The sequence below is a fragment of the Ranitomeya imitator genome, chromosome 2 (assembly GCF_032444005.1).
Source record: "Ranitomeya imitator isolate aRanImi1 chromosome 2, aRanImi1.pri, whole genome shotgun sequence".
Taxonomy (NCBI): Eukaryota; Metazoa; Chordata; class Amphibia; order Anura; family Dendrobatidae; genus Ranitomeya; species Ranitomeya imitator.
This window is the reverse complement of record NC_091283.1, coordinates 120049718-121203150: the sequence shown is the minus strand read 5'-3', so window position 1 is coordinate 121203150 and position 1153433 is coordinate 120049718. Positions and strand designations below refer to the sequence as shown.

Genomic DNA, 1153433 nt, shown 5'->3' with positions numbered 1-1153433 from the left:
GCCAACCCCCACCACTAGCCAGATGCCACTATGTGGTTCCAACCCAAAGAACCCTGTTTACGTCCAGATCAATGTACAGTGGTAAAAGAGTGAAGGCCAGGGAATTCCTTGGCATCTGTATGACAGAGTGGCTGGCGCAAAGCCTGTTCATTTAAGCTTTATTACTAATTGCAAGGCTGGCATGCACAGAGCTCCCTGACAGCACTCCTGTTCTTAAAATGCAAGTTAAGAAAGCTGATGTTTAATTGGGAGAGGAAACGGACAGGTCTACTAAAATACTCCTTCATCAAGTACCATTTTAAGAATAGGAGAGCTGTTCAGACTTTGAAGAAGGCTGCACTAACAGACCGGTACTGTTTCCAAAAAGAGAAAACCCTTTAAAAAGAATATGTGAGCTGATTAATGCTGCTCGATACACAAGCACTGTGGCTGTGTTATTGCAGTTGTGTATGCTTTTCTTTGAAACACTGTGGTATTTCAGAGAAAAAATACTTTGAAAAACTAGTCTGGCACTATGGGGACTATTTGAGGTCACAACCCAGCCGCCTCACCCCGTTCCACTCCCTTGTCTTGACAAACATGTCTCCCATGGCTCAAACAGCATAAATCAGAGAACAGGTTCCCTTTAAGTCATTTACAGTATTTGTAAGTGTCACAAAATCATGTCCCTAACACATTTGAAAAACCAAAAAATAAAGTGGACAACCACTGCAATAAATATTTAATTATAGGATTACTGAATGCTAGGTGTCGAGTTCCCGCCGCTGCACAGGGGGATTCTCGAACCAAGTTTGCTGCTGTCTCCCATTCTCCTCAGCAGAGAAGTCGGTCCCAGCGTCTGGCTCAGCCTGATACTGTGTGGATGGTTACTGTTGCCTTTCTAGGCTCTGCCCTTGTAGCCAGCACTGGTCAGCGGCGAGCAGGCTTTTCTGGGACTAAGTCCGGCTTTTCGCGCACTGAGCATGCCCACGGGAGGACCTCTCATTGGAGGTCGGGGTTCACATGCTCAGACCCTGCTGCAGCTCCTATTGTTACACCAGGAAGGTCCTGTAGAGCTGCAACTATAAAAGGTTTGCATGGCTGCATGGCCTTGCGCTAGTATCAAATGTGTTTGGCTTATGCCAGTGGATACTATACCAATCTATACTTATGTGGTGTGAGGCTGTAGCTAGCATCAGTGGGGGCAATTAGCCTTGGCTTAGCATCTGGTTCCTTCATGTGTGCGGTTAGCACAGAAGAGTACCAGAGCAAGCACAACCCTTAGTTAGTGTAATAATTTTGTGTACAGCGTGACTCTGTGAGTCAACAGAGATCGCTTCTAGTTCACATGGGGTGAAGCTTAACCCACGTGTGACCTCAGAGGTTATCCGCCTTTACTTTGCAGCAGATATCTCTGCATGGTGGACCCCGGGCTGCGAACGCGCCTTGTAGCTACCTATCTATACTTGGGGCATTCCGCTAGCCCTAACACTGAATTTTTGCCATTTTCATTTCTAAATAGTAGATTGGATATTTTGGCCACTATGTTTCAGAAGGAATATGTGGAATTTAAGGTATAATAAGTCAAAGAGATATATATTTTTCATATGTGATGTCCAGTAGTGCAGTCAAGCAGCCTATGCTGTAGGAAAGTCCAATTAGCAAACAAATTAATCAAAATAGTGTGACAAAACACTCTGGGATCGCCTTTGCTGGGGTCAAAGGACACGTGGTTTGTGCATTGAATCTGAGGCGTACAGCAGGTTTCTGAGCAGGCTGACCTCAGGTCAGATTTATTAACGTGAAAGCAACACAAAAAACAAAACATAAAAATAAACCCTAGCCTGTCCGGCACTAACTAAACAAATACGTTGCTATCTCAACAACTGGGGGGGCTTCTCCCACCCAGCTAACATCATACAGATCTTGAGCAGAGCTCTTCACTCACGTTTGTCTCACACAGGCAGGCAATCTGTGTGCCCCAGGCAGACACTGGAAACACCCAGCTGGTCATCTTTTATTCCTGCAATCATTAACCCATTAGCACCCTGAAGATACTGAGTGGCCTAATTCACATAGGACAAACACCTGGGTGAGATATACCTGCCTCCATCTACCACACCAGCATGAGTCTTACATATCCCCCCCCTTGCTCAGACCACTCCGGTCGAGCAAGAACACTTTTGAAACAGTGCACTCGGGATAGGGCATCGGCGTTCCCCATCTGCACCCCAGGTCGGTGCTCCACCGTAAAAGAGTAAGCCTGCAGGGCAAGGAACCACCTGGTTACCCGACTATTACGGTCCTTGTGGAGGTGCATCCACTTGAGAGGGGCATGGTCTGTGACCAGCCTAAACTTCCTACCAGCCAGGTAATACTTGAGGGAGTCGAGAGCCCATTTAATGGCTAGGCACTCTTTTTCAACCACGGCATACCTCTGCTCATGTACATTCAGTTTCCGACTGAGATAGAGGACCGGGTGTTCGACTCCGTCCCTCACCTGGGAAAGTACAGCTCCGACACCAGTATCAGAGGCATCAGTTTGTACCACAAACTCGCTGCTGAAATCAGGAGTCACTAGTACGGGCTGAGAGCACAAAGCCCGTTTCAGGCTGTGGAAGGCCTCTTCAGCAGCTGAGGTCCATTTTACCATGACGGAACCCTTCCCCTTGGTAAGATCCGTCAAGGGAGTAGCCATGGCTGCAAAATTGGGTATGAACCGGCGATAATAGCCGGCAATCCCCAGGAAAGCCTGCACTTGTTTCTTGTTCACTGGTTGTGGCCAGCCCTGAATTGCCTGTATTTTGTCGATCTGGGGTTTAACCACTCCTTGGCCAATCACGTAGCCCAAGTCTTCTTCAAGCCCGATGTGGCATTTCTTGGGGTTTGCCGTTAAACCTGCATCTCGCAGGTCATCAATCACGGCTTGTACCTTCTGGAGATGAGTTTCCCAGTCCATGCTGTAAATTACGATGTCATCCAGGTAGGCAGAAGCGTACTGTCTGTGAGGCCTCAAGACTCGATCCATCAATCTCTGGAACGTTGCGGGAGCTCCGTGAAGTCCAAACGGCATATAGACATACTGGAACAGACCTTCCGGTGTAGCAAATGCCGTCTTCTCTCTGGCCGCCTCGGCCAGAGGAATCTGCCAGTACCCCTTTGTTAAATCCAGGGTCGTAATGTATCGGGCTTTACCAAGCCGGTCGATCAACTCATCGACCCGGGGCATAGGGTACGCATCAAATTTAGAAACTGCATTCAGTTTCCTAAAGTCATTACAAAACCGGATGGAGCCATCCGGTTTAGGTATCAACACAATTGGACTGGACTAGGCGCTGTGTGACTCCTCAATGACTCCTAAGTCCAACATTGCCATCACTTCCCGGGAGACGGCTTCACGGCAGGCTTCCGGAATCCGGTAGGGCTTCACATGAACAGTGACGCCAGGCTCTGTGACAATCTCATGTTTCACCAACTTCGTCCGGCCAGGTTTTTCGGAGAAAAACTGTCGGTTCTGTAACAAAAATTGCTTAACCTCAGATTTTTGTCGTTCTGAGAGAGTCTCAGCAACCTGCACCTCTGGTACAGTAGGTGAACAAACCGGACGGGGCAGATCCGCCGTTAGGGCAGAGCGGACTTTCCAGGATTTTATCAGATTCACATGATAAATCTGTTCCGGTTTTCTCTTACCCGGCTGGTACACTTTATAGTTCACTTCCCCAACTCTTTCTCGGACCTCAAATGGGCCCTGCCATTTCGCCAGGAATTTACTATCCACCGTAGGGATTAGGACCAACACCCTATCGCCGGGTGCAAATGTACGGACCTTAGCGCCTCTATCATAACTTTGCCTCTGTGCTCCCTGGGCCTGTAACATATGGTCCCTAACAATGGGCATGACAGCGGCAATACGATCCTGCATTTGTGTTACATGGTCGATCACCGTTTTAAAGGGAGTGACTTGACCTTCCCAGGTTTCTTTTGCGACGTCCAGCAGTCCCCGGGGACGACGGGCGTACAACAGTTCGAAAGGCGAAAATCCTGTGGAAGACTGGGGAACTTCCCTAATGGCAAACAGCAAATAGGGTAACAAGTAATCCCAGTTCTTCCCATCTTTGTCTATCGCCTTCCGGAGCATCTGTTTTAAGGTTTTGTTGAAGCGCTCAACCAGGCCATCTGTTTGAGGGTGATAGACAGACGTACGCAACGGGTCTATTTGTAAGAGCCTGCAGAGCTCCTTCATTACCCTCGACATAAAGGGAGTCCCCTGGTCGGTGAGTATCTGTTTTGGAATTCCCACCCGACGAAACACTTGTACCAATTCCTTGGCGATCGTCTTGGTAGCTGTGTTACGCAAAGGGACGGCTTCCGGGTAACGAGTGGCATAGTCCACGATGACGAGGATATGTTGGTGCCCACGTGCGGATCGGGGAAGGGGCCCAACCAAATCCATCCCAATTCTCTCAAAAGGGACCCCGATGATAGGAAGGGGCACCAAAGGGCTACGGAACTGAGATTTAGGGGCCGCGATTTGGCACTCTGGACAGGACTCACAATAGTTACGCACATCACAATGTATTCCAGGCCACACAAAACAATGCAATATCCTTTCTGTGGTTTTCTGTACCCCCAGATGTCCCCCCATTATATGTCCGTGGGCCAAATCCAGTACCTTCCGCCGATAAGGTTTGGGTACCACTAACCATTGCACTGTGTCTTCCCCTTTTTTTTCTACCTGGTAGAGCAAATCATTTTCAAGAACCATATACGGGTACGCTAGCCTAGTGTCAGGTTCTACGGGTACCCCATCTATCATTTTTACATTTTTCCTAGCCGGAGTCAGGGTAGGATCTTTCATTTGCTCGCTGTGGAAGTCATCCACCTGGACTCCCAAATCTGGCAGGCAGGGTGCCGGATGGCTGTCTGCCTCCGCCTCTCGCTGAGGTTCCTCAGTTTCCTCTGTTTCCCCCGCCATGACGGAGAAGGGGTACTGAAGGTTAGATTCATTAACCTCCCCAGCAACATCTTCCTGTGGGGTCTCCTCTAGGGACTCGGGACCTCCAGATGGCATGGGAGAAGATTCACGGGTACAGCTACCGTGAAGGAGTAACTGATTCTCCCACAACTGCCAGAAATAGGGAAAATCCCTGCCCAGGATTACATCATGTAACAATGCGGGAACGAGTCCCACTTTGTGCTGCACTGACCCATAGGGAGTTGAAATCCATATGACCGCTGTTAAGTACGAGCGGGTGTCACCATGCACACACGTCACAGAAAACTTGTCAGACGGACCAGACGGAAGTGCCACCAGACTAGCTTTCACCAGAGTCACCACACTTCCAGAGTCTAGTAATGCCACAACATTTTTCCCATCAACAGATAATTCACACAGGTGTTTCACTGTATCATTTTGACCCGCATTCACATTCACTAGCTGTGTAACCAAAGACATGCGTTTTCTAGAGTCTATAACGTCGCACTGCATGGGTTCAGCGGTAACAGAACAGTTTGCAGAAACATGACCCTTCTCATGGCAGCGGAAACACCTAACAGGTCCCCTACTGAGACCACCGTCCAATACTCTTGGTCTCGGAGTGCGAGCAGTCCCGGACTCCTCCCCCACAGTTTTAAGCGATTTTCCTTCACCCGTGGTCCCTGGAACAGTCTTACCGGTTCCACGAGGAGGAGGCACAGTCCGGGGTTTGGCGGTGTCGTCGGGAAGTCCTTCTGCCACGGAATAACGCTCGACCAACTCCACAAGTTGATCCGCTGTCGTGGGATTTCCTTGGCTTACCCACCTTTTCAGCGCTGGGGGTAGTACTCTCAGGTACTTGTCCAGGACAACCCGCTGGATTATTTCGGGTATTGTCAGTACCTCGGGTTGCAGCCATTTCTTTGTCAAGTAGATCAGGTCGAACATCTGAGACCGTGCTGGTTTATCTTGCTGGTATGTCCACTGATGTACCCTCTGTGCACGGACAGCCGTCGTCACACCCAGCTGGGCCAGGATCTCAGCTTTCAGCTTCTCAAAGTCCTGAGCGACCTCCGGGTCCAAATCATGGTAAGCTTTTTGGGCCTCGCCGGAGAGAAACGGGGCAATCAAATCGGCCCATCGTGCCTTCGGCCACTTCTCTCTCAATGCCGTCCGCTCAAAAGTTGTCAGATATGCCTCGACGTCATCTTCTGCAGTCAGCTTTTGCCAGTATCGACTCACATGGATCCTTCTGGACTCTGCTTCCGGGTCAGCGTCAGGCATGCTCACCAGGCGCTGCGCCACCTGTTGGAGAAGTTGGCGGTCTGCAACCGTCATGTCCAGTAACTCCTTCAGCTGTGTGGCCATCAAGCGATTAGCTTCGTGCTGTGCGGCAGTGGCCTGCTGCTGTACGGCAGTGGACTGTACTAAGGCTTTCACCACGTCTTCCATGCTGTCGCCTGTGCCACGGTATGCCCGCGTTCTCCACCACAATGTGACAAAACACTCTGGGATCGCCTTTGCTGGGGTCAAAGGACACGTGGTTTGTGCATTGAATCTGAGGCGTACAGCAGGTTTCTGAGCAGGCTGACCTCAGGTCAGATTTATTAACGTGAAAGCAACACAAAAAACAAAACATAAAAATAAACCCTAGCCTGTCCGGCACTAACTAAACAAATACGTTGCTATCTCAACAACTGGGGGGGCTTCTCCCACCCAGCTAACATCATACAGATCTTGAGCAGAGCTCTTCACTCACGTTTGTCTCACACAGGCAGGCAATCTGTGTGCCCCAGGCAGACACTGGAAACACCCAGCTGGTCATCTTTTATTCCTGCAATCATTAACCCATTAGCACCCTGAAGATACTGAGTGGCCTAATTCACATAGGACAAACACCTGGGTGAGATATACCTGCCTCCATCTACCACACCAGCATGAGTCTTACAATAGAAACTGAATTAAAATAGTAAGTGTGATTACCATTAGTGATGAGTAGTGTTGAGCGATACCATCCGATACTTGAAAGTATCGGTATCAGATAGTATCGGCCGATACCCGAAAAGTATCAGATATCGCCGATACCGATATCCGATACCAATACAAGTCAATGGGACACCAAGTATCGGAAGGTATTCTGATGGTTCCCAGGGTCTGAAGGAGAGGATCCATATTAATGTGTAAAATAAATTAAATTAAAATAAAAAATATTGATATATTCACCTCTCCGGCGGCCCTTGGACATCACGCGGGTAACCGGCAGGCTTCTTTGTTTAAAATGAGCGCGTTTAGGACCTGCGGAATGACGTTGCGGCTTCTGATTGGTCGCGTGCCGCCCATGTGACCGCCACGCGACCAATCAGAAGCCACGACGTCATTCCTCAGGTCCTAAAAGCGCTCATTCTAGGAATTTAGGGCCTGAGGAATGACGTCGCGGCTTCTGATTGGTCTTAGGTCCTAAACGCGCTCATTTTAAACAAAGAAGCCTGCCGGTTACCCGCGTGATGTCCAGGGGCCGCCGGAGAGGTGAATATATCAATATTTTTTATTTTAATTCTTTATTTTACACCTCACTATGGATCCGATACCGATACCCGATACCACAAAAGTATCGGATCTCGGTATCGGAATTCCGATACCGCAAGTATTGGCCGATACCCGATACTTGCGGTATCGGAATGCTCAACACTAGTGATGAGGGAATTCAAATTGTAAAGTTCAGGATTCGTAACGGACTCCTAGCATTCGTGTGCGGTCCCCAAACACAGACTTTTTCCAGGAAGTCAGTCATAATGTTCGGATTCACCGGCCAAATAAAGTTTGTTGCAAGTTTGCTGCACAGTAGAATCAACAAGCTTTTAGGCTGTGAGCACTGCCATGCTAAGCAATGGAAAGGCTGTGATTGGTTGACGCACCATGTGACCCTGCCTCTATAAAGGCAGGGTCATGGGCTGCGCCACTATTCTGTTACTTGTGTGCTGTCAGTGTGATTCTCTGTGCCATATCAACCCTGTGTTGGCTGCCATATAAGAATCATGCTCTGTGCCCAAAAAAGACTGCTCCTTTGTGCTATAGCAGCATTGTGTAGTCTGCCCTAAAAGCCTGTTCATGTTTACCAGGCCAAAGTTGTGTACACTGCCCTAAAAGCCTGTTTTTGTGTACCATTGCAGTGTTGTGTACACTGCCCTAAAAGCCTGATCATTTGTGCCATACCAGTGTAATGTACAGTGGGTACGGAAAGAATTCAGACCCCTTTAAATTTTTCACTCATTGTATCATTGCAGCCATTTGGTAAATTCAAAAAAGTTCATTTTTTTCTCAGTAATGTACACTCTGCACCCTATCTTGACTGAAAAAAACATAAATGTAGAAATGTTTGCAAATTTATAACCAAAAAACAAATATCACATATGGGGGATGATGAGGTCCTTATAGTAAATTGTGCAGTTTGTAGGAAGAGGAATTGGTCACTAGAGATCAGCAAACTTGTTCAGAAAACGTTTGCCAATCTCAAATTCAGAATGATTTTTGCAGATGATACAAAACTATGTAAAGCAGTTAATACAAGAGAAGATAGTATTCTGCTACAGATGGATCTGGATAAGTTGGAAACTTGGGCTGAAAGGTGGCAGATGAGGTTTAACAATGATAAATGTAAGGTTATACACATGGGAAGAAGGAATCAATGTCACCATTACACACTGAATGGGAAACCACTGGGTAAATCTGACAGGGAGAAGGACTTGGGGATCCTAGTTAATGATAAACTTACCTGGAGCAGCCAGTGCCAGGCAGCAGCTGCCAAGGCAAACAGGATCATGGGGTGCATTAAAAGAGGTCTGGATACACATGATGAGAGCATTATACTGCCTCTGTACAAATCCCTAGTTAGACCGCACATGGAGTACTGTGTCCAGTTTTGGGCACCGGTGCTCAGGAAGGATATAATGGAACTAGAGAGAGTACAAAGGAGGGCAACAAAATTAATAAAGGGGATGGGAGAACTACAATACCCAGATAGATTAGCGAAATTAGGATTATTTAGTCTAGAAAAAAGACGACTGAGGGGCGATCTAATAACCATGTATAAGTATATAAGTGGACAATACAAATATCTCGCTGAGGATCTGTTTATACCAAGGAAGGTGACGGGCACAAGGGGGCATTCTTTGCGTCTGGAGGAGAGAAGGTTTTTCCACCAACATAGAAGAGGATTCTTTACTGTTAGGGCAGTGAGAATCTGGAATTGCTTGCCTGAGGAGGTGGTGATGGCGAACTCAGTCGAGGGGTTCAAGAGAGGCCTGGATGTCTTCCTGGAGCAGAACAATATTGTATCATACAATTAGGTTCTGCAGAAGGACGTAGATCTGGGGATTTATTATGATGGAATATAGGCTGAACTGGATGGACAAATGTCTTTTTTCGGCCTTACTAACTATGTTACTATGTTACTATGTTACTATGATTTGGATTTGTGTTCAGATTCCTAGCATTTTCAACAAAATGTGCAAAATTCGGCCAAAGTTTGGTAAGTGATTGAGCTTCCACTAATGCTATTGTTAGAACATTGGCTAGGATAGTGGTGCTGTATGATGAGCAGGGGGATGTACTTGATGAGGGGAGGGGGTGAGGAGAGATTAGAGGCACGATAGACTGTTATTCTTTTATTTTCTTAATTAACGTGTAGAGAATCAGGCGAGCAATCAAGGTGCAGAAACCATCCAAAACATCCAGACACAAGGGCTTGTAACATTGGCTGCCAAGTCACATGTCCCTCTCCATATAAAAAGCAAACGTGGCTTTGAAGCCATTTTGTGACTGTAACAGAGTAGTGAGGCTGCTGCTGCTGCAAATAGTCAGTTAGCTAGGTGGGTTGTTTTTTTCAGCTGCTTCAGATAGATAGGATCCTGTGTCAAATCGACTTTCCAGCATATAAATCTGTAGGGCTAATCCTGTGGTGCAGCCACAGCAACCAGTCACCTCTTCAGAATTTAAATACATTGTGATACTTGTGTGGTCCAGCTACCAGTCCACATTTCAGTATATAAATCTTTTGTGCTAATTCTGTGGTCCTACCACTAGTCCACATTTCAGCATTTAAATCCTTTGTGCTAATTGTGTGGTCCCACCACCAGTCCCCATTTCAGCATCTAAATCCATTATGCTAGTTGTGTGGTCCAGCCACCAGTCCATATTTCAGCATATGAATGCTTTGTGCTAATTCTGTGGTCCAGCCATACTATCTCAGTAAAAAAATTCTGATTGTTAATTTAGTGATAGGTTACTGACAGGTCTAGTCCTAGAGTTGCGACACAGCTGGTTAAAAGAGGAGAAGGGTACACCCAACTGACTGTGGGGAACCACAGGTGGGTGAGTCTGCAGAGCTATTCACACATTCTATTTCATGGGCATCAGAGGTCTGCTTCAAAGTTTTCCAGACTAAAGAGGAGGAAAGTATCTGTACCAATGCCCCAATTTTTTCAGTTGGACCTGGGGATGGATGAAGTAGGTTCCGAGCAGAATCCAGACCCTTGTCATCTGATGTTAATCCCCGAGGGTGGAGGTGATCCTGATGAAACTTAGACACCTGAAGTGCACGAGGAGTGTACTGTGCTGTCAGGGCAGGAAGATGAGGAGGGTGATTCTGAAGATGAGGAGTGGGAGAACATAGGGGAAACAATGAGGTTGTAGATCCCACTTGGCATGAACACAGAGACACGCAGCTGAGTAGCCCAGCAGAGAAGGTAGAGGAGGACAATTAGGAGGTTACGTTGCAGCTTCCCTCACAAACATGGAGTGATGCAACCATGACAAGCATTGCATCCTCAGCCACAACTCTGGTTGTGGCCAGCAGTGGTCCTGGTTCTGCAGTTCATCTGGACGGCAAGGTTTGCCTAGCCTGGTCCTTTTTTGAGACCACAAAGAAAGACCCAACTCACGTTGTCTGCCAACTTTGTAAAAAATCACTCAGTAGAAGCAAAAATTCCAATAATTTGATTACTACATGTAAGGGGACGAAGGATGGAAGCTTTAGTGTTATAACACCACCAATACATCATGCAGTTGGAACTCATGGAAGCGCCCATTGCATTTCTAGACTTTCAACCCCAGGATTGTTAAGTTATCAACTCAAAAACATTGCCAGCGGCAGCAGTGTAAGTGACAGAAATAATTTCTGTGAGTCATTTCACACATTTTATAGACCATCCCGTGCACCAGCAGAGTACAAGTCTGACACATAGTCAATGACTGGAGAGGATGATGCAGGAGTACCTCAAGCTCAATATCGATGCCATCAGGGGGGTTGGACAATTTGCATTTTGGTCTTCAAAAATGGAAAAGTGGCATGAGCTTGCCAGTCATTTTTTGGAGGTTTTGTCATGCCCTGCAGCCAACTTTCTCTCAGAAGGTGTCTTCTTCAGCACTGCTGGTGGTGTCCTGATGGATAAGCGCATCCAGCTGTCCCCTGAAAGTGTAGTTTCCAATGACTTTTGCACCCTGTGGCAGGCGGGGCAGACTAGGCGAGGGTGTAGTTTTCAGTGTGCTGCATTGATCTTGCGTTATTGCAGTCTGTGACACCTTTGTCGTGGCTGCTGTTGCTACTGCTGCTGATGTTACTAACAAGTGCCTTGGTGGCACAACAATCTGAAGGTGTGTGTCCACTACTGTTACTTTTACCATTTTCTTTTTTTTTTAAAGAAAATTATCTAATATTCCTCTTATTCATCCTCATTTTGCTTTCTCCTGAGTCAAAACAAGCACAATTTTTGGTAAATGGATTCTCTTATTCAGGTCTCCTTGCTGTGTGTTGCCTGTAGAGGCAGGGGCCTCAGAACACAATTGTACTATTTCTACTATGGGGAAATTTATGCCAGTTTAGTGGTGTGTGCCTTTAATATTTTGAAATGTGGAGACTACAAGTTGGGTCTCCATTTGGTTGGTTGCATGTAGTGGAATGGGTCTTAGAGCCCCATTATACTATTTGTAATCTGGGGAAATTGATGCCATTTTAGTGGTGTGTGCCAATAATTTTTTTAAATGTGGAGACTCCAATTTTTGTCTTCTTCATGTGTGCTGCCTGTAGCAGTAGGTCTCCCAGACTGGCAGGCCTGCACTTAGCTTCAGTCAACTACTTATTTTACTATTCTTAAATGTTTCTAAGGCTACGTTCACACTAGCATTGTGCGCCGCTGCGTCGGCGACGCGACGCACAACGCACCGAAAAACGCATGCAAACGCACGCAAAAACGCTGCGTTTTTCGACGCGTGCGTCGTTTTTTGACAAAAATCGGCAGCAAGAAAAATGCAACTTGTTGCTTTTTCTTGGTCCGACGCTAGCGTCAAAAAAGACGCACGTGTCGGAAAACGCAACAAGCAAAAACGCATGCGTCCCCCATGTTAAACATAGGGGCGCATGACGCGTGCGTCGCCGCTGCGTCGCCCGACGCTAGCGCGACGCACACTAGCCGAACGCTAGTGTGAACGTAGCCTAACAGATATTTGTGCCACCTGAGTGTGGCTGAGCAGAAAAACCGTTTGAGCTGTTGCAGGAAGTATCAGGGTTTCCAGCACAGCAGGCCTATACTGGTCCGTCATCCACTTCTTAATTTCAACTTAGTTTCAAAGTTGTAAATGCTGGCCAAGACCCTGTCTCATGCATGACCTATCTCTGACTGATGCGTCATGATAAAATTCCTACTGTGGGTAAATTGATTACAATTTTTGTGTTGTCTGCCTCTAATTTTTGGAAATATTTGGATTCCAAGTTGGGTCTCCTTCATGTGTGTTGGTTGAATTTGGCAGGGCTTTCACAGCACTAGGCCTACATCTGTCGCTCATACACCTATTAGTGATCAATGTTTAAGCTAGAAACACTGGTCCAAAGGCTGTCCCAGGCCTTGTCTCATGTAGCCCTTGTCTATGCATTTGGGTTAGCCTCCTATTGAATTAAATGGCATTCAGATACTTTCAGCAAACATCGGGATGCTTGCCAATCCTAACTGGACCAAACCTTAAAAGGTTTGCTCATCTCTAGTGCTCACACGTCCCGATCAGCACAGCAAAAGATTTAGCAGTGTGGAAAAGCACAGCAGCCGGCCCATAGCCAGTACATCATCTGCTATTGCCCCTTATGCCATGGAAATGAGCCCCCAAAAGACAGCTCAAAGGAGCTCCCTGGCGTGGGACTTCTTCACCCAATGTAGTGAAGACAAGCAGGAGGTAACTTGCACCCTGTGTCATTAGAGCTTCTAAACGTAAGCATCACCTGCATGATCAGTCATTTTAAATTCAAGCATGAGGTGCTGTGGATTACACATCTTAAAAAGCACGACAAATCTGAGCCTCTTCCTGCACCCTCTTTTGCTGAACTCTCGACCTCTTCTACTCTGTCATGTTCAACAGGGCCATCTGCCTCCCCGCAAAGAAAGAATGTGACAGCAACACCAGCACCTGCAGTGTTGCAGACCATGTCTATACCATCCTATAGAAGTTTTCAGCTCTTCATCCCCAAACTCTTGAGAGAAAGAGGAAATTCCACCCTAATCACCAACGAGCCTTGGGTCTTAATGTCAGAATTTCGAAATTACTGACAATTGAAACACTGCCATTTCGACTGGTGTAGACAATTAATTTAAAAAACTAGTGCCGGTGGCTGTCTCGCAGTACATTGTTCACAGCTGCCACTAAATTGTCAAGCGTGCTATCCATGCCCTGTACACACATTTCTGACCAGATAAGCTGCTCACTGCGCAAAGCCATCACTGGCAAGGTCCATGTTACAACAGATACATGTAATAGTAAGCTCAGGCAGGGAGGTTACATTTCCCTAACTGCCCTTTGGGCCAATGTAGTGGTGACTGGGACAGACAGAAAGTGTTACAGGAAATGTGCTACCACCTAGGATTGCTGGAAGTTTCTCAGTACATGTTACCTTCCCCCACCACCTCCTCCTCATTTAGTCAAACTGAACCCTGCACCACCAATTTCGGCACAGCCAGGGAAAATCGCCAGCAGGCAGTTCTGCAACTTATTTGTTTTGAGGACAGATGCCATGTCACACAGGAGCTGTGAGTGGGGATAAAGCAGCAGACAGATGGGTGGTTGGTGCCTGTGAAACTCAAGCCCGGCCTGGTGGTTTGAACAATGGATTAAATCTGGTAGCAGCTCTGGACCTAGCTGGTTTGATGTACATCCCTTGCCTGTCACATGTGCTGAACTTGATGGTGCAGAGCTTCCTAAACAACTATCCAAATATGTCTGATTTGCTTCTGAAAGTGCCTGCAGTGTGGGAGCGCTTTTGGTGTATTCAACCTGCTGCTGCTCCCCTGCCTGCACTGCAGTATCACGTCTGCCTTACAACTCACCTCTTCATATGTGATGTACCGAGAAGGTGGAACTCCACCTTACATAGGCTGCAGAGACTGTGCTAGCAGCAGGTTACAGTTGAGCTTCAGCTGCAGCATGCAGGCACAAGTCGCGAGGCAGAACATCACTTCACCATGAATAAATGGGCCTCCATGCGGGACGTGTGTGTCATGTTGCGCTGCTTTGAATATTTCACCAACATGGCCAGCGCTGATGACACTCTCATGAGAATTACTCTACACTTCTATGTCTGCTTGAAAAACCCTTTAAGGCAAAATGGATTTGGTAGTGCCACAGGAGGAAGAGGAGCAGGAGGACCAGGGAACATTCACACCTTTATCAAGCCTGTCATACCAACAGCTCAGAGAGTGGGTTCCTGTACCCACAGCAGCCTGGTACTCAAGAGTCCAGCCAAGGGACAGTTTTAGAGGATGAGAATGAGGAGGACATTGAGGAACCAAGTTTCCAAAATGGTGGCACTCTAAGTTGCTCACAGCCATCACACGAGAGCATGCCTAGGGGGATATAGAGGACCCAGACCATATACTTCCCATCGAGGACAGTTCGTTGTTGACTCTGGGCAGCCTGGCACATATGAGCCAATACATGCGGCTTTGTCAACGCAATGACTGTTGAGTTGCTTGTATAACTAGCAGTTCTGATTACTGGGTTGCAACCTTGCTGGATTCCCCCTACAAGGACAACGTACAATCCTTACTTAAGTGCTTGGACTGGAATTGCAAACGAGTGACTACAAGGACACAATAATAGAGAAACTACTGATGGCTTTCCACCTGACAGAACTATCTTCCATCCCCTCACAACAGAACCCATTTAAGTAATTTCCCTAGCCACATTTGTTTGCAGGGCAATTGTTCTGCTCTTACCCCCATTTTGCTTCTTTTTGCAGAACCCTAGTCCTTACTACTGCCATTTTACAGAATAAAATTTCAGGCATAAATTGCCTCTTGTGGTGTAATTTGTATCAACATCTGTGGAGTTATTGTTCCCCATGGTCTGTGGCTGAAATTTTTAATAATCTTATGTGGGGGTATTGTCCTCCATGCTCTGAGGGTGACATTTGAATCAGCTTCTATGAGGGTACTGTGCCCCATGTTCTGGGGGTGAAATTTGTAAGCTTCTTCTGTGGGGATACTCTCCCAAATGCTCTGTGAAATTTTTAACTGCACTTTTGGTAACAAACCTTAGTCTTTGTGTTGGCACATTTTTATATTATTCATTTACTTCCTATTTTACAATGATTACAATGGTGAAATAATCAAAGTCAATTTCTTATCCAAATTTGTTTGCAGGGAAATTGTCCTTACCCCCATTTTGCAATCCCCTAGCCCTTACTATGACCATATTATAGTCAGTTTGCAGCTCTGAAGTTTGGGTCTCCTTTGACTTATATAAGGTTTAGGGTCCTGGTCAAGTTTGCAACCCCAACCGGACGTTAAAAAAAAAGTCTTCCCAAACCAGCCGAACACATACAACATACATCCACAGGTTCGCTCATCTCTAATTACCATGATCACATTTTGGTTAATTAGTAAAAAATAAACTATTAACTTAGTTTAGAAGAATATTGTTCTCTTCTAGAAATTCATTAGACTTGCATTTTAATAGCTAAATGCAGACTAAATTTTTGTTAACGTCTTCATAGATCACATAGTATATTCTCTCATTTGTCATTTGGGACTACATAGATAAAATATACCAAGCAGATTTATCTGTATCATGCATAGATTAGGTTATGTATTACAATAGGAAAAAACAGAAGTAGGTACCATGGATGTTTGTTTAGTTGGCACACATTAAGTGGAGGCCAAGCTTATGAATATTTATAGGCTCAGGAAGACATTTTCTACCCACGTGCAACCTCTTAAACTCATTATAGCCATTGTTTCAATTTAAAGTTATGAGAATTTTGACCTTAGAGGCTTAAGTTGCAGGCGGGCATGCTGAAAGGTTGTAATATAAATAAGAAGTCTGAAGTAAATAGCTCTGCAATGCTCAGAGGGTCCACAGTGATGAACAATAATAAAAGTGGTATTGCATTTATAGGTAAAAATGAAGCCAAGAAGTCTTATTTGCCAAAACACATGGAAGAATTCTGGTTTAGAAACAAGCTTCAAAATTAATATTTGAAATAGTTTCTTTACTTTAATTTTTTTATATGGGATAGTCTGAGAAAAATTAAGTTTCTGAAACTTACTGCACTTAAGCTATAAATTATTAAAGGGATGTTACTCATCTTTGCTGGCTCCAGCACCAGGCTGTTTCATGTTTACCCTATGGATGCCTGATTGCCTACTCAACTTTGTTGATCCTTAATACTGTTTGCATTGTTGCCTACCCAAAACTGCTGTTTTTGTATGATATTTACTCACCTGCTACAAGGCCTGACTGCCTACTCAGCTCTCTCCGCAAGCGTGGGGAGAGCAAGGATTCCCAGGCATGCGTGGAAGGCCCAGAGATGCGCCAGAGACCAGGAGCGCCGGGGCACATGCGCACTCCCACAACATCACCAACGAGCTAATGAAGTGCGGTAAAAAGTATCCCATCTAACTAAATAGATCTTAAGAAGATCACCTGATGACCCCAATATAGAAATTGACCAGAAAATAATGGCAATATCAGGAACACAGTACAATATAATATAAACATATTGAAAATCCCTGTACTAATTTACATCAAACACTTGAGACATAAAATGGCAATCACATGGTATAGGTATCAAAGATATTTGTAAATGTGTCCAAGAGCCAGCGTAGTAGACAAGGCAGGCAAAGTGGTCATTTAGTAGGCTAGTCAATCAATCAGAAATAAGTTGAAGATGGGAGCCGAAGCTCCTGCAGTAATATTAGGACAAACAATAACAAAAAATTACACACAGCTAAGAACAGATAAAAATGAGAATTAAAATACACACACCGAAAAGGGGAGTATACAGTAGAGGGAATAACAAAAATTAAAAATTAAAGGACAGATATGTACAGGCATGGGGAATCACAAACCATAAAGAAATCACAAGAAGGATGAAAATGATAATGATTCATTTAGACCCCTTGGGGTCAATGTATCTAATGTCACAATCCATTTGGCTTCTGTTTGAGCCAAGATCTTTTTATAATCACCACCTCTAATCCCTAGGTGAATAGCATCAATCCCTCTCACTTTAAAGGTGGACGGTTCGCTGTTCTGATATTGCCTAAAGTGATGTGGGATTGTTTTGAGAAGGGAAAGATCGGTCACTGTCTTGGCCGCACAAATGTCCCGCACATGTTCACATACGCGCATTCTCAATTCTCTAGACGTAAGACCTATAAAGATTTTAGAGCAGCCACATGTGGCATAGTAAATGATATTCGTACTACCACATGAAATCCGATGTCTGATATCAAATAGTTTTTTACCATCGGAGGAACAAAATGTAGTGCAATTCAGGACATTTGTGCAGGCAAGACAGTGACCGCAAGGTAGAGAGCCTGGTGTAGGGCCCCTAGAGCCAAAGGGATGATTAAGAGTAGGAATATAGTGACTGTTCACCAAGAGGTCACTAAGGTTCTTAGACCTTCTGGCGGTCATAGATGGACAACATGTGCCGCGATAACCACCATCATTGACCAATCGGATATCACATGTCCTATCACATGTGTTGTGAATTCTGTGGCTGAGTTCACTTCTGTGGTCACAAGTGGTATTGCAGTCTCTGGGCTTCCTCCCTCAGGTGTTTTGGTGAGCTCGTTGGCTGCCTTGCTATTTAGCTCCACCTGAGTCTGTCTTCCTTGCTCCTTGTCAATGTTCCAGTGTTGGATCTGAGCTACTGCATCTTTCCTTGGGCCTGCTGCTCTGCTAGATAAGTGCTTCTAGTTTGTTTTCTGTTTTTTCTGTCCAGCTTGCTATTAACTTTTGCTGGAAGCTCTGAGAAGCAAAGGGGTGCACCGCCGTGCTGTTAGTTCGGCACGGTGGGTCTTTTTGCCCCTTTGCGTGGTTTTCGTTTTAGGGTTTTTTGTAGACTGCATAGTTCTCTTTGCTATCCTCGCTCTGTCTAGAATATCGGGCCTCACTTTGCTGAATCTATTTCATTCCTACGTTTGTCTTTTCATCTTGCTAACAGTCATTATATGTGGGGGGCTGCCTATTCCTTTGGGGTATTTCTCTGAGGTAAGTCAGGCTTGTATTTCTATCTTCAGGCTAGTCAGCTCCTCAGGCAGTGCCGAGTTGCATAGGTAGTGATAGGCGCAATCCACTGCTGCTTATAGTTGTGTGAGGATAGATCAGGTACTGCAGTCTACAGAGATTCCACGTCTCAGAGCTCGTCCTATTGTTTTTGGTTATTGCCAGATCTCTGTATGTGCGCTGATTACTGCACACTGTGTTGCCTGATTGCCGGCCATAACAGTACAAGGAGCCACACCAATGATTCCCAATAGAGGGAAAAAAGAAATCCTGACATCATTTTTTTTTCTTAGCTCAGTCTTCAGTCTTTTTTTTCCCCTAGACATTATAGTGCTTCAGGACACAGCTGTGGACATGGATATTCAGGCTCTGTGCTCCTCAATGGATAATCTCGTTGTAAATGTACAAAAGATTCAAGATACTATTGATCAGAAATCGATGCTAGAACCAAGAATTCCGATTCCTGATTTGTTTTTTGGTGACAGAACTAAGTTCCTGAGCTTCAGAAATAATTGTAGGCTATTTTTGGCCTTGAAACCTCATTCTTCTGGTAATCCTATTCAACAGGTTTTGATTATTATTTCTTTTTTGCGCGGCGACCCACAGGACTGGGCGTTTTCTCTTGCACCAGGAGATTCTGCATTGAGTAATGTTGATGCATTTTTCCAGGCGCTGGGATTGCTTTACGATGAGCCTAATTCAGTGGATCAGGCTGAGAAAAATCTGCTGGCTTTATGCCAGGGTCAGGATGATGTAGAAGTATATTGTCAGAAATTTAGGAAGTGGTCAGTACTCACTCTGTGGAATGAATCTGCACTAGCGGCTTTGTTCAGAAAGGGTCTCTCTGAAGCTCTTAAGGATGTAATGGTGGGATTTCCTATGCCTGCTGGTTTGAATGAGTCTATGTCCTTGGCCATTCAGATCGGTCGTCGCTTGCGCGAGCGTAAATCTGTGCACCATCTGGCGGTATTGTCTGAGAGTAAACCTGAGCCTATGCAGTGCGACAGGACTATGACTAAAGTAGAACGGCAAGAACACAGACGTCTGAACAGACTGTGTTTCTATTGTGGTGATTCCACTCATGCTATTTCTAATTGTCCTAAACGCACTAGGCGGTTCGATAGCTCTGCCGTTATTGGTGCTGTACAGTCCAAATTCCTTTTGTCCATTACCTTAATGTGCTCTTTGTCATCGTATTCTGTCATGGCGTTTGTGGATTCAGGCGCTGCCCTGAATCTGATGGATTTGGATTATGCTAAACGTTGTGGATTTTTCTTGGAGCCTTTGCGGTGTCCTATTCCGTTGAGAGGAATTGATGCTACACCTTTGGCCAAGAATAAGCCTCAGTACTGGGCCCAGCTGACCATGTGCATGGCTCCTGCACATCAGGAAGTTATTCGCTTTCTGGTACTGCATAATTTGCATGATGTGGTCGTGTTGGGGTTGCCATGGCTACAAACCCATAATCCAGTATTGGATTGGAACTCTATGTCGGTAACCAGCTGGGGTTGTCAGGGAGTACATGGTGATGTTCCATTTTTGTCTATTTCGTCATCCATTCCTTCTGACATCCCAGAGTTCTTGTCGGACTTTCAGGATGTATTTGAAGAGTCCAAGTCTGATGCCCTACCTCCGCATAGGAATTGTGATTGTGCTATCGATTTGATTCCTGGTAGTAAATTCCCTAAGGGTCGTTTATTTAATTTGTCCGTACCTGAACACACCGCTATGCGCAGTTATGTGAAGGAGTCCCTGGAGAAGGGACATATTCGCCCATCGTCGTCACCATTGGGAGCAGGGTTCTTTTTTGTAGCCAAGAAGGATGGTTCGCTAAGACCGTGTATTGATTACCGCCTTCTTAATAAGATCACTGTTAAGTTTCAGTATCCCTTGCCATTGATTTCTGACTTGTTTGCTCGGATTAAGGGGGCTAGTTGGTTTACTAAGATTGATCTTCGTGGTGCGTATAATCTGGTGAGAATCAGGCAGGGAGATGAATGGAAAACGGCATTTAATACGCCCGAGGGTCATTTTGAGTATCTGGTGATGCCGTTCGGACTTGCCAATGCTCCATCTGTTTTTCAGTCTTTTATGCATGACATTTTCCGTGAGTATCTGGATAAATTCTTGATTGTTTACTTGGATGACATTTTGATCTTCTCAGATGATTGGGAGTCTCATGTGAAGCAAGTCAGAATGGTTTTCCAGGTACTGCGTGCTAATTCCTTGTTCGTGAAGGGATCAAAGTGTCTCTTCGGTGTGCAGAAAGTTTCATTTTTGGGGTTCATCTTTTCCCCTTCTACTATCGAGATGGATCCGGTTAAGGTTCAGGCCATCCAGGATTGGACTCAGCCGACATCTCTAAAAGGTCTGCAGAAATTCCTGGGCTTTGCTAATTTTTATCGTCGCTTCATCTGTAATTTTTCTAGCATTGCCAGACCATTGACCGATTTGACCAAGAAGGGTGCTGATTTGGTTAATTGGTCTTCTGCTGCCGTGGAAGCTTTTCAGGAGTTGAAGTGTCGTTTTTGCTGTGCCCCTGTGTTGTGTCAACCTGATGTTTCTCTTCCGTTCCAGGTCGAGGTTGATGCTTCTGAGATTGGTGCAGGGGCGGTTTTGTCACAGAGAGGTTCTGGTTGCTCAGTGTTCAAACCATGTGCTTTCTTTTCCAGGAAATTTTCTGCTGTTGAGCGTAATTATGATGTGGGCAACCGAGAGTTGCTGGCCATGAAGTGGGCATTCGAGGAGTGGCGTCATTGGCTTGAGGGTGCTAAGCATCGCGTGGTGGTATTGACTGATCATAAGAACCTTACTTATCTTGAGTCTGCCAAGCGCTTGAATCCTAGACAGGCCCGTTGGTCGTTATTTTTTGCTCGTTTTGATTTTGTGATTTCATACCTTCCGGGCTCTAAAAATGTGAAGGCGGATGCTCTGTCTAGGAGTTTTGTGCCCGACTCTCCGGGGTTATCTGAGCCGGCGAGTATCCTCAAGGAAGGAGTCATTGTGTCTGCCATCTCCCCTGATTTGCGGAGAGTGTTGCAGAAATTTCAGGCTAATAAACCTGATCGTTGTCCGGCCGAGAAACTGTTCGTCCCTGATAGGTGGACTAGTAAAGTTATCTCTGAACTTCATTGTTCGGTGCTGGCCGGTCATCCAGGAATCTTTGGTACCAGGGAGTTGGTTGCTAGATCCTTCTGGTGGCCATCTCTGTCACGGGATGTGCGTGCTTTTGTGCAGTCCTGTGGAATTTGTGCTAGGGCTAAGCCCTGCTGTTCACGTGCCAGTGGGTTGCTTTTGCCCTTGCCGGTCCCGAAGAGGCCTTGGACACATATTTCGATGGATTTCATTTCTGACCTTCCCGTTTCTCAAAAAATGTCGGTCATTTGGGTGGTCTGTGATCGCTTTTCTAAAATGGTCCATCTGGTGCCCTTGGTTAAATTGCCTTCCTCCTCTGATTTGGTGCCTTTGTTCTTCCAGCATGTGGTTCGTTTACATGGCATTCCTGAGAATATTGTTTCTGACAGAGGTTCCCAGTTTGTCTCGAGGTTCTGGCGAGCCTTTTGTGGTAGGATGGGCATTGACCTATCTTTCTCCTCGGCCTTCCATCCTCAGACTAATGGCCAGACCGAACGAACCAATCAGACCTTGGAAACATATCTGAGATGTTTTGTTTCCGCTGACCAGGATGATTGGGTGTCATTTTTGCCGTTGGCTGAGTTTGCCCTTAATAATCGGGCCAGCTCGGCTACCTTGGTCTCTCCATTTTTCTGCAATTCTGGGTTCCATCCTCGTTTCTCTTCAGGACAGGTTGAGTCTTCGGACTGTCCTGGTGTGGATTCTGTGGTGGACAGGCTGCAGCAGATCTGGACTCAGGTAGTGGACAATTTGACCTTGTCCCAGGAGAAGGCTCAGCTTTTCGCTAATCGCAGACGCCGTGTGGGACCCCGACTTCGTGTTGGGGATCTGGTTTGGTTATCTTCTCGTCATATTCCTATGAAGGTTTCCTCTCCTAAATTTAAACCTCGTTTTATTGGTCCGTATAGGATTTCTGAGATTCTCAATCCGGTGTCTTTTCGTCTGACCCTCCCAGACTCCTTTTCCATACATAATGTATTCCATAGGTCGTTGTTGAGGAGATACGTGGCACCTATGGTTCCATCTGTGGAGCCTCCTGCCCCTGTTTTGGTGGAGGGGGAATTGGAGTATATTGTGGAGAAGATTTTGGATTCTCGTGTCTCTAGACGGAAACTCCAGTATCTGGTCAAATGGAAGGGTTATGCTCAGGAAGATAATTCCTGGGTTTTTGCCTCTGATGTCCATGCCCCAGATCTTGTTCGTGCCTTTCATGTGGCTCATCCTGGTCGGCCTGGGGGTTCTGGTGAGGGTTCGGTGACCCCTCCTCAAGGGGGGGTACTGTTGTGAATTCTGTGGCTGAGTTCACTTCTGTGGTCACAAGTGGTATTGCAGTCTCTGGGCTTCCTCCCTCAGGTGTTTTGGTGAGCTCGTTGGCTGCCTTGCTATTTAGCTCCACCTGAGTCTGTCTTCCTTGCTCCTTGTCAATGTTCCAGTGTTGGATCTGAGCTACTGCATCTTTCCTTGGGCCTGCTGCTCTGCTAGATAAGTGCTTCTAGTTTGTTTTCTGTTTTTTCTGTCCAGCTTGCTATTAACTTTTGCTGGAAGCTCTGAGAAGCAAAGGGGTGCACCGCCGTGCTGTTAGTTCGGCACGGTGGGTCTTTTTGCCCCTTTGCGTGGTTTTCGTTTTAGGGTTTTTTGTAGACTGCATAGTTCTCTTTGCTATCCTCGCTCTGTCTAGAATATCGGGCCTCACTTTGCTGAATCTATTTCATTCCTACGTTTGTCTTTTCATCTTGCTAACAGTCATTATATGTGGGGGGCTGCCTATTCCTTTGGGGTATTTCTCTGAGGTAAGTCAGGCTTGTATTTCTATCTTCAGGCTAGTCAGCTCCTCAGGCAGTGCCGAGTTGCATAGGTAGTGATAGGCGCAATCCACTGCTGCTTATAGTTGTGTGAGGATAGATCAGGTACTGCAGTCTACAGAGATTCCACGTCTCAGAGCTCGTCCTATTGTTTTTGGTTATTGCCAGATCTCTGTATGTGCGCTGATTACTGCACACTGTGTTGCCTGATTGCCGGCCATAACACACATGGCCATAAAAGGTCCTGTATGCTTCATACTTACACTCCCCTTGATAAAGCGGTGCATTTGACACGCGAAATGCGCATCGGGGTCTTTCCACACCTGGCCCAGGGTGCCTCCTTGCTCTGCCTTTGGTAAGTTAAGCCCTCCTCATGATTTTCTTGCTCAATAATTTCACTTTATATGTTACTTGAGGGGCATTCTTACCATCTATATGATAGTATTGCACTGGCACTTTGCTTAAATTTCCTAATGTTTACATGGGCAGTTGCAATGATGGTTCCCCTGCCTTCTCTGTCTCTATCCTGCTATTGTTTAATTTTTGATGGGTATACTGTTTATATATGCGTTTTGTTGCATTATTAATACAATTTCTTGGTGTTACTATTTATATCTGAGTGCTCCTTTTTCTCCTTTATTTATATATCTTTTGGAGTGGGTTTTTGTTCTTGTTCTTTTGGATGGGTTTTGTATAGCCCTACTTTATGACATAAAATATGTCACTGAGGTTTTTGCATTTATTAATTTTATCATGTGATGCACTGAAGAGCGGGAAAAAATTCCAAGCGCAGCTAAATAGTTCAATTCCACAACTGATTTTTCTTTTTAATTTACAATGTTCACTGTAAGATAAAGCTAACCAATGTGATTCTAATTGCCAATATGATTCTCCAGGACAGTACGATTATGCAGATACCATACACATAATTTTTTTATTTAAGTGGTGAAAATTTTGGGGGGAGATTTGTAAAAAAAAACTATTTTGCATCTTCCAAGACAGAAATTTTAAATTTTCAGTTGACAGGGCTATGCGATGGCTTATTTTTTGCCCCCTGAGTTGATGATTTTATTAATACCATTTTGAGGTAAATATTATGTTTTGATTGCCTCTTATTGCATTTTATTGCAATGTTGCAGTGGCTTAAAAACGTAATCCTGGAATTTTGCTTATTTTTCTCACTATGCTGTTTATCGATCATAATAATTTATTTTATATTTTGTTAGATTAGACCCTTATGGACATAGTAATACCAAATATGTGTGTTTTTTTATTTTTAATGAGGGAAGAAGTGGGTGATTTGAACTTTTTTTTTCATATTTTTAAAAGCATTTTTTTCCACTTTCAACCGTATTTGTTACTCTCCTTAGAGAACTTGAACCTTCAATCCTCTGATCGTTTGTGCTATACACAGCAATACCCTAGTATTTCTGTGTATAGTGAAAAGCACTGTCTCTGCTTTCATATGAGCACCATAATGACAAGCACGGAGGTCTTCAGTAGAGGTGTATGTTTGCTATCTAGCGCCCGACTTATCCAACAGCACGAAACACACATTACAGCTACCAGTTGCTGTGTCCGCCAGTACGGCGCTGTGCGCTTGCTCTGCGCTTTCCTGACCCAAGCCTGGGTGGTTAGTGGCGTCCGTCAGTGCGGCACCGCACGCACTCTTGTGCCTTAATATTATTATTTATGTTCCTCTGACACACCCAGTTGCGGTGTTGTGCCAGCAAGTGTCTAATCGGACTTCAATCCTGTGTAGGGGTTGAGTTCGCTGACTTCTTGCTCGCGCTTTATGTGCGGTACTGCGGTCCTGTGACGCAACAGGATCGCTTCCTTCACGCAGGGTGAAGTTAACCCATGTGTGTATACTTAGTACCGCCATATAGTCCGTCTTACTAGCAGCAGGGTCTTTTACCTGCACGGTGGACCTCGGACTGCGAACGCACCTAATACCATAACATCTGATTCTTGGTGCGTTCCGCCAGTCCCTAACAGAATACTAGCGCCAAGGTCTGGCTAGTAATGATGGACGATCAGCGTTCACAGCGGTACATCCAACAGCTGGAGGGTATGTTGGCGGCTCTAGAGCGTGCAACCTCAGCTGTGGACGTTACTGCTGTCGCTGTTCAGGCTGCAAGTGCAGTTGCAGCCAGTTTGTCCGCTGCCACCCCTGCTCCGACCTTATCCCGTCTCCCGCTTCCAGACAAGTTTGCTGGTGACAGTAAGCTTATGTCGGGGATTCGTGAGCCAGTGCTCCATACATCTCGAGCTGCTGGCTGCACGTTTTCCTACGGAACGGGCGAGGGTGGGATTCATCTTGTCTCTTTTGTCGGGCAGGGCATTGGAGTGGGCAACGCCGCTTTGGGAACGTGGTGATCGTGTGGTACAGAGTGCTCCTATCTTCCTGGACGCCCTGAGGCAGGTCTTTTTGGGACCCCGTGTCACCCACGATACCGCGCTCCAATTGTTGGCAATTACTCAGGCTTCGTCCATGGTCAGCCAGTTCGCCATCCTATTCCGGACTCTAGCTTCTGAGCTGGAATGGCCGGATAAAGTCCTTATTCCGGTGTTCTGGAAAGGACTGGCAGATCATGTAAAGGACGCCTTGGCCACCAGGGAGATTCCCGCCACACTGGAGGAGCTTATTAGTATAGCTACCCGCATCGATCTCCGTTTTAACAAGCGGAGGTTGGAGCGGACCCAGTGTAGGCAGAGGTTTCGGCTGGCTCCCACCTTTGCCAAACCTCTAGAATCTCCTGTTATGGCGTCTGACTCCCATGAGGCCATGGAGGTTTCTCGAGCGGGACCTAGGTCTCAGACCGCTCGAGTACCTGTGGTGTGTAAAAATTGCCAGCAACCAGGACATTACGCTAATAAATGTCCACGGCGGTCGGGAAAACGATCGCGTCTAGTGACCATTGGAGTAGGTTCACTGGACACAGCGGCATTTTCCTCCAAATTGTCCTTTAAAGGGACAATCCTGTTAGGCACATCCACTCTTACAGTAGAGCTTTGTGTGGATTCAGGAGCAGAAGGAAATTTTATGTCTTCTGCTTTTGCTCTGCGCCACGCAGTACCTCTGGTTATGCTTGCCAAACCAGTAACCGTTAGAGTGGTGAATGGGTCGACACTTCCGCTACAGATCACACATCAGACTGTCCCTTTCACGTTAGCCATGTCCCCATCCCACCAGGAGATTATTTCCCTTCTTGTCCTTCCCGAGGGAATGGATGAGATTCTGCTGGGAATACCCTGGCTCCGTTTCCACTCCCCACATATTGAGTGGACCTCTGGGAGGATATTGGGTTGGAGTGAATCCTGTAAGGGCAGATGTGTGAAAGAGTGCGTTCAGGTTTCCACCACTGAGATGCCCGCAGATCTCTCTACTCTCCCCAAATACTATTGGTCTTATACAGACGTCTTCTCCAAAAAGGCTGCGGAGACCCTTCCGCCTCACCGTCCCTATGACTGTCCTATAGATCTCTTGCCTGGAGCAGAACCTCCTCGGGGACGTGTCTATCCCCTCTCTCTCCCGGAAACAGAGGCTATGTCCCAGTACATCCAGGAGAATTTGGCAAGAGGGTTTATTAGGAAGTCAGTGTCACCAGCAGGGGCAGGGTTCTTCTTCGTACAGAAGAAGAATGGAGAGTTGTGTCCTTGCATAGCCTACAGGGGTCTTAACGCCATCACCGTTAAGAATAAGTACCCTCTGCCCCTGATTTCTGAGCTTTTTGATAGGCTACGGGGAGCTAAGGTATTTACCAAATTAGACCTGCGGGGAGCTTATATCCTGATTCGCATCCGTGAGGGGGACGAATGGAAGACGGCGTTTAACACCAGAGATGGGCACTATGAGTATCTGGTGATGCCCTTCGGGCTCTGTAATGCCCCAGCCGTTTTCCAAGACTTTGTCAACGACATCTTCCGGGATATGCTTTCCACCTCCATCGTAGTCTATCTGGATGATATTCTCATCTTCTCTCCAGATATTGACTCCCACCGGAGAGATGTTGGCAGAGTCTTCGACCTCTTACGGGCAAACTCTCTTTACGCAAAGTTGGAGAAGTGTGTATTTGAGCAGGAGTCTTTACCTTTCCTGGGCTATATCATCTCTGCCCAGGGATTGGCTATGGATCCTGCCAAACTACAGGCTGTGATGGACTGGCAAGAACCCCATTCACTTAAAGCGGTGCAGCGCTTTATGGGGTTCATTAATTATTACCGCCAGTTCATTCCCCATTTCTCAACTTTGGTAGCTCCCTTGGTAGCCCTCACCAAGAAGGGAGCAAATCCCAAAGTGTGGTCTGAAGAGGTCTCCAAGGCCTTTTCTTCTACTAAGTCTCATTTTGCTAGCGCTCCCATCCTACATCGTCCCGATGTCGATAAGCCGTTTATAATGGAGGTGGATGCCTCTTCCGTTGGTGCTGGAGCAGTCCTCTTCCAAAAGGATGCTCAAGGTCGGAAGCATCCGTGCTTCTTCTTCTCCAAGACCTTCACACCGGCGGAGAGGAATTATTCCATCGGGGACAGGGAGTTGCTAGCGATGAAATTGGCTTTCTCAGAGTGGAGACATCTCTTGGAGGGGGCTCGTTTTCCCTTTCAAGTTTTTACAGACCACAAAAATTTGCTCTATTTGCAAACAGCCCAGCGGCTAAATTCTCGCCAGGCCAGATGGTCCTTATTCTTCTCCCGATTCCACTTCACCCTCCATTATCTCGCTGGGGAGAAGAATATTCGAGCTGATGCTCTTTCTCACTCTGTTGTGTCATCTGAGGAGGAGGAAGGAGAGCCTCGGCTTATTGTTCCTTCTGAGAGCTTGAGAACCGTGGCTCCGGTGTCGCTTGAGTCTGTGCCTCCGGGCAAGACTTTTGTGCCCATAAATTTGCGACCGGAGGTTCTCTCTTGGGCTCATTCCTCCAGGGTGGGTGAACACTTTGGGACAAAAAGGACATCTGAGCTGCTGGCGAGGATGTACTGGTGGCCGCATATGCTCCGAGATGTCAGAGATTACGTTCTGGCGTGTGTCTCATGCGCCAAAAATAAGTCTCCTCGACAACGGCCATCTGGGTTACTCTATCCCTTGCCGGTGGCAGACAGGCCCTGGGAGATGGTCGGGATGGACTTTGTAGTGGGTTTGCCCAAGTCTCGCGGCTGTACCATCATTTGGGTTATTACCGATCATTTCTCGAAAATGGTGCATTTGGTGCCGCTCCCACGGTTACCTTCTGCACGGGCCTTGGCAGCGTTGTTCATAAGACACATCTTCCGCCTACACGGCATGCCAGACAAAATTGTCAGTGACCGGGGTCCCCAGTTTGCGTCTCGGTTCTGGAGAGAGCATTGTCGTCTTCTCAGCATTGAGTTAAATCTCTCTTCCGCATATCATCCCGAGACGAATGGGTTGGTAGAGAGGGCCAATCAGACTCTGGTCACATATCTACGACATTTTGTTTCTGCCAGGCAGGATGACTGGGCATCTTTATTACCATGGGCAGAGTTTGCCCTTAATAACGCTGTAGCCGACTCCACCGGTCAGACTCCTTTCCTCCTTAATTACGGCCAGCATCCGCGGGTTCCTGTGCCTATGCCCGTGTCCTCTGCTGACTCCAGGGTGGCAGACTGGGCAGTTGAGGCATGGGACATTTGGGACCGCACTCAGGATGCCATTCGGGCCTCGAAGGAGAGAATGAGGTCCTCCGCCGATGCACATCGGCGCCCTGCCCCGACCTTTGCTCCTGGCGATTTAGTGTGGCTCTCCGCCCATAACATCAGGCTGCGAGTTGAGTCCACTAAATTTGCTCCTCGCTACTTGGGCCCATTCAAGGTCCTCGAGCAGGTTAATCCTGTGGTCTATCATTTGGCCCTTCCACCACGCCTGGGTATCACCGACACCTTTCATGTGTCCCTCTTGAAACCCATGTATATGTCCCGGTTTTCCGAGTCATCTGCTGGGACATCGGGTTCGTCTACGGACGATTATGAGGTGAACGCTATTTTGGGGTTCAAGGTGGTACGTGGCAAAAAATTTTATTTGGTAGACTGGAAGGGTTATGGCCCCGAGGACAGGTCCTGGGAGCCTGTTGAGCACATTCGGGCCCCGCAGCTCATTGCTGCCTTGGAACGTAGCGAGGCCTAAGGAGGGGGGGCCCTAGGAGGGGGGGTAATGTTAGGAGTCGAGTTTCCTCTGCTGCACAGGGGGAATCTCGATCCGTCTCCGCTGCGGTCTCCCATTCTTCTCCAGCCACAGTGGAGTCTGCTCAGCAGGGACGTCAATCCCAGCGTCTTGCTCAGTCTGACTCTGTGCGAAGAGTTACTGCTGCTTTTCCTGCTTCTGCCATTGAAGCCAGTGCTGGGCAGCGGCGAGTGGATGTTTCTGGATCTAAGTCCTGCTTTTCTCTGTCTGAGCATGCCCAGGGCAGGATCTCCCGTTGGAGATCGAGGGTCACATGCTCAGGTACTGCAGCACATCCCATTGGTCCTTTTGGCAGGTCCTGAAAGGGCAAAACTTCTGTAGCTGTTTCCAGTGCTGCAGCTATATAAACTGCGCATGACCGCACGGCCATGCGCTAGAATTGTCTTGTAAATATGTGTGTGTTGTGAGTGAAAGTCGCTCTTTAAATAACCCTCCCTATTGAATGTCTGTTCGCGGAAGGTGTATGTTTGCTATCTAGCGCCCGACTTATCCAACAGCACGAAACACACATTACAGCTACCAGTTGCTGTGTCCGCCCGTACGGCGCTGTGCGCTTTGCTCTGCGCTTTCCTGACCCAAGCCTGGGTGGTTAGTGGCGTCTGTCAGTGCGGCACCGCACGCACTCTTGTGCCTTAATATTATTATTTATGTTCCTCTGACACACCCAGTTGCGGTGTTGTGCCAGCAAGTGTCTAATCGGACTTCAATCCTGTGTAGGGGTTGAGTTCGCTGACTTCTTGCTCGCGCTTTATGTGCGGTACTGCGGTCCTGTGACGCAACAGGATCGCTTCCGTCACGCAGGGTGAAGTTAACCCATGTGTGTATACTTAGTACCACCATATAGTCCGTCTTACTAGCAGCAGGGTCTTTTACCTGCACGGTGGACCTCGGACTGCGAACGCACCTAATACCATAACATCTGATTCTTGGTGCGTTCCGCCAGTCCCTAACAAGTTGTACTTTTGAATAACACACTTCATTTTACCATATAATATACTGAAAATCAGTCAAACAAATTCCAAGTACAGTGAAATTATGAAAAAAAAAACCTGCAATTCAACTATTATTTTGAGGTTTTGTTTTTTTTAGTGCTGAGTGTCCAGTAAAAAATAACCTGCCAAGATGATTCTTCAGTTCACTATGATTATGGCAGTAAAAAGACTAACATTTTTTTCCATTATTTTATTGTTTGAATAAATGTATAGTCTAATAAAACAAGCAAAAGATATTTTAGCGATTTGTGATGATTTTAAAGACAAATTTCTGGCAAGAAGTGTAAAGTTATTTTTATCACTAGAGTATAAAAAGTAGTGACAATCACGCAATGCTCACTGTAATGTGCTTCAGTCAGTTCTATTGTATCTACTGACCATGTGTTTTCCTCCTGGCCAAAGTGGCTGAAAGGTATCATAGTTAGAGAGGAGCAGATGAATCCGCAGATGATCAAGTTTGAGTCGAAGTTGATGAAATTCATCGCTTCATCCGAATTTGAATACTTTGAGATTCGATTTGCAGTTCGAAAAAATATATAAAGCTACTTTCCTAGCTCCACTTACCACACTGCTGAAACATCAGAGAGCAGGTCGTTTTGCATTTCCATGAGGGCCTCTCCATAATGTTCTACAGCTATGACATCTAGGGATTCATCATACCTTATACAGTGGTGGTCAGTACCTTGGCCATCACAGATCAGTTGTTCCCAGTAGAGCAGAGTCGTTTGACATCTCCAGAGTCAATGGGTAAGTTTCTCTCTCCTGTAGAATTTAAACTCTTTGGTCAGTGGGTGTCTCGCATTCTGTCTTTCTCTTCACCTCCTCTGCCAACTGCATTTTGCAAATAACTTTAGGTTTCCAGTATGAGATAGAAAAAAAATCAATGTTTTGGGGAAAATTTGGTGAAACCAGGGAATTTGAATTTTCAAACGATCTGCTCGTCTCTAATAATAAATGAATGGAAGTTAGAGAAGTCATTCATTAGATAGAGCAACTATCACCAATGCTCATTGTAATGAACATTTTTTTCTGTTTTCAATAATTGGACCAGTCTAATAACAGAGATAACCCTTGCCTCATTTTAAAGTTTTCCAAAAATGTCAGAAAATATTTTGAGATGTTTTACATTTTTATTTGTTTGATGTACATTTTTATGTATTTATGCATTAGAAAAAAGGTTTGTTTGGTAAAGTTCCAAACCCCATCATACGTGTGATTGTATCTAACGCTTTTTTTTACCTATTAATATGTTTGCTTAAAAATAGATATACAACGCTGTAATTCACAATGGGAGTAAAATTCACTAGAGGAAGAGCACAGATGGAGAGAAAATGAATTATAGGAGATTAGGGAGTAAGCAGAGTTTGCAGGATCAGCCAGAATGTGCAAGATAACAGACTGTAACATGACTAAATGAATACAGCTGAATAGAGCCCTCATGCCACCACTTATAGCACATATCTTCCAATATGCAATGCAGGCAGTTTAATATAGGAAGATGTAAAGATTCCTTGGCTTATGGGGGTATAGGTGATTAGAAGTCTATGGGTGTTGCCAGCTGTGCTGCATATCCAGGGCTTTTAATGTTTTATCATTGAGATTTTATGATCGATGTACGATGTAGGGATCAAGTGATAGAATTTGGCATCAACAATATTGATATAAGTCTAGCTCTCCTAATGGCCACACGCTATTTTATGGATGATGCAAACAGTACCAAAATTTAAATAGCTGTAAACATCAACTATAAAAGTGTATAGAGATTATTGTACACGCTTGGGAGCACGTGTGCAATATTTTAAAGTGTAGTGGCAATTATACATGGCATGAAGCTAATACTCCTTTCCTCTTCTCTTCACACAGGTATTTACCCATCCTACTGATGTGTGTTTTAGCTTTCAAGTGTGAACATTATCCTGCGATTACAACATTTTTTGATTGGTATGTACTAATCGTTCCTGTATTATTTAAATGTTCAAAGCTATTGCTTTCGCAGATGTTTTCTGGTCTCTCTGTTCAACATGGGGTGGTTTATGTTGCATAGTAATGCCTGCTATCGTCTTGTGCTATTTGGCTAATTATTCAATGAGGCCAAATGGTCCTAGACCCTAGCAATTATCTACTATATATTCTGATCTGGCTATGGAGAGCACGTGTACTTGGGAGCATGATTGCAATATTTTAAAGTGTAGCGGCTGTTATACATGGCAGCTGGGCAGGAGACAGGTAAGCAGTACCAGATATTCAAACAAATTTGCTTCATGGTCCATTGTACTGCATTATTTATTGGTCATATCACTCTGCATCATATATGTTTTAACTTCTGTTTTCTCTCCATTCTCCTGTCGTCTAACACATTTTGTGCACTCTCTACATATCAGCCCCTCCCTTCTCCCCTCTCCCATGTGTAACTCTGAGGCTCTACTGACATTTTTCACCCACTCCAAAACAATCCACTATGACCACTTACTCTTTCATTCTTTTCTCCTCCTAGTTGCTCTGTGAAATCTCCCCCAACCCTGGGCCTCCCTCCCCTAGTATACATAACTCTTGTTCAGCTGCTTATAAAACCCTGCTAAAAACCCTGCTAATCTTATTAACATTCAGTGCATGCCCTCTTTTATTGTTTTTAATTGTGCCTGCAGTTTTTTTCTAATTCCCCTAACATTTTGGCTCTCACTGAAACCTGGATCCAGCTTTCAGACACCACCGCCATTGCTGCTCTCTCATTTGGTGGGCTGAAATTTTCACATATTGCCAGACTTGAGAACAAACAAGGTGTAAGTCTTCTCCTTTCATCACAAAAATGAATAATAATAATAATAATAATATCCATTACATGTTACCCCTCCCCTCTCAATATCCTCACTTATGTTTTCTTTCTTTGAAGTCCACACTGTTAGATTCTTCACACCCTTCTCCCTGCTAGTGGCAATTGTGTATCAGTCTTCGGGCTCCTCCCTTCAGTTCTTGGATCACTTTGCCACCTGGCTTCCTCATTTTCTAACCTGTGGCATTCCCACTCTAATCATGGGAGACTTTAATACCCCCATCAATGATCCCCTTTTCAAATCTGCCTCTCATCTCCTTTCTTTAACCTACTCATTTGGTCTCTCACTGTTTACTAACTTTCCTACTCATGAATGGGAATAGTCTGGACCTGGTCTTCTCCCAGCTCTGCTCTGTGCATGACTTTACTGACTCCCTTCCAACATTTTCTTAAGCCTTGCGCAAGGTGCGCTGAGCGTCTGTGGAGAAAATCGCTTTTAGCAGAGGATTTCATCCACTGTAAGTTCATGCTCAAAGCTTACAGTATATCTCTGTCCTTCATCTAGCCAAACAATTATACTTCACCAGCCTCATCACTTTACTAGCTAACAATCCAAAGTGACTGAAACCTTACACTCCCTCCTGAGCCCTAAAGCACAGGTCCAGTTCATTAAGCTCAGCATTGAGGATCTGTCCACTTATTTTCTAGAAAAACTAAACCACACCCATCAGGACATTTCTGCCCATTATAATCAGTGCCTGGATTCTCTTCCCTGCCACACATCAAGCTCACTTGCAATCTTTTAGCATAATACAGAAGAAGAAGTTACCAGGCTTTTCACTTCTTGTTGGCCTACAATCTACACCAGTGACCCTATTCCCTCACATCTCCTGCAGTCTCTCTCACCGATTGTCACCATTCACCTAACTAAAATATTTAACTTTTTCGTTTCATCCGGTATCTTTCCCTCTTCATTTAGACACGCCATCATAACCCCTTCACTTAAAAAAAATCCCTAGGCCAGAACCGCACTGCCAACTACAGACATGTCTCTAATCTTCCATTCATCTCTAAACTCCTGGAACGCTTGGTCCACTCCTGTATAATCTGCTATCTCTCAGGTCACTCTCTTCTTGACTCTATACATTCAGGTTTCCACTCTTTACACTCTACTGAAACTGCCCTCACTAAAGTCTCTCACAATCTATTGACAGCTAAACACCACTGTATCAATTGGGAGCATTTACAATTCTCTGGACTTCTATATTCATTTTATACTGTAAGTGTAAAATGAAAGCAGAACCTTAGGTTATGGATGAGACTGTCACAAATAATGTGAAATGAACATTATATCTCATAGACATGATATTAGGGCATTCTGATTGTCTTCTATTTACACCAAAATAACCCTTAAAAAACTTGCACAGCTACAGAGATCTGGTTGCTTGAATTATGTAAGACAAAAATGTAGAAACATTTTTTTTCAGAACACTGTTCATTCTTTCTAAGGGCGCAGTAAATTGAACTGAGATCAGACCGCAATGCTCCAATTGGCCAATGGCTTTCCGATCTTGAGCATGACATCTGCAGAAAAATACAACTACCTCATGTTATTTAATTACTGTCACGTCTGCACACGGGTACGTCCAGCAGATGGCACAACACATAGTTACAATGGGATGATAAAGGGAGAGGATGGCCATAACAGTAGGGAGTGAGGATGGGACACCTCCTGACACCAACCTATGTCTGTCCTTAACCTAAGCTCCCCCTAACGCCCAATGCGGGTCCTTCCCTCTCCACCGTCACATGCCTAGTCTATGGCTGTCACCTCTGATAAGCCTGGCTAGTGCCATGGCCAGAAAGCTTGCTAACCTTACCAATACAGGTAATATAACACAGTGAAGGAGACAAACAAGGGACTAACAGAAACAACATAACTCAGCTTCGAGTCTGCTGCTGTGCTCCACAGCATCAGAGTAAATGGCACCAGGTAAACTGGAATCGAATAGCAGCAATTCCCCAGTCACAGGAGAGCTCAACACACCAGCTGGTCTGCCTGAAAGTAACTATATAACTGATGATCAGCTGATCTGACTATTTAAAGGGAGGTGGGAGTGGTTACCAACCAACATCAGCTGACTAGCCTAAAAGAAGCTGCCAGCAAGAGACTGACATTAACTCTTCCTCGACCAAAGGAAACAAACTACATTTAAATTCTTCTTTTTTTGAATACCTTTTCTTCCATATCTATATACCATATTCTGTTCTTATCAGCTAGATCAGGGATGGGGAATCTTTTTTTCTGCCAAGGGCCATTTGGATATTTATACCATCCTTCAGGGGCCATACAATCTCTGCCTACAAAGTGCATCCTGACTCTGGCACTGGTTTCAGGATATAATCTTTCATTGCATGCCCTTCAGTGTTCAGTAGTGAACACTGCATGTGTATGCTAACAGAGCAAGAAGAATTTAATGAGCTGGTTGTAATCAAAGTACCCCTCCCTGCCCAAGAGTGTGGTCCCTGAGAATCTGCTCGGGGGCCTGATAAAAGGTCATCGAAGGCTGTAAATGACCCTGGGGCCTGAGGTTCCCCACCCCTGAGCTAGATGCTCTGGTATTCATATGGTATTTATTAGCTTGTTTCTCCATCCATTTACTACGAGCTGGGTTATCATCTGCATGTAACTACTGATTTGAAATGGACTTCACCCTGGATGATTTCAAAGAAATAGACTAAACCCTACTGCTTCCCTGATGAAGAGTTTGTATTCTATCAAATCTGAATTGATCCCACATTGCAGGGCAGTGGTTGACTTTTTACCTTTAGCTTTACAAAGTGGGACAAGAGGACTGATTACTAAACTCCAGCGCATCCCTAAGCGGGACTTTCAGATTGTTGTGGCAACACTAATAACCTGATTTTAAAGGGACTCTGTCACCTGAATTTGGCGGGACTGGTTTTGGGTCATATGGGCGGAGTTTTCGGGTGTTTGATTCACCCTTTCCTTACCCGCTGGCTGCATGCTGGCTGCAATATGGGATTAAAGTTCACTCTCTGTCCTCCATAGTACACGCCTGCACAAGGCAATCTTGCACAGCGCAGGCGTGTACTATGGAGGACAGAGAATGAACTTCAATCCAATATTGCAGCCAGCATGCAGCCAGCGGGTAAGGAAAGGGTGAATCAAACACCCGAAAACTCTGCCCATATGACCCAAAACCAGTCCCGCCAAATTCAGGTGACAGGTTCCCTTTAAATTCCTCTTTTTATCAGGATTTTCTCTGCCACTAATGATAAACTATTATCATCATTGGGGAAATGCTTCAGGGGAAATGTAGCAGTACTAATTGGCTATTCCGACACATAGCTGTCCATGTAAAATATAAATTCAGTTACACGGAGATCCTCCTCAATGATGACCATATGCCTTAAGATTAAAAGTGCAGAAACCAATGGAAAAATACGTTCTGATCTATTTTTTTTAGAATAAAAAAAAGTTCTTCATTTCCACATAATTACCGTAAATATGCGTCGTGGAAAGGTTTGTGTTACCAATAGAGGACTCCTAATGGCATATCCATCTATTTACGATTAAAGAAATCTTGGAATGCATTTGGAGATGTGACTATTTGTAGGCTTTTATCTTTCGTTTGTCCATCAATCTGTTCTTACTAGTAAAGACTGAGTGTTCACAAACATGGCATCTTCAAGAGAATCGGCTTCAAATCTGAGTGAAATGTCAATTAGAAAAATTCCCAAAAATACTGTACTCTCCAAACTAGAAGATACCGTGTGATTATCTCAGCTGAAAACTTCAGGTCGGAATGCTCTTTTCTATGTAAATATCAAACGAGTCAATACAATTTAATGTAACTTTGCATTTGCTTAACTTTTAGCCTGCGCCTTGCTGAAGATGCATTGAACCATGACATTCTGCTGTACAAAGTTAGATTCACAGTTGCTTGCCTTGAATGCATATGAGTTATCAGGCACAGCTGTCTACTGCACTAAGAAGATACACAGGCAGTTCCGATAGACTTAAACTTCCTGCTTCACTTGATATTGTAATGCCTTGCTGGCTCAATTAATTTCTTCTTTCTTTCGAAAAGGTTACAGCAGATGCTAACTCCATGTGTTACATCAACATGGCTTCAATGGGTCAATTATGATAATATGGCAAAGAAGTCATAACCAGCACAGAATTATGTCCCATTTGTACTACATTTTCGCAGTGCAGTTCCCTTCAGTCTGAAGGGTGACGAGATATTGCAGACCTCTTGTTCTTAGTTATACCTGTTAAATGCACTCTGAAATCCACTGTATAAGTATTCCTCACGTTGAGATATGGATACTCTCCAGTGACCATTAGATAATTCATTTTTGTTTAATACTGCGAAAAGCTATGTTCCTTTTATTTTTAGATTAAAACTTAAAGGGGCTGTGTATATATATTTTTTTCCCTGGTAATAAGACAGTGGATCATTTCTTTTATGACTTATGGTCTGACTGTTGGGTTGTACACCGAACCAGAGAATGGATCTCTGCAGAGCCATATCTGAAGAGAGCAGAGACCAAACATTCCTATTCAGCTACCTCCAGTCCTATAGTAATGAAAGGAGCAGAGATGTGCATGCTCCACCTTTGCTTCTTTCTGATAGGGATCTGCAGAGCCTCCACTCTTGAGAATGCTGGAGTCAAAGTGGTAGGACCTTAAGCAATCAATAAATTATAGCTAGGAGATATCTCATAGACTTGGTGCAACCCCTTCAATAGATATCTTTAATAAATATCTAATATTCCAAAAACGGTAATTTTGTCCAAACTGCCCAACCTGATTCTGTTGGGTGAATTAACGTAAATGTACAGTGGCCAACTTAAGGCTTCAACTTTTAATAGCTTTGTTCCTACCAGAGATAAGCTGATGGCAGAGGTGTTTAGCGACTTATGTGATTTTTTTTAATATTAATATAACTTTGAATCTTATCGCTGCCCACTCTGATCTGAAGATGCGAGAAAGACTAGACAGGTATTGGTAAAGAGTGGAGGGGGCAGAGAGGTGAGCGATGAGGTAAATATAAGGATATTTATTATTATTTACATGTAATATTTATTCATTATTATGTTTATTATGCTTTTCCAAGAAACAGGTTTCCCAAGAAAAACCTCAAGAAGATGTGAATTGGAATTTTGCCTGATCCGTTCATCTCTACTGCTGACACATCAGAAAGTGGGCTAATGTATTTTTGAATGGTTGATAATGCCCTGCAGTTATGACATCTTACAGATTATCATACCTTGGACAGTGGTTGTCAATACCTGCTGTCAGTACATGGACCATCACAGATCAGCAGTTTTCAGTGAAGCATAATCTTGGCAGGAAACTCATTTTCCATCTTCAAAGAAACTGAGTATGTCTCTCTCTTCTGTAGAGTGTAAACTCTTATGGTCAGCGGTGTTAGGGGTCGAGTTCCCGCCTCTGCACAGGGGGAGTCTCGAGCCATCTCCGCTGCAGTCTCCCATTCTTCTCCTGCCTCAGTGGAGCCTGCTCAGTGGAGGTGTCGGTTCCAGCATCTCACTCAGTCTGACACTGTGCAAAGGGTTACTGCTGCCTTTCCAGCTCTGCCATTGTAGCCAGTACTGGTCAGCGGCGAGCAGACGTCTTTGGGACTAAGTCCTACTTTTCCCCTTCTGAGCATGACCAGGGTAAGATCTCTTATTGGAGATCAAGAGTCACCTGCTCAGGTACTTTAGCAACTCCCATTGGTCCTCCAGGAAGGTCCTGAAGTTGCTCACGTTCTGTGGCAGCCTCCCATTGGACCTTCTGGGAAGGTCCTGTAGTTGCTGCAGCTATGAAAGGTTCGCATGACTGCACGGCCATGCGCTAGTATCAATCTATGTTATGTGCTTTGCGCCAGTGTGGTCTTGTGTGTATCTATTCAGGGTCCCGGATGAAATAAGCCCTAGAATACCAGCACCTCCAGTGAGGAGTTTGTGTGTTTGCAAGACCACTGACTGCTATCAGCTCAGCAGATAGCTGTGTACTCCTGTGAGTCTAACAGGGCACAGTGCTTTCTTTTGTAGGTGACTCTGTGAAGTAACAGAGTTCGCTTATACCATCATATAGTGCCATTTGCTAGCAGCAGGTTCCTCCTGCATGGTGGACACCGGGCTGCGAACGCACCAATAACTTCATCTATTTACTCGGCGCGTTCTGCTAGCCCTAACAAGCGGGGTCCTCTCTCACTTTCTCCTGTAGAGTGTAAGCTCTTATGTTCAGCAAGGTCTTTTCTCTCTTTCTCCTGTAGAGTGTAAGCTCTTCTGGTCAGCGGGGTCCTCTTTCTCTTTCTTCGGTAATGTGTAAGCTCTTCTGGTCAGCAAGGTCCTCTTTCTCCTGTAGAGTGTATGCTTTTATAATCAACTGAGTTTTCTCTCTCTTTTCTTCCAATGTATATTTTGCAAGCAATTACAAGCTTTTGAGCATTGAGGTTTGGGCAAATTCATTAGCTCCAAATCAAATTTTGGGTACAGATTCCACAAAGCCGGCAAATTTTAATTTTAAAACATCCACTCATCTCTAATTCTAAGGCTTACATTTTGCATATATGCTAAAATAGCTCCTAAAGTATATTCTAAATGTCCTTGTGGTATACGCTGAACCTGTATGCTTTTCTTCACTGTATAGAGAATTGTAATATACTATGTTGTTCAGTGCACAGGAGGAAAGCAAAATCTATACCACATTTTAACCATTTTTCCAATAAATACATTTATTTATTTATATAAATAAAAAAACAAACAATAAAAGTACACATATTTGGTATTGCTGCATCCGCAACGACCCGCTCTATAAAACTGTTCCACTAGTTAACACCGTAAAAAAAAAATATCGAAGCAAAAAACAATGCTTTATCGCCCAACCGCGGAACAAAAAGTACAATAAAACATGATTAAAAAGATGAATGTAAATAAAAATAGTACCACTGAAAATGTCATATTGTGGGGCGTTGCCTGACCAGGCTTGTGAGCAGTCACAGGGGAGATTAGCTTTGGGAGAAATAGCCTGTAAAGGTACCGTCACACTGAACGATATCGCTAGCGATCCGTGACGTTGCAGCGTCCTGGATAGCGATATCGTTCAGTTTGACAGGAAGCAGCGATCAGGATCCTGCTGGACTCCCTGCAGACATCGCTGAATCGGCGTGTGTGATGCTGATCCAGCGATGTCTTCACTGGTAACCAGGGTAAACATCGGGTTACTAAGCGCAGGGCCGCACTTAGTAACCCGATGTTTACCCTGGTTACCAGCGTAAAAGTAAGAAAAACCAAACACTACATACTTACCTTCCGCTGTCTGTCCCCGGCGCTCTGCTGCACTGTCAGCGCCAGCCAGCCGGAAAGCAGATTACAGCGGTGACGTCACCGCTGTGCTTTCCAGCCGCTGTGCTTACACAGTGCAGAGAAGCACAGCGCCGGAGGACAGACAGCGGAAGGTAAGTATGTAGTGTTTGTTTTTGTTTACTTTTACACTGGTAACCAGGGTAAACATCGGGTTACTAAGCGCGGCCCTGCGATTAGTAACCCGATGATTACCCTGGTTACCAGGGAACCGACATTGTTGGTCGCTGGAGAGCTGTCTGTGTGACAGCTCTCCAGCGACCAAACAGCGACGCTGCAGCGATCGGGATCATTGTCTGGATCGCTGCAGCGTCGCTTAGGGTACCGTCACACTATACGATTTACCTACGATCACGACCAGCGATATGACCTGGCCGTGATCGTAGGTAAATCGTAGTGTGGTCGCTGGGGAGCTGTCACACAGACAGCTCTCCAGCGACCAACGATGCCGAGGTCCCTGGGTAACCAGGGTAAACATCGGGTAACTAAGCGCAGGACCGCGCTTAGTTACCCAATGTTTACCCTGGTTACAAGCGTAAAACTAAAAAAAAACAAACAGCACATACTTACATTCTGGTGTCCGTCAGGTCCCTTGCAGTCTCTGCTTCCCGCACTGTGACTGCCGGCTGTAAAGTGAAAGTGAAAGCACAGCCGCTGTGCTCTGCTTTCACTTTACGGCCGGCAGTCACAGTGCTGGAAGCAGACGGCAAGGGACCTGACGGACACCAGAATGTAAGTATGTGCTGTTTGTTTTTTTTTAGTTTAACGCTTGTAACCAGGGTAAACATCAGGTAACTAAGCGCGGTCCTGCGCTTAGTTACCCGATGTTTACCCTGGTTACAAGCGAACGCATCGCTGGATCGCATCGCTAGATCGCTAGATCGGTGTCACACACACCGATCTAGCGATGACAGCGGGAGATCCAGCGATGAAAGAAAGTTCTAAATGATCTGCTACGACGTACGATTCTCAGCAGGATCCCTGATTGCTGCTGCGTGTCAGACACAGCGATATCGTAACGATATCGCTGGAACGTCACGAATCGTACCGTCGTAGCGATCGAAATGTTATAGTGTGACGGTACCCTTAGTGTGACGGTAACTTAAGAGACTCCACTGGGCCTTGAACAAGATTCAGATCAGCAATATCATCCCCCTCTGAGCTCCTGTACTCACTGGTATGCATAGGATCCATGGTGGGGGGGGGGGTAGCTGCCAGGAGGCAAGGTGAGTCAGCTGTAGGAGCAGATAAGGGAAATCAAGATGAGCTGGGATGCCTTTAGGTACTCAGTAGTGATAGTGAAGTCATCTGCTGTAAATGCACCACTTAGGCTACGTTCACACTAGCGTTCGGCTAGTGTGCGTCGCTTTAGCGTCGGGCGACGCAGCGGCGACGCACGCGTCATGCGCCCCTATGTTTAACATGGGGGACGCATGCATTTTTGCTTGTTGCGTTTTCCGACACGTGCGTCTTTTTTGACGCTAGCGTCAGACCAAGAAAACGCTACAAGTTGCATTTTTCTTGCGTCCGATTTTCGTCAAAAAACGACGCACGCGTCGAAAAAACGCGTTTTTTGGTGCGTTGTGCGTCGCGTTGCCGACGCAGCGGCACACAACGCTAGTGTGAACGTAGCCTTAGATTGTTCAGCTATGCCAGGACATCCAGAGGGGCTTCCACCAGTAATGAAGGGCAGGCACACATGAAGGGAGTGGCCTGCAGTCTTAGCCAGAGGTTATCCCTTTCAGCGCTTTTTAAGCCCAGTAGACAGAAGATCCCAGTATAAAGGTTGCATTTATGGCTGTTACACAGAATGGGTATGATGTGTCCTCACTTAGGAACCAGATGGATGAGATTAAGGTAGAACTTTCCTATATGACACAGGGGCTGCAAAAAGTAAAAGACTGTACTAAAGCATCCGAAGGGAGAATTAGTGACTTGCAGGATAAACAGCCTCAAATTATCAGTGACCACCGCAGACATGACCAACAGATCCTGGCCTTACTGGCTAAAACGGACGATTTGGAGAACAGACTTAGGTGAAATAATATCAGGGTAATTGGCATCCCTGAAAAAACTGAGAGCAACAACCCTACTGATTATTATGAGAAACCGCTGCATTCCCTGTTTGGAACAGGACACCTGACCCCTCTGTTTGTGATGGAGAGGATGACCAGGGTACCTACTCAGCCACTACAACCGGTAGCCCTTCTGCGCCCAGTCCTAATGAAGCTGCTTCATTATAAAGACAGTGACAACATCCTTAAGGCAGCTCGAGATAAAGGGGACATATCCATCAATGGCCAAAGAGCCACTCCTGGACTATTCCATTGATGTGTCAAAACGCAGAGCACAATTTGTGGATGTGAAATGATGTTTACGCCAGCTACAAATACCATATTCTATGCTCTACCCCATGAAACTCAGAGTAGCCACACTGGGAGGGACCTCCTTTTTGACAATCCTATGGAAGCACCCCGCTGGCTTGATCTAAATGAGCAGCGACTTCACCAAAATCCACAGCGCTGAAGGAATAAGTATAACTGAGGTCATGTGATATCAGAAAATATCTGATTAACTTCGATTCATATTTCTTATCGAGTAATCCACGGCCCAGTAGAAATGGATATTTTGTCTTTTATCCTATAATAGCAGGCTATCAAACAATGTTTATCTTTCTCTCTATTTGTAGGTTGCTCACCTGCTTTATGTACGGAAGGGAGTTGAACTGGTATCCCCATTCATCTGGTTTTTATGGATGGATCTGTATTTTTCTGTTTGCATCTTTTTTTCAGTTGAATGTTTGTAGAATCTGCTGCTCATTTCTGCTACTCGCATAGATTACAGTAATCTTGCATGGAAAGTGGGGTATTAACATGGCCTTGCATTTGGGAACTGCAGTCATGATAATGCTTGCAATACGTATCTTGTCCATCCCCTATGTGCAATATCCTAATTGCTAACCAAGTAAAATTACTCTTTTGGAATGTAAGAGGTTTTGAAGACCCCTTAAATAGGACGGCTGTCACGGAATATGTACAGGGAAATTCACCAGCAGTGAAATGCTTGCAGGAAAAGCATCTAGAAAAAATAATATAGCGTCCATGAAGCATTGACCATGGATTGGTCACAGCCTGCATTCTACCTTTTTGAGTTGCTCCAGGGGAGTCAGTGATTCAGATGGACCTCTAGCAGAAGATTCCCTATAATAAAACAGATGGAGTCATTGTGGATACCATAGAACCTGTGATCCGATGGTGTCTGTCTTTTTAGGATAACATAAAAGTGCCGTTAGCCACAGTTTTGTGCACTTCTGAAAAGAAGGACAATGCTGAACTGATACCAGGCGGTGTCCAGAGTAACTCTGCTGCCTCATTATAGTGAATGGATTCTTCAGGGATTTCATCTGTCACGTCACTCAGAGATTTAGATGAAAACCATGATGTAAGTGCTCAGTGTAGTGAGCTGGATAAATGTTATGTGATAAATGTTATGAAAAATGTTCCCAATAAAAGCTTCAAATCAATCCACATAAAAGCAAGCCCCCATTCAGGTCTGTCATCTGTTAAAGGAAATATAGGGGGCTTCCACGTTACTGGCAGCACAAAGGCTCTGGAAAAGCAAAATGGCTCCTCTCCCCCCCAACAAAATTTCAGCAAATTCTCCACTCCCAAATCCAAATGCCCCCCCCCCTAATCAGAGCTCAAATGTGCCTAAAAAACATTTAGCACCCACATGTTTGGCATTTCTGCAGTGATAAGAGCCCACCTAACTTAGGCTACTTTCACATCTCCATCTTTTGTGTCACGTCGCAATCCGTCAATTTTTGAAAATGCAGGATCCTGCAAAAAATGTGCAGGATCCTGCATTTTCCCATAGACTTGTATTGCCGACGGATCGTGATGTATGGCCACACGTTGCATCCGTCGTGCACTGGTTGCGTTGGGTTTTGGCGAACCGTCGTCACAGAAAAACGTTCAAGGGAACGTTTTTCTGTACGACGCATCCTGTTTTCCCGGCTGCGCATGCCCGGCACGAAATGTCTCTCTCTGACTCTTTCCTGCCTGGCAATGCAGACGGAAATGTGAACGCAAACACTTCCGTCGTTACGTCGCGCCGACGCTTCGTGACGGGCGACTACTGACGGAAGTGTGAAAGAAGCCTTACTGCTGCTTTTTTCTGGAAAACACCCATGGAGTCAAAATCATCACTACACCTATAGATAAATTCCCAAAGGGGTATAATTTCCTAAATGGTGTCCCTTGAGTGTGAATTCTGCTTTTCTAGCACTTTGTGGCTCTGTATATGGAGTCTGCAAACTATTCTAGGAAAATCAGTTCTCCAGGATGCAAATAGCACTCTGTCCTTCCCAAGTCTCTTCGTGCTGCTAAGCAGTACTGTACACTCACATATGGGGTATTTCTACATTCAGAAGAAATTATGAGACAAATTTTGCTGCCATTTTTACCATTTTTCCAGTATGAAAATGTAAAATTTGGAGCTAAACACAATTTTTGGGGTAAAAATGTAAATCATTTTTTCTTTACTGCCCAATGGTAGAAAATTCTGTGACACACCTATGGTATCAATATAATCACTGCACCCCTAGAGGAATTCATTTAGAGGTTTTGTTTGTAAAATGGGGTCACTTATGGGGGGTTCTGCTGTTCTGGCACCTCAGGGGCTCTGCACATATGACATGACACCCTCAAACCAGTGCAGCAAAATCTGTACTGTAATATGGCGCTACTTCACTTCTGAGCTTTGCACTGTGCCTCAAAAGTAGTTTTTGAACACATATGGGAAATTGGTGTACTCAGGAGAAATTGCACAACAAATTGTATGGAGCAATTTCTCCTGTTACCCTTATGAAAATGCAAAATTTTAAGCTAAAAAACATTTATCTGGGAAAAATGTTTTTTTTTTTATTTTCACGGCTCTATGTTGTAAACTTCTGTGAAGCACCTGTGGGTTCAAGGTGCTCAAAACATATCTAGATAAGTTTGCTAAGAGGTCTAGTTTCCAAAATAATGTCACTTGTTGGGGGTTTCCACTGTTTTGGCACATTAAGGACTCTCTAAACATGACATGGCGTCAGCTAATTATGCCAGGAAATATTACATTTAAAAAGTGAAATGGCGCTCCTTCCTTTCCAAGCCCTGCCGTGTGCCCAAACAGTAGATTTCCCCCACATATGGGGTATTGGCATGCTCAGGATACATTGCACAACAAATTCTATGCCCATTTTGTCCTGCTACCCTTTTGAAAGTAAAAAAAAATAGGTCTAATCGGAAATTTTTGTGAAAGAAAAATAAATGTTTATTTTTTCCTTCCACATTCCAAAACTTCCTGGGAAGCACCTGAAGGGTTAAAAAACTTTTTGAATGTGGTTTTCCATACCTTGAGGGGTGCAGTTTTTAGAATGGTGTCACTTTTGGGTATTTTTTGTCATATAGGCCCCTCAAAGTCACTTCAAATGTGAAGTGGTCCGTAAAAAAATGATTTTGCAAATTTTATTGTAAAAATGAAAAATCACTGGTTAACTTTTCACCCTTATAACTTCCTAACAAAAAAATTATGTTTCAAAAATTGTGCTGATATAAAGAAGACATGTGGGAAATGTTATTTCTTAAAGTGAACATGACACCAGCTTTGGCTGATATGAGTTATGGCCATCACCTTTCAGGGCTGATATACAGCATTCTATAATGCTGTATATCTGCCCCCAACCTGAACTGCAAGAGAAGAAAAATAAATTTTACTATAGTCGCCTGGGGGTCGGTCCAGTCCAATGAATGTCTCTCTTCTTGGTCCGGCATCTCCCATCTTCTTACGATCCCCGTCCTCCTGCTTACTTCGTGTGCATGACGCATTCCTTAGTCATCCACAGTCTCCTCAGTACAGCACTCCTGTGCAGGTGTACGTCTTTGCCGTGTCGAGGGCAAAGTACTGCAGTCCCCATGTGCTGGGGCTCTTTGACCTTTCCCATCACTGCAGTACTTTGTTCTGCCCTCAACAGGGCAGAGAAGAGCACCTGTGCAGGAGCGCGATACTGAGGAGATGCGTCATCCTCATGAAGCAAACAGTAGGACGACATCGCAAGAAGATGGGAGGTGCCAGACCAAGATGGGCGTCACCCATTGGACTGGACTCGCAGGTGATTATAATGAAAGTTATTTTTCTTCTCTTGCAGGTTGCGTTGGGGGCAGATATAAAGCATTATAAAATGCTGTATATCATCCCTGAGAGGTGATGGCCGTATCTCTTATCGGCCAAACCTGGTGACAAGTTCCCTTTAACTATTTTGTGTGATTTAAGGGCATGAAAATTAAAAGTTTGAAAATTGCAAAATTTTAGAAATTTTTGCCAAATTTCCATTTTTTTTTTTTTACAAGTAAACGCAAGTCATAGCAAAAAATTTTTACCAATATCATGAATTACAATATGTCATGAGAAAACATTCTCAGAATCACCGGGATCCATTGAAGCGTTCCAGAGTTATGACCCCATAAAGTGGCAGTGGTCAGAATTGTAAAAATGGCCCTGGTCAGGAAGCTGAAAACAGGCTTCGGGGTGAAAGGGTTACATGATTTTTTTTTACAAAGAAAATTAATGTCTATCATACTGCTTTTCAATGTACTCATATGCTTTATACAATTCAATTCTGTACTGCTAATTACTTACGTATATGTCTGGATTAGCCAGGCAAATACCAATATGTGCAAATCTTAAAATCTAATGCATATACCACGCTGACAAGTTTAAGGGAATATTTGGTAATATAAGAACAATAACAATTTTCAGTATTAGTTTCTCATTGTGCACTTTAGATTTATGACTTTGCAACCCCTTAGAATCAACAAAATCCATGTTATAAATATGTAGTTTTTAAGACCTTTAGATTTCTGAAGTTTCAGCGTTGCCTATAGAGTTACTCTATAATTGCTCTATAACCATCACCAAGGGAATGTCTGCAATCTAGTCTAATACAAAAGTATCTCTATCTCTTCAATAATCCACCTGAAACAATTTGCTAAGAGTTTCTTCTGGTGAGCTATCTCTATAAAGCAGAACACTCTGATTAAAAATAGACATGGTGAGCAACTCTAGAATTTATTCTAAAAGCATCTCACAAGGAAGAGCCGCAGGACGCCAATACAAATCTATGCACATTCAGCAATATTATCATTTTTGCCTGCAGAAATGCAGTTTTAAGTAACAAATATGTTTATTATTTTTGTATTTATTATTTAACTTTTAAGCTAAATTTAGTAAAAAAAATAGTTGACAACATGGTCTTTACCATTTGTTTCTATAAAGCAACAAGAATTTCAAAATTTACTGGTTATACAAAACTATACTTTAGCAAATGCATAATTGTACTTATTAACAAATTGGAAAGAACCCAAAATAAACCCCCAATAGAAAGTCTAAAAACTAAATTTTATTATTTATAATTAAAATTCAGAGAGGGCATAAAAAGAGAATGTCCCTAATTTGCCTAATTATTCAACCTTATCATTGTATAGCTTGCTGCTATCTTTTGTGCAAGTGGGTAACACCCTGGGGTGCTGACCTCTATCTGGCAGAATAGGACATATATTTAGCACACTTGTCCCCCCAACAGGTTTTGAACAGCTGACATGTGCCTCTCGATCCACCTGTGGTTATTAACCCATTAAATGTCGCTGTCAAATGCTGACAGCGGCATTTAACTTGCACTTCCAGCCATCAGGCCAGAAATCTGCCCACCAGTGACCCCATCAAGTGATCGCGGATCATCGGTTCATTGTCATGACAATCAGAGGTCTCCTGGAGACCTCTATGATTGTCACATCATGATTGCTGTGAGCGTCGCCTGGTGGTCAGCGCTCATAGCAAGTGAGTAATTCTACTACACAGAGGCGATCTGATCATCACCTCTATGTGGCAGAGCCAATTGGGTCATGGCAGCTTCTAGTCTCCCATGGAGAACCTTGAAGCATGCCAAAAGTAAAAAGAATTGCTCACTTACTATGAGTGATGACCACCGGGTAGCACTCATAGCAATTCCGCATTGACAACAAGAAGAAGTCTGCTGGAGACCTTTGGTTGTCATGCCAACCCATCGGTGGTCCGCGATCTCGTGACCAGGTCACTGATGGGCGGGATTTCCTGCACGCTTGCCTGAAGCATGTGTTAAGTACTACTGTCAGAGATGGACAGCGGCATTTAACTAGTTAACAGCCGTGGGTTGACCGCAATTCCACCCGCGGCTGTTAGATGCACAGGTCAACTGTTCAAAACAGCTGACATGTGCTGGGAAAGATGTGGGATCAGCGCCAAAGCCCACATCAAAGGGGGAGATACAACATGCGCTGTACATGTTTGGCGAATGTCTTGAGAGGGTTAAGGGAATGTGTCATCTATCTCATTTGTTTTAATAATGCAACTTACAGTTAAAAAATTACGGTAATGTCATAGCAATATGTTATTGCTGTTTTATTATTTTTCCTGACTTTACAGATTTGCTATGGATATGCTACCTAATTGTATGTCACAAGTGAGTAATGATGTCATAGCTAGCTAGAGTTAACATGGGAGGTTCGATCTAAATTCAAGAAATGTATTCATTGTATTTACAAAGGGTTTTACAGTGTGTATTAAGATCTAATATGTACTTAGCTTCTAGTGAGATAGCTGGAAGTATTGTCCCAGGAAGTTCAGACACATGAAGACAAGCAGAGGAGGAGAAGCTTATGATGCACAGAGAAGCACTTGCACCATAGTTAGCTAGCAAGTTGACATGAGTAAGCCCAAGGGGCACCATCCTATGGTTTAGTCAGAACCACAGTGTAGCAAAAAAGAAAGAAGTGTACAGTTGTTCTTAAAGAGAAGTAACCGTTAGAGTGGATGTGACGAACACTATGATTTTGTGATGAACTGCTCAATGGTGTTGGTGTACTGTTGTAGAATAAAGGAGCTGCTGCTGAATATATTGCCAGCAGATCATTGTAATTGTCTGTAAACTGTTATCAATGTTAAAGGTGTGATCCAGAACTTTGTGAGCTGTTTGGCCATGCGGCCAATAAACTTATCGGCAAGTACTGTAGTTGCTAACCTGCCTGTCCTGCAGTGCACTAATCTCTTCCTGTGAAGAGCAGCCACAGACTGCTACAGCCAGAGATTCTTCTGCTTACGGTGATGACACATGAACCATGGAGCTTCTACTCTTCCGCATTGTGCTGTTGATTGGGCTGCTGCTTAACTGCAGGGAGTCAGCTGCCAATCAGCATGACATCACAGTGATGCCTTGTCAACAGAGCAGACTGGAGGTGAAAGAGCTGCTCTAGTGACATGAGGTCAAAACAAAAAGATAAATTCATACCTGGGTCAAAATCAATCAGGGTAGAACAGACCGTTAAAACAGCTACCTGCCAAAAAGTTCTTATAGCCAAAAACAGCAGTTCACTTGTATCCTTTCACCATCTCTGGCTAGGAAACTACTCTTCTACTCTTCATATTCTATTTAAAGAAGCATGCATCAAAATTCCAACTTTAGAACTTGTGCACCCCACTGCACAACAAGAGTTCATTTTAACTCTGATTCAGACCATATACAGTGGGGCAAAAAAGTATTTAGTCAGTCAGCAATAGTGCAAGTTCCACCACTTAAAAAGATGAGAGGCGTCTGTAATTTACATCATAGGTAGACCTCAACTATGGGAGACAAACTGAGGAAAAAAAATCCAGAAAATCACATTGTCTGTTTTTTTAACATTTTATTTGCATATTATGGTAGAAAATAAGTATTTGGTCAGAAACAAACTTCTGGCTCTCACAGACCTGTAACTTCTTCTTTAAGAGTCTCCTCTTTCCTCCACTCATTACCTGTAGTAATGGCACCTGTTTAAACTTGTTATCAGTATAAAAAGACACCTGTGCACACCCTCAAACAGTCTGACTCCAAACTCCACTATGGTGAAGACCAAAGAGCTGTCAAAGGACACCAGAAACAAAATTGTAGCCCTGCACCAGGCTGGGAAAACTGAATCTGCAATAGCCAACCAGCTTGGAGTGAAGAAATCAACAGTGGGAGCAATAATTAGAAAATGGAAGACATGCAAGACCACTGATAATCTCCCTCGATCTGGGGCTCCACGCAAAATCCCACCCCGTGGGGTCAGAATAATCACAAGAACGGTGAGCAAAAATCCCAGAACCATGCGGGGGGACCTAGTGAATGAACTGCAGAGAGCTGGGACCAATTTAACAAGGCCTACCATAAGTAACACACTACGCCACCATGGACTCAGATCCTGCAGTGCCAGACGTGTCCCACTGCTTAAGCCAGTACATGTCCGGGCCCGTCTGAAGTTTGCTAGAGAGCATTTGGATGATCCAGAGGAGTTTTGGGAGAATGTCCTATGGTCTGATGAAACCAAACTGGAACTGTTTGGTAGAAACACAACTTGTCGTGTTTGGAGGAAAAAGAATACTGAGTTGCATCCATCAAACACCATACCTACTGTAAAGCATGGTGGTGGAAACATCATGCTTTGAGGCTGTTTCTCTGCAAAGGGGCCAGGACGTCTGATCCGGGTACATGAAAGAATGAATGGGGCCATGTATCGTGAGATTTTGAGTGCAAACCTCCTTCCATCAGCAAGGGCATTGAAGATGAAACGTGGCTGGGTCTTTCAACATGACAATGATCCAAAGCACACTGCCAGGGCAACGAAGGAGTGGCTTCGTAAGAAGCATTTCAAGGTCCTGGAGTGACCTAGCCAGTCTCCAGATCTCAACCCTATAGAAAACCTTTGGAGGGAGTTGAAAGTCCGTGTTGCCAAGCGAAAAGCCAAAAACATCACTGCTCTAGAGGAGATCTGCATGGAGGAATGGGCCAACATACCAACAGCAGTTTGTGGCAACCTTGTGAAGACTTACAGAAAACGTTTGACCTCTGTCATTGCCAACAAAGGGTATATTACAAAGTATTGAGATGAAATTTTGTTTCTGACCAAATACTTATTTTCCACCATAATATGCAAATAAAATGTTAAAAAAAACAGACAATGTGATTTTCTGGATTTTTTTTCTCAGTTTGTCTCCCATAGTTGAGGTCTACCTATGATGTAAATTACAGACGCCTCTCATCTTTTTAAGTGGTGGAACTTGCACTATTGCTGACTGACTAAATACTTTTTTGCCCCACTGTACATGGACAGAAAACTTTCCTTAAAGAAAAAGGAAAACCAATGGAAGCTCCATTCACCAGACAACCATCAATTTATTAGAATGACTTTCCTTTATGCAATATGAGTAGCAGCTCTTTTTGGTTATTGCCAAAGTGAAACATTTGTCTATTAGACACTTGATGGATTCTGTTTTCTTTAATTACCGATGCTTCAATTTGAGCTACTGATATTTGTCATAATATATACTTACATAGTTACGTAGGTTGAATAAAGACCTAGGTCCATCAGGTTCGACCTTTCTCCACCAATTGTACATTTCATCACTAATCTAGCTATAACCCGCAATATTATGTGTATCAAGTAAATCGTCCAACTCTTTTTTAAAAGCTGTTTAATAGTGCTGTAGCTGCTGTAATAGTGTCGGCCATCACTATCCCTTGTGGGCGGCATTCCACTGTCTGATTTCTCTAACCGTAAAGAACCCTTTCCTGTTTAACTGTCGGAATCACCTTTCTTCCACCCATAATTAATGCTCCCTGGTCCTTAGTATGGTCCTTGGAAGGAATAAGTCGTGTGCCAGTGTTTTTTTTCTGGCCACACATATATATTTATACATGTACATGAGATCTCCTCTGAGGGGTCTTTTTTCTAAGCTAACCAAGCCCGACTTTTCCAATCTCTCATCATATGAGAGGCCTCCATCCCTTGCAACAATCTAGTTGCCCATCGTTGAACTGATTCTAACTTCTGAATATCATTTTTAGAATGTGAAGCCAAAACTGGATAATTTACTAATTAACAGACAACTGCAGAAGGAATTACCTTGATGTATAATTCATTTTTTCTTTAACTTGTTGAACAGATCTGTTAAATAACGTAGGGTATCGGAAAATGCTCGCTATACTCTCTGACTGGGCAAGTTAGATCCTTTTGACACTAGCACTGCATAGGAATCACCCAGGGGTGGGCATAGCATTGGTGAACAGGGTCCCAAGAAGGATGGGGGGCCGCTTTCACCTCCAAAGTAGCAAACATGCTGCTCTCACAGACATATAAAAGGGTGCATTATTTGGACAGCAAAGGGTCCATGTACAGTTCTTGAGCAGGGAACTCTTCTGTGTGTGTGCCTACTTCTGGAAGCGCCAATATGTAAAGTTCAGGTAAGACTATGGATGAAATGGGTCAATTTGTCGTGCATTGTCAATGAATGTATTGTCTGCCAGTATACTGTCCACAGGTATTGAGAGAGATAGCCATTTACTTTTAATTATGTAGTCCAGCCATTCATATCTCAAAGCATCCATGTTCTCAACAGGAGTTGATAGTGAGGGTTTTCTCATAGCTTCCATGCAGTAAAGTTCTGGTAGCACCCCATTTTGCCTTGCACAGTTAGACGGACTTGGATAAAGGGGTTAATGTTTCACTTATGCTGCGAACTGCATATGTGTGAAGAAAATGAATGCTGTAGCTCTTGAACTATGGCAGCTTTTTACGCTCAATGCAGCGTGGCACATCTGAATGTCTTGCTGTGAGTTAAGTATTGTTTTTGAGTCTCCAGTTAATCTCTTTGGAGCATAATTCCCCGCTGTCTGCCTATTGTGAACCCAAGTGTGGAAAGAGAGATTGCTGCAGTGACTGTGATGTATGCAGCTCATACAAACAGAAAATTATGGAGTTAACAGAAGCACATCCTTTTATAAAAGAATATATTTGTTTTGTATCTCATGTTAATGAATAGCCTGCCTGCAGTCTATCTTCCAAACCGCTGCCTTACTGCATCTGCTGCGAGGAAAAAAATCACATGGCCGACATTTTTCTTCTGATGGATGTTCCAATGTTTTTACAGGACAAATATTTCAAAGTTATCTTTGCTCCTAAAACTGTCACTTTTATCCTGATAAATGTCACACGAAGCCCAATTCATTTTTTTCCAAATAGGATCAAATTGTTGGAAAGGGCATTTTATTGCTCCTTTCCGATATTGCATATTATCAGTACAATGGACCTCCAGCTAAAATATATCCATTTTATTTATTTTTCAACTTTTGAATCAGAAGAGCATAAATCACTTTACATTTTGGATCAATATGGTGAACAATGAACTAAAGTATGATCATATGTTTATTGTTGCAAGTTTAAACCTTTTTAGTTACAGGGTACAAAAAGAGAATTATATTGTAGAACTTTCTAAGAACAGTCTAAACATGGTACCATATTTAGGCTTGAGAGGTAAACTTGGCCAATTGCTGGACAGTGCATTAGGTCAACCTGTAATAACAATACTTCAAAACACTAAAAACAATGATGGAAGATATGCACATTATGGTACTACTTTAGTATGGTTTAATGTGGCTAAGAATATATTTGAGACACAATGTGGACCCAGCTCAAATATATTTATTGAATAAAAAGTTTCCATTGAAAGGAATTTGTTATGTAATTCATGCTATCTGAACAAGGGGGGCATTAATCAGACACTGACACTGACTGCTGTGGTGCAGTGACCAGTGTTACAGCCAGGGGGCGCTGCGTGTGCACTTGGATGCATAGTTGTGATGAGAGAAAGTGCAGCAGAATTGTAGATGGCCGGTATGTGTGTCACAGAGGAGGACACTCTGCGCTGTCAGTCTGGAGTTAAGTTGGTGTGCTGGGACCTGTAGTCCCACAAGTAATTGTGTAGTTCTAATGGGAGACTTTCAGGGCTAGTTATGAGAGATAGAGGGTCAAACTAGTCACACACACCCACACACCCACCCATGGGAGTGGTTACAGGTATGTAATGTGACCAGGGTGTGTGTCACGGGGTTCCTGTGTATGGATCCATTGGGTCCAAGTGCAAGGCCCTGGAAGCCTGTGTTGGAAATCCTGGGAATTCCTGAATAGCACACAGTTGGGTTTTGGCACTGAGTGGCCTGTGTGCTGAGGCTATGGACTGAATGCTCGAGGGTGTTGCATTGTCCTGGGACGGACTGGAGTCCTGCAAGCACCTGGTAAGAGTGTGAGTCCTGGAATGGTTAGAGTGTTGGATTGTACGCAGATGGACTGGAGTCCTGTAAACACTTGGTAAGATCATGGACTGATGGCCTGTGTGTTGGAAGTGCCTGTGCTTGGACTTCCTGGAAGCGCATGGAAAGGCTGCGTCTACAGAGCCTGAGACGGTTTCTGTGTTGGGGAAGCTACAGTTCCTACTGTGGGTCTGGACTATCCGAGGTGCCCTGATCCCAAGGACGGTGATCCCAGTGAGGCAGTTTCCCTGTGGACCAGCACTGGCAGGAGTCAGTGTGTGGAGCCGAAGCTCCTGAGAGGTAACCCCTGGTATGGGAAAAACCTGTAATATACGACAGAGACGTATCTGCCATTGGAACAGACTGTTGGGGTTTAATATGTTCCGTTGCATGTAATGAACTGTAATGAAGGGAAAAGACGTGACTACCAAATGTTTTGTAAAGCCACACGTGTTAAAATAACAGACTGTGTGTAACCTGGCTTACGGTGCGGTTTATGATGCTTTAATAAACCGGAACGACTTAATTTGTAAGAAATCGTGCTTGTATGCGTTATTCCTGTGCAAAACGTGTGTCCCCCAAGACCCAAAGTAAGGGAAACGCTACACTGCTTAATTGCAACCATATATGCTTTAACCTGAAACTCTGCAGCATTTCAGACAAAGCATACTAACAACAACCAGCCTAGGACAAAGTATGTTAGATGACAAGTGTGAAGCAGGTCCCCAGCAGCTTCTGCTCTCCCCAATACCCAGTACCATGTATGCGCATAGAGAGATATGTCAGTTTACAGTGAGAGTGGAGAAAAGCCACAGGGGACCTTTCTTGAACCAGTCATTCATTGCCCAGCCAATATTTCTAATCCTTTCTCTGAAAATCCACAGAGTTTTCAAAGCTATTCAAACCTAGATGCAACAACGCAACCAAACCCTGATTCTTGCTGCCTGTGGTTTGGCCAGCATTAATCAGATACCAGGTTGCCATTGAATATGTTAACAGGTTCCCATTGAACATGTTGGTAACAGAAAAAAGTGCATGAGATAAAGCTCATGGGCACCAGATTCAAGGTTGTCCATGTACTTTGGTAATGTGGCTCAATCTGATTGTTAGGCTCACACTGGAGATGGATCCATGTTGTCTCAGGCCCAGGTGAGCACACGGACATTGGGTGTTTGTACAATGAAAGCACTTTCATTCAGTTATATAAATTTTTGCCTAGCGGCTTTAGATCAACGTATGATTTTGGGATGTGCGGCTCATGCTCTTTTTTTTCTTATTTGCAAAGCATGTTCTAGTCTTCTTCTTGGACCAGCACTCCTCCCATTTGGCACAGGTGATTTTAATTAGCAGGAGACTGCAAAGTAAAGGGTCTAGCCCATTTTGGCTCTCACTGAAGAGCTGGAGGAAGGTGAGTTTCAGTGCTCCTTTCATTTTGGTGTTTGTGCTGTGTGGCAGCCATTGTTGCTGTGGCTTTGTGCTGGTGGGGCAGCGCGGTCTGGAGTCATGGGGATTCAGTCTTGCAGCATGGGTGCTGTGGGGCAACAGGCCGTCTGCCCTGCTGGTGCATTGCCACTGTGGCGGTGGGCGCCGCACGTCTCTGCTCCGTTAGGGTGGTAGGACCCACTACGATGTTTGCCGTGACGTGGCAGTGGGCTTCATACAGTCGGATCAGAATGTTAAACTGAAAACCTCATATTCAGTTATATAAAACTTTGCCTAGCGGCTTTAGATCAACGTATGATTTTGGGATGTGCGGTTCATGCTCTTTTTTTACTTTTTTGCAAAGGATAGCAGAAGATTAACTAGGGAGGCACAAGATTTGTAGGGTCACAAAGGTAGATGAAGACTAGCAGCTGATGGTGGAGTGCTCTAAACAAGTTGAATACAGGACTAGGAGAATTAGGCTACGGTCACAGTATCAGTATTTGGTCAGTATTTCACATCAGTATTTGTTAGCCAAAACCAGGAGTAGGTCAAAAATACTGTACAGACTTTGTGATGTTTTTCTATTTTAGCTTTCCCCTCTGTTTGTTCTACTCCTGGTTTTGGCTTACAAATACTGATGTAAAATACTGAAAACATACTGATAGTGTGACCGTAGCCTTAAACTTGCAATACTTGACATGGAGCACAACAGAGGACATCGGAACGAGGAGAAGGAAGCAGAGCCCAGATTAAACCAGACAGGTCTGTAACATTTTTCCAAATTAATAGGACTGAAGCACAATGCCAAACATAACCCATAGACAACCCAAATAACTTCTAGAGCTAACCTTCGCGAATTATTATTTTTTTGTAGAAGGAAGTGTCAAGTATTACACTTATTCTCTTCAAATGGTATTTTTGGTTTGAATCGAATAAGTTATATTGAATGTCTAAGTATTTTGTTTTACAGGACTTACCAATACTGTCTTTTTTGTGGTATACTTCCTATAAAATAATGTATTTATTTTCTAAATAATCTACTTGTCTCCTTGACCTAGGCCATTGGGTTATGAAATTTCATGGTCTCATAACCTTTAGGAAACATTTAGTTAAAGATAAAGTAAATTATCTCAGCAAATAGATCAGATTTTTTATTTTACCTTAATTTATCCTGACTGATTCTTAAAGGTATTTTTAATAAGTAACTCAGTGGTATCTTCTGCTTTCTTTTGGCTTTGGTGAATTTTTGATGCCTCTGGTGTGTCCAATACCAGTGGTTCCCAATGGCCATTAATGAATCTTAATTGGATAAGAATTGACACATTGTACGCAACTTCATCTTTGCTTGTCAGAGGATTGCTGAGCATAATGCTTTGTCTCTGATAAAAAGAAAAAAACATTTATTTTTGTCCGTTCTGCACCATTGCAGTGCATGTACAGCATGATGCAAAGTGTGGGACTGAGTAATTGGGTGTAAATTTAATCAAGTGCTGGCCACATGAGACTGATGTTCTTTGAAGAGAATCAAATAATCACAAGGGGCACCATAAAAAGCCTGTAACATTAATATCTAGACATTTGAGTATATTTTTTAAAACTATTGTAAGAATTGTTTTTGAGAGATACAATAGAGAAATGTCAGAATTAGTTTTAGGACAACATATTTTACCTGCAGAAATGTTACAATTTTAGCGTGAAAGAATTGTGCCCCTGATCTTGGCCTTGACCTTGGGAGACACTTTTTGAATCAACACGGAAACATTTGAGCACTTCTTGCATTATAATATATTGTACTGTTATCTTGTTACCTTAAAATTATTTGTTTGAAAATTGTTTACAATTGTGATATATAATGATACATTTTATGATACAAACACTTTTAGAAATGTGTATTTGGATGACCTGCGGTTATTCTTTATGTAGATATCAATGCTGTATGCCTGGAATGATTCTTCCAACATAATGAATGCACAAAAATCGAAGACATGTTCTAACATATTATTTCACACATGTATTATTATCAAATGTTAATAGGCTTTACAATGCAGTGAACCATTTAATTAAATATTATAATAACACAACCTAACAATTAACAAGTATGGTTATGTTGGTGAATGGGAGCTGACCTTGTGATAATCAGTTTTAAACTGGGATTTTCTACATATGGAATGTTAGATGACAAAAATTTGTTACGCTTAGAAAAGCACTGGAATTTAATTGTGAGATCAGGATTTTGTGGATTGCACTGTCTAGCAATCTGACCACATAACGACAGTTACAATTACAGTGGAATGGTAAAGTATAGCAGGTCTTTTGGATGGCTAATTTCCCTCTCTATATATATGCATCTTAGTTATTTTATTCACTTATGTATCACCATTAATTCCAAATTTATGGACATCTTGAATTCTTTTTACAGACAGGGCAAAAAAGTGCCAATTTTTTGCAGACTGTCCTGGAATTTCTGAACTGTTAGCAACTCTGGAATGTGGGAGTAAACCCACACAAACACGGGGAGAACATAAAAAATTCCTTGCATATATTTTCCTTGGTGGGATTTGAACCCAGGATCCAAATATCAACAATCAACAAGTTTGAACTCCACACCACTATTATATCATAGATTACTATTACGCTCAGAAATTCTTGAAAAATGTATTGCCGCTGTTTACATAGGGTAAATTATATCCCAATACTAAACCGGAATAATTTTCAGACCCTAGCTTACTTTCTTCAAATCCCAATGATAACTCAAGGTCAGGGATTGGACAATTTTAACTATAAGTATTTTAATATTCATAATAAAAGTTGCACTTTACTATTAATTATTCACATGTCTACCCCTCTCTTCTCCTTTTCCTTTGTAAAAACATGGACATATTTGGTATGTCGGTAATCATAACAACCTGTACAGTACTATCAATTGATAATTTATGGTGATTGGTAAATGGAATATGTGTTTGGCAATATGGCACCTAGAAAACTTACAGCTTATCTTGCAAAAAATCAAGACCTCGTACTGCGAAATGCAAGTTAAAAAAGTAAAAAAAAATGGCTGTTACAACTTTGGGTGAACGAAAAATAATCATCTGAAAATGCATATTAATTATGTATCAGCTTGTGCGCATTTTATTAAATAATGGCGCAACCTGGCCAAGTTATCTATGGAAACAAACCCATTCCCTGTATCTATAAAATTCTGGCATGCCTTTGTCAGAGCGGTATCAGAAAGCCTATGTCGGTGAGGCCGAGCTGTATACATCTTGGCTCACTGCACATCAAAAAGGTGCTCTGAGTACCGACCCTAATAGAACACAGGTGGGATTTCAGAAACGTGAAAACAATTCCACGTGGGGATACAATTTAAAAAAATAAATTTCTGCTATTTTTGGGGGGAGGGTTTTGTTTTACAATATTCACTTTGAGGTAAATGTTATGACCTGGTGGTCAGGACAATAATGGACCTGGTGGTTAAGAGCACACGGAATGACCTGATAGTTACTGATAATAAGGACGAGCTCTGGGACGTGGGAACTCTGCTGACCGCAATCCCTCCCTAATCCTATCACGCACACTAGAAATAGCCGTGGATTGCTCCTAACGCTCCCTATGCAACTCGACACAGCCTAAGGAACTAGCTAGCCCTGAAGATAGAAAAATAAAGCCTACCTTGCCTCAGAGAAATTAACCTCGTCACCTGTGGAAGGAAACTCAGAAACACCCACCAGAGGAAGTCCATGGACAGAACCAGCCGAAGTACCATTCATGACCACAGGAGGGAGCCCGACAACAGAATTCACAACAGGTAAAATGATCTGGAAACTTTTTTCTACAGGTCCGTACAGTTAAGGAAATACTCTTGGCTGCCCAGTTCTCTGTTGTAAGGGGCCAAGCACCATCTTATTGTAGCCCAGCGCACAGAACTGAGCTACAATTCCCCCTGTGTCTGCTACTTACAGCAGTGACAGGAGTTTGAGTACCAGGAAAGCAGCGGTGATAACATGCTGGCAGTCTGGTACTACTAATACCAGGCTACCAACCTGTTCTCACTACTTGAAGAAGTTACCTCTACAGCCTTGCTTTGAGTGGTGAGAGACAAGCTTTGTTTCATTAGAAACACATTTAAAACTACAGTCGTTCTCTCATAGTGCTTCAGCTTGCATCTTACAGGTAGCCAGTGTGGAGAAAGGGCAGTACAGCAGAGCTGACGACACTGTGAGAAGAAAATATGATAGAAATCTGCAGCTATGCAGAGATATAGAAAAAGTCCACGGCACTGTTATGCCTGTGTATCACCGCCTCCACAAATTGAAGATGCAACTGAATGCCGCTGCTATGCCACATATGCCTGACTTTAGACTCTGGGTGCACATAAAAAGTAGATTGTAAAAATCCAGACGAAGACCCGTTGAGACCCGTAGAAGCGCGGCAGCGCGAAACGGCCATCGTCTTTTGTCCACGTTCTCCCCAAGTGTGCCTGCACATGTTCTAAATAAAGGACTATCGCACAAGAGACCGGTGAGAGCACTTCTGTTTCTTTTTCTTCATTTAAAATCTGCAGCTATGTTTGCAATAATAGAAAGCTCAGCTCTTTTGTACTATGTTAGAAATTGCACACAGCTCTGCAATGAAATCAGGAGAGCAGGCTGTCAGTTACTCCACCAATGAAGGGACACTTACAGCACTCTAAAATGGGGACTTGCGAAACAGGGCAGTTGTCCATGTGTGGGCGCACCATCAAAAAGATCCCAAGGCGCCCACTTGGAAAGAGCACAGTTGGTAGACAACATCCAAAATTGGGTGAAGAAACTTCAGAAACTCTTTATGGCAGAATTTAGCGGTTCTGAGGTTTGTTCACCCAATTTTGGACACTGTCTACTTATTTTCACACCTCATACTGTTAAGTTCTGGAGGCAGATTCTTACTGATGTTTGTGTCGGGCCTATAGTTCTTAAAGGCTCATTTATTTATTAAGAAAAATGTGGATTTCTCTGTAGTGAGTCATGGAATCTCATACTGTACATCATGGTAACACTTTATTTAAAAAAAAAGTCCCAAAAAAAAATTCCCGTTAAGTATCAGTACATTTGGATCACTGCATAGCAATTTCAGAAAATTATCTCAGAATCAATCGTGTCGGTAGAAATAGATTGTTCTAGGAAGAATTGGAAAAAGAGATTTCACTGGAGCATTTTATTTACCTTAGACAGCATAGACTATAAGTTTATCTCTACTGACTACACGCGCTATTAATCATTGCTTTTATTGTACAGGATGTTAATCAATACAATACTGTATGCAGAATGATGTGTCTAAAATGTATATACAGTGTGAACTTAACCAATTCTACTTTGGTAATGGATTCCTGTGCACAAATGTATCATTGAAACACAGACACAAAATTACAATGTACTGACGAAATGCCTCTGCAACATTCATGTAAATTTCTGGCCAAAGGAATATCCAAAAAATACATTTAAAATCAAGTATTGCAGTAGGATTTATTGGGATTCATTATATAAGACATTGCAGTAATTGTGGATTGCAGTGTTACCTTGCCTGCCACTACGCTCAATGAACATCTCCTTGTCAAGCTTGATGTTCAGCTCATAAATCTGGTAAAATGTTTATTCAAGTTTTGTGTGTTTTTAAGTATCTCCTATAAAAATTCAATTCATTTCAATGTTTTTGCTTTTGCCGTCTGCACCTAAAATGATATCCTTGTTTATGTTGCCTATTATGTAAGCATCTCAATAGCTTTTGCCTGAAATTAGACTTAATGTGAACTTTCCTCTGTTAATGCCGCATGATATCTTCATTGTCATTAAACAATACTAGCTCATGCCAGTTTAACATGTAGGATTGACTAGTAACCAAGCAAATTATTAACGTTCTGCAGTAAAAAATGACCTGGAAATATGATTGTCCAGGTCACTATGATTACATTGATAACCAACTTCTTATTTTCATTTTATTTAAGTGAGTCGTCATTTTCCAAAGCCCATCACATTTTTATTTTTCAGTTCATAGAGATGTATGAGGGCTTGATGATTGAAACTATCTTGGAGTAGATATGATGCTTTGACAACTCCTTATTACATAATTTTGTTGAGCTGTGGCAAGTGGAAATCTGTAATTCTTGTATTTCTATTTTTTTTTAGAGTTTTTACAAGTTTTGTTCATTAGTTTTTTATTTAGAAACGTTTATGGACACGTTCATAACAAATTTGAGTATTTTTTTCTTTTTAACATTTCCCTATTGTTAACTGAAGGAAAGGGGGTGATTTAATTTTCTTTAATTTTTTTTTTTTTACATTTATAAAAATGTTTTGTTTTTACTTTATTTGTTAGTAGCTTAACCCCTCTGTGACCTTAGACGTACTATCCCGTCGAGGTGCCCTGGGCTTATCTGACCCTGGACGGGATAGTACGTCATAGCCGATCGGCCGGGTGTCAGCTGCTTATCGCAGCTGACATCCGGCACTATGTGCCAGGAGCGGTCACGGACCGCCCCCGGCACATTAACCCCTGGCACACCGCGATCAAAGATGATCGCGATGTGCCGGCGGTGCAGGGAAGCACCGCGCAGGGAGGGGGCTCCCTGCGGGCTTCCCTGAGACCCCCGGAGCAACGCGATGTGATCGCGTTGCTGCGAGGGTCTCACCTCCCTCCCTGCTCCCTCCAGCCCCGGATCCAAGATGGCCGCGGATCCGGGTCCTGCAGGGAGGGAGGTGGCTTCACAGAGCCTGCTCAGAGCAGGCACTGTGAAGGCTGCAGCGCTGCATGTCAGATCAGTGATCTGACAGAGTGCTGTGCAAACTGTCAGATCACTGATCTGTGATGTCCCCCCCTGGGACACAGTAAAAAAGTAAAAAAAAAAAATTTCAAATGTGTAAAAAAAATAAAAAAAAATATTTCAAAATAATGAAAAAAAAAATATATATTATTCCCATAAATACATTTCTTCATCTAAATAAAAAAAAAACCCAATAAAAGTACACATATTTAGTATCGCCGCGTCCGTAACGACCCGACCTATAAAACTGTCCCACTAGTTAACCCCTTCAGTAAACACCGTAAGAAAAAAATAAAAAAAAAAACGAGGCAAAAAACAACGCTTTATTATCATACCGCCGAACAAAAAGTGGAATAACACGCGATCAAAAGGACAGATATAAATAACCATGGTACCGCTGAAAGCGTCATATTGTCTCACAAAAAACGAGCCGCCATACAGCATCATCAGCAAAAAAATACAAAAGTTATAGTCCTGAGAATAAAGCGATGCAAAAATAATTATTTTTTCTGTAAAATAGTTTTTATCGTATAAAAGCGCCAAACCATAAAAAAATGATATAAATGAGGTGTCACTGTAATCGTACTGACCCGAAGAATAAAACTGATTTATCAATTTTACCAAACGCGGAACGGTATAAACGCCTCCCCCAATAGAAATTCATGAATAGCTGGTTTTTGGTCATTCTTCCTCACAAAAATCGGAATAAAAAGCGATCAAAAAATGTCACGTGCCCGAAAATGGTTTAAATAAAAACGTCAACTCGTCCCGCAAAAAACAAGATCTCACATGACTCTGTGGACCAAAATATGGAAAAATTATAGCTCTCAAAATGTGGTATTGCAAAAAATATTTTTTGCAATAAAAAGGGTCTTTCAGTGTGTGACGGCTGCCAATCATAAAAATCCGCTAAAAAACTCGCTATAAAAGTAAATCAAACCCCCCTTCATCACCCCCTTAGTTAGGGAAAAATAAAAAAAAATGTATTTATTTCCATTTTCCCATTAGGGCTAGGGTTAGGGCTAGGGCTAGGGTTAGGGCTAGGGCTAGGATTAGGGCTAGGGTTAGGGCTAGGGTTAGGGCTAGGGTTAGGGCTAGGGTTAGGGTTAGGGCTAGGGTTAGGGTTAGGGCTAGGGTTAGGGCTAGGGTTAGGGCTAGGGTTAGGGCTAGGGCTAGGGTTAGGGCTAGGGTTAGGGCTAGGGTTAGGGTTAGGGTTGGGGCTACAGTTAGGGTTGGGGCTAAAGTTAGGGTTAGGGTTTAGATTACATTTACAGTTGGGAATAGGGTTGGGATTAGGGTTAGGGGTGTGTCAGGGTTAGAGGTGTGGTTAGGGTTACCGTTGGAATTAGGGTTAGGGGTGTGTTTAGATTAGGGTTTCAGTTATAATTGGGGGGTTTCCACTGTTTCGGCACATCAGGGGCTCTCCAAACACGACATGGCTTCCGATCTCAATTCCAGCCAATTCTGCGTTGAAAAAGTAAAACAGTGCTCCTTCCCTTCCGAGCTCTCCTGTGTGCCCAAACAGGGGTTTACCCTCACATATGGGGTATCAGCGTACTCAGGACAAATTGGACAACAACTTTTGTGGACCAATTTCTCCTGTTACCCTTGGGAAAATACAAAACTGGGGGCTAAAAAATAATTTTTGTGGGAAAACAAAAAGATTTTTTATTTTCACGGCTCTGCGTTATAAACTGTAGTGAAACACTTGGGGGTTCAAAGTTCTCACAACACATCTAGATAAGTTCATTGAGGGGTCTAGTTTCCAATATGGGGTCACTTGTGGGGGGTTTCTACTGTTTAGGTACATTAGGGGCTCTGCAAACGCAATGTGACGCCCGCAGACCAATCCATCTAAGTCTGCATTCCAAATGATGCTCCTTCCCTTCTGAGCCCTCCCATGCGCCCAAACGGTGGTTCCCCCCCACATATCGGGTATCAGCGTACTCAGGACAAATTGGACAACAACATTTAGGGTCCAATTTCTTCTGCTAACCTTGGAAAAATACAAAACTGGGGGCTAAAATATAATTTTTGTGGAAAAAAAAACATTTTTTATTTGCACGGCTCTGCGTTATAAACTGTAGTGAAATACTTGGGGGTTCAAAGCTCTCACAACACATCAAGATGAGTTCCTTAGGGGGTCTACTTTCCAAAATGGTGTCACTTGTGGGGGGTTTCTACTGTTTAGGTACATTAGGGGCTCTGCAAACGCAATGTGACGCCTGCAGACCATTCCATCTAAGTCTGCATTCCAAATGGCGCTCCTTCCCTTCCGAGCCCTCCCATGCGCCCAAACGGTGGTTCCCCCCCACATATGGGGTATCAGCGTACTCAGGACAAATTGGACAACAACTTTTGGGGTCCAATTTCTCCTGTTACCCTAGGGAAAATACAAAACTGGGGGCTAAAAAATAATTTTTGTGGGAAAAAAATTTTGTTTTATTTTTATGGCTCTGCATTATAAACTTCTGTGAAGCCCTTGGTGGGTCAAAGTGCTCACCACACATCCAGATAAGTTCCTTAGGGGGTCTACTTTCCAAAATGGTGTCACTTGTGGGGGGTTTCAATGTTTAGGCACATCAGTGGCTCTCCAAACGCAACATGGCGTCCCATCTCAATTCCTGTCAATTTTGCATTGAAAAGTCAAACGGTGCTCCTTCCCTTCCGAGCTCTCCCATGCGCCCAAACAGTGGTTTACTGCCACATATGGGGTATCAGCGTACTCAGGACAAATTGGACAACAACTTTTGAGGTCCAATTTCTTTTCTTACCCTTGGAAAAATAAAAAATTGGGGGCAAAAATATAATTTTTGTGAAAAAATATGATTTTTTATTTTTACGGTTCTGCATTATAAACTTCTGTGAAGCACTTGGTGGGTCAAAGTGCTCACCACACATCCAGATAAGTTCCTTAGGGGATCTACTTTCCAAAATGGTGTCACTTGTGGCGGGTTTCAATGTTTAGGCACATCAGTGGCTCTCCAAACGCAACATGGCGTCCCATCTCAATTCCTGTCAATTTTGCATTGAAAAGTCAAACGGCGCTCCTTCCCTTCCGAGCTCTCCCATGCGCCCAAACAGTGGTTTACTGCCACATATGGGGTATCAGCGTACTCAGGACAAATTGGACAACAACTATTGGGGTCCATTTTCTCCTGTTACCCTTGGTAAAATAAAACAAATTGGAGCTGAAGTAAATTTTTTGTGTAAAAAAGTTAAATGTTCATTTTTATTTAAACATTCCAAAAATTCCTATTAAACACCTGAAGGGTTAATAAACTTCTTGAATGTGGTTTTGAGCACCTTGAGGGGTGCAGTTTTTAGAATGGTGTCACACTTGGGCATTTTCTATCATATAGACCCCTCAAAATGACTTCAAATCAGACGTGGTCCCTAAAAAAAAATGGTGTTGTAAAAATGAGAAATTGCTGGTCAACTTTTAACCCTTATAACTCCCTAAAAAAAAAAAAATTGGTTCCAAAATTATGCTGATGTAAAGGAGACATGTGGGAAATGTTACTTATTAAGTATTTTGTGTGACATATCTCTGTGATTTAATTGCATGAAAATTCAAAGTTTGAAAATTGCGAAATTTTCAAAATTTTCGCCAAATTTCCGTTTTTTTCACAAATAAACGCAGGTACTATCAAAGAAATTTTACCACTATCATGAAGTACAATATGTCACGAGAAAACAATGTCAGAATCACCAGGATCCGTTGAAGCGTTTCGGAGTTATAACCTCATAAAGGGACAGTGGTCAGAATTGTAAAAATTGGCCCGGTCATTAACGTGCAAACCACCCTTGGGGGTAAAGGGGTTAAAGGGAATTTGTCAGAAGGTTTTTACTACCTCATCTGAGAACAGCATGATGTAGGCAAAGAGACCCTGAATCCAATGACGTATAACTTAGATTACAGGGTGCAGCCATTTTTTCTTAGATCTTTTAAATTACATGATTAAAAACAGACTAGCTGAATCCTCCTAAACTATATGTTGAAAAAGGAAGTCTCTTTTCCCTGTGTGAGTCATCACTGCAAAGTCACTGGCATGGGGCAGGAGTGAAACAATTTGGTCAGGAGTTCAAAAGGTGGATGACTCACGCAAAATGTGAAAAGAGACTTCTTGTATCTACATAGAGCTTAAAAGGATTCATCTACTCTGTTTTTAATCACATGATTTCATAGACCTAATGAGAAAGAGAAGAATTATCTGGGTAGAAGGGAAAATGAGCAATTGTAAGTACATAGTGCTATATAGTATGATGACTGCAATATATAAAGAGGATAAAAACTTCGATAGGAGTGCTTCATTAACCCTTTCACCCACTCAGCTTGTTTCAGCATCCCAATGAGGGCATTTTTAAAAATTCTGTCCAGTGACAATTTATGAGATTGCAACTCTGGAGTAATCCAATGTATCCTAGTGATTCTGAGAATGTTTTTTTTAGAACCGTGTTGTACTTCATGCTAGTGTTAAATTTTGGTCAATGTAATTTGCATTTATTTATAAAAATATCGAAAATGTTAAACTTTTTTTTAAATGTAGCAATTTTCAAATTTGAATTTTTATGCCCTTAAACCAGATAGTTATACCACATAAAATAGGTAATAAATAACATTCACCCCATGTCTACATCACATCACCATCATTTTTAAGCATATTTTTTTTTGTTAAGAATAGGAATAAGTGGACCAGTGAAAGTTCGGGTCCGTCCAGTTTGCCCGAACTTTATAAAAAAGTTTGCTACAGGTACCAGAACGGTACCTGACCTTCATCCCGAACCCCTTTTAAGTGAATGAGGAGCCAAAACATTCTGCAGTTCTCATGCTGCAATCTCTGTGACAGAGAAACAGTGGCTCTGACAGTTGGGTATCGTGGTTCAGAATGCTGTCACACAAAAAACAGCATGGGAGCCAGCGGCTGTTACCAGTGGCGTAAGATTACCATCGGTTAGGCGTCGGCTCATGACTACTACTCTCATCATTGTGCCTCTGGTCTCGCTGATACCAGCGAGAGCAGACGATGCTGATGAGAGTATTCACCAGCCGTCATCTGTGCTTAGTAAGACATATGTCAGGGAGATATATAATTAAAGTAGTGCATATTTAGCTAATAAATAAAAAAAGAAGAAAAAAATGGCAAAGAGTCCCCTTTATTTTTAATACCCATCTAAGGAAAAGCAGACAGCTGGGGGCTGGAGATATTATTCTGGAATGCGAGCAATAAAAATTATGCTTTCCAGGCTAATAATATCAGCTTACTGCTGTCTGCAAAGCCTTTACTAGCTATTCAAAAGGGGGACACCTCAAAAAAATGTGGGGTCCCCCCTATTTTTACTAACCAGCAAAGGCTAAGCAGACAGCTGTGAGGGTTTAGCCCCCAAAATAATAGCACCAGACCGCAGCCACCGCAGAAATAGCTAATCCAATTCTGGCCCTTAACCTCATCTCTTTCAACTTGCCCTGGTGTGTTGGCAAGCAGGGTAATGGTTTTATGGTTGAGGGAGGGGGAGCTGGTGGACATAGGAGAGAATTTAAAGTACTGAATAGCTGTTTAGAGTTTTGAGACAGGTATGATATGAGAGATGAGAAGTAGGTTTGTTTTGCTGCGGTGAGCAATTGTGCAGCATTTTTACAACTTATGTTTCTGGATGGGTTATTCCACTCTCTTTCTTTGGCAGTCACACAGCAGTATGCTTTGTAGATGACGGCTAGAAAGAAAATGTGCTGCAGTTGATGGCAAGCCCTGCATCAAAGGGTTTCTGCTTCTCTTTCTCCACCTTAACAGCACACACAGTACAGTCCTCAGAGGTGATACCCCAATTATCCTTGTTTTCCCCCACGTAACAACTCTCCAACCACCCACCTGACTGTAGGGAACCATAGATGGCTGAGTCTGCAGATCTGTTCACATATTCTATGCCATGGCCATTGGAAGTGTACTTCAATGATTCACAGAGTCAAGAGGAGGAAATCATCTGAACCAATGCGCAATTTTTTTTTCCGTTTGTTTCCATGGCTGGCCAAAGTAGGGTCCACGCAGAATTAAAACCCTCGTCAACAGATGTTAACTACCCTGAGGAGTGGAGGTGATCCTGATGAGATTCAGATACTTTAGGTACTCGTAGACTGTACTGTGCTGTCAGGGCAGGAAGAGGAGGAGGGTGACTCTTAGGACGAGGACAACCTTGTTATGCAACCATGGCAACCAAAGCATCCTGAGCCCCAACTCTGTCAGTGGCCAGCAGCATTCACGGGTCTGCAGTTGCCTAGTTTGGGACTGTTTTTTAGACCACCAAAAATGACAAAAATAATGTTATCTGACAACTTTGTTAAAAATGACAGAGTAGAGTTAAAAAAATGCAATAATTTGACTTCTACATTCTAGAACTGGAACATGCATGATCAACATGTGTTAATCTGGAAATCTCACTGTGCTAAAATGTAAATTAGTGGGCCTACTAGACAACAGGGGTTGAAGAACCAAACTACTAAACAGCTAGGGTTTGAGAACTAAACTAGTACACACCAGGAAATGGAGAACTAAATCACTAAACATCAACGTGTCACTTCCTCCAGTGCTTCTGCCTCCTCCACCTCCTCTAGGGCCTCCACCTGTGCCCTAAACTTCTACCTTAATGAGACACACGTTCTAACACTGCAGAGATAATCCCTCCAAATTCCGTATTGTGCAGCTAGGGCTCACCACAATCAGACAGTGTTTAAATGAATATGCCTTGAAGATCACAGTCATATCAAGAGTTGTGGACAGCTATCCATATCGAGTTTGAGCATTGGCTGTCTCCACTGAGCCTGAAGCCAGGGAAGGCCATGTGTGATAATGGTGCAAGCCTGGTGACAGCCCTACACTGGGACAACCTCATACATGTGCCTTGCATGGCTCGCATCCTCAACCTGATAGTACAGCAATGCCCCCTCCACTGTCCCAGCCTGGATGCACTGATGCAAAAACCACTATCGTTGTATGCTCACACCATTCCATGTAAGTTGGTATAGAGATTTTTTGGCCTAATGGTTGATATGCAGTGTGACTACACCGTGGATTTCAACTCTGCACTTGTTGCAGCAACAGCGGCAGCAGAGCAGAGGCCTAGTGTAATATGACATTTTGCATAGCCTGGCACAACGCAGTACGGACGTGGTGCAATTCACACTTGTGGAGTGGACAAATATTAAGGACCTCTGCACCCTTCTGCACATTTTCAAAATGGCTACTAATATGGTTATTGCTGACAATGCTATCATCACCATCACTATTACTGTCATCTACATGCTGGAGCACACTTTGAATAGTCTGTGGGAGGAGGTGGTGGTGGTCCTGGGGAAGAAGAGGTAGAGGAGGATGAGGAAGGGTTAACAATATCTTCAAGTTCACGTCTGTCAGCTCACAGGCGGTTGCCATGGGAGAAGCAATTGGATAAAGATGAGGAGATGGAAGAGGAGATGGATGGTCAAGAGTTAGGAGATGAAGAGGATAATGATTCCCTCTCTGTTGTGCATGGTTGACAATAGGGAATGGAGGAAGAAAGCATGAGTGTTATACTGCCTCCAACACACTATGGACTTGTACCTTATGAAAGATACCAACTCATGAGCACCTTCTTGTAGCCCTATCTGCATCATCATTGTTGCCCCTATTGTTAGGATTCAAAATAGTGCTGACTACTGGATTGCCAGTCTGTTCGATCCACGATGCAAAAGTAAATTTTGCCAGTTGCTTTACCCCCTGGAAAGGGACATGCCCATGCTGTAGTATCAAAACAAGCTTGAAAACAATTTTGACAGTGGTTTTCCCCAAGACAACAGTGAGGCACACAGTGTGCATTGTTGTGACAGGCATCCAACCCTGGGAACGGTGAGTCGTCAATGCAAAAACATTAGCAGAGCAGAGCTGGAGTCCTGTGTTCCAACCCTACCAAGTTCAGCATCTGAAAAGAGTTTGTTTTCTCCCGTGTTTGCCAGGGTTTCTTCCCAGTACTCATATTCCTTCCCACACTACAAAGACATACTGATAGTAAATTTAGATTGTGAATCACAATGGGGTTATTGCCACTGATGTCTGTAATTTTCTGCCCAAAATTTGTGGAAATATTTGCTCTCCAAGTTGAGTCTCCTTCATTTGTGTTGCCTGAATTTGGCACAGCTCTCAGAGCACCAGGCCTACACCAGTCACTTATCCACCAATTGCTGATCAAACTTTAAGCAAGAAATACTGCTCTAAGCCTTGTCCAATGCTTAAATCTGACATGGTTTAACAACCACGCTATTAGCACTAAGAATTTATATTGTGAAATGTGGACTTCTGGCTGGAGCACAATACAAGCGCAAATCCACAATTGGGCAGCAAGATGGCTTAATAGTTAGCACTGCAGCTTTGCAGCGCTGGGGTCCTGGGTTCAAATTCCACTAAGGAAAACATCTGCAAGAAGTTTGTATGTTCTGCCTGTGTTTGTGTGTGTTTACTCCAGGTACTCCGGTTTCCTCTCATACTCCAAAGACATACTGATAGGGAATTTAGATTTTGCGCCTCTTTGGGGACAGAGATGATAATGTATGTAAAGTGCTGTGGAATAAGATAGCACTATATAAGCAAAGCATAATAAATAAATTTATTAATTCCTGCCCAAAATAATTAAAAGATAAAATGTGGCCTGCTATATGTATCACGTAGTAACAGACAAAAATTAGATTTTCTATTGTGGATGAGCCTTAGATACAGCAGAATCTTTTATCATGTGTACCCCTGTATGGAGAACAATATCAGCACCAAAAAATTTAAAACTGATGTCTAGCCTGCTATATAACATTATTAACAGAAGAAAGTATTTTTTAACTGTGGATGAGGCCTGTATGCAATTGAATATTTGCTCAAAACAATTTCACACTCAGATCTAGCCTGCTATTTCACGTTTATAACAGAAAAATATTTTTTTTTAATCTGCATGAGCTCTGCAGACAGCTTACTTTCACTGAAACTAAATGACAAGGTGGGAAATGGCTTGCTGAATCACCTTAGCAACAGCCCCCCCAAATTTTTTCACTCTGTAACAGCTTTACACACAGAACTATTTCACAGCCACAAAATTACAATGTGGGATATGGCGGGCTGCATCATGTTTAGCAAAAGAAACATTTATTTATTTTAATGTGCATGAGGTCTGCAGACAGCTTAATTTCACTGCCACAAAATTACAACGTGGGATATGGCGGGCTGCATCATCTTTAGCAAAAGAAGCATTTCTTTATTTTAATGTGCATGAGGTCTGCAGACAGCTTAATTTCACTGCCACAAAATTACAACGTGGGATATGGTGGGCTGTATGATGTCTACTAACAGAATTGTTTTTTTATTAATATGCATGAGCTCTGCAGACAGATTAATTTCACCACCACAAAATTACAATGTGGGATATGGACACCTGAGCTAAAATTAAATATTTTATTGAATAACTATATTAAAATACATAAATAATGCAAAATAGAAACCAAGATAAGACGATGCAATGACATAAACAGAGAGGCGACACTAGTGCCACACACAGACGTGATATTAAATCAGAGGAGCAAATAATATGTATTTATGCCACAGAGGTACACATACATATATCAGTAGCATACATCATAATATAAAGTAATGCATAGTGCATATAAAGAATATATATACTGATGTAATATAATTAGTTAACCGGGGCCCCCCGAGGAAGCAGTACCTGCGAAACGCGCGTCGGGGCCTCTCCTTCCACACACAGCCACAGGTTGGTACTCTCGGTACATACCCACTGTTAGCCCTATGTAGGCCACAATCAGGTTCTACCTTTCTATTTATATTTGGATATCTCCCCTAATGACTATTGGTGTTCTTGCATTAGCAGTATAGTGTTATTGTATACCCTGCCATATTAGGCTTGCACTCAGCACTTTATTGGTACTTTTTACTACATTGGCTGCAGTATCAGGCATCTTTTACTCAGTATCTCCCTGTACCTATATTGTATTTGTGAGCACTTATTTATTATTTCTTTGATTTTTGGTACCACTTGCCCGGTTAACTAATTATATTACATCAGTATATATATTCTTTATATGCACTATTCATTACTTTATATTATGATGTATGCTACTGATATATGTATGTGTACCTCTGTGGCATAAATACATATTATTTGCTCCTCTGATTTAATATCACGTCTGTGTGTGGCACTAGTGTCGCCTCTCTGTTTATGTCATTGCATTGTCTTATCTTGGTTTCTATTTTGCATTATTTATGTATTTTAATATAGTGCTTCAATAAAATATTTAATTTTAGCTCAGGTGTCCATTTTTCTTTTGGGTTTCTATTGTATTTATGATGGCGGAGCATTTATCTCTGGTGCCCTCTTTATAGGATTACCAATGTGGGATATGGCAGGCAGTATCATGTTTAGCAACAGAAAAAAATTTAGTTTTTCAATGGACATGAGCTATGCAGACAATTGAATTTCACTAACATTAAATGACAAGGTGATATATGGCGTGCTGATTCACGTTAGCAACTGCCAAAAAAAAGTTTTACTGTGCAACAGCTCTACACACAGAACTATTTTGCCGCCACAAAATTACAATGTGGGATATTTTCTTTAATCTGCATGAGGTCTGCAGACATGTTAATTTCCCTGCCACAAAATTACAAGGCGGGATATGGTGGGCTGTATCACATTTAGCAACAGAAAAATATATTTTTCAATGTGCATGAGCTCTGCAGATAGCTTAATTTCACTGCATCAAAATGACAACATGGTATATGGCGGGCTGAATCACGTTTAACAACAGAAACATTTATTATTTTAATGTGCATGAGATCTGCAGACATGTTAATTTCACCACCACAAAATTAGAAGGTGGGATATGGCGGGCTGTATCACATTTAGCAACAGAAAAATACGTATTTTTTTTAAATGTGCATGAGCTCTGCAGACAGCTTAATTTCACTGCCACAAAATTACAAAGTGGGATATGGCGGGCCGGAGCACGTTTAGCAACAGAATTTTTTTTTGCTTTTCAATATGCATGAGCTATGCAAACAGTTGAATTTCACCAACATTAAATAACAAGGTGATATATGGCGTGCTGAGTCATGTTAGCAACTGCCGGCCAAAAATTTCTTACTGTTTAAGAGCTCTACACACAGACCAATTTCACCACACCAATAAAAGACAAGGTGACATATACCTTGCTGTATTATTTAGCAAGTGAAAAAATAAGATTTAGAAAAGTCTACTGGTGCATGGCGCGCAATAGAAGCAGTGCACAACACACTTCTATGAAATGTGCCCTGCTGTCTTTGTCGGTGGACCTCAGTAATGGCACAAAAAAAATCTGCTTTGTCAATTTCACAGCCACACAGGACACTAGCTAATTAATCTATCTGAGTAATAAACAACCGCCTAGCTATCTATCTAAAATCTATCAGCAAACAGTCCCAGCATCTGGAGAAGACTCTCTGAGCTGTTACATTGTCAATTTTTTTTTAAATTCAATCCATTTCACAAACTTTTTAGATTCATCCCCAAATGTGCCCTTTTTTGGGGATTCTATGTTATTTTAAGTAGAGTTGAGCGACCTTGACCTTTTTAGAGTCGAGCCGGGTTTTGCGAAACCCGACTATGTCCAAAGTCGGGTCGAGTGAAATCGGCCGATTATGACGTAAAGTCGGGATCGACCGAAACACGAAACCCAATGCAAGTCAATGGGGCAGCATAGTCGGCAGTGAGTGGGGGCCAGGAAAACACCTAGAGTGGCCATTTTAATGTCAAAACCATCCATTCTTCTTAATGAAGCTTGTCAAGCGTAATTTACCTTATAATAATTGGAAGGCATTTGAAATTGGGGGTCATTTGGCTAAAGTTGTGGGGGGTAGGGCTGGTTCAAGTAATTAGTGGGCCCAGGAAATCTGGACCACGTCACGGCAGTGGAGCAGGGAGAGGTAAGTATTTCAACTTTGCAAGTGCTGTGAACCTGAGCAAGCAGGGGGGGCCCACTCGTTGGCATTGGCACTGGCACAGGGCCCCTCAAAGTACAGCGGTGTGTTTGCACGGCGGGGGCGCCTCCCACCGGCAGCAACACTTTTGCGTACTATGAGAGGCCCTGTGCCAGTGACGTCGCCAACTAGTATTCCTCCCCCCACCTGATGAAGGAACCTGCACTTTCATCTGCACCTTCCTCTTTGTCCCCGTGTAAGGTGGTATGGTATGCGGGAAGAGCAACCTGACTTTCAGCAGGGTCACAATGTTGTTGTGTAGCGTGCACGGGGAATGTTGCGTTATGGGTCAATGTACCAGCAGACTCATCTATCACTGGCTGGGCAATGGGCACGATGAAGTGGAAACACAGATATAGGCCCAAAGAAGAAAGTGGGCTAAATGCAGTTCAAAATTGGTAACACAGGAATAACCAGGGGGCATTGCAGTGGAGGACAACTGGAATGAGAGGCTGACACAGAGAGTAGGGCCAAATCAGTAAGTAGTCGAAATGCAGTTCAAAATTGGCAACCGTAGTAAACAGGCGGCACAGCTTTGTTCAGTGGAGGAGAACAGCAAGGAGTGGCAGACACCGATAGTAGGCCCCAAACCAACTAGTACGCCAAATGCAGTTGTTCCATTTAACCACAATTTAATGAGAGCCTGAAGATAGAAGCTCAGGAAAGGCAACCTGGGGAACACCTTGGAGTGTAACACACCATCTCTCTCCACCCCATACCCATTTTGTATGGCCTAATGCAGTGTACTTTTCTACAACTACTAAACGAGAGTCGGAAGACCGAAGCAATGGCAAGGAAACCTGGGGAACACCTTAGAGTGTAACACACCCTCTCTCTACACCCCATACCCAATTTGAAGGTCTAATGCAGTGTAGTTTCCAAGAACTACTAAACGAGAGCCGGAAGATCGAAGCTCAGGAAAGGCAACCTGGGGAACACCTTGGAGTGTAACACACCCTCTCGCTACACCCCATACCCAATTTGAAGGCCTAATGCAGCGTAGTTTCCAACAACTACTAAACGAGAGCCGGAAGATCGAAGCTCAGGAAAGGCAACCTGGGGAACACCTTGGAGTGTAACAAACCCTCTCTCTACACCCCATACCCAATTTGTAGGCCTAATGCAGCGTAGTTTCCGACAACTACTAAACGAGAGCATGAAGATCGAAGCTCAGGAAAGGCAACCTGGGGAACACCTTGGAGTGTAACACACCCTCTCTCTACACCCCATACCCAATTTGTAGGCCTAATGCAGCGTAGTTTCCGACAACTACTAAACGAGAGCCGGAATATCGAAGCTCAGGAAAGGCAACCTGGGGAACACCTTGTATATTATAGAGCGACTATATACATTTGTACCTCCCCATTCTTATTTTTTCACGGCTCTGACCTCTATTGGGGTGATTATAGACATTTAGTTATTTATTGATTTATTTACCCATTATTTTCTCTTTAGGTTCATTTGGAACCATGCATCATTTATTGTCCTGCCTTCAAGGCCTATATTATGTGAACACCTGGTTTTATGATTAATTTGATAAATGGATATCATATTTACTTTTTTCCATGGTGTTGATTTTGAGAGTTCAGATACATATATGGACTACCAGTATTTTTGTTGATGTTATGTAATAACAGTTCTTGATTTATTATCTGTATTTTCATAGTATACAATTTATTTATGTTGTATTTTTTGTTTTTATTTGTATAGATTGTACCCTTGATAAAGACCTTTTCACGGTCGAAACGTTGGGAAAATCTCTCATTATACTTTGTTTCATGGCTGTGAACCCCCAGAATTAATGAATAAAATTGCATCATTGTGAATTGAAGACAAGACTTTTCTCACCTTTTTTATGTGTGCTGGAGGTTGTTCTATTCTACTAACTACTAAACGAGAGCCGGAATATCGAAGCTCAGGAAAGGCAACCTGGGGAACACCTTGGAGTGTAACACACCCTCTCTCTACGCCCCATACCCAATTTGTAGGCCTAATGCAGCGTAGTTTCCGACAACTACTAAACGAGAGCCGGAATATCGAAGCTCAGGAAAGGCAACCTGGGGAACACCTTGGAGTGTAACACACCCTCTCTCTACACCCCATACCCAATTTGAAGGCCTAATGCAGTGTAGTTTCCAAGAACTACTAAACGAGAGCCGGAAGATCGAAGCTCAGGAAAGGCAACCTGGGGAACACCTTGGAGTGTAACACACCCTCTCGCTACACCCCATACCCAATTTGAAGGCCTAATGCAGCGTAGTTTCCAACAACTACTAAACGAGAGCCGGAAGATCGAAGCTCAGGAAAGGCAACCTGGGGAACACCTTGGAGTGTAACAAACCCTCTCTCTACACCCCATACCCAATTTGTAGGCCTAATGCAGCGTAGTTTCCGACAACTACTAAACGAGAGCATGAAGATCGAAGCTCAGGAAAGGCAACCTGGGGAACACCTTGGAGTGTAACACACCCTCTCTCTACACCCCATACCCAATTTGTAGGCCTAATGCAGCGTAGTTTCCGACAACTACTAAACGAGAGCCGGAATATCGAAGCTCAGGAAAGGCAACCTGGGGAACACCTTGGAGTGTAACACACCCTCTCTCTACGCCCCATACCCAATTTGTAGGCCTAATGCAGCGTAGTTTCCGACAACTACTAAACGAGAGCCGGAATATCGAAGCTCAGGAAAGGCAACCTGGGGAACACCTTGGAGTGTAACACACCCTCTCTCTACACCCCATACCCAATTTGAAGGCCTAATGCAGTGTAGTTTCCAAGAACTACTAAACGAGAGCCGGAAGATCGAAGCTCAGGAAAGGCAACCTGGGGAACACCTTGGAGTGTAACACACCCTCTCGCTACACCCCATACCCAATTTGAAGGCCTAATGCAGCGTAGTTTCCAACAACTACTAAACGAGAGCTGGAAGATCGAAGCTCAGGAAAGGCAACCTGGGGAACACCTTGGAGTGGAACACACCATCTCTCTACACCCCATACCCAATTTGAAGGCCTAATGCAGAGTAGTTTCCAAGAACTACTAAACGAGAGCCGGAAGATCGAAGCTCAGGAAAGGCAACCTGGGGAACACCTTGGAGTGTAACACAACGTCTCTCTACACGACGGAAGGGCTGATTCTTAGGAAGGAAGGCTGTTGGAAATAAGCATTGCGCGTCCGAGGGTGATTATATTCTTATTAGGTATATACTCACCCTCGGACGCGCCCTGCTTCTTTATTTGGAATGAATGTTTATTTGCAATGTGGTGTTGACTTTCTCTATTATTTTGGTAATTAATGATTTTATTATTTTCATTATTTTGCATCTTCTCGGCAATAATATAAAGAAGACGCGACAGGACAACACTCGGTGGATGCCATATGTGTGTTTTCAATTTAAAAAAACTTTCAGTTAACTACTTGCAGGAGAAAGTAATTGTAGCTGGTGGCCATTTTTAGTACTGTACCAGATTTTAGTTGTGTGTTTGTTTTTAATGTTAAAATGTCTGCATTTGATATCTCACCAGTATTTTCTTTTTTATAAGCAAAATACTTATTTTTATATTTTCTGATGTTGGTTCCAGGGGTACACGGCCAGCAGTGCCCTGGTCAGTGTAGTAGTAGTTGAAAGAATGGACCGCAGACAGGCATCGAAGGCCTAAAATAATAACACATGGCTGTAGGCAATTTTAAATTGGTTCCAGGGGTACACGGGCAGCAGTGACCTGGTCAGTGTAGTAGTAGTTGAAAAAATGGACCGCAGACAGGCATCGAATGCCTAAAATAATAACACATGGCTGTAGGCAATTTTAAATTGGTTCCAGGGGTACACGGGCAGCAGTGACCTGGTCAGTGTAGTAGTAGTTGAAAGAATGGACCGCAGACAGGCATCGAAGGCCTAAAATAAAAAAATTGGGCTGGCTGTAGGCAATTTTAAATTGGTTCCAGGGGTACACGGACAGCAGTGGTGTGGTCAGTGGAGGCCTAGTGGAAGGAGTGACCGCAGACAGGCATCGAAGGCCTAAAATAATAACACATGGCTGTAGGCAATTTTAAATTGGTTCCAGGGGTACACGGGCAGCAGTGACCTGGTCAGTGTAGTAGTAGTTGAAAAAATGGACCGCAGACAGGCATCGAATGCCTAAAATAATAACACATGGCTGTAGGCAATTTTAAATTGGTTCCAGGGGTACACGGGCAGCAGTGACCTGGTCAGTGTAGTAGTAGTTGAAAGAATGGACCGCAGACAGGCATCGAAGGCCTAAAATAAAAAAATTGGGCTGGCTGTAGGCAATTTTAAATTGGTTCCAGGGGTACACGGACAGCAGTGGTGTGGTCAGTGGAGGCCTAGTGGAAGGAGTGACCGCAGACAGGCATCGAAGGCCTAAAATAATAACACATGGCTGTAGGCAATTTTAAATTGGTTCCAGGGGTACACGGGCAGCAGTGACCTGGTCAGTGTAGTAGTAGTTGAAAGAATGGACCGCAGACAGGCATCGAAGGCCTAAAATAATAACACATGGCTGTAGGCAATTTTAAATTGGTTCCAGGGGTACACGGACAGCAGTGGTGTGGTCAGTGGAGGCCTAGTGGAAGGAGTGACCGCAGACAGGCATCGAAGGCCTAAAATAATAACACATGGCTGTAGGCAATTTTAAATTGGTTCCAGGGGTACACGGACAGCAGTGGTGTGGTCAGTGGAGGCCTAGTGGAAGGAGTGACCGCAGACAGGCATCGAAGGCCTAAAATAATAACACATGGCTGTAGGCAATTTTAAATTGGTTCCAGGGGTACACGGACAGCAGTGGTGTGGTCAGTGGAGGCCTAGTGGAAGGAGTGACCGCAGACAGGCATCGAAGGCCTAAAATAATAACACATGGCTGTAGGCAATTTTAATTTGGTTCCAGGGGTACACGGGCAGCAGTGACCTGGTCAGTGTAGTAGTAGTTGAAAGAATGGACCGCAGACAGGCATCGAAGGCCTAAAATAAAAAAATTGGGCTGGCTGTAGGCAATTTTAAATTGGTTCCAGGGGTACACGGGCAGCAGTGGTGTGGTCAGTGGAGGCCTAGTGGAAGGAGTGACCGCAGACAGGCATCGAAGGCCTAAAATAATAACACATGGCTGTAGGCAATTTTAAATTGGTTCCAGGGGTACACGGGCAGCAGTGACCTGGTCAGTGTAGTAGTAGTTGAAAAAATGGACCGCAGACAGGCATCGAATGCCTAAAATAATAACACATGGCTGTAGGCAATTTTAAATTGGTTCCAGGGGTACACGGGCAGCAGTGACCTGGTCAGTGTAGTAGTAGTTGAAAGAATGGACCGCAGACAGGCATCGAAGGCCTAAAATAAAAAAATTGGGCTGGCTGTAGGCAATTTTAAATTGGTTCCAGGGGTACACGGACAGCAGTGGTGTGGTCAGTGGAGGCCTAGTGGAAGGAGTGACCGCAGACAGGCATCGAAGGCCTAAAATAATAACACATGGCTGTAGCCAATTTTAAATTGGTTCCAGGGGTACACGGGCAGCAGTGACCTGGTCAGTGTAGTAGTAGTTGAAAGAATGGACCGCAGACAGGCATCGAAGGCCTAAAATAATAACACATGGCTGTAGGCAATTTTAAATTGGTTCCAGGGGTACACGGGCAGCAGTGACCTGGTCAGTGTAGTAGTAGTTGAAAAAATGGACCGCAGACAGGCATCGAATGCCTAAAATAATAACACATGGCTGTAGGCAATTTTAAATTGGTTCCAGGGGTACACGGACAGCAGTGGTGTGGTCAGTGGAGGCCTAGTGGAAGGAGTGACCGCAGACAGGCATCGAAGGCCTAAAATAATAACACATGGCTGTAGGCAATTTTAAATTGGTTCCAGGGGTACACGGACAGCAGTGACCTGGTCAGTGTAGTAGTAGTTGAAAGAATGGACCGCAGACAGGCATCGAAGGCCTAAAATAAAAAAATTGGGCTGGCTGTAGGCAATTTTAAATTGGTTCCAGGGGTACACGGGCAGCAGTGACCTGGTCAGTGTAGTAGTAGTTGAAAGAATGGACCGCAGACAGGCTTAGAAGGCCTAACATAACAAACTTGGGCTGGCTGTAGGCACTTTTAAATTGGTTCCAGGGGTACACGGGCAGCAGTGGTCTGGTCAGTGGAAGTCTAGTGGAAGGAGTGACCGCAGACAGGCTTCCAAGGCCTAACATAACAAACTTGGGCTGGCTGTAGGCACTTTTAAATTGGTTCCAGGGGTACACGGGCAGCAGTGGTCTGGTCAGTGGAAGTCTAGTGGAAGGAGTGACCGCAGACAGGCTTCCAAGGCCTAACATAACAAACTTGGGCTGGCTGTAGGCACTTTTAAATTGGTTCCAGGGGTACACGGGCAGCAGTGGTCTGGTCAGTGGAAGTCTAGTGGAAGGAGTGACCGCAGACAGGCTTCCAAGGCCTAACATAACAAACTTGGGCTGGCTGTAGGCACTTTTAAATTGGTTCCAGGGGTACACGGGCAGCAGTGGTCTGGTCAGTGGAAGTCTAGTGGAAGGAGTGACCGCAGACAGGCTTCGAAGGCCTAACATAACAAAATTGGGCTGGCTGTAGGCACTTTAAATTGGTTCCAGGGGTACATGGGCAGCAGTGTATGGTCAGTGGAAGTCTAGTGGAAGGAGTGACGGCAGACAGTCTTCGAAGGCCTAACATAACAAAATTGGGCTGACTGTAGGCACTTTTAAATTGGTTCCAGGGTAACACGGCCAGCAGTGGCCTGGTCAGTGTAGTAGTTGTAGAAAGAAGGGACCGCAGACAGGCTTCGAAGGCCTAACATAACAAAAATGTCAAAACAATGGTATTGTCAGTGCCAGGCATTGAAGGATGTCAGCGGCTAGACTACACATTGGTGAAGCTGTGAGAGATAATTTTGCTAGTGGTAGAGCACTGTTTGAGCTGGGGGGGGAACTGTCTTGTGGCCGGCGGTACAGGCACAGGGCCCCTCATATTACAACGGTGTGTCTGACGTTGGGTGCGCACCACCACCGCCAGAGACACTTTATTGTACTATGAGGGACCCAGTGGCAGTGCCGTCGACCAAAAGCGGCCACACCCACCTCTTCAGACAAACAGCACTCTCAAGGGTCCAAGCGCAAAGTGGCGATAGCACGGCCCCGTGTGGGGAGTTTGGCCATTTCGTGAGGTGGAAACATGTCGTATGCTGGACAATCAGGTGAAGAAAATTACGAGATTGGAAAAGTCATTCAGAATAGTCCACAGGCAAGACCTTTTCATAGGAAAGCTAGGTGTCAGCCGGGCAGGGTGGGGCAAAAGATTTTGAAATCCAGTTGTGGTTCATTTTAATGAAGGTTAGATCATCTACATTTTGGGTAGCCAGACGAGTCCTTTTTTCTGTTAGTATTGAACCTGCAGCACTGAATACTCTTTCTGATAGGACACTAGCTGCCGGGCAAGCAAGCTCCTGCAATGCATATTCTGCCAATTCTGGCCAGGTGTCTAATTTGGATGCCCAGTAATCAAATGGGAATGACGGTTGAGGGAGAACGTCGATAAGGGATGAAAAATAGTTTGTAACCATACTGGACAAATGTTGTCTCCTGTCACTTTGAATTGATGCTGCAGTACCTGTCCTGTCTGCGGTCATAGAAAAATCACTCCACAACCTGGTCAGAAAACCCCTCTGTCCAACGCCACTTCTGATTTCTGCCCCTCTAACACCTCTGGTCTGCTGGCCCCTGGAGCTCGTGTGAGAACGATCACGGGCGCTGTGTGCAGGGAATGCCAGAAGCAAACGGTCAACAAGAGTTGATTGTTTTGTTGCTAATATTAGTTCCAAGTTCTCATGTGGCATAATATTTTGCAATTTGCCTTTATAGCGAGGATCAAGGAGGCAGGCCAACCAGTAATCGTCATCGTTCATCATTTTTGTAATGCGTGTGTCCCTTTTGAGGATACGCAAGGCATAATCCGCCATGTGGGCCAAAGTTCCCGTTGTCAAATCTGCGGTTGTGCTTGGTTGAGGGGCAGTTGCAGGCAAATCTACGTCACTTGTGTCCCTCAAAAAACCAGAACCCGGCCTTGCCACGCCACCAATTTCCCGTGCCCCCGGGAAAGCTTCCTCATTAAAAATATACTCATCCCCATCATCCTCCTCATCCTCCACCTCCTCTTCGCCCGGTACCTCGTCATGTACACTGCCCTGACCAGACAATCGCTGACTGTCATCAAGGCTTTCCTCTTCCTCTGGTGCAGACGCCTGATCCTTTATGTGCGTCAAACTTTGCATCAGCAGACGCATTAGGGGGATGCTCATGCTTATTATGGCGTTGTCTGCACTAACCAGCCGTGTGCATTCCTCAAAACACTGAAGGACTTGACACATGTCTTGAATCTTCGACCACTGCACACCTGACAACTCCATGTCTGCCATCCTACTGCCTGCCCGTGTATGTGTATCCTCCCACAAAAACATAACAGCCCGCCTCTGTTCGCACAGTCTCTGAAGCATGTGCAGTGTTGAGTTCCACCTTGTTGCAACGTCTATGATTAGGCGATGCTGGGGAAGGTTCAAAGAACGCTGATAGGTCTGCATACGGCTGGAGTGTACAGGCGAACGGCGGATATGTGCGCAAAGTCCACGCACTTTGAGGAGCAGGTCGGATAACCCCGGATAACTTTTCAGGAAGCACTGCACCACCAGGTTTAAGGTGTGAGCCAGGCAAGGAATGTGTTTCAGTTGGGAAAGGGAGATGGCAGCCATGAAATTCCTTCCGTTATCACTCACTACCTTGCCTGCCTCAAGATCTACAGTGCCCAGCCACGACTGCGTTTCTTGCTGCAAGAACTCGGACAGAACTTCCGCGGTGTGTCTATTGTCGCCCAAACACTTCATAGCCAATACAGCCTGCTGACGTATGCCAGTAGCTGCCCCATAATGGGAGACCTGGTGTGCAACAGTGGCAGGTGCGGATGGAGTGTTTGTGCGACTGCGGTCTGTGGACGAGCTCTTGCTTCTGCAGGAGGACGAGGAGGAGGAGGAGGAGGGGGTGCGAACGGCTACAGACAACTGTTTACTAGACCGTGGGCTAGGCAGAACTGTCCCAAACTTGCTGTCCCCTGTGGACCCTGAATCCACCACATTTACCCAGTGTGCCGTGATGGACACGTAACGTCCCTGGCCATGCCTACTGGTCCATGCATCTGTTGTCAGGTGCACCTTTGTGCTCACAGATTGCCTGAGTGCATGGACGATGCGCTCTTTAACATGCTGGTGGAGGGCTGGGATGGCTTTTCTGGAAAAAAAGTGTCGACTGGGTAGCTCGTAGCGTGGTACAGCGTAGTCCATCAGGTCTTTGAAAGCTTCGCTTTCAACTAACCGGTAGGGCATCATCTCTAACGAGATTAGTCTAGCTATGTGGGCGTTCAAACCCTGTGTACGCGGATGCGAGGCTAAGTATTTCCTTTTTCTAACCATAGTCTCATGTAGGGTGAGCTGGACTGGAGAGCTGGAGATCGTGGAACTAGCGGGGGTGCCGGTGGACATGGCAGACTGAGAGACGGTGGGAGATGGTATTGTTGCCGCCGGTGCCCTAGATGCAGTGTTTCCTACTACGAAACTGGTGATTCCCTGACCCTGACTGCTTTGGCCTGGCAAAGATACCTGCACAGATACAGCAGGTGGTGCGCTAAATGGTGGTCCTACACTGCCGGAAGGGATGTTGCGTTGATGACTAGCTTCATTGGCCGAGGGTGCAACAACCTTAAGGGACGTTTGGTAGTTAGTCCAAGCTTTCAAATGCATGGTGGTTAAATGTCTATGCATGCAACTAGTATTGAGACTTTTCAGATTCTGACCTCTGCTTAAGGAAGTAGAACATTTTTGACAGATGACTTTGCGCTGATCAATTGGATGTTGTTTAAAAAAATGCCAGACTGCACTCTTTCTAGCATCGGATACCTTTTCAGGCATTGCAGACTGAGCTTTAACCGGATGGCCACGCTGTCCTCCACCAGGTTTTGGCTTTGCCACGCGTTTTGGGCAAGATACGGGCCCGGCAGATGGAACCTGTGGCGATGTTGATGCCTGCTGCGGCCCCTCCTCCTCCTCTGCTTCAGAACTGCTGCCGCCTGCACCCTGTTCCCCCAATGGCTGCCAATCGGGGTCAAGAACTGGGTCATCTAATAACTCTTCTTGTACCTCCTGCGCAACTTCGTCTGTGTCACCGTGTCGTTCGGTGGTATAGCGTTCGTGATGGGGCAACATAGTCTCATCAGGGTCTGATTCTTGATCAGCACCCTGCGAGGGCAATGTTGTGGTCTGAGTCAAAGGACCAGCATAGTAGTCTGGCTGTGGCTGTGCGTCAGTGCACTCCATGTCAGATTCAATTTGTAATGGGCATGGACTGTTAACTGCTTCACTTTCTAAGCCAGGGACGGTATGTGTAAAGAGCTCCATGGAGTAACCCGTTGTGTCGCCTGCTGCATTCTTCTCTGTTGTTGTTTTTGCTGAAGAGGACAAGGAAGTGACTTGTCCCTGACCGTGAACATCCACTAACGACGCGCTGCTTTTACTTTTACCAGTTTCACGAGATGAGGCAAAAGAGCTAGAGGCTGAGTCAGCAAGATAAGCCAAAACTTGCTCTTGCTGCTCCGGCTTTAAAAGCGGTTTTCCTAATCCCAGAAAAGGGAGCGTTCGAGGCCTTGTGTAGCCGGACGACGAACCTGGCTCCACAGCTCCAGACTTAGGTGCAATATTTTTTCCCCCACGACCACCTGATGCTCCACCACTACCACTACCCTCATTACCAGCTGACAATGAACGCCCCCGGCCACGACCTCTTCCACTAGACTTCCTCATTGTTTTAAAAACGTAACCAAACTAACGTTATTTGTTGCAGTCACACAACTTACACGGTGAGCTATAACTTCAGTATGATTTAGCTACCCCTTTACAGGTTGGTGAGACCACAGCGAAAATCAGGCCCAATGTTACACACTCTTTTTTTGGTGGCTGCAAATTAGAGAGATGCCCCACACGCAGGACTGTCACTGAAGCACAAATGTTAATATTAATGTCACACTATTATTTTTTTTTTATTTTTATTTTTTTCAGGAACACTTTAGAAACCCCCCAAAAAAAAAAAAATAGATTTTTGCAGGGAGAATTTAGAAAACAAATGTAACAAACTATATGCTTTCTATGGGCCACTGAGTGAGAGATGACGCACACAGGAATCAGGAGTGGCACACAAGCCCAGAGGCCAATATTTTTCTACCAATGATTGATGGAGTTATTTTCTCTGGTAGATTTTGGAACCCAAATCAAGGAAAAAAAATGTAGGCTTTCTATGGACCACAATTGGAGAGAGAGAGAGAGAGAGAGAGAGAGAGAGAGAGAGAGAGAGATGGCACACCCAGGAGTCAAGACTGGCACACAAGCAGAAAGGCCAATATTAATCTCCCACTGTTTTTTTTGGTTGTTTTTTTTTTTTTTTTTTCAGGGAGACGTTAGAAAAAAAAATAATAAAAAAAATATGATTTTATCAGGAAGAATTTAGAAACCAAATAAAATAAAATGATTTTTTCAGGGAGAATTTATAAAACAAATAAAACCAAAAATAGGCGTTCTATGGCCCACTGACTGAGAGATGACGCACCCAGGAGTCAAGACTGGCACACAAGCAGAAAGGCCAATATTAATCTCCCACTGTTTTTTTTGGTTGTTTTTTTTTTTTTTTTTTCAGGGAGACTTTAGAAAAAAAAATAATAAAAAAAATATGATTTTATCAGGAAGAATTTAGAAACCAAATAAAATAAAATGATTTTTTCAGGGAGAATTTATAAAACAAATAAAACCAAAAATAGGCGTTCTATGGCCCACTGACTGAGAGATGACGCACCCAGGAGTCAAGACTGGCACACAAGCAGAAAGGCCAATATTAATCTCCCACTGTTTTTTTTTTTTTTTTTCAGGGAGACTTTAGAAAAAAAAATAATAAAAAAAATATGATTTTATCAGGAAGAATTTAGAAACCAAATAAAATAAAATGATTTTTTCAGGGAGAATTTAGAAAACAAATAAAACCAAAAATAGGCGTTCTATGGCCCACTGACTGAGAGATGACGCACACAGGAGTCAGGAGTGGCACACAAACCCAGAGGCCAATATTTTTCTACCAATGATTGATGTAGTTATTTTCTCTGGTAGATTTTAGAACCCAAATCAAGGAAAAAAAATATAGGCTTTCTATGGACCACAATTGGAGAGAGAGAGAGAGAGAGAGAGAGAGAGAGAGAGAGATGGCACACCCAGGAGTCAAGACTGGCACACAAGCAGAAAGGCCAATATTAATCTCCCACTGTTTTTTTGGTTGTTTTTTTTTTTTTTTTTTCAGGGAGACTTTAGAAATAAAAATAATAAAAAAAATATGATTTTATCAGGAAGAATTTAGAAACCAAATAAAATAAAATGATTTTTTCAGGGAGAATTTAGAAAACAAATAAAACCAAAAATAGGCGTTCTATGGCCCACTGACTGAGAGAGAGAGAGAGATGGAACGCTTAGTACTGGCACACAAGCCCAAAGGGCAATATTAATCTCCCTTTTTTTTTCCAGGGAGAATTTCTGAAACCCAAAAAAAAAATAAAATAGGCTTTCTATGGCCCACTATTTGTGAGAGAGATGGGACGCTCAGGACTGGCACAGATGGCACGCTCAGGACTGGCACAGAAGCCCAGAGGCCAATATTAATCTCCCTTTTTTTCTGGGAGAATTTATAAAACCAAAAAAATATTTAAATAGGCTTTCTATGGCCCACTATTTGTGAGAGAGATGGCACGCTCAGGACTGGCACAGATGGCACGCTCACAACTGGCACACAAGCCCAGAGGCCAATATTAATCTCCCTTTTTTCAGGGAAAATTTATAAAACAAAAAAAAAAATTAAATAGGCTTTCTATGGCCCACTATTTGTGAGAGAGATGGCACGCTCAGGGCTGGCACAGATGGCACGCTCAGGACTGGCACACAAGCCCAGAGGCCAATATTAATCTCCCTTTTTTTCAGGGAGAATTTATAAAACCCCCAAAAAAAATAAAATAGGCTTTCTATGGCCCACTATTTGTGAGAGAGATGGGACGCTCAGGACTGGCACAGATGGCACGCTCAGGACTGGCACAGAAGCCCAGAGGCCAATATTAATCTCCCTTTTTTTCTGGGAGAATTTATAAAACCAAAAAAATATTTAAATAGGCTTTCTATGGCCCACTATTTGTGAGAGAGATGGCACGCTCAGGACTGGCACAGATGGCACGCTCACAACTGGCACACAAGCCCAGAGGCCAATATTAATCTCCCTTTTTTCAGGGAGAATTTCTAAAACCCAAAAAAAAAATAAAATAGGCTTTCTATGGCCCACTATTTGTGAGAGAGATGGGACGCTCAGGACTGGCACAGATGGCACGCTCAGGACTGGCACAGAAGCCCAGAGGCCAATATTAATCTCCCTTTTTTTCTGGGAGAATTTATAAAACCAAAAAAATATTTAAATAGGCTTTCTATGGCCCACTATTTGTGAGAGAGATGGCACGCTCAGGACTGGCACAGATGGCACGCTCACAACTGGCACACAAGCCCAGAGGCCAATATTAATCTCCCTTTTTTCAGGGAGAATTTCTAAAACCCAAAAAAAAAATAAAATAGGCTTTCTATGGCCCACTATTTGTGAGAGAGATGGGACGCTCAGGACTGGCACAGATGGCACGCTCAGGACTGGCACAGAAGCCCAGAGGCCAATATTAATCTCCCTTTTTTTCTGGGAGAATTTATAAAACCAAAAAAATATTTAAATAGGCTTTCTATGGCCCACTATTTGTGAGAGAGATGGCACGCTCAGGACTGGCACAGATGGCACGCTCACAACTGGCACACAAGCCCAGAGGCCAATATTAATCTCCCTTTTTTCAGGGAAAATTGATAAAACAAAAAAAAAAATTAAATAGGCTTTCTATGGCCCACTATTTGTGAGAGAGATGGCACGCTCAGGGCTGGCTGGCACAGATGGCACGCTCAGGACTGGCACACAAGCCCAGAGGCCAATATTAATCTCCCTTTTTTTCTGGGAGAATTTATAAAACCAAAAAAATATTTAAATAGGCTTTCTATGGCCCACTATTTGTGAGAGAGATGGCACGCTCAGGACTGGCACAGATGGCACGCTCACAACTGGCACACAAGCCCAGAGGCCAATATTAATCTCCCTTTTTTCAGGGAAAATTTATAAAACAAAAAAAAAAATTAAATAGGCTTTCTATGGCCCACTATTTGTGAGAGAGATGGCACGCTCAGGGCTGGCACAGATGGCACGCTCAGGACTGGCACACAAGCCCAGAGGCCAATATTAATCTCCCTTTTTTTCAGGGAGAATTTATAAAACCAAAAAAAAAAATAAATAGGCTTTCTATGGCCCACTATTTGTGAGAGAGATGGCACACTCAGGACTGGCACACAAGCCCAAAGGCCAATATTAATCTCCCACTGTATTTTTATCAGGGAGAATTTATACACCCCACAAAAAAAAATACAGAAAAATGAAAAGGCTTTCTATGGCCCACTATGTGAGAGAGATGGCACACACAGGGATGGCACTCTAGCAGAAATGCCAAATTGCCAATCTTAATCTCCCACCAAAAAAAAAAAAAAAAAAAAAACAGGGAATGTCCTACAATTACTATCTCCCTGCCTGCAGTAATCTCAGCCAGGTATGGCAGGCAGCTACTATCTCCCTGCCTGCAGTAATCTCAGCCAGGTATGGCAGGCAGCAATAAGGAGTGGACTGATGCACAAATGAAATAAAAAGTGTGGACAAACAAAAAAGATAGCTGTGCAGAAAGGAAGGAACAAGAGGATTTGTGCTTTGAAAAAAGCAGTTGGTTTGCACAGCGGCGTACACACAGCAATGCAGCTATCAGGGAGCCTTCTAGGGCAGCCCAATGAGCTACAGCGCTGAGGGGAAAAAAAAAAAAAAAAAACTTCCACTGTCCCTGCACACCGAGGGTGGTGTTGGACAGTGCAAATCGCTGCAGCACAAGCGGTTTTGTGGTTAATGGACCCTGCCTAACGCTATCCCTGCTTCTGACAAAGCGGCAGCAACCTCTCCCTAAGCTCAGATCAGCAGCAGTAAGATGGCGGTCGGCGGGAACGCCTCTTTATAGCCCCTGTGACGTCGCAGACAGCAAGCCAATCACTGCAATGCCCTTCTCTAAGATGGTGGGGACCAGGACCTATGTCATCACGCTGCCCACACTCTGCGTTTACCTTCATTGGCTGAGAAATGGCGCTTTTCGCGTCATTGAAACGCGACTTTGGCGCGAAAGTCGCGTACCGCATGGCCGACCCCGCACAGGGGTCGGATCGGGTTTCATGAAACCCCGACTTAGCCAAAAGTCGGCGACTTTTGAAAATGTTCGACCCGTTTCGCTCAACCCTAATTTTAAGTCATTTACTTATAAAAATTTGTCCTGCTCTTACCCGCATTTAGCTTGCAGCCCCCTAGACATTATTATTTTACAACCACATTAAAGCACCATATCTCAGGTTGACATTGACTTCTATTGGGTTGAGTTCAGGGTCAAGTTCGCATACCAAACCGAACATTTAACTCTAGTTCGGCTGAATCTGATGAACCCGAACACCCATGGGTTTGCTCATCCCTACCAATATTGCAAATTCATATGTCTGAACGTCTGCAAACTTAGTACTTTTGTCACAGAGAAAGTATGGCTCTTATCATTTTAGTCCATTAGGAAAGCTTTATATTTTTCACTGAATTTCTACTTACAGACAAAACCATCTATGAATGAGAGGTTTTTGAGAGGTTGATAATGTATTGGTCATGCCCCTCCTGTCACATAAATGTGCCTTTTTATGACTCAAAAAATATAGAGATTTTAAAATGTTTTTTTAATTCCACGATTTAACTTTAAATGGCACCAGATAGTCACAATTCAAGTTACTTTGTGGGAGCATAGGTCCTGTCAGCTATCAGTGGATGATATAAAAAGCTATTTGAACTGAGTTCCTCTGCATACTGATTACAAGAAAATTAAAAAGCGATGTGCGGTAATGTAGTATTGTCAACATGTCACTCAAACTGACAGGTCTTTGACTTCCAATGAATTCTGATTAGCCTCAAAGCCATCGCTTCTTTCAGAATATTTGTGATGGTTACATGGTCAACACTAGGAAGAAATGTGAAATATTTCAATAATGCTTCTGAATTTGTCATGTCCTGTGAGCCTGGTGACTCAACTTATTAATGAAAAACGGTATCTTAAGACATTTTTTTTTTTCATTTTCATTCCAGTTTTTTCTCTCGCATCTGTACATATTTGTGAATCATTATTTTTTAAATTCAGGTAATGGAGAAACAAATGGGTTGATTCTTCTCGGCCGTATGGGAAAGATGAACGATGCCACTCTGAGTATAAGTGTTTTTTTTTTTGACAAATAGTTCATCTTTCCCATACGGCAGCGCAGAATCAACCCATTTGTTTCTCAATTACCTGCACTTTCATCCTCTCGTGGGTCTGCAGCAGCCTTAAGCGTTGTGCACACAACCCGACCAGGTGAGCACCATTATGCAATTCTTTTAATATTGTTACCCAGAAAAGACCTTATTTGTGCTTTGTGTCTTTCCAGTCATTCTTTTCTTTGCATTATTTTTTAAACAGAAATAATATTAATTATAGGAAAAACCAAAAAATAAAATGCCACTTTTTATCCAATGCCACTGCTCCTTCTTCTTGGCGTTTGTGTGAATACTGCTTTACTTTCCACAGGCCAACAAGGTGCAGCAGCACACGTCCCTGGCCTGATCAGTGTCTCTTCCTGGCTACTAGCACCTCCTTCTTTCCACAGGTAGTCCAGCCTCTGCAGAACGGTATCTGCACACTTATCCCCCTGACCTTCCCTAATTCCCCCTCTGTGCACCAGGATCTCACTGAACACACAACTCTTTTCTCCCAAGAACAGGTAAGATTTACTCTGCTGCTTGTTAGATTAATTAGAGCAGCACTGATGGCAGGCAGCGATTTGGCGATTGTGAGTCCAGAGGTCTGAGCTCTCTGTTCGGTGCAAGTTCAGGATTTTCATCAATGCATAGCACCAAAAAATCAAGCACAGAGCTCCGCGCACACAGGCACTAAGAGCACACCGACACTAAACCAGCAGTGTCTCTAATCCAGGGGTCCCCAACCTGTATCTCGGGAGCCACATGTGGCTCGCGGTCCCAGGAATTGTGGCTCGCGACTGTCTGCCAGCTTGGTGCATTAGCTCCAGGTCTAGCAAACAGGTATGAAGAGTACATCTCCAAATTGTGAATATTTGAGTAGCCCAGCACAGAAGATAAGATCTGGATTGGATGCACATACACTGGGGTTTAGAGATGTTTTAGGTATGGTATGCTGGAGGATGATACTACCTTTTAGAGGAGGTTCTTGAAGCTGGATACAACAGAGTGTTGGGAGTCCTTGATGGGATAATACTGAATTGGGCTTTGTGGGAACCCCTGGATTTCAGTGTGCTGCTTTGGAGTGATTTCTGTGGAAAAGCTTTGGTTATCATTATACCCGTAATGGTGGCTTTGGTTGACACAACTGAGGGGGACATAAGCAGGATGTTGCTCGTGACCCCCTCTCACAGATGAATGTGGCTCGCGACCCTCTCTCAGTGCTGAATGTGGCTCCCAAGGTCAAAAAGGTTGGGGACTGCTGCTCTAATCTCTGATACTGGTGCCTCCTGTCATTACTGCATGGATGAATTGAGGCTCAGACTAGACCAGTGACCCCTGGCCTTATCCTATTATCATGTTCAGTAGGTCATATATTAATATAGCTGTGTATTAAATGTATTAAATAAAAATAGGATAAGGGATAACTTATTGGTTCATGGATATCCAGAGCTTGGAGTCCATGGCTGAGGGACCACGCCTTAATTCAAGCAGAAGTATGCATGCTTTTCTTTGCTCCATTCATTGTCTATTGGACTGCTGGAGAAAGTTTAGTACAGAACTCATCATTTTCTGGAAGTCCTATGGACAAGGAATAATTCCCAAGCTAAAGACTTATACATCTCCTGTGCTCCTGTATACTGTGTAGTGATCTATGAATAGCATTCCCAAATACCATGCACTCAGCAGCCATTAGACTATTACATAGTCCTGCAGTCACAGAAGCCCTATCATTAATAGTTAATTTCTAATCTTATATATTTCTGTCATTTTTGGGTGCTTATTGGAGGGCCATAGCAGATAGCAGACTGGCTTCAGGAACGGCAAAACTGCAGGAGACTCATCCATTCCCTAGCAGGCAGTGTCATGTCTTCTATCAAGCAACACAGTGATGCCAGTTGCTAGTCCCACTGCACAGTGTCCATATTGTTACATAAGGCTGCAGGTAACACGTACATTTTCTGTGCTCAGAGAGTTATCCCTGTGTGTTCTCTGTGGTGTTACATAGGACTGCTGGTAAAATCTTCAACATTCTCTGTATTCAGAGATATTACTGTGTAACCTTCTGTGTTGCATAGGACTGCAGGTAACATCTACTACATTATATGTTCTCTGAGACTTATCTGAGTGTCATCTGTGGTGTTACGTTTTTTATGGGATGATCGCAAATTTTTGTCTTGGGACTTGAGCTGCTGATCATATATCAGCTGAGAGAAGCTGGGAAAAAAATCAAGTTATGTTCTCCCTGCAGCTGCTCACTCACTACACATCGAGCACTTTGTGATCTCTCCCCCTGCTGCTTGACTGACATCCTGTTCTGCAGTGTGTGCAGGGGAAGATGTCAATCACAAAGTGCTCACTGTGTAGTGATTGCAAACTGTCCACTGGCCTAGTGGTGCTGTCCCAAAGACTGCAAGAGAGCAGCTTAGGGGAAAATCTAACTTCATTTTCCCCCTGTAGCAGGGTTTCTTATCCACTAACATTTTGACACAAATTTTGACATGCTTTATGTATTTTATAAACAAGTGAAAACATATAGAGTACGTGTTTTATCATGTGGACTAAAGTGCTGGCTTTCTCTTCAAAGTAGATATAGATAGTCTGTTAGATGGGTGACAAGAAGTCTCAGAAAATCAGCCCTGACCCCCAAGTTGATGGGGCTTGTGTCCTGACTCAGGCTGCTCACTACACCACTGGATATACCAGAACAGCAAGCGGTGTCAGCAGAGAGGAGCCAGGTAGGAGGACATGCAGAGCAGCGGTCATCTTAGGAAGCAAGCCCTGTCCTTCAGAAGATAGGGAACACCACAAGATGCAATAAGAGGCAACATAAGGGTGCAGCGAGCTCTTGGCCACAGCAAGAGTGCACTGAAGCCTCCTCATTTGCATAGGCATTAAAAATTATTTTTCAAGCACTGTACCAGTTACAGGTAAAGATCTAGCAAGATTTCTTTTATAGGGGTTAAGTTCTTTATAGGACTATATAGTTTGTTTAAAAGGAACTTGGGGGTGAAGACTCCCTTTCAAGGGGTTGTACACGAGGCAAAAGTCACGTGCCAACTACGCAAGTTTTGGCTTCTCTGGATAGAAGTGGAGTGAAGACATGAATCTAGTTGGTAATGTGACTGCAGGTTTGCAAATCATGAACTGTACATGAGGTCATGTGACCGTCTACCATGGAAAATTGGGGAACCATGGCAGAGTGCGCCCCTCAAAGTGTCAAGATTTGGCAGATTGCAGTCACATAGAGTGATTGCATAGTTTTTACCCAAGCCTTAGCAATATCTTTAAAAGGGGTTGATCAAATCTGATACTTTTAAGTTATCGGTAATATACCTAGGCCCAAATTTATCATTGCCTTTGCGCCTGTTTTTTGTCTAATTTTGTGTGTTTTGCGTCTTTTTTTTGTTTGGGCCCAATTCATTATTCTATGTGCGCTGTTTTTTTAAGTCAATTTTACATGTTCTCGCCTGTTTTACTTTTTTTTCCACATTGTGGACGGAGTTTAATGAGTCCAGATATTTTCACCTGATTCATCAATTGCAACTTTTAAAAAGTTGCAAAATTTTGTGCCCTACCTAGTGGATTTTTCAGTACGCTAAAGTTTTGGGGGAATTTTTGCTGCTTCTGGCACCAAAATTCAGAATAACAGTTCAAGACAGGAAGAAAGTCAATTTCTGTCTTTACACCAAATTTATTAAAAGGACTCTGTCACCTGAATTTGGAGGGAACAATTTTCAGCCATAGGGGCGGGGTTTTCGGGTGTTTGATTCACCCTTTCCTTACCCGCTGGCTGCATGCTGGCTGCAATATTTGATTGAAGTTCATTCTCTGTCCTCCGTAGTACATGCCTGCACAATCTTGCCCTGTGCAGGCGTGTACTATTAAGGACATAGAATGAACTTCAGTCCAATATTGCAGCCAGCATGCAGCCAGCGGGTAAGGAAAGGGTGAATCAAACACCCGAAAACCCCGCCTCCATGGCTAAAGATTGTTCCCTCCAAATTCAGGTGACAGAGTCCCTTTAAAATATGGCAACTGACAGCTCAAGACATGAAAAGGAAAGTGATTAAAACTTCATAAAATGATGAATCAGGACCCAAGCGATAGTTGTTCCTGGAAACAGGTACAAATCTGAAGGCACTCTTTTTGTTTCTGCTTGAACATGAGCAGGGAAAAGTCATATGCATTTCTCATAGAACAGAATCGTAAATTATTGTTAGTTTATTCATGATCATTCATATTTCTTCCCATATAATTCAGGACATCGCAACAACACAAAAGCAATTCAAACATATAGAAAAGACAGACATCTATTGTTTCCAATTCAATACTTATTGTAGAGTTTGACATACTTGGTAAATTTATAAAGCAGTGAAGATGCGAAGAAGGAAAGGGATAACTTCCAGCAATGTAGAAAAAAATATTCAGTTAAAAAACACATTTATTAAGAAACTTACTACATCAAATTGATATGAAAAGCTAAAAAAAAGAGAAAAAAAAGAATCTGTGTGATCCTTGGATCACTTGTATTTCTTTTTTCCTTTCCTTTTTTAGCTCTTCATACTATTTCAATAAAGAAAGCTACATAAGGCTACGTTCACACTAGCGTTCCGCTAGTGTGCGTCGCCTTAGCGTCGGGCGACGCAGCGGCGACGCACGCGTCATGCGCCCCTATGTTTAACATGGGGGACGCATGCGTTTTTGTGTGTTGCGTTTTGCAACACTTGCGTCTTTTTTGCCGCTAGCGTCGGACCAAGAAAACGCAACAAGTTGCATTTTTCTTGCGTCCGATTTTCGGCAAAAAACAACGCACGCGTCGCAAAACGCAGCGTTTTTGCGTGCGTTTTGCCGCGTTTTTGTGTGCGTCGTGCGTTGCGTCGCCAACGCAGCGGCGCGCAACGCTAGTCTGAACGTAGCCTTATAAATGTGGTTTTTAACTGAATCTTTTTTTACAGTGCTGGAAGTTATCCCTTTCCCTCTTCATACTTTCACTGCCTTGTTGATTGCTTGAGTTTGCCGGCTTGGAGAATTCCATGCACACACCCTTTGGACATAGTTACATAGTGTGACAAAAAAAAGACCTAGGTTCATCAACTTCAATGGGCAGTGGTGAGCTGAAAAAGAATTTGTTTTTTCTTTTTTACTTTGCTTGGTAAATTTGTAGTCGCAAACCTATACATAGTAAATGTACATGTCTTCTCTTTATATATTTTATTGCACAGTAATATATGGAAGGTATTATTTATAAAAGAACAATCATTACAATATAAATGTATCTATACACACAGAATTCAATTATCGTGATATATTATTACTAGAGTTAAGCGACTTTTACTTTTTTAGGATCGAGTCAGGTTTCGCGAAACCCGACTTTCTCAAAAGTCGGGTCGGGTGAAATCGGCCGATTATTACGAAAAATCGGTGGCCGACCGAAACACGAAATCCAATGCAAGTCAATGGGGAATCAAAGTCGGCAGTGAGTGGAGGACAGGAAAACACCTACAGTGCCCATTTTAATGCCAAAGACATCAATTCTTATTTCTTAAGCTTGTCAATCTTAATTTACTTTATAATAATAGTTAGGCATTGAAAACAGGGGCTCATTTGGCTAAAGTTGTGGGGGGGTAGGGCTGGCTCAAGATTTTCGTGGGCCCAGGAAACGCGGAATACGTCACGGCGATGGAGCAGGTAGAGGTAAGTATTTCAACTTTACAAGTGCTGTGATCCTGAGCAAGCAGGGGGGTCACTAGTTGGCACTGACACAGGGCCCTTCATAGTACGGCAGTGTGTTTGACGGCAGGCGGCATCTCCCACTGCCAGAGACACTTTTGCGTACTATGAGGGGCCCTGTGCCAGTGCCAACAAGTATGCCCCCCCACCTGATGAAGGAGCCTGCACTTTCATCTGCACCTTCCTCTTTGTCCCCGTGTAAAGTGGTATAGTATACGGGAAGGGGAACCTGACTTTCAGCAGGGTTGGATTCTGGCTGTGTAGAGTGCAAGGGGAATGTAGTGGTCTGGGTCAATGTACCAGCAGACTCATCTAGTAGTGGCTGGCCAATGGGCAGGATGAGGAGGAAACACAGATATAGGCCCAAAATGAAAAAGCAGGCTAAAAGCAGTTCAAAATTGGTAACAGGACTAAACGGGAGGCATTGCTTTGTTTAGCGGAGGACAACTGTAATGAGAGGCTGACACAGTTACTAGGCCCAAATAAGTATGTAGGCTAAATGCAGTTCAAAATTGGTAAGAGGAGTACACAGGTGGCATTGCTTTGTTCAGTGGAGGACAACTGCTATAAGTGGCTGACACAGTTAGTAGGCCAAAATAATAAAGTGGGCTAATTGTCTGCCAAAAAATTGTTCATAAATAAACTGGGGGCATAGCTAGGTACAGGGGTGGGCTCCTCTGCTGAGTAGCAGAAAGTGGTAGTTGGCGCAAAGTATTAACTGGTCTAAATGGAGGCCTGGGCCCCTGTATATTTTTACTATCATCTATGATTTCAACAAATTTGTATTTGTAGTGCCATTGAAGGATTTATCAGCACAGACTACACAGTTTTGGAGCAGGGAGAGGTAAGTTTTGCAAGTGGTAGAGCACTGTTTGAGCTGGGGGGAACACTCTCGTGGGCGGCGGTACTGGCACAGGGACCCTCATATTATGACGGTATGTCTGACATTGGTTGTGCACCACCACCATCACAGACACTTCATTGTACTATGAGGGACCCTGTGCCAGTGCCGTTGCCCAAGAGTGGGCACACCCACCTGTCCAGGCAAACGGCCCTCGCACGGGTGCTTGCGCCAAGTGGTGACCACGGACCTGTGGGGGGGAGTCAGCCCATTTAGGGAGGTATAAAAATGGCTTATGGTGGAAATTCAGCAGCTGCAAATGTAGGAATTGGAGCAGTCAGTAAGAGGAGGCCAAAAGCAAGACATTTTTCAGGCAAGCTACGTGTCAGCAGTGGAAGGTGGAGCAAAATAATTTGAAATCCATGATTGGTTCATTTTAGTGAATGTTAGATCATCAACATTTTTGGTAGCCAGACGTGTCCTTTTTTCGGTCAGTATTGAACCAGCAGCACTGAAGACTCTTTCTGATAGCACACTAGCAGCTGGGCAAGCAAGCTCCTGTAATGCATATTCTGCCAATTCAGGCCAGGTGTCTATTTTAGATGCCCAGGAATCAAAGTGGAATGACCTGTGAGGGAGAACATCGATAAGGGAGGAAAAATAGTTGATAACCATGCTGGACAAATGCTGTCTCCTGTCACTTTGAATCGATGCAGCAGTACCTGTCGTGTCTGCGGTCATTGTGAAATCACTCCACAACCTGGTCATAAAACCCCTCTATCCAATGCCACTTCGGATTTGTGCACCTCTAACACCTCAGCCATGTTGACCCCTACAGCTCGTGTGAGAACCATCACTGCCGCTGTGTGCTGGGAATGCCTGAGCCAAACGGTCTACAAGAGTTGCTTGTTTGGTAGCCAATATTTGCTCAAGGTTCTCATGTGGCATGATATTTTGTAATTTTCCTCTGTATCATGGATCCAGGAGGCAGGCCAACCAGTAATCGTCATCGGTCATCATTTTGATAATGCGGAGGTCCCTTTTTAGGATACGCAAGGCATACTCAGCCATGTGGGCTAAAGTTCCAGGTGTCAATTCACTGCTTGTGCTGGGTTGAGGAGCACTTTCTTGCAAATCAACTTCACTTGTGGCCCGCAAAAACCCTGTACCTGTACCTGACCTTGCAATGCCACCAGTTTCTATTTTCCCCCTGAGAATCATCCTCCTCCCATAAATATTCATCCCCATCATCCTCCTCCTCCTCCTCTTCGTCCGCCACCTCGTCCAGGAGAGTTCCCTGAGCAGACAATGGCTGACTGTCATCAAGGCTTCCCTCCTCCTCGGCTGCAGATGCCTGCTCCTTGATGTGCGTCAAACTTTGCATCAGCAGATGCATTAGTGGGATGCTCATGCTTATGATGGCGTCGTCTGCACTTACCAGCCGCGTGCATTCCTCAAAACACTGAAGGACTTGACAGAGGTCTTGTAGCTTCGACCACTGCACACCAGACAACTCCATGTCTGCCATCCAACTGCCTGCCCATGTATGTGTATCCTCCCACAAATAAATGACAGCACACCTGTGTTCGCACAGCCTCTGAAGCATGTGCAGTGTGGAGTTCCACCTTGTTGCAACATTGATTATTAGGCGGTGCTGGGGAAGATTCAGCGATCGCTGATGGAGTGTACGGGCCACCGGCGGATGTGCAAGCAAAGTCTTCGCACCTTCATGAGCAGGGCTGGTAACTCCGAATAATATTTCAGGAAGCACTGCACCACCAGGTTCAAGGTGTGAGCAAGGTATGTGTTTCATTTCTGAAAGGGCTATGGCAGCCATAAAATTCCTTCCGTTATCACTCACTACCTTGCCTGCCTCAAGATGTACACTGCCCAGCCATGACTGAGTTTCTTGCTGCAAGTACTCGGCCAGTACTTCCGCAGTGTGTCTGTTGTCACCCAAACACTTAATTTGTAACACAGCCTGCTGATGCTTACCACTAGCTGTTCGATAATGGAGTGGTTGTGCGACTGCGCTCTGTGGATGAGCTTTCACTTCTGGAGGAGGAGGGGTGGCAAACACCTACAGCAAACTGTTTCTTAGACTGTGGGCTAGGCAGAACTGTCCCACTATGGCTGTCCCCTGTGGACCCTGCATCCACCACATTAACCCAGTGCGCCGTGATGGACACGTAACGTCCCTGGCCATGCCTACAGGTTCATGCATCTGTTGTGAGGTGCACCTTTCTCCTGACTGATTGCCTCAGTGCATGGACAAGGCGGTCTTTGACATGCTGGTGGAGGGCTGGGATGGCTTTTCTCGCAAAGAAGTGTTGACTGGGTAGGTCATAGCGTGGTACTGCGTAGGCGATCAGGGCTTTGAAAGCTTCGCTTTCAACCAACCGGTAGGGCATCATCTCTAACGAGATTAGTGTAGCAATGTGGGCGTTCAAACCCTGTGTACGTGGATGACAGGATGAGTACTTTCCTTTCCTAACGAGAGTCTCTTGTAGGGTGAGCTGGACAGGAGAGCTGCATATGGTGGAAGTAGCAGGGGTGGTGGTGGATATGGCAGATTGAGAGAGGAGGGTTGGTGATGGTATTCTTGATGTTGGCCTACCTACAGTGATTCCTAACAAGAACCTTGTGATTCCCTGACTGCTTTGGCCTTGCGACGATACCTTCACATTTGCTGCGGGTGGTGTCCTAACCGGTGGACTTACAGTGAGGGAAGCAATGTAGCGTTGCTGACTACCTTCATTCTGAGCAGGTGCACCATAGGTACGGGACGTTTGTTAGTTAGTCCAGGCTTGCAAGTGCATGCTGGTTAAATGTCTACGCATGCACGTTGTATTTAAATTTAGGAGATTCTTCCCTCTGCTAAAGGTCTTTGAGCACTTCTTACAGATAACATTGCACTGATCATTCGGATCTTGGTTAAAAAATTCCCATACTGCACTCTTCCTACAATGGATTACCTTTTCAGGCATTGCACGCTGTGCTACTGTCACCGGATGGCCACGCTGTCCTAAAACTGTTTTTGGTTTTGACAAACATTTTTGGCCAGATACAGGCCTGCCAGATGAAAGCTGTTGCGATGTAGATGGCTGCTGCGGATCATCCTCCTCCGCTTCCGAGCTACTGGCAGCGGCACCCTCTTCCCCCAATGGCTGCCAATCTGGGTCAAGAACTGGGTCATCTATCACCTCCTCTTCAAGGTCATGTGCACCTTCCTCTGTGTCACTGTGTTAGGTGCTATAGCGTTCGTGATGGGGCACCATAGTCTCATCAGGGTCAGATTCTGGCTCAGTACACTGCGAGGGCAATGTAGTGATCTGAGTCAATGGAACAGCATAATAATCTAGCTGTGGCTGTGCATCTGTGCACTCCATGTCCGATTCATCTTGTAATGGGCTTTTAACAATTTCCCTCTCTAACCCAGGCATGGTATGTGTAAAGAGCTCCATGGAGTAAACTGTAGTGTCGCCTGCCGCATCCTTCACTTTTGGTTTGGGTGACGGACACAAGGAAGCGACTTGTTCCTGACCGGGAGAATCTACTGATGACTCGCTGCTTTTATATTTCGAACCTTCTGAAGAGGAGGCGAAAGAGCTAGAGGCTAAGTCAGCAAGGAAAGCCAAAACTTTTTCCTGCTGCTCCGGCTTTAAAAGCTGTTTTCCTACTCCCAGATAAGGGAACCTTCGAGGCCTTGTGTAGTCAGACGATGATGCTGGCTCAACACCAGGGATTCAAGCTTGAGGAGGCTAATTTGCATATTCCAGGTGCCTTCTGGGAAAAGCGAAGAGTCTCCCTAAGCTGGAAGATCGTTGGGTACAGCCGGGACCAGCTGCTTGGAAAGCATCACCAAACCAGGGATTCAAGCTTGAGGAGGCTAATTTGCATATTCCAGGTGCCTTCTGGGAAAAGCGAAGAGTCTCCCTAAGCTAGAAGATCGTTGGGTACAGCCGGAACCAGCTGCTTGGAAAGCATCACCAAACCTATTTTTTTTGCCTATAGGACATTGTTGCAAGAGAGCTTGGCTGAGTAGATTACACAAGAAGGAAAACACACAGCAAGTCAGCAGGATCTAGGAGCAACATGACAGATGTGACAACCTACATGGTGAGCTGCAGCATGTGCTACATGTTCACAGTTCGACCAGAAGAAGAATCCAATTTCACCTGTCTGAAGTGTAGACTAGTGGCCCTTTTAGAAGAAAAGGTGCGGGGTCTGGAAGAAAGAATAGCAACTTTGAAACTCATCAAAGAGAATGAAGACTTTCTAGACAGAACAGAAGCATCTCTACTGGTCACAGAAGGTGAAAAAAGTGTCAGAGAACCTCCAAAAGCAGATGAGTGGAAGCATGTGACCAAAAGAAGCAAGAAGACCATGGAGAAATCACCAACCACACAACTGAAGAACCGATATCAAATCTTTGTAGAGGATGAAGATGGCACACCTAAGGATGAAGCAATACCAGCAAGCCAAAAAGAAAAGGGCACACAGCAACAAGTGACAGCAAAAAGTACAGCCAAGAAGCAACGAAGAGTGGTGGTGGTGGGAGACTCACTACTGAGAGGCACAGAAGCAGCCATCTGCAGACCGGACATAACTGCAAGAGAAGTATGCTGCCTTCCAGGTGCGATGATCAAGGATGTGACCGATAGGATACCAAAGCTCTTCAGCTCCAAGGACGTCCACCCATTTCTTCTGATACATGTTGGCACCAATGACACGGCAAGGAAGGACCTACCGACAATCTGCAAAGACTTTGAAGAGTTGGGGAAGAAAGTAAAGGAACTGGATGCACAGGTAGTTTTTTCTTCTATCCTTCCAGTAGACGGGCATGGCACCAGGAGATGGAACAGGATCCTTGATGCAAACAACTGGCTAAGACGATGGTGCAGACAACAAGGATTCGGATTCCTGGACCATGGTGTGAATTACTTGTACGATGGACTCCTCGCCAGAGACGGACTACACCTCAACAAACCTGGGAAACACACATTCGCCAGAAGACTCGCTACACTCATCAGGAGGGCGTTAAACTAGAAGAAGAGGGGACGGGAAGAAAAACATTAGACTTGAACAAAGAAGATCCAGGAAAACATACTCAGAAGGGAGGTAAGAACATTTCTAAAACAATCCACAGCGAGGAGATTGGAACAAAACAAAATCCTCTAAACTGCATGCTCGCAAACGCCAGAAGCCTGACAAACAAGATGGAAGAACTAGAAGCAGAAATATCTACAGGTAACTTTGACATAGTGGGAATAACCGAGACATGGTTAGATGAAAGCTATGACTGGGCAGTTAACTTACAGGGTTACAGTCTGTTTAGAAAGGATCGTAAAAATCGGAGAGGAGGAGGGGTTTGTCTCTATGTAAAGTCTTGTCTAAAGTCCACTTTAAGGGAGGATATTAGCGAAGGAAATGAGGATGTCGAGTCCATATGGGTCGAAATTCATGGAGGGAAAAATGGTAACAAAATTCTGATTGGGGTCTGTTACAAACCCCCAAATATAACAGAAACCATGGAAAGTCTACTTCTAAAGCAGATAGATGAAGCTGCAACCCATAATGAGGTCCTGGTTATGGGGAACTTTACCCAGATATTAACTGGGAAACAGAAACCTGTGAAACCCATAAAGGCAACAGGTTTCTGCTAATAACCAAGAAAAATTATCTTTCACAATTGGTGCAGAATCCAACCAGAGGAGCAGCACTTTTAGACCTAATACTATCTAATAGACCTGACAGAATAACAAATCTGCAGGTGGTCGGGCATCTAGGAAATAGCGACCACAATATTGTACAGTTTCACCTGTCTTTCACTAGGGGGACTTGTCAGGGAGTCACAAAAACACTGAACTTTAGGAAGGCAAAGTTTGACCAGCTTAGAGATGCCCTTAATCTGGTAGACTGGGACAATATCCTCAGAAATAAGAATACAGATAATAAATGGGAAATGTTTAAGAACATCCTAAATAGGCAGTGTAAGCGGTTTATACCTTGTGGGAATAAAAGGACTAGAAATAGGAAAAACCTAATGTGGCTAAACAAAGAAGTAAGACAGGCAATTATCAGTAAAAAGAAAGCATTTGCACTACTAAAGCAGGATGGCACCATTGAAGCTCTAAAAAACTATAGGGAGAAAAATACTTTATCTAAAAAACTAATTAAAGCTGCCAAAAAGGAAACAGAGAAGCACATTGCTAAGGAGAGTAAAACTAATCCCAAACTGTTCTTCAACTATATCAATAGTAAAAGAATAAAAACTGAAAATGTAGGCCCCTTAAAAAATAGTGAGGAAAGAATGGTTGTAGATGACGAGGAAAAAGCTAACATATTAAACACCTTCTTTTCCACGGTATTCACGGTGGAAAATGAAATGCTAGGTGAAATCCCAAGAAACAATGAAAACCCTATATTAAGGGTCACCAATCTAACCCAAGAAGAGGTGCGAAACCGGCTAAATAAGATTAAAATAGATAAATCTCCGGGTCCGGATGGCATACACCCACGAGTACTAAGAGAACTAAGTAATGTAATAGATAAACCATTATTTCTTATTTTTAGGGACTCTATAGCGACAGGGTCTGTTCCGCAGGATTGGCGCATAGCAAATGTGGTGCCAATATTCAAAAAGGGCTCTAAAAGTGAACCTGGAAATTATAGGCCAGTAAGTCTAACCTCTATTGTTGGTAAAATATTTGAAGGGTTTCTGAGGGATGTTATTCTGGATTATCTCAATGAGAATAACTGTTTAACTCCATATCAGCATGGGTTTATGAGAAATCGCTCCTGTCAAACCAATCTAATCAGTTTTTATGAAGAGGTCAGCTATAGGCTGGACCACGGTGAGTCATTGGACGTGGTATATCTCGATTTTTCCAAAGCGTTTGATACCGTGCCGCACAAGAGGTTGGTACACAAAATGAGAATGCTTGGTCTGGGGGAAAATGTGTGTAAATGGGTTAGTAACTGGCTTAGTGATAGAAAGCAGAGGGTGGTTATAAATGGTATAGTCTCTAACTGGGTCTCTGTGACCAATGGGGTACCGCAGGGGTCAGTATTGGGACCTGTTCTCTTCAACATATTCATTAATGATCTGGTAGAAGGTTTACACAGTAAAATATCGATATTTGCAGATGATACAAAACTATGTAAAGCAGTTAATACAAGAGAAGATAGTATTCTGCTACAGATGGATCTGGATAAGTTGGAAACTTGGGCTGAAAGGTGGCAGATGAGGTTTAACAATGATAAATGTAAGGTTATACACATGGGAAGAAGGAATCAATATCACCATTACACACTGAATGGGAAACCACTGGGTAAATCTGACAGGGAGAAGGACTTGGGGATCCTAGTTAATGATAAACTTACCTGGAGCAGCCAGTGCCAGGCAGCAGCTGCCAAGGCAAACAGGATCATGGGGTGCATTAAAAGAGGTCTGGATACACATGATGAGAGCATTATACTGCCTCTGTACAAATCCCTAGTTAGACCGCACATGGAGTACTGTGTCCAGTTTTGGGCATCTGTGCTCAGGAAGGATATAATGGAACTAGAGAGAGTACAAAGGAGGGCAACAAAATTAATAAAGGGGATGGGAGAACTACAATACCCAGATAGATTAGCGAAATTAGGATTATTTAGTCTAGAAAAAAGACGACTGAGGGGCGATCTAATAACCATGTATAAGTATATAAGGGGACAATACAAATATCTCGCTGAGGATCTGTTTATACCAAGGAAGGTGACGGGCACAAGGGGGCATTCTTTGCGTCTGGAGGAGAGAAGGTTTTTCCACCAACATAGAAGAGGATTCTTTACTGTTAGGGCAGTGAGAATCTGGAATTGCTTGCCTGAGGAGGTGGTGATGGCGAACTCAGTCGAGGGGTTCAAGAGAGGCCTGGATGTCTTCCTGATAGATTAGCGATAGATTACCAGATAGCGATAGATTACCAGATAGATTAGCGAAATTAGGATTATTTAGTCTAGAAAAAAGACGACTGAGGGGCGATCTAATAACCATGTATAAGTATATAAGGGGACAATACAAATATCTCGCTGAGGATCTGTTTATACCAAGGAAGGTGACGGGCACAAGGGGGCATTCTTTGCGTCTGGAGAAGAGAAGGTTTTTCCACCAACATAGAAGAGGATTCTTTACTGTTAGGGCAGTGAGAATCTGGAATTGCTTGCCTGAGGAGGTGGTGATGGCGAACTCAGTCGAGGGGTTCAAGAGAGGCCTGGATGTCTTCCTGGAGCAGAACAATATTGTATCATACAATTAGGTTCTGTAGAAGGACGTAGATCTGGGGATTTATTATGATGGAATATAGGCTGAACTGGATGGACAAATGTCTTTTTTCGGCCTTACTAACTATGTTACTATGTTACTATGTTACCTCGAGCCTTTGGTGCTATTTTGATTTTCCCACTACCACCAGATGCTCCACCACCACCACCACCCTGTGTACCAGCTGGCAACGACCGCCCGTGGCCTCTTCCACCAGACTTCCTCATTTTTGGAAAATCTAACCAAAATAACAACCGTTATATGGTACTGTAAAACAAGGTAGAAGGTATATATAAACTTGTTGAGAATTTAAATCTCCCTTTTTTGGGGGGGGGAGACTGCACCAAAACTCAGGCCCAGTGTAGTACACTACACAATGTAAGTGGCAGAACGTGGCTGGAAGATATACGACAAACAGAACTGACGTAGATCCACTTAGTGCCAATTTAAATCTCCCTTTTTTGGTGGGAGACTGCACCAAAACTCAGGCCCGGTGTGTTACTCTACTCAATGTAAGTGGCAGAACGTGGCTGGAAGATATATAAAAAAATACAAGGACTGTAGTACAATTTCAATCTCCCTACAATGTTCTCAGGAAAAGTATGGCAGCAATAAAAAGGACTGCTGCACACAAAAGTGTGGACAAATAAACAAGATAACTGTGCTGAAAGGAGCAACAGGATTTTTGCTTTTAAAAAAGGAGTTGGTTTGCACAGCGGTGTACAAACAGCAATGCAGCTATCAGGGAGCCTTATAAGGCAGCCTAATGAGCTACGGAGCTGATGCACAAAAATATAAACTCCACTGTCCCTGCAATGAAAAGATGGTGTTGGACAGTGGAAATCGCTACCGCACAAGCAGTTTCGGGGCTTAATCTTCCCTTCCTAACTATATCCCTTCTTCTGATGCAGCTGCAGCAACCTCTCCCTATGCTATGATCGGCAGAAGTAAGATGGCGGTCGGCATGCATGCCCCTTTATAGCCCCTGTGATGCCGCAGAAAGCAAGCCAATCACTGTCATGCCCTTCTCTAAGATGGTGGGGACTGAGATCTATGTCATCACGCTGCCCACACTCTGCGTCCTCCTTCATTGGATGAGAAATGGTGCTGAAAACATCATACGAAACGCGACTTTGGCGCGCTGATCGCCGACCTCATGGCCGATCCCACACTAGGATCGGGTCGGGTTTCACGAAACCCGACTTTGCCGAAAGTCGGCAATTTTTGAATTTGTCTGATCCGTTTCGCTCAACCCTAATTATTACATGTACCCTAAGTATCCCTGATACAGGCCATTTGCTACTTTTTCAAACACTAGATATGAACAGTACTGTTTTCCAGCATTCATAATGCAAACATTATTAGAAAATTAGTAATTCCTTTCTGTCTCTAAGGCAACAAATTGCTCAGATTCATTTTTCTGCGCCTTATTTCACCACAAATAAACTGTACCGGTCTTATCTGTAACACTAGGTGTTATTCAATTAGACAAATTTGCTTCAGAAACACATTTCCATGCTGTACAATTATGCACTGGTTTTTCATGTATATTTACTTTTTAGCTGAAAGTATATATAATAACCTGTTGTGAAAATTGCATGTAGACTTATCTTACATTTTGTAAATTAACCTCTTAATCAACAGGCCTGAATGGGCCTTAAAAGGTAACCCTAGTTATATTTTATTTACTTATTTTTAAATAATCATTGAGCACCCTGATTTTAAAAAGTGATGAAAATAAGAAACTATGTAATTTTTCACATTTAACTTATTGGGTGGTTTTCTAGTATGCTGCTGAATGTATTTGCTTTTAGGGCAATAAAGGCTGAAACAAGGACCCATATTTCTCCATTTTACGCCTCCCTTGACTTCTATGTAAAATACATTGCTCCAGTTGGCAAAGTGGACGTTCATAGTCGTGTAACTTCTTGGCTAGGGTCACATTGCGTTTTGTGAACCCGTTAAATGGACTACGTTACACCGCGGCATAACACGGTGTAACGTAGTCCGTTAACGCTGCCATTGCTTGTAATGGCGAACGCATCGCTAGCGCACACCCACATTGGGCGTGCGCTAGCGATGTGCCATCATTTGAGTGACGGACCTGCTTGCAGCGTTCGCTGTCCGTTCCTCGCTAGCGCAGATCGGGCATCTGCGCTAGTGGGATCAGAAAATGCAATCCCTTTTGGGACATTGCGCTAAAAGGACTGCCCTAACGCAATGTGAACCTAGCCATACTGACGTTTTCTCACTGTTTTTCATCGTGTTCCTCCTTCTGCTCCAAATGTTGCTCTCCATCACTCCTCTACCTTTCGATGGGACTTACTATTTATGGGACTTACACTTTTCTTATATCATGATACTTCACTTTCTGAGTTGATTTAATGAATATATGCTGTAGTTTAATTTTATATGGATTGGTATCTCTTCGTGACATTGTGGCTATGCCCTGTATTTTCCATTATTATATTTACTCTTGTCTTTGCCTAATTGTCCTTGGCTCATTGACTTACTTGTACATTTGTATCATGTAGTCTGCACCCTATTTTTTCTCATCAGCTATGATTATCTTGTGTCTTATACCTTACTAATTTTTAACCTGTTCATTAACAAAATTCATCTTTGTATATACCTTATATGACTTGCACTTATTTTCTGTGGGTTTGTCTATAAACATAAACATAAACAAACTCAAGTATTCTACAACCAGGGTGTACTGATTTACTGCATCTAAATAAAAAGAAAGATGAAGTTTTACATCCACAGCTCCTATGCAGTTTCACATGTATACATGATTACAGACTACAATCAATAAACTATTCTAATCCTACAGTCACGTTTCATTTTTTTTCACCTTTTCCTTAGCAAGAATAGGGAACAAATTACATAATCATTAGATTCATTGGAGCCCTGAAAAAAAGAAAAAAAAACAATTGCTGAAGGGACAATCTTGTAATTTATGAAAAGTTAGACATTGAAAGCAACATCCAGAGTACTAAAATACCAAATATTAATTTTATGTGTAATTGAGAAATCTCTCATGGGATGAGTGGAAGCCCAGTGTTTAAGCTGCAGGATTCACCGCAGATGTTGTATTGAAAACATATAATTAAAATATAGAAAATAAAACTTGCTATTTTGTAAATCAAATTTTTATTCAAAACTTGAAAAAAAAAATCATTTTTTTTGCTATGAGCTGTAATATCAAATTTCCCTGACAAGTCACACTCAGGTAGATCATAGAAAATAACATTTGGGACATTGAATGGAAAGATCTTGGGTAAAAAGCTTTTTATATGCATTTTTACCTGCAGAATTTATATAGAGGGAACAACATAATCTCACATTTTTTGTTTGATAGGATATTGGCCTTGTAGGATAAGATAACATGATTTCAATAACCCTGCAGAATTATTACAGTCTGTGATAGAACCTGGCAGTGAAGCTGGCCATACACAATAGATGTATATCAGCTGAATGATGCTTCGCCCAACAGCCATCTCAGCCGTCGCTTAGGCCGATTTCACACGTCCAGATAATTCCAGTACCGGAAAAAATCGGTACCGGAATTATCTGTGTCCGTGTGCCCCTACGTTTCTGTGGCACATCAGTGTGGCACACGTGCGGCACACGTGTGCTGCCCGTGTGCCCACTGGGTACCACACGCACCGTGCTGGGTACCACACGTACCAGCATCTGATGCTGAAGCCGTGATTCATATCTTCCCTGCAGCAGCATTTGCTGCAGAGAAGATATGAATAATAGTGTTTAAAATAAAGATCTATGTGCCCCCCGCCCTCCCACCCTTTGTGCGCCCCCCCCCGCTGTTCTGAAAATACTCACCCAGCTCCCTCGTTGGCTGTCACTGCTTCCTGTTCTGGCCGCATCTTCTCTTGTATGCGGTCACGTGGGGCCGCCGATTACAGTAATGAATATGCGGCTCTACCCCTATGGGAGGTGGAGCCGCATATTCATTACTGTAAATGAGCGGCCCCACGTGACCGCATACAGGAGAAGATGCGGCCAGAACAGGAAGCAGCGCCAGCCAGCGAGGGAGACGGGTGAGTATTTTCAGAACAGCGGGGGGGCGCACAGGAGGTGGGGGGTGCACAGGGGGTGGGAGGGCGGTGGGCACATAGATCTTTATTTTAAACACTATTATTCATATCTTCTCTGCAGCAAACGCTGCTGCAGGGAAGATATGAATCGCGGCTTCAGCACCAGTGCGGGGGACAGCGCTTAATGTAGCGCTGTCTCCTGTACAGCACATGGACTGCACACGGACAACGTCCGTGTGCGGTACGTGTTTTACACGGACCCATTGACTTTAATGGGTCCGTGTAATACGTGCGCTCCCACGAACACTGACATGTCTCCGTGTTTGGCACACGGAGACACGGTCCGCAAAAAATCAATTACATCTGCACATATGCATTGATTTTTATGTGTCTACATGTGTCAGTGTCCCCGGTACGTGAGGAAACTGTCACCTCACGTACCGGAGACACTGACGTGTGAAACAGGCCTTACACACACAGGGGCAATCGTTTGGCCCATCGCTCCAGTGTGTTCTATGAAAAAGCCACTGATTAACACAGGGAGAATAATGCGATCTGCAGTCCAGACATGTCCGATTAACATTTCTCCCGACATCAGATGGCTGTCACCCCTACATCCATTAGAACATTAGCTGAACCCAATGATATTGGCGAGTTCAGCAAACATTAGTCAAATATGTATAGGACTAAGCATGATTTTGTGATGTACGGTAAACCCATTGCTGTGATGGTGCTGTAATACTGATTACATTGACACCTTTGTTGTTCTTCTGTTTGAAATTTCCTGCTTATTGGATTTCGGTGCACAGGGATCGGACTGTGCACTGGGTGTTCTCCTCCCTATATGTAATTCTCCGGCACCTTTGCCTGCATCCGGTCTCTGCCTCCTGTGTTGAAATCTTAACCATGACCTGTCAGTCACAACCTGGAGGGTCGGATAATCACAGAGAGAGAGCGGGAGACCCAGTGCACCGATCCGCCCCTGGGCACCGAACTCTAATTAGCAGAATAATTCAAATGGTGATTATAGAAGAACAACAAAGTGGATTTCTTCATCAAAGGTATCAATTAAATCAGTATAACAGCGCCATTTCAGTCATGCCTTTACATTACAAAATCGTGCTCTCAGGATCTTTATAAATGTTCAATTATTGTCTGTAGCACTGCCACACGTTTATTTTACTGTGCTCTGTGAAACCAATGCTTTTTATGTGCAATGCAGGACAAGATATGTCTTCTAGAGCAGAGGTCCCCAACTCCAGTCCTCAAGGCCCACCAACAGGTCATGTTTTCAGGATTTCCTTTGCATTGCACAGGTGATGCAATTATTACCTGGGCAAGACTAAGGAAATCCTGAAAACATGACCTGTTGGTGGGCCTTGAGGACTGGAGTTGGGGACCTCTGCTCTAGAGCAAAAGACACTCTTTGTAATTATTCACAATATAGCCAATAGGTAAGGCTCAAGAGACCCTACATCTATTCATTTAGAATTTATCATGTATGTATAATGGAATGTATAAAAATAGTTTTTTTTTAAAGTCCTTCATCTGTTAGGTTACACTATCAAAGTGGCTTACTCACCATGAACATTAATGACATATAGATAAGATGGTTCCAGTATCCCTTCTGCAGGCATCCAATCTATGTAACCCCTGAAGATCACTGGAAAAAAGTGTCAGCTCCACTTATTTTTTTTTCATGCCATATGAAAGTCCATTATAATTTATGGCCATTCACGTAGCTACTTGGTGAAAGGTTCTAAGCAGAGCCAAGAGCAGATAAAGTGAGGTGACGCTTTTCCTAATACTGCTAGTTTTCTTCTGGCCAAAGAGGATAGATCCCTAGTGATGACGCATTGGACTCATAACATAGTAATATGTCATCAATATCTAAAGAAATCTCACCCCTTTAAGGCTTTATTTAATAACTCTATTCAAAAATATGAATGTTTGCAAACATTAATTATCTGTTATTTATGCACACTCGCTTTGCTACATATCCGAAGATTGCCACTAGACGCATTACTGTCCTCCGTTTTATCATGTCGTTACATATCTCACTGGACTGTTTGCTCAAGACTAATAAATTCAGCCCTGATTTAAAAATAATTCGACTTTGCTTGTCCTAACATGAGAAAGCTCTGCTGATTGAAGACCCATAGGTCTTTTAATCCAGTGAATTATCTGTGTTTTGCATAACTGAGAAATGCTTCGCCTGACATGAAAGACACTGAAATATAATGAGCGAGTCTAGAAAATAAACAAAGATGTAAACACAAACTGATGGAATATTTTCAGCCTACACTTCTTTATTATTGCATTGTTCTGAAACGCTCAGAAGTATCTATGTAGCCTAAATTTATAGACTACATAACACGAAAATAATAACATAAATTTCAATGTATTTTATTTATTAATTTATGTAACTGTTTTCAAAGAAAATGTGAAATTCCATTTTATTTTTGGCATCTAATACATCGATAAACAGTTGGTCAAGCCAATGAGAAAATAATTCAGAATGCCACTTCAGATTGCTTAATTGCTTAATAATCTGGTCTGGTGTCATATATGGAAATTTTACAGTTTAAGGGCAGGTGCAGACAGCAGTAGTTTCCATGCCATACAACAAAACATCGGCTCGTACTTGGACCAATGGTACTCTATGGGGCCATGCACTTTTTTCCTTGAACCTAGTCAATCCGAGAAAAAAAATAGTAGCAAGTCCGAGTTAGATCCAATATTCAGATCGTATTCAGCCATGCAAGTCAATGAGTGCATGGAAAACATCGGGTAGCACTAGGATGACAGCTGAGTGCAATCCAATTTCCAAGCACTGACTCAGTAGAGAAGATGGAGAAATTTTGTTCTCCATTTTCTCCTCATCCAAAAGAATTAGATCGTACTATGATCAGAGTGGCGTTAGCATAATCGACCCAATTCTCTCAGTTGAGAGAATCTACAGTCATCTGACCTGAGCCTTAGGCTGATCTCTCTCTCTCCTTATCTTTCCATTTATCTTACCCACTTTTCTGCCCAAGAACATTTCTAAGCTAGGCCACTCAGCCATTCTTGGTGGGTATCAGTCCGAGCCCCTCATTACCATAAAGGAACAGACAAGATGCTTGCATTTAGGGTATTTAGTGTTCAATATATTTTTTTATTGAACAGTTCAAAACAGTCTCCATTATATTATGGAATATTACACAATGAACATTTGAAGAAAATAAGCAACCAAACAAGTAGTCAATAGACAAACAAGCAGGAAATCTCCTTTTTTTGTCTATACAAATGTTATGTCAGTATCTATATAATAAATCATCCATAGTCATGTTGTAGTACACAACTTTATTCAAGTATCCCAAGGGAGGAGGGAGAAAAAGAAAAAAGTCAATGAAAGATATTACTGAGAAGAGAAAAAGAAAGAGACAAATAAAGCATTAGAGAAAAAGAAAGAATAGGGTAATGAAAGAAGTAGGATGCCAAGAACCCAACACCCCCCACAACTCTTATCTGCTAGGAAACCTAAGAAAGCTTACCTTGTGTTAACCATGATTGAAAATGTTGGGACTCTTTAAATTGGATCCACGGATGCCATACTGTAAACCATTCAACACCCAACCTGTCATCAAACGCTCTGATCTCTTCCATTTGCTGCAGAACATCTATCGCCTCCACCCAGTCTATCCGTTTTGGTAGAACCAGAGATCTCCATAATCTAGGTATAATTTGACGCATCGCTGTCATAAAGAATGGCACATTTAGGGTATTTAAGGGGTAATATTTTTCCTTGCAGAGAGTGCCATGGTTACTCTGGCTGCAGGTTACACATGAATTGCCCAAAGCATTCTCAATATTTAATATTTTCTAGTGCAGTAACGCAATTCAATTTTCATATTTCATGGTTGCATGCTATAGCGCTACAGAGTGCTTCTTTATTTGTTTAGTAAGCACCTGTTCACACCTGATTTCTGTTTGAAAGTGACGATCCATCTCTTGATATTAGTCTGGCATTGCTTGACTTTTGGTCAATATATAGCAAAAGGTCTTATAGTGACTTTTAGAATTACTACTTACGAGTCCTCTTCCTCTCTGACGAGGTAAATTGCATATTACATTTAGGGTAGTCTCACACAACAGTTTTCTCCCCACCCAAGAAAAACAGTCCTCTTATTCTGATCAAACATTGATCATAATTTTTATCAGAGAGGCATCAGTTTTTCTTGGATGTGGAGAGCAAAAAAAGGTTTTCTATCTTCTCCATTTTGTCAGTCTGTGAAGGTTGGATCGCACTCAGAAGTCATGAGAGTGAGGTCTGACTTTTTTCATTGATGTATTCACTTGCATTGCCAATTTTCATCCAGCACTCGGATAAAAGTCAGATATGTCTCCAATATTTTCTGCGGATCACTTGGTATGAAGGAAAAAATTGGATAAGTGCAAAGCCCCATCAGTTAAAACCATGGATAGCACTCGTACCAGAAAATCGATTATGTGCATGAACCATTAAATTGATCATTTCGTAACTAATATAATTTTATTGTTATTTTTTCGATTCCACACTTTGTTTCCATCATGTGGAAAAATTCTCTTCATTCCTCCCGAATCCTTTTATTATTTGTACGCTGTGTGATGGATTGGTTTGGATGCTATACTGGATAGCATAAGGGAGGAGAGTCAGCATAATATGGTATGATATAGAGAGCCATCCAACCCAAGGTCAATCCTTTATATTTTTTACCTAAGTGCTAACAAATATGTGTTCTTCAAAAATGTTGCATTTCTGTTGAGATCAGGTTTGACACTGAGGGAAATACTATGTCATTTACTAGCACTATGCGAAAGTAATAAAAAAATAACTTTGGCAACATTATGTATTTCTGCATACCCCCTTCTTGCTGGATCAGTTTGGTTTTACGGGCTCTGAATATGAATGTGTGCTGCAAGATATAATTACCTAAGAGTGGAATGGCTCATATGCCGATTTTCATTTTGGGCAGAAAATGCTGTACTATATATTTTAAATACATTTTTGTTGTTTTTTTTTGCACAGAATACTCTTGGCATATGGATGAAATCATCTAAATTACAACTTTACACGTTTATACTGTAATCTCGAATGATGAAGAGCAGAATAAGGGAAGAGAGGATGGCCATATGCCAGATAAACACACTTAAGCATTTACAACAAGCTCATTTCCTTAGGGACATTGCATCTCTAAGCCCTGCCAGTGTCTCCAAGCCAAGTCTGTGAACATAAAACTGCTTATGTGAGTATGCCTCTCCAACATAACACTATAAATTCTACTAAAAGAGGGGAAGCTACCTCCTCACCAAAATCTCTCTGTTTCACGATCTGCAGCTGGGGGAACAAGAGAGACAAATTTTTAGGACCGAAGATAGCAGCTAAGGATTCTCAGCTGAGCTGTGAGGATGAAACCTGCAGTGGAAAGGATCCCAATCACTCTGGCTGATTTTCTGTTGTGTCTCTATAAAACCAATTGCCTGTCTCTTTGGAATATAATCTCACTGCATCTGAACAGAATAAGAGAACATGACGTATTGGGCATTAAATATTCTCAGTTTGAGTCAATGACACATGATTGCTATCGGACACATGTTTGTAAATCAGAGTTAAGAGCAGAGAAATAACTCCAAGTGATATATAGGAATCTGGGATGTTATACATCAATAATATTGGAAGTCCTGTCTTTATCACACTGTGAATTCTGTTAAAATGAACACAGGCATGGTTGTTGCTTAAAGGGGTTTTCCCATGAACAAAAGTTCATTTTTAACAATAGATATCATTTCCACAATTGGATGTGTTTAAAAAAATGTTCCTGCACTGAGATAATCTTATAAATTTGCCCCTGCTGTGTACTGTGTAATGTCTGTGTCTGACCGTACAGGAACATGATCGGATCATACCACATCTCCTGGGCAGGGGAGGAAGCATGTCAGGCCTCGGATACTTACCTGCCTTCTCCCATCCCTCAGCGTGCTCCCGACTCGGTCCCTCGCCGCTCCTCCTCTGTCTTCTCTGGATCTCGGCGCATCGTCCACTTGCACATGCACAGTCATGTCTCCTATGCCGCTGGGTTCCCTTGGAGGTCGCGACCTGCTGGCTCCTCCCTAATATGGCGGCGTCCATTGGCTATTTCTTCCCGGCGTCTTCCTAGGTAAGACGCCTGTGCTTCTTAGGGAATAAGTTGTATTTCATGCCAGCGCCTTCTTCATCCTCAGGCCCCTTTTTGTCTCTGCCCTTCCAGTCCTGTGTCTCTTCCGTGCCTGCCCTGTGTCTCTGCCGTGCCAGCCCAAAGTCTCTGCCTTGCCTGCCCAGTGTCTCTGCCGTTCCAGTCCTGTGTCTCTGCCTTTCCTGCCCTGTGTCTCTGCTGAGCCAGCCTTGTGCCTCTGCCGCACTTGCCCTGTGTCTCTCCTACACCAGTCCTGTGTCTCTGCTGTGCCTGTCCTGAGTCTCTGCGGTGCCACACCCACGTCTCAACCGTACCAGTCTGGCATCAAGTCTCATCTCCCAGTTCTCTCTGCATCTGTCCATTTCCTTCAGTCTTCAGTCTCTTTTCTTCTCCTCCTTGTAGACGCCCTTTTGGCTCTATCAGTTGTGTCTCCATCCCCCTTGGGCCTGCTCCTAATGCTCCCTGTATAGTTAGTGGTTCCATCTGGTCCCCTCACCCTTGGGGGCTCTAGAGCCACGACCCAGAGGGTCCACTCTCAGATTTTTATTCTGAATCCTAATAAAGCAAGAGAGAGTAGACAGAAAAATTGTTTAAAAACATGCATGGAAATGTTTTCCCTCGCAAAAAAAGCAGCTGTGATCCCATTCTGTAATGTCTGCGTACTCATCACAGGGTACATCGTTGATGTGGAATCAACGATGTAGCCTTTGACTATTGGGGATTGGGTCGGGAGAAGGCATAAGAGGAGAAGATAACCACTTCCTGGCAGTGGAAACTAACGTAGCTCTCATGCTTCCCAGGTGCTGTGGTGCATTGTGGTTGCTAAAAGCATTCATCCAGTGAGCCATGAAACTCATTTTTTCCATGCTCGTAGTTGCTTCTCCAGGTATCTATAGTACAGTGCATTTTGTATCCCAAAAGCCCTATGACGAGTGCACTACTTTGTATATAGTCCTATGGAGAGTGCATTATGCTATATATAGAGGCCTATGGGGAGTGCATTATATTATATATAGACATTTGGTGAGTGCATTATACTATATTGAGGCCTATGGGAGTGCGTTATACTATATTGAGGCTTATAGGGAGTGCATTATACTATATAGAGGCCTATGATAGTTTATTATACTATATAGATGCCTATAGGGAGTGCATTATACTACATAGAGACCTAAGCTAGTGTATTATAGTATATAGAGGCCAATGGGGAATGCAATATACTATATAGAGGCCAATGGGGAGTGCATTACACTATATATTGGCCTATAGAGTGCAATATCCCATATACAGGCCTATGGGGAGTGTAATATACTATATATAAGCCTATGGAGACTGTTGTGAATTCTGCTTTAGGGCTCCCTCCGGTGGTTGTAGAGGGTAATGCAGTTGTGCCTGGACTGCAGGAGTGGACAGGTGTATCTACTAATTGCAAAACTGACTGGGGTATATAGCTTTGCTGGATCCTTTAGTCAGTGCCAGTTGTCCATTGTTCTTGAAGGATTCACTTCCCTGCTGGTCTCTCCAGTTTGCTGTGTTTTTCTACAAAGATAAGTCCTGGCTTTGTTTTTGCTGTCCACCTGCTGTCTTGTCCAGCTTGGTCTGTGAAGGATTTTTTGCAGCCTAGCTATTTCTCTGGAGATGCAGATATACCCCCCATGTCTTTAGTCAGATGTGGGTGATCTGTATTTTCTGCGGTGGATATTTTCTAGTGTTTCTATACTGACCGCATTGTACTCTGTTCTATTCTTTCTTTTTAGCTAGTATGGCCTCCTATGCTAAAATCTGATTTCATTTCTGCGTATGTTATTTCCCTCTCCTCTCACAGTCAATATTTGTGGGGGGCTATCTATCCTTTGGGGATTTTCTCTGAGGCAAGAAAGGTTTCCTGTTTCTGTCTTTAGGGGTAGTTAGATCTTAGGCTGTGCCAAGGGGTCTAGGGAGTGTTAGGTACCCCCCACGGCTACTTCTAGTTGCGCTGCTAGGTTCAGGGTTTGCGGTCAGTACAGGGACCACCATCTCCAGAGTCCATCTCATGCTGCTCCTAGGCCACCAGATCATAACAGGAGACTGCATTATACTATATATAGAGGCCTACGAGGAGTGCATTATACTATACAGTGGCCCAAAGGGAGTGCATTGCACTATACATAGATATCTATGGGGAGTGTATTATACTATATAGAGGCCTATGGCAAGTGATTTATACTATGTGGAGGCATATGGGGAGTGCATTATACTATATATATGCCTATTGGGAGTGCATTATACTATATAGAGGCCTATGATGAGTGCATTATACTATAGGCTATTTAGGTGGACATCATACAGTGCTGAGGCCATCATTCAGTGTGAGGATTACAGTGAGAGGGCCATCATAGAGTGAGAGGGCCATCATACACTGTAGGAGCTAATGTGGGTCTTTGTACAGTTGGGGGCCATTAAACAGTGTTGGGGCTATCAAACAGTTTACTAAGGCTACTAAGGAGTGGTTATTTTCATTCAGAAACATTATAATGACATGGTTATTTTTAAGGGCACCGTTTCAGGATGCAGAAGACTTGAGAAGATGGAAGTTTCTGCAGGGAGAGGACGTGGGGATTCTGTGCCTGCTGCAGGCACCTGTGACTCAGCATCCCCCAGTTTTACCAGGGAAGAATACTTTATGTGCAGCTTTTGGCTTGGAAAGAGGGGGCCAGCCAAGCAGCATTCGAGAAATGGAAGAAGAGGCAGTATGCAGTGATGCACAACTGCTTTGTCTCTCTCAATCTGAAGAGATGGGTGAGCCAGTGTCTACGGTCAGCACACCTCAGTACGCATCGGATGATGAAACTCAGGTGCCACTTTCTGGTGCATACTGTGCTGCCGAGACTACCCAGGAGAAGCAGTTGTTGGAAGATGGTAGTGTAGATGATGAGGTCCTTGACCCATCATGGCGTGAGGTACAGGAAGGTGGTGGGAGCAGCTCTGATGAAGAGATTCCCTGAACAGCCCAAAAAGGAGGGAGAGGGAGGGGGCAGGCTGGGTTGCCTGTAGCCTCCACTTCGGCACCCATTAGGAGCATGCCTCTTCCAAAACCCAATACAGGCGCTCCCAAGACTTGCAGTGCCTGGTCCTTTTTTGACACAGTTGCAGATGACATTTGCTTTGTCAAATGCAAGCTGTTTAATCAGAAAGTCAAAAGAGGGAAAAGTGTCCGCAACCTCAATACCACAAATATGTAAAAACATGTGCGGACCAAGCACGTGGTGGAGTTACAAAAACACACTGAAGACCTAGGCCAACCTACAGTGCCACCTACCACCTCTTTAGCTCGTGTTGTAGCCTCTTCCTCCAGCTCACACACAGCTGGTTCGGCTTCCTCAGAGGATCGCCATGGAAGAACCTCTGACACTGTTGTACAGAGACCCAGTGTAACTCCACCCACAGCATCACGATCCCAGTCATCCTCACACTCCCAGGCCAGTCTACAGCCATCGGTAGCACAGGCATGGAAGAAAAGGCAGCCATTCTTGGCAAACCACCCTGAGCACAGGCTCTGAATGCTGGCATTGCAAATCTACTGTCCCTTGAAATGCTGTCATTCAGGCTGGTGGAGACTGACACCTTCCGTAACTTCATAGCATTGGCAGCCCCACAATACAACGAGCCCAGCCACTTTTTTTTCAGCAGGCAAGCCGTCCCTGCCCTGCAAAAGCATGAGGAGGGAAACATTAAACATGCGCTACTAAACGCCGTCAGTAGCAAGGTCCACCTGACCACCAATGCGTGGACCAGTAACCATGGACAGGGATGATACCTTTCCCTCACTGCCCATTGGGTAAATGTTGTGGAACCGGGTACAGATCTTGAGAGTGGCGCTGTACGTGTTCTGCCAACTCCAAGGATTGCAGGAATCCAGTCTGTACACATTGACTCCTCCACATACTCCAGTTCCTCTGAATCAGCGCTGCAGGAGCCGTCACAGTCTACATCCACATGGAACCATGAACGCTTAACTTAACTCCAACATATGTTGGAGTAGTTGTGTGAGCAGCAGGCAGCAGTAATGAAGTACCAGATGCATTAGGCGCAAACAAGTCAAACTGCGCGCCGTTCACACTTCACCACCACTGAGTGGGCCTCTATGAAGGACGTCTGCCACGTCTTGCATGCCTTCGATGATTCCACGCGGATGACGAGTGCAGATGATGCACTAGTCAGCATGACTATCCCCCTTATCTGCCTGCTTGAAAAATCACTGCAAGCACTAAGGGAGGAGGTTGTGGAAGAGGTGGAGGAAGAGGAGTCACAAATGCCATCTGCTTCTGGACAGTCTGCGCAACATGGTTCCTCACAAAGGCCTAGGCAGGGGACACTTTGTGAGAAGGATGAGGAGGAGTCAATGGAGGAGGAAGACATCTGTCCAGAGGAGGGAGTTACACAATGCTCTAGTAGTCAGTATGCAGAGCGAGGGTGGGGTGATGCAGAGCAGGCAGAGATGACATCTCAAGCAGGGGACAGCGTTTCTTGGCCAGTTGGCAGTCTGCAGCACATGGTTGATTTCATCCTGCAGTGCCTGAGAAATGACCGCCGCATTGCCCACATTCTCAATACGGCTGATTATTGGGTGTACACCCTCCTAGATCCTCGCTACAGGGACAACTTACAAAGCCTCATAATACCATTGAACCGGGAGCATAAAATGCGGGAGTACCGAGACACACTGGTGCATTCCATCATGTTCTCCATTCCAACCGAGAGCAGTGATGCTAGTGCTTTGCAAAGAAGCTCAGTGCGTCGAGGCAGTGGAGGGAGCTCTGCACAATGAGGGAGCAGAAGCAGCACTTCAGCACAAGGCAAGACCAGTATGGCCCAAATGTGGCAAAGTTTTGTGTCCCCGCCACAAATGTCTACACCATCACAGACGGCTCCAGTCAGCAGGAGGCAACGTTTCCATCAGATGGTGACAGACTACATGTCTTGCCCTCACAGTGTACTCCCAGACGGCTCTTCCCCCTTCAAGTTTTGAGTTTCTAAGCTGGATACATGGCCAGAGCTTAGCCAGTATGCATTGGAGGTGCTGGCTTGCCCTGCTGCTAGTGTATTATCGAAACACGTCTTTAGTGCCGCAGGTGGTGTACTAACAGACTGTCGCATGCGACTATTCTCCGATAATGTTGACCGGCTTAATTTTCTGAAAATGAACAAGGCCTGGATCTCGCAGGAATTTGCCACTCCTCTTCCAGATTAAATAAATGGTTGGCAACAGTATCCAGGTCTCCTGTTGTGTTCATGTTTTCTACCACCTGAACTGTAATCCCTGGGCTCCAACACCGCCAGTTACTGCTCAGAAGTGCCGTCTGCACAGTCAACACTTGCTGCCGTGTTACTGGGGTTCAGTAACGTCAGCTGCTCCCCTGCTGTGTATCCGGCAATTTCTCCTGCTCTGTCCACTCTCACACTACAACAAATATTACACTTGCTCCAATTAGGCCTCAGCCTACACTCTGTTTCTAGCATTGACCCTGGGCTCCAACACTGCCAGTTGCTGCTCAGAAGTGCCGTCTGCACAGTCAACACTTGCTGCCGCGTTATTGGGGTTCAGTAATGTCAGCTGCTCCCTTGCTGTGTATCCGGCAACTTCTCCTGCTCCGTCCACTCTCACACTACAACAGATATTAAACTTGCTCCATTTAGGCCTCAGCCTACACTCTGTTTCTAGCATTGACCCTGGACTCCAACACTGCCAGTTGCAGCTCAGAAGTGCGGTCTGCACAGTCAACACTTGCTGCCGTTTTATTGAGGTTAAGTAACGTCAGCTGATCCCCTGCTGTTTGCGCTGCAATTTCTCCTGCTCCCTCCACATTCACACTACTACAGATATTAAACTGCCTCCAATTAGGCCTCAGCCTACACTCTGTTTCTCCTGTAACCCCAGGGCTCCAACACTGCCAGTTGCTGCTCAGAAGTGCCGTCTGCACAGTCAACACATGCTCAAGTGTTATTAGGGTTCTGAAACGTCTGCTGATCCCCTGCTGTGTGTGCAGCACTTTCTCCTGCTCCCTCCACATTCACACTATTACAGATATTAACCCCTTCCCGACCCATGACGCCACGTAGGCATCATGAAAGTCGGTGCCAATCCGACCCATGACGCCTATGTGGCGTCATGGAAAGATCGCGTCCCTGCAGATCGGGTGAAAGGGTTAACTCCCATTTCACCCGATCTGCAGGGACAGGGGGAGTGGTAGTTTAGCCCAGGGGGGGTGGCTTCACCCCCCCGTGGCTACGATCGCTCTGATTGGCTGTTGAAAGTGAAACTGCCAATCAGAGCCATTTGTAATATTTCTCCTATTATAACTGGTGAAATATTACAATCCAGCCATGGCCGATGCTGCAATATCATCGGCCATGGCTGGAAACACTAATGTGCCCCCACCCCACCCCACCGATCGCCCCCCCAGCCCCCCGATCTGTCCGGTACACTGCTACGGCTCCCCTCCGTCCTGTGCTCCGCTCCCCCCGTGCTCTTGTCCGCTCCCCCCGTGCTCCAATCACCCCCCCGTGCTCCGATCCACCCCCCTGCAGTCTGATCCACCCCCCGTGCTCTGATCCACCCCCCGTGCTCCGTTCCACCCCCCGTGCTCCGTTCCACCCCCCGTGCTCCGTTCCACCCCTCCCGCACTCCGATCCACCCCCCATGCTCCGATCCCCCCCCGTGCTCCCCCACCACCCCATCATACTTACCGAGCCTCCTGTGGTCCGTCCGTCTTCTTTCCTGGGCGCCGCCATCTTCCAAAATGGTGGGCGCATGCGCAGTGCGTCCGCCGAATCTGCCGGCCGGCAGATTCGTTCCAAAGTGCATTTTGATCACTGAGATATAATCTATCACAGTGATCAAAATAAAAAAAATAATAAATGACCCCCCCCCTTTGTCACCCCCATAGGTAGGGACAATAAAAAAAATTAAAAAAAAAAAAAAAAATTTTCCACTAATGTTAGAATAGGGTTAGGGTTAGGGCTAGGGTTAGGGCTAGGGTTAGGGCTAGGGTTAGGATTAGGGTTAGGGTTAGGGCTAGGGCTAGGGTTAGGGCTAGGGTTAGGGTTAGGGCTATGGTTAGGGCTAGGGTTAGGGCTAGGGTTAGGGGTTAGGGTTAGGGTTTCGGTATATGCACATGTTTTCTGGTCCTCTGCGCATTTTTCCGCTGCGGATTTGATAAATCCGCAGTGCTAAACCGCTGCGGATTTATGGCGGATTTACCGCGTTTTCTCTGCGCATTTCACTGCGGTTTTACAACTGCGATTTTCTATTGGGGCAGTTTTAAAACCGCTGCGGAATCCGCACAAAGAAGTGACATGCTGCAGAATGTAAACCGCTGCGTTTCCGTGCAGTTTTTCTGCAGCATGTGTACAGCGATTTTTGTTTCCCATAGGTTTACATTGAACTGTAAACTCATGGGAAACGTCTGCGGATCCGCAGCGTTTTCCGCAGCCTGTGCACATACCTTTAGAATTAGGCCAAGTGCACACGGTGCGGATTTGGCTGCGGATCCGCAGCGGATTGGCCGCTGCGGATTCGCAGCAGTGTTCCATCAGGTTTACAGTACCATGTAAACCTATGGAAAACCAAATCCGCTGTGCCCATGGTGCGGAAAATACCGCGCGGAAACGCTGCGTTGTATTTTCCGTAGCATGTCAATTCTTTGTGCGGATTCCGCAGCGTTTTACACCTGTTCCTCAATAAGAATCCGCAGGTGAAATCCGCACAAAAAACACTGGAAATCCGCGGTAAATCCGCAGGGAAAACGCAGTGCCTTTTACCCGCGGATTTTTCAAAAATGATGCTGAAAAATCTCACACGAATCCGCAACGTGGGCACATAGCCTTAGGGTTAGGGTTGGAATTAGGGTTGTGGTTATGGTTAGGGGTGTGTTGGGGTTAGGGTTGTGGTTAGGGGTGTGTTGCGGTTAGGGTTGTGATTAGGGTTATGGCTACAGTTGGGATTAGGGTTAGGGGTGTGGGGGCGTTAGTGTTGGAGGTAGAATTGAGGGGTTTCCACTGTTTAGGCACATCAGGGGTCTCCAAACGCAACATGGCGCCACCATTGATTCCAGCCAATCTTGTATTCAAAAAGTCAAATGGTGCTCCCTCACTTCCGAGCCCCGATGTGCGCCCAAACAGTGGTTTACCCCCACATATGGGGTACCAGCCTACTCAGGATAAACTGCGCAACAATTACTGGGGTCCAATTTCTCCTGTTACCCTTGTGAAAATAAAAAAATGCTTGCTAAAACATCATTTTTGAGGAAAGAAAAATGATTTTTTATTTTCACGGCTCTGCGTTGTAAACGTCTGTGAAGCACTTGGGGGTTCAAAGTGCTCACCACATATCTAGATAAGTTCCTTGGGGAGTCTAGTTTCTAAAATGGGGTCACTTGTGGGGGGTTTCTACTGTTTAGGCACACCAGGGGCTCTGCAAACGCAACGTGACGCCCACAGAGCATTCCATCAAAGTATGCATTTCAAAACGTCACTACTTCACTTCCGAGCCCCGGCATGTGCCCAAACAGTGGTTTACCCCCATATATGGGGTATCAGCGTACTCAGGAGAAACTGGACAACAACTTTTGGTGTCAAATTTCTCCTGTTACCCTTGGGAAAATAAAAAATTGCAGGCTAAAAGATCATTTTTGAGAAAAAAATTCTTTTTTTATTTTCATGGCTCTGCGTTATAAACTTCTGTGAAGCACTTGGGGGTTCAAAGTCCTCACCACACATCTAGATTAGTTCCTTTGGGGGTCTAGTTTCCAAAATGGGGTCATTTGTGGGGGATCTCCAATGTTTAGGCACACAGGGGCTCTCCAAACATGACATGGTGTCCGCTAATGATTGGAGCTAATTTTCCATTTAAAAAGCCAAATGGCGCGCCTTCCCTTCCGAGCCCTGCCGTGTGCCCAAACAGTGGTTTAGCCCCACATATGAGGTATCGGCGTACTCGGGAGAAATTGCCCAACAAATTTTATGATCCATTTTATCCTATTACCCATGTGAAAATGAAAAAATTGAGGCGAAAATAATTTTTTTGTGAAAAAAAAAGTACTTTTTCATTTTAAAGATCAATTTGTGAAGCACCTGAGGGTTTAAATTGCTCACTAGGCATCTAGATAAGTTCCTTGGGGGGTCTAGTTTCCAAAATGGGATCACTTGTGGGGGAGTGCCAATGTTTAGGCACACAGGGGCTCTCCAAACGCGACATGGTGTCCGCTAACGATGGAGATAATTTTTCATTCAAAAAGTCAAATGGCGCTCCTTCCCTTTCCGAGCCTTCCCATGTGCCCAAACAGTGGTTTACCCCCACATGTGAGGTATCGGTGTACTCAGGAGAAATTGCCCAACAAATTTTAGGATCCATTTTATCCTGTTGCCCATGTGAAAATGAAAAAATTGAGGCTAAAATATTTTTTTTGTGAAAAAAAAGTACTTTTTCATTTTTACGGATCAATTTGTGAAGCACCTGGGTGTTCAAAGTGCTCACTATGCATCTAGATAAGTTCCTTGGGGTGTCTAGTTTCCAAAATGGGGTCACTTGTGGGGGAGCTCCAATTTTTAGGCACACGGGGGCTCTCCAAACCTGACATGGTGTCCGCTAAAGAGTGGAGCCAATTTTTCATTCAAAAAGTCAAATGGCGCTCCTTCCCTTCCAAGCCCTGCCATGCGCCCAAACAGTGGTTTACCCCCAAATATGAGGTATCAGCGTACTCAGGACAAATTGGACAACAACTTTCATGGTTCAGTTTCTCCTTTTACCATTGGGAAAATAAAAAAATTGTTGCTAAAAGATAATTTTTGTGACTAAAAAGTTAAATGTTCATTTTTTCCTTCCATGTTGCTTCTGCTGCTGTGAAGTACCTGAAAGGTTAATAAACTTCTTGAATGTGGTTTTGAGTACCTTGAGGGGTGCATTTTTTAGAATGGTGTCAATTTTGGGTATTTTCAGCCATATAGACCCCTCAAACTGACTTCAAATGTGAGGTGGTCTCTAAAAAAAATGGTTTTGTAAATTTCGTTGTAAAAATGAGAAATCGCTGGTCAAATTTTAACCCTTCCTAGCAAAAAAAAATTTTGTTTCCAAAATTGTGCTGATGTAAAGTATACATGTGGGAAATGTTATTTATTAACTATTTTGTGTCACATAACTCTCTGGTTTAACAGAATAAAAATTCAAAATGTGAAAATTGCGAAATTTTCAAAATTTTAGCCAAATTTCCATTTTTATCACAAATAAACGCAGAATTTATTGACCTAAATTTACCACTAACATGAAGCCCAATATGTCACGAAAAAACAATCTCAGAACCGCTAGGATCCGTTGAAGCGTTCCTGAGTTATTACCTCATAAAGGGACACTGGTCAGAATTGCAAAAAACGGCAAGGTCTTTAAGGTCAACATAGGCTGGGTCATGTAGGGGTTAAACTGCCTCCACTTAGGCCTCAGCCAACACTCTGTTTCTCAAGTAAGTCCTGGGCTCCAAAACCACCAGTTGCTGCTCAGAAGTGCCGTCTGCACAGTCAACACATGCTCCAGTGTTATTGGGGTTCAGTAACGTCTGCTGATCCCCTGCTGTGTGGGCGGCAATTTCTCCTGCTCCCTCCACATTCACACTACTACAGATATTAAACTGCCTCCAATTAGGCCTCAGACTACACTCTGTTTTTCCTGTAATCCCTGGGCTCCAACACCACCAGTTGCTGCTCAGAAGTGCCTTTGGCATGGGTACTCCCTCCTGCCCAACCTGGTTACAGCACGCCAACTGTTTCCGGGTAGTGTCAAGGTCACTTTGCCTCCAATACGTTGTCCTGTCTGGTTGCGGTCGGGTTAGCCGACTCTATGGTGCTTCCTATGTGGGCTGCGGGAACTGGCAATCAAGGCTAGTTCCGTAGTGCCAATAGGACAAGCTCCCCCCTGTAGGACTGTGGGTTTTCGGTAACTCCGGCCAGCTCACTGCCTTGAAATTTTTTTTTCATTTGGACCTTCTGCTTCCTATCTGAGTTCCAGCACCATTAGCTGGTTCTTTGGAAGTCAATCTTGAATAGGTCCCCCTGGGTTCCAGTACCGTCAGCTGGTTCCAGGCAGAGCCTTTGGCTTAGGTGCCTCCTTCTCGTATCCGAGTTCCACCAACGTCTGCTGGTCCTTGGTAGTGCTTTCTGGCACGGGTACCTCCTGCTTAGTAACCAGGGTCCAGTACCGTCAGCTGGTCCTCGGTAGTTCCATTGGCTCTTGTACCTTCTGCTACCCATCCGTGTTCCAGTACATCAGCTGGTTCTCGGCAGTGTCTTTGGCTCTTGTACCTTCTGCTCCCCATCCTGGTTCCAGTACAGTCAGCTGGTTCCAGGCTGAGCCTTTGGCTTAGGTGCCTCCTTCTCGGTATCCGAGTTCCACCAATGTCTGGTGGTCCTTGGTAGTGCTTTCTGGCACGGGTACCTCCTGCCTAGTATCCGGGTTCCAGTACCGTCAGCTAGTCCCTGGTAGTTCCATTGGCTCTTGTACCTTCTGCTACCCATCCGGGTTCCAGTACCGTCAGCTGGTTCTCGGCAGTGTCTTTGGCACGGGTACTCCCTCCTGCTCAGCCTGGTTTCAGCACGCCAGCTGTTTCCGGGTAGTGTCAAGGTCACATTGCCTCCAATACATTGTCCTGTCGGGTTGCGGTCGGGTTAGCCGACTCTATGGTGCCTGCAGTTTAGGTGCTTCCTATGTGGGCTGCGGGAACTGGCAATCAAGGCTGGTTCCGTAGTGCCAATAGGACAAGCTCCCCCTGTAGGACTGTGGGTTTTTGGTAACTCCGGCCAGCTAGCGGCCTTGCAATTTTTTTTTCATGTGGTTTTTCTGCTTCCTATCTGAGTTCCAGCACCATTAGCTGGTTCTTTGGAAGTCAATCTTGAATAGGTCCCCCTGGGTTCCAGTACCGTCAGCTGGTTCCAGGTAGAGCCTTTGGCTTAGGTGTCTCCTTCTTGGTATCCGAGTTTCACCAATGTATGGTGGTCCTTGGTAGTGCTTTCTGGCACGGGTACCTCCTGCTTAGTAACCGGGGTCCAGTACCGTCAGCTGGTCCTCGGTAGTTCCATTGGCTCTTGTACCTTCTGCTCCCCATCCTGGTTTCAGTACCGTCAGCTGGTTCCAGGCTGAGCCTTTGGCTTGGGTGCCTCTTTCTCGGTATCCGAGTTCCACCAACGTCTGGTGGTCCTTGGTAGTGCTTTCTGGCACGGGTACCTCCTAAATCCCAAATTGTTGTCTGAGGAGGTCTCCAAGGCCTTCACTTCTATTAAGTCTCATTTTGCTAGCGCTCCCATCCTACATCGCCCCGATGTAGATTTGCCATTTTATAATGGAGGTGGATGCCTCTTCCGTTGGTGCTGGAGCAGTCCTCTTTCAAAAGGATGCTCAAGGTCGGAAGTATCATTGCTTCTTCTTTTCCAAGAGCTTCACACCAGCAGAGAGGAATTATTCCATCGGGGACATGGAGTTGCTAGCAATGAAGTTAGACTTCTTTGAGTGGCTACATCTTTTGGAGGGGGCTCGCTTTCCTTTCCAAGTATTCACAGACCACAAGAATGTGGTTTACCTACAGACAGCCCAGCGGTTAAATTCTCGCCAGGCCAGATGGTCCTTGTTCTTCTTACGGTTCCATTTCACCCTCCATTTCCTTTCTGGGGAGAATAACCTTCGTGCCGATGCTCTCTCTCGCTCCTTTTGGTCATCTGATGAGGAAGAAGAGGAGCCTCAGCTTATTGTCCATACCGAGAGTCTGAGAACTGTGGCTCCGGTTTCGCTAGAGTCTGTGCCTCCAGGCAAGACTTTTGTACCATTCAGTCTTCGTCCGGAGGTTCTCTCTTGGGCTCACTCGTCCAGGGTGGGTGGACATTTTAGGTCCAAAAGGACATCTGAGCTACTGGCGAGGACATACTGGTGGCTGCAAATAAGCCCGAGACATCGCAGACTATGTTCGGGCATGTTTCCCCTGCGCCAAGAACAAGTCTCCTCGTCAATGACCAGCTGGGTTGCTTTACCCCCTGCCGGTGGCAGACAGGCCCTGGGAGATGGTCGTGATGGATTTTGTGGTTGGCTTACCCAAGTCTCGTTGCTGCACCATTATTTGTGTGATCACCGACCATTTTTCCAAAATGGTGAACTTGGTGCCTCTTCCATGGCTACCTTCTGCACGGGTGCTGGCAGCGTTGTTTATCAAACATATCTTTTGCCTACACGGTATGCCGGACAAAATTGTCAGTGACCGAGGTCCCCAGTTTGCGTCTCGATTCTGGAGAGAGCTTTGTCATCTACTCAGCATTGATTTGAATCTTTCCTTGACATATCATCCCGAGATGAAAGGGTTGGTAGAGAGGGCGAACCAGACTATGGTCACATATCTATGTCACTTTGTTTCTGCCAGGCAGGATGACTGGCGGAGTTTGCACTTAACAACGCCGTAGCCAACTCCACCAGTCAGACTCCATTCCTCCTTAATTATGGCCAGCATCCGCATGTTCCTGTGCCGATGCCCATGTCTTTCGCTGACTCCAGGGTGGAAGACTGGGTTGTGGAGGCACGGGACATTTGAGACTGCACTCAGGATGCCATTCGGGCCTCCAAGAAGAGAATGAGGTCCTCCGCCGATGCTCATTGGCGCCCCGCTCTGACCTTTTCTCCTGGCGACTTAGTGTGGCTCTCCACCCGTAACATTAGGCTGCGCGTTGAGTCCAATAAGTTTGCACCTCGCTACTTGGGTCCCTTCAAAGTCATGGAACAGGTAACCCTGTGGTCTATCGTCTGGCCCTTCCTCCATGCCTAGGTATCATCGACACCTTTCATGTGTCCCTCTTGAAGCCCGTATACATGTCCTGGATTTTCCGAGTCTTAGGGTTCATCTACGGACGATTACGAGGTGAACGCTATTTTGGGGTGTGAGCTGGTATGTGGCAAGAAATATTATTTGGTGGACTGGAAGGGTTATGGCCCAGAGGACAGGTCTTGTGAGCCTGCTGAGCACATTCGAGCTCCACAGCTCATAGCGGCCTTCGAGCGTAGCGAGGTCCAAGGAGGGGGAGTAATGTTAGGGGTCCAGTTCCCACCTCTGCACAGGGGGAATCTCGAACCATCTCTGCTGCGGTCTCCCATTCTTCTCCAGCTGCAGTGGAGCCTGCTCAGTGGAGACGTTGGTCGAAGCATCTGGCTCAGCCTGATACGGTGCAGATGTTTACTGCTGCCTTTCCAGGCTCAGCCATTGTAGCCAGTACTGGTCAGTGGCAAGCTGACGTCTCTGGGACTAAGTCCTGCTTTTCCTATTCTGAGCATGCCCAGGGTAAGACCTCTCATTGGAGGTCGAGGGTCACATGCTCAGGTCTGCAGCAGCTTCCATTGGTCCTCTAGAAAGGTCCTGAAGTTGCTCAGGTACTGTAGCAGCTCCCGTTGGTCCTTTAGGAAAGCCCTGAAGTTGCTGCACCTATAATAGGTTTGCATGGCTGCACGGCCATGCGCCAGTATTAACCTAAGTTATGAGCTCAGCGCCAGTGTGGTCATGCTTGCATGTGGTCAGGGTTCGGCTGAAATAAGCCCCTAGAATACTGACACCTCTGGTGAGGAGTTTGTGTATGTGGATTCAGGGTTTGTCTGAAATAAGCCCCTAGAATACCGGCACCTCCGGTGAGGAGTTTTGTGTGTGCTATACTGACTGCATGACCACTGTTGGCTCTATTAGGTAGCTGTTCCCCTGTGAGGTTAACAGGGCACAGTGTTCTCTTTCACAAGCGAATCTGTGAAGTAACAGAGTTCACTTATATCGCCATATAGTACTGTCTTTTACTAGCAGCAGTTCTCTCCTGCACGGTGGACCTCGGGTTGCAAACGCATCTACTACTCACTATATATATACTCGGTGCATTCTGCCTCCCCTAACATACATTGCATTGTTCTGTCCGCTAGCCTTGGTCTACTCAGTATTTAGTGTTTTCAAAAATTACCAAAACACTTAAATGATGTACAATAACAAATTGTATTGTGGTACCATGTTAGCCAGAAAAATCGATGTGAATACTTTTCTGCCCAATGATGACAGAAGTATTATTGGAGTGATACCTTTATTGGCTAACCAGAAAATAATATGTTTGCAAGCTTTCAGAGCACAGAGGCTCCTTCTTCAGGCGAGATTACAGATAGATCTGTAATCTTGCCTGAAGAAGGAGCCTCTGTGCTCTGAAAGCTTGCAAACATATTATTTTCTGGTTAGCCAATAAAGGCATCACTCCCAGAATACTTCTGTCATCATTGGGCAGAAAAGTATTCACATCAAAACACTTAAAAAAATGTATACAGTCTGTTATCTCCATTAGACGCCTGGTGTATCTGTGGCATCAAAATCTTCACTTAGCAGGCATACGTTGCATTGTTCTGTCTGCTAGCCTTGGTCTACTCATTATTTTTTGTTTAAAAAATATTTTTAAAAAACCCAAAACACATATTTTAACTGTCTGTTATCTCCGTCAGATGCTCGTTGTATCTGTGGTCTCCAAATACTTGCTTTTCAGGCATACTGATTACATATAATTTTTCTCCAAATAAATCCATTTGTATTGAGCTTTTCAAATATTTCAGTAGTCCCATTTAAAATGGGCAAGACAAGGGGCAAGGGACAGGGAAGTGGACGTGTTGCTGATGGTGCATGCAGAGGAAGAGGCTGTGGCCAAGCTGAAAGTGGACCACAACAAAGACCCACATCTTCACGCTCGACCTTCTTGTCCCAGTTTCTATGGGACCGCAGCACACCACTATTGAAGACTCAGCAGTGTGAATTGGTTGTTGGTTGGATAGCGGATAATGCTTCCAGTCACTTAGCCACCACCACCCTGTCTTCCACACGGTTAAGTCAGAGTAGCCATGAGTGTGAACCGGATATTACTCACCCTGATCGTCCTTCCTCCCACCATGCTGAGTTCCCTGAGACGACTAATCAAACACTTGGACACTCCGAAGAGCTGTTCTGTTTTCCCTTTAAAGACTCCAAACTCTCGGCCAGTCAACTTGAAGTGGGGTGAGGTGAGATCTCATGGAGCAATGCCCAAAGATTTGAACAGCCACGTTCAGACAAAGGTGATGGTGGGAAAGTGTCACAAAAGGTGGACAATGATGAGGCATAATTGCCAGACAGTCAGGAGAAGGAGCAGGGTGCAGATGTGGAAGACGAGATGGTGGATGACATAGTGACTGACCCAACCTGGAAGGACAACATGCAGAGAGAGGACAGCAGCACACATGGGGAAGGAGGCATATCACCCCAACAGGAAGGAAGAAGCAGTGTGGTGGCCACAGACAGAAGGCGTTGCCATTCCAACTGTTAGATCTTCCCAAATCTGGTTATTTTTTAAAGACTCTGCTGATAACCACAAACAGGCCATTTGCAGCACCTGCCATGCCCACATCAGTAGGGGTAGCAAAACTACCAGCCTGACCACCACTGGCATGGTTTGGCACATGGCAGCAAAGCATCCGACTTTGTGGGCCGAACCCCTGTCTCCAGGAACACTATCTGCAGGTGACACCACTGCTTCTTCCACTGTTTTGCTTAGAAGCCAAGCCCCAGTTCACTGTGCCTGTGAAGATGCCTCGGGCCCTGCACCTATTGTTGCCCACAGTCAACCAGCACCATCATCAAGCCCATCCACGTCTTTGCCCAGCGCAGCCTTCAGTTGTCTATACTCCAGTCATTGGAATGCAAGCAGAAATACCCAGCCAATGCCCCATAGGTCATGGTACTAAAATCTAACATTTCTTGTCTGCTTGCGCTCATAATGTTGCCTTTTAGGCTAGTTGAGACGGAAGTTTTTCACAGCCTGATGGCGGCGGCCATCCCTAGGTACTCGGTTCCCAGTCGCCACTATTTCTCCCGGTGTGCCGTATCGGCATTACTCCAGCATGTGTCCCACAACATTACCCGTGGTCTCAACAATGCTGTTACTGGGAAAGTCCACCTATCCACGGACATATGGACAAGTGCTTTTGGGCAGGGACGGTACATCTCACTGACAACACACTGGGTTAACATAGTGGAAGACGGAACCCAGTCTGATCTTGGGATGGAACACATACTCAATACCGCAAGGATTGCAGGCCCTATGTCAGTCATGGTTGTCTCCACAGTCTACAGCTCCTCCACCTCCTCCTCCTCCTCTTCAGCCTCCATCTCTGAAATGAACATATCAGTCAGAAGCTGGAAGTACTGCAGCACTGCCTCAGCTAAGTGGCAACAGGCTTTGCTGAAGCCAATCTGTTTAGGTGACAAATCACGCAATGCAGAAAAATTGTGGACAGCGCTAAAAGAGCAGTCAGATATTTGGATGACACCACTGAGCATACAGCCAGGCATGGCCTTGTGTGACAATGGCAGGAACCTGGTGGCGGCTCTGAGGCAAGGTGAGCTCTCACACATACCTTGTCTGGCCCATGTGCATAACTTTGTGGTTCAACGTTTTCTCAAAAGCTACCCGGAGCTGCCGGATCTGCGAGTGAAAGTACACCATCTGTCTGCCCATTTTAGAAAGTCAGCTACAGCTTCAGCCACCCTTGCCATGCTTCAGCAGTGTTTGCAGCTTCCGGCTCACCGACTGGCGTGTGATGTCCCCACGCATTGGAACTCTACACTGCATATTTTGGAAAGGATTTGTGAGCAGAAAAGGGCAGCTGTTGACTATCAGCATCAGCATCAACAAGGCCATCGATATTCAGTTCAGACTCCACACATAAGACCTCAGGAGAAGATATGGATGTCAGACATATGTACCATCCTCCAAAACTTTGAGGACTGCACCAAGATGATGAGCGGTGATGGCACTATAATTAGAGTCACCATCCCACATCTCTGCATTCTGAAAACCTCTCTGCGCACAATTAAAGGGGATGCATTGCAGGCAGAGCACGAGGACATGGAGCAAGGAACCATACAGGGTGATTACTCTCAGTCCAGCCTCATGCCATCTCAACGTGGATTGGTAGACAATGTGGAGGAGGAAGAACAGGAGCTACTTTCATGCACTATAGACGGTACTACAAGCACAACTGTCATACCGTCTGTTCAGCGGGGATGACCAGAGGACAGCGAGTAGGAGGAGGAGGATGAGGAGAAGCATGGTCAGTTGTCCTTTTGGTGAGGACACAGAAGTCTTGCCTGTTAGCAGTCTGGCACGCATTGCTGACTTTATGTTGCTCTGTGTTTCCTGTGACCCTCGCATTATTAACATTTTCGGTGACACTCATTGCTGGTTGGTGACACTTCTGGACCCATGCTACAAGGAGAACTTTCAGTTTCTTCTCCCAAAGGCAGACAGGTGTATTAAAATGTTGCAGTACCAGAGGGCCCTTGTAGCGGAATTACTTAAAAAATTCCCATCTGAGAATGCTACCAGCAGACGTCAGAGTTTGTTGTACAACTAAGGAGTCCAAGCGAGAGAAACAGAAGTGCAATCCAGCTCAGGCAGAGGAACAATGGCAAAGTTTTCTCAGACCCTCCCATCGTGCCGACACAGAGGCAAGGGGTGCTGTCACAAGAAGTGCAATGTTTGGAAGATGCTGAGGGAGTACCTTACAGATCGTGCAAACATCCTCTGGGATTCCTCTGTGCCTTTTAATTATTGGGTATCCAAGTTGGACACGTGGCATGAACTGGCTCTCTACGCCTTGGAGGTCCTAGCCTGCCCTGCTGCTAGCGTTCTTCAGAGGGGGGTTTTAGTGCCGCTGGTGGAATTATAACAGATAAGCACATCCCCCTGTCAACTGGCAATGCTGACAAGGCTGACTGATAAAAATGATCAAGGGCTGGATTGGGCAAGACCTCTGTACACCACCGAATGAAAACAGCGAAGCATAACCTCCAGTACATTGTCTTTTTTGTGGAGGTGTATTCTCATGTACCTCTTCACAATGACACATGGGTATACGCTTCCTGATTTGGTCTGTTTGGTGTTATCCTCCACCTTATCCTCATCCTCATCATCCAAAACCACTAGAATACCAGGGTGAACATATTCCGTGATGCAAAAGTCACTCAATTTTTGTGCAAGGGTGTTTTTATGATGCCCGTTACTAATTTGAAATCAAAACAAATGTTACATCCCCAGGGGGAAATGTCATAAAAATGAGATGTATGTATATTCTTCCCATTTATTCTTATATTTTCCATTTTTCCTATCTCTTGACCATCTTCTTATGACTGAGTGTATACCTTTTCAATATAAAAATACGGAAATACTATTATATTATATTTTGATTTATATCCCTGTCTCTGAGCTGTTGCTAGGGACCAACAAATCTTGTTGGACACATTCTGGCTTCATATCTATGAACCTGTGTTTGCCCCTCCCTTTTGTTGTTTTCTTTCATAGGTGGATTCATATCCTTTATTCATTTGTTTGATTTCAGTATGATTGATCATTATGTTGAATATTACAGGATATACAAATTATGATCATATGTGCCAATTATTTACGTGTTTATGATTTATGAAATTTACATATTTACGTATATTTTCATAATTTACGTGTTTATGATTTATGAAAAATTATATACATTTTTGGGTGTATATATATATATATATATATATATATATATATTTGTAAGATCCGTCATACCAGTTATATGGTGAATTCTTTATGTTTTCTCTTTAGAAAAAATCCTTGAAAAAGGCCATGAAGGCCGAAACGTTGGGAATATTATTTCTGTTTATTCATTGTTCGGCTGTGAACCCTAATAAACTACAAAATATTTTCTTTTCCATCAAATGGGCTGAGTCTTTTTGGATATATTTTGAGTGCTTAAGGTCGCCTTGATTATAGTGACTTTATTTTTAAAATATATTTAAGAGCACCAATCTGGTTATTTTTAGAGTGCATTTGAGCTTTGATCTCTATATTATCTTATAAAAATGAACAATTGCTTGATTGGGCAAGATTTCTGTACACCACCAAGTGAAAACAGCAAAACATAACCTCAAATACATTGTCTTTTTGTGGAGGTGTATTCTCATGCACCTCTTCACAACCACACATGGGTATATGCTTCCTGATTTGGTCTGTTTGGTGTTATCCTCCTCCTTATCCTCATGCTCATCATGCACAAACATACGAACACCAGGGTGTACGTATTCCGTGATGCAAAAGTCACTCATTTTTTGTGCAAGGGTGACTATTATGCCCATAAAATATTAAAAAAAAATGTACAACCCATGAGGAAATGTTTGTCAGCCCATGCACTTCGTGTATGGGCATTACAAGTCCAGGAGACCCGGTCCTCTACATTGGGCCTAGTTTTAAATGAGCTCTTAATCAATGTCTCCTCATTCTCTGCCACTAGATCACCAGGGTTAATGTGTTCTGTGCTGCTACAGCCAGTCCAAATTTTGGCAAGGGTGTCTATGATGCCCATAAAATATTTTTTAGGAGGCCCTCCTCCATGTTTCTTCCAAGGGGGGATTGGGGTACGTGCAAATTTGTATCAAGGTGGCCCTTGCATTCGATGCATAAGGAAACTGTATGGCAGGACCAAGTGAAGATTGTGAAGTGGGTTTTCCTGTGGCCATCCAGTATCTGGGTTCAAAGGCTTATTGGGGTGCATGTGACTTAATAAAAGGCAGGCCTTGCGTTCAATGCAACATTTTTGCAGGAGGCCCTCCTGTACCTCTCGCGAAAGGAGTATTGGGGTGCGTTGTAATTCTTGGCAGCTCAGCTACTCACTGCATAGGCAATAACAGCAAAGGAGACCCACTGCTTAATAATAGCCCTTTAAGAATATTAATTCCGCCTGATGCCCCTCTAAAAATAGGCTTTGTGACTTTCAGAGTCCCTACTTCATAAATGAAACAAGATATGTCTCCTTATGTGTCACACACCACATGGCTAGCTAGGGTTGTTAAATGTTACAATTACCTTTCCCAGTGAATGCATTTGTATTGGTTGAAAGCAATGTTAAAGTTGAAAAACGCATCAAAAACGCTGCGTGTGAACATAGCCAAAGTGGTGGAGGAACATTTTGTTCTGGGGTTAATTATGTTGCGTTATATACAAGTCATTACCCTGGAAAGGATGTACCTTCACATATTTCCCAGCAAAATCCATTTTGATTTTGTTTTTGTATGTTTTTGGTGCAGCTGTAAAAATGGCATGAAACTCTGACAGCATTGCTTACAGCTGCGACCTAGGAGTCAGAAATGCTTCCAGGGGCGATCCCCGTTATGTTCCTGTTACATTTGAGCAGTGCTTCCATCATTTTCTGATGTTTTTAGACCTTAAAAGGACCCCCGGGGGAATCGCAGTAAAAATAATTGGGTTTCCCATAGACTTACATTGGGATCGTTGCTCGGTTCGAGTACCCGAGTATTCCAATTTGCTCGACCCGAGCAATGAGCATTCTAGCATTTTAATGCTCGCTCATCACTAACTACAACCCAACAATTTTAGGCATTTTATTTTTCCTAGTCTGTTTAATTACAGTACACCCTGAACATATAAAAGCTAAGGCAAGTGTCCAGGGTTGCGGAGCGGCGTTGGAAGAGAACACACTCGCAAGACGACTTCACTGTATTCAAACAAGCAACACTCGCTTTTAAATCTGCACTCACCTCTGCTAAACAGGCCTACTTCACAACCCTCGTATCTTCCCTATCCCACAACCCCAAACAGTTATTCAAAACATTTAACTCCCTCCTCCGCCCCCCACTGCCCCCTCCAACCTCCCTCATCTCTGCTGAGGACTTTGCCACACACTTTAAAAATAAGATCGACCAGACAAGGCAAGACTTTATTGTTCAACCACCACAACCCCTTTGTATACCAGACCAATGCCCAAACCCCATAACCTCCCTATCCAACATCACTGAAGGGGGACTTAATTGACTCCTCTCCAAATCCCACCGCACCACCTGTGCGCTCGACCCCATCCCATCCCACCTCCTCCCCAACCTCACCACCACACTTATCCCATCCCTAACCCACCTCTTCAACCTATCACTAACTTCTGGCACCTTCCCCTCTGTGTTCAAACATGCCACAATCACGCCTATCCTTAAAAAGCCAACCCTCGATCCAACTGCTATGTCCAGCTATCGCCCAATATCGCTGCTCCCATTTGCTTCCAAACTCCTGGAGCAGCACGTCCATGCTGAACTCTCCTCCCACCTCTCATCTAACTTGTTGTACGACAATCTACAATCTGGTTTCCTCCCCCATCACTCAACTGAGACTGCCCTGACCAAAATCACTAACGACCTACTTACCGCCAAAGCTACTGGACAATACTCTGTACTCCTCCTTCTAGACCTGTCCTCTGCTTTCGACACAGTTGAAAGCACTACTACAGATCCTCTCCTCCTTTGGCATCAAAGACCTCGCCCTATCCTGGATCGCCTCGTACCTTTCCAACCGCACATTCAGCGTTTCCCACTCCCATACTACCTCCTCATCCCACCTTCTCTCTGTTGGAGTCCCCCAAGGCTCTGTTCTAGGACCCCTACTCTTCTCAATCTATACACTTGGCTTGGGACAACTCATAAAGTCCCATGGATTCCAGTACCACCTCTATGCTGACGACACTCAGATCTACCTCTCTGGCCCAGACGTCACCGCTCTGCTGTCCAGAATCCCAGAGTGCCTATCAGCCATATCCTCCTTCTTCTCCTCTCGCTTCCTCAAACTCAATATGGACAAATCTGAACTCATCATCTTTCCTCCATCCCACAAATCTTCCTTACTTGACCTATCTATCGCAGTCAATGACATCATGCTTTCCCCTGTACCCGAAGTCCGCTGCCTCGGATTAACCTTCGACTCTGCCCTGTCCTTCAAACCACACATCCAAGCTCTTTCCACCTCCTGTCGCCTCCAGCTCAAAAATATCTCCAGGATCCGTCCTTTCCTCAACCCCCAATCTACTAAAATGCTTGTGCACGCCCTCATCATTTCCCGCCTTGACTACTGCAACATCCTTTTCTGTGGCCTCCCTGCTAACACCCTTGCACCTCTCCAGTCCATCCTTAACTCTGCTGCCCGACTAATCCATCTCTCTCCTCGCTACTCCTCTGCTTCCCCCCTCTGCAAATCTCTTCACTGGCTCCCATTCCCTCAGCGTATCCAGTTCAAATTGCTAATACTGACCTACAAAGCCATCCACAACCTGTCTCCTCCATATATCTCTGAACTAATCTCTCGATATCTTCCCTCACGTGACCTCCGGTCCTCCCAAGACCTCCTTCTCTCCTCCACACTTATTCGCTCCTCATCCAATCGCCTCCAAGACTTCTCCCGAATATCCCCCATCCTCTGGAACTCTCTGCCCCAACACGTCCGACTATCAACCACAGTCGGATCCTTCAGACGGAACCTGAAAACTCATCTCTTCAGGAAAGCCTACAGCCTGCACTGACACCGCTGCTGCCTCATCACCAACGAAGCTACCGCCTCACCAACACCGGAGATACCGCCTCACCAACACCGGAGCTACCGCCTCACCAACACCGGAGCTCCTGCAACCCTCAACCTACTGTCTCCTTCCCCATAATCCTGTAGAATGTAAGCCCGCAAGGGCAGGGTCCTCGCCCCTCTGTATCAGTCCGTCATTGTTAGTTTGTTTACTGTATGTGATATTTGTAACTTGTATGTAACCCCTTCTCATGTACAGCACCATGGAATCAATGGTGCTATATAAATAAATAATAATAATAATAATATTTCATGTGTAGTTAGCATATGTTGTTTCATGGGTTATGCTCACAGAGGGCCTTCATAATGAGACAGGTGACCTTCACTTGCCCTACTGTACAAGGTCTTCTTGGCCTAACTAACTAGTCAATGGCTCAAATAAATCATGGCTTATTGTTATATCTGGCTACAGTATACAATGAGCTGTGCGGCTATTCAACAAACATATGATGAGAGAATGTAACTGAAAGCAGAATGCTCTTATTAGCTGTACATGGCACTAGATAATTTCTTCTCTTTAGAGAAGGCAACTAAATAATGGATTTTTCTATAGTACAATGTATTCGTACAAGATGCTTGGAACATTGAGTCACCAGTGAGACATGTTTTCGTTCTGGCATCTGCCATAAAGACCAGTGATGTATACACTTGGCTGCAGTTTTATATTTTAACAGATGCACATCTTGCTCCTGAACAGTGTCTACATTTGGGGAATATAGATAAGGGATATGTTTTGTGTTGTTTGCTAGCAGTTGTGGTGTTTGCTATTTTGTTATGTGCCTGGGTGGAATAATGTGCTACCATATATTTGACTGTAAATGTACACATAAAGTATTGCTAAAGCTGGTGTAAATAGGATTCAATAAAAAATGTTGCAAACAGTTCAACATCATATGTATTGTTTTTTAGCTCTGCTGAAGGCATATGTACTGTATGTGTTCAAAGCAAATCATATGACTTAGTTAAAACTTAGAGCTTATATTCTATGCACAAACCCTATCCACATCCATTATTAGTAGCAGCAACACAGATAAAGTGAAAAAGATGTCGAACTTCATTCATTCATCTGCAAACCGGCATGTTTGAACTCACACATTGAAGCCTTTCTCAAGCAATTGAGGAAAAGGATCCGACAGAATGTGAAGGAGTCAGACAAGCTACCAGGGTCATATCATGATTCATGCTTACATATAAATGTATTCGTTCATATTAAAAAAAAGCTTTGAATTCAATTAAAAAGTGTTTCCTCTCTCAGTGATTATACATGTATAGCAAGGGGGAGTGGTGCAGATGTCATGGTATTCCATTTATATACCATATATACTCGAGTATAAGCCGAGATTTTCAGTCCACTTTTATGGGCTGAAAATCCCCCTCTCGGCTTATACTCGAGTCATACCCAGGGGTCAGCAGGGGAGGGGGAGCGGGGGCTGTCTAGTTTTACCCACCTACCCCTGGCAAGGTCCCTGCACATCCCTGCTTCTTCCAGCGCTGCAGCTTCTTTCTGTAGTGAGCGGTCACATGGAACCGCTCATTAAAGTAATGAATATGCGGCTCCACCTCCCATAGAGGGGGAGCCACATATTCATTACTGTAATGAGCAGTAACGGTGACCTGCTCACTACAGGAAGAAAATGCGGCGCCGGGGAACAGACGTGCAGCGACGGCGCCAGGAGTAGGTAAGTATGACGGGGGCAGTGCGCGATACTCACCTGCTCCTCGTTCCACCATCGGTGCCGCTGTGTCTTCCGCAGTGATGCTCAGGTCAGAGGGCATGGTGACATGATTCGTGCGCGCCGCCCTCTTCCTGAACGTCGGCGCAGAGGATGGGAAGACACAGCGGCGGTCAGCGGTGGAATGGGAAAGGTGAGTATAGCAAGTGCCGGGGGCCTGAGAGGTGAGTATGTAATTTTTTTATTTTTTTAATCGCAGAAACAGCATATGGGGAAAATATCTGTATGGAACATCTTATGTGGCCATGTGCAGCATGATATGGGGGCAGGTATCTGTATGGGGCATCTTATGTGGCCATGTGCAGCATGATATGGGGGCAAATATCTGTATGGGGCATCTTATGTGGCCATGTGCAGCATGATATGGGGCAAATATCTGTATGGGGCATCTGTATGGGGCCATGTGCAGCATTATATGGGGCAAATATCTGTATGGGGCATCTTATGGGGTCATAATCAACATTTGTGGAGCATTATACGGGGCAAATATCTGTATGGAGCATCTTATGTGGCCATGTGCAGCATTATATGGGGGCAAATGTCTGTATGGAGCATCTTATGTGGCCATGTGCAGCATGATATGGGGGCAAATATCTGTATGGGGCGTCTTATGTGGCCATGTGCAGCATGATATGGGGGCAAATATCTGTACGAGGCATCTGCATGGGGCCATGTGCAGCATTATATGGGGCAAATATCTGTATGGAGCATCTTATGGTGTCATAATCAACATTTGTGGAGCATTATACGGGGCAAATATCTGCATGGAGCATCTTATGTGGCCATGTGCAGCATTATATAGGGGCAAATGTCTGTATGGAGCATCTTATGGGGCCATGTGCAGCATTATATGGGGCAAATATCTGTATGGAGCATCTTATGGGGCCATGTGCAGCATTATATGGGGCAATTATCTGTATGGAGCATCTTATGGGGCCATAATCCACATTTGTGGAGCATTATACGGGGCAAATGTCTGTATGGAGCATCTTATGGGGTCATAATCAACATTTGTGCAGCATTATATGGGGCATATTTTAATATGGATCATCTTATGGAGCCCATCATAAACTGTATGGGGCATTATATGGGGCTCCCGACTCAATATGGATATTCAAAAACACTTAAACTAAGAATGTCTCAATTAATTTTACTTTTATTGGTATCTATTTTTATTTTTGAAATTTACCAGTAGCTGCTGCATTACCCACCCTAGGCTTATACTCGAGTCATTAAGTTTTCCCAGTTTTTTGTGGCAAAATTAGGGGGGGGGGGTCGGCTTATACTCGGGTCGGCTTATACTCGAGTATATACGGTGTTTATGTATCTCTCCGTTCCTGTAGACATACTGTTAGAAATGGTATTACTTTTACATAAATAGCATACCATTTCACAAATGTAAATGAAATGCATGGTGTCCGTAATACTGTTGTTTTCTGCATCTGAATAACTAGTAAGAAATAAAAAAAAATCTTCTATAGAGTACTGAATCTAGCGTGCACTATTTCACATGCTAAACATAATCAAAACTAAAGAACACTACTAAATTATTCAAAGAGCCCATAAAGAATATATAGGGTGGGCCATGTATATGGATACACCTAAAAAAAATGGGAATGGTTGGTGATATCAACTTCGTGTTTGTGGCACATTTTTATATGGGAGGAGGAAACTTTTCAAGATGGGTGGTGACAATGGTGGCCATTTTGAAGTTGGCAATTTTGGATCCAACTTTTTCCAATGGGAAGAGGTTCATGTGACACTTCAAACTTATTGAGAATTTCATAAGAAAAACAATGGTGTGCTTGGTTTTAACGTAAATGTATTCTTTCATGAGTTATTTACAAGTTTCTATTTGTTTACTGCCATTGACATATCGTAGAGGTTAACACGTGAGTAGCGGATAGAAATTGTGTTGATGTCTGGTGAACTCACTACCTGGGTCATTGGAGCAGATTTCATTGCAAGACACCCTATGAAAGAAAACTATCATCATTCCCATTTTATTTAGGTATATCCATATAAATGGCCCACTCAAAAAAGTTTGCCTCATCACTGAACATAATATTCTGTGTAAACTGAGGGTCCTGTTCGAATTTTTGTTTTGCACATTCTGCAAATTCAGCTTGCCTAATTATGCTTTCTAACATGTGCACTCCACTGCAGCTCGTGCTTGGCATTCAGATGCCTGATAATGCAGGTGGTGCTCAGGTTTAGCAGATTTATGCCTTGCTTCAGGCTCTGACAGTACAACGTGCATACCACCCGTGCCTTGTTGTCAGGATATTGTCTGAAGAAATCCCACACCAGGGAGCTCCTTTGAGTTTGCTCATTTCTCGGCATGGTGGGCAGTAGCTCAAGGAGAACAATTTGCATATTCCAGGTGCCTTCTGGGAAAAGCAGAGAGTCTCCCTCAGCAAGAAGATTGTTGGGTACAGCCAGGACCAGCTGCTTAGAAAGCATTGCCAAAGCAGGGATTGAATCTAGAGAAGGACAAGTTGCATATTCCAGGTGTCTTCTGGGAAAAGCAAAGAGTCTCCCTCAGCAAGAAGACTGTTGGGTACAGCTGGGGCCAGCTACTTGGAAAGCATAGCCAAACCAGGGATTGAAGCTTGAGGAGGACAATTTGCATATTCTAGATGCCTTCTGATAAAAGCAATGAGTCTCCCTCAGCAAAAAGATCATTGGGTACAGCCGGGAGCAGCTGTTTGAAAAGCATCACCAAACCAGGAATTGAAGCTTGAAGAGGACAATTTGCATATTCTAGGTGCCTTCTGAGAAAAGGAAAGAGTCTCCCTCAGCAAGAAGATAGTTGGGTACAGCCGGGACCTTCTGTTTGGAAAGCATCACCAAACCAGGGATTGAAGCTTGAGGATGACAATTTGCATATTCCTGGTGCATTCTGGGAAAGCAAAGAGTCTCCATCATCAAGGAGATCATTGGGTGCAGCCAGGACCAGCTGCTTGGAAAGCATCGCCAAACTGCTTGCCTTACGACACGCACATCTTTGCCTCTAGGGTATTATTGCAAGAAAGCATAGCTGATTGAGTAGATTACACATGAAGTTTACACACAGTAGATTACACAAGAAGAAAGACACACAGCAAGTCAGCAGGATCTAAGAGCAACATGGCAGATGTGACAACCTACATGGTGAGCTGCACATGTGCTACATGTTCACAGATCCACCAGAAGAAGAATCCTACTTCACCTCCCAAAAGTGTAGACTACTGGCCCTTTTAGAATAAAAGGTGTGGGGTCTGGAAGAAAGAATTGCAACTTTGAAACTCATCAAAGAAAATGAAGACTTCCTAGCAAGAACAGAAGCATCTCTACTGGTCACAGAAGGAGAAGAAAGTATCACAGAACCTCTAAAAGCAGACGATTGGAAGCATGTTAATAAAAAGAAGCAGGAAAACCATGGAGACATCACCAACCACACAACTGAGAAACCAATACCAAGGCCTTGTGGAGGATGAAGATGCACACCTAAGGATGAGGCACTACCATCAAGCAAAGAAGAAAAGGGAACACAGCAACACCCAGAAGTGACAACAAAAAGTACAGCCAAGAAGCAAATGGTAGAGGTGGGAGACTCACTACTGAGAGGCACAGAAGCAGCCATCTGTAGACATAACCACAAGAGAAGTATGCTGCCTCCCAGGTGAAAAGATCAAGGATGTGACCGATAGGATACCAGTAGTGATGAGTGAATATACTCGTTACTCGAGATTTCTCGAGCATGCTCAGGGGTCATCCGAGTATTTTTTAGTGCTCGGAGATTTAGTTTTTCTTGCCGCAGCTGAATGATTTACATCTGTTAGCCAGCATAAGTACATGTGGGGGTTGCCTGGTTGCTAGGGAATCCCCACATGTACTTATGCTGGCTAACAGATGTAATTCATTCAGCTGTGGCAAGAAAAACTAAATCTCCGAGCACTAAAAAATACTCGGAGGACCCCCGAGCATGCTCGAGAAATCTCGAGTAACGAGTATATTCGCTCATCACTAGATACCAGAGCACATCAGTTCCAGGGACGTCCACCCATTTCTTCTGATACATGTTGGCACCCATGACACGGCAAGGAAGGATCTACCGACAATCTGCAAGGACTTTGAAGAATTGGGTAAGAAAGTAAATAACTGGATGCACAGGTAGTTTTTCTTCTATCCTTCTAGTAGATGGGCATGGCACCAGGAGATGGAACCTGATCCTTGATGCGAACAACTAGCTAAGACGATGGTGCAGACAACAAGGATTCAGATTCCTGGAACAGGGTGTGAATTACCCATACAACAGACTCCTCGCCAGAGGAGGACTACACCTCAACAATCCTGGGAAACACTCATTCGCCAGAAGTCTCGCCACACTCATCAGGAGGGCGTTAAACTAGAAGAAGAGGGGACGGGAAGAAAAACTTTAGTCATGAACATGAAACCAGAAAATATACTGATGAAAGATATGAGGTGTGGCAGAGAAAACCCAAGACCATATACTCGGAAGAAAAAAATAGTGAAAAACCAGCTCACCTATAAGGCATATGTTGTGAGGAAGCCCGGGTACCGTGCAGTCATCACGTTGAACGATAGGGCAAACAGAAGAAGAAATCCAGCTTCTTTGAAAAAGAACTTCTTGTTCGAAACGCGTAGCCTGCTGCTACTCATTCTCCTGTGAACCATGTTTTTGGACCTTGGATTTTATCTTTAATAAATTTTGATATTTTTGGAAGCTGGATTTCTTCTTCTGTTTGCCATATACTCGGAAGAGAGGTCAGAAAATTTCTAAAACAATCCACAGGGAGGAGATTAGAAGAAAAGAAAAAACTTTAAAATGCATGCTCACAAATGCCAGAAGCCTGACAAACAAGATGGAAGAAATGGAAGCAGAAATATCTACAGGTAACTATGACATAGTGGGAATAACCGATACATGTTTAGATGAAAGCTATGACTGGACAGTTAATTTACAGGGTTACACTCTGTTTAGAAAGGATGGGAAAAACTAGAGAGGAGGAGGGAGTTTGTCTTTATGTAAAGTCTTGTCTAAAGTCCACTTTAAGGCAGGATATTGGTGATGGGAATGAGGATGTCGAGCCCATATGGGTCGAAATGCATGGAGGGAAAAATAGTAACAAAATTCTTATTGGGGTCTGTTACAAACCCCCAAATATAACAAAAATCATGGAAAGTCTACTACCAAGACAGATAGATGAAGCTGCAACCCATAATTAGGTCCTTGTTATGGGGGACTTTAACTACCTGGATATTAACTGGGAAACAGAGACCTGCGAAATCCATAAAGGCAACAAGTTTTTCCTAATAACCAAGAAAAATTATCTTTCACAATTGGTGCAGAATCCAACCAGAGGAGCAGCACTTTTAGACCTAATACTATCCTATAGACCTGACAGAATAACAAATCTGCAGGTCGTCAGTCATCTAAGAAATAGCGACCCCAATATTGTACAGTTTCACTTGTCTTTCGCTAGGGGGACTTGTCAGGGAGTCAAAAAAACACTGAACTTTAGGAAGGCAAAGTTTGACCAGCTTAGAGATGCCCTTAATCTGGTTGACTGGGACAATGTCCTCAGAAATAAGAATACAGAAAATAAATGGGAAATGTTTAAGAACATCCTAAATAGGCACTGTAAGTGGTTTAAACCTTAAGGCTATATTCACACTTAGCGGTTTTTACCGCGGAACCGCCGCGATTTTGATGCTGCGGGTCCGCAGCAGTTTCCATAGCGTTTACAGTAACATGTAAACCCTATGGAAACCGCAAACCGCTGTGCACATGCTGCGGGAAAAACCGCGCGGGAACGCAGCGGTTTACAACCCGCAGCATGTCACTTCTTTGTGCAGAATCGCTGCGATTCTGCACCCATAGGAATACATTGAACCGCTTACTTCCCGCATGGGGCTGTGCCCACGTTGCGGGAAGTAAGCGGATAATGTGCGGGTGGTACCCGGGGTGGAGGAGAGGAGACTCTCCTCCAGGCCCTGGGAACCATATTTGGGGTTAAAAAATAAAAAATCTGGTTATACTCACCCTCTGATGTCCGGAGCTCCTGGGCGCTGCACGCGGCTGTCCGGTCAGAGTTGCTGTGCGACCAGGACCTGCGGTGACGTCGCGGTCACATGACCGTGACTGTTATGGCTGGCAATCAGGCAACACAGCGTGCAGTAATCAGCGCACATACAGAGATCTGGCAAAAACCCAAAACAATAGGACGAGCTCTGAGACGTGGAATCTCTGTAGACTGCAGTACCTGAACTGTCCTCACACAACTGGAAGCAGCAGTGGATTGCGCCTATCACTACCTATGCAACTCGGCACTGCCTGAGGAGCTGACTAGCCTGAAGATAGAAATACAAGCCTGACTTACCTCAGAGAAATACCCCAAAGGAATAGGCAGCCCCCACATATAATGACTGTTAGCAAGATGAAAAGACAAACGTAGGAATGAAATAGATTCAGCAAAGTGAGGCCCGATATTCTAGACAGAGCGAGGATAGCAAAGAGAACTATGCAGTCTACAAAAAACCCTAAAACGAAAACCACGCAAAGGGGCAAAAAAGACCCACCGTGCCGAACTAACAGCACGGCGGTGCACCCCTTTGCTTCTCAGAGCTTCCAGCAAAAGATAATAACAAGCTGGACAGAAAAAACAGAAAACAAACTAGAAGCACTTATCTAGCAGAGCAGCAGGCCCAAGGAAAGATGCAGTAGCTCAGATCCAACACTGGAACATTGACAAGGAGCAAGGAAGACAGACTCAGGTGGAGCTAAATAGCAAGGCAGCCAACGAGCTCACCAAAACACCTGAGGGAGGACGCCCAGAGACTGCAATACCACTTGTGACCACAGAATTCACAACAGTACCCCCCCCTTGAGGAGGGGTCACCGAACCCTCACCAGAACCCCCAGGCCGACCAGGATGAGCCACATGAAAGGCACGAACAAGATCTGGGGCATGGACATCAGAGGCAAAAACCCAGGAATTATCTTCCTGAGCATAACCCTTCCATTTGACCAGATACTGGAGTTTCCGTCTAGAGACACGAGAATCCAAAATCTTCTCCACAATATACTCCAATTCCCCCTCCACCAAAACAGGGGCAGGAGGCTCCACAGATGGAACCATAGGTGCCACGTATCTCCTCAACAACGACCTATGGAATACATTATGTATGGAAAAGGAGTCTGGGAGGGTCAGACGAAAAGACACCGGATTGAGAATCTCAGAAATCCTATACGGACCAATAAAACGAGGTTTAAATTTAGGAGAGGAAACCTTCATAGGTATATGACGAGAAGATAACCAAACCAGATCCCCAACACGAAGTCGGGGTCCCACACGGCGTCTGCGATTAGCGAAAAGCTGAGCCTTCTCCTGGGACAAGGTCAAATTGTCCACTACCTGAGTCCAGATCTGCTGCAACCTGTCCACCACATAATCCACACCAGGACAGTCCGAAGACTCAACCTGTCCTGAAGAGAAACGAGGATGGAACCCAGAATTGCAGAAAAATGGAGAGACCAAGGTAGCCGAGCTGGCCCGATTATTAAGGGCGAACTCAGCCAACGGCAAAAATGACACCCAATCATCCTGGTCAGCGGAAACAAAACATCTTAGATATGTTTCCAAGGTCTGATTGGTTCGTTCGGTCTGGCCATTAGTCTGAGGATGGAAGGCCGAGGAAAAAGATAGGTCAATGCCCATCCTACCACAAAAGGCTCGCCAGAACCTTGAGACAAACTGGGAACCTCTGTCAGAAACAATATTCTCAGGAATGCCATGTAAACGAACCACATGCTGGAAGAACAAAGGCACCAAATCAGAGGAGGAAGGCAATTTAACCAAGGGCACCAGATGGACCATTTTAGAAAAGCGATCACAGACCACCCAAATGACAGACATCTTTTGAGAAACGGGAAGGTCAGAAATGAAATCCATCGAAATATGTGTCCAAGGCCTCTTCGGGACCGGCAAGGGCAAAAGCAACCCACTGGCACGTGAACAGCAGGGCTTAGCCCTAGCACAAATTCCACAGGACTGCACAAAAGCACGCACATCCCGCGACAGAGACGGCCACCAAAAGGATCTAGCAACCAACTCCCTGGTACCAAAGATTCCTGGATGACCGGCCAGCACCGAACAATGAAGTTCAGAGATAACTTTACTAGTCCACCTATCAGGGACGAACAGTTTCTCGGCCGGACAACGATCAGGTTTATTAGCCTGAAATTTCTGCAACACTCTCCGCAAATCAGGGGAGATGGCAGACACAATGACTCCTTCCTTGAGGATACTCGCCGGCTCAGATAACCCCGGAGAGTCGGGCACAAAACTCCTAGACAGAGCATCCGCCTTCACATTTTTAGAGCCCGGAAGGTACGAAATCACAAAATCAAAACGAGCAAAAAATAACGACCAACGGGCCTGTCTAGGATTCAAGCGCTTGGCAGACTCAAGATAAGTAAGGTTCTTATGATCAGTCAAAACCACCACGCGATGCTTAGCACCCTCAAGCCAATGACGCCACTCCTCGAATGCCCACTTCATGGCCAGCAACTCTCGGTTGCCCACATCATAATTACGCTCAGCAGCAGAAAATTTCCTGGAAAAGAAAGCACATGGTTTGAACACTGAGCAACCAGAACCTCTCTGTGACAAAACCGCCCCTGCACCAATCTCAGAAGCATCAACCTCGACCTGGAACGGAAGAGAAACATCTGGCTGACACAACACAGGGGCACAGCAAAAACGACGCTTCAACTCCTGAAAAGCTTCCACGGCAGCAGAAGACCAATTAACCAAATCAGCACCCTTCTTGGTCAAATCGGTCAATGGTCTGGCAATGCTAGAAAAATTACAGATGAAGCGACGATAAAAATTAGCAAAGCCCAGGAATTTCTGCAAACTTTTTAGAGATGTCGGCTGAGTCCAATCCTGGATGGCCTGAACCTTAACCGGATCCATCTCGATAGTAGAAGGGGAAAAGATGAACCCCAAAAATGAAACTTTCTGCACACCGAAGAGACACTTTGATCCCTTCACAAACAAGGAATTAGCACGCAGTACCTGGAAAACCATTCTGACTTGCTTTACATGAGACTCCCAATCATCTGAGAAGATCAAAATGTCATCCAAGTAAACAATCAAGAATTTATCCAGATACTCACGAAAAATGTCATGCATAAAAGACTGAAAAACAGATGGAGCATTGGCAAGTCCGAACGGCATCACCAGATACTCAAAATGACCCTCGGGCGTATTAAATGCCGTTTTCCATTCATCTCCCTGCCTGATTCTCACCAGATTATACGCACCACGAAGATCAATCTTAGTAAACCAACTAGCCCCCTTAATCCGAGCAAACAGGTCAGAAATCAATGGCAAGGGATACTGAAACTTAACAGTGATCTTATTAAGAAGGCGGTAATCAATACACGGTCTTAGCGAACCATCCTTCTTGGCTACAAAAAAGAACCCTGCTCCCAATGGTGACGACGATGGGCGAATATGTCCCTTCTCCAGGGACTCCTTCACATAACTGCGCATAGCGGTGTGTTCAGGTACGGACAAATTAAATAAACGACCCTTAGGGAATTTACTACCAGGAATCAAATCGATAGCACAATCACAATTCCTATGCGGAGGAAGGGCATCAGACTTGGACTCTTCAAATACATCCTGAAAGTCCGACAAGAACTCTGGGATGTCAGAAGGAATGGATGACGAAATAGACAAAAATGGAACATCACCATGTACTCCCTGACAACCCCAGCTGGTTACCGACATAGAGTTCCAATCCAATACTGGATTATGGGTTTGTAGCCATGGCAACCCCAACACGACCACATCATGCAAATTATGCAGTACCAAAAAGCGAATAACTTCCTGATGTGCAGGAGCCATGCACATGGTCAGCTGGGCCCAGTACTGAGGCTTATTCTTGGCCAGAGGTGTAGCATCAATTCCTCTCAACGGAATAGGACACCGCAAAGGCTCCAAGAAAAATCCACAACGTTTAGCATAATCCAAATCCATCAGATTCAGGGCAGCGCCTGAATCCACAAACGCCATGACAGAATATGATGACAAAGAGCACATTAAGGTAATGGACAAAAGGAATTTGGACTGTACAGTACCAATAACGGCAGAGCTATCGAACCGCCTAGTGCGTTTAGGACAATTAGAAATAGCATGAGTAGAATCACCACAATAGAAACACAGTCTGTTCAGACGTCTGTGTTCGTGCCGTTCTACTTTAGTCATAGTCCTGTTGCACTGCATAGGCTCAGGCTTACTCTCAGACAATACCGCCAGATGGTGCACAGATTTACGCTCGCGCAAGCGACGACCGATCTGAATGGCCAAGGACATAGACTCATTCAAACCAGCAGGCATAGGAAATCCCACCATTATATCCTTAAGAGCTTCAGAGAGACCCTTTCTGAACAAAGCCGCTAGTGCAGATTCATTCCACAGAGTGAGTACTGACCATTTTCTAAATTTCTGACAATATAGTTCTACATCATCCTGACCCTGGCATAAAGCCAGCAGATTTTTCTCAGCTTGATCCACTGAATTAGGCTCATCGTAAAGCAATCCCAGCGCCTGGAAAAAAGCATCAATATTACTCAATGCAGAATCTCCTGGTGCAAGAGAAAACGCCCAGTCCTGTGGGTCGCCGCGCAAAAAAGAAATAATAATCAAAACCTGTTGAATAGGATTACCAGAAGAATGAGGTTTCAAGGCCAAAAATAGCTTACAATTATTTCTGAAGCTCAGGAACTTAGTTCTGTCACCAAAAAACAAATCAGGAATCGGAATTCTTGGTTCTAGCATCGATTTCTGATCAATAGTATCTTGAATCTTTTGTACATTTACAACGAGATTATCCATTGAGGAGCACAGAGCCTGAATATCCATGTCCACAGCTGTGTCCTGAAGCACTCTAATGTCTAGGGGAAAAAAAAGACTGAAGACAGAGCTAAGAAAAAAAAAATGATGTCAGGATTTCTTTTTTCCCTCTATTGGAAATCATTGAATTGGCTCCTTGTACTGTTATGGCTGGCAATCAGGCAACACAGCGTGCAGTAATCAGCGCACATACAGAGATCTGGCAAAAACCCAAAACAATAGGACGAGCTCTGAGACGTGGAATCTCTGTAGACTGCAGTACCTGAACTGTCCTCACACAACTGGAAGCAGCAGTGGATTGCGCCTATCACTACCTATGCAACTCGGCACTGCCTGAGGAGCTGACTAGCCTGAAGATAGAAATACAAGCCTGACTTACCTCAGAGAAATACCCCAAAGGAATAGGCAGCCCCCACATATAATGACTGTTAGCAAGATGAAAAGACAAACGTAGGAATGAAATAGATTCAGCAAAGTGAGGCCCGATATTCTAGACAGAGCGAGGATAGCAAAGAGAACTATGCAGTCTACAAAAAACCCTAAAACGAAAACCACGCAAAGGGGCAAAAAAGACCCACCGTGCCGAACTAACAGCACGGCGGTGCACCCCTTTGCTTCTCAGAGCTTCCAGCAAAAGATAATAACAAGCTGGACAGAAAAAACAGAAAACAAACTAGAAGCACTTATCTAGCAGAGCAGCAGGCCCAAGGAAAGATGCAGTAGCTCAGATCCAACACTGGAACATTGACAAGGAGCAAGGAAGACAGACTCAGGTGGAGCTAAATAGCAAGGCAGCCAACGAGCTCACCAAAACACCTGAGGGAGGACGCCCAGAGACTGCAATACCACTTGTGACCACAGAATTCACAACACGTGACGTCACGAAGGGTCCTTCTCGCACAGCATCTCTGGAACCGGACCGCCGGGTGCAGCGCCGAGGGATCGGGACGTCAGAGGGTGAGTATAACCAATTTTTATTATTTTTAACATTACTATTGATGCTGCATATTGCTGCATATGCAGCATCAATAGTATAGGCGGAAACCCGCAGCGGAAAACGCGGAACAAACCGCGATAAATCTGCAGGGAGAACCGCAGTTGTTTTGCCCTGCAGATTTATCAAATCCGCTGCGGGAAAACCCGCAGAGGGACGCCGCAAGGTGTGAACATAGCCTAAAGGAATAAAAGGACAAGAAATAAGAAAAACCCAATGTGGCTAAGCAAAGAAGTAAGAGGGGCAATTAACAGTAAAAAAAAAAGCATTTCAACTTCTAAAGCAGAATGGCACCGTAGAAGCTCTAAAATACTATAGGGATAAAAAAAACTTTATCTAAAAAGCTAATTAAAGCTGCCAAAAAGGAAACAGAGAAGCACATTGATATGGACAGTAAAACTAATCCCAAACTGTTCTTCAACTATATCAATAGTAAAAGAAACAAAAGTGAAAGTGAAGGCCCCTTAAAAAATTGTGAGGAAAGAATAGTTGTAGATGATGTGGAAAAAAGCTAATAAATTAAACACCTTCTTCTCCACGGTATTCATGGTGGAAAATAAAATGCTAGGTGAAATGCCGAGACAGACCATTATTTCTTATATTTAGGGACACTATAGCAACAGGACCAGTTCTACAGGACTGGCGCATAGCAAATGAGGTATCAATATTCAAAAATAGCTCTAAAAGTGAACCTGGAAATTATAGGCCAGTAAGTCTAACCTCTATTGTAAGGGTTTCTGATGGATGTTATTCTGGATTATCTCAATGAGAATAACTGTATAACTCCATATCAGCATGAGATTATGAGGAATTGCTCCTGTCAAACCAATCTAATCAGTTTTTATGAAGAGGTAAGCTATAGACTGGACCAAAGGGAGTCATTTAACCCCTTACCGGCATCGGACGTACTATACCGTCCGATGCCGGCTCCCCTGCTTTGATGCAGGGCTCCGCGGTGAGCCCGCACCAAAGCCGGGACATGTCAGCTGTTTTGAACAGCTGACATGTGCCCGTAATAGGCGCGGGCAGAATCGCGATCTGCCCGCACCTATTAACTAGTTAAATGCCGCTGTCAAACGCAGACAGCGGCATTTAACTACCGCTTCCGGCCGGGCGGCCGGAAATGACGTCATCGCCGACCCCCGTCACATGATCGGGGGTCGGCGATGCTTGTATATTGTAACCATAGAGGTCCTTGAGACCTCTATGGTTACTGATTGCCCGTCGCTGTGAGCGCCACCCTGTGGTCGGCGCTCACAGCACACGTGCAATTCTGCTACATAGCAGCGATCAGCAGATCGCTGCTATGTAGCACAGCCGATCGGGTTGTGCCTGCTTCTAGCCTCTCATGGAGGCTATTGAAGCATGGCAAAAGTTAAAAAAAAAAGTTTAAAAAAATGTGAAAAAAATTAAAAAAACATAAAAGTTTAAATCACCCCCCTTTCGCCCCAATCAAAATAAATCAATAAAAAAAAATCAAATCTAAAAATAAATATAAAAATAAAATCAAACCTTTGATCGCTAAACAGCGTAGCGGGAAAAAAACTCGAAACGCCAGAATTACATCTTTTTGGTCGCCGCGACATTGCATTAAAATGCAATAACGGGCGATCAAAAGAATGTATCTGCACCGAAATGCTATCATTAAAAACGTCATCTCGGCACGCAAAAAATAAGCCCTCAACCGACCCCAGATGATGAAAAGTGGAGACGCTACGAGTATCGGAAAATGGCACAAATTTTTTTTTTTTTTTTTTAGCAAAGTTTGGAATTTTTTTTCACCACTTAGATAAAAAATAACCTAGTCATATTTGGTGTCTATGAACTCGTAATGACCTGGAGAATCATAATGGCAGGTCATTTTTAGCATTTAGTGAACCTAGCAAAAAAGCCAAACAAAAAACCAATGTGGGATTGCACTTTTTTTGCAATTTCACCGCACTTGGAATTTTTTTCCCGTTTTCTAGTACACGACATGCTAAAACCAATGATGTCGTTCAAAAGTACAACTCGTCCCGCAAAAAATAAGCCCTCACATGGCCAAATTGACGGAAAAATAAAAAAGTTATGGCTCTGGGAAGGAGGGGAGCGAAAAATGAACATGGAAAAACGAAAAATCCCCCGGTCATGAAGGGGTTAATGTGGTATTGATTTTTCCAAGGCGTTTGACATCGTACCACACAAGAGGTTGGTACACAAAATGAGAATGCTGGGTCTGGGGGAAAATGTGTGTAAATGGGTAAGTAACTGGTTTAGTGATAAAAAGAAGAGGGTGGTTATAAATGGTAAATTCTCTAACTGGGTCACTGTGACCAGTGGGGTACCGCAGGGGTCGGTGTTGGGGCCTATTCTTTCAACATATTTATTATTATTATAGATTATTATATTGATCTGGTAGAAGATTTACACAGTAAAATATCGATATTTGCAGATCATACAAAACTATGTAAAGCAGTCAATACAAGAGAAGATAGTATTCTGCTACAGATGGATCTAGATAAGTTGGAAACTTGGGCTGAAAGGTGGCAGATGCAGTTTAACAATGATAAATGTAAGGTTATACACATAGGAAGAAGGAATCAATATCACCATTACACACTGAACGGGAAACCACTGGGTAAATCTCACATGGAGAAGGACTTGGGGATCCTAGTTAATGATAAACTTACCTGTAGCAGCCAGTGACAGGCAGCGGCTGCCAAGGGAAACAGGATCATGGGGTGCATTAAAAGAGGTCAGGATACACATGATGAGAGCATGCCAGAATAAAATCCTTTATTTGAAATAAACACACAGAGACTTCTTTATTTGAAGTCAAAACTCCCCACCCTCTTTTATCCATTTATTATTGTAAAATAAAAAATATTAAAGCATCATATTCTTAACCTTTCTGCCAATGGATAATCCATTAATGGCCATGTCCCACAACAATGCAGATGATTTGGAGAGCTTCACATCATTGATGTGGCTTCTCTCTTTGCCAAGCCAGCTCACACTGACAGACAGTTAGATAGTAACAGATAGTAAGGTAAATGAGGATAGGCTAAATACAAATTAGCAATCATTATAACAAAAACATATTGTTCCTAGAATTATTTAGCTTTTTGTGGAGAAAAAAGTATTTACATTCATTAAAAAAGTAGAAAGGGATAAATGATAAGTAATATTAATGTCTGATAGTTGACCAGTCAAGCATCTTTGCCATACTTGCTAAGGGAGGAGAGCTGCAGTGCTTGGGAAAAGCAAGAAGATACTGAACTCCGGCAAAGTACATTTTAACACAAATGTGCTGTAATCTAAGGGGATTTTAAGAACTTATTGGTGTTAAAGTGATGCACATTAAAGAGTAAAGTTAATTTATTATTAAAGGAAAGCAAGAATTATAGTGCTGGGTCAAAAGAATGCAAAGTTGGCAAGATTCTAACATATGTCAGCAGATTTCAAGGCTGCTCTGAAAATGTGTGAGATTGTGTTAATATTTAAAATAAGATCAAGGTCTGAATTAACAATGCAGAGAGAACTCCCTTTCAATTTGTGTCAGAGAACACACTGCTTTCGTCTGTGCCCTGCTTATCAGTATCTAGAGGATTTAAGCACAGAGCTTCCTATCACAAATCCTGCACCCAACCTACATTCATATTTCAGGAACAAACATTCACTTCTTTTGATGGCACTCCAGAAATGTATTAGCACAAAATACAGACTCCGAAGACAGGCTACGGCTTATCTTTTAATGCATCACCTCCCTCCTGATGTTGTTTTTCCTTTTAAAGTGCTCTCTTCACAAACATAGGGCACTCAAATACCTTTGGAGACAGGAAAATATAACTTAATGACAATCCGAAAGGGGAATAGTTGGAAAATTGCTCTCTACTGACCACCCTAATGTGTGTGGCATTTAAAAACTAAGAGTCCTTTATTTTTTGAAATATAAAGTTTAAAGAAGTAAGTAAGCAAAAATGTATGTTTTAAAACAGATCATATATTTGCCCTTTGGCAGTCGTTAAAGATAACCGAATAGCCTTGTAAGACAGGAAAGAAAGTGTATTTCAGCTTTTAGCAGTAGTTTATGCTCACACAATCAACTTACTCTCTTCTATTCAGGCTATACACTTCAGAATCCCTTTAAGAATAATTTGGCCGGGCTGTCTGTGTGCACAACCGTAAATCTTTATAAATGTAATCACTAAAAATAATAAAGAAGTCACTTGCTAATTATCCTTAATTTGTGACAGTGGAAAATTTATGACTGTCCCTAAGTCAATCTTAGCAGCTGTTTTCATTCTGTAGTGATAACCCGTTATCAAAATTCAAGCCGATTCCTGATCAGCTGATTTCCTTGAATCCAGCTTCTCTTGCCCTTAGTCATTAGCTGTAATAAGTTAAAAGTGGATCTATCAATAATCGTTTTTGAAGATTTGCTTAATTCACCCTACCGATTCGATTCATTCTGAATATCTTTGAAAAAAAACTCGATTCCTGAAAAAATGTCTGTTTCCTATAAATATGTCTACTAGTAACTGATGTTTCTCCAGACCACACAGCATAAGAAACAGTGTGGATGGAAGGGGTTAATAAAGTAATATACTCACGTGTCCTAACAACTCTTGGTCCTCTACTCCCTCCATGTGGTTTTCTGATATTTTCTGACTAGGCCTCACCCGATCTCGTAACGTGTGATGCACATCGACAATATATAAATATGAACCAAAAATGAGATCACATCAGCTCATGAGATCGGGTAAATGAATAATTCTTCAAGGGCGCAGTGCACGGAAAAGATTATGGGCATGTTCCCAGGCAGGAACAATTGTATGGAGGAGTAGAGGAGTAGATTTCCAGCAACTGCAAGGAGATATTTATAAAAGCATAATTTATTAATTTGCTCCTAAAAATATAGAGGTAAAAAGTAAAAAAATGGAAGCACTTAAAGCACTATGTGTTATGCTACGACTAAAATCTATAGTGCCAGAATACAGTAGGCCAAATGGTTCAATTTTTTTTACTCTTTATCTTTATATTTTTTTAAGTGCAAAATAATTATGTTTTTATAAATATTTTCTTGTTGTTGGAAATTTACTCTTCTACACATATGACTAAGAGGTTTAATGCTTGAAACATGTAGACCAGGTATTTCCATTTTTTTATTCATTATATTTATACTAGCTATTGAACCCGTTCTACGCCCGGGTGGCTATATTGGTATATGTAAACCCAAAAGAAAAGAACAACGGCCTATCTGTATGACGCTCCCAAAACAAGCCATAGAAATCCAACATGTACCAAATACGGAAGCACTAGTCATAAATGTAATCCAAAAAATAGCTTTATTAACGATAACAAATTTATCCACAAATGGTAAAAAATAGTATTAAAAAATGGAGATGCACATGCAACATCACAGCAGGTACAGAAACAATATCACAATACTTTTTAAAAAAACGCACTCGCATGTGGTGGAACAAAGCCTCGCTTGAAAAATATCTGGTCAAGGGATTAATTCCGAGGGGCCTTAGAGTAAAAATAATGCCTTCCTTCCCCATAGAAGATGGTATCTTCAAAGCAAAATGGGAGGAAATTTGTAATCAGTGTTCCAGATCATTAATGGAATTATTGATTGGCAGTAATAAGAAAAGTCTGGAGAAATTTGATACAGATATTGAGGACACTCGTAAGAAATTGACTGAAAGTTTGTCAGTATCAGAAATGGATTCACTCAATAAGGATATTGATGTACAATTCCAAACGTGGGAGAAGGAAGTGAAGGAGGTGAAAATAAAGAAATTTCAGAGGGACTTGAACGACTTTAAAAGTGGCACTATATATAGATGGAGGTCTACTTCTATTAAGGAACATAACAGGTCTAGGTCTTCATCATTTTCATCTATGTCGTCGAGAGACGGTGAAGGGGATTCAGGAGCAGGAAACCGTATTTACAACTTACGGAAAAGTAACTATAAGAAGAAGGGTAACTTTTACAACAGAAAGAATGATAAGAGAGAAAATAATCCCTCGTCCAAGCTACAGGTGATCAATCTCTCAGAAATCCGTCTAACTGAAGCACAATTGGACGTGTTGAGCCTGGGTTTAACATTCTCCCCTGTCTCTCCCTTCGACCCCTTCACAGCTATAAAGGATCTTCATCTCTTCGCACCAAAACTGGTCCTTAAAAAACTACATGATAAATCAGAGAAGAATGAAGAATGGACCAGTGAGGAAATGGAAACTATAAGAACATTAGAAGAACTGAGTAATGAACAACATGACGAATCCATGACAAAAAGTAAGTTTGTTATACCAGTCCCAAAAAAATTCCCACCTTTGAACATTTACCCGAATATTGAATTATTTGTTAGACTGGTCACGGAGGAATTTGAAAAAATCAATAGAGGTATCTCTAGTGATAATCTAACTCCAATTCAAAGAAAAGCACTGTGTGAACTTAAAAGCATGAGGGAAATAGTTATAAAGCCCTCCGATAAAGGGGGAAATGTTGTTATTTGGCCGCAAAAACAATATGAGAAAGAGGCACTCAGACAACTGAGAGAAATCTCATGTTACAAAAGGTTAACATATAATCTGACATCTGCTTTTCAGAGTGAACTATATGAGATATTGGACAAGGCGTTTCAGGAGGGAATAATAACGAAGGAAGTGAGAGATAACTTAATACCTCCATACCCCAGAACAGCATGCATATATTTCATTCCAAAAGTACACAAGAGTTTAATCAACCCTCCCGGAAGACCTATCGTCTCAGGGAATGGAAGCCTTTGTGAGATGACAAGTAAGTATCTGGATCATCACTTAAAACCAATTGTTCAGACCTTACCATCACACATTAAGGATACGGATGATGTGTTGAGCAAGATAGAGGGTATACCTATGGAGGAAGATATGTGGCTTGTTACACTGGACGTAGAGTCACTGTACACGTCAATCCAACATAAGGATGGTATACAGGCAGCCCGAATGTTTCTAACCATGTCCGACTATGACACAGAATTTACTAACTTTCTGATTTCCCTATTAAAGTTTGCATTGGAACATAATTATTTCATCTTTAAAAACACCATTTATGTTCAGAAGCAAGGTACTGTGATGGGGGCGGCGTTCGCCCCCTCATATGCAAATTTATTTTTAGGGGCGTGGGAAAGGAAAATCTTTTTCACCAACCCAATAGCGGACATAGAAAAAGTCCAATTTTGGGCTAGATTTATAGACGACATCCTTATGATCTGGCAGGGGACGGAACAAGAACTCCTGACTTTTGTTAATGTACTAAACACCAATGATATCAATGTTAAATTGACGTGTAAGTATAGTCAAACTGACATTGAATTTCTGGATATTCTTATTTCAAGGGGCCCTTTGGATGTGCTACAAACTGATGTGTTTAGAAAAGAGACTGCTGTGAACTCACTCTTACACGCATCCTCTTCTCATCCCCAACAAGTGATTAACTCAATACCAACGGGACAATTTTTACGAATTAAAAGGATCTGTTCCAACGAATCTCTTTTCAAAGAACAAGCTGATGATTTGGCCAAACGATTCAGAGATCGGGGCTATTCGAATCGAAGCATCAAAAGGGGACGAAATAGAGCAGCAGCGGAAAATCGTATCAGGCTTTTGCAACCTAAAATCAAGACTGACAAGCAGGACAATGTGATCAGATTCATATCAACATATAATGAAACATGGAATGACATGAGATCAGCCCTCAACAAATATTGGGCATTATTAAAGACAGATCAAGTCCTGAATAAACACATTAGCAACGTATCATCCATTACATATAGGAGATCGCAAAATCTAAAAGATATGTTGGTACACAGTTACCATCCGGGTGAAGATCCAGGCAAAGCTTTCGGTTCAAAAGGACCAAAATGGGGGTTCTTCCCTTGCAATGACTGCATAGCCTGCCCTAACATGCAGAAAGCGTCCACCTTCAATTCAAGTGATGGAACAAAGGCATTCACCATCACACAACATATAACATGTAACACAATTGGTGTGGTGTATTATGCCAGCTGCCCATGTGGCAAAATTTATGTGGGTTTAACCTCAAGGCCACTGAAAATTCGTGTTAGGGAGCATTACAGAGATATCTTGAATGCACGAGAAGTAACTGACATGTCAACTCTAAAGCCAGTAGCGAGACATTTTAAAAAATATCATGATTGTGAAGCCAAATTGTTGAGAGTATCTGGTATAGATAAGGTATTCATAGACCAAAGAGGTGGGAACTGGAAGAAAATCTTAGCACAGTTAGAGACCAGATGGATAAAGAAGATTGATTGTGTTTACCCAAAAGGCTTAAATGAGAAGCTTAGTTTTGCCCCTTTTCTTTAGGTACCTATTTATGTGTGTGTTTTTGTTTTGTTCTATTCGTTATTCACTGCCTTTAGTATTTTAGCTTGGATTTTAATAACATTCTTTCTTAGTTTATATATAGATATTCCTTTATGGATGAGTACCTGGTTGGTGGTTTGATCGGTGGCACCTCTGTTGGAGGGACTGTTCGGACTGGAGAAGGAGTATGATATCCACATCTTGCTGTATACGAGGAAGAAGAAATGAGAAGATTTGCATCACTGAATAATTAAAAGACGAGGGGAACACCATATTCCTATATCACTTAGTATATGTTGTCACTATACTGTTATATGTGTAACCTATCGTACATGGTTATATTTTTTAGTAATATTAATGGGTTCCATATATTGGATCCTAGCACATGTGCACTTTATGTACTTTTTATAAATATTTTATAGATAATGGTATATACTATAAGCACTATGAACAAGTCACACAAGAGAATAATTAGATTATGGGGACACTATATTTGAGGTCATTTAATATATGCCACATCTATGTTGATATATGTGAAATTTACATTTCACATCAGTGGGCCCAACATATTGGATCCTATGTACATCTGCATTTGATCTTTATAAACATTCCTGTCGCTAAATGATATATTTCATAAGCAATAGGAACAATTTGCACAGGTATTCCTTTGAAGTAACATTTATTTATTATTATTTTTTATGTTTATTAAGTTCAGGCTGTCTCTGTACATACTACTGCGTATCTGTTGCGTCTGGGTGATATGCGACCTGCAGCAGACACACCAACTATGCACTTATCAGCTTGGTATGTCACATTCAGCCCCACTATGCACTTTGTAAGGTATCTTGCATTTATCTAGATATCCCCTCCTATTCACACTTGCCCCTTAATACTATCCGCACAGTCTTTTCATTATTACCATCAGCACACCACAGAGCGGTGAGTGCGCTCCGCCTCTGGGCTGTTTCCTCGCGCTGCTGTGGCAACGCGTCTGGTACGTTGCTGGCTCCGCCCCCCGTCTTGACGCGTCAGACGGGGAAGTGGAACAGTGACGAGGACGCCGACCTGCGCATGCGCTGGGACTCGGCACAGGGAAGCGAGCGCCATTACCACGCCGCCCCCACCAATGTAGGCAGAACTATATAAACCCCACATCTTAACACCTACAACAGCAACCCCCGGACGAAGCTAACGCGAAACGCGCGTTGGGGCTCTTCACAGCGTGTGCAGGTCATGTATCACCCTTATTTTACTTATATATAACATAGAGATGGGCTTAAATGTGTATTATGTGTGCGGCAGCACTGATTGACTACCAGCATTGGGCTAACACTTGAGAGACAGACCTGATAGGGCTCTATGAGAACTTCATCTGTGTGCACTGGCATATAATGTGATGAGGCACAGCATTGTTCTGGCCTCATTTGCAGATGTAGATGAGATGTTGATATAGCCTATATATATCATTCAGTTCAACTTTTTGTATTTATTTTGGATGGTATGTGTAATAACTCTATATTCTCTATGTATACTTATATTGAGACTCACCAATAGATGTGATATTGTTTCTGTACCTGCTGTGATGTTGCATGTGCATCTCCATTTTTTAATACTATTTTTTACCATTTGTGGATAAATTTGTTATCCTTAATAAAGCTATTTTTTGGATTATATTTATGACTAGTGCTTCCGTATTTGGTACATGTTGGATTTCTATATATTGGTATATGGTCTCCATCCTTGTATGTGCTGCTCCATCCTGCGTCCCCATCCTGTCATGAGCTGCTCCATCCTGCGTCCCCATCCTGACATGTGCTGCACCCATCCTGCACCCCATTCTGACATATGCTGCTCCCATCCTGCACCCCCATTCTGACATGTGCTGCTCCATCCTGCGTCCCCATCCTGTCATGTTCTGCACCCATCCTGCGCCTCCATTCTGACATGTTCTGCACCCATCTTGCACCCCCATTCTGTCATGTGTTGCACCCATCCTGCGCCCCCATTCTGTCATGTGCTGCTCCCATCCTGCGCCCCCATTGTGACATGTGCTGCACCCATCCTGCGCCTCCATTCTGACATGTTCTGCACCCATCCTGCGCCTCCATTCTGTCATTTGCTGCTCCCATCCTGTCATGTGCTGCTCCCATCCTGTGCCCCCATTCTTTCATGTGCTGCTCCCATCCTGCGCCCCTGTTCTGTCATGTGCTGCTCCCATCCTGCACACGTTCTGTCATGTGCTGCTGCCATCCTGCGCCCCAGTTCTGTCATGTGCTGCTCTTATCCTGTTCCCCCGTTCTGTCATGTGCTGCTCCCATCCTGCGCCCGTTCTGTCATGTGCTGCTGCCATCCTGCGCCCCCGTTCTGTCATGTGCTGCTCCCATCCTGCGCCCGTTTTGTCATGTGCTGCTGCCATCGTGCGCCTGTTCTGTCATGTGCTGTTCCCATCCTGCGCCCCCGTTCTGTCATGTGCTGCTCCCATCCTGTGCCCCCGTTCTTTCATGTGCTGCTCCCATCCTGCGCCCCTGTTCTGTCATGTGCTGCTCCCATCCTGCGCCCGTTCTGTCATGTGCTGCTGCCATCCTGCGCCCCGTTCTGTCATGTGCTGCTGCCATCCTGTGCCCCCGTTCTGTCATGTGCTGCTCCCATCCTGCGCTGCTCCCATCCTGCGCCCGTTCTGTCATGTGCTGCTGCCATCCTGTGCCCCCGTTCTGTCATGTGCTGCTCCCATCCTGCGCCCGTTCTGTCATATGCTGCTGCCATCCTGTGCCCCCGTTCTGTCATGTGATGCTCCCATCTTGCGCCCCCATTCTGTCATGTGCTGCTCTCATCCTGCGCCCCTGTTCTGTCATGTGCTTCTCCCATCCTGCGCCCCTGTTCTGTCATGTGCTGCTCCCATCCTGCGCCCGTTCTGTCATGTGCTGCTGCCATCCTGCGCCCCCGTTCTGTCATGTGCTGCTCCCATCCTGCGCCCCTGTTCTGTCATGTGCTGCTGCCATCCTGCGCCCCCGTTCTGTCATGTGCTGCTCCCATCCTGCACCCCTGTTCTGTCATGTGCTGCTCCCATCCTGCGCCCATTCTGTCATGTGCTGCTGCCATCCTGTGCCCCCGTTCTGTCATGTGCTGCTCTGTTATGACCTGGTGGTAAGGACAATAATGGACCTGGTGGTTAAGAGCACACGGAATGACCTGATAGTTACTAATAATATAGGACGAGCTCTGAGACGTGGGAACTCTGCTGACCGCAATCCCTAATCCTATCACACACACTAGAAATAGCCGTGGATTGCTCCTAACGCTCCCTATGCAACTCGACACAGCCTAAGAAACTAGCTAGCCCTAGAGATAGAAAAATAAAGCCTACCTTGCCTCAGAGAAATTCCCCAAAGGAAAAGGCAGCCCCCCACATATAATGACTGTGAGTAAAGATGAAAATTACAAACACAGAGATGAAATAGATTTAGCAAAGTGAGGCGCGACTTACTGAACAGACAGAGGATAGGAAAGGTAACTTTGCGGTCAGCACAAAAAACTACAAAAGACCACGCAGAGGGCGCAAAACGACCCTCCGCACTGACTCACGGTGCGGAGGCGCTCCCTCTGCGTCCCAGAGCTTCCAGCAAGCAAGACAAAAATCAAAATAGCAAGCTGGACAGAAAAATAGCAAACCAGAGAAAAACAAGCAGGAACTTAGCTTCTGCTGGGAAGACAGGTCACAAGAACGATCCAGGAGAGAACTAGACCAATACTGGAACATTGACAGGTGGCATGGAGCAATGATCTAAGTGGAGTTAAATAGAGCAGCCAGCTAACGAATTAACCTCTTCACCTGTGAAAGGAAACTCAGAAGCCGCAGCTCCACTCACAACCACCAGAGGAAGCCCATGGACAGAACCAGCCGAAGTACCATTCATGACCACAGGAAGGAGCTTGACAACAGAATTCACAACAGTACCCCCCTTGAGGAGGGGTCACCGAACCCTCACCAGAGCCCCCAGGCCGACCAGGACGAGCCAAATGAAAGGCACGAACCAGATCGGCAGCATGAACATCGGAGGCAAAGACCCAGGAATTATCTTCCTGACCATAACCCTTCTACTTGACCAGGTACTGGAGTTTCCGTCTCGAAATACGAGAATCCAAAATCTTCTCCACCACATACTCCAACTCCCCCTCAACCAAAACCGGGGCAGGAGGATCAACGGATGGAACCACAGGCGCCACGTATCTCCGCAACAATGACCTATGGAATACATTATGGATGGCAAAAGAAGCTGGAAGGGTCAAACGAAACAACACAGGATTGAGAACCTCAGAAATCTTATACGGACCAATGAAACGAGGCTTAAACTTAGGAGAGGAAACCTTCATAGGAACATAACGAGACGACAACCAAACCAAATCCCCAACACGAAGTCGGGGACCCACACAGCGCCGGCGGTTAGCGAAACGTTGAGTCTTCTCCTGGGACAATGTCAAATTGTCCACCACATGAGTTTAAATCTGCTGCAACCTATCCACCACAGTATCTACACCAGGACAGTCCGAAGACTCAACCTGCCCTGAAGAGAAACGAGGATGGAAACCAGAATTGCAGAAAAACGGCGAAACCAAAGTAGCCGAGCTGGCCCGATTATTAAGGGCGAACTCAGCCAAAGGCAAATAGGACACCCAATCATCCTGATCAGCAGAAACAAAGCATCTCAGATATGTTTCCAAAGTCTGATTAGTTCGTTCGGTTTGGCCATTTGTCTGAGGATGGAAAGCCGAGGAAAAAGACAAATCAATGCCCATCCTAGCACAAAACGCTCGCCAAAACCTCGAAACAAACTGGGAACCTCTGTCCGAAACAATGTTCTCCGGAATGCCATGTAAACGAACCACATGCTGGAAAAACAATGGCACCAAATCAGAGGAGGAAGGCAATTTAGACAAGGGTACCAAATGGACCATCTTAGAGAAGCGATCACAAACCACCCAAATGACCGACATTTTTTGAGAGACAGGGAGATCCGAAACAAAATCCATAGAGATATGCGTCCAGGGCCTCTTCGGGACCTGCAAGGGCAAAAGCAACCCACTGGCACAAGAACAACAGGGCTTAGCCCGAGCACAAGTCCCACAGGACTGCACAAAAGAACGCACATCCCGCGACAAAGACGGCCACCAAAAGGATCTAGCCACCAAATCTCTGGTACCAAAGATTCCAGGATGACCAACCAACACCGAACAATGAACCTCAGAGATAACTCTACTAGTCCATTTATCAGGGACAAACAGTTTCTCCGCTGGGCAAAGGTCAGGTCTATCAGCCTGAAATTTTTGCAGCACCCGCCGCAAATCAGGGGAGATGGCAGACAAAATTACCCCCTCTTTGAGAATACCCGCCGGCTCAGGAACACCCGGAGAGTCGGGCACAAAACTACTTGACAGGGCATCAGCCTTCACATTCTTAGAGCCTGGAAGGTACGAAACCACAAAATCAAAACGGGAGAAAAATAGCGACCAACGAGCCTGTCTAGGATTCAACCGTTTGGCAGACTCGAGATAAGTCAAATTCTTGTGATCCATCAAGACCACCACGCGATGCTTTGCTCCTTCAAGCCAATGACGCCACTCCTCGAATGCCCACTTCATGGCCAACAACTCTTGATTGCCAACATCATAATTGCGCTCAGCAGGCAAAAACTTTCTAGAAAAGAAGGCACATGGTTTCATCACCGAGCCATCAGAACTTCTTTGTGACAAAACAGCCCCTGCTCCAATCTCAGAAGCATCAACCTCGACCTGAAACGGAAGCGAAACATCTGGCTGGCACAACACAGGGGCAGAAGAAAAACGACGCTTCAACTCCTGAAAAGCTTCCACAGCCGCAGAAGACCAATTGACCACATCAGCACCCTTCTTGGTCAAATCAGTCAACTGTTTAGCAACACTAGAAAAATTACTGATGAAGCGACGATAAAAATTAGCAAAGCCCCTGAACTTTTGCAGACTCTTCACAGATGTCGGCTGAGTCCAATCATAAATGGCCTGGACTTTAACAGGGTCCATCTCGATAGTAGAAGGGGAAAAAATGAAACCCAAAAATGAAACCTTCTGAACTCCAAAGAGACACTTTGACCCCTTCACAAACAAAGAATTAGCACGAAGGACCTGGAACACCATTCTGACCTGCTTCACGCGAGACACCCAATCATCCGAGAAGACCAAAATATCATCCAAATATACAATCAGGAATTTATCCAGGTACTCTCGGAAGATGTCATGCATAAAGGACTGAAATACTGATGGAGCATTGGAAAGCCCGAATGGCATAACCAGGTACTCAAAATGGCCCTCGGGCATATTAAATGCTGTTTTCCATTCATCGCCCTGTTTAATACGCACAAGATTATACGCACCACGAAGATCTATCTTGGTGAACCAACTAGCCCTCTTAATCCGAGCAAATAAATCCGACAGCAGCGGCAAAGGGTACTGAAATTTGACTGTGATCTTATTAAGAAGGCGGTAATCAATACAAGGTCTCAAAGAACCATCCTTCTTGGCCACAAAAAAGAACCCTGCTCCCAATGGTGACGACGACGGGCGAATATGACCCTTCTCCAAGGATTCCTTTACATAACTCTGCATAGCGGCGTGCTCTGGCACAGATAAATTGAACAGTCGGCCCTTAGGAAACTTACTACCAGGAATCAAATTGATAGCACAATCGCAATCAATATGAGGAGGTAGGGCACTGGATTTGGGCTCATCAAATACATCCCGGTAATCCGACAAAAACTCCGGGACTTCAGAAGGGGTGGATGACGAAATAGACAAAAATGGAACATCACCATGTACCCCCTGACAACCCCAGCTGGACACAGACATAAATACTGGATTATGGACCTGTAGCCATGGCAACCCCAAAACGACCACATCATGCAGATTATGCAACACCAAAAAGCGAATATCCTCCTGATGTGCAGGAGCCATGCACATGGTCAATTGGGTCCAGTACTGAGGCTTATTCTTGGCCAAAGGCGTAGCATCAATTCCTCTCAATGGAATAGGATACTGCAAGGGCTCCAAGAAAAAACCACAGCGCCTAGCAAACTCCAAGTCCATCAAATTCAGGGCAGCGCCTGAATCCACAAATGCCATAACAGAATAGGATGACAAAGAGCAAATCAGAGTAACGGACAAAAGAAATTTCGACTGTACCGTACCAATGATAGCAGACCTAGCGAAACGCTTAGTGCGCTTAGGACAATCGGAGATAGCATGAGTGGAATCACCACAGTAAAAATACAGCCCATTCCGACGTCTGTGTTCCTGCCGTTCAGCTCTGGTCAAAGTCCTATCACATTGCATAGGCTCAGGTCCATGCTCAGATAATACCGCCAAATGGTGCACAGCTTTACGCTCACGCAAGCGTCGATCGATCTGAATGGCCAAAGACATAGACTCATTCAGACCAGCAGGCATGGGAAATGCCACCATGACATCCTTAAGGGCTTCAGAGAGACCCTTTCTGAAAATTGCTGCCAGGGCACATTCATTCCACTGAGTGAGTACAGACCACTTCCTAAACTTCTGACAATATATTTCTACCTCATCCTGACCCTGACACAGAGCCAGCAAGATTTTCTCTGCCTGATCCACTGAATTAGGTTCATCATAAAGCAATCCGAGCGCCAGAAAAAACGCATCAACATCACACAATGCCGGATCTCCTGGCGCAAGAGAAAATACCCAATCTTGAGGGTCGCCACGTAACAAAGAAATAATGATTTTCACTTGTTGAACAAGGTCACCTGAGGAGCGAGGTTTCAAAGCAAGAAACAATTTACAATTATTTTTTAAATTCAGAAACTTAGATCTATCCCCAAAAAACAAATCAGGAATTGGAATCCTAGGCTCTAACATCGGATTCTGAACCACAAAATCTTGAATGTTTTGTACCCTTGCAGTGAGATTATCCATACAAGAAGACAGACCTTGAATGTCCATATCTACACCTGTATCCTGAACCACCCAGAGGTAAAGGGGAAAAGAGAGACAAAACACACTGCAAAGAAAAAAAATGGTCTCAGAATTTCTCTTATCCCTCTATTGAGATGCATTAATACTTTGGGCCACCTGTACTGTTACGACCTGGTGGTAAGGACAATAATGGACCTGGTGGTTAAGAGCACACGGAATGACCTGATAGTTACTACTAATATAGGACGAGCTCTGAGACGTGGGAACTCTGCTGACCGCAATCCCTAATCCTATCACACACACTAGAAATAGCCGTGGATTGCTCCTAACGCTCCCTATGCAACTCGACACAGCCTAAGAAACTAGCTAGCCCTAGAGATAGAAAAGTAAAGCCTACCTTGCCTCAGAGAAATTCCCCAAAGGAAAAGGCAGCCCCCCACATATAATGACTGTGAGTAAAGTTGAAAATTACAAACACAGAGATGAAATAGATTTAGCAAAGTGAGGCCCGACTTACTGAACAGACAGAGGATAGGAAAGGTAACTTTGCGGTCAGCACAAAAAACTACAAAAAGACCACGCAGAGGGCGCAAAAAGACCCTCCGCACCGACTCATGGTGCGGAGGCGCTCCCTCTGCGTCCCAGAGCTTCCAGCAAGCAAGACAAAAATCAAAATAGCAAGCTGGACAGAAAAATAGCAAACCAGAGAAAAACAAGCAGGAACTTAGCTTCTGCTTGGAAGACAGGTCACAAGAACGATCCAGGAGAGAACTAGACCAATACTGGAACATTGACAGGTGGCATGGAGCAATGATCTAAGTGGAGTTAAATAGAGCAGCCAGCTAACGAATTAACCTCGTCACCTGTGGAAGGAAACTCAGAAGCCGCAGCTCCACTCACAACCACCAGAGGAAGCCCATGGACAGAACCAGCCGAAGTACCATTCATGACCACAGGAGGGAGCTTGACAACAGAATTCACAACACTGCTCCCATCTTGCTCCCCCATTCTGTCATCTGCTGCTCCCATCCTGCGCCCCTGTTCTGTCATGTGCTGCTCCCATCTTGCGCCCCCATTCTGTCATGTGCTGCTGCCATCCTGCGCCCCGTTCTGTCATGTGCTGCTACCATCCTGCGCCCATTCTGTCATGTGCTGCTGGCATCCTGCGCCCCCGCTCTGTCATGTGCTGCTCCCATCCTGCGCCACCATTGTATTATATGCCCCCCATAAGATGCTCCATTATATATGCCCCGTATGCTGCTGCCATATATAAAAAAAAAAAAATACCATGCTCACCTATCGTCGCTGGGCGCCGAGTGCTGGGGCGCCTGAGCAGGCGGGGACACCGGTGCACTGTGGGGGTCAGGTGCCGGAGTCACCGCTAGCTCAGGCCCCCAGCACTTGCTATACTCACCTGTCTGTCCCGTTCCAGCGCTGCACGCCGCCATCTTCCGGCTCCTCTGGCTGTGACTGTTCAGTCAGAGGGCGGCGCCGGCGCGCATTAAGCGTGTCATCGCGCCCTTTGAACTGGGAACGTCACAGCAGAGGACCCGGGAGACGGAGCAGCACGCAGCTCTGGAACGGGGGACAGGTGAATATACTTACCCTCCTGGCGGTCCCTGACTCTCCGGTGGAGATCGAGGTGTGCGTTCAGTGTTTACGCATACCGCGATCTCCTGGGAGAGTCACTCTGTGAGGCCCAGACTGCGCCGGCGCTAGCGCTTGCGCAGTCTATAAAGGCTTCGGACAGAGTGACGCTCCCAGCGTTATATTATAGATTTTTTAAGAGCAAATTAATAAACAATGTTTTCAGAAATATTTCTATGTGGTTGCTGGAAATCTACACCCCTACACATCCGTGATTTGCAGTGCATCCTACATGATTGTGTGGGTTTTCACACGTAATCCAACCACATTTTCCAGGAATTTTGAAACAAATTAAATTAGTTTTGAATATATTTGCTTAAGTACAGCTGTAATCATAAGGCAATGCTTACACTTCATTCCCTCTTGCAGTGGCCGTTGTGGAGGAAATGTAGTATGATATGATGACCATCTGAATTACTGATGCACCAACTAAAGCATGGATGGGATGGGTACCCTACAGATGTAACCCTGATTGCAATGTAGCTCACTGTTCTGATTGACAAAGGAGAAACTCAACTGAGGGACCATGCATGTATTGTGACTGTCACACAGCCGCGGGACATGCAGGTGCAGCACCAAACAGCTGATCATCGGGATCGCTCCAGGTATACTGGTTCCCGACACAGCTTCTTCGGTAACCACTATAGCTTGCTGAATAAGGAGGGAGCTGACAATGTTCGCTCATCTCTAATCTTAACCATATTTAGAAAAAAATGAAAGCAAATGAAATTGAAATTGAAAATAAAATAGAATTATTTTTTGTCCCTTTTTTATGTTTTGTGCCTTTTTTTGCACCCAAATCATTATTCTATTTGTGCTTTTAAGCCCATTTAATATGCACTCACCTGCTTTGTTTTTTTTTGTTTTTTGGTTCAACTTCACTCTAATCCTCGTTGGTGTATTTTTAAGCATGCTAAATTTTTGGTGCACTTTTTTGGTGACAACGTGTGATTTTTGGCATCAAGAGTAGCAAAGATAGGAAGAAAGCTCATTATTGACTTTGAGCCAATTTAATGAATTTGGCTCCAAAACAGCAACTAATACCACAAGACAAAAAAGGAAAATGAATTAAAAAATGTCAAATGATGCATCAGGGCCCATATTGTTTATTTGTACTGAGATTTTTAAAGCAACTTCAAAATACAAGCATATTAGGTAACTGAGTTTCAATGAGTTATTAACTGGACACAATATTTTATTCAACCAGTAAGAAGTTACATACAATAACCATCAAAGTATATTCACATAGTTCTTTCCTCTATGTTAATAATACAAATCCACATAAATGTAAATGGTTTTGTTGAATTGTACTTTAAATGAACTGATGCTGGTAGTAATTCCATTACATTTTATAGCGAAATCTCACCTTTGTGTCATGACAGAAGCCATATGTTTGGAATAACTGCAAATGAGATTTTATTAGGTGCACAAGGAAATTGCTGTTTGAACAGCCAAAAGCAAGACTTAACTGGTCTGTCATTTCCTTAAATGTATTACGCACCCTCTAGAAATGGTTTTGCATATTGTATTAATTTAGCTTTGAAACAACATTGTATCAGTAAGAAAGAGTCCATCATTATAGAGTCTAGAATTTAAATAAATTGCTTATTCACATAATTAATGAACTAGTATGATTGTATTAGTCAATAACTTTATTAGCTAAATTCTTCATTTTATAAGAGGTTTTTTAATAGGTTTATATGTAACCAGTTTTTATTTCAGCACAATGACTATTATCAATGCATACAGTAATAAGCGATAACAATTCTTAAAGTTGATACATTATAAACAGTAAAAATTACATAACAATCTTGGCAAGTTTGGAATGTGCCATATTCTGATGGCTTGATTAGCATCTCTACAGCCCCAAGTCCTGTGGGGTATTCCTGGTTTGCACATTTTTGCATAAAATAAAGAAAGCTTGTCTGGTCTGATAACACAGAAGATGTTTTCCAAAATGTTCCCCACCTGCTGTCTGTTGTAAACAAAAAATAAAACTGTAGATAATAGTTACACTGGCGCCCACCCCGAAAAATACCAATCCTCAGCTGCTGGAATCGACCAGGGTAGTGCCGCCCTGTATATCAATGTACACCTGTTAAACCAATAGATACCGTGCTTGACGATGCATAAAAAGGAGGACTCGATGGGATACTTAGGAAACAAATAGTCCAAAGAGACCCCAAGTGAATTCCAAGTGACGTGATCCTACTACCATCAGTAGCAAACAATCAATCAATTGAAAAACCTCTAAACTGTTCACATGGTATGCTTAGATTTATAACAGGTGCCAATATCCATCAGCTTACCTCTATCTTGATGGATGTCGCTGTATGTGGGACAGTGCTGGATACCTGTTCACCTGCCCGGTGTATGCACCCGGGGCTGCGGCGCTGTCTGTGTTGGGTGACAGAATGCAGTGCTAGTCCAGGGAAGCTCCGGCCGGTAGCGTTCCTTGGATACCCCGTGGAACAAAAAAGGTACGCAGGTCATGCGGCTGTATGCGGATGGTGCCGCATGCGTCGTTTTGACGATGTGGAAAAAAATGCTACATGGCTGCGTCTCTGCTGGTCACCGCATAGTCAAAATGACGCATGCGGCACCATCCGCATACAGCCGCACGACCTGCGTACCTAATGTTAAATATAGGTACGCAGGCCGCATGCGGGCCGCATGCAGATGTAGGCGGAGCTAGCAGCGGAGGTGCGTCTGAGGGCGGGGCTTCACGGAGAAAGTCCGCAGCCCGCCGCACATCAGGGAAACTCTAGTGTGAAACTAGCTTACTTATCCTGTATAATTTCCCTATAGTGACTGTAGACATATCTTTGTACCCCGTTCTCCGATATTTTACCCCATTACTGACTGGCCAATAATAATTCGACAGGGCGGCCTACACACACCAGAATGAAAATAATTCCACCTCATGATTTAAACCCTTTGGGGCCAGGCTGTCCAGGGTAAATATCCATTGCGTTTCTACCCTGGACATGCTTTTAATAAAATTGCCCCCCCTTGGGTCCTGGTGGACCAGTTGGATGCCAGTAAAAACATTCCTTTAGTTGATTTATTATGTTTCTTTAGAAAATGCCATGATAGGGGGTGTCCTCTATTGGATATTTTTCAGATGCTCCTTGATCCGAGTCATAAGACACGGCTTGGTGCATCCTACATAAAGTATATCGCATGGGCATCGGATCACGTGTATGACCCCCGTTGAGAAGCATGTAATCTTCTCCCTTATAGTGAATTCCTTTTTTCCACTGGTATCTCTAAATATGGTCTGTCTTGTTTTCTTAAAATTGGTGTTAATACAGCTATAACAACTACCACATGGCACAAAGCCTGCATTCGGTTGAGGGGGTGTTTTAGGTCCCTTATTCCCATAATTAATAGCTAATCTGGTAGTGGGGGCTATAATCTGGCCCAGAGATTGGGCTTTTTTGTATATGAACCTTGGGACACTAGGTAAATATTCTCCCACAGTTTTATCACCTTGTAGGACTGTCCAGTGTTTCCCAATAATTCTCCTAAATTGCTTGTGGCCTGTATGGAACTGAGATAAAAATGGAAGTTGGCTTATTTGCTCCCTAATATCAATTTCTTGTGTGGTAGTTGCTTTGATGGGATATACCAGTTAATTTCTTGGTATGTATTCCATATCAAGTTTTGCTTGATCCAATAAAGATTTCGTATAGCTTTTATCCAGAAACTGCTGTGTCAAAAATTCTGCCTCTGTACGATAATCGTCCTCTTTAGTACAATTACGTTTTATGCTTGTAAATTGACTCTTAGGTATATTTGTGAGCCATACGGGGAGATGGCAACTGGTTATGTGGATGAAGCTATTCGCATCCACTTCTTTACGATAGCACTTTGTACATAATTGGTTACCCTCTACATAGATGTTGAGGTCCAAGAAATTTACGTTTGTGGTTCTTATTGTTGGGGTGAACTCAAGACCATATTCATTTATATTTAGGCTAGATGTAAATACTTCAAGGTCATGTTGTGATCCTTCCCAGATAAACAAAACATCGTCAATGAACCAGGAAAGAAATATATCTTGGTACCGTGTTATCCAGTAGACAGAAAAATATTTAGAATTGAGAGTCCTCAGTGGTTGATACCTGTTAATGGCTAACTGAAAAGATGGTAACAAATTGCAAGCTTTCGAGACTACACAGGTCTCTTCATCAGGCAAAGGCTAAAACAAATTCTGAAGAATCACATATTTATGCACAACATAGCACAGAAAAAAAGGGAAAAACCATGGATAAGACAGACCATGGATAAGACAGGTGACATGAAGCAGAATTACCATGAGTGATAAACAGTTACAGTGGGGCAAAAAAGTATTTAGTCAGTCAGCAATAGTGCAAGTTCCACCACTTAAAAAGATGAGAGGCGTCTGTAATTTACATCATAGGTAGACCTCAACTATGGGAGACAAACTGAGAAAAAAAAATCCAGAAAATCACATTGTCTGTTTTTTTAACATTTTATTTGCATATTATGGTGGAAAATAAGTATTTGGTCAGAAACAAACAATCAAGATTTCTGGCTCTCACAGACCTGTAACTTCTTCTTTAAGAGTCTCCTCTTTCCTCCACTCATTACCTGTAGTAATGGCACCTGTTTAAACTTGTTATCAGTATAAAAAGACACCTGTGCACACCCTCAAACAGTCTGACTCCAAACTCCACTATGGTGAAGACCAAAGAGCTGTCAAAGGACACCAGAAACAAAATTGTAACCCTGCACCAGGCTGGGAAGACTGAATCTGCAATAGCCAACCAGCTTGGAGTGAAGAAATCAACAGTGGGAGCAATAATTAGAAAATGGAAGACATACAAGACCACTGATAATCTCCCTCGATCTGGGGCTCCACGCAAAATCCCACCCTGTGGGGTCAGAATGATCACAAGAACGGTGAGCAAAAATCCCAGAACCACGCGGGGGGACCTAGTGAATGAACTGCAGAGAGCTGGGACCAATGTAACAAGGCCTACCATAAGTAACACACTACGCCACCATGGACTCAGATCCTGCAGTGCCAGACGTGTCCCACTGCTTAAGCCAGTACATGTCCGGGCCCGTCTGAAGTTTGCTAGAGAGCATTTGGATGATCCAGAGGAGTTTTGGGAGAATGTCCTATGGTCTGATGAAACCAAACTGGAACTGTTTGGTAGAAACACAACTTGTCGTGTTTGGAGGAAAAAGAATACTGAGTTGCATCCATCAAACACCATACCAACTGTAAAGCATGGTGGTGGAAACATCATGCTTTGGGGCTGTTTCTCTGCAAAGGGGCCAGGACGACTGATCCGGGTACATGAAAGAATGAATGGGGCCATGTATCGTGAGATTTTGAGTGCAAACCTCCTTCCATCAGCAAGGGCATTGAAGATGAAACGTGGCTGGGTCTTTCAACATGACAATGATCCAAAGCACACCGCCAGGGCAACGAAGGAGTGGCTTCGTAAGAAGCATTTCAAGGTCCTGGAGTGGCCTAGCCAGACTCCAGATCTCAACCCTATAGAAAACCTTTGGAGGGAGTTGAAAGTCCGTGTTGCCAAGCGAAAAGCCAAAAACATCACTGCTCTAGAGGAAATCTGCATGGAGGAATGGGCCAACATACCAACAACAGTGTCTGGCAACCTTGTGAAGACTTACAGAAAACGTTTGACCTCTGTCATTGCCAACAAAGGATATATTACAAAGTATTGAGATGAAATTTTGTTTCTGACCAAATACTTATTTTCCACCATAATATGCAAATAAAATGTTAAAAAAACAGACAATGTGATTTTCTGGATTTTTTTTCTCAGTTTGTCTCCCATAGTTGAGGTCTACCTATGATGTAAATTACAGACGCCTCTCATCTTTTTAAGTGGTGGAACTTGCACTATTGCTGACTGACTAAATACTCTTTTGCCCCACTGTATGTCCATAAATATTGGGCCAGTTCTTAGATAATGATTGTTTTATTGGGGTCTGGTTCTGTTGTGATGACCCCTCATAGTCTGAGGGGCAAGTTCCTTAGTTGATGTAAAAAGACATAAATCCATGCGACACTTTCATTCCTGCAGTGAGTGTCAAAGGTCGTCATCGGTTTATATTCCTAGACGCTCCTGTCTCTCTGAAATAAGCTACCTTTTAACACAAGTAATTTCATGTCCATAATGTTATGATTTGGGAGACAAAAATGTATTGCCACAGGTAGATCCATTCTTTTTTTCTCCTATTGTGTGGCGGTGAGAATTCATTCTTGTTCTAAGCTTTTGCCCTGTCTCCCCCACATACAGACCCCCAGTCGGTCAATAAACCGATGCCAAAGTACCAGATTTTCATGGAGTTTTCCCGCTACCAAGATTTTTGACTCCTCCCACTTGGCTACATATAGGTTGGCATAGCTCAGGGCAAACCGTGTCCCCATAGCCGTGCCCCACGTTTGCGAAAAGAATTGTTCTTCATACAGGAAATAGTTATGTTTTAAAATAAACTGTATACAATGCTGGATAAAGTTAACCTGGGTAGACATGTATATACCCAATAGATGGAGGTAGTGGCCTGCCACTCGGCAGCCCATATCCTGGTCAATTACTTTGTACAGGGACTTAAAGTCCAATGTACCTAAAATAAAGTTGGGTTTCCAATTGACAGTTTCTAAAATTTGTAATGTGTCCTGTATCTTTAAGGTATGCCGGTATCAGAGGCATACATTTCTTTAAATGGATATCTACATACCTAGAAAGATTGGCCGTCAGGCTATTAATGCCAGAAATAATTGGTCTTCCAGGTGGGAATATTGGGTTTTTGTGAAGTTTTGGGATATGATAAAACAATGCTATGCTTGGAGTGTGGTTCATCACAAATTCAAATTCTTTCTTGTTTAGGACACCCATGGATTTCCCCTTAGAACACCCATGGATTTCCCCTTAGAACATAGAATATTCAGTTTCTTTACAAAATATATAGTGGGGTCAGTTTTTAGTTTTTGATATGTAATCTCATCACTAAGGAGTCTAAAGGATTCCTCCCGGTACATCGACGGCTTTAGCACCACTATCCCTCCACCCTTGTCCGCTGATTGGACTATAATGTCATTATTATCCTGTAATTCCCTTATTGCCCTTCTTTCCTGCCTGGATATATTATAGGGTGTGGATTTTGGTTTTTGTCCACTCATCTTTCTAATATCCGCCATTACTAATGCATCAAATGTGCGGAAGAGATTCAAAAATTCTTGCACAAGAGTGAATTTTTGTTGTCTGGTTCATATTTCTAGTGATGGTATTTTCCCTCTTTAAAAAATACTTTTTCAAAGCTAAATTCCGTAAATATTTTTTCATGCAAATATGCAGATTGAACGGATTTGTTGCAGATGTAGGTGCAAATTTCAACCCCTTCTGTAGTAGAGATATTTCACTATTTGACAATACATGCTCACTTAAATTAAATATTTTCTGTGTATTACTATTTGCATGATTGTTTTTATTATTCTTAACTATTTTATCTTTGGAGTGTTTCCCACCACTTTTACCTCTTTTTGCTTTGCGGACCGGACCTGGAAAAAATCACGATTTATGGAGGGGCGGAATAGAGGCAGTTTTGATCCTCTTAAGCTCTTCCCAGATGGTTTCTTAAATGATGAGCCTTTGGTCGATCCACTCCTTATATTAGTAACAGCTGGACGGGGGTTGCTTATTGTGGAGTTCTTGTTTTGATTCCTCTTGTCGGAGGTACCCTTAATCCTCTCAGTGATCGTACTACTCCTGCATTGCTCATTCGCCCTCCGGTCTGCTTGACTGCAGGGTTCTCTAGTCTCATTAATTTCTTCATCCAGAGTGAGGGGTAAAAATCTATTAGATGTAATTAACGGAAACTCTAACAGCCCACTAGGTCCAGCTTGTGGGCTGGACTCATCAGGCAATGGGCTAGTTGGATATAAAGTAATATCCGCCAAGTCATTGTACTTTGTTGAAAAGGGCACCCCCTATCATGGCATTTTCTAATGAAACATAATAAATCAACTAAAGGAATATTTTTTACTGGCATCCAACTGGTCCACCAGAACCCAAGGGATTGATTGTTTGCTACTGATGGTAGTAGGATCACATCACTTGGAATTCACTTGGGGTCTCTTTAGACTATTTGTTTCCTAAGTATCCCATCTAGTCCTCCTTTTTATGCATCCTCAAGCGCGGTATCTATTGGTTTAACAGGTGTTCAAAAAATAAAACTGCTTTACTCACCCTCTCAGGCAGATTTTTAGTTTTTCTGGACAGCTTATCAAAAATATCACGAACAGATAATACTTTTTACGGACACATTAGAAAACTATAATATATATTTATGAATTGTGTCAATGTATCATAATTGATATGAAGACATCAGCTGCATTCTCTAAAAACTGTAAAATGAAGATAACTACAGCCAAAATAAACTATATTAGTTTCTTCAGCTTCAATAAAATCATAGACTAGTTATATTTTTTTTTATAGACAGTACAAAAAAGTAACTTTTTTAAGGACTATCTTGGAGTCTCTGGACGGTTGGTAAACCAGCTCCCGAATCCAGCGCTGATCCTCAGCCACTGTTCCCAGATAGTTTAATTGTCTACTATGACAAGGCAGATTAATAAAAGAAAAGTATTGATTTTCTCTATACAGCCAGATTAAGATCTGGAGAATTTGAACTCCAAATCAACACATTTAATGTTTCAAGTTCCTTGAAAAGCTTTTTATGAACAATTTTTTGTTGTTTAGCAGCAGCATTGTCCTCCCAAACTGCTATAAGAGAATACTGTTACCATGAAGGGTTGTACTTGGTTTGGTCAGAATTGTTAAATCAGGTATAACACTGTATCCACTGGCTTGCTTTCTTCATCTATTGCATACAGTGCATGCTGATGCAGTTTATTTCAGGTAGCCAACTCACATACACCCAGCAGCCTATGGTACTCCTGTAGTACTATGGATTGCAGCTATGCAGCCTTTTTGCAGCCTGTTGTAAGGCCTGTGTTATGCAATGTACTTCACTTTACCTGTCAGTGGTTTTAATATTATGGCTGACATCTGTATTTGTAGTAGAAAAATGTAAGTGACAAATGAAATGTATAATGCTGGAAGAGTTGTTACAAAACCCCTGAAGACCAGGTGAGAAAACAATGAAGATCACACAAAGGTACACAACTTGTCACTGTTCACTTATAGTTATCAGAGCTTTCATTTCATCAGGCAATTGTAAGTATAAATAAAAATAAGGAATGATGGGACCCATCTAACAAACTGTGAATAAATACTATATAAAAATAATTTGAACTATGCATTTCAGGAGTGAACAGCTTCCTTCTTTCAGATTGACATACAATGCACTTATAATCATGAATGACACGAAAACACTTGCGATTCTTATAGCCGCCTACTTATGATGCAAGCAAAAATATGCTATGCTTTGATATTAGAAACAACTTTTTTTACAAATAACATTATTAATAATTTATTTAGCATTGCGTGGTAATCAATCCAGATTATGCTGTTTATGTCCAGATAGTTATTATAAAAATGTAGTTGCCCCTTCAGGTCCTTCAAAATACAGGTAAAATAAAAGATAAATAAAACCAAACAAAAACAAATTACAACAGTGGAAATGAAATAAGAGCAGGAACTGGCCATTTTTGACCTGATGAAAGGTCTTCTATAACAATGACACTGATACAGATTTAAAAAGGTTTTAGAAATCCTTCTAAAAAATAAAGATACATTTGGACAATCTTTTTTTTATAATGCGATCATTTTCAAGTGAAATAGATTGATACTATATACCACAATATAGTGATGCAGCCATGAGGCGCAATTAGATGCTCAAAATCGTTTGTGCTAAAACTCTGTTTCAGTGGCAAATCAGGCCAGATTTCCACGTAAAAATTGTTAGGCCTAATATAGTGGTGCATCCACGAGGCACAATTAGCTACTCCAAATCGCTTGTGCTAAAACTGTGTTTGAGTGGCAAATCAGAAGGCCAGATTTCCACGTAAAAATTGTTAGGCCTAATATATTATTGCAGCCACAAGGCCCAATTAGCCACTCCAAATAGTTTCTGCTAACACTGTGTTTCAGTGGCAAATCAGAAGGCCAGATTTCTACGTAAAAATCTTAAGGCATAACAGTGGTGTTCAGGCACACTATCTAAGAAAATATCATTTAGTGACAGGTGACTGACAGCTGTGGGCCTAAGATTGTGAAACAGCATGGTACAAGAGGGGAAGGCTACGTAGAACATGAGTGGGAAAAAGTAGGGTCGTGGTGGAAGGGGGAGTAGGCTTGGTGTTCGACGTGTACATGGGTTAGGTGTTATTGTGAATGGAAGCTCAACTGAACAAACAACATTTTGTCCTTTCTAAAGACCACTGAAAACATTTGTTAATGGACAGCCTACTAGACTCCCTTTCTTTGGCAGCCGCACAGCATTACACCTTGTAGATGAGGCTCAGAAAGAGCATGTGCTCCAGTGTCTGGCAAGCCCTGCATCAAGTGGCCTCTCCTCCTCTTCCTCTACCTTAACATCATGCACAGTACAATCCTCAGAGGCGGCACCCCAATCACCCTTGATTACCCCAGGGTCAAAACTTTCCAAATGCCCAACTGACTATGAGAAACCTCACATGGGCCATTCTGAAGAGCTGTTCACAAATTGTCTTCCAAGGACATCAGAGGTCTGCTCCTAAGAATAACAGAATCCAGAGGAGGAAAACATTTGCATTGATGCCCAACATTATTTTAATGTTGAATCCGGGGCTGGATGAAGTAGGGTTCGAGCAGAATCCAGACCCCTGTCACCAGTTTTTAAACACCAAGGGGGGAGGTGATCCTGATGTGACGCAGATAACAGAGGCGCATGTGTAACACCCCAGGTTCCTGGTTGTTACAGTGGCATTGCTTTCCTCACAGGGAGAGTGATGTCATGCTTGGATGCGAGGAAGGATCTCTTTTAGCAGGTAATCAGAAGCATGCAGCATGTTCACACCGCAGGCCAGAAGGGGGAGCTCTGATGCAGCTTGTGGTGGCTCCTCTATATATATTCTGGCTGGAGGGAAAGTAGTCAGTCAGTCTGAGAGAGAGGCAGAGGAAAGAGGATGTGCAGACGAGAAGATCTGCAGCTCCTGTGAGGAAGGTAGGGGCTGTGCAGACCGAGTTCTGCAGCTCTTGGAAAGGAAAAAAAGGACGGAGCAGTTTGTAGAGAACGGGAAGGAAGAAAAAGCAAAGGAGAGTGAAGAGCTGGAGAGAGAAGTTGCGCGTGAGCTTCCTCCATGCTGAAGCGCAGATACCGGTAGCCAGGAGACCAAATTTGACGGGGTAACTCTATGCCCCACGGCAGAAACCAGCAGACAGCAGATTGCAAGTCACCTGTCCACCATTAATACCCAAAGACACATTAGCAGATAGAGCCTGGGTCATGATAGAGATCCTGTAAAAAGGCTTGAGTTACCTGTTATGCAGGTAGTGTTCTACCTTAACCCCTTCAAGTCGCGGCCCTTTTTCATTTTTGCGTTTTCGTTTTTCACTTCCCTCCTTCCCTGAGCCATAACTTTTTTATTTTTCCGTCAATATGGTCATGTGAGGGCTTATTTTTTGAGGGACAAGATGTACTTTTGAACGACACCATTGGTTTTACCATGTCTTTTACTAGAAAACGGGAAAAAAATTCCAAGTGCGGTGAAATTGCAAAAAAAGTGCAATCCCACACTTGTTTTTTGTTTGGCTTTTTTGCTAGGTTCACTAAATGCTAAAACTGACCTGCCATTATGATTCTCTAGGTCATTACGAGTTCATAGACACCTAACATGTCTAGTTTATTTTTTATCCAAGTGGTGAAAAAAATTCCAAACTTTGTTTAAAAAAAAAAAAAAAGTGCCATTTTCCGATACCCGTAGCGTCTCCATTTTTCGTGATCTGGGGTCGGTTGAGGGCTTATTTTTTGCGTGCCGAGCTGATGTTTTTAATGATACCATTTTTACGCAGATACGTTCTTTTGATCGTCCGTTATTGCATTTTAATGCAATGTCGCGGCGACCAAAAAAACGTAATACTGGCGTTTCGGATTTTTTTCTCGCTACGCTATTTAGCGATCAGGTTAATGCTTTTCTTTAATTGATAGATCGGGCGATTCTGAGCGTGGTGATACCAAATATGTGTATGTTTGATTTTTTTTTTATTGTTTTATTTAGGATGGGGCGAAAGGGGGGTGATTTAAACTTTTATATTTTTTATATTTTTTTCATATTTTTAAAAGCTTTTTTTTTTACTTGTGCCATGCTTCAATAGCCTCCATGGGAGGCTAGAAGCTGGCACCACTTGATCGGCTCAGCTACATAGCAGCGATCATCAGATCGCTGCTATGTAGCTGAAATGCAGGTGTGCTGTGAGTGCCGACCACAGGGGGGCGCTCACAGCAGGCCTGCATCAGTAACCATAGAGGTCTCAAGGACCTCTATGGTTACCTTCCTGATGCATCGCCCACCCCCGATCATGTGACGGGGTCGGCGATGACGTCATTTCCGGCCGCCCGGCCGGATGCGGTGGTTAAATGCCGCTGTCTGTGTTTGACAGCGGCATTTAACAGGTTAATCGTGATTTCACCCGCCGCTATTGCGCGCACATGTCAGCTGTACAAAACAGCTGACATGTCGCGACTTTGATGCGGGCTCACCGCCGGAGCCCACATCAAAGGGGGATTAACGGCATGCGCAGTAGATCTACGGCGCATGTCGTGAAAGGGTTAAGGGGACAGAGAGAAAATGTGAAGACCTTGTGTAAGGACTAAGACAGCAAGGGACCTCAACACAGCACTAGAAGGAAGGCTTCCAACCCCACCTGGTTAGACTCTCTCCCAAGCCGGCCAGACCATACCAGCATCTGTGATCCGGTACCCTGGATTGTGGCTGTCTACCCTCAGTAAACCAGGTCAAGAGACTGGAACCCTGTGTCCTCCGTTTCTTTTCCAGCACCGCAACATCCTTGCCAAACACACGGGAGCCCTGTGGACCCAGCTTCACCAGTGGGAAGCCATACCATCCCTGCTGCCATAATATCACCCAAGAGGACCCCTTTAAGTAGCGTAGGTCACCCGTGACCAAGTAACACAAGTGGCGTCACAAACTTTTATTACTTTACAAACTCCTTTAAAGACCTTTCCTTTAACATGGGGGCCCAGGGCCACGGACCAGGTCGCCGCCGCTTTGACTCATCCCTTTAAATACTGAACAAGGTACCGAGTACCCCACGCCCTGGCAGGTGTTCCACATGTAGACAGTACTGTGGTGTCAGCGCAGGAAGAGGAGGAGGGTGACTCTCAGAGAGAAGAGTGTAAGAACAGAGAGGTTGATGATGAGATTGTAGATCCTACTTGGTGTGAACCCAGAGGTACACAGCTGAGTAGCTCAACACAGTAGATATAGGAGGAGGAAGATGAGGCTTCCCACACAGACATGAAGTACTCCAACCATGACAAGCACTGTATCCTGAGCCCCAACTCTGGCTGTTGACAGCACCAGTCATGTGTGTGTAGTTCTCAGGGGTGGCAAGAGTTGCCTAGCCTGGGTCTTTTTGAGACTGCAAAGAATGTGCCAACACATCGTATCTGTCAAATTAAAAAATAAAACTCAGCAGAGACAAAAATTGCAAAAATTTTACATCGACATGCATGAATCGACACATGCACAATCAAAATATCTCAGTGTGGGACTCTCACTGTGCTAAAATGTTTACTAGTATTCATCGCCAATGACTGGTGTCCCATCAAACTCATCTGCTGCTTCTTCCTTCTCATCACTATTCCAAGTCGTCTCGCATAGGTCTCTGGTCGCAGAAACTACAATCGTTTACTCATCACAGTCGGGGTGAGTTAAGGCCCCGTCACACATAGCGACGCTTGAGCGATTCCGACAACGATACGACCTGTCAGGGATCGCTCAAGCGTCGCTATGTGGTCGCTGGTGAGATGTCACACAGTGCGATCTCCCCAACGACGCAGCAGCGATGCGGCGAACTGTAGCGACCTGTAGCGACCTGTAGAACGATGCTATTTCATGATGATTCAATGGGACGTCCTGTCAGCGAGGTCGTTGGTAAGGTGTCAAACACAGCGATGTGTGCTACCCAGCGGGACCTCAACGATCAAAAAATGGCCCAGGCCATTCCGACACGACCAGCGATCTCACAGCAGGGGCCTGATCGCTGCTACGTGTCACACATAGCGAGATCGCTACTGAGATCGCTGTTGCGTCACAAAACTTGTGACTCAGCAGCGATCTCGCTGTGTGTGACGGGGGCTTTAGAGCTGGTCAGCTGTTATGGAAGTAGACATGTCTGCTGCTTTTGTGTCATCTAGCACAACACATCTTTCTCAATCCACCATAACATCACTGCCTGCACATCACTCACAGTCCAGAAGTTTGCCCTGTTCTCCACACTCCACTCTTTCTCAGCACAGCAGCACAAACTTGGTCTCGCATTTGTGGTTACGTAAAAGAATGTTTCCTCCTACACATGGCAAAACTAAGAACTTGAACTCCACCATCTCCAATCTGTTAGCTACAGAAATGCTGTCTTTCCACCTGGTGGATAGAGAAGGTTTCCGAAAGTTGATGGCCGGCACAGTCCCCCAGTACCAGTTGCCCAGTTGCCATTACTTCTCTAAGAAAGCTGTGCCTACGCTACAGCAGTATTATTCATTCCCTGAAAACTTCTATGTGTGCCAGAGTGCATTTCACCACTGACACTTAGACAAGCAAACATGGGTAAGGGGCATACATCTTGCTGACTGGCCATTGGAGGATTCTGGTGGCTGTGGGGGCAGGCGGTCAAGGGGTTACTGCACAAGTCTTTGAATCCCTAAGTCTTGTTGGACAAACCTCTGTATCTAACACATCCTCCACTGCTTCTGCCTCATCCACCTCCTCTACCTGTGCCCTCAACCTCTCTCTTAAACAGGCAGGCATTCCAACAGTGCAGATAGAATCTCCTCTGCACTGCACAGAAATGGCTCACCGCAATCAGACAATGTTTAAATTAATATGCCTTGGAGATCACAATCAAGAATTGTGGACAGGAATCCAGGCCGAGCTAGAGCAATGACTGTCTCCATTTAAACTTGAGCCAGGGAAGGCCGTGTGTGATAACGGTACTAACCTGGTGGTGGCCTCACACATGTGTTTTGCATGTTCACGCTATTCTGGCCTGGATGCACTGCTGCAGAAAGCACGGTCGCTGGGTGCTGACTTCCAACGATCGCACCCCACAGGTCATTGACTTGCAACCCTACAGAGGTCTTTCAGCCTACCAATTAACAATGTCCCACCACAGTGAAATTCCACCTTGCACATGTTGCAGGTGCTGCGGCAGCAGTAACAAGCCCTGGTGCAGCATGTCCTTTTGTATAGCCTGGGCCAGCATTGTCCGAACATGGTGCAAATCACGCTTCCGGCACAGATGAAAGACCTCTGCACCCTTCTCCACAGTTTTGAAATAGCTACTAAGTTGGTTACCACTGATGATGCCATCCTCAACATCCCTATTCCAGTCATCTGCATGCTAAAGCACACTTTGAATAGTCTGCGTGAGGAAGAGATGGTCCCAGAGGAAGAGTAGGAAGCAGAGGAGGAGGATGTGGAAGTGATAACAATATCTTACATTTCTGGACTGTCGTCACATAGACGGGTGCCATTGGAGGGTGGTTTACAGCGATGAAGGGGGACTCATGGTACCAAACAAACTTTTAGTGAAGATGAAGGAGCTGAGGCACAAATTGAGGAGGACGAGGTGATGTACGCGCATCAGTGAGGAGATGAAGAGGATAAAAATACACCATCTTTTGTCCGTGGTTGGAGGGATGGTATCAAGGAAGCAATCTTGATTGCTACCATGCCACCAACACAGCATGGACTTGGACCTCATGCAAGTACTTGACACATGAGTGACTTCTTGCTGCACTATCTTCAGCACAATGCCCGGATTCTTAGGTTTAGAAATAGTGCTAACTACTGAATTGACACTCTGTTAGATCCACGGTACAAGAGTAAATTTAGCCAGATGCTTCCCCCCTGGAAAGCAATGCGCACATGCTGGAGTATCGAAATACGCTTTTAGAAAATCTTAAGGATTTTGGTATTCAAAAATGGAAGAGTGGCCTGAGCTCGCCTGTCACGCCTTGGAGGTTTTGTCATGCCCGACAGCCAGCGTTCTCTCCGAAAGTTTCTTCAGCGCTGCTGGTGGTGTCCTGGCAGACAAGCACATCTGGCTGTCCCCTTAAAGTGTAGACTGCCTAACCTTTATCAAAATGAACAAGTCATGGATCTCCGCTGACTTTTCCACCCTAGTCGTAGATTGGGCAGACTAAGCGATGGTGTCATTTTTAGTCTCATGTATTGATCTCGCGTTATTGCAGTCTGTGCCATCTTTGTGGTCTTTGTCTTCTATGCCTCCTGCTGTTGTTACTGCTGCTGAAGTTGCAAACAATTTTTTTAAATGTGGAGACTCCAAGTTGGGTCTCCATCTGGTGGGATGCCTATGGTAGAAGGTGTGTCAGAAGCCAATTATATGGTTTCTGCTGTGTGGAAATTGAGGCCACTTCAGTGGTGTGTGACAATTATTTTTTAAAATGTGGAGACTCCAAGTCGGTCTCCATCTGGTGGGTTGCACATGTAAGTAGGGCTCCCAGACAGACAGGTCTACACTTACTTCAGTCAACTACCTTTGTTACTATTCTTACATGTTTCTATAGATAGTAGTCTACAAAACTGATGTTTGTGCCATCTGAGTGTAGCTGGAATAAAAAAAATTGGAGGTGTTGCATGAGTTGTGAGGTAAATGCTGTGCCAGGCCTTGATACCTCATGCATGGCCCGTGGCTGACTGCTTCTGTGCCAATTGCAAATTTCTACTGTGGGTCAATGCCACTTTTCATGGTGTCTGCCCCAAGTTTTAGCTGTTTGGGAAGCTTTTTGTCACCCATTAAGATGTTGTCTATGCGCTTGGTTTTGCCTCCCATTGAATCTAATGGGGTTCGGGTACGTTCGTCGAACGGTGGTCCATTCGGCGAATCCGAACTGAACCAAACCTTGAAAGGTTCACTCATCTCTAGTCTTTAGAATAGCAAGTGCTTTCGCACCATATCTGTTTATTATATGTGCATTGATTGTCAATCTGTTCATGCTTACCTGAAGTAAGGACTAGTACGCTCCAGAAACAAGTGATCAAAATAAGTTATGCATTATTATTCATCTGTAGCATTTCCAAAGATGCTAAACATTCCCCACTTTGTCTTCTACTTTCAATTGTGTGATCACTGAACCAACCAATAGGACCTAGCTGAAAGGGCAACCTAATGCTTTACAATAGCATAACTCAATAATACTGCAAATACCATTTTTGTTGTATATTCAGAATATACTTGTAATACACTTGTCCTGGGTATTCCAGGCTCTGTTCCCTTCTCCTGGGTCTGCTGCTCTCTATTGTGCTCCACATCAGGTTTTGTAGATTGCTAGGCATGGATCAATAAGATATATTTAATGCCAATTCACCCCCTCCCATGTTTCTTGGGATTGAGACTCTAGTGTTCCTTGTTTGGTATGCTCCATTATCTGTACAACTGTGTTTCAACTCAGGTCCATATCTACTGGGTTCAATTCCATCTGTCCATCTTCTCCTGAGTTCTTAGTTAGTCCTAGTCACCATGAATCTATGTAACCTCTGGAAGCTACACCAATACCTTGGGGTTGTGTGCCTACCCAGACCAGAAGCTTAGTGGATCTACCTCTCCTGGTGAGCACTTATGATACTCCTTTATGAGAGCTCGGCTCTGTATGTTTTATTAAGCAGATATTCTTTACATGACTAAATTTATCTTTCCACTTCAGAGAGTAATCAATGATGATTTCCATTTAATGACAACGTGTACAGTCCTATTCATGTAACTTTCCCTTATGTAAAAACTCATTCATTGTAGTATTACAGCTCAAACTTCTATAACATGATATATTTGATTCTATGTTACTGCTGAATTTATATTTTCATAGTATTATATTTGCCATTTTGTATCTGTGTGAGCTGATTTAATAGAACATCCCATAATAGCGGGGAATTAAAATTTGTAAAAAAAATATATACATATACTTGGCTTCAAGAATATTTTTCGAGATTATGACCCAATAAATATTGTCAAGAAACAAGACAATAATGTTAATGTAATTCTCAATATTGTATCTGAGCAATTCATTAATTCTACAAATTTAGTTAAAACCATAATGCTAATTTTTGTGCAAAAATGTAAAATATTATCAAAGTCTTACCACTAAAAGAGTAAAAAAAAACTTTGACTCATTAAATGCAGCACAGCCCACACAAAAGTTTCTCTGCAAAATTTCAAAACTTCTCTCTTACTTGGTCTCCTTGGCAATAAATGAAATGATATATTAGAGTGTTCAACATATGCTGTTAACAACAGCTGCTTTTAGAAGCTCCTTGATATAAAGCTACAGTCTTAAAGAGAAAAAGCAGTAAGGATAAGAAAAATGTTGTTAAAGCTGTAAATATCGCATCCTTTTTTAGACACAAGTTTTTTTTTTTAAATTTCCAAATGTCGAATTAGCTTTTTGATCTTTTATGTTACAAGAACTGAGCATTTCTGTAATCGCCAGTACATAAGAGTTAAACAAGGTGACAAATATCATTTGAAAGCCTTCTATGTTTGATTTATACTATATATTATGGATGCATCACTATTTATTAACTCTACAAAAGAGGAAGATTTATCTGTAACTGATGGCATATTAAATTATACTGCTCAATATAGCATTGCACGGCGAATAAGCCTCCTTACCTTGACAAGCCAGAGATGGTATGTCACTCTCCATAAGGAGAAACGATACCTCTTAGACCCCAGTCCAGAGCCTCTCACCTAGCCAAATTAGTTCTCATGCTTCGCACTGACGAGGGCCAACAGCCCGAAACACCGTGTCTGCGAATTGAGATATTGATTTGGCTTTTATCCTAAGTCATATTGCACGACTCGTTAAAGGGTTGATTGTGACTTGTAGGATCGCTACTTCCAACAGGTGGCGCTATAGAGTTTAAGTCCTCTTTTTCTCAGAAGAGGCAATTTGCATACTGCTGATTTGCTTTATTTGATCATAATGTTGTATCTGTGATATGTGGTACTCCCGTCAGCAAACACGATTTAGATGTTTTCTTTTTAAGAAGTTTCTTAGAATCAGATTCCTATTACTTCAAATACATTTAGATATTTTCTCAAAAACAATTATTCGTCAGTCTTTGGAACCTAATAGTATTGTGGAGGAAACAACTGAAACATGAGGAAACTACTGTTGTTTTAAAATGTAGCTTCTCATTTTAATTTACTAGGTTTCCTCTGTTGAAGATGTAAGGCTACGTTCACACTAGCGTTGCGCCGCCCTGCGTCGGCGACGCAACGCGCGACGCATGGAAAAACGAGCGCAAACGCGCGCAAAAACGCGCGCGTTTTGCGACGCGTGCGTCGTTTTTGACGAAAATCGGACGCACAGAAAATGCAACTTGTTGCGTTTTCGTGCGTCCGACGCCAGCGTCGGAAACGACGCACGTGGCGAAAAACGCCACCCAAAAAACGCACGCGTCCCCTATGTTAAACATAGGGGCGCGTCGCCGCTGCGTCGCCGCTGCGTCGCCGACGCAACAGCGGCGCAACGCTAATGTGAACGTAGCCTTAGTTAAGGACATAATTTTCTTTCCAAACACCTTTCTAAAGTAACGTTAAATATTTATGACGGAAGAGATGCCATTTGTTTCTAGTCCATTTTTGTAAATCTTTTTTATAATAAACACAGAGGCATGGAAAATAATACAAATCAGAATAACATAATAGTATGTTTCCTAATGTATACTACAGTATATGGACATTCTTATGAAGAATTATGAAATGCCTTCAAGCCACCTTTTAAATATTTACTTATACTTTACAGTAATATTCATTTTTAATACATCGCATTACATATTTTTTAGTTTTTATAAGACTATAGCAACAATTTTGTAAGTGAACAAGCAAAAAAGGCTAGTTTCATATTGAAAAAAAGATTTTTGGGCTGTTTGTTTAAGGTCCGGGTCACACTAGCATAGAATACGGATGAGTGTTACATGAGAAAACATCACATAGCACTTGGACCACTGTTAATCTATGGGCAGCTCCCATCACCGTATTTTTTCTCGAGCATATTCAGCGTGCAAGTGAAATCCCAGCATGCTGCGATTGTACCCGTATATTGCTGGAGTCTCGCCAATGCAAGTCTATGGGTGCGAAAAAAAATCTGACACAGCACGGACCAACAGTGTGACTTGCGAGAAATACGCACACATTTTCCACTTTTCAGCTCATGGAGTCATTAAATTCAATGGGGATACATAGGTGCGATAAAATCGCATCATTGCATTGCCAACGCATTATACGTATATGGATGACCATACGGAGAACACTTGTGCGACTCTCAGCAGGGAGACTCGGACCGTTTTTGAATACATTAAGTGTGATCCCGGCCTAAATCAAATAAACTCGAATACAAAGACAAAAAGCTGCAACGAGACACATGAGGAAAAGAGCACCACTTTAGTTAACTCTATTTTCTCTCTAGGTGCTATGAAACTAAAGTCTTGGACTTTCCCTTCATATACAGTACAGACCATAAGTTTGGACACACCTTCTCATTTAAAGATGTTTCTGTATTTTCATGACTATGAAAATTGTACATTCACACTGAAGGCATCAAAACTATGAATTAACACATGTGGAATTATATACTTAACAAAAAAGTGTGAAACATCTGAAATTATGTCTTATATTCTAGGTTCTTCAAAGTAGCCACCTTTTGCTTTGAAGACTGCTTTGCACACTCTTGGCAATCTCTTGATGAGCTTCAAGAGGTAGTCGCCGGGAAATGTCTTCCAACAATCTTGAAGGAGTTCCCAGAGATGTTTAGCACTTGTTGGCCCTTTTGCCTTCACTCTGCGGTCCAGCTCACCCCAAACCATCTCGATTGGGTTCAGGTCTGGTGACTGTGGAGGCCAGGTCATCTGGCGTAGCACCCCATCACTCTCCTTCTTGGTGAAATAGCCCTTAAACAGCCTGGAGGTGTGTTTGGGATCATTGTCCTGTTGAAAGATAAATGATGGTCCAACTAAATGCAAACTGGATGGAATAGCATGCCGCTGTAAGATGCTGTGGTAGCCATGCTGCTTCAGTATGCCTTCAATTTTGAATAAATCCCCACCAGTGTCATCAGCAAAGCACCCCCATACCATCTCACCTCCTCCTCAATGTTTCACGGTGGGAACCAGGCATGTAGAATCCATCCGTTCACCTTTCCTGCGTCGCACAAAGACACGGTGGTTGGAACCAAAGATCTCAAATTTGGACTCATCAGACCAAAGCACAGATTTCCACTGGTCTAATGTTCATTCCTTGTGTTCTTTAGCCCAAACAAGTCTTTTCTGCTTGTTGCCTGTCCTTAGCAGTGGTTTCCTAGCAGCTATTTTAGCATGAAGGCCTGCTGCACAAAGTCTCCTCTTAACAGTTGTTGTACAGATGTGTCTGCTGCTAGAACTCTATGTGGCATTGACCTGGCCTCTAATCTGAGCTGCTGTTAACCAGCGATTTCTGAGGCTGGTGACTCAGATAAACTTATCCTCAGAAGCAGAGGTGACTCTTGGTCTTCCTTTCATGGGGCGGTCCTCATGTGAGCCAGTTTCTTTGTAGCACTTGATGGTTTTTGCCACTGCACTTGGGGACACTTTCAAAGTTTTACCAATTTTTCAGACTGACTACCCTTCATTTCTAAAAGTAATGATGGACACTCGTTTTTCTTTACTTAGCTGCTTTTTTCTTGCCATAATACAAATTGTAACAGTCTATTCAGTAGGACTATCAGCTGTGCATCCACCAGACTTCTGCTCAACACAACTGATGGTCCCAACCCCATTTATAAGGAAAGAAATCCTAAACCTGACAGGGCACAGCTGTGAAGTGAAAACCATTCCCAGTGACTACCTCTTGAAGCTCATCTAGAGAATGCCAAGAGTGTGCAAAGCAGTCATCAAAGCAAAAGGTGGCTACTTTGAAGAACCTAGAATATAAGACATATTTTCAGTTGTTTCTCACTTTTTTGTTAAATATCTAATTCCACATGTGTTAATTCATGGTTTTGATGCCTTCAGTGTGAATGTACAATTTTCATAGTCATGAAAATACAGAAAAATCTTTAAATCAGAAGGTGTGTCCAAACTTTTGGTCTGTAATGTATGTTCGGCAACATACGTAACATATGCAAACGGGGGCAAGAGACACTGTCTTAAAGGACTTAAAAAAATCTGTCAACAGCTTAGCATGACACAAAATAAAAAAATACTTTATTCTCAACTTATCGACACCCCGCCAATTTGAAATTGGTTCCAAACATATCTCTGTATATTCTCCCAGATGATCTAGTGCCAAATAATCAAGTGACTACTGTAACCAACCAGAAATTGCAGAGTATATGAAATATTTGGTGGTGTAACTTTAATAGGTGCAGGGGCTGCAATTGCACCTGGGCTCTGGAGCCTAGGGCAGCCCAAAAGGTCCCTTTGTCCTATATAAAAAGATTATTACTATTAAAGACCAGTGATAGCTGGGGGCCCTATTGGAGATTTAGCTTTGGGGCCCAAAAGCTTGAAGTTATGCCACTGGAGATATCTTAGACAGAAAATTATTTTTAGAAAGGATCAGAGGCAAGAACTAAAATAGCTGAAGGTTTCCAGTCTTGTATTTTGGATAACACTACAACTGGATCAGGTATTTTTTTTTTTTTTCATTATACTTTTTTTTTGCAAAGCTACTTAAATTATATGAACAATCTTCAATTAAAAAAATATATTTTATTTCTCTCTTTTCTTAATTGTGCTTATCGTTGAAGGTCTATTGTATTATGTACTACATTATCTTTATGCTAAATTTATTTTCCTATACTTACATTTGTACTTTCCCCTCTCATTTGTTCTGTCTTACTTTATGTTTGCAATTCAATAAATGGTTTTACTTACATTGACAGTATATGTATTCACAATAGAATTCTGATAAAGTGATATATTAAATTTTTTATACATTTTTGAACATTTTTCTAGTATGTACAATAAATAAACTGACAAAGCTGGCACTGAGCAACACCTTGTAGACAGACTATAGAAAGAAACATTGGTAAAATTTAATGTGAGGCTACATGGAGATCATACAAAACCTTGTTAATTAAGGGCTGTTAGATTATTGAGTGTAACCGTTCTGCTCACAATAAGCTTGTGTGTCTCATTTATTTTGAAAGTCAACTCTGAGTCATATATTGAAAAGGAAGTCGCAAGTTTTCCTTTTGTTCTATGGCGTTACCATGGATACAGACTCTTTTTTTTACATAAATAAACATGTATTTTCCAGTTAAATAAGGAGCATACTAAGCCAAAATAATTTATTCTAAATATATTCCATCAAGTTTCACTATAAAACACAAAAATTATGATACAGTTAAAGGGAACCTGTCACCCCCAAAGTCGAAGATGAGCCAAGCCCACTGCATCAGGGGCTTATCTACAGCATTCAGGAATGCTGTAGATAAGCCCCCGATGTATCCTGAAAGATGAGGAAAAGAGGTTAGAATATACTCACCCAGGGGCGGTCCCGCTGCGGTCTGGTCCGATGGGCATCGCAGTTCGGTCCAGCGCCTCCCATCTTCTTACGATGACGTCCTCTTCTTGCCTTCATGCTGCGGCTCCGGTGCAGGCGTACTTTGTCTGCCCTGTTGAGGGCAGAGCAAAGTACTGCAATATGCAGGCACCAGGAAAGATCAGAGAGGCCAAGTGCCTGCACACTGCAGTACTTTGCTCTGCCCTCAACAGGGCAGACAAAGTATGCCTGCACCAGAGCAGCAGCGTGAAGACAAGAAGAGGACATCATCCTATGAAGATAGGAGGCCCCGGACTGGACCGCGATGCCCATTGGATCTGACCGCCGCCCAGGTGAGTATAATCTAACCTCTTTTTCTCATCTTTCAGGATACATCGGGGCTTATCTACAGCATTCAGAATTATTATTATCATTATTTAAACCCTCTCTTAGCTTCCACTCAAGCCAGCTATAGAGTTCCTATCCTGTGCCTTCCTTCTCTAGAGAAGGTGTTTCTAGAGAAGCTGTTGTGTTTCTTTTGGTACCTGTAGAGTTCCATTTGTTTGTGTATTTTCCCCTCTGTCTCATTCTCTGTGTTGTCTTATCGCATTAGAAAGACTACTGTCTTACACTATCCAGGGCAAGGCACAGGGTCAGCCAGGGCTTAGGCACGTGATGGCGCATGAGGGGCAGGACCAGTCCAGGGTTATAGTGAGGGCAAGATTCAGCATTAGGTGAGTGTTGATGGGTCACAGTCTTCTCCCTCTCTTTATCATCAAGGCTCCCTTTTACCTATTTCCCCACCTCTCCCTTTGCTTCACACACCAGGCATCTCTCTGCCCTGGACTGACATTATAGCTGGCCAACCATATTTCGCAAGACACTAAGGCTAGGTTCACACTTACGTTGTGCAGTCCATTCAACAAATCTTGCGAAATATGGTTGGCCAGCTATAATGTCAGTCCAGGGCAGAGAGATGCAGGCTCTGTCTTTGGAAGTGACAGACCAGCATCCTCATTTATGCAGCAGCAACAGCAACCTTCGGGTCTGATGGTCTCAGCAGTCAGGCACGCAAGGTGGCCCTTGCAGACCAGTTTTCTGGGGGACAGGATACATTTGTGGTGTTCAGGAAAGCCTGCAAAGTTTTTTTAAGTTGCGTCCTTGTTCCTCTGGGAGTGAGGAACAGCAGGTGGGGATTTCTATTTCTTGACTCCAAGGGGATCCCCAATCCTAGGCTTTTTCTCTTTCAGCCGACTCACAGTCTGTCCGGTCCGTTGATGATTTTTTTGTAGCCATGTGCCCTATCTATGATGATTCTGACCATGTCTTCCTCACTGACTCTAAGTTACGTTAGTGGGGGAATCAGCCAGCGGAGGAGTTCTGTTAAAAATTCTGGAGATGGGCTACTGACACTAGGTGGAAAGATTTGGTCATTATTAGCCATTTTGTCATGGTCTGTCAGAAAGGCTAAATGATGCTTTTGTCTTGTATGAGACTCTTGAGTCCTTAGAGCCCACTGTGGTATTAGCTATCCAGATTGACAGACGCCTCAGGGATAGACCAATAATAGCCCCTTCACCAGTTGTACTCCCAAGAGGTTAAAGCCATCCCATGTGTCCTGATGAACCCATGCAGTTGGAGAAGGCCTCTCTTTGGTCTGAGCTTTCTGCAGTCAATTGAAGAATAGGGGTTTGTTTCTTTTGTGGCTAGAGAGGTCACTTCATTTGGGTTTGTCCTTCTACTCTTAAACTGAAAAAAATGGTGGAAAACTTCTGACCCCAGATTAAGTGGAGGATTGCAACTTGGATGTATATATTTCCTCTGTATGTACCTTTCAGTTTGGTTTGTCTTACCTTCAGAGGTTGTTGTAGGTACTAAAACTGAAAGGATTTATATCCTTTTGGATAGTCAGGTGGATGCCAATATGGGGAATGCTTGGTTTACCCAGACTTATGTTCTATCTTGCAGTGTTCCAGCAAAACCCATCCCCATATTTGCTATTGATTCTGCGCCTTTTGGTCAGGGGTACTTCACGCAAATGGCTCATAACTTAAATCATCATGGAGGGGCTCTTCATAAGGAACTAATTTCTTCCTATGTGCTTGAAGGAATTTACACTTCTTTCTTATTGGGTCTCCCGTGGTTTGTTATGCTGTAGTAAATTGGCAATCCAGATAAATTACGTGGAGTATCTGCCTAAATACCTATCTCTCTACCATCTCCACCAAAACTGTCACAAAACATGCAGCTGCAAGGACTCAAACATATTATCCAAGCACACCCAAGATACTCGGATAACACCTGGGCATGCTTGGATAATACATTATTCAAGCATGTTTGCTCATCAGTAGTACTGACCATATTGGGCACATCAAAACTTCCTCTCATCACTCCAACATGCGTTTCACTACCGCTTGTTCAAGGAGTGCTATGTACTATAATGATTGCAATATATTAAGAGGATGAAAACTTTGATGCTTCTTTATCTTATTAACATCTAGAATTGACAAATAGTCACTTATACAAAAGCCGTATATTACCTTATTGCAGATAAAATTAATATGCAACTTTTTTGCCGTTCTCTTCAGTGGTCATACAATGGAGCTAGAGCAGCGCTTTGCATATCACTGATTACCAAGAAGAATGTTCATTCATTTACAATTGCAGTTGTATAAACACTGTACATTGATTTCCACTTCCTAATAAAATGAATGCTTGCCTTTCAGGAAATAACAGCTGATACTGCAGGAAAGAAAATATCTGTTTGAAGTTTTATGTTTTTAAATGATCTGATGTTAATAATGATGTCACATTAATTATTATTGAGAAAAATAACCTCCTTATTTCCCTCATATAAAACACACAGCTTGTTGCAATTAAAAATTCATTGGAAATAAAACAAAAAATAGGTACTGTTCCAGGACAATGTACAGCAGCTACAGTAACTTGCAAGAAAGCCTAATATATCATCTGGGAAGGTCTATTTTTCACATGAATTGGATAGTAAATCAAAAGAAAACTATTTGTCATGGGCATAACTGCTTTTGACGCATAAGTGGCTCCTTCCACAACTCTAGTCCTTGATCTTGGCTCAGAAATGTTACCTGACAATAAATAGATCTTTTTAACTCCTTCAAATCAGAAATATTAGGAAAAGTCAGTGAAATGTAATATTTTACATGGATGAAGAAGGGAAGGCATTATGATAGATAAAAGCACACAAAATCGTACAATGCATTTTGATAAGAAAATACATGATGCCTTTGGAAACATTTGGTAAAAGGTTTAGAAAAATCACTTTAGTTTGATGTTTGACACTATGTTTGTTATTTCATCATCATCACTAAATGACAAAAAATATCTTAATAGTCAGACTAAGGGCCTCATTTTAAGAAAAATGGGTCACATTTGAGAAGTAACTTTTAATGATTTTTTCTCTGTTTTTGCTCCTTATTTCAAATTTTTCCATTAAAGTAAAAAAAAAAAAAAAAAATTTCAAGACTCTAACTCTTACCGTATTTTTTGGATTATAAGACGCTCCGGATTATAAAATGCACCCTAAATTATGAGGAGAAAAATAAAAAAAACAACTTTTTTATAAAATGGTGCTTCTTATAATTCATGCATCTCATTGCTTACAGGGGGTGGTGGCTGCAGTGAAGGGTCACTGCTGGAGGAGGCAAGAGTGGAGCGGTGCTGCAGGCCGCAGGCTGGGATGAGGGGGTGTTTGTATATGCGACGCGCTGCTGCAGGTGTCCTGTGCTCTGGATGTCCAGTGCTCCGGGTGTCTGCTGCTGCTGCGGGGGCTCTGCTGACATCTTGCTCCAAGTTTTGGCATTTTTGGCAGGTTTTCCACTGTTTTTTTGCTGTCTGTTACTCTAGTTATATACAGCACTATTTTGCATACCCCCAAAAAAGTACAGGTCACATATTTGGCAGCGTGGTATTTCCATGACAGGCCTCATATATCTGCGTGCTCCAAGTTTGGGCATTTTAGGCTGGTTTTCCACTGTTTTTGCTTTCTGTTACTTTAGTTATACACAGCACTATTTTGAAGACCCCCCAAAAGTACAGGCCACATATTTGGCAGTGTGGTATTTCCGAGAGAGGCCTCATATGTCTGCATGCTCCAAGTTTGGGAATTTGAGGCTGGTTTTCCACTGTTTTTGCTGTCTGGTAGTCTAGTTATATGCAGCACTATTTTGCATATCCCCAAAAAAGTACAGGCCACATATTTGGTAGTGTGGTATTTCCGTGACAGCCCTCATATATCTGCCTGCTCCAAGAAGTTTGGGCATTTTAGACCAGTTTTCCACTGTTTTTGCTGTCTGTTACTGTACTTATATACAGCACTATTTTGCATAGAAAAATATACAGGCCACATATTTGGCAGTGTGGTATCGCTGTCAGACGTCTGATGTATTTGTGGCCTACAAATTGTGGATATTCAGGCCTACATTCTGCTGTATTTGCTGTCTGTTACTCTAGTTCGGTACACTATTTTAGTTTAAAAAATTAAAAAATACAGGCCACATATCTAACAGTGTGGTATCTCGATAAAAACACTTCTCTTTCAAGTTGTTATGGCTGCTTCATGACTGTCTTAAATGCTCCAATTACTACTGCCACCGTCATCATCTTCTTCTGCTTAGAGGCAGTCACTGTGCACATAGAAAGTCTGAGGAGCAGAGTGTGAATGCTTGAGCGGTGTTGTACTGTCTCTGTATTACGAAGTCGTTTGCTCCCGCCAATAAAAGCGGTACTGTCAGAAAGTGAGGAGCCATGTGCCCAGTGACCTCCGGAGAGCGAGGCACTGTGCGCTCCATGAATGTGAGTACAGTGCACATGCGCAGTAGAGAGGGAATATATATCACAGTGCACCCGTACAATAAAAAAATATATTTATCACAGTCTAAAAAAGCCAATAATATATATAAAATATACAATAAAAGGACCACCAGGGTGCGCTGTGCAAATGTTTATATTCAGTCTGACTTGTCTTCTCCCACGCTGCGCCTCTGGCTGTGCGCGTGCGTGGTCTGTGTCCTGGAGTTCCGGTTCCCCGCGTCCATGTTACCTTGGTTACGCTGGGTACTCCGTCCCCATGCGGCCGGTCATGTGACGTGGGGACCGGAACTCCCGGACCTCCTGACTGCGCATGCGCCGGACATCCCCGGGCCGCAGCGCTCGGATTAGGACGCTATAAAGAGCGTCTCTGCATACATCATAGTCACCCCCTGACGAAGGAAAAATAACGTTTCGAAACGCGCGTCGGGTGTGCGCATAGACAGGATTAACCCCATCAGGTACATACCAACTCCATTTTATGCTGCACTGCTGCACACTTCTATTTGGGTGCCGTTATGTGTTAAAATCGTGTGTCTTCATATAACTGCACTTCTACACTTCATTTGTCATACAAATCTAATCGTTGCCATACATTGGCATATCACGATATTGTGTTTTCGGTGGTAGCTCTACGGAGGCACTGTTTGGATGTTGTGTGATATAAGACATCCATTATCAGCTATATGCTGTCTTTTCAATAATTTTTTATTGTGTATATATATAAGCATTTACCCGGTTGTGCAACAGCATTATACAGAAAAAAAGTTTTTTTCTTTTTATTTTTGCACTTGGTCACTTTAATTGCAGTATTGCACATGGTTGTCTTTTTGTGTATAAACAGTGTAAAGTGATTTTTGTTTTTTTTTGCACTCTTTTAGTTATAGTATTTTTTTGTGCAGCCCACTTTGAATTAATCCTGGTAAAAAAAATTTTGGGGGTGCCATTGCTGTAAAGAGAGATATATACAGCCTTTTATGTCCTGTCACTACGCGTCATTATTTATTATTGGATTAGTGTTGTTTTTAAAATACATATATATTTATTTCTTTGATTGTTGTGTAATCATAGGCATTTCATGAATAAAGCCATATTTTTCCTACGCCTTTGTATAATTTCTCGGTACTTTGGCCTGTGTGGCATTGCGTTTGCTTTTTAGCAGTAGAGAGGGACAGTTCATGCTCTGTGTTCAGCTTTGCTAAACAATAATTAAAGGGCACATAGGAATGACAGAGGACGTTGGTACGGTCAGCAAGGTACTCTCTCAGCATTTTCCCAAATTTTGCACTCCTTGTGAGAGTCAGCCACGCCTCAGGGCCAGGGCGATGGGAGAGTCTGAGAAAACTCTCCCCAAACTTTGTCAGTGTTCCACTGCCTCTGCTGGATTGCAGTTGTGTCTCTCTCACCTGTACTCCTTGCCTGGCTAACGAACTGTGACCTCTTCTGCCAGCGCTTTTAGATGGGAGTTTTTTAAATAATTCAGCAAAAAGGGCCCTATGGTCCTCCAACATTGTAGTACACCTGTCTTCCTCTGGAATAAGAGATATAAAGGTCTCCTTGTAGCATGGGTCTAGAATTGTCAACAATCAATATTGCCTGTCACCTAAAACTTTGAGAATGCGAGGGTGACAGGAAAGGCAGCGTAACATAAACTCAGCCATGCGTGCAAGACTGCTAACAGTCGATACTTCTGTGTCCTCACCAAGAGGACAAATGACTAGGGTCTCCTCCTCCTTCTTGTCCTCAGGCCTCCATGACTTTTGACAAACCTCAGTAATATCATTGTAAATACATCATTGTAAATACATTACCCTGTAGTTTCTATCTCCCCCACCTCATTGTAAATTGTAAATGGTCACGAGCAGGATCCTTTTTTGGGGGTTTAATTATTGTTATCATTGTTACTTAGCATAGATTGTAAGCTGTCACGAGCAGGGTAGTTTTATTTCTGTTTAATTATTGTATTATTGTTATCATTGTTACTTAGGACTGTTATGTTTTAAACTGTAAATATGTTGACGCTATATAAATAACTATAAATATTAATATTAGAACACAGAGAAGCAGGATGGAGATGTTAATTATGGTGTCATTGGCGATCATCATCTTGGTGAATTCCCCAAAGTTTTGGAGGATGGTACATATGTCTAACATCTATATCCACTCCTGAGATCTTATGTGTGAAGTCACAACTGACTGAATACCGATGGCCTTGTTGATGCTGATAGTCAACAACTGCCCTCTTCTGCTCACAAATCCTTTCCCAAATATGCAATGTAGAGTTCCAATGCATGGGGAGGACATCACACACCAGTCAGTGAGTCGGAAGCTGCAAGTGCTGCAGAAGCATGGCAAGAGCTGACTTTCTAAAATGGGTACGCAGAGCCTCGTACTTTTCCTAGCAGATCTGGCACCTCCGTGTCACTTTTCTGAAAATGTTGAACAATGAGGTTAAGAACATGGGCCAGGCATGGCACGTGGGTAAGCTCGCCTCGATACAGAGCAGCCACCAGGTTCCAGACATTGTCACACACAACCGTGCCTGGCTGTAGGTTCAGCGGTGTCAGCCACAGCACTGCCTGATCTTTCATAGCTGTCCACAACTCTTCATCATTGTGCGTCTTGTCACCTATGCATATTAGCTTCAGCACAGCCTGTTGCCGCTGGCTGTGTCAGTGCTGCAGTGCTTCCAGCTTGTGACTGATGTGTTACTTTCAGAGAATGAGGCAGAAAGAGGAGACGAAGGAGGAGGAGGTGCAGGAGCTGTAGACTGTGTGGGGCAACCCAGATTGACATAGGGCCTGAAATACTCGGGGTTGGGAGGATGTGCACCATCCCAAGGTCGGACTGGGTCGTGGCTCCCACTATGTTAACCCAGTGTGCCATTAGTGAGATGTACTGTCCCTGACCACGAGCACTTGTCCATGTGTCTGTGGTTAGGTGGACTTTCCCAATAACAGAATTGTGAAGGCATGGGTAATGTTGTGGGACACGTGCTTGCTTATGTAATGTCATGATGGTAGACCGGGAAAAATTGTGGTGACTGGGTAACTAGTACCTTGTGATGGTCACCGCTATCAGGTTGCGGAAAGTTTACATCTCCCACAGGCCTGAAATGCAACATTTTGAGTGCAAGCAGACGACAAATATGTGAATTTAGTACTGTGCCATTGCTGAATAGCTGAAAACTGCGCTGGGACAAGGACGTGGATGTGCTTGTTGATGGTTCTAGTTGAGTTTGTGTGCAACTGCAGATGCAGGGTGTTAGGAGTTGAGTTTCCTCTGCTGCACAGGGGGAATCTCGATCCGTGTCTGCTGCGGTCTCCCATTCTGCTTCGGCCGCAGTGGGCTCTGCTCAGCGGAGGCGTCGCTCCCAGCGTCTTGCTGGGACTGATTCTGTGCAGAGGGTTACTGCTGCCTTTTCTGGCTCTCCTGTTGTACCCTGCACTGATCTGCGGCAAGCGAGCTTCTCTGGGACTAAGTCCTTATTTGCACACACTGAGCATGCCCAGGGCAAGATCTCCCGTTGGAGATCGAGGGTCACATGCTCAGGTACTGCAGCACATCCCATTGGTCCTCCTGGCAGGTCCTGAAAGGGCAAAACTTCGGTAGCAGCTTCCTGTGCTGCAACTATATAAACTGCGCATGACCGCACGGCCATGCGCTAGTATTGTCTTGATAATGTGTGTGTGTAGATGGATGTATGTCGATGGATGAAAGCTCCTAAGTATCCCTCCCTAGTGTTGTTGACTGCTCGCGGATGATGGTAGCTATCTAGCGCCCGACTAGCCATCTGCACGTAACACACATCACAGCGTCCAGTTGCTGTGTCCGCCAGTACGGCGCCGTGCGCTTCCTCTGCGCTTTCCTTACCCAAGCCTGGGTGGTTAGTGGCGTCCGTCAGTGCGGCACCGAACGCACTCTCGTGCCTTTATATTCTATTTATTAGTTTCCTTACACACCCAGTTGCGGTGTTGTGCCAGCAAGTGTCTAATCGGACTTCAATCCTGAGTAGGGGTTGAGTTCGCTGACTTCTTGCTCGCGCTCTATGTGCGGTACTGCGGTCCTGTGATGCAACAGGATCGCTTCCTTCACGCAGGGTGAAGTTAACCCATGTGTGTATACTTAGTACTGCCATATAGTCCGTCTTACTAGCAGCAGGGTCTTTACCTGCACGGTGGACCTCGGACTGCGAACGCACCTAGTTTCATATCATCTATACTTGGTGCGTTCCGCCGGTCCTTAACATAATACTAGCGCCAAGGTCTGGCTAGTAATGACGGACGATCAGCGTCTACAGCGGCACATCCAGCAGCTGGAGGGAAGGTTGGCGGCTCTAGAGCGTTCAACCTCAGCTGTGGATGTTACTGCTGTCGCTGTTCAGGCTGCAAGTGTGGCTGCAGCTACCTTGTCCACTACCGCCCCTGTACCGACGCTATCTCGCCTCCCGCTACCAGAGAAATTTTCTGGTGACAGTAAGTCCTGTAGGGGTTTCGTGAGTCAGTGCTCAATACATCTCGAGCTTCTGGCCTCTCGTTTCCCTACAGAGCGGGCTAAGGTGGGCTTTATAATTTCCTTATTGTCGGACAGGGCGTTGCAGTGGGCTACGCCGCTGTGGGAGCGTGGCGATCATGTGGTGCAGAGTGCTCCGTTATTCCTGAGCACTCTGAAACAGGTCTTTCTAGGACCTCGTGTAACCCATGATACGGCGCTCCAACTGTTGGCACTGACTCAGGGCTCGTCCTTGGTCAGCCTTTTTGCCGTCCACTTCCGCACTCTAGCATCTGAGCTGGAGTGGTCGGATAAAGCCCTTATCCCTATATTTTGGAGGGGGCTGGCTGACCACGTTAAGGATGCTCTGGCCACTAGGGAGATTCCCGCCACACTGGAAGAGTTAATAACAGTATCTACTCGCATTGACCTCCGTTTTCACGAGCGGAGGTTAGAGCGAGCCCAGTGTAGGCAGAGGTTTCGGCTGGCAGGAGTCTTTACCGTTCCTGGGCTATATCATCTCCGCCCAGGGATTGGCTATGGATCCTGCCAAACTACAGGCTGTGATGGACTGGCAAGAGCCCCATTCTCTTAAAGCGGTGCAGCGCTTTATGGGGTTCATTAACTATTACCGCCAGTTCATTCCCCACTTCTCAACTCTGGTAGCTCCCTTGGTAGCCCTCACCAAGAAGGGAGCGAATCCTAAATTGTGGTCGGAAGAGGTCTCCAAGGCCTTCACTTCTATTAAGTCCCACTTTGCTAGCGCTCCCATCTTACATCGTCCCGATGTGGATAAGCCATTCCTAATGGAGGTGGATGCCTCATCCGTTGGTGCTGGAGCAGTCCTCTATCAGAAGGATGCTCAAGATCGGAAGCATCCATGCTTCTTCTTCTCTAAGACCTTCTCGCCAGCGGAGAGAAACTACTCCATCGGGGATAGGGAGCTGCTAGCAATGAAGTTGGCCTTTTCAGAGTGGAGACATCTTCTGGAAGGTGCGCGGTTTCCCTTCCAGGTTTACACGGACCACAAAAATTTGGTCTACTTACAAACAGCCCAGCGGCTAAATTCTCGCCAAGCCAGATGGTCCTTGTTCTTTTCCCGGTTCCACTTTTCTCTTCATTTTCTCGCCAGGGAGAAGAATATTCATGCTGACGCTCACTCTCGCTCCCTTATGTCAACTGAAGAGGAGGAAGAGGAGCCTCGGCTTATTGTCCCTTCTGAGAGCCTGAGAACCGTAGTGCCGGTTTCGCTGGAGTCTGTGCCTCCAGGCAAGACTTTTGTGCCCATTAATTTGCGACCGGAGGTTCTCTCTTGGGCTCATTCGTCCAGGGTGGGTGGACACTTTGGGACAAAGAGGACATCTGAGCTACTGGCGAGGACGTACTGGTGGCCGCATATGGTCCGGGATGTCAGGGATTATATTCTGGCATGTGTGTCCTGCGCCAAAAATAAATCTCCGCGTCAAAGGCCAGCTGGGTTGCTCTATCCCTTGCCAGTGGCAGATAGGCCCTGGGAGATGGTCGGGATGGACTTTGTCGTGGGTTTGCCCAAGTCTCGCGGCTGTACCATCATTTGGGTCATCACCGATCATTTCTCGAAAATGGTGCATTTGGTGCCGCTACCACGGTTACCTTCTGCACGGGCCTTGGCTGCGTTGTTCATTAAGCACATCTTCTGCCTACATGGTATGCCAGACAAAATTGTCAGTGACCGGGGTCCCCAGTTTGCGTCTCGGTTCTGGAGAGAGCTGTGTCGTCTTCTCAGTATTGAGTTGAATCTCTCTTCCGCTTATCATCCCGAGACGAATGGGTTGGTAGAGAGGGCCAACCAGACCTTGGTCACATACCTGCGACATTTTGTTTCAGCCAGGCAGGATGACTGGGCATCCTTGCTATCATGGGCAGAGTTTGCGCTGAACAACGCCGTAGCCGACTCCACTGGACAAACTCCATTCCTCCTCAACTATGGTCAGCATCCACGGGTACCTGTGCCTATGCTCGTGTCTTCCGCAGACTCCAGGATGGCAGACTGGGCTGTGGAGGCACGGGATATTTGGGACCGCACTCAGGATGCCATTCGGGCCTCTAAGAAGAGAGTGAGGTCCTCCGCCAATACTCATCGGCGCCCCGCCCCGACCTTTGCTCCTGGCGACTTGGTGTGGCTCTCCGCCCGTAACATCAGGCTGCGAGTTGAGTCCACTAAATTTGCTCCTCGCTACTTGGGTCCCTTCAAGGTCCTCGAACAGGTTAATCCTGTGGTCTACCGTCTGGCTCTTCCTCCACGCGTTGGTATCACCGACACCTTTCATGTGTCCCTCCTTAAGCCCGTATACATGTCCCGGTTTTCTGAGTCATCTGCCGGGACATCGGGTTCATCTACGGACGATTTCGAGGTGAACGCTATCTTGGGGTGCAAGGTGGTACGTGGCAAAAAATTTTTTTGGGTGGATTGGAAGGGTTACAGTCCTGAGGATAGGTCCTGGGAGCCTGCTGAGCACATTCGGGCTCCGCAGCTTATTGCTGCCTTCGAACGCAGCGAGGCCCAAGGAGGGGGGGCCCTAGGAGGGGGGGTAATGTTAGGAGTCGAGTTTCCTCTGCTGCACAGGGGGAATCTCGATCCGTGTCTGCTGCGGTCTCCCATTCTGCTTCGGCCGCAGTGGGCTCTGCTCAGCGGAGGCGTCGCTCCCAGCGTCTCGCTGGGACTGATTCTGTGCAGAGGGTTACTGCTGCCTTTTCTGGCTCTCCTGTTGTACCCTGCACTGATCTGCGGCAAGCGAGCTTCTCTGGGACTAAGTCCTTATTTGCACACACTGAGCATGCCCAGGGCAAGATCTCCCGTTGGAGATCGAGGGTCACATGCTCAGGTACTGCAGCACATCCCATTGGTCCTCCTGGCAGGTCCTGAAAGGGCAAAACTTCTGTAGCAGCTTCCTGTGCTGCAACTATATAAACTGCGCATGACCGCACAGCCATGCGCTAGTATTGTCTTGATAATGTGTGTGTGTAGATGGATGTATGTCGATGGATGAAAGCTCCTAAGTATCCCTCCCTAGTGTTGTTGACTGCTCGCGGATGATGGTAGCTATCTAGCGCCCGACTAGCCATCTGCACGTAACACACATCACAGCGTCCAGTTGCTGTGTCCGCCAGTACAGCGCCGTGCGCTTCCTCTGCGCTTTCCTTACCCAAGCCTGGGTGGTTAGTGGCGTCCGTCAGTGCGGCACCGCACGCACTCTCGTGCCTTTATATTCTATTTATTAGTTTCCTTACACACCCAGTTGCGGTGTTGTGCCAGCAAGTGTCTAATCGGACTTCAATCCTGAGTAGGGGTTGAGTTTGCTGACTTCTTGCTCGCGCTCTATGTGCGGTACTGCGGTCCTGTGATGCAACAGGATCGCTTCCTTCACGCAGGGTGAAGTTAACCCATGTGTGTATACTTAGTACTGCCATATAGTCCGTCTTACTAGCAGCAGGGTCTTTACCTGCACGGTGGACCTCGGACTGCGAACGCACCTAGTTTCATATCATCTATACTTGGTGCGTTCCGCCGGTCCTTAACACAGGGCATGAGGCATTTTTGCATGCACCATGCACAGGGGATTGGCTTGCATGCACAACATCGGAAGAGCATTGTGGTCAACCAACAAAGTCGTGTGCTTTGCTGCCATGTGCCTGATCATGCTTGCGGTGGTTGGGATGGGAGTTCTGCTACCCCTGCTAATGCGGGCATGGCCGGTGGTGCAAATGGCCTTTTTGGGTTTATCGGCACAGTCTTTAAAAAACAACCATGCTGTTGTGGGGATATTCAGTGTCTCCCTCTCCCACACCACCTCCTCACCTCGACCTTAGTCTTTTGGTGTTCCCCAAAGCACTGTTCTAGGACCCCTACTCTTCTCCATCTACACCTTCGGCCTAGGATAGCTGATGTAATGGCACAGTTTGCAATATCATCAGTATGCCGATGACAAACAGATCTACCTTTCTGTACCTTGGAGTGCCCCCCAAGGGCAAGGGGTACTCGATACCGGGTCCTTCTGTTCTCAGGGGGATGTCATGGTGGCTGACCTGGTCCATGGCCCTGGGACGTCTGTGTAAAAGGGAAAAGTCTTTAAAGGGGAAATGTTCATGATGCCACCTGTGGCATTCGGTCAGGGTAACCGATGCTGCTTTAAGGGGTCCGCTGTGGTGATGTCATGGCAGCTAGATGGTATACCTTCTCACAGGTGAAGTATATCCCCAGGGCTTCCCAATATGTAGATGGTGGATGGTGAGAGGTGCAGTTAAGAATGAGGACACAAGTTTGCAGTCTCTTTACCTTTACTGAAGACTTCATCATCCACAGTCCAGGGCACCAGACCACAGGGCAGGCAGAGTCCGGCCAGTTTGGAGGCAAATCCAGAGTCCCCTTGTCCAGGTAGAAATCAGTAGCCGTTCTCTAGTGCTGTGGTGTTGTAGTACCTTACTGCTAAGCTTCTCACAAGGTCCTCACAAATGTTGTAGATGTTATGTTTCTCTCTCTGTCCCCCCGGATAGGATAGTATAAACCCATATGACCGGTGGCTTGAGGTGTTTTACAGGGACTCCATCATGCCCCAGCCTCTAAGGGGTGCCACCTTTCCTCCTGGGTGTAGGGGCAGACAGGTAATGTGAAATTAGCTGTCCTGCCGGTCTCTGGAACAAGGCATAAAGGACTGTTGCTCCCTCGGTGTTCTGGCTACCAGGATCTTGCGCCTCAGAAGGAGGCAGCCTGTGTAGGGCAGAACTCCTCTGATATCCACCCTCTCTGCAATACACATCTCTTTCAGTGTCTCTTTCTAGAAACTGCCGCACTTAGGGCAGGCACAGCTCCGTGTCCTTCTATCTCAATCCCTGACAGGATCCCACCCCTGTCAGAGACCAACTACCTGAGCGAAGCTCAGCCAGCAGCTAACTCACTTCCTCCCCAGGCAACCAGTTTTACCTAAGTGTGAGAAGTGCCCTAATAATTAGGAGCAGAGCTCCCTCTGGAGGCATGGAGTGTGAAATGTGTTGCATGTTTGTGATACCTGGATTCAGTTGTCCTTCTTTTCCTCCAAACGTAACATCACTCCCCCCTAGAGGAAAATTACATTACTGAAACGACCAGGACCCTGGGGCACTGCAACCTGACATTACCTCCTTAGTGACCAAAATCACACATCTTCCTGCTTTTTCATCCTTCTTTTCTGCTCTCTTTCAAAAAGTGGACATGGACAAAACAGAATATATCATCTTTCAACCATCTCACGCTAAATAGACTTGAGAGCTATGTATGCATCATTCGGTACCACTTTAGTAAGAGGGAAGGTTTGCCCAAGAGATAATGATTTTCCAGACATTCATGGCCTTTTTTGCACATTTTTTGTAGCTGTGATCTTCATCTTCTTGGTGTGAATGTGGTAAATTTCAAAGTCGTCATCAATACCAACATCGTTCATATCTTGTAAAGAGGAAATCTAGTGTTTCCCAGGGTCGTGGTTATCTATGCTTAGTGGCATTCCTTTAAGGGTTCGTTACACTGCAACAAATAATTTTTAACTGTGACATTTGGATATTATTGCTAATATGTATGGGTGAAGATGAAGAAGCTTGTGCCATGGGTATGTTTATAGTTACGGACTGTGCACTCCTCTTTAAACTTAGTTTTTCACAAGCATCCATCAGTTTGTTTGGTATTCCTCCAACACTGATCTGCTTTCTCTAATTCAGCATCTCATGAACATGTTGCACTTTGCCCTTTAGACAGACACGTGCGTTTTTGGCAACATATTTTTGACAGGCATTTTTTAGGCCGAGTATAACACGCGCATCTATTACACCAATCTTCTGACGGGCATGAAACACATTCTGGTAATTGGTGGTGGCTAAACGACTAAACACTGTAGGCTGTGTCTTGGATCTCATACCTCCCATAGCCACGGCTGTTATTAATCATGTACGTCCACATTCCTGTCATCACCATGCCCCTTTTCCTAATCACTTCATCCAATGATTCGTCCGCCATTTTTAAAAAAAAGCGCCTTCTCAGCAGCAACTGTGTAGGAAATCATTTTACAGTTTTGCAAGGTGTTTATGATGCCCGTAAACAATTTTTTAAAAAAAAATTACCCCCCCATGGGGAAATGTTTGACAGCCCATGCACTTAGTGTATGGGCATTAAAAGTCTAGGAGACCCGCTCCTTTACATTGGGCCTACTTTTTAATGAGGCCTTCCTCCACCTCTCATCATTTTCCACCACTAGACCACCAGGGTTCACGTGTTCCGTCAATTTTTTGGCAAGGGTGTCTATTATCCCCATGAAATATTTTTAAAAAATGTACCCCCATTGGGGAATTGTTTGTCCGCTCATGCACTCCATTACAAGTCTCAGAGACCCACACCCCTACGTTGGGCCTACTTCTTAACTTAGTTTCTTGCAATGTCTCTTCCTTATCTCCGACTACATGTCCTGGGTGAACGTGTTCTGTACTGTTATATGCAGGTGAATGTTGGGCAAGAGGGGCTGTGATGGCAATAGTATATTTTTAAAAAAGGTACCCCCTATTGGGGAATTGCTTGTCAGTTCATGCACTCCATTGCAAGTGTCAGAGACCCACACCCCTACATTGGACCTACGTCTTAACTTGGTTTACTGCAAAGTCTCTTTGTTTGCCTTCTACTCTTTAGTGTACAGTGTGGACTGACCAATGCTCATCCCCCTTCCCTATTCATGGCCTAGCTCTAGGGATATACTGGGCTTAGGTTCCTGCTTGGCGATTGGTATGGAGCTAATAAATGGATTGTAGAGGAGGCAGAGTGCTTTAAGATCTGCCTAGGGTTCTCCACTCCCCCTTTCCCTATCATTTAGGCTTCCTTCCCCTCTTGCCCTCGTGTTGCACTTACTCTTCCCAAACTGTGCGTGACAGGTACCACCTCTGAGGATTGTACTGTATGTGATGTTAAGGTGGAGGAAGAGGAGGAGAGGCCAATTGATGCAGTTCTTGCCATCAACTGTAGCACATGCACTTTCTGTGCCTCATCTACAAAGTTTACCGCTGCCAAAGAAATGGTAAGTTAGGGCTGGCGGAACCCACCAAGTAAATATTGAGATATTATAGGTGCGTTCGCAGTCCTGGGTCCACCGTGACGGAGTGGAACCTGCTGCTAGTATATGGTGGCACTATATGGTGGTATAATGCCTGAATAGACACGGGTTCAGTCACCCGGTCTATATAGGAGCGAACTCTGTTGCTTCATAGAGTCGCCGGGATTAGGATAATGCTGTATCCTGTTAACCTCACAGAGGATCACAGCTAACTAACAGAGCAGGTAGCATACAGTGGTCATACAGTCAGCATAGCAAACAAACAACTCCTCTCCGGAGGTGCCAGAATTCTAGTGGCTATACGTCAGCCCTAAATTCACATACACAAACTCTACTCCAGAGGTGCCGGAATTCTAGTGGCTGTACAGCCGACCCTGAACACATGCAGACACAGACCACAAGGTAGCTAAGCTCATACATATAGGTTGATACTAGCGCGTGGCTGTGCGGCCATGCAAACCTTTTATAGAGAGAGCTCTCCAGGACCTTCCTAGTGGTCCAATAGGAACCGCTTCAGGACCTGAGCATGTGACCCTGTTGTGAATTCTGTTATCGAACTCCCTCCTGTGGTCATGAACGGTACTTCGGCGAGTTCTGTCCATGGACTCCCTCTGGTGGCTGTGAGTAACATAGCAACATAGTAACATAGTTAGTAAGGCCGAAAAAAGACATTTGTCCATCCAGTTCAGCCTATATTCCATCATAATAAATCCCCAGATCTACGTCCTTCTACAGAACCTAATTGTATGATACAATATTGTTCTGCTCCAGGAAGACATCCAGGCCTCTCTTGAACCCCTCGACTGAGTTCGCCATCACCACCTCCTCAGGCAAGCAATTCCAGATTCTCACTGCCCTAACAGTAAAGAATCCTCTTCTATGTTGGTGGAAAAACCTTCTCTCCTCCAGACGCAAAGAATGCCCCCTTGTGCCCGTCACCTTCCTTGGTATAAACAGATCCTCAGCGAGAGTGGAGCTGCTGGTTCTGAGGTTCCTTCCACAGGTGACCTAGTTTAGTCTTAAGCTGGCTGCTCTATTTAACTCCACTCTGATCGTTACTCCATGCCAGCTGTCAATGTTCTTGTACTGGTTCAGTTCGCTCTTGGATCTTTCTGGTGACCTGTCTACTCCAGCAGAAGCTAAGTCCCTGCTAGTTATTATTTGTTCATTATTTCCTTGTCCAGCTTGGTATCATGATTTTGCCTTGCTAGCTGGAAGCTCTGGGATGCAGAGTGGCACCTCCGCACCATGAGTCGGTGCGGAGGTCTTTTTGCATACTCTGCGTGGTCTTTTTGTAGTTTTTTGTGCTGACCGCAAAGATACCTTTCCTATCCTTAGTCTGTTTAGTAAGTCTGGCCTCCCTTTGCTGAAACCTGTTTCATTTCTGTGTTTGTGACTTTCATCTTTACTCACAGTCAATATATGTGGGGGGCTGCCTTTTCCTTTGGGGAATTTCTCTGAGGCAAGGTAGGCTTATTTTCTTCTCTAGGGCTAGTTAGCTCTTAGGCTGTGAAGAGGCGTCTAGGTAGAGTTAGGTACGCTCCACGGCTATTTCTAGTTGTGTGATAGGATTAGGGGTTGCGGTCAGCAGAGCTCCCACTTCCCAGAGCTTGTCCTGTGTCAGTTTACCCATCAGGTCGTTCCGGGTGCTCCTAACCACCAGGTCCATAACATGACCCCCGACCTCCAGTGAGAGGTTGTTCTCTGGGCATGCTCAGTAGCGGAAAACAGGACTCAGTCCCAGGGGCATCTGCTCACTGCAGAACAGTGTTGGTTACAATGGCTGAGCCTGGAAGATCAGCAGTAACCAAGCGCACAGTATCTGCCTGAGCCAGATGCTGGGACCGACGTCTCGGCTGAGCAGGCTCCACTGCAGCTAAAGAAGAATGGGAGACTGCAGCAGAGGTGGCTCGAGATTCCCCTTATGCAGCGGAGGAAACTCGACACCTAACATTACCCCCCTCCTAGGGCCCCCCTCCTTGGGCCTCGCTACTCTCAAAGGCAGCAATGAGTGACGGAGCACGAGTATGCTCAGCAGGCTCCCAGGACCTGTCCTGTGGGCCATAGTCCTTCCAGTCGACCATATAAAATGTTCTGCCACGTACCACCTTACACCCTAAGATAGCGTTCACTTCATAATCATCCGTAGATAAACCCAATGTCCCGGCAGATGACTCAAAAAATTGGGACAACTGAACGGACTTTAGAAGAGACACATGAAAGGTGTTGGTGATACCAAGGTGTGGAGGAAGGGTCAGACGGTAAACCACAGGATTAATGTGTTCCAGGACCTTGAAAGGAACCAAGTAGCGAGGTGCAAACTTAGTAGACTCAACTCGCAGCCTGATGTTATGGGCGGAGAGCCACAATAAGTAGCCAAGAGCAAAGGTCGAAGCGGGGCGCCGATGTGCATCGGCGGAGGGCCACATTCTCTCTTTGGAGGACTGGATGGCATCCTGAGTGCGGTCGCAAATATCCCATGCTTCCACAGCCCAGGCTGCCACCCTTGAATTGGCAGAAGACATGAGCATAGGCACAGGAACCCACGGATGCTGGCCGTAATTAAGGATGAATGAGGGCTGACCAGTGAGGTCGGCTACGGCATTGTTTAGAGCAAACTCTGCCCACGTTAGCAAGGATGCCCAGTCATCCTGCCTAGCCTAAACAAAATGTCGCAGATATGTGACCAAGGTCTGGTTGGCCCTCTCTACCAACCCATTTGTCTCGGGATGGTGTGCTGAAGAGAGATGCAGCTTGATCCTGAGTAGACGACAGAGATATCCCCAGAACCGAGATGGAAACTGGGGACCCCGGTCACTGACAATTTTGTCCGGCATACCGTGTAGGCAGAAAATGTGTTTTATAAACAACGCTGCCAAGGCCTGTGCAGAAGGTAGCCGTGGAAGAGGCACCAAGTTCACCATTTTAGAAAAATGGTCGCTGATTACCCAAATGATGGTGCAGCCTCAGGACTTGGGTAAGCCCACCACAAAGTCCATCCTGACCATCTCCCAGGGCCTGTTTGCCACCGGTAGGGGGGAAAGTAACCCAGCTAACCATTGTCAAGGAGACTTATTCTTGGCGCAGGAGACACACGCCTGAATATACTCTCCAACATCACAGGCCATATGCGGCCACCAGTACGTCCTCGCCAGAAGCTCAGATGTCCTTTTGGTCCCAAAATGACCACCCACGCTGGATGAGTGAGCCCAAAAGAGGACCTCCGGTCGCAAATTTGATAGCACAAAAGTCTTGCCTGGGGGCACAGACTCTAGCAAAACCAGAGCCACGGTCCTCAGGCTCTCAGAAGGGACAATAAGCCAAGGTTCCTCCTCCGCTGATGACACTATGGAGCGTGAGAAAGCGTTGGCATGAATGTTCTTCTCCTTGGAGAGAAAATGGAGGGTGAAATGGATCCGGGAGAAGAACAGGGACCATCTGGCCTGGCGAGAATTTAGCTGCTGGGCAATCTGTATATATACCAAATTCTTGTGGTCTGTGTGAACTTGGAAGGGAAAGCGAGCCCCCTTCAGAAGGGAATAGCTCTGATATCAGAGGCAGAGGGTATTTGTTCTTAACAGTGATAGCAATAAGACCCCTGTAATCAATGCATGTACGTAGTTCTCAGTTCTTCTTCTACATGAAGAAGAACCCAGCTCCTGCAGGTGACACTGACTTCCTAATGAATATCCTTGCCAGATTCTCCTGGATGTATTGGGACATCGCCTCCGTCTCCGGGAGAGACAGGGGATAGACTCAACCCCTGGAGGCTCTGCACCAGGCAAGAGGTCAATAGGACAGTCATAGAGGCGGTGGGGTGGAAGGGTCTCCTCAGCCCTCTTGGAGAATATTTCCCATAGGGCCAATAGTGCTTGGGGAGAGAGGAAAGATCTGCCGGTACTTCAGTAGTAGCAACCTGAACGCACTCCCTCAGACATCTGCCCTCACAAGATTCACTACATCCCAAAATTCTCCCTGAGGACCACTCTATATGAGGGGAGTGGTAACATAACCAGGGTATCCCTAGCAGAATCTCATCTATTCCCTTGGTAAGGACAAGAAGGGAAATAATCTCCTGATGGGATGGAGACACAGATAATGAAAATGGGATGGTTTGGTGTGTTATTTTTGAGGGCAGTGTGGACCCATTCACCACTCGCAAGTCACCAGCTTGGCGAGCATCACCAGGGGTATTGCGTGGCATTGGGCGAAGGCAGAGGACATAAAATTCCCCTCCTCCCCAGAATCCACGCAAAGCTCGACTGTAAGAGTGGATAGGCCTATGGTAATTGGCCCCTTGAAGGACAGTTTGGAGGAAAACATCACCGTGTCTAGTGTACCTCCTCCAACAACCACTAGACGCTGATGTCTTCCCGACCACTGGGAACATCTGGAAGCAAGAAGTCCTGACTGCCCGCAAACATGACAGAGCATGAGTGTACGAGCGACTTAGATCCCGCTTGTGACACCTCCATGGCCTCATGTGACTCGGACACCTGGACCAAAGATTCCAAAGGTTTGGCGAAGGTGGGAGCCAGCCGAAACCTCTGCCTACACTGGGCTTGCTCTAGCCTCCGCTCGCTAAAATTGAGGGCAATGCGAGTTGATACAGTTATAAGCTCCTCCAGTGTGGCGGGAATCTCCCTGGTGGCTAAAGCATGGTCAGCCAGCCCCCTCCAAAATATAGTGATGAGGGCTTTATCCAGCCACTCCAGCTCAGATGCTAAAGTCCGGAAGTGGACGGCAAAATGGCTGACCATGGATGAGCCCTGGGTCAATTACAGCAGTTGAGCGCCATATCATGGGTGACTCAAGGTCCAAAAAAGACCTGTTTCAGAGTGCTGAGAAACAACGGAGCACTCTGCACCACATGATCATTGTGCTCCCACAGCTGCGTAGCCCACTCCAACGCCCTGTCCGAAAAGAGGGATATAATAAATCCCACTTTAGCCCGCTCTGAGGGGAAACATGCAGCCAGGAGCTCAAGGTGTATCGCACACTGGTTTATGAATCCCCTGCATGACTTGCTATCGCCAGAATACCTATCTGGCAGCAGGAGGCGGGATAAGGTCGGAACAGAGGTGGCAGTGGACAAATTAGCTGCAGCCATGCTAGCAGCCTGAACAGCTACTGCGGTAACATCCACAGCGGAGGTTGAGTGCTCGAGAGCCGCCAACCTGCCCTCCAGCTGCTGGATGTACCGCTGCAGTCACTGTTCGTCCGCTATACTAGCCAGACTCTGGCGCTAGTATACTGTTAGGGCTAGCGGAATGCACCGAGTAAATATTGAGATATTATCGGCGCGTTCGCAGCCCGGGGTCCACCATACAGCAGTGGAACCTGCTGCTAGTATATGGCGGCACTACATGGCAGTACAACGCCTGAATAGACACGGGTTCAGTCACCCGGTCTATACTGTATAGGAGCGAACACTATTGCTTCACAGAGTCGCCGGGATTAGGCTGTGTCCTGTTAACCTCACAGAGGATCACAGCTAACTAACAGAGCAGGTAGCATACAGTGGTCATACAGTCAGCATAGCACACAAATAACTCCTCTCCGGAGATGCCAGAATTCTAGTGGCTATACGTCAGCCCTAAATTCACATACACAAACTCCACTACGGAGGTGCCGGAATTCTAGTGGCTATACAGCCAACCCTGAACACATGCAGACACAGAACACAAGGTAGCTAAGCTCATGAACATAGGTTGATACTATCGCATGGCTGTGCGGCCATGCAAACCTTTTATAGAGAGGACTCTCCAGGACCTTCCTAGTGGTCCAATAGGAACCGCTTCAGGTCCTGAGCATGTGACCCCCGACCTCCAAGGAGAGGTTGTCCTCTGGGCATGCTCAGTAGCGGAAAAGCAGGACTTAGTCCCAGGGGCATCTGCTCGCCGCAGAACAGTGCTGGTTACAATGGCAGAGCCTGGAAGATCAGCAGTAACCAAGCGCACAGTATCTGCCTGAGCCAGATGTTGGGACCGACGTCTCCACTGAGCAGGCTCCACTGTGGCTGGAGAAGAATGGGAGACCGCAGCGGAGGTGGCTCGAGATTCCCCTTGTGCTGCAGTGGGAACTCAACACCTAACAGGGTGACAAGAAGCCCATCCAGTAACATATGTTGTCAGTGGTCTTTGGAAAGGAGAGATGGTGTTTGTTCAGTTGAGTTTTCAGTAACATTAATACCTAACCCAAGTACATGTCGGACACAAGCCTATTCCCCTTTCCACTACCTATACATACTTCCTATACCTCCTTTTTCACACTCATGTTGTAAGTAGCCTTCCCCTCTTGTAACTTGCTGTTTCACAACCTTAGGCCCACAGCTGTCAGTCACCTGTCACTAAATAAACAATCACTATTTTTTTTCTTAGATTGTGTGCCTGAACAACACTAATATATCAAATGATTTTTAAGTGGCTTTCTGATTTGCCACTGAAACACAATTTTATCACAAATGATTTGGAGTAGCTAATTGCACCTCGTGGCTGCATCCCAATATTAGGCCTAACGATTTTTAAGGGGAAATCTGGCCTTCTGTTTTGCCAATTAAACATAGTTTTATCGCAAATGATTTGGATTAGCTAATTAGCCCTCTAGGCTGCACCAAACATTAGGAATAATAATTTTTAAGCGGAAATCTGGCCTTCTCATTTGCCACCATAACACAGTTTTATCATAAACAATTTGGAGTAGCAAATGGGTCCTCCGGGTACTGCCACACAGCTTTTTCACAATCTAGTTTGATGCTGAAAGATTGATTTCACACAGGACAGGATCATATTTATTTAACTGAGACGTTCACTTTCAGAAGCAGCACTAGCGCAGGAGCGACCTCTCTGCACTGTGACACTGAGACAATGGCTCCAGCAAAACAAGATGTCCGCTTTTTGTATGGCCAGGGACATGTGATTTCAGCAGCCAATTACAGAAGACCTTGTGTCATGATGTTGTGGATGGTTTCTGCACACTGATTGGCTGCCAGAATGAGCACACATAACGTTAAGTTAAAAAAAGAAAAAAAAGAGAGCTCGCCGCTTTTCTAACTTCTCCACACTCTCACCTCTCACCAAGCATGTCCCCCCATCCAACCTCTCATCAGACAGCACTACTATCTTAGCTAAAGTAATAACAAAAGCATTAGTGGAAACGTGATGATTTACTGAACTGTGACCAAATATTGCCGACTTTGAGTAAAAATGCTTGTGAAAGCGAACACGAATCCGAATGTGCTACATTTGTGCCGAATTTGAAATTGGCGGACGTTTTCCAAACAAGCTCGCTTATCTCTACTCTGCACTAAGATCTTTAAATGCAGAAAAAGTTAGTGGTCAGCACTCGACCTGTTCTTTATAAAATTCTTACTTTCTACAACTTGCTGCTGTTGCCAAAAGCAAATCTATATCTTCAAGAACAAATCTATCAAATATAGCATTTTATTGACAAAGGAAAACACTGTAATTTGAGAGACAAGCCCTTAAGTGGTCTGTAGAAGTAATGGTTACCAGTGTGGAAAAAAGTGAAGATCAACTTAGATCAAAAAAATCTATAAAGCAATTCACATTTTTAGTGTTCTCTGCACCCGCTTATGTTTTTCTTAAATGTGCAGCATCCACTGAATGATACAATTTGCAAATACATCAAAATAGCAGGGTATGGAGGTGTATTTTATAGGAAATGCATCTTGCAAGAAAACTAGTATAACGTAATATGAACATCTATCTTTCGTTCTATCTATCATTGGTAGTAAGAAAGTACCACAGCTAATAGTTTGTAAACATTTATTATAAGTTAACTATGCATCAGGGGATAATTGGTGCCTGCGTAAGGTGCCCAGGGCAGAAGTAATGAGCGAAGGGCTAATTTGTTCTCACACCCTGGCACCCCACAAGTACTGTAGATATTGTCCTGCTTCCCTTGTGCTGAGGGTGTAAGCTATAACACTCATGGTTTGGTCAGAAGCCTCTGCTGTCTCTATGATCCCAGATCCAGGAACAGCTGCACATTGAACAGGAGACACTTGATCCTTTTCAAACAATTTAACTTTCCATAACAATCCAATCTCCATCTTAGTCACAGCACAGTACAATATTACATTCACGTTTCTTTCAGTCTGAGTTATCTCTTTCTAGTCTGATACCTCTGGCTTCTGAGATAATGTGTCTGGCTCCACAGTTCTCATGGGTTCTGACTCGTCTTTTGATTAGGTTCCCCATCTGGCTTTCCCTTCTGGAAAGTGGCAAAGGAATACTCCTGTTAGGTGTCAAGTTCCCGCCTCTGCGCAGGGGGAATCTCGAACCATCTCCGCTGCGGTCTCCCATTCTTCTCCAGCCACAGTGGAGTCTGCTCAGCAGAGACGTCAGTCCCAGCATCTAGCTCAGGCTGATACTGGACGACTGGTTACTATTGCCCTTCCAAGCTCTGTCCTTGTAGCCAGCAATGTTCTGCAGCGAGCAGGTCTTTCTAGGACTAAGTCCTGCTTTTCACATACTGAGCATGCCCAGGGTAAGATCTCTCATTGGAGATCAAGGGTCACATGCTTAGATACTGCAGCAAATCCCATTGGTCCTCTAGGAAGGTCCTGAAGGTGCTCTACTTCTGTGGCAGTCTCGCATTGGTCCTTCTGGGAAGGTCCTGCAGCTATAAAAGTTTTGCATGACCGCATGGCCATGCGCTAGTGTATACTTGAAATTGTGTGTGTTGATGTGTGAAAGTCGCTCATTAATCATCCCCTCCTTTGTGTATGACTGCTCGTGTAAGGTGGATATTTGCTGTCTAGCGCCCGACAGAGCCATCAGTACTAAACACACGATACAGCGTCAATTGCTGTGACCGCCAGTGTGGCGCCGTGCGCTATTAGAGCGCTTTCCTATCCCAAGTCTGGTTAGTGGTGTCTGCCAAAGCGGCACAGTATGCACTCTTGTGCATTTAAATTATATTTTCATTTACTCTGACACCCCAGTTGCGGTGTCAAGCGCAAGTGGTCTGAACGTACTCTAATCCTGTGTCTTGGGATAGAGGCCTGAGACTCCTTGCTTGCGGTACCGCAGCCCTGTGATGCAACAAGATTTGCTTCCTTCACACAGGGTGAAGTTAACCCGTGTGTGTATCCACATTGTACCGCCATATAGTCCTTCATTACTCAGCAGCAGGTTCCATCTCTACACGGCGGACCCCGGGCTGCGAACGCACCTTATACCATCTCTCTTATAATTTGGTGCGTTCCGCTAGCCCTAACAACTTTTTTGTACACAATTCTGGGTGCAGGTTCAGACGTCAAGAGAAGGTCGGCTAAAGCTAGTGGCAGCCATCTGCATGCTGCCCAAAGTTCATACTCTCTTGAGCTTTTAAGCCCTCTGGCCTTGGACTATACTTATCACACTTTCTATGTAATCTTCTCATCTAGTGGCATTTTAAGGATCTTAGGATCTTTGCAATGAGTTGCATTAGGGCAATCACTTTGATTAGACTAGCAGTAATACACCCTCATGCGGGTATCCTATTGTCCTTGGTATTTTTCATCCATGGTTCTTAAATCGTGGTGGAATCGTTCACCCTGCTATTCATTTAGGTCACCAAGGTTTTCTGGGAAATGATCCAAGTGTCTGTGGAGTTAAGGCACCTTAATACTCTTTGCACAGCCAAGGTGGCGGAAAGAAGATAGCATTCTTTCTACTAGTTCACTGTAATTATCTGTTTTATAGTTCCCAAGAAAATTCTGTATAACCATAGCGAAAGAAGATCATGCATCTGCCTAAGCATCGTTTTAATGAATCTTTGAAGTGTGGATCTTTCTTGAGCCCGCTTTTAGCTTCTCCATGGTCAGCGCTAGAAATTTTCTGCAGATGTAATTAAAGCATCTTCTCTATTTGTTTAAATCCTTTACAAACTGCTTCATTAAACCTAATTTGATGTGCAGTGGTGGTAAAATGATCTCATTCCTGTCAACCAATGGTACTGCACCAATGGTACTGCAGAGACCACTATTTTCTCTCCCATTGCTCATTTCTTGATCAACTATCCTAGTGATAAACAGCAAACAGTGAGAAGATATACATTAAAATGTAACTTTTAATGTCAATAAAATAAAATAGTGCCACTTTTAAAAAGGGAGAACGGACACCCAGTCAAAGAAAAAAGTACTCCTAGAGAGTGGAACCGAAACATATTGCCACCTCTAAGAGCCAAAAACAATCTGTCAAACCATATGATTAGTAGGTAAAGACAGCATATATAGATAAAACATATATAAGGTAAGGAATGGGATAAAACTGAACCTTCTCATCAATTCTGTCATCCATTTTCACAGCAGGACTATGCATTTCTTCCTAGACACATCCTCTAGAGAAGAGATGGGACAATGGCTATCCCTATCAGTCCCTGTCAGGCTGGGTAAATACTATTTCCCAATACTTCTGCCCTGACAAGCACAATCCACAGCTACCCCTAAGCTGAAAGGGGAAGCTAATGGCAAAATGCGCGTCGGGGTGAGGGGATGCCAGACGATATCTCGAGTGGCAGGCTTATATCATACAGGTAACAAACCTTTGACAAGTACTGCATCTGGCTTACAGCATTGCGTTAATGTGGCTATTGTAAGCATTCACCTTTGGATGCAGCCATTTTTTGTCTATTATATTAGGAGGGATATAGCAGATCCTGTTGTGCTCCTGTCTTACTGCAAGTAATTTTGCTTGCATGACAGCCACTACAGTGAGGGTCATTTGGGTGGATTCATATTTCTATACTGTGGTTTGTTATTTGCTTAGTGGGAATCACTGTACTGTTATTTACCCCCTTCTGTTATTCATTGCATTGTTCATTCATTGTTTGCCCTCGCCTTTTGGTTGGCGTCCCCAAATAGCATTTCTGCTTCTGCTTTTTTACATTGTGTTTTTAATAATATAATTGAATAAAAATAATTATTTTATTATAATCTTTGGATCTCTTCTTGCTTTCCCATATTTATTTCATTTCATATGTGGGATTTTTGTTATTATATTTTGAACAAAGTGCCTTTCTTACATAGGACATTGTTTTGATTTAATAAACCATAGGTATGCCAAATTTCAGACATTTCCTTTTACCATTTGTCCACTGCGGAAGGTGCTCAATAGAAGGTGAATAGACAATGTGTGAAGTCCATGTCTTATCTTGGCACGCTAATATTATTTTGAAAGAGCTTAGTTATGCCAGGAGACCATGTCATCACCTGCAAGGGTGAAAAATATAAAGATTAGACAAAATAAAAATATTTAAGAGTGGTTTTCTGCTGAATCAGCACTATACTTTTGAATTCTTAAGTATTCTGGGGTGGAACATATAGGATATAGTTAATATCATCCTCTCACTCTCAAAGCCAGGAACATACTGACTGAGCTTGAAGTGAAAAGACATCATCGAGGTTGCCAAATGCTTTACTTCATTGCCACACATTTCTGCAGAACACGCCACAGACAGAGTTGGTACACTATAGAATCACAGATGGGTATTTGACTAATATCTTAACCCTTTCACAACATGCGCCGTATTATTACTGCGCATGTCGTGTCTCCCCCTTTGATGTGGGCTCCGGCGGTGAGCCCACATCAAAGTCGCGACATGTCAGCTGTTTTGTACAGCTGACATGTAAGCGCAATAGCGGTGGGTGAAATCGCTTTTCACCCGCCGCTATTAACCTGTTAAATGCCACTGTCAAACGCAGACAGCGGCATTTAACCGGCGCTTCCGGCCGGGCGGCCGGAAATGATGTCATCGCCGACCCCCGTCACATGATCGGGGGTTGGCGATGCATCAGGAAGGTAACCATAGAGGTTCTTGAGACCTCTATTGTTACTGATGCCGGCCTGCTGTGAGCGCCCCCCTGTGGTCGGTGCTGACAGCACACCTACATTTCAGCTACATAGCAGCGATCTGGTGATCGCTGCTATGTAGCAGAGCCGATCAGGCTATGCCAGCTTCTAGCCTCCCATGGAGGCTATTGAAGCATGGCACAAGTAAAAAAAAATGTTTTTAAAAACATGGAAAAAATATAAAAAATATAAAAGTTTAAATCACCCCCCTTTCGCCCCATCCTAAATAAAACAATTAAAAAAAGAAAAACCTACACGTAATTGGTATTGCCACGTTCAGAATCACCCGATCTATCAATAAGAAAAAGCATTAACCTGATCGCTAAACAGCGTAGCGAGAAAAAAATCCGAATCGCCAGAATTACGTTTTTTTGGTCGCCATGACATTGCATTAAAATGCAATAACGGGCGATCAAAAGAACATATCTGCACCAAAATGGTATTATTAAAAACGTCAGCTCGGCACGCAAAAAATAAGCCCTCACCTGACCCCAGATCACGAAAAATGGAGAAGCTTCGGGTATCGGAAAATGGCACTTTTTTTTTTTTAAGCAAAGTTCTGATTTTTTTTTCACCACTTGGATAAAAAATAACCTAGACATGTTAGATGTCTATGAACTCGTAATGACCTAGAGAATCACAATGGCAGATCAGTTTTAGCATTTAATGAACCTAGCAAAAAAGCCAAACAAAAAAACAAGTGTGGGATTGCACTTTTTTTGCAATTTCACTTGGAATTTTTTTCCCATTTTCTAGTAAAAGACATGGTGAAACCAATGGTGTCGTTCAAAAGTACAACTCGTCCCGCAAAAAAAAAAGCCCTCACATGACCATATTGACGGAAAAATAAAAAAGTTATGGCTCTGGGAAGGAGGGAAGTGAAAAATGAAAACGCAAAAACGAAAAAAGGCCGCGTCTTGAAGGGGTTAATACTTATTTAAATGCACATTACATTTAATAAGTATTCAAGCATTTTTCACATACCTTACAGACTATCTTTGATTCTACTATTAATATCCCTGTCGAGGAAAAAATCCCAAACTCTTGTGTGGCCAACTGTACATTATTTCAAAAAGTAGAGCCGCTATAAAAAAAAAATTAATGACATATTCTGATTCAGAAGATGGAATATACCTAAAATCAAGCCTAATACTTGAGGCAACAATTTTTTAAAGTTGCTGTCATCTGATTATTTTGCCTAATTAGACCACTACAAATGAGAAATGTAATCACATGTGGCCTTTTAAATGAATGGCTGTCCATGTTAAGCTATATGCCCATGGATCATAATTGCTGCAGACCTCTGTCTGAGGGAAACCCTCATTAATACTTGTAGTATTATATACCACTGTGGTATCATTGCCAAACAGGAGATGGGAAACCACACATTTCAGCCTTTGCATAGCAAAAGGTGATGCTGGCACCTACAGTACACACCAAATTTTTGGACACACCTTCTCATTTATAGATTTTTCTGTGTTTTCATGACTATGAAAATTGTACATTCACACTGAAGGCATCAAAACTATGAATTAACACATGTGGAATTATATACTTAACAAAAAAGTGGGAAACAACTGAAAATATGTCTTATATTCTAGATTCTTCAAAGTAGCCACCTTTTGCTTTGATGACTGCATTGCACACTCTTGGCATTCTCTTGATGAGCTTCAAGAGGTAGTCATCAGGAATGGTCTTCCAACAATCTTGAAGGAGTTCCCAGAGATACTTAGCACTTGTTGGCCCTTTTGCCTTCACTCTGCGGTCCAGCTCACCCCAAACCATCTCGATTGGGTTCAGGTCTGGTGACTGTGGAGGCCAGGTCATCTGGCGTAGCACTCCATCACTCTCCTTCTTGGCCAAATAGCCCTTACACAGCCTGGAGGTGTGTTTGGGGTCATTGTCCTGTTAAAAAATAAATGATGGTCCAACTAAACACAAACCGGATGGAATAGTATGCCGCTGCAAGATGCTGTGGTAGCCATGCTGGTTCAGTATGCCTTTAATTTTGAATAAATCCCCAACAGTGTCACGAGTAAAGCCCCCCCCCCCACACCATCACACTTCCCCCTCCATGCTTCACGGTGGGAACCAGGCATGTAGAGTCCATCTGTTCACCTTTACTGCGTTGCACAAAGACACGGTGGTTGGAACCAAAGATCTCAAATTTAGACTCATCAGACCAAAGCACAGATTTCCACTGGTCTGATGTCCATTCCTTGTGTTCTTTAAGCCCAAACTAGTCTCTTCTGCTTGTTGCCTGTCCATAACAGTGGTTTCCTAGCAGCTATTTTACCATGAAGGCCTGCTGCACAAAGTCTCCTCTTAACAGTTGTTGTAGAGATGTGTCTGCTCCTAGAACTCTGTGTGGCATTGACTTGGTCTCTAATCTGAGCTGCTGTTAACCTGCGATTTCTGAGGCCGGTGACTCGGAAAAACTTATCCTTAGAAGCAGAGGTGACTCTTGGTCTTCCTTTCCTTGGGCGGTCCTCATGTGAGCCAGTTTCTTTGTAGCGCTTGATGGTTTTTGCAACTGCACTTGGGGACACTTTCAAAGTTTTCCCAATTTTTCGGACTGACTGACCTTCATTTCTTAAAGTAATGATGGCCACTCATTTTTCTTCACTTAGCTGCTTTTTTATTGCCATAATACAAATTCTAACAGTCTATTCAGTAGGACTATCAGCTGTGTATCCACCAGACTTCTGCACAACACAACTGATGGTCCCAACCCCAGTTAGAAGGCAAGAAATCCCACTTATTAAACCTGACAGGGCACACCTGTGAAGTGAAAGCCATTCCCGGAGACTACCTCTTGAAGCTCATCAAGAGAATGCCAAGAGTGTGCAAAGCAGTCATCAAAGCAAAAGGTAGCTACTTTGAAGAACCTAGAATATAAGACAAAATTTCAGTTGTTTCACACTTTTTTGTTAAGTATATAATTCCACATGTGTTAATTCATAGTTTTGATGCCTGCAGTGTGAATGTACAATTTTCATAGTCATGAAAATACAGAAAAATCTTTAAATGAGAAGGTGTGTCCAAACTTTTGGTCTGTACTGTATATCCACAGCATAATTTGACATGCTGGGGATCTCAAACCCCGAGCTCCTTTTTGTTTATTCAGCAGATATATGTGAAAAAAAATTCTTAACAACATATAACATACTCGTACATCATATGCCAACTCCCTTACTTATATGCAGGCTTGTTAGCTAACGCTCACATCTTTCCTGAGAGATGATGGCTGTCTTATTCAGCCATCATCTGCAGAGCTCCACCCTAGCTGTTAACTTGCTATTTTCAAAAACATCATGAAGTATTTAGTATCTTATAAACTTTGCAGATGCTTTAGAACGCAGCAGGATCTCATCAAGCAAATCTGCAGCAGAAAATTCACTGTTTTTGCATGGTGGGAACTTAAACTTTGAGAATACTCGTGTCCTCTATGGTGAGAGATGCTGTTCGTGCACACAAGACTTTATGTTTCAGCAGTGGTTGGGTACTTTGTTCTGAAATCCAGCCTTAGATGATACAATTGTCCCTGATTAGCGTAATAACAGTCAAGTATTTGTTCAAGGCATACTTATTTAGGATGCTAAATATTTAACTATTGTCCTTGGAAGAGCTACATAATGTTTATCTGCATGGATACCAATTGCATTTTTAATCAGTAGCCACCCATATACCATGAAAGGTTTATTTTCAATGTGCTATCTGCAATTGTTAAATCATATAACACTTCTGTTGTGTTATTGTTGCCAAAGAAAATTACTCAAATGTATCTGCTTTTCATTGTATCACAGTTGCATCTGAAAAAACCCTTTCTGCCTGCTGAGGAATATTTAGATATGCCACAGGGCTAAACAACTGATTTCTGTTTACACAGCAGGCAACTATCATACTGCTGTGAATCACAACATATAGAAAGACATATATCCACTTTATTGCATTTATTTCAATACAATCATCATAAAATGTATCAAGTTAAGGAACTTCAAGTGAAAATAGAATATTTTTAATAAGAATGTGGGCAGTTATATTATAAAAAAAAAGGGCATTCCCTCAAAGTGTTTGTGTACATAGAGTTTTTTTTAAAGAGTTTTTGTAGCAGAAACTGTGCTGGAACACTCCAAATTCTCCTAAAAAAACACAAAATTCCTTTAACCCCTTCATGACCCAGCCTATTTTGACCTTAAAGACCTTGCCGTTTTTTGCAATTCTGACCAGTGTCCCTTTATGAGGTAATAACTCAGGAACGCTTCAACGGATCCTAGCGGTTCTGAGATTGTTTTTTCGTGACATATTGGGCTTCATGTTAGTGGTAAATTTAGGTCAATAAATTCTGCGCTTATTTGTGATAAAAACGGAAATTTGGCGAAAATTTTGAAAATTTCGCAATTTTCACATTTTGAATTGTTATTCTGTTAAACCAGAGAGATATGTGACACAAAATAGTTAATAAATAACATTTCCCACATGTTTACTTTACATCAGCACAATTTTGGAAACAAAATTTTTTTTTGTTAGGAAGTTATAAGGGTTAAAATTTGACCAGCGATTTGTCATTTTTACAACGAAATTTACAAAACCATTTTTTTTAGGGACCACCTCACATTTGAAGTCAGTTTGAGGGGTCTATATGGCTGAAAATACCCAAAAGTGACACCATTCTAAAAACTGCACCCCTCAAGGTACTCAAAACCACATTCAAGAAGTTTATTAACCCTTCAGGTGCTTCACAGCAGCAGAAGCAACAAGGAAGGAAAAAATGAACATTTAACTTTTTAGTCACAAAAATTATCTTTTAGCAACAATTTTTTTATTTTCCCAATGGTAAAAGGAGAAACTGAACCACGAAATTTGTTGTCCAATTTGTCCTGAGTACGCTGATACCTCATATGTGGGGGTAAACCACTGTTTGGGCGCACGGCAGGGCTTGGAAGGGAAGGAGCGCCATTTGACTTTTTGAATCAAAAATTGGCTCCACTCTTTAGCGGACACCATGTCACGTTTGGAGAGCACCCGTGTGCCTAAAAATTGGAGCTCCCCCACAAGTGACCCCATTTTGGAAACTAGACGCCCCAAGGAACTTATCTAGATGCATAGTGAGCACTTTGAACCCCCAGGTGCTTCACAAATTGATCCGTAAAAATGAAAAAGTACTTTTTTTTCACAAAAAAATTCTTTTAGCCTCAATTTTTTCATTTTCACATGGGCAACAGGATAAAATGGATCCTAAAATGTGTTGGGCAATTTCTCCTGAGTACACCAATACCTCACATGTGGGGGTAAACCACTGTTTGGGCACATGGTAAGGCTCGGAAGGGAAGGAGCGCCATTTGACTTTTTGAATGAAAAATTATTTCCATCGTTAGCGGACACCATGTCGCGTTTGGATAGCTCCTGTGTGCCTAAACATTGGCGCTCCCCCACAAGTGACCCCATTTTGGAAACTAGACCCCCCCAAGGAACTTATTTAGATGCCTAGTGAGCACTTGAAACCCTCAGATGCTTCACAAATTGATCTGTAAAAATGAAAAAGTACTTTTTTTTCACAAAAAAATTCTTTTCGCCTCAATTTTTTCATTTTCACATGGGCAGTAGGATAAAATGGATCATAAAATTTGTTGGGCAATTTCTCCCGAGTACGCCGATACCTCATATGTGGGGGTAAACCACTGTTTGGGCACTCGGCAGGGCTCGGAAGGGAAGGCGCGCCATTTGACTTTTTGAATGGAAAATTAGCTCCAATTGTTAGCGGACACCATGTCGCGTTTGGAGAGCCCCTGTGTGCCTAAACATTGGAGCTCCCCCACAAGTGACCCCATTTTGGAAACTAGACCCCCCAAGGAACTTATCTAGATGCACATTGAGCACTTTAAACCCCCAGGTGCTTCACAGAAGTTTATAACGCAGAGCCATGAAAATAAAAAATAATTTTTCTTTCCTCAAAAATGATTTTTTAGCCTGGAATTTCCTATTTTGCCAAGGATAATAGGAGAAATTGGACCCCAAATATTGTTGTCCAGTTTGTCCTGAGTACGCTGATACCCCATATGTGGGGGTAAACCACTGTTTGGGCGCACGGCAGGGCTTGGAAGGGATGGCATGCCATTTGGCTTTTTAAATGGAAAATTAGCTCCAATCATTAGCGGACACCATGTCACGTTTGGAGAGCCCCTGTGTGCCTAAACATTGGAGATCCCCCAGAAATGACCCAATTTTGGAAACTAGACCCCCAAAGGAACTAATCTAGATGTGTGGTGAGGACTTTGAACCCCCAAGTGCTTCACAGAAGTTTATAACGCAGAGCCATGAAAATAAAAAAAAAAATTATTTTCTCAAAAATGATCTTTTAGCCTGCAATTTTTTATTTTCCCAAGGGTAACAGGAGAAATTTGACCCCAAAAGTTGTTGTCCAGTTTCTCCTGAGTACGCTGATACCCCATATGTGGGGGTAAATCACTGTTTGGGCACATGCCGGGGCTCGGAAGTGAAGTAGTGACGTTTTGAAATGCAGACTTTGATGGAATGCTCTGTGGGCGTCACGTTGCGTTTGCAGAGCCCCTGATGTGGCTTAACAGTAGAAACCCCCCACAAGTGACCCCATTTTGGAAACTAGACCCCCAAAGGAACTTATCTAGATGTGTGGTGAGCACTTTGAACCCCCAAGTGCTTCATAGAAGTTTATAATGCAGAGCCGTGAAAATAATAAATACGTTTTCTTTCCTCAAAAATAATTATTTAGCCCAGAATTTTTTATTTTCCCAAGGGTAACAGGAGAAATTGGACCCTAATAGTTGTTGTCCAGTTTCTCCTGAGTACGCTGATACCCCATGTGTGGGGGTAAACCACTGTTTGGGCACACGTCGGGGCTCAGAAGGGAAGTAGTGACTTTTGAAATGCAGACTTTGATGGAATGGTCTGCGGGCGTCACATTGCGTTTGCAGAGCCCCTGGTGTGCCTAAACAGTAGAAACCTTCCACAAGTGACCCCATTTTAGAAACTAGACCCCCCAAGGAACTTATCTAGATATGTGGTGAGCACTTTGAACCCCCAAGTGCTTCACAGATGTTTACAACGCAGAGCCGTGAAAATAAAAAATCATTTTTCTTTCCTCAAAAATGATGTTTTAGCAAGCATTTTTTTAGATTCACAAGGGTAACAGGAGAAATTGGACCCCAGTAATTGTTACGCAGTTTATCCTGAGTACACTGATACCCCATATGTGGGGGTAAACCACTGTTTGGGCACACTTCAGGGCTCGGAAGTGAGGGAGCACCATTTGACTTTTTGAATACGAGATTGGCTGGAATCAATGGTGGCGCCATGTTGCGTTTGGAGACCCCCTGATGTGCCTAAACAGTGGTAACCCCTCAATTCTACCTCCAACACTAACCCCCCCACACCCCTAACCCTAATCCCAACTGTAGCCATAACCCTAATCACAACCCTAACCACAACCCTAATTCCAACCCTAACCCTAAGGCTATGTGCCCACGTTGCGGATTCGTGTGAGATATTTCCGCACCATTTTTGAAAAATCCGCGGGTAAAAGGCACTGCGTTTTACCTGCGGATTTTCCGCGGATTTCCAGTGTTTTTTGTGCGGATTTCACCTGCGGATTCCTATTGAGGAACAGGTGTAAAAAGCCGCGGAATCCGCACAAAGAATTGACATGCTGCGGAAAATACAACGCAGCGTTTCCGCGCGGTATTTTCTGCACCATGGGCACAGCGGATTTGGTTTTTCATATGTTTACATGGTACTGTAAACCTGATGGAATACTGCTGCGAATCCGCTGCGGCCAATCCGCAGCCAAATCCGCACCGTGTGAACATAGCCTAATTCTAAAGGTATGTGCACACGCTGCGGAAAACGCTGCAGATCCGCAGCAGTTTCCCATGAGTTTACAGTTTAATGTAAACCTACGGGAAACAAAAATCGCTGTACACATGCTGCGGAAAAACTGCACGGAAACGCAGCGGTTTACATTCCGCAGCGGTTTACATTCCGCAGCATGTCACTTCTTTGTGCGGATTCCGCAGCGGTTTTACAACTGCTCAAATAGAAAATCGCAATTGTAAAACCGCAGTGAAATGTGTTGTGAGTTCTGTTTTTGGGCTCCCTCTGGTGGTTACTGATGGTACTGGGTGACTTGTCTTTCCTGGGTTTCTGGGTTCCACCTGTTCCATCAGCATATGGGAGTTTCCTATTTAACCTGGCTTTGCTGGCATTTCCTCGCCGGTTATCAATGTATCCAGTGTGTCTTGTTACCTCTGCTCCCTGCTCCTAGAACCTTCTGGTCAAGCTAAGTTTGGATTTTCCTGTTTTGGTGTTTTGCTTTATTTGGTTTTTAGTCCAGCCTGCAGATATGTGATTCTTGCTGCTGGTTGCTCTAGTGGGCTGAAATTGCTCCTCATGTACCATGAGTTGGCACATGAGTTCAAGTAATTTCAGGATGGTTTTTTGAAGGGTTTTTCGCTGACCGCGCAGTTCACTTTTGTATCCTCTGCTATCTAGCTTTAGCGGGCCTCATTTTGCTGAAACTGTTTTCATACTGCGTATGTGCTTTCCTCTCATTTCACCGTCATTATATGTGGGGGGCTGCTATTTCTGTGGGGTGTTTCTCTGGAGGCAAGAGAGGTCTGTGTTTCTTCTAATAGGGGAAGTTAGATCTTCGGCTGGAGCGAGATGTCTAGGATCATCGTAGGCACGTTCCCCGGCTACTTTTATTTGTGTGTTAGGTTCAGGGTCGCGGTCAGCTCAGGTTCCATCGCCCTAGAGCTTGTTTGTATCTGTGCTTGTCCTTTAGTGATCCCCTGCCATTGGGATCATGACAGTATAACCGGCCCACAAAGTGTTAATTGTATTGGCTGAAGTAGGAGGATAAGTAGTCTGAGGAAGTTTTTTTTTTTTTTTTCTCTTTCTCTTTCCCTCAGAGTTTGCTGCCTAGCCTTATTGCAGCCTGGCTACTTCCTCCTCCTCTTAATCTTTGAATGGCTCTGATCCCAGCTGTTTATCATGGACGTCCAGAGTTTGGCTTCCAGCCTGAATAATCTTGCCACTAAGGTTCAAAATATACAGGATTTTGTTGTACATGCTCCTATGTCTGAACCTAGAATTCCTGTCCCAGAGTTTTTTTCTGGAGATAGATCTCGTTTTCTGAATTTTAGGAACAATTGCAAGTTGTTTCTTTCTTTGAAATCTCGCTCCTCTGGAGACCCTGCTCAGCAAGTCAAGATAATTATATCTTTCCTGCGGGGTGACCCTCAGGATTGGGCATTTGCATTGGCACCAGGGGACCCTGCGTTGCTTAATGCGGATGCGTTTTTTCTGGCATTGGGTTTGCTCTATGAGGAACCTAACCAAGAGATTCAGGCTGAAAAAGCTTTGTTGGCCCTCTCTCAGGGGCAAGATGAAGCAGAAATTTATTGTCAAAAATTTCGGAAGTGGTCGGTACTTACTCAGTGGAATGAGTGCGCTCTGACTGCAAAGTTTAGAGATGGCCTTTCTGAGGCCATTAAAGATGTTATGGTGGGGTTCCCTGCGCCTGCTGGTCTGAATGAGTCTATGACTATGGCTGTTCAGATTGATCGGCGTTTACGGGAGCGCAAACCTGTGCATCATTTGGCGGTGTCGTCTGAACCGTCACCTGAGATAATGCAATGTGATAGAATTCAGTCCAGAAGTGAACGGCAAAAGTATAGGCGGAAAAAAGGGTTGTGCTTTTATTGTGGTGATTCAGCTCATGTTATATCAGCATGCTCTAAACGCACAAAAAAGGTTGATAAGTCTGTTGCCATTAGTACTTTACAGTCTAAGTTCATTCTGTCTGTGACTCTGATTTGTTCATTATCATCCATTTCCGTCGATGCCTATGTGGATTCAGGCGCTGCCCTGAGTCTTATGGATTGGTCATTTGCCAATCGCTGTGGGTTTAGTCTGGAGCCTCTGGAAGTCCCTATTCCTTTGAAGGGAATTGACTCTACACCTTTGGCTATGAATAAACCTCAGTACTGGACACAAGTGACCATGCGTATGACTCCCGTTCATCAGGAGGTGATTCGCTTCCTGGTACTGTATAATTTGCATGATGTTCTAGTACTTGGTCTGCCATGGTTACAAACTCATAATCCAGTCCTTGACTGGAAATCAATGTCTGTGTTAAGCTGGGGTTGTCAGGGGGTTCATGATGATGCACCTCCGATTTCTATCGCTTCATCTACTCCTTCTGAGATTCCTGTGTTTTTGTCTGACTATCGGGATGTTTTTGAGGAGCCTAAGCTCAGTTCGCTTCCTCCTCACAGGGATTGCGATTGTGCTATAAATTTAATTCCAGGCAGTAAAATTCCTAAAGGTTGTTTGTTCAATCTGTTAGTGCCAGAGCATACTGCTATGCGGGATTATGTTAAGGAGTCCTTGGAAAAGGGACATATCCGTCCATCTTTGTCCCCTTTGGGAGCAGGTTTTTTTTTCGTGGCCAAAAAAGATGGTTCCTTGAGGCCTTGTATAGATTATCGTCTTTTGAATAAGATTACTGTAAAATATCAGTATCCTTTGCCATTGTTGACTGATTTGTTTGCTCGCATTAAGGGGGCTAAATGGTTCACTAAGATTGATCTTCGGGGTGCGTATAATCTTATACGAATAAAGCAAGGTGATGAGTGGAAAACCGCATTTAATACGCCTGAGGGCCATTTTGAGTATTTGGTAATGCCTTTTGGACTTTCTAATGCTCCTTCAGTCTTCCAGTCCTTTATGCACGATATTTTCCGTGAATATCTGGATAAATTTATGATTGTGTATTTGAATGATATTTTGGTTTTTTCTGATGACTGGGAGTCTCATGTTCAGCAGGTCAGGAAGGTGTTTCAGGTCCTGCGGGCCAATTCCTTGTTTGTAAAAGGCTCAAAGTGTCTCTTTGGAGTCCAGAAGATTTCTTTCTTGGAGTATATTTTTTCCCCTTCTACTATTGAGATGGATCCCGTCAAGGTTCAGGCTATTTGTGACTGGACGCAGCCTACATCTCTTAAGAGTCTACAGAAGTTCTTGGGCTTTGCTAATTTCTATCGTCGTTTTATAACTAGTTTTTCTAGTGTTGTTAAGCCTTTGACGGATTTGACTAAGAAGGGTGCTGATGTTGCTAATTGGTCTCCTGCGGCTGTGGAGGCCTTTCAGGAACTTAAGCGCCGGTTTTCTTCTGCTCCTGTGTTGCGTCAGCCAGATGTTTCGCTCCCTTTTCAGGTTGAGGTTGATGCTTCCGAGATTGGAGCGGGGGCGGTTTTGTCACAGAGAAGCTCCGATGGCTCAGTGATGAAGCCATGCGCGTTTTTTTCTAGAAAGTTTTCGCCGGCTGAGCGGAATTATGATGTTGGTAATCGGGAACTTTTGGCCATGAAGTGGGCATTTGAGGAGTGGCGTCATTGGCTAGAGGGTGCTAGACATCGTGTGGTGGTCTTGACTGATCACAAAAATTTGATTTACCTTGAGTCTGCCAGGCGTCTGAATCCTAGACAGGCTCGTTGGTCACTGTTTTTCTCTCGTTTCAATTTTGTGGTTTCATACCTGCCAGGTTCAAAGAATGTGAAGGCGGATGCTCTTTCTAGGAGTTTTGTGCCTGACTCCCTTGGAAATTCTAAGCCCTCTGGTATCCTTAGGGATGGGGTGATTTTGTCTGCTGTCTCCCCAGACTTGCGACGTGCTTTGCAGGAGTTTCAGGTGGCTAAACCTGATCGTTGTCCGCCTGAGAGACTGTTTGTTCCGGATAATTGGACCAGTAGAGTCATCTCCGAGGTCCATTCTTCTGCGTTGGCAGGTCATCCTGGAATATTTGGTACTAGAGACTTGGTGGCCAGGTCTTTTTGGTGGCCTTCCTTGTCGAGGGATGTGCGTTCTTTTGTGCAGTCTTGTGAGGTTTGTGCTCGGGCTAAGCCTTGCTGTTCTCGGGCCAGTGGATTGTTGTCACCTTTGCCTATCCCGAAGAGGCCTTGGACGCACATTTCCATGGACTTTATTTCGGATCTCCCTGTCTCTCAAAAAATGTCCGTCATCTGGGTTGTGTGTGATCGCTTTTCTAAAATGGTTCATCTGGTACCCTTGCCTAAGTTGCCTTCCTCCTCTGAGTTGGTCCCTCTGTTTTTTCAGAATGTGGTTCGTTTGCATGGGATTCCTGAGAACATCGTTTCTGACAGGGGATCCCAGTTTGTGTCTAGATTTTGGCGGACGTTCTGTGCTAAGATGGGCATTGATTTGTCCTTTTCGTCTGCATTCCATCCTCAGACGAATGGCCAGACTGAACGAACTAATCAGACCTTGGAAACTTATTTAAGGTGTTTTGTTTCTGCTGATCAGGATGACTGGGTTACCTTTTTGCCGCTGGCCGAGTTTGCCCTTAATAATCGGGCTAGTTCTGCTACCTTGGTTTCTCCTTTCTTTTGTAATTCGGGGTTTCATCCTCGTTTTTCCTCTGGTCAGGTGGAACCTTCTGATTGTCCTGGAGTGGACATGGTGGTGGATAGGTTGCATCGGATTTGGAGTCATGTGGTGGACAATTTGAAGTTGTCCCAGGAGAAGGCTCAGCAGTTTGCTAATCGCCGTCGCCGCGTGGGTCCTCGACTTCTTGTTGGTGACTTGGTGTGGTTGTCTTCTCGTTTTGTTCCTATGAAGGTCTCTTCTCCTAAGTTCAAGCCTCGGTTCATCGGTCCCTATAGGATCTTGGAAATTCTTAACCCTGTGTCGTTTCGTTTGGATCTCCCGGCATCGTTTGCTATTCATAATGTGTTTCATCGGTCGTTGTTGCGGAAGTATGAGGTACCTGTTGTTCCTTCTCTTGAGCCTCCTGCTCCAGTGCTGGTGGAGGGAGAATTGGAGTATGTTGTGGAGAAGATCTTGGATTCTCGTGTTTCCAGACGGAAACTCCAGTATTTGGTCAAGTGGAAGGGTTATGGTCAGGAGGATAATTCTTGGGTGGTTGCCTCGGATGTTCATGCTGATGATTTGGTTCGCGCTTTTCATAGGGCTCATCCTGGTCGCCCTGGTGGTTCTCGTGGGGGTTCGGTGACCCCTCCTCAAGGGGGGGGTACTGTTGTGAGTTCTGTTTTTGGGCTCCCTCTGGTGGTTACTGATGGTACTGGGTGACTTGTCTTTCCTGGGTTTCTGGGTTCCACCTGTTCCATCAGCATATGGGAGTTTCCTATTTAACCTGGCTTTGCTGGCATTTCCTCGCCGGTTATCAATGTATCCAATGTGTCTTGTTACCTCTGCTCCCTGCTCCTAGAACCTTCTGGTCAAGCTAAGTTTGGATTTTCCTGTTTTGGTGTTTTGCTTTATTTGGTTTTTAGTCCAGCCTGCAGATATGTGATTCTTGCTGCTGGTTGCTCTAGTGGGCTGAAATTGCTCCTCATGTACCATGAGTTGGCACATGAGTTCAAGTAATTTCAGGATGGTTTTTTGAAGGGTTTTTCGCTGACCGCGCAGTTCACTTTTGTATCCTCTGCTATCTAGCTTTAGCGGGCCTCATTTTGCTGAAACTGTTTTCATACTGCGTATGTGCTTTCCTCTCATTTCACCGTCATTATATGTGGGGGGCTGCTATTTCTGTGGGGTGTTTCTCTGGAGGCAAGAGAGGTCTGTGTTTCTTCTAATAGGGGAAGTTAGATCTTCGGCTGGAGCGAGACGTCTAGGATCATCGTAGGCACGTTCCCCGGCTACTTTTATTTGTGTGTTAGGTTCAGGGTCGCGGTCAGCTCAGGTTCCATCGCCCTAGAGCTTGTTTGTATCTGTGCTTGTCCTTTAGTGATCCCCTGCCATTGGGATCATGACAGAAATGCGCAGAAAAAACGCGGTAAATCCGCCATAAATCCGCAGCGGTTTAGCACTGCGGATTTATCAAATCCGCAGCGGAAAAATCCGCAGAGGACCAGAATACGTGTGCACATACCGAAACCCTAACCCTAGCCCTAACCCTAGCCCTACCCCTAACTCTAGCCCTAACCCTAGCCCTAACCCTAGCCCTAACCCTAACCCTAACCCTAGCCCTAACCCTAGCCCTACCCCTAACCCTACCCCTAGCCCTAACCCTAGCCCTAACCCTAGCCCTAACCCTAACCCTACCCCTAACCCTAACCCTAGCCCTAACCCTAACCCTAACCCTACCCCTAACCCTAACCCTATTCTAACATTAGTGGAAAAAAAATTTTCTTTATTTTTTTATTGTCCCTACCTATGGCGGTGACAAAGGGGGGGGGTCATGTATTATTTTTTTTATTTTGATCACTGAGATATAATCTATCTCAGTGATCAAAATGCACTTTGGAACGAATCTGCCGGCCGGCAGATTCGGCGGGCGCACTGCGCATGCACCCGCCATTTTGGAAGATGGCGGCGCCCAGGGAGAAGACGGACGGGACCCCGGCTGGATCGGTAAGTATGATGGGGTGGGGGGGGACCACGGGGGGGGATCGGAGAACGGGGGGGGGATCGGAGCACGGGGGGGGAATCGGAGCGCGGCAGGCGTGGAACGGAGCACGGGGGGCGTGGAACGGAGCACGGGGGGCTGGAACGGAGCATGGGGGGGTGGAACGGAGCACGGGGGGGTGGATCTGAATGCAGGGGGGGTGATTGGAGCACGGGGGGGTGATTGGAGCACGGGGGGAGCGGACAAGAGCACGGGGGGAGCGGAGCACTGGATGGAGGGGAGCCGGAGCAGTGTACCGGCCAGATCGGGGGGCTGGGGGGGCGATCGGTGGGGTGGGGTGGGGGCACACTAGTATTTCCAGCCATGGCCGATGATATTGCAGCATCGGCCATGGCTGGATTGTAATATTTCACCCGTTATAATGGGTGAAATATTACAAATCGCTCTGATTGGCAGTTTCACTTTCAACAGCCAATCAGAGTGATCGTAGCCACGAGGGGGTGAAGCCACCCCCCCTGGGCTAAACTACCACTCCCCCTGTCCCTGCAGATCGGGTGAAATGGGAGTTACCCCTTTCACCCGATCTGCAGGGACGCGATCTTTCTGTGACACAGCATATGCGTCACAGGTCGGATTGGCACCGACTTTCATGACGCATACGCTGTGTCACAGGTCGGGAAGGGGTTAAAAGTTGGAATTTTTGCTTAGTTTCCACTCCAAACACAAGACTTTTTGCTGCCTGATCATGGGAAAGTGAACCAGACAAACTTACCATCTGAGTAAGGCTCTTAGCTAGACCTGAAGTTCATATCACATACTAAAACATAATGAACTACACAGATAATCAAGCCCTTTCAGTATCTTATTAAAGATAGACGGAAGCAAAATTAAGTAATTGAGTACATTTCAAAGATTCTTAACTTTACAAAGGATGATCAATAATAATAATAATTATTATTTTTAAGTTTAATTACTCTTTAAAATGATCTAATGTGAGTGAGCCCTTTAGTTGCTTAGCGGTTACTTAAGGCTCTTTTGTGACCTTGAGGACTATTATATGCTGTACTCTTGGAGTGTTTTTTGTTGGTTGACCTCTCCTGCAAGGGTAATAATGGTTTTGAGTTTCCTTTCTTTGCACATTCTATTTAATTATGAATTGGTGGAGTCCAAACACTTCTGAGAAAGTTGTGTAACCTTTTCTAGCATGTAACAAATCTTCTGAAGTCCTCAGAAGTCTTTTTTTCATGTCAGAATACATCATCCACAAACATGTTGTGAAAATTAAAGCTTTGATACATCCCTGTTCTTTACATGAAACAGGTTGCCCGCTCACACCTGTTTCTCCTCCCATTGATTGAAAACACCAGACTCTAAATTCAACTTCAAATTATCTAATAATCTTAAAGGTTCACATACTTTTGCCACACACAGATCATTTTCTTCAATTATAAAAATTACAAACTCTAATATTTTTTAGGCTAGTTTCACATTTGCGTTACAATCCGCAGCGTTTAATCTGCAACCTCCAACGCACGAAAAACCGCATACAAACGCGTACAAATGCAGCGGTTTTTAGACGCATAAGGTAACGCATGCTGTTAAAAAAACACTGCGTTTTCCCACTTTTTTATGTGTTTTGTATGCATTTGCATTTTCTGTGCGCATGGTGGAAAATTTTACAGGAGAAAAATCTAGATAAACAGACACCGCCAATGGGACTACAGTGGGTGTGTATTATTCGATATCTATATATAAACCCTTGGACTGCTGAAATCTTAACAGTTTGCTACTGTATCCTGTGTCATGATGGATCTTCACATGGAGCCTGTGCATTTGCTTGGGAGCAACAAAGAAATAGAGAACGACAGAGAAGGACATGGCGTAGGTGTTATTGGAGACATCCCATTATTGAACTCAGAGAGAGCCATGGAGCCTATCACACGATATATGGCGAGCTTAATGCCAACCTGGACAAATTCCCGGAATATACCATGATGTCTCAAGACTCTTTTCGGGATTTGCTTGGTCATGTCCAAGGAGCAATCCGGAGACAGGACACCCTGCTCCGTAGAGCGATTCCAGCAAAGGAACGTCTCCTGGTTACATTAAGGTACATAATAATTCTAAACAAATGGCTGGCATAATTATTGTTGGTCTGCCATGTATTATTTGTATTTTCCTTTATGTCTTTAGCTAAACACCACCATAAATGGAATTGATTGTAATTTTATTTTTTTTATTTTATTTCAGATTTCTGGCCACCGGCAACCCGGAGAGAGCTTATCATCCCTCCACTTTTAGTACCAGCTTGGAATTTCCACCCTGTCTGTAATAGTTGCAGACACCTGCCGGGCTTTGTGGAACGTTCTCTGGGAGGAATTTATACCCCTACCCATGGAGGAGATGTGGATGGAAATTGCAGAAAAATTCTGGAGTGTGTGTGATTTCCCCAACTGTTTGGGAGCGGTGGATGGAAAGCACATACGCATTATCAAACCCGCCAGAACTGGATCGGAGTACTTCAACTACAAAAAATATTTTTCTGTTGTGCTCATGGCTTCATTGCCATGGACATTGGAGCTTTTGGCTGTGGCAAAGACTCACAGACTTTCAAGATCTCTGATATGGGCCAACGTGTGTACCGCAAACATTTTAATTTTCCACTGCCACGACCTCTCCCCAACACTCAAGTCCCACTGATGCCATTTTTTATGGTTGGGGATGAGGCCTTTCAGATGTGTGAAAAACTACTGAAGCCATATTCCAGTCGGGACTTGAATCACACTAAAAGGATTTATAACTACAGACTGACCAGGGCCCGAAGAACAGTAGAGTGTAGCTTTGGGATTCTAGTCTCAAAATGGTGCATTCTTCAGACAGCCATTAATCTAAAAATGGAGACAGCCGATGAGGTGGACACCTGCCTGTGTGGTTCTCCACAACTACATAATGGCTAAGGAGTGACCCAACATTGAACTGAATGAACCAGTTGCAAACCCATTGCCAGATTACCAGCATCACTCGCTGTGGTTAACTGTTGAAGTTGGCCACATGTGGAAACAATTTGCTGCCTATTTTGATTCTGATATTGGACATGTGGCATGGCAAGACAATGTTGTGTAAAATGTCCTCTTGGGTTTGGGTCTGTACCAGTTATGTTTTAAATGTTACTAATATTTTTTGTTAATAAACTACGTGTTTTGATATTTTGACCGAGTCTCCTATTTATTTGATCTAAAAACCACTTAGGTTGCTAGTGATAAGGTAGTTGACGTCATTACATCCTGATTCTGTTCTGCAGTATCTATTGGACGCAGACTGAAGAGACGATGGAGGTATAATACAAAGCAGATCTACACTCATCAAGTCAGGTGTCATAAATAATGAATTCATGATGCACAAATAGCAGACTCATGATTCACTATTTATGACACATGTCCAGGTGAGTATAGATATGCCTTGTATGACCTTCATCGTCTCTTCAGTTTGTGTGAAATAGATTATGTAGACTGAAGAAAAAATGGAGGTAATACAAGGCAATTCTCTACTCACCAGGTCAGGTGTCATAAATAATGAGTGCAAGACGCAGAGTTTTGTGCATAATGAACTCACTATTTATGACACATGACCTGTTGAGTATAGCTCTGCTTTGTATTACCGCCATTTTCTATTCAGTCTGTGACACTGATTAATCAGACAGAACAGATTATGGAAAAAATACAAGTTATATTTTTTTGCCACCTGATAGCTCTATACCAAACACACAAAGCTGCAGTGTTGTACTTAATAACTACTGGAGGTATGAGTTGGCAAAAAAATATAGTGTGCGGCACAGTGTTTTATTAGGAGCACAAATAACCAAACATTATTGGGGCAAAAACATTTTTATTTATTTTTTAACAAAAAAAATTCAACTGCGCCTGCTTGAGGTAGAGTGACGGAACTGGGTGGTGTGTAGCTGTGAGGCCTGGCTAAGTGTGGATGATGCAAGGGTGGCAGGAGAAGGGGCAAATAAAGTAGTGGGGTCTGGGAGTTGGGGATGGGGCTTGACACATGAGAGGCCTGAAACACACTGGAAGGGTGAGACAAACCTGACATTACAGACACATTGGGAGGTGATGGGGAGGAATACAGATAGTACGCTGCTTTTCTTTCTTTTTCCCTTTTTGGGATCTACATGGTCTGGGGAGCCTCGGTGAGCTAATTTGTTGTGGCTTGGTCAAGGTGGGAGACCTGTCAGGGTCCGGCTGCTGCATTGTGCTCATAGAGCAGACAGCCATGCCAGAGTCAACTGTGCTCATAGAGCGGACAGCCATGCCAGAGTCCATTGTGCTCATAGAGCGGAAGGCCATGCCAAGGTCCTGCTGCTGCATGGTGGTGGGGAAGGCCATGCCAGGGTCCTGCTGCTGCATGGTGGTGGGGAAGGCCATGCCAGGGTCCTTCTGCTGCATGGTGGAGGAGGTCCAAGCAGGAGCAGCAGTTCTCATGGTGTTGACGGTGGGCTGTCCAACAACACTCGGCGTGGTGGTGGTGCTGTAGTGGTGTCCGGCAGTGCTTGGAATGGAGGTAGCCGTGCAGTGGTATGCAGCAGAGCTTGGCATTGAGGTCAAGTGTGACAGTTGGCACAGGTGGATATGCTGACACTGTCTGCTGAAAATGCCAACCCTGCTGCATAGCCTCCACATAAGCAGCATTGCAGACCTGCATAACACTAAGCTGGAGATCAGGAGTAAGGTGTTCCGACATGTCCTTCTCTATTTGATTGAAAAAATTATGTGCTGGCCTCTGGAGGTCGGCTTTCACTTGGTCAAGGCTTTTGGTGACCTCCTGGATAAGTGAATTCATATGGTTTATGGCACTATCCAGTCGGTCACCCATCGCCTTGAGTCCATCAGGAAGACCGAGCTCAAGTGCAAAAACTCAGGCATGAGTGACCTGTCCAAGGCCCGCTGTCCGGAAGAGCCCAAACAAAAGAGGCAGAGGCAGAGGACTGGGACAGGGGAACACCTAATGTACCTGCTTCCTGGTCTCCAGTCTGTGTGGCAGGCCCACTTGCTGCAGCGCTGTTGGAAGACTGGGACGGGTCCGTGGCTGTTTGATGAAGGACCGCTCCAGAACCAGGGTCAAGAGTGCTGCTCTATGTGCTGTGAAAAAAGAAGAAAAAATACATTAATACAAATCATTTACAATAGTAAAGCGCCAACTCCTGTGGAATAGAAAAATACAGATTAGGCAATCCATCACAACCCATTAAACCACAAAAAAATTACATTCTCTGGGTAAGGATCGGTCTCAAAAATGGAATGATGCGGTGATATTAGTATTTGCAGATCCTTGCTCCAGAACCACTAGGAACCCGGCTCTCTTGACGAGGGTCCTTGTTGAAGCGATCCTTCATCGAACGCCAACATGTTTTGACTTTGAGCACTGTTGAGAAATATAAATAATGGTTAGACAATGCACTTTTGACCGTGATCACACAACTGTGTGTGATGAGAGAAACTCCTGAGAGTTTCTCTCATCACACACAGTTGTGTGATCGCGGCCAAGGTCACTGCTGCAGGACACTGCATTGCAATACTTACAAAATGCATTTCGGATCTGAGTCTGGGCGTTGTCCCCAGTCACCCCACATCGCTTTGGCCATCTCATTCCATAGCCACCGGATCGTCACGTTGTCCGAGTGCTGCGGAACCCGGGTGTCCCACAACAAGACTCACTCATGGACCAGGGAGATTAGGAGGTCATTTTCAATGAGGTCCTCATCCCGTTCTGGAGCCTAAAAAATAAATAAAGGTATTAATGTTGGAGACATTAACATAAGGAAAAGAAAGAAAACAGAGACAGAAAACTGGCATGAATATTGAAAGTCAAGGAAAAAAAGGAGTCAAGAAGAAAAAGGTAAAAAAGAGGAAAGTAAAGAAATGAACATTCAAGAATTGTAAAGTCAGGATACAATAAACCGTCAGCCAGGTATACGTACACGCTGCCACCCTGCGACCGGACCGTGTCCACGCTGCTCCTGCTCAGCCTCGGCCGCAGTGGAAGAACTGCTCCAAAAAAAGGGAAAAAAAATTTGTCACATGTGTAGATGTGACAGTGAATACTTACCAATCTGAAGATGTGAGTACTCACTTCACTGACATTTTCCCTTTGTGCAGGCCCAGGCCGTTGCTCCTCCTCAGAAGAAGATGACATTCTGATGCATGCAGAAAGAAACAAATTGGCAGAAATTAGGACATATAGAGACAGAAAATAGAAAATAAAGACATTGGCTTTGATATATTCACATTGTTCAGAATCTTGTTTCCTCCAAGGCGCTTTCCTGCGTCTGGTCTGCTTATCAGTCTACTGTGTAGTGACCTGTCAATGCCTATTCCCTCCTTTTATCAGTTTGTATGTGGGGGTGGCTAATCAGTGTCTAGATATATTTTCCTGTGGTGCAATGCATGCTTTCACAAACGCAAGCAAATGCATGTGCTTGCGAACGCATGCGTTCACATAGACCGTAACCCTTTTTTTACCGCATTCCCTCCGCTAACAATCGCATATGTTTCTAGGCAGCAAATTGACACATCTAAAATTATTACATGTAGCGTTTACTGCGCCATATCACAGACGATGAAATGACACATGCGTTGTCAAACGCGGCAATACACAACCAATCGCAGACACCTGCGTCCCTAATGTTAAAGATAGGAATACACGACGCATGCGGAAAATTGCAGCACAAACGCTGCGGAAACTACCGCAAATGTGAAACCAGCCTTACTCATTTGTTTGATTATAGGACTTGTGTAACAATTTGATGAAGTTTTAGGTAAAATTTATGCCGAAATATTTGAAATTCTGAAAGGTTCACAAACTTTCAAGCTACACTGTGTTACATTCTATCTTAATGTCATTAATAGAAATCTTCAGTGGAAAACATATAGCTAATAGAATGACAGGGTATTGTCTCTTGTACTTAGTGGTGGACATACCATTGGTGCAACCTGTTAAGTCACACCAGGGCCCAAGCGGTAAGGGGGCCCATTTTCACCTCCAAAGTAGTTGGAATTGTGCATTATGATTCGTTATTGGATGCAAAGGGCCCATATATTGTTCTTGCACAGAGGCCCTCTTCTGTCTGTGTCTTGTCCTGCATGTACTTAAGGGAGGTCTTGATAAGTCTTGTTGTCATATAGAGAAGCCTGAGCAGAGAGACCTTAATTTGGTGAATCAAACCTGTGGTTATCAACTGATAATAGCTTTGCATCCTGTATACCGTATTTTCCCGACTATAAGACACACTTTTTCCCCAAAAAAAGGGGGGAAAATGGGGGGTGCATCTTATAGTTGGAATAAAGGCTTACCAGCAGTGGTGTGGCGGTGGCAGAGGTGCGGGGATGAGGAGGCGGTATGGCATGAGCGGGGTCCCTTCCACAGGTGAGGTGACGCAGCAGCCCGGTAAACAGCAAAGCCAGGTGAATCATGGCATTATCGGTGGTGGCGGCCATCTTCCTGAGGCTGCGCGTGTGCAGATGGAGTGCTCTGCTTCCCGGGGCTTCAGGAAAATGGCCGCGGGAGGTCGCACATGCACAGATGGAGATCGCGGCGGCCATTTTCCTGAAGCCGAGTTCGCAGATTTAGATCTCGGCTTCAGGAAAATCGCCGCTGTGATCTCCATCTGCGCACGCGAGGCCTCCTACGGCCATTTTCCTAAAGCCCCGGGAAGCAGAGCACTCCATCTGCGCATGCGTGGCCTCAGGAAGATGGCCGCCGCCACCGATAAACCAGTAATTCCCGGCTCTGCTGCTCACATTGGAATGGATACCGGACCGCTCACCTGTGGAAGGGACCCTGTTCATTATCCCCGCACCTCTGCCATCGCCACACCACTGCTGCAACCCCCCCATGGACACCAGGCCGTGGCGTCGCCCATCTAAGCAGGAAGGGACCCTGCTCAGTTGCACACCGTACCGCATCACCCCACCTCTGCCGACACCATGCCGCCTGTGACCCTGCTCTGCCACCGCCAGCCCTCAGGTAAGATACTGTAAATTCGGACAATAAGATAGACCCCATCTTATAAAAAAATCTTTTTTTCTGCACTTTTCACCCCAAATTTGGGGTGTGTCTTATGGTCCGGTGCATCTTATAGTCCGAAAAATACGGTATGTCAATGTCACTAATAAGACCATCCCTTTAAATTAATTACTGATTTTTAAATAAGCAGATCATGGAGATGCAAACAATGCTGAAATCTTCTGATGACCCTTTCATATTTCAGACAAGCAGCAGTAATGTAGAGCAAGTATACTGACATCAGCTAAAACTAGGGTGAGCCAGCTGGTGCATGGAAAATCATGACACGCTCATGAACTTAAGTCTTATATCCTAGCTCTTGGCATATCTGTATTTAACGGAGGGAATATAATTTGCTATTTTCTACTATAAAATAGAATTTTCATGACTGAGTGGCGTTGTTTTATATATACACTACTCAACATTAAAATTGTAACACCGAGAATGAAAAGTCATGGAATAATGTAATTTCATTTAAATTAATAATGCAAGTCTCAGGATGGATTGACATGTTGATGATACGCAAATGATAAAAAATAGAAACAAACTTTTCAAAACATCTCAATTTTTTAATTATTGAGTATGAACATACACTTCCATGCCTTGGCATGTTGTACGTGAGGTTATTAATGGTTATCTGGGGAATGTTCTTCCATACTAAATGCACTAAAGAATGCATGTCATCAATATCCACTGCTGGCAGTTCCCTTTGCATTTGCCAACCAATTACATTCCAGATGTACTTAATGAGAGGCAAGTCTGTGGACGATGAATGCCATGGTAGCACATTTAAGCCATGTAGGCTGCACACAGTAGTGCAAGCAATATATGGCCTGGTGTTGTGTTGAACAATGTCTCACCTGTCAATCGGACACTTTGTAGTAAAGGGGTTGCCTGGGACTAATATATTGATGAAATATCAATAGAATTAGTCATAAATATCAGAATGGTGAGGGTCAGACAGCCTAGTATCCCTACCGATTGGCTGGTACCTGTGCCAGCTCAGCCTGGATATAAACAGTGCAAGGAGACCAACAGCATGGCTCTATTCTTTGTTTAGTGACTGCTCCCAGATATGGTACCTTATATTCCATTTACTTGAGCCCCAAGTCAATTAAGCAATCAATCTGTCCAATTAGGAAGTATAATGATTGTGAAAATATTTCATATGCTTTGTTGCAAATAAAAGTGACAAAAGGGGAATGGTTTTGCAAGTGGTGGCCAAGGAAAATTACTCTCCTTCCTAATAGATTCTTCTCTAGTTTTGTAATCTACTAGTGTCCTTGTCAATACTGATAGCATGTGGCGATACCAGCATCTCATTTGGTTGCATAGTTAGTCCTGTTTCTCCTGGATGGCACATGCATAATTAAAATCACAGTAACTAAGAAAATAGAAGATGCAGGAATGAAATTGTTTTCCAATAAAACATATATTTTGTACTATGCAGTAACAGAACAGGAGCCTTTGGTCACATCAACAGCAGTCAGTCATGGCTGAGTAACACTCTATTGGACATTCTTACATTTCTGGATCTTCTATTTCCTCGATTTGGGACACTACTAATCCTGGAATATATCAGTGCAAGGTTTAATCCCAGTTTGACGGTGGTGCGCTGACTTAAAGGAAGTGTGTCAGCACAGAATGACTGTTTAAACCTAGTACAAGTACACTGTGCATTATGGTGGGGCCAAACTTTTAATTATGCCTTCCCACCTGTTTTTTTTTATCTCTACTCTTCTCTGACTCTATGAAAAAACCAAAAGCACCACAAGCAGTTTATATATCCAAAATATCAAACAATGCTTTATTATCATAAAAATAGACAATGGGGAAACATGCAAGGATGCAGCACAACAAGTGCCCAATGAAAGCCGTGGACGGTATCCATAAAATATATAAATAAGCAATGATAAATCAAGAGGGAGTATCATGGCGTAGTCTGATACAGAGCCATAATTGGCTATCCTGGTGACAGTTTTATGAAACGCATATAACAGTATAGTGTAAAAGCTATAGTAGAAACATACCAGAATATAACGCCCGTCACCACGCCGTCCACCGCTGATCCCGACGCGCATTTCGGTTACGAAACCTTCCTCAGGGGGATTATTGGGGATTATTTTTCGGCTCTAGTGTTGGTCCTTGTACCTTGTCATTTGTTCCCCGAACATATAGGATGTCATTTATTGTGTATTTACTTCTGACTCTATGAAGCCAGAGCTATCATTGAAAGAGGGGAGGTGGAGATAGAGGGAAACAAGTAGGTGGGAGAATTTAGGTAAATGTTTATCCAAGCCAAAGAAACACCACAAGCTTGTAGTTGGTTGAACAGTCATTCTGTGCTGACAGACTCTCTTTAAATTTGCTTCTACTGAAATCACAATAATGTTTGGACACTTTCAATGGTATGGATCAGATACCAGGCGAGTGGTTGTTCTACAAGGAGAGCAGTACATTAAGTCCTTGTTTTTTTCTTGTGCAGGACAGTGCCTGGCCTCCTGTAGCCAGAGTGTCTCTGGGCAATTCCTGGTTGACACAGGCATCAGGTTGGCCAACCATTCAGAAATTCCAGGACAGTTCATAAAAATGAGTCACTTTTTTGGCTTGTCCATAAATAATTGAAGGTGTCCGTGATTTTTTTGAAGCTGAAGAAACTTACAGCCATGGCCAAAAGTGTGGACTTGCTTGAAATTGTTACAGGAAATTAAGTATTTCTTGCAGAAAATTATTGCAATTACATATGTTTTGTTAAACACATGTTTATTTCCTTTGTGTTCATTGGAATAACAGAAAAAAACTGGAAAAAAGGCAAATTGGACATCATTTTACACAAAACCCCACCCTTTGGAATAAATAATTGCAATTAATCACTTCCTATAACCATCAACAAGCTTCTTACACCTCTCAACTGGAATTTTGGACCACTTTTCTTTTGCAATGTGCTCTAGGTCTCTCATATTTCAAGGGTGCCTTCTAACAACAGCAATTTTAAGATCTCTCCAAAGGTGTTCAATGGGATTTTGATCCGGACGTATTGCTTACTACTTCAGAACTATCCAGCGCTTTGTTTCCATCCATTTGTAGGTGCTTCTTAAAGTTTGTTTGGGGTTATTTTCCTGCTGGAAGACCCATGACGAAAGCCTAGCTTTCTGTCACTGGGTACAGCATTGAGACCCAAAATCCTTTTGTGATCATCAGATTTCATGATGACTTCCACACAGTAAATGCACACAGTGCCAAATGCAGGAAAACAACCCCAAAACACCTTTGAACCTGCAGTATATTTGACTGTAAGTACTGTGTTATTTTCTTTGTAGGCCTCATTCCATTTTTCGATAAACAGTAGAATGATCTGCTTTAGGAAAAAGCTCTATCATGGTCTCATCTGTCCACAAGATGCTTTCCCAGAAGGATTTTGGTTTACCCATGTACATCTTAGGAAACTGAAGTCTAGCTTTTTATGTTTCTATGTAACCAGTGGAGTCCTCCTGGGTGTCCTGCCAAAGCATTTAATTTCATTCAAATGTCAAAGCATAGTTTACACTGACACTGATGCACCCTGAGACTGCAGGACAGTTCGAATTTCTTTCAAACTTGATTGGGGCTGCTTATTCACCATCCGGACTATCCTGCATTGCAACCTTTCAACAATTTTTTTTTCCACTGTCCACGTCCAGGAAGATTAGCTACAGTGCCATGGGTTGTAAACTTTTTGATTATGTTGTGCACAGTGGGCAAAGGAACATCAAGATCTCTGGAGATGGACTTGTAACCTTGAGATTGTTGATATTGTTCAACAATTTGGTTTCTCAAGTCCTCAGACAGTTCTCTTCTCCTCTTTCTGTTGCCATGCTTAGAGTGACACATACAGACACACATTGCAAAGATTGAGTCAATTTATTTCCTTTCTATTTAGTTTCATGTGTGATTTTCATATTGCCCACACCTGTTACGTGCCACAGATGAGTTTGAATGAGCACCACATGCTTGAAACAAAGCTGCTTTCCCACAATTTTGGAAAGATGCCAACAATTTTGTTCAACCTATTTTGGGGATTTTGTGTGAAATTATGTTCAATTTGCCCTTTTTTCTCATTGGTTTGTGTTGTTTCAATGCACACAAAAGAAATAAACACGTGTATAACAAAACATGTGTAATTGCAATAATTTTCTGAGATAAATACTTTATTTTTTGGAACAATTTCAAGGTTGACAACACTTTCGGTCATGACGGCATACAGACTATTTTGACTGTAAGTGTCAGCATTTTACAGTTTACATTGAATACAGCTGATGTCTTCAAATCAGAATTATGGGCTGTGAACATGGATCCATATAATCATAATGATTTATTATGGTTTTACAATGCATCTGTAAAAAATATTGTTTATATGTGATTTGTGATAAGCTTTCCAGACAAAATAAAAAGTCAAGTTGGCAACTCTGACAATCATAAATGCCATTGACTGACTCTTCTTGAGACCTGAATGTAATTGAAAACCACTGGGACATTATGTAGCAGTAAATCCTATTATTATTATTATTATTATTTATTGTTATAGCGCCATTTATTCCATGGCGCTTTACATTTGAGGAGGTGTATACATAATAAAAACAAGTACAATAATCTTAAACAATACAAGTCATAACTGGTACAGGAGGAGAGAGGACCCTGCCCGCGAAGGCTCACAATCTACATGGAATGCGTGAGAATACAGTAGGTGAGGGTAGAGCTGGTCATGCAGTAGTTTGGTCGATTGGTGGTTATTGCAGGTTATAGGCTTGTTGGAAGAGGTGGGTTTTCAGGCTCTTTTTGAAGGTTTCGATGGTAGGTGAGAGTCTGATATGTTGTGGTAGAGAGTTCCAGAGTAGGGGTGATGCGCGAGAGAAATTTGTATGCGATTGTGGGAAGAGGAGATAAGAGGGGAATAGAGAAGAAGATCTTGTGAGGATCGGAGGTTGCGTGCAGGAAAGTACCGGGAGACGAGGTCACAGATGTATGGAGGAGACAGGTTTTGGATGGCTTTGTATGTCATGGTTAGGGTTTTGTACTGGAGTCTCTGGGCAATAGGGAGCCAGTGAAGGGATTGACAGAGGGGAGAAGCTGGGGAATAGCGGGGGGATAGGTGGATTAGTTGGGCAGCAGAGTTTAGAATAGATTGGAGGGGTGCGAGAGTGTTAGAGGGGAGGCCACAGAGCAGGAGGTTACAGTATATATTATCCCATTGTAGGCCAAAAGCTTATAATAAAGCACAAGTCCTTCTGCTTTGGAGGTGGAAATGGGCGAGACTGTTCGAGGGGAGGCCACAGAGCTGGAGGTTGCAGTAGTCAAGGCGAGAGATGATGAGGGCATGAACTAAGGTTTTTGCAGATTCTTGGTTGAGGAATGAACGGATTCGTGAAATATTTTTGAGTTGAAGTCGGCAGGAAGTGGAAAGGGCTTGGATATGTGGTTTGAAGGAGAGATCAAGGATCACCCCGAGGCAGCAAGCTTGTGGGACTGGGGAGAGTGGGCAGCCATTTACTGTAATGGATAGGTTCATTAGGGAGGTCACGTGAGATGGGGGAAAGATGTTGAATTCGGTTTTGTCCATATTAAGTTTCAGAAATCTAGCGGAAAAGAAGGATGAAATAGTGGACAGACATTGAGGGATTCTGGTTAGTAGGGAGGTGTTATCTGGTCCAGAGATGTAGATCTGTGTGTCATCAGCATAGAGGTGATACTGAAAGCCATGAGATTCTATGAGGTGTCCCAGGCCAAAGGTGTGAATGGAGAAGAGCAGGGCCCTAGGACTGAACCTTGTGGGTTTCCGACAGATAGTGTGCGAGGTGAGGAGGTGGTGAGGTGGTGTGTGAGTGGGAGACGCTGAATGTCCGGTCAGTTAGGTATGATGAGATCCGGGATAGGGCCAAGTCTGTGATGCCAAGGGATGAGAGGGTCTGTAATAATAGGGAATGGTCCACTGTGTCAAAGGCAGCCGATAGGTCGAGGAGGAGGAGGACAGAGTAGTGTCGCTAGCTCTTGGCGGTTAAGAGGTCATTGGTGACCTTAGATAGGGCAGTTTCAGTGGAATGGTGTGACCAGAAGCCAGATTGTAGGCGGTCAAAAAGGGAGCAAGAAGAGAGATGGGAGGACAGTTCAAGGTAGATGTGTTGTTCCAGTAGTTTGGAGGCATAGAGGAGAAGTGATATAGGGCGATAGCTAGATACAGGGAATGAGTCAAGAGAAGGCTTTTTGAGGATAGGTGTGATGGAGGCATGTTTAAAGCTTGAGGGGAAAACACCAGTTGTTAGTGATAGGTTGAAGAGATGGGTTAGGGTTGGGATGAAGACTGTGGTGAGGTTTGGGATGAAGTGGAATGGGAGCAGGTCAAGTGCACAGGTGGTGAGATGCGATCTTGAGTGTAGAGTAGAGAGTCAATCTTCTGTAATGGTGGAGAAGTTGGTTTTGGAGGCGGAGGGCTGGGAAGTCGGGAGGAAGGGCTTTAGGGGTTGTTGACCAAAACTGTTTCTGATGTTATCAATCTTCTGCTTGAAAAATGAGGCAAAGTCTTCAGCTGAGATAAGTGGCGAGGGAGGAGTTCTGGGGGATGGAGGAGAGAATTGAAGGTGTTGAATAACTGTTTAGGGTTGTGAGACAGGGAGGATATGAGAGATGAGAAGTAGTTTTGCTTACTTGTGGCGAGTGTGGTCTTGAAAGTTACTGTTGAATGCGATGAAGTGCTCGTTGGAGTGGGATCTTTTCCATTTGCGCTCAGCAGCCCTGGACGCTCACCTCAGTTCTTTGGTCAGGCTGGTGTGCCAAGGTTGTCTGTTGATTTTGCGAGCTTTGGTATGTGTAAGTGGGGCAGCAGATTCCAAAGCTACAGCTATTGTGGTGTTATATAGAGCGACAGCGTCATCCGCATTGTGTAAGGAACTGATATCTGTGAGAGGAAGGAGGGATTCAGAGAATGAATGTAGGTCAAGATGTTTAAGATTTCTGCGAGGGTTTGAAAGTTTGTGGGGTGGGGATTGTAGATATGGAGTGGAGAGGAAGGAGAGTGTGAGAAGGTTGTGGTCAGAGAGAGGAAGAGGTGAGTTAGAGAGGTTAGATAGGGAGCAGAGGCGGGTGAAGATGAGGTCCAGTGTGTGACCATCTTTGTGGGTGGCTGTAGAAGACCATTGAGTGAGGCCGAAAGAGGAAGTGAGAGATAGAAGTTTAGTGGCAGCTGAGAGGGAAGTGTCAATGGGGATGTTGAAGTCGCCCATGATGATAGTGGGGATGTCCGCGGAAAGGAAATGAAGTAGCCAGGTGGTGAAGTGGTCAAAGAAGATGGTGGCTGGCCCTGGGGGGCGGTAAATGACAGCCAGTTGGAGGTTGGAGGGGAAGTAGATGCACCTCAAAGGAAGGGAGGGTAACAGAGGGTGGCAGTGGGATTGGGGAGAAGGAGCAGTTATCTGACAGGAGAAAACCAACTCCTCTGCCATGTTTGCTGCTGGGGCGGGGTGTGTGAGAAGGGTGGAAGCCATCGTAAGAGAGTGCAGCAGGGGAGGCTGTGTCAGAAGGGGTGAGCCAGGTTTTGGTGATGGCAAGGAAGAAAAGTTTTGTAGTGACAAAATGATCATGGATGTAGGAAAGCTTGTTGCAGACAGAGCGAGCGTTCCACAAAGCTCCTGTTAGTGGGACTGGGGAAGCGGGGGCTGGGTGAATGGGTATAAGGTTAGAGAGGTTACGGAAGTTTGTGATAGAGCTTGGATGGGAGATAGAACTGACTGTGGGGATGTGGTGAGGAGGACCAGGTTTGGAGAGATATCACCAGCAGTGAGAAGGAGCAGAGAAAGTGTTAGCAGGTGGGAGCAGGAGAGGGCATAAGGGGTCTGTCTGTGTTTGGAGGCAGAGGATTGTAGGTTAAGGAACAGTTCTAAGGAGGAGGTGAGATGGATGGATGGGGAGGATTGAAGCAGAGATAAACAGTTCCTTACTTGGTGTGGGGATTAGGGGAGGTAGCATAAAGTGAAGGATTTGGGGGGTGAGATTGAAAATAAACAGAAACATTGTTTACAGTGACTGGCCAGTTACCTTCAGTTCCCGTCAGGTTCAATTCAGGTTTTAATTCTACTGTAATCTTCACACTGCAGACTGAAGTCTATGCAGACTTGAGCAATGCAATATAAGTACAACTAAGTGCATTCAGGTGTGAAGCAGAGAGGAGTGGTCTCTGGTCATCATGGTCAGAGAATTAAGAGTGGACCAGATGCATACAATCAAGCCAGAGTAAACCACGTCATAAATAACACGTGTGGAGTAAAGCTGGGTTAGCTGAAAGGCATACCATGTGAATGCTAGGTGCAGAGGCAAGTCTATGTGCAAAGCTGGGTGATGTACTATGTGCACTTCATAGACAGACAGCAGGAGAGCAGGAGAGCTGGGTGGATGAACATACCATGTGAATGCTAGGTGCAGAGGCGAGTCTATGTGCAAAGCTGGGTGATGTACTATGTGCACTTCATAGACAGACAGCAGGAGAACAGGAGAGCTGGGTGGATGAACATACCATGTGAATGCTAGGTGCAGAGGCGAGTCTATGTGCAAAGCTGGGTGATGTACTATGTGCACTTCATAGACAGACAGCAGGAGAACAGGAGAGCTGGGTGGATGAACATACCTGTCGGAAGAATAGAGATGCTTGTTAGAGTGCGATGGTGGCAGGTAGCAGGGCACATTCTGTTTACATCTTTCAGGTTTTAATTCTACTTTAATTCTACTTTAAATCCTATGCTAAATAGTAGGGCCACATTCTGTCCAGAAGCTCTCCAATGCTCACATGTGGGTTGAAATATCCCAAGACTCATTTGTCCACACATCAGGAGTGCCCAGATGTTGTCGGGAGTGCAATCAGGCGACTGGGGGCCATGTGAGTCACATTATAGATGCCTTGATGAAACTCACACAAAATTGGATCTACTTGTGATTTAAATTGTATACTTTGCTTTTGAGGGTGAATTGGTCTCTAGACCTCAATTTGTTGATGATTTGGGTTTCCATTAATTACAGAATTTATATCAGTAACAATTTTCAAGTTACATCTTTCGTTCATCAGACATTAATACAAGCAGGAAAAGTGAAACAAGAAACTGTTCAGGTGGTGTTTTTTGCATCTTTTGTAGTTTCGGTTTACAGCAAGTGAGACATGGCCAAAAGCACCTGGCAGAGCAGAAACTGCACATATTTGTTGTAGTGATTGGACAAATGTTTGTGTTAACAGTGTTCACTAAACAGCCAAATGTGACAGATTTAAAAGGCTGGTCATCCACAAGGAATATGTTATGTGACTGCTCATTCAGCATATAGTTACAATTATCTCTCTTAACTGATCCTGCGCCCCTTCACATCCCCATAAAAAAAAATACTCACCTGGCTCCCTCGCTGGCTGGCGCTGCTTCCTGTTCTGGCCACACCTTCTACTGTATGCGGTCACGTGGGGCCGCTCATTTACAGTAATGAATATGCGACTCCACCCCTATGGGAGGTGGAGCCGCATATTCATGACTGTAATCAGCGGCCCCACGTGAACGCTCATACAGTATAAGGTGCGGCCAGGACAGGAAGCAGCGCCAGCCAGCGAGGGAGCCAGGTGAGTATTTTAAGAACAGCGGGCGGGCGCACAGGAGGTGGGAGGGGGGTGGGCACATGGATCTTTATTTTAAACACAAGAAACAAATAAAAGAAAGGATTATTCATATCTTTTCTACAGCAAACGCTGCTGCAAAGAAGATATGAATGGCGGCTTCAGCACCAGATGCAGGGGACAGCGCTAAATTTTAGCGCTGCCTCCTGCACGGTGCGTGTGGTACCCAGTGGGCACACGGGCGGCACACGTGTGCCGCACGTGTGCCACACTGATGTGCCACAGAAACGCACGGGCACACGGACACGGATAATTCCGTTACCGATTTTTCCGGTACCGGAATTATCTGGACGTGTGGGACTGCCCTAAGAGATATTATTATTATTATTATTATTATTATTTATTTATATAGCACCATTCTGAATGGTTTCACACGTGTGTCTTTACCCCTTGTTTCTATATGCTTTTCTTCATGTTTTCGCTGCCTTCATATGAATCTGTGCACAGTTCAACAAGAAAAAGGAAAATGATTATGTGAAAAAGTATGTCCAAACAATTGATACTAAATAAATTACTCAGATAAATCTATCCAATAAATCATCAGCTTACTTGTTTGTTTTGCTTCACAAATATATACTATATATATATATATATATATATATATATATATTTTTTTTTTTTTTTAAAAGGAAAGCAGCACAAAAAAATTGAAAAAAAAGTGGACTTTATTGCCTGAAGGGCGTGGCGACGTTTCGGATGTAATATCCTTTCTCAAGCAGTGAACATATGAGTGAAACAGCTTTTTATATGAGACACATAGACATCTCATTACAAAAGCTCATTAACTGCAATATTATTAAAATTAATGCAAAATACATGAAAGAACAGTCAGTACCAAAGTGCATCTGTGCAGATTGAAATACCCCTTTAAAATTCACCATTAATAGATATAATCCATTATTTATTACGTGATAGTGGTTAAAATTGACTAAATAGTCAATTATTAATAAAATAAAATCAGGTGCCCCTGTCCCATGAGTCATAATTAAAACAAACTTACACATAGATTTTTGCCATGCACACAGCGATCTCCGGCGTCCTTATGCATTAACTGCGCATGTCAGTGACATCTCAGACAGAGACCCACAATGCTCAGAACTGCAATTGCGCAGAGTCACTTCGGAGATCGCCGCGCCATATTGGTTAAGGGAAAATCTGCCCAGAAGATGACAGACCTCTACACTACGATACTTTATATATAATTATATCAAAAATTAAAAATGCACCAAACTCTGAGCCTCATCATAAAACAGAACTTAGAACTAAAGTTTACGAAAAAATAAAATTTTACAAAGAAAACAGCATCTAGTTATCAAGGTCACATAAGTGTGGTGTTTTTTATATGGGATGACTAGACGTGCTGCTAGATTTAAAGGGCCAGGACATAAGCCCAAATACGTGTCACTAGGTCTAGGACACCCTCCCCAGTCAAGTGGGGCATCCTATTCCTAAATACGAACAAAGAGACCTTTGGGGGCGGATAACACCCCGCATTTCTCCAGTCCATTAAGTGTGACACAAAAAGACCCAAATCATTGGCTGCATCCTACACATCCCTTTAAGGACAAACACAAGACCTAGTTGTTTTCAATGCCAATTATTTTTTTTTTTTGTTATGCATAATTATTCTATGAATCAGATGATGCAAAGATTAATGGATACCAAAAATTAAAAATAAAAAACATGAATAAAGGTCAATCATCTGGTGGGCACAACCAAACAATAAATTTAAAGATACTCGTTTCATAGGGTGAGACACCTGAAAAGGGAGAAAAGAAAAAAATATTTTATTATTTATCCTTTTGTCTAAACGACAACACAAAAAGCTTTCTGGGCTGATTAAATAAGCTCTTTTTCACTACAAACGGTGTGCTGCCTCCACCTTTTCTTCATATATATGTATACATATATATATATATATATATATATATATATCTCCATTAGTGATGAGCGAATATACTCGTTACTTGAGATTTCCTGAGCACGCTCAGGTGTCCTCCAAATATTTTTTAGTGCTCAGAGATTTAGTTTTCATCACCGCAGCTGAATGATTTACATCTCTTAGCCAGCTTGATTACATGTGGGGATTTCCTAGCAATCAGGCAACCCCCACATGTACTTATGCTGGCTATCAGATGTAAGTCATTCAGCTGCGGAGATGAAAACTAAATCTCCGAGCACTAAAAAATACTCAGAGGTCACCCGAGCATGCTCGGGAAATCTCGAGTAACGAGTATATTTGCTCATCACTAATATGCATATATATACACATACCCTATATATAGTTTTACATGCAGTTTCACTTTTAATATGCAGAATTTTTTTACAATGCTCCACAATATGTTTACCTAAATAAATAAGAAGTTCTTGCTATCGGTTCTGAAACACTTTTACACTTTTAGCATATAAATATAGTATTGATTTGTCATAACACAGATGCCACTAAATGGTCTCTTTTATAGAACATTTCAGCTCACACATATAAATTAAATTCTTTGCCCATTTTGACAATGACTACAAAGTATGGTGTTATTACTTTACGTATGTTTACACCACACTCTAGTCATTTTCTTGTCCTGTGAGGATCGTTTTACATACATTAACATTTTATACACCATCTTGTAGAAATAAAAAGAAAAAAATCCCAATTGAAACTGTTCATTTCAATGTCAATTATTTCCTTTAACCCCTTAGTGACAGAGCCAATTTGGTACTTAATGACCGAGCCAATTTTTGCAATTCTGACCACTGTCACTTTATGAGGTTATAACTCTGGAATGCTTCAACGGATCCCGCTGATTCTGAGATTGTTTTTTCGTGACATATTGTACTTCATGTTAGTGGTAACATTTCTTCGATATTACTTGCGATTATTTATGAAAAAAATGGAAATATGGCGAAAATTTTTAAAATTTTGCAATTTTCAAACTTTGTATTTTTATGCCCTTAAATCAGAGAGACATGTCACGAAAAATAGTTAATAAATAACATTTCCCACATGTCTACTTTACATCAGCACAATTTTGGAAACAAAATTTTTTTTTGTTAGGGAGTTATAAGGGTTAAAAGTTGACCAGCAATTTCTCATTTTTACAACACCATTTTTTTTTAGGGACCACATCACATTTGAAGTCATTTTGAGGGGTCTATATGATAGAAAATAATGAAGTGTGACACCATTCTAAAAACTACACCCCTCAAGGTTCTCAAAACCACATTCAAGAAGTTTATTAACCCTTTACGTGCTTCACAGGAACTGAAACAATGTGGAAGAAAAAAATGAACATTTAACTTTTTTTTGCAAACATCTTAATTCAGAACCATTTTTTTTATTTTCACAAGTGTAAAAACAGAAATGTAACCATAAATTTTGTTATGCAATTTCTCCTGAATACGCCAATACCCCATATGTGGGGGTAAACCACTGTTAGGGCGCACCGCAGAACTTAGAAGTGAAGGAGCGCCGTTTGACTTTTTCAATGCAGAATTGGCTGGAATTGAGATCGGACGCCATGTCACGTTTAGAGAGCCCCTGATGTGCCTAAACAGTGGAAACCCCCCACAAGTGACACCATTTTGGAAACTAGACCCCTTAAGGAACTTATCTAGATGTGTGGCGAGCACTTTGAACCCCCAAGTGCTTCACAGAAGTTTATAACGTAGAGCCGTGAAAATAAAAAAATCGCTTTTGTTTACACAAAAATGATCTTTTTGCCCACAAATTCTTATTTTCACAAGGGTAACAGGAGAAATTAGACCACAAAGGTTGTTGTGCGATTTCTCCTGAATATGTCGATACCCCAAATGTGAGGGTAAACCACTGTTTGGGCGCACCGCAGAGCTTGGAAGTGAAGGAGCGCCGTTTTACTTTTTCAATGTAGAATTGGCTGGAATTGAGATTGGACGCCATGTCGCGTTTGGAGAGCCCCTGATGTGCCTAAACAGTGGAAACCCCCCACAAGTGACACCATTTTGGAAACTAGACCCCTTAAGGAACTTATCTAGATGTGTGGCGAGCACTTTGAACCCCCATGTGCTTCACAGAAGTTTATAACGTAGAGCCGTGAAAAAAAAAAAATCGCATTTTTTCTACAAAAATGATCTTTTTGCCCACAAATTTTTATTTTCACAAGGGTAACAGGAGAAATTAGACCACAAAAGTTGTTGTGCAATTTCTCCTGAGTACGCTGATACCCAATATGTGGGGGTAAACCACTGTTAGTGCGCACCGCAGAGCTTAGAAGAGAAGGAGTGCCGTTTTACTTTTTCAATGTAGAATTGGCTGGAATTGAGATCGGACGCCATGTCGCGTTTGGAGAGCCCCTGATGTGCCTAAACAGTAGAAATCCCCCACAAGTGACCCCATTTTGGAAACTAGACCCCCCATGGAACTTATCTAGATGTGTGGTGAGAACCTTGAATGCCCAAGTGCTTCACAGAAGTTTATAATGCAGAGCCGTGAAAATAAAAAATATTTTTTTTTTCCACAAAAAAGATATTGTAGCCCCCAAGTTTTTATTTTTACAAGGGTAACAAGAGAAATTGGACCCCAAAAGTTGTTGTCCAATTTGTCTTGAGTATGCTGGTACCCCATATGTGGGGGTAAACCACTGTTTGGGCGCACGGCAGAGCTCGGAAGGAAGGAGCGCCGTTTTGGAATGCAGACCTTGATAGAATGGTCTGCGGGCATTATGTTGCGATTGCAGAGCCCCTGATATACCTAAACTGTAGTAACCCAAGTTTTTATTTTCACAAGGGTAACAGGAGAAATTGGACTGCAATAGTTGTTGTCCAATTTATCCCGAGTACGCTGATGTGCCATATGTGGGGGTAAACCACTGTTTGGGCGCACGGCAGAGCTCGGAAGGGAAGGAGCGCCTTTTTGGAATGCAGACTTTGATAGAATGGTCTGTGGGCATTATGTTGCGATTGCAGAGCCCCTGATATACCTAAACTGTAGTAACCCCCCACAAGTGACCCCATTTTGGAAACTAGACCCCCCAAGGAACTTATCTAGATGTGTGGTGAGAACTTTGAATGCCCAAGTGCTTCACAGAAGTTTAGAATGCAGAGTCGTGAAAATAAAAAATATTTTTTTTTTTCACAAAAAAGATATTGTAGCCCCCAAGTTTTTATTTTCACAAGGGTAACAAGAGAAATTGGACCCCAGAAGTTGTTGTCCAATTTATCCCGAGTACGCTGATGCCCCATATGTGGGGGTAACCCACTGTTTGGGCGCACGGCAGAGCTCAGAAGGGAGGGAGCACCATTTGACTTTTTGAGCGCAAAATTGGCTGTCGTGTTTGGAGACCCCCTGATGTACCTAAACAGTGGAAACCCCCCAATTCTAGCTCCAACCCCTAACCCTAATCCCAACCTGATCCATAATCCTAATCACTAACCCTAACCATAATCACAACCCTTACCCCAAAACAACCCTAATGTCAACCCTAACCATAACCCTAATCAAAACCCTAAATCCAACACACCCCTAATCCTAATCTCAACCCTAACCTCAAACCTAACCCTAATCCCAATACACCCCTAATCACAACCCTAACCTTAACCCTAATCCCAAACCTAACCCTAATCCCAAGCGTAACCCTAATGCCAACCCTAACCCTAATACCAACCCTAATCCAAACCCTAAACCTAATCCCAGCTCTAACCCTAACTTTAGCCCCAACCCTAGCCCTAACTTTAGCCCCAACCCTAACCCTAGCCCTAAGGCTACTTTCACACTTGCGTTGTTTGGCATTCCGTCGCAATCCGTCGTTTTGGACAAGAAACGGATCCTGCAAATGTGCCCGCAGGATGCGTTTTTTGCCCATAGTATTGCCGACGGATCGTGACGGATGGCCACACGTCGCGTCCGTCGTGCACTGGATCAGTTGTGTTTTGGCGGAGCGTCGGCACAAAAAAACGTTCAATGAAACGTTTTTTTGTACGTCGCATCCGCCATTTCTGACCGCGCATGCGTGGCCGTAACTCCGCCCTCTCCTCCCCAGGACATAGATTGGGCAGCGGATGCGTTGAAAAACTACAGCTGCTGCCCACGTTGTGCACAATTTTCACAACGTGCGTCGGTATGTCGGGCCGACGCATTGCGACGGCCCCGTACCGACGTAAGTGTGAAAGAAGCCTAACCCTAAATTTAGCCCCAACCCTAACCCTAAATTTAGCCCCAACCCTAACCCTAAATTTAGCCCCAACCCTACCCCTAACCTAATCCTACCCCTAACCCTAACCTAACCCTAGCCCTAACCCTAACCCTACCCTACCCCTACCCCTAACCCTACCCCTAACCCTAACCCTACCCCTAACCCTACCCCTAACCCTAACCCTAACCCTACCCTACCCCTACCCCTAACCCTACCCCTAACCCTACCCCTAACCCTAACCCTACCCCTAACCCTAACCCTAATTTTAGCCCTAACCGCTGTTCTCCTGCCGGCCGGCAGATGGAGACAGATGGCGGGCGCACTGGGCATGCGTCCGCCATGTTCTTCTGCCGGCGGCCAGGAGGAGCAGCAAGAGGATCCAGGGACCTAGGTGAGTATGCTAGGGTCCCCGAATCCCCCTATTTCTCTGTCCTCTGATGTGCGATCACATCAGAGGACAGAGAATTACACTTTCCTTTTTTTTTTTTTTTTTTTTTTTGCGGTCGCCGGTAAACAGTTAATTACCGGCGATCGCAAAACAGGGGTCGCTAAAACCGACCCCCGATCATGCTCTTTGGGGTCTCGGCTACCCCAGGCAGCCGAGACCCCAAAGATTCTCCCGGTGCCGGCCGGCGGGCGCACTGCGCATGCGCCCGCCATTTTGAAGATGGCGGCGCCCACCGGGAGACACGAGGAGCATCGGGGGAGCTAGGTGAGTATTGGGGGGCCACCTGGGACCCCTTTTCTCTGCTCTCCGATGTGCGATCACATCGGAGGACAGAGAAATTAAAAAGAGATCGCTTTTTTTTTTTTTTTTTTGCGATCGCCGGTAAACGGATAATTACTACCCCTAACCCTACCCCTAACCCTACCCCTAACCTAACCCTAGCCCTAACCCTAACCCTACCCTACCCCTACCCCTAACCCTACCCCTAACCCTAACCCTACCCCTAACCCTACCCCTAACCCTAACCCTAACCCTACCCTACCCCTACCCCTAACCCTACCCCTAACCCTACCCCTAACCCTAACCCTACCCCTAACCCTAACCCTAACCCTAACCCTAACCCTAACCCTAATTTTAGCCCTAACCGCTGTTCTCCTGCCGGCCGGCAGATGGAGACAGATGGCGGGCGCACTGGGCATGCGTCCGCCATGTTCTTCTGCCGGCGGCCAGGAGGAGCAGCAAGAGGATCCAGGGACCTAGGTGAGTATGCTAGGGTCCCCGAATCCCCCTATTTCTCTGTCCTCTGATGTGCGATCACATCAGAGGACAGAGAATTACACTTTACTTTTTTTTTTTTTTTTGCGGTCGCCGGTAAACAGTTAATTACCGGCGATCGCAAAACAGGGGTCGCTAAAACCGACCCCCGATCATGCTCTTTGGGGTCTCGGCTACCCCAGGCAGCCGAGACCCCAAAGATTCTCCCGGTGCCGGCCGGCGGGCGCACTGCGCATGCGCCCGCCATTTTGAAGATGGCGGCGCCCACCGGGAGACACGAGGAGCATCGGGGGAGCTAGGTGAGTATTGGGGGGCCACCTGGGACCCCTTTTCTCTGCTCTCCGATGTGCGATCACATCGGAGGACAGAGAAATTAAAAAGAGATCGCTTTTTTTTTTTTTTTTTTTTGCGATCGCCGGTAAACGGTTAATTACCGGCGATTGCAAATGCGGGGAGGGTTAAAAACCCCCCGAATCATGTTCTCTGGGGTCTCGGCTACCCTCGGCAGCCGAGACCCCGGAGAAAATCGGCCTGTGGGGGGCGCTATACACTTTTTCCACAGCGCCGTTAATTAACGGCGCTGTGGTTTAAGTACCCTTAGCAGCCGCCGTTAAAAGGCGTATCGGCGGTCGCTAAGGGGTTAAAGATCTGAAATTTCATCTCAACAAACAAAAGGCTCCATCTGACAAGTACAGCTTCTCAATCATCTGCTGTCAGTGGCGTTATATGCTATGAAGATACAGTATTAATACTTACGGCATTTGATGAGTTTCATCATAAACAGACGGTAAGAACATGAGGCATAAGGACACAAATAGGTCAGAACATCGCTAGAAATGAGCCCTAGAATATAATACACATTTTTGGAATGGATGTGTTTGCAGGAAGCATTTCTAAGAGATCTGCATATGAATTATGATTCTACATGTTACATAAATTTATTTTTTATGATTAAATGGTCAAAGTCACTGTACTAGAATAATATAAATAGTTGAGCATATAACCTACAGAGTGGGCCATTTATATGGATACACCTAAATAAAATGTGAATGGTTGGTGATATCAACTTCCTGTTTGTAGCACATTAGTATATGGAAGGGAAAAATCTTTCAAGATGGGTGGTGACCATGGTGGCCATTTTGAAATCGACCATTTTGGATCCAGCTGTGTTGACATAAACTAAATCTCCGAGCATGCCAAAATACTCGGAGACCACCTGAGCATGCTTGGGAAAACCCAAACAACAAGTATACCCGCTCATCACTATTTGTTAACTTTGTTTGAAAGCCATTATACCCATTAGCTGTCAGAACCCAATATATTTTCAAGGGACAGGATGACTATTTTTTATTTATAAGGGACTCCCAACTCTCCAGTCCCAGAATATGGTGGGAGAAAGAAGGGTCAGGCATGTTGAACCTCAACATGTTACTTTTGTCCTCGGTGAAAAATTGTCTAGCAATGGTTCATTCCCCTTTCTCCACTGACAAGATGTGTCGAGCATAAATGTTTGTTGTGGGTAGTGCTGAGCCACCTCTGTTGTGAATTCTGTGGCAGAGTTCACTCCTGTGGTCACAAGTGGTACTTCGGCTGATTCTCTCTGGGATCTTCCGTTAGTGGAGGAAAGTGATACTGCAGCTTCTGAGTTTCCTCCCTCGGGTGATCTGGTGAGCTCGTTAGCTTCTTCTCTACTTAACTCCACCTGATGCTTTGATCTATGCTTCCTGTCAATGTTTCAGTGTGGGACTTGTTTTTTCCCTGGATCATTCCTGTGGCCTGCTGCTCTGCAAAGCTAAGTTTTGCTTGTGTTATTTTGTTGCTATTTTTCTGTCCAGCTTGCTTTATTGGTTTTTCTTGCCTGCTGGAAGCTCTGAGACGCAGAGGGACCACCTCCGTACCGTTAGTCGGTGCGGAGGGTCTTTTTGTCCCCTCTGCGTGGTTTTTTATAGGTTTTTGTGCTGACAGCAAAGTTATCTTCCCTATCCTCGTTCTGTTCAGCTAGTCGGGCCTCACTTTGCTAAATCTGTTTCATCTCTATGTTTGTGTTTTCATCTTACTCACAGTCATTATATGTGGGGGGTTGCCTTTTCCTTTGGGGAATTTCTCTGAGGCAAGGTAGGCTTATTTTTCTATCTTCAGGATTAGCTAGTTTCTCAGGCTGTGACGAGGCGCCTAGGTTCTGGTCAGGAGCGCTCCACGGCTACCTTTAGTGTGGTTTGATAGGCTTAGGGATTGCGGTCTGCAGAGTTCCCACGTCTCAGAGCTCGTTCTATTATTTTGGGTTATTGTCAGTTCACTGTATGTGCTCTGACCTCCATGTCCATTGTGATTCTGAATTGCCTTTCATAACAGTAGAGGAAGCCAAAAGTGCTAATGATTCTCAATAGAGGGAAAAAAGAAGTTCTGAGACCATTTTTTTTTCTTTGCACTGTGTTTTGTCTTTTTTTTCCCCTAGACATTTGGGTGGTTCAGGACACAGGTGTAGCAATGGACATTAAAGGTCTGTCTTCATGTGTGGATCAGCTCACGGCAAGAGTTCAAAATATTCAAGATTTTGTGGTCCAGAATTCTTTGCTTGAACCGAGAATTCCTATTCCAGATTTGTTTTTTGGAGATAGAACTAAATTTCTGAGTTTCAAAAATAATTGTAAACTATTTCTGGCTTTGAAACCTCGCTCTTCTGGTGACCCAATTCAACAGGTTAGGATCGTCATTTCTTTTTTGCGCGGCGACCCTCAAGACTGGGCGTTTTCTCTTGCACCGGGAGATCCTGCATTGAGTAATATCGATGTGTTTTTCCTGGCGCTTGGATTGCTGTACGATGAGCCTAATTCAGTGGAACAGGCAGAAAAAAATTTGCTGGCTCTTTGTCAGGCTCAGGATGAGATAGAGGTATATTGTCAGAAATTTAGAAAGTGGTCAGTGCTCACTCAATGGAATGAATCTGCGCTGGCCGCAATATTCAGAAAGGGTCTCTCTGAAGCCCTTAAGGATGTCATGGTGGGATTTCCTATGCCTGCTGGTTTGAATGAGTCTATGTCTTTGGCCATTCAGATCGGTCGACGCTTTCGTGAGCGTAAACCTGTGCACCATTTGGCGGTATTACCTGAGCTTAAACCTGAGCCTATGCAGTGTGATAGGACCTTGACCAGAGTTGAACGGCAAGAACATAGACGTCTGAATGGTCTGTGTTTTTACTGTGGTGATTCCACTCATGCTATCTCTGATTGTCCTAAGCGCACTAAGCGGTTCGCTAGGTCTGCCACCATTGGTACTGTACAGTCAAAATTTCTTCTGTCCGTTACCTTGATCTGCTCTTTGTCATCATATTCTGTCATGGCATTTGTGGATTCAGGCGCTGCCCTGAATTTGATGGACTTGGAATATGCTAAGCGTTGTGGGTTTTTCTTGGAGCCCTTGCAGTGTCCTATTCCATTGAGAGGAATTGATGCTACGCCTTTGGCCAAGAATAAGCCTCAATACTGGACCCAGCTGACCATGTGCATGGCTCCTGCACATCAGGAGGTTATTCGCTTTCTGGTGTTGCATAATCTGCATGATGTGGTTGTGTTGGGGTTGCCATGGCTACAAGCCCATAATCCAGTATTAGATTGGAAATCCATGTCGGTGTCCAGCTGGGGTTGTCAGGGGGTACATGGTGATGTTCCATTTCTGTCAATTTCGTCATCCACTCCTTCTGAGGTCCCAGAGTTCTTGTCTGATTACCGGGATGTATTTGATGAGCCCAAGTCCAATACCCTACCTCCGCATTGGGATTGTGATTGTGCTATCAATTTGATTCCTGGTAGTAAATTCCCAAAAGGTCGATTGTTTAATTTGTCCGTGCCTGAGCACACCGCTATGCGCAGTTATGTGAAGGAATCCCTGGAGTAGGGGCATATTCGCCCGTCATCGTCGCCATTAGGAGCAGGGTTCTTTTTTGTAGCCAAGAAGGATGGTTCGCTGAGACCTTGTATAGATTACCGCCTTCTTAATAAGATCACGGTTAAATTTCAGTACCCCTTGCCATTGCTATCTGATCTGTTTGCTCGGATTAACCCCTTAGTGACCGAGCCAAATTTTTGAACTGACCAGTGTTACTTTATGTGGTAATAACTCTGCAACGCTTCAACAAGTCCCAGTGATTTTGAGATTGTTTTTTCATGACACATTATACTTTATGATAATGGTAAATTTTGTTCAACATTTTTTGTGTTTATTGATAAAAAATATCAAAAATTTGAGAAAAATGTTAAAAAATTAGCAATTTTCTAAATTTGAATGATTATCCCTTTAATCCAGATGGTCATACCACAGCAAACCATTAATAAATAACATTTCCCACATGTCTGCTTTACATCAGGACCATTTGTAAAATATTATTTTATTTTGTTAGCAGTTTAGGAGGTTTAAAAATGTAGCAGCAATTTTTCATTTTTTCAAAGAAATTTACAAAATTTATTTTTTTAGGGACTTATCCATGTTTGAAGTGACTTTAGGTGTCTCATATATTGGGAAACCCCCAAACGTGATACCATTTTAAAAACAGCACCCCCTGACATATCAAAAACTGCGGTCAGGTAGTTTATTAACCCTTCAGGTGCTTTACAGGAATTAATGCAAGTGGTATGACAGAAATGAAAATGTGTATTTTTACCACCTAAATGTCTCTAACTTCTAAACAGATTACTACAGCCGTCAGACTCTAAGGCCGCTATTTGGCCATGAATTGCCATGGCAAACATCAGGACCACAAAATCATGATATAAGGGTACCAATTGGGACAAAGAAGAAGCCCCCACGCTCTGTTAACCATTTATAATGATGTAGTCACTATTGACAGCAGCATCTAAGGGGTTAAACAGATTTAGATGGTGCAAATACTGATCGTGGCTGGTACAGCAAGTTGTCAGCTATAGTGTACAACTGACAGATGCTGGATTGTCATCTGTATGGGGAGGCTATTCTCTTATATCTCAGGTCAGTTAAAAGATGTATTGGCGGTCATTAAAGGGTTAAGGGGGCTAGTTGGTTCACAAAGATAGATCTTCGTGGTGCGTATAATCTGGTGCGAATTAAGCAAGGTGATGAATGGAAAACTGCATTTAATACGCCCGAGGGTCATTTTGAGTATCTCGTTATGCCGTTCGGACTTGCCAATGCTCCATCAGTGTTTCAGTCCTTTATGCATGACATCTTCCGAGAGTACCTGGATAAATTCCTGATTGTGTACTTGGATGACATTTTGATCTTCTCGGATGATTGGGAGTCTCATGTGAAGCAGGTCAGAACGGTTTTTCAGGTCTTGCGTGCTAATTCTTTGTTTGTGAAGGGATCAAAGTGTCTCTTTGGTGTGCAGAAGGTTTCATTTTTGGGGTTCATCTTTTCCCCTTCTACTATCGAGATGGATCCTGTTAAGGTCCAAGCCATCCATGATTGGACTCAGCCGACATCTCTGAAAAGTCTGCAAAAGTTCCTGGGCTTTGCTAATTTTTATCGTCGCTTCATCTGCAATTTTTCTAGTATTGCTAAACCATTGACCGATTTGACCAAGAAGGGTGCTGATGTGGTCAATTGGTCTTCTGCTGCTGTGGAAGCTTTTCAAGAGTTGAAGCATCGTTTTTCTTCTGCCCCTGTGTTGTGTCAACCAGATGTTTCTCTTCCGTTCCAGGTCGAGGTTGATGCTTCTGAGATTGGAGCAGGGGCTGTTTTGTCGCAGAGAGGTTCTGGTTGCTCAGTGATGAAACCATGCGCTTTCTTTTCCAGGAAGTTTTCGCCTGCTGAGCGTAATTATGATGTGGGCAACCGAGAGTTGCTGGCCATGAAGTGGGCATTCGAGGCTTGAAAGAGCTAAGCATCGCGTGGTGGTATTGACTGATCATAAGAACTTGACTTATCTCGAGTCTGCCAAGCGGTTGAATCCTAGACAAGCTCGTTGGTCGTTGTTTTTTGCCCATTTTGACTTTGTGATTTCGTACCTTCCGGGCTCTAAAAATGTGAAGGCGGATGCTCTGTCTAGGAGTTTTGTACCCGACTCTCCGGGTTTGTCTGAGCCGGCGGGTATCCTCAAGGAAGGAGTAATTGTGTCTGCCATCTCCCCTGATTTGCGGCGGGTGCTGCAAAAATTTCAGGCTAATAAACCTGATCGTTGCCCAGCGGAGAAACTGTTTGTCCCTGATAGGTGGACGAATAGAGTTATCTCTGAACTTCATTGTTCGGTGTTGTCTGGTCATCCTGGAATCTTTGGTACCAGAGAGTTAGTGGCTAGATCCTTTTGGTGGCCCTCTCTGTCGCGGGATGTGCGTGCTTTTGTGCAGTCCTGTGGGATTTGTGCTCGGGCTAAGCCCTGCTGTTCTCGTGCCAGTGGGTTGCTTTTGCCCTTGCCGGTCCCGAAGAGACCTTGGACACATATCTCTATGGATTTTATTTCTGACCTTCCCGTTTCTCAAAAGATGTCAGTCATTTGGGTGGTCTGTGATCGCTTTTCTAAGATGGTCCATCTGGTACCCTTGTCTAAATTGCCTTCCTCCTCTGATTTGGTGCCTTTGTTCTTCCAGCATGTGGTTCGTTTGCATGGCATTCCAGAGAATATTGTTTCTGACAGAGGTTCCCAGTTTGTTTCGAGGTTTTGGCGAGCCTTTTGTGGTAGGATGGGCATTGACTTGTCTTTTTCCTCGGCTTTCCATCCTCAGACTAATGGCCAGACCGAGCGAACCAATCAGACCTTGGAAACATATCTGAGGTGCTTTGTTTCTGCTGATCAGGATGACTGGGTGTCCTTTTTGCCTTTGGCTGAGTTCGCCCTTAATAATCGGGCCAGCTCGGCTACCTTGGTTTCACCGTTTTTCTGCAATTCTGGGTTCCATCCTCGTTTCTCTTCAGGACAGGTTGAGTTTTCGGACTGTCCTGGTGTGGATACTGTGGTGGACAGGTTGCAGCAGATTTGGACTCAGGTAGTGGAAAATTTGACCTTGTCCCAGGAGAAGGCTCAACTTTTCGCTAATCGCAGACGCCGTGTGGGTCCCCGACTTCGTGTTGGGGATCTGGTTTGGTTATCTTCTCGTCATATTCCTATGAAGGTTTCCTCTCCTAAGTTTAAACCTCGTTTTATTGGTCCGTATAGGATTTCTGAGTTTCTTAATCCTGTGTCTTTTCGTCTGACCCTTCCAGATTCTTTTTCCATACATAACGTATTCCATAGGTCATTGTTGCGGAGATACGTGGCACCTATGGTTCCATCTGTTGAGCCTCCTGCCCCGGTTTTGGTGGAGGGGGAATTGGAGTATATTGTGGAGAAGATTTTGGATTCTCGTGTTTCAAGACGGAAACTCCAGTATCTGGTTAAATGGAAGGGTTATGCTCAGGAGGATAATTCCTGGGTTTTTGCCTCTGATGTCCATGCTCCCGATCTTGTTCGTGCCTTTCATGTGGCTCATCCTGGTCGGCCTGGGGGCTCTGGTGAGGGTTCGGTGACCCCTCCTCAAGGGGGGGGTACTGTTGTGAATTCTGTGGCAGAGTTCACTCCTGTGGTCACAAGTAGTACTTCGGCTGATTCTCTCTGGGATCTTCCGTTTGTGGAGGAAAGTGGTACTGCAGCTTCTGAGTTTCCTCCCTCAGGTGATCTGGTGAGCTCGTTAGCTTCTTCTCTACTTAACTCCACCTGATGCTTTGATCTATGCTTCCTGTCAATGTTTCAGTGTGGGACTTGTTTTTTCCCTGGATCATTCCTGTGGCCTGCTGCTCTGCAAAGCTAAGTTTTGCTTGTGTTATTTTGTTGCTATTTTTCTGTCCAGCTTGCTTTATTGGTTTTTCTTGCCTGCTGGAAGCTCTGAGACGCAGAGGGACCACCTCCGTACCGTTAGTCGGTGCGGAGGGTCTTTTTGTCCCCTCTGCGTGGTTTTTTATAGGTTTTTGTGCTGACAGCAAAGTTATCTTCCCTATCCTCATTCTGTTCAGCTAGTCGGGCCTCACTTTGCTAAATCTGTTTCATCTCTATGTTTGTGTTTTCATCTTACTCACAGTCGTTATATGTGGGGGGCTGCCTTTTCCTTTGGGGAATTTCTCTGAGGCAAGGTAGGCTTATTTTTCTATCTTCAGGATTAGCTAGTTTCTCAGGCTGTGACGAGGCGCCTAGGTTCTGGTCAGGAGCGCTCCACGGCTACCTTTAGTGTGGTTTGATAGGCTTAGGGATTGCGGTCTGCAGAGTTCCCACGTCTCAGAGCTCGTTCTATTATTTTGGGTTATTGTCAGTTCACTGTATGTGCTCTGACCTCCATGTCCATTGTGATTCTGAATTGCCTTTCATAACACACCTCCCTAGTGTTCGGGTTCGGTTTGTCGAACAGGGAGGTGTTCGCCGAACTGCTCATCGAACGTTCGACGAACACCGTCGAATCCCATTGAAGCCAATGGCAGGCAAACACAAACACATACAAACACATGGAAAACACATAGAAAACACCTTAAAAGGTGTCCAAAAGCTGACAAACTGCTCAGAAGACACAACAAACATGGAAAAGTCACAACTACATATAGTCATGCGAAAAGAAAAGAGGTGGAGGAGTTAAAGGAGAAGGAGACAGAGTTCCAGGCATGTCATGCCCTTCTAAAATCAAGAAAGGCTGGAGTAAAAATCTAAACTCACTCTACCAACACCCAGATGTCTTGACAAAAAAAAATAAAAAAAGAAATATCTTTAGGTAGAATGGCGATGGGTCCATTCAGAACACTTTCCTTAGAAGACGTAGTCGTACCCCCATTGGGAGTTGTATCAAAAAATGAACCCAATACATTCAGACTAATCCAACATTTGTTATATCCAAGGGGCAGGTCAGTAAACGACAACATCGACGCGGAGCCAAGTACAGTACTATGTACTGTACCTCCTTTGACGAGGCCATCAGGTGGGTCAAGAAGTTGTTAAGGAGCACCCTAATGGCCAAAACAGACATTGAGGGGGCGTTCCGGTTACTACCTGTGCCTCTGAATAGTGTCCTCCCATTGGGCTTCTTCTGTGAAGGAGCATACTACATAGATCGCTGTTTGCCCATGGGGTGCTCCATACCTGCTATTTGAGGCGTTTAGTTGCTTCCTCGAATGTGTCATCATGAACGTTTGTAAGGCGGCACATATTATCCATTACCTCGACGACTTCTTATGCCTGGGCCCAAAAAAGACAGTGTGAAAACACACGGTAGTCCACCTGTGAGAAGGAGAGAGCTGGAGGGAGAGTGGACACCCCAGAGCCGAAGGGTTAGATGGAGAAAGAAAGAAGGCGGTGTAGCTTGCTTCATGGGTTGGGTACTCTGCAGAGTAGCAGAAATTGCTACTAGACCCAAAAGGATTTCCTGGGCCAGATGCCGTTAAAAAGTAGTACTTAGGTAAACAGGCGGTGTAGATTGCTTCATGGGTGGGGTACGCTGCTGAGTAGCACTAAATTCTACTAGGCCCAAACGGATTTCCTGGGCTAGATGCCATTACAAAATAGTAGTTAGGTAAACAGGCGGCGTAGCTTGCTTCATGGGTGGGGTACACTGCTGAGTTGCACCAAATTCTACTAGGCCCAAAATGATTTCCTGGGCTAGATGCTGTTACAAAATAGTAGTTAGGTAAACAGGCGGTGTAGCTTGCTTCATGGGTGGGGTACGCTGCTGAGTTGCACCAAATTCTACTAGGCCCAAAACGATTTCCTGGGCTAGATGCCGTTAAAAATAGTATAGTACTTAGGTAAACAGGTGGTGGGTGGCTGGGCTACTCTGCTGACTAGCAGACACTGAAGCTTTGGAGCAGACCTCTGAATCCCAGGCCATAGTATGAAGAAACAACTCTGCAGACGACCCCACCCATGTAGAATTGACAATGGCAACGTCATGTAAAACTCAGCAAGGGGACTAAATAAAAGTCTCAATTTTTTCCAAAAATACGGCCACAGACACCACTTAAGTGGCATCAATTTGCCAGAGTTTTTTAAAACGGTTGGTGAGGTGATTTTCAAAAATCATCAAGCTTTTAGTCTCCCGAAGATGACACAGGGGTAGAAAAGTCCTTGCAAATCGAGGATTTGTTCATCTTGATGAACGTTAGTCTGTCTACATTGTCACTGGACAGCCGCATGCGCTTATCTGTCAGCAAACCACCAGCAGCGCTGAACACACGTTCAGAGAGAACGCTGGCTGCGGGGCACAACAAGATCTCCAAGGCATGAGTGGCGAGCTCAGGCCATTTTTGGAAGCCCAAAATGAGCAAGGGTCCAGTTCCACAGTCATGGCATCGATGTTAACTTGGAGATACTCTTGTACCATCCTCTATAGGTGTTGGCTGTGCATCAGACTTCCTGTCTCCTGTGGCCTTGCAAAGGATGGTCTAAAAAAATCTTGAAACGATTGGAAAAAATTGCTGTTACCACCAGATACGATGTTTCTGTTATGGTTTGAGTGATGACTCGATAGTCCCACGGTTGGCAAGTTAGAACTCAGAGATTGACTACGTGCACCACTGGTGTTTTGTGGAAAAGCAGATTTTAGATTCTGTAACAGTCTCTGCTGGTACTCCTGCATGCGTGAATCCCTTACTATGGCAGGAATCATTTTGCCAAATTTGCTTTTGTTCCAGTGATCTAAGAATGTGGCAACCCAGTAGTCGGCATTACTTTGGATTCTGACAATCCGAGGGTCATGTTGCAGGTAGTGCAGCAAGAAGGCACTCATGTGTCTTGCGCATCCAGGAGGACCAAGTCCTTGTTGTCTTGGTGGTGGCGAGGTGAGAATCATGCTTCCTTCGTCTGCCCTCTCCCCCCAACCTCGTACAACAGAAATTTGATCAAGGTCTCCCTCATCTGATGACTCTTCCATGCCCAGTACCAGTTTGTCCTCCACTTCTTCCTCGCCTCCTTCACCTTCCTCAACAGTTTGGCTGCTACCATGTGCCCTCGGTAACCCCTCTCCCCCAGCCTCCAATGAAAGCCGCCTTGGTGCTGCCAACCTTCTTGACCTTGGAGATACAGTGGGGCAAAAAAGTATTTAGTCAGTCAGCAATAGTGCAAGTTCCACCACTTAAAAAGATGAGAGGCGTCTGTAATTTACATCATAGGTAGACCTCAACTATGGGAGACAAACTGAGAAAAAAAAATCCAGAAAATCACATTGTCTGTTTTTTTAACATTTTATTTGCATATTATGGTGGAAAATAAGTATTTGGTCAGAAACAAAATTTCATCTCAATACTTTGTAATATATCCTTTGTTGGCAATAACAGAGGTCAAACGTTTTCTGTAAGTCTTCACAAGGTTGCCACACACTGTTGTTGGTATGTTGGCCCATTCCTCCATGCAGATCTCCTCTAGAGCAGTGATGTTTTTGGCTTTTCGCTTGGTAACACGGACTTTCAACTCCCTCCAAAGGTTTTCTATAGGGTTGAGATCTGGAGACTGGCTAGGCCACTCCAGGACCTTGAAATGCTTCTTACGAAGCCACTCCTTCGTTGCCCTGGCGGTGTGCTTTGGATCATTGTCATGTTGAAAGACCCAGCCACGATTCATCTTCAATGCCCTTGCTGATGGAAGGAGGTTTGCACTCAAAATCTCACGATACATGGCCCCATTCATTCTTTCATGTACCCGGATCAGTCGTCCTGGCCCCTTTGAAGAGAAACAGCCCCAAAGCATGATGTTTCCACCACCATGCTTTACAGTAGGTATGGTGTTTGATGGATGCAACTCAGTATTCTTTTTCCTCCAAACACGACAAGTTGTGTTTCTACCAAACAGTTCCAGTTTGGTTTCATCAGACCATAGGACATTCTCCCAAAACTCCCCTGGATCATCCAAATGCTCTCTAGCTAACTTCATACGGGCCCGGACATGTACTGGCTTAAGCAGAGGGACACGTCTGGCACTGCAGGATCTGAGTCCATGGTGGCGTAGTGTGTTACGTATGGTAGGCCTTGTTACATTGGTCCCAGCTCTCTGCAGTTCATTCACTAGGTCCCCACGCGTGGTTCTGGGATTTTTGCTCACCGTTCTTGTGATCATTCTGACCCCACGGTGTGGGATTTTGCGTGGAGCCCCAGATCGAGGGAGATTATCAGTGGTCTTGTATGTCTTCCATTTTCTAATCATTGCTCCCACTGTTGATTTCTTCACTCCAAGCTGGTTGGCTATTACAGATTCAGTCTTCCCAGCCTGGTGCAGGGCTACAATTTTGTTTCTGGTGTCCTTTGACAGCTCTTTGGTCTTCACCATAGTGGAGTTTGGAGTCAGACTGTTTGAGGGTGTGCACAGGTGTCTTTTTATACTGATAACAAGTTTAAACAGGTGCCATTACTACAGGTAATGAGTGGAGGAAAGAGGAGACTCTTAAAGAAGAAGTTACAGGTCCGTGAGAGCCAGAAATCTTGATTGTTTGTTTCTGACCAAATACTTATTTTCCACCATAATATGCAACAAAAAATGATAAAAAAAACAGACAATGTGATTCTCTGGATTTTTATTTCTCAGTTTGTCTCCCATAGTTGAGGTCTACCTATGTAAATTACAGACGCCTCTCATCTTTTTAAGTGGTGGAACTTGCACTATTGCTGACTGACTAAATACTTTTTTGCCCCACTGTACGATCCCTTCCGCATACGACTCCTCCTGTTCCTCCTCCTCCTCCTCCTCCTCTTGTTCCACCACCTGACTCTGAACACTGTGTAAGGTGCACTCCAGCATGTAAATCACCGGAATGATCATGCTGATAATGGCATTGTCAGCACTAAATATCTTCGTTGCTATTTCAAAACTGTGCAGAAGGGTGCATAGGGCCCTGATCTGAGACCACTCCTGCAGTGTGATTTGCCCCACCTCATGATCTCGTTGGCCCAGGCTATACGTCACAATGTACTGTACCAGGACTCGTCGGTGCTGCCACAGTCGCTGCAACATGTGCAGAGTTGAATTCCACCATGTGGACACATCGCATTTCAGCTGGTGAACTGGCAGGCCCAACGACTTCTGTAGACATGCAAATCGTTGAGCTGCGGGATGCGAACGGCGGAAGTGAGCACACAGCGACCATGCCCTCTGCAGAAACCCATCTAGTCCGGGATAGTGAGATAAAAATTGCTGGACAACCAGGTTCAAAACATGAGCCATACAAGGCACGTGTGTGACATTGCCCCGGCGAAGGGCGGCACCCAGGTTTGCAGCATTGTCGCACACAGCCTTCCCTGGCTGCAGCTTGAGTGGAGACAACCATTGAATAAACTCAGTCTCCAGAGCTGACCACAACTCCTCTGCTGTGTGACTCACATTTCCCAGACATTTCAATGTAAACACTGCCTGATGCCGTTGAGCCCTGGTGACAGCATAGTGAGGAGGTGTGCAAGATTCCTTCTGCGCAGTTACAACGCGGGTGGCATTACCAGACAGGCTTTGGGTGCAGGTGGAGGACCGAGAGGAGGTTGAGGAGGCAGAAGCAGTGGAGGAACTTCTAGATACAGAGGATGGACGAGCAACTCGTGGCGACGGCAAGACTTGGACAGCAGCCCTTTCTCCTGAAGTCGCCGTAGTTACCCAGTGCCCAGTCACCGACATGTAACGCCCCTGTCCATATCTACTCGTCCAAGTGTCTGTCATGAAATGCACCCTGGCACACACAGAGTTTCTCAAGGAAGCGGTGATGTTGTGTGTGACATGCTGGTGTAGTGCAGGTACAGCTTTCTTTGAGAAGTAGTGGCGACTGGGCATCTGGTACTGGGGCACTGCGATGGACATAAGGTCTCGAAAATCCTCTGTGCCCACCAGGCGGAAAGGCAGCATTTCTGTAGCCAACAGCTTGCTGATGGAGAAATTCAACCTCTTAGCTTTATCATGGCTAGGAGAAAATGGTCTTTTACTTGTCCACATCTGAGGGACTGAGGGCTGGCTGCTGTGCTTAGACGGAGTTGAGTAGGGTGTCCCCGGCAAACTGCTGGTCTGTGAGGAAGGTGCAGGCGGAGACGTTATGTTGCCTTGATCAAAATGGGGTGTCGATGTCAGAGAGTGCTCAACACCAGCAGGTGTTTCCACTAGCAAATGTCCTGACGACCTGTCAATCACACTGGCTGTTGCAGGTAAAGAGGTAGAAGGTCTGCATCCAAAACCATGTGCGACTGCTGTCCCTACAGTCACAGAGGATGAAGAGGACGTGGATGCACTTGATGGGGCAGACAGTGGTTGACCTGGCCCACTAGGCCGCATTGTAGCACAGTGAGCTTTCCACTGTAACTTATGCCTCATATCCATGTGACGGTTCATGCATGAAGTACTCAAGCTAGTGATTTTTTGGCCTCTACTGAGATTTTGTTGACAAATCTTACAGACAACATGAGTTGGGTCATTCTTTGCGATGTCAAAAAATTCCCAGGCTATGCAAAGCTTAGAGCCCGTGCGACCTGAAGAGCCACCACGACTTCTGGTCTGAGGCACAGTTGGGGTTGAGGATGCAGTTGTTGACGTGCTTCCAGTACTCCGTCTCTGTCCAGGAAGGCGCACCGTTACCTCATCGTCAGACTCCTCACTAGCATCCTCCTCCACCTTCTCTGCTGACCTCATGGACTGGCGGACTGGGGGTTGACAGTAAGTGGGGTCTACAACCTCATCATCATCATCCTGTGTGTTCTCACACCCGTCGTCCTCAGAGCCAACCTCTTCCTGCCCCGACAGAAAAGTCAAGTTTTCGTTCCAATCAGGTGTCTCAGTCTCATCATTATCTTCCTCATTGTCTCCATCAACAGGAGTTACAGTTGGTGAACGAGGGTGTACATTATGCTCAGAACCTTCTTCATCTGGGCCTGGATCCGACTTACAAAGATTCTGGGCATCAGTGCAGATCATTTCCTCATCTGGATTCACAGAAGCTCTGGAGCAAACCTCTGATTCCCAGGCTATAGTATGCGTAAACAGCTCTACAGACTCAACCATGTGTGTTACCCCATGCTCAGACGGGCAGCTGGAGACTTGGGAGCTGTGAGGAAGCAAGTGCGATTGGGGTGACAACTCTGAGGACTGGAGTAGTTGTGATGTTGAAGTTAACATGGAGGAGAGCCCACTTGAACGAGCACTTGATATCCGTTCAAGCACCTGCTGTTTTTGTGCTTCATCTGGAATTTTTGGTGATGCTTGTAGCGATGGTTGTAAGAAAGGGATCATATCAGAATGTCCACGAAAAGAAGTAGACATCTTATTTTGGCTGGAATATGGTCTTTCTCCTGCAGATGTTACTGTTGCTTTACCTCCTACCCCATGGACACAACCTTTTTTTCCCTTTCCAATACGCCTATTCCCGTTTCCACCAGCAGCAGGCCTTTTGCCACTCATTTTAGTGCTTAACTAATTGGCAACTCTGTATCTGTAGTTGTTGGCACAACAACCGATGGATGAAAACCGAGCAGAACTGAGTGGCTAAACTGTGGTACCAGGCCCAAAACTAATAACTGGATTAGATGCAGTGAAAATAGAGATACACAGGCGGTATAATTTGTTTCACAGGTGGGCTACTCTGCTGACGTGTAGACACTGCTCCTAGGCCCTAAACTATTAACTGGATTAGAAGCAGTGAAAATAGAGATACTCAGGCGGTATAGTTTGTTTCACAGGTGGGCTACTCTGCTGACGTGTAGACACTGCTTCTAGGCCCTAAACTAATAACTGGATTAGATGCAGTGAAAATAGAGATACACAGGTGATATAGTTTGTTTCACAGGCGGACTACTCTGCTGACATGCAGACACTGCTCCTAAGCCCTAAACTAATAACTGGATTAGATGCAGTGAAAATAGAGATACACAGGCGGTATAGTTTGTTTCACAGGCGGACTACTCTGCTGATGTGCAGACACTGCTCCTAGGCCCTAAACTATTAAATGGATTATATGCAGTGAAAATAGAGATACTCAGGCGGTATAGTTTGTTTCACAGGCGGTCTACTCTGCTGACGTGCAGACACTGCTCTTAGGCCCTAAACTATTAACTGGGTTAGATGCAGTGAAAATAGAGACACACAGGCAGTATAGTTTGTTTCACAGGCGGTCTACTCTGCTGACGTGCAGACACTGCTCCTAGGCCCAAAACTATTAACTGGATTAGATGCAGTGAAAATAGAGATACACAGGCGGTACAGTTTGTTTCACAGGCGGGCTACTCTGCTGACGTGCAGACACTTCTCCTTGGCCCTAAACTATTAACTGGGTTAGATGCAGTGAAAATAGAGATACACAGGTGGTATAGTTTATTTCACAGGCGGGCTACTCTGCTGACATGTAGACACTGCTCCTAGGCCCTAAACTATTAACTGGGTTAGATGCAGTGAAAATAGAGACACACAGGCGGTATAGTTTGTTTCACAGGCGGTCTACTCTGTTGACGTGCAGACACTGCTCCTAGGCCCTAAAATATTAATTGGGTTAGATGCAGTGAAAATAGAGACACACAGGCGGTATAGTTTGCAAGTCAGCAGAGTAGCCCACCTGTGAAACAAACTATACCACCTGTGTGTCTCTATTTTCACTGCATCTAATCTGGTTAACAGTTTAAGGCCTAGGAGCAGTGTCTGCATGTCAGCAGAGTAGCCCACCTGTGAAACAAAAACTGCTCCTAGGCCTTAAACTGTTAACCAGATTAGATGAAGTGAAAATAGAGACACACAGGTGGTATAGTTTGTTTCACATGCATGTAGAGGAGCTGCGGAGACACCATCACGTGTTTCTCAACGCAGGCAGTGAATAGCCAGGCCTTTCCCCGGGAAGGAACAACCAAGGGAAGGGCAGCATCCAATAAAGGAAAACATCCAATAAAGGAAATCCACCTATGCCAAGCATGGTATCCATCCACAGACAGCTGTTTCAGGGTTTTTGCCCCTCATCAGTGTGGAGTAGGAAACTGGCTATCAGGAGCAGTGCCTAGTAGAAAGTCTATAAAGGCACGGATGATTGACCTCGTGGAGACCAAAACATCCAACACCGCGGAGACACCATCACGTGTTTCTCAACGCTGTGATCCAGAACACTGCCCCCAAATATGCAAATGCATGTAGAGGAGCTGCGGAGACACCATCACGTGTTTCTCAACGCAGGCAGTGAATAGCCAGGCCTTTCCCCGGGAAGGAACAACCAAGGGAAGGGCAGCATCGAATAAAGGAAAACATCCAATAAAGGAAAACCACCTAGGCCAAGCATGGTATCCATCCACAGACAGCTGTTTCTTTTTTTTTTTTTTCTTCCCTCAGATGGGAAAATCCACGGTCCAGAAATCCAAGACCAAAGAAAAATCCCAAACAGCTGCGTCAAATCCAAAACACAAAAGCTGTTCCCATCATCATCGGAAAATTTCAGTTTACTACAACATAAGAAAAAACAAGTCAAGACATATTTACAAGGTATCTCCACTTCTTCACCTTCCAAATCCCTTCGGCATCCACCTCCCCCCTTCTTCTTTTATCCCATAGAAAACACACATACATCTTCCCCAAAATCACTTTTAGACTATTCTTTACTACAATTTCCTTTCTCTTAAAAACATACACATTCCTCACATCCCATAATACTTCCTTTATACATGCAACTATTAACCACAACACTCTCTCCTTCACTCCATCACACATTCCCAAGCCAAACATGAACAACTCGAATGATAACAAGCTCACACCACACAATTCTTTACACAACGGTCCCATTCTTCCAATCACCTCCCTAGCATAATGACAATTCCAAAACACATGTATTACACTTTCCCTTCCACCACACCCACCTCTCGGACACATATCATTTCTCCCCAACCCACGATTCTTCTGAAATTCTCTAACTGGTAACACTCCATGCAAAGACTGCCACACAATCTCACTCTGCCTATTCGTCATACCGTCTAACCGCACTTTCTTCCATACTTTTTCTATATCATTCCCTCTAACCATGTTTATTCCACACTCTGTCTCTCTACATTCAATCATCCTATACACAGCCTTCTTATTACTCAACAACCTAACATCCACATCACACAACTCATACTTCACCAAAAATTTATAAACCCACACATACCATCTAGGCACGTCAAAAGCAACTGGATACCTCAGATCCCTCTCTCGCCACCTCAAACTAAATAAATACGCCCCAAACAAAAACCTACACAGACAAGAAAACTTGCCATCCATCCTAATCACCCTCAACACAAAAACCACAATATTTACACCAAAAAACACCTCAAGGTTTGGAAAACCCAACTCACCTTTTTCTAAACGTTTCACCAAAACCTCCCTCCTAGCCCTCTCCATTCTAGAATTCCACAAAAACACAAACAGAATCCTATTTAACCCCCTCATACACATATACCCCGGCGGAAAGACCACTGCAATATATAAGAAAATAGGCAAAATCACACTTTTAATAACTAAGATTTTTCCAAAAAACAAAAGACTTCTCATCTTCCAAAAACATAACTTCCGCTCAACCTTTCCTTTCGCATCATCCCAACTTTCTTTCCCATCCAAACTCTCTGAAAATTTCACCCCCAAAACCTTAATAGATCCAGTCACCTCATTCACTCCTACATCCTTACTTAAAACCCCTCCCCCAAAAACCTTACACTCACTCTTCTCCCAATTCAACTTAAATGCTGACGCACCACAAAAAATAGACGCTAATAACTTCACCCGCCTCACAGAATACTCTGAATCACACAACACACACACGTCATCCATATAAGCACTAACCTTCCATTCCCTCCCTCCACCTCCTGGCACTTGTACTCCTCTAATCACTTTATCTTTCCTCAACATACAAAGCAACGGTTCAATCGCACAAATAAAAACCACAGGAGACAAAGGACAACCTTGTCGCACACCTGAAAAAACATTCACTCTTCTACCCACAGAACCATTCATCAAAACACAACTATAAATGTCTTTATATAAGCTCCTCACCTTCCAAACAAAATCAGGCGGAAACCCCATTCTCAATAATACCCGGAACAAAAAACTATGTGATAACCGATCATACGCCTTTTCAAAGTCCAAACTCAAAACAAATACACTCTTCTTCCGACTCATACAGTCCCACAAACAATCTCTCAACATACACACACACTCATGTATACTTCTCCCTGGCACTGCACAACACTGTTCATCCCCAATCACACTCTCTATCACATCACGCATCCTATTCGCCATTACTTTCGCATAGATCTTATAATCGCAATTCAACAACGTTATCGGTCTCCAATTTTTTAAACTCTTCAAATCTCCTTTTTTAGGTATTAACACAACCATCCCTGCACGCATACTCTCAGCCACCTCCATACTAGACCACATATACTTACACATATCCACAAAATCCTTACCAATCACATGCCACATCACCCTATAAAACTCTATAGGAAGTCCATCCTCTCCTGGAGTCTTATTTAACGCCATGCTATTCATTACCTTCCATACCTCATCACCTGTCACCTCACCCATCACTCTCTCTCTCTCCATCTCACTCAATTTATTTTCTAATACACTTAGTACATCCTCCTCCAAAGCCTCATCCCTCCACTTCACTGCATACAGCTCCTCATAAAACTTAGCCACCTGTTCACACATATCCTCCCCACTTACCTCTCTTCCATCCTCTGCATTCAAAACACTCATACTCTGCTTTTTCCCAAAAAACCTTTTTGAAGAAAAACCTTGAACACCTTTCATCTTGCTCCATTCTATCAATTTTTGCCCTAAAAATAATACTCTTCCCTTTCTCCTCCAAAAACTCATTAATTTCTTTTTTAACCTTTTTTATCCCCTCCTCCACCTCCATTCCTCCTTCCCTCAATTTATACAATAAACATAAACGGGCATTCAACTTAACAAACTTTTCCCTCTTAATTGCCGCAAATTCATACCCCACACTTTTAAAAAACTTTTTTGTCTGCCTCTTAACCCAATCCCACCACTCACAAACATTCCCAAAACTTTCCTTACTTTTACACCACTGTTCATACTTTCTCACATACTCCTTCCTCACAGCTTCATTTTCCAACAATTTCACATTTAATTTCCACAAACTCTTTCCAAACACACCACTAACATTAATATCTAACTCGCACAACACACAAACATGGTCCGAAAAAACGACCCTATCCTGCTTATATCCAACAGGAATAATATTTTTAGAAATAAAACAATAATCCAACCTGGACTGTGCTCTTCCACTATCAGAAAAAAAGGTATCTAACAAAGGGTTAACCTTACACACACGCTACATATCACTCAAATCAAAGTCAGTAACTAACTCCAGCAAAACTTTTCCAGACACATGCACATTCACTCCCCCCACATCACAATTCATATCACCCACAATCACCACAGGCACTCTTCCTGGAACAAAAAGCTTCACTTTTTCAAATAATATCTTACGCTCATTTTTTTCTACTGGCGCATAAATATTGATAACACAAAACTTAATATTTTTATATTCAAAATTTGCTAAGATACACCTCCCCACCTCCACCACCAAATAATTATTCAAAACCACCTCCTGCCCCTTAACTAAAATACCCACACCATAATTTCTATTATTTGCACTACCAGACCACACAGACGCACCATAAGACCACTCATCCCCTTTCACACCATCCACAATCCCACATTCTTGCAAACAAAAAATAGATGCACTCTGCATAGCTAAAAAATCCAAAATTGCTGCTCTCCTCCTCGCTTTCTTAAAAACTCTCACATTTTGAGAAACTATAGAAAAACCCATACTATAAAAACAAAAAACAATGCAAAAATTACCACAAAACTACACACATTACACAAAAAGCCCTTGACAAAGGTCAAGACTCACAGAAAGGAGAGAAAAAAAAACAACAGATCCACTGAGCTTTCATTTTACCCAGTATCACCATTGTCCTCCTCTGCCATTTGGATTGAACAGCAAGTCTCTGAACCACTAACCCCTTCGTGCTCACTCCATTTTTTTTAGCTGGCCCAATTTTCCTCTTAGGCATACTACTGCATGCCTCATCACTTTCCCCATCCTCCTCCCTCTGACACTTATTCGCACCCCTGTCCTCATCTGAAGAAAGCCCTCTAATATTCTGAGGATCTGAGGGGTGCACAGGGCTCTCAGCTTCAGAAATACGCACGTCTTCCTCCGTTGCATCCATTGCTTCCTCAAGAGAAAACATTTCAGGCACAGTAGAGTCATCATCTTCTTCCTCATCTTCTTCCTGATCTTCCTTATTAAACTTCTCTACTTTTTTTGCCGCCAACCAAAACTCCTTATCTTCCTTCTGTGCATCACTCATAGCACCACGGGGTGCTAGCACAATGTCATCTGGAGTCACAGAGTGTCTTTCCCTCTCCCTCCTTTCCTCTCTCTCCATTCTTTCAGTTTCCTTCCTGATAGTCGCCAACCTCCTCCTTCTCTCCTCCTCCTCTCTCCATTCACTCTCTGAGCGTCTAGGCGCCCTCCACGGACAATCCTTATACATGTGGTCACTACTACCACACAAGTCACAGGTCTTAGCCATCGGGCAATCACCAGCCATATGCCCCTCCTTCTTGCAGCTTCGGCAACACTGCCCCTTCTGGCAGTCTGCCTGGACATGTCCAAAAGAGAAACATCTCCTGCAAAACAGAGGCTGCCCAGGGTACGTGAGGAAACCCCTATGCCCTGCCACAGAGAAGTTCGCCGGAGGGTGTCTGAACCCACCCACACTGCCAGGATCTCTTCTGAACCTTACACGATATTTGTATTGACAATTGAAGATTCCTAAACAGTTCACTTGCTTCTCTCCCTTTGAAACAAAGTCACAATACTGTGAGAGGAAGCTCTCCAACAATGCAGGTTCAGTAAAGGGGTTATAGACAGTGATAGTCACCTGCCTTTCCTGAAGACCAAACAGTGGTTCACATTTCACTCCCTTCAAACAGGGATCTCCGGCATAATTCCGAAACCACTCATAGACATTCAGGCAATAATGCTCCGACATAAAAGTAACATCGTAGTTACCTTGATTAGGGAACTCATTGATGCTATAGATGTTCTCCCGCTTTCCTCCAGCCTTTTCCTCAATAAGGTCACGTACAATAAAGACCACGCTGTTCCTTGCCCGGATAGATGGCTCCAACGTCACTCGGATGGTGTTCTTCACATAACTCATCTTCAAAGCTGTCGGTACAAACGACCACAGAAAAAAACAGAATTCTCTGCAAAAGGGTCTGGATTGCTCCAGAAAACCTCACTCCAGACAGCTGTTTCGGGGTTTTTGCCCCTCATCAGTGTGGAGTAGGAAACTGGCTATCAGGAGCAGTGCCTAGTAGAAAGTCTATAAAGGCACGGATGATTGACCTCGTGGAGACCAAAACATCCAACACCACGGATAGTGTCTCCGCAGCTTCTCTACATGCATTTGCATATTTGGGGGCAGTGTTCTGGATCACCGCGTTGAGTAACACGTGATGGTGTCTCCGCGGTGTTGGATGTTTTGGTCTCCATGAGGTCAATCATCCGTGCCTTTATAGACTTTCTACTAGGCACTGCTCCTGATAGCCAGTTTCCTACTCCACACTGATGAGGGGCAAAAACCCCGAAACAGCTGTCTGTGGATGGATACCATGCTTGGCATAGGTGGCTTTCCTTTATTGGATGTTTTCCTTTATTGGATGCTGCCCTTCCCTTGGTTGTTCCATCCCGGGGAAAGGCCTGGCTATTCACTGCCTGCGTTGAGAAACACGTGATGGTGTCTCCGCGGTGTTGGATGTTTTGGTCTCCACGAGGTCAATCATCCGTGCCTTTATAGACTTTCTACTAGGCACTGCTCCTGATAGCCAGTTTCCTTCTCCACACTGATGAGGGGCAAAAACTGTTGTGAATTCTGTGGCAGAGCTCCCTCCTGTGGTCACAAGTGGTACTTTGGCTGGTTCTCTCTGTGAGCTTCCATTGGTGGAGGAAAGTGGTACTGTGGCTTCTGAGTTTCCTTCCTCAGGTGATGTGGTGAAGTCGTTAGGTGCTGCTCTATTTAACTCCACCTAGTGCTTTGATCCTGGCCTCCAGTCAATGTTCTAGTATTGGACCTGTTTCCTCCTGGATCGTTCCTGTGGCCTGCTGCTCTGCATAGCTAAGTTACTCTTTGCTATTTGTTTGCTGTTTTTTTCTGTCCAGCTTGTCAATTTGTTTTTTACTGCTTGCTGGAAGCTCTGGGACGCAGAGGGTGTACCTCCGTGCCGTTAGTTCGGTACGGAGGGTCTTTTTGCCCCCTTTGCGTGGTTGTTTGTAGGGTTTTGTGTTGACCGCAAAGTTACCTTTCCTATCCTCGCTCTGTTCAGAAAGTTGGGCCTCACTTTGCTAAATCTATTTCATCTCTACGTTTGTCTTTTCATCTTAACTCACAGTCATTATATGTGGGGGCTGCCTTTTCCTTTGGGGTATTTCTCTGAGGCAAGGTAGGCTTATTTTCTATCTTCAGGCTAGCTAGTTTCTCAGGCCGTGCCGAGTTGCATAGGGAGCGTTAGGCGCAATCCACGGCTGCCCTTAGTGTGGTTGGAGAGGATTAGGGATTGCGGTCAACAGAGTTCCCACGGCTCAGAGCTCGTTCTTGTTTTTTGGGTTATTGCCAGGTCACTGTATGTGCGCTGACCTCTATGTCCATTGTGGTACTGAATTACCTTTCATAACAGTACTGGAGGCCGAAAGTACTAATGATTCTCAATAGAGGGAAAAAAGAAGTTCTGAGACCATTTTTTTTTCTCTGCACTGTGTTTTGCCTTTTTTTTCCCCTAGACATTTGGGTGGTTCAGGACACAGGTGTAGCGATGGACATTAAAGGTCTGTCTTCATGTGTGGATCAGCTCACGGCAAGAGTACAAAGTATTCAAGACTTTGTGGTTCAGAATTCTATGTTAGAACCGAGAATTCCTATTCCTGATTTGTTTTTTGGAGATAGAACTAAATTTCTGAGTTTCAAAAATAATTGTAAACTATTTCTGGCTTTGAAACCACGCTCCTCTGGTGACCCAGTTCAACAAGTTAGGATCGTTATTTCTTTTTTGTGTGGCGACCCGCAGGACTGGGCATTTTCTCTTGCGTCAGGAGATCCTGCATTAAGTAATATCGATGCATTTTTCCTGGCGCTCGGATTGCTGTATGATGAGCCTAATTCTGTGGATCAGGCAGAGAAGAATTTGCTGGCTCTGTGTCAGGGTCAGGATGAAATAGAGGTATATTGTCAGAAATTTAGAAAGTGGTCCGTACTCACTCAGTGGAATGAAGGTGCGCTCGCAGCTATTTTCAGAAAAGGTCTCTCTGAAGCCCTTAAGGATGTCATGGTGGGATTTCCTATGCCTGCTGGTCTGAATGAGTCTATGTCTTTGGCCATTCAGATCGGTCGACGCTTGCGCGAGCGTAAATCTGTGCACCATTTGGCGGTATTACCTGAGCTTAAACCTGAGCCTATGCAGTGCGATAGGACTTTGACCAAAGTTGAACGGCAAGAACACAGACGTCTGAATGGGCTGTGTTTCTACTGTGGTGATTCCACTCATGCTATCTCTGATTGTCCTAAGCGCACTAAGCGGTTCGCTAGGTCTGCCACCATTGGTACGGTACAGTCAAAATTTCTTCTGTCTGTTACCTTGATCTGCTCTTTGTCATCATATTCTGTCATGGCATTTGTGGACTCAGGTGCTGCTCTGAATTTGATGGACTTGGAGTATGCTAGGCGTTGTGGGTTTTTCTTGGAGCCCTTGCAGTGTCCTATTCCATTGAGAGGAATTGATGCTACGCCTTTGGCCAAGAATAAGCCTCAGTACTGGACCCAGCTGACCATGTGCATGGCTCCTGCACATCAGGAGGTTATTCGCTTTCTGGTGTTGCATAATCTGCATGATGTGGTCGTGTTGGGGTTGCCATGACTACAAGTCCATAATCCAGTATTAGATTGGAAATCCATGTCTGTGTCCAGCTGGGGTTGTCAGGGGGTACATGGTGATGTCCCATTTCTGACTATTTCGTCATCCACTCCTTCTGAGGTTCCTGAGTTCTTGTCTGATTTCCGGGATTTATTTGATGAGCCCAAGTCCGATACCCTACCTCCGCATAGGGATTGTGATTGTGCTATCGATTTGATTCCTGGTAGTAAATTCCCAAAAGGTCGACTGTTTAATTTATCTGTGCCTGAGCACGCCGCTATGCGGAGTTATGTGAAGGAGTCTTTGGAGAAGGGGCATATTCACCCGTCATCGTCGCCATTAGGAGCAGGGTTCTTTTTTGTAGCCAAGAAGGATGGTTCACTGAGACCTTGTATAGATTACCGCCTTCTAAATAAGATCACGGTTAAATTTCAGTACCCCTTGCCATTGTTATCTGATTTGTTTGCTCGGATTAAGGGGGCTAGTTGGTTCACCAAGATAGATCTTCGTGGTGCGTATAATCTTGTGCGTATTAAGCGAGGCGATGAGTGGAAAACTGCATTTAATACGCCCGAGGGCCATTTTGAGTATCTAGTAATGCCGTTCATAGTAACATAGTAACATAGTAACATAGTTAGTAAGGCTGAAAAAAGACATTTGTCCATCCAGTTCAGCCTATATTCCATCATAATAAATCCCCAGATCTACGTCCTTCTACAGAACCTAATAATTGTATGATACAATATTGTTCTGCTCCAGGAAGACATCCATGCCTCTCTTGAACCCCTCGACTGAGTTCGCCATCACCACCTCCTCAGGCAAGCAATTCCAGATTCTCACTGCCCTAACAGTAAAGAATCCTCTTCTATGTTGGTGGAAAAACCTTCTCTCCTCCAGACGCAAAGAATGCCCCCTTGTGCCCGTCACCTTCCTTGGTATAAACAGATCCTCAGCGAGATATTTGTATTGTCCCCTTATATACTTATACATAGTTATTAGATCGCCCCTCAGTCGTCTTTTTTCTAGACTAAATAATCCTAATTTTGCTAATCTATCTGGGTAATGTAGTTCTCCCATCCCCTTTATTAATTTTGTTGCCCTCCTTTGTACTCTCTCTAGTTCCATTATATCCTTCCTGAGCACCGGTGCCCAAAACTGGACACAGTACTCCATGTGCGGTCTAACTAGGGATTTGTACAGAGGCAGTATAATGCTCTCATCATGTGTATCTAGACCTCTTTTAATGCACCCCATGATCCTGTTTGCCTTGGCAGCTGCTGCCTGGCACTGGCTGCTCCAGGTAAGTTTATCATTAACTAGGATCCCCAAGTCCTTCTCCCTGTCAGATTTACCCAGTGGTTTCCCATTCAGTGTGTAATGGTGATATTGATTCCTTCTTCCCATGTGTATAACCTTACATTTATCATTGTTAAACCTCATCTGCCACCTTTCAGCCCAAGTTTCCAACTTATCCAGATCCATCTGTAGCAGAATACTATCTTCTCTTGTATTAACAGCTTTACATAGTTTTGTATCATCTGCAAATATCGATATTTTACTGTGTAAACCTTCTACCAGATCATTAATGAATATGTTGAAGAGAACAGGTCCCAATACTGACCCCTGCGGTACCCCACTGGTCACAGCGACCCAGTTAGATACTATACCATTTATAACCACCCTCTGCTTTCTATCACTAAGCCAGTTACTAACCCATTTACACACATTTTCCCCCAGACCAATCATTCTCATTTTGTGTACCAACCTCTTGTGCGGCACGGTATCAAACGCTTTGGAAAAATCGAGATATACCACGTCCAATGACTCACCGTGGTCCAGCCTATAGCTTACCTCTTCATAAAAACTGATTAGATTGGTTTGACAGGAGCGATTTCTCATAAACCCATGCTGATATGGAGTTAAACAGTTATTCTCATTGAGATAATCCAGAATAACATCCCTCAGAAACCCTTCAAATATTTTACCAACAATAGAGGTTAGACTTACTGGCCTATAATTTCCAGGTTCACTTTTAGAGCCCTTTTTGAATATTGGCACCACATTTGCTATGCGCCAGTCCTGCGGAACAGACCCTGTCGCTATAGAGTCCCTAAAAATAAGAAATAATGGTTTATCTATTACATTACTTAGTTCTCTTAGTACTCGTGGGTGTATGCCATCCGGACCCAGAGATTTATCTATTTTAATCTTATTTAGCCGGTTTCGCACCTCTTCTTGGGTTAGATTGGTGACCCTTAATATAGGGTTTTCATTGTTTCTTGGGATTTCACCTAGCATTTCATTTTCCACCGTGAATACCGTGGAGAAGAAGGTGTTTAATATGTTAGCTTTTTCCTCGTCATCTACAACCATTCTTTCCTCACTATTTTTTAAGGGGCCTACATTTTCAGTTTTTATTCTTTTACTATTGATATAGTTGAAGAACAGTTTGGGATTAGTTTTACTCTCCTTAGCAATGTGCTTCTCTGTTTCCTTTTTGGCAGCTTTAATTAGTTTTTTAGATAAAGTATTTTTCTCCCTATAGTTTTTTAGAGCTTCAATGGTGCCATCCTGCTTTAGTAGTGCAAATGCTTTCTTTTTACTGTTAATTGCCTGTCTTACTTCTTTGTTTAGCCACATTGGGTTTTTCCTATTTCTAGTCCTTTTATTCCCACAAGGTATAAACCGCTTACACTGCCTATTTAGGATGTTCTTAAACATTTCCCATTTATTATCTGTATTCTTATTTCTGAGGATATTGTCCCAGTCTACCAGATTAAGGGCATCTCTAAGCTGGTCAAACTTTGCCTTCCTAAAGTTCAGTGTTTTTGTGACTCCCTGACAAGTCCCCCTAGTGAAAGACAGGTGAAACTGTACAATATTGTGGTCGCTATTTCCTAGATGCCCAACCACCTGCAGATTTGTTATTCTGTCAGGTCTATTAGATAATATTAGGTCTAAAATTGCTGCTCCTCTGGTTGGATTCTGCACCAATTGTGAAAGATAATTTTTCTTGGTTATTAGCAGAAACCTGTTGCCTTTATGGGTTTCACAGGTTTCTGTTTCCCAGTTAATATCCGGGTAGTTAAAGTCCCCCATAACCAGGACCTCATTATGGTTTGCAGCTTCATCTATCTGCTTTAGAAGTAGACTTTCCATGGTTTCTGTTATATTTGGGGGTTTGTAACAGACCCCAATGAGAATTTTGTTACCATTTTTCCCTCCATGAATTTCGACCCATATGGACTCGACATCATTTCCTTCGCTAATATCCTCCCTTAAAGTGGACTTTAGACAAGACTTTACATAGAGACAAACCCCTCCTCCTCTCCGATTTTTACGATCCTTTCTAAACAGACTGTAACCCTGTAAGTTAACTGCCCAGTCATAGCTTCCATCTAACCATGTCTCGGTTATTCCCACTATGTCAAAGTTACCTGTAGATATTTCTACTTCTAGTTCTTCCATCTTGTTTGTCAGGCTTCTGGCGTTTGCGAGCATGCAGTTTAGAGGATTTTGTTTTGTTCCAATCTCCTCGCTGTGGATTGTTTTAGAAATGTTCTTACCTCCCATCTGAGTATGTTTTCCTGTGTCTTCTTTGTTCAAGTCTAATGTTTTTCTTCCCGTCCCCTCTTCTTCTAGTTTAACGCCCTCCTGATGAGTGTAGCGAGTCTTCTGGCGAATGTGTGTTTCCCAGGTTTGTTGAGGTGTAGTCCGTCTCTGGCGAGGAGTCCATCGTACCAGTAATTCACACAGTAGTCCAGGAATCCGAATCCTTGTTGTCTGCACCATCGTTTTAGTCAATCGGACTTGCACCATCGGACTTGCCAATGCTCCATCAGTGTTTCAGTCCTTTATGCATGACATCTTCCGAGAGTACCTGGATAAATTCCTGATTGTGTACTTGGATGACATTTTGATCTTCTCGGATGATTGGGAGTCTCATGTGAAGCAGGTCAGAACGGTTTTTCAGGTCTTGCGTGCTAATTCTTTGTTTGTGAAGGGATCAAAGTGTCTCTTTGGTGTGCAGAAGGTTTCATTTTTGGGGTTCATCTTTTCCCCTTCTACTATCGAGATGGATCCTGTTAAGGTCCAAGCCATCCATGATTGGACTCAGCCGACATCTCTGAAAAGTCTGCAAAAGTTCCTGGGCTTTGCTAATTTTTATCGTCGCTTCATCTGCAATTTTTCTAGTATTGCTAAACCATTGACCGATTTGACCAAGAAGGGTGCTGATGTGGTCAATTGGTCTTCTGCTGCTGTGGAAGCTTTTCAAGAGTTGAAGCATCGTTTTTCTTCTGCCCCTGTGTTGTGTCAACCAGATGTTTCTCTTCCGTTCCAGGTCGAGGTTGATGCTTCTGAGATTGGAGCAGGGGCTGTTTTGTCGCAGAGAGGTTCTGGTTGCTCAGTGATGAAACCATGCGCTTTCTTTTCCAGGAAGTTTTCGCCTGCTGAGCGTAATTATGATGTGGGCAACCGAGAGTTGCTGGCCATGAAGTGGGCATTCGAGGCTTGAAGGAGCTAAGCATCGCGTGGTGGTATTGACTGATCATAAGAACTTGACTTATCTCGAGTCTGCCAAGCGGTTGAATCCTAGACAAGCTCGTTGGTCGTTGTTTTTTGCCCATTTTGACTTTGTGATTTCGTACCTTCCGGGCTCTAAAAATGTGAAGGCGGATGCTCTGTCTAGGAGTTTTGTACCCGACTCTCCGGGTTTGTCTGAGCCGGCGGGTATCCTCAAGGAAGGAGTAATTGTGTCTGCCATCTCCCCTGATTTGCGGCGGGTGCTGCAAAAATTTCAGGCTAATAAACCTGATCGTTGCCCAGCGGAGAAACTGTTTGTCCCTGATAGGTGGACGAATAGAGTTATCTCTGAACTTCATTGTTCGGTGTTGTCTGGTCATCCTGGAATCTTTGGTACCAGAGAGTTAGTGGCTAGATCCTTTTGGTGGCCCTCTCTGTCGCGGGATGTGCGTGCTTTTGTGCAGTCCTGTGGGATTTGTGCTCGGGCTAAGCCCTGCTGTTCTCGTGCCAGTGGGTTGCTTTTGCCCTTGCCGGTCCCGAAGAGACCTTGGACACATATCTCTATGGATTTTATTTCTGACCTTCCCGTTTCTCAAAAGATGTCAGTCATTTGGGTGGTCTGTGATCGCTTTTCTAAGATGGTCCATCTGGTACCCTTGTCTAAATTGCCTTCCTCCTCTGATTTGGTGCCTTTGTTCTTCCAGCATGTGGTTCGTTTGCATGGCATTCCAGAGAATATTGTTTCTGACAGAGGTTCCCAGTTTGTTTCGAGGTTTTGGCGAGCCTTTTGTGGTAGGATGGGCATTGACTTGTCTTTTTCCTCGGCTTTCCATCCTCAGACTAATGGCCAGACCGAGCGAACCAATCAGACCTTGGAAACATATCTGAGGTGCTTTGTTTCTGCTGATCAGGATGACTGGGTGTCCTTTTTGCCTTTGGCTGAGTTCGCCCTTAATAATCGGGCCAGCTCGGCTACCTTGGTTTCACCGTTTTTCTGCAATTCTGGGTTCCATCCTCGTTTCTCTTCAGGACAGGTTGAGTTTTCGGACTGTCCTGGTGTGGATACTGTGGTGGACAGGTTGCAGCAGATTTGGACTCAGGTAGTGGAAAATTTGACCTTGTCCCAGGAGAAGGCTCAACTTTTCGCTAATCGCAGACGCCGTGTGGGTCCCCGACTTCGGGTTGGGGATTTGGTTTGGTTATCTTCTCGTCATATTCCTATGAAGGTTTCCTCTCCTAAGTTTAAACCTCGTTTTATTGGTCTGTATAGGATTTCTGAGGTTCTTAATCCTGTGTCTTTTCGTCTGACCCTTCCAGATTCTTTTTCCATACATAACGTAATCCATAGGTCATTGTTGCGGAGATACGTGGCACCTATGGTTCCATCTGTTGATCCTCCTGCCCCGGTTTTGGTGGAGGGGGAGTTGGAGTATATTGTGGAGAAGATTTTGGATTCTCATGTTTCAAGGCGGAAACTCCAGTATCTGGTTAAGTGGAAGGGTTATGCTCAGGAAGATAATTCCTGGGTCTTTGCCTCTGATGTCCATGCTCCCGATCTTGTTCGTGGCTTTCATGTGGCTCATCCTGGTCATCCTGGGAGCTCTGGTGAGGGTTCTGTGACCCCTCCTCAAGGGGGGGGTACTGTTGTGAATTCTGTGGCAGAGCTCCCTCCTGTGGTCACAAGTGGTACTTCGGCTGGTTCTCTCTGTGAGCTTCCGTTGGTGGAGGAAAGTGGTACTGCGGCTGAGTTTCCTTCCTCAGGTGATGTGGTGAAGTCGTTAGGTGCTGCTCTATTTAACTCCACCTAGTGCTTTGATCCTGGCCTCCAGTCAATGTTCTAGTATTGGACCTGTTTCCTCCTGGATCGTTCCTGTGGCCTGCTGCTCTGCATAGCTAAGTTACTCTTTGCTATTTGTTTGCTGTTTTTTTCTGTCCAGCTTGTTAATTTGTTTTTTACTGCTTGCTGGAAGCTCTGGGACGCAGAGGGTGTACCTCCGTGCCGTTAGTTCGGTACGGAGGGTCTTTTTGCCCCCTTTGCGTGGTTGTTTGTAGGGTTTTGTGTTGACCGCAAAGTTACCTTTCCTATCCTCGCTCTGTTCAGAAAGTTGGGCCTCACTTTGCTAAATCTATTTCATCTCTACGTTTGTCTTTTCATCTTAACTCACAGTCATTATATGTGGGGGCTGCCTTTTCCTTTGGGGTATTTCTCTGAGGCAAGGTAGGCTTATTTTCTATCTTCAGGCTAGCTAGTTTCTCAGGCCGTGCCGAGTTACATAGGGAGCGTTAGGCGCAATCCACGGCTGCCTTTAGTGTGGTTGGAGAGGATTAGGGATTGCGGTCAACAGAGTTCCCACGGCTCAGAGCTCGTTCTTGTTTTTTGGGTTATTGCCAGGTCACTGTATGTGCGCTGACCTCTATGTCCATTGTGGTACTGAATTACCTTTCATAACAAAAAACCCCGAAACAGCTGTCTGTGGATGGATACCATGCTTGGCATAGGTGGTTTTCCTTTATTGGATGTTTTCCTTTATTGGATGCTGCCCTTCCCTTGGTTGTTCCTTCCCGGGGAAAGGCCTGGCTATTCACTGCCTGCGTTGAGAAACACGTGATGGTGTCTCCGCAGCTCCTCTACATGCATTTGCATATTTGGGGGCAGTGTTCTGGATCACTGCGTTGAGAAACACGTGATGGTGTCTCCGCGGTGTTGGATGTTTTGGTCTCCACGAGGTCAATCATCCGTGCCTTTATAGTTTGTTTCACAGGCGGTCTACTCTGCTGACGTGCAGACACTGCTACTAGGCCTTAAACTGTTAACCAGATTAGATGCAGTGAAAATAGTAACATAGTAACATAGTAACATAGTTAGTAAGGCCAAAAAAAGACATTTGTCCATCCAGTTCAGCCTATATTCCATCATAATAAATCCCCAGATCTACGTCCTTCTACAGAACCTAATAATTGTATGATACAATATTGTTCTGCTCCAGGAAGACATCCAGGCCTCTCTTGAACCCCTCGACTGAGTTCGCCATCACCACCTCCTCAGGCAAGCAATTCCAGATTCTCACTGCCCTAACAGAAAAAGAATCCTCTTCTATGTTGGTGGAAAAACCTTCTCTCCTCCAGACGCAAAGAATGCCCCCTTGTGCCCGTCACCTTCCTTGGTATAAACAGATCCTCAGCGAGATATTTGTATTGTCCCCTTATAAACTTATACATGGTTATTAGATCGTACCTCAGTCGTCTTTTTTCTAGACTAAATAATACTAATTTCGCTAATCTATCTGGGTATTGTAGTTCTCCCATCCCCTTTATTAATTTTGTTGCCCTCCTTTGTACTCTCTCTAGTTCCATTATATCCTTCCTGAGCACCGGTGCCCAAAACTGGACACAGTACTCCATGTGCAGTCTAACTAGGGTTTTGTACAGAGGCAGTATAATGCTCTTATCATGTGTATCCAGACCTCTTTTAATGCACCCCATGATCCTGTTTGCCTTGGCAGCTGCTGCCTGACACTGACTGCTCCAGGTAAGTTTATCATTAACTACTATCCCCAAGTCCTTCTCCCTGTCAGATTTACCCAATGGTTTCCCGTTCAGTGTGTAATAGTGATATTGATTCATTCTTCCCATGTGTATAACCTTACATTTATCATTGTTAAACCTCATCTGCCACCTTTCAGCCCAAGTTTCCAACTTATCCAGATCCATCTGTAGCAGAATACTATCTTCTCTTGTATTAACTGCTTTACATAGTTTTGTATCATCTGCAAATATCGATATTTTACTGTGTAAACCTTCTACCAGATCATTAATGAATATGTTGAAGAGAACAGGTCCCAATACCGACCCCTGTGGTACCCCACTTGTCACAGCGAGCCAGTTAGAGACTATACCATTTATAACCACCCTCTGCTTTCTATCACTAAGCCAGTTACTAACCCATTTATACACATTTTCCCCCAGACCAAGCATTCTCATTTTGTGTACCAACCTCTTGTGCGGCACGGTATCAAACGCTTTGGAAAAATTGAGATATACCACGTCCAATGACTCACCGTGGTCCAGCCTATAGCTTACCTCTTCATAAAAACTGATTAGATTGGTTTGACAGGAGCGATTTCTCATAAACCCATGCTGATATGGAGTTAAACAGTTATTCTCATTGAGATAATCCAGAATAACATCCCTCAGAAACCCTTCAAATATTTTACCAACAATAGAGGTTAGACTTACTGGCCTATAATTTCCAGGTTCACTTTTAGAGCCCTTTTTGAATATTGGCACCACATTTGCTATGCGCCAGTCCTGTGGAACAGACCCCGTCGCTATAGAGTCCCTAAAAATAAGAAATAATGGTTTATCTATTACATTACTTAGTTAGAGATACACAGGCGGTATAGTTTGTTTCACAGGTGGGCTTCTCTGCTGACGTGTAGACACTGCTCTTAGGCCCTAAACTATTAACTGGTTTAGATGCAGTGAAAATAGAGACACACAGGCGGTGTAGTTAGTTTCACAGGCGGGTTAAGGTACCGTCACACTAGACGATATCGCTAGCGATCCGTGACGTTGCAGCGTCCTCGCTAGCGATATTGTCCAGTGTGACACGCAGCAGCGATCAGGCCCCTGCTGTGCTGTCACTGGTCGAGGAAGAAAGTCCTGAACTTTATTTGGTCGCTGGACTCCCCGCAGACATCGCTGGATCGGCGTGTGTGACACCGATTCAGCGATGTCTTCACTGGTAACCAGGGTAAACATCGGGTAACTAAGCGCAGGGCCGCGCTTAGTAACCCGATGTTTACCCTGGTTACCATCCTAAAAGTAAAAAAAAACAAACATTACATGCTTACCTACAGCTGTCTGTCCTCCAGCGCTGTGCTCTGCACTCCTCCTGTACTGGCTGTGAGCGTCGGTCAGCCGGAAAGCAGAGCGGTGACGTCACCGCTCTGCTTTCCGGCCGCTGTCCTCACAGCCAGTACAGGAGGAGTGCAGAGCACAGCGCTGGAGGACAGACAGCTGTAGGTAAGTATGTAGTGTTTTTTTTTTTTTGCTTTTAGGATGGTAACCAGGGTAAACATCGGGTTACTAAGCGCGGCCCTGCGCTTAGTTACCCGATGTTTACCCTGGTTACCGGCATCGTTGGTCGCTGGAGAGTGGTCTGTGTGACAGCTCTCCAGCGACCAAACAGCGACGCTGCAGCGATCCGGATCGTTGTCGGTATCGCTGCAGCGTCGCTAAGTGTGACGATACCTTTACTCAGATGACTATCAGACAATGCTACTAGCCCAAAAGGATTGGCTGAGCTAGACTACACCAAATGCTGTGACAAACACTTGCACAGCACTGGCACAGACCTTCCTGGCAAACTGCTATGAACTGCTGTAACCTGCGCTGAAAAGGGCTGATATTACAACTAGTCCTGACTCCTTCTGACTCCTTAACACTAGAAGTCCCGGGAATTTCAAGATCCCTCCTGAAGTCCTGAGAGAGGGTCAAATGACCCTCAGTCCATAGTGACACCTTAATTAGCATCCTTTCATTTGTAAATGTGCTCTTGCCTGAGGAATCTGCAGGGGGGATTATCTAAGATAAGAGTGTGTAAACAGAATAATGCAAGCTATTCCTGAGTGTGGGGGTTGCTGCTCGCAAGAAAAACCTATTTTGGTTTCTCCCTGAGTGTGGGGGAGAAACCTATTTTGTTCACAGGAAAGAAAATGGAGAGAAGGTACACCATTGAAGAGACATTGGAACTGATTCTGAGCAACACAAACCCTTCAGACTCAGATGGAGAAGACATAGTCCTTCAACCGGCACATGTGGGGTCTGTGCTGACACATGCCGTAGGCACGGACATATGGGACACATGTTCCCCTATGGCCCCATTCCGCACGAACAGTGTCTCTGTGTGGAGCACATGCGTGTCCGTCTGCTCCACACAGAGACATGTCCGTTGTTTTGCGGAAGCATGGACCGCTTTTTGCCGAAAACATCCATGCACACAGATGTCATCCGTGTGACTTCCGTGTGCACGGACAACGGAGGAAAGTGAAAAGCCTAAAAATAAAGAATTTCATATTCACCTCAGTCCAGCGCAGACAGTTCCTCTCACTTCCGGTGCCGCTCATTAGGCTATGAATATTCACTTCACTGAGCCCAAGAGTGAACCGGAAGTGAGAGGAGAAGAGGCGCTGGAGGGAGGTGAGTATGTGGTGACAGCAGACAGCGCTATCTGTGGATTCACGGATAGCACACGGACATCACCCACGGTGCACGGGGGCCAAAAGGGATCCTGTTCTGCTTGTTTAAAAAACGGACGGAACAGGATGCCAAAAAAGGCAGTGTGAGTTACCTATTTTATTTCCTGACTATCTTTTTTATTTTGAACCAAAACAAAATGCTTATTTGAAATTATTTATCTTGCAGATGAGGAGACTCCTCCTCTACCAAAAAAGAGAGCTCGGTTGGCGAGTGAGCCGACAGAGACCGCAAAAGATGGCACAGTGTGGCATGAAGTACAAGTGGGGTAACATCTCCATTTGACCCCAATAGAACCGTACCCCATAGATGGAGAGCCAAGTGCTAAGGCCAGACGAAGTGTCCAGAGTCGCCTTCCGAGCTTCCTCTGTTTTATCAGTCTTGACATGCTTCGTAGCATTGAAGAATGGACTACTCAACATGCACGTCACACGGAGCAGGTGGATTGGTTCATGGGTCTCCCGGAACTAATGGCATTTATTTCAGTCATTATCTTGCGGGGGGTGACCAAGATTCCATCACTACGTGACAGCTGGTCAGCAAACCTGGGAAACCCAAGGATCATTGCCACTATGACCCGAAACTGCAGAACTGTAACCACGGACAATTTCTTTACATCATTGTCACTTGCACAACGACTGCTTAGCCGGGAAACCACTATCCTCGGCACAGTCAACAAGAGTCGCCGGGAAATTCCTCAATCCGCTAGACAGATGGACCGCACTGAATTCACCACTCAGGTGTTTTCAACCACTGGTGCCACACTGACAGTGTATGCACCCAAACGAAAGAAGGCCGTCTACATTCTCAGCAGCATGCACAGCGTGGTTGAGACTGAGGATACCAACAAAAGGAAGCCAAACACGGTCACACAATACAACCACACAAAGTGCGGTGTGGATGTAATGGACCAAATGGTGCGGGAGTACAGCATGCGTGCAGGAACACAGAGATGGCCAGTCGTCGTGTTCTACAACATGATTGACATGGCAGCACTCTATGCTCATGTACTTTATCAGGCATGCACTGGGGTGCGGGAGAGATGGGTGGACTTTCTGGTTGAGCTTGCAAAAGAGTTAGGTGGCCGTCATGTGACTGAAAAGAAGGCACGCAAGGAGAAACTCCTTTGGCAACTTCCTTCCACACCCAGCCCTGGCAAAAGGGTGAAGTGTCTGGTAAACCATTGATGCACGAACAATTGTGCAACTGAGAGATGTGTTGACTGCTACAAATACACGTGTGGCAAATGTACCAGGGACATACCCAGGCAGTGCCAGGTATGTTCCGACATGTTCAGACAGACTGCTGAGTGAGTGCTGAAATGCTAGTCACACAAGGACATGCCACTCACACACACAGCCCCCCACTGCAGCCTATGGAAAATATGTGTGGAATTGTTTTATTCCTTGTATTTTTTTAACATTTTTATAACAAAAATAAAAAGCATCCTTTGATGCGTGCTAGTTTACTCCCCTACCCCCATGTATTTGTCTTTACCCTTTCCCCCCTCCCCTCTTCCCACTCCTCCACCAACATCCCTCCCTGTTGTATAATTTGATTATATTGTTTTCTTGTTCACTGTTTTATCACATTTGTTTGGCCATGCCGCTTATACACTGCTCATCTTGAAAATGTGACTATTTGTTTGATGTTGGTGTGAAATAACCCTTTAGTGAAAAAAAAATCTTATTGGATTAAAAGCATCAAAACAAATAACAGTTGTTCTTTTGTATATTTTTCACACTAAAATTTCAGTCCTCTTGTGGGAATTTTTTTCGCGCCAAATTTGCACAAGAATGAACATGCTGCGATTTTTTTTCGTTAGTGTGATTGAGGCCTAAAGGTACAGTTACACGTTACGATCTCGTTGATGATATCATTTGAAAACGTCACATGATCACGTAGTTCATGCAATGTCGTTTTCACATCATTGCGTGTAACGTGAAGATATCGGACGAAAACATCGTTGGATCGCTGATCGCAGATTTTAGGTCAGGATCTCAAATCTGACGATCCTCGTCCAATTATGTGTCAGAAGATGTGCAGCATCGTTCAGTGTAACGCTGAGATGAACGATTTTGGTGTAAATTCTCCTATTCCTGCCATTGTGAAAAATCGTTCTGCAAACGTTTGCAATGAGGCTAACGCGGAGCCAAAATTTACATCGTTAACAAGATAGTTGCATGTGACGCCTCTTGGACGATGTGAAACTGATTGCACGAACGATGTGATCACGTGACATTTCTAAGTATATCGTCGACGAGATCGTAACATGTAACGGTACCTTTGACCGCTGTGGATCCGCAGCAGTTTCCCCTGAGTTTACAGTACAATGTAAACTTATGGGAAACAAAAAACGCTGTGCACATGCTGTGGAAAAATCCGCGCGGAAACGCTGCGGATTACATTCCGCAGCATGTCACTTCTTTCCTGCGGATTTTCACCTGCTCCAATAGGAAACTGCAGATGAAAATCCGCAGAAGAAACCGCAGTAAAAAACGCGATAAATCCACAGTAAAACCGCAACGGGTTTTCACTGCGGATTTTGGAATTCCGCTGCGGAAAAATCCGCAGTGGAGTCTGCAAAGTGTGCACATAGCCTTAGACACAAATGCTTCTGGTCATTACTCACAGCTGTACCTTGCTCTAAAATTTCTAATTCTCTATTTAAAATATATAAAAAATGATTAATTGTTTCAGCGCTTTTTTGCACAAATAATACTAAACTAAATACAATATGTATAGTCTTTATATTATCAAATACAATAAACTGAACAGAACTAACTTGAAACTTGAAACTACATGGGTAAACTGGATGGAAAACAGCAAACAACCTCCTGTGGTGCAACAGTAATGGCCTTAATTACACAACAAAAGACAGTGAATAGAGATAAGATAAGCTATAGATAAAATCCTTTAGGTCATTTGACCCTTCTCTGGGTTTCAAAGGTAGAAATGTCAAATGACCCTTCTCTGGGACTTCTAGTGCTAAACCTATCTCTCTTACAATTCGCTCCAAAAAAACACTATTTGTCTGTATAGCGGCCACAGCAGCAGTGGTGCCTTCTAACACTAAGCTGCAGCAGTGAGGAAATGGTGGCGACAGGGCAAATGGCTGGTTCTTATAGGGCAAGGACATGTGACATACACAGCTAATAAAATACAAAAATGGGGAAAAAGGAAAAAATGGGAAGAAAATAAGTCAGCTCACCAATCCCTGAACAGTGCAATGATGTCCACGCACGGAGCCGCCTTGGTCAAGGGCGTAGTCCAGAGCCAGCAATGAAAAAGAAAAAATAATCTCCACCATGGATCATGGTGGCGTTGACCACCTGGGACCCCCTTCTCTTTTTTGCAAATGTTTGCATTTTAAAGTGTTTCCAATAAATTGACTTTTTAGAAGATCCATGCTGGAGATTATTTTTTCTTTTTCATACACAGCCAATGACACATGCCCTTACTTGTGTGCATCACATGCACATTGCTGTGTGTGTGCGCACTGCTGATAGGCTGAGAGACTGCACTGCCCCACTGTAAATGCGGGAAAAAAAAAAAAGGAGATCGGCGTTATTTCAGCACAGATCTTTCCCCCGCCTCCCCCGCCCACTATACACTGAAACAGTCTATTAACAATGATAAACAGTTTTAATGTGCAAATCAAGTGAGGCTTTTGCTGAACGAACAGTTCTCGAACAGAAACTCGAACAGCCGAATTTTAAGCAAATTGATCGGGTTCGTCGAACAACTCGAACACCGCCCAAAACAGCTCAAATTTGAGATTGGCAAACAGTTTGACTTGAACACCGCTCATCTCTAGTTGTGGGTTCAGGGGAAATACAGTATCTCTCTGCTGAATGAAGTTCTACTTTTGTCTATCTAAAGGTACCTTCACACATAACGATATTGTTAACGATATCGTTGCATTTTGTGACGTAGCAACGATATCGTTAATGAAATCGTTCTGTGTGACAGCGACCAACGATCAGGCCCCTGCTGGGAGATCGTTGGTCGCTGAAGAAAGTCCAGAACTTTATTTTGTCGCTGGACTCCTGCTGACATCGCTGGATCGGCGTGTGTGACACCGATCCAGCGATGTCTTCACTGGTAACCAGGGTAAACATCGGGTAACTAAGCGCAGGGCCGCACTTAGTAACCCGATGTTTACCCTGGTTACCATCCTAAAAGTAAAAAAACAAACACTACATACTTACCTACCGCTGTCTGTCCCCGGCGCTGTGCTCTGCACTCCTCCTGTACTGGCTGTGAGCGTCAGTCAGCCGGAAAGCAGAGCGGTGACGTCACCGCTCTGCTTTCCGGCCGCTGTGCTCACACAGACAGTACAGGAGGAGTGCAGAGAAGCAGAGCGCCGGGGACCTACAGCGTTAGGTAAGTATGTACTGTTGGTTTTTTTACTTTTAGGATGGTAACCAGGGTAAACATCGGGTTACTAAGCGCGGCCCTTAGTTACCCGATGTTTACCCTGGTTACCGGCATCGTTGGTCGCTGGAGAGCGGTCTGTGTGACAGCTCTCCAGCGACCAAACAGCGACGCTGCAGCGATCCGGATCGTTGTCGGTATCGCTGCAGCGTCGCTTAATGTGAAGGGGCCTTAAGACATAGTTTTTGTGTAACTTGCTAATGTTTCCAAATGCACTTACTTAAAAGAGTAAATACAGTTTTAATTAATAAGTAAAAGTGAAATTAATTTAAACATGATGCTGAGAGTTCTGATTTTATTATATGGTGTCTTTCTTTAGTATAACAATGTCAGTAATGAACACTTCAGAACCAATTATATATTATCATCAGGTTATAATAATGGAAAGTGGTTGAACAATATCACGCTCGTAGAAATTACATTGATAATAAATTATTGTCCCTGGGAGCAAATCTTGCTGATGTTCTGAAATAGAAAAATAAAGAGTTTAAGGCTTTAAAGTGTACATTTCTGGAAAAAAAAGATTAAAATATAAAATGAAATTTATAAATAATTGCATTTTTATAATTTTAAAAACATCATTTGATGCCAGATACTATCTCACTAAGAAAATTTGCTGAAGAGCTAGCAAAATAAATAGTACAGAGACTACATATTTTCGTATATACTTCTGAGAAATGATAATAAAATTTACCGGCTTGTTCTAAATGTGAAAAATGGAACCTCTTATGGAGATGCTGAAATGTGTCAATAAAAATGTATGAAAAGAGCCTCTGAAGTTATGCAAACAGAATTAGAAAAAAAATATTTTTTCAAATTTGAAATCTCTACTTTTTTATCGAGATAAAGTTATTACAGCAAGTGATTTTAGTTCAGTATTGTTCCCTTTCCATCTGTTCTTGTAGGAGATAACATTTTTTTATTAAAATTTATGATGTTTAGTAAAATTCTGTTCAAATTGACAAATTTACTAAAATGAACTAACTAAAGTTAAAGGACATACCAATGCCATTGCTTATTTAACTCTGGTCCTTCAAATGTTGACTTCCAAAGTGCTATGTTCATGAGTGTTCCTTAGCACCTAAATCAGTAACTACATGGCTGCATCTTACTAGGCTGTGCAGGAAAAGATGTCCTCTTTTTTCTGACATCACCCATTGCTCTCTTACATCTCTTAAATACATATTTTTCCTTCTTTCTTTGCAACAGAAAGCAGAGAGAATGATCTAAAAGAGAGAAGGAAAAATAGGAAGTCAATGTGATGAAGTTCAAGCCAAGAGCTTCAGAGGATAAAGCGATGGTTGACAGGCAGGTAGTGTTTGGCGTATTTCTTAGTCCAGCCAAAAAACAATGATGGAAGCCAAAAAAGAAAAGAAGTTGAACATGTGATAAAAAAAACAATGATACGGGACAAGGGAATATATAAATATAAAATACCTTTATTGACAAAGTGGTAAAGGGTAGCACCGCATACAAGAGGTGCCCGCAACATTAAGATAAGAGAACATATAGTGTACAATAAAATAGTATTAAAAGGTCAATTCCCAGGTAACAAATATATATAATAATATTTTTTTTCAGGTAAATTGGAGTACCTCTAATCATCAGCTAATTTATTCATTGTAAAACAAATGTTTTAGAACATTTTGCCAAACCTGGCGAAATAGAATTGTAAAAGATTTGATTACACTGGTCAACGCAATTTTTCTGGCAAAAGGTTTTAAAACATATTTTAAGTCAATTTTGACTGCTGATTACGAATATGAACTCCGTTTTTGGCTGTCACATCAGAATTTCGAGATATTTTCAATTTTTGATGAAAATTACTCCTAATGTTTTATGATAAAACACATGATTTTTGGTACTACATTTTGTATATTCTTAATCAAGGAATAGCAAAGATTACAAAGTCTATGTACAGAAAATCAAATATACTTACAGAATTAAACTACAAATATAAAAACACATATATATGGCACACAGATGAATGACAAATGGAAGTTATTTGAACTTTCTTTTCTTGGCTGATCTGTGATGTACAGCTTCTGGTGTTATGATCTGGTGGTCAGGACAATAATGGACCTGGTGGTTAAGAGCACACGGAATGACCTGATAGTTACTGATAATAAAGGACGAGCTCTGGGACGTGGGAATTCTGCTGACCGCAATCCCTAATCCTATCACACACACTAGAAATAGCCGTGGATTGCTCCTAACGCTCCCTATGCAACTCGGCACAGCCTGAGGAACTAGCTAGACCTGAAGATAGAAAAATAAAGCCTACCTTGCCTCAGAGAAATTCCCCAATGGAAAAGGCAGCCCCCCACATATAATGACTGTGAGTAAAGATGAAAATACAAACACAGAGATGAAATAGATTTAGCAAAGTGAGGCCCGACTTACTGAACAGACTGAGGATAGGAAAGATTGCTTTGCGGTCAGCAGAAAAACCTACAAAAAGACCATGCAGAGGGCGCAAAAAGACCCTCCGCACCGACTCACGGTGCGGAGGCGCTCCCTCTGCGTCCCAGAGCTTCAAGCAAGCAAGACAACAATAAAAATAGCAAGCTGGACAGAAAAATAGCAAACCAAAGAAAATACAAGCAGGAACTTAGCTTCTGCTGGGAAGACAGGTCACAAGAACAATCCAGGAGTGAACTAGACCAATACTGGAACATTGACAGGTGGCATGGAGCACAGATCTAAGTGGAGTTAAATAGAGCAGCCAGCTAACGAATTAACCTCGTCACCTGTGGAAGGAAACTCAGAAACACCCACCAGAGGAAGTCCATGGACAGAACCAGCCGAAGTACCATTCATGACCACAGGAGGAAGCCCGACAACAGAATTCACAACAGTACCCCCCCTTGAGGAGGGGTCACCGAACCCTCACCAGAGCCCCCAGGCCGACCAGGATGAGCCAAATGAAAGGCACGAACCAGATCGGCAGCCTGAACATCACAGGCAAAAACCCAGGAATTATCTTCCTGACCATAACCCTTCCACTTGACCAGGTACTGGAGTTTCCGTCTCGAAATACGAGAATCCAAAATCTTCTCCACCACATACTCCAACTCCCCCTCAACCAACACCGGGGCAGGAGGATCAACAGAGGGAACCATAGGCGCCACGTATCTCCACAATAACGACCTATGGAACACATTATGGATGGCAAAAGAAGCTGGAAGGGCCAAACGAAATGACACAGGATTGAGAACCTCAGAAATCTTATATGGACCAATGAAACGAGGCTTAATCTTAGGAGAGGAAACCTTCATAGGAACATAACGAGACGACAACCAAACCAAATCCCCAACACGAAGTCGGGGACCCACACAGCGCCTGCAGTTAGCGAAACGTTGAGCCTTCTCCTGGGACAATGTCAAATTGTCCACCACATGAGTCCAAATCTGCTGCAACCTATCCACCACAGTATCTACACCAGGACAGTCCGAAGACTCAACCTGCCCTGAAGAGAAATGAGGATGGAAACCAGAATTGCAGAAAAACGGCGAAACCAAAGTAGCCGAGCTGGCCCGATTATTAAGGGCGAACTCAGCCAACGGCAAAAAGGACACCCAATCATCCTGATCAGCAGAAACAAAGCATCTCAGATATGTTTCCAAAGTTTGATTAGTTCGTTCGGTTTGGCCATTTGTCTGAGGATGGAAAGCCGAGGAAAAAGATAAATCAATGCCCATCCTAGCACAAAAGGATCGCCAAAACCTCGAAACAAACTGGGAACCTCTGTCAGAAACGATGTTCTCCGGGATACCATGTAAACGAACCACATGCTGGAAAAATAATGGCACCAAATCAGAGGAGGAAGGCAATTTAGACAAAGGTACCAAATGGACCATCTTAGAAAAGCGATCACAAACCCCCCAAATGACCGACATCTTTTGAGAGACGGGGAGATCCGAAATAAAATCCATAGAAATATGCGTCAAGGGCCTCTTCGGGACCGGCAAGGGCAAAAGCAACCCACTGGCACGAGAACAGCAGGGCTTAGCCCGAGCACAAGTCCCACAGGACTGCACAAAAGAACGCACATCCCGTGACAAAGACGGCCACCAAAAGGATCTAGCCACCAAATCTCTGGTACCAAAGATTCCAGGATGCCCAGCCAACACTGAACAATGAATCTCAGAGATAACTCTACTAGTCCATCTATCAGGGACAAACAGTTTCTCCGCTGGTCAACGGTCAGGTCTATCAGCCTGAAATTTTTGCAGCACCCGCCGCAAATCAGGGGAGATGGCAGACAAAATTACCCCCTCTTTGAGAATACCCGCCGGCTCAGGAACACCCGGAGAGTCAGGCACAAAACTCCTTGACAGGGCATCAGCCTTCACATTCTTAGAGCCCGGAAGGTACGAAACCACAAAATCGAAACGGGAGAAATATAACGACCATTGAGCCTGTCTCGGATTCAACCGTTTGGCAGACTCAAGATAAGTCAAATTCTTGTGATCTGTCAAGACCACCACGCGATGCTTGGCTCCTTCAAGCCAATGACGCCACTCCTCGAATGCCCACTTCATGGCCAACAACTCTCGATTACCAACATCATAATTACGCTCAGCAGGCGAAAACTTTCTAGAAAAGAAAGCACATGGCTTCATCACCGAGCCATCAGAACTTCTTTGCGACAAAACAGCCCCTGCTCCAATCTCAGAAGCATCAACCTCAACCTGAAATGGGAGCGAAACATCTGGCTGGCACAACACAAGGGCAGAAGAAAAACGACGCTTCAACTCCTGAAAAGCATCTACAGCTGCAGAAGACCAATTGACCACATCAGCACCCTTCTTGGTCAAATCAGTCAACGGTTTAGCAACACTTGAAAAATTAGCGATGAAGCGCCGATAAAAATTAGCAAAGCCCAGGAACTTTTGCAGGCTCTTCACTGATGTCGGCTGAGTCCAATCGTAAATGGCCTGGACTTTAACAGGGTCCATCTCGATAGTAGAAGGGGAAAAAATGAACCCCAAAAATGAAACCTTCTGAACTCCAAAGAGACACTTTGACCCCTTCACAAACAAGGAATTCGCACGAAGGACCTGGAACACCATTCTGACCTGCTTCACATGAGACTCCCAATCATCCGAAAAGACCAAAATATCATCCAAATACACAATCAGGAATTTATCCATGTACTCTCGGAAGATGTCATGCATAAAGGACTGAAATACTGATGGAGCATTGGAAAGCCCGAATGGCATAACCAGGTACTCCAAATGGCCCTCGGGCGTATTAAATGCTGTTTTCCATTCATCGCCTTGTTTAATACGCACAAGATTATACGCCCCTCGAAGATCTATCTTGGTTAACCAACTAGCCCCTTTAATACGAGCAAACAAATCAGACAGCAACGGCAAAGGATACTGAAATTTGACTGTAATTTTATTAAGAAGGTGGTAATCAATACAAGGTCTCAAAGAACCATCCTTCTTGGCCACAAAAAAGAACCCTGCTCCTAACGGTGATGACAACGGGCGAATATGGCCTTTCTCCAAGGATTCCTTTATATAACTCCGCATAGTGGCGTGTTCTGGCACAGATAAATTGAACAATCGGCCCTTAGGAAACTTACTACCAGGAATCAAATTAATTGCACAATCGCAATCCCTATGAGGAGGTAGGGCACTGGCTTTGGGCTCATCAAATACATCCCGATAATCCGACAAAAACTCTGGAACTTCAGAAGGAGTGGAAGACGAAATAGACAAAAATGGAACATCACCATGTACCCCCTGGCAACCCCAGCTGGACACAGACATAGATTTCCAGTCCAATACTGGATTATGAACCTGTAGCCATGGCAACCCCAAAACGACCACATCATGCAGATTATGCAACACCAGAAAGCGGATATCCTCCTGATGTGCAGGAGCCATGCACATGGTCAATTGGGTCCAGTACTGAGGCTTATTCTTGGCCAAAGGCATAGCATCAATTCTTCTCAATGGAATAGGATACTGCAAGGGCTCCAAGAAAAAACCACAGCGCTTAGCATACTCCAAGTCCATCAAATTCAGGGCAGCGCCTGAATCCACAAATGCCATAACAGAATAGGATGACAAAGAGCAAATCAGAGTAACGGACAATAGAAATTTAGACTGTACCGTACCAATGGTGGCAGACCTAGCGAACCGCTTAGTGTGCTTAGGACAATCGGAGATAACATGAGTGGAATCACCACAGTAAAAACATAGCCCATTCCGACGTCTGTGTTCTTGCCGTTCAGCTCTGGTCAAAGTCCTATCACATTGCATAGGCTCAGGCCCATGCTCAGATAGTACCGCCAAATGGTGCACAGCTTTACGCTCACGCAAGCGTCGATCGATCTGAATGGCCAAAGACATAGATTCATTCAGACCAGCAGGCATGGGAAATCCCACCATGACATCCTTAAGGGCTTCAGAGAGACCCTTTCTGAAGATTGCTGCCAGGGCACATTCATTCCACTGAGTGAGCACAGACCACTTTCTAAACTTCTGACAATATATCTCCGCTTCATACTGACCCTGACACAGAGCCAGCAAGATTTTCTCTGCCTGAACCACTGAATTAGGTTCGTCATAAAGCAATCCAAGCGCCAGGAAAAACGCATCAACATCACGCAATGCCGGATCTCCTGGCGCAAGGGAAAATGCCCAGTCGTGAGGGTCACCACGTAACAAAGAAATAATGATCTTTACTTGTTGAACAGGGTCACCTGAGGAGCGAGGTTTCAAGGCAAGAAACAATTTACAATTATTTTTGAAATTCAAGAACTTAGATCTATCACCAAAAAACAAATTAGGAATTGGAATCCTAGGCTCTGACATCGGATTCTGAACCACAAAATCTTGAATGTTTTGCACCCTTGTAGTGAGATTATCCATCCAAGAGGACAGACCTTGAATGTCCATGTTTACACCTGTGTCCTGAACCACCCAGAGGTAAAGGGGAAAAGAGAGACAAAACACACTGCAAAGAAAAAAAAATGGTCTCAGAACTTCTCTTATCCCTCTATTGAGATGCATTAGTACTTTTGGCCACCTGTACTGTTATGACCTAGTGGTCAGGACAATAATGCACCTGGTGGTTAAGAGCACACAGAATGACCTGATAGTTACTGATAATAAAGGACGAGCTCTGGGACGTGGGAACTCTGCTGACCGCAATCCCTAATCCTATCACACACACTAGAAATAGCCGTGGATTGCTCCTAACGCTCCCTATGCAACTCGGCACAGACTAAGGAACTAGCTAGCCCTGAAGATAGAAAAATAAAGCCTACCTTGCCTCAGAGAAATTCCCCAAAGGAAAAGGCAGCCCCCCACATATAATGACTGTGAGTAAAGATGAAAATACAAACACAGAGATGAAATAGATTTAGCAAAGTGAGGCCCGACTTACTGAACAGACTGAGGATAGGAAAGGTTGCTTTGCGGTCAGCACAAAAACCTACAAAAAGACCACGCAGAGGGTGCAAAAAGACCCTCCGCACCGACTCACGGTGCGGAGTCGCTCCCTCTGCGTCCCAGAGCTTCCAGCAAGCAAGACAACAATAAAAATAGCAAGCTGGACAGAAAAATAGCAAACCAAAGAAAATACAAACAGGAACTTAGCTTCTGCTGAGAAGACAGGTCACAAGAACAATCCAGGAGTGAACTAGACCAATACTGGAACATTGACAGGTGGCATGGAGCAAAGATCTAAGTGGACTTAAATAGAGCAGCCAGCTAACGAATTAACCTCGTCACCTGTGGAAGGAAACTAAGAAACACCCACCAGAGGAAGTCCATGGACAGAACCAGCCGAAGTACCATTCATGACCACAGGAGGGAGGCCGACAACAGAATTCACAACATTCTGGGTTGTCTCTCATCAAACTCCAGCAATAGTCAGCCATCATATGTGAGTCCTACCGGCCTTGATACCATTCTTCCATTGTTTTAATGTCCTGATGAAAACGCTCCCCTTGTTCCTCGCTCACATCCCCTAGGTTCTCTGGAAAAAGTCCAAATGGCTGTGTAAATAATGAATCTTGATACTCATTCTACATCCAAGACTTTGCAGACTCATTAGTAGCTCTTCCACAATCTCTTCATAGTTGTCTGCTTTCTTATTCCCTAGAAAATTCTGCACCACATTACAAAATGCATTCCAAGCTCTTTCTTCTGTCTCATTCATTGATGTGATAAAATTTGGGTCTCTCATAAGTGTTCTTATTTGAGGTCCATCAAATATTCCAGCCTTTTTCTTCTCTTCACTGAGACCAGGGAAAGTTGAACATATAGTTAAAGCATTCTCCACTGTGATTGAGAGCTTTGACAAACTGCCTCATCAATCCAAGTTTTATGTGTAAGGGAGGAAAGACAATGTCCTTCCTATGCACTAGAGGATCATGGATGACATTCTTATCGCCAGATGCCAACCTCTGTCGCTGAGGCCATTCAGTTTTCACCCAATGCTCTGCTGTAGCTCTACTTTCCCAGTAGCACAGAAAACAAGGGTGTTATCATAAGAAATGGCAATTATGCATGTTCAAAGACAACAAAGATATTCTCACATTTATTGGGAGACTAAATGAAAACGAAATTTACCTTAGTGAACCGTATAAACCAGCACTTTTCATACACTAATTATATTTATCATATGCAAATTGAAAAATAGAGAAAAAGAGGACTTAACTCTATAGCACCACCTGTTGGAAGTAGCGATCCTACAAGTCACAATCAACTCTTTAACGAGTCGTGCAATATGACTTAGAATAAAAGCCAAATTAGTATCTCAATTCGCAGACACGGTGTTTCGGGCTGTTGGCCCTCGTCAGTGCGAAGCATGAGAACTAATTTGGCTAGGGAAGAGGCTCTGGACTGGGGTCTAAGGGATATCGTTTCTCCTTATGGAGAGTGACATACCATCTCTGGCTTGTCAAGGTAAGGAGGCTTATTATATTTATCATGGAATTCATGAAAATGGGCTATATACCTATAGCGCAAAAATGTGATGTGACAGAGAAATTATAAGTTCAGATTTGAATTCAGCACCCTCAAATTAGTCTAAAACTGTTCTTAAAGTCTTTTTGTAGACCAGTGTTATATCTCCTTTCAGTTACTATAAGACCAAATAAAACCAAAAGAATTTACACAAACTTGGAAGAGTTAGAAAATATGTTATCACACGTGTAACTTTTCAATTCATGTACCAACTTGGCTTTATACATTGACCTATTTTATTAAACTTTATGAATTTAGAAGGAATCTGTCAATAGGATCAATCCTTCTATAAGGGCATGTAGGTCATACGGAGCTGAATAAAGTGATATCTTGATAAAGATAAATCCATGTTTTTCTTATATGAAAATAAACTGTCTTGAAACACTGAGAGAAATCTGCAGATGTGTCAGTTATACTCACACCCAGCTCTGCAGGGAGATCAGGAGAGCAGAGAGCAATCATACATATCATACATATCATACCAGTAATGTCCCCCTGATAACCCAATGCTGAAATCAAAATTTATCTATGTTAGTAAAAACTCCTTTAAAGGGCATATACGCAATAGACTCAAATCAATGATAACAGATGTTTAAAACCATAATAAATGTCCGAACTTTAAAAAGTTGATGCAAACCAATGATGCATCAGTCGTTGGAAAAAAAGTCCTCCATGTTCGATATTTTAATCTGATGCACAAGTGATTGTTCAGTGAAAGAGTTTTCCTTCCTGTAAAAGATCTTTATTTTGTTTGAAAGATCTTCAGCTTGAAGAACGTTTTTATGTGAAGGTTTTTCTTTTAGTATCAGACATCTTTATTTCATGCGAAAGATTCTCATCTATTAATAATAGCTGTTATTCACCTGATGAAATCTAAAATATATAATCAATTTGAACAATTTTAAGAGCCAATATTAACAAAAATTGTAAGCCTGCATCTTTGAGACAATCATTCATCAATTGGATATCCATTCATTTTTTTGAAGTATATCCCGCTAGTAAAGTATCTTAGTTACTTCAATTTTGACTTCAATGTAAATAATTGTTTTTGTGAAGTGCAGAGAAATAAGAACTAGGCAGTAGAGGATGTATTCCAACTTCAAATATTTTTTTTTCAAAAGTATGGGAAAATTCTAAAATAATAAACAAAAGTATGCTGAATGCTTCTAAGCCAGGGCAGGCTATTAAACTATTGACTTCCTGTCCTTTGGTCACCTGATTACTGAGGTCAGTGATGGAACAGCAAACGTTTTATTTTTTTAAATGTCAGTCAGACAAACCTTTCAAATGTGTCGGTACATTTATAGTACACATCAACACTTGAGTAATATGAGAAAGAGACAACACTGATCTTTGAAAAACATCACGGAGACAAAGAGTGGCTCAGCATGTAATGAAATTTGAAGGGTTCTCCAATGAATTGCCACAGCTGGAAACTTCAGTCTTTGTCAGGACTTTTTTATTTCCCATGTTGTATTGTCCAAGGGGAGTTAAATGACCTTAAGTGATATTGTAATTTCATTTTCCATTTATGACTCTGAATATGTAAAGAATAAAGAACTTATCATTGATTGAAATGAAAAATAACCCTGATGTTAACCTAGACAGGATATATTTATATACTGTCTCACTCCTGATGTGTTGGCTCGAAAAACAGAATTTCTGTTAACAGCATATACAAACCGTGTTCTTTTTATTGTCTGATTTGTTGAAATCCAAGAGTAACATGCAGTGCGGCTTGTTTTGTGTCATTTACAAGTACCGTTTGGCTCAAAGAAGAGTGAAACAGTGGTTATGTTCAGAGTCAAGTGATGAATGCCCAAATTCATAACTAAGTTTTATGCTTGTAATGGGATCCATATGCACATTATACATTCTTTTATGAAGTAGAAAAATTTCAGTGTTTTCTGTATCAATTTCAGTAATCTGTCTGAGTGCTCAGTTAAGTATAGTGAGATCAACAAAGGCAGACAAATCAATTACGTGCTATCCTTGTTTGCTAGCATAAATGGTTGTGATAAATGCCTGTTCAGCACCATACAATAGTTTGTCTTTGTCAGAACTGACCTTTCACCAAAGACATGTCCTGATTTGTAATAATACATGTTACTATAACAGCACATAAATGTAAGGTAGTCTGATACTGCTAGGAAGGTTTATGATTAATCTGAGCTTCATTTTATTTCATTGACCGAGAGTATATATTCGTCTTTCATTTTTGGATGGTACAAAATTGTATTTTAACTAGGAAAATAAAGAGCAATTAGTCCTAATTGGATTTCACAGATTATTTAGTTTACAAAAATTTAAGTATTCCATTTTATTTGTTCTTGTTTACTAACTGGATCCCAGGAACGGCTTATCAGCTATTGTGCCTTTTTGTTATACAATAAAGGTACCTTCACACATAACGATATTGTTAATGATATCGTTGCTTTTTGTGACGTAGCAACGATATCGTTAATGAAATCGTTATGTGTGACAGCGACCAACGATCAGGCCCCTGCTGGGAGATCGTTGGTCGCTGAATAAAGTCCAGAACTTTATTTCGTCGCTGGACTCCCTGGACACATCGCTGGATCGGCGATGTCTTCACTGGTAACCAGGGTAAACATCGGGTAACTAAGCGCAGGGCCGCGCTTAGTAACCCGATGTTTACCCTGGTTACCATCCTAAAAGTAAAAAAAAACAAACACTACATACTTACCTACAGCCGTCTGTCCTCCAGCGCTGTGCTCTGCTCTCCTCCTGTACTGTCTGTGAGCGTCGGTCAGCCGGAAAGCAGAGCGGTGACGTCACCGCTCTGCTTTCCGGCCGCTGTGCTCACAGACAGTACAGGAGGAGAGCAGAGCACAGCGCTGGAGGACAGACGGCTGTAGGTAAGTATGTAGTGTTTGTTTTTTTTTACTTTTAGGATCGCAACCAGGGTAAACATTGGGTTACTAAGCGCGGCCCTGCGCTTAGTTACCCGATGTTTACCCTGGTTACCGGCATCGTTGGTCGCTGGAGAGCGGTCTGTGTGACAGCTCTCCAGCGACCAAACAGCGACGCTGCAGCGATCCGGATCGTTGTCGGTATTGCTGCAGCGTCGCTTAATGTGAAGGGGCCTTAAGTGTGCACGAGTCATTTGGCAAAGGATGCCTCATAAAGATGAGGGGGTCAGGCAAAATTCTAATTTGCATTTATGGAGAAGTTTTTCTCCGACAATTTAACATCCCTTATTATTCCTAGGTGTCTCTCTAGACCATAGAGGGTAATAAATATACTGTAGAATGTAAGACATGAGAAAAAGTTATAGCGTCTCTGCATGGCCCGTGACATTTACTTGCGCTGAACCCTCCTGGCCATATTAAACCAGGAAACCCCGGCATAACATGAGATGCAAGGGTATTTCAATGTGCCGAATAGTGATTAGCAAGGAGGAATCTTTGATGTTCATTAGAGATGAGCAGGTCATGCAAAATTCAAAGTCACCTGTTCGAGGGGAACTTTACTATATTAAACCTTATTATTTTCTAGGATCTCTTCAGATACCAGAGCATAATAAATATATTATGTAAAAAATAAAAAAAATCCTCAAAACACATCTTACCACTTAACTATCTGACTCCATGACGTCATGACACCATGCACCCATCAGACCCTCATCAAAGCAGAAGCCTGGTCCAGTGTTAGAGGCCCAGGGATCTCAGCCTGAGTGGAGGTGATCTGAAGAATGGCCAGCGACCACCTTTTTGCTGAATCCACACAAAAGAAAATTTAAAAAAATCCACAAATGTGTATTCTTGTAAAATTTGAGTATGTATCAATTCCACTCAAGTTTATTTGCTAACTTCTAACCAATGCCATTAACTGTTTTCTTTTTGGTATTAATAAATGCACAGAATTTATTTGGATTGATTTGCGACTTGCATTTTTTTGCTAACTTTACTAGTTTGATTTAATTTGTACATTTCCTATTGATAGTTTTGAATGACTGGAATGCTGGCACCTCAGCTTTCAAAGTTTTAAAGAGATTATCCAGGCTTGGTACAAAAGTCTGCGGTCTATGTGACTGCAGACTGCAAAATCATGATAGCGTGCTGTCATGATTCCCAGGTATATCAAGATGGGTGGTCATGTGACTGCACATATGCAATTTGCATAGTTGTGTCATAAGCCGACTAAAATCATTCTGCCTTATTTGACAGGAAATACCAGTTGATTATAACAGCATGCGGACAATTCGGCAGCCTGCAGTCACCTCCCTACTTTCCCTGCTAGTCCAAGCCCTCTCTAAATCTTCATTAAACCCTACAATATTCCACTCATCTGCTCCATAGATCCCATTTTTTTGTAAAACTAACCTCCCCAAATTCCAAGTTTAAAATCTCGTTTAGTCTTCTAATGATTCTTCCCCACAGTACAGATTCACCTTCCCTATTTAAGTGCAGCCCATCCCTATTGTAGATCCTGTAGCCAAAGAGGTGAGCCCAGTTCTCTATGAACACAAACCTTCCTCCTTGTACCAATTTCTAAGCCACCTATTTATCTCCCCTAGCATCCTCTGTCTTTCTAATGATGCTTGTAACACTGGCAGTATTTCTGAAAGCACTGCCTTGGTGATCCTTGAATTTATCTTCTTTACCATTTTACTAAAATCATTTTTAAGAATCTTTCATCTCCATCAAGGTTTCTCCAGCTCTGCCGAGCAATCTGTCAATCCACAATATTCCAAACTCAAGCACACTGTAGACAACACACTGATATTCTTGATCTCGGCAGCGCATTTATATCCCTCTTTCCTATAGCAGTCATTAGTCTGGTTGCTAGGATCAATGTTCTGCTGCTACTCCAGGAAATATATCCCTAATATCATCCAAACAGACATATTTACTATGGTGTGACAGCTCAGGACTTACCACTCGAGCATTGTTTTCCATACCCTTTCTTCTAATCATTACCTAGGTACCTACCTATGTGTCCTAATACTGTGCACCTTCACCAACCTCCCTAACACCGGTCGCAACAAGAGCATGCTCAATGAGCTTTAAACTCCTCTCCAAATTGGTAGTGCTTCTGAGTTTTGCAAGCTGTATGTTTAGATCCATGGCTTGAGCTTCCAAATATACACCACAACGGCATCTATTGCATATATTTTCACACTCAAATGAAGGTTAGAGAAATGAACCGGAAAACTATGTTGACTGAAACCATAGTTGTACCGTAACTTCTATGGATAATTTATTTGATAACAAATTCTAGACTAGAGCATAGATACAGTGACACTATCGGTCTCATTGGTTCTCATTCTAAAGCAATCTCAGTACCTAAGTGCCTGGATATTATGATGACACAAACAAATCTATTGCTTACCATGCAGTAGATAGAGTAACGCAACCAAGCATTGTGTAGATATAAGGAATAAGAACCAAATGTAATGCATGGATACAGATACCAAACCAAGTGGTGTTCTTAAAACCAAGCTACCAACTAAGCTTACTTCACACATAAATATACAATACTAGCAACTCTGGGTTCTGTGTTCACGTCCCACCAAGGAAATAATCTGTTATGAGTAGTGTTGAGCATTCCGATACCGCAAGTATCGGGTATCGGCCGATATTTGCGGTATCGGAATTCCGATACCGAGTTCCGATATTTACCGCCTATCGGATACCAGAATCGGAAGTTCCCAGAGTTCAAACTGCACGAAATCAGCCGATGAGGAGTGATTACAAGTGTGGGCACATCCTGTTCAGCATGGTGGGCACGTAACTACTGGCAAGGCTGTGATTGGCTGCTGAAATGATGTCATGATGCACTATAAAAAATGCTGCCGCCATTTTGGGCTCACTCTGCTGTGAATTCAGTTAGGGACAGGACGCTGTGTTCTGACTGAGAGCCAGTTGACATAGCGATTTGCTTCATTGCGCTTTTCCCAGGCTAATTTAGCAACTGCTGCGTGAGAAACTTGCTTTTGCCTTACACTGCTGTTTTCACAGCGGTCTGCAAGGTCTCTGTGTGTGTGTGTGTGTGAGTGCAGCTCACTCTGTAGTCTGTGTGCAGCCACAGCCGGTTGTATTCAGCTCAGGGTGGTTCACACTGCCTCATACTGTTCTATCCATTGTCCTATTTTGCTATTAGTGCAGCCTGCTGTGCATTTTTTCAAATATTTCCTATTAGTGGCTTTCCACCCATATCCAGCTAAATAGTGGAAAAACACTACATAGGATAACATAGAGGAGGTTTTTTTGGCCTTGCAGCACCGTTTACGGCTGTCTGCACGGTCTCCGTGTGAGTGCAGCTCTCTCTGTAGTCTGTGTGCAGCCACAGCCAGTTGTATTCAGCTCAGGGTGCGTTACTTACTCAAACCATAAAATACATTGTCTTTTTTTGCTAATAGTGCAGCCAGCTGCACATTTTTTCAAATATTTCCTATTAGTGGCTTTCCACCCGTTTCCAGCTAATCTGTTGAAAAACACTACATAGGATAACATAGATGAGGTTTTTTGGGCCTTGCAGCACCGTTTACGGCTGTCTGCATGGTCTCCGTGTGAGTGCAGCTCGCCCTGTAGTCTGTGTGCAGCCACAGCCGGTTGTATTCAGCTCAGGGTGCGTCACTGCCTCATACCGTAAAATACCTTGTCCTTTTTTGCTAATAGTGCAGCCTGCTGCACATTTTTTCAAATATTTCCTATTAGTGGCTTTCCATCCGTATCCAGCTAAATTGTGGAAAAACACTGCATAGGATAACATAGAGGAGGTTTTTGGGCCTTGCAGCGCCGTTTACGGCTGTCTGCACAGTCTTTGTGTGAATGCAACTCGCTCTGTAGTCAGATCTGCCCCCCAAAAAATAAATAAATAAAGTTCACCAAAAACACCACTTTACAGTTGTGTAGGCCACATTAGCTCATATTAAAGTCTAGTCCACACTTTAGAAAATTAGTGTTTCTTATACCTGTTAGGAGCTGTTCAGGAATAAGCACACTAAGCCCTTAGTACTTTTCTGCTTATCTTTATCAGTCAACCAAGATGAAGAGGGCAGGGAGTAAGGCACGTGGGCATGGGCGCGGAGCAGGGAGAGGACGTGGTGATTCTGTGCCTGCTGCGGGCACCGGTGACTCATCATCACCCAGTTTCAGCAGGGAACAGTCCTTCATGCGCAGCTTTGTAGGAGAGCGCCGTACATCGCTGCTGCGTGAAGATCAAATTGAAGCCGTTGTCGGATGGATGGCAGCTAACGCATCGACTTCAATTAGTGCCACATCCTCTCAGGCACAGAGCACTGGAGAGCACCTATCTGTCTCTTCACCACCTGTTAAATTGCCCAGGCAGTCAGAGAGCCCAGGACAGGAGCTGTCTCTACTTCTGTTCTCTGAATCTCTTGGTTTGGAAACAGGGGGCCAGCCAAGCAGCATTGGAGAGATGGAAGAAGAGGCAGTGTGCAGTGATGCCCAACAGCTTTGTCTCTCTGACTCTGGAGAGGTGGGTGGGCCAGTGCCTCCAGTCACCACACCGCAGTACGCATCTGATGATGAGACTCAGGTGCCACTTTCTGGTGCATACTGTGCTGCTGAGACTACCCAGGAGGAGCAGTTGGTGGCAGAGGGTAGGGTAGATGATGAGGTCCTTGACCCATCGTGGAGTGAGGTACAGGAAGGTGGTGGGAGCAGCTCTGAGGAAGAGATTCCCCAAACGGGCCAAAGAGTGTTATGCTGTGCTATCAGGCAACACAGTGTGCAGTAATCAGCGCACATACAGTGATATGGCAATAACCCAAAAACAATAGAACAAGCTCTGAGACGTGGAATCTCTGTAGACCGCAATACCTGAACCTATCCTCACACAACTAAAAGCAGCAGTGGATTGCGCCTAACACTACCTATGCAACTCGGCACTGCCTGAGTAGCTGACTAGCCTGAAGATAGAAATACAAGCCTGACTTGCCTCAGAGAAATACCCCAAAGGAATAGGCAGCCCCCCACATATAATGACTGTTAGCAAGAGAGCTTGGCTGAGTAGATTACACAAGAAGGAAAACACACAGCAAGTCAGCAGGATCTAGGAGCAACATGGCAGATGTGACAACCTACATGGTGAGCTGCAGCATGTGCTACATGTTCACAGATCGACCAGAAGAAGAATCCAATTTCACCTGTCAGAAGTGTAGACTAGTGGCCCTTTTAGAAGAAAAGGTGCGGGGTCTGGAAGAAAGAATAGCAACTTTGAAACTCATCAAAGAGAATGAAGACTTTCTAGACAGAACAGAAGCATCTCTACTGGTCACAGAAGGTGCAAAAAGTGTCAGAGAACCTCCAAAAGCAGATGAGTGGAAGCATGTGACCAAAAGAAGCAAGAAGACCATGGAGAAATCACCAACCACACAACTGAAGAACCGATATCAAATCTTTGTAGAGGATGAAGATGGCACACCTAAGAATGAAGCAATACCAGCAAGCAAAAAAGAAAAGGGCACACAGCAACAAGTGACAGCAAAAAGTACAGCCAAGAAGCAACGAAGAGTGGTGGTGGTGGGAGACTCACTACTGAGAGGCACCGAAGCAGCCATCTGCAGACCGGACATAACTGCAAGAGAAGTATGCTGCCTTCCAGGTGCGATGATCAAGGATGTGACCGATAGGATACCAAAGCTCTTCAGCTCCAAGGACGTCCACCCATTTCTTCTGATACATGTTGGCACCAATGACACGGCAAGGAAGGACCTACCGACAATCTGCAAGGACTTTGAAGAGTTGGGGAAGAAAGTAAAGGAACTGGATGCACAGGTAGTTTTTTCTTCTATCCTTCCAGTAGACGGGCATGGCACCAGGAGATGGAACAGGATCCTTGATGCAAACAACTGGCTAAGACGATGGTGCAGACAACAAGGATTTGGATTCCTGGACCACGGTGTGAATTACTGGTATGATGGACTCCTCGCCAGAGACGGACTACACCTCAACAAACCTGGGAAACACACATTCGCCAGAAGACTCGCTACACTCATCAGGAGGGCGTTAAACTAGAAGAAGAGGGGACGGGAAGAAAAACATTAGACTCGAACAAAGACGACCCAGGAAAACATACTCAGAAGGGAGGTAAGAACATTTCTAAAACAATCCACAGTGAGGAGATTGGAACAAAACAAAATCCTCTAAACTGCATGCTCGCAAACGCCAGAAGCCTGACAAACAAGATGGAAGAACTAGAAGCAGAAATATCTACAGGTAACTTTGACATAGTGGGAATAACCGAGACATGGTTAGATGAAAGCTATGACTGGGCAGTTAACTTACAGGGTTACAGTCTGTTTAGAAAGGATCGTAAAAATCGGAGAGGAGGAGGGGTTTGTCTCTATGTAAAGTCTTGTCTAAAGTCCACTTTAAGGGAGGATATTAGCGAAGGGAATGAGGATGTCGAGTCCATATGGGTTGAAATTCATGGAGGGAAAAATGGTAACAAAATTCTCATTGGGGTCTGTTACAAAACCCCAAATATAACAGAAAGCATGGAAAGTCTACTTCTAGAGCAGATAGATGAAGCTGCAACCCATAATGAGGTCCTGGTTATGGGGGACTTTAACTACCCGGATATTAACTGGGAAACAGAAACCTGTGAAACCCATAAAGGCAACAGGTTTCTGCTAATAACCAAGAAAAATTATCTTTCACAATTGGTGCAGAATCCAACCAGAGGAGCAGCACTTTTAGACCTAATACTATCTAATAGACCTGACAGAATAACAAATCTGCAGGTGGTTGGGCATTTAGGAAATAGCGAGACAATATTGTGCAGTTTCACCTGTCTTTCACTAGGGGGACTTGTCAGGGAGTCACAAAAACATTGAACTTTAGGAAGGCAAAGTTTGAACAGCTTAGAAATGCCCTTAATCTGGTAGACTGGGACAATATCCTCAGAAATAAGAATACAGATAATAAATGGGAAATGTTTAAGAACATCCTAAATAGGCAGTGTAAGCGGTTTATACCTTGTGGGAATAAAAGGACTAGAAATAGGAAAAACCCAATGTGGCTAAACAAAGAAGTAAGACAGGCAATTAACAGTAAAAAGAAAGCATTTGCACTACTAAAGCAGGATGGCACCATTGAAGCTCTAAAAAACTATAGGGAGAAAAATACTTTATCTAAAAAACTAATTAAAGCTGCCAAAAAGGAAACAGAGAAGCACATTGCTAAGGAGAGTAAAACTAATCCCAAACTGTTCTTCAACTATATCAATAGTAAAAGAATAAAAACTGAAAATGTAGGCCCCTTAAAAAAATAGTGAGGAAAGAATGGTTGTAAATGACGAGGAAAAAGCTAACATATTAAACACCTTCTTCTCCACGGTATTCACGGTGGAAAATGAAATGCTAGGTGAAATCCCAAGAAACAATGAAAACCCTATATTAAGGGTCACCAATCTAACCCAAGAAGAGGTGCGAAACCGGCTAAATAAGATTAAAATAGATAAATCTCCGGGTCCGGATGGCATACACCCACGAGTACTAAGAGAACTAAGTAATGTAATAGATAAACCATTATTTCTTATTTTTAGTGACTCTATAGCGACAGGGTCTGTTCCGCAGGACTGGCGCATAGCAAATGTGGTGCCAATATTCAAAAAGGGCTCTAAAAGTGAACCTGGAAATTATAGGCCAGTAAGTCTAACCTCTATTGTTGGTAAAATATTTGAAGGGTTTCTGAGGGATGTTATTCTGGATTATCTCAATGAGAATAACTGTTTAACTCCATATCAGCATGGGTTTATGAGAAATCGCTCCTGTCAAACCAATCTAATCAGTTTTTATGAAGAGGTAAGCTATAGACTGGACCACGGTGAGTCATTGGACGTGGTATATCTCGATTTTTCCAAAGCGTTTGATACCGTGCCGCACAAGAGGTTGGTACACAAAATGAGAATGCTTGGTCTGGGGGAAAATGTGTGTAAATGGGTTAGTAACTGGCTTAGTGATAGAAAGCAGAGGGTGGTTATAAATGGTTTAGTCTCTAACTGGGTCGCTGTGACCAGTGGGGTACCGCAGGGGTCAGTATTGGGACCTGTTCTCTTCAACATATTCATTAATGATCTGGTAGAAGGTTTACACAGTAAAATATCGATATTTGCAGATGATACAAAACTATGTAAAGCAGTTAATACAAGAGAAGATAGTATTCTGCTACAGATGGATCTGGATAAGTTGGAAACTTGGGCTGAAAGGTGGCAGATGAGGTTTAACAATGATAAATGTAAGGTTATACACATGGGAAGAGGGAATCAATATCACCATTACACACTGAACGGGAAACCACTGGGTAAATCTGACAGGGAGAAGGACTTGGGGATCCTAGTTAATGATAAACTTACCTGGAGCAGCCAGTGCCAGGCAGCAGCTGCCAAGGCAAACAGGATCATGGGGTGCATTAAAAGAGGTCTGGATACACATGATGAGAGCATTATACTGCCTCTGTACAAATCCCTAGTTAGACCGCACATGGAGTACTGTGTCCAGTTTTGGGCACCGGTGCTCAGGAAGGATATAATGGAACTAGAGAGAGTACAAAGGAGGACAACAAAATTAATAAAGGGGATGGGAGAACTACAATACCCAGATAGATTAGCGAAATTAGGATTATTTAGTCTAGAAAAAAGACGACTGAGGGGCGATCTAATAACCATGTATAAGTATATAAGGGGACAATACAAATATCTCGCTGAGGATCTGTTTATACCAAGGAAGGTGACGGGCACAAGGGGGCATTCTTTGCGTCTGGAGGAGAGAAGGTTTTTCCACCAACATAGAAGAGGATTCTTTACTGTTAGGGCAGTGAGAATCTGGAATTGCTTGCCTGAGGAGGTGGTGATGGCGAACTCAGTCGAGGGGTTCAAGAGAGGCCTGGATGTCTTCCTGGAGCAGAACAATATTGTATCATACAATTATTAGGTTCTGTAGAAGGACGTAGATCTGGGTATTTATTATGATGGAATATAGGCTGAACTGGATGGACAAATGTCTTTTTTCGGCCTTACTAACTATGTTACTATGTTACTATGTAAGATGAAAAGACAAAACGTAGGAATGAAATAGATTCAGCAAAGTGAGGCCCGATATTCTAGACAGAGCGAGGATAGCAAAGAGAACTATGCAGTCTACAAAAAACCCTAAAGCAGAACCACGCAAAGGGGGGCAAAAAGACCCACCGTGCCGAACTAACGGCACGGCGGTGCACCCTTTGCGTCTCAGAGCTTCCAGCAAAAGAGAATAGCACAGCTGGACAGAAAAAACGGAAACAAAAACAAAGTAACACTTATCTAGCAGAGCAGCAGGCCACAGAAAAGATGCAGTAGCTCAGATCCAACACTGGAACATTGACAAGGAGCAAGGAAGACAGACTCAGGTGGAGTTAAATAGCAAGGCAGCCAACGAGCTCACCAAAACACCTGAGGGAGGAAGCCCAGAGGCTGCAATACCACTTGTGACCACAGGAGTGAATTCAGCCACAGAATTCACAACAGTACCCCCCCCTTGAGGAGGGGTCACTGAACCCTCACCAGAACCCCCAGGCCGACCAGGATGAGCCACATGAAAGGCACGAACAAGATCTGGGGCATGGACATCAGAGGCAAAAACCCAGGAATTATCCTCCTGAGCATAACCCTTCCATTTGACCAGATACTGGAGTTTCCGTCTAGAGACACGAGAATCCAAAATTTTCTCCACAATATACTCCAATTCCCCCTCCACCAAAACAGGGGCAGGAGGCTCCACAGATGGAACCATAGGTGCCACGTATCTTCTCAACAACGACCTATGGAATACATTATGTATGGAAAAGGAGTCTGGGAGGGTCAGACGAAAAGACACCGGATTGAGAATCTCAGAAATCCTATACGGACCAATAAAACGAGGTTTAAATTTAGGAGAGGAAACCTTCATAGGAATATGACGAGAAGATAACCAAACCAGATCCCCAACACGAAGTCGGGGACCCACACGGCGTCTACGATTAGCGAAAAGCTGAGCCTTCTCCTGGGACAAGGTCAAATTGTCCACTACCTGAGTCCAGATCTGCTGCAACCTGTCCACCACAGAATCCACACCAGGACAGTCCGAAGATTCAACCTGTCCTGAAGAGAAACGAGGATGGAACCCAGAATTGCAGAAAAATGGAGAGACCAAGGTAGCCGAGCTGGCCCGATTATTAAGGGCGAACTCAGCCAACGGCAAAAATGACACCCAATCATCCTGGTCAGCAGAAACAAAACATCTCAGATATGTTTCCAAGGACTGATTGGTTCGTTCGGTCTGGCCATTAGTCTGAGGATGGAAGGCCGAGGAAAAAGATAGGTCAATGCCCATCCTACCACAAAAGGCTCGCCAGAACCTCGAGACAAACTGGGAACCTCTGTCAGAAACAATATTCTCAGGAATGCCATGCAAACGAACCACATGCTGGAAGAACAAAGGCACCAAATCAGAGGAGGAAGGCAATTTAACCAAGGGCACCAGATGGACCATTTTAGAAAAGCGATCACAGACCACCCAAATGACCGACATCTTTTGAGAAACGGGAAGGTCAGAAATGAAATCCATCGAAATATGTGTCCAAGGCCTCTTCGGGACCGGCAAGGGCAAAAGCAACCCACTGGCACGTGAACAGCAGGGCTTAGCCCTAGCACAAATCCCACAGGACTGCACAAAAGCACGCACATCCCGTGACAGAGATGGCCACCAGAAGGATCTAGCCACTAACTCTCTGGTACCAAAGATTCCTGGATGACCAGCCAGCACCGAACAATGAAGTTCAGAGATAACTTTACTAGTCCACCTATCAGGGACGAACAGTTTCTCGGCCGGACAACAATCAGGTTTATTAGCCTGAAATTTCTGCAACACTCTCCGCAAATCAGGAGAGATGGCAGACACAATGACTCCTTCCTTGAGGATACTCGCCGGCTCAGATAACCCCGGAGAGTCGGGCACAAAACTCCTAGACAGAGCATCCGCCTTCACATTTTTAGAGCCCGGAATGTACGAAATCACAAAATCAAAACGAGCAAAAAATAACGACCAACGGGCCTGTCTAGGATTCAAGCGCTTGGCAGACTCGAGATAAGTAAGATTCTTATGATCAGTCAATACCACCACGCGATGCTTAGCTCCCTCAAGCCAATGACGCCACTCCTCGAATGCCCACTTCATGGCCAGCAACTCTCGGTTGCCCACATCATAATTACGCTCAGCAGCAGAAAATTTCCTGGAAAAGAAAGCACATGGTTTCAACACTGAGCAACCAGAACCTCTCTGTGACAAAACCGCCCCTGCTCCAATCTCAGAAGCATCAACCTCGACCTGGAACGGAAGAGAAACATCTGGTTGACACAACACAGGGGCACCGCAAAAACGACGCTTCAACTCCTGAAAAGCTTCCACGGCAGCAGAAGACCAATTAACCAAATCAGCACCCTTCTTGGTCAAATCGGTCAATGGTCTGGCAATGCTAGAAAAATTACAGATGAAGCGACGATAAAAATTAGCAAAGCCCAGGAATTTCTGCAGACTTTTCAGAGATGTAGGCTGAGTCCAATCCTGGATGGCCTGGACCTTAACCGGATCCATCTCGATAGTAGAAGGGGAAAAGATGAACCCCAAAAATGAAACTTTCTGCACACCGAAGAGACACTTTGATCCCTTCACGAACAAGGAATTAGCACGCAGTACCTGGAAAACCATTCTGACTTGCTTCACATGAGACTCCCAATCATCAGAGAAGATCAAAATGTCATCCAAGTAAACAATCAGGAATTTATCCAGATACTCACGGAAAATGTCATGCATAAAAGACTGAAAAACAGATGGAGCATTGGCAAGTCCGAACGGCATCACCAGATACTCAAAATGACCCTCGGGCGTATTAAATGCCGTTTTCCATTCATCTCCCTGCCTGATTCTCACCAGATTATACGCACCACGAAGATCAATCTTAGTAAACCAACTAGCCCCCTTAATCCGAGCAAACAAGTCAGATATCAATGGCAAGGGATACTGAAACTTAACAGTGATCTTATTAAGAAGGCGGTAATCAATACACGGTCTTAGCGAACCATCCTTTTTGGCTACAAAAAAGAACCCTGCTCCCAATGGTGATGACGATGGGCGAATATGTCCCTTCTCCAGGGATTCTTTCACATAACTGCGCATAGCGGTGTGTTCAGGCACGGACAAATTAAATAAACGACCCTTAGGGAATTTACTACCAGGAATCAAATTGATAGCACAATCACAATTCCTGTGCGGAGGTAGGGTATCAGACTTGGGCTCTTCAAATACATCCTGATAATCAGACAAGAACTCTGGGACCTCAGAAGGGGTGGATGACGAAATAGACAAAAATGGAACATCACCATGTACTCCCTGACAACCCCAGCTGGTTACCGACATAGAGTTCCAATCTAATACTGGATTATGGGTTTGTAGCCATGGCATCCCCAACACGACCACATCATGCAGATTATGCAGTACCAGAAAGCGAATAACTTCCTGATGTGCAGGAGCCATGCACATGGTCAGCTGGGCCCAGTACTGAGGCTTATTCTTGGCCAAAGGTGTAGCATCAATTCCTCTCAACGGAATAGGACACCGCAAAGGCTCCAAGAAAAATCCACAACGTTTAGCATAATCCAAATCCATCAGATTCAGGGCAGCGCCTGAATCCACAAACGCCATGACAGAATACGATGACAAAGAGCATATCAAGGTAATGGACAGAAGGAATTTGGACTGTACAGTACCAATGACGGCAGAGCTATCGAACCTCCTAGTGCGCTTAGGACAATTAGAAATAGCATGAGTGGAATCACCACAGTAGAAACACAGCCTGTTCAGACGTCTGTGTTCTTGCCGTTCAACTTTAGTCATAGTCCTGTCGCACTGCATAGGCTCAGGTTTACTCTCAGACAATACCGCCAGATGGTGCACAGATTTACGCTCGCGCAAGCGACGACCGATCTGAATGGCCAAGGACATAGACTCATTCAAACCAGCAGGCATAGGAAATCCCACCATGACATCCTTAAGAGCTTCAGAGAGACCCTTTCTGAACCAAGCCGCCAGTGCAGATTCATTCCACAGAGTGAGTACTGACCACTTCCTAAATTTCTGACAATATACTTCTACATCATCCTGACCCTGGCATAAAGCCAGCAAATTTTTCTCAGCCTGATCCACTGAATTAGGCTCATCGTAAAGCAATCCAAGCGCCTGGAAAAACGCATCAACATTACTCAATGCAGGGTCTCCTGGCGCAAGAGAAAACGCCCAGTCCTGTGGGTCGCCGCGCAAAAAAGAAATAATAATCAAAACCTGTTGAATAGGATTACCAGAAGAATGAGGTTTCAAGGCCAGAAATAGCTTACAATTATTTTTGAAGCTCAGGAACTTAGTTCTGTCACCAAAAAACAAATCAGGAATAGGAATTCTTGGTTCTAGCATAGATTTCTGATCAATTGTATCTTGAATCTTTTGTACATTTATAACGAGATTATCCATTGAGGAGCACAGAGCCTGAATATCCATGTCCACAGCTGTGTCCTGAAGCACTCTAATGTCTAGGGGAAAAAAAAAAAAAACTGAAGACAGAGCTGAGGAAAAAAAAAAAAATGATGTCAGGACTTCTTTTTTCCCTCTATTGAGAATCATTGGTTTGGCTCCTTGTACTGTTATGCTGTGCTATCAGGCAACACAGTGTGCAGTAATCAGCGCACATACAGTGATATGGCAATAACCCAAAAACAATAGAACAAGCTCTGAGACGTGGAATCTCTGTAGACCGCAATACCTGAACCTATCCTCACACAACTAAAAGCAGCAGTGGATTGCGCCTAACACTACCTATGCAACTCGGCACTGCCTGAGGAGCTGACTAGCCTGAAGATAGAAATACAAGCCTGACTTGCCTCAGAGAAATACCCCAAAGGAATAGGCAGCCCCCCACATATAATGACTGTTAGCAAGATGAAAAGACAAAACGTAGGAATGAAATAGATTCAGCAAAGTGAGGCCCGATATTCTAGACAGAGCGAGGATAGCAAAGAGAACTATGCAGTCTACAAAAAACCCTAAAGCAGAACCACGCAAAGGGGGGCAAAAAGACCCACCGTGCCGAACTAACGGCACGGCGGTGCACCCTTTGCGTCTCAGAGCTTCCAGCAAAAGAGAATAGCACAGCTGGACAGAAAAAACGGAAACAAAAACAAAGTAACACTTATCTAGCAGAGCAGCAGGCCACAGAAAAGATGCAGTAGCTCAGATCCAACACTGGAACATTGACAAGGAGCAAGGAAGACAGACTCAGGTGGAGTTAAATAGCAAGGCAGCCAACGAGCTCACCAAAACACCTGAGGGAGGAAGCCCAGAGGCTGCAATACCACTTGTGACCACAGGAGTGAATTCAGCCACAGAATTCACAACAAAGAGGGAGAGGGAGGGGGAAGACTGCGGAGCCTGTAGCCTCCACTTTGGCACCTGTTAGGAGCATGTCTCTTCCAAAAACCAAAAAGGGCGCTCCCAAGACTTGCAGTGCCTGGTCCTTTTTTTACACAGTTGCAGATGACATTTGTTTTGTCAAATGCAAGCTGTGTAATCAGAAAGTCAAAAGAGGGAAAAGTGTCAGCAACCTCAATACCACAAATATGTGGAAACATGTGCGGACAAGGCACGGAGGTAGAGTTACAAAAACACACTGAAGACCTAGGCAGCTCGTGTTGCCTCTTCCTCCAGCTCACACACAGCTGGTTCGGCTTCCTCCCAGGATCGCCATGGAAGAAACTCTGGCACTGTTGTCCAGAGACCCACTGTAATTCCACCCACAGCACCACGTTCCCAGTCATCCTCACACTCCCAGCCCAGTCTACAGCCAGCGGTAGTACAGGCATGGGAGAAAAGGCGGCCATTCTCGGCAAACCACCCCCGAGCACAGGCTCTGAATGCTGACATTGCAAAATTACTGTCCCTTGAAATGCTCTCATTCAGGCTGGTGGAAACTGACAGCTTCCGTGACTTGATGGTATTGGCAGTCCCACAGTGCAATGTGCCCAGCCGCTTTTATTTCAGCAGGCAAGCCGTCCCTGCCCTGCACAAGCATGTGGAGGGACACATAAAACATGCGCTACTGAACGCCGTCAGTAGCAAGGTCCACCTCACCACCGATGCGTGGACCAGTCAACATGGACAGGGGCGATACCTTTCCCTCACTGCCCATTGGGTTAATGTTGTTGAGCCAGGTACAGATCGTGCGAGTGGCGCAGGACGTGTCATGCCCACTCCAAGGATTGCAGGAATCCAGTCTGTACGCATTGACTCCTCCTCATACACAAGTTCCTCAGAATCATCGCTGCAGGAGCCGTCACAGTCCACCTCCACATGGACCCATGAACCTGATACGTTTACCTGATACGACCGACATGAGCACAGCCATGGCCAAACGTCAACAGGCCATCTTGAAATTAATTTCTTTAGGGAATCAAAGCCACACAGCGAAGGAGCTCTGGAATACCATCAAGCAGGAGAGCGATGTGTGGTTTGTGCCAGCGAATCTCAAGCCAGGCATGGTAGTGTGTGACAATGGCCGAAATCTGGTGGCAGCTTTGGCCCTTGGCAACCTCACTTACATCCCATGTTTGGCACATGTGCTCAATTTGGTTGTGCAGAGTTTTCTGAGGGACTATCCGGATCTTGATGCACTGCTGCACAAGGTCCGCCTAGAGTGTGCTCACTTTCGGCGTTTCATCATGGCAAGATCGCGCATTGCAGCTCTGCAGTGCCGATTCCACTTTCCGGAACATCGCATCATATGTGACCTACCTACCAGATGGAATTCCACGTTACATATGTTGCAGCGGTTGTGTGAGCAGCAGCAAGCAGTAATGGAGTACCAGCTGCATCAGGCGCAAAGAAGTCGCACTCCGCGCCGTTCAGACTTCACAACCACAGAGTGGGCCACTATGAAGGATGTCTGCCAGGTTTTGCGTCCCTTCGAATATTCCACGCGGATGGCGAGTGCAGATGATGCACTAGTCAGCATGACTGTCCCCCTTATCTGCCTGCTTCAACAAACACTGCAAGCGCTAAGGAATGATGTTGTGGAAGAGGTGGAGGATGAGGAGTCACCATTTTCATCAGCTTCTGGACAATCAGCGCCACGGGGTTCCTCACAAAGACGTAGGCAGGGGACACTTTGTGAGGAGGATGAGGAGGAGTCAATGGAGAAGGAAGACATCCGTCCAGAGGAGGGAGTTACACAATTGTCCAGTAGTCAGTGTGTACAGTACAGCGAGGGTGAGGTGATGAAGAGCGGGCAGAGATCACGCCTCAAGCAGGGGACAGCGTTTCTTGGCCAGTTGGCAGTCTGCAGCACATGGTTGATTACATGCTGCAGTGCCTGAGAAACGACCGCCGCATCGCCCACATTCTCAACATGGCTGATTATTGGGTGTACACCCTCCTCGATCCTCGCTACCGGGACAACATACAAAACCTCATCACACCGTTGACCCGGGAGCGTAAAATGCGGGAGTACCAAGACACACTGGTGAATTCCATCTTCTTCTCCAGTCCAACTGAGAGCAGTGCTGCTAGTGCTTTACAAAGCAGCTCAGTGCGTCGAGGCAGTGGAGGAGGCTCTGCACAAAGAGGGAGCAGAAGCAGTGCCTCTGCCCAAGGCAAGACCAGTATAGCCCAACTGTGGCACAGTTTTGTGTGCCCGCCCCAAATGTCTACACCATCACCAGCGGCTCCAGTCAGCAGGAGGCAACAGTTCCGTCAGATGGTGACAGACTACATGTCTTGCCCTCTTACTGTACTCCCAGACAGCTCTTCCCCTTTCAAGTTTTGGGTCTCTAAGCTGGATACATGGCCAGAGCTAAGCCAGTATGCATTGGAGGTGCTGGCTTGCCCTGCGACTAGTGTATTATCGGAACGCATCTTTAGTGCCGCAGGTGGTGTACTAACAGACCGTCGCATGCGACTATCCTCCGATAACGTTGACCGGCTTACTTTTCTGAAAATGAACCAGGCCTGGATCTCACAGGAATTTGCCAAACCTCTTCCTGATTAAATAATTGGGTGTCTACAGTATCCAGGTCTCCTGTTGTGTTCATCTTTCTACCACCTGAACTGTAATTCCTGGGCTCCAACACCGCCAGTTGAGGCTCAGAAGTGCCGTCTGCACAGTCAAAACATACGACCCAGTGTTATTGGGTTTCTATAACGTCAGCTGATCCCCAGCTGTGTAGCCGGCAATGTGTCCTGCGACCGCCACGCTGACACAACAACTGAAATTTAAGGGAACCTGTCTCCCCCCAGACGTTTGTTACTGAAAGAGCCACCTTGTGCAGCAGTAATGCTGCACAAGGAAAAGGTTGCTCTTTTAGTTTAACTCCTTGCACACGCAGAACTTAACACTTATAAAATGTGTCCACTGATACCGTAAAACCGTCCCGGAGGTGGGACTTTCCTTCGTAATGGAATGCAATACAGCCGTCATTCCTACCCCCTTGGTGCCGTGCGCCACCTCCTCACCGTTGTTTGAATCTGTCTCGGAGCCTGCGTTGTTATGTTATCCCTTGGCCATGCACGCTTAGCTCTGCCCGTCTTCTGACATCATTTGGTGTCAGGCTGGCTGCGCCTGTGCGGCTGCGCTGGCCGAGATCCCGCCTCGCAGTGTCTTCTGATTTAATCACACTGCGTGCCTGGGATCCATGGGCATGCGCAGTGCATATCTTCACCTCAGGCTCTCACTCATCTCCCTTCGCCTTCTTCAGACTGTGCGCCGTCAGCTGATCCCTAATAGCATGCCATGGCCGTGACGCCGCACAGTCTGAAGAAGCCGGAAGGAGGGGAGTGAGAGGCGAGGATATGCACTGCGCATGCCCATGGATCCCAGGCCCGCAGTGGGATTACATTAGATGACACTGCGAGGTGGGATCTCGGGCAGCGTGGCCGCACAGACGCTGCCAGCCTGACACCTAAATGATGTCAGAAGATGGGCAGCGCTAAGTGTGCATGGCCAATGGATAACATAACAGTGCAGGCTATGGGACAGATTCAAACAATGGTGAGGAGGCGGTGCACGGCACCATGGGGGTAGGAATGATGGCTGTGCTGCGTCCCATTACGAAGGAAAGTCCCATCTCCGGGACGGTCTCACGGTATCAGGGGACACATTTTATAAGTGTTTAGTTCTGGGTTTGCAAGGAGCATAATTAAAAGAGCCACCTTTTCTTTTTGCATCCAGTGCTGCACAAGATGGCTCTTTCAGCTACAAACGCCTTGGGGGGCATTAATGGTTCCCTTTCAACTTGCTTCAATCAGGCTTTGGCCTACACTGTAATCCTCTGCTCCTCCTGCTGTCCCTGGGCTTCAACACCGCTAGTTGTTGCCCGGAAGTGCTGTCTGCACAGTCAACAGTCGCTCCTCTTTTATTGGGGTTCAGCACCGACAGCTGCTCCCCTGCTGTGTTGCGGCAATACCTCCAGCCTGCTCCTCCTGCTGTCCCTGGGCTTCAACACTGCTAGTTGCTACCCGGAAGTGCTGTCTGCACTGTCAATGGTTGCTCCTCTGTTATTGGGGTTCAGTAACGCCAGCTGCTCCCCAGCTGTGTAGCCGGCAACGTGTCTTGCAACCGCCACGCTGACACAACAACTAAAATTAAAGGGAACCTGTCCCCCCCTAGGCATTTGTTACTGAAAGAGCCACCTTGTGCAGCAGTAATGCTGCACAAGGAAAAGGTAGCTCTTTTAGTTTAGCTTCTTGCACACGCAGAACTTAACACTTATAAAATGTGTCCACTGATACCGTAAAACCGTCCCGGAGGTGGGACTTTCCTTCATGGTAGGGAGCAGCACAGACGTTATTCCTACCCCCTTGGCGGCATGCGCCGCTTCCTCAGCGTTGTTGGAATCTGTCACCGAGCCGGCGCTGTTATGTTCAACCTTGGCCATGCGCTGTTTGTGCTGCCCGTCTTGTGACATCATTTGGTGTCAGGTGGACTGGGCCTGTGCGGTCGCGCTGCCCGTGATCCCACCTCGCTGTGTCGTCTAATGTAATCCCACTGTGGGCCTGGGATCCATGGGCATGCGCAGTGCATATCCTCGCCTCACACTCCCCTCCTTCCGGCTTCTTCAGAATGTGCGGCGTTAGCTGATCCCTAATAGCATGCCACGGCCATGATGCCGCACAGTCTGAAGAAGCCGGAAGGAGGTGACTGTGAGGCGAGGATATGCTCTGCGCATGCCCATGGATCCCAGGCCTGCAGTGGGATTACATTAGACAACACAGCAAGGTGGGATCACGGGCAGCGCGACCACACAGGCAAAGCCCGCCTGACACCAAGTGATGTCAGAAGACGGGCAGCGCTAACTGCGCATGACCGAGGTTGAGCATAACAGCGCCGGCTCGGTGACAGATTCCAACAATGCTGAGGATGCGGCGCACGCCGCAAAGGGGGTAGGAATAACATCGGTGCTGTGCCCCACCACGAAGGAAAGTCCCACCTCCGGGCCGATTTCACGGTATCAGGGGACACATTTTATTAATGTTTAGTTCCGTGTTTGCAAGGAGCATAATTAAAAGAGCCACCTTTTCTTTTGCAGCATTTGTGATGCACAATTTGGTTCTTTCAGCAACAAACGCCTGGGGGGTTAAAGGTTCCCTTTCAACTTACTCAAAGTAGGCTTCGGCCTGCACTCTGCTCCTCCTGCTGACCCTGGGCTCTAACACCGCCAGTTGGTGCCTGGAAGTGCTGGCTGCACAGAGAAAAACACCCGCCAATGTGTCAGTGGGGTTCAGCAATGCCAGCTGTTCCCCTGCTGTGTAACCGGCAATGTGTCCTGCAAACGCCACGCAGACACAAAGCTGCCTCCAGTGCAGGATTCGGCTTACACTCTGCTCCCCCCTGCTGACCCTTTGCTCCAACACCGCTAGTTGGGGCTCTAGAAAGACAATTCTGAATTGTTCCCCATCCTGGTTCCATACCGTCAGCTGTTTCCGGGTAGAGCCTTTGGCTTAGGTGCCTCCTTCTAGGTATCCGAGTTTCACCAACGTCAGGTGGTCCTTGGTAGTGCTTTCAGGCATGGGTACCTCCTGCTTAGTAACCGGGTTCTAGTATCGTCAGCTGGTCCTCGGTAGTTCCATTGGCTCTTGGACCTTTGGCTACCCATCCGGGTTCCAGTACCGTCAGCTGGTTCTCGGCAGTGTCTTTTGCTCTTGTACCTTCTGCTCCCCATCCTGGTTCCAGTACCGTCAGCTGGTTCTGGGCAGAGCCTTTGGCTTAGGTGTCTCCTTCTGGGTACCCAAGTTCCACCAACATCAGGTGGTCCTTGGTAGTGCTTTCAGGCACCGGTACCTCCTGCTTAGTAACCGGGTTCCAGTATCGTCAGCTGGTCCTCGGTAGTTCCATTGGCTCTTGGACCTTCGGCTACCCATCTGGGTTCCAGTACCATCAGCTGGTTCTCGGCAGTGTCTTTTGCTCTTGTACCTTCTGCTCCCCATCCTGGTTCCAGTACTGTCAGCTGGTTCCGGGCAGAGCCTTTGGCTTAGGTGCCTCCTTCTGGGTATCCGAGTTCCACCGACGTCAGGTGGTCCTTGGTAGTGCTTTCTGGCATGGGTACCTCCTGCTTAGTAACCGGGTTAATACAGTAATCAATAAGCATCTAATACAATAAGTGGCCGAGAGCATGGTCAAAATATGCCAAAATAACTCTCCCTATTATCGAACACATACATATGAGTAGGAGTGTCGCTCCCAAATACAAGAATACCACACCAGCGAAAAGAAGGAGTATCGGCACGAAAATAGAAAAAAATATACCAATATTTTATTAATACATAAATACAACAGCAATAACAGACATATAAAAAGGCATGATGGGCTGTAATACTTCCACCATGCTAGGAGGAGGAGAACCAACCAGTACACTAATGGTAAACCACACCGATAAAAAATAATGATCAGAGAAATTATTTCAAGTGATCATGGATATTAGAGTCCCTATCATGAGGGATAATCCCTCCAAAGCCAAATAGGCACCATAAGGTAATTCGAAATGATATAATCCTAGGTACACAATATCATCAACATGCTGTATACTCACCCATCATCAGTCTGTATCGACGTGGCCTTCCCACTGCCCCTGACGCACGTTTCGCGTTCGTCACTTTTTCAAAGGGAGAGTGATAGTAGTGCCTCCCTCATACTGCGCTATTTATGGGATCAGGCACACCAGTGTAATTGGCGCATGCGCGGCCGGATCGCCCCACATAAAAAAGTGCATAATCTGTAGGCGTCATGGTGCGGCGCGCATGGGGGCGATAAAGCACACCCATGGTACCAAATATCCATCCGCGATGCACCTGACAAACGCCATTAAGATAAAGCAGCGTGGGGCAGATCAGGCAGCGCATGCGCGCCACTCGTGCCAGCGACCCGGAAGTGTCCAGCATTGGGAAACCGGAACTGAAAGGAAAAGTCCAGCACCGACCATAATGCGCCTGCGCACATCCAAGTACCGCGTCACAACACTAGCGGTCCGGATCACCATGGTAAGCGAAGGTGCGCCTGCGCATTAGCGGGGCCAAACCTATTCTAGATGACCAAAAGAGTGAAAGCAATATATCAAGCATAGGGCAGTATGGGCACATCGGTAAATCAGTAGTGCGCCATAAAAATAAAGCCATGACTATAGCCAAACTCATTCTCATCGTGTCTCATATTTCACCCAGCTTACATATCGCATCACAGCTGTTACATGGGGATGTGTCAGCGCATGACTGACAACCAACCCATATGTTATAGGTAGGTAGACAGATACTTATAACTCATTCCCAAAAGCCCAAATATTAAGGTCTCCAAAGCCCGATAAAGAGGAGAGCCACACAGGTAACCAGACAACTTAGCGCACATGTGGGTATCCGATCACCAGTCTCCCAAAGGTAATGTATATCATCCATGGCAATAGGAGCCGTATATACACCGCTGGCACGTAAAGGCAATAATGTCCCATGGGGCTCGTGTCCAAAACATCAGAATCTAGATATCAACATGTCAGTAAATGCTCATTTGTAAAATCAAATAAGTCATGTATCAAAGACAGAGGAGAAGAAAGGGGGGATTATATACCAGTTGGAGAGTAAGGACAAGAAAGAAATAATAAAATATAATCAAAGAATAAACAATAAAAAGATGGGGAGAAAAAGAAAGAGAAGAATAAGTGACAGGTGAATATAATTAATTATATATACAAACTAGATCTCTATATAGAAGAATACCATACCCACAATTCAAAAACATAAATTATGTAGTATGGTTTGGAAAACACACATATCACATAATAAATCGCATATCAGTGATTAAAACTAATATAAACGTGCACAATAATGCACATATCGTCCAAACATCAGTGCATATTGTGTTTATACAACTGGGGTCTGAGGCCCCCCCAAAAAAAATCTAACCATAGTAATGTAAAGAAGAGAAATATCCATATCGTGACCAGCTGGATCAATACGTGCAATAAAAATAAAACGTGAGCAACAGTCCACTATCATAGTGTCCAAAGAAGCCATCAAAGGCATGTACGCAAACAAAGTCCCCCCATAAAAGGTTCTTCTCCATTCTGTCCAGATTGTAGCCAACGTCTTTGAGGGTGCTGATGTATGGAATCCATGTTCATATGTGGAAAACCTTGGTAGCCAAAATCCAACAGCAATCGCGCAGGAGAATATATTACATACAAAGAGGTTCATAGCATAAAAAAAATGACTAAAAACAAAAAGAGAGAGAGAGACACAAAATTAAAAATAGTACCGAGATTACAAAATATATCAATATGTATTTATTCTAGTCTAACCGCACACAACAAAGCCGCGGGAACAGGGCCCCCCCACCCCTAAGGGGTGTCTACAGGAAAAGAACTTCACAAAAAAGGTGCAAAGGATAATTTTTCATTTAGCCCCCTTGGTGCCACTGTGTCCAGGGTAACTATCCACCTGCACTCACGTTGGGCGAGGGACTGTTTCAAATCTCCACCCCTAATCCCCCCGTGAATGCGGTCAATACCCCTTATACTTAAACCCTTGGGATTACACCCATGATGTTCCCTAAAGTGTCTGTGGAGGGTTTTTAAAGCCGAGACATCTTGTACACCCTGGGCAGCTATAATGCCGCGGACGTGCTCACGCGTGCGGATCCTGAGCTCTCTAGACGTGAGACCCACGTATATTAGGGAGCAGGGGCAAGTGGCATAATATATTACATATGATGTTTTACAGGAGATGTAATCCCTGATCTCAAATTCTCTGCTCCCATCAGACGACGTGAAGGTCCCACATCTAGTTATGTTCGAACATGCAGCACACGATCCGCACGGGAAGCACCCCTGTCTACCACCACCCTGGTTAAAAACCCTCGACTGCTTCGCCACATAGTAACCGGGTTCCAGTAAAGTCAGCTGGTCCTCGGTAGTTCCATTGGCTCTTGGACCTTCGGGTAGCCATCCGAGTTCCAGTTCCATCAGCTGGTTCTCGGCATTTTCTCAGCCTTCTTGTACCTTCTGCTACATTTCCAAGTTCAAGATCCTAAAGGCGACGACTCGGAAGACCACCCCTAAGATGACGACGACACCAGAGACGACAACCACTGAGATGACGACGACCCTGGAGACGATGACCCTGAAGACCACCCCGATGACAACAACGACGACGACCCCGGAGACGACGACCCTGGAGACGACGACATGGAAGAACGAGAAGCAGAAGATCAAGAGGCTGCAGAACAAAGAGCAGAAGAACTTTAAGCATAACACTAAATATCAGAGCAAAAGATATTATCTAAATTATAAGCAGAAAAAGACTAAGCAGTGTATGGGGGTGAGTCCGTTCCTCCTCGTGGTGCCCCTGGATAAAGCCTGATGCTGCAGGCCAAACAGAATGCAGACAAATGTAACTCTTTTGTGACAGGCAGAACGGAAGGTGTAATCTTCAAACTTTTATAGATAACAACTACGGGAATGCCTGTCACAAATAAGAATATGATGAAGAAGTAGAATATGAAGAAGAATATTAGTTGAATAAAAAGAATATGAAGAATGTAACAAAAAAAAATAATAGGTAGAAGATGAAGAAGATGAATAAGGTGAAAAAGAAGTTGATGTCAAAGATGCTGATGATGATGAAGAAGAAAGTGTGGGAGAAGTAAAAAGAAAGGTGAAGGGCGTGGAAGTAGTGAAACATCAATATCTGACAAAATAAACAAAATCTTAACATAGTCAATATCTTTGTAACTCTGAACGTCTTAAAAAAATAAAATTCCTGCTATTCTATTTGATTGGGCTAAACCTCTTTGCCTTTAATGTCTCCGCCACCTCCCCCAATACATCCTACATTATTCTTAGTTGTTTTTCTTCATGTAGAATGAACCTACAAGGAAAGAAAGGGTTTATTTTAATTCCGATATTTTCGTCCCATTGACTTGCATTGGTATCGGGTATCGGTATCGGCGATATCCGATATTTTTTGAATATCGGCCGATCCAATCCGATACCTATACTTTCCGATATCGGAAGGTATCGCTCAACACTAGTTATGAGTTAGTATATTCTCCCCATGCTTGCGTGGGTTTCTTTTGGATTTTCCATTTTTTTTCCACACTCTGAAGAGATACTGATAGGGTATTTAGATTGTGAGCCCCAATAGGGACAATGATGATGATGTCTGCAAAGTGCTGTGAAATTAATGGTGCTATATAAAGGAATAAAATGAGTAAATAGAAATAGAAATACAAATAGAACTGTCTCAAGATCCTTTTTTTTCCAATAGGGTCTGCAAAGAACATCGTGTGTGCATGTCTACGGTCCCAAGGCCTCTTAACTATTGTAGAAAAATAGGTATTTTAACTTAGTACCACAAATCTAATTACAACAGGGAGGACTGTCTAAAGTAGTCCATGACTGTATTACCTTAATGTATGAAATTTCTATTTGAAAACAGCTACTATTGATGTCTTCTGTGCATTCTACTATGGTTGCGGCAAAGGTACGCTGATGATGACCCAGTCAATCATGGACAAAGAGTATGCTCATCTGTTAACAGGAAGTCATTTGTCACCCAAGTGTATTTAGCCTTGTACCATTGCTTGAAAACACTTTGTTCTCTATAAGTAGGGAATAGATCATCTATATCCCATTGCAGGTGTCTCTGTTTTACATAGGTGTAGGTGTAATGTTTTTATGTCATTACACCATTTTACATAGGTGCATTTTTTACATAGTTTAGGTGATTACATGTGGTAATTTATCTGTTCATTCAGTTTTTTTAATAATATCATGTTTTGTTTTACTGTATAACATTATTTAAATTATTAAAATATTTCTATGTGTATAAAGAATAATATATGGAATAATGCAGCTAGAAATATTTTTTTTTTTATGTAGAGTATATCATAGTTGGCTTTTACATTAGCTATTGAAGTTTCCATTAGGAGCTGCAAGAAAGTAAAGAGTCTAATATATCATTTCTTGTACAGCCATTATCATATAAATAATTGCACTTTTATTCGGATAGCAACAGTATCTAAGAAGAAAATGCTAACTTTCATTCATTGATTAAAGTAAAATACGGTAGTATTTAAATAATGTTCTGAATTTCTTTATTAAGGGCCCCCAAAAAATAAATAGCATGCACTAAAAACCAAATCTGCATATACATTGAAAATACCATATTTTGCAGACTATAAAACGCAATTTTCCCCCCAAATTTGGGAGGAAAATGGGTGTGTGCATCTTATAGTCCATATGTAGCTTAACTTGTGGGGTGGCGGTGGAGCAAGGTCACAGGAGGCAGGGTCGCTGCTGCAGGAAGCCGGCAGCGGCAGGAGTGGGGGATGCTGTAGGTCCTGGAAGGAGGGGGAGTCTCTGCGGGGAGCTTCAAGAAAATGTCAGCAGTGTGAGGCAGGAGCAGAGTCCCTGCCTTGCACATTGCTCTCCCAGATGTGGGCTTCAGGAAAATGGCCACCTGAGTAAGGCGCATGTGCAGATTTAGATCTCGGCTTAATGCCACACCAGGATTTAAATCTGCCATTTTCCTGAAATCCATCATTGAAGGAGCAATGTGTAGAGTGGGAGCTCCACACATGCCTGCACCGCTGACATTTTTTTGAAGCCCACCGCCAGGACACCTTTTCCTCCTATCCCAGGGCCTGCAGTATCACTCCACTACTATCACCAACAGCTTCCGGCAGCAGCCACCCTCCCACTTTATTCGGGCAATAACATAGACCCCTGTTTGATACATTAAACAAAAAATTTTACTCCTCAAAATTTGTGGTGCATTTTATGGTCCAGTGCGTCTTGTATCTATCTCAACAAGCTCTAAAAACACAGTAACAATTTTATATAAACTATATTTGTTCAAAGAAGCAATCCAATTTAATTAGAATATTTAGTGCAATGCTAATCCTATTTTCCATGGGAGTAATTTATTAAATAATCCTTATAGGGAGTCCATAACCCTCAAAATGCATTTTAAATGGGTTATGCACTATTGTAGGAAACTTAACCCCTATAACAACCATACTAGGGCTGTATCGGTTACTGGTACAGTGTCATGATTTTTTGATTCATATACAAAGGAGAAGGCATCCATGCACACTTGACATTTCCAAGACTTTGGTGCATCATTAATCCTCATTATTTGTATGTTGGGACCCTTCCTCTGCATCTGATTGACAGTGCTTGCTTCCCAGATTGAGCTCAGTCTGAATGCTTTATGTGTGCTGCCAAGTGCACATACAGTGGCCAGGATGCTTTCTCCTTCCTGTCTGCTTTTTTCTGATGCTGCAAGCCATACAAATAAGTTCATAAAGCGAAGTCAGAAAAAATGAGTCAAGAGAATGGCCCCGGTCACTGTGCCCGCACACATGTTGGCAGCATTCAAATATCAGTCAGACTTTTCATTTGTATGTTAATTAAGGATTATATTTTAAAGCACTGCCGCAGCAACAGGTGCAGTTTTAGTATGGATGTTATAGGGGTTATTAGAATTCCTTTTGGGGTGACAAATTCCTTTTTACATGTTTTCTATATTTCGGCATCTATGGACAAACTGTAGATATGTAAGTATGGATAAAGAAAAAAAGGAGACACATTGATATAAGGAGATACATAAAGGTGGAATTCCACTTTAAAAGGGATTTCTCACCAGGCTTTTGCTGCCTAATTTCTTTCATGGACCACTCAGTGACTACCACTGATAGCACACATAAAAATTGGTCATGTGTACAAGCCCTGACTGTAAGTCTTGTCTACTTCCTGAACCCATATCAACTAAATGACCCCCTCCACATCCACCTGCTGCTCTTCCTCCTTCCTCCTGCCTTCTCCTCCTCTTTGACATCTTGCTGAATGCAAAATGGACCTTCAGATGTATTTTCCAAGACAAGTATGATTGATGCTACAGTTATCCCTACTGACAAATTTAGCATTCCCTTTGAAAGGCTTTTATAGACAACACGCATTCCTCATCAGCTATCAATGATAAATCTCAAAGTAACCCATGTTTTAGTTCGGCTACTGCATGATAAAGTCCAACATCACTTTATTCTGCACATATAAAAAGCTCCAACATAGTGTATGCAGTGTAAATCCCTTCCTCTATATATCTGGTACTTAGCGACTATTCTTGTGCCACTATGATTAACTAGTAGCCCGATTCTAACGCATCGGGTATTCTAGAATATGTATGTAGTTTATTTATGAAGATTTTAGAATAATACATTGAATACACAGGATTCGGCCGACTGCGGCCAATTAGCTAAGCGTGGTTCAAATCCCGCGCCAATTTGCGGCTGGACTGAGCCTGTCGCTGATGGTTTGCGGCTGGCCACGTAGTATATAGCACAGCCACGTAGTATATAACAGCCCACGTAGTAAATAGCACAGCCACGTAGTATATTGCACAGCCACATAGTATATAGCACAGCCACGTAACATATAGCACAGCCCACAGAGTATATAGCACAGCCCACGGAGTACATAGCACAGCCCATGGAGTATATTGCACAGCCCACGCAGTATATTGCATAGCCCACGTAGTATATTGCACAGCCCACGTAGTATATTGCACAGCCCACGTAGTATATTGCACAGCCTGCGTAGTATATTGCATAGCCCGCGTAGTATATTGCATAGCCCGCATAGTATATTGCCCAGCCCGCGCAGTACCACGCACGCAGTATATAACACAGGCCACGTAGTGTATAACACAGGCCACGTGGTGTATAACACAGGCCACGTAGTGTATAGCACAGCCCACGCAGTATATTGCACAGCCCGCATAGTACATTGCACAGCCTGCGTAGTATATTGCACAGCCTGCGTACTATATTGCACAGCCCGCGTAGTACATTGCACAGCCCGTGCAGTACATTGCACAGCCCACACAGTACATTGCAGTCCGCGCAGTACATTACGCAGCCCACGCAGTACATTGCACAGCCCGTGCAGTACATTGCACAGCCCACGCAGTACATTGCACAGCCCTCGCAGTATATTGCACAGCCCACATAGTATATTGCGCATCCCATGTAGTATATAGCACAGCCCACGCAGTATATTGCACAGCCCACGTAGTATATTGCCCAGCCCACGTAGTATATAACACAGCCCACGTAATATATTGCACAGCCCACGCAGTATATAGCAATGTGGGCACCTTATCCCTGTTAAAAAAAAGAATTAAAATAAAAAATTGTTATATACTCACCCTCCGTTGGCCCCCGGATCGAAACGGTTACCAACGCTTCTCGCACGCTCCAGTCTGAAGAGTGCATTGCGGTCTCGTGAAATGATGATGTAGCGGTCTCGCGAGACCACAATGCATGGAGCGGTCACCGGGGCATCGCGAGGAGCGGGAAAGGTTCCTGATCCGGGGGGCGAACGGACGGTGAGTATATAACTATTTTTTATTTTTTTTATTATTTTTAACATTAGATCTTTTTACTATTGATGCTGCATAGGCATAAATAGTAAAAAGTTGGTCACACAGGGTTAATAGCAGCGTTAACCGAGTGCGTTACACCGCGGTCAACGCTGCCATTAACCCTGTGTGAGCGCTGACTGGAGGGGATTATGGAGCGGGCACTGACTGCGGGGAGGAAGGAGCGGCCATTTTGCCGCCGGACTGTGCTCGTCGCTGATTGGTCGTGGCTGTTTTGCCACGACCAATCAGCGACTTGTATTTCCATGACAGACAGAGGCTGCGACAAATGAATATCCATGAGAGACAAACAGAAAGACAGACAGACAGAAGTGACCCTTAGACAATTATATAGTAGATGCCTCTGTACTATCTTGAAGCCCAGATTTCTCCAGCCACTGGAAGGATTTTCCCATATCAGCCACCTCCATTATCTGTCAGTGGTACTTCCCTTGCCACGGCTTATCTTGCCATGGTATTTCATGTTCCTGTTCTTCCTTCCAGGACTGCTGTAGTTTGGCTCTCGCTCAGCTTCTCATCGCTGACATTTTGCTTATACATTCCTGGGTACTCTTTGTTTCGTTCCTGTGTTTCTTTTAGGCACTTATCAAACCTCAGCCAACCTCTTCTGTTGGTACACAATCTTTGGGTGTTGCACTTGGGGTGGAAACCTCCATTCATTGTAAGGTTCTGATTGTTGTTTTTTATTTTTGTTTTATTACAGGAGATATGGAATTAGGTGAGAACAACTGTGTTTGTTATTTTTAAATAAAAATGGAAAAGTATGTTTTGTTTTTTTTATTTCAAATAAAGGATTTTATTCCTGCTGTGTGTTTACTTACAATATAACTGTAGGATTAGTAATAGATAGGTATCTTATAAACACCTCTCCATTAGTAAGCCATGGGCTTGATGTCACCTGACAATACAAAGGTGACATCAAGCCCGCAAATATGAACCCCACTTGCCACCGCTACAGGACAAGTGGGAAGAGCTGGTGCCAGAATTAGGGCATCTAATAAATGTGCCTTTCCTGATTGGCTGCAGGCTACTATATTTAGGCTGGGGTGTGCAATATCCATGGTCCCTTTTCAGCCTGAGAATACCAGCCCCCAGCTAACTGCTTTAGCTTGGTTGGTTGCCAAAAATGGGAGGACCCCACACCGTTTTTTCAAATTATTTATTTAAATAATTAAAAAACACTGCTTGGGGACCTCTCTATTCTTGATAACCAGCCTTGCTGAAGTTGACAGCTGGGTTGCAGCCCCCAGCTGTCAGTTTTGCCTTGCCTTGCTGGTTATCAAAAATACAGGGGAATCCATGCTGTTTTTTTTTTATAATTTATTTACAGCACAGGTGCCAGCTGATGACTAAGGGTACCGTCACACTATAACATTTCGATCGCTACGACGGTACGATTCGTGACGTTCCAGCGATATCGTTACGATATCGCTGTGTCTGACACGCAGCAGCGATCAGGGATCCTGCTGAGAATCGTACGTCGTAGCAGATCGTTTAGAACTTTCTTTCATCGCTGGATCTCCCGCTGTCATCGCTAGATCGGTGTGTGTGACACCGATCTAGCGATCTAGCGATGCGATCCAGCGATGCGTTCGCTTGTAACCAGGGTAAACATCGGGTAACTAAGCGCAGGACCGCGCTTAGTTACCCGATGTTTACCCTGGTTACAAGCGTTAAACTAAAAAAAAAAAAACAGCACATACTTACATTCCGGTGTCCGTCAGGTCCCTTGCCGTCTGCTTCCCGCACTGTGACTGCCGGCCGTAAAGTGAAAGCAGAGTACAGCGGCTGTGCTTTCACTTTCACTTTACGGCCGGCAGTCACTGAGTGCGGGAACCAGACTGCAAGGGACCTGACGGACACCGGAATTTAAGTATGTGCTGTTTGTTTTTTTTAGTTTAACGCTTGTAACCAGGGTGAACATCGGGTAACTAAGCGCGGTCCTGCGCTTAGTTACCCGATGTTTACCCTGGTTACCCAGGGACCTCGGCATCATTGGTCGCTGGAGAGCTGTCTGTGTGACAGCTCCCCAGCGACCACACTACGATTTACCTACGATCACGGCCAGGTCGTATCGCTGGTCGTGATCGTAGGTAAATCGTATAGTGTGACGGTACCCTAACACTAGAAGTCCCAGAAAGGGGTCATTTAACATTTCTACCTTTGGAACCCAGAGACTGGTGGGATGACCTGAAGGATTTTAGCTAACATCCTCTAATCACCATCTTTTGTTCTGTAATTAAGGCCATTACTGTCGCACCACAGGAGGTTGTTGTTTTCCATTGAGTTTAGCCATTTAGTCTCTAGTTAGTTCTATTCAGTTTATTGTATTTGATAATATAAAGACTATGCATATTGTATTTAGTTTAGTTTTATTTGAGCAAAAAACTCTGAAACAATGAATCATTTTTTATATATTTTAAATAGAGAATTAGAAATTTCACAGCAAGGTACAGCTGTGAGTAATGACCAGAAGCATTTGTGTCTAAAGGTACCGTCACACTAAGCGACGCTGCAGCGATCCAGACAACGATCTCGATCGCTGCAGCGTCGCTGTTTGGTCGCTGGAGAGCTGTCACACAGACAGCTCTCCAGCGACCAACGATGCCGGTAACCAGGGTAAACATCGGGTTACTAAGCGCAGGGCCGTGCTTAATAACCCGATGTTTACCCTGGTTACCAGCGTTAAAGTAAAAAAAAAAAAAAAAAAAACAAACACTTCATACTTACCTTCCGCTGTCTGTCCCTCGGCGCTCTGCTTCTCTGCCCTGTGTAAGCACAGCGGCCGGAAAGCAGAGCGGTGACGTCACCGCTGTGCTCTGCTTTACGGCCGGCGCTCACACAGTCAGTGCGGGAAGCTGAGGGCAAGGGACGTGACAGACATCAGAATGTAAGTATGTAGTGTTTTTGTTTACTTTTACAATGGTAACCAGGGTAAACATTTGGTTACTAAGCGCGGCCCTGCGCTTAGTAACCCGATATTTACCCTGGTTACCCGGGTACTTCGGCATCGCATCGTTGGTCGCTGGAGAGCTGACTGTGTGACAGCTCCCCAGCGACCACACAAGGACTTTCCAACGATCACGGCCAGGTCGTATCGCTGGTCGTGATCGTTGGAAACTTGATCAGTTTGAAGGTACCTTAAAGCTTTAGTCACACTAAACGACTTACCAATGATCACGACCAGCGATACGACCTGGCCGTGATCGTTGGTAAAGGTACCGTTACACTAAACGACTTACCAATGATCACGACCAGCGATACGACCTGACTGTGATCGTTGGTAAGTCATTGTGTGGTCGCTGGGGAGCTGTCACACAGACAGCTCTCTCCAGCGACCAACAATCCGGGGAAAGACTTCGGCATCGTTGAAACTGTTTTCAACGATGCCGAAGTCCCCGGGTAACCAGGGTAAACATTGGGTTACTAAGTGCAGGGCCGCGCTTAGTAACCCGATATTTACCCAGCTTATCATTGTAAAAGTTAAAAAAAAAAACACTACATACTTACATTCCGAGGTCTGTCACGTCCCCCACCGTCAGCTTCCCTGCACTGACTGTGTCAGCACCGGCTGTAAAGCAGAGCACAACGGTGACGTCACTGCTGTGCTCTGCTTTACGGCCGGCGGCGCTGACAGTCAGTGCAGGGAAGCTGACGGCGGGGGACGTGACAGACATCGGAATGTGAGTGTGTACTGTTTTTTTTTAACTTTTACAATGGTGACCAGGGTAAATATCGGGTTACTAAGCACGGCCCTGCACTTAGTAACCCGATGTTTACCCTGGTTACAAGTGAACACATCGCTGGATCGGCATCACACACGCCGATCCAGCAATGACAGCGGGTGATCAGCGACCAAAAAAAAGGTCCTGATCATTCCCCACGACCAACGATCTACCAGCAGGGGCCTGATAGTTGGTCACTGTCACACATAAGGAGATCGTTAGCGAGATCGTTATGTGTGACGGTACCTTTAGTCGTTGTGTGGTCGCTGGGGAGCTGTCACACAGACAGCTCTCTCCAGCGACCAACGATCAGGGGAAAAACTTCGGCATCGTTGAAACTGTCTTCAATGATGCTGAAGTCCCCCTGCAGCACCCGGGTAACCAGGGTAAACATCGGGTTACTAAGTGCAGGGCCGTGCTTAGTAACCCGATATTTACCCTGGTTACCATTGTAAAAGTAAAAAAAAAACCACTACATACTCACATTCTGATGTCTGTCATGTCCCACCCGGCGTCCACAGGGTTAAAACTGCTTTCGGCAAGAGCACTGCTAATGCACGCGCTGCTGCCGAGAGCTTCCCTGCACTGACTGTGTCAGCACCGGCAGTAACAGCGGTGATGTCACCGCTGTGCTCTGCTTTACGGCCGGCGCTGACACATTAGCAGCGCTCCTGCCGAAAGCAGTTTTAACCCTGTGGACACCGGGGGACGTGACAGACATCAGAATGTGAGTATGTACTGTTTTTTTTTTTACTTTTACAATGGTAACCAGGGTAAATATCAAGTTACTAAGCGCGGCCCTGCGCTTAGTAACCCGATATTTACCCTGGTTACAAGTGAACACATAGCTGGATTGGCGTCACACACGCCGATCCAGCGATGACAGCGGGTGATCAGCGACCAAAAAATGGTCCTGATCATTCCCCAACGACCAACGATCTCCCAGCAGGGGCCTGATCGTAGGTCACTGTCACACATAACGAGATCGTTAGCGGGATCGTTGCTACGTCACAAAAAGCGTGACATTGCAACAATATCGTTAACGATATCGTTATGTGTGACTCCCCCTTAAAGGTACCGTCACACTCAGCTATGCTGCAGCGATATAGACAACGAGCCGATCGCTGGAGCATCGCTGTTTAGGTCACTGTAGAGATGTCAAACTCCAGAACGATGCAGGAGCGATCCAGTGACGTAACGGCGACTCACTTATCGTTCTCGCTGGTTGTTAGCTCCATGTAAAATGTTGCTGGCATCGTTGCTTTTGATGTCAAACATGACGATACACGCCGACCTGACGACGAAATAAAGTTCTGGACTTCTAGCTCCGACCAGCGATGGCACAGCGGGATCCAGATCGCTGCTGCGTGTCAAACACAACGAGATCGCTATCCAGGACACTGCAACCTCACGGATCGTTGTCATTCTCGTTGCAAAGTTGCTGAGTGTGACAGTACCTTAAGGGTCATTTGACCCTCTTTCGGGACTTCAGGAGAGAGCTGGAAATTTCTGGGACTTCTAGTGTTAATCCCATCAACCACTCTTGGTCTCACTGTTATTAGCGGCAGCAGGCATTGGCTGATGGGAGCATTAGTCCCTTAGCCAATATTAGTGACAGAAAGTAAACTGTATACCTCCAATCACAAGCTGCCCGCTCACACTATCTGTTGATAGCATGAGAACCACGACTGTCTGACAGATGGTGATGATATTACCGCCAATCAGAAACAGTGTTTGCCACGGAAAAAAAATTGGTATACAGTATGTTCATGTATACCTCCCAGGGGTAAATGTTTGTCAGCCTATACACTTAGTACATGGGCATTACAAGTATAGGAGACCCGCTCCTTTCTAATGGGAACACTTTTTTATGAGACCCTCCTCCATGTCACTTCCAAAGGGCATTGGAATGCCTCCAAATTTTTGGCAACCCTTGCATTCACTGCATACGCAATAACAGTATAGGAGACTCACTGTTTAATAATGGGAACAACAAAGCATAGTTGGCTAATGGCTTTCTAAGAATAATGAGAGCCGACTGCTGGCTCTTTAAGAATAGTAAAGGCAGCCTGATGGCCCTATAAAAATATGCTTTGTGACATTCGGAGTCCCTCCTTCATAAATGAAACAGGATGTGCCTGATGATGTGTCACACACCACATGGCCAGATAAGGTTGTAAAATGTTAAAATGATATTTCCCATTGAATGCATTTGTCTTGGTTGAAAGCAATGCTAAAGTTCAAAAACACATACGAAACGCTGCATGTGAACATAGCCGAAACTGTGTAGGAGCATTTTTGTTTTTGGTTATTTATTTTGCCTTATATACAAGTCATTACCCTAGAAAGTATGTTCCTTAACATATTTCCCAGGAAAATCCATTTTGGTTTCGTTTTTGTATGTTTTATTGTGAGTCTGTAAAAGTGGCGTAAAACTCTAACAACATTGTTCACAATGGTGTCCTGGGAGTCAGAAATGCTTCAATGGGTCTACATCATGCTGTTCCCATGTTATTTGAGCACTGTTCCCATCAATTTCCGCAATTTCTAGTCCCTCTGCAGACCGCCGGGGAGGCGCCAGAAAAATGCTTGAGTTTCCGAGATTTACATTGGGCTCGTTGCTTGGGTAGAGCACCCGACCATTCCACTTTGCTCGACCTGAGCAATGAGCACCCAAGCATTTTAGTGCTTGCCCATCACTAGCTGAAAGTCATAATCATCAACATTAACAGAAATAAATACTTGAAATAGATCATACAGTTTGTAATGACTCTGTTGAGGGCAGAGCAAAGTACTGCAGTGCACAGGTGTTGGGCCTCTCTGACCTTTCCCGGAACTTGCGCACTGCAGTACTTTGCTCTGCCCTCAACAGGACCTACAAAGTACGCCTGCACCGGAGCCGAAGCGTGAAGACAAGAAGAGGACGTCATCCAATGAAGATGGGAGGCCCCGGACCGGACCGCAATGCCCATCGGATCAGACCGCCCCGCCAGATGAGTATAGTCTAACCTCTTTTTCTCCTCTTTCAGGATACATCGGGGCTTATCTACAGCATTACAGAATGCTGTAGATAAGCCCCTGATGCCGGTGGGCTTAGCTCATCTTCGATTTTGGGGGTGACAGGTTCCCTTTAACTTACTCTATCAGCAATTTTTTAATATATAATGTGAGAGCAGCATGATGTAGGGGCAAAGACCCTGATTCTAGTGATGTATGGTTTATTAAGCTATGTGTGGTTGTTTCAATAAAATCAATGTTTTATCAGCAGGAGATTATCACAACAGGACTAGATGTCTCGTGCCATAGAGTCCTCTTGCTCTGTTCAACCCCACCCCCTCCACTGATTGGCAGATTTCTTTCAATGCACCGTGTGCATAGAAAGCTGTCAATCAGTGGTTTGGGTGGGGTTATACAGTGCTCAGCATTCAGTGAACTACTCATTTTACAGCAGAAAAAAACAATCAGGGTCTAGGCCCCTACATCATGCTTCTCTCATATTGGGTAGTAAAAATATGGTGACAGATTCCCTTTAAATGTAACAGATTTCCATAGAAAACATTCCTCTTCCACCAGCCTTTCCCTAGCTTACAAAATATTTATTCATTAACAAGTCACTAATTTTAACTTTGCAAATATTATACTCATGTTATTGTTATATCTTAATGTAATCAAATATTCACTTTACTCTAAATCTTTTCAATAATCATTGCAGCATGTAATTTACTAACTTTACTAATTTAGTTTGTTGGTGTGAAATGGGATAATTAGCTCAGGCTACAAAAAAATCAGATTAAACAGGATATATTTAGAAAGATATAATTACTGTTTTTGCCATAGATTAGCTGCACATGCAGTCAAGGCAAACATTGACTTGTAGCCATCTTCATAAAATTATGGACAGTAGAATAGTTATAGAAAAATATACAGTACATATAAAATGCACATATAGATTGCATTAATGCTTGCTATATTAAGTTGCATCCATGGCAGATTAACGTAAGTCCCTCTAGTCTATCTCAGAAATGTGTTTACTCTCTAATCTCACCAGATAGTAAAGAGTTTTTATTTTGAAACAACATAAGACCAAGGCAAAACACAAAAAATTGCAAAAAATCACAACTAAAGGTCAGAAGACAACATAAAAAGGTAAGGACACATATTTTTAGGATTTATCACCCAAGGAGGAAGACAGCAATTTGGAAATAATACAAGGTTTCCTGATTTGTTATAGGGGTTGTTCCACGAATAAAGTACATTTTAATCAATAGATCTTAGAATAAGAATAATTTCCACATTTGAATGTGTTAAAAAAATGTTCCTGTGCTGAGATAATCTTATAAATGTGCCCCTGTGTAATGGATGAGTCCGACCATGCAAAAACATGGTCAGATATACCACAGCTCCCAGGCAGGGGTGGAAGCAAAAGAGTATACAGACAGGACAGCATGGGATTACAGATGATTCTTAGAAGTAAATCCACTTTTTAAACAGGCAGAGAAATGTTTTTCCTCACACAAAGCAGCAGCTTCAACCTCATACTATCCTGTCTGTTTGTTTCCTCCCTTGCCCACTAGATGTGGTATGATCAGACCATGTTACTGCATGGTCGGACACAGCCATTACACAGTACATAGCAGGGGCACATTTATAACATACTAGCTGAAGAGCCCGGCGTTGCCTGGGCATAGTAAATATCTGTGGTTAGTTATAGCATCTCACTTGTCTTATTTTCCCATCACGCCTCTCATTTTCCCAATCACATCTTTCATTTTCCCCCTCCCACCTCTCATTTTCTCCCTCACTCCTCTCATTCCCCCCTAACACTTGTCATTTCAACCTGACATCTGTCATTTTCTGATCACTCCACTATTTTTTCTCACTCCTCTCATTTTGCACTCACACCTTTTCAATTTCACCTCACACCTCTCATTTTCACCTCATCACCTCAGTATATACATGTTTGTCATCTCCCTTATATATAGTATACATCTGTATGTCATCTCCTGCATATAGTATATACCTGTATGTCATCTCCCCTGTATATAGTATATACCTGCTGTGTCTCCTATAGAAGTGAATATGACACATAAACATGGTAATATAAAAATATAGAGTCAATCATTAAATACCAAATCATATACCATGCTAGAAATAATAGGACAATAAAGCCTATCATCAAATACTACATAGATAACAAAAAAACGATGATCAAAAGGCCAAAATATGAAAAAATACCAAACTTTATTAAATAACAACCATATAAAAGCATATGATCATAGTGTAAAATACAGGGAGAGCACACCCACCCATAAGATACCATCATACATAATACGCACACCCACAGGATATATATGACAACACACGATTGTATATTGGGACAATACAGGCACACAGACTAACCAAATGTAACTAGTATATATATCTCTATAATGACACCTGGCCCGATCATTGCCCATAGGGGAACCTCGCTCAATCATATGTAATGTACATCTGTACAACAAACCTTTCCCCATACCCCCATAGTCTGTGGCACACACGGCTCCAAAGCCCTATAGTACCCAACCAATATTTACATAATCACCTGCTCCAGACGATGGGGGAGTGTTGTCAATCCTGCGGAAGCGCGTCCGCCCCTGTATTTTACACTATGATCATATGCTTTTATATGGTTGTTATTTAATAAAGTTTGGTATTTTTTCATATTTTGGCCTTTTGATCATCTTTTTTTGTTATCTGCTGTGTCTCCTGTATATAGTATATACCTGTGTGTCATCTCCCCTGTATATAGTATATATCTGTGTCATCTCCTCCTGTATATAGTATATACCTGCATGTCATCTTCTATATATAGTATATACCTGTATGTCATCTCCTCCTGTATATAGTATATACCTGTAGGTCACCTGCTCCTGTATATAGTATATACCTGTGTGTCATCTCCTGTATATAGTATATACCTGTATGTCATCTCCTCCTGTATATATATGTACCTGTATGTCATCTCCTCTATATAGTATATACCTGTGTGTCATCTCTCCTGTATATAGTATATATCTGTGTGTCATCTCCCCTGTATATAGTATATACCTGTGTGTCATCTCCTCCTGTATTAGACCTCGTTCACACGTTATTTGCTCAGTATTTTTACCTCAGTATTTGTAAGCTAAATTGGCAGCCTGATAAATCCCCAGCCAACAGGAAGCCCTGCCCCTGGCAGTATATATTAGCTCACACATACACATAATAGACAGGTCATGTGACTGACAGCTGCCGTATTTTCTATATGGTACATTTGTTGTAGTTTGTCTGCTTATTAATCAGATTTTTATTTTTGAAGGATAATACCAGACTTGTGTGTGTTTTAGGGCGAGTTTAGTTTGTCAAGTTGTGTGTCTTGAGTTGCGTGTGGCGACATGCATGTAGCGACTTTTGTGAGATGAGTTTTGTGTGGCAACATGCGTGTAGCAACTTTTTGTGTGTCGAGTTGCATGTGACAGGTTAGTGTAGCAAGTTGTGTGCAGCAAGTTTTGCGCATGGCGAGTTTTGCGCGTGGCGAGTTTTATGTCTGGTGCCTTTTGAGTATGTGCAAGTTTTGTGTGAGGCAACTTTTGCATGTGTTGCAACTTTTGTGCATGTGGCAATTTTTCCGCGTGTGCAAGTTTTGCGTGTGGCGAGTTTTCCATGAGGTGAGTTTTGCACTTGTGGCGAGTTTTGCAAGAGCCTAGTTTTTGCATGTGGCGAGTTCTGCGCGTGGCGAGTTTTGAGTGGCGACTTTTGTCTTTCGACTTTTATGTGGCGAGGTTGGTGTATTTGTGGTGAAATGTGTGCTGAGGGTAATATGTGTTCAAGCATGTGGTAGTGTGTGGCGCATTTTGTGTGTGTGTTTATATCCCCGTGTGTGGTGAGTATCCCATGTCGGGGCCCCACCTTAGCAACTGTACGGTATATACTCTTTGGCGCCATCGCTCTCATTCTTTAAGTCCCCCTTGTTCACATCTGGCCGCTGTCAATTTGCCTCCTACACTTTTCCTTTCAATTTTTCGCATTGTGTAGATAGGAGCAAAATTGTTTGGTGAATTGGAAAGCGCGGGGTTAAAATTTCACCTCACAACATAGCCTATGACGCTCTCGGGGTCCAGACGTGTGACTGTGCAAAATTTTGTGGCTGTAGCTGCGACGCCTCCAACACTTTTCCTTTCACTTTTTTCCCCATTATGTAGATAGGGGCAAAATTGTTTGGTGAATTGGAACGCGCGGGGTTAAAATTTTGCCTCACAACATAGCCTATGACGCTCTCGGGGTCCAGACGTGTGACTGTGCAAAATTTTGTGGCTGTAGCTTCAACGCCTCCAACACTTTTCCTTTCACTTTTTTCCCCATTATGTAGATAAGGGCAAAATTGTTTGGTGAATTGGAACGCGCGGGGTTAAAATTTCAAGTCATAATATAGCCTATGACGCTCTCGGGGTCCAGATGTGTGACTGTGCAAAATTTTGTGGCTGTAGCTGCGACGGTGCAGATGCCAATCCCGGACATACATACACACATACACACATGCACACATACACACATACACACATTCAGCTTTATATATTAGACTAGCTGAAGAGCCCGGCGTTGCCTGGGCATAGTAAATATCTGTGGTTAGTTATAGCACCTCACTTCTCTTATTTTCCCATCACGCCTCTCATTTTCCCAATCACATCTTTCATTTTCCCCCTCACATCTCTCATTTTCTCCCTCACACCTCTCATTTTCTCCCTCACTCCTCTCATTCCCCCCTAACACTTGTCATTTCAACCTCACATCTGTCATTTTCTGATCACTCCACTATTTTTCCTCACTCCTCTCATTTTGCACTCACACCTTTTTATTTTCACCTCACACCTCTCATTTTCACCTCACCACCTCAGTATATACATGTTTGTCATCTCCCTTATATATTGTATACATCTGTATGTCATCTCCTGTATATAGTATATACCTGTATGTCATCTCCCCTGTATATAGTATATACCTGCTGTGTGTCATCTCCCCTATATATAGTATATACCTGAATGTCATCTCCTTCTATATATAGTATATACCTGTATGTCATCTCCTCCTGTATATAGTATATACATGTGTGTCATCTCCCCTGTATATAGTATATACCTGAGTGTCATCTCCTCCTGCATATAGTATATACCTGCATGTCATCTTCTATATATAGCATATACCTGTATGTCATCTCCTCCTGTATATAGTATATACCTGTGTGTCATCTCCCCTGTATATAGTATATATCTGAGTGTCATCTCCTCCTGCATATAGTATATACCTGCATGTCATCTTCTATATATAGCATATACCTGTATGTCATCTCCTCCTGTATATAGTATATACCTGTATGTCATCTCCACCTGTATATATATGTACCTATATGTCATCTCCTCCTCTATATAGTATATACCTGTGTGTCATCTCTCCTGTATATAGTATATATCTGTGTGTCATCTCCCCTGTATATAGTATATACCTGTGTGTCATCTCCTCCTGTATTAGACCTCGTTCACACGTTATTTGCTCAGTATTTTTACCTCAGTATTTGTAAGCTAAATTGGCAGCCTGATAAATCCCCAGCCAACAGGAAGGCCTCCCCCTGGCAGTATATATTAGCTCACACATACACATAATAGACAGGTCATGTGACTGACAGCTGCCGTATTTCCTATATGGTGCAATTGTTGTAGTTTGTCTGCTTATTAATCAGATTTTTATTTTTGAAGGATAATACCAGACTTGTGTGTGTTTTAGGGCGAGTTTCGTTTGTCAAGTTGTGTGTGTTGAGTTGCGTGTGGCGACATGCATGTAGCGACTTTTGTGAGATGAGTTTTGTGTAGCAACATGCATGTAGCAACTTTTTGTGTGTCGAGTTGCATGTGACAGGTTAGTGTAGCAAGTCGTGTGCAGCAAGTTTTGCGCATGGCGAGTTTTGCGCGTTGCGAGTATTATGTGTGGTGCCTTTTGAGTATGTGCAAGTTTTGTGTGAGGCAACTTTTGCATGTGTTGCAACTTTTGTGCATGTGGCAATTTTTCCGCGTGTGCAAGTTTTACGTGTGGCGAGTTTTTCATGAGGAGAATTTTGCACTTGTGGCGAGTTTTGCAAGAGCCTAGTTTTTGCATGTGGCGAGTTCTGCGCGTGGCGAGTTTTGAGTGGCGACTTTTGTGTTTTGACTTTTATGTGGCGAGGTTGGTGTATTTGTGGTGAAATGTGTGCTGAGGGTAATATGTGTTCAAGCACGTGGTAGTGTGTGGCGCATTTTGTGTGTGTTCATATCCCCGTGTGTGGTGAGTATCCCATGTCGAGGCCCCACCTTAGCAACTGTACGGTATATACTCTTTGGCGCCATCGCTCTCATTCTTTAAGTCCCCCTTGTTCACATCTGGCAGCTGTCAATTTGCCTCCTACTCTTTTCCTTTCATTTTTTCCCATTATGTAGATAGGGGCAAAATTGTTTGGTGAATTGGAAAGCGCGGGCTTAAAATTACACCTCACAACATAGCCTATGACGCTCTCGGGGTCCAGACGTGTGACTGTGCAAAATTTTGTTTCTGTAGCTTCGACGCTTCCAACACTTTTCCTTTCACTTTTTCCCCATTATGTAGATAGGGGCAAAATTGTTTGGTGAATTGGAACGCGCGGGGTTAAAATTTCACCTCACAACATAGCCTATGACGCTCTCAGGGTCCAGACGTGTGACTGTGCAAAATTTTGTTTCTGTAGCTGCGACGCCTCCAACACTTTTCCTTTCACTTTTTTCCCCATTATGTAGATAGGGGCAAAATTGTTTGGTGAATTGGAACGCCCGGGGTTAAAATTTCACCTCACAATATAGCCTATGACGCTCTCGGGGTCCAGACGTGTGACTGTGCAAAATTTTGTGGCTGTAGCTGCGACGGTGCAGATGCCAATCCCGGACACACATACACACATACACACATGCACACATACACACACACATTCAGCTTTATATAGTAGATTACATCCAAATGTGAAACTTATTTTTGTTACTAGTTCTATTGATCAAAATGTATTTTATTTGTGGGACCATCCCTTTAAGATTTTATGATTTTATACCACATTCACTTCAAAGAATCAGAGCCCTGGACTGTGCTTACAGCTTAAGGCTTTCTTCCAACATTCATTTTTTTAAGCAATGCCAGTATGGATATACGCATACCCATAGTATTCAATGGTGGTGCGCACATCTCAGGACCGTGTGTTCATGTAAAAAAACAGCAGACATGTCCCTTTTTTTAACGTACTGCAAACGAAATACGTACTGCATATGTGCACACTGACACACCTGTGACATCTGTGTGTTATCAGTGTGACACATACCAGTGCCTGAGAAAAGCGGTACAATTACCTCTGCTCCAAGCCACTGGGTGCTGAATGCAGTTCTCATCATTGTTGCCTGGTCTTCCTGCGATCAGTGAGACCAGGCAACGCTGATGAGATTAAAGGTACCGTCACACATAACGATATCGTTAATGATATCGTTGCTTTTTGTGACGTAGCAACGATATCGTTAACGAAATCGTTATGTGTGACAGCGACCAACGATCAGGCCCCTGCTGGGAGATTGTTGGTCGCTGGGGAATGATCAGGACTTTATTTCGTCGCTGATCACCCGCTGACATCGCTGAATCGGCGTGTGTGATGCCGTTTCAGCGATGTCTTCACTGGTAGCCAGGGTAAACATCGGGTTACTAAGCGCAGGGCCGCACTTAGTAACCTGATGTTTACCCTGGTTACCATTGTAAAAGTAAAAAAAAAACACTACATACTTACATTCCTGTCACGTCCTTCAGCTTCAGCTGTAAAACGGCTGGGGTCCCCCTAACTTTCATAACCAGCTGAGGGAAAGCCGATAGCTGGGACTGATTAACCCTACGGGTATGTGCACACGATGCAGATTTAGTGCAGAAAAATCTGCTGCAGTTCTGCACTAAATCTGCATCTCCTGGCAGAATCTGCAGGTGCGTTTTTGATGCGTTTTTGATGCGTTTTTTATGTGTTTTTTGAGCACAAGTCTGCACAAAAAACGCATGAAAAACGCATGAAAAACGCATCAAAAACGCATCAAAAACGCACCTGCAGATTTCTATTATGGAGGGGTGCAGAAACGCTGCAGAACTGCACAAAAGAAGTGACAGGCACTTCTTTGAAAACTGCAGCGTTTCTGCGCAGATTTTTCTGCACCATGTGCACAGCTTTTTTTTTCACATTGATTTACATTGTACTGTGATCACAGTGCAGTTCTGCAGCGTTTCTGCTGCAGAAAAATCTGCTGCAGTTCTGCACTAAATCTGCATCGTGTGCACATACCCTAAGGCCATGTTCACACGATCCTTTTTTTCATGCGGAATTGCCGCGATTTTCCCGCTGCGGGTCCGCAGCTGTTTTCCATGCAGGGTACATTACATTGTACCCTATGGAAAACAGGAACTGCTGTGCCCACAATGCGGAAAATCAAAAAAAAAACCGCGCTGAATAGCTGCGGGAAAAAAGAAGTACCATGTCACTTCTTTTTTCGGAGCCGCAGCGGTTCTGCACCCATTGACCTCCATTGTGAGGTCAAACCCGCAGTAAAACCCGCAGATGAAAAAAATATCTGCGGGTTTTACTGCGGTTTGTGGTGCCGAACCGCTGCAGCAGGAAGTGCGGGGAAGCGGGCGGAAGTGCGTGGGCGGAGTGTGGCTGCCCCCCCGTGCTCCGATCCCGCCCCCCCGTGCTCCAGTCCCACCGCCCCGTGCTCCGATGCCCCCCCAGTGCTCCGATGCCCCCCCGTGCCCTAATCTCCCCCCCTTATACTTACCCGGCGTCCCGGTGTCCGTCCGGCCGTCTTCTCCCTGGGCGCCGCCATCTTGCAAAATGGCGGGCGCATGCGCAGTGCGCCCGCCGAATCTGCCGGCCAGCAGATTCGTTCCAAAGTGCATTTTGATCACTGAGATATAACCTATCTCAGTGATCAAAATAAAAAAAAATAGTAAATGACACCCCCCCCCCTTGTCACCCCCATAGGTAGGGACAATAAAAAAAATTAAGAATTTTTTTTTTTCCACTAAAGTTAGAATAGGGTTAGGGGTAGGGTTAGGGGTAGGGTTAGGGGTAGGGTTAGGGTTAGGGGTAGGGTTAGGGGTAGGGTTAGGGGTAGGGTTAGGGTTAGGGGTAGGGGTAGGGTTAGGGTTAGGGGTAGGGTTAGGGTTAGGGGTAGGGTTAGGGGTAGGGTTAGGGTTAGGGTTAGGGGTAACTGCATAAAAAAAGGATCAAAAAAAGGATCAAAAAAAGGATCAAAAAACGCATCAAAAAAGGACAAAAAAAGGACCAAAAAAAGGACCTGCGTTTTCTGCCAAGAGCTGCAGTTTTTTAAAAAACAGTCCTGAAAAAAAAAGGATGGAAATCAGGAACGTGTGAACATACCCTAAGGGTGGTTTGCACTTTAATGACCAGAGGTAAATATGACACAAAAACATGGTAACAGAATAATCCAAAATAAATCAACAAATACCTATTTATATACCATGTTAACAATAATCCGTGAGCATATTTTAGGGATTGCGGCGGCGGCTAATGCTGAGGACATCACAGCATTAAAAACGATCCCGCATCATTTCAGACGGTACCATGATTGTAATGGGGACCTCCTGAGATGTAGGGGGATTGATATGCTGGATATGAACATCCGGGGAGGTAATATGACTAAGAGGTTGGCCCAACTGGAGTCCAGGTGAATATGGACCTTGGATACAGTCCATCCATCTGGACTCAATGAAAATATTAGCTATGTTTTTGTGTCATATTTACCTCTATACATTTCTTACTGTATTCTGCACAGGCTATACATATGACATGGATTTTCAAGCCAAAGAAAGGAATTGGCTTTCGCATATTGACCAGGTGTTCGGGGGTTATGGATCTAACTGTCAGGTTGACTGTGACATGAAGTGGGAGGAACAAACTACGGTATTACAATGAATGGTGGTCAAACGGACTAAATTATGGTGGAACCGTACATTTCTTGACAAATATCTGGCTAAATATATGATTCCCAGAGGCCTTCGTGTGAGGGTAATCCCTACCTTTCCGGTGGAGGATGAGGGTTTTGTGTCCCGGTGGGAGGAGGCGTGCAACGGATGTTCAAAGGCTTTTATGCAGCTATTGAGTGAGCATAATCATAACGTAATTACGCAATTGGATACTAGTATTGGTAAAATGGAAGATGAATTAAAATCTTTGGGCACGATGGAGAAATTGAATACTTTTCATAGTCAGTTGGATAAAACATTGGAGACAGTGGTTAAAAATATCCAGACCACTCAACTTAAGAAATTAAATAGAGACCGGAAAGACTGAAAATCAGACTGTTTATATGTGGCATAAACCACATGTACAGGGTCACCGTCTGGCTCGTACCCCCTCACAGACATCTGTGTCATCAGCAAGTGATGTGTCTGAAGTATCTGGGTCATCTATAGCCACCAGATCGGGATCTATGAGACGGAATCAGAGGGATCACACATTCCATCCATATAATAGCTATGATCGGTCCCCGGTGGCTACCAGATACAAAAATAAGGTAATCAATCTGAGTAAACATACTTTTTCAGATGTGGATTTAGGCATTTTGGAAAAGGGCCTGTCTTTCTCTCCAGCGGCTAGTTTTGACGCATTTTCTGCCGTGAAAGATTTGCATTTGTTCGTGTTTAAAAAACATTTCTTTGATGGCAACCTCTCCCAACTTTTTCCAACAGAAGAAGAGCAAGTAGCTTTACGTATATTGGAGGAACTAGCTATCGAGCACAATACTCCAGAAGGAGGTAAAGTACCAACATCAATACGTACAAAATCTAAGAAATTCCCCCCATTATCATCTTGCTCTAATGTAGATTTGTTCGTACAGATTGTCTCTAAGGAATTTATGGGGATTCCACGCTATGTGTACAAGGACAATCTTACAAGGGAAGAAAGGTGGCATCTGCGCGTCCTACAGGAGGTAGAGGATGTGTTATATAAACCTGCTAATAAGGGGGGCAATGTGGTGATTTGGCCAAAGGTACTCTATGAGAAGGAGGCCTTTCGCCAACTCAATAACAACATATGCTACAAGAAATTAACATTCAACCCATTGTCCTCCTTTACCACACAATTACATCTGATTATCAATCAGGCAAGGGAGCAGGGTACCATAACCAAGGAATTGGCAACTGCTTTGGTGGTACCAGAACCTACCATTCCTACATTTTATTTACTACCAAAAATTCATAAGGACGCCCAGACTCCCCCTGGACGCCCAATTATCTTGGGAAGGGGTAATTATCTCGAACATGTAAATCGCTGGATAGACTCCAAGTTGCAACCTATTGTGGAGGGGTTGCCATCTTTTTTGAAAGATACGGGTGAACTATTGAGGAGAGTAGACGGCCTACAACTTGATGATGACATGGTGTTTGTGACTGGGGACGTAGAATCCCTATATACCAGCATTACGCATGAGGACGTGATTCATGCCACAGAGGTCTTCCTAAGTATGTCTAATCTCCCTGTGGACATCCAGAGGTTGGTGGTTGAATTATTGAGGTTTACGTTGACACACAATTTCTTTGTATTTAAGGGGTCCTTTTTCCTAAAGCTCCAGGGGACAGCCATGGGGGCTGCTTTTGCCCTGGCTTACGCAAACCTGTTCCTGGGGCTGTGGGAGAGGGACCTCCCCCTGCCGGATCAGTCGTCGCCGATGTGCCGTGTCCTATCGTGGACGCGGTACATCGACGACATTTTGCTGATCTGGCAGGGGTCCAAGGATGGCTTGGAAACATTTATATCATCATTAAATGATAATCAGTTAAACATATTTATTACGTATAAGTATGATTCAAAAACCATCGAATTTCTGGATGTTCTACTTCAGAAAGATGAGAAAGGGGAGGTGCAAACAAATATTTTTCGCAAGCCCACTTCCACGAACATGCTGTTGCATGCGACCTCCTCCCACCCGGGTCACATGATCCAGTCGGTCCCCAGCGGACAATTTCTCCGCTTACGCAGATTGTGTTCAAATAATGAAGAATTTTATACACAGGCTGATGATCTTAAGCGGAGATTACAGGAGCGAGGTTTTAGCAACCGAATGATTAAGAAGGCCTTCAATAGGGCTAAATATGCATCTAGGGATACATTGCTATATGGCCCTAAAAAGGCAGTAAAGAATAAACAGGATTTGGTAAGATTTGTAACGGACTACCATTCTCAATTCGGTCTTATGAGAGAGATATTGAATAAATCATGGCATATTCTTAAAGTGGACCCAGTGATCTCGAGATTTATACCAGAAAAGGCAGCTATAGCGGCCAGAAGATCGAGAAATCTGAGGGACCACCTGGTCCGCAGTCATTACACCGGTCTACCTGGGAATACATTTTTGGATCAGGTTAAGGCACCTGGTGGGTGCTCCCCATGTGGCCGGTGTGTGGCATGCACTAATATCGATCGAATAGACCATTTTGAAAACCAGGCAGGGTCACGTAGATTTTCAATTAAAAAACAGATCACTTGTAATAGTAGATATGTGGTCTATTATGCAGTGTGCCCGTGCCGGAAGATATATGTTGGCATGACCACCAGACCACTGAAAATTAGGATCCATGAGCATATTTTAGGGATTGCGGCGGCGGCTAATGCTCAGGACATCACAGCATTAAAAACTATCCCGTATCATTTCAGACGGTACCATGATTGTAATGGGGACCTCCTGAGATGTAGGGGGATTGATATGCTGGATATGAACATCTGGGGAGGTAATATGACTAAGAGGTTGGCCCAACTGGAGTCCAGGTGGATATGGACCTTGGATACGGTCCATCCATCTGGACTCAATGAAAATATTAGCTATGCCCCCTTTCTATAACCACGGTATTGCCATAACGCTCATCTGGTACTGTCTCCATACTTTTTATTTTTAAGCTGTTTTTAGGTATCGTATTGATTGTTTATTTTATTCTTATTTTCTAGTCTGATTCGTTTCATGCACACTGTGTTGGTTTATGCAAGAGTGGGGAAGAGCAAAGGACCGGACACACACATTGGAACAATATCACTGGACTTTACCACGGATATAAAACTCAAGTTATATTTGATATTTAGTATTTCTGTGTTTTCTCATTAGAGATTGCGTGATGTTGTGGATTCATGCTATGCTATATGTTCAGTGCTTATGTGTCCCGGTATGTTGCGGATGTTGCTTATTTGATATTGGTTTGTTCTACCACGGTCCTGTATGGTTTGTTATATTGGGAGTTATATGTTGTCCCCTGGTCCCTCCCCCTGACGCGTGCTGGGTCCACTCACCGCTACGCCCACTTGCTTTCAGCGTCTATACATGAGTGCGGTGCCTGCCCTGGCCCCGCCTCTCATGTGACGCCGACGCTTGCCGGCGTCGCCGTTGACTGGGCAACGGCACGCGTCATATCCGGGGGTGTGTATGTCACATCCGGCTGCGCGGTATTCAGGCGGCAGCTGGTGACTATAAAACAGGGGGACAGTGTGTGTATGGTACGGCCCCTTGATAAAGGAGTCCGAAACGCGCGTCGAGGTGGGCGCGCTACCGCAGGTGCTGGCGACATCCCCCACACAGTTTGGAGCAGGTAATTCTTTAGGCATTTGTAAGTCATTATGGGGCTCTGTAGCCATGTGTGCTACCAACTGTGGGGATAGCTGGGAGTGCTCGGGATAGCAACAATATGTTATAGGAGACTTGCATTGCAGGTATTTACTGCATGTCGTAAGTGAGTCCTCCCCATGGGCAGTAGCTTGGGCAAGTTGCAATTATAATTGTTTATTATCGGTCACCCTTTTAGGGTATCTCTTGTACTGTTCCTTGTTATTTCTATTGCCATACATATCCTGTGGGTTTGTGTAGTATGGATGATAGTACGTTATGGGTGTCTCTGTCCCTATGTTACACCATGGTTATATGCTTTTATGATGTTAAATAAATAAAGTTGTTATCTTTTATTCATTATGGCCTTTTGATCATCTTTTTTTCGTTTTCTACTTTAATGACCAGGCCAATTTTTACAATTCTGACCACTGTCCATTTATGAGGTTAAAACTCTGGAACGCTTCAACGGATCCTAGTGATTCTGACATTTATTTCTCATGACATATTGTACTTCATGATAGTGGTAAAATTTCTTTGATATTACCTGCGTTTATTTGTGAAAAAAATGGAAATTTGGCAAAAATTTTGAACATTTCGCAATTTTCCAATTTTGAATTTTTATGCAATTAAATCACAGAGATATATCACACAAAATAATAAATAAGTAACATTTCCCACATGTCTACTTTACATTAGCACAATTTTGGAACCAAATTTTTTTTTTGTTAGGGAGTTATAAGGGTTAAAAGTTGACCAGCAGTTTCTCATTTTTACAGCACCATTTTTTTAGGGACCACATCTCATTTGAAGTCATTTTGAGGGGTCTATATAGAAAATAACTAAGTGTGACACCATTCTAAAAACTGCACCCCTGTGCTCAAAACCACATTCAAAAAGTTTATTAACCCTTCAGGTGCTTCACAGGAATTTTTGGAATGTTTAAATAAAAATGAACATTTAACTTTTTTTCAGAAAAAATTTACTTCAGCTCCAATTTGTTTTATTTTACCAAGGGTAACAGGAGAAAATGGACCCTAAAAGTTGCTGCACAATTTGTCCTGAGTACGCCGATACCCCACATGTGGAAGTAAACCACTGTTTGGGCGCATGGCAGAGCGAAGGAGCGCCATTTGACTTTTCAATGCAAAATTGGCTGGAATTGAGATGGGACGCCATGTTGCGTTTGGAGAGCCCCTGATGTGCCTAAACTTTGAAACCCCCCACAAGTGACACCATTTTGGAAAGTAGACCCCCTACGGAACTTATCTAGATGTGTGGTGAATAGGGTTGAGTGACTTTTAGTTTTTTACGGTCGAGTCGGGTTTCGCAAAACCCGACTATCTCAAAAGTCGAGTCGAGTGGAATCGGCCGATTATCGCGAAAAGTCGGGGATCGACCGTAACATGAAACCCAATGCAAGTCAATGGGGAAGCATAGTCCGCTGTGAGTGGAGGCCAGGAAAACACCTACAGTGCCCATTTTAATGGCAAAAACATCCATTCTTGTTACTGAAGCTTGTCAATCTTAATTTACCTTATAATAATAGTTAGGCATTGGAAATTGAGGGTCATTTGGCTAAAGTTGTGGGGGGTAGGGCTGGTTCAAGTATTTAGTGGGCCCAGGTAATCTGGACCACCTCAGGGCAGTGGAGCAGGGAGAGGTAAGTATTTAAACTTTGCAAGTGCTGTGATCCTGAGCAAGCAGGGGGGCCTGTTATGATCTGGTGGCCTTGGAGCCGCATGGAACTTTCTCTGGAGTTGGTGGAAACTATACTGACCGCAAATCCTGAGCTTAACACCGCAACTAGAAGTAGCCGTGGGGTGTGCCTAACAAATCCTAGACACCTCGACACAGCCGGAGGATTAAATACCCCTATAGATGGAAGTAAGAATTCTACCTTGCCTCAGAGCAGAACTCCAAAGGATAGGCAGCCCCCCACAAATATTGACTGTGAGTAGTAGAGGAAAGACACACGCAGGCAGGAAACAGGATTTAGCAAAAGAGGCACTTCTAGCTAGATAGGAAAGGATAGGACAGAGTACTAAGCGGTCAGTAAAAAACCCTTCAAAAAATATCCACAGCAGATGATACAAAAAGTTCCACCATCTAACTAAAGATGTGGAGCGTATATCTGCAACTCCTGAGAATCCAACTAGACTGAGAAAACACTGACACAATCTAAGCTGGACAAGAAACAAATGAATAGCACAAAATTATTAGCACACAGCATGTGTGCCACAGAAAAAAAAACCAAACACTTATCTTTGCTGATTTAGCAGCAAGGCAGGAGGAACCAGACAGAGAACCTACTCCTCCCAGAAACATGGACAACTGGCAAGGACTAATGAATCCTGCACACCTAAATAGCCCAGTAAGAACTGCAATCAGCAGATACACCTGACCATGACTGCAGCTCTTGGACAACTGCATTACCACCTACAACCACTGGAGGAAACCCAAAAGCAGAATTCACAACAGTACCCCCATTGAGAAGGGGTCACCGAACCCTCACCAGAGCCCCCAGGATGATCAGGATGATCCAGATGAAAGGCACAGACCAAATCAGCAGCATGGACATCAGAGGCAAAAAAACAAGAATTATCATCCTGGCCATAACCCTTCCATTTGACAAGGTACTGAAGCCTCCGCCTCGAAAAACGAGAATCCAAAATCTTCTCAACCACATACTCCAACTCTCCATCAACCAACACAGGGGCCGGAGGATCAACAGAGGGAACAACGGGCACCACATATTTCCGCAATAAAGATCTATGGAAGACATTATGGATAGCAAAAGAGGCCGGAAGCGCCAATCGAAAAGACACCGGATTAATAATCTCAGAAATCCTATGAGGACCAATAAACCGAGACTTAAACTTAGGGGAAGAAACCTTCATAGGAACATGACGGGAAGACAACCAGACCAGATCCCCAACCCAAAGCCGAGAACCAACACACCGACGACGGTTAGCAAAACGTTGAGCCTCCTCCTGAGACAACACCAAATTGTCCACCACATGAGCCCAAATCTGCTGCAACCTGTCAACCACAGAATCCACACCAGGACAGTCAGAAGGATCAACCTGCCCAGAAGAAAAACGAGGATGAAAACCAAAATTACAAAAGAAAGGCGAAACCAAAGTAGCCGAACTAGCCCGATTATTAAGGGCAAACTCGGCCAATGGCAAGGAGGCCACCCAATCATCCTGATCAGCAGACACAAAGCATCTCAAATAAGTCTCCAAAGTCTGATTAGTTCGTTCGGCCTGGCCATTTGTCTGAGGATGAAATGCAGAAGAAAAAGACAAATCAATGCCCAGCCTAGCACAAAAGGCCCGCCAAAACCTAGAAACAAACTGGGAACCTCTGTCGGACACAATATTCTCTGGAATACCATGCAAACGAACCACATGCTGAAAAAACAATGGAACCAAATCTGAAGAGGAAGGCAATTTAGGCAAAGGCACCAAATGAACCATCTTAGAGAACCGGTCACAAACAACCCAGATAACAGACATCTTCTGGGAAACTGGAAGATCAGAAATAAAATCCATAGAAATATGCGTCCAGGGCCTCTCAGGGACCGGCAATGGCAAAAGCAACCCACTAGCACGGGAACAAGGCTTGGCCCGCGCACAAGTCCCACAGGACTGCACAAAAGAACGCACATCATGTGACAAAGAAGGCCACCAAAAGGACCTAGCAACCAAATCTCTGGTACCAAAAATACCAGGACGACCAGCCAACACAGAACAGTGAACCTCAGAAATCACTCTACTAGTCCATCTGTCAGGAACAAACAGTTTTCCCCACTGGACAGCGGTCAGGTCTGTCAGCCTGAAATTCCTGAAGGACCCGTCGTAAATCAGGGGAAATGGCAGAAAGAACCACCCTTTCTTTCAGAATGCCGACCGGTTCAAGGACCTCAGGAGAATCAGGCAAAAAACTCCTAGAGAGGGCATCAGCCTTAATATTCTTAGAACCCGGAAGATACGAAACCACAAAATCAAAACGGGAAAAAAATAAGGACCATCGAGCCTGTCTAGGGTTCAGCCGTTTGGCAGACTCAAGGTAAATCAGATTCTTATGATCGGTCAAGACCATAATACGGTGCTTAGCTCCCTCAAGCCAAAGTCGCCACTCCTCAAACGCCCACTTCATAGCCAACAACTCTCAATTGCCGACATCATAATTGCTTTCAGCCGGTGAAAACTTATGGGAAAAAAAGGCACACGGCTTCAACACGGAACCAACAGAATCCCTCTGAGACAAAACGGCCCCTGCCCCAATCTCAGACGCGTCAATCTCAACCTGAAATGGAAGCGAAACATCCGGTTGGCGCAACACCGGAGCAGAAGTAAATCGGCGTTTAAGCTCCTGAAAGGCAGAGACAGCCGCAGAGGAACAATTCGCCACATCAGCGCCTTTCTTAGTCAAATCGGTCAAGGGTTTAACCACGCTGGAGAAGTTAGCAATGAAACAGCGATAAAAATTTGCAAAACCCAAAAATTTCTGAAGGCTCTTCACGGATGTGGGTTGAATCCAATCATGAATGGCCTGAACCTTAACCGGATCCATCTCCATAGATGAGGGAGAAAAAATGAAGCCCAAAAAAGAAACCTTCTGCACCTCAAAGAGACACTTAGACCCCCTTCACAAACAAAGCATTGTCACAAAGGATTTGAAAGACCATCCTGACCTGTTGCACATGAGACTCCCAATCATCGGAAAAAATCAAAATATCGTCCAAATATACAATCAAGAATTTATCAAGATAAGTCCGGAAGATATCTTGCATGAAGGACTGAAAAACAGACGGAGCATTAGAGAGCCCGAATGGCATCACAAGGTATTCAAAATGGCCTTCAGGCGTATTAAACGCAGTTTTCCATTCATCACCCTGCTTAATACGAACAAGATTATATGCCCCCCGAAGATCAATCTTAGTAAACCAACTAGCCCCCTTAATCCTAGCAAACAAATCAGAAAGCAAAGGTAAAGGGTATTGAAACTTGACAGTGATCTTATTCAAGAGGTGATAATCAATACAGGGTCTCAAGGAACCATCCTTCTTAGCAACAAAAAAAAATCACGCTCCCAGGGGTGAAGAAGATGGCCGAATATGCCTTTTCTCCAAAGACTCCTTAATATAACTCCGCATGGCGGTATGTTCAGGCACAGACAGATGAAAAAGTCGGCCCTTAGGAAACTTACAGCCTGGAATCAAGTGAATAGCACAATCACAGTCCCTGTGCGGTGGAAGGGAACTAGACTTGGGCTCATCAAATACATCCTGAAAATCAGACAAAAACTCTGGAATTTCAGAAGAAGAAGAGGAGATTGACATCAAGGGAACATCATTATGAACCCCCTGACAACCCCAACTAGTGACAGACATAGACTTCCAATCCAACACAGGTTTACGTACCTGCAACCACGGAAAACCCAGCACGATAACATCATGCAAATTATGCAACACCAGAAATCGACAATCTTCCTGATGGGCTGGCGCCATGCGCATGGTCACCTGTGTCCAAAACTGGGGCTTATTTTTAGCCAAAGGTGTAGCATCAATGCCCCTTAAAGGAATAGAGTTCTGCAAAGGCTGCAAGGGAAAACCACAACGCCTGGAAAACTCAAAGTCCATTAAGTTCAAGGCGGCGCCTGAATCCACAAACGCCATGACAGAAAATGATGACAATGAGCAGATCAAGGATACAGATAACAGAAATTTAGGTTGTACAGTACTGATGGTTAATGAACTAGCGATCTTCTTTGTACGCTTAGGGCAGACTGAAATAACACGAGAAGCGTCGCCACAATAATAATACAACCTCTTCTGATGTCTGAATCCTTGTCGTTCCGTTCTAGACAGAATCCTATCACGCTGCATAGGCTCAGGAATTTGCTCTGAGGACAATGCCACAGCGCGCACAGTTCTGCGCTCCCGCAAGCGCCGGTCAAACTGAATGGCCAGAGACATAGAATCACTTAGATTGAAAGGTGTGGGAAACCCCACCATAACATCTTTAACGAATTCAGAAAGACCCTTTCTGAAAATTGCCGCCAAAGCATCATCATTCCATTTAGTCAACACAGACCATTTTCTAAATTTCTGACAATACAATTCTGCCGCCTCCTGACCCTGAGACAGGGCCAACAAGGTCTTCTCCGCTTGATCCACAGAATTAGGTTCATCATATAATAATCCTAAAGCCTGAAAAAAGGAGTCTACATAAAAGGGAACCTGTCACCCCGATTTTTCAATACGAGATAAAAATACTGTTAAATAGGGCCTGAGCTGTGCGTTACTATAGTGTATTTTGTGTACCCTGATTCCACCCCTAAGCTGCTGAAATAACTTACCAAAGTCGCCGTTTTCACCTGTCAATCAGGCTGGTCAGGTCATATGGGCGTGGTGACATCGCTGTATCTTCCCCCAGATCTTGCATATATTTCCGTTGGTGGCGTAGTGTTCGCATCTCAACTTCAGGAAAATGGCCACCGCGATCTCTATCTGCGCACGCGCGGCATCTTGCGGCCATTTTCCTGAAGCCCCGGGCAGCAGAGGACTCCATATGCGCACGCGTGGCCTCAGGAAGATGGCCGCCCCCACAGATCACCAGGGAAATAGCGCGGATTGCATGTTTTTTCTTCTCCTGCCCAGTGGATTCAGAAGATGGGCATGCGCAAACTACTAAGCCACCAACGGAAATATATGCAAGATCTGGGGGAAGAACCAGCGATGTCGCCACGCCCATATGACCTGACCAGCCTGATTGACAGGCAAAAACGGCGACTTTGGTAAGTTATTTCGGCAGTTTAGGGGTGGAATCAGGGTACACAAAATACACTATAGTAACGCACAGCTCAGGCCCTATTTAACAGTAATTTTTATCTCGTACTGAAAAACCGGGGTGACAGGTTCCCTTTAAGCAAAGCTGGATTCCCAGATTCCAGGGAAAATGCCCAATCCTGTGGATCGCCAAGCAGCAGGGAGATGATGATTTTAACCTGCTGAATGGAATCACCGGAGGATCGAGGTCTCAGAGCAAAAAACAGTTTACAGTTGTTTTTAAAACTCAAAAGTTTGGACCTGTCACCGAAAAACAAATCAGGAGTAGGAATCTTCTGCTCTAAAGCAGGAGTCTGAACAATATAATCAGAAATACCTTGTACCCAACAGCAAGCTGGTCTACACGAGAAGCTAATTCCTGAACATCCATGCTAGCACAAATCTCCTCAGCCACCCAGAGATAAAGAGGGAAGAGAAGAAAAAGCAGACTACAGAAAAAAAAATGGCTCAACACCTTTTTTCCCTTCTTCTGAGATGCATTTAACTCATTATAGGCCAGTTGTACTGTTATGATCTGGTGGCCTTGGAGCCGCATGGAACTTTCTCTGGAGTTGGTGGAAACTATACTGACCGCAAATCCTGAACTTAACATCGCAACTAGAAGTAGCCGTGGGGTGTGCCTAACAAATCCTAGACACCTCGACACAGCGGGAGGACTAAATACCCCTATAGAATGAAGTAGGAATTCTACCTTGCCTCAGAGCAGAACCCTAAAGGATAGGCAGCCCCCCACAAATATTGACTGTGAGTAGTAGAGGAAAGACAAACGCAGGCAGGAAACAGGATTTAGCAAAAGAGGCACTTCTAGCTAGATAGGAAAGGCTAGGACAGAATACTAAGCGGTCAGTAAAAAACCCTTCAAAAAATATCCACAGCAGATGATACAAAAAGTTCCACCATCTAACTAAAGATGTGGAGCGTATATCTGCAACTCCTAAGAATCCAACTAGACTGAGAAAAAACTGACACAATCTAAGCTGGACAAGAAACAAATGAATAGCACAAAATTATTAGCACACAGCATGTGTGCCACAGGAAAAAAAACAAAACATGAAGGAACCTGCACTTTCATCTGCACCTTCCTCTTTGTCCCCGTGTAAGGTGTTATGGTATGCGGGAAGGGGAACCTGACTTTCAGCAGGGTCACATTCTTGCTGTGTAGCGTTCTGGGTCAATGTACCAGCAGACTCATCTATCACTGGCTGGGCAATGGGCAGGATGAGGAGGAAACAAAGATATAGGCCCAAAGAATAAAGTGGGCTAAATGCAGTTCAAAATTGGTAACAGGACTAACCAGGGGGCATTGCTTTGTTCAGTGGAGTACAACTGTAATGAGAGGCTGACACAGTGAGTAGGCCCCAATCAGTAAGTAGGCTAAATGCAGTTCAAAATTGGTAACAGTAGTAAACAGGTGGCACTGGTTTGTTCAGTGTAGGAGAACATCAAGGAGCGGCAGACACCGTTGGTAGGGCCAACAAAACAAGTAGGCCAAATGCAGTGTTATATTAAAAACAATTTAACGAGAGCCTGAAGATAGAAGCTAGGGAAAGGCAACCTGGAGAACACCTTGGAGCAGAAGACACCATTTGTAGAACCCAGACCCAACTTGTAGGCCTAATGCAGTGTTGTTTCAACAACTATTTAACCAGAGCCTGAAGATTGAAGCTCAGGAAAGGCAACCAGGAGAACACCTTGGAGCGGCAGACACTGGTAGTAGGCCCCAACCCAACTAGTAGCCCCACTGCAGTTGTTCCATTAAAAGCTATTTAACAAGAGCCTGAAGATTGAAGCTCAGGAAAGGCAACCTGGAGAACACCTTGGAGTGGCATACACTGGTAGTAGGCCCCAACCCAACTAGTAGCCCCACTGCAGTTGTTCGATTAAAAAACTATTTAATGAGAGCCTGAAGATTGAAGCTCAGGAAAAGCAACCTGGAGAACACCTTGGAGCGGCAGACACCGTTAGTAGGCCCCAACCAAACTAGTAGCCCCACTGCAGTTGTTCCATTAAAAAACTATTTAACAAGAACCTGAAGATTGAAGCTCAGGAAAGGCAACCTGGAGAACACCTTGGAGCAGCATACACCGTTAGTAGGCCCCAGCCCAACTAGTAGCCCCACTGCAGTTGTTCGATTAAAAAACTATTTAACAAGAGCCTGAAGATTGAAGCTCAGGAAAGGCAACCTGGAGAACACCTTGGAGCAGCATACACCGTTAGTAGGCCCCAACCCAACTAGTAGGCCAAATGCAGTTGTTCCATTTAATAACTATTTAACAAGAGCCTGAAGATTGAAGCTCAGGAAAGGCAACCTGGAGAACACCTTGGAGCGGCAGACACTAGTAGTAGGCCCCAACCCAACTAGTAGCCCCACTGCAGTTGTTCCATTAAAAAACTATTTAACGAGAGCCTGAAGTTTGAAGCTCAGGAAAGGCAACCAGGAGAACACCTTGGAGCAGAAGAATCAGTTTGTAGACCACAACGAAACTTGTGGCCCCAATGCAGTTTTATAATTCTGACAGGCTGAAAACCAGCCTTTTTTTTTTTTTTTTTTAGAGGAGAACAGCTGTATTAAGTGGCGCAGACAGGCACTGCTAGTAGGCCTTACACCACAAAGTTGGCTCACTGCAGGTTGAAAAAAAGGTACATGGGTACACGATCGGCATTGGTGTGCTCAGCGGAGGACAAATGGAAGGATGGACCGCAGACAGACTTAGTAGGCCTACAATAAAGAAAGTAGGCTCTATGCACTTTTAAATAGGTTCCAGGGGTACACAGGCAGCATTGGTGTGGTCAGCGGAGGACTATTGGAAGGAGGGACCGCAAACAGACTTAGTAGTCCTAAAATAAAAAAAATTAGGCTCAATGCAGTTCGAATTATCTTGCAGGGGTACACAGGCAGCATTGGTTTGTTCAGCAGAGGACGATTGGAAGGAGTGTCTGACACAGTTAGTACTCCCCAAAAATAAATAGATGTTAATGTCTCTCAAAACAACTAAACCAAAAAAAAAAAGGGTGGCATACTTAGGTACAGGGGTGGGTTCCTCTGCTGAGTTTCAGACATAGTAATTTGGCACCGCTAAGTATTTACTGGTGTCAATATAGGACAATCACCCTGACTATTTTAACTAGCATTATACATGTCAACAAATTGGTATTGTCAGTGGCAGGCATTGAAGGATGACAGCGCATAGACTAAACATTGGTGGAGCTGTGAGAGATAATTTTGTAAGTGGTAGAGCACTGTTTGAGCTGGGGGGGTGGGAAACTCTCTTGTGGCCGGTGGTACAGGCCCAGGGCCCTTCATGTTACAATGGTGTGTCTGACTTTGGTTGCGCGCCACCACCGCCAGAGACACTTTATTGTACTATGAAGGACCCAGTGGCAGTGCTGTCGGCCAAAAGTGGGCACACCCACCTCTTCAGACAAACGGCACTCTCACGGGTGCTTGCGCCAAGTGGCGAGACCACGGCCGCGTGTGGGGGAGTTAGCGCATTTAGGGAGGTGTAAACATGTCGTATGCTGGACAAACAGCTGCTGCAGATTAAGAGATTGGAACAGTCAGTAAGACCAGTCCACAGGCAAGACCTTTTTATAGGAAAGCTAGTTGTCAGCCGGGAAAGGTGGGGCAAAATAATTTGAAATCCATGAGTGGTTCATTTTAATGAAGGTTAGATCATCAACATTTTGGGTAGCCAGACTAGTCCTTTTTTCGGTCAATATTGAACCAGCAGCACTGAATACTCTTTCTGATAGCACACTAGCTGCTGGGCAAGCAAGCTCCTGCAATGCATATTCTGCCAATTCAGGTCAGGTGTCTATTTTGGATGCCCAGTAATCAAATGGGAATGATGGTTGAGGGAGAACATCGATAAGGGATGAAAAATAGTTAGTAACCATACTGGACAAATGTTGTCTCCTGTCACTTTGAATTGATGCTGCAGTACCTGTCCTGTCTGCGGTCATTGTGAAATCACTCCACAACCTGGTCAGAAAACCCCTCTGTCCAATGCCACTTCTGATATGTGCACCTCTAACACCTCTGCCCTGTTGCCCCCTGCACCCCGTGTGAGAACCATCACCGGCGCTGTGTGTTGGGAATGCCTGAATCAAATGGTCTACCAGAGTTGCTTGTTTGGTTGCTAATATTTGTTCGAGGTTCTCATGTGGCATGATATTTTGCAATTTGCCTTCATAGCGAGGATCAAGGAGGCAGGCCAACCAGTAATCGTCATCGTTCATCATTTTAATAATGCGTGGGTCCCTTTTGAGGATACGTAAGGCATAATCTGCCATGTGGGCCAAAGTTCCAGTTGTGAAATTTGTGGTTGTGCTGGGTTGAGGGGCAGTTTCAGGCAAATCTATGTCACTTGTCTCCCTCAAAAAACCTGAACACGGCCTTGCAACGCCAACAGTTTCTATTGGCCCCTGAGAAGCTTCCTCATTCAAAAAATACTCATCCCCATCATCCTCCTAGTCCTCCTCCTCTTCACCCGCTATCTTGTCCTGTAGACTGCCCTGACCAGACAATGGCTGACTGTCATCAAGGCTTTCCTCTTCCTCGGCTGCAGACGCCTGCTCCTTTATGTGCTTCAAACTTTGCATCAGCAGACGCATTAGGGGGATGCTCATGCTTATTATGGCGTTGTCTGCACTAACCAGCCATGTGCATTCCTCAAAACACTGAAGGACTTGACACAGATCTTGTACCTTCGACCACTGCAGACCTGACAACTCCATGTCTGCCATCCAACTGCCTACCCGTGTATGTGTATCCTCCCACAAATACATAACAGCATGCCTCTGTTCGCACAGTCTCTGAAGCATGTGCAGTGTGGAGTTCCACCTTGTTGCAACGTCGATGATTAGGTGATGCTGGGGAAGGTTCAAAGACCGCTGATGGTTCTGCATATGGCTGGAGTGTACGGGCGAACGGTGGATATGCGCGCAAAGTCTGCGCACTTTGAGGAGCAGTTCGGGTAACCCCGGATAACTTTTCAGGAAGCACTGCACCACCAGGTTTAAGGTTTGAGCCAGGCAAGGAATGTATTTCAGTTGTGAAAGGGCTATGGCAGCCAAAAAATTCCTTCCGTTATCACTCACTACCTTGCCTGCCTCAAAATGTACAGTGCCCAACCATGACTTAGTTTCTTTCTGCAAGAACTCGGACAGAACTTCCGCGGTGTGTCTGTTGTCGCCCAAACACTTCATTGCCAATACAGCCTGCTGATACTTGCCACTAGCTGTCCGATAATGGGACACCTCGTGTGCAACAGTGGCAGCTGCGGATGAAGTGGTTGTGCTACTGCCGTCTGTGGACGAGCTCTCGCTTCTGCAGGAGGACGAGGAGTAGGAGGAGGGGGGGCGAACGGCTACAGCCAACTGTTTCCTAGACCGTGGGCTAGGCAGAACTGTCCCAATATTGCTGTCCCCTGTGGACCCTGCATCCACCACATTAACCCAGTGTGCCGTGATGGACACGTAATGTCCCTGGCTATGCCTACTGGTCCATGCATCTGTTGTCAGGTGCACCTTTGTACTCACAGATTGCCTGAGTGCATGGACGATGCGCTCTTTAACATGCTGGTGGAGGGCTGGGATGGCTTTTCTGGAAAAGAAGTGTCGACTGGGTAGCTCGTAGCGTGGTACAGCGTAGTCCATCAGGGCTTTGAAAGCTTCGCTTTCAACTAACCGGTAGGGCATCATCTCTAATGAGATTAGTCTAGCAATGTGGGCGTTCAAACCCTGTGTACGCGAATGCGAGGATGAGTACTTCCTTTTCCTAATGAGAGTCTCATGTAGGGTGAGCTGGACTGGAGAGCTGCAGATGGTGGAACTAGCGGGGGTGCCGGTGGACATGGCAGACTGAGAGAGGGTTGGAGATGGTATTCTTGCTGGTGCCCTACATGCAGTGTTTCCTACCACGAACCTTGTGATTCCCTGGCTGCTTTGGCCTGGCGACGAAACCTGTACATTGACTGCAGGTGGTGCGATAAATGGTGGGCTTACAGTGAGGGAAGGGATGTAGTGTTGCTGACTAGCTTCATTGGCCGAGGGTGCTACTGCTACAACCTTAAGGGACATTTTGTAGTTAGTCCAGGCTTGCAAATGCATGGTGGTTAAATGTCTATGCATGCAACTTGTATTTAGACTTTTAAGATTCTGACCTCTGCTTAAGGTAGTTGAACATTTTTGACAGATGACTTTGCGCTGATCATTTGGATGTTGTTTAAAAAAATGCCAGACTGCACTCTTCCTACTATCGGATACCTTTTCAGGCATTGCAGACTGAGCTTCTTTAAATGGATGGCCACGCTGTCCTACAACTGGTTTTGCCACGCGTTTTTGGCCAGATACGGGCCCGGCAGATGGAACCTGTTGCGATGTTGATGCCTGCTGCGGCTCCTCCTCCTCCGCTTCAGAGCTACTGCCGCCTGCACCCTGTTCCCCCAATGGCTGCCAATCGGGGTCAACAACTGGGTCATCTATGACCTCCTCTTCTATCTCGTGTGCAACTTCGTCTGTGTCACCGTGTAAGCCGGTGGTATAGCGTTCGTGATGGGGCACCATAGTCTCATCAGGGTCTGATTCTGGATCAGTACACTGCGAGGGCAATGTTCTGGTCAGAGTCAAAGGAACAGCATAGTAATCTGGCTGTGGCTGTGCATCTGTGCACTCCATGTCCGATTCAACTTGTAATGGGCATGGCCTGTTAACTGTTTCACTTTCTAACCCAGGAACGGTATGTGTAAAGCGCTCCATGGTGTAACCAGTTGTGTCGCCTGACGCATCCTTCTCTGTTGTTCTTGGTGAAGAAGACAAGGAAGCGACTTGTACCTGACCGTGAACATCCACTAACGACACGCTGCTTTTACATTTAGCAGTTTCAGAAGAGGAGGCGAAAGAGCTAGAGGCTGAGTCAGCAAGGAAAGCCAAAACTTGTTCTTGCTGCTCCGGCTTTAAAAGCGGTTTTCCTACTGCCAGAAAAGGGAGCGTTCGAGGCTTTGTGTAGCCAGACGACGAACCTGGCTCAAAAACTCAAGACTTACTGTAGGTGCTATATTGCTTTTCCCACGACCACCTGATGCTCCACCACCACTACCATCATTACCATCTGGCAATGACCGCCCACGGCCACGACCTCTTCCACCAGACTTCCTCATTGTTTGAAAAACGTAACCAAACTAACGGAATTTGTTACTGTAAAACCAGTTACAAGGTGAACTCAAACTTCTGTTGGATTTATATATCCCTTTATAGGTGGGTGAGACTGCAGGGAAAATTAGGCCCAATGTATAACAGTACACAGCTTCAGTGGCAGACAGATATGCCACTAACAGGACTGACGCTGATGCAGACACTACCAATAAAAATCTCCCCCTTTTTATTTTTTCTGGGAGAATATTGAAGAAATGTGGCCCACTCTTATACAGTATATGTTCTGTGGCACAAAATTAGAGACAAATGCCACACACAGCACTGGCACTGAGGCAGAATTGCCAATCTTAATCTCACACTATTTGTTTTTTTTCCAGGGAGAATTTAAAAGAAATCTGGCCCAGTGTTACACACTAGGTTTTCTGTGGCACAAAATTAGAGACAGGTGGCACACACAGGACTGGCACCGAAGCAGAAATGCCAATCTTAATCTCCCACTATTTTTTTTTCAGGGAGAATTTAAAAGAAATCTGGCCCAGTATTACACACTAGGTTTAATGTGGCACAAAATTAGAGACAGGTGGCACACACAAGAATGGCACCGAAGCAGTAATGCCAATCTTAATCTCCCACTATTTTTTTTTTCCAGGGAGAATTTAAAAGAAATCTGGCCCAGTATTACACAATAGGTGTTACACACTAGGTTTAATGTGGCACAAAATTAGAGACAGGTGGCACACACAGGACTGGCACTGAAGCAGAAATGCCAATCCTAATCTCCCACTATTTTTTTTTCCAGGAGACTTTAAAAGAAATCTGGCACAGTGTTACACACTAGGTTTAATGTGGCACAAAATTAGAGACAGGTGGCACACACAAGACTGGCACCGAAGCAGAAATGCCAATCTTAATCTCGCACTATTTTTTTTTTCCTGGGAGAATTTAAAAAAAATCTGGCCCAGTATTACACACTAGGGTTTCTTTGGCACAAAATTAGAGACAGATGCCACACACAGCACTGGCACCGAAGCAGAAATGCCAATCTTAATCTCCCACTAATTTTTTTTATCTATGTGAGAATTGGCTAGAAATCAGGCCCACTGTTAGACTGTATGTTTTCTGTGCCAGAAAATGAGACACAGATGCCACACACAGGACTGCCACTGATGCAGATTTGTCAATTTTAATCTGCACCCTTTATTTTTATTTTTCTTCAGGGAGACTAGTGAATAAATCTGGGCCACTGTATTAGAGTATATTTTCTGTGGCAGAAAGTGGCTTGAAGAGATATAACGAAAAAAAAAAAAGGGACTGTCCTACAATTACTATCTCCCTGCAGTAATCTCAGCAAAGTATGGCAGGCAGCAATAACAAGGAGTGGACTGCTGCACAAAAAAGTCAAAAGTGTGGATAAACAAACAAGATAGCTGTGCAGAAAGGAAGGAGCAACAGGATTTGTGCTTTGAAAAAAGCAGTTGGTTTGCACAGCGGCATACAAACAGCAATGCAGCTATCAGGGAGCCTTCTAGGGCAGCCCAATGAGCTACAGCGCTGAGGGAAAAAAAATTTAGCCTCCACTGTCCCTGCAAACAAAAGGTGGTGTTGGACAGTGGAAATCGCTACAGCACAAGCGGTTTGGGGGTTAATGTACCCTGCCTAACGCTATCCCTGCTTCTGATGAAGCGGCAGCAACCTCTCCCTATACTCAGATCAGCAGCAGTAAGATGGCGGTCGGCGTGCACGCCCCTTTATAGCCCCTGTGACGCTGCAGAAAGCAAGCCAATCACTGCAATGCCCTTCTCTAAGATGGTGGGGACTGAGACCTATGTCATCACGCTGCCCACGCTCTGCGTCCACCTTCATTGGCTGAGAAATGGCTCCATTGAAACACGACTTTGGCGCGAAAGTCGCGTACCGCATGGCCGACCCCACACAGGGATCGGGTCGGGTTTCATGAAACCCGACTTTGCCAAAAGTCGGCGACTTATGAAAATGAACGATCCGTTTTGCTCAACCCTAGTGGTGAACACTTTGACCCATTAAGTGATTCACAGAAGTTTATAATGCAGAGCCGTAAAAATAAAAAATCACATTTTTTCACAAAAATTATGTTTTTGCCCCCAATTTTTTATTTTCCCAAGGGTAAGAGAAGAAATTGGACCCAAAAGGTTGTTTTACAATTTGTCCTGAGTACGCTGATTCCCCATATGTGGGAGTAAACCACTGTTTGGGCGCATGGCAGAGCTCGGAAAGGAAGGAGTGCCATTTGACTTTTCAATACAAATTTGACTGGAATTGAGATGGGACGCCATGTTGCGTTTAGAGAGCCACTGATGAGCCTAAACATTGCAACCCCCCACAAGTGACACCATATTGGAAAGTAGACCCCTGAAGGAACTCATCTAGATGTGTTGTGAGAGCTTTGACCCCCCAAGTTTTTCACTACAGTTTATAACGCAGAGCCTTGAAAATAAAAAATCTTTTTTTTCCACAAAAATTATATTTTAGCCCCCAGTTTTGTATATTTCCAAGAGAAACAGGAGAAATTGGACACCAAAATTGTTGTCCAATGTGTCCTGAGTACGCTGATACCCCATATGTGAGGGGGAACCACCGTTTGAGCGCATGGCAGAGCTCGGAAGGGAATGAGCGTCATTTGGAATGCAGACTTAGATGGATTGGTCTGCAGGTGTCACATTGCGTTTGCAGAGCCCCTGATGTAACTAAACAGTAGAAACCCCCACAAGTGACCCCATGTTGGAAACTAGACCCCACAAGGAACTTATATAGATGTGTTGTGAGAACTTTGAACCCCCAAGTGTTTCACTACAGTTTATGACGCATAGCCGTGAAAATAAAAAATCTTTTTTTTTTCACAAAAATTATTTTTTAGCCCCCAGTTTTGTATTTTCCCAAGGGTAACAGGAGAAATTGGACCCCAAAAGTTGTTGTCCAATGTGTCCTGAGTACGCTGATACCCCATATGTTGGGGTAAACCCCTGTTTGGATGCACGGGAGAGCTTGGAAGTGAAGGAGCACTGTTTAACTTTTTCAACACAAAATTGGCTGGAATAGAGATCGGACGCCATGCCGCGTTTGGAGAGCCCCTGATGTGCCTAAACAGTGAAAACCCCCCAATTATAACTGAAACCCTAATCCAAACACATCCCTAACCCTAATCCCAACGGTAACCCTAACCACACCCTTAACCTTGACACACCCCTAACCCTAATCCCAACCCTATTCCCAACCATAAATGTAATCCAAACCCTAACCCTAACTTTAGCCCCAACCCTAACCCTAACTTTAGCCCCAACCCTAACTGTAGCCTTAACCCTAGCCCCAACCCTAACCCTAGCCCTAACCCTAGCCCTAACCCTAACCCTAGCCCTCTCCCTAACCATAACCCTAGCCCTAACCCTAACCCTAATGGGAAAATGGAAATAAATACATTTTTTTAATTTTTTTAATTTTCCCTAACTAAGGGGGTGATGAAGGGGGGTTTGATTTACTTTTATAGTGGGATTTTTAGCGGATTTTTATGATTGGCAGCCGTCACACACTGAAAGATGCTTTTTATTGCAAAAAGTAATTTTAGCGTTACCACATTTTGAGAGCTATAATTTTTCCATATTTTGGTCCACAGGGTCATGTGAGGTCTTGTTTTTTGCAGGACGAGTTGACATTTTTATTGGTAACATTTTCGGGCACGTGACATTTTTTGATCGCTTTTTATTCCGATTTTTGTGAGGCAGAATGACCAAAAACCAGCTAATCATGAATTTCTTTTGGGGGAGGCGTTTATACATTCTGCGTTTGGTAAAATGGATAAAGCAGTTTTATTCTTCAAGTCAGTATGATTACAGTGATACCTCATTTATATTTTTTTTGTGTTTTGGCGCTTTTATACGATAAAAACTATTTTATGGAAAAAATTATTATTTTTGCATTGCTTTATTCTGAGGACTATAACTTTTTTATTTTTTTGCTGATAATGCTGTATCGTGGCTCGTTTTTTGTGGGACAAGATGACGTTTTCAGCGGTACCATGGTTCATTATATCCATATTTTTGATCGTGTGTTATTCAACTTTTTGTTTGGCGGTATGATAATAAAGCGTTGTTTTTTGCCTCGTTTTTTATATTTTTTTTATGGTGTTCACTGAAGGGGTTAACTAGTGGGACAGTTTTATAGGTCGGGTCATTACGGACTCAATGATACTAAATATTTGTATTTTTATTGTTTTTTTTATTTAGATAAAGAAATGTATTTATAGGAACAATATATATACACATATATATATATATATATTTTTTTTTTTTTTTTTTGCAGGAATTTTTTTTTCTTTTTTTACACATGTGAATATTTTTTTACACTATAACATTGCCCCGGGGGGGCATCAAGTTATAGTGTAAGATCGCTGATCTGACACTTTGCTGTTCACTGTGTCAGATCAGTGATCTGACGTGCACTCCTGGAGGCTTCCCGGCACCTGCTCTGAGCAGGCACTGCGAAGCCACCTCCCTGCAGGACCCGGATGCCGCGGCCATTTTGGATCCGGGCCTGCTGCAGGGAGGAAGGAGGTAGGAGACGCTCAGAGCAATGCAATCACATCGCATTGCTCCAGGGGTCTCAGGGAAGCCTGCAGGGAGCCCCATCCCTGCGCGATGCTTCCCTATACCGCCGGAACACTGCGATCATGTTTGATCGCAGTGTGCCGGGGGTTAATGTGACCACTCCTGGCACATAGTGCCGGATGTCAGCTGCGATAGTCAGCTGACACCCAGCCGTGATCGGCCACGCTCCCCCCATTGAGCGCGGCCGATCGCATATGATGTACTATCCCATCGGTGGTCATACGGGCCCACCCCAACTTGACGGGATATTACGTCTAATGTCAGAAAGGGGTTAAATATTCTGGGAAGGGGCCCATAACCATGAAGGTTCCAAGGCTATTAAAATCAGGCCAAAGTAGTTTGCTTAGCCTTAAAATGGTTATTATAGGAGAGCCCCTCAAAAAATGACATGGGTCCCCCTATATTTATATATAATAACAAAATAAAAAATGTATTTTTTTTTCCATTCTTTGCAGTTAGTGTTAGGTTAGGGGCTATGGTTAGTGTTGGGGATAGAGCTAGGGTTAGGGTTGAGGCTAGGGTTGGGGTTAGAGCTAGTGTTAGGATTGGGGCTAGGGTTAGAGTTGGGGCTAGTGCTAGGGTTGGGGCTAGGTTTAGGGTTTGGGCTAGGATTAGAGTTGAATTTAGAGTTAGGTTTGGGGTTGGGCTAGGGTTTAATGTTGGGGCTAGGCTTAGTGTTGGGGCAAGGGTTTTGGTTGTGTTGGGGTTAGGGTTGTGTTGGGGCCATTGATTCAAGCCAATTTTTCATTTAACCCCTTTCTGACCTCGGACGGGATAGTACGTCCGAGGTCAGATCTCCTGCTTTGATGCAAGGCTCCGCGGTGAGCCCGCATAAAAGCCGGGACATGTCAGCTGTTTTGAACAGCTGACATGTGCCCGTAAAAGGCGCGGGCAGAATCGCGATCTGCCCGCACCTATTAACTAGTTAAATGCCACTGTCAAACGCAGACAGCGGCATTTAACTACCACTTCCGGCCGGGCGGCCGGAAATGATCGCATCGCCGACCCCGTCACATGATCGGAGGTCGGCGATGCTTCAGAATAGTAACCATAGAGGTCCTTGAGACCTCTATGGTTACTGATCCCCGGCAGCTGTGAGCGCCACCTTGTGGTCGGCGCTCACAGCACACCTGATTTTCAGCTACATAGCAGCGATCAGCATTAAACTGATCACTAAACGGCGCAGCGAGAAAAAAATGCGAAACGCCAGAATTACGTTTTTTTGGTCGCCGCGACATTGCATTAAAATGCAATAATGGGCGATCAAAAGAACATATCTGCACCAAAATGCTATCATTAAAAACATCATCTCGGCACGCAAAAAATAAGCCCTCAAACGACCCCAGATCATGAAATATGGAGACGCTACAAGTATCGGAAAATGGCGCAATTTTTTGTTTTGTTTTTTAGCAAAGTTTAGAATTTTTTTCACCACTTAGGTAAAAAATAACCTAGTCATGTTAGGTGTCTATGAACTCATACTGACCTGGAGAATCATAATGGCAGGTCAGTTTTAGCATTTAGTGAACCTAGCAAAAAAGCCAAGCAAAAAACAAGTGTGGGATTGCACTTTTTTTGCAATTTCACCGCACTTGGAATTTTTTTCCCGTTTTCTATTAGATGACATGCTAAAACCAATGATGTCGTTCAAAAGTACAACTCGTCCCGCAAAAAATAAGCCCTCACATGGCCAAATTGACGGAAACATAAAAAAGTTATGGCTCTGGGAAGGAGGGGAGTGAAAAATGAACACGGAAAAACGAAAAATCCCAAGGTCATGAAGGGGTTAAGAAGTCAAATGGTGCTTCCTCCCTTCTTAGTCCTGTCAAACAGTGGCTTTCCTCCACATATGGAGTATCGGCATAAATGTTGTAAATGCTGGATAACAGCAGTGGCTGAGTATCCTTGAGAAAAAATAATTCTGTGTGACCGTGTGTCACAGCCTAACATGAGTCTGTCATTTTCAGCATTTACGGACATTTATTTAAGAGATAACAGTATATGGCCTAATGGCTACTTAGAACTCCCTCGATGAATCCCCAAGACTGTGGAAGAAACGCGTAGGGAGGCGTATTTACATTTGATGGGTGTTCATAGCAGGGCTCATTGGGACCTGTCCTTGTTAGGATATGGGCATTGCAGGGGCACGACAGGGGTTTAGGGAACGGACCCCATTTTTTCCCCCACTTTACCCTGCTGTATGGATCCCCTGTGGATTCCTTCGAACGACTGTGGGTATCCGTCCGTGTGTTTTTGGTGAGATCAAGACAATTTTTATTCTTGAGCACTGTTCAGGCACAAGCACTTTATTTGTGTACTGTAGATGTGATATGTTTGTCCATTTTTTAATATCTCTATTAAAAGTTATATTTTATATTTCAAGTCATTGGGAAACTCTCCAACCTGTTTAACATTTATAATCCTGAGGGTGTTGCAACAGGTTGGTTATTCCACACTGTGGCTGATTGTCGAAGACTTCTGGTGGTCACAAACTTGTTCCATTTAAAGATTATAGAGGCCATTGTGCTCTTAGGAACCTTGAGTACTGCAGAAACTCTTTTGTAACCTTGGCCAGATCTGTGCCTTGCCACAATTCTGTCTCTGAGCTCCTTGGACAGTTCCTTTGACCTCATGATTCTCATTTGGTCTGACACGCACTGTGAGGTCTTATATAGACAGGTGTGTGCCTTCCCAAATCAAGTCCTATCAGTTTAATTAAACACAGCTGGACTCCAATGAAGGAGTAGAACCATCTCAAGGAGGATCACAAGGAAATGGACAGCATGTGACTTAAATATGAGTGTCTGAGCAAAGGGTCTGAATACTTATGGACATGTGATATTTCAGTTTTTATTTTTTAATAAATGTGCAAAAATTTCTACATTTCTATTTTCCTCAGTAAAGATGAGGTGCAAAGTGTACATTAATGTGAAAAAAATAACTTTTTTGAATTTGCCAAATGGCTGCAATGAAACAAAAACTGAAAATTTTAAAGGGGTCTGAATACTTTCCATACCCACTATATACAAGGGTGAAGGAGATAAAACCAAGTCATCCCCTGAAGCTTGCCAATCACAGTGGTTTCTGTCAAGTTTTTGTATAGCAATATATAATATAATAATAGATAAAAATGTATTTGACTGTACCATATTTCTGAAGGAGGTTGTTTTGAAGTGAATTCTGCAGTAACATCTCCATTCATATGCATGTAAAGGATTTTCAACATTCACATCTCATAGTGCACTGAATTAAAATCTGGTGGAATAATACAGCATTTTTGAATTTTGTAAAAAATCATATCCCAAGTAAAGTAAATATGAATTTACGTAACACTACCAATTGTTTCATACATGTGCTTGAGCATTATTTTTAGCTGATTTTTTTTTTTTTGGTTTATGATGATTCCTATTAAATCATTGTTAGACCTCTTTGGCATGGCATTATTTTGTTCAGTATTTTACATCAGTATTTGCAAGCCAAAATCAAGAATGGGTCAAAAGTACATAAGGTTTTCAAGTTTTTCCTATATACTAATTCTTTTTTAGTTCCCTTATTGAGTTTTGCTTCCAAATGCCGATAGAAAATATTGACCAAATACTGACATGCAAGCATAGATTGAGAATATGTAAACTTTTTTGCAATAAAGGCTATTTTTTCTTTTAACACAGAGCATTCCTGATGTGAATATTGCTGTTTTTATTTACTGTAAATGTCACAAGTCTTACCGAGTAAATATAAATATGCAATGAAGCTATATGATTCACCTCGATCTACCTGTGTGTTTTTCTATTAATTGGTGAACGTCACCGAAAACTGACCTTTTGCAAAAATAAACATTTTCTTGAGTTCTGTCAAAAAGCGAAACAGTTTGCATGTCTTTACACACCGACTATATTTACCTAAAGGTCAGGCATCAGAGAAACAATTGCAAATGTGGCATTTATCCTTTAGTGTTCTCAGAAACTAAGATTTTTGATATAAAACTTTGAGTATGCTAAAAAAAGAACCTTTGTTTAATTTCAAATGTCATTTAAAGATTACACAGTAGAGTAACTCAAAATGCTGCTCATTAGATACTATACCATCTATAATATAACGCTGGGAGCGTCACTCTGTCCGAAGCCTTTATAGACTGCGCAGAGTGACGCTCCTGGGAGATCGCGGTGTGCGTTCACACTGAACGCACACCGCGATCTCCAACAGAGAAGCAGGGACCGCCAGGAGGGTGAGTATGGGCCATATTCACCTGTCCTGCATTCCACCGCTGCGCGCCGCCATCTTCCCGGTCTTCGGCCTGTGACCTTCAGTTCAGAGGGCGCGATGACGCGCTTAATGCGCGCAGGCGCCGCCCTCTGACTGAACAGTCACAGCCAGGAGACCGGGAAGATGGCGGCGCCCAGAGGTGGAACGCAGGACAGGTGAATATAGTAAGTGCTGGGGGGCCTGAGCTGGCGGCGATATCGGCACCTGACCCCCACAGCGCGCCGGTGTCCCCGCCTGCTCAGGCCCCCCAGCACTCGGCGCCGAGCGGGTCAGAGGCAGTATGGGGACGCAGGATGGAGCAGCACATAAGGATGGGGACGCTGGATGGAGCAGCACATAAGGATGGGGACGCAGGATGGAGCAGCACATACCAGGATGGGGACGCAGGATGGAGCAGCACATAAGGATGGGGACGCAGGATGGAGCAGCACATAAGGATGGGGACGCAGGATGGAGCAGCACATAAGGATGGGGACGCAGGATGGAGCAGCACATAAGGATGGGGACGCAGGATGGGAGCAGCACATAACAGGATGGGACGCAGGATGGAGCAGCACATAAGGATGGGGACGCAGGATGGAGCAGCACATAAGGATGGGGATGCAGAATGGAGCAGCACATACCAGGATGGGGATGCAGGATGGAGCAGCACATAAGGATGGGGACGCAGGATGGAGCAGCACATAAGGATGGGGACGCAGGATGGAGCAGCACATAAGGATGGGGACGCAGGATGGAGCAGCACATAAGGATGGGGACGCAGGATGGAGCAGCACATAAGGATGGGGACGCAGGATGGAGCAGCACATAAGGATGGGGACGCAGGATGGAGCAGCACATAAGGATGGGGACGCAGGATGGGTGCAGCACATGACAGGATGGGGACGCAGGATGGGAGCAGCACATGACAGGATGGGGATGCAGGATGGAGCAGCACATAAGGATGTCATAATTTTTTGGACAGGCACAGAGGAGGACTACCATCTTTTCCTCACAGACCTTAACAACAACCCCTTTAACATCCGGCTTACCTCACATCTATCATGGACGTCAGTGGAATTCCTTGACTTGAAGCTAACTCTTGAAGGTTCGTATATTGCCACCAGCCTCTATCGTAAACCGACAGCGACCAATAGCCTGTTGCATTATTCTAGTTTCCATCCCAGATTTTTTAAAAATGGCATACCAACAGGCCAATTTCTTTGATTAACCCTGCTGTTCTGTTCGGTCTGGGGAGACCTATTTTGAACTTTGGTATTTTTTGGGGTGTTCAAGATGCGGTTCTGAAACTTGTGGTTGATTGACTTAAATGAGGATGGGTCGGTCGGCCACGGGTTTCAGAACCGCATCTTGAATATTTTAAAGAATATTGAAGTTCAAAGTCGGTCATTTTTGACCAACAGAACAGCAGGGTTAAGGAGAAATTGCAGTGTGATGGCCGATTTCGATATGGAGGCTCGGAAATTAACTGACCGCTTTAAACATCGGGGATACCCAAAGGCTGTTATTTCCTCGGCATATCAAAGAGCGAAAAATAGTGAACGGACGGGACTATTTCAAAGACAAACACGTGAGTCCTCTAGGCCCCTGGGTATTGTTACCACATTCAAAATCAATAGGGGGATATCTACAAAATTTTGGATCATAGCTGGGGGATTTTACTTAGTGAACCCAAGCTAAAGCCCCACATTGCAGAAACACCTAAACTTATAGCCAGGAGGGCTAATAACCTGAAGGACTTGTTGTGCCATAGTCATTTCGTCCGACCTACCACCAGACTTAATAGGGGTATTAGGACATTTGGCACCTACCCTTGTGGTGGTTGCAATGTTTGTCAATATACCGTAGCCCAGGATGGTTTGTCATTATCTATTTCTCCTCTTCAGATCAAACCCAGGAGGTCTTTCTTCAACTGCAAAAGTCGCTCGCTGGTGTATGCCCTAATATGCGACTGCCCTAAAATCTATGTGGGCCAAACAACTCAAGAACTAAGAAGAAGGGTCCAACAGCATCTATGAAACATTACCATGGCCCAAAAGGATCGAGAGAAGGGCAAGAGCATTTCATCAATAGCGACACATTTTTTGGACATCCACCATGGCCGTACCAGGGGTTTAAAGATTATGGGACTGGAGATGGTTCCACTCAATATCAGAGGTGGAGATAGAGTCAAAAAACTATTGCGATGTGAATCAAGATGGATCCATGACCTTCAAAGCCTCGCTCCACATGGACTCAATGAGGAACTTTTATTTTCTGGATATTATAAACAGACATAGTATTTTTGCCGTGTCTTTATTATTACTTTATTATATTTTTTTCATTTTTTTTTTTTTTCCATTTTTTCCTTTTTCTTTTTCTTATTTTTTATTATTTTCTTTACTTATTTAATATATTTGTATTATTTCAGTATTCTGTAAATAAACTTTCCTCTGAGTCTTTTGGTGCTATCTCCTTAAACCTCTTTGTAGTTTGCCCCTTATTTTGAATATCATTACCACTATGCCTTTGTTGGTAGAAGTGTGCTAGTTCTGTGCCCTGTGTGCACTACATTTAGCCTATTTTGCTATTTTTTTCCCTACAGTATTTATCAGAGGTTCCTCCTCTTCTTCACTCTCGGCCGAGAGTCTTTACACGGACTTACTGTGTCTAGTGCGCAGGCGCCGACTGGCGCATGCGCATTTGCCAGCAGTCCGCACATAGGAAATCTCTTTTTTCCTTCTATAGCTGCGCTGCACTGCGCAGACGCCGGCATCCTTCAGCGCCGATTGGCGCATGCGCACTTGCGGACAGCCCGCATGTAGAGAACGTCTCACTTTAGGAGTTCCATTGCACTGCGCAGACGCCGGCGTCCTTCATCATTTCCGGTCTTCTCCGGCCAGCATCGCCGCTATGTTCTATACGCTGGATATCAGGTACCAGCTGTCCCTAGCCTCATATAATTAATGGGTATTTATAATGCGGGCACTTGCACTGTATTCATTGCCCCTGAGGAAGCCACATTCTCTGGCGACACGCGTCGGGCGGTTCTTTGCCCTGGTTCTCCACCCTCCTTGCCTGTCCTTCAGTATCCCTTGATACCCTATAGGGACCTTCTTCTATCTTGGTATGTTAGATTTTCTGTGCTCTTACACCAGACCTGTATCCCTAGGATTCACTGGGGGTTACCCTTGTGCTCATATTTCCTGTATGGGTACATTGGATTGGGCACTCATTGCTTATATGCAAGTATAGGTTCGCATATTTTACTATCTTTGCCTCTGGTAGGGCATGGTGTATCTATCTTCAGTATATTATATTGGTGGTGAACACGTTATTGTATGTGGGGGGGTGTGTGTTTTTTGAACCAGGGTTATAGACCCCATTATGGGTCTTTGTACTTACCATGTTTATGGTTATTTTATGTGTTTTAAAAGTTTTTGTGCAGTGTTTTGTGCTTTGCGTCTTTAATAAAAATTTATCATATTTGTATTAATTAGATTGTGGTGATCCCCACTTTGTACATGCCTCCTTTTTCTTTGTTTTCTTATATACATGTACTTGTGGCATGTGATGGGAGATCCCTTGTAGTGGTGCCCGCCAGTTTTCACTTTTACAAGCACATAAGGATGGGGACACAGAATGGGAGCAGCACATAACAGGATGGGGACGCAGGATGGGAGCAGCGCATGACAGGATGGGGACGCAGGATGGAGCAGCACATAAGGATGGGGACGCAGGATGGGTGCAGCACATGACAGGATGGGGACGCAGGATGGGAGCAGCGCATGACAGGATGGGGACGCAGGATGGGAGCAGCGCATGACAGGATGGGGACGCAGGATGGAGCAGCACATGACAGGATGGGGACGCAGGATGGAGCAGCACATGACAGGATGGGGACGCAGGATGGAGCAGCTCATGACAGGATGAGGACGCAGGATGGAGCAGCACATGACAGGATGGGGACGCAGGATGGGAGCAGCACATGACAGGATGGGGACGCAGGATGGAGCAGCACATGACAGGATGGGGACGCAGGATGGAGCAGCACATACCAGGATGGAGACCATATACCAATATAAATGCTCGCCACCCGGGCGTAGAACGGGTTCAATAGCTAGTTACTAAATATCAGTGTCAGCTGTATGAGTATGAAAGCTACTGATAGCAAAGAAAGTCATCACTCATATCGGTAGAGGATGTAAATACAGGAATGTCTATTACAAAGAAAAACTTAACTCCCTAAAAAAAGCAAACAAATCTAACACCGAAGAAATTTAAATAACTATAGATTACAGTAGTGATCCTTAACTTTTCTATCTGAGTAGTAACATCCATCTCCTAGCGCACCACAGTAGTGACACCCAGAGACCCCATTATCGGTATAATGACATCCAAAGCTTCCTCACAGAAATCACACCAAGGCAATATACTTACATCCAGGGATTCCCACCTTATCCTCTTTGGATATTCTTGCAAGAAGCACTCCCACCACGCTATCGCATCCAGATTCAAGCGCCCCTTTTATCTAGCAATAGGAATGACACTGACAGAAGTGGGCCCCTGTGCAAAACAATATATTATTATTATTATTTATTATTATAGCGCCATTTATTCCATGGCGCTTTCCATGTGAGGAGAGGTATACATAATAAAAACAGGTACAATAATCTTGAACAATGCAAGTCACAACTGGTACAGGAGGAGAGAGGACCCTGCCTACGAAGGCTCACAATCTACAAGGGATGGGTGAGGATGCAGTAGGTGAGGGCAGAGCTGGTTGAGCAGCGGTTTGGTCGATTGGTGGTTACTGCAGGTTGTAGGCTTGCCGGAAGAGGTAGGTCTTCAGGTTCTTTTTGAAGGTTTTGATGGTAGGTGAGAGTCTAATATGTTGTGGTAGAGAGTTCCAGAGTAGGGGTGATGCACGAGAGAAATCTTGTATGCGATTGTGGGAAGAGGAGATACGAAGGGAGTAGAGAAGGAGATCTTGTGAGGATCGGAGGTTGCGTGCAGGAAAGTACCAGGAGACAAAGTTACAGATGTATCGAGGAGACAGGTTGTGGATGGCCTTGTATGTCATGGTTAGGCTTTTGTACTGGAGTCTCTGGATAATGGGGAGCCCGTGAAGGGATTGACAGAGGGGAGAGGCTGGAGAATAGCGGGGGGACAGGTGGATTAGTCGGGCAGTAGAGTTTAGAATAGGTTGGAGGGGTACGAGAGTGTTAGAAGGGAGGCCACAGATCAGGAGGTTACAGTATATATTATCCCATTGTAGGCCAAAAGCTTATAATAAAGCACAAGTCCTTCTGCTTTGGAGGTGGAAATGGGCCTCCTTACCTTTTGGGCCCTGGTGCAGCTGCACAAGTTGCACCAATGATATGTTTGCCCTTGCCTGTTAGTATCATCTCCAGCTTAATGCTTAATTTATTTCTCTAACTGTAAGACCATCTTATGCTAATGCAGATCCACTCGTGTAAGCAGGGATACTCTCAAAAGTCACCACCTGGAGACCTGCTCTTCATAGCTGTTTGCTTGATCTGGTGCTAATGCACCAAGCAGACAGATAGCCATGAGCCAGACATCAAGACTTTATAGGTCTGTAAGCCACATATGGCTCCCCAGCCACATTTTGGAGGTTCCAGCATTAGATGAATATATGCATTTAATGAAATGTGGTCAGCATTTTGGAGCAGACAATATCATTATGTGGAACATGGCTTCACAACCTCTCTATCGTATTCTGCATTAACATTTTCAGCTATGTGTTCTACAGTGATTCTTCTGTGGAATAGGACCAAATGAGTTAGTCCTGCTCCTCTCATCAATGATCCTAGGGGCCAGTTAACCAATTTTTCTTTCGTGGACAATTTTTTGTAGGTACTCACCACTGCACACCAGGAACTCTCTAGAAGATCAGCCATTTAAAAAAAAATGCTCAGACTCAGCATAGCCAAAATAAAATTGAGCACAGTACAATATATCCTATCCCTTAATATCTGCCACTATTACGAGAACCAATTCTATGGACTTCATCTGGCAGTTGTTAAATTATCTGCCTCATCAGTGTATGTGGTCTAATACTTTTATTTTCCTTTTCTTTACGCAAATGGGCATAATAATCTTTATTTTAATAATCTTTATTTTTATATAGCGCTAACATATTTCCGCAGCGCTTTACAGTTTTGCACACATTATCATCACTGTCCCCGATGGGGCTCACAATCTAGAATCCCTATCAGTATGTCTTTGGAATGTGGGAGGAAACCGGAGTACCCGGAGGAAACCCACGCAAACACGGAGAGAACATACAAACTCTTTGCAGATGTTGTCCTGGGTGGGATTAGAACCCAGGACCCCAGCGCTGCAAGGCTGAAGTGCTAACCACTGCGCCACCGTGCTGCCCAGTCTATATGCATTCACTATCCATTAGTCTTCATGCATATTGAAGTTGCATGTCCATGCTGCCTGTACTGCCCATTCTGTAGAGCTGTCTTATGCTGCCTTCATTTGACACAGTATTGCACATATGACATTTCCTAAAAACAATTCTCCAAATTAAGATGTCCAGTGGAGCAAGGTAGACTTTTTCAGGTCCTTTAAGACTTTTAAGAATGCCACTTTAGCTCCATCCAACTCCAATAATAAACCGCACTCATCTTAGAAATCTTTAAAGCAAATTTCTGTCACAATGCTATATTTTTGGGTTAAATACAAGCCTATAAGCCATGAATGATCACTGTAGTCTTCTTGAGGCCATGGCAGTGGTAATTTCACTATAAAAATAAGCAGCCAACTGGATGTCAGGCATCTACAGAGAAAATTAGGCAATGAATTTGATTCATTCAATAATAAAGATAACGTAGGATAGAAATAAAATGAGCAAATACTCTGCAGTAAGTAAACAGTAATAGTACATGTAAATGACAGGTTACTTAGTTGACACATGTTGATCAAAAGAGTGTAAAAGCCATACCACAGTGAGAAGGTGACCCAATCGGGATGGAACCTAACTTTTAGAGTTCACCTTGCTTTGTGCTAGCATGTGTTCCAGCTCATTTCTTTGCTTTCACTGAATAATATGTATAGGTTTTATATTTGTATAAAGGTATCTAAAGGTGAATGTACAGTGGGTATGGAAAGTATTCAGACTCCTTTAAATTTTTCACTCTTTGTTTCATTGCAGCCATTTGGTAAATTCAAAAAAGTTCATTTTTTTCTCATTAATGTACACTCTGCACCCCATTTGACTGAAAAAGCAGAACTGTAGTAATTTTTGCAAATTTATTAAAAAAGAAAAACTGAAATATCACAAGTCATAAGTATTCTGACCCTTTGCTCAGTATTTAGTAGAAGCACCCTTTGGAGTGAGTATAGCCATGAGTCTTCTTGGGAATGATGCAACAAGTTTTTCACACCTGGCTTTGGGGATCCTTTGCCATTCTTCCTTGCAGTTCCTCTCCAGCTCCGTCAGATTAGATGGTGATCGTAGGTGGACAGCCATTTTCAGGTCTCTCCAGAGAAGCTCAATTGGGTTTAGGTCAGGGCTCTGGCTTGGCCAGTCAAAAATGGTCACAGAGTTGTTCTGAAGCCACTCCTTTGTTATTTTAGCTGTGTGCTTAGGGTAATTGTCTTGTTAGATGGTGAACCTTTGGCCAAGTCTGAGGTCCAGAGTGCTAGTTTTCATCTAAGATATCTCTGTACTTGCTAAGGAGAGTAAAACTAATCCCAAACTGTTCTTCAACTATATCAATAGTAAAAGAATAAAAACTGAAAATGTAGGCCCCTTAAAAAATAGTGAGGAAAGAATGGTTGTAGATGACGAGGAAAAAGCTAACATTTTAAACACCTTCTTCTCCACGGTATTCACGGTGGAAAATGAAATGCTAGGTGAAATCCCAAGACACAATGAAAACCCTATATTAAGGGTCACCAATCTAACCCAAGAAGAGGTGCGAAACCGGCTAAATAAGATTAAAATAGATAAATCTCCGGGTCCGGATGGCATACACCCACGAGTACTAAGAGAACTAAGTACTGTAATAGATAAACCATTATTTCTTATTTTTAGGGACTCTATAGCGACAGGGTCTGTTCCGCAGGATTGGCGCATAGCAAATGTGGTGCCAATATTCAAAAAGGGCTCTAAAAGTGAACCTGGAAATTATAGGCCAGTAAGTCTAACCTCTATTGTTGGTAAAATATTTGAAGGGTTTCTGAGGGATGTTATTCTGGATTATCTCAATGAGAATAACTGTTTAACTCCATATCAGCATGGGTTTATGAGAAATCGCTCCTGTCAAACCAATCTAATCAGTTTTTATGAAGAGGTAAGCTATAGGCTGGACCACGGTGAGTCATTGGACGTGGTATATCTCGATTTTTCCAAAGCGTTTGATACCGTGCCGCACAAGAGGTTGGTACACAAAATGAGAATGCTTGGTCTGGGGGAAAATGTGTGTAAATGGGTTAGTAACTGGCTTAGTGATAGAAAGCAGAGGGTGGTTATAAATGGTATAGTCTCTAACTGGGTCGCTGTGACCAGTGGGGTACCGCAGGGGTCAGTATTGGGACCTGTTCTCTTCAACATATTCATTAATGATCTGGTAGAAGGTTTACACAGTAAAATATCGATATTTGCAGATGATACAAAACTATGTAAAGCAGTTAATACAAGAGAAGATAGTATTCTGCTACAGATGGATCTGGATAAGTTGGAAACTTGGGCTGAAAGGTGGCAGATGAGGTTTAACAATGATAAATGTAAGGTTATACACATGGGAAGAAGGAATCAATGTCACCATTACACACTGAATGGGAAACCACTGGGTAAATCTGACAGGGAGAAGGACTTGGGGATCCTAGTTAATGATAAACTTACCTGGAGCAGCCAGTGCCAGGCAGCAGCTGCCAAGGCAAACAGGATCATGGGGTGCATTAAAAGAGGTCTGGATACACATGATGAGAGCATTATAATGCCTCTGTACAAATCCCTAGTTAGACCGCACATGGAGTACTGTGTCCAGTTTTGGGCACCGGTGCTCAGGAAGGATATAATGGAACTAGAGTGAGTACAAAGGAGGGCAACAAAATTAATAAAGGGGATGGGAGAACTACAATACCCAGATAGATTAGCGAAATTAGGATTATTTAGTCTAGAAAAAAGACGACTGAGGGGCGATCTAATAACCATGTATAAGTATATAAGGGGACAATACAAATATCTCGCTGAGGATCTGTTTATACCAAGGAAGGTGACGGGCACAAGGGGGCATTCTTTGCGTCTGGAGGAGAGAAGGTTTTTCCACCAACATAGAAGAGGATTCTTTACTGTTAGGGCAGAGAGAATCTGGAATTGCTTGCCTGAGGAGGTGGTGATGGCGAACTCAGTCGAGGGATTCAAGAGAGGCCTGGATGTCTTCCTGGAGCAGAACAATATTGTATCATACAATTAGGTTCTGTAGAAGGACGTAGATCTGGGTATTTATTATGATGGAATATAGGCTGAACTGGATGGACAAATGTCTTTTTTCGGCCTTACTAACTATGTTACTATGTTACTATGTTATTTGGCCGCATTCATGCTTCCTTGAAGTCGTCCTGTCACTGCAGCTGAAAAACATCCCCATAGCATGATGCTGCCACCACCATGCTTCACTGTTGGGATTGTATTGTGCAGGTGATGAGCAGTGCCTGGTTTTCTCCACACATACCGTTTAGAATTTGTTAGGGCTAGCAGAATGCACCAAATAATATAAAGGGAGATAAGAGGTGTGTTCGCAGCCCGGGGTCCACCGTGCGGAGATGGAACCTGCTGCTGAGTAATGACAGATGGACGCTTGCTCACACATGGGTTTAGACCTCACCTAGTGTGAATGGAAGCGAACTCTGTTGCTTCACAGAGCCGCCAAATATACGCCTCGCCCTGTTAGCAGTCACAGGGTGCTGCTGAAAGATGCCAGTGGGATCCCTATGAATCAACCCCACTAAACTGGTGATTGGACTCGCTCTGACCCTCGGTGGCTTTTGAGCCCCCGCCTAAGGACGCCCTGAGTCAGATGCTGAGTCTAAGCGGGAATTCCCACCCTACACTGACCGGTTGTTAGGGGTCGAGTTCCTGCCTCTGCACAGGGGGAATCTCGGGCCATCTCCGCTGCGGTCTCCCATTCTTCTCCTGCCGCAGTGGAGCTTGCTCAGCAGAGACATCGATCCCAGCGTCTCGCTCAGTCTGAGTCTGTGCTTAGAGTTACTGCTGCGTTTCCTGCTTCTCCCATTGAAGTCAGTGCTGGGCAGCGGCGAGCGGACATTTCTGGGGCTAAGTCCTGCTTTTCACATTCTGAGCATGCCCAGAGTAAGATCTCTCAGTGGAGATCGAGGGTCACATGATCAGATACTGCAGCTAAGGTCCTTGTAGCTGCTAGGACTAAATCCTGCTTTGCACTCTGAGCATGCCCAGGGCGAGATCTCTCAGTGGAGATCCAGGGTCACATGCTCAGGTGCTGCAGCACTCCATTGGTCCTTCTTTGGAAGGTCCTAAACATGCTGCAGCTATTTAAGCCTCGCATGGCCGCACGGCCATGCGCTAGTATTGTCTTGATATAATGTGTGTGTGTAGATGGATGTATGTCGATGGATGAAAGCTCCTAAGTATCCCTCCCTAGTGTTGTTGACTGCTCGCGGATGATGGTAGCTATCTAGCGCCCGACTAGCCATCTGCACGTAACACACATCACAGCGTCCAGTTGCTGTGTCCGCCAGTACGGCGCCGTGCGCTTCCTCTGCGCTTTCCTTACCCAAGCCTGGGTGGTTAGTGGCGTCCGTCAGTGCGGCACCGCATGCACTCTCGTGCCTTTATACTCTATTTTAATAGTTTCCTTACACACCCAGTTGCGGTGTTGTGCCAGCAAGTGGTCTAATCGGACTTCAATCCTGAGTTGGGGTTGTGTTCGCTGACTTCTTGCTCGCGCTCTATGTGCGGTACCGCGGTCCTGTGACGCAACAGGATCGCTTCCTTCACGCAGGGTGTAGTTAACCCGTGCGTGTATACTTATAGTACCGCCATATAGTCCATCTTACTAGCAGCAGGGTTTTTACCTGCACGGTGGACCTCGGACTGCGAACGCGCCTTGTTTCATATCATCTATACTTGGTGCGTTCCGCCAGTCCTTAACATAATACTAGCGCCAAGGTCTGGCTAGTAATGACGGACGATCAGCGTTCACAGCGGTACATCGAGCAGCTGGAGGGAAGGTTGGCGGCTCTTGAGCGTTCAACCTCAGCTGTGGATGTTACTGCTGTCGCTGTTCAGGCTGCAAGTGTGGCTGCAGCTACCTTGTCCACTGCCGCCCCTGTACCGACACTATCTCGCCTCCCGCTACCAGAGAAATTTTCTGGTGACAGTAAGTCCTGTAGGGGTTTCGTGAGTCAGTGCTCAATACATCTCGAGCTTCTGACCTCTCGTTTCCCGACAGAGCGGGCTAAGGTGGGCTTTATCATATCTTTATTGTCAGACAGGGCGTTGCAGTGGGCTACGCCGCTGTGGGAGCGTGGCGATCATGTGGTGCAGAGTGCTCTGCTATTCCTGTGCACTCTGAAACAGGTCTTTTTAGGACCTCATGTCACCCATGATACGGCGCTCCAACTGTTGGCATTGACTCAGGGCTCGTCCTTGGTCAGCCATTTTGCCGTCCACTTCCGCACCCTAGCATCTGAGCTGGAGTGGTCGGATAAGGCCCTTATTCCTCTATTTTGGAGGGGGCTGGCTGACCATGTTAAGGACGCCCTGGCCACTAGGGAGATTCCCGCCACACTGGAAGAGTTAATAACAGTGTCTACTCGTATTGACCTCCGTTTTCACGAGCGGAGGTTAGAGCGAGTCCAGTGTAGGCAGAGGTTTCGGCTGGCTCCCACCTTCGCCAAACCTTTAGAGTCTCCAGTCCAGGCTCCTGAGTCCCATGAGCCTATGGTAGTGTCACGAGCAGGATCTAAGTCCCGGACCGCTCGTGCACTCCAGGATTGTCATGTTTGCCAACAGTCAGGACATCTTGCCACCAGATGTCTCCAGCGGTCGAGGAAACGTCAGCGTCTAGTGGTAGTAGGTGGAGGTGCACTAGACACGGCGACGTTTGCCTCCAAATTGTCCTTTAAGGGGACAATAACATTAGGCTCTTCCTCCCACTCGGTAGAGCTCTGCGTGGATTCTGGGGCGGAGGGCAATTTTATGTCTTCTGCCTTCGCCCAACGTCACGCAATACCCCTGGTTATGCTACCTCAACCAGTAACGGTACGAGTGGTGAATGGGTCGACACTGCCCGCACAGATAACACATCAGACCATCCCTTTTACTCTGTCCATGTCACCATCCCATCAGGAGATTATATCTTTGCTCATCATTCCTGAGGGGATTGATGAGGTCCTGTTGGGGATACCTTGGTTACGGTACCACTCTCCTCACATCGAGTGGTCTTCAGGCAGAATTCTGGGATGGGGTGAATCATGTGGGGGTAGGTGTCACCGAGAGGGTGTTCAGGTTGCTACTACGGAGGTATCCGCAGATCTATCCTCTCTCCCCAAGCAGTATTGGTCATATGCAGACGTGTTCTCCAAAAAGGCGGCGGAGATCCTTCCGCCCCATCGCCCCTATGACTGTCCGATTGATCTCTTGCCTGGTGCTGAGCCTCCCCGGGGTCGAGTCTATCCATTATCTCTCCCGGAGACGGAGGCAATGTCTCAGTACATTCAAGAGAATCTGGCAAGAGGGTTCATCAGGAAGTCAGTGTCACCTGCTGGGGCAGGGTTCTTTTTCGTGCAGAAGAAGAATGGGGAACTACGTCCATGCATAGACTACAGGGGTCTTAAAGCTATCACCGTTAAGAACAAGTATCCTTTGCACTTGATATCTGAGCCTTTCGATAGGCTTCGGGGAGCAAGGGTGTTTACCAAACTAGATCTGCGGGGTGCTTACAACCTGATTCGCATCCGTGAGGGGGACGAATGGAAAACGGCGTTTAACACCAGAGATGGGCACTATGAGTATCTGGTGATGCCCTTCGGGCTCTGTAATGCCCAAGCCGTTTTCCAAGACTTTGTCAACGACATCTTCCGGGATATGCTTTCCACCTCGGTTGTAGTCTATCTGGATGATATTCTCATCTTTTCTCCAGATCTTGACTCCCACCGGAGAGATGTTGGGAGAGTCTTCGACCTCCTACGGGCAAACTCTCTTTATGCTAAGTTGGAGAAGTGTATGTTTGAGCAGGAGTCTTTACCGTTCCTGGGCTATATCATCTCCGCCCAGGGATTGGCTATGGATCCTGCCAAACTACAGGCTATGATGGACTGGCAAGAGCCCCATTCTCTTAAGGTGGTGCAGCGCTTTATGGGGTTCATTAATTATTACCGCCAGTTCATTCCCCACTTCTCAACTCTGGTAGCTCCCTTGGTAGCCCTCACCAAGAAGGGAGCAAATCCCAAAGTGTGGTCTGAAGAGGTCTCCAGGGCCTTTTCTTCTACTAAGTCTCATTTTGCTAGCGCTCCCATCCTACATCGTCCCAATGTCGATAAGCCGTTTATAATGGAGGTGGATGCCTCTTCCGTTGGTGCTGGAGCAGTCCTCTTCCAAAAGGATTCTCAAGGTCGGAAGCATCCGTGCTTCTTCTTCTCCAAGTCCTTCACACCAGCGGAGAGGAATTATTCCATCGGGGACAGGGAGTTGCTAGCGATGAAATTGGCTTTCTCAGAGTGGAGAAATCTCTTGGAGGGGGCTCGTTTCCCCTTTCAAGTTTTCACAGACCACAAAAATTTGCTATATTTGCAAACAGCCCAGCGGCTAAATTCTCGCCAGGCCAGATGGTCCTTATTCTTCTCCCGATTCCACTTCACCCTCCATTATCTCGCTGGGGAGAAGAACATTCGAGCTGATGCCCTTTCTCGCTCTGTTGTGTCATCTGAGGAGGAGGAAGGAGAGCCTCGGCTTATTGTTCCTTCTGAGAGCTTGAGAACCGTGGCTCCGGTGTCGCTTGAGTCTGTGCCTCCGGGCAAGACTTTTGTGCCCATAAATTTGCGACCGGAGGTTCTCTCTTGGGCTCATTCCTCCAGGGTGGGTGGACACTTTGGGACAAAAAGGACATCTGAGCTGCTGGCGAGGACGTACTGGTGGCTGCATATGCTCCGAGATGTCAGAGATTACGTTCTGGCGTGTGTCTCATGCACCAAAAATAAGTCTCCTCGACAACGGCCGTCTGGGTTACTCTATCCCTTGCCGGTGGCAGACAGACCCTGGGAGATGGTCGGGATGGACTTTGTAGTGGGTTTGCTCAAGTCTCGCGGCTGTACCGTCATTTGGGTTATTACCGATCATTTCTCGAAAATGGTGCATTTGGTGCCGCTCCCACGGTTACCTTCTGCACGGGCCTTGGCAGCGTTGTTCATAAGAAACATCTTCCGCCTACACGGCATGCCAGACAAAATTGTCAGTGACCGGGGTCCCCAGTTTGCGTCTCGGTTCTGGAGAGAGCTTCGTCATCTTCTCAGCATTGAGTTAAATCTCTCTTCCGCATATCATCCCGAGACGAATGGGTTGGTAGAGAGGGTCAATCAGACTCTGGTCATATATCTACGACATTTTGTTTCTGCCAGGCAGGATGACTGGGCATCTTTATTACCATGGGCAGAGTTCGCCCTTAATAACGCTGTAGCCGACTCCACTGGTCAGACTCCTTTCCTCCTTAATTACGGCCAGCATCCGCGGGTTCCTGTGCCTATGCCCGTGTCCTCTGCTGACTCCAGGGTGGCAGACTGGGCAGTGGAGGCACGGGACATTTGGGACCACACTCAGGATGCCATTCGGGCCTCGAAGGAGAGAATGAGGTCCTCCGCCGATGCACATCGGCAACCTGCCCCGACCTTTGCTCCTGGCGATTTAGTGTGGCTCTCCGCCCGTAACATCAGGCTAAGTGTAGAGTCCACTAAGTTTGCACCTCGCTACTTGGGTCCCTTCAAGGTCCTCGAACAGGTTAATCCTGTGGTCTACCGTCTGGCCCTTCCTCCACGCCTTGGTATCACCGACACCTTTCATGTGTCCCTCCTTAAGCCCGTATACATGTCCCGGTTTTCTGAGTCATCTGCCGGGACATCGGGTTCGTCTACGGATGATTTCGAGGTGAACGCTATTTTGGGGTACAAGGTGGTACGTGGTAAAAAATTCTATTTGGTGGATTGGAAGGGTTATGGCCCTGAGGACAGGTCCTGGGAGCCTGCTGAGCACATTCGGGCTCCACAGCTCATTGCTGCTTTCGAACGTATCGAGGCCCAAGGGGGGGGGGCCCTAGGGGGGGGGGGGTAATGTTAGGGGTCGAGATCCTGCCTCTGCACAGGGGGAATCTCGGGCCATCTCCGCTGCGGTCTCCCATTCTTCTCCTGCCGCAGTGGAGCTTGCTCAGCAGAGACGTCGATCCCAGCGTCTCGCTCAGTCTGACTCTGTGCTTAGAGTTACTGCTGCGTTTCCTGCTTCTCCCATTGAAGTCAGTGCTGGGCAGCGGCGAGCGGACATTTCTGGGGCTAAGTCCTGCTTTTCACATTCTGAGCATGCCCAGAGTAAGATCTCTCAGTGGAGATCGAGGGTCACATGATCAGATACTGCAGCTAAGGTCCTTGTAGCTGCTAGGACTAAATCCTGCTTTGCACTCTGAGCATGCCCAGGGCGAGATCTCTCAGTGGAGATCCAGGGTCACATGCTCAGGTGCTGCAGCACTCCATTGGTCCTTCTTTGGAAGGTCCTAAACATGCTGCAGCTATTTAAGCCTCAAAACAAGGCAGAGCTTCTTACCTGCCTAGGCCTCTAAACAAATGCACTATCAGGATGCAGTGGACCCATGTGGTTAAGATGGAGACAACACAGGTGCAGCATAACCGATGAGGCAACCACTCTCAACCTACCAAACTAATGGAGGGGGTGGCTGCTTGGCACAATGCTGCACATAAAAGACTTGTATGTGGCGCTGTTCACACAATGGAGATGCACAGCATCCAGGCAAGCCTAGTAGTGACACCCTTCTATTAGATCAGGCGGGTCTGCCCAGCGCTATCCAAATGCACCCCATGTGAACAGACACCACGGTTTACAAGACAAAAATGGGCCCAACTGCACCCCGTACAAAATGCAAAAAACACAAAAAAAATATAAAAATTTTTTTGTGAGGTATTAGTTTATACTTTGGCCAAAATACGCAAGCTCGTAACCCGCGTCAAGGGTCCCCACGCTTACGAGTCCTAATTCTAAACAGCAAGAGCACAAGAAGAGGATTCAGAGATCCTCCAAAAAATAGAAAAAAACAGCAGCAAAACAAGGCAGAGCTTCTTACCTGCCTAGGCCTCTAAACAAATGCACTATCAGGATGCAGTGGACCCATGTGGTTAAGATGGAGACAACACAGGTGCAGCATAACCGATGAGGCAACCACTCTCAACCTACCAAACTAATGGAGGGGGTGGCTGCTTGGCACAATGCTGCACATAAAAGACTTGTATGTGGCGCTGTTCACACAATGGAGATGCACAGCATCCAGGCAAGCCTAGTAGTGACACCCTTCTATTAGATCAGGCGGGCCTGCCCAGCGCTATCCAAATGCACCCCATGTGAAAAGACACCACAGTTTACAAGACAAAAATGGGCCCAACTGCACCCCGTAAAAAATGCAAAAAACACAAAAAAAATATAAAAATTTTTTGTGAGGTATTAGTTTATACTTTGGCCAAAATACGCAAGCTCGTAACCCGCGTCAAGGGTCCCCACGCTTACGAGTCCTAATTCTAAACAGCAAGAGCACAAGAAGAGGATTCAGAGATCCTCCAAAAAATAGAAAAAAACAGCAGCAAAACAAGGCAGAGCTTCTTACCTGCCTAGGCCTCTAAACAAATGCACTATCAGGATGCAGTGGATCTCTGAATCCTCTTCTTGTGCTCTTGCTGTTTAGAAAGCTATTTAAGCCTCGCATGGCCGCACGGCCATGCGCTAGTATTGTCTTGATATAATGTGTGTGTAGATGGATGTATGTCGATGGATGAAAGCTCCTAAGGATCCCTCCCTAGTGTTGTTGACTGCTCGCGGATGATTGTAGCTATCTAGCGCCCGACTAGCCATCTGCACGTAACACACATCACAGCGTCCAGTTGCTGTGTCCGCCAGTACGGCGCCGTGCGCTTCCTCTGCGCTTTCCTTACCCAAGCCTGGGTGGTTAGTGGCGTCTGTCAGTGCGGCACCGCATGCACTCTCATGCCTTTATACTCTATTTTAATAGTTTCCTTACACACCCAGTTGCGGTGTTGTGCCAGCAAGTGGTCTAATCGGACTTCAATCCTGAGTTGGGGTTGTGTTCGCTGACTTCTTGCTCGCGCTCTATGTGTGGTACCGCGGTCCTGTGACGCAACAGGATCGCTTCCTTCACGCAGGGTGTAGTTAACCCGTGCGTGTATACTTATAGTACCGCCATATAGTCCGTCTTACTAGCAGCAGGGTTTTTACCTGCACGGTGGACCTCGGACTGCGAACGTGCCTTGTTTCATATCATCTATACATATATATATATTCCACCAGTCCTTAACACCGGTTGTCAGGAAAGTGCACTGATTGCGCATGACTCCACACTGGCGGTCACTGCTAATAGACACTGTAGCTTGTGCCTAGTGCTGGATGGCACAGTCTGGCTCTATGTAGCTCAATCACCCATGTACTTTCAACAACACTAGGGATGGGAATGATTAAGGAGCTTTCACCAGATTCAGTCATACATCCACACACACACATAATTTCAGTTTTATACTAGCGCATGGCCAAGCCATGTGAACCTTTTATATCTGTAGCCTTTCAGGACCTTCCTAGTGCTCCAATCAGAGCTGCTACAGGACCTGAGCATGTGACCCCTGACGGCCAATGAGAGGTCATCCCGTGTTCATGCTCAGTAGAAGAAAAGCAGGACTTAGTCCCTGGAACGTCTGCTCGCCGCTGATCAATGCTGGTTACAAAGGCTGAGCCTGGAATGGCAGCTGTAACCAAACGCACAGTATCTGCTTGAGCCAGACACTGGGACTGATGTCTCTGCTGAGCAGGTTCCACTGCGGCTGAAGGAGAATGGGAGACCGCAGTGGACATGGTTTGAAATTCCCCCTGTGCAGCGGTAGGAACTCGACACCTAACAGAATTTTCACCAAAAAGATTTATCTTCATCTCATCAGACCAGAGAATCTTATTTCTCATAGTCTGGGAGTCCTTCATGTGTTTTTTTTAGCAAACTCTATGCATGCTTTCATATGTCTTGGCCTGACTGGTGGAGGGCTGCAGGGCCAGTGATACTTTCTCCCATCTCCCTATTGCATCTCTGGAGCTCAGCCACAGTGCTCTTGGGGTTCTTCTTTACCTCTCTCACCAAGGCTTTTCTCCCACAATTGCTCATTTTGGCTGGACGGCCAGGTCTAGGAAGACTTCTGGTGGTCCCAAACTTCTTCCATTTAAGGATTATGGAGGTCACTATGCTCTTAGGAACATTGAGTACTGCAGAAATTCTGTTGTAACCTTGGCCAGACCTGTGCCTTGCCACAATTCTGTCTCTGAGCTCCTTGGACAGTTCCTTTGACCTCATGATTCTCATTTGGTCTGACATTCACTCTGAGCTGTGACATCTTATTTAAACAGGTGTGTGCCTTTCCAAATCAAGACCTATCAGTTTAATTAAACACAGCTGGACTCCTATTTTTTATTTATTTATTTTATTTATTTATATAGCGCTGTTAATTCCTCAGCGCTTTACAGACATGATTGCCACTGTCCCCTTGATGGGGCTCACAATCTAAGTTCCCTATTAGTATGTCTTTAGAATGTGGGAGGAAACCGGAGTGCCCGGAGGAAACCCACGCAAAAATGGGGAGAACATACAAACTTGCAGATATTGTCCTTGGTGGGATTTGAACCCCAAGGCTGCAGTGCTAAGCACTAAGCCACCATACCGCCCCAGGGGGATCTCAAGGGGATCACAAGGAAATGGACAGTATGTGACTTAAATATGAGTGTCTGAGCAAAGGGTCTAAATACTTATGACCATGTGATATTTCAGTTTTTCTTTTTTATTAAATTTGCTAAATTTTCTACATTTCTGTTTTTTTTCAGTCAAGATGGGGTGCAGAGTATACATTAATGTGAAAAAAAAGAACTTTTACTGTATATTTAGTCATAGTATAACCTTTAACCCTAAGGCTAGGTTCACATTGCGTTAGTGGGTGTCCGCTGATGGAATCCGTTTCATAGCGGCACTAACGCTATGTAACGGATCCGTTAGCGCACCCATTGACCGCAATTATGTAGCGCATCGCTAACGCATGCCGTTATTGGCATGCATTAGTGATGTGACATTATTTTGTGATGGTCCCTCGAACGCTGTCTGCAGCATTTTTGGGTCTGTTCCCGCTAGCGCAGATAGAGCATCTGTGCTAACGCGATCGCATAACACGATCCCTTTTCGGCAATTGCATTAACGCAGCCCATTAGCGTATGCGCTAAACGGAATTACAATGGAATTATTGAATCCATTTTCAATTCTCAGAACTTTCTCTCTTATTTCATGTCTTCTAAAAATGCATTTACCAATGCGTTACATAAAAAAGGGTGAAAGTGTCTATTGTAACTAGGTTGATATGGCTGGTGCTTTGTACACTTCCAAATGAGACTCATCTCAGGAAATGTGTGATTTGGCTTGTTTATGTCAAGTCTTTAATTTAAGAAGCACAAAATGAATATTTTTATGTAGTTTTCACAATGCTTTAGTCAAGGCCGGATGATAAGGTGCTATCTAGTCCTCTAGGGGTTACCATCTTACTTGCTTCAGATACTTTCAAAATAGACTCACTTAGGAAAGTCATAGCGAGCGCCAGATCTAATTTGGATGATTTGTCAAAGAACAGCAGTAAGGGAAACCGCACAGGTCTCGGCAAGTCATGTGAAATGGATAAAAGGAGGATACATGACACCATCATGGTAATAACAAATCTATCACCAGAGTCCATAATACAAAATGTATGCTCTATTCATTACATCTGTCAGACCTGATGGGGCTGGTGTATTTTCTTTACAAATCTGTGTCATAATGACTATATAATTCTGATTATAAGATGAGCTTTATTAATAATAATAATAATAATCTTTATTTATATAGTGCCAACATATTCCGCAGCGCTTTACAGTTTGACAGTTTCAAACACAACAGTCATAAGTAACAACGTTAACAAAACAATAATTAAAGCGAAATAAGACGACCCTGCTCATGAGAGCTTACAATCTACAATGAGGTGGGGGAGATACAAAGTACAGGTGTGTATTTACAGTGATGTATTTACAATGATGGTCCTGCCATCTTCAGGGGGTGGGGGATAGATAAAGATAGTGAATGGGCTACACACACACAAACATAACATGACTTTGATTACTGAATGTGATAGGCCGCTCTGAACAAATGTGTTTTGAGCAAGCGCCTAAAACTATGCAAATTGTGGATGGTCCTAACATCTTGGGGTAGAGCATTCCAGAGGATTGGTGCAGTGCGGGAGAAGTCTTGGAGTCGGGAGTGGGAGGTACGGATTAGTGCAGAGGTTAGTCGAAAGTCATTTGCAGAGCGCAGCGATCGGTTAGGCCGATAGATCGAAATGAGGGTGGAGATCTGAGGGAATGGGGTCGGTGGTGCATGTAGTCGGACGAGAAGAGGAGAGGAGCCTGGAGACTTCTTCTTCTGTGATGGGATCGAATGTGGAGAGTGAGCCAGGGGAAATACAGGGAGGGATGGGAGTCACTGAACTTGGTGATTGGGAGTGGATTTCCTGACGGATATTGTCTATTTTCTCTATAAAGTGGGAGGCCAGGTCATCAGCACAAATGTCTGTGATAGGGGCTTGTGCTTTTGGCCTGAGGAGGGAGTGAAAGGTGTCAAAACGTTTCTTAGGGTTGCTGGATAGTGAGGAGATCAGGGTGGTGAAGTAGGTCTGTTTGGCGAGGTGAAGGGCAGAATTATAGGTCCTTAACATAAATTTGAAGTGTATGAAGTCATCTGGTGTGCGTGTTTTCCTCCATAAGCGTTCAGCACACCTAGAGCATCGCTGTAGAAATCGGGTTTGCGATGTGAGCCAGGGCTGTTTCACTCTGTGTTTGGAGGTTCTGAGGGTGAGGGGAGCTACTTGGTCAAGGGTGCTTCTAAGAGTGTCATTGAAGTGATGTACAGCCAGATCAGGACAGGAAAAAGAAGAGATTGGGGACAATGATGTTAGGGCTAGCGGAACGCACCGAGTAAATAGAGATGTTTATTGATATTGGTGCGTTCGCAGCCCGGGGTCCACCGTGCAGGAGTACCTGCTGCTAGCAAACGGAGACGTGGAGCTATATGGCGGTATAGACTAACTCAGTTAAGTCACTGAGCAGCCGTGAAAGGAAAGCACTGTGCCCTGTTAGACTCCACAGAGGCACAGGCTAACTGCCCAAACAGAGAGCAGTCAGTGGTCACACAAACACACAAAACTCCTCGCCGGAGGATCCAGCATTCTAGGGGCTTATTTCAGCCGGGTCCCTAAATACACTCAGACTCAATCTCCTCGCCGGAGGAGCCAGCATTCTAGGGGCTTCTTTCAGCCGGGTCCCTGAACACACATACATGTGACCACACTGGCGCAAAGCACATAACATAAGACAATACTAGCGCATGGCCGTGCGGTCATGCGCAGTTTATATAGTTGCAGCACAGGAAGCTGCTACTGAAGTTTTTGCCCTTTCAGGACCTTCCAGAAGGACCAATGGAAAATGCTGCAGTACCTGAGCATGTTTTGCCCTTTCAGGACCTTCCAGAAGGACCAATGGAAAGTACTGCAGCACCTGAGCATGTGACCGAACATGTGGCCCTCGACCTCCAATGGGAGACCCTGCCCTGGGCATGCTCAGTGTGAGCAAACAAGGACTTAGTCCCAGAGAGGCTCGCTCGCCGCAGATCAGTGCAGGGTACCAGAGGAAAGCCAGAAAAGGCAGTAGTGACCCTATGCACCGAATCAGCCCCAGCGAGACGCTTGGAGCGACGTCTCCGTTGAGCAGAGCCCACTGTGGCTGATACCGAATGGGAGACCGCAGCAGACACGGATCGAGATTCTCCCTGTGCAGCAGAGGAAACTCGACTCCTAACATTACCCCCCCTCCTAGGGCCCCCCCTCCTTGAGCCTCACTACGCTCAAAAGCTGCGATAAGCAGCGGAGCCCGAATGTGCTCCACAGGCTCACAGGTTCTATCCTCTGGGCCGTGACCCTTCCAGTCCACCAGATAAAATTTCTTGCCACGTACCACCTTGCACCCCACAATAGCATTCACCTCAAACTCATCCGTGGATGAACCCGATGTCCCAGCAGATGACTCGGAAAACCGGGACAAATGAACGGGCTTTAAGAAGGAAACGTGGAAAGTATCGGTGATACCAAGGCGTGGAGGAATAGCCAAACGGTAGACCACAGGGTTGACCTGTTCCAGTACCTTAAACGGGCCAATGTAGCGAGGAGCAAACTTAGTGGACTCAACTCGCAGCCTGATGTTACGGGCGGAGAGCCACACTAAGTCGCCAGGAGCAAAGACCGGAGCGGGGCGCCGGTGTGTATCAGCCGAACCCCTCATTCTCTCCTTGGAGGCCCGGATGGCATCCTGTGTGCGGTCCCAGATGTCACGTGCCTCCACCGCCCAGTCTGCCACCCTAGAATCGGTGGATGACACGGGCATGGGCACAGGGACACGCGGATGCTGGCCGTAATTTAGGAGAAAAGGAGTTTGACCAGTGGAATCAGCTACGGCGTTGTTCAGGACAAATTCCGCCCAAGGTAGCAAAGATGCCCAGTCATCCTGCCTAGCAGAGACGAAATGTCGCAAATATGTCACCAGAGTCGGGTTGGTTCTCTCCACCAACCCATTCGTCTCGGGATGGTATGCAGAGGAGAGGTTTAACTCTATGCTGAGTAAACGGCAGAGCTCTCTCCAAAACCGAGATGCAAACTGGGGACCCCGATCGCTGACAATCTTATCAGGCATACCATGCAATCGGAAAACGTGTTTAATGAACAACACCGCCAAGGCCCGTGCTGAGGGTAACCGAGGAAGCGGCACCACATGCACCATCTTGGAGAAACGGTCGGTGACAACCCAAATAATGGAGCAGCCACGCGACTTGGGTAGACCCACCACAAAGTCCATCCCGACCATCTCCCAGGGCCTGTCTGCCACCGGTAGAGGGTAAAGCAACCCAGCAGGCCGTTGCCGAGGAGACCGATTCTGGGCGCAAGAAACGCACGCCTGAATATAGTCCTTGACATCTCGGGCCATATGCGGCCACCAGTATGTTCTCGCCAGAAGCTCAGATGTCCTCTTGGTCCCAAAATGCCCACCCACTCTGGAGGAGTGAGCCCAAGAGAGAACCTCCGGTCGCAAGTTAGCTGGTACGAAAGTCTTGCCCGGGGGCACAGACTCTAGCGAAACCGGAGCTACAGTTCTCAGGCTCTCAGAAGGGACAATAAGCCGAGGCTCCTCCTCCTCCTCCTCCGATGACACCACGGAGCGGGAGAGAGCATCAGCACAAACGTTCCTCTCCCCGGAGAGGAAATGGAGAGTAAAATGGAAACGGGAGAAGAACAGGGACCATCTAGCCTGGCGAGAATTCAGCCGCTGGGCCGTTTACAGATACACCAAGTTCTTGTGGTCAGTGAAGACTTGGAAGGGAAAGCGAGCTCCCTCCAAGAGATGTCTCCACTCCGAAAAAGCCAACTTCATGGCCAGCAACTCCCTGTCCCCAATGGAATAATTCCTCTCCGCTGGTGTGAAGGTCTTGGAGAAGAAGAAGCAAGGATGCTTCCGACCTTGAGCATCCTTTTGGAAAAGGACTGCTCCAGCACCAACGGATGAGGCATCCACCTCCAAGATAAATGGCTTATCAACATCGGGGCGATGTAGGATGGGAGCGCTAGCGAAGTGTGACTTGATCGAGAGAAAGGCTTTGGAGACCTCCTCTGACCACAACTTGGGATTTGCTCCCTTCTTGGTGAGGGCAACCAAGGGAGCTACCAAAGTTGAGAAGTGTGGAATGAACTGGCGATAGTAATTAATGAACCCCATAAAGCGCTGCACCGCTTTAAGAGAATGGGGTTCCTGCCAGTCCATTACAGCCTGTAGCTTGGCAGGATCCATAGCCAAACCCTGGGCAGAGATGATATAACCAAGGAAAGGCAAGGACTCCTGCTCAAACACACACTTCTCCAACTTGGCGTAGAGGGAGTTTGCCCGTAAGAGGTCGAAGACTTTGCGAACATCTCTCCGATGGGAGTCAATATCTGGAGAGAAGATGAGAATATCATCCAGATAGACTACGACCGAGGTGGTGAGCATATCTCGGAAGATGTCGTTCACAAAGTCTTGGAAAAGGGCTGGGGCATTACAGAGCCCGAAGGGCATCACCAGATATTCATAGTGCCCATCCCTGGTGTTAAAAGCCGTCTTCCATTCATCCCCCTCACGGATGCGAATCAGGTTGTAAGCACCCCGCAGATCTAATTTTGTAAATACCCTTGCTCCCCGTAGCCTATCAAACAGCTGAGATATCAGGGGTAGTGGGTACTTGTTCTTAACGGTGATGGCGTTAAGACCCCTGTAGTCTATGCATGGACGTAAGTCTCCAGTCTTCTTCTGTATGAAGAAGAACCCTGCCCCTGCCGGTGACACTGACTTCCTAATGAATCCTCTTGCCAGATTCTCTTGGATGTACTGGGACATTGCCTCCGTCTCCGGGAGAGATAACGGATAGACTCGACCCCGGGGAGGCTCAGCACCAGGCAAGAGGTCAATAGGACAGTCATAGGGGCGGTGAGGCGGAAGGGTCTCCGCAGCTCTTTTGGAGAACACGTCTGCATAGGGCCAATAGTGCTTGGGGAGAGAGGAAAGATCTGCGGGTACCTGTGTAGTAGCAACCTGAACGCACTCCCTCAGACATCTACCCTCGCAGGATTTACTCCATCCCAAAATTCTCCCAGACGACCACTCAATATGAGGAGAATGGTAGCGAAGCCATGGTATCCCCAACAGGACCTCATGAATTCCCTCAGGAATGACTAATAGGGAGATTATCTCCTGATGTGATGGAGACACAGATAGCGTGAAAGGAATGGTTTGGTGGGTAATCTGTGAAGGTAGTGTTGACCCATTTACCACTCGAACGGTTACTGGCTTGGCGAGCATCACCAAGGGTATTGCGTGACGCTGGGCAAAAGCGGAAGACATAAAGTTACCCTCTGCCCCAGAATCCACGCATAGCTCGACCATAAGAGTGGATGGGCCTATGGTAATTGTCCCCTTGAAGGACAACTTTGAGGCAAACGTCGCCGTGTCTAGTGTACCTCCTCCAACTGCCACTAGACACTGACGTTTCCCCGACCGCTGAGGACCCTTGGAGGCAAGGTGTCCTGACTGCTGGCAAACATGACGGACCTTATGTGCACGGGCAGACTGAGACTTGGATCCCGCTCGTGTCACCTCTAAGGCCTCATGTGACTCGGATGCCTGGACTGGAGATTCCAAAGGTTTGGCGAAGGTGGGAGCCAGCCGAAACCTCTGCCTACACTTGGCTCGCTCCAACCTCCGCTCGTTAAAACGGAGGTCAATACGAGTAGAGACAGTTATTAACTCCTCCAGTGTGGCAGGAATCTCCCTAGTGGCCAGAGCGTCCTTAATGTGGTCAGCCAGGCCCCTCCAAAATATGGGGATAAGGGCTTTATCCGACCACTACAGCTCGGAAGCTAAAGTACGGAAGTGGACGGAAAAATGGCTGACCAAGGACTCACCCTGAGTTAATGCCAGTAGTTGGAGCGCTGTGTCATGGGTGACTTGAAGTCCTAAAAAGACCTTTTTCAGAGTGCTCAGGAACAACGGAGCCCTCTGCACCACATGATCACCACGCTCCCACAGCGGCGTAGCCCACTCCAACGCCCTGTCCGACAAAAGAGACACAATAAATCCCACCTTAGCCCGCTCTGTAGGAAAACGTGCAGCCAGGAGCTCGAGGTGAATAGAGCACTGACTCACGAATCCCCTACAAGTTTTGCTATTTCCAGAAAATTTTTCTGGCAGCGGGAGGCGAGATAACGTCGGAACAGGGGTGGCAGTCGACAAGGTTGCTGCAGCCACGCTAGCAGCCTGTACAGCAACTGCGGTAACATCCACAGCTGAGGTTGAGCTCTCGAGAGCCGCCAACCTACCCTCCAGCTGCTGGATATACCGCAAAGATTGCTGAATGTCCGCCATTTACTAGCCAGACCCTGGCGCTAGTATTTTGTTAGGGCTAGCGGAACGCACCGAGTAAATAGAGATGTTTATTGATATTGGTGCGTTCGCAGACCGGGGTCCACCGTGCAGGAGTACCTGCTGCTAGCAAACGGAGATGCGGAGCTATATGGCGGTATAGACTAACTCAGTTAATTCACTGAGCAGCCGTGAAAGGAAAGCACTGTGCCCTGTTAGACTCCACAGAAGCACAGGCTAACTGCCCAAACAGAGAGCAGTCAGTGGTCACACAAACACACAAAACTCCTCGCCGGAGGATCCAGCATTCTAGGGGCTTATTTCAGCCGGGTCTCTGAATACACTCAGACTCAATCTCCTCGCCAGAGGAGCCAGCATTCTAGGGGTTTATTTCAGCCGGGTCCCTGAACACACATACATGAGACCACACTGGCGCAAAGCACATAACATAAGACAATACTAGCGCATGGCCGTGTGGTCATGCGCAGTTTATATAGTTGCAGCACAGGAAGCTGCTACTGAAGTTTTTGCCCTTTCAGGACCTTCCAGAAGGACCAATGGAAAGTGCTGCAGTACCTGAGCATGTTTTGCCCTTTCAGGACCTTCCAGAAGGACCAATGGAATGTACTGCAGCACCTGAGCATGTGACCGAACATGTGGCCCTCGACCTCCAATGGGAGACCCTGCCCTGGGCATGCTCAGTGTGAGCAAACAAGGACTTAGTCCCAGAGAGGCTCGCTCGCCGCAGATCAGTGCAGGGTACCAGAGGAAAGCCAGAAAAGGCAGTAGTGACCCTAGGCACCGAATCAGCCCCAGCGAGACGCTGGGAGCGACGTCTCCGTTGAGCAGAGCCCACTGCGGCTGATACCGAATGGGAGACCGCAGCAGACACGGATCGAGATTCCCCCTGTGCAGCAGAGGAAACTCGACTCCTAACAGTGTATGAGGGTTAATGGCATGTAGATTTCTGACTGAATGGTAGGTAGGAGGGTGCTGGGGTGATCGAGGATTTGTGAGTGTGAAGGAGAGAATTTTGTAATCAGAGAGGGGATGCGGGGAAGGGGAATCTTTTTATTAGTCCAGCTATACAATAAGAGAATCTTTGAGTCCAAGTGTGTTCAGTCTCTTCGCACCCAGAATGACAGCTACAGCTTACACTGAGCAGTGTGAGATCTCAGCAAATAAGAGAGTGTGATCCAGCTCACCCATAAGTAAGGACTGAGATTGAGCCGAAACATGTAGGACAAGCTGTCTCATATATACATTATATATATATATATATATATATATATATAAACACTGTGAAGCTGTGGCCTCTGTTACAGCTAGGGGGTGCTGTTTGTGCTCCCAAGAAAGTGCATGCAGAAGGATGAAGTCCATAGGTGTGCATCGGAGTCACGGATTTCCGATCTGGGTTTTCCATGTGGCTGAAGGCAACAGGTTTGTGTTTAAAAGCCCTGCAGTAAGATGTATGGGTGTGTGAGGTGTCAGGTGTGTAAGGTGCACGTCAGTGTCAGTCTGGTGTGTGCTGCTGTGCAGAGCAGAGGCCTGAAGAGTGATGGCTAAGTTGATGGAGGCACAGGCCAGCGGAGCAAGCACCCACGACAGCTGAATAGCCTGGCACCCACAGCGTATACAGTCATGCAAGTCATCCATGGTACTGGTCCCGAATGTGGACAGTCCTGTGCCCGGAGGTGGATGTCCTGTGCCCGGAGGAGTCGGAAGTAGACAAGTTCTGTGCTCGGAGGTGGATGTCCTATGACCGAAAGAGGACTAGCATGTGTAATGATTGCAAACAGGTGGATATGGTGCCCGGCTGCTATGCGGAGGATTTCCTGGACTGTGTACGACTGTGGGACTAAAGAGACTGCGATACAGCGATGCAGGACACCCACGTGTAGTGTCTGCAACATATGAGGCTGTGTGTATGAAGACTGTAATATGGCGTGCGGTCGCCCATGGAATCTGGACAAGGGACGTCTGGCCTGTTTAGGGACCGCAAATCTAAAGCCATGTGATATGTATTGCTATGAACTGGTGTAAACTGATCACTGATAATATACACTGAAGTTATATGCATTTATGTGAATTGGACTTTAATGCTGTGAAGAAACACATTAAGGGATTGTTTCCATTTGCAAGAAACACGTCCGTGTCTCGCATGTGAAAACCAAGCTGTGCCGGCGCCAGAGCTTGGTTTTCACATACGAGACACGGACTTGTTTCTCGCAAATGGAAAAGAGCTCTAAAAGAGACATTTGTGTTTGAACTTTGTGGGTCACTGCCTCTTCACTGCGTACGATGCTACTGCAGCCTAACAATACATATATATATATATATATATATATATATATATATATATATATATACAGTTAGGGCCAGAAATATTTGGACAGTGACACAAGTTTTGTTATTTTAGCTGTTTACAAAAACATGTTCAGAAATACAATTATATATATAATATGGGCTGAAAGTGCACACTCCCAGCTGCAATATGATAGTTTCCACATCCAAATCGGAGAAAGGGTTTAGGAATCATAGCTCTGTAATGCATAGCGTCCTCTTTTTCAAGGGACCAAAAGTAATTGGACAATGGACTCTAAGGGCTGCAGTTAACTCTGAAGGCGTCTCCCTCGTTAACCTGTAATCAATGAAGTAGTTAAAAGGTCAGGGGTGGATTCCAGGTGTGTGGTTTTGCATTTGGAAGCTGTTGCTGTGAGCAGACAACATGCGGTCAAAGGAACTCTCAATTGAGGTGAAGCAGAACATCCTGAGGCTGAAAAAAAAGAAAAAAATCCATCAGAGAGATAGCGGACATGCTTGGAGTAGCAAAATCAACAGTTGGGTACATTCTGAGAAAATAGGAATTGACTGGTGAGCTTGGGAACTCAAAAAGGCCTGGGCGTCCACGGATGACAACAGTGGTGGATGATCGCCGCATACTTAATTTGGTGAAGAAGAACCCGTTCACAACATCAACTGAAGTCCAGAACACTCTGTTAGGACTGGCGGAACGCACCAAGTAAGATGATATAGATGCGTTCGCAGTCCGGGGTCCACCGTGCAGGCGAAACCCGCTGCTAGTGAATGACAGACTATATGGCGGTACTAAAAGTATAAACACGTGGGTTAAACCTCACCCAACGTGAAGAAAGCGATCCTGTTAAGTCACAGGACCGCGGTACCGCACATAGAGCGCGAGCTAGTAGTCAGCGAACTTAACCCCGAAAGGGATTGAAGTCCGATTAGACCCTTGCTGGCACAACACCGCAACTGGGTGTGTAATGAACCTTATTAGTAATAAATGAGCACAAGAGTGCGTGCGATGCCGCACTGACGGACGCCACTAACCACCCAGGCTTGGGTATGGAAAGCGCAAGGCAAGCGCACAGCGCCGTACTGGCAGGCACAGCTATAGGACGCTGTGATGTGTGTAACATACAGATGGATAGTCGGGCGCTAGAGAGCTACCATCATCCGTGAGCAGTCAACAACTCTAGGGAGGGATACTTAGGAGCTTTCATCCATCGACATACATCCATCTACACACACACGTAATAATTGTACACTAGCGCATGGCCGTGCGGTCATGCGCAGTTTATATAGTTGCAGGACAGGAAGTGGCCACAGAAACTTTGCCCTTCCAAGACCTGCCAAGAGGACCAATGGAATGTGCTGCAGAGCCTGAGCACATGACCCTCGATCTCCAACGGGAGATCTTGCCCTGGGCATGCTCAGTGTGTGCAAATAAGGACTTAGTCCCAGAGAAGTCCGCTCGTTGCTGACCAGCACTGACTTTAATGGCAGGAGCTGAAGAAGCAGCAGTAACTCTCTGTACAGAGCGAGACCGAGCAAGACGCTGGGACCGACGTCCCTGCTGAGCAGACTCCACTGCGGCTGGATAGGAATGGGAGACCGCAGCGGAGACGGCCCGAGATTCCCCCTGTGCAGAAGTGGGAACTCGAGACCTAACATTACTTCCCCTCCTAGGGCCCTCCCCCTCCTTGGGCCTCGCTACGCTCGAAGGCAGCAATGAGCTGTGGGGCCCGAATGTTTTCAGCAGGTTCCCATGACCTGTCCTCTGGACCATAACCCTTCCAATCCACCAAATAGAACTTTTTGCCGTGTACCACCTTGCACCCCAAAATAGCGTTCACCTCATAATCGTCCGTAGACGAACCCGATGTCCCGGCAGATGACTCGGAAAACCGGGACATGTATATGGGTTTCAAGAGGGATACGTGAAAGGTGTCGGTGATACCCAAGCGTGGAGGAAGAGCCAGACGGTAGACCATGGGATTAACCTGTTCGAGAACCTTGAAGGGACCCAAGTAGCGAGGAGCAAACTTAGTGGACTCAACTCGCAGCCTGATGTTACGGGCGGAGAGCCACACCAAGTCGCCAGGGGCAAAGGTCGGAGCGGGGCGCCGATGAACATCGGCGGAGGACCTCATTCTCTCCTTGGAGGCCCGAATGGCATCCTGCGTGCGATCCCAAATGTCCCGTGCCTCCACAGCCCAGTCTGCCACCCTGGAGTCAGCGGAAGACACAGGCATGGGCACAGGAACACGCGGATGCTGGCCGTAATTTAAGAGGAATGGGGTCTGACCGGTGGAGTTGGCTACGGCATTGTTAAGTGCAAACTCTGCCCACGGTAACAAGGATGCCCAGTCATCCTGCCTGGCAGAAACAAAATGTCGCAGATATGTGACCAAGGTCTGGTTGGCCCTTTCCACCAACCCATTCGTCTCTGGATGATAAGCCGAAGAGAGATTTAACTCAATACTGAGTAGACGACAAAGCTCTCTCCAGAATCGAGACGCAAACTGGGGACCCCGGTCACTAACAATTTTGTCTGGCATACCGTGTAGGCGAAAGATATGCTTGATAAACAAGACAGCCAACGCCCGTGCAGATGGTAGCCGTGGAAGAGGCACCAAATGCACCATTTTGGAAAAATGGTCGGTGATCACCCAGATAATGGTGCAGTTACGAGACTTGGGCAAGCCCACCACAAAGTCCATCCCGACCATCTCCCAGGACCTGTCCGCCACGGGCAGAGGATACAGCAAACCAGCTGGCCGTTGCCGAGGAGTCTTGTTCCTGGCGCAAGAGACACACGCCCGAACATACTCCGCGACATCACGGGCCATATGCGGCCACCAGTATGTCCTCGCCAGTAGCTCAGATGTCCTTTTAGTACCAAAATGTCCACCCACCCTGGACGAGTGCGCCCAAGAAAGAACCTCCGGTCGCAAACTGGATGGAACAAAAGTCTTGCCCGGGGGCACAGACTCCAGCGAAACCGGAGCCACAGTTCTCAAGCTCTCGGTGGGGACAATAAGCCGAGGCTCCTCCTCCTCCTCCGCAGATGACACAGCGGAGCGAGAGAGAGCGTCGGCCCGAATGTTCTTCTCCCCAGAAAGGAAATGGAGGGTGAAATGAAACCAGGAGAAGAACAAGGACCATCTGGCCTGGCGAGAATTCAACCGCTGAGCTGTCTGCAGGTACACCAAATTTTTATGGTCTGTGAAGACTTGGAAGGGAAAACGTGCTCCCTCCAAGAGATGTCTCCACTCCGAGAAAGCCAACTTCATGGCTAGCAACTCCCTGTCCCCGATGGAATAATTCCTCTCTGCTGGTGCAAAGGTCTTGGAGAAAAAGAAGCATGGATGCTTCCGACCTTGAGCATCCTTTTGGAAGAGGACTGCTCCAGCACCAACAGAAGAGGCATCTACCTCCATGATAAATGGCTTATCAACATCGGGGCGATGTAGAATGGGAGCGCTAGCGAAGTGTGACTTTATAGAGATAAAGGCCTTGGAGACCTCCTCAGACCACAATTTGGGATTCACCCCCTTTTTGGTGAGGGCAACCAAGGGAGCTACCAAAGTTGAGAAGTGCGGGATGAACTGGCGATAATAATTGATGAATCCCACAAAGCGCTGCACCGCTTTAAGAGAATGGGGTTCCTGCCAGTCCATCACAGCCTGTAGTTTGGCAGGATCCATAGCCAATCCCTGGGCTGAGATGATGTAGCCCAGGAAAGGTAAGGACTCCTGCTCAAACATACACTTCTCCAACTTGGCATAGAGAGAGTTTGCCCGTAGGAGGTCGAAGACTTTGCTAACATCTCTCCGGTGGGAGTCAATATCTGGAGAGTAGATGAGAATATCATCCAGATAGACTACGACCGAGGTGGAAAGCATATCCCGGAAGATATCGTTCACAAAGTCTTGGAAAACGGCTGGGGCATTACAGAGCCCGAAGGGCATCACCAGATATTCATAGTGCCCATCCCTGGTGTTAAACGCCGTCTTCCATTCGTCCCCCTCACGGATGCGAATCAGGTTGTAAGCACCCCGCAGATCTAATTTAGTAAATACCCTTGCTCCCCGAAGCCTATCGAATAGCTCGGATATCAGAGGCAAAGGGTACTTATTCTTAACGGTGATGGCGTTAAGACCCCTGTAGTCTATGCATGGACGCAATTCCCCATTCTTCTTCTGCACGAAGAAGAACCCTGCCCCAGCAGGTGACACTGACTTCCTGATGAACCCACTTGCCTGATTTTCCTGGATGTACTGTGACATTGCCTCCGTCTCCGGGAGAGATAGCGGCTAGACTCTACCCCAGGGAGGCTCAGCACCAGGCAAGTGGTCAATAGGACAGTCATAGGGGCGATGGGGCGGAAGGGTCTCCCCCGCCTTTTTGGAGAACACGTCTGCATAAGACCAATACTGCTTGGGGAGAGAGGATAGATCTGCGGGTACCTCTGTTGTAGCAACCTGAACGCACTCCCTCTGACACCTACCCCCACAAGATTCACCCCATCCCAGAATTCTGCCAGAGGACCACTCGATATGAGGAGAGTGGTACCGTAGCCAAGGTATTCCCAACAGGATCTCATCAATTCCCTCTGGAATGACGAGCAGAGAAATAATCTCCTGATGAGATGGTGACATGGACAGAGTAAAAGGGATGGTCTGGTGTGTTATCTGTGAGGGCAGTGTCGACCCATTCACCACTCGTACCGTTACAGGTTGAGCTAGCATAACCATATTGCGTGACGTTGGGCGAAGGCAGAAGACATAAAATTGCCCTCCGCCCCAGAATCCACGCAGAGCTCTACTGAGTGGGAGAATGAGCCTATAGTAATTGTCCCCTTAAAGGACAATTTAGAGGCAAACGTCGCCGTGTCTAGTGTACCTCCACCTAGGACCACTAGACGCTGATGTTTCCTCGACCGCTGAGGACATCTGGTGGCTAGATGTCCTGACTGCTGGCAAACATGACAGACCCTGAGTGCACAAGCGATCCGGGACTCAGATCCCGCTTGTGACCCTTCTCTGGCCTCATGTGACTCAGGAACCAGGACCGGAGATTCCAGAGGTTTGGCGAAAGTAGGAGCCAGCTGAAACCTCTGCCTACACTGGGCTCGCTCTAACCTCCGCTCGTTAAAACGGAGATCAATTCGAGTGGAGACTGTTATTAACTCCTCCAGTGTGGTAGGAATCTCCCTAGTGGCCAGAGCGTCCTTTACGTGGTCAGCCAAGCCCCTCCAAAATATGGGGATAAGAGCTTTATCCGACCATTCCAGCTCAGATGCTAAAGTGCGGAATTGGACAGCAAAATGACTGACCAAGGACTCACCCTGAGTTAATGCCAGCAGTTGGAGCGCAGTATCATGGGTGACTTGAGGTCCTAAAAAGACCTGTTTCAGAGTGCTCAAAAACAGCGGAGCACTCTGCACCACATGATCGCCACGCTCCCACAGCGGCCTAGCCCATTCCAACGCCCTGTCCGACAATAGAGATACAATAAATCCCACCTTAGCCCGCTCTGTGGGGAAGCGTGCAGCCAGGAGCTCAAGATGAATAGAGCACTGACTCACAAATCCCCTACAAAATTTGCTATCACCAGAAAATTTTTCTGGCAGCGGGAGGCGAGAAAATGTCGGAACAGGGGTGGCAATGGACAAAGTTGCTGCAGCCACGCTGGCAGCCTGTACAGCAACTGCGGTCACATCCACAGCTGAGGTTGCGCTCTCGAGAGCCGCCAACCTACCCTCCAGCTGCTGGATATACCGGAAGGATTGCTGTTTGTCTGTCATCACTAGCCAGACCCTGGCGCTAGTGTAATGTTAGGACTGGCGGAACGCACCAAGTAAGATGATATAGATGCGTTCGCAGTCCGGGGTCCACCGTGCAGGCGAAACCCGCTGCTAGTGAATGACAGACTATATGGCGGTACTAAAAGTATAAACACGTGGGTTAAACCTCACTCAACGTGAAGAAAGTGATCCTGTTAAGTCACAGGACCGCGGTACCGCACATAGAGCGCGAGCAAGTAGTCAGCGAACTTAACCCCGAAAGGGATTGAAGTCCGATAAGACCCTTGCTGGCACAACACCGCAACTGGGTGTGTAATGAACCTTATTAGTAATAAATGAGCACAAGAGTGCGTGCGATGCCGCACTGACGGACGCCACTAACCACCCAGGCTTGGGTATGGAAAGCACAAGGCAAGCGCACGGCGCCGTACTGGCAGGCACAGCTATAGGACGCTGTGATGTGTGTAACATACAGATGGATAGTCGGGCGCTAGAGAGCTACCATCATCCGCGAGCAGTCAACAACTCTAGGGAGGGATACTTAGGAGCTTTCATCCATCGACATACATCCATCTACACACACACATAATAATTGTACACTAGCGCATGGCCGTGCGGTCATGCGCAGTTTATATAGTTGCAGGACAGGAAGTGGCCACAGAAACTTTGCCCTTCCAAGACCTGCCAAGAGGACCAATGGAATGCGCTGCAGAGCCTGAGCACATGACCCTCGATCTCCAACGGGAGATCTTGCCCTGGGCATGCTCAGTGTGCGCAAATAAGGACTTAGTCCCAGAGAAGTCCGCTCGTTGCTGACCAGCACTGACTTTAATGGCAGGAGCTGAAGAAGCAGCAGTAACTCTCTGTACAGAGCGAGACCGAGCAAGACGCTGGGACCGACGTCCCTGCTGAGCAGACTGCACTGCGGCTGGATAGGAATGGGAGACCGCAGCGGAGACGGCCCGAGATTCCCCCTGTGCAGAAGTGGGAACTCGAGACCTAACACACTCTCAGTGAAGTAGGTGTATCTGTCTCTAAGTCAACAGTAAAGAGAAGACTCCATGACAGTAAATACAAAGGGTTCACATCTAGATGCAAACCATTCATCAATACCAAAAATAGACAGGCCAGAGTTAAATTTGCAGAAAAACACCTCAAGAAGCCAGCTCAGTTCTGGAAAAGTATTCTATGGACAGATGAGACAAAGATCAACCTGTACCAGAATGATGGGAAGAAAAAAGTTTGGAGAAGAAAGGGAACGGCACATGATCCAAGGCACACCACATCCTCTGTAAAACATGGTGGAGGCAACGTGATGGCATGGGCATGCATGGCTTTCAATGGCACTGGGTCACTTGTGTTTATTGATGACATAAGAGCAGACAAGAGTAGCCGGATGAATTCTGAAGTGTACCGGGATATACTTTCAGCCCAGATTCAGCCAAATGCTGCAAAATTGATTGGACGGCGCTTCATAGTACAGATGGACAATGACCCCAAGCATACATCCAAAGCTACCCAGGAGTTCATGAGTGCCAAAAAGTGGAAAATTCTGCAATGGCCAAGTCAATCTCCAGATCTAAACCCAATTGAGCATGCATTTCACTTGCTCAAATCCAGACTTAAGACGGAAAGACCCACAAACAAGCAAGACCTGAAGGCTGCAGCTGTAAAGGCCTGGCAAAGCATTAAGAAGGAGGAAACCCAGCGTTTGGTGATGTCCATGGGTTCCAGACTTAAGGCAGTGATTGCCTCCAAAGGATTTGCAACAAAATATTGAAAATAAAAATATTTTGTTTGGGTTATGTTTATTTGTTCAATTACTTTTGACCTCCTAAAATGTGGAGTGTTTGTAAAGAAATGTGTACAATTCCTACATTTTCTATCAGATATTTTTGTTCAACCCTTCAAATTAAACGTTACAATCTGCATTTGAATTCTGTTGTAGAGGTTTCATTTCAAATCCAATGTGGTGGCATGCAGAGCCCAACTCGCGAAAATTGTGTCACTGTCCAAATATTTCTGGCCCTAACTGTGTATCTCATGAAAGGGTAGGGCTATCCAGCCTCTTTTTTTGGATAGAAAAAAAAATTATTCATTCGTATATATATATTTCTATAGTACTGTAAATTTTCTGCTCTTATTCAATTCTACCTATGAATTATTTTTTTTATCCAAGAAAAGGCTTTTCTTTCCTGAGATCTCAACAGCAGCCAGGAGGAGAGTCACTGAGAAACCGTCAATCAGGTTACTGTGGAGTTTGAGTTAAACTTTCATAAATGATTACACAGGTATTGTGATGTGGATGCTTAAAGTAAATACAACATCCATATTAGGTTTAAGAGATCAATTTTATAATGTATGCAGTTTGCAACAGATCAATTTGAATTATAATAGCACTAGAAATAATATCTATATCATTAAAGGAAATAAGAGATAAAGTGAAAAAAATATTTTGTTACTAGAGATGTCCGAGGTGAATTGAATTGTAAATAAAATGTTTCTCTTGAATTCAAATTCTTGCAATTCACTTTCTCCGAGTACAGCAAAATGCTGGCCAGCTAGCTGTAATTTTCTTGAATTGTAGAGGGCAATGAAAGGGGCTAATAAAAATCAAGGCTCACCTTGCTGCTCACCTGTCTAGCCACTGCAACTTCGATGCAAATTGAATTTCTGTACCAAATTCGAGCCATCTGCCAAGTTCAATTATTGGTAGTTTTACTCTTCTCTATTTGTAGCAATAACACTTGTCAAGCGGCAGGAGAAATTTTGTCCGAAAAAGTGGACAAACATAAGGATCTCAGCAACATTAAATAGAATGTGTCATCAGAAAATAACCCATTGTTTAAATCAGGTTTTTGTGTTGTACATTTTTTGCAATGTTCAAAATATTTAAAAAAGAATAAAAATAGATATATTTAAATTTTCACACTGGCCATTGGGATTTTTTACACTATTTCTGTTATTTCAGGAAATCCACTTATACATTAGTAGTAATGACCAGACTCTATCTTCTATAATGAATCTTCACAAAAGTAATTGTGGAGGGATGAGGAGTTATGAATACACCTATCACGATTGCCAGATCCTGTGTTATCAGTTGTGTTGAGAGGTGTCAACTATTAAGGTATGTGCCCACGTTCAGGATTTCTTGCAGAAATTTCCTGACAAAAACCAGACATTGCTGCCAGAAATCTGCATGTGTTTTTTTCACGTTTTTATGCATTTTTTGCGCGTTTTTGCGCGTTTTTGTGCATTTTTTCTGCGTTTTTTCCCAATGCATTAAATAGCAGGAAAAACGCAAAAAAATCTGCAAAATTAATGAACATGCTGCTTTTTTTACCGCAATTCATTTTTTTTGCGGAAAAAACGCATCATGTGCACAAAAGTTGCAGAATGCATTCTAAATGACAGGTTGCAAATGTATGCGTTTTTTACGTGTTTTTACCGCGAAAAAAGAGAAAAAAACACAAAAAATCCTGAACATGTACATATAGCCTTATTGTAATCTTGCCTCTGATGTGGAGCCTTGCAGAAAACTCTTCCTGCAAGGATCAAGAGTATTAGTTTAAAAAGGCCCTAGTGGCCAGAGTACACATTTCAAGATTACAATTTTTTGTTAATAAATATTTTGATAGGAAAAATAAAACCATTGTCAATATTTAATTTAAAACACATTTAACTCAAAAAACAGATTTAAACAAATAGTCATTGTTTAACCCCTTAACGACCGCCGATACACGTTTTAATGGCGGCAGTTAAGGGTACTTAAACCAGAGTGCTGTTAATTGACGGCGCTGTGGAAAAAGTGAATAGCGCCCCCCAGAGTCGGATTCTCTCTGGGGTCTTGGTTACCAGGGGTAGCCGAGACCCCAGAGAACTTGATTCGGGGTTTTTTTACTGACCCCCAGGTAATTAACCGATTACCGGCGGTCGCAAACCCCCCCCAAAAAAATGCGATTTCCCATTTGATTTCTCTGTCCTCCGATGTGATCGCACATCAGAGGACAGAGAAACGGGGTCCCCGATCATCCCCCGATACCCACCTGTCTCCCCCGGTGCTCCTCGTGGCTCCCAATGGGAGCCACCATCTTATTCTGGCCAAAAAATGGCGGGCGCATGCGCAGTGCGCCCGCCGGCTGGCACCCGGAAGATCTTTGGGGTCTCGGCTGCGAGTCGGTTTTTACCGACCCCTGTTTTGCGATCGCCAGTAATTAACTGTTTACCGGCGACCACAAAAAAAAGCAGTGTGTTATTCTCTGTCCTCTGATGTCATCGCACATCAGAGGACAGAGAAATAGGGGGAATCGGGGACCCTGTTATACTTACTGGTGTCCCTGGATCCTCCTGCGCCCCCTCTTGCCCGCTGGCTTCTTCATCCGGCAAGAAAATGGCGGGCGCATGCGCAGTGCACGCGCCATGATCTGCCGGCCGGCAGGTAGAGGAGTTGGGGCTAAAATTAGGGTTAGGGTTAGGGTTGGGGCTAAATTTAGGGTTAGGGTTGGGGCTAAATTTAGGGTTAGGGTTGGGGCTAAATTTAGGGTTAGGGTTGGGGCTAAATTTAGGGTTAGAGTTAGGGCTGGGGCTAAATTTAGGGTTAGGGTTAGGGTTGGGGCTAAGTTTAGGGTTATGGTTAGGGCTAGGGTTAGGGCTAGGGTTAGGCATTTTTAACACTTGCATCGGTACGGGGCCGTCGCAATGCGTCGGCCCAACGTACCAACGCACGTTGTGAAAATTGTGCACAACGTGGGCAGCGGATGCAGTTTTTCAACGCATCCACTGCCCAGTCTATGTCCTGGGGAGGAGGGGGCGGAGTTATGGCTGCGCATGCGTGGTCGGAAATGGCAAACACGACGTACAAAAAAACGTTACATTGAACGTTTTTTGTGACGACGGTCCGCCGAAACACATCGGATCCAGTGCACGACGGACGTGACGTGTGGCCATCCGTCGTAATTCCTCAGCAATACAAGTCTATAGGCAAATACGCATCCTGCGGGCACATTTGCAGGATGTTTTTTGTCTAAAACGACAGATTGTGACGGATTCCACATGACGCAAGTGTGAAAGTAGCCTTAGGGCTAGGGTTAGGGCTAGGGTTAGGGTTGGGGCTAAAGTTAGGGCTAGGGTTAGGGCTGGGGTTAGGGTTGGGGCTAAAGTCAGGGTTAGGGTTAGGGTTGGGACTAAAGTTAGGGCTAGGGTTGTGGCTAAAGTTAGAGTTAGAGTTGGGATAAGGTTTAGGGTTTGGATTAGGGTTGGCATTAGGGTTACATTTGGGATTGGGGTTAGGTTTGGGATTAGGGTTAAGGTTAGGGTTGAGATTAGGGTTAGGGGTGTATTAGGATTAGGGTTAGGTTTGAGGTTAGGGTTGAGATTAGGATTAGGGGTGTGCTAGATTTAGGGTTTTGATTAGGGTTATGGTTAGTGTTGAGATTAAGGCTGTTTTGGGGTTAGGGTTGTGATTATCGTTAGGGTTGTGATTAGAATTATGGATCGGGTTGGGATTAGGGTTATCGGTCTGTTGGGGTTAGGTTTGGAGTTAGAATTGGGGCGTGTCCACTGTTTAGGTACATCAGGGGGTCTCCAAACACGACAGCCAATTTTGCGCTCAAAAAGTCAAATGGTGCTCCCTCCCTTCTGAGCTCTGCCGTGCGCCCAAACAGTGGTTAACCACCACATAGGGGACATCAGCGTACTCGGGATAAATTGGACAACAACTTCTGGGGTCCAATTTTTCCTGTTACCTTTGTGAAAATAAAAATCTTTTTTGTGGGAAAAAAATATTTTTTTATTTTCACGACTCTGCTTTATAAACTTTTGTGAAGCACTTAGGCATTCAAAGTTCTCACCACACATCTAGATAAGTTCCTTGGGGGGTCTTGTTTCCAAAATGGGGTCACTTGTGGGGGTTTCTACTGTTTAGGTACATCATGGGCTCTGCAAATGCAACATAACGCCCGCAGACCATTATATTAAAGTCTGCATTCCAAAACGAAGCTCCTTCCCTTCCGAGCTCTGCCGGGCACCCAAACAGTGGTCCCCCACACATGGGGTACCACCATACTCAGGTCAAATTGGACAACTTTTGGGATCCAATTTCTCCTGTTACTCATGTGAAAATAAAAACTTGGGGGCTAAAAAATCTTTTTTGTGGAAAAAAAATATTTTTTATTTTCACGACTCTGAATTATAAACTTCTGTGAAGCACTTGAGCATTCAAAGTTCTCACCAGATAAGTTCCTTGGGGGGTCTAGTTTCCAAAATGGGGTCACTTGTGGGGGGTTTCTACTGCTTAGGTACATCAGGGGCTCTGCAAATGCAGCATAACGCCCGCAGACCATTCTATCAAAGTCTGCATTCCAAAACAGCACTCCTTCCCTTCCGAGCTCTGCCATGCGCCCAAACAGTGGTTTACCCCCACATATGGGGTATCAGCCTACTCAACATAAATTGGACAATAAATTTTGGTGTCCAATTTTTCCTGTTACTCTTGTGAAAGTAAAAATTAGGGGGAGGGGGTGAAAAGATCATTTTTGTGGAAAAAATATGATTTTTTTATTTTCATGGCTCTACATTATAAACTTCTGTGAAGCAGTTGAGGGTTCACAGTGCTCACCACACATTTATATAAGCTCTTTGGGGGTCTAGTTTCCAAAATGGGGTCACTTGTGGGGGTTTCTACTGTTTAGGTACATCAGGAGCTCTGCAAATGCAACATGACACCCGCAGACCATCCCATCAAAGTCTGCATTCCAAGCGGCGCTCCTTCCCTTCCGAGCCCCGATGGGTGCCCAAACAGTGCCCCCTCCACATATGGGGTATCAGAACAAGCTGGTAAACAGATTTTGGGGTCCAATGTCTCCTGTTACCCTTGAGAAAATAAAAAATTGCAGGCTAAAAATCATTTTTGAAGGAAAAAAAAAGGGATTTTTTATTTTCACGGCTCATATTTATAAATTTCTGTGAAGCACCTGGGGGTTTAAAGTGCTCACCACACATCTAGATAAAGTCCCTTAAGGGTTCTAGTTTCCAAAATGGGGTCACTTGTGGGGGGTTTCTACTGTTTAGGCACATCAGGGGCTCTCCAAATGCGACATGGTGTCCGATCTCAATTCTAGCCAATTCTACATTGAAAAAGTAAAACGGAACTCCTCTTCCAAGCTCTGCAGTGCACCCAAACAGTGGTTTACCCCCACATATGGGGTAACGACATACTCAGGAGAAAATGTACAACAACTTTTGTGGTCTAATTTCTCCTGTTACCATTGTAAAAGTAAAAATTTGGGGGCAAAAATTCATTTTTATAAAAATTCAATTTTTTTTAGAAAAATTTTGATTTTTTATTTTTACGGCTCTACATTATAAACTTCCGTGAAGCACCTGGGGGTTTAAAGTGCTCACCACACATCTAGATAAGTTTCTTAAGGGGTCTAGTTTCCAAAATGGTGTCACTTCTGGAGCATTTCCACTGTTTAAGCACATCAGGGGCTCTCCAAACGCGACATGGTGTCCGATCTCAATTCCAGCCAATTCTACATTGAAAAAGTGAAACGGCACTCCTTCTCTTCCAAGCTCTGCGGTGCGCCAAAACAGTAGTTTACCCCACATATGGAGTATCGTGTTTTCAGGAGAAATTGCACAACAAAATTTATGGTTAAATTTCTGTTTTTACACTTGGGAACATTAAAAAAAATGGTTCTGAAGTAAAATGTTTGCAAAAAAAGTTAAACGTTCATTTTTTCCTTCCACATTGTTTCAGTTCCTGTGAAGCACGTAAAGGGTTAATAAACTTCTTGAATGTGGTTTTGAGCACCTTGAGGGGTGAAGTTTTTAGAATGTTGTCACACTTGGTTATTTTCTATCATATAGACCCTTCAAAATGACTTCAAATGTGATGTGGTCCCTAAAAAAATGGTGTTGTAAAAATGAGAAATTGCTGGTCAACTTTTAACCCTTATAACTCCCTAATGAAAAAAATGTTGTTTCCAATATTGTGCTGATGTAAAGTATTTAGAAATACCCTGGTTTAGGGAAAGAGGGGAAAAAAAGAGACAAGTGCGGCGCTTCCTCTGAGCGTAATATTTTACTGTTTGTACTGTTTTTTTAAAAATATTTTGCAAATATATTTTATTTTTTTATTTTGAGAAAATAAATTAATTTTTATTAACATTTTTCACTTGAAGTGGATGCATTCAAAAAATCCGTAGGTGCTTAGCGCCACATTTACTTGGAGTTTTTTTCCCTTTGAAATCGCCGCTGATGTAAAGTAGACATGTGGGAAATGTTATTTATTAACTATTTTTTGTGACATATCTCTCTGATTTAAGGGCATAAAAATACAAAGTTTGAAAATTGCAAAATATTAAATTTTTTTGCCATATTTCCATTTTTTTCATAAATAATCGCAAGTAATATCGAAGAAATATTACCACTAACATGAAGTACAATATGTCACGAAAAAAACAGTCTCAGAATCAGCGGGATCCGTTAAAGCGTTCCAGAGTTATAACCTCATAAAGTGACAGTGGTCAGAATTGTAAAAATTGGCTCAGTCATTAAGTACCAAATTGGCTCTGTCACTAAGGGGTTAATTACTCAAGGACCAATTTGTCATGGCTAAATAACTGGACCAGAAAATGTTTCCAAAATTACAGAGTCAGATGCAGCTTGCAATTTATGTTTTAGAATGGCGAGTTGTTATTTAGATTTCAGATTTTTTTCTGAACCCAAAAGCATTAAAAATAGTCTACTGTTTACCGAAACAGAATGAGACCTACCAAGAAAAGAACCCAGTACCTACAGTCAAATATGGTGGAGATTCAAAGATGTTTTGGGCTTGATTTGCTGCCTCTGACACTGTATGCCTTGACTGTGTGCAAGTCATCATGAAATCTGAAGATTACCAAAGGATTTTGGGTCACAATGTAGTGCCCAGTATCGAAAAGCTGGCTTTGCATCCTAGGTCATGTGTCTTATAGTAGGCTAATAACCCCAAACATACAGTGCCTTGCGAAAGTACTCAGACCCCTGGAACTTTTCAACCGTTTCCCACATATCATGCTTCAAACATAAAGATACCAAATGTAAAGTTTTGGTGAAGAATCAACAAAAAGTGGAACACAATTGTGATGTTGAACAAAATGTATTGGTTAATTTAAATTTTTGTGGAAATTCAAAAACTAAAAAGTGGGGCGTGCATTATTATTCGGCCCCTTTACTTTCAGTGCAGCAAACTCACTCTAGAAGTTCATTGTAGATCTCTGAATGATCCAATGTTGTCCTAAATGTCTAATGATGATAAATATAATCCACCTGTGTGTAATCAAATCTCCGTATAAATGCACCTGCTCTGTGATAGTCTCAGGGTTCTGTTTGAAGCACAGAGAGCATCATGAAGACCAAGGAACAGGCAGGTTTGGATACAAAATGATTTCCAAACCTTTAAACATCCCAAGGAGCACTGTGCAAGCGATCATATTGAAATGGAAGGAGTATCATACCACTCCAAATCTACCAAGACCCGGCCGTCCCTCTAAACTTTCATCTCAAACAAGGAGAAGACTGATCAGAGATGCAGCCAAGAGGCCCATGATCACTCTGGATGAACTCCAGAGATCTGCAGCTGAGGTTGGACAGTCTGTCCATAGGAAAACAATCAGTCATACACTGCACAAATCTGGCCTTTATGGAAGAGTGGCAAGAAGAAAGCCATTTCTCAAAAATATCCATAAAAAGTGTGGTTTAGATTTGCAACAATCCACCTGGGAGACACACCAAACATGTGGAAGAAGGTGCTCTGGTCAGATGAAACCCAAATCAAAAGTTTTGGCAACAATGCCAAATAATATGCTTGGCGTAAAGGCAACACAGCTCATCACCCTGAACACACCATCCCCACTGTCAATCATGGTGGTGGCAGCAACATGGCCTGCTTTTCTTCAGCAGGGACAGGGAACATGGTTACAATTGATGGGAAGATGGATGGAGCCAAATACAGGACCATTCTTGAAGAAAACCTGTTGGAGTGTGCAAAAGAAGTGAGACTGGGATGAAATTTGTCTTCCAACAAGCCAATGATCCCAAACATAAAGCAAAATCTACAATGGAATGGTTCACAAATAAACATATCCAGGTGTTAGAATGGCCAAGTCAAAGTCTAGACATCATTTTTTGCTATGACTTCTGATCATCAAACCAGTTTCAATCTCTCCTGATGAACCTTCTGAGGGGAAATGCGTCGAGAGCCTGTTTAGAGATTTCCTTCTTCATCTAAGGATTGTTGTCACCATGATGCCCAGCTGCCTGCATGTTTGTTGCACACAATAGCAGATGAGTATGATTTACCTTGGAGCTTTATTTACTAGTACATTGATGTTTAATGGGGTAAACTATCATATACCTTTACATGTGTGGTAATATCTATGTATTCTCATCATGCAGGCTATGACTGTGCATTTATTAGAATATCTATGAGGGTCACTATGTGACAGTACCAATTTACATTTTGTTTGCAGGGCCGGCGTTTGGCACAGGCAGACCAGGCAGTCACCTGGGGCCCCCACCTAGAAAAGGGGCCCCCTGCCTCTGCAGCCCCCCCCCCCATATGAAGTGTCCAGAGGGTGTACAGCAGTGAAGCAGCAGTCCCAGAACGTGTCTCCCAAACCCCCCTTGAGACCCCCTCAGTGCGGTGATTTACTCATGTGGTCAGGAGCTCTGTGATGATTGTTGTAGGATCAGGTTTCACAGTCACATACAGCAGGGATCAGCATGGGCTCTGACCAGTCACTAAATCATTGCTTGTAATCTGATAGGGCGATGTCCTGTCACTACTGTCTGGATGACACAAGACAGGAATATTGTCTGCTGAATCAGGGCATTTATTATATACAAATGAATGATTTCCCACGTGAAATAATAAGGATAAACCATACACATACAGTGGGGAAAAAAAGTATTTAGTCAGTCAGCAATAGTGCAAGTTCCACCACTTAAAAAGATGAGAGGCGTCTGTAATTTACATCATAGGTAGACCTCAACTATGGGAGACAAACTGAGAAAAAAAAATCCAGAAAATCACATTGTCTGTTTTTTTAACATTTTATTTGCATATTATGGTGGAAAATAAGTATTTGGTCAGAAACAAACAATCAAGATTTCAGGCTCTCACAGACCTGTAACTTCTTCTTTAAGAGTCTCCTCTTTCCTCCACTCATTACCTGTAGTAATGGCACCTGTTTAAACTTGTTATCAGTATAAAAAGACACCTGTGCACACCCTCAAACAGTCTGACTCCAAACTCCACTATGGTGAAGACCAAAGAGCTGTCAAAGGACACCAGAAACAAAATTGTAGCCCTGCACCAGGCTGGGAAGACTGAATCTGCAATAGCCAACCAGCTTGGAGTGAAGAAATCAACAGTGGGAGCAATAATTAGAAAATGGAAGACATACAAGACCACTGATAATCTCCCTCGATCTGGGGCTCCACGCAAAATCCCACCCCGTGGGGTCAGAATGATCACAAGAACGGTGAGCAAAAATCCCAGAACCACGCGGGGGGACCTAGTGAATGAACTGCAGAGAGCTGGGACCAACGTAACAAGGCCTACCATAAGTAACACACTACGCCACCATGGACTCAGATCCTGCAGTGCCAGACGTGTCCCACTGCTTAAGCCAGTACATGTCCAGGCCCGTCTGAAGTTTGCTAGAGAGCATTTGAATGATCCAGAGGAGTTTTGGGAGAATGTCCTATGGTCTGAAGAAACCAAACTGGAACTGTTTGGTAGAAACACAAATTGTCGTGTTTGGAGGAAAAAGAATACTGAGTTGCATCCATCAAACACCATACCTACTGTAAAGCATGGTGGTGGAAACATCATGCTTTGGGGCTGTTTCTCTGCAAAGGGGCCAGGACGACTGATCCAGGTACATGAAAGAATGAATGGGGCCATGTATCGTGAGATTTTGAGTGCAAACCTCCTTCCATCAGCAAGGGCATTGAAGATGAAACGTGGCTGGGTCTTTCAACATGACAATGATCCAAAGCACACCACCAGGGCAACGAAGGAGTGGCTTCGTAAGAAGCATTTCAAGGTCCTGGAGTGGCCTAGCCAGTCTCCAAATCTCAACCCTATAGAAAACCTTTGGAGGGAGTTGAAAGTCCGTGTTGCCAAGTGAAAAGCCAAAAACATCACTGCTCTAGAGGAGATCTGCATGGAGGAATGGGCCAACATACCAACAACAGTGTGTGGCAACCTTGTGAAGACTTACAGAAAATGTTTGCCAACAAAGGATATATTACAAAGTATTGAGATGAAATTTTGTTTCTGACCAAATACTTATTTTCCACCATAATATGCAAATAAAATGTTAAAAAAACAGACAATGTGATTTTCTGGATTTTTTTTCTCAGTTTGTCTCCCATAGTTGAGGTCTACCTATGATGTAAATTACAGACGCCTCTCATCTTTTTAAGTGGTGGAACTTGCACTATTGCTGACTGACTAAATACTTTTTTGCCCCACTGTATATAGTACAGGTGTGCATAGGAATCAGCATTTTTGGTGCATTTTTTTTTTGCAGCCAAAGCCTGCTCTCTTGGCAGTAAAAACACTGCTTTCAAAACACTCATTTTTTAGGTTATGTGCAGAGGATCCGGAAATGGCAGCCCTTAGGATGCAGCGGACATGTGCTGCGTCCAAAGTGCTGCCATCTTTTGAACACAGGTGATTCTGCGTGTGTTCATTGAACCGTGTGGAATCCCTGCGTCCTATACAGGGGTGAGATTTCTCTTGCAGAGACTCGCGTCTGCGCAAGATAAATTGACATGCTGGGGTGTGGAGAGACACAGTTGTGAAATTCAGTCAACGGAAAATAAAAGGGTGTGCAGGAGATTTCTGAAAATCTGTTTTTGCTTGTGTTGTAAACTGCTGTAAACTTATTATTTGCAGAAGAAAAAGCTGCAAAAATTCTGCCTATGAACATAATAATATAATAATAATAATTTTTATTTATATAGCGCCAACATATTCCGCAGCGCTTTACAAATTATAGAGGGGACTTGCACAGACAATAGACATTACAGCATAACAGGAATACAGTTCAAAACAGATACCAGGAGGAATGAGGGCCCTGCTCGCAAGCTTACAAACTATGAGGAAAAGGGGAGACACGAGAGGGGGATGGTAACAATTGCTTTAGTTATTCGGACCGGCTATAGTGTAAGGATCGGGTGTTCATGTAAAGCTGCATGAACCAGTTAACTGCCTAAGTATGTAGCAGTACAGACACAGAGGGCTATTAACTGCATAAAGTGAATGAGAACATTTTTTTTTTTTTTTATTATAAATAGGCCACACAGGGATCCTTACATTAATGCATTGAGGCGGTAGGCCAGTCTGAACAAATGAGTTTTTAGGGCACGCTTAAAACTGTGGGGATTTGGGGATTAATCGCATTAACCTAGGTAGTGCATTCCAAAGAATCGGCGCAGCACGTGTAAAGTCTTGGAGACGGGAGTGGGAGGTTCTGATTATTGAGGATGCTAACCTGAGGTCATTAGCGGAGCGGAGGGCACGGGTAGGGTGGTAGACCGAGACCAGAGAGGAGATATAGGGTGGTGCTGAGCCATGGAGTGCTTTGTGGATGAGGGTAGTAGTTTTGTACTGGATTCTGGAGTGGATGGGTAACCAGTGTAATGACTGGCACAAGGTAGAGGCATCGGTGTACCGATTGGTGAGGAATATGATCCTGGCAGCAGCATTCAGGACAGATTGGAGCGGGGAGAGTTTGGTAAGAGGGAGGCCGATTAGTAGAGAGTTACAATAGTCCAGACGAGAATGAATAAGTGAAACAGTAAGAGTTTTTGCAGAGTTGAAAGTAAGAAAAGGGCGAATTCTAGAAATGTTTTTGAGATGCAGATAAGAAGAGCGAGCCAGTGATCGGATGTGGGGGGTGAATGAAAGATCAGAATCAAGGATGACCCCAAGGCAGCGGGCATGTTGCTTTGGAGTAATGGTGGAACCGCACACGGAGATGGCAATGTCAGGCAAAGGTAGGTTAGTAGAGGGAGAGAACACAAGGAGTTCAGTTTTTGACAGGTTTAGTTTCAGATAGAGGGAGGACATGATGTTAGAGACAGCGGTAAGACAATCACTGGTGTTTTCTAATAAGGCAGGCGAGATATCAGGAGCAGAAGTGTATAATTGGGTGTCATCAGCATAGAGATGGTACTGGAAACCAAATCTACTGATTGTTTGTCCAATAGGGGCAGTATACAAAGAGAAGAGAAGGGGGCCTAGGACTGATCCTTGAGGAACCCCAACAGTAAGGGGAAGGTGAGAGGAGGAGGAACCAGCAAAACATACAGTGAAGGATCGGTCAGAGAGATAGGAGGAGAACCAGGAGAGAACGGTGTCCTTGAGGCCGATGGAGCGGAGCATAGTGAGGAGGAGCTGATGATCCACAGTATCGAATGCTGCAGAGAGATCCAAGAGAATAAGCATGGAGTAGTGACCATTAGATTTAGCTGTTAGTAGGTCATTAGAGACTTTAGTGAGGGCAGTTTCAGTAGAGTGTAAAGAGCGGAAGCCAGATTGAAGAGGGTCTAGAAGAGAGTTATCTGAGAGATAGCGGGTAAGACGGGAGTGGACCAGGCGTTCGAGGAGTTTAGAGATGAAGGGAAGATTAGAGACAGGTCTATAATTAGCGGCACAGTTTTGGTCGAGGGATGGTTTTTTAAGTAATGGATGTATGATGGCATGCTTAAATGAGGAGGGAAAAATACCAGAAGTGAGGGAAAGGTTGAATATTTTTGTTAGGTGAGAGGTGACAGCCGGGGAAAGGGAACTTTGCCAAAAGCTGCTTTTCAAAGTGCCAGCAGTGACCCTGCATACAGCTAATAGTGGCAGACCCATTGGCCTATATATGGCCCCTAAATATGGGGGCTACGGTGCAATGTTATCATTTGGGGCCCCAACTTAAAATTTTTGCCTAGGGCCCCACTTTGTCTAAAACCGGTCCTGTTTGTTTTAAATAGGTTTATGTTACTATATACTTGGGGATTACTATATCTGTTAATCCCCAAATGCATGTGGTGTGAGTGACTTAGGCTGAGTGTACCCTCTCCTGTTTATATATATGTGCCTACTGATATATTGGTGATCTTGTATATACCCTATATTCACAGCATTTTATATTACACAGAATTACAGGCCATCTGGCCCTCTGTTTCTGACTATCTGCTTTATAGGGTTATAACAGGAGATAGGGTCAGCCATCGCACGAGCGGGGGTGCCATGCTCGTATTTTCTTAGGGTGCCAACCTCCGCACCCAGACAATATTTACACCTAGGGCTAGGTCACTCTTTTCTGCACATCGGTTGTGAGTGTGAATATTAGTGTTGAGCATTCCGATACCGCAAGTATCGGGTATCGGCCGATACTTGCGGTATCGGAATTCCGATACCGAGATCCGATATTTTTGTGATATCGGGTATCGGTATCGGAAGTGTAAAATAAAGAATTAAAATAAAAAATATTGTTATATTCACCTCTCCGGCGGCCCCTGGACATCAGCGGGAGGATCCGGCGTCCGGCACGGCTTCTTTCTTCAAAATGCGCGCCTTCAGGACCTGTGGAATGACGTCCCGGCTTCTGATTGGTCGCGTGCCGCCCATGTGACCGCCACGCGACCAATCAGAAGCCGCGACGTCATTCCTCAGCTAAAGTCCTAGAATGAGCGCCTTCTAGGACCTGAGGAATGACGTCGCGGCTTCTGATTGGTCGCGTGGCGGTCACATGGGCAGCACGCGACCAATCAGAAGCCGGGACGTCATTCCACAGGTCCTGAAGGCGCGCATTTTGAAGAAAGAAGCCGTGCCGGACGCCGGATCCTCCCGCTGATGTCCAGGGGCCGCCGGAGAGGTGACTATAACAATATTTTTTATTTTAATTCTTTATTTTACACTTTAATATGGATCCCAGGGCCTGAAGGAGAGTTTCCTCTCCTTCAGACCCTGGGATCCATGAGGATACATTCCGATACTTGATGTCCCATTGACTTGTATTGGTATCGGATATCGGTATCGGCGATATCCGATATTTTTCGGGTATCGGCCGATACTATCCGATACCGATACTTTCAAGTATCGGACGGTATCGCTCAACACTAGTGAATATCCACCCAAGAATATTTTCATTATTACTTCTATATCACAGTCAATAATTTTGAGGTATTTTTCTGGGCATACCCTTGTATTCTTGTATTATGGCAGGGGTCCTTTTAGTATTTCATTGTTTTGGTTACTAATTATGTACATAGCTGAGGTTCAATCTATTATTCTCAGCATCATTTGTTTTTGGGACCAGGCTATGAGACAACTTTTTCAATAAGGTACGACCCCCTTATTAGAGTTTTTTTAGTATTGGTATATTTAATAAAGATATTTACGTTTTAGGTGTTTTCTTTAGGTAAGCCCAAAGTCCAGACCCCAATCCAATCGAGAATCTGTGGAAAGAGCTGAAAACTGCTGTTCACAAATGATCTCCATCAAACCTCACAGAGCTCAAGCTGTTTGCCAAGGAAGAATGGGCAAGAATTTCAGTCTCTCGATGTACAAAACTGATAGAGACATACCCCAAGCGACTTTCAGCTGTAATCGCAGCAAAAGGTGGCACAACAAAGTATTAAGTTAAAGGGGCCGAATAATATTGCACGCCCCACTTTTCAGTTTTTGAATTTCCACAAAAATTTAAGATAACCAAAAAATTTTGTTCAACTTCACAATTGTGTTCCACTTGTTGTTGTTTCTTCACCAAAAATTTACATTTGGTATCTTTATGTTTGAAGCATGATATATGAGAAAAGGCTGAAAAGTTCCAGGGGGCCGAATACTTTCGCAAGGCACTGTACTTCAAAAAAAGCACCCAGAAATGGATTGAAACAAAGCGCTGGAGAGTTCTGAAGTGCCTAGCAATGAGTTTGGATCAAAATCGCATTTCAAACCTGTGGAGAGATTTTCAAATTGCTGTTGGGAGAAGGCGCCCTTCAAATATGAGAGACCTGGAGCAGTTTACGAAGGAAGAGTGGTAAAAAAAATTCAGCTGAAAAGTGTAAGAAGCTTGCTGAGAGTTATATGAAGTGATTGATTGTAGTTATTTATTCCAAAGGGTGTGCAACCAAACATTAATTTGAGAGTGTCAACAATTTTGTCCAGCCCATTTTGGGAGTTTTGTGTGAAATTATGTCTAACTTGCCCTTTTTCCCTGTTTTTTTTGTGGATCCCATACACACAAAAGAAATAAAAATGTGTAAAACAAAAATGTGTACTTGCAATGATTTTCTGGGAGAAATACTTTATTTTTTTGGAGAAAAAAAATTTAGGATGCCACTGCCACCACTTTAGGCCATAACTGTATTTTGGAAGAATTATCTTTTTGAGGTGTTTTTTAAGCCTTTTAATTAGACAGTGCCTTGTTTGGAGCAAGTTTCATCAAGAGTAAAATCTTAGAAGTGACATTTACCTTTTCCTTTCTTGAAAACCTGAAGCAAAAAAAATGCTAAAATGCATAGTAACATAGTAACATAGTTATTAAGGTTGAAGGAAGACTTTAAGTCCATCTAGTTCAACCCATAGCCTAACCTAACATGCCCTAACATGTTGGTCTATAGGAAGGCAAAAAAAAACCATGTGGCAAAGAGTAAGCTCCACATTGGGGAAAAAAATTCCTTACCGACTCCACATACGGCAATCAGACTAGTTCCCTGGATCAACACCCTGACAAGGAAAGTAGGAAAGTATACCCTGCAACATTATACTTTTCAAGAAGGGTATCCAATCCCCTCTTAAATTTAAGTAATGAATCACTCATTACAACATCATACGGCAGAGAGTTCCATAGTCTCACTGCTCTTACAGTAAAGAATCCGCGTCTGTTATTATGCTTAAACCTTCTTTCCTCCAGACGCAGAGGATGCCCCCTTGTCCCTGTCTCAGGTCTATGATTAAAAAGATCATCAGAAAGGTCTTTGTACTGTCCCCTCATATATTTATACATTAACATAAGATCACCCCTTAGCCTTCGTTTTTCCAAACTAAATAGCCCCAAGAGTAATAACCTATCTTGGTATTGCAGACCCCCCAGTCCTCTAATAACCTTGGTCGCTCTTCTCTGCACCTGCTCTAGTTCAGCTATGTCTTTCTTATACACCGGAGACCAGAACTGTACACAGTATTCTAAGTGTGGTCGAACTAGTAACTTGTATAGAGGTAAAATTATGTTCTCCTCATGAGCATCTATGCCTCTTTTAATGCATCCCATTATTTTATTTGCCTTTGTAGCAGCTGCCTGACACTGGCCACTAAATGTGAATTTGTCATCCACCCATACACCCAGGTCTTTTTCATTGACGGTTTTGGCCAGAGTTTTAGAATTAAGCACATAGTTATACATCTTATTACTTCTACCCAAGTGCATGACCTTACATTTATCCCCATTAAAGCTCATTTGCCATTTATCAGCCCAAGCTTCTAGTTTACATAAATCATCCTGTAATATAAAATTGTACTCCTCTGTATTGATTACCCTGCAGAGTTTAGTGTCATCTGCAAATATTGAAATTCCGCTCTGTATGCCCCCTACAAGGTCATTAATAAATATGTTAAAAAGAAGAGGGCCCGATACTGACCCCTGTGGTACCCCACTGCTAACCGCAACCCAGTCCGAGTGTGCTCCATTAATAACCACCCTTTGTTTCCTATCCCTGAGCCAGCTCTTAACCCACTTACACATATTTTCCCCTATCCCCATTATTCTCATTTTATGTATCAACCTTTTGTGTGGCACCATATCAAAAGCTTTTGAAATGTCCATATACACTAAGTCCACTGGTATCCCTTGGTCCAGTCCGGAACTTACCTCTTCATAGAAATTGATTAGATTAGTCTGACAGGAACGGTCCCTAGTAAACCCATGTTGGTATTGGGTCATGAGGTTATTCCTCTTCAGATACTCCAGCATAGCATCCCTTAGAAAAAATACTAAATATATGAGCAGCAAAGTGGTTTCACAGTGGAAATTAATAGGAAGATTCTTTCAAGCATTTTTAAGTGAAATTTCAAACATTTTTTGAAGGAGGCATAATTTAAAAGCTTGATGTGCACAAGCCCTGAGGTGAAGAAGTTCAACTGAAAAATAGCAATTCAAAACTTTATTTGTCTCTAGTTTATTTCTCTGCAAATGCACAATGTGACCTGGGCCTTACCTTAAAATGAGAGTAGCAATTTTAAATGTATTTTTAATTGACAAAGTTCATTTTTTTAACAATATTTCCAGTAATTTATATTTTAATCTTGTCCTCATTTTGTCCTACGTGCTAAAAAACTACTGTACCATCCGTTATAAGTCTGTCCATCTTAGGCCTGGATAATTTAGGTCTTTATTTTTTTATTGGCTCGTCTTTCCATCCACATTTGACTGTTCAAGCACAATGGAACTGAGGATTTATACCCATAATTACTGCTTCTATTTCATTTAATGTTATAACATATCTTAGCTGTTCATGTGTAATGACCCCCTAACAAAAAAGAGAACTAATGGCATTTAATGGATGCTTGCATCATTCTGCTTTGAGCCAAATGCTAAAAAAAGTTCTCTAATGAATACAAATAAGCCCTTTAGTCTGTTCTCTTCTGCATACAAAAGGGGATTGTGCTACTGATGTTCAGTGTTTATATGTGTAATATTCCTATAATAGTTTCAATAGGATTTGATGAAAGGCTAAAATACTTCAAATGATAAAATGCTGACTCAGCCTGTACATCAAAAGAATAGACAATGGCATTAGCCATTCATTTTTTATTTAGATTGCATTGAAGGTTAGACAATACCTTATAAGTTACAGACATATAAAACACAAATGGGAGACAGTCAATGTTTTCATTAAAGGTGGGTTCCAATGATTTTTTTTATTGTTCAAAATTAATAATAGTAATAAAAAAATAATATTTACCCTCCTTAAACACACACAGCTTCTATTCAGGCACTCACCAATTTTCTGCTGATCACTACTTCCTACTTCATTACTACTTTCTGCTGATCACTACATCAGATTAGCTCAGGGAACATTTCTGATCTTATCAATCTCTAAGGCAAGTTATAGCTGAGTCAGCATTTCTGGGAAGTTCTGGCTTATCAATGTTTGAAGCGGCTGAACATACAATGTATATCTCCCTCTTTACTAAAATGATTATTACTTGATTAGATTACAGCGAGTAAAATAAATATTGTACATGTCACAAATTTTCTAAGTAAATATATTTCTAAAGGTGATATTGACATGAAATTCTCACCAGATGTCAGTAAGAACCCACCGAGTCCACACAGGGAAAGAAATCAAACCACAGATTTCCATAAATTATACAGTGGGGCAAAAAAGTATTTAGTCAGTCAGCAATAGTGCAAGTTCCACCACTTAAAAAGATGAGAGGCGTCTGTAATTTACATCATAGGTAGACCTCAACTATGGGAGACAAACTGAGAAAAAAAAATCCAGAAAATCACATTGTCTGTTTTTTTAACAATTTATTTGCATATTATGGTGGAAAATAAGTATTTGGTCAGAAACAAACAATCAAGATTTCTGGCTCTCACAGACCTGTAACTTCTTCTTTAAGAGTCTCCTCTTTCCTCCACTCATTACCTGTAGTAATGGCACCTGTTTAAACTTGTTATCAGTATAAAAAGACACCTATGCACACCCTCAAACAGTCTGACTCCAAACTCCACTATGGTGAAGACCAAAGAGCTGTCAAAGGACACCAGAAACAAAATTGTAGCCCTGCACCAGGCTGGGAAGACTGAATCTGCAATAGCCAACAAGCTTAGAGTGAAGAAATCAACAGTGGGAGCAATAATTAGAAAATGGAAGACATACAAGACCACTGATAATCTCCCCCGATCTGGGGCTCCACGCAAAATCCCACCCCGTGGGGTCAGAATGATCACAAGAACGGTGAGCAAAAATCCCAGAACCACGCGGGGGGACCTGGTGAATGAACTGCAGAGAGCTGGGACCAATGTAACAAGGCCTACCATAAGTAACACACTACGCCACCATGGACTCAGATCCTGCAGTGCCAGACGTGTCCCACTGCTTAAGCCAGTACATGTCCGGGCCCGTCTGAAGTTTGCTAGAGAGCATTTGGATGATCCAGAGGAGTTTTGGGAGAATGTCCTATGGTCTGATGAAACCAAACTGGAACTGTTTGGTAGAAACACAACTTGTCGTGTTTGGAGGAATAAGAATACTGAGTTGCATCCATCAAACACCATACCTACTGTAAAGCATGGTGGTGGAAACATCATGCTTTGGGGCTGTTTCTCTGCAAAGGGGCCAGGACGACTGATCCGGGTACATGAAAGAATAAATGGGGCCATGTATCGTGAGATTTTGAGTGCAAACCTCCTTCCATCAGCAAGGGCATTGAAGATGAAATGTGGCTGGGTCTTTCAACATGACAATGATCCAAAGCACACCGCCAGGGCAACGAAGGAGTGGCTTCGTAAGAAGCATTTCAAGGTCCTGGAGTGGCCTAGCCAGTCTCCAGATCTCAACCCTATAGAAAACCTTTGGAGGGAGTTGAAAGTCCGTGTTGCCAAGCGAAAAGCCAAAAACATCACTGCTCTAGAGGAGATCTGCATGGAGGAATGGGCCAACATACCAACAACAGTGTGTGGCAACCTTGTGAAGACTTACAGAAAACGTTTGACCTCTGTCATTGCCAACAAAGGATATATTACAAAGTATTGAGATGAAATTTTGTTTCTGACCAAATACTTATTTTCCACCATAATATGCAAATAAATTGTTAAAAAAACAGACAGTGTGATTTTCTGGATTTTTTTTTCTCAGTTTGTCTCCCATAGTTGAGGTCTACCTATGATGTAAATTACAGACGCCTCTCATCTTTTTAAGTGGTGGAACTTGCACTATTGCTGACTGACTAAATACTTTTTTGCCCCACTGTATATTGAAAAATGACACAAGAAAAAAGTATTGAACACACTTACTGAAATGTATTTAGTAATTCAAACAAAAACCTTTGTTGGTGATGACAATTTCAAGACTCCTCCAGCATGGAGAAACTAGTCACATGCATTGCTCGGGTGTAATTTTGGCGCATTTTTTAACACATTCTTCAAATCCTGAAGGTTCTGTGGGTTTTTTCTATGAATGCGATTAGGGATCAGCTGACGCCGCACAGTCTGAAGAAGGCGGAGGGAGATGAGTGAGAAGCGAAGACATTCACTGCGCATGCCCATGAATCCCAGCCCCCTAGTGTAAATAAATCAGAAGACACTGCAGGGTGGGATCTCGGGCAGCGCGGCCACACAGGCACAGTCAGCCTGACATCAAATGATGTCAGAAGACGGGCAGCGCTAACTGCGCATGCCCAAGGGATCACATAACAGCGCAGGCTCCGGGACAGATTCAAACAATGCTGAGGAGGCAGCGCCCGGCACCAAGGGGGTGTAAATGACGGCTGTGCTGCATCTGATTAGGAAGGAAAGTCCCGCCTCCCTGGCGATTTCATGGTATGAGGGGGCAAATTTTATAAGTGTTTATTTCAGCATGTGCAGGGAGCATAACTAAAAGAGCCACCTTGTCCAAATGCAGCATTAGTGCTGCACAAGGTGGCTCTTTTAGTTACAAACGCCTGGGGGGGTGACAGGTTCCCTTTAACTCCACACAATGTGAATGGAACACAGAAAACCAAAACCAGATACTACTTAAAGATGCACAGGGAGAGGAGTACCTACTCAGCTAACCACCGAGAGGTACAGTGACAGTAAGCACCAGCTCAGCTAACCACCGGGACAATAGGAAGTGTGCAATACCTCATTAGAACCACTGTAAAAGAACACATGTTTTTAACTTGCTCTGTGGTGCTATACCCTGTTAACCCCACAGGGAAGTATAGCATGCACATGGGATGAAAACATAGCAAAAATTTCCAATCAGCAAGAACACGCAGCAAACCTCCTCTCCAGAAGAGCCGGAATTCTAATGGCTTGATTTCAGCCCTGAACTCACACAGCCAATCTCCTCTCCGGAGGGGCCAGAATTCTAATGGTACAGGACCAGCCCTGAACACAGACTGACACAGATCACTGATGTCCTACTGGTAGCTGATACGGTGCTAAACACACAAAATGAACAGACAGAGTGGTAGCGAATCCACCCACACATACACCAAACACAAGTGACGCTAGCATGCCCATGTGCTTCGCTGAAAGCCCTTTATGTGCCAGGCTCCACCCCAAACACTCATGCCCAGTCAGATGGGGCATCGCCTGTGAGCCAATCGGGAGCTGCCACATCAACAGAGCAGAAAGCATCCAAGCAACAATAACAAGGCGCCACATCACGGACATACTCGGTAAGATGATTTCTGGACTGAGACTCCAGAGAGTGGGTCTGCCTCAGTACACCACTGGTTACAATAGACTTTAGCTGGAGAGCCAGCAGTAACCACACGTATAACGGGAGCCTGAGCAAGCTGTTGTGACCAATGTCTGCACTAAGCAGCAGACCCAGCGGCTAGACCTGAATGGGGGACAAGAGCAACAAACAGTGCCTGCGATACATCCACACGGCAGAAAAGTCCCAGCCTCTAACACATGGCTCTGTCCATTCTCCCATTGACGTGGTGAAGTAGTCCTGTGCCCTTAGCAGAGAAACCCCCCCAAAAAATAATGTTTCCGCCTACATGCTTGACAGTTCAGACAGTGTTCTTTGGGTCATAGGTAGCATTTCTTTTCCTCTAAACACGGCGAGTTGAGTTAATGTCAGAGACCTCAATTTTCGTCTCATCTGACCAAAGCACCTTCTCCCAATCACTCACAGAATCATCCAGGTGTTCATTGGCAAACTTCAGATAGGCCTCCACATGTGCCTTCTTGAGCAGGGGAACCTTGCGGGCACTGCAGGATTTTAAACTTTTACGGCGTAATGTGTTAGCAATGATTTTCTTGGTGACTGTGGTCCCAACTGCCTTGAGATCATTAACAAGTTCCCCCTGTGTAATTTTAGGCTGATTTCTCACCTTCCTCATGATCAAGGATACCCCACGAGGTGAGATTTGGCATGGTGCCTAAAATCGATGTCAATTGACAGTCATTTTGTATTTCTTCCATTTTCTTACTATTGCACCAACAGTTGTCTCCTTCTCACCCAGCATCTTATGGTTTTGTAGCCCATTCCATCTTTGTACAGGTCTATGATCTTGTCCCTGACATCCTTATAAAGCTCTTTGGTCGAATATACTCGTTACTCGAGATTTCTCGAGCATGCTCGGGGGTCCTCTGAGTATTTTTTAGTGCTCGGAGATTTAGTTTTTCTTGCCGCAGCTGAATGATTTACATCTGTTAGCTAGCATAAGTACATAGTAAAACCAAAAAACCAAACATATGGAGATCAAGGATTGTATATGAGGGAGATATATAAAAATAGGAGAGTCAATTAATATATGATTATAAAATACCTTTATTAACCCCTTTACCCCCAAGGGTGGTTTGCACGTTAATGACCAGGCCAATTTTTACAATTCTGACCACTGTCCCTTTATGAGGTTATAACTCTGGAACACTTCAACGGATCCCAGTGATTCTGACACTTTTTTCTTGAGACATATTGTACTTCATGATAGTGGTAAAATTTCTTTGATATTACCTGCGTTTATTTGTGAAAAGAACAGAAATTTGGCGAATATTTTGAAAATTTCGCAATTTTCCAACTTTGAATTTTTATGCAATTATATCACAGAGATATGTCACACAAAATACTTAATAAGTAACATTTCCCACATGTCTACTTTACATTAGCACAATTTTGGAACCAAAATTTTTTTTGTTAGAAAGTTATAAGGGTTAAAACTTGACCAGCAATTTCTCATTTTTACAACACCATTTTTTTTTAGGGACCACATCTCATTTGAAGTCATTTTGAGGGGTCTATATGATAGAAAATAATCAAGTGTGACACCATTCTAAAAACTGCACCCCTCAAGGTGCTCAAAACCACATTCAAGAAGTTTATTAACCCTTCAGGTGTTTCACAGGAATTTTTAGAATGTTTAAATAAAAATGAACATTTAACTTTTTTCACAAAAAATTTACTTCAGCTCCAATTTGTTTTATTTACCAATGGTAACAGGAGAAAATGGACCCCATAAGTTGTTGTACAATTTGTCCTGAGTACGCTGATACCCCATATGTGGGGTAAACCACTGTTTTGGCGCATGACAGAGCTCGGAAGCAAAGGAGCGCCATTTGACTTTTCAATGCAAAATTGACTGGAATTGAGATGGTACGCCATGTTGCGTTTGGAGAGCCCCTGATGTGCCTAAACATTGAAAACCCCCCACAAGTGACACCATTTTGGAAAGTAGACCCCCTAAGGAACTTATCTAGATGTGTGATGAGCACTTTGACCCACCAAGTGCTTCACAGAAGTTTATAATGCAGAACTGTAAAAATAAAAAATCATATTTTTTCACAAAAATTATTTTTCGCCCCCAATTTTTTATTTTCCCAAGGGTAAGAGAAAAAATTGGACCCCAAAAGTTGTTGTACAATTTGTCCTGAGTATGCTGATACCCCATATATGGGGGTAAATCACTGATTGGGCGCATGGGAGAGCTCGGAAGGGAAGGAGCACCGTTTGACTTTTCAAGGCAAAATTGACAGGAATTGAAATGGGACGCCATGTTGCATTTGGAGAGCCACTGATGTGCCTAAACATTGAAACCCCCCCACAAGTGACACCATTTTGGAAAGTAGACCCCCTAAGGAACTGATCTAGATGTGTGGTGAGCACTTTGACCCACCAAGGGCTTCACAGAAGTTTATAATGCAGAGCCGTAAAAATGAAAAAAAAAATTCCCACAAAAATTATTTTTTCGCCCCCAGTTTTGTATTTTCCCGAGGGTAAGAGGAGAAATTGGACCCCAAAAGTTGTTGTCCAATTTGTCCTGAGTACGCTGATACCCCATATGTGGGGGGAACCACTGTTTGGGTGCATGGGAGGGCTCAGAAGGAAAGGAGAGCCATTTGGAATGCAGACTTAGATGGAATGGTCTGCAGGCATCACATTGCATTTGCAGAGCCTCTAATGTACCTAAACAGAAAAAAAAACCCTCAAGTGACACCATTTTGGAAAGTAGACCCCCTAAGGAACTCATCTAGATGTGTTGTGAGAGCTTTAAACTCCCAAATGTTTCACTACAGGTTATAACTCACGCGACCAATCACAAGCCGCGACGTCACCGAAGGTCCTTCAAGCGCTGATTCTTAGGAAGGAAGGCTGCCGGAAAGAAGCAGGGCGCGTCCGAGGGTGAGTATATACCTAATATACCTAATTGCCCTCGGACGCTTTTTGTTGCAAAAAATATTTTTTGCGTTACCACATTTTGAGAGCTATAGTTTTTCCATATTTGAGTCGACAGAGTCTTGTGAGGTCTTGTTTTTTGCGGGATGAGTTGACGTTTTTATTGGTAACATTTTGGGCACATGACATTTTTTGATCGCTTTTTATTCCGATTTTTGTGAGGCAGAATCACCAAAAACCAGCTATTCATGAATTTCTTTTGGGGGAGGCGTTTATACCATTGCGAGTTTGGTAAAATTGGTAAAGCAGTTTTATTCTTCGGGTCAGTACGATTACAGCGATACCTCATTTATATCATTTTTTAATGTTTTGGCGCTTTTGTACGATAAAAACTATTTTATAGAAAAAAGAATTATTTTTGCATCGCTTTATTCTGAGGACTATAACTTTTTTACTTTTTTTGCTGATGATGCTGTATGGCAGCTCGTTTTTTGCGGGACAAGATGACATTTTTCAGCGGTACCATGGTTATTTATATCTGTCTTTTTGATCGCGTGTTATTCCACTTTTTGTTCGGCGGTATGATAATGTATTTATGGGAATAATATTTTTTTTATTTATTTATTTATTTAGTAATTTTTTATTTTTTTTTACACATGTGGAAATTTTTTTTTGACTTTTTTTCTTTGTCCCAGGGGGAGACATCACAGATAGCTGATCTGACAGTTTGCACAGCACTCTGTCATATCAGCGATCTGACTTACAGTGCTGCAGGCTTACCAAGCGCCTACTCTGAGCAGGCACTTGGTAAGCCACCTCCCTCCCTGCAGGACCTGGATGCCGTGGCCATTTTGGATCCGGGCCTTGCTGCAGGGAGGAAGGTAAGAGACCCTCGCAGCAATGCGATCACATCGCGTTGAGGCGGGGGTCTCAGGGAAGCCCGCAGGGAGCCCCCTCCCTGCGCGATGCTTCCCTGCACCGCCGGCACACCGCGATCATGTTTGATCACGGTGCGCCGGGGGTTAATGTGCCGGGAGCGGTCCATGACTGCTCCTGGCACATAGTGCCGGATGTCAGCTGCGATAGGCAGCTGACACCCAGCCACGATCGGCCGCGCTCCCCCCGTGAGCGCGGCCGATCTCGCTGGATGTACTATTCCATCCTTGGGAATTATGGCCCACTCCACATGGATGGAATAGTACGTCCGATGGCAGAAAGGGGTTAAATATAATTGGTAAAAAAATGTGTGCCTGTGCTTGGGGAAATACTAAGTATATGCTATAAAGACAATTAATTATCTGAATATATAGAGAAATATTTTAATAAATCTATAGCACAAAAGAAAACAGACACAAAAAAGGAAAATTTAGAAAAAATTATTATATCGTATAAGACCAATTAATCACTTGGACCATGATGTGTACAACCATGCATATAGAGGCATATATATGAATACGGATACAGATAAGCAGCCAACACAATAAAAATCTGTTGATGTGTATAGCTATGTACTAAGGGGCATATATAAATGTGCAAAAAATGATACTAGCAAACAAATAGTGTAAGCCAAGTGTAAATATATATAAAAAAATATAATATATATAAGTGATCATGTAACATAGTAACATAGTAACATAGTAACATAGTTAGTAAGGCCGAAAAAAGACATTTGTCCATCCAGTTCAGCCTATATTCCATCATAATAAATACCCAGATCTACGTCCTTCTACAGAACCTAATAATTGTATGATACAATATTGTTCTGCTCCAGGAAGACATCCAGGCCTCTCTTGAACCCCTCGACTGAGTTCGCCATCACCACCTCCTCAGGCAAGCAATTCCAGATTCTCACTGCCCTAACAGTAAAGAATCCTCTTCTATGTTGGTGGAAAAACCTTCTCTCCTCCAGACGCAAAGAATGCCCCCTTGTGCCCGTCACCTTCCTTGGTATAAACAGATCCTCAGCGAGATATTTGTATTGTCCCCTTATATACTTATACATGGTTATTAGATCGCCCCTCAGTCGTCTTTTTTCTAGACTAAATAATCCTAATTTCGCTAATCTATCTGGGTATTGTAGTTCTCCCATCCCCTTTATTAATTTTGTTGCCCTCCTTTGTACTCTCTCTAGTTCCATTATATCCTTCCTGAGCACCGGTGCCCAAAACTGGACACAGTACTCCATGTGCGGTCTAACTAGGGATTTGTACAGAGGCAGTATAATGCTCTCATCATGTGTATCCAGACCTCTTTTAATGCACCCCATGATCCTGTTTGCCTTGGCAGCTGCTGCCTGGCACTGGCTGCTCCAGGTAAGTTTATCATTAACTAGGATCCCCAAGTCCTTCTCCCTGTCAGATTTACCCAGTGGTTTCCCGTTCAGTGTGTAATGGTGATATTGATTCCCTCTTCTCATGTGTATAACCTTACATTTATCATTGTTAAACCTCATCTGCCACCTTTCAGCCCAAGTTTCCAACTTATCCAGATCCATCTGTAGCAGAATACTATCTTCTCTTGTATTAACTGCTTTACATAGTTTTGTATCATCTGCAAATATCGATATTTTACTGTGTAAACCTTTTACCAGATCATTAATGAATATGTTGAAGAGAACAGGTCCCAATACTGACCCCTGCGGTACCCCACTGGTCACAGCGACCCAGTTAGAGACTATACCATTTATAACCACCCTCTGCTTTCTATCACTAAGCCAGTTACTAACCCATTTACACACATGTTCCCCCAGACCAAGCATTCTCATTTTGTGTACCAACCTCTTGTGCGGCACGGTATCAAACGCTTTGGAAAAATCGAGATATACCACGTCCAATGACTCACCGTGGTCCAGCCTATAGCTTACCTCTTCATAAAAACTGATTAGATTGGTTTGACAGGAGCGATTTCTCATAAACCCATGCTGATATGGAGTTAAACAGTTATTCTCATTGAGATAATCCAGAATAACATCCCTCAGAAACCCTTCAAATATTTTACCAACAATAGAGGTTAGACTTACTGGCCTATAATTTCCAGGTTCACTTTTAGAGCCCTTTTTGAATATTGGCACCACATTTGCTATGCGCCAATCCTGCGGAACAGACCCTGTCGCTATAGAGTCACTAAAAATAAGAAATAATGGTTTATCTATTACATTACTTAGTTCTCTTAGTACTCGTGGGTGTATGCCATCCGGACCCGGAGATTTATCTATTTTAATCTTATTTAGCCGGTTTCGCACCTCTTCTTGGGTTAGATTGGTGACCCTTAATATAGGGTTTTCATTGTTTCTTGGGATTTCACCTAGCATTTCATTTTCCACCGTGAATACCGTGGAGAAGAAGGTGTTTAATATGTTAGCTTTTTCCTCGTCATCTACAACCATTCTTTCCTCACTATTTTTTAAGGGGCCTACATTTTCAGTTTTTATTCTTTTACTATTGATATAGTTGAAGAACAGTTTGGGATTAGTTTTACTCTCCTTAGCAATGTGCTTCTCTGTTTCCTTTTTGGCAGCTTTAATTAGTTTTTTAGATAAAGTATTTTTCTCCCTATAGTTTTTTAGAGCTTCAATGGTGCCATCCTGCTTTAGTAGTGCAAATGCTTTCTTTTTACTGTTAATTGCCTGTCTTACTTCTTTGTTTAGCCACATTGGGTTTTTCCTATTTCTAGTCCTTTTATTCCCACAAGGTATAAACCGCTTACACTGCCTATTTAGGATGTTCTTAAACATTTCCCATTTATTATCTGTATTCTTATTTCTGAGGATATTGTCCCAGTCTACCAGATTAAGGGCATCTCTAAGCTGTTCAAACTTTGCCTTCCTAAAGTTCAATGTTTTTGTGACTCCCTGACAAGTCCCCCTAGTGAAAGACAGGTGAAACTGTACAATATTGTGGTCGCTATTTCCTAGATGCCCAACCACCTGCAGATTTGTTATTCTGTCAGGTCTATTAGATAGTATTAGGTCTAAAAGTACTGCTCCTCTGGTTGGATTCTGCACCAATTGTGAAAGATAATTTTTCTTGGTTATTAGCAGAAACCTGTTGCCTTTATGGGTTTCACAGGTTTCTGTTTCCCAGTTAATATCCGGGTAGTTAAAGTCCCCCATAACCAGGACCTCATTATGGGTTGCAGCTTCATCTATCTGCTTTAGAAGTAGACTTTCCATGCTTTCTGTTATATTTGGGGGTTTGTAACAGACCCCAATGAGAATTTTGTTACCATTTTTCCCTCCATGAATTTCAACCCATATGGACTCGACATCCTCATTCCCTTCGCTAATATCCTCCCTTAAAGTGGACTTTAGACAAGACTTTACATAGAGACAAACCCCTCCTCCTCTCCGATTTTTACGATCCTTTCTAAACAGACTGTAACCCTGTAAGTTGACTGCCCAGTCATAGCTTTCATCTAACCATGTCTCGGTTATTCCCACTATGTCAAAGTTACCTGTAGATATTTCTGCTTCTAGTTCTTCCATCTTGTTTGTCAGGCTTCTGGCGTTTGCGAGCATGCAGTTTAGAGGATTTTGTTTTGTTCCAATCTCCTCACTGTGGATTGTTTTAGAAATGTTCTTACCTCCCTTCTGAGTATGTTTTCCTGGGTCGTCTTTGTTCGAGTCTAATGTTTTTCTTCCCGTCCCCTCTTCTTCTAGTTTAACGCCCTCCTGATGAGTGTAGCGAGTCTTCTGGCGAATGTGTGTTTCCCAGGTTTGTTGAGGTGTAGTCCATCTCTGGCGAGGAGTCCATCATACCAGTAATTCACACCGTGGTCCAGGAATCCGAATCCTTGTTGTCTGCACCATCGTCTTAGCCAGTTGTTTGCATCAAGGATCCTGTTCCATCTCCTGGTGCCATGCCCGTCTACTGGAAGGATAGAAGAAAAAACTACCTGTGCATCCAGTTCCTTTACTTTCTTCCCCAACTCTTCAAAGTCCTTGCAGATTGTCGGTAGGTCCTTCCTTGCCGTGTCATTGGTGCCAACATGTATCAGAAGAAATGGGTGGACGTCCTTGGAGCTGAAGAGCTTTGGTATCCTATCGGTCACATCCTTGATCATCGCACCTGGAAGGCAGCATACTTCTCTTGCAGTTATGTCCGGTCTGCAGATGGCTGCTTCGGTGCCTCTCAGTAGTGAGTCTCCCACCACCACCACTCTTCGTTGCTTCTTGGCTGTACTTTTTGCTGTCACTTGTTGCTGTGTGCCCTTTTCTTTTTTGCTTGCTGGTATTGCTTCATCCTTAGGTGTGCCATCTTCATCCTCTACAAAGATTTGATATCGGTTCTTCAGTTGTGTGGTTGGTGATTTCTCCATGGTCTTCTTGCTTCTTTTGGTCACATGCTTCCACTCATCTGCTTTTGGAGGTTCTCTGACACTTTTTTCACCTTCTGTGACCAGTAGAGATGCTTCTGTTCTGTCTAGAAAGTCTTCATTCTCTTTGATGAGTTTCAAAGTTGCTATTCTTTCTTCCAGACCCCGCACCTTTTCTTCTAAAAGGGCCACTAGTCTACACTTCTGACAGGTGAAATTGGATTCTTCTTCTGGTCGATCTGTGAACATGTAGCACATGCTGCAGCTCACCATGTAGGTTGTCACATCTGCCATGTTGCTCCTAGATCCTGCTGACTTGCTGTGTGTTTTCCTTCTTGTGTAATCTACTCAGCCAAGCTCTCTTGCAATAATGTCCTACAGGCAAAAAATTCCCTGGTTTGGTGATGCTTTCGAAGCAGCTGGTCCCGGCTGTACCCAACGATCTTCTAGCTTAGGGAGACTTCGCTTCTCCCAGAAGGCACCTGGAATATGCAAATTAGCCTCCTGAAGCTTGAATCCCTGGTTTGGTGATGCTTTCGAAGCAGCTGGTCCCGGCTGTACCCAACGATCTTCTAGCTTAGGGAGACTTCGCTTCTCCCAGAAGGCACCTGGAATATGCAAATTAGCCTCCTGAAGCTTGAATCCCTGGTTTGGTGATGCTTTCGAAGCAGCTGGTCCCGGCTGTACCCAACGATCTTCTAGCTTAGGGAGACTTCGCTTCTCCCAGAAGGCACCTGGAATATGCAAATTAGCCTCCTGAAGCTTGAATCCCTGGTTTGGTGATGCTTTCGAAGCAGCTGGTCCCGGCTGTACCCAACGATCTTCTAGCTTAGGGAGACTTCGCTTCTCCCAGAAGGCACCTGGAATATGCAAATTAGCCTCCTGAAGCTTGAATCCCTGGTTTGGTGATGCTTTCGAAGCAGCTGGTCCCGGCTGTACCCAACGATCTTCTAGCTTAGGGAGACTTCGCTTCTCCCAGAAGGCACCTGGAATATGCAAATTAGCCTCCTGAAGCTTGAATCCCTGGTTTGGTGATGCTTTCGAAGCAGCTGGTCCCGGCTGTACCCAACGATCTTCTAGCTTAGGGAGACTTCGCTTCTCCCAGAAGGCACCTGGAATATGCAAATTAGCCTCCTGAAGCTTGAATCCCTGGTTTGGTGATGCTTTCGAAGCAGCTGGTCCCGGCTGTACCCAACGATCTTCTAGCTTAGGGAGACTTCGCTTCTCCCAGAAGGCACCTGGAATATGCAAATTAGCCTCCTGAAGCTTGAATCCCTGGTTTGGTGATGCTTTCGAAGCAGCTGGTCCCGGCTGTACCCAACGATCTTCTAGCTTAGGGAGACTTCGCTTCTCCCAGAAGGCACCTGGAATATGCAAATTAGCCTCCTGAAGCTTGAATCCCTGGTTTGGTGATGCTTTCGAAGCAGCTGGTCCCGGCTGTACCCAACGATCTTCTAGCTTAGGGAGACTTCGCTTCTCCCAGAAGGCACCTGGAATATGCAAATTAGCCTCCTGAAGCTTGAATCCCTGGTTTGGTGATGCTTTCGAAGCAGCTGGTCCCGGCTGTACCCAACGATCTTCTAGCTTAGGGAGACTTCGCTTCTCCCAGAAGGCACCTGGAATATGCAAATTAGCCTCCTGAAGCTTGAATCCCTGGTTTGGTGATGCTTTCGAAGCAGCTGGTCCCGGCTGTACCCAACGATCTTCTAGCTTAGGGAGACTTCGCTTCTCCCAGAAGGCACCTGGAATATGCAAATTAGCCTCCTGAAGCTTGAATCCCTGGTTTGGTGATGCTTTCGAAGCAGCTGGTCCCGGCTGTACCCAACGATCTTCTAGCTTAGGGAGACTTCGCTTCTCCCAGAAGGCACCTGGAATATGCAAATTAGCCTCCTGAAGCTTGAATCCCTGGTTTGGTGATGCTTTCGAAGCAGCTGGTCCCGGCTGTACCCAACGATCTTCTAGCTTAGGGAGACTTCGCTTCTCCCAGAAGGCACCTGGAATATGCAAATTAGCCTCCTGAAGCTTGAATCCCTGGTTTGGTGATGCTTTCGAAGCAGCTGGTCCCGGCTGTACCCAACGATCTTCTAGCTTAGGGAGACTTCGCTTCTCCCAGAAGGCACCTGGAATATGCAAATTAGCCTCCTGAAGCTTGAATCCCTGGTTTGGTGATGCTTTCGAAGCAGCTGGTCCCGGCTGTACCCAACGATCTTCTAGCTTAGGGAGACTTCGCTTCTCCCAGAAGGCACCTGGAATATGCAAATTAGCCTCCTGAAGCTTGAATCCCTGGTTTGGTGATGCTTTCGAAGCAGCTGGTCCCGGCTGTACCCAACGATCTTCTAGCTTAGGGAGACTTCGCTTCTCCCAGAAGGCACCTGGAATATGCAAATTAGCCTCCTGAAGCTTGAATCCCTGGTTTGGTGATGCTTTCGAAGCAGCTGGTCCCGGCTGTACCCAACGATCTTCTAGCTTAGGGAGACTTCGCTTCTCCCAGAAGGCACCTGGAATATGCAAATTAGCCTCCTGAAGCTTGAATCCCTGGTTTGGTGATGCTTTCGAAGCAGCTGGTCCCGGCTGTACCCAACGATCTTCTAGCTTAGGGAGACTTCGCTTCTCCCAGAAGGCACCTGGAATATGCAAATTAGCCTCCTGAAGCTTGAATCCCTGGTTTGGTGATGCTTTCGAAGCAGCTGGTCCCGGCTGTACCCAACGATCTTCTAGCTTAGGGAGACTTCGCTTCTCCCAGAAGGCACCTGGAATATGCAAATTAGCCTCCTGAAGCTTGAATCCCTGGTTTGGTGATGCTTTCGAAGCAGCTGGTCCCGGCTGTACCCAACGATCTTCTAGCTTAGGGAGACTTCGCTTCTCCCAGAAGGCACCTGGAATATGCAAATTAGCCTCCTGAAGCTTGAATCCCTGGTTTGGTGATGCTTTCGAAGCAGCTGGTCCCGGCTGTACCCAACGATCTTCTAGCTTAGGGAGACTTCGCTTCTCCCAGAAGGCACCTGGAATATGCAAATTAGCCTCCTGAAGCTTGAATCCCTGGTTTGGTGATGCTTTCGAAGCAGCTGGTCCCGGCTGTACCCAACGATCTTCTAGCTTAGGGAGACTTCGCTTCTCCCAGAAGGCACCTGGAATATGCAAATTAGCCTCCTGAAGCTTGAATCCCTGGTTTGGTGATGCTTTCGAAGCAGCTGGTCCCGGCTGTACCCAACGATCTTCTAGCTTAGGGAGACTTCGCTTCTCCCAGAAGGCACCTGGAATATGCAAATTAGCCTCCTGAAGCTTGAATCCCTGGTTTGGTGATGCTTTCGAAGCAGCTGGTCCCGGCTGTACCCAACGATCTTCTAGCTTAGGGAGACTTCGCTTCTCCCAGAAGGCACCTGGAATATGCAAATTAGCCTCCTGAAGCTTGAATCCCTGGTTTGGTGATGCTTTCGAAGCAGCTGGTCCCGGCTGTACCCAACGATCTTCTAGCTTAGGGAGACTTCGCTTCTCCCAGAAGGCACCTGGAATATGCAAATTAGCCTCCTGAAGCTTGAATCCCTGGTTTGGTGATGCTTTCGAAGCAGCTGGTCCCGGCTGTACCCAACGATCTTCTAGCTTAGGGAGACTTCGCTTCTCCCAGAAGGCACCTGGAATATGCAAATTAGCCTCCTGAAGCTTGAATCCCTGGTTTGGTGATGCTTTCGAAGCAGCTGGTCCCGGCTGTACCCAACGATCTTCTAGCTTAGGGAGACTTCGCTTCTCCCAGAAGGCACCTGGAATATGCAAATTAGCCTCCTGAAGCTTGAATCCCTGGTTTGGTGATGCTTTCGAAGCAGCTGGTCCCGGCTGTACCCAACGATCTTCTAGCTTAGGGAGACTTCGCTTCTCCCAGAAGGCACCTGGAATATGCAAATTAGCCTCCTGAAGCTTGAATCCCTGGTTTGGTGATGCTTTCGAAGCAGCTGGTCCCGGCTGTACCCAACGATCTTCTAGCTTAGGGAGACTTCGCTTCTCCCAGAAGGCACCTGGAATATGCAAATTAGCCTCCTGAAGCTTGAATCCCTGGTTTGGTGATGCTTTCGAAGCAGCTGGTCCCGGCTGTACCCAACGATCTTCTAGCTTAGGGAGACTTCGCTTCTCCCAGAAGGCACCTGGAATATGCAAATTAGCCTCCTGAAGCTTGAATCCCTGGTTTGGTGATGCTTTCGAAGCAGCTGGTCCCGGCTGTACCCAACGATCTTCTAGCTTAGGGAGACTTCGCTTCTCCCAGAAGGCACCTGGAATATGCAAATTAGCCTCCTGAAGCTTGAATCCCTGGTTTGGTGATGCTTTCGAAGCAGCTGGTCCCGGCTGTACCCAACGATCTTCTAGCTTAGGGAGACTTCGCTTCTCCCAGAAGGCACCTGGAATATGCAAATTAGCCTCCTGAAGCTTGAATCCCTGGTTTGGTGATGCTTTCGAAGCAGCTGGTCCCGGCTGTACCCAACGATCTTCTAGCTTAGGGAGACTTCGCTTCTCCCAGAAGGCACCTGGAATATGCAAATTAGCCTCCTGAAGCTTGAATCCCTGGTTTGGTGATGCTTTCGAAGCAGCTGGTCCCGGCTGTACCCAACGATCTTCTAGCTTAGGGAGACTTCGCTTCTCCCAGAAGGCACCTGGAATATGCAAATTAGCCTCCTGAAGCTTGAATCCCTGGTTTGGTGATGCTTTCGAAGCAGCTGGTCCCGGCTGTACCCAACGATCTTCTAGCTTAGGGAGACTTCGCTTCTCCCAGAAGGCACCTGGAATATGCAAATTAGCCTCCTGAAGCTTGAATCCCTGGTTTGGTGATGCTTTCGAAGCAGCTGGTCCCGGCTGTACCCAACGATCTTCTAGCTTAGGGAGACTTCGCTTCTCCCAGAAGGCACCTGGAATATGCAAATTAGCCTCCTGAAGCTTGAATCCCTGGTTTGGTGATGCTTTCGAAGCAGCTGGTCCCGGCTGTACCCAACGATCTTCTAGCTTAGGGAGACTTCGCTTCTCCCAGAAGGCACCTGGAATATGCAAATTAGCCTCCTGAAGCTTGAATCCCTGGTTTGGTGATGCTTTCGAAGCAGCTGGTCCCGGCTGTACCCAACGATCTTCTAGCTTAGGGAGACTTCGCTTCTCCCAGAAGGCACCTGGAATATGCAAATTAGCCTCCTGAAGCTTGAATCCCTGGTTTGGTGATGCTTTCGAAGCAGCTGGTCCCGGCTGTACCCAACGATCTTCTAGCTTAGGGAGACTTCGCTTCTCCCAGAAGGCACCTGGAATATGCAAATTAGCCTCCTGAAGCTTGAATCCCTGGTTTGGTGATGCTTTCGAAGCAGCTGGTCCCGGCTGTACCCAACGATCTTCTAGCTTAGGGAGACTTCGCTTCTCCCAGAAGGCACCTGGAATATGCAAATTAGCCTCCTGAAGCTTGAATCCCTGGTTTGGTGATGCTTTCGAAGCAGCTGGTCCCGGCTGTACCCAACGATCTTCTAGCTTAGGGAGACTTCGCTTCTCCCAGAAGGCACCTGGAATATGCAAATTAGCCTCCTGAAGCTTGAATCCCTGGTTTGGTGATGCTTTCGAAGCAGCTGGTCCCGGCTGTACCCAACGATCTTCTAGCTTAGGGAGACTTCGCTTCTCCCAGAAGGCACCTGGAATATGCAAATTAGCCTCCTGAAGCTTGAATCCCTGGTTTGGTGATGCTTTCGAAGCAGCTGGTCCCGGCTGTACCCAACGATCTTCTAGCTTAGGGAGACTTCGCTTCTCCCAGAAGGCACCTGGAATATGCAAATTAGCCTCCTGAAGCTTGAATCCCTGGTTTGGTGATGCTTTCGAAGCAGCTGGTCCCGGCTGTACCCAACGATCTTCTAGCTTAGGGAGACTTCGCTTCTCCCAGAAGGCACCTGGAATATGCAAATTAGCCTCCTGAAGCTTGAATCCCTGGTTTGGTGATGCTTTCGAAGCAGCTGGTCCCGGCTGTACCCAACGATCTTCTAGCTTAGGGAGACTTCGCTTCTCCCAGAAGGCACCTGGAATATGCAAATTAGCCTCCTGAAGCTTGAATCCCTGGTTTGGTGATGCTTTCGAAGCAGCTGGTCCCGGCTGTACCCAACGATCTTCTAGCTTAGGGAGACTTCGCTTCTCCCAGAAGGCACCTGGAATATGCAAATTAGCCTCCTGAAGCTTGAATCCCTGGTTTGGTGATGCTTTCGAAGCAGCTGGTCCCGGCTGTACCCAACGATCTTCTAGCTTAGGGAGACTTCGCTTCTCCCAGAAGGCACCTGGAATATGCAAATTAGCCTCCTGAAGCTTGAATCCCTGGTTTGGTGATGCTTTCGAAGCAGCTGGTCCCGGCTGTACCCAACGATCTTCTAGCTTAGGGAGACTTCGCTTCTCCCAGAAGGCACCTGGAATATGCAAATTAGCCTCCTGAAGCTTGAATCCCTGGTTTGGTGATGCTTTCGAAGCAGCTGGTCCCGGCTGTACCCAACGATCTTCTAGCTTAGGGAGACTTCGCTTCTCCCAGAAGGCACCTGGAATATGCAAATTAGCCTCCTGAAGCTTGAATCCCTGGTTTGGTGATGCTTTCGAAGCAGCTGGTCCCGGCTGTACCCAACGATCTTCTAGCTTAGGGAGACTTCGCTTCTCCCAGAAGGCACCTGGAATATGCAAATTAGCCTCCTGAAGCTTGAATCCCTGGTTTGGTGATGCTTTCGAAGCAGCTGGTCCCGGCTGTACCCAACGATCTTCTAGCTTAGGGAGACTTCGCTTCTCCCAGAAGGCACCTGGAATATGCAAATTAGCCTCCTGAAGCTTGAATCCCTGGTTTGGTGATGCTTTCGAAGCAGCTGGTCCCGGCTGTACCCAACGATCTTCTAGCTTAGGGAGACTTCGCTTCTCCCAGAAGGCACCTGGAATATGCAAATTAGCCTCCTGAAGCTTGAATCCCTGGTTTGGTGATGCTTTCGAAGCAGCTGGTCCCGGCTGTACCCAACGATCTTCTAGCTTAGGGAGACTTCGCTTCTCCCAGAAGGCACCTGGAATATGCAAATTAGCCTCCTGAAGCTTGAATCCCTGGTTTGGTGATGCTTTCGAAGCAGCTGGTCCCGGCTGTACCCAACGATCTTCTAGCTTAGGGAGACTTCGCTTCTCCCAGAAGGCACCTGGAATATGCAAATTAGCCTCCTGAAGCTTGAATCCCTGGTTTGGTGATGCTTTCGAAGCAGCTGGTCCCGGCTGTACCCAACGATCTTCTAGCTTAGGGAGACTTCGCTTCTCCCAGAAGGCACCTGGAATATGCAAATTAGCCTCCTGAAGCTTGAATCCCTGGTTTGGTGATGCTTTCGAAGCAGCTGGTCCCGGCTGTACCCAACGATCTTCTAGCTTAGGGAGACTTCGCTTCTCCCAGAAGGCACCTGGAATATGCAAATTAGCCTCCTGAAGCTTGAATCCCTGGTTTGGTGATGCTTTCGAAGCAGCTGGTCCCGGCTGTACCCAACGATCTTCTAGCTTTGGGAGACTTCGCTTCTCCCAGAAGGCACCTGGAATATGCAAATTAGCCTCCTGAAGCTTGAATCCCTGGTTTGGTGATGCTTTCGAAGCAGCTGGTCCCGGCTGTACCCAACGATCTTCTAGCTTTGGGAGACTTCGCTTCTCCCAGAAGGCACCTGGAATATGCAAATTAGCCTCCTGAAGCTTGAATCCCTGGTTTGGTGATGCTTTCGAAGCAGCTGGTCCCGGCTGTACCCAACGATCTTCTAGCTTAGGGAGACTTCGCTTCTCCCAGAAGGCACCTGGAATATGCAAATTAGCCTCCTGAAGCTTGAATCCCTGGTTTGTGTAAAAAATATATATATATATAAATAAATAAAAAAAATATATACATGTGTCTACACATAGAGATATATATGTGTGCAAACGGCAGCAAAAAAAGTGCATAGGTGCAAAGAAATAAGTGTATATATACAGTCATGGCCAAAATTTTTGAGAATGACACCAAAATTATATTTTCACATGTTCTGCTGCCCTATGGTTTTTATTAGTGTTTATCTGATGTTTATATCACATACAGAAATATAATTGCAGTCATATTATCAGTACCAATAGGTTATATTGGCAGTTAGAATGAGTTAATGCAGCAAGTCAATATTTGCAGTGTTGACCCTTCTTCTTCAAGACCTCTGCAATTCTCCCTGGCATGCTCTCAATCAACTTCTGGGCCAAATCCTGACTGATAGCAGTCCATTCTTGCATAATCAATGCTTGCATTTTGCCAGAATTTGTTGGTTTTTGTTTGTCCACCCGTCTTTTGATGATTAATAATAATAATAATAATAATTTTATTTATATAGCGCCAACATATTCCGCAGCGCTTTACAAATTATAGAGGGGACTTGTACAGACAATAGACATTACAGCATAACAGAAATACAGTTCAAAACAGATACCAGGAGGAGTGAGGGCCCTGCTCGCAAGCTTACAAACTATGGGGAAAAGGGGAGACACGAGAGGTGGATGGTAACAATTGCTTTAGTTATTCGGACCAGCTATAGTGTAAGGCTCAGGTGTTCATGTAAAGCTGCATGAACCAGTTACCTGCCTAAGTATGTAGCAGTACAGACACAGAGGGCTAATACTGCATAAAGTGTATGAGAACATGATGCGAGGAACCTTTTTTTTTTTTTTTTTTTTTTATTATAAATAGGCCACACAGGGATCGTTAGGTTAATGCATTGAGGCGGTAGGCCAGTCTGAACAAATGAGTTTTTAGGGCACGCTTAAAACTGTGGGGATTGGGGATTAATCGTATTAACCTAGGTAGTGCATTCCAAAGAATCGGCGCAGCACGTGTAAAGTCTTGGAGACGGGAGTGGGAGGTTCTGATTATTGAGGATGCTAACCTGAGGTCATTAGCGGAGCGGAGGGCACGGGTAGGGTGGTAGACTGATACCAGGGAGGAGATGTAGGGTGGTGCTGAGCCATGGAGTGCTTTGTGGATGAGGGTAGTAGTTTTGTACTGGATTCTGGAGTGGATGGGTAGCCAGTGTAATGACTGGCACAGGGTAGAGGCATCGGTGTAACGGTTGGTGAGGAATATGATCCTGGCTGCAGCATTCAGGACAGATTGGAGCGGGGAGAGTTTTGCAAGAGGGAGACCGATTAGTAGAGAGTTACAATAGTCCAGACGAGAATGAATAAGTGAAACAGTCAGAGTTTTTGCAGAGTCGAAATTAAGAAAAGGGCGAATTCTAGAAATGTTTTTGAGATGCAGGTAAGAAGAGCGAGCCAGTGATCGGATGTAGGGGGTGAATGAAAGGTCAGAATCAAGGATGACCCCAAGGCAGCGGGCATGTTGCTTTGGAGTAATGGTGGAACCGCACACGGAGATGGCAATGTCAGGCAAAGGTAGGTTAGTAGAGGGAGAGAACACGAGGAGTTCAGTTTTTGACAGGTTTAGTTTCAGATAGAGGGAGGACATGATGTTAGAGACAGCGGTAAGACAATCACTGGTGTTTTCTAAAAAAAGATGATTGACCACAAGTTCTCAATGGGATTAAGATCTGGGGAGTTTCCAGGCCATGGACCCAAATTCTCTGTTTTGTTCCATGAGCCATTTAGTTATCACCTTTGCTTTATGGCAAGGTGCTCCATCATGCTGGAAAAGGCATTGTTGGGCGCCAAACTGCTCTTGGACGGTTGGGACAAGTTGCTCTTGGAGGACATTCTGGTAGCACTCTTTATTCATGGCTGTGTTTTTAGGCAAGACTGTGAGTGAGCCGATTACCTTGGCTGAGAAGCAACCCCACACATGAATGGTTTCAGGATGCTTTACAGTTGGCATGAGACAAGACTGGTGGTAGAGCTCACCTCTTCTTCTCCGAATAAGCTGATTTCCAGATGTCCCAAACAATCAAAAAGGGGATTCATCAGAGAAAATGACTTTGCCCCAGTCCTCAGCAGTCCACTCCCTGTACCTTTTGCAGAATATCAGTCGGTCCCTGATGTTTTTTCTGGAGAGAAGAGGCTTCTTTGCTGCCCTCCTTGAAACCAGGCCTTGCTCAAAGAGTCTCCGCCTCACAGTGCGTGCAGAAGCACTCACACCAGCCTGCTGCCATTCCTGAGCAAGCTCGGCACTACTGGTAGTCCGATCCCGCAGCTGAAACAGTTTTAAGATACGGTCCTGGCGCTTGCTGGTCTTTCTTGGGCGCCCTAGAGCCTTTTTGACAACAATGGAAGCTCTCTCCTTGAAGTTCTTGATGTTGCGATAGATTGTTGACTGAGGTGCAATCTTTGTAGCTGCGATACTCTTCCCTGTTAGGCCATTTTTGTGCAGTGCAATGATGGCTGCACGTGTTTCTTTAGAGATAATCATGGTTAACTGAAGAGAAACAATGATACCAAGCACCAGCCCCCTTTTAAAGTGTCCAGTGATGTCATTCTTACTTAATCATGACTGATTGATCGCCAGCCCTGTCCTCATCAACACCCACACCTGTGTTAATGGATCAATCACTAAAACGATGTTAGCTGCTCCTTTTAAGGCAGGACTGCAATGATGTTGAAATGTGTTTTGGGGGTTAAAGTTCATTTTCTGGGCAAATATTGACTTTGCAAGTACAGTAATTGCTGTTAACCTGATCACTCTGACATTCAGGAGTATATGCAAATTGCTATTAGAAAAAATGAAGCAGTAGACTTTGGAAAAATTAATATTTGTCTCATTCTCAAAATTTTTGTCCATGACTGTATATATACCAACAGCTACTATAATTGGCCACATTCACATAGATTTGAATACCATATGCTGTCAGCACATGGGATGAATGCCAAGCTCCAAGTGAAGAATATATATATTATTCATTAAATGTAAGATATATACCTTGAGGGGTCCGTTTCTCCAAGCACAGCGCACCCCGACGCACGTTTCGGATGCAATCCTTCGTCAGGGAGTGGTATACAGGAGGAACCGGAGGGTGTATATATACAGGTGGGAGACACCGATGAGATGAACAGAAGCTCAATGGCGCATGCGCCGCCAGGAGGACCCAGAAGTGTGCAGCGCCCGCGTCACATGACCCGGCAGCAGTAAGTTCGCTACCATGGCAACAAAGACGCGAGATACAGACATCCCGGGACACAGGCTGCACACGCGCACAGCGACGGTCCACAATCATGGGCGTTACATATAAGAAAAGGAAGATGTTTAAGAAAGAAGGGGAAGAGTGAGTGCAAGGGACATCAAATGCAATGAAGTAATCAATCGGACGGGACAAAATAAGGAAAAGTAAAGTGCAAAATAATCCATGACTATGTGTGGGTGGTAGAAAAAAGGTATATATGGAAATAGTAAAAATGTATATAAATATATTATACCCAAAATCACATGTGCACATAATAAACGTATATACTGTACACATCCAATACAATACAAAAAATACAAAATATGCAAAACAAAATAAAAAAAGAATAATGATGATGATGCGATGTAGAAGAGTCCAGGTACCAAATATCCATTCCAAATGAACCGAACGCAAGGTGCATAAGGGAGTCCAGGATGAGCACCGCCACATCAGCTCCAAAAGGAAAATGTCCACAGGATAAATACCACGATATGAGAAAACTATGAGGAAATATATAAAATGTAAAATATAAATAAAAATAAATAATAATAATAATAATAATAATACCTGCATTATAGTGATAAAAAACATGTATGCCCAAGCATTACGTGCATTTATACAGTGGGGCAAAAAAGTATTTAGTCAGTCAGCAATAGTGCAAGTTCCACCACTTAAAAAGATGAGAGGCGTCTGTAATTTACATCATAGGTAGACCTCAACTATGGGAGACAAACTGAGGAAAAAAAATACAGAAAATCACATTGTCTGTTTTTTTATCATTTTATTTGCATATTATGGTGGAAAATAAGTATTTGGTCAGAAACAAAATTTAATCTCAATACTTTGTAATATATCCTTTGTTGGCAATGACAGAGGTCAAACGTTTTCTGTAAGTCTTCACAAGGTTGCCACACACTGTTGTTGGTATGTTGGCCCATTCCTCCATGCAGATCTCCTCTAGAGCAGTGATGTTTTTGGCTTTTCGCTTGGCAACACGGACTTTCAACTCCCTCCAAAGGTTTTCTATAGGGTCGAGATCTGGAGACTGGCTAGGCCACTCCAGGACCTTGAAATGCTTCTTACGAAGCCACTCCTTCGTTGCCCTGGCGGTGTGCTTTGGATCATTGTCATGTTGAAAGACCCAGCCACGTTTCATCTTCAATGCCCTTGCTGATGGAAGGAGGTTTGCACTCAAAATCTCACGATACATGGCCCCATTCATTCTTTCATGTACCCGGATCAGTCGTCCTGGCCCCTTTGCAGAGAAACAGCCCCAAAGCATGATGTTTCCACCACCATGCTTTACAGTAGGTATGGTGTTTGATGGATGCAACTCAGTATTCTTTTTCCTCCAAACACGACAAGTTGTGTTTCTACCAAACAGTTCCAGTTTGGATTCATCAGACCATAGGACATTCTCCCAAAACTCCTCTGGATCATCCAAATGCTCTCTAGCAAACTTCAGACGGGCCCGGACATGTACTGGCTTAAGCAGTGGGACACATCTGGCACTGCAGGATCTGAGTCCATGGTGGCGCAGTGTGTTACTTATGGTAGGCCTTGTTACATTGGTCCCAGCTCTCTGCAGTTCATTCACTAGGTCCCCCCGCGTGGTTCTGGGATTTATGCTCACCGTTCTTGTGATCATTCTGACCCCACGGGGTGGGATTTTGCGTGGAGCCCCAGATCGAGGGAGATTATCAGTGGTCTTGTATGTCTTCCATTTTCTAATTATTGCTCCCACTGTTGATTTCTTCACTCCAAGCTGGTTGGCTATTGCAGATTCAGTCTTCCCAGCCTGGTGCAGGCCTACAATTTTGTTTCTGGTGTCCTTTGACAGCTCTTTGGTCTTCACCATAGTGGAGTTTGGAGTCAGACTGTTTGAGGGTGTGCACAGGTGTCTTTTTATACTGATAACAAGTTTAAACAGGTGCCATTACTACAGGTAATGAGTGGATGAAAGAGGAGACTCTTAAAGAAGAAGTTACAGGTCTGTGAGAGCCAGAAATCTTGATTGTTTGTTTCTGACCAAATACTTATTTTCCACCATAATATGCAAATAAAATGATAAAAAAACAGACAATGTGATTTTCTGGATTTTTTTTTCTCAGTTTGTCTCCCATAGTTGAGGTCTACCTATGATGTAAATTACAGACGCCTCTCATCTTTTTAAGTGGTGGAACTTGCACTACTGCTGACTGACTAAATACTTTTTTGCCCCACTGTATATATAGACAATTAAAATGTGCCAATAAAAAGGCATAAATAGAAATAATAAAAGCCCTTGACACATACACACATTATAAAAAGGCAGAACGAAATTAAAACCGGTTACTAGGGTTGAGCGACCTTTACTTTTATAGGATCGGGTCAGGTTTCACGAAACCCGACTTTTGAAAAAGTCGGGTCGAGTGAAATCGGCCGATCCTATAAAAAAGTCGGGGTCGGGGTCGGACGAAACTCGAAACCCAATGCAGTGCATTGGGTTTCCATGGTTCCCAGGGTCTGAAGGAGCGTAAACTCTCCTTCAGGCCCTGGGATCCATATTTAAGTGTAAAATATAGAATTAAAATAAAAAATATCCTTATACTTACCCTCTGACGCGCCCTGGTACCAACCGGGAACCTTCCTTCCTTAGAATCAGCCTTCCAGGACCCTGCGGTAACGTCTCGGTGACGTCGCGGCTTGTGATTGGCCGCGCGGCCGCCCATGTGACCGCTCGCGCGGCCAATCACAAGCCGCGACGTCACCGAAGGTCCTGGAAGGGCTGATTCTTAGGAAGGAAGGCTGTCGGAAGGAAGCAGGGCGCTTCCGAGGGTGAGTATATTCCTAATATACTCACCCTCGGAAGCGCCCTGCTTCCTTCCGACAGCCTTCCTTCCTAAGAATCAGCCCTTCCAGGACCTTCGGTGACGTCGCGGGTGACGTCGCGGCTTGTGATTGGCCGCGCGAGCGGTCACATGGGCGGCCGCGCGGCCAATCACAAGCCGCGACGTCACCGCAGGGTCCTGGAAGGCTGATTCTAAGGAAGGAAGACTGCCGGTTAGTACCAGGGCGCTTCAGAGGGTAAGTATAAGGATATTTTTTTATTTTAATTCTTTATTTTACACTTAAATCTGAATTCTGATACCAATTCCCGATATCTTAAACATATCGGGAATCGGTATCGGAATTCCGATTCCAGATTCAAAAGATCGCCGACTTCATGGCCGACCCCCCACTGGGGTCGGGTCGGGTTTCATGAAACCCGACCTTGCCAAAAGTCGGCGACTTTTGAAAAATGTCGACCTGTTTCGCTCAACCCTACCGGTTACATAAAAACAAGGTTCACAGAAAGGAGGCAAAATTAAAGTTTTCATTGAGACCTAAAGGGGAAACAGTTTTGATGGCTAGGGGTCAGGGCCGCCATCAGGGCATGACAGGTATTACTGCAGCTTGGGACCCGGTGATGAGGAGCAAAAAGGGGGGCCAGAGCATGCTGGCAGACCAGTCCGCGCTCCACTCGGGCCCCCCTGACATTTTATTCAGGCTGCGCGTGCGCCACTGCGCCGAATCCGCTGATTAATTTACGCCAACAACAACACTGTGGCGTCACCGTGTAATGTTACCCTGCTATGCAGTGCAGCAGCCTAAATGAGCGCTGTAGCTTTAAGGCGGCCCAGTGCATCATGGGCCATTGACGTCACACGCTGCCCTGCTCCACGTCCTCATTCGGGAGCAGAGCAACGTGCTGTGTGCCACGTGGCTGGCTGCGGACGGTAGAGGAGCAGACGGCGGAGGAGCAGAGGAAGTCGGCAGCGGGGGATGACGAGGCACCGGACGAGGCGACGGGGGACACTGGCAGGACCTCACATGCTCTGCAGGACGTGGCCAGCAGGGTGAGTACCGTCCGGATTCAAACAGGGCCCAGGGATGGGGGGCTTTGTTTGCTGGCTGCACGCACCGGCACAGATTCAAACAGGGCCCGGGGCCCAGTGGGGGGGTTTGTTTGCTGCCTGCACGGATTTCAATAGGGCCCAGGGGTGGGGGCTTTGTTTGCTGGCTGCACGGTGACGGATTCAAACAGGGCTCGGGGGTGGGGGGTTTGTTTGCTGCCTGCCTGGATTCAAACAGGGCCCGGGGATGGGGGGGTTTGTTTGCTGCCTGCACTGATTCAAACATGGCCCGGAGGTGGAAGGTGTTTGCTGCCCGACTGGGGGCAGAGATGCTGGACATGCTGGGGCAGAGATGCTGGACATGCTGGGGCAGAAATGCTGGACACGCTGGGGCAGAAATGCTGGACACGCTGGGGCAGAAATGCTGGACACGCTGGGGCAGAAATGATGGACATGCTGGGGCAGAAATGCTGGACACGCTAGGGCAGAAATGCTGGACACGCTGGGAGCAGAGATGCTGTACACCCTGGGGGCAGAGATGCTGGACACGCTGGGGCAAAAATGCTGGACACGCTGGGGCAGAAATGCTGGACATGCTGGGGCAGAAATGCTGGACACGCTGGGGCAGAAATACTGGACATGCTGTGGCAGAAATGCTGGACACGCTGGGGGCAGAGATACTGGACACGCTGGGGGCAGAGGTGCTGTACACCCTGGGGGCAGAAATGCTTTTCACCCTGGGGCAGAGATGCTGTACACCCTGGGGGCAGAGATGCTGGGGACATTGGGGGCAGAGATGCTGGAGACACTGGGGGCAGAAATGCTGGAGACACTGGGGCAGAACGGAGATATGGGCAGGATTGGAGACACGGGGCAGAATGAAAGACATGGGGCATGATTGGAGACACTGGGGGCAGGATTGGAGACAGATCATGCAGGATCATGGGGCAGGATGAATACGATGGAGACAGATGGGGCAGGATGGGGAGATCATATGGGGCAGAATGGATAATCATGAGGGCAGGATGCGAGAACATATGGCTGGAGCCAGGAATGAGACACATGGGGCAAGGATGGGGGATATTATTACCATAGGGGCTAATTAAGGGATATTATTACTGCAGTGATGTATTTATTTTATTTTTTGAGTATACTGTTTTAAATGGGGGGGGGCGGTCCTGTTACTGTGTAGAGTGACACTATGTCACCTTTTTTCTTCATGTGGTGAAATGTAGAAGTTGGGAAAAATTAAGTAATGTGTTCTGCAAGCGGAGCTCGAGATAACTGTGTTATTTCCTGCAGAGACAAGTCCTGGCTGGAAGAAGTGATGGCGGTCTGTGCTGGATGAAAGATGAAGGACTTCACCTAGAGACGTCACTGGTGAGTCAGTGTGTTACCTATACACTGACATTATACACTATATACTATATACAAAGCTCCTGTGTATGATGTCACCAGTGATCACTGTATTACCTGTACACAGATACTGCATGCTAAGTACAGATCTCCTGAGTATAACGGCAATTATGGTGATGGTATTGTGTTTTTTTTTATTACTGATCAGTATTATAGTATTCGGTCTTTTTGTGGTGGCAATATGTGGTCTGGTCATGGTGTGGTGGTATTTATTCATTGTATGTGATATTATTCGGTCACTGGTGGTAATTAGTGTTGAGCGATACCGTCCGATACTTGAAAGTATCGGTATCGGATAGTATCGGCCGATACCCGAAAAATATCGGATATCGCCGATACCGATATCCGATACCAATACAAGTCAATGGGACATCAAGTATCGGAATGTATCCTCATGGATCCCAGGGTCTGAAGGAGAGGAAACTCTCCTTCAGGCCCTGGGATCCATATTAAAGTGTAAAATAAAGAATTAAAATAAAAAATATTGTTATATTCACCTCTCCGGCGGCCCCTGGACATCAGCGGGAGGATCCGGCGTCCGGCACGGCTTCTTTCTTCAAAATGCGCGCCTTCAGGACCTGTGGAATGACGTCCCGGCTTCTGATTGGTCGCGTGCCGCCCATGTGACCGCCACGCGACCAATCAGAAGCCGCGACGTCATTCCTCAGGTCCTAGAAGGCGCTCATTCTAGGACTTTAGCTGAGGAATGACGTCGCGGCTTCTGATTGGTCGCGTGGCGGTCACATGGGCGGCACGCGACCAATCAGAAGCCGGGACGTCATACCACAGGTCCTAAAGGCGCGCATTTTGAAGAAAGAAGCCGTGCCGGACGCCGGATCCTCCCGCTGATGTCCAGGGGCCGCCGGAGAGGTGAATATAACAATATTTTTTATTTTAATTCTTTATTTTACACTTCCGATACCGATACCCGATATCACAAAAATATCGGATCTCGGTATCGGAATTCCGATACCGCAAGTATCGGCCGATACCCGATACTTGCGGTATCGGAATGCTCAACACTAGTGGTAATATGTGGTCTGGTCATGGTGCGGTGGTATTTGTCCCTTGTATGTGCTATTTGGTCACTATGTGGTAATAATATGGTGTCTAGTCATGGTGTTGTGGTATTTGTTCCTTGTATGTGATGTTATTCGATCACTGTGGCGGTAATATGTGGTCTTGACATGGTGTAGCGGTATTTGTTCCTTGTATGTGATATTATTGGTCATTTTAAAAATTGAAAAATAAATAAAAATATACCTTAATTGTATTGCATATTTTAACAAATATTTTTAATAGGTTACAGCAGAGTAGGGCCCGGCCAAAAGTGTCTACCGTATTATAGTGGCGGCTTAAAAAATCTTTTGGCCAAAACAAAAGTTGCCGGCTATATGTGTGGTCTGGTGATGGGAACTGTTAATGTGTGATAGATGAGAAGTGAAGTTTTTCCAAGAGAGAGTGGTGGGACTTTGGACAGTTCGAGGGGTGGAGCGTGGAGGTGGGGCTGGGGTGGAGCCTGCGTGGAGTCTCAAGGGGGCCCCGAAAAATTTGCCAGTATGGGGCCCCGAAAATTTCTAGTGGCAGCCCTGCCAGGGGTACACTGATCTTACCACCTCTAAGGGTCGGTGTGATAACATCAATTCCAATGACTCGTAGTAGGGAAGCGTCAGAATTATGGTGGAGTTTAAAATGTTTGGGAAGTGTCTTTAAAATAGATATGTCCTTGGTTTCCTTGGCAGCAGTAGTACCCAAAACATGTTCCCGAACTCTAACTTTTAGTTGTCGGGTAGTTAGACCAACATAGATTAAAGCACACGGGCAGGTGGCATAATATATCACCGCCCTGATGGTACAAGTTATAGGAGACATAATTTTAAACGTACTCAGACCATCCGAGCTAGTAAAATCATAGGCTTTAGCAACATTTGGAGAAGCCACGCATTTTCCACAGGGACGACAACCTGCGGGTAATCATTTTTCGCATTTCTTTCTTGTGAAGTTAGATTTTGCGGCACATGTTTATAGTTATTTTGATTAAGTTTCCTGATGTCCCGCGATACGGGCCATACACTGGATGTTTTGGAGAAGATTAAGTGGAAACAGAATTATATAATGGGCACCCTCGATATTAAGTCATTATGCACAGTTATAAATCATGAGAAGGGGTGCCAGGAGGCAGAATACTTTCTCCAAAGTCTGGGTATATATACAGAAACGCAGATCCAGTACATTCTGGATTGTATTAAATTTATACTACAACACAATTATTTTTTATATGAGGGGCAGTACTTTATCCAAACGTGGGGTACCGTGATGAGTACAAGATTTGCGCCAAGTTACGCAAATACCTACGTCGCCAGGTGGGAAACCCTACATATTTGCAATGAAGGGCTATTACACCCAGGCCTAGTGGTCTGGCGTCGTTTCATAGACGACATTTTTTTCATATGGGAGGGTTCCCATGAAGACCTAAATACTTTTATCTTAGGGTTAAATAACAACCAATATGGTCTAGAATTTACCCCCAACATTAGTACTATCAACATGAATTTCTTAGATTTGAATATTTATGTTGAACGTAATCAACTGCATACCAAGTGTTACCGGAAAGAAGTTGATTCAAATAGCTTCATAAATATAACGAGTTGCCATCTACCGGTGTGGCTAACGAACATACCTAAAAGCCAATGCACCATAATATGACGTAACTGTTCAAATTTGGCAGATTTCAATGAGGAAGCTGAGTATCTAACCCAGCAATTTTTGAAAAAAGGGGTATTCTAAACCATTGTTAGTAAAAGCCCAAAATAAAATAGCTGAATTATCCAGGGAATCTATATTACAAAACAAAAAAATAAAATTGTAAGCATAGGAGAGGGAACTCTAGAACAACAAATCCATGATTTACCATTCATAACACAATTTCATGCTGGACATAAAAGGTTTGTTAACATTATATGCAAACATTGGTCAGTCCTGCAAAATGACAAGGTGATTGGTGAACACCTCCCCAGCAATCCTAGGTTTATTTATAGAAAAGCCCAGTCCCTGGGCCATTTAATAGCCCCCACAACCAAAATGGTCCTCACTAGTGTTGAGCATTCTGATACTGCAAATATGGGGTATCGCTGATGTTCGCTGTATTGGAATTCCGATACCGAGATCCGATACATTTGCTATATCGGATACCAGAATCGGAAGTTAATATAGTGCAATTATGCACTATAGTGAAGTGTGGGCGGTGCATGGGCGGAGACTGCGTGTGTGTGCGAGCGGTGTCTGTGCGTGACCGTGGGGCTCTGTGCGTGTGTGCCGGGGCTCTGTGCTTATGTGTCGGGGCTCTGTGTGTGTGTGCCGGGGCTCTGTGCGTGTGTGCCAGGACTCTGTGCGGGTTGCGGGGCTCTGTGGGCGCTGCGAGCTCTGTGCGGGCTGCCGTGGCTCTATGCAGGCTGTCGTGGCTCTGTGCGGGCTGCTGTGGCTCTGTGCGTGTGTGCCGGGGCTCTCTGCGTGTGTGCAAGCAACGTCCGATGGGACTACAAGTCCCATCGGACGATGCCTGCTACACTGACAGTGATTGACACATTAGCCAATGATGGGACAGTAGTAGTCCCATCATCCGGCTAATGCGTTGAATGAAAAAAAAATACTCCATACATACTCCATACATACTCCATACTACATACATACTACATACATACTACATACATACTACATACATAATACATACACACACACTACACACTTACATACATACTACATACATACTACATACTACATACTACATACAACATACTACATACATACACACTACATACATACATACATACATACTACATACATACTTACATACATACTACATACAACAAACATACTACATACATAATATATACATACTACATACATATTACATACATACTGCATACATACATACATACTATATACAGTACATGCTACATAAATACATACTACATACATACATACTATACATACATGCTGCATACATACAACATACATACTACATACATACTATATACATACTACATACATACATACTACATACAATACATTCATACATTACATACATGTCATGCATATAGACATACAGTACATTAAACACAGATTACATACTCACTATTACTTGTCATTTTGATCCCCGAAGCCAGTGTCAATCTGTAAAAAAGATGAAAAAAACAAAAAAAAATATACTCCCTGTCCGCAGAAATCCACGAGTGTCCCACGACAATCTCCCGTGGAGAACAGCAGCAACAGCTGTTGCGACCGCTCTCCAGGGGCCCCAGAGACACAATGATGAGAGGAAGGTATTCCTCTGCCGCTGTAAAAAAAATAGTCCCTAGTCTGACTTATGGCATTGCTGGGTGAGACATTTTCCCACGCAGCAATTGCCATAAAGTAAGACTTTGAACTTTAGTAACCTCAGTGATGCACTGCAGGAGCCATTGTCTCCTGTCAGTGTGTCACTGAGGGTCCTATAGAGCAGTGACATCACCCGATGTCACTGTTCTATAGGGGAGATCGTCGTGGGACACTTGTTATTAATTGGACTACGGCGGACAGGTAGTATACGGTTTATTATTTTACGTTTTTTGCAGGTGCTGAAGTATGGTAAGTATGGTTAAATGAAGAATATTAAAACACTTTTTTCCTAATGTGTGCGTGTTTTATTAACCCTTTCTTACTATTGGATTAATAATGGATAGGCGTCTTATTGATGCCTCTCCGTTATTAACCCGGCTTAATGTCACCTTACAATAGCAAGGTGACATTAACCCCTTATTACCCCATATCCCACCGCTACACGGGAGTGGAAAGAGAGGGGCTAATTGCTGGAATTGGTGCATCTTACAGATGTGCCATTTCTGGGGCGGCTGCGGACTGGTATTTGTAGCCGAGGGGGGCCAATATCCATGGCCCCTCTCTAGGCTATGAATATCAGCCCGCAGCTGTCTGCATAGCCTTTCTGGCTATAAAATATAGTGGACCCCACGTCATTTTTTGGGGGGTCCCCCTATTTTAATAGCCAGTAAAGGCTACAAAGACAGCTGTGGGCTGATATTCATAGCAGGCTACAAATATTAGCCCCCGGCCTTCAGCTTTTCCCCTCTGGCACAGAAAATTGTGAGGGAGCCCACGCCGTTCTTTTCTGTTTTTTTTTTTTTAAATTCAATGCTCATAAAGGTCTCTTACACACTTGCGTCGGTACGGGTCCGTCGCTATGCGTCGGGCCGACATACCAACACACGTTGTGAAATTTGTGCACGACATGGGCAGCGGATGCAGTTTTTCAACGCATCCACTGCCCATTCTGAAGTCTGGGGAGGAGGGGGCGGAGTTTCTGCCACGCATGCGCGGTAGAAAATGGTGGATGCGGTGGACGGTCCACCAAAACACGACATGCAGTTTTTAGTGCGGTTTTTTATGTTTTTTTGTTGCACATTTTTGTGCAGGTTTTGGTGCTGGTTTTTGGTGCGGTTTTTGATGCAGTTTTTGGTGCAGTTTTTGATGCTGTTTTTGATGCAGTTTTTGATGCTGTTTTGATGCAGTTTTTGATGCGCTTTTTGATGCTGTTTTTGATGCAGTTTTTGTTCCATTTTTTGCACGGTTTTGAAGCAGTTTTTGGAAATAAATAAATAAATAAATGGAAAATGTGCATGATTTAAATGCATGAAAAAATGGATTCGGAGGCTGGATTCATCATTTCACATATCAGTTTCATCCGTTTTTTGCTGGATCCGTCGCTGTGTGCTTTATCACCAGACAGAAAAAAACGTTCCTCTGTATGTGTTTTACGTCCGGCAGAAACAGCTTTTTTGACGGATCCTGCAAAAAACGGATGAAACGTATGTCCATCAGGCGCAATCTGGCGCTAATACAACTCTATGAGGAAAAAACGCATCTGGCGGAAAAAAATGGATCTGGCGGAAAAAAAACAGATCCAGCGTAAAAAAAATGATTCGGTGGAAAAAAACGGATCCGGCGGAAAAAAAAGATTTGATGGAAAAAAACGGATCCGGTGAAAAATACGGATCCTGCAAATGTGCTTGCAGGATTCATATTTTTTACCCATAAACTTGTATTAGCAACGGATCGCGATGGATGGCCACATGTCGCGTCCGTCGTGCAACAGGTCCGTCGTGCTTTGGCAAGTGAACATTTTTTGTCCGTCGCGTCTGCCATTTTCTACCATGCATGCTCGGCAGAAACTCTGCCCCCTCCTCCCCGGACTTCAGAATGGGCAGCGGATGCGTTTGAAAACTGCATCCGCTGCCCAAGGCGTGCACAAATTTCACAATGTGCGTCGGTATGTCGGCCCGACGCATAGCGACGGACCCGTACCGTCGCAAGTGTGAAAGAGGCCTTTATGAGCGTTGAATTTTTTAAACAAACATAAAAAATGGAAAAAAAACGGCGTGGGCTCCCGCCCAATTTTCTGCGCCAGAGGGGGAAAGCCGACGGGCGGTGGCCAATATTTGCAGCCTGCTATGAATATCAGCCCGCAGCTGTCTGTGTAGCCCTTACTGGCTATTAAAATAGGGGGACCCCCAAAAAATGATGTGGGGTCCCCTATATTTTATAGCCAGAAAGGCTATGCAGACAGCTGCGGGCTGATATTCATAGCCTAGAGAGGGGCCATGGATATTGGCCCCCCCAGCTACAAATACCAGTCTGCAGCTGCCCCAGAAATGGCGCATCTGTAATATGCGCCAATTCCAGCACTTACCCCCTCTCTTCCCACTTCCGTGTAGCGGTGGGATATGGGGTAATAAGGGGTTAATGTTACCTTGCTATTGTAAGGTGACATTAAGCCGGGTTAATAACGGAGAGGTATCAATAAGACGCCTATCCATTATTAATCCAATAGTAAGAAAGGGTTAATAAAACACGCACACATTAGGAAAAAAGTATTTTATTATTCTTCATTTAGCCATTCTTACCATACTTCAGCGCCTGCAAAAACGTAAAATAATAAACCGTATACTACCTGTCCGCCGAAGTCCAATTAATAATGAGTGTCCCATGACGATATCCCCTATAGAACAGTGACATCGGGTGATGTCTCTGCTCTATAGGACCCTCAGTGATACACTGACAGGAGACAATGGCTCCTGCAGTGCATCACTGAGGTTACTAAAGTTCAAAGTCTTACTTCATGGCAATTGCTGCGTTGGAAAATGTCTCACCAGCAATGCCATAAGTCAGACTAGGGACAATTTTTTTACAGCGGCGGAGGAATACCTTCCTCCTGTCATTGTGTTTCTGGGGCCCCTGGAGAGCGGTCGCAACAGCTGTTGCTGCTGTTCTCCACGGGAGATCGTCGTGGGACACTTGTGGATTTCTGCGGACAGGGAGTATATTGGTTGTTTGTTATTTTAATCTTTTCTACAGGTTGACACTGGCTTCGGGGAACAAAGTGACAAGTAATGGTGAGTATGAACTCTATGTTTAATGTAATGTACAGTTATATGAAAAAGTTTGGACATCCCTATTAATTTTAAGCTTAATATTTTATAAAAATTTTTTTTTTTTGCAACAGCTATTTCAGTTTCATATATCTAATAACTGTTGGACACAGTAATGTTTCTGCCATGAAATGAGGTTTATTGTACTAAAGGAAAATGTGCAATCTGCATTCAAACAAAATTTGACAGGTGCATAAGTATGGGCACCCCCCAGAAAAGTGACATTAATATGTGGCCTGTACTTTTTGGGGGTCTGCAAAATAGTGCTGTATATAGCTAGAGAAACAGACAGCAAAAACAGTGGAAATCCTGCCAAAAATGCCCAAACTTGGAGCAAGCAGATATATGAGGCCTGTCACAGAAATACCAATTAATAGGGAGCCCAAACTTTTTCATATAACTGTATGTTTAAATGTATGTACTGTGAGGAGGAGGTATGTAGTATGTATGTAGTATGTATGTAGTATGTATGTAGTATGTATGGAGTATTTTTTTTTCATTCAACACATTAGCCGGATGATGGGACTACTACTGTCACTGTCAGTGTAGCAGGAATCGTCCGATGGGACTTGTAGTCCCATCGGACGATGCCTGCACACACGCACAGAGCCCCAGCACGCCGCATAGACCCCGCACGCCACATAGAGCCCGGGCAGTCCACATACAGCCCCAGCACACCGCATAGAGCCCGGGCAGCCCACATACAGCCCCGGCACACCGCATAGAGCCCGGGCAGCCTGCATAGATCCCCGGCATGCCGCATAGACTCCTGGCAGGCCCATATAGAGCCCGGGCAGCTCGCATAGAGCCCCGCTAGGCCCGCACAGAGCTCCTGTAGGCACATACAGATCCCTGGCAGGCCCGCACAGACCCCGCCCGCACACACAGACACTCACAGTGTCCGCCCATGCACTGCCCACACTCTTCCCCCCTCCGGAACAGCATATAGAAGGACAGAAAGGGCTTATTTACGTTCCAATATTTGTGTCCCATTGACTTGCATTGGTATCGGTATCGGCAATATCGGGTATCGGCGATATCCAATATTTTTGGGATATCGGCCGATATAATCCGATACCGATACTTCTGGGTATCGGAAGGTATCGCTCAACACTAGTCCTCACAGATAAAGCAGAGGCAAAATCAACCTTGAATCCACCAAAGGTTGGTTTCCTACCATGTGGGGGGTGTTATGGCTGTACACACACTACCTTTAGAAAAACTAGACAACTAACATTCCTGGATGCAGATGGATTCAAAGAATTTTCCATCAAGGACAGTATGTCTTGCTACACCACTGGAGTGACTTATGTGATCCAATGTCCATGTAAGAAGTTGTATGTGGGTCGCACAAAGAGGCAATGAAGGGTACGCATTAAAGAACACTTTAGGAATATTCAAAAAGGGCTCCTAGAATATCTCCTCTCACGACATTTCAAGAAGAAACATGGGAAATCTCTAAAAGGGACAGTTTTTTATGGTATTGAAGTCGTACGTCCGAACAAAAGAGGGGGTGATTTCCTAAAGCATATGTCCAGAATGGAATCCCAATGGATTTTAATTTGGACAGCCTAAAACCCAAAGGCCTCAACTGTGAATTAGAATGATATGCTTTTTAAATATTATCATTGGCTAAGGGGAGTGAGGGTAATGTGATTTAAAACTGGGAGTGGTACGGTACTAATCAATAATCTATGATGTAATTCCACTGGATTATTGTAATTCTAGATAGGTGCTGAAAGAGTCAAATGTAATATTCTGGATAGGCACATGTTTTAGATTACTATTAGTTTGGCACAAAAAGAGCCATATTAAACACTAGTGGATTGTATTTTAGTCACATTTTAATGTATGTATAAACATTTTAATTTATTCTTAAAATAATTTTTTACATATTTATGGTCTTTAATAAAAGTGAAGTTTTAACTGTTTTATGGTAGGTTGCTTTAAATTAAATTATATATCTGCAGACGGCAATAGGTTAAGCGCAATAGGGGATGGCTTTATAACCCCCAGGATGCTACTATGGCAGAAACAAATCCTAATCAACTAACACATGTATGGCCAAACAAACACCCCGTAATGTGGAATATGCATTGGGTGATCAGGGTTGGCAGTTATAAGCAGATATGAGGGTGTAATTGAACCGAAGGTGGAGTGCGAAGTGGGGTACATGCAAAGTTTTTATATATGGAGCATTAAACAATGGGCGGTAAACCTGATGAAGGAGTGCGTTACACTTTGAAACACGTTGGTTAGTATTGGCCCTGCTGAGGCTCCATAGGCCAGTGACGCCGCACGCTGTGTCGGCTATTTTCCTCGTGCATCCAGGGACACCACCGGCCGGGACGTCTGTGGCGCTGCACGCAGTAGCGCTAGTTTTCACCTGCAGTACCCGCTGCTACCAACGCCGGTAGACGCGCGCTTACCCTCAAAAGTGGACGGGGGTTGTTTTCGGCGCCCACCGTTGTGTGGGTCCCGTACCTTGGCCCTCTGGAAGGAGATTAACCACTCAGCATTCTACATACACCTTCATACATTAGGTATGTAAGCAAACAAATCACCAACCGGCGTTGTCAACTGTTCTAATATTATTATATGGCACAGCAAGTTGCAGAATAAGTGAGTGGAATATAGGGAGTGTAGGGTCTCCCTTCCCTCACTTTCTATATGGTAATTATTAAGCTGGCATGTAGACTAACATTGTGCCATAGGTCAGGGGTGTCAAACTGCATTCCTCGAGGGCCGCAAACCATGCGTGATTTCCTTAGCATTGCACAAGGTGCTGCAATCATTATGTGTGTATTTGATTAAATTATCACCTGTGCAGTACAAGAAATCCTGAAAACATGACCTGTTTGCAGCCCTCGAGGAATGCAGTTTGACACCCCTGCCGTAGGCGGTGTTTGTAACCTTCGTGTATGAGTAGGTTTTTTATGACTTTCTAGGACCACGGATTTGTTATAGTTGGTGAGTAGTCCTAGGCACTTGTAGCGCGGTGTTTCTCATTATTTAATTGATCCTTGTTTTATTGACAGATTGGGCACAGTATCTGTCTGATATACCAGCAGCACTTGTGTGGTCCTTACTTCTATTTATAGCGCCAGTGTATTTTATCAATTTTTACATTCCTTGTCTAGTTTTCAAGATTGCATCACTTGTGGGTTTTTTGACTGTTTAGGCACATCAAAGGCTCTTCAAACATAACATGGCGTCCAATAATGATTCCAGCCAATTTTGCAATGAAAAAGTCAAACGGTGCCCCTTCCCTTTTGAGCACTGCCGTCCACCTAAACAGTAGTTTTTCCCCACATATAGGATATCGGCATATTCAGGAGAAATTGTGCAACAATTTTTGTGGTCCATTTTTTCCTATAACCCTTGTGAGCATCAAAAATTTGGGGCTAAATGAACATTTTGTGGAAAAAAGTGATTTTTTATTTTCAGTGCTCAACATTATACATTTCTGTGAAGAAACTGTGGGATAAAGATGCTCACGACACTTCTAGATAAGTTCCTTAATGGGTCAAGTTTCCAAAATGGGGTCAATTGTGGTTGGTTTTCACTGTTTAGGCACATCAGGGGCTCTCCAAATGTGACATGATGTCCACTCTTTATCCCAGCCAATTTTGCTTTCAAAATGTCAAGCAGTGCTCCTTCTCTTCCGAGTCCTGCAGTGCACCAAAATAGTAGTTTTCCCCAACATATGGGGTATCAGTGTGCTCAAGAGAAATTGCACAACAAATTTTGAGGTCTATTTTATCCTGTTACCCTTGAGAGAATAAAAAATGGAGGTGTAAATTAGAATTTTTTTGAAAAAAGTTAATTGTAAATTTTTTGTTCCACAATGCTTCTGTTCCTGTGAAGCATCTGAAGGGTCAATATGCTTCTTGAATGTGGTTTTAAGCACCTTTGTGGGGTACAGTTTTTATAATGGTGTCAGTTTGGGGTATTTTCTGCCATATATGTCACTCAAAATCACTTCAAATATTATGCAGTCCCTAAAAAAAGTGGTTTTGTACATTTTGTTGTATAAATGAGAAATTGCTGATAAACTTTAAACCCTTCTAGCTTCCTAATAAATAAAAATTATGTTTCAAAAATTGTGCTGATGTAAAGTAGACATGTGGGAAATGTTATTTATCAACTATCTTGTGTGACATATCTCTTTGGTTTAAAGGCATAAAAATTAGAAAATTGCAAAATGTTCAAAATGCTCTCCAAATTTCCAATTTTATCACAAGTATCTCACATATCAAACAACTTTTACCACCATAGTGAAGTGCAATATGTCACAAAAAAAAATTCTCAGAATCATTGGGATTTGTTGAAGCGTTCCTGAGTTATTTACCACTTAAATTAGCCTTGGTCATTAAGGTGAAAACAGGGTTGGAGGTAAAAGGGTTATATTATGTAACTTTAAATGCTGTTGATCAACATAACAAAGTGTCAGCGTTCCTTGTGTGCCTTTCCTATATTAAAAACATGCCAAAACAGAAGAACTAGATCCACTTTCACAATTTAGCAAACAATATTTTTTATGTTTACTTTTGCTTACATTTCCTTCACTTAAATAGCAGATTGCATTTTCTAAGAGCCACAGACACTATATTGCATATTTATAGATATCTGTATAAATAAACCCATAAAACACATCTGACAAGGCCCGCCAAGCAATATTTTTATCCTCATTGAGAAATTATGCTGCACTGCCTAGCATGATAAAATCATGATTTTATCACTTTTACTCTGAAATGATGTATGCTGCACTAAGTCTTTCACTTTTACTGCCCTTTATAAGCCAGGTGACAGGTCTAAATACAAATTGTATATTGGAATTATTCCCTAGAGAAAACACTTTGGCTCTGATTCATCATTTGCATTTTTCCTAAGTCACCTTTCTCTTTATTTCTTTGTTCCATTTGTTGACATTTTTTGCTCCAAATCTTTCAAATGGTGCATATGGTTGAAAAATTTGGTGCAAACTAAAAAAATGGTCTTTATTTTTGTCTTCGACCTGTTTTGTGCCTTTTTTTAGCACAAAAAGTTTAATGGTTTACATAATGGAGCAAATATTCTAATAAAATATCTGGCATACCTAAAATCACTCTAGGGGAGGAACTGAAGTAAATTTGCACATTTCCACCAAATTTAGCAACTTTTTAAAAAGTCAAAATTGAATTTGCCTAAAGCATTTGGAAACCCCAAAACAGGCAAACACACTGCTCAAAAAAATAAAGGGAACACTAAAATCCCACATCCTAGATATCACTGAATGAAATATTCCAGTTGTAAATCTTTATTTATTACATAGTGGAATGTGTTGAAAACAACAAAATCTAAAAATTATCAGCGTAAATCACAAGTAATATCCCATGGAGGTCTGGAGTTGGAATGTTGCTTAATATCAAAGTGGAAAATGAAGTTACAGGCTGATCCAACTTCAGTTGAAATCCCTCAAGACAAGGAAATGATGCTTAGTAGTGTGTGTGGCCTCCGCGTGCCTGTATGATCTCCCTACAATGCCTGGGCATGCTCCTAATGAGGCGGCGGATGGTCTTCTGAGGGATCTCCTCCCAGACCTGTACTAAAGCATCCGCCAAATCCTGTACAGTGTGTGATGCAATGTGAAATTGGTGGATGGTGCGAGACATGATGTCCCAGATGTGTTCAATCGAATTCAGGTCTAGGGAATGGGCGGGCCAGTCCATAGCTTCAATGCCTTCATCTTGCAGGAACTGCTGAAACACTCCAGCCACATGAGGTCTGGCATTGTCCTGCATTAGGAGGAACCCAGAGCCAACCGCACCAGCATATGGCCTCACAAGGGGTCTGAGGATCTCATCTCGGTACCTAATGGCAGTCAGGCTACCTCTGGCGAGCACATGGAGAGCTGTGAGGCCCTCCAAAGAAGTACCACCCCACACCATTACTGACCCACTGCCAAACCGGTCATGCTGAAGGATGTTGCAGGCAGCAAATCGCTCTCCTCGGCATCTCCAGACTCTGTCACGTCTGTCACATGTGCTCAGTGTGAACCTGCTTTCATCTGTGAAGAGCACAGTGCGCCAGTGACGAATTTACCAATCCTGGTGTTCGGTGGCAAATGCCAAGCGTTCTGCATGGTGTTGGCCTGTGAGCACAACCCGCATCTGTGGAAGTCGGCCACTCAGACCATCCTCATGGACTCAGTTTCTAACCATTCTTGCAGACACATGCACATTTCTGACCTGCTGGAGGACATTTTGCAAGGCTCTGGCAGTGCTCCTCCTGTTCCTCTTTGCACAAATGCTGAGGTAGCGGTCCTGCTGCTGAGTTGTTGCCCTCATACGGCCCCCTCCATGTCTCCTGGTGTACTGGCCTGTCTCCTGGTAGCGCCTCCAGCCTCTGGACACTACGCTGACAGACACAGCAAACTTTCCTGCCACAGCTTCCATTGATGTGCCATCCTGGATGAGCTGCATTACCTGAGCTACTTGTGTGGGTTGTAGAATCCCTCTCATGCTACCACGAATGTGAAAGCACAACCAACATTCAAAAGTGACCCAAACATCAGCCAGAAAGCATTGGTACTGAATTGTTGTATGGGGTTCCCATCTGCAGAACCACTCCTTTATTGAGTGTGTCTTGAAAATTGCCAATAACTTCCATCTGTTGTCTATTCCATTTGCACAACAGCATTTGAAATTGATTGTCAAACAGTGTTGCTTCCTAAGTGGACAGTTTGATTTCACAGAAGTTTACTTGGAGTTATATTCTGTTGTTTAAGTGTTCCCTTTATTTTTTTGAGCAGTGTATATAAAAATAGACTTTAAACATGGTGTAAAATAAAAGACTTAGATGCAAATGAAAACAGGTAAAACTAAACTAGACAATACAGGCTCGAATGCAACAATAATTTGCCCTTTTTTCCTTGTTCCAGTTTTCTGAATTTCATTCATTTAGCTAAAGCTCTGACAAAAATTAAGAGACCACTGCAAAATGTTCAGTTTGTCTGATTTTTTCTCTTTATAGGTATATTTTTTAGTAAAATGTAAATTGTTCTTTTAGTCTAGAAACTTCTGACAACGTCTCCGTATTTCCAAGCAATACATTTTGTATTTTTATTCTGAAAAGTAAAAATGGTCAAAATAAACAGCGTTTTCAGACCTCAAATAATGCAAATAAAACAAGTTCATAATCATTTAGAAACAACAATGCTAATGTTTTAACTCAGGAAGAGTTCAGAAATCAATGCTTTGTGGAATCACCATGTTTTTTAATCACAGCTTTCATGTGTCTTGGCATGCTTTCCACCAGTCTTTCACACTGCTTCTGGCACAACAATGTAAGCAGTTCTTTGTTTTATGGCTTGTGACTATCCATCATCCTCTTGATTACATTACAGAGGTTTTCAATGGGGTTCAGGTCTGGAGATTGGGCTGCACATGACAGGGTTTTGATGTGGTGGTCTCATAATTTTTGCCAGAGCTGTATATTAGGAATTATTTCAAGTAATATTTTACATGTGTCTAAGGTTTCCTTACTTGCATACATTTTTTGCAATGCTTTAACCCCTTCAAGACGCGGCCCTTTTTCGTTTTTGCTTTTTTTGCTCCCCTCCTACTTTTTTATTTTTCTGTCAATAGGGCCATGTGAGGGCTTATTTTTTGCGGGACAAGTAGTACTTTTGAATGACACCATTGGTTTTACCATGTCCTGTACTAGAAAATGGGAAAAAAATTCCAAGTGTGGTGAAATTGCAAAAAAAGTGCAATCGGCGATGTACTCATTTCCTGCCGCGCGGCCAGAAGCGCTAGTTAACCGTCGCTGTAAGCATTTTACAGCAGCATTTAACTGGTTAATAGCAACAGGTGGATCGCGATTCCACCTGCCGCTATTGCGCGCACATGTCAGCTGTACACAAACCACGATCATGACAACAGGCCAGAGGATATTACCAGCAGCCAAACATCTACTTTACAACTCCCACAGCACCAAACTATCCACACCACCACCGCCTCCAGTTCACAGATCCACAATGCAGCCGAGTTCAGCAGTCCTACAGCCAGCATTATCCACAGCACTGCCCATTCCAGCACCCCAGCAGCCAGCAGTATCCATGATGCTGCCCATTCCAGCACCCCTGCAGCCAGCAGTATCCACGATGCTGCCCATCCCAGCACAACGGCAGAACATTAAAGAGGCCACCACTCCCAGTCAGCCAAGAAAACAAAGAACCAGGACAAAGCCATCAAGCCAAAAAAACTGTCAAGATTGGACCCACCATCTCCACCCTCACCTACCAATATGTCGCTACTAGTGTTGAGCATTCCGATACCTCAAGTATCGGGTATCGGCCGATATTTGTGGTATCGGAATTCTGATACCGAGTTCCGATACTTTCAGTATATTGGAAACCGGAATCGGAAATTCTCATCATGCAAACTCCTGGTTTTATTTAAATCAGCCAATGAGGAATGATTTGAAGTGTGGGCACGTCCTGTTCTGCATGGTACCATGTAACTACTGGCATGGCTGTGATTGGCTGCTGAAATGATGTCACGATGCCCTATAAAAGTCGCCGCCGCCATTTTGGGCTCACTCTGCTGTGAATTCAGTCAGGGACAGGACGCTGTGTTCTGACTGAGGGGCAGTTTAGAGATAGCGATTTGCTTCATTGTGCTTTACTCAGGCTAATTTAGCAATTGTTGTGTGAGAACCTTGCTTTTGCTTTGCAGCGCTGTTCACAGCTGTCTGCAAGGTCTGTGTGAGAGCAGCTCACTCTGCTGTCTGTCCATAGCCGGTCGTGGTCAGCTCAGGGTGCTTCACTACCTAATACTGCTCAATCCATTGTCCTTTTTTGCAATTAGTGCAGTTTGCTGCACATTTTTTCAAATATATACTATATTAATGGCTTTCCATCTGTATCCTGCTAGATTGTGGAAAAACACTATATAGGATTAGATAGAGGAGCTTTTCTTGGCCTTGCAGCACCGTTCTCGGCTGTCTGCACGGTCTGTGTGAGTGCAGCTTGCTTTGTAGTCTGTCCGCAGCCACAGCCGGTTGTGGTCAGCTCAGGGTGCGTCACTGCCTCATTCAACTGAATCCATTGTTCTTAATTGCAGTTAGTGCAGCACCAGCTGCACATTTTTTCAAAAATATCCTATTAGTGTCTTGTCATCAGTATCCCGCTAGATTGTGGAAAAACACTATGTAGGATTAGATAGAGGAGATTTTCTTGGCCTTGCAGCGCCGTTCACGGCTGTCTGCACGGTCTGTGTGTGAGTAATGCGCTCACTCTGTAGTGTCTGTTTTGCGAAACAAACCCAAAGTTCACCAAGCACTCCACTTTACTTTGTGTAGGCCACATAAGCTCATAATAAAGTGTAGTCCACACTTCATAAAATAAGTGTTTCTTATGCCTATTAGCATCTGTTCAGGAATAAGCACACTAAGCCCTTAGTACTTTTCTACCTATCTTTATCAGTCTATCACGATGAAGAAGGCAGGGAGTAAGGCACGTGGGCATGGCCGTGGAGCAGGGAGAGGACGTGGGGATTCTGCACCTGCTGCGGGCACCGGTGACTCATTATCTCCAAGTTTTAGCAGGGAGAAGACCTTCATGTGCAGCTTTGTAGGAGCTCGCCGCACCCCGCTGCTGCGGGACGAACAAATTGAAGCTGTTGTCGGATGGATGGCAGCTAACGCATCGACTTCAATTAGTGACTCATCCTCTCAGGCACAGAGCACTGAAGAGCAATCATCTGTCTCTTCACCACCTACCAAATTGCCCAGGCAGTCAGAGAGCCCAGAACAGGAGCCATCTCTACTTCTGTTCTCTGAATCTCTTGGCTTGGAAACAGGGGGCCAGCCAAGCAGCATTTGAGAATCAGAAGAAGAGACTGTATGCAGTGATGCCCAATAGCTTTGTCTCTCTGAATCAGAAGAGGCGGGTGGGACAGTGCCTCCGGTTACCACTTCTCAGTATGCATCTGATGATGAGACTCAGGTGCCACTTTCTAGTGCATACTGTGCTGCCGAGGCTACCAAGGAGAAGCAGTTGGTGGAAGAGGGTACCGTAGATGATGAGGTCCTCGACCCATCATGTCGTGAAGAACAGGAAGGTAGTGGGAGCAGCTCGGAGGAAGAGATTCCCCGAACGGCCGGGAGAGGGAGGGGGAAGACTGCGGTGCCTGTAGCCTCCACTTTGGCACCCATTAGGAACATGCCTCTTCCAAAAGCCGAAGCGGGCGCTCCCAAGACTTGCAGTGCCTGGTCCTTTTTAGACACAGTTGCAGATGACATTTGCTTTGTCAAATGCAAGCTGTGTCATCAGAAAATCAAACGAGGTAGAAATGTCAGCAACCTCAATACCTCAAATATGTGGAAACATGTGCGGACCAAGCACGCGGTGGAGTTACAAAAACACACTGAAGACCAAGGCCACCTTACAGTGGCACCTATCATCTCTTCAGCTCGTGTTGGAGCCTCTTCCTCCAGCTCACACACTGCTGGTTCGGCTTCCTCACAGGATCACTATGGAAGAACCTCTGGCACCGTTGTCCAGAGACCCAGTGTAATTCCACCCACAGCACCATGTTCCCAGTCATCCTCACACTCCCAGCCCAGTCTACAGCCATTAGTAGCACAGGTATGGGAGAAAAGGCGGCCATTCTCGGCAAACCACCCATGAGCACAGGCTCTGAATGCAGGCATTGCAAAACTTCTGTCCCTTGAAATGCTCTAATTCAGATGCTGTTTTTGATGCAGGTTTTTGGTGCTGTTTTTAATGCAGTTTTTGGTGCAGTTTTTGATGCAGTTTTTTGTGCTGTTTTTGATGCTGTTTTTGATTCAGTTTTTGGTGCAGTTTTTGATGCAGGTTTTTGGTGCTGTTTTTAATGCAGCTTTTGGTGCAGTTTTTTTATGCGGTTTTTGATGCAGTTTTTGGTGCAGTTTTTGATGCGGTTTTTGATGTGTGTTTTTTATGTGGTTTTTGATGCAGTTTTTGATGCTCTTTTTGATGCAGGCTTTTGGTGCTGTTTTTGATGCAGTTTTTGGTGCAGTTTTTAATGCAGTTTTTTGTGCTGTTTTTGATGCTGTTTTTGATTCAGTTTTTTGGTGCAGTTTTTGATGCAGGTTTTTGGTGCTGTTTTTAATGCAGTTTTATGCAGGTTTTTTGTGCTGTTTTTGATGCAGATTTTGGTGCAGTTTTTGACGCTGCTTTTGATGCAGTTTTTGGTGCAGTTTTTGGTGCAGTTTTGGTGCAGTTTTTGATGCTGTTTTTGATGCAGTTTTTGGTGCAGCTTTGTATGCAGGTTTTTGGTGCTTTTTTGATGCAGTTTTTTATGCTGTTTTTGATGCAGTTTTTGATGCTGTTTTTATGCAGTTTTTGATGCAGGTTTTTGGTGTAGTTTTTATGCAGTTCTTGGTACAGCTTTTGTTGCAGTTTTTGGTGTTTTTTGTGCAGATTTTGATGCTGTTTTTGATGCTGTTTTTCATGCAATTTTTGGTGCAGTTTTTAGTGCAGTTTTTGATTCAGGTTTTTGGTGCTTTTTATGCGGTTTTTGATACTATTTGATGCAGTTTTTGATGCTGTTTTTTATGCAGTTTTTGATGCAGGTTTTTGGTGCTGTTTTTGATGCAGTTTTTGATGCTTTTTAATGCAGTTTTTGATTATGCTGTTTTTGATGCAGGTTTTAGTGCTGATTTTGATGCTGTTTTTGATGCAGTTTTTGGTGCAGCCTTGGATGCAGGTTTTTGGTGCTTTTTTATGCAGTTTTTGATGCTGTTTTTATGCAGTTTTTGATGCAGGTTTTTAGTGCTGTTTTTGATGCAGTTTTTGATGCAGTTCTTGGTACAGCTTTTGGTGCAGTTTTTGGTACTTTTTCGGTGCAGATTTTGATGCTGTTTTTGATGCAGTTTTTGGTGCAGCCTTGGATGCAGGTTTTTGGTGCTTTTTTATGCAGTTTTTGATGCTGTTTTTATGCAGTTTTTGATGCAGGTTTTTAGTGCTGTTTTTGATGCAGATTTTGATGCAGTTCTTGATGCAGTTCTTGGTACAGCTTTTGGTGCAGTTTTTGGTACTTTTTTGGTGCAGATTTTGATGCTGTTTTTGATGCAGGTATTTGGTGCTGTTTTTAATGCAGTTTTTGGTGCAGTTTTTTTTATTCTGTTTTTGATGCATTTCTTGGTACAGCTTTTGATGCATTTCTTGGTACAGCTTTTGGTGCAGTTTTTGGTGCAGTTTTGCTGCAGTTTTTGCTGCAGGTTTTTTGTGCTGTTTTGGTGCAGTTTTTGGTGCAGTTTTTGATGCAGTTTTTGGTGCAGTTTTTGGTGCTGTTTTAATGCAGTTTTTGGTGCAGTTTTGGTGCAGTTTTGGTGCAGTTTCTGATGCAGTTTTTGGTGAACCGCAGAAAAAAAACAGCACCAAAAACCTGCATCAAAAACTGCACTAAAAACTGCACCAAAAACTGCATCACAAACTGCACCAAAAACTGCATCAAAAACAGCGTCAAAAACATCACCAAAAATCTGCATCAAAAACTGCACCAAAAACTGCATTGAGGGTATGTGCACACGTCCGGATTTTTAGCGTTTTTTTGCGGAATTTCGCTATAAAAACGCTATTAATCTGGTTAAAAAACGCTAATATTATGCATCCTATCATTTAGAATGCATTCCGCATTTTTTGTGCAGATATTAGCGTTTTTTTCCGCAAAAAAAACGCATTCCGCAAAAAATCCGGACATGCTCTATCTTTTTGTGGATTTTTTGCGGATTTCCTATCAAAAAGGACATTCCTGAAAATTTAAAAAAAATCCACAAAAATTCCGCAAAAAATCCGCGCAAAATCCGCGCAAAAAACGCGCAAATTCCACGAGAAATCCGCACGAAAAAAGAACGCGGATTTCTGGCAGAATTCTCAGGATTATGTCAGGAAAAAATCCTGACGTGTGCACATACCCTAAAAACAGCATCAAAAACTGCACCAAAATCCTGCATCAAAACCTGCACCAAAACTGCACCAAAAACAGGATCAAAAGCTGCACCAAAAACCGCATAAAAAACCACATCAAAAACAGCACCAAAAACCTGCACCAAAAACTGCACCAAAAATGAATCAAAAACAGCATCAAAAACAGCACCAAAAACTGCATCAATAACTGCATCAAAAACTGCACCAAAAACTGCATCAAAAACTGCATCAAAAACAGCACAAAAAAACCTGCATCAAAAACTGCACCAAAAACTGCATCAAAAACAGCATCAAAAACTGCACCAAAAACAGCATAAAAACAGCATCAAAAACTGCATCAAAAACAGCACCAAAATCTGCATCAAAAACTGCATCAAAAACAGCACAAAAAAACCTGCATCAAAAACAGCATCAAAAACTGCACCAAAAACTGCATCAAAAACTGCATCAAAAACAGCACAAAAAAACCTGCATCAAAAACTGCACCAGCTGTCTGCGTAGCCTTTACTGGCTATTAAAATAGGGGGAACCCTCCAAAAAATGATGTGTGGTCCCCCTTTATTTTATAGCCAGAAAGGCTACGCAGACAGCTGCAGGCTGATATTCATAGCTTAGAGAGGGGCCATGGATATTTGCCCCCCCCCCCCCGGCTACAAATACCAATCTGCAGCCGCGCCAGAAATGGTGCATCTGCAAGATGCGTCAATTCCGGCACTTAGCCCCTCTCTTCCCACTCCCGTGTAGCGGTAGGATATGGGGTAATAACGGGTTAATGTCACCTTGCTATTGTAAGGTGACATTAAGGCTACGCTCACATTTGTGTTGTGCGCTGCTGCGTCGGCAACGCAACGCACAACGCAAACAAGAACGCATGCCAAAACGCATAGTTTTGCGACGCATGCGTCCTTTTTTTGCTGAATCTTGCGGCAAAAAAACCGCATGCATCGCAAAATGCATGCAAACGCATGTCCATGCGCCCCCATGTTAAATATAGGGGCGCATGGCGCATGCGTCGCCGCGGCTGCGCCCGACGCAGCCCGGCAGAACGCTAATGTGAACGTAGCCTTAGCCGGGTTAATAACGGAGAGGCGTCAATAAGACGCCTATCCATTATTAATCCAATAGTAAGAAAGGGTTAATAAAACACGCACACATTCGGAAAAAAGTATTTTAATATTCTTCATTTAACCATACTTCAGCGCCTGCAAAAAAACGTAACATAATAAACCGCATACTACCTGTCCGCCGTAGTCCAATTAATAATGAGTGTCCCACAACGATCTCCCCTATAGAACAGTGACATCGGGTGATGTCAGTGTTCTATAGGACAATGGCTCCTGCAGTGCATCACTGAGGTTACTAAAGTTCAAAGTCTTACTTTATGGCAATTGCTGCGTGGGAAAATTTCTCATACAGCAATGCCATAAGTGAGGCTAGGGACTATTTTTTTACAACGGCGGAGGAATCCCTTCCTCCTGTCTTTGTGTTTCTGGGGGCCCTGGAGAGCGGTCGCAACAGCTGTTGCTGCCGTTCTCCAGAGGAGATCGTCGTGGGACACTCGTGGATTTCTGCGGACAGGGAGTATATTGGTTGTTTTTTTCACCTTTTTTACAGATGACACTGGCTTTGGGGATCAAAATAATGGTGAGTATGTAATCTATGTTTAATGTACTGTATGTCTATATGTATGTACTGTATGGAGTATGTATGGAGTATGTATGGAGTATTTTTTTTTTCATTCAACACATTAGCCGGATGATGGGACTACTACTGTCCCATCATTGGCTAATGTGTCAATCACTGTCAGTGTAGTAGGCATCGTCCGATGGGACTTGTAGTCTCAGACGATGCCCGTACTGAGACACCCCGCACGCCGCAGAGACCCCGCACAGAGACACCATGCAGAGACCCCGCACAGAAACACGCCGCAGAGACCCCGCACAGAGACACGCTACACAGAGACACCCCGCACAGAGACACCCCACACAGAGAGACCCCGCACAGAGACACGCCGTACAGAGACACCCAGCACGCCCCGCAGAGACACCCCGCATGCCCTGCAGAGTCACACCGCATGCCCCACAGAGACCCCGCACGCCGCATAGAGCCCCGGCACACATGCAGAGAGCCCCACGGTCACACACAGACACCGCCCGCACACACACACGCAGTCTCCGCCCATGCAGCTCCCACGCACCGCCCACACTTCTTTATACTGCATAATTGCACTATAGAAACTTCCGATTCCGATTTTCGATATCGCAAAAATATCAGAACTCGGTATCGGAATTCCGATGCAGCGAATATGGGCCAATACCTGATATTTGCAGTATCAGAATGCTCAACACTAATGCCGACACTACATTGTGCAGATAAAAGTAACACTGTATTGACACTTTAAAGAAAGATAATCAGCAAACCCACAATTGTGTGAAGTTTTTCATGCTGACTGTGTGAGATAAGTGAAACATCCCACCACAAACATTCTGCTAGTGGATTTGATAAGTGTTTGAGCTATTTTTCATGCTTGACACAAGAGTCAAATAAGTAATTCAAACTCTGCCTGCAGAGAAATGTATTTATTGATTTCACTCTTGAGTTTCCAGTTTCAAAATAATCTGATTAGAGGGGACCCTGAAATAGAGAAATATGTGGACAAAGCATGTTACTTCATTCAGGATCCACAATGGAAGCAGCTGTCACAGTTATTGGGGGTATTTACTAGCGAGGTTGCAGAAATAAATGCCAATGTGTTCAGCAGCTAATTGATTATGCTGAACCTTTGCACTGTAGACTTACAGTTAAATAAGGATTTAACGGTACACAGACCTTGTATTTTACATTTTTTTTCCATTACATTAGTCATGCTTGAAACATATGTAGTACAGGGTACAATAAAACATAATATACATTATCCAGGTTTTATTACATTGCTACTATAAGAAAAAAATGTCCAACATTTCTTATAAAAATATTTACAATTGAGAGTCTTCAGTCGTTGATACCTTTTAATGGCTAACTGAAAAGATGGTAACAAATTGCAAGCTTTCAAGACTACTCCGGTCCCTTCATCAAGCATAGACTAAAAGAAATTCTGAAGAATCACATATTTATGCACAACACAGCACAGAAAAATGCCATAGATAAGACAGGTGACGTGAAGCAGAACTACCATTATGTGAGTGATAAACAGTTATGTCCATAAATATTTTTCTATTCACTGGCTAACACAGTACCAAGATATATAGCTTTCCTGTATCAATATTTCACAGAGAGTACATTTTTTGCATTTCAGAGGTTTTTTTATGACTCTTATAATTGTGTTTTGAACCTACTGTATGGTACACAAAAAAGTACTATTACTAAACGCAAAGGAATGTTGCTGTTTTACTTAGTTATATAAAGATAAAAGAACATTAAATAATAATTCAAGGTTCTCAAAAGTTCAATATAAGATGTGTGAGAATTGTATAATTGTATTTGAGAAGGAAGGGAGCAGAATTAACCCTTCTTGTGAAATGAATGGTCCTGGGAGAGGCTACTAAGAGCGGGATCGAGATGAGGTTACCACTTGAGTTGAGCGACTTTTATTTCTTTAGGATCGAGTTGGGTTTCGTGAAACGTCGGGTCGGATGAAATCGGCCGATTATTTTGAAAAGTCGGTGGCCGACCGAAACACGAAATCCAAAGCAAGTCAATGGGGAATCAAAGTCGGCAGTGAGTGGAGGACAGGAAAATGCCTACAGTGCCCATTTTAATGCCAAAAACATCAATTCTTATTTCTTAAGCTTGTCAATTTTAATTTACTTTACAATAATAGTTAGCCATTGAAAACAGGGGGTCATTTGGCTAAAGTTGTGGGGGTATGGCTGGCTCAAGATTTTCGTGGGCCCTGGAAACGCGAAATACGTCACGGCGGTGGAGCAGGGAGAGGTAAGTATTTCAACTTTGCAAGTGCTGTGATCCTGAGCAAGCAGGGGGGGGGCACTAGTTGGCACTGGCACAGGGCCCCTCATAGTACGGCGGTGTGTTTGATGGCGGGTGGCGCCTCCCACTGCCAGAGACACTTTTGCGTACTATAAGGGGCCCTGTGCCAGTGACGTTGCCAACGAGTTTGCCCCCCCACCTGATGAAGGAACCTGCACTTTCATCTGTACCTTCCTCTTCGTCCCCGTGTAAGGTGGTATAGTATGCGGGAAAGGGAACCTGACTTTCAGCAGGGTCAGATCAAGGCTGTGTAGAGTGCAAGGGGAATGTAGTGGTCTGGGTCAATGTACCAGCAGACTCATCTAGCAGTGGCTGGGCAATGGGCAGGATGAGGAGGAAACACAGATATAGGCTCAAATAATAAAGTAGGCTAAATGCAGTTCAAAATTGGTAACAGGACTAAACAGGCGGCATAGCTTTGTTCAGTGGAAGACAACTGTAATGAGTGGCGCAGACACAGTTAGTAGGCCCAAAATAAAAAAGAAGGCTAAAAGCAGTTCAAAATTTGTAACAGGATTAAACAGGCGGCATAGCTTTGTTCTGTGGAGGACAATTGTAATGAGTGGTGCAGACACAGGTAGTAGGCCCAAGATACAAAAGTAGGCTAAAAACAGTTCAAAATTGGTAACAGGACTAAACAGGCGGCATAGCTAGGTACTAGGGTGGGCTCCTCTGCTGAGTAGCAGACAGTGGTAGTAGGCGCAAAGTATTAACTGGTCTAAATGGAGGCCAGGCCCCTGTATATTTTAACTATCATCTATCATTTCAACAAATTTGTATTGGCAGTGCCATTGAAGGATTTAACAGCACAGACTACACAGTGGTGGAGCAGGGAGAGGTAAGTATTGCAAGTGGTAGAGCACTGTTCGAGCTGGGGGAAATACTCTCTTGTGGGCATCGGTACTGGCACAGGGCCCCTCATATTATGATGGTGTGTCTGACGTTGGTTGTGCACTACCACCATCAGAGGCACTTCATTGTACTATGAGGGACCCTGTGTCAGTGCCATCGCCCAAGAGTGGGCGCACCCACCTGTCCAGGCAAATGGCACTCGCACGGGTGCTTGCGCCAGGTGGTGACCACGGCCCTGTGGGGGGATTCAGCCCATTTAGGGAGGTATAAAAATGGCCTATGGTGGACATTCAGCAGCTGCAAATGGAGGAATTGGAGAAGTCGGTAAGAGGAGGCCAAAAGCAAGATATTTTTCAGGCAAGTTTACGTGTCAGCAGGAGAAGGTGGGGCAAAATAATTTGAAATCCATGATTTGTTCATTTTAATGAAGGTTAGATCATCAACATTCTGGGTAGCCAGATGTGTCCTTTTTTTCGGTCAGTATTGAACCAGCAGCACTGAAGACTCTTTCTGATAGCACACTAGCAGCTCGGCAAGCGAGTTCCTGTAATGCATATTCTGCCAATTCAGGCCAGGTGTCTATTTTAGATGCCCAGTAATCAAAGGGGAATGACCTGTGAGGGAGAACATCGATAAGGGAGGAAAAGTAGTTCATAACCATACTGGACAAATGCTGTCTCCTGTCACTTTGAATCGATGCAGCACTACCTGTCGTGTCAGCGGTCATTGTGAAATCACTCCACAACCTCGTCATAAAACCCCTCTGTCTAATGCCACTTCGGATTTGTGCACCTCTTGCACCTCTGCCATGTTGCCCCCTACGGCTTGTGTGAGAACCATCACCGCCGCTGTGTGCTGGGAATGCCTGAACCAAACGGTCTACAAGAGTTGCTTGTTTGGTAGCCAATATTTGTTCAAGGTTCTCATGTGGCATGATGTTTTGTATGATGTATTTTGTAATTTTCTTGCAACGCCACCAGTTTCTATTGCCCCTTGAGAAGCATGCTCATCCCATAAATATTCATCCCCATCATCCTCCTCCTCCTCCTCTTCGTCCACCACCTCGTCCAGGAGAGTTCCCTGAGCAGACAATGGCTGACTGTCATCAAGGCTTCCCTCATCCTCGGCTGCAGACGCCTGCTCCTTAACGTGCGTCAAACTTTGCATCAGCAGACGCATTAGTGGGATGCTCATGCTTATGATGGTGTCGTCTGCACTTAACAGCCGTGTGCATTCCTCAAAACACTGAAGGAATTGACAGAGGTGTTGGAGCTTCGACCACTGCACACCAGACAACTCCATGTCTGCAATCCAACTGCCTGCCCGTATATGTGTATCCTCCCACAAATTAATCACAGCACACCTCTGTTCGCACAGCCTCTGAACCATGTGCAGTGTGGAGTTCCAACTTGTTGCAACGTCGATTATTAGGTGGTGCTGGGGAAGATTCAGCGATCGCTGATGGTTCAGCATACAGCTGGAGTGTACGGGCGACCGGCGGATGTGCGAGCAAAGTCTTCGCACCTTCAGGAGCAGGGCTGGTAACTCCAGATAATTTTTGAGGAAGCATTGCACCGCCAGGTTCAAGGTGTGAGCCAGGCATGGTATGTGTTTAAGTTCTGAAAGGGCTATCACTGAGTACCTTGCCTGCCTCAAGATGTACACTGTCCAGCCATGACTGAGTTTGTTGCTGCAAGTACTCAGCCAGTACTTCCGCGGTGTGTCTGTTGTCGCCCAAACACTTCATTTGTAGCACAGCCTGCTGATGCTTACCACTAGCTGTTCGATAATGGGACACCTCGTGTGCAACACTGGCAGCTGCGGATGGAGTGGTCATGCGACTGCGCTCTGTGGATGAGCTTTCACTTCTGGAGGAGGAGGAGGGGTTGTGAACGCCTACAGCCAACTGTTTCCTAGACCGTGGGCTAGGCAGAACTGTCCCACTATGGCTGTCACCTGTGGACCCTGCATCCACCACATTAACCCAGTGTGCCGTGATGGACATGTAACGTCCCTGGCCATGCCTGCTGGTCCATGCATCTGTTGTGAGGTGCACCTTTCTACTGACTGATTGCCTCAGTGCATGGACAATGCGGTCTTTGACATGCTGGTGGAGGGCTGGGATGGCTTTTCTCGCAAAGACGTGTCGACTGGGTAGGTCATAGTGTGGTATTGCGTAGGCCATCAGGGCTTTGAAAGCTTCGCTTTCAACCAACCGGTATGTCATCATCTCTAACGAGATTAGTCTAGCAATGTGGGCGTTCAAACCCTGTGTATGTGGATGAGAGAATGAGTACTTTCTTTTCCTAATGAGAGTCTCTTGTAGGGTGAGCTGGACTTGAGAGGTTCATACGGTGGTGGTGGTGGTGGACATGGCGGATTGAGAGAGGGTTGGTGATGGTATTCTCGATGTTGGCCTACATACAGTGTTTCCTACCAATAACCTTGTGATTCCCTGACTGCTTTGGCCTTGCAACGATACCTCCACATTTGCTGCTGGTGGTGTCCTAACCGTTGGGCTTAAAGTCAGGGAAGCAATGTAGCGTTGCTGACTACCTTCATTCTGAGCAGGTGCACCAACGGTACGGGACGTTTGGTAGTTAGTCCAGGCTTGCAAGTGCATGCTGGTTAAATGTCTAAGCATGCACGTTGTATTTAAATTTTGAAAATTCTTCCCTCTGCTAAAGGTCTTTGAGCATTTCTTACAGATTACTTTTGACTGATCATTCGGATCTTGGTTAAAAAATTGCCACACTGCACTCTTCCTACTATGGAATACCTCTTCAGACATTGCTCGCTGTGCTACTTTCACCGGATGGCCACGCTATCCTAAACCTGTTTTTGTTTTTGAGAAACGTTTTTGGCCTGATATGGGCCTGCCAGATGACAGCTGTTGCGATGTAGATGACTGCTGCGGATCATCCTCCTCCGCTTCAGAGCTACTGGCAGCGACACCCTCTTCCCCAATGGCTGCCAATCTGGGTCAACAACTGGGTCATCTATCACCTACTCTTCAATTTCATGTGCACCTTCCTCTGTGTCACCATATAAGTTGCTTTAGCGTTCGGGACGGGGCACCATAGTCTCATCAGGGTCAGGTTCTGGCTCAGTACACTGCGAGGGCAATGTAGTGATCTGAGTCAATGGAACAGCATTATAATCTAGCTGTGGCTGTGCATCAGTGCCCTCCATGTCCGATTCATCATGTAATCTGCAGTTAACAATTTACTGTTCTAACCCAGGCACGGTATGTGTAAAGAACTCCATGGAGTAACCTGTAGTGTCGCCTGACGCATCCTTCACTTTTGGTTTGGGTGAAAGACACAAGGAAACGTCTTGTTCCTGACCAGGAGCATCCACTGACGACTCACTGCTTTTATATTTGGAACTTTCTGAAGAGGAGGCAAAAGAGCTAGAGACTGAGTCAGCAATGAAAGCCAAAACTTTTTCCTGCTGCTCCGGCTTTAAAAGCCGTTTTCCTACTCCCAGAAAAGGGAGCCTTCGAGGCCTTGTGTAGCCAGTCGATGACGCTGGCTCAACACCTCCAGCCTTAGGTGCTATTGTACTTTTGCCACTACCACCAGATGCACCACCACCACCACCATCAGTACCAGCTGGCAACCACCACCCAAGGCCACTTCCACGAGACTTCCTCATTTTTTGGAAAATCTAACCAAAATAACAACCGTTATATGGTACTGTAAAACAAGGTAGAAGGTGCATATAAACTTGTTGAGAATTTGAATCTCCCTTTTTTTGGGAGACTGACCCAAAACTCAGGCCCAGTGTATAAAACAATGAAATGTAAGTGCCAGAAAGTGGCTGGCTGACATACACCAAACTAACAGGACTGCAGTAGATCCACTTTGTGAGAATTTGAAACTCCCTTTTTTGGGGGGAGATTGACCCAAAACTCAGGCCCAGTGTATAAAACAACGCAATCTAAGTGACAGAAAGTGGCTGGCTGACATACACCAAACTAATAGGACTGCAGCAGATCCAATTTGTGAGAATTTGAAACTCCCTTTTTTTGGGGGAGACTGACCCAAAACTCAGGCCCAGTGTATAAAACAACGCAATCTAAGTGGCAGAAAGTGGCTGGCTGACAATCATCATACTAACAGGACTGCAGTTGATCCACTTTGTGACAATTTGAAACTCCTTTTTTGGGGAGAGACTGACCCAAAACTCAGGCCCTGTGTATAAAACAACGCAATCTAAGTGCAGAAAGTGGCTGGCTGACATACACCAAACTAACAGGACTGCAGTAGATCCACTTTGTGAGAATTTGAAACTCTCTTTTTTGGGGGGAGACTGACCCAAAACTCAGGCCCAGTTTATAAAACAACGCAATCTAATTGGCAGAAAGTGGCTGGCTGACATACACCAAACTAACAGGACTGCAGTGTTATGAAAGGCAATTCAGTACTACAATGGACATAGCGGTCAGAGCACATACAGTGATCTGACAATAACCCAAAATCATAGAACGAGCTCTGAGACGTGGGAACTCTGCAGACCGCAATCCCTAATCCTCTCCAAACAACACTAGAGGCAGCCGTGGATTGCGCCTAACTCTGCCTATGCAACTCGGCACAGCCTGAGAAACTAACCAGCCTGAAGATAGAAAATAAGCCTACCTTGCCTCAGAGAAATACCCCAAAGGAAAAGGCAGCCCCCCACATATAATGACTGTGAGTTAAGATGAAAAGACAAACGTAGAGATGAAATAGATTCAGCAAAGTGAGGCCCGACTTTCTTAACAGATCGAGGATAGAAAAGGTAACTTTGCGGTCTACACAAAACCCTAAAGAAAACCACGCAAAGGGGGCAAAAAGACCCTTCGTACCGAACTAACGGCACGGAGGTACACCCTTTGCGTCCCAGAGCTTCCAGCAACAAATTAGACAAGCTGGACAGAAAAAATAGCAAACAAATAGCAAAGAAGAACTTAGCTATGCAGAGCAGCAGGCCACAGGAATGATCCAGGGAAAGCAAGTCCAACACTGGAACATTGACAGGAAGCCAGGATCAAAGCATTAGGTGGAGTTAAGTAGAGAAGCACCTAACGACCTCACCAGATCACCTGAGGGAGGAAACTCAGAAGCTGCAGTACCACTTCCCTCCACCAACAGAAGCTCACAGAGAGAATCAGCCGAAGTACCACTTGTGACCACAGGAGGGAGCTCTGCCACAGAATTCACAACACTGCAGTAGATCCACTTTGTGACAATTTGAAACTCCCTTTTTTGGGGGTAGACTGACCCAAAACTCAGGCCCAGTGTATAAAACAATGTAATCTAAGAGTATGTGTCCACGGGCCGTTTTACATCCAGACTAGCTGCGGATTGAACGCTGCGTGGAGCCGCAGCGTCCAATCCGCAGCGTCCAGATGTTACAGCATAGTGGAGGGGATTTTATGAAATCCCGTCTCCACTATGCGTAGTAACATTCATCCTGCGGCCCTGTAATTCCGGACATGTGGCGCGTCTTTTTAGATCGCAGTATGTCCGTTGCTGCGCCACAACACAAGATAAATTACAGGGCCCTATGTGTGGGGTGTGATGAATCTGGATGTGTGCAAAGAACACATCCGGCATCATCGCGTCTCCAGAAGGGGGCCGGGCTTTGGGCGGAGTGAGTTTTCAGCTCCGTCCAAAGCGCCGGCCATCCTGAAGGTGGACACATACCCTAAGTGGCAGAAATTGGCTGGCTGACATACACCAAACTAACCGGACTGCAGTAGATCCACTTTGTGAGAATTTGAATCTCCCCTGTTTTGGGGGGAGACTGACCCAAAACTCAGGCCCAGTGTATAAAACAATGCAATCTAAGTGGCAGAAAGTGGCTGGAAGATATATGAAAAAATACAAGGACTGTAGTACAATTTCAATCTCCCTACAATGATCTCAGGAAAAGTATGGCAGCAATAAAAAAGACTGCTGCACACAAAAGTGTGGACAAATAAACAAGATAATTGTGCAGAAAGGAGCAACAGGATTTTTGCTTTTAAAAAAGCAGTTGGTTTGCACAGCGGCGTGCAAACAGCAATGCAGCTATCAGGGAGCCTTATAAGGCAGCATAATAAGCTACAGAGCTGATGCACAAAAATATAGCCTCCACTGTCCCTGCAAATAAATGGTGGTGTTGGACAGTGGAAATCGCTACAGCACAAGCAGTTTCGGAGGTTAATCTTCCCTCCCTAACTATATCCCTTCTTCTGATGAAGCTGCGGCAACCTCTCTCTATGCTATGATCAGCAGAAGTAAGCTGGGGGTCGGCGTGCACGCCCATTTATAGCTCCTGGGATGCCACAGAAAGCAAGCCAATCGCTGTCATGCCCTTTTCTAAGATGGTGGGGACTGAGACCTATGTCATCACGCTGCCCACACTCTGCGTCCTCCTTCATTGGCTGAAAAATGGCGCTGAAAGCGTCATACGAAACGCGACTTTGGCGCGAAGATCGCCGACCTCATGGCCGATCCCACACTAGGATCGGGTCGTGTTTCATGAAACCCGACTTTGCTGAAAGTCGGCGATTTTTTAATTTGTCCTATCCGTTTTGCTCAACCCTAGTTACCACCCCAAGAGATCAGACTTTCCTTGGGATTTCCCATTTCCTACGTAGAAGCAGTCATTCATAGAGTACTACGTGTTTTTGTTACATTAAGGTGGTATATACCTCCAAAAAGTTCAAAACTTTTCCTGGATTCAATTAGTCATTCATACAGTTTAACATTTTTAAAAACCACTGTTTGAGCTAAGTAAAGTAAAGACACTAGCGCCCAAGAAGATAGGTACTGCTGAAAGCTGCTGACAGAAAAACGGGTCTTGTGTGGCAAACCTGTAGAAAAAGGTCATCAAATACAAACTGGATACTGTTGTGCTAAACAGATAGTGGACGGGCAAAAGGAAAAAAAAGTGTGCAATGATAAATATAGGCTTACAGAAAAAAAAACAGTAAAATTGTATAAACTTTATTAATATCAAATGAAAAACACACAATATATAAATACCCCTCAGTAGAATTGCCACCGTATAAAATATGGGCTACACCCCACTAACAGGGAGAACACTTCCCCAGTGTAGCTAGAGTGGTATGTTGCTAGCCAGTAACGACCTCTAATTTAAAAAAATATAGATAGATGTAAGCCCATCTTAGTATATCATAATAATTAGTAGTACCACAATAAGGTGATAATATCGTGCACTGCTGACACGTTTACACTCAGTAGATGTGCAGAAATGAGTGATCTTCCCCTCGACACCCACCTATCTTGATGCCTACCTAGATGCGGAGGTTGGCACCCTAAGAATTACGAAAATGGCGCCCCCGCTCGTGCGATGGCTATCCCTGATCTCCAAATTCCACCCTATAAGGTTTCAGTCAGAAACAGAGGGACAGACAGTATGTATTAGTCATTTAATTTATGAGCCGCAAAAGCATAGTGTGGGAGACAAAGGGACCATCTATACCAATCACCACCCAACCAGACCACATGGTATATGACAGTGATGTTGTATTAGGTCATCTATGGATTGATAGAACCGCACATGATATAATGTAAGAGAACAATGGACAGTCTATACCATTCATCGCCCATACACATATACGATATCTGGTACATAAGAAGGTGTCCAGGTACTACAGTAGCACATTGATAAGTCTATATCACTAATCCCATCCAATTAATGGAGATTCACTGGTACTCACATAGAACAACAGACTCAAACAATAGCAGATAGAAACAAAGTTCAGATGTAATAATGCGCCAAAAATATCACTTTAAGAGATTATTTTTAGGTCAACTCTCCACTGCCATGGCATTCTGAATCTCTCCTGGTGAACCCATTTGTGGGGAAACACGTTGAGAGTTTATTATTTACATGTGAGGAGTCATCTCATTGTGAATCCTCTGTCGCCTGTGTACAATACCACATAACAACATATAAGTATAGTTGCATTATCAAAATGGCTATATCATTCGGGCAAATCTTGTACCTGTTGATTAACCTCTTAAAGTGATATTGTTGGCGCATCCTACTGAGGGGTATTTATATATTGTGTGTTTTTCATTTGATATTAATAAAGTTTATACAATTTTATGGGGGGGTGGGGTTCTGTAAGCCTTTGTTCTCCCCTTGTTGGTTATTATAGTTTGCAAGAAGACAAAGATAAATATATCAATAAGAATTGCATGTATAAAGTAATGCCGACAAAATGCTCTAATTCCTTGTGACCTTCAGCTTTTGGGCCTCAAAGCTGGACACCTGGAATGAGCTGTCTACCTATGCATTGGAGGTGTTGTGCTGCCCTGCCACTATCATCTTGTCTGAGCAGGTTTTTAGTGCTGCCAGGGGGTCATACCAGGCATGCGCTTCTGCTTGTCAATAGAAAGTGCTGACAGGCTCACTCTAAAACAAATGAAGAAGCCTGGATTGGCCCCAATTTTTTCACACCACCAGATGACAGCAGCATATAAAGTGTTTTTAATATTCAATATTTGAATGAGTCCTGCCAGTTGTTACCTTCAAGTGTCTATGGATGACTGGATGATCCTCCTAATAATTTTTTCCTGGCTTTGCACAACCTTTATGAGTGTAAGGGGACCACTACATGACAATTTGAACATAATGTGTATGAGGCTCTCTTTTGTGTCTAATACAGGGTATATCTAAGTCCCTCTTCCATCTATTTTGGCAGTTCTTGCTTCCTTCAAAAATTACACTGAAATTTTGAATTTGTTAATAAAAAAAATAATAAAAATGTAATGTAAATTAATAAAAAAAAATGTTTGGTTTACTTAAATTATTTTTTAATTCCTTATATACAAGTCACCTGTAAACTGCAATTTCTCTTCGATTTTGAATTTTTTATTGTCATTCCCTAAAGTGGAGTACCCCCAGACCTTCTGGTTGGGTCTGCCAGAAAAACGCCCAGATTTCCCACTGACTCCTATTATATTACTCAAAAGGAGCACCCTATCATTAGGAATTGCTTGGCTTGAGTAATAAACATCCAAGCATTTTAGGGCTCGCTCATCCTTAGATGATACCAAATTTGTTTTTGTTTTGTTTTTTTACATCTTTTTATTTCTTCACTTTTTAATTTCTTTATATTTGTATGTAGAAAAGGGTGATTTAATTTTTTGTATATTTTTGGTATCTTTTTTAACAGGGTTTTAAATTGTGGTATTGCAGTATACAACAAAATCACAGTTCGTGTTTGGCTGAAATTCAAAGAACTAATATTGCAGTTATGTGGGCCTCCAATAGGACCTGGATACTATGATAATCTATCTGTGCGCCAGCAATGTCAGAGATTGAATGTGGCATATAAATGTGATCGTATCAAGCTCTAGTCTGCAATAACAAGCAGTTGCTGGCTATGTAACATCTACCTGGTATGAAGCAGGCTCCGCTATTAAACCTACTATATACTTTGATAAGTGACCTATGATGTACATTTTGTTCATATGTGCATTTTGTACGTCATAGGTTGTTAAGCAGTTGATGGACTTTTTGCACTTTGAGTAAAGTTGAAGGAAACCTATATTTTATTAAACATCACAAAAAATGACAAAATATATAATTATAAGCAGAGTTAAGAGAATATGTTTGGAATCAGTCGCCAAATCTGATTTTGCCATATTTGTGCCATATTGGTACCCTTTTCATGCCAAATTTATGTTTGACGATCGATTCCGAACATATTCGTTCATTTCTACTCCCATTGACTCCAATGACGTTCAGCTGTGTTCGGTGTATATTGCAAATACAATATTCGCTGCCGACTGTAATCAGAACTGAATTTTGAACAATTTGCTCAACTCTAATTATAAAAGTTTTTTAAATATACAGTGCAGACCAAAAGGTTGGACACACCTTCTCATTTAAAGATTTTTCTGTATTTTCATGACTATGAAAATTGTACATTCACACTGAAGGCATCAAAACTATGAATTAACACATGTGGAATTATATACGTAACAGAAAAGTGTGAAACAACTGAAGGTATGTCTTATAGTCTAGGTTCTTCAAAGTAGCCACCTTTTGATTTGATGACTGCTTTGCACACTCTTGGCATTCTCTGATGAGCTTCAAGAGGTAGTCACCGGGAATGGTTTTCACTTCACAGGTGTGCCCTGTCAGGTTTAATAAGTGGGATTTCTTGCCTTATAAATGGGGTTGGGACCATCAGTTGTGTTGTGCAGAAGTCTGGTGTATACACAGCTGATTGCAATCAATTTTCAACATTGGCTGCAGGATTGTATCGAAAAGATGCGTATGATAGGCAACAGAGTCTCACCCAGTTTATTAATTTCTAGAAAAAAAATAACACCAAACATTTCTAAATAATGTTTTTTTTTTTTTTAAATCTAGGCATCATCCATGTAAAATGTACAGATTTAATAAGAAATGTAAGGCATTTTGTAATTCTACTTTTGATCATTCATATCAGTAGTGTATCATACCCATCACTCGTCAAACTCAATCTGACAGGTGCCCCGCCCCTATCAAAGTGTATCAAAGTGTGTAACCCCTCCCCTCCTCCTGTCTGACGGCTGGTATCCAGCTGTCCCTCCTTGTTTGATTTCCCCATATAGTTTGATATACTTTAATTTTGTTGCAGTTTGATATTATTCACGTATTTGTTTTATATTAGATGTTCGAGCTTGATTCTGTAAGCTGTGTTTTATTCACAGTGTACACATATAGTGCAGAACTTTTGTTTTATAACACACCAAGCTGTTTATTTGTGAGGGGTCCTTTATATATATATATATATATATATATATAATATGCTTTACACATATAGTGCAGAACTTTTGCTTTATAACACACCAAGCTGTTTATTTGTGTCTCTACTGACCATTAACTAAATGCTGGTCACATTATTTACACAAACAGAAAAGTTATTTGTGTCTCTACTGACCATTAACTAAATGCTGGTAACCTTATTTACACAAACAGAAAAGACAGATTTTCTCAGAGGTTATCTGCGGGTCATTTGCCCGGGCAGTGTGTTTTATTTATGTTTTTATAACGCACCATGTTTGATATTTGCTTTCTCTTTTTTGTGTCTGTAGATGTCATCTGAGAAGTTATTTGTGTCTCTACTGAGCATTAACTAAATGAATGGTCACCTTATTTACACAAACAGAAAAGTTATTTGTGTCTCTACTGACCATTAACTAAATGAATGGTCACCTTATTTACACAAACAGATTTGTTTTTGTTCTGTAAGCTGTGTTTATTCACAGTGTACCAGATTTTCTCTTTTGTGCCTATATATATATATATATATATATATATATATATATATATATAATATGCCCCAATGTTACAACACAAGCAAGTAAGAAGCGGTGTGTTTTATACGAATGATATATTTTAATTTGTTGCAGTTTGATATTATTCACGTATTTGATTTATATTTTATACGCAGCTCGAGGATCTGTACGATTATCATCCTGGTATTATTTAAATCACACACACACACACACTAATATTGTTTTGGACTCTAGCAAGTGGTAATGCCAAATTCTGAAAATAGCCATTTTATATTGAATTACTAACATTTTTCTATTTTAGCGCTGCCACATCCACATATATTATTCCAGCTTTCTTTAATTCTGCATTATTTTATCACACATTAATTTCACAGCTGATGAAAATAGCCATTTTATATTGAATTACTGCAGCTCGCTGAGCGTTACCACTGGACTCGTTTCTCAATTAATTTCCCAGCTGGCTGCGCTATCTATAATTCTGCTTATACCTTAGGCATGTATTTACATGGCACTGTAATTCGCACTTTTACACACTATATGTGGATTACAGCCGGCATGACTGAGTGTAATATTGCAGTCAATACTGTGCAAAGGGTCTGAATACTTATGTCCGTGTGATATTTCAGTTTTTCTTTTTAATAAATTCGCAAAAAAAAAAAAAATCTACATTTCTGTTTTGTTCAGGCATGATGGAGTGCAGAGTGTACATTAATATATATATCTCAGAATGCAGCTGAATAGTATTGCTAATTAGTCCATATAAATAGAAAATTATGTAGAAACCCAAAGTTTTGATAAGTGTATGAAAATACACCAATATTAACTATTTGTGCTATTTTAGGCGCAAATTTGGTCTACATGTATAACAGTCAGGAGTTGGGGCGATGAAATACGTGTTACAAGCATAGTGAATTGCAGATATATTCTGCAGTGTATGTCATTTTGAGAAATGTGTAGCATAACCAATTACCTATCACGGCCACTAGATGGCAGAATATCATATTAATTATACATTGGGGTTTACTTTTGGAAACTTACAAATTCATTGGAAAATTTTTAAGCCATTATTGCTTGGGCAAATTCATTGGAAATTATAAATTTATTGTACTAACTACATGCACTCATATTGATAAAACTTTACCTCAGCCTCTATGACCCATGTAATTTTTTGTTGAATTAAAAATTATACAGTTATTTCATATTTTTTTTTGGGGGGGCTTACTTCCAGGAGAAATTATTGATAGAAACCCAAAGTTTTGATAAGTGTATGAAAATACACCAATATTAACAGTTACTTTGTTCATGTATTACAGGCGGCAGCTACAGTTGTGATTCTTACTGTTTCTATATAAATATGGGTAAATGTAAGGTGTTACTTTTGCACATGTATTACTGGATTCTTTAAAAATATGAATATTATCTAGTTTACTTATGTTGCAGTATTTTATTTTCCTGGTTTTACTTTTGCACATGTATTACTGTTTTTCTTGTTTTTTGTGTAAAATCTCGGCCAGGCAGGCACGAACACACACACACACAACGCAGAACCCACACACAACAAACACACATAACATACAAAACACACACAGCACATACAACACACACGACAAACATACACACACAACATACAGAACACATACATCACATGCGGCACACACAACACACACACACACACAACGCAGAACCACACACACAACAAACACACATAACATACAAAACACACACAACACATACAACACACACAACAAACATACACACACAACATACAGAACACATACATCACATGCGGCACACACAACACACACACACAACAAACACACACACACACACACAAGAAATAGACATTTAGAACTTATTTATGTTATTATGTTTTTGCACTTTGCCTGTGTTGCCTATAATTTGACTCCTTTTTATCCAAAGACAGCTAACATATGCGGACTTTTAAAGCTTTTTTACATTTCTATTGCTGTTACATTTCTAATGGTGTTACTTTTGCACATGTATTACTGGATTCTTTAAAAATATGAATGTTATCTAGTTTACTTATGTTGCAGTATTTTATTTTCCTGGTGTTCCTTTTGCACATGTATTACTGTTTTTCTTGTTTTTTTGTGTAAAATCTCGGTCAGGCAGGCACGAACACACACACACACACACAACGCAGAACCCACACACAACAAACACACATAACATACAAAACACACAACACATACAACACACACGACAAACATACACACACAACATACAGAACACATACATCACATGCGGCACACACAACACACACGACAAACATACACACACAACATACAGAACACATACATCACATGCGGCACACACAACACACACACACACAACAAACACACAGAACACACACACACACAATAAATAGACATTTAGGACTTATTTATGTTATTATGTTTTTGCACTTTGCCTGTGCTGCCTATAATTTGACTCCTTTTTATTCAAAGACAGCTAACATATGCGGACTTTTAAAGCTTTTTTACATACCTATTGGTGTTACATTTCTATTGGTGTTACTTTTGCACATGTATTACTGGATTCTTTAAAAATATGAATATTATCTAGTTTACTTATGTTGCAGTATTTTATTTTCCTGGTGTTACTTTTGCACATGTATTACTGGCGTCTTTAAAAAATATGAATATTATTTAGTTTACTTACGTTACAGTATTTTATTTTCCGTGTGTTACTTATGCACATGTATTACTGGCATCTTCAACAGTTATGATCCATATCTTTTCGATATAAATATGGGTAAATGAATACACCATTATAGAACCATTTCAAATCCATGTTTTGTTGAAAATAACTGGGCATACATAAGAAACCGTGCAATATATCTTTATAGAAATAACACTTCTGCACCCACGGGCGCTTCTCAGCATCCCCTGCAGCTGGTACTCATCAGGCACTGTGAAATAATGCAAAAATACATCTGTGTGCGGCTGGCGGGATCAAGATTTTGCTATTATAAGTTTATGGTTCTGTAAAGAACACACAACACATACAGAACACACACACACACACACACACACACAACACACAACAAGCACATATTATGAAAAAATGACAATTATTGTATGTGACTTAAAAGACTTTAGTCGCTCACACATATCACAGAAAGATTTAGTTTAAAAACTGCTTAGTCATGGGGACCACACCTACAGGGAATCCGCATTATACGGCACCCGTGACTAATTGCTAACACATGTCAGATAGCAATGGTGGTTATGCCCCCGCCAATGCATCTAGCTGACAGTATAACACTAACTTATTAAACAAATAACATCCTTAATTATGGTTTTAGAGATGCATAGTTAAATATTAGTGTTGAGCGATACCTTCCGATATCGGAAAGTATCGGTATCGGTTTGGATCGGCCGATATTCAAAAAATATCGGATATCGCCGATACCGATACCCGATCCCAATGCAAGTCAATGGGACCAAAATATCGGAATTAAAATAAACCCTTTCTTTCCTTGTAGGTTCATTCTACATGAAGGAAAACAACTAAGAATAATGTAGGATGTATGGGGGAGGTGGCGGAGACATTAAAGGCAATGAGGATTAGTCCAATCAAATAGAATAGCATGATTTTTTTTTTTTTAAAGACGTTCGGATTGAAAAAGATATTGACTATGTAAATTTTTTTTATTTTGTCAGATATTGATGTTTCACTATTCCACGACCTTCCCCTTCTTTTTTTTCCTTTTCCCACACTTTCATCTTCATCATCATCAGCATCTTTGACATCAACTTCTTCACCTTATTCATCTTCTTCTTCATCTTCTACCTATATTTTTTTTTTATTACATTCTTCATATTCATTTTCTTCAACTATTATTATTCTTCCTATTCTACATATTCTTTTTATTCCACTGTTATTATTCTTCCTATTCTACTTCTTCATCATATTCTCATTTGTGACAGGCATTCCCGTAGTTGTTATCTATAAAAGTTGGAAGATTACACCTTCCGTTCTGCCAGTCACAAAAGTTACATTTGTCCGCGTTCAGTTTGGCCTGCAGCATCAGGCTTTATCCAGGGGCACCACGAGGAGGAACGGACTCACCCCCATACACTGCTTAGTCTTCTTCTGCATATAATTTAGATAATATCTTTTGATCTGATATTAAGTCTTATGCTTAATGTTCTTCTGCTCTTTGTTCTGCAGCCTCTTGTTCTTCTGCTTCTCGGTCTTCCATGTTGTCGTCTCCAGGGTCGTCGTCTCCAGTGTCGTCGTCTCCGCCGTCGTCATCTCCGCCGTCGTCGTCGTCGTCATCGGGGTGGTCTTCCGGGTCGTCGTCATCGGGGTGGTCTTCCGGGTCGTCGACGTTAGGGTCTTCAACTTGGAAATGTAGCAGAAGGTACAAGAAGGCTGAGAAAATGCCAAGAACCAGCTGATGGAACTGGAACTCGGATGGCTACCCGAAGGTTCAAGAGCCTATGGAACTACCGAGGACCAGCTGACGTTACTGGAACCCGGTTACTAAGCAGGAGGTACCCGTGCTAAAAAGCACTACCAAGGACCGCCTGACGTTGGCGGAACTCGGATACCCAGAAGGAGGCACCTAAGCCAAAGGCTCTGCCCGGAACCAGCTGACGTTACTGGAACCAGGATGGGGAGCAGAAGGTACAAGAGCAAAAGACACTGCCGAGAACCAGCTGACGGTACTGGAACCCGGATGGGTAGCCGAAGGTCCAAGAGCCAATGGAACTACCGAGGACCAGCTGACGTTACTGGAACCCGGTTACTAAGCAGGAGGTACCCGTGCCTGAAAGCACTACCAAGGACCACCTGACGTTGGTGGAACTTGGATACCCAGAAGGAGGCACCTAAGCCAAAGGCTCTGCCCGGAACCAGCTGACGGTACTGGAACCAGGATGGGGAGCAGAAGGTACAAGAGCAAAAGACACTGCCGAGAACCAGCTGACGGTGCTGGAACCAGGTGGTGGACCCGAAGGCCCACAGGAGAGGAGAGAACAGCTAGGCCGCGAGGCAGCCGCAGTTACCGAACCCCAACAGTCCTACAGGGGGAGCTGGGCCTACTGGCACTACAGAACCAGCCCAGACTACCAGTTCACGCAGCCCACATAGGAAGCTCCTAAACTGGAGGCACCCTGGAGTTGGCTAACTCGACCGCACCACGACGGGGCAAGCATAGGCGTCTCAGTGAAGTTGACACAACCCGGAAACAGCTGACGGTGCTGAAACCAGGCTTGGCACGAGGGAGTACCTGTGACAAGAACACTGCCGAGAACCAGCTGGCGGTGCTGGAACCCGGATGCGTTGCCCCAGTGTGCAAGAGCCAATGGCACGACCGAGGACCAGCTGACGGTGCTGGAACCCGGTTACTAAGCTGTAGGTGCCCGCGCTTAAAAGCACTACCAAGGACCGCCTGGCGTTGGCGGAACTCGGATACCCAGGAGGAGGCACCTAAGCCAAAGGCTCGGCCCGGAACCAGCTGACGGTGCTGGAACCAGGTGGTGGACCCCAAGGCCCACAGGAGAGGAGAGAACAGCTAGGCCGCGAGGCAGCCGCAGTTACCGAACCCCAACAGTCCTACAGGGGGAGCTGGGCCTACTGGCACTACAGAACCAGCCTTGACTACCAGTTCACGCAGCCCACATAGGAAGCTCCTAAACTGGAGGCACCCTGGAGTTGGCTAACCCGACCGCACCACGACGAGGCAAGCATAGGTGTCTCAGTGAGCTTGACACAACCCGGAAACAGCTGACGGGGCTGAAACCAGGTTTGGCACGAGGGAGTACCTGTGACAAAAACACTTCCGAGAACCAGCTGGCGGTGCTGGAACCCGGATGCGTTGCCCCAGTGTGCAAGAGCCAATGGCACGACCGAGGACTAGCTGACGGTGCTGGAAGCCGGTTACTAAGCTGTAGGTGCCCGCGCTTAAAAGCACTACCAAGGACCGCCTGGCGTTGGCGGAACTCGGATACCCAGGAGGAGGCACCTAAGCCAAAGGCTCGGCCCGGAACCAGCTGACGGTGCTGGAACCAGGTGGTGGACCCCAAGGCCCACAGGAGAGGAGAGAACAGCTAGGCCGCGAGGCAGCCGCAGTTACCGAACCCCAACAGTCCTACAGGGGGAGCTGGGCCTACTGGCACTACAGAACCAGCCTTGACTACCAGTTCACGCAGCCCACATAGGAAGCTCCTAAACTGGAGGCACCCTGGAGTTGGCTAACCCGACCGCACCACGACGAGGCAAGCATAGGTGTCTCAGTGAGCTTGACACAACCCGGAAACAGCTGATGGTGCTGAAACCAGGTTTGGCACGAGGGAGTACCTGTGACAAAAACACTGCCGAGAACCAGCTGGCGGTGCTGGAACCCGGATGCGTTGCCCCAGTGTGCAAGAGCCAATGGCACGACCGAGGACTAGCTGACGGTGCTGGAACCCGGTTACTAAGCTGTAGGTGCCCGCGCTTAAAAGCACTACCAAGGACCGCCTGGCGTTGGCGGAACTCGGATACCCAGGAGGAGGCACCTAAGCCAAAGGCTCGGCCCGGAACCAGCTGACGGTGCTGGAACCAGGTGGTGGACCCCAAGGCCCACAGGAGAGGAGAGAACAGCTAGGCCGCGAGGCAGCCGCAGTTACTGAACCCCAACAGTCCTACAGGGGGAGCTGGGCCTACTGGCACTACAGAACCAGCCTTGACTACCAGTTCACGCAGCCCACATAGGAAGCTCCTAAACTGGAGGCACCCTGGAGTTGGCTAACCCGACCGCACCACGACGAGGCAAGCATAGGTGTCTCAGTGAGCTTGACACAACCCGGAAACAGCTGACGGTGCTGAAACCAGGCTTGGCACGAGGGAGTACCTGTGACAAGAACACTGCCGAGAACCAGCTGGCGGTGCTGGAACCCGGATGCGTTGCCCCAGTGTGCAAGAGCCAATGGCACGACCGAGGACCAGCTGACGGTGCTGGAACCCGGTTACTAAGCTGTAGGTGCCCGCGCTTAAAAGCACTACCAAGGACCGCCTGGCGTTGGCGGAACTCGGATACCCAGGAGGAGGCACCTAAGCCAAAGGCTCGGCCCGGAACCAGCTGACGGTGCTGGAACCAGGTGGTGGACCCGAAGGTCCACAGGAGAGGAGAGAACAGCTAGGCCGCGAGGCAGCCGCAGTTACCGAACCCCAACAGTCCTACAGGGGGAGCTGGGCCTACTGGCACTACAGAACCAGCCTTGACTACCAGTTCACGCAGCCCACATAGGAAGCTCCTAAACTGGAGGCACCCTGGAGTTGGCTAACCCGACCGCACCACGACGAGGCAAGCATAGGTGTCTCAGTGAGCTTGACACAACCCGGAAACAGCTGACGGTGCTGAAACCAGGTTTGGCACGAGGGAGTACCTGTGACAAAAACACTGCCGAGAACCAGCTGGCGGTGCTGGAACCCGGATGCGTTGCCCCAGTGTGCAAGAGCCAATGGCACGACCGAGGACTAGCTGACGGTGCTGGAACCCGGTTACTAAGCTGTAGGTGCCCGCGCTTAAAAGCACTACCAAGGACCGCCTGGCGTTGGCGGAACTCGGATACCCAGGAGGAGGCACCTAAGCCAAAGGCTCGGCCCGGAACCAGCTGACGGTGCTGGAACCAGGTGGTGGACCCCAAGGCCCACAGGAGAGGAGAGAACAGCTAGGCCGCGAGGCAGCCGCAGTTACCGAACCCCAACAGTCCTACAGGGGGAGCTGGGCCTACTGGCACTACAGAACCAGCCTTGACTACCAGTTCACGCAGCCCACATAGGAAGCTCCTAAACTGGAGGCACCCTGGAGTTGGCTAACCCGACCGCACCACGACGAGGCAAGCATAGGTGTCTCAGTGAGCTTGACACAACCCGGAAACAGCTGACGGTGCTGAAACCAGGTTTGGCACGAGGGAGTACCTGTGACAAAAACACTGCCGAGAACCAGCTGGCGGTGCTGGAACCCGGATGCGTTGCCCCAGTGTGCAAGAGCCAATGGCACGACCGAGGACTAGCTGACGGTGCTGGAACCCGGTTACTAAGCTGTAGGTGCCCGCGCTTAAAAGCACTACCAAGGACCGCCTGGCGTTGGCGGAACTCGGATACCCAGGAGGAGGCACCTAAGCCAAAGGCTCGGCCCGGAACCAGCTGACGGTGCTGGAACCAGGTGGTGGACCCCAAGGCCCACAGGAGAGGAGAGAACAGCTAGGCCGCGAGGCAGCCGCAGTTACCGAACCCCAACAGTCCTACAGGGGGAGCTGGGCCTACTGGCACTACAGAACCAGCCTTGACTACCAGTTCACGCAGCCCACATAGGAAGCTCCTAAACTGGAGGCACCCTGGAGTTGGCTAACCCGACCGCACCACGACGAGGCAAGCATAGGTGTCTCAGTGAGCTTGACACAACCCGGAAACAGCTGACGGTGCTGAAACCAGGTTTGGCACGAGGGAGTACCTGTGACAAAAACACTGCCGAGAACCAGCTGGCGGTGCTGGAACCCGGATGCGTTGCCCCAGTGTGCAAGAGCCAATGGCACGACCGAGGACTAGCTGACGGTGCTGGAACCCGGTTACTAAGCTGTAGGTGCCCGCGCTTAAAAGCACTACCAAGGACCGCCTGGCGTTGGCGGAACTCGGATACCCAGGAGGAGGCACCTAAGCCAAAGGCTCGGCCCGGAACCAGCTGACGGTGCTGGAACCAGGTGGTGGACCCCAAGGCCCACAGGAGAGGAGAGAACAGCTAGGCCGCGAGGCAGCCGCAGTTACTGAACCCCAACAGTCCTACAGGGGGAGCTGGGCCTACTGGCACTACAGAACCAGCCTTGACTACCAGTTCACGCAGCCCACATAGGAAGCTCCTAAACTGGAGGCACCCTGGAGTTGGCTAACCCGACCGCACCACGACGAGGCAAGCATAGGTGTCTCAGTGAGCTTGACACAACCCGGAAACAGCTGACGGTGCTGAAACCAGACTTGGCACGAGGGAGTACCTGTGACAAGAACACTGCCGAGAACCAGCTGGCGGTGCTGGAACCCGGATGCGTTGCCCCAGTGTGCAAGAGCCAATGGCACGACCGAGGACCAGCTGACGGTGCTGGAACCCGGTTACTAAGCTGTAGGTGCCCGCGCTTAAAAGCACTACCAAGGACCGCCTGGCGTTGGCGGAACTCGGATACCCAGGAGGAGGCACCTAAGCCAAAGGCTCGGCCCGGAACCAGCTGACGGTGCTGGAACCAGGTGGTGGACCCGAAGGTCCACAGGAGAGGAGAGAACAGCTAGGCCGCGAGGCAGCCGCAGTTACCGAACCCCAACAGTCCTGCAGGGGGAGCTGGGCCTACTGGCACTACAGAACCAGCCTTGACTACCAGTTCACGCAGCCCACATAGGAAGCTCCTAAACTGGAGGCACCCTGGAGTTGGCTAACCCGACCGCACCACGACGAGGCAAGCATAGGTGTCTCAGTGAGCTTGACACAACCCGGAAACAGCTGACGGTGCTGAAACCAGGTTTGGCACGAGGGAGTACCTGTGACAAAAACACTGCCGAGAACCAGCTGGCGGTGCTGGAACCCGGATGCGTTGCCCCAGTGTGCAAGAGCCAATGGCACGACCGAGGACTAGCTGACGGTGCTGGAACCCGGTTACTAAGCTGTAGGTGCCCGCGCTTAAAAGCACTACCAAGGACCGCCTGGCGTTGGCGGAACTCGGATACCCAGGAGGAGGCACCTAAGCCAAAGGCTCGGCCCGGAACCAGCTGACGGTGCTGGAACCAGGTGGTGGACCCGAAGGTCCACAGGAGAGGAGAGAACAGCTAGGCCGCGAGGCAGCCGCAGTTACCGAACCCCAACAGTCCTACAGGGGGAGCTGGGCCTACTGGCACTACAGAACCAGCCTTGACTACCAGTTCACGCATCCCACATACGAAGCTCCTAAACTGGAGGCACCCTGGAGTTGGCTAACCCGACCGCACCACGACGAGGCAAGCATAGGTGTCTCAGTGAGCTTGACACAACCCGGAAACAGCTGACGGTGCTGAAACCAGGTTTGGCACGAGGGAGTACCTGTGACAAAAACACTGCCGAGAACCAGCTGGCGGTGCTGGAACCCGGATGCGTTGCCCCAGTGTGCAAGAGCCAATGGCACGACCGAGGACTAGCTGACGGTGCTGGAACCCGGTTACTAAGCTGTAGGTGCCCGCGCTTAAAAGCACTACCAAGGACCGCCTGGCGTTGGCGGAACTCGGATACCCAGGAGGAGGCACCTAAGCCAAAGGCTCGGCCCGGAACCAGCTGACGGTGCTGGAACCAGGTGGTGGACCCCAAGGCCCACAGGAGAGGAGAGAACAGCTAGGCCGCGAGGCAGCCGCAGTTACCGAACCCCAACAGTCCTACAGGGGGAGCTGGGCCTACTGGCACTACAGAACCAGCCTTGACTACCAGTTCACGCAGCCCACATAGGAAGCTCCTAAACTGGAGGCACCCTGGAGTTGGCTAACCCGACCGCACCACGACGAGGCAAGCATAGGTGTCTCAGTGAGCTTGACACAACTCGGAAACAGCTGACGGTGCTGAAACCAGGTTTGGCACGAGGGAGTACCTGTGACAAAAACACTGCCGAGAACCAGCTGGCGGTGCTGGAACCCGGATGCGTTGCCCCAGTGTGCAAGAGCCAATGGCACGACCGAGCACTAGCTGACGGTGCTGGAACCCGGTTACTAAGCTGTAGGTGCCCGCGCTTAAAAGCACTACCAAGGACCGCCTGGCGTTGGCGGAACTCGGATACCCAGGAGGAGGCACCTAAGCCAAAGGCTCGGCCCGGAACCAGCTGACGGTGCTGGAACCAGGTGGTGGACCCCAAGGCCCACAGGAGAGGAGAGAACAGCTAGGCCGCGAGGCAGCCGCAGTTACCGAACCCCAACAGTCCTACAGGGGGAGCTGGGCCTACTGGCACTACAGAACCAGCCTTGACTACCAGTTCACGCAGCCCACATAGGAAACTCCTAAACTGGAGGCACCCTGGAGTTGGCTAACCCGACCGCACCACGACGAGGCAAGCATAGGTGTCTCAGTGAGCTTGACACAACCCGGAAACAGCTGACGGTGCTGAAACCAGGTTTGGCACGAGGGAGTACCTGTGACAAAAACACTGCCGAGAACCAGCTGGCGGTGCTGGAACCCGGATGCGTTGCCCCAGTGTGCAAGAGCCAATGGCACGACCGAGGACTAGCTGACGGTGCTGGAACCCGGTTACTAAGCTGTAGGTGCCCGCGCTTAAAAGCACTACCAAGGACCGCCTGGCGTTGGCGGAACTCGGATACCCAGGAGGAGGCACCTAAGCCAAAGGCTCGGCCCGGAACCAGCTGACGGTGCTGGAACCAGGTGGTGGACCCCAAGGCCCACAGGAGAGGAGAGAACAGCTAGGCCGCGAGGCAGCCGCAGTTACCGAACCCCAACAGTCCTACAGGGGGAGCTGGGCCTACTGGCACTACAGAACCAGCCTTGACTACCAGTTCACGCAGCCCACATAGGAAGCTCCTAAACTGGAGGCACCCTGGAGTTGGCTAACTCGACCGCACCACGACGGGGCAAGCATAGGCGTCTCAGTGAAGTTGACACAACCCGGAAACAGCTGACAGTGCTGAAACCAGGCTTGGCACGAGGGAGTACCTGTGACAAGAACACTGCCGAGAACCAGCTGGCGGTGCTGGAACCCAGATGCGTTGCCTTGCGTATTAAAGATTGTCTTCCTAGAGCCCCAACTAGCGGTGTTGGAGCAAAGGGTAAGCAGGGGGAGATGAGTGTAGGCCGAAGCCTGCACTGGAGGCAGCTTTGTGTCTGCGTTGCGTTTGCAGGACACTTTGCCGGCTACACACTGGGGGAACAGCTGGCGTTGCTGAACCCCACTAACACAATGGCGTGTGTTTTTCTCTGTGCAGCTAGCACTTGCGGGCAAAAACTAGCGATGTTAGAGCCCGTGTTGAAGCAGGAGGAGGAGGAGAGGAGTAGAGTGTAGGCCGAAGCCTAGTTGAACCAATTTCAAAGGAAACCTTTAACCCCCCCCCCTCAGGTGTTACAAAGTACAAGAGACACACCTTGTGCAGTATTAATGCTGCACAAGTGAAAGGTTGCTCTATTAATTTGTCTACTTGCACACACTGAATGAAAGACATACACAATTTACCCCAATCTACAGTCAAACTGTAGTGGATGCGTGACTTGGTTTTTTGATGAGACGCAGCACAGGTGTCCAAAATAACGCCTTGGTGCTTGGCGCAGCTTCCTGAGCGTTGTTATTTGCTGTACAGGAGTCTGCGCTCTTGTGTTATCCCTTGGCAATGCCCTGTTAGCGCTGCCCATCTTATGACATCATTTCATGTTGGCCGGTGCGGTTAACGATGGCCATAAATCCCAGACCCACAGTGTCTTTTCATAAAGCCACACTGCGGTGCTGGGATTCGTGGCCTTGAGCAGTAAATATTTTGGCCGCTCACACACGTCCTTACACCTGCTTCAGACTGGGCGGCCTCTGCTGATCCCTTCTCGCATGCCGCGGCCATGAGGCTGCACAGTCTGAAGAAGGCGGAAGGAGATGAGTTAAGACAGGCGAAGATATGCACTGCTCGTGCCCATCAATCACACCCTCGCAGTCAAAATAATTAAGACAACGAGGAGCATTTTATTCAGGCAGGGCGGACGAACAGGCGCAAGTAGCCAACCAATGATGTCAGAAGACGGGAAGCGCTACCAAGGGGGGTGCTGCGTATCATTAGAAAGGAAAGTCACACCTCAGGGACAGTGGAATGGTCTCAAAGAGACACATTTTGTACGTGTTGAGTTCCACGTGGGCAAGGAGAAAACATCAGCCACCTTGTACAAATGCAGCAGTACTGCTGTACAAGGTGGCTGTTATACATAGAAACACCTGGGGGTGGGGGCCAGGCTCCCTTCAATTTCAGTTCATGTGCCTGCGTGGCGTTTGCAGGTCACGTTGCAAGCTGCACAGCAGGGGAACAGCTGGCGGTGCTGAACCCCACTAACACATTGGCTGGTGTTTTTCTCTGTGCAGCTAGCATTTCCGGGCAAAAACTAGCGGTGTTTGAGCCCAGGGTCAGCAGGAGGAGGAGGAGAGGAGCAAAGTGTAGGCCGAAGCCTGCACTGGTGGCAGCTTTTGGTCGGTTGTGCCAGCGTGGCTTGTGCTGGACACGATGCCGGCTACACAGCGGGGGAACAGCTGGCGGTGCTGAACCCCACTAACACATTGGCTGGTGTTTTTCTCTGTGCAGCTAGCATTTCCGGGCAAAAACTAGCGGTGTTTGAGCCCAGGGTCAGCAGGAGGAGGAGGAGAGGAGCAAAGTGTAGGCCGAAGCCTGCACTGGTGGCAGCTTTTGGTCGGTTGTGCCAGCGTGGCTTGTGCTGGACACGATGCCGGCTACACAGCGGGGGAACAGCTGGCGGTGCTGAACCCCACTAACACATTGGCTGGTGTTTTTCTCTGTGCAGCTAGCATTTCCGGGCAAAAACTAACGTTGTTAGAGCCCAGGGTCAGCAGGAGGAGGAGAGGAGCAGAGTGTAGGCCGAAGCCTAGTTGAACCAATTTCAAAGGTTACCTTTAACCCCCCCTCAGGTGTTACAAAGTACAAGAGCCACTCCTTCTGCAGCATTAATGCTGCACAAGTAAAAGGTTGCTCTATTAATTTGTCTACTTGCACAAGCTGAATGCAACACGTAGACTATTTAGCCCATTATACTGTTAATCAGTAGTGGAGGCGTGACTTGTCTTTTTAAAGAAAAGCAGCACAGGTGTCGAAAACAACACCTTTTTGCATGGGCGCAGCTTCCTGAGCGTTGTTAGTTGCTGTACAGGAGTCTGCGCTCTTGTGATCCTTTGGCCATGCGCTGTGAGCGCTTCCTGTCTTATGACCTCATTTCATGTTGGCCGTTGCGGTTAGCGATGGACATGAATCCCAGACCCACAGTGTGTTTTTAAAAAAATCACACTGCGGTGCTGGGATTCGTGCCCTGGTGCACTAAATATGTTTGCCGCTCACACATGTCCTTACACCTGCTTCAGACTGGGTGGCCTCATCTGATCCCTTATCGCCTGCCGCGGCCATGAGGACACCCAGTCTGAAGAAGGCGGAAGGAGATGAGTGAACACAGGCAAACATATGCACTGCACATGCCCATCAATCACACCCTCGCTGTCCAAAAAAATAAGACACCGAGGGGCGTTGTTTCGAGCAGGGGAGATGCACAGGCGCAGCCAGCTAACCAATGATGTCAAAAGACGGGCAGCGCTAACAAGGGTGGTGCTGCGTGTCATTACAAAGGAAAGTCACACCTCAGGGACATTGTAATGGTCTCTAATGAGACACATTTTGTACGTGTTGAGTTCCACGTGGGCAAGGAGAAAAAGTCAGCCACCTTGTACAAATGCAGCAGTACTGCTGTACAAGGTGGCTGTTATACATAGAAACACCTGTGGGTGGGGGGCAGGCTCCCTTCAATTTCAGTTCATGTGCCTGCGTGGCGTTTGCAGGTCACGTTGCAAGCTACACAGCAGGGGAACAGCTGGCGTTGCTGAACCCCACTGACACATTGACTGGTGTTTTTCTCTGTGCAGATTGCATGTCCGGGCAAAAACTAGCGGTGTTAGAGCCCAGGGTCAGCAGGAGGAGGAGGAGAGGAGCAAAGTGTAGGCCGAAGTCTGCACTGGTGGCAGCTTTTGGTCGGTTGTACCAGTGTGGCTTGTGCTGGACACGATGCCGGCTACACAGCGGGGGAACAGCTGGCGGTGCTGAACCCCACTAACACATTGGCTGGTGTTTTTCTCTGTGCAGCTAGCATTTCCGGGCAAAAACTAGCGTTGTTAGAGCCCAGGGTCAGCAGGAGGAGGAGAGGAGCAGAGTGTAGGCCGAAGCCTAGTTGAACCAATTTCAAAGGTTACCTTTAACCCCCCCTCAGGTGTTACAAAGTACAAGAGCCACTCCTTCTGCAGCATTAATGCTGCACAAGTAAAAGGTTGCTCGATTAATTTGTCTACTTGCACAAGCTGAATGCAACATGTAGACTATTTAGCCCATTATACTGTTAATCAGTAGTGGAGGCGTGACTTGTCTTTTTAAAGAAAAGCAGCACAGGTGTCGAAAACAACACCTTTTTGCATGGGCGAAGCTTCCTGAGCGTTGTTAGTTGCTGTACAGGAGTCTGCACTCTTGTGATCCTTTGGCCATGCGCTGTGAGCGCTTCCTGTCTTATGACCTCATTTCATGTTGGCCGTTGCGGTTAGCGATGGACATGAATCCCAGACCCACAGTGTGTTTTTAAAAAATCACACTGCGGTGCTGGGATTCGTGCCCTGGTGCACTAAATATGTTTGCCGCTCACACATGTCCTTACACCTGCTTCAGACTGGGCGGCCTCATCTGATCCCTTATCGCCTGCCGCGGCCATGAGGACACCCAGTCTGAAGAAGGCGGAAGGAGATGAGTGAACACAGGCAAACATATGCACTGCACATGCCCATCAATCACACCCTCGCTGTCCAAAAAAATAAGACACCGAGGGGCGTTGTTTCGAGCAGGGGAAATGCACAGGCGCAGCCAGCTAACCAATGATGTCAAAAGACGGGCAGCGCTAACAAGGGTGGTGCTGCGTGTCATTACAAAGGAAAGTCACACCTCAGGGACATTGTAATGGTCTCTAATGAGACACATTTTGTACGTGTTGAGTTCCACGTGGGCAAGGAGAAAAAGTCAGCCACCTTGTACAAATGCAGCAGTACTGCTGTACAAGGTGGCTGTTATACATAGAAACACCTGTGGGTGGGGGGCAGGCTCCCTTCAATTTCAGTTCATGTGCCTGCGTGGCGTTTGCAGGTCACGTTGCAAGCTACACAGCAGGGGAACAGCTGGCGTTGCTGAACCCCACTGACACATTGACTGTTGTTTTTCTCTGTGCAGATTGCATGTCCGGGCAAAAACTAGCGGTGTTAGAGCCCAGGGTCAGCAGGAGGAGGAGGAGAGGAGCAAAGTGTAGGCCGAAGCCTGCACTGGTGGCAGCTTTTGGTCGGTTGTGCCAGCGTGGCTTGTGCTGGACACGATGCCGGCTACACAGCGGGGGAACAGCTGGCGGTGCTGAACCCCACTAACACATTGGCTGGTGTTTTTCTCTGTGCAGCTAGCATTTCCGGGCAAAAACTAGCGGTGTTTGAGCCCAGGGTCAGCAGGAGGAGTAGAGGAGCAGAGTGTAGGCCGAAGCCTAGTTGAACCAATTTCAAAGGTTACCTTTAACCCCCCCCTCAGGTGTTGCAAGGTACAAGAGCCACACCTTGAACAGCATTAATGATGCACAAGTCAAAGGTTGCTCTATTTAATTTTGCTCCTTGCACACGCTGAATTAAACACGTACACTATTTAGCCCATTATACTGTCAAACAGTAGTGGAGGCGTGACTACTAGTCTTTTTAAGGTGACGCAGCACAGGTGTACAAATTTACACCTAGGTGCTGTGCGCAGATTCCTTACCGTTGTTATTTGCAGTACAGGAAACTGCGCTCTTGTGTTATCCCTTGGCAATACCCTGTTAGTGCAGGCCGTCTCATGACCTCATTTCATGTTGGCCGGTGCGGTTAACGATGGCCATAAATCCCAGACCCACAGTGGCTTTTCCTAAAGTCACACTGCGGTGCTGGGATTCGTGGCCTTGTGCAGTAAATATGTTCGCCGCTCACACATGTCCTTACACCTGCTTCAGACTGGGCGGCCTCAGCTGATCCCTTATCGCATGCCGCGGCCATGAGGCCGCACAGTCAGAAGAAGGCGGAAGGAGGGGAGTGAAGACAGGGGAAAATATGCACTGCTCGTGCCCATCAATCACACCCTCGCAGTCAAAATATATGAGACAACGGGGGGCGTTGTGTCGGGCAGGGGGGACGCACAGGCACAGCCAGCCAACCAATGATGTCAGGAGACGGGCAGCGCTAACAATGGGGGTGCTGCGTGTCATTAAAAAGGAAAGTCACACCTCAGGGACATTGTAATGGTCTGTAATGAGACACATTTTGTACTTGTTGAGTTCCACGTGTGCAAGGAGAAAAAGTCAGCCACCTTGTACAAATGCAGCAGTACTGCTGTACAAGGTGGCTGTTATACATAGAAACACCTGGGGGGGTGGGGGGCAGGCTCCCTTCAATTTCAGTTCATGTGCCTACGTGGCGTTTGCAGGAAACGTTGCCAGCTACACAGCAGGGGAACAGCTGGCGGTGCTGAACCCCACTAACACATTGGCTGGTTTTTTTATCTCTGTGCAGCTAGCATGTCCGGGCAGAAACTGGCGTTGTTTGAGCCCAGGGTCAGCAGGAGGAGGAGAGGAGCAAAGTGTAGGCCGAAGCCTGCACTGGTGGCAGCTTTTGGTCAGTTGTGCCAGCGTGGCTTGTGCTGGACACGATGCCGACTACACAGCAGAGGAACAGCTGGCGGTGCTGAACCCCACTAACACATTGGCTGGTGTTTTTCTCTGTGCAGCTAGCATGTCCGGGCAGAAACTGGCGTTGTTTGAGCCCAGGGTCAGCAGGAGGAGGAGAGGAGCAAAGTGTAGGCCGAAGCCTGCACTGGTGGCAGCTTTTGTTCTGTTGTGCCAGCGTGGCTTGTGCTGGACACGTTGCCGACTACACAGCAGGGGAACAGCTGGCGTTGCTGAACCCCACTAACACATTGGCTGGTGTTTTTCTCTGTGCAGCTAGCATTTCCGGACAAAAACTAGCGGTGTTTGAGCCCAGGGTCAGCAGGAGGAGTAGAGGAGCAGAGTGTAGGCCGAAGCCTAGTTGAACCAATTTCAAAGGTTACCTTTAACCCCCCCCTCAGGTGTTGCAAGGTACAAGAGCCACACCTTGAACAGCATTAATGATGCACAAGTCAAAGGTTGCTCTATTTAATTTTGCTCCTTGCACACGCTGAATTAAACACGTACACTATTTAGCCCATTATACTGTCAAACAGTAGTGGAGGCGTGACTACTAGTCTTTTTAAGGAGACGCAGCACAGGTGTACAAATTTACACCTAGGTGCTGTGCGCAGATTCCTTACCGTTGTTATTTGCAGTACAGGAAACTGCGCTCTTGTGTTATCCCTTGGCAATACCCTGTTAGTGCAGGCCGTCTCATGACCTCATTTCATGTTGGCCGGTGCGGTTAACGATGGCCATAAATCCCAGACCCACAGTGGCTTTTCCTAAAGTCACACTGCGGTGCTGGGATTCGTGGCCTTGTGCAGTAAATATGTTCGCCGCTCACACATGTCCTTACACCTGCTTCAGACTGGGCGGCCTCAGCTGATCCCTTATCGCATGCCGCGGCCATGAGGCCGCACAGTCAGAAGAAGGCGGAAGGAGGGGAGTGAAAACAGGGGAACATATGCACTGCTCGTGCCCATCAATCACACCCTCGCAGTCAAAATATATGAGACAACGGGGGGCGTTGTGTCGGGCAGGGGGACGCACAGGCACAGCCAGCCAACCAATGATGTCAGGAGACGGGCAGCGCTAACAATGGGGGTGCTGCGTGTCATTAAAAAGGAAAGTCACACCTCAGGGACATTGTAATGGTCTGTAATGAGACACATTTTGTACTTGTTGAGTTCCACGTGTGCAAGGAGAAAAAGTCAGCCACCTTGTACAAATGCAGCAGTACTGCTGTACAAGGTGGCTGTTATACATAGAAACACCTGGGGGGGTGGGGGGCAGGCTCCCTTTAATTTAAGTTCATGTTCCTGCGTGGCGTTTGCAGGAAACGTTGCCAGCTACACAGCAGGGGAACAGCTGGCGGTGCTGAACCCCACTAACACATTGGCTGGTGTTTTTCTCTGTGCAGCTAGCATGTCCGGGCAGAAACTGGCGTTGTTTGAGCCCAGGGTCAGCAGGAGGAGGAGAGGAGCAAAGTGTAGGCCGAAGCCTGCACTGGTGGCAGCTTTTGTTCTGTTGTGCCAGCGTGGCTTGTGCTGGACACGTTGCCGACTACACAGCAGGGGAACAGCTGGCGGTGCTGAACCCCACTAACACATTGGCTGGTGTTTTTCTCTGTGCAGCTAGCAGTTCCGGGCAAAAACTAGCGGTGTTTGAGCCCAGGGTCAGCAGGAGGAGTAGAGGAGCAGAGTGTAGGCCGAAGCCTAGTTGAACCAATTTCAAAGGTTACCTTTAACCCCCCTCAGGTGTTGCAAGGTACAAGAGCCACACCTTGTGCAGCATTAATGCTGCACAAGTAAAAGGTTGCTCTATTTGTTTTGCTCCTTGCACACGCTGACTAAAACACGTACACTATTTAGCCCATTATACTGTCAAACAGTTGTGGAGGCGTGACTTGTCTTTTTAACGAGACGCAGCACAGGTGTCAAAATTTGCACCTAGGTACTGGGCGCAGATTCCTGAGCGTTGTTATTTGCTGTACAGGAGTCTGCGCTATTGTGATCCCTTGGCCATGCGCTGTGAGCGCTTCCTGTCTTCTGACCTAATTTCATGTCGGCCGTTGCGGTTAGCGATGGACATGAATCCCAGACCCACAGTGTGTTTTCAAAAAATCACACTGCGTGGCTGGGATTCGTGGCCTTGTGCAGTAAATAGGTTTGCCGCTTACACATGTCCTTACACCTGCTCCAGACTGGGCGGCCTCAGCTGATCCCTTATCGCCTACCACGGCCAGGAGGCCGCACAGTCTGAAGAAGGCGGAAGGAGATGAGTTAAGACAGGCGAACATATGCACTGCTCGTGCCCATAAACCACACCCTCGCTGACAAAATAAATATGACAACGAGGGGCGTTGTTTCTAGCAGGGCGGATGCACAGGCGCAGCCAGCTAACCATGATGACAAAAGACGGGAAACGCTACCAAGGGGGGTGCTGCGTATCATTACAAAGGAAAGTCACACCTCAGGGACAGTGGAATGGTCTCAATGAGACACATTTTGTACGTGTTGAGTTCCACGTGGGCAAGGAGAAAAAGTCAGCCACCTTGTACAAATGCAGCAGTACTGCTGTACTAGGTGGCTGTTATACATAGAAACACCTGGGGGGGTGGGGCCAGGTTCCCTTTTAATTTCAGTTCCTGTGCCTGCATGGCGTTTGCAGGTCACGTTGCCGGCTACACAGCAGGGGAACAGCTGGCGTTGCTGAACCCCACTAACACATTGGCTGGTGTTTTTCTCTGTGCAGCTAGCACTTCCGGGCAAAAACTAGCGGTGTTTGAGCCCAGGGTCAGCAGGAGGAGGAGAGGAGCAGAGTGTAGGCCGAAGCCTGCACTGGTGGCAGCTTTTGTTCTGTTGTGCCAGCGTGGCTTGTGCTGGACACGTTGCCGACTACACAGCAGGGGAACAGCTGGCGGTGCTGAACCTCACTGACACATCACCTAGTGTTTTTTCTGTGTAGACAACACTTCCAGGTGGCAACTGACAGTGTTGAAACCCAGGGAATCAAAGAGGAGCAGAGTGTAGGCCGAAGCCTGCAGTGGAGCAAGTTGAAAGGGAACCTTTAACCCCCCCCCCCCCAGGCATTTGTTGCTGAAAGAGCCATCTTGTACAGCAGTAATACTGCACATGGAAAATGGTGGCTCCGAAAATTATGCTCCTTGCAAACGCTGAAGTACACACTCATATAATGTGTCCCCTCACACCGTCAAACCATCCCGGAAGTGGGACTTTCCTTTGTAATGTGACACAGCACAGCCGTCATTCCAACCCCCTTGGTGCCGGGCGCCACCTCCTCAACGTTGTTTGGTTCTGTCACGGAGCCCGCGCTGTAATGTTTTTCCTTGGCCATGCACAGTTAGCGGTGCCCGTCTTCTGACATCATGTAGGTGTCAGGCTGGCAGTGCCTGTGCGTCCAAGCTGCCCGAGATCCAACCTTGCAGTGTCATCTAATGTAGTCCCACTGCGGGCCAGGGATCCATGGGCATGCGCAGTGCATATCATCGCCTCTCACTCACCTCCTTCCTGCTTCTTCAGACTGTGCGGCGTCACGGCCGTGGCATGCTATTAGGGATCAGCTGACGCCGCCTAGTCTGAAGAAGCGTGAAGAAGGAGTGAGAGGCTAGTATATGCACTGCGCATGGCCATGGATACCAGGCCCACTGTGGGATCACATTAGACGACACTGCGAGGTGTGATTTCGGGCAGCGTGGACGCACAGGCGCAGCCAGGACGACAACAAATGATGTCAGAGGACGGGCAGCGCAAACTGTGCATGGCCAAGGGATAACATAACAGCGCAGGGTCCATGACGGAATCAAACAACGCTAAGGAGGCAGCACACGGTGCCAAGGGGGTAGCAATGACGGCTGTGCTGCGTCACATTACAAAGGAAAGTCCCACCTCCGGGACGGTTGGACGGTGTGAGGGGACACATTACATGAGTGTGTAGTTCAGCGTTTGCAAGGAGCATAATTTCAAGAGCGACCTTTCCCTTGTGCAGTATTAGTGCTGCACATGGTGGCTCTTTCAGTAACAAACGCCTAGGGGGGGGGGGACAGGTCCCCTTACATTTTAGTTGTGCCAGCGTGGCGGTCGCATGACACGTTGCCGGATACACAGCTGGGGATCAGCTGACGTTACTGAACCCCAATAACAGAGGAGCGACTGTTGACTGTGCACACAGCACTTCCAGGCACCAACTGGCGGTGTTAGAGCCCAGGGACAGCAGGAGGAGCAGATTGGAGGTATTGCCGCACACACAGCTGAGGATCAGCTGACGTTACTGAACCCCAATAACAGAGGAGCGACTGTTGACTGCGCACACAGCACTTCCAGGCACCAACTGGCAGTGTTAGAGCCCAGGGACAGCAGGAGGAGCAGATTGGAGGTATTGCCGCACACACAGCTGGGGATCAGCTGACGTTACTGAACCCCAATAACAGAGGAGCGACTGTTGACTGTGCACACAGCACTTCCAGGCACCAACTGGCGGTGTTAGAGCCCAGGGTCAGCAGGAGGAGCAGAGGAACAGAGTGTAGGCCGAAGCCTGATTGGAGCAAGTTGAAAGGAAACCTTTAACCCGCCCCCCCAAGACGTTTGTAGCTGAAAGAGCCATGTTGTGCAGCACTAAGGATGCAAAAGGAAAAGGTTGCTCTTTTAATTATGCTCCTTGCAAACACCGAAGTAAACACTAAAAATGTGTCCCTTTATACCGTTAAACCATTCCGGAGGTGCGAATTTCCTTCGTAATGGGACACAGCACAGCTGTCATTCCTATCCCCTTGATGCCGTGCGCTGCCTCCTCAGCGTTGTTTTAAGCTGTCACGGAGCCTGCGCTGTTCTGTTAGCCCTTGGCCATGCCCAATTAGCGCTGCCTGTCTTCTGACATAATTTGTTGTCAGGCTGTCAGTGCCTGTGCGTCCACGCTGCTCCAGATCCCACCTCGCAGTCTCATTTAACGTAATCCCACTGCGGGCCTTGGAACCATGGGCATGCACAGTGCATAACCTCGACTCTCACTCCCCTCCTTCCCTCTTCTTCAGACTGTGCGGTGTCACGGCCGTGGCATGCTAGGGATCAGCTGACGGCGCACAGTCTAAAGAAGGCGGAGGGAATTGAGCGAGAGCCCGAGGGGAAGATATGCACTGCGCATGCCCATGGATCCCAGGCCCGCAGTGTGACTCAATCAGAAGACACTGCGAGGCGGGATCTCGGGCACCGCGGCCGCACAGGCGCAGCCAGCCTGACACCAAATTATGTCAGAAGACAGGCAGCGCAAATAGGGCATGCCCAAGGGATAACAGAACAGCGCAGGCTCCGTGACAGCTTAAAACAACGCTGAGGAGGCAGCGCATGGCACCAAGGGGGTAGGAATGACGGCTGTGCTGCATCACATTACGAAGGAAAGTCCCAGCTCCGGGACGGTATAACGGTATCAGTGAACACATTTTATAAGTGTTAAGTTCTGCGTGTGCAAAGAGCTAAAAAAAAAAAGCTACCTTTTCCTTGTGCAGCATTACTGCTGCACAAGATGGCTCTTTCAGTAACAAACGACGGGGGGGGGGGGGACAGGTTCCCTTACATTTAGGTTGTTGTGCCAGCGTGGCGGTCGCAGGACACATTGCCGGCTACACAGCTGGGGATCAGCTGACGTTACTGAAACCCAATAACACTGGGTCGTATGTTTTTACTGTGCAGCCTGCACTTCTGAGCCGCAACTGGCGGTGTTGGAGCCCAGGAATAGCAGTTCAGGTGGTAGAAAGATGAACACAGCAGGAGACCTGGATGACACCCAATTACTTAATCAGGCAGAGGAGTGGCAAATTCCTGTGAGATCCAGGCCTGGTTCATTTTCAGGAAAGTAAGCCGGTCAACGTTATCGGAGGATAGTCGCATGCGACGGTCTGTTAGTACACCACCTGCAGCACTAAAGACACGTTCCGATAAGACACTAGCCGCAGGGCAAGCCAGCACCTCCAATGCATACTGGCTAAGCTCTGGCCATGTATCCAGCTTAGAGACCCAAAACTTGAACGGGGAAGAGCCGTCTGGGAGTACAGTAAGAGGGCAAGCCATGTAGTCTGTCACCATCTGACGGAACCGTTGCCTCCTGCTGACTGGAGCCGCCGGTGATGGTGTAGACATTTGGGGCGGGCACACAAAAGTGTGCCAGAGTTGTGCCATACTGGGCTTGCCTTGGGCAGAGGCACTGCTTCTGCTCCCTCTTTGGGCAGAGCCTCCCCCACTGCCTCGACGCACTGAGCTGCTTTGTAAAGCACTAGCAGCACTCCTCTCAGTTGGACAGGAGAAGATGATGGAATTCACCAGTGTGTCGTGGTACTCCCGCAATTTACGCTCCCGGGTCAACGCAGGGATGAGGTTTTGGACGTTGTCCCGGTAGCGAGGATCGAGGAGGGTGAACACCCAATAATCAGGCATGTTGAGAATGTGGTCGATGCGGCGGTCGTTTCTCAGGCACTGCAGCATGAAATCCACCATGTGCTGCAGAGTGCCAACTGGCCCAGAAACGCTGTCCCCTGCTTGAGACATGATCTCTGCCCGCTCGTCATCACCCCACCCTCGCTGTACACACTGACCACTGGACAATTGTGTCGCTCCCTCCTCTGGACGGAGCTCTTCCTCCTCCATTGACTCCTCCTCATCCTCCTCACAAATTGGCCCCTGCGTACCCCTTTGTGAGGAACCACGTGGCGCTGACTCTCCAGAAGCTGATGGAAAAGGTGACTCCTCATCCTCCACCTCTTCCACCACATCATCCCTTAACCCTTGCAAAGTTTGCTGAAGCAGGCAGATAAGGGGGACAGTCATGCTGACTAGTGCATCATCTGCACTTGCCATCCGCGTGGAATAATCAAAAGGACGCAAAACCTGGCAGACGTCCTTCATAGTGGCCCACTCTGTGGTTGTGAAGTCTGATCGGCGCTGACTGCGACTTCTTTGCGCCTGATGCAGCTGGTACTCCATAACTGCTTGCTGCTGCTCACACAACCGCTCCAACATATGTAACGTGGAATTCCACCGGGTAGGTAGGTCACATATGATGCGGTGTTCCGGAAGGCGGAATCGGCGCTGCAGAGCAGCAATGCGGGATCTGGCCAAGCTGGAACGCCGCAAGTGAGCACACTCTAGGCGGACCTTGTGCAGCAGGGCATCAAGATCCGGATAGTCCCTCAGAAAACTCTGCACAACCAAATTGAGCACATGTGCCAGACATGGGATGTGAGTGAGGTTGCCAAGGGCCAAAGCTGCCACCAGATTTCGGCCATTGTCACACACTACCATGCCTGGCTGGAGATTCGCTGGCAGTAACCACACATCGCTCTCCTGCTTTATGGCATTCCAGAGCTCCTGCGCTGTGTGGCTTCGATGCCCCAATGAAACTAGTTTCAAGACGGCCTGCTGACGTTTGGCCACGGCTGTGCTCATGTCGGTCATAGGTAAACGTTCACGGGTCCATGTGGGGGTGGACTGTGACGGATCCTGCAGAGAGGAATCAGAGGAACTGGTGTAAGAGGAGGAGTTGATGCGTACAGACTGGATTCCTGCAATCCTTGGAGTGGGCAGGACACGTCCTGCGCCACTCGCACGATCTGTACCTGGCTCAACAACATTAACCCAATGGGCAGTGAGGGAAAGATATCGCCCCTGTCCATGCTGACTGGTCCACGCATCGGTGGTGAGGTGGACCTTGCTACTGACGGCATTCAGTAGAGCATGTTTTATGTTTGCCTCAACATGCCTGTGCAGGGCAGGGACAGCCTGCCTGCTGAAGTAAAAGCGGCTGGGCACCTTGTACTGTGGGACTGCCAATGCCATCAAGTCACGGAAGCTGTCAGTCTCCACCAGCCTGAACGAGAGCATTTCCAGGGACAACAGTTTGGCAATGCCTGCATTCAGAGCCTGTGCTCGGGGGTGGTTGGCCGAGAATGCCCGCCTTTTCTCCCATGCCTGTACTACCGATGGCTGTAGAGTAGACTGGGAGTGTGAGGATGACTGGGAAGGTGGTGCTGTGGGTGGAATTACACAAGGTCTCTGGGAGGAAGCCAAACCAGCTGTGCGTGAGCTGGAGGAAGAGGCAACACGAGCTGAAGAGGTGGTAGCTGCCGCTGTTGGTTGGCCTACATCTTCAGTGTGTTTCTGTAACTCCACCGCGTGCCTGGTCCGCACATGTTTCCACATATTTGTGGTATTGAGGTTGCTGACATTTTTCCCTCTTTTTACTTTATGATGACACAGCTTGCATTTGACAAAACAAATGTCATCTGCAACTGTGTCAAAAAAGGACCAGGCACTGCAAGTCTTGGGAGCGCCCTTTTTGGCTTTGGAAAGAGACAGGCTCCTAACGGGTGCCAAAGTGGAGGCTACAGGCTCCGCAGTCTTCCCCCTCCCTCTCCCTCTTTGGCCCGTAAGAGGAAGCTCTTCCTCTGAGCTGCTCCCACCACCTTCCTGTTCCTCACGCCACGATGGGTCAAGGACCTCATCATCTCCACTACCCTCTGCCACCAACTGCTCCTCCTGGGTAGTCTCAGCAGCACAGTACGCACGAGAAAGCGGCACCTGAGTTTCATCATCAGATGCGTACTGCGCTGTGGTCACAGGAGGCACTGGCCCACCTGCCTCTTCAGAGTCAGAGAGAAAAAGGTGTTGGGCATCACTGCACACTGCCTCTTCTTCCATTTCTCCAATGCTGCTTGGCTGGCCCCCTGTTTCCAAGCCAAGAGATTCAGAGAACAGAAGTAGAGACGGCTCCTGTCCTGGGCTCTCTGACTGCCTGGCCAATTTGGCAGGTGGTGAAGAGACAGATGGCTGCTCTCCAGTGCTCTGTGCCTGAGAGGATGTGGCACTAACTGAAGTCGATGCCGAGGCGTTAGCTGCCATCCACCCGACAACGGCTTCAATTTGGTCTTCACGCAGCAGCGGTGCACGGCGCTCTCCGACAAAGCTGCGCATGAAGGACTCTTCCCTGCTGAAACTGAGTGACGACGAGTCACCGGCGCCCGCAGCAGGCACAGAATCACCACGTCCTCTCCCTGCTCCTCTCCCTGCTCCGCGCCCACGCCCACGTGCCTTACTCCCTGCCCTCTTCATCTTGGTTGACAGATAAAGATAAGCAGAAAAGTACTAAGGCCTTAGTGTGCTTATTCCTGTAATGCTCCTCCTAACAGGTGTAAGAAACACTAATGTTGTAAACTGTGGACTAACATAGTAACATAGTAACATAGTTAGTAAGGCCGAAAAAAGACATTTGTCCATCCAGTTCAGCCTATATTCCATCATAATAAATACCCAGATCTACATCCTTCTACAGAACCTAATAATTGTATGATACAATATTGTTCTGCTCCAGGAAGACATCCAGGCCTCTCTTGAACCCCTCGACTGAGTTCGCCATCACCACCTCCTCAGGCAAGCAATTCCAGATTCTCACTGCCCTAACAGTAAAGAATCCTCTTCTATGTTGGTGGAAAAACCTTCTCTCCTCCAGACGCAAAGAATGCCCCCTTGTGCCCGTCACCTTCCTTGGTATAAACAGATCCTCAGCGAGATATTTGTATTGTCCCCTTATATACTTATACATGGTTATTAGATCGCCCCTCAGTCGTCTTTTTTCTAGACTAAATAATCCTAATTTCGCTAATCTATCTGGGTATTGTAGTTCTCCCATCCCCTTTATTAATTTTGTTGCCCTCCTTTGTACTCTCTCTAGTTCCATTATATCCTTCCTGAGCACCGGTGCCCAAAACTGGACACAGTACTCCATGTGCGGTCTAACTAGGGATTTGTACAGAGGCAGTATAATGCTCTCATCATGTGTATCCAGACCTCTTTTAATGCACCCCATGATCCTGTTTGCCTTGGCAGCTGCTGCCTGGCACTGGCTGCTCCAGGTAAGTTTATCATTAACTAGGATCCCCAAGTCCTTCTCCCTGTCAGATTTACGCAGTGGTTTCCCGTTCAGTGTGTAATAGTGATATTGATTCCCTCTTCCCATGTGTATAACCTTACATTTATCATTGTTAAACCTCATCTGCCACCTTTCAGCCCAAGTTTCCAACTTATCCAGATCCATCTGTAGCAGAATACTATCTTCTCTTGTATTAACTGCTTTACATAGTTTTGTATCATCTGCAAATATCGATATTTTACTGTGTAAACCTTCTACCAGATCATTAATGAATATGTTGAAGAGAACAGGTCCCAAATTTTAAACAGGCTGCACTATTTCAAAAAAAGGAAAATTTTTCTCAAGGTATGAGCCAGTAACGAACCCTGAGCTGAATCCAACCGGCTATGGCTGCACACAGACTACAGGGCGAGCTGGGCTCACACGGAGACCGTGCAAACAGCCGTAAACGGCGCTGCAAGGCCAAAAAACCCTCCTCTAGGTTATCCTATATAGTGTTTTTCCACTATTTAGCTGGATACGAGTGGAAAGACACTTATAGGATTTTTTTTTGTCAAATTTTAAACAGGCTGCACTATTTGAAAAAAAAGGAAAATTTTTCGCAAGGTATGAGCCAGTAACGAACCCTGAGCTGAATCCAACCGGCTATGGCTGCACACAGACTACAGGGCGAGCTGGGCTCACACGGAGACCGTGCAGACAGCCGTAAACGGCGCTGCAAGGCCAAAAAACCCTCCTCTAGGTTATCCTATATAGTGTTTTTCCACTATTTAGCTGGATACGAGTGGAAAGACACTAATAGGAATTTTTTTTTTCAAATTTTAAACAGGCTGCACTATTTGAAAAAAAGGAAAATTTTTCTCAAGGTATGAGCCAGTAACGAACCCTGAGCTGAATCCAACCGGCTATGGCTGCACACAGACTACAGGGCGAGCCGGGCTCACACGGAGACCGTGCAGACAGCCGTAAACGGCGCTGCAAGGCCCAAAAACCCCCCTCTAGGTTATCCTATGTAGTGTTTTTCCACAATAGAGCTGGAGACTGGTGGAAAAACACTAATAGGAAATTTGAGAAAAAATGTGCAGCAGGCTGCACTAAGAGCAAAAAAGAACAACTGTGTGAGGCAGTGTGAACCCCCCCCTGAGCTGAATACAACCGGGTATATGGCTGCACACAGACTACAGAGTGAGCTGCACACACACACACACACAGAGACCTTGCAGAACGCTGTTAAAACAGCGCTGCAAGGCAAGAGCAAGGTGAACAGTGAAGAACACACAGCGTTTTGCTAAATTAGCCTTTGGAAAGGAAAATAAAGCAATTAGCAAGCTCAACTGGCCCTCAGTTAGAACACAGCGTCCTGTCCCTAACTGAAATCACAGCAGAGTGAGCGCAAAATGGCGGCAGCGCTTTTTTATAGTGCAGAGTGATATCATTTCAGCAGCCAATCCCAGCCTTGCCAGTACTTACATGCCCACCATGCTAAACAAGATGTGCCCACACTTTCATTCATTCCTCATTGGCTGCTGCGTTCAATTTGAATTCTGGGAACTTCCGATTCCGGTATCCGATACGCGGGAAGTATCGGAATTCAGTATCGGAATTCCGATACCGCAAATATCGGCCGATACCCGATACTTGCGGTATCGGAATGCTCAACACTATTAAATATAATTAAGCATTTGCGAATAATAAGCCAACTGTCTTATATACTTACATTTAGAATAGTTCTTCTTTTAGTCTAGTCTGGCTTCTGGGGGATGTCTGCTGTACTATAGTGGTACAGACAGCTGTATTTATCCTGAGTGTCAGAAAACAGCTCACCTGTTAACACCCAGAAACACACCTAGTTACGCCCCATCACACACCTTCTGTTAACACCCAGAACACAACCATACATGCAATTAATGCATGCATTAACTCAGTATTATACGCGTATAATATACAGAGTATTGACTAATTCTGATTGAGTCATTATATTATAAGAATTTATATTAATTATATATTCATGCATTCTTTCTTATTTAAGAGCCGTGTATGTCGCCCGATTGGCGCAATAATTTTATAACGCAGAATTATGAGCGCATTGAAGCCGTGGAGCCGATAGCCGATAATGGACCTGCTCTTCACTTCATCATGGGTAATTAGGCGCGCCTTTTTGCTTTTAGATAGGGAAAAATGTCATTGTAACACGGTACAAAGATATTTATCTTTCATGTATCACATGTAAGAAAGCTAAATATAAATATATATATATATATATACATATATATATATATATATATATATTATCTATGTTAATATATACTGTTTATGGCGTAAAACTATAGCAGCTATTAACTATTGGATTACACAAATTATGTCATAATAAATATATGATTAGATTAATAAAACAAATAATAGCGGTAGCCACCAATATAATACTGAATTATTAATATATAGCGGCATAAGTCTTGCTATATTAATTTTACACCGCAAATATGTTTATGCCGTAAAACTATATTATACTATGTCAGTTGCTTTAATCCTTTGTATGTAAACACGAACTACGCGCAATTTCTCATACAGATACTGACACGGAGACATCTGACGATATGCCTGAAAACTGGTGTGTTCCCGAACCATGCGATACGCTGGGTTCAGACGTGGAGATCATAGATGTCAAGAACCCTGCAATTTCATCGAAACCCGATGCGCCTAAAAGACGCGCCAGCTCGTTACGCAGGTGTTTCAAGAATAGAAAAGGTATCTGTTCACTTGAAATACAGTCGATTCTCACTTTTGTGTAATACTCATATTTACTTACAGCTGCTAACTAGCTGTCAGAAAATTCATTTTGAAAAAAAAATATATATATATCCGTCTCAACGCTGCAGTTTTGTGCAGAAAATCAATTCTGTGTTAGCTAATCGTTATATTTTTACTTACATCCCCTAATCTAGTTGCCCGGAAAATACAGCTTGAAAAAGAGAATATTCCCATCTCGGCGAGTTTGAGCATTGCGCCGACCGTTAAACCAGGATCTGTTGTGGGGCAATTCCCGCTTCATACTTGTAAGTATATATCCGGGCTGCTCTATACAGGTTTATGTAAATATTGTTACCATGATTTCATGGGTAACTGGCACCGTTAACTTTTCAAATATTACACAGGATCATAGCTATGCGTCGCCGTTTAGCTTTTCCAATTTTGCCCCGTTTCGCTGCTATCCGACGCTTGTATCTTTTCTTTTAGATACGCCGAATCTTCAGCAACGCGTTTTGCAACGGCGTAATTACGGAGCTGCAGAGAATCATCCACAAAGAGCTAATATGGCGGTGAGAACAACATCTCTTTCGCCCATCTGTGTTGTGGATCGTGATGAATGCTACGCGGCACCAAAACAACCCGGGAATCCATGCCCCAAAGTTACCACATCAGAAATATACGAACGTTTCAAGAGAGAGACGTGCATCGCAGAACGCTAGTCCCTGCATAACTCGGGACGCCAATAGCGCAGTCGCCATACCACAAGTTACTCCTGAAAACAGAGAAATTGAACAGCTCTCCGAGGGTATGTGGTCACCCATAGACCCCCTCAATATACCTGTGTGTCAGACTGTGCAATCTGCAGATACTGCTCTTGCAGGCTCTTCTAGCGTTTTTGCCCCTGTATTACCTCTAAAGAAACGCGCAGTATCCCGTCGCCGTGTAGGTAAAAAACAGAAAGTTGCTGTACATACACCTTACACAGGTCGTCCTTCGTGGGATGATGACCATGTCAAAATGTTTACTGACATGGCTGCGCAGTACGTTCAAAGCAAACTCGCACAGATGGAACTAAAATCTTTCTGTGATACATATGAAAGACTGTTAAATGCCTGCCCAACCCCCGACATTATCGCGGAGCTGTGTGCTTTCAAACTAAATCACCCCTGATAAATCTAAATCCCCATGACTAAGCAGTTTTTAAACTAAATCTTTCTGTGATACGTGTGAGCGACTAAAGTCTTTTAAATCACATACAATGATTGTCATTTTTTCATAATATGTGCTTGTTGTGTGTTGTGTGTGTGTGTGTGTGTGTGTGTGTGTGTGTTCTGTATGTGTTGTCTGTTCTTTACAGAACCATAAACTTATAATAGCAAAATGTTGATCCCGCCAGCCGCACTCAGATGTATTTTTGCATTATTTCACAGTGCCTGATGAGTACCAGCTGCAGGGGTTGCTGAGAAGCGCCCGTGGGTGCAGAAGTGTTATTTCTATAAAGATATATTGCACGGTTTCTTATGTATGCCCAGTTATTTTCAACAAGACATGGATTCGAAATGGTTCTATAATGGTGTATTCATTTACCCATATTTATATAGAAAAGATATGGATCATAACTGTTGAAGACGCCAGTAATACATGTGCATAAGTAACACACGGAAAATAAAATACTGTAACATAAGTAAACTAAATAATATTCATATTTTTTAAAGACTCCAGTAATACATGTGCAAAAGTAACACCAGGAAAATAAAATACTGCAACATAAGTAAACTAGATAATATTCATATTTTTAAAGAATCCAGTAATACATGTGCAAAAGTAACACCAATAGAAATGTAACACCAATAGGTATGTGAAAAAGCTTTAAAAGTCCGCATATGTTAGCTGTCTTTGAATAAAAAGGAGTCAAATTATAGGCAGCACAGGCAAAGTGCAAAAACATAATAACATAAATAAGTCCTAAATGTCTATTTCTTGTGTGTGTGTGTTCTGTGTGTTTGTTGTGTGTGTGTGTTGTGTGTGCCGCATGTGATGTATGTGTTCTGTATGTTGTGTGTGTATATTTGTCGTGTGTGTTGTGTGTGCCGCATGTGATGTATGTGTTCTGTATGTTGTGTGTGTATGTTTGTCGTGTGTGTTGTATGTGTTGTGTGTTTTGTATGTTATGTGTGTTTGTTGTGTGTGGGTTCTGCGTTGTGTGTGTGTATGTGTTCGTGCCTGCCTGACCGAGATTTTACACAAAAAACAAGAAAAACAGTAATACATGTGCAAAAGTAACACCAGGAAAATAAAATACTGCAACATAAGTAAACTAGATAATATTCATATTTTTAAAGAATCCAGTAATACATGTGCAAAAGTAACACCTTACATTTACCCATATTTATATAGAAACAGTAAGAATCACAACTGTAGCTGCCGCCTGTAATACATGAACAAAGTAACTGTTAATATTGGTGTATTTTCATACACTTATCAAAACTTTGGGTTTCTATCAATAATTTCTCCTGGAAGTAAGCCCCCCCCAAAAATATGAAATAACTGTATAATTTTTAATTCAACAAAAAATTACATGGGTCATAGAGGCTGAGGTAAAGTTTTATCAATATGAGTGCATGTAGTTAGTACAATAAATTTATAATTTCCAATGAATTTGCCTAAGCAATAATGGCTTAAAAATTTTCCAATGAATTTGTAAGTTTCCAAAAGTAAACCCCAATGTATAATTAATATGATATTCTGCCATGTAGTGGCCGTGATAGGTAATTGGTTATGCTACACATTTCTCAAAATGACATACACTGCAGAATATATCTGCAATTCACTACGCTTGTAACACATATTTCATCGCCCCAACTCCTGACTGTTATACATATAGACCAAATTTGCGCCTAAAATAGCACAAATAGTTAATATTGGTGTATTTTCATACACTTATCAAAACTTTGGGTTTCTACATAATTTTCTATTTATATGGACTAATTAGCAATACTATTCAGCTGCATTCTGAGATATATATATTAATGTACACTCTGCACTCCATCATGCCTAAACAAAACAGAAATGTAGATTTTTTTTTTTTGCGAATTTATTAAAAAGAAAAACTGAAATATTGACTGCAATATTACACTCAGTCATGCCGACTGTTACTGTATACCGGCTGTAATCCACATATAGTGTGTAAAAGTGCGAATTACAGTGCCATGTAAATACACGCCTAAGGTATAAGCAGAATTATAGATAGCGCAGCCAGCTGGGAAATTAATTGAGAAACGAGTCCAGTGGTAACGCTCAGCGAGCTGCAGTAATTCAATATAAAATGGCTATTTTCATCAGCTGTGAAATTAATGTGTGATAAAATAATGCAGAATTAAAGAAAGCTGGAATAATATATGTGGATGTGGCAGCGCTAAAATAGAAAAATGTTAGTAATTCAATATAAAATGGCTATTTTCAGAATTTGGCATTACCACTTGCTAGAGTCCAAAACAATATTAGTGTGTGTGTGTGTGATTTAAATAATACCAGGATGATAATCGTACAGATCCTCGAGCTGCGTATAAAATATAAATCAAATACGTGAATAATATCAAACTGCAACAAATTAAAATATATCATTCGTATAAAACACACCGCTTCTTACTTGCTTGTGTTGTAACATTGGGGCATATTATATATATATATATATATATATATATATATATATATAGGCACAAAAGAGAAAATCTGGTACACTGTGAATAAACACAGCTTACAGAACAAAAACAAATCTGTTTGTGTAAATAAGGTGACCATTCATTTAGTTAATGGTCAGTAGAGACACAAATAACTTTTCTGTTTGTGTAAATAAGGTGACCATTCATTTAGTTAATGCTCAGTAGAGACACAAATAACTTCTCAGATGACATCTACAGACACAAAAAAGAGAAAGCAAATATCAAACATGGTGCGTTATAAAAACATAAATAAAACACACTGCCCGGGCAAATGACCCGCAGATAACCTCTGAGAAAATCTGTCTTTTCTGTTTGTGTAAATAAGGTTACCAGCATTTAGATAATGGTCAGTAGAGACACAAATAACTTTTCTGTTTGTGTAAATAATGTGACCAGCATTTAGTTAATGGTCAGTAGAGACACAAATAAACAGCTTGGTGTGTTATAAAGCAAAAGTTATGCACTATATGTATAAAGCATATTATATATATATATATATATATATATATATATATATATATATAAAGGACCCCTCACAAATAAACAGCTCGGTGTGTTATAAAACAAAAGTTCTGCACTATATGTGTACACTGTGAATAAAACACAGCTTACAGAATCAAGCTCGAACATCTAATATAAAACAAATACGTGAATAATATCAAACTGCAACAAAATTAAAGTATATCAAACTATATGGGGAAATCAAACAAGGAGGGACAGCTGGATACCAGCCGTCAGACAGGAGGAGGGGAGGGGTTACACACTTTCATACACTTTGATAGGGGCGGGGCACCTGTCAGATTGAGTTTGACGAGTGATGGGTATGATACACTACTCATATCCCATTCAAAAATATTTCAATTGCAATTCTAACAACGTAACTTACATAATTGAATGTGGATTTTGTAAACACATATGTTGGATTTACAAGTAGATCCCTCAGAGAAAATTTTTTTGAGTTTCTTAATAATATTGTCAACAGTGTTAAATGACATAATAAATCTGATGCTGCCAGGCATTTTAAGATGTGGCATCAATGCAGTTCTAATGGGTTTACCGTATATACTCGAGTATAAGCCGACCCAAGTATAAGCCGACCCCCCTAATTTTGCCACAAAAAAAACTGGGAAAACTTAATGACTCGAGTACGAGCCTAGGGTAGAAAATGCAGCAGCTACTGGTAAATTTCAAAAATAAAAATAGATACCAATAAAAGTAAAATTAATTGAGACATCAGTAGGTTAAGTGTTTTTTTGAATATTTATTTAAAAGAAAACATTAAATCAACACTGTAAGTGGTAAAAAGGGTCAACAAAAATAATACGGTAACAACAATAACTTTAAAAGTACAAAAACCGTAGATCAATCAGCAACCAAGCTAAAACACAAGAGTTAAAATCCTTCAAATTCACTGGATTCCTCATCTGTATCTCCAAACAGAGCTTCAAATTCAGCTGGTAAGAGGTTATCAGCATAGACGTCATCATCACTGAGTTTGTCATCACCGTCACTGCTGTCATTCTCATACAAAGCGTTGTCTTCACTGCCATCTATAGCATTACTAATGCCACACTTTTTGAAGGCCCGTTGCACCATGTCCTCTGGAATCTCTTCCCATGCATCACAAACCCACTTTGCTATTAATTATATGTCCGGCTTCATCAGATTTCCAAGTTTTGTCAGTCGGCCTTGACCAGATGACATCCATTCATGCCACATCCTTCGCACATGGTCTTTGAAAGGTTTATTTAAACACACATCTAGGGGCTGCAATACAGATGCAAGTCCACCTGGAATAACTGCCAAAGTAACTTGAGAAGACTTTGCCAGTTTTTTTTATGTCATCAGATGTGTGTGCTCTGAACATATCCCAGACTAGCAATGATGGTTTTTTCTTTAAGGTTGTTCCTGGTCGTCCATTCCAAATTTCTTCCAGCCATTTTTTTGTTCCGTCTTCATCCATCCAGCCTTTAACATGCGCGCACACTGTAATTCGTGGTGGAAATTTTACCTTTTTAGGCAAGGTCTTTCTTTTAAAAATAATGACAGGCCGCAGCTTAGTTCCATTAGCCAAACATGAAAGAACGACTGTGAAATGTTTTTTTTCATTTCCAGTGGTTCTGAGTAAAATAGTTTTGTCTCCCATATTTGCCACAGTTCTGTTGCTTGGAAGATCAAAAGTCATGTGTTTCATCCATATTTCCAATATCTCCCAGGTCATAGTTATGGATCCTTCTTTGTTTTATGATGAATGAATGGAATGACATCACTTTTTCATCACGGTCTTTTGGCAACTTCTGTGAAATCTTTGTTCTTTGCCGTAAACATAGGCCAAATCTACTCATGAAGCGGGTACACCATCCTGCTGATGCAATAAAATTTTTAATGCCTGGTGCTTTCAATTTGTCTTCTTTAGCCATTTGAAGGGCACGTAAGCAAATTCCCATGCATGTTACGCAGTAACCATTTTGACGACACTCCATAACCCATTTATGCAATTCAGTGTCTAGAGCCTCGTATGACATCTTTAAACCACGTCAAGCTTTTTTTGCCTTTGGAATCTTTACAAAGTCAGCTTTCATTTTCCAGCACTCTCTCACTTGTTTTTCGTTAACACAAAATTCCCTACTTGCTATACTGTTATTGCTTTCTTCTGCTCTTGATACAACCTTAAGTTTGAAACCAGCTTCATATGATCTGCGTTTTTGTTTTGGTCCAGGATCAGAAGTATTGGGATCCATTTCTAACGGGATAAAAAAAAGACTTAAAAAAAAAATCCATACTATAGCGTTTAAATTCTCAAAATACTGTACATACTGTATATCCAAGATGATAGACCACGTAATGCTCCATAAAGTTCATGATGGCTCATTATTGCTCCATAAAGTTGATGGTGGGCCCATATAATGCTCCATACAGTTGATGATAGGCCCATATGATGCTTCATAAAGTTGATGATGGGCCCATGTAATGCTCCATAAAGTTGATGATGGGCCCATATAATGCTCCATAAAGTTAATGATGGGCCCATAAGATGCTCCATAGAAAAATATGCCCCATGTAATGCTGCATTAAAGTTCATTATGGCCCCATAAGATGCTCCATATAAAAATGTGCCCCTTGTAATGCTGCATACAGTTCATTATGGCCCCATAAGATGCTCCATATAAAACTGTGCCACATATAATGCTCCATGCAGTTCATTATGGCCCCATAGATGCTCCATATAAAACTGTGCCACAGAAAATGCTCCATACATTTCATTATAGATGCTCCATATAAAATTGTGCCACATACCGTATAATGCTCCATACCTTTCATTATTGCCTCATAGATGCTCCATATAAAACTGTGCCACATAGAATGCTACATACATTTCATTATTGTCCCATAGATGCTCCATATAAAACTGTGCCATATAGAATGCTCTATACATTTCATTATTGCCCCATAGATGCTCCATATAAAACTGTGCCATATAGAATGCTCCATACATTTCATTATTGTCCCATAGATGCTCCATATAAAACTGTGCCACATAGAATGCTCCATATATTTCATTATTGCCCCATAGATGCTCCATATAAAACTGTGCAATATAGAATGCTGAAAGAGAAGGAGATCCAGCTCAACGAAATAGTGAAAAATCCATAGTTTATTCACTTAAAATATAGTGAAAGGACAAAACATCAGCATACAAAAAAATATTTTAAAACCAAGGTCAACGCGTTTCCGGTGACTAAGCACCCTTAATCATGATTTCGTTGAGCTGGATCTCCTTCTCTTTCCTGTTCGTCTACGCCCTGACACAGCGGTTCCGTGCTCCGAGCTCTTGGGAATGTCGGTATGGTGAGCTGGATTTTGTTTTTTCCAATATAGAATGCTCCATACATTTCATTATTGCCCCATAGATGCTCCATATAAAACTGTGCCACATATAATGCTGCTGCTGCAATTAAAAAAAAGACATACTCCCATACGTCCCATCTCTCTGCACTGACTATTCAGGCAGAGGGTGGCGCGCACACTAATACGTCATCACGCCCTCTGACCTGAACAGTAACAGCAAGAGGACGGGAAGACAGAGCGGCGCCCGGCAGGTGGAACGCGGACAGGTGACTATGAAATACTCACCTGCTTCGGCGCGGTCCCTGGCAGCTTCTCACTGACAGATGGTCTCCGGGAGCCAGCAACTTCTTCCTCTGTTCAGCGGTTACATGGTACCGCTCATTACAGGAATGAATATGCGGCTCCACCACTATGGGAGTGGAGTCCATATTCATTACTTTAATGAGCGGTACAATGTGACCGCTGAACAGAGGAAGAGCTGCGGCACCCAGAGACCATGGGACAGGCAGAGACCGCGTCAGGGGCACCAGGAGCAGGTGAGTATATGACAGTCCTCTCTCCCTCTCACGCGCCAACCCCGCCGCCGACCATGACTCGAGTATAAGCCGAGAGGGGCACTTTCAGCCCAAAAATTTGGGCTGAAAATCTCGGCTTATACTCGAGTATATACGGTAGTTAAAAAAGATAAAAGGGAGGTGAGTTGAGAAGAGTTTTCTTAAGTCATCTTAAATCTTTTAATTACTATTGCTTATATGGGTCTGAACTTAAGTACTCTTATTGAGTTTTGTTCATGCTTGTGGCCATCCATATTAGTGCTTTGTTTATGGGCAGAACCTATAATATTATTTTTATTAAACACCAAAAGTACTTTAGCCATCACTTGTGCTAGGTTAGTTGCTATAACTAAGATGGGGGTGGGGAATTTCAGGCCTGCATGCCATGTACGACCCTTGATGACCTTTTATCTGGCCCCCGGGCATATTTCTGGTGAACACAGTGTTTGGGTCGGCAATGAAAGGTTACTTCCTGACTAGGGATGGGTGAACCCGAACCGGAAAGTTTGGGACCCATACCAAACACATACCTGTCCAGCAACGCATCCTCCGGTCCCGCTGTCTCCCTGCCGCATCTGCTTCTGGGGCCGCTCATTATCTTCCAGCGGTATTCACTGCACTCGGCAGTCTTCGTCTTTTTTCGGCAGTGTTCATGTGGTGACGTCACATTCGGGTTCGTGTTCGGTTTCATGAGCATTTTTACTCAAAGTCGCCAAATTTGGTCACAGTTATTACTTTGGCTAGGATAGTGGTGCTGTATGATGAGCATGGGGTGACGGAGGATGTGTTTGATGAGGGGAAGGAGTATGTCTAGGTCAGCAAAGCTGCAAGGTGTAATTTTGTTTTTCCATTTTTTTCTTTAATAACTAAATGTGTGTACATTCTGGCAACCAATCAGGGCATATAAACCATCCTCAACATCATGACATAAGGTCTTCTGTGATTGGGTTCCAAAGTCACGTGTCCCTGGCCATATAAAAAGCAGACACCTTGTTTTGCTGCCACCATTTTCTCAGTGTCACAGTGCAGAGAAGCCACTTCTTTTATTGCTGCAAGTGAACTTGTCAATTAGCTAGATAGGATCCTGTCCCATGTGAAATTGATCTTCCAGCATCTAACTAAATTGTGCAAAAATTGTGTTGCAATCTCAGGAGGCCCCATTTGCTATTCCAAATCATTTGTGATAAAACTGTGTTTCAGGGAGAAATCAGAAGGCCAGATTTGGAAGTGGACATGACTGCTGTTTTTGTGTCACCTAGCACAATACATTTTTCTTACTCCACCAAACAATTAATGAAGGTGCAGGAGCCGAGGAACAAATGGAGGTGATGGATGCGAAACAGTCAGGAGTTGAAGAGAACAATGATCTACGCTCTGTTGTCCATGGTTGGTGGGAGGGGACAGAGGAAGCAAACTTGAATGTTACCCCACCACCAACAAACTATGGACTTGGACCTCATGGAACGCCTGACACATGAGCGCCTTCTTGCTCTACTATCTTCAACATAATGCCTGTATTCCTAGGGATAGAAATAGTGCTGAATACTGGGTTGCCACTATGTTAGATCCATGGTGCAAGAGTAAATTTAGCCACATGCTTCCCCCCTGGAAAGGGACTAGCATCTGCTGGAGTATCGAAACACTCTTGTAGAAAATCTTAAGAGAGGTTTTCCCCAAGACAGCATTTAGGCACACAGTGTGCATTCCAGTTAAAGACATCCAACCCCAAGAATGTAAAGGTGTCATTGCAAAAATATTAGCAGCAGCAATGTAAGTGGCATAAGCAATTTCTGTGAGTTGTTTCAAACATTTTTTAGACTAGCTCATGCACCAGCAGAACAGAATACAAGTCTGACACATTGTCAACGACTGGAGAGGATAGTGCAGGAGTATCTGGAGCTAAATATAAATGCTATCAGGGGGGTTTAAATCCTTTTGCATTTTGGTCTTCAAAAATGAAAGAGTGGCCTGAGCTCGCCTGTCACGTATTTGAGGTCTTGTCATGCCCAGCAGACAGTGTTTTCCCAGAATGTGTCTTCAGCACTGCTGGTGGTATCCTGATAGATAAGCACATACAGCTGTCCCATGAAAGTGTAGACTGTCTAACTTTCATCAAAATTTTGCACCCCAGTCGCAGACTTGGCAGATTATACTGATGGTATAGTTTTAGTGTCATGCACTGATCTCGCATTATTGCAGTCTGTGCCACAATTGTGGTGTCTTCTGAGCCTGCTGTTGCTATTGTTGCTGATGTTACAAACAATTTTTTGAAATGTGGAGAGTCCAAATTGTGCTTCAATCTGGTGGGTTGCCTGTGGTGGAAGGTGTGTCAGAGGCCTATTATAATATTTCTACTCTGTGAAAATTGATGGCATTTTAGTGCTGAGTGACAATAATTTTTTGAAATGTGGCGGCTCAAAGTTGGGTCTCCATCTGGTGAGTTGCCTGCGGTAGAAGGTGTGCTAGTGGCCTATTCTACTGTTTCTACTCTGTGTAAATTGATGACACTTTTGGCTGTGTGATACTTATTTTTTTGAAATGTGGAGACTCCAAGTTGGGTTTCCATCTGGTGGGTTGCCCATGTAAGTAGGGCTCCCAGACAGGCAGGCCTGCGCTTACTTTCAGTCAACTACCTGTGTTACTTTCCTTACATTTTTCTATAATATTACTGTATGAAACTTGTAACAACTCTTCTGCATCATGGCATGGCCTCTCATCTCTCACACATCTTACCCACTGCTCCAGGCCATGATGTGGTTTCTGTTTCTTGCCAGCTCCATATTCTGTTCCTCTGCTCTCTGCATGCTTCCTTACTGTGTGCATAGGGGGGCGGCACCTGAACTCTCTGGTTCTTATAGGAATCAGGTGCACCTGTCTATTCTGTTCCTGACAAATTACCAAGAGGCTTTCAGTATTTAGTGCAGCTCCACCCAGTGGACTGGGCCTGTGCAATGTGTTAGCTCAGTTGGTGATTAGATTCTGAGTTTGCCAGGCCTTGCTCTGTGCTACTCCCTTTCTGGAGGCTTTTCTCAGTGTTCTTGCCTTGATCTTGTTGTCCGCCCTCCAGAAGGCAGAATATCCTGGTCCCTGTGTCTTTGTTCTTGTTCCTTGTCTGAACTTAGTCTTATCTCTGTCTCCTTGTCTGTGGCTTCCTTCCCTGCTGTGTCTTTCCTTGTGTTCTCAGTCTGCTTACACTCCGCACTCTTGCGGCTCTGCCTGCTCTGTACCTTTGTGGCTTTACCTCTGCTCCGCACTCCTGCGGTTCTGCTCCATTCTACTCTGCTCCGCTCCCGTTGCTGCAGTAATCTCTTGTTGCAGCTCCTCTCCACATTCCTTGCGGTTCTGCTCTGCTTAGCTTCTGCCGAAATCTCTTGCTGCAGCTCCTCTCCGCATTCCTTGTGGTTCCGCTCTGCTTAGCTTCTGCAGAAACCTCTTGCTGCAGCTCCTCTCCGCATTCCTTTTGGTTCCGCTCTGCTTAGCTTTTGATGCTACAGTATCTCTTGCTGCTCTTCCGCTCCTATCTGCAGCCTTGCACTTCTCTTCCTGTGTGTACAGGTCCCAACCTGTTCCTTCATTCTCCTTTCCTTCTGGCTTGTTTCCGTACCTGCATCTCCTGTGTGAACAGGTCCCAACCTGTTCCTTCATACTTCTTTCCTTTCTGCTTGTTTCCTTACCTGCACCTCCAGTGTGAACAGGTCCCTACCTGTTCCTTCAAACACCACGCCAACCTGCCCTGTGTTCTCTGCCGTGCCTGCCAGCCCTGTGTTCTCTGCTGTGCCTGCCAGCCCTGTGTTCTCTGCCGTTTCTCTGCCAGCCCTGTGTCTCAGCCGTGCCAGCCTACTCGTCTGAGTTTCAGCCGTGCTCTTCTGCCAGTCCTGCCTGATGCCTGCACCGGTCCTAGGGTTCCTGTTCTCCAAGTGGGATCAGCAGCCACAGCCAGACACCACCCTGGAGTAGCACCTGACAGCTGCCTGCTGCACAAGCCTGACCTCACTATCAGAGGCTCCAGTGAAAACCCAGGCAGCTGTCATAGTCATGCCCCTTCCAGGGTAGTCTGGTTTGTGGCACAGTGGGGCCACAAACCCCCCGAGCTCACGCCCACCAATCATGGTGTGAGCGTGACAAAACTGATGTTTGTGCCATATGAGTGTGGATGGAATAAAAAAAATTGGAGGTGTTGCATGAGGTGTGAGGTCTCCTAGCTAAAAAGGCTTACACCGCTCCCTTAACCACTACGTCCTCATTGAAACTTCAATTCCAAGCTGTAAATGCTTGGCCGGGCCCATATACCTCATGCATGGGTCATGGCTGACTGCTTCTGTGCCATTATAGCAGGTTATACTGTGGGTGAATTGATCAGCCAACTACCTGTGTTACTATTCTTACATTTTTCTATCAATATTAGTCTATGAAACTAATGTTTGTGCCATCTTAGTGTGGCTTTAGTAGCAAAAAAAATTGGAGGTGTTGCATGAGGTATGAGTTGTTCCAGCTGAAAAGGCTTACACACCTCCCTTAACCACCAGGTCCTCATTGAAACTTCAATTCCAAGCAATAAATGCCAGGCAAGACCTTGATACCTCATGCATGGCCCATGGATGATTGCTACTGTGCCATTTGCAAATTCCTCTGTGGGTCAATTGATGCCACTTTTCATGGTGTCTGTCCCAAATTTTAGCTGTTTGAGAAGCTTTCTGTTACCTCTTAAGGTGTCATCATTGAGTTTGGTTTTGCCTCACATTGAACCTAATGGGTTTTGTGTACGTTCATGGAACCATTCTGTGAACCTCTCAGTGAATGGTGGTCTGTTCGGTGAATTTAAACCAAACCTTGAAAGGTTTGCTCATCTCGAATCTCTAGTCATCAGCAAGTTCTGTAAAAAGTACTGAAACATTGCACAATTGGACACTTGTATTCAAAAGTTTAGAGAAGGTCACATTAGGTTTACCTGAAAAGGTAAAAGTGCATTTTAGATTCACACTGAAATTTTATCCGAAAGGCAAATATTAGTGATGAGCGAGTGTGTTCGTTACTCGAGATTTCCGAGCATGCTCGGGTGTTCTCCGAGTATCTTGGGCGTGCTCGTAGATTATGTTTTTATGTTTGTGTTGCAGCAGCTGCATGATTTGCGGCTGTTAGACAACCTGAACACATACAGGGATTGCCTGTTTGTTAGGGAATCCCCACATGTATTCAGGCTGTCTAGCAGCCACAAATCATGCAGCTACGGAGACACAAGCATAATCTACTAGCATGCCCAAGATACTTGAAGAACACTCGAGCACTCAGGTAACGAGCACACTTGCTCATCACTAGCAAATATCCCTAACTTTTTGTGAGTAGTGTATGTTGGTACAGTTACATTTCTTCAGTACATTGAACACAATATAGTATGGTAGCTAAACAAAAGTTTGACAATGTACAGTAAAAAAAATATTTGTGAATCTTAATTATTTGCTTCAAAGTAGATGCAATAATTTCTAAAAAGACCCAGACTGGTTAAAAAATAAAATAAAAATATTACTTACCCTCACTAATCCTTTCCAACTTCTTTTTTAACACCTCCCCAGTCACCATTAACTACTTATTTTTGGTCCCATGTTGACATACTAGAAATGGATGGAAATGCTTGATAATAGATGGTGTATTATGGCTGCTGGAGGTTATAAAGAGTCAAATTGCATTCATCTGCACAACACATAAAAATGCTGAAAATAATCCACGTTAGATTGAATGATGATTCTAGCAATAGCCTTATTTTGGGATGATTCCAGTAATAGCATTATTTTTGACTGTCATTTATTTTGTTGTTGAAGACCTTAACAATAGTTAAAAAGGATAAACACTTAAGTAACAAATCCTTATTACTTCATAAGATCTCCAACATTCTGTCTCTTCCCTTAGAGTCATTGTTCTATTAACCTTTGTCAAAATATATATCGGTGATGTAACCATAATAAGATTTACCAGTCGTGCAGAAAGGTGGGATATATTAGGTCATAGTACGAATTGTTCCTGAGTTTCTGGCAACAAAGAAGTTCAATGCAATCTTGCACTATAAATATAATGACATGCTGCAGATCTGCTGGGAATCTGTACTTAGAGCTATATCCCAATCAGCCTGTTTCATTGACTGCTCAACAACTGGCTGTAGTTCAAGCCAAACTCGCAATTTATCTCCGGGCTATGTATAGTAGGGCCTTTCATTAGTCTAGGTCAGACATAAACAACCTTTGACTGCTATTCCAGATCGGTGGATATGACCATTTAATGCAATGTGACAACTCTAAGAAGATTAGCGGGAGCATTTTGTATTGTGTAGCTGCACATTCACATGCAGAATATTAAATGTTCCAACATCAACTTATAAGCAATGGTAATGAATCGCTAAAGAAAAGCTTTCTGCCATTTATGTCTAAATAAAAAGTATTGCATCATTGAGAGGCAAACTGAATTCCTCTCTGTTTACTAATGTATTCCTGTCTGAGCCTCACCAACTTTCTCTAAATTCCTACATATAACCATGGAAATAACATTCTTTTCTCTATTTTACAAAAAAAATGAAAAAAAGAATGAATATCATTTTATTGCATTAAAATGGTATACATGGTAAAAACAACATAATCTAAAAACAGTCAGACTCTGTGAATACAGATCACTGCAGATGCAGACCAGCATTAAATAACAAAAATATTCTAAAGATTAGTGATCATTATATGTATGGATTGTACTTCTAAGTACTAGAGAAGACCAGGTTGTTTCGCTTTGATGAATTTTCCCAGAAAATTTGATTTGCGGCAAATACAACTGTATGAATCTCAATCCTGAAAAGCTTGCAATTATTTAAAAAATATACGTGAGGGAGAGGAGAGAGAGAGAACGCAGCTGGCCAAAAGAGTTTACACTCTACAGGAGAGAGAGAGGAACCCACTGACCAATAGAGCTTACACTCGACAGAAAAGAGACAGGATCCCACTAACCTTAGATCTTACACTCTACAGTAGAGAATGAGGACCTTGCTGACCATAAAAGCTTACACTCTTCAGGAAAGAGAGAGGACTCCGCTGACCATAAGAGGTTACATTCGACAGGAGAGAGAGAGGACCTCACTGACCATAAGAGCTTACACTCTACAGGAGAAAGAGGATCCCGCTGCTCATAATAACTTACACTTTACAGGAGAGAGAGGATCCTGCTGACCATAGGAGCTTATACTCTACTGGAGAGAGAGAACCTTGCCGACCATAAGAGCTTGCACTCTACAGGAGAAGAGGATCTTGATGATCATAAGAGCTTACACTCTACAGGAGAGAGAGGATCCGTTGATCATATGTGCTTACACTCTACAGGAGAGAGAGGATCTCGCTGACCAAAAGAGCTTACACTCTACAGGAGAGAGAGGATCCCATTGATCATAAGCACTTACACTCTACAGAAGAGAGAGGATCTCACTGACCAAAAGAGCTTACACTCTACAATAGAGAGAGAGAGGATCCTGATGACCATAAGAGCTTACACTCTACAGGAGAGAGAGAGGGCCTCGCTGACCACAAGAACTTAAACTCTACAGGAGAGAAAGAGAGGACCCTGTTGACCATAAGAGCTTATACTCTAGGGGAGAGAGAAAGGATCCGGCTGACCATAAGAGTTTACATTTTACAAGAGAGAGGATCCTTCTGACCATAAGAGCTTAAACTGTACAGGAGAGAGATAACCTCTCTTACCATAAGAGTTTGCACTCTACTGGTTAGGGAAACGGTCCTGCTGCCATAAGAGATTACACATTTTAACCCCTTCAAGACCCAGCCTATTTTGACCTTAAAGACCTTGCCGTTTTTTGCAATTCTGACCAGTGTCCCTTTATGAGGTAATAACTCAGGAACGCTTCAACGGATCCTAGCGGTTCTGAGATTGTTTTTTCGTGACATATTGGGCTTCATGTTAGTGGTAAATTTAGATCAATAAATTCTGCGTTTATTTGTGATAAACACGGAAATTTGGCGAAAATTTTGAAAATTTCGCAATTTTCACATTTTGAATTTTTATTCTGTTAAACCAGAGAGATATGTGACACAAAATAGTTAATAAATAACATTTCCCACATGTTTACTTTACATCAGCACAATTTTGGAAACAAAATTTTTTTTTGTTAGGAAGTTATAAGGGTTAAAATTCGACCAGCGATTTGTCATTTTTACAACGAAATTTACAAAACCATTTTTTTTAGGGACCACCTCACATTTGAAGTCAGTTTGAGGGGTCTATATGGCTGAAAATACCCAAAAGTGACACCATTCTAAAAACTGCACCCCTCAAGGTACTCAAAACCACATTCAAGAAGTTTATTAACCCTTCAGGTGCTTCACAGCAGCAGAAGCAACATGGAAGGAAAAAATGAACATTTAACTTTTTAGTCACAAAAATTATCTTTTAGCAACAATTTTTTTATTTTCCCAATGGTAAAAGGAGAAACTGAACCATGAAAGTTGTTGTCCAATTTGTCCTGAGTACGCTGATACCTCATATGTGGGGGTAAACCACTGTTTTGGCGCATGGCAGGGCTTGGAAGGGAAGGAGCGCCATTTGACTTTTTGAATCAAAAATTGGCTCCACTCTTTAGCGGACACCATGTCACGTTTGGAGAGCCCCCGTGTGCCTAAAAATTGGAGCTCCCCCACAAGTGACCCCATTTTGGAAACTAGACGCCCCAAGGAACTTATCTAGATGCATAGTGAGCACTTTGAACCCCCAGGTGCTTCACAAATTGATCCGTAAAAATGAAAAAGTACTTTTTTTTCACAAAAAAATTCTTTTAGCCTCAATTTTTTCATTTTCACGTGGGCAACAGGATAAAATGGATCCTAAAATGAGTTGGGCAATTTCTCCTGAGTACACCAATACCTCACATGTGGAGGTAAACCACTGTTTGGGCACATGGTAAGGCTCGGAAGGGAAGGAGCGCCATTTGACTTTTTGAATGAAAAATTATTTCCATCGTTAGCGGACACCATGTCGCGTTTGGATAGCTCCTGTGTGCCTAAACATTGGCGCTCCCCCACAAGTGACCCCATTTTGGAAACTAGACCCCCCAAGGAACTAATTTAGATGCCTAGTGAGCACTTTAAACCCTCAGGTGCTTCACAAATTGATCTGTAAAAATGAAAAAGTAATTTTTTTTCACAAAAAAATTCTTTTCGCCTCAATTTTTTCATTTTCACATGGGCAGTAGGATAAAATGGATCATAAAATTTGTTGGGCAATTTCTCCCGAGTACGCCGATACCTCATATGTGGGGGTAAACCACTGTTTGGGCACTCGGCAGGGCTCGGAAGAGAAGGCGCGCCATTTGACTTTTTGAATGGAAAATTAGCTCCAATTGTTAGCGGACACCATGTCGCGTTTGGAGAGCCCCTGTGTGCCTAAACATTGGAGCTCCCGCACAAGTGACCCCATTTTGGAAACTAGACCCCCCAAGGAACTTATCTAGATGCATATTGAGCACTTTAAACCCCCAGGTGCTTCACAGAAGTTTATAACGCAGAGCCATGAAAATAAAAAATAATTTTTCTTTCCTCAAAAATGATTTTTTAGCCTGGAATTTCCTATTTTGCCAAGGATAATAGGAGAAATTGGACCCCAAATATTGTTGTCCAGTTTGTCCTGAGTACGCTGATACCCCATATGTGGGGGTAAACCACTGTTTGGGCGCACGGCAGGGCTCGGAAGGGATGGCACGCCATTTGGCTTTTTAAATGGAAAATTAGCTCCAATCATTAGCGGACACCATGTCACGTTTGGAGAGCCCCTGTGTGCCTAAACATTGGAGATCCCCCAGAAATGACACCATTTTAGAAACTAGACCCCCAAAGGAACTAATCTAGATGTGTGGTGAGGACTTTGAACCCCCAAGTGCTTCACAGAAGTTTATAACGCAGAGCCATGAAAATAAAAAAAAAAATTATTTTCTCAAAAATGATCTTTTAGCCTGCAATTTTTTATTTTCCCAAGGGTAACAGGAGAAATTTGACCCCAAAAGTTGTTTTCCAGTTTCTCCTGAGTACGCTGATACCCCATATGTGGGGGTAAATCACTGTTTGGGCACATGCCGGGGCTCGGAAGTGAAGTAGTGACGTTTTGAAATGCAGACTTTGATGGAATGCTCTGTGGGCGTCACGTTGCGTTTGCAGAGCCCCTGATGTGGCTTAACAGTAGAAACCCCCCACAAGTGACCCCATTTTGGAAACTAGACCCCCAAAGGAACTTATCTAGATGTGTGGTGAGCACTTTGAACCCCCAAGTGCTTCATAGAAGTTTATAATGCAGAGCCGTGAAAATAATAAATACGTTTTCTTTCCTCAAAAATAATTATTTAGCCCAGAATTTTTTAATTTTCCCAAGGGTAACAGGAGAAATTTGACCCCAATATTTGTTGTCCAGTTTCTCCTGAGTACGGTGATACCCCATATGTGGGGGTAAACTACTGTTTGGGCACATGCCGGGGCTTGGAATTGAAGTAGTGACGTTTTGAAATGCAGACTTTGATGGAATGCTCTGCGGGCGTCACGTTGCGTTTGCAGAGCCCCTGATGTGCCTAAACAGTAGAAACCCCCCACAAGTGACCCCATTTTGGAAACTAGACCCTGAAAGGAACTTATCTAGATGTGTGATGAGCACTTTGAACCCCCAAGTGCTTCATAGAAGTTTATAATGCAGAGCCGTGAAAATAATAAATACGTTTTCTTTCCTCAAAAATAATTATTTAGCCCAGAATATTTTATTTTCCCAAGGGTTACAGGAGAAATTGGACCCCAAAAGTTGTTGTCCAGTTTCTCCTGAGTACGCTGATACCCCATATGTGGGGGTAAACCACTGTTTGGGCACACGTCGGGGCTCAGAAGGGAAGTAGTCACTTTTGAAATGCAGACTTTGATGGAATGGTCTGCGGGTGTCACGTTGCGTTTGCAGAGCCCCTGGTGTGCCTAAACAGTAGAAACCCCCCACAAGTGACCCCATTTTAGAAACTAGACCCCCCAAGGAACTTATCTAGATATGTGGTGAGCACTTTGAACCTCCAAGTGCTTCACAGACGTTTACAACGCAGAGCCGTGAAAATAAAAAATCATTTTTCTTTCCTCAAAAATTATGTTTTAGCAAGCATTTTTTTATTTTCACAAGGGTAACAGGAGAAATTGGACCCCAGTAATTGTTGCGCAGTTTGTCCTGAGTATGCTGGTACCCCATATGTGGGGGTAAACCACTGTTTGGGCACACGTCAGGGCTCGGAAGTGAGGGAGCACCATTTGACTTTTTGAATACGAGATTGGCTGGAATCAATGGTGGCGCCATGTTGCGTTTGGAGACCCCTGATGTGCCTAAACAGTGGTAACCCCTCAATTCTAACTCCAACACTAACCCCAACACACCCCTAACCCTAATCCCAACTGTAGCCATAACCCTAATCACAACCCTAACCCCAACACACCCCTAACCACAACACTAACCCCAACACACCCCTAACCCTAACCACAACCCTAATTCCAACCCTAACCCTAAGGCTATGTGCCCACGTTGCGGATTCGTGTGAGATATTTCCGCACCATTTTTGAAAAATCTGCGGGTAAAAGGCACTGCGTTTTACCTGCGGATTTTCCGCGGATTTCCAGTGTTTTTTGTGCGGATTTCACCTGCGGATTCCTATTGAGGAACAGGTGTAAAACGCTGCGGAATCCGCACAAAGAATTCACATGCTGCGGAAAATACAACGCAGCGTTCCCGCGCGGTATTTTCCGCACCATGGGCACAGCGGATTTGGTTTTTCATATGTTTACATGGTACTGTAAACCTGATGGAACACTGCTGCGAATCCGCAGCCAAATCCGCACCGTGTGCACATAGCCTAATTCTAAAGGTATGTGCACACGCTGCGGAAAACGCTGCGGATCCGCAGCAGTTTCCCATGAGTGTACAGTTCAATGTAAACCTACGGGAAACAAAAATCGCTGTACACATGCTGCGGAAAAACTGCACGGAAACGCAGCGGTTTACATTCCGCAGCATGTCACTTCTTTGTGCGGATTCCGCAGCGGTTTTACAACTGCTCCAATAGAAAATCGCAATTGTAAAACCGCAGTGAAATGCGCAGAAAAAAACGCGGTAAATCCGCCATAAATCCGCAGCGGTTTAGCACTGCGGATTTATCAAATCCGCAGCGGAAAAATCCGCAGAGGACCAGAATACGTGTGCACATTCCTAACCCTAACCCTAACCCTAGCCCTAACCCTAGCCCTACCCCTAACCCTAACCCTACCCCTAACCCTAACCCTACCCCTACCCCTAACCCTAACCCTACCCCTAACCCTACCCCTAACCCTAACCCTACCCCTACCCCTAACCCTATTCTAACATTAGTGGGAAAAAAAAAATTTCTTTATTTTTTTATTGTCCCTACCTATGGGGGTGACAAAGGGGGGGGGTCATTTATTATTTTTTTTATTTTGATCACTGAGATAGATTATATCTCAGTGATCAAAATGCACTTTGGAACGAATCTGCCGGCCGGCAGATTCGGCGGGCGCACTGCGCATGCGCCCGCCATTTTGGAAGATGGCGGCGCCCGGGAGAAGACGGACGGGACCCCGGCTGGATCGGTAAGTATGATAGGGTGGGGGGGGACCACGGGGGGGGGGATCGGAGCGCGGGGGGGGGAATCGGAGCGCGGGAGGGGTGGAACGGAGCGCGGGGGGCGTGGAACGGAGCACGGGGGGGCTGGAACGGAGCACGGGGGGGTGGAACGGAGCACGGGGGGGGGTGGATCGGAGTGCAGGGGGGGTGATTGGAGCACGGGGGGGTGATTGGAGCACGGGGCGAGCGGACACGAGCACGGGGGGGAGCGGAGCACAGGGCGGAGGGGAGCCGGAGCAGTGTACCGGCCAGATCGGGGGGGTGGGGGGGCGATCGGAGGGGTGGGGTGGGGGCACACTAGTATTTCCAGCCATGGCCGATGATATTTCAGCATCGGCCATGGCTGGATTGTAATATTTCACCCGTTATAATGGGTGAAATATTACAAATCGCTCTGATTGGCAGTTTCACTTTCAACAGCCAATCAGAGCGATCGTAGCCACGAGGGGGTGAAGCCACCCCCCCTGGGCTAAACTACCACTCCCCCTGTCCCTGCAGATCGGGTGAAATGGGAGTTAACCCTTTCACCCGGCCTGCAGGGACGCGATCTTTCCATGACGCCGCATAGGCGTCATGGGTCGGAATGGCACCGACTTTCATGACGCCTACGTGGCGTCATGGGTCGGGAAGGGGTTAAAAGAGGAAGAATTACCTAGTCACTCTGGAAATGGAAAACGACTCTGCTGAATAAACTGTGCTCCACTCAGTACCAATAATCTGTGATGGCCCAGGTGCTGACCACCAATGTAGAAGGTACGATAATCCATAAAATTTCATAATGGCATTATGGGAAGTTTGTGTGGCAACAGAAAATTACATTATCCCATGATGCTCTGAAGTTTCAGCAGTGTGAGAAATGTTTTTTTTTCAAACCATGAATAAAATCTCAAAATGTTTGAATTTGCGTAAAACTGCGAATTCCAGGAAATTCATCCTAAGCTTGATCCTTCATGGATTGATATGACCATCTCTACTAAGCACCCATTTACAATAATAAAGAATTGAGAATGCGCAGGTATGCTCATTCCTGATTATTATTATTGTTTGGGTACAATGAATTTTAAGCTCGCCTTTCATTCGTTGTACTCATCATCCTCTATAAATAATAACACAATATTCTACAAGCACAGAACAATCATATTAATAATTGCATGTGTTCATAAAATTGTGGTTGCCCTGTCTAAACGAGCTATTAAATCAAAGACGATCGGCTTGCTTGTAGCCAATCGGCAGTCGTTTAACGGCCGCAAAAGTGTTGGGAAAACCTGGCTTTAGAAAGATACATAAAAATGGGTATATTAACTTGCAGGGGAGAAGTTTACATTGCAACTATTATTTATATCCAAAATATTTACAGTAATAAAGCAGCAAAGTGAATATCATGTAGCTGCAGGAGCGTTGATCCAACTTTCCCCATACAGAAGACAGAGATGGTTTATTATGATCTGTAAGTGCAGTATTTTTTTTAATCAAATAAGCTGCTTGTTAAGAACAGTTACAACCCATCTCCCCATCTCCCCTTGCTAATTAGGTTGTGTTTGCTTGGACATTATTATGCCTGAGATTGTGTTAAAAAGTGCAAAAGGGATACTATACTGCCCTAGGAGACTTCTGTGATCTATACAACTATTTTCATGGCAATTAGAGACTTTGCAGTATTGCGAATAAAATTGTTTGTGATAATTTGTTGAAGCTGGTGAATTCAAATTTGAAATAATTCAATTATCTCTATGTACCAATTATTCATCCTTTTTGTCTTTCAGACTATCATGTTGAGGTTTGCACAGTTAAAATATGAATTATATAAGAATTTGGGAATAACTATAGAAAAGATAAAATATTGTTAATTTGAATGAAGCGTGTTTTTATTTTATTGGAATGTCTCCAATTTAGCAATAAGTGCTGTTCTTCTAATCCGAACCATCTTACCATAATTTAAAAGTGGTAGTAAATTATTGTTTGCATCAGTTATCTTTCAAGAAGCTTATAAAAATCAGAGAATGACAAAAACGTAAGTCATTTACTAGACTTATTTACTAAGAAACCTTTCTCATCGCCATAATGAGCATTTGGGGGGAAGGGTTCAGACTTATACCACTTATATTCTAGAATAGAAACAAAGTTTTGGTAAACCTAATGTAACAATACTACTGGTGCTTCATATTAGTTCCAATCTATTCCCCAATACAGTTTGTGCCAGGTTCTATTAATAGGGCAAATGTTTAGTTAATAAATATTCACTTGAAGAAAAAAAAGCCGAGTTGGACACTGCTCAAAAAATAAAGGTAACACTAAATTACCACATATCAAATTAGAAATCAAATTACAGGCTGAATCAACTTTGGTGGGAATGCTTCAAAACAAGGAAATGATGCTCAGTTGTGTGTGTGGCCTCCACGTGCCTGTATTACCTTCCTACAACACCTGGGCATGGTCCCGATAAGGTGGAAGAGGTTCTCCTGAAAGATCTCCCCTCAGACCTGAATTAAAGAATCAGTCAACTCCTGGACAATCTGTGGTGCAATGCGGCATTGGTGGATGGATCGAGACATAATATCCCAGATGTGCCCGATTGGATTCAGGTTTAGGGAACGGCAGGCATGTCCATAGCATCAATGCCTTCATCATGCAGGAACTGCTGACACGCTTCAGCCAGTTGAGACCTATCATTGTCATGTATGTGAAGGAACCCAGGGCCCACTGCACCTGCATATGGTCTCACAATGGGTCTGAGGATCTCTTCCCAGTACCTAATGGCAGTTAGAATACCCCTGGCTAGCACATGGAGGGCTGTGTGTCCCTCCAAAGAAATGCCTCCCCAAACCATTACTGACCCACTGCCAAACTGGTCATGCTGGATTATGTTGCAGGCAGGAGAACATTCTCCACATTAGCTGTCATGTCTGTCATATGTGCTCAGTGTGAACCTTTCTGACATTTTACGCAGACCTGCCGGAGGTCAATTTGAAGAGCTCTGCCACTGCTCCTCCTGTTCCTCCTTGTACAAAGAAGGAGGTAGTGGTCCTGCTGCTGGGATTTTGCCCTCCCACTACCTCCTCCACATCTCCTGGTGTACTGGCCTGACTCCTGGTATCTGCTCTATGCTCTGGACACAGACAGACACAGCTACTCGTCTTGCCACAGCTTGCATTGATGTGCCATACAAGATGAGCTGCACTACCTGAGCAACTTCTGTGGGTTGTTACTGTACCTTTTAGGGGTGAGAGCAATGACAACATGCAAAAGTGACCACAGCAGCCAAAAAGGATGAAAACAAAGAAGTGGTCTGTGGTCACTCCTTGTAGAACCACTTGTTTATAGACGTTTTCTTGTTAATTGCCTACAATTTCCAACTGTTGTCTGTTCCATTTGAAAACAGCAGAAATTGATTCACAATCAGTGTTGCTTCATAACTGGTCAAATTGATTTCACAGATGTTTGATTGACTTGGAGATATATTGAGTTGTTTAAGTGTTCCCTTTATGTTTTTGAGCGGCGCATGTATAAAAAGTTCCACCGAAATGTTGCCATATGGGCTATTACATAGTTACATAGTTACATAGTTATTAAGGTCGAAGGAAGACTACAAGTCCATCTAGTTCAACCCATAGCCTAACCTAACATGCCCTAACATGTTGATCCAGAGGAAGGCAAAAAAAACCCATGTGGCAAAGAGTAAGCTCCACATTGGGGAAAAAAATTCCTTCCCGACTCCACATACGGCAATCAGACTAGTTCCCTTGATCAAAGCCCTATCAAGTAATCTAGTGTATATACCCTGTAACATTATACTTTTCCAGAAAGGTATCCAGTCCCCTCTTAAATTTAAGTAATGAATCACTCATTACAACATCATACGGCAGAGAGTTCCATAGTCTCACTGCTCTTACAGTAAAGAATCCACGTCTGTTATTATGCTTAAACCTTTTTTCCTCCAAACGCAGAGGATGCCCCCTTGTCCCTGTTTCAGGTCTATGATTAAAAAGATCATCAGAAAGGTATTTGTACTGTCCCCTCATATATTTATACATTAAAATAAGATCACCCCTTAGTCTTCGTTTTTCCAAACTAAATAGCCCCAAGTGTAATAACCTATCTTGGTATTGCAGACCCCCCAGTCCTCTAATAACCTTGGTCGCTCTTCTCTGCACCCGCTCTAGTTCAGCTTTGTCTTTCTTATACACCGGAGACCAGAACTGTGCACAGTATTCTAAGTGTGGTCGAACTAGTGACTTGTATAAAGGTAAAATTATGTTCTCCTCATGAGCATCTATGCCTCTTTTAATGCATCCCATTATTTTATTTGCCTTTGTAGCAGCTGCCTGACACTGGCCACTGAATATGAGTTTGTCATCCACCCATACACCCAGGTCTTTTTCATTGACGGTTTTGCCCAGAGTTTTAGAATTAAGCACATAATTATACATCTTATTACTTCTACCCAAGTGCATGACCTTACATTTATCCCCATTAAAGCTCATTTGCCATTTATCAGCCCAAGGTTCTAGTTTACATAAATCATCCTGTAATATAAAATTGTCCTCCTCTGTATTAATTACCCTGCAGAGTTTAGTGTCATCTGCAAATATTGAAATTCTACTCTGAATGCCCCCTACAAGGTCATTAATAAATATGTTAAAAAGAAGAGGGCCCAATACTGACCCCTGTGGTACCCCACTGCTAACCGCGACCCAGTCCGAGTGTGCTCCATTAATAACCACCCTTTGTTTCCTATCCCTGAGCCAGCTCTCAACCCACTTACACATATTTTCCCCTATCCCCATTATTCTCATTTTATGTATCAACCTTTTGTGTGGCACCATATCAAAAGCTTTTGAAAAGTCCATATACGCTACATCCACTGGGTTCCCTTGGTCCAATCCGAAACTTACCTCTTCATAGAAACTGATCAAATTAGTCTGACATGAACGGTCCCTAGTAAACCCATGCTGATACTGGGTCATGAGGTTATTCCTCTTCAGATACTCCAGTATCATATAACATAGTAACATAGTTAGTAAGGCCGAAAAAAGACATTTGTCCATCCAGTACAGCCTATATTCCATCATAATAAATCCCCAGATCTACGTCCTTCTATAGAACCTAATAATTGTATGATACAATATTGTTCTGCTCCAGGAAGACATCCAGGCCTCTCTTGAACCCCTCGACTGAGTTCGCCATCACCACCTCCTCAGGCAAGCAGTTCCAGATTCTCACCGCCCTAACAGTAAAGAATCCTCTTCTATGTTGGTGGAAAAACCTTCTCTCCTCCAGATGCAAAGAATGCCCCCTTGTGCCCGTCACCTTCCTTGGTATAAACAGATCCTCAGCGAGATATTTGTATTGTCCCCTTATATACTTATACATGGTTATTAGATCGCCCCTCAGTCGTCTTTTTTCTAGACTAAATAATCCTAATTTCGCTAATCTATCTGGGTATTGTAGTTCTCCCATGCCCTTTATTAATTTTGTTGCCCTCCTTTGTACTCTCTCTAGTTCCATTATATCCTTCCTGAGCACCGGTGCCCAAAACTGGACACAGTACTCCATGTGCGGTCTAACTAGGGATTTATACAGAGGCAGTATAATGCTCTCATCATGTGTATGCAGACCTCTTTTAATGCACCCCATGATCCTGTTTGCCTTAGCAGCTGCTGCCTGGCACTGGCTGCTCCAGGTAAGTTTATCATTAACTAGGATCCCCAAGTCCTTCTCCCTGTCAGATTTACCCAGTGGTTTCCCGTTCAGTGTGTAATGGTGATATTGATTCCTTCTTCCCATGTGTATAACCTTACATTTATCATTGTTAAACCTCATTTGCCACCTTTCAGCCCAAGTTTCCAACTTATCCAGATCCATCTGTAGCAGAATACTATCTTCTCTTGTATTAACTCCCTTAGAATGCCCTCCAGGATTTTACCCACAGTAGAGGTTAAGCTTACTGGCCGATAATTTCCGAGTTCAGTTTTTGTCCCCTTTTTGAATATTGGCACCACATTTGCTATACGCCAGTCCTGTGGTACAGACCCTGTTATTATGGAGTCTCTAAAGATTAAAAATAATGGTCTAACAATGACTGTACTTAATTCCTGCAGTGCTCGAGGGTGTATCCCATCCGGGCCCGGAGATTTGTCAATTTTAGTGATTTTTAGACGCCGCCGCACTTCCTGCTGGGTTAAGCCGGTGACATTTAATTGGGAATTTTTATCACTAGTCATTTTGTCTGCCAGGGGATTTTCTTGTGTAAATACTGATGAAAAAAAGTCATTTACCATATTGGCTTTTTCCTCATCCTCATCCACCATTTCACCCAGACTATTTTTAAGGGGGCCAACACTATCATTTTTTAGTTTCTTACTATTTATGTAGTTAAAGAATATTTTAGGATTATTTTTACTCTCTCTGGCAATGAGTCTCTCTGTCTCAATCTTTGCTGCCTTGATTTGCTTTTTACAGAATTTATTTAATTTTCTGTATTTATTTAATGCCTCCTCACTACCTACTTCCTTTAATTCTCTAAATGCTTTCTTTTTATCACTTATTGCGCTCCTTACAGCTCTATTTAGCCATATTGGTTTCCTCCTAATTCTAGTATGTTTATTCCCATACGGTATATACTGTGCACAGGTCCTATCCAGGATGCTAATAAATGTCTCCCATTTTCTTTGTGTATTTTTGTGTCTCAGGATATCGTCCCAGTTAATTGCACCAAGATCCTCTCTCATCCGTTGGAAATTTTCCCTCCTGAAGTTTAGTGTCCGTGTAACCCCTCTACCACAAATTTTAATAAATGATACATGAAAACTTATTATTTTGTGATCACTATTTCCCAAGTGACCCCCAACCCTTACATTTGCTATGCGGTCTGGCCTGTTGGGTAATATTAGGTCTAGCAGTGCCCCCCTTCTTGTTGGGTCCTGAACCAGTTGTGAAAGGTAATTGTCTCTCATAGTTGTCAAAAACCAATTACCTTTGCTGGAACTTCAGGTTTCTGTTCCCCAATCTATTTCAGGGTAGTTGAAGTCCCCCATAATAATGACTTCTCCTTGAGTCGCAGCTTCATCTATTTGCTTTACGAGGATATTCTCCATTGCTTCCATTATTTTTGGAGATTTATAACAAACCCCTATCAGTAATTTATTATTTTTTCCCCCTCCCCTTATCTCCACCCACAGGGATTCTACATTTTCATTAAATTCACCTATATTATCACGCAGGATGGGTTTTAAGGACGATTTTACATGCAGACACACCCCTCCCCCTTGCTTATCTGTACGGTCATTTCTGAACAAGCTATAGCCCTGCAAGTTAACAGCCCAGTCATGGCTCTCATCCAGCCACGTTTCGGATATCCCCACCATGTCATAATTATGCTCCAACAACATTAGTTCTAATTCGTCCATTTTGTTGGCGAGGCTTCTGGCATTAGTATACATGCACTTGATGTTCCTCTCTGTACCTCTATTCATTCTTAAATTATTAACTGTTCTAACCCCACCCCCCATGCCACCGCCACCCCCAACTTCCTTATTTGTGCCCAGGTCTCTGTCTGCACTATCTTCCCCTCCTATAAATTGAATACCCTCCCTCCCAATTCCTAGTTTAAACACTCCTCCAACCTTCTAGCCATTTTCTCCCCCAACACAGCTGCACCTTCCCCATTGAGGGGCAGCCCGTCCCTAGCGTAGAGCCTGTAGCCAACTGAGAAGTCGGCCCAGTTCTGCAGGAACCCAAACCCCTCCTTCCTACACCAATTCTTGAGCCACTTATTAACCTCCCTAATCTCCCGTTGCCTCTCTGGCGTGGCACGTGGTACAGGCAGTATTTCGGAAAATACCACGTTGGAGGTCCTTGCTTTCAGCTTGCGGCCTAATTCCCTGAAATCATCTTTAAGGACCTTCCACCTACCTCTAACTTTGTCATTTGTGCCAATGTGCACCATGACCGCTGGGTCCTCACCAGCCCCTCCCAGTAATCTGTCCACCCGATCAGCGATGTGTCGGACTCGAGCGCCAGGTAGGCAGCACACCGTTCAACAATCCCTGTCTTTGTGACAGATTGCCCTATCTATTCCCCTAATAATTGAGTCTCCCACTACCAGCACCTGTCTGCTCTCCTATTTCCCTCCTTACTGGAGCAGTCACTCCTCCGGCTTTCAGAGGACATGCCTGGCTGCAGCAGTGCTACCCCTGTACTGGCACCCCCCTCATCTGCCAACTTAACAAACTTATTGGGGTGTTCCAGATCAGGACTAGCCTCCCTAGCACTCTTCCCTCTACCCCGCTTCCTAACTGTCACCCAGCTTGCTACATCACCATCCTGCAGCTCCATCCCACCATCCCCCCCTCATCTGTCCCATTGAGCGTCTGCTCTGTGAGCAGAAGACTCCTCTCCATATTGTCTATGGATCTCAGTGTTGCCAGCTGCACATTTAGAGTCAGAATCTGGGTTTCCAAATGCACAACGTGCTCACATCTTGCACAGCAGTATGCACCCTCGATCGGTTGCTCAAGGACTGCATACATGTGGCAAGATGTGCACTGGATGGCATTAACAAGAGTGGAGCACATTTCCTAATGGGGATTGTACCAGACAGAAAAGTTAAATAAAAAAAATAAAAAATAAATACAAAGTATTAATAAGAAACAGACAGCAATTCAGTAATTCCTCCCCTGGAAACTCCCTGACTCCAAAGTCACTGAATCACAAGTCACACTTACCGCCGTCCACACTTACACTCAGGCCACACTCAGCTCGCTCACACTCGCTATGCTGAAGATTTATGAAAAAAAAAATTTTCTCTAGTTCCCTTAAGAGCAATCCACCTGGCTGTTCAAATGCACTTCCAAAAAGGACTGGAGCCCCAAACAGCTGCCCCTTATAAACCCTTAATTATGAGCCCCCACCCTTAGTCAACCCCTTATGAATATAGCTACTCCCAATTCAGCAACTCACACCAATTCACACAGGTATCTGTTAAAGGCTTTCCAAATACCTCTTCACTGAATCACAAGTCACACTTACCGCCGTCCACACTTACGCTCAGGCCACACTCAGCTCGCTCACACTCACTATGCTGAAGATTTATAGATTTTTTTTTTCTCTAGTTCCCTTAAGAGCAATCCACCTTGCTGTTCAAATGCACTTCCCCCCCAAAAAAATATTAAATAGCACTTTAATATTTTCATCTAATTGGTGTGCTGCCTCTATTTTTTGGATTCTATTGAAAGGACTGGTATGTACCTGGGAAGCTCTGAAACCTACAATTGCTGGCGTTGCTTTTGTTTTATATATATATATATATACATATATATATACATATGTATATATATATGTATATATATATATATACTAGATGGTGGCCCGATTCTAACGCATCGGGTATTCTAGAATATGTATGTATGTATGTAAGTAGCAGCCACATAGTATATAGCACAGGCCACGTATCAGAGTATGTAACACAAGTATCAAGTATGTAACACAGCCCACGTAGTATATAACATTGCCCACGTAGTATATAACACTGCCCACGTAGCATATAGCAGCCATGTAGTATATAACACTGCCCACCTAGTATATAACACAGCCCACGCAGTATATAACAGAGCCCACATAGTATATAACACAGCCCACGCAGTATATAGCAGAGCCCACATAGTATATAACACAGCCCGCATAGTATATAACACAGCCCACGCAGTATATAACACAGCCCACATAGTATATAACACAGCCCACGCTGTATCTAACACTGGCCATGTAGTATATAGCAGTGTGGGCACCATATCCCTGTTAAAAAAAAAACTATGAAAAGGCTATGGGAGATTGGTGTAACATAGTAACATAGTAACATAGTAACATAGTTAGTAAGGCCGAAAAAAGACATTTGTCCATCCAGTTCAGCCTATATTCCATCATAATAAATACCCAGATCTACGTCCTTCTACAGAACCTAATAATTGTATGATACAATATTGTTCTGCTCCAGGAAGACATCCAGGCCTCTCTTGAACCCCTCGACTGAGTTCGCCATCACCACCTCCTCAGGCAAGCAATTCCAGATTCTCACTGCCCTAACAGTAAAGAATCCTCTTCTATGTTGGTGGAAAAACCTTCTCTCCTCCAGACGCAAAGAATGCCCCCTTGTGCCCGTCACCTTCCTTGGTATAAACAGATCCTCAGCGAGATATTTGTATTGTCCCCTTATATACTTATACATGGTTATTAGATCGCCCCTCAGTCGTCTTTTTTCTAGACTAAATAATCCTAATTTCGCTAATCTATCTGGGTATTGTAGTTCTCCCATCCCCTTTATTAATTTTGTTGCCCTCCTTTGTACTCTCTCTAGTTCCATTATATCCTTCCTGAGCACCGGTGCCCAAAACTGGACACAGTACTCCATGTGCGGTCTAACTAGGGATTTGTACAGAGGCAGTATAATGCTCTCATCATGTGTATCCAGACCTCTTTTAATGCACCCCATGATCCTGTTTGCCTTGGCAGCTGCTGCCTGGCACTGGCTGCTCCAGGTAAGTTTATCATTAACTAGGATCCCCAAGTCCTTCTCCCTGTCAGATTTACCCAGTGGTTTCCCGTTCAGTGTGTAATGGTGATATTGATTCCCTCTTCCCATGTGTATAACCTTACATTTATCATTGTTAAACCTCATCTGCCACCTTTCAGCCCAAGTTTCCAACTTATCCAGATCCATCTGTAGCAGAATACTATCTTCTCTTGTATTAACTGCTTTACATAGTTTTGTATCATCTGCAAATATCGATATTTTACTGTGTAAACCTTCTACCAGATCATTAATGAATATGTTGAAGAGAACAGGTCCCAATACTGACCCCTGCGGTATCCCACTGGTCACAGCGACCCAGTTAGAGACTATACCATTTATAACCACCCTCTGCTTTCTATCACTAAGCCAGTTACTAACCCATTTACACACATTTTCCCCCAGACCAAGCATTCTCATTTTGTGTACCAACCTCTTGTGCGGCACGGTATCAAACGCTTTGGAAAAATCGAGATATACCACGTCCAATGACTCACCGTGGTCCAGCCTATAGCTTACCTCTTCATAAAAACTGATTAGATTGGTTTGACAAGAGCGATTTCTCATAAACCCATGCTGATATGGAGTTAAACAGTTATTCTCATTGAGATAATCCAGAATAACATCCCTCAGAAACCCTTCAAATATTTTACCAACAATAGAGGTTAGACTTACTGGCCTATAATTTCCAGGTTCACTTTTAGAGCCCTTTTTGAATATTGGCACCACATTTGCTATGCGCCAGTCCTGCGGAACAGACCCTGTCGCTATAGATTCACTAAAAATAAGAAATAATGGTTTATCTATTACATTACTTAGTTCTCTTAGTACTCGTGGGTGTATGCCATCCGGACCCGGAGATTTATCTATTTTAATCTTATTTAGCCGGTTTCGCACCTCTTCTTGGGTTAGATTGGTGACCCTTAATATAGGGTTTTCATTGTTTCTTGGGATTTCACCTAGCATTTCATTTTCCACCGTGAATACCGTGGAGAAGAAGGTGTTTAATATGTTAGCTTTTTCCTCATCATCTACAACCATTCTTGTTAGGGGTCGAGTTCCCGCTTCTGCACAGGGGGAATCTCGAGCCACTTCCGCTGCGGTCTCCCATTCTTGTCCAGCCGCAGTGGAGCCTGCTCAGCAAGGACGTCGGTCCCAGCGTCTTGCTCATTCTCACTCTGTTCTGAGAGTTAGTGCTGCTTCTCCAGTCTCTGCCTTTAAAGTCAGTGCTGGTCAGCAGCGAGCGGACTTCTCTGGGACTAAGTCCTTGTCTGCATGTACTGAGCATGCCCAGCGTAAGGTCTCCCGTTGGAGATCGAGGGTCATGTGCTCAGGCTCTGCAGCACATTCCATTGGTCCTCTTGGCAGGTCCTAGAAGGGCAAAAGTGCTGTGGCCACTTCCTGTGCTGCTGTTATATAAACTGCGCATGACCGCACGGCCATGCGCTAGTATTGTTTTACAATTGCTTATGTGTGTATGTTGTGAGTGCAAGTCGTCCTTGGAAACCCCTACCCTATTGAATGTCTGTTCGCGGAAGGTGTATGGCTGCTACCTAGCGCCCGACTTAGCCTACAGCACTAACACACATCACAGCGTCCTGTAGCTGTGCCTGCCAGTACGGCGCCGTGCGCCTGCCTTGCGCTTTCCATACCCGAGTCTGGGTGGTTAGTGGCGTCCGTTAGTGCGGCATCGCTCGCACTCTTGTGCACAGATTGCTTAAGGTTCTCTACACACCCAGTTGCGGTGTTACGCCAGCAAGGGTCTAATCGGGCTCCAATCCCTTCTGGGGTTAAGTCCGCTGACCACTTGCTCGCGCACTAGTGCGGTACTGCGGTCCTGTGAATTAACAGGATCGCTTTCTTCACGCTGGGTGAGGTTTAACCCACGCGTGTATACTTTAGTGTACCGCCATATTGTCTGCTAATTGCTAGCAGCAGGTTCTCACCTGCACGGTGGACCCCGGACTGCGAACGCACCTTTATCATCTGTCTTGGTGCGTTCCGCCAGTCCTAACAATTCTTTCCTCACTATTTTTTAAGGGGCCTACATTTTCAGTTTTTATTCTTTTACTATTGATATAGTTGAAGAACAGTTTGGGATTAGTTTTACTCTCCTTAGCAATGTGCTTCTCTGTTTCCTTTTTGGCAGCTTTAATTAGTTTTTTAGATAAAGTATTTTTCTCCCTATAGTTTTTTAGAGCTTCAATGGTGCCATCCTGCTTTAGTAGTGCAAATGCTTTCTTTTTACTGTTAATTGCCTGTCTTACTTCTTTGTTTAGCCACATTGGGTTTTTCCTATTTCTAGTCCTTTTATTCCCACAAGGTATAAACCGCTTACACTGCCTATTTAGGATGTTCTTAAACATTTCCCATTTATTATCTGTATTCTCATTTCTGAGGATATTGTCCCAGTCTACCAGATTAAGGGCATCTCTAAGCTGGTCAAACTTTGCCTTCCTAAAGTTCAATGTTTTTGTGACTCCCTGACAAGTCCCCCTAGTGAAAGACAGGTGAAACTGCACAATATTGTGGTCGCTATTTCCTAAATGCCCAACCACCTGCAGATTTGTTATTCTGTCAGGTCTATTAGATAGTATTAGGTCTAAAAGTGCTGCTCCTCTGGTTGGATTCTGCACCAATTGTGAAAGATAATTTTTCTTGGTTATTAGCAGAAACCTGTTGCCTTTATGGGTTTCACAGGTTTCTGTTTCCCAGTTAATATCCGGGTAGTTAAAGTCCCCCATAACCAGGACCTCATTATGGGTTGCAGCTTCATCTATCTGCTTTAGAAGTAGACTTTCCATGCTTTCTGTTATATTTGGGGGTTTGTAACAGACCCCAATGAGAATTTTGTTACCATTTTTCCCTCCATGAATTTCAACCCATATGGACTTGACATCCTCATTCCCTTCGCTAATATCCTCCCTTAAAGTGGACTTTAGACAAGACTTTACATAGAGACAAACCCCTCCTCCTCTCCGATTTTTACGATCCTTTCTAAACAGACTGTAACCCTGTAAGTTAACTGCCCAGTCATAGCTTTCATCTAACCATGTCTCGGTTATTCCCACTATGTCAAAGTTACCTGTAGATATTTCTGCTTCTAGTTCTTCCATCTTGTTTGTCAGGCTTCTGGCGTTTGCGAGCATGCAGTTTAGAGGATTTTGTTTTGTTCCAATCTCCTCACTGTGGATTGTTTTAGAAATGTTCTTACCTCCCTTCTGAGTATGTTTTCCTGGGTCGTCTTTGTTCGAGTCTAATGTTTTTCTTCCCGTCCCCTCTTCTTCTAGTTTAACGCCCTCCTGATGAGTGTAGCGAGTCTTCTGGCGAATGTGTGTTTCCCAGGTTTGTTGAGGTGTAGTCCGTCTCTGGCGAGGAGTCCATCATACCAGTAATTCACACCGTGGTCCAGGAATCCAAATCCTTGTTGTCTGCACCATCGTCTTAGCCAGTTGTTTGCATCAAGGATCCTGTTCCATCTCCTGGTGCCATGCCCGTCTACTGGAAGGATAGAAGAAAAAACTACCTGTGCATCCAGTTCCTTTACTTTCTTCCCCAACTCTTCAAAGTCCTTGCAGATTGTCGGTAGGTCCTTCCTTGCCGTGTCATTGGTGCCAACATGTATCAGAAGAAATGGGTGGACGTCCTTGGAGCTGAAGAGCTTTGGTATCCTATCGGTCACATCCTTGATCATCGCACCTGGAAGGCAGCATACTTCTCTTGCAGTTATGTCCGGTCTGCAGATGGCTGCTTCGGTGCCTCTCAGTAGTGAGTCTCCCACCACCACCACTCTTCGTTGCTTCTTGGCTGTACTTTTTGCTGTCACTTGTTGCTGTGTGCCCTTTTCTTTTTTGCTTGCTGGTATTGCTTCATTCTTAGGTGTGCCATCTTCATCCTCTACAAAGATTTGATATCGGTTCTTCAGTTGTGTGGTTGGTGATTTCTCCATGGTCTTCTTGCTTCTTTTGGTCACATGCTTCCACTCATCTGCTTTTGGAGGTTCTCTGACACTTTTTGCACCTTCTGTGACCAGTAGAGATGCTTCTGTTCTGTCTAGAAAGTCTTCATTCTCTTTGATGAGTTTCAAAGTTGCTATTCTTTCTTCCAGACCCCGCACCTTTTCTTCTAAAAGGGCCACTAGTCTACACTTCTGACAGGTGAAATTGGATTCTTCTTCTGGTCGATCTGTGAACATGTAGCACATGCTGCAGCTCACCATGTAGGTTGTCACATCTGCCATGTTGCTCCTAGATCCTGCTGACTTGCTGTGTGTTTTCCTTCTTGTGTAATCTACTCAGCCAAGCTCTCTTGCAATAATGTCCTACAGGCAAAAATTCGCGCGCCGTAAGGCGCACGGTTTGGTGATGCTTTCGAAGCAGCTGGTCCCGGCTGTACCCAACGATCTTCTAGCTTAGGGAGACTTCGCTTCTCCCAGAAGGCACCTGGAATATGCAAATTAGCCTCCTGAAGCTTGAATCCCTGGTTTGGTGATGCTTTCGAAGCAGCTGGTCCCGGCTGTACCCAACGATCTTCTAGCTTAGGGAGACTTCGCTTCTCCCAGAAGGCACCTGGAATATGCAAATTAGCCTCCTGAAGCTTGAATCCCTGGTTTGGTGATGCTTTCGAAGCAGCTGGTCCCGGCTGTACCCAACGATCTTCTAGCTTAGGGAGACTTCGCTTCTCCCAGAAGGCACCTGGAATATGCAAATTAGCCTCCTGAAGCTTGAATCCCTGGTTTGGTGATGCTTTCGAAGCAGCTGGTCCCGGCTGTACCCAACGATCTTCTAGCTTAGGGAGACTTCGCTTCTCCCAAAAGGCACCTGGAATATGCAAATTAGCCTCCTGAAGCTTGTATCCCTGGTTTGGTGATGCTTTCGAAGCAGCTGGTCCCGGCTGTACCCAACGATCTTCTAGCTTAGGGAGACTTCGCTTCTCCCAGAAGGCACCTGGAATATGCAAATTAGCCTCCTGAAGCTTGAATCCCTGGTTTGATATATATATATATATATATTTATATATATATATATATCCCTGGTGTGATATATTCCATGTTATATCCTGCTAAGCTGCGGATCATAGCTGCAAATAAAGTTCACTTTTTTCTGATGCCAAAGATGCACTCAGATGGCTGGACTGTAATGAGGAACAACTGCGGCTGGAGAGAGAGAAAGTCTATGCAGAGTGAAGGTCTCATGAGTTGAGCGTCTGTTTACCTACTTCCAGTGGCCCCTTGGGAGATTTTTGGGGTGATCGAATATACTTACCGTATTTTCTGGCGTATAAGACGACTGGGCGTATAAGACGACCCCCAACTTTTCCAAATAAAATATGGAATTTGGGATATGCCCGCCGTATAAGACGGGGGTCCTCTTATACGGCGTGTGGTTCCCAGGGTCTGGAGGAGAGGAGACTCTCCTTCAGGTCCTGGGATCCATATTCATGTAAAAAATAAAGAATAAAAATAAAAAACATGGATATACTCACCCTCGGACGGGCCCTGGATCACAGCGCTGCTAGCGTCTTCCTCTGTTCCTTAGAATGCTGTGAGTGAAGGACCTTCAGTGGCGTCGTGGTCACATGAGCAGTCAGGTGACCGCGACGTCATCGAAGGTCCTTCACTCACCGCATTCTAAGGAACAGAGGGAGACGCTAGCAGCCCTGTGATCCAGGGCCCGTCCGAGGGTGAGTATATCCATGTTTTTCCAGCAAAAGAAGAAAGCAGATGCACTCAACAAATGCAGTTACAAACGTCCTTTATTTCAGTGCCAATCGGCACATTCTTCACGGCATGGGGGAGAGGGAAGTGAACAGAGAGAGTGCGACAGGTGAGACGACGGCCGTTTCGCGCTGCCTGAGGGCGCTTCTACGGGTCCATAGCTAGACGGGAAATGACGCCAGGCTAAGTAGGCAAAAACATGCGAGCTACACCTGCGTCATTAACCCGCCAGGCAATAGAGAAAGTGCACAAGTACATTAAAAACAATTAAAAACAGATGCATAATACTGCCATAGGGAAGGGAGATATATAATATAGACCTCCAATCAATATGAAATGTTGACATATAATGCCGCAACTATAGCATTCAATTATCACAAATGTCCACGAAAGACATAGCAGGGAAGGTGACATAAATACACCTATTAGTATTAGTTATCCAAACAGCATGACAGAACGATATCGCAGCATTACGACACTACATGATATGCACAAGGGATCAAATGAGAAAAAAGAGACAAGAAAATTAAACGAAAAAATACATGTAACAATATCGGAGTTATAAAAATACAGACATATCGACTCTGTCATTAAGGCCAGCTGGGCCAGTCGCTCTTGTTTGCAAAATCCATTTCGCCTCCTGTCTTAGGAGTATCTTATGGAGATCGCCCCCCTGTGCTGGTAAGACTATTTTTTCGATGCCCGCAAAGGTTAACACCTCCGGATTGCCATCATGGTTCTCTTTTATGTGGTCAATTAATCTAGGAACACCTTTGCCGGAGGTAACAGATTTAAAGTGCTCTCTGAACCGCATGTATAGTTTGCGGATAGTCTTACCAATATAAAAGCGTCCACAGGGACAGAAGACAACATATACCACGAACTCCGTTTTGCAGGAAATAAATTGTCGGACCTGGTGTGTTACAGGTCCGATATGCAGAGTCTGGCCCAAAAGATGAAGCCGACAGTACTGACACTGTCCACACCGATGATTACCTGCTGGAATAGCTCGCTCTAACCAATTAGATCTGTCTTTAGTGACTCGATTACGTATGAGGACGTCCCTGATACGGACTCCCCGCCTATTTGAGACCAATGGTCCTCCTATAGTTTTACTCAATTCTCTGTCTCTCTCTAAAACGTGTAAATGCTTGCGAAGAGTGGCTCTAATTTCTTTATCTAAGGGACCGTATTGGAAACAAAAAGAAAAACGCTGCGACGCTGCACTCGACGATTTCTCTACAGACTCAGAGCTTGTTGCTTCAACTCGATCTAACGCAGAATTTATAAGGTCCTCCGGATATCCTCTTTTACGAAGCTTCTCACAAAGCTCCCCTGACTGTCGCTTGAAACCTTCCTGGGTGTTATTTACTCGACGTGTCCTCAACAACTGGCTGTAAGGTAAGGACTTTTTCGTGTGGTAAGGGTGAAAGCTATTAAAATGTAAGATGCAATTCACCGCAGTGGGCTTACGAAATATGGAAGTACACACCTTCCCTTCTGAGACGGAGACGGATTTCCAACTATTTGTTAATTATCTCAATAGCAGTAACATGATGGGGATGTCCTTCACATATAAATTTGGGGGTCTGGCTTTAGAATTTTTGGACGTGTGGGTGGAGGTGATAGAAGGGAAGGTGTGTACATCATGTGTGAACATCAGCAGCAGTAAGATGGCGGTCGGCGGGAACGCCTCTTTATAGCCCCTGTGACGCCGCAGACAGCAAGCCAATCACTGCAATGCCCTTCTCTAAGATGGTGGGGACCAGGACCTATGTCATCACGCTGCCCACACTCTGCGTCCACCTTCATTGGCTGAGAAATGGCGCTTTTCGCGTCATTGAAACGCGACTTTGGCGCGAAAGGCGCGTACCGCATGGCCGACCCCACACAGGGGTCGGGTCGGGTTTCGTGAAACCCGACTGTGCCAAAAGTCGGCGACTTTTGAAAATGAACGATCCGTTTCGCTCAACCCTAGTGGACACCCATGGAAAGGGGGGGGAGGTTGTCCACCTTAACTCCACCACAGGATATGGTATGAGGTTTAAATAGTCGGCCTTCTTAGGCAATCAGTGTTCAGAGTGTTTGGAAAGACTAACTCTAGGAAAGTGATTGTGTTGGTGCTAAACTTGACCATGTGTTTTTGCTAACCCTGTGTAGTGGATCCCCGCAGACATATGGACTGTGAGATACCATTTTGTTTTGTTTTCCTGTTTTTCCCAAAAGGCTGTATTTTCACATCACTATGGTATATGCTACATGTACCTAATAAACCAGTGAAGGACTTAAAGAGACATTGTTCATGTGTCTACCTCCATGTACCATGTACCACTGAATGAACTGATCCACCACACTCTCCATATAGTCTCAGATAGAGGCATCCGGTTTACATCTCGTTTCTGGAAGGCTATCTGCAAACTACTAAATGTCACCTTGAATTTCTCTTCAGCCTACCAGCTACAATCCCATGGTCAGGTAGAGTTGGTCAACCAGATCCTAACCAACTTCCTGCTGCACTTCATCAATGCTCACCACAATGATTAATGCCTAACTGCTGCTTTGAACAAAATTTTCATACAACCATATAGAGCTGCTTCTCACTAAATTAGAATATCATCAAAAAGTTAATTTATTTCAGTTCTTCAATACAAAAAGTGAAACTTATATATTATAGTCTTTACAAACAGAGTGATCTATTTCAACTGTTTATTTCTGTTAATGTTTATGATTATGGCTTACAACCAATGAAAACCCAAAAGTGATTATCTCAGTAAATTAGAAAACTTTATAACACCAGCTTGAAAAATGATTTTAAAATCTGAAATGTTGGCCTCCTGAAATGTATGTTCAGTAAATGCACTCCTTTTGCATCAATCACTGAATCAATGCTGTATGACATGGAGGCGATCAGCTTCTGGTACTGCTGAGGTGTTTTGGAAGACCAGGTTGCTTTGATAGCAGCCTTCAGCTCATCTGTATTGTTGGGTCTGGTGTCTCTTATCTTCCTCTTGACACTTCATAGATTCTCTATGGCAGGGGTCCCCAACTCCAGTCCTCAAGGCCCACCAACATGTCATGTTTTCAGGATTTCCTTAGTCTTTCCCAGGTAATAATTGCATCACCTGTGCAATGCAGAGGAAATCCTGAAAACATGACCTGTTGGTGGGCCTTGAGGACTGGAGTTGGGGACCCCTGCTGTATGGGGTTAAGATCAGGAAAGTTTGCTGGTCAATCAAGCACAGTGACACTGTTGTTTTTAAACCAGGTATTGGAACTTTTGGCAGTGTGGACAGGTGTCACGTCCTGCTGGAAAATGATATTTCCATCCCCAAAAGCTTGTCAGCATAGGGAAGCATGAAGTGCTCTAAAATTTCCTGGTTGGTAGACGTCTGCGCTGACATTTGTCTTGATAAAACACAGTGGACTTACACCAGCAGATGACATGGCTCCCCAAACCATCACTGATTGTGGAAACTTCACACTAGACCTCAAGAAGCTTGGTTTGTATGCCTCTCCACTCTTCCTCCAGACCCTGTGACCTTGATTTCCAAATGAAATGCAAAATTTACTTTCACATGAAAACAACACCTTGGACCACTGAGCAACAGTCCACTTCTTTATCTCCTTGGTCCAGGTAAGACGCTTCTGGCATTGTCTATTGGTCATGAGTGGCTTGACACAAGGAATGTGACACTTGTAGCCCATGTCCTAGATACATCTGTGTGTTGTGGCTCTTGAAGCAATGACTCCAGCAGCAGTCCACCCCATGATTGTGTAGCCTACTGAAACAGACAAAGGGTCATTTTAAATGGTTAGGAATCCTTTGCAGGTGTTTTTTGTTAATTATTCTAATTTAAAGAGATAACGACTTTTGGGTTTTCATTGGCTGTAAGCCATAATCATCAACATTAACAGAAATAAACACTTGAAATAGATCACTCTGTTTGTAATAACTCTATATACAACACCATAGAATAAATGGTGCTATATAAATAAATAAATAATAATATACTAAATGAGTTTCACTTTTTTTTATAAAACAACTCAAATAAATTAACTTTTTGATGATATTCTAATTTTGTGAGAAACACCTGTAAGCCCTCTGCTTAATCCCCGTTTTTTGTGTTCTACACACAACATCCCAATATTCTGTTTCGTGTGTCTACCACCACAGACATCCCTGCTGTTGAATCTCTCTTCAAGGGATTTTCTAAGACCTGGAATGACCCCAAGATCACTTTGCTTAGGTCCTCTGAACAATGAAGGCACATGCAGACAAAAGACATCTGGACCTGCCTCTGTCTCATCATGGGAATGAGGTTTGGCTGTCTTCAAAGTATGTTTGTCTCAAGCTAGCCTCATTTAATTGGGTCCTTGATTCATCACCCATTCAAGGTTCTCAAACAGATAAATCCTGTAGCCTACAAGCTCAAACTCCTGGCCTCTTTACGGATTAATTTCATGTGTCTCTCTTCAAGCCTGTCATCCTCAGAACCTTCTTCAAAGATCCAGGTTCCACTCCTGCTTCAGTCAACAATGTTCACATATTTGAAGTAGAGAATATTCTGGCCACAAAAAAGGTAAAAACCTTTTTCCTTGTGGATTGGAAGGGGTTCTATCCTGATGATAAGTTGTGGGAGCCCATGGAGAATATCCATGTCCCAAGCCTCCTGGAGGGATTTCTTGCAGGCTTGGAGAATAGAGGGTGTAAAGGGGGATACTGTAGCACCGGCATCCCTAATTGCTTTCTCCTTTCCCCCACAGGGATGCCGACTCACTCACTGCCATGACCCCCGTTCCACACCTCTTTCTCCAGCTGCTGTCTGGGGTCTGCAAAAGGCTCCTGGTTACTGTGCTTTAGGTGTGCATGCTCCCTCCTTAAAGGAACAGCACATACTGTCCTAAAGTGTCCCCAGGCAATGATGCCTGAATAATGTCATTGCCTCCTGATGATCCGTAGAGGTGAAACGCATTTTGGCGTAATAATCAGCATATATGATGAGTATCGATCCTCACTCTCTGTTATCATTTATATATACAGTGGGGCAAAAAAGTATTTAGTCAGTCAGCAATAGTGCAAGTTCCACCACTTAAAAAGATTAGAGGCGTCTGTAATTTACATCATAGGTAGACCTCAACTATGGGAGACAAACTGAGAAAAAAAAATCCAGAAAATCACATTGTCTGTTTTTTTATCATTTTTTTTGCATATTATGGTGGAAAATAAGTATTTGGTCAGAAACAAACAATCAAGATTTCTGGCTCTCACAGACCTGTAACTTCTTCTTTAAGAGTCTCCTCTTTCCTCCACTCATTACCTGTAGTAATGGCACCTGTTTAAACTTGTTATCAGTATAAAAAGATACCTGTGCACACCCTCAAACAGTCTGACTCCAAACTCCACTATGGTGAAGACCAAAGAGCTGTCAAAGGACACCAGAAACAAAATTGTAGCCCTGCACCAGGCTGGGAAGACTGAATCTGCAATAGCCAACCAGCTTGGAGTGAAGAAATCAACAGTGGGAGCAATAATTAGAAAATGGAAGACATACAAGACCACTGATAATCTCCCTCGATCTGGGGCTCCACGCAAAATCCCACCCGGTGGGGTCAGAATGATCACAAGAACGGTGAGCAAAAATCCCAGAACCACGCGGGGGGACCTAGTGAATGAACTGCAGAGAGCTGGGACCAATGTGACAAGGCCTACCATAAGTAACACACTACGCCACCATGGACTCAGATCCTGCAGTGCCAGACGTGTCCCACTGCTTAAGCCAGTACATGTCCGGGCCCGTCTGAAGTTTGCTAGAGAGCATTTGGATGATCCAGAGGAGTTTTGGGAGAATGTCCTATGGTCTGATGAAACCAAACTGGAACTGTTTGGTAGAAACACAACTTGTCGTGTTTGGAGGAAAAAGAATACTGAGTTGCATCCATCAAACACCATACCTACTGTAAAGCATGGTGGTGGAAACATCATGCTTTGGGGCTGTTTCTCTGCAAAGGGGCCAGGACGACTGATCCGGGTACATGAAAGATTGAATGGGGCCATGTATCGTGAGATTTTGAGTGCAAACCTCCTTCCATCAGCAAGGGCATTGAAGATGAAACGTGGCTGGGTCTTTCAACATGACAATGATCCAAAGCACACCGCCAGGGCAACGAAGGAGTGGCTTCGTAAGAAGCATTTCAAGGTCCTGGAGTGGCCTAGCCAGTCTCCAGATCTCAACCCTATAGAAAACCTTTGGAGGGAGTTGAAAGTCCGTGTTGCCAAGCGAAAAGCCAAAAACATCACTGCTCTAGAGGAGATCTGCATGGAGGAATGGGCCAACATACCAACAACAGTGTGTGGCAACCTTGTGAAGACTTACAGAAAACGTTTGACCTCTGTCATTGCCAACAAAGGATATATTACAAAGTATTGAGATGAAATTTTGTTTCTGACCAAATACTTATTTTCCACCATAATTTGCAAAAAAAATGATAAAAAAACAGACAATGTGATTTTCTGGATTTTTTTTTCTCAGTTTGTCTCCCATAGTTGAGGTCTACCTATGATGTAAATTACAGACGCCTCTCATCTTTTTAAGTGGTGGAACTTGCACTATTGCTGACTGACTAAATACTTTTTTGCCCCACTGTATGTAATATCAGCTAATAACTAGGGCTGAATATTGCTGTTGATTTTTTCCTGTCTTACATTTAAGATGTGGCTACCAAATGTCAGCTGGGGGCGCCATATCCGCTGACAAGTAGGGCGCCAACCCCCACAGTCAGGCAGGTTTTGCTATCAGCAGGGAACAGAGTTAGTGAGGTTGTTTTTATTCACGAGCACTTTTTGCACTTTGTTTTTGTCCGTGTCTTTCACCCTGCCACAATCTAACGTTCAGTCAATATCGGCTTTTATGAATCCCTATCTAATTTTCCGGTTATGCATATCTGATGGTCCAAATGAGACACTAAACTAGGGTGCATGTAGGAGATATAGGGTCAGCCAACGTTGATCGGGGGCACCAATCTCGCCTAAATATATAGAGTGCCAACCTCCGCTGATAGGTAGGATTTATTAGGTTGATGTGGTAGGGATTATCTAGACTGCACGGCTGTGTGTTTTTGTTTGTGTTTTGTTGTTTGTGGCTGTTACATGGTTTTAAAATGATAATTAAAGGTGGATTTTTATCTGGGTTACCAAATGTTTACAAGGTTATTTGGTTTTTCTGAACAATGTGTAAAGTCAGTTGTTTGCACGCTTGCTAGTTGTTAGGTTCTCAGTATCCATCAGTCAGTTTACCTGTCTTGTAGCTGTCTGCCCATACTTGCCTTGTGTCTCTGTATTCCAGCCATACAGTTAGGGCCAGAAATATTTGGACAGTGACACAATTTTCGCGAGTTGGGCTCTGCATGCCACCACATTGGATTTGAAATGAAACCTCTACAACAGAATTCAAGTGCAGATTGTAACGTTTAATTTGAAGGGTTGAACAAAAATATCTGATAGAAAATGTAGGAATTGTACACATTTCTTTACAAACACTCCACATTTTAGGAGGTCAAAAGTAATTGGACAAATAAACATAACCCAAACAAAATATTTTTATTTTCAATATTTTGTTGCAAATCCTTTGGAGGCAATCACTGCCTTAAGTCTGGAACCCATGGACATCACCAAACGCTGGGTTTCCTCCTTCTTAATGCTTTGCCAGGCCTTTACAGCCGCAGCCTTCAGGTCTTGCTTGTTTGTGGGTCTTTCCGTCTTAAGTCTGGATTTCAGCAAGTGAAATGCATGCTCAATTGGGTTTAGATCTGGAGATTGACTTGGCCATTGCAGAATGTTCCACTTTTTGGCACTCATGAACTCCTGGGTAGCTTTGGCTGTATGCTTGGGGTCATTGTCCATCTGTACTATGAAGCGCCGTCCAATCAACTTTGCAGCATTTGGCTGAATCTGGGCTGAAAGTATATCCTGGTACACTTCAGAATTCATCCGGCTACTCTTGTCTGCTCTTATGTCATCAATAAACACAAGTGACCCAGTGCCATTGAAAGCCATGCATGCCCATGCCATCACGTTGCCTCCACCATGTTTTACAGAGGATGTGGTGTGCCTTGGATCATGTGCCGTTCCCTTTCTTCTCCAAACTTTTTTCTTCCCATCATTCTGGTACAGGTTGATCTTTGTCTCATCTGTCCATAGAATACTTTTCCAGAACTGAGCTGGCTTCTTGAGGTGTTTTTCTGCAAATTTAACTCTGGCCTGTCTATTTTTGTTATTGATGAATGGTTTGCATCTAGATGTGAACCCTTTGTATTTACTGTCATGGAGTCTTCTCTTTACTGTTGACTTAGAGACAGATACACCTACTTCACTGAGAGTGTTCTGGACTTCAGTTGATGTTGTGAACGGGTTCTTCTTCACCAAATTAAGTATGCGGCGATCATCCACCACTGTTGTCATCCGTGGACGCCCAGGCCTTTTTGAGTTCCCAAGCTCACCAGTCAATTCCTTTTTTCTCAGAATGTACCCAACTGTTGATTTTGCTACTCCAAGCATGTCTGCTATCTCTCTGATGGATTTTTTCTTTTTTTTCAGCCTCAGGATGTTCTGCTTCACCTCAATTGAGAGTTCCTTTGACCGCATGTTGTCTGCTTCCAAATGCAAAACCACACACCTGGAATCCACCCCTGACCTTTTAACTACTTCATTGATTACAGGTTAACGAGGGAGACGCCTTCAGAGTTAATTGCAGCCCTTAGAGTCCATTGTCCAATTACTTTTGGTCCCTTGAAAAAGAGGACGCTATGCATTACAGAGCTATGATTCCTAAACCCTTTCTCCGATTTGGATGTGGAAACTATCATATTGCAGCTGGGAGTGTGCACTTTCAGCCCATATTATATATATAATTGTATTTCTGAACATGTTTTTGTAAACAGCTAAAATAACAAAACTTGTGTCACTGTCCAAATATTTCTGGCCCTAACTGTACCTGCCAGCACCTGGCTGCCAGTATATTAGTCATATCTGGCAGCACCTGCCTGCCTGTACATAACCCATGCTTGCACCAGTCTGCCTGCACATCAACCATGCCTGCCAGCACCAGCCTACCTGTAAATCAGCCATATCCACCTGCACCAGTCTGCCTGTATGTTAGCCGTGCCCGCCAGCACCTGCCTGCACCTGCTGTGCCAGTCTATATACCAGTCATACCTGCCATGCCACTCTGTATATCAGTAACTAAAGGAAAAAAATTGGCCTACCTTTGACGCTCATGCAAGACATCAGACAAATATAAATAATAAATAAAATATTAACCCCTTCATGACCTTGGGATTTTTCGTTTTTCCGTGTTCGTTTTTCACTCCCCTCCTTCCCAGAGCCATAACTTTTTCATTTTTCCGTCAATTTGGCCATGTGAGGGCGTATTTTTTGCGGGACAAGTTGTACTTTTGAACGACATCATTGGTTTTAGCATGTCGTGTACTAGAAAACGGGAAAAAAATTCCAAGTGCGGTGAAATTGCAAAAAAAGTGCAATCCCACACTTGTTTTTTGTTTGGCTTTTTTGCTAGGTTCACTAAATGCTAAAACTGACCTTCCATTATGATTCTCCAGGTCAGTACGAGTTCATAGACACCTAACATGACTCGGTTATTTTTTATCTAAGTGGTGAAAAAAAATTCCAAACTTTGCTAAAAAAAAAAAAAAAAAAATTGCGCCATTTTCTGATACTCGTAGCGTCTCTATTTTTCGTGATCTGGGGTCGGTTGAGGGCTTATTTTTTATGGGCCGAGATGACGTTTTTAATTATAGCATCTTGGTGCAGATACGTTCTTTTGATCGCCCGTTATTGCATTTTAATGCAATGTCGCGGCGACCTAAAAAACTTAATTCTGGCGTTTCGAATTTTTTTCTCGCTACGCCGTTTAGCGATCAGGTTAATGCTTTTCTTTAATTGATAGATCGGGCGATTCTGAGCGCGGCGATACCAAATATGTGTAGATTTGATGTTTTTTTATTGATTTATTTTGATTGGGGCGAAAGGGGGGTGATTTAAACTTTTATATTTTTTTTTTTTCACATTTTTTTTAACTTTTTTTTTTTACTTTTGCCATGCTTCAATAGCCTCTATGGGAGGCTAGAAGCAGGCACAACGCGATCGGCTCTGCTACATAGCAGCGATCTGCTGATCGCTGCTATGTAGCAGAAATGGAGGTGTGCTGTGAGCGCCGACCACAGGGTGGCGCTCACAGCCACCGGTCATCAGTAACCATAGAGGTCTCTAGGACCTCTATGGTTACCATCCAGAAGCATCGCCGATCATGTGACGGGGGTCGGCGATGACGTCATTTCCGGCCGCCCGGCCGGAAGCGGTAGTTAAATGCCGCTGTCTGCATTTGACAGCGGCATTTAACTAGTTAATAGGTGCGGGCAGATCGCGATTCTGCCCGCGCCTATTATTGGCACATGTCAGCTGTTCAAAACAGCTGACATGTCCCGGCTTTGATGCGGGCTCACCGCGGAGCCCTGCATCAAAGCAGGGGATCTGACCTCGGACGTACTATCCCGTCCGAGGTCAGATAGGGGTTAAAAAGGAGGAAAAGTGACACTTAAGTATCACATGGGTACAGGAGGCATACAACAATTGAGGCAGAAATGCATGAAGCAAAGACTTGTGGAATCAAAAGAGGCTGTAAATCAGAGAAATGTTAGATAGAAAGTTCTCCATGGTTCCCCAGTATGTCAATAAGAAGAAGCAGCATGCAAACGAGTACATAGGAATCCTAATGGACTATATAAAGTGCTTGCGCAAAAAAATAGAAAAAGCCAATTATACTAAAGAGGTAAATCAACCTTCAGTCCTCAAAGTAATAAATTGTAAATATAAGCAAGTGTGAATAAAGCCCAATAGTGGATGCATGTAGATAAAGTAAACAGCAAGAATTTATCATTTAGTCCTGAGAAATTAAGCAGCCACCATAAATGAAGATATAGCAACGATCCAACAAAACACGATAACAATGCAAAGTATAAGGAAAAGAAGTCCACCAATCATTCCTAACCCCAGGCTAGCAATATGGTGCAGTTAAATCCCCAGTATTCAACCTGGTAGAGACGTGGGTAAGTGGTCCCAATGCGCGTTTCGCTTTTGGCTTCCTCTGGGGACGTATTGATAAACGGTTTGTGTCCTGAGGAAGAGGTCTAGAATGACTTTGAAACGCATTGACTAAATAATCTGAAATAAAAAAATCTTTTATTATACTTCCATTTGCATCCTCATTGCCTACAATCAGGACAGGTAAGCCACAATTGTCTCTTTTATTTCACTTTCCTGGTCGGAAGACCCGTGGAACTACAGCAGATCTTATCAGGTTATCCTTATCATATATCCTTAATTTACACAATTGTTATTCTCAGATAAGACCCTATTTGTGTTTGTTGCTCCTAGTTTCTACTATACCATCTGGTAAGACATAGCAGCTTCAGAAAATGTATAATCCTTGCTGTCCATCAGTAAAGGCTCTTTTATGACACTGTAGCAGATGTTTCACCTTCATGAATTACAATCCACCGTACCGATCAACACCAGGTCACTTGATAAGATCTCAGAACAATTGAATGAAAATTAAAATAGTCTGTTTAATATGTATTGTGGAATACATTCCATTGATGCATTTATTAACTATATCTCTTTTGAGAGGTTATCCAGGACTCTAAATTGCTGCAATTTGTTTTGCTATTGAAAGTGCTTAGATGTTCTCATTTACGTAACATCAAAATACAGACTTACGTACTTAGGTTACATTCAGATGTACACACTTTCTCCTAGGATTTTCCCCATTAGATGGTGCACAGCTTTCAAGAGGGTGAAATTCACTGTGGAAATCTGCAGCATAATATGCTGCAGAGCTAAAATCCTCACTGCAAGACCATTTTTAGTAGATATTCATCCATTATAAAATTGTCTTTCATATCTCGCTTACTTTCAGATCTCTCTCAGTTGCAGTGAGAGTGGCGACTGCTGAAATTTTCATGTAGGTCAGATACATTTTCTGGCAGATGAGAGCAGAGCGAAATCAATCAGATTTATACACTATTTAGACATACCAAATTTGGATTTACATTTGCCTGGATGAATAGCAACTGATGCCACATCTGTATACTGTATGTGAATGTAGCCTACAACTGACCTTACACATTCGATAACAGCAAGTCAAAATGCTTGTCTGGCCAATGACTATTTATCCTCATAGCTGTCATCGTACACGTTTTGTTGAGCTTGAGCATGCACGTTTATTCCAAAACTGAGCATGGAGTTATTCATTGTCAGACTCTCTGGTATGAATTTGTTTCTTGCAGGTACAAAGGGGCTCAGGGTAAAATCCAATATACCTGATCTAATAGTCAGGAGTCCCCTTGCACATACTGTAAATGTCAGTCAATCCTAGGGAATTCGTCTGACTTTTATCTTATATGTGTGGCTGGTTTAGAGTTGTTTATATTTTTAAAGTGATTGTCCAGGCTTGGTACAGCATGTGACTGCAGACTGATGAATAGTGACAGCATGTGGTGCGCACATGTCAGAATTCCCCAATATTACCGGTGTGAGTTGGCAATCACATGACCGGCCACTCACACCGGAATCGTAACAGTATGGCACACTGCACGTTGTCACAATTCAGTGGTCATGTAGAGCGGCTTAAGACTTTTGTCCCAAGCTTTGAAAACTCATTTAAGTTTTTGTTTGGCTACAATATAGCTGATCGACTGCATGTCTAATAGTTTCTAGAATTAATAATGAAAAATAGCAGAGCTAAGAAAATGAAAGAAAAATGGTGAAACATCTGGCAATCAATCCGAGCGCGTTTAGATTGAGTGCACAACTGTTCAAAAAATCCAATATGACCAATCACTAGTGATGAGCGAATACACTCGTTACTGGAGATTTCCCGAGAATCTCGAGTAACGAGTATATTCGCTCATTACCAACCAATCACCATTGCTCACAGAGGCTGACAAAAGATTTTCAAACGATGACTAGTTAAAAACTGTTGAGGTTGGCTGACGAGATGGTCAGCCGTGTTGAATTTTTTGTGCCGTTTGTCATCTGCAAAGTTGATGAATCACAGTTGCTTGTTGGTGAATTGCTTTTTCACTCAGGCATGTCTATTTATTTTCCATAAGTGCAGGAACAGTTCTCTTGTTTAACTGCAACAGCCAATGCCAACATTTCTATTAATAATCTTTGATACAACCGATCGGTTAAGCTTAATCTGTTTATGGCAGGCATTAGTTATGCAATCGGTCGTATGAATTCTGCTAGAAGGATAGGCAGGAGCTGGGGTTAAAGGTCCAACTCTTCATTCAATTATTGCCTTTGACATATATTAATGACAAGCAGCTATAAACATTTACTATGGACACAGTTCAGGTAAAGTATAAAGAAAATATAAAAACAGAGGAAATGTTTAATACATTGTGGCATGCACCATAAAATATCAACTGAAAATTAGGCATTAGCACGATTTTATATGTGATGCATTTTTTATACTTACATTTTGCTGATAGAGAAAGGCTTAAAGCGAACCTGTCGGCAAGATATTACTAAGTAAACTACAAACACTGTTAGGTTGCCCACATTACACTGATTAAAATGATACCTTGGTTGATGAAATCTGTCTTGTGGTTTTTGTATAATCTGTATTTGTAGTTTTCAGTTAATGAGATTCTTACGCTTCGGGGCGGCCTGTGCGTGAGGCTTTATGTGATGCTTTGCTTACATATCGATCCTTGAGGCTTATGACAGGTCGCTGATCCTCCAGTGACCTGTCTCCTATTTTACAAACTGCATATAATATTGTTGGCTTAAAAAAAAAATTAATCTCTGCAACTTAGCCAGCGCCATTTTGCTGCAGCCAATTTTTTTCCTCCAACAAAATGGAGCCTGTGCATGCGTAGTAAAATCTATCGCTTGCTGATATATGCTACTGCGGAAACGCTGCCACTGCCATTTTAATTTTTAGGTTTTATTGTTCTCAACACATTCCACTATGTAATGAATAAAGATTTACAACTGGAATATTTCATTCAGTGATATCTAGGATGTGGGTTTTTAGTGTTCTCTTTTTTTTTGAGCAGTGCATATTAATATATACTTACCTTGTAATGTCTTCACATCCTGTTCTGTCCAGTTGTGTCTGGATCCCAGAATTATTAGCGGTGGAAGTTCATCAACCTCCATATTGGGACAACCCAAGTGATGGGTGTCTCAATATGGAAACTGCTGCTGGTACCAGCCTCTTGCAAGGTATCACCAGCGGAGCACCGTCGCACCACACACACACACACACACTATATACGCCGTATGCAGCCTCTTGCACGGTACCACCAGCGTAACACTGTTGCAAACACGCCGCGGAGGGGTTCAGCAAAATGATTCACTGACCGCCGCCATCTTTGTACAGAAGGAGTGCATGCGCAGTTTTAATGTGATCGCAGCTATCTGTCTGCACAAAGATAGCGGCGGTCTGATTTACTGCACCTGCCCAAATTCCACACAGGCACAGTGAATCATTCGGCTGATCTCAGTGGCAGATGCACGACATGTCTACAGGCAGAGGAAGCCGGTCACATTAAAGGGGTTTTCCCACGAACCAAAGTTCATTTAAAAAAATTTCTGTGTCTGACCATGTACAGAGCATACCACATCTCCTGGGCAGGGGAGGAAGCAAAAGACAATACTGACATTACAGCAGGGGATCACAGAGGATTTCTTTTGCCAGGTAAAATATTTCACTGACAGTTTTTAAACAATAGTTTACCTCACAAAATGTATCCTCTGCCATCAAAGCGCACAGGGGTCAGAGAGACAAAGCACAGGGGGGAGACAGCTCAAACGGGACGGCACATGAGGGGAGAACACAGCACAGGAGGGACAGAGGCAGCAGACAAGCACATGGGGTTGACAGGTCAAAGAAGAGAGCACAGATGGGAGAAGAAATAGAGAGTGGATAGGTGGGTAAGCACATGGGGGGGAGAGATTCTCAGCGCTGCAAAGCCTTCCCCCATTGTGGCATTACCGCACTCCAGATGTGATAGCGTCGGGCCTAGATCTAGTAAATTCCATATTTGCCTAACCATGTGTTCATAACTCCACCATAAAACTAGACCAATTTGCCCCTCAGGGTTTTGGAAAAGTTGGGTGACAGTGCTATGAAATTGCAATAGTGAACACAGTCTAAATATTCAAACAATGTATTGAAGCAGCGAGGCCCAGGTTTTATATAATGGATATTCCATTCATCACTGCCCTGCAGATATTGTTCCCAGACAGCAGAATGCCCATCTGCCTAGTTATGTATTGATAAATCTGCAACTCGCATCATAAAATAACGAGTCAGACTCACTATCCAGAAGCTTGGAAAAGTATTGTAAGAATCTGTAAAGCTGTAATGGGCAAATTTGACAATTCATGCAGTGGTAAATATTCACTACTGTGGCATGGCTAGACAGATTTGTTATTCAGGGCACTGGAAAAGCAGAATAACAAACCATGCAAACCTTTATTAGAAACAGCAGACTACTGACTCTACCTGTAAGAAGTTCCTCTCCTCACTCCCACATCATGCGGGAGCTGCAACAACCTAGGATGGCTAGGTAACTTACTTGCTCACCAGTTCTGCAGATTTTTCTTAACCCCTTTACCCCCAAGGGTGGTTTGCACGTTAATGACCAGGCCAATTTTTACAATTCTGACCACTGTCCCTTTATGAGGTTATAACTCCGAAACGCTTCAACGGATCCTGGTGATTCTGACATTGTTTTCTCGTGACATATTGTACTTCATGATAGTGGTAAAATTTCTTTGATAGTACCTGCGTTTATTTGTGAAAAAAATGGAAATTTGGCGAAAATTTTGAAAATTTCGCAATTTTCAAACTTTGAATTTTTATGCAATTAAATCACAGAGATATGTCACACAAAATACTTAATAAGTAACATTTCCCACATGTCTCCTTTACATCAGCATAATTTTGGAACCAGTTTTTTTTTTGTTAGGGAGTTATAAGGGTTAAAAGTTGACCAGCAATTTCTCATTTTTACAACACCATTTTTTTTTAGGGACCACGTCTCATTTGAAGTCATTTTGAGGGGTCTATATGATAGAAAATGTGACACCATTCTAAAAACTGCACCCCTCAAGGTGCTCAAAACCACATTCAAGAAGTTTATTAACCCTTCAGGTGTTTAATAGGAATTTTTGGAATGTTTAAATAAAAATGAACATTTAACTTTTTTACACAAAAAATTTACTTCAGCTCCAATTTGTTTTATTTTACCAAGGGTAACAGGAGAAATTGGACCCAAAAAGTTGTTGTCCAATTTGTCCTGAGTACGCTGATACCCCATATGTGGCAGTAAACCACTGTTTGGGCGCATGGGAGAGCTCGGAAGGGAAGGAGCGCTATTTGACTTTTCAATGCAAAATTGACAGGAATTGAGATGGGACGCCATGTTGCGTTTGGAGAGCCACTGACGTGCCTAAACATTGAAACCCCCCACAAGTGACACCATTTTGGAAAGTAGACCCCCTAAGGAACTTATCTGGATGTGTGGTGAGCACTTTGACCCACCAAGTGCTTCACAGAAGTTTATAATGCAGAACCGTAAAAATAAAAAATCATATTTTTTCACAAAAATTATATTTTTGCCCCCAATTTTTTATTTTTCCAAGGGTAAGAGAAGAAATTGGACCTCAAAAGTTGTTGTCCAATTTGTCCCGAGTACGCTGATACCCCATATGTGGCAGTAAACCACTGTTTGGGCGCATGGGAGAGCTCGGAAGGGAAGGAGCGCCGTTTGACTTTTCAATGCAAAATTGACAGGAATTGAGATGGGACGCCATGTTGCGTTTGGAGAGCCACTGATGTGCCTAAACATTGAAACCCCCCACAAGTGACACCATTTTGGAAAGTAGACCCCCTAAGGAACTTATCTGGATGTGTGGTGAGCACTTTGACCCACCAAGGGCTTCACAGAAGTTTATAATGCAGAGCCGTAAAAATAAAACAAAATTTTTTTCCCACAAAAATTATTTTTTAGCCCCCAGTTTTGTATTTTCCCTAGGGTAACAGGAGAAATTGGACCCCAAAAGTTGTTGTCCAATTTGTCCTGAGTACGCTGATACCCCATATGTGGGGGGGAACCATCGTTTGGGCGCATGGGAGGGTTCGGAAGGGAAGGAGCGCCATTTGGAATGCAGACTTAGATGGAATGGTCTGCAGGCGTCACATTGCGTTTGCAGAGCCCCTAATGTACCTAAACAGTAGAAACCCCCCACAAGTGACACCATTTTGGAAAGTAGACCCCCTAAGGAACTCATCTTGATGTGTTGTGAGAGCTTTGAACCCCCAAGTATTTCACTACAGTTTATAACGCAGAGCCATGCAAATAAAAAATATTTTTTTTTCCACAAAAATTATATTTTAGCCCCCAGTTTTGTATTTTTCCAAGGTTAGCAGGAGAAATTGGACCCTAAATGTTGTTGTCCAATTTGTCCTGAGTACGCTGATACCCGATATGTGGGGGGGAACCACCGTTTGGGCGCATGGGAGGGCTCGGAAGGGAAGGAGCATCATTTGGAATGCAGACTTAGATGGATTGGTCTGCAGGCGTCACATTGCGTTTGCAGAGCCCCTAATGTACCTAAACAGTAGAAACCCCCCACAAGTGACCCCATATTGGAAACTAGACCCCTCAATGAACTTATCTAGATGTGTTGTGAGAACTTTGAACCCCCAAGTGTTTCACTACAGTTTATAACGCAGAGCCGTGAAAATAAAAAATCTTTTTGTTTTCCCACAAAAATTATTTTTTAGCCCCCAGTTTTGTATTTTCCCAAGGGTAACAGGAGAAATTGGTCCACAAAAGTTGTTGTCCAATTTGTCCTGAGTACGCTGATACCCCATATGTTGGGGTAAACCCCTGTTTGGGCACACAGGAGAGCTCGGAAGCGAAGGAGCACTGTTTTACTTTTTCAACGCAGAATTGGCTGGAATTGAGATCGGACGCCATGTCGTGTTTGGAGAGCCCCTGATGTGCCGAAACAGTGGAAACCCCCCAATTATAACTGAAACCCTAATCTAAACACACCCCTAACCCTAATTCCAACGGTAACCCTAACCACACCTCTAACCCTGACACACCCCTAACCCTAATCCCAACCCTATTCCCAACTGTAAATGTAATCTAAACCCTAACCCTAACTTTAGCCCCAACCCTAACTGTAGCCCCAACCCTAACCCTAACCCTAGCCCTAACCCTAGCCCTAACCCTAGCCCTAACCCTAACCCTAGCCCTAACCCTAACCCTAGCCCTAACCCTAGCCCTAACCCTAACCCTAGCCCTAACCCTAGCCCTAACCCTAGCCCTAACCCTAGCCCTAACCCTAGCCCTAACCCTAACCCTAACCCTAGCCCTAACCCTAGCCCTAACCCTAACCCTAGCCCTAGCCCTAACCCTAGCCCTAACCCTAGCCCTAGCCCTAACCCTAGCCCTAACCCTAGCCCTAACCCTAACCCTAATCCTAGCCCTAACCCTAGCCCTAATGGGAAAATGGAAATAAATACATTTTTTTTTATTTTTCCCTAACTAAGGGGGTGATGAAGGGGGGTTTGATTTACTTTTATAGCGAGTTTTTTAGCGGATTTTTATGATTGGCAGCCGTCACACACTGAAAGACCCTTTTTATTGCAAAAAATATTTTTTGCAATACCACATTTTGAGAGCTATAATTTTTCCATATTTTGGTCCACAGAGTCATTTGAGGTCTTGTTTTTTGCGGGACGAGTTGACGTTTTTATTGAAAACATTTTTGGGCACGTGACATTTTTTTATCGCTTTTTATTCCGATTTTTGTGAAGAAGAATGACCAAAAGCCAGCTATTCATGAATTTCTATTGGGGGAGGCGTTTATACCGTTCCGCGTTTGGTAAAATTGATAAATCAGTTTTATTCTTCGGGTCAGTACGATTACAGCGATACCTCATTTATATCATTTTTTTATGGTTTGGTGCTTTTATACGATAAAAACTATTTTACAGAAAAAATAATTATTTTTGCATCGCTTTATTCTCAGGACTATAACTTTTTTATTTTTTTGCTGATGATGCTGTATGGCGGCTCTTTTTTTGCGGGACAATATGACGCTTTCAGCGGTACCATGGTTATTTATATCTGTCCTTTTGATCGCGTGTTATTCCACTTTTTGTTCGGCGGTATGATAATAAAGCGTTGTTTTTTGCCTCGTTTTTTTTTTTTTTTCTTACGGTGTTTACTGAAGGGGTTAACTAGTGGGACAGTTTTATAGGTCGGGTCGTTACGGACGCGGCGATACTAAATATGTGTACTTTTATTGTTTTTTTTTTTATTTAGATGAAGAAATGTATTTATGGGAATAATATTTTTTTTTTTTTTTCATTATTTTGGAATATTTTTTTTTATTTTTTTTACACATTTGGAAAATTTTTTTTTACTTTTTTACTTTGTCCCAGGGGGGGACATCACAGATCAGTGATCTGACAGTTTGCACAGCACTCTGTCAGATCACTGATCTGACATGCAGCGCTGCAGCCTTCACAGTGCCTGCTCTAAGCAGGCTCTGTGAAGCCACCTCCCTCCCTGCAGGACCCGGATCCGCGGCCATCTTGGATCCGGGGCTCGAGCAGGGAGGGAGGTGAGGAGACCCTCGCAGCAACGCGATCACATCGCGTTGCTGCGGGGGGCTCAGGGAAGCCCGCAGGGAGCCCCCTCCCTGCGCGGTGCTTCCCTGCACCGCCGGCACATCGCGATCATCTTTGATCGCGGTGTGCCAGGGGTTAATGTGCCGGGGGCGGTCCGTGACCGCTCCTGGCACATAGTGCCGGATGTCAGCTGCGATAAGCAGCTGACACCCGGCCGCGATCGGCCGCGCTCCCCCCGTGAGCGCGGCCGATCGGCTATGACGTACTATCCCGTCCAGGGTCAGATAAGCCCAGGGCACCTCGACGGGATAGTACGTCTAAGGTCACAGAGGGGTTAAAGGGAACCTGTCACCCCGTTTTTTCAGTAGGAGATAAAAATACTGTTAAATAGGGCCTGAGCTGTGCTTTACAATAGGGTATTTTTTGTCCCCTGATTCCCTACCTATGCTGCCGAAATACCTTACAAAAGTGGCCTTTTTCGCCTGTCAATCAGGCTGGTCAGGTCGGATGGGCGTGGTCACAGCGCTGTTTCTCCCCCACATCTTGCTTATGTTCCCGTTGGTGGCGTAGTGCTTGTCGCATGCGCAAGTGCCGAATGCACTGCGCAGCTGTAGAAAAAGAGCGCGCTCGCCGCTATTCAGCGGTTTCTCGGTGGGCGCGGCCATCTTCCTGAGGCCGCGCGTGCGCAGATGGAGTCTCCTGCTTCCCGGGGCTTCAGGAAAATGGCCGCCGCGATGTCTATCTGTGCACGCGCGGCATCCCGCGGCCATTTTCCTGAAGCCCCGGGAAGCAGGAGACTCCATCTGCGCACGCGTGGCCTCAGGAAGATGGCCGTGCTCACCGAGAAACCGCTGAATAGCGGCGAGCGCGCTCTTTTTCTACAGCTGCGCAGTGCATTCGGCACTTGCGCATGCGAGAAGCACTACGCCACCAACGGGAACATAAGCAAGATGTGGGGGAGAAACAGCGTTGTGACCACGCCCATCCGACCTGACCAGCCTGATTGACAGGCGAAAAAGGCCACTTTTGTAAGGTATTTCGGCAGCATAGGTAGGGAATCAGGGGACAAAAAATACCCTATTGTAAAGCACAGCTCAGGCCCTATTTAACGGTATTTTTATCTCCTACTGAAAAAACGGGGTGACAGGTTCCCTTTAATGTGTGTAGGTGGAAGTATTGACTTTGAGATTCACTGGTTTCCTGCTTGGGACCTTCAGCATTGTCTAATACACAGAAGAGCATAGACCAGACAGCTATCTTGGTAGATGCTTTGGGTAAAAAAAAGAAAGCTTGGGCATGTTGGAATTAAAAATGTCCATCACTATTTTCTGGAATATAGAGATAAGACACTACCAGAGTTATTAGGAGAGATCAGCTGACAGTTATTTAAAGGGGTTGTCCAGCACTTGGTTGGTTTATCCTTAGTATAGGCCAGTGTTTCCCAAACTCCAGTCCTCTGGGACCTCAACAGGTCATGTTTTCAGGATTTCCTTAGTATTGCACAGGTGATGGAAGTATCAGGAGTTCTCTCATTTGTGCAGCACTATGGAAATCCTGAAAACATGACCTGTTGAGAGCCATGAGGACTGGAGTTTGGGAAATACTGGTATAAGCTATCAATCAATATCAGGTCAGTGGGGATGCGACACTCAGCTCCCTGCCTATCAGCTGTTCCTGTAGATGGCGGCAGCTCGATGTGATAAGTTGTGGAGTGGAACGACATAGCGCCATCAAATGTATAGTGGCCACAGCGGGGTACAGCAGGTCCAATCCTATTCTTTCATAAAGGGTCTGATGTGCAGTACACGGCTGCAAATACTCTACAGTTGACAGAGCTGTGGCACGCACCTATGCCACTGATTACATCTGGTCACTGCCGGCACTGGGAACAGCTGATCGGTGTGGGTGCCGGGTGTCACGCCCATATCGATCTAATGCTCTATCCTAAGAATCCACAGTTTGATGACAGACTTGTATCCTAAGGTTGGACAACCCCTTTAAATATGTCTTTCACAGTAAATGGACCTAAGAGCCACCTCTTTCCAGAGTTTCTGGTTTCAGCAGTGACGTCATCCTGGTGTTTTCTGCTTACATCAGCATTTTTCCAGCCAATGATGGAGGAGGCTGGAAAGGAGAAACTCCTTCAGTGCCTGAAAGATTTTCACAAGATTGCTTGTCTCTGCAGCTCATTGAAAGTCTTGCACACGTATTTACAGGAGTCATCTTTATATACGGATTCAATTATGCTTTGAGGTTCCTGAAAACCTAGAAGCATTTTATGACGCAAATATTACGCTGAATATTTTAATCCTCTGATTAAATTAGTAATCATCTCCTGCGGAATCAATATGTTGCAATACTAAAATATATGCAAAACATCACATCAAAATTCTACCTTCGAACGACAACCCTGATTCCTACAAAAAGTATATAAATTAGAAGCCAAGTCTGGAGCAGTCGGAACTACAGATGTGATGCTCAATCAGTTAGCACAAATGGCATAATTATGTAAATGAGCAAAATATATTGATTCCCCAGATATTAAAGATGTGCTCTATTGGCTGCATTAACTTACCAAAATATAATCAATTCAGATCGGTAAATTCCATTTCACATTTTCTCTGCCCACCATAACCCCAAATAGTGTCCTGAGCGAGGATGTCCGGAGTTAGGTGCAAACCTATGAGTTTTATTACAGAAATGGGTTTGCAACAAATATATCATGTGCAAATATCCATCCTTATGGAGCTTGATGCATGGGAGTAATGTGTAGAACAAAGCAATTCTGCATCTAGTACAGATACAATGCTTACAAATAATCTATCAGATATTGAACTAATCAAGCAATGTCTAAGATACAGTTGGCGGAGACGCATCTGCTGCAGATCCAGACAGGATCCAGCTCGGCTTGTCTTTAGAATCATCTCTCATGTGACTACATTAATAAAAAGAAGGGGGTGATTTGCCTTTTGCTTCCATGGTGGCACAGCAGAGATATCTGCAGGAGGGTGTATGGGCTCCTGATGCTCCTGGCACATTTCTTTGGGACACTTGGCAGCATTACATTCTGGGATCATGGAAGGGGAAGGAGACCTACAAGCTGCGGTGTCCTCAGTAATGAAGGGGTTAGCTGGCGGTCCACGTGAGGCTTGTGGAGCTTCTATCGATTCCATCTCCTTGTAGACAAATGCAGAGCTTGTGCTTTGCAGTCGTGTAGGGGCTGCAGTGAGGCTGAGCTCAACGATGCTGCTTTAACTCAACGTCAGATCAAGTTTGATCAATAACCCCCCTACTGGTCCAATTGGAGGAGCCTTATTCATCTGATCTTTTTTTTTTTTTTCTCACTCCCTTTCTCTCTCTCTCTTTCTTTCTCTCTGTTCACCACCATCTTTGGGAAAAGTCCCCTTGATTTTCCATAGTGAGAAAAGGGGGCTGAATTGCAGCTTGCAGCCAATGGAGCTGTCCATGGTGCTGCTGTAAAAGCAGAGGGACTGGGCAAAGTGCTGAATGCCCAGGCTGTGTCAGTTTCGTTTTAGAAATTAAGGCTGTGAAAATGGGACAAAACGAGCTCCAGACTGTCTTCCTATTGCTGCTAAGCCTTGCAGGAGAGACCTATGGAGGATTCCCCAACACTATAAATATAGGTAAGTGCCTGGATTGCTGATTGTAGCCTTGTGTGCTGTATATATGTGCAGATCCTGCCTAGGGAGGCATGCTGCCTTTGTATCTCACAGCAGTGACTGTATGCAGGAGGCAGGGGCTAGCATCATGCTCCCAATGTCCTGAATTAGCAGGACTGGATCAGAGCATTGCCCAACTTCATGCACTGTAGCGTTGCCCCTGATCCTTTACTCTCATGTATCATGACTGTCAGGATTCGGTTTTTTCCCCGAGCCCATAATGTATAGTGTAGCAGCTTCCCCTGATAGGATTGTTCTGGTGTCTGCTGGAAATAAAGAATCAGACAGAATGCAGATACAGAGGGAGATTAAGGCATACTGTACACCTAACATGGCTTGAGTCACTGCAGCTTTTTTCTTTTTAATTAAAGTAGCAAAGCTTCTCTATAGAGCTTCATGTGGATTCAACACACTGCAGAAAAAGTTGTGCAGAGGAATGCTTAGACCAAAAAAAAAAAAAATCCGCTCAGAGCCTGCTCTTTGTACCGGGAATGCGAGCAGAATGGGCAGTATGTAAAGAAACACACAGCCTTCCATTCAGTCACATCTTGTACGCCGCTGAATAGCTTCGCTCGTCTGGTTCTTGATGGAAGCTGTAGAAGAACTGGAGTCAGCAAATTGTATTAAAAGAAAGGCAGGGAAAAAAAAGCACTTGCTGGGCTTAGAGCAAATGTATCCCTTAAAGGGAAATGACCCCGTTACCAATTAAAGCCGGCTATAGTTTATATGAATGGGACATCATTTGGCCAATAAAGTCATGTATGCAGTTGCAGATCATGTTACTTTTTCGCGATCTGACTTTTTTTTTCCTGTTTCCGTCATTTTTTTTTCTTTTAGGTGGACTTTTCATGAAAAACACAATTCAGGAGCACAGCGCATTTTTATTTGCAGTCCAGCTGCACAACACCAACCAAAATAACACAGAGCGGCCCTTCCAGCTGTTTCACAATGTAGATCACTTAGACTCTTCCAACAGTTTCTCTGTGACCAATGCTTGTAAGTACCCACAGCTTCGGGGATGCATGGCGTGACGGGTGTGCAGAAATATAATGCTCTCTATAGCTTTCCTGACTGATGCACTGGCAGGTCCCTGTATGTACAATTCAATATATTGATGCACTACAAGACATTTTTTTTATGCTCTTCTTGACGTTCCGAAAGTAAATGATTAATTAAAGTGAGTTTTAGTTCAATTTTGAGATTATTACAGAAATGATGCATTTCCATGTGTTAGAAGCAATCTAAATGTCATCTCATGTTGACACATGCATAACCAAAGTAGTCTGTAAAGTATAATCTCTCCACCTCTCGCTTTCACTGTCTCCATCTATATCTTTATTTGCTGAGATGACCTCTTCTTCTGTTTCTTCTTACTCTTGGTCTCTCTCCCTTGTTCTTGTTTTTCTTCCCTATATCATTTTTTTATGTTCCCCCCCCTTCTGTAACAGTAGAGAGGCATTGCTGGTTATCTGAGGATCTAATGCAGCACTTTCAAAGTCTGGACATGAATTAGCAATCACTGGGATCTCGGTGCATTGTCAAATGGTGACAATATCTCATTGGCTGGGAGCATAGTGCTATAGCATATGCTGGAGAATATTTCGCATGTGAAGAATAGCAAGACATCATAGTTTTATTGCATAGTATTTAATGAGCTCTTCTCTGCAGTGCTCGTTTCGCTTCTGTGGTCCACATGATATAATAAGTATGCTGGGGAAATATATATGTGTGTAGTGCTGCTGAACATAGTCTCATGGGGGAAAATTTCTATTAGGGTTTATATAATGTAAGATATATATATATATATATATATACACATATATATATATATATATATATATATATATATGCATATATATCAATTTTAACCAGACAACATACCCGGGATCTGACTGTGCTGCAGTGGATCAGAGCCAATAACAAAAGCCAGATGTTGGCTATGAGTGATTCCTTGATAGATCAAAGTTCTCGTTCCTTCTACAAAGTCCAATGGTAGTGGATACTGTAAACTGTAGTAATGGGGCATTCCAGCCTCCAAAACCCAATTAGCCAAGAGGTTGATTGACAAGTACGAAGTGCATTCTATCTATGTGATATCTGATCAGTTCTACCACAAGAGGCTACATGGACATTTTCGATGAATTGACTATTTTACAAGTCTTCTATGAATTGACTATTTTACAAGTCTTCTATGAATTGAGTATTTAACAAGACTTCTATGAATTTACTATATTTCAAGTCTACTTTTTAAAGCCAACTTAGCTACAAACAAAATATGATCCCTTCTATTTCGAAAACTCAACTTTGTCCTCCTGCCACTTCCCCATGAATAATTAGGTTTTACCTACGTGGTAATGAAATTTCGACAAGATTCTGCTAAAGTTCACCTTGGTTCTGTATACATTTTATAATCTATTGCTTCCTCTTCGTCTTCTTTTTTTTTTTCTGGAATGAATGTCATTTCCATCAAACACTTTAGTTCCTTAATCCTTAATCAAGGTAATCCCTTCAAGAGGTTGGCTTTGCAACGCCGTTTCTCAAATATCAATGAATGGATTAAACCTAAACGCACAAAGGGTTTCACACGTACTTTTTAAGTAATTGATTTCAATCAACAATATTTCTTTATGGAAATAAAGCAAATTACACACGGAAAGCAATGTTATACACCGAGATGTGTTAGATAAGGCAAATTAGAGAACTGAAAGGTGCTTGATGGGTGTTCAGAATTAAGTTGATATCTTTATATTTCTGTATTGAGAAACGATGGAAAGAAAAAAAAATGTGAAGGGAGTGGATGTTTAGTGCTAAATGCCTTCTGAACCCAAATTAGGAACTCAAGTAGCCGAGTAATGAATCAGTCATGCCGAGCCTGATCGGAGTAATAAAAATGTTCAGGGTGTCAAATCAAATGAAAACCAATAATTTTTCAGATGTCAGAAAGCTTTAACTTCCTAATTCCCAAAAGTGAAAGGCTTACCCAGCATGAAGCCACCTAACGCGCCAGTGTGTATGTACTCAGCAAGGTGCAGTGCCAAGTCATCAGAATCAAATTTACTCAGCAAATTATATCAATATCAATTAATCTGTTCTATTTAGCTCTTGATGAGTAAAAATAAAAGGAAAAAGGAGGTTTCATTCAACGCTGGCGGTGTCATCCGGACATGATTGGCAGGGCTGCTAGGATGATGTAGTTTGCTCACTTTGTGCACTCTTCTCAGGATTTAGAGGGCTCCTGCTTCCAAAGTGATGAGTATGCCAAGAAAACCCTGCAGTGGTGCCACAGAAAGCAGAACTGATACAATTTATGTCATTTTAGTCTTGGAGACACTCTCTGTTTCTTGACAAATAACTCTCTTATCCCCTTATGTATATAATGCAACTGCTACAACACTTTGTCCTTGAATTCCACACTGGTATAACCCGGTATCACATTATTACAGAGCTGAATTAACACTTTAGTGGATTTCTGTAGATATATTTTCCATTAAGACAATTTGTCCCTATTGCTTTAAAAGGCAAAGGCACTACAAAATGTTCCCCTTTAAGGCCTGGACCATAAGAGGGAATTACAGATACAGGATGGCTGTCAAATGCTTCAGTCAAAATTAGAATGGAAATGTTATGTATGTGAGAACAATAGCACAGATCCTGTGAAAGTAGTCAAATATCACTACTCTACTGATGTGTACACATGTATTCACACCGACACATGTACACTCAGACACACACATACATATATATGTATATATATGTATAAAATCTGAAACAAACAGGCAGCACTCCAAAAATCAAAATGAAAAACCGTGGCTTAAGCCATGGTTTTTCATTTAGATTTTTAGAGTGCTGCCTGTTTTTTTTCTGATTTTCTACTTTGAAGGTTTGGACATCACCTTTAGGCTACCGTCACACTATCAGTATTTGGTCAGTATTTTACATCAGTATTTGTAAGCCAAAACCAAACCAGGAGTGGAACAATCAGAGGAAAAGTATAATAGAAACATATGCACCACTTCTGTATTTTATTTCTACACCTGGTTTTGGCTACAAATACTGATGTAAAATACTGACCAAATACTGCTAGTGTGACGGCAGCCTTACAGGTTTTATTGCACCCGTTTTTTTTGGGGTAGTGCTGCCAAATTTTCTTTAATTATTATGTATATATATATATATATATATATATATATATATACTTATATGTACAGACAGACTCACAGACATGCACACAGACACATGTACACTCAGACATACACATATATGTATATATATATACACACACCAATATGTATATATATATACACACATACATACTTATATGTACACAAAGACTCACAGACATGCACAGACACATGTACACTCAGACACACATATATATGTATATATATATATGCACAGACACTTATATGTACACACAGACTCACAGACGTGCACAGACACATGTACACTCAGACACACATATATGTATATATATATATACACATAGACACTTATATGTACACACAGATTCACAGACGTGCACAGACACATGTACACTCAGACACACATATATGTATATATATATATACACATAGACACTTATATGTACACACAGACTCACAGACGTGCACAGACACATGTACACTCAGACACACATAAATATGTGTATATATATACACATAGACACTTATATGTACACACAGACTCACAGACATGCACAGACACATGTACACTCAGACACACCATACATATATATGTATATATATACACACATACACACTTATATGTACACACAGACTCACAGGCATACGCAGACATATATACACATAGACACTTATATGTACACTCAGAAACACACATATATATGTATATATACACACATATATGTACACACAAACTTACAGACATGCATACAGACACATGTACACTCAGACACACACATATATATATATATATATATATACACATACACACTTATATGAACACACAGACTCACAGACATGCACAGCACACAGACCCAAGTACACTCAGACACACATATACACATATACAGTATGTATGTATATTGTGGTGAAACGCTACCTGAGTGGGTTGGGAACACTCGCTCGGCACGGAATTGAAGCACTTAGGCACAATTTCTCCACTTAAACAGTCTAATCCGGTTTATTAAACATCATAAACCACATGACATACAGTCTATTCAATTACATCCATGAACTTATCACGACCACCAGTCTGTTCATGCAGCAGATAAACTTCTCTGCCATGTATTACAATCTCTTTGTCCGGGGTTACCTCTCAGGAGCTCCGGCTCCACACACTGGCTCCTGCCAGTGCTGGTTCAAAGGGAAACTGCCTCACTGGGATCACCGTCCTTGTGACCAGGGCACCTCAGATAGTCCAGATCCACAGTAGGAACTGTAGCTTCCCCAACACAGAAACCGTCTCAGGCTCTGTAGATGCAGCCTTTCCATGCACTTCCAGGAAGTCCAATCACAGGCACTTCCAACACAAAGGCCATCAGTCCATGGTCTCACCAGGTGCTTGCAGGATTCCAGTCCATCCGAGGACAATCCAATACCCTTTGGGAGTATGTGTGGTTAGCCTGTCCCACCCAGCTCACCAGCTGACCCTATAAGCCCGCCCTTATAAGTAAACACTACAAACTCTTGTGGAACTAATAGTACAAGCATAACCATATCATTTTGGGCTTACAGCGCAGAGCACCTCTGCGACACATACCGGCCATTTACAATCCTGACGGACTTTGTCTCATCACCATAAATATGCCTCCAAGCGCATCCTGAAGCACACACACAGTGCCCCCTGGCTGTAACATGCGTCACAGCACCACAATATATATATGTATATTGACACTTATATGCACACACAGACTCACAGACACACACAGACCTTCACAAATAAGCATACACATGCAAACACATATAAACACACAGACACACATAGGCAGACATACAGACAGATAAACAAATACACACTGACTCAGAGATGCACATGTAAATATATATACTGTACATATACATGTACATATAAGTATCTGTGAGTCAGGGTGCATGAATGTTTTAATGTTTGTGTGTATGTGTGTACAGGAGCAGACACAGAAAGAAGTGGGCCCCTACACAAGAACAATACGTGGGCCCTTTACAGTCAAATAGCTCATCAGAATGGACAATTCCACCTGTTTTGGGGGTGGACCCTCTTACATCTCACGCCCCTGTGCCCCCGCACTTATTGCACCAATGGCATATCCGCTATATATATATACTCACTAACTCTCACAAAAACCCATGAAACATAACTAGCCATACACAGACTGAATGTACATAGACAGACATGCATACTAACAAACTGAGGTACACATATAAACACAATAGTACATACGTGAGGCATACACTCAATTCTGCATACATGTACAGAGACAGACCAGTCACCAATTATTTACACATCAAAAGGTACAAAGACACACACATTCATGCACACAATCATAATGTACATAGACATACACATACATACACACAATCATAATGTACATAGACATACACATACATACACAATCATAATGTACATAGACATACACATACTGTACATACACACAATCAATGTACATAGACATACACATACATACACACAATCATAATGTACATAGACACATATACATACACACCATCATAATGTACACAGACACACACATACATACACACAATCATAATGTACATAGACACACACATACATACACACAATCATAATGTACATAGACATACACATACATACACACAATCATAATGTACATAGACATACACATACATACACACAATCATAATGTACATAGACACACACATACATACACACAATCATAATGTACATAGACATACACATACATACACAATCATAATGTACATAGACATACACATACTGTACATACACACAATCAATGTACATAGACATACACATACATACACACAATCATAATGTACATAGACACATATACATACACACCATCATAATGTACACAGACACACACATACATACACACAATTATAATGTACATAGACACACACATACATACACACAATCATAATGTACATAGACATACATATACATACACACAATCATAATGTACATAGACATACACATACATACACACAATCATAATGTACATAGACACATATACATACACACCATCATAATGTACACAGACACACACATACATACACACAATCATAATGTACATAGACACACACATACATACACACAATCATAATGTACATAGACATACACATACATACACACAATCATAATGTACATAGACATACAGATACATACACACAATCATAATAGACATACACATACATACACACAATCAATCATAATGTCCACAGACATACACATACATACACACAATCATAATATACATAGACATACACATACATACACACAATCATAATGTACATAGACATACATATACATACACACAATCATAATGTACATAGACATACAGATACATACACACAATCATAATGTACATAGACATACACATACATACACACAATCTTCTTTCTTTCTTTCTTCTTCTTTATTTTTTTTATATAGCGCTTACATATTCCGCAGCGCTTTACAGTTTTGCACATAATCATAATGTCCATAGACATACACATACATACACACAATCATAATGTTCATAGACATACACATACATACACACAATCATAATGTCCATAGACATACACATACATACACACAATCATAATGTACAGAGACATACACATACATACACACAATCATAATGTCCATAGACATACAGATACATACACACAATCATAATGTCCATAGACATACACATACATACACACAATCATAATGTCCATAGACATACACATACTGTACATACACACAATCATAATGTCCATAGACATACACATACATACACACAATCATAATGTACATAGACACACATCATATGCACATGATACACACAGGTGTACAGATATGATCATGCACACATCCATACACATCCCCCTTCCTTTCTCCGCAGCACAGAATGCTATCCGTATTCATTGACCCGCTAATTTATTAAGACACATGATTTTGTCAATACTTTGCACTGATGTCATGTGCAGACAATCAAGATGCAGTAGACGCATCGGGCAAATAGAAAACGGTTTAGGTGAGTTATTGCAGCAAAATAAGAAAGGTGTTCCACTGCAGCTAACAACTCACTGCAAGAATTAACGTGAATTATGTTAAGGTTCCATAGATGAAAATGTATTGAAATCAGCCTCCTGTGTTTGTCTGCTGTGCTGTTGTAGTGCATTCCACTACATCTCCTCTGCCTCTGCAGTGTCAGCTCATTAGCACACAGATCTCATATCCCCTCTCTGCACTGTCATTGCAAAAATTGCTGTTGTATGTTATGTATACCTTTACAGTGAGCTATGCTCGGGAATTACGCTCTGTTTGCAAGTCACATTAAGAGGGAAGAGCTCAAGAAAAACAAATGTAACCTTAGGGTTATTTGCTGCAGAATATTGCTAACAAAGCATTAGTACAGATCCTATTTTGTTCATTAATGTTGAGGACATAGTCATATTAGGGAATTGGAAATGTAACTACAAGAATGGGCTTCTTTCATCCAAATAGAGTTAGCAAATGGGTTTAGATGATGATGTCATGTTATTTTTGCCTTCATTGGAACCTTATGATGGTTTCAATATTATTTAGACGTGCATAAAGAAAACCATTACATAAGCTTGAATTTTAGTGTGATTGAATATTGGCAAAGTAGCGGTATGCACCACAGGTGAACGTCTGCATGGAGAATGTTTGGCCTGCTTGTGTTTGCATTGGCTTTTTCGGGATACCCTATGAAGTTTGCCCTACAGTATACTGTATATGTGGTTCTAAGACTTAAAAAATGTAGAATCTGAGTCCCAAACTGATTTCTGAACTAAGATGTGAAATATCTTAGCGCTATATAAGAAACATACAACATGGTGAACTGTATCTTGAAGATACAATGTATGTAATGAAGATAGCACTTGGAAATGCGGAGTGAAAGTTAATGAATGCCCTTTAGCCATCAAAGAGTATATCAAACCTAAAACAGAAATACTGCACAAATATCCCTATACAGCATTGTGTTCTTCATTCTGTTCTTGCTTTACCAAGAGAGACATCACTCACATGACCTGTATGCAATGGGACTCACATTTAAATTTCCGAATTTCGCCCCTCACAAATACACTAGTGCCAATTTTACTGAAAGCCATTGATATATCTGTATGTGATTAGAATGTGGGAGGAATTGGGTAAATCCATTAATTAGAGAAACCCGTGTGAGCACAAACAGAACATGTAAACCATACAGATTTTACTTGGGTAAAAACCCACTGATTTTCATCAACACAAATTTGGGGGCATATTTACCCCAGATTTTTACTACCTCATCTGAGAGGAGCATAATTTAGGCAAAATGACGCTGAATCTGGCAATGTATAACTTAGATTACTGGGTGCAGCAATTTTGATACAATCAGAGGTTTTAGATGCAGCATGAATTATAGCTTAGAAGCTAATCCCGCCCACACCAGGCTCTGTACCTTTATTGTCTTTTGACAGTGAGCTGCTTATCACAGGGGGCAGAGTCGGACTGGTGCTTAGGCGGCCAGTTAGTTACAGCAATCATAATGTCCTAATGATAAAGCCTTTGTTGCAAGTAAGCAGTAGCACACAGCTTGATGACTGACACATCTTTGAAATCTATGTTTCAACCCCTACATCATCCTGTCCTCAGATTACAGATTACACACTGAATGGGAAACCACTGGGTAAATCTGACAGGGAGAAGGACTTGGGGATCCTAGTTAATGATAAACTTACCTGGAGCAGCCAGTGCCAGGCAGCAGCTGCCAAGGCAAACAGGATCATGGGGTGCATTAAAAGAGGTCTGGATACACATGATGAGAGCATTATACTGCCTCTGTACAAATCCCTAGTTAGACCGCACATGGAGTACTGTGTCCAGTTTTGGGCACCGGTGCTCAGGAAGGATATAATGGAACTAGAGAGAGTACAAAGGAGGGCAACAAAATTAATAAAGGGGATGGGAGAACTACAATACCCAGATAGATTAGCGAAATTAGGATTATTTAGTCTAGAAAAAAGACGACTGAGGGGCGATCTAATAACCATGTATAAGTATATAAGGGGACAATACCAATATCTCGCTGAGGATCTGTTTATACCAAGGAAGGTGACGGGCACAAGGGGGCATTCTTTGCGTCTGGAGGAGAGAAGGTTTCTCCACCAACATAGAAGAGGATTCTTTACTGTTAGGGCAGTGAGAATCTGGAATTGCTTGCCTGAGGAGGTGGTGATGGCGAACTCAGTCGAGGGGTTCAAGAGAGGCCTGGATGTCTTCCTGGAGCAGAACAATATTGTATCATACAATTAGGTTCTGTAGAAGGACGTAGATCTGGGGATTTACTATGATGGAATATAGGCTGAACTGGATGGACAAATGTCTTTTTTCGGCCTTACTAACTATGTTACTATGTTACTATGTTACTATGTTACATAGCAAAAACCTGATGACAGATTTCCTTTAAATGTATGCAACTTGGGCTTTTATACATAACTAGATGGTGGCCCGATTCTAACGCATCGGGTATTCTAGAATATGCATGTCCACGTAGTATATTGCCCAGTCACGTAGTATATTGCTCAGTTACGTAGTATATTGCCCAGCCACGTAATATATTGCCCAGTCACGTAGTATATTGCCCAGCTACGTAGTATATTGCCCAGTTACGTAGTATATTGCCCAGCCACGTAATATATTGCCCAGTCACGTAGTATATTGCCCAGTCACGTAGTATATTGCAGAGCAACGTAGTATATTGCCCAGTGACGTAGTATATTGCCCAGCCACATAGTATATTGCCCAGTCACGTAATATATTGCCCAGCCACGTAGTATATTGCCCAATCACGTAGTATTTTGCCCAGTCACGTAGTATATTGCCCAGACACGTAGTATATTGGCCAGTGACATAGTATATGTACAAACCAGGGATTCAAGCTTGAGGAGGCTAATTTGCATATTCCAGGTGCCTTCTGGGAAAAGCGAAGCGTCTCCCTAAGCTAGAAGATCGTTGGGTACAGCCGGGACCAGCTGCTTGGAAAGAATCACCAAACCAGGGATTCAAGCTTGAGGAGGCTAATTTGCATATTCCAGGTGCCTTCTGGGAAAAGCGAAGAGTCTCCCTAAGCTAGAAGATCGTTGGGTACAGCCGGGACCAGCTGCTTGGAAAGAATCACCAAACCAGGGATTCAAGCTTGAGGAGGCTAATTTGCATATTCCAGGTGCCTTCTGGGAAAAGCGAAGAGTCTCCCTAAGCTAGAAGATCGTTGGGTACAGCCGGGACCAGCTGCTTGGAAAGAATCACCAAACCGCGCGCCGTAAATTTTTGCCTGTAGGACATTATTGCAAGAGAGCTTGGCTGAGTAGATTACACAAGAAGGAAAACACACAGCAAGTCAGCAGGATCTAGGAGCAACATGGCAGATGTGACAAGCTACATGGTGAGCTGCAGCATGTGCTACATGTTCACAGATCGACCAGAAGAAGAATTAAATTTCACCTGTCAGAAGTGTAGACTAGTGGCCCTTTTAGAAGAAAAGGTGCGGGGTCTGGAAGAAAGAATAGCAACTTTGAAACTCATCAAAGAGAATGAAAACTTTCTAGACAGAACAGAAGCATCTCTACTGGTCACAGAAGGTGAAAAAAGTGTCAGAGAACCTCCAAAAGCAAATGAGTGGAAGCATGTGACCAAAAGAAGCAAGAAGACCATGGAGAAATCACCAACCACACAACTGAAGAACCGATATCAAATCTTTGTAGAGGATGAAGATGGCACACCTAAGGATGAAGCAATACCAGCAAGCAAAAAAGAAAAGGGCACACAGCAACAAGTGACAGCAAAAAGTACAGCCAAGAAGCAACGAAGAGTGGTGGTGGTGGGAGACTCACTACTGATAGGCACAGAAGCAGCCATCTGCAGACCGGACATAACTGCAAGAGAAGTATGCTGCCTTCCAGGTGCGATGATCAAGGATGTGACCGATAGGATACCAAAGCTCTTCAACTCCAAGGACGTCCACCCATTTCTTCTGATACATGTTGGCACCAATGACACGGCAAGGAAGGACCTACCGACAATCTGCAAAGACTTTGAAGAGTTGGGGAAGAAAGTAAAGGAACTGGATGCACAGGTAGTTTTTTCTTCTATCCTTCCAGTAGACGGGCATGGCACCAGGAGATGGAACAGGATCCTTGATGCAAACAACTGGCTAAGACGATGGTGCAGACAACAAGGATTCGGATTCCTGGACCACGGTGTGAATTACTTGTACGATGGACTCCTCGCCAGAGACGGACTACACCTCAACAAACCTGGGAAACACACATTCGCCAGAAGACTCGCTACACTCATCAGGAGGGCGTTAAACTAGAAGAAGAGGGGACGGGAAGAAAAACATTAGACTTGAACAAAGAAGATCCAGGAAAACATACTCAGAAGGGAGGTAAGAACATTTCTAAAACAATCCACAGCGAGGAGATTGGAACAAAACAAAATCCTCTAAACTGCATGCTCGCAAACGCCAGAAGCCTGACAAACAAGATGGAAGAACTAGAAGCAGAAATATCTACAGGTAACTTTGACATAGTGGGAATAACCGAGACATGGTTAGATGAAAGCTATGACTGGGCAGTTAACTTACAGGGTTACAGTCTGTTTAGAAAAGATCGTAAAAATCGGAGAGGAGGAGGAGTTTGTCTCTATGTAAACTCTTGTCTAAAGTCCACTTTAAGGGAGGATATTAGCGAAGGAAATGAGGATGTCGAGTCCATATGGGTCGAAATTCATGGAGGGAAAAATGGTAACAAAATTCTAATTGGGGTCTGTTACAAACCCCCAAATATAACAGAAACCATGGAAAGTCTACTTCTAAAGCAGATAGATGAAGCTGCAACCCATAATGAGGTCCTGGTTATGGGGGACTTTAACTACCCGGATATTAACTGGGAAACAGAAACCTGTGAAACCCATAAAGGCAACAGGTTTCTGCTAATAACCAAGAAAAATTATCTTTCACAATTGGTGCAGAATCCAACCAGAGGAGCAGCACTTTTAGACCTAATACTATCTAATAGACCTGACAGAATAACAAATCTGCAGGTGGTCGGGCATCTAGGAAATAGCGACCACAATATTGTACAGTTTCACCTGTCTTTCACTAGGGGGACTTGTCAGGGAGTCACAAAAACACTGAACTTTAGGAAGGCAAAGTTTGACCAGCTTAGAGATGCCCTTAATCTGGTAGACTGGGACAATATCCTCAGAAATAAGAATACAGATAATAAATGGGAAATGTTTAAGAACATCCTAAATAGGCAGTGTAAGCGGTTTATACCTTGTGGGAATAAAAGGACTAGAAATAGGAAAAACCCAATGTGGCTAAACAAAGAAGTAAGACAGGCAATTAACAGTAAAAAGAAAGCATTTGCACTACTAAAGCAGGATGGCACCATTGAAGCTCTAAAAAACTATAGGGAGAAAAATACTTTATCTAAAAAACTAATTAAAGCTGCCAAAAAGGAAACAGAGAAGCACATTGCTAAGGAGAGTAAAACTAATCCCAAACTGTTCTTCAACTATATCAATAGTAAAAGAATAAAAACTGAAAATGTAGACCCCTTAAAAAATAGTGAGGAAAGAATGGTTGTAGATGACGAGGAAAAAGCTAACATATTAAACACCTTCTTCTCCACGGTATTCACGGTGGAAAATGAAATGTTAGGTGAAATCCCAAGAAACAATGAAAACCCTATATTAAGGGTCACCAATCTAACCCAAGAAGAGGTGCGAAACCGGCTAAATAAGATTAAAATAGATAAATCTCCGGGTCCGGATGGCATACACCCACGAGTACTAAGAGAACTAAGTAATGTAATAGATAAACCATTATTTCTTATTTTTAGGGACTCTATAGCGACAGGGTCTGTTCCGCAGGATTGGCGCATAGCAAATGTGGTGCCAATATTCAAAAAGGGCTCTAAAAGTGAACCTGGAAATTATAGGCCAGTAAGTCTAACCTCTATTGTTGGTAAAATATTTGAAGGGTTTCTGAGGGATGTTATTCTGGATTATCTCAATGAGAATAACTGTTTAACTCCATATCAGCATGGGTTTATGAGAAATCGCTCCTGTCAAACCAATCTAATCAGTTTTTATGAAGAGGTAAGCTATAGGCTGGACCACGGTGAGTCATTGGACGTGGTATATCTCGATTTTTCCAAAGCGTTTGATACTGTGCCGCACAAGAGGTTGGTACACAAAATGAGAATGCTTGGTCTGGGGGAAAATGTGTGTAAATGGGTTAGTAACTGGCTTAGTGATAGAAAGCAGAGGGTGGTTATAAATGGTATAGTCTCTAACTGGGTCGCTGTGACCAGTGGGGTACCGCAGGGGTCGGTATTGGGACCTGTTCTCTTCAACATATTCATTAATGATCTGGTAGAAGGTTTACACAGTAAAATATCGATATTTGCAGATGATACAAAACTATGTAAAGCAGTTAATACAAGAGAAGATAGTATTCTGCTACAGATGGATCTGGATAAGTTGGAAACTTGGGCTGAAAGGTGGCAGATGAGGTTTAACAATGATAAATGTAAGGTTATACACATGGGAAGAAGGAATCAATGTCACCATTACACACTGAATGGGAAACCACTGGGTAAATCTGACAGGGAGAAGGACTTGGGGATCCTAGTTAATGATAAACTTACCTGGAGCAGCCAGTGCCAGGCAGCAGCTGCCAAGGCAAACAGGATCATGGGGTGCATTAAAAGAGGTCTGGATACACATGATGAGAGCATTATACTGCCTCTGTACAAATCCCTAGTTAGACCGCACATGGAGTACTGTGTCCAGTTTTGGGCACCGGTGCTCAGGAAGGATATAATGGAACTAGAGAGAGTACAAAGGAGGGCAACAAAATTAATAAAGGGGATGGGAGAACTACAATACCCAGATAGATTAGCGAAATTAGGATTATTTAGTCTAGAAAAAAGACGACTGAGGGGCGATCTAATAACCATGTATAAGTATATAAGGGGACAATACAAATATCTCGCTGAGGATCTGTTTATACCAAGGAAGGTGACGGGCACAAGGGGGCATTCTTTGCGTCTGGAGGAGAGAAGGTTTTTCCACCAACATAGAAGAGGATTCTTTACTGTTAGGGCAGTGAGAATCTGGAATTGCTTGCCTGAGGAGGTGGTGATGGCGAACTCAGTCGAGGGGTTCAAAAGAGGCCTGGATGTCTTCCTGGAGCAGAACAATATTGTATCATACAATTAGGTTCTGTAGAAGGACGTAGATCTGGGGATTTATTATGATGGAATATAGGCTGAACTGGATGGACAAATGTCTTTTTTCGGCCTTACTAACTATGTTACTATGTTACTATGTTACTATATTGCCCAGTGACATAGTATATTGCCCAGCCACGTAGTATATTGCCCAGTGACATAGTATATTGCCCAGTCACGTAGTATATTGCACAGCAACGTAGTATACAGCACAGACACGTAGTATATTGCCCAGCCACATAGCATATTGCCCAGTCACGTAATATATTGCCTAGTCATGTAGTATATTGCCCAACCACCTAGTATATTGCCCAGCGACGTAGTATACAGCACAGAGCCACGTAGTATACAGCAGAGAGCCACGTAGTATACAGCACAGAGCCACGTAGTATATTGCCCAGCCACGTAGTATATTGCCCAGTCACGTAGTATATTGACAGCTACGTAGTATACAGCACAGAGCCACGTAGTATACAGCACAGAGCCACGTAGTATACTGCCCAGTCATGTAGTATATAACACAGCCCACGCAGTATATAACACTGCCTATGTAGTATACAGCACAGAGCCATGCGGTATGTAACCCAGCCCACGTAGTATACAGCAGTGTGGGCACCATATCCCTGTTAAAAAAATAATTAAAATAAAAAATAGTAATATACTCACCTCCTGGGATCCAGCGGATTTCCGGCGATAGGCGCGCGGCTGCCGCCATCTTCCGTTCCCAGGATGCATTGCAAAATTACCCAGATGACTTAGTGGTCTCGTGAGACCGCTAAGTCTTCTGGGTAATTTCGCAATGCATCGACGGGAACGGAATATGGCAGCCAGCGCGAGCGGCTCAGCGGACAACAGAGGGTGAGTATAGCAGATTTTTTGTTTTTTTATTATTTTTAACATTACATTTTTTTACTATTGATGCCGCATAGGCAGCATCAATAGTAAAAGGTTGGGGACACACGGGGTTAATAGCGGCAGTAATGGAGTGTGTTACCCGCGGCATAGCGCGGTCCATTACCGCCGGCATTAACTCTGTGTGAGTGGTGAGTGGAGGGGAGTATGCCGGCCACTGACTGCGGGTAGTAAGGAGCGGCCATTTTCTTCCAGACTGTGCCTGTCGCTGATTGGTCATGGCTGTTTTGCCACGACCAATCAGCGACTTGGATTTCCAGGACAGACTGAGGCCGCGACCAATGAATATCCGTGACAGACAGACAGAAAGACAGACAGACACACAGACGGAAGTGATCCTTAGACAATTATATAGTAGATAGGAAAATTTGCCTTTGTATTACTGTGAAGTATCTAAAACATTGCAAAATGTGTTAAGGATGTTGTCTCATGTTAGTTTTTCATTAGTGATAATGCTTTTGGTCTACACCAGTGTTTCCCAAACTCCGGTCCTCGTAGCCCCCACAGGTCATGTTTTCAGGATTTCCATAGTATTGCACCGGTGAAAGAAGTATTATCAAGGCATCAGTTCTATCACCTGTGCAATACAAACTAAAATCCTGAAAACAAGAGCTGTGGGGGGCCATGAGGACTGGAGTTTGGGAAACACTGGTCTACACTGTCAATCAAGCAGGAGTTCACAGCCACAAACCGTTGGCAAAAAGGGGTCCAGTAGGAAGGGGAACATAATGCTCCTGCATGATTAACAGTTTAGGACAGTGGCATCATTGTGCAATAGACCCAGACTGTGTAGCTTTGCCTCTCTAGCATCAGATGAGGTCAGCAGAACAGAAGATGTCTGGATCCAATGATCTGGCTGACTTCATAGCAGTGGTTTAAAGCTATGTAGGAAAGAAATTGTCAGCACAGTCCCCATTGCCTAGGACACCTGCCACTACTTTTAGACTGCAGTGATGACCAGTAAGCTAGGAAACCAGAAACTCAGTTGAATTTGGTCATAAATCCATGAATCAGCTTAAAAGATGATTCAAGAAAGTTGAAATAAGGTTTACAGACCTTGTTGTCAGATGAGTTCACTCCTTTCTCATTTTGCAGCTAGCTGTGCACTGCGACACATAGAGACTGCAGAAGGCAAATGGTCTGAATGGTTTATTAATACCCTTTTGCAAAAATGTTTTACAGACAAAAATACCAAAATTGATGTAAATAAATATCCCAAGGTTCTCCATAGTCTTAAAAAGGGAGCAGTGGAGAATGTACTTATGATGTGCTTAGATTCAAGGGTATAAGTAGAAGAAATGGGACCCACCAAAAAACATAAACACATTGTGTGGTGTGGGGAGGCTCATAGCAGCAGCAAAAGGTAAGAAAACACAGCAAGCCAGCTGATTTTCTGGAAATATTGGCCACCGTAGACAGCATTGTTGGGCAGGCTGCCCAGCAATGTTCTTTCTAAGCCTTTGTAGATAGTGAGCAGGGCAATTAGGGATGTTGGCACTGTTCCGTCTGAGCCAATTAACACACAACCAGTGTGGCTTAGATAAAGGTCAACACTTAGTCAATGCAAGTCTATGGGTCCATGAAAAAATCGGCCAGCACTCAGATGGCATCCATGTACTGTCAATTTTCCACTGACGGTTTGATGCAGAAAATTAGAAACCTTAAGCATTTTTTTACATTTGATAAAAACAGTTGAAACAGTGCTCCAACTCTCATGGTAAAAACTGACACTGTGACCAAACTCTGATGACACTGATCAAAAACACTGACGAAACTCGAACTGATTCTGAGCCCTAAGGTTGTGAACATGGGGCCAGAGGTTTGTTATGGGTCAGTGCTAGACTGTCATTCGAGTAAATACATTCTAAATACTGATGATTTCTTTCCTGCAGTGACCCTTGTATCAATTTCAGACAGAATAGAGAGATCTGAGCACCTGAAACTGTACGGCTTCAAATTTCTCTTTATGACCATTCAGAGACATTCAGGAGCGCTCTGCCTGATCAATAATTCCTCAAGGTCTTGGTAATTTTTCATTCTTTTTGCTGTAGGCTTTGCCTTCTTCACTTCCAAGAAATATACCTTTTTTTTATTTTATTGTTGGTGTTTTGCATAATTTATTTGTACCCCTAGAGGACTTGAACTTGCTTGTTGATCACTTGGACGATACACTGTATTACTTTGGTGGCAGGGGGTCTTAGATGTAATACCATGGCAGACACCAAAGGCCATTAAAGTGCTCCTGACTACCATGATAAAATTACCGGTACCTCGAAAACCACTTAAACAACTTAAACCACTATTTATATTGGCACCTAAGAATCTACGCTGTTGTGATAGTAGCTTACTATCGCTGTGGTTGCAGTTGAATGCTGGCTGAATAGCACAGCCAACATCCACTCCAAACGTCATACTGTTGCTAAAGAATGGAACTGGGAGTGGAGATAAATGGCGAGACCTTAAGAGAGCTCTGCAAAAATAAGAATCCCTATAAACATTAATGTACTTAAATGGGCTGTTCAAGCTTGGGGGTCAGGTTTACAGTCACTTGAACCCCAAGTAGAGTGACTGCAAACTTGAACCCCAAGTCTGTATAACCCCATTATAGAGTAACCATTATTTTAATTAATTTATATTTAAAAAATCATTAGTACATATGAAAATAAGAAACTTTGTAATATGTCTTATCAGAAAAATCTTTTTCTTTCTCTTCCTCGACTGATCTTTATCATCGGAAAAAGCTGTATTCGGTAATGACAGATGTGTCTAATTACTGATTAGGAGATAAGGGTTGATGCTTCTAAAATTCTATGGCAGGAAAAGAAAGAGGAGATGGGGACAGATACAGATATTCTGCTGCAAGTTCACTAACTGCCATCTTTTGTCTTAGTACTGTAACCATCTGTCTTCACTGAATACAGATTTTACCTGTGAATTGAGAATTTTGAGAATGAAAGATCAGTCCATGAGGAGAAAAAAGCACATTTCTCTGATAATATATTTTACAAAGTTTCTTATTTTCATGTGTATTATTGATTTATTAAATACAAATTAAAATGACTATTACTCATTAAGTTGTAAAAAAGATCCGACAATAAAATTCTCCCAAACGATGTGAGAGACTGATGTAGTCATATAGAAAATGATTGCTTCAAGTTATTGCTGCTAAAGATGGCTATAGACATCTTCATGAGGTGTACTTATTTTTTATAACATACCGGTTCTGCATTTTGGCTTAGTTTTTAATAAATAAGTAATAGCATGACTGTGCTTTCTTACGTGCTGTTGTTCACCTGAGATTATATTTGCACAATTTTAAGACTTTTGAAGGACTAGATGTCCAGATGTTTTTTTGTTATGGCCTTAAAGGTAAAACCATAGAAATCAAAGATGGTGTAGTTAGTTTTTTTCTCATGTCAGGATAGCTAGATAGATAGATAGCTTGTTTTTTTGTCATCAGTATTTTGCGTTTTGGTTGTTTTTTTGGACATAGAGAATGTTACTTCTTTAAGCATTTTTTCAGCACTTTTCATCCATTGAGTTGAATGAAAAAAATGCCTGAAAAAATGCACCAAAACCACCGCACAAAAATGCAGCAAAACCTGCATTTTTGCCACAGCTTCCTTCCTGCCAACCACTCAGGTTTTGCTGCAGAAATAAAATACAGCAAAACCACCCAGTGTGAACTTAGCTGTACAGTAGTTTATAATACCTTATTTTTATCACTCTTAATCTATAACATTTATTATGGAGTTGGACATAACAGCTTCCACTCTTCTGAGTAGGCTTTATACAATATTTTGAAGCCATTCAACCAGTATTTACCAAAAATGAGTGTTTCTCAAAGTAAAAAAAATGAAGTAGAAAAATAAATATTAAAATTTAATTTATTTAACAGCAATATATTAAAAATTGGAAAGGTGCTAGGAATGATAAAAAGGGAACTTAATAACACCTTTGGATGCACATGTGATGTAAGCTCTAATGTCATACTCTCCAGTTCCTTCTTGGTTGCTGAAATTTTTGACACAGCCGAACCTCCTCCCACCTTCACCTGATTGGTCAATAGGGATATTTAAACCTGGACGCCCCCTGTCCTAACGCGCTTCCCAAAGAAGCGGAGCGAAACGCGCGTCGGGGCAGAGGGACGCCATTGTTTGCCAAGAAGTTCAGTTTGACAGGTATAAAATAGTTACTTATAGTTACTTATTAAGCTCATTATCCCTTATTTATACCATAGGACCTATAGATGCATATTCACTGATCGCACCTTAGCGTAGGGGTTTGTGCTTACCTACAGCCTTACTTTGTTTTGCCTGTCCAGCTTCCTACTATCTCAAACAGGCTACATATCGATTCACTTTGTGTTTCAAACACCGCAGCATAAATGCACCATACTGCTGGCACTTTATTATAGGGACCCATTGAGGCAATATTTATGATTAAATCTTGTTTACCTGTTTGATATCACTCTGTGAACTATCTCAAGTTTTTTCGGCACACCTTAAGTAACCTTTTTTTCCATTCCTAGCACCTTTCCAATTTTTAATATTTTGTAGGTAAATAAATTATACTATGTTTTAATATTTATTTTTGTACTTCATTTTTTTACCTTGAGAAACACACATTTTTTTGGTAAATACTGGTTTAAAGATTTATTATGGTAGCTCCATATTTCAAAAAAGGACTAATATTGTTAATTAATATTTTGGAGCCTGTAAGAATTTTAGCCCAATCATCTAGAAGAGCATATTTGAGGTGGGACACTGATGTTGGATTTGTCTAGCTCAATCCAACTGATTTTCTTTGAGTTAAGTTCGGGACACTGTGAAGTCAGTCAAGTTCTTATACACCAAAATCACATAAAGTAACAATATCATTGTGGATTTTGCTTTGTTAGCTGAGCAAAAATCATGCTGTAACAGGAAAGGGCTCTCTGCAAACCATCAGGAAGATGATATTCTCTGGGCATTCACCAAACCCAGACTCATCTATCTATTTGACTGTTTTAAAAAAGTGTATCTTTTTTATTCGACAGAACATGTTTCCACTGCTTCAGAGTTTAGTGGTGGCATGGATTACTCTACACAATCCATTTGTTGGCATTGTGCTTAGTGATGTAAAGCTTACATACAGCTGCTCGGTTATGGTAACCCATGCAGGTCTGGCACACCAAACCTCCTCTGATAATGGTTTAGCATTATTGTTCAAAAGAGTTTTAGCAACTTTTATTCAACTAAGCACTAAGTGATACTGCTCAAGAACTTTACCTGGTCTGCCATTAGTTTTTAGTTGTTGTGGTTCCTAAACACTACCGCTTTTAAGAAATGCCACTCATAGTTGATTTTGGGATAGTTAGGAGGGAAGACATTTCTTCAATCTATTTGTTGCAATGGTGCATCCAATTAAAACACTCAAAATGAAATCTTTAAAAGTTACCCATTGTTTTGCATTTGGTTGTACAAGTAGACTTCTTAACTAGGTTTTTTTTATTATACTATTGACAATTGGACTAAATAAAAAATCTAAATGTTGAGGTTTTGTCTGCTGAAAAAAAGCTATAATCTATCCACAGGATATTGAATGGAGGGAGTCTGACTGTTGGGACCTGCACCATTTGTTAGAAGGGGCCACTTTTATTCCTGTTGGAATAGACCGGTAGTGAGCATGCTCAAAGAGCATGACAATAATTCCTTATTAAGCTGCCAATATGACTTTTTAAGAAAATGAATGGAGTGGTGGTCAAGCATCCAACCTGTCGCTTTATTTTGTAGTGAGATAAAAATTCCCTAATCTGTCTGCAATCGAACCTCCCCGATCAGTAAATTACCACCAGTCTTAGAAATAGGTGATAAGTAGAAATGGGCAAACCCAAACAGTAGTTTGGGGTCAGTACCTAGTGTCTGTGCATGGATCCCATATATGGACTTCTCCACGAAGCCCGTGTTAATGTTTGGGTTCAGCACCTCAAATATTGTCTGTTTCCCATGCTGTCATGTGTGTGACAGTGTGAGAAACATTGGCTCTGATCCGCAGTAAGTGGTTCCCTCTCTGTCAGATGACAGCTTGAGCCAGCAGCTTTGACAGGCAGTAAAAGCTTACTGCCGGTCACAGGCATCAGCTGATGAGAGAGTACTACTCTCATCAGCGTACACCTACTGTCAATGATAGCAGCGAGAGCAGATGCTTCTGATGGGAGTATTCATCAGCCAGCACCTGTTCTATAAATAAATAAAATGGCGTTGGGCCTCTTCTATATTTGAAAACTAGCACAGGTAAAATGAACAGCTGTAGGCTGCAGCTCTCAGATGTCAGCTTTATCATGGCTATTTATCAAAATTAGAGGGGCCCCATGTCTCTTTTAAAAATTGTTTAAATACATTATTTTAAAAAACAGTGGGAGATTCCCCCCAATTTTTGTCAACCAGTCAAGCTAAACCAGACAGATGGGGGCTGGTACTCTCAGACTGGTAAGGTGTCATGGATATTGGCCCACTTAGCCTAAAAATAGCAGCCCACAGCCTTCCCAGAAGAGGCAAATCTATGAGATGTATCAATCCTGGCGCTTTGCCTGGCTCTTCCCAATTGCCCTCGTGTGGTAGAAAGTGGGGTAATAGGTTTGGGATTGATAAGATGCCCATATTACTAACCTCATAGATAGACTGTAAAAAGAACAGACAGAATAAAATCCTTTAATTGTAATAATGACGTAGACTTCTTTATTTGCAATGAAAATAAAAAAGCAAAAGACAGAAAATAATAAACAACCATAATATTCATTTTTAAGCCAAATCCACAGATGCCCATGTCCTGTGTAAAAGTAGAAAAAAAATAAACAACCATATCCCTCACCTGTCCAACATGAAGATAATCCATATTTGTCCCTTAAAGATCTGGATGTTTTGGATGGCAGTCACATCAATGATGCAACTGCCATGCACACCAGCCGGCTCACACTGAGGCAGGAGCATAATCACGCTCCTGCAGTGTGTAGCGATGAGCTCCTTAGAGAAACGTCAACTGAAGTTCATAGCTGATGAACACTGTTGATCTCATTTACGGCACCACTACCTGAGAAAGCTAGAAAGTAGTACTCTCTCTTATTAACCGATGCCTATGACTGGTGGTAACCTTTTTGTCGCCGGTAAGAGCTGCTTGATTACTCTGTCATCTGACAGCATGGGAATCATAGTTCTCTGACTGGCAGTAATGATCTTACTGCCGATCATAGCCTGTGTTTGCCGTGATGTTACGCAGGTGACAGCATGGCAAAATACTGATGTTCAGGCCCCCAGTCCATCTAAATGAGGTCTGGGTTCACTTTCAGATGCTAGTACCTGAGCCAAACTTTTTTTAGATGATTTATTAGGCCTGAACATCCTCAGGTTTGCCTATCACCCATTTGTTTTCACTCAGCAGCCCTTTTAAGCAGCCCTGTGTATAAGCATTTCTCACTACCCGCTGTCATCTCTTAGGTTATATGCAATGTCTTTTAGATATCTGAGTACCCACCATGTTTTATAGATAAAGATACTTTATAAAGTGTCATATGTAAAACAACACTAAATGGATATACATAAAATAAATCCTAGAAATATAAATATGTACACACACGTGCATGTGTATGTAACATAGTAACATAGTACCATACCGTAGTTAGTAAGGCCGAAAAAAGACATTTGTCCATCCAGTTCAGCCTATATTCCATCATAATAAATCCCCAGATCTATGTCCTTCTACATAACCTAATAATTGTATGTTACAATATTGTTCTGCTCCAGGAAGACATCCAGGCCTCTCTTGAACCCCTCGACTGAGTTTGCCATCACCACCTCCTCAGGCAAGATATTCCAGATTCTCACTGCCCTAACAGTAAAGAATCTTCTTCTATGTTGGTGGAAAAACCTTCTCTCCTCCAGACGCAAAATATGCCCCCTTGTGCCCATCACCTTCCTTGGTATAAACAGATCCTCAGCGAGATATTTGTATTGTCCCCTTATATACTTATACATGGTTATTAGATCGCCCCTCAGTCGTCTTATTTCTAGACTAAATAATCCTAATTTCGCTAATCTATCTGGGTATTGTAGTTCTCCCATCCCCTTTATTAATTTTCTTGCCCTCTTTTGTACTCTCTCTAGTTTCATTATATCCTTCCTGAGCACTGGTGCCCAAAACTGGACACAGTACTTCATGTGCGGTCTAACTAGGGATTTGTACAGAGGCAGTATAATGCTCTCATCATGTGTATCCAGACCTCTTTTAATGCACCCCATGATCCTGTTTGCCTTGGCAGCTGCTGCCTGGCACTGGCTGCTCCAGGTAAGTTTATCATTAACTAGGATCCCCAAGTCCTTCTCCCTGTCAGATTTACCCAGTGGTTTCCCATTCAGTGTGTAATGGTGATATTGATTCCTTCTTCCCATGTGTATAACCTTACATTTATCATTGTTAAACCTCATCTGCCACCTTTCAACCCAAGTTTCCAACTTATCCAGATCCATCTGTAGCAGAATACTATCTTCTCTTGTATTAACTGCTTTACATAGTTTTGTATCATCTGCAAATATCGATATTTTACTGTGTAAACCTTCTACCAGATCATTAATGAATATGTTGAAGAGAACAGGTCCCAATACCGACCCCTGCGGTACCCCACTGGTCACAGCGACCCAGTTAGAGACTATACCATTTATAACCACCCTCTGCTTTCTATCACTAAGCCAGTTACTAACCCATTTACACACATTTTCCCCCAGACCAAGCATTCTCATTTTGTGTACCAACCTCTTGTGCGGCATGGTATCAAACGCTTTGGATAAATCGAGATATACCACGTCCAATGACTCACCGTGGTCCAGCCTATAGCTTACCTCTTCATAAAAACTGATTAGATTGGTTTGACAGGAGCGATTTCTCATAAACCCATGCTGATATGGAGTTAAACAGTTATTCTCATTGAGATAATCCAGAATAACATCCCTCAGAAACCCTTCAAATATTTTACCAACAATAGAGGTTAGACTTACTGGCCTATAATTTCCAGGTTCACTTTTAGAGCCCTTTTTGAATATTGGCACCATATTTGCTATGCGCCAGTCCTGCGGAACAGACCCCGTCGCTATAGAGTCCCTAAAAATAAGAAATAATGGTTTATCTATTACATTACTTAGTTCTCTTAGTACTCGTGGGTGTATGCCATCCGGACCCGGAGATTTATCTCTTTTAATCTTATTTAGCCGGTTTCGCACCTCTTCTTGGGTTAGATTGGTGACCCTTAATATAGGGTTTTCATTGTTTCTTGGGATTTCACCTAGCATTTCATTTTCCACCGTGAATACTGTGGAGAAGAAGGTGTTTAATATGTTAGCCTTTTCCTCGTCATCTACAACCATTCTTTCCTCACTATTTTTTAAGGGGCCTACATTTTCAGTTTTTATTCTTTTACTATTGATATAGTTGAAGAACAGTTTGGGATTAGTTTTACTCTCCTTAGCAATGTGCTTCTCTGTTTCCTTTTTGGCAGCTTTAATTAGTTTTTTAGATAAAGTATTTTTCTCCCTATAGTTTTTTTAGAGCTTCAATGGTGCCATCCTGCTTTATATATATATATGTGTGTGTGTGTATATATACATATATCTCAATAACACATAATAATAGCCAAAAAGTGTTTGTGACAAAGTGATAACCACTCAAAAGGCAAAAACAGAAGCAACCCCCCAAAAAATGGACTTAAATATCAGACAAAAAATAAATATAAAATTGCCTTTATTGAATATACATTGACAAACAGTAATGCTAATTAAAAGAAAAAATGTGTGCACGCGTCTGGACAATTACTACAGCAAAAATGTATACATCAATGATACACAAGTTAAAAAAACTTAAAATAAAAACTGGATCAGAGGATACTATAATTTGTATCTCTGTTGCTGACAGAATAATCATATCAGGGCCCTAAAAGAAAAATAATGCTTAGGGAATTTTATGAATGCTTGTAATCAAAAGAATACAAAAAAGGTAATTATAAATGTCAGATGAAATTAATGCAAATCTCAGCGCAACATAAAGTGCAAAAAGGTGCATAATATTCTAAAAAAGGACAAAATAAATGAGACTTAACTCATGGTGCAAAAACAAAATGGTGGAAAGGACTTAACCATTAATATGAATCCATATAGGATAGTGAGGGTGCAAAATTGCAGACAAAAATTCCCACAAATATATAAAAGCACTTTTTTGGGCAGTATACATTTAAAATCTGGTGGAGTCATAGACAACGTGCACACCCCGACGCGCGTTTCGGACTGAAAATCCTTCGTCTCGGATTTCCTGTGTATAAGCATTTCTCACTACCCGCTGTCATCTCTTAGGTTATATGCAAACAATGTATTTTAGATGCCTGAGTACCCACCATGTTTTATAGGATAAAGATACTTTATAAAGTGTCAGCAACTTTTTTTTAGACACCTTTGCTCCTTTCTTTGGAATTCTTTGTGTCATCTTCACTACAGTTTTATTTTACTTTTTTTTATAAAGCAGTGAATGTTTCCAAGTAGAAGCCACCTGATTGAGTCTGCTCTTTTAACCACTCTGCACCTTTAGAAGTCTGAAGTGGTTAAAAGTTGGAACATATGCATAAGTTGTTCTTACATTACAATGCATACGATGTATGTTCAATATTTGAAATGTTTATTAGGTGATTTGTAAAGCAGGTTTTGGAGCAAACTCGCATGTGAAAAGACATTACCTATATATACCCTAACACTGACTGCAGAGGAAGTAATTTCTGATAGTAGCAGACTGGAAAGCAGCCAAATGGTGGGGCTTTTTTTACTAAGAATATTTAACCCCTTTCTGACATTGGATGTAATAATCCACCCCTGTGTCTGGGCCTTATTGACCAGGGACGGATTACGTCTAGGCGATTGAGCGAACACACAGGCTATGTGCCTGCGATCGCCAACAGGTGTCAGCTGAATCTGACAGCTGACACCCGTCACTAAGTGCCAGGAGCAGTCATGCACTGCTCCCAGCATTTTAACCCTCTAAAAGCTGCAATTGAATGCAATCGAAACCTTCTGGGAGCAGGCAGAGTTATGACAGCCCCTCTGCCCTTGAATTGTAGACCAATCATTTGCCATTATGCCCCGATGTTATCATGATGACATCTGAGTCACCAGAGCTAGGAAAGTTGCTTGATTATGTGCAGTGCATGATCAGCAACTTTCTCTGTCAGTGCCGAGCTGACAGTTTGCATTGCATAGGGATACCACTGCATCCCCATGCTATACAAATGATCAGCCAGAAAATAATTGATAGTCCCATAGTGGGACAAAGTAAAAAAGTTACAAAGAAAAGTAAAAAAATGTTTTAAATAATTGTAAAAAAATAAAAAAATAAAAAAATATATCTAATAAAAACCAGAAGATATTGTACCCATAAATAAATATTTGAATGAAAAAAACAAAATAAGCAAAAAGGTACACATATTTGGTATCAAAGCGTCCAGAATGAACTGACCTATAAAACTGTCCCACTTGATAACCCCTTTAGTGAACAGCATAAAAAAATAAAGGAAAAAACAAGGTAGAAAACAATACTTTGTCTCTTTATCATCATACCGCCGAACAAAAAGTGGAATAAAACGCGATCAAAAAGAAGGATATATATAAACATGGTACCACTGAAAACACAAAAAACAAGGCACCATACAGCTCCATTAGCGAAAAAATAAAAAAGTTATAGCTCTCAGAATAAAGCGATGCAAAAATAATTATTTTTTTATAAAATTGTTTTTATTGTGTAAAAGTGCCAAAAGATAAAAAAAAAACTATATAGAGGAGGTATCGTTGTAATCTTGCTGACCCAAAGAATAAAACTGCCTTATCAACTTTACCACATGCAGAATGACATAAACCCTCCCACCCAAAAAATGTACTAAATTGTTCGTTTTTGCGCATTCTGCCTCCCAAAAATCGGAATAGAAAGTGATCAAAAAATGTAATGTGTCTGAAAATAGTACCAATAAAAACATCAACTGGTCCTACAAAAACTAGCCATCACATGACTCTGTTGGACCAAATATGGAAAAATTATAGTTCTCAAAATATGGTGATGCAAAAAACTAGTTTTTGTAATAAAAATCATCTTTTAGTGGGTGACAGCAGGCAAACATAAAAACTCAATATATAAATCTTGTGTTTCCGTACTCACATGGGCCCGAAGAATAAAGCTGCCTAATCACTTATACTGCAGAAGGAATGGTGTAAAAAATAAATAGAGACAATTATATACCTGCTGTTGATTTTTTTCATTCTGCCTTCCTAAAAGTGCAGTAAGGCTCGGCGCACATTTATCCTGTGCTCTGCGCTGAGCGCTTACACCGGGGTTTCCATGTAAATCTCTGAAATGCGTAATTTAGATGGAACCCTCAATAGAAGGTTCCCTATAATTAGGGAGATTGAGGCACTGTGGATGGTGTCTGACCTGTGATCCAGTGATGTCCGTCTTTTAAGGATTGCATAAAAGTGCAGTCAACCACAATTTTGCACACTTCTGAAAAGAAGGACACCACTGAAAAGAGGCCAGACAGAGTCCAGAATAACTCTGCTGCCTCATTATAGTGAATGGATCCCTCAGGGTTTTCATCTGAATCACGTCACTCAGAGATTTAGATGGAAACCCCAAAGTAAGTGCTCACCGTAGAGCGCCGGATAAATGTGATCTCAAATGTTATGTAAAATGTTCCCAATAAAAGTTTCAACTCAGTCCACAAAAAAATGAAGTCCCCACTCAGGTCTGTTATCTGTTAATGGAAATATAGCAGGCTTCCACATTACTGGTAGTACAGAGGCTCTGGAAAAGCAAAATGGCTCCTCACCCTCCAAAAGAAGTTGAGCAAATTCTCTGCTCCCAAAGCCAAATGCCCCCTCCCTTCTGAGCCCTACAGTGTACCTAAGCCACATATAGCATTCACATGTTTGGCATTTCTGAAGCGATGAAAGCCCACATAACTTATGGGTGCATGTCTCCAGAAGCATGAGCTGGGCATAATGTACTGGTGACTGCAACGTACTGGTCACTACAACAGCAGTTTGCAATTCTCACTCTGCAACATTCATTGCTGCTTGTTTCTGGAAAATAGCCATGGAATCAAAATCGGCACTACACTTGTGGATGAATTCCCAAAGGGGTATAATTACTTCCAAAATGGGATTACTTGAGGGGGGATTCTGCTCTTGTAGCAATTAGGGGCTCTGTATATGGAGTCCACAAACTGTTCTAAGAAAATCTGTGCTCGACTAGGCAAATAGCTTTCCGTTCCTCCCTAGTCGCTCCATATGGCTAAGTAGCACTGTACAGCCACACATGGAGTAGTTCCACGTTCAGTAGAAATTGTGGTACAAATTATGGTGCCATTTTTACCCACTTCTTGTGTGAAAATGTAAAATGTGTGCACAAATCATATCGAAAAAATTTTACCAATGTGATGAAGTACAATATGTCACAAAAAAACAGTCTCATAATCACAGGGATGCATTGAAGTGTTTCAGAGTTATAACCGCATAAAGTGACAGTGGTCAGAATTGTAAAAATTGGCCTGGTCATTAATGTGCAAACCAGGAGGTAAAGTGTTGCTTAATTTCAGTTTCAGATAACAAAATTAAAAATCAGTGCAAAGGTGTCCATAGCCTTTAAAAGCTTTTAGTAATAAAATTACTTGAATTTTCTACCTCTACCATTCATGAAAAAAATGTGAAAATTGTGGGTTAGGTGTTTACCTAAGGTTTCTATCATAAGAAAGTTCTGAGATCTAGAATGTATGGGGTATTGATGCCAAATGGATCCAATTGGAGGGGGAGTTTTAAAAAAATATGTTCAATACCATAAAGTTAAAGCAAAACATATTGTATTCTGTAGTGAAAGCAGCAGCATGACCAAAAAACATGATGTACTGTATACAGCTCTGGCAAAAATTAAGAGACCACTGAAAAATGTTCAGTTTGTCTGATTTTTCTCTTTATATGTATATTTTTGAGTAAAATATAAATTTTTCATCTATTCTATAAACTTTTTTCAACGTGTCTCTGAATTTCCAAGCAATACATTTTGTATTTTTTTCTGAAAAGGAGAAGTTGTTAATATTAAAAACAAAAACCCAGTGCTTTCAGACCTCAAATAATGCAAAGGAAAGCAAGTTCATAGTCAATAATGCTAATGTTTTAACTCAGGAAGAGTTCAGAAATCAATATTTTGTGGAATAACCATGATTTTTAATCATAGTTTTCATGCGTCTTGGCATGCTTTCCACCAGTCTTTCACATTGCTTCTGGCGCACAAATGTAAGCAGTTCTTCTTTGTTTGGTGGCTTGTGACTATCCATCATCCTCTTGATTACATTCCAGAGGTTTTCAATGGGGTTCAGGTCTGGAGATTGGCGACTAGCCTATAGGTGCATGGGGATTTATCATAATGTCATAAGTACACCGCGATTAAATAGTATATATCTATGGTATTTTTAGAAAATAAAAAGACTTAGTGAAAAATGTCATCCTTCCTAAAGACTGATCAGCCTAAACAATATGTGACCTGTGGGAGTTCTGCAAATTTATTAATGAAAATTGGAGGTGAAATTGGATATGTTCTTCAAGGAAAGCCTTATGTGCACTATTAAGTTAGGTTTTTTGTGTGTTATGGATTTCTTAGACGAAGTAAATAATTCATGACCAGGGTACGAATGGAAGGTTATAGAAATATTTCATGTCCGGCATAATGGTCTAAACACCCTGTTTCATTCTCTCTGCCCAGTGGCTGTGCTCATTTCGTTCCAGTTGCCAACATGATAAACATTGCAGAAGGTAGGTTAGCTCAGTGCAGAAGCAAATGAGCAGGCTTCAGTTAAATACATGGCTCAGCGGTTTCATCTGCTAATTACTAATGCTTTAAATTTATTTTTCCAATTAACATCTGAAGAAAAGCTAAGCTAGCTGGTCCTAATGCATAATACATATTTCTTTATATATTCAATGTTATCAGCAGGGTAATGTCTTTTTAGATACATAGAATCCATGCCGAAAACACAATTTCCTTGCTCCGTATTAAATCTTATTGTAGCCTTTGGCAAAGATTCTTTATGGTAGAGAAGTAAATGCAAACTGGAAAAGTTAGCTTAGAATATCAGCAATCCAGCACTAGTGAATATAGCGTATGCTTAAAATGACTTGTCTGCAGGATCTGGATTGAAATTTTACAGCCTGAGTGGTGAAGTGATTACATAGTGTGTACCTCCACTTCAAGCAAGGTGAAATGGTAGCTGTTAAGGGAAAATTGTATGTCAAGAACACTTCATAATGACCTTGCAGCCATGAATTATTAAATATTTCCAGTTTGAGGACATCTACACAAGCAGAGAAGGTTACTGTCCGCTACAGTATGACTGACAATGTCACCCCAGTGGACTTAAAATATTGACTATCAATCTGGCAATGTCTATTGACAAGTCTGTTTCCTGTAAATTAGTTTGTCTTTTATACACATTTAATTTTCATAACACTGTACAATTCATTATAAATGGGAATGTCAGCCCCTGGAGAGACATGAAGCTGTTGTTGAAAAAAAGCAGGCACATTTTCTAATCCTTGAGATCCTTGAAAATTTGCTATTGGAAGTCTTAAAAGAATCATTGCTCAACCCTCTATTACGCTTATTAGGCAGATGCAATATACATTCCTTAACATTAAAGTTGCAATATCGATAAGGAAAGTGGTGAAATTCGGTGTTGTTGTGTTGTAAAAGACTCCTGATTCACTTTGAAGAATAGACTATACCACTGGTTCCACAACAAAATTAATGTAAAACCTAGCTGTTACTATACCTGGAATGAAGGATAAAGGTGTCTGTTACCGTATATGTTGCCACCTCACACCACAATCTCAGAAGTAGAACTGGGTTGCCTTCATTCATGAATTTCTCTTCATGGCATTGCTCATGCGGTCACGAAGCCAATGTCTAGCTGCATCCAACACAATAATGGAACTCACTGCTGAAAATGTAGACCTCCATTCCAGTATTCTTTGCTCCTTTCCAATCTCCGATCTACATCTAGAGGCCATCCCTGAAGAAGCCTTCATTAGGAAACATCACACCATTCCTATTTATCATTATTATTATTATTTATTTATATGGCACCATTAATTCCATGGTGCTGTACATGAGAAGGGGTTACATAAAAATACAAATATCACTTACAGTAAACAAAACTATCAATGACAGACTGATACAGAGGGGCGAGGACCGTGCCCTTGCGGGCTTACATTCTGCAGGATTATGGGGAAGGAGACAGTAGGTCGAGGGTTGGAGTAGCTCCAATGGTGTTGAGGTGGCCGTATGGTCTTTACAGGCTGTAAGCTTCATTGAAGAGGTGGGTTTTCAGGTTTATTTTGAAGGATCCAAAAGTAGTGGATAACCGGATGTGTTGGGGCACTGAATTCAAGAGGATGGGTGATATTCGGGAGAAGTCTTGGAGGCAATTGGGTGAGGAGCGAATAAGCATAGAGGAGAGGAGGAGGTCTTGGGAGGACCGGAGATTATGTGAGGGAAGATATTGAGAGATTAGTGTGGAAATATACGGTGGAGAAAAATTATGGATGGCTTTGTAGGTCAGTGTTAGTAATTTAAACTGGATACGTTGGGAAATTGGGAGCCAGTGAAGGGATTTGCAAAGAGGGGAAGAAGGAGTGTAGTGAGGAGAGAGATTAATTAGTTGGGCAGTAGAGTTAAGGATGGACTGGAGGGGTGCAAGAGTGTTAGAAGGTAGGCCACAGAGGAGTATGTTGCAGTAGTCCAGGCGGGAGATGATTAGGGCATGCATGAGCATTTTGGTAGAGTGTGGGTTGAGGAAAGGACGGATTCTGGAAATATTTTTGAGCTGGAGGCGACAGGAGGTGGCGAGAGCTTGGATGTGTGGTTTGAAGGACAGGGCAGAGTCAAGGGTTACTCCGAGGCAGCGGATTTTGGGGACAGGGAAATGTGTGATTTCATTTATTTTGATAGATAGATCAGGTAGGGAAGATATGCAAGATGGCGGAAAGATAATGAGTTCAGATTTGTCCACATTGAGCTTGAGGAAGCGAGAGGAGAAGAAGGAGGATATGGCCGATAGACACTCTGGGATTCTGGAGAGCAGAGAGGTGACATCTGGGCCAGAGAGGTAGATCTGAGTGTCATCGGCATATAGATGGTACTGGAAGCCATAGGACCGTGTGAGTTGTCCCAGGTCGAGTGTATAGATTGAGAAGAGTAAGGGTCCTAGGACAGAGCCTTGGGGGACTCCAACAGAGAGGGGGCTGGGACTATGATGTGGGGTTGCATAATGTATTGTAGCCAGACACGTTAAGACTATGTGCACATGTTGAGTAATTTCTTGCAGAAATTTCTGCAAGGTTTCTGCATCTCTTGGCAGCAAAAATGCTGCGGAAAATTCCACTGCATTTTTTGTGTGTTTTTGCATTTGATTTTTGCATGTGTTTTTTCCTGTGCATTCAATGGGTCAAAAATACAGGCAAAAATGCACAAAGAATTGACATACTACAGATTTAACCCCTTAATGACTGTCAATACGCCTTTTAACGGTGGTAGTTAAGGGTACTTAAACCACAGCACCGTTAATTAATGGCGCTGTGGGAAAAGTGTATCATGCCCCTAGAGTGGGATTTTCGCCGGGGTCTCGGCTGCCAAGGGTAGCCTAGATCCCAGACAACATGATTTGGGTCGGTTTTTACAGACCAGCAGGCTGCGATCAACGTTATTAACTGTATAACGGCGACCGTGAAAAAAAAGTGGTTTGCCATTTAATTTCTCTGTCCTCTTATGTGACCACACATCAGAGGACAGAGAAATAGGGTCTCCGATCTCCCACTGATACTGCTTTCCCACACAGCCGCTGGTGTCTTCTTCCGGTAAGAAAATGGTGGGTGCATGCATAGTGCGCCCGCTGAGATCTGCCGACCAGCACCCGGCAATAATAGTAAGATTTTTCCTATTGGTTCATTTCCGTCACTGTGATAAATCCTATCACAGTGATCAAAATATAAAAAAGTAAATGAACCCCTCCTTTATCACCCCCAAAAAATAAAATTAAGAAAATATATATTTTTCCATTTTCCCATAAGGGTTATAGTTGGGCTAAACTAAGTTGGGCTAAAGTTAGGGTTGGGATTAGGGTTTAGGGGTGTGTTGGGATTAGGGTTTGGATTAGGCTTAGGGTTGGTGTCTAATTTCTCCTGTTACCCTTGTGATAATAAAAATTTGTGGGCAAATTATCATTTCTGTGGAAAAAATACGATTTTTTTTTATGGCTCTACGTTATAAACTTCTGTGAAGCACTTGGGGGTTTAAAGTGCTCACCACACATCCATACTGTATAAGTTCCCTAAGGGGTCTAGTTTCCAAAATGGTGTCACTTGTGGGGGGTTTCCACTGTTTACGCATATCAGGGGCTCTCCAAACGCGACATGGTGTCCGATCTCAATTACAGCCAATTCTGCTTTGAAAAAGTCAAACGGTGCTCCTTCCCTTCCGAGCTCTGCTATTGCACCCAAACAGGGATTTATCCCTACAAATTGGGTATCGACGTACTCAGGACAAATTTCACAACAACTGTGATGGTCTAATTTCTCCTGTTATCCTTGTGAAAATAAAAATTTGGGGGCAAAAATATCATTTTTGTGGAAAAAATACGATTTTCTATTTTTATGGCTCTAAGTTATAAACTTCTGTGAAGCACTCGGGGGTTCAAAGTGCTCACCACAAATCTAGATAAGTTCCTTAAAAGGGTTCTAGTTTCCAAAACTGTGTCACTTGTGGGGGGTTTCCACTGTTTACACACATCAGGGGCTCTCAGGCGCAACATGGCATCCGTTCTCAATTCCTGCCAATTCTGCATTGAAAAAGTCAAAAGGAGCTCCTTCCTTTCTGAACTCTGCCGTGCGCCAGAACAGTGGTTTACCCCCACAAGTGGGATATTGGTATATTCAGGAGAAATAGCACAACAAATTTTGTGGTTCATTTTCTCTTTTTACACTTGTGAAAATTTAAAAAAATTGATTCTAAATAAAATGTTTGTAAAAAAAGTTAAATGTTAATTTTTTTCCTTCCACATTGCTTCAGTTCCTGTGAATCACCTTGAGGGGTGCAGTTTTTACTATGGTGTCACTTTTGGGTATTTTCTGTAATGTACACCCCTCAAAGTGACTTTAAATGTCAGATGGTTCTTAAAAAAAATGTTTTGTTACGTTTTTTGTAAAAATTAGAAATCGCTGGTCAACTTTTAACCCTTATAACTTCCTAACAGAAAAAAATTGATTCCAAAATTGTGCTGATATAAAGTAGACATTTGGGAAATGTTATTTATTAACTATTTTGTGTAACATATCTCTCTGATTTAAGGGCATGAAAATTCAAAGTTTGAAAATTGCAAAATCTTAAAAATGTTTGTCATATTTCCATTTTTTTCATACATAAATGCAAGTAATATCAAAGAAATTTTACCACTAACAGAGTTATATCCTCATAAAGTGACAGTGGTCAGAATTGTAAAAATTGGCCTGTCATTAAGCTGCAAATTGGCTCAGTCACTAAGGGGTTACACACACAGCAAATCCTGAAAGGAAAAATGCTGATCATGTGCACAACACTTCAGGATTCTCATTGACTTTGCTGGCATAAGGATTCCATGTCATTTTTGGGCCAATTCCGCTCTGAAAAAAAGGCATAAAAAATGCACTGTGTGCACACAGCCTTAAGTCTTTAATACAAGTATGGCACCAGCTCAGCATTTTATTAATTTGGTGGCAGAACCAGTGGTTTTTCAACACCACAGAATCAGGTGGCATCGTGCTCGTGCAACTGGCAGCAGCCTTTGTTGTCTAAACATACTACCATGGTCTGCAGTGTTTCCGGACTTGTCTCCCATCGATCACATTTGGGATGTTTGATTGGTAATTAGAATTAAAACATTTCTCAGATAACCATTTATAACTTCATTGATAGCATGTCATGCAGTCTAAGTATCTGTATTTCTCAGTGTGGTGCTTAAATTCCATACTGAATAAATTGGGTTTTGAAAATTCTATTTCCCTTTTTTCATCATTTCCATGTAATTATCAAATACAGTACATTGATCTTGTGATTTCAATAACTCCATGACTTTTCCTTCTTTGTGTTATAATTTCAGTGTTGAGGAGTGTATTTACTTCAGTTTAAAAAATTACCATGGTTGAAACATATATGCGTAAACAATTGCAATAATAAATTATTCAGTCACTCACTTAAGATTTAGATGGTCTGTCCACTACTAGGGCAACCCGTTTTTTGATTTGAATGTTTACCCCCTTGAAAATAAAAACACCTATACTCACCTCCCATGCCAGAGCCGTTCCAGTGGTGTTAGCAACCGTGCTCTCGGGGATTATGTGCGGTTGTTATGACACGTGAGTCTTCCACTCAATCAGCGCTAGCATCACTGTCCCTGCTTTCAGACGTATTAATAATCAAGCTGAAGTGAGCAGCCAGCCATAGCACTCATGTCTAGAGATGGGCGAACCGAAGAGTAAAGTTTAGTGTCCGTACCGAACACCTACTGTTCGTGCACGGACACCGAACATGGACTTCTCCAGGAAGTCTGTGTTACTGTTGGGGTTCGGCTGCCCAAACACTGGGTGTTTGTCGCGCTGTCAGTTTTGTAACTGTTCGGCTAAATCCACCAGACCTGAACATCCAGGGGTCCACCCATCTCTACTCATGTCCTCTTGATTATGTAAACATAATTGTGGAACTTGTTTTGCTAGTGGCATTTAACTGTCATAGTCACCACAACATGGTTGGTTGCTTCCTCAAATTACTTTCTGTATGTGCACCTACATAATAACCACTAGGGTTGAGCGAAACGGATCGTTCATTTTCAAAAGTCGCCGACTTTTGGCAAAGTCGGGTTTCATGAAACCCGACCCGATCCCTGTGTGGGGTCGGCCATGCGGTACGCGACTTTCGCGCCAAAGTCGCATTTCGTATGATGCGCTTGGCGCCATTTTTTTCAGCCAATGAAGGGGCGTGGGCAGAGTGATGACATAGGTCTTAGGGGCGTGGACGCCTATCGCCATGTTGTCGCTTGTGCGCTGTAGCGATTTGCACTGTGTAACACCAGCTTTTCAGTTCAGGGACGGACGGAGGGGAGAGAGAGAGAGAGAAAGAGAGAGAGAGAAAAAAAAAAAAAAAAATCCCATTGCCTTTGCATTGGGTTTCGTGTTTCGGTCGATCCTCGACTTTTCGCCATAATCGGCCGATTTCACTCGACTCGACTTTTGAGATAGTCGGGTTTCGCGAAACCCGGCTCGACCCTAAAAAAGTCAAGGTCGCTCAACCCTAATAACCACCTATTTTTTTCTGGGAAAGCATTTTTTTGTTAATATTTAGAGCAAAAATATCTACCCACATGGCCCCCATCCCTGCACAAATAAACTATACCACACAACTATACTTACTCTTTTGCCCCATTTTTAAGCTGTGTTCTTACCCCCTTGGCATTTATTTGTGTTTGGCCATTTTTAGCCAGAGGAAATTAATGTGCCATAACCCCTTCATGACCAGAGGTATTTTCGTTTTTGCTTATTTTGTTTTTTCTTCCTAGAGCCATAACTTTTTTACTTTACAGTCATAATGGAGATGTGAGAGCTTTTTTTGTGGAACAAGTTGTGCTTTTGAACAACACCATTGGTTTTAACATATCATGTACTGGAAAACAGGGAAAAAAATTCCAAGTGTGGTGAAATTGCAAAAAAGTGCAATTTCGCATGTTTTTTTTTTTTTTTTTTTTACCATGTTCACTAAATGCTAAAACTGACCTGCCATGTCTAGGTTCTTTTTTACTTATGTGGTGAAAAAAAAATCCAAACTTTGGTAAAAAATTTTTTTTAAAACTGGCGCTATTTTCAGAGATCTGTAGCGTCTACATTTTTCATGATCTTGGGCTGGGTGAGGGATTATTTTTTGCGCACCGTGCTGGCGTTTTTATTGATACCATTTTTGTGTACAATCTTTTGATTGCCCATTATTGCATTTTCATGCAATGTAGCGAAGACCAAAAAAACTAGTTCTGACCTTCTGAATTTTTTTCTCATTACGCCGTTAGTGATAGGATTAATTCTTTTTTTATATTGATAGATCGAGCGTATCTGAACGCTGCAATACCAAATATGTGCATATTTGTTTTTTTATTGTTTTATTTTGAATGGGGAAAAAAGGGGTTATTTGAATGTTTATATTTTTGTAATTTTTTTATATTTTTAAAAACATTTTTTAACATTTTTAGCATGCTTCAATAGTGTCTATTGGAGACTAGAAGCTTCAGTTGTCTGTTCGCCTGTGCTACACACAGGCGATGATCAGATCACCTGTGTATAGCAGAAATGCTCACTTGCTATGAGTGCCGACCATCGGGTGGTGCTCATAGCAATCCGGCTATGATAACCATAGAGGTCTGCTGGAAACTTCTCATTGTCATGTCAACCCATCCATGACTCACGATCATGTGACGGGGTCACCGATGGGCGGAATTTTTGGTGCACTTCTGGTAAGCTAGCATTAAATGTCGCTGTCAGAGATTGACAGCGGCATTTAACAGGTTAACAGCAAGGAGTGGATCGTGATTCCACCCTCGGCTGTGAGTGGCACATGTGAGCTGTTCAAAACAGCTGACATGTGCCGGGAAAGATGTGGGCTCAGTGCCGGAGCCCACATCAAAGGGAGGCATTCAGACGTGGGCGTACTATTACACCCAACATCGGAGAGGGGTTAAACCACAATTTCCACACAGATATTATAGTAAATTGAAATATTAAACTATACAGGTCTGTTTTGCCATACCTGTTTAAATTGTCAAATTGGAAAAACATACATGTCAGACTTATATTACAGACAGACCATTGTTGAATTATTCACTTTATTCATCACGTAAACCTCACTGGCATTTTTGTTTGATTTATGTTTCCTGGGTTTGTAAAGTGTAGCCACAATGTTATGGATACAAATTAAAGGCTATACTTATGTAAAAAGTGTATATTAAAAAATGTGGCTTGGGCAACATTGTAGCATTATAGCAGCATCCACTTTTTTCCAGTAAAATTGATTTTTTTCTAGCAGTAGCAACACCACCGCCACTGCTGGCAGCAACAGCTGCAGCAGTAGTAGTACCAAATACAAGTCACGGATGTTTTCCTTTGCCTTTGGCAAGCATATAAATGAGAAGGAAGCAGAGGGCGTAATTGAATATCTGTCACACCACTCATCTCAAGCACAACAGGACGATATAGACTCTGACAGTTATATCATCATCTGTAGTCAGTGCTCTGCTCAGTCCACCTCCTCTGCCGCCATTGTTTTACAGAGAAGAATTTGCATCCCGTCAATGATGCGTTTCTATTGTGCCTCATAGTCCACTAAACCATAGCATCCCAGGGACTAAGGAACATACTACACCAGAACAACTTCTTCCAGTTGATTTCTTGGAAGAGGCGATCAGCCTTTGTTGTTGTATGACTTTTGGCCAGTGGAGATCGAGAGCACAATTCTAAAATCAAACTTTGATTTGTGCTTTGTGAGCTATAGTTTTAGGTGAAATAGCTGTGGTATTAGGAAAAAAATCATGGTGGGAGCTAGGCAGGGGGAAAAGCTCAGGGCATATACAATAACAAGGCAGTTGTTAGCTAAATCATGTATGACAATGATGATGATTAGGGTTGAGCAAAACGGGTCGAACATTTTCAAAAGTCACCGACTTTTGGCAAGGTCGGGTTTCATGAAACCCGACCCGACCCCAGTGTGGGGTCGGCCATGAAGTCAGCGATCTTTTGAATCTGGAATCGGAATTCCGATACCGATTCCCGATATGTTTAAGATATCGGGAATTGGTATCGGAATTCAGATTAAAGTGTAAAATAAAGAATTAAAATAAAAAATATCGCAATACTTACCCTCTGACGCGCCCTGGTACTAACCGGCAGCCTTCCTTCCTAAGAATCAGCGCTTGAAGGACCTTCGGTGACGTCACGGCTTCTGATTGGTCGCGCAAGCGGTCACATGGGCGGCCGCGCGACCAATCACAAGCCGCGACATCACCGCGACGTCACGGCAAGGTCCTGGAAGCGCGGATTCGAAGGAGGAAGGCTGCCGGTTAGTACCAGGGCGCGTCAGAGGGTAAGTATTGCGATATTTTTTATTTTAATTCTTTATTTTACACTAAAATATGGATCGCAGGGCCTGAAGGAGAGTTTCCTCTCCTTCAGACCCTGGGAACCATGGAAACCCAATGCACTGCATTGGGTTTCGAGTTTCGACCGACCCCGACCCCGACTTTTTTATAGGATCGGCCGATTTCACTCGACCCGACTTTTGAAAAAGTCGGGTTTCGTGAAACCCGACCCGATCCTATAAAAGTAAAGGTCGCTCATCCCTAATGATGATTCTATTGTGGACATGACCTGGGAACCACAGAGGGTTGATAAGAAGGTGAGGTCATCAGAAGGCAGAGTGTTAGCCTTAGCAACACACAATACAGGCGACATGTAATGTAGATAAATCATACCCTGTGGCAAATTAGATTTTTATGCGGTTAACTCTGGAGGATGATGATGCCGTACATGCTGATGATTTAGGAGGCTGAATAAGGCCTGGATGTGGTGGTGACAAGTCATACGCATCAACTTCTCTAGTGTCTGAGTTCTTTTGCACATTGCATCCAGATTCTTTGTCACACTGCATATTCTGCAAGAGTAAAATAAGTGTGGAGGTCCCAGCTTGGATAAAATTATGGCTCTCCATCGACACATGCAGCGACATTCCCTGCTTATTTGGCAAAGTCCACCAGGCAAACAATCTGAGAAATCCTCAAGTTTTTCCTTTCACCCATCTTGACACATTCGTCTTTCTTTCAGCCAGGCCACATTCTGAAGTAGTACATTGGCAGTATAATGATCACTACCATCGTCATTGTCATCAACCACTACTGCTTATCACACTTTCGATGCCTAATCCTCCTCTATCACAATGTCAAATATCCAACCTTCTTTCTGTGTTGCAGAAACAAGCATGCACTCTCGGTCTTCTGCTGGTTTGCCAGCTAATCTCTTACCTGTCAAGTTGCTGGTGTTGTAGTCACTGCTGTCCCACCAGGTGGAGTCTAATGCCTTTTGAGAATTGATAGCAAGCGCTCAGCTTTTCTGGGAGATACTCAGCTGTGCCAACTTTCTCTCCTCATGTGCAGGGAAATGCAGAGCGCTATTTTTACTTGCTTTTGCACTTTAAAGTACAAAGCACTGTGGATACCAAGACAAGGACAGCTGTGTGCAAGAACAATTCATGAGATTCATGGCTCACTTAGTGAAAGCTTTAATGGCAATGATTCACCAATGCAACTGGGATAGGTGGTGTTGCCTCTATGACTCTATGAAGCTGTATCTGTTTCCACCATTAGGTGGCGGTTATTTGTCTCCTCTTACACCTTCTCATGATCCTGCTACACTGACTAAACCCCATCCCCGACAGGCACAGGACACATCTCTCATTCCACACACCTCCATCATTGTTTTTGTTCATGCAATGTAAAGTGCTGTCAGGTGGTTTTACAGCTTGAAAGTCAGGAAGAAAAAAATTGCTGCTATGTCTAAAGTGGAAACTCTCCAGGAACTTCAACTCAGAATTGTCATGAAGCACACAAATTTCTGGTTGCCTTACAGTCAGGCAGAGTAAGTCATGCTTCATGCATGGCCCAATTTCTTTCTCAAATATATTTATATATTCCCTTCAGCAAGGTAGTGGCATTGGCTAGGACCTGGAAAGTATTAGTGTGTTGCAAACAATGTTATATTGCAAAGCACACCCTTGAGTCTTTTGTAAAAGCAAAATTGTCTGTTAGAGCACCATGTGATTTGCGACTTCACAACCAGCTGGAATTCGAAGGTATATATTTTGCAGTATCTGTATGAGCAGCATAATGCAATATTTGGCTATTGATACTCTTTGAACAGGTGTCAGAATTTGTCATTAATTACAACTGTGTAATCCTCACATTTATCCTGAAATAAACACTCACCAGAAAGTAGCAACTTACACCTGTTTATTGCCGTGTGATGTCTGTTGAGGCCACTCAAGGTCCATGTTACATGCTGCAGAATTTAGAGGAGAAGGTGGGAGAAGAGGAGGTGCAACAACAAATAGATGTGGAATTGGACATAGACTTGACACAAACAGGCTCATAATCAGAGTTAAAATGATGATGATGATGATGCTGGTCTTGACAACCAACACAAATGACCATTGCAGCGGGGTTGAAAAAAATGAATCAATGTTGCTTTAGGTCATGCTGGCAGGATCAGCAAGCTGTTTGTTGGAATGCATGTGCAATGATAGGCTTCTTGATAACTTTAAGTAACTGGATGATGATTTGATATCCACACTTTTAGCCACTCTCTATAAAAGCAAAATTATAAAAAAAAATTCTAGCTTCAGAAAGGGATTCCTGAGGCCCAAGCAGAGCAGAGAACCACTGCCTCAACAGCAAGGTTCAGTTGTACCTAAGATATGTTTTGTTCTCCTTTTTGTCAATGCCACTGTCACTGTACAGCCAAAGCAACCACATATCTCCTGTGTATCCACTATGTTTTACAATACTAGACCAAACTGCTGCTGCTTGGGCTGCGGTTTCTCTACCTGTACTGCCAGACATATCCTTTTCTGCCCCATCCAATTTCTTTACCATGTGGCTACTGTCACTGCCATTTCTACTGCAGAATTATGCCAGCCACACATCTCCTGGCTGCTCACTGTGTTTTATAGTGCTAGATCATACTGCTGTTGCCAGAGCTGCCATTGCTGGCCCTACACTGTCACATATCATCTTACATGCCTTATATTCATTCTATGCAAATTGCCTCTTCTGAGAAAAAGAAGACTTAACTCTATAGCGCCACCTATTGGAAGTAGCGATCCTACAAGTCACAATCAACTCTTTAACGAGTCGTGCAATATGACTTAGGATAAAAGCCAAATTAGTATCTCAATTCGCAGACACGGTGTTTCGGGCTGTTGGCCCTCGTCAGTGCGAAGCATGAGAACTAATTTGGCTAGGTGAGAGGCTCTGGACTGGAGTCTAAGGGGCATCTTTTCTCCTTATGGAGACTGACATACCATCTCTGGCTTGTCAAGGTAAGGAGGCTTATTCGCCGTGCAATGCTCATTCTCTAACATGTGGCTTCTGGTGCTGCCATTGCAACTGCAGAGCCATGCAATCTACACATAACCTGGCTGCTCAATGTGTTTCATAGTGCTAGACAGTACTGATGCTGGAAAGCATGCTATATTGAGAGTACACAAACATGAAACTACTCCCAAAATAGGGGAAATTTTTGAAAAGTCTTAGTGACAAACTATTGTCTGTTCCTGCTCCCTAAAATATATAATTTTTGGTCAGCTTAATAAAATGCCTTTGTAGTTTCTTATTCTTTTTATGAATAGCATACCTGATATGGATCAAAAAGAGATACATTTTAATTACTAGTTGAGATGGCATTACTTTTTCGCATTCAAAACAGTACATCTGTTATATCTTTGTCAGTAAAGGCATAATTTTTGGACAATGTGTGAAAAAGCTATCATTACTTCACTGCAAGGACAAAGGTTTTGATATTCCCCAGACAAGAGCAAGTCTTGCATCCACTGTGTAAAAAACACACAGCTTTTTCCTTTAGTATCGGCTCTGTATAACACTAGCAAGGTGGGTATATGCTCCCAAAATGGATAATTTTTTGAATTATTATACAGTTTAAGTAGTCTACAAAGTTTGAAATTCCACTTTGCAGGGTTGCTCCTGACTCCAATCAGTTTTTCCTTAGCCAGATATTTTACAGTCAATTGGACATTTATAACTCTGAGCTCAAAACAAGTTCAATATACACCCATGAGCCCTTAGACTGAGTGCTATACATATATTTTCCATGTAATTTGAGGCTTTTCAGGCTTTTCAACTGGTGAATTTGAATTTCAAACAATCTGCTTATCTCTACAAATAAATCCTAGATTTATAAATATGTTCCAAAAGAGACCTGATCTCAGAAGAAGATCTGTGGTTAGTTCTCCAAGATGTTTGGCACAACCTCCCAGCTAAGTTCCTTCAAAAACCGTGTGCAAGTGTACCTAGAAAAATTGAAGCGCTAATGCTTTTTTGAAGGCAATGGGTGTTCACACCAATTATTGCTTTTATTTTGATTTCCCTTTTTCTTTATTCACATTGAATTTTGTTAATTGATAAAATTAAACAATTACCTCTTCTGTTTCTGAAAGTATTCTTACTTTGAATTATATTTTCCAAACCTGGATAAAACTTTTGCACAGTACTGTATATAAGCAAATTTTGTCGATGTGGGACATGGAACACTCTCATATGTACAGGGATTGTCAATATATTTAAACTCAAATTTATTGTGAATTTTTATTCTATCATCTCTAGAAAATTAATTAATTCAATCTATATATATAATTGTCTAAGGGTTTTTCCGTCTGTCTGTCTGTCTGTCTGTCTGTCTGTCCTGGAAATCCCGGCTCTCTGATTGGTCGAGGCCGCCAGGCCTCGACCAATCAGAGACCGGCACAGCATCGACGTAGAAATCCCGCGTCTCTGATTGGTCGAGGCCGCCAGGCCTCGACCAATCAGCAACGGGCACAGCGACGATGATGTCATAAAGGACGTAGAAATCCCGCATCTGATTGGTCGAGGCCGCCAGGCCTCGACCAATCAGCAACGGGCAAAGCGACGATGATGTCATAATGGTTGCCATGGCGATGATGATGTCATAAAGGTTGCCTCGACCAATCAGCAACGGGCACAGTCTGCCGCGAATTCTGGAATCATCATTGTCCATATACTACGGGGACATGCATATTCTAGAATACCCGATGCATTAGAATCGGGCCTCAATCTAGTAAATAAATAAATATATATACAGTGGGGCAAAAAAGTATTTAGTCAGTCAGCAATAGTGCAAGTTCCACCACTTAAAAAGATGAGAGGCGTCTGTAATTTACATCATAGGTAGACCTCAACTATGGGAGACAAACTGAGAAAAAAAAATCCAGAAAATCACATTGTCTGTTTTTTTAACAATTTATTTGCATATTATGGTGGAAAATAAGTATTTGGTCAGAAACAAACAATCAAGATTTCTGGCTCTCACAGACCTGTAACTTCTTCTTTAAGAGTCTCCTCTTTCCTCCACTCATTACCTGTAGTAATGGCACCTGTTTAAACTTGTTATCAGTATAAAAAGACACCTGTGCACACCCTCAAACAGTCTGACTCCAAACTCCACTATGGTGAAGACCAAAGAGCTGTCAAAGGACACCAGAAACAAAATTGTAGCTCTGCACCAGGCTGGGAAGACTGAATCTGCAATAGCCAACCATCTTGGAGTGAAGAAATCAACAGTGGGAGCAATAATTAGAAAATGGAAGACATACAAGACCACTGATATTCTCCCTCGATTTTGGGCTCCACGCAAAATCCCACCCCGTGGGGTCAGAATGATCACAAGAACGGTGAGCAAAAATCCCAGAACCACGCGGGGGGACCTAGTGAATGAACTGCAGAGAGCTGGGACCAATGTAACAAGGCCTACCATAAGTAACACACTACGCCACCATGGACTCAGATCCTGCAGAGCCAGACGTGTCCCACTGCTTAAGCCAGTACATGTCCGGGCCCGTCTGAAGTTTGCTAGAGAGCATTTGGATGATCCAGAGGAGTTTTGGGAGAATGTCCTATGGTCTGATGAAACCAAACTGGAACTGTTTGGTAGAAACACAACTTGTCGTGTTTGGAGGAAAAAGAATACTGAGTTGCATCCATCAAACACCATACCTACTGTAAAGCATGGTGGTGGAAACATCATGCTTTGGGGCTGTTTCTCTGCAAAGGGGCCAGGACGACTGATCCGGGTACATGAAAGAATGAATGGGGCCATGTATCGTGAGATTTTGAGTGCAAACCTCCTTCCATCAGCAAGGGCATTGAAGATGAAACGTGGCTGGGTCTTTCAACATGACAATGATCCAAAGCACACCGCCAGGGCAACGAAGGAGTGGCTTCGTAAGAAGCATTTCAAGGTCCTGGAGTGGCCTAGCCAGTCTCCAGATCTCAACCCTATAGAAAACCTTTGGAGGGAGTTAAAAGTCCGTGTTGCCAAGCGAAAAGCCAAAAACATCACTGCTCTAGAGGAGATCTGCATGGAGGAATGGGCCAACATACCAACAACAGTGTGTGGCAACCTTGTGAAGACTTACAGAAAATGTTTGACCTCTGTCATTGCCAACAAAGGATATATTACAAAGTATTGAGATTAAATTTTGTTTCTGACCAAATACTTATTTTCCACCATAATATGCAAATAAATTGTTAAAAAAACAGACAATGTGATTTTCTGGATTTTTTTTTCTCAGTTTGTCTCCCATAGTTGAGGTCTACCTATGATGTAAATTACAGACGCCTCTCATCTTTTTAAGTGGTGGAACTTGCACTATTGGTGACTGACTAAATACTTTTTTGCCCCACTGTAAATAAAAAAATTCCAAGCTTTATTCTTGCAGTCTGTAGATAGAAAGTGGCAACTTTCCCTCTAGATAACAAATTTTTGCCTTCTAAGTTTCCATATTGTAACCTAATTAATGTCTGACATTCCATTCTACAAGTTATACTTTTTATCAGTAGACTACTTTACATTCTTTATACTTAAATTATAGTATGTGACTTTTTTTGGTAACTTGTCCATGTTTCTAGAGCAGTGTTCCCCAACTCCAGTCGTAAAGAGCCACCAGCAGGTCATATTTTCAGAATTTCCTTAGCATTGCCCTGGTGATAATTGCATTACCTGGAAAGGCAAGAATTCCATCACCTGTGCAATACTAAGGAAATACTGAATACCTGACCTGTTCGTGGCTCTTGAGGACCAGAGTTGGGGAGCACTGTTCTCGAGCATTGGTCAATCATAAGGTACATTTAATCCGATAAAATTAACATACAAGAAAACATTGGCTTTGACTTCTACAGCACCTCTATTATTTTATTACTTTTTTTCTATGATTAAGTGCAAAAATGTTATGATTGGAGAATGCCATATTGGAAAGATCTAGAATGTATAAATGTGGAATGATCCAAGAAAATAAGCTATTTTTTAAGAACTATTGTTGGGGCTCTGGAACATGTAGATATGTAATGGTAACACAAACGTCTACTCGCATAATTACGTTTCTCACATTACTCTTGCCTTTTACAGAAAAAAAAAGGAATGTTCTATCTAATGCATAAAAATTTCACTTTTCAAATTCATTTCAAAAATAGCATAAATAAAAAGAAAAAAGCAATGCATTTCAAACGCTATTCAGCTTGAGCTTTGGCAAAGAACTCTGAATACCATTCAAAACGCTTTGCTTATTTCTTCTGTCTGCCATGCTATTTTTAAATTAATTTCAAATGAAAGTGAAGTTTGTATCTAGTAATTGGAACATCATTTTTCCTTTCTGCATTCTACAACATGTCTGGTCCGATCGTGGTTCTGTGCATGCTGGACTTAACATTTGCAATTGACGAGCTGGCATTTTCCTTTTTCATTTTGTATGTACACTCCTCCCCTTCTCCTTGTCAGTAAAGCCCTCTGGTCCACCCTCACTCTCACAGCAGAGAGAGACTGCTTGATTTTATATAAATCCAAGGGATTTTTAATCTAATATTTTCTGTCTACAGAAATTACAAATTTTAGCTTGCAATTATGTATGTAATAATAATAATAATTTTATTTATATAGCGCCAACATATTCCGCAGCGCTTTACAAATTATAGAGGGGACTTGTACAGACAATAGACATTACAGCATAACAGAAATACAGTTCAAAACAGATACCAGGAGGAGTGAGGGCCCTGCTCGCAAGCTTACAAACTATGGGGAAAAGGGGAGACACGAGAGGTGGATGGTAACAATTGCTTTAGTTATTCGGACCAGCTATAGTGTAAGGCTCAGGTGTTCATGAAAAGCTGCATGAACCAGTTACCTGCCTAAGTATGTAGCAGTACAGACACAGAGGGCTAATACTGCATAAAGTGTATGAGAACATGATGCGAGGAACCTTTTTTTTTTTTTTTTTTTTTTTTTATTATAAATAGGCCACACAGGGATCGTTAGGTTAATGCATTGAGGCGGCAGGCCAGTCTGAACAAATGAGTTTTTAGGGCACGCTTAAAACTGTGGGGATTGGGGATTAATCGTATTAACCTAGGTAGTGCATTCCAAAGAATCGGCGCAGCACGTGTAAAGTCTTGGAGACGGGAGTGGGAGGTTCTGATTATTGAGGATGCTAACCTGAGGTCATTAGCGGAGCGGAGGGCACGGGTAGGGTGGTAGACTGATACCAGGGAGGAGATGTAGGGTGGTGCTGAGCCATGGAGTGCTTTGTGGATGAGGGTAGTAGTTTTGTACTGGATTCTGGAGTGGATGGGTAGCCAGTGTAATGACTGGCACAGGGTAGAGGCATCGGTGTAACGGTTGGTGAGGAATATGATCCTGGCTGCAGCATTCAGGACAGATTGGAGCGGGGAGAGTTTTGCAAGAGGGAGACCGATTAGTAGAGAGTTACAATAGTCCAGACGAGAATGAATAAGTGAAACAGTCAGAGTTTTTGCAGAGTCGAAATTAAGAAAAGGGCGAATTCTAGAAATGTTTTTGAGATGCAGGTAAGAAGAGCGAGCCAGTGATCGGATGTAGGGGGTGAATGAAAGGTCAGAATCAAGGATGACCCCAAGGCAGCGGGCATGTTGCTTTGGAGTAATGGTGGAACCGCACACGGAGATGGCAATGTCAGGCAAAGGTAGGTTAGTAGAGGGAGAGAACACGAGGAGTTCAGTTTTTGACAGGTTTAGTTTCAGATAGAGGGAGGACATGATGTTAGAGACAGCGGTAAGACAATCACTGGTGTTTTCTAAAAAGGTCGGTGTGATATCGGGAGCAGAAGTGTATAATTGGGTGTCGTCAGCATAGAGATGGTACTGGAAACCAAATCTACTGATTGTTTGTCCAATAGGGGCAGTATACAACGAGAAGAGTAGGGGGCCTAGGACTGATCCTTGAGGAACCCCAACAGTAAGGGGAAGGTGAGAGGAGGAGGAACCAGCAAAACATACAGTGAAGGATCGGTCAGAGAGATAGGAGGAGAACCAGGAGAGAACGGTGTCCTTGAGGCCGATGGAGCGGAGCATAGTGAGGAGGAGCTGATGATCCACAGTGTCGAATGCTGCAGAGAGATCCAAGAGAATTAGCATGGAGTAGTGACCATTAGATTTAGCTGTTAGTAGGTCATTAGAGACTTTAATGAGGGCAGTTTCAGTAGAGTGTAAAGAGCGGAAGCCAGATTGAAGAGGGTCGAGAAGAGAGTTATCTGAGAGATAGCGGGTAAGACGGGAGTGGACCAGGCGTTCGAGGAGTTTAGAGATGAAGGGAAGATTAGAGACAGGTCTATAATTAGCGGCACAGTTTTGATCGAGGGATGGTTTTTTAAGTAATGGATGTATGATGGCATGCTTAAATGAGGAGGGAAAAATACCGGAAGTGAGGGAAAGGTTGAATATTTTTGTAAGGTGAGAGGTGATAGCCGGGGAAAGGGACTGGAGGAGATGTGACGGAATGGGGTCACTGGTGCAAGTGGTCGGGCGAGAAGATGCAAGGAGCCTGCTTACTTCTTCTTCTGTAACTGCTTCAAAGTCAGAGAGTGAACTAGATGCAGTGGGGGAGGGAGGACAGTGCATGGTATGAAGAGATTGGGAGATGATTTCCTGTCGAATGTGGTCAATTTTTTCTTTGAAGTAATTGGCCAGATCGTCAGCACGGAGATCCGTGGTTGGGGCCTGCTCTCTTGGGTTGAGTAGGGACTGGAACGTGTCAAAGAGACGTTTAGGGTTATTGGACAGGGAGGTGATGAGGGTGTTGAAATAGGTTTGTTTGGAGAGGTGAAGGGCAGAATTGTATGTCTTTAGCATGAACTTATAATGGATGAAATCTTCGGGTAGATTAGATTTTCTCCACAGACGTTCTGCGCACCTGGAGCACCGCTGCAGGAAACGTGTTTGCAGCGTGTGCCACGGTTGTTGCCGTCTGTGCCGAGTTGTTTTATGTATAGGAGGAGCAGCTTCATCCAGAGCACTTTGCAGGGTTTCAGGGTATGTCAGTGAACTATGCAATAGATTGCTAAAATCAATGGAACAATTTATATACTGTTGCGTTCTCTGCTTCTGCTGACAGCTAGGGGCTAGGGGAAAAGTAAGGGGCTGAGATAATTCAAATCTCCTATTTTACTAGATGTTGAAATAAATAGAGCATGTGAAAAACTCACTCATTATGTTAATATTAGATAAGAACAAGAAACTTACAAACTAAGTTGTGTTTCTTAATAGGATTTTTTATTAGATCACTGGAGGTACATGTCCAGAAAAACAAAATAGGCGTTATATCTACCACTTTCTGCACTAATTTATAAAATTGATGGTACAAATCAATACATGTATTTTAAATAGTAACCGGCTTAAATTTTCTCCATTACCACTGTTTTTTTTTGTTGGTCTATTGCCATTGTAATCATTTAGAAGAATGGTTAATCTCGGATATCTATGTTTAAGTAAACAGTTTTCAAAACGTCATCATGAGGGTCTTTTCATATCACTTAATGCATTGTAATTAGTGGTGAGCGAGTATACTCGTTGCTCGGGTTTTCCTGAGCATGCTCAGGTGGTCTCCGAGTATTTTGGCGTGCTCGGAGATTTAGTTTTTATCGATGCAGCTGCATTGTTTGCGGCTGCTAGACAGGCTGAATACATGTGGGAATTCCCTAACAAACCAGCAACTCCCACATGTATACAAGCTGTGTAGTAGCCGTAAATCATGCAGCTTTGTCAACAAAAACGAAATCTCCGAGCACGCTAAAATACTCGGAGAACACCCAAGCATGCTCAGGAAAACCCAAGCAACGAGTATAGTCGCTCATCAGTAATTGTAATAACTGATTCTAAATTATGCTCCATCTCGTGCCCATAACAACATTATTTCTCAATTTTCAATACTTTTTCTGACATAACTCTTAAACATAATGTGCGAAAAATACATATCTAGGCAGTAAATTCCCTATTGAATGGCGCTTGTCACTATTTTTTCCTGCAAATTCAATATTCAACTACTAATAAAATTAACAGGCAATTGAATTATCTGCATAAAAATTGATGTTTATTGTCTGTTAAACATTAAGCTTCGGGTTTGTGAAATCAATAAGCATTTGTGTACTGCAGGGTATTATTCGTTTCCATGGTAAAGCAAAGGGTTAATTAGTTGCTGCAGTGAAAAGTCTTGAATACGCTGTAAAACAACCATGGAAACCTTATTTTCTTCTTGAAAGAAACTCATTACCTGAATTCAGTCTAGAAATGTTCAACCCATTTAACGTGTCCACCATTTTACTGCATTGCCATTGAAGCAACAAAATAGTACAATAGGAAGAAAGAAGTAGAAATAGCTACGACAGAGAATCGTTCCACAAATCCTCCGCATTGATTTTCAATAAAACAATGTGAGGGTTGCCCTAGAGGTGTCAAGAGGGTCAAAAAGATTTCAAGAGCTTCTATCTGCTTCTGAAGGACAAATATCTTGTTGGATTAGCTTAAGATTCTAACAGTGAATAATTGATGAATTAATTAGTTTCAGTGGGTGAAATCAGAGTTATAGGAATCCCTCTACTAGTCTAGAATTATTACTTGCTAACTCTTTTTTAATGTACACTAAGCCTTGTTGAAAATCTATCTTTATTGCTTGGCATAGTGTCAATACATTTTCTAAATACTGTACATATGGTGAAATATATATTTGATACACATTCCTTCAAGTGGATTTGCCTTAAAGCCAGCTGCCTGAAAAAAAGATATAAAGGGTATGGGTCCAAAAATACAATTATCAACCAAGTAGAGCGAAAAAAAATCCCTTAGAAAGCACAATTTTTTATTGGATTTATATTAAAATCAGCACTCAAAAACACACACAATAAAGATAAAATAAAAGCCAGAGACAGAGTTCAAAAAGGAAAAATATGTCTATTTATGCATAATTCAAAAGAGCCATCCTGTGTGCAGTCCCAAATGTCACGTGCCTCCACCTCCCAGTCTGCCACCCTAGAATCGGTGGATGACACGGGCATGGGCACAGGAACCAAGTGCACCATTTTAGAAAAATGGTGACTACCCAGATAACTGGGCAGCTGCGAGACTTGGGTAAGCCTACCACGAAGTCCATCCCGACCATCTTCCAGGGCCTGTCTGCCACCGGCAGGGGGTAAAGTAGCCCAGCAGGCAATTGCCAAGGAGACCGATTCTTGGCGCAGGAGACACATGCCTGAGTATAGTTCCCGACATCATGGGCCATATGCGGCCATCAGTACGTCCTCGCAAAAAGTTCAGATGTCCTCTTGGTCCCAAAATGTCCACCCACCATGGACGAGTGAGCCCAAGAGAGAACCTCCGGTCGCAATTTAGACGGAATGAAAGTCTTGCCTGGGGCACAGACTCTAGAGAAACCAGAGCCACAGTTCTCAGGCTCTCTGAAGGGACAATAAGCCGAGGCTCCTCCTCCTCTGATGACACTAAGGAGCGGGAGAGAGCATGCAACTCCCTATTTCTGATGGAATAATTCCTCTCCACCAGTGTGAAGGTCTTGGAGAAGAAGAAACAAGGATGCTTCCGACCTTGAGCATCCTTCTGGAAGAGGACTGCTCCAGCACAGACGGAAGAGGCATCCACTTCCATGATAAATGGTTTACCAACATCAGGGCGATGTAAAATGGGAGCACCAGCGAAGTGTGACTTGATAGAGAGGAAGGCCTTGGAGACCTCCTCCGACCGCAATTTGGGATTAGATCCCTTCTTGTTGAGGGCAACCTGATGAGCTACCTACCAAAGTTGAGAAGTGGGGAATGAACTGGCTATAATAGTTGATGAACCCCATAAAGCGCTGCAATGCTTTGACAGAGTAGGGTTGCTGCCAGTCCATCACAGCCTGTAGCTTGGCGGGATCCATATCCCATCCTTGGGCCGAGATGATATAGCCCAGGAAAGGCAAAGACTCCGGCTCAAACACACACTTCTCCAACTTGGCATAGAGGGAATTTGCCGGTAGGAGGTAGAAGACTTTGCAAACATCTCTCTGGTGGGAGTCTATATCTGGAGAGTAGATGAGAATATCATCCAGGTAGACTACAACCGAGGTGGAGAGCATATCTTGGAAGATGTCATTCACAAAGTCTTGGAAAATGGCTGGGGCATTACAGAACCCGAAGGGCATTACCAGGTATTCATAGTGCCAATCCCCAGTGTTAAAAGCCGTCTTCCATTCGTCCCCCTCACGGATGCATATCAGGTTGTAAGCACCCCACAGATCTAGTTTAGTAAACACCCTTGCTCCCCGAAGCCTATCAAAAAGCTCAGATATCAGGGGCAATAGGTACTTGTTCTTAACGGTGATGGCGTTAAGTGTTGTGAATTCTGTTGTCAAGCTCCCTCCTGTGGTCATGAATGGTACTTCGGCTGGTTCTGTCCATGGGCTTCCTCTGGTGGTTGTGAGTGGGGCTGCAGCTTCTGAGTTTCCTTCCACAGGTGATGAGGTTAATTCGTTAGCTGGCTGCTCTATTTAACTCCACTTAGATCATTGCTCCATGCCACCTGTCAATGTTCCAGTATTGGTCTGTTCGCTCCTGGATCGTTCTTGTGACCTGTCTTCTCCAACAGAAGCTAAGTTCCTGCTTGTTTTTCACTTGTTTGCTATTTTTCTGTCCAGCTTGCTATTTTGATTTTTGTCTTGCTTGCTGGAAGCTCTGGGACGCAGAGGGAGTGCCTCCGCACCGTGAGTCGGTGCGGAGGGTCTTTTGCGCCCTCTGCGTGGTTTTTTTGTAGTTTTTGTGCTGACCGCAAAGTCTTCTTTCCTATACTCTGTCTGTTCAGTAAGTCGGACCTCTCTTTGCTAAATCTATTTCATCTCTGTGTTTGTGATTTTCATCTTACTCACAGTCATTATATGTGGGGGGCTGCCTTTTCCTTTGGGGAATTTCTCTGAGGCAAGGTAGGCTTATTTTTCTATCTTTAGGGCTAGCTAGTTCCTTAGGCTGTGACGAGTTGCATAGGGAGCGTTAGGAGCAATCCACGGCTATTTCTAGTGTGTGTGATAGGATTAGGGATTGCGGTCAGCAGAGTTCCCACGTCCCAGAGCTTGTCCTGTATTATTATTAACTATCAGGTCTTTCCGTGTGCTCTTACCCACCTGGTCCATTATTGTCCTAACCACCAGGTCATAACAGTTAAGACCCCTGTAATCTATTAATGGACGTAATTCTCCGTTCTTCTTCTGCACGAAGAATAATCCAGCCCCTGCAGGTGACACTGACTTCCTAATGAATCCTCTTTCCAGATTCTCCTGGATGTACTGAGACATTGCCTCCGTCTCCGGGAGAGATAACGGGTAGACTCGACCCCGGGGAGGCTCAGCACCAGGCAAGTGGTCAATAGGACAGTCATAGGGGCGGTGAGGCCTAGGGGTCTCCGCAGCCCTTTTGGAGAACACGTCCGCATAGGGTCAATATTGCTTGGGGAGAGAGGATAGATCTGCGGGTACCTCAGTAGTAGCAACCTGAACGCATTCCCTCTGACATCTACCCCATAAGATTCACTCCATCCCAAAATTCTGCCTGTGGACCACTCAATATGAGAGGAGTGGTACCGTAGCCAAAGTATCCCTAACAGGACCTCATCAATTCCCTCAGGAATGACGAGCAGAGATATAATCTCCTGATGAGATGGCGACATAGATAGAGTAAATGGGATGGTCTGGTGTATTATCTGTGAGGGCAGTGTTGACCCATTCACCACTCGAATGGTCACTGGTTTGGCAAGAATCACCAGGGGTATTGCGTGTCGTTGGGCAAAGGCAGATGACAAAAAATTGCCCTCTGCCTCGGAATCCATGCAAAGCTCTACTGAATGAGTGGATGAGCCTATGGTAATTGTCCCCTTAAAGGACAGTTTGGAGGCAAACATGTCTAGTGTAGCTCCACCTACTACCACTAGACGCTGACGTTTCCCCGACCGCTGGGGACATCTGGTGGCAAGATGTCCTGACTGCGGGCAGACATGATAGACCTTGAGTGTACGAGCGGTCCGGGACTTAGATCCCGGTAGTGACACTTCCATGACCTCATGTGACTCGGGCGCCTGGACCGGAGATTCCAAAGGTTTGGCGAAGGTGGGAGCCAGTCGAAACCTCTGCCTACACTGGGCTCGCTCTAACCTCCGCTCGTTAAAATGACAGAGGTCAGTGCAAGTGGATACAGCTATTAGCTCCTCCAGTGTGGCGGGAATCTCCCTAGTGGCCAAAACATCCTTCAAGTGGTCAGCCAGCCCCCTCCAAAATGCAGGGATGAGGGCTTTACTGACCACTCCAGCTCAGATACTAACGTCCGGAAGTGGACGGCAAAATGGCTGACTGTGGATGAGCCCTGAGTCAATGCCAACAGTTGGAGTGCCGTATCATGGGTGACTTGAGGCCCCAAAAAGACCAGTTTCAAAGTGCTCAAGAACAGCAGAGCACTCTGCACCACATGATCACCATGCTCCCACAGCAGCGTAGCCCACTCCAACTCTCTGTCCGATAGAAGAGATATAACAAACCCCACCTTTGCCCGCTCTGTGGGAAAACGTGCAGCCAGGAGCTTGAGGTGTATTGCGCACTGGCTCACAAAACCCCTACAAGAAGCACTATCACCAGTTTTTATCTGGCAGCGGGAGGCAAGATAAGGACAGAACAGGGGTGGACAGCCATGCTTGCAGCCTGAACAGCTACGGCAGAAACATCCACAGCTGAGGTTGTGCGCTCGAGAGCCACCAACCTGCCCTACAGCTGCTGGATGTACCGCAGCAGTTGCTGTTCATCCGCCATTACTAGCCAGACCCTGGCACTAATATACTGTTAGGGCTAGCGGAACGCACCAAGTAATAAGGTAATAGATACAAGGTAAGTTTGCAGCCCGGGGTCCACCGTGCAGAGATGTTTGCTGCAAGTAATGGTGGATGGACACTGAGCTCACACGTGGGTTAAACTTCACCCTGTGTGAAATGAAAGCGAGCTCTGTTGCCTCACAGAGTCGCGCTGTACACAGGGACTAAAACCCCAACTAAAAGTTGTGCTTGCTCTGGAACTCTTCTGTGCTAACCGCACACAGGAAGGAACCAGATGCTAAGCCATGACTAATTGCCCCCACTGATGCTAGCTGCCTGCCTGAGTGTACAGCCCAAAGGCTAAACAGACTCACACCACTAATATACAGTGTGGCAGAGTATCCACTGGCAACTGCCAAACACAAATGATACTAGCGCATGGCCGTGCGGCCAAGCAATCCTTTTATAGCTGTAGCAGTTCAGGACCTTCCTAGTGGACCAAGTGGAGCTGCTACAGGACCTGAGCGTGTGACCCCTGACCTCCAATGAGAGGTCTTCCCCTGGGCATGCTAAGGAGGGTAAAAGCAGGACTTAGTCCCAGGAGCGCCTGCCCCCCCCCGCCGAACAGCACTAGTTATAATGGCTGAACCTGGAAGGGCAGCAGTAACCAAACGTGCAGTATCTGTCCTGGCCAGGTGCTGGGACCGACGTCTCCGCTGTGCAGGCTCCACTGCAACTGGAGAAGAATGGGAGACCGTAGCGGACATGGCTCAAGATTCCCCCTGTGCAGTGGCAGGAACTCTATGCCTAACACACATCTGGAATCGTGGCTGGAAAAAATGTGAAGAGGCCTTGACTTTAATATGGTCATAACAAGCATCAGCTCGAGTTTGCAAAAAAGTATGAAAAATGTACAGTAAAAGATTGGAAGCGCGTGATTTGTAGTGATGAGACAAAAGTCAATAGTCCAGGCAAATGCATTTGAATGGAACAGTGGAAAAAGGGGCTGACAGATTGAGAAATTGAAGGAACTGTCAAATTCGGTGGAGGAAACCTGACGACATGGGCTTGTATCACAGCCAAAGGCATTGTACACTTGATCAAGATCGATGGTGGTTTTAATGCTGATCTATATGAAAGTATCCTACAAGACAAGTTACTTCGTACACACGAGTACAATGGGTAGGGTATTAAAAGGATCACATAGTGTTCCAGCAGGACAAAGTTCAGAAGCATACATTGAGATTGGTGAAGAAATGGTTCAGTGAGGTGTTGGATTGGGTCTCCCAGAGCTCAACCCATTTGAACACTTGTGGGTAGAGTTAAAGAAAAAACTTTATACACTCCCAGTGAGTCGACCAGTTTGCATCAACTTTGGGAATGTGTAGTAGAGACCTGAAGTCAGATTTCGATCAAGACGTGCTTAAATGTAATCGAGACTACGCACAGAAGTTTTCAGACAGTGTAGAAAAGCAAAAGGTGTATTTACAAAATACTTACAAAATAATTAAAATTTAGATATTTTGGAGCTAAATAGTAATAATGCAGTGACATGACAAGAATCTGCATAACTAATCATATGCTAAATAATTGCAAGTCAAATTTATTTGTGAGATAACCAAGATAATAGTCCTCAAAATTATGGTGGTCTCACATTCAAAGTAGTGGATGGTGAGATAGGGAGCCTAAAGTAAAAAGTTCAAAACATTGTTAACCTTTTGCTTGTCAGTGTATATATCGATTAACAATGGTATTTTTTAGTTTTTTTTTCCCCTTTACTTGGTTGATAATTTGCATTAAGGCCTCCACACAGTTTAGACTTCAGTGTAATCAACAGGTTCAGCTGCTGATGTAATGTGTATCGGGGCATGGCCGATTGATGGTAGGGAGAGATATTGATCATGCATGTCCAATTTTGGGCTTCTAATCACATTGATCTCCCAGAGATAAGTTGCCAGCCAAAGATTCAATCAGTGGCTTTCTCATAAAGAGTTCAGGAGCCCCAGCTGAACGAGTGCTCCTGTGTATGGGAGTGTCAGCCAAGATGGCTGTCAATCGAATAAGCAGTTGAAGCATCGTTAGGCCAACAGCCATCTAGTGTGTATGGCTAGCTCTGTTCACATCACATTTTAGCTTTACATTCAATGTGTACTGAGTCAAAATGAAAGCTCCTCAGCTATTGTTTCTGGTTTTTGTTATCAGAGATGCAGTCTAAAGGTACCTTCACACATAACGATATCGTTAACGATATTGTTGCTTTTTGTGACGTAGCAACGATATCGTTAAGGAAATCGTTCTGTGTGACAGCGACCAACGATCAGGCCCCTGCTGGGAGATCGTTGGTCGCTGAGGAAAGTCCAGAAGTTTATTTCGTCGCTGGACTCCCTGCAGACATCGCTGGATCGGCGTGTGTGACACCGATCCAACGATGTCTTCACTGGTAACCAGGGTAAACATCGGGTTACTAAGCGCAGGGCCGCTTAGTAACCCGATAGACTGAGACTATGAACAGTATAGACATAGACTGAGTGTGAACAGGTGCTGAACCCAGAGTCGCCAACTCGTATATAGTTAAGTAAAAAGGGCAGCACACTGCAGCGCCAAAACATGCAAACTTGAAAACACAAAATTTGAACTGCATTACTGCACTAGAAATATGAAAAATGAGAGCTTTTAGCGCATAAAAATGGCCATATTTATGTGTACCTCGTAGCCACTTTACGGCATCTCTCTTATACGAGGTCCTACGCTTGACCTACCTCACTGAGAATAAACGTCTCCATCTGAATGGGTACATGTGAAACCTCTTCTTGGACTCAAATTCTCTCTTTCTGTGGAGGGGTATTGGACCTACTATAATTAAAACACCTGTGGCTAGGAGGCGGGGAGTGCACGATCAGAAGGCTAAAGAATACATTTCAAAAACCTGACCTGCACATCCAAACATAGACTGAGTGTGAACAGGTGCTGAACCCAGAGTCGCCAACTCGTATATAGTTAAGTAAAAAGGGCAGCACACTGCAGCGCCAAAACATGCAAACTTGAAAACACGAAATTTGAACTGCATTACTGCACTAGAAATATGAAAAATGAGAGCTTTTAGCGCATAAAAATGGCCATATTTATGTGTACCTCGTAGCCACTTTACGGCATCTCACTTATACGAGGTCCTACGCTTGACCTACCTCACACTATATAACTATATACGAGTTGGCGACTCTGGGTTCAGCACCTGTTCACACTCAGTCTATGTTTGGATGTGCAGGTCAGGTTTTTGAAATGTATTCTTTAGCCTTCTGATCGTGCACTCCCCGCCTCCTAGCCACAGGTGTTTTAATTATAGTAGGTCCAATACCCCTCCACAGAAAGAGAGAATTTGAGTCCAAGAAGAGGTTTCACATGTACCCATTCAGATGGAGACGTTTATTCTCAGTGAGGTAGGTCAAGCGTAGGACCTCGTATAAGAGAGATGCCGTAAAGTGGCTACGAGGTACACATAAATATGGCCATTTTTATGCGCTAAAAGCTCTCATTTTTCATATTTCTAGTGCAGTAATGCAGTTCAAATTTCGTGTTTTCAAGTTTGCATGTTTTGGCGCTGCAGTGTGCTGCCCTTTTTACTTAACTATATACGAGTTGGCGACTCTGGGTTCAGCACCTGTTCACACTCAGTCTATGTTTGGATGTGCAGGTCAGGTTTTTGAAATGTATTCTTTAGCCTTCTGATCGTGCACTCCCCGCCTCCTAGCCACAGGTGTTTTAATTATAGTAGGTCCAATACCCCTCCACAGAAAGAGAGAATTTGAGTCCAAGAGGAGGTTTCACATGTACCCATTCAGATGGAGACGTTTATTCTCAGTGAGGTAGGTCAAGCGTAGGACCTCGTATGAGAGAGATGCCGTAAAGTGGCTACGAGGTACACATAAATATGGCCATTTTTATGCGCTAAAAGCTCTCGTTTTTCATATTTCTAGTGCAGTAATGCAGTTCAAATTTCGTGTTTTCAAGTTTGCATGTTTTGGCGCTGCAGTGTGCTGCCCTTTTTACTTGACCTTTTTAGAGTCGAGCCATGTTTCGCGAAACCCGACTATCTTAGAAGTCGAGTCGAGTGGAATCGGCCGATTATCGCGAAAAGTCGGGTATCGCCCGAAACACGAAACCCAATGCAAGTCAATGGGGGAGCATAGTCGGCAGTGAGTGGAGGCCAGGAAAACACCTACACTGCCCATTTTAATGGCAAAAACATCCATTCTTGTTAAAGAAGCTTGTCAATCGTAATTTACCTTATAAAAATTGGAAGGCATTTGAAATTGGGGGTCATTTGGCTAAAGTTGTGGGGGGTAGGGCTGGCTCAAGTAATTAGTGGGCCCAGTAAATCTGGACCACGTCACGGCAGTGGAGCAGGGAGAGGTAAGTATTTAAACTTTGCAAGTGCTGTGATCCTGAGCAAGCAGGGGGGGCCCACTCGTTGGCATTGGCACTGGCACAGGGCCCCTCAAAGTACAGCGGTGTGTTTGCATGGCGGGGGCGCCTCCCACCGGCAGCAACACTTTTGCGTACTATGAGAGGCCCTGTGCCAGTGATGTCGCCAACTAGTATTCCTCCCCCCACCTGATGAAGGAACCTGCACTTTCATCTGCACCTTCCTCTTTGTCCCCGTGTAAGGTGGTATGGTATGCGGGAAGAGGAACCTGACTTTCAGCAGGGTCACAATCTTGCTGTGTAGCGTGCACGGGGAATTTTGCGTTATGGGTCAATGTACCAGCAGACTCATCTATCACTGGCTGGGCAATGGGCAGGATGAGGAGGAAACACAGATATAGGCCCAAAGAATAAAGTGGGCTAAATGCAGTTCAAAATTGGTAACACAGGACTAACCAGGGGGTATTGCAGTGGAGGACAACTGTAATGAGAGGCTGACACAGAGAGTAGGCCCAAATCAGTAAGTAGTCGACATGCAGTTCAAAATTGGCAACCGTAGTAAACAGGCGGCCCAGCTTTGTTCAGTTGAGGAGAACAGCAAGGAGTGGCAGACACCGATAGTAGGCCCCAACCCAACTAGTAGGCCAAATGCATTCTAACATTAACAACTACTTAACAAGAGCCTGAAAATGGAATTTCAGGACAGGAAACCAGAAGAACAGCAAGGAGTGGCAGACACCGATAGTAGGCCCCAAACCAACTAGTACGCCAAATGCAGTTGTTCCATTTAACTACAATTTAATGAGAGCCTGAAGATAGAAGTTCAGGAAAGGCAACCTGGAGAACACCTTGGAGTGGAACACACCATCTCTCTACACCCCATACCCAATTTGTAGGCCTAATGCAGCGTAGTTTCCAACAACTACTAAACGAGAGCATGAAGATCGAAGCAATGGAGAGGAAACCTGGGGAACACCTTGGAGTGGAACACACCATCTCTCTACACCCCATACCCAATTTGTAGGCCTAATGCAGCGTAGTTTCCAACAACTACTAAACGAGAGCATGAAGATTGAAGCTCAGGAAAGGCAACCTGGAGAACACCTTGGAGTGGAACACACCATCTCTCTACACCCCATACCCAATTTGTAGGCCTAATGCAGCGTAGTTTCCAACAACTACTAAACGAGAGCATGAAGATCGAAGCAATGGAGAGGAAACCTGGGGAACACCTTGGAGTGGAACACACCATCTCTCTACACCCCATACCCAATTTGTAGGCCTAATGCAGCGTAGTTTCCAACAACTACTAAACGAGAGCATGAAGATCGAAGCAATGGCGATGAAACCTGGGGAACACCTTGGAGTGGAACACACCATCTCTCTGCACCCCATACCCAATTTGTAGGCCTTATGCAGCGTAGTTTCCAACAACTACTAAACGAGAGCATGAAGATTGAAGCTCAGGAAAGGCAACCTGGAGAACACCTTGGAGTGGAACACACCATCTCTCTACACCCCATACCCAATTTGTAGGCCTAATGCAGCGTAGTTTCCAACAACTACTAAACGAGAGCATGAAGATCGAAGCAATGGAGAGGAAACCTGGGGAACACCTTGGAGTGGAACACACCATCTCTCTACACCCCATACCCAATTTGTAGGCCTAATGCAGCGTAGTTTCCAACAACTACTAAACGAGAGCATGAAGATCGAAGCAATGGCGATGAAACCTGGGGAACACCTTGGAGTGGAACACACCATCTCTCTACACCCCATACCCAATTTGTAGGCCTTATGCTCCAGACTTAGGTGCAATATTTTTTTTCCCACGACCAGCTGATGCTCCACCACTACCACTACCCTCATTACCAGCTGACAATGAACGCCCCCGGCCACGACCTCTTCCACCAGACTTCCTCATTGTTTTAAAAACGTAAACAAACTAACGGTATTTGTTGCTGTCACACAACTTACACGGTGAGCTATAACTTCAGTATGATTTAGCTACCCCTTTACAGGTGAGTGAGACCACAACGAAAATCAGGCACAATGTTACACACTCTGTTGTTGGTGGCAACAAATGAGAGAGATGCCACACACGCAGGACTGTCACTGAAGCACAAATGTAAATATTAATCTCCCACTGATTTGATTTTTTTTTTTTTTAGGAAAAAAAAATAATAGAATAAAATGATTTTTTCAGGGAGAATTTAGAAAACAAATAAAACAAAAAAAGGCTTTCTATGGCCCACTGAGTGAGAGATGACGCACACAGGAGTCAGGAGTGGCACACAAGCCCAGAGGCCAATATTTATCTCCCACTGATTGATGTAGTGATTTTTTCAGGTAGATTTTGGAACCCAAATCAAGCAAAAAAAATAATAGGCTTTCTATGGCCCACAATTGGAGAGAGAGAGAGAGAGATGGCACACCCAGGAGTCAAGACTGGCACACAAGCAGAAAGGGCAATATTAATCTCCCACTGATTTGTTTTTGTTTTTTTTCAGGGAGACTTTAGGAAAAAAAAATAATAGAATAAAATGATTTTTTCAGGAAGAATTTAGAAACCAAATAAAATAAAATGATTTTTTCAGGGAGAATTTAGAAAACAAATAAAACAAAAAAAGGCTTTCTATGGCCCACTGAGTGAGAGATGACGCACACAGGAGTCAGGAGTGGCACACAAGCCCAGAGGCCAATATTTATCTCCCACTGATTGATGTAGTGATTTTTTCAGGTAGATTTTGGAACCCAAATCAAGCTAAAAAAATAATAGGCTTTCTATGGCCCACAATTGGAGAGAGAGAGAGATGGCACACCCAGGAGTCAAGACTGGCACACAAGCAGAAAGGGCAATATTAATCTCCAACTGATTTGATTTTTTTTTTTTTTCCAGGGAGACTTTAGAAAAAAAAATAATAAAAAAAAAAAAGATTTTTTCAGGAAGAATTTAGAAACCAAATAAAATAAAAATGATTTTTTCAGGGAGAATTTATAAAACAAATAAAACAAAAAATAGGCTTTCTATGGCCCACTGAGTGAGAGATGACGCACACAGGAGTCAGGAGTGGCACACAAGCCCAGAGGCCAATATTTATCTCCCACTGATTGATTTATTGATTTTTTCAGGTAGAATTTAGAACCCAAATCAACCAAAAACATAAATAGGCTTTCTATGGCCCACTATTTGTGAGAGAGATGGCACGCTCAGGACTGGCACACAAGCCCAGAGGCCAATATTAATCTCCCACTTTTTATTTTTTTTCAGGGAAAATTTATAAACCCAATAAAAAAAATAATAAATAGGCTTTCTATAGCCCACTATCTGAGAGAGAGAGAGATGGCACGCTTAGGACTGGCACACAAGCCCAAAGGCCAATATTAATCTCCCTTTTTTTTTTCAGGGAGAATTTATAAAACCAAAAAAAAAATAAATAAATAGGCTTTCTATGGCCCACTATTTGTGAGAGAGATGGCACGCTCAGGACTGGCACACAAGCCCAGAGGCCAATATTAATCTCCCACTTTTTTTTTTGTTCCAGGGAAAATTTATAAACCCAATAAAAAAAATAATAAATAGGCTTTCTATGGCCCACTATCTGAGAGAGAGAGATGGCACGCTTAGGACTGGCACACAAGCCCAAAGGCCAATATTAATCTCCCTTTTTTTTTCAGGGAGAATTTATAAAACCAAAAAAAAAATAAATAAATAGGCTTTCTATGGCCCACTATTTGTGAGAGAGATGGCACGCTCAGGACTGGCACACAAGCCCAGAGGCCAATATTAATCTCCCACTTTTTTTTTTTTGTTCCAGGGAAAATTTATAAACCCAATAAAAAAAATAATAAATAGGCTTTTTATGGCCCACTATCTGAGAGAGAGAGATGGCACGCTTAGGACTGGCACACAAGCCCAAAGGCCAATATTAATCTCCCACTGATTGATTTATTGTTTTTTTCAGGTAGAATTTAGAACCCAAATAAAGCAAAAAAAAAAAAATTGGCTTTCTATGGCCCACTGAGTGAGTGATGATGCACACAGGAGTCAGGAGTGGCACACAAGCCCTGAGGCCAATATTTTTCTCCCACTGATTGATGTAGTGATTTTTTCAGGTAGATTTTAGAACCCAAATCAAGCAAAAAAATAAATAGGCTTTCTATGGCCCACTGACTGAGAGATGGCACACACAGGAGTCAAGAGTGGCACACAAGCCCTGAGGCCAATATTTTTCTCCCACTGATTGATGTAGTGATTTTTTCAGGTAGATTTTATAACCCAAATCAAGCAAAAAAATAAATAGGCTTTCTATGGCCCACTGAGTGAGAGATGGCACAGACAGGGATGGCACTCTAGCAGAAATGTCAATCTTAATCTCCCACAAAAAAAAAAAAACAGGGAGTGTCCAACAATTACTATCTCCCTGCAGTAATCTCAGCCAGGTATGGCAGGCAGCAATAAGGAGTGGACTGATGCACAAATTAAATAAAAAGTGTGGACAAACAAAAAAGATAGCTGTGCAGAAAGGAAGGAACAAGAGGATTTGTGCTTTGAAAAAAGCAGTTGGTTTGCACAGCGGCATACACACAGCAATGCAGCTATCAGGGAGCCTTCTAGGGCAGCCCAATGAGCTACAGCGCTGAGGGGAAAAAAAAAAAATGTAGCTTCCACTGTCCCTGCACACCGAAGGTGGTGTTGGGCAGTGGAAATCGCTACAGCACAAGCGGTTTGGTGGTTAATGGACCCTGCCTAACGCTATCCCTGCTTCTGACGAAGCGGCAGCAACCTCTCCCTAAGCTCAGATCAGCAGCAGTAACATGGCGGTCGGTGGGAACGCCCCTTTATAGCCCCTGTGACGCCGCAGACAGCAAGCCAATCACTGCAATGCCCTTCTCTAAGATGGTGGGGACCAGGACCTATATCAACACGCTGCCCACACTCTGCGTTTATCTTCATTGGCTGAGAAATGGCGCTTTTCGCGTCATTGAAACGCGACTTTGGCGCGAAAGTCGCGTACCGCATGGCCGACCCCGCACAGGGGTCGGATCGGGTTTCATGAAACCCGACTTTGCCAAAAGTCGGCGACTTTTGAAAATGAACGACCCGTTTCGCTCAACCCTAGTCACCACATGTCTGTCAAAGTGGCCCTGGTTCAACAATGTATCGCTTAGTTTACTGGGCATAGCAGTTGTGGCACAATCAGAGTTTTTAGAAGTACCGTGTAGCAGAGGTCAGAAAGCTGACCCCGCCCACACCACAGCCTTTGTGCACAATGTGTATTGACAGTAAGCTGCTTATCAAAGGAAGAGGCGTGGTCAGGTAAGGACTCATGTGTACTGTGGTCTGAGCAGTGATAATCTCTGAGTAATAAAACCTTCGCTGTATGTAAAAAACAGCACACAGCCTAGTAAATTACACATCTTTGAAAGCAGCTGCTACATTATGTTATCCTTAGATTATATACCAAAAAAAATGCCGGCAGATTCTCTTTAAGCAGCATTTTATCATTCTGCTATTTTGCCCATTTCTTCCGCATACTTTCAGTTTTGGCAAAATGTGCACCTTATTTTAATTTTGTGAAAGGAGTTGCTACCGGAAACCTCTTCCAATGGCCTATCCCAGAGGGACAATGCATTGGCCATGCCTAATCCCTTCTACTTCCAACAGGGATCTGTCAGTAAGCTCTTAAAATGTAAACTTTTTTCTTGTGTCAAGTTCAGAGCAGTTAATCTGGCTACATACAGTAATATCAAAGATTGATATTTAATATGTCTCTCTATGTCCTTTCCCTCCCTTATACCTGCACACTTTTAGACAATCCTGAGATAATAGAGGCGTGTTCTCAGCTCCCACATATATCAGCCAGAGTAATGAATTTTTCTGGAAAGTGTAATCCCCTCTTACTTTAGCCGTGGAGTTGTTGAAATGAATTAATGCTTGGCATTTGGTTAGTAGTATACGAACTATAGCTGGTTACTTGGTGCGAGGCAAATAATATCTCTCAGATATTATCAAAGCATATGATCATAGGAATAAAATGCATGTTTCTTAAAGTCGGACTGCTTATTTGTTACCGATTATTTAAATAATAAAAAAAAACTATATACGGTAATCAAATGTTTTATCTTGAAATGTTTTAACTTTACTGCCAAAAAGAAAGTATAGGGTTAATAAACTAAGTTTTGTGTTCTAGATATTCATAGTGTGTATTATGTACATATTGTCATGTAGACATCCATAAGATGGCTGTATCATCAGTAAATGTGATGGTTTTATATGCCATTATCTTGCTTCTTTGATTTCTTTCCATCCCTCCCCTCGTTTGACTTCTATACGAACGCTAAAAAAATAAATCCATATCCTCCGATTTCATGCTAGAGAAAACCCTTTTAATAGGACTACACATAAAGCTGATTAAGGCTTTTTGGAGTTCATCAGTTAGCTTAGGCCGAGGTTGTTTGATGTAAACACTGACAGCTCAATTCTTTTTAATGAATTTATGGCAGAAATATGAATGGGATTAACTAATAGGCTATTGACCTTATTTCTCATTTCTCCAATACTTTTATGGCCCTGCTAATGCTAAATGCCTTATGGGTAGATTTTCACTCTGCGCTGCTTTCTAGCGACTAAAAAAAATAATGTTTGATAGAGAGGGAGAGATAGAGGCTGAAATAATGAAATTATTAGCCAATTGTATCGCAAGTTGTACATCTTGAGTCTTCACAAAATTTGCATAATTTGATACTCGTGATAGTATTACTTCGAATGAAATAGTTTCTTATTTATCACAAAAATAATGAAACTTTTTCTATTTTCAAATGAATTGTTTTTTTGTTTTTTTTATTCTAAACCAACAGGCTTTGCCCAGTATTTGATATTGCCTTGTGGTATACAATTACTCTCTAAAGTATCTTTTACTTTGAAATTACAGATTTTGCAGGATAATGGTTTATTGTCGCTAGGCATAAAAGCCGTAAGATAGTGATTTAGTTCCTCTTGGTTCATATTCATCAATCAATCTATTGACTTACAAAGCCGTTCATATATTGTTTCTGCTGCCGCCAGTTGCAAAGTTTAATGTACTTGGATGCTGAATAAAGTCTTGATGACAGTTGTCAGACGGAATAAAGGCATGCAATTCAACAAGAAAAACTTTCTATATTTGTTGTTACAACTTAGCTGAAAATTTATCCGATTTGTTTTTAAGTCATTTGCTCTTTTGTTTATTTCTGTTTTCCCAAAGAACAATGGAAAAAATAATTAGATGTAGCATGCTTCAAGTTTATTTCTTATTCTCAGAGTAACATGCATGGCTGACATGGTTAATATCCATAGTACTATGTCATTGTTATATATGGGTTTAATCAGTATCATGCTTCATAGGGCATGACTTAGCATCAACTATATTAGACCTTGCCCCTAAACTGAGCAATAAGGAAAATAAGAATTCAAAAGCCTGAGAAAAAAGGGAAACTTACCACACTCGCTTGATTTATTGTCAGATCCCAATTTACCATCAAATTGTTAATAATTACAGTACATAAATCTAAGGCACCCCAACTTGTACCTAAAAAGGAGAGGCAGCGTCTGTTTTTTTAAGTCTTGGAAAAAAAATCCAGGAGTAGAGATGAGTGGATTGAAATGAGTTTGAGTTCAGTTCCAAAAGAACTCAAGCATAAGATTCGATTCACTAGCCAGGAAAAAAAATTGCCCAAACCCATTTTCCATATATCTGAAGCATCAGAAAGTGGGCTAACATCATTTTGCATTACTGTGTGGACCTCCAAATAATTTCTGGCAGATGTGACATTGTACAGATTAACATATCTTGAACAGTAGAGGTCAGTACCTTGGCCATCATAGATCAATGGTTCATAGCGGAGCACAGTTTGTGTGATGTGTCGTTTCCCATTTCCAGAGTCACTGGACAAGTCTCTCTCTCCTGTAAAGCATAAGCTCTTATGGTTAACAGAGTCCTCTCTTTCTTTATCCTGTAGAGTGTAAACTCTTATGTCAACAGGGCACTTCTCTTACAATGTCATGTATAGTATAAGCTCTAGAGTCAGCGTGGTCCCCTCTCTCCTGTAGAGTGTAAGCTCTTATGGTCAGTGGGATCCTCTCTCTCTCTCCTGTAGAGTGTAAGCTCTTAAAGTCAGTGGGGTCCCCTTTCTCCAGCAGAGTGTAAGCTAAAATTTTCAGCAGGCTCCTCTCTCCTGTAGAGTGTAAGCTCTTATGGTCAGTGGGGTCCCCTTTCTCCTGCAGAGTGTAAGCTCATATTTTCAGCAGGGTCCTCTCTCCTGTAAAGTGTGAGCTCTTATGGTCAGCAAGGTCCTCTCTGCTGTGGATTGTAAGCTCTTATAGTCAGTGGGGTCCTCTCTCTTGTAGAGTGTAAGCTCTTATGGTCAGTGGGATCCTCTCTCTTGTAGAGTGTAAGCTCTTATGGTCAGTGGGGTCCTCTCTCCTGTAGAGTGTAAGCTCTTATATTCAGTGGGGTCCTCTCTCCTGTAGAGTGTAAGCTCTTATATTCAGTGGGGTCCTCTCTCTCCTGTAGAGTGTAAGCTCTTATGGTCAGTGGGGTCCTCTCTCTCCTGTAGAGTGTAAGCTCTTATGGTCAGTGGGATCCTCTCTCTCCTGTAGAGTGTAAGCTCTTATATTCAGTGGGGTCCTCTCTCTCCTGTAGAGTGTAAGCTCTTATGGTCAGTGGGGTCCTCTCTCTCCTGTAGAGTGTAAGCTCTTATGGTCAGTGGGATCCTCTCTCTCTCCTGTAGAGTGTAAGCTCTTATGGTCAGTGGGGTCCTCTCTCTCCTGTAGAGTGTAAGCTCTTATATTCAGTGGGGTCCTCTCTCTCCTGTAGAGTGTAAGCTCTTATGGTCAGTGGGGTCCTCTCTCTCCTGTAGAGTGTAAGCTCTTATGGTCAGTGGGATCCTCTCTCTCCTGTAGAGTGTAAGCTCTTATATTCAGTGGGGTCCTCTCTCTCCTGTAGAGTGTAAGCTCTTATGGTCAGTGGGGTCCTCTCTCTCCTGTAGAGTGTAAGCTCTTATGGTCAGTGGGATCCTCTCTCTCTCCTGTAGAGTGTAAGCTCTTATGGTCAGTGGGGTCCTCTCTCTCCTGTAGAGTGTAAGCTCTTATATTCAGTGGGGTCCTCTCTCTCCTGTAGAGTGTAAGCTCTTATGGTCAGTGGGGTCCTCTCTCTCCTGTAGAGTGTAAGCTCTTATGGTCAGTGGGATCCTCTCTCTCTCCTGTAGAGTGTAAGCTCTTATGGTCAGCAGGGTCCTCTCTCCTGTAGATTGTAAGCTCTTAAAGTCAGTGGGGTCCCCTTTCTCCTGCAGAGTGTAAGCTCATATTTTCAGCAGGATCCTCTCTCTCCTGTAGAGTGTAAGCTCTTATGGTCAGCGGGATCCTCTCCTTTTCCTGTAGAGTGTAAGCTCTTATATTCAGTGGGTTCCTCGCTCTCCTGTAGAGTGTAAGCTCTTATGGTCAGCAGGATCCTCTCCCTTTCCTGTAGAGTGTAAGCTCTTATATTCAGTGGGGTCCTTGCTCTCCTGTAGAGTGTAAGCTCTTATGGTCAGCGAAATCCTCTCTCCTGTAGAGTATAAGCTCTTATGGTCAGCAGGGTCCTCTCTCCTGTAGATTGTAAGCTCTTATAGTCAGTGGGGTCCTCTCTCTCATCTGTAGAGTGTAAACTCTTATAGTTAGTGGGGTCCTCTCTCCTGTAGATTGTAAGCTCTTATAGTCAGTGGGGTCCTCTCTCTCATCTGTAGAGTGTAAACTCTTATAGTCAGTGGGGTCCTCGCTCTCCTGTACAATGTAAACTCTTATAGTCAGCGAGATCCTCTATCTCCTGTAGAGTGTAAGCTCTTATGTCGACAGGGATTCTCTCTCTCTCCTGCACGTGCATTTACCAAGCAATCACAAGATTTCCAGTACTGAGATCCATTCAAAATTTATTCTCCACAAATCAAACTATGGGGAATAATTTGGCAAAGTCAGCTAATTTGAATTTGAAAAGATCAGCTCATCTCTCGTCACGACCATAGGTAGAGCCAAAGTTTTACTTTGAACTATAGTTTTTGTGAATACAAGTTTCAATATGACAGGTATTCCTGGGATTATACTCAATAGGTCACATCATCCCACAAATGGATAATCTTACACACAGATATACGCACATAAAACTATGAGAAAGGGCTTCAAAGCATTGTATCAAGTGGATTAGCATTTAGCATGAAAGTAAAAGACTATTAAACATATTTCAAAGTTAATTTATCTAAAAATAAATAATAAATCTAGAAATCCCACATTGCTGTCCGTGATACCACCACCTTTCAAAAAGTGTTAAGATGTTAATCTGTCAATTTTTCTGGAGTGAAAGATAGATGACAGTGAACATTCAACTCCTCACATGGGAGTAATAAGATTGTAAAAACTTCACAAGTCTTCAGAACCTAATCAACTCCATGTGACAAAAGGAGAAGGTTCCTGCTCAGTTTCTGTCCCTTGCCAAGTGAATTTCGGAGAATCATGTTAGCTCTTAGCGAGCTCAAAAGTGTCAGCTTCACAATAGATTATCTTGTATAGGTAGATATGAATGGTGAAGATATGTAAAGACTACAAGTATGGGTGAGATTCATAGTGCTAATTGATTTGCATCATAAAACTATTTTAGGGAGCATTCACATGTGACATATTTACTATGGGATTTCCTTAGTTAAAATTCCACAGCAAATCTACAGTGATGATATCCACATTTAATTGTGTGAATATTTCTGCATTTACTAATGTGCAAATGTTTCATATGTAAAGTCGTCTTCACATCTTCACACTTTTGTATTACAAAGGTTAAAATCTGCACTGAATTCTGCATATCCACAGCATAAAATGTCAAACTGAGCATGTAAAATCTGCAGCATTTGCAAATTTACATGATGAGAATTTATCACCATGTGTGGATGCGATTTCATAAGGTCTCATCCACTATGCTGCAACACAGTCCATGCTACACAACATATTTGCAGCCAGGCCATACCAGACAGCCTATTTGCTCCAATTACATCTTGAGTGAACATGGCCTAAGAAGGCTTCCACTGTATTTCTTAAATGTTTTATAAACTTTCTCTGATTGGTCCAATAAAGTGGAATGGCTTGAAGAGAAAGGGAAGCGGCTTCACTCTAAAGGGATATTACTAGCGATGGAAAAACCCATGGATGCTGGGGTCCAGCGGGTTTCAGTCAAACGTAAAAAAAGTTTAGTTTGGGTACCAAAATGGGATCCATACTCAGACTCCATTGAGAGGAATGAGGGGCCTGAACATTTGATGTTTGCCATGCTGTCATCTGCGTGACAGCGCAGCAAACACGGGCTCTGATTGGCGGTAAGATCATTACCACAGGTCAGAGAGCTGGGGTTCCCACACTGTCATCAGCTTAGCCAGCAGATAAGACCAGTGGTAAAAAGGTTACCACTATTCACAAGTGTCAACTGATCAGAGTACTACTTTCATCAGCGTACGCCTACTGTCATTGATAACAGCGAGAGCAGGCACCACTGATGGTAGTATTTATCAGCCATCACCTGTGTTATAAATAAATAAATACTAATAGAAAATGACGTGGGGCCTCTTCTATTTTTGATAGCCATTGCATGGAAACTGACAGCTCTGGGCTGCAACCCTCAGCTGTCAGTTTTATCATGGCTGGTTATCAAAAATAGAGGGGTTCCATGCCGTTTTTTCAAATTATTTAAATAAATAATTTAAAAAAAAACAACATAGGGTCCCCCCCATTTTTAGCAACCAGCCAAGCTGAAACAGACAGCTGGGGACTGGTATCTGCATATTGCCCCCCCCCCAGCCTGCAGACACCCCAGAAAAGGTGTATCTATTAGATGTGCCAATTCTGGCTCTTTGCCTGGCTCTTACCACTTGCCCTCGTGTGGTGTTAAGTCAAGGTAATATTTGTGGGGTTGATGTCAGTAATGTTATGGCTGTTGACATTAAGCCCACAGGTTAGTAATGAAGAGGTGTCTACAAAATGCCCCAGTACTAACCTCACAATTTGATTGTAAAAAAACAACACAGCCAGAATAAAATACTTTTATTGAAATAATTGCACAAACTCTTTTATTTGAAATAAAAATAGAAAAGCAAAGTTATACTGATCTTTGCACCTAATCCACTGAATCCCATGTCACCTTTAAAAGACATAAAACAATGACTAACCAGAATAGTCACTTTTACGCCTAATCCACCCCTGTAGAAGAAGAAGAATAAACAACCATATCCCTCACCCACCCAATGTGAAGATACTCCATACTTGTCCCACGAAGATTCAGATGATTTGGATAGCGGTCACATCAGTGATGCACCACTATCCATGCCAGCTGGCTCATACTGAGACAGGAGTGTAATCACACTCCTGCAGTGGCTAGTACTGAGCTCCCATGAGAAATGTCAACAGAAGTTCATAGTTGATGAACCTCAGTGACCACACTTACGGCACCCATTGCTGTGTGAGAACTACACAGCGAGCGGTGCAGTAAATTAGTTCTCCGGGGTTCATCAGCTATGAACTATGGTGACCTTACTGGTGACTTTGCTGTTCGGATTCGCCCATCTTCGCGCATGACTTGACTTGCAACACTATGTAGGCTTATAAATGCATCAAAATTTTGTTGAAAATTTCTATCCGAAAGTAGCTCAACTAAGTCGTGGCGTAATCTCAGATTTGACAATTTAAAGTGTCACCAGACGGCGATAAACACAGCAGCTTATAATTAATGATAAGTCTGAACATTTAAAAACTTGTCTGATACAAGTTTACAAATTGCAGCACTTTTAAGCACTTCAGGACCAGGCCATTTTTCACATTTTTGACAAGACACATGCAATTTTAATTCATTCATGACATTGTGATTTTCCGTTATTGCGCTCTCGTTTTCTACTCCCCTTCTTCCCAGAGCCATAACTTTTTTTATCTTACCATCAATAAAGCCATTCAAGGGCTTATTTTTTGTGGGACAAGTTATGCTTTTGAATTGCACCATTTATTTTACCATGTAGTGTATTGGAAAATAGTAAAAAAAAATTCAAATTTATTTTTTAAAACTTTTTTTTACATTTTACTGGTTTCAGTCGTTCCCATAGGAGACTTGAAGCTGTGATCAGCTGATCGCCTGTGCTACACATAGCAGGGCTTCAACCCTGCTATGTGTAGCAAAAATTGCAATCTCCTAAGAATGCCAGCCATGAACCGGCGTTCATAGGTTATTCACAATGACAGGCATGTTCTGCATATCCACAACTATCATGACGGCCAATCGGTGCCCCACGATCACGTGATGAGCGCTGATGGTCGGGAATTGTGATGCGCTACTGCCGACAAGTGTCAAATGCTAGCTCATAGGATCAGCTGTCATGTGTGGAGAAAGATGTGGGCTTAGGGTTGGAGCCCACATCAAAGGCAGGGACATGACCTTTGAAGTACCTAGACGTCAAAGGTTGTGAAAAGGTTAACAGCTAAAAAAATATTTTTCGTTTAGATTTTAAAATTATTTTTCCCTTTTTTGGTGATACATGCAATGGGTTAAACTGTTTAAAATCCTTCCAGAATGAGTGAAAAGCTTCCTAGAGATTGACTCAAGCCCTTAAATATTCATAAGCAAATAGAGACAGATAAAAACAATACTCCAAGGTTAAAAAAAATGCTGCATTCTTTATTCACCTAAATACATGCTATTTTCAGATCTTAAGTAGAACTATCTTCAAGTAGCCAGTACACACTGAGCAGCACTCTTTTTAAATAGGTGCACACCACTTTTCAGAGGCACCTGATTCATTACAAGGCATGTGCATCTTAATGAGTCAGGAATGAATGGTGTTGTTCACACAGGTCTTACAGTGCCTTGCGAAAGTATTCGGCTCCCTGGAACTTTTCATCCTTTTCCCACATATCATGTTTCAAACATAAAGATACCAAATGTAAATTTTTGGAGACGAATCAACAACAAGTGGAACACAATTGTGAAGTTGAATGAAATTTATTGGTTATTTTAAATTTTTTTGGAAATTCAAAAACTGAAAAGTAGGGCGTGCAATATTATTCGTCCCCTTTAACTTAATACTTTGTTGCGCCATCTTTTGCTGCGATTACAGCTGCAAGTCGCTTGGGGTATGTCTCTATCAGTTTTGTACATCGAGAGACTGAATTTCTTGCCCATTCTTCCTTGGCAAACAGCTCGAGCTCAGTGAGGTTTGATGGAGATCGTTTGTGAACAGCAGTTTTCAGCTCTTTCCACAGATTCTCGATTGGATTGAGGTCTGGACTTTGACTTGGCCATTCTAACACCTAGATATGTTTATTTGTGAACCATTCCATTGTAGATTTTGCTGTATGTTTGGGATCATTGTCTTGTTGGAAGACAAATCTCCATCCCACATAACTCAATGCCAAAAAACACTATGGCACAAGGAATGTAAAATCTAACAAATTTTATTAATCAACAAATAACAGTTATCATTAATACCTAGGTACATCAAACAACAACTAGAGACCACTAGGAGTAGGACACAAATCACATCAGATGCTATGCATGTGCACCGCAGGCTGAAGAACAGTGTGATACCTCATACATATAGACCACCCAATACTGCATCTAATTCAAGCCACTGGCGCAATCCTAAGTGGCAGAGAAGCTAAAGGGATGCTACTATGTGCTTGACTCACTAACTAGATAATGCCATAGCGCCCATGTGACAAGCGTATAAGGGTATATTACCTGTGATGTGCCCACGTCCTAGTATGCGACCCACCCCTTTTTATTTGTTGATTAATAAAATTTGTTAGATTTTACATTCCTTGTGCCATAGTGTTTTTTGACATTGAGTTATGAGGTATTTTCACGAAATGTGACCAAGCTATGATTGGCTTAGGTCAATTGGAATAACATGTATGCAAATCTCCATCCCAGTCTCAGGTCTTTTGCAGACTCCAACAGGTTTTCTTCAAGAATGGTCCTGTATTTGGCTCCATCCATCTTCCCATCAATTTTAACCATCTTCCCCGTCCTTGCTGAAGAAAAGTAGGCCCAAACCATGATGCTGCCACTATCATGTTTGACAATGGGGATGGTGTGTTCAGGGTGATGAGCTGTGTTGCCTTTACGCCAAACATATCATTTGGCATTGTTGACAAAAAGTTCGATTTTGGCTTCATCTGACCAGAGCACCTTCTTCCACATGTTTGGTGTGTCTACCAGGTGACTTGTTGCAAACTTTAAACAAAACTTTTTATGATATCTTTGAGAAATGGTTTTATTCTTGCCACTCTTCCATAAAGGTCAGATTTGTGCAGTGTACGACTGATTGTTGCCCTATGTCCTACAGACTGTCCCACATCAGCTGTAGGTCTCTGCAGTTCACCCAGAGTGATCATGGGTCTCTTGGCTGCATCTCTGATCAGTCTTCTCCTTGTTTAAGATGAAAGTTTAGAGGGACAACCAGGTCTTGGTAGATTTGCAGTGGTATGGTACTCCTTCCATTTCAATATGATTGCTTGCACAGTGCTCCTTGGGATGTTTAAATTTTTGGAAATCATTTTGTATCCAAATCCAGCTTTAAACTTGTGAACAACAGTATCACAGACCTGCCTGTTGTGTTCCTTGGTCTTCATGATGCTCTCTGTGCTTAAAACAGAACCCTGAGACTATCACAGAGCAGGTGCATTTATACTGAGACTTGATTACACACAGGTGGATTATATTTATCATCATTAGGCATTTAGGACAACATTGGATCATTCAGAGATCCACAATGAACTTCTGGAGAGAGTTTGATGCACTGAAAGTAAAGGGGCCGAATAATATTGTACACCCCACTTTTTAGTTTTTGAATTTCCAAAAAAAATTTAAATAACCAATAAATTCCGTTCAACTTCACAATTGTGTTCCACTTGCTGTTGATTCTTCAGCAAAAATTTACATTTGGCATCTTTATGTTTGAAGCTTGATATGTGGGAAAAGGTTGAAAAGTTTCAGGGAGCCAAATACTTTCGCAAGGCACTGTATTTAGTCGGAGCCATGGCATTTTTTACTTTAAGGGAGAACATAACATTTACCCACACTTGGATACTTCTTTAAATTTCCTATCAATCTCCTTAATACAATAAAGATTGTAATCAGTTGTTCTCGTATAATATTTTATTTCATTTTGTATTTATATTAAAACATATTAGAAAAAATCTAATAATGATGAATACCGTAAATTAGTTTTTAGTAAAATAAATTAAATTTAGCTAAAATGGATTCAGTGATAAGGATTTCCAGGTATCAGCTACATGGAGCAATCTCAAGAAACATTTCGTTACTCTTCAGTTCATCACCATAACGGAACTGTAAAACTTTAACATCCAATTTAAAACGCAGTATATCATCAAATAAGAGAAGAGAACATGTGTCACTGTTTATGGAGCGCTGTAAAATGTATTATATCTGCTCATAATATTGCTGTTTTGTACTGGTTTAATATTAAGCTTAAAATGTATGCGCAGTGAAAATTAAACTTCTGACATTTGTTCTCTTGGCAGAATTTATAGTCAGGACGGTGTTAAAAATGAATAACAAAAAATAAATAAGGCTTAAGGTGACGCTTCAGTGGAAAAAGAGTTGGCTCCGGTCTTAAATACGCAGCAGCTGGTAAATGTACATTGTCGTTAGATCTTGTATATCCGCAATATAACTGCACTCAAAAGTGTTTATTCTGCTCTCATGATGTAAAATGGGTACATTTCCAATAAAGCATAAAGGTTGCTATTTTGTAGGCTAAAATATTATTTCCTAGCATCCAGGTTTTTAATTTTTAAAGAATAAGCTAAATCTAAAAACTACGTTATGAGATTTCAGGAACTGCAGTTAATATTTAAAATTCATTAATTCTGTTTTTTGTAAAAAAAAAAAAAAAAAAAAAATCCAGACTCATTTTAGGGTCCTTGTTCCACCTCTAAGGGTGCTTTCACATTGCATTCAGTCACCCATTTAGTGGCCCTGAAACAGGATTCTGGTGTCAGTGCCAATGGTGCTATAGATGTGCTCTGACGTGCATAATTTTCAGGCGAGTATACCTAGTGGAGGCAGACACTCAGATATAATAGACTGTGTCTGGGTGCTTAAGGCATATACGTCCAAAAAATGATGCACGGCAGAGTGTGTATTTACTCTGGAGGCACTATTATAGTCTATGGCCCCATTGGTGCATATGTCCAGATCCCATTTTTGCAGAGGGTTTAGAGATATGCCCCGAAGGGAGCCACTGAATGCAGAGTGAAAGCACATTAACCCCTTCCCGACCCATGACGCCACGTAGGCGTCATGAAAGTCGGTGCCATTCCGACCCATGACGCCTATGCGGCGTCATGGAAAGATCGCGTCCCTGCAGACCGGGTGAAAGGGTTAACTCCCATTTCACCCGATCTGCAGGGACAGGGGGAGTGGTAGTTTAGCCCAGGGGGGGTGGCTTCACCCCCTCGTGGCTACGATCGCTCTGATTGGCTGTTGAAAGTGAAACTGCCAATCAGAGCGATTTGTAATATTTCACCCATTATAACGGGTGAAATATTACAATCCAGCCATGGCCGATGCTGAAATATCATCGGCCATGGCTGGAAATACTAGTGTGCCCCCACCCCACCCCTCCGATCGCCCCCCCACCCCCCCGATCTGGCCGGTACACTGCTCCGGCTCCCCTCCGTCCAGTGCTCCGCTCCCCCCCGTGCTCGTGCCCGCTCCCCCCGTGCTCCAATCACCCCCCCGTGCTCCAATCACCCCCCCTGCACTCCGATCCACCCCCCCCGTGCTCCGTTCCAACCCCCCGTGCTCCATTCCAGCCCCCCCGTGCTCCGTTCCACGCCCCCCGTGCTCCGTTCCACCCCTCCCGCGCTCCGATTCCCCCCCCCGTGCTCCGATCCCCCCCCCGTGGTCCCCCCCCACCCTATCATACTTACCGATCCAGCCGTGGTCCCGTCCGTCTTCTCCCGGGCGCCGCCATCTTCCAAAATGGCGGGCGCATGCGCGGTGCGCCCGCCGAATCTGCCGGCCGGCAGATTCGTTCCAAAGTGCATTTTGATCACTGAGATATAATCTATCTCAGTGATCAAAATAAAAAAAATAATAAATGACCCCCCCCCCTTTGTCACCCCCATAGGTAGGGACAATAAAAAAATAAAGAAATTTTTTTTTTTCCACTGTTAGAATAGGGTTAGGGTTAGGGGTAGGGTTAGGGTTAGGGGTAGGGTTAGGGTTAGGGGTAGGGTTAGGGGTAGGGTTAGGGGTAGGGTTAGGGCTAGGGGTAGGGTTAGGGGTAGGGTTAGGGGTAGGGTTAGGGCTAGGGTTAGGGCTAGGGTTAGGGCTAGGGTTAGGGTTAGGAATGTGCACACGTATTCTGGTCCTCTGCGGATTTTTCCGCTGCGGATTTGATAAATCCGCAGTGCTAAACCGCTGCGGATTTATGGCGGATTTACCGCGTTTTTTTCTGCGCATTTCACTGCGGTTTTACAATTGCGATTTTCTATTGGAGCAGTTGTAAAACCGCTGCGGAATCCGCACAAAGAAGTGACATGCTGCGGAATGTAAACCGCTGCGTTTCCGTGCAGTTTTTCCGCAGCATGTGTACAGCGATTTTTGTTTCCCATAGGTTTACATTGAACTGTACACTCATGGGAAACTGCTGCGGATCCGCAGCGTTTTCCGCAGCGTGTGCACATACCTTTAGAATTAGGCTATGTGCACACGGTGCGGATTTGGCTGCGGATTCGCAGCAGTGTTCCATCAGGTTTACAGTACCATGTAAACATATGAAAAACCAAATCCGCTGTGCCCATGGTGCAGAAAATACCACGCGGAAACGCTGCGTTGTATTTTCCGCAGCATGTCAATTCTTTGTGCGGATTCCGCAGCGTTTTACACCTGTTCCTCAATAGGAATCCGCAGGTGAAATCCGCACAAAAAACACTGGAAATCCGCGGAAAATCCGCAGGTAAAACACAGTGCCTTTTACCCGCAGATTTTTCAAAAATGGTGCGGAAATATCTCACACGAATCCGCAACGTGGGCACATAGCCTTAGGGTTAGGGTTGGAATTAGGGTTGTGGTTAGGGTTAGGGGTGTGTTGGGGTTAGTGTTGTGGTTAGGGGTGTGTTGGGGTTAGGGTTGTGATTAGGATTATGGCTACAGTTGGGATTAGGGTTAGGGGTGTGTTGGGGTTAGTGTTGGAGGTAGAATTGAGGGGTTACCACTGTTTAGGCACATCAGGGGTCTCCAAACGCAACATGGCGCCACCATTGATTCCAGCCAATCTCGTATTCAAAAAGTCAAATGGTGCTCCCTCACTTCCGAGCCCTGACGTGTGCCCAAACAGTGGTTTACCCCCACATATGGGGTACCAGCATACTCAGGACAAACTGCGCAACAATTACTGGGGTCCAATTTCTCCTGTTACCCTTGTGAATCTAAAAAAATGCTTGCTAAAACATAATTTTTGAGGAAAGAAAAATGATTTTTTATTTTCACGGCTCTGCGTTGTAAACGTCTGTGAAGCACTTGGGGGTTCAAAGTGCTCACCACATATCTAGATAAGTTCCTTGGGGGGTCTAGTTTCTAAAATGGGGTCACTTGTGGGGGGTTTCTACTGTTTAGGCACACCAGGGGCTCTGCAAACGCAACGTGACACCCGCAGACCATTCCATCAAAGTCTGCATTTCAAAAGTCACTACTTCCCTTCTGAGCCCCGACGTGTGCCCAAACAGTGGTTTACCCCCACATATGGGGTATCAGCGTACTCAGGAGAAACTGGACAACAACTTTTGGGGTCCAATTTCTCCTGTAACCCTTGGGAAAATAAAAAATTCTGGGCTAAATAATTATTTTTGAGGAAAGAAAACGTATTTATTATTTTCACGGCTCTGCATTATAAACTTCTATGAAGCACTTGGGGGTTCAAAGTGCTCACCACACATCTAGATAAGTTCCTTTCAGGGTCTAGTTTCCAAAATGGGGTCACTTGTGGGGGGTTTCTACTGTTTAGGCACATCAGGGGCTCTGCAAACGCAACGTGACGCCCGCAGAGCATTCCATCAAAGTCTGCATTTCAAAACGTCACTACTTCAATTCCAAGCCCCGGCATGTGCCCAAACAGTAGTTTACCCCCACATATGGGGTATCACCGTACTCAGGAGAAACTGGACAACAAATATTGGGGTCAAATTTCTCCTGTTACCCTTGGGAAAATTAAAAAATTCTGGGCTAAATAATTATTTTTGAGGAAAGAAAACGTATTTATTATTTTCACGGCTCTGCATTATAAACTTCTATGAAGCACTTGGGGGTTCAAAGTGCTCACCACACATCTAGATAAGTTCCTTTGGGGGTCTAGTTTCCAAAATGGGGTCACTTGTGGGGGGTTTCTACTGTTAAGCCACATCAGGGGCTCTGCAAACGCAACGTGACGCCCACAGAGCATTCCATCAAAGTCTGCATTTCAAAACGTCACTACTTCACTTCCGAGCCCCGGCATGTGCCCAAACAGTGATTTACCCCCACATATGGGGTATCAGCGTACTCAGGAGAAACTGGACAACAACTTTTGGGGTCAAATTTCTCCTGTTACCCTTGGGAAAATAAAAAATTGCAGGCTAAAAGATCATTTTTGAGAAAATAATTTTTTTTTTTATTTTCATGGCTCTGCGTTATAAACTTCTGTGAAGCACTTGGGGGTTCAAAGTCCTCACCACACATCTAGATTAGTTCCTTTGGGGGTCTAGTTTCTAAAATGGTGTCATTTCTGGGGGATCTCCAATGTTTAGGCACACAGGGGCTCTCCAAACGTGACATGGTGTCCGCTAATGATTGGAGCTAATTTTCCATTTAAAAAGCCAAATGGCGTGCCATCCCTTCCGAGCCCTGCCGTGCGCCCAAACAGTGGTTTACCCCCACATATGGGGTATCAGCGTACTCAGGACAAACTGGACAACAATATTTGGGGTCCAATTTCTCCTATTATCCTTGGCAAAATAGGAAATTCCAGGCTAAAAAATCATTTTTGAGGAAAGAAAAATTATTTTTTATTTTCATGGCTCTGCGTTATAAACTTCTGTGAAGCACCTGGGGGTTTAAAGTGCTCAATATGCATCTAGATAAGTTCCTTGGGGGGTCTAGTTTCCAAAATGGGGTCACTTGTGGGGGAGCTCCAATGTTTAGGCACACAGGGGCTCTCCAAACGCGACATGGTGTCCGCTAACAATTGGAGCTAATTTTCCATTCAAAAAGTCAAATGGCACGCCTTCTCTTCCGAGCCCTGCCGAGTGCCCAAACAGTGGTTTACCCCCACATATGAGGTATCGGCGTACTCGGGAGAAATTGCCCAACAAATTTTATGATCCATTTTATCCTACTGCCCATGTGAAAATGAGAAAATTGAGGCGAAAAGAATTTTTTTGTGAAAAAAAATTACTTTCTCATTTTTACAGATCAATTTGTGAAGCACCTGAGGGTTTAAAGTGCTCACTAGGCATCTAAATTAGTTCCTTGGGGGGTCTAGTTTCCAAAATGGGGTCACTTGTGGGGGAGCGCCAATGTTTAGGCACACAGGAGCTATCCAAACGCGACATGGTGTCCGCTAACGATGGAAATAATTTTTCATTCAAAAAGTCAAATGGCGCTCCTTCCCTTCCGAGCCTTACCATGTGCCCAAACAGTGGTTTACCTCCACATGTGAGGTATTGGTGTACTCAGGAGAAATTGCCCAACACATTTTAGGATCCATTTTATCCTATTGCCCATGTGAAAATTAAAAAATTGAGGCTAAAAGAATTTTTTTGTGAAAAAAAAGTACTTTTTCATTTTTACGGATCAATTTGTGAAGCACCTGGGGGTTCAAAGTGCTCACTATGCATCTAGATAAGTTCCTTTGGGCATCTAGTTTCCAAAATGGGGTCACTTGTGGGGGAGCTCCAATTTTTAGGCACACGGGGGCTCTCCAAACGTGACATGGTGTCCGCTAAAGAGTGGAGCCAATTTTTGATTCAAAAAGTCAAATGGCGCTCCTTCCCTTCCAAGCCCTGCCGTGCGCCAAAACAGTGGTTTACCCCCACATATGAGGTATCAGCGTACTCAGGACAAATTGGACAACAACGTTCGTGGTTCAGTTTCTCCTTTTACCATTGGGAAAATAAAAAAATTGTTGCTAAAAGATAATTTTTGTGACTAAAAAGTTAAATGTTCATTTTTTCCTTCCATGTTGCTTCTGCTGCTGTGAAGCACCTGAAGGGTTAATAAACTTCTTGAATGTGGTTTTGAGTACCTTGAGGGGTGCAGTTTTTAGAATGGTGTCACTTTTGGGTATTTTCAGCCATATAGACCCCTCAAACTGACTTCAAATGTGAGGTGGTCCCTAAAAAAAATGGTTTTGTAAATTTCGTTGTAAAAATGACAAATCGCTGGTCGAATTTTAACCCTTATAACTTCCTAACAAAAAAAAATTTTGTTTCCAAAATTGTGCTGATGTAAAGTAAACATGTGGGAAATGTTATTTATTAACTATTTTGTGTCACATATCTCTCTGGTTTAACAGAATAAAAATTCAAAATGTGAAAATTGCGAAATTTTCAAAATTTTCGCCAAATTTCCGTGTTTATCACAAATAAATGCAGAATTTATTGACCTAAATTTACCACTAACATGAAGCCCAATATGTCACGAAAAAACAATCTCAGAACCGCTAGGATCCGTTGAAGCGTTCCTGAGTTATTACCTCATAAAGGGACACTGGTCAGAATTGCAAAAAACGGCAAGGTCTTTAAGGTCAAAATAGGCTGGGTCTTGAAGGGGTTAACACCTGAATTTTGAACAGTTCTTCTAAATCATATTTAGATGACATATTTAATATTATTGTTTTATCTGATGTCTCAGATTTAGGGTTTTTGGTAGGTTGAACAATAAAACTACGGAGTGAAGAGTAACAGTTCAACCACCAATAATCCAATTTTTCCTAATGTCTAGGTTATACCAATTTGTTCTGTTTTTCTGGACTATTTATCACTTTTAATCAAGGAGTTTTCCAGGAACAATAAAAAGTGAGCATATGCAATAATATAACCCGACACTACATATCTATGGAATCTCTTGTTGTCCCACATAACGCTGATCCCTTCAGTTTTCTGCTTGTTGAGACCAGTCTTTGGGTGCAGCAATAATACAGTGCTCAAAAAAATAAAGGGAACACTTAAGCAACAGAATATAACTCCAAGTAAATCAAACTTCTGTGAAATCAAACTGTCCACTTAGGAAGCAACACTGACAATCAATTTCATGTGCTGTTGTGCAAATGGAATAGACAACAGATGGAAATTATTGGCAATTATCAAGACACACTCAATAAAGGAGTGGTTCTGCAGGTGGGGACCACAGACCACATCTCAGTACCAATGCTTTCTGACTGATGTTTTGGTCACTTTTGAATGTTGGTTGTGCTTTCACACTCGTGGTAGCATGAGACGGACGCGAAAACACACACAAGTGGCTCAGGTAGTGCAACTTATCCAGGATGGCACATCATTGCGAGCTGTGGCAAGATGGTTTGCTGTGTCTGTCAGTGTAGTGTCCAGAGGCTGGAGGCGCTACCAGGAGACAGGCCAGTACACCAGGAGATGTGAAGGGGACCGTAGGAGGGCAACAATCCAGCACCAGGACCGCTACCTCGGCGTTTGTGCAAGGAGTAACAGGAGGAGCACTACTAGAGAACTGAAAACTGACCTCCAGCAGGCCACAAATATGCATGTGCCTGCACAAACAGTTAGAAACTGACTCCATGAGGATGGTCTGAGTGCCCGACGTTGTCCACAGACGGGGGTTGTGCTCACAGCCCAACACCATGCAGGACTCTTGGCATTTGCCACAGAACACCAGGATTGGCAAATTCGCCACTGGCGCCCTGTGCTCTACACAGATGAAAGCAGGTTCACACTGAGCACATGTGACAGACATGACAGAGTCTGGAGACACCATGGAGAGTGATCTGCTGCATGCGACATACTTCTGCATGACCATTTTGACAGTGGGTTGGTAATGGTGTGAGGTGGCATTTCATTGGAGGTCTGCACTGCCCTCCATGTGCTCACCAGAGGTAGCCTGATTGCCATTAGGTGCCAAGATAAGAGCCTCAGACCCGTTGTGAGACCATATGCTGGTGCGGTTGGCCCTGGGATCCTCCTAATGCAGGACAATGCCAGACCTCATGTGGCTGGAGTGTGGCAGTGTGCAGTTCCTGCAAGATGAAGGCATTGAAGCTATGGACTGGCCCACCCGTTCCCCAGACCTGAATCTGATTGAAAACATCTGGGACATCATGGCTCGCATCATCCACCAACGTCACGTTGCACCACAGACTGTCCAGCAGTTGGTGGATGCTTTAGTCCAGGTCTGGGAGGAGATCCCTCAGGAGACCATCCACCGCCTCATCAGGAGCATGCCCAGGCATGGTAGGGAGGTCATACATGCAAATGGAGGCAGCACACGCACAACTGAACATCATTTCCTTGTCTTGAGGCATTTCCCCTGAAGTTGGATCAGCCTGTAATTTGATTTTCCACTTTGATTTTGAGTATCATTCCAAATCCAGACCTCCATGGGATATTAATTTTGATTTACATTGATCATTTTTATGTTTTATTGTTCTGAACCCATTCCACTATGTAATGAATAAAGATTTGCAACTAAAATATTTCATTCAGTAATATCTAGGATGTGGTATTTTAGTGTTCCCTTTATTTTTTTGAGCAGTATATATATGCGACACATGATCGCTATATACAGGGAAACATATACTTTAGGGGTTCAGAGGCGCTGAATTGCCAGGGAATTTATCAGATAAGTAATGTTTGGTTTGTTATTTTTGTGGCATTTCCTTCCCTTAGGCAAATCTCCATTGTTCCTTTTCTTTGACTTGGATTGACACAGTCACAGTCCTAATTCTATACAAATATTGTGGAAAGAACTGAAGCAAGACAATTATGGGAAAAAAGCAACAATTTAACTGAAGTGAAGCTCTTTCATAGGGATTAATGGGTTGAAATTCCTCCAAGCAGATGTGCAAGTCTAAGCAACAATTACCAGAAATGTTTACATACAGCTACTGCTGCACGTGGAAGTGTACCAGATGCTGAAAGGAAAGGTTCACATACTTTTGACACTCACCTACATGTGATAATTGATCATTTTAATTGTTTACAAAATGACAATATCATATTTTTGTAGAGAGAAAAGGGGTGGGCAAACTTCACTGACCTATGTTCTTTTTTCAGCCTGTGTAATTATACAATACAAGCTGTCTTACATGTTTTGCACCACATTTATTACAGTTTTAGACACTTTTTTACAACTTACTCAATAAGGGTTGTAACTCACGGTAGTGACTGAACTCGCTCCAACTCCACCCCCGTGACTTAAACCGGAAGGCTGCCAGAGAGAATAAAGTTCATTTTTCCTATCGCCACGTCAGCACCCACAACGAGAGAGGGGATCCGCCCACCTTCCGGACAGGAACCTACAGGTTAAAAAGGGGCGGTCCCCCTCGCCCTCCAGTTTGGGTTCCTGTCCGGACGGCGGGAGCCTGCAGGTTTCGTCTTACCCGGGTCTGCCAAGCCTCTGTGTGGTGTCCGGGGGGAACGGCAGAGTCGGGGGCCCGGAAGCAGCGTCGGGGGGAGTCCTGTGTTCAGCTCCCCCCCTCGTCTGGCAAGTATCAGTGGCGTTCCTGAGGGAAGGCATGCCGCCCTGGGTCATCCACGCGCGCGTGATGCTGCTGGAGCAGATCGGCGCTTATGACCCGGAAGTACCTTTTCGACTTCCGGAGGAGACCGGGAGGAGGAGCGCGGGACTTTTAAAAAGAAAGGCAGCGCTTGGTCAGTGTGTGCGGCAGCATGTCTTCTACAGGAGACGCCGAACGCCTGCAGCTAGGAGAGCAGCAGAGGAGCGGTAGCAGCTGATCTCACAGCGGTGATGTGGTACGCGGGCAGCAGGACTCTGGCAACCTGATGTCATGTCGCACCTCGCCCCCTCAGAGACCGGTACCCCATATTTGTCAGTGGTGGTGAGTGTTATATCTGAGCCAGTGGCTGATACAATTGTTTTTCTGTACTATGCTTTGTTATAGGGGAAGAAGGTTTCTAAATCTAAGCATAAACAGTGTGCTTTATGCACGGAGCCACTACCTGACAGCTATTTAAAGAAGTTGTGTCAGACGTGTATATGCCATACGTTAGAAGAAGAGGCCCCTCTCCGGGCATCGGATTTGAGGGAAGTGATTAGGGAGGAAATAAGATCGTCCCTTAAATCTAGACGGCATGAAAAGATCAGTATGGAGATGGTGTCCGATTCAAGCCCTTGGTTGCAGGAGGGTGAATGCTCGGGAAGTTCTTCACCATCCTCCTCGGATGAGGAGGGAAGGCCTTGCTTTTCCGTGGATAATATGGAAACATTAATTAAGACAGTTCATGCGACTATGGGGGTTGCAGAAAGTAGAGAACCAAAAACGACCCAGGAAATTATGTTCGCGGGGCTGTGCTAGAGAAGTCGTAAAGCTTTCCCGGTGGTGGATTCAATTAAAGATTTGGTCAAACGGGAGTGGGACAAGCTGGATAAAGGGTTCTTACCTTCGGCCGCAAAAAGAAGGTACCCCTTTGAGGATGAGGTCTTATCCCAGTGGATGAAGATTCCGAAAATAGATGCGGCGGTAGCCTCTACTTCAAAAACAGCCTCGCTACCCCTAGAGGATACGGGACTCCTCAAGGATCAATCAGATAGGAAGGCTGACATGCTCCTTAAGAAGGTGTGGGAGTCATCATCTGGAGCCTTTAAACCTGCAATCGCAGGCACCTGTACTGCCAGATCAGTTATGGTCTGGGTGACTCAGCTGGAGGAACAACTTAAAACGAAAGTGCCTAGGGATAAGTTATTGAATTCCCTGTCCCAGATCAGAGAAGGAGCGGCTTATATAGCTGATGCTTCGATTGATTCCTTGAAATTGGCCGCAAGATCGGCGGGGTCTTTCAAATGCAGCCCGACGGGCATTATGGCTTAAGACCTGGAAGGGGGATGCTCAGGCTAAAGCCAAGTTATGCTCCATTCCGTGTAGGGGTGAGTACCTATTCGGACCGGTGCTGGATGACACCCTTGCAAAGGCAGAGGATAGAAAAAAGGGATTTCCTAAAACATTTAATCCCAATTTTAGGAACGCCTTCCGGAGATGCATGCCATTCAGGAGATTCCAGTCAGACTAGCAAGGATATAATCGTGACTGGGAGTCATAAGATCAAAAGAAGAAAGGTGATACTATAAGACCCCTTCATCTTTCTCAAGACGTAGACGTAATTACAGATAGAACAGAGCTACCAGTAGGGGGGAGACTGAGGTTCTTCTCAGATGAATGGAAAAGAATAACTTCTAGTGCCTGGATAATGGGGGTAGTTGCGTCAGGGTTAAAATTAGAATTTTTGAGAACTCCCCCAGATCATTTTGTAATAACATCACTGGACTCTCCGGCCCAACAACAGGCCTTAGAATTAGAGATTCAACAATTGCTTACAAAGCGAGTTATTGAAGAGGTACCAAAACATCAGGAAAAATCGGGTTTTTATTCTCCGCTATTTTTGATTTCCAAACCGGATGGGTCCTTTAGAACTATCATAAATTTGTGTAAATTAAATAAATATCTTCAATATCACGCTTTTAAGATGGAATCCATTAATTCAACAACTAAGCTTTTGTTTCCTAGGTGCTACATGTCGGTTTTGGATCTAAAAGATGCATACTACCATCTTCCAATTCACAGAAATCACCAACAGTTCCTCAGGATGGCGGTATGGGTAAACCATCAGATTAAACATTTCCAATTTCGGGCAATGCCCTTTGGCCTGTCAATGGCACCTAGAATTTTTACAAAGGTTATTTCGGAAGTAATGGCCCATATCAGGGAGAGGGAAACCCTTGTAGTGCCTTATCTAGATGATTTTTTAATAGTAGGGAATTCGATTGCTCAGTGTACGGCTCAGGTAAATGCCATAATATCATCCTTACAGAAACTCGGATGGATAATCAACAGGGAAAAGTCAAAACTAGAACCTACAAGATGTCAAATGTTACTAGGAGTTCTTCTAGACTCAGAAAATCAGTTATCCTTTCTACCAGAGGTAAAGAAGCAGAAGATCATTCAAAAGATCATGGCTGTAAGGAAAGTTCCAAACTTAAGTTTAAGAGATGCAATGTCTCTACTAGGATCATTGACTGTGTGTATACCGACTGTGAGATGGGCTCAGGCTCATACTCGAAAGCTCCAGTACGAAATTCTTCAAGCAGAGAAAGATCTTCAGGGTTCTCTAAACAGAAAGTTCAGTCTATCACCAGCCACTCTTCACGATCTGAAATGGTGGCTCAACCTGGCACATTTATCAAAGGGAGTTCCCTGGACCATCACACTGGACAACGTGGTTACAACAGACGCCAGTCCGTTCGGTTGGGGGGCCCATATGGGAGACATTCTAACCCAGGGGCGATGGTCGATCCAAGAATCCCAGAATTCCTCAAATTTGAGAGAACTTACTGCGGTCAATCAGGCTCTTCTTCACTTTCTACCATCCCTGAAAGATTTGCATGTACAAATACAAACCGACAATATGACTGTAGTGGACTACATCAATCATCAGGGGGGGACAAGGTCACGGTCCCTAATGACCACTACAGCACAGATATTGTCCCTAGCCGAGAATCACTTTCATTCCCTGTCGGCAGTGCATATAAAAGGGGAACTCAACATAGAGGCAGACTATCTCAGTCGCCATTCCCTTCGTCAGGGGGAATGGTCTCTAAACAAACAGATATTCGATCAGATAGTCAATCTTTGGGGTTTGCCGGTAATAGATCTGTTTGCTACGAGGGAGAACAGGAAGGTCAGGAAGTTTGCATTATTGCGCATAACAGACCGACCGTTCTTAGTGGATTCCCTGCGTGTCCGTTGGGACTTCCAGCTGGCATATGCCTTTCCCCCAATGTGTCTGATTCCGATAGTTCTCAGGAAGATCAGGGAGGAAAGAGCCAGAGTGATCTTAATCGCCCCCTTCTGGCCCAGGAGGCCTTGGTTCTCTCTCCTCAGGACAATGTCTGTGGCCGATCCCTGGGTGTTGCCAGTGGTTCCGGAACTCCTTTCTCAAGGTCCATTTCGTCATCCAAATTTGGAGACTCTTCACTTAACGGCTTGGAACTTGAGAGGGAGCTTCTGAGGGAGAGGGGGTTCTCCAATGCTTTAATAGCTACCTTATTGAAAAGCAGGAAGGAGGTCACTACAAAAATCTACACTAAAATTTGGAAAAAATTCCTTACATACTATCAGCAACCATTAGGAAATAAAGCTCCGATTTCAGCTATTCTAGAATTCCTTCAGAAAGGCTGGGAATTGGGTTTAGCAGTCAACACTCTGAGAGTTCATGTTTCAGCCTTGGGGCCCTGTATAACAGTGACATAGCTGGTAATAGATGGGTTGCGAGGTTTATTAAGGCATGTCAGCGTTCTAAGCCAATCCATATTGTAAGATTACCCCCTTGGCATCTAAATTTAATGCTTGAGGAGTTGACTGAACCCCCTTTTGAACCATTGGATTCTATTCTGATAAAAAATTTAACCTTGAAAACAGCTCTACTGTTAGCATTAACATCTGCCAGGAGGGTCAGTGATATACAGGCGTTATCAGTAGATCCTCCCTATCTAATAATTCTCCAGGATAAGATTGTCTTAAAACCAGATCCTGCATATTTGCCAAAGGTAGCATCTAAGTTTCATAGAAGTCAGGAGATTTATTTTCCATCTTGTTATGAAAATCCAGGTTCAGAAGAGGAGAAAAAATATCATACTCTAGATGTAAAGAGGGCGATATTAGAATACTTGAATAGGACACAAAGCTGGAGACAGAGTAGGGCTTTGTTTGTTTCTTTCCAGAATCGAAAAAAGGGTTCAAGTGTCACGAAGAATTCTATTGCTAGATGGATTAGAGAAGCGATATGTCTTGCTTACTCTGCCAGGGGAGAAACACCACCAGAAGGCATCAGGGCGCATTCCACTCGGGCTATGGCATCATCCTGGGCGGAGAAGACAGATGTCCCCATTGATATGATATGTAAGGCGGCAACTTGGTCATCACCTTCCACCTTTTATAAGCACTATCGCCTTGATCTATCTGCCAATTCCAGCTTACAGTTTGGCCGTTCAGTACTTAGTGCTGTGATCCCTCCCTAATAGATAATCTTTGAAAATCTCTCGTTGTGGGTGCTGTCGTGGCGATAGGAAAACCGGTTTTTACGTACTGGTAATAGGATTTTACAGAGTCCACGACAGCACCCGTACATTCCCCCCGTATTTAGTTACTTATTCTTGCACTCTGTTGGAAGGTGTACCTTAGAGATCACTCTATAGAGGTGGTGGTATTTAGTATTGTTTAAGATAAGATTGTCATGTACTGATTCATTGGAGGTATCCCTTGTACTCTGGACCACAAACTGGGGTGCGAGGGGGACCGCCCCTTTTTAACCTGTAGGTTCCTCTCCGGAAGGTGGGCGGATCCCCTCTCTCGTTGTGGGTGCTGTCGTGGACTCTGTAAAATCCTATTACCGGTACGTAAAAACCGGTTTCTCCCCTCTGAGTTTGGCTAAGTGCGAGCATCGGGCAGCTTAATAACGCTATTAACCTGTAGGTTAAACCCACATTTACAGTTTAACCGCTCTTTTTCTGTGACAGGTTCCCTTTAACCATGGGATAGTGAGTAAAATGTGTTTTTTTAATCAAACTGAAGCTGTCGTAAATATGTTTTCCCAAATCCGAAAACCCTTTTAAGATGCAAACTGTGCTCCTTGGTTGTGTGAAAGTGTATTTTCTAATATTTGGTGCAAAGTCATCCATCTAATAAAGGGTGTAAACTGAGACTAGACAAAGAATCAAATTATTCAAGTAGCATGAGCCGCTCGGATAAACTTGGAGTAGTTTAAGACTAGTCACTACACTTTGCGACATGTGTCACGCTATACTGAAATCGCAGGGACATATTACAAAATTGGATATAATGATTTTCTTAGGCTAGGGTCACATTGCGTTATGTGACTCCATATAATGGACTACATTACACCGTGGCATAACGTGGTGTAATGTAGTCCGTTAACGCCACCATTGATCATAATGGCGAACGCATCGCTAGCGCACGCCCACGTTGAGCGTGCGCTAGCGATGTGCCATCATTTGAGTGACTCACTGCGAACGCTGCTTGCAGCGTACGCGGTCCGTTCATCGCTAGTGCAAATCAGGGATCATCGGGGATGTCCCTTTTGGGACATTGCGTTAGCGCAGTCCGTAGCGCTATGCGCTAAACGGACTGCCCTAACGCAATGTGACCCTAGCCTTAGGGTGTCATAATGTGACCTGCGATATGTTTCCAAATTTGTTCTATTTTCTGTTGCGGGTGACACACACTGATCATAGAATTAAATGCTAGTTGCATGCAACTTGCGTGCAACTTGTTAGGAATTTGGCTGTTTTATTTACAGCAAAATCAGGGCTCTAAAATAGTCTAATTTCTGCAGACTCTTGTAGCCTGAGACTTTTGCTGGAGGACAAATCTTTGATCACTTTATATGCTTGAAATGCTTCCTGCTAAAATATTTTTATTTAAACAATAAAGATATTACATATTCCTAAATCTCCAGTCCCCCGCCTATTCTATGTTCTTTAATATGCTGCTGTAAGATGCTAAAAAATTAAAACTGGCTGTGCTTTTTATTTGCCAGAACAGAATTAAGAGACAGGCAAATGTAAGAAAGAATAAACACGCAGGTTCCTTATAAAACATGTAATAAATAATTCAACAAGAGAACTGTAGTGGAATGAAACAAGTGCAAGACCATTATTTATGGCAGGCCACTAATGTACCACACAAGCAATTTTATACAAGGTTACCTGCTAATTCATCAGAATCATGGTCACCAATTCTCAAATTAATTTCATTAGCAATCTCATAAGTATTAATCTAGGTTTAAGGCAGTAGCTACAATTAAAGTCTCTAGTACAGAGTCATTCATTAAAGCTAAGACAATTTCAGTTTACATTGCTCGCAAATTAGGAAACTGCTCTGAAACCGATAATACATAATTACTAGTAAATGGCATAAAAATGGCTATAAATCTGAAACCACTTCCATAATGCTGTTAATTCCCATTGTGCTTTTGTGATGCAGCTATGTCATCACCTTTGATTTGTAAATGTATATTTAAACTATTCATGGAAATGGATTAAATCCTATAAAATGGAACTTTTGCTGTTATAATAAAATCAATTTGTGTTTGACAATCCTAATGAAAGATTCAGGTGCTCAAAACTTTTTCATTGCTCTGTGAATTTAGTACTTTCATAACATAATCATTCATTATGAATCCTATCAATTCAGAGCAAACACATACAATAGCAACTTAAAAAATTATGGCTAGTAAATGTAATTTACATTGTTATCCTATGTTCTAAAGTTATCAATATTTTATTCAGCTATTTATGAGTCGTGGACCGAGGTGTACTTTGAAACTAGAGGTGATTGGATCGATTCGCGGAGGATCACGTTTGAGTGAAATTTCCTGAAATTTATGATTTCGTTCTAATTCGAACACTTAGAGATTTGATTCGTGGTTTCTAAAATAAAAATGCCCAACTCCATTTCCCAGTGCTAAAGCATCAGAGAGGAGGAAACTGTAATTTTGCATTGCTGCACATGCTTTCCATAATGTCCTGCAGCTATGAATTCTAGTGGATTATCATACCTTTCACAGTGGTGGTCAGTGCCTAGGCAACTGGGTCTCTCTCTTCTATAAAGTGTAAGCTGTTATGGTCAGCAGGGTTATTTTTCCTATAAAGTATAAGCTGTTATGGCCAGTGGGGTCCTTTCTCTCTATCTCCTGTAGAGTGTAAGCTTTTTTGGTCATCAGTGCCCTTTTTACTATAGAGTGTAAACTCTTATTGTCAGCAGGGTTCTATCTTTCCTGTACATTGTAAGATCTTATGGTCAGCAGGATCCTCTCTCTCTTCTGTAGAGTATAAGCTTTTATGGTCAGTGGGATCCTCTCTCTCTCTCCTGTAGAGAGTAATCTCTTATGATCAGTTGGGTTCTCTCTCTTCTGTAGAGTGTAAGCTCTTATGGTCAACAGGATCCTCTTTTTCTTCTATAGAGTACCAGATTTTTTGATCAGTGTGGTCCTCTCTCTCATCTGTAGAGTGTAAGCTCTTAGGCTGGGTTCACATTGCGTTCTGCGGCTCCGTTAAACGGACTACGTTACACCGCGGCACAAAGCGGTGTAATGTAGTTAGTTAACGCCGCCATTGAAAGCAATGTCGGACGCATTGCTAGCGCACACCCACAATGGGCATGCGCTAGCCCTGTACCGTCATTGAGTGATGGACCCTGAGACGCGGGCTGCAGCGCTTCCAGGTCCGTCACCGCTAGTGCAGATAGAGCTAGCAGATGCTCTATCTGCGCTAGAGAGGTGCAAAACCAGCACTTGCGTTAACAGCAGCCCGTTAACGTATGTGTTAAACGGGCTGCTGTTAGCACAATGTGAACCCAGCCTTATCATCAGTGGGGTCTTCTCTTTCGTCTGTAGAGCGTAAGCTTTTATAGCCAGTAGGGTTCGCTCTCCTGTAGAATGTAAGCTCTTATGGTCAGCAGGGTCTTCTCTCCAGTAGAGTGTAAGCTCTTATGGTTCGACTGGATTATAGTCAGGTGTATCAGTAATCAATTATAGCAAACAGACGACAGCTTCATGTCAAAAGTTATTCACTATGGCGAGACTGAACACAGCAGCAAGACACAAGGTAGTTATATTGCATCAGTATGGTATCTACCAGGTAAACATTTGAAATCAGACTGGAGTTTTCAAGATGTGTCGTTCAAGCTCATTTAAAGAAGCACCAAGAAATTGGCACATTATGGACACAATTTAAACCAATAGTGAAAATGAAGGAGTAATAGATCATAAATACTGATAATGTAACAAATTTTTTTTTTAATTAAATTTAGAAGATATTAAGTAGCAATTTACACATAGAAGTACAATAACAGTGGGACATAAAAACAGAAAACTAAAAGGCAGACATAGACCCCAGTGAATAACTAGGCATAACAGCCAATCATACCAATCATATAAGTGTGAAGATAATATATAAATCTGATATGTCCTATTGAAAATATTCTTTATCTATACTATTATTTATCAAAAATACTCAGGTACAAGCATGAAGTACAAAATGCAAATATAGTACTAGAAACAGCTTTAAAAATGCCACCAGATTATAATAGAGCAATCAGATGAATCAGGCTAACTGACATAATAATGAAAAGACCATCAGGTTGAGTCACAGTAGAATAATGGAATGCTCAATTATATCACGTCATGGGTCAAGGCACATAGAGTCATATATAGGTAGATCATTAAATATAACTACCCGTAGCCATGATGAGACAGTGTATATGGTCTGCTAGGACGCACCTCAACTCGCGTTTCACCACCTCTGCAGCTTCGATGGAGCTTACCTCAGCAGGGTTTCCAGAGCTGACAAGCTTAGGAAGTTGAGTGTGGCCAGTGACCTGATGGTACCAACCTGGTTTCTACAAACGTCTTTGAGCGCTCAGTGATGGTGAATGGAGCAGATCTGTATTCTGCAGCTAGGGCTGTGATCCCCTAGGTTGGCATCCTATAGTTTCTCCCTGGAAACAAAAGCAGATCCTTTTATAGTTCACAACTGTCCTTTAGGCCATCATCCACAGGTCAGGGGGAAAGTGGAATGGGACCAACTCTCATTGTTTGAGTATTTAATCAATCTGCATTGTTTGTTCTTCACTATCTGCAGGTCAGCAAGCTATATGGACTTATACAATGGGTAATCAACATATTAGCAAACATCAATTGTTCAAGGACCCTGCGTCTCTGTCATCCAAGGATGGCAACATAATAATCAATTCCAGAGTCAACGTTTAGGTTCAAATGAACAATAGTCTATGTTTCTTGGCCTACTGAAAATATACATCTGAAAAAACTAACATTAAATGCTGTGTCATCACAGTAGTTAATTTGATTCACATTTCACTTTGGTTCGTTCACTTTTTTTGTTCAATCATAAAAATACTCTATTAATACTTGACACTGCATCTTTCTCCGCACATCACAGCTGATTAAATCAGCTGTCATGTACCTTTAACAGCAGTGAGTGCATTGGAACTGCTAACCAGTTAAATCTCACTATCAATCTCTGACAGTGGGATTTAACACTCGCTGTTCGGAAGCGAGTCATTCCAGCCACCCATCAGCACCTCTGTCATGTAATAGCGGGGTAGCTATGCATTGTCATGACAACCAGGGGTTTGCAGAAGTCCTTTTATGAACGCCGGCTAGTGGCCAACGTTCATAGGAGATCGTGATTTCTGCTATACATAGCAGTGCTGAAGCACTGCTATATATAGCACAGGTGATCAGACGATCATTGCTTCAAGTTTCCTAAGAGGACTATTAAATAAAGTAAAATGTGGAAAAAAGGTTTTTAAAAATATGAGAAAAATAAAAAAACACAGAAGCTCAATTCCCCCCTTTTGCCCCATTGAACATAAAACAATAAAAAAATATATATATTTTGTTGCTGCTTCCAGAAATGTCTGAGTTATTAAAATATAAAATAAGTTAATCAGATTGGTAAACAGTGTAACGAGAAAAAAATCAAAGAGTCAAAATTACGTGTTTTTGGAGCCCCAACATTGCAATAAAATGCAATGAGAGGCAATCAAAACATTGTATTTACTCCAAAATGGTTTCATTTTAAACATCAGTTCAGGGAGCAAAAAATAAGCCATTACCCAGCCATAGATCCCAAAAAATTGAAACACTACTCGAAAAATGGCCACAAACGTTTTGGAAGAAGAGTAAAAATGAAAAACAAATAACAGAAAATGGCTATGTGACATGAAGGGTTAAAACCATTTGATAATTTTTCCATTTACCAACAATAAAACTTACACATTTAAAATCTCCACTATTTGAGAATAAATCTATTTTTTACAGTTACAGTAAATGTTGTAAACCATTTACTTAATGGCAGATAATGCAGAACAGCAGTATTTGGAAGGCAATTAGTTTGAACCAATTTCAATGCATTTTTCCTTTGATTCGCTACAAAGCAACTGCAGATTTAGTTGAAATTCATTTTCAGAAGATGGGGATGTTCTTAATACACTCACCTGCTGCATGACCAATGTACTTCACAAAGAAACTATAATGGTTTATTGAATGCAATCTGTACAAAAAAAAAGTACTCAAGTGCTTTAAAGCTAAAACATTGAAGATTAGAGTTCAAGTATTAATATCTCCCCCGCAACAACAGCAGGTTGAGAACTTGAACATAAACATCTTAATAGAGTCTTCAAATCAGGAAATAACATTTTTTTCAAAGTGAAACATTTTTATGTGACATGTGGAGGAGTGCTCGTGATCCTGGCTTTGTAGCTGCAAGATAATTAAGCTCACAGTCAGACAGGGATAAAATATTTATGCAATTTGTTCCTGATTGCACTCATTTAGATTGTAGCATGGACATAATGTCCAGTATTACCATTTCTTTATAAAAATACATGGGTAATTAAAACATGTCCTGGGCACATATTCTTCTTATTAAAGTTCTAAGAACTAGTACAGCCATAATAAAAAATAGAAACATATCTTTATTCTTGAGTGTATTTTTCTTCCTCGAACATGGTTAAAGAAAGATGCTTTCAGAAGTTGGGATTTGGTTGACTAAACATCTTAATTCATTTTAATTATCCAGTAGGGAAAACAATCTGTGTTTTTGTCTCATAAACTTCACTATTAACAGGATAATTTCAAAAATATCACTTTTATTTCTGCTACTCTAAAAGAGGGTATAGATATTTTAGCGGGTCGTCTGACACTCAGAACACCTTCCCTATATGAACAAGAGCTTTGGCAGATTTGAGCCCTCCATGTATATATTCCATTACATTTCCCCAGTAATAGCTGCAGCAGGGAAAATGCATGGCTTTTATTGGAACAACTGGTCACAATAAGTTAGAATAGCTCATCTCTATTTACAAAGGAACTCCAGGTGCTTCTCATAAAATTAGAATATCATCAAAAAGATAATGTATTTTGGTTCTTCAATACAAAAAGTGGAACTCATATATTATATAGAGTCAATACAAACAGAGTGATCTATTCCAAGTATTTATTTCTGTTAATGTTGATGATTATGGCTTACGGCCGATGAAAACCCAAAAGTCATTATCTCAGTAAATTAGAATAATTACAAAAAACACATGCAAAGGCTTCCTAAGCATTTAAATAGGTCCCTTAGTCTGTTTCAGTAGTTTCCACAGTCATGATGAAGACTGCTGACTTGACAGATGTCCAGAAGGCAGTCATTGGCACACTCCACAAGGAGGGTAAGCCACAAAAGATCATTGCTAAAGAAGCTGGCTGTTCACTGAGTGCTGTATGCAAGCATATTAATGGAAAGTTGAGTGGAAGGAAAAAGTGTGATAGAAAAAGCTGCACAAGCAACCAGAGAAACCACAGCCTTGAAAGGATTAAGAAAAGGCCATTCAAAAATTAGGGGAATATTCAGAAGGAGTGGACTGCTGCTTGAGTCATTGCTTCACGAGCCACCATACAAATATGTATTCAGGACATGGGCTACAAGTGTTGCATTCCTTGCGTCAAGCCACTCATAACCAATAAACAACACCAGAAGTGTCTTACCTGGGCCAAGGAGTAAAAAAACTGGACTGTTGCTCAGTGGTCCAAGGTATTGTTTTCAGATCAAAGTAAATTTTGCACTTAATTTGGAAAATCAAGGTACCAGAGTCTGGAGGAAGAATGGAGAAGCCACTATCCAAGCTGCTTGAAGTCTAGTGTGAAGTTTCCACAGTCAGTGATGGTTTAGGGAGCCATGTCATCTGCTGGTGTAGGTCCACTGTGTTTTATCAAGACTAAAGTCAACGCAGCCGTCTACTAAGAAATTATAGAGCACTTCATGCTTCCCTCTGCCGATAAGCTTTTTGAAGGTGGAAATTTCATTCTCCATTAGGACTTGGCACCTGTTCACACTGCCAAAAGTACCAATACCTGGTTTAAAAACAACAGTATCACTGTGCTTGATTGTCCAGCAAACTTGCATATCAAAGCAACCTGGGCTTCCATAACACCTCAGCAGTGCCACAGGCTGATCGCCTCCATGCCACGCAGCATTGATGCAGTAATTGATGCGAAAGGAGCCCTGACCAAGTATTGAGTGTGTGACGCCCAGGAGACCGGGATACCCAGCACCGGACCAATGGAGTCTGTCTCTTGAGGGGGATGTCACGGGTGGCTTGACCCGGTGCTGTGGCCTCAGGCAATGCACAGTGTAAGGGGTATCATGAAGGGACAGGCACTTACTTGATCAGCAGCAGGTTCTCCCAGCGGTGACGATCTCGATCCTGGATAGATGGCTATTGTCCAAATGAAAGACTGAGGCACTGAAACGTTTAACCAGTTTACTTTAACATAAAAGGATTTACAACCAGTCCTGTCACCGGAGTCTGTATGGGAACTCTGAGTTACTTTGACCCTGCCGGGGTCTTCGCCTCTTATTGTGCGCAATTTCTGTGTGGCCCTGCTGCTGTATGTGAACTGGCTGCCGGCCCAATCTGTCCCCTCCGGGTCCTGGTTCGACGGGCAACCCGAGTCCTTTTATCGGTTTACCCCCTCTGGGAGTACCGCTGAACTCTGTGTCTGTTGCTGCATCCGACCCTAGTGAAGCTGATATCACCTCACGTTTTTCCGGTTGCTGTATTATATATAATGAATACAGCCACGGATCCGGTATCCGTCTTTGCGCCTGTTCTGGGTAGTGATTAATGCTACCCGGTTCTCACAATGTCCTTTTTCTCTATCCCTCTTCTCCTCAGGCCGGGGATTTAGGCCTGGTAACAGTCACAGGGCTGTTAGAGATTCAACTGTATGACCTCTCACTATCAGCTCCTTGGCCCAACTGCCATTTCTTCTCTCAGACCAGAATGGATCAAGGGGAGTCTCTGGAGCTCCCCCTTCTGGCCGGAGGTGGTAGTGCAGTCTTGCTATTTTAGTATTTGTACTTACTGTCAGTAACTATTTTTGTGGCAAATACCCCTAGGGGTGCCACATTCCCCCTTAGTTAAGAACAGTACTCCGGGACTGTGGGACAATAACATTTTGAAATAACAATTAATATGTACAGAGTCTTAAAAATGAAAAGTTACAAAAACCACTCAAGGAAACAAAAATAGAGTTCTGTAAAAAGTCACTTCAAATAGCGTCCATTAATACAGTTCTATCCTTGAAGGTATTAGGAACGGCACTGTACTTAGTGTCCAGGAATTTAGTTCCATTTTTCCAACGGAGTTATCAATATAAAGTCTAAAGAAAGTTCAAAAAGAGCAAAAAGCAAAGTTCAAAAAGCAGTCTTTCCGGAGCTTTGATTTAGTGCCTCCGGGCTGATAAAAAGTTCAAGAATATGCAATAAGTTCATACAGACAAGTCTCTGTAGGCACTGGGCTTAAACGTTGCAGACTGATAGCAATGACTATACTACATTTTCTGTTTAACTATATACGGCATAACATATATACAATTCACATTATGAGCTTTATAGTTGGTAATCTGCATACCTGGCCGGTAATTGACCCTGGGTACTACGCTGTGATCTACGTAATAGCGGTGTCTCTTCATGTGGTGTACTACTGTCTACTGCGGATATAGTATCTGCCCGCTCTGCTAAAGATAATTCCACGACTATGGAGTTGGCAAGTCCACCGTGAATGGGATTACTCTGACCAGGAATCTGTTCTTCCTGGCCTGGAACCTCCTGTAGTACGGGGTCAGCCTCTTCCTGTCTTGGGACTTCTGGTATTGGGTTCGGTGTTGGGTAAAAGGCCACCATGGGAACCACTACTGCACCATGGTATGTTAGTAGGGTTTTGGGAAAGTCTCCTATACAGGTGTGATACACTTCCTCTTCTTTTTCCTTTACTGGTTGAACCTGTATGGGTTGAATAACTTCTGGTTCTGGCTGGACAACGTCTGGCTCTTTCAATGCTTCCGGACATAATTTAAGATTGTCTCTTGACACTAGTACAGATGTTAAGCCTCCGTTTTTGCTAATGAGACACATTTTAGGATTATCCACTCTTGTTGGTAAAACTGTGTAGGGTACGGCTTCCCACTGATTGTCCAGTTTATTGGTTCGACGATTTCTCTTGAGCACTTGGTCACCCGGTCTTAATGGGGTCGCTAGAGCATTCTGGTTGAAAGTTCGCTCTTGTCTTTCTCTAGTTTGCTGAAGGCTTCTTTCCACACTCTCTTGCACTTGGCGATACTGCTTTTGCCGTATGATATCCCAATTGGAGTCTTGAACTTCTGTGTCTGGTTTCAGAATTCCCATTTCTAGATCGATTGGTAATTGGCCGGGTCTTGCACGCATAAGGTAAGCTGGGGTGCAGTTGGTGGAGCTCACCGGGACATGATTATACAGATCCACCAAGTCAGGCAATTTCTCTGGCCATTGATTCCTTTCTGTCTCAGGTAAAGTCTTTAGTAGGTCTATTACAATATGGTTCATCTTCTCGCATAAGCCGTTTGTTTGTGGATGATAGGCCGTCGTCCGGATCTTTTTGCAACCATACATATTACAGAATTCTCTGAAGATCTCTGATTCAAAGGCTGTACCTTGGTCGGTGAGAACCTGTTCCGGATATCCATGGGGTCTACAAAAGTACGTTTGGAACGCTTTGGCTGCTGTTTTTGCTGTCAGATCTTTTACGGGTACTACTACCAAGAAACGTGAATAATGGTCCACGATGGTCAAGGCATAGACATAGCCGGACCGGCTTGGTGTCAACTTCACGTGGTCCATGGCTACAAGTTCAAGTGGTTGTTTGGTGATTATGGGCTGCAGTGGTGCTCTTTGGTTCTTTTGATCGTTTCTTCTGAGGTTACACGGGCCACAATTTCTGCACCACTGTTCGATTGATTTTCTCATCCCGACCCAATAAAATCTTTCTCTTAGAAGTACTTCTAACTTTTTCCAACCGAAGTGACCAGCACCATTATGGTAAGCTTCGAGGACCATCTTCACATCTTGTTTAGGCACAATAATCTGCCAAACCAATTCATGTGTTTTTGGATTGGTGTATCTTCTACAGAGCTTCCCTTGATACAGGAACATTTTGCCTCTCTCTTTCCAGAGTTGATGCGTCTCTTCTGGGGCATCCTCATAGGGATATGCACTTTGCTCAGTCAACAGTTCCTTCACCAACTTCACAGCCGGATTGCTGTCTTGGGTGTCAGCCCATCTATGGTGTGCTAACGGATTAAAATTCACCTCTTGTTGTTTCTGATAGGTACTTGACTGATGATGTTTTGCCTTGGGACGATGGAAGGCTGGTAGTTCAATTTCTTCAAGCTCCCCCGTTTCCTCTTCTACATCTCTCAAGTGTGGCATCCGTTATAGGGCATCGGCATTTCCATTCTTGCGACCTGCTCGATACTTGATTATGAAGTTGTAATTAGATAACCGGGCTATCCATCGCTGTTCTAACGCACCTAATTTGGCTGTGTCCAGGTGGGTCAAAGGATTGTTGTCAGTATAGACAATAAATTCTGCAGCGGCCAGATAGTGTTTGAAACGCTCCGTCACAGCCCAAACTACTGCCAGTAGTTCCAATTTGAAGGAGCTGTAATTTTCTGAATTTCTTTCAGTAGGCCGGAGCTTTCTACTTGCAAAGGCGATGACTTTCTCCCGACCTTCTTGCTTTTGTGACAGCACCGCTCCTAGTCCCACATTACTGGCATCGGTGTAGAGGATGAAAGGTTTATGGTAATCTGGGTATGCCAGAACCTCTTCTCCGGTTAGTGCCTTCTTTAGTTGTTCAAAGGAGTCTTCCCTTTCGTCGTTCCACTGAAAAGGAGGGTTTCGGTTTGAAGGTTTCTTCGTCTGCCCTACCAAGGTGTCTTGCAAGGGTGCTGCCAACTTGGTAAATCCTTTTATAAATCTGCGATAGTAACCCACCAATCCCAGGAATTGTCTCACTTCTTTTGCGCTGGTAGGTCTTGGCCAATCCCTTATGGCGCTTATTTTCTCGGGATCTGGTGCTACTCCCTCCGAACTCACGATATGTCCCAGGTACTGTACCTTTGGCTTGAGAAGGTGACATTTGGATGGCTTGACTTTCATGCCATACCTGGATAAGGCTTCGAACACTTCTGCCAGGTCTATTAAGTGTTGTTCGTAAGTCTTTGAGTAGACGATCACATCATCTAGGTACAGGAGGACGGTCTCGAAGTTCTTGTGTCCGAGGCAGCATTCCATCAGCCGCTGGAAGGTACCGGATGCGTTGCAGAGTCCGAACGGCATGCGATTAAATTCACATAGACCCATTGGTGTGGTGAATGCCGTCTTTTCCTTATCTCTCTCAGCCACAGGGACTTGCCAATACCCGCTTGTTAAGTCTAAGGTGGAAAAATAATTAGCAGATTTCAAAGCAGTTAAGGACTCTTCTATCCTAGGCAAGGGGTAGGCGTCTTTATGGGTGATGTTATTAATCTTCCGGTAGTCTACGCACATTCTCATGGTTCCGTCCTTTTTTTTGACAATCACTAGAGGGGCCGCCCAGGGGCTACAGCTGTCTCTTATTACCCCGGCCTGTTTCATTTCCCTCAGCATATCTTTTGCACATTGATAGTGAGCGGGCGGTATGGGTCTATATCTTTCTTTTATTGGGGGATGGTCACCTGTGGGGATTGTGTGTTCTACCCCTTCTATCCGTCCGAAGTCCAATGGGTGTTTACTGAAGACTTGTTCATATTCCGTCACTAGCCTATACACCCCTTGTTTTTGATGGGTAGGTGTTGAATTTATGCCCACGTGTAGCTGTTGGCACCAATCCTCCATTTCTCCATCTGAGCCATTGCCTTCCACCTGACAGGTTGGTTCTAAGGGCTCAATGGTTGTGATGGCATTGTTGTCAACAGTATATAGCTTTGCCATTGTAGCATACCTTGGCAAAGTGACCTCTTCCTCTCCACAGTTCAAAAGTCGTACCGGCACTCGTCCCCGGTGTACCTCGACTATCCCTCGTGCTGTGAGTATAGTGGGCCTGCTGTCGGTGTACACTGGTTCTATTAAGGCTTGATAATCTCGTCCCTTAGTACCAATGGCTGCTCTACACCATACCAGCATTTCTGTTTTTGGTGGGATTACAATAGACGTTGGATCACTTACCCTCACACTGCCGATTTCTCCACCTGCAACTTCTACCTGTTGCCTTAACATCAATACTTTTATTTCCCTCCGGAGAACTCTCTGCTGGCAGGATTGGGCAGTTTCAGCAATTTGCTGTAAGACAGAAATGACTTCGGAAAAGCAGTTCTCTAACACATTCATTCCTATCAATACAGTTGGTTCACAGTTCCGCCGGTCAACATCAACAACAATTATACCCTGTTTCTTCAGTTCTACTTTACCAATCTTTATGGTCATCTCCCTGAATCCTAGTTTCGGTACCAACTTACCATTACTGGCCCATATATCTAGTTCAACATCAGAGGGCCCTTTATCAATATCTGCATCAGCCCAGTACCTCTTATAAAGGATATACGGTATAGATGAAATCTGGGAACCTGTGTCCAGCAAAGCGTTGAGGGGAATTCCGTCCAGCACGATAGGGATAATGGGTCGTCCTCCGATGTACCTGTCGTGCCAGGGTGTTGGGCCTTGAAAGTTCATTCCTGCGAAGCGGCCCGCATTCCCAGGGGATTCCCGTTTAAATCACAATCTCGTGCAAAGTGGCCCGGCTGCTGGCAACGGCGGCAAATAGGCTGTCCATCCGGTTGGTAGCGGTCGCGGGGTCGTCCTCTCCATGTCGGGTATCTCCGGGGTCTCATCCATGGAACATCCTCTCTACAGTTTGCCAACTCCATCTTGTGTCCTCTCATCTCCTGCATGGTTTTAGCCATTGAAGCAACAACATCAGCTAAAGAGTCAAGCTTTTGTTGAAGAGCCTCATTAGTACTGGGCCCCAGGGGCTTAGCAATGGCCCCAGACATAGCTGATGTCACTGGCACTCCCTGTTGTTGATGTGCCTCTGCCATGGGTTGCGCAGGATCCTGATCCCGAGGTGCCTCTGCCAGCTGGAGACGTATAGCGCTCTCCTTTAATTGGGCAAATGTCAATTCAGGGTTCTTAAAAACAAGCATGCTCACATGCCCCCGGTGAGAAGGGGTGTAGAGTCCCTCAATAAATTGATCTCTTAGCAGTTTATCCGCTCCGGTGTTAAAAATGGGTTCAGCCAGTGTAAGTGATTTAAGGGCTTCCTGCAGGTTTAAGGCAAAGTCTCTCACACCCTCATTAGCTTTTTGTTTGCAACTAAAGAATCGTATTTTAGCTTTGCTGCTGGCCGTGGTTTCAAATGTAGCTTTTAATCCAGCAAATATGCGTTCAACAGTGCCTTTTAGATCAGCTGCCCATGCTGTGACTTCTCGCTTAGCATGGCCACTTAACTGCATCATCAGGAGACTAACACGCTGAACTTCACCCACAGGGAACATGTCAAAATGGGCCAGCATCTTTTCTCTGAAATCGTCAAGGGTATTAGGCTCACCTTCATACATTGGAAGCCATGGGCCACCCGGGGTATATGGCATCAGCACCGGCATGATGGGCGCCACTCCTTGCACCGCTGCGCTGCCGGACTCTCTATTGACACTCTGTCTTTCAGCTGCATTAGCGTTGCCGAGTGCTGCGGCGTCTCCGTGCTGCGACATACTGTGCCCCCTTAGTTAATCCGGACCCTTCCGGTCCTCCGCTTCCGTCGGGATAGTGTAGATTCGTTCCGCTGTGCAGCAGGATCGATTTTCCCCTTGCTCTGATGTCAGAGCGCTCAGCTTGGTGCCGCCCACAATGACACGCCCCCTGCTGCTCCCACCCACCGCGCTCTGTAATGGCTGATTCTGAAGTTTTTCAGTTAGACTGGGGCTCAGGTGATGGCGTAGCTCAATTAACAGTCTCGTGCCTAACGGTTATGAAGTGATTACCTCAGGGGATGGCGGCCATCTTTACTCCATTATAACCAATGGGGAAAAGTCACTTTCAATAGTTTTCAATGGGGAATGGATTTTTCTTTAATAAAGTCAATTTTCAAGATTTTTCATCCCAGTTTTCACAGTTTTGGGCTCCAATCACGGCACACAATACCCGGTATACGGGCTGGCTAGATCCTGTTCGTGACGCCAATTGTGACGCCCAGGAGACCGGGATACCCAGCACCGGACCAATGGAGTCTGTCTCTTGAGGGGGATGTCACGAGTGGCTTGACCCGGTGCTGTGGCCTCAGGCAATGCACAGTGTAAGGGGTATCATGAGGGGACAGGCACTTACTTGATCAGCAGCAGGTTCTCCCAGCGGTGACGATCTCGATCCTGGATAGATGGCTATTGTCCAAATGAAAGACTGAGGCACTGAAACGTTTAACCAGTTTACTTTAACATAAAAGGATTTACAACCAGTCCTGTCACCGGAGTCTGTATGGGAACTCTGAGTTACTTTGACCCTGCCGGGGTCTTCGCCTCTTATTGTGCGCAATTTCTGTGTGGCCCTGCTGCTGTATGTGAACTGGCTGCCGGCCCAATCTGTCCCCTCCGGGTCCTGGTTCGACGGGCAACCCGAGTCCTTTTATCGGTTTACCCCCTCTGGGAGTACCGCTGAACTCTGTGTCTGTTGCTGCATCCGACCCTAGTGAAGCTGATATCACCTCACGTTTTTCCGGTTGCTGTATTATATATAATGAATATAGCCACGGATCCGGTATCCGTCTTTGCGCCTGTTCTGGGTAGTGATTAATGCTACCCGGTTCTCACAATGTCCTTTTTCTCTATCCCTCTTCTCCTCAGGCCGGTGATTTAGGCCTGGTAACAGTCACAGGGCTGTTAGAGATTCAACTGTATGACCTCTCACTTTCAGCTCCTTAGCCCAACTGCCATTTCTTCTCTCAGACCAGAATGGATCAAGGGGAGTCTCTGGAGCTCCCCCTTCTGGCCGGAGGTGGTAGTGCAGTCTTGCTATTTTAGTATTTGTACTTACTGTCAGTAACTATTTTTGTGGCAAATACCCCTAGGGGTGCCACAAGTGCATTTACTGAACATAAGTTTCAGTATACCAACATTTCGGATTTTAAAATCATTTTTCAAGCTGGTGTTATAAATTATTCTAATTTATTGAGATAATGACTTTTGGATTTTCATTGCCTGTAAGCCATAATCAACGTTAACAGAAATAAACACTTGAAATAGATCACTCTGATTGTACTGACTCTATCTAATATATTAGTTTCACTTTTTGTATTGAAGAACTGAAATAAATTAACTTTTTGATGATATTCTAATTTTGTGAGACGCGCCTGCATAAACCTGTATTTTCGAGACAATACCACTAAAACCATTGAGAGCAAAATTAGTTAACTTTCTTTTGCAGTGATTGACAGTACATTGAGTCTGTTTTGAGTGTTCTTTAAATAATTAAATTATGTGCCATCTGCTCAGGTAATATAACAGTAATGTTTTTACAGAATAGTGTAGTAATTCTCCCAGAAGTGCAATCTTTGAACAAAAGCCTAGTGAAATAAAATAAAAATAAGCTTTGATATAAGAAGTATTTTCTACAAATATTACACTTTTACTAATTGATCATCTAAAATGCAGCACATAGCCTTGCAATGTCTCCTAAAATGTCAGAACAAATATATTAATTTAAAGTTTTTGCAAAAAATTGTTATCAGGTCAAACATTTTTAAATATTCTTCAATCTGCAACATAATTTGAGTTTTGTAAACCACATGGCTCATCGGCATGTAGAAGTAAGAGATACAAAATGGAAAAAAGGTTTAATCCAACTCACCAGTTAGAAGCGTGCTATTTCTCTGGGAGTGCAGGAATGTGGAGCTTGAGTTGGTGGCAAGACGGATTCAATTGTACATGGGTGTATCCAGCATCAGATCCGGATCTGTTGCTGGATACACCCATTTACAGAGGTAAAAGTTAATATTCAAATATCATATAAAATAAATAAAACAACAATAAAAAATGTGACCATAGATTTTTCACTATTTAATTCCATCTAGGCTGATAATGTAAATTTAGATATTTTCATCTGTCATCAAAATTATACATTTTTGGATGAAATATATTCTATCCTATGCTTAGATTTCAATGTGAAAGAGCCTTGATAGACAACAACAGATCAATGAGACACATATTCCATTAGGAATATCACCTGGCTTCTGTGTACAACTCAGTATAGGAAATACTCGCTCTAGATTTACTATGTTACATACAGGTCTAAAAATTATACATACACAGTATGGGTCCAAAGGTTGGAAACATCTCTTCATGCAGTGATGTCCCATGTTCTCTTTGGAATGTGCACATTGTAGATACAAATAGCATGCAGCAAAATAATGAAGAAACATAAATTTATGTAAGGTGTAAATAAACACATATGAGCAAACCAGATAAGGTTTTACGCCTTAGATTCCTCAAAGTATCACCGTCATGATGATCCAAATAATTGCATACCAGATGGAATGACGTATTGGTGCAGAATGCTGTAGTAGCTAAGGGCAAGGATGCATTACATTTAGAATTTAATCACCAACAGTGTCACCAGCAAAGCACAATCACAACAACATACCTAGTCCTCCATGCTTTGCAGTGGGATGGACACCCGTAGAAACCATTCACTCACCTTTTTTGTCTCAGATACCTTGCCAGCAGAAAAGATTTCCACTGATCTAATTTCCATTACTTGGCCAAACAAGTCTCATTTTGGTTTTGGTCCTCAGTAGTAGTTTCATTGCAACGATCTCATTATAATGGCCTTCTTGTCAGTCTCCTGTGGACATTTAATGTTGAGATATGTCTACTACTTGATGTTTGTACATTATTTATGAGGGCTGTTGTCTGAAGTGCTATCAGTTAGCTGTTTCCCAGGCTGGTAACTCTGGTGAACTTATCTTCACCAGCATGAGTAATTTTGGGTCTTTCTTTCCTAGGACGGTATTCATGGGAGCCAGTTTCACCATAGTGATGGATGACTTACATAACTTGATGATACCTTCAAGATTCTATAATTTCTCTAGGATTGACTGACCTTCACATCTTAAATGAATGAGGGCCTGTTAGTTCTTTTTACTCAGTTGAGTGATTTATGCCAAAAGTTGACTTAGAACCATTGTGAAATTCGGTTCCACACTCTCTCTGAAAAACACAGCTAATGGTCTCACTTCCTTAAATTTCTTATGACCGATGATTCCACAAATTCGTTCTTGACAAGGCAGACCTCCTCATTGGAAACTATTCCAGGTGACTACCTGATGAAGCTACTTAAGGGAATGCCATGGGTGTGTAAATCTGTCAACAAAGTAAAGAGGGGATACTTTGAAGAATCTAAGGTTTAATATATTTTCTGGCATGCTTCTGTACTCTTTACTGTGTATAAAGATATGGATGAAGAAAATTAGAGCAGCACAAAGAAAGAGTCCGGGTGCAGAGCCCCCAGGCAAATGCCAAACCTCAATTATAAAAATTCAGAAAAATTGGAGGCAGCACACCATTTGTAGTGAAAAGGAGCTATTTAATCAGCACAGAAGGCGACGTTTCGGTCCCAACAGGAATCTTTCTCAAGCTTGTGTGCTGCCTCCAATTTTTCTGGATTTTTTTAAAGATATGGATGGAGATTATAATTACACATATATATCTGTATTTTTTTTTCTTGCAACAACCTGGCATTTTTCTCCACTAATTGGATAAGGTTGTAAGTGATGTCCTGATGTGCTGCTCCCTGGGCTACCATATGCACTTTAGAAGGCGTTGTTGATTAACTCGCTTACAAATAATATTGATTCAAAGGAATTGTTTAGAAAGTTTGAGGAGTTGTCTGTTTTCTACAGTTCTGTTTTTTAATTGAAATGGTCACCCCATGAAAGCTGATTAAACGGAGTCCTAGTGATGGGAATCAGCAAGTATAATTTTTAGTAGTTATTTTGTTATCATTACAGAAAGGATAAGATATTAAATACCTCTATATACAGTGTATTACACAGAATCCAAAATTCACTATAGGGGACGATCACAGCTCAACTCCTTGCAATGACCAATGCCAAAATTATTGAATGCTTAGAAAAATCTCCTATAGAAGTTAATGTTTCAGTGATTGACTATTGCAGTCTGTGGTCGATATGGCTGCGGTAACGCACATCTTTAAATGCTATCAATAGAGATTCATGCAAGGTGGCTGCCCCATAAAAATTTAAATAAAATGAAAAAATTCTATAATAAATAAAATTGAAATAGATTAGAAAAAAAATAATATGCTTCTCTTGTTGGTCTTTTGGTGATTTAATCCTTGTACACATTTCTTGGAGATCATTGAAATCACTGTTCATGTAACATTGCCACCTATTGGAAGTAGCAATCCTAACAGTCAATGTCGACCCTTTAATGAGCCTTGTCACATGACTTAGGATAATAGCCAAACCAGAATGTCAATTTGCAGACGCTGTGTTTCGGGGTACTGCCTCTTGTCAGTGCAAAGTGGAGATCTGGTTTGGCTCATTGAGAGGATCTAGTTCCAAACAAGCATTTTTTGCTCATATACCTTATATACTCGAGTATAAGCCGAGATTTTCAGCCCAAATTTTTGGGCTGAAAGTGCCCCTCTCGGCTTATACTCGAGTCAAGGTGGGTGGCAGGGTCGGCGGGTGAGGGGGTGAGGGCGCTGAGGCATACTTACCTGCTTCCAGCGATCCTGGCGCTCCCTCTGCCATCCCACGGTCTTCGGTGCTGCAGTTCTTCCACTGTTCAGCGGTCACGTGGGACCGCTCATTAGAGAAATGAATAAGCGGCTCCACCTCCCATAGGGGTGGAGCCGCCTATTCATTTCTCTAATCAGCGGTAACGGTGACCGCTGATAGAGGAAGAGGCTGCGGCACTGGAGACCAGCTGTACGGGGGAAGGAGCCGGACGCCGGGAGCAGGTAAGTATCGCATATTTACCTGTCCCCGTTCCAGCCGCCGGGCATCGCTCCATCTTCCCAGCGTCTCTCCATCTTCCTGGCGTTTCTCCACTCTGACTGTGCAGGTCAGAGGGCGCGATGACGCATATAGTGTGCGCGGCGCCCTCTGACTGATCACTCAGTGCGGAGAGATGCCGGGACCGGATGCCGGGAGCTGCAAGCAAGAGAGGTGAGTATGGCGTTTTTTTTTTTTATTGCAGCAGCAGCAGCGGCAGCAATGGCACAGATATATGTGGAGCATCTATGGGGAAATATGAACGGTGCAGAGCACTATATGGGGCACAGCTATGGGGAAATATGAACGGTGCAGAGCACTATGTGGCAGAGCTATGGGGCAATAATGAATGGTGCAGAGCACTATATGGCAGAGCTATGGGGAAATATGAACAGTGCAGAGCACTATATGGCAGAGCTATGGGGAAATAAATATGAATGGTGCAGAGCACTATATGGCACAGTTATGGGGCAATAATGATCTATTTTTATTTTTGAAATTCACCGGTAAATGCTGCATTTCCACCCTAGGCTTATACTCGAGTCAATAAGTTTTCCCAGTTTTTTGTGGCAAAATTAGGGGGGTTAGCTTATACTCGGGTCGGCTTATACTCGAGTATATACGGTAAGTTACCATTGTATGTGACAAATAAATGTGGGGTAATGCAAAAAATTCCATATGGATTTTTTTTTGTTCATATAAAATGTCCATATACCTACATATACATATGGTTTATCCTATTATTAACTGCCCTTACATGAAAACACAAAAAGAAAGAAGTAAAAATAAAACAAAAACTACAAATGTTTATTTAAAATGTTAATCCATAATTAAAGACCTAAAATATATGCAGCACTGAAAAGGTTAGTTTCATGGCATTTCTTGGTTAGATGTATTGCAATTCTACAAGCTTCATACTTTGATTTCCATTTTATATTTGCTCCTTTCTACACATGGCTGCTTCCAAATGCCTAATAGCCATTTGACAAATAAAAATGAGATTTTCGTCTCACGCTGCTGATCAGTTTGTTTAAATGTGAATATCTTAAGTGATTATTCAGCCAGTTAAATAATTGATTTCAGATCCAAAATTATACATTAATACCCACAATTATGATATGAAGTTATGTGTTTCGGGACAGAAAAGTTACTGAAACATAGCAAGGCTTTTATGAAAAAAGCAAAAAAAAGTCAAATAAATTAAGACAAAATAATTACATATTTGAAAAAATTAAAAAACAATCAAAACAGTTATGATAAATATCATACTATTAAAATAAAGAGAAAGTAGCATGATATGCAGCATTAAAAGAACAAAATGCAGGAACATGTTTCATGCATTTTTTATAAGCATTTTTTATTTGCACATCTATTTTCTGTCAGGGCATTTGCAGTCCTATAGATCAGAAGATGGCTGAAAAAGATGTCATACCCAGAGCAAGCCTAGAGCATGTTTATACAATGAAAATAGAAAAAATTGGAGTCCGGCTCAACTGGACTGGGTTTTCCTTTTCTTTTTAAAGAAAATATTAGTGCATAAAAAATAATAATTTACATGGTTGACATGACCCAGTCGACGCGTTTCGACTGCACTCAGAACCGCAATAAAAAAGGCTACAAAAAACAAGTGCTGCAAAAGCTAAATAAAAAAAAGGCATAGACATGCATAGGAAATGTACCCAGATTTATGTTTCTTTTAATTAATTAGTAATTCTCTCTTTCACACTCATTGCATTTTCTTTGGCAATAGTTAATCTGCAGCCTCAGCAATCAATAGGTTGACATCTGTAGGACACTGATAGAATGATGTGCAAGGTATCGTGTTCTCTCCATTTCTTTTGCTTAAATAAAAGGATATGTTTAAAAAAAAGTTTCACAGCAATACCCCATGAGAGCTCTCATTTGGAAATTCTAGGAAAAGACCCGTTTTATTGTGGAGGCTGCTTGAAAATCTGAGCAGTTTCATGAAACATTACTCCGTTCTTGATGCTTCTCATTTATTCCCTGAAATGAGGCAGATGATGTTCCCTTGGTACATTACTACGCACTCGCAGATGTTCAGGGATTGATCTGCAGAGGAGACACACACCGCTGCATTGATATTAAAAGCCATATTTTATCTTAATGTATCCGCTATCGACTGATCGTAAAAGCGTCCTATTTCCTGTTCATTTGGCTAAAATTTAGTTTCAATCGATTAAAAGAAAAAATAATAGTCAATACTTGATAATGCAAATACAGGATGGTTCTAAATTCATCCCAATTAAAGCAGAGCTCAGATGTGCTGACAAACAGATAGTCCAATTCAAAAATATTTAAAAAGCCAAAATGTATTTAAGCTTCATAAAATGACTTTGATAAAGAAAAAAATAAATGCAAAGAGCTCTGGCATGCCGGCCTATCTAAGAGCAGCAATTAATAGATATAGTGACATGACATCTTTTAATATAAACTGAGGAGTATAGGAATTTACATTTTTAACATATATACTAGTATGTTGATTGATCGGTATACACTATATGTTCATCAGAAGAACATGTCAATCACAATGTGGCTGGCACTGGTGACGCTACTTAGTTTGGAGAATAGTAATCTGGGTCATCATTCCCTATACTAACAATTCTACGAGTAGGGCCATGGGGACCACTATGATTATGTCATCCAAGCACCTACATACAGCTATGTTGGGTTCACAACCATCCATAAATTCACAAAAAATCCATAAATTCACAAAAAATCCATAAAAAATGGGTTTTCATTTTGTTTTGTTTTTTGCTTAAATAGCATCATTAATTCCACATAGCTTTACAGACATTGTGATCATCACTTTTCCCATTGGGGCTCACAATCTAAATTCCCTAGCAATATTTTTTTGGAGGGTGGAAGTAAACCCACGCAAACAAAGGGAGAATGCAATGCTACAGTCTTAACCACTGAGCCACCGTGCTGCCCGATTTAATTGGACAGTTTCTGTAAAAAGATTGCTTGTGCAGGTTATTGTGTTTGTGACGATGACCATTTGGAAGGACTACTTGGACACTATATATATATATATATATATATATATATATATATATATATGTATATATTAATTTGTTCCAATATAACATTTCATAAATTTGTCCTGTTGTATACATATTACCCCATTAAGGGGATGTCCCATGGGTTCTATATATCCTTCAGCTGCCTTTGGAACCATCTTTTAGTAGTTGAATGCTAATTGTCGATCATTCACAGTGCAGTCTCTCTCAGCTAAATTCCTGCCAGCAAAGCACTACCCTGGGATATGTATAGAAAGGAGCTTCTACTGTGAGGGATAATTTCACAGAAATGGACTGAGCCTTCTTTATTATAATGCTAAGAGGTCATAGCAGGAAGCAGCATTGTGCCTGTGTGCTGGAAACTAAGAGGAGAACAGTACTGCAGGATGGAGCTGTACATAGGGGTTAAAGAGAAGAGATTTACTGAAAAAGGTGGTTCTCTGTATAGGAGCTAAGAGATGACGTACACAGCAGAAGAAGGCAGAAAGGAGCCATGCACTGCATGATGGGGCTCTGTATAACATGACTAAGAACAGAGCTATGCTGTAATAGGGGGATCTGTGTACAGGGGCTGAGATTAGTTGAGCTGTGTTTGTTACCTTCTGTTGGGAGAGCAATGAAGTGCAACTGCAAATGCAACTCTAATGATGCATATGACAGAGAATTATCTTCTGCTGTAGGCATCAGTGAAGCAGTATTTGCAGTTTCACAAAACTGATCTGTCTGTAGCAGGAAACAAGCATAATTCTGTACTGTCATTGTAGAGGAGTGCAGGAGAGTTGAGCTCTGCTATAATCTGCTAATGATGTAAAACCATATAGGCAATTTTACTGATGTAAAAGGAGAAGATTAAATGGGATTAGCTTTAATTACTTAATGATAATTCAGAGAGCTTGGTTATTCAGGAGCACACATTTAATCAAGAGGGGTCTCAGCACTGAGGAGAAGCAAGTGCTTTGGGGGAAATGTAGTTTTAGCAGATAAAATTAGGACTGCCTATTCTGTAATGTGAAGTTGAATGTACAGAAAGGCGGATAGACGTGAAAAAAAGAGACAAAGATGCAAGAAAGAAACTTTAAGTTGGACTTTTTCTGTGTTTTAACTATGACAATGCATTTACTGAGGTTTGTGAAAAATAATGTGATTGCTTTCACAAGGAGCTGATCTCCTTCTACTGGACCAGTTAGTGTAGGCAGCCTTAGAGGTAATGCTCCATGGATAAAAGAGTAGAACAACTTAAGCTTGCTCCAGTAGAAAAAAAAATCTATCTCTATACTTCTTCTAATAGATAATCTTTAAGTCAATATCTGTCTCAACAGTTTAAACATGAGTAGAACTTTCATCAAACCAGAGATATCCATTCCTAGAGAGCTTCATTGAGGTTCTTACCCATTATTAGTACAGAACACTACTGATTGTCTATACACAAGTCAATTGATGTACAAAGGCTAAGAGATAATATTCTCTAGGAAAATGTATGCAAACTAGCTCTCCCAGGTTTGCGTAAACATGATATAATTTCTATTGGAAAGCTTACTATGTGGAAAAGTCTGATACATATAAAAGTAGCCAAAAAATTGGTAAAAAAAAACCTTTGAAAAATCAAACAAAGTTTAAAATTACATAAGCTGTTGAGTATGTATAACGAGCCATTTCTCCTCATTGAGACTCAGGTGAAATATAAGCACCTTTGTACTAAGTCATTGGAGAGAGACTGGAGGCCTGTTGCAATAAATTGCCAGTTATTAGGACCATCCTCATTTAAGAAGATCTAAACATCATAAATGAATCTCTATTCTGCTATGATTGGCTACGTGAGAAAATATGGGGTATTTGATACCATTATCATAACACTTATCTAATCCATAAAAAAGAGCATTTTTTGGAACATCTAGCATAGAGCTAAAGGAAAAGGTATAAAGATTTTGCTTTAAACTATACAGTGCAAAATAGGGTGATGATTGATAGATTGTAACCTATTGTTATAAATATAAAAATACATGAAGGCAAGATGGAAACGTAGATTATAGCAGCATTGACATTTTAATGTTTATGAATGTGGAACTTAGATCATTGTGCCTTTTCACAGGTCAGTGACTCAAGCCTTAGTAATTATGGGAATTCAGAATACCCAGTCTGGCACTTCTGTGATTTATTATTTTATTATAATAGGATCGCGGTGGGAACTATATATGTGAGTCTCCAATTTACATATACGCTACATACACTTAATGGACCCAAACAATGACAAATAGATAGAATACTTAGCAAAATTAAATCTTCCATGAATGATAGCACTACATTTCACCAGCAAAAAGCTTAAGGGGCAAAAAGATAATAAAATATGGTATAAAATAGATAGCATGAGATATGTAGGTTAAATTCTATCATTCGGCCAATATTTGTCCCTGCCATAGTACGGTATAATGCATCATACTAAATTCATATCCAGGGTCAGCAATTTTTGGCACGTTGTACTATGGTCTTTAATGTCGTCCAAACCCAGGGGTTTAATTTACACGTCTGACATGGTTCTGTGCAATAAATTGCCTTCTGTGAGTAACACGCGGACTACGCCATATGTAACCTTTTCCTGTTCAAATCATGTTAGACTTTATGATTAATGTTCCGTCACCTTTGGTCTCCTTCAAAGTCACTGCCCCTAAAAAGTGCTATGTAGTCTATAGTGTAAGCCTTTTGCCAATATTAACATATAATAGGACATCTGATTGTCTTCATCTACCACTAACACAAGCAAGTTGTTTTCGGAATTCTTTTGTCCATTTTTCTCATCTTGTCCAATCAGTTTTTAGCACATTCTTCTGATTTCAAGTACAATGTAAAGAGCTGCATAATCTCTTTATATGGGCACAGATATTTGTGTCAACCAAATCAAATGCTGAATAATCATTAATAGATCTATTCATTACAGTCGCTGATTTAATTTTTAATGAGAGAGGAAGAGAAGACTGCAAGACTCCTCTGGCATCTGTATTGTATTGGTTGACACCCTTACTCTACTTCTGCAGACGTTAGACAAAAGCAAGTGAATCTATAGCCAGTTTTGAAAAAGGAGTCAATGTACATTGAAAAAAAAATCTTTCCATATGAAGAGTAGTTATAGTTTTTTGTTTTAATTTACTTATCCCCCAGGAATTTTAAAAAAATGAACACTAGAACAGTCTGTGTAAGGGACTTTCTCTGTTGAAAGCTCTTCTATCAACCCACATACTCAGTCAGGGAAATTCTCTTACAAAGACTGCCTGATTATAATGTATGGATTTCCTTTGAGCAGCAGTTAAAAGGTGCTTCTAAAAGAGCATGAACCAGAAATTCAAACAGCACTGTAATATTTTTATTTGGCTGTGGAAAAAGTAAAAAAAAAGTACATTACTGTATATATTGCAAAAAACATACCCTTGGAATTCCTAGAGCATAATTACATTGAAAAGTTTAGTTGACTTATAAGAATATTTTGCACACAGTCATACAAATTCAAGTAAAGTCAGCCAAGCTAGCCAATTATTGCAGAATCGACAGACTTTGGGTATTTTTCAGTATTATCAACCCTCCTAAGCTGTCATAGGAAGTTGAATAAAATGATACCTTCATATCTGCGAACTGATGTCTTATTCCAGAGAAATCCAAACGTATTTCAATATGTAAATGATCTGTTAAGAAATGTGTGCAAGGCACAGATCTACTTGAGAATCTGCCTCCAGAGATTATTATAAACCAGCTGAAGAGCCCAGTGTTGCCCGCGCATAGTAACTAGCTCTGGTTAGTTATAACAAATTATAATGATTATCCTACATCCCATAGTCCCATGCCCATATACCCATCATACCTAACCTCCATCCCATAGTGATGTGCCCATATACCCATCATACACATCCTCCATCCCATAGTCCAGTACCCATTTACCCATCATACACATCCTCCATCCCATAGTCCCATGCCCATATACCCATCATACACATCCTCCATCCCATAGTCCCATGCCCATATACCCATCACACATTCTCCATCCCATAGTCCCTTGCCCTAATACCCATCATACATATCCTCCATCCCATAATCCTGTGCCCATACACCCATCACACATCCTTCATCCCATAGTTCCATGCCCATATACCTATTATGACATCATCACCATGGCAACTTATGACATTATCATCACCTTGGCAACCATTATGACATAACCAGTATAAATATGAAAAAAGAAGAACTGCGGCAGCACTCACCAGATAGCGTAGATCAAACCTTTATTGAAGGTAAAAAATCCATCATGACGTGTTCACGGCTCGGGGGAGTGCGGACATAGTGGAAGTGAGCAGGGGAAGACAACAGCTGTTGTCTTCCCCTGCTCACTTCCACTATGTCCGCACTCCCCCGAGCCGTGAACACGTCATGATGGATTTTTTACCTTCAATAAAGGTTTGATCTACGCTATCTGGTGAGTGCTGCCGCAGTTCTTCTTTTTTCATATTTATACTGGATTGTTTGTTTTTTCGTATGCGAGCACCTCCAGTTACTGAAGCCTTACACCCACAAGTGACTGTGTTCTTACCAGTACGTTACATTCAGGCTGTGCAGCAATACTTTTTTCTCTTCATTGATTGCATTATGACATAACCGTCACCATTACAACCTATTATGGCATCACCATGACAACCATTATGACATCACCGTCACCATTGCAACCTATTATGACATCATCATCGCCATGGCAACCATTATGACATCATCTATGCCATGGCAACCATTATGACATCATGGTTGATACACACACATGCACACATACACTCTTTTTTTATATATATAGATGACAGGGGTGTTACCAGTGTGAGACATGTAGCTCAGGAGAGCAGATTGTCAGTCATTACATGTCTCACACTGGTAAGCCCTCATATTTACAAAAATCTCTAGGGACAGATTTTCATGCGGATCAGTGTCTGATCCCTAGATCCTAACAGCTATTTTACATATTTAGAAAAATGTGAATTTCTCTCGAATAAGACATTGGACTACAAATATCAAGGTATGATTTTTTTCAACGTTCTATGATCTGCATGTTCATATAATGGCTTAGAAGGATTGATCCTGCTGACAGATTCTTTTTAATTTGTATCAGTGTCTTCCGTCTCTCTTCCCCAAAAGATAATGTCAACCAATCCTTTTACGCTCCTGCTACACAATACACTGCTAGATTTGTATGACAGCGATTTTCTTGCCTTGGCCAAGCGTTAATGTGTATCGAAGAGATCTCTAAGATAGATAGTTAGATAGATAGATAGATAGATAGCAAACTGCTAGCCACAAGCTAGTCACAAGTAATTTGAGTCAGAGCTAGGGATTTGAAAACTGGCTGAGGATTTTGCTTCTAGTTTACTAGCATTTTTCAGTAATTGCTTTATGTTTTATTAGCATATTTTTCTTTTTACTGTCAAAATATGAAATTGTAACAGCTAGGTGTAGCTAGTTCTAGCAGTCACACACCACTTCCGCTTCCTTTCTTCCATTTTTCTATGCATGTTCGCCAGGAGCATGGTGGAGAGCTGTTCAGAGGATTCATGCAGCTCAATTCGAGCTCATCAGCACTTAAGATGCAAAAAGGTGAAGAGGAAGTCCAGTAACACGATGGCTTGATAGTGTTAAGATAACGGCGGAGAAGACCCTGGTGCACCTACCTACACTTGCACAAGATCGATCTTCCTACAGAGCGCTCATCCATCAAGTCACCATGGCTCGAGATTGAGCCGAAGGCCGATAAAAAAAAATACTATTTGCTTGGTCTCAATGACGCAAACTTTGATTCCAAAATTGGCAAATTATGATCATTTTGAGTTTAGTTTTTATGTTATGCATGAAGCACCAGCTAAAGTAGAAATACCACGTAAGCAGTAAATTGCTATAGTCTGCAATCTCTGCCTTTGATGCACACTTATATCATTTTGCAAAAAATATAATTCAGAAACAATGAAAGAAATAGAAGTATAATATGAGAGCTCTCACAGCAGCGAGCCACAAAGACTGCGGTAAAAGCAATTGAGAAGATGTGGCGAAAACAGGAGAAACTGAAGAGATAAGTGAATCAATAGATTAATGGGGGACACCCCACAGAGAGTTACAGCATCAATTTTCCTTGCTTATTGTGCCCGTAACCACTTATCAACAAGAGCACCAAAGCGGAAACTGATTTAAATTTACAATTGCTTTAATTGAGACAATATATTTTAAAGATGTGAAATATTAATTATATTGGCATCACTTAGTCAATAATTTTGTTTACCCGGGAATGTAAATAGAGGTTATCCACCATTTCTGTTTCATCCTATGTGGTTAATCTGCAACACTAAAGGTACCTTCACACATAACGATATTGTTAACGATATCGTTGCTATTTGTGACGTAGCAACGATATCGTTAATGAAATCGTTATGTGTGACAGCGACCAACGATCAGGCCCCTGCTGGGAGATCGTTGGTCGCTGAATAAAGTCCAGAACTTTATTTCGTCGCTGGACTCCCTGGAGACATCGCTGGATCGGCGTGTGTGACACCGATCCAGCGATGTCTTCACTGGTAACCAGGGTAAACATCGGGTAACTAAGCGCAGGGCCGCGCTTAGTAACCCGATGTTTACCCTGGTTACCATGCTAAAAGTAAAAAAAAACAAACAGTACATACTTACCTACCGCTGTCTGTCCTCCAGCGCTGTGCTCTGCTCTCCTCCTGTACTGTCTGTGAGCCGGAAAGCAGAGCGGTGACGTCACCGCTCTGCTTTCCGGCTCCCAGACAGTACAGGAGGAGAGCAGAGAAGCAGAGCGCAGCGCTGGAGGACAGACAGCGGTAGGTAAGTATGTACTGTTTGTTTTTTTTTACTTTTAGCATGGTAACCAGGGTAAACATCGGGTTACTAAGCGCGGCCCTGCGCTTAGTTACCCGATGTTTACCCTGGTTACCGGCATCGTTGGTCGCTGGAGAGCGGTCTGTGTGACAGCTCTCCAGCGACCAAACAGCGACGCTGCAGCGATTCGGATCGTTGTCGGTATCGCTGCAGCGTCGCTAAATGTGAAGGGGCCTTAAAAGAAGAGCTATATTTTGTGAAACACTTTTAGATCTAAGGGACATTAATGAGTTTTGGTGTTGTTCTTACAGTATTCATTCCATGGTGCAAATGACTCCGAATCATGATTGTCCAGGTCATTACAATTATGGGGATAGCAAACTTTTTGTATAGTTTTTTTTTTTTAATATAATTTCATCCTTTCTCCAATCCATATTTTCTATAACTAGATTATCTATAACACACATTGCCATTTGTTGTGATAAAATCATCAGCCCCTTTTTTAAGTTGTCATAGTGTCTGCCATTACCACCTCTTATGGACGGCATTCCACAGTCTGACTGCTCTAACTGTAAAGAACCCTTTCCTATTTAGCTGCCAGAATCGCCTTTCCTCCGCCCATAATGAATGCGCCCTGGTCCTTAGTATGGTCCTTGGAAGGAATAAGTCATGCGCCAGTCCTTTGTACTGACCAAGCATGTATTTACACATGTAAATGAGATCTCCTCTGAGGCATTTTTTTAATCTAAACAAGCCCAACGTTTCCAATCTATCACCATATGAGCGGCCTTCCATCCCTTGTAATAATCTAATTGCCACCATTGAACTGACTCTAACTTCTGAATATCCTTATTAAAATGTGGATCCCAAAACTGGATCCCGTATTCTAGATGTGGTCTCACCAGTGATTTATAAAGGGGTAACAATACATTGGGATCACAGGATTTTTATGTATTCATGCACATCTATGTCTTTCAGCAATGTAGGTTCCTCAGTCAACCAACCAAAAAATTATCAGAAAATTATAATTAATTTTAATTATTTGTAAATATTATCAATAAATAACTATAACTATTTTTAAATGTTTTGTATATTTGTTAATTCATATAGATATCATTTGCACAATGTGCCCCCACAAAAATTTCTGTAAGGGTTTAGGAAAGAACTGGAAAGAATCAAAAGAATGCCTACATTTTTATTTTGTGCAACTATCATCATATTTCAAAGTACTAGTGGCTTCAAACATCTAATCAGCATATGACAAAACAAATGGAATTTAGGCCATGAAATTATGTATTAACGGAGCCAAATAGCAAATATGGTAACTAATATTTTCTTGCAACCAACTTTGTACCGCAAATCAAAACATTATTAGTTGACAAATTGCACGACGAGGAGTCTATGCCGAAGTCGTCAAAGCAGAATTTCAGAAGTAATTAAAGAGCCTGCTATTAATGCTAATTTAGCCTTTTCACACTGACTAATAGAAATGCATCATCTGTTATTGTTTACTGCCATCCTTCATTTATCAGATGTAGAACGTTACAAAGCCCAGGAACCTCGAGCTGTTTATATACACAAGTGACATTTTTACCGGACCCTGTGAATAAACAACAACGCTATAGAATATTAATAGAGCTGCAGGTTTGAAAATCAAATGAGAGCTAAGATAATTAGTTCTTTTATCTCCCCCTTAAAGGAAAAAACAAAAAAAAAGGTTTATTTGCCCTTTAAATGGGACAATAAAATCCAATTGGCATCCTGTGGCGTGTTTAGAGAAGAGAATAAGTTATTCACTGGTATTAAAGGAAAAGGTTTACAAAGTGGTATTGGAAATTGGCTGCTTAGTTCGGGAAGTAACTCTGATGCTGCAGATTCTTAAAACCAATGGCTGATATCTTCAGTAATTACTGCTCAGGATCAAGATGGTCTTCCAATACAATTAGTCTCAGATCATGCGGATTCTGGTCATATTATCAGTCATATAGAGTCACTGGATTCTTGCTCTGTCCTTCTCTTATCTGATGCTCAGCTGCTCAAAGGGATTGTGCAAAGTGAAACAACTCAATATGATCTACAAAGTCAATACTATTTTTCCACCTTCTAATCTGAACGAGGAAGACACCAGTTGCAAAGGATCTTCTGTAAATTAGATTCGTGATAGCATTCACTGTTGATTTCAGCAGGGAATGCCAATCTACAATATACAGTATAAAAGGTTCGTCCTCTGATTTTTAAAGTGAATCCTAATGTTAAATGGCCAATACACATTAGAAGAACGATACTGTCAAACAGTCGTCTAGTGATAATATCCTGCTGATAAAACAGAGAGTTTATGAAAACTATAGCAAACAGCCCAGTAAATTACACATCATTGGAATCAGGGTTTGTGTCTCTACATTATGCTGCTCTCAGAATAGGTAACAAAAACCATAGTTGAGGAGAAGGACAATGAAGAACAAGGACAATTGTTTTTGTTGAATTCGACATACCAGATACTTTATTCTCTCAGGACTAGTTATGAGCAAATCTTTTAACATTTGAATTCACCAGCTTCAACACATTTTCCTCAAAAAAAAATTTGCTTCAAATTCACCATGAATCTCAATACTGCAAAGCTTCGAATTGCCCAGAAAAGATATGTATAAAACTCTGGGGTCTCCTGGGACAGTATTAAACCTCCTTTGAGCTCTTTAACAGCCTTGTCCAATTAACTTTGGCCTATCTGGCTAGGGAAAAACAGATGGCAACTGGTGTTAACTAACAGTCCATTTAGCAACACTGCAGTAAGAAATTTTCAGACTACTTAAATTGCCAAAATGGAACAAACATTATCGCTTTTAACGGGCAAATGTCTGTCTTGCTGGTGTTTATACACAAGTAGTGCAAATGGAAAAAGAAGTGGCTTTTTCACAAGAGGTCATGCCAGGTAGGTTCATTGTCCAAAAACAAGCATCTGCAGGATGGTCACAACACCACAACAGATGGCGTGTATGGATGTAATATTGGAAAATCAACAAGAATGTAGACCAATATACTGTATATATACCATATATATAAATACAACACACATGCTGTGAGGTAGATAGTTTAGTTTACATTCTGGAATGTGGAGATTTTTATTTTGTGTTTATAGAAAAAAATGTTTGCCTTGCCCATCTCACAAGCCAGGAAGAATAATTTCTCCAACACACAAGCCTTGGTTTCAGAATTTTTCTTCAGCAGCAAAATTAGGACAGGAGTATTAAATTGCCCTCCTTTGTAGTATAAGAACAATGAAAACATGATGTTTTTAATGTGCTGTTACTGTTGCATGTCACAAATCAATTCACAGTCACATTGACCGTGCAAGTTGAGCACATCATTATCACTTGAATTTATGATTACTATTCAGACTTACAGGAAAGATTAATATCTTAGTACCGTGTTCGCCAGTAGATAAAATAATATTTAGAATTGAGAATCCTCATTGGTTGATACCTTTTAATGGCTAACTGAAAAGATGGTAACAAATTGCAAGCTTTCCAGACTACTCAGGCCTCTTCATCAGGCATAGACTAATACAACATCTGAAGAATCACATATTTATACACAACACAGAACTGTAATTTCATTTTGGGAGAGTGATAAACAGTTGTGTCCATAAATATTGGAACAGTTCGCAGATAAGGAGTGAATGTTTTGTTGTCCTCTGATTGGGATCTGGCTCTGTGTTATGATGCCCCATAAGGTCTGAAGGGCAAATTCCTTAATTGATGAAAAAAGACATAAATCCATGCGACACTTTCATTCCTGCACTAAGTGTGTTAAAGGTCGTCATAAGTTTGTACTCCCAGTTTCTCCTGTCTCTCTGAGATTTGAAGTTACCTTTCCATTCAAGTAATTTCAGGTCCATGGTGCTATGATCAGGCATTCAAAAATGTTTGGCCACAGGTAGATCTTTTCTTTTTTCTCTTATTGTGTGGCGATCAGAGTTCATCCTTGTTCTCAGTTTTTGCCCTGTCTCCCCAACATACAGACCCCCAGTTGGACATTTAGTACAAATAATTAGGTACGCCTCATTAGATGTGATGCAGCTGAACCTGTGATCTTCAAGTCCTGATGTGAATTGGGGATCTTTATCTTGTCTGTGGTCATTATAAATGGACAGGTGTTACATTTTTCTGGTTGCAAGGAAAGGTTCCTGCAGCTGTTGGAGAGGACAGGAAGCGTCTGACAATGATACTTCTTAGATTTGGGGGCTGCCTAAAACACAGTAGTGGGTGGTCTGGAAAAATGTATTGTAAGTGGGCATCTTTTTGTAGTAAAGGTTGTAATTTCCATACAGCTCCCCTTAGCACCTCCAGATTTGGATTGTAGGTAACTACTAGAGGAACATGATTATTTTCTTCTTTAGTTTTGTAATGTAGCAGGTGATTCCTTGATATTCTGGTGGCTCTTGTGATCTGATTTTCAATTGTTCTTGGATGGTAGCCCTGATTCAAAAAGGTCTTTCTGAGGCGACCAAGGTGTTCCTCCCTATCCATGGAGTTGGAACATATATGATTGTATCTGATGGCTTGGCTGTAGACAATAGAGTTTTTTATGTGTTTTGGATGAAAACTGTCCCATTTAAGGTATGTTGGATGGTCGATTGGCTTCTGATACAGGGATGTCTCTATTTCATTGTTCTGCAGCTTATTTCAGCTTAATTATCACTCTCCCATAATGAAATGACAGTTTTGTGCTGTGTTGTGTATAACTATGTAATGCTTCAGATGTTGTATTAGTCTATGCCTGATGAAGAGGCCTGAGTAGTCTTGAAAGCTTGCAATTTGTTATCATCTTTTCAGTTAGCCATTAAAAGGTATCAACCACTGAGGACTCTCAATTCTAAATATTATTCTATTCATACTTAGACTAGCACTCCCATTTTCAATTAGTTTTAGCACTGCAATAGTGCAAACCAATCAGATATAGACCTTTCTTCTATCCCTATGTGTATTGTTTGTGCACGCTGACCTCCCATTTCTTGGCTGTAAGGACCTTGACTGTCCCTCATTTGTTATAGTGGGTAAGATAGTCCCCCCTAAGTGGCTGCACTAGACCATGTACTGTACGTGATAGCTTCAAGGCATTTTTGGCGAGTCCATGTAGCCTAGCTTGACGCATGAGCCCACACTCTGACTATTGCAGTCTTCAACAAGTGTGAAATATTACCAGGTTTTCTTGTGATCTTTGCATATGAAATCACAAAATGTTTGAATTTGGGTGTACATGGGAAATTCTGGAAATCTAACTCAAAGTTGATTCCCAGAGAATCGATCCACTCATCTATACTCAGGATATAAATCATTGCTAGTGACTTCTGTCACTGGGTGGTGCAACATCTTCATTGTGGGTGATGCTTAGGGATAAGACAGTTCTGTTTAATTCTCTGGAGCCCGTGGTGCCATATATGCAGTGAGCATGGGGGTTAATTCATGTCTTTAGTTTAGTATTAACTCCTTGCTGTGAGCCTTCGGTGTGGCTTCTTACTATATAAACTCCTGAATCTCTGTCTCCCAATGACAGTTATCAGTACTGCCTTACCAGCCATTGTTTTCTCTTCCTGTCTTTCTAGTGATTGATCCTGTTTCGGACTTTGGCTCATTTTTTAACTATTGTTCTCCTGGACAATTTTGTCCCTTATCCATACTTTTTAGTTCTGTCCAGCTATCTGACCATACCTGCCAGCCTGCTCTACCGGCCAGCAGCTATTCTGTAGACTCAACCCAGTCTATACCTATGTGTAGGCATTAAGGGGTAAAGACAACGGTTTACCTGGGACCTGGTAGATGGAGAGGTTCAAGCAAAGTCCTATTTAGCACTGCCATGTGACCAGAAATAGAGCCACTTTATATTCTCCTTTTACCAAATGAAATGAACATGTATGTTCATATGACAGCATCCTTATAAATATAATTGGAAAAATTGACATGTTGATTTCATGATGGTGGTAGTGTATTACTGCATTTCCTACCTTGGAAACATATGCACATTTGAGGACATGAGCATGCTTGTGTATGGAGAGATCAGGGGAAGTGGATGTCAGACAAACAAAAACAGCAACTCATCTCAACAACTATCTGATATGCAAGGACACCTTTAGAGATTTCGCTAGTTTTGCCCCCTGGGATGAACAGCCATTAGTCCTTGTGCTACCAATCTATTAAATATTAACAAGGAAAAATCAAGCGAGTGGAAGTTTTAGGTTAATGAGTGTTAACATCAGCCAGACAACTTTCTTCCAGCAATTAGCTTATTTTTATCAACGGCCTATCTTTCAATTAGTCACAGGTACATAGGGTGGATGGATTCATTAACATAAATGCTCTGTATGCACTATAACATCTTTTAAACTTAGGGGAAGCCTGCCAAGTTTTTCATGTCGAACCCATTTTAGAAAGTGTTTTTAAATTGCTTCAAAAGACACTGCCCATCTTCCATCTGTCTTTTTGGGTTCCAAAGTGTTTTTAAATTGCTTCAAAAGACACTGCCCATCTTTCATCTGTCTTTTTGGGTTCCCAGTAAACATATTTATTTAGTTTATAGCATCTTCTAAGTGGTAATTTTTTTAGCCACTTTGCATCTTTTGATAGTAATATGCAAACAATCTAAGCATACAAACAGATGGTAATCCAGTAGTAACCAATAATCAATTTAATAACTCAGCACACTGACAGTATTTTTATTTTTTTATTACAAAAGAGGGCCAAAAATAGTCCTCAAACTCAAACTGATGGTGTCACTGTCAGAGATAACATTATCCTACTGTGACTGAGATGACTAGTGTGCCATATGATGCAAAATGCCATGCTTTTCCTCCACACTAATACACTTATCAGAGGCAAATGACACGAATTGTGCACTTGGCTATGCTACTGACGGGATGGCTAGTGCCAATGGTGGTGCTTCTGCTTCTAGCGACTGCTATATTCTTAGTATGGGTTTTATTTTCTTTTACAATACACCAACTAATGCCATTACCACATTTTTCTATTCGTTTGATACAACAATATATCTAACATTGGACAATCTTTTCTACACAAATTATTCAACCTTGCCAAAAAGTATGCAACAGAAAAGGCTTGGTACTCAAACAGAAAACAATTGTGACAGCAGGTCGTACTATAAGTGAGGCATGTACAATTGTCAAATTAGACTAGTAAAACAGGTGTAAAAACAGACATGCACAGTTGAATGTCTGGAGTTTTTATTCTTAGATTTTAAACAAAATTAAACTCTGTTTCCAATAATGTAATGATGAATTCTAGTTAGATATATATTCAAACACCCCAACACCTGCATCCGAGTACCGTATTGATGTAGTGTGTACAAATGTAAAATTTCACTAGTTAAACAGAGGTTTCAAAAATAATAAAATTGTGTGTTATATCCAAACTTTGTAAAGTATTCAGTCACAGTTACATCTTGGGATAGTTTCTTTTATATTTTTGAAAATAGTTATTACCCTCATCACAAAAAGGATTGCAAAAGAAATGCAAAAACTCTGTGCAAACGCTCATTACTAGCAAGCTAATGGTCTCTGTTTGATGCTGATTTCAGTTTTAAAGAAATATTGTGCTTCCTTGCTGATGCTTTCTAGTGCATTGCAATTCTAATGCAGCACTTAATATGCCAGGTACAGCTTACCAGTGATCAATCACATTGAGTCTGACAATGCTGCTGGCATGTAGCCTATTTTTCTCTCTGCATATCAATTGCATTTTTGTATTATTCTTAGGCTACTACACCTATTTTCTTTGGTGCTGCATTTAAACAACACATTACTGTCTGGAGTATTTTTCCAATTTTTAACCCCTTCATAACATACGCCGTACATGTACTGTGCATGTCGTGTCTCCGACATTGATGTGGGCTCCGGTGCCCTTTCCCAGCACTTCAGCTGTTTTGAACAGCTGACATATGCCCCTATCAGCCGTGGGTGGAATTGTGATCCACCTACTGCTGTTAATCTGTTAAATACCGCTGTCAATTTCTGACAGCAGCAATTAATGTGATTGCACTGGAAGCACTTCACTAATTCCGCCCATCGGCACATGACTGCGGGTCGCCAATGGGTTGGCATGCCAACCAGTAGTTTGCAGCAGACCCCTGTGGTTGTCATTGCTCGATTGCTATGAGCATTTCTCCTATACACAGGCGATCTGATCATCGCCTGTGTGTAGCAGAGGCGATCAGAAGATCGCAGCTTCTAGTCTCCCATGGAGACAATTGAAGCAAGTGAAAAGTTAAAAAAAGCTTTTAAAAATATTGAAAACATAAAAAAAATAAAAGCTCAAATCACCCCCAACTCGCCCCATTCAAAATAAAACAATAAAAAAAATACACATATTTGGTATTGTCGCACTCCGAATCGCCTGATGTATCAAGATATCAAAATAATTAATCTGATCATTAAACGGTGTAGCAACAAAAGTCAAATTACATTTTTTGGACGCTGCAACATTGCATTAAAATGCAATAACGGTTGATCAAAGGATTGTATCTACACCAAAATTGCATCATTAAAAAAATCATGCAAAAAATAAGCCCTCACCCAACCCGATATCCTGAAAAATACAGACACAACAGGTACTTGAAAATTACGCATTTTTACAAACTTTGGAGTTCTGTTTCACCACTTAAATAAAAAACAACCTACACATGTTTGATATCTACGAACTCATAATGATCTGGAGAATCATAATGGCAGGTCAGTTTTAGCATTTGGTGAACATGGTAAAAAAACAGTTGTGGTATGGCACTGTTTTTGGAATTTCACAGCCATGTTTTTCCCACATTCCTGTACACGATATGGTAAAACCAATGGTGTCGTTCAAAACTGCAACTTGTCCTGCAAACAACAAGCCCCGACGTGGTTATATTGATGGAAAAATAAAAAAGCTTTGGCTCTGGGAAGCAGGAGAGTAAAAAGCTGAAGCACAACAATGAAAATGGGCTGTGGTATGAAGGGGTTAAAGACTTTCTTTTCCTATGTTTTTTGCGAAGTTGTGAGCTCTGATGTACTCTCACTGTTCTAAATCATTCTAAAATCACTGCTGCATTCCCTGCCTTGACCTTTTTACTGTCTGTGATAGTCTATCCTGATTAACTACATTATACTATGTGATGTGATAGCTGTTAGGCATTATATGGAAGCATGTGCATAGGTGTATGAGATTATATGAGCCTTCCACATGTCAGGATTCTGTTGTCTTTCTGCGGATTAATCAATACTGGCTGCTATAATTATGGTGTATTTCCACTCCTTACCACTGGTGGCTGTTGTATTTTGCAGTCGCCCTATCCTAAGATGGCAGATTCTGAAGCTGTGGAAACCATCTTTTTTCCTGTTTGGGCCTATGGAACGCTCAGTTATTGCTTGAGTTTTGTGCTTAGCTGTTTGTTTTGTTCCAGTCTCCAGCTATTGAGAACTGTCTTTCCCAAATTGTTCCCACTCCTCTCTGGATTGTTTCCTTCAATTCCTATTGCTACCTCCGAGGACTTCTACTACCAGTTACTGTTCTCCACTTGTGCTGCACTGGCCACAGAATTCAAGCCATGCTCAACTAATATCATAACACAGTGGCTAATGCAATTTTCTGCAATGTGCAAAATGGCAGTGAGCAGGTTTTTACTGATCCTGAACAATAATTCGCCAAAACCTTCAATTTTCATAAAAGTTGTTATGAATTTGATTCACATTAAATCAATTCACTCATCTCATTTGAAAAAAATATTTAATAAAGAATAATGATGATATGATAATAATGAGTTTAATGGAGTTGTTAAATATAGGTTAGTGAATGTTAGAAATTTATTATGATTGTCTTATGATTGTTGCCGGCATTAACTAGTCATTATTTATAATACTAATAGTAGGAGAAGTAGGAAAAAATGAATGAACTCTAGGATTGTGTAGCAAAATTTTTCCATGTTCTGGTCTGGTTAACCATGAATGATGATTATCTTTTGAGAAAATCCCCAGGCAAAGCCTGGTTAAACAGAAATCATTCATTTTGTATGTGTGCTGCTTTAGTGTTCGTGGGATCCTTAAGGGAGCATTTTGACGCATGGTTCCTTCAAGCAAATAAGTATTTGATATCAACTGTGAAAGACAGAATCTAAAAAAATCTAGGAAATCACATTGTATTATTTTTGCTCAATTAATTTGCATTTGATTGCATGAAATAAGTATTTGATACAATAAAAAAACAGAACTTAATATTTTGTAGAGAAACCATTGTTTGCAATTACAGAGGTCAGAGGTTTCCTGTAGTTCTTGACCAAGTTTGTACACACCGCAGCAGGGATTTTGGTCCACTTCTCCATACAGATCTTCTCCAGAGCTTTCAGGTTTTCGGGGCTGTCGCTGGGCAACATTAAGTTTCAGCTCCCTCTGAAGATTTTCTATTGTGTTCAGGTGTGGAGACTGGCTAGGCCACTCCAGGGCCTTGAAACACTTCTTATACAGCCACTCCTTAGTTGCCCTGGCTGTGCATTTTGGGTAATTATCATGCTGTAAGACTGAGCCATGACCCATCTTCAATAAAAGGAGTTTTTTGGTCAAACTTTCAACATACATGACCTCATTCATCCTCTCTTCAATAAGGTACAGTCGTTCTGTCTCTTTTACAGAAAAGCATACCCAAAGTGTCACACTTCTCCACCATGCTTCACAGTTGGGATGGTGTTATTGGGGTTGTACTCATCCTTCTTCCTCCAAACATGGCGAGAGGAGTTGAAAGATTTAGTTTGGTCTCATCTGACTACATGACCTTCTCCCATGCCTCATCTGGATCATCCATATGGTCATTTGTGAACTTCAAACGGGTCTGGACATGTGCTGGCGTGAGCAGGAGCACCTTGGGTGCACTGCAGTAATTTAACCCATGATAGTATAGTGTTAAACTAATGGTAATGTTTGAGACTATGGTCCTAGCTCTCTCATCCCATGTAGTCCTGGGCTGATTCCTGACCTTTCTCAGAATCTTCCTTACCCATGAGGCGAGATCTTGCATGGAATCCCAGAACAATGAAGATTGACAGTTACCTTGTGTTTCTTCTATTTTTTAATAGTTTCACCAACAGATGTTGCCTTTACACCAAGCTGCTTGCCTATTGTCCTGTAGACCATCCCAGAGATGTGCAGGTCTACAATTTTGTCCCTGGTGTCCGTAGACAGTTCTTTGGTCTTGGCCATGGTGGAGAGGTTGGAGTGTGATTGAGTGTGTAGACTGGTGTCTTTTATACAGGTAACAAGTTCAAAAAGGTATATTTAATACAGGTAATGAGTGCAGGGTAGTAGGACTTCTTAAAGGAAAACTAACAAGTCTGTGAGAGCCAGAATTTTTGCTGGTTGGTAGGTGATCAAATACTTAATTTATGCAATAAAATTAATTTTAATTATTTAAAAATCATACAATTTGATTTTCTGTGTTTTGTTTTTAGATTCTGTGTCTCAGAGTTGAAGTGTACCTACGATACAAATTACAGGCATCTCCATTTTTTGTAGGTGGCAAAACTTGCAAAATCTGCAGTATATCAAATATATAACATTTTAAGACAATATCAAATAAAGTAAATAACATACTATTTCCCACAGTATTCATAATGCTTAGAAGTCAATGAAGTACTGCTGATGACTGGTCATCCGAGCATTAGTAACCAAAAGGTATTTACACAAATATCTGGTTTATTTGTTAAGAAAAATGTAATTTGACAGAATTAGATAATTGCCCAATGTCACAAATCAATTTACAAAGTAAGCATGCACATTGGTAAAGACTAAATTGTTAGGTTATGTTAGTAACACGATTTTACTATTTTTAATTAAAGCAGCAGAATTTTAAACATTTATGACCATTGCCTTCTGGATTGGATGACCTTGAGATCAAAGAGAGATGTTTTAGACGTTCTCTAACATCAAAAGTCTAAGCACGTTCATTGCACGTGTTTATTGCTATATGTACATTATCTGTAAAGTCCAGAATCTAACCTAACCCTTTGTAACCTATTGTTAGGACTGGCGGAACGCACCAAGAGAGATGTAATGGATGCGTTCGCAGTCCGGGGTCCACCGTGCAGGTGAAACCTGCTGCTAGGACATGACAGACGATATGGCGGTACTCATAAGTATACACGCGTGGGTTAAACCTCACCCAGCGTGAAGAAAGCGATCCTGTTGCGTCACAGGATCGCGGTACCGCACATAGAGCGCGAGCAAGTGGTCAGCGAACTAGACCCCAACAGGGATAGTAGTCCGATTAGACCCTTGCTGGCACTACACCACAACTGGGTGTGAAAAGTATATACAATAGAGGCACCGAAGTGCAAACTGTGCCGTGCTGGCAGGCACCACTAAGTACCCAGACATGGGTCAGGAAGCGCACACAGGCGCGTGGCGCCGCACTGGCGGTCACAGCAGAGGACGCTGACACGTGTGTGACACGTTGAGTGTTAAGTCGGGCGCTAGATAGCAGCCATACACCATACGCGAACAATCATACAGTAGGGTAGGGGTATTTAAAGGACGACTTGCACTCACAACAAACACACGTATAAAGTTGTACACTAGCGCATGGCCGTGCGGTCATGCGCAGTTTATATAGCTGCAGGACAGGAAGCGGCCACAGAAACTTTGCCCTTCCAAGACCTGCCAAGAGGACCAATAGAATGCGCTGCAGAGTCTGAGCACATGACCCTCGATCTCCAACGGGAGATCTTGCCCTGGGCATGCTCAGTGTGCGCAGACAAGGACTTAGTCCCAGAGAAGTCCACTCGCTGCTGACCAGTATTGGCTTTAAAGGCAGAAGCTGGAGAAGCAGCAGTAACTCTTCTCACAGAGTCAGACTGAGCAAGACGCTGGGATCGACGTCCCTGCTGAGCAGGCTCCACTGCGGCTGGAGGAGAATGGGAGACCGCAGCGGAGACGGATCGAGATTCCCCCTGTGCAGCAGAGGAAACTCGACTCCTAACATTACCCCCCCTCCTAGGACCCCCCACTCCTTGGGCCTCGCTACGTTCGAAGGCAGCAATGAGCTGTGGGGCCCGAATGTTTTCAGCAGGCTCCCATGACCTGTTCTCTGGACCATAACCCTTCCAATCCACCAGATAGAACTTTTTGCCGCGTACCACCTTACACCCCAAAATAGCGTTCACCTCGTAATCGTCCGTAGACGAACCCGATGTCCCGGCAGATGACTCGGAAAACCGGGACATGTATACGGGTTTCATGAGGGACACATGAAAGGTGTCGGTGATACCCAAGCGTGGAGGAAGAGCCAGGCGGTAGACCACAGGATTAACCTGTTCGAGAACCTTGAAGGGACCCAAGTAGCGAGGAGCAAACTTAGTGGACTCAACTCGCAGCCTGATGTTACGGGCGGAGAGCCACACCAAGTCGCCAGGGACAAAAGTCGGAGCAGGGCGCCGATGAACATCAGCGGAGGACCTCATTCTCTCCTTGGAGGCCCGAATGGCATCCTGCGTGCGATCCCAAATGTCCCGTGCCTCCACAGCCCAGTCTGCCACCCTGGGATCAGCGGAAGACACAGGCATGGGCACTGGAACACGCGGATGCTGGCCGTAATTTAAGAGGAATGGAGTCTGACCGGTGGAGTCGGCTACGGCATTGTTAAGTGCAAACTCTGCCCACGGTAGCAAGGATGCCCAGTCATCCTGTCTGGCAGAAACAAAATGTCGCAGATATGTGACCAAGGTCTGGTTGGCCCTTTCTACCAACCCATTCGTCTCGGGATGATATGCCGAAGAGAGATTTAACTCAATACTGAGTAAACGACATAGCTCCCTCCAGAATCGAGACGCAAACTGGGGACCCCGGTCACTAACAATTTTGTCTGGCATACCGTGTAAGCGAAAGATATGCTTGATAAACAAGACAGCCAACGCCCGTGCAGATGGTAGCCGTGGAAGAGGCACCAAATGCACCATTTTGGAGAAATGGTCGGTGATCACCCAGATAATGGTGCAATTACGAGACTTGGGTAAGCCAACCACAAAGTCCATCCCGACCATCTCCCAGGGCCTGTCAGCCACGGGCAGAGGGTAAAGCAAACCAGCTGGCCGTTGCCGAGGAGTCTTGTTCCTGGCGCAAGAGACACACGCCCGAACGTACTCCGCGACATCACGAGCCATATGCGGCCACCAGTATGTCCTCGCCAGTAACTCAGATGTCCTTTTAGTACCAAAATGTCCACCCACCCTGGACGAGTGCGCCCAAGAGAGAACCTCCGGCCGCAAACTAGATGGAACAAAAGTCTTGCCCGGGGGCACAGACTCCAGTGAAACCGGGGCCACGGTTCTCAAACTCTCGGTGGGGACAATAAGCCGAGGCTCCTCCTCCTCCTCCGCAGATGACACAACGGAGCGAGAGAGAGCATCGGCCCGAATGTTCTTCTCCCCAGAAAGGAAATGGAGGGTGAAATGAAACCGGGAGAAGAACAAGGACCATCTGGCCTGGCGAGAATTCAACCGCTGAGCTGTCTGCAGATACACCAAATTTTTGTGATCTGTGAAGACTTGGAAGGGAAAACGTGCTCCCTCCAAGAGATGTCTCCACTCCGAGAAAGCCAACTTCATGGCTAGCAACTCCCTGTCCCCGATGGAATAATTCCTCTCTGCTGGTGCGAAGGTCTTGGAGAAAAAGAAGCAAGGATGCTTCCGACCTTGAGCATCCTTTTGGAAGAGGACTGCTCCAGCACCAACAGAAGAGGCATCCACCTCCATGATAAATGGCTTATCAACATCGGGGCGATGAAGTATGGGAGCGCTAGCGAAGTGTGACTTTATAGAGATAAAGGCCTTGGAGACCTCCTCAGACCACAATTTAGGATTTGCCCCCTTCTTGGTGAGGGCAACCAAGGGAGCTACCAAAGTTGAGAAATGCGGGATGAACTGGCGATAATAATTGATGAACCCCATAAAGCGCTGCACCGCTTTAAGAGAATGAGGTTCCTGCCAGTCCATCACAGCCTGTAGTTTGGCAGGATCCATAGCCAATCCCTGGGCTGAGATGATGTAGCCTAGGAAAGGTAAGGACTCCTGCTCAAACATGCACTTCTCCAACTTGGCATAGAGGGAGTTTGCCCGTAGGAGGTCGAAGACTTTGCAAACATCTCTCCGGTGGGAGTCAATATCTGGAGAGTAGATGAGAATATCATCCAGATAGACTACGACCGAGGTGGAAAGCATATCCCGGAAGATATCGTTCACAAAGTCTTGGAAAACGGCTGGGGCATTACAGAGCCCAAAGGGCATTACCAGATATTCATAGTGCCCATCCCTGGTGTTAAAAGCCGTCTTCCATTCGTCCCCCTCACGGATGCGAATCAGGTTGTAAGCACCCCGCAGATCTAATTTAGTAAATACCCTTGCTCCCCGAAGCCTATCGAACAGTTCAGATATCACAGGCAAAGGGTATTTATTCTTAACGGTGATGGCGTTAAGACCCCTGTAGTCTATGCATGGACGCAATTCCCCACTCTTCTTCTGCACGAAGAAGAATCCTGCCCCAGCAGGTGACACTGACTTCCTGATGAACCCTCTTGCCAGATTTTCCTGTATGTACTGTGACATTGCCTCCGTCTCCGGGAGAGATAGCGGATAGACTCGACCCCGGGGAGGCTCAGCACCAGGCAAGAGGTCAATAGGACAGTCATAGGGGCGATGGGGCAGAAGGGTCTCCGCCGCCTTTTTGGAGAATACGTCTGCATATGACCAATACTGCTTGGGAAGAGAGGATAGATCTGCGGATACCTCAGTAGTAGCAACCTGAACGCACTCCCTCTGACACCTACCCCCACAAGATTCACCCCAACCCAGAATTCTGCCTGAGGACCACTCGATATGAGGAGAGTGGTACCGTAGCCAAGGTATTCCCAACAGGATCTCATCAATTCCTTCCGTAATGACGAGCAGAGAAATTATCTCCTGATGAGATGGCGACATGGACAGAGTAAAAGGGATGTTCTGGTGTGTTATCTGTGAGGGCAATGTCGACCCATTCACCACTCGCACCGTTACTGGTTGAGCAAGCATAACCAAGGGTATTGCGTGACGTTGGGCGAAGGCAGAAGACATAAAGTTGCCCTCCGCCCCAGAATCCACGCAGAGCTCTACCGAGTGGGAAAATGAGCCAATAGTAATTGTCCCCTTAAAGGACAACTTAGAGGCAAACGTCGCCGTGTCTAGTGTACCTCCACCAACTACCACTAGACGCTGACGTTTCCTCGACCGCTGAGGACATCTGGTGGCTAGATGTCCTGACTGCTGGCAAACATGACAGACCCTGAGTGCACAAGCGGTCCGGGACTTAGATCCTGCTTGTGACACCTGGCCTCATGTGACTCAGGAACCAGGACTGGAAATTCAAGAGGTTTGGCAAAAGTAGGAGCCAGCCGAAACCTCTGCCTACACTGGGCTCGCTCTAACCTCCGCTCGTTAAAACGGAGGTCAATTCGAGTGGAGACAGTTATTAACTCCTCCAGTGTGGCAGGAATCTCCCTAGTGGCCAGAGCGTCCTTTACGTGGTCAGCCAAGCCCCTCCAAAATATGGGGATAAGAGCTTTATCCGACCAATCCAGCTCAGATGCTAAGGTGCGGAATTGGACGGCAAAATGACTGACCAAGGACTCACCCTGAGTTAATGCCAGCAATTGGAGCGCAGTATCATGGGTGACTTGAGGTCCTAAAAAGACCTGTTTCAGAGCGCTCAGAAACAGCGGAGCACTCTGCACCACATGATCGCCACGCTCCCACAGCGGCGTAGCCCATTCCAACGCCCTGTCCGACAATAGAGACAAAATAAATCCCACCTTAGCCCGCTCTGTAGGAAAACGTGTAGCCAGGAGCTCGAAATGAATAGAGCACTGACTCACAAATCCCCTACAAAACTTGCTATCACCAGAAAAATTTTCTGGCAGCGGGAGGTGAGATAATGTCGGAACAGGGGTGGCAATGGACATAGTAGCTGCAGCCACGCTGGTAGCCTGTACAGCTACTGCAGTAACATCCAGAGCTGAGGTCGCGCTCTCGAGAGCCGCCAACCTACCCTCCAGCTGCTGGATATGCCGCAGAGAATGCTGTATGTCTGTCATCACTAGCCAGACCCTGGCGCTAGTGTAATGTTAGGACTGGCGGAACGCACCAAGAGAGATGTAATGGATGCGTTCGCAGTCCGGGGTCCACCGTGCAGGTGAAATCTGCTGCTAGGACATGACAGACGATATGGCGGTACTCATAAGTATACACGCGTGGGTTAAACCTCACCCAGCGTGAAGAAAGCGATCCTGTTGCGTCACAGGATCGCGGTACCGCACATAGAGCGCGAGCAAGTGGTCAGCGAACTAGACCCCAACAGGGATAGTAGTCCGATTAGACCCTTGCTGGCACTACACCACAACTGGGTGTGAAAAGTATGTACAATAGAGGCACCGAAGTGCAAACTGTGCCGTGCTGGCAGGCACCACTAAGTACCCAGACATGGGTCAGGAAGCGCACACAGGCGCGTGGCGCCGCACTGGCGGTCACAGCAGAGGACGCTGACACGTGTGTGACACGTTGAGTGTTAAGTCGGGCGCTAGATAGCAGCCATACACCATACGCGAACAATCATACAGTAGGGTAGGGGTATTTAAAGGACGACTTGCACTCACAACAAACACACGTATAAAGTTGTACACTAGCGCATGGCCGTGCGGTCATGCGCAGTTTATATAGCTGCAGGACAGGAAGCGGCCACAGAAACTTTGCCCTTCCAAGACCTGCCAAGAGGACCAATAGAATGCGCTGCAGAGTCTGAGCACATGACCCTCGATCTCCAACGGGAGATCTTGCCCTGGGCATGCTCAGTGTGCGCAGACAAGGACTTAGTCCCAGAGAAGTCCACTCGCTGCTGACCAGTATTGGCTTTAAAGGCAGAAGCTGGAGAAGCAGCAGTAACTCTTCTCACAGAGTCAGACTGAGCAAGACGCTGGGATCGACGTCCCTGCTGAGCAGGCTCCACTGCGGCTGGAGGAGAATGGGAGACCGCAGCGGAGACGGATCGAGATTCCCCCTGTGCAGCAGAGGAAACTCGACTCCTAACACCTATAAGTAAAAAAACATGTTGTAAGGCTAAAGAGAAACTCACTAAGAATAAACTAATTTTCTCAGGAAAAATTAGCTATGTAAGATAAGAAGTATCTATGAAATCAGAAAGTTAGTATAAACAGATAGTTGATACATTTTTTTACACTTTTCTTATGTAATTGCTACAGATATAAATAGAGATTGGGTACAGGTATAATATCTGAAATACATGAATGTTATTTTTTATATGAAAACGAATGCGTCAACATAAAAACTGTGTCTGACTGATTGTGGGATTATTATTATTATTATTTATTTATATAGCACCATTGATTCCATGGTGCTTTACATGAGAAGGGGTTACATACAAGTTACAGATATCACTTACAGTAAACCAACTAACAATGACAGACTGATACAGAGGGGCGAGGACCCTGCCCTTGCGGGCTTACATTCTACAGGATTATGGGGAAGGAGACAGTAGGTTGAGGGTTGCAGGAGCTCTGGTGTTGGTGAGGCGGTAGCTTCTGTAGTGATGAGGCGGCAGCGGGGTCAGTGCAGGCTCTAGGCTTTCCTGAAGAGATGGGTTTTCAGGTTCCGTCTAAAGGATTTGAATGTGGTTGATAGTCGGACGTGTTGGGGCAAAGAATTCCAGAGGATGGGGGATATTCGGGAGAAGTCTTGGAGGCGGTTGGATGAGGAGCGTATAAATGTGGAGGAGAGAAGGAGGTCTTGGGAGGACCGGAGATCACGTGAGGGAAGCTATCGGGAGATTAGTTCAGAGATATATGGAGGAGACAGGTTGTGGATGGCTTTGTAGGTCAGTATTAGTAATTTGAACTAGATACACTGAGGGAATGGGAGCCAGTGAAGAGATTTGCAGGGGGGGAAGCAGAGGAGTAGCGAGGAGAGAGATGAATTAGTTCAGCAACAGAGTTAAGAATGGACTGGAGAGGTGCAAGGGTGTTAGCAGAGAGGCCGCAGAAAAGGATGTTGCAGTAGTCAAGGCGGAAGATGCTGAGGGCATGCACAAGCATTTTAGTAGATTGACGGTTGAGGAAAGGATGGATTCTGGAGATATTGAGATCATTGAGCATAGATGCCTAAAATGAGGGTCTATTGGTTTTCTCTGATGCTGCATCAATTCTAATTCTGAAGAGACCACAAAATGCACAAGAATGGGTTCTCTAACTCCCCTTCCAGCCCTTTCCTTCAGATAGGAGAGAGCTTCCTGTGATGGTACGTCCTGCTTCCTGTATGTATAAGGACAGAAGAACCCTGGATCGGAAGGAATTAGTAAAGATTGGGACAACTGTGATAATTCAAGCCTATTAGTGAGAAATGTAGCTTCCTTTTTGAAGCACATTTTGGTATTATTTCAATGCTAACGTTAACCGTTGACTTCCAAAAGCTTTTCAACGTGTGTTGTTTTGCACCAATGTGCCTTTCAATTTACTGAGGTTTGGAGTAGCTGCTGTGGAATAGTTCTGATGTCTGATGCCAACAATAGCCTGCAATGGATGTAGAAAGTTGTTTTTGTTTAGCATATAATTATTTATTTTATATGGCTAAGGTCAACTTTTTTCATATTCGTCCAACTTTAAACATTTTAACTCAAATAACAATGGAGTAAAATAAAGCAAATCCAAACTTTATTATATTCCAGCACAGTCCTCTCCTGCCCACAAATTGTCCTGCACCTTTGCTAAAAATATTTGCACTCCAAATCATTTTTAATGTGTCTGAAGAAGAAGCAGGTCCAAGTCTAAAGAAAAAAATTACACAATTTCGGAGACCTTGTCATGAACAATTCCTGGTGCAAGTTCTCCTGTGAGCAGCAGTGACAATGCGTTTTTCCTATATTCTGTTCATCAAGTGAAAGTTATATCTAAGCACAATGAAGTGTGTGATATCAGGATATACTACTAGAGCAACAACAATCAATTTTCATATGAAGAATTTGAGTTTCCTGCTGTATTATCATTAATATCTTGTTTTTTTCTCAGTTTGTTCACAGTTCTCCCGTGGCGTCTATGCCATATTCGGCTTCTACGATCAGATGTCTATGAACACTCTTACGTCATTTTGTGGTGCCCTTCACACTTCATTCATCACACCAAGCTTTCCAACAGACGCAGATGTACAGTTCGTCATCCAGATGCGTCCAGCACTTAAAGGAGCCATTCTAACTCTTCTTAATGAATACGACTGGCAGAAATTTGTGTACCTATATGACACTGAAAGAGGTAAGAAAACCGTATCAGTGATCAATGAGAGATATTAATAAACCAACCATAAAGATTTCAGTACATACATTGCAGTAGGTTTTCTTAAAGTGAACTTGTCAGCAGGATTGTGCTCAGTAACCTACAGACACTATCAGGATGGTGTTGTTATACTGATTATAATGATACCTGCGCCGGTGCCATCTGGATGGAACCTAATTTTTTCTTCTCTAGCAAAATGGCGCTGGTGGCGGTGCCTGCACAGTAGATAGAACGTGGAACGTGATAGGTGCTACTGCACAGGTGCCATTTTGATTTAGAGGTTTTTTTCTTTTTTACAGCAAAACAGTGCAGGTGCCGCCGCCACCGCCTGCCTGATTAATGTGATTTTTTTTTTCAAACCATAATTCTATGCAGTATGTAAAATAGAGGGCAGGTCACTGAAGGATCAGTGACCTGTCATAAGCCATATAGATGAATATCTAAGCAGAGCACCACATAAAGCCCCACCCACAGGTCGCCCCGGAGTACGAGAATCTCATTAACTGAAAACTGCAAAGAAAGATTAAACAACAACCACAAGACGGATTTCATCACCAAGTATCATTTTAATCAGTATAATGGTGCTGACCAGACACTGTTTGTAGGTTACTGTGCACAATCCTGCTGACAGGTTCCCATTAACATTGCATCATTATTCTATAACAGGCACATTTCTGAATGAATTTCTCTTATTTTTATACTACATGGTTTATTGGTAACATTTGTTATGTGGGTGAAATTAAATGTTTCTATAGTAACTAAATGCTGATGATGAGACCCTCTTATATGCTTCAAAACAGCACAAGTTTTACTGCAACGCATAAAATATTTAACAATTACTTTAGGTATCTAAGGAAAGATCCTGCATTATTGCAGCAGATCATCAGGTACAACTGTTCCTATTGCTTCTTCTGGAATGCCCAACTATAAACAAAAGGATTCATTTTGATGCAATTTTTGCTGTCTTATATTCATCACATGAACAGATTACTTTAATTATTACCGAAGAGGAATGAAATATGTATTAGTACGGTCCCTGAAGTTTCTACACTGCACATACTGTAGCTAGTGTAGGCTGAGTTGTATGGGGTGTTCAATAAATTCTTGGCATTTGATATGAAGCTATGAACTTGTGAAATGTACCGTAATTTTTTCCTATACAATAACCCTTAACATTTAGAAATGTGTTATATCTAGAAACTAACATTTCTATTCCTTGAAAAAAAATATACTTTCCTTCTTTCTCAGAAAAATAGTCAGTTATCTATTTCTACTCGTCATCGTTAGGAAATTGCCTTGTATGAATATATTTTTAAAATTGGGTAATAGGTAGTAATCACTGGGAGCTAAGTCTGGACTATAGGGTGGATGACTAATTTCCTGGAATCCACGGTCTCGTACAGCAGCCCTTGGAACGTGGCTGTGAGCATAGTCAACGTTATCGTGGAAAAGGAGTACTAATTTGGATAATTTTCCTTGCCTTTTTTAAAATTAATGGCATCTTGTAATCAACTTAAAGTAGCAGCATACAATGTCCTGCTGATAGCTTCACCCTTTTCTTTATATTCAATTAATTCAATTCATTTGCAGTCCCAAAAAATGTAGCCATCAGATTTTCAACCAATGGTTAAGTTTAAACTTCCTCAGAGGGGTTCTTCCTTTTTTTAACCCACTGCATTAAGATCTGTTTGCTTTCTGGATCATAATGATACATCCATGTTTCTACTCCAGTCACAAGCCGTTCAATAACAATTGACGGATTATCACCACGCAACTTCAAAAACTCTACTTGAATTAGTTTCTAAGGGGTCGTGAACAATCGAGGTACCCATCTTACACTGACCTTTGACAAATTAAGTCAACCATGAAGGACATTGAGTATGGTACCAACAAATATGTGAGTAATTTTTACTTAGGTCTGTATTTCAATTCGGGCATTTTTCATTTTGATTTTTTCCATTTTTTTCAATAATGTCAGTAAATGCTTCAACTCGTCATCCAGGCCCTGGGTCATTTCCAATGCTCTCCCTGTCTCCCTTGAATTCCTTAGACCTCAATTGAACCATGGATAATGGAGAAGCAACTTCTTGTTACAATGCAACCATTTCTTCATGTATGTCTTTTTTATTTTTTCTTTCGTTTGTTAAAGGAGTTGTCCGTCCTTAGGCTACAAGTCTGCAGTCACTATATGTGACTGCACACTTGTGCATTCTCACATCGCATGTACTGGATGCTGCGAAAATTCTCAAGTGCAGGTGCCTATGGGTACATGACTGTAACTATGCGATTTGCATATACTGTATGCCGTGGAAAGGATCAGCTCTGTGGTAGACTCTGGTTCACACAGAGGATTCAGTTTGTTGATTCAAAACAAGCAGATGGTTTATTAAAAGTTCATAAAACCGAGTAGTTCAAACTAGGAGAAACCTGTGGAAGCTTGGGTAACTTCCCTGTTGGAGAATAACAGGCAGGGAAGCAGACAGTCCTAATCTTGGCCTTCTTTCTCTACTGCTTTCCTAAACATATCCTTCAAGATTTTCTTAAACCTCTCCACCAATCCGTTCATCTGGGGATGGTACACCGAGGGTTTGAGTTGTGAAAACTGCAAAATTACCTCATGACCTTCGACATGAATGGGGTCCCTTGATCTGTCAGTATCTCCTTGGGCAGACTGGTCTGAGACAAGATATGGAGCAACTCCAGAGAGATACACTTTACAGAGCAATTTCTTAGGGGTACTGACTCTAGGTACAGGGTAGCATAATCCAGGATCACCAATATATATTGAGGTGCTTTTGTGGACTTCACCAGGTGTGATGGCTGGCGGAACATACTGAGTAAATATTGAGGTAGAATAGGTACGTTCGCAGCCCGGGGTCCACCGTGCAGGAGTGGAACCTGCTGCTAGTAATTGGCAGCACTGTATGGTGGCACTACGCCTGAATAGAAACGGGTCCTGTCACCCGGCCTGCACAGGAGCAAACTCTTTTACTTCACAGAGTCTCCGGGATTAAAGAAGACGCTGTGCCCTGGTAACCTCACAGGGGATCATAGCTCATAAACGGAGCAGGTAGCATACAGTGGTTGTACAGTCAGCAACAGCACTCAAACAACTCCACTCCGGAGGTGCCGGAATTCTTGTGGCTATACGCCAGCCCTGAATTCATACACACAAACTCTTCTCCAGAGGAGCTGGAATTCTAACGGCTTACAGCCAACCCTGAGCACATGCTGACAAAGACCACGAGATAGCTAAGCTCATACACACATGAACCTTTTAGAGAGGAAGCTCTCCAGGACCTTCCTAGTGGTCCAATTGCACCTGCTTCAGGACCTGAGCATGTGACCCCCAACTTCCAATGAGAGGACGTCCCTTGGGCATGCTCAGTAGTGGAAAAGCAGGACTTTCTCCCAGGAGCATCTGCTCACCGCTGAACAGTGCTGGTTACAAAGGCTGAGCCTGGAAGAGCAGCAGTAACCAAGCGCACAGTATCAGACTGATCCAGACGCTGGGACCGACGTCTCCGCTGAGCAGGCTCCACTGCAGCTGAAGAAGAATGGGAGACCACAGCGAAGGTGGCTCGAGATTCCCCCTGTGCAGCAGTGGGAACGCGACACCTAACACCAGGTGCCCCACTAAATCCATTGCTATATGTTTGAATGGAACCTTGATGATGGGTAATGGTATTAGAGGACTGCGGAATTGGGCTAATATGGAGGTTAGCAGGCAGAGGGAGTAGGAGCGACAATAGTTCATAATTTCTTTGTAGCATACAGGCCAGTAGAATATCTTAGGGATCCGTTCCTTGGACTTATGTGCCCCACGTAACCACCGAACACATGAATGGGAATGAGCTATGTCTAACACCCTGCGTTTATAGCACCCTGGCACCAGTAACTGCTCTATCACCTCACCCATTGGCATGGTTACTCTGTAAAGCAGATCCCCATTTATAGAAAAATGTAGGAACTGTCTGTTGGCCCTCAGCTGCTGAGACATCCTATTTAACACTGTCAAATTTTCAAACTCCCCTTTAAAAGTTAAGTCCTTGAGATTGGCAATTCCAAAGTTTTCCTCGGACACCTGCAGCTTAGCGATGTTGGCCCCAGGGGATGCTACCTTATCCTCATCACCAATCAGCACACATGAGAAAAACTTGTTTACTTTGGTCTGCAGCGAGGTTTCTTTAGGGGTGATCTGGCTGTTGTCCGAGCAACCAGGCATTCCTGCTTTCTCCCACATGTCCCACAACAATGCAAAATCAAGTCCTGTTATTATGTGGTGCAGCAAGTCCTTGATGACCTCCAGTTCCTGAGATGTGGTGCCACAATCTGTGTTTACATCCACCCAGGCCACTGAATAGTTTTTAGCGCCCCATGGATACACCGGATGCCCACCACCTTCCCAGGGATCAGCTGATGAGGAAGTGCGGCCCTTATCAGGATCACCACATTTCCTGAGTCCATCAGTCCAGTCACTCACACCCCATTTAAAGACACTGTGCATGTCTAACGGCGCTCACCAGGTTGAGGAACTGTGATGCAGGTGGGGTAGGCAAAATAGGAGCAACGCCGGCCTATGCTGCTGTCCATTGACTCTAAATTCAGTGGACATTTCCAACATATAATGTCACCAGCTGGGACCTTCAGCATTACTTCTCACGGCCCTTTGGACCTTGGGTGCTGCACCCCCTTTTTTGCATCTCACCACGTTGGGACCCCAGTATGGAGTAGGATGCTTTTCCAAGGAGCCCTCGACCCCCTGATACCTCTTGACCAGTGTGACTGATTCGTAGGTGTTCCTGGGATCACACCCAAGTCTGTATTGGCATCGAAGGGGAATGCACAAACTGGTCCATCGCCACTCGCTCTAACATCTGTGCAGGGGTAGAGGACTCTGGCTGTAACTATTTTTGGAGCAGGTGTAGAAGGTCAAACATTTTAGAGTGAGGCGGTTTGTCCCTGTGATACGCCCAACGGTGGACTCGCTGTGCCCTGACAGTCTCTGTCACCCCTAAGAGAGACAAAATTTCAGTTTTTAGCTTTCCATTTTCCTTGGCGTCTTGCAAAGCCAAGTCATATTAAGCCTTCTGTGGCTCAAGTATGGGGCCAGAACCTCTGCCCATTGAGCTGGTGGTAGTTTTCCCTCTCAGCGATCCTTTCAAAGGCAGTCACAAAGGCCTCTACATCATCACCCGTGGTCATTTTGTGCAGGGCTCTTTTTACCGCCTTGCAGATGGAAAAATTGTCCACTCACCTTGGAGTCAGAGCTGTTGCTGTGCCACGAACAACTCAATCTGCTGCTTCTGTTGTCAGTGCTGGTCCCATTGCTGCTGCTGGAGCTGAATCTGCTGCATAAGTAGCTTACTCGTTTTCTGTTGCACCACCTGTTGCTGCTGGAGCTGTTGCTGGTGCAGTTGGTGCTGCTGTTAGGCCTGCACCAGGTGTATCAGCATGTCCTCCATGCTGTGTGACATCATTTGATAGCTTATGGTCGCTTTCACCCTGGACATGCAGTGCCTCTGTAGCAGTCACATGTGTTCGCTGGGAACATTGCCTGCATTCACCACCAATTGTTAGGGATCAGCTTTGTGGTAGACGCTGGTTCACACGCAGGATTCAGGTCGAGATTTAAAACAAAAAAGCGATTTATTAAAAGTTCATAAACTGTCCGGGTTAACAAAATAAAACAGCCTCTTTCAGGTACATAAACGAACAAAAATGGAAAATAACCAGTCAATATGCAGCACAGACTCAGCCGTTTAAAATGTATGTCCTTTTCTCTCAGACTCCAGCAGACTCTGAGCAGCACATCTAAGGCCTTCTCACTTTGCAAACACACAGGCAAAGTGAGACAGACAGCACCAGCTGCCTTAAATCAAACATTCCAAAACCTGGGCTGGACGTAAGTGAGCAGCCGAACTGTTGTGAATTCCGTTCTTGGGCTCCCTCCGGTGGTTGTAAATGGCACTTTTGTGAATTCTGCCCTTGGGCTCCCTCTGGTGGTTTTGAGTGGAACTGCCGCTCCTTGGGTTTAGCTTTAGCAGCTGCTTTCACTAATCGTCTCTCCTGGCTCTGCTATTTAACCTGGCTCTAGTCTTCAGCCTATGCCACTTGCCAATGTTTTCTGGCTGGATTCACATCTCTGTTTGGATTCTCCTGGTTTCCTGACCAGTTCTGCAAAGATAAGTTCTGGCTTTGCTCATTTCAGTACACATGTTGTGGACTTATTGTTCTGTGCATTCTATTTTTGTCCAGCTTGTCATTATGGATTTTTTCTGTTAGCTGGAAGCTCTGGGAAGCAGATTTACCCTCCACACCTTTAGTCAGGTGTGGAGATTTTGTAAACTCTGTGTGGATTGTTTTGTAGTTTTTATACTGACCACACAGTATCCTTTCCTGTCCTATCTATCAAGCTAGACTGGCCTCCTGTGCTAAAATCTGATTTCATCTCTGCGTATGTTATTTTCCCCTCCTCTCACCGTCAATATTTGTGGGGGGCTATCTTTCCTTTGGGGATTTTCTCTGAGGCAAGATAGGTTTCATGTTTCCATCTTTAGGGGAAGTTAGATCTTAGGCTGTGCCAAGGGGTCTAGGGAGCGTTAGGTACCCCCCACGGCTATGTCTAGTTGCGCTGCTATGTTCAGGGTCTGCGGTCAGTACATTTACCACCTCCTTCAGAGCTTGTCTCATGTTGTTCCTAAACCACCAGATCATAAAAGTACAAGTGGCCAAAAATGAATTAAATGTATCTCAAAAGAAGGAAAAGAAAGTTCTGAACCATTTTTTTTCTGTGCCCTGGTTTGCCTCTTTTTTCCTCCTGATATCTGGGTGGTGCAGGATATATGCTTTGGCATGGATGTTCAGGGTTTGTTTTTTCGTGTGGATCAACTGGCTGCAAGAGTACAGAGTATCCAGGACTATGTTGTCCAGACTCCGGCTTTAGAGCCCAGAATTCCTACTCCGGATTTGTTCTTTGGGGACAGATCCAAGTTTTTGAACTTTAAAAATAACTGCAAATTGTTTTTTGCTTTGAAACCCCGTTCTTCAGGTGATCCCATTCAGCAGGTGAAAATCATCATATCCTTGCTGCGTGGTGATCCGCAAGACTGGGCTTTTTCTCTTGAAACAGGGGATCCGGCATTATTGAATGTAGATGCATTTTTTCAAGCACTCGGATTATTGTATGACGAACCTAAGTCTGTAGAGCATGCTGAGAAAACACTGTTGGCCCTGTGTCAAGGTCAGGAAGCGGCAGAGTTATACTGTCAGAAATTTAGAAAATGGTCTGTGCTCACTAAATGGAATGAAGAGGCTCTGGCTGCTATTTTCAGAAAAGGTCTTTCTGAAACCCTTAAAGATGTCTGTTATCTGGGTTGTTTGTGACCGGTTCTCTAAAATGGTCCATTTGGTACCTTTGCCTAAGTTGCCTTCCTCCTCAGATCTGGTTCCATTGTTTTTTCAGCATGTGGTTCGTTTGCATGGCATTCCGGAGAATATTGTGTCTGACAGAGGTTCTCAGTTTGTCTCTAGATTTTGGCGGGCCTTTTGTGCTAGGATGGGCATTGATTTGTCTTTTTCTTCGGCGTTTCATCCTCAGACTAATGGCCAAACTGAGCAAACTAATCAGACCTTGGAGACCTATTTGAGATGCTTTGTGTCTGCTGATCAGGATGATTGGGTGTCTTTCTTGCCGTTGGCCGAGTTTGCCCTTAATAATCGGGCTAGTTCGGCTACTTTGGTTTCACCTTTCTTTTGTAATTTTGGTTTTCATCCTCGTTTTTCTTCTGGGCAGGTTGAGCCTTCTGATTATCCTGGTGTTGATTCTGTGGTGGACAGGCTGCAGCAGATTTGGACTCATGTGGTGGACAATTTGACGTTGTCTCAGGAAAGGGCTCAACGTTTTGCTAACCGCCGTCGGTGTGTTGGTCCCCGGCTTCGTGTGGGGGATTTGGTTTGGTTGTCTTCTCGTCATGTTCCTATGAAGGTTTCTTCTCCTAAGTTTAAGCCTCGGTTTATTGCTCCTTATAAAATTTCTGAAATTATTAATCCGGTCTCTTTTCGTTTGGCTCTTCCAGCCTCTTTTGCCATTCATAATGTTTTCCATAGATCTTTGTTGCGGAGATATGTGGTGCCCGTTGTTCCCTCGGTTGACCCTCCTGCCCCGGTGTTGGTTGAGGAAGAGTTGGAATATGAGGTTGAGAAGATTTTGGATTCTCGTTTTTCGAGGCGGAGGCTCCAGTATCTTGTCAAGTGGAAGGGTTATGGCCAGGAGGATAATTCTTGGGTTGTTGCCTCCGATGTCCATGCTACCGATTTGGTTCGTGCTTTTCACTTGGCTCGTCCTGATTGGCCTGGGGGCTCTGGTGAGGGTTTGGTGACCCCTCCTCAAGGGGGGGGTACTGTTGTGAATTCCGTTCTTGGGCTCCCTCCGGTGGTTGTAAATGGCACTTTTGTGAATTCTGCCCTTGGGCTCCCTCTGGTGGTTTTGAGTGGAACTGCCGCTCCTTGGGTTTAGCTTTAACAGCTGCTTTCACTAATCGTCTCTCCTGGCTCTGCTATTTAACCTGGCTCTAGTCTTCAGCCTATGCCACTTGTCAATGTTTTCTGGCTGGATTCACATCTCTGTTTGGATTCTCCTGGTTTCCTGACCAGTTCTGCAAAGATAAGTTCTGGCTTTGCTCATTTCAGTCCACATGTTGTGGACTTATTGTTCTGTGCATTCTATTTTTGTCCAGCTTGTCATTATGGATTTTTTCTGTTAGCTGGAAGCTCTGGGAAGCAGATTTACCCTCCACACCTTTAGTCAGGTGTGGAGATTTTGTAAACTCTGTGTGGATTGTTTTGTAGTTTTTATACTGACCGCACAGTATTCTTTCCTGTCCTATCTATCAAGCTAGACTGGCCTTCTATGCTAAAATCTGATTTCATCTCTGCGTATGTTATTTTCCCCTCCTCTCACCGTCAATATTTGTGGGGGTCTATCTTTCCTTTGGGGATTTTCTCTGAGGCAAGATAGGTTTCATGTTTCCATCTTTAGGGGAAGTTAGATCTTAGGCTGTGCCGAGGGGTCTAGGGAGCGTCAGGTACCCCCCACGGCTATTTCTAGTTGCGCTGCTATGTTCAGGGTCTGCGGTCAGTACAGATACCACCTCCTTCAGAGCTTGTCTCATGTTGTTCCTAAACCACCAGATCATAACACCGAACCCACCTAGCTCTTTCAGCTGCTCATATAACCAGGACCCATAATCTGGGCCCCTTAAACAGCTCTCAGGATTATGTGTACTGGAACCTGCTTATCTGGGACCTATATCACCGAGGCTTGTCACCTCAGAGACACATCCACGATCTGTCCAGCTGCTATGTTACAGTAGTCACTTGCTGACTTAATGTGCACGGCCTCACTCAGTGCAAGTGTATTGAGCAAGGCCGGACTTGTTTAGTTGGTATGCGGCCAGAAGTATGCAAATTGCATACATTTAGACACATAACTACATTACCTCTTTGCGCCGGCAGTGGAGAATCCTCAAATTAAGTATGATATGCCAAAACCGAGAAGTTGTTGAGCACCCTTCATATTTATACAAACAGTATAGAAAGCGAATGTTAAAAAAAAAACTTGCAAACATATTATAGCTTAATAGATTTATTGAACCAGATGGCCAGCCACTTGACCTTATCACTAGTTATGTAACACATGTAGGGATGTAGGGAGGAAGAGGAATCACAGAACTTCTGGTCCCAAATCAGTCAATGTATATTAGTACATAAGTTATTTAAGGTTTTCTTTTCATTGCAGTGAAATGTAACTTTCCATTGCTGACCTGAAATATAACCATATAAGCAGATTCTGTACACACGCATGGCACAGTTATTGAAGTGTCCATGTTTTTTTAATCTTATACAATGCCTTTAAAAATAGAAATATTTCAATAGTGCTGCAGGGCAAACATGAAAGTCAGATGTGTTGTTCCCGAGAGCAAATCTAGCTTTTTTGTTGCTACAAAGGAGAGTTGCATGGTATAAAAAAAGTGTATTTCTTTAGCTAAGCAGGCTTATTATGAAATTGCACTTGATAGCAAACTGGATAACGCTAAAAATAATAATCTATTATGGCTGTTGAGCAAGCTGTGTTATTCAGTTATAATGATGACCAGTTATTTCTATTATGAAACTTTGTTAGCAGATTGTCAAAGGTTGTATCTGCAAAATAAGTTTTTGTGTGAATGTACTGTAAATCAGATAATGAACTTATATAGATTAAGTTGTGTGATGCAATTCAGCAATTTTATTTTACAATGCTGCAAGAAAAAAAAGACTATGGTATGTAAATTTAAGATCCACGAAAGTTCGTGTTCAATTTAACCACTCCATGCAATGTCCGGCCTGTCCCAGCAAGTGACCCTGGAACCTCAGAAAATACTATGGGTTTATTTTGATATATTCAACATATAGTAAATGTAGTTAGTAGAATGCTATTTTGCACCTGAAATTAACAGTGCAAGGGATGCAAAAATCAATTTTCCCAGGAATCACATTGTGGAAGCATGGATAGCACAGATATTCATTCATAGAAGATCAAACACAATCTTTTGTAAAATTACAAATTAATTTAGTTCTCCATAGCATCCATATATACAGAGGCCAGTAGATTCTTCCACATTTCAGGTCACATTGCCATTAGTCATGGCACTTACCTAACTATGACAAAGGACCCATTGGTCTGAAACGCAAGGGAATATACTTGCCTGGATATACATTTTATGTGAACCCAAATGAAGTAGTGATTTCATGAAATATCAGATGTTGGAACCTGTTGTTTGATTTTTTTGAAGGTAACACTAAGCCAGGGTTCCATTTATACATTGCCGTTTTGCATATAAGCTGGTACTAATAGACTACTTAAAGAAACACTCTCATTAAAGTTTTTATCCTCTTAATATATTGCAATCATTATATTATACTTACAATTGCTATTTTGCCACTCTACCAAGCTAATTCTTCTCTTTTCCATTAGGTATATGGCATCAAGTGATTTAAAGCTGCCAAGCTGAATCATTCTAAGCTCTATGTAAAAAAAGGAGATGTAATTTCCCTGCATGACTCATGATTAGAACTTCAATTCTACAGTTCCTGTAGGGTGAGGAGTGGAGCACCTGGGTCAGGACTTGAAGAGGAGGATGATTCATGCAAGGAAAAGAAACTTCCTGTACCTACATAGAGCTTAGAAGGATTCAGCTAGTCTGTTTTTAATCACGTTATACTAAAGGAATAAGGGACACCAAGCGCAATAGGGTCTTAGCCAAGGGAGAAATAAGGCATTAGATGATTTGAGGAACTGCTCAACTGTCGAGATTGTGTTAACCCGCAATGGAGGAATCAGTATGAATCAGCTGCTGCAGCATCCTCGGAGAGGGAACCCCGTCATTGCAATCACGGGATAGTAAAATGGTGTTGAGAGTCTGCACTACCAATGTAGATACAAGAAACTGGGGAACAATGATTGTAAGATCAAGTAGTTTATTCTCTACACATTTCGAAGTTGAACTAACTTCTTCCTCAAGAAGAATAAGATGATCTACTATTGTAGTTCTCCTGAGGAAGAAGTTAGTTCAACTTCAAAATGAGTGGAGAATAAACCGCTTGATCTCACCATCATTGTTCCATAGTTTCTTGTATTTACATCAGAAGCACGGACTATCACCCTCATTTTCCTACCCCTTGATTTCATCATGTGATGTCACAGACTTAATGGAAAAAGAGAAAAAATAACTTGGTAAAAAGACAAAATGAGCAATTGTAAGTACACAGTGCTGTATAATATGATGACTGCAATATATTAAGAGAATAAAAACTTTGATGGGAAGAGGGGTGCTTCTTGAAAGTGGTTGGCCAGTTTATCTGTACTTTAACAAATGTATTAGGGACATGATTTACTTTCACATACTGATACATAACTATTACAAGTTCTCCTTATGTGCTTCTTGTGCACTTTCCTCACAGACAGCATAGAGCTACTGTCCCCAAAAATGGCTGCTGATAGACAGCAGGTGACTAGACCTGTACATTGGCCTCCACCAATTTGAAAACTCTACACATGGGAGAATTTTTATCAACTGAAGAAGGCTGATGAGCCGGTCTGGAAAATGCTCCTCCATCGGCAGCCATTTTTTGAACAGGAACTCTGTGCAGTCTTTAAAGTAGGCACTAGGCACCATTAAGAAGCAGAGAAGGAAAATTTGTAATACTTAAATATTAGTATAAGTTCCACAAATTCATGTTCAAAATTATACTGCTAAACATCTGAAGGACAAAAATCTCTAGTAATTTTGGAAACTTTAGATCTTAAACCTAGAGAATACCTAGAAGTAAACCTGAGATCTGGATCTCTTGAGACTTTAAAGGGAATCTGTCACCAGGATTTAAGAGCAGAGACTTTGATAAGAGTGATATGTCACTTGCTGAGCTACTTACTGCAGTTTTGATAAAATCACAGTTTTCATTGCTGCAGATGTAGCAGTTCTCTAAAGGCTTAGCTCTGTATAAATCCGCCCACACCACTCATTGGAATGTGGGAATGGTGGAGGCGGGGTTACACAGAGCTCATGAATATGGAGGACTACGTGGCAGCAGGTTTACTAGTCCTCTAGTGATAATTTCCTGCTAATAAAACAGTGATATTCTGAAAACTACAGCAAGCATCCAAGTAAGAGACCCATTGCTGGATTTAGAGTCTCTTTCTCTACATTATGCTGCTTTCAGATTACGTGGCAAAAATCTTGTGATAAAATCTCTTAAAATTTAGATGGAGCTTTAGCATGCTTATTCTTCATTTGCTTCTTAAACTAAACTGAACCCGTCTCTTTCAGTTTGGATCTTAAACTGGCAGCTCAAAGTAATTTAAGGTCAATCTAAAGGTTCTTTAAAAGCCACTACATGGATCCAAGGTGACCCAGATTAATTTTACAAGGATTCTTTAGTTTCTGTGTTGCCAACTAGTTCCCCAGAAATGTCCAACTTGAGTTTTTACAGGTGAAGTGGTATCACAGATTTCTGTTTCGTTGAAAATCCCTATTGCAGGGAGCTAATTTGGACATTAGTTGATCTTTTCCAATGGCTTCATAACCAGTAATTCTTTTAAGAATCTCATTTTCTACTATTCCATAAACCCCTTTTTTCTCCTATTTAGACTTATAATGTACAGTTCTGTATCTTACCTGCCCGTGCACGCACATACATGTTACAAATCGGTATACTACACTTATATAAAGGATGCAACCACACATAAGTGATCCATCATATGTTAATAATGCTATTTATTTCCAAGGTGCCTGAGAGATCGAAACTCTCTGTCTCTCATTCCACCATTTGTATGCAGAGCTCTATCTCTCCCACTGCTTTGTAAGATATAATTTACACAAGCATCATGCTGCAATCAAACTTTCCACACAAAATGTTTGTTTTCTTGGAAGAAAGAATGGCCGCATAATGAATGCAGTCACATTAAGTGTTTCCCATTGAATCAACAGCAATTTTTGCTTGACTTGGTTTCATTGCGGGTTTTTTCCAGCGATGTGTAAGCAGTGAATGCACCTTGATGGATTCAACTTGGATGATCCAAGCGTGCAAGTGGTAAAAGAGAGTCTATCAATTGTAATTAGCCTCTCTTTGTGTGGGACACAACGTCAATGCATTCAGAATGAATAATCAAGGATTTCGGATAAATAAATCTTTTCTGAAATCTGTGATTGGACTGGAAAGCAAAAGATGTTGCTTCTGAGCTCTCCGGGTTTTAAATGGAATAAAGTGGAGCATTTCTTGAATACACTCACATACAGCATAATCCTAGTTTCTATCATGTTTAAGATTAACCGGATTTATACCCTTCCATTATCAACTTATTCATATTTCCAAGTTAAATCATCCAAGAAATAGTCCACAACACAAGAACTATTTCATATCAGAATAATATTTCAGTATGAACTACTGTTACGGTATATTAAATTTAAAATTCTCACGTGCAGTCAGTATACAGCAGTCTACAGTTAGCGGTACATTTACAGACTGTACATTGTGGTAAAATGCACTTGTGTTCTTCCTTTGGAAAGAGTAGCAGACAATTCTGGAATTGTTTTAGTCTTGCTCCATTTCTTAAATGGATTACCAAGTCTATCATATTTCATTAATGTTTTGAATTTTAAGTAGAGATAGGTGGATCGATACAAGGAGGATCGAGTTCGGGTTGAATTTCCTGAAATTTGTGGTTTCACGTGAATCTGAACATTATGGTATTCAATTAGTGGTTCGCAAAAAAAACTGTCTAGGCATCATTGCCAATACTGCTGAAGCATCAGAGAGCAGGAGAATTATTTTGCATTGCTGCATGGGTCTCCTCACAATGCCCTGCAGCTATGACATCTTATGGATTATCATACCTTGTACAGAGGTGGCCAGCGGGGTCCTTTCTTTATCTCCTGTAAAATGCATGTTGTTATGGTCGGCAGGGTCCATTCTCTCTCTCCTGTAGAGTATTAGCTCTTACGGTCAGTGGGGTTCATTCTCCCTCTCCTGTCGATTATAAGCTCTTATGGTCAGCAGGGAACATTCTCTGTTTCCTGCAGAGTATAAGCTCTTATGGTCATCGGGGTCCATTCTCTCTCTCCTGTACAGTTTAAGCTCTTATGGTCAGCATGGTGCATTCTCTCTCCCCTGTAGAGAATAAGCTCTTATGGTCAGCAGGGTCTTCGCTCCTGTAGAGTATGAGCTCTTATGGTCAGCAGGGTCCTCTCTCCTTGTCATGATCTGTTCCATGGTTTAATCCTGTCTGCCCTTTTTCCGGGCGGATCATGTCAAGGGTTAACTTTGCTCTGGGTCCTTCTGGGTTCAGGTTTGGTATTTAGCTCCCATGCATCCTGCTGGCAGTGTCAGCTATAGTTATGCCTTCGGCGTGTGAACTTGACTCTGGTAGCTCTTGATTTGTTCTGCTGTGATCCCTGACTTGCCCCATGTCTCTTGACTCCTTCTGTCTGCCCTTTTCCCAGCATTTCCCTGTTTGTCTGTATGATTCTCTGGTTCCTGATTTGGCTTGTATCCGGACTCGCTTCTGCCTTCTGACTTTGTCTTATCCACTTCTGACCGTTGCTGAACCTCCTGGCTTGTTCCTGACCACGTGCATTGCTGATCCCTTTAGTACTTCTGCCTTTTGTTGGAGGTTGCATTATACTGCACTGCTGCAGCATGACACTCATGTAGAGTATAAGCTCTTATGGTAAGTGGGGTTCTCTCTCTCCTGTAGAGTATAAGACCTTATGGTCAGCAGGGTTCTCTCTCTCGTCTGTAGAGTATAAGCTCTTATGGTCAGCGGGATCCATTCTCTCTCTTCCGCAGTGTGTAAGCTCTTATGGCCAGTGGGATCCTCTCTCGTCTGTAGAGTATAAGCTCTTATGGTCAGCAGGGTTCTCTCTCTCGTCTGTAGAGTATAAGCTCTTATGGTCAGCGTGGTCCATTCTCTTTCTCCTGTAGAGTATAAGCTCTTATGGTCAGCGGGGCCTTCTCTCCTGTAGAGTATAAGCTCTTATGGTCAGCAGGGTCCTCTTTCCTGTAGAGTATAAGCTCTTATCGTCAGTGGGGTCCTCTCTCTCACCTATAGAATACAGGCTCTTATGGTCAGCAGGGTTCTCTCTCTCGTATGTAGAGTTTAAGCTCTTATGGTCAGCGGGTCCTCTCCTGTAGCATGTTAGTTTGTATGGTCAGCGGCATCCTCACTCTCTCTTTCGTGCCTGTGAATCTCATATGGTCATTGAGGTTCTCTCGTTTTCTCCTCTCTCCTACGTGTATTTTGTGAGTACAATTTCAGAAAGGTATCTTGTTTTTAGCTTTTGGTCTACATAGTTATATGTAGAGGACATTACTTGTTGCACTTTAAAGGAGTTTTCTGTGCTTTCTATGTAACAGAAGACAGCCGAACTGGGATTTTTTAAATTTGCTGTTCGCATAGGCCACGTAACCACATGTATATGACTTGAATACTTGAATCTGATTAGATTGTCCTGCACTTCTCTCAATGTGCACACGTTGCGGATTATATGCGTTTTTGCCACATTTTTTCACTGCAAAAATGCATGCACAACACAGCCCATTGAAGTCAATGGGATTCCGCAATGCTGTGCTAATACTAAATACGCAGCATGTTTATTCTTTGTGTGGAATCGCGGCGATTCCACGCACATAGGAATGCATTGATCCGCTTACTTTCCGCATGTGGTTATGGTTCTCCTCCAGACCCTTGGGAACCATATTTCTGTTGAAAAAAAAGAATTAAAATAATAAATATTGATATACTTACCTTCCGATGGCCTCCGGAGTCCTCCCGCCTCTCAGCGGTGCATGTGGCCGCTTCCGTTCCCAGGGAATGCATTGCGCAAAGGACCTGGGATGATGTCGCGGTCATCCCTGGGATGATGTCGCGGTCATCCCTGGGAACGGAAGCCGTCGGGAGTGCCACTGAGAAGATCGGGGGCCTTCGGAAGGTGAGAATAACTATTTTTTTTTAAAAAATTTTATTATTTTTAACATTCTATCTTTTACTATTGATGCTGTATAGGCAGTATCAATAGTAAAATGTTGGTCACAGTTGTCAAGCACTATGCTTGACAAGTGTGACCAACCTGTCAATCACTTTTCCAAGTGATACTACAAATCGTTTGGAAAATGCTAGCATTCTGCAAGCTAATTACGCTTGTAAAACGCTAATGTTTAGCAGGAAAATGCATGCCAAATCTGCATGCGTTATACCCGCGGCAGGGAGTTGCAGAATTGCCGCTGAAATTTCCGCAGCAATTATGCAACGTGTGCACATAGCCTAAATGTTCTATGTACTACTGAGAGAGGTGCAGAAGAATCTAGTCGACACGTGACCACAAAAATGCAAATCGCATACATGCGGTCTTTTGACTACCCACTTAAGCCATTCACTAATGGCATAAATGACACAAGTAACTGATGCTTTTATTCTACAGGTGTCATGGCAACCAGTCAACATTCTGTGATTGTGCCGTGGCGTGCCAATGGGGTAAAGAACCTGCACCTTTTTACCTTTTAACCAAGCAGATGTTGAGGTTGTACTTGACTGCGCATCAAAGCAGTTAAGTGGCCTAAAACAAAAAGTATTTTCCTGATCTAGGTTATCATAGTGGGATTTTGACTGTCAATCACTGTGAGTTCTTCAAAGGATGCCAACTTTATAAGGTCTTTATCATACTATTTGATGGAAGATCCCATACTGCAGCAAGCATGTTGAGGGCAATATCATGCTGCAGATGTCGGGAGAATCGTAATTGATTTATACCTATTCTAATTCTGGCTACAACAAATAAACATTAAATATTATATATAAAAATTATTGTAAATTAATTATGTGCATAACTTTTCACATATTTACTTTCTTAGGAATTTGGGAAGGTTTAGACATTTTAGTCGCATAGATATACTTAATGTTACCATAGTCATAAAACATTCACATACTATGCATGCCAATATACTATGTTCCCTTCAAGGCAAAGAGTATGTCTGGAACTTCATTTCTATGTAAAACAACCTTTTTTTTTTTATAACTTCCTAGATCTTTAAGACTAATACACTTACTCCTAATGTCTCATGCATACATTCATATTAACATTGAATTAATCAAAGAGTGACATGTAATGAATATGTATTTTCAGGAGACTAACAGGGGAGCCGAGGTTCACTAAGAACTTTAGAGCTCCTAAAAGACAATAACTGCTAAATGAGGGTCACGTTTTGATGTAGGTAATCGGGACTTTGTGAATCCCAGTCTAGACTTAACATGCTTTGGAAGACTATAATAGATGTAAGGTTGCATAGAAATGTTGTAATTTCATTCCGCACGAAGGCATAGAGTATGTCTTGGATATACCGTATGCTAATATATCTAAATGGAAATGCCATTTACTATATCGTGCTTTAAAAAGCCTAGAGAGAAGTGCTCGCTATGTCTTTACTGGTGAGAATAATTGCATCCAATAGAAAAAACCCTACCTTCAAAAGTGCCATGAAATCACATGCTGTATCTCATTTACCTTCTCAGATAGTAGTTTTATAATTCCACAAAATTAGTAGTCCCAGGCTACTTCACATAGTTGTTTTTTTTTAATAATCTAACTGGCCATGATTATATGTGCCGCATTGTAATTCCTTTGAACCAGAACAAACATTATTTTTAGTTGCTCCTGTTCTTCAGGACAGTTGATTAGTGTAGGTACTATAATTCTAACAACAAGTATAACTATAAGAGTTAACAGTTAATTTATTTTACTTGCTTTTATAGCCCTATCATATTCCGCATCGCTTTACAGACATCATCAAAACTGTTCTCATTGAGGCTCACAATCTAAATTCCCTATCAGTATGACTTTGAAGTGTGGGAATAAACCAGAGAGAGTCCACGCAAATTCTAACTCTATGTAATTTTGAATTAATCAAACTTTCACAATCCACACTTTACATATCATTAAATAGATCTCTCAGACCTTTTTTTTCTGGGTCCAGCTATAGAGTGAGAGAGCTCATAAGTTGTAGTGGACTAGTCTACAACCACACAGCCTGAATGACAGCTGCAGCTTGTACTGAGCAGTTTGACATCTCAGCTGCAGCAGGGAGGAGGGACTCTAAGGACCTTGGCAACCAGGCTGGGAGGGCGTACATTAGCCAACAAGTATATATTGATCAGGTGGAGGTATCATTAGAAAATTAACGTGGATTTGCCCAAAAACATATGTTTGGTTGTGTCATTCCACTACTTGTTTCTAAACCCCAAAAAATCTGTAATGTATGGCAGAAGTGTTGAAGTAAACATGAACAAGTCAGACAGATATCTCAATCGATGTTATCTGTTGGCCTTCTGCCACCCATAAGCTCCCATTTGAAAAAAATATGTATATACATATATATATATACATACATACATATATATATATATATATATATATATATATATATATATATATATATATATATATATATATATATATATATACTGTGATTTACTTACCTTCCATTGTCCGATGCTGTGTCCTTTGTCTCCATTGGTTGGCTGTACCAGTGATGTCACATCTACATCACTGCAGCCAATCACTGAGCCCAATGACTTGTGCCATCTGCATCAGCAGAGACACTGAGCTCAGTGATTGGCTGCCATAATGTAGACAGGATGTCACACATAGGGAGGGTAAATAGCTAGTTATTGTTTTGTTCAACAAACTGTAGATTTCAACCAAGCAGATTAAAATAAGTGTTAAACCATTATCGCTGCAGATAGTATGTTTGTTGGATATTCTCATAAACAATATGAAAGTGGTTCGTTAATGGGTTGTCCAATACTAGGACAGCTCCTTCTCATACCTCATGCTTGCTCCTGATAAATTAAAAAAGCTTATACTCACCTCCCTTGACGACGCCATTCAAATGATGTCAGCACTCACAATCCCGGGGCTTTCATTCAGTTGTTACGACAGGAATTAAATATGAAGAGAAAGTCCGGGCTGCTGATTTCTGACTTCCTCTTCATGTTCAATTCATGCGAAGGCGGGGACAGTGACGCCAGCGCTGATTGGACGTCGGGCTCACATGTCACAATGATCACACAAGAATTTTGAGACCGCGAGTGCCGACACTGCTGGAACGGCATCGGCACCACCGGAAAAGCACCGGCACCGCCGGAAAAGCACCGGCATGGGAGGTAAGTGTAAGTTTTTTTATCAAGGACAAATATTTAGATCAAGAAAGGGTTGTCCTAGTAGTGGACAACCCCTTTAACTCTGCTGAAAATGTAACTAATTGCAATTCCTAAAGCTGAAATTTTATATAAATACAATGTACAAGCTTTATGCTTAGACAATATGAAATCATTTTTGAAAATTATTTAAAATCCATTGTTATTTCCTTTTCAAACTAGACAATGAATGAATCGAAATACTCTTCTTTCATAATTATTCATCACAATGACCTAGTTTCATCAAGAGCAGCATGTTAATTCTCCAGTGAGTGCCATAAAGAACAGTTCTACACCTAATAAATAGACTTCATAAAACCGGATTCTGACTGGGGAATTTCCAAGTCCCTTGATAAATATTGACCCTTGGACTTGATTGAGCATAGTAGTGTTTTCGTCTAGAACACAGACAGAGGGTTGGACTCTATTAATTTATTATGGCTGTGTTCCATTCTGTGATGCGTCCTTTTCTCAGGACGAAGTACTACAGAATAAGGAGGATGTCTGATTAGAAGTGCAGTGCTAAATGTCTCACTAAGTGGGACCATGTAAATGTGTTAATTAATACTGTGTCAGGTGAATGACAGGGTTATTGTTTAACACTCTGTGCACTACAGCATATGTTGCTTGCTATTTATACATTACAAAAGACAATAAAAAATCTCACATGTACCGGAATTATGACATTATTTTATTGCCATCTGTTTTCTTGCATTTTCTTTTATTTCTGTATCCTCATCACCATTTGTTGTGTTCTTGTATACAGGCATATTTTTATACACATTATATTATTTATTATATTTTTTTTATTATTTTTATGTAGTTACTCTTATTTTAAAACATTACAATAACATTGACACTTATTCGCACTTATACAAACAATTTCCCTGTTTGAAAATGGTCTTTACATTAGAACTGCATTCAGCTGCTGCTACAAGGTTTCTAGTATTAAAACCATACTTTGTGCCAAATGGCCTCAACGTGAATAAGGGCAGAACAGGTCAAGGTCCCAACTGAAACAAAAAGGAGAAAAGAGGAGGGGAAGCTCCTGGTATGATATCCAGTGGTCCAAATCGAAGAGTTTGAGAACATGTTACATTAACCTGTCATGGTTATGCCGGCAGCAATGCCTGCGGTGCTTACTATGCAACAGTCACCATCCCCACTTCCATGTTCGGGGGTAGACCGGTCGTGTGGATCGACACGTGATGCTGATGTTACCGCAGGTCCTACATCTTACAGGTCCTACAGGAAAATGGATGGTCTGCTGGGGCCATGCTGCACCTAGTCACTCTCCCAGAAGGCCAGAAGGATGTAAATTGCAAGAAAGGAATGGTACAGCAGGTTAGGGCACTCAGACCAAGACAGACACTTGTTAAAGTTTGGAAAGAAACTTCTTTACTTGGTCATTCTTCTCACAAAGCTTTTCAGCGGTGAATCCGCCTTCATCAGGTAACACTGCCGAAAAGCTTTGTGAGTAGAATGACCAAGTAAATAAGTTTCTTTTCAATCTTTAACCAGTGTCTGTTTTGGTCTGAGCGCTCTAACCAGCTGTACCAGTCCTTTCTTGCAAGGTCCCGACTGATACACTCATTTATGGGAAGCTATGCAGACTAAATGCTAAGATCAGAATGGTGGCCCATGTCCCTGTTTGTACAAAGTACAAGAGATTAGAACAAAATTAAAGAAATGAGCCAGAGTACGAGCTGGTATACATGCAAAGTGTAAGAGCACTTTCACACTGTGGTCATTTCACAGACAAAACTCAAGAAGAAAATAAAATGAGCAAATACTCTACAGCAAGTAAATAAGTAGATTGTAATAGTATGTGTAAATAACATAGGGTACTTAGTTAATGCTAAAAAAAAGTATAAAAGCCATCCCACCATCACAAGATGCACCCATTGGGATGATCCTAAGCTGTTTCTTCTATTAAAATCTTACCTTGTGTCAAACAACCACAATGTCAATAAAGGCTTAGCTGGACAGGATCCTGCTCTGACCTGAGGTACAATGCTAAAATATAATTTTCCTAAATAATTCAAATAATACTGGCCCAAGTATAATCACTTTATTAATATTTTATACGACTTTGACATTAAGACTGAACCCTTCCCCCATCATTCCTCATATGGAATGCAGCTTCTGGAATTACCTCCTCGCCATGTTTCATTACACTCTAAAGATGCTTCTCGGTTGTCTGTTAATGGAAACCAATGTCCAATTGAAAATGATATTCTGATTCTTCAAAGGATGTCGACATATTGTCCCATGATCGTACCTTAAAGAGATCCCTGGCTTTATCGAGCTTAAAGTCTTTTTTCAATGCATCTCTGAATATACTAACTTTCTGTAAGCAAAGTGTCAGCCTCTTCACAGCTTCCAAACTCTTACTTTATAACCCCCGCGGTTCTCTTAGACCCCTGTGGTCCACATTAATATGGCACATGCAATGAAATGCCTACTGTGTCTATTTAGTTCTTTTTTAATTAAGTTGATTAGTTTCTCAAAATACTTATTTTCTGTGTACAATATTACATACACTTTATATCTTAGTGTGCTCTATTCGCCTTAGGACAAATTGGAAGAAACTAGATGAAAATCATATATATGAATAGAGATGAGTGGTGTTCGAGTCGAACTGTTCGCCAATCTCAAATTCGAGCTGTTTTGGGTGGTGTTCGAGTCATTCGACGAACTCGACCAATTTGCTTAAAATTCGGCTGTTCGAGTTTCTGTTCGATAACTGTTCGTTCAGCAAAAACCTTGCTTGATTTGCACATTAAAACTGTTTATCATTGTAAATAGACTGTTTCAGTGTATAGTGGGCGGGGGGGCGGGGGATAGATCTGTGCTGAAATAACGCCGATCTCCATTTTTTTTTCTTTCTCGCATTTACAGTGGGGCGGTGTAGTCTCTCAGCGTATCAGCAGTGCACACACAAACAGCAATGTGCATGTGATGCACACAAGCAAGGGCATGTGTCATTGGCTGTGTATTTCACATGTCCTTGCCATACAAAAACCAGCCATTTGCCCCGTCGCCACCATTTCCTCACTGCTGCAGCTTAGTGTTAGACGGCACCGCTGCTGCTGTGGCCGCTATACAGACAAAGAGTGTTTTTTTGGAGTGAATTGTCAGAGAGATAGGTTTAGGGAGTCGGGAGGAGTCGGGACTAGTTGTAATATCAGCCCTTTTCACGGTAGGTTACAGCAGTTCATAGCACTGCTTGCCAGGCAGGTCTGTGCCAGTGCTGTGCAAGTGTTTGTCACAGCATTTGGTGTAATCTAGCTCAGCCAATCTTTTTGGGCTAGTAGCATTGTCTGATAGTCATCTGAGTAGCCCACCTGTGAAACTAACTACACTGCCTGTGTATCTCTATTTTCACTGCATCTAATCCAGTTAATAGTTTAGGGCCTAGGAGCAGTGTCTGCACATCAGCAGAGTAGCCCGCCTGTGAAACAAACTATACCGCCTGTGTATCTCTATTTTCACTGCATCTAATCCAGTTAATAGTTTTGGGCCTAGGAGCAATGTCTGCACGTCAGCAGAGTAGCCCGCCTGTGAAACAAACTATACCGCCTGTGTATCTCTATTTTCACTGCATCTAATCCAGTTATTAGTTTAGGGCCTAGGAGCAGTGTCTGCACGTCAGCAGAGTAGCCCGCCTGTGAAACAAACTATACCGCCTGTGTATCTCTATTTTCACTGCATCTAATCCAGTTATTAGTTTAGGGCCTAGGAGCAGTGTCTGCACGTCAGCAGAGTAGCCCGCCTGTGAAACAAACTATACCGCCTGTGTATCTCTATTTTCACTGCATCTAATCCAGTTATTAGTTTAGGGCCTAGGAGCAGTGTCTGCACGTCAGCAGAGTAGCCCGCCTGTGAAACAAACTATACCGCCTGTGTATCTCTATTTTCACTGCATCTAATCCAGTTATTAGTTTAGGGCCTAGGAGCAGTGTCTGCACGTCAGCAGAGTAGCCCGCCTGTGAAACAAACTATACCGCCTGTGTATCTCTATTTTCACTGCATCTAATCCAGTTATTAGTTTAGGGCCTAGGAGCAGTGTCTGCACGTCAGCAGAGTAGCCCGCCTGTGAAACAAACTATACCGCCTGTGTATCTCTATTTTCACTGCATCTAATCCAGTTATTAGTTTAGGGCCTAGGAGCAGTGTCTGCATGTCAGCAGAGTAGCCCGCCTGTGAAACAAACTATACCGCCTTTGTATCTCTATTTTAACTGCATCTAATCCAGTTAATAGTTTAGGGCCTAGGAGCAGTGTCTGCACATCAGCAGAGTAGCCCGCCTGTGAAACAAACTATACCGCCTGTGTATCTCTATTTTCACTGCATCTAATCCAGTTAATAGTTTAGGGCCTAGGAGCAGTGTCTGCACGTCAGCAGAGTAGCCCGCCTGTGAAACAAACTATACCGCCTGTGTATGTCTATTTTCACTGCATCTAATCCAGTTATTAGTTTAGGGCCTAGGAGCAGTGTCTGCACGTCAGCAGAGTAGCCGCCTTTGAAACAAACTATACCGCCTGTGTATCTCTATTTTCACTGCATCTAATCCAGTTATTAGTTTAGGGCATTGGAGCAGTGTCTGCACGTCAGCAGAGTAGCCTGCCTGTGAAACAAACTATACCGCCTGTGTATCTTAATTTTCACTGCATCTAATCCAGTAATTAGTTTTGGGCCTAGTACCACAGTTTGGCCACTCAGTTCTGCTCGGTTTTCATCCATCGGTTGTTGTGTCAACAACCACAGATACATAGTTGCCAATTAGATAAGCACTAAAATGAGTGGCAAAAGGCCTGCTGCTGGTGGAAAGGGGAATAGGCGTGTTGGAAAGGGAAAAAAAAGGTTGTGTCCATTGAGTAGCTGGTAAAGCAACAGTACCATCTGCAGAACAAAGACCATCTTCCAGCCAAAGTAAGATGTCTACTTCTTTTCGTGGACAATCTGATATGATCCCTTTCTTACAACCATCGCTACAAGCATCGCCAAAAATTCCAGATGAGGCACAAAAACAGCAGGTGCTTGAACGGATATCAAGTGCTCGTTCAAGTGGGCTCTCCTCCATGTCAACTTCAACATCACAACTACTCCAGTCCTCAGAGTTGTCACTCCAATCGCACTTGCTTCCTCACAGCTCCCAAGTCTCCAGCTGCCCGTCTGAGCATGGGGTAACACACATGGTTGAGTCTGTAGAGCTGTTTACGCATACTATAGCCAGGGAATCAGAGGTCAGCTCCAGAGCTTCTATGAATCCAGACGAGGAAATGATCTGCACTGATGCCCAGAATCTTTGAGAGTCACATCCAGGCCCAGATGAAGAAGGTTCTGAGCATAATGTAGACTGATGTTCCCAAACTGTAACTCCTGTTGGTTGGGACAATGAGGAAGATGATGATGAGACTGAGATACCTGATTGGAACAAAAACTTGGCTTTTCGGTCGGGCAGGAAGAGGTTGGCTCTGAGGACGACGGGTGTGAGAACACACAGGAGGATGATGACAAGGTTGTAGACGCCACTTACTGTCATCCCCCAGTCCACCAGTCCATGAGGTCAGCAGAGGAGGTGGAGGAGGATGCTAGTGATGAGTCTGACGATGAGGTAACGGTGCACCTTCCTGGACAGAGACGGAGTACTGGAAGCACGTCAACAACTGCATCCTCAACCCCAACTGTGCCTCAGACCAGAAGTCGTGGTGGCTCTTCAGGTAGCACGGGCTCTAAGCCTTGCATAGCCTGGGCATTTTTTGACATCGCAAAGGATGACCCAACTCATGTTGTCTGTAAGATTTGTCAACAAAATCTCAGTAGAGGCCAAAAAATTACTAGCTTGAGTACTTCATGCATGAACCGTCACATGGATATGAGGCATAAGTTGCAGTGGGAAGCTCACTGTGCTACAATGCGGCATAGTGGGCCGGGTCAACCACCGTCTGCCCCATCAAGTGCATCCACGTCCTCTTCATCCTATGTGACTGTGGGGACAGCAGTCGCACATGGTTTTGGATGCAGACTTTCCACCTCTTTACCCGCAACAGCCAGTGTGATTGGCAGGTCATCAGGACATTTGCTAGTGGAAACACCTGCTGGTGTTGAGCGCTCTCCAACATCGACACCACATTTTGATCAAGGCAACATAACATCTCCACCTGCACCTTCCTCACAGACCAGCAGTTTGCCGGGGACACCCTACTCAACTCTGTCTAAGCACGGCAGCCAGCCCTCAGTCCATCAGATGTGGACAAGTTACAGACCATTTCCTCCTAGCCATTACAAAGCTAAGAGGTTGAATTTCTCCATCAGCAAGCTGTTGGCTACAGAAATGCTGCCTTTCCACCTGGTGGACACAGAGGATTTTCGAGACCTAATGTCCGTCTCGGTGCCCCAGTACCAGATGCCCAGTCGCCACTACTTCTTAAATAAAGCTGTGCCTGCGCTACACCAGCATGTCGCACACAACATCACCGCTTCCTTGATAAACTCTGTGTGTGACAGGGTGCATTTCACCACAGACACTTGGATGAGTAGACATGGACAGGGGCATTACATGTCGGTGACTGGGCACTGGGTAACTATGGCGACATCAGGAGAAGGGGCTGCTGTCCAAGTCTTGCCGTCGCCACGAGTTGCTCGTCGATCCTCTGTATCTAGAAGTTCCTCCACTGCTTCTGCCTCCTCAACCTCCTCTCGGTCCTCCACCTGCACCCAAAGCCTGTCTGGTAATGCCACCCACGTTGTAACTGCGCAGAAGGAATCCTGCACACCTCCTCACTATGCTGTCACCAGGGCTCACCGGCATCAGGCAGTGTTTACATTGAAATGTCTGGGAAATGTGAGTCACACAGCAGAGGAGTTGTGGTCAGCTCTGGAGATCGAGTTCCATCAATGGTTGTCTCCACTCAACCTGCAGCCAGGGAAGGCTGTGTGCGACAATGCTGCAAACCTGGGTGCATCCCTTCGCTGGGGCAATGTCATACACGTGCCTTGTATGGCTAACGTTTGAACCTAGTTGTCCAGCAATTTTTATCCCACTATCCCGGACTAGATGGGCTTCTGCAGAGGGCACGGTCGCTTTATGCTCACTTCCGCCATTCACATCCCGCAGCTCGACGACTTGCATCTCTACAGAAGTCGTTGGGCCTGCCAGTTCACCGGCTGAAATGCGATGTGCCCACACGGTGGAATTCAACTCTGCACATGTTGCAGCGACTGTGGCAGCACCGACCAGTCCTGGTGCAATACGTTATGACGTATAGCCTGGGCCAACAAGATCAAGAGGTGGGGCAAATCACGCTGCAGGAGTGGTCCCAGATCAGGGACCTATGCACCTTTCTGCACATTTTTGAACTAGCAACGAAGATGTTTAGTGCTGACGATGCCATTATCAGCATGACCATTCCGGTGATTTACATGCTGGAGCACACCTTACACAGTGTTCGGAGTCAGGTTTTCGAACAAGAGGAGGAGGAGGAACAGGAGGAGTCGTATGCGGAAGGGATCATATCTCCAAGGTCAAGAAGGTTGGCAGCACCAAGGCGGATGGCATTGGAGGCTGGGGGAGAGGGGTTACCGAGGGCACATGGTAGCAGCCAAACTGTTGAGGAAGCTGCAGGAGGCGAGGAAGAAGTGGAGGACGAACTGGCGCTGGGCATGGAAGACTCATCAGATGAGGGAGACCTTGATCAAATTTCTGCTGTGCGAGGTTGGAGGGAGAGGGCAGATGAAGAAAGCATGATTCTCACCTCACCACCACCAAGACAACAAGGGCTTAGTCCTCCTGGATGCGCAAAACACATGAGTGCCTTCTTGCTGCACTACCTGCAACATGACCCTCGGATTGTCAGAATCCGAAGTAATGCCGACTACTGGGTTGCCACACTCTTAGATCCCCGGCACAAAAGCAAATTTGGCAAAATAATTCCTGCCATAGAAAGGGATTCACGCATGCAGGAGTATCAGCAGAGACTGTTACAGTATCTAACATCTGCTTTTCCACAAAACACCAGTAGTGCACGTAGTGAATCTCTGAGTTCTAACTTGCCAACCGTGGGACTATCGAGTCATCATTCAAACGGTAACAGTAACATCACATCTGGTGGTAACAGCAATCTTTTCCAACTGTTTCAAGATTTTTTTAGACCATCCTTTGCAAGGCCACAGGAGACAAGAAGTCTGATGCACAGCTAACGCCTAGAGAGGATGGTACAAGAGTATCTCCAAGTTAACATCGATGCCATGACTGTGGAACTGGACCCTTGCTCATTTTGGGCTTCCAATCTTGAAAAATGGCCTGAGCTTGCCACTCACGCCTTGGCGATCTTGTTGTGCCCTGCAGCCAGCGTTCTCTGTGAACGTGTGTTCAGCGCTGCTGGTGGTGTGCTGACAGATAAGCACACGCGGCTGTCCTGTGACAATGTAGACAGACTAACGTTCATCAAGATGAACAAATCCTGGATCCGCAAGGACTTTTCTACCCTTGTGTCATCTTGAGGAGACTAAAAGCTTGATGATTTTTGAAAATCACCTCACCACCGTTTTAAAAAACTCTGGCGAAATTGATGCCACTTAAGTGGTGTCTGTGGCCGAATTTTTGGAAAAAATGGAGACTCTTTTATTTAGTCCCCTTGCTGAGTTTTACATGACGCTGCCATCATCAATTCCAGGTGTGTGGGGTTGTCTGCAGAGTTGTTTCCTCATACTATGGCCTGGGATTCAGAGGTCTGCTCCAAAGCTTCAGTGTCTGCTAGTCAGCAGAGTAGCCAAGCCACCCATCGCCTGTTTACCTAAGTACTATTTTTAGCGGCATGTAGCCCAGGAAATCCTTTTGGGCCTAATAGAATTTGGTGCTACTCAGTAGCGCACTTCACCCATGAAGCAAGCTACACCGCCTGTTTACCTAACTACTATTTTTTAACAGCATCTAGCCCAGGAAATCGTTTTGTACCGAATAGCATTTTGTGTACCCCACCCATGAAGCAAGCTACACAGCCTGTTTACCTAACTACTATTTTGTAAGGGCATCTAGCCCAGGAAATCCGTTTGGGCCTAGTAGAATTTAGTGATACTCAGCAGCGTACCCCACCCATGAAGCAAGCTACAGCACCTGTTTACCTAACTACTATTTTGTAAGGGCATCTAGCCCAGGAAATCCGTTTGGGCCTAGTAGAATTTAGTGATACTCAGCAGCGTACCCCACCCATGAAGCAAGCTACAGCACCTGTTTACCTAACTACTATTTTGTAAGGGCATCTAGCCCAGGAAATCCGTTTGGGCCTAGTAGAATTTAGTGATACTCAGCAGCGTACCCCACCCATGAAGCAAGCTACAGCACCTGTTTACCTAACTACTATTTTGTAAGGGCATCTAGCCCAGGAAATCCGTTTGGGCCTAGTAGAATTTAGTGATACTCAGCAGCGTACCCCACCCATGAAGCAAGCTACAGCACCTGTTTACCTAACTACTATTTTGTAAGGGCATCTAGCCCAGGAAATCCGTTTGGGCCTAGTAGAATTTAGTGATACTCAGCAGCGTACCCCACCCATGAAGCAAGCTACAGCACCTGTTTACCTAACTACTATTTTGTAAGGGCATCTAGCCCAGGAAATCCGTTTGGGCCTAGTAGAATTTAGTGATACTCAGCAGCGTACCCCACCCATGAAGCAAGCTACAGCACCTGTTTACCTAACTACTATTTTGTAACGGCATCTAGCCCAGGAAATCCTTTTGGGCCTAGTAGAATTTAGTGATACTCAGCAGCATATCCCACTCATGAAGCAAGCTATACTGCCTGTTTACCTAAGTATTATTTTTTAACGGCATCTGGCCCAAGAAATCCTTTTGGGCCTAGTAGCAATTTCTGCTTCTCACCCATGAAGCAAGCTACACCGCCTTCTGTCTTTCTCAATCTAACCCCTCGGCTCTGGGGTGTCCACTCTCCCTCCAGCTCTCTCCTTCTCACAGGTGGACTACCGTGTGTTTTCACACTGTGGCGAATCTTTTGGGCCCAGGCATAAGAAGTCATCGACGTAATGGATAATATGTGCCGCCTTACAAACGTCCATGATGACACATTCGAGGAAGCAACTAAATGCCTTAAATAGTGAGCAGGATATGGAGCACCCCATGGGCAAACAGCGATCTATGTAGTATGCTCCTTCACAGAAGCAGCCCAATGGGAGGACACTTTTTGGAGGCACAGGTAGTAACCGGAACGCCCCCTCAATGTCTGTTTTGCCATTAGGGTGCCCCTTACCAACTTCTTGACCCGCCTGATTGCCTCGTCAAAGGAGGTACAGTACATAGTACTGTACTTGGTTCCGCGTCGATGTTGTCATTTACTGACCTGCCCCTTGGATATGACAAATGGTGGATTAGTCTGAATGCATTGGGTTAATTTTTTGGCACAACTCCCAACCGGGGTACCACTATGTCTTCTATGGAAAGTGTTCTGAATGGACCCGCCACCATTCTAACTAAAGATATTTCTTTTTTTATTTTTTTGTCAAGACGTCTGGGTGTTGGTAGAGTGAGTTTAGATTTTTACTCCAGCCTTTCTTGATTTTAGAAGGGCATGACATGCCTATATCTGTGTCTCCTCCTCCTTTTACTCCTCCACCTCTTTTCACATGACTATATGTAGTTGTGACTTTTCCATGTTTGTTGTGTCTTCTGAGCAGTTTGTCAGCTTTTGGACACCTTTTAAGGTGTTTTCTATGTGTTTTCCATGTGTTTGTATGTGTTTGTGTTTGCCTGCCATTGGTTTCAATGGGGTTCGACGGTGTTCGTCAAACGTTCGACGAACAGTTCGGCGAACACCTCCCTGTTCGACAAACCGAACTCGAACACTAGGGAGGTGGCTCAACACTATGTATGAAGCCTTTTAATATAGCATAATTGTTCAGGTTCTATAGTATATTGACCCAATATTGCCTCTCTCTACCTTTTCTACTTTTTAAATACATTTTCCATGCATACAATAGTTTAGAATTGTGATTTACCCTTTCATGAAAGTCTACAGTTCATGAGTCCATGCACGATAATAGACAAAGGTAGGATGACTTCATTCAATATACTTCCAGCATCTTGAGGAGTGACTAGGGAACAAAAGTGTTTTCTCCAAATACCAGTGACCGTCAAAAACTGGTTACGCTCACCTGGTTCGGTTGTGTAACACACAGCACTATGAAGCACAGAATAAAGGAATCACAGCTTCTGCAGCACCGCTGGCTGCGATAACCAACTTAATATCATGTAGAGAGAGGTAACGGGTGTTCTGCGCTTCTGCTGAGGATCTAAACTAAACTACAATGAGGCAAGAATAGTAACTATACAGTTTATTTTCAACACCTTTCAAAGTCATCCAACGTTTTCATCGGGATAACCACAACTAAGTCATTGTGGTGTTCCCTGATGAAGAAGTTGGATTACTTTGAAAATAAACCGCATTGTTACTATTCTTATATAAGTAAACCAACTGCTCCCCACACTTGTAATGGGTTCATCCAGGGTGCTTAGCAGCTTGAGCAGAGCTTGTCAGTATATTCCAGTAAGAGAAAAGTCAGAACTCCATCCTTCTTGAGAAAACTCCAGAGCTGAATGGCTATGAATAAAAAGTTTACTTTCAAAATTGGTCAGTGTTGATGACCTGTTTTCAGAGATTTTAGCACATATGGAATAAATTTATAATAAATGAAGTCTTGGCTTTTCTTTTTACTATTCTTGCCTCATATTTCCTTTTGAATCCTCACCAACTGCGAAGAACACCCATTTCTTTCTCTACCTGACTTCTAGCATTTTAGAAGTCCTTCCTCACCAAAGACATAGAGGCCTACTGTCATGAAGCAGTGTAAATTCTTGAGTTATGTCCAGCAAAGTCTAAGCACACGGGTTCAGGAGCGGACACAGATAGAATGGGGTTCCTTTGGAAGAACAATACATGACTCCTATTCAGCCCAATTGCTCATAATACACAATTCCATCTGCATTGGAGGTAGAAATGGATCCCTTCCCTCTAAGCCCCAATGATAAATCCACCCCTGCTCAGATTCCCTGATTTTCAAGTCCTTTGTGCTACCATATGGTGCACTGCGTAGCATCGTAGTTGATGGGGTTATTCTCCTCTAGAAGTATGGTTTTGATAGGAAGTATTTCCATAATCCAAAGTCCAAATTAGCATGTCAGAACTTTCCAACAGTAAAAAAATCTAGAATGATGAAAGCTGAGACATAAAAAGGTACAAGAAGCCCCAACAATTGTAATGGGTGCAGTATAAAGTAACTTCACCACTCAAAGATTGGCCAAAGCCACAATACATTTTCAGTCAAAATGCAGGAAAGATAAATCATGACATTACATTTCTGTAAACCAATCGTAAACTTGGATTCTTTCACGCCTGACAGCTTCTCATTTCTGGAAAAGTAATTTCAAATTGATTGTAACAGGCTCCAGAAATAAAATAAAACATGTTTTCACTGGGTGCGTCGAGGACAGAGAATACCCACATTTTATGTATGACTTTAACCACATAATCCTTTAATGTACATTTGAAAAGAATTAATATCACTGGAGAAAATCTGCAGCTTCCTTCAGTGCATATGCCATCTGCAAAATTCTGGGCTCATGGCCAAAAAAGCATAGCACCCAAAGCCATAAAGAATTACGATAATCGAGTACACCTAAACTCCTGGATGCTTCAATGCATTGGCAGCACACTGTAACTCAATTATTCTTCTGTCCGGTGATATTTATGGAGGCATGGTACATTTTCGACTCATCAAGTTCTAGAATAATAAAAAGAATCCAATTGCTTTAAACCAAATGCTTTCTGCAGCTTTCATGGGAGCAGAAATGGAGAATGTCTAGCAGCAATGCAGGAAGATATATTCTCAGGTTTTCTTAAAAAAAGATAAACTTCACATGAGATTTTTTGTAGATGTACATAGCAAGGATCCACTATACTGACATATAACCGATCACATTAAACAGTTATCAGAACTGCATCTACTATATAATTGTCTAAGGGTCACTTCCGTCTTTCTGTCTGTCTTTCTGTCTGTCATGGATATTCAATGGTTGCGGCCCCTGTCTGTCATGTTAATCCAAGTCGCTGATTGGTCGCGGCAAAACAGCCACGACCAATCAGCGACGGGCACAGTCCGGTGGCAAAATGGCCGCTCCTTCCTCCCCACAGTCAGTGCCCGCTCCATACTCCCCTCCAGTCAGCCCTCACACAGGGTTAATGGCAGTGTTAATGGATCGCGTTATGCCGCGGTGTAACGCACTCCATTAACGCAGCTATTAACCCTGTGAGACCAACTTTTTACTATTGATGATGTGTATGCAGCATCAATAGTAAAAAGATCTAATGTTACAAATTGTAATAATAAAAAAGAAGGTTATTCTCACCCTCCGACATGCGCGCTGTCCTCGGCAGTGCAAGCGGCAGGTTCCGGTGGCAAGGATGCTATGCGAGAAGGACCTTCCATGATGTTACGGTCATGTGACCGTGACATCATCACAGGTCCTGCGCTCATACCAACCCTGGGACCGGAAGCTGACGCGTGCACCGCAGACAAGCGCCAGGACTACAAGAGGCCCTCGGAAGGTGAGTATATGTTTATTTTTTATTTTAAGTCTTTTTTGAACCTGTTACATATGTGGCTGGGCAATATACTATGTGGCTGGGCAATATACTACGTGACTGGCCAATATACTACGTGACTGGGCAGTATACTATGTGTCTGTGCTGTATACTACGTGGCTCTGTGCTGTATACTACATCGCTGTGCAATATACTACATGGCTGGGCAATATACTATGTGACTGGGCAATATACTACGTGACTGGGCACTATACTATGTGACTGGGCAATATACTACGTGGCTGGGCAATATACTATGTGACTGGGCAATATACTATGTGACTGGGCAATATACTACGTGGCTGGGCAATATACTATGTGACTGGTCAATATACTACGTGACTGGGCAATATACTACGTGGCTGGGCAATATACTACGTGACTAGGCAATATACTACGTGACTGGGCAATATACTACGTGGCTGGGCAATATACTACGTGACTGGGCAGTATACTACTTGACTGGGCAACATACTACGTGGCTGGGCAATATACTATGTGGCTGAGCAATATACTATGTCACTGGGCAATATACTATGTAGCTGGGCAATATAGTACGTGACTGGGCAACATACTATGTGACTGGGCAATATATTACGTGGCTGGGCAATATACTACATGGGCTGTGCAATATACTACCTGGACATGCATATTTTAGAATACCCGGTGCATTAGAATCGGGCCACCATCTAGTCAGATTATAATCCGACATAGCAGATATTGGACGGTGGTTACACATGGAGGTTTTCTTTGGCTTTTCCTTATTAATTTTTCTCTTTTTCTTACGCACTCGAATATTTACAGTTTTTTGTATTATTACTCAAAAAACACTATCCTTATGTAGGAGGGGGGAGCCAGGGAGGTAACCATGGCTGACAGCAATCCCTGTATCACTCCCTGGACCCCCTCCCGCATAAGATCACATCTCTCTGTTGCAGTACCTTGCAGCTGGCTCTCTGCGCCATCTGGACTTTCCCGGTATGGGGATATATTCATCACAGATGGAAAGGAGACACATTCCGGCTTAAATTCAATGTTAACTCTTTTACTCAGCACAGCTTGTTCAAATACAGGCACTTCAAGTATCACAGTTGATTTCTTCCATTCTGTCCCTTCTCTGTCCTGTCCTTCACTACGCTCAGCCCCAGGTTGGACCATATCTGTATCTTCTGGTACAGCAGAATCTATTCCCTCCGGACTTCTTGCCTCACTTGGGAGAGTCCTACGTTGCTTCGGCCCGGTTCTAAGAATTGCCGCCCAGGCAAAGATCTGCCACATCTTGCTTGTGCTGCCTGGCTGAACAATCTTCTTTCTTTCTCTATGGGGACAGATTCCTTTAGCTGCATCTGCAGCGTTTCCATACTCCTTTCCTCCTAGAGGAATCTTTAGTGTGCTGTACTATGCTGGGCCCCTTTCTTCAATGTTGCGGGGCACACTGACTTCTGGCCAGGCAGCCCTGTGAGATGCATGGGCGCCCAGGCCCTGTCTGACTAAACTAGGAACCTTACACTATTCTTGTTTCACTCCTACTCCTACTCTAAATATATACTACAGTGCCCCCTCTACTGGCTAACTATGGACACTACACCCCTATCACTACACTGGGCCCGGGGACATACTTTGCTTATCAAAAGTGTGAAAACAACTGTGCATGTAAAGGCATACATATATCAAGAGCAATACACAAGGGGTGTAGCAATACTCTTGTACACGATGGTAATACACTTTATGTGTAGCAGTACCACCATGTACGAACACATTAACCCCTTAGTGACGGAGCCAAATTTTTGAAATCTGACCAGTGTTACTTTATGTGGTAATAACTCTGGAATGCTTCAACAAAGCCCAGTGATTTTGAGATTGTTTTTTCGTGACACATTATACTTTATGATAATGGTAAATTTAGGTTGATATGCTTTATGTTTATTTATAAAAAATGTCAGAAATTTGAAAAAAATGTTAAAAAATTTGCAATTTTCAAACTTTGAATGATTATCCCTTTAATCCCGATAGTCTTACCACAGCAAAACATTAATAAATAACATTTCCCACATGTCTGCTTTACAACAGCACCATTTGCAAAATGTTATTTTATTTTGTTAGCATTTTAGGAGGATTAAAAATGTATCAACAATTTAAATTTTTTTCAAGGAAATTTACAAAATGTATTTTTTTAGGGACCTATCCATGTTTGAAGTGAATTTGGGGGTCCTATATATAGAGAAATCCCCACAAGTGATACCATTTTAAAAACAGCACCCCCTGACATATTGAAAACTGCAGTCAGGTCATTTGTTAACCCTTCGGGTGATTTTCAGGAATTAATGCAAAGTGGCATGAGAAAAATGAAAATGTGTATTTTTATCACCTAAATGTCACTAACTTCTGAACAGGTTACTACAGCCGACAGACTCTAAGGCCTCAATTTGGTCATGAATTTCCATGAGAAACATCAGGACCATGCAATCATGATCTGAGACCACCAATTGGGATAAAGAGGAAGCCCCCACAGTCTGTTAACCGTTTATAATGATGTAGTCACTATTGACAGCAGCATCTAAGGGGTTAAATAGATTTGGATGGTGCAAACACTGATCATGGCTGATGCAGCAAGTTGTCAGCTATAGTGGACAGCTGACAGCTACTGGATTGTCACCTGTATGGGGATATAAGTCTCTTATATCTCAGGTCAGTTAAAAGGCATATTGGCGGTCACTAAGGGGTTAATAACATTCATTATGCACACTTAAAGGGGATGGGGAGAAGAGGGAACAAAAAACATTTCACATCCCCTACATTTCCCCCTTTCTTTAAAGATGGTTGTCCCTTACCATGAGACAACTATTTAAGCAAAACATTTTGAACAATAGAAAGGACTCAATATGAGTCATGTCCATAATAGCTTTAGAGGGAGATGGCCCATTACATTTAAGGATGGTACTCCTGTATTGGAAAGCATAGTTCCCTGGAGAGTCCTGCTTCTTCAGCAGAATAGGCACAACGGGTGCAACAAAAAAAAGAAAAGAGTCATAGGTTTCAAATGTTATTCATCCGGCTCGCAGTCCTCCGGAAAAAAACATACAAGCAACAAAAACATAGGTCCTTATGACCTCTTTTGGTCATGAAACTGCAGAGCATTTTCCCCTGGGAAAAACAATAGGGCATTTCCTTTGCCCTGACAGGAGGCAGAACAGTCCTTTTAGTATATAGTGCAACGGCACCACAAACGCAACAGTTCAGCCTCTTCAATGGCACGCGCCTCGCGCCACTCCAATAATATCAGGTTCCCTTTCCCACTCCCAGATCAGTGGTGACTCTGTGGCCGCAGCAGTCACATATTGCTTTGGAGAGACAGGGGTGGTAGGAGGCTGAGAGGCAAGAACATCATGGACACTCGACCATGCCAAGCTCGAGTCCGCACGTTGTGCTATCTCCTCCAGGGTGTATAGGGCTACCACCACCGCAAAATATCCCCATGGGCAACGCTCTTTGTAGAAGGAGACCCAGTCCTCTTTTTCCTGGAGTCTCCCATATTTTACAGAGGCCGCGTTCACGTAGACCTTATGATGGGTCTTTACCTCGCGAATTAATTCGTAGCCTCGGCCTATTTTCACATACGTCAGCTGGCCATAGGTGCGGCAACCAGCCATAGTGCCATCTCCCGGCAGGTGCAACTCGGCCAAAACTTCCTTCTCCCTCTTCTTTTTTTGTTCCACGACACTGGTGATCCAGGCCTATTGGTCAGGTGAAGGGAAGGACCCCCCACGAGGCGAGCAGGACCCGTGGCTCCCTGGGGGCCTGGTGGCACATGGCGCACCTCCCTTCCAGTACCCGGCGAGCTGTAGTGTGGTGCTGGACCTCCAAATCCTCTCTCACAGGTTGGTCAGCCGTGGCAGGAGGGAACGACCAGGAATGGGCTCAGCAACATGTCATGCATGTGTCATGCCTCAATGATCAAGTCACATTGAGCCTATTAGTCAGAAGAGGTGCCAGGGATGCCAGCAGATAGGATGATGTTTCTAAGGTTTTGGTCTGGTAGTCAAGGACTACCATCATGGGAGCTGGACAATGGTCTTGAAAATCTTTTTTGCTCAACTCTAGTCAAAAGCACTACAAGTAAAGGTGCATTCATATTGGTGGGATAAAATCAAGGGAGAAACAGCCGTTAAATAAAACACACTCTTCAAATTATACATTTAATATTTTGATAAGACATACAACTTAATTTTTAAAACTCTCCATAGACTTCACTCTGTGTTTCTATCTACACCAAGTATAAAAATATCATTTTTTAGATTAAATATCTGTGTATTTTATGGCAACATGTTGGCTCAGTGGTTAGCACTGAAAACTTGCAGCGCTGGTGTCCTGGTTTCAATTCCCACCAAGGACAACATCTGTAAGGAGTTTGCATGTTTTCCTATGCTTGTGGGGGTTTCCTCCAATACTCCAAAAACTTACTACTAAGGAGTTTAATTTTGTGAGTCCCAATAGGGGCAGTGATGATGATGTTTGCAAAGCACTGTGGAAATTAATGGAGCTATGTAAACAAAATAACTAAATCTTACATGTCCATGTTAAAGAGAACCTTTCAGCACCATTTTGGAAGGTAAAGACTTGGCTGTAATGACGCTGTAATACTGAATACATTGATACCTTTTGGGAAAAAAAATCCACTTTTTTGCTCTGTAATTAGCATTTTAAGTTTTCTGCTAATTAGATTTTAGTGCACAAAACTTTTCCCTTGTTCTCCTCCTCCCTGTCTGAGTCCTCAGCTTCTCCACCTGCCTCCAGTCTGTGAATGACTTGCTTCCTCTGTTTGAAACCTCAGCAGTGACCTGTCATTCACAGACCAGATGCAGGCGGAGGGGCAGGAGAATCACAGACAGGGTGGAGAAGCCCCAGTGCACAGTCCGGCCCCTGTGCTCTGAAATCTAATTGGCAGAAAACTTCAAACGCTGATTACAGGGGAACAACAAAGTGGATTTCTTCACAAAAGGTATCAATGTAATCAGCATTATAGCGCCATTTCACTCATGTCATTAATGTCAATTACAAAATCGTTCTGACAGGTTCTATTTGGTTGCCCTATAGATTAATATTCAGCAACTGATCAAGAAGAAAAAGAACCACATTAATTGATGCATGTGCACACCCAAAATATTAAAAATGACAAAAAAGATTTTTTTTATAGAAATATTTAGCAACACAAATGAATTACAAAAATAAAAAACACACCAGAAGCATGACCCCATAATAAAATAATTATGGGAGAACCCACTACAGCCGAACCATGCAATAGTGGAAGCTATCACTGCAGACCCCTGATCTCCATATGCACATGAGTATCTGATTTCTATAATATGGTATTGTTTGTTGTTGTTAATCCCCTTTCACACTAACTGTGTATATTTGCTATATTTATTTTATTGCAAGTTGTTGTCATAGTACATACAGTACAGACCAAAAGTTTGGACACACCTTCTCATTTAAAGATTTTTCTGTATTTTCATGACTATGAAAATTGTACATTCACACTGAAGGCATCAAAACTATGAATTAACACATGTGGAATTATATGATTAACAAAAAAATGTGAAACAACTGAAAATATGTCTTATATTCTAGGTTCTCCAATTCACAGGTGTGCCCTGAGGTTTAATAAGTGTGATTTCTTGCCTTATAAATGGGGTTGGGACCATCAGTTGTGTTGTGCAGAAGTCTGGTGGATACACAGCTGATAGTCCTACTGAATAGACTGTTAGAATTTGTATTATCGCAAGAAAAAAGCAGCTAAGTAAAGAAAAACGAGTAGCCATCATTACTTTAAGAAATGAAGGTCAGCCAGTATGAAAAATTGGGAAAACGTTGAAACTGTCCCCAAGTGCAGTGGCAAAAACCATCAAGCGCTACAAAGAAACTGGCTCACATGAGGACCGCCTCAGGAAAGGAAGAACAAGAGTCACCTCTGCTTCTGAGGATAAGTTTATCCGAGTCACCAGCCTCAGAAGTCGCAGGTTAACCGCAGCTCAGATTAGAGACCAGGTCGATGCCACACAGAGTTCTAGCAGCAGACACATCTCTACAACAATTGTTAAGAGGAGACTTTGTGCAGCAGGCCTTCATGGTAAAATAGCTGCTAGGAAACCACTGCTAAGGACAGGCAACAAGACAAAGAGACTTGTTTGGGCTAAAGAACACAAGGAATGGACATTAGACCAGTGGAAATCTGTGCTTTGGTCTGATGAGTCCAAATTTGAGATCTTTGGTTCCAACCATCGTGTCTTTGTGTGACGCAGAAAAGGTGAACGGATGGACTCTACATGTCTGGTTCCCATCATGAAGCCATGAGGATTTTTTTTAAATTGAAGGCATACTGAACCAGCATGGCTACCACAGCATCTTTCAGCGGCATGCTATTCCATCCGGTTTGCGTTTAGTTGGACCATCATTTATTTTTAAACAGGACAATGACCCAAACACAGGCTGTGTAAGGGCTATTTGACCAAGAAGGAGAGTGATGGGGTGCTATGCCAGGTGACCTGGTCTCCACAGTTACCAGACCTGAACCCAATAAAGCTGGTTTGGGGTGAGCTGGACTGCAGAGTGAAGGCAAAAGGACCAACAAGTGCTAAGCATCTCTGGGAATTCCTTCAAGGTTGTTGGAAGACCGTTCCCGGTGACTACCTCTTGAAGCTCATCAAGAGAATGCCAAGAGTGTGCAAAGCAGTCATCAAAGCAAAAGGTGGCTACTTTGAGGAACCTAGAATATAACACATAATTTCAGTTGTTTCACACTTTTTTTTAAGTATATAATTCCACATGTGTTAATTCATTGTTTTAATGCCTTCAGTGTGAAGGTACAATTTTCATAGTCATGAAAATACAGAAAAATCTTTAAATGAGAAGGTGTGTCCAAGCTTTTGGTCTGTACTGTATTAGGCTAGGTTCTCATTTCGTTTTAGTGTGAGCGCTAACGGACAGCGTTGCACGGCGAAATTAACGCCATGCAACGCGTCCTTTAGCGTTCCCATTGCCAGCAATGTTAAAGCGCATTGCTAGCGCGTGCCATTTTCGGCATGCGCTAGCGATGTGCCGTTCTTTTGTGGCGCGCCTCGGACGCTGCTTGCAGCGTCCGCGGTGCACCCGAGGTCCGTTCCCCGCTCTCGCAGATCGGGGATCTGCGCTAGCGGGGACGTTTAACGCTTAGCGCTAAATGGATTGCCCTAACGCAATCTGAACCTAACCTTAGGAGTCGGAACAAGTAGGAAAATCCAGCTCAAATAGTCCCATAAAAATTATTCTATTTTATTGAAAACTTCTTTAAAATTATTCCATTCAGGATAAATGTCACAACTTCCAATGTAGGTAGAGTTATACGCGTTTCGAACCTTGAGGTTCTTAATCCTTGCATGCCACTGTGGTCAGAACTCAACCTTAAATTCAACATCCTGTCCAAGTCATGTGATTGACCCAAGACAATTACATATAACATACTACACCTGTTGTGGAGGTAAATGGTACCAGTGTTTTACAAATAAAAACATAAAAAGCAAAACATGTAAAAAAACACAAAAGGCATAAATTCTAATTGCATATCTAGCCACAATGAAATGGAATTATTATCCAGTACATACGATTCAATAATTCCTACATAATGATAGGTCAGATCGTATTTGATGTTCATTCCCAGGGCCATTGGAAATGAAAGGGTTTTCATACCTTTTAGAGGAGGTGACCATCACAGAAAACTACTGAACAGGGAATCCTGGTGGATTTATGTGTTGCAAACAAGAGCTCCTTTGGGAATGAACATCAAATAGACATGACATGTGGTTTTTACTGAAGAAGAAGTTATATACTTCGAAACGCGTTGAAATAAACCACCACATTACTGTACCATACTGGGATATACGTCTCCACTCTGTGGAATATTGTCCACTATCTCCCTCAACTGTCTGATAAAGGTGACTATGTAAGACAGCTGTCTTTAATGCAGGTAACGAGTTGATTAGGAGCATCTAACTGGTCTGTAGGTGCCAGAACTCTTAATAGTTGGTAGGGGATCAAATAGTTATTTCTCACTGCAAAATTTTAGGGGTCGAGTTCCCACCTCTGCAAAGGGGGAATCTCTAAACATCTCCGCTGCGGTCTCCCATTCTTCTCCAGCCGCAGTGGAGACATCGGTCCCAGTGTCTGGCTCAGCCTGATACTGTGCGGATGGTTGCTGCTGCCATTCCAGGCTCAGCCATTGTAGCCAGTACTGGTCAGCGGTGAGCAGACATCTCTGGGACTAAGTCCTGCTTTTCCCCTTCTGAGCATGCTTGGGGTAAGACCTTCCATTGGAGATCGGGAGTCACATGCTCAGTACTGTGTGACCTCTAGGAAGGTCCTGAAGTTGCTGCAGCTATAAAAGGGCACAGCATTTTCCCTTCTGTTCAACTCTGTGAAGTAACAGAGTTCGCTTCTACCGCCATATTGTGCCACCATTTGCTAGCAGCAGGTTGGTCTCCTGCACGGTGGACCCCAGGCAGCGAACGCACCAATAATAATATCTAAATATACTCAGTGCATTCCGCCAGCCCAAACATAATACTAGCACCAGTGTCTGGCTAGCAATGGCGGACACACAGCAATCCATGCGGTACATCCAGCAACTGGAGGGTAGGTTGGCGGCTCTCGAGCGCACAACCTCAGATGTGGATGCGGTTCAGGCTGCTCAGGTACTTTAGCAGCTCCCATTGGACCTCTATTAAGATCCTGAAGTTGCTGCAGCTATAAAAGGTTCGCATGGCCGCACGGCCATACGCTACTATCAGCTTATGTTATGAGCTTTAGCTACTCAGTGGTCTTGTTTGCTTGTGGTCAGGGTCCGGCTGAAATAAGCCACTCGAATACTGGCACCTCCGGTGAGGAGTTTGTATGGTGAATTCAGGGCTGGCGTTAAGCCATTAGAATTCTGGCTCCACTGGGGAGGAGGTGTTTGTGTTCTTGCTACTCCCTGATCACTGATTGCTTTTGCTCTGTTAGGCAGATGTGTTCCCTGCTGTGACTCTAACAGAGCACAGTGTTTTCCCTTCTGTTCGACTCTGTGAAGTAACAGAGTTTGCTTCTACCGCCATATTGTGCCACCATTTGCTAGCAGCAGGTTGGTCTCCTGCACGGTGGACCCCGTGCTGCGAACTCACCAATAATAATATCTAAATATACTCGATGCGTTCCGCCAGCCCTAACACAAAATGCAAATAAATTTATATAATTTATACAATGTGAATTTCTGGATTCTATTTTTGATATTCTATCTCTCAATGTTAGAATTAACCTACCCTTAAAATTCTGGACTGTTCATGTCTTTGTCAGTGGGCAAAGGTATCAAATCATAAAAGGATCAACTAATTATTTCCCCCACTGTATGTATGTATGTATACATACACTGTATGTATGTTTATATACAGTATATATATATATATATATATATATACAGTGGGGCAAAAAAGTATTTAGTCAGTCAGCAATAGTGCAAGTTCCACCACTTAAAAAGATGAGAGGCGTCTGTAATTTACATCATAGGTAGACCTCAACTATGGGAGACAAACTGAGAAAAAAAAATCCAGAAAATCACATTGTCTGTTTTTTTATCATTTTATTTGCATATTATGGTGGAAAATAAGTATTTGGTCAGAAACAAACAATCAAGATTTCTGGCTCTCACAGACCTGTAACTTCTTCTTTAAGAGTCTCCTCTTTCCTCCACTCATTACCTGTAGTAATGGCACCTGTTTAAACTTGTTATCAGTATAAAAAGACACCTGTGCACACCCTCAAACAGTCTGACTCCAAACTCCACTATGGTGAAGACCAAAGAGCTGTCAAAGGACACCAGAAACAAAATTGTAGCCCTGCACCAGGCTTGGAAGACTGAATCTGCAATAGCCAACCAGCTTGGAGTGAAGAAATCAACAGTGGGAGCAATAATTAGAAAATGGAAGACATACAAGACCACTGATAATCTCCCTCGATCTGGGGCTCCACGCAAAATCCCACCCCGTGGGGTCAGAATGATCACAAGAACGGTGAGCAAAAATCCCAGAACCACGCGGGGGGACCTAGTGAATGAACTGCAGAGAGCTTGGACCAATGTAACAAGGCCTACCATAAGTAACACACTACGCCACCATGGACTCAGATCCTGCAGTGCCAGACATGTCCCACTGCTTAAGCCAGTACATGTCCGGGCCCGTCTGAAGTTTGCTAGAGAGCATTTGGATGATCCAGAGGAGTTTTGGGAGAATGTCCAATGGTCTGATGAAACCAAACTGGAACTGTTTGGTAGAAACACAACTTGTCGTGTTTGGAGGAAAAAGAATACTGAGTTGCAACCATCAAACACCATACCTACTGTAAAGCATGGTGGTGGAAACATCATGCTTTGGGGCTGTTTCTCTGCAAAGGGGCCAGGACGACTGATCCGGGTACATGAAAGAATGAATGGGGCCATGTATCGTGAGATTTTGAGTGCAAACCTCCTTCCATCAGCAAGGGCTTTGAAGATGAAACGTGGCTGGGTCTTTCAACATGACATTAATCCAAAGCACACCGCCAGGGCAACGAAGGAGTGGCTTCGTAAGAAGCATTTCAAGGTCCTGGAGTGGCCTAGCCAGTCTCCAGATCTGAACCCTATAGAAAACCTTTGGAGGGAGTTGAAAGTCCGTGTTGCCAAGCAAAAAGCCAAAAACATCACTGCTCTAGAGGAGATCTGCATGGAGGAATGGGCCAACATACCAACAACAGTGTGTGGCAACCTTGTGAAGACTTACAGAAAAAGGTTTGACCTCTGTCATTGCCAACAAAGGATATATTACAAAGTATTGAGATGAAATTTTGTTTCTGACCAAATACTTATTTTCCACCATAATATGCAAATAAAATGATAAAAAAACAGACAATGTGATTTTCTGGATTTTTTTTTCTCAGTTTGTCTCCCATAGTTGAGGTCTACCTATGATGTAAATTACAGACGCCTCTCATCTTTTTAAGTGGTGGAACTTGCACTATTGCTGACTGACTAAATACTTTTTTGCCCCACTGTATATATATATATATATATATATATATATATATATATATATATATATATATATATATATATATATATATATATATATATATATATACACTGTATATAAACAGTGGTAAAGACCCCAAATCTTTATATATCTCTACAGATGTAAAGATGAGCATAATTGGTTATTCTATGCCAGATGCAATAACTCTCATTGTGGCTGTGACTACTTATCACACATATTTCATTTTCCTTCAATTACTACCCATACCTTACTGCTTAATTCATTTTAGAGATTTTATCTTCCTTCTCCCACATTTAGTAATTTTACCCAATGAACCAATGTAAGAACCAGGAGACTTGTTGTGACATGGGAATATATTTATTGATAGTTACTCTATTACACATTTAGATTTGCATAATGGTATTTTGAAAATTACTGTAAGTAATGATTAATGCAATTAGTATGGAACGATGCATGTTGTGAATAAGCACATGGCAAATTGCAGACATAAATAGACGATAGAACATCACTGATCAATTTAAAGAAATTACAGAATTTCTCATTCAGTATGCTTTTTAGCATATGAAGCCAATTATTAAAGCTGCAGTAATATTTTGAAGGGAAAGTGCCAGTATATGTTTGTGTCTGTGTTTGTATCTGTGTCAGTGTGTGTTTGCGTCTATGTCTGTGTTTGCGTGTGTGTTTGTGTTTGTGTGTGTGTTTGTGTTTGTATCTGTGTTTGTTAAGTACAAAGCAGCAGCCGACAGCACTTCAAAAACACAGATGCACGTTCAGAGTCCAATAAATCCAACTGGAAAATACATACCAAAAATGAAAGAGAACGGCATCCGGTCCAGGTGAAAAAAAATGAAAGTTGATCTTTATTTTACCATAATGCAACATTTCTACCATTAACCCCTTTCTACCATTGGACGTACTATTCCGTCCATGTGGGGTGGGCCCTACTTCCCAAGGATGGAATAGTACGTCCAGAGTGATCAGCCGTGCTCATGGGGGGAGCGTGGCCGATTGCGGCCGGGTGTCAGCTGACTATTGCAGCTGACATCCGGCACTATGTACCAGGAGCAGTCACGGACCACCCCCGGCACATTAACCCCCGGCACTCTGCGATCAAACATGATCGCAGTGTTCTGGCAGTATAGGGAAGCATCGCTTTCTGGTATAAGGGGCTCCCTGGGTGCTTCCCTGAGACCCTCGGAGCAACGCGATGTGATCGCATTGCTGCGAGGGTCTCTTACCTCCTCCTCCCTGCAGGCCCGGATCCAAAATGGCTGCAGGGCTGCATCCGGGTCCTAGTTTCCAATATGGGGTCACTTGTTGGGGGTTTCCACTGTTTAGTTACATCAGGGGCAATGCAAATGCAACGTGACGCCTGCAGACCAATCCATCTAAGTCTGCATTCCAAATCGCGCTCCTTCCCTTCTGAGCTCTGCCATGCACCCAAACGGTGGTTCCCACCACATATTGGGTATCAGCGTACTCAGGACAAATTGGACAACAACTTTTGGGGTTCAATTTCAACTGTTACCCTTGGAACAATACAAAACTGGGGGCTAAAAATAATTTTTTGGAAAAAAATAGATTTTTTATTTTCATGGCTCTGCGTTATAAACTCTAGTGGTTCTCTGCTGTTATAAGCTCTGGAGGTTCAAAGTTCTCACAACACATCTAGATAAGTTCTTTGGGGGGTCTAGTTTCCAATATGGGGTCACTTGTGGGGGGTTTCTGCTATTTAGGTACATTAGGGGCTTTGCAAACGCAATGTGACGCCTGCAGACCACTCCATCTAAGTCTGCATTCCAAATGGTGCTCCTTCCCTTCCGAGCTCTCCCATGCGCCCAAACAGTGGCTCCCTCCACATATGGGGTATCAGCGTACTCAGGACAAATTGGACAACAACTTTTGGGTCCAATTTCTCCTGTTACCCTTGAGAAAATATTAAGGGGCTAAAAAATTATTTTTGTAGGAAAATTTTTTATTTTTTATTTTCACGGCTCTGCATTATAAACTGTAGTGAAACACTTGGGGGTTCAAAGATCTCACAACACATCTAGGTGAGTTCCTTAGGGGGTCTATTTCCAAAATGGTGTCACTTGTGGGGGTTTCAATGTTTAGGCACATCAGTGGCTCTCCAAACGCAACATGGCGTCCCATCTCTATTCCTGTCAATTTTGCATTGAAAAGTCAAATGGCGCTCCTTCCCTTCCGTGCTCTCCCTTGCGCCCAAACAGTGGTTTACCCCCAGATATGGGGTATTAGCGTACTCAGGACAAATTGTAGAACAACTTTTGCAGTCCAATTTCTTCTCTTACCCTTGGAAAATAAAAAATTGGGGGCAAAAAGATCATTTTTGTGAAAAAATATGATTTCTTATTTTTTTGGCTCTGCATTATAAACTTCTGTGAATCACTTAATGGGTCAAAGTGCTCAACACATATAGGTAAGTTCCTTAGGGGGTCTACTTTCCAAAATGGTGTCACTTGTGGGGGGTTTCAATGTCTAGTCACATCAGGGACTCTCCAAACGCAACATGGCGTCCCATCTCAATTCCAGTCAATTTTGCATTGAAAAGTCAAATGGCGCTCCTTCCCTTCCGAGCTCTGCCATGCACCCAAATAGTAGTTTATCCCCACATATCGGGTATCGGCGTACTCAGGACAAATTGTAGAACAACTTTTGGAGTCCATTTTCTCCTGATACCCTTGGTAAAATAAAACAAATTGGAGCTGAAATAAATTTTTTGTGAAAAATGTTTGTGAAAAATATTTTATTTAAACATTCCAAAAATTCCTGTGAAACACCTGAAGGGTTAATAAACTTCTTGAATGTGGCTTTGAGCACCTTGAGATGTGCAGTTTTTAGAATGGTGTCACACTTGGTTATTTTCTATCAAATTGTTGGTCAACTTTTAACCCTTATAACTCCCTAACAAAAAAAATTTTGGTTCCAAAATTGTGCTGATGTAAAGTAGACATGTGGGAAATGTTACTTATTAAGTATTTTGTGTGACATATTTCTGTGATTTAATTGCATAAAAATTCAAATTTGGAAAATTGCAAAATATTCAAAATTTTCAACAAATTTTCATTTTTATCACAAATAAACGCAGGTAATATCAAAGAAATTTCACCACTATCATGAAGTACTATATGTCACGAGAAAACACTGTCAGAATCACCGGTATCCGTTGAAGCGTTCCAGAGTTATAACCTCATAAATGGACAGTGGTCAGAATTGTAAAAATTGGCCCGGTCATTAATGTGCAAACCACCCTTGGGGGTAAAGGGGTTAAACGATGGTCGAAAAGGACCTTAATGGTCGAAACGTTGCATTATGGCAAAATAAAGATCAACTTTCATTTTTTTCACCTGGACTGTATGCTGTTTTCTTTCATTTTTGGTGTGTCTGTGTTTGTTTTATGTCTGTGTCTATGTTTGCGCCTGTCTGTGATTGTGTCTTTGACGGTGTGTGTTTGTGTCTGTGTTTTTGTCTGTGTTTGTGTGTATGTCTGTGTCTGTATTTGTGTCTGGCTGTGATTGTGTTTGTGTCTGTGTGAGTTTGTGTCTGTGTTTGTGTCTGTGATTGTGTTTGTGTTTTTGTCTGTCTGTGTGTATGTTTGTGGGTATATACTAAAGTTGTTTCTCACATCTCCATCATGACGTTTTCTCCAATTTTTGATACATTAGTCTGTTACTAGGCAACCATATATCTACTGCCAAAGGAGTCTGTAAGGTTGACAGAACATGCCCTCTGTGTGATGCTGGGTCACTGAGACAGGGCTAATTATTTCTCTATAGGGGTTCATTATGATATGGGTTGGTGATACTCGGCGCATTTCTATGTACACAGGTCTGGAGCTTCCCAGCTTTACTAGGCAGAAAATGCAATAAGTACATTTCCCTCTGTAGAATTCATTTACTAGTTGCACGCTCATTGAAAAGGATAAGAAGTGTATTAATATTGCACAATAATAATAATACATACATATCAGACGTTAACATCAAAGAATGAGATTTATCCAAAGAAATGACACTCAGAAAGGCCATTGGAGAATAAAATCTAATATTAGAACACACTAATCCATAAAAAGACTCAACCACTGATTGATCCATGTATATTAAGGTCACCAAACACAGAGTAATTAGCTCTGCCAAAATGGGTCCTCTAATGAGGACAGACAAGTAACTCTTTCTCCTGATTAGAGCTCCGTGCGCTGTGTACAATCTCGTACACAAGCATCTGCCATCATTTCTATCTTCAGTTCTACAATCTGACGATATTCTGTAAAGAACAATGTCAGTTTGGATGTTTTAATACAATAATAGCGTGTAGGGTTCATGAACATATGCAGAGATATGTGCAGTCCCTGCAGCACGCTGTGTTCTGTGAAGTCGTAGGCGCTTCATGTGCTGCCATATGGTGCCTGTGTACAAGGCTCCTATGGGAGAAGAGCAGCATAACTTGGTATGCCAAGAAGGATGTTTTTTCCCATGTGAAATGTATTATTCATATTAAAAAAAAAACACAGTATGCATCTGTGAAATGGAAGCATATATAGGCACGAAATTACCTAACAGACTTTTACGCGCACCATGTTGCATCCCTAGACTAGACTAGAAGGTTGCACAAACTTGTAATAAGTTCATGTACATGAGACTAAACTAAAATGTATTTTAATCCTAGAGTCTGTCTATTTAACCTCATAATCTAATCTCTGTTCTAATATAGTTTAATTAAAATGTCCCTATCGATCCCTCAATACTCTCTCTAACCACTATATTTTTTACTACTTCCACTTTGATGATTTTTTTGAGAATCCGAGTGCATGCAAAATATTTAATCCATGGCTCTATAGACGTAAAGGGACATCATATAAAAAACCATGCCGAGATATAACTGATAAGCAATTCCAACAGCAATTGACCTTTAATACGTAATCGAGGTATAGCTTGGCTGATTTATTGATGTGACAAAGTGTCAACTGATTTCAGCTTAACCCCTTAGTGACAGAGCCAATTTGGTACTTAATGACCGAGCCAATTTTTACAATTCTGACCACTGTCACTTTATGAGGTTATAGCTCTGGAATGCTTTAACGGATTCCGCTGATTCTGAGATTGTTTTTTCGCGACATATTGTACTTCATGTTAGTGGTAACATTTCTTTGATATTACTTGCAATTATTTATGAAAAAAACAGAAATATGGTGAAAATTTTCTAAATTTTGCAATTTTCAAAATTTGTATTTTTATGTCCTTAAATCAGAGAGATATGTCACAAAAAATAGTTAATAAATAACATTTCCCACATGTCTACTTTACATCAGCACAATTTTGGAAACAATTTTTTTTTTGTTAGGGAGTTATAAGGGTTAAAAGTTGACCAGCAATTTCTCATTTTTTACAACACCATTTTATTTTAGGGATCACATCACATTTGAAGTAATTTTGAGGGGTCTATATGATAGAAAATAACAAAGTGTGACACATTCTAAAAACTGCACCCCTCAAGGTGCTTAAAACCACATTCAAAAGTTTATTAACCCTTTACGTGCTTCACAGGAACTGAAACAGTGTGGAAGGAAAAAATGAACATTTAAATTTTTTTTGCAAACATTTTACTTCAGAAACATTTTTTTTTATTTTCACAAGTGTAATAACAGAAATTTAACCATAAATTTTGTTGTGAAATTTCTCCTTAATACGCCGATACCCCATATTTGGGGGTAAACCACTGTTTGGGCGCACGGCAGAGCTTGGAAGTGAAGGAGCGCCGTTTGACTTTTTTAATGCAGAATTGGCTGGAATTGAGATTGGATGCCATGTCACATTTAGAGAGCACCTGATGTGCCTAAACAGTGGAAACCCCCACAAGTGACATCATTTTGGAAACTAGACCCCTTAAGGAACTTATCTAGATGTGTGTTGAGCATTTTGAACCCCCAAGTGCTTCACAGAAGTTTATAACGTAGAGCCGTGAAAATAAAACATCGCATTTGTTTACACAAAAATGATTTTTTTCGCCCACAAATTCTTATTTTCACAAGGGTAACAGGAGAAATTAGACCAGAAACGTTGTTGTGCAATTTCTCGTGAGTACGTCGATACCCCATATGTGGGCGTAAACCACTGTTTGGGTGCACCGCAGAGCTTGGAAGAGAAGGAGTGCCGTTTTACTTTTTCCATGTAGAATTGGCTGGAAATGAGATCGGACGCCATGTTGTGCTGGAGAGCCCCTGATGTGCCTAAACAGTGGAAACCCCCCACAAGTGACACCATTTTCGAAACTAGACCCCTTAAGGAACTTATCTAGATGTGTGGTGAGCACTTTGAACCCCCAAGTGCTACACAGAAGTTTATAACATAGAGCCGTGAAAATAAAAAAATCACATTTTTCTACAAAAATGATCTTTTTGCCCCAAAATTTTTATTTTCACAAGGGTAACAGGAGAAATTAGACCACAAAAGTTGTTGTGCAATTTCTCTTGAGTATGTTGATACCCCATATGTGGGGGTAAACCACTGTTTGGGCGCACCGCAGAGCTTGGAAGAGGAGTGCCGTTTTACTTTTCCAATGTAGAATTGGCTGGAATTGAGATCTAGATGTGTGGTAAGAACTTTGAATGCCCAAGTGCTTCACAGAAGTTTATAATGCAGAGTCATGAAAATAAAAAATATTTTTTTCCACAAAAAGGATTTTTTAGCCCCCAAGCTTTTATTTTCACAAGGGTAACAAGAGAAATTGGACCCCAAAAGTTTTTGCCAATTTGTCCTGAGTATGCTGGTACCCAATATGTGGGGATAAACCACTGTTTGGGCGCACGGCAGAGCTCGGAAGGGAAGGAGTGCCGTTTTGGAATGCAGACTTTGATAGTATGGTCTGCCGGCATTATGTTGCGTTTGCAGAGCCCCTGATGTACCTAAACAGTAGAAACCCCCCACACGTGACCCCATTTTGGAAACTAGACCCCCCACGGAACTTATCCAGATGTGTGGTGAGAACTTTGAATGCCCAAGTGCTTCGCAGAAGTTTATAATGCAGAGTTGTGAAAATAAAAAAAAAATTTTTTCCACAAAACAGATTTTTTAGCCCCCAAGCTTTTATTTTCACAAGGGTAACAAGAGAAATTGGACCCCAAATCTTGTTGTCAGATTTGTTCTGAGTATGCTGGTACCCCATATGTGGGGGTAAACCACTGTTTGGGCGCACGGCAGAGCTCAAAAGGGAAGGAGCGCCGTTTTGGAATGCAGACTTTGATAGAATGGTCTGCGGGCGTTATGTTGCGTTTGCAGAGCCCTTGATGTACCTAAACAGTAAAAAAAAACACAAGTGACCCCATTTTGGAAACTAGACCCCCCAAAGATTTATCTAGATGTATGGTGAGAACTTTGAATGCCCAAGTGCTTTACAGAAGTTTATAATGCATAGTCGTGAAAATAAAAAATATTTTTTTTCCACAAAAAAGATTTTTTAGCCCCCCAAGTTTTATCTTCACAAGGGTAACAGGAGAAATTGGACCCCAAAAGTTGTTTTCCAATTTATCCCGAGTATGCTGATGCCCCATATGTGGGGGTAAACCACTGTTTGGGCACACGGCAGAGCTCAGAAGGGAGGGAGCACCATTTGACTTTTTGAGCGCAAAATTGTCTGTCGTGTTTGGAGACCCCCTGATGTACCTAAACAGTGGAAACCCCCCAATTCTAACTCCAACCCTAACCTCAACACTCCCCTAACCCTAATCCCAACTTGATCCATAATCCTAATCCCAACCCTAACGATAATCACAACCCTATCCCTAAAACAACCCTAATCTCAACCCTAACCATAACATTGATCAAAACCCTAAATCCAACACACCCCTAATCCTAATCTCAACCCTAACCTCAAACCTAACCCTAATACCAATACACCCCTAACCCTAATCCCAACCCTAACCTTAACCCTAATTCCAAACCTAACCCTAATGCTAACCCTAACCCTAATGCCAACCCTAATCCAAACCCTAACCCTAATCCCAACTCTAACCCTAACTTTAGCCGCAACCCTAGCCCTAACTTTAGCCCCAACCCTAGCCCTAACTTTAGCCCCAACTCTAACCCTAGCCCTAACCCTAACTTTAGCCCCAACCCTAACTTTAGCCCCAATCCTAACCCTAGCCCTAACCCTAACTTTAGCCCCAACCCTAACCCTAGCCCTAACCCTAACTTTAGCCCTAACCCTAACCCTAAATTTAGCCCCAACCCTAACCCTAGCCCCCCAAACCTAACCCTAGCCCTATGGCTACTTTCACACTTGCGTCGTGTGGCATCCGTCGCAATCCGTTGTTTTGGACAAAAAACGGATCCTGCAAATTTGCCCACAGGATGCCTTTTTTGCCCATAGACTTGTATTGCCGACGGATGGCCACACGTCGCGTCCATAGTGCACTGGATCAATTGTGTTTTGGCGGACTGTCGTCACAAAAAAGTTTTTTTTGTACGTCGCGTCTGCCATTTCCGACCACGCATGCGTGGCCATAACTCTGCCCCCTCTTCCCCAGGACATAGACTGGGCAGCGGATGCGTTGAAAATCTGCATCCGCTGCCCACGTTGTGCACAATTTTCACAACGTGCGTCGGTACGTCGGGCCGACGCATTGCAACAGCCCCGTACCGACGCAAGTGTGAAAGAAGCCTAACCCTAGCCCTAACCCTATCCTTAGCCCTAACCCTAACCCTAAATTTAGCCCCATCCCTAAGCCTAACCCAGATTTTAGCCCCAACTCCTCTAGCTGCCAGCCGCCATTTTCTTTCCCGATGAAGAAGCCGGCGGGCAGGAGGGGACGCAGGAGGATCCAGGGACACCAGTAAGTATAACAGGGTCCCCGAATCCCCCTATTTCTCTGTCCTCTGATGTGCGATCACATCAGAGGACAGAGAATGACAGATCGTTTTTTTTTCTTGCGACCGCCAGTAAACAGTTAGTTACCGGCGATTGCAAAACAGGGGTTGGTAAATTCGACCCCGATCATGTTCTGTGGGGTCTCGGCTACCCCTGGTAGCTGAGACCCCAAAGATCTTCCGGATGCCAGCTGGCGGGTGCACTGCGCATGCGCCCGCCAGTTTTTTGCTGGAAATAGATGGTGGCACCCATCAGGAGCCACGAGGCGCACCGAGGGAGACAGGTGAGTATCGGAGGCTATCGGGGACCCCATTTCTCTGTCCTCTGATGTGCGATCACATCGGAGGACAGAGAAATTAAATGGGAAATCGTGTTTTTTTTGCGACCGCCGGTAAACGGTTAATTGCCTGCAATCGCAACCCGGGCGCGGTAAAAAACCCCGAATCATGTTCTCTGGGGTCTCGGCTACCCCCGGCAACCAAGACCCCAGAGAAAATCCGACTCTGGGGGGCGCAATTCACTTTTTCCACAGCGCCGTTAATTAACGCCGCTGTGGTTTAAGTAACATAGTAACATAGTTAGTAAGGCCGAAAAAAGACATTTGTCCATCCAGTTCAGCCTATATTCCATCATAATAAATCCCCAGATCTACGTCCTTCTACAGAACCTAATAATTGTATGATACAATATTGTTCTGCTCCAGGAAGACATCCAGGCCTCTCTTGAACCCCTCGACTGAGTTCGCCATCACCACCTCCTCAGGCAAGCAATTCCAGATTCTCACTGCCCTAACAGTAAAGAATCCTCTTCTATGTTGGTGGAAAAACCTTCTCTCCTCCAGACGCAAAGAATGCCCCCTTGTGCCCGTCACCTTCCTTGGTATAAACAGATCCTCAGCGAGATATTTGTATTGTCCCCTTATATACTTATACATGGTTATTAGATCGCCCCTCAGTCTTCTTTTTTCTAGACTAAATAATCCTAATTTCGCTAATCTATCTGGGTATTGTAGTTCTCCCATCCCCTTTATTAATTTTGTTGCCCTCCTTTGTACTCTCTCTAGTTCCATTATATCCTTCCTGAGCACCGGTGCCCAAAACTGGACACAGTACTCCATGTGCGGTCTAACTAGGGATTTGTACAGAGGCAGTATAATGCTCTCATCATGTGTATCCAGACCTCTTTTAATGCACCCCATGATCCTGTTTGCCTTGGCAGCTGCTGCCTGGCACTGGCTGCTCCAGGTAAGTTTATCATTAACTAGGATCCCCAAGTCCTTCTCCCTGTCAGATTTACCCAGTGGTTTCCCATTCAGTGTGTAATGGTGATATTGATTCCTTCTTCCCATGTGTATAACCTTACATTTATCATTGTTAAACCTCATCTGCCACCTTTCAGCCCAAGTTTCCAACTTATCCAGATCCATCTGTAGCAGAATACTATCTTCTCTTGTATTAACTGCTTTACATAGTTTTGTATCATCTGCAAATATCGATATTTTACTGTGTAAACCTTCTACCAGATCATTAATGAATATGTTGAAGAGAACAGGTCCCAATACTGACCCCTGCGGTACCCCACTGGTCACAGCGACCCAGTTAGAGACTATACCATTTATAACCACCCTCTGCTTTCTATCACTTAGCCAGTTACTAACCCATTTACACACATTTTCCCCCAGACCAAGCATTCTCATTTTGTGTACCAACCTCTTGTGCGGCACGGTATCAAACGCTTTGGAAAAATCGAGATATACCACGTCCAATCACTCACCGTGGTCCAGCCTATAGCTTACCTCTTCATAAAAACTGATTAGATTGGTTTGACAGGAGCGATTTCTCATAAACCCATGCTGATATGGAGTTAAACAGTTATTCTCATTGAGATAATCCAGAACAACATCCCTCAGAAACCCTTCAAATATTTTACCAACAATAGAGGTTAGACTTACTGGCCTATAATTTCCAGGTTCACTTTTAGAACCCTTTTTGAATATTGGCACCACATTTGCTATGCGCCAGTCCTGCGGAACAGACCCTGTCGCTATAGAGTCCCTAAAAATAAGAAATAATGGTTTATCTATTACATTACTTAGTTCTCTTAGTACTCGTGGGTGTATGCCATCCGGACCCGGAGATTTATCTATTTTAATCTTATTTAGCCGGTTTCGCACCTCTTCTTGGGTAAGATTGGTGACCCTTAATATAGAGTTTTCATTGTTCCTTGGGATTTCATCTAGCATTTCATTTTCCACCGTGAATACCGTGGAGAAGAAGGTGTTTAATATGTTAGCTTTTTCCTCGTCATCTACAACCATTCTTTCCTCACTATTTTTTAAGGGCCTACATTTTCAGTTTTTATTCTTTTACTATTGATATAGTTGAAGAACAGTTTGGGATTAGTTTTACTCTCCTTAGCAATGTGCTTCTCTGTTTCCTTTTTGGCAGCTTTAATTAGTTTTTTAGATAAAGTATTTTTCTCCCTATAGTTTTTTAGAGCTTCAATGGTGCCATCCTGCTTTAGTAGTGCAAATGCTTTCTTTTTACTGTTAATTGCCTGTCTTACTTCTTTGTTTAGCCACATTGGGTTTTTCCTATTTCTAGTCCTTTTATTCCCACAAGGTATAAACCGCTTACACTGCCTATTTAGGATGTTCTTAAACATTTCCCATTTATTATCTGTATTCTTATTTCTGAGGATATTGTCCCAGTCTACCAGATTAAGGGCATCTCTAAGCTGGTCAAACTTTGCCTTCCTAAAGTTCAGTGTTTTTGTGACTCCCTGACAAGTCCCCCTAGTGAAAGACAAGTACCCTTAACTGCCGCCGTTAAAAGGCGTATCGGCGGTCGTTAAGGGGTTAATTAACTATAATAATAATTTTTATTTATATAGTGCCAACATATTCCGCAGCGCTTTACAAATTATAGAGGGGACTTGTACAGACAATAGACATTACAGCATAACAGAAATACAGTTCAAAACAGATACCAGTAGGAGTGAGGGCCCTGCTCGCAAGCTTACAAACTATGGGGAAAAGGGGAGACACGAGAGGTGGATGGTAACAATTGCTTTATTTATTCGGACCAGCTATAGTGTAAGGCTCAGGTGTTCATGTAAAGCTGCATGAACCAGTATGTAGCAGTACAGACACAGAGGGCTAATACTGCATAAAGTGTATGAGAACATGATGCGAGGAACCTTTTTTTTTTTTTTTTTTATTATAAATAGGCCACACAGGGATCGTTAGGTTAATGCATTGAGGCGGTAGGCCAGTCTGAACAAATGAGTTTTTAGGGTACGCTTAAAACTGTGGGGATTGGGGATTAATCGTATTAACCTAGGTAGTGCATTCCAAAAAATCGACGCAGCACGTGTAAAGTCTTGGAGACGGGAGTGGGAGGTTCTGATTATTGAGGATGCTAACCTGAGGTCATTAGCGGAGCGGAGGGCACGGGTAGGGTGGTAGACTGAGACCAGGGAGGAGATGTAGGGTGGTGCTGAGCCATGGAGTGCTTTGTGGATGAGGGTAGTAGTTTTGTACTGGATTCTGGAGTGGATGGGTAGCCAGTGTAATGACTGGCACAGGGTAGAGGCATCGGTGTAATGGTTGGTGAGGAATATGATCCTGGCTGCAGCATTCAGGACAGATTGGAGCGGGGAGAGTTTTGCAAGAGGGAGGCCGATTAGTAGAGAGTTACAATAGTCCAGACGAGAATGAATAAGTGAAACAGTAAGAGTTTTTGCAGAGTCGAAAGTAAGAAAAGGGCGAATTCTAGAAATGTTTTTGAGATGCAGGTAAGAAGAGCGAGCCAGTGATCGGATGTAGGGGGTGAATGAAAGGTCAGAATCAAGGATGACCCCAAGGCAGCGGGCATGTTGCTTTGGAGTAATGGTGGAACCGCACACGGAGATGGCAATGTCAGGCAAAGGTAGGTTAGTAGAGGGAGAGAGCACGAGGAGTTCAGTTTTTGACAGGTTTAGTTTCAGATAGAGGGAGGACATGATGTTAGAGACAGCGGTAAGACAATCACTGGTGGTTTCTAAAAAGGTCGGTGTGATATCAGGAGAAGAAGTGTATAATTGGGTGTCATCAGCATAGAGATAGTACTGGAAACCAAATCTACTGATTGTTTGTCCAATAGGGGCAGTATACAACGAGAAGAGGAGGGGGCCTAGGACTGATCCTTGAGGAACCCCAACAGTAAGGGGAAGGTGAGAGGAGGAGGAACCAGCAAAACATACAGTGAAGGATCGGTCAGAGAGATAGGAGGAGAACCAGGAGAGAACAGTGTCCTTGAGGCCGATGGAGCGGAGCATAGTGAGGAGGAGCTGATGATCCACAGTGTCGAATGCTGCAGAGAGATCCAAGAGAATTAGCATGGAGTAGCATGGCGTAACTAGATTACGCTTGTGTTTGGCAAATCTATACTTTGCATTGATGTAAGATAGATCATTAATGGTTTGGCAGAAATGATGAAGGTCTACGAAAATGGTATACATGTGCAAGAAATTGCAACCATATGGTCATCCCTTTCACTTACTCTATTTCATTCTTGAGTATTAGCAGCAAGAACTAGAATGATTGTTTGGATATATATCTGAGGTTTCCAAAATTGGAGGAGATCCAGTCATTCAATTCCGTGCAACTGTAAAGCATGAGAGGTTGACCACACGTCAGCCTAATGATCTGTCAGCATCAACAGTCGTCTTCTCAGTGGATATACTGAAGGCATTCCCTAGAGATCCTCGTGATTTTACAACAATTGCCATGGGAGTTACCATAGGGCCGCACAAGCTGTAATTCTTCCATGGTATGTACTATAAGGCCCTTTTCTACATTTCTTTATATAATCTATATCCTTCTTTGTAGTTACACAATTAGTTACATAAAATCGTGGAAAAACTAGACATGTCCATCAAGTTCTTAAAAGAATTTAATTCTCTCTTACATTCTTGCACATTTCAATCACATTTCCATATTCGTTATGCATTATCCAATAAAAAAAATAAGACTTTGCTATATAAAAGAATAGAAAGTATTTAACGTAGCTCAGATATACTGTATATTCTCATACTTTTTCCATAAATCTGAAAAGTGAAAATTCTTGTAAGTCTGGTTTATTTTTAAGCAGATGACTTCCTATCAGATGATAAGTCAAGCTTAAACTAATGGAAAATAATGAAACGACTCTTTTAATTTAAACATTAATGGGGAGATTGATAAATGTATTTTAGCATAAATCCATTCAGAACTAAATATATGAAGCCCTTGTAATCACTTTTTCTTATACTAATATAAGTGTGTTAGAAAAGTAGATGATGAGGAATCCAGCTCAACGAGATGAAAAACTAAGGGTGCTTGGTCACCAGAAACGCGTTGATATCGCATTTTATTTTCTGTAATTGCTGATGTTTTTATTCTCCACTGAACACATTTTTTAAGTGAGTAAAGAAAAGAGTTTTTTCACTATCTCGTTGAGCTGGATTCCTCATCATTTTCTTGATTCCTCCACGCCTTGACATAGCGGTTGCATGCCCCGAGTCTTCAAGGATGTTAACTATGGTGAGCTGGACTTTGCTCTAGTTAGAAAAGTTGGCAAGGTGTCTAAGGGGTAAAATTTTTCCTTATGTAGAGTGCCATGTTGGTGTAGAGAGACTTATAGTCCATGTAATGCTCCCCTACGAAAAATTAAATATGCAAGTAGTCTATTTACAGAGGAAGAGACAAGAAACTCTAGTGCAACCTGTTGGAAGTAGCAATCTTAAAAGTCAATATCATCCCTTTAAAGGGACTTTCCCCATTACTTGGGATAAGAAGCCAAACCAGAAACTCCATTTTCAGATATTCTTCTGGTTGTTTGCACCTAATTAATGCAAAAAAGAACAACTAATTTGGCTGGGTGAGATGCAAATTACAGAAGGTCTAAGGGGTACATTTTCTCCTTGATGAAAGCACAAAGTTGGCATAGGACGACTAACAGGCCATGCATTGGTCCTCTAGGAATTTAAATATTTTAATAGCCTTTCAGTGATAAACAGGACAGGAACTCTAGTTCTCCCTATTTAAATTTCCAGGGGAGAACTGCATGGCCAAATAAGTCTCCCTACACTGGCTTGGTGCTATCCACAAAGAGAAACTTTACTCCTTAGACGCTCAGTTGGAGCTCTCTCACCACACCAATTCTCTTGCTTTGCACTGATGAGGGGCAACTGCTCCTAAACATGTGTTTGAGTAGGGAGTTTCTGTTTTGGTTTTTTATCTTAAGTTATGTGACAAGGTTCATTAAAAGGTCAATATTGACTTTTAGGATTGCTACTGCTGTGGCACTAGACCTGTTCCCATCTCTTTGCAAATGTGGATTTGCATAGAAAAGCAGACAAATGCTACTCTATTACCAATATTTTCAATCATTAAGCTGACTGTGCTAGAATGGCTTTTATTGCAATTTTAATGTGCTTTTTATGTGCTACTTAAGTGCATAAAAATGCATGTTCGAAAACAGCACATACATTAACACAAATTGACATGGATTTTCCATGCAGTTTTTGTCAATCAAGCTTTTCTAGGTGAAACATATTTCAAAGTATATTCAACCTCTAAAAAAAACAAAAAACAAAACCTGGCAAAATGTGGTATTTTTTTATCCCTCATTTGTATGTACTTTAAAATCACCCTCAAATATATTTAAAACTAAGATAAAAATGCCATAAAGACCTATATATATATACTAGATTCTAACGCATCGGGTATTTTAGAATATGCATATAGCTTATTTATGAAGTTTTCAGAATAATGCAATTTATACACAGGATTCGGCCGGCCGGGCGCAAATAATTAGGGAAGCGTGGTTCCAATTCCGTGCCAATTCACGACCGGACTGAGCCTGTCGCTGATTGTTCGCTGCTGGGCATGACCAATCAATAAAGCCAAGACCGGCTCCAGGTTTTTGAGGGCCCCAGGCGAAAGAATCTCAGTGGGCCCCCCTCTTTAACACATACCACGATTCATGATGCACAGATACAGCAGAGAAATATACCACAGACAAGTAGCATATAACACAGCCCACATAGCATATAGCACAGCCACGTAGCATATAGCACATGCCACGTAGTATATAGCACAGTCCACGTAGTATTTAGCACAGCCATGTAGCATATAACACAGCCACATATCATATAGCACAGCCACATAGTATATAGCACAGCCACATAGTATATAGCACAGCCCACATAGTATATTGCACAGAGACGCAGAATATAACATAGCCACATAGTACATAGCACAGCCACATAGTATGTTGCCCAGCCATGTATATTGCACAGCTATGTAGTATATAGCACAGCCCACATAGTATATAGCACAGCACACACAGTGTATAACACAGCCCACATAGTATATAGCACCGCACACGCAGTGTATAACACAGCCCATGCAGTATAGAGCACAACCCATGCAGTGTATAACACAGCCCACGTAGCATATAGCACAGCTCACGCAGTATATAACACAGCCACGTAGTATATAACACAGCCACGTAGTATATAGCACAGCCCACGCAGTGTATAACACAGCCCATGTAGTATATAGCACTGCCCACGCAGTGTATAACACAGCCCAAGTAGTATATAACACAGCCCATGCAGTGTATAACACAGCCCACACAGTGTATAACACAGCCCACGCAGTATAGAGCACAACCCACGCAGTGTATAACACAGCCCATGTAGTATATAGCACAGCCCACGTAGTATATAACACAGCCCACATAGTTTATAACACAGGCCACGTAGTATATAACACAGCCTCTTAGTATATAGCACAGTAATGTAGTATATTGCCCAGCCATGTATATTGCACAGCTATGTAGTATGTAGCACAGCCCACGTAGTATATAACACAGCCACGTAGTATATAGCACAGCTCATGCAGTATATAACACAGCCCATGTCGTATATAACAGCCATGCAGTTTAAAACACAGCCACATAGTATATAGCACAGCTCACGCAGTATATAACACAGCCACGTAGTATATTGCCCAGCCACGTAATATATTGCACAGCTACATAGTATATAGCACAGCCCACGTAGTATATAGCAAAGCCCACGTAGTATATAGCACAGAGACGCAGTATATAACACAGCCACGTAGTATATAGCACAGCCACGTAGTATATTGCCCAGCCATGTATATTGCACAGCTACGTAGTATATAGCACAGCCCACAAAGTATATAACACAGCCACATAGTATATTGCCCAGCCATGTAATATATTGCACAGCTATGTAGTATATAGCACAGCTCACGTAGTATATAGCACAGCTCACGCAGTTTACAACACAGCCACATAGTATATTGCCCAGCCACGTAATATATTGCACAGCCCACATAGTATATAGCACAGAGACACAGTATATAACACAGCTCACGCAGTATATAGCACAGCCCATGTAGTATATAGCACAGCGATGTAGTATATAGCACAGCCCACGTAGTATATAGCACAGAGACGTAGTATATAACACAGCCCACGCAGTATAGAACACAGCCCATGCAGTATATAGCACAGCTACATCATCATCTCGTGAGACCGCAATGCATGGCCCGGAGCGTCGTGAGGAGCAGGAAAGGCACCGGAAGGGGAGTATATAATGATTTATTTTTAAAAAAAATATTTTTAACAGATCTTTTTACTATTGATGCTGCATAGGCAGCATCAATAGTAAAAAGTTGGTCACACAGGGTTAATAGCAGCGTTAACGGACTGCGTTACACTGCGGCATAACACGTTGTAATGCAGCCATTAACCCTGTGTGAGCGCTGACTAGAGGGGGCAATGACAGAGAGTAGGAAGGGGCGAATTAACGGCCAGACTGTGCCCGTCGCTCAATCAGTGACGTGGGATTTCCGTGACAAACAGGCAGACTGACAGACAGACAAACAGACGGAAGTGCCCCTTAGACGATTATATATATAGATATATATATATATATAATATACATATATATATACAGTGGGGCAAAAAAGTATTTAGTCAGTCAGCAATAGTGCAAGTTCCACCACTTAAAAAGATGAGAGGCGTCTGTAATTTACATCATAGGTAGACCTCAACTATGGGAGACAAACTGAGAAAAAAAAATCCAGAAAATCACATTGTCTGTTTTTTTAACAATTTATTTGCATATTATGGTGGAAAATAAGTATTTGGTCAGAAACAAACAATCAAGATTTCTGGCTCTCACAGACCTGTAACTTCTTCTTTAAGAGTCTCCTCTTTCCTCCACTCATTACCTGTAGTAATGGCACCTGTTTAAACTTGTTATCAGTATAAAAAGACACCTGTGCACACCCTCAAACAGTCTGACTCCAAACTCCACTATGGTGAAGACCAAAGAGCTGTCAAAGGACACCAGAAACAAAATTGTAGCCCTGCACCAGGCTGGGAAGACTGAATCTGCAATAGCCAACCAGCTTGGAGTGAAGAAATCAACAGTGGGAGCAATAATTAGAAAATGGAAGACATACAAGACCACTGATAATCTCCCTCGATCTGGGGCTCCACGCAAAATCCCACCCCGTGGGGTCAGAATGATCACAAGAACGGTGAGCAAATATCCCAGAACCACGCGGGGGGAACTAGTGAATTTACTGCAGAGAGCTGGGACCAATGTAACAAGGCCTACCATAAGTAACACACTACGCCACCATGGACTCAGATCCTGCAGTGCCCGACGTTTCCCACTGCTTAAGCCAGTACATGTCTGGGCCCGTCTGAAGTTTGCTAGAGAGCATTTGGATGATCCAGAGGAGTTTTGGGAGACTGTCCTATGGTCTGATGAAACCAAACTGGAACTGATTGGTAGAAACACAACTTGTCGCGTTTGGAGGAAAAAGAATACTGAGTTGCATCCATCAAACACCATACCTACTGTAAAGCGTGGTGGTGGAAACATCATGCTTTGGGGCTGTTTCTCTGCAAAGGGGCCAGGACGACTGATCCGGGTACATGAAAGAATGAATGGGGCCATGTATCGTGAGATTTTGAGTGCAAACCTCCTTCCATCAGCAAGGGCATTGAAGATGAAACGTGGCTGGGTCTTTCAACATGACAATGATCCAAAGCACACCTCCAGGGCAACGAAGGAGTGGCTTCGTAAGAAGCATTTCAAGGTCCTGGAGTGGCCTAGCCAGTCTCCAGATATCAACCCTATAGAAAACCTTTGGAGGGAGTTGAAAGTCGGTGTTGCCAAGCGAAAAGCCAAAAACATCACTACTCTAGAGGAGATCTGCATGGAGGAATGGGCCAACATACCAACAACAGTGTGTGGCAACCTTGTGAAGACTTACAGAAAACGTTTGACCTCTGTCATTGCCAACAAAGGATATATTACAAAGTATTGAGATGAAATTTTGTTTCCGACCAAATACTTATTTTCCACCATAATATGCAAATAAAATGTTAAAAAAACAGACAATGTGATTTTCTGGATTTTTTTTTCTCAGTTTGTCTCCCATAGTTGAGGTCTACCTATGATGTAAATTACAGACGCCTCTCATCTTTTTAAGTGGTGGAACTTGCACTATTGCTGACTGGCTAAATACTTTTTTGCCCCACTGTATATGTGTGATAGAAAGCATCTTTTATGCCTTAGCTTCGATTGATTTTAGGCTACATTCATGCTAACATTTATGTACATCACACGGCCATTCACCCATTTCCCCAAATGTCAGAAATCTTACCCATAATTTGTACCCTCTTCCTGAAGATTATTTACTCCTGTATATAATTTCATCTATTTTTTAGTGTGATTCTACAATACTCTAAGATGTTGATAATTTGGGACCAGGTTCCATTTATTGAACTTACTTCAATACTTACTTAGTATTAGTATTTGTTAATTCAGTTAATAATATGTTATCAATTTTTCGATGCTGATAATTATTAAAGCAGCACTTTCTCTAGTAATAGCGATTATCTTTTTTTATTAAATTATTTCTTTAGGATAGGCCATCAATATTATTAAATTGGTCATGATTTTGTCAATGCGCAAGGTCAGCTGCGAGGTTTCCGATCAGTCATAAATCCATCCTTTTAATAGTATATGTGCATGGTATAACAGCTCAGTCCTATTTTGCGAACCGGTCTGAAAATGTTACACAGACCCTTCAAACAGTGCAGTGTGCCACGAGTTACCCTCCCCTCCCCCGTTGACCTAAGAATGATGACCTATCCTATAGATAGGCCAACAATTTTAAATAATCGTATAACCCCTTCCAACAGTCATAACATTCATTAATCACTCTGCGTTATGTTTTTTTTTGCTTTTATATCCTGGTTATGCCCCCTGTCTCTGACAGAACAAACCCTTAGAGCTACTGTCAGGTCATTGAATGTATTGATTGTGTTTGTATTTATGACGTCTGCTCAATAGCTTCTAATAATACCGATATTTTAAAGAAGAAATTCATCATATAATGAAAAGGATAAAATCAATATCATGATTTTTTTTTCCCTGAACCAGTCATGACACATGATCCTGATGTTAATTCTGCCATTCACTCCTTCATGGTAGGAATTGATTCCATGTCATGTTTTGCAGAGGCTTCTAATGTAAGGACACTTGCTGAATACCAATGCCCCAAACCTGCTGTGCTATTCCTCTCGCCGAATACAGGAAGGATAATGGTTTACTTAAGAACCTAAATCTTTTATTCTTATTTCAAGTTTCTCAGATATTTCACTCACAATAGTATAGACAATTTGCAAAATGGCTGAGATGAAATTATATCATACCATCCACAGATTGATAATCGGGCCAAAATGTAACATCTTGATATATTTTATTTCACAAATGGCTTAGCTAAGTACTTATTGACTAAACGTAGACCGAGTGAATTGTTGCTGACAACTTTGCTGTCTTAAGCAATAAACTACTGAGAGTAAACGATATAGGTTTAGAAAATACGCCATCAAACATGTATTCGGAATGAAATTATATATTAGTATTCTCATGTTCTGTGCACAAATCCATCCCTTATGTTTGTGCTGAGCAAATATAGGATGTAACAGAAGGTCAGTAAGATGAACGTGCAGGATCATGGCCAGTACAGCTTTGCAAGAAGATGAGACATGGAAGGTTGTCCACTTCAGCACACCACGCTCTGCATATCAGTCCTGTAGTGGCTCCTGATTCTTGGCGCTTTCCATCATTTGACAATAGGTGGTTGGCAGGGATTGCACTGACGATTAAACAATAGTGATGAGCGAACATGCTTGGATAATGTCTTATCCGAGCATGCTTGGGTGTTATTCGAGTACCTGGGCGTGCTCGTATATTATGTTCGAGTCTCTCCGGCTGCATGATTTGTTGCTGTTAAACAGATGAGGGGGATTGCCTGTTTGTGAGACAATCCCTGCATATGTTGAGGCTGTCTAACAGCCCCAAATCATGCAGCTGCAAGGACTCGAACATAATATACAAGCGCACGAAGATGCTCGGATAACACCCAAGCATTATTGGATAAGATGTTAACTGATCACGTTCGCTCATCACTAATAAACAACATATTTCTAAGGGTTAAATTAACCCCTTTCTGACATGTGACGTACTATCCTGTCAAGGTGGGGTGGGACCGTATGCCCTCCGATGGGATAGTACGTCATAGTGATCGGCCGCGTTCACGGAGGGAGTGCGGACGATCTTGGCCGGGTGTCAGCTGACTACCGCAGCTGAAATCCGGCACTATCTGCCAGGAGTGGTCACGGACCTCTCCTGGCAAATTAACCCCCGAAACACTGCGATCAAACATGATCGCAGTATTCCCGGGGGCATAGGGAAGCATCGCGCAGGGAGGGGTCTCCCTGCGGGCTTCGCTGAGACCCTTGGTACAACATGATGTGCTTGCATTGTACCAAGTGTCTCCTCCCTGAAAGCCATCCAAAATGGCTGCGGGGCTGCATCCGAGTCCTGCAGGGAGGAGGCTAAGAGCAGGCACCAGGAAGCCTCTCTGCAGTGCATGTCAGATCGCTGATCTGACACAGTGCTCTGCAAAGTGTCAGATCAGCAATCTTAAACTATACCATGATGCCCCCCTGGGGCAAGGTTATAATGTAAAAAAAATATTCAGATGTGTAAAAAGAACAAACAATAAAAGTACGCATATTTAGTATGGCTGCGTCCGTAACAACCCGACCTATAAAACTCCCACTAGTTAATCCCTTCGGTGAACAACGTAAAAAAAAAGAGGCAAAAAACAACGCTTTATTATCATACCGCCGAATAAAAAGTGGAAACACGCAATCAAAAAGGATATAAATAACCATGGTACCACTGAAAATATCATCTTGTCCTGCAAAAAACGAGCCGCCATACAGCATCAGCAAAAAAATAAAAAAGTTATAGTCCTCAGAATAGAGCGATGCAAAAATAATAATTTTTTCCATAAAATAGTTTTTATCGTATAAAAGCGCCAAAACAAAATGTTATAAATGAGGTATCGCTGTAATCATACTGACCCAAAGAATAAAACTGCTTTATCCATTTTACCAAATGTGGAACGATATAAACGCCCCCCAAAAGAAATTCATGAATAGCTGGTTTTTGGTCATTCTGCCTCACAAAAATCGGAATAAAAAGCGATCAAAAAATGTCATGTGCCCGAAAATTTTGCCAATAAAAACATCAACTCGTTCCGCAAAAAAAAAAGACCTCACATGACTGTGGACCGAAATATGGAAAAATGATAGCTCTCAAAATGTGGTAACTAGTGTTGAGCATTCCGATACCGCAAGTATCGGGTATCGGCCGATACTTGCGGTATCGGAATTCCGATACCGAGATCCGATATTTTTGTGATATCGGGTATCGGTATCGGAAGTGTAAAATAAAGAATTAAAATAAAAAATATTGTTATATTCACCTCTCCGGCGGCCCCTGGACATCAGCGGGAGGATCTGGCGTCCGGCACGGCTTCTTTCTTCAAAATGCGCGCCTTCAGGACCTGTGGAATGACGTCCCGGCTTCTGATTGGTCGCGTGCCGCCCATGTGACCGCCACGCGACCAATCAGAAGCCGCGACGTCATTCCTCAGCTAAAGTCCTAGAATGAGCGCCTTCTAGGACCTGAGGAATGACGTCGCGGCTTCTGATTGGTCGCGTGGCGGTCACATGGGCGGCATGCGACCAATCAGAAGCCGGGACGTCATTCCACAGGTCCTGAAGGCGCGCATTTTGAAGAAAGAAGCCGTGCCGGACGCCGGATCCTCCCGCTGATGTCCAGGGGCCGCCGGAGAGGTGAATATAACAATATTTTTTATTTTAATTCTTTATTTTACACTTTAATATGGATCCCAGGGCCTGAAGGAGAGTTTCCTCTCCTTCAGACCCTGGGATCCATGAGGATACATTCCGATACTTGATGTCCCATTGACTTGTATTGGTATCGGATATCGGTATCGGCGATATCCGATATTTTTCGGGTATCGGCCGATACTATCCGATACCGATACTTTCAAGTATCGGACGGTATCGCTCAACACTAGTGGTAACGCAAAAAATAACGACTGCCAATCATAAAAATGAGCTAGAAAACCCGCTCTAAATAGTGAATCAAACGCCCCTTCATCACCTGCTTAGTTAGGGAAAAATTAAAAAATTAAAAAAATGTAATTTTCTCATTAGGGTTAGGGCTAGGGTTAGGTTTAGGGCTAGGGTTAGTATTAGGGCTATGGTTAGAGTTAGGGTTAGGGATAGGGTTAGAGTTAGGGTTAGGGCTAGGGTTAGGGTTAGGGTTATGGTTGGGGCTAGGGTTAGGGTTTGGATTACATTTACGGTTGGGATTAGGGTTAGAGGTGTGTCAGGGTTAGGGGTGTGGTTAGGGTTATGGTTGGGATTAGGGTTAGGGGTGTGGTTAGGGTTGAGATTAGTGTTAGGGGTGTGTTGGGGTTAGGGGTGTGGTTGGGGTTAAGGGTGTGCTTGGGATTAGGGTTAGGGTTGTGTTTCGGTTAGGGTTTCAGTTAGAATTGGGGGTTTACACTGTTTAGGCACATCACGGGCTCTCCAAACGCAACATGGTGTCCCATCTCAATTCCAGTCAATTTTGCATTGAAAAGTCAAACGGCGCTCCTTTCCTTCCGAGCTCTGCCATGCGCCAAAACAGTGGTTTACCTTCACATATGGGGTATCAGCATACTCAGGACAAATTGCTCAACAACTTTTGGGTCCAATTTCTTCTCTTACCCTTGGGAAAATTAAAAAATTGGGGGCAAAAAGATCATTTTTGTGAAAAAAATATGATTTTTTATTTTTATGGCTCTGCATTATAAACTTCTGTGAAGCACTTGGTGGATCAAAGTGCTCACCACACATCTAGATAAGTTCCTTAGGGGGTCTAGTTTCCAAAATGGTGTCACTTGTGGGGGGTTGCAATGTTTAGGCACATCAGGGGATCTCCAAACGCAACATGGCGTCCCATCTCAATTCCAGTCAATTTTGCATTGAAAAAGTCAAATGGCACCCCTTCCCTTCCGAGCTCTGCCATGCGCCCAAACAGTAGACATGTGGGAAATGTTACTTACTAAGTATTTTGTGTGACATATCTCTGTGATTTAAGAGCATAAAAATTTTCAAAATTTTCACCAAATTTACGTTTTTTTCACAAATAAGCGCAGGTAATATCAAAGAAATTTTACCACTATCATGAAGTACAATTGGTCATGAGAAAATACTGTCAGAATCACCATGATCCATTGAAGCGTTCCAGAGTTATAACCTCAGAAAGGGACAGTGGTCAGAAATGTAAAAATTGGCCCGGTCATTAACGTGCAAACCACCCTTGGGGTAAAGGGGTTAATATTTTATAAAAAGGTAAAGCAATGCTTTCATTTCAAGGTTTACTCTTCATTTATGCCTTTGAGACTTTTTGGCCATTATTTAAAGGTGTTTCAGGGGGTTGTCCAGCACTATAATTTTAATGCGAAATTAGGATTATTTAGTCTAGAAAAAAGACGACTGAGGGGCGATCTAATAACCATGTATAAGTATATAAGGGGACAATACAAATATCTCGCTGAGGATCTGTTTATACCAAGGAAGGTGACTGGCACAAGGGGGCATTCTTTGCGTCTGGAGGAGAGAAGGTTTTTCCACCAATATAGAAGAGGATTCTTTACTGTTAGGGCAGTGAGAATCTGGAATTGCTTGCCTGAGGAGGTGGTGATGGCGAACTCAGTCGAGGGGTTCAAGAGAGGCCTGGATGTCTTCCTGGAGCAGAACAGTGTTGTATCGTGCAATTATTGGGTTCTGTAGAAGGACGTAGATCTGGGTATTTATTATGATGGAATATAGGCTGAACTGGATGGACAAATGTCTTTTTTCGGCCTTACTAACTATGTTACTATGTTACTATGTTACTATGTAATGGCCTCTTATCAATACCAAAAGGGTAGAGGAACAATATCTGGCCCCCATGCTGATTAGATGTTCCCGATGCCAGTGGCAGCCGGATGTGCTCAGTTGCAGAAGTGCACAGCACACCTTCATCAACAGGCCACAGCCAGTTACTGCACATGTCCCCTATTTTAAACTGATAGGGGTGGATGTCCAGTATCTCACTGTGGCCTGTGTGCTGTTGATGAACTGTGCTTTGCAAAGTTCATCCAGCCACTGCTGGCACAGGAAACAGCTGATTGTTGAGGGTGACGGGTTTCATACCCCACCAATCTGATATTGATGACCTATCCTAAAGATAGGACAACAGTGTTAGAGTACCAGCCAACCCCATTAATTGTGCCATTATTTAAATGGGGTATTCCCACCAATATTTAGCAGAAATCCGTAAGATAAACATATGATTGTAGAAGATTAACAGCTTGGTAAAAAGAATGGAGTCCTGTGATTAGAGCAGTGGTGCACATGCCTGACCACAGCTCCATTCACAACTATGAGTTTGTGGGAGCAATAATGCGAGTGCGTGGCCAACAATCCCATAGTCAGTGTGGAGGGTGGTTCTAGGGAACCTATTATGTTGCAAATGCAGCAAAATCTGTGGACAACATGGTATTGAGAAGCTGAGCAGAATTATATATCAGTTTGTTTGAAAATATTCAGTACACCTTGTAATTCATGTAATGAAATTCCTGGTGATTGTATGTATATGAGTCCAGTGGGTGGTCCTTGTGATTTACAGCATGCACAGTTGCATGCACAGTTGCACAGAGAAGGCTGTCAATCACTGAGTAGGCCCGCCCACTGGATTTTTATGCATACAGACACTAGGGATTTCAATGAATGAGATGGAAGTTTTACTGAAACTTTCCTCCAAAAAATGTGTGTCAATCAGGCCAGCTCCTCTTGCTCTATAACCTCCTGCCTGCAGATCAGATGCCATTTTCAATATGACAAGTTATCGTTAAGCGTGTGCACTACATACTCATAGATGGAACAAGTATCCTGTTTTCCACATCAATGGGTGGTCTAGCACCAATCCACACATTTACATATACATGTATTTCATTGGTAGGATAACCCCTCCAAGCTCTATCTAATTTACAGCCATTTTACAGTTTGACACCTCCACCATTTCACCTATTGTTGTTCCGTCTTTATCGCTTTCTCTGTCAGTGACTACAGAAGTATAGATTTTTAAGAGACCAAATTCTTCTAGTCACAGGCAGTAAACTACAGAGGAGACTCAGAGAACAAGGAAGAGAGATTCCACCTATAAAACCAGAAGCTTTTATTGAAGACGGCTCCTGGCTGAGAGGACACTTACTTGAACTTGAGGAAAGTAGATAAGAAGGGAGCAAGGTGTGATGATGAGCATAGAGCTGAGGTTTTGTTGATTGGTACATGAAAGTTTTGTAGTGAAATAAAGCTTTACTCCAAGGTTAAGTTCCCACAGTGATAAAACACAGTGGATTTTTGGTTGACAATTCACTTGTTGAATATCTGCTGCATTTTACTGTGCCAGCATACTACATGGGATTTAAAAAAAAAATCATTTGTGCGGCTCCCCTTCTCCTTCATTGCGATGATAACCGTATCTTTGATATCTTGCAGGTCACACTCTGTGTAAAGGACCACATGTGATCAAGTAATGCTTTGTGAACCTATCCATTAGCATCCAAAAGCAAAAAAAAAAGCAATTAACGATGGGAGGGTCAACCTCCGGCACTAGATAACTGCTGGTTGTATCAATGGCGTGTAGATCTGCACGTCACCAGTAACCTACAGCTGGTTTTTCTATGCAGTACGTCACGGCTTTGTGCAGTTTGTGTTCTATGCCAAAATATATTTCAAGCAGTAATCAACCCCTTATTCACCAGGAACATGAATACATCCAGGTGCAAACATACAATTTAGATTAAAAAATAGCTTGTTCCATCACAAAACTGTGGTCAGGTCATTTTAGCGTCAACCTCGGAAGCCAGTCACCATGGAACGCTTTTTTCCGCATTTACTTCGAGGTGCTGGATACCCATTTTACATGAAACATTGTGATCAGACCACTCTTCCAATGCCTACACCGGTCCGCCGCAAAAACTGATGCATCGGACAGGTTTGAACAATGAGATCAGTTTCTTCATCGGTTTCCATGCGGCATTTTCGTTACTTGCCAGATGGACACGATAATGCAGCACCAGCCATATGCAAACACAGTCTTAGAAGAAATCATGCACCAAGATTGTTTATGGACGAATACTGTTTTGTCTATGGCTTCTGATACCATTGCTTACATAAGCTCTGCTGCAGGAAAGCAATGAGCCGTTTTCTGCGGAATACATCACCGACTTGAAGATTTTGCATTGAATTTCCAATGTGTACAACTTCAAACAGACTTAAATGATTGGATGAAGAAAACATATCTTGTTTGGTTGTGAAGGAGAATTAATTAGATCCCTACATAATTCACTTCTCAAAAAGAAAAAAGCATCGTCTCTCATGGTCTAACTGATTTGTGAATCATTGAACAGGGAAGCAAAAAATTATTTCTGCAGCATCCTCAAGGATTTATGAGCCATGTGTGCCATATTTTTAGCTGGCTTATTAATTGCTGAAATGTTGATTTTTAATCAGTTGTACAATAGAAAAATCTACATAATTAGACTGAAAAAACATTACACTTGGAACTTGGTCAACAAAGAAATAAAAGTTAGGTTGTTTTTTTAAAGCTTAGATCTATTTATTTAATATCTTCTGATTTTTTACTTAAACATGTTCTCAACTCGAGTCTTTAAGTTCAATTATGTGGGATAAAATAGGACCTGACGTGAATTTAGTAGCATTTTAAAGCAAAAATGAACATATGTGACGATATACTTGTATACATGCAGAAGCGTAGAACTATCTATCTTTCTATCAATGGAGAAAATAGAAAAATAAAGCAGCACAAACCTGCCAAAAATTCACTTGTTTTTGAGCAGAAAATTTGCTACCTGTTCACATGACTCAATAAAGCATCTGTCTTTTTGTATGGGATTTGGAATTGAGTGCTTCCAACTCTTCTATCTATCTATCTATCTTTCTATCTATCTATCTATCTTTCTATCTATCTGTCTATCTATCCCATATCTATCTATCTATCTATCTATCCATCCCATATCTATCTATCTATCTATCCCATATCTATCTCATATCTATCTATCTATCTCATATCTATCTATCTATCTATCTATCTATCTATCTATCTATCTCATATCTATCTATCTATCTATCTATCCCATATCTATCTATCTATCTATCTATCCCATATCTATCTATCTATCTATCCCATATCTATCTATCTATCTATCCCATATCTATCTATCTATCTATCCCATATCTATCTATCTATCTATCCCATATCTATCCATCTATCTATCTATCCATCCCATATCTATCCATCTATCTATCCATCCATCTATCTATCCCATATCTATCTATCCCATATCTATCTATCTATCTATCTATCTATCCCATATCTACAGTGCCTACAAGTAGTATTCAACCCCCTGCAGATTTAGCAGGTTTACACATTTGGAATTAATTTGGCATTGTGACATTTGGACTGTAGATCAGCCTGGAAGTGTGAAATGCACTGCAGCAAAAAAGAATGTTATTTCTTTGTTTATTTTTTTTTTAAATTGTGAAAAGTCTTCTCAGAGGGTCATTTATTATTCAACCCCTCAACCCACCAGAATTCTGTTTGGTTCCCCTAAAGTATTAAGAAGTAGTTCAGGCACAAAGAACAATGAGCTTCACATGTTTGGATTAATTATCTCTTTTTCCAGCCTTTTCTGACTATTTAAGACCCTCCCCAAACTTGTGAACAGCACTCATACATGGTCAACATGGGAAAGACAAAGGAGCATTCCAAGGCCATCAGAGACAAGATCGTGGAGGGTCACAAGGCTGGCAAGGGGTACAAAACCCTTTCCAAGGAGTTGGGCCTCCACTGTTGGGAGCATCATCCGGAAGTGGAAGGCTTATGGAACTACTGTTAGCCTTCCACGGCCTGGACAGCCTTTGAAAGTTTCCTCCCGTGCCGAGGCCAGGCTTGTCCGAAGAGTCAAGGCTAACCCAAGGACAACAAGGAAGGAGCTCCGGGAAGATCTCATGGCAGTGGGGACATTGGTTTCAGTCAATACCATAAGTAACGTACTCCACCGCAATGGTCTCCGTTCCAGACGAGCCCGTAAGGTACCTTTACTTTCAAAGCGTCATGTCAAGGCTCGTCTACAGTTTGCTCATGATCACTTGGAGGACTCTGAGACTGACTGGTTCAAGGTTCTCTGGTCTGATGAGTCCAAGATCGAGATCTTTGGTGCCAACCACACACGTGACGTTTGGAGACTGGATGGCACTGCATACGACACAAAGAATACCATCCCTACAGTCAAGCATGGTGGTGGCAGCATCATGCTGTGGGGCTGTTTCTCAGCCAAGGGGCCTGGCCATCTGGTCCGCATCCATGGGAAGATGGATAGCACGGCCTACCTGGAGATTTTGGCCAAGAACCTCCGCTCCTCCATCAAGGATCTTAAGATGGGTCGTCATTTCATCTTCCAACAAGACAACGACCCAAAGCACACAGCCAAGAAAACCAAGGCCTGGTTCAAGAGGCAAAAAATCAAGGTGTTGCAGTGGCCTAGTCAGTCTCCTGACCTTAACCCAAGTGAAAACTTGTGGAAGGAGCTCAAGATTAAAGTCCACATGAGACACCCAAAGAACCTAGATAACTTGGAGAAGATCTGCATGGAGGAGTGGGCCAAGATAACTGCAGAGACCTGTGCCGGCCTGATCAGGTCTTATAAAAGATGATTATTAGCTGTAATTGCAAACAAAGGTTATTCCACAAAATATTAAACCTAGGGGTTGAATAATAATTGACCCACACTTTTATGTTTAAAATTTATAAAAATTTAACTGAGCAACAAAACTTTTTGGTTTGTAAGATTTATGCATCTGTTAATAAATCCTGCTCTTGTTTGAAGTTTGAAGGCTCTAACTTATTTGCATCTTATTAAACCTGCTAAATCTGTAGGGGGTTGAATACTACTTGTAGGCACTGTATCTATCTATCTATCTATCCAATATCTATCTATCTATCTATCTATCTATCCTATATCTATCTATCTATCCCATATCTATCTATTTATCTATCTATCTATCCCATATCTATCTATCTATCTATCCCATATCTATCTATCTATCTATCTCTCATATCTATCTATCCCATATCTATCTATCTATCTATCTATCTATCTATCTATCCCATATCTATCTATCTATCTATCTATCTATCTATCTATCCCATATCTATCTATCTATCTATCCCATATCTATCTATCTATCTATCCCATATCTATCTATCTATCTATCTATCCCATATCTATCTATCTATCTATCTATCTATCTATCCCATATCTATCTATCTATCTATCTATCTATCTATCTATCTATCTATCCCATATCTATTATCTATCTATCTATCTATCTATCTATCTATCTATCCCATATCTATCTATCTATCTATCTATCTATTATCTATTTTTTTACATATTGTACTCAGTTCCTATAGTGGAGGGGACAATATTAACAAATATTGCTTGAAAAATAACTTTGAGTAAATGCATAAGTAGCAGATATTTTTGTTTGTTACTATTAATAAGACAATGCACAGTAGAGCATTGATCTCATTCTTAATAACAGTTTTCACTATCATATCTGAATAAATGGTAGAAAGCAGATTTCTACATTTTATATTCCCCCTTTACCTATGTCTAGAGATCGGTGATGATTTGCAAAGTATTGCCACAAATGGCATATTTTTAATTATTTCTGTATGATATACGGTATATTAATGTTTGCTTTTTCTCTATTAACAGAACACAGAAAAGGAAAAGGTCAATAAATATGTTGTTGCCTCTGTGGAGTATTATATTGTGACCTTGTAATGTGGAGTCATATGAGCAGTATACAAGACAGCTGCTTCTGGGAGGGAATAAAAATTACCAATTTGTAGCTTTTATTCTAGAAAGCCTTCTGTACATTACATTAGCCCGAGGCTAGTAATTCTTCAGCTGACAGTTTATATTTCCTATCTGAGCTTTATATTAAGTACAAAGCAGATACGTGATATTCATTATTGTTTTTGTATATAGCGACATCCTTACACCCTGGACAATGTATAATTTATGTATAGACCCAAACAAATGTTTATTACCCGTATATACTAGAGTATAAGCCGACTCGAGTATAAGCCGAGGCACCTACTTTTGCCACGGAAAACTGGGTAAGCTTATTGACTTGAGGATAAGCCGGGTATGCATTGTCCCCTCATCCCTATCCTGCTATGAATGCCTCCACATCCCTATCTGCATACCTTCCCTGTCACAGTATGCATGCCTCTCCCTTCCCTGTCCTGGAGTAAATGCCTCCCCTGTCCCTGTCACTGTATGCATGCCTCCCTCTTCCCTGTCCTGGAATAAATGCCTCCCCTTCCCTGCCCCTGTATGCATGCCTCCCCTGTCCCTGTCACTGTATGCATGCCTCCCTCTTCCCTGTCCTGGTATGAATGCCTCCACATCCCTATCTGCATACCTTCCCTGTCACTGTATGCATGCATCCCCCTTCCCTGTCCTGGAATAAATGTCTCCCCGTCCCTGCCCCTGTCTGAATGCCTCCCCTGTCCCTGTCATTGTATCCATGCCTCCCCTGTCCCTGTCATTGTATCCATGCCTCCCCTGTCCCTGTCATTGTATCCATGCCTCCCCTGTCCCTGTCATTGTATCCATGCCTCCCCTGTCCCTGTCATTGTATGCATGCCTTCCTCTTCCCTGTCCTGGTATGAATGCCTCCCCCATTCCTTCCCTGTCTGCATGCCTCCCGCATTCAGTCCCTGTATGCATGCCTCCCCATTCAGTCCCTGTATGCATGCCTCCCTCTTCCCTGTCCTGGTATGAATGCCTCCACATCCCATTCTGCATACCTTCCCTGTCACTGTATGCATGCATCCCCCTTCCCTGTCCTGGAATAAATGCCTCCCCGTCCCTGCCCCTGTCTGCATGCCTCCCCTGTCCCTATCATTGTATCCATGCCTCCCCTGTCCCTGTCATTGTATCCATGCCTCCCCTGTCCCTGTCATTGTATCCATGCCTCCCCTGTCCCTGTCATTGTATCCATGCCATCCTCTTCCCTATCCTGGTATGAATGCCTCCCCCATTCCTTCCCTGTCTGATTGCCTCCCGCATTCAGTCCTTGTATGCATGCCTCCCTTGTTCAGTCCCTGTATGCATGCCTCCCCCATTCAGTCCCTGTATGCATGCCTCCCTCATTCAGTCCCTGTATACATGCCTCCCAGTTCCATCCCTGTATGCATTACTCCTTATTCTCTATCCCTGTGTGCATGTTTCCTATTGAAAAAAAAAACATACTCACCTACCTGCGCGCCCTGGGTGCTGGCACTGCATCTCGCTCCGGCCGCCGGTGCCTGCCTGCAGCTCTTCCTGTGCTCAGCGGTCATGTGGTACCGTGGTAATGAATATGCGATCCACCCCTATGGGAGTGGAGACACGTCCATATTCATCACCACCACTGTACCATGTGAACGCTGTGCACAGGAAGAGCTGCAGGCAGGCACCGGCACCTGGAAAGAGATGCAGTGCCAGCACCCAGGGCGCACAGCTAGGTGAGTATGATGTGTGCGCCAGCTTCTGGCTCCCGCTGCTCTGCCTCCACCCATCCCCCTCTGGCTTTCTATACCGTGACTCATGTATTAGCCGAGGGGGGAGTTTATAAGCCGAGGGGGGAGTTTATAAGCCGAGGGGGGAGTTTTCAGCACAAAAAAGTGCTGAAAAACTCGGCTTATGCTTGAGTACATATAGTAATTAAATCAAGTTACAATTTCATCATTATGTAGAGCAAACGTGTGTAAATATATATATATGTGTGTGTATGAACAGGTATATATATATGTATAAATATATATACGTTTCCATTTACATACAGTATATATATATATATATATATATACAGTATTGGGCAAAAAATTTAGGCAGGTATGGAAAGAATGCTGCAAAGTATGAATGCTTTAAAATGATGTGTTAATAGTTTATATTCATTATTTAACAAGATGGAATGTGAATGATCAAAAGAAGAATCTAAATCAAATTAATATTTTCAGTGATCGTCCTTTGCCTTCAAAACAGCATCAATTCTTCTAGATACACTTGTACACAGTTTTTAAAGGGACATGGCAGGGAGGTTTTTCCAAACATCTTGGAGAACTATCCACTAGTGATGGACAAACGTGCTCGGATAATGCTCTTGCGCACTCACGTGTTATCCGAGTATTTTGGGCATGCTCATTTATTATGTTCGAGTCCACACGGCTGCGGTTGTTAGACAGCCTGAACACATGTGAGCATTCCCTAATAAACAGGCAATCTGACTGTATTCTGAACATTTAGAACACAATTAATCTTGACCAAATTCCCAACTCCATTTCCTCAAATACAGCCACAAATTTGCTTCACTGTTACCTACAAACACTAGTCATTATTTTACTGCTCTTCATCCCTTTAATGAACATTGTGTCTTCTGTTGCAGCCAAATATTTCACAATTGATTAATCAATTCAGAGCACCTGCAATCATTTTTCTATACTTTATTTCCATGTATTTGGGCAGAGTTGAGTCGCTTGGTTTTGCTTTTTTTTCCATTCTGAAGGTATGGCTTTTTTCCCATAAAGACCATTTCTGGCCAAATTTCTCTGAACAGTAGATGGGTGTAGCTGGATCCCACTTGTTGCTGCCAGTTCTGAGCTGATGAGACTACTGGAAATCTTCTGATTTGGGAGAGAAGGAAGCATGATATCTCATGATGTACTGCATCACGTTTCGTAGGCTGATCACTATGTCCTAAGTCTCTGGTCCTTAATATTTATTTTTCTTAAAATGCTGAACAGTGCATCATCTTGAAAACCCAGTCTTGCTGGACATTTTTACTTGTGAGAGACCTTTCTCATGCAGTTTAACTGTTTAGTGTCTTGTTGCTGTGCTCAGTCTTGCAAAAGTTTATGACCTGTGATTTGAAACTGTCCTCCATAACCTCACCTTTTTAGCAGAGTTTGGCTATTCTTCATCCAGCTTAAAGCCTCTTATGCAGCTGTTGAAGGGGTTGTCCACTGCTAGGACAATGCCTTCTTGATTTGTTTGCCCCCGATAAAATAAAAAAACCTATACTCACCTCCTGTGCCAGTGCAGTTCCAATGGTGTCAGCTCTCGCATTCCCAGGGCTCACATGCAGCTTTTATAACACGTGAGCCCTGCGCTCAATCAGCGTTGGCGTCACTGTCCCCGCCATTGAACAAATTGAACAGAGGACGTCAGAGATCAGCTGCAGCCCAGACTTCCTCTTCATGTTCAATCCAGACAAAGGCGGGGACAGTGAGATTAGCGACTAGGGTTGAGCGAAACAGGTCGAAATTTTTCCAGTGTGGGGGTCGGCCATGAAGTCAGCGATCTTTTGAATCTAGAATCGGAATTCCGATACCGATTCCCGATATGTTTAAGATATCGGGAATTGGTATCGGAATTCAGATTTAAGTGTAAAATAAAGAATTAAAATAAAAAATATCGCAATACTTACCCTCTGACGTGCCCTGGTACTAACCGGGAACCTTCCTTCCTTAGAATCAGCCTTCCAGGACCCTGCGGTGACGTCGCGGTGACGTCGCGGCTTGTGATTGGCCGTGCGGCCGCCCATGTGACCGCTCGCGCGGCCAATCACAAGCCGCGACGTCACCGAAGGTCCTGGAAGGGCTGATTCTTAGGAAGGAAGGCTGCCGGAAAGAAGCAGGGTGCGTCCGAGGGTGAGTATATACCTAATAGGAATATACTCACCCTCGGACGCGCCCTGCTTCTTTCCGGCAGCCTTCCTTCATAAGAATCAGCCCTTCCAGGACCTTCGGTGACGTCGCGGCTTGTGATTGGCCGCGCGAGCGGTCACATGGGCGGCCGCGCGGCCAATCACAAGCCGCGACGTCACCGCAAGGTCCTGGAAGGCTGATTCTAAGGAAGGAAGGTTCCCGGTTAGTACCAGGGCGCGTCAGAGGGTAAGTATTGCGATATTTTTTATTTTACACTAAAATATGGATCGCAGGGCCTGAAGGAGAGTTTCCGCTCCTTCAGACCCTGGGAACCATGGAAACCCAATGCACTGCATTGGGTTTCGGGTTTCGTCCGACCCTGACCCCGACTTTTTTATAGGATCGGCCGATTTCACTCGACCCGACTTTTTCAAAAGTCGGGTTTCGTGAAACCCGACCCGATCCTATAAAAGTAAAGGTCGCTCAACCCTACTAGCGACTACTGGGCACAGGGCACCACGTGTCATAAGAACTGCATGAGAACACTGAGACCATGAGTGCCGACACTGTTAGAATGGTGCCGACACTGCTGGAACAGCGCTGGCACAGGAGGTGAGTATAGGCTTTTCTATTTTATCAGGGCCAAACATGTAGATCAAGAAGGGGTTGTCCTAGTAGTAGACCACACCTTTAATAACTGTTTTTAAACTTACATGAAAATGATGATCATTGTCACTTGTTTTTATAATTGGTTACAAGGATTGATGCAAAGGGTGGTAACACCAAACATTAATCTGGTTTAGGTTTATTTTGTTAATTAATAAAAACAAACTTTAGAACTTCATTTTCTAAAGCATTCTTACTCTGCAGTATTTTTAACATCAGCCAAAACTTAGGCACAGTACACAGTATTTATATTTTAAATATATTTTAATGCAATTGATATTGTTACTGGTGCCTGCAGCAATCTACAGGGTATATATTTTAGACTCAAAAGGCAAAAAAGAGTGTGTGTGTGCCTGCATGTGTGTGTGTGTGTGCGCGTGCATGTGCGTGTGTGTGTATGGGAGATAGCCGCTGACTAAATGATCGCCTGAACAATTGTTCAGTCTTTAGAGTCACTATCAATTTTATAGTCTTGATTAAACCCTTTAAAGCAAGGGTGGAGAATCTTTTTTCTGCAATTTTTTTTTCTGCAATTTGGATATTTATACTATCCTTCGGGGGAAGTACAAATTGACCTCTGACTTTGCCTACAAAGTACGTCAATGAGGCTAACACTGGTGTCAGGATGTAATCTTTCATTGCACGCACCTCAGCATTCAGTAGAGAGCACTGTGTGTGCATGTTCATGGAGCAAATGGAAATGAGTGGGCTGGCGGCCATCAAAATACAGCTGCTGGTCCAAGCACTGCGCTCCCTGCTTATCTGCCTGGAAGCCAGATAAAAGGGCCATCAAGGGTCATAAATTGGCTGGAGATTCCCCATTCCGCCTTAAAGGAACTATTTCAAGCCAGAGACTTCTTATTATGAATAGCAGGATCCTTTTCAATATGGTTTTAGCAAGTGATCAACACCCTGCATCAGTCCAGCTGATTATGTATTACTAATCTTTTTCTGTTGCTCATGCATTGTCCTTCACCTGTTTTTTTACTACGGGACTGTATGTTGTCCATAATCTGCATTAACATATTTTATGTGTTTCAAATGCTTCTATGATTTTGAACTCTATGGATTGTATTTATATGTTGCCTCATTTTCAATGAACATGGAGAGAAAAGACAAAAACTTGAAAGCTTCAAAACACCCACCAAATCCTATTGCTTTGGTATTTTGATACATATGTGAACCCTTCAATGGTCATTTCTCTCCATGCGGCTTTGGGGCTCATAATGACTGAAGCCTGATTCTGCTCCCATCTTTGGAATATGGTAAAAATGATTTGCTCCTATTGTAGACTTTGGTTGTTCTTCAGATATTTGCATCTTATTTATGTAGTGTTATAGATCTTTAGATGTTTGAAACCTCTTACTTTCAGCCATTCATAAAAAGCGGATGAGCTGGTATAGACACAAATAGATAGCAGAACCGTATAGTATAAAAGGTCAATTCTGCTGGTGTGGTTACAATAATGTCAAACTAGAACTTAAAGCCTCTATACAAATAAGACTAAAGTCAACTGAAGCTGTAGAAACAGCATATGTGGGATCAACGACAGTGTAATGTGCATGATGGGATCCTAATTCTCCCCTAATAGATGATATCGGAGCAAGAGAAGGATAAGAATATTAAAATTAAAAAAAACGGATCTCTTCTTCCTAATGATTAGTTGACGCCAAAGAAATCTTGCTGTGGTTCCCTCATAGAGAAAACATGAGCGCCCAACTAAGCCACCAAACATTCCTGTGTATGGGGGGGAATTAGGGGAGATCATTTGGCTGACAGTTATGTAGTGTATATGGGGCCTTTGGAATCAGGTGATTTTATCAATTACATGAGAACATTGGCTTTTGCCATCACTCCTACTCAAAATATGATTTATAGCTGCATAGGAAGGATTTAAATATCATAGGATTATACTTATATAATAATTATTTTCCTCCTCCTATTTGTTTTTGCGCACCAGGTTAGTATTTTACTGGTAGTGTTGAAAAAGAAGTAATAAACTGAAAAGTCGTACTATAGAGATCGGATTCTCTACAAACACTGATTAACAGCATTCAATATTTCCAAATGGTGACGGCTCTTCTTGTAAAGCGATTCCCCGCTCTAGTTAGCATTTAGCTTTGTATTCACTATCAATCACTTTCCGACTGCAACTTTGAGTACATTCTTTTTCCTGTACTATATCACATTAAAATAAAGAAGAGAGACCAGAGAGTGTATTTAAGGTATTAGAAAATTGGCGCCAATTGAAAGACCTAACAATTGGGAGATGGATGTAAAAAGCAAATGGTCCAATTACGTTGCTGAACTTCTCCATTGGGATATCTAATAGCGCTTGTATCTGTGAGTCACTTAAGATGGATGTCTCCTCTTATAAATGCAGTGAAATCTAAGTACGATCTCCAGCAAGAGTACCGTATATACGGTATTATTTATTTCACAGGCTTTAGAGATTGGAAATTAATATTTATTTTATCGCTATTATGCATCACAGATATTTTACAGATATACAGATATAAATATATATAGAGAGATAAATATATATATATATATACATAGTTTTTCTTCTCTTTTATATGCATTTGGTGATTTATATCGCATTTGGTGGATAAATGCTTACTATGCAGCAATTGTGAACATGTAGAAGCTATCTTAGTGGTTCAATTACATGCTATAGAAAGTCTACAAATCCTTCTTAAAATGCTAAGTTTTTCTCATGTAAAAAAAAAAATTCATACTAAGAAAAATAATTTCTGAACATTTTCTACATTTAATGTCACCCACAATATGTGCATATCCCTTGAGGAATCAACTGAAATCATTTTAAGGAGGGAAATAAAAATAACAAAACTAATATTATGTGTTTGCTTACGTGTGAACAGTCTTTTATAATTAAAGATGTGGTTGTGTTCAAAATAAGCTACCGTATATACTCGTGTATAAGCTGAGTTTTTCAGCACATTTTGAAAGCGGCCCCCCCTTGGCTTAAACACGAGTCAGAAAGTCAGTGGGGGAGGGGTGGCGGCAGAGCAGTGGGTACCAGAAGTCAGCGCACACATCATACTCACCAACCTGCGCACCCTCCGTGCTGGCACTGCATCTCGTTCCGTCCGCTGGAACCTGCCTGAAGCTCTTCCTGTGCTCAGCGGTCACGTGGTACCGCTCATTAACGTGATGAGTATGGACACGTATCCACTCCCATGGGCGTGGAGTGCATATTCATCACCACAGTACCACATGACCACTGAGCACAGGAAGAGCTGCAGGCACTGGCGGCCATAATGAGATGCAGTGCCAGCACACAGGGCGTGCAGGTAGGTGAGTATGATGTTTTGGTTTTTTTTCAATAGGAAACATCCACATAGGGATAGGGAATAAGGAGCATGCATACAGGGATGGAACTGGGAGGCATGTATACAGGGACAGAACGGGGGAGGCATTCATACCAGGACATGGAAGGGGGAGGCATGCATGCAGGGACTGAACCGGGGAGGTATGCATACAGAGACTGAAAGGGGGAGGCATGCATACAGGGACTGAGCAGGGAGGCATGCAGACAGGGGCAGGGACAAGAAGGCATTCATACCAGGACAGGGAAGAGGGAGGCATGCATACAGGGTTGGAACTGGGAGGCATGTATACAGGGACAGAACGGGGGAGGCATTCATACAAGGACAGGGAAGGGGGAGGCATGCATACAGGGACTGAACGGGGGAAGTATGCATATAGGTACTGAACGGGGGAGGCATGCATACAGGCATGGAACGGGGGAGGCATGCAGACAGGGGCAGGGATGGGGAGGCATTCATACCAGGACAGGGAAGGGGGAGGCATGCATACAGGGACTGAATGGGGGAGGCATGCATACAGGGACTGAATGGGGGAGGTATGCATACAGGGACTGAACGGGGGAGGCATGCATACAGGGACAGAATGGGGGAGGCATGCAGACAGGGGCTGGGATGGGGAGGCATTCATACCAGGACAGGGAAGAGGGAGGCATGCATACAATGACAGGAACAGGGGAGGCATGCAGACAGGGACAGGGATGGGGAGGTATTCATGCCAGGACAGGGAAGGGGGAGGCATGCATACAATGACAAGGACAGGAGAGACATGCAGACAGGGATGGGGAGTCATTCATACCAGAACAGGGAAGGGGGAGCCATGCATAGCAGGACAGGGATGAGGGGACAATGCATACCCAGCTGATACTTGAGTCAATAAGCTTACCCAGTTTTCCATGGCAAAAGTAGGTGCCTCAGCTTATACTCGGGTCAGCTTATACTCGAGTATATACGGTAATCAATTTAGTCATGTTCAATAGTAGTCAGTGCACAAATGTCATCATTAACAGGTAGATTGATTAATCCCATCTAAATATTCGCTGTTTCAGTAGGATTTTCCTTACATTTTCTTAGTTGCATTTAAAAGAAAAATCAATGGTCCGTAAACAGTTGGCAACACAACAAAGGTATCTCACTGTTGTAATATATGTCAGGAAAAGGATACAAATACATTTTCGAAGGTATTAGATATATCACAGAAAACTGTGAAGATGGCCATCAAGAAGTGGCTTGAATTCGACACAAAAGTGACATTACCTAGAATTGAATGTCAATAGAAATCTGATCAAAAGACAAGAAAAAATAGGCCCAGGAGGCCTATCAACAGCAACATTTATGGCAAGTACTGGTTGTGTTCTGCATGTGACAACAATCTTCTGTATTATTTATATACCTGGCTTGTGGAGTAGGGTGGCAAGATGGAAACCATTTCTTACAAAGAAAAACATCCAAGTCAGGTTATGTTTTTCCTAAACCTACACTATCTGCCAAAAGCATGAGGGAAAGCATGTTTGGATCTTATAAATACATTTTGCAACAAAATCTTCACTTCTCTGCTAAAAAAGTGAAGATGAAGAGGAATTTATCCTTTTAGCATGACGAAAACACTAAGTATACCTCCAAATCAACAAAAACAATGGCTTAGCCAAAAGAAGTTCTAGGTTTTAAAATTAGCAAGCCAGAACACAGAGCTGAATCCAGTTGAAATTTTGTAGGTTGACCTGAAGAGGGTGCTGTACTGTTGTGAATTCTGTGGCAGAGCTCCCTCCTGTGGTCACAAGTGGTACTTCGGCTGATTCTCTCTGTAAGCTTCCGTTGGTGGAGGGAAGTGGTACTGCGGCTTCTGAGTTTCCTCCCTCAGGTGATGTGGTGAGGTCGTTAGGTGCTGCTCTACTTAACTCCACCTAGTTCTTTGATCCTGGCTTCCTGTCAATGTTCCAGTATTGGACTTGTTTTCCTGCTGGATCGTTCCTGTGGCCTGCTGCTCTGCATAGCTAAGTTTTCCTTTGCTATTTTGTTTGCTTTTCTTCTGTCCAGCTTATCTATTTGTTTGCTGGAAGCTCTGGGACGCAGAGGGTGTACTGTTGTGAATTCTGTGGCTGAGTTCACTTCTGTGGTCACAAGTGGTATTGCAGTCTCTGGGCTTCCTCCCTCAGGTGTTTTGGTGAGCTCGTTGGCTGCCTTGCTATTTAGCTCCACCTGAGTCTGTCTTCCTTGCTCCTTGTCAATGTTCCAGTGTTGGATCTGAGCTACTGCATCTTTCCTTGGGCCTGCTGCTCTGCTAGATAAGTGCTTCTAGTTTGTTTTCTGTTTTTTCTGTCCAGCTTGCTATTAACTTTTGCTGGAAGCTCTGAGAAGCAAAGGGGTGCACCGCCGTGCTGTTAGTTCGGCACGGTGGGTCTTTTTGCCCCTTTGCGTGGTTTTCGTTTTAGGGTTTTTTGTAGACTGCATAGTTCTCTTTGCTATCCTCGCTCTGTCTAGAATATCGGGCCTCACTTTGCTGAATCTATTTCATTCCTACGTTTGTCTTTTCATCTTGCTAACAGTCATTATATGTGGGGGGCTGCCTATTCCTTTGGGGTATTTCTCTGAGGTAAGTCAGGCTTGTATTTCTATCTTCAGGCTAGTCAGCTCCTCAGGCAGTGCCGAGTTGCATAGGTAGTTGATAGGCGCAATCCACTGCTGCTTATAGTTGTGTGAGGATAGATCAGGTACTGCAGTCTACAGAGATTCCACGTCTCAGAGCTCGTCCTATTGTTTTTGGTTATTGCCAGATCTCTGTATGTGCGCTGATTACTGCACGCTGTGTTGCCTGATTGCCAGCCATAACAGTGTACCTCCGTGCCGTTAGTTCAGTACGGAGGGTCTTTTTGCCCCCTTTGCGTGGTTTTTAGGGTTTTGTGTTGACCGCAAAGTTACCTTTCCTATCCTCGCTCTGTTCAGTAAGTCGGGCCTCACTTTGCTAAATCTATTTCATCTCTACGTTTGTCTTTTCATCTTACTCACAGTCATTATATGTGGGGGGCTGCCTTTTCTTTTGGGGTATTTCTCTGAGGCAAGGTAGGCTTATTTTCTATCTTCAGGCTAGCTAGTTTCTCAGGCTATGCCGAGTTGCATAGGTAGCGTTAGGCGCAATCCACGGCTGCCTCTAGTGTTGTTGGATATGATTAGGGATTGCGGTCAACAGAGTTCCCACGTCTCAGAGCTCGTTCTATGTTTTTGGATTATTGTCAGATCACTGTATGTGCTCTGACCTCTATGTTCACTGTGGTACTGAATTGCCTAATCATAACAGTACAGGAAGCCAAAGTACTAATGATTCTCAATAGAGGGAAAAAAGAAGTTCTGAGACCATTTTTTTTTCTCTGCACTGTGTTTTGCCTTTTTTTCCCCTAGACATTTGGGTGGTTCAGGACACAGGTCTAGCAATGGACATTAGAAGTCTGTCTTCATGTGTGGATCAGCTCTCGGCAAGAGTACAAAAGATTCAAGACACTATTGATCAGAAATCTATGTTAGAACCAAGAATTCCTATTCCTGATTTGTTTTTTGGTGATAGAACTAAGTTTCTGAGTTTCAAAAATAATTGTAAACTATTTCTGGCCTTGAAACCTCGCTCCTCTGGTGATCCAGTTCAACAGGTTTTGATCATTATTTCTTTTTTGCGTGGCGACCCTCAGGACTGGGCATTTTCTCTTGCGCCAGGAGATCCTGCATTAAGTAATATCGATGCGTTTTTCCTGGCGCTCGGATTGCTGTACGATGAGCCTAATTCTGTGGATCAGGCAGAAAAAAATTTGCTGGCTCTTTGTCAGGGTCAGGATGAGATAGAGTTATATTGTCAGAAATTTAGAAAGTGGTCCGTGCTCACTCAATGGAATGAATCTGCGCTGGCAGCTATGTTCAGAAAGGGTCTCTCTGAAGCCCTTAAGGATGTCATGGTGGGATTTCCTATGCCTGCTGGTTTGAATGAGTCTATGTCTTTGGCCATTCAGATTGGTCAACGCTTGCGTGAGCGTAAATCTGTGCACCATTTGGCGGTATTACCTGAGTTTAAACCTGAGCCTATGCAGTGCGATAGGACTTTGACCAGAGTTGAACGGCAAGAACACAGACGTCTGAATGGGCTGTGTTTCTACTGTGGTGATTCCACTCATGCTATCTCTGATTGCCCGAAGCGCACTAAGCGGTTCGCTAGGTCTGCCACCGTTGATACAGTACAGTCAAAATTTCTTCTGTCCGTTACCTTGATCTGCTCTTTGTCATCGTATTCTGTCATGGCATTTGTGGATTCAGGCGCTGCCCTGAATTTGATGGACTTGGAATATGCTAAGCGTTGTGGGTTTTTCTTGGAGCCCTTGCAGTGTCCTATTCCATTGAGAGGAATTGATGCTACGCCTTTGGCCAAGAATAAGCCTCAGTACTGGACCCAGCTGACCATGTGCATGGCTCCTGCACATCAGGAGGTTATTCGCTTTCTGGTGTTGCATAATCTGCATGATGTGGTCGTGTTGGGGTTGCCATGGCTACAAGTCCATATTCCAGTATTAGATTGGAAATCCATGTCGGTGTCCAGCTGGGGTTGTCTGGGGGTACATGGTGATGTTCCATTTCTGTCAATTTCGTCATCCACCCCTTCTGAGGTTCCAGAGTTCTTGTCTGATTACCGGGATGTATTTGATGAGCCCAAGTCCGATGCCCTACCTCCGCATAGGGATTGTGATTGTGCTATCAATTTGATTCCTGGTAGTAAGTTCCCAAAAGGCCGATTGTTTAATTTATCTGTGCCTGAGCACGCCGCTATGCGCAGTTATGTGAAGGAGTCCCTGGAGAAGGGGCATATTCGCCCGTCATCGTCGCCATTAGGAGCAGGTTTCTTTTTTGTAGCCAAGAAGGATGGTTCGCTGAGACCTTGTATAGATTACCGCCTTTTAAATAAGATCACGGTTAAATTTCAGTACCCCTTGCCGTTGTTATCTGATTTGTTTGCTCGGATTAAGGGGGCTAGTTGGTTCACCAAGATAGATCTTCGTGGTGCGTATAATCTTGTGCGAATTAAGCGAGGCAATGAATGGAAAACTGCATTTAATACGCCCGAGGGTCATTTTGAGTATCTAGTAATGCCATTCGGACTTGCCAATGCTCCATCAGTGTTTCAGTCCTTTATGCATGACATCTTCCGAGAGTACCTGGATAAATTCCTGATTGTGTACTTGGATGACATTTTGATCTTCTCGGATGATTGGGAGTCTCATGTGAAGCAGGTCAGAACGGTTTTTCAGGTCCTGCGTGCTAATTCTTTGTTTGTGAAGGGATCAAAGTGTCTCTTTGGTGTGCAGAAGGTTTCATTTTTGGGGTTCATCTTTTCCCCTTCTACTATCGAGATGGATCCTGTTAAGGTCCAAGCCATCCATGATTGGACTCAGCCGACATCTCTGAAAAGTCTGCAAAAGTTCCTGGGCTTTGCTAATTTTTATCGTCGCTTCATCTGCAATTTTTCTAGTATTGCCAAACCATTGACCGATTTGACCAAGAAGGGTGCTGATTTGGTCAATTGGTCTTCTGCTGCTGTGGAAGCTTTTCAAGAGTTGAAGCGTCGTTTTTCTTCTGCCCCTGTGTTGTGTCAACCAGATGTTTCGCTTCCGTTCCAGGTCGAGGTTGATGCTTCTGAGATTGGAGCAGGGGCTGTTTTGTCGCAGAGAGGTTCTGATTGCTCAGTGATGAAACCGTGCGCCTTCTTTTCCAGGAAGTTTTCACCTCCTGAGCGAAATTATGATGTGGGCAACCGAGAGTTGCTGGCCATGAAGTGGGCATTCGAGGAGTGGCGTCATTGGCTTGAAGGAGCTAAGCATCGCGTGGTGGTCTTGACTGATCATAAGAACTTGACTTATCTCGAGTCCGCCAAGCGGTTGAATCCTAGACAAGCTCGTTGGTCGTTGTTTTTTGCCCGTTTTGACTTTGTGATTTCATACCTTCCGGGCTCTAAAAATGTGAAGGCGGATGCTCTGTCTAGGAGTTTTGTGCCCGACTCTCCGGGTGTATCTGAGCCGGGGGGTATCCTCAAAGAGGGAGTAATTGTGCCTGCCATCTCCCCTGATTTGCAGCGAGTGCTGCAAAAATTTCAGGCTAATAAACCTGATCGTTGTCCAGCGGAGAAACTGTTTGTCCCTGATAGGTGGACGAATAAAGTTATCTCTGAGGTTCATTGTTCGGTCTTGGCTGGTCATCCTGGAATCTTTGGTACCAGAGAGTTAGTGGCTAGATCCTTTTGGTGGCCATCTCTGTCGCGGGATGTGCGTACTTTTGTGCAGTCCTGTGGGATTTGTGCTCGGGCTAAGCCCTGCTGTTCTCGTGCCAGTGGGTTGCTTTTGCCCTTGCCAGTCCCGAAGAGGCCTTGGACACATATCTCTATGGATTTTATTTCAGATCTTCCCGTTTCTCAAAAGATGTCAGTCATTTGGGTGGTCTGTGATCGCTTTTCTAAGATGGTCCATTTGGTACCCTTGTCTAAATTGCCTTCCTCCTCTGATTTGGTGCCGTTGTTCTTCCAGCATGTGGTTCGTTTACATGGCATTCCAGAGAATATCGTTTCTGACAGAGGTTCCCAGTTTGTTTCGAGGTTTTGGCGAGCCTTTTGTGGTAGGATGGGCATTGACTTGTCTTTTTCCTCGGCTTTCCATCCTCAGACTAATGGCCAGACCGAACGAACCAATCAGACCTTGGAAACATATCTGAGATGTTTTGTTTCTGCTGATCAGGATGACTGGGTGTCCTTTTTGCCTTTGGCTGAGTTCGCCCTTAATAATCGGGCTAGCTCGGCTACCTTGGTTTCGCCATTTTTCTGCAACTCTGGGTTCCATCCTCGTTTCTCGTCAGGACAGGTTGAGTCTTCGGACTGTCCTGGTGTGGATACTGTGGTGGACAGGTTGCAGCAGATTTGGACTCAGGTAGTGGACAATTTGACCTTGTCCCAGGAGAAGGCTCAACGTTTTGCTAATCGCAGACGCTGTGTGGGTCCCCGACTTCGTGTTGGGGATCTGGTTTGGTTATCTTCTCGTCATATTCCTATGAAGGTTTCCTCTCCCAAGTTTAAACCTCGTTTCATTGGTCCGTATAGGATTTCTGAGGTTCTTAATCCTGTGTCTTTTCGTCTGACCCTTCCAGATTCTTTTTCCATACATAACGTATTCCATAGGTCATTGTTGCGGAGATACGTGGCACCTATGGTTCCTTCTGTTGACCCTCCTGCCCAAGTTTTTGTGGAGGGGGAGTTGGAGTATATTGTGGAGAAGATTTTGGATTCTCGTGTTTCAAGACGGAAACTCCAGTATCTGGTTAAGTGGAAGGGTTATGCTCAGGAAGATAATTCCTGGGTCTTTGCCTCTGATGTCCATGCTCCCGATCTTGTTCGTGCCTTTCAAGTGGCTCATCCTGGTCGGCCTGGGGGCTCTGGTGAGGGTTCGGTGACCCCTCCTCAAGGGGGGGGTACTGTTGTGAATTCTGTGGCAGAGCTCCCTCCTGTGGTCACAAGTGGTACTTCGGCTGATTCTCTCTGTAAGCTTCCGTTGGTGGAGGGAAGTGGTACTGCGGCTTCGGAGTTTCCTCCCTCAGGTGATGTGGTGAGGTCGTTAGGTGCTGCTCTACTTAACTCCACCTAGTTCTTTGATCCTGGCTTCCTGTCAATGTTCCAGTATTGGACTTGTTTTCCTCCTGGATCGTTCCTGTGGCCTGCTGCTCTGCATAGCTAAGTTTTCCTTTGCTATTTTGTTTGCTTTTCTTCTGTCCAGCTTATCTATTTGTTTGCTGGAAGCTCTGGGACGCAGAGGGTGTACCTCCGTGCCGTTAGTTCGGTACGGAGGGTCTTTTTGCCCCCTTTGCGTGGTTTTTAGGGTTTTGTGTTGACCGCAAAGTTACCTTTCCTATCCTCGCTCTGTTCAGAAAGTCGGGCCTCACTTTGCTAAATCTATTTCATCTCTACGTTTGTCTTTTCATCTTACTCACAGTCATATGTGGGGGGCTGCCTTTTCCTTTGGGGTATTTCTCTGAGGCAAGGTAGGCTTATTTTCTATCTTCAGGCTAGCTAGTTTCTCAGGCTGTGCCGAGTTGCATAGGTAGCGTTAGGCGCAATCCACAGCTGCCTCTAGTGTTGTTGGATAGGATTAGGGATTGCGGTCAACAGAGTTCCCACGTCTCAGAGCTCGTTCTATGTTTTTGGATTATTGTCAGATCACTGTATGTGCTCTGACCTCTATGTTCACTGTGGTACTGAATTGCCTAATCATAACACTGTACCCTGAAGATACCCTCACAAACAGATTTGGAATGCTACTTCAAGGCGGAATCAAGCAAGGAATCACTTGCTACATTACAAAGCTAAAGAAGAAAATAACCGGGTACCTTTAGTAGTTACCTACAATCCAAATCTGGAGGTGCTAAGGGGAGCTGCACGGAAATTACAACCTTTACTGCAAAAATATCCCCGCTTACAATCCATTTTCCTGACCCCCCACTACTGTGTTTTAGGCAGCCCCCAAATCTAAGAAGCATCATTGTCAAGAGCTCTCTGTCCTCTCCAACAGCTGCAGGTACCTTTCCTTGCAATCAGAAAAAATGTAAAACCTGTCCATTTATAATGACCACGAACAAGATAAAGATCCCCAATTCACATCAGGACTACAAGATACCAGGTACTTTCAGCTGCGACACTTCTAATGTGGTGTACCTAATTATTTGTACTAAATATCCAACTGGGGGTCTGTATGTGGGGGAGACAAGGCAAAAACTTAGAGCAAGAATGAATTCTCACTGTCACACAATAAGAGAAAAAAGAATGGATCTACCTGTGGCAATACATTTTTGTCTCCCAAATCATAACATTATGGACATGAAATTACTTGTGTTAAAAGGTAGCTTCAAATCTAAGAGAGACACAAGAGTATGGGAATATAAACTGATGACGACCTTTGACAGTCTTAGTGCAGGAATGAATGTGTCGCATGGATTTATGTCTTTTTACATCAACTAAGGAACTTGCCCCTGAGACTATGAGGGGTCATCACAACAGAACCAGACCCCAATCAGAGGACAATAGAGCATTCCTTATCTAAGAACTGGTCCAATATTTATGGACATACACAGGGAATCAAGGACAATGCAAGTAAAAATAAGAGAAGTTTAGTATTTTAAACTATGCAGCATGCATTTATTGTAACATTTTGATGTGAGTCAGATTGTCACCTTAAAATATCATTGTCAAAGAGACATAAGGTAGAATTTTGGAGGCTAACTAAGTCAGAAATACCAAATGTTAAGGTATGGTCTACAGAAGCTGGTCAAAAGTAGACGAGAAAGTTCTAAAACTAAGGGCTCATGTTACCTCAACATCAATAAGAAATAAAGATAATAAGTATTTATTAGACTTTATAGAATATTATGGACTGCACAGCTACAGGTGTAGCAGAGCACCATCATGACAAGATGCTAATGTTATCTGAAACCTTGAGAGTACAGATAAGCTGAATCTTTCCATGGAGAATCGACTTTGAATCGAATTTCCTGAAATTTGCAGGATCCAAATTTGAACACTTTGCAATTCCATTTGCGAGGTTCGGAGGATCAAAAAAAAAAAAAAATGTCCAGCATTATTGTACACACTGATAAAGCTGCAGAGAGTGGGCTAATGATGTTTTGTTTGGCTGCCATAATCCAATCATGGGGATTATCGGACTTTGTATAAAAGACTAGGCAGGTAATCCAATGACAATTTTAGGGTGATTTTCTGCTAGTGTGAGGATGTTAGATCTCAGCAATCGAGACAGAGAGACAGGGAAACAGTTGCCAAACACTCTAGTCAGTAATAAGGAGAAGAACTGTAATATAATGAGCATAGTAGTCTGAGATACAGAGATTCAATCAATAGGGAGAGGCAGAGAAAGGGTAATGGCAGCTGTGCCAGAGGAATTGATTACTGAAATGGTCTATTTGTTCTGCTGTATTCGCAATCAAATGACACACATCCCTCTCACGTCCTCCCAGCAGTATAAAAGCTCAGAAGGTAATATGTCTATCCCTTTCTCTTCTTTTTCTCTTCATTTATAAATAAACATTTTCCGGGCAATTTTTAGGACAAAATCACCAAATCTTGCAAAGTCAAATTTCAAATGATCCACTCATCTTTGCTTGAGAGTATTTGAAAGTTCCCCTTGAAGGGAACCTGTAATCAGATTCACATTACCTGATCCACAGGCAGCATGAATCAGACACTGCGCAATTGTAACCCGCTTTATTTTACTCTGAAACACTGTGATATTTAGAGGAAATATACTTTGAAAAGCTTCTCCCCATCAGCTTCTTTCCACCCTGATCCCTATGATCGACAGGTGTCTTCCTATATACACTACAACTTCCTTTGACTGATGATCAGAAGGCTCTTGGCAGGGAGAAGCTGATTGGAGTACTACACTTGATTAATTAGGTCCAAGGCAGATCCCTGGTTAGCTTTACCTTGCCCCGGCATAAAGGAAATGTATCAGTCATCGGGAGTGACCTGACAGTCAAAGAGATTGGGCTGGGGAAAATGCGGCTGGAGACCTTTTTCAGACTGGTCAGCCTAGATAAATAGGAGACCTATAAGCCAATGGGATCAGGGTGGGAAGAAAATGGATGGGGACCTGCCTCATACTAGTCAGCAAAATCTCTAGTCAACCAAATACACATATAATGACCTGTCAGTCAATGGGATCAGGGTGGAAAGAAGCCAGAAGGGAATCCGCCTCAGACTAGTCATCAGCTGAGTCTAATTAGCCAAGTACACACTTATAGAGAGATCTATCAATCAAAGGGAATGACGTGGAAGAAGCTGGCTAGGGAGTTTCCTTGGACTAGTCAGCCAATACTCATAGTCATAGGCCAGCAATTCAAAGTATATTTATTGTAAAATGCCCCAACTTTCAGAGAGTAACATTCTGAAGCTAAAGTCTGATTCATGCACCCCCTAGTTTCGGCAGTGTGAATCAGATCTTCCTCAGACTGGTCAGACAAGTCTAGTCAGCTGAGTACACATATAGAAAGAGACCTACAAGTCAAAGTGATCAGGGTGGGAAGAATCCAGATGGAGACCTGCCTCAGACGAGTCAGCAGAATCTAGTCAACTGAGTACAAATATAGAGTGAAACCTGTTAGTCAAAGAGATCAGGGTGGAAAGAAGCAAGAAGGGTACCCTACTTAACTAGTCAGCTGAGTCTAGTTAGCTAAGTACATAATTAGAGAAAGACTTGTCAAAGGGATCAAGGTGGGGAAAAGTCAGCTGGGTCTTTCCATGGACTACTAGTCAGCCAAGACACATAGTCATAGGCCAGCTTTTCAAAGTAACTATAAAATGCCCCAACTTTCAGAGTAAAACATGTCTGTCTACCACCGTGGAGCTAGTGTTTGATTCAGGCTGCCTGTAGTTCAAGATGTATGAATCCGATGACAAGTTCTTTGTACATTACTGTGACAGGTTTCCCTTTACTTACTTATTTGATAAGACCTTTCCTATTTATATGCACCTGTAACAACAGGAACATCTTATGAGTTTTCATGGCTATTGAGCAGGATTGAACCTTTAATTTTAGCATGTGAGCATTATCCTGTGATATTTCAATTAGTTAGTATGCGTTTGAACATATTTTTGCCTCTTTTATTCTGCTTATATGGTAAGTGTTATGTTTAATGATTTGTTTTTCATCTGCATGTAAAGGTTTGTTTGAATTAAAGTGAATTTGGCCTCATGTCCCAATATACCTGTGGCTCTAAGTCTATCTTCATATAGCATTTTAGCCAACGGACAGTGGCTCCATTGGGGATTATGTCTGTTGCCCTGGAAAACAGGCTTTGGTATGCGCTGATGAGGCCATTTGACTATGATCATGCAGATGGAGTCACTGCATGCTCTCTCGGACATCACTGTCAGCCATATATATGTCTATTTGAGGCAGCCTACAAGACTCAGTCTACCACATCTTAGATCCCACCTAGGATAGACATACACGTCTGAAAATATTGTCCAACAGAGCACACAGTGACTCTGTCTGCATCATCAAAGTCAATGCCTTCATCAGCACATATGTCAGAATCCTGTTTTCCAGGGTTTCAGACATAAGCCACAATGGAGCTCCTGACCACAGACTAAAACGCAATGTGAACATAGCCTCACTGTTACATTGTTTTGATTGGGAAAAAAAAAGAAACTGAAATAAATTGGGAGTGAATAATGATGTGTATGTACTTTATATATTAACAGCATTGTTTTACTGTAACATAGGTAAAGCCTAAATTCTTCCTGATAAAATATTTTTCTTGCAGTATTGTATATTATTAGCTGCAGCCTATTAACATGTTGAGAACTGTTTCCTAATAAAGTATGACAAATTACCCCAGCAAAATCAATTACCGAGTCAGAGGTCCCAGTCAGCTTCAAGTTTGCCGAGACCGGTGATGATTGGTGACTGACATAATAAGATTTCATTACAGAGATCTCAAGGCCCCACAGGTGTTACATTCAAGTGCATTGCTGCAAGCTTGTTTACCAGCATTTTGGGCTTTGAGAATACTTGTCCAAAATTGGATGGCAATTCATTTGACTGTACCATTAGAATCCTAATTATTGTGAAGTGTGAAACATATAATCTGTGTAATGGAAAAGATGGAATCCATGAAAGTAATGAGAGATCTAACTTAATAATATAGACCTGGAGTACACGCAAAAATGTCCTCTAGTCCTTCCATTAAACCGCAATAATAAAGTACTGGAGCTGGAGCTATCTAAATAGTTTCTGGTAATATCACTGAGAAAATTGACAGGTCAGACTAAAGCATTGATAAAAATGAACTATGGGTTGTTGTTAACAATGTGAATAAAACTCTTGTAATAATTTAATTCAAGATGCTAAAAGGAAAGCAGGCAAAACAATGTGTAAAAGAGGAGCTTGTTCTCCAAAGAGCTTAATCTACGAATAAAAGAATGTGCTTTTAAGTGGGTTGCCCACCACTAGGATGACCCTTTCTCAATCTGATTTTTTTTTAAATGAAAACACTTATACCAGAGCTCCCCAACTCCGGTCCTCAAGAGCCACCAACAGATCATGTTTTCAGGATCTCCTTAGTATTGCACAGGTGATGGAATTCTTGCCTTTCCAGGTAATGCAATTATCACCTGAGCAATACGAAGGAAATCCTAAAAACATGACCTGTTGGTGGCTCTTGAGGGCCGGAGTTGGGGAACACTGACTTATACTCACCTCCCAATGCCGGCACCATCACAGTAATATTCTCCACCCCCTTTTTCTCGTTACTCATGTGAGGTTGTTATGTCATGAGAGCCCACCGTCCAATCAGCGCTGGCATCACTGCCACTGCCTTCACACGTATAAGTAATCAACAGGAGGTCAGGGCTGTGGCTGACTGCCACTTTAATATTTATTATGGCTATCTTAATGCATTGATCCATGAGAGCGATAGTGCCAATTTTGTGTCTTCTTACTTCTAAATACTTAACTATAAGTGATGAGCGAGTGTGCTCGTTACTCGAGATTTCCGAGCATGCTCGGGCGTTCTCCGAGTATTTTGGGTGTGCTTGGAGATTATGTTTGAGTCGCCACAGCTACATGATTTGCGGCTGATAGACAGCCTGAATACATGTGGATTCCCTAACAAACAAGCAATCCCTGCATGTGTTCAGGCTATCTAACAGCCACAAATCATGCGGCTGCGGCGACTCAAACATAATCTCCGAGCATGCCCAAAATATTCGGGGAACACCCGAGCATGGTCGGAAATCTCAAGTAATGAGCAAACTTACTTATCATTACTAATAATTCATTCTGAATATGGTTGAGGGCATAATACTGGTTGTAACGCTCGCGCCAAGACTGGTTGGCGCGGGCACCTGGGGGTGTGGCCCCACTGGACCACAGACCGAACTTCCCTGGAAGGGGCGTAACTAAGTAGCTTCCTAGGTGTTCGCTGGAGCCTCTGATGGTGAGGTCAGACTTGTGCAATAGGAAGCTACCAGGTACCACTCCAGGGTGGAGTCGGACTGTGGATGCTGATCCCACCGGGGACAAGACACGGGCAGGCAGGCACGGCTGTGACACTGGCTGACAGACAGGTACAGCAGAGGCCCTGACGGGCGGACTGGCTTGACGGAGATACAGGCAGACAGGCGGGCACGGCTGGCACTGGCAGACAGGACTGATACTCTGGTAGGAACTGGTATTCAGATGGATGTGTGGAAACAGGTAAGAACCTGTTCAGACTGGAGAATATAAAGGAACAGGTAGAGACCTGTAGGGAAAGTTGCAGAATTAAGATAGAGCAAGAGTGGAAGAAAAGCTGAATCGCAGGAGGCGGAGTACAAGTAGAAGGTGGAGCTATGAGCAGAAAAGGAGAAGGCAGAGCAGAGAGTAGAGAAGAAGAAGGCAGAGCCAAGGACGGAGCCGCTGGAGGCGGAGCCAAGAGCGGGGACGCTGGAGGCGGAGCCAAGAGCGGAGACGCTGGAGGCAGAGCCAAGAGCAGGGACGCTGGAGGCAGAGCCAAGAGCGGGGATGCTGGAGGCGGAGCCAAGAGCGGGGACGCTGGAGGCGGAGCCAAAAGCGGGAACGCTGGAGGCGGAGCCAAAAGCGGGGACGCTGGAGGCGGAGCCAAGAGCGGGGACGCTGGAGGCAGAGCCAAGAGCGAGGACGCTGGAGGCGGAGCCAAGAGCGGGGATGCTGGAGGTGGAGCCAAGAGCTAAAGACATAGAACCGCAAGGAGCGGTGCCAGGTGGAACCGCAAGGAGCGGAGCCGTAGAGCAAAGCCACAGAGAGCGGAGCAAGGTCAGAGAGCAGAGCTGAGAGAAAAGCTGAGAGACACAGAGCCACAGGTTGTGGTAGAACTGAGCAGAGAGAAGCAGAGCCACAGACAGTGACGAACAGAGCAGAAAGATAAGGCAGAGGTACACACAGCTGAGTGGGAAATGACTAATGACAAAGAAGGAGCAGGGATGGACATAGACCAGAGTACAGACAGGAACGGACACGGATACACAAACAGAACACAGATGAAGGCCTGCAAAAGTGCAGCCCTCAGAGACAGGAAACACACGACCTGGCAGCTCAGTAGCAAATGCAAACTGAGGGGAATAGTTTGCTCAGGCATCCTCCAATGGGTGAGGATGCCTTAAGTATCAGAGGCCTCAAGGCTATTGGCCAGAAGCACCTTAGGGAGGTGCACACAGTCTCAATAAGAATCCGGAGTGGCTGGCGCCGCCCCCCTATGCACACAGCCAGGAAGTGTACACAGAGCAGGCCGCCATGAAGCACATGGCATGGAACCAGCAGCAGGCAGATCTCACAGCATGGCACTGGGTGAGTGAGTAGATGTAACAGGTAGGTGGGGAATGGAAGGCCATGCAGTGATGCCGGCAGGGTTGTTACACTGGTTTCCTTTACCATATTTTTGCACATCTCGGGAAGTACCTCTATAACAATAGTCTATAGGGACACAACTAAGTGAATATTTACAGGAATGATTGATTGATTGATTTATATATAAATGTAAATATGATTAGAATCTAACATTTACCTACAGTATGTCTCGTTTGATCATGGGGGTAAAATTCCTTGGTGAAAGCTTTTTTTACTCAGTTTTTTCTGTATCTCCCACTCAGCAAAATTGAAAAACCAGACATTCCTGTTCTGGAATAGATGAAGGCTCAATGATTAGACAGTTATGGCATTTACTAAGCTGTATATGAAATATTAGCGCTCCTACTTGAAGTTAATAGAGCCGCTCTAAAAAAAAGCATCGACTACCTGTGTGCTCAGAAATAGATGAAATAAATATGGACAGAAATGAGTGCGCTGATAAAAACTCAGATAACCAAATGACCTTTTGTACACATTGAAGTGTATTGTGTGAAATAAACTACCATGTAATTGAGTTATTTCTACTGGAAAAGGGATCTGTTATATAGGCAGAATGTGCCTCGACCTTCTTAGATGGTAAAGAGTTTCAAATCCCTGATGAAGGCGATCATCTTTCTCCAAAATGTTTTGGATGAATTCTGAACAGCCAAACACTCCGAACACTGTGATGTCACAACCAACAAGCAAAGCTATCCCATGCAACCGGCTGAGGCATGGTGAATCGAGCGTCCTTATCCATCTGACACTTCTCTTTGCAGGTCATACTTCTCATGTTCTTATTGTACCATTCATGAGGCAAAGAAAGAATCATTCCAGCACAATATACTGTAATGGCTATTGCTGAAAACTTCAGCTCAGTTCGATAGAACATCAAGGAAAGGTCATCAATATCATAAGCCCCAATGTATTCATATGACCTTTAGAATAACTGTTCCTATAGTGAACAAGAATAATAAAAAAAAAAATCTAGAAACAAAAAGCCTAAATCGGTTGTCTAATACATATAATATGTGGTGTGTGACATCAAATTTAAACATAACAACTCTAATTTTTAAAACTTCTTGGTCCCATAAGTTTTGGGACTTCTCCTTTAAGTTGTGATATATTGTCACATGCTTAGGGGGCAGGGAACTTGCTTGGTGCCACTGACATGTAAGAAAAGGATTGCTGTCTGGCTAAGTTTACTAGCTGAGCAGCCACCTTCTCGGTCAACATTAATGCTGATATGGCAGTAAAGGTGGCTTCTTCAGCCAATAGACAGTCAGTCATTCAGCCCCCTCATATACACCAACTACATACCGAGTCATGAGAAAACTGCCTGTCACTGGAACCTTAAATAGTGAAAGAAAGTTGGTGATCTGCGCTGTTGGTTCTGTTGGTCATAATAAAAATCCAATATGCGGTATGAGAGTGTCTATGTGGTTTTATTCTCAACACATTTCGAAGTTATCAAACTTCTTCAAGAGAACCACAACAGTTGGCAGCGTAGATCACAAACTTTCTTCCACTATTCAAATACCACGTTCGATCTTCCAACCTGTCGGTGTTTCAGCAGCTGGAACAACTCTTTTCCAAAGCATAAAAATTGAGTTGTGGGTTATAAGGTGAGCAGTTACCGTATCTTTTTTTCATATCCTGGTTTATCAGATAAGATCCTCTTGCACTTGAACTGTCCTCCCAGTCTCTTCTGTCACTGGAACCTGTGATATCTGCCACAGGACAATGTTGGTAATAAATGCAGTAATGTATTTAATGTAAGGTTATTCCAGTGAGTGGTAGAAAGGTGGCATAGCCAGACAACATCCTTATTCCCTAAGCACTTGCTCTTGTCCTGTATAATTTACCTGAGAGATCATAAACTACATAGAAGTTCCTGTCTTAGAAACTTGAGCTGAAGACTTTTTTATAGCACTTTACTTGAAATCCACAATTGCTTCGTCTTCTATGAATGCAGCATTTTGTGGCACGCAGCCGTCTGTACAGTTTCAGACCTTCTTACTGCTACATAAGGGAATTTGAACTGTTCTTTATTATTTCTGACACCTGAAGTGTGAGCTACAGTGAAATGTTTCTGTACATTTTTTTTCTTTAAAAAAGAAATGCGCCAAGATCATCATATGAAGAAAACCAACAGGTAGAGAACTTCTGTAGACTCACCAAATGTCTTCCTGTGTTAATATAGCCCTTATAATAATGCCGCTCCCTTTACAGTTCAGCATAGCCTTAGGCCTAACACACACATCTTTGAATTCTCTGTGTTCTTCCCAACTGCCTCCTTCTGCCCACCATCGTACACGAATCAGAACAGAATTTTCCTTACACTTCAGAGTGTGACCTTCTGTTCTTAGAGCTATGGGGCTAAGAAACGTCTTTTCTCCGATACTTCTGATCAAAATAATTAAATATTATTACTAGTTAGTTGTAAAACTGTTTTTAGTAGTGTAGTCTGAAAATAATTATATTATGTATCCATAACTTAATCTGTAAAAAATGCAAGAGCACAATAGGCTATTGTCCACGTTAGAGGGTTAAAGGGACACTGTCACCTGAATTTGGAGGGAACAATCTTCAGCCATGGAGGCGGGGTTTTGGGGTTTTTGATTCACCCTTTCCTTACCCGCTGGCTGCATGCTGGCTGCAATATTGGATTGAAGTTCATTTTCTGTCCTCCGTAGTACATGCCTGCACAAGGTGCAATCTTGCTTTGCGCAGGCGTGTACTATGGAGGACAGAGAATGAACTTCAATCCAATATTGCAGCCAGCGGGTAAGGAAAGGGTGTATCAAACACCCAAAAACCCCGCCTCCATGGCTGAAGATTGTTCCCTCCAAATTCAGGTGACAGTGTCCCTTTAATATAAATGCAATGTGTACATGTATGGTTGTCCTGAAGAAGGAGTCAGTTGACTCTGAAATGCGTTGACATTAAACCTACAGTTCAACTTATCTATACCTGTGACTTAATCAGGAGAGAGACAAAATACTTCCTTTCCTGCTATATAACTTAATTTGTGACATTATTTTGGCACAAGTATATCTGCAAAGTTTGCATGTGTTACTCTCCTGTCCTGGCTCCAGGGTGTTACGCCTACAGGGTTTGATGATGCATAGTTAACTTACTAGACCACTGATGGTGCAGTGGTAGCTGTATACCCGATACTCAAGAGACAGAAGAATGAGCTTCATAAAACCAAAGATATCTATTAAAGGAAGTTTAAAAAAAAAAGGTAACTGAGGGGAGGGCCCACTGGATCACGACACTGTACCATGTAGTGAAGCATCAAGCAAAGTATTTGCTATATAGGGATTCCCCATCACAACACCAGGAGGCCTTAATGCGAATCCCAGACCAGAGAGACAGCCCGTACAGACCAGATAGCAGATTCTGTAAAATACTGGCTCTGTCGGTGGAGAATCCTGGGAGTTCCATGTAATCCTGGAAAGACTGATATGGCCGGTAGTGGTATCTAGAGAGATCCCAGGGAAATCCAGGATAGGGAACTGCCTGCAGAGGATTCTGTGGAGTAATGTTCAATCACCGCGCACTCTTTCTTTCTTTCAATGTTCTTTTTATTGAAAGAAAATTATATAACAGTCATATTCAGGTAAAGTAACAACATTCAGTAATTAAATTGTATTACAGGAAAGATGAACGGTCAGTATTTAGCATGTAAAAGCTTAGTTACTGTAATCTTTGGGTTAACAAACTTTTAATTTTGTTGAACAAATAAGTTGAACATCAGAGGAGGTAAAGAGCAGTAGAGAGAATGGAGATTAAAGTTGAGGGGGGGATGAGTACAGGACAGTGAGAGGGAGGGAAGTTGAAATAGGGGGGTTGTAGTAGTACCTAGGGATGTTTAGATACTTATGTAAAAATTGCAGAGAAATAGGAAGACTGTGTCCTAAATTGGGTCTAGGATGTCCAGATAATATGGAAGTTAGCAGACGAATGATTGACTCTTGCTGCCAACTCCTCTATATGGGATATTTGCTCGATTTCGGAGAAAAGTTGATGTGTGGTGGGTAAAGTAGTTGAGTTCCAATTTGTCAGGATCAATAATTTCCCGGCTGCCATTATAAATTGAGCTAATTTAGTAGCAAACCTATCATTTGCCCAAAGTGGGAGGTTTAAAAAAATATTTTCAAGTTTCAAGATGGCACGCTTGCCTAGCAACTCAATCTAAAATAGACAAAGCCTCGGACAGGACCACCAGATGTGTATATAGTTTCCATCATTCGCTCCGCATCTCCAGCAGTTAGTGGCTGTAGCATGATGCCATCTATGAATCCATTTGGGTGTGATGTAACATCTGGTAATTATTTTGAACAAGTTTTCTTGGATACGTACACAGTTTGACGGGCCATGGGAATTTATGTAAATCTGTTTGATCTGTGATTCAGAATGGGAGATACCCATGTCCCTTTCCCATCGAGCTATATACACGCCCTTTTCATAGGTATATCCTTCTTAAGTAGGGACTGATATATTGTTGAAAGAGTTTTGGTAGGGGTTTTTATCTTGGCACATAAGACCTCATAGGAGGTTAAAGGTCTATTGAAATCAAACTGGTGGTGTTGCTGACAGAAAATTTGGAAGAGTTTTCCATGTTGCGGAAAGGGAAGTTCAGGGATTTTACGCATTTCTTGTAGTGTGGGGAGGGTGCCATCTTCGAATAGATTTTCAATCGGAATATGTGAGGCTTGGAGAGGAGGGGAATCTATGAGGTCAGTGATTTTAGTTAATGGTGAGAGAGGAGGGGCTAGCATAAAACTTAGTTTTTTCCAGATTTTAATAGTGGCTAGTGTGTAAATATTTTTGTATTCGGTTGGCTTCGGGTCTTTATTGTGTCCTAGTAAAATGGAGCGTAGGGGAAGAGGAGACATTGCTTTTTCTATATTAATCCACTGTTTATCTTTTCAGTCTGTAACCCAGTTTACTGTTCTAGTTAGATGTGTGGCTTGGTAGTATTTTACAAAGTCTGGAGCCCCCATTCCACCCATATCTTTTGGTAAGGTAAGGGATTGAGAATTGATTTGTGGTTTATGTTTTTGCCAGATGTAGTTGAAGAAAAGGGAGTGTAATATGAGGAGGAAATTTGAATTGGCAGCATGTTAAACAAGTAAATAATTTTTGATAAAATTAGACTTTTTAGGATATTTTTCCTTCTTATCCGGGAAGAGCGAAGGCAAGCAGATGTTGATTCTAGTAGATGGTTAAAATCTTTATCACTCATCTGGATACCTAAGTACTGTAAGCTTTTAGTTTGCCAGGGAAAGGGAAATATTGATTTGAGCACCTCTACTATATTATCAGATAAGCCCAAGTTCAGCATCTCTGATTTGGATTCGTTAATTTTAAAGTTAAATAATTTACTATAGCTCTCCAGGATTTTCATCATGGCAGGAATGCTTCTCAGGGGTTTAGACAAGACTAACAAGGTCATCTGCAAAGGCTGCCATTTTGTAATGTGCATCTTGAATTTGAAGGCCTTCTACTTCAACACATTGTTGAATAGCTGGTAGGAGCGGTTCTAATGCCATGACTAAAAGTAATGGAGACAGTGGGCAGCCCTCCCTCGTTCCATTAAAGATTTGGAACAAATCAGTGAGGGATCCATTAATTCTGATTCTTGCTGTGGGTTCTGAATACGTTCCCATAATTGTGGAAATCGATGATGACGGAAAACCAAATTTGAGTAAAGTTTCTTGAAAGAAGAGCCAGTCCACCCTGTTGTAGGCTTTCTCAGTGTTTGATTGATATATAGTCCATGATCAAATTATTTTCCCGGAGGTGAGTCACCAGTCAAAGAATGAACTGGTGGCTTCCTTGAACACAGGAGCACTTGGCAGAATAAGTGCTCCTGTGTATGGGAGAGTTGGCTCAGATGGCTGTCAGATAATCAAGTGGCCAGAGCATCTGTCACGCCGTAAGCGGCGATAAAGGGGCAGGATGGCGTACTGGGACCTGCACTTGTCCCTACAACTTTAATGGGGCCCTGGCTTTCCCTTATCTCGGGGGTACCTATGATGGTTAGGAGGCCCGAGCCGCCAGCGTATCCCTGTCTCTTGTGCACGCAATATCAGTGGTCCCCTCTCCCCCCAAAGGAGGTGGACTGCACCAGTGTAATAATACAACAAATAACAGGGTATACAGACAAGGTAACTAAAAATCTTAAACTCACCAAATGCTCAGACAACCACAGAGGAAACACAGAGAAGGGAAGAGAAGGAATAAACTTAGGAAGGAAAACAGGTTTAACATGCAACCAAAACAGCAGACACCAATCTCTGTAAATAAACCTCCAACACCAACACCACGCTCCTTCAACCTCCAAGCCAGGCAGTAGAACTGATCACTGACAATAGCTGAAGTCAGGACTGAGTCTATATAGAGGATCAGATTACAAAATCCACTTCAGCTGAGAGAGACCCAGCTCTCAGCAACTCAGCAATAAGGTTAACTCCTGCACTGCTGGCACAAAGCAGCCAGGTCAGAATACAGGTGAAGAGCTTCTGTTCACTGTGTGTGAATGAGACCCAGAGCGCTGCGGTTCTCTGGAACCTCTCTGTCGCGGTAGCCCCGTGACAGCATCCTTCACCTGACAGCTGACATCTATCTTTGCCACCTAATGACATCTACTTTCCGTTAGAAGCTAACCAGCAGAGGCGGAGATAGAAGAGGAGAGCTGATGCTGCTCTCACATCTCCAACAGCATCCATCACCTAGGATTCAAGATGTCTTCAGAGATGCAACAAACTATTGAGTAACTGCAGTGATGCCCCCTGAGAAATCCTTTTCTCGGAGGAGCAATGGACACTGCGGGACCGAATGCAGACAACGCCTCCTGTGACCTCATGTGTGAGACTCCTCTCAAATGAAACAGCAAAGGAAGTGCTATAAAAAAGCACATTTAGGGATTATCAGGATAGTAGAAGTATAGGGTACTGTGTAATAAAGGAGCATCTGACTCCACTACGTTCCTCATCAAGACAAGTATAAACAACGTTGCTCTTCATGAATTGGAGCCTAAAAGTAATGTTCCATGTCATAATATGAACCTTTTGGTTTCTCATGGGTTCATTCAGCATCATTTCAGAAAACCCACAGCGGCACAGTACAGAAATCTATGGGTGTCATATCACATCAGTACAATTGTGTGCATCGACAGTAACATGAGAAGGCAGGTTCTTAGACAACTGCCTCATATATAAGCTCACATTCAGAATACATTTTTCTTGCAAAAAATGCTATATAATATGTTGAATTTGTTTAACATTGTTTTCCAGAATTTATGACGATTGAAGTTAAATTTGATACATATTGATATATATTTCCTTTCCTTGCTCCGTCACTTAGGATAGCTTTCAGTAAGATTGATCTAGATTTCAATAATATCTCATTTTTGCAGCTCATTTACCTTGTTTTTTGTGCAGTTGTCATAGAAATTGTCAGAAATAAATAGTTAAAGTTGGGGAGCATTGATCTGTGATGGTGTCTGACATTATTCTCCAGAGATGGTTCCTCTGCAGTAGTTTCTTCTCTGTAGAAAAGCACTTTGATTCTTTTCTTGCCATATCTTTCCCCTGGAGTATAGTGGTTTGTAGAAGCAAACATAAAAAGGCATTGTATTTGGGAAGGACCTTTTGAAAGACCTGCAGGAATACAATGTAATAGAAAAATCTGATGTTAAAAAGAAGGATTTGTGATTGAGAAAGAATAGGGAAAAGCAGTATTAGTGAGATTTCTGCACATTGTATGCAAGATGAGCAAGACAAGAAAATCATACATGGCTTTTGTAAACTTTTTAAAGGAAAGTGTTCTGACTAAATTATTCCTGACAGGATTAAATATGGGCATGAGGCTTTTTGTTTAAATCTAGCAACATGCAAAGCGGAAGGTCTCCAAACCTGTCTCCTAGTTCTCTGATATTCTAACACTGTGCACATTTTTTAAATTTAGGTTAAGCAATCAACAAAAGTATAGTTAGCTTTCCTCTTCCAACATTGTCACAGTTTGTGCATCCTGTGTCAACCCTACAGACATTTGACTGCTTTTCTCATGGTGCTCTCATTGACGTCAGAAAGGTGAAGGGAGTTCATTAGCTGTGAACTTGCATGACCTGTCTGAAAGTACCGCGAGCAGGAGAACTTTCTCACGCTCGCTGTGGCTTCAGACAGGAAATAGAAGATCACAGGGAAACACTGAGCACATGGTGCTCAGTGTCTTTGCTGGATGACAGGCTGTATGGTCATTCAACCATGCAGCCTGCCATCTAGATGTAGCAGAGCTGGACCCGCCATGGGACAAATGGATTAGCATCATCTCTGCAGAAAGGTGAGGAATATTGTTGTTTTTTATTTTTAACTCTTTTGCAGATGACAAGGGAATCAAGGGAATGGGTGAGGTTGTAAGTATGGTTTAAATAAGATTTATTAAAGGAGTCTGTGTCATTCTTTCAACTAAAGGACTTTATTCTATGTGTGTGTGTTTTCATACAATGTGACTATGGGGTTAGTAATGGGGGCGTCTTATTGATGCCTCTCCATTACTAACCTCGGGGCTTGATGTCACCTGACAATACAAAGGTGACATCAACCCTCCCAACTATCACCCCACTTGCCACACTACAGGGCAAGTGGGAAGAGCGAGGCAAAGTGCCAGAATTGGCACATGTTAAAGATGTGCCTTTTCTGAGGTGGCTGAGAGCTGACACTTTTAGCCTGGGGAGGCAGTATCCATGACGCCTTCCTAGGCTATTAATATCAGCCTGCAGCTGTTTGCATAGCTTTTGCTGGTTATTAATTATAGGGGTACCCTACATCATTTTTTAGAATCCGCCCATTTTAATAGCCAGTAAAAGCTAAGTATACAGTTGTGATCTGATATTAATAGCCTGGGAAGCTCCATGGGTATTACTCCCTTCCCCGGCTATAAACATGGGCCTCCAGCCGTCGACTTTACCTCTGCTAGTTAAGAAAATTATGCAGGAGCCCACAACATTTTTTTCAGAAAAATAATCTTCTATTAATTAAATACATGTACAGTAAGCTACACACACACTGTACTAATTGTATTTGTCACAGACATCTGTATATCTACCTATTCTATTTGTATTTACTGTGTGTAATCCATCTCTTCTATCCTGCCGGACCCTGCTGTGATTTTACAGTGCATGACAGATGAATTGCCGGCTTTTCTTCTATTTGTCTATGTATGTAATATATATACAGTACAGACCAAAAGTTTGGACACACCTTCTCATTTAAGGATTTTTCTGTATTTTCATGACTATGAAAATTGTAGATTCACACTGAAGGCATCAAAACTATGAATTAACACATGTGGAATTATATACTTAACAAAAAAGTGTGAAACTGAAATTATGTCTTATATTCTAGGTTCTTCAAAGTAGCCACCTTTTGCTTTGACGACTGCATTGCACACTCTTGGCATTCTCTTGATGAGCTTCAAGAGGTAGTCACCTGGAATGGTCTTCTAACAATCTTGAAGGCGTTCCCAGAGATGCTTAGCACTTGTTGGCCCTTTTACCTTCACTCTGCGGTCCAGCTCACCCCAGGCCATCTGGATTGGGTTCAGGTCTGGTGACTTTGGAGGCCAGGTCATCTGGCATAGCACCCCATCACTCTCCTTCTTGGTCAAATAGCCCTTACACAGCCTGGAGGTGTGTTTGGGGTCATTGTCCTGTTGAAAAATAAATGATGGTCCAACTAAACGCAAACTGGATGGAATAGCATGCCGCTGTAAGATACTGTGGTAGCCATGCTGGTTCAGTATGCATTCAATTTTGAATAAATCCCCAACAGTGTCACCAGCAAAGCCCCCCCCACACCATCACACCTCCTCCTCCATGCTTCACGGTGGGAACCAGGCATGTAGAGTCCATCCGTTCACATTTTCTGCGTCGCACAAAGACACGGTGGTTGGAACCAAAGATCTCAAATTTGGACTCATCAGACCAAAGCACAGATTTCCACTTTTCTAATGTCCATTCCTTGTGTTCTTTAGCCCAAACAAGTCTCTTCTGCTTCTTGCCTGTCCTTAGCAGTGGTTTCCTAGCAGCTATTTTACCATGAAGGGCTGCACAAAGTCTTCTCTTAATAGTTGTTGTAGAGATGTGTCTGCTGCTAGAACTCTGTGTGGCATTGACCTGGTCTCTAATCTGAGCTGCTGTTAACCTGCGATTTCTGAGGCTGGTGACCCAGATAAACTTATCCTCAGAAGCAGAGGTGACTCTTTGTCTTCCTATCCTGGGGCGGTGCTCATGTGAGCCAGATTCTTTGTAGCGGTTGATGGTTTTTGCCACTGCACTTGGGGATGCTTTCAAAGTTTGCCCAATTTTTCGGACTGACTGACCTTCATTTCTTAAAGTAATGATGGAGACTCGTTTTTCTTTACTTATCTGCTTTTTTCTTGCCGTAATACAAATCCTAACAGTCTATTCAGTAGGACTATCAGCTGTGTATCCACCAGACTTCTGCACAACACAACTGATGGTCCCAACCCCATTTATAAAGCAAGAAATTCCACTTATTAAACCTGACAGGGCACACCTGTGAATTGAAAACCATTTCCGGTGACTACCTCTTGAAGCTCATCAAGAGAATGCCAAGAGTGGGCAAAGCTGTCATCAAAGCAAAAGGTGCCTACTTTGAAGAACCTAGAATATAAGCCAAAATTTCAGTTGTTTCACACTTTATAATATAATATAATTCCATATGTGTTAATTCATAATTTTGATGCCTTCAGTGGGAATGTACAATTTTCATTGTCATCAAAATACAGAAAAATCTTTAAATTAGAAGGTGTGTCCAAACTTTTGGTCTGTACTGTCTATATATATATAATTGTCTAAGGGTTTTTCCATCTGTCTGTCTGTCCTGGAAATCCCGCGTCTCTGATTGGTCGAGGCCGCCAGGCCTCGACCAATCAGCAACGGGCACAGTATCGATGTAGAAATCCCGTGTCTCTGATTGGTCGAGGCCGCCAGGCCTCGACCAATCAGCGACGGGCACAGCGACGATGATGTCATAAAGGACGTAGACATCCCGCGTCTGATTGGTCGAGGCTGCCAGGCCTCGACCAATCAGCAACGGGCACAGTATCGACATAGATGTCATAATGGTTGCCATGGCGACGAAGATGTCATAAAGGTTGCCTCGACCAATCAGCGACGGGCACAGTCTGCCGCAAATTCTGGAATCATCATTGTCCATATACTACGGGGACATGCATATTCTAGAGTACACGATGCGTTAGAATCGGGCCACAATCTAAATATATATATATATATATATATATATATATATATATATATATATATATATATATATATATATATATATATATATATATATATATATATATATATATATATATATATATATATACAAAAAAAACTAAGAAAAAGAAAGGAGCGGCACCGTCAATAACACAGAGGTTCTTCTGAGACCATAATCAGAGTGTACTACATCAATCATAAAATGGACAGCCGTCTGCTACATTCGTAGGTGCTCTTCTGAAAAAACATCTATCTGTCCAGTCCACGTGTAGAAAACATAAGAAGGCACTCACCGATCTCAGAAAATCAACACTTTATTCCATCTTCAGATAAAATTTATGGTGGCCGGGGGAGTCAGAGCCGGAGCTTGTGTGAGCAGGGGAGGACCTTTCTACTCGTGTATTGGATATATATATATATATATTAGACTGTGGCCCGATTCTAACGCATCGGGTATTCTAGAATATGCATGTCCCCGTAGTATATGGACAATGATGATTCCAGAATTCGCGGCAGACTGTTCCCGTCGCTGATTGGTCGAGGCAACCTTTATGACATCATCGTCGCCATGGCAACCATTATGACATCATCGTCGCTGTGCCCGTCTCTGATTGGTCGAGGCCTGGCGGCTCAGAAACTGGGTCATGTCGACCATGTAAATTTATCTTATGTATGCACCATATTTCTTTTGAAAAGTAAAAAGAAAAGGAAAATCCAGTCCTGTTGAGTCGGATTCCAATTTTTTCTATTTTCCTTGATGTGACAGCAATATATTGTATGGAGGACCATGGGGAGCGGCATGCAGGTACTGTGCAATACTAAGGAAATCTTGAAAACACGACCTGTTGGTGGCTCTTGAGGACCAGAGTTGGGGAACACTGCCGTAGTATACGGACAATGATGATTCCAGAATCCGCGGCAGACTATGCCTTTATGACATCATCGTCGCCATGGCAACCATTATGACATCATCGTCGCTGTGCCCGTTGCTGATTGGTCGAGGCCCGATTCTAACGCATCGGGTATTCTAGAATATGCATGTCCCTGTAATATATGGACAATGATGATTCCAGAATTTGCGGCAAACTGTGCCCGTCGCTGATTGGTCGAGGCAACCATTATGACATCTATGTCGATACTGTGCCCGTTGCTGATTGGTCGAGGCCTGGCGGCCTCGACCAATCAGACGCGGGATGTCTATGTCCTTTATGACATCATCGTCGCTGTGCCCGTCGCTGATTGGTCGAGGCCTGGCGGCCTCGACCAATCAGAGACGCAGGATTTCCAGGACAGACAGACAGAAAGACAGACAGAAAAACCCTTAGACAATTATATATATAGATAGAAGATATATATGTATATATATACTAGATTGTGGCCCGATTCTAACGCATCGGGTACTCTAGAATATGCATGTCCCCGTAGTATATGGACAATGATGATTCCAGAATTCGCGGCAGACTGCCCGTCGCTGATTGGTCGAGGCAACCTTTATGACATCATCGTCGCCATGGCAACCATTATGACATCTACGTCGATACTGTGCCCGTCGCTGAATCAGAAACTTGAGATGTCTACGTCCTTTATGACATCATCGTCGCTGTGCCCATTGCTGATTGGTCGAGGCCTGGCGGCCTCGACCAATCAGAGACGTGGGATTTCTACGTCGATGCTGTGCCGGTCTCTGATTGGTCGAGGCCTGGCGGCCTCGACCAATCAGAGAGCTGGAATTTCCAGGACAGACAGACAGACAGACAGAAAAACAGAAAGACAGACAGACGGAAAAACCCTTAGACAATTATATATATAGATGACTGCATATGTGTGTGTAGATGATGATGTCATAATGGTTGCCATGGTGACAAAGATGTCATAATGGTTGCTATGGCGAAGATGATGTCGTAAAGGTTGCCATGGCGATGAAGATGTCATAATAGGTCGCAATGGTGATGGTTATGTCTAACTAGATGGAGGCCCAATGCTATCGCATCAGGAGGGCGGTAATGTCACGATGGGTGCAGGCATGCAGCGCTGTTGTTGCCTAATGGCATCCTGTGATAATCTAATGACTAGTGTTGAGCATTCCGATACTGCAAGTATCGGGTATCGGCCGATATTTGCTGTATCGGAATTCCGATACCGAGTTCCGATATTTTTGCGATATCGGAATCGGCGTGTGCGGTGCGTATGGCTACAAGGGTCTGGAGGAGAGGAGACTCTCCTTCAGGCCCTGGGATCCATATTCATGTAAAAAATAAACAAAAATAAAAAATATGGATAAACTCACCCCTCCGGCGAACCCTGGCTGTCATCGCTGCTAGCGTCTGCCTCCGTTCCTAAGAATGCAGTGAGTGACAGACCTTCGATGACGTCACGGTCATGTGAGCGGTCAGGTGACCGGTCACCTGACCGTGACGTCATCGAAGGTCCTTCACTCACTGCATTCTTAGGAACGGAGGGAGACGCTCGCAGCGGTGACAGCCAGGGTCCTTCGGAGGGGTGAGTATATCCATATTTTTTATTTTTATTCTTTATTTTTTACATGAATATGGATCCCAGGGCCTGAAGGAGAGTTTCCTCTCCTTCAGACCCTGGGAACCATCCAGGATACCTTCCGATATTTGTGTCCCATTGACTTGCATTGGTATCGGGATCGGCGATATCCGATATTTTTGGGATATAGGCCGATACCATCCGATACCGATACCTTTGAATATCGGAAGGTATCGCTCAACACTACTAATGACTTTTGCATCAAGGGACTCATGTGCTTGATCCCTACACTTATATGGATTGTTTTTGTCCCAGTGATGCTGTTGCTCTTCAAGAGTCTCATTTCCCCTTTGTTGTCTTCAATGTTGTGCCTCTGCTGCTTTCCTTTTATTGTCATTGGTGTACTTTTTATGAGGAGCCATGTTGGCGTTGATATTTGCTTTTTAAAGGGTTTTTCCCATGAACAAAAGTTAATTTTAAAAATTGTCTGTGTCTGACAGTGTACCAAACATACCACAGCTACTGGGCAGGGGAGGAAGCAAAAAACAATACTTACATTACAGCTGGAGATCGCAGAGGATACATTTTGTGAGGTAAAATATTTTTTAAACACAGTCAGTGAAATATTTTACCTCACAAAATTAATCCACTGTGATCCCCTGCTGTAATGTCAATATTGTCTTTTGCTTCCTCCCCTGCCCAGAAGATGTGGTATGCTCCGTACACGGTCAGACACAGTCAATTTTTAAAATGAACTTTCGTTTGTGGGAAAGCCCCTTAAAATGTGACCAGCTTCCTCTGCCTGTAGACACGTCACGCATCACGGGATCAGCTGAATGATTCACTGCACCTGCACGTAATTCACAGTATTGTGAAACGCTCTACACAACCATTACTTTGCGAGGTCATCTCGGCAGCTCTAGTCACTGATCCTGTGCTATTCTCAGTTCATTGTGTTTACTTTTGATTATGTGGTAGCATGTACCAGCAATTAAATTACAAGGCATTCAAGAGCTCATCCCTACATGACTTCTTATTTCTTCACTTCTAATACTAGTGGTCTATTCCAACGGTATGTATCTCACAGTAGATCAGCCATGAAGTGTGAAACCAAGTATAGACTCTAGACATTGAAGGTCAGCACAAATCCTAACTCTGGAAGCGGAGGCGTAACTAGGGGTTTGGTTTGGGGGGGAGAAACTTCTGAGTGGGCCCCTAACCAGGTAACCCTAATTACAATTATGGTGGAACACCCTAATAGTTGATGTAGGAGAAGCTCAGCAGATGTATGCGCTGTTGCTGAAAATAATCTCTATACAAAGATGAACATCAATATTACCGCCATATGGTGATGATATAGTGGCAGATTCCAGTCCTGCACAACATGTAATAGATTACAGTACAGTCATAGTTGTGACTTACAGCTGACATTCTTTCTGATGGAATCGTTCACTTTTCCCATCTTTTCCATTTGGCCCAGACCGACATGACAACTTTTTCCAGCCATGGCTCGGCTGCAGAGATTACAACAAAGACACATTTGACATATATAGTATAAGTAGATGGAGACCTAATACTGTCACATCAGGAGGGCGGTACGATTGGGGCAGGCTTTGCAGCGTTGAGAATCTCTCCCCGCCAGGTGCTCACCCACCTATCCACTGTCTATTTCCCCATGTGCTGACTTCTCCCATCTGTGCTCTCTTCTTTAGCAATGTGCCACCGGGATCAGCCGAATGATTCACTGCACCTGCGCGGAATTTGCAAAGTCACAGTAAATCAGACCACCACCATGTTTGTGCAGACCGATAGCGCCGGTCACATTAAAACTGCGCATTCACTCCTCCTGTACAAAGATGGTGGCAGTCAGTGAATCATTCAGCTGATCCCGGCAGCGGCGTGTTCACAACAGTGTTCCGCTGGTGGTACCACACAAGAGGCAGCGTGAGTGTGTAAGTTTGTGAGTGTGTGTGTGTGAGCGTGTGAGTGTGAGTGTTAGTGTGTGTGTGTGTGAGAGTGTGAGAGTGTGTGTGAGAATGTGCGAGTGTGTGTGTACGGCATATAGAGTGTGTGTGTGTATGTGGTGCGATGGTGTTCTGCTGGTGGTCGCACTTTTGTTAGTTGCAGTGAAACTTGGTTGTAGGCGTTTCTTTGGTCTGGTACCAACAGTGGCTCATTGTGAGAGACAAATGCCCGGTCTTGCTTCTCTCTGCTGAGATGTTTCAGTGGCCCTTGAGGAAACACACGGTACTAATTGTATTTGTCACAGACATCTGTTCATCTACCTATTCTATTTTTATTTACTGTGTAATCCATCTCTTCCATCCTGTCGGCTCCTGCTGTGATTTTACAGTACTCGGCAGATGAATTGGTGGCTTTTCTTCTATGTGTCTATGTATGTGTTATATATATATATATACATATAAAAATGAGTGCTTGTGTGTATGTGTGTGTATCGACGATGATATCATAAAGGCTGCCATGGCGAAGATGATGACAGAAAAACAACTGGCACATCCAAACTAGTTGCATACCAGGAGCAGCTACCTCCATATATAATATACTAAAAAAGGTTGCACTCTATCGTGCCAAAACACGTCAAATATGAAATACATAAAATATGAATAGCAAAATGGCTTTTTGAACATTAGGAACATTTTTTTTTTTTTGTTGTTTTTTTTTTGTATGGCGAAGATAATGTCACAATGATTGCGATGGCGACGATGATGTCATAATAGGCTACAATGGTGACGGTGATGTCATAATGGTTGCCATGGTGATTATGATGTCACTAGATTGTGGCCCGATTCTAATGCATCGGGTATTCTAGAATATACATGTCCCCGTAGTATATGGACAATGATGATTTGTGCATATTTGTGAATGGTTGTCTGTTGTGCGACCTTTATGACATCATCGTCGCCATGGCAACCATTATGACATCATCGTCGCTGTGCCCGTTGCTGATTGGTCGAGGCCTGGCGGCCTCGACCAATCAGAGACGCAGGATTTCTACATCGATGCTGTGCCGGTCTCTGATTGGTCGAGGCCTGGCGGCCTCGATCAATCAGAGAGCCGGGATTTCCAGGACAGACAGACAGACAGACAGACGGAAATGGTGGCCCGATTCTAACGCATCGGGTATTCTAGAATATGCATGTCCCTGTAGTATATGGACAATGATGATTCCAGAATTCGCGGCACACTGTGCCCGTCGCTGATTGGTCGAGGCAACCTTTACGACATCATCGTCGCCATGGCAACCATTATGACATCTATGTCGATACTGTGCCCGTCGCTGAATCAGAAACGTGAGATGTCTACGTCCTTTATGACATCATCGTCGCTGTGCCCGTTGCTGATTGGTCGAGGCCTGGCGGCCTCGACCAATCAGAGAGCCGGGATTTCCAGGACAGACAGACAGACAGACAGACAGACAGACAGACGGAAAAACCCTTAGGCAATTATATATATAGATAATAGGTTGTAATGGTGACGATGATGTCAGAATGGTTTCCATGGCGAAGATGATGTCATAATGGGTATATGGGCACAGAACTATGGGATGGAGAATGTGTAATGGGTTTATGGGCACAGGACTATGGGATGGAGGATATGTATGATGGGTATATGGGCACAGTACTATGGGATGGAGGAGGTGTGATGGGTATATGGGCACGGGTCTGTGGGATGGACGATGTATGATGGGTATATGGGCACGGGTCTATGGGATGGAGGATAATCATTACAATTTGTTATAACTAACCACCGTTAGTTACTATGCCTGGGCAACGCCGGACTCTTCAGCATATATATATACAGTGGGGCAAAAAAGTATTTAGTCAGTCAGCAATAGTGCAAGTTCCACCACTTAAAAAGATGAGAGGCATCTGTAATTTACATTATAGGTAGACCTCAACTATGGGAGACAAACTGAGAAAAAAAATCCAGAAAATCACATTGTCTGTTTTTTTAACATTTTATTTGCATATTATGGTGGAAAATAAGTATTTGGTCAGAAACAAAATTTCATCTCAATACTTTGTAATATATCCTTTGTTGGCAATGACAGAGGTCAAACGTTTTCTGTAAGTCTTCACAAGGTTGCCACACACTGTTGTTGGTATGTTGGCCCATTCCTCCATGCAGATCTCCTCTAGAGCAGTGATGTTTTTGGCTTTTCGCTTGGCAACACGGACTTTCAACTTCCTCCAAAGGTTTTCTATAGGGTTGAGATCTGGAGACTGGCTAGGCCACTCCAGGACCTTGAAATGCTTCTTATGAAGCCACTCCTTCGTTGCCCTGGCGGTGTGCTTTGGATCATTGTCATGTTGAAAGACCCAGCCACGTTTCATCTTCAATGCCCTTGCTGATGGAAGGAGGTTTGCACTCAAAATCTCACGATACATGGCCCCATTCATTCTTGCATGTACCCGGATCAGTTTTCCTGGCCCCTTTGCAGAGAAACAGCCCCAAAGCATGATGTTTCCACCACCATGCTTTACAGTAGGTATGGTGTTTGATGGATGCAACTCAGTATTCTTTTTCCTCCAAACACGACAAGTTGTGTTTCTACCAAACAGTTCCAGTTTGGTTTCATCAGACCATAGGACATTCTCCCAAAACTCCTCTGGATCATCCAAATGCTCTCTAGCAAACTTCAGATGGGCCCGGACATGTACTGGCTTAAGCAGTGGGACACGTCTGGCACTGCAGGATCTGAGTCCATGGTGGCGTAGTGTGTTACTTATGGTAGGCCTTGTTACATTGGTCCCAGCTCTCTGCAGTTCATTCACTAGGTCCCCCCGCGTGGTTCTGGGATTTTTGCTCACCGTTCTTGTGATCATTCTGACCCCACGGGGTGGGATTTTGCGTGGAGCCCCAGATCGAGGGAGATTATCAGTGGTCTTGTATGTCTTCCATTTTCTAATTATTGCTCCCACTGTTGATTTCTTCACTCCAAGCTGGTTGGCTATTGCAGATTCAGTCTTCCCAGCCTGGTGCAGGGCTACAATTTTGTTTCTGGTGTCCTTTGACAGCTCTTTGGTCTTCACCATAGTGGAGTTTGGAGTCAGACTGTTTGAGGGTGTGCACAGGTGTCTTTTTATACTGATAACAAGTTTAAACAGGTGCCATTACTACAGGTAATGAGTGGAGGAAAGAGGAGACTCTTAAAGAAGAAGTTACAGGTCTGTGAGAGACAGAAATCTTGATTGTTTGTTTCTGACCAAATACTTATTTTCCACCATAATATGCAAATAAAATGTTAAAAAAACAGACAATGTGATTTTCTGGATTTTTTTTTTCTCAGTTTGTCTCACATAGTTGAGGTCTACCTATGATGTAAATTACAGACGCCTCTCATCTTTTTAAGTGGTGGAACTTGCACTATTGCTGACTGACTAAATACTTTTTTGCTCCACTGTATATATATATATATATATATATATATATATATATATATATATATATATATGTGTGTGTGTGTGTGTGTGTGTGTGTGTGTGTGTGTGTCTCTTATATCTATATACCTATGTATTCTATGTGTATATATCTATTCTAACCTGTCACTTGTACATGACACTCGCATTACACTCGTACGACTCTCAGCAGCGAGTCTCGGACCGATTTTTCATACGTTTAGTGTGATTCCGGCCTTCAGAGAATATACGTCAGTGTCAGAGAGCCCTTAGTGAGACACAGGTGATGAACTTTTCACTGCTAGCATCTGTACTCCAAATGAGTAAGTTCTGCTATCATTACAGCTAAAGGCAAGTAAATACACTGCGGAAAAGCAGAGACTTGGAAGCCACTTGCATGCAATTTCTTAGAGAGATGTGAACACAAGCCGGTTACACTGACGATCTTCCACCCTGTTTTTGCAGCATATTCCTGTAACAATGTTGTGTATGAAATTTTGCCAAATTAAAAAATCTACAGCATGTCAATTTAGATTGCAGATTTTCACAACGTAATTTACCTTTTGTAGTAAAGAAATTGAAATCTATTTCAAATCTGCAGCATTTTCCCAAAAGAATCTGTAAACAAACTCGCAAAATTTGGAGTTTTTTTCCCACTGTGAATTTTATTGCAGATTTTTAGTATCAGCCCCATATGAACATCCCCTTAAGCTGACAAGATGTGTGCAAAATAGTTTACAAACAGGATATTGGCTTTTGTAAAATCAAAACTTCTTAAAGTCGTTATTAGGATGAAGTGAAACGGCAGATTATGGGTCACCAACCAGTCATATTTTTGGCATTGATGTTTGACAGCCGGAGGGTTACGGGCATACAGTAGGTCATTTGTGAATGTCTGTTTTTCACAGCTGCCCAAGTCCAAAACATTTTTAAATTACTTCTGTGAAATGACCTGGCTGCAAACCCAAACACAAGCAGATATTTTTTGGCAAAAGTTCTAGGATTTTTGAATTAAAGTTTTCTCCTTTGTTGGGAGGAGGGGTAAATGTCAGAACCATTCTGGAGCTTTACAATCATTGTTTACAAGAACTGTTGAAAATAATTGTAAATGTAAAGATAAAACACACAAAGTCATAAAAGTGAAAAAATACAGAAAACAACACTATATATAGATTCAATTAGTGGAAAAGAGCAACTGATGTTGAAATCACTCAGCAGATGGTGCAGGTGCTGAACGATACAGAGACAGATGTCTCTGTCACACTCAGATGTAGACTGGTGGGGCTTGCAAAATAAAAGAGACGTTTTACATATCTGGTGGTGTTGACCCAAAATGTAACCTTTGTATTTGAGAGTGCTGCGACTCAGCACATAAGAATTTAGTCAAGACATCCTTGTGACCCATAATTTTTGGTTTATCAATACAAGAGCCAGTAAAAAAAAGCCATGCAATAACACAATGATTTGGGCAATATATTCTAAACCAGCAGCTGAAGCTTTCACTGTGACTTTCTATTAATGAGTTAGACAATATAAAAAAAAAAAAACTTAGTATCATCACCAGTCCAAAATACCATAATATTCTTACGTTTATTAAAGAATCCCTCCCAGGTATATATTTTTTATTAAATGTGTTTTTAGGTACATTTGATGCAGTGTGCGTGCATATTAATATACTCAGTTACTGCTGCTCTCTCTGGTGTCCAGCATCCTTCTGCTCCTCTTCTCAGTGACATTAAGAATCTGCAGACTCTCCGGGTCATTCTACGCTCTGCGAGACCTGGAACTGTTTTTTACAATGTAAGTCTATAGCGAGTCAGAATGAGACCCCATAGGATTAAATTGTAAAAGAGACTTCTGGGTCACACATAGAGCATAGAGTGAGCCGGTTAGTCAGAATTACAGTGACATCACTGAGAAGAGGAGCAGAATGGGTCTGGGCCCCGGAGAGAGCGGCGGTAAGTGAGTATATTAATACACTTACATTGCAGTACATGCACATAAAAACTCATTTAAGAAAAATGATATACATTGAAGGGCTTCTTTAAATATGTACTAGCAAAAGAAGCTGCTCCCATCTGTTAGCATCTTCTGGAATTGCTGAGTTTTTACATCAAGTGAGCAGTCTTAGGTATGAATTCGTTCATAATTCAGCTACTGCACCTGAAATTTGCTAAGACTGTCATGTAATACACTAGTCTTATGCTCACTTGTGCAGGAGTAAGATGTGTCAAAATTATTAAAGGGGTTGTTCACTTTTCCGGATTCTCCTTGTTGCCTTTGAGCACAGACAATTTGCATACTTCCAGCCACATTCTGACTAAGTGTGCACAGCATGGCTCAACTCACTTGTATTGAACGGGCTCAACTCACATGTATTGAACAGGTCCGATCATGTCTAGTTGGCATGTGACTACGTATATGCAAATGGCACGTGCCCTGCTTTCACGAGCAATATGGGAGAATCCAGACACCGTGCGGTGACATGCTATAAGGACTCAGAACTCTGCAGTCATATAGAGTGACTGCAGACTTTCATCAGAAGACAGGGGAACTCCTTGAGAGGGGCACACTTTGTAGCCAATTTGCCATATCTTCAGCTGTATTTACACCACCGATTGCTATATGTGCCTGAAATGAGCACATTGTTGATTTGTGCTAAAATTTGTGACATTTTTGGCATAGGTTTTAAAAACCCGATCTGACCAAAGATTGTTAGTAGTGATGAGCGAGTATACTCGTTGCTCGGGTTTTCCAGAGCACGCTCGGGTGATCTCCGAGTATTTTTTAGTGCCTGAAGATCTAGTTTTCGTCACTAGGGTTGAGCGAAACGGGTCGAACATTTTCAAAAGTCGCCGACTTTTGGCTAAGTCGGGGTTTCATGAAACCCGATCCGACCCCTGTGCGGGGTCGGCCATGCGGTACGCGACTTTCGCGCCAAAGTCGCGTTTCAATGACGCGAAAAGCGCCATTTCTCAGCCAATGAAGGTAAACGCAGAGTGTGGGCAGCGTGATGACATAGGTCCTGGTCCCCACCATCTTAGAGAAGGGCATTGCAGTGATTGGCTTGCTGTCTGCGACGTCACAGGGGCTATAAAGAGGCGTTCCCGCCGACCGCCATCTTACTGCTGCTGATCTGAGCTTAGGGAGAGGTTGCTGCCGCTTTGTCAGAAGCAGGGATAGCGTTAGGCAGGGTCCATTAACCACAAAACCGCTTGTGCTGCAGCGATTTGCACTGTCCAACACCACCCTCGGTGTGCAGGGACAGTGGAAGTTTTTTTTTTTTTTTTTTTCCCCTCAGCGCTGTAGCTCATTGGGCTGCCCTAGAAGGCTCCCTGATAGCTGCATTGCTGTGTGTACGCCGCTGTGCAAACCAACTGCTTTTTTCAAAGCACAAATCCTCTTGTTCCTTCCTTTCTGCACAGCTATCTTTTTTGTTTGTCCACACTTTTTATTTCATTTGTGCATCAGTCCACTCCTTATTGCTGCCTGCCATACCTGGCTGAGATTACTGCAGGCAGGGAGATAGTAGCTGCCTGCCATACCTGGCTGAGATTACTGCAGGCAGGGAGATAGTAATTGTAGGACATTCCCTGTTTTTTTTTTTTTTTTTTTTTTTGGTGGGAGATTAAGATTGGCAATTTGGCATTTCTGCTAGAGTGCCATCCCTGTGTGTGCCATCTCTCTCACATAGTGGGCCATAGAAAGCCTTTTCATTTTTCTGTATTTTTTTTTGTGGGGTGTATAAATTCTCCCTGATAAAAATACAGTGGGAGATTAATATTGGCCTTTGGGCTTGTGTGCCAGTCCTGAGTGTGCCATCTCTCTCACAAATAGTGGGCCATAGAAAGCCTATTTTATTTTTTTTTGGGTTTTATAAATTCTCCCTGAAAAAAAGGGAGATTAATATTGGCCTCTGGGCTTGTGTGCCACTCCTGATTCCTGTGTGCGTCATCTCTCACTCAGTGGCCCATAGAAAGCATATAGTTTGTTACATTTGTTTTCTAAATTCTCCCTGCAAAAATCTATTTTTTTTTGGGGGGGGGGTTTCTAAAGTGTTCCTGAAAAAAATAAAAATAAAAAAAAAAATAATAGTGTGACATTAATATTAACATTTGTGCTTCAGTGACAGTCCTGCGTGTGGGGCATCTCTCTAATTTGCAGCCACCAAAAAAAGAGTGTGTAACATTGGGCCTGATTTTCGCTGTGGTCTCACCAACCTGTAAAGGGGTAGCTAAATCATACTGAAGTTATAGCTCACCGTGTAAGTTGTGTGACTGCAACAAATAACGTTAGTTTGGTTACGTTTTTAAAACAATGAGGAAGTCTAGTGGAAGAGGTCGTGGCCGGGGGCGTTCATTGTCAGCTGGTAATGAGGGTAGTGGTAGTGGTGGAGCATCAGGTGGTCGTGGGGAAAAAAATATTGCACCTAAGTCTGGAGCTGTGGAGCCAGGTTCGTCGTCCGGCTACACAAGGCCTCGAACGCTCCCTTTTCTGGGATTAGGAAAACCGCTTTTAAAGCCGGAGCAGCAAGAGCAAGTTTTGGCTTATCTTGCTGACTCAGCCTCTAGCTCTTTTGCCTCCTCTCGTGAAACTGGTAAAAGTAAAAGCAGCGCGTCGTTAGTGGATGTTCACGGTCAGGGACAAGTCACTTCCTTGTCCTCTTCAGCAAAAACAACAACAGAGAAGAATGCAGCAGGCGACACAACGGGTTACTCCATGGAGCTCTTTACACATACCGTCCCTGGCTTAGAAAGTGAAGCAGTTAACAGTCCATGCCCATTACAAATTGAATCTGACATGGAGTGCACTGACGCACAGCCACAGCCAGACTACTATGCTGGTCCTTTGACTCAGACCACAACATTGCCCTCGCAGGGTGCTGATCAAGAATCAGACCCTGATGAGACTATGTTGCCCCATCACGAACGCTATACCACCGAACGACACGGTGACACAGACGAAGTTGCGCAGGAGGTACAAGAAGAGTTATTAGATGACCCAGTTCTTGACCCCGATTGGCAGCCATTGGGGGAACAGGGTGCAGGCGGCAGCAGTTCTGAAGCAGAGGAGGAGGAGGGGCCGCAGCAGGCATCAACATCGCCACAGGTTCCATCTGCCGGGCCCGTATCTTGCCCAAAACGCGTGGCAAAGCCAAAACCTGGTGGAGGACAGCGTGGCCATCCGGTTAAAGCTCAGTCTGCAATGCCTGAAAAGGTATCCGATGCTAGAAAGAGTGCAGTCTGGCATTTTTTTAAACATCCAATTGATCAGCGCAAAGTCATCTGTCAAAAATGTTCTACTTCCTTAAGCAGAGGTCAGAATCTGAAAAGTCTCAATACTAGTTGCATGCATAGACATTTAACCACCATGCATTTGAAAGCTTGGACTAACTACCAAACGTCCCTTAAGGTTGTTGCACCCTCGGCCAATGAAGCTAGTCATCAACGCAACATCCCTTCCGGCAGTGTAGGACCACCATTTAGCGCACCACCTGCTGTATCTGTGCAGGTATCTTTGCCAGGCCAAAGCAGTCAGGGTCAGGGAATCACCAGTTTCGTAGTAGGAAACACTGCATCTAGGGCACCGGCGGCAACAATACCATCTCCCACCGTCTCTCAGTCTGCCATGTCCACCGGCACCCCCGCTAGTTCCACGATCTCCATCTCTCCAGTCCAGCTCACCCTACATGAGACTATGGTTAGAAAAAGGAAATACTTAGCCTCGCATCCGCGTACACAGGGTTTGAACGCCCACATAGCTAGACTAATCTCGTTAGAGATGATGCCCTACCGGTTAGTTGAAAGCGAAGCTTTCAAAGACCTGATGGACTACGCTGTACCACGCTACGAGCTACCCAGTCGACACTTTTTTTCCAGAAAAGCCATCCCAGCCCTCCACCAGCATGTTAAAGAGCGCATCGTCCATGCACTCAGGCAATCTGTGAGCACAAAGGTGCACCTGACAACAGATGCATGGACCAGTAGGCATGGCCAGGGACGTTACGTGTCCATCACGGCACACTGGGTAAATGTGGTGGATTCAGGGTCCACAGGGGACAGCAAGTTTGGGACAGTTCTGCCTAGCCCACGGTCTAGTAAACAGTTGTCTGTAGCCGTTCGCACCCCCTCCTCCTCCTCCTCCTCCTCCTCGTCCTCCTGCAGAAGCAAGAGCTCGTCCACAGACCGCAGTCGCACAAACACTCCATCCGCACCTGCCACTGTTGCACACCAGGTCTCCCATTATGGGGCAGCTACTGGCATACGTCAGCAGGCTGTATTGGCTATGAAGTGTTTGGGCGACAATAGACACACCGCGGAAGTTCTGTCCGAGTTCTTGCAGCAAGAAACGCAGTCGTGGCTGGGCACTGTAGATCTTGAGGCAGGCAAGGTAGTGAGTGATAACGGAAGGAATTTCATGGCTGCCATCTCCCTTTCCCAACTGAAACACATTCCTTGCCTGGCTCACACCTTAAACCTGGTGGTGCAGTGCTTCCTGAAAAGTTATCCGGGGTTATCCGACCTGCTCCTCAAAGTGCGTGGACTTTGCACACATATCCGCCGTTCGCCTGTACACTCCAGCCGTATGCAGACCTATCAGCGTTCTTTGAACCTTCCCCAGCATCGCCTAATCATAGACGTTGCAACAAGGTGGAACTCAACACTGCACATGCTTCAGAGACTGTGCGAACAGAGGCGGGCTGTTATGTTTTTGTGGGAGGATACACATACACGGGCAGGCAGTAGGATGGCAGACATGGAGTTGTCAGGTGTGCAGTGGTCGAAGATTCAAGACATGTGTCAAGTCCTTCAGTGTTTTGAGGAATGCACACGGCTGGTTAGTGCAGACAACGCCATAATAAGCATGAGCATCCCCCTAATGCGTCTGCTGATGCAAAGTTTGACGCACATAAAGGATCAGGCGTCTGCACCAGAGGAAGAGGAAAGCCTTGATGACAGTCAGCGATTGTCTGGTCAGGGCAGTGTACATGACGAGGTACCGGGCGAAGAGGAGGTGGATGATGGGGATGAGTATATTTTTAATGAGGAAGCTTTCCCGGGGGCACGGGAAATTGGTGGCGTGGCAAGGCCGGGTTCTGGTTTTTTGAGGGACACAAGTGACGTAGATTTGCCTGCAACTGCCCCTCAACCAAGCACAACCGCAGATTTGACAACGGGAACTTTGGCCCACATGGCGGATTATGCCTTGCGTATCCTCAAAAGGGACACACGCATTACAAAAATGATGAACGATGACGATTACTGGTTGGCCTGCCTCCTTGATCCTCGCTATAAAGGCAAATTGCAAAATATTATGCCACATGAGAACTTGGAACTAATATTAGCAACAAAACAATCAACTCTTGTTGACCGTTTGCTTCTGGCATTCCCTGCACACAGCGCCCGTGATCGTTCTCACACGAGCTCCAGGGGCCAGCAGACCAGAGGTGTTAGAGGGGCAGAAATCAGAAGTGGCGTTGGCCAGAGGGGTTTTCTGACCAGGTTGTGGAGTGATTTTTCTATGACCGCAGACAGGACAGGTACTGCAGCATCAATTCAAAGTGACAGGAGACAACATTTGTCCAGTATGGTTACAAACTATTTTTCATCCCTTATCGACGTTCTCCCTCAACCGTCATTCCCATTTGATTACTGGGCATCCAAATTAGACACCTGGCCAGAATTGGCAGAATATGCATTGCAGGAGCTTGCTTGCCCGGCAGCTAGTGTCCTATCAGAAAGAGTATTCAGTGCTGCAGGTTCAATACTAACAGAAAAAAGGACTCGTCTGGCTACCCAAAATGTAGATGATCTAACCTTCATTAAAATGAACCACAACTGGATTTCAAAATCTTTTGCCCCACCCTGCCCGGCTGACACCTAGCTTTCCTATGAAAAGGTCTTGCCTGTGGACTATTCTGAATGACTTTTCCAATCTCGTAATTTTCTTCACCTGATTGTCCAGCATACGACATGTTTCCACCTCACGAAATGGCCAAACTCCCCACACGGGGCCGTGCTATCGCCACTTTGCGCTTGGACCCTTGAGAGTGCTGTTTGTCTGAAGAGGTGGGTGTGGCCGCTTTTGGTCGACGGCACTGCCACTGGGTCCCTCATAGTACAATAAAGTGTCTCTGGCGGTGGTGGTGCGCACCCAACGTCAGACACACCGTTGTAATATGAGGGGCCCTGTGCCTGTACCGCCGGCCACAAGACAGTTCCCCCCCCAGCTCAAACAGTGCTCTACCACTAGCAAAATTATCTCTCACAGCTTCACCAATGTGTAGTCTAGGCGCTGACATCCTTCAATGCCTGGCACTGACAATACCATTGTTTTGACATTTTTGTTATGTTAGGCCTTCGAAGCCTGTCTGCGGTCCCTTCTTTCTACAACTACTACACTGACCAGGCCACTGCTGGCCGTGTTACCCTGGAACCAATTTAAAAGTGCCTACAGTCAGCCCAATTTTGTTATGTTAGGCCTTCGAAGACTGTCTGCCGTCACTCCTTCCACTAGACTTCCACTGACCATACACTGCTGCCCATGTACCCCTGGAACCAATTTAAAGTGCCTACAGCCAGCCCAATTTTGTTATGTTAGGCCTTGGAAGCCTGTCTGCGGTCACTCCTTCCACTAGACTTCCACAGACCAGACCACTGCTGCCCGTGTACCCCTGGAACCAATTTAAAAGTGCCTACAGCCAGCCCAAGTTTGTTATGTTAGGCCTTGGAAGCCTGTCTGCGGTCACTCCTTCCACTAGACTTCCACTGACCAGACCACTGCTGCCCGTGTACCCCTGGAACCAATTTAAAAGTGCCTACAGCCAGCCCAAGTTTGTTATGTTAGGCCTTGGAAGCCTGTCTGCGGTCACTCCTTCCACTAGACTTCCACTGACCATACACTGCTGCCCATGTACCCCTGGAACAAATTTAAAAGTGCCTACAGCCAGCCCAAGTTTGTTATGTTAGGCCTTCGAAGCCTGTCTGCGTCCCGTTCTTTCAACTACAACTACACTGACCAGGCCACTGATGGCCGTGTTCCCTTGGAACCAATTTTAACTTGCCTACAGCCAGCCCTATGTTATTATGTTAGGCCTTCGAAGCCTGTCTGCGTCCCGTTCTTTCAACTACAACTACACTGACCAGGCCACTGATGGCCGTGTTCCCCTGGAACCAATTTTAACTTGCCTACAGCCAGCCCAATGTTAGGCCTTTGATGCCTGTCTGCCGTCAATCCTTCCACTAGGCCTCCACTGACCTGTCTATTGCTGCCCGTGTACCCCTTGAACCAACATCATTAAATATAAAAAAAATTAATTTGATTAAAAAAAATAAGATCGTGTTGAGATCTCAAATGCAGACATTTTAACAATCAAAACAAACACACAACAAATATCTGGAACTGTACTACAAAGGTCCAACAGCTACAATTTCTTTCTCCTGCAAGAAGTTAACTGAAAGTTTTTTGGAGTTGTTAACACAGATATGGCATCCACCGAGTGTTGTCCTGTCGCGTCTCCTTTAAATTATTTCCAATAAGATGTTAAACTATTAATTTAATAAAATCAATAATTAAAAAAATAATTGAGTAAGTCAAAAGCACATTGCAAATAAACATTAATTACAAATCAAGAAGCATGGCGCGTCCGAGGGTGAGTAGATACCGAATAAGAATATAATCACCCTCGGACGCGCAATGCTTATTTACAACAGCCTTCTTTCCTAAGAATCAGCCCTTCCGTGGTGTAGAGAGAGGTTGTGTTACACTCCAAGGTGTTCCCCAGGTTGCCTTTCCTGAGCTTCGATCTTCCGGCTCTCGTTTAGTAGCTGTTGGAAACTACGCTGCATTAGGCCTACTAATTGTGTATGGGTGAAACAGTGGCGCATCTGCGGTCCCTCCTTCCACTAGGCCTCCACTGACCTGTCTACTGCGGCCCGTGTACCCCTTGAACCAACCTAATAAAATATTTAAAAAATTAATTTGATTATAAAAAATAAGATCGTGTTGAGATCTCAAATGCAGACATTTTAACAATCAAAACAAACACACAACAAATATCTGGAACTGTACTACAAAGGTCCAACAGCTACAATTTCTTTCTCCTGCAAGAAGTTAACTGAAAGTTTTTTGGAGTTGTTAACACAGATATGGCATCCACCGAGTGTTGTCCTGTCGCGTCTCCTTTAAATTATTTCCAATAAGATGTTAAACTATTAATTTAATAAAATCAATAATTAAAAAAATAATTGAGTAAGTCAAAAGCACATTGCAAATAAACATTAATTACAAATCAAGAAGCATGGCGCGTCCGAGGGTGAGTAGATACCGAATAAGAATATAATCACCCTCGGACGCGCAATGCTTATTTACAACAGCCTTCCTTCCTAAGAATCAGCCCTTCCGTGGTGTAGAGAGAGGTTGTGTTACACTCCAAGGTGTTCCCCAGGTTGCCTTTCCTGAGCTTCGATCTTCCGGCTCTCGTTTAGTAGCTGTTGGAAACTACGCTGCATTAGGCCTACTAATTGTGTATGGGGTGTAGAGACAGGTTGTGTTACACTCCAAGGTTTTCACCAGGTTGCCTTTCCTGAGCTTCGATCTTCATGCTCTCGTTTAGTAGGTGTCGGAAAGTAGGCTGCATTAGGCCTACAAATTGGGTATGGGGTGGAGAGAGATGGTGTGTTACACTCCAAGGTGTTCCCCAGGTTTCCTTGCCATTGCTTCGGTCTTCCGACTCTCGTTTAGTAGTTGTAGAAAAGTACACAGCATTAGGCCTACAAAATGGGTATGGGGTGGAGAGAGATGGTGTGTTACACTCCAAGGTGTTCCCCAGGTTGCCTTTCCTGAGCTTCGATCTTCATGCTCTCGTTTAGTAGGTGTCGGAAAGTAGGCTGCATTAGGCCTAAAAAATGGGGAATGGGGTGGAGAGAGATGGTGTGTTACACTCCAAGGTGTTCCCCAGGTTTCCTTGCCATTGCTTCGGTCTTCCGACTCTCGTTTAGTAGTTGTAGAAAAGTACACTGCATTAGGCCTAAATAATGGGTATGGGGTGGAGAGAGATGGTGTGTTACACTCCAAGGTGTTCCCCAGGTTGCCTTTCCTGAGCTTCGATCTTCATGCTCTCGTTTAGTAGGTGTCGGAAAGTAGGCTGCATTAGGCCTACAAATTGGGTATGGGGTGGAGAGAGATGGTGTGTTACACTCCAAGGTGTTCCCCAGGTTTCCTTTCCTGAGCTTCTATCTTCAGGCTCTCATTAAATTGTGGTTAAATGGAACAACTGCATTTGGCGTACTAGTTGGTTTGGGGCCTACTATCGGTGTCTGCCACTCCTTGCTGTTCTCCTGGTTTCCTGTCCTGAAATACCATTTTCAGCCTCTCGTTAAGTAGTTGTTAATGTTAGACTGCATTTGGCCTACTAGTTGGGTTGGGGCCTACTATCGGTGTCTGCCACTCCTTGCTGTTCTCCTCCACTGAACAAAGCTGTGCCGCCTGTTTACTACGGTTGCCAATTTTGAACTGCATTTCGACTACTTACTGATTTGGCCCTACTCTCTGTGTCAGCCTCTCATTCCAGTTGTCCTCCACTGCAATGCCCCCTGGTTATTCCTGTGTTACCAATTTTGAACTGTATTTAGCCCACTTTCTTCTTTGGGCCTATATCTGTGTTTCCACTTCATCGTGCCCATTGCCCAGCCAGTGATAGATGAGTCTGCTGGTACATTGACCCATAACGCAACATTCCCCGTGCACGCTACACAACAACATTGTGACCCTGCTGAAAGTCAGGTTGCTCTTCCCGCATACCATACCACCTTACACGGGGACAAAGAGGAAGGTGCAGATGAAAGTGCAGGTTCCTTCATCAGGTGGGGGGAGGAATACTAGTTGGCGACGTCACTGGCACAGGGCCTCTCATAGTACGCAAAAGTGTTGCTGCCGGTGGGAGGCGCCCCCGCCGTGCAAACACACCGCTGTACTTTGAGGGGCCCTGTGCCAGTGCCAATGCCAACGAGTGGGCCCCCCCTGCTTGCTCAGGTTCACAGCACTTGCAAAGTTGAAATACTTACCTCTCCCTGCTCCACTGCCGTGACGTGGTCCAGATTTCCTGGGCCCACTAATTACTTGAACCAGCCCTACCCCCCACAACTTTAGCCAAATGACCCCCAATTTCAAATGCCTTCCAATTATTATAAGGTAAATTACGCTTGACAAGCTTCATTAAGAAGAATGGATGGTTTTGACATTAAAATGGGCACTCTAGGTGTTTTCCTGGCCCCCACTCACTGCCGACTATGCTGCCCCATTGACTTGCATTGGGTTTCGTGTTTCGGTCGATCCCGACTTTACGTCATAATCGGCCGATTTCACTCGACCCGACTTTGGACATAGTCGGGTTTCGCAAAACCCGGCTCGACTCTAAAAAGGTCAAGGTCGCTCAACTCTATTCGTCACCGCAGCTACATGATTTACGGCTGCTACACAGGCTGAATACATGTGGGGATTCCCTAACACACAGGCATTCCTCACATGTATTCAGCCTGCCTAGAAGCCATAAATCATGCAGATGAGGGATAAAAACTAAATCTCCGAGCACTAACAAATACTTGGAGACCACCCGATCATGCTTGGGAAAACCCAAGCAATGAGTATACTCACTCATCACCAGTTGTCAGACATCTAGGGCTATGTGCCCACGTTCAGGATTTTTCACATTTTTTTCCTTGTTTTTTCGGCGGTTTTCCGCTGCAAAAACGCTTAAAAATGCTTAAATTAAGCATCCCATCTTTTTAATGCACTCCGCCATTTTTATGCCCATGCTTACGGAAAAAAATGCAGCATGTTCATTAATTTTGCAGAAAATCTGCAGATTTGCTGCTATATTGTTATATTGGGAACTTCCGGAAAAAAACGCAAAAAATCCACGAAAAAAACGTGCAAAAAACGCAATAAAAATGTGAAAAAAACACGAGCGGATTTTCTGCGAATGGAGTCCAGATTAGCTCAGGAAAAGTCTGCATACATTCCTGAATGTGGGCACATAGCCCCACTCTTAAATTAGCTCATTTTTTTCAAAGTATCAAGAAGTGCCAAAAAGGTGCAAATTTTAATGAAAATTCCAACTTGTTACACAAAGCCCATAACTAACCTGTCTAATTGGTGGAATCCAGCTGTCAATCAGCATGAAACCAGTAGTCCCACCCTGACAACATGAAGTCAAACTGCTGCTCTGTTGAATGGGGGTAGCTGAATTTCTGGCAGGTGCGGTCAATGACTGGCGCCGGGTATAACAGGCAGAGCGTTGCCTCTGTTAGCAATTACCAGCAGGTTAGTTCTAAGGCATATTTTTGTTTTAAAGTCCCAGATATCCCCTTTAAACATTCTTTAGGAGAGATTTAATATTTTCCAAATTGTTAGGATTATAGTTGACAAAAACAAGGCTATGTTCACATGTCTAGTAGTGATCAGTCATAAAGGATTCAGCAGCAACCCATTGGCAAAAAGAAGTGCAGATCATTTTTTAGTCAGTTTTTAAATAATTGATCTCTGCTGGATCCATTTTTTTTTTAACATTGAAGTCTATGGAAAAGGGATTCGTTAATCAGCCGTCTGTTTTTCCTCAATTTGTAACTAATCCTGAAAACAAAAAATGGATCCATTACTGATCGAGTAAGCAAAAAATAGATTTGTTACAAATAAAGGAAAAACAGATGGCTGATTAAAGGATCTGTTTTCCACAGACTTCAATGTTAGAAAAAAATCCAGCAGAGATCTATTACTTAACAACGGACTAAAATTTTGTGTCTACACAACTTTTTTTGCCAACAGATTGCTGCAGGTGCAATTCTAACTGATCACTACTGAACATGTGAACATAGCCAAAAAATCAAATTTTGTTTATTGCATGGGTAGTCACATACAGTATCATTACCTAAATATATGTGTGGATTCCTGTGCATCAATGTCTAGTGTACTTTCAACTTTGATGTATTTTATGTTTAGTTTAGGGTAAGGGAATTGTAATACTATTGTAGGAACTCAAGGATTCTGATAGCGTGGGGCAAGGAACAGACAGAGACGGGTTTCTTTAGTGCAAATAGTGTATTTCTACAACAGCAATAACACACAAAACAATATACTGATAACCCGCAGTGACCTGCAATGAAACAAGTCCTTGAAACATATACAGCAAATCGGCAGAGTTCTTAAAGCAGAGTCCTCAGCAAGGTGATCAAAAGGTGAGTGTGACAGGTGACGTGGTGCAGATCCAAAACACTGTCGGTGCAGAAAGAGTCAAATCCAGGTATGAAGCAAACACAGGGAAGTCCAGAACAATTCCCCAGTTGATCCCAGATGTGGCATAAACATGGGTAAGTCCAGAAACAGGTTCACATTAAAGTATTATACTGGTATTGTTTCCGACAGCTCCCACCGAGTAAATGAAGGATTAAGTAGCAACACACAGTACAGAAACATAGTCCAGAAACATAGATCAAAAACACAGTTCTTACCAGGAGGAGTGAACCAAGGGTTAAGTCCCAAAGTCTACAGACTAATGATAACAGAGTGTAGCTTACATATGCAGAGAATGTCCAGAGCCAGAGGTAGAGGCAGACTCAGAACAAGCAGCTGAGCTGAAGGGGAACAGAAGCAGTATACTCCAGCAAGGAAGTTTACACCTGAACCAGGTTTTAAACAAACGAACAGGAAGTAGGGCAGACAAAAACAGCAAACTCCATCTTAACAAAGGGCAAGATCATTCACAAGGTGATTTGGAAAACCCGGAATTCTGATAGGAATCTAGACTAAGTATAACTACAAGTGATTTGGAGTTTGTTTGTTTACATATGAAAGATAGATAAATAGAGAATCTGCTCTTAAAACAGGTATTGTACATATGTGTTTGGCATCATAAAATATCTGTGTATTTTATGCCTGCTGTTATTTTAATTTCCCCTTGGAAGAAGATCCAAAACGCTTCATATTCTTTTAAATTCCTTCAGTGTTGCTATGCAAACGAATTTCAGTAGAGAAGCAAATGTAAACATGTGCAATGGTAAAACCTACAAGTATGTGCAGATATTATCCAAACACAATTATTTTCTGAGTATTGTGAGACGCTCTGCACAACCATTACTGTGCAAGGTCATCTGGCAGCTCTAATCACTGATCCTGTGCTATTCTCAGTTCATTGTGTTTACTTTTGATTATGTGGTAGCACGTACCAGCAATTAAATTACAAGGGATTCAAGAGCTCATCCCTACATGACTTCTTATTTTTTCACTTCTAATACTAGTGGTCTATTCCAACTGTATGTATCTCACAGTAGATCAGCCATGAAGTGTGAAACCAAGTATAGACTCTTCTAGACATTGAAGATCAGCACAAATTCTAACCCTGGAAGCGGAGGCATAACTAGGGATTTGGTTTGGGGGGGGAACTTCTGAGTGGGCCCCTAACCAGGTAACCCTAATTACAATTATGGTGGAACACCCTAATAGTTGATGTAGGAGAAACTCAGCAGATGACTGCTGTTGCTGAAAATAATGTCTATACAAAGACGAACACTGATATTACTGCTATATGGTGACCATATAGTGGCAGATACCAGTCCTGCACAACATGTAATAGATTACAGTACAGTCATAGTTGTGACTTACAGCTGACATTCTTTCTGATGGAATCGTTCACTTTTCCCATCTTTTCCATTTGGCCCAGACCGACATGACAACTTTTTCCAGCCATGACTCGGCTGCAGAGATTACAACAAAGACACATTTGACATTTATAGTATAAGTAGATGGAGGCCCGATACTATCCCATCAGGAGGGCGGTAATGTCACGATGGGGGCAGGCTTTGCAGTGTTGAGAATCATGCAGCGAATACAGTGTGTGTGTGGTGCATACAGCATACACAGTGTGCTTGTGTGTTGCGTACGGCATATACAGTCTGTGTGTGTGCGCGTGTGTGTGGTGCGATGGTGTTCTGCTGGTGGTACCACGCAAGAGGCTGGTACCACCAGCAGTTTCTGTATTGAGACACCCATCACTTGGGTGTCCCAATGTGGAGGTCGGTGAACTTCCGCCGCTTGGAATTCTGGGATTCGGACACATCTGGAGGGAACAGGATGTGAAGACATTACAAGGTAGGTATATAAATAGATGCACTCCCTATAGGCCTTTAATATAGTATAACTAGACTGTGGCCCGATTCTAACGCATCGGGTATTCTAGAATATGCATGTCCCTGTAATATATGGACAATGATGATTCCAGAATTCGCGGCAGACTGTGTCCGTCGCTGATTGATTGAGGCAACCTTTATGACATCATCGTCGCCATGGCAACCATTATGACATCATCGTTGCTGTGCCCGTTGCTGATTGGTCGAGGCCACCAGGCCTCGACCAATCAGAGACGCGGGATTTCTACGTCAATGCTGTGCCGGTCTCTGATTGGTCGAGGCCGCCAGATTGTGGCCCGATTCTAACGCATCAGGTATTCTAGAATATGCATGTCCCCGTATTATATGGACAATGATGATTCCAGATTTCGCGGCAGACTGTGCCCGTCGCTGATTGGTCGAGGCAACCTTTATGACATCATCGTCGCCATGGCAACCATTATGACATCTACGTCGATACTGTGCCTGTTGCTGATTGGTCGAGGCCACCAGGCCTCGACCAATCAGAGACGCGGGATTTCCAGGACAGACAGACAGAAAGACGGAAAAATCCTTAGACAATTATATATATAGATGAGTATAATGAACTTCCCATAGGCCTCCATATAGTATTATGCACTCCTCATTAGCTTCTATATAGTATAATGCACTCCCCATAGGCCTTACATATAGTATAATGAACTCCCGATAGGCCTCCATATAGTATAATACACTTCTCATAGGACTCTATATAGTATAATGCACTCCTCATAGGCCTCTATATAGTATAATGCACTCCCCATAGGCCTTTCCTATAGTATAATGAACTCCCCATACACCTGCATATAGTATTATGCACTCCCCATAGGCAGACTCCATAACGTATAGTATAATGCACTCCTCATAGTCCTCTATATAGTATAATGCACTCCTCATAGTCCTCTATATAGTATAATGCACTCCCCATAGGCAGACTCCATAATGTATAATGCACTTCCCATAGACCTCCATACAGTATAATGCACTCCCCATAGGCAGACTCGGTATAGTATAATTCACCCCCGCAGGCCTCTATAGTATAATGCACTACCCAGACTCTATATGCAAAATTCGAAAGATATATAGTGCCAAGACTAATGTCTTCAAAATTGAATGCAAAATTAAATTTTGTTTAACAACAATATCACATAAATGGAGTAAAAATACCAAAAGTGCAAATAGACACACATGAGTATCAAATTGGTATCTAAAGAAGTACACAGGTAAAGGGTCCGATGTTATGTTTGCTAATGACAGGTGTTATGAAGGCAATCCAGAAACACAGTGTGCTTAGCGATCAGAGCGCACACAGTGATCTGACAAATACCCAAAAATACAAGAACGAGTTCTGAGACGTGGAAACTCTGTAGACTGCACACCTGATCCTATCCTAAACACAACTAAAAGCGGCTGTGGATTGCGCCTAACAACTACCTAGGCAACTCGGCACAGCCTAAGAAACTAGCTAGCCTGAAGATAGAAAAATAGGCCTGACTTGCCCCAGAGAAATTCCCCAAAGGAAAAGGCAGCCCCCCACATATAATGACTGTGAGTAAGATGAAAAGACAAAACGTAGGGATGAAATAGATTCAGCAAAGTGGGGCCCGATATTCTAGGACAGAGCGAGGACAGTAAAGCGAACTTTGCAGTCTACAAAAAACCCTAAAGCAAAACCACGCAAAGGGGGCAAAAAAAAACCACCGTGCCGAACTAACGGCACGGCGGTAGACCCTTTGCGTCTCAGAGCTTCCAGCAAAACAAAAGACAAGCTGGACAGAAAAAAAGCAACAAAAAAGCAAAAAGCACTTAGCTATACAGAGCAGCAGGTCACAGGAACAATCAGGAGAAGCTCAGATCCAACACTGAAACATTGACAAGGAGCAAGGATAGCAGCATCAGGCGGAGTTAAGTAATGAAGCAGTTAACGAGCTCACCAGAACACCTGAGGGAGGAAGCTCAGAAGCTGCAGTACCACTTGTGACCACAGGAGTGAATTCAGCCACAGAATTCACAACAGTACCCCCCCCCTTGAGGAGGGGTCACCGAACCCTCACCAGAGCCCCCAGGCCGACCAGGATGAGCCGCATGAAAGGCACGAACAAGATCGGAAGCATGAACATCAGAGGCAAAAACCCAGGAATTATCTTCCTGAGCATAACCCTTCCATTTAACCAGATACTGGAGTTTCCGTCTAGAAACACGAGAATCCAAAATCTTCTCCACAATATACTCCAATTCCCCCTCCACCAAAACCGGGGCAGGAGGCTCAACAGATGGAACCATAGGTGCCACGTATCTCCGCAACAACGACCTATGGAATACATTATGTATGGAAAAGGAGTCTGGGAGGGTCAAACGAAAAGACACAGGATTGAGAACCTCAGAAATCCTATACGGACCAATAAAACGAGGTTTAAATTTAGGAGAGGAAACCTTCATAGGAATATGACGAGAAGATAACCAAACCAGATCCCCAACACGAAGTCGGGGACCCACACGGCGTCTGCGATTAGCGAAAAGTTGAGCTTTCAACTGGGACAAGATCAAATTGTCCACTACCTGAGTCCAGATCTGCTGCAACCTATCCACCACAGAATCCACACCAGGACAGTCCGAAGACTCAACCTGTCCTGAAGAGAAACGAGGATGGAACCCAGAATGGCAAAAAAAATGGAGAAACCAAGGTAGCCGAGCTGGCCCGATTATTAAGGGCGAACTCAGCCAACGGCAAAAAGGACACCCAATCATCCTGGTCTGCAGAAACAAAACATCTCAGATATGTTTCCAAGGTCTGATTGGTTCGTTCGGTCTGGCCATTAGTCTGAGGATGGAAAGCCGAGGAAAAGGATAGGTCAATGCCCATCCTACCACAAAAGGCTCGCCAAAACCTTGAAACAAACTGGGAACCTCTGTCAGAAACAATATTCTCAGGAATGCCATGCAACCGAACCACATGCTGAAAGAACAAAGGTACCAAAATCAGAGGAGGAAGGCAATTTAGCCAAGGGCACCAGATGGACCATTTTAGAAAAGCGATCACAGACCACCCAAATGACTGACATCTTTTGAGAAACGGGAAGGTCAGAAATGAAATCCATCGAAATATGTGTCCAAGGCCTCTTTGGGACCGGCAAGGGCAAAAGCAACCCACTGGCACGAGAACAGCAGGGCTTAGCCCTAGCACAAATCCCACAGGACTGCACAAAAGTACGTACATCCCGTGACAGAGATGGCCACCAGAAGGATCTAGCCACTAACTCTCTGGTACCAAAGATTCCAGGATGACCAGCCAACACCGAACAATGAAGTTCAGAGAGAAGTTTATTAGTCCACCTATCAGGGACGAACAGTTTCTCTGCTGGACAACGATCAGGTTTATTCGCCTGAAATTTTTGCAGCACCCGCCGCAAATCAGGGGAGATGGCAGACACAATGACTCCTTCCTTGAGGATACCCGCTGGCTCAGATAAACCCGGAGAGTCGGGCACAAAACTCCTAGACAGAGCATCCGCCTTCACATTTTTAGAGCCCGGAAGGTACGAAATCACAAAGTCGAAGCGGGCAAAAAATAACGACCAACGGGCCTGTCTAGGATTCAAGCGCTTGGCAGACTCAAGATAAGTCAAGTTCTTATGATCAGTCAATACCACCACGCGATGCTTAGCTCCTTCAAGCCAATGACGCCACTCCTCGAATGCCCACTTCATGGCCAGCAACTCTCGATTGCCCACATCATAATTACGCTCAGCGGGCGAAAACTTCCTGGAAAAGAAAGCACATGGTTTCATCACTGAGCAATCAGAACCTCTCTGTGACAAAACCGCCCCTGCTCCAATCTCAGAAGCATCAACCTCGACCTGGAACGGAAGAGAAACATCTGGCTGATACAACACAGGGGCAGAACAAAAACGACGCTTCAACTCCTGAAAAGCTTCCACAGCAGCAGAAGACCAATTAACCAAATCAGCACCCTTCTTGGTCAAATCGGTCAATGGTTTGGCAATGCTAGAAAAATTACAGATGAAGCGACGATAAAAATTAGCAAAGCCCAGGAACTTTTGCAGACTTTTCAGAGATGTCGGCTGAATCCAATCCTGGATGGCTTGGACCTTAACTGGATCCATCTCGATAGTAGAAGGGGTAAAGATGAACCCCAAAAATGAAACTTTCTGCACACCGAAGAGACACTTTGATCCCTTCACAAACAAAGAGTTAGCACGCAGGACCTGAAAAACCATTCCGACCTGCTTCACATGAGACTCCCAATCATCTGAGAAGATCAAAATGTCATCCAAGTAAACAATCAGGAATTTATCCAGATACTCACGGAAGATGTCATGCATAAAAGACTGAAACACAGATGGAGCATTGGCAAGTCCGAACGGCATCACTAGATACTCAAAATGACCCTCGGGCGTATTGAATGCAGTTTTCCATTCATCTCCTTGCCTGATTCTCACCAGATTATACGCACCACGAAGATCTATCTTAGTGAACCAACTAGCCCCCTTAATCCGAGCAAACAAGTCAGATAACAATGGCAAGGGATACTGAAATTTAACAGTGATCTTATTAAGAAGGCGGTAATCAATACACGGTCTCAGCGAACCATCCTTCTTGGCTACAAAGAAGAACCCTGCTCCCAGTGGTGATGACGATGGGCGAATATGTCCCTTCTCCAGGGATTCCTTCACATAACTGCGCATAGCGGCGTGTTCGGGCACGGATAAATTAAATAATCGACCTTTAGGGAATTTACTACCAGGAATCAAATTGATAGCACAATCACAATCCCTATGCGGAGGTAGAGCATCGGACTTGGGCTCTTCAAATACATCCTGATAATCAGACAAGAACTCTGGGACCTCAGAAGGGGTGGATGACGAAATCGACAAAAATGGAACATCACCATGTACCCCCTGACAACCCCAGCTGGATACCGACATGGAATTCCAATCCAATATTGGATTATGGGTTTGTAGCCATGGCAACCCCAACACGACCACATCATGCAGATTATGCAACACCAGAAAGCGAATAACTTCCTGATGTGCAGGAGCCATGCACATGGTCAGCTGGGCCCAGTATTGAGGTTTATTCTTGGCCAAAGGTGTAGCATCAATTCCTCTCAATGGAATAGGACACCGCAAAGGCTCCAAGAAAAACCCACAACGTTTAGCATAATCCAAATCCATCAGATTCAGGGCAGCGCCCGAATCCACAAACGCCATGACAGAAAACGACGACAAAGAGCATATCAAGGTAATGGACAGAAGGAATTTGGACTGTACAGTACCAATGACGGCAGACCTAGCGGACCGCTTAGTGCGCTTAGGACAATCAGAAATAGCATGAGTGGAATCACCACAGTAGAAACACAGACCATTCAGACGTCTGTATTCCTGCCGTTCAACTCTAGTCATAGTCCTATCGCACTGCATAGGCTCAGGTTTAACCTCAGGCAGTACCGCCAAATGGTGCACAGATTTACGCTCGCGCAAGCGTCGACCGATCTGAATGGCCAAAGACAAAGACTCATTCAAACCAGCAGGCATAGGAAATCCCACCATGACATCCTTAAGAGCCTCAGAGAGACCCTTTCTGAACAAAGCTGCCAGCGCAGGTTCATTCCACTGAGTGAGTACTGACCACTTCCTAATTTTCTGACAATATACTTCTATATCATCCTGACCCTGGCACAAAGCCAGCAAATTTTCCTCAGCCTGATCCACTGAATTAGGCTCATCGTACAGCAATCCGAGCGCCAGGAAAAACGCATCGACACTACTCAATGCAGGGTCTCCTGGCGCAAGAGAAAATGCCCAGTCTTGAGGGTCGCCGCGCAAAAAAGAAATAATCAAAACCTGTTGAATAGGATTACCAGAAGAATGAGGTTTCAAGGCCAGAAATAGCTTACAATTATTTTTGAAACTTAGAAACTTAGTTCTATCTCCAAAAAACAAATCAGGAATAGGAATTCTTGGTTCTAACATAGATTTCTGATCAATAGTATCTTGAATTTTTTGTACATTTATAACGAGATTATCCATTGAAGAGCACAGACCCTGAATATCCATGTCCACACCTGTGTCCAGAATAACCCAAATGTCTAGGGGAAAAAAAAAAGTGAACACAGAGCAGAAAAAAAAAAAAAATGATGTCAGAACTTTTTCTTTCCCTCTATTGAGAATCATTAGTTGGCTCCTTGTACTGTTATGTTTGCTAATGACAGGTGTTATGAAGGCAATCCAGAAACACAGTGTGCTTAGCGATCAGAGCGCACACAGTGATCTGACAAATACCCAAAAATACAAGAATGAGCTCTGAGACGTGGAAACTCTGTAGACTGCACACCTGATCCTATCCTAAACACAACTAAAAGCGGCTGTGGATTGCGCCTAACAACTACCTAGGCAACTCGGCACAGCCTAAGAAACTAGCTAGCCTGAAGATAGAAAAATAGGCCTGACTTGCCCCAGAGAAATTCCCCAAAGGAAAAGGCAGCCCCCCACATATAATGACTGTGAGTAAGATGAAAAGACAAAACGTAGGGATGAAATAGATTCAGCAAAGTGGGGCCCGATATTCTAGGACAGAGCGAGGACAGTAAAGCGAACTTTGCAGTCTACAAAAAACCCTAAAGCAAAACCACGCAAAGGGGGCAAAAAAAAACCACCGTGCCGAACTAACGGCACGGCGGTACACCCTTTGCGTCTCAGAGCTTCCAGCAAAACAAAAGACAAGCTGGACAGAAAAAAAAGCAACAAAAAAGCAAAAAGCACTTAGCTATACAGAGCAGCAGGTCACAGGAACAATCAGGAGAAGCTCAGATCCAACACTGAAACATTGACAAGGAGCAAGGATAGCAGCATCAGGCGGAGTTAAGTAATGAAGCAGTTAACGAGCTCACCAGAACACCTGAGGGAGGAAGCTCAGAAGCTGCAGTACCATTTGTGACCACAGGAGTGAATTCAGCCACAGAATTCACAACAGTCCGAACAACCACACTGATAAAGTAAAATCTGACCAGAGGAATCAAGTTTTTAAGGCTACACGTGTAGGGGCTGTCAGTCTGCTTCCACACTGCGACCATTATTGGTGAGGATCAATCTTTGGCTAATTTTTTTGACTAGTTGTTCTTAAAGGCATATATACACACTTTACTATATGGCTTATTAGCCTTAAGAACTTGATTTCTCTGGTCGGATTTTACTTTATCAGTATGGTTCTTCTGACCCTTTACCTGTGTCCTTCTTTAGATACCCATTTGATACTCGTGTGTCTATTTGCACTTTTGGTATTTTTACTCTATGTGATATTGTTATTTAATAAATATAATTTTGCATTCAATTTTGAAAACAGTAGTCTTGGCTCTATTTATCTTTCATATATCTTTTGAATTTTGCATGTGTTGGGGAGGTTTTATGTCGACATCTCCAGATTATGTTCAATATTTCTGTCCTCTGATCTATATATTTACAGACTCTATATAGTATAATGCACTCCCCAAAGCCATCTATAGTTTGAGCCTCCCCATAGAAAAACTCTGTATAGTATAATGTACATCCCATAGGCTCTATAGTATAATGCACCCCCATAGGCCTCCATAGTATAATGCACTCCCCATAGGCCTCTGTAGTATAATGCCCTCCCCTTAGGCAGACTCTGTATATTATAATGCACTGCCCATAGGCCTCTGTAGTATAATGCCCTCCCCTTAGGCAGACTCTGTATATTATAATGCACAGCCCATAGGCCTTTATAGTATATTCTACTCCCCATAAAAAAATTTGAAATAAATAAATGCAATACTCACCTCTCCTCCTCATTCCCCTGCTGCTCCTAGTGCTTGCAAGACTCAAGACAGGAGGCGGCAAGTAATAACATAATCACACCAGCTGCCAATGTCTGCATTAGTGATGTAAGACACAGAGGGGGATGATGGGAGAGGGAGCGTGACAATCCCTCTCTCATCATTGCTGTCAACTGTATCATCATCCAGCCGATACAGCTGAACTTGCGATGACCGGTGGGGAGCCTGGTGCTGGTAGGGAGATCAAGTCTCCCTGTATCTGCCACAGAGTGTAACTGTATGGGCAAGCTGCGCATGCCAACACAGTTTCAGTAGCATAGCTCTAGGTGGCCCCTCAGAGCGCAGGGCCCAGAACGACTGCCTTTTTGCCCCCCAGTAGCTATACTACTGTGTGGAAGCCCACTTTGAGCTGAAGGTTTCATGATCTACATTTGGTGTAGTGGATTCCATAAATGAGAGTAGGCCCTGTAGTGAAGATTAAACTACATCCTTCATTAATGTGTTGGGTTCTTTCATACAAGATAGGCGGTGTTCTTTGATTCCCAACATTGGTTTTCCATTTTACAGAGTAAAATCATATCCAGGTTCTTGCTACCCAACAGCAGTGGGGAGAATAGAGACTGTACCCTCCTCTTTTTTTTAGGGTCCTCATATCAGCTTTATTTATAGTTTATTTTACGAATTTGAAATTGAAAATGTTAGAAATCTAGCTATTTTGTACTTTTCAGTCTGTTTTTATCCCTTACAACATGGAACTCACCATCTCAATTCAGAGGGAATGCGAATTATAGAAATGTGTCCCGCCAGCAGGTAATATGATACTGTAATAAGGAGATAGCAGGCCATGAAGTGATAGGGAGGGACCGCAATGCCTGCGTGATATATGTTCCCTGAAAACCATTTTGCAATAATATTTTTTATTAGAAAGTTCTCTTTTCATATTCTTAACAATAAAGAGACTGATTGTGTCATTTTTCTTCCCCAGGATTTTCTATTCTTCAGGCCATTATGGAGGCAGCGGTACAGAACAACTGGCAAGTGACAGCTAGATCAGTGGGGAATATAAAAGATGTTCAGGAATACAAACGCATCATAGAGGAAATGGACAGACGTCAAGAGAAAAGATTTGTAATCGACTGCGAAGTTGAGCGAATAAATACAATTTTGGAACAGGTACACATTTTTCTAAAATTTTGTGTATTTGTGAGATTTATAGGAAGAGAATGTAAAACAATCCATGTCATGAAATAGCAGCATTTTTTTCTTATTGCTACATATTATGGCATATATTGGCTGCAAATTGGAGACATAACTGGAATCCAAGGCTGTTCTGAAAAGAAAATCAACATCTTATCAAAGGTCAAGTCATGTAATACTCATCATGCTGACTGATCATTCTGGAGCTGGAGCTTTGCTTTGTAGCAGTCATTCTTAATATATTTTGTGTGATACCCCTTGCCAAATAAAAGCTGGCCTGCTCCCATACTGAAGAGGTCTTTTGTGTAACAATTTCTCTTTCGTGATTCTTTCTATGTGCTAAACAAGAATTCAACAATATTTTACCATTATATTAACATTTGGCAATGCAATCCTATTATGCACTGAAAGCTGGAGCAGTAAGAAAGCCCCTAATGGAATTAAAGATATACAGACAGTGGTAATTTTATTGTCTGAAATTCCAAGTTTGCCTAAAAGCAACTACTGGGGTTAAGATTACAATAAAATGCATCCGAATAATTACAAGGAGCATAACAGAATTAAGTGAGCACAAACACCTTGCATCACAGCCAACATAGAAAGAAAGTAGCCGTGTTTGGTGTTTGTGAGGATCAACAAATGTGCACCCCCATTATTTCCTTCGCTCTATATTATCCCTTGGGTTTTGCTCTTCTGCAATTTTAAAACCGTTTTACAGGTCTTCAAATTGATGACCTATGCTTAAGATAGGATCACTTAGAGTCTCTCATCTCAATCTATTATCATTTTAAAGGACCGTGGCACTTCAGCAAGTGCCATGTCCCCTTAAAGAAGCACTCCTCCCATCAACATTTTTGTCCTCTTAATATATTGCAGTCATCATATTATATGGCACTGTGTACTTACAATTGCTCATTTTGTCTTTCTACCCAGATAATTCTTCTCTTTTCCATTAGGTCTATGACATCACGTGATTAAAAACTGCCCAGCTGAAAGCTTCTAAGCTCTATGTAGAAACAAGAGATCAATTTTCCCTGCATGAGTCATAACTTCAAAGTCACTGGAAGGGTGAGGAGAAGATGGGGTCAGCAGTTAAGGAGGGGGATGAGTCATGCAAGGAAAAGAGACTTGCTGGTTCTACATAGAGCAGATAAAAGGGAAGAATTAACTGGGTAGAAAGGCAAAATTAGCAATTGTAAATACATAGTGCTAGATAATATGATGACTGCATTATAATAAGAGGATAAAATTTGATTGGAGTGCTCCTTTAGAGGAAAGCTATCACAATAAACAAAATCCATGGTTTAAAATAGCTATTTGTGCTACACTTATTTTAATATCACAGTCTGTATTTAAAAAAAACACAAAAATAACCAAAGTTATCTGGCAAATTTTCGCACTAGCTACTGGAGCTTTTTTAGACTCCTATTTCATGGCTTTTCAGGAAGAGTTTTTAGAAAGGCTTTTTGTCAGCAGAGGCAGGATTATAATGTCAGGTAACACTTCTATACCTGGCAGATAATAGAGAATCCAACTGTTACAATAGGTGATGTCATAGGTGACCCTGCCCCAATCCCTTCACACTGATCTTTGGACGGGATCATTGGATTCGTCAATTCAAAATATTGGGCCAGTGTGTGACCATAATATCTACGTGCTGGTTACTGAAATAACAGGAAACTAGAATCTAAAAAAAAAAAAAAGCAAGATTACTAAATCTGTTTTTTAATAAAGATCATCATATGAAAAACATTGCCAAAAACCTGATTTAAACAATAGATGTTTTAGAAAGTTTTCTATTGGTTGTTTCCCAGTAATACATACTTTAATTAGCAGCTATGCCTAGTACTACATCTTTGTTCCATTTAGATGATTAGGACTGAGCTGCACTTGTTACTAGCAGTATTGACTTGTGTATTGTAGCAGTGCTAATAATAAACGAAGGAAGGTATTTGCTGGAGTGCTGTGAACTAGAGATGACTGGATCAATTCGTGAGACTCTGGTCCAGTGTCCAGTCTCCCCCATTGAACCGCCAGTGTAACCTGACGGTTAGACGGGGTCTTGCGAATTTCTAAATTTCTGCCAATTCTGGTGCAGCATTTGATTTGTCAAGAATGGCACAATCTTATCTGAGTGATGTGACACATAGATGACATTGCGCCAGTCCTATAAGTTTAGGATATATCACACACTCTTAATGATTATATTCAAAAAAAGAAAGGTTTTTTTTATTGACAACCATCAAATAGGAGCATAGCAAGACAATAAGTGAACGGGAATAATTTGACGTTTCGACTCTCCCGAGTCTTACTCATAAAGTTGCTTGGATCCATTAAATTATGGAGAGTGTGGGTTTCACAGGAGATTTATAAGTAGCTGTTTTGTGAAGCGTATACTACTAGAGAAAGGATGTAGTTCCGAAAAGGATAGGGGACCTGTGTGTAACTATGCCTGTAAGCGGTGCTCCCGGAACTCACACTCTCCATAATTTAATAGTTCCAAGCGACTTTATGAGTAAGACTCGGGAGAGTCGAAACGTTAAATTATTACCGGTCGCTTTTTTTTGCATATCATTAAGAGTGTGCGGTATATCCTAAATTTATTGTACTAGGGACTATTATAGTCCATTATACCAGCACCTCGCCAACCTTCTGACTGAGTGCACACCAATCTATTCTAATTAGTTGCGCCAGTCCTGGCTTATTAAAAGTTGCTCATGGGAGATAGAAAGGTAAGCGATTCATGTTGCTCCCATCTAGCTGCATATACCACTGACTTGGACACTAGACTGGACTCCAGCCAATCAATCTGCTCATCTCCACTGTAAACCATTCAAGCAGTTGATTGATTAGTGCTGAAATCATGACCCCCCCATAATGATAGTGGTCTATGCTAAGCAAAGTCCATCAGTTTTTTAAAACTGGAAAAAAACTCTTTTAATTGCTGAAAGTGGGTGCCTAGTGAGAAGATCCTACTGAGCATCCACTGGAATTCACAGCTGACGCATGCTTAGGAGAACAGGGACTAACCCAACACCTGAAAGACCTCACTGATGACACTTCATTTTAGGGTGGGGGCAGAGACCTCAGCCTCTACCACCTGATGATGTCTCATTTGAATATTCCAGCATGCACTGGGGGCTCTTAAACAAAGCATCATCAAACTAAGTAGGTAAAAAATATAAAGCAGTTAATGTAGCAAAGGAACAATATGGACTTTTTAGTTAAAGTATATTAGAAATGACATTAGATTATCTATTATGTCTATATATCTATTCTATTCTGACCTCGGACTGTGAATTTATTGCACTTGGTTGATGAAATGTCAAGTTTCCCTTGAGACGGGTGTGTAAACATCAGACAGCACGAGCATGGTCCGTGTGCCGTGCGATTTTTTTTCTCGCACTCATTGACTTACATTGGCTAGCCGCTGCCGATTTACGCAGCCATGAGCAACAAGCTGCAATTTTTTCCCTACACCAATTCCAGATGAGGAAAAACTCACAGATAAACACTGCCTGGTTTAATAACGTTGGTGCGCGGAGAATGTGATATTTTTCTAACATTGCACTTGCTGATTCTATACGCAGATGGGAGTGAACCCTAAAAAGGAGAGAAATCCCAAATCATAGCAAATCAACTTTTTGGGGAGATTTAAAATATGTTCAAAGTTTTCAGCTTTAATGGAAGATGATTTCTCTATTCCAGGTCTATTCACGTTGCTAAATATTTTAGGCTGTTCTAAAACTGTTACATCAAATCTAATGTACAATGCTTCCATCAATATTTATTGTGTTACGACGAGGCTAGTGTCTTAAAATAGACCTAACAGATCAGTTATATTTAGGCCAGCTCTTATTGTTTGATTACATAATAAAGAAAAAAATCCCCTCCTAAACAGAAAAAAAAAAAACCTGCACGCTACCGTACACTGAAACCTTTATAAGTGAAGGTAGAATCTTTTCATCTGAACAATTCTTTTTCTTAATCTCAATTATTTTGACCCCAAGGCTTTACAGCAAAGTACATGTCTTCTGTCGAATGTCTGTGCTCATCTATATTGATAAAGATCACAGTTTGAAGGAAAGCTTAATTATTGAATATTGTTTAGCTGGGAGAGTAAACAACTCTGATTACTTCTGTCATTAGTGAGGATAGTAAATCTCTGTACCTTGCAAGCTGCAGGGAATCAAAGAAAAACTTTATGTTCTTCTTCAGCTGTTTTTTTGTTGCTACAGAGGTATAGTATATCCTATTGTAACTTAGGATAAAACTATGCGTTTTGTGCATATTTGCCTTTATAAAAATGCACATCAATAACGAACAGTTGATCGGCTCTGAATACTAGCAGACATGTATGCTATACAAGGGGGAGCTTAGATTAGAAAAGAGCAACTAGTGCCAATTGAAATGCATTACAGATTGCAACATTTTAATAAATCTCCAGTTTATGAGAGTGAATAAGTAGAACATTATGTAGCCCCAGTTCCTGAGAACTCAGCTTCCTTACCGATTACGAATATATTGTAAACTGGAAATCTGCTTTCTTACATAACTGCAATATACCAAAGTCACTAAGTGGACATCTGGTTCCACATGCTGAGTTCATTCCTAGATCCTTGCCATCTAAGTGTCGTTCACGAACAGATGGCAACAACGTCCCCCGATAACAGGGCCATCAAAGACATATGTAAAAGGTCCAATGACCAGGAGTTAGACTTGTACCTATTAATACGAAGCTGCTGTTCCACCATCAGATGCAAAGGTGTGGGGATAAAGAGCATGTCAGGCAAGATGGCACCCTCCCTTTCTACCTCCTTGTCCCACACCAGATCTCCCCATCCCTCCCTGACAAATTACAAATAGATAAAAGGGGAGCATAGTGCTACTATTATCTTCACAAAAAAAGTCTTTAGAAGTGGCCATGAAATTGGCTTCTGACAAAAAGGAGACTGACAGCTACAGTGCTTGCCTCCCTGCAGTGCAAGATCATACATAGAAATCATGGGGATCTCATAGCTGAAGTTCTAATTCCGCTACCTCCACACAAAAAAATATATATATATATTTGCAGGGACACAGAAGAGCATATCTCACAATTTTGAAGCCCTTACAAATTAGTGTTCTTTCTATTGAAACCCCTAGATTCCCCTTTCACTATGCATAAAGCATGATGAAAACAAAAGTAACCTCCTCAAAAATAGTATTACCCCATGGTGAATTGCTCCACAGTACACTCCACACGCACACTGTGATGACTCTTCTGTACCTGCTTGGCATGTATAATGACTCCTAATACTCCCGACTCAGCCCTTCATTCAGTTTAATGATCTCCTGGCCCCACACTCCTGCACACAGTATGATGGCCCCAAAATAACCATGAACACTGTATAAGGGCCCCCAACAAGCATTCAAACAGTATAATGGACCAAAACAACCCTCCACACAATATGATGGACCCCACAAAAATCTCCACAGTGTATAATTGCTCTCACGCAGTATAATGGCATCCGTTAGCCATTCAAACAGTATAATGACCCCCAAATATCCCTCCAAATATTATAATGGACCCACATAGCCTTCCATGTAGCATAATGGGCCCCACATAGACCATCAAATAACATAATTGCCTTATAGCCCTCAATATAATATAATGCACCCACCACATATCCCTCCAAATACTATAGTGAGCCCCCACATAGCCCTCCAAACAGTATTGTGCAAACACAATGTACTCATTGATTAAAAAAGAAAGACCATGCTCACCTTTCTGCATACCCCTGATGCTCCAGTCTTCGTAACATGTGCACAGCGGGCACAATGTAGTGATGTCATCGTGGCTGTAATGCTGAGAAGTCAGAGCACAGATGCAGAGGCTCCTTGTTCCATCTTTGCTGTCAACTGTATCGGCATCCAGGATGCCGATAAGTGCAATGCCAGGTTGGGGGACCAGCACTGGTGCTGGTACTGGGCCCCTCTGACTCCTGACTCACAGGCAGCATAGCGGCCACATGGTCTGCTGCTATTGATGGTATGCCACTGACCTGCAGCAATTACAGGCAGCAGTTGTCCTGCATAAAACATTAGAGAAAGGGATCTCTCCACTGGAAGAAGAAAATATAACTTTCCATACATAAATTCGAGACCTGTTGAAAGCAAATATCCTGCAAGACCATATGTAAGTTCTGGAAAACATGCCAAGGCAGAATTATTTATGCATAACACACCTTCCTAAATAAATAAAACCCAAAAAGCCTGATTTATGAAGAAAAAAAACAGAAGCTTTGGGTCTCTCAGATCTCCATAAAGTTTAGAGAGTACGCAGTATAATAATAATCTTTATTTTTATATAGCGCTAACATATTCCGTAGCACTTTACAGTTTGCACACATTATCATCACTGTCCCCGGTGGGGCTCACAATCTAAATTCCTATCAGTATGTCTTTGGAATGTGGAAGGAAACCAGAGAACCCGGAGGAAACCCACGCAAACACGGGGAGAACATACAAACTCCTTGCAGATGTTGTCCAAGGTGGGATTAGCTTACAAAAAGAACAAAACCCCCATAAAATAGATACGTTATTAAATAACACAAATAGAAAAAAAAAAACCAAAAGACAAGAAAGCCCTAAATACTAGGGCAATCCACTAAGGGAGAAAAATACTCCCTACCAAGATAATCTATTGGTAGACTGGAAAAAATATATAGTCAAAAAGATATACACTGATAATATGCTGGTGGTACACACGTGTATTAACCTATGCTAAGTACCAAGGGTGCCAGGATATAAGTGAGATATCCCTACAACAGATGAAAAAACCCCTATGGATGTACACCTACCTAGATGCGGAGGTTGGCACCCTAAGAGATAAAACGAGAATGGCGCACGCAAACTCAAATGGCATAAATTTCATTTGCAAAAGGATAAAGAAAATGGGTATTATTACCTACCGATAATTCGGTTTCCAGGAGTCCATCCTGACAGCACATTGGAGGACGTCCTCCTCCTCCTTGCAGGGACAGGAAACACAACACGAGAGGTTAAAAGGTCCCACTCCACCCCCTTTCCCTCAGTGTTTTGACAAGTACCACACCATGGATAGATATACTTTTGAAAACTTTATTTGACCAAACATATTACAGCATATGAACTGGCATGCATAGGGGGGGAAATAACGGTGCTGTCAGGATGGACTCCTGGAAACCGAATTATCGGTAGGTAATAATACCCATTTTCCAGGACGTCCCCCTGACAGCACATTGGAGAATACCAAAGAAAACTACGTTTAGGGTGGGACAACTGCTTGGAGAACTTTCCTCCCATAAGACGTCTGCTGAGCTGCTACTACGTCTAGCTTATAGTGCTTACAGAACGTGTTTACTCTGGCCCAAGTTGCTGCCTTGCAAATCTGATCTAGTGACGCTCCTGCTCGCTCAGCCCATGATGCTGAAACAGCCCTAGTAGAGTGAGCTTTAATCCCTGTTGGGCACGCTATCCCTTCTGATGCGTAGGCTTTTGAAATTATAGTAGTAATCCATCTAGCTATAGACGCCTTGGAAGCTTTTTTACCTTTATTCTTACCTCCAAATAGGATAAAAAGATTAGAATCCTTCCTCCAGGAGCTAGTGGCCTCTAGATAGTTTAATACTGCCTGCCTAACATCCAGGGAGTGTAAAGCCTGTTCTTTTTCATTAGAAGGGTTCTCACAAAAGGAAGGTAAAATTATTTCCTGATCTCGATTTTTTGCTGAAGCTATTTTTGGAATAAAAGCTGGGTCTAATTTTAGGATTATATGATCCTCTCTGACTTGAAGATATGGATCCTTAATTGATAGAGCCTGAATCTCCCCTACGCGTTTAGCTGTTGTAATCGCTACTAGGAAGGCCGTCTTCCAGGTACGAACTGAAATAGGCATGTTCTCCTCTAGAGAATAGGGATCTTTACAAAGAGACCTAAGGACTAAATTTAAGTCCCATGTGGGAGCTAGCTGTCTCAAGGTAGGCCGTAATCTTTGGATAGCCCTCACAAATCTGATTATCCAGGGGTGGGAAGCTAATGGATAATCCAGAAAAGTACTAAGGGCCGAGATCTGGACTTTAATTGTAGCTGGCCTGAGCCCCAAGTCAAAGCCTGCCTGTAAGAATTTTAAGACTCTAGGAACATCTAAGACCCCCGGAATCACAGCTGACCCGCCACTTCCCATACAAAATTTTTTCCAGATTTTGAGGTAGATGGCAGAGGTGACAGGCTTCCTACTAGCCTGGATGGTTGTAATTACTTCATCTGAAAGACCTCTGGATTTCAAGATGTCCCTCTCAGGATCCATGCTGACAGATGCAGTCTCTCCGGGTTTTGGTGTAAAACAGGCCCTTGATGAATTATATCCTTCCATAACGGGAGTATGATAGGGTCTTCCGTTGCCATGGCCCCCAACAATGGGAACCAACTTCTCTTTGGCCAGAATGGTACAATCGTCAGCACTGTTGCCTGGTCTTCCTGAATCTTCCTGAGCACTACTGGAATTAGTGCTATTGGTGGAAATGCGTAAGACAGAGGTTCGCTCCATGCTTGACTTAAGGCGTCGACTGCTTCCGGCATGTCTAGAGGGTTGAGGGAATAAAATCTGGGAACCTTTGAATTTTTCCTTGTGGCGAATAAATCTATCCTGGGCGTTCCCCAACGGTGGCAAAGAATTTGGAACATTTCTTGACTTAGTTCCCATTCGGTTGGAGAAACTTTCTTTCTGCTTAGATAGTCGGCTAGTATGTGCTGTGACCCTTCTAGATGCACTGCTGTTATAGATAAGACAACGTCTTCTGCCCAGGCAAATATTCTCTGCGCTAGACCTTGAAGCGCTTTGTGTTTGGAACCTCCCTGATGCCTCAAAAAGGATACCGCTGTTACATTGTCGGATAGGATTTTTACATGTTTGTCCTTTAGGCGTGAACGGTTTCTTCTGAGAGCTTCCCAGACTGCGTATAATTCTCTGTAATTTGACGACATCTGACTGATCTCCTCGGGCCACTTGTCCTGAAAGAATTTTCCTTCCAGGTGCGCTCCCCATCCCCACTGACTTGCATCTGTGGTGATTATCACACAAGGGGTTGATATCCAAGGGATGCCCTTTTTTAGATTGTAGTCCTGGATCCACCATCGTAGTGATCTTCTTGTCTTCATTGGTAGCTCTAGCCTCTTGTCTAATGTGGAACGACGTCGATCCCATACCATGAGTATCTGTTCTTGTAAAGGCCTTGAGTGAGCCTGAGCCCATCTGACACACGGAATGCATGCTGTCATCTTCCCCAAGATTTTCATAGCTGCTCTTATCGTCACTGGACTTCTTTGGAATTCTAAGATCATCTTTTTTAATGAGGTTCGTTTGTCCCTTGGTAAGAAGGACTGCCTGGTTGTAGAATCCAAGAGTACTCCTAGAAATATCTTCTGGGATTCTGGCTTTAAATGTGACTTTTTCCTGTTGACCACCCATCCTATTTCCTCTAATACTGCTATGACCCGATCTCTGTGTTGTAGCAGAATGACCCTTGATCGTGCCACAACCAGAAAATCGTCCAAGTATGGAATTATTGTTATTCCTTGGTTTCTTAAGAAAGCCACCACCTCTGCTACCAATTTGGTGAAAATTCTTGGGGCGGATGCTAGACCGAAAGGGAGGCATTGAAATTGGAAGTGGCAGGTCATGTCCGAAAGACTTACTGAGAATCTCAGAAGCTCCTGAGAAGAGAGATGTATCGGGACCTGATAATACGCACTCTTCAGATCGAGAGTGCACATTACCGAATCTTTGTTTATAAGATGAATGATGGACCTGATCGACTCCATTCTGAACCGTTTGTATTTGACGAAAACGTTTAGAGGTTTTAAATTTATTATTGTACGGGATTCCCCTGACGGTTTTGGAATAGAAAAAAGAGAGGAATAGTGACCTGCACCTATTTCTGGAGTAGGAACCCGAACTATAACCCCGGAGTCGAACAGTTTTTGTAGGTCTAGAAACATAGGGGAATCTTTGACTAACATTGTTGGTAAGATACACCTTTGAGGTACGCGGGATGTTAACTCTATTCTGTAACCCTCTGAGATTATCTTGAGGACATAATCGTTGTCTGAGATCTGACTCCATTGTTTGAGGAAGAAACTTAATCTCCCGCCTATCCCTATGGCGTCATTGTTTCCTTGGTCTATAGCCAGAACCGAACAAGGAATTCCTACCCCTTCTATTCTGAGCGTAGGAACTCCTAAAAGATCCTCTACCTGATCTCCATTGTTCTCTATACTCTGGAAATCTGCGGGGGGGAGGGGGAGGGGGGAGAGGCCTCCTCCGAAAAGGCTGAAACTTCTTGGGTTTATCCTCGGGAAACCCTCTTTTACTATCAGCTGCTGACTCTAGGATGTCATCTAAAGCCTGACCAAATATTCTGGAACCTGAAAATGGAATGGCGCATAATTTATTTTTGGATGCATTATCCCCCGACCAAGATCTAAGCCAAATAGCCCTTCGTGTTGCATTGGACAAGGAGCTATTTCTAGCCGCAAATCTCACAGATTCAGCTGATGTATCTGCCATAAAGGCCGTGGCTGACTTAATGATAGGCAGAGAAGCAATTATATCCGCCCGTGAAGTCTTATTAATTAAATGTTCTTCCAGCTGTTCCATCCACAGGAACATGGATCTCGCTACAGAAGTAGCTGCGATGTTGGTTTTTATTAAAGCTGCTGAAGTCTCCCAGGCTCGACGTAAAAGGATATCCGCCTTGCGATCCATTGCATCCTTAAGACTAGATGAATCTTCGAAAGGTATTGATGTTTTCTTTGCCACCTTGGCTAAAGGGACATCTACCTTCGGAATCTCTTCCCATGTCTTGATCTCTTCTGAATCAAACGGAAGACGGTTTTTAAACTCTCTGGACATCACCAATCTTCGTTCCGCATCTTTCCATTCTTGCGAGATCATCTTACGTATGTGTTCACTCACCGGGAACACCGTCCGTTCCTGATATGTGAGCCCTCCGAACATCTGATCTTGTCTAGATCTCGGCTGTGGATCTTCTTTCACCTGCATAGTACGTCTGACCGCCTGGACCAGTTCTTCTGTTTCTTCAACTGGAAAGTAGTACCTCTTCCCTTCTTGTTCTTCTACTGGCAGTTCTCCTTCTTCTTGATCAGAACCTCTATATTCTGATTCCGCCTCCGACGAACCATCCTGAACCTCCTGTTCTGGATCTTTCCTTGGTCTTTTACGAGCCGGGCCCGGACTGTACACTTCCCGTTGTGACATTGAAGCTAAGGAATTCTGGACCTCCTCCCGGATTATATTCCTCATTTCGGACAACATTGATGGTTGTTCTTCTCTGACAATTTTCTTAATACAAGAGCTGCACAGATCCTTTTTGTATGCTTCTGAAAGTTTTGCGTTACATAGAGAGCACCTCTTAGATTTAGTCAATGACTTGCCAGACCTTTTAGTCTGAGGGAGGGGAGCTTGACTGGCCTCTTTATCCTAAATGTAAGAATAAGGACAAGAACGGCTCAGTGTGTGCAGGCGTATATTTGAGTACTCTGCGCATTGCGCACTTACCCCTATCTCCTCATTCCTGTTCTCCATATCTTCTGTGGAGAAATACTACTATAAGTACATGATCTCATATGATCCCATATGTATAAAAGGGATATAGCAGCGTCTGCTGCACTCACCCTTGGTCTCCGGCATGTCCGCAGCAGACTGCTCGCACGTCTGTCCTGCAGCAAATATTCTCCAGGGATACACTCCGGCGCTCTCCTACCACCAGAGGAAGCGCTGGATAACCATCTGCGAGTGCCCTGAGCCTTGCGCCCTTAAAGCTGCCTACTTCCGCGTTCCACCAGGTGGAACGCACGCCGAGATGGCCCCGTCCCCGGATGTGACGTCACCTTACCTGCGCCTGACACCGGACGTACTGCACTCGGTCTAACAATCCTACTTCCGCGTTCCACTCAGTGGAACGCACGCTGCTGCCGCTGGCGCCGGACCTCTTGCGGCGCCTCTTCTCCTGGCGCCCGAACCGAGAGCCCCCCACCGGGAGGAAGCGGTTCGACCCAGGAGCTCGTCCGCTCGACTGGTCTTTTGGCAGAGGGACTCCCCGCCGGGAAGTTTCTGCCTGGGGCTTAATGATGCGGGGAAAGGATATTGGCGTTAGCCGCACAATCCCCCGAGCCCTCCGGACTGGTGAGTCTTCCTGCTTGTATAGCGCTGTATCCTCTCGTGTGTCCCTCCATGCAGGGACAGGAAAAACACTGAGGGAAAGGGGGTGGAGTGGGACCTTTTAACCTCTCGTGTTGTGTTTCCTGTCCCTGCAAGGAGGAGGAGGACGTCCTCCAATGTGCTGTCAGGGGGACGTCCTGGAAAAATGTGATAGTCTTGGGATCTCTGTTGAGGATTTGGATACTGTTAAAGTATTGACTGATTTGCTGGGGGATAATGTATGTGATGAAGGATTGGGTCCCTATACGTCCCTGAAACGTAAAAACACCAGGTTGCCCCCAATGGGGGGGTTGGATGCTGTTGATATATTTCTTAAGGTTGTGGAGGAGGATCTATTGAAGATAAATCCGAAAGGTATGTTAGACTGTGTGCCACCCAACCTTCCTAGGCCCGAAATGACTGCTCTTGCGGGACTTGAGAACAATAAGGAAATAGTAATTAAGCCCTCCGACAAGGGGGGCAACCTGGTTATAATGAACCATGACCAATACATGTCTATGTGTCAGCTTATTTTGAATGATAAGGAGACGTTTGAAATTTTGACTAGAGACCCTACCCCTCAGTACATTGATGTCCTTATGGATATTTTGGTGAGAGGATTGGATCTCAGACTGCTTACCAAGGAGGAGTTTGAGTTTCTCTCCCCCTCCTTCCCTTTGATGCCTGCCTTTTATTGCCTCCCTAAGATACATAAGGGGTGTACTCCTTTAAAAGGACGCCCCATTGTATCAGGTGTTGATTCCCTGAGCCAAAATATTGGGATCTATATTGATAAAATCCTTCGTCCTTTTGTGACCTCTTTACCCTCGTATTTGAGGGATACTATGGATTTATTGACCAAACTTGAGGACATGGATATCGGTACTGATACTTATCTAGCATCCATTGATGTAGAGGCATTATATAGTAACATCCCGCATGGGGCAGGCATTAAGGGGATGGAATTTTTTCTCAATACTAGAGCCACCCAGTGTGTCCCACATAACAAACTTGTCATTGAACTCATGTCATTTGTTCTCAATCATAACTGTTTTCTTTTTTATGGAAGGACCTACCAACAGCTTAGGGGGACCGCGATGGGGAGTCCCTGTGACCCCATCGTATGCCAACCTCTTCCTGGGCTGGTGGGAGGAGACCATTATCTTTGTGGATGAAGCTTGGTGGTCTTCCAAAATATTATTTTGGTCTAGGTTTATCGACGATGTGTTCATGTTGTGGACTGGAACAGTAGATGAATTTGATCGTTTCATCCTGTGTATTAATAAGAATGAGATTAACATGAGGTTCACGTCAGAGATACAAGAGAAGTCCATCAATTTCCTTGACCTTAGTATTAGCAAAAATGGTAGGGGTGGGATTTCCACCAGGACTTTTAGAAAACCAACATCCACCAATGGTCTCCTCAGATGGGATAGTTTCCATCCGGGTACCTTACGTAAAGGTATCCCCAAAGGCCAATTTTTGCACATTAGGAGGAATTGCTCCGATAATCATGAGTTCACTGCGCAGGCCCATGACCTTAAGACAAGATTTGGGCAAAGGGGATACCCAGGAGTGGTCCTTGATGGAACTTGGAGACATGCGGCAGGGTGTACTCGCCATGATTTGTTGTATCCATTGCCCAAATCGAGTGAGCCTGATGTTCCTAGGATTATTGGTATGTTTGACAACCAATCGAGTAGGGTACGTAACATCTTGAGCAGACTTTGGGGGATCCTCAGAGCGGACCCCGACTTGAAAGACTTTATCCCACCCACTCCTAAGATCACATGCAGAAAAGGTAGATCTATCAAGGACCGTTTGGTTCATAGTTTTTATGATAGACCTAAACCACCCAGTACCTGGTTAGATCGTAAACCTTGTGGTACATTTAGGTGTGGAGATTGCAAATTCTGTACATGGGTAAGGAAAGAAAAAGGCTTCAAGGGTACTACCTCGGCTAGGATTTATTGCATGAGGGATTTTGAAAATTGTAAAACTGAAGGGGTGATCTATATGGCCACTTGTTTATGTCCACTTAATTACATCGGTAAAACCAAGAGGGAATTGCGGAGACGCATTGGTGAACATCTTGGCGACATAAAACATAAACGGGATACACCTGTGGCCAAACATGTCAGGATAGCTCATCTGAATGATAATAGGGCTATCTCCTTTTGTGTACTTGAGGTGGGGCGACGCAACCCACGTGGTGGGGATGTTGACAAATTACTCCTTCAAAAAGAATGTCAATGGATATTTAGACTACGTACTCTTGTTCCGGACGGTTTAAACGAGCAGCAAAATTATTGCTGTTTTCTATGAATCAGTGGTCCATTATCACTAGTTAGCCCTACCGGTAGATGTTGTCCAGTTCTTCTTATTTATCTCTCATTATGTGTGCATCACTTTGTGTTGTATCCATTATAGATTCATGCATGCTCCTGTATAGGGTCCGCGAATATAGGGTGCAGAGGTATGTTGGTAGCTGTTAGTTTAGTGTACTTCTAGGTATGTGTTAATGTACACCTCTAGCTGCTACTTTTCTTTTTCTTTATCGGCACATTTCTTTATTCTAATATGCGTTTGCCTATATATTTATCAGCATCATACACTTCTTGCCATGCATGTTGTTTTCTACGTTTGACATATAATTTATTTTTTCATTTATCCTTTATATAATTATCTCGGTTTCAGCGCAACGTTGGCGCATGCGTAGTTGCGCTTTTCTTGTGTAGCGCTGTGATTTTGCCATGTTGTGCGGCGGGCGCCTTTCTTTTTGTGTGCGTGCGCCCTAGCGGCTGTTATTTTTCAGCTGTATATCTCCTGCGCATGCGCTGTACTTTGCTGTCTTGTTTCGGCAGCCTCTAGTGCATGATTTGTTGTGCCTGGTTAGCTGGGTGTCTTGCCGGCTTCAATACAATGGCGTCTTTCCATTCTTTTGATTATACCACACTGGCTTGTTACCTTTAACCGGATATGTCGACGTAGATGCTCTAAACAGGAAGTTATTGTGTTTGGCGTGGCTATTTCAGTGGGACCCGCAGGTAAGCATCTGCAGCCCTATTTCCTGGACAACTCCATACAGCCATGATATCATCCTGTCTCTCCTGATGAACCCATGTTGGGGGAAACGCGTCGACAGTCGTTTATGTGCCTCTAGCCGCCTAGGAGTCACAGTATCGGCTTTTCCACTACTTGCCTAATATGAACACAGCAGATAAGTATTGTTTCTGCATATTGTACATTTTATGTGCTGCTATGTGTAGTGGTTATGTGTGGTGACAGACCTAGATATCTGGCATGGCATATTTGTTTGTTTTTCATATGGTTTTTACATGCATTTGTGCTAGGACTGGTTAGCATAGGATCTTTTTGTACTTGGTACCATGTGTTAGGTTATACTACAAGATACCCCATGTTTTGATGTGCGATATGTGCGTTATTTATCTATAAGCGCGATCCCTTTTGCTTACATCACATTGGAGGGGAGGGCCGGTTATGCTGTTAAATTACATAACACATAGCTTCATATGATATTACCAGCCATCTGGCCTCTCTTTCCTACTTTACTCCTTATAGGGAGATAGTAGGAGGTTAGGGATAGCCATCGCACGAGCGGGGGCGCCATTCTCGTTTTATCTCTTAGGGTGCCAACCTCCGCATCTAGGTAGGTGTACATCCATAGGGGTTTTTTCATCTGTTGTAGGGATATCTCACTTATATCCTGGCACCCTTGGTACTTAGCATAGGTTAATACACGTGTGTACCACCAGCATATTATCAGTGTATATCTTTTTGACTATATATTTTTTCCAGTCTACCAATAGATTATCTTGGTAGGGAGTATTTTTCTCCCTTAGTGGATTGCCCTAGTATTTAGGGCTTTCTTGTCTTTTTGGGGTTATTTTCTATTTGTGTTATTTAATAAAGTATCTATTTTATGGGGGTTTGGTTCTTTTTGTAAGCTGAATTTTTCCCTTTTGTTATACATTATTTGTGAGCCAAGGTGGGATTAGAACCCAGGACTTTCCACTGAGCCACCGTGCTGCCCAGTATAGGAACTCTATCACTGTCATTGCCTAAAGGACCCAACAAAGAAGTGCATAATAACAGACCAGAGCAGGTAATTATGACATTTGTAGACTATTTGGACTGAGAAAAAATCATAGATCTTTCCATTTAAAAAAAACAACTTCTTTTATATGGCTTGAAAGCGGTATTGTTCATGGACTTCTCTATAGCTGTCGCCTTGAACAGGAAAGCGTTCTGCAGTTTATGCACCTTTCTTTATAGGAAACAGATCTGTTTCTTGCTCAAGTATTTCACCACACTTAGGGTGAAATGCGCACAAGGAGACAGCATAACTTTCTAAGTCCCAGAAGATGTGGAGGCACACTTCCACAACAAAAACGATGAGGATCTGGGCAAAGAAACAAAGAATGGGAACAACGTCAAAAGTCACCATCCATCCCACGTTCACCTTCTACAAGCCGGGTGTTACAGTGATCCTTGACCAAAAAAGAGAGCAAACCAAGCCACAAGAAGCAAAGATCTCTAGCACTCAAAATCCCTCAGGCTGGAAAGAACTAGCTTTCAAAGTGGAGGGTAGACAGACTTAAGGTACCGTCACACTAAGCGACGCTGCAGCGATACCGACAACGATCCGGATCGCTGCAGCGTCGCTGTTTGGTCGCTGGAGAGCTGTCACACAGACAGCTCTCCAGCGACCAACGATCCAGAGGTCCCCGGTAACCAGGGTAAACATCGGGTTACTAAGCGCAGGGCCGCGCTAAGTAACCTGATGTTTACCCTGGTTACCATCCTAAAAGTAAAAAAACAAACGCTACATACTTACCTACCGCTGTCTGTCCTCGGCGCTCTGCTTCTCTGGTCTGGCTGTGAGCGCCGGGCAGCCGGAAAGCAGAGCGGTGACGTCACCGCTCTGCTTTCCGGCCGCTGTGCTCACAGCCAGACCAGAGAAGCAGAGCGCCGAGGACAGACAGCAGTAGGTAAGTATGTAGCGGTTGTTTTTTTTACTTTAACGATGGTAACCAGGGTAAACATCGGGTTACTAAGCGCGGCCCTGCGCTCAGTAACCCGATGTTTACCCTGGTTACCAGCGAATACATCGCTGAATCGGTGTCACACACGCCGATTCAGCGATGTCTACGGGGAGTCCAGCGACGAAACAAAGTTCTGGACTTTCTTCCCCGACCAGCGACAGCACAGCAGGGGCCTGATCGCTGCTGCCTGTCACACTGGACGATATCGCTAGCCAGGACGCTGCACCGTCACGGATCGCTAGCGATATCGTCTAGTGTGACGGTACCTTTACACAGACAGTCACAGATATAGACATTCGTGTTCCACACCTAGGTTCAGAAGTTCTGAGACTATGTAGATTCTTGTTGAACGAAGATTTGTCAAATTAGATTCAATCTAATTGCATTGTTATATACTTTGCACATTTGCTAAAGATACATGCTTCCGAGTTCTTGTCAAATGTGGACAGGAAGGAGGCTAATGGGGGATGCTCTAAATGCATTCTCTTACTATCTACCATAGTCTAAGGCTTCATTGAATGTAAGCATTTATTTGAGCTCATACACCATATTACAACAAAGAGGAAACATCAGGAGCTGACTCACCAAAAAAGTGAAGTCCCAAGTGTGCAATAAAGGAAAGATGAGGGGAAAAAATTTAAAAGGAGCTATCACCTTTCATGGCAAAGCTAATGTAGTTTTGGTTGGGGGAGACTCAAGTCCCAGCAAATTCTATTTTGCAAAAAATAATACCAGAGGACTTTAATTCAGAGCTTGATAAGAGAGAAAACAGGGAATATATCACTCATGGCCATATCTGACTCATCAGTTATTCATTCACACCTGACAACTTATTATGCAAATCTTAATAAAGCATCAGGCCACATATAAGCCAAAGAAACTCATCTAAAGATAGTTAAGTTGCTAAAAATAAAATCAGAGCAACTAGAGATGCTCAAATCTTGGAAGAGCTTGGATGGAACAATAAAAAATTGGGGAACACAAGAGCTGGGTTCACAGGAGATTCTTATAAAGCATTACTTAATCAAGGTTCCCAGCATTATTAAAACTTTTCAACGCCAGTACACAAGACACAATGATATTGACCAACTAAACACCTTGTATGCTAAACTGCTCCCGAAACTGGGTAAAGGTTTACTGTTTCTTGAGTCATGTCAGCCTATTTTGCTAATTAATGTGATTCCTAAGATCTTATCTTATCACAGGTGGAAGACATTTCCCTCTGTGTACAATTATAATTATTTCACTTTCCTTGGTAAAAAGCAAGAATGAACTAGATAGCTCTCTGTGATCTTAAATATAATGAACGCAATAAAGTTATTATATTCCATGCACACTATACAAGTCTTTAGGAACGTGGATGTTAGAGATCTGAACTCTGTACTTTTGAGAGTTACATTATATAGGCAGGAGCTTGACCTACATTTGTTTTGAGGAAACTTACATTGGCCAAAAAGGTGGGGAAGTAAATTACCGAGACAGGCTACAATATAGCTTATCTTGGGAGACACAGACTGAGACATTTTGATCTCACGTCATTCCAACTTCCATTTGAAGTCCAACCTGGCTCATCCATAGGATTTAGCAGCTATGTGGAATTATGAACTGTCAGACCTTCTTATGCACCTTAAATGATTAGTATTAGGCCGGAGTCACACTACCGTATAACACGGCAGATAGAACATCGCTTAGCACTGGGCCCAGTGTTACTCTATGGGGCAGCTGACATATAGGATTATTTTCTGCTGCAGATTCAGCATGAAAGAACAGCACGCTGCAATTGGCAGTGAGACTCGGCTCACTCGCCCCTATACAAGTCTATGGGTGCAAGTGAAACATTGCACTGCACTCGAATATCACCCGAATGCAGTGCGATTCCCGCCAACACCGCCAGCAGAGGTGATGAAGAAATTACTTTCTCTGTCTCCTCCACAGAGGTGTTCCAATCCTGTCATGCGAGATAATGGGAGAACAGTAGCATGACACTCGGATCACGCTGGCAGCAGAGTTGGAGCCGAGAGTCATAAGCATTTCACAGCCGATGCTCTCGCGTCACATGCCATTCTCTAGTGCGGCTCTGGCCTTAGAGATCGCTCACACTGGCGTATCAAAAATTGGTCCTATTTTCTTCCAGGAGAATGGGACAATCATCATCGCTGTCTCGTTGGGGCTCACAATCTAGAATCCCTATCAGTATGTTTTTGGAATGTAATGCAAAAACGGGGAGAACATATAAACTCCTTGCAGATGTTGTCCTTGGTGGGATTTGAACCCAGGACCCCAGCACTGCAATGCTATCCACTGAGCCACCGTGCTGGCCTGGATTGCTTATGTTATTCAAAAACGCTCTTTTACCTGCAAATAAGGAGTGCCAAGTACTTTATCTATTCTTCTGCCCACCACCCCATCTTTACATCTCTGTGTAATCATCAGGTTCTGACATCTCAGTGTAGTGTTTTGATACTTATAATTTCCAGATGTCAATATTGATGATAATTATTATTAGTAATAGCTATAATATTTTATCCTGGGCTTTATATTAGTGGAGTAGAAATACTGAGCATTTCTGCAGATATGACTAAGTCTCTAATTGTACAAAAAATGAATAAATACCCTTCATTGCTTTTTTTAGGAACGTAAACAAGCAATTTGTGCTTCTTTTTCCAGTGTTTGAGATGCTGAAGCCGAGGCTTCTGTCTCATGAATAGATCAATGGCTGTTTTTAGATGGGTGCTGAAAAGCATTTTTTTTGCAGAACAAATGCTGGTGTATCATTATTTCCTTACAGAACCAGTCATGCCACATTAAGTCAAAGGCTATTTCTGCCAGTTCAGTTATGCAGCACTTCCAGATAAAATAAAATTACAGCCCTTACTTGACCTTGGATCCTGTGGCCTGGAAAGCTTTTCTCTTGCTTATTTCTCTTCCAATGAAAATGTTTTTTTTCTTTTTTTCCAATCTACTGTTGTTTATTTTAACAATTTAGCTGGACAGCTTTAGCTTCTTCTCTCATTACTTGTAGAGTATCGAAATGCTTAGAGCTACTGGATGTGAGCAGTGAGCTCATTGTAGGAGATTGGTTTTTAACATCTGGCGGGGGGGGGGGGAAAGCATGTGAAAGAATATTAAGTTCAAAGCCAAACTTATGCATCAATATATATGGTGAATAATATGCATATAACACTATGCACTTTGTTATTATTAGATACTATTCATAGATGTGGGGACCCATTAGTGATTTTAAGGGAAAAACGTCTATAAGGGATCAGAATGGTGATAGATTACATTCGGACTGTCCTGCATTTCATCTCATCAGACATAATACTTCTCAGAGCTTAGAGATTTCTACATCTGTGTCCAGTCTAAGAAATTCTTAAAGGGAACCTCTCACATGCCCAAACTGCAGGCTGCACAAGTCCAGGGTTTCAGAGAGAGTATTCTTGGAACATTTGGCTGGGGACAAGAATAGTCTGACAACGTTCCTAGCCGGCTCTTCCCAGCGCCACAATGGGTAATAAACAAGAAGGTTTCTCCCTCTTGTGTACATAAGGACAGACCAGTCAATCACCTCTTGTAGCACTGTGAAGAGCCGGCCAGGAGAGGAACAGGACATGTCTGGTCTCTGGCTAATGTCGCTAGCTTTTCAGAGAAAAAGATACCTAGCTGCACTTGTGCAGCAAAGCTCTCATTCATGCTTCCCTCAGTTTGAGCAGAGTGTTTCGCCAGCTGGATTTCCTTTAAGAATTTATTTCGTCTAACAGCCTGTAAACTCAGCTGAAGGGCATATTGCTATGAATACAATAACATTGTGATCTGTGGAGGTCCATATTTTAGACCAGTGTTTTTTGAACTGTGAGGCTAGCCTCCGGAATCCTCAGCTCCCTAGTTGTTGGTGAGGACAAAGCTTTGATGGCAGGGTTTACAGACAGCAAAAGAGTGGGGGATTGGCCCAAGGGTAATGAAAAGGGCCTGGAGTGGGAACCAATTACTAAAACCTAGCACTATAACAGAGGGTCCAGTTTGACCATCAATATGAAAAAAATTTTCTTATAGGATTACATGATTTCGTATAGCTAGGATGCGCAATCACTTTAGGTTTCATGGGGTCTGACCTTTGGATCTCCCATGATCCTGAAAATGAATGAGCTGTTTTAGTGAGGATCACCAATAAAGTGTACATTTTTCTTAGGAGATAATGCACCAGAAAAAGAACATGATTAAAAACATTTAAAAGATACATATTTTAAACTAGTGTGTCCATGATAAGATAGCACCCTGCTGCTGCTCCCAAGTTTCAAATAACCACAAAGACCAATTTCCAATGAAACATTTTTTACCTTAAATAATAAACCAAAAAATGATGAGACAGGGGGAAAATTTCTACTGCGCCCCCGGCACTGACTGACAGCAGTTCATCATTAGGGCCGGCTGTCAGTCAATGCCGAGGGTGCGGTTACAGCCACCACTCTCTATTCACAGACCGGTGACTGAAACCATTCCGGCGCCACTCCTGTGACTGAATGAGTGAGGGGTGGTTATAGTTCATCTCCTCCCGGCAGTGGGGCTCTCAGTGCCAGCGGCGCACTGTGTCAGAATATTGCCAATCTATAGTTCAAAAGGAAAAGACATAGTTGATGACTTGTAATGCTTCTGCTGCCAACCTCTCTTTACTTTTAGACTGCAATGGAACTCATAAAAATGAATGACAAAGGTAGTACTCAAACAGTGCATTAAGTCCTCATTCACAGTGGAGCCACGGTACAGTCCCCAAGTTTCACATGGAAGAATATTTCTAAAATACGGCTTCTGATGCAAATAGCACTTTTTTTTATTTAAATCTCTGGGCACTTAGATATGATACAATCAGGAGCAAACATGACCTCAGTAGGACTCCGTAGGCTTCTACGAGTGAGGAGCAACCTACATAAAAGTGCATCTGCTTAAATGTAGATGTTTTCATCCGTGCTATCTCCACTTTTGCAAAAAGTTTCTTTCAATTGTTCCAAAAAAGAAAATGAAGCTACTTTGCAAAAATGTCTCAGGTCATGTTCACACATTGCATTTTGGCAGCATTTTTTATGCGTATTTTTAATGCAAATTAAAAGTTGCTTTTTACAGTTCCAGCAAAAGCTATGAGGTTTCAGAAATCCCATGTACACAATTGTTTTTTTTTCCCAGACTGAATTGGAAAACTACTGCTTTTTTGGAAAAAATGGGATGGGAATACAGCGGAGTCACTTCTGACTGCAGTGCAGTCTGTAACCATGGAATCGCATAGGTCTGCCTAGGAGCTGTGCACATGAAAATGTTGAATATAATTAAATTATGACTGTTTGCAAAGTTGCTTCATTTTGAATCTTAGATACATTGAAACAATAAAACAAAATAGTTGTTCAAGCACATAGAGCCTAAAAAATAGAACATATGCCATAATGTATTGCCTCTCACAAGATTAATTAGGAAGCCCCTTTGTCTTTGATATTTCTTAATTCTTTCTTCTTCTTCCTTAAACACAGGACGATGAGTTTTCTGAGTAGACACATTGGACTATTTTGTATCTACCTCCATCCCATGTAATCCTTCTGCGCTGTTCAATGCCATTACTCAATCATCCGCCTTCTGCATAAGCGCTCACCGTATGCGCATTTGATAGATTTACTTGCTCTACTCCTTGTGCCTCCCCTCATGCAAAGCCAAAGTACTTCCATCTTCCTCAGTTGAGCATTCATGTGGGGGATTGGTTCTGCCTTACTTAGCTAATCCTGGAGCTATGACCTGACCAAGGTATGCTGTAAGAACGTGCGGAATCTCTAAAAAGCTATTAATCACTAATGAAACAATTGCAAGATGGCTAATGTGATGTGCGGACTGCGAAGACGGGGCTAAATTAAAACTTAAATGTCCCAAGATCTTTTCATTTGTGAGAACCTGCTTGTAGCTAATGTATACAGCGTCCTTATTCTGCCAGCAAAGCTTTGTGCATGTGTGATTTTCTAAATTGTGTTATGCCGAGGTCATATATCGTGTATCTGCTTAGAAAATTTGGGTTGCATAATCTACATTGAAATTCCAGAACAACATACTTAATAGGGTTTCGTAAAAAATCTGCAGCAGATTCTGGGCATACTGCAAAGATCAGCTATTGCTTCGCACTGCCATAGCCACAATCTAAGATAAAAAGAAAATTAGCAAATACTCTGTAGTAAGTAAATGAGTAAATCATAATAGTACATGTGTTAGGTCTCGAGTTCCCGCTTCTGCACACGGGGAATCTCGAGCCATCTCCGCTGCGGTCTCCCATTCTTATCCAGCCGCAGTGGAGTCTGCTCAGCAGGGACGTCGGTCCCAGCGTCTTGCTCAGTCTCACTCTGTACAGAGAGCTACTGCTGCTTCTTCAGCTTCTGCCATTAAAGCCAGTGCTGGTCAGCAGCAAGCGGACTTCTCTGGGACTAAGTCCTTGTCTGCACACACTGAGCATGCCCAGGGCAAGATCTCCTGTTGGAGATCGAGGGTCATGTGCTCAGGCTCTGCAGCACATTCCATTGGTCCTCTTGGCAGGTCTTGGAAGGGCAAAGTTTCTGTGGCCACTTCCTGTGCTGCAACTATATAAACTGCGCATGACCGCACGGCCATGCGCTAGTGTACATTTGCTTACGTGTGTTTGTTGTGAGTGCAAGTCGTCCTTGGATACCCCTTCCCTATTGAATGTCTGTTCGCGGAAGGTGTATGGTTGCTATCTAGCGCCCGACTTATCCTACAGCACTAATCACACGTTACAGCGTCCAGTTGCTGTGACCGCCAGTACGGCGCCGTGCACTTCCTCTGTGCTTTCCTTACCCAAGCCTGGGTGGTTAGTGGCGTTCGTCAGTGCGGCACCGCATGCACTCTTGTGCCCTAATATTGTTATTCAGCTTCCTTACACACCCAGTTGCGGTGTTGTGCCAGCAAGGGTCTAATCGGACTTCAATCCTGTTTGGGGTTGAGTTCGCTGACTACTTGCTCGCCCTCTATGTGCGGTACCGCGATCCTGTGACGCAACAGGATCGCTTTCTTCACGCTGGGTGAAGTTTAACCCACGTGTGTATACTTATGAGTACATATAGTCCGTCATTACTTGGCAGCAGGTTCCATCTCTGCATGGTGGACCCCGGGCTGTGAACGCACCATACACTATCTGTCTTATTATTTGGTGCGTTCCGCTTGCCCTAACATGTAAATAACATAGGGTACTTTGATTAACACTGCTTTGATATAAAAACGTGTATAAGCCATCCAACCGCGACAAGGTGAATCCCGGTACCTAACTCTTGTAGTTCACCTCACTATGTGTCAATAGTGGTGATTGGTGAGCATGCTCAGCACCGCTCAATACTTCATCAAGAATCGGGGTGCTCGATCGAGTAGCAAGCAGTGCCGAGTATCGCATGGTGCTGAGGTCCCCGTAAGTGAATTATCTGAGCCGAAGAGAGAGAAAATCTTTCCATCATCCGGAAAAAATGCTTAAGTTTGTCATTGAATTCCATTATACTCACTACTCGATTCGAGCACGTCCGAGTGTCCAAAGTCCTCTATTCGAGTAATGAGAACTGGAGCATTTCACTGCTCAAGCAACACTAGTTAAGATGTCAAAATAGATAAGGAGAGAGCAAGACCGAATCGCGACTGTTTAGACAGCCGCCATTCAAAGCTACATATCTGAATCCATGTTAAAATTCCTATGTAAATGCATGCAGATTTCAAAACGGGTTTTGGTGCAGGTTTTTACATCTCTGAGCTGTACGGAGCCATGATGCAACACCTATACATTTTTGTGGGGCCTAGTATACCTCTGTAATCCTCTGATTAAATTTTGTAGCTTACTGATGATTGCTTATGAATACAAAAATTTGATTTAAAAAATTCCATAGGATTCTGTATTAAATAACATTAAAAGTGATCCCTCAAAATTGATGGATCAAAAATGAACCCTTGAAATTCAACTCCATCAAATTCACTTGCACACGGGCTTCACATTTGATTCACAGCTAATCAAATCTACCAGGAAAAAAGTTTTAAAAAATCTTATGCTTATCTCTTCTGAGCAGTCTCCATACCTCCCCCGTTGCCGTGAGTCCACTCACTGGTGGACACAGACAGAAGAGGACATATGCAAGAACAAACTATGGGCCCATTTTAGCCCAATAGGTCATCATAATGTACAATTCCACCTGCGTTGGAGGTCATGGTGGCCCCATTACCTCCACCACCTCTGTGCGACCATGCAGATTGCACCAATGACATGTCTGCCCCTGAGTCCACCAATCTACTATAATGGCTATCCAACATCTCCTTTGGGATTGTCAGTGCATATATCATAATCAATAGCACATCAGTGGGGGTCTGACACCCGGTAACCCCACTGAGCGGCTTTTTTTGTGCTGGTGGCAGCTGGAAGGAGCTATGAGCAGAGCTGCTGAGCCATTACCGGTTACTGCAGTGAAACTCTTTTCTTTTGAGTAAACACTGTGCTGCAGTATCCGGCAGAGGCTGCTACACTCTGAATGGAGGTGCGCTCTGTTTAAAGTGTTTACATGTGGCTGCCGCCAGAGCAAAAGATAGCTAATTGGTAGGGCGCCATGTGTCGGAACAAAACCGATGTGCTAATTATGACTTATTCTATAGATAGGTCATCAAATACCTGGTCAAATAGCTGGTCATCTGAATGGCTGCCATGCTACTTTGTTCTCTTCAACTGTAAAGTAATATCTAGCTGTTCTTAAACCCAAAAATCCTCATCAGACAGCTGATTTTGGCCGGGGTCTTTGGAGCTCGACCCAGTGCTGTAAGGGCTGGGCCTTTATTGTTCATGTTTATTGTTTGTTTATTGTTCATTGTTCACCTTCCCCTTACTGTTGGGGTTCCTCAAGGATCAGTCCTAGGCCCCCTACTCTTCTCGTTGTATACTGCCCCTATTGGACAAACAATCAGTAGATTTGGTTTCCAGTACCATCTCTATGCTGACGACACCCAATTATACACTTCTGCTCCCGATATCACACCGACCTTTTTAGAAAACACCAGTGATTGTCTTACCGCTGTCTCTAACATCATGTCCTCCCTCTATCTGAAACTAAACCTGTCAAAAACTGAACTCCTCGTGTTCTCTCCCTCTACTAACCTACCTTTGCCTGACATTGCCATCTCCGTGTGCGGTTCCACCATTACTCCAAAGCAACATGCCCGCTGCCTTGGGGTCATCCTTGATTCTGACCTTTCATTCACCCCCTACATCCGATCACTGGCTCGCTCTTCTTACCTGCATCTCAAAAACATTTCTAGAATTCGCCCTTTTCTTAATTTCGACTCTGCAAAAACTCTGACTGTTTCACTTATTCATTCTCGTCTGGACTATTGTAACTCTCTACTAATCGGTCTCCCTCTTGCAAAACTCTCCCCGCTCCAATCTGTCCTGAATGCTGCAGCAAGGATCATATTCCTCACCAACCGTTACACCGATGCCTCTACCCTGTGCCAGTCATTACACTGGCTACCCATCCACTCCAGAATCCAGTACAAAACTACTACCCTCATCCACAAAGCACTCCATGGCTCAGCACCACCCTACATCTCCTCCCTGGTATCAGTCTACCACCCTACCCGTGCCCTCCGCTCCGCTAATGACCTCAGGTTAGCATCCTCAATAATCAGAACCTCCCACTCCCGTCTCCAAGACTTTACACGTGCTGCGCCGATTCTTTGGAATGCACTACCTAGGTTAATACGATTAATCCCCAATCCCCACAGTTTTAAGCGTGCCCTAAAAACTCATTTGTTCAGACTGGCCTACCGCCTCAATGCATTAACCTAACGATCCCTGTGTGGCCTATTTATAATAAAAAAAAAAAAAAGGTTCCTCGCATCATGTTCTCATACACTTTATGCAGTATTAGCCCTCTGTGTCTGTACTGCTACATACTTAGGCAGGTAACTGGTTCATGCAGCTTTACATGAACACCTGAGCCTTACACTATAGCTGGTCCGAATAACTAAAGCAATTGTTACCATCCACCTCTCGTGTCTCCCCTTTTCCCCATAGTTTGTAAGCTTGCGAGCAGGGCCCTCACTCCTCCTGGTATCTGTTTTGAACTGTATTTCTGTTATGCTGTAATGTCTATTGTCTGTACAAGTCCCCTCTATAATTTGTAAAGCGCTGCGGAATATGTTGGCGCTATATAAATAAAATTATTATTATTATTATTATTCATGGCACCAGTTGGTTATGCCAAAATGTGATCTAATGTTTACAGGGTGTGAGCCACGGACAGGGGTGTCTGACAGCTATTTATGTCCTCAGATGCATGCTCAGGCAAGGTGACTGTGCATGTTTATAGGAAGATGGGGAGTCAGCTGTTGATGTATATGAGCAGCTTAAAACTCACAGAATGGATTTGAATTTCCCTAAGCTGGCTCTGTTGCAGAAAAATCAGGCCGTTTAAATATGAAGCGTGCAAGTAGTAATGTGTTATTATATTTTAGAAAAGTGAAAGGCTAATTTTATGTTTTGCATTTTGTGAAATAGTTATTATGTGTAATACTCGCTAAAGAGCTTTCAAGATTATTTTAGAAAGCGATGTCATACATTGTTCCTACTTTCAGTTCCTCCATAAGCGGCACAGCAGCACATAATGCCGTCACTGGATAGAAAGCGTGTGAACACAATTTTACTGTTTAAATATACATAAAATCCACACAAAACATTAACATTACAAACGCAGTAGAATGTCTGGTGATCTCATGTTACTGACTTGTTCTTTACAAAGCAGTAATTGGAATTCTCCTGAGTGCACATCTGTCAGTAACCCCTGCTGGTTCAGAGTCTCTGAAGAACAAAACTCTGTTCACTTACATTTCTGGAGGAGACATTTTGCACCGACTGATATACTGTATAAAAAAAACTCTTATGAATATATACCTATACAGTGTGCATTTCTGTTATGCATTGTACACTGTAGCGTTTCACCCGCTACGGGTCTAGGGGACACTCGCTTAGGTGCGGCGGGTGACACTCAGGAGACACGTTTCTTTAAAAGTTCTCAGGTTTATTGCTCCATAAACCACATTGTAACAGGAACAACAGGTAAACAGTCTTACTTCAGATCGATGTTTCCTCAATGTCCATAATAGAGCTCCGCTCTCTCTCACGTCTGTGGGCACACAGACCGTGCTATGTCCAGCACGTAGGCTCTCCAGCCTAAAGATGGTCTCTGTGTGTTGTTCAGGACATCTGTCCCCACTTGGAACCGTCCAACACACAGGCCACTATGCAGTGCCCAGCCAGGACACATGGAAGTGTGTCCACCCTGGCAGACTTCCAAACACTCTCTCTCACCATGTGCTACACATCTCCATTAAGTAGCCTGAAACCACACCCATTGGTGAAGTAACGTCACATGATTAGACATGTGGCTATGACATCACCACAGGTCCTGAAACAAACATAAATAGGCATGGTTATGCCCCTTACCCAGGGGTGAGGTATATGGGTAGCCAGACCCTCCCATCTCTCATAGCTACCCGTAACCCGGACCCAAATATCCTAAACAATTCCTTATTGCTTTATGTGCACTAAAGAAAACACTCCGGGTTACATCACAGCGACAAGCCTTCTCTGTGATATATACCTCCCGTCGACTATACAACCTTTAGCCACGCTACATACCTCCCCCCTCTGCCTAAAGCCGTGGGGCTTGGCACTTGTCCTAAACCGACTAGAGACCCCTCTCAGTCGTCCCTGACAGTCAAACCGTCTGTCTAAGTCAGGGCCTATTATTGAACCCTTTCGTCGGCATTCGTCAACCCTTTCCGTCACATCCTTTGATAACGATGACCCCTTGTCATCTCGTCTGCTATAGGATCTCCCGCTTAGGTCACTAAGCCCTGAACTAACTGAGGAGTCACTATTTCTACTTCTTCCATTTGGCCACCTTCGGTTCTCTCTCGGTTCTTGATCTCTCCTATTGTCTTTCTTCGGAGAGCAGCTCTTCACTTTACCTCTATATCCTCTGTTAACTTCACCTTGAGGACTTCCAGTCTTTAGAGAACCTCTTTGCCTCTCTAGACCACGAGTTGAAGGTGGTGGCAACCTGTTTGCCAATCTTTGCAGCTCTATATTGATCTGCTCCCTCTCACATCTTAGCTGCTCTATCTGTTTCAGGTATGCCACACGATACCCCAGGAGCATTTGGATATTCCCAAGGCTCTCCATGGATCCGACGACAAGGAATGGAACCATCCCATCTTCACCCACGACCTGGGCTTCATCATCAGCCGGAATGCTCACTCTCATAACACCGGACCTATTCACCATCTCTTGCATCACCTTGCCAAATCTTCCGATGACTTTCCCCACCAGACCTCTGGGCACTTGCACGCCATCTTCTACAATTCCCAACCGACTTTGAGCTTCTCTCGCTAGCTCCAGACGTCGAGCGGCTTCCTGATTCTTCAACATGATCATTTGTTTTGTGCGGAGGCATTGTAGATGCATCTCTCTCAGGACAGCCACCCGCTTCACTGTGACTTCCTTAGTGGACAGTATGACCAGTTGATGGGTCTCAGGTGCCCAGTGCACCCTACACGCGTCGACCGCCTTTTTAAACACTTCATGCACCTCCTCACTGGCACACGCTTCTTGCATGACTTTGGGTACATCTATTACGCACTTGAAAATCAAAGCCTCACCTTCTTGTTTATATCGTTGGACCTCCTCGTCCTTAGCATCAGCGCAGTTTTCCAAGACCTCGATGTCCTTTGTTCGGCCATCTGCATGGCACTTCCCTTGCTGGCTTTCTTCCTCCATGGAGGCCCCTTCTTTGGTCAGCCTCTCCAGCTCATGCTCCTTCATAGCGATCAGATCGGGAGAGCACAACAGTTTGATTTCCCGGTCATCCGTGGATGTCTGAGGCCGTTGATTAGTCTCCTTTGTCTTGAGCTCTTGGAGAACTTTATCTAGCTCCTCTACCAAGCAGCGACGCTCATCTTCTCTCTGGAGAAGTTCCTGCTGATTCTTCTCTTGGGCCTCTCTGAATACCTCCATATCTTTCAACATGGCTTTGTTCATGTTTTGACACGCTGATAGGTGACCTCTGAGCTCAGAGACTTCCTTCTCTAGGTCACCCACTCTGTGTTCAATTGCTTGCCTCAGGACCCTTTCTCGTTCGACTGCTTCTTTAAGCAGCTCTATGTTATGGTCCTGCTCTCTTTTGGCTTTCACATGTCGCACCAGCAGTTCTTTAATTAAACTTTCAGATGGGGTCTCTTGCTCACCCACACTCTGCCTCCTCAGGGTTCCACCTGTCTCTGCATCAACATCTATGGTCTCTGCAGGGCTCTCTGTTTACTCTTAGGTACCCCTTGACTCTTGGTAACTTCAGAGTTCTCCATCTCTTCAGCATCAGGTATTCTGGAGCCTTCATCACACTGAGCCACTTCACCCTTTCTGGGCATTGCAGATGTGGATCTACTACAGGTCTGTTCTAACCCCAACCCATCACTAACTACCTCAGTGCTAGGGTTTGTCAGAGATAAAGTGACCTCCTCATCATCCCTCTTCTCAGAGGGTGTAACCTGTCCACCTTTCTGCGGCCCCTGCGACGAGATGAAGATTTGTGAGTTTTACTCGGCTCCTCCTTACTGCACTCTTTTCCCCTTGCGCTTGAGTCACAGTCTGAATAGGAGTCACCCCCTTTCACTCTGTCATCCTGGAATAGCAATTCCCCATTTAAACACGTGTCAGACCCACACTTTCTTCCAGTCACCCATAACTCTGGACTATTGACATTAGGTGTCGCTATCTCCTTTTCACACATCACACAATCCGGAACAGCTACAGTCGCCTGTTGTGGTGGGGCTTCCCTAGAGTCATTCAGGCTCCCTTCTGACCCATCAGACACTCCCCTTTCCTCCCACAAGTCCAAAAACCTTTCAAAGTCCTGGCCTATTACCACAGGGAATGGCAAGTCTGGGACTACAGGTACATCATGGCTGGCAATAATCGTGGGCGTCTCAATGATTACCCTGGACACCGGACAATCCCTAGCGACCCCATGAACGCAGTGGACTTCCATCTTCCTTCCGGGAATCAGATAGACAGGGAGTGTGGCGCTCACCAGCGTCACCAGGCTCCCCGAGTCCAGAGAACCAGTCACGCACACTCCATTGACTTCTACAGAACAGCTCTGTGTCATCTTGCCAGATGAAAAGTCAGTACAATAATCTGAACATGTGCTGTTGGAACACTGAACCCGGCCACCGTCCATCAGTGCATTCACCGCCACCCCTTTTTGGGCCACCACCCCTATTTGGGTCGCCGCCCCCTTTTGGGTTACTGCCCCTTTGTGGACCATTTTCTCCTTTAGGGCCACCGCCCCTTTTAGGGACTCCACCCCCTTTTGGGCAACTACCCCCTTTTGAGACGCAGCCCCTTTTTTGCCAACCATAGTTATTTGGGGTCACCGCTCCGTTTTCGGGACACCACCCCACTCTGGGGTACACCCTGTGGACTTCCCACAGTACTCTCAAGCCCCAGTTTGCACAGCACACCAATGTGACTCTGGCCCTTTAAGAGTCTGCACACTCTAAACCAGCAATGTCTTTTTTTTTTTTTTTCTTTAACCTTCACCAGCTCTTGCTGGCACTGCTACAGCCCCTGCTGCAGTCCCAAATCACTGGCACCTCCGGGTGCTCATCACAAACAGCTGCTGCGGAACCTCTTGCTGCAACCGCGCTGCACGGCTCAACCACAGACTTCATGGACCCGCCGATCCACAGCAAGCCGCTTGTCACCTTCGTGGATCCACAGCAAGCCGCTTGTCACCTTCGTGACCCCACCGAGCCACAGCAAACTTCGTGACCTCACTGAGCCACAGCAAGCTGACTCTCAGGAAAAAAAAACTCAGTCTCTTACTGACCTCTGGTCAGCAAAGCACAGACTCCTGTCTGTTACAAAAAATAATCACTGATCCCGATCAGCACAATACACGGTTTTCAGACCGTTACCCGTTGGCAACTTCACGGGCTCCTGGACACCCCTCAGCCTCAGAGATGCCCAGACGCACTGTCTCTGTTTTCTTCCAGTCTGACCCCGGTCAGTACACACGGACACCTGTCCGTTACCTGTTGGTGCCGGCCACACAGTTTCCCGGATCCCTCTTCTCCTCAGAGGTATCCCAAAACAACAGTTCTCACTGATCCCGATCAGTATTTACTCACGGTTTTCAAGACCGTCCACTCCTCTGGCTCAGACCAGCCAGCGCTGCAACACGTGCTCCTTGGATCGTTGCCCGCAGTCTAAAACACCAATTGTAGCATTTCACCCACTACGGGTCTAGGGGACACTCGCTTAGGTGCGGCGGGTGACACTCAGGAGACACGTTTCTTTAAAAGTTCTCAGGTTTATTGCTCCATAAACCACATTGTAACAGGAACAACAGGTAAACAGTCTTACTTCAGATCGATGTTTCCTCAATGTCCATAATAGAGCTCCGCTCTCTCTCACGTCTGTGGGCACACAGACCGTGCTATGTCCAGCACGTAGGCTCTCCAGCCTAAAGATGGTCTCTGTGTGTTGTTCAGGATATCTGTCCCCACTTGGAACCGTCCAACACACAGGCCACTATGCAGTGTCCAGCCAGGACACATGGAAGTGTGTCCACCCTGGCAGACTTCCAAACACACTCTCTCACCATGTGCTACACATCTCCATTAAGTAGCCTGAAACCACACCCATTGGTGAAGTAACGTCACATGATTAGACATGTGGCTATGACATCACCACAGGTCCTGAAACAAACATAAATAGGCATGGTTATGCCCCTTACCCAGGGGTGAGGTATATGGGTAGCCAGACCCTCCCATCTCTCATAGCTACCCGTAACCCGGACCCAAATATCCTAAACAATTCCTTATTGCTTTATGTGCACTAAAGAAAACACTCCGGGTTACATCACAGCGACAAGCCTTCTCTGTGATATATACCTCCCGTCGACTATACAACCTTTAGCCATGCTACAACACATAATATTATATATATATATATATATATATATATATATATATATATCCACACGTAGTATGTATACACCGTAAACACACATATATTGTATATACACAGCATATATACGTAATACACTACATGTGTGTATATTTATATATATATTGTAAAGCTGCAGTAGCATCGTACGCAGTGAAGAAGCAGTGACCCACAAATTCAAACACAAAAGTCTCTTTTAATGTGTTTCTTCACAGCATTAAAGTCCACTTCACATAAATGCATATAACTTCAGTGATCAGTTTACACCAGTTCAAAGTAATGCATATTACATGGCTTTAGATTTGCGGTCCCTAAACAGGCCAGACTTCCCTTGTCCAGTTTCCCTGGGTGACCGCACGCCATCTCACAGTCTCTATACGTCTCCATACACACAGCCTCATATGTTGCAGACACTACTCACGCCAGCCCTCCTCCGGCCAGTTCTCGCGGGTGTCCTGCATCACTGTATCACAGTCTCTTATAGACTCATTACTCACACAGTCGTACACAGTTCAGGATATCCTCCGGATAGCAGCCGGGCACCATATCCACCTGTTTGCAATCATTGCACATGCTAGTCCTCTTTCGGGTACAGGACATCCACCTCCGGGCACAGGACATCCACCTCTGGGCACAGGACTGTCCACATCTGAGACCAGTACCATGGACGACTTGCATCTCTGTGTACGCTGCGGGTGCCAGGCTATTCAGCTGCCCTGGGTGCTGGCTCTGCTCGCCTCCATGCAGACCAGCACACACCAGACTGACACTGACGTGCACCTCGCACACCTGGCCTGACCTAGCCAGACACCTGACACACCCATACCCCTTACTGCAGGGTTTTTAAACACACACAAACCTGTGGCCTTCAGCCACCTGGAAAACCCGGACTGGAGATCCGTGACTCTCATGCACACCTATGGACTTCATCCGTCTGCATGCACATTCTGGGGAGAACAAACAGCGCCCCCCTAGCTGTATCAGAGGCCACAGCCTCACAATATATATATACTGTGTATATATATATATATATATATATATATATAAATACATACAGTGTGTCCACACTGCACAACAAAAGTACACAAACATATATTTGTGTATATATATATATATATATATACATATATATATATATATATATATGTATATATATATATATATATATATATATATATATATATAACTTTATTTCTATAGCGCCAACGTATTCCGCAGCACTTTACATCTTGGGTATATATATATATATATATATATATATATATATACATATACTGTATGTGTGTATTAAATATCTTCTGGGTGTATATATATTCAGTATATACAGTATGTACAGTATATATATATGCATATAATGATGTAAGTTATTTTTGCCATCGGTTCCCTATATTTCTGCGTTATTGAAAAAGTAGAAGTAGCTGGCTCTGCACTTTATCCCCTGCTGCATTCACTCTGTAGGCCCCGTCACACATAGCGACGCTGCGGCGATACCGACAACGATCCGGATCGCTGCAGCGTCGCTGTTTGGTCGCTGGAGAGCTGTCACACAGACAGCTCTCCAGCGACCAACGATCCCGAGGTCCCCGGTAACCAGGGTAAACATCGGGTAACTAAGCGCAGGGCCACGCTTAGTAACCCGATGTTTACCCTGGTTACCATCGTTAAAGTAAAAAAAAACAAACGCTACATACTTACCTATGGCTGTCTGTCCTCGGTGCTCTGCTTCTCTGGTCTGGCTGTGAGCACAGCGGCCGGAAAGTAGAGCGGTGACGTCACCGCTCTGCTTTCCGGCTGACCGGCGCTCACAGCCAGTGCAGAGAAGCAGAGCACCGAGAACAGACAGCGATAGGTAAGTATGTAGCGTTTGTTTTTTTACTTTTAGGATGGTAACCAGGGTAAACATTGAGTTACTAAGCGCGGCCCTGTGCTTAGTTACCCGATGTTTACCCTGGTTACCAGCGAAGACATCGCTGAATCGGCGTCACACACGCCGATTCAGCGATGTCAGCGGGACCTCAACGATCAAAAAATGGCCCAGGCCATTCCGACACGACCAGCGATCTCACAGCAGGGGGCTGATCGCTGGTACGTGTCACACATAGCGAGATCGCTACTGAGATCGCTGTTGCGTCACAAAACTTGTGACTCAGCAGCGATCTCGCTAGCGATCTCGCTATGTGTGACGGGGCCTTGTATATGTATATACCAAATATGTGCAGAAAGTGGTGCCACTGTGTGAAATGTAACACTTTCAGGCAGCTTTAGTTGAGTTTTGGTCCCTAATTGAGGGCCTTTAATTGGTTCGCATAGGTGGGATACTGATACACCTTATTGTGCTGTGTGACTGACAGATCTCAGCACCTATATTTTCCTGAGTGGACTTTTTGGTGTATTCAGTTTGTCTTTCCTTACCTTTGACACATTTCTTATTATTGAGTACAGTTATTGATGTACTTACCCTAGTTTGTGGCCATTTTTACTGTTCCTAACTCACTAGCCAGTGTTTCTAGTGACGGACCCATATGGTTGGCACCTTTGTGCCGAGACTGGACCTATTGGCATCATCCAATGCTTAGCAGGCCGATACCTCTGTCGCATTAGTGAATAATACAAGGAGTATGCTACATCGCTACTAGTATTTTGTATGCAATTTTTGCACAAATGCACCTTATTATATATTGTATGTGGATTTTTATTTTTAAAAATTGTCCAATAAAAGTTAATTTTTAGTTCCCAATCTGCTTTAACCTACATAGATTATTTGGGTACATTAGTCCCTATTCTTTCATGCCCAGGTGATGCAAGGGATTCTGGAACTTGACGTGACATCAGCGGAGGTCAGTGGCGGCTGCAACCGGGGCCACGTGATGCCGAGTGAATGGTCAGCAATAGTTCACTGCTCTCCATACGAGAGTTTGAGTCACGATATGGCAACCACTACTTCCTTTCAATATAAATAATTGAGCTTCTTTTCACTGTAGACAATTGTTCATTAACGTCCTTGTGATACAATTCCTTCTCTTCTTTAATAGGGCCTTTTGTTTCTGTTTTGGCAAAGTCCCGTACCATTTAAATGGCCTCCCTGGCTTGGATTCCAATCCATCAAATATTTTGTCAAGTTTCCTTGGTCCTTAGGATGTATTATCTCCTGTCCTCCCTCCTTGCGCACAACACACTGGTCTTAGGTCTTACACCACTGAATGCTGGGCCCTATTTGAGTCACTACCAGGAATCTGTCTCCTGTATCCTTACATAGCCCCTCCCATTCTGGGCTTGTCCCAAGTATTAACTTTATCTGTACTCAAGTAAGGGTATGCAAATTAGTAAACAGACAAAATCACAAACTGCAATGTATTATATACCAATATCGTATCTTGAAGGGAAGGTGTGGGCAGCACCTCCACTTTCTTACATATACAACTCAGAACATACAATAACAAGTGTGTTTTCTTGCTAGCAGATATTAACTGTCAAACCCTCCAGTTCACTATTTATCTATAGTGCGTCTATATGCACCTGTATATGCACGTGTATATGCACATCAGAACGTAACCTAACGTGTTTTCTTGCCGGCAGACATTAACCGTCAAACTCTCCAGTTCACCATTTCTAGCTATAAATGGAGAAATGGTTTGTTAAAGCCAGACATGCGTCTCTAAATGAATATGAGTCAGACCTCTTCACCAATTCCATGTCCTGGAGGAAGATGTCTGACACTATTTATAAATTAGGCATTGCCTCTTTCATAAATCACCGCAATGCTTCATTGTATTGACAGCAGTGCAGTAACCCAGAAGAGACGTCTTTTAGATCCTCAGTGTCAGACTGCGCAGAGTAAGTGGTGGACGGTGACAGAAGATATCCCGTTATTGTAAGAAGACTTTATAGTTTACGTAGCAGTAATTATTATTTTAATATCCCTGTGTTAATAAAATAAGCATTAATAACCTTGAGTCATATCTAACATGCCCCTGATATGTGCAGATCCATGACCTCTTGTTGGGCAATCATGTTGTAGCATTCGGAGAAAAAAAAAGAACCATATGCATTAATATTTATGAACTGGAACCTTGCGGAAATGATGAGGGAGAATTATCATACAATTACAAATCATTAAAGCTGCTAGAGGTCATTTAAAGATCACAATGTAATTGTACTAAAGACAGAAATGAATATTACTGAGCGGCCGTATCCACCTTATCTAGAACTGAAGTAATATAGGACATTTTGTAAGCGTTTACTTTCGTAATTAGAGCAAATATTAATGTTGAATTGCACAATGATAGAATGCAGAGGACTGGTCTGCATGGATTATGTTGGAGATCTGTACAGCTCCTCCATCATCTTCTCACTTGCATGGAAATGTTTAGGCTTTCATTGATGTGCTTCATTTTACCTTTGGTATAAAATGATTGTATAAATAGCTCCTTCTCATGTCAGAATGTGGATACGATACAGAGATCCCTGAACCTCGTTGGTACAGCACATACAGTATCTCCCCACAAAAAAAAGATAATAACGATTGGATCTGTGGAGATTTCCTCCATTGGTGCATTTGTATCATTGGGTAATGATGGATGACATTGGTGATTAAAACTCAAAACTTATGCAAATCCCTTTGTCTCTTCAAGTAATCCCTCTGCTTCTTCACAATTGATGATGTTGATATTAGGGCTTTATGGTGACCATATAATAATTTCCAGGACTCCTTGTTCATCTGAAGAAAATATTATTGGCTATATGTTTGGGGTCATTGTCTTGCTGCTAGATTAATTTGGAGAAGTTCAGATGCCTCTCTGGTACTGTATGATAGGTTAGGCTGGTTTCACACTTGCGTTTCAAAACGCATGCGTTTTTTTAAAAAAAACGCATGGTGAAAAAACGCATGTAAATGCGTGCAAACGCTGCGTTTTTTTGACGCATGCGTTTTTGCATGTGGTGAAAAAAACGCGGCGTTTTGACGTGTTTACATGCGTTTTTTCATGCGTTTGCGTTTTTTAAACGCATGCTGAGAAATGTGAGACAGCTGCCAATCATCAAAATAAAGTAAAAAACCCACTATAAACAGAAATAGTTAGGGTTAGGGTTAGGGGTAGAGATCATAACCCTAACCCTAACCCTAAAGGGATCCTAACCCTAACCCTACCCCTAACCCTAAGCCTAAAGGGATCCTAACCCTAACCCTACCCCTAACCCTAAGCCTAAAGGGATCCTAACCCTAACCCTAAAGGGATTAGGGTTAGGGTTAGGGGTAGGGTTAGGGTTAGGATCCCTTTAGGGTTAGGGTTAGGATCCCTTTATCACCTTTATGGCGGGGGGTGGCATATCAGTGTGTTTTCTGTTTTTTTTTAATAAAAACGCATGCGTTTTTAACGCAAACAAACGCATGTGCTTAAAAACGCATGCGTTTACATAGACATCAATAGGTTTTTTTGCCGTGAAAAAACGCATGTGTTTTTTTGCGGCAAAAAAAACGCCGCAAAAATTACTACATGATGCATTTCTACATGTCCTCATGTACAGCACCATGGAATCAATGGTGCTATATAAATAAATAATAATAATAATAATAATTTCTGCAACACAACGCATGCAGAGAAAAAACGCATGCATTGCAAAAACGCGTGAAAACGCATGCAAAAAAAGCATGCGTTTTTAATGTTAAATATAGGGCAAAAAAACCACATGCTTTTTTTGCGTTTTTTACCGCAAAAACGCAAAAAAAACCCCCGCAAATGTGAAACCAGCCTAAGATACCACGTATATATCTCAGCATTAAGGACACTGTTAAAGAGGACCTTTCACCAAATTTTTCATGTTGACCTGGATACATAATGGACGTAATAGTGGCTGCAGAGCAGAATAAAACATTTTTTTTGCATCTAATGAGTTAACATTTGTTAAGTGGGTGTTATCAGATAGTTTTCACTGGAGGCGGCTACTTCTTTGCTGAAGAATGAAGAAGACTCCGACACTATAACTAAAGGTACCTTCACACATAACGATATCGTTAACGATATCGTTGCTTTTTGTGACGTAGCAACGATATCGTTAAGGAAATCGTTCTGTGTGACAGCGACCAACGATCAGGCCCCTGCTGGGAGATCGTTGGTCGCTGAGGAAAGTCCAGAACTTTATTTCGTCGCTGGATCTCCTGCAGACATCGCTGGATCGGCGTGTGTGACACCGATCCAGCGATGTCTTCACTGGTAACCAGGGTAAACATCGGGTTACTAAGCGCAGGGCCGCACTTAGTAACCCGATGTTTACCCTGGTTACCAGCGTAAAAGTAAAATAAACAACCACTACATACTTACCTACCGCTGTCTGTCCCCAGCGCTGTGCTTCTCTGCACTCCTCCTGCACTGGCTGTGAGCGTCGGTCAGCCGGAAAGCAGAGCGGTGACGTCACCGCTCTGCTTTCCGTCCGCTGTGCTCACAGCCAGTGCAGGAGGAGTGCAGAGAAGCAGAGCGCCGGGGACAGACAGCGGTAGGTAAGTATGTAGTGTTTGTTTTTTTTACTTTTACGCTGGTAACCAGGGTAAACATCGGGTTACTAAGCGCGGCCCTGTGCTTAGTAACCCGATGTTTACCCTGGTTACCCGGGGACCTCGGGATCGTTGGTCGCTGGAGAGCTGTCTGTGTGACAGCTCTCCAGCAACCAAACAGCGATGCTGCAGCGATCGACATCGTTGTCGGTATCGCTGCAGCGTCGCTGAGTGTGAAGGTACCTTTAGAGCAGGTCTCTCAGGGTAATGATATAGCTCAGATCTCTTAGTCTAACCTGATGACTGGAAAGTGCTGTGGTTAGTGGGCATGTGACTAACACCTTTCAGATGAGGTAATTATATTAGTAGATCAGACTGTCATTATATGTCTCACATAGGAGTAGCTTTCTCTGATCTCACTGCAGAGCCATTAAATGTTGTTGTGAGCACAACAGACGTATCTGTGAGACTGAAACTTTTGAACTCATCTCCAGACAGCAGTGTTTTAGGAGCCACACTTTGCCCAGCAATCATTCTTTACCCCCAGCACACTCCAATCATGCTCTGCACCCAGCACTTTCTAATCATGCAGGATTCTAGATCATTAGATCAGGGCTGTATCATTACAGCTCACACACGGAGAAACCTGCTCTAGGCCATCCTTCTTTCTCAAGTGTGCTGCTGCCAGTTTATGACTGGGCAACATCTTACAGGGAGAAGAAATACACGCCACCAGTAAACACTATCTGATAACACCCTCTTGAACTTAATAAATGTTAACTCTTTGGATGCCAAATACTTTGATTACTAATACCTTCCCAATGGAGAAGGCAAATTTAAAAAAAAAAATTATTCCACTCTTCAGCTACTATTACATAGTGTGTCCAATTCAACTTGAAACATTTGGTGAAAGGTCCTCTTTAATCCTGACCACTCTTATTAACCCCTCTGTGACCTTAGACGTGCTATCCCGTCGAGGTGCCCTGGGCCTATCTGACCCTGGACGGGATAGTACGTCATAGCGATCGGCAGCGCTCACGGGGGGAGCGCCGCCGATCGCGGCTGGGTGTCAGCTGCTTATCGCAGCTGACATCCGGCACTATGTGCCAGGAGCGGTCACGGACCGCCCCCGGCACATTTTATTCCCGGCACACCGCGATCAAAGATGATCGCGATGTGCCGGCGGTGCAGGGAAACACCGCGCAGGGAGGGGGCTCCCTGCGGGCTTCCCTGAGCCCCCCGTAGCAACGCGATGTGATCGCGTTGCTGCGAGGGTCTTACCTCCTTCCCTCCCTGCTCCAGGCCCGGATCCAAGATGGCCACGGATCCGGGTCCTGCAGGGAGGGAGGTGGCTTCACAGAGCCTGCTCAGAGCAGGCACTGTGAAGCCTGCAGCGCTGCATGTCAGATCAGTGATCTGACAGAGTGCTGTGCAAACTGTCAGATCACTGATCTGTGATGTCCCCCCATGGGACAAAGTAAAAAAGTTTAAAAAAAAATTTCCAAATGTGTTAAAAAAAAATTAAAAAAAATATTCCTAAATAATGAAAAAAAAAAAAATATTATTCCCATAAATACATTTCTTCATCTAAATTAAAAAAAAAAACCAATAAAAGTACACATATTTAGTATCGCCGCGTTTGTAATGACCCAACCTATAAAACTGGCCTACTAGTTAACCCCTTCAGTAAACACCGTAAGAAAAAAAAAACCGAGGCAAAAAACAACGCTTTATTATCATACCGCCAAACAAAAAGTGGAATAACACGCAATCAAAAAGACGGATATAAATAACCATGGTACCGCTGAAAACGTCATCTTGTCCCGCAAAAAATAAGCTGCCATACAGCATCATCGGCAAAAAAATAAAAAAGTTATAGTCCTGAGAATAAAGCAATGCAAAAATAATTATTTTTTCTGTAAAATAGTTTTTATCGTATAAAAGCGCCAAAACATAAAAAAATGATATAAATGAGATGTCGCTGTAATTGTACTGAACCGAAGAATAAAACTCCTTTATTAATTTTACCAAAGGCGGAACGGTATAAACGCCTCCCCCAAAAGAAATTCATGAATAGCTGGTTTTTGGTCATTCTTCCTCACAAAAATCGGAATAAAAAGCGATCAAAAAATGTCACGTGCCCGAAAATGTTACCAATAAAAACGTCAACTCGTCCTGCAAAAAACAAGACCTCACATGACTCTGTGGACCAAAATATGGAAAAATTATAGCTCTCAAAACGTGGTAACGCAAAAAATATTTTTTGCAATAAAAAGCGTCTTTCAGTGTGTGACAGCTGCCAATCATAAAAATCCGCTAAAAAACTCGATATAAAAGTAAATCAAACCCCCCTTCATCACCCCCTTAGTTAGGGAAAAATAAAAAAAAATGTATTTATTTCCATTTTCCCATTAGGGCTAGGGTTAGGGCTAGGGTTAGGGCTAGGGTTAGGGTTAGGGCTAGAGTTAGGGCTAGGGCTAGGATTAAGGCTAGGGTTAGGGCTAGGGTTAGGGTTAGGGCTAGGGTTAGGGTTAGGGCTAGGGTTAGGGTTAGGGCTAGGGTTGGGGCTACAGTTAGGGTTGGGGCTTAAGTTAGGGTTAGGGTTTAGATTACATTTACAGTTGGGAATAGGGTTGGGATTAGGGTTAGGGGTGTGTCAGGGTTAGAGGTGTGGTTAGGGTTACCATTGGAATTAGGGTTAGGGGTGTGTTTGGATTAGGGTTTCAGTTATAATTGGGGGGTTTCCACTGTTTAGGCACATTAGGGGCTCTCCAAACACGACATGGCGTCCGATCTCAATTCCAGCCAATTCTGCGTTGAAAAAGTAAAACAGTGCTCCTTCCCTTCCGAGCTCTCCCGTGTGCTCAAACAGGGGTTTACCCCAACATATGGGGTATCAGCGTACTCAGGACAAATAGGACAGCAACTTTTGGGGTCCAATTTCTCCTGTTACCCTTGGGAAAATACAAAACTGGGGGCTAAAAAATAATTTTTGTGGGAAAACAAAAAGATTTTTTATTTTCACGGCTCTGCGTTATAAACTGTAGTGAAACACTTGGGGGTTCAAAGTTCTCACAACACATCTAGATAAGTTTGTGGGGGGTCTAGTTTCCAATATGGGGTCACTTGTGGGGGGTTTCTACTGTTTAGGTACATTAGGGGCTCTGCAAACGCAATGTGACGCCTGCAGACCAATCCATCTAAGTCTGCATTCCAAATGATGCTCCTTCCCTTCCGAGCCCTCCCATGCGCCCAAACGGTGGTTCCCCCCCACATATCGGGTATCAGCGTACTCAGGACAAATTGGACAACAACATTTAGGGTCCAATTTCTCCTGCTACCCTTGGAAAAATACAAAACTGGGGGCTAAAATATAATTTTTGTGGAAAAAAATATTTTTTATTTGCACGGCTCTGCGTTATAAACTGTAGTGAAATACTTGGGGGTTCAAAGCAGTCACAACACATCTAGATGAGTTCCTTAGGGGGTCTACTTTCCAAAATGGTGTCACTTGTGTGGGGTTTCTACTGTTTAGGTACATTAGGGGCTCTGCAAACGCAATGTGACGCCTGCAGACCATTCCATCTAAGTCTGCATTCCAAATGGCGCTCCTTCCCTTCCGAGCCCTCCCATGTGCCCAAACGGTGGTTCCCCCCCACATATGGGGTATCAGCGTACTCAGGACAAATTGGACAACAACTTTTGGGGTCCAATTTCTCCTGTTACCCTAGGGAAAATTCAAAACTGGGGGCTAAAAAATAATTTTTGTGGGAAAAAAATTGTTTTATTTTTATGGCTCTGCATTATAAACTTCTGTGAAGCCCTTGGTGGGTCAAAGTGCTCACCACACATCCAGATAAGTTCCTTAGGGGGTCTACTTTCCAAAATGTTGTCACTTGTGGGGGGTTTCAATGTTTAGGCACATCAGTGGCTCTCCAAATGCAACATGGCGTTCCATCTCAATTCCTGTCAATTTTGGCATGAAAAGTCAAACGGTGCTCCTTCCCTTCCGAGCTCTACCATGTGTCCAAACAGTGGTTTACCCCCACATATGGGGTATCAGCGTACTCAGGACAAATTGTACAACAACTTTTGAGGTCCAATTTCTTCTCTTACCCTTGTAAAAATAAAAAACTGGGGGCAAAAATTTTAATTTTTGCGAAAAAATATGATTTTTTATTTTTACGGTTCTGCATTATAAACTTCTGTGAAGCACTTGGTGGGTCAAAGTGCTCACCACACCTCTAGATAAGTTCCTTAGGGGGTCTACTTTCCAAAATGGTGTCACTTGTGGGGGGTTTCAATGTTTAGGCACATCAGTGGCTCTCCAAACGCAACATGGAGTCCCATCTCAATTCCTGTCAATTTTGCATTGAAAAGTCAAACGGCGCTCCTTCCCTTCCGAGCTCTCCTGTTATGAATAGGTAATTCAGAACCACAATGGACCTTGAAGTTCAGAGCACACAAAGTGACCTGACAATTACCAAAAACATAGGACGAGCTCTGAGACGTGGGAACTCTGCTGACCGCAATCCCTAATCCTATCACACCACACTAGAGGTAGCCGTGGATTGCGCCTAATGCTCCCTATGCAACTCGGCACAGCCTGAGAAACTAACTAGCCCTGAAGATAGAAAAATAAGCCTACCTTGCCTCAGAGAAATTCCCCAAAGGAAAAGGCAGCCCCCCACATATAATGACTGTGAGTAAAGATGAAAATACAAACACAGAGATGAAATAGATTTAGCAAAGTGAGGCCCGACTTACTGAATAGACCGAGGATAGGAAAGATAGCTTTGCGGTCAACACAAAAACCTACAAACAACCACGCAGAGGGGCAAAAAGACCCTCCGCACCGACTAAGGGTACGGAGGTGCTCCCTCTGCGTCTCAGAGCTTCCAGCAAGCAAGAAAAACCAATATAGCAAGCTGGACAGAAAATATAGCAAACAAAAGAAACACAAGCAGAACTTAGCTTATGCAGGCCACAGGAACGATCCAGGAGGAAGCAAGACCAATACTAGAACATTGACTGGAGGCCAGGATCAAAGCACCAGGTGGAGTTAAATAGAGCAGCACCTAACGACTTAACCTCATCACCTGAGGAAGGAAACTCAGAAGCCGCAGTACCACTCTCATCCACCAAAGGAAGCTCATAGACAGAACCAGCCGAAGTACCACTCTCGACCACAGGAGGGAGCTTGGCCACAGAATTCACAACAGTACCCCCCCCTTGAGGAGGGGTCACCGAACCCTCACCAGAGCCCCCAAGCCGACCAGGATGAGCCACATGAAAGGCACGAACCAGATCGGCAGCATGGACATCAGAGGCAAAGACCCAGGAATTATCTTCCTGACCATAACCTTTCCACTTAACCAAATACTGGAGTTTCCGTCTCGAAACACGAGAATCCAAAATCTTCTCCACTATATACTCCAATTCCCCTTCCACCAAAGCCGGAGCAGGAGGATCAATAGATGGAACTACAGGTGCCACGTATCTCCGCAACAATGACCTATGGAACACGTTATGGATGGAAAAAGAAGCTGGAAGAGTCAAACGAAAAGACACAGGATTAAGAACCTCAGAAATCCTATATGGACCAATGAAACGAGGCTTAAATTTAGGAGAGGAAACCTTCATAGGAATATAACGAGATGACAACCAAACCAAATCCCCAACACGAAGTCGGGGACCCACACAGCGCCTGCGGTTAGCGAAACGTTGAGCCTTCTCCTGGGACAAAGTCAAATTGTCCACTACATGAGTCCAAATCTGCTGCAACCTATCCACCACAGTATCCACACCAGGACAGTCCGAAGACTCAACCTGCCCTGAAGAGAAACAAGGGTGGAACCCAGAATTGCAGAAAAACAGCGAAACCAAAGTAGCCGAGCTGGCCCGATTATTAAGGGCGAACTCAGCCAAAGGCAAAAAGGACACCCAATCATCCTGATCAGCAGAAACAAAACATCTCAGATATGTTTCCAAGGTCTGATTGGTTCGTTCAGTCTGGCCATTTGTCTGAGGATGGAAAGCCGAGGAAAAAGACAAATCAATGCCCATCCTAGCACAAAAGGCTCGCCAAAACCTCGAAACAAACTGGGAACCTCTGTCAGAAACGATGTTCTCTGGAATGCCATGTAAACGAACCACATGCTGGAAAAACAATGGCACCAAATCAGAGGAGGAAGGCAATTTAGACAAGGGCACCAAATGGACCATCTTAGAGAAGCGATCACAAACCACCCAAATGACCGACATTCTTTGAGAGACGGGGAGATCCGAAATAAAATCCATAGAGATATGTGTCCAAGGCCTCTTCGGGACCGGCAAGGGCAAAAGCAACCCACTGACACGAGAACAGCAGGGCTTAGCCCGAACACAAATCCCACAGGACTGCACAAAAGAACGCACATCCCGCGACAGAGACGGCCACCAAAAGGATCTAGCCACCAAATCTCTGGTACCAAAGATTCCAGGATGACCAGCCAACACCGAACAATGAACCTCAGAGATAAATTTATTCATCCACCTATCAGGGACAAACAGTTTCTCCGCTGGGCAACGGTCAGGTCTATTAGCCTGAAATTTTTGCAGCACCCGCCGCAAATCAGGGGAGATGGCAGACAAAATTACCCCCTCTTTGAGAATACCCGCCGGCTCAGGCAAACCCGGAGAATCGCGCACAAAACTCCTAGACAGGGCATCCGCCTTCACATTTTTAGAGCCTGGAAGGTACGAAACCACAAAGTCAAATCGGGAGAAAAACAGCGACCAACGAGCCTATCTAGGATTCAACCGTTTGGCAGACTCGAGATAAGTCAAGTTTTTGTGATCAGTCAAGACCACCACGCGATGCTTAGCTCCTTCAAGCCAATGACGCCACTCCTCGAATGCCCACTTCATGGCTAGCAACTCTCGATTGCCAACATCATAATTTCGCTCAGCAGGCGAAAATTTCCTGGAAAAGGAGGCGCATGGTTTCATCACCGAGCAATCAGAACTTCTCTGCGACAAAACAGCCCCTGCTCCAATTTCAGAAGCATCAACCTCGACCTGGAACGGAAGCGAAACATCTGGTTGGCACAACACAGGGGCAGAAGAAAAACGATGCTTCAACTCCTGAAAAGCTTCCACAGCAGCAGAAGACCAATTGACCACATCAGCACCCTTCTTGGTTAAATCAGTCAACGGTTTAGCAATACTAGAAAAATTAGCGATGAAGCGACGATAAAAATTAGCAAAGCCCAGGAACTTCTGCAGACTCTTCAGAGATGTTGGCTGAGTCCAATCATAAATGGCCTGAACTTTAACAGGGTCCATCTCGATAGTAGAAGGAGAAAAAATGAACCCCAAAAATGAAACCTTCTGAACACCAAAGAGACACTTTGACCCCTTCACAAACAAAGAATTAGCACGCAGGACCTGGAACACCATTCTGACCTGCTTCACATGAGATTCCCAATCATCCGAGAAGACCAAAATATCATCCAAGTATACAATCAGGAATTTATCCAGGTACTCTCGGAAGATGTCATGCATAAAGGACTGAAACACTGATGGAGCATTAGAAAGCCCGAATGGCATAACCAGGTACTCAAAATGGCCTTCGGGCGTATTAAATGCTGTTTTCCATTCGTCGCCCCGTTTAATACGCACAAGATTATACACACCACGAAGATCTATCTTGGTGAACCAACTAGCCCCCTTAATCCGAGCAAACAAATCAGACAGCAGCGGCAAGGGGTACTGAAATTTGACCGTAATTTTATTTAGAAGGCGGTAATCAATACAAGGTCTCAGCGAACCATCCTTCTTGGCCACAAAAAAGAACCCCGCTCCCAATGGCGACGATGACGGGCGAATATGACCCTTCTCCAAAGACTCCTTCACGTAACTCCGCATAGCGGCGTGCTCAGGTACAGATAAATTAAACAGTCGACCCTTAGGAAACTTACTACCAGGAATCATATCGATAGCACAATCACAATCCCTATGCGGAGGTAGGGCATTGGACTTGGGCTCATCGAATACATCCCGGTAATCAGACAAGAACTCTGGGACCTCAGAAGGGGTGGATGATGAGATAGACAGAAATGGAACATCACCATGTACCCCCTGACAACCCCAGCTGGACACAGACATTGATTTCCAATCTAATACTGGGTTATGAACTTGTAGCCATGGCAACCCCAACACGACCACATCATGCAGATTATGCAACACCAGAAAGTTAATATCCTCCTGGTGCGCAGGAGCCATGCACATGGTCAGTTGGGTCCAATACTGAGGCTTATTCTTGGCCAAAGGCATAGCATCAATTCCTCTCAATGGAATAGGACACTGCAAGGGCTCCAAGACAAACCTACAGCGCCTAGCAAACTCCAAGTCCATCAAATTCAGGGCAGCGCCTGAATCCACAAATGCCATGACAGAATAGGAAGACAAAGAGCAGATCAAAGTAACGGACAAAAGAAATTTCGACTGTACCGTACCAATGGTGGCGGACCTAGCGAACCACTTAGTGCGCTTAGGACAATCGGAGATAGCATGAGTGGAATCACCACAGTAGAAACACAGCCCATTCTGACGTCTGTGTTCTTGCCTTTCAGCTCTGGTCAAAGTCCTATCGCACTGCATAGGCTCAGGTTTATGCTCAGATAATACCGCCAAATGGTGCACAGATTTACGCTCACGCAAGCGTCGACCGATCTGAATGGCCAAAGACATAGACATATTCAGACCAGTAGGCATAGGAAATCCCACCATGACATCCTTAAGGGCTTCAGAGAGACCCTTTCTGAAAATAGCTGCCAGCGCACATTCATTCCATTGAGTGAGCACGGACCACTTTCTAAACTTCTGACAATAAATCTCTATCTCATCCTGACCCTGACACAGAGCCAGCAAATTTTTCTCTGCCTGATCCACTGAATTAGGTTCGTCGTACAGCAATCCGAGCGCCAGAAAAAACGCATCAATGTTACATAATGCAGGATCTCCTGGCGCAAGGGAAAATGCCCAGTCTTGAGGGTCGCCACGTAATAAAGAAATAATGATCCTAACTTGTTGAACTGGGTCACCAGAGGAGCGGGGTTTCAAAGCCAGAAATAATTTAAAATTATTTTTAAAATTCAAAAACTTAGCTCTATCTCCAGAAAACAACTCAGGAATAGGAATTTTAGGTTCTAACATAGGATTCTGAACCACTAAATCTTGAATATTCTGTACACTTATAGTGAGATTATCCAACAAAGAGGACAGACCCTGAATGTCCATGTCCACACCTGTGTTCTGAACCACCCTGATGTAAAGGGGAAAAGAAAGACAGAACACAGTGCAAAGAAAAAAAAATGGTCTCAGAACTTCTCTTTTCCCTCTATTGAGAAGCATTAGTACTTTGGGCCTCCAGTACTGTTATGAACAGGTAATTCAGAACCACAATGGACCTTGAAGTTCAGAGCACACAAAGTGACCTGACAATTACCAAAAACATAGGACGAGCTCTGAGACGTGGGAACTCTGCTGACCGCAATCACTAATCCTATCACACCACACTAGAGGTAGCCGTGGATTGCGCCTAACGCTCCCTATGCAACTCGGCACAGCCTGAGAAACTAACTAGCCCTGAAGATAGAAAAATAAGCCTACCTTGCCTCAGAGAAATTCCCCAAAGGAAAAGGCAGCCCCCCACATATAATGACTGTGAGTAAAGATGAAAATACAAACACAGAGATGAAATAGATTTAGCAAAGTGAGGCCCGACTTACTGAATAGACCGAGGATAGGAAAGATAGCTTTGCGGTCAACACAAAAACCTACAAACAACCACGCAGAGGGGCAAAAAGACCCTCCGCACCGACTAACGGTCCGGAGGTGCTCCCTCTGCATCTCAGAGCTTCCAGCAAGCAAGAAAAACCAATATAGCAAGCTGGACAGAAAATATAGCAAACAAAAGAAACACAAGCAGAACTTAGCTTATGCAGGCCACAGGAACGATCCAGGAGGAAGCAAGACCAATACTAGAACATTGACTGGAGGCCAGGATCAAAGCACCAGGTGGAGTTAAATAGAGCAGCACCTAACGACTTAACCTCATCACCTGAGGAAGGAAACTCAGAAGCCGCAGTACCACTCTCATCCACCAAAGGAAGCTCATAGACAGAACCAGCCGAAGTACCACTCTCGACCACAGGAGGGAGCTTGGCCACAGAATTCACAACACTCTCCCATGCGCCCAAACAGTGGTTTACCGCCACATATGGGGTATCAGCGCACTCAGGACAAATTGGACAACAACTTATGGGGTCCAATTTCTTCTCTTACCCTTCGGAAAATAAAAAATTGGGGGTGAAAAAATAATTTTTGTGAAAAAATATGATTTTTTATTTTTACGGTTCTGCATTATAAACCTCTGTGAAGCACTTGGTGGGTCAAAGTGCTCACCACACCTCTAGATAAGTTCCTTAGGGGGTCTACTTTCCAAAATGGTGTCAATTGTGGGGGGTTTCAATGTTTAGGCACATCAGTGGCTCTCCAAACGCAACATGGAGTCCCATCTCAATTCCTGTCAATTTTGCATTGAAAAGTCAAATTGCCCTCCTTCGCTTCCAAGCTCTGTCATGCACCCAAACAGGGGTTTACCCCCACATATGGGGTATCGGCGTACTCAGGACAAATTGTACAACAACTTTTGGGGTCCATTTTCTCCTGTTACCCTTGGTAAAATAAAACAAATTGGAGCTGAAGTAAATTTTTTGTGAAAAAAAGTTAAATGTTCATTTTTATTTAAACATTCCAAAAATTCCTATGAAACACCTGAAGGGTTAATAAACTTCTTGAATGTGGTTTTGAGCACCTTGAGGGGTGCAGTTTTTAGAATGGTGTCACACTTGGGTATTTTCTATCATATAGACCCCTCAAAATGACTTCAAATGAGATGTGGCCCCTAAAAAAAAATGGTGTTGTAAAAATGAGAAATTGCTGGTCAACTTTTAACCCTTATAACTCCCTGACAAAAAAAAATTTTGGTTCCAAAATTATGCTGATGTAAAGTAGACATGTGGGAAATGTTACTTATTAAGTATTTTGTGTGACATATCTCTGATTTAATTGCATAAAAATTCAAAGTTTAAAAAAAAAAGAAATATTGTGAACATTTTCGCCAAATTTCCGTTTTTTTCACAAATAAACGCAGGTACTATCAAAGAAATTTTACCACTATCATGAAGTACAATATGTCATGAGAAAACAATGTCAGAATCACCAGGATCCGTTGAAGCGTTCCAGAGTTATAACCTCATAATGGGACAGTGGTCAGAATTGTAAAAATTGGCCTGGTCATTGACGTGCAAACCACCCTTGGGGTAAAGGGGTTAAAAAGGATTCTTACTGTGCAGCATTCTTTTCCACATCTGCCTAAATCTTTTGCTATTTATGTATGTCTATATTAGTGATGAGCAAACGTGCTAGGATAAGATGTTACCCAAGCATGTTCGGGTGCAAACCGAGTGTTTTCGGCGCGCTCGAATAACATGTTCAAGCCCCCGCAGCTGAATTTTTTAGTGTTAGGCAATCCCTGCATGTGTTGCAGCTGTCAAACAGCCATGAGAGATCTGGGCGCAGGGACTTGAACATATTATCCGAGCATGCTGAAGTCACTCGGTAAGCACCCGAGCATGCTCGGATAATACCTTATCCGAGCACATTTGCTCATCACTAGTCTATATACATATATACAGTAGTGTGAATGTAGAAGGTACATATTCACATTTTACAGTGTATTCTCATTGTGTTATTTTATATCCTTTCGTCATGAACTTCCCCCTCAGGACAACATGTAGACATAACACAGTGAATCGGTTTTGCTTAGGTTGTTGCTTTAAGACCGCTTTATCTATCTATCTAACCGGCACTTTGCTCGTTAACCCCTTTGGAAATGTTACTGGGTTATTCCTCAGAGCTGTCTGCATTACAGCTTCATTCAAGGGTCGAATTTTACTGAGCCCATTCTATGTGAAAGTCCATGTTTTTGCACGGACTGTGTTTCCAGGCAAAACACACAGAGACATGTCTGTTTTTTTACTAGAAATATAGATAGCAATGGCCAATACAAGTCTATGGGTCCATAAAAAACACGTACAGCACACGGATGGCATCAGTGTCATCTGTGTCCTGTCCATATTTAGCATTAAAAAATAAAGAAGAAGCTTTTTAATTTAATCATTTCTTTATCAGTGAAAAACACTGATGACACAATGATGGTAAAAACGGAGACACATATGACACACTGATGGCAAAAATGAAGATACAGATCAAACACTGATGACACTGATGGTAAAAACGGACACACTGATGGTAAAAATGAACATACGGATCAAACACTGATGACACTGATGGTAAAAACGAACACACTGATGGTAAAAATGAATATACGGATCAAACACTGATGACACTGATGGTAAAAACGGACACACTGATGGTAAAAATGAACATACGGATCAAACACTGATGACACTGATGGTAAAAACGAACACACTGATGGTAAAAATGAACATACGGATCAAACACTGATGACACTGATGGTAGAAACGGACACACTGATGGTAAAAATGAACATACGGATCAAACACTGATGACACTGATGGTAAAAACGGACACACTGATGGTAAAAAGGAACATACGGATCAAACACTGATGACACTGATGGTAAAAATGGACACACTGATGGTAAAAATGAATATACGGATCAAACACTGATGACACTGATGGTAAAAACGGACACACTGATGGTAAAAATGAACATACGGATCAAACACTGATGACACTGATGGTAAAAGCGAACACACATATGACACAATGATGGTAAAAACGTACATACAGACAAAACACTGATGTAAAAACGGACACACTGATTGATGTACAATACTGCTTGACACTGATACCATTTTTTTAATGGACATGCTTAAACACTAATGTATGAATGAGGCCTCGTAGAGGAATTCTTCCCTACCGTGCAGCTGTTTGGAGTCAGTAATGCAGATCCTAAAAGGTCAATTTTTACATATCTCCAAGAGCTGTGTTTGCCAGATGGAGCAGAGCTAAGTTTGTTATTTGATCTGTGTGACGATGCGTTATTTGTGCTCTTCTACCGTAGAACTGTGAGAAATAAATTAATAGTGAAATTCTAAAAACAAGTGTTTTATTCTCAGCGTACAGTCATCCGTGCGACAAACACGCACTTGGGTAGTTCATCTAAGCGTAATCTAAAAACAACCTTTTCAAAGTTTCTGACATTTTCGGACTGACACCTAACTTAATCCCTGACCTGTGCTATTTTTCTTCTCTTGTAGGTTGTAATCCTTGGCAAACACACACGAGGCTACCACTATATGCTTGCAAACCTGGTAAGAGCTTGTATTATTGTGCACACTCCAGCCCTGCAGTGCTTGTGTATTGATAATGTCTGAATTAATCATGTACAGAAAGGAGCCGGTGAAAGGCTGCTTCCCGATTCCTGAGAAATGATCTGGCAAATGAAAGACAGAATGTGAAATATTGCGCTTCACCTTATTCTTTCAATATTACATTATAGTCTACTATTGAAATGAGTCAGCCTCCTCTGTACCGTATCTGTACAATCTTTTGAATAGCAATAAAACAGGGAATTGGCCAATTTGTCCTCTATTTGCTGACATAATTCGGACAAATGGAACATTTTGTCTGTATTTTTGTGCTAAAAATGCATTTCACTTCCAGAAGTGGATCCGATATATTTTCCTCGCAGGTCTATCATGCAGAAATGCTTTACCTGTAAGCCGATGTTCCTTCTATATGACATGTCGCAGAGCTGTCACGTGCCATTTTACTGTTTTGGCAGATTCTCATCACATTGCTCTCCTCTATAGAACAGTTTGGAATTGTGTCAAAACATGTACATTGCAGGGTGTGATGATGAACCCATATTAAGCAGCGTTGTTATATAGTCGAATGTACGTGGATTGTCAGATTGCATTTATCTAACTGAGAACTGGACCACAGTAAGAACAATGTAGGAAAAAATATGTCATATCCAGCAAACTCCAAAAGTGTGAATACTTAACTAAAATGTTCTGGTGAATAAAATCTATAGCTTTAATCCACCAAACCCCTTAGAAACATAAACAATACTCACCTTCCCCAATACTCTGCAGTTCCCATCTCAGACATTACACCCCACTCAGAGTGGCACCATTGGCTGCTGCTCTGTTGTGTCCCCAGCCCACAAATGGCATTCGGGGGGGCCCACTGGCCTGTAAGGGTCATGTAAGTATGGTGTGGTCAACTTTATTCTCATCTGGGCCCTATCGTCCTAATTACTCCATCCTTTATACTGTATATCTGTCTCTTCCCCTACCGCACCGCTCCCTGAGGAAGCATTGGCGAAACACCCATTAGACAGTGTAGGTAGGACATACAGCACTCTTGGACACTTTGAGTCCGTAGCTCTTTATTATTTTTATCAATGTTACTCTGCATTACTTAACTGAGCTGGCCTTCTTTTGCACTATGAATGATATGATTATTTATTTTATTATGGATTGATAATTATACTATTTTTTATGCACTGGTCCTTTATTTATCCATATACTGTACAGTTTCTATTTTTTACTTCAATTTTTCATTTTGTAACTATATTTATGGATTTAAAGCACTATTCACCTCTTGTATATTTGATATTCATCATATATATTCAATCATGCTCAGATTTGTAGGTCATTTCTCATGATTTATATCTCTCTATCTTGTATATAGGGTCACCACTTGTACGCTGTACTCCTCGACCTCCATAATTGTGTTTTGTTGTCTGTCTTGTCTTTTATGATTTTAATTGTTTTGTCATTTCCATCTTACAATAAAAAAAAAACATTAAATATGCAATGTATTTAACTAGCGTAATCTTTGCAGCTGAAAAGCCATTGGTAAATACTGTATATGACACTAGAGCCTTGGTGTGATTCTATACCAGACCGGAGGAAGTACAATTTATATTAATAAGATTCACTTCCCATCACTTGGTGTATTTGTTAAACAAAACAATCCATTTTTTTAATGCCTTATATAGATTTATATTTTGTCACCAACCCAAAAGGTTTTTCCCACATGATGTTGAAATAATAATACCAAAGAATAGCCTTAAATACATTCCCATTTCCCCATTTTTTATTCCTTCTTCCCCTTGTTTGTCATACTTACCCAGCAAAACCTTCATATTGGCAGTTCCAAACACCATAAAATCACAAATACCATCCACTCTGAAAAGATCTGCCAGCTCACAATACAGAGCGCACGCACAAGACCCTGGTTCGCTAGTTCTCTGAGTTGCGGTCTATATGGGGGAACAAACTTACGTCATACTCTTAGGGGCATGGTGGGGGTCCGTGTCTCACATGACCGGTGTCTCCATGGACTTCTTCACTTAGCGAAGCAGAAGAGCGGGCGCATGGGCCGTCAAAGTTTGTGATGCAGTCAAACCTCCTCCCACCCTCCCCTGATTGGCCAATAGGGATATTTAAACTTGGGCGTTCCCTGTCCTGACATGCCTTCAGAAGAAGTGTAGCAAAACGAGCGTCATGGCAGAGGGACCCCATTATATGCCCGGCAGTTCACCTTGACAGTTGCTAGGCAGTTGGAGTTAGACAGTTGGTGAGAGGAGAGCGAGGAGAGAGGAAGGAAAGCTGGGGCCGTGGAGACGAGTGATTCTGCGGCTCTTGGGAAAGAAAAAGAAAGCAGAGCAGTCTGTAGGAGACTGAGAGGGAGAAGAAGCACAGGAGAGTGAAGAGCTGGAGAGAGAAGCTGCGACTGAGCTTCCTCCACGCCGAGCGCAGATACCGGTAGCCAGAAGACCAAGGTTGTGTGGGTAACTTCATGGCCCATGGCAGAAACTGGCGGACAGCTGATTGCAAGTTACCTGTCTACCATTAACACCTGAGGACACAGTAGCAAATAGAGCCCGAGTCCTGATAGAGATCCTGTAAAAAGGCTCGAGCTACCTTTCGTACAGGTAGTGTCCTACCTAAAGGGGACAGAGAGAAAAGGTGAGGACCTTGTGTGAGGCCTAAGGAAGCAAGGGACTACAACACCACAGCGCTAGAAGGAAGGTTTCCAACCCCACCTGTTTAGAGGGATTCCCAATTTGCTTCCAAGCCGGCCAGACCACACGAGCATCCGTGATCTGGTACCCTGGACTGTGGCTGCCTTGAACCAAGTAAAGAGGTAAAGAGACTGCAACCCCGTGTCCTACGTTTCTTACTACATCACCTACTGTATCACCATCTTCATCTATTACACCGGGAGCCCTGAGGACCCAGCTTCACCTGTGGGAAGCAATACCATCCCTGCTGCCATAACATAGCCCAGTGGACCCCTTTAAGCAGCGTCGATCGCCCCTGACCAAATACCACAGGTGGCATCACAAACTTTTATTATTCAACTAACCTTTATAAAGACCGTCCCTTTAACATGGGCGCTCAGGGCCACGGACCAGGTTGCCGCCGCCGTGACACATCCCTTTAACCCCTTCCCGACCTTTGACGCATACGTTGCGTCATGAAAGTCGGTGCCAATCCGACCTGTGACGCAGCGTATGCGTCATGGCGGAATCGCGTTCCTGCAGGCCGGGTGAAAGGGTTAACTGTAATTTCACCCGGCCTGCAGGGACAGGAGGAGTTGTACTTTAGCACAGGGGGGTGGCTTCACCCCCCCGTGGCTACGATCGCTCTGATTGGCTGTTGAAAGTGAAACTGCCAATCAGAGCAATTTGTAATATTTCACCTAAAAAACTGGTGAAATATTACAATCCAGCCATGGCCAATGCTGCAATATCATCGGCCATGGCTGGAAACACTGATGTGCCCCCACCCCACCGATCGCCCCCCCAGCCCTCCGGTCTGTGGTCCGCTCCCCTCCATCCTGTGCTCCGCTCCCCCATCCTCCTGTCCGCTCCCCCCATGCTCCAATCCCACCCCCCATGCTCCAATCCACCCCCCCTGCACTCCGATCCACCCCCCTGCTCTGCAATCCACCCCCCCGCACTCCGATCCACCCTCCCGCTCTCCGATCCACTCCCCCGTGTTACGATCCACCCCCCCATGCTCCGATCCACCCCCTGTGCTCCGACGCCCCCCCCCGTGCCCTGATCTCCCCCCCCTTATACTTACCGAGCCTCCCGGGGTCCGTCCGTCTTCTTTCCTGGGCGCCGCCATCTTCCAAAATGGTGGGCGCATGCGCAGTGCGCCCGCCGAATCTGCCGGCCGGCAGATTCGTTCCAGAGTGAATTTTGATCACTGTGATAACACCTATCACAGTGATCAAACTAAAAAAAAACAGTAAATGACCCCCCCCTTTGTCACCCCCATAGGTAGGGACAATAATAAAATAAATAATTTTTTTTTCCCCACTAAGGTTGGAGTTAGAACTAGGGTTAGGGTTAGGGGTAGGGTTAGGGGTAGGGTTAGGGGTAGGGCTAGGGCTAGGGTTAGGGGTAGGGTTAGGGGTAGGGTTAGGGTTAGGAATGTGCACACGTATTCTGGTCCTCTGCAGATTTTTCCGCAGCGGATTTCATAAATCCGCAGTGCTAAACCGCTGTGGATTTTGTTGTGAATTCTGTGATCAAGCTCCCTCCTGTGGTCACAAGTGGTACTGCGGCTTCTGAGTTTCCTTCCTCAGGTGATGAGGTTAAGTCGTTAGGTGCTGCTCTATTTAACTCCACCTAGTGCTTTGATCCTGCCCTCCAGTCAATGTTCTAGTATTGGTCATGCTTCCTCCTGGATCGTTCCTGTGGCCTGTCTGCTCAGCATAAGCTAAGTTCTGCTTGTGTTCTTTTGTTGCTATATTTTCTGTCCAGCTTGCTTTAATTTGTTTTTCTTGCTTGCTGGAAGCTCTGAGACGCAGAGGGAGCACCTCCGTACCGTTAGTCGGTGCGGAGGGTCTTTTTGCCCCTCTGCGTGGTTGTTTGTAGGTTTTTGTGTTGACCACAAAGCTATCTTTCCTATCCTCGGTCTATTCAGTAAGTCGGGCCTCGCTTTGCTAAATCTATTTCATCTCTGTGTTTGTACTTTCATCTTAACTCACAGTCATTATATGTGGGGGGCTGCCTTTTCCTTTGGGGAATTTCTCTGAGGCAAGGCAGGCTTATTTTTCTATCTTCAGGCCTAGCTAGTTTCTCAGGCTGTGCCGAGTTCCATAGGGAGCGTTAGGCGCAATCCACGGCTACCTCTAGTGTGGTGTGATAGGATTAGGGATTGCGGTCAGCAGAGTTCCCACGTCTCAGAGCTCGTCCTATGTTTTTTGCTTATTGTCAGGTCACTTTGTGTGCTCTGAACTTCAAGGTCCATTGTGGTTCTGAATTACCTATTCATAACAGGATTTATCGCGGATTTACCGCGTTTTTTTCTGCGCATTTCACTGCGGTTTTACAACTGCGATTTTCTATTGGAGCAGTTGTAAAACCGCTGCGGAATCCGCAGAAAGAAGTGACATGCTGCGGAATGTAAACCGCTGCGTTTCCGTGCAGTATTTCCGCAGCATGTGCACAGCGATTTTTGTTTCCCATAGGTTTACATTGAACTATAAACTCATGGGAAACTGCTGCGGATCCGCAGCATTTTCCGCAGTGTGTGCACATACCTTTAGAATTAGGCTATGTGCACACGGTGCGGATTTGGCTGCGGATCCGGAGCAGTGTTCCATCAGGTTTACAGTACCATGTAAATATATGGAAAACCAAATCCGCTGTGCCCATGGTGCGGAAAATACCCCGCGGAAACGCTGCGTTGTATTTTCCGCAGCATGTCAATTCTTTGTGCGGATTCCGCAGCGTTTTACACCTGTTCCTCAATAGGAATCCACAGGTGAAATCCGCACAAAAAACACTGGCAATCCGCGGTAAATCCGCAGGTAAAACGCAGTGCCTTTTACCCGCAGATTTTTCAAAAATGGTGCTGAAAAATCTTACACGAATCCGCAACGTGGGCACATAGCCTTAGGGTTAGGGTTGGAATTAGGGTTGTGGTTAGGGTTAGGGGTGTGTTGGGGTTAGGGTTGTGGTTAGGGGTGTGTTGGGGTTAGGGTTACGGCTACAGTTGGGATAAGGGTTAGGGGTGTGTTGGAGTTAGAATTGAGGGGTTTCCACTGTTTAGGCACATCAGGGGGTCTCCAAACGCAACATGGCGCCACCATTGATTCCAGCCAATCTTGTATTCAAAAAGTCAAATGGTGCTCCCTCACTTCCGAGCCCCGACGTGTGCCCAAACAGTGGTTTACCCCCACATATGGGGTACCAGCATACTCAGGACAAACTGCGCAACAATTACTGGGGTCTAATTTCTCCTGTTACCCTTGAAAAAATAAAAAATTACTTGCTAAAACATCATTTTTGAGGAAAGAAAAATGATTTTTTATTTTCACGGCTCTGCATTGTAAACGTCTGTGAAGCACTTGGGGGTTCAAAGTGCTCACCACATATCTAGATAAGTTCCTTGGGGGTCTAGTTTACAAAATGGGGTCACTTGTGGGGGGTTTCTACTGTTTAGGCACACCAGGGGCTCTGCAAACGCAACGTGATGTCCGCAGACCATTCCATCAAAGTCTGCATTTCAAAAGTCAATACTTCCTTTCTGAGCCCCGACGTGTGCCCAAACAGTGGTTTACCCCCACACATGGGGTATCTGCGTACTCAGGACAAACTGCACAACAAAATTTGTGGTCCAATTTCTCCTATTACCCTTGGCAAAATAGGAAATTCCAGGCTAAAAAATCATTTTTGAGGAAAGAAAAATTATTTTTTATTTTCATGGCTCTGCGTTATCAACTTCTGTGAAGCACCTGGGGGTTTAAAGTGCTCAGTATGCATCTAGATAAGTTCCTTGGGGGGTCTAGTTTCCAAAATGGGGTCACTTGTGGGGGAGCTCCAATGCATAGGCACACAGGGGCTCTCCAAACGCGACATGGTGTCCGCTAACAATTGGAGCCTTCCCTTCCAAGCCCTGCCGTTTGCCCAAACAGTGGTTTACCCCCACATAAGAGGTATCGGCGTACTCGGGAGAAATTGCCCAACAAATTTTAGGATCCATTTTATCCTATTGCCCATGTGAAAATGAGAAAATTGAGGCGAAAATAAATTTTTTGTGAAAAAAAGTACTTTTTCATTTTTACGGATCAATTTGTGAAGCACCTGGGGGTTTAAAGTGCTCACTATGCATCTAGATAAGTTCCTTGGGCCGTCTAGTTTCCAAAATTGGGTCACTTGTGGGGGAGCTCCAATTTTTAGGCACACGGGGGCTCTCCAAACGTGACATGGTGTCCGCTAAAGAGTGCAACCAATTTTTCATTCAAAAAGTCAAATGGCTCTCCTTCCCTTCCAAGCCCTGCCGTGCGCCCAAACAGTGGTTTACCCCCACATATGAGGTATCAGCGTACTCAGGACAAATTGGACAACAAATTTCGTGGTTCAGTTTCTCCTTTTACCATTGGGAAAATAAAAAAATTGTTGCTGAAAGATCATTTTTGTGACTAAAAAGTTAAATGTTCATTTTTTCCTTCCATGTTACTTCTGCTGCAGTGAAGCACTGGAAGGGTTAATAAACTTCTGGAATGTGGTTTTGTGCACCTTGAGGGGTGCAGTTTTTAAAATGGTGTCACTTTTGGGTATTTTCAGCCATATAGACCCCTCAAACTGACTTCAAATGTGAGGTGGTCCCTAAAAAAAATGGTTTTGTAAATTTCGTTGTAAAAATGAGAAATCGCTGGTCAAATTTTAACCCTTATAACTTCCTAGCAAAAAGAAATTTTGTTTCCAAAATTGTGCTGATGTAAAGTAGACGTGTGGGAAATGTTATTTATTAACTATTTTGTGTCACATAACTCTCTGGTTTAACAGAATAAAAATTAAAAATGTGAAAATTGCGAAATTTTCAAAATTTTCGCCAAATTTCCGTTTTTATCACAAATAAACACAGAATTTATTGACCTAAATTTACCACTAACATGAAGCCCAATATGTCACGAAAAAACAATCTCAGAACCGCTAGGATCCATTGAAGCGTTCCTGAGTTATTACCTCATAAAGGGACACTGGTCAGAATTGCAAAAAACGGCAAGGTCTTTAAGGTCAAAATAGGCTGGGTCATGAAGGGGTTAAGTACCTGACCCGGTACCAAGTACCCCACGGCTCTGGCAGGCGTTCCAGTCACGTCTGTAAAAATCTAGATATCTCAATTTTTGTCCTGCATTTTGAACAATACAAATAACAATAAAATAGCTGTTTATGTGCATTCCATCCTCTAAAAAGCAAAAAGCAAATAGACTCGAAAATGTATTTTTCTGCAACGAATACATCTCAAAAGAGCCACATTAGCTAAGGCTACGTTCACATTAGCGTTGTGCGACGCAGCGTCGGGCGCCGCTGCGGCGACGCATGCGTCATGCGCCCCTATATTTAACATGGGGGCGCATGGACATGCGTTGTGCTGCGTTTTGCGATGCATGCGTTTTTTTTGCCGCAAGCGAAGGGCGCAGAGGACGCAGCAAGTTGCATTTTTTTTGCATCCATTTTTCGGCAAAAAGGGACGCATGCGTCACAAAATGCAGCGTTTTAGCATGCGTTTTGTTGCGTTTTTGTTTGCGTTGTGCGGTGTGTCGCCGACGCAGCCCCGCACAATGCAAATGTGAACGTAGCCTTATATATAAATGCAAAAAGAAACAGCTGGACAGCACTACAGGCGAAGAGTATAGTGGGAACCGCTCACCTGTGTCCTGTGGGCCAATGTATCCGGTCCTGGGTGCGAAGCTCCGCTGGAAACAATCCACATGTAGGTAGCAAGAGAAGAAAGAAATGGAGCGCACTCACTGGATATCCGGTGCAAGTAACTTTATTCAAGCGTAGTAAAAGACATCTTCACAACCGGGGCTGTACAAAGAGTGCGGCAAAGCTGGACGACGGCTGTTTCGCGCCTGACTGGCGCTTCAACGGGTCATATGTATATATATATACATAGGGTGTGCCATTTATATGGATACACCTAAATAAAATGGGAATGGTTGGTGATATCAACTTCCTGTTTGTGGCACATTAGTAGATGGGAGGGGGAAAACTTTTCAAGATGGGTGGTGACCATGGCGGCCATTTTGAAGTTGGCCATTTTGGATCCAACTTTATTTTTTCCAATGGGAAGAGGGTCATGTGAAACATCAAACTTATTGAGAATTTCACAAGGAAAATATGGTGTGCTTGGTTTTAAAGTAACTTTATTCTTTCATGAGCTATTTACAAGCTTATGACCACTTATAAAATGTGATCAAATTGCTGCTCATTGAGTTGGATTGTCAATGCAACCCTCTTCTCCCACTCTTGACACACTGATAGCAACACCGGAGAAGAAATTTTTGAGTAAAATATAAATTGTTCTTTTATTCTATAAACTTCTGAAAACATGTCTCCAAAGTTCCCAGCAATAAATTTTGTATTTATTTTCTGAAAATGAGAAATGGTCAAAATTTCAAAAAAATGCATTGCTTGCAGATCTCAAATAATGCAAAAAAAAACAAGTTCATAATCATTTGGAAGCAACAAAGTCTGTGGAATAACCATGATTTCTCATCACAGCTTTCATGCATCTTGGCATGCTTTCCACCAGTCTTTTATACTGCTCCTGGCACAAAAGTTTAAGAATGTAAGCAGTTCTTTGTTTGATGGCTTGTGACTATCCATCTTCCTCTTGATTACATTCCAGAGGTTTTCAATGGGGTTCAGGTTTGGAGATTGGACTGGCCATGACTGGGATTTGATGTGGTGGTCCTTCATCCACACGTTGATTGACCTAGCTGTGTGGCATGGCGCATTGATTGTTCTGCTGGAAAAAAAACAGTCCTCAGAGTTGGGGAACATTGACTGAGCAGATGGAATCAACTGTATTACCAGGATAACATTGTATTTGGCTTGATTCAAATGCCCTTCACAAAGATTAACCTGCCCAATTCCAGCCTTGCTAAAGCATCCCTAAATAATCACCTATCCTAAGCCGAATTTCACAGTGGGTGCAAGACACTGTGGCTTGTACGCTTCTCCAGGTCTCCGTCTAACCATTAGACGACCAGGTGTTGGGCAAAGCTGAAAATTAAACTCATCAGAGAAGATTACCTCACTCCAGTCCTCTATGGTCATTATGATTTAAAAAGAGAAAACACAGTAGTTTGACAATAAATGGCTTCACCCAACCACTAACTATGGGTGGAGATAAAGTTTTGGTATTATCATTCATATTCTCTGGAGAAAGGCCAAGAAAGCAAAAATTCTTACGCGGTATGTAAACTTTTGAGCACAACTATATGTTGCTGTGTAACAAGCAGACTTTTCTACCAATATTAATAATAATTCACAATGTGTCGACGTAAATCCGACAATTTGATTGTAAATAATTGAATTGCAATTCTGGAGCTTTGATTTTGTTCTCTTTGTGGCATTGACTTATGAGGTTAAAGGGAATCTTTTACTATGTTTTTGCTATGTAATCTGGCAGCACCATAAAGTAGGAGCAGACACAGTGTCGTGTCGCTTACGGGGCTGTGTTTTTGCTATTTTGATACAATTTGAATTTTATCAGCAGGAGATTATCATTACAGGACAACTTGGCACATGCAGGGTAGTCCAGTCGCATGCTCTCCACTGATTAGCAGCTCTCTGTCACTACACAATGTACACAGAAAGCTGTGGTGTGGGTGGGATATACACAGCAAAACTACTGAACTTTACTAGATCTGCAGAAGGAAGCTGTTCTTCTATCATAACTGCTGCACCTAGTAAACTACCTTGTGCTGCTGTCTGATTACCTAGCAAAACTCTGCTGACAGATTTCCTTTAATTAAGTTTAGATTTTGATAGATTGTATTTTTACAAACATAGCAATACCAAATTTGTTTATTTATTTATTGTTGATTAGGTAAATGAAGGATGCATTTTTATTGAATTTTTATTATTTATTTCATACTAGATGGTGGCCCGATTCTAACGCATTGGGCATTCTAGAATATGTATGTATGTATGTATGTATATTGCAGTCACATAGTATATAGCACAGCCCACGTAACACAGACAGCCACGTAGTATATAGCAGAGCTACGTAGCCTATAGGAGCCACGTAGTATATAACACAGCCCACGTAGTATATAACAGTCTACATAATATATAGCAGCCACATAGTATATAACACAGCCATGTAGTATATAGGAGCCACGCAGTATATAGCACAGCCACGTAGTACAGTGGGGCAAAAAAGTATTTAGTCAGTCAGCAATAATGCAAGTTCCACCACTTAAAAAGATGAGAGGCGTCTGTAATTTACATCATAGGTAGACCTCAACTATGGGAGACAAACTGAGAAAAAAAATCCAGAAAATCACATTGTCTGTTTTTTTAACAATTTATTTGCATATCATGGTGGAAAATAAGTATTTGGTCAGAAACAAAATTTCATCTTAATACTTTGTAATATATCCTTTGTTGGCAATGACAGAGGTCAAACGTTTTCTGTAAGTCTTCACAAGGTTGCCACACACTGTTGTTGGTATGTTGGCCCATTTCTCCATGCAGATCTCCTCTAGAGCAGTGATGTTTTTGGCTTTTCGCTTGGCAACACGGACTTTCAACTCCCTCCAAAGGTTTTCTATAGGGTTGAGATCTGGAGACTGGCTAGGCCACTCCAGGACCTTGAAATGCTTCTTACGAAGCCACTCCTTCGTTGCCCTGGCGGTGTGCTTTGGATCATTGTCATGTTGAAAGACCCAGCCACGTTTCATCTTCAATGCCCTTGCTGATGGAAGGAGGTTTGCACTCAAAATCTCACGATACATGGCCCCATTCATTCTTTCATGTACCCGGATCAGTCGTCCTGGCCCCTTTGCAGAGAAACAGCCCCAAAGCATGATGTTTCCACCACCATGCTTTACAGTAGGTATGGTGTTTGATGGATGCAACTCAGTATTCTTTTTCCTCCAAACACGACAAGTTGTGTTTCTACCAAACAGTTCCAGTTTGGATTCATCAGACCATAGGACATTCTCCCAAAACTCCTCTGGATCATCCAAATGCTCTCTAGCAAACTTCAGACGGGCCCGGACATGTACTGGCTTAAGCAGTGGGACACGTCTGGCACTGCAGGATCTGAGTCCATGGTGGCGTAGTGTGTTACTTATGGTAGGCCTTGTTACATTGGTCCCAGCTCTCTGCAGTTCATTCACTAGGTCCCCCCGCGTGGTTCTGGGATTTTTGCTCACCGTTCTTGTGATCATTCTGACCCCACGGGGTGGGATTTTGCGTGGAGCCCCAGATCGAGGGAGATTATCAGTGGTCTTGTATGTCTTCCATTTTCTAATTATTGCTCCCACTGTTGATTTCTTCACTCCAAGCTGGTTGGCTATTGCAGATTCAGTCTTCCCAGCCTGGTGCAGGGCTACAATTTTGTTTCTGGTGTCCTTTGACAGCTCTTTGGTCTTCACCATAGTGGAGTTTGGAGTCAGACTGTTTGAGGGTGTGCACAGGTGTCTTTTTATACTGATAACAAGTTTAAACAGGTGCCATTACTACAGGTAATGAGGGGAGGAAAGAGGAGACTCTTAAAGAAGAAGTTACAGGTCTGTGAGAGACAGAAATCTTGATTGTTTGTTTCTGACCAAATACTTATTTTCCACCATAATATGCAAATAAATTGTTTAAAAAACAGACAATGTGATTTTCTGGATTTTTTTTTTTTCAGTTTGTCTCCCATAGTTGAGGTCTACCTATGATGTAAATTACAGACGCCTCTCATCTTTTTAAGTGGTGGAACTTGCACTATTGCTGACTGACTAAATACTTTTTTGCCCCACTGTATATAACACAGCCCACGCACTATATAGCACAGCACACATAACACAGACTGCCACATAGTATATAGCACAGCCACGTTTTTTATAGCATAGCCACATAGTATATAGCAGCCACTTAGTATATAGCAGCCACTTAATATATAGCAGCCACATAGTATATAACACTGCCCATGTAGTACTGTATATAGCACAGCCGCGTAGTATATAGCACAGCCCATGAAATATATAGCACAGCCGATGTAATATATAGCACAGCCCAAGTAATATATAACAGCCCACATAGTAACACAGCCCACATAGTATATAACACAGGCACATAGTATATAACACAGCCCACTCAGTATATAGCACTGCCCACGTAGTATATAACACTGCCCACGTAGTATATAACACTGCCCACGTAGTATATAACACTGCCCACACAGTATATAACACTGCCTATGCAGTATATAACACAGCCCACGTAGTATATAACACTGCCCACGTAGTATATAACACTGCCCACGTAGTATATAACACAGCCCATGCAGTATATAACACAGCCCACATAGTATATATCACTGCCCACATAATATATAGCACAGCCACATAGTATATAACACAGCCCACGCAGTATATAACACTGCCCACGTAGTATATAATACTGCCCACGTAATATATAGCACAGCTCACATAGTATATAACACTGCCCACGTAGTATAAAGCAGCCACGTAGTATATAACACAGCCCAAGTACTATATAGCAGTGTGGGCACCATATCCCCATTAAAAAAAAATGAAAATAAAAAATAGTTATATACTCACCCTCCGGTGGCCCCTGGATCCAGGCGAGTCGTTTAGCGATGCTCCTCACGACGGTCTGATCCCAAGAATGCATTGTGGTCTTGCGAGATGATGAAGTAGCGGTCTCGCGAGAGCGCTACGACATCATCTCGTGAGACCTCAATGCATCGCCCGGATGAACGGGAAAGGCACCGTAAGGTGAGAATAACACTTTTTTTATTTTTTAAATTATTTTTAACATTAGATCTTTTTACTATTGATGCTGCATAGTAAAAAGTTCGTCACATAGGGCGAATAGCAGAGTTAACAGACTGCGTTACACCGCGTTATGCCGTGGTGTAAAGCAGTCAGTTTAGCGGACTGCTACAATGCTATGTGGGTGGCGGGCGCTGACTGGGGGGGAGTATGGAGGGGGCACTGAGTGCAGGGGACTAGGGAGCGGCCATTTCACGGCCGGACTGTGCCCGTCGCTAACCGCGACCAATCAGCGACTTGGGATTTCCGTGACAGACAGACAGAAAGACAGACAGAAAGACAGAAGTGACCCTTAGACAATTATATGGTAGATTTTTAAATGTTTCACTGCCTGTTTTTGAAAACAGACGGATGTTGGTACCCTGTTCACCATCGGCTGTCCCTGCTAAACCTAATGCCCCTAAGCTAGGCAGTGAGTACATACAATGCATATACAGGTGCTTCTCACAAAATTATAATATCATCAAAAAGTTAATTTATTTCAGTTCTTCAATATAAAAAGTGAAACTTATATATTATATAGAGTCATTATAAACAGAGTGATCTATTTCAAGTGTTTATTTCTGTTAAAGTTGATGATTATGGCTTACAGCCAATGAAAACCCAAAACTCATCTCAGTAAATTAGAATAATTAGCAAAAAAACATCTGCAAAGGCTTCCTAAGCATTTAAAAAGGTCCCTTAGTCTGTTTCAGTAGGCTCCACAATCATGGGGAAGACTGCTGACTTGACATATCCAGAAAGAAGTCATTGGCACACTCCACAAGGAGAGTAAGACACAAAAGGTCAATGCTAAAGAAGCTGGCTGTTCACAGAGTGCTGTATCCAAGCATATTAATGGAAAGTTGAGTGGATGGAAAAAGTGTGGTAGAAAAAGGTGCACAAGCAAATGGGATAACCGCAGCCTTGAAAGGATTGCTCAGAAAAGGCCATTAAATATTTGAGGGAGATTCACAAGGAGTGGACTGCTGCAGGAGTCATTGCTTAAAGAGCCACCACACACAGATGTATAGAGGACATGGGCTACAAGCGTCACATTCCTTGTGTCAAGACTCTCATGACCAGTAGACAATGCCAGAAGCGTCTTACCTGGGCCAAGGAGAAAAAGAACTGGACTGTTGCTCAGTAGTCCAAGGTGTTGTTTGAAGATGAAAGTAAATTTTGCATTTTATTTGGAAAATCAAGGTCCCAGAATCTAGAAGAAAAGTGGAGAGGCCACAATCCAAGCTGCTTGCAGTCTAGTGGGAAGTTTCCACAATCAGTGATGGTTTGGGGAGCCGTGTCATCTGCAGGTGTATGTCCACTGTGTTTTATCAAGACCAACATTAGCACAGCCGTCTACCAGGAAATTTTAGAGCACTTCATGCTTCCCTCTGTCGACAATCTTTTTGGAGATGGAAATTTCATTCCCCAGCAGGACTTGGCACCTGTCCACACTGCCAAAAGTACCAATACCTGGTTTAAAAACAACAGTATGACTGCTCTTGATTGGCCAGCAAACTCACCTGACCTTAACCCCATAAGGAATCTATGGGGTATTGTCAAGAGGAAGATGAGAGACACCAGACCCAACAATGCAGATGAGCTGAAGGCTGCTATCAAAGCAACCTGGGCTTCTATAACACCTCAGCAGTGCCACAGACTGATCGCCTCCATGCCACGCCGCGTTGGTGCAGTAATTGATGCAAAAGGAGCCCCCACCAAGTATTGAGTGCATTTACTGAACATACATTATAAATCTCTAAATCTTTATTTTTTTTATAAATCTCAATATCCCGACATTTCGGATGTTAAAATCATTTTTTTCAAGCTGGTGTTATGAAGTATTCTAATCTACTGAGATAATGACTTTTGGGTTTTCATTGGCTATAAGCCATAATCATCAACATTAACAGAAATAAACACTTGAAATACATCACTCTGTTTGTAATGACTCTATATAATATAGGAGTTTCACGTTTTGTATTCCGATCTGACCCCATTAGACTTTTATCTTTGAGGTCATCTGAAGGCAAGTGTCTATGCTGTGAAAATGCAAGATGTTCAGCATCTGAAACAATGGATACTGGAAACCTGTGCTAGCATTTCTTCTGCGGTGTTGCCAGAGGCGTATCTAGGGTTTCTGGCACCCGGGGCAAGAATTCATTTTGGCGCCCCCCCCCTCTCCCCCCCCAGCACATATGCGATTTGCGCACTTAGTCATGTACCCACAAGCTCCTCTCCCTAATGCTCTCAATGTTCAGTGAAAAACTGAGAAGCAGAAGAAAAGCTCGTTGTCACCAGACCATAAGTGTGAAAGTCACATATGAGTGAGGTGTCCATGTGACGACTACTGGAACCTGCTGACCTGAATCCTGACATCGCAGACTTCTGAATTCTCACAACGAATGCACTGGACACTTTTAGGATTCTCCCTTGCTGGTGGACGGTCATGTCAGTACAAGCATGTGATTTGTATAATTCTGAACACATTCCGACTAGACGTGCCCGGCCTCGCTCAGTTCATTTTCATTGACGGAGGCCACACATGTCTAGTCAGCACGTGACCACATGTATGTAAATTGCCAGCACGAGAGAATCCTGACAGCGTGCAATGAGCACTGTGAGAACTCAGAAGTCTGCAGTCACGAAGAATGACTGCAGACTCATTACAAACCTGGACATCCCCTTTAATGCTCCTAACATAAATAAAAACATGAGAGTTAGTCAGTATCATAATTAACATTTACATCCAGGTACCTTATAGATGATGTCGTCTCTGGAGTCGTTCTTCTTTTCTTCATCTTCACGATGCCCTTAAAGATACAAGTGTCATTATAATGCTCCTGAATGAAAAATTGCCCCTCACTATATTGTCTTCACAAAATATGACCCCCACACTGTCCCTCTTATGGTACATGCTCTTCACACTGACCTCTCCTTTCCATACCGGTCCCCTCTTCACACTGTCCTCTCACACTGTGTCCCCCATATAGGGCCCAGTATTTATACTGTACTCTCTCATCACACTCCCCCTCCTTGGTATACTGTCCCCTCCTGGCTGTGCCCTTACACTGCCCCCATGCTACGAACCCACTACTCAGTTTCTATTCTGTGCCCCATCACCCCCTTTGCTGTTCATTTTGTGTCCTCAAATCTCCCATCTCCACTCCAATTCAACCCCACACAATAAATCCCCCCATTACCCACACAGCCCCTCATCACCCCCATCTCCTGATCCCCCACACAGCCCCTCATCAACCCCATCTCCCCCTCATCACCCCTACACAGTCCCTCATCATCCTCCCATTCCCCACAGGCCCTCATCATTCCCCAAAAAGGCCCTCATCACCCCGCTTCTCCACAGAGCCCCTCATCATCCCCCCATTCCCCACAGGCCCTCATTAACACCCACACAGCCTCTCATCCCCCATTCCCCACAGCCCATCACCCCCTTACAGCCCCTCATCACCCCCCTTCTCCCCCAAAGCCCCTCATCACCCCCCTTCTCCCACACAGCCCCTCATCATTCCTTCTTTTTCCACACTGCCCCTCATCATGCTCCATTCCCCACACAGCCCCTCATCATCCACTTCACAGCCCATCATCATTCCCCACACAGCTTCTCATCATCCACTACACAGCCCCTCATCATTATCCCTCCATTCCCCACAGCCTCTCATCATCCACTACACAGCCCCTCATCATTATCCGTCCATTCCCCACAGCGTCTCATCATCCACTACACAGCCCCTCATCATTATCCCTCCATTCCCCACAGCGTCTCATCATCAACTACACAGCCCCTCATCATTATCCCTCCATTCCCCAGACAGCTTCTCATCATCCACTACACAGCCCCTCATCATTATCCCTCCATTCCCCACAGCCTCTCATCATTCACTACACAGCCCCTCATCATTATCCCTCCATTCCCCACAGCGTCTCATCATCCACTACACAGCCCCTCATCATTATCCCTCCATTCCCCACAGCTTCTCATCATCCACTACACAGCCCCTCATCATTATCCCTCCAATCCCCACAGCTTCTCATCATCCACTACACAGCCCCTCATCATTATCCCTCCAATCCCCACAGCTTCTCATCATCCACTACACAGCCCCTCATCATTATCCCTCCATTCCCCACAGCCTCTCATCATCCACTACACAGCCCCTCATCATTATCCCTCCATTCCCCACAGCGTCTCATCATCCACTACACAGCCCCTCATCATTATCCCTCCATTCCCCACAGCGTCTCATCATCCACTACACAGCCCCTCATCATTATCCCTCCATTCCCCACAGCGTCTCATCATCCACTACACAGCCCCTCATCATTATCCCTCCATTCCCCACAGCGTCTCATCATCCACTACACAGCCCCTCATCATTATCCCTCCATTCCCCACAGCGTCTCATCATCCACTACACAGCCCCTCATCATTATCCCTCCATTCCCCACAGCGTCTCATCATCCACTACACAGCCCCTCATCATTATCCCTCCATTCCCCCCAGCGTCTCATCATCCACTACACAGCCCCTCATCATTATCCCTCCAATCCCCACAGCGTCTCATCATCCACTACACAGCCCCTCATCATTATCCCTCCAATCCCCACAGCTTCTCATCATCCACTACACAGCCCCTCATCATTATCCCTCCAATCCCCACAGCGTCTCATCATCCACTACACAGCCCCTCATCATTATCCCTCCAATCCCCACAGCGTCTCATCATCCACTACACAGCCCCTCATCATTATCCCTCCATTCCCCACAGCCTCTCATCATCCACTACACAGCCCCTCATCATTATCCCTCCAATCCCCACAGCTTCTCATCATCCACTACACAGCCCCTCATCATTATCCCTCCATTCCCCACAGCGTCTCATCATCCACTACACAGCCCCTCATCATTATCCCTCCAATCCCCACAGCTTCTCATCATCAACTACACAGCCCCTCATCATTATCCCTCCATTCCCCACAGCGTCTCATCATCCACTACACAGCCCCTCATCATTATCCCTCCATTCCCCACAGCGTCTCATCATCAACTACACAGCCCCTCATCATTATCCCTCCATTCCCCACAGCGTCTCATCATCCACTACACAGCCCCTCATCATTATCCCTCCAATCCCCACAGCTTCTCATCATCCACTACACAGCCCCTCATCATTATCCCTCCATTCCCCACAGCTTCTCATCATCCACTACACAGCCCCTCATCATTATCCCTCCATTCCCCACAGCTTCTCATCATCCACTACACAGCCCCTCATCATTATCCCTCCAATCCCCACAGCTTCTCATCATCCACTACACAGCCCCTCATCATTATCCCTCCAATCCCCACAGCGTTTCATCATCCACTACACAGCCCCTCATCATTATCCCTCCAATCCCCACAGCTTCTCATCATCCACTACACAGCCCCTCATCATTATCCCTCCAATCCCCACAGCGTTTCATCATCCACTACACAGCCCCTCATCATTATCCCTCCAATCCCCACAGCTTCTCATCATCCACTACACAGCCCCTCATCATTATCCCTCCATTCCCCACAGCTTCTCATCATCTACTACACAGCCCCTCATCATTATCCCTCCAATCCCCACACACCTCGGTAATCTCCTCACATGGCTGCATGCTGCAGACCCTCAGTCCTCCTCACACGACTCCAGCAGCTTCCTGGTTCCTGCTATCTGTCTTCACTGGACTGAAGGAGGCCCCGCCCCTTCCGGTGACATCTTACCTCAGCTCCATTCTAGACAGGCACTGCAGTCAGATGTTCAATTGTACTCATGTCCGTAAGATACGAGTACAATTGAACACTGGGAGCCGCGCGCTGCAGCGTCTCTGTGCTGGATGTCAGCTTGACAGTCCAACACAGAGAACAGCTGACTCCGAGTGCAGGGGCGGCAGAATGCAGCTGCCAGGGGAGACATTTGGCGGCCCAACTGCGCCCCCCTGCCAGCTGCGCCCGGGGCACATGCCCCGGCTGCCCCCCCTAGATACGCCACTGGGTGTTGCTATCAGTGTGTCAAGAGTGGGAGAAGAGGGTTGCATTGACAATCCAACACAATAGGCAGCACTTTGAACACATTTTATAAGTGGTTATAAACTTGTAAATAACTCATGAAATAATAAAGTTATGTTAAAACTGAGCACACCATTGTTTTTCTGTGAAATTCTCAATAAGTTTGTTGTCACATGACCCTTTTCCCATTGAAAAAATAAAGTTGGATCCAAAATGTCCGACTTCAAAATAGTCACCATTGTCACCACCCATCTTGAATAGTTTCCCCCCTCCCATATACTAATGTGCCACAAACAGGAAGTTGATATCACCAACCATTCCCATTTTATTTAGGTGTATCCATATAAATGGCCCACCCTGTTTATAGATTTAACCTATTGGGATACCCAAACAATGATTTGCAAAAATACATAATAGTCTTGCTTTATAAGGTAAAACTCCACAAAGCAAATGCATCCTATAGAAGGCAGTAAGATACATATGTACAAATGTGAACTAACGTGTAGCGCCCATGATTACCAGCCCTACCCATAAAAAAGAGTGAGCCCTCAGGTACTTAGCTGCAGAAAATGATTTAGTCACTGTTAATATATCCAATCCCTTTTGTCCCAACGCATTTCCCCTATATATCCTGGGGCTCATCAGGGGACCTTTGTTGGGGACAGGGCTGCCACTAGAAATTTTGGGGCCCCATACTGGCAAAATTTTCGGGGCCCCCTTGAGACTCCGCCCAGGCTCCACCCCAGCCCCGCCTCCAGGCTCCACCCCTCGAACTGTCCACAGTCCCACCGCTCTCTCTTGGAAAATCTCCACTTCTCACCTATCACACATTGACAGTTCCCATCACCAGATCACACATATAGCCGGCAGCTTTTGTTTTGGCCAAAAGATTTTAAGCCACCACCATAACACGGTAGACACTTTTGGCCGCGCCCTACTCTGCTGTAACTTATTAAATATTTGTTAAAATATGCAATACAATTTAGGTATATTTTTATTTATTTTTCAATTTTGACCTATAATACTACATACAAGGAACAAATACCACAGCACTATGACCAGATGACATATTACCACCACAGTGATCGAATAATATAAAATACAAGGAACAAATACCGCTACACCATGACCAGACCGCATATTACCACCAATGACTGAATACTACAATACTGATCAGTAATAAAAAAAAACCCACAATACTATCACCATCAGTGCCATTATACACAGGAGATCTGTAATTAGTAAGCAGTGTCTGTGTACAGGTAATACAGTGACCACCGGTGACATTATACACAGGAGATCTGTATATAATGTATAGGTAATACAGTGATCACTGGTGACATTGTACACAGGACCTTTCTATATACTATACAGTGTATAGTGTCAGTGTATAGATAACACTGACTCACCAGTGACATCTCTAGGTGAAGTCCTTCATCTTTCATCCAGCACATACCGCCATCACTTCATCCAGCCAGGACTTGACTCTGAAGGAAATAACACAGTTATCCCGATTTCCGCTTGTAGAACACATTACTTAATTTTCCCAGCCTCTACATTACACCATATGAAGAAGGCGACATAGTATCACTCTACACAGTAACAGGACCGCCCCTCATTTAAAAGAGTATACTCAAAAAATAAAATAAATACATCACTGCAATAATAATTTCCCTTAATTAGCCCCTATGGTAATATTCGCCATCCTAGCCCCCGTGTGTCTCATTCCAGGCTACAGCCACATGTTCTGCCATCCTGCTCTCATGAGTATCCATTCTGCCCCATATGATCTCCCCATCCTGCCCCATCTGTCTCCATCGTATCCATCCTGCCCCATCTGTCTCCAATCCTGCCCCATCTGTCTCCATTCTGCCCCATCTGTTTCCAATCCTGCCCCATCTGTGTCCAGCACTCTGCCCCATCTGTTTCCAATCCTGCCCCATCCGTGTCCAGCACTCTGCCCCATCTGTGTCCAGCACTCTGCCCCATCCGTGTCCAATCCTGCCCCATCCGTGTCCAGCACTCTACCCCATCTGTTTCCAATCCTGCCCCATCTGTGTCCAGCACTCTGCCCCATCTGTGTCCAGCACTCTGCCCCATCTGTGTCCAGCACTCTGCCCCATCTGTGTCCAGCACTCTGCCCCATCTGTGTCCAGCACTCTGCCCCATCTGTTTCCAATCCTGCTCCATCTCTGTCCAGCACTCTGCCCCATCTGTTTCCAATCCTGCCCCATCTGTGTCCAGCACTCTGCCCCATCTGTGTCCAGCACTCTACCCCATCTGTTTCCAATCCTGACCCATCTGTGTCCAGCACTCTGCCCCATCTGTGTCCAGCACTCTGCCCCATCTGTGTCCAGCACTCTGCCCCATCTGTGTCCAGCACTCTGCCCCATCTGTGTTCAGCACTCTGCCCCATCTGTTTCCAATCCTGCCCCATCTGTGTCCAGCACTCTGCCCCATCTGTGTCCAGCACTCTGCCCCATCTGTGTCCAATCCTGCCCCATCTGTGTCCAGCACTCTGCCCCATCTGTGTCCAGCACTCTGCCCCATCTGTGTCCAGCACTCTGCCCCATCTGTTTCCAATCCTGCCCCATCTGTGTCCAGCACTCTGTCCCATCTGTGTCCAGCACTCTGCCCCATCTGTGTCCAGCACTTTGCCCCATCTGTGTCCAGCACTCTGCCCCATCAGTGTCCAGCACTCTGCCCCATCTGTGTCCAGCACTCTGCCCCATCTGTTTCCAATCCTGCCCCATCTGTGTCCAGCACTCTGCCCAATCTGTGTCCAGCACTCTGCCCCATCTGTGTCCAAACCTGCCCCATCTGTGTCCAGCACTCTGCCCCATCTGTGTCCAGCACTCTTCCCCATCTGTTTCCAATCCTGCCCCATCTGTGTCCAGCACTCTGCCCCATCTGTGTCCAGCACTCTGCCCCATCTGTGTCCAGCACTCTGCCCCATCTGTGTCCAGCACTCTGCCCCATCTGTGTCCAGCACTCTGCCCCATCTGTTTCCAATCCTGCCCCATGTGTGTCCAGCACTCTGCCCCATCTGTCTACAATCCTGCCTCATCTGTGTCCAGCACTCTGCCCCATCTGTGTCCAGCACTCTGCCCCATCTGTGTCCAGCACTCTGCCCCATCTGTGTCCAGCACTCTGCCCCATCTGTGTCCAGCACTCTACCCCATCTGTTTCCAATCCTGCCCCATCTGTGTCTAGCACTCTGCCCCATCTGTCTACAATCCTGCCTCATCTGTGTCCAGCACTCTGCCCCATCTGTGTCCAGCACTCTGCCCCATCTGTTTCCAATGCTGCCTCATCTGTGTCCAGCACTCTGCCCCATCTGTGTCCAGCACTCTGCCCCATCTGTGTCCAGCACTCTACCCCATCTGTTTCCAATCCTGCCCCATCTGTGTCCAGCACTCTGCCCCATCTGTGTCCAGCACTCTGCCCCATCTGTGTCCAGCACTCTGCCCCATCTGTGTCCAGCATTCTGCCCCATCTGTGTCCAGCACTCTACCCCATCTGTTTCCAATCCTGCCCCATCTGTGTCCAGCACTCTGCCCCATCTGTGTCCAGCACTCTGCCCCATCTGTGTCCAGCACTCTGCCCCATCTGTGTCCAGCATTCTGCCCCATCTGTGTCCAGCACTCTGCCCCATCTGTTTCCAATCCTGCCCCATCTGTGTCCAGCACTCTGCCCCATCTGTGTCCAGCACTCTGCCCCATCTGTGTCCAATCCTGCCCCATCTGTGTCCAGCACTCTGCCCCATCTGTGTCCAGCACTCTGCCCCATCTGTGTCCAGCACTCTGCCCCATCTGTTTCCAATCCTGCCCCATCTGTGTCCAGCACTCTGCCCCATCTTTGTCCAGCACTCTGCCCCATCTGTGTCCAGCACTTTGCCCCATCTGTGTCCAGCACTATGTCCCATCTGTGTCCAGCACTCTGCCCCATCTGTGTCCAGCACTCTGCCCCATCTGTTTCCAATCCTGCCCCATCTGTGTCCAGCACTCTGCCCAATCTGTGTCCAGCACTCTGCCCCATCTGTGTCCAGCACTCTACCCCATCTGTTTCCAATCCTGCCCCATCTGTGTCCAGCACTCTGCCCCATCTGTGTCCAGCACTCTGCCCCATCTGTGTCCAGCACTCTGCCCCATCTGTGTCCAGCACTCTGCCCCATCTGTTTCCAATCCTGCCCCATGTGTGTCCAGCACTCTGCCCCATCTGTCTACAATCCTGCCTCATCTGTGTCCAGCACTCTGCCCCATCTGTGTCCAGCACTCTGCCCCATCTGTGTCCAGCACTCCGCCCCATCTGTGTCCAGCACTCTGCCCCATCTGTGTCCAGCACTCTACCCCATCTGTTTCCAATCCTGCCCCATCTGTGTCTAACACTCTGCCCCATCTGTCTACAATCCTGCCTCATCTGTGTCCAGCACTCTGCCCCATCTGTGTCCAGCACTCTGCCCCATCTGTGTCCAGCACTCTGCCCCATCTGTGTCCAGCACTCTGCCCCATCTGTTTCCAATCCTGCCTCATCTGTGTCCAGCACTCTGCCCCATCTGTGTCCAGCACTCTGCCCCATCTGTGTCCAGCACTCTACCCCATCTGTTTCCAATCCTGCCCCATCTGTGTCCAGCACTCTGCCCCATCTGTGTCCAGCACTCTGCCCCATCTGTGTCCAGCACTCTGCCCCATCTGTGTCCAGCATTCTGCCCCATCTGTGTCCAGCACTCTACCCCATCTGTTTCCAATCCTGCCCCATCTGTGTCCAGCACTCTGCCCCATCTGTGTCCAGCACTCTGCCCCATCTGTGTCCAGCACTCTGCCCCATCTGTGTCCAGCATTCTGCCCCATCTGTGTCCAGCACTCTGCCCCATCTGTTTCCAATCCTGCCCCATCTGTGTCCAGCACTCTGCCCCATCTGTGTCCAGCACTCTGCCCCATCTGTGTCCAATCCTGCCCCATCTGTGTCCAGCACTCTGCCCCATCTGTGTCCAGCACTCTGCCCCATCTGTGTCCAGCACTTTTCCCCATCTGTTTCCAATCCTGCCCCATCTGTGTCCAGCACTCTGCCCCATCTATGTCCAGCACTCTGCCCCATCTGTGTCCAGCACTTTGCCCCATCTGTGTCCAGCACTCTGTCCAGCACTCTGCCCCATCTGTGTCCAGCACTCTGCCCCATCTGTTTCCAATCCTGCCCCATCTGTGTCCAGCACTCTGCCCAATCTGTGTCCAGCACTCTGCCCCATCTGTGTCCAAACCTGCCCCATCTGTGTCCAGCACTCTGCCCCATCTGTGTCCAGCACTCTGCCCCATCTGTGTCCAGCACTCTGCCCCATCTGTGTCCAGCACTCTGCCCCATCTGTTTCCAATCCTGCCCCATCTGTGTCCAGCACTCTGCCCCATCTGTCTACAATCCTGCCTCATCTGTGTCCAGCACTCTGCCCCATCTGTGTCCAGCACTCTGCCCCATCTGTGTCCAGCACTCTGCCCCATCTGTGTCCAGCACTCTGCCCCATCTGTGTCCAGCACTCTGCCCCATCTGTTTCCAATCCTGGCCCATCTGTGTCCAGCACTCTGCCCCATCTGTCTACAATCCTGCCCCATCTGTGTCCAGCACTCTGCCCCATCTGTGTCCAGCACTCTGCCCCATCTGTGTCCAGCATTCTGCCCCATCTGTGTCCAGCACTCTGCCCCATATGTTTCCAATCCTGCCCCATCTGTGTCCAGCACTCTGCCCCATCTGTGGTGTCCAGCACTCTGCCCCATCTTTGTCCAATCCTGCCCCATCTGTGTCCAGCACTCTGCCCCATCTGTGTCCAGCACTCTGCCCCATCTGTGTCCAGCACTCTGCCCCATCTGTTTCCAATCCTGCCCCATCTGTGTCCAGCACTCTGCCCCATCTATGTCCAGCACTCTGCCCCATCTGTGTCCAGCACTTTGCCCCATCTGTGTCCAGCACTCTGTCCCATCTGTGTCCAGCACTCTGCCCCATCTGTGTCCAGCACTCTGCCCCATCTGAGTCCAGCACTCTGCCCCATCTGTTTCCAATCCTGCCCCATCTGTGTCCAGCACTCTGCCCAATCTGTGTCCAGCACTCTGCCCCATCTGTGTCCAAACCTGCCCCATCTGTGTCCAGCACTCTGCCCCATCTGTGTCCAGCACTCTGCCCCATCTGTGTCCAGCACTCTGCCCCATCTGTGTCCAGCACTCTGCCCCATCTGTTTCCAATCCTGCCCCATCTGTGTCCAGCACTCTGCCCCATCTGTCTACAATCCTGCCTCATCTGTGTCCAGCATTCTGCCCCATCTGTGTCCAGCACTCTGCCCCATCTGTGTCCAGCACTCTGCCCCATCTGTGTCCAGCACTCTGCCCCATCTGAGTCCAGCACTCTGCCCCATCTGTTTCCAATCCTGCCCCATCTGTGTCCAGCACTCTGCCCCATCTGTCTACAATCCTGCCTCATCTGTGTCCAGCACTCTGCCCCATCTGTGTCCAGCACTCTGCCCCATCTGTGTCCAGCACTCTGCCCCATCTGTGTCCAGCACTCTGCCCCATCTGTGTCCAGCACTCTGCCCCATCTGTTTCCAATCCTGCCTCATCTGTGTCCAGCACTCTGCCCCATCTGTGTCCAGCACTCTGCCCCATCTGTGTCCAGCACTCTACCCCATCTGTTTCCAATCCTGCCCCATCTGTGTCCAGCACTCTGCCCCATCTATGTCCAGCACTCTGCCCCATCTGTGTCCAATCCTGCCCCATCTGTGTCCAGCACTCTGCCCCATCTGTGTCCAGCACTCTGCCCCATCTGTTTCCAATCCTGCCCCATCTGTGTCCAGCACTCTGCCCCATCTGTGTCCAGCACTCTGCCCCATCTGTGTCCAGCACTCTGTCCCATCTGTGTCCAGCACTCTGCCCCATCTGTTTACAATCCTGCCCCATCTGTTTACAATCCTGCCTTATCTGTGTCCAGCACTCTGCCCCAACTGTGTCCGGCACCCTGCCCCATATGTGTCCAGCACTCTGCCCCATCTGTGTCCAATCCTGCCCCATCTGTGTCCAGCACTCTGCCCCATCTGTTTCCAATCCTGCCCCATCTGTGTCAAGCACTCTGCCCCATCTGTGTCCAGCACTCTGCCCCATCTGTGTCCAGCACTCTGCCCCATCTGTGTCCAGCACTCTGCCCTATCTGTTTCCAATCCTGCCCCATCTGTGTCCTGCACTCTGCCCCATCTGTATCCAGCACTCTGCCCCATCTGTGTCCAATCCTGCCCCATCTGTGTCCAGCACTCTGCCCCATCTGTTTCCAATCCTGCCCCATCTGTGTCCAGCACTCTGCCCCATCTGTGTCCAGCACTCTGCCCCATCTGAGTCCAGCACTCTGCCCCATCTGTATCCAGCACTCTGCACCATCTGTGTCCAATCCTGCTCCATCTGTGTTCAGCACTCTGCCACATCTGTGTCCAGCACTCTGCCCCATCTATTTCCAATCCTGCCCCATCTGTGTCCAGCACTCTGCCCCATCTGTTTCCAATCCTGCCCCATCTGTGTCCAGCACTCTGCCCCATCTGTGTCCAGCACTTTGCCCCATCTGTGTCCAGCACTCTGCCCCATCTGTGTCCAGCACTCTGCCCCATCTGTGTCCAGCACTTTGCCCCATCTGTTTCCAATCCTGCCCCATCTGTGTCCAGCACTCTGCCCCATCTGTGTCCAGCACTCTGACCCATCTGTGTCCAAACCTGCACCATCTGTGTCCAGCACTCTGCCCCATCTGTGTCCAGCACTCTGCCCCTTCTGTTTCCAATCCTGCCCCATCTGTGTCCAGCACTCTGCCCCATCTGTGTCCAGCACTCTGCCCCATCTGTGTCCAGCACTCTGCCCCATCTGTGTCCAGCACTCTGCCCCATCTGTGTCCAGCACTCTGCCTCATCTGTGTCCAGCACTCTGAACCATCTGTTTCCAATCCTGCCCCATCTGTGTCCAGCACTCTGCCCCATCTGTCTACAATCCTGCCTCATCTGTGTCCAGCACTCTGCCCCATCTATGTCCAGCACTCTGCCCCATCTATGTCCAGCACTCTGCCCCATCTGTCTCCAGCACTCTGCCCCATCTGTGTCCAGCACTCTGCCCCATCTGTGTCCAGCACTCTGCCCCATCTGTTTCCAATCCTGCCCCATCTGTGTCCAGCACTCTGCCCCATCTGTATCCAGCACTCTGACCCATCTGTGTCCAATCCTGCCCCATCTGTGTCCAGCACTCTGCCCCATCTGTGTCTAGCACTCTGCCCCATCTGTTTCCAATCCTGCCCCATCTGTGTCCAGCACTCTGCCCCATCTGTGTCCAGCACTCTGCCCCATCTGTGTCCAGCACTCTGCCCCATCTATTTCTAATCCTGCCCCATCTGTGTCCAGCACTCTGCCCCATCTGTTTCCAATCCTGCCCCATCTGTGTCCAGCACTCTGCCCCATCTGTGTCCAGCACTTTGCCCCATCTGTGTCCAGCACTCTGCCCCATCTGTTTCCAATCCTGCCCCATCTGTGTCCAGCACTCTGCCCCATCTGTGTCCAGCACTCTGCCCCATCTGTGTCCAAACCTGCCCCATCTGTGTCCAGTACTCTGCCCCATCTGTGTCCAGCACTCTGCCCCATCTGTTTCTAATCCTGCCCCATCTGTGTCCAGCACTCTGCCCCATCTGAGTCCGGCACTCTGCCCCATCTGTGTCCAGCACTCTGCCCCATCTGTGTCCAGCACTCTGCCCCATCTGTGTCCAGCACTCTGCCTCATCTGTGTCCAGCACTCTGCCCAATCTGTTTCCAATCCTGCCCCATCTGTGTCCAGCACTCTGCCCCATCTGTCTACAATCCTGCCTCATCTGTGTCCAGCACTCTGCCCCATCTGTGTCCAGCACTCTGCCCCATCTGTGTCCAGCACTCTGCCCCATCTGTTTCCAATCCTGCCTCATCTGTGTCCAGCACTCTGCCCCATCTGTGTCCAGCACTCTGCCCCATCTGTTTCCAATCCTGCTCCATCTGTGTCCAGCACTCTGCCCCATCTGTTTCCAATCCTGCCCCATCTGTGTCCAGCACTCTGCCCCATCTGTGTCCAGCACTCAGCCCCATCTGTGTCCAGCACTCTGCCCCATCTGTTTCCAATCCTGCCCCATCTGTGTCCAGCACTCTGCCCCATCTGTGTCCAGCACTCTGCCCCATCTGTGTCCAGCACTCTGCCCATTTGTGTCCAGCACTCTGCCCCATCTGTTTCCAATCCTGCCCCATCTGTGTCCAGCACTCTGCCCCATCTGTGTCCAGCACTCTGCCCCATCTGTGTCCAATTCTGCCCCATCTGTGTCCAGCACTCTGCCCCATCTGTTTCCAATCCTGCCCCATCTGTGTCCAGCACTCTGCCCCATCTGTGTCCAGCACTCTGCCCCATCTGTGTCCAGCACTCTGCCCCAGCTGTGTCCAGCACTCTGCCCCATCTGTGTCCAGCACTCTGCCCCATCTGTTTCCAATCCTGCCCCATCTGTGTCCAGCACTCTGCCCCATCTGCATAAAGCACTCTGCCCCATCTGTGTCCAATCCTGCCCCATCTGTGTCCAGCACTCTGCCCCATCTGTGTCCAGCATTCTGCCCCATCTGTGTCCAGCACTCTGCCCCATCTGTGTCCAGCACTCTGCCCCATCTGTGTCCAGCACTCTGCCCCATCTGTTTCCAATCCTGCCCCATCTGTTTACAATCCTGCCTTATCTGTGTCCAGCATTCTGCCCCATCTGTGTCCAGCACTCTGCCCCATCTGTGTCCAGCACTCTGCCCCATCTGTGTCCAGCACTCTGCCCCATCTGTGTCCAGCACTCTGCCCCATCTGTTTCCATCTGTTTCCAATCCTGCCTCATCTGTGTCCAGCACTCTGCCCCATCTGTGTCCAGCACTCTGCCTCATCTGTGTCTAGCACTCTGCCCCATCTGTGTCCAGCACTCTGCCCCATCTGTTTCCATTCCTGCCTCATCTGTGTCCAGCATTCTGCCCCATCTGTCTACAATCCTGCCTCATCTGTGTCCAGCATTCTGCCCCATCTGTCTACAATCCTGCCTCATCTGTGTCCAGCACTCTGCCTCATCTGTGTCCAGCACTCTGCCTCATCTGTGTCCAGCACTCTGCCCAATCTGTTTCCAATCCTGCCCCATCTGTGTCCAGCATTCTGCCCCATCTGTCTACAATCCTGCCTCATCTGTGTCCAGCACTCTGCCCCATCTGTGTCCAGCACTCTGCCCCATCTGTTTCCAATCCTGCCTCATCTGTGTCCAGCACTCTGCCCCATCTGTGTCCAGCACTCTGCCCCATCTGTTTCCAATCCTGCTCCATCTGTGTCCAGCACTCTGCCCCATCTGTTTCCAATCCTGCCCCATCTGTGTCCAGCACTCTGCCCCATCTGTGTCCAGCACTCAGCCCCATCTGTGTCCAGCACTCTGCCCCATCTGTTTCCAATCCTGCCCCATCTGTGTCCAGCACTCTGCCCCATCTGTGTCCAGCAATCTGCCCCATCTGTGTCCAGCACTCTGCCCATTTGTGTCCAGCACTCTGCCCCATCTGTTTCCAATCCTGCCCCATCTGTGTCCAGCACTCTGCCCCATCTGTGTCCAGCACTCTGCCCCATCTGTGTCCAATCCTGCCCCATCTGTGTCCAGCACTCTGCCCCATCTGTGTCCAGCACTCTGCCCCATCTGTTTCCAATCCTGCCCCATCTGTGTCCAGCACTCTGCCCCATCTGTTTCCAATCCTGCCCCATCTGTGTCCAGCACTCTGCCCCATCTGTGTCCAGCACTTTGCCCCATCTGTGTCCAGCACTCTGCCCCAGCTGTGTCCAGCACTCTGCCCCATCTGTGTCCAGCACTCTGCCCCATCTGTTTCCAATCCTGCCCCATCTGTGTCCAGCACTCTGCGTCATCTGCATAAAGCACTCTGCCCCATCTGTGTCCAATCCTGCCCCATCTGTGTCCAGCACTCTGCCCCATCTGTGTCCAGCATTCTGCCCCATCTGTGTCCAGCACTCTGCCCCATCTGTGTCCAGCACTCTGCCCCATCTGTGTCCAGCACTCTGCCCCATCTGTTTCCAATCCTGCCCCATCTGTTTACAATCCTGCCTTATCTGTGTCCAGCATTCTGCCCCATCTGTGTCCAGCACTCTGCCCCATCTGTGTCCAGCACTCTGCCCCATCTGTGTCCAGCACTCTGCCCCATCTGTTTCCATCTGTTTCCAATCCTGCCTCATCTGTGTCCAGCACTCTGCCCCATCTGTGTCCAGCACTTTGCCCCATCTGTGTCTAGCACTCTGCCCCATCTGTGTCCAGCACTCTGCCCCATCTGTTTCCATTCCTGCCCCATCTGTGTCCAGCACTCTGCCCCATCTGTTTACAATCCTGCCTCATCTGTGTCCAGCACTCTGCCCCATCTGTGTCCAGCACTCTGCCCCATCTGTGTCCAGCACTCTGCCCCATCTGTGTCCAGCACTCTGCCCCATCTGTTTCCAATCCTGCCCCATCTGTTTACAATCCTGCCTTATCTGTGTCCAGCATTCTGCCCCATCTGTGTCCAGCACTCTGCCCCATCTGTGTCCAGCACTCTGCCCCATCTGTGTCCAGCACTCTGCCCCATCTGTGTCCAGCACTCTGCCCCATCTGTTTCCAATCCTGCCTCATCTGTGTCCAGCACTCTGCCCCATCTGTGTCCAGCACTCTGCCCCATCTGTGTCCAGCACTCTGCCCCATCTGTGTCTAGCACTCTGCCCCATCTGTGTCCAGCACTCTGCCCCATCTGTTTCCATTCCTGCCCCATCTGTGTCCAGCACTCTGCCCCATCTGTTTACAATCCTGCCTCATCTGTGTCCAGCACTCTGCCCCATCTGTGTCCAGCACTCTGCCCCATCTGTGTCCAGCACTCTGCCCCATCTGTGTCCAGCACTCTGCCCCATCTGTTTCCAATCCTGCCCCATCTGTTTACAATCCTGCCTTATCTGTGTCCAGCATTCTGCCCCATCTGTGTCCAGCACTCTGCCCCATCTGTGTCCAGCACTCTGCCCCATCTCTGTCCAGCACTCTGCCCCATCTCTGTCCAGCACTCTGCCCCATCTATTTCCATCTGTTTCCAATCCTGCCTCATCTGTGTCCAGCACTCTGCCCCATCTGTGTCCAGCACTCTGCCCCATCTGTGTCCAGCACTCTGCCTCATCTGTGTCTAGCACTCTGCCCCATGTGTCCAGCACTCTGCCCCATCTGTTTCCATTCCTGCCCCATCTGTGTCCAGCACTCTGCCCCATCTGTTTACAATCCTGCCTCATCTGTGTCCAGCACTCTGCCCCATCTGTGTCCAGCACTCTGCCCCATCTGTGTCCAGCACTCTGCCCCATCTGTGTCCAGCACTCTGCCCCATCTGTGTCCAATCCTGCCCCTTCTGTGTCCAGCACTCTGCCCCATCTGTTTCCAATCCTGCCAAATCTGTGTCCAGCACTCTGCCCCATCTGTGTCCAATCCTGCCCCATCTGTGTCCAGCACTCTGCCCCATCTGTTTCCAATCCAGCCAAATCTGTGTCCAGCACTCTGCCCCATCTGTGTCCAATCCTGCCCCATCTGTGTCCAGCACTCTGCCCCATCTGTTTCCAGCACTCTGCCCCATCTTTTTCCAGCACTCTGCCCCATCTGTTTCCAGCACTCTGCCCCATCTGTGTCCAGCACTCTGCCCCATCTGTGTCCAGCACTCTGCCCCATCTGTGTCCAGCACTCTGCCCCATCTGTGTCCAGCACTCTGCCCCATCTGTGTCCAGCACTCTGCCCCATCTGTTTCCAATCCTGCCCCATCTGTGTCCTGCACTCTGCCCCATCTGTATCCAGCACTCTGCCCCATCTGTGTCCAATCCTGCCCCATTTGTGTCCAGCACTCTGCCCCATCTGTTTCCAATCCTGCCCCATCTGTGTCCAGCACTCTGCCCCATCTGTGTCCAGCACTCTGCCCCATCTGAGTCCAGCACTCTGCCCCATCTGTATCCAGCACTCTGCACCATCTGTGTCCAATCCTGCTCCATCTGTGTTCAGCACTCTGCCCCATCTGTGTCCAGCACTCTTCCCCATCTATTTCCAATCCTGCCCCATCTGTGTCCAGCACTCTGCCCCATCTGTTTCCAATCCTGCCCCATCTGTGTCCAGCACTCTGCCCCATCTGTGTCCAGCACTTTGCCCCATCTGTGTCCAGCACTCTGCCCCATCTGTGTCCAGCACTCTGCCCCATCTGTGTCCAGCACTTTGCCCCATCTGTTTCCAATCCTGCCCCATCTGTGTCCAGCACTCTGCCCCATCTGTGTCCAGCACTCTGCCCCATCTGTGTCCAAACCTGCACCATCTGTGTCCAGCACTCTGCCCCATCTGTGTCCAGCACTCTGCCCCATCTGTTTCCAATCCTGCCCCATCTGTGTCCAGCACTCTGCCCCATCTGTGTCCAGCACTCTGCCCCATCTGTGTCCAGCACTCTGCCCCATCTGTGTCCAGCACTCTGCCCCATCTGTGTCCAGCACTCTGCCTCATCTGTGTCCAGCACTCTGCCCCATCTGTTTCCAATCCTGCCCCATCTGTGTCCAGCACTCTGCCCCATCTGTCTACAATCCTGCCTCATCTGTGTCCAGCACTCTGCCCCATCTATGTCCAGCACTCTGCCCCATCTATGTCCAGCACTCTGCCCCATCTGTCTCCAGCACTCTGCCCCATCTGTGTCCAGCACTCTGCCCCATCTGTGTCCAGCACTCTGCCCCATCTGTTTCCAATCCTGCCCCATCTGTGTCCAGCACTCTGCCCCATCTGTATCCAGCACTCTGACCCATCTGTGTCCAATCCTGCCCCATCTGTGTCCAGCACTCTGCCCCATCTGTGTCTAGCACTCTGCCCCATCTGTTTCCAATCCTGCCCCATCTGTGTCCAGCACTCTGCCCCATCTGTGTCCAGCACTCTGCCCCATCTGTGTCCAGCACTCTGCCCCATCTGTGTCCAGCACTCTGCCCCATCTATTTCCAATCCTGCCCCATCTGTGTCCAGCACTCTGCCCCATCTGTTTCCAATCCTGCCCCACCTGTGTCCAGCACTCTGCCCCATCTGTGTCCAGCACTTTGCCCCATCTGTGTCCAGCACTCTGCCCCATCTGTGTCCAGCACTCTGCCCCATCTGTGTCCAGCACTCTGCCCCATCTGTTTCCAATCCTGCCCCATCTGTGTCCAATCCTGCCCCATCTGTGTCCAGCACTCTGCCCCATCTGTGTCCAGCACTTTGCCCCATCTGTTTCCAATCCTGCCCCATCTGTGTCCAGCACTCTGCCCCATCTGTGTCCAGCACTCTGCCCCATCTGTGTCCAAACCTGCACCATCTGTGTCCAGCACTCTGCCCCATCTGTGTCCAGCACTCTGCCCCATCTGTTTCCAATCCTGCCCCATCTGTGTCCAGCACTCTGCCCCATCTGTGTCCAGCACTCTGCCCCATCTGTGTCCAGCACTCTGCCCCATCTGTGTCCAGCACTCTGCCCCATCTGTGTCCAGCACTCTGCCTCATCTGTGTCCAGCACTCTGCCCCATCTGTTTCCAATCCTGCCCCATCTGTGTCCAGCACTCTGCCCCATCTGTCTACAATCCTGCCTCATCTGTGTCCAGCACTCTGCCCCATCTATGTCCAGCACTCTGCCCCATCTATGTCCAGCACTCTGCCCCATCTGTCTCCAGCACTATGCCCCATCTGTGTCCAGCACTCTGCCCCATGTGTCCAGCACTCTGCCCCATCTGTTTCCAATCCTGCCCCATCTGTGTCCAGCACTCTGCCCCATCTGTGTCCAGCACTCTGCCCCATCTGTTTCCAATCCTGCCTCATCTGTGTCCAGCACTCTGCCCCATCTGTGTCCAGCACTCTGCCCCATCTGTTTCCAATCCTGCTCCATCTGTGTCCAGCACTCTGCCCCATCTGTTTCCAATCCTGCCCCATCTGTGTCCAGCACTCTGCCCCATCTGTGTCCAGCACTCAGCCCCATCTGTGTCCAGCACTCTGCCCCATCTGTTTCCAATCCTGCCCCATCTGTGTCCAGCACTCTGCCCCATCTGTGTCCAGCACTCTGCCCCATCTGTGTCCAGCACTCTGCCCATTTGTGTCCAGCACTCTGCCCCATCTGTTTCCAATCCTGCCCCATCTGTGTCCAGCACTCTGCCCCATCTGTGTCCAGCACTCTGCCCCATCTGTGTCCAATCCTGCCCCATCTGTGTCCAGCACTCTGCCCCATCTGTGTCCAGCACTCTGCCCCATCTGTTTCCAATCCTGCCCCATCTGTGTCCAGCACTCTGCCCCATCTGTTTCCAATCCTGCCCCATCTGTGTCCAGCACTCTGCCCCATCTGTGTCCAGCACTCTGCCCCATCTGTGTCCAGCACTCTGCCCCAGCTGTGTCCAGCACTCTGCCCCATCTGTGTCCAGCACTCTGCCCCATCTGTTTCCAATCCTGCCCCATCTGTGTCCAGCACTCTGCCCCATCTGCATAAAGCACTCTGCCCCATCTGTGTCCAATCCTGCCCCATCTGTGTCCAGCACTCTGCCCCATCTGTGTCCAGCATTCTGCCCCATCTGTGTCCAGCACTCTGCCCCATCTGTGTCCAGCACTCTGCCCCATCTGTGTCCAGCACTCTGCCCCATCTGTTTCCAATCCTGCCCCATCTGTTTACAATCCTGCCTTATCTGTGTCCAGCATTCTGCCCCATCTGTGTCCAGCACTCTGCCCCATCTGTGTCCAGCACTCTGCCCCATCTGTGTCCAGCACTCTGCCCCATCTGTGTCCAGCACTCTGCCCCATCTGTTTCCATCTGTTTCCAATCCTGCCTCATCTGTGTCCAGCACTCTGCCCCATCTGTGTCCAGCACTCTGCCTCATCTGTGTCCAGCACTCTGCCCCATCTGTGTCCAGCACTCTGCCCCATCTGTGTCTAGCACTCTGCCCCATCTGTGTCCAGCACTCTGCCCCATCTGTTTCCATTCCTGCCCCATCTGTGTCCAGCACTCTGCCCCATCTGTTTACAATCCTGCCTCATCTGTGTCCAGCACTCTGCCCCATCTGTGTCCAGCACTCTGCCCCATCTGTGTCCAGCACTCTGCCCCATCTGTGTCCAGCACTCTGCCCCATCTGTTTCCAATCCTGCCCCATCTGTTTACAATCCTGCCTTATCTGTGTCCAGCATTCTGCCCCATCTGTGTCCAGCACTCTGCCCCATCTGTGTCCAGCACTCTGCCCCATCTGTGTCCAGCACTCTGTCCCATCTGTGTCCAGCTCTCTGCCCCATCTGTTTCCATCTGTTTCCAATCCTGCCTCATCTGTGTCCAGCACTCTGCCCCATCTGTGTCCAGCACTCTGCCCCATCTGTGTCCAGCACTCTGCCCCATCTGTGTCTAGCACTCTGCCCCATCTGTGTCCAGCACTCTGCCCCATCTGTTTCCATTCCTGCCCCATCTGTGTCCAGCACTCTGCCCCATCTGTTTACAATCCTGCCTCATCTGTGTCCAGCACTCTGCCCCATCTGTGTCCAGCACTCTGCCCTATCTGTGTCCAGCACTCTGCCCCATCTGTGTCCAGCACTCTGCCCCATCTGTTTCCAATCCTGCCCCATCTGTTTACAATCCTGCCTTATCTGTGTCCAGCATTCTGCCCCATCTGTGTCCAGCACTCTGCCCCATCTGTGTCCAGCACTCTGCCCCATCTGTGTCCAGCACTCTGCCCCATCTGTGTCCAGCACTCTGCCCCATCTGTTTCCATCTGTTTCCAATCCTGCCTCATCTGTGTCCAGCACTCTGCCCCATCTGTGTCCAGCACTCTGCCCCATCTGTGTCCAGCACTCTGCCCCATCTGTGTCTAGCACTCTGCCCCATCTGTGTCCAGCACTCTGCCCCATCTGTTTCCATTCCTGCCCCATCTGTGTCCAGCACTCTGCCCCATCTGTTTACAATCCTGCCTCATCTGTGTCCAGCACTCTGCCCCATCTGTGTCCAGCACTCTGCCCCATCTGTGTCCAGCACTCTGCCCCATCTGTGTCCAGCACTCTGCCCCATCTGTGTCCAATCCTGCCCCTTCTGTGTCCAGCACTCTGCCCCATCTGTTTCCAATCCTGCCAAATCTGTGTCCAGCACTCTGCCCCATCTGTGTCCAATCCTGCCCCATCTGTGTCCAGCACTCTGCCCCATCTGTTTCCAATCCAGCCAAATCTGTGTCCAGCACTCTGCCCCATCTGTGTCCAATCCTGCCCCATCTGTGTCCAGCACTCTGCCCCATCTGTTTCCAGCACTCTGCCCCATCTTTTTCCAGCACTCTGCCCCATCTGTTTCCAGCACTCTGCCCCATCTGTGTCCAGCACTCTGCCCCATCTGTGTCCAGCTTTTTGCCCCTGTGTCCAGCCTTCTTCCCTGTGCCCCCCGGATCGCCGCTCTCAAGAAAAAAAAAAAAAGAAGTTCTCCTTACCTGGCCGTACTCCTGCGGCGGGCGAAGTTCTCTGTCTCCACGCAGCTGCAGCGTGCACTCGCCGGCGACTGACAATGATGTCAGACGCCGGCGACATGCACGCACGCTGCGGCTGATGTCAGCTGCCAGCCTCAGATTGGCTTTAAACAGCTGCAGTGTTGGCGCTAAGGGCCCGGTTAGCCTGCGGCTGCCGGTAGGGGCCCGGTGAGCAGATGAGAAGGGGCCCGATGCAGGCCCCCTCTGCCCACCGGGCCCCATACGCCAGTCACGGCCGTCATGCCCTGATGGCGGCCCTGGTTGGGGAGACACCTTAGTGGGTCAGAAGGCCGATAATCATCGGCCTCCCCCCTGATGCCAGGAGAAACTGTCCTCTTAGGCTTCTTTCACACTTCCGTCGGTAATCGCCCGTCACGAAGCGTCGGCGCGACGTACCGACGGAAGTGTTTGCTTTCACATTTCCGTCTGCATTGCCGGGCAGGAAAGAGTCAGAGAGAGACATCTTCTGCCGGGCATTCGTAGACAGGAAAACTGGATGTGACGTACAGAAAAATGTTCCCTTGAACGTTTTTTCGAGACGCCGGGCCGCCAAAACCCGACGCATACAGTGCACGACGGACGCAACGTGTGGCCATATGTCGCGATTCGTCGGCAATACAAGTCTATGGGAAAATGCAGAATCCCTGCAGGATCCTGCATTTTCAAAAATCGACGGATTGCGACGTGACACAAAAGACGGAAGTGTGAAAGTAGCCTTACCTCATGCTAATATTTATGTTTCTTTCCATGTGGGTGTGGCTCACAGGTAGTTCTGCAAGGCATCCAAAGACTTGCCCTCTTGAAAAAAAAGCATAAAAATTAGCACTAAATCAATAGGTCCATATGATTGAGAACCATATGGTGGACTTAAAAAATAAAGGAACCGGAATAAAACTAAGGCAAAAACTGTCCACTTTTGATCTTGTCACAGGTCCTCTTTAACCCCTTCATGACCGGGGGATTTTTCGTTTTTCCGTGTTCGTTTTTCGCTCCCCTCCTTCCCAGAGCCATAACTTTTTTATTTTTCCGTCAATTTGGCCATGTGAGGGCTTATTTTTTGCGGGACGAGTTGTACTTTTGAACGACATCATTGGTTTTAGCATGTCGTGTACTAGAAAACGGGAAAAAAATTCCAAGTGCGGTGAAATTGCAAAAAAAGTGCAATCCCACATTGGTTTTTTGTTTGGCTTTTTTGCTAGGTTCACTAAATGCTAAAAATAACCTGCCAGTTTGATTCTCCAGGTCATTACGAGTTCATGGACACCAAACATGACTAGGTTATTTTTTATCTAAGTGGTGAAAAAAAATTCCAAACTTTGCTAAAAAAAAAAAAAAAAAATTGTGCCATTTTCCGATACTCGTAGCGTCTCCATTTTTCGTGCTCTGGGGTCGGTTGAGGGCTTATTTTTTGCGTGCCGAGATGACGTTTTTAATGATAGCATTTCGGTGCAGATACGTTCTTTTGATCGCCCGTTATTGCATTTTAATGCAATGTTGCGGCGACCAAAAAAACGTAATTCTGGCGTTTCGAGTTTTTTTCCCGCTAAGCTGTTTAGCGATCAGGTTAATACTTTTTTTTATTTGATAGATCGGGCAATTCTGAGCGCGGCGATACCAAATATGCGTAGATTTGATATTTTTTTTATTGATTTATTTTGATTGGGGCGAAAGGGGGGTGATTTAAACTTTTATGTTTTTTTTATTTTTTTCACATTTTTTTAAACTTTTTTTTTTAACTTTTGCCATGCTTCAGTAGCCTCCATGAGAGGCTAGAAGCTGGCACAGCACGATCGGCTCTGCTACATAGCAGCGATCTGCTGATCGCTGCTATGTAGCAGAATTGCACGTGTGCTGTGAGCGCCGACCACAGGGTGGCGCTCACAGCGACGGGCAATCAGTAACCATAGAGGTCTCAAGGACCTCTATGGTTACAATATACAAGCATCGCCGACCCCCAATCATGTGACGGGGGTCGGCGATTACGTCATTTCCGGCCGCCCGGCCGGAAGCGGTAGTTAAATGCCGCTGTCTGCGTTTGACAGCGGCATTTAACTAGTTAATAGGTGCGGGCAGATCGCGATTCTGCCCGCGCCTATTACGGGCACATGTCAGCTGTTCAAAACAGCTGACATGTCCCGGCTTTGGTGCGGGCTCACCGCGGAGCCCTGCATCAAAGCAGGGGAGCCGGCATCGGACGGTATAGTACGTCCGATGCCGGTAAGGGGTTAAAAAATCAGCAAACTAATGTGCATTGGGGTCTCTTGACTTTTTACAGACACAGTTTTAAAAAGACATTAGGCATTACAACAATGGCTGGAGATACGCCAGTGTCAGAGAAATGTTGTGCCCCCTCCCCATTGGTTTCCACGGGTGTCCATGTATAGAATCTATATCTAGTGGCTATTAGATATACTCAATGTATCCGCTTCATGAGTGTACAAGTCACCAAATATACTTTATCTACTGGCAGGGGCGTAACTACCACGGTCGCAGCAGTCGCCACTGCGAATGGGCCCAGGGGAGTCAAGGGCCCGGCAGGTCAGATGCATGCCGACATCAGCAAAAAGTTCAAAACTGTTGCCGTGCAGGTGATTCCTCTCGCACTGCAAAAGACAGACCTGCCCTCCACCTGACCTGCCAGGCGCACACATCAACTCAGCAGCTGACACCTGAACTGTTAGAAAAGAAGAGCTGAAGGACCTGTGGTGATGTCATCATTATCATAGGTCCTTCACCATTTATCAGCTCCGCCTCCTGATCACATGACGATGATGTCACCACAGGTCTTTCAGCTCTCAGCAGCAGCTCAGTCCTGGTTGTGTGCAGCTCGTGTTCTCTGGTATCAGACAGCAGCAGATTTCCGCTTCGTGCTGTTCCGGTGAGATGTGTATTCAGATGTGGCAGAATGTGTGTTCAGATGGGGCAGAATTTGGAGACAGATGGGGCAGAATGTGGAGTCAGTTGGGGCAGAATGTGGAGTCAGATGGGGCAGAATGTGGATTCAGATGGGGCAGAATTTGGAGACAGATGGGGCAGAATGTGGAATCAGATGGGGCAGAATGTGGAGTCAGATGGGGCAGAATGTGGAGTCAGATGGGTCAGAATGTGGAGTCCGGTGGGTCAGAATGTGGAGTCCGGTGGGTCAGAATGTGGAGTCCGGTGGGTCAGAATGTGGAGTCCGGTGGGTCAGAATGTGGAGTCCGGTGGGTCAGAATGTGGAGTCCGGTGGGTCAGAATGTGGAGTCCGGTGGGTCAGAATGTGGAGTCCGGTGGGTCAGAATGTGGAGTCCGGTGGGTCAGAATGTGGAGTCCGGTGGGTCAGAATGTGGAGTCCGGTGGGTCAGAATGTGGAGTCCGGTGGGTCAGAATGTGGAGTCCGGTGGGTCAGAATGTGGAGTCCGGTGGGTCAGAATGTGGAGTCCGGTGGGTCAGAATGTGGAGTCCGGTGGGTCAGAATGTGGAGTCCGGTGGGTCAGAATGTGGAGTCCGGTGGGTCAGAATGTGGAGTCCGGTGGGTCAGAATGTGGAGTCCGGTGGGTCAGAATGTGGAGTCCGGTGGGTCAGAATGTGGAGTCCGGTGGGTCAGAATGTGGAGTCCGGTGGGTCAGAATGTGGAGTCCGGTGGGTCAGAATGTGGAGTCCGGTGGGTCAGAATGTGGAGTCCGGTGGGTCAGAATGTGGAGTCCGGTGGGTCAGAATGTGGAGTCCGGTGGGTCAGAATGTGGAGTCCGGTGGGTCAGAATGTGGAGTCCGGTGGGTCAGAATGTGGAGTCCGGTGGGTCAGAATGTGGAGTCCGGTGGGTCAGAATGTGGAGTCCGGTGGGTCAGAATGTGGAGTCCGGTGGGTCAGAATGTGGAGTCCGGTGGGTCAGAATGTGGAGTCCGGTGGGTCAGGATCATGGGCAGGATGTGGTTTTGGGTGGAAAATATTTTGGCAGAAGGGGCCCATTTGAAAGTTCGCAGCGGGGCCCATAACTTTGTAGTTACGCCAATGTCTACTGGACATACATTTTTCTGGACCGATCAGGTTCTGATTTATGCCAAATGAAGGAAATCCAGCTCTACAAACAGTGAATATATTCCTTACACAGTGCTTCAAGGACATATAGAGTCACCAGTATAGTTTACTAGACACGTGGCATTGACGGGTTTCAGGTGTCTACGCACCATTAATTAACAATTCTCTGATTTATGCCCCCTTTAATATATTTTCTCCCCTTTCTTTTTTTTGCACATTTCATATCTATGTGTGTACTCTATAGGGCTTTTGGCAAATACTTACATGACTATGTGGCCCTACTGGCATCTGAAACCACGTGTACTTTTCTTCAGAGTGTTTTATACTTCTAAAATGCTGCCTACATTGAAAAGCTTCATGCGATCTCTTAGTCCTAACACAGTTCAAGGACGATTTTTCTCTCTACTGTAACACTAATATGAACAGTTCACACATCCATCCTGATGCTTTTTATTTGTACTTGGCCGTAGAAAAAATCCCACAATTACTTGCTGCCCTCCAAACAAAGCGAATGTAGCCCATATTCATATTCAGACAGAAGAGTTATTATGTGACTCACCACGTTTCCTGGCTGTATGACTGATGTGTTCTTGAAATAAAACATATTTTCTTACATGTTCTGTCATCATGGATCCCCAGAACAATTCAGCTTAGTTACACTAATAGTCTTTATTTGATTCTGACTTCTGCAAAATTGTTCTCTGAGTTTCTACTTTGCAAGAAAACAGTATGTGGTTTCTGCAAATGAAACTCCAAAACATCTCTTCATCTTTCCTAAAGGCCATACATTATCAGAGAAGCAATAAAGAAAATAATGGGTATTTACTTCTGTCTTTAGTAATCTATGAAGTATCATGATGCAAGTTCTATCCACAGGGTAATGTGCACGGGCTTATGAGGCGTCCTTGGATAAAGAAACATCACAAATTCAATTCCCAAATGTGAAGCATTTTTATATAACTTGTATTGAAAATGCTTCCATTGACCATAAAGGGAAGATGTTATGTATTTCATTTTATATCATTTTTATTTTAATTCTATAGAATATACATAATGTGTGAAAACTGCATTAGTTTAAGATTTTTATTACGCAGATTGCATCAAAAATAAAAAAGCACCAAAAAAGAAATATTTATTAAAAAAATTACTTTTTTTGACCACCAGCCAATGATATGTCCCAATATGTTAATTTATAGGGCATCTCCCTCTCTCTTTATCGTACTATTGAGAGATTTTTCAGGAAATTTGTGCTTGGAAGGAAATGAGCCTGAGGGCTTGTGCAGACGGCCGTATATTCAGAATGAGTACGATCCAACAAAATATCGGACCAATATTATTTTAAGGGGCTGTGCAGATGTCTGCTTTTTTCCTCGGATCAAGTCGTTGAATAAATAAATCGCTGCATGCCCACGTTTGATCCAATATTCAGATCGCACTCAGCCATGCAAGTCAATGAGTCCATGGAAACCATTTGACTGCACTCAGATGACTGATTTCCACAGTCTGACAGAATGGAGACATTTTTTTTTCTCCATCTTCTCCTGATCCAAGAGTTTGATCAGAGTGATTTGCATGATCAACCCGATTCTCTTGGATGAGAGAATGCATGGTCGTCTGCACCTAGCCTCATTGATTCTCTTGTTTCTAGGTCTAATAGAACACTTGCTAGTCACATTCACTGTTTTTCAATGGTAAAAGGGAAAATAACATGAAGGGCTTGTTATCGGAAAGACGCTGCTTCTCTTGGCGAGTCGAATCTGGAGGTAGATGGGTCAGAATGTGGAGGTAGATGGGTCAGAATGTGGAGGTAGATGGGTCAGAATGTGGAGACAGATGGGGCAGAATGTGGAGGTAGATGGGGCAGAATGTGGAGACAGATGGGGCAGAATGTGGAGGTAGATGGGGCAGAATGTGTATTCAGATGGGGCAGTGTGTGTATTCAGATGGAGCAGAATGTGTAGTCAGATGGGGCAGAATGTGTAGTCAGATGGGGCAGAATGTGGAGTCAAATGGGGCAGAATTTGGAGACAGATGGGGCAGAATGTGTAGTCAGATGGGGCAGTATGTGGATTCAGGTGGGGGAGAATGTGGAGTCAGATGCGGCAGAATGTGGAGTCAGATGGGGCAGAATGTGGATTCAGATGGGTCAGAATGTGGAGTCAGATGGGGCAGAATGTGGAGTCAGATGGGGCAGAATGTGGAGTCAGATGGGGCAGAATGTGGATTCAGGTGGGGCAGAATGTGGATTCAGATGGGTCAGAATGTGTAGTCAGATGGGGCAGTATGTGGATTCAGGTGGGGGAGAATGTGGAGTCAGATGCGGCAGAATGTGGAGTCAGATGCGGCAGAATGTGGAGTCAGATGCGGCAGAATGTGGAGTCAGATGGGGCAGAATGTGGAGTCAGATGGGGCAGAATGTGGAGTCAGATGGGGCAGAATGTGGATTCAGGTGGGGCAGAATGTGGATTCAGATGGGTCAGAATGTGGATTCAGATGGGGCAGAATGTGGATTCAGATGGGGCAGAATGTGGATTCAGGTGGGGCAGAATGTGGATTCAGGTGGGGCAGAATGTGGAGTCAGGTGGGGCAGAATGTGGAGTCAGATGGGGCAGAATGTGGAGACAAATGGGGCAGAATGTGGATTCAGGTGGGGCAGAATGTGGAGTCAGATGGGGCAGAATGTGGATTTAGATGGGGCAGAATGTGGATTCAGATGGGGCAGAATGTGGATTCAGGTGGGGCAGAATGTGGATTTAGATGGGGCAGAATGTGGATTTAGATGGGGCAGAATGTGGAGTCAGATGGGGCAGAATGTGGAGTCAGATGGGGCAGAATGTGGAGTCAAATGGGGCGAATTTGGAGACAGATGGGGCAGAATGTGGAGTCAAATGGGGCGAATTTGGAGACAGATGGGGCAGAATGTGGAGTCAGCTGGGGCAGAATGTGGAGTCAAATGGGGCTGAATGTGGAGACAGATGGTAAAAGGGAAAATAACATGAAGGGCTTGTTATCGGAAAGACGCTGCTCCTCTTGGCGCTATCAGCTGGCTGGTGTTTAGAAGAGCCGCGTCCATATCAATCAGCAGGTACTTATCTAATAAGGGCTTGTCTTGTGAGTTAAGGTACTGCAGCGATATAGACAACGAGCCGATCGCTGCAGCGTCGCTGTTTAGGTCGCTGTAGAGACGTCAAACACAGTAACTCCAGAACGATGCAGGAGCGATCCAATGACGTAACGGCGACTCACTTATCGTTCTCGCTGGTTGTTAGCTCCATGTAAAACATTGCTGGCATCGTTGCTTTTGCTGTCAAACATGACGATACACGCCGACCTGACGATGAAATACAGTTCTGGACTTCTAGCTCCGACCAGCGATGGCACGGGGATCCTGATCGCTGCTGCGTGTCAAACACAACGAGATCGCTATCCAGGACGCTGCAACGTCACAGATCGTTGTCGTTCTCGTTGTAAAGTTGCTGAGTGTGAAGGTACCTAGTTTTCAGTATGACCTAAAATATCGCTGCATGTAGGCACCAAAGAAACAAAAAATGCAAAACAACCTACGTTTACTTAAATAATAAATACTAAATCCAAATACTTTGGATGCAAATTGTTCCTAGATCTGAGTTCCTGGAGGCCGCGGTGGGTGGGAATCCGGACAGTAGTTATTTACTCATACGGCAGCTGTAAATATTCATAAAATACAAAGAATTCCATTCTGCCACAAACTTAAATTTTCAACAAAAATGTGTATTAAAAAATTGTGTATTAAAAGTAACCTGTGATAACTACATACAAGTCATACAAGTGACAGTGTCGGAATTAGAGCAGCTTGTAAAATTTTGGAGGATAAATTACATGACATTATAGAAAGTGTTTTTGTGCACAGAAATGTTCTACTAAAAGGTAAAATATTCTGTTGCTGTGATCTAAATTTATACTAAACCTTTGGACTAATAGCGCATCCATGGAAACAAAAGGAGGCTGTTTACGCATGAAATGTTCACTTGTAGATTCCAAGATAATGAATTATTTTGGAGAAGATTTAGCATTTTGTAGATTCAAACTCAGACCCTAAAAAAACCTTCCATTTATAATTAATAAATAAGGTGACCCAAGTTTCAATAAATCACAAGAGCAAAAGCAGAGAGAACGTAAGATAAACTCAAAACTGACAAGAGATATCTTCATACTATAAAAAATAATAAAGATCTGTAACGAATGCAAGACTCGCTCGCCAGTGTAGCTCGTGCACACAACCGATTTTCTCGTATGAGTGCTATCCGCGGTTTTCACAGGTAGCACTCGTACCTATGTTATCCTATGAAAGGAGGGGTGAGGGGAAAAGTCTATGAAGTGCAGGGAGATCTGTCCGAGTCCTCACACAGAGCCACCTGGAGCCAGGCACAGTAATGCAAAGCAAAGGAAATGTCCAGCGAGGTAGCAGGTAAAATGACATATAGACAAACTTTTATTGAAGCATTAAAACAGTAGAGGTACATCTGGAGAGAACTCAGGCCAACGCGTTTCGTCTAGATAGCCTTACTCATGATAAGTGAGGTAGTATGGTTACACCTGCTACCTCGCTGGACATTTCCTTCATTTGCTATGTTACCCTATGAACCTGTGCACACGTCCAATTATTTCCTTGGACCAAGTGGCAGATCAAACTTGGCAATGAAAGTCAATGTGTTTATCGTCATGGATTGACTGAATGGAGAAAGTGGAGAAACTTTCTTTTTCCTTTCTCTCCACATCTTAGAAAAACTAGTAACCACAAAAACCTCACTGACATGGTTCCGTCAGAGATAATAGCTATAGTTAGCTCATATTAACAATGAAAAAGGTATACCCACTCAATGCAATATATCGTAAAGAGGAGAATAAAGAGCTATGCTGGGTATATATATATATATAAAAATCCAAAATTTATTGACAAATCGCATAGTTTAAATATACATGTACAAGAACAATGTGCAGGAAAACTACACCGGATGAACAGGATCCACCAAAAAAAAAAACAAACCTTAATAACTATAGGTCAGCACAACTAACCATAAGGTGCATAGTGCTAATATCTGGGCAAGTGTGTCTGCCAAAGTAGCGCCCCATATAGGTCTAGCCCCCAGTGGGGCAAATATCAAAGCATGGGGAAATGGGCAGGCACTTACCAAGATGGAAATTGGAGGATCGCGTCCCTCTTTGACCGCTTTCTCCCTTGAGAAAGGGAGAAAGCGGTCAAAGAGGGACGCGAAACGCGCGTTGGGGGCTTCTTATACACCTGGCCTGGGATCCTCCAATTTCCATCTTGGTAAGTGCCTGCCCATTTCCCCATGCTTTGATATTTGCCCCACTGGGGGCTAGACCTATATGGGGCGCTACTTTGGCAGACACACTTGCCCAGATATTAGCACTATGCACCTTATGGTTAGTTGTTCTGACCTATAGTTATTAAGGTTTTTTTTTTTTTTGGTGGATCCTGTTCATCCGGTGTAGTTTTCCTGCACATTGTTCTTGTACATGTATATTTAAACTATGCGATTTGTCAATAAATTTTGGATTTTTATATATATATATATATATATACCCAGCATAGCTCTTTTTTCTCCTCTTTACGATATCTTAGAAAAACTGATGCCACTCTGATCAATGTCTGATCAGAATAATCAGCCCATTTTACTCAGATGTGGATAAGATGGTCATGAAACCCTACCCTAACAGTCTGTTAGTGTTTGCTCACATGGGTTAATCCATGTATTTAACTGCAAAGATCTCTGTTGAGCTGAATAAAACTGTACACAGATTGAAGCTATTGTGGCAGCGGCAGTGGACAGCCCAACAGGTCCATACTGTACAAGCATTTGCAGTAAATACAGTGCAATGAAACAAGAAACAAAAGTAATTGTAATATGAACAAAAAACATCTCACCATGGTTCCAATTATCAGCACGATACAGATCAGTATTACAGATTACAGCAATCAGCACAATTCTTTCTGGTGGGCACTGGTTTCATACAGTGACACTAATCACTATACACAGACAGGCAATGAAGCAGAAGAGTCAGATGTTCCGGGGTCAATACCAAGAGAGTACGTAGATAACCAAAGAAAAAGACGAATGCGTAAGTCAGGTCACAGTCAAGGGTCAATAAAAAAGAGACAGTGGATCAAAAGCCAAAGGACAAAACAAAGGGGTAGTCAGAACACAGTCCAGAGGGTCAGGCAGTAGAAGACCAGAACTCAGAGAAACAGAAACAGACTAGCACTCACAAAGAAGCACAAACTACGTCTAGCAGGGATCAGGGGTAGACAGCTCAGTTAGGTAGCTATACGATCACCAGAACACAGAAAACCTGTAGAAAGTCTTGCACGTCCCGGTCACAGATTAGACAGCAGAGCTGTCAATCAAGGCATGAACAGCCAAGCAAGCCCATCACAGTATTGGACAGCCAAGCTGTCAATCAAGACACAGACAGCTCAGCAAAACAGTGTCCATAGAACAGCATAGCAATCATTCACTAAGCGGAGGAATCGTGACACATACATTGTCCCTGTGATGTAGCCCATCTTCTCTCCAATATGTCAATATTTAGATGACTACAAAGTGAAGTAATGTCATTCTGGTGCACGTGAGACAACTTGTATGGATGTACAGCCAGCAATAACGTGTAAAATCCTCTCCATTGATTTGTGTATTATATGCAATATTATATGCAACATTATGACACACTTCCCTTTGGAAAAGCATTTGTGTGAAATGCGCTTCGGGTTGGCTGTGATGTTCCCAAGGACTTTGTGATTACACCATGGTAAAGCAATGGCTCAACATGGCTTTACTTTAATGAATTAGCTCGCTGGACTAAATAGAGGTCTACTTTAAACAGTATATATGTAATGTCCATTTGGCAGCCACTTTTCATTACTAGCTGAGTAGATTTGGCATTTGTGCCCTAAATCACACAAGATTTACCATCACTTCTTTTTTTTTACTTGAATCACCCTCTTTGTCGAATCCTCACACGTCTTCCCTTTTGTATGATGTGATGCATGTTCTTTTAAATATGTTCAATAAAATTTGATTGCTTTTATATTCTCGTGTGAGCGGTAATGGTTACTTTGTATCCATATGATTACGGTAAATCCACTGCATATGTAAAGCAAAGTTGTTTCTTAAACTATTAATGGCGAGACTTTGAGTTATAAGATCACATGCACAACTCATGTAATGGAATTAGGGCTTATTTATGGCATTTTTGCCGCATTTTTTACATGCATGTTTTTTATGCAAAAAAAAAAGCAACTTTATGCTGTACCAGGAAAGTGAATGAGATTTCTGAAATCTCAGACACACGCTACTTATTTTTTTCCTTGCAGATTTGAAGCAATTTGAAATCCGCAGCATGTAAATTTTTTCACTGTTTTTCACCCCTTCAAATAAATGAGAAAATAAAGCATTAAAAACTCATCAAAAGCACAGACAAAATTGCATGTATTTTACGCAGCATTTGTTGTTTGGATATTTTGTCGAAGAAACTTCTGCTGCAAATACTCAGCGTGTTCATGTACCCTTAGGTATAGGTAAGTATTTGCAGCAAATTTTTCTGCAGTAAAAACCAGGGAGTTTGTAGAAAAAATACTGCATAAAATAAAATAGGTATGTTTTTGATGTATTGTGAATGCGTCTTTGTTTTTCCAATTCATTTGGAATTTTTAAAAATACTGCAAAAGCGCTAAAAGAATGGAAAAGCTGTAGATTTGAAAAAAATGCTATGATGGTTCAAATCTACAAGGAATAAATAAGCATCATTTCCATGAACGTTTAGAAATCTCATTCACGTTGCTGGAACTGTAAAATGTATTTTTTCTGTGTCAGAAATGTACAGAAAAAAAACACTGCAAAAATGCAGAATGTGAACCAACTCTTAGGTGGCCTTTGGTTCTTCAATATTAGATTTGAGCCAAAAGATTACCAGGACACTAGCCCAGCAGTCACATCAGTAGTCCTTGGTCACTGGACCAGAGTACTGTTAACCTCCTACTACCTGTGACATCACTGGAGCCTTTCTGATTAGTACATCATTATCTTGCATGTTCCACGCCACAACTTGATGACAGAAAAGGTTTGGTGATGTCACAGGTTCTACGTGATTCACAGTGCTCTGGTCCGGTGGCCACGGACTAGTAAGATAACCTTTTGGATTGTTTTGCCCAGCTCTATTCAAAACATGTGTATAGTATCACCATTACCTCATACATCTGTATAAAAAAGTACAAAACCATGTCCTTTAAATAGTATCCTAGGTGCCATTTTATGCCAAAATGGTGCATTTTAGGGATTCCTTAAACATATTTACTCCTGAATATTATTGTATCTTTATAATGCAGGTCTTCCTATCCTCAGTTGCAGGGATGTCCCATAATGTTATGACAGATAGGGGCCTACATCTACAACCCACACTTTTGTAGACAATGAATGGGATGCAGAGATGTTTCTCCAAGTTTTCCCCTGCACAGTGGTTGCCCAACCAAACAGTTTGCAGATAAGTGCAGTGTGGGCCCCATTAACCATCAATGACCATAAGCTGGGTGGTTGGAAGTGCAGATATGCAGGGGAAACAGTTAAGAGCATGCGGCATAAGCCATCACATTGACACCACATACATACATTGAATATTTGGTGAGTTTTTTACCTCAGTATTTGGAAGCCAAAACCAGGAGTGGAACAATCAGAGGAAAAGTATAATAGAAACACGTCACCACTGTATTTATCACCCATTCCTGGTTTGAGCTTACAATACTGAGGTAAAAAACTCACCAAATACTGGACATGGGAATGTGGCCTTATTCTCAGGATATTATGCTAGTGATTCTTGGCATTGGACCCTCACCATTATAAAATGATGGCATATACTAGCAACATATTATCCGCTTTAATACATGGGGAAAAACGTTAAGGTGCTGAGTAGTGTAGTACAGTGTAGCTTGTAATGCTTTCCTCTTTAGGTCACGTTCACACGTATTTATAAGCCAAAACCTGGAGTGGGTGATAAATACAAATTTGGTGACGTGTTTCTATTATACTTTTCCACTGATTGTTCCACTTTTGGATTTGTCATATAAATACTGAGGTAAAAAACTCACCAAATACCAAATGTGTGCACACGGCCTTACTTTACACCAACAATCAGTGGACACCTAAGGACCCCAAGGATAAAGAAAAACATACTAAGCATATAAAATGCATAGGATCCATCGAAATATCCATAATGGTCCATTATCAAATATAAATAAAAGTCCTTAGACCTTTTAAGCCAAAACTCTTGCAGAATCAGAAGCGATAAATTACACTTTATAATGCATGTCCAACTGAATGTGGTCAGTTTCTGCCACATGTTTAGATAACTAGATGTTTCCATTAACCCCTTAGCGACCGCCGATACGCCTTTTAACGGCGGCCGCTAAGGGTACTTAAACCACAGCGCCGTTAATTAACGGCGCTGTGGAAAAAGTCCATAGCGCCCCCCAGAGGCCGATTTTCTCCGGGGTCTCGGCTGCCGAGGGTAGCCGAGACCCCAGAGAACATGATTCGGGGGGTTTTTAACCCACCCCGCATTTGCGATCGCCGGTAATTAACCGTTTACCGGCGATCGCAAAAAAAAAACAAACCGCGATCTCTTTTTAATTTCTCTGTCCTCCGATGTGATCGCACATCGGAGGACAGAGAAAAGGGGTCCCAGGTGGCCCCCCAATACTCACCTAGCTCCCCCGATGCTCCTCGTGTCTCCCGGTGGGCGCCGCCATCTTCAAAATGGCGGGCGCATGCGCAGTGCGCCCGCCGGCCGGCACCGGGAGAATCTTTGGGGTCTCGGCTGCCGGGGGTAGCCGAGACCCCAAAGAGCACGATCGGGGTCGGTATTACCGACCCCTGATTTGCGATCGCCGGTAATTAACTGTTTACCGGCGACCGCAAAAAAACAAAAAAAAAAAACAAAGTAAAGTGTAATTCTCTGTCCTCTGATGTGATCGCACATCAGAGGACAGAGAAATAGGGGGATTCGGGGACCCTAGCATACTCACCTAGGTCCCTGGATCCTCTTGCTGCTCCTCCTGGCCGCCGGCAGCAGAACATGGCGGACGCATGCCCAGTGCGCCCGCCATCTGTCTCCATCTGCCGGCCGGCAGGAGAACAGCAGTTGGGGCTAAAATTAGGGTTAGGGTTAGGGTTAGGGGTAGGGTTAGGGGTAGGGTTAGGTTAGGGGTAGGGTTAGGGTTAGGGGTAGGGTTAGGGTTAGGGGTAGGGGTAGGGCTAGGGTTAGGGGTAGGGTTAGGGGTAGGGTTAGGGGTAGGGTTAGGTTAGGGGTAGGGTTAGGGGTAGGGTTAGGTTAGGGGTAGGGTTAGGGGTAGGGGTAGGGGTAGGGTTAGGGGTAGGGTTAGGTTAGGGGTAGGGTTAGGTTAGGGTTAGGGGTAGGGTTAGGGGTAGGGGTAGGGCTAGGGTTAGGGCTAGGGTTGGGGCTAAATTTAGGGTTAGGGTTGGGGCTAAATTTAGGGTTAGGGTTGGGGCTAAACTTAGGGTTAGGCTTCTTTCACACTTACGTCGGTACGGGGCCGTCGCAATGCGTCGGCCCGACATACCGACGCACGTTGTGAAAATTGTGCACAACGTGGGCAGCAGCTGTAGTTTCTCAACACATCCGCTGCCCAATCTATGTCCTGGGGAGGAGGGGGCGGAGTTACGGCCACGCATGCGCGGTCAGAAATGGCGGATGCGACGTACAAAAAAACGTTTCATTGAACTTTTTTTGTGCCGACGCTCCACCAAAACACAACTGATCCAGTGCACGACGGACGCGACGTGTGGCCATCCGTCACGATCCGTCGGCAATACAAGTCTATGGGCAAAAAACGCATCCTGCGGGCACATTTGCAGGATCCGTTTCTTGTCCAAAACGACGGATTGCGATGGAATGCCAAACGACGCAAGTGTGAAAGTAGCCCTAGGGCTAGGGTTAGGGTTGGGGCTAAAGTTAGGGCTAAAGTTAGGGTTAGAGCTGGGATTAGGGTTAGGGTTTGGATTAGGGTTCGTATTAGGGTTAGGGTTGGCATTAGGGTTACGCTTGGGATTAGGGTTAGGTTTGGGATTAGGTTTGAGGTTAGGGTTGAGATTAGGATTAGGGGTGTGTTGGATTTAGGGTTTTGATTAGGGTTATGGTTAGGGTTGACATTAGGGTTGTTTTGGGGTAAGGGTTGTGATTATGGTTAGGGTTAGTGATTAGGATTATGGATGAGGTTGGGATTAGGGTTAGGGGTGTGTTGGGGTTAGGGTTGGAGCTAGAATTGGGGGGTTTCCACTGTTTAGGTACATCAGGGGGTCTCCAAATACGACAGCCAATTTTGCGCTCAAAAAGTCAAATGGTGCTCCCTCCCTTCTGAGCTCTGCCGTGCGCCCAAACAGTGGGTTAACCCCACATATGGGGCATCAGCGTACTCGGGATAAATTGGACAACAACTTGTGGGGTCCAATTTCTCTTGTTACCCTTGTGAAAATAAAAACTTGGGGGCTACAAAATCTTTTTTGTGAAAAAAATAATATTTTTTATTTTCACGACTCTGCATTCTAAACTTCTGTGAAGCACTTGGGCATTCAAAGTTCTCACCACACATCTAGATAAGTTCCTTGGGGGGTCTAGTTTCCAAAATGGGGTCACTTGTGGAGGGTTTCTACTGGTTAGGTACATCAGGGGCTCTGCAAACGCAACATAATACCCGCAGACCATTCTATCAAAGTCTGCATTCCAAAAAGGCGCTCCTTCCCTTCCGAGCTCTGCCGTGCGCCCAAACAGTGGTTTACCCCCACATATGGTGCATCAGCGTACTCGGGATAAATTGGACAACAACTATTGCAGTCCAATTTCTCCTGTCACCCTTGTGAAAATAAAAACTTGGGGGCTACAATATCTTTTTTGTGGAAAAAAATAATATTTTTTATTTTCACGACTCTGCATTCTAAACTTCTGTGAAGCACTTGGGCATTCAAAGTTCTCACCACACATCTAGATAAGTTCCTTGGGGGGTCTAGTTTCCAAAATGGGGTCACTTGTGGAGGGTTTCTACTGGTTAGGTACATCAGGGGCTCTGCAAACGCAACATAATACCCGCAGACCATTCTATCAAAGTCTGCATTCCAAAAAGGCGCTCCTTCCCTTCCGAGCTCTGCCGTGCGCCCAAACAGTGGTTTACCCCCACATATGGCGCATCAGCGTACTCGGGATAAATTGGACAACAACTATTGCAGTCCAATTTCTCCTGTTACCCTTGTGAAAATAAAAACTTGGGGGCTACAATATCTTTTTTGTGGAAAAAAATAATATTTTTTATTTTCACGACTCTGCATTCTAAACTTCTGTGAAGCACTTGGGCATTCAAAGTTCTCACCACACATCTAGATAAGTTCCTTGGGGGGTCTAGTTTCCAAAATGGGGTCACTTGTGGAGGGTTTCTACTGGTTAGGTACATCAGGGGCTCTGCAAACGCAACATAATACCCGCAGACCATTCTATCAAAGTCTGCATTCCAAAAAGTCGCTCCTTCCCTTCCGAGCTCTGCCGTGCACCCAAACAGTGGTTTACCCCCACATATGGTGCATCAGCGTACTCGGGATAAATTGGACAACAACTATTGCAGTCCAATTTCTCCTGTTACCCTTGTGAAAATAAAAACTTGGGGGCTACAATATCTTTTTTGTGGAAAAAAATAATATTTTTTATTTTCACGACTCTGCATTCTAAACTTCTGTGAAGCACTTGGGCATTCAAAGTTCTCACCACACATCTAGATAAGTTCCTTGGGGGGTCTAGTTTCCAAAATGGGGTCACTTGTGGAGGGTTTCTACTGGTTAGGTACATCAGGGGCTCTGCAAACGCAACATAATACCCACAGACCATTCTATCAAAGTCTGCATTCCAAAAAGTCGCTCCTTCCCTTCCGAGCTCTGCCGTGCGCCCAAACAGTGGTTTACCCCCACATATGGTGCATCAGCGTACTCGGGATAAATTGGACAACAACTATTGCAGTCCAATTTCTCCTGTTACCCTTGTGAAAATAAAAACTTGGGGGCTACAATATCTTTTTTGTGGAAAAAAATAATATTTTTTATTTTCACGACTCTGCATTCTAAACTTCTGTGAAGCACTTGGGCATTCAAAGTTCTCACCACACATCTAGATAAGTTCCTTGGGGGGTCTAGTTTCCAAAATGGGGTCACTTGTGGAGGGTTTCTACTGGTTAGGTACATCAGGGGCTCTGCAAACGCAACATAATACCCGCAGACCATTCTATCAAAGTCTGCATTCCAAAACGGCGCTCCTTCCTTCCGAGCTCTGCCGTGCGCCAAAACAGTGGTTTACCCCCACATATGGGGTACCAGCATACTCAGGACAAATTGGACAACAACTTTTGGGGTCCAATTTCTCTTGTTACCCTTGTGAAAATAAAAGTTTGGTGGCTAAAAAATCTTTTTTGTGGAAAACAAAAAAAATTTTTTATTTTCACGGCTCTGCATTATAAACTTCTGTGAAGCACTTGGGCATTCAAGGTTCTCACCACACATCTAGATAAGTTCCATGGGGGGTCTAGTTTCCAAAATGGGGTCACTTGTGGGGGATTTCTACTGTTTAGGCACATCAGGGGCTCTCCAAACGCTACATGGCGTCCGATCTCAATTCCAGCCAATTCTACATTGAAAAAGTAAAACGGCACTCTTTCTCTTCCAAGCTCTGCGGTGCACCCAAACAGTGGTTTACCCCCACATATTGGGTATCGACGTACTCAGGAGAAATTGCACAACAACTTTAGTGGTCTAATTTCTCCTGTTACCCTTGTGAAAATAAAAATTTGTGGGCAAAAAGATCATTTTTGTAGAAAAAATGCAATTTTTTTTTTCACGGCTCTACGTTATAAACTTCTGTGAAGCACATGGGGGTTCAAAGTGCTCGCCACACATCTAGATAAGTTCCTTAAGGGGTCTAGTTTCCAAAATGGTGTCACTTGTGGGGGGTTTCCACTGTTTAGGCACATCAGGGGCTCTCCAAACGCGACATGGCGTCCAATCTCAATTCCAGCCAATTCTACATTGAAAAAGTAAAACGGCACTCCTTCTCTTCCAAGCTCTGCGGTGCGCCCTAACAGTTGTTTACCCCCACATATTGGGTATCAGTGTACTCAGGAGAAATTGCTCAACAACTTTTGTGGTCTAATTTCTCCTGTTACCCTTGTGAAAATAAGAATTTGTGGGCGAAAAGGTCATTTTTGTGTAAACAAAAGCGATTTTTTATTTTCACGGCTCTACATTATAAACTTCTGTGAAGCACTTGGGGGTTCAAAGTGCTCACCACACATCTAGATAAGTTCCTTAAGGGGTCTAGTTTCCAAAATGGTGTCACTTGTGGGGAGTTTCCACTGTTTAGGTACATCAGGGGCTCTCTAAATGTGACATGGTGTCCGATCTCAATTCCAGCCAATTCTGCATTGAAAAAGTCAAACGGCGCTCCTTCATTTCTAAGTTCTGCGGTGCGCCCTAACAGTGGTTTACCCCCACATATGGGGTATTGGCGTATTCAGGAGAAATTGCATAACAAAATTTATGGTTACATTTCTGTTTTTACACTTGTGAAAATAAAAAAAATGGTTCTGAATTAAGATGTTTGCAAAAAAAAGTTAAATGTTCATTTTTTCCTTCCACATTGTTTCAGTTCCTGTGAAGCACGTAAAGGGTTAATAAACTTCTTGAATGTGGTTTTGAGAACCTTGAGGGGTGCAGTTTTTAGAATGGTGTCACACTTCATTATTTTCTATCATATAGACCCCTCAAAATGACTTCAAATGTGATGTGGTCCCTAAAAAAAATGGTGTTGTAAAAATGAGAAATCGCTGGTCAACTTTTAACCCTTATAACTCCCTAACAAAAAAAAATTTTGTTTCCAAAATTGTGCTGATGTAAAGTAGACATGTGGGAAATGTTATTTATTAACTATTTTTCATGACATATCTCTCTGATTTAAGGGCATAAAAATACAAAGTTTGAAAATTGCAAAATTTTAAAAATTTTCGCCATATTTCCGTTTTTTTCATAAATAATCGCAAGTAATATCGAAGAAATGTTACCACTAACATGAAGTACAATATGTCACGAAAAAACAATCTCAGAATCAGCAGGATCCGTTGAAGCGTTCCAGAGTTATAACCTCATAAAGTGACAGTGGTCAGAATTGCAAAAATTGGCCTGGTCATTAAGTACCAAATTGGCTCTGTCACTAAGGGGTTAAAGGGATCCCCTAACAAGGTTTTGGTAATGTTATCTGAGAGCACCATAATGTAGAGACAGAGAGCCTGATTCCAGCGGTGTATCACTTGCTGGGCTGCTTGGTGCAATTTTGAAAGAATCCTTGTTTTCTCTACTGTAAATGTAGCAGTGCTCAGAATGCTGATCTCTGTATTACCCCACCCACAGCTCTGACTGGCAGCTCAAGTTGCCAATTAGTGGTGGGGGCGGGTTACATAGAATAGCCTGACTGGTGTGCACATGAGACCTAGTCCTGTAGTGATAATCTGCTGCTGATAAAATAATGGTTGTATTGAAATGACAGCACACAGCCTAATAAATGACACATCCCTGTAATTGGACTCTCTGTTTCTACATTATGCTTCTTTTAGATTAAATAGCAAAAACCTGCTGATAGAGGTGTTGGGATGAACATAGAAAAGTTGCACAATGTGGCATTGGTAGATTTGTAGAGTCAAACTGCGTGTGTTAACGAAAAGTATATAATTAGGAGTCGGACTGGAGTTTGACCCAACCATCGGTCTGTTGGAGGTTGTGTTACAGAACACATTTGAAGGCTGGCCGGAATTTTTATTGCATCATTGACCTATATAGACCCAGTTCTAGGCTTGGCAGATCATGCTTAGCAGATTTTATATGTGTGGACAAGAAATACTTTGAAGCTTGGTTAAATGATGGTAATGTCCCTCAGAAACACTGCAACCTGTCTCATATGCTAAGCACCCATCTGGCCTAAAATATGATAGCATTGTAGCATTTGCAGAGCTTCCCAACTGCTTATCAAACATGAAAGTCACACAAAAAATGATCCAATTGAGTAATTAATTCCATTTATTTTAATTTGCTTAAACACAGGGCTTCACGAGCATATCACTGGAGAGAGTCATGCATGGTGGTGCCAACGTCACTGGATTTCAGATCGTCAATAATGAAAATCCACTAGTTCAGCAGTTTCTCCAGAGATGGGTACGTCTGGATGAGAGGGAGTTTCCTGAAGCAAGAAATTCTCCATTAAAGGTACGGTCGTCTATTTAGACCCGAAATTATCTAGAAATTAATCTTTATTCACTGTTCGACCATCACTGACAGCTATCTAAAACATTCTCTATTTCTACTGCACTCAATGTATGTCATTAATAGACACATGCGGCCATGGAAAAAGCAGTACTGTGTTTTACCTACAAGGATATAAATATTAAGTGCTCATTGTTGCTTCATTTAACTTTTATAAATCAATAGTACATGCAAATCTCAGAAACATTGTCCATTGCAGTGCCGACAATAGTTTGATCATGCAATGGTTTTCTTTGTCCTTATTGGAATATGCACATTGTAAATTCAGACTGAAGGCAGCAATATCAGAAACGATGGAAACAAACAGTAAGAAACACATGTCAAACAAACCAGAATATGTGTTAAACCTTAGATTCTTCAAAAAAAAAACCTTTTACTTTGAAGACAGCTTTATCCTCCATGGCCATGGCCTTTTCTTAAACAGCTTCATTAGGTAGTTACCTGGAATGGCTTTCAATGAACAGGAACGCCTTGTTACAAATTCATTTGTGGAATCCCGGACCTTCAGAAAATGTTTGCAGCCATCAGGTGTGTTTAGCAGAGGCAATGTTGGTACACAGTTCTATACATTGCTGAGCTCTATTACACAACTGTTCTAAGTCAAAATATGGATTTGGGATGTTATAAAGCAGGGGGAGCAGGTCAGATTGATATACACTGTTGTGGAAAAAGTTTCAGTAAGCTTTGTATTTTTTACATTGAAATCCCTGGTGTTTGTAAGAAAAGAATTCCAGGGGGTGGTCTTATTCCATGATTGACAGTCTGGCCCAGAATGAGAATAGTCAGTCAATGAATAGGACTGGCTTCTGGACTCCTATGCATACACCAGAGATTTAAATTAATAAAACAAAAGTTGTACTGATTTTTTTCCATTGAACATATACTGTATATCATTCTTCTGAGATTTGCCTTCTCTAAACAATGCTGACCAGACTGCATGTAAATTATGACAGATTCCCTTTAACCCTGAAGAAGAACTTGTACTGTATATGCAAGCACTTCAGATCTTTATTTCTGCTATTCATCAGTCCAATATATATATATATACTAGATGAAGAGCCCAAGATTGCCTGGGCATAGTACATATCTGTGGTTAGTTATAGCACCTCACTTCTCTCATTTTCCCCCTCACTTCTCTCATTTTCTCCCTCACACCTCTCATTTTCCCCCTCACTCCTCTTATTTTCCCCCTCACTCCTCTCATTCCCCCTCATTCCTTTCATTCCCCCTAACACTTGTCACATCTGTCATTTTCCGATCACTTTACTATTTTCCCTCACTCCTCTCATTTTGCACTCACACCTTTTCATTTTCACCTCACACCCCTCATTTTCACCTCAGTATATACATGTTTGTCATCTCCCTTATATATAGTATACACCTGTATGCCATCTCCTGTATATAGTATATACCTGTATGTCATCTCCCCTGTATATAGTATATACCTGTATGTCATCTCCTCCTGTTTATAATATATACCTGTGTGTCATCTCCTCTTTCATATAGTACAAGCTTTGTTATACTAAGAATGTCCTTTGTTGCCTATATTAACCAATCAGAGCTCAGATTAATTAACTGTAGCAAAATAGAAGCTGAGCTGTGATTGGTTGCTATTGGCAGCCTGATAAATCCTCAGCCAACAGGAAGCCCTCCCCCCTGGCAGTATATATTAGCTCACACATCCACATAATAGACAGGTCATGTGACTGACAGCTGCCGGATTTCCTATATGGTACATTTGTTGCTCTTGCAGTTTGTCTGCTTATTAATCAGATTTTTATTTTTGAAGGATAATACCAGACTTGTGTGTGTTTTAGGGCGAGTTTCATGTGTCAAATTGTGTGTGTTGAGTTGCATGTGGCGACATGCATGTAGCGACTTTTGTGAGATGAGTTTTGTGTGGCAACATGCGTGTAGCAACTTTTTGTGTGTCGATTTGCATGTGACAGGTTAGTGTAGCAAGTTGTGTGCAGCAAGTTTCGCGCATGGCGAGTTTTGCGCGTGGCGAGTTTTATGTGTGGTGCCTTTTGAGTATGTGCAAGTTTTGTGTGAGGCAACTTTTGCATGTGTTGCAACTTTTGTGCATGTTGCAATTTTTGCGCGTGTTCAAGTTTTGCGTGTGGCGAGTTTTCCATAAGGTGAGTTTTGCACTTGTGGTGAGTTTTGCGTGAGCCTAGTTTTTGCATGTGGCGAGTTTTGTGCGTGGTGAGTTTTGAGTGACGACTTTTGTGTTTCGATTTTTATGTGGCGAGGTTGGTGTATGTGTGGTGAAATGTGTGCTGAGGGTAATATGTGTTCAAGCATGTGGTAGTGTGTGGCGCATTTTGTGTGTGTGTTCATATCCCCGTGTGTGGTGAGTATCCCATGTCGGGGCCCCACCTTAGCAACTGTACGGTATATACTCTTTGGCGCCATCGCTCTCATTCTTTAAGTCCCCCTTGTTCACATCTGGCAGCTGTCAATTTGCCTCCAACACTTTTCCTTTCACTTTTCCCCATTATGTAGATAGGGGCAAAATTGTTTGGTGAATTGAAAAGCACGGGGTTAAAATTTCACCTCACAACATAGCCTATGACGCTCTCGGGGTCCAGACGTGTGACTGTGCAAAATTTTGTGGTTGTAGCTGCGACGCCTCCAACACTTTTCCTTTCACTTTTTCCCCATTATGTAGATAGGGGCAAAATTGTTTGGTGAATTGGAAAGCGCGGGGTTAAAATTTCACCTCACAACATAGCCTATGACGCTCTCGGGGTCCAGACGTGTGACTGTGCAAAATTTTGTGGCTGTAGCTGCGACGCCTCCAACATTATGTAGATAGGGGCAAAATTGTTTGGTGAATTGGAAAGTGCGGGGTTAATATTTCACCTCACAACGTAGCCTATGACTCTCTCGGGGTCCAGACGTGTGACTGTGCAAAATTTTGTGGCTGTAGCTGCGACGCCTCCAACACTTTTCCTTTCAATTTTTTCCCCATTATGTAGATAGGGGCAAAATTGTTTGGTGAATTGGAACGTGCAGGGTTAAAATTTCGCCTCACAACAAAGCCTATGACGCTCTCAGGGTCCAGACGTGTGACTGTGCAAAATTTTGTGGCTGTAGCTGCGACGGTACAGATGCCAATCCCGGACATACACACACACACACACACACATACACATACACACATTCAGCTTTATATATTAGATTGACATGGGTTATGATTTGGATGTACACAATGGGCCTTATTTTATTTAGTAAAAAGAAAATTGTCCTTATTGCCAAAAACAACTAATGACAATGCAGTTTTCATCATTTTCCAAAGCAGCCTACACAATTAATATGTGCAGCAAGACTGTTTTTCTGTTACATAATTTTGAGAAATGTAGCCCTGTAACCCTACAGTCAATAAATACCAAATATCACATTTGTAAAATTTTGCAGAAATTTGAGTTTTCCCTTAACATATTTTCCCATGAAGCATCTTATCCCTGTTGTTATGTATGTTTCTGTGTATGACTATGTCACTTATGTTCTTACAATTTTTTTTAGTACACTTCAGCCTTGACCCATGATGCTGTGTTAGTAATAGCGGAGGCTTTTCGATACCTAAGAAGACAGCGAGTAGATGTGTCAAGGCGGGGGAGTGCTGGAGACTGCCTAGCAAATCCTGCAGTTCCTTGGAGCCAAGGAATAGACATTGAGAGAGCCTTAAAGATGGTAAATATGCAATGTTTTCCATGTGATGCTTGGGTACACTGTTCGATTTGCAATAGGTGAAAGTGAACATGCCATAAGAGTTATTACCAGTAGTCTTTGTCGCTAAACAAGAAAAAAAGGTAGTAAAAGATTGAAAATTTCAGCTAAAACTCCACCATGCCTATTTCCTAGTCTTTCTTTCTTTTTAATAGCTGTGATCAATTGTCACCTTTACCTTGACTTCAGAAAAAAAATCATTTTAAATCAAATTTATTTCTCAATTTCTGCTTTAAATAATCATTCAGGTTAGTTAGTTTCCCATTCCCAGGATCCATCCTCGCCCTCCCCTTATTTGAAGTAGGAAATGTTAGTGTAAGCATTTTTCGGATACCTAAAACAGTCATCTCAATTTACAAAAATCGATTATGTGACAGAATATATCATCGGAAATGCAATAGATTTCTTTAGTGTATTGATGAAATACGGAATCCATTCTTTACACTAAATTTTTAATTTGACAGCATTGAAAAGTATTTTATATGTTTTTCGGCTATGCCTCCATCTGTGTTTCTGTGTCCCTTACAATAGAAACCAGAATGCAGTTCTATGTCAGTCATATGACAAATATGACCAACTCTCGACTGAATCCATTGACATACTGTATATGGGAGGTCATTTTAGTTTTTTATTATTATTTATTTGCAGAGCACCATTTATTCCATGATGCTGTACATAAGAAGGGGTTACATACAACATACAAATCTAAAATACAGTGAACAAGCTAGCAATGACAGGTTGCTACAGAAAAGAGAGGGCCATGCTCTTGTACAGTGTAATGGGCAAGGAGACAGTAGGTTGGGGGGTTTTACACCAGTTCTGGGTAGTGGTGAGGTTGCAGCGAGGTCATTGCAGGCTGTAAGCTTTCTTGTAGAGATGAGTTTCCAAATTCAATCTTAAGGTTACGAATATGGCGGATAATCTGACGTGTTGCGGCCCAGAATTACAGAGGATGGGGGATACTCAGGAGAAGTGTTTGAGGTGATTTGGGGAGGAACATACAGTGGGGAAAAAGTATTTGATACACTGCCAATTTTGCACGTTATTTCACCTATAAAGAATAGAAAGGTCTGTAATTTTTATCATAGGTAAACGTCAACTGTAAGAGACAGAATCTTAAAAAAAATTTCAGAAAATCACATTGCATGATTTTTGCATAATTAATTTGCACGTTATTGCATGAAATAAGTATTTAGTATTGTAGATACAATAGAAAAACAGAAGTTACTATTGATACAGAAACCTTTGTTTGAAATTACACAGGACAGAAATTTTCTTGTAGTTCTTCACCAAGTTTGCACACACTGCAGCATTGATGTTGGCCCACTCCTCCATACAGATCTTTTCCAGATCTTCCAGGTTTTGGGGCTGTCACTAGGCAACATTGAGTTTTCAGCTCCCTCCAAACACATTCTATTAGGTTGAGGTCTGGAGACCAGCTAGGCCACTCCAGGACCTAAAATGCTTCTTATGGAACCACTTCTTAGTTGCCCTGGCTGTGTGTTTCAGGTTATTGTCATGCTGCAAGACCCAGCCACAACTCATCTTGAACGCTGTTACTGAGGGAAGTTGGTTATTGGAGAAAATCTTGCAATACATTACCCAATCCATCCTCCCTTCAATACGGTGCTGTTGTTCTGTCCCTTTTGCAGAAAAGCACCCCCAAAGTATGCTTGATGGTTGGGAAGCTGTTCTTGAGGTTTTACTCATGCTTCTTCTTCCTCCAAACACAGCAAGTGGAGTTGATACCAAAAAGTTCTATTTTGTCTCATGTGATCACATAACTTTCTCCCATGCCTCCTCTAGATCATCCAGTCGGTCACTGGCGAACTTCAAATGTGCGTAGACATGTGCTTGCAAGAGCATGGGGGCCTTGCAGGATTTTAATCCATGACGGCGTAGTGTGTTATTAACGTTAATGTTTGAGACTGTGGTCCGAGCTCTTTTCAGATCATTGACTTGGTCCTCCCATGTAGTTCTGGGCTTATTCCTGTCCTTTCTCAGAATCATCCTTACACCACAAGGCGAGATCTTTCATGGAGCCCAGACTGAGGAAGATTGATTGGTCTCGGCCATGGTGGAGAGGTGGGAGTGTGATTGATTGATTGATTGTGTGGACAGGTGTCTTTATACAGTGCAATTAATACAGGTAATGAGTTCAGAGCAGGACGGCTTTTGAAAGAAAAACTAACAAGTCTGTGAAAGCCAGAATTCTTGCTGGTTGGTAGGCAATCAAATACTTATTTCATGCAATAAAATGCAATATAATTATTTTAAATTTGTACAATGTGATTGTTTGTTTTTTAGTTTTAAATTATGTCTCTCTCAGTTGAAATTACAGACCTCTCCATTCTTTGTAGGTGGGAATATTTGCAAAATCAGCAGTGCATCAAATACTTATTTTCCCCACTGTACGACTGTGAAGGAGGGAAGGAGGTCTTAGGTGAACCAGAGAGTAGATGTGGGTAGATATCGAGAGATTAGTTTGGAGATGTGCGGAAGAGACAGATTTTGGATAGCCTTGCAGGTCATTGTTAGTAGTTTGACCTGGATTCGTTGTGGAATTGGGAGTCAATGAAGGGATTTGCAGAGTGGAGAGGATTGGATTCTTCTCGTTAAATCTGATGAAATTTCTGAATGGAGCCTTCAGCAGAAATGTGAACATACTTACAATCTACCTACCATCTGTCACCCAGAAACAAACTGGTTGTCATACAGCTACATGTAGTGGGTGTTGTCATGTCTGACAAACAGGTTGGGAGGTTCTTTAGCTAAATATAAGTCTAAAATCATAATGTTGTACAACACAAATCAAGCTTTTTTTGCAAGCTTATAAATTGTACAGTAAAAAAAAATATTTACTGACACATTTATCAAAATAAACCTAAAAGAGAATTGGTCCCATGGCAACAAATCGAAGCATTAACTTCTATTACCTAAAACGATTTAGATAAATGAGAGATATATTGCCTTTGATTGCAACCATTCCTATATCTAGGAGAAATCAAGAATCACTGCGCTGCAATAAGAGTAATAGGTAGCACTCCTATATTGTAATGAATGCGGTAAACTTAATCTTTACTGCCACTATGTGAACTACGTGCTGGGAGCGGCTGGTGTGCGGGGAGACCAGGGGGTAGGGAGCGTCCTCCCATAGGGCGAATGGCACAAGTAAACAGGAGCTGGTGAGCAGGAGTGTGACGGGATAGAACCTAACGGCAGGCCCTGGCCGGAAGTACCGCCAAAGCGAGAGAGAGGGAAAGCTGATAGAGACGGGTGCATGGAGGAGACAAGCCGACCAACGCGTTTCGAAGGGCTCGGTCCTTCTTCATCAGGGTTACGGCTGCTACCCCTACCCATCCTTATATAGCTGCGGCACCCTCATCTCTCCTGACTGCTAATGATACTGACAAGTATATTACCCATATTAATTAAAATGCAGGTTTGATGTAGAAAATGTAAATAAAAATCAATCAGGATGGAGTGTTGGGATATGATTCAATTAAATAAAAAATTAAAAATGTGACCAGCTCCTGGTGCACTTGTGCCGTCCACCCTATGGGAGGACGCTCCCTACCCCCTGGCCTCCTCGCACACCAGCTGCTCCCAGCACGGACTCAGTGTGATCATATCGGATGACTGAAGTAAGTTCACATAGTGGCAGTAAAGATTAAGTTTACCGCATTCATTACAATACAAGAGTATTACTTATTACTCCTACTGCAGCGCAGTGGTTCTTGCTTTCTCCTTTTTATTCAGTTCAGTAACAGAACTTGCACAGAAACTGTTTCTCCACTTGCAGCTACCAATCTCTATTTTAACCCTAGGAGCGCCAGTGTGCCTATTGTATTCGTTCCTATATCTATTTGCACTGATTGTAATATATCTCTCAATGGAAAGGGCAGTAATGAGAGTGAATATTTAGAGTCCAAGTAATGGAAAGCTCTGGTTCATCTGAGTTGTGTTCTATCTCTTTGAATGGAATGTTTTGTAGCTAATTGTTTACATATGAGAAATAGAAGAGAAAAGGTGTTGCGGGTTTGGAGGTATACTAAAAATCTAACAGAATTCTAGATACAAGGTGTTGTCTGGGAATTACATATTCATGACCTTATCAGGTGAATGGAAGATAAATTACTCAGCACTCAGCAGTGACAAATAATCTACAAAGCTGTGATGTTCTGCTGCATACATTGCTTACATTGTGGGGCTGTTGGGTGTTGAACCATCGCCGATCTTATTTTGATGACTTACCCAACGCATAGGTCATGAATAGGGTTGAGCGAAACGGGTCGAACATTTTCAAAAGTCGCCGACTTTTGGCGAAGTCGAGTTTCATGAAACCCGATCCGACCCCTGTGCGTGGTCGGCCATGCGGTACGCGACTTTCGCGCCAAAGTCGCGTTTCAATGACGCGAAAAGCGCCATTTCTCAGCCAATGAAGGTAAACGCAGAGTGTGGGCAGCGTGATGACATAGGTCCTGGTCCCCACCATCTTAGAGAAGGGCATTGCAGTGATTGGCTTGCTGTCTGCGGCGTCACAGGGGCTATAAAGGGGAGTTCCCGCCGACCGCCATGTTACTGCTGCTGATCTGAGCTTAGGGAGAGGTTGCTGCCGCTTCGTCAGAAGCAGGGATAGCGTTAGGCAGGGTCCATTAACCACAAAACCGCTTGTGCTGTAGCGATTTCCACTGCCCAACACCACCTTCGGTGTGCAGGGACAGTGGAAGCTCCTTTTTTTTTTTTTTCCTCAGCGCTGTAGCTCATTGGGCTGCCCTAGAAGGCTCCCTGATAGCTGCATTGCTGTGTGTACGCCGCTGTGCAAACCAACTGCTTTTTTCAAAGCACAAATCCTCTTGTTCCTTCCTTTCTGCACAGCTATCTTGTTTGTTTGTCCACACTTTTTATTTAATTTGTGCATCAGTCCACTCCTTATTGCTGCCTGCCATACCTGGCTGAGATTACTGCAGGGAGATAGTAATTGAAGGACAGTTCCTTTTTTTTTTTTTTTTTTTTGTGGGAGATTAAGATTGACATTTCTGCTAGAGTGCCATCTCTGTCTGTGTCATCTCTCACTCAGTGGGCCATAGAAAGCCTATTTATTTTTTTGCTTGATTTGGGTTCCAAAATCTACCAGAAAAAATCACAACATCAATCAGTGGGAGAAAAATATTGGCCTCAGGGCTTGTGTGCCACTCCTTACTCCTGTGTGTGCCATCTCTCACTCAGTGGGCCATAGAAAGCCTATTAATTTTTTTGCTTGATTTGGGTTCTAAATTCTACCTGAAAAAATCAATAAATCAATCAGTGGGAGATTAATATTGGCCTTTGGGCTTGTGTGCCAGTCCTAAGCGTGCCATCTCTCTCTCTCTCAGATAGTGGGCCATAGAAAGCCTATTTTTTTATTATTTTATTGGGTTTATAAATTTTCCCTGGAAAAAAAAAAAAGTGGGAGATTAATATTGGCCTCTGGGCTTGTGTGCCAGTCCTGAGCGTGCCATCTCTCTCACAAATAGTGGGCCATAGAAAGCCTATTTATTTTTTTGGTTGATTTGGGTTCATAATTCTACCTGAAAAAATCAATCAATCAATCAGTGGGAGATTAATATTGGCCTTTGGGCTTGTGTGCCAGTCGTAAGCGTGCCATCTCTCTCTCTCAGATAGTGGGCCATAGAAAGCCTATTTATTATTATTTTTTTTATTGGGTTTATAAATTTTCCCTGGAAAAAAAAAAAAGTGGGAGATTAATATTGGCCTCTGGGCTTGTGTGCCAGTCCTGAGCGTGCCATCTCTCTCACAAATAGTGGGCCATAGAAAGCCTATTTATTTTTTTGGTTGATTTGGGTTCATAATTCTACCTGAAAAAATCAATCAATCAATCAATCAATCAGTGGGAGATTAATATTGGCCTCTGGGCTTGTGTGCCAGTCCTGAGCGTGCCATCTCTCTCACAAATAGTGGGCCATAGAAAGCCTATTAATTTTTTTGCTTGGTTTGGGTTCCAAAATCTACCAAAAAAAATCACTAAATCAATCAGTGGGAGATTAATATTGGCCTCTGGGCTTGTGTGCCACTCCTGACTCCTGTGAGCGTCATCTGTCACTCAGTGGGCCCTAGAAAGCCTATTTTTTGTTTTATTTGTTTTCTAAATTCTCCCTGAAAAAATCATTTTATTTTCTTTGGTTTCTAAATTATTCCTGAAAAAAATCATTTTTTTTGTATTTTTTTTTCTCTCAAATCTCCCTGAAAAAAAAAAAAAAAAAAAAATCTGTGGGAGATTCATATTGCCCCTTCTGCTTGTGTGCCAGTCTTGACTCCTGGGTGTGCCATCTCTCTCTCTCTCCCCAATTGTGGGCCATAGAAAGCCTATTAATTTTTTTGCTTGATTTGGGTTCCAAAATCTACCAAAAAAAATAACTAAATCAATCGGTGGGAGATTAATATTGGCCTCTGGGCTTGTGTGCCACTCCTGACTCCTGTGTGCGTCCTCTCTCACTCAGTGGGCCCTACAAAGCCTTTTTTTTTTTTTTTTCCTAAATTCTCCCTGAAACAATCATTTCATTTTATTTGTTTTATAAATTCTTCTGTAAAAAATAATTTTTTTTTAATTTTTTTTTTTTCTGAAGTCTCCCTTTTAAAAAAAACAAACACAAATCAGTGGGAGATAAATATTTACATTTGCGCTTCAGTGACAGTCCTGCGTGTGTGCCATCTCATTTGTTGCCAACAACAACAGAGTGTGTAACATTGTGGCTGATTTTCGTTGTGGTCTCACCCACCTGTAAAGGGGTAGCTAAATCATACTGAAGTTATAGCTCACCGTGTAAGTTGTGTGACAGCAACAAATACCGTTCGTTTGGTAACGTTTTTAAAACAATGAGGAAGTCTGGTGGAAGAGGTCGTGGCCGGGGGCGTTCATTGTCAGCTGGTAATGAGGGTAGTGGTAGTGGTGGAGCATCAGGTGGTCGTGGGAAAAAAAATATTGCACCTAAGTCTGGAGCTGTGGAGCCAGGTTCGTCGTCTGGCTACACAAGGCCTCGAACCCTCCCTTTCCGGGAGTAGGAAAACCGCTTTTAAAGCCGGAGCATCAAGAGCAAGTTTTGGCTTATCTTGCTGACTCAGCCTCTAGCTCTTTTGCCTCCTCTCATGAAACTGGTAAAAGTAAAAGCAGCGCGTCGTTAGTGGATGTTCACGGTCAGGGACAAGTCGCTTCCTTGTCCTCTTCAGCAAAAACAACAACAGAGAAGAATGCAGCAGGCGACACAACGGGTTACTCCATGGAGCTCTTTACACATACCGTCCCTGGCTTAGAAAGTGAAGCAGTTAACAGTCCATGCCCATTACAAGTTGAATCTGACATGGAGTGCACTGATGCACAGCCACAGCCAGACTACTATCCTGGTCCTTTGACTCAGACCACAACATTGCCCTCGCAGGGTGCTGATCAAGAATCAGACCCTGATGAGACTATGTTGCCCCATCACGAACGCTATACCACCGACCGACACGGTGACACAGACGAAGTTGCACACGAGCTACAAGAAGAGGTAATAGATGACCCAGTTCTTGACCCCGATTGGCAGCCATTGGGGGAACAGGGTGCAGGCGGCAGCAGTTCTGAAGCGGAGGAGGAGGGGCCGCAGCAGGCATCAACATCGCAACAGGTTCCATCTGCCGGGCCCGTATCTTGGCCAAAACGCGTGGCAAAGTCAAAACCTGTTGGAGGACAGCGTGGCCATCCGGTTAAAGCTCAGTCTGCAATGCCTGAAAAGGTATCCGATGCTAGAAAGAGTGCAGTCTGGCATTTTTTTAAACAACATCCAATTGATCAGCACAAAGTAATCTGTCAAAAATGTTCAACTACCTTAAGCAGAGGGCAGAATCTGAAAAGTCTCAATACAAGTTGCATGCATAGACATTTAACCACCATGCATTTGCAAGCTTGGACTAACTACCAAACGTCCCTTAAGGTTGTAGCACCCTCGGCCAATGAAGCTACTCATCAACGCAACATCCCTTCCGGCAGTGTAAGGCCACCATTTTCTGCACCACCTGCAGTATCTGTGCAGGTTTCTTTGCCAGGCCAAAGCAGTCAGGGTCAGGGAATCTCCAGTTTCGTAGTAGGAAACACTGCATCTAGGGCACCGGCGGCAACAATACCATCTCCCACCGTCTCTCAGTCTGCCATGTCCACCGGCACCCCCGCTAGTTCCACGATCTCCAGCTCTCCAGTCCAGCTCACCCTACATGAGACTATGGTTAGAAAAAGGAAGTACTTAGCCTCGCATCCGCGTACACAGGGTTTGAACGCCCACATAGCTAGACTAATCTCGTTAGAGATGATGCCCTACCGGTTAGTTGAAAGCGAAGCTTTCAAAGACCTGATGGACTACGCTGTACCACGCTACGAGCTACCCAGTTGACACTTTTTTTCCAGAAAAGCCATCCCAGCCCTCCACCAGCATGTTAAAGAGCGCATCGTCCATGCACTCAGGCAATCTGTGAGCACAAAGGTGCACCTGACAACAGATGCATGGACCAGTAGGCATGGCCAGGGACGTTACGTGTCCATCACGGCACACTGGGTAAATGTGGTGGATTCAGGGTCCACAGGGGACAGCAAGTTTGGGACAGTTCTGCCTAGCCCACGGTCTAGGAAACAGTTGGCTGTAGCCGTTCGCACCCCCTCCTCCTCCTCCTCGTCCTCCTGCAGAAGCGAGAGCTCGTCCACAGACCGCAGTCGCACAACCACTCCATCCGCAGCTGCCACTGTTGCACACCAGGTCTCCCATTATGGGGCAGCTACTGGCAAACGTCAGCAGGCTGTATTGGCTATGAAGTGTTTGGGCGACAACAGACACACCGCAGAAGTTCTGTCCGAGTTCTTGCAGCAAGAAACGCAGTCGTGGCTGGGCACTGTAGATCTTGAGGCAGGCAAGGTAGTGAGTGATAACGGAAGGAATTTCATGGCTGCCATCTCCCTTTCCCAACTGAAACACATTCCTTGCCTGGCTCACACCTTAAACCTGGTGGTGCAGTGCTTCCTGAAAAGTTATCCGGGGTTATCCGACCTGCTCCTCAAAGTGCGTGGACTTTGCGCACATATCCACCGTTCGCCTGTACACTCCAGCCGTATGCAGACCTATCAGCGTTCTTTGAACCTTCCCCAGCATCGCCTAATCATAGACGTTGTTACAAGGTGGAACTCAACACTGCACATGCTTCAGAGACTGTGCGAACAGAGGCGGGCTGTTATGTTTTTGTGGGAGGATACACATACACGGGCAGGCAGTAGGATGGCAGACATGGAGTTGTCAGGTGTGCAGTGGTCGAAGATTCAAGACATGTGTCAAGTCCTTCAGTGTTTTGAGGAATGCACACGGCTGGTTAGTGCAGACAACGCCATAATAAGCATGAGCATCCCCCTAATGTGTCTGCTGATGCAAAGTTTGACGCACATAAAGGATCAGGCGTCTGCACCAGAGGAAGAGGAAAGCCTTGATGACAGTCAGCCATTGTCTGGTCAGGTCAGTGTACAGGACGAGGTAGCGGGCGAAGAGGAGGTGGAGGATGAGGAGGATGATGGGGATGAGTATATTTTTAATGAGGAAGCTTTCCCGGGGTCATTGGAAATTGGTGGCGTGGCAAGGGCGGGTTCTGGTTTTTTGAGGGACACAAGTGACGTAGATTTGCCTGCAACTGCCCCTCAACCAAGCACAACCGCAGATTTGACAACTGGAACTTTGGCCCACATGGCGGATTATGCCTTGCGTATCCTCAAAAGGGACACACGCATTACAAAAATGATGAACGATGACGATTACTGGTTGGCCTGCCTCCTTGATCCTCGCTATAAAGGCAAATTGCAAAATATTATGCCACATGAGAACTTGGAACTAATATTAGCAACAAAACAATCAACTCTTGTTGACCGTTTGCTTCTGGCATTCCCTGCACACAGCGCCCGTGATCGTTCTCACACGAGCTCCAGGGACCAGCAGACCAGAGGTGTTAGAGGGGCAGAAATCAGAAGTGGCGTTGGCCAGAGGGGTTTTCTGACCAGGTTGTGGAGTGATTTTGCTATGACCGCAGACAGGACAGGTACTGCAGCATCAATTCAAAGTGACAGGAGACAACATTTGTCCAGTATGGTTACAAACTATTTTTCATCCCTTATCGACGTTCTCCCTCAACCGTCATTCCCATTTGATTACTGGGCATCCAAATTAGACACCTGGCCAGAATTGGCAGAATATGCATTGCAGGAGCTTGCTTGCCCGGCAGCTAGTGTCCTATCAGAAAGAGTATTCAGTGCTGCAGGTTCAATACTAACTGAAAAAAGGACTCGTCTGGCTACCCAAAATGTAGATGATCTAACCTTCATTAAAATGAACCACAACTGGATTTCGAAATCTTTTGCCCCACCTTGCCCGGCTGACACCTAACTTTCCTATGAAAAGGTCTTGCCTGTGGACTCTTCTGAATGACTTTTCCAATCTCGTAATTTTCTGCACCTGATTGTCCAGCATACGACATGTTTACAACAAACAAAATGGCCAAACTCCCCACACGGGGCCGTGGTATCGCCACTTTGCGCCAGCACCCGTGAGAGTGCTGTTTGTCTGAAGAGGTGGGTGTGCCCGCTTTTGGTCGACGGCACTGCCACTGGGTCCCTCATAGTACAATAAAGTGTCTCTGGCGGTGGTGGTGCGCACCCAACGTCAGACACACCATTGTAATATGAGGGGCCCTGGGCCTGTACCGCCGGCCACAAGACAGTTCCCCCCCCCAGCTCAAACAGTGCTCTACCACTAGCAAAATTATCTCTCACAGCTTCACCAATGTTTAGTCTATGCGCTGACATCCTTCAATGCCTGGCACTGACAATACCATTGTTTTGACATTTTTGTTATGTTAGGCCTTCGAAGCCTGTCTGCGGTCCGTTCTTTCTACAACTACTACACTGACCAGGCCACTGCTGGCCGTGTTCCCCTGGAACCAATTTAAAGTTGCCTACAGCCAGCCCAATTTTGTTATGTTAGGCCTTCTTAGCCTGTCTGCCGTCACTCCTTCCACTAGACTTCCACTGACCAGACCACTGTTGCCCGTGTACCCCTGGAACCAATTTTAAATTGCCAACAGCCAAATGTTATTATGTTAGGCCTTTGATGCCTGTCTGCCATCTCTCCTTCCACTAGACTTCCACTGACCAGACCACTGTTGCCCGTGTACCCCTGGAACCAATTTTAAATTGCCAACAGCCCAATGTTATGATGTTAGGCCTTTGATGCCTGTCTGCCGTCACTCCTTCCACTAGGCCTCCACTGACCTGTCTACTGCTGCCCGTGTTCCCATGGAACCAATTGTAAATTGCCTACAGCCAGCCCATTTTATTACGTTAGGCCTTCGAAGCCTGTCTGCGGTCCCTCCTTCCACTAGGCCTCCACTTACCTGTCTACTGCTGCCCGTGTTCCCCTGGAACCAATTTTAAATTGCCTACAGGCAGCCCAATTTATTATGTTAGGCCTTCGAAGCCTGTCTGCGGTCCCTCCTTCCACTAGGCCTCCACTTACCTGTCTACTGCTGCCCGTGTTCCCCTGGAACCAATTTTAAATTGCCTACAGCCAGCCCATTTTATTATGTTAGGCCTTCGAAGCCTGTCTGCGGTCCCTCCTTCCACTAGGCCTCCACTGACCTGTCTACTGCTGCCCGTGTTCCCATGGAACCAATTGTAAATTGCCTACAGCCAGCCCATTTTATTATGTTAGGCCTTCGAAGCCTGTCTGCGGTCCCTCCTTCCACTAGGCCTCCACTTACCTGTCTACTGCTGCCCGTGTTCCTCTGGAACCAATTTTAAATTGCCTACAGGCAGCCCAATTTATTATGTTAGGGCTTCGAAGCCTGTCTGCGGTCCCTCTTTCCACTAGGCCTCCACTGACCTGTCTACTGCTGCCCGTGTTCCCCTGGAACCAATTTTAAACTGCCTACAGGCAGCCCAATTTATTATGTTAGGGCTTCGAAGCCTGTCTGCGGTCCCTCCTTCCACTAGGCCTCCACTGACCTGTCTACTGCTGCCCGTGTAGCCCTTGAACCAACATCATAAAATAAAAAAAAAAGTATTTTGCTTATAAAAAAGAAAATACTGGTGAGATATCAAATGCAGACATTTTAACATTAAAAACAAACACACAACTAAAATCTGGTACAGTACTAAAAATGGCCACCAGCTACAATTACTTTATCCTGCAAGTATTTAACTGAAAGGTTTTTTAAATTGAAAACACAGATATGGCATCCACCGAGTGTTGTCCTGTCGCGTCTTCTTTATATTATTGCCGAGAAGATGCAAAACAATGAAAATAATAAAATCATTAATTACCAAAATAATAGAGAAAGTCAACACCACATTGCAAATAAACATTCATTCCAAATAAAGAAGCAGGGCGCGTCCGAGGGTGAGTATATACCTAATAAGAATATAATCACCCTCGGACGCGCAATGCTTATTTCCAACAGCCTTCCTTCCTAAGAATCAGCCCTTCCGTGGTGTAGAGAGACGTTGTGTTACACTTCAAGGTGTTCCCCAGGTTGTCTTTCCTGATCTTCGATCTTCCGGCTCTCGTTTAGTAGTTCTTGGAAACTACACTGCATTAGGCCTTCAAATTGGGTATGGGGTGTAGAGAGAGGGTGTGTTACACTCCAAGGTGTTCGCCAGGTTGCCTTTCCTGAGCTTCGATCTTCCGGCTCTTGTTTAGTAGTTGTTGGAAACTACGCTGCATTAGGCCTTCAAATTGGGTATGGGGTGTAGAGAGAGGGTGTGTTACACTCCAAGGTGTTCCCCAGGTTGCCTTTCCTGAGCTTCGATCTTCCGGCTCTCGTTTAGTAGTTGTTGGAAACTACGCTGCATTAGGCCTTCAAATTGGGTATGGGGTGTAGAGAGAGGGTGTGTTACACTCCAAGGTGTTCCCCAGGTTGCCTTTCCTGAGCTTCGATCTTCCGGCTCTCGTTTAGTAGTTGTTGGAAACTACGCTGCATTAGGCCTTCAAATTGGGTATGGGGTGTAGAGAGAGGGTGTGTTACACTCCAAGGTGTTCCCCAGGTTGCCTTTCCTGAGCTTCGATCTTCCGGCTCTCGTTTAGTAGTTCTTGGAAACTACACTGCATTAGGCCTTCAAATTGGGAATGGGGTGTAGAGAGAGGGTGTGTTACACTCCAAGGTGTTCCCCAGGTTGCCTTTCCTGAGCTTCGATCTTCATGCTCTCGTTTAGTAGTTGTCGGAAACTACGCTGCATTAGGCCTACAAATTGGGTATGGGGTGTAGAGAGAGGGTTTGTTACACTCCAAGGTGTTCCCCAGGTTGCCTTTCCTGAGCTTCGATCTTCCGGCTCTCGTTTAGTAGTTGTTGGAAACTACGCTGCATTAGGCCTTCAAATTGGGTATGGGGTGTAGAGAGAGGGTGTGTTACACTCCAAGGTGTTCCCCAGGTTGCCTTTCCTGAGCTTCGATCTTCCGGCTCTCGTTTAGTAGTTCTTGGAAACTACACTGCATTAGGCCTTCAAATTGGGTATGGGGTGTAGAGAGAGGGTGTGTTACACTCCAAGGTGTTCCCCAGGTTGCCTTTCCTGAGCTTCGATCTTCCGGCTCTCGTTTAGTAGTTCTTGGAAACTACACTGCATTAGGCCTACAAATTGGGTATGGGGTGGAGAGAGATGGTGTGTTACACTCCAAGGTGTTCCCCAGGTTTCCTTGCCATTGCTTCGGTCTTCCGACTCTCGTTTAGTAGTTGTAGAAAAGTACACTGCATTAGGCCTACAAAATGGGTATGGGGTGGAGAGAGATGGTGTGTTACACTCCAAGGTGTTCCCCAGGTTGCCTTTCCTGAGCTTCTATCTTCAGGCTCTCATTAAATTGTGGTTAAATGGAACAACTGCATTTGGCGTACTAGTTGGTTTGGGGCCTACTATCGGTGTCTGCCACTCCTTGCTGTTCTCCTGGTTTCCTGTCCTGAAATTCCATTTTCAGGCTCTCGTTAAGTAGTTGTTAATGTTAGACTGCATTTGGCCTACTAGTTGGGTTGGGGCCTACTATCGGTGTCTGCCACTCCTTGCTGTTCTCCTCCACTGAACAAAGCTGTGCCGCCTGTTTACTACGGTTGCCAATTTTGAACTGCATTTCGACTACTTACTGATTTGGCCCTACTCTCTGTGTCAGCCTCTCATTCCAGTTGTCCTCCACTGCAATGCCCCCTGGTTATTCCTGTGTTACCAATTTTGAACTGCATTTAGCCCACTTTATTCTTTGGGCCTATATCTGTGTTTCCACTTCATCGTGCCCATTGCCCAGCCAGTGATAGATGAGTCTGCTGGTACATTGACCCATAACGCAACATTCCCCGTGCATGCTACACAACAACATTGTGACCCTGCTGAAAGTCAGGTTGCTCTTCCCGCATACCATACCACCTTACACGGGGACAAAGAGGAAGGTTCAGATGAAAGTGCAGGTTCCTTCATCAGGTGGGGGGAGGAATACTAGTTGGCGACGTCACTGGCACAGGGCCTCTCATAGTACGCAAAAGTGTTGCTGCCGGTGGGAGGCGCCCCCGCCGTGCAAACACACCGCTGTACTTTGAGGGGCCCTGTGCCAGTGCCAATGCCAACAAGTGGGCCCCCCCTGCTTGCTCAGGATCACAGCACTTGCAAAGTTGAAATACTTACCTCTCCCTGCTCCACTGCCGTGACGTGGTCCAGATTTCCTGGGCCCACTAATTACTTGAACCAGCCCTACCCCACACAACTTTAGCCAAATGACCCCCAATTTCAAATGCCTTCCAATTATTATAAGGTAAATTACGCTTGACAAGCTTCATTAAGAAGAATGGATGGTTTTGACATTAAAATGGGCACTCTAGGTGTTTTCCTGGCCCCCACTCACTGCCGACTATGCTGCCCCATTGACTTGCATTGGGTTTCGTGTTTCGGTCGATCCCGACTTTTCGCCATAATCGGCCGATTTCACTCGACCCGACTTTTGAGATAGTCGGGTTTCGCGAAACCCGGCTCGACTCTAAAAAGGTCAAGGTCGCTCAACTCTAGTCATGAATACTTATGTCCTGACAACCACTTTAAATTGAGACAAGATTTTGGTACATCTAGTAAGAGCTAGACAGCCAAAAAATGCAACAAACTGTTTCAGCTTGAACCACTGGGACAAATACGTTACATCTAGTCTAATTCTCGCCTGTATTAGATTTGAACAATTTTAGTGTATCTGTCCCATTGGTTTTTCATATTGAATCTTGGTTGCTACAGAATACTCTTTCTTCTAGTATTGTTAGTATGTGTAAAATAGCAGAGTTTGTATTCTTTATTTCTGCCAGATTTAGTACCATACAGACCAAAAGTTTGGACACACCTTCTCATTTAAAGATTTTTCTTTATTTTCATAACTATGAAAATTGTACATTCACACGGAAGGCATCAAAACTATGAATTAACACATGTGGAATTATATACTTAACAAAAAAGTGTGAAACAACTGAAATTATGTCTTATATTCTAGGTTCTTCAAAGTAGCCACGTTTTGCTTTGATGACTGCTTTGCACACTCTTGGCATTCTCTTGATGAGCTTCAAGAAGTAGTCACCGGAAATAGTTTTCACTTCACAGGTGTACCCTGTCAGGTTTAATAAGTGGGATTTCTTGCCTTATAAATGGGGTTGGGACCATCAGTTGTGTTCTGCAGAAGTCTGGTGGATACACAGCTGATAGTCCTACTGAATAGGGTTGAGCGAAACGGGTCGAACATTTTCAAAAGTCGCCGACTTTTGGCTAAGTCGGGGTTTCATGAAACCCGATCCGACCCCTGTGCGGGGTCGGCCATGCGGTACGCGACTTTCGCGCCAAAGTCGCGTTTCAATGACGCGAAAAGCGCCATTTCTCAGCCAATGAAGGTAAACGCAGAGTGTGGGCAGCGTGATGACATAGGTCCTGGTCCCCACCATCTTAGAGAAGGGCATTGCAGTGATTGGCTTGCTGTCTGCGACGTCACAGGGGCTATAAAGAGGCGTTCCCGCCGACCGCCATCTTACTGCTGCTGATCTGAGCTTAGGGAGAGGTTGCTGCCGCTTTGTCAGAAGCAGGGATAGCGTTAGGCAGGGTCCATTAACCACAAAACCGCTTGTGCTGCAGCGATTTGCACTGTCCAACACCACCCTCGGTGTGCAGGGACAGTGGAAGTTTTTTTTTTTTTTTTTTTCCCCTCAGCGCTGTAGCTCATTGGGCTGCCCTAGAAGGCTCCCTGATAGCTGCATTGCTGTGTGTACGCCGCTGTGCAAACCAACTGCTTTTTTCAAAGCACAAATCCTCTTGTTCCTTCCTTTCTGCACAGCTATCTTTTTTGTTTGTCCACACTTTTTATTTCATTTGTGCATCAGTCCACTCCTTATTGCTGCCTGCCATACCTGGCTGAGATTACTGCAGGCAGGGAGATAGTAGCTGCCTGCCATACCTGGCTGAGATTACTGCAGGCAGGGAGATAGTAATTGTAGGACATTCCCTGTTTTTTTTTTTTTTTTTTTTTTTGGTGGGAGATTAAGATTGGCAATTTGGCATTTCTGCTAGAGTGCCATCCCTGTGTGTGCCATCTCTCTCACATAGTGGGCCATAGAAAGCCTTTTCATTTTTCTGTATTTTTTTTTTGTGGGGTGTATAAATTCTCCCTGATAAAAATACAGTGGGAGATTAATATTGGCCTTTGGGCTTGTGTGCCAGTCCTGAGTGTGCCATCTCTCTCACAAATAGTGGGCCATAGAAAGCCTATTTTATTTTTTTTTGGGTTTTATAAATTCTCCCTGAAAAAAAGGGAGATTAATATTGGCCTCTGGGCTTGTGTGCCAGTCCTGAGCGTGCCATCTGTGCCAGCCCTGAGCGTGCCATCTCTCTCACAAATAGTGGGCCATAGAAAGCCTATTTAATTTTTTTTTTGGTTTTATAAATTCTCCCTGAAAAAAAGGGAGATTAATATTGGCCTCTGGGCTTGTGTGCCAGTTGTGAGCGTGCCATCTGTGCCAGTCCTGAGCGTGCCATCTCTCTCACAAATAGTGGGCCATAGAAAGCCTATTTAATTTTTTTTTTTGTTTTATAAATTTTCCCTGAAAAAAGGGAGATTAATATTGGCCTCTGGGCTTGTGTGCCAGTTGTGAGCGTGCCATCTGTGCCAGTCCTGAGCGTGCCATCTCTCTCACAAATAGTGGGCCATAGAAAGCCTATTTAATTTTTTTTTTGGTTTTATAAATTTTCCCTGAAAAAAGGGAGATTAATATTGGCCTCTGGGCTTGTGTGCCAGTTGTGAGCGTGCCATCTGTGCCAGTCCTGAGCGTGCCATCTCTCTCACAAATAGTGGGCCATAGAAAGCCTATTTAAATATTTTTTTGGTTTTATAAATTCTCCCAGAAAAAAAGGGAGATTAATATTGGCCTCTGGGCTTCTGTGCCAGTCCTGAGCGTGCCATCTGTGCCAGTCCTGAGCGTCCCATCTCTCTCACAAATAGTGGGCCATAGAAAGCCTATTTTTTTTTTTTTTTGGGTTTTAGAAATTCTCCCTGGAAAAAAAAAGGGAGATTAATATTGCCCTTTGGGCTTGTGTGCCAGTACTAAGCGTTCCATCTCTCTCTCTCTCTCAGTCAGTGGGCCATAGAACGCCTATTTTTGGTTTTATTTGTTTTCTAAATTTTCCCTGAAAAAATCATTTTATTTTATTTGGTTTCTAAATTCTTCCTGATAAAATCATATTTTTTTTTATTATTTTTTTTTCTAAAGTCTCCCTGAAAAAAAAAAAAAAAAAAAAAAACAGTGGGAGATTAATATTGGCCTTTCTGCTTGTGTGCCAGTCTTGACTCCTGGGTGCGTCATCTCTCAGTCAGTGGGCCATAGAACGCCTATTTTTGGTTTTATTTGTTTTATAAATTCTCCCTGAAAAAATCATTTTATTTTATTTGGTTTCTAAATTCTTCCTGATAAAATCATATTTTTTTTATTATTTTTTTTTCTAAAGTCTCCCTGAAAAAAAAAAAAAAAAACAACCAAAAAAAACAGTGGGAGATTAATATTGGCCTTTCTGCTTGTGTGCCAGTCTTGACTCCTGGGTGTGCCATCTCTCTCTCTCTCTCTCTCTCTCTCTCTCTCTCTCTCTCCAATTGTGGTCCATAGAAAGCCTATATTTTTTTTCCTTGATTTGGGTTCCAAAATCTACCAGAGAAAATAACTACATCAATCATTGGTAGAAAAATATTGGCCTCTGGGCTTGTGTGCCACTCCTGACTCCTGTGTGCGTCTTCTCTCAGTCAGTGGGCCATAGAACGCCTATTTTTGTTTTTATTTGTTTTATAAATTCTCCCTGAAAAAATCATTTTAATTTATTTGGTTTCTAAATTCTTCCTGATAAAATCATATTTTTTTTATTATTTTTTTTTCTAAAGTCTCCCTGAAAAAAAAAAAAAAAAAACAAACAAAAAAAACAGTGGGAGATTAATATTGGCCTTTCTGCTTGTGTGCCAGTCTTGACTCCTGGGTGCGTCATCTCTCAGTCAGTGGGCCATAGAACGCCTATTTTTGGTTTTATTTGTTTTATAAATTCTCCCTGAAAAAATCATTTTATTTTATTTGGTTTCTAAATTCTTCCTGATAAAATCATATTTTTTTTATTATTTTTTTTTCTAAAGTCTCCCTGAAAAAAAAAAAAAAAAAAAAAAAACAGTGGGAGATTAATATTGGCCTTTCTGCTTGTGTGCCAGTCTTGACTCCTGGGTGCGTCATCTCTCAGTCAGTGGGCCATAGAACGCCTATTTTTGGTTTTATTTGTTTTATAAATTCTCCCTGAAAAAATCATTTTATTTTATTTGGTTTCTAAATTCTTCCTGATAAAATCATATTTTTTTTATTATTTTTTTTTCTAAAGTCTCCCTGAAAAAAAAAAAAAAAAAAAACAAACAAAAAAAACAGTGGGAGATTAATATTGGCCTTTCTGCTTGTGTGCCAGTCTTGACTCCTGGGTGCGTCATCTCTCAGTCAGTGGGCCATAGAACGCCTATTTTTGGTTTTATTTGTTTTATAAATTCTCCCTGAAAAAATCATTTTATTTTATTTGGTTTCTAAATTCTTCCTGATAAAATCATATTTTTTTTATTATTTTTTTTTCTAAAGTCTCCCTGAAAAAAAAAAAAAAAAACAACCAAAAAAAACAGTGGGAGATTAATATTGGCCTTTCTGCTTGTGTGCCAGTCTTGACTCCTGGGTGTGCCATCTCTCTCTCTCTCTCTCTCTCTCCAATTGTGGTCCATAGAAAGCCTATATTTTTTTTCCTTGATTTGGGTTCCAAAATCTACCAGAGAAAATAACTACATCAATCATTGGTAGAAAAATATTGGCCTCTGGGCTTGTGTGCCACTCCTGACTCCTGTGTGCGTCATCTCTCAGTCAGTGGGCCATAGAACGCCTATTTTTGTTTTTATTTTTTTTATAAATTCTCCCTGAAAAAATCATTTTATTTTATTTGGTTTCTAAATTCTTCCTGATAAAATCATATTTTTTTTATTATTTTTTTTTCTAAAGTCTCCCTGAAAAAAAAAAAAAAAAAACAAACAAAAAAAACAGTGGGAGATTAATATTGGCCTTTCTGCTTGTGTGCCAGTCTTGACTCCTGGGTGTGCCATCTCTCTCTCTCTCTCTCTCTCTCCAATTGTGGTCCATAGAAAGCCTATATTTTTTTTCCTTGATTTGGGTTCCAAAATCTACCAGAGAAAATAACTCCATCAATCATTGGTAGAAAAATATTGGCCTCTGGGCTTGTGTGCCACTCCTGATTCCTGTGTGCGTCATCTCTCACTCAGTGGCCCATAGAAAGCATATAGTTTGTTACATTTGTTTTCTAAATTCTCCCTGCAAAAATCTATTTTTTTTTTGGGGGGGGGTTTCTAAAGTGTTCCTGAAAAAAATAAAAATAAAAAAAAAATAATAGTGTGACATTAATATTAACATTTGTGCTTCAGTGACAGTCCTGCGTGTGGGGCATCTCTCTAATTTGCAGCCACCAAAAAAAGAGTGTGTAACATTGGGCCTGATTTTCGCTGTGGTCTCACCAACCTGTAAAGGGGTAGCTAAATCATACTGAAGTTATAGCTCACCGTGTAAGTTGTGTGACTGCAACAAATAACGTTAGTTTGGTTACGTTTTTAAAACAATGAGGAAGTCTAGTGGAAGAAGTCGTGGCCGGGGGCGTTCATTGTCAGCTGGTAATGAGGGTAGTGGTAGTGGTGGAGCATCAGGTGGTCGTGGGGAAAAAAATATTGCACCTAAGTCTGGAGCTGTGGAGCCAGGTTCGTCGTCCGGCTACACAAGGCCTCGAACGCTCCCTTTTCTGGGATTAGGAAAACCGCTTTTAAAGCCGGAGCAGCAAGAGCAAGTTTTGGCTTATCTTGCTGACTCAGCCTCTAGCTCTTTTGCCTCCTCTCGTGAAACTGGTAAAAGTAAAAGCAGCGCGTCGTTAGTGGATGTTCACGGTCAGGGACAAGTCACTTCCTTGTCCTCTTCAGCAAAAACAACAACAGAGAAGAATGCAGCAGGCGACACAACGGGTTACTCCATGGAGCTCTTTACACATACCGTCCCTGGCTTAGAAAGTGAAGCAGTTAACAGTCCATGCCCATTACAAATTGAATCTGACATGGAGTGCACTGACGCACAGCCACAGCCAGACTACTATGCTGGTCCTTTGACTCAGACCACAACATTGCCCTCGCAGGGTGCTGATCAAGAATCAGACCCTGATGAGACTATGTTGCCCCATCACGAACGCTATACCACCGAACGACACGGTGACACAGACGAAGTTGCGCAGGAGGTACAAGAAGAGTTATTAGATGACCCAGTTCTTGACCCCGATTGGCAGCCATTGGGGGAACAGGGTGCAGGCGGCAGCAGTTCTGAAGCAGAGGAGGAGGAGGGGCCGCAGCAGGCATCAACATCGCCACAGGTTCCATCTGCCGGGCCCGTATCTTGCCCAAAACGCGTGGCAAAGCCAAAACCTGGTGGAGGACAGCGTGGCCATCCGGTTAAAGCTCAGTCTGCAATGCCTGAAAAGGTATCCGATGCTAGAAAGAGTGCAGTCTGGCATTTTTTTAAACAACATCCAATTGATCAGCGCAAAGTCATCTGTCAAAAATGTTCTACTTCCTTAAGCAGAGGTCAGAATCTGAAAAGTCTCAATACTAGTTGCATGCATAGACATTTAACCACCATGCATTTGAAAGCTTGGACTAACTACCAAACGTCCCTTAAGGTTGTTGCACCCTCGGCCAATGAAGCTAGTCATCAACGCAACATCCCTTCCGGCAGTGTAGGACCACCATTTAGCGCACCACCTGCTGTATCTGTGCAGGTATCTTTGCCAGGCCAAAGCAGTCAGGGTCAGGGAATCACCAGTTTCGTAGTAGGAAACACTGCATCTAGGGCACCGGCGGCAACAATACCATCTCCCACCGTCTCTCAGTCTGCCATGTCCACCGGCACCCCCGCTAGTTCCACGATCTCCAGCTCTCCAGTCCAGCTCACCCTACATGAGACTATGGTTAGAAAAAGGAAATACTTAGCCTCGCATCCGCGTACACAGGGTTTGAACGCCCACATAGCTAGACTAATCTCGTTAGAGATGATGCCCTACCGGTTAGTTGAAAGCGAAGCTTTCAAAGACCTGATGGACTACGCTGTACCACGCTATGAGCTACCCAGTCGACACTTTTTTTCCAGAAAAGCCATCCCAGCCCTCCACCAGCATGTTAAAGAGCGCATCGTCCATGCACTCAGGCAATCTGTGAGCACAAAGGTGCACCTGACAACAGATGCATGGACCAGTAGGCATGGCCAGGGACGTTACGTGTCCATCACGGCACACTGGGTAAATGTGGTGGATTCAGGGTCCACAGGGGACAGCAAGTTTGGGACAGTTCTGCCTAGCCCACGGTCTAGTAAACAGTTGTCTGTAGCCGTTCGCACCCCCTCCTCCTCCTCCTCCTCCTCGTCCTCCTGCAGAAGCAAGAGCTCGTCCACAGACCGCAGTCGCACAAACACTCCATCCGCACCTGCCACTGTTGCACACCAGGTCTCCCATTATGGGGCAGCTACTGGCATACGTCAGCAGGCTGTATTGGCTATGAAGTGTTTGGGCGACAATAGACACACCGCGGAAGTTCTGTCCGAGTTCTTGCAGCAAGAAACGCAGTCGTGGCTGGGCACTGTAGATCTTGAGGCAGGCAAGGTAGTGAGTGATAACGGAAGGAATTTCATGGCTGCCATCTCCCTTTCCCAACTGAAACACATTCCTTGCCTGGCTCACACCTTAAACCTGGTGGTGCAGTGCTTCCTGAAAAGTTATCCGGGGTTATCCGACCTGCTCCTCAAAGTGCGTGGACTTTGCGCACATATCCGCCGTTCGCCTGTACACTCCAGCCGTATGCAGACCTATCAGCGTTCTTTGAACCTTCCCCAGCATCGCCTAATCATAGACGTTGCAACAAGGTGGAACTCAACACTGCACATGCTTCAGAGACTGTGCGAACAGAGGCGGGCTGTTATGTTTTTGTGGGAGGATACACATACACGGGCAGGCAGTAGGATGGCAGACATGGAGTTGTCAGGTGTGCAGTGGTCGAAGATTCAAGACATGTGTCAAGTCCTTCAGTGTTTTGAGGAATGCACACGGCTGGTTAGTGCAGACAACGCCATAATAAGCATGAGCATCCCCCTAATGCGTCTGCTGATGCAAAGTTTGACGCACATAAAGGATCAGGCGTCTGCACCAGAGGAAGAGGAAAGCCTTGATGACAGTCAGCGATTGTCTGGTCAGGGCAGTGTACATGACGAGGTACCGGGCGAAGAGGAGGTGGAGGATGAGGAGGATGATGGGGATGAGTATATTTTTAATGAGGAAGCTTTCCCGGGGGCACGGGAAATTGGTGGCGTGGCAAGGCCGGGTTCTGGTTTTTTGAGGGACACAAGTGACGTAGATTTGCCTGCAACTGCCCCTCAACCAAGCACAACCGCAGATTTGACAACGGGAACTTTGGCCCACATGGCGGATTATGCCTTGCGTATCCTCAAAAGGGACACACGCATTACAAAAATGATGAACGATGACGATTACTGGTTGGCCTGCCTCCTTGATCCTCGCTATAAAGGCAAATTGCAAAATATTATGCCACATGAGAACTTGGAACTAATATTAGCAACAAAACAATCAACTCTTGTTGACCGTTTGCTTCTGGCATTCCCTGCACACAGCGCCCGTGATCGTTCTCACACGAGCTCCAGGGGCCAGCAGACCAGAGGTGTTAGAGGGGCAGAAATCAGAAGTGGCGTTGGCCAGAGGGGTTTTCTGACCAGGTTGTGGAGTGATTTTTCTATGACCGCAGACAGGACAGGTACTGCAGCATCAATTCAAAGTGACAGGAGACAACATTTGTCCAGTATGGTTACAAACTATTTTTCATCCCTTATCGACGTTCTCCCTCAACCGTCATTCCCATTTGATTACTGGGCATCCAAATTAGACACCTGGCCAGAATTGGCAGAATATGCATTGCAGGAGCTTGCTTGCCCGGCAGCTAGTGTCCTATCAGAAAGAGTATTCAGTGCTGCAGGTTCAATACTAACAGAAAAAAGGACTCGTCTGGCTACCCAAAATGTAGATGATCTAACCTTCATTAAAATGAACCACAACTGGATTTCAAAATCTTTTGCCCCACCCTGCCCGGCTGACACCTAGCTTTCCTATGAAAAGGTCTTGCCTGTGGACTATTCTGAATGACTTTTCCAATCTCGTAATTTTCTTCACCTGATTGTCCAGCATACGACATGTTTCCACCTCACGAAATGGCCAAACTCCCCACACGGGGCCGTGCTATCGCCACTTTGCGCTTGGACCCTTGAGAGTGCTGTTTGTCTGAAGAGGTGGGTGTGGCCGCTTTTGGTCGACGGCACTGCCACTGGGTCCCTCATAGTACAATAAAGTGTCTCTGGCGGTGGTGGTGCGCACCCAACGTCAGACACACCGTTGTAATATGAGGGGCCCTGTGCCTGTACCGCCGGCCACAAGACAGTTCCCCCCCCCAGCTCAAACAGTGCTCTACCACTAGCAAAATTATCTCTCACAGCTTCACCAATGTGTAGTCTAGGCGCTGACATCCTTCAATGCCTGGCACTGACAATACCATTGTTTTGACATTTTTGTTATGTTAGGCCTTCGAAGCCTGTCTGCGGTCCCTTCTTTCTACAACTACTACACTGACCAGGCCACTGCTGGCCGTGTTACCCTGGAACCAATTTAAAAGTGCCTACAGTCAGCCCAATTTTGTTATGTTAGGCCTTCGAAGACTGTCTGCCGTCACTCCTTCCACTAGACTTCCACTGACCATACACTGCTGCCCATGTACCCCTGGAACCAATTTAAAGTGCCTACAGCCAGCCCAATTTTGTTATGTTAGGCCTTCGAAGCCTGTTTGCGGTCACTCCTTCCACTAGACTTCCACTGACCAGACCACTGCTGCCCGTGTACCCCTGCAACCAATTTAAAAGTGCCTACAGCCAGCCCAAGTTTGTTATGTTAGGCCTTCGAAGCCTGTCTGCGGTCACTCCTTCCACTAGACTTCCACTGACCAGACCACTGCTGCCCGTGTACCCCTGGAACCAATTTAAAAGTGCCTACAGCCAGCCCAAGTTTGTTATGTTAGGCCTTGGAAGCCTGTCTGCGGTCACTCCTTCCACTAGACTTCCACTGACCAGACCACTGCTGCCCGTGTACCCCTGGAACCAATTTAAAAGTGCCTACAGCCAGCCCAAGTTTGTTATGTTAGGCCTTGGAAGCCTGTCTGCGGTCACTCCTTCCACTAGACTTCCACTGACCAGACCACTGCTGCCCGTGTACCCCTGGAACCAATTTAAAAGTGCCTACAGCCAGCCCAAGTTTGTTATGTTAGGCCTTGGAAGCCTGTCTGCGGTCACTCCTTCCACTAGACTTCCACTGACCAGACCACTGCTGCCCGTGTACCCCTGGAACCAATTTAAAAGTGCCTACAGCCAGCCCAAGTTTGTTATGTTAGGCCTTCGAAGCCTGTCTGCGGTCACTCCTTCCACTAGACTTCCACAGACCAGACCACTGCTGCCCGTGTACCCCTGGAACCAATTTAAAAGTGCCTACAGCCAGCCCAAGTTTGTTATGTTAGGCCTTGGAAGCCTGTCTGCGGTCACTCCTTCCACTAGACTTCCACTGACCATACACTGCTGCCCATGTACCCCTGGAACAAATTTAAAAGTGCCTACAGCCAGCCCAAGTTTGTTATGTTAGGCCTTCGAAGCCTGTCTGCGTCCCGTTCTTTCAACTACAACTACACTGACCAGGCCACTGATGGCCGTGTTCCCTTGGAACCAATTTTAACTTGCCTACAGCCAGCCCTATGTTATTATGTTAGGCCTTCGAAGCCTGTCTGTGTCCCGTTCTTTCAACTACAACTACACTGACCAGGCCACTGATGGCCGTGTTCCCCTGGAACCAATTTTAACTTGCCTACAGCCAGCCCAATGTTAGGCCTTTGATGCCTGTCTGCCGTCACTCCTTCCACTAGGCCTCCACTGACCTGTCTATTGCTGCCCGTGTACCCCTTGAACCAACCTAATAAAATATTTAAAAAATTAATTTGATTATAAAAAATAAGATCGTGTTGAGATCTCAAATGCAGACATTTTAACAATCAAAACAAACACACAACAAATATCTGGAACTGTACTACAAAGGTCCAACAGCTACAATTTCTTTCTCCTGCAAGAAGTTAACTGAAAGTTTTTTGGAGTTGTTAACACAGATATGGCATCCACCGAGTGTTGTCCTGTCGCGTCTCCTTTAAATTATTTCCAATAAGATGTTAAACTATTAATTTAATAAAATCAATAATTAAAAAAATAATTGAGTAAGTCAAAAGCACATTGCAAATAAACATTAATTACAAATCAAGAAGCATGGCGCGTCCGAGGGTGAGTAGATACCGAATAAGAATATAATCACCCTCGGACGCGCAATGCTTATTTACAACAGCCTTCCTTCCTAAGAATCAGCCCTTCCGTGGTGTAGAGAGAGGTTGTGTTACACTCCAAGGTGTTCCCCAGGTTGCCTTTCCTGAGCTTCGATCTTCCGGCTCTCGTTTAGTAGCTGTTGGAAACTACGCTGCATTAGGCCTACTAATTGTGTATGGGTGAAACAGTGGCGCATCTGCGGTCCCTCCTTCCACTAGGCCTCCACTGACCTGTCTACTGCGGCCCGTGTACCCCTTGAACCAACCTAATAAAATATTTAAAAAATTAATTTGATTATAAAAAATAAGATCGTGTTGAGATCTCAAATGCAGACATTTTAACAATCAAAACAAACACACAACAAATATCTGGAACTGTACTACAAAGGTCCAACAGCTACAATTTCTTTCTCCTGCAAGAAGTTAACTGAAAGTTTTTTGGAGTTGTTAACACAGATATGGCATCCACCGAGTGTTGTCCTGTCGCGTCTCCTTTAAATTATTTCCAATAAGATGTTAAACTATTAATTTAATAAAATCAATAATTAAAAAAATAATTGAGTAAGTCAAAAGCACATTGCAAATAAACATTAATTACAAATCAAGAAGCATGGCGCGTCCGAGGGTGAGTAGATACCGAATAAGAATATAATCACCCTCGGACGCGCAATGCTTATTTACAACAGCCTTCCTTCCTAAGAATCAGCCCTTCCGTGGTGTAGAGAGAGGTTGTGTTACACTCCAAGGTGTTCCCCAGGTTGCCTTTCCTGAGCTTCGATCTTCCGGCTCTCGTTTAGTAGCTGTTGGAAACTACGCTGCATTAGGCCTACTAATTGTGTATGGGTGAAACAGTGGCGCATCTGCGGTCCCTCCTTCCACTAGGCCTCCACTGACCTGTCTACTGCGGCCCGTGTACCCCTTGAACCAACCTAATAAAATATTTAAAAAATTAATTTGATTATAAAAAATAAGATCGTGTTGAGATCTCAAATGCAGACATTTTAACAATCAAAACAAACACACAACAAATATCTGGAACTGTACTACAAAGGTCCAACAGCTACAATTTCTTTCTCCTGCAAGAAGTTAACTGAAAGTTTTTTGGAGTTGTTAACACAGATATGGCATCCACCGAGTGTTGTCCTGTCGCGTCTCCTTTAAATTATTTCCAATAAGATGTTAAACTATTAATTTAATAAAATCAATAATTAAAAAAATAATTGAGTAAGTCAAAAGCACATTGCAAATAAACATTAATTACAAATCAAGAAGCATGGCGCGTCCGAGGGTGAGTAGATACCGAATAAGAATATAATCACCCTCGGACGCGCAATGCTTATTTACAACAGCCTTCCTTCCTAAGAATCAGCCCTTCCGTGGTGTAGAGAGAGGTTGTGTTACACTCCAAGGTGTTCCCCAGGTTGCCTTTCCTGAGCTTCGATCTTCCGGCTCTCGTTTAGTAGCTGTTGGAAACTACGCTGCATTAGGCCTACTAATTGTGTATGGGTGAAACAGTGGCGCATCTGCGGTCCCTCCTTCCACTAGGCCTCCACTGACCTGTCTACTGCGGCCCGTGTACCCCTTGAACCAACCTAATAAAATATTTAAAAAATTAATTTGATTATAAAAAATAAGATCGTGTTGAGATCTCAAATGCAGACATTTTAACAATCAAAACAAACACACAACAAATATCTGGAACTGTACTACAAAGGTCCAACAGCTACAATTTCTTTCTCCTGCAAGAAGTTAACTGAAAGTTTTTTGGAGTTGTTAACACAGATATGGCATCCACCGAGTGTTGTCCTGTCGCGTCTCCTTTAAATTATTTCCAATAAGATGTTAAACTATTAATTTAATAAAATCAATAATTAAAAAAATAATTGAGTAAGTCAAAAGCACATTGCAAATAAACATTAATTACAAATCAAGAAGCATGGCGCGTCCGAGGGTGAGTAGATACCGAATAAGAATATAATCACCCTCGGACGCGCAATGCTTATTTACAACAGCCTTCCTTCCTAAGAATCAGCCCTTCCGTGGTGTAGAGAGAGGTTGTGTTACACTCCAAGGTGTTCCCCAGGTTGCCTTTCCTGAGCTTCGATCTTCCGGCTCTCGTTTAGTAGCTGTTGGAAACTACGCTGCATTAGGCCTACTAATTGTGTATGGGTGAAACAGTGGCGCATCTGCGGTCCCTCCTTCCACTAGGCCTCCACTGACCTGTCTACTGCGGCCCGTGTACCCCTTGAACCAACCTAATAAAATATTTAAAAAATTAATTTGATTATAAAAAATAAGATCGTGTTGAGATCTCAAATGCAGACATTTTAACAATCAAAACAAACACACAACAAATATCTGGAACTGTACTACAAAGGTCCAACAGCTACAATTTCTTTCTCCTGCAAGAAGTTAACTGAAAGTTTTTTGGAGTTGTTAACACAGATATGGCATCCACCGAGTGTTGTCCTGTCGCGTCTCCTTTAAATTATTTCCAATAAGATGTTAAACTATTAATTTAATAAAATCAATAATTAAAAAAATAATTGAGTAAGTCAAAAGCACATTGCAAATAAACATTAATTACAAATCAAGAAGCATGGCGCGTCCGAGGGTGAGTAGATACCGAATAAGAATATAATCACCCTCGGACGCGCAATGCTTATTTACAACAGCCTTCCTTCCTAAGAATCAGCCCTTCCGTGGTGTAGAGAGAGGTTGTGTTACACTCCAAGGTGTTCCCCAGGTTGCCTTTCCTGAGCTTCGATCTTCCGGCTCTCGTTTAGTAGCTGTTGGAAACTACGCTGCATTAGGCCTACTAATTGTGTATGGGTGAAACAGTGGCGCATCTGCGGTCCCTCCTTCCACTAGGCCTCCACTGACCTGTCTACTGCGGCCCGTGTACCCCTTGAACCAACCTAATAAAATATTTAAAAAATTAATTTGATTATAAAAAATAAGATCGTGTTGAGATCTCAAATGCAGACATTTTAACAATCAAAACAAACACACAACAAATATCTGGAACTGTACTACAAAGGTCCAACAGCTACAATTTCTTTCTCCTGCAAGAAGTTAACTGAAAGTTTTTTGGAGTTGTTAACACAGATATGGCATCCACCGAGTGTTGTCCTGTCGCGTCTCCTTTAAATTATTTCCAATAAGATGTTAAACTATTAATTTAATAAAATCAATAATTAAAAAAATAATTGAGTAAGTCAAAAGCACATTGCAAATAAACATTAATTACAAATCAAGAAGCATGGCGCGTCCGAGGGTGAGTAGATACCGAATAAGAATATAATCACCCTCGGACGCGCAATGCTTATTTACAACAGCCTTCCTTCCTAAGAATCAGCCCTTTCGTGGTGTAGAGAGAGGTTGTGTTACACTCCAAGGTGTTCCCCGGGTTGCCTTTCATGAGCTTCGATCTTCCGGCTCTCGTTTAGTAGTTGGTGGAAACTACGCTGCATTAGGCCTACAAATTTGGTATGGGGTGTAGAGACAGGTTGTGTTACACTCCAAGGTTTTCACCAGGTTGCCTTTCCTGAGCTTCGATCTTCATGCTCTCGTTTAGTAGGTGTCGGAAAGTAGGCTGCATTAGGCCTACAAATTGGGTATGGGGTGGAGAGAGATGGTGTGTTACACTCCAAGGTGTTCCCCAGGTTTCCTTGCCATTGCTTCGGTCTTCCGACTCTCGTTTAGTAGTTGTAGAAAACTACACAGCATTAGGCCTACAAAATGGGTATGGGGTGGAGAGAGATGGTGTGTTACACTCCAAGGTGTTCCCCAGGTTGCCTTTCCTGAGCTTCTATCTTCAGGCTCTCATTAAATTGTGGTTAAATGGAACAACTGCATTTGGCGTACTAGTTGGTTTGGGGCCTACTATCGGTGTCTGCCACTCCTTGCTGTTCTCCTGGTTTCCTGTCCTGAAATACCATTTTCAGCCTCTCGTTAAGTAGTTGTTAATGTTAGACTGCATTTGGCCTACTAGTTGGGTTGGGGCCTACTATCGGTGTCTGCCACTCCTTGCTGTTCTCCTCCACTGAACAAAGCTGTGCCGCCTGTTTACTACGGTTGCCAATTTTGAACTGCATTTCGACTACTTACTGATTTGGCCCTACTCTCTGTGTCAGCCTCTCATTCCAGTTGTCCTCCACTGCAATGCCCCCTGGTTATTCCTGTGTTACCAATTTTGAACTGCATTTAGCCCACTTTCTTCTTTGGGCCTATATCTGTGTTTCCACTTCATCGTGCCCATTGCCCAGCCAGTGATAGATGAGTCTGCTGGTACATTGACCCATAACGCAACATTCCCCGTGCACGCTACACAACAACATTGTGACCCTGCTGAAAGTCAGGTTGCTCTTCCCGCATACCATACCACCTTACACGGGGACAAAGAGGAAGGTGCAGATGAAAGTGCAGGTTCCTTCATCAGGTGGGGGGAGGAATACTAGTTGGCGACGTCACTGGCACAGGGCCTCTCATAGTACGCAAAAGTGTTGCTGCCGGTGGGAGGCGCCCCCGCCGTGCAAACACACCGCTGTACTTTGAGGGGCCCTGTGCCAGTGCCAATGCCAACGAGTGGGCCCCCCCGCTTGCTCAGGTTCACAGCACTTGCAAAGTTGAAATACTTACCTCTCCCTGCTCCACTGCCGTGACGTGGTCCAGATTTCCTGGGCCCACTAATTACTTGAACCAGCCCTACCCCCCACAACTTTAGCCAAATGACCCCCAATTTCAAATGCCTTCCAATTATTATAAGGTAAATTACGCTTGACAAGCTTCATTAAGAAGAATGGATGGTTTTGACATTAAAATGGGCACTCTAGGTGTTTTCCTGGCCCCCACTCACTGCCGACTATGCTGCCCCATTGACTTGCATTGGGTTTCGTGTTTCGGTCGATCCCGACTTTACGTCATAATCGGCCGATTTCACTCGACCCGACTTTGGACATAGTCGGGTTTCGCAAAACCCGGCTCGACTCTAAAAAGGTCAAGGTCGCTCAACTCTACTACTGAATAGACTATTAGAATTTTTATTATGGCAAGAAAAAAGCAGCTAAGTAAAGAAAAATGAGTGGCCATCATTACTTTAAGAAATGAAGGGCAGTCAGTCCGAAAAATTGGGAAAACTTTGAAAGTGTCCCCAAGTGCAGTGGCAAAAACAATCAAGCGGAACAAAGAAACTGGCTCACATGAGGACCACCCCAGGAAAGGAAGACCAAGAGTCACCTCTGCTTCTGAGGATAAGTTTATCCGAGTCACCAGCCTCAGAAATCGCAGGTTAACAGCAGCTCAGATTAGAGACCAGCTCAATGCCACACAGAGTTCTAGCAGCAGACACATCTCTACAACAACTGTTAAGAGGAGACTTTGTGCAGCAGGCCTTCATGGTAAAATAGCTGCCAGGAAACCACTGCTAAGGACAGGCAACAAGCAGAAGAGACTGGTTTGGGCTAAAGAACACAAGGAATGGACATTAGACCAGTGGAAATCTGTGCTTTGGTCTGATGAGTCCAAATTTTAGATTTTTGGGTCCAACCACCGTGCCTTCTGCGACGCAGAAAAGGTGAACGGATGGACTCTACATTCCTGGTTCCCAACGTGAAGCATTGAGGAGGAGGTGTGATGGTGTGGGGGTGCTTTTCTGGTGAAACTGTTTGGGATTTTTTCAAAATTGAAGGCATACTGAACCAGCATGGCTACCACAGCATCTTGCAGCGGCATGCTATTCCATCCGGTTTGTGTTTAGTTGTACCATCATTTATTTTTCAACAGGTCAATGACCCCAAGCACACTTCCAGGCCATGTAAGGGCTATTTGACTAAGAAGGAGAGTGATGGGGTGCTACGCCAGATGACCTGGCCTCCACAGTCACCAGACCTGAACCCAATCGAGATGGTTTGGGGTGAGCTGGACCGCAGAGTGAAGGCAAAAAGGCCAACAGGTGCTAAGCATCTCTGGGAACTCCTTCAAGATTATTGGAAGGCCATTCCCGGTGACTACCTCTTAAAGCTCATCAAGAGAATGCCAAGAGTGTGCAAAGCAGTCATCAAAGCAAAAGGTGGCAACTTTGAAGAACCTAGAATATAAGACATAATTTCAGTTGTTTCACACTTTTTTGTTAAGTATATAATTCCACATGTGTTAATTCATAGTTTTGATGCCTTCCGTGTGAATGTACAATTTTCACAGTCATGAAAATACAGAAAAATCTTTAAATGAGAAGGTGTGTCCAAACTTTTGGTCTGTACCGTATGTTGATTAACAAGGATATGACATAGATTATTACGGTTTCCTCCAGAGAGTGACAGCATAGTGTTATCGTTCTACCTTAACTAGCCCTCTGAGTGCACTGTACTGTGTAGACTAGAATATGATGTCCTTGACGTTCCAGTCTACACAGCAAAGCTGACAGATAAACTGACAGAGCCACAGTATCAGTCTTTTGTGCCTGAACATTTTAATATTTCAAGACTTTTTTTATTGACAGTCATTTAAAGGGAATCTGTCACTAAGTTTTTGCTACTCGTAGATTACGGAGACAAAAAGCGCATATAGGATCTTATCCTCAAATTAACTGCATTTTTTTAAACAGGGAGCTGCTCACCTGATGGTGTAAATCAAAAGCATGTGTGTATCGACATCATGATGTCTTTGTGGTATATTCCTGATGAAGGGGTCAGATAGACCTTGAAACGCGTTGACCAAACCACCAGAGTTTTTCATTACATTCGAATCTGTATTATTGTGGCAGCGTGGACTTAATCCACAAACTATCCTGTACAATGTCTCTAAGTTTTTGCTACGTGATTCTAGTGCAGCATGATGGAGGGGGAAAGTCATTTGCATTTTTGATGAAATCATAGTTTTCTCTTCTGCAGATCTTGCAGTTCTCGGAATGCTGAGCGCTTTATAACCCCACCTACACCACTGATTGGCAGCTTTCTGTGTACACTTTGTATAGCCAGAAAGCTGCCAATCAGTTGAGGGGGCATGGTTATAGACAGTTCCTGAATATTAAGGATTACATGGTTTACTAGTCCCCTAGTGATCATTTCCTGCTGATAAAACTGTGATTTTATCATTCCTGTGCCAGGCCATCCAGTAAGTGACACATCGCTGTAATCAGCGTCTCTGTCTCTATATTACGCTGCTTTCAGATTAGGTGGCAAAAACCTAATGCCAGATTATCTTTAAAAATAAATACAATTAGCGCCAAAATAAAAATAAATATTCTGCTTGTATAATATACAGTTTTAATTTTATATTTTGTTTTGCTGTGTGACAATGCCCCGTAGATACATAAAATTGGTGGAAAGATTAGTTTACTTTTCTGGCTTTCAGAAAACATTTCAAATGATAAATTGATAAAAGTATTTATGTTTCAGATCCTAGTTTGACATGTCTATCTGGGTGAATTGTTAGGCATAGATTTCTTTATACCTTGAATGCAGTGATTTATCATGTAAATAAAACCAACTGAAGAACAGACAGTTATAGAAAAATCCCCGTTCCAGTTGTACAGTTGGGTAGATAGTGTCTGGATGTTACAGAGTTATGAGGAACATGGGAGACGTAGTTCCCCAACATCTGCCATGACAAAGGTTGCTGCAATGATTCCTTGACTAATTAGAAGTAATTATTCTGATGTATTTATATGCACATAAAACGAGGGCTGATTATAAAAGCGGGCAATCTAGCGTGACGTGCAGCTTATGTATGCAAGTTTTATTTGGCTTTGTTTTGGAAGAGGCAAAGTAAATAAAAAGATAACAGATTGTAAAAGGATTTGTGAAGCATGATGACCTCCAATCTGCAAGTCTTGTGTTTTCAGTTTCACAGCACAAACTGATCCTTATGGGAAGAGACATGTTTTCAATTTTGTCTAGCATGCTTCCACGACAGATTCTAAAGCATTACTTTGCCGTATTCAGCATATCCTCATCCAAGACTAGTATACTACAGCGTAACCTCTCCTAAAGACCTCCTCTTATCATCAAGACTTTCTATAACAGATATCCGTTGCTCTATATATTTTGCATAGTGACCATCTTTTCTAAGAACACCACCCTGGAGTTCCACTTTTGAATTCAATTTTGCTTAGTCGACTCGTAGAGGTTTTACCGCATATGTGTAAAGGCTCATTCAGACATCGGTGAATTCCTGGTATGAGAAAATTGGTCATTTTCATCTGGGCTTTATTAGAGTTTTATCAGAATTTGGTCAGTGTTTTTACAATCAGAGTTTTGGTCAAAGTTTCAGCAGTTTTTCTCAGGCGGGAGACCAAAAATAAAAGTTTATCTTTTCGTATCAAATGCTCCATGATAAATGGATGTGGATGACATCCAAGTGTGGATCGCCCCCATGGGGCCGTGGGGTACTCGGTACCGGTGGATCCTTCGGTTCATAGGGAGATGTCACGGTGGCTGACCCGGTCCGCGGCCCTGTGATGTCCGTGTAAAAGGGAAAGGTCTTTAAAGGAGAAATGTTTGTGACGCCACCTGTGGTATTCGGTCAGGGTGACCGACGCTGCTTTAAGGGGTCTGCTGGGGTGATGTTATGGCAGCTAGATGGTATACCTTCCCACAGGTGAAGTGTATCCCCAGGGCTTCCCGGTGTGTAGATGGTGAATGATGAATGGCGCAGTGAAGAACGAGGACACAAGGGTGCAGTCTCTTTACCTTTACTGAAGACTTCAGCATCCACAGTCCAGAGCACCAGATCACAGGGCAGACAGAGTCCGGCCGGTTTGGAGGCAAGTCCAGAGTCTCCTTGTCCAAGTGGAAATCAGTAGCCTTCCTCTAGCACTGCAGTGTAATAGTCCCTTATTGCTAAGCTTCTCATAAGGTCCTCACAACTGTAGATGTTATCAGTGTTATGTCTCTCTCTCTGTCCCCCGAATAGGATAGGACAAACCCATATGACCGGTGGCTTGAGGCGTTTTACAGGGACTCTATCATGCCCCAGCCTCTAAGGGGTGCCACCTTGCCTCCTGGGTGTAGGGCGGACAGGTAACGTGAAATTAGCTGTCCTGCTGGTCTCTGGAGCAAGGCATAAAGGATCGTTGCTCGCTCGGTGTTCCGGCTACTGGGGTTCTGCGCCTCAGAAGGAGGCAGCCTGTGTAGGGCTGGTTCCTCCTCTGTTATCCACTCCTTTGCTGCGACTTCTTTGCACGCTCGCTGCAATACAGTTCTCCTTCGATGTCTCTTTCTGAGAGCTGCAGCTCTGAGGGCATGCACAGCTCTGTATCCTTCTCTCTCGATCTCTGACAGGATCCCACCACTGCCAGGGACCAACTACCTGAGCGAAGCTCAGCCAGCAACTAACTAGCAAACCCTCCAGGCAACCAGTCTTTACCTAAGTGTGGGGAGTGACCCAATAAATAGGAGCAGAGCTCCCCCTGGTGGCCTGGAGTGTGAAATGTGTTGCATGTTTGTGATACCTGGATTCAGTTGTCCTTCTTTGCCTCCAAACGTAGCATCACCCTCCCCTAGAGGAGAATGATATTACTGCAATGACCAGGACCCTGGGGTGCTGCAAGTGCGGTCTGATTTTTTCACAGATCCATAAACTTGCATTACCGATTTTAATCATACAGTTGGATCAATGATGGACTGCTCGGTCCACGAAAAATCATAAATATGCGATCAGTCTCATTCACTAGTATAGTAGAGTAAATGGTCAGCACAGCCCAGGGTGGAGGTGCGTGAAAGTAGGTGCCCAGACCTTTAACGTGATATAGAATATACTCAGCACACTCCAAAAAGTCTGATGCAAAAAGGGGGTGTTTAATACATACAGTATTCACAAACGTTTCGGTCTGCAAAAACCCTTTGTCTTAAAACAATTGAGCACACTGATGAAGGTCTTTGCAGACCGAAACGTTTGTGAATACTGTATGTATTAAACACCGCCTTTTTGCATCAGACTTTTTGGAGTGTGCTGAGTATATTCTATATCATTCACTAGTATAGATATGGGTGCTATCTATGAAAAACAGGGATAGCACTTGTGCGAAAAAAATGAAAGTCTGAATGAACCCTATATGTTTCCACAGAAATGATCTGCACTTTATAAAACTGATTACTAGGCTCAGATGCCGTTGCTAGTAATTTAATGTTAGGCTGGTTTCACAATCCATATTTGCATTATAATGCCTGGACCAGCCACAGATCTCCTGACCCAAATTTTTCAGCCTCATATATGCCAATGAGGTTTGGACTGAGTTTATATCAGGAGATCTGCAGCCAGTCTGGATTATGATACACAGATGTGTAAACGTTTCCTTTAAAGAGGATTTTCTACTATAGACAAAATCCAGGTATGAGTTAAAAAATGACATATAAGTCAGTATATGTGATGCCTCCCTGTAATTCATTTTCCTCGCTGTTTGGTGCTTTACTGAATTGTAGCTCAACTCCACTGGGCAGAGCTGTAATCCATGAGCACTACCTGTGAATGCCTACAGGTAGCCTAAAATACAACTTGTTTCTCATCTTATCATTGGTTCTGACTCCTGCTCTGTTTCTGCCCTCTGTTCTCAGTCTCCTCAAATAGACTTCTGACTAGGAAATCATTGATTGAGCACTAATATCTATTACAACCAAGACAGAATGTCCTTAAAGTGTGGCTACCAAGAGAAAATGAACTTATTTCATCTTGGGAGCCACCAGCTTTCAGTCACAGGAGCGTGCATAGAGTAGCTACAGTGACCTCTCACTATACCTAGAGCGGTGGCTATAAGCACGCCCCAGGACTGTAAATGACATGCATCTGATCAGAGCGAGCGGTCAGTCAAAGTGCCAGGTTGTGCTTACAGCTACTGCTCACAGTGTAATTAGCAGTGCTGTGAGCAGTGACTGGAGTCGCTCTCTTCTCGCCCATGACTGAAAGCCAGCGATCCTCTAGAGCAGTGTTTCCCAAACTCCGTCCTCATGGCCTCCAACAGATCGTGTGGTCAGGATTTCCTTACAACCTGTGCCAATTTCTGCTGCATTGATAATAATTGTATCCCCTGTGCAATACTAAGGAGATCCTGAAATTATGATCTGTTGGGGGCCACGAGGACTGAAGTTTCAGAAAACCGATCTAGAGGAAATAGGTTCATTTTCTCCCAGCAGCCTCACGTCCAGCCTCAATGCACCTACAGGCATAACTTCAAAATGCCATTTTTCTCTACTGAAGAAGTGCTTTGGGGTCATGAAGGGACTTCAAAGTTCTACCTTATCATATTAATGGGTTGGGGTGCTAAATGTTTCTGACAGCTTCCCTTTAAATATGTATTGCGTTGAGTGGAAAGCATCTTTGTATGTATTAATAAGTAGCTTAGAAGCTGTAGTTTGCTTTTTACCTCCTAAACAACGAGCAGTAAATTCAGCATCATTAAAAATAAAATGTCCCCTTTTTTCTTCGGTGAAAATGCGGTCCTCATATTAGATTGACTATTACTTACAGCTTTGATTAAAGTAGAAAAAAATCACATTACAGTAACCAGTAGCAAGGAAGTAAAATCCATATTGTAGGGAGATGTTATTTTTCATCGCTTGGCATACAATTCTCAGCTACAGTCATGTATTTTGTACGCAATATGACAGGATCCTGTGGAAATATATACCGTGTTGTGTCATATTGAAGGATACAGTATTAAGACGCATTGAAAAAGTCAACAGTGTGATGATTTGCATTCTGGTCTGCAAAAGCAAGCAGCCCAGGGAGTCACTTTAATTTCACGCTAGACTGATTATCTATGCTTCACCTTGTAGTATATAATCATATAAACAATTAATGGATCATAAAGCAAATATAGGATGCTATTATAAAATATTGTCAAGCCTAATAGACCTTGAAATCAGAGCCCAAGAGTCCAAATGCACAAAGTTTCAGGCTTTAATATAATCTTTATATATTCCAAAATATATACAAATATATCCTTGGTAATATACATACACATATATATATATTCACTATACATAGCTGTTTTATCATAAATGTTTATGAACTGTTTTAGGTGCAAGTCCAAGGGATGACTGGCAATATCCAATTTGATACTTATGGAAGAAGAACTAACTACACTATTGATGTATATGAGATGACGGCTACTAAACCCCGAAAGGTAATAGTCTTTACCATTTATGAATAATTGATTTAAAAGGTGGTTGTCTCACATTAGGGTCATTTTCCTTCTGTCCTTCATGAAAGAAGTCACTTACTCTGGACCTGTCTTCTAGCTATGGCACCTGCTGATATAAAGTGTGGTGGACCCAACCCATCTTTGTGTTAGGCTAGTTTCACACATGTATGTGAACCGCACCGTGGAAGACCTGTCCGTCCGCTGGGTCTCCTCACCTGAGCTTCTCGGGTATATATTTAGCAGTTATTTTAGGTCAGGAGATCTAGCGATCCAGGTGGGAGATCCAAACAAGCACTGCCCATGTTTTATGAATGCGTGAAACTGGATTATCCTGGATGGTCATCCATTTGAATGACCTTCATGGAAGAAAATGTATCTGTTGCAGGAGAAATGTATGGCGGAAAACATTTTTGTTGCTTGATAACAGCTTATCACTAGGAGAAAGCAGGTTTAGAGAGCAGGTTTTATTCCTCGGGTGGTCATGGGGCTGATCATTTAAAGGGGTGATTGCATGCCAAATATTTATATATCTCCTATCTACACAATAGGTTTTTTGTGGAACAGCTCCTTTAATTCTAAAATAATGCAGGTAGTCGGAGGAAGAAATGTTATTACATATGAGAACTAATACAATGAAGTTTTCATTATTGCACATCAAGAATAACAATATAAGCTGCACATTAAGGCTATGTTCATACGTTGCGTTTATGTTGTGGTTTTTTTTTTCTATTACAGGCAAAACCTGCTCGAAGCTGCTTAAAGAAAAAGCAGGTTTTGCTGCATTTTTGCGGTGTTTTTGTTGTCTCCCGTGCATGCCGATAAAGTTTGGTGCCCCCCCCCAAAAAAAAAAAAATCATGATGCAACTTTCTTCAGGTTTTTGCAACAAAAACTGACACCAGTGTTATTTTGTTGCATTTTGGCTACATTTTTCGCACTTATCCATTATTTCCTATAGGTGAAAAAACCCTGAAATAAGTGACATCCTGCAGTTTAAAAAAAATGCAGCATAACCCCAAATCAGTCAGAAAAATAAAACCAATGTGTGTGCATGAGATTTCTGAAATCTCATAGACATTGCTGGCACTGTAAAACGCAGAACAAAATTTGCATAAAAAATGCTGCAAAACCGCAATGTGTGAACATAGCCTTGATTGAAGAAAACTGTTCCAGATTAAAAAAAATTACAATAAAATAGTAGTAGTGCAGTAGTGCTGTTCAGAATCTATTGTACGTCACATCTTTCATGTAGCTTCAATAAACTTGGTTGAGAAACGTGTAGATTGAGAATTAAAAAAAATACTTTTTATCAAGCAAAGACCTTAAAAAGACCAAGTTATTATTATTATTTTTGTGTAGTTTGCAGTGTTTGCTACATATGCACAGTTTCAATTTGGTTATTGTGAGTAGGAGGAATCTGTTTTAGATTACAGAACCTATGCTTTGCTTTATTTCTTTATAACCACATTATTCTGACTTTGTTGCCAAGTTAAAATAAATTAAATAATGTGATATAATCATACAAGTATACAAGGAGTAGTAGAATGGCTATGGTCGGCATGCCGGGTGAATGGTGGTGTTCGGTGCTAGAATAGCTATTAGTAATGAGTGAGTGTGCTCATTGCTTGGGTTTTCCGATCATGCTCAGGTGTTTAGTATTTTGGGCGTGCTCGGAAATTATGTTTGTGTCTCCGCAACTGCATGATTTGGGGCTGCTAGACACCCTGAACACATGCAGGGATTACCTGTTTGTTAGGGAATCCCCATATGTATTTAGGGTGTCTAACAGCCCGCAAATCATGCAGCTGCGGGAAAACAAACATAATCTATGAGCACGCCCGAAATACTCGGAGAACACTCGAGCATGCTCGGAAATCTCGAGTAACAAGCACACTCGCCCATCACTAATAGTTATCTCAACAGGAATGTACGATATACAATGGCACTTTTTACTTGCAGAGAAAAGAAAATTCTTTAATGATCTGTTAGCATGACATTTTCAAGGGAACCGTTCTTTTCAAGATGGCTAAAGTTTCAGTCCTCCCGGACCTTGATCGCGTCTACCTTTGACACACTTACAGGAATAAAGCACACCAGAATCAGAAAACCAGTTAATTTCTTCTGTATGTAACCAAAACAGTCCAAAAAGTTATGTTTAGAGGTGTTTTCCCCCGAACAAGGTACATTTAAATTAATAGATGTTGGAATAAAAATAAGTTTCATCCTTTGATGTGTTAAGAGAAATGTTCCTGTGCTGAGATAATCTTATAACTGTGCCCCTGCTGTGGAATGTGTAATGTCAGTGTCTGACTGTGCAGGAACATGGTCTGATCATATCACATCTCCTGGGCAGGGGAAGAAACAAAAGAGAGAATACAGACAGGACAGCAGGAGATCACAGCTGATTCTTTCTGTGAGGCAAAACATTTCCCTGCCTGTTTTTAAGCAATGTTTTAACTCAAACAATCAGCTGCGATCCCCAGATGTAATGGCTGTATACTCTCTTTTGCATCCTCCCTTGGTCAGGAGATGTTGCTTGTGCAGACCATGTTCCTACATGGTCAGACACAACGATTTCAAAGTACATAGCATGGGTACATGTATAAGATTATACCAACGGGAGAAGAAAAAATCAAGCCGCACAGCCCGTGTTGAAACCCGGTGTGCAGTTGGCCACTAGAACTGACGTACTCAGGAGGTGCTCGCGTTAGAAAACAGTACATGAAATATATCATAGAAAGAGAAACACGCGGCAACACTCACCGAGCCTGTGGTAGGAATTCGACTTTATTGAAGCATCTTTGTAACGGCCGTTTCACGCCAAAGCCAGCGCTTCTACGGGTTCTTGAACCCGTAGAAGCGCCGGCTTTGGCGTGAAATGGCCGTCGTTCCTTCCCTGCTCACACCTCTTCTTTCCCTACTCCCCCGTGCCGTGAAGATTGTTACAAAGATGCTTCAATAAAGTCGAATTCCTACCACAGGCTCGGTGAGTGTTGCCGCGTGTTTCTCTTTCTATGATATATTACATGTATAAGATTATCTCAGCACAGTAACATTTTATTTAAACACATCCAATTGTGGAACATATTATTATTCAAAGATCTATTGATTAAAATGAAATTTGTTCTAGGAAAAACGTCTCTAAGCATGACTTCCAGTCTCTTTTGAATCAGTGTTAGCAGTACTGCAGGGTGAAAAATGTTCACAGATTCCATTTGCAGTGCCCTTTTAGTTTTTAAAAAATCTATTATGCTATCTCAGGGAAATTAGAAGTTTTTAAGCAATTGGCATTCTCAGTGATTGCTATAACTTCAAGCTCATCGCAATATTTACATATAGAGATAGCAGGTCCTTTCAACAAGCACACTGCTCAGGAAAGTGAGAGCCCTGATCATGAAAACTACTCTGTAAACTGCTATTGATGGGGGCCAAGGGATTGTGATTATGTAGGATTGTGATAATAGGAGCTAGATCAGGAGCTGATAGGAATGGGAAGAAAGGTGAGCAACTGACTGCTATATAGAAGTCAATGGCTGGAGAGAGTTCATTGAGATCTTAAGTATGTTAACTCGGCTTCTGGAATGTAACTGCTGCTTATACTTGGCCAGACTCTGGTGGCCAGACTCTGGTGGTCAGACTCCTTAGCAACAAGCTGTACACTATATAAGACAAAAGTTTTCATTGCAAGAAAATAACAGCAGGTAGAAAAACCAAGACAGTTGAAACTTTGCTTATTTTCATCTTGTTTAACTATCTGTACCAATTTAATAACATGACAAATACTAGGTGGTTACAAGGATATGCTTGATTTTTGGGGAGAAGGGAATCACTTGCTTACTGTGCTACTGACCACGTACCATCATTGGCTGCAGTAGGTGACACAGGCCCACAGCCCACACAGGCCACAGCCCATCATTGGCTGACACATGATTAGCTGCAGTAACGTGAACAGAAACTAGAGCGTGCCACTGTAGTGGTGGGCTGAAGCATCAGCAATCTACAAGTATGAGCAATGCTTTTTTGTTTTGTCTTGTTTTTGTTTTTTAGTTTTTTATTAAACATTCCAAGACTTGCCAAAAATGTTTGTATAGACTTTATGATATGAGAAAAGTTTGACCAAACTGTAGGTATACATTTCGATGACTGCAATATGAAGTAATACAAACCATGTACTTCATTATTATGTAGCCAGTTAATTAAATTATATGACATATTCATCATTACGGTATTAAGAACGAGGTTTTAGACACATGCTAATTATAAATGTAGTGATTTAGATTCAACAGCTTTTAAAAGTGTCAGCATGATTCATAGAAAATTCAGTTTCAAATGGAGAAAAACATGGAAAATATTATCTTTGTTACTGCAAGAGAACAAAATAGAACAAGTAGCTCTGCAAACTGTTATGTTACACAGGGTACAATGATGCGCAGTACATTGTATGATAAGAATAGAGTACTTCTGTATAGATGCGCTCACAGGAACACCTGGTAAGCTTTACCCATAATAGAGGCATGTTCTCCGAAACAGAAAAAAAAATGTATTCTTTGCCAGGTGGATTTTAGCATATTAGACTGAAAGGAGTGATTATGAATAATCTAATAGACTAAAGTAACATGCAAAGTACACATAGGATGTTTCTACCTTTTCCTCACTGAATATACCGTATATAAAAATGATGGCAAAAAGTTAATTATCTAGTTGGTAGCAATCTATTTTCAATGAAGGTGTTCCTGGCCTAATAGAAATCTTTATTATGCAAACGTATCCTTTTATTATACAAGAATACAATATATTAAGAAATATACTCCTTACTTAGTAGAGACAGCTATGTACGTAGAATAACTGTGAAAAGAGTAACAACAAGATCCTGGCTAAGATTAGAACTATAAGGTAAAAAACCCAATAAAGAGCCAGATTTACATATAGGCTCATATCTGTAAATGACCCCACCTGCTTTAGGGGGACCTTACAGATAATTGTATATATGATTATGGGCCTTAATTCATCAAAGTGTTTTTGCCAGAAATCTGGCATAAAATATTTTGATAAGTTGCAAAATTGTTACACAACTTAAAGTTGGTCAAAAAGTTAGATACTTTTGTTGTTCTCATGCCAAGGGGTGTGACGCTAAATCTTATCTAATTCATGACAAACTGTGACGTGTCCGAAATCTTACTCCAGTCTCGAACTGTAGTAAGATTTGAGGCAGGACGCAAGGAGGTGCAAGCCACTTGTCAGATACTCCAAATTCGTTAAGAGGCATGCGCCTCTTAAATGGGGTTATCAAGGACTATTTAATTTTTTTCTACTATGGGCCTAAGACCTAACAGCCATAAGACATAACAGCCAAGTAGTTACTAATTATTTTTCTGTGTTGCCTGGTGTCAATCTCCTCAAGCATTGAGCAGTCACAGACCACTCATGCCGGCATATCAGAGGCTTCCGCTTATATTACGTTGACAGAGCCGCTGCTTCTTTTCCACTCTGTTCTGTTGATAGAGCATGGCTGTCAACATCATGCTGCAATCAGGTGGCTCTCATCTTCCAAACTGTAGGGAGCCATCTGTCAATCAGCATGATTTTACCCATAATGTTCTGTCATCAGAGAAGCCCTGAAGAAGAGATGCTGTGTTGACGAGGAGAAGCTGAATTGCTGGCAGGAGCAGTCGGCAACTGCTCTGAGCCGGCACCAGGTAGAACAGGCTGGTAGTTAGCAACTACCAGCCTTTTAGTTTTTAGGCTCATAATTAGTGATGAACAAGTGTACTCGTTGCTCGAATTTTCCCGAGCACGCTCAGGTGACCTCCGAGTATTTATGACTGCTCGGAGATTTAGTTTTCATCGCGGCAGCTGAATGATTTACAGCTACTAGCCTGCTTGATTACATGTTGAGATTCCCTACAATCAGGCAACCCCCACATGTATTAAGCCTGGCTACTAGCTGTAAATCATTCAGCTGCTGCGATGAAAACTAAATCTCCAAGCAGTCATAAATACTGGGAGGTCACCCGAGCGTGCTCGGGAAAACCCGAGCAATGAGTACACTCGCTCATCACTACTCATAATAAAAACAAATAATCCTGGATAACCCCATTAATGAATTAGGAGAGTCTGACTCTAACATATCCCCTCATCAAGAGCGGCATTGTTCTAGCCTTTCTTGGTGAATCAGTGCCACTGTGCTTTCATACATTAATGATTTGAAGTTATATATTAATCCAGATGAAAACAGCTGAAGACTCCAAAGGAGAGACAAGGAAAAGAATATAGGTAATTTACTGCAATGTCAGGAATACACCAATATGTTCTACTCCATAGGTGCCCAACAGAAGAGAAAGGGTCAGAGTTAGACATTTTAATATATAAGGTTCAGAGTGAAATTGTAGATGTAAAGATAATAGCAGCCATAGAAATGTAATAACATATTTTAATTAGAGTAGGAACTATGGCATGTGACTTTAAACATGCGCTCCTTATAACTACTGTAGGATCAGCATGTGCCCATGTGTCTGAACAGTTCTGCTGTCTGATACTGCGGCAGCCGCTGATTTTGGAGAATACGTCTGTCTTTAGCTTTGTGCTTTCCAACTACTCATTTGAGATCAGTTTTTAGTGAGTCTACAAGATCACTGTTAATGACCCTCATCATTTAGGTCCCTGACCTTATATCTGCAAACATCGCACAGGGATAGAGATGGCAAAAAGATAAAAATGGCTCAATGCATCCATTTTGGCTAAGGTATAAATAAGACATAGCTCATCATCTTTAGGTTAAGATAACATACTGGTAAGGAAATTTAGATTGTGAGCCCTAATGGGGACTGTGATGATGTCTGAAAAGCGCTGTGGAATTAATGGCGCTATACTATAAGTGAGTAAAAGAAATGCAATTAAAATAAAATAAGCTATTGCATTGGACATTTCTCCCACAAAAAAATGGCAATATGTTGACAATATTCCTCACTCTAATGAATGGCCTGTCTTGGTGACGGGGGAGGCATCAAACTTATTTGTAATTATTTATATTTTAAAATTATTTGTTATATTTTAGTTTGCTTTAACTCTACATGATACATTTATAGGTTTGCACTGGATTAAGTGTTTGCTTTAGGCCTTGGGGTCCTTTATCCAAAAATAGCCTAGCGACGATCAATATTCCCACATGTCTATCATGGAACAATATATCTAAAGAATAAGTGTGAGAAAGTTAGAAAACCAGTTTTCACATCAGCAGGACAGTGAAAAGATACCAGCGACAACCAACACCGCTGTATACATTTTGTAATGATGTTGAAATTTGTCATTAAATGTAATACTTAACACACAGTACTCCATATTTTCTTTACTAGCTAGTAAAACAAAAGGATAAGGGGTTAGGAAAAAATATCTAGGACATGGTGTTCTTTAGGACTATAGGGTGGTAATGCTTGTACTCCTATTGATTATAGTTAAGGGTTCACGCACACTTTTGGATCTGGATCACAGTATTCCATTTAATAGATTTTATTTGGACAGTGCATACCACTGTATTACAAAGTGGTGATATTCACAGATTGTTTTAAGGTGTCTAAATAAATTATTCAAAGCATATTCCATAATATCCCATAAAACAAATTCTTCATTGAATATCACTTGAAATTAGACATCCCATAATATGTTTTTTTTATTGCACGTCATATTGAGACTTAACTGGTATTACTAATGTGTCAGTCAATGAATTATAAATTGGGTAGCATGGTGGGTCAGTGGTTAGCACTTTTGCATTACAGTGCTGGGGTCCTGGGTTCAAATCCCACCAAGGACAACATCTGAGTAGAACAGGCTGCCACGAGAAGTGGTGAGTTCTCCTTTAATGTAAGTCTTCAAATAGAGGCTGGACAGACATCTGTCTGAGACAGTTTAGTAAATCCTGCATTGAGCAGGGGGCTGGACACGATGACCCTGGAGCTCCCTTACAACTCTATATGTTCTCCTCGTGTTTGTGTAGGTTTCCTCCAGGTTCTCCAGTTTCCTCCTAGATTCTGAAAAACATACTGATAAGGAATTTAGATCGTGAGGCCCAATAGGGGCATCGATGATAATGTCTGTAAAACGCTACAGAACATAATGGTGCTACATAAGCAATAATCTTATTGCAATGTGTTGCAGGTTGGACATTGGAATGAATATGAACGTTTTGTTCCTGCTCCTGATCAACAACCAACAAATGACTCTTCTTCTGTGGAAAACAAAACTATTGTAGTTACAACAATTTTGGTAAGATTATTCTGTGGTGTTCATTTAGTAAATATTTGTATAAGGAATATCTTGAGTTTGATTGGCTTAAAGGCTATGGACGCTTGAACTTTCTAATGTACATTTACTATCTAACAACAAAATTAATCAACTTTTCTACATAAAGCTAGCTATAAATCATTCTAAGATGTTCATAGCATTGAAGCTTTTCTATTGGGGTTTTCCTGGGCACGCTCGTGTGACCTCCGAGTATTTATGACTGCTCAGAGATTTCGTTTTAATTGTGGCAGCTGAATGATTTACAGCTACTAGCCAGGCTGAGTACATGTGGGGGTTGCCTGGTTGCTAGGGAATCCGAACATGTAATCAAGCAGGCTAGTAGCTGTAAATCATTCAGCTGCTGTGATGAAAACTAAATCTTCGAGCAGTCATAAATACTCGGAGGTCACCTGAGCAACGAGTTACACTCGCTCATCACTAGACAGAACAGTTCTTGTTTAGTTTTACCCCACTATTTTAATCCAAAATAAAAGACAATTCTTTGGAGGTAGAAATGGTCCCCCTTACCTTTTGGACCCCTGTGCAGCTGCAAAGGTTGCACCAATGATATGTCCACCTCTGTCCGCTACTGCATGATAGGAAATAACTTGCTGTGGATCCAACTGTTGGAGCCCCCAATGATCCTAAGAACCAGGGCTCTAAAAATTCCCAGCTAAATGGAGTTCTGGTCTATCATTTGCTTCATAAAGTGCTGCAGATTATGTTGGCACTATAGAAATAAAAATTATTATTATTCATTCATTCTTAATGGGACTTCCATGCACTGCACTCAGATGATCTCCAGCACTGCCATTAGAATGAATCGAAAGACCTCCTCTCCATTCAGCCACGGCTCATCGGGGCCTTAGTTCTCTAGATGAGTGAAGGCCTCAGTGAAACTTGAGAATACCCCTTTAATTTCTCAGAGTCCCAATAAGTATCCATATGCTGACTTGGCAACATTACTCCTTAGAACCCTTACACAAGTCTATGCATTCAAAATTTTTAAAATCCTTCTTTAAAGGAATTTTCAAGTCTTTTAAGGCTGTCTTGCTAGTCATGTCAGACACTGGATACCAACGTTGCCCAACATACACCATTAACTTACAATAGGGTCTATTCGAGTTTTGTTGTATGTACACCATTTTGACTGCAACTGTAGATCTGTATTCTGAGTTACCGATGTAAGCACTAAATATAGCCTTTGACAGCAGTGAAAATGCCACCAATGCAATATAAGGGTTAATGTAATAAATAATTATTTTACAAGATTTCACAATGGTAATATCAGTTGGGTCAGCACACAACCAGTGTACCTAATAATTGGCTAACATCCTTGTGCTTGAAACTGCAGGTTTCCGTATTAACATTGTACACAAAGGCCATTTGGAGACTAGGAGATTGACAATCTACTGGTAACTAAGAGGGATTTAAAAAGTTAGACATTAATTGTTCATTATTTTCACTGAACAGTATGTAGCGGCTTTGCCGGTTGTTCTAGCACATTACAGTTCAGTACAATGTTTGCTTGCAGAGGTGATGTCAGTAAATATGGCACCTCACCCCTGAGATCACTGATTAGCTGCGGCAGACGCTTTCTGATGATGATGAGCCGTAATGATGACCTGGATTGGATCAGCGTTGAATTGATACTAGAGGCACTACGACTAGGTACCTATCCAATATTCAGACTCATGTAGGTCATTCTTTCATGAAGCTTTTACGAGAAAATTATTCAAATCAGTTCTTTTGACTTTCATGTTTTGGTTGGTAATGTTGTAAATTACTGCATTACTTTGATAAAAATAATAAGGACATGATGAAAAATAGACAGATTGTGCCCATTTCTTTTCCGTTTTTATCTGTACGGATCAAAGATCACTCCACTCAAGTATAGATTTATCTAATGATGGAAAGAGTCAGGCTCTATCTCCTTTCATCTGCAGACCATTAACAAGTACATAATGATGCCTCTTTTCAATAATGCGCTGTTAAATATGCTTGATCCAAAATTTGTTTTATTAAAGGAAAATCCATATGTCATGAAAAAGAAAAACTACGAGCAGTTGGATGGCAATGATAAGTATGAAGGATACTGCGTCGACCTGGCTAGTGAGATTGCAAAACATGTTGGAATAAAATACAAACTTTCCATCGTCGAAGATGGCAAATATGGGGCTCGCGACCCAGAAACTAAAATGTGGAATGGAATGGTGGGTGAGCTGGTATATGGGGTAAGTATTCACATCTGTTATGAACATTGCAAATTTGGATTTAAAGGGAACCTGACAGCTGATACAAACGGCCCAATCCACGGGCAGCATGTATCGGACACTGACTGTATAATGTCAGCCATATACTGTATGTTTGACTCTGAAACGCTGCGGTATTTCAGTGAAAACATGCTTTTAAAACCGCTGAAGCTTGAGCCCACGGACACTTGTTAGACAGGCAGATCCGCAGCGGTTTCTCCTTGCCCACTCCCTTTGAGTTACAGGGTTCTCCCTGCATGGGTGCATGGGAGAGACCTGTCACTCCAAGTCAGCAGGCAGTGAGAAGCCCCCGGAGAGCCATCTACCCTACTAGTCTCCCATGTGGCTATGTTACTAGCTATTGACAGTCAAGCATACATGGCTGAGATTATACAGTGTCCAATACATGCTGCTTGTGGATTGGGCAGCATGTATCAGCTATCAGGTTCCCTTTATTAAATTCTGAAGTTATTAATATAAAATAGGCCTAAATCATAGAAGATATTACAAATATACAGTAAAATACTAATTCTACCAGGAATGCAAATCAAACTAAATTTGATCCACTGTACCTAAAGACCAAACACTTCCCTTGGGGAAGCTTTGAAGTGGGTCCAATATGAATGCTTAGCTTCCTATTATGGAAAATATATGTTAAATTTGTTTACATAATCTGCCATTAATTAACTCCCCAAACAGAAAGGTGGGTTTCCTATGTGATGGACCAAAGTTTCAGAAAGGAATCGTCGATTGTGAGTGGGAACAATGGGAGTGATTGCGGAATAAGTTGCTGCTTTATAAGCAACTGGATATTTCAGGATCTGCTTTTTTATGTGACGTGATTGATCTTTAATCTGTAATTATAGAACAGGCTACACAATTCTTGGCTTTGTGTTAAAGTTTAGTAGAAATGAAAATAGCCATAGCAATATATCCTTGCAGTGCCAATCAGTAGGTGGACAGCAGGGAATGTTGATTTTATTTGCACGCCTGTTGTCTGAATACAGTTTCTTTTTATAATACAGTCTGGGCAAATGGTAAGTCACTGTAAAACATTGCAGCAATAGCCATATGGGCTTGTTTTTCTGTTAAATCCTAGGAATTTTTGATTCTTTAGGCAACATGTGGGATAATGAAGGAAATGAGTCATTGTTTTATATAAGAAAATGTAATGTTTATTGAAGGGCATAATAATAGAATTCAATCTAAAGAGATCATTTTTGGCTTTGATATAGTTCACCTGGATTTATCTTATTAATAAAGTCTACAAGATGCTATATAATATGGTATAAATGCTGTAAATCTAGTAATATAACATAGAGAATGAAAAACAGATATGCTTAATGGTAAACCTATCCCAAATGATTACTACTGAATGTCACATATGAATAGTTTGGAGAACATCCTGACATAATTTGATCTATTCTTTTAAGTTATAGTAGCAATCCTTTTTTATTTTTTTTATATCGGTTTAGTGCTCCTTTCAGTTGCTCATTGTTGCAGCTGTCTCATCTTATCTCAAATCTTATCTCATTCCTGGACATTATCAGTTAGTAAAGACAAATTTATTAGAGTGGAATTTAATCCTACACTAGTTTTACAAAAAAAATCCACATTCTGGAGAATACAAAAGTTTTGTAATTCGTTCCTCACAAATTCAGCATAATGGTGACCAGCGACAACTGCCAGCTTACTGAACAGCAAAAAGGTTAAAATGAAAAAGAAAACATACTCACCTCACCACTCATCTCTCTGGCCACCCCTGCTTCTCCTTGCTCCCTTCCGGTTGTCTAATTTTTTGCGCCTCCGTTGCACCACACTGTAGGCTAGAAATTCCAGCCATGAGCAGGTCCTGGAGGTCACTGTGAATGATCAGTGACCTCCAAGACATGTGTTCACTTAAGTCTCGGACTTCCTGACGCAAGCAGGCCCTAGAGGTTACTCTACATGTGCTGTGAACTCGTGAGGCCTGTTCATGACCAGAAGTCCAGCCTAGTGTGAACACGGGGCTGGAGAGGTGGAACGATGGAGGCATGGAGAACCAGACAGCAAGCAGCAGGGATGGCTGGGGAGGGGAATAATTATGTGAGAATTACTTTTTTCTCTTTTTACATCTTACATTTACTATGCTCTGGAGTCTACAGAGACAACAGAGTTTAATAGGAAACATTCAAATAGCAGATTCATAATGGATCAAATTTACCTGTAAAATCCACCCAATTTGTTGGGTCCCAGCTCTTTTTGCATTTTAACAGAATGCTTATTATTAAGGCTAAATTACAGTATGTCCTTTTTGCCCTGTTGAATCATACTTTTCAGATAAAAATATCAGATACTGAGTGTTATTTAAAAAAAAAGAGTTAAAATCCTGTTTATTTACCACGAATCATGATGTTTAACTAAAGAGCACTGCATTTTTCTTATTAAAATCACAGGTTTGAATTCCAATAAAATTCACCCAAGTGGGTGTCTAAACTCAGGAAAGTAGAATTGAGCCCTAATTGGAGACAGAGGCTAATGTGTCTTAGGGCAGTCAGTAGCGTATAGTTGGTTGCCAGAGCCCACGGTAGGTCAAATGCTGTGCTCATAAATCAGTAATAATGACCCCAGAGTGCTCCTTTAAAGCAAATAATCCCCTCTGAGTGTCCCCATAAATGCCCCTATTAGAAAAGATGAATTGCCCCTTAATAAAGTAATGTCACCTTTGTACCTATGTCGGCATGTAATATATCTTTATATCAGCCTGACACCCTTCACACTTCACTTCACACTTTATATCAGCCTAACACTCCTTCACACTGGCTGAAATTGAAAGTGTGTGTCTCCGGGTGGGGCGGGGGAGACTTTAACAAGCTGTATCTCTGTTGTGAATTCTGTGGCAGAGCTCCCTCCTGTGGTCACAAGTGGTACTTCGGCTGATTCTCTCTGTGAGCTTCTGTTGGTGGAAAGAAGTGGTACTGCGGCTTCTGAGTTTCCTCCCTCAGGTGATCTGGTGAGGTCGTTAGGTGCTTCTCTACTTAACTTCACCTAATGCTTTGATCCTGGCTTCCTGTCAATTTTCCAGTGTTGGACTTGCTTTTCCCTGGATCATTCCTGTGGCCTGCTGCTCTGCATAGCTAAGTTCTTCTTTGCTATTTGTTTGCTATTTTTTCTGTCCAGCTTGTCTAATTTGTTGCTGGAAGCTCTGGGACGCAAAGGGTGTACCTCCGTGCCGTTAGTTCGGTACGGAGGGTCTTTTTGCCCCCTTTGCGTGGTTTTCTTTAGGGTTTTGTGTAGACCGCAAAGTTAACTTTTCTATCCTCGATCTGTTAAGAAAGTCGGGCCTCACTTTGCTGAATCTATTTCATCTCTACGTTTGTCTTTTCATCTTAACTCACAGTCATTATATGTGGGGGGCTGCCTTTTCCTTTGGGGTATTTCTCTGAGGCAAGGTAGGCTTATTTTCTATCTTCAGGCTAGTTAGTTTCTCAGGCTGTGCCGAGTTGCATAGGCAGAGTTAGGCGCAATCCACGGCTGCCTCTAGTGTTGTTTGGAGAGGATTAGGGATTGCGGTCTGCAGAGTTCCCACGTCTCAGAGCTCGTTCTATGATTTTGGGTTATTGTCAGATCACTGTATGTGCTCTGACCGCTATGTCCATTGTAGTACTGAATTGCCTTTCATAACAGTACAGGAAGCCAAAAGTACTAATGATTCTCAATAGAGGGAAAAAAGAAGTTCTGAGACCATTTTTTTTTCTTTGCACTGTGTTTTGCCTTTTTTTTCCCCTAGACATTTGGGTGGTTCAGTACACAGGTGTAGCGATGGACATTAGAAGTCTGTCTTCATTTGTGGATCAGCTCTCGGCAAGAGTACAAAAGATTCAAGACACTATTGATCAGAAAGCTATGTTGGAACCAAGAATTCCTATTCCTGATTTGTTTTTTGGAGATAGAACTAAGTTTCTGAGTTTCAAAAATAATTGTAAATTATTTCTGGCCTTGAAACCTCGCTCCTCTGGTGATCCAGTTCAACAGGTTTTGATTGTTATTTCTTTTTTGCGCGGCGACCCTCAGGACTGGGCATTTTCTATTGCGCCAGGAGATCCTGCATTGAGTAATATCGATGCGTTTTTCCTGGCGCTCGGATTGCTGTACGATGAACCTAATTCAGTGGATCAGGCAGAGAAAAATTTGCTGGCTCTTTGTCAGGGTCAGGATGAGATAGAGTTATATTGTCAGAAATTTAGAAAGTGGTCCGTGCTCACTCAATGGAATGAATCTGCGCTGGCAGCTATGTTCAGAAAGGGTCTCTCTGAAGCCCTTAAGGATGTCATGGTGGGATTTCCTATGCCTGCTGGTTTGAATGAGTCTATGTCTTTGGCCATTCAGATCGGTCGACGCTTGCGTGAGCGTAAATCTGTGCACCATTTGGCGGTATTACCTGAGCTTAAACCTGAGCCTATGCAGTGCGATAGGACTTTGACCAGAGTTAAACGGCAAGAACACAGACGTCTGAATGGGCTGTGTTTCTACTGTGGTGATTCTACTCATGCTATCTCTGATTGTCCTAAGCGCACTAAGCGGTTCGCTAGGTCTGCCACCATTGGTACGGTACAGTCAAAATTTCTTCTGTCCGTTACCTTGATCTGCTCTTTGTCATCGTATTCTGTCATGGCATTTGTGGATTCAGGCGCTGCCCTGAATTTGATGGACTTGGAGTATGCTAAGCGTTGTGGGTTTCTCTTAGAGCCCTTGCCGTGTCCTATTCCATTGAGATGCTACGCCTTTGGCCAAGAATAAGCCTCAATGCTGGACCCAGCTGACCATGTGCATGGCTCCTGCACATCAGGAGGTTATTCGCTTTCTGGTGTTGCATAATCTGCATGATGTGGTCGTGTTGGGGTTGCCATGGCTACAAGCCCATAATCCAGTATTAGATTGGAAATCCATGTCGGTGTCCAGCTGGGGTTGTCAGGGGATACATGGTGATGTTCCATTTCTGTCAATTTCGTCATCCACCCCTTCTGAGGTTCCAGAGTTCTTGTCTGATTACCGGGATGTATTTGATGAGCCCAAGTCCGATGCCCTACCTCCGCATAGGGATTGTGATTGTGCTATCAATTTGATTCCTGGTAGTAAATTCCCAAAAGGTCGACTGTTTAATTTATCAGTGCCTGAGCACGCCGCTATGCGCAGTTATGTGAAGGAATCCCTGGAGAAGGGGCATATTCGCCCGTCATCATCACCATTAGGAGCAGGGTTCTTTTTTGTAGCCAAGAAGGATGGTTCGCTGAGACCTTGTGTAGATTACCGCCTTCTAAATAAGATCATGGTTAAATTTCAGTACCCCTTGCCATTGTTATCTGATTTGTTTGCTCGGATTAAGGGGGCTAGTTGGTTCACCAAGATAGATCTTCGTGGTGCGTATAATCTGGTGCGAATCAGGCAAGGAGATGAATGGAAAACTGCATTTAATACGCCCGAGGGTCATTTTGAGTATCTAGTGATCCCATTCGGACTTGCCAATGCTCCATCAGTGTTTCAGTCCTTTATGCATGACATCTTCCGAGAGTACCTGGATAAATTCCTGATTGTGTACTTGGATGACATTTTGATCTTCTCGGATGATTGGGAGTCTCATGTGAAGCAGGTCAGAACAGTTTTTCAGGTCCTGCGTGCTAATTCTTTGTTTGTGAAGGGATCAAAGTGTCTCTTTGGTGTGCAGAAGGTTTCATTTTTGGGGTTCATCTTTTCCCCTTCTACTATCGAGATGGATCCTGTTAAGGTCCAAGCCATCCATGATTGGACTCAGCCGACATCTCTGAAAAGTCTGCAAAAGTTCCTGGGCTTTGCTAATTTTTATCGTCGCTTCATCTGCAATTTTTCTAGTATTGCCAAACCATTGACCGATTTGACCAAGAAGGGTGCTGATTTGGTCAATTGGTCTTCTGCTGCTGTGGAAGCTTTTCAAGACTTGAAGCGTCGTTTTTCTTCTGCCCCTGTGTTGTGTCAACCAGATGATTCTCTTCTGTTCCAGGTCGAGGTTGATGCTTCTGAGATTGGAGCAGGGGCTGTTTTGTCGCAGAGAGGTTCTGATTGCTCAGTGATGAAACCATGCGCTTTTTTTTCCAGGAAGTTTTTGCCTGCTGAGCGAAATTATGATGTGGGCAACCGAGAGTTGCTGGCCATGAAGTGGGCATTCGAGGAGTGGCGTCATTGGCTTGAAGGAGCTAAGCATCGCGTGGTGGTATTGACTGATCATAAGAACTTGACTTATCTTGAGTCTGCTAAGCGGTTGAATCCTAGACAGGCTCGTTGGTCGCTGTTTTTTGCCCGTTTTGACTTTGTGATTTCGTACCTTCCGGGCTCTAAAAATGTGAAGGCGGATGCTCTGTCTAGGAGTATTGTGCCCAACTCTCCGGGTTTGTCTGAGCCGGCGGGTATCCTCAAGGAAGGAGTAATTGTGTCTGCCATCTCCCCTGATTTGCGGCGGGTGCTGCAAAAATTTCAGGCTAATAAACCTAATCGTTGTCCAGCGGAGAGACTGTTTGTCCCTGATAGGTGGACCAATAAAGTTATCTCTGAGGTTCATTGTTCGGTGTTGGCTGGTCATCCTGGAATCTTTGGTACCAGAGAGTTGGTGGCTAGATCCTTTTGGTGGCCGTCTCTGTCGCGGGATGTGCGTGTTTTTGTGCAGTTCTGTGGGATTTGTGCTCGGGCTAAGCCCTGCTGTTCTCGTGCCAGTGGGTTGCTTTTGCCCTTGCCGGTCCCGAAGAGGCCTTGGACACATATCTCTATGGATTTTATTTCTGATCTTCCCGTTTCTCAAAAGATGTCAGTCATTTGGGTGGTCTGTGATCGCTTTTCTAAGATGGTCCATCTGGTACCCTTGTCTAAATTGCCTTCCTCCTCTGATTTGGTGCCATTGTTCTTCCAGCATGTGGTTCGTTTACATGGCATTCCAGAGAATATCGTTTCTGACAGAGGTTCCCAGTTTGTTTCAAGGTTTTGGCGAGCCTTTTGTGGTAAGATGGGCATTGACTTGTCTTTTTCCTCGGCTTTCCATCCTCAGACTAATGGCCAGACCGAACTAACCAATCAGACCTTGGAAACATATCTGAGATGCTTTGTTTCTGCCGATCAGGATGACTGGGTGTCCTTTTTGCCTTTGGCTGAGTTCGCCCTTAATAATCGGGCCAGCTCGGCTACCTTGGTTTCGCCATTTTTCTGCAATTCTGGGTTCCATCCTCGTTTCTCTTCAGGACAGGTTGAGTCTTCGGACTGTCCTGGTGTGGATACTGAGGTGGACAGGTTGCAGCAGATTTGGACTCATGTAGTGGACAATTTGACCTTGTCCCAGGAGAAGGGTCAACGTTTCGCTAATCGCAGACTCCGTGTGGGTCCCCGACTTCGTGTTGGGGATCTGGTTTGGTTATCTTCTCGTCATATTCCTATGAAGGTTTCCTCTCCTAAGTTTAAACCTCGTTTCATTGGTCCGTATAGGATTTCTGAGGTTCTTAATCCTGTGTCTTTTCGTCTGACCCTTCCAGATTCTTTTTCCATACATAACGTATTCCATAGGTCATTGTTGCGGAGATACGTGGCACCTATGGTTCCATCTGTTGATCCTCCTGCCCCAGTTTTGGTGGAGGGGGAATTGGAGTATATTGTGGAGAAGATTTTGGATTCTCGTGTTTCTAGACGGAAACTCCAGTATCTGGTTAAATGGAAGGGTTATGCTCAGGAAGATAATTCCTGGGTTTTTGCCTCTGATGTCCATGCTCCCGATCTTGTTCGTGCCTTTCATGTGGCTCATCCTGGTCGGCCTGGGGGCTCTGGTGAGGGTTCGGTGACCCCTACTCAAGGGGGGGGTACTGTTGTGAATTCTGTGGCAGAGCTCCCTCCTGTGGTCACAAGTGGTACTTCGGCTGATTCTCTCTGTGAGCTTCTGTTGGTGGAGGGAAGTGGTACTGCGGCTTCTGAGTTTCCTCCCTCAGGTGATCTGGTGAGGTCGTTAGGTGCTTCTCTACTTAACTCCACCTAATGCTTTGATCCTGGCTTCCTGACAATGTTCCAGTGTTGGACTTGCTTTTCCCTGGATCATTCCTGTGGCCTGCTGCTCTGCATAGCTAAGTTCTTCTTTGCTATTTGTTTGCTTTTTTTTCTGTCCAGCTTGTCTAATTTGTTGCTGGAAGCTCTGGGACGCAAAGGGTGTACCTCCGTGCCGTTAGTTCGGTACGGAGGGTCTTTTTGCCCCCTTTGCGTGGTTTTCTTTAGGGTTTTGTGTAGACCGCAAAGTTACCTTTTCTATCCTCGATCTGTTAAGAAAGTCGGGCCTCACTTTGCTGAATCTATTTCATCTCTACGTTTGTCTTTTCATCTTAACTCACAGTCATTATATGTGGGGGGCTGCCTTTTCGATTGGGGTATTTCTCTGAGGCAAGGTAGGCTTATTTTCTATCTTCAGGCTAGTTAGTTTCTCAGGCTGTGCCGAGTTGCATAGGCAGAGTTAGGCGCAATCCACGGCTGCCTCTAGTGTTGTTTGGAGAGGATTAGGGATTGCGGTCTGCAGAGTTCCCACGTCTCAGAGCTCGTTCTATGATTTTGGGTTATTGTCAGATCACTGTATGTGCTCTGACCGCTATGTCCATTGTAGTACTGAATTACATAGTAACATAGTAACATAGTTAGTAAGGCCGAAAAAAGACATTTGTCCATCCAGTTCAGCCTATATTCAATCATAATAAATCCCCAGATCTACGTCCTTCTACAGAACCTAATAATTGTATGATACAATATTGTTCTGCTCCAGGAAGACATCCAGGCCTCTCTTGAACCCCTCGACTGAGTTCGCCATCACCACCTCCTCAGGCAAGCAATTCCAGATTCTCACTGCCCTAACAGTAAAGAATCCTCTTCTATGTTGGTGGAAAAACCTTCTCTCCTCCAGACGCAAAGAATGCCCCCTTGTGCCCGTCACCTTCCTTGGTATAAACAGATCCTCAGCGAGATATTTGTATTGTCCCCTTATATACTTATACATGGTTATTAGATCGCCCCTCAGTCGTCTTTTTTCTAGACTAAATAATCCTAATTTCGCTAATCTATCTGGGTATTGTAGTTCTCCCATCCCCTTTATTAATTTTGTTGCCCTCCTTTGTACTCTCTCTAGTTCCATTATATCCTTCCTGAGCACCGGTGCCCAAAACTGGACACAGTACTCCATGTGCGGTCTAACTAGGGATTTGTACAGAGGCAGTATAATGCTCTCATCATGTGTATCCAGACCTCTTTTAATGCACCCCATGATCCTGTTTGCCTTGGCAGCTGCTGCCTGGCACTGGCTGCTCCAGGTAAGTTTATCATTAACTAGGATCCCCAAGTCCTTCTCCCTGTCAGATTTACCCAGTGGTTTCCCGTTCAGTGTGTAATGGTGATATTGATTCCCTCTTCCCATGTGTATAACCTTACATTTATCATTGTTAAACCTCATCTGCCACCTTTCAGACCAAGTTTCCAACTTATCCAGATCCATCTGTAGCAGAATACTATCTTCTCTTGTATTAACTGCTTTACATAGTTTTGTATCATCTGCAAATATCGATATTTTACTGTGTAAACCTTCTACCAGATCATTAATGAATATGTTGAAGAGAACAGGTCCCAATACTGACCCCTGCGGTACCCCACTGGTCACAGCGACCCAGTTAGAGACTATACCATTTATAACCACCCTCTGCTTTCTATCACTAAGCCAGTTACTAACCCATTTACACACATTTTCCCCCAGACCAAGCATTCTCATTTTGTGTACCAACCTCTTGTGCGGCACGGTATCAAACGCTTTGGAAAAATCGAGATATACCACGTCCAATGACTCACCGTGGTCCAGTCTATAGCTTACCTCTTCATAAAAACTGATTAGATTGGTTTGACAGGAGCGATTTCTCATAAACCCATGCTGATATGGAGTTAAACAGTTATTCTCATTGAGATAATCCAGAATAACATCCCTCAGAAACCCTTCGAATATTTTACCAACAATAGAGGTTAGACTTACTGGCCTATAATTTCCAGGTTCACTTTTAGAGCCCTTTTTGAATATTGGCACCACATTTGCTATGCGCCAGTCCTGCGGAACAGACCCTGTCGCTATAGAGTCCCTAAAAATAAGAAATAATGGTTTATCTATTACATTACTTAGTTCTCTTAGTACTCGTGGGTGTATGCCATCCGGACCCGGAGATTTATCTATTTTAATCTTATTTAGCCGGTTTCGCACCTCTTCTTGGGTTAGATTGGTGACCCTTAATATAGGGTTTTCATTGTTTCTTGGGATTTCACCTAGCATTTCATTTTCCACCGTGAATACCGTGGAGAAGAAGGTGTTTAATATGTTAGCTTTTTCCTCGTCATCTACAACCATTCTTTCCTCACTATTTTTTAACGGGCCTACATTTTCAGTTTTTATTCTTTTACTATTGATATAGTTGAAGAACAGTTTGGGATTAGTTTTACTCTCCTTAGCAATGTGCTTCTCTGTTTCCTTTTTGGCAGCTTTAATTAGTTTTTTAGATAAAGTATTTTTCTCCCTATAGTTTTTTAGAGCTTCAATGGTGCCATCCTGCTTTAGTAGTGCAAATGCTTTCTTTTTACTGTTAATTGCCTGTCTTACTTCTTCGTTTAGCCACATTGGGTTTTTCCTATTTCTAGTCCTTTTATTCCCACAAGGTATAAACCGCTTACACTGCCTATTTAGGATGTTCTTAAACATTTCCCATTTATTATCTGTATTCTCATTTCTGAGGATATTGTCCCAGTCTACCAGATTAAGGGCATCTCTAAGCTGTTCAAACTTTGCCTTCCTAAAGTTCAATGTTTTTGTGACTCCCTGACAAGTCCCCCTAGTGAAAGACAGGTGAAACTGCACAATATTGTGGTCGCTATTTCCTAAATGCCCAACCACCTGCAGATTTGTTATTCTGTCAGGTCTATTAGATAGTATTAGGTCTAAAAGTGCTGCTCCTCTGGTTGGATTCTGCACCAATTGTGAAAGATAATTTTTCTTGGTTATTAGCAGAAACCTGTTGCCTTTATGGGTTTCACAGGTTTCTGTTTCCCAGTTAATATCCGGGTAGTTAAAGTCCCCCATAACCAGGACCTCATTATGGGTTGCAGCTTCATCTATCTGCTTTAGAAGTAGACTTTCCATGCTTTCTGTTATATTTGGGGGTTTGTAACAGACCCCAATGAGAATTTTGTTACCATTTTTCCCTCCATGAATTTCAACCCATATGGACTCGACATCCTCATTCCCTTCGCTAATATCCTCCCTTAAAGTGGACTTTAGACAAGACTTTACATAGAGACAAACCCCTCCTCCTCTCCGATTTTTACGATCCTTTCTAAACAGACTGTAACCCTGTAAGTTAACTGCCCAGTCATAGCTTTCATCTAACCATGTCTCGGTTATTCCCACTATGTCAAAGTTACCTGTAGATATTTCTGCTTCTAGTTCTTCCATCTTCTTTGTCAGGCTTCCTTTCATAACATATCTCAAACTGGTTAGCAGCTACAGCAAGAGTTTAAAACTTGGTTTTCGAGTTCAAAGACTCAGCAGAATTGCAGCTCAAGTTGTCTGAGATATCACAGGTTATAGTGACAGTCGGGAGCTGTAGACTCACATGCAGCTCTTACTTCAATCTGTGATATCTCCTGCTGGCTTAAAAGACTCTCCGCTTTATAACAAGCCCTAGATCACTGTTGCAGCTGCAATAAAGAATGAATTGCCATTAGTAGCCAGGACGTCTCATATGTCCTTGTCTACTGAGTTGCCACCTTGCAAGAACATATGAGATACATAGTTGACAAAGAAAAAAGATTAAAAAGATTGTTTGATTTACCCCCTCTCTGTTAGCTAGTGCTAACTCTGGTGGAGCATTATCTACTTTGGTTACTCCCTACTTTATTTGTAATGAAACACCCTGGGCAGAGATTGTTTCAAAAGAGCACAAAAAATAAAATGCCACCTTTGATAACTGTGGGCCAACAGCTATCTCTCCTGATGTTCCTCTACATACTCTGCTGAGTATGTATATGTCTTCAATGGGGAAATTGGAGTAAGCTTAGAGTCTGATAAGACAATAGTCATTAAATGGACATCTGGTCTTACCAATATTTGGCCCAATTTTCCCTATTGTGTATGATTACCTTTTAAGAATAGATCACTACAACTAGATAAGTCATTAAATGGACACCTGGTCTTACCAAAATTTGGCCCATTTTTCACAATTGTGTATGATAACCTTTTAAGAATATGTCACTACAACTAGACAATAGTCACTAAATGGACACCTGGTCTTACCAAAATTTGGCCCATTTTCTCTATTGTGTATGATGACCTTTTAAGAATAGGTCACTACAACTAGATAATAGTCATTAAATGGACGCCTGGTCTTACCAATATTTCGCCCATTTTTCACAATTGTGTATGATGACCTTTTAAGAATAGGTCACTACAACTAGACAATAGTCATTGTCTTACCAAAATTTGGCCCATTTTCCTCTATTGTGTATGATGACCTTTTAAGAATAGGTCACTACAACTAGACAATGACTATTGCACTTCATGCAATGGTTAAAGGCTGTAATGCATGATGGGTTTTCATATAATTATAACATAACCTATGAACATTCTTTATCAAACCATATTATAGATTTATATACATATAGCTAGATATATTGATGGATGATTGGGAAACAGTCACTGAATAAGGCGTTAATTCATGTTAATTGTATCTATTCATCCTACAAGCCTCATAGTCTCACTATGACAAAGCTTTACCATTATTATTCAAAATGTAATTGAGAAATAAGCGTTCACTGAAGACTGAGAAAATGGATTTCTAGGAATCAAACCCTGAAAGATTACTAGAGATAGAGCCGTATCTGCTCATAAATGCACGGTCTTAATGACGGATGTCATTGTTACAATCCGTGTGATTATACTAATTCATTTCTACCATTTACCTCCTTTTCCCTATATTGCATGATCTGTAGTATTATCACAGCTTGACCAAAAATTGACTTATGGAGAAAGCAACCTTTTAGTTAAGCAGTAAATACATTTTTGCTTGAAATCGCCTTTTAGTCCTTCAGAGGTCACATTTTATCAGGGGACTTTATTGATCCATTGAAAAGTCAATAAATATTGATTGCGCTTGTGGGTTTAAAGAGCTGGCATCATATTTCGACTTATCAAAAGAAAGACATTGATTTTTTTTTTCTGAAGGAAAATCTGCATCGTAATGTAGCTGAGCGTAATGTTATCTAATTTGTATTTTCTATGAACTGTACTGCTATCCTATTACTCCCAGGAGGATTCATTTTAAAGAGCATTTTCGCATTGTCAATCATTTTACTTAATTTACTGGTAGAAACGCCAATATTAAGGCAATTTAAAGCACTTGGAATGGGGTTTTGTGTTTAAGCTGCATTCTCTGGTAGTCCTGTACTTAGCTTGACATTGCATTTTCTGTTATCAGTACTTAAATAGCTTTTCTTCATATTGTACAGAGGCTTTCAAAGAAGTTTGAGCTGAGGGTACCGTCACACAGTGGCATTTTGATCTCTACGACGGCACAATCCGTGACGCTCCAGCATCGTAACAATATCGCTCCAGCGTCGTAGACTGCTGTCACACTTTGCAATGTACGACGCTGGAGCGATAATTTCATGACGTATGTGCGATGTAGAAGCCGTTGGTTACTATGCGCACATCGTATACAATATCGTGCACACCTTTGTTACACGATGCGATCATGCCGCCACAGCGGGACACTAGACGACGAAAGAAAGTTTCAAAGGATCTGCTACGATGTACGATTCTCAGCGGGGTCCCTGATCGCAGGAGCGTGTCAGACACAGCGAGATCGCTGGAACATCACGGATATATCGCTGGAACGTCACGGATCGTGCCGTCGTAGCGATCAAAATGCCACTGTGTGACAGTACCCTTACTCTTTATATTAGTTTCCAGTCACACTGTAAAGTTGCTATGACGCCTTCAAAAAGATTTAATAGAATTTGCTACTTAGTAGAAAAGCAAATGATTAAAATAAAGCAGAACTGGCAATCAGGCTTCAGAAAACAACTGCAATCTGCTCTAATGACAGGACAATGTACACCCAACCAAACATTTCCTCTTGAGTTTTAAGGTAAATATAGCAAAATGTGTCCGACATTCAAGCACAAGGCTGTTCAAGTGTGCATTGATGAGCTTGGCCTGACAAATGTGTCCACCCTTATCTCTCTGTAATTATTTTTAAAATACTCCAATTTGTTCCCATATGAATAAAAAAAATGATTGTAACATGTTAAAGAATATCCTCAACAGGCTACCAAATATATACCAACCACTAGCATACTACATAAGAGCCGTATAGGACAAATATGAAGTGTCTCACACACTGTTACGTCTGATGAAGGGTCTCTTGACCCAAAACATTGTGTACAAGATATTTTGCTTCATATATGGTGTTCTTTATTGGATCTGGAAAATAAAAATTGTACTGTTTCAAGACATATCTTAGTCTAAGAGATAACAATTATCTTTGTGGAGAGTGACATGCCAGTATAAGGAGACCTTTTGGCTTGCAGTGCTCCTCTGGGAAATTAAATATGGAAGTTGCCTCTTCAGAGAGGAAGAGGACTTGAACTCTAATGACACCTATTGGAAATAGCAATTCTAAAAGTCAACATCAACCCTATAATGAGTCTTTCCATATGACTTAGGCTAGAAGCCAAACAAGCATTCCAGTTTGAAGACATATGTTGCGAGGCATTGCCCCTCAGAGTAAAGCATGATATCTAATTTGGCAGTATGAAAAACCTCTGACTGGAGTGTAGGAGATAACATTTCTCCCTGAGCCGAGTGACATGTCTTACATGCCAGTGTAAGGAGACTTATTGGCCATGCAATGCTACTCTGGAAAACTAAAAATGCAATGTGCCTCTTCAGAGAGGAAGAGAACTTAAAGGGCAACACCACAAAGCACATGTCTGCAAACTGATATTCTGGTTTGGCTTTTAAGTCATGTGGCACGGCTCTCTAAAGGGTCGATATTGACTCTTCCAATAGCAATAGATGGCGCTAAAGTCCAGGTCCTCTTTCTGTCTGAAGAGGCAATTTGCATAAGACATATCTGTGTATAGAGTGCTGTTCTTCCTGTTGTCATTTAGCATAAAATACTCCCAAGTGAGTAACGTAAATTTAGGTTTTTGTCAAAGTTCATCTAGCCTCGCTTTTTTAGTACATGTCCAGCCAAGCGGAATGGTAAAGAAAAACAATATGTAAGACATATTTAGCCTATTTAGTCTTTAATGTTATTTACAGTGGTGGCCAAGTGCATAAGTTATTTAATTACTGCCAATGCATTAATTATTAATGCTAGTGCTCTTTTTATTGTCTGGTTATTTTGGATCAAAGTTGAGAAACATCACCAAGGAGGTTGCCTAATGTGAATGTTTTACACCTCTAGGATTCGGATTGTAACTACCGTAGTTATGGATCTTTGTAAAGCCAATACTTTGCTGGGTGACAGTTACTATGAATTACGCCTAAATATATACTTACAACATCTGAATCAATTTGCTAAATTTAACAAAAATTAGTTCTAAAAAAAAAAAAAAAATTCCAGATGGCTCCAGTAAATATTTGAACCTAAAAGCTGAGTTTGGGAAAGACAATTCAATTCATATGCCTGCGGAGAACAGTAATCCATCTTCTTCTAAAACATCTTGCACAGTGTTTAGCTGAATATGTCCAGGCCTTAGCCTCTGCGAGAAATATTTTTAAAATAATGACCCTGAGTCTTGTTTAAAAATTGCTTACATTCTTTTTTTCCACCGCTGTACATCATCCAAAGTGATTTACCTTAAAAGCTTAATGCGTGATGTTTCCTGAGTTATGGATTGTTAGCTGGTATGAATGTCATCAAATAATAATGACTTCCGCACTTTAAAGAAACAAAACCAGCACTTTTCTTAAGATGTCTGCTACATGTGCAATTTTAAATGGATTCATGCTTGATTTATGATCTTAATACGAAATATGAGGCGGTCCAGCCCAGAAGCAGGAACATTTTACCATTCTTCTGATGTAGAATCAGTTATTTAATGCAAACAGAATGTGATAATTAATTTGTATTTATTATATAACAGGAAATGTAAGTATGTCCATAAAATCTGGAATCCATTGTAAATTGTTGCATTTAGTATTAATTTTAGTCATAAAATGTTTATTTTTAATAGACTATTTAAATTAATGTTGATGATATCTATAGTTAATACAGTTCATAATAAGGTTTCAAAAAAAGAAAAGTTAAACTGACTGTCATATGAATGAATTACATGGATGATCCCTTCTTAGGGCATCACTTTCTGACCCAGAGTGGAGAGAAACTAGCAAAAGGCAGATTAAATTCTGAAATAACAAGTCCATCCCTGTATTATATAGTCTGACAGTCACTTGAACGAAGTGGATGTCATTCTACATTTCTCAATGGCACAGCGCAATGTCCCTGCAGGAGAAATGGTCACAACCATGCTCAGTTGGAAAAATTGTTGTGGAAATGATATATCCCTTTAATAATCAATGAAACTATATGCTTATTAATTGTATTTTGGCAAATATTCAACAAATCGGTTCTGCAAGTCAACTTTTTTTATATTAATATATTTACCGCTTGAATGAAATGCTATAACTATGTGCCCTACAGCACAATGATGACTTTAGCTGTATTATTTACTTATAGCAGCCTAAAGCAGGTTTGCCCTGGTTGTTTATCGTGAACGAGCGTTCCTTGAAATTTTTGTTTTCTATACCAGAGTGTAAACAGGGTGCCGATCAACTGACGAGTGATAAAAGCGCTCGTTTGTCACGTAAAATGATCTTTTGGCTTGCTTAAAATATCATTATTCTCAGCAGGACATCCTGTGTAAATGGGACTCATGCTGCTGAGATCATTGGCAGCCTACGTGTACAGAAAAATCTATTATTGATCATTCTGTGTGTATCTGAAGGGTCGTCGACCTGGTTAAATAGACCTAGTACATGAAAAACATTAACCTCTAGATATAGGGTTAATCTGCAGGTTAATAGTATTCTGAACCTGCCCGGTATTTGCAACTTAGAGCATCACTACTGGCCAGATGTTAACTTTATTCCTCCCGGCAGCATTCGGATTTCATTCATTGGGGTGGCACCGGTGCAGGTTTAGTCACCACTCTAACATAATGGAGGCTGTAAATGCAGCCCCTGCACTAATTGACAGCCATCCCTAATCCTGGTCCTGTTGTCAGTCATTGCAGTATGCCCAGTTACAGCAGTCACTCTCTATACACTGAGTTGACTGAAGTCATGCCGTGCCAGTGCCACCTCTGTGACTGAAACCAGAATACTGCAGAAATGAATAAAGTTAATTTCCTCCTGGAAGGCTCTAAGTGAGGGTGCTGAGCATGTTCAGAATGCTATGAAAACATAACTTTTACTGTGACCATTAAAAATGAAGGATTAAAAAGTCATGTGAAAAAGGTCAGTACGAAGAGCGGATGAGCTTTAAACGTGTAGACCTGGTTTCTTCTTTCTCCCACCTCAAATTTTGAAATTACTTTTAATTCTCTGTTTTTAATGGTCAAAATAAAAGTGATGTTTTAATATACTTGCCCATTTGGCTGTGGATGCTGGATCCCTTTTCTTTTTACATTCATTGCCCAGGAGCCGGTCTGGAGTCTTCGTGCACCACATCCTAGTTAAGTCATTTTCCTGCAGTTGGTGAGCTTAGACCACTGTTTCTCTTGTATTCAAACCCTATAAAACTGCAGATTAGCACCTTATCAACAGGTTAATAGTGTTTTTTCATGTGCTAGGTTCCCTTTAAACAGGCAATTTAATCACCAACAATGAACATGGTGGCTCAGTGTTTCGCACTGTTGCTTTGCAGTGCTGGGGTCCTGGGTTCAAACCCCACCAAGGACAACATCTGCAAGAAGTTTGCATGAGTTTCCCCTGGGTTCTCCAGTTTCCTCCCACACTTTAAAGACTTATTGATATGAAATTTATATTGTGAGCCCCAATAGGGACAGTGATGATGGTGTCTGTAAAGCACTGAAGAATATGATGGCACTGTTTAAATAAGCATAATAAATAAACATGTTGTTGATAAGTAGTCTGTCAACACCGCCTACATGTGGTTAGAAGATAATGATTCAAGTATATATTGTCACCTAGCCCTAGATTTAAATGGTCCAAACACTTGCCAAAATAATGTCCATTTAAAGCACCAATGAACAGCGTATGAATCTTGCCTACAAACTGATACATTGGACCTGAATTTAACTGATGTAGTAAGTTTACCTGCAAACTGGAAAATCTCTGGAAAAGTTTTCCTGCAAATTTAAGAAAAACATAAAAGTTAAGTGAATAATTTGGTAACAAAAATGTCTTCTCTTACCAAAATATATTTGCACTTATTGAATTTGTTTATTTTTTTTTCAGAGAGCAGACATAGCAGTCGCCCCTCTCACCATTACTCTGGTACGAGAAGAAGTGATTGATTTTTCAAAACCATTTATGAGCCTGGGCATCTCCATCATGATTAAGAAGCCTCAAAAATCAAAACCAGGAGTATTCTCCTTCCTGGATCCCTTGGCCTATGAAATCTGGATGTGTATAGTTTTTGCCTACATTGGAGTCAGTGTAGTTCTTTTCCTAGTCAGCAGATTCAGTCCCTATGAATGGCACTTGGAGGACACAGATGAAGCCCGTGACCCTCAGAACCCTCCTGACCCTCCAAATGAGTTTGGGATATTTAACAGCCTATGGTTTTCCCTGGGTGCCTTTATGCAGCAAGGATGCGATATTTCTCCAAGGTTTGTTTCATATCACTCCATCACCTTTTTGCATTTTATGGTCATAAATGAATGCCATGGTGCATATATGTTTCTTATTTTCTAACTCTAAAATTTTTCTTTTATGCTTCACATCCCACTAAGTGTTAAGCTTCATCATTAAACCCATTGCTTGCCACCAGCTATCATGTATAATGGGTATAGACCTCTATGCTCTTTATACATGTCCATTAAAACTTATATTCACCATGTTGAGACTGTAAAATGCATAGGGTCTTTATGTTTTAGCAATGCTTGGAGTTCTACCGTGTTTTTGCTGCATATCTCATTTTACGGTCATCTGCTTGGTGCATATAACATATGTTGCTATGCAAAAGTAGCAGCTGATTGCTCTGAAGACACTTTCAACAGCAGTTTAATTACCACTGTCTTCAGTTCACGCTTGTCATCTCACACTATTTTCATTTTTGTTTTCCATATTCCTTATGCTGTTCTTTTTTTTGGTCTATATTCCCCTTTGCTATACCCCTGCTGTTTATTGTGCATGCTTCAATTGGCTGTTAAATCAGCAATCTTAAATCAGCAATCTTATTTACTATGCCATAAAACTAAATACAAATTGTCAACGTACAGTAGTATCTATCTAAAATGTGCAGCGATGGAACCAAAACGGCTCGCAGATATGTAAAAAGCTCATTTTATATCAATTCTAGCATTTATATATACACTTTTTACCATATTCATAAGTCATTTGCATGCAAATCTCTGAACACATCTGCGGAAGTTAACTAAGAAATGAACATTTAAAAATAAATCAGGGAAATTCCTTTTGCATTTTGAAGATCTGATGATGATCTTGATATTATACCCCCAGGCTTCTTTTCTAAGACTCTTTCAGACTAGAAATAAATAGTATTTTAAAAATTGTCAGAACACCCTGAGGTCTTGTTCTAACATCATCGTTTTGATGCAGTTTTGCACCATGCATTTACTGTGCTTCTGAGATATCAGCGGCTGATCACTCATTTGACTGACAGCTATGTCTGCAGAATCCATCATAAACATTTTAAAAAATATATTTATTTCAATGAGAAAAGAAACATATCTTTTGAGAATGACTTATCAACTGCAGTAGCAAAGAATGATAAAGTCCCGCATACTTTTCGGAAAAAGATCTACTATGTAGAACCAGTCAGGAGGGTCCTTTAAACATTGCATTTTTGGTCCATCTCCTTAAAATTGTCTGTAGCATTCATTCAGCAGAAGAAAGTCCTTCTCTTGCAATGAAAAATAAAACAATTTATTAATAATCAAAATATTAATAAAATAATAATAATAATCAGTCTTGGACTGGCTTACAGGGGAACAGGTAAATCCCCCGGTGGGTCCCAATGCAGGAGTAGGACTTCTAAAATAGCAATAGTTGGCACAGTATAATTGATTCTCTATATACAGACAAAAGTAAAAGCTCATAATTCATTTAACAAATTGCCCAGTGTATTATTATAAAGAAGTATAGGTAAATTTGGGAATTAGAGTACTGTAATATTAGCATGTATCTGAACAGTGGCCTCCTAGTATCATTATTACTGATGGTCCTTTGCCACCCCAGTCCGACACTGATAAGATTAATAATAATAATAATTGTAATAATAACAAATATGAAAATAGTCCAAATTAAAGGAGTTGTACAGGATAAGTAAAAGTCTGTTTTTTTGATAAACCAGCACCAGTTAACTTCACATGCTTTGTCTGATCAACCAAACAAAATCTTAAAATGCTAACATTTTGTTTATTGATCACATCATTATGTTATTTTCCATACAAATAAGAACATTATAATCTGTTCTGTTCTGTCCTCTTGCAGGAACAAAATCATTTGAAATAAATGTGGAATTTAGTGTGTTTCAACAATTGTTAAACTAGTCTTGGCGGTAAAGTCCAAGCCACTCAGTGTTAGGGGTCGAGTTCCCGCCTCTGCACAGGGGGAGTCTCGAGCCATCTCCGCTGCGGTCTCCCATTCTTCTCCAGCCGCAGTGGAGCCTGCTCAGCGGAGACGTCGGTCTCAGCATCTGGCTCACCCTGATACTGTGCGGATGGTTACTGCGGCCTTTCCAGGCTCAGCAACTGTAGCCAGTACTGGTCAGCGGCGAGCAGACGTCTCTGGGACTAATTCCTGCTTTTCTCCTTCTGAGCATGCCCAAGGTAAGACCTCTCTATGGAGGTCAGGCATCACATGCTCAGGTACTGCAGCAGCTTCCACTGGTCCTCTAGGGAGGTCCTGAAGTTGCTCAGCAACTGTGGCAGCTCCCATTGGTCCTCTAGGAAGGTCCTGAAGTTGCTGCAGCTATAAAAGGTTTGCATGCCGCACGGCCATGCGCTAGGATCAGCTTATGTCATGAGCTTTTGCTATTCAGTGGTCTTGTCTGCTTGTGGTCAGGGTCCGGCTGAAATAAGCCACTAGAATACCGGCACCTCCGGTGTGAAGCTTTGTATGGTGAATTCAGGGCTGGCGTAAAGCCATTAGAATTCTGGCTTCACCAGAGAAGAGGTGTTTGTGTGCTTGCTACTCCCTGACAACTGATTGCTTTTGCTCTGTTAGGCAGCTGTGTTCCCCTGTGATGCTAACAGGGCACAGCGTTTTCCCTTCTGTGCGACTCTGAGAAGTAACAGAGTTTGCTTATACCACCATATTGTGCCGCCATTTGCTAGCAGCACGTTCATCTCCTGCACGGTGGACCCCGGGCTGCGAACGCACCAATAATTATATCTAAATGTACTCGGTGCGTTCCGCCAGCCCTAACATATTCCTAGCGCCAGGGTCTGGATAGCAGTGGCGGACAAACAGCAATCTTTGCGGTACATCCAGCAGCTGGAGGGCAGGTTGGCAGCTCTCGACCGCACAACCTCAGCTGTGAATGTTACCACAGTAGCTGTTCAGGCTGCTAGCATGGCTGCAGCAACATTGTCCACTGCCACCCCTGGTCCAACTCTATCTCACCTCCCGCTGCCAGAAAAATTTTCTGGTGATGGCAAATCTTGTAGGGGTTTTATGAGCTCTATACACCTCGAGCTTCTGACTGCACGTTTCCCTAACGAGCGGGCAAAGGTGGGATTCATTATGTCTCTCCTATTGGACAGGGCATTGAAGTGGGCTACGCCACTGTGGGAGCGTGGCGATCATGTAGTGCACAGTGCTCCGCTGTTCCTGAGCACTCAGAAACAGGTGGTCTTAGGACCTCGAGTCACCCATGATACGGCCCTCCAACTGTTGGCATTGACTTAGGGCTTGTCCTCGGTCAGCTATTTTGCCGTCCACTTCCGCACCTTAGCATCTGAGCTGGAGTGGTCGGATAAAGCCCTCATTCCTATATTTTGGAGGGGGCTGGCTGACCATGTTAAGGACGCTTTGGCCACTAGGGAGATGCCTGCCACACTGGAGGAGCTAATAGCAGTGTCCACTCGTACTGACCTTCGTTTTAACGAGTGGAGATTAGACCGTGCCCAATGTAGGCAGAGGTTTCGGCTGGCTCCCACCTTCGCCAAACTTTTGGAATCTCCGGTCCAGGCACCCGAATCACATGAGGCCTTGGAGGTGTTACGAGCGGGATCTAAGTCCCGGACCGCTCATGCACTTAGGGTCTGTCATCAGGGCCGGCGTCAGCACCCGGCGTACCGGGGCAAATGCCGGGGCCCTGAACAAATGGGGGGGCCCACTCGTGGCCAGGATACCAGGGAGCCCGGGCTGCTCCCTCAGCAGCTTCGCCACTACTTGAGCTGAGCCGTCACTTAAATAAACATGGCCGCGCACAGTGCACGCTGCTGCAGCGATGTCTCTGCTTCTGCTAGTAATCACGCGGCCGGGCGGACACACAAGCAAAGTTAAAGGCACAGTGTCTGCCTGACCGCATCATTAGTAACAGACACAGCTGCAGCGTGCACTGTGGGTGGCCATGTATGTTTAAGTGACGGCCATCGATCAAGCAGCGCTCCCTCCACAGCCACATGCCAGAGGAGGGTGGAGTCTGGAGAGATACGGGAGCAGTCTGCTGAACGATCATTTTCCTGGTGTGTCTGGATGGATAAAACACTGACTGGAGATTTGGCCCATAATCAATAAATTAAGGTAGAGAACTGTGAATGTTCCCAGATAAGAAACACTTCCATAGCAAAAGTCAAAAATGGAGCAAGAGGGTCGACCATCCCACAAGCTTTGGCAATATGTGTATGTCTGCGTATTGTGTGTGTGTGCATGTCTGCGTATTGTGTGTGTGTGCGCATGTCTGCGTATTGTGTGTGTGCATGTCTGCGTATTGTGTGTGTGTGCATGTCTGCGTATTGTGTGTGTGTGCGCATGTCTGCGTATTTGTGTGTGTGCATGTGTGTGTGTGTGTGAGTGCACATGTCTGCGTACTGTAGATGTGTGTGTGTGTGTATGTCTGCGTATTGTGTGTGTGCATATCTGCCTATGTGAAGGATGAGGGGGAAGGCTAGGCCCTATGTAGTGTATCTATATTTCTCCTCCGTATCTGTGCATCATGAATCGTGGTATGTGGGCCCACTGAGACTCTTTTGCCCGGGGCCCACAAAATCCTGGAGCCGGCCCTGTCTGTCATGTTTGCCGGCAGTAAGGACATCTTACCACCAGATGTCCCTAGCCGTCGGGGAAACGTCAGCATCTAGTGGTAGTAGGTGGAGGTACACTAGACATGGCGACGTTTGCCTCCAAATTCTCCTTTAAGGGGACAATTACCATTGGCCCATCCACTCATTCAGTAGAGCTTTGCATGGATTCCGGGGAGGAGGGCAATTTTATGTCTTCTGCCTTCGCCTAACGACATGCAATACCTCTGGTGATGCTCACCCAACAAGTGACCGTATGAGTGGTGAATGGGTCGACACTGCCCTCACGGATTACACACCAGACCATCCCATTTACTCTATCCATGTCGCCATCTCATCAGGAGATAATATCTCTGCTCGTCATACCTGAGAGAATTGATGCGGTCCTGTTAGGGATACCTTGGTTACAGTACCATTCTCCTCATATTGAGTGATCCACATGCAGGATTTTGGGATGGAGTGAATCTTGTGGGGGTAGATGTCAGAGGGAATGCGTTCAGGTTGCTACTACTGAGGTACCCGCAAATCTCTCCTCTCTCCCCAAGCAATATTGACCCTTAGCGGAAGTGTTCTCAAAAGGGCTGCGGAGACCCTTCTGCCTCACCGCCCCTATGACTGTCCTATTGACATCTTGCCTGGTGCTGAGCCTCCCGGGGGTCGAGTCTACCTATTGTCTCTCCTAGAGACGAAGGCGATGTCTCAGTACATCCAGGAGAATCTGGCAAGGGGATTCATTAGGAAGTCAGTGTCACCTGCAGGGGCTGGAGATCTTCTTTGTGCAGAAGAAGAACAGAAAATTCCGTCCATGCATAGATTCCAGGGGCCTTAACGCCATCACCATTAAGAACAAGTACCCATTGCCCCTAATATCTGAGCTCTTTGATAGGCTTTGGGGAGCAAGGGTGTTTACTAAACTAGATCTGCTGGGTGCTTACAACCTGATTCGCATCCGTGAGGGGGACGAATGGAAGACGGCTTTTAACACCAATGATGGGCACTATGAATATCTGGTGATGCCCTTCGGGCTCTGTAATGCCCCAGCCGTTTTCCAAGACTTTGTGAACGATATCTTCCGGCATATGCTCTCCACCTCGGTTGTAGCGTACCTGGATGATATTCTCATCTACTCTCCAGATTTAGACTCCCATCGGAGAGATGTTTGCAAAGTCTTCAACTTCCTAAGGGCAAATTCCATCAATGCCAAGTTGGAGAAGTGTGTGTTTGAGCGGGAGTCTTTGCCTTTTCTGGGCTATATCATCTCGGCCCAAGGATTGGCTATGGATCCCGCCAAGCTACAGGCTGTGATGGACTGGCAGGAACCCCTTTCTCTCAAAGCGATGCAGCGCTTTATGGGGTTCATTAATTACTATCGCTAGTTCATTCCCCACTTCTCAACTTTGGTAGCTCCTTTGGTGGCCCCCACCAAAAAGGGAGCAAATCCCAAATTGTGGTCGGAGGAGGTCTCCAACGTCTTCCTCTCTATTAAGTCCCACTTTGCTAGCGCTCCCATTCTAAATGGCCCGATGTAGATAAACCTTTCATAATGGAGGTGGATGCCTCATCTGTTGGTGCTGGAGCTGTCCTATTCCAAAAGGATGCTCAAGGTCGGAAGCATCCTTGCTTCTTTTTCTCTAAGACCTTCACACCGGCAAAGAGGAATTATTCCATCGGGGACAGGGAGTTGCTAGCTATGAAGTTGGCCTTCTCGGAGTGGAGACATCTCTTGGATGGGGCTCGCTTTCCCTTCCAATTTTACCCCGACCACAAGAACTTGGTCTATATTCAGACTGCCCAGCGGCTAAATTCTCGCCAGGCCAGGTGGTCCCTGTTCTTCTCCCGGGTTCCATTTCACCTTCCATTTTCTCTCTGGGGAGAAAAACATTTGTGCCGATGCTCTCTCCCGCTTCGTAGTGTCATCAGCGGAGGAGGAGAAACCTCAGCTTATTGTCCCTTCTGAGAGCCTGAGGACCGTGGCTCCGATTTTGCTAGTCTATGCCCCCGGTCAAGACCTTCGTGCCATCAAATTTGCGACCGGAGGTTCTCTCTTGGGCTCACTCATCCAGAATGGGTGGACACTTTGGGACCAAAAGGACATCTGAGCTTCTGGCGAGGACATACTGGTGGCCGCATATGGCCCGTGATGTCGGAGACTATATTCAGGCATGTGCCTCCTGCGCCAAAAATAAGTCTCCTCGACAATGGCCAGCTGGATTACTTTATCCCCTGCTGGTGGCAGACAGGCCCTGGGAGATAGTCGGGATGGACTTTGTGGTGGGCTTACCCAAGTCCCGTGGCTGCACCATCATTTGGGTAATCACTGACCATTTTTCTAAAATGGTGCACTTGGTGCCACTTCCACAGCTACCTTCTGCATGGGCATTGGCAGCATTGTATATAAAACACATTTTCCGCCTACACGGCATGCCAGAAAAAATTGTCAGTGATGCCAGTTTGCGTCTCGGTTCTGGAGAGAGCTTTGTCGTCTAATCAGCATCGAGTTAAATCTCTCTTCAGCATACCATCCCGAGGCGAATGGGTTGGTAGAGAGGGCCAACCAGACCTTGGTCACATATCTGCTACATTTTGTTTCAGCCAGGCAGGATGACTGGGCATCCTTGCTTCCGTGGGCGGAGATTGCACTGAACAACTCCGTGGCCGACTCCACTTGGCAGACCCCATTCCTTCTTAACTACGGTCAGCATCCATGGGTTCCTGTGCCTATGCCCGTGTCTTCCGCTGACTCCAGGGTGGCAGACCGGGCTGTGGAGGCACGGGACATTTGGGACCACACTAAGGATGCCATCCGGGCCTCCAAGGAGAGAATGAGGTCCTCCGCCGATACACATCGGCTTCCCGCTCCAACCTTTTCTCCTGGCGACTTAATGTTGTTCTCCGCCCATAACATCAGGCTGCGAGTTGAGTCCACTAAGTTTGCACCTCGCTACTTGGGACCCTTCTAGGTCCTCGAACAGGTTAACCCTGTGGTCTACCATCTGGCCCTTCCTCCACGCCTAGGTATCACCGACACCTTTCATGTGTCCCTCTTGAAGCCCGTTTACATATCCCTGTTTTCCGAGTCATCTGGCAGGACATCGGGTTTGTCTACGGACGATTACGAGGTGAATGCTATTTTGGGGTGCAAGGTGGTACGTGGCAAGAAATTTTATTTGGTGGACTAGAAGGGTTATGGCCCAGAGGTCAGGTCTTAGGAGCCTGCTGAGCACATTCGAGCTCCACAGCTCATTGCGGCCTTCGAGTGAGGTCCAAGGAGGGGGCCTAGGAGGGGGGTAATGTTAGGGGTCGAGTTCCCACCTCTGCACAGGGGGAGTCTCGAGCCATCTCTGCTGCGGTCTCCCATTCTTCTCCAGCCGCAGTGGAGCCTGCTCAGCGGAGACGTCAGTCTCAGCATCTGGCTCAGCCTGATACTGTGCGGATGGTTACTGCTGCCTTTCCAGGCTCAGCCATTTTAGCCAGTACTAGTCAGCAGTGAGCAGACGTCTCTGGGACTAAGTCCTGCTTTTCCCCTTCTGAGCATGCCCAAGGTAAGACCTCTCTTTGGAGGTCAGGGGTCACATGCTCAGGTACTGCAGCAGCTCCCATTGGTCCTCTAGGAAGGTCCTGAAGTTGCTGCAGCCATAAAAGGTTTGCATGGCCGCACGGCCATGCACTAAGATCAGCTTATGTCATGAGCTTTTGCTATTCAGTGGTCTTGTCTGCTTGTGGTCAGGGTCCGGCTGAAATAAGCCACTAGAATACCGGCACCTCCGGTGTGAAGCTTTGTATGGTGAATTCAGAATTCAGGGCTGGCGTAAAGCCATTAGAATTCCGGCTCCACCGGAGAGGGGGTGTTTGTGTGCTTGCTACTCCCTGACCACTGATTGCTTTTGCTCTGTTAGGGAGCTGTGTTCCCCTGTGACGCTAACAGGGCACAGCGTTTTCCCTTCTGTGCGACTCTGAGAAGTAACAGAATTTGCTTATACCGCCATATAGTGCCACCATTTGCTAGCAGCAGGTTCGTCTCCTGCATGGTGGACTCCGGGCTGCGAACGCACCAATAATTATATCTAAATATACTCGGTGCGTTCCGCCAGCCGTAACACTCAGCTGTAAAATTATGGATCTGCTAAAAATCTGTTTGTTTGGTTGAAATATCCCTAAACTTTTCCATTTGATGCGTCAGGTACTGGAGCTCAACACCATTCTAGTTAGTGTCACTGAGCTGCAATACTATACACAACCTATAGATTAAAGTGAAGCTGTTTCTAAAACAAAAAAGACGTTTTTGTAATCTGACATAATACTTTAGGTAGAGTGCATAGAGATAAATGTGCTGGCTTAACCCCTTCCCGACCTGTGACACAGCGTATGCGTCATGAAAGTCGGTGCCAATCCGACCTGTGACGCATATGCTGTGTCACAGAAAGATCACGTCCCTGCAGATCGGGTGAAAGGGTTAACTCCCATTTCACCCGATCTGCAGGGACAGGGGGAGTGGTAGTTTAGCCCAGGGGGGGTGGCTTCACCCCCTCGTGGCTACGATCGCTCTGATTGGCTGTTGAAAGTGAAACTGCCAATCAGAGCGATTTGTAATATTTCACCCATTATAACGGGTGAAATATTACAATCCAGCCATGGCCGATGCTGCAATATCATCGGCCATGGCTGGAAATACTAGTGTGCCCCCACCCCACCGATCGCCCCCCCAGCCCCCCGATCTGGCCGGTACACTGCTCCGGCTCCCCTCCATCCAGTGCTCCGCTCCCCCCCGTGCTCTTGTCCGCTCCCCCCGTGCTCCAATCACCCCCCCGTGCTCCAATCACCCCCCCTGCATTCAGATCCACCCCCCGTGCTCCGTTCCACCCCCCCATGCTCCGTTCCAGCCCCCCGTGCTCCGTTCCACGCCCCCCGTACTCCGTTCCACAACTGCCGCGCTCCGATTCCCCCCCCGTGCTCCGATCCCCCCCGTGCTCCGATCCCCCCCCGTGGTCCCCCCCCACCCCATCATACTTACCGATCCAGCCGGGGTCCCGTCCGTCTTCTCCCTGGGCGCCGCCATCTTCCAAAATGGTGGGCGCATGCGCAGTGCGCCCGCCGAATCTGCCGGCCGGCAGATTCGTTCCAAAGTGCATTTTGATCACTGAGATAGATTATATCTCAGTGATCAAAATAAAAAAAATAATACATGACCCCCCCCCCCTTTGTCACCCCCATAGGTAGGGACAATAAAAAAATAAAGAAAATTTTTTTTTCCACTAATGTTAGAATAGGGTTAGGGGTAGGGTTAGGGTTAGGGTTAGGGTTAGGGCTAGGGTTAGGGTTAGGGGTAGGGTTAGGGTTAGGGCTAGGGTTAGGGCTAGGGGTAGGGTTAGGGATAGGGTTAGGGCTAGGGTTAGGGTTAGGGTTAGGGCTAGGGTTAGGGTTAGGGGTAGGGCTAGGGTTAGGGGTAGGGTTAGGGCTAGGGTTAGGGTTTCGGTATGTGCACACATATTCTGGTCCTCTGCGGATTTTTCCGCTGCGGATTTGATAAATCCGCAGTGCTAAACCGCTGTGGATTTATGGCGGATTTACCGCGTTTTTTTCTGCGCATTTCACTGCGGTTTTACAATTGCGATTTTCTATTTGAGCAGTTGTAAAACCGCTGCGGAATCCGCACAAAGAAGTGACATGCTGCGGAATGTAAACCGCTGCGTTTCCGTGCAGTTTTTCCGCAGCATGTGTACAGCGATTTTTGTTTCCCGTAGGTTTACATTGAACTGTAAACTCATGGGAAACTGCTGCGAATCTGCAGCGTTTTCTGCAGCGTGTGCACATACCTTTAGAATTAGGCAATGTTCACACGGTGCGGATTTGGCTGCGGATTGGCCGCTGCAGATTCGCAGCAGTATTCCATCAGGTTTACAGTACCATGTAAACATATGAAAAACCAAATCCGCTGTGCCCATGGTGCAGAAAATACCGCGCGGAAACGCTGCGTTGTATTTTCCGCAGCATGTCAATTCTTTGTGCGGATTCCGCGGCTTTTTACACCTGTTCCTCAATAGGAATCCGCAGGTGAAATCCGCACAAAAAACACTGGAAATCCGCGGAAAATCCGCAGGTAAAACGCAGTGCCTTTTACCCGCGGATTTTTCAAAAATGGTGCGGAAATATCTCACACGAATCCGCAACGTGGGCACATAGCCTTAGGGTTAGGGTTGGAATTAGGGTTGTGGTTAGGGTTGTGATTAGGGTTATGGCTACAGTTGGGATTAGGGTTAGGGGTGTGGGGGGGTTAGTGTTGGAGGTAGAATTGAGGGGTTTCCACTGTTTAGGCACATCAGGGGTCTCCAAACGCAACATGGCGCCACCATTGATTCCAGCCAATCTCGTATTCAAAAAGTCAAATGGTGCTCCCTCACTTCCGAGCCCTGAAGTGTGCCCAAACAGTGGTTTACCCCCACATATGGGGTATCAGTGTACTCAGGATAAACTGCGCAACAATTATTGGGGTCCAATTTCTCCTGTTACCCTTGTGAATCTAAAAAAATGCTTGCTAAAACATCATTTTTGAGGAAAGAAAAATGATTTTTTATTTTCACGGCTCTGCGTTGTAAACGTCTGTGAAGCACTTGGGGGTTCAAAGTGCTCACCACATATCTAGATAAGTTCCTTGGGGGGTCTAGTTTCTAAAATGGGGTTACTTGTGGGGGGTTTCTACTGTTTAGGCACACCAGGGGCTCTGCAAACGCAATGTGACGCCCGCAGACCATTCCATCAAAGTCTGCATTTCAAAAGTCACTACTTCCCTTCTGAGCCCCGACGTGTGCCCAAACAGTGGTTTACCCCCACACATGGGGTATCAGCGTACTCAGGAGAAACTGGACAACAACTATTGGGGTCCAATTTCTCCTGTTACCCTTGGGAAAATAAAAAATTCTGGGCTAAATAATTATTTTTGAGGAAAGAAAACGTATTTATTATTTTCACGGCTCTGCATTATAAACTTCTATGAAGCACTTGGGGGTTCAAAGTGCTCACCACACATCTAGATAAGTTCCTTTGGGGGTCTAGTTTCCAAAATGGGGTCACTTGTGGGGGGTTTCTACTGTTAAGCCACATCAGGGGCTCTGCAAACGCAACGTGACGCCCACAGAGCATTCCATCAAAGTCTGCATTTCAAAATGTCACTACTTCACTTCCGAGCCTCGGCATGTGCCCAAACAGTGATTTACCCCCACATATGGGGTATCAGCGTACTCAGGAGAAACTGGACAACAACTTTTAGGGTCAAATTTCTCCTGTTACCCTTGGGAAAATAAAAAATTGCAGGCTAAAAGATCATTTTTGAGAAAATAATTTTTTTTTTATTTTCATGGCTCTGCGTTATAAACTTCTGTGAAGCACTTGGGGGTTCAAAGTCCTCACCACACATCTAGATTAGTTCCTTTGGGGGTCTAGTTTCCAAAATTGGGTCATTTCTGGGGGATCTCCAATGTTTAGGCACACAGGGGCTCTCCAAACGTGACATGGTGTCCGCTAATGATTGGAGCTAATTTTCCATTTAAAAAGCCAAATGGCATGCCATCCCTTCCGAGCCCTGCCGTGCGCCCAAACAGTGGTTTACCCCCACATATGGGGTATCAGCGTACTCAGGACAAACTGGACAACAATATTTGGGGTCCAATTTCTCCTATTATCCTTGGCAAAATAGGAAATTCCAGGCTAAAAAATCATTTTTGAGGAAAGAAAAATTATTTTTTATTTTCATGGCTCTGCGTTATAAACTTCTGTGAAGCACCTGGGGGTTTAAAGTGCTCAATGTGCATCTAGATAAGTTCCTTGGGGGGTCTAGTTTCCAAAATGGGGTCACTTGTGGGGGAGCTCCAATGTTTAGGCACACAGGGGCTCTCCAAACGCGACATGGTGTCCGCTAACAATTGGAGCTAATTTTCCATTCAAAAAGTCAAATGGCGCGCCTTCCCTTCCGAGCCCTGCCGAGTGCCCAAACAGTGGTTTACCCCCACATATGAGGTATCGGCGTACTCGGGAGAAATTGCCCAACAAATTTTATGATCCATTTTATCCTACTGCCCATGTGAAAATGAAAAAATTGAGGCGAAAAGAATTTTTTTGTGAAAAAAAAGTACTTTTTCATTTTTACAGATCAATTTGTGAAGCATCTGAGGGTTTAAAGTGCTCACTAGGCATCTAAATAAGTTCCTTGGGGGGTCTAGTTTCCAAAATGGGGTCACTTGTGGGGGAGCGCCAATGTTTAGGCACACAGGAGCTATCCAAACGCGACATGGTGTCCGCTAACGATGGAAATAATTTTTCATTCAAAAAGTCAAATGGCGCTCCTTCCCTTCCGAGCCTTACCATGTGCCCAAACAGTGGTTTACCCCCACATGTGAGGTATTGGTGTACTCAGGAGAAATTGCCCAACACATTTTAGGATCCATTTTATCCTGTTGCCCATGTGTAAATGAAAAAATTGAGGCTAAAAGAATTTTTTTGTGAAAAAAAAGTACTTTTTCATTTTTACGGATCAATTTGTGAAGCACCTGGGGGTTCAAAGTGCTCACTATGCATCTAGATAAGTTCCTTAGGGCGTCTAGTTTCCAAAATGGGGTCATTTGTGGGGGAGCTCCAATTTTTAGGCACACGGGTGCTCTCCAAACGTGATATGGTGTCCGCTAAAGAGTGGAGCCAATTTTTGATTCAAAAAGTCAAATGGCGCTCCTTCCCTTCCAAGCCCTGCCGTGCGCCCAAACAGTGGTTTACCCCCACATATAAGGTATCAGCGTACTCAGGACAAATTGGACAACAACTTCCGTGGTTCAGTTTCTCCTTTTACCATTGGGAAAATAAAAAAATTGTTGCTAAAAGATAATTTTTGTGACTAAAAAGTTAAATGTTCATTTTTTCCTTCCTTGTTGCTTCTGCTGCTGTGAAGCACCTGAAGGGTTAATAAACTTCTTGAATGTGGTTTTGAGTACCTTGAGGGGTGCAGTTTTTAGAATGGTGTCACTTTTGGGTATTTTCAGCCATATAGACCCCTCAAACTGACTTCAAATGTGAGGTGGTCCCTAAAAAAAATGGTTTTGTAAATTTCGTTGTAAAAATGACAAATCGCTGGTCAAATTTTAACCCTTATAACTTCCTAACAAAAAAAAATTTTGTTTCCAAAATTGTGCTGATGTAAAGTAAACATGTGGGAAATGTTATTTATTAACTATTTTGTGTCACATATCTCTCTGGTTTAACAGAATAACAATTCAAAATGTGAAAATTGCGAAATTTTCAAAATTTTCGCCAAATTTCCGTTTTTATCACAAATAAACGCAGAATTTATTGACCTAAATTTACCACTAACATGAAGCCCAATATGTCACGAAAAAACAATCTCAGAACCGCTAGGATCCGTTGAAGCGTTCCTGAGTTATTACCTCATAAAGGGACACTGGTCAGAATTGCAAAAAACGGCAAGGTCTTTAAGGTCAAAATAGGCTGGGTCATGAAGGGGTTAAATAGGTTGTCCAAGATTAGGCACATTTCACATTCCTGACATGCACAGTCCTAATACGGACCACAAAGTTCAGACTGTCAGATGGTTTCTTGACTAGAAGTCAACAGCCTCATATATGCTGTAGAAGCTGTTGAGTTTGAATCAAGATACCCAAAGCTGTTTCGGGTATTGCACCGTGAATGTCAGAAGTGTTCAGCTTGCCATAAAAATTATGACTTTTTCCTTGCAAAAACAATATCACATCCATCTACACATTTTTTCTGGGTTATTGCCGTTTAAGGGTACGTGCACACGTTTAGGTTTTTTTGCGTTTTTCCGTGATAAAAAAGCTATAAAAATGCATTAAAAATGCAGACATATGCATCCTATCATTTAGAATGCATTCTGCAATTTTTGTGCACATGATGCGTTTTTTTCCGCCAAAAAAATGCATTGCGGTAAAAAACGCAGCATGTTCATTAATTTTGCTGATGTATCACGTTTTTCCCGCTATTTAATGCATTGGGAAAAAACACGGGAAAAAAAAGCACAAAAACCGCGTCAAAAACGCATAAAAACGTGAAAAAAACGCATGCGGATTTCTGGCAGAAATGTCCGGTTTTTGTCAGGAAATTTCTGCAAGAAATCCTGACATGTGCACATACCCTAACTCTAATCACTTTCTTAAAATAAAATGAGCTTCAATACCAAAGACAACTGAAGGACAGGTGTGATACTTTTGATGGAAAAATACTGCCATACTGTTTCCAGTCCTGAATAACCCCTTTCAGGCATGAATGCATTTGGGGACTCTAATGCTATGTTGTAGAGCAAAACATGCTCTTTTTTCCATCATACAAAATCTGTACCACAGGGTTGTATAGGCTCAAAGCAAATAATTGAGAAATAACAAGATCCCAATACTGTATGCTTTGTATACAGTATTTATGGGACTTCATTTTGTAAAAACCAGTTTTGGATCTTAAAATAAGAAAGGTAGACATTTTTCCTATATTATCGTTCTCTCTTTTTAGACTGATGTATCTGACTTAAAACAATTGCCTCAAAACTGCCCTGTGTTAATCAGGCTCTAAACCTACAAATGTTTATAATGGCAAGTGAACGGGTATGTAGACATAGATCACTTTAGGCTGGTATTGTCTATAAAGTGACTTTTGATGTTTTTGATTAGACTTTACCATTTTCAGTAATAAAAAAAAAGAAGTCAAAAAACGTTGAGGCATCCTTGATGGCGCTGTCTTTCTCTAATTAAATAATTAATATTAATTAAATATTTTTTCTAAAATTCCAAAATAAGTTTTAAGTCAAAGCTTCCACCAAAATTTGAATTTCAGAGGTGAAAACCTCTTTATATCTCTCTTTCCCTTCTCCCTATTTTTGACTCAGTGTGTTCCCTGTATCTGTTGCTAGTGTTGATGGTATTTAATCTGCTGTTGATCATGTTTTTGCCCACTTGGAAAGACCGGCAAATAAGCTTTGTGACATCACATGGAAAGCTTCAAAATTGTCTTATCCTGTCAGGTGTTGCTCCTACATTTTAAAGATAAATTATTACTAATTTGGTGGCTGGGACCTAAATGGGTTTTCCCACTAACAAAGTTAATTTTAAAGTTCATTTAATAAATACATCTTGGAATAATAATAATTTCCACAATTCGATGTGTTTAAAAAAATGTTCCTGTGCTGAGATAATCTTAGAAATGTGCCCCTGCTGTGTACTGTGTAATATCTGTGTCTGACTGTACAGGTACAGGCAGGTACGGACTGGGGCTGAAATTCAGCCCTGGCATTTGAAATCACACAGGCCCATGTTTTCTCCATCTCCAAGCACCAGATGGAATATATTACTAATATTACCCTGGATAGAGGGAAAACGAGATTTACTACAAGACCAATATGTCTGATGATACCCGTGGCCTACTGGGGTAAGTGACGGAGTCAGCGACTTTGTGCTCCGTCACAACTCTTAACAGTATGGGTGTCCTGATAACACAGATTTTGTTAACAATGCAGCAGCAAGGCAGCCCACAACCAGACTGGCCCTTCTGGCATTTGCCAGAATTGCCAAATGGCCAGTCCGGCCCTGGGTACAGGGTCTGATCATACCACATATGCTGGCTGCCGACGTCTGGTGAGAAAAAAAAATTGAAAAGCCAGAATCTTTTTGTCTGTCGCAACATTGCAATAAATACAATAAGAAGTGATCAAAACATCGAATCTACCCAAAAATGGTATAAAAAAAAACCATCAGTTTAGTGAGCAAAAAATAAACCCTCACCCAGGACCAGATCCAGAAAAATGAAAATGCTACGGGTCTCGGAAAATGGCGACAAACACAAAAACTTTTTTCATACAAATTTTGGCATTTTTTTTTCACCACTTAAATAAAAAATAAACTATATATGTTTTGATTTCTGCGTACTCGTACTGACCTGGGAATCATATTGCCAGGTCATTTTTACCATATAGCAAACAGAGTAAATAGTGATGAGCGAGTGTACTTGTTGCTCGGGTTTTCCCGGGCACACTGAGGTGACCTTCGAGTATTTATGACTGCTCGGAGATTTTGTTTTCATCTCGGCAGCTGACTGATTTACAGCTACTAGCCTGCTTGATTACATGTGGGGATTCCCTAGCAACCAGGCAACCCCCACATGTACACAGCCTGGCTAGTAGCTGTAAATCATTCAGCTGCCGCGATGAAAAATAAATCTCCGAGCAGTCATAAATACTCGGAGGTCACTCAAGCGTGCTCGGGAAAACCCAAGCAACGAGTACACTCGCTCATCACTAATAGTAAAGTTAAAAAAAAACTAAAAAAATTGTGGAATTGCACTTTTTTTGCACTTTCACTGGACTTGGATTTTTTTCCTTTTTCCGTACACTATATGGTAAATGGTGCCACTCAAAATAACTACTCCTCCTGCAAAAAACAAGCCCTCACATGGCTATTGTGACTAAAAAATAAAACAAGTTATGGCTCTTTGAAGTAGGGGAGAAATCTAAGTTCCTTGACTCTAGTATTATACTTAGCAGCTGTCATCTTCAGCTGTTCCAAGCGCCACTCTAATTGTAAAGTTGCACAGAGCGGTAGTCATGACCAAGCTGCTGTCCGGTTGCTCTCTGGAACTTTACAGACAAATGGTGTCCCAGTGTAGGGTATGTGGTGAATCACTTGTAGAACACACGCCCCCCCCCCACTGCTCCCAGGCTTCCAAGGCTTCCATCCTCAGTCCCCACAATTCAGGAGACACTAAGTTCTTTACAACAGGCAAAAATGTTTTCTAGTCAGTATAAGTTCTTCAGGTGGTAACAAGTGGGATAGGGCACAGCAATTCACGCTTCCTTCCTCCTTAGTAAAACTCCTCTTCTTCAGCTCTGCCACCTGTTCATCCCGGATTACCCCCATGTCCGCTGACTCAGTCAGCCTCAGAGATTCATTTTCCACTCTGGCAGTGCACACGGACCGGCCACCTGATCCTCACATAATTCCACGTCCTCAGGCCTTGTAATATCAGATGACCAGGCCTGCTCCTTGGTACCTGGCTCGAACCCTAGGCTCCAGATGTTGCAGGAATGTCCATCTGAGAACTCTACACAGCCACCCACTGTCTCAAACGAATTGCCGGGATTCCCCTAGCAGTCCATTGCACCAGAACTTGACCATCACTATCTACTTCTCTAACTTCTCCAAACTCCTGATAGTAAGTGCCCCCCTTTTTATTAATTTATAATTTATTAATTCTTTTTTTTCTTATACTTTCCTTATCCTATGTCCTATGCAGTTGCTAAATTACTTACTATATGAACCGTACTTATGCTATCCTAAGCTGGTTCTATGCTTATCCTGCACTATGCACTACTCACATTATTCATTAACTCTTAACTACATGACTTATATACTGCACATTACCATTATACTATACATAAGACACACATCACTTATTATACAGTGGGGCAAAAAAGTATTTAGTCAGTCAGCAATAGTGCAAGTTCCACCACTTAAAAAGATGAGAGGCGTCTGTAATTTACATCATAGGTAGACCTCAACTATGGGAGACAAACTGAGAAAAAAAAATCCAGAAAATCACATTGTCTGTTTTTTTATCATTTTTTTTGCATATTATGGTGGAAAATAAGTATTTGGTCAGAAACAAAATTTCATCTCAATACTTTGTAATATATCCTTTGTTGGCAATGACAGAGGTCAAACGTTTTCTGTAAGTCTTCACAAGGTTGCCACACACTGTTGTTGGTATGTTGGCCCATTCCTCCATGCAGATCTCCTCTAGAGCAGTGATGTTTTTGGCTTTTCGCTTGGCAACACGGACTTTCAACTCCCTCCAAAGGTTTTCTATAGGGTTGAGATCTGGAGACTGGCTAGGCCACTCCAGGACCTTGAAATGCTTCTTACGAAGCCACTCCTTCGTTGCCCTGGCGGTGTGCTTTGGATCATTGTCATGTTGAAAGACCCAGCCATGCTTCATCTTCAATACCCTTGCTGATGGAAGGAGGTTTGCACTCAAAATCTCACGATACATGGCCCCATTCATTCTTTCATGTACCCGGATCAGTCGTCCGGGCCCCTTGGCAGAGAAACAGCCCCAAAGCATGATGTTTCCACCACCATGCTTTACAGTAGGTATGGTGTTTGATGGATGCAACTCAGTATTCTTTTTCCTCCAAACACGACAAGTTGTGTTTCTACCAAACAGTTCCAGTTTGGTTTCATCAGACCATAGGACATTCTCCCAAAACTCCTCTGGATCATCCAAATGCTCTCTAGCAAACTTCAGACGGGCCCGGACATGTACTGGCTTAAGCAGTGGGACACGTCTGGCACTGCAGGATCTGAGTCCATGGTGGCGTAGTGTGTTACTTATGGTAGGCCTTGTTACATTGGTCCCAGCTCTCTGCAGTTCATTCACTAGGTCCCCCCGCGTGGTTCTGGGATTTTTGCTCACCGTTCTTGTGATCATTCTGACCCCACGGGGTGGGATTTTGCGTGGAGCCCCAGATCGAGGGAGATTATCAGTGGTCTTGTATGTCTTCCATTTTCTAATTATTGCTCCCACTGTTGTATTCTTCACTCCAAGCTGGTTGGCTATTGCAGATTCAGTCTTCCCAGCCTGGTGCAGGGCTACAATTTTGTTTCTGGTGTCCTTTGACAGCTCTTTGGTCTTCACCATAGTGGAGTTTTGAGTCAGACTGTTTGAGGGTGTGCACAGGTGTCTTTTTATACTGATAACAAGTTTAAACAGGTGCCATTACTACAGGTAATGAGTGGAGGAAAGAGGAGACTCTTAAAGAAGAAGTTACAGGTCTGTGAGAGCCAGAAATCTTGATTGTTTGTTTCTGACCAAATACTTATTTTCCACCATAATATGCAAATAAATTGTTAAAAAAACAGACAATGTGATTTTCTGGATTTTTTTTTCTCAGTTTGTCTCCCATAGTTGAGGTCTACCTATGATGTAAATTACAGACGCCTCTCATCTTTTTAAGTGGTGGAACTTGCACTATTGCTGACTGACTAAATACTTTTTTGCCCCACTGTATATAAAACCTCATGACACTATACACACAGTGCAGTTGTCTTCAGGGACAGGAACAGGGTAAGATAGTCCACATCCCTACATTATGACTGCAACTTGTGACTGGAAGTCAGAGATAACAGTCACAAGCTTTCAATGCAAGTCTATGAGAGCCTCGTTCTATCATAGACTTACCGTATATTGAGTTGTTGTGACTTATGGCTCGCCCAGCAAATACTGGACCGATCCAGCAGGTGACAACATACAGAAGACAATGGGAGCAGTGTCGGCAGCTGGTAAGCATGATACTAGGAGCAGGGACTTAGATTAGTGTCACCATTACAGCAGTAAAATTAAAAAAAATTCTGCAGTGGTGCTTTAATATTTTAATTAATCTGAATGTTCAACAAAGTAAAAAAAAAATCCAGAATTGCTTTTTCTTTTGTATATTGTATACAGTCCATCTCCCTAAAAGTGTAATAAAAAGTTATATTTACCATAATATGTTACCACTGAAAACTACATCTTGTGAGGCAATATATGAAGCATTAACACCTTGAGACCTTGAAAGGCTCAAAGGAGGCCAGTCCTTCTGGAGCTGAAGGTTGAAAAACTTTAAAGGGAATTTATTCACCAGGTTTTTGCTAATCTGAGAACGGCATAATGTAAAGGCAGAGCCCCATAGTACATTGATGTATTACTTACTGATCTGCTTAGTGTGTTGATAAAAATCATTATATTATCAGCAGGAGATTATCGCTAGAGGAGCATTAGCCTGCTGCCATGTAGGCCAATCACATTCTTACTCCTGATAGGCAGCTTTCTGCCTATGCAGAGTGTATACAGAACGCTGCCAGCAGTGGTATGGGTGGGGTTATACAAAGAACTGCTAGATCTGCAGAAAATAAATCAGTTTTTAATGAAAACTGGAAAGTAAATGATACATTGCTGGAATCATGGTCTATGCCTCTACATTATGCTGCTCTCAGATGGGGTAGCAAAAGCCTTGTGGCAGATTCTCTTTAATAAAAGGACAGTGGGAAACGGCATTATGTTATTTTTTACATAATAATCTGTGCAGATTCTGTTTCAGAGTAAATCTTGTCTGGTTAAGTAAAAACTCTCTAGTTGGACCCAGCAGCCCTATTACGGGACCAGTTATCTCAGGCAGGCAGCTTAACCCAGTGCAGCAAATACACAATGGCAGAGACATTACCCTCCTAGATCATTTATATAGTGGGTTGTCCTAAATAACTTAAATAATTTTTCACCTCTCATAAACATATTTGCATGGGAAATGTGGGCTTACATGACTCCAAAAAGATGATGAAAGTGTATTCCAACAACATCAATTAGCACATATTTTATACAAGAATTTCAAAGTATCTATTTCTACAATACTTACGTATTTTCTAAGCACTTATCAAGCTACTATATAGTTCTAGTTCTGTTTTATATCATCTCCATGATTGTTTCCTTATGAAAATGATGATATTTTATTCTGAAAATATGTCAATAGAGGAAAACTTTAATGAAGATATTTAATAGAAACAAATTAATATTTGAGTGCTACATAATAATAATGGAGGATGAAACATAACTAACATTAACCTACAGAAATAGGGTTGATCTGCAGGGTAATAGTGTCCCAATGATGTCTGGCCACGCTACTGAAAGTGTAACTACCGGGAAAAAGACTACCTTTATTCCTCCCAGGATCTGCCAGCTTTCAGTCATAGAGGCGTGCAAAGAACGGTGCCTATAGGCATGCCACAGCATTTTGATTGAAAGCTTGCTCTGATGCATATCTGGGCAGAGAGAGGTTTCAATTAAAGTACCAGACTAGCTTACGGCTGCTAGTCACTGCTTAGTGCACAGGGACTGTATCCTCTATGAGCACGCCTCTATGACTGAAAGCTGGTGACTCCAAGGAGTAAAGTTCATTGTCCCCTGGTAGCTGCACTTTTAGTAAGGCATCCAACAGAATTGGAACACTATTATAGTGAAGTTTAACCCTGTATCTGCAGATTAATATTGTGTGGGGACATGACAGGTCCTGTTTAATGAAATTCTCTGTTTTCATAGCAAAATCATTTAAAAGCTTGATCTGATTTAAAATAACAAAATCCAGCCTAACTTATTGACCACCTGACTGGCATTGCCTCTTCCATTGTTCCCGTCAGTCTTTGTTGATATGGCTGTTGGGGACATGATACGTGAATTCTGCTGCCAATCACTGAACTCATGGTTAGGCCAAGGTAGAAGGTTTGAGGCCACTGAGCCATGTTCACAAAGACCAAAGAGGTACCAGCAGCAGACAGGTAGCGCTGGAGCAAGTAGGTAAGTAAAGTTCCTTTTGTTATGGTAAACCAGTTATTACCTTTATAAAGATTTTGCTATAAAAGCACACAACTGCTTTAAGTCAATAGTATCTAGTGTTAAGCGATACCTTCCGATGTTTGAAAGTATCGGTATCGGATGGTATCGGCTGATACCGGCAAAATATCGGATATCGCCGATACCGAGCTCCGATACCAATACAAGTCAATGGGACACAAATATTGGAAGGTATTCCTCGATGGTTCCCAGGGTTTGAAGGAGAGGAAACTCTCCTTCAGGCCCTGGGATCCATATTAATGTAAAAAATAAAGAATAAAAATAAAAAATATGGCTATACTCACCCCTCCGAAGAACCCTGGCTGTCACCGCTGCAAGCATCCGCCTCTGTTCCTGAGAATTGCAGAGAGTGAAGGACCTTTGATGACATCGCGGTCTGACCGCTCACGTGACCGCTCACCTGACCGCGATGTCATCGAAGGTCCTTCACTCACTACATTCTCTGGAACGGAGGCGGACGCTCGCAGCGGTGACAGCCAGAGTTCGTCGGAGGGGTGAGTATAGCCATATTTTTTATTTTTATTCTTTATTTTTTACATTAATATGCATCCCAGGGCCTGAAGGAGAGTTTCCTCTCCTCCAGACCCTTGGAACCATACGCACCGCACACTCCGATACCGATTTCCGATATCACAAAAATATCGGATCTCGGTATCGGAATTCCGATACAGCAAATATCGGCCAATACCCGATACTTGCAGTATCAGAATGTTCAACACTAATAGTATCACAAGGTCAGAATTATTAAAGAACATTATTGCATTTTTTCATATCATTTGTACGTTTTCCATTTTTTTCATATTCCTACTTTCATTCTTAATTTTGTGAACATTCATTTTTCTGCTTCCTTTTGTCATCCTCTTTCAAGGTATGCAGATTTACTTGATGTATTTATTTATGTTTCTTTAGTTTTTCCTTTTCACGAGTCTTAATTTATTTAGTCTGCTTCATCAGTTCATGAATAAAGAACAATACGAATAATGCTCCTGGGAATTATATTCACAGAATTAGGTATTATATTCATGTCAAAATACCACAGATGGGGAGCTGATATTTTGACATTGACAACATTCATGTTCCAAAGTTCTGCTTGTGCTGTGCAAGACATACTGCAATGATACACATATACAGTCCTGCTCATCGTTATTGGCACCCATGAAGTTTAAGTACGTAATGTGGAATATCTCCTGAAAAAAATGAAATAGTTTTTTACATAGAACACTCGTGTTAAATACAAAAGAGCAAATGCTAAACAAAAAATTACAACAAAAAACAATGGGAGGGAAAAATAGAAAATCGTAACGCTTGCTGTGACATTGACTGCCATTGGCACCCTTTGCATAAAATTTGCATGGAAACGCATTTTGACTTGCCTGTGGTAAATCACAAATGAGAATCACCTGTGATTAATTGTCAGTGCCCATGTGACATGAATAAGCCAATGAATGATGACTTCTGTGTTTTAAAAAGCCACATGGTCAGCCCTGTTCCTTTGTCACATTGGTCATGACAAAGAAGCTGTCTGAGGACATCAGAACTGTTATTATTAGCAAACACAAGACTTCCAAAGGGTATAAGGCAATATATGAAGACCTTGTTATCCTAGTTTCAACAGAGCACAATGTTATTAAGAAGTTTGCCAAGATGAAACTATCAAGAATCTCCCTGGATGTGGGAGAAAGAGGAAAATTGACATTCCCCTTTGAAATTTGGTGCGAATGGTGGAAAAAACACAATCAAATATCCAAAAATCTGAAGGCCAACCTGGAACAGTCTTGGGTCATGGTTTCAACAAGTACCATACACAGCACACTAAACCAAGCAGAGCTTTATGGGCAAAGGCCAAGGAAGAAACCATTGAAAAAGAAAAGACATACGAAGTAATGATTGTCCTTTGCCCAAGAGTTACTTGACAAACCACAATCCTTCTGGGAAAATGTTCTGTGGACAGATGAAACAAAAATAGAACTTTTTGGCAATGCAAAGCAACAGTTTGCTTACAGACAGCATAATGAAGCTTCTTAGGAAAAGAACACCCTACCAACAGTTAAGCATGATGGAGGATCCAAAATGCTGTGGGGTGGCTTTGCTATGTCTAGTACTGGAGACCTTGACCATATCACAGGAATCCTGACATCAGAGAATTATCAAGAGATTTTAGAGCGAAATGTCATACCCAGTGTAAGAAAACATGGTTGGAGTGGAAGATCACGGGTTCTTCAGCAAGCCAATGACCCAAAGCACACATCCAAAAGTACACAGGAATGGTTGAAAAAGAAAAGATGGACTGTTGTAAAATGGCCAGCAATGAATCCTGACCTCAATCCCATTGAAAATCTTAGGGGTGAGCTAAAATCTGCCATTGGGAAAAATAACCCTGCAAACATTCATGATCTTGATCAAATTGCAAAGGAAGAATGGGAGAAAATATCAGTTGCGAAGTGCAAGACACTTTATGATGGCTAAAAGCTACATTTGGAGGCTGTCATCAATGCCAAAGGGTGTGCAACCAATAATTAATTAGGGGTGCCTTTATTGCTGTTTCTGTTTCTTCTTTGAATTTCCAACATGTACGTTGAAAAACAATGTTTTATTGTTGCATTACTTTGGACCACTAATTAAAAAATCCTGAAGGTATAACTTTGGTACATTTCCATTCATTTCTGAAGATATTATACAGTCTATAAAAAAATGAAAGGGTGCCAATAACAGTGAGCAGGACTGTAGTCTGCAATTTTAAAACTTTTCCTTATGTTTGACATTTTAACTGATTTATATCATAGGAATTCATGAAATACTATTTTGAATGAGCAATTTTGCTGTAGCAGATAATATTAATACCTTATAGTGTGTTACATAGAGCTTCTGTAAAAAAAGAAGGTCAGTACACATTAACATTTTTCCTAGTTTTTGCAGTGAGGACAAAAAATAGATTTGTGGACAGCTGTATGTCTCTACTATTCAAACATCTGCCACTACTATATAAGTGCTCATCAACTAGAGCAACTTATCTGGATTATCTGGATAAACATTTAATCTCTTTTCTCTTGCAGATCTCTCTCTGGGCGAATAGTTGGAGGAGTATGGTGGTTCTTCACTTTGATTATAATCTCCTCCTATACTGCCAACTTAGCTGCTTTCCTTACAGTGGAAAGAATGGTGTCACCCATTGAGAGTGCAGAAGATCTGGCTAAACAAACAGAAATAGCTTATGGCACTTTGGATTCTGGATCTACCAAAGAATTTTTTAGGGTATGTTATGTGTTTTTTATGGAAATACAGTTTGTTCTCTCCGTGTAGCCACACAAACTATATAAATCGGAATTGCATGCACTGTATGTGATTACAACTTCTGTGCTTAAAATTATTCTAAGGGTGTTTCTTTAGTTCTTCTGTAACAGGCATGTATTTGCATTCATGTATACATCGCAAAAAATCATAATTTGCTCTGCTAATTCTACACAAAATCTTAACATTTGAAGATCATGGTGTTGATATTTCTCAACCAAAAATGTGTTGCCATAATCTGAAAAAAACCTACATTTACACGATATGAACTACATGTGGATCCAGATGTTTGACTGGTGAAGCTCTTTTGAGACACTGTTAAAATCCCAATTTAAAATTACTCATGCAAAAGTTTCACAGTCTTATGTCTTGTGTAAGATTAGGACCAGACAAATGGGATCCCATCTTTGTTCAAGGTATACTACAGCGGGTCAGAATTACTAATGCTATCGAATACATACACAGAGTAAATTTAGACAAGACCACCTGAAAAGTTTCGCAGTGGCTCATGCCAGACAATACATTTTGCATATTTTGACAATTTTACCTAACCTTGTACCCATCTGGTTGACTTACTTTTAGACTCTTTTTGTGTCTAAATTTTGGTACATGGTGCATCTTATGTCACTCCCATTTCTGGCTACTGCTCTCTACTGCAAAATCACACGCTTTTTCAAGCGAATACATTATAAATAGGTTTGCAACTAAATGTGAGAATTTGCAGAAATAACATTAATAATGGGATCTTTTTTCACCAACATTAATGCACCATCACAAGAGTGAATGAGGCTTAATTTGTTAGACTATTTTTTTGTGAATAACATTTTGTCACATGGTGCATATTAAGCCACATCTATTTCATGATCCAGGCCCTCCTGTAAAACCACACCCCTTGTCAAATGAACACCTATTAAATAGGTCTGTAACTAAATGTGACAATTTGCACTAAAATTCACCAACAATTGGAGCATTTTTCACCAGCGTCAAGGCAAACTCACAACAGTAAATGTGCCCTGATCTTTTTGTATTGTATGTTCTGGCCATAGTTTTTAAATATAACTTCTTAAAGCTCACTAGAAAAGATCTGACTGCCTTCTCCAAATTTGAAAGCTAGTTTTGTAAATGTGTAAAATGATAACATACATGACAACATATGGCATGCACATTTCTAACAGCAATGCCTTTGTGGTTGTTTCTTTCTCATTTTTTCACAATATAAAATCACTGAGCTATGTATGAAAAAGAAATGCTATTCACCTATATTGCCTCATGGATACTTCCACCTAAACACCAGTAATATCCATTGGTGTCCTCGGCAGTATAGCAAAGATCCATTTCTCTATTTTTTACTCCAATGTATGAAACACTAGCGCTTCCGCTTGAATGTATTAGAGCCACTCTCACAAAAAGCATCGGCAGCCTATGCATTCAGAAATATATGAAAATAAATCTCTACAGATATGAGTGCGCTGATAGAAACTTTTCAAAGCTGAATAATCAAATACCAAATCAATTTCAAATAACCTTGTGAACACATTAAAATGTATTGTATGAAAGAAGCTACCATCCAATAGTGTTGTTCCTACCATAAATAAGGATCTGTTATATAGGGATCTCTGATGAAGGAGATTGTTTTTATTCAAAACGCATTGGATGAATTATGTCCAGTAAGACACTCCTTAGACTGTGGTATGACAATCAACTGGCAAATGAATCCCATGCCACCAGCTGAGGCGTGATGGCAGTTCATATCTTTTCTTGCTCATATTTTACCAGAAAGAAACAATTTTCCATCTAAAAGGGTTCCAATTATATAAGAGATGAATTAATGGTAGGAACAAATCCAGTAGATGGTAGCTTCTTTCATACAACACAATTTAATGTGTTCAAAAGGTCATTTGAAATTCATTTGGTATATGATTATGTAACTTTGAAAAGTTTTCATTAGTGCACACATTTCTATATATATATATATATATATATACATTGTAAAATGAAAATTAGTTGCTACGAAATTACTTTCCATGACTGATGAATGACTTAATATATTCTTTGCAGAGATCAAAGATAGCAGTCTATGAGAAGATGTGGTCATACATGAAATCAGCAGAGCCTTCTGTGTTTACGAAAACAACTGATGATGGAGTCGCACGTGTTCGGAAGTCTAAAGGAAAGTTTGCCTTTCTCCTGGAATCCACAATGAATGAATACATCGAGCAGAGGAAGCCATGTGACACCATGAAAGTTGGAGGCAACCTGGATTCCAAAGGATATGGCGTGGCAACTCCAAAAGGCTCAGCATTAAGGTGGGTGGAATAATATAACAATATCTGTGTTGTTATAGTATTCCACCTTCCCTGATGTGTTGTGTTGTTTTTTACTTTCTTGTGAATGTTTAAGGTAACATGATTTACTTTTAACATGGCAGGATGGTAAATGGTATGATTTAATTTTTTCTTTTTATTTATTTATTTATTTATTTATTTGTGTGTTGTCATTCTGTTCATTATATTTTTTTTTATTTTTTTTTTTAAACCAAATGGCTTTTTCAATTTAAAAGGTAAAAGCCACATTTTAATTACCATATGCTCAATGTTATTTGCATGATGTGGTGTTGTGTTTATTACCCTAAACAATTCCACCCCTCCCCCATCCTGCATTTTTTTTAAATGTATACTATGTATACTATTCCCCTTCCATAGCACAAACCACCTTATTATATTTAGACTAGTATTTGGTATTGTTAACTTTATAGCTTTATGTGAAACCCTAGACAATTTGTCCTCTTGTGCTCCTTTTTTTACATATTACAATTCCTTAGTAGAGATGTGCGATTTTTCGCTGAATTTTGTGAAATTCAGGACCAATCTACTTACATAAAACATACTTACAGAAAGTATGGATATATCTAAGGATTAGCAGAAGACTGGACACTTATGTTTATCTACCTAAATCACTTTGTCATAAATTGCATAGAAAGACTATATTGGAGAATATTTTGATATTTCACCATAATCTGGCGAAAATATTGCATATAATATATGATTGTTGGTTGCTTTATTTTAAGAAACCAAACATTTTTAGTTAAGGCAAATTTACTTAGAAATTTTTTTTCAGAGAATATTTAAAGACTTTCGCACAACTCTATTCCTAAAAGCCTTTTGTACATTTTCTTACAAGTTATGTTTTATCGTTTCAAGAAATGCTGTTAACCTGGCAGTATTAAAACTGAATGAGCAAGGACTCTTGGACAAATTGAAAAACAAATGGTGGTACGACAAAGGAGAATGCGGCAGCGGGGGAGGTGACTCCAAGGTCAGCCTCAATGTCACCACAATCGGGTACCTTAGTCAAGAGTAATCGGCAAGACTGTTATTTCGGTAAAATCAAAAAAAGGCTAATTGTTAAGGAAGCATTAACCCCATTGGATTGGATATATGTTATACTCGGAGTAGCTCTGGAATTTACACTCGTAAGAATGGTTGGTCAATATCTATCGATGCCTTTTCCACTCAGACATTGGTTGATTACATAAAATCCTTTATGCAACACACTCTTCAGCATCTTGATGAGGGTCAAGGTGTTGCTTTATCTGGATCATACTCATTTATTGACAATGGTTTCTGGTTAAGACGCAAACCCTTATGAATCTGGATACAATTTGGCAATAAGTCTCTCACTTCAAAATGGCATCACACTGAAGCATCAGGCAATGAGGGAGCACCCCTGTTCCTAGACAACATATAAGGCCAGGACATAACAAAATAAGTTGCAATTGCAATTGCCTGAAGTTTATACTATTACTCTTCTTTCATTGGCAAGTATATACACACCAGTCCTGACAGTGACTGATGCCCAGAACAGATTTAAGTGGCCAAGCACAATATAATGCCACTTTAAGTAGTATAGCTTTATTAGAGTCTGCAAGTTACAATGTCATTTAAAAAAACATTGGTTTTAATACCACTGAATAGGAGAACTCTAGTGGTGATTGATGCTTTTGCACAGACCTGTTCAATTAGGATACATCAGTCTTGTGAGGATGTGGCGTGGCTCATGGCTACAATTTTGTTTTTATAGTGAAGGAGTCAAGCAAGCTACTGCTTCATTCATCATGAGTTCTTTCTACAAAAGTAATGAAAGTAGTGTAAAGGAAACTACAATCAGTACACGCTTGCCAAAATTTGCTCATGAACCCTTTGAATTGTAAATTTCGGAGGAATAAGTTGGTGCTATATAAATAAAAAAAGCGATGATTATTATTATCTAAAAGTAATGTCGCTAGATGAAGATTATAATTATTATTTCAACATGCTCCCCTATTAAAGAGATCTGTGTTTTTATCTGTAGTGCTTGCAGAGTCTCAGAAAAATGATACAGGCTGATTAATCAAGACTGGCCTAGCGCAAAATCGCTCTACACCAAGTACACAGTGCTGGATTCATTAGGAAGTGCACACCACTTAATAAATTTGGCCTCTCTAGTAAGTGGTGCGCGCCTTTATGTGCTGCACCAAAAATGCTACTCCAGTAGAAAATAGTGACAGATTTGATGACTATGACAGGGGGCCATGTCACCGGGACTCCACCTTAGCTCCACCCATTTAAGTACAGTTAAACTAAAGTTGCATGAAAACGCCAAAAACCTCAATTTTTGAGCAACTTCACGTTGCACAAAAATGTTACAAATCTTCAAAGCTTTTACTACACGTTTGCACTTCTGTTGTGTTAAAGTTTTGATAAATTGGTTCCGACTCCCGTAGTTTTTGAACACATATAGAAAGAGACCTCTCAATCAAATCGAGCTCACCTGGAAAAGCTACATCGTAGACTCTTCTTCCAATGCCCAATGCATTTTTTTGAACTACAGCATTAAAGGATAAAACCCAAGTCTCTCTAATGAGGTAGTTTCTTGGGGTTCTCATACTGCCCATGGTTTTAGGCATCATGAAAATGTTGATAACTTTGAAGTAAGTTTAAAGCCAGTTTCTCAGCTGAGATCTCGAGTTCTTTCGCTGCAGGACCATCCTTTAACTTACACACATGCACTGCACAGTTTATGGATGTTTTGAGAGCACTGAGGAGTTTGTACTGGGAATAAAGACCTGATATTCATGTAAAGCAGCCACTGTCTATAAAGGCTGTTGCAGGACTATATATTGATGAGCAAACCTTTAAATAGGGCAGAAAAGTGTGCTAAGTGGCAGTCTAACACCCAGAACCTCCTCCAGCTAGGAAAACCAAGGGGCCATGTAGAGTTAAGCAGAAATAACAGGCACGGTCAATTATATTGAGGTGCCTTTATGCCTAGAAAGCTTGTTTAAAGAGGTTTTATAGCATTAAAAAAATGGTTGCTTTCTGCCAGCAACATTGACACATCTGTCAATGGATTATGCCTAGTATTGCAGCTCTCTGCCATTAAAATTAGTGTGATCGATCTACAAAATCATGCAATATTTCAACAAGTGTGTTGCTGGTTTTGGAAGAAAACAGCCTTTCTTTTTCTAATACTGTACAAGCCTTTTGAGACAGATTTAGAAAACATTTTAAAAAGTGAGATATACTTTGATGCATCCAATTATATGAGTGTACCTTCAAAATAATAAGCTGCAGGGTGTTCAAGGATAGTGACATGTTTGATTACAGAACAATAATGCAGATAATTATTATTCAATTAGTATTAATTTACTATACATGTCTCAGTGGAAAAGGTATCTTGGCTAATCCATGCATTAATTCTGAAAAGTTACTTAATACTAAACCACAGCACCCCACGTACGGTGCCAATTTCTACTTTGTTACTGTTATTCCTTTAACAGTGTGTGCCGATTACTCAAAGCGATATAGGCAGGACCTGGTAATTTAGTGTCACTTGTAGTGTTAAAACTAAGGTGATATTCAGGTTACCTGCAGTTCAAGATCTATGTGTCCAGGGTCCCTGCTTTATCGCTTTGTATAGCATAAAAATAGTTATAAGATTGAATAACATAAAATAACATAATATAATGTTATTTATGTTATTTCCCACGTGAAGAACTCCAGTAAACCTTGCAGTATTGAAACTCAGTGAACAAGGCATCTTAGACAAGCTGAAAAACAAATGGTGGTACGATAAGGGTGAATGTGGAGCCAAGGACTCCGGAAGTAAGGTCAGTCGCAGAAGGTCTTTTGAATTGATTAGAAGTCCCATTCTGACTCACCCTTCATGCACACAGTTTTCTTTTTTTTAAAGCACAGTCCAACAATAGTAATAAGCCATTAACCACTGATAAAACAAGAAGCGCAGTGTCATCTCTTTACACTCAATGGGGAAGATTTACTAATCCGCTATGATCCCAGATCTTAATATTCTGAATCTAGAATCATCAATTACATCCAGCAGACAAAGCTTTGCAAATAACAGGGTATTACAATGAACACATCTACAGGGTAACAGTAAGTAAAATGGAGTATAGAGTTGTTTCATAAATGTAAATGGTTGCACTACAATTATCTAGCCCAGGGGTCCCCAACTCCAGGCCTCGAGGGCCGCCAACAGTGCAGGTTTTCAGGATTTCTTTAGTATTGCATCGGTGGTAATGTGATCATCTGCACAGGTGATGATTCCAACCCCTGTGCAATACTAAGGAAATCCTGAAAACCTGCACTGTTGGCGGCCCTCGAGGCCTGGAGTTGGGGATCACTGATGTAGCCCATACACAATCATATTTCCTGATATTGCACATTTTCTACAATGGGGTAGAATTACTGAAGTTGACTGATCCATGTTCAAGGACTCAAACTATTTAATTGATTTAATTTACATCAGATTTCACCTTATTTTCTTTATTTTATCTTATCTAGTCACTATTAGGATTATTTTTATTCCAGAGAAAATGTTCAAAGGTTATGATGAATTGGCAAATTTTGGTGCATTTACTCAGGCGAATTTCAGGCTGTTAATCGAGTACCAATCAACTATATTCAAGTCAATCTGCAATCATTTACTGGACTGTGTTCCAAGCTGACGATCAACGATCAGGATGGAACAACTGCCAATATGATTGTTATGGCCCCATAGAATTCTAACCTCAAAAATTGGACTGATAATGCACCAACAGCATGACAAATAAAGGGGTCCACCAGATGCATATTCTTCTTGTACTATGATGGAATCTGTGAGGTCAAGCATGCACATTTTTCTTACATTCGGATACGACCATAACATGCGACATGCTCAAGCAAGGAGGTTTTACGCCTCCCATATCTATATCCAGGAAAAACGTACAATATGTACAAAAAAAACTGTTTAGCTTTAAAAAATGGGAACAATAGACAATTTGTCAGACTTTTTTGAAAAAAAACCTGTATCATAGCCTGAATAAAATTTCATACAATTTCCTTATATTTTACTTAAATGTTATTTGCTCAACCAAAATATTACGCTACAGGGCATTTATCACAAATTAAAAACACTTCTTTTTTATTGGGAACTTATTACCTACTTCTTGCTGCCCCCTCTGAGTGCTACAGGGTCCCTGATCTATGAACAGTAATAGTGAGAAAGCGATGTATGAGCCAGGAAAAGATGAAAATCTTGAATATACCAGACTCCTGACTCAACAACACTATACAATAAATAAAATGTAGGTTTGGCCAAAACTACAGCATATTTCTGCATAACAGACATGCTCATGATATCAATGTGCCTATAACTAATGCATGATGCTCAGAGAGGACAGAATTTGATTCAATTGTTTCATAGTTCTAATTTCATTCTATGCATCAACAGGAAATAGTATATAACAGAGAACCATTAATCAATATTAATTTTGAATAGAATTTTATTTCCACTGCAATTCCACGCTAAATGGGCAGAAAAAGTATAGCTGCACAACAAAGAGTTATAATGGCCTACCATTTTAAGTTGTAGCTTCTGGTTATTAGTATCCAAATGGTGGTACTAAAGGGCAACATCACGTGAGTAAAATGGATATAAACACTCACTGTTGCTCACTTGCCGGACTATTTACCGTACCAGTCGTAGCTGTATAATACAGAAAGGATGTGGAAACCACAAAAGAGACGACCAAAAAAGGTAACTATAATCAAATAAAAAACTCTTTATTAAATACACATGTAAAAAGTACTATGACATAAATAGAACAAATATGGGGAAATGGTATAGGTCACTATACAGGTACTACCCTATAACTACCAAGGCGTGTGGGCCTAGCACTGGCTCTCTATATGGTGTGTATAAAGGATGTAAATATGGGAAGAAAACACCAATATAACGGGATGGCTAAAGTTTGTGTAAAATACACTACATATACCTACTCACTGTGCCCTGGAACCAACGGATGTATAATATATAAGTCTCCATCATGCCCATAAAAATGTAGCACACATATATAAAGTAAGGCCCAGAGAACTTAGAAGGCTATAAACGTCCAGGATGACCGCTGGAACCATGCTCATGAAACATGGAGTAAACCAGTAAACCAGGTGAATAAAAAACAATAGCCATACCCGAAAGCACTAATCCCGGCACCAGGAGGTCAACCAGGGAGGTGCAAAAGCACCCATGTGTATAAAAACAGATAACATAGTACAATCTCTATTACCTGGTCCTGGGCGGTTAGCGGGTGTATGCCAGATGCGCGGCCGACATGTCTACCCGACGCGCGTTTCGGAGCCGTGGCTCCTTCATCAGGGGCGCACCCCTGGTTGGCCTCCTGGTGCCGGGATTAGTGCTTTCGGGTATGGCTACTGTTTTTTATTCACCTGGTTTACTCCATGTTTTATGAGCATGGTTCCAGCGGTCATCCTGGATGTTTATAGCCTTCTAAGTTCTCTGGGCCTTACTTTATATATGTGTGCTACATTTTTATGGGCATGATGGAGACTTATATATTATACATCCGTTGGTTCCAGGGCACAGTGAGTAGGTATATGTAGTGTATTTTACACAAACTTTAGCCATCCCGTTATATTGGTGTTTTCTCCCCATATTTACATCCTTTATACACACCATATAGAGAGCCAGTGCTAGGCCCACAAGCCTTGGTAGTTATAGGGTAGTACCTGTATCGTGACCTATACCATTTCACCAAAAACAACACCTACCTTGTCCATCAGTTATGTCTAATATCAAAGCTCAATCTTAGGTTTTTCAAAAAGGTAAAAATGGATTGAAACTAAATAAGAGCAAATGTATTCAGGTGGAATTGAATTCTCGAATTTGACAAAATTTAGCATTTGCCCAACTGCAGATTTTTTTGTATAATTCCCTTCCATGTGGATTGAGCAAAATGAAAGCTGCTGGTTAACATTTTGCAAAGCAATAATAGAACATTAAAAGGTTATAAAAATGTAAAAAAAAAAGTATACTTATACTCTCCAGACCCCCACTCCTCACTGTTTTCTGTTCCTGTCTCATAGCATCTCCTGACACCATGACCGCTGAATTCCCAGTTCTCTGCCTGCAGGCCAAGATTGCAGCTCGGATGAAACTCTGCACATGCGCACACTAGCTCACGGCATTCGACATAACATTAGGATGTCATGACCTTCTGCATGTTTGAGCAGAACTATTCCAAATCTCATCAAAGCTGGAATTCCTGGCCAAATGTGCAGAGGTCTGGGGACTCTGTGCTCATGGCAGCGATCTTAAGATGTGATGAGGACTGGAGAAATGATGTGAGGAACTTAGAGGCCAAATGGGTGAGTAGTAAGGTTAGTATAATGGTTTTTAAAAAATTTTTACATCTTAAGTTTATTATGCTCTTGCTTAATTTTTCAGGAATATCTGTAGCAACAGTCAATTAGAATTGGAATTTTGCCTGTTCCTCTCTAATTAAAACATTTTTCAAAGGGTTTTTTTTAAACAATGCCACACCTGACTACAATTCTAATAAAGTTAATGGGACTGAGCTGCAATGCCACACACAACTTGTGGATATGTTTTGGATTGTTTTTGGAAGAAGGCAGCCAAATATTTGGAATATTCTCTGTGATTCAAAGCTATCTTCTATCCATAGGATCGGGAATAACTTGCTGATTCCTGGGGATCCAATCCCTGAATTGCCCTTCAATCTAGAGATTAAAGCTCTGCAGAGCCCTGCCCAAATGGAGAAGAAGTTGAGCATGCACACCTTGGTTCCATTCATTATATCTCTTTGACTGCTGGAATAGTCAAGCACTGTACTTGCCTTTTTCTGATAATCTCATAAACAATGAATTTAGTGGAGGCGTGCATACTTGACCTCCATTTTCTTTCAGAATTCTGCAATGCAATATTCTTCAGGTCATTGGTCATATCTCCAGTGATTTGCAATTCATCTCCTATCCTCTGCAAAAACAAATCTTTAGCTATTCAGATTGATGAAAATTGATTGCCCATTTTTCTACCCATGTTATCGCAAAAAGTGGACAATACTAAATAGGCACGAGGAATGTGAATACATGCCAAGCAAATGCCATGTTTGCAGACGGTAAGAGAAAAGTAGATAGCACTCTGGTAAAAGTAAATTTCTTTTGTGAACTTTATTCCTTGAACTCATGATTAAGACATGAAGCTGGGAAGTGGGATTCCTATGGGACAAGTGGTCATTTCGCATACAAATGACACTTCAACGGGTGCAGGTACCCGTTGAAGCGTCAATTGGAAGCAAAACGGCTGTTGTCCTGTAGGAATCAGGCTCCCCGGCTCCATGTCTTCCTTCGGGCTGAGCACCTCTAAGTCATGGTGTTGGTAATCTGCTAGCAAGTATCCACTGATCACAACTTAAGGTATGCCATCTGAATAGTGCTGATCTTTCATCTCTTACTCTGTGCATCAAATGCCATATTTGCTGGAGTATGGATGTAAGGGTTGGTGGAACGCACTAAGTAAATATGAAAATAAAGTGCGTTCGCCACCTGGGGTCCACAGTGCAGAGATGGCAAACTGCAGCTAGGAGACAATGGCGAATACTAGCAGCGAGCATAAGTGGCTCGCACTGAGTTAATGTCAGTCAGAGGAGAAGCACGTGGCTGTGCCAATTGCACACAGCGACGGAAAAGGAACTGTGTTTATTGCCACACAGCCGCAGAGAAATATGGCGCTAAACGCGTACCCTGTTAACTTCACTGGAGTATGCAAGCCGCACTGGGGCAAGGGAACAGGTGGTAGACTCCAAGCACTCACAGAACTCTTCTACGGAGGGGACAGAATTCTAAAGGCACTGAGCCTGCCCAGAGCACATACAGCCGAGTCCAAACTACTGTTAGGTTCCTCACACACACCAAACATAAATGATCTTAGCGCACCGACGTGAGCGCCAAAGATACTTTTTTAGTTTCTGTCAATCTAACAGGACCTTGTTCACTAGCCAATCCGGAGCCGAAACAGGATCTGAGCATGTGACGGACGACCACCAACGAGAAGTCGTCCCACGAGCATGCTCAGTAGAGTGAAACCTGGACTTAGTCTCAGGAGTGATCGCGGTCTATTATTGGTTACCAAAGCGAACCTGGGAAGGCAGTGGTAAACATGCTCACAGGCTGGATCTGAGCAAGATGCCAAGACCGACATCTTTGCTGAACAGCATCCACTGCAGTGCAGAGAGAGAATCCCGGCGCCTAATAATTTATTTCACGTATTGTTTTATTACAAATTTATGATATAATTACATGGTTTATTAGTAAAAAAAAAAGGTTAATTAATAAAGCACACAGCATATCAGGGAATTGTGTTGAACCAATTATTTTAATTAATTTTGTAAGGTTTCCTGCACAGTTATAAAAGACCCTTAACCTCTTTCAATTTATGTAACCAGTTAATTTACATAACTAGATACATGTAAAAGTAGATTTATACACATAATGAGTTGGTAAGTGTGACTTAGCCTTGTTTCTATCCATTAGCTCAATAAACCATGTAATATCAAGCGAAAATATTCTAATGCTAACAGTTCCAAATGCTAAATATCACTAAAGCATTTTCTTCAAATGCCAAAGTGTAGCCTCAAACAATAGAATATTCAATCATTGTCAAAATGTGGCCTTGCAGTTCTGCACACATTACACAGGGAAAATACTCAAAATATCATTGAGGATTTTTTTTTACAGATCAGTTGATAATATTGTAGTAAATCTACCCCATTGTGTTAAAGAGATGCAGGATACATATGCTTTCTAAAGATCTTGACTTACAACTTGTAATGATAGTCTTGACATACTACCACTCAGATCATCTTCCATGTATAAAATTACTCCTATCCTTTAAAAGACAATATGTTTAAAAAATTTAAAAAGATAAAAATATTTTCCCCCAAAAATTTAATTTTATCTTTTTTCCCTTTGATTAGGTTTAAAATGCAGCAGAAGGTTAAATATTTTTATAATATCACTATTATATTGCACCACATTTTTCCATTAAAACATTACAGTTGAGAAACGTTTAGGGTTCGTGTTTGTTTTTTTAATTAGTACCTTTGTATTTGACACTGTCAGTAGCTCACTCCATCAGCATTCATACATGTTGTGTATTCACTTACCTTGCTGTTGTTGAAATTAGTCAGTACACTTGACTGGAATATTTCCTGCTAATACAACAGTAATATATGGCCAACATCTCAAAATTATTACTAAAATGCTATTCGAATGACCTAAAATTCATTCATTCGATTCAGATCATTTGTGTAGTGATTTAATTAACGTATTCTCAGATACTTTATTTAAAAGCTAATGTTGATATTTCTCTATATTTTAGTTTACATTGTAAAAGGCAGTAAAGCAGTAAATGAATACATTTCAGGAGACTTAAGATGCATTATGGGATTAGCTTTTCTAGGGTACATCCGGATTAATGCCAGTTATCATTTTTCTGTTTAAGTTTTCAATCTGCATGAAAAAGATTATAGCTTAGTAATTCCAAGTACTGTATTAACCGTAGCTTATCGGTAATATGGTTCATGTTTGCGTTAAATACTTTTTCATGTTCACTTTCAATGATCCCTATCCATGGTATATTGCAAATCTATGGTTAAAATTTAGAGATGCCGTAGCAGAATTGGTGAATATGAGTTTCTGTATATATATATATATATATATTTCTTTGCTCCTATGGTTAAGTAAGATAGTTGGAATTTTTCAGGATTTTTATAATATGACTTAACTAGCTATTTAATTATGAAGTTTTTAATACTCGTAGAGTACAGAATACATAAAATATTTCTATATTTTGTATTTCAAAAAAATATATTGTCATGCTTTAAGATGCATAATTTACATCAGTTATTATATTATTAATGCAATATTAATTAATTATGCAGTAGAATAAAAGTAGTGCTTCTATAAATGATATAGAGATGAGAATTCATTATCATATTTGGTATGTTTGTAAATGAAAGTATGAAGGTAGAGCAGTTATGGCGCTTATATATAGGGTTAGGGTAGATTTTGATCCAAACTATAAGCCATTTTAAACTATTCAGTCAACCTAACAATGCTGTTCATTTTTCTTAGGACAAGACCAGTGCCCTGAGTCTAAGTAATGTCGCAGGGGTGTTTTATATCCTCGTTGGAGGTCTGGGACTAGCCATGATGGTGGCTTTGATAGAATTCTGCTACAAATCACGAGCAGAATCAAAAAGAATGAAACTTACAAAGAATGCACAAAACTTTAAACCTCCTCCTGCAGCCAGCACCCAGAATTATGCTACATACAGAGAAGGTTATAATGTCTACGGAACAGAAAGCGTTAAAATTTAAGGGTATGGTTTGTGACAAGCTTTTCTTAATGGAATATAGTAAAAACTTTACATTGCTAGAACATTGGGTCAATGAATGTTCTTAGCCTTGGTTAGGCTGTATGCCATTACCAGTCTAGTTTACCGTTATTGTCACCAGAAAGTTCTATTCAATAAGAATTGCAATTTCTGAGAATTAATTTTGAGTCCAGCATCAGGTGCTAAACAAATCTATTTTATTAGTGTCATAATTTAAAATCCAGATTATGCCAGAAATACTAGTTTCACAAACAGGGCAGCTCACCACAACTGTATTCTTAACATCCCTGGTGCTCCAGCCTCATTAGGCATGAACATAAATCTGAACTGAAGAACAAGTTAACACTGAAAGCTGTAACAAGCTAGTATTTCTAAACTGGAAAAAAAAGCTGTCACTCCCTCATCCAGGATAAATTCTTTACTCAAAGTCTGTGTGCAAAGACAACATTAAAAGTAGATATCAACACATTAAAAGTAGATATCAAAATACTGATGCATTTTGGAATAAAGCCATGATTAAGAAATTTTATTCTGAAATGCATCAGATGATTTGATATCTACTTTCAATGTTGCTCTTGCACATGGACTTTGAATCAATAACTTATCCTGGACAACGTATTGACAACTATTTCTTCAGTTCAGAAATATTAGCTAACGTGTTACAGCTTACATGTTTCCACTGTATCCATGTTCTACTCATAGCAATGGTCCATGTTCTTACCCAAAGCAATGGCCCATAAACTTAATTATTTTCTATGATTAAGAGTGCGGATATCCTCAAAACATGTAATCTGTACCAAGCTAGTGCTTCATGCACCTTAAATGTTAAATTAAGTTACTAACAAAATAGTATTTTTTTATCTTCCATTTTGAATTCAACAATTCATTTTCTGAAGTTGTAATTCAAGCCATTGCCAGAGCTTGGATTTTCAATTTTTAGGTTTTGGTGAGTTGTATGCAAACCTACTAATTTTATCAAGTTTTATTTGCCATTTCTGAAATGTCTGTAATGTAGGACTATATTTAATGCAAATGAAAATATTGTGCAAACCGATGTCAGGATATTTATAATAATTATGGCAGTTTTCTCTATAGCTACTAAGCATAGGTAGGCTGATACTTCCTGTTTTGTAGAGATCACTTTTCAGCCATTATCTTATTATCATAAAGGGCAAGACTGCAATGAAAATAATCACTGATACGTAGATAAAATGGCCTTCATCATTCACAATAGGTGATGGTCAGAGTTCACCTCCTCCCCTTCCCTGCACATGATCTCTGCACATATCAAAGAGCATGCCTAGGACACATTCACACAGACATCAATGAACATCTCCAGTTTATTATGTGTTCCGGTCTGAACACCTCATACACACACAGCTCTGCTCCATACACCTCGTACACACACACACACGGCTCTGCTACATCCACACTATAAACAACTCCGACCCCACACATAAGCTTACCATCTAGCACCATGACAGAACAGCAGAGTCCTGCAATACACGGAGGCCCCTGATCATGTGACTCCTGACTCCTCCCCTCCTGTGACCTCATCACAGGTCCTGAGCAAGCTTCAGTGACTCAGTGTGACTGAGAGGCCCTCCCCCTCCATCCTCTCTTCCTGGTCCAGCGTCTGCCACCCGTCACCTCACCGCAGACCACAGCAGTGACAGCCGGCTGGACAGCAGCATAATATATGCTAGCAGGTGAGGAGGGGGGCCCGTTTAACTGTCATATCACATGCGTGCAGCAGAGCGGGCCCCCTGCTTCTCCTGTTAGCAGTAATACTGCCGCCGGCTGTCATTCACCTCATTGCTTTGTATGCCCGTCGGGTGCCCCCTCCCGGTCTGGGCCCCTGTGCGGTTGCACAGGTTGAACAGGCAGTATGTCCGCCCATGGAAAGAAGTGCATCTTCTGTAAATGTCAAAAGTTTTTTTTACTTTTAAATTTCTCTCTTGAATCTGGTTTATTCTAAGAATACAAAAAAATCCATCTTATTTAGTCTCTTCGAATGGCAAAAATATGTTCACGCATTCTGAGCGCAATGTAAAATATATGCACCTGGTATTTTGCAGATAACCATCTAGATGAGCCAAGTCACGAGGTGAGATTATGAGAATGAGGCTTCCTCCTACATCCTGACCACCTGAGCCAGATAAACTCTTTTCTTGGTGTCGGGAATGACACAAACTGCTGATGGTGCAAAGAACTTTTACTAGAAAGAACAGATTTCTTTTCCTTCAGTGCCTTATGGAACATTCTGAGTCTCACAACAATGCAAACTATCACAGAAATGCTATTGCTTTGCTTGAAAAACAAAACTTTAACTGGCCACAAGTCGAGAATCTTGTGTAAGAAAATGTACTCATGTAAAGTTCTTTAAAAGCCATCGATTATTAGCACTCTACGGAGCCTCAGATGCTCTATATGCATTTTTAAAGGTGCATTCACTCTTTCTTGTATTAATCGAATACAGTCACTCACTCAGTACCATATTGTCTTGTCTCCATTGTAATGTTCATGTATCTTTCACTAAAACTGCACAGATTGCTGGGTAAATAAGACCTACTATGTCATATAAATTAGGAATGAAAGCTTTAGATTAACATGGTCTATTTATTGAAAGACTGACTAGAGGATAGCAATGGCAAAAGATAGACACCATAGTGACCCCATGGCAGTCCCTAAAAACATGAAAAGTTGTTGCTGTTGTGAAAAGGGCAGTTTATGTGTCTAAAATTTATTTCAATGTATATGTAGAGTGAATGCACTTTTAAATTCACAAGTGTTTTATTATACGTATTATTGTTAGTAATGCTGTTGTATGTTCTGAACAGCATTCTGTTAGCCTGGTAACTAACAGAGTCTTTTGGGTTCTTCCTAATGCTAAGATGTATACATGATATGGTAAAAAAAAAATCATCATCTATTCTCATACAAATACATGGATGTGGAATTCAGGGGTACATGAAAAAAACAGCCACAATTGTTTCAGGTTATATATACATATATTTTTATACCTAAAATCTAAGTAGCCACACAAATTAGAGGTTATTTGATTACTCTCCACAACTTTTATTTGGTATACTAGATGACACCTATGTATCAAGCTTGTATAAGAACTAAAATTGAGTATATAAATTTATTACATTTAGATATCATGTTGTCTATTGTTATAATGGTACACAATGTGGTAAACATGGCAAATAGAGGAAAGATATGTTAATGCTAGCTATGTATCTATTAATGTACAATGCTAGTCCTCTTAAGCAGGAACATGAAATTCCTTATAAATTATAAAGTAAAAAAAACATGTTTCAAGGGGTTACCTAATCATAGCAAACCTCTTAAATGTGTAAGCCAGCTTGTGGGATTCAACCAACTATCTACAACTGCCTGAAAGTGAGATAGTAAAAAAGTGAGAGGTTTGACTATTGATTTCCGCTATGGCAGAAATGTATTATTATATAGCTGTTATTCAAATTAATAGCATCCTATACAATAGCATGACCCTCTAAGTCAGAATTGGGCTCTTATCCATGTTTGGTCATAGAAGGACATCTGATAAGGGCAACTCTATAGGGGTTATGGACCCTAATAGATTGACATATCCTCTTTATGTCTTCTCAGTTTAATACCCAAATTGTTCAAGTTTTGAAATAAAATTGTAGTAAATGGGAATATACAGAACCCATACTTGTATATTTAGGCCAACACAGAAGTGCAGCATGTAGGTCTTTGGTAAGAGAACATATAAATTAATTGGTCTAAAAACATACTTAACAGACAATTCCTAAATAGATGTTCACATATATAATTCAAAATCTAATTTTACCATCATTGTATAATTTATGTTTCATTATTGGCTATATCAAAAAAATGATTTAAGTTCTGAACACTGTTTTGGCCAAATACAAATGATAAATCTATGGCAACAATCATTGCTTGTAAAATTAAAAAAATAATAATTAATAGGTTCCAATGTTAATCCCTAAACATATACAGTATACAAAATTTGAAAGCAAATATGCAGTCAGTAGAACATGCTCCTGCCAAAATACAGACCACGCAAAACATACTGTACTGAGCCGCAGAGCTGTAAGATCCCAAGAGTTAAAGTAGCAAACCTGGATACATTGACATGAGATGAAAATGTGTCAGTCCTGATCTCAAATTGCTTTGACCCTTGTGTGTTCTGTAAAATGTGCAATCCAATACAATATTACTTTAAGCTCTAGGTAAAATGCTCTATCAAAGTGTTATATATAAAGTAAAATAGCACAGTGAAATGATTGCTTCGGAATATATTTTTTGCTCTTAGTTGCCACCAGTGTGAAAAAAAAGTTTAACATTCTACACAAGTTTTTAAATAGACAAAAATGCCCCATTGCTTGACAGAGAAAGGTTCTCTGCTGTAAAAAAAAATGGCAAAACTAATTGGGCAGCACAGTCCACAGGTACACTTTTCACAGATTCTACACTAAATTAAAACTCAGATGCCCAAGTGAGGTAAGGAAAATAATAGGCCATAATAAAGCAATGTGCCCAATTGTGTCATAAAAGATCCTTATATGCAAATTGCCTCTTCAAAGAGGAAGAGGAATTGAACTCTAGTGCCAAATATTGAAAGTAGCAATTCTAAAAGTCAATATGGAACCTTTAATGAGTCTTACCACATGACACAACAGACATGGTATTTCAGGGTGCTACCTCTCATCAGTGCAAAGCCTGAGATCTGATTTGGTTATATGAAAAGCTTCTGACTAGGACTTCAGAGAGGAAGAGGTAATTTGCATATTTAATTTCCCAGAGAAGCATAGCATGGCTTATAAGCCTCCTTACACTGGCATGCCAGGCATGTTACTCTCCACAAAGAGAAAAGTTACTCTTTAAATCCCAAGAAAACCTTGTTACTCTTACAAAAAAGTATGTGCACAAGAAAATTAATATATTAAAGCATTATTTCTTCTTGTTTCCTGACTTAAATATTTATATCAAAATGTAAATTAACTATCAAAATGTAAATTAACTACAAAAAAGAAATGCCTACTTTCCCCATTCTTTGCCCAGTACACTCTATCGCTGCAGGGATTGATATCCATCGGCATACTTTTATTTATTACTTAAATGAAAAAAATTCCTATGCTCCCTTTGCCCACAAACATACATTTTTTTTAAAGAGGACATCTGACTTTTTTATTTTTGCATGCAGAAAAAAATTAATTAAAAATATCACATTGTTACACAGGCATGCATCTCTCAGTCTCAATAGACATGATTGTTCAGCTTTTCTCCACTTATTACATCTTTCCTGAAGGCTTTATATGCCTGAAACGGAAAATAGCCCCAAGCAAACAACAAAAATCATTGGAGGATAAAACTTAAAGCAAAGAAAGGGAAAATGAATATTTAGCTGGTAGTAGATAAAATAATTTTTCTCTAGAAATTCAGTTACATTTTTATTTTGATGATACCTAGCGCATAATATCAAATTAATATATTAAAGATGCATGATTCTTTAACTTTCTTCAATAATGTATTCCTAATAAGACAATTTTAAAAAGTTTATTTTTTTTAAATTTTATTTTATATATATATATATTTTCAAAGAAATTAAAAATGTATAAAATTTGACAAAAGCCAAGCTGTGATTACAAGAAATAGACGTAAGCGATGCTATTTCTTGTGTAAAGTGCAGATTTGTATCTGAGACAGCCCAATTCCTTATATCTTAATACTGTTCTGCCAGATTAATGCAGGACCCATGTTAAAATAGTTTACCTAAACATATTAAAGAGGTTATCTATTACATGGACAACCCCTTCTTAAATGTCCCCAGGGTAAAATAACTTGTACTAATCTTTTCCACCAGCACAATTCTAGCGATGTCAGCACCAATTCTGCCGGTGCTTGTGTGACAATGTTATTAGTGATGAGCAAATGTGCTCGGACAAGGTCTTATCCAACCATGCTCGGGGGCTAACCGCGTATCTTCGGCGTGCTAAAAAAGTATATTCGAGTTTCTGCGGTTGCATGGTTCGCGGCTGTTACACAGCCACAATACATGCAACAGCGGGAACTCAAATACATTTTTCGATCATGCCGTAGAAACTTGGTTAGCACATTAACGTGTTCAGATAGGACCTTACCTGAGCACGTTCGCTCCTCACTAAAACATATGCCACGCAAGTGCTGTAGTCAATTAGTGAACGCTGACAGACTGCTACCTTTGCTATTTTGTCAGAGCAGACATATGATCTCTGGAATTTTGATCAGCAGCAACTAATGAGCAGTCACTGATGGACTGCAGTGCTCATTTAACATAATAATGAGACCCAGGGCCAAGATCACTGCTGAAATAGTGCAGGTGGGGGAGGTGAGTATAAGTTTTTTCTAATTTATTGAAGTACTTAGGAATTTAAGAGGGAGTTGTCCAAGTCGTTGATATCCGCTTTATCATTTATAAAAAAAATTTGCAAAGAGCTTCTTTGCCATTTATACCAATGTTTAACAATGATTTATTTACATCGTCTAAATTATAATCTTTAAAAAAAAAATCTGTTAATCTACATGGGTTACCAAGACAAAGTAGTGTTTTCAATTTAGTGAGATGGATTTTGTAGTAATCTATATAAATCATCCAACTAAAAAGATACAGTTGAAAATTTTAAATTGACAAACAATTAAAAATCAATGAGAAAAAAAGTCTATTTTTATATTTCTATATACCTAACCAAAATACCTTGTCTTCCAGTTTTAAGACACAATGCAAGTCATAAAATCATGTCAGCATTACTCTAATGGAACATTTAGAATATAGAACAATTTTCACATATTACAATCTTGCTCCTTCAGGTTATGCTTGTAAATTATGTAAGATCGGCTGTTCTGAAAGGTGTTCTTGTGTTAGTCTTTCAAAAACATTTCTGTTTTCAATTCTCATAAAATAGGTCTACAGTTCAAGCCTAATTAACTTCTTACATAGATAAGTAATATAATAGAGGTATTATTAAAAAATAAGTATCGAATTCTATTAGCTAAAGAGCGCATATGGCTCAGAAATACAAAACAATCATTGCTTAATTATAATTATCTAATGTTTAAGTATTTAAATTCTGCAGTGATGAATTTCCAACAAGCCACCTTGGTTTGGTCTGAAAATGTAATCAAGAACTAGGTCAGTTAACGTAATTTATGCCTTGGTAAAATAAAGGCCCATCTAAAGCTTTGATCCCTGTCCTGTGGGCTCACAATCTAATTTTTTTTTTCAAAAGGACTAGGACTCATTTTTAGGAAGCAAATCAATCAGAATGTGTTTGTAGAATGGGGTAAACCCACTCAAATACAGGGATGATATAAATATCTCATATATAAGTATTTAAATTTGGGTTATTTTTCCAATGTTGTTAAGCCATTCTATATTTCATGTTTCAGACATTTGGTGTTATTTTTCTGTTTAAATTGTTTTCCATCGATTCTTCAAGTTGCGCATTTGCCTTAGGCTTCGTTTGAGAATCTCAGATCTTAGTAGTTTATTAACCTCTAGTTGGCTTCATAGTATCAACTTATTCTGCAGTAATGAACAGATATCGGCTTTACGCCATTGTCAGCGACTTAGGTATGGGACTATCTGAGTTTTGACTTGAATTGTCAACAAGCCATCTTGGTTTAGTCAGAAAACATAACACAGGACTAGAACAGTTGACTTAATTTCTGCCTGGGTAAAATGAAGGCCTTTCTAAAGGTTTGCTCCCTGTCCTTAATGGGCCTAAAATCGAATTTTCCCTCAAAAAGACTAGTACCAATTTTTTGAGAAACAAATTAATTAGTATGTGTTTCTAGAATGGGGGAAGCTCACTCAAATACAGGGATGATCTAGATATAGATGTGGTCACATTTTAACCCAGGGCCCCAGCACTAACCACCAAGCCACAATGCTCTCCATTATATTTTAGCTATCTTTAGAACTAGGGAGAACTCCAAACTTAACCCATCGCACATCAGCAACACATAGACATTTCATCAAATTACATTGTAACTGTCTTGTAATGAAAATGCGGATATGTAATGTACTTTATTTCCACAAATATACCGTATATATATTAAGACTAGCCTTTTCAAACCTTCTCAGCCGGAAACAAGTGGAAGAATATTGTATTGTGGGTGGGCAGCTAAATATGGAGGCCGGCAGAGAAATGGAACTCTCTTAAAATGGAACTGTGATTTTTTTCAAAGTCTTAATGCTATTAATATCCCATTGTGGGAAAAAAAAATGCTGTGCAGAAAATACTAAAAACATGTTTTTTCCTAGATGTTATTTAACTCTTTCTGTGATAGAGAAGCCAGTACTTATGACCTTGAGGCAGCATCTGTCAAGGAAAGTGTTAAAAATATAAGTACGTTTATGAATGAAACATTGATTTTTAAGAGTGTGAGCTTCATACCGAAGCAGGGATGTTCGGTATTTTTTAATGGAGACAATGCATGTAAAAATTACTGATTGCTTACATTTTCCTGCTCTAACTGCAACAATTCAGCAGTAGAACATTTGGGATATATATAAATATATATATTTTCTTTGTATTTTAATGTTTAATTTTGTTTTGTTTGAACTTCCTTTTTTAAACTGCAGATTGGTGAGCAGTACAAATGCCAAGCAAACTTATGGCTGAAAAGAGATATAACTGCATGTGTGGACAGATTACTGAGCCTCATTTTAATGAGGCATGTATAAAGTTTTAATACATTTTGTAAATAAAGTGTAAAGAAAATGGATTTTTTAAGTTGGCATTGGTTGTCATTTTATATGGGACATGCAAAAGCGATAGTTTCATGTATATAATTGAACATTTCTTTACATAATCTTCAGAGACAAATTAAAAAAAATGTTTCCCTCTGGCTTATGGTATGACTAATAAAAGTCTTCCTAATTAGTCATTCTGCTGTATATTGAGGATTTACGGCTAGGCAAAGACAGCACTGGCCATTAGTCACCTTCAAGATAGCATGCATCAGCTTGGTTTATAACAGCTCTTTTTGTAATTGTGTAATTTAAAAAGTATATAATTGATTTGCTTTACAGTGCGAACATTAAACCTGTGAAAATATACTCAGTTACTCAAGATAGTGTGGATAAAGAATTAATGTGGTTTTCTGAGATTTAAAAATATGGGGATATTGGCACAAAAGCAAAAAAAGATAAAATGTGCATTGTACCTTTCATAACTTAAAGATTCAGTTCTTGACCACCCGTTTCATGTATCCCCCGCTGCTCCTGCTACACATCCATGTGTGCTGACTAGTGTTGAGCGATACCTTCCGATATTTGAAAGTATCGGTATTGGATGGTATCGGCCGATACCGGCAAAATATCGGATCTCGCCGATACCGATACCCGATACCAATACAAGTCAATGGGACACAAATATCGGAATGTATCCTGGATGGTTCCCAGGGTCTGAAGGAGAGGAAACTCTCCTTCAGGCCCTGGGATCCATATTAATGTAAAAAATAAAGAATAAAAATAAAAAATATGGCTACATTCACCCCTCCGAAGGACCCTGGCTGTCACCACTGCAAGCGTCCGCCTCCGTTCCTGAGAATTGCAGAGAGTGAAGGACCTTCGATGACGTCGCGGTCCGCTCATATGACCGCTCACCTGACCGTGACGTCATAGAAGGTGCTTCATTCACTACATTCTCAGGAACGGAGGCGGACGCTTGCAATGGTGACAGCCAGGGTCCTTCGGAGGGGTGAGTATAGCCATATTTTTTATTTTTATTCTTTATTTTTTACATTAGTATGGATCCCAGGGCCTGAAGGAGAGTTTCCTCTCCTCCAGACCCTGGGAACCATACGTACCGCACATTCCGATTCCGATTTCCGATATCACAAAAATATCGGAACTCGGTATCGGAATTCCGATACAGCAAATATCGGCCGATACCTGATACTTGCAGTATCGGAATGCTCTACACTAGTGCTGACTTCTCCCAGAAGAAACCACCCAACTGTCAAGGGTAGTGAGGATCTAGAAAAAAGAGTGACATAACAGGCAAGCGGATTCAACATTGTAAGCATACTGTACAGTTTTCACTTTTTAATTTTTAGCTTAGTGTTATGTTAGTGTACCAACATTCGGGAAATAGGTAAAGTGCAAAAAACTACTACTGACCCTGCCGGTTCCTGTACAGGCTAGAGATCCTGACCTTACAGTCCCTAGTGGATCCTGCATGAGCTGAGATAGCCCTAACCACAGTCTAGAACCAGGTTTTTGCTCCCCATGTCTAATGTATTATCGATATGGTGAAATTGTGAGAAGCTTGGCATGGTTGCCATGAGGAGTAGCGATCACACACTAAATGAAACCTCCTCTTCTACCAATTATGTAGCCAACTCCATTGTCAATTTTTTCCCCTCATAATGCAATCTTGTGCTTTTAATAATACCATATTTTTTCTTAAATAGTATGAATCCCTTAAAGGAAATCTGTCATCAGTATTAGGCCATCTAATCAGATGGTTGCATAATGTAGAGACAAAAACCCTGTTTCCAGTGATGTCTCACTTACTGGACAGTAGGTTGTAGTTTTGATATCATTTAGTAAACTTTCTGCCATGTAGTCCTCCACATCCATGAGCTGTTGATTATCCTGTCACAACCACTGATTAACAGTTTTATGCCTATGCACAGTTTACACAGAAAGTTGTCAATCAGTGGTGTGACTAGGGTTATACAGAGTTCAGTATTTAGAGAATTGGTAGATGTGCAGCAGAAAAAATAGTGATTTAATCAAAAATACAGTATGCACTCCAGTAAGTGATTCATCGCTGGACTCATGGTCTCTGCACCTACATCATGCTGCTCTTAGATGGGGTAGCGAAAAGTGGTGACAGATAGAGTTGAGCGACCTTGACCTTTTTAGAGTCGAGCCGGGTTTCGCGAAACCCGACTATCTCAAAAGTCGGGTCGAGTGAAATCGGCCGATTATGACGTAAAGTCGGGATCGACCGAAACACGAAACCCAATGCAAGTCAATGGGGCAGCATAGTCGGCAGTGAGTGGGGGCCAGGAAAACACCTAGAGTGCCCATTTTAATGTCAAAACCATCCATTCTTCTTAATGAAGCTTGTCAAGCGTAATTTACCTTATAATAATTGGAAGGCATTTGAAATTGGGGGTCATTTGGCTAAAGTTGTGGTGGGTCGGGCTGGTTCAAGTAATTAGTGGGCCCAGGAAATCTGGACCACATCACGGCAGTGGAGCAGGGAGAGGTAAGTATTTCAACTTTGCAAGTGCTGTGAACCTGAGCAAGCAGGGGGGCCCACTCGTTGGCATTGGCACTGGCACAGGGCCCCTCAAAGTACAGCGGTGTGTTTGCACGGCGGGGGCACCTCCCACCGGCAGCAACACTTTTGCGTACTATGAGAGGCCCTGTGCCAGTGACGTCGCCAACTAGTATTCCTCCCCCCACCTGATGAAGGAACCTGCACTTTCATCTGCACCTTCCTCTTTGTCCCCGTGTAAGGTGGTATGGTATGCGGAAAGAGGAACCTGACTTTCAGCAGGGTCACAATGTTGTTGTGTAGCGTGCATGGGGAATGTTGCGTTATGGGTCAATGTACCAGCAGACTCATCTATCACTGGCTGGGCAATGGGCAGGATGAGGAGGAAACACAGATATAGGCCCAAAGAATAAAGTTGGCTAAATGCAGTTCAAAATTGGTAACACAGGAATAACCAGGGGGCATTGCAGTGGAGGACAACTGGAATGAGAGGCTGACACAGAGAGTAGGCCCAAATCAGTAAGTAGTCGAAATGCAGTTCAAAATTGGCAACCGTAGTAAACAGGCGGCACAGCTTTGTTCAGTGGAGGTGAACAGCAAGGAGTGGCAGACACCGATAGTAGGCCCCAACCCAACTAGTAGGCCAAATGCAGTCTAACATTAACAACTACTTAACGAGCGCCTGAAAACGGAATTTCAGGACAGGAAACCAGGAGAACAGCAAGGAGCGGCAGACACTGTTAGTAGGCCCCAAACCAACTAGTACGCCAAATGCAGTTGTTCCATTTAACCACAATTTAACGAGAGCCTGAAGATAGAAGCTCAGGAAAGGCAACCTGGAGAACACCTTGGAGTGGAACACACCATCTCTCTCCACCCGATACCCATTTTGTAGGCCTAATGCAGTGTAGTTTTCTACAACTACTAAACGAGAGTCGGAAGACCGAAGCAATGGCAAGGAAACCTGGGGAACACCTTGGAGTGTAACACACCATCTCTCTCCACCCAATACCCATTTTGTAGGCCTAATGCAGTGTAGTTTTCTACAACTACTAAACGAGAGTCGGAAGATCGAAGCAATGGCGAGGAAACCTGGAGAACACCTTGGAGTGTAACACACCATCTCTCTCCACCCCATAGCCAATTTGGAGGCGTAATGCAGTGTAGTTTCCAACAACTACTAAACGAGAGCATTAAGATCGAAGCTCTGGAAAGGCAACCTGGAGAACACCTTGGAGTGTAACACACCATCTCTCTCCACCCTATACCCATTTTGTAGGCCTAATGCAGTGTAGTTTTCTGCAACTACTGAACGAGAGTCGGAAGACCGAAGCAATGGCAAGGAAACCTGGGGAACACCTTGGAGTGTAACACACCATCTCTCTCCACCCGATACCCATTTTGTAGGCCTAATGCAGTGTAGTTTTCTACAACTACTAAACGAGAGTCGGAAGACCGAAGCAATGGCAAGGAAACCTGGGGAACACCTTGGAGTGTAACACACCATCTCTCTCCACCCGATACCCATTTTGTAGGCCTAATGCAGTGTAGTTTTCTACAACTACTAAACGAGAGTCTGAAGACCGAAGCAATGGCAAGGAAACCTGGGGAACACCTTGGAGTGTAACACACCATCTCTCTCCACCCGATACCCGTTTTGTAGGCCTAATGCAGTGTAGTTTTCTACAACTACTGAACGAGAGTCGGAAGACTGAAGCAATGGCAAGGAAACCTGGGGAACACCTTGGAGTGTAACACACCATCTCTCTCCACCCGATACCCATTTTGTAGGCCTAATGCAGTGTAGTTTTGTACAACTACTAAACGAGAGTCGGAAGACCGAAGCAATGGCAAGGAAACCTGGGGAACACCTTGGAGTGTAACACACCATCTCTCTCCACCCCATACCCAATTTGTAGGCCTAATGCAGCCTACTTTCCGACAACTACTAAACGAGAGCATGAAGATCGAAGCTCAGGAAAGGCAACCTGGGGAACACCTTGGAGTGTAACACACCCTCTCTCTACACCACGGAAGGGCTGATTCTTAGGAAGGAAGGCTGTCGGAAAGAAGCAGGGCGCGTCCGAGGGTGATTATATTCTTATTAGGTATATACTCACCCTCGGACGCGCCCTGCTTCTTTATTTGTAATGAATGTTTATTTGCAATGTGGTTTTGACTTACTCTATTTTTTTGGTAAATAATGATTTTATTATTTTCATTGTTTTGCATCTTCTTGGCAATAATATAAAGAAGACGCGACAGGACAACACTCGGTGGATGCCATATCTGTGTTTTAAATTGAAAAAAACTTTCAGTTAACTACTTGCAGGAGAAAGTTATTGTAGCTGGTGGCCATTTTTAGTACTGTACCAGATTTTTGTTGTATGTGTTTGTTTTTAATGTTAAAATGTCTGCATTTGATATCTCTCCAGTATTTTCTTTTTTATAAGCAAAATACTTATTTTTATATTTTCTGATGTTGGTTCAAGGGGTACACGGGCAGCAGTAGACAGGTCAGTGGAGGCCTAGTGGAAGGAGGGACCGCAGACAGGCTTTGAAGGCCTAACATAATAAATTGGGCTGGCTGTAGGCAATTTAAAATTGGTTCCAGGGGAACACGGGCAGCAGTGGCCTGGTCAGTGTAGTAGTAGTGGAAAGAACGGGCCGCAAACAGGCTTCGAAGGCCTAACATAACAAAAATTGGGATATAGGCAATTTTCAATTGGTTCCAGGGGAACACGGACAGCAGTAGACAGGTCAGTGGAGGCCTAGTGGAAGGAGGGACCGCAGACAGGCTTCGAAGCCCTAACATAATAAATTGGGCTGGCTGTAGGCAATTTACAATTGGTTCCAGGGGAACCCGGGCAGCAGTAGACAGGTCAGTGGAGGCCTAGTGGAAGGAGGGACCGCAGACAGGCTTCGAAGCCCTAACATAATAAATTGGGCTGGCTGTAGGCAATTTAAAATTGGTTCCAGGGGAACACGGGCGGCAGTAGACAGGTCAGTGGAGGCCTAGTGGAAGGAGGGACCGCAGACAGGCTTCGAAGCCCTAACATAATAAATTGGGCTGGCTGTAGGCAATTTAAAATTGGTTCCAGGGGAACACAGGCAGCAGTGGCCTGGTCAGTGTAGTAGTAGTGGAAAGAACGGGCCGCAGACAGGCTTCGAAGGCCTAACATAACAAAAATTGGGATGTAGGCAATTTACAATTGGTTCCAGGGGAACACGGACAGCAGTAGACAGGTCAGTGGAGGCCTAGTGGAAGGAGGGACCGCAGACAGGCTTCGAAGCCCTAACATAATAAATTGGGCTGGCTGTAGGCAATTTACAATTGGTTCCAGGGGAACACGGGCAGCAGTAGACAGGTCAGTGGAGGCCTAGTGGAAGGAGGGACCGCAGACAGGCTTCGAAGCCCTAACATAATAAATTGGACTGGCTGTAGGCAATTTAAAATTGGTTCCAGGGGAACACGGGCGGCAGTAGACAGGTCAGTGGAGGCCTAGTGGAAGGAGGGACCGCAGACAGGCTTCGAAGCCCTAACATAATAAATTGGGCTGGCTGTAGGCAATTTAAAATTGGTTCCAGGGGAACCCGGGCAGCAGTAGACAGGTCAGTGGAGGCCTAGTGGAAGGAGTGACCGCAGACAGGCTTCGAAGGCCTAACATAAGAAAAATGTCAATACAATGGTATTGACAGTGCCAGGCATTGAAGGATGTCAGCGCATAGACTAAACATTGGTGGAGCTGTGAGAGAAAATTTTGCAAGTGGTAGAGCACTGTTTGACCTGGGGGGGACTGTCTTGTGGCCGGCGGTACAGGCCCAGGGCCCCTCATATTACAATGGTGTGTCTGACGTTGGGTGCGCACCACCACCGCCAGACACTTTATTGTACTATGAGGGACCTAGTGGCAGTGCCGTCGAACAAAAGCGGGCACACCCACCTCTTCAGACAAACAGTACTCTCACGGGTGCTGGCGCCAAGTGGCGATAACACGGCCCCGTGTGGGGACTTTGGCCATTTAGGGAGGTGTTAACATGTCGGATGCTGGACAATCAGGTGCTGCAAATTACGAGATTGGAAAAGTCGTTCAGAATAGTCCACAGGCAAGACCTTTACATAGGAAAGCTAGGTGTCAGCCGGGCAAGGTGGGGCAAAAGATTTCGAAATCCAGTTGTGGTTCATTTTAATGAAGGTTAGATCATCTACATTTTGGGTAGCCAGACGAGTCCTTTTTTCTGTTAGTATTGAACCTGCAGCACTGAATACTCTTTCTGATAGGACACTAGCTGCCGGGCAAGCAAGCTCCTGCAATGCATATTCTGCCAATTCTGGCCAGGTGTCTAATTTTGATGCCCAGTAATCAAATGGGAATGACGGTTGAGGGAGAACGTTGATAAGGGATGAAAAATAGTTAGTAACCATACTGGACAAATGTTGTCTCCTGTCACTTTGAATTGATGCTGCAGTACCTGTCCTGTCTGCGGTCATAGCAAAATCACTCCACAACCTGGTCAGAAAACCCCTCTGGCCAACGCCACTTCTGATTTCTGCCCCTCTAACACCTCTGGTCTGCTGGCCCCTGCAGCTCGTGTTAGAACGATCACGGGCGCTGTGTGCAGGGAATGCCAGAAGCAAACGGTCAATAAGAGTTGATTGTTTGGTTGCTAATATTAGTTCCAAGTTCTCATGTGGCATTATATTTTGCAATTTGCCTTTATAGCGAGGATCAAGGAGGCAGGCCAACCAGTAATCGTCATCGTTCATCATTTTTGTTATGCGTGTGTCCCTTTTGAGGATACGTAAGGCATAATCCGCCATGTGGCCCAAAGTTCCAGTTCTCAAATCTGTGGTTGTGCTTGGTTGAGGGGCAGTTTCAGGCAAATCCACGTCACTTGTGTCCCTCCAAAAACCAGAACCCGGCCTTGCCACGCCAACAATTTCCACTGGCCCCGGAAAAGCTTCCTCATTAAAAATATAATCATCCCCATCATCCTCCTCGTCCTCCTCCTCCTGTTCGCCCGCTACCTCGTCCTGTACACTGCCCTGGCCAGACAATGGCTGACTGTCATCAAGGCTTTCCTCTTCCTCAGCTGCAGACGCCTGATCCTTTATGTGCGTCAAACTTTGCATCAGCAGACGCATTAGGGGGATGCTCATGCTTATTATGGCGTTGTCTGCACTAACCAGCCGTGTGCATTCCTCAAAACACTGAAGGACTTGACACATGTCTTGAATCTTCGACCACTGCACACCTGACAACTCCATGTCTGCCATCCTACTGCCTGCCCGTGTATGTGTATCCTCCCAGAAAAACATAACAGCCCGCCTCTGTTCACACAGTCTCTGAAGCATGTGCAGTGTTGAGTTCCACCTTGTTGCAACGTCTATGATTAGGCGATGCTGGGGAAGGTTCAAAGAACGCTGATAGGTCTGCATACGGCTGGAGTGTACGGGCGAACGGCGGATATGTGAGCAAAGTCCACGCACTTTGAGGAGCAGGTCGGATAACCCCGGATAACTTTTCAGGAAGCACTGCACCACCAGGTTTAAGGTGTGAGCCAGGCAAGGAATGTGTTTCAGTTGGGAAAGGGAGATGGCAGCCATGAAATTCCTTCCGTTATCACTCACTACCTTGCCTGCCTCAAGATCTACAGTGCCCAGCCACGACTGCGTTTCTTTCTGCAAGAACTCGGACAGAACTTCAGCGGTGTGTCTGTTGTCGCCCAAACACTTCATAGCCAATACAGCCTGCTGACGTTTGCCAGTAGCTGCCCCATAATGGGAGACCTGGTGTGCAACAGTGGCAGCTGCGGATGGAGTGGTTGTGCGACTGCGGTCTGTGGACGAGGTCTCGCTTCTGCAGGAGGACGAGGAGGAGGAGGAGGGGGTGCGAACGGCTACAGCCAACTGTTTCCTAGACCGTGGGCTAGGCAGAACTGTCCCAAACTTGCTGTCCCCTGTGGACCCTGCATCCACCACATTTACCCAGTGTGCCGTGATGGACACGTAACGTCCCTGGCCATGCCTACTGGTCCATGCATCTGTTGTCAGGTGCACCTTTGTGCTCACAGATTGCCTGAGTGCATGGACGATGCGCTCTTTAACATGCTGGTGGAGGGCTGGGATGGCTTTTCTGGAAAAAAAGTGTCGACTGGGTAGCTCGTAGCGTGGTACAGCGTAGTCCATCAGGGCTTTGAAAGCTTCGCTTTCAACTAACCGGTAGGGCATCATCTCTAACGAGATTAGTCTAGCTATGTGGGCGTTCAAACCCTGTGTACGCGGATGCGAGGCTAAGTACTTCCTTTTTCTAACCATAGTCTCATGTAGGGTGAGCTGGACTGGAGAGCTGGAGATCGTGGAACTAGCGGGGGTGCCGGTGGACATGGCAGACTGAGAGACGGTGGGAGATGTGTTATGTCTGCTAATGAAAGGTGGAATGAAGGCAATCCAGAGACACAGTGTGCCTAGCGATCAGAGCGCACACAGAGATCTGACAAATACCCAAAAACAAAAGAACGAGCTCTGAGACGTGGAAACTCTGTAGACTGCACACCTGATCCTATCCTAAACACAACTAAAAGTGGCTGTGGATTGCGCCTAACCACTACCTATGCAACTCGGCACAGCCTAAGAAACTAGCTAGCCTGAAGATAGAAAAATAGGCCTGACTTGCCCCCAGAGAAATACCCCAAAGGAAAAGGCAGCCCCCCACATATAATGACTGTGAGTAAGATGAAAAGACAAAACGTAGGGATGAAATAGATTCAGCAAAGTGGGGCCCGATATTCTTAGACAGAGCGAGGACAGTAAAGCGAACTTTGCAGTCTACAAAAAACCCTAAAGCAAAACCCACGCAAAGGGGCAAAAAAGACCCACCGTGCCGGACTAACGGCACGGCGGTACGCCCTTTGCGTCTCAGAGCTTCCAGCAAAACAAAAGACAGGCTGGACAGAAAAAAGGCAACAAAATAGCAAAAAAACACTTAGCTATACAGAGCAGCAGGTCACAGGAACAATCAGGAGAAGCTCAGATCCAACACTGGAACATTGACTAGGAGCAAGGATAGCAGCATCAGGTGGAGTTAAGTAACGAAGCAGCTAATGAGCTCACCAGAACACCTGAGGAAGGAAGCTCAGAAGCTGCAGTACCACTTGTGACCACAGGAGTGAATTCAGCCACAGAATTCACAACAGTACCCCCCCCTTGAGGAGGGGTCACCGAACCCTCACCAGAGCCCCCAGGCCTACCAGGATGAGCCGCATGAAAGGCACGAACAAGATCGGGAGCATGAACATCAGAGGCAAAAACCCAGGAATTATCTTCCTGAGCATAACCCTTCCATTTAACCAGATACTGGAGTTTCCGTCTAGAAACACGAGAATCCAAAATCTTCTCCACAATATACTCCAATTCCCCCTCCACCAAAACCGGGGCAGGAGGCTCAACAGATGGAACCATAGGTGCCCCGTATCTCCGCAACAATGACCTATGGAATACATTATGTATGGAAAAGGAGTCTGGGAGGGTCAGACGAAAAGACACAGGATTGAGAACCTCAGAAATCCTATACGGACCAATAAAACGAGGTTTAAATTTAGGAGAGGAAACCTTCATAGGAATATGACGAGAAGATAACCAAACCAGATCCCCAACACGAAGTCGGGGACCCACACGGCGTCTGCGATTAGCGAAAAGTTGAGCCTTCTCCTGGGACAAGGTTAAATTGTCCACTACCTGAGTCCAGATCTGCTGCAACCTGTCCACCACAGAATCCACACCAGGACAGTCCGAAGACTCAACCTGTCCTGAAGAGAAACGAGGATGGAACCCAGAATTGCAGAAAAATGGAGAAACCAAGGTAGCCGAGCTGGCCCGATTATTAAGGGCGAACTCAGCCAACGGCAAAAAGGACACCCAATCATCCTGGTCTGCAGAAACAAAACATCTCAGATATGTTTCCAAGGTCTGATTGGTTCGTTCGGTCTGGCCATTAGTCTGAGGATGGAAAGCCGAGGAAAAGGATAGGTCAATGCCCATCCTACCACAAAAGGCTCGCCAGAACCTTGAAACAAACTGGGAACCTCTGTCAGAAACAATATTCTCAGGAATGCCATGCAACCGAACCACATGCTGAAAGAACAAAGGTACCAAATCAGAGGAGGAAGGCAATTTAGCCAAGGGCACCAGATGGACCATTTTAGAAAAGCGATCACAGACCACCCAAATGACTGACATCTTTTGAGAAACGGGAAGGTCAGAAATGAAATCCATCAAAATATGTGTCCAAGGCCTCTTTGGGACCGGCAAGGGCAAAAGCAACCCACTGGCACGAGAACAGGAGGGCTTAGCCCTAGCACAAATCCCACAGGACTGCACAAAAGTACGTACATCCCGTGACAGAGATGGCCACCAGAAGGATCTAGCCACTAACTCTCTGGTACCAAAGATTCCAGGATGACCAGCCAACACCGAACAATGAAGTTCAGAGATAAGTTTATTAGTCCACCTATCAGGGACGAACAGTTTCTCCGCTGGACAACGATCAGGTTTATTCGCCTGAAATTTTTGCAGCACCCGCCGCAAATCAGGGGAGATGGAAGACACAATGACTCCTTCCTTGAGGATACCCGCTGGCTCAGATAAACCCGGAGAGTCGGGCACAAAACTCCTAGACAGAGCATCCGCCTTCACATTTTTAGAGCCCGGAAGGTACGAAATCACAAAGTCGAAGCGGGCAAAAAATAACGACCAACGGGCCTGTCTAGGATTCAAGCGCTTGGCAGACTCGAGATAAGTCAAGTTCTTATGATCAGTCAATACCACCACGCGATGCTTAGCTCCTTCAAGCCAATGACGCCACTCCTCGAATGCCCACTTCATGGCCAGCAACTCTCGGTTGCCCACATCATAATTACGCTCAGCGGGCGAAAACTTCCTGGAAAAGAAAGCACATGGTTTCATCACTGAGCAATCAGAACCTCTCTGTGACAAAACCGCCCCTGCTCCAATCTCAGAAGCATCAACCTCGACCTGGAACGGAAGAGAAACATCTGGCTGACACAACACAGGGGCACAACAAAAACGACGCTTCAACTCCTGAAAAGCTTCCACAGCAGCAGAAGACCAATTGACCAAATCAGCACCCTTCTTGGTCAAATCGGTCAATGGTTTGGCAATGCTAGAAAAATTACAGATGAAGCGACGATAAAAATTAGCAAAGCCCAGGAACTTTTGCAGACTTTTCAGAGATGTCGGCTGAATCCAATCCTGGATGGCTTGGACCTTAACTGGATCCATCTCGATAGTAGAAGGGGAAAAGATGAATCCCAAAAATGAAACTTTCTGCACACCGAAGAGACACTTTGATCCCTTCACAAACAAAGAGTTAGCACGCAGGACCTGAAAAACCATTCTGACCTGCTTCACATGAGACTCCCAATCATCTGAGAAGATCAAAATGTCATCCAAGTAAACAATCAGGAATTTATCCAGGTACTCACGGAAGATGTCATGCATAAAGGATTGAAACACTGATGGAGCATTGGCAAGTCCGAACGGCATCACTAGATACTCAAAATGACCCTCGGGCGTATTGAATGCAGTTTTCCATTCATCTCCTTGCCTGATTCTCACCAGATTATACGCACCACGAAGATCTATCTTAGTGAACCAACTAGCCCCCTTAATCCGAGCAAACAAGTCAGATAACAATGGCAAGGGATACTGAAATTTAACAGTGATCTTATTAAGAAGGCAGTAATCAATACACGGTCTCAGCGAACCATCCTTCTTAGCTACAAAGAAGAACCCTGCTCCCAGTGGTGATGACGATGGGCGAATATGTCCCTTCTCTAGGGATTCCTTCACATAACTGCGCATAGCGGCGTGTTCGGGCACGGATAAATTAAATAATCGACCTTTAGGGAATTTACTACCAGGAATCAAATTGATAGCACAATCACAATCCCTATGCGGAGGTAGGGCATCGGACTTGGGCTCTTCAAATACATCCTGATAATCAGACAAGAACTCTGGGACCTCAGAAGGGGTGGATGACGAAATCGACAAAAATGGAACATCACCATGTACCCCCTGACAACCCCAGCTGGATACCGACATGGAATTCCAATCTAATACTGGATTATGGGTTTGTAGCCATGGCATCCCCAACACGACCACATCATGCAGATTATGCAACACCAGAAAGCGAATAACTTCCTGATGTGCAGGAGCCATGCACATGGTCAGCTGGGCCCAGTACTGAGGTTTATTCTTAGCCAAAGGTGTAGCATCAATTCCTCTCAATGGAATAGGACACCGCAAAGGCTCCAAGAAAAACCCACAACGTTTAGCATAATCCAAATCCATCAGATTTAGGGCAGCGCCTGAATCCACAAACGCCATGACAGAAAACGACGACAAAGAGCATATCAAGGTAATGGACAGAAGGAATTTGGACTGTACAGTACCAATGACGGCAGACCTAGCGGACCGCTTAGTGCGCTTAGGACAATCAGAAATAGCATGAGTGGAATCACCACAGTAGAAACATAGCCCATTCAGACGTCTGTATTCCTGCCGTTCCACTCTGGTCATAGTCCTATCGCACTGCATAGGCTCAGGTTTAACCTCAGGCAATACCGCCAAATGGTGCACAGATTTACGCTCGCGCAAGCGTCTACCGATCTGAATGGCTAAAGACAAAGACTCATTCAAACCAGCAGGCATAGGAAATCCCACCATGACATCCTTAAGAGCCTCAGAGAGACCCTTTCTGAACAAAGCTGCCAGCGCAGATTCATTCCACTGAGTGAGTACTGACCATTTCCTAAATTTCTGACAATATACTTCTATATCATCCTGACCCTGGCACAAAGCCAGCAAATTTTTCTCAGCCTGATCCACTGAATTAGGCTCATCGTACAGTAATCCGAGTGCCAGGAAAAACGCATCGACACTACTCAATGCAGGGTCTCCTGGCGCAAGAGAAAATGCCCAGTCTTGAGGGTCGCCGCGCAAAAAAGAAATAATAATCAAAACCTGTTGAATAGGATTACCAGAAGAATGAGGTTTCAAGGCCAGAAATAGCTTACAATTATTTTTGAAACTTGGAAACTTAGTTCTATCTCCAAAAAACAAATCAGGAATAGGAATTCTTGGTTCTAACATAGATTTCTGATCAATAGTATCTTGAATCTTTTGTACATTTATAACGAGATTATCCATTGAAGACCACAGACCCTGAAAATCCATGTCCACACCTGTGTCCAGAAACACCCAAATGTCTAGGGGAAAAAAAAAAAAAAAAAAGTGAACACAGAGCAGAGAAAAAAAAAAAAATGATGTCAGAACTTTTTCTTTCCCTCTATTGAGAATCATTAGTTGGCTCCTAGTACTGTTATGTCTGCTAATGAAAGGTGTAATGAAGGCAATCCAGAGACACAGTGTGCCTAGCGATCAGAGCGCACACAGAGATCTGACAAATACCCAAAAACAAAAGAACGAGCTCTGAGACGTGGAAACTCTGTAGACTGCACACCTGATCCTATCCTAAACACAACTAAAAGTGGCTGTGGATTGCGCCTAACCACTACCTATGCAACTCGGCACAGCCTAAGAAACTAGCTAGCCTGAAGATAGAAAAATAGGCCTGACTTGCCCCCAGAGAAATACCCCAAAGGAAAAGGCAGCCCCCCACATATAATGACTGTGAGTAAGATGAAAAGACAAAAAGTAGGGATGAAATAGATTCAGCAAAGTGGGGCCCGATATTCTTAGACAGAGCGAGGACAGTAAAGCGAACTTTGCAGTCTACAAAAAACCCTAAAGCAAAACCCACGCAAAGGGGCAAAAAAGACCCACCGTGCCGGACTAACGGCACGGCGGTACACCCTTTGCGTCTCAGAGCTTCCAGCAAAACAAAAGACAAGCTGGACAGAAAAAAGGCAACAAAATAGCAAAAAAGCACTTAGCTATACAGAGCAGCAGGTCACAGGAACAATCAGGAGAAGCTCAGATCCAACACTGGAACATTGACTAGGAGCAAGGATAGCAGCATCAGGTGGAGTTAAGTAACGAAGCAGCTAATGAGCTCACCAGAACACCTGAGGAAGGAAGCTCAGAAGCTGCAGTACCACTTGTGACCACAGGAGTGAATTCAGCCACAGAATTCACAACAGAGATGGTATTGTTGCCGCCGGTGCCCTAGATGCAGTGTTTCCTACTACGAAACTGGTGATTCCCTGACCCTGACTGCTTTGGCCTGGCAAAGAAACCTGCACAGATACTGCAGGTGGTGCAGAAAATGGTGGCCCTACACTGCCGGAAGGGATGTTGCGTTGATGACTAGCTTCATTGGCCGAGGGTGCTACAACCTTAAGGGACGTTTGGTAGTTAGTCCAAGCTTGCAAATGCATGGTGGTTAAATGTCTATGCATGCAACTTGTATTGAGACTTTTCAGATTCTGCCCTCTGCTTAAGGTAGTTGAACATTTTTGACAGATGACTTTGCGCTGATCAATTGGATGTTGTTTAAAAAAATGCCAGACTGCACTCTTTCTAGCATCGGATACCTTTTCAGGCATTGCAGACTGAGCTTTAACCGGATGGCCACACTGTCCTCCAACAGGTTTTGACTTTGCCACGCGTTTTGGGCAAGATACGGGCCCGGCAGATGGAACCTGTTGCGATGTTGATGCCTGCTGCGGCCCCTCCTCCTCCGCTTCAGAACTGCTGCCGCCTGCACCCTGTTCCCCCAATGGCTGCCAATCGGGGTCAAGAACTGGGTCATCTATTACCTCTTCTTGTAGCTCGTGTGCAACTTCGTCTGTGTCACCGTGTCGGTCGGTGGTATAGCGTTCGTGATGGGGCAACATAGTCTCATCAGGGTCTGATTCTTGATCAGCACCCTGCGAGGGCAATGTTGTGGTCTGAGTCAAAGGACCAGCATAGTAGTCTGGCTGTGGCTGTGCATCAGTGCACTCCATGTCAGATTCAACTTGTAATGGGCATGGACTGTTAACTGCTTCACTTTCTAAGCCAGGGACGGTATGTGTAAAGAGCTCCATGGAGTAACCCGTTGTGTCGCCTGCTGCATTCTTCTCTGTTGTTGTTTTTGCTGAAGAGGACAAGGAAGCGACTTGTCCCTGACCGTGAACATCCACTAACGACGCGCTGCTTTTACTTTTACCAGTTTCACGAGAGGAGGCAAAAGAGCTAGAGGCTGAGTCAGCAAGATAAGCCAAAACTTGCTCTTGCTGCTCCGGCTTTAAAAGCGGTTTTCCTACTCCCAGAAAAGGGAGCGTTCGAGGCCTTGTGTAGCCAGACGACGAACCTGGCTCCACAGCTCCAGACTTAGGTGCAATATTTTTTTTCCCACGACCACCTGATGCTCCACCACTACCACTACCCTCATTACCAGCTGACAATGAACGCCCCCGGCCACGACCTCTTCCACCAGACTTCCTCATTGTTTTAAAAACGTTACCAAACTAACGGTATTTGTTGCTGTCACACAACTTACACGGTGAGCTATAACTTCAGTATGATTTAGCTACCCCTTTACAGGTGGGTGAGACCACAACGAAAATCAGGCACAATGTTACACACTCTGTTGTTGGTGGCAACAAATGAGAGAGATGCCACACACGCAGGACTGTCACTGAAGCGCAAATGTAATATTAATCTCCCACTGATTTGTTGGTTTTTTTTAACAGGGAGACTTTAGAAAAAAAAAATAATAAAAAAAAATGATTTTTTAAGGAAGAATTTATAAACCAAATAAAATGAAATGATTGTTTCAGGGAGAATTTAGAAAACAAATTAAAAAAAATAGGCTTTCTATGGCCCACTGAGTGAGAGAGGACGCACACAGGAGTCAGGAGTGGCACACAAGCCCAGAGGCCAATATTTATCTCCCACTGATTGATTTAGTGATTTTTTCAGGTAGATTTTGGAACCCAAATCAAGCAAAAAAATAAATAGGCTTTCTATGGCCCACAATTGGAGAGAGAGAGAGAGATGGCACACCCAGGAGTCAAGACTGGCACACAAGCAGAAAGGGCAATATTAATCTCCCACTGATTTGAATTTTTTTTTTTTTCAGGGAGACTTTAGAAAAATAAAATACAAAAAAATGAATTTTTCAGGAAGAATTTAGAAACAAAATAAAATAAAATGATTGTTTCAGGGAGAATTTAGAAAACAAATAAAAAAAAAATAGGCTTTGTAGGGCCCACTGAGTGAGAGATGACGCACACAGAAGTCAGGAGTGGCACACGAGCCCAGAGGCCAATATTTATCTCCCACTGATTGATTTAGTGATTTTTTCAGGTAGATTTTGGAACCCAAATCAAGCAAAAAAATTAATAGGCTATCTATGGCCCACAATTGGAGAGAGAGAGATGGCACACCCAGGAGTCAAGACTGGCACACAAGCAGAAAGAGCAATATTAATCTCCCACTGATTTGATTTTTTTTTTTTTTTTCAGGGAGACTTTAGAAAAAAACAAAATACAAAAAAAATGATTTTTTCAGGAATAATTTAGAAACCAAATAAAATAATATGATTTTTTCAGGGAGAATTTGGAAAACAAATAAAACAAAAAATAGGCTTTCTATGGCCCACTGAGTGAGAGAGGACGCACACAGGAGTCAGGAGTGGCACACAAGCCCAGAGGCCAATATTTATCTCCCACTGATTGATTTAGTGATTTTTTCAGGTAGATTTTGGAACCCAAATCAAGCAAAAAAAATAAATAGGCTTTCTATGGCCCACAATTGGAGAGAGAGAGAGAGATGGCACACCCAGGAGTCAAGACTGGCACACAAGCAGAAAGGGCAATATTAATCTCCCACTGATTTGATTTTTTTTTTTTTTTCAGGGAGACTTTAGAAAAAAAAAATACAAAAAAAATGATCTTTTCAGGAATAATTTAGAAACCAAATAAAATAAAATGATTTTTTTCAGGGAGAATTTCGAAAACAAATAAAACAAAAAATAGGCTTTCTATGGCCCACTGAGTGAGAGAGGACGCACACAGGAGTCAGGAGTGGCACACAAGCCCAGAGGCCAATATTTATCTCCCACTGATTGATTTAGTGATTTTTTCAGGTAGATTTTGGAACCCAAATCAAGCAAAAAAATAAATAGGCTTTCTATGGCCCACAATTGGAGAGAGAGAGAGAGATGGCACACCCAGGAGTCAAGACTGGCACACAAGCAGAAAGGGCAATATTAATCTCCCACTGATTTGATTTTTTTTTTTTTTTCAGGGAGACTTTAGAAAAAAAAAATACAAAAAAAATGAAGTTTTCAGGAAGAATTTAGAAACAAAATAAAATAAAATGATTGTTTCAGGGAGAATTTAGAAAACAAATAAAAAAAAATAGGCTTTGTAGGGCCCACTGAGTGAGAGAGGACGCACACAGGAGTCAGGAGTGGCACACAAGCCCAGAGGCCAATATTTATCTCCCACTGATTGATTTAGTGATTTTTTCAGGTAGATTTTGGAACCCAAATCAAGCAAAAAAATTAATAGGCTTTCTATGGCCCACAATTGGAGAGAGAGAGATGGCACACCCAGGAGTCAAGACTGGCACACAAGCAGAAAGGGCAATATTAATCTCCCACTGATTTTATTTATTTTTTTTTTTTTCAGGGAGACTTTAGAAAAAAAAAATACAAAAAAAATGATCTTTTCAGGAATAATTTAGAAACCAAATAAAATAAAATGATTTTTTCAGGGAGAATTTCGAAAACAAATAAAACAAAAAATAGGCTTTCTAGGGCCCACTGAGTGAGAGATGACACACACAGGAGTCAGGAGTGGCACACAAGCCCAGAGGCCAATATTTATGTCCCACTGATTGATTTAGTGATTTTTTCAGGTAGATTTTGGAACCCAAATCAAACAAAAAAATCAATAGGCTTTCTATGGCCCACAATTGGAGAGAGAGAGAGAGATGGCACACCCAGGAGTCAAGACTGGCACACAAGCAGAAAGGGCAATATTAATCTCCCACTGATTTGATTTTTTTTTTTTTTCAGGGAGACTTTAGAAAAAAAAATACAAAAAAAATGATTTTTTCAGGAATAATTTAGAAACCAAATAAAATAAAATGATTTTTTTCAGGGAGAATTTAGAAAACAAATAAAACAAAAAATAGGCTTTCTAGGGCCCACTGACTGAGAGATGACACACACAGGAGTCAGGAGTGGCACACAAGCCCAAAGGCCAATATTTATCTCCCACTGATTGATTTATTGATTTTTTCAGGTAGAATTTAGAACCCAAATCAACCCAAAAAATAAATAGGCTTTCTATGGCCCACTATTTGTGAGAGAGATGGCACGCTCAGGACTGGCACACAAGCCCAGAGGCCAATATTAATCTCCCACTTTTTTTTTTTTCCAGGGAAAATTTATAAACCCAATAAAAAAAATAATAAATAGGCTTTCTATGGCCCACTATCTGAGAGAGAGATGGCACGCTTAGGACTGGCACACAAGCCCAAAGGCCAATATTAATCTCCCACTGATTGATTTATTGATTTTTTCAGGTAGAATTTAGAACCCAAATCAACCCAAAAAATAAATAGGCTTTCTATGGCCCACTATTTGTGAGAGACATGGCACGCTCAGGACTGGCACACAAGCCCAGAGGCCAATATTAATCTCCCACTTTTTTTTTTCTCCAGGGAAAATTTATAAACCCAATAAAAAAAATAATAAATAGGCTTTCTATGGCCCACTATCTGAGAGAGAGAGATGGCACGCTTAGGACTGGCACACAAGCCCAAAGACCAATATTAATCTCCCACTGATTGATTTATTGATTTTTTCAGGTAGAATTTAGAACCCAAATCAAGCAAAAAAAAAAATAGGCTTTCTATGGCCCACTGAGTGAGAGATGGCACACACAGGAGTCAGGAGTGGCACACAAGCCCTGAGGCCAATATTTTTCTCCCACTGATTGATGTTGTGATTTTTTCAGGTAGATTTTGGAACCCAAATCAAGCAAAAAAATAAATAGGCTTTCTATGGCCCACTGAGTGAGAGATGGCACACACAGGAGTAAGGAGTGGCACACAAGCCCTGAGGCCAATATTTTTCTCCCACTGATTGATGTTGTGATTTTTTCAGGTAGATTTTGGAACCCAAATCAAGCAAAAAAATAAATAGGCTTTCTATGGCCCACTGACTGAGAGATGGCACACACAGGAGTCAAGAGTGGCACACAAGCCCTGAGGCCAATATTTTTCTCCCACTGATTGATGTAGTGATTTTTTCAGGTAGATTTTAGAACCCAAATCAAGCAAAAAAATAAATAGGCTTTCTATGGCCCACTGAGTGAGAGATGACACAGACAGGGATGGCACTCTAGCAGAAATGCCAATCTTAATCTCCCACAAAAAAAAAAAAAAAAAAAAGGAACTGTCCTTCAATTACTATCTCCCTGCAGTAATCTCAGCCAGGTATGGCAGGCAGCAATAAGGAGTGGACTGATGCACAAATTAAATAAAAAGTGTGGACAAACAAACAAGATAGCTGTGCAGAAAGGAAGGAACAAGAGGATTTGTGCTTTGAAAAAAGCAGTTGGTTTGCACAGCGGCGTACACACAGCAATGCAGCTATCAGGGAGCCTTCTAGGGCAGCCCAATGAGCTACAGCGCTGAGGAAAAAAAAAAAATGTAGCTTCCACTATCCCTGCACACCGAAGGTGGTGTTGGGCAGTGGAAATCGCTACAGCACAAGCGGTTTGGTGGTTAATGGACCCTGCCTAACGCTATCCCTGCTTCTGATGAAGCGGCAGCAACCTCTCCCTAAGCTCAGATCAGCAGCAGTAACATGGCGGTCGGCGGGAACGCCCCTTTATAGCCCCTGTGACGCCGCGGACAGCAAGCCAATCACTGCAATGCCCTTCTCTAAGATGGTGGGGACCAGGACCTATGTCATCACGCTGCCCACACTCTGCGTTTACCTTCATTGGCTGAGAAATGGCGCTTTTCGCGTCATTGAAACGCGACTTTGGCGCGAAAGTCGCGTACCGCATGGCCGACCCCGCACAGGGGTCGGATCAGGTTTCATGAAACCTGACTTTGCCAAAAGTCGGCGACTTTTGAAAATGAACGACCCATTTCGCTCAACCCTAGTGACAGATTCTCTTTACATAATGTCCACTAGTCTTAATTATGACCTAGATTTGTTATCCATTTATAATTTATCGCTACTCTCTGATGGCCCACCTACTGACCACAAATGAAGAAGGTATGGTAATCCATAAGATCTCATAGCTCAAAGCATTATGGAGAGGCCCACGCAGCACCACAAACTGAGGTTTGCCTGCTCTATGAAGGTTCAGCAGTGTGGAAAATAGTGACGGGCAAGTGGTGTTTTTTTTTTTGCAAACTGCAAATCGAATTTCAAAATGTTACAATTTGCATAAAACCGTGAATGTCAGAAAATTTATCTCAGACTCGATCCTCTGCGAATCGTTACACTCAACTCTAATAATAAGTACACAGATCACTGGGAACTATGTGCTGCATTTTACCACACTTGTGCAGTGATTTGTACCCCACTTATCTTTGAAACTAGGATAAGTTACTGTGTTGTCAGCAACTAAAAGCATCAAATGAAGAATTTGCACCTCTCCCATGCTCATCTAAAGGTTCCCGAGTACGAAATAATTGAAATATGTAAAAATGTTAATTTAAAAAAATAGGGCAAACAGAAAAAAAAATTATAGCTATTATATTAACCCCTTCACAACTTTACTATTTTCCACTTTTGCACTCTCATTTTTTGCTCCCCTTCTTCCCAGAGCCATAAGTTTTTTATTTTTCATCGATATAGCCTCATATAGGGCTCGTTTTTTGCAGGACGAGCTGCAATTTTGAAAGACACCATTGATTTTACCATATAGCATATTGGAAAATGGGGGGGGGGGGGAATCCAAGTGCAATTCCACAATTGTTTTTGAGGGGTTTTATTTACCATGTTCACTAAATGCTAACATTGACCTGGGAGTATGATTACTCAGGTCAGTAGGAGCACACAGATACCAAATATATCTATAGGTTCTTTTATATTTAAGTGGTGAAAAATATCCAAAATTTGTAATAAAAAAAAATTGCTATGTCGCCATTACTGAGACCTGTAGTGATTCCATTTTTTGTGAGCTGGGGCTGGGTGATGGCTTATTTTTTTGCACCCTGAGCTGACATTTTTACCAATAACAATTTGGGGCAAAGAAAATGTTTTGATAGCCCGTTATTGCATTTTATTGAAATATTGATGCGGACAAAACAACGTAATTCTGGAGTTTTGATTTTATTCTTCTTACGCCATTTACAAATGTGATTATTTAAAAAAAAATGTTTACTTTTTATTGGCTTCAACAGTCCCCTTCGGAAACCTGAAGCTGTGATCATCCGATCGCTTGTGCTGCCGAAATCACAATCTCTTATGAATGCCGGCTATGTTCCTAGGAGTTTCACAATGACAGGCACTGAGGGGGGGGAATTCTGCAGACCCCTACTGTTAAGACAACATGACTAGGGATGTGCTTCCTCCTGGCGTGTGTGCCTCCTTTTCAACTGCTATGTGTAACCCTGCCCCCAAGCTTGTGTATCCCTTCTCTGTGTAACGTTGTAGCCAAGGCTGATCTGTCTATAATTACAGTCAAGCATGTCTGATTAAAAATGTCAGTTTGTACATACATCCCTGATGCTACTCCTAGCTCTTAAATTAACATAGTGTTACAAGACTTCCTCTTGCACAAAGCCTCGCAAAGCACACAGAAAAAAGCTGCAAGGTTTCTATCAGCCCTCAATCTGACTGTGACTGTTTACATCAGTAATTTTTTTAATTGTTTGGGTATGTGCACATGACTGTTTCCTCTCCAATCAAGAAAAATGGCCCAGTTTTTCTGATCAAACTTTGAGGGTGATCACAGTTTGACCAGAGCAGGATTAGTTTTTCTCAGATGTTGAGAAAAGGAAAAAAATAAGCTTCTCCACCTTCTTCGTTCTGACAGTCAGGGAAAATCGGACGACACTCAGATGTCATGTTTTGAGTGGACCCATACACTTGTAATGACAATTTTGATCCAACTCTTGGATCAAAATCAGACATGTCACCAATTTTGATCCATCAGCCAGAGGAAAAAAATCCGACATGTGCACGGTCCCATAGAATAGCATGGGTATGAGTGGTATCGATTAAAACCATGGATAGCACTCTTCCTATAAAATTGGTCATGTGCACCAGTCCTTTATATCAGTATCAGTCATTAACTCCTTGCAAGTTTTTCATAGTAGATTAGAAATGTAATCCAATATCTGTTTACCTCCTCACACATACACCATGTTCCAAATTATTATGCAAATGATATTTTTCTCGGATTTTCCTAAATGGTCGGTGCAAATGACAGTCAGTCTAATAAAAGTCATCCCCCGTTAGAGTATATGTTAGGTCTCGAGTTCCCGCTTCTGCACAGGGGGAATCTCGAGCCATCTCCGCTGCGGTCTCCCATTCTTATCCAGCCGCAGTGGAGCCTGCTCAGCAGGGACGTCGGTCCCAGCGTCTTGCTCAGTCTCACTCTGTACAGAGAGTTACTGCTGCTTCTTCAGCTTCTGCCATTAAAGCCAGTGCTGGTCAGCAGCGAGCTGACTTCTCTGGGACTAAGTCCTTGTCTGCACACACTGAGCATGCCCAGGGCAAGATCTCCCGTTGGAGATCGAGGGTCATGTGCTCAGGCTCTGCAGCACATTCCATTGGTCCTCTTGGCAGGTCTTGGAAGGGCAAAGTTTCTGTGGACACTTCCTGTGCTGCAGCTATATAAACTGCGCATGACCGCACGGCCATGCGCTAGTGTACAATTGTTAATGTGTGTATGTTGTGAGTGCAAGTCGTCCTTGGATACCCCTACCCTATTGAATGTCTGTTCGTGGAAGGTGTATGGCTGCTATCTAGCGCCCGACTTATCCTACTGCACGAATCACACATTACAGCGTCCAGTTGCTGTGACCGCCAGTACGGCGCCGTGCACTTCCTCTGTGCTTTCCTTACCCAAGCCTGGGTGGTTAGTGGCGTTCGTCAGTGCGGCACCGCATGCACTCTTGTGCCTTAATATTGTGATATAGTTTCGTTACACACCCAGTTGCGGTGTTGTGCCAGCAAGGGTCTAATCGGACTTCAATCCTACTTGGGTTTGAGTTCGCTGACTACTTGCTCGCGCTCTATGTGCGGTACCGCGGTCCTGTGACGCAACAGGATCGCTTCCTTCACGCTGGGTGAAGTTTAACCCACGTGTGTATACTTATGAGTACCGCCATATAGTCCGTCATTACTTGGCAGCAGGTTCCATCTCTGCACGGTGGACCCCGGGCTGCGAACGCACCATACTCTATCTGTCTTATTATTTGGTGTGTTCCGCTAGCCCTAACATTACACTAGCGCCAGGGTCTGGCTAGTAATGACGGACAAACAGCAATCCTTGCTGTATATCCAGCAGCTGGAGGGTAGGTTGGCGGCTCTTGAGAGCGCAACCTCAGCTGTGGATGTTACCGCAGTTGCTGTACAGGCTGCTAGCGTGGCTGCAGCAACCCTGTCCATTGCCACCCCTGCTCCGACATTTTCTCGCCTCCCGCTGCCAGAAAAATTTTCTGGTGATAGCAAATTTTGTAGGGGATTTGTGAGTCAGTGCTCTATTCACCTCGAGCTCCTGGCTGCACGTTTTCCCACAGAGCGGGCTAAGGTGGGATTTATAGTGTCTCTCTTGTCAGACAGGGCGTTGGAATGGGCTACGCCGCTGTGGGAGCGTGGCGATCATGTGGTGCAGAGTGCTCCGCTGTTTCTGAGCACTCTGAAACAGGTCTTTTTAGGACCTCAAGTCACCCATGATACTGCGCTCCAAATGCTGGCATTAACTCAGGGTGAGTCCTTGGTCAGTCATTTTGCCGTCCAATTCCGCACTTTAGCTTCTGAGCTGGATTGGTCAGATAAAGCTCTTATCCCCATATTTTGGAGGGGCCTGGCTGACCACGTTAAGGACGCTCTGGCCACTAGGGAGATTCCTGCCACACTGGAGGAGTTAATAACTGTCTCCACTCGAATTGACCTCCGTTTTAACGAGCGGAGGTTAGAGCGAGCCCAGTGTAGGCAGAGGTTTCGGCTGGCTCCTACCTTCACCAAACCTCTGGAATCTCCGGTCCTGCTTCCTGAGTCACATGAGGCCAGGGAAGTGTCACAAGCGGGATCTAAGTCCCGGACTGCTTGTGCACTCAAGGTCTGTCATGTTTGCCAGCAGTCAGGACATCTAGCCACCAGATGTTCTCAGCGGTCGAGGAAACGTCAGCGTCTAGTGTTAGTAGGTGGAGGTACACTAGACACGGCGACATTTGCCTCTAAATTGTCCTTTAAGGGGACAATTACTATAGGCTCATTCTCCCACTCGGTAGAGCTCTGCGTGGATTCTGGGACGGAGGGGAATTTTATGTCTTCTGCCTTCGCCCAACGTCATGCAATACCCCTGGTTATGCTAGCTCAACCAGTAACGGTACGAGTGGTGAATGGGTCGACACTGCCCTCACAGATAACACACCAGACCATCCCTTTTACTCTGTCCATGTCGCCATCTCATCAGGAGATTATATCTCTGCTTGTCATTCCTGAGGGAATTGATGAGGTCCTGTTGGGAATACCTTGGCTACGGTACCACTCTCCTCATATCGAGTGGTCCTCTGGCAGAATCCTGGGATGGGGCGAATCTTGTGGGGGTAGGTGTCAGAGGGAGTGCGTTCAGGTTGCTACTACTGAGGTACCCGTAGATCTTTCCTCTCTCCCCAAGCAGTATTGGTCTTATGCAGACGTGTTCTCCAAAAAGGCGGCGGAGATCCTTCCGCCCCATCGCCCCTATGACTGTCCTATTGATCTCTTGCCTGGTGCTGAGCCTCCCCGGGGTCGAGTCTATCCGCTATCTCTCCCGGAGATGGAGGCAATGTCACAGTACATCCAGGAAAATCTGGCAAGAGGATTCATTAGGAAGTCAGTGTCACCTGCTGGGGCAGGGTTCTTCTTCGTGCAGAAGAAGAATGGGGAATTGTGTCCATGCATAGACTACAGGGGTCTTAATGCCATCACCGTTAAAAATAAGTATCCTTTGCCCTTGATATCTGAGCTCTTCGATAGGCTTCGGGGGCAAGGGTATTTACTAAACTAGATCTGCGGGGTGCTTACAACCTGATTCGCATCCGTGAGGGGGACGAATGGAAGACGGCTTTTAACACCAGGGATGGGCACTTTGAATATTTGGTGATGCCCTTCGGGCTCTGTAATTCTCCAGCCGCTTTCCAGGACTTTGTGAACGATATCTTCCGGGATATGCTTTCCACCTCGGTCGTAGTCTATCTGGATGATATTCTCATCTACTCTCCAGATATTGACTCCCACCGGAGAGATGTTTGCAAAGTCTTCGACCTCCTACGGGCAAACTCCCTATATGCCAAGTTGGAGAAGTGTATGTTTAAACAGGAGTCCTTACCTTTCCTGGGCTACATCATCTCTGCCCAGGGATTGGCTATGGATCCTGCCAAACTACAGGCTGTGATGGACTGGCAGGAACCCCATTCTCTTAAAGCGGTGCAGCGCTTTATGAGGTTCATTAATTATTATCGCCAGTTCATTCCGCACTTCTCAACTTTGGTAGCTCCCTTGGTTGCCCTCACCAAGAAGGGGGCAAATCCCAAATTGTGGTCTGAGAAGGTCTCCAAGGCCTTTAACTCTATAAAGTCACACTTCGCTAGCGCTCCCATCCTACATCGCCCCGATGTTGATAAGCCATTTATCATGGAGGTGGATGCCTCTTCTGTTGGTGCTGGAGCAGTCCTCTTCCAAAAGGATGCTCAAGGTCAGAAGCATCCCTGCTTCTTTTTCTCCAAGACCTTTTAACCAGCAGAGAGGAATTATTCCATCGGGGACAGGGAGTTGCTAGCCATGAAGTTGGCTTTCTCGGAGTGGAGACATCTCTTGGAGGGAGCACGTTTTCCCTTCCAAGTCTTCACAGACCATAAAAATTTGGTGTACCTGCAGACAGCCCAGCGGTTGAATTCTCGCCAGGCCAGATGGTCCTTATTCTTCTCCCGGTTTCATTTCACCCTCCATTTTCTTTCTGGGGAGAAGAACATTCGGGCCGACGCTCTCTCTCGCTCCGTTGTGTCATCTGCGGAGGAGGAGGAGGAGCCTCGGCTTATTGTCCCCACCGAGAGCTTGAGAACTGTGGCCCCGGTTTCGCTAGAGTCTGTGCCCCCGGGCAAGACTTTTGTTTCATCCAGTTTGCGACCGGAGGTTCTCTCTTGGGCACACTCGTCCAGGGTGGGTGGACATTTTGGTACCAAAAGGACATCTGAGTTACTGGCGAGGACATACTGGTGGCCGCATATGGCTCGTGATGTCGCAGAGTATGTTCGGGCGTGTGTCTCTTGCGCCAAGAACAAGACTCCTCGGCAACGGCCATCTGGTTTGCTTTATCCTCTGCCGGTGGCGGACAGGCCCTGGGAGATGGTCGGGATGGACTTTGTGGTGGGCTTACCCAAGTCTCGTAATTGCACCATTATCTGGGTGATCACCGACCATTTTTCCAAAATGGTGCACTTGGTGCCTCTTCCACGGCTACCTTCTGCACGGGCGTTGGCTGTCTTGTTCGTTAAGCATATCTTTCGCCTACACGGTATGCCAGACAAAATTGTTAGTGACCGGGGTCCCCAGTTTGCGTCTCGATTCTGGAGAGAGCTTTGTCGTCTACTCAGTATTGAGTTGAATCTCTCTTCGGCATATCATCCCGAGACGAATGGGTTGGTAGAGAGGGCCAACCAGACCTTGGTCACATATTTACGACATTTTGTTTCTGCCAGGCAGGATGACTGGGCATCGTTGCTACCGTGGGCAGAGTTTGCACTTAACAATGCCGTAGCCGACTCCACCGGTCAGACTCCATTCCTCCTAAATTACGGCCAGCATCCACGTGTTCCTGTGCCCATGCCTGTGTCTTCCGCTGACTCCAGGGTGGCAGACTGGGCTGTGGAGGCACGGGACATTTGGGATCGCACGCAGGATGCCATTCGGGCCTCCAAGGAGAGAATGAGGTCCTCCGCCGATGTTCATCGACGCCCCGCTCCGACCTTTGCTCCTGGCGACTTGGTGTGGCTCTCCGCCCGTAACATCAGGCTGCGAGTTGAGTCCACTAAGTTTGCTCCTCGCTACTTGGGTTCCTTCAAGGTTCTCGAACGGGATAATCCTGTGGTCTACCGTTTGGCTCTTCCTCCACGCTTGGGTATCACCGACACCTTTCATGTGTCCCTCTTGAAACCCGTGTACATGTCCCGGTTTTCCGAGTCATCTGCCGGGACATCGAGTTCGTCTACGGACGATTACGAGGTGAACGCTATTTTGGGGTGCAAGGTGGTACACGGCAAAAAGTTCTATCTGGTGGATTGGAAGGGTTATGGCCCAGAGGACAGGTCATGGGAGCCTGCTGAAAACATTCGGTCCCCGCAACTCATTTCTGCCTTCGAGCGTAGGGAGGCCCAAGGAGGGGGGGGCCCTAGGAGGGGGGGTAATGTTAGGTCTCGAGTCCCGCTTCTGCACAGGGGGATCTCGAGCCATCTCCGCTGCGGTTTCCCATTCTTATCCAGCCGCAGTGGAGCCTGCTCAGCAGGGACGTCGGTCCCAGCATCTTGCTCAGTCTCACTCTGTACAGAGAGTTACTGCTGCTTCTTCAGCTTCTGCCATTAAAGCCAGTGCTGGTCAGCAGCGAGCGGACTTCTCTGGGACTAAGTCCTTGTCTACACACACTGAGCATGCCCAGGGCAAGATCTCCCGTTGGAGATCGAGGGTCATGTGCTCAGGCTCTGCAGCACATTCCATTGGTCCTCTTGGCAGGTTATGGAAGGGCAAAGTTTCTGTGGCCACTTCCTGTGCTGCAGCTATATAAACTGCGCATGACCGCACGGCCATGCGCTAGTGTACAATTGTTAATGTGTGTATGTTGTAAGTGCAAGTCGTCCTTGGATACCCCTACCCTATTGAATGTCTGTTCGCGGAAGGTGTATGGCTGCTATCTAGCGCCCGACTTATCCTACTGCACGAATCACACATTACAGCGTCCAGTTGCTGTGACCGCCAGTACGGCGCCGTGCACTTCCTCTGTGCTTTCCTTACCCAAGCCTGGGTGGTTAGTGGCATTCGTCAGTGCGGCACTGCATGCACTCTTGTGCCTTAATATTGTGATATAGTTTCGTTACACACCCAGTTGCGGTGTTGTGCCAGCAAGGGTCTAATCGGACTTCAATCCTACTTGGGGTTGAGTTCGCTGACTACTTGCTCGCGCTCTATGTGCGGTACCGCGGTCCTGTGACGCAACAGGATCGCTTCCTTCACGCTGGGTGAAGTTTAACCCACGTGTGTATACTTATGAGTACCGCCATATAGTCCGTCATTACTTGGCAGCAGGTTCCATCTCTGCACGGTGGACCCCGGGCTGCAAACGCACCATACTCTATCTGTCGTATTATTTGGTGCGTTCCGCTAGCCCTAACAGTATACCTCGAATTTTATTGAAGAAACCTCCCAATGATAACAGTATAATCTCCAAAATGAATAAAAACTCAAAATGCTGTTCCAAATTATTAGGCACAAAAGAATTTCTAAACATTTGATATGTTTTAAAGAACTGAAAATGCTCATTTGTGGAATTTGCAGCATTAGGAGGTCACATTCACTAAATAAAAAAGCTATTTAACTCCAAAACACCCTAACAGGCCAAGTTACATGTTACCATATGAACCCTTCTTTGATATCACCTTCACAATTCTTGCATCCATTGAACCTGTGAGTTTTTGGAGAGTTTCTGCTTGTATTTCTTTGCATGAAGTCAGAATAGCCTCCCAGAGCTGCTGTTTTGATATGAACTGCCTCCCATCCTCATAGATCTTTTGCTTGCCGATACTACAAAGGTTCTCGATAGGGTTGAGGTCAGGGGAAGATGGTGGCCACACCATGAGGTTATCTCCTTTTATGCCCATAGCAGCCAATGACTCAGAGGTATTCTTTGCAGCATGAGATGGTGCATTGTCATGCATGAAGATGATTTTGCTCCTGAAGGCACGTTTCTGCTTTTTATACCATGGAAGAAAGTTGTCAGTCAGAAACTCTATATACTTTGCATAGGTCATTTTCACACCTTCAGGAACCTTAAAAGGGCCCTACCAGCTGTTTCCCCATGATTCGTGCCAAAAACATGACTCCTCCACCTCCTTGCTGACGTCGCAGCCTTGTTGGGACATGGTGGGCATCCACTAACCATCCACTACTCCATCCATCTGGACCATCCAGGGTTGCTCGACACTCATCAGTAAACAAGACTGTTTGAAAGTTAGTCTTCATGTATGTCTGGGCCCACTGCAACCGTTTCGGCTTGTGAACACTGTTTAGGAGAGGCCAAATAGTAGGTTTATGAACCAAAGCAAGCCTACACCTTGAGGTTTGAGGGACTCCAGAGGCACCAGCAGCTTCAAATATCTGTTTGCTGGTTTGTAATGGCTTTTTAGCAGCTGCTCTCTTAATCCGATGAACTTGCCTGGCAGAAACCTTCCTCATTATGCCTTTATCAGCATGAACACGTCTGTGGTCAGATTCAGCCACAAATCTATTAACAATATGATGATCACGCTTAAGTTTTTGGGAAATATCTAATGTTTTCATCCCTTGACCAAGGCATTGCACTATTTGATGCTTTTCGGCAGCAGAGAGATCCAATTTCTTTCCCATGTTACTTGAAAACTGTGGCCTGCTTAATAATGTGGAACATCATTTTTAAGTAGTTTTCCTTTTATTAGAATCACCTGGAAAACTAATTATCACATGTGTTCAAGATTGATTTCAGTGATCCATTGAGCCCTGAGACACAATACCATCCATGAGTTTATTTGAAAAACAAAACAATTAAATCTTTATGACACTTAAATCTAATTTGCCTATTAATTTGGAAAACGTTGTACATATTGTAACATACAGTGGCTTGCAAAAGTATTGACCCCCTGAGAACCACCATCAGGACAAGAATACATTACCACAATCATAACCATCAGTTCATGAACACAGCACCAAAATCACCATCAGTATATGAATACATGATTACAACACTGGAATCACCATCAGTGGATGAGTAAATCACCAGAACCATCATCAGTGCATGAATACAGTATTAGAATCAAAATCACTATGTAAGTACCATATATTACCTGAGAGAAGTACATTATCATTACCATCAGTACAGGAATACATCACCAGAACTGTAATCATTACATTAATACAGCACCTGAATCATTATTAATGCATGAATACAGCACCAGAGTTATAAGCACTACAGTAATTCAGCATCATGACCACCATCAGTACAGGAAAACATTACCAGCACCAACATCAGAACATGAATACAGCAACAAGCTTAGTACAGCAATAAAGTGCAATGTCAGCTCAGCCTTCACAATATATATTTGTATCAAGTGAACTTAAAACTCGCAGTGTGTCATCATTAGCAATGGCAAACAGATACTTGGATTTGTTGTAACTAGCCATCTTCAGACTACGTACCACATTATTGAAAACAGGCAGTATCACAAATAAATATTTATACCCAAGTATCATCCATTTTTTCTCCATCTGGCCCCAATGCTATGGTGAATTTTGACTTTCACAGCTCTTCACTACAGACTTCCCTCTTCTATGGGCTTCAGTAGCACATCCCAACATGATGCCATTAAAAATAAGTGTCAATATAATTCCCCTGGATATAAACATTTGCCCCTGCGGTGTCCCTGAATAAATAGTTGCCTCACTGTGCTCCCTGCACAAGATATGCCTCCAACACTGTCCCTATTATGGTACATTGTTTCACACTGTTCTCTCCTATACAATATATCAACCCTTATGACTACACTGTCCTCTCTTATGAACTATAAACACTAACCATACTACTTTATGAACTGCAATAACCGCACTGTCCTCCTTGATGAACTATAACCTCCACACTTTCCTCAACTGTGAACTATAACAACCAAACTGTCCTCCATTATGAACTATAATTTCTGCATTGCCTCCTTATGAAGTTCAACCATCACTCTATCTTATGAACAATGCAAGCCACACTGTCCTCCATTTTGAACTATAAATGCCACACTGCCTCCTTATGAACTACAACTGCCACACTGTCCCCTCTTATGAACTATAATAGTCTCATTGTCCTCCCTTATGAACTATAAAAGCCACGCTGTCCTCCCTTCTTCATTGTAACAATAACACTATCCTCCCTCTTGAAGTATAGCTGCCATACCATTGTCCCTTATGAAATATAACCTCCACACTATCCAACTTAAATAGCTATAACTTCCACACTGTCCGCTTTTATAAATTATAATTAACACACTGTTGTCCCTTATGAACTATAACTTCTACACAGCTTGCAATGTTCACAATCTGATGAACAATATTCTCTGCTGTCCCCCTTATGATCTATAACTGCCACATTGACTGCCCTTATTAACTGTAACCACTACACTGTCCATCCTTATGAACTATAACTACAATAATATCCCCTCATGAACTATAGCAGACCATGACCCCATATGACTTATAAGCTTAATTCCATCCCCTCTTATGAACTATAACCACCACACTGTCCCCACTTCAACCCTGCCTTATATGCATAACTAAGTACCATAAATGATTACCATATGTACTATAAATCATAATTAGGTTAAATAAAGACCACTTCATATCTGAGCAGCATAAACCACTTGTCCAGGCACTTACGATCTAGATAAGGAGAGAGGTAAGCGTCCTTCCTAAGCAGCACTGTGTATGTAAGACAACACAACTTACAAAATTTATGTATCAAAAAGTCTGGCTTTATTAACCCCTTTCTGCCACTGGATGTACTATTCCATCCATGTGGGGTGGGCCCTAATTCCCAAGGATGGAATAGTACGTCCAGCGTGATCGGCCGCGCTCATGGGTGGAGCGCGGCCGGGTGTCAGCTGCCTAGCTGACATCCGGCGCTATGTGCAGGAGTGGTCACGGACCGCCCCCGGCACATTAACCCCCGGCACACCGCGATCAAACATGATCACGGTGTGTCGGCGGTATAGGGAAGCATCGCGCAGGGAGGGGGCTACCTGCATGCTTCCCTGAGCCCCCCGCAGCAACACGATGTGATCGCGTTGCTGCGAGGGTCTCCTTACCTCCCTCCCTGCTCCAGGCCCGGATCCAAGATGGCCATGGAATCCGGGTCCTCCAGGGAGGGAGGTGGCTTACCAAGTGCCTGCTCAGAGCAGGCGCTTGGTAAGCCTGCAGCGCTGTAAGTCAGATCGGTGATCTGACAGAGTGCTGTGCAAACTGTCAGATCACCGACGTGTGATGTCCCCCCCTGGGACAAAGTAAAAAAGTTTTTAAAAAAATTTCCACACGTGTAAAAAAAAAAAAAAATTCCTAAATAATGAAAAAAAATATATATTATTCCCATAAATACATTTCTTTATCTAAATAAAAAAAAAACAATAAAAGTACACATATTTAGCATCGCCGCGTCCGTAACGACCCAACCTATATAACTGTCCCACTAGTTAACCCCTTCAGTAAACACCGTAAGAAAAAAAACAAAAACGAGGCAAAAAACAACGCTTTATTATCATACCGCCGAACAAAAAGTGGAATAACACACGATCAAAAAGACAGATATAAATAACCATGGTACTGCTGAAAGTGACATCTTGTCCCGCAAAAAACGAGCCACCATACAGCATCATCAGCAAAAAAATAAAAAAGTTATAGTCCTCAGAATAAAGCGATGCAAAAATAATTATTTTTTCTATAAAATAGTTTTTATCGCATAAAAGCACCAAAACATAAAAAAATGATATAAATGAGGTATCACTGTAATCGTACTGACCCAAAGAATAAAACTGCTTTGTCAATTTTACCAAACGCGGAACGGTACAAACGCCTCCCCCAAAAGAAATTCATGAATAGCTGGTTTTTGGTCATTCTGCCTCACAAAAATCGGAATAAAAAGTGATCAAAAAATGTCACGTGCCCGAAAATGTTACCAATAAAAACATCAACTCGTCCTGCAAACAACAAGACCTCACATAACTCTGTGGACCAAAATATGGAAAAATTATAGCTCTCAAAATGTGGTAACGCAAAAAATATTTTTTGCAATAAAAAGCGTCTTTCAGTGTGTGACGGCTGCCAATCATAAAAATCCGCTAAAAAACCCGCTATAAAAGTAAATCAAACCCCCTTCATCACCCCCTTAGTTAGGGAAAAATAAAAAAATAAAAAAAATGTATTTATTTCCATTTTCCCATTAGGGTTAGGGCTAGGGCTAGGGTTAGGGTTGGGGCTAGGGTTAGTGCTAGGATTAGGGCTAGGGTTAGGGTTGGGGCTAGGGTTAAGGCTACAGTTAGGGTTGGGGCTAAAGTTAGGGTTAGGGTTGGGGCTAAAGTTAGGGTTAGAGTTTGGATTACATTTACAGTTGGGAATAGGATTGGGATTAGGGTTAGGGGTGTGTCTGGGTTAGAGGTGGGGTTAGGGTTACCATTGGGATTAGGGTTAGGGGTGTGTTTGGATTAGGGTTTCAGTTATAATTGGGGGATTTCCACTGTTTAGGCACATCAGGGGCTCTCCAAACGCGACATGGCGTACGATCTCAATTCCAGCCAATTCTGCGTTGAAAAAGTAAAACAGTGCTCCTTCCCTTCCGAGCTCTCCCGTGTGCCCAAACAGGGGTTTACCCCAACATATGGGGTATCAGCGTACTCAGGACAAATTGGACAACAACTTTTGGGGTCCAATTTCTCCTGTTACCCTCGGGAAAATACAAAACTGGGGGCTAAAAAATAATTTTTGTGGGAAAAAACAGGATTTTTTATTTTCGCGGCTCTGCGTTATAAACAGTAGTGAAACACTTGGGGGTTCAAAGTTCTTACAACATATCTAGATAAGTTCCTTGTGGGGTCTAGTTTCCAATATGGGGTCACTTGTGGGGGGTTTCTACTGTTTAGGTACATTAGGGGCTCTGCAAACGCAATGTGACGCCTGCAGACTATTCCATCTAAGTCTGCATTCCAAATGGTGCTCCTTCCCTTCCGAGCCCTCCCATGCGCCCAAACGATAGTTCCCCTACACATATGTGGTATCAGCGTACTCAAGACAAATTGGACAACAACTTTCGGGGTTCAATTTCTCCTGATACCCTCGGGAAAATACAAAACTAGGGGCTAAAAAATTATTTTTGTGGAAAAAAATATATTTTTTATTTGCGTGGCTCTGCGTTATAAACTGTAGTGAAACACTTTGGGGTTCAAAGCTCTCACATCACATCTAGATGAGTTCCTTAGGGGGTCTACTTTCCAAAATATTGGACAACAATATTTAGGGTCCAATTTCTCCTGTTACCCTTGGAAAAATACAAAACTGGGGGCTAAAAAATAATTTTTGTGGAAAAAAAAATATTTTTTATTTGCGTGGCTCTGCGTTATAAACTGTAGTGAAACACTTTGGGGTTCAAAGCTCTCACATCACATCTAGATGAGTTCCTTACGGGGTCTACTTTCCAAAATATTGGACAACAATATTTAGGGTCCAATTTCTCCTGTTACCCTTGGAAAAATACAAAACTGGGGGCTAAAAAATAATTTTTGTGGAAAAAAAAAATATTTTTTGTTTGTGTGGCTCTGCGTTATAAACTGTAGTGAAACACTTTGGGGTTCAAAGCTCTCACATCACATCTAGATGAGTCCCTTAGGGGGTCTACTTTCCAAAATGGTGTCACTTGTGGGGGGTTTCTACTGTTTAGGTACATTAGGGGCTCTGCAAACGCAATGTGACGCCTGCAGACCATTCCATCTAAGTCTGCATTCCAAATGGCGCTCCTTCCCTTCCGAGCCCTCCCATGCGCCCAAACGGTGGTTTCCCCCCCCCACATATGGGTTATCAGCGCACTCAGGACAAATTGTACAACAACTTTTGGGGTCAAATTTCTTCTCTTACCCTTGGGAAAATAAAAAATTGGGGGAGAAAAGATAATTTTTGTGAAAAAAAAAGTTTTTTTATTTTTACGGTTCTGCATTATAAACTTCTGTGAAGCACTTGGTGGGTCAAAGTGCTCACCACACCTCTAGATAAGTTCTTTAGGGGGTCTACTTTCCAAAATGGTGTCACTTGTGGGGGGTTTCAATGTTTAGGCACATCAGTGGCTCTCCAAACGCAACATGGCGTCCCATCTCAATTCCAGTCAATTTTGCATTGAAAAGTCAAATGGCGCTCCTTCGCTTCCAAGCTCTGTCGTGCGCCAAAACAGTGGTTTACCCCCACATGTGGGGTATCGGCGTACTCAGGACAAATTGTACAACAAAGTTTGGGGTCCATTTTCTCCTGTTACCCTTGGTAAAATAAAACAAATTGGAGCTGAAGTTAATTTTTTGTGAAAAAAAGTTAAATGTTCATTTTTATTTAAACATTCCAAAAATTCCTGTGAAACACCTGAAGGGTTAATAATCTTCTTGAATGTGGTTTTGAGCACCTTGAGGCGTGCAGTTTTTAGAATGGTGTCACACTTGGGTATTTTCTATCATATAGACCCCTCAAAATTACTTCAAATGAGATGTGGTCCCTAAAAAAAAATGGTGTTGTAAAAATGGGAAATTGCTGGTCAACTTTTAACCCTTATAACTCTCTAACAAAAAAAAAATTTGGTTCCAAAATTGTGCTGATGTAAAGTAGACATGTGGGAAATGTTACTTATTAAGTATTTTGTGTGACATATCTCTGTGATTTAATTGCATAAAAATTCAAAGTTGGAAAATTGCAAAATTTTCAAAATTTTCGCCAAATTTCCATTTTTTTCACAAACAAACGCAGGTAATATCAAAGAAATTTTACCACTATCATGAAGTCCATTATGTCACGAGAAAACAGTGTCAGAATCACCAGGATCCGTTGAAGCGTTCCAGAGTTATAACCTCATAAAAGGACAGTGGTCAGAATTGTAAAAATTGGCCCGGTCCATAACATGCAAACCACCCTTGGTGTTAAAGGGGTTAAAATAAAAAATCTGTATGCCACTTTATTTGAGACTTTATTTGAGACAAAATGTTGAGCTCTGTTTATTGGAAAAAAAACTTTCTTTGTAAGGTGCTGACACAAAATAAGGCCTAATAGCTTGCAGCATTTGCAGAAGTAATTGGCAGGTAAAATACAAAAGTCAGATTCTCTAACTTGTAGGCCTCGGTGAGCAGCATGGACCGCAGGTGATGGTGCAGCAGAAATGGTCTTGACAAGTAAATCTAAAAAGATGAGAACAGCTTGGTAAGCAGACAAACAAATGGAGCAGATAGAACAGAGGAAGCAAAGCCATCCATGATAATAAACAAAGCAACAGTGACTGTATAGGAAACTGGTATCTTCCAGCAAGTTACTGTTAATCACAGGAATGCAGTGTGGTATCTTCCAGCAGGGAAATGGTAAATCAGAGGAGGAATAGAAGTAGTAACTGCATTCTGGGATCTTTCAGCAGGATGAAGCATTAATAGCAGCAATTTACGCAAACTAAGACTTATAGTGAAGAAATGGTTTATCTAAGAATAGCAGTGTAGTGTAAGTAGTATAGGCAAATTGGAGCTTTGCTTGCAGAGGCTTGGTGTGAACAGGATGAAGGACAGCTGCAAGAAATTGGTAACTTGCTAAGTGTTAGGTGTTGATAACACCAAGAAAACTTGACTGAACATGGAAATAACTCTGGCTGTAGCATGGAAGCCAGGAGAAGCTAGAGAAATGCCAGACATCTGACTGAAGCTGAACCGAGAGAAGTAGCAGCTAATACCTCATAAACTTGAAGCAACTGTGGTCAATGCCACTTAATACGCAAGCACCTTACCTGGAGTAGAAAGGGCTTTAAAAGGCCTGGGATGATGATTTCAGAGAAGTTCATTGGGTTACCTTAGCATCCTGGCGTATGCTACTGCAAAGGGAGGTGGGTCTATGATATCCTTCAAGACAGGCGAGCAACAAGATTAAGCAGAAAAGTCTGCTCAGTTAACCTGTTAAGGCAAAAAACTGAAGGAAGCCTTCATACCTGTCTCTGATTTTATGTTATTTTACTCTGTGATATTATTCATTGAGAAAATTATTATTTTATTTAGTTACTGTATGGCAGTATTTTTCTGATGCACATTGTCACTGTCACACTGCAATGATTTTTGCAGAAACTTTATAGCAGTATTATTATTTTACTGTAGGGCAGTATTATTCAGTTAGTATATAGTGACATGAAGGCACAGTTTGTGTAATAAGTAGTAATATTTAGTTAGATCAGGAAGTACAGCATTAGCAGCAATCCATCTTATTGTGCCTCATACTAAATAATGAAAAAATTGCTCTAAATAATAAAGGTGAACTTGGAAGAGACAGACCTACAGCACAAGGGGAGACAAAAAATAGTGGAGAAAGAAGATCAGGACTAGGGTGGGAACTGGTGGCTTCAAGTTTGGAATACTAAATAAGAGTGATATAAAGGAAAAACTAATTACATGGCATCATACTCTGGCCTTCTGAATCACCATAATTTAGAAATACCTACACCTTAGAGTGATATTCTAAGCATTTTTAGTTGCCATTTTAATTAGCTGACCAAATGCTATAAATCATGAATTTTTTTATTACGTGAGTGCATTATTCTTATGGTTATTAATAGATTTGTGTACATGTCTTATTCATTTTTGCTTAATACATGTGTCTAATACAGATGAGCTAAATTTAACCCCTTTCCAACGTTGGGCGTAATGGTACGCCCACGTCGGAATCCCTCTGATGCTGAGCCCACATCTTTCCCAGCACATGTCAGCTGTTTTGAACAGCTGACATGTGCCTCTAACAGCCGCCGGTGGAATTGTGATCCACCCACAACTATTAACCTGTTAAATTCCACTGTCAATCTCTGACAGCGTCATTTAACTAGCACTTCCAGTAAGCGCGCCAGAAATCCCCCCCATTAGTGACACTGTCACATGATCATGGGTCACCAATGGGTTGGCATGACAAACAGAGGTCTCCAGCAGATCTCTATGGCTGTCATAGTCAGATTGCTATGAGTGCAGCCAAGTGGACGGTGCTCATGGCAAGTGAGCATTTCTGCTACATACAGGCGATCTAGTCATCGCCTGTATGTAGCAGACCGATTAGACAAATATTATTATATTAGCAGACCGATCAGACAAATATTAAAAAAATAAAAAAATATAAAAGTTCAAACCACCCCCCCATTGCCCCATTCAAAATAAAACAATAACAAAAAATTAAACATACACATATTTGGTATCGCTGCGTTCAAAATTGTCTGATCTATCAATATAAAAAAAGAATTAACCTGATTGGTAAACGGTGAAATGAAACAAAATTCAAAATACAAGAATTATGTTTATTTTGGTCGCCTCTACATTGAAATAAAATGCAATAATGGGTGATCAAATGATCATATCTACATTAAAATGGTATCAATAAAAAAATCAGCCCGTTGTGCAAAAAATAAGCTCTTACATATCCCCAAATCACAAAATTGGAGATGCTACAGGTCTTGGAAAATTACACCATATTATTTTATTGTTTTTATTAAAGTTTGTATTTTTTCCCACACTTAAAAAAGAACCTAGACATGTTTGGTGTCCATGAGCTCTAATGATCTGGAGAATCATAGTGACAGGTCAGTTTTAGCATTCAAAAGTACAACTTGTTCAGCAAAAAACAAACCTTGGCATGGCCATTTTGACTGAAAAATAAAAAGTTATGGCTCTGGGAAGAATGGGAGCAAAAAACAAAATGCAAAAACCTCCATCATTAAAGGGTTCAATTTGTAAAATAAATGTACTATTTAATCTCCTAGACATATAACATTTTGTACAGTCAATACCATAAAAACATTCTTAAAGTTTCATAACTTAGGAAATTGTAGTAGGTCACAATATCTATATTCCTATATAAAATCACAGATAACTTATTGTAATATCAAATATTTTACAAAAAAACAAACCTGCTGCATTCAATGCATCCATTTCTCAATTTTGTATATAAAAGGCTGTTGTTTTATTTTCTTCAAATACTCAGTATGGTATTTCAAGAAATATTCTCTTACTGTGCCTTAGAGCCACCTACTGGTTTCACAGGTAACATTAAATTTTGTATCATAGTTCAAAACATGGCCACAGAGGTACTGAATTCATAAAATAATAGTTTCATTGTTGGTGCGCTTTCACGGTTATACTTCTTTGAGCTACCATGTGTCGATATATTTAGTATGTTCTTGATTTTAAGGTTAACATTTTTGCACTTAGAGGTTGCACAGAAACTCCGAGTTTAAAGCCTACAGTCTTTTTTTAATTTGGGTATCTTATCTTAAAGTATTAAAAAAAACTACAAAGGCTATTCAAAGCAGCTAAGATAAGAAAGAGCTAACATGGGCATATTTTGGCCATCGTTCTGTAATTTTAATAGTTCTAACTTACTTAGAAATTTCCAAAGCAATTTAATTATGATATACCACGCAGATAAATAGCATTTTCAAATTCAGTTTCCAAGCGACTGACAAATTTTTCAACAACAATTATGGTCACAGTTTGAGTATTACATAATATCTATTATGTCTGCTTATTTAAAATGGTTTTAAGCAGAATAAATTAACATTTAAAAAAATATTACTTAATCAAAATACATGGACAGAAAAGATGCTTGAAACAAATTAGGACAAAATTGCAGAATAGACATCTGCCACTGATAATATTGACTCCAAATTACCAAAATGAAAAGATAGCAAATAGACCTTCTCAGCAGGTTTATCCAACAGTTATTTAAATTACAATTGCC

General features: G+C 43.8%; 1 protein-coding gene across 3 annotated transcripts; it reads left to right on the top strand.

Annotated features, from left to right (window-relative positions):
- Positions 1-597090: 597090 nt before the first annotated feature.
- On the top strand, positions 597091-1109379 carry GRIA3 (glutamate ionotropic receptor AMPA type subunit 3). Of its 3 annotated transcripts, none has more exons than XR_011317998.1 (16): positions 597091-597781; positions 598655-598813; positions 738954-739193; positions 882645-882832; positions 936075-936128; positions 993448-993609; positions 997195-997362; positions 1035529-1035633; positions 1043801-1043908; positions 1045954-1046160; positions 1064714-1065087; positions 1090179-1090377; positions 1092472-1092719; positions 1093614-1093728; positions 1096447-1096561; positions 1103904-1103919. XR_011317998.1 is itself a non-coding variant. In XM_069747185.1 (16 exons), exons 1-15 carry the CDS (start codon positions 597691-597693, stop codon positions 1104147-1104149), a joined length of 2664 nt encoding a protein of 887 aa, XP_069603286.1. In that variant the 5' UTR covers positions 597091-597690; the 3' UTR covers positions 1104150-1104151; positions 1106245-1109379. The 3 variants fall into 3 exon arrangements, 2 of the variants coding, with proteins under 2 accessions (XP_069603286.1, XP_069603285.1); XM_069747185.1 differs by lacking the exon at positions 1093614-1093728 and adding an exon at positions 1106245-1109379 and having other exon boundaries at positions 1103904-1104151; XM_069747184.1 differs by lacking the exon at positions 1096447-1096561 and adding an exon at positions 1106245-1109202 and having other exon boundaries at positions 1103904-1104151.
- The last annotated feature ends 44054 nt before the right edge of the window (positions 1109380-1153433 follow it).

Excerpts from the sequence above, each read along its gene's own strand:
- GRIA3 (XM_069747185.1), top strand. The coding sequence starts at position 597,691 with ATGGGACAAAACGAGCTCCAGACTGTCTTCCTATTGCTGCTAAGCCTT. Across the intron at positions 1,043,909-1,045,953 it reads TTGTAGTTACAACAATTTTG|GAAAATCCATATGTCATGAA; the intron begins GTAAGATTATTC and ends GTTTTATTAAAG. Across the intron at positions 1,046,161-1,064,713 it reads TGGGTGAGCTGGTATATGGG|AGAGCAGACATAGCAGTCGC; the intron begins GTAAGTATTCAC and ends TTTTTTTTTCAG.